Source organism: Pongo pygmaeus, chromosome 10 (genome assembly GCF_028885625.2).
Source record: "Pongo pygmaeus isolate AG05252 chromosome 10, NHGRI_mPonPyg2-v2.0_pri, whole genome shotgun sequence".
Lineage (NCBI taxonomy): Eukaryota > Metazoa > Chordata > Mammalia > Primates > Hominidae > Pongo > Pongo pygmaeus.
The window spans coordinates 41,320,583-42,474,015 of record NC_072383.2 but is presented as its reverse complement, the minus strand read 5'-3'; the positions used below and the strand labels follow the sequence as shown (position 1 = coordinate 42,474,015).

The window sequence follows — 1,153,433 nt, the reverse complement described above, 5'->3', positions numbered from 1 at the left end:
GGACTCGGGGAAAACGGTGAGTGAGAGGGGGATGAGGGATAAAAGACCACAAATTGGGTTCAGCGTATACTGCTTGGGTGATGGGTGCACCAAATTCTCACAAATAACCGCTAAAGACCTTACTTATGTACTAAATACCACCTGTTCCCCCAAAACCTAAGGAAATAAAAAATTTTTTAAAGTACCTTATGGCCACCAGCGCATTGCTGATGTTGCATGTCATCTACAACAGAATTGGATTAGAGGTATTTTCTGGAGAATTTTGAGAACCTGGCTTGATGGATAAATGTAGGGAATCACTGAGGAGTATTCACAGTATGTCTTCCTTAGGTCCTTCCAAAGTCAGTCAATCCAACAGGTCACTGTTACAGGACTTTTCCTACAATCACGGTTTTTAATGCAGTCTTTCTTCTACCTAAGAACCTTGTGGATTTATAGTATAGTGGTTAAGTGCTCTGGAGCCACACTGCCCTAGGTTTGAATCCCAGCCTGCCCTGTGTTAACTGCAGCAAGTATTAGCTTATTAACCTTGGTATTGACCTTGAGCAAATTTCTTAATCTCTTTAAACTTATTTCTTCATCTGCAAACATCAGAGGGTGTTTGAGATGGCTAAATGAAACGTTCTCTCTCTCTCTCTGTCTCTCTCTCTCTATATATATATATACACACACATATATATATGACATAGTAAATAATTAACATATCATTATAAATGATGTCAATAATATGGTAAATTATATACAATTATAAATGATGATGCTGGTGCTTTTTGGCATCTCTAGTCTGAAGTCTCTATCCTTCAGCCTGACCTTTGGCAATCTCCATATAGTCATGTGACCACTACACCCACTATATCTTTCTTTGTCTCCCACTATTTTTATCTCTTATAGCCTTTTTTTCCCACTGTGTCTGACACTCAGCATGTGTTGAATGAATGAGTGAATGCATTAATCTCATCTCTATTTCTTGTTGCCTAACATGGTTTTTTACCTTTTTCTCACCTAATACATCATTGATAAATCCTAATTAAATGTCTGGTAGTGTATTATAGGCACTGTGCTATGTACTTCAGGGAATGACAAGATTCATCAGATATAAATTCTTCCCTTTCCACTCTGAATGAATTTACAATCTTCCAGAGATGATAGGATATATTCTTGAATAATAAGAATGCAACAGAGAAAATGATAAGCCATAAGAGAGATACAGAGAAAATTCTGAGAAAGTTAAGAGGAGGAAAATATTATTTTGTGAGCTGTGGCGGTCCTTGAGATATTATGCTTTGAAGTACGGATGGAACTGGTTTAGACATCAGCAGGGGTGGTGGGGAAGGAAGCTGGGCGTGAATTGCCCACAGGCTAGGGATAAGAATCTTCGGGGGAACAGACATACAGAGGTGGAAAGAGCAAGTGGTTTAATTCAGCTGCAGCAAAGAGCTCAAGGGGAGCAGTCAAGTATGCAGATGGTAAGGCAGGCTGGAACCCATCTTGCTTGGCCCCACCTAGTGGTTTTAGCACTGAACTGTCCAGAAAGGAAGGGAGTGAGGGAGGAAATGTGTGAATGAGAGATAGAGAGGGAGGGAGGAAGAAAGGAAGAAAAGAAGGAAGAAAGGAAAGAAAGAAGAAAGGAAGAAAAGAAAGAAGGAAGAAAAGAAGGAAAGAAGGAAGGAAGGAAGAAATAAAGGAAGAAAGGAAGGAAGGATTAACTGTTTTCTAAATTGGACTAAATGATATCTTTGCCCTTTCTTTCAAACAAAATCTGTGTAATAACATTTGCATCATTCTTTAATCCATTTAGTATGTTTATCTGTAGCTCTTTAAAGCAGTTTCTGTGCTTAATGTGAAAAATATAAGCAAAAATCTCACAAATCAATAAATTAAATTATCTTTCTTCTTGCATTTTTCATAGAATGGTTAGTTGTGAACACAGATATACAGGCACTATACATGTTTTTAGCTGTTTTAGGAAATAACAACTTTCCTCTCTGGTATCTGTTTTTGTCATAAGGTAGGCAAATATACCTGAAGTATGGAACATAATCCATCACAAATTCAATAGTTGCTGTTTTGAAAGAGCTCAACTCTAGTGTGGTAAATAATAAATTTGAAAATACAAGGTAGATACAGTAGCTTAAAGGCATAATATGGACAAAAGTGTTGGAGGAATACAAAAAAGAGAGATTGCTGTAAGCTAACCCTAGAACTTAAAGTATATTACAAAAAGATTTAAAAATTACATTATATAGGCCAATTCTCAACCAAATCAAGTCTTCTTATTGTCCCATTGTGTCACAATGGTACTGTGGGAATATTATATAGCTGTCAATTATTGAATGCCTAACTTGAGCCAGGAATTTTACATGTATTTTCATTCTTTACAGTGACCCTTTAATGTATAGATTGATATCCCCATTTTCCAGATGAAGAAAGAGGTGGGTAGGAATAACTTACCCAGGGTCATATGACTAGTAAATAGCTAAGTAGGGATTTCATGTAAGTTCTGCCTGGCTTTCAGGTCTGTATTTTTTCCTGCACATTGCACTGTGCTTTTGAGGTTCTTTCTTCTCTGGGGCTTTCCACTCCTGAGGCTTCTGGGATTCCAAGCTGGGATGTTCCAATTGCTCTTGATGGCAGAGAGCTTAGCAGAATATGTATCTTGCACATTCTGATTTCTTGTTTCTTTGGTGGAATAGTCATCCTGAGCCCTGAATATTTTTATTTCTGGTTTTGGATGTTTTGCAATTTATTTGATGACCTGGTGGGACAATCCAGATAGCAGTTTATTTATCAGCAAGCTGAGAAAGTTTTTGGAAAATATCTGGAGCTGTACGTCTACTTGCAAAGGCTGAAGTATTAATTCCATTTCTCCTGTGAGAAAATAGCTCTTAAGGGGGAAATATCTCAGAAGAGGGAACTGATTCTGAAAATAGCTTAGCGACTATTACTTGAATCGTGGTTGGTATGAACCACTAGTTGCTTTGATCGCTCATTGATAGTACCCATGGACTCAGCCACTGGCCCTACATCTCACTCTTTATCCTCATCATGGTAACAATAAATCAGCTTTTCTCCTCTGCCAATATTCTGATCACTTCAAACTGTAGAAATTGAGTTTAGCAAACTCACCCTTGGTCTTCATCTTGCTGAATAATAAACTGTTGTGAAACCAACAAAACAAAGCATCATAAATAACTGTGTGCCGAATGCCTTATAGTATTTTTATTTAAAAAATTGGCATCTTCTTTTCTCACAGATGGGAAAATTTTTGCCGATAATTTTTGGGAAATATTTTTCAATATTTAAAAAATAACCTATGTTTTTTATTTTTCTCAATTAAAAACAGAATGTGTGCTAAAATCATTTTACATACATATAAGTAGAAAGGAGAAGATAAAAATGACACAGAGTCTGATTATTCAGACATAACCAATGTTAACTTTTTGATATATTTTTATAGTCCTTTTTGGTGCTATTATTTACCAGATAGTCTTTTTTGTCATCAATTTCTTTTATACATAGTTAATATACTGTATATATGTGTATATCTATAAATGCATACAAACGATAGTTTTCATATAGTTTTACACACACACATAAATATGCCCTATATAGCTATTATAAGGACAAAGAAAAATTAAAAATGAAAGACTTAATTATAGGCATTGTAAATAAGGGAAGAGATTTTTTGCTATTCCTTTCACTTTAAGCATTTACTTAAGAAAACCTGTAATTGTAAGTACTTGCTCCTCTCTTTGAAATGTGTATAAATCTTTTCGAAAACTAGATGGGTCTTTTGGCAGTTTTATGACCCAAAAATGTATTTCTCAAGGATCTTGAGCCATATTCTTGAATGTAGACATCAAGGGAGATAGTACCTCTATCTCTCAGTCTCTGTGGGAGAGATGGAGCTTAACTTTGGTAGGTGGCCTGTTCCAAGTTGCAAAACTGTCTTCTGCCATAAAGATATGAGAAGTGTGTTTCTTCTCTGGATAAAATCAATTAGCTAATACAAATGGTCACTTCAATTACCAGGTGAATTCAGGATGAATGTGTGACAAATGGTGCTATCAAGTCCTATTACTTGAGGACTACTATTTTTCATGAGAACATATATGTAACAGGTTGTGCCTGCTTGGTTATATAAAACAGTGAGTTCTTTTTGGTCTTTGCAATCTCTTCGTAGATTGCTTATGATGTGCCTCATATTCTGGTTTGATGCTTATTTAATAATAAAAGGATCTTATTTATTTACTACATTTGTGGAAAGGATTTCTGGGCTAGAACTTTTTTTTTTTAATTATATTTTTCCAACATTATATATATATGTATAAACATGTGGTATATACATAAATATAATAGCATAGAAACATTCTAAAGTCTTACTTGAAAGATAATCTTAAGAAGGGCTTGAGGAAATAACATCTTTCTTATTTCCAATTTTGTAAAGGGACTACCTGTGCCTTGATTCACCTGACAACAACATTTCTGAAAAGTGAAAGATAATTCAAAACAACTTGAACACCAATAAATTTTCCCATAAAAAAATGAAAAATTTAGAGATTTGTTCCACTAGGCTAAAACAATCCTAACATTATTTTTTGTTATACTGTATTAATATAATGAGCATTTAAATTACTTATGGGGAAAAGCAAATATGTCAGGTTATCTATGCAGTAGCAAGAGAAACCATGGAAAATGTCTAACTGAGTGTAAATGTCATTAGCATTTAGCTATCTTATTTCTTCTTCTTTATGCAGATTCTTGCATTCAAGGTCATTATTATGCCTGCTGATGTCCTAGACTCAATGTTATTTAATTTTGGTGGTATTATCACATTCTTCTGTTTATTCTTTTACTAGGGTGGAAAATGACCAATGTAAGTGACTTTTTTTTTTTTTAAACAGGGATGATAGTTTTTATTTTGGCTGCAATATTAACAGATTCTTACTGGTTCTTCCTCTGGAGGTTTTGCTGTGAGGTTAACTGACTTCCTCCCATCATAATTTTACTTAGAAGTTTAGCATACACACAGGAAACAACTAAGTCCAGAGTGTGTGTGACTTCAGGGTACCTGAATAGATCACTATGACAATCTGATGGCCTAGGAACTTATTACTGGGAAATTGCCTTGTATCAAACTAGAATCTCAAGCCAAATTTTGTGTTGTTCCTTTATTTTTTTCAACATTTTCATTATTATTTTGGTGAGAAAAGATTTCATAGGCTGCTACTAGCAGGATTATTAAAAGCCAGAAGTCTGGTAATTTTTCTTTTAACTATAAAATGCACATTTTAGTAAAGTTGGACAAAAATGAGAAGTAAAAAGAGAACATAGAAAATAATCACTCATTATCAGACCATTGAGATAAACAGCAACATTGTGTATGTGTTCTTTGAAGTCTTTATTTCCATGCCCATAAATAGCATTGAACTCCTCATTAAAGGCATTTGGAACAGCTTATTTTTGGATCTTATAAAACTTGACACTTGGAAATTTGTAATCATAAAATTGCTAAAGTTGTTGATATAATTAATATAATTCCAGTTTTTTGGGCAACAGAGGTTACTTCATCCCTTGATCTAAAAATAAACTAATTTTACAGGCATTGATATTTCAAGCAACAGAGTGATTTAAAAATAAGCACTGAATATTGGCAATGAAGATTAGTTATTGTTACTTCATTGAGCATGTAATAATAATGTTGACTGGGTTTGAGAAAAGAGGTAAAAGGTTGAATTGAGTAAAAAGATCAAGATAGGCAAAGTTAACTGTTAGTTCCCAAATTCTTTTTTTTTGCCATATAATGCCATAGTCAATAAACAAATACTTGGACTGCATACTCTTGGCGGTACCTGGCACTGTGCTTGGGCCAGGTTTACAGTATTTAAACGGACTACACCTTCTCTTATGGAGCTTACAATCCAGCATGGGTACAGACTTCAAGCAAATGTACATTGTGGCATTTCTAAAAACCATTCTGTTAATTTTAAAACCTTTTGTAACATCCTACCAAAAAAAAAAAAAAGGTAAGAAAAGAGAAATTAAAACTAAGAGATTTCAAATTACTTTGAAAATACAGCTTTTTTCATAGTTGCTAGAAGTGGCACTCTCTAAAATCACATACACACACTCTTACAGTTCTGACTTGCTCATACTCTCTGTACACTTGTTTATGATAAGGAATACTGTATCAGACTGTCAATAATGAAATGACTACCAAACCTAAATCAAAGAGTTATTTTATTCCAGAAAATGTTTAAAGTATATATCCAGAGGGGCACAAAATCCATTGAACCTGAGTGTTTCCACCTCCCAAACCTGTTGCCAGAACTAAACTCTGAAGAGTTTAGTTTAACCGAACTACTTTACTGTACATGAACTAAGAGTAGATCAAGAAAGGCAGGGCTTGTGTGATCTCAAGTCTAAATTATTAGCACATCCCATGAACAAAGGGCGTGTGCTGGCTCCCAAAAGATTGGCTACTGGAGTCCAAGACAGTTGCCCAGTCCTTCATCATGTGATAGGGAGTGCTTGTCTCAGCCGATCTCTGGATGGGGAGAAAACTTTGGAGTGGCCAAGAGATCTTTCATGCCAGTGAGTGCACACCTTCCTGTAGAGCCTCGACAGGCTAACTGATGTACGGTTGTCTAGCACAGAAGTGCAAAGAAATGCGCTTTCACACTTAAGTCCTTCAAATTTTGGGTTAGTGTATTATCCCCACGCAAATTCACATACAAAAAAGCCATATACCTCTTGCACAAAAGTTGATGTTTCCAAACTCTTTTCTTCTTTCTTTCATTCTCTTTCCTGCCTTTCTTTTTTTATTTTTGTTTTACAATACACAATTTATCATTGACTGTAGTCACCCTGTTGTGCCACCAAATAGTAGGTCTTATTCATTCTTTCTTCTTTTCCGAACCCATTAACCATCTCCATTCCCCCTCCCCACTCCCACTACCCTTTTCAGCCTCTGGTAATCATCCTTCTACTCTCTATCTCTGTGAGTTCAATTGTTTTGATTTTTAGATCCCACAAATAAGTGAGAACATGGGATGTTTGTCTTTCTGTGCCTGGCTTATTTCACTTAACATAATGATGTCCAGTTCTATCCATGTTGTTGCAAATGACTAGATCTCATTCTTTTTTTGTGGTTGAATATAGTACTCTGTTGTGTATATATACCACAGTTTCTTTATCTATTCAACCGCTGATGGACACTTAGGTTGCTTCTAAATCTTAGCTATTGTAAACAGTGCTGCAACAAACATAGGAGTGCTGATATCTCTTCAATATACTTATTTCCTTTTTTGGGGGATATACCTAGCAGTGGGATTGCTGGATCATATGGTAGTTCAATTTTTTAGTTTACTGAGGAAACTCCAAACTGTTCTCTATAGCAGTTGTACTAATTGATGTTCCCACCAACAGTGTGCAAAGGTTCCCTTTTCTCCACATCCTTGCCAGCATTTGTTAGTGCCTATCTTTTGGTTACAAGCCATTTTAACTGGGGTGAGATGGTATCTCATTGTAGTTTTGATTTGCATTTCTCTGATGATCAAAGATGTTGAGCACCTTTTCATATGCCTGTTTTCCATTTGTATGTCTTCTTTTGAGAAATGTCTATTCAAATATTTTGCCCATTTTTATCAGATTATTATATTTTTTTTCCTATAGAGTTGTTTGAGCTCCTTTTATATTCTGGTTATTAATCCTTTGTCAGGTGTGTAGTTTGCAAATATTTTCTCCTATTCTTTTCTCTTCACTTTGTTGACTGTATCCTTTGCTGTGCAGAAGCTTTTTAACTTGATGTGATCCCATTTGCCCATTTTTGCTTTGGACACCTGTGCTTGTGGAGTATTGCTAAAGAAATTTTTCCCAGAACAAAGTCCTGAAAAATTTCCTCAATGTTTTCTTGTAGTAATTTCATGGTTTGAGGTCATAGATTTAAGTCTTTAATCATTTTGATTTGATTTTGTATATGGCTAGAGATAGGGGTCTAGTTTTATTCTTTTCCACATGGATATCCAGTTTTCTTAGCACCATGAATTGAAGAGACATTTTCCCAGTTTATGTTCTTGACACCTTTGTTGAAAATGAGTTCACTGTAGGTGTGTGGATTTGATTCTGGCTTCTGTGTTCTGTTCCATTGGTTGATATGTCTGTTTTATGTCAGTACCATGCTGTTTTGGTTACTGTAGCTTTGTGGTATAATTTGAAGTCAGGTTATGTGATTTCTCCAGTTTTGTTCTTTTTGCTTAGGATAGCTTTGGCTATTCTGGGTCTTTTGTAGTTCACATACATCTTAGGATTTTTTTTCTATTTCTGTGAAGAATGTCATTGGTGTTTTGATAGGGATTGCATTGAATCTGTAGATTGCTTTGGGTAGCATGGACATTTTAACAATATTGATTCTTCCAATACGTGAACATGGAATATCTTTCCATTTTTTATGTGAGTATAAAATATTTTTTCCATTTGTTTGTGTCATCTACAATTTCTTTCATCAGTGTTTTGTAGTTTTTCTTGTAGAGATCTTTCACCTCCTGGGTTAAATATATTTCTAGGGTTTTATTGTTTTTTTGTTTTGTTTTGTTTTGTTATTTGGTAGCTGTTGTAAATTGGATTGCCTTCTTAATCTGTTTCTCAGCTTGGGCATTATTGGTGTGTAGAATGCTAGATTTTTTATACTTTGATCTTGTATCCTGAAATGCTACTGAATTCATTTATCAAATCTAATAATTTCTTGGTGGAGTCTTTAGGGTTTTCTAGATATAAGATCATGTCATTAGCCAACAGAGATAATTTGACTTCCTCTTTTCCAATTTAAATGCCTTTTATTTCTTTTTCATGCCTGCTTGCTGTGGCTAGTACTTTCAGTACTATGTTGAATAGGAGCTGTGAGAGTGAGCATCCTTGACTTGTTCCAGTTCTTAGGGACAACTTTTTCCCCATTCAGGATGATGTTCGCCATGGGTTTGTCATATATGGCCTTTATTATGTTAAGGTATGCTTCTTCTATGAATAGTTTGTTGAGAGTTTTTATCATGAATGAATGCTGAATTTTATCAAATGCTTTTCTACATCTATTGGGATGATTGTATGGTTTTTGTCCTTAATTCTTTCTATGTGAAGAATCACATATATTGATTTGCATATTTCTATCCCATCTTGCATTTCTGAAATAAAACCCACTTGATTATGGTATATTATCTTTTGGATGTGCCATTGGTTTCAGGGTGCTAGTATTTTGTTGAGGATTTTTGCATGTATGTTCATGGGGAATATTGGTCTCTAGTATTCTTTTTTGTTGTGCTTTTATCTGGTTTTCATATCAGGGTGATACCGGCTTCATAGACTAAGTTAAGGAGGATTCCCTCCTCCTCAATTTGTCGAAACAGTTTCACTATGATTGGTATCAGTTTTCTTTGTATGTTATTAGAATTCAACTGTAAATCCATCTGGTCATATGCTTTTTGTTGCTGTTGTTGGGAGATTTATTATTATTATTATTACTGATTCAATCTCACTACTTGTCATTGGTTGGTTCAGGATTTCTATTTCTTTCTGGGTCAATGTTGGGGGTTATATGTTTCCTTTATCCATTTCCTCTAGGTTTTCTAGTTTGTGAGCATATAGTCGTTCACAATAGTCTCTGATGATCTTTTGTATCTGTAGTATAAATGTTAATGAATTTTGTTTTTTTTTCAAATAATCAAATTTTCATCAGTCTGTCATATTATTTCTTTGGTCTCAAATTTATTTAATTTTGTTCAAATCTTTATCATTTCTTTTCTTCTGCTAGCTTTGGGTTTGGTCTGTTCTTGTTTTTTTTTTTTTTTTTTTTTTGGTCCTTGAGGTATAGTTTTGTTAATTTGTGATCTTTTCTTTTTTTAATGTAGGTATTTAACACTGTACATGTCCTCTTAGAACTACTTTTGATATATCCCAGAGGTTTTTCTTTTAACTTTTATTTTAGGGTCAGGGGCACATACATGCAGGTTTGTCATACAGGTAAATTGCATGTCACAGGGGTTTGGTGTACAGATAATTTTGTCACCCAGGTAATAAGCATAGCACCCAGTAGGTAGTTTATCAGTCCTCCCCCCTTCTTCCACCTTCTGCCCTCAAGTAGGCCCTGGTATCTGTTGTATCCTTCTTTGTGTACATTTGTACTCAATGTTTAGCTCCCACTTATAAGTAAGAACATGCACTATTTGTTTTTCTGTTCTTGCATTAGTTTGCTTGTGATTGTGGCCTCCATCTCCATTCACATTGGTGCAAAGGACATAATCTTATCCTTTATATGGTTGCACAATATTCTATGTCGTAAATGTACTACATATTCTTTATCCAGTACTACTGATGGGCATTTAGGTTGATTCCATGTCTTTGTTATTGTGAAAAGTGCTGCAATGAACATACATGTGCATGTGTCTTCATGGTAGAATGATTTACATTCCCTTGGGTATATAATCCCATTAATGGGATTGCTGGGTCAAATGGTACTTCTGTTTAAAGTTCTTTGAGAAATAGCCACATTTCTTTCCACAATGGCTGAACTAATTTACATTCTCAACACCAGTGTATACACGTTCCCTTTTCTCCACAACCTCACCAGCATTTGTTATTTTTTGACTTTTTAATAATAGCTATTCTAACTGGTGTGAGATGGTATCTTGTTGTGGTTTTTATTTGTATTTCTCCAATGATTAGTGATGTTGAGAATTTTTAATATGCTTGTTGACTGCATTTTTGAAAAATATCTGTTCATGTTCTTTACCCAATTTTTAATGGAGTTGTTTCTTTATTGCTTGTTAATTTAAGTTCCTTATAGATTCTGGATATTGGACCTTTGTAAGATGCATAGTTTGCAAATATTTTCTCCCATTCTGTAGGTTGTCTGTTTACTCTGTTGATAGTTTCTTTTGCTGTGCATAAGCTCTTTAGTTTAATTAGGACCTATTTGTCAATTTTTGTTTTTGTTGCAATTACTTTTGGCATATTCATCATGAAATTTTTACTAGTATCCCAGAGGTTTTGGTATGTTGTGTTTCCATTTTCACTTATTTCAAAAACATTTTTGATTTTGGTCTTAATATTATTATTTACCCAAAGGTCATTGAGGAGCATATGTTGTTCAATTTCCATGTATTTGCATATTTTCCAGCATTTCACTTGGTATTGATTTCTAATTTTATTCCTTTGTGTCCTGAAAAGATTCTTTATATGATTTAAATTTTAAAAAATTCATTTAGACTTGTTTTGTGGCTTAACATGTGGTCTATCTTGGAGAATGTTCAATATGCTGTTGAAAAGAATATACACTTTGTGGGTTTGGAGTAGAACGTTTTATAAATTTCTGTTAGGTCCATTTGGTCTAAAGTTCAACTATAAGCCCAGTTCTTTTTTTTTTTTTTCTTTTCTTTTCTTTTTATTTATTTATTTTTTTGAGATGGAGTCTCGCTCTGTTGCCCAGGCTGGAGTGCAGTGGTGCAATCTCGGCTCACTGCAACCTCTGCCTCCCAGGTTCAAGTGATTCTCCTGTCTCAGCCTCCCAAGTAGCTGGGATTACAGGTGCCCACCAACATGCCCAGCTAATTTTTTTTTTTTTTTTTTTTTTTTAGCAGAGATGGGGTTTCACCATGTTGTCCAGGCTGGTCTCGAACTCCCGACCTCAGGTGATCTGCCCACCTCAACCTCGCAAAGTACTGGGATTTCAGGCGTGAGCCACAGCACCCAGCCTAAGCCCAGTATTTCTTTGTTAATTTCACATCTCAGTGATCTGTCTAGTGCTGTAAATGGGATGTTGGAATTCCCTACTGTTATTGTATTGCTGTCCATCTCTTTCTTTAGGTCTAGTAATGTTTGTTTCATGGACTTGGGTGCTCTGGTCTTGGGTGCATATTTTTTTAGGATTGTTATAACCTGTTTTTGAATTGATCCCTTTATCATAATATCTTTTTTTCCCCGTGTTTGTCTTTGTAGTTTCATGAAGTTCTGCTGTGTTGCCCTTTGATTCCTTTCTCTTACTCCTTTGTGTAATTGTTTTACAAGTCCTGTGAGTTTTATACTTGTGTGTGTTTTCATGATAGTAAATACCTTTTGTTTTCACGTTTAGCATTTCTTGCAGGGCCAGTCTAGCAGTGCTGAATTGTCTTAGAATTTGTTTGTCTGGGAGTGACTTTATTTCTCCTTCATTTGTGAAGCTTGTTCTAGCTGGAAATAAAATTTATTGTTAGAAGTTTTTTTTTTTCTTCTTCACTTAGCACTTTGAAAATAGCATTCCATTCGCTTATGAATTGTAAGGTTTCTTCTGAGAAGTCCGTTGTTAGTGATGGGGTTTCCTTCATGGTGACTGGACACTTTTCTCTTGCTGATTTTAGAATTATTTTCTTCACATTGTGCTTAAATCTGTTTTGCAATGTATTTTCCTGGTGATCAGTGGGTCTCCTGTATCTGAATGTCTAAATATCTTGCTAGACTAGGGAAGTTTTCATCAATATTTTTTAAAATACGTTTTTTAAACTTTTGTTTTTCCTTCTCTGTACGTTAATACCAATAATTTGTAAGTTCAGTTGCCTTATGTAGTCTCATACTTCTCAAAGGATTTGTTTATTCTTTTTTCTTTATTTTTGTCTGGATTAATTCAAAATCTTGTCTTCACATTCTGAAATGCTTTATTCTGCTTCAACTAATCTATTGGTAAAGCTTTCAAATGTAGTTTGCAATTCTTTCAATAATTTTTTTATTTCCAGAAGTTCTTTTTTTTTAATTTTTTTAAAAAATATATCTATATCTATCTCTTTGGTAAATATCTCATTTATGTCCTAAATTGATTTTCTGATTTCTTTGTATTCTTCTGATTTCTTGTCCTACTGCAGTAGTACTAGGGTTTATGATTGATCTTTGTTAATCAAGAGAAGTACTTGAGTGTCTCAGGCAATAGGCTGGGCTGTGGAACACTCAAGCCTTGGAGAGGGGTGTGAAGCTGGGTGAAGCAGGACTGAGCAAGTCTGCACTTGGGCCCCCTAATGGCAGGTGCAAGCACTGGTCTGGATGAGAGTCCAGGGGCGTTCCTCAGTCCCCTGGAGAAATGCCCAGCCAAGGAGCAGAGCAACCACTGCTGCAATTATGTCCCAGCACAAGAAGTGAGGGGTGGCCCCCATGCCAAGGTAAGGTAAGCAGGAGTGATACTTGCCTCCATCTCATGCTCCAGACCTAGCACAGCTCACTCTCCTGTCCCAACCTAGGGAGCAGGTTTGGACACTTAGTAAAGTCACAGATAGGCTGCTTTTAGTCCACAAAGCTGCTTCTGGCCATAGAACTTGCTACATAGGCCAAAACCATACCTCTCAGGCAAATCTTCTTGTGCTCGGTCCTGTGAAGGGGAGAAGCCCAATTCTGGCACCCATGGCTGGAGCTCACGCCACACTTGTTTATTAGTACTGGTTGTGGGGGCCCCTCCCCTGCTTGAGACTCAAATTTCCAGCCCTCAGCCTGAGACTTTCTAATGCTAATGGCTGATGCTACTGCTAGGTTGAAGGATCCCACACAGCTTGCTGGAGCTAGAATTGAGAATGGCATCCTCCTATCAGTAGCTACATCTGGGAAAATGCCTGAGGCACTTCCCAGTGCCATTCCTTCTCACAGCCTCCTGGCTATTCCCCAAGTAAGATCCAAGGCTTGGGAAGGTCAAGTTGCTCGCCCATGATATGGATTTTATGGTTCCCCAGTGAGAAGGTGGATTGCAGAAGGATACTCACTCCCTGTCTTCCATATTGGGGGTTCACTCACAGTTTTCAGCTGGGCTCTGCCATGCGGGCTGCCTGCCTGTCTTCTCTTTCTCAGTATCTGAAGTTTCCTTTAACTTTTCTGTTGAATTCTCATTTTCCTTCTTGGATAAAAGTTCACTGTGTGAATCTCTGCATGATAGTTTGCTTCTTCCAAATTGGCAAGGCCATAAAATCTACATTCAAAGGATGTCTCCTACATAAATTTTCTGGTTTGGAAGAAATCACCTGGGCATGATAATCAGGGGCTGTCACATTTTGGGGATGGTAAGGAGGAAATTTGGCTAGAGTATAAAGTCTTGAGCTGAAGGGAAGCCCTGACTATGCAGGAAACTTTAGGAAAATGATGGCATCACCACCCACCCTTCACATCTGAAAAGTAATATTGCTAATTTTAATAATAGCCAACTATTATTGAATTCTTATTATGTGCTCCATCTGTACCAAGTGAGTTGTTTGACTTAAGATTCATAATGATTTTGAGGAACGTACTGTTGCCAAATTTTACAATTGAGAAAACTAAGACTGAGAGAGCTTAAGCAATGGACTTAAGATCACATAGCTGGTAGCAGCTGACCAGCGACTAAAACACAAAGACTCAAGGATGTCTGCTTTAAATCCTGAGCTCTTAGCTTTTGGAAACTTTTCTTCCATGTTTTGCTACGGACATTAAAAACATAGTCTTTTTACCAAGATGACATTTTCTTCAATATCCTTCGGAATCAGTTTTTGAAGAACTAATGATTTAAGTCATTCTATTAATAGAAACTGTTCTAGCTCAGCATGGCTATTCCCTCAAACTAGCTGTCTAAAAACAGAGGTGGCACTTTAATTAAGATGAAGTACATTAGAAGCCTAGAATGTTTGAAGGATTATTCTATTGTATTTTAGAAAAAAAATAGTCTATTGAGTATTCACTGGTGCATGCCACAAATTCTTCAAAAAACTAGAAATAATATATAGTATGGAAAACAAGCTGTACCTGGCTGAGGTTTGACTATACATGATTCAAGTAAAATTTTATTAATTATTTCTGTGTTAAACATCAAATACATTTTATTAAAACTAAGACCACAAGATAGAAAAACTGAGGTTTTTAGTTATTAGACATTAGACCTTAGACATTAGAAGGAAATATGAAGGAAGGAAGGAAATATGAAAATACATAGCTTAATATTAACAATTTTCAAACCGCTCACTCATTCACCTTGTTGTAAAGTACATTTTGGTATCTGACCAATTCTCTCCCTGCCATCAGTGCCATTCTAATCCAAACCACTTTTAACTCTCTCTCAGTCCCTGCAATGACTACTGACTTGTCTGCCAACCTTCCGCCTCTGTCCCCCACAGTCTGTTCTGGTCACAGAAGCCATCCAGGGCACCCCTTTACAATTCAGTCAAGTCATGGTGTTCTCCTTCTTAAAGGCTTGCAATGGTCTCCCTAAGGTGAGACTTTGTCAGTGTCTCAAGCCTTGACTGTGGGCTGCCTATCAGAACTCCTCATCTAGCCCTTTTCTCCTCACTCATTGAGCTCCAGCTCCCCTCCTCCCTCAAACACACCAAGCCCACTTCTGCATGCCAGCTTCTCACTTGCTGTTTCTTCTGCCTAGATCCATCTTCCCCCAGATACCTGTGAGATTTGTATTTTCATTTCCTGCATGGCTCTCCCTCTCTAGACGTTGCCTTCTCAGTAATATCTTCCCAACCACCCTATATAAAATTACACTTCTCTAGTCTCCAGTCTCTATATTTCCCTATCTCATTGCATTGCTTTCCCTGCTTCATAGCACTTGTCATTGTCTAACTTTCTGTTTATTTACATATTTATCTTGTTGTTTTCCATCGTCCCCCTCTCCCCGTACACACTTGAAGAACATAGCTCCCTGAGGGCAGGCACTTAGTGTTTTTTTCCTGCTGTACGCCAGTGCCTAGAGCAGCGCCTGGTATATAGCAGGTGCGCTATAGGCCTTAGTTTAATGAAGGACTTTAATAGAGTTTAATAAAGATAAAATTAGTTTATCTTAGTTTAATAAAGATAAAATTAACATTTATTGTAGAGAATGAAAAAAATACAGGAAGATACAAAGAACATGCATCCCCCAAAGAGCTACTGTTAGCACTTTATTGGATTGCTTCCAGGCTTTTCTAAGAATATATTTTTTCTTTTTATGGGAACTGAATTACGCTTTATATGAAGCCTGTACCCATATTTTCAATATAATATTATATTTAGAGCATTTCCACATTATACGTGACTTTTGATTAGATATTTTCCTTGCTAAATTATAAAATTTTTGTTTCTGTTGTGTTTCCAAATCATTTATATAACTTAATAAAATAATAACTACATATGCTTATTTATATCTAAAGGGTATGCAGTAATTGTCATCATTTAAAGAAATTTAACATTAAAATAGAAATTATATTCCTAGGGTATTAAATACTTAAAGTATATATTTTTTAAAGTCCATGGTGGCTGACATAATTTCCCAAAGGAATAATTTTCTAAACCAACCTTACCATGTCAATATTTCAGGTGCTGGGACTACTAAGTCTGTGCTAGGACACTTTAAAATTACTTTATATTCAGCACAGGGGTTATTGAAATAGCAACATGCTTTTGGTTACCTAGAAAAATGTATGTCATTAAAATACTCTTAATATGCAACCCTGGGAACATATCCCATACATAATGTATTCATAAAAAGTTCACTTTATTTACAGCTTGTCATATAATATGGTACAAAGAAGCACAGTTCTGATACACTTCAATTGAATTACGCTCTTCTTTTTGACACAGTGGGGAAATATATTTGTAAAAATGAATAAACACACATTGAATTGCATAATTTTTTGAAAAGGAGGCAAAAAGAAACTAACGTTATTCTGTTATTAAAACATCTATGGCAATAGACATTTTAGACATTTAATAGCTGTTTGTTTTCTAAATTGGGTGCCTGAAATACTTTATGTCAAAACTTGATGACAGCAACTTTAGAAAGCATTGAACTCTTAGAAAAATATTTTTCAGAGTTGCAGTTTTATAATGTGGATATGAAAAAAATCTGTTGTTGCCTTTTCTAGCATCTAATACTTTGATGTTTAATTCAAAGGAAGATTTTCATCATTGACTGGTGTGGCAAGTCTTCTGTTATTCCAGATATGGATAGATACAGTGTTTATTTTTGTGGGACAGATGTACAAGTACAGTTTTTGGACTTTTTTTTTCATAGTAAAATTGACAGACAACCAGGCAAATAAATTATTTTTACTTCTTAAGCAATTCATTAATTTATAAATCAATAATAATAGAAAAGGTAGAATGTTGAGACTGGAAAGGAAATGAGAGGTACTCTGTAATACTTTAAGATGAATATCAGTATCCATCTATTATGACACACTTCTAATAAGGTCTGAACTCTGTTATGAACCATTTAGTATTCCTTGCAATTCTTGGGCCACTAAATAATTCCCCCTTTCTTGCTATCTGGAGATACATACTCTTGGTTATGAGGCATTCCAGAGGAGAAAACAGATGGATCAGTTGAAATCCATCGTTATTACAGGAAAAAAATCCCAAGTGCACAACTCTAAGTATGTGTTCTGCTATGAAGAGACTAGACAAAAGCCACCACATTAGTTAAAAATTGTGCATTAACTACTTTTTAAATTAGAGGATGAAGAACTGTTTTTAGAGTCATTTCTGAGTATTTATGGGTTTTTTTCTTTGATGACAGTGTTAATTAACAGAAACTAACTAATGGAATTAATTGACCCTATTTCTATAGCCACATCCTCTATTAGGAATCTGAGTGCTAGTTCAGTGACTCCTGACAATAACTCTAGCCCTTATATTTTCTGATTAAAGGTGCAGTCATAACTATCTGCTCTTTTGAGAGATTTTGAGGAACAATCTGAGGCTAAGGTGTAATATTTGTGAGTGAGGCCTGGGGAAAATGGACTGTAATGAGACCTAAAGTTTAAAACCCACGCTGAGGGTATAATAGTTTAAATACAGGACAAAGTCAGTTCAAGGGACTAATGCAATGACATGGGATAGAAGAAACTTCTTGGGGGCAGCATCAGGTGGGATTAGAATAATTAAATAGGGAGCTGTATGTATATGCTGTTGAGATATTTAACAGATGGAGCCTGAGGAGCAGGACCAATACTACCAACAAAGACCAATACCAAGGGAAAGGGATACAGGGGTTAGTTAGGTAGGCTGGCCCCTCCAACTCTATCTGCTCCTCACTCTGCTGATTCTGGCAACTGTAATTCAGGATGAGGCTCTCAACACCTTGAGGAACCAAAGGTACCAGATAGGCAGGTGAGAGCTCCATTTAGATATACTGGCTACACCTGGTTCGGGGTTAGATCGGGAGGCTATAGGCCTCCCTATAGGCTGATGTTCATGAGAACAATTAATATTTATGTCCAATACAAAACATAGCAGGTTTGGAAGCAGCAGAATCTTCTAGGGCATCTCATGTTTCACTACATAAGGCTGTTATTGATCTGTGGAGTCTGTGTAGCTATTGACAGAGATGTTAGATTTTACTGAAGGTAGATGGGGACAGTAATGAATGATGCCACCTAGAGTCCCAGATATTCCAATTGTATTAGGTTAAAAAATAAAAGTACAACTTCCTCTTTTGAATCCATTCTAATTTTAAGTACCTTCTGATACCAAGTACTTTGCATTTTCCAGATGAGGAAACATAAGCTTACAGGGATTAAATATATGGCCTTAATCATCCTCTCATGCTAATAAATGGCAAATTGGATTTGAATACAAGTTGGTCTGATCCCAAAGCCTGTATATATTCTGTTTCCTCATTCTGATATGTAGCTTTCCTTCTTCAGGGAGACCTAGTTCTTTGGACATGCGTGAAAAACTAGAAATCTAAGTAGAAAGGTTATCAGCATACCAGGCATCAGTGACCCAGATGGCATCTTCATCTGGCTCCAAATATCTCAGGTCTGTTCCCTACATTAACAGTTTTTTTTGTTGTTGTTGTTTGTTTGTTTTTTGACAACGGAGTCTCGTTCTGTCGCCAGGCTGGAGTGCAGTGGCACGATCTTGGCTCGGCTCACTGCAACCTCTGCCTCCCGAGTTCAAGTGATTGTCCTGCCTCAGCCTCCCGAGTAGCTGGGACTAAAGGCACTCGCCACCACGCCCAGCTAATTTTTGTATTTTTAGTAGAGACGGGGTTTCACCATGTTGGCCAGGATGGTCTCGATCTATCGACCTCGTGATCCACCCACCTCCGCCTTTCAAAGTGCTGGGATTACAGGCGTGAGCCACCACTCCAGGCCCATTAATAGTCTTTTAGCGTCAGCATCCACTGCTGTTTGGTGTGTGCAGCCTGTAAACCTCAGAACATCCCTGGAGCCCTTTCCTTCCACGGCCTCCAGAGGGCAGCCTGCCGCAACGGTGCTCCCGATCCCCCTAGTGGTCACTAGGAAGCTCCAACCTTCACTCGGAGATCAACGTTCCCAGGAACATTCTCAAAGCCCCGCGGATGTTGCCCAGGGAAGCAAGGGTGTGTGACACCACCTAGAGTCGCCTTCATAGCTTCCCTTTAGGTGCTCCTGGGGAATGTCCATTAGCACCACCCCAACTCAAGATGACTTCTCAAACCTGCCAACTGTACACTGTTGGATACTACAGGGTAGATTCTGTCACTAAATTTCAGGAAGAATATAACAGGTATCTAGAGGATGTGGCAGCAAGTCCAAACTTTATTCTTGTACGTCCCTCAAAATGCACAGGGTGGTTTATTTAAATTATCTCCCAGAAGCAGCTCTGGATATCTTATATTTCCCCAAGGTAAATATTTAAATAACTCTAGTAACAATCTTAAGTTATGTGGGATACTGTATTTGTAATTTTTCTGGGACCTATTTTTTTGTTCTATTTATAAGGTATATTTAAATAACATTGGCAAACCCTATGCAGTCTAATGCAGGAATGCTATCAGTTTTTTTCGTGATTTAATATAATCATGATGACATATTACAGCAGTTATTTCCTTGTTATTCATATATTTTTTATTTTATTAATTAATTTTTTTTTTTTTTGAAACGGAGTCTCACTTTGTCTCCCAGGCTGGAGTGCAGTGGTGTGATCTCGGTTCACTGCAGCCTCTGCCTCCAGGGTTCAAGTGATTCTCTTGCCTCAGCCTCCCGAGTAGCTGAGATTACAGGCACCTGCCACCATGCCTGTCTAATTTTTGTATTTTTAGTAGAGATGAGGTTTCACCATGTTGACTAGGCTGCTTTCGAACTCCTGACCTCAGGTGATCCACCCACTTCAGCCTCCCAAAGTGCTGGGATTACAGGCATGAGCCACTGTGTCCGGCCCCTTGCTATTAATTTAAATAACAACTGTAGATTAATTATTTTTAAATATAAATATGTGGCATCTGTATTGAAATATACAAATATTTTAACATGTATATTTTGGTTATTAAATATAGATACCAAGTATATATCTATTTCATAGCCTCTACTGGAGTTTATCAATATTGTTTTATTATTAAATTTAAAATAGAGCAACATATTTTAAAAATAGTTGTTGCCTTAAAATAATAGAAAAGACTTTGTCAATATGTCTTTATGGGAAAAGATCCAGATTTTAATAAAATAGGAAATAACACTTTCATCAGACATATCCTATTGAACACCACTTAATTATTATAAACAAATCAAAGCAAATTTGATTTGTTGAGAAAATACTTACAGGGTAACTCAGTACAGTGTCAAGTGCTGTATAAAATGAAAATAGGAACATGACATGATTTCTATCCCCAAAGTTCAGGGGGATGAGTAAAGGCAAGTTCCTAAATAACTTTTAATGAAAACTTATCAGTTGAAATCCCATTATCTCAGCAAAACAAAAGCAAACTAACAACCTAATAAAAATGAGAAAATTACCAATTTAAATAATGTTGACAATACTGCCCATCATTCCTTTTAATGATTGCCTGGAGTGAGCATGACAATGGAGATGCGAATCTGTGGTTTCCTCAGTTTGTCTCTGTTCTGAAGTGCAAGTATATCACTGAGCTGAGTGATTCTAGTTTTTAAAGATATACATATATGCATTTTTCATATAAAATGTACCCTAAAAGCAAGCCAACTACTTCATCTGGTGCTCAACCAAAGAAACAAGAATCTGTTCCAATGCTGGAGGAAAAACTGGCTGTGCCAAACCAACTTGCGGTCTCCAGGGGAGTGCCTGTCGAAGGACTTTTCCAGGGTAATTTTGATTATTTATGATTTTCTCGTTTCTGATTTTAGAATCTAAGAGGTTTGACTCTATTGTAAGATAAGTATTACCAGAGAAATACAAGCAGCTTAGAGGGGTTTGGTTGCCAGGTTAGGTAGTTTGACTTTAGTTTGCTATATGGTAGGAGGCTGCTAAAGGTTACTAAATAAGAAATGTCATAATACTGGGTTTTAGAATATTTATTTGGCAGTAATATCCTGGACAGACTGGATGGTGGAAAAATCAGAGACAAAGAGGCAATTAAGAAGCCATTACAATATAATTGTAGGCATGAAGAAGAGGCGAAGACTGTCAGACCTGGGGTGGAGATAGAAAAAGTTAACCATTCTAACTGACTGGAGTAGATTAAAAACAGAGGTTTTAAGTTTGGGTGACCATGAGATTGGTGGCTTCTTTAACCAGAATTAGAGAAATCAGGAGAATAACTGGTTTTGGTTAGGAAGATGAGTGTGATTTTTGTTGGAGTGTGAGGTGACTGACTGTAAGGCATCCAGGTGGAGATGTTTAGCAATGGGTTGGAACTGCAGGAAAGAGTTCTCAAAATGTTAGGTTTTGAGGTACATTCTGATTAGGAATGGCTCTTGAAATCATGAGAATAGACACTTGGCTAATAAAGGTCAGCCTTGTAGAAAGAAGGGAGGGAAAGTGCAAGTGTAGCTTCTTGGGGATTACTGGTCTTTGGAGCCTGGAGAAAGAAAAGAAGCCACTAAGTGACCAAAGAAAGAACATTCAGGAAAACTATTCAGGGCAAGAATATATTAAAAAGAAAGGTGTCCTTGTGTTGCTAAAAGTTCAAGAATTATATGAAAAATAATGAACTAATTTTGGAGGTAGAAAGTAAAAGAACTTAATAGGAGAATAAGATAAGAGATATTATTTAAAAGTGGACAGGAGTTAGACAATTTCAGGGAGAAGAGATAGCAAATGGTTTGAAATGTTACTGAAATTCCAAGGAGGGATGGAAACTGAGTTTAGAGAGCTGGGCATTTAAACTTGAACTTAGGATATATGGCATATTAAGTAGTTTTTTTCTGGATTATAAACTTGTGCAAGACTAACACATGTGTAAAAATCATTCACATTTAGTTACGTAGTTCATTCTGAATATGGTGAAAATAATAAAAGGATAGGAAATTGGGATTTTCTCATAAATGACTATGCAAGTAGTCATTTGGTAACCTCCTAAGAGAGTGTGGGCTGAAGTCAGGTTCAATCCAAGATGTGATTTGGAGTTAAAAAAGTATAGACTTTGCTTTCGAGAAGTTTAGTGATAAGAGCAAGGAGAGAGAAGGGTGTGGTTACGAGGCAGGAAAGACCTGGAAGATGGCTTAGACTAGCCTGATGGTCTCATTGCACCATCTGGATAATTTTTTAGTGAATCTTTTGTGTATTTTTTCAGCCTTTTTCTTTGCATGTGTTATTTTGAAATCACTTAATATGATACACATTTTGTAAATGTCCAGCTTAAGAAATGGAAAAATGTCATACAGCATTTAATGCCATGTGAATATAGAAATACACAGAAACTACTTTTAATGCATAATCTGAGTGAAGAGTTTCCACAAGGGTTTAAATCAAATAAGATGGTTTCCATAACTCCTAAATAACTTCTAAAATATCTTTAAGGTTACTCCTTCCTATGAAATACTGTGATTCTCCCTCCATACTCTAGACCCAGAAGTCTTTGAATTAGTGGAGTGGAAGGTGTGGACCCTTCTATGGCAGAGTATTTCTCATTATAGGATGATACTGCAGTACCACGCCTATCCTTTCCCGAGTGCCAACACTTTTTCTGTGAGAAAAGACTTTCTTACCTGAGTGGTTTTTTCCTATTGGGTGCATTCAAGTATTTACAATACTTATTGGTAAAAAAGAATTAGCTATAGCTTTTAGAGCATATTAGGTTTAGTGAGACAAGAAACATAATCATTACCCTTTAGGAATCAAGGTAGCACAAAACGTGAGGAAAATGCTTTGGAAATATTTGCTTCAAACTAATCAGCTAATGTTAACAAAGCATTCTATTCTGAGAAGACGAATTACAAATATAATAGTAGTACCTACGGCATGACAGTTTTTTACAGTTAAAATTCATAACATCCATATCTCACAAGGCCTGGAGATAGAGCAGGTATAATCTTTTCATTGCCATATCCAGAAAATGTCTCATTTTTCTTCATCTTTCAAAATCCCTAGCTCATGGAGGCCCAGAATGTGGGACTTTCAGTGTTAAAACCAAGATAGTTATCTGTAAATTGGGAAGAGTTGGAATATCTATTTGGAGCAAAGCCGCTGGACTATGCTTATCCTTCCATCCTGTAGTAATCTACAAAGCTCCTCATTTGGTGAAGATGTTAACACCTGACTTATTTCTTTCTTTCCATGACTACCTTTGGCATATATATATATATATAATGCGTTCAATGGATTTTAAGTCTCTTGACCTTTTCTTTTCTTTATTTCTTTTTTTTTTTTTTTTGATGGGGTCTCACTCTGTTGCCCAGGCTGGAGTGCAGTGGTGTGATCTTGGCTCACTGACACCCCTGTCTCTCTGGTTCAAGTGATTCTCCTGCCTCAGCCTCCCAAGTAGCTGGGATTACAGGTGCGGGCCACCACACCTGTCTAATTTTTTGTATTTTTAGTAGGGGTGGGGTTTTACCATTTGGCCAGGTTGGTCTCGAACTCCTGACCTCAGGTGATCAGCCCACCTTGGCCTTCCAGATTTTTGGGATTACAGGGGTGAGCCACCGCGCATGGCCCCGTGACCTTTTCCATTACAATCTTTTCATGCCTCATCTCACCCCCTGACCTTAGCTGCCAATCATCATGGTAAAACTTTATACTATGTTGTTGTGAATAACTGTACCACATTCAAAATCTCATCTTCCAACATCCAGTCACCAAACACCCCTTCTTCTGTTTTCAGCTAATTGCCTCTGCGACAATTTTGGACTACTCTGGGGCTTCTAATCCATTGACTATTACAAGTTTGAGTTTCCACTACTCTCTTTTATCCTCACTTCCTCCTTGTTCAGCTTAGATTCCATTGTTTAATTACTTGTAAATGCCCTCAGCTTTTTTGCCTCACTCTCTGCCTTACTCAAATGGCAGAACATCAATACTGGTTAATCCCAAGCACTTACAGAAATGTCACATAGTTTAGTGATTAAGGATGTGGGCTCTGGACCCACGCTCCTTGAATCCTGAGTTGAACATTTACTAACCATGTGGCTTGAGTAAGTTTCTTAACTGCTCTGTGCCTCAGTTTCCTCATGTATACCTATCTAATGGAGTTGTTGTGGGCTCAAATGTATTAATATAAAGTAATATAAAAATGAAGTGTTTAGAATAGTGCTTGGCACATAATAAACATTTAATAAATGTTTACCAAGCTTGCAGTTCATGGTTGGAGAGAAACATCTAACTTAGCTGACTGATCTCTCTTAATTTTCGTGACTGTGTCTCAAGTGGGCCCTTAGTGCCTCTCTGCAATTGTCAACCACAGTTTCCATTTTCTCATTGAATTATTTTTTCCCTCTCTGAGGTTACTATGTCACACTTTTTCTTATCAAATTTCCAACTTGTATTCCTTGTTCTTCACTCTCTGCTGATGACTTTGCTTCTTATCTTGCTGAGCAAACAGAAGCAATCAGAAGATAACGATATTTTCTCACCACCTAGTCTCTCACATCTGAATATTTCTATTACAGAGGAAGGGTCTCTGTCCCCATGTTAAAACAATCCCTTTACTTGTGCACTGGATTCCATCTCTTTTCACCTCCTCAAGAATTTGCTGACATAATTACCTCTGTTCTGTCTCACATAATCACTATATCTCCCTTCTCTCTGCTGTAATGTGCTGTAATATTAATCAAGGGAGAATAGAACCCTCGTTCACTTTTATATCCCCTATAGCTACCTATTTATTGACCACCCTTTACAGCCAACCTTAATGTCTCCATGGTCTCAGCCCATATCCTCACGACAAATCGAATCAGGCTTCCACCTTGATTGGATTCACCTTTGAATCTTTAAATACTGACTTTTAAGTAATAGAATGTTCCAGAGCTCAGTCCTTGGCTCTCTTGGGTTTGCTGAAATGATTGGAATTACTAAAATCAGGAGAAGTTAATTTCATAGGTTTCATAAGAGACAATTAGAACTGTTGAGAAAAAGGGAAAAAGCATTATTTATAGGAAGGGGGAAAACATTTATGATCATTTTTATGCCAAATACTACTTTATATCAGATAATTTAATGGAAGCAATTCACTTATGATAAATTCAGTTCCACAGTATTTTGGGGACTGGCAGTGGTGGGAAGGAGATGGGGAGACTCAAAGAAAAAGTAGAAGAGGTCATGACAACATGGTTCTGAAATTGGTCAGGTTATTATCCCAATTTAAATATGGAAAATCAAGAGCTAAATCAATACAAGAACTAGAACCAGAATTCTTGGTGGTTCCAGGTCTTCTATTAAGTTATTTGCCTCCCGTATTGATATACAGTAAAGAATAAAGTGTGGCTAAATTACACATTTAAAAGGTATTCAAGTGGAAAATTGCTGGAAAGGGTAATGAAATAACAACCACAAAAATACAATTTTCCTTGGCATTTTCAACTTAATTACCTCAGAGCTGCTCAGATTTTTCAGCCAGTCATTACTAGGATTTTTGCATTGGTACAATTAGGTTTTCTTCTTGGAAACCCATTTTTGATGAAGAACTAACTAGAATATAGATGGATCATTATGTTTTATTATTAAAATTTCAAAGCTTACACTTTGAGAAAATTCATGATATTAAAATACCATAATAAAGTCGCTTAACCACCTTAGAGGTTTTTCTATATAACATCAAGATTTGAGCATACTTTGTCTATTTAGATTTGAGTTTTGGTGAATATTGTAAAGGTTAGAAGTTTGGATATGCAGTTTATACCAAACCACTCTAAAAATATAGTGCTAATAATGATAGCTACTTTATTTTGAGCAACTACTTACAATTAACTATTTATATCGGCTATAACTTTTATCCCTTACAATGACTTGATGAAGTGGTGTTATCATCCTTCACAGGAAGAAATCAAGATTCAAAGAGGTTTAATAATTTTTCCATGGAAATTAGAAACATGCTCACACTCCTCTTACCTCTGAAGGAAAAGGAAAAGGAAACCGTTAAGTGTCAGATACTACTCCTGGATCTTTTGTGTAACTATCTTGTTTAATCCAAAGTAGGAGCTAAGAAATAGATTGTAATACAAGCTTTATAAGAAGCACTTTGTATTCCATGAGTCCAAGTCTGAATGACATTTTAAATTAGAGAGACTTGCAGTATGTTATAGTGACTTCCCCCATTTCAGCATTGCATTTTGTATGTGATACTTGAATCCTTGACCCTATAGAGAACTAAAAGAATTATTTCACATCAAGCTTTTTCCTCTTATCTAGTGACTGTTGAAACATTTCTTCTTTCCAAACCAGTTTATAAAACTGTTGGTCCTCACCTAAAAATAGAGTTACTGTGAATTAGATTCTTGATCTGTATACATATGGCACAATCATATGAAATAGTTTTTTCCTGGCATACATTTCCTTTTTCAGCATTTAAGCACACAGCAAGTATAGGACATTTTGAACTTTGTATTTAACATTGATTTCTTTAGAGAGTTTTACAACCATTTGTTGTTTAAAAGTTGGCATTTTTGTTTCTTTTTGAAGCCAAACACTTTGATAATATTTTGAGGTAAATGCCTGAAGATGTCCAAAAAAAGTAAAAGTCATAACAGAAATTGGATTTCAAATGGTTCTTTGTTAAGAAATGTCTTATAACAAATTCTCTGTCTGTGTTTGCTGCTAACTATTCCGCAATCAGGTGTTAATGTTTTAGGTAAAAAATAAAGTCAAGGGAGGAGTGTGAGTGGGAGCTAACGGTTGAGAGAGGGCCGAGCATGGTGTCTCATACCTGTAATCCCAGCACTTTGGGAGGTCGAGGCAGGGGTATCACTTGAGGTCAGGAGTTCGACAACAGCCTGGCCAACGTGGTGAAACCCTGTCTCTACTAAAAATACAAAAAATAGCCAGGCATGGTGGTGCGTGCCTGTAATCCCAGCTACTCGGGAGGCTGAAGCAGGAGAATCACTTGAACCTGGGAGGCGGAGGTTGCAGCGAGCCAAAATCTCACTATTGCACTCCAGCCTGGGCAACAGAGTAAGGCCCTGTCTCAAAAGAAAAACAAACAAACAAACAAGCAAGTTAAGAGGTCAGAAGCAAAGAGGAGAAAATTGAGAGCAAATGCACCACACTGGGAAATTTAAGTCATCTTTGTGGGAAATTTTAATTTTTCTTCCTTTATTCTTTTTTGTTCTCTACCATGTTAGCAAGCTGCCTCTTTAGATTTTTATTTAAAGAAAGATTTTTTTTAGAAAAAAAACACACCAAGTTTCTACCTACAAATAAAAACATAGATATAAGATGGAGACAATTTTTCTTTTATCTGTTGCCCTTGTTTGATCAGGATATTTTATAAAAATAGATCCAGGACTGAAAAACCGCAAAACAAGAGCTTGGTAAGTGACAACCTTAGAAATAAATCAGTAACACTGTTGTTCAGTGCTGGTCTGCTACATCTATGATTCTTATTCATGAACTTATTATTTTGGTAAACACTACTGTAAGATATGATTGATTCAATTCAACAAATGTGTTGCTTGCTGAATTTGCAGGTGGTTGGGGTTAAGTATAGAAGGATGAGTAAGATAGTTTTGATTTTTTTTTTACATGTGGATATCATTTATTTTAGCATTTTTTTTGGTTATACTTTAAGTTTTAGGGTACATGTGCACAACGTGCAGGCTTGTCACACATGTATACATGTGCCATGTTGGTGTGCTGCACCCATCAACTCGTCATTTACATTAGGTATATCTCCTAATGCTATCCCTCCCCTCTTCCCCCACCCCACAACAGGCCCCGGTGTGTAATGTTCCCTTTCCTGCGTCCATGTGTTCTCATTGTTCATTTCCCACCTATGAGTGAGAACATGCAGTGTTTGGTTTTTTGTCCTTGCGATAGTTTGCTGAGAATGATGGTTTCCAGCTTCATCCATGTCCCTACAAAGGACATGAACTCATCATTTTTTATGGCTGCATAGTATTCCATGGTGTATATGTGCCACATTTTCTTAATCCAGTCTATCATTGTTGGACATTTGAGTTGGTTCCAAGTCTTTGCTATTGTGAATAGTGCCGCAATAAACATACATGTGCACGTGACTTTATAGCAGCATGATTTATAGTCCTTTGGGTATATACCCAGTAATGGGATGTCTGGGTCAAATGGAATTTCTAGTTCTAGATCCCTGAGGAATTGCCACACTGACTTCCACAATGGTTGAACTAGTTTACAGTCCCACCAACAGTGTAAAAGTGTTCCTATTTCTCCACATCCTCTCCAGCACCTGTTGTTTCCCGACTTTTTAATGATTGCCATTCTAACTGGTGTGAGATGGTATCATCATTGTGGTTTTGATTTGCATTTCTCTGGTGGCCAGTGATGATGAGCATTTTTTCATGTGTCTCTTGGCTGCATTAATGTCTTCTTTTGAGAAGTGTCTGTTCATATCCTTCGCTGATAGTTTTGATTTTTAAAGAGATCATGATCTTTTAGGAGAAGTAAACAGGTAAATAATTATTAATATTTATTCACAAGGAGTTTTATATTAGGTTATGAACCAAACGTTGTGGGAGCACAGAAGGAGAGGATGTTTAATTCTACCAAAGGGTCATTCTGTAATCTGTGCTTTTTTTAGTTTGTATGGGATGCATAGTTGTCTGGAGAGTACTTTGAGAAATATATTGGGCACTATTTACAATAGCAAAGTCATGGAACGAACTTAAATGCCCATCAATGGTAGACTGGATAAAGAAAATGTGGTACATATACACCATGGAATACTACTCAGCCATAAAAAAGAATGAGATCATGTCCTTTGCAGCAACATGGATGGAGCTAGAGGCCATTATCCTAATTGAACTATTGCAGGAGCAGAAAATCAAATATATATTCTCACTGATAAGCGGGGACTAAACATTGAGTACACATGGACACAAAGAAGGGAATGACAGACATTAGGGCCTATTTGAGGGTGGAGAGTGGGAGGAGAGAGAGGATCGAAACACTACCTATCATATACTTTGCTTATTACCTGGGTTATGAAATAATCTGTACACCAAACCCCTGTGATGTGCAATTTACCTACATAACAAATCTGTTCATGTAACCCTGACCTAAAATAAAAGTTAAAAAATGAAAAAGAAAGAAAGAAAAGAAAAGTATACTGGAGTATGGGAGTCATCCAGGGTTTCACCATTTGGTTTCTACCCACTGATTTGGGAAAATGAGTGAAAAATATTCTTCCCTTTCTCTTACCCCTCAAGATTTTGTTCGGCTTTCTGCCATGAATTCCCAGACTGATGTAGGTACCCTATCTTCATCCATTTTGGGTTGCTATAAAGGAATACATGAGACTGAATAATTTATAAAGAAGAAAAGGTTTATTTGGCTCACTATTGTGATATCTGGTTCAAGATTGGGCATCTGGCGAGGGCCTTAGGATGCTTCCATTCACGGTGAAAAATAAAGGGGGGCCTGTGTGTGCAGAGATCGCACGGCGAGACAGAAAGCAAGGGTTGGAGGTGGTGCGAGTCTCTTTTAAACAACAAGCTCTTGGAGGAATTAATAGAGTAAGAATTCACTCATTCTGGAGGGAGGACATCAATCTATTCTTGAGGGATCTGCCGCCATGATCCAACCACCTCCCATTAGGCCCCACCTTCAACATTGGGATCAAATTTTAATATGAAGTTTGGAGAGGACAAATATCCAAACTGTATCAGGCCTCCATGGCCTTCCTGAGCATTTTCTGTATCTTGAAGTGATCTGTATACTTTACCAGTTTCTATGTGTCTTGAGAGAGGGGCTATATATTCATTTTTTTTTTACTCCTAGTGCCTACCAAGTGCTTGGCACATTGTAGCCTCTCAATAAATTTTATTAATTGAACCAAGAAGAAGAAATAAATAAAAACGTTCTGATTCCAACTACCCAACCTTATTTCCTCCCAAACCTCCTTGACTTACTTCCTTCTTTCTGATTATGGATATTAAAGGATATGCTTCTTTAATAAATATTCAGAAACTGCACCTCAGCCGTGTTAAGGGTTTTCTTATTGCCTTTCAATTTTTGAAAAAGGACACAAAAGTCCAAACTTCCAGATTCTTTCTTTGGTTCCAGGGCAACGTATAATATTAACATTGTATTTTTCTTTATCTGTGTCATAGTCGGCCATAAATCACCTGGTTACTGTATTATATACGTCAGTGTTCTAGCATAATAGTGGTTTTTGCTGTTTGACAGATGTTCCAGACTAAAGTGTTTTAAAATAATAGATCATTAAAAGAAACTAGAGTTGATGGCCAAGAAATTCAATTTTTTTCCAAACAGAATCAAAACATTTCACTAATTAGTTGCTTTATTCCACAAGATGGCGCTGTAGTTCTTCCAATTATTTGGAATAGAGCAGCTCAGGATTTTATTTTTAAAAGTATCCTCCCCTTCCTTTATATAAAAGTGACACATAAGAAATAATGTAAGGCTGTTACTTCATAATAGGCCTGATTTGCTACATATTTTAGAGAAGTCCATGGTAATAGCCATAGAAGAGTCAATAACAGGAATTAGTACACAACAAATTATAACCAGAAATGAGATATAAGATTATTTTTGTGCAGTTTCTTAAATATAGTCTACCCTTTGTTTATATGCTATGAATTAGAAATCATTTTTTAAAGCTTATGGATAGAATTTTAATGTTTTTTAGTACTACTTTGGGTGTTCAAAATCTGAGCTGCTTAACTCACTGGATATTTCTATGTCTTTTGTAATAATTTTTAAAACTCTTGCATAGGGCTTAATCCATTTCTTTATGATAGCCCAGCAATACCAGCATTACCTGGGTCTGTCTGATCTGACAGGAGGATCTTCTACTAAATTCTGTTTTAAAAAATTCAATTTGTTTAGTCTTGTGCAGAAAAACATATTAGACATGGGACTGATTTCTTTTTAGTAAATATTTTAGTGTTTAATTTGCATCTCAGTTTTGTTCTAAATATTTTTTAGTTGTATCCTTTTAAAGTTAAGACTTCCCAAAGTTCCCAGATAAATTTGCATTTGAATCAGTTTATAGTAATGATTTTGAGCCCTTTTATGTGCAAAGGACAGTTTTAATTGGACTGCTAGGAAAACAAAATTTTATTATTCCTTTCAAAAAACAAACATTGCTTGAAATAAGTTTGGAAGACTTGTATTTAAAATATTTTGGCAGTGAATTATTTTTAAGTTTCACTTTGATCATACTGGGTAAGTTTAATGAAAATTACATATTGACCCCAAATACTAAAGATTTTAATTAATGCCCTAACACAGTCTCCTTGTTAGAATCAGAAATTTATTAAATAAAAAGCCCAAGCATCAAGAGAAAACAAATAAATTAGTGTGTGTGATTCTTAATTATGTCTAATTAAAATCAATTTGTAATGCATTTACATTCACAAAATCACATAAATTATCAGTGTCTGAGACAACAGTTTGTGTTTATGACTTGCACATTTGTAAGGAGTGAATTAGTTAGTGTGCTAATTAGAAAACTCTTGCAAAAGAAGACAGGTTGTAGTTCGTTTTTATCTATTTCTCTAAATTTTGATATTATAGTGGTGAGTGGGTGGAAAAGCCATGGTTAAGTTTAAAAGCTCTGAATGTACATTAGCAGATATATTTGTGCTTTTAGTTGGTGCTTTAAGTAGTTAAGCCATGTATACACTTATTACCATTACTACTAATTATGTTTTTGAAAGCCTACTATGTGTCAAGCACAACATGCCTTTAATTCATACAATAGTTGTATGGAACAGGTAGCATTATTCTGTGTTCACAGATGAGGATACTGATGCTTAGAGAAATTTAATAATTTATGAGGGGTCAGACAGCTGGTGAGTGGGGCTTGGGATCTAAAGGCAAGCTCTTATGACTCCAGAGCCTGCACTTTAAACCACTAACATATATTGTATTTGTAACTGCCATGTCAGGTAGTTTTTAGTGAAGTCTGCCAATTTTAGTATGAAATATTCTGTTTGTAATGTGTAAGGAGTAGGTTAGGCTTTCTAATTGTGCTGTTTATGTAAGGCACAATAAGGACTTTTGCAAAGGGGACTTGTCAAGTTATCATGATACTGGCTGCAAGCCAGAGGTTTCCTTAGCAAAGTGCTAAGACAAGGGCTACTGGGGTAAAAGGGAAGCTCTTATTTCCTCCTCTTTACCCCCTAACTTGCCCACATCTCACTTTTTCAATGTATAAAGTACAAGCCCACCTAGGTTCTACTGGGTGAACTCTGTATAAATTTTAAAAATACTTAAAACCCACCAAATTTATTACCTCTCAACAGACTTAGTCAAAAGATGCAATGTTTCTATTCCAAAATGCTGTGATCTTCTTAAAAGAAAAGAATGAGTTTAAAAAATACTTGATAAGCTAAAATTGCTGCTGAAGTGCTTTTTGTGTCATTTATTAGGGAAGATTTCCCACATATTCTGTTGCTAAGTCCCTAAAAGTTATTAAAGGAAGCACAGTTGTGAATATCTTTAAAAAGTGGGCAGGTGGTCATCCCAAGGAGATGAGTTTGGGTAAAGTGAAGTCTTCATAGAGAAATCAAATTCTTAAGGCTTATTGCAATCCTGAATTAACCTAAACTCTAAGGGTTCTTTGACTGACCGAATGATGCCAGAAAGATCAACTGGACTGTACATAGAATTGCACAAAGCACAATTAGACAGGCAAAGTAGGGCAACACACATCTGATGGCAGAAGGTTTCGTGATTCAAATCGATTGACTGAATGATTGTTTCCTTCAGTCTGTCATTTATCCATCTGTCCAGTTGCCATTTAACAGTTACTTAGTAGCATATTTAATTCAGTATTTATTGATCCTTCTGTTACAGGCACTGTGTGAGGTACTACAAGCCTTAACTTACACACAAAATTAAATAATCAATTCAATGCGTTTGCCTCAGCGTGTATGTCTTTTACGGTCCTGATGATTAAATCGTTTTGGACTGAAGTCCTTGCGTTTTATTGTCAGCCTGTTTGGGCAAGTGATAATCTGTCAATCAATAGAGTCGATAGAATTTAAATTATTTTGGTGACAGTATTGATGAAAGTGTTTGGTGTTTAAAGGTCTTGGTGTGGGTTTTCTACATAGTTATTCACATAGATAGTAAGCAAACTGTTAAGTCACATCCACACAGTGTTCTAATAGGAGTGACAATAGTAGTAATCATAGTAATCATTCTTAAATTTATAATAGTAAAGTTAACTTCATTGGTGAGAACCAAACTTCTCTTTTTTTTTTTTTTGAAACGGAGTCTGCCTCTGTCACCCAGGCTGGAGTGCAGTGGCACGATCTTGGCTCACTGCAAGCTCTGCCTCCCGGGTTCACTTCATTCTCCTGCTTCAGCCTCCCAGGTAGCTGGGACTACAGGTGCCCACCACCATGCCTGGCTAATTTTTTGTATTTTTTAGTAGAGACGGGGTTTCACCGTGTTAGCCAGGTCTCTTGACCTCTTGACCTCTTGATCTCTTGACCTCGTGATCTGCTCGCCTCAGCCTCCCAAAGTGCTGGGATTACAGGCGTGAGCCACCGCGCCCAGCTGAGAACCAAATTTCTTATGTTAGTGCTTTAAATATTCCATTCAGGATCTGACTGGGCAGCATCTTTCCTAGAAACAACAATAAAAACCTTGCATTATCTTGGGCAAGTCACTATTATCTCTGTCCCTTTGTTTCCTACCCTGGTAAGGCAAAGAAGCTGCTATAGATGATTTCTAAGCTCAAGATCAACACTAAAGTTTTACAATTTTAGGTTTTGGATTGCCTCCTGATCTTAAGTATTTGAAAAATTCTATTTGAAAATGTTATTCTTAGGTAATGCTTAGCAAATAGACAATAAATATAGTGAATAAAAGGCAAATAAAACATTTGACCAATGTCAACTTCATGTAATGCTTATTAATTGAGCATCAACTATGTGTTGGGTGTTGATGTATGTGCCTCGTGACTCAGCAGTAAATTCGATTAAGGTGTTTTCCTTCATGTATTTTACAATCTAGTGGGAAAAGTTGACAAACAAACTTGAAGCAATAATTACAGATAGTTACAAATGCCCTGCAGGCTAATTGGAGAGAACTGAGGTGGATGTGTCTAGATAGGATGGTCAAGGAAGGCCACTCTGCTGTGTGAAAATCAAGGATAAGAATATTCTAGGCATTGGGAAAAGCTAAAGCAAAGCTGTTGCGGTTGGAAGTGCTTTGTAATTTTCTTTCTTTTTCTTGTTTTCATGTTTGAACTAGTTTATTTCAAAGGAATAAGACTTTCAAATAAAAGTAAGCATATTAAAAAGCATAAGATAATATTTTTAGTGAAATTCAAATCATTTTTTACAATAAACAAACAGTATTTTCTAAATATGTTAATTTACTCAATCTCCTCATTTTTCTATTTTATGTTTGTAATTTACCTATTAACTCTCTAGCACATATATGCATTTTATGTTTTCTTTATTAATAGTGGTGCACAATTGAAAAGTTTAGTTGCGATTGAGTTAAAGAAAATTGGTTTCATGGAATACCTTTCTGCAACATTTGAATACACATAAAAATCCCTATCAAAAGCTAAGATATAAAACTATGTACTTCTATTTTTAATCTAAAGTCATTTTATACACTGGAAAGTAAGTACAAGTGCAATATTTACTGTAAAATACACACTAAGCACTTTGTTGATATAAAATTTAATGAGTTCATAATTATGCAAACATTGTCATTGGGAGTGAAGGACATATAGATTCTATCTGTATTATTTCTTATAACTACTTATGTAGTTTTCAAGAGACACAGTGGCAGATAGGAGCGAGAAAGTGGTCTATGATGGGGCTGGAGTTGGTCAGTGTTGAGAGGGTGTCAGTGTGTCTTCTAGGACTTAGGGAGTTTGGATTTTACTCAATTTGCAATGAGAATATGAGAAAGTCTTAAATATATTTCCGATCCTCCTGCTATATAAATGTAAACCAGAGATTCTGGATGTTGAGGTACACTTAACTAAGAAATTCCCTTCCCTCCGTGTGTCCATAGTGACATTTTATCAGTTTGTCTTTGAAACTTATTTCTAAAATTACTTTGTTAAAGCAGGAAGGCCTTTTCCTTGCTTACTAATTGAAGATTGGAGTATTTCCAGAGGTCACTTTGAGAAACAAGAAGCAAATATGGTAAACTCCAAGAGGAGATGAAAAATATGTTTGTAATCTATTTTTAGAAATTTTAGTATTTACAAATCCTTTTATTCTGTGAGATTTCTACAACAGTGGAAGCCAAATCCCTATTTTGTGATAAGGAGTTACGGACTTGTGATTTGCCCTTAATATACTTGATATTGTGAATTAAGGATGAATAAAGATAAACTTATCAGAGAAATAAAGATTTTACTTTCCCATGGGGTAAACGAATATTCTAAATATTACTAAATATCTTCATATGGAGACAGAGAGAAGGAAAGGTCTGAACTGAAGTGCACTAATAATCTTTTACAAGAGCTTTACTATATTATGGGATGTCAAGAGCCTTTGAAGGATAATTGGGAAATTGATTCATGTTTAATAAAGGGAAGCTTATTTATAGGTGGGTAAAAGTTGTGTATAATGATAGACAATTTTCCCTCCAAAATATGAAAAGCTAAATTATTACTTATAAATAGTAGCATGCTAGTTTGAGCTAAAGAAAAGTAAAACTAAATTATGTATTTTGCCATATTAGTGTGTGTTTTAAGGGAGTCGTGTAATGACTTGAACTTGTTTCTTCACCTGTGAAAATAAAATGGAACCAAATGACTTCTGAAAAGCCTTATAGTGCCAAAGTGTATATAATTCTATGTGATCAACACTGATAAGTTAATTCTGCAAAGAGGAGAATATAGGAGAGAAAATAGTAAGGAGAATACAGGAGAGAAAGTGTTAACGTTATGACCAATTGTTGAGTCAGGAATGATGGAAGGGAAGAGAATAAGTATATGTTATAATAAGATGTAAGACTCTTCAAAGATCGGTTGGTTAAAATAAGTTTTTGTTTTGTAAATAGTAAGGAGACATCTGAAAATTTGCAGTCTGAAAAGAGTTATAGGCAAGTTGCAAGTTGCAACTCTTGCACCCATCCCTTATTACCTACTTGATTATCTGCATTAAGCAGAAATTGGATTTCATAAATATTCTCTAGTATTGGCCATTTCAAAAAACAGCTTCTGGAAATAAAACTCTGTATGAATTATTGCGTTCTGCATGTGTTTTCACACTCGTATGACCTGAGGGTAGTTCTGCGAATTGGTCATGTTATTAAGTCATTGCTATTTCTTGCCTCTCTTCTAGAAGATAGGCAAGGACAGATAGAACCTATACGTCCTTTCACTCCCAATGTCAATGTTTGCATAGTTATGGACTCATTAAATTTTATATCAACAAAATGCTTAGTGCATTTTTTACAGTAACTATTGTGCTTATACTTACTTTCAGGGTATAAAATCACTTTAGATTGAAAATAAAGGTACATAGTTTTATATCTTAGCTTTTGATAGGGATTTTTATATGTATTCAAATATTGCAGGAAGGTATCCCATGAAACCAATTTTCTTGAGGCCTTTGTTCTCAATAATACAAAGTCCTATCAGAAAATGAGAGGGTAGTTTAAACTTCAGAAAGAAATGAGAGTTCAGGCCAGGCAAGGTGGCTTACATCTGTAATCCTAGCACTTTGGGAGCCCGAGATGAGTGGATCATTTGAGGTCAGGAGTTCAAGACCAGCTTGGCCGACATGGGAAAACTCCATCTCTACTAAAAATACAAAAATTAGATGGGTGGTAGTGGCATGCGCCTGTAATCCAGGCTACTTGGGAGGCTGGGGCAGGAGAATTGCTTGAGCGGTGGGGGCAGAGGTTGCGGTGAGCCGAGATCACGCCCCTCACTGCACTGCAGTCTGGGTGACAGAGTGAGACCACGTCTCAGAAAAAAAAAAAAAAAAAAAAAGAAATAAGAGTTCAATCTGGTGATTTTCCTTGGATTTGTATGTAGATGTTTGTACAGAAAGCTTGAATGTTGGAAGACAAGTTGATTTCCTATATGGGTAATATTTATCTAAAACTTACATGAAGTTGACAAATGTGAAGAATAAATGCCAAGTGATTTAATTGCTACAAGTTTACCATTTATATATATCTAAAGGAATAAATTTTATAATCCACAGTAAGTGGAATTCGGGATCTCAAAATTAAACATAAAACTCAGAAGATTTGGTATTTTTCAGTGTGTGTTTAATTTTAAAAAGAAAACAGGTCATGGAGAGGTTAAGGTTAGAAAATTTATTTTAAAAAAAACAAAACTCTCTAGATGCAAAGAAATTAAGGCTATATCCAAGTACTTTGCTTTCTCAAGACATAGTCCAAGACCTTTTTCTCTTCTCCCTGAGTACTTTCATCAATGCCCAAGGCTTCGGTTACCATCTCTAGGTATATGATTCCTAACATCCATGTCTCTGCTCCAGGCATCTCTGCCAAGATCCAGACTCATCTGTGACCCTGATTACTCAACACCAGCATGTGGATGTCTCATTGGAACCTAAACTCAACATGGTCAAAACTAAATTCTTTTACCCGTCCCCTACTACCTCATTCTCTTCTAATTGTTTATTAAAAAAAAAAAAAAAAGATCACACAGCAGCATGAGCCAGAAGACTTGTCCCTATCCTTCACTCTTCCACATCTAATCCATCACCATTACAATCTTCTGGACATTTTTTGAACCACTCGCACAACCTTTGAATCTGTCCATTTTGTCATAGCTCGTTCCCTTCTCTGAGCTACCCTCATCTCTTATCCAGGCCACTAGAATAGCCCTTAGCTCATCTCTCCATGTCTATTCTTGCCTTCTTCTAATTCACAGCCAAGAGCTATAGAGAAATTTTTACAAGGCAAAGATGATCAATCACTCTCCTTCGGAAAATTCGGTGAAGGTTTCCCATTGTCTACCAAGATAAAGTAAAAAATGTTTAACCTTGCCTCAAATCCTGTATGATCTGGCCCCTACCTGCTTCACCAGACTTACTTTGATGTACCTCTCCTTTACTCTTTGGACCCTAGTCAACATGACCTATGGATTCCTTAAATGTGCCTTTCTTTCCTGCCAAGGGTCTTTGTAGTGTTATTTTCTTTGCTTACAACATTCTTCCCTGTCTAGTCTTCAAATTAACCCTTATTAGTCCCTAGTAAGCAGTTAACTCCTATTTATTACTTTGCCCAAACATCATTTCCCATTTTCACCTTTTAGAAAAGCTCACATCTGTTTAATAAATGCTCTCGTGTCACCCTGCACCTTTTTTTCATTCATTCATCCAGCAGTTATTGGGTATCTATAGTGCCATGTACTCTTCTAAAAGCTAGAAATGGAATGAGGGGAGATTGACAACAATTATAGGACAAAACAAGATAATTTCAAATAGTGATGACGATTATAAAGAAAATAAAACCAATTACTGTGCTAGAGAATGACTTGAGAGAGGTACTTAGGTTATTATGTTTGCAACTGCAATTAAATGAATGATAGTACATTTTGCTTGTTGAATGTCTGTCTTCCCTGTAAAAACATAAACTTCCAAGAACTGGGACTTTGTTACACTTGCTCACACCATATCCCAGCAGCACTAGGTATAATGCCCAGGACATAGCAGACTCAATAAGTATTGCCGAATGAATGAATTGGCCTACTGTATTAGCTCTCTAGAGCTGCCATAACAAAGTATACCAAATCAGGTAGCTTAAAACAACAGAAATTTATTGTCACAGTTCTGGAGACTTGAAGTCTCAGATCAAGGTATCTGCAGGGCTATTCTCCCTCTGAGGTCTCTGGGGGAAGAATTCTTTCTTTCTTCTAGCTTTTGGTATTTGCTGGCAATCATTGGCATTCCTTGGCTGATAGCTGCATCACTCCAATCTCTGCCTCTATCGCTGCATGGCCTTTTTTCCTGTGTGTCTAATCTGGTCTATTTCTGTGTTGAATATTCCTCTTATAAGGATACCAGTCATTTGATCAGGAGCCACACTAGTCCAGCATGATTCATCTTAACTTAATTACATCTGCAAAGACCCTATTTCCAAATAAGGTTACATTCACAGGGATGAGGTGGGGGGTGCAGGTGGTTAGTACTTCAACATATCATATTTGGGGACACAACTAAAAATTCAACCAACTGTCCCTATTTCCCTCAGAAAAAGGAAATCTAAGAAGTTAATATTAAAAGTTCATATATTGTAGTATTTAAAAAGGCTTATTTCTAATATATAATTTACAAACATTTGACTTTGTGCCAAATTACCTTTTTACTTTGTGTAAGTACGATAAATTGTTTTGATTTGTTTTAGACTATTTGGTTGAATCCTAACTACACCAATATCCATGCCATCCTAAAAAACCAAGACTATGATTTGACCAAATTAAACTCATATTCTCTATTCCCCTAGCAGAAGAGAACTTATTTCTTCATGTATTAAAAATAAATGAATATGGAAGGATACTCATGATACTCGCATATTAAAAATCCACCCCGACATTTTTGCAAAGACTGTGTGTGGGACGTTGACATATTTTTGTTATACAATGACAGTTTTAGTGCAAGTTGTTCCCATTGTGACCAGGGAGGAAGAGCAAATAAAAGAGAAAGAATAAGTTACAGTACAAACCACATGTGAACTGAAGCTGTCAGGTTGCACAAAGGCAGAAGTACTCTCTGAAAAGGTAGAGAAGTCCTTTTGTGTATGATAGGTGGGGTGGAGGGTGGGAGGGTCACTAATATTGTCTGCTGTATGCTGTCTTAGAAAAGTCATTTTTTCCTATCAAACACCACCTTGTGTCTTTTGAACTTCATTAGCACTTTTTTTGTTTTTAGTTTTCTCAAATGACCCTTACGTAATACTTATTGCTTGTACTGTTCCAAGTGCTTTACATGTATTAATTCAATTAATCATCATAAAAATTCATTGTGCAGCTGAGGGTCAAGGTACACAGAAGTTACATTACATGTGAGCTGGAGCCACAATTCAAGACTGCCCGTCTAACTTTGGGGCCCACTCTCTGACCCATCTTGCTATATCACCTATGTAGTTACTGAATTTTGAACTTGTTTTATACCTCTGCCAGACTGTAAGCTTCTGAGAACCTGGCCACTGTGTCTTTCTTACATTTGTATTTTCTGTAAAGCCTAGCTTAGTATTTTGTGCACAATAGGTACTCAGTAAATGCTTGCAAATGAATTGAAATTAGACCACGATTTGCACAAGTCTATCTAGTGTTTAGGTCTCTGACTTCCATGTCATGGTTTAAATGAGAAGATGTTCATTTGAAAAAAATAGAATCCCAAATAGATATAAATTATCTAGGGAAGCTGACAAATGTCAGTTTGGGTGCTTCCAGCCTCTCTCATGGGTGCTTTTTTCCTTTCTTCCCTCCTCAGCCCCCTACCAGCTAACTATAAAAGTGTGTACGTAGGTTAGGATCTCAAATGATTTCACTGAGAGTAGCTTAAAGTGTTACTCTCTTAAGAACATTTGTATTTTCACAGAAATGAATTACTAATAATTTCAGCCATCAGTCAATAAATGAGGGACGTATTTATTTGAGCAACAGACCTACTCCAGAGCTGTGGAAATTACACCCATTTTTATGTAAAGTATTTCATTTTATGGATTTGTTGGTAACATTTGCACTGGTTTGTACTCTCTCTCTCGCTGTGTAAATATAAGACTAATTAAAAGCAAATAAAAACTTTAATCTTCAATTTAAAATCTGGGAGTACTGAAATATTGTAGACATGTTGGTATTCATTTGCTTGTAGGAAATTCTGCCACTAAGAATTTAAATTTAATTTGCCTTTTTATTATGTGATATGTGCATCACAAGCCTGTGGGCAGTAGATGAGCTTTAATAAAGCTAAAAATAAATAAAATGGGAATGTTAATAAACCTTGTAGCTCATTAAACATTTGCATTCACTGAGTATATATCTATTAATTTTAGATGAGACTACATTAGGAAACCTTTGTTACATGAAGATTGTAATTAAGTGAATAATATATTCAAATTCAATACAAAACATCTTCTTCCACATCTTTTTAGTGACAATTCTTTAGTAAAAAATTTCAAGGAACTGAAAGGCTTAAAAAGTAATGATTAAATATGCAAATATAACAATTTATAGTTCTTTCTAAAGAATTAAAATTTAAAAGATATGTCCAAATGGATTCTCTTCTTACATTTCATTATCTTCTTTATCTACTTTAGCATTTGTGATTTCATTATTTTATTAAGAAAGTGCTCTTGTTTCTTAACCCCGTTTATTCTTCTACTTTATTTCTATATTTCAAAATTCTCCCTTATTTTCTGTTTTCTCATTCTATTAACATACATTACATAACTTCCAAATTATTCTTTTTTTCTCTGTGACTATTCCTCTTTCCTTTGAAAAGCTCTCCAGTTTCTAACCTTGAAATTCATGCTTAAAGACTTTATTTCCAGAATCATTTTTGTGTGTGTGCTACCATCAGTTATCCATGAAAATCAACATCGGCTTATGAATGTATGGCTATGCAAAAAGTGAACACTCATTTTCTGTCTTTTTTGCATGTTTTCCTTTGGAATTTAGGTTTATTTTTAACATTAAATGCATGTATTAGCTTGCTAGGGCAGCCATGGCAAAGCAGCACAAACTGAGCGCCTTAAACAACAGAAATGTATTGTCTCACAGCTCTGGGGGCTGGAAGTCCGAGATTAAGGTGTTGGCAGAATTCGTTCCTTCCGAGGGCTGTGGGAGAGAATCTATTCCATGCCTCTCTCCTAGCTTCCAGTGGTTTGTTGGCAATCTTTGGCATTCCTTGTCTTGTAGACCCGTCACTCTGATTACTACCTTCACGTTCACATGGCATTCTCTCTGTGCTCGTATCTCTGTCTCTGTCTAAATTTCCCCTTTTTATAAGGACACTGTCACATTGGATTAGGGCTCACCCTAATGACCACATCCTAACTTGAGCGTCTGCAAAAACCTTATTTCCAGGGTTACGGTCACAGGTACTGGGGGTTAGGACTTTAACGTCTTTTAGGGGAACACAGTGCAACCCACAATAATAACACAGTTACATTCAACATACGGTTATTGGGTATTTATGTAGGTTTGCATTATATTAATATTATTTTATATTAATATTAATAATTTATCATTTTTACTACATGCTGAGCACCATTTATCTTCATTGTACCACTGCATTTCCACAACATTCTTAAGAAACAGACACTGTTATTTTTTCCTCTCTTTGCTGGAAAAGCTGAGGTTTTGGGAGTTGTAAAAATTGTTACAGATAGGCAGTTGTATCATTTAAGATGTTTGTGGCTACAAGTAGCTGGATACCCAAAAAGGGCTTAGACAAAGTATTTATTTTCTCATGTTCGAAGAAATCTGGCAGTAGGATGGCTGAAGGTCAGGTTAAGTCATTGCTTGAGCAGTGTCATCAAGAACTTGAGCTCTTTTATGTTTTCATTCTGTCATTCTTAGCATGTTAATTGTCTTTGTCAGATACTTTGAGGGTCATGTGATCATATCCTCAATAAGAGGGGAAAACTACCTATGCAGTGTTAGCCTCTACATTGGGAATCAGGGACTACCTATAGAGGGGAGAGGGAAGCAATGGCTGACTATTAGGTACTGTCTATCAAATAAGGACTGCCATTAATCTCCTCTGCATGACACCTTACAAAGGACATTGATAGAAAGGCTCCTTTCAGAAATTAAAGATAGATAATGCATGTGATCTGACATAAAACCATCAGTGAGCAAGGGTGGAAGACTGAGTCTTCATGATGTGTTTGGATATGAATTACTGTGCAAACATGGCAAGAGGAAAATTAAGGTTCTTAGGTTTTTCTGATTGGCAGGAGATTCTACACACACACACACACACACACACACACACACACACACACACACATGCATGCATGAACATATAAATATGCCAAGTTAGCATAAGGCTAGTGGGGTCAAGTGAGTAATACAAACTATAATAGATTAAGATAAATGACAGTAGTCTATGTTTTGTGAAACTCTTCAAAATATATTTTGCAAGCTTTGGAGTTAACACGAGCTTCAGGTTGCGTGGGTTGCATTCCAGATGGTTAAAGAGAGGATCATTAGCAAAACAATTCGATAACAAGGGAGTCTTTTTTTCTTTTCCCTAAATGTGAGATTAACACCATATAGGATCTGTACTTTAGGGTAAAAAACAAAATCAAATTTAATGTAAATATCATTTCCACCACTACCACCACCCCAGATTTAATATCCATTGATGCTTTCTACCTGAATACATTTTTGCTGTGATGTTTGCATCTACTTTTGCAAGCCACATGTTAAAGAAAATTTAGCTCAAGTGGAGGTGTTTTAGGTAGTGACCAGGAAAATGAAAGTTATTTTCAAGAGGAAAGGACTCAAAATATTCAAACTAAAATGGTTGGTGCTTAACAGTATTAGTTTTCTACTGCTGTAAACCAAATTGATGGCATAATCCATTTCTTTGAAGCTATATGGCGGAGAGCCCTGACTTTTTGAAGCCATTGTCTGGAGGCTGCCCTCAGGTCCTAGAGGCCACTTGCAGTGCTTAGAGGCCATTTAGTTACTTGCCACATGAGCTTCTTTAACATGACCCCTTACTTCTCTAGCCCACAGGACAGTCTCTCTTGATTAGAATCTCTGACTTCAGGGAGTGCCTAGTCACTCTTTTAAGGGCCCACCCAGCACAAGCTTCCTTATGATTAACTTGAAATCAGCTGATTTGGGACCTTAATTACCTCTGCAAAATCCTGTAATCTTTGCCATATTCTATTGATTAGAAGCAAGTCACAAGCCTCACGTACGTTCAATGGGAGGGGATTATACAGGGTACGAACACCAAGGGGTGGGAATCATGGGCCCACCCTAGGGTCTGCTCACCACATTTACCTAGAGAAGGCTCAGGAAGACATGATAGAACTGTGCAGGCCATGTGCAATATATTAACTCCTTCAACTCTCTATTAGTTACTATTATCCTCTTCTTACATATATGGAAACTAAGACTTAGGACAGCTGGACAGCTGGGCTGAGGCCAGTCACTTAGGAAGTGGTTGGGCTGGGTTTCTCTGAATTCAAATTCTGTGCTCTTTCTATGTCATAATGTTGTTTTATTCTACTGTATAATCATCAAGAGGTCAAAGTGAGACTCATGGATGGAAATTTTAGGGAGAAGGACCTTTTGACATTTTCTTGCAGTAAATCTACCTTGGTATGGACTGAAGTTAGTTGGGTGCAAGGTTCTTCAATCCTGGCTGCATATTAGAATCACTTGGGGAGCTTTAAAAGCACATTCTCAGGGATGCTCCAATCAGATTAACAAAACGAGAGTCTCTGTGGGGTAGGGCCGGTTGCTTTGGTGTTTTCATGCTTTCTTATTAATAGACGTCCTGGCCAAAATGTTTAATTTGAGTGGAATAAAAATTGAATAAATAACAGGTTGAAAGGATATTTGAAGGTGAAATGGACCATTTTGTAGGAGGCAGTGTTCTCTTATCAATCAACATGCTTTTGTAAAAATAATCTAGCTGCTTGTCAGGAATATTATAGAGGGACTTTGAGAATGAATTATTAGACTAGAGGACCTTTAGAGTTTTCTGACCTTGTGAGTCTATGATTCTATGGTACTGGTGTTCAAAAAGTGTTCAATATGACTTATAATGGTTTGCCTTGAAGGGGCTCAAATTTGTCATTTTCTTGACTTACATACTCTGTAAAAATCTCTTCCAGGAAAATTGTTGTTGTGGTGGGGAAGGTGAGATTTGTGGTTAATAATGATGGATGCAATGAGGAGTGCAAGGAAGGTGTGATGGAGTAAAGATGGCTCTAGAGATTTTATTAGAAAGGAAACTTTAAAAAATCACAATGGTGCCCTATTTAATATTAATTTCCACCATATTTCTGGAATTCTCTTGCTTCCTTATTCTCACCCCAGTTATAATGATTTCCATTTTTAAAATGTGGGTCTGGTGTGATGGTTGATTAATACCATTTTTTTTAGCTTAGTCAGATTCTGAATCCATTTCATTTGCCTGATTTTCTATTTTACTTCCTCTTCAGATTGTTTTTATATTTTCAACTTTCTTGCCTTTAAACTATCTTCTTTGCCTCATTTGATTTCGGTTATCTCTTTCCTTTTAAATTCTTTCTCAGCTTCTTCATCTTCATAACTTTAAATCTGCAGTTATTTGCAGCTTTCATGTGGCTAACATTGGCCTGTTGGTTGCCTATTATCTGCTGTGTCAGCATCCTTTAATACATGTTACTTGTTAAATTATGTAGGCTTTTTGATACTTTAACTTTGATTTAAACATCCTTGAAATATATAATGCAGATTTTAGAAATTTAGATATGGCAGGTGATGAAATATTACATTTTCAAAAGTGGTGGCTGTGAATATGCATTAAAGGTATTTGAAAAGCTTTTAGACTACTCTGAACCTAGGCATCTTTCAGCCCAACTGTGTTTTCATCATGTTGAAACAAATTGCAGGGACTGATGAGTGATGTCATTTAAGAAGTACAGTGGGTCGACAACTTCATTCATACAATTAACACAAATTACCGAGCAATAGTGGTGGTTATTTTACAATATTTTCCCCATTTTTTTTTTTGCATCTGTTCCTACAAAATGCAGATGGCAGTCTTTGAGGGCACTGTTCTGCATTCTAATGGCTGATTCTCAGTAAAGTGTTGCCTGACCTTGGGCTCTTCATTTATTTTTTTGAATAAGCTTCAGAATAAGTTTCAAATTATTGGGAAGAGAATTTTAATCTCCATTTACTTCCAAGTATATTACTTTTAATTCCCACGTGTCTTGCCAGTCACCAGAACAATTAAATGGTCACAGAAGATGAAGAATAGAGAGGGGAATTCTTTAGAAACAATATATTGCATGCATCTCAGTTCCTTATTTGTGTTTCATGGTTGTCTAAGATCTGATGGTAAACAGAAGAATGAAAAGGCATACAATTTGCTTCATTTACTGAGAAGAGAAGATAACCTTGAACATGAAATAAAGCAAAATTCAATTAGAAAGCAATGAAAAATTACTGATTCAGTTTTTTCAATTAGTTGCATATTGTATATCTTTTAAATAGCCTTCAGTTTTGTAAATTTTGCTAATTTGAAATTTACAAAAAGTACATTATTTTTATCACTATGTGTTTCCAGCAAAGGGCATTCTTTTTGTCTTTATGCTTTTCCAACGAATATTTTAAAAATGAGTTATCTTAAAAGTTTCTTTTTGGCCAGGCGCGGTGGCTCACACCAGTAATCCCAGCACTTTGGGAGGCCGAGGTGGGCGGATCACGAGGTCAGGAGATTGAGACCATCCTGGCTAACACGGTGAAACCCTGTTTCTACTAAAAAATACAAAAAATTAGCCGGGCGTGTTGGCGGGCGTCTGTAGTCCCAGCTACTCAGGAGGCTGAGGCAGGAGAATGGCGTGAACCCAGGAGACGGAGCTTACAGTGAGCCGAGATCACGCCACTGCACTCCAGCCTGGGCGACAAAGGGAGACTCTGTCTCAAAAAAAAAAAAAAAAAAAAAAAAAAATTCTTTTTTACTGAATCCAGCCTCTTTAATTTTAATGCCGTTTTTACTGATGACTAATACAATTATATCTCCAGCCGAGACCTTTCTCTACACTCCAGGAGTATATATATCCAATAGCTTTCCCAACACCTCCACTTTTATTTAACATCCACTAAATATTTACTGAGCAGCTACTCTTTGTTAAGCACTGTTCTAGGTTGTGGGAATATATCAGAGAATAAAACAGAGAAAAATCTTGGGCTCATGAATTTTCATTCTGTTGAGGAGACACAACGAGATAAATATGAAACATGGGATGTTAGATGGTTTTAACTGCTATGTAGAAAAAAATCTAGAAGAGGCACTAGGAAATGTGAGTGGGGTGGTTTGCAGTTTTAAAAGAGGTAGTCAAGGAAAACCTTATGATAAGGTGATATTTGGGCAAAGTACAGAAGAAGGTAAGGGAGTGAGCTAAGAGGACACCTGCAGGAAGAGCATTCCAGGCAGAAAGAACAGCAACTGTAAAGGTCTGGCTGCTTGTTTTAGAAATATTGACAGTAAGGATATCGGGGAGACTGAAATGGAACAAGGGAAGGAGAGTGATATCAGAGGGGTAAGGTGGACAAGATCATGGATGGCTTGTCAAGGACTTCAGCTTTTACTTCAAGTGAGATGGAAAACCACTGAGGGTTTTAGGCAGAGGAGTGACACAACCTGATTTATGTTTTAAAAGGATCACTTCTTTGGATGCTATTTTGAGGACAGACTGAAGGGAATGATGATAGCAGGGAGACCAGTTAGGATGATGACTTAGACCATGGCAGTTGTGGGTGGAGATGGTAACTGGCCAGATTCTGTCTATATATTGAGAAGTAGCAGGCAGGATGTACTGAGCAATTGGATGTGGGATGTGAGAGAAATGACTCCAAGGTTTTTGGCCTGAGCAATCAGAAGGATCCATCTAACATTTACTGAAATAAGGAAGATGCTTTATTCAATCTAGAAGTGAAAAAAGAACCTTTTAGACGTTATTATTATAAAATGTCTATAAGAAGACTTACCATTTTTAATCCTCAAAATGTGAGTTCTTTCTTATCATTTTAATTTTAAGGTAACTCTGAACACCATTTAAAAAATTCTTTAAGGAGGGTACAGCGACCTGTATTTTCAAACAGCTGTGATTTTGATGTGAATCATATTGTTTTTCTTTAAAATATATTAACGTTTATGAATTTTATAGTATGTTAAGAGTTTGGGAATTTCTTTGCTAAATTCACAACTATTCAAACTTGAAACATAATGCTGAATCCTACCTTGACCTCCCAATTATCTCTGGCAACTATTTTATGACTGGGAAGGAGAAAATTCCTATATTATATTTATCTTTGTTTTTAACCCTAGTTTGAGAGCTGATTTTTTAAGTGACTTTTTTCTTAATAAAGAACTTAGATATGCCATGATGGAAAATCTGAAAACTAGGAAGAAGTATAAAGAAAAAACTAGAAATCAACTTTATTTCTGCATCCTGCTGTTACATTTTTATATCCTGACTTTTTCAATCAGGTGTATGGAGAAAATAATGAGAGCTAGGAGACTGTGGCTCACTATCTAGGGTAAAGACGGATGTTTCAATAAAGCTTCCTACTTAAGGGAAGAACCCAAATGGCCTTGTGTTATCTCATTTTCACCTATATCTAAACAGGCTACTGATTTATTACAAAAATTTCCCAGAGTAAGTGTGCAATAAACTAGTTTAAGAAAGGAAAGAAAAACACTCCATATGACCCCAGCATATTTATTTGATTTATTTAACAGAAATACACATTATGCTTACTGTATGCCAAGCACTTTTCTAAGGACTTTATAAATATTAACTCATTCAATTTAATCATCAGAACAACTGAGTTAGGGACTGTCACAATTCCCACTTAATAGTGGCACAGAGAGGTTAAGTAATTTGCCCAAGGTCATATAGCTAGTAAGTGGAATAGCTAGGATTTAAATCCAGGCAGTTTGGCTACCAAGTGTCCATGCCTAACCACTACTGCTGCACTGTGATGAACTTGAATCCTGTATAGTCAGAATCCAAGTTCATTTTGTTTTGGTCACATTAACTTAGCAGGAAACTAATATTATTTTTATTTACATAAACAATTTGAATTTATAAGGCTCGTGTACTTTTATGCACTATTAGGCTTAGCATGTAGAAGGTACTAAATAAAAGTTTATTAGGTGGAAGAATAAATAAATGATGTCATGTGGTGGGAAGCCAATTTAATTAAGTTGCAGTGATTTCCCCATTACTCCAGTAGCATTTTCCGGAATACATTCCCATAGAACATTAGTTCTCTGATTTTCTCCTTTAAAAAAGATTCTATTGTGAAATTAGTTTAGAAAACTGCATATTGTTAGCTTTTTGAGATTTTCAGTGTGTATTAGTATATTAAGAGGTGCAGAGAAGTCCAAGAGTAAATACATCCTTTAAATTTTGTTTAACTCTGTTTGATCAGAGATGCCTCCTTTTTCTTGTGATAATCTTTCAACATCCCATAGAACTAGTAGTCTATGGAATATGCTTTGGCAAGTAACTACTTTATAGGATGAGGTCTAAAGCCTTAAAAATAAATTATTTGCAAGGGTGCTTTTCCTACTTCATTTACAAATTCATCATCCATTGTCTCTCCTCATAAACTACATCTCTTTCTTCACAAGTAACTAAATGTTCCATGCATTTTCATTCTTTTAGATTCTGCTGATTTTTTTCTGTCTGTATGGGCTTTTCCATTCTCAGTACTACTCTCCCCCAACACATAGACAGAGACCTTCAACCTGAACTCCAACTCAATCCTCAGGGGGCAGTTTATATTTTTATTTTTTATTTTTTATATATATTTTTTAATTTTATAATTATTATACTTTAAGTTTTAGGGTACATGTGCACAACATGCAGGTTTGTTACATATGTATACATGTGCCATGTTGGTGTGCTGCACCCATTAACTCAGGCGGCAGTTTAAGTATCACCTGTAACTTTGACTCTCATGGAAAGATTTAGTCACCACCTCCTTTTTGGTCCCTTAGAATTTTGTAAATAAATGTATATTATAAATATATATTTTGCTTACATACATGTTTTTTCTCTTGTTTATCGATGACTCGAAGGCAGGATTATGTCTTTTACTCATTTTTATTTCCCTAGAACTTAACATAGTAAATGTCCAGTCCTGATAAAACCTTTATCTTGAAAAGCTGCTCTAGTTTTCATTTATTTTTAGTTTTGATATATTCACCAAAACCAGGTTGCCCATACGAATTTTGTAGTTTTATTTTTTTGAGGAAGACGAGGATTAAACACAGGCATTTACTTAATTTTTGTGGTGCTTTATCCATTTCTCTTTTGAAAGATTATAATTTAAAATGTTACTTGTAATACTTACGATTTACTACTGAATCACAGTGCCATCATATAGCCAAATGGTTTCCCCGAGAAATATATGTTATTTCTTTTTTATTGTTCTTGTTATTTTTTAATAGTCTTCTTGAAATTGAATAAGACTAATCAATGTTCAGAATGATTGGAACAATTTTCTAAAACCTACATATTCCCCTGTTGACTTACAGTAGTTAAAATACTCAGGGAAATAGTGTAATCATTTCCTTCCCTGTAATTCCTCCTGCTCCCACATTTGTAAAACAGCACTTTATTTACCTATTTATTTAATAATTTCAGCTTTTATTCTAGATTCAGGGAGTACATGTGCAGATTTGTTACATGGGTATATTGCATGATGCTGAGACATGCATGATCCTGTCACTTAGGTAGTGAGCATAGTATGCAATAATTTTTCAACCTTATCCTCCTCCCTACCTCCCCCATCTAGTCATCTCCAGTACCTATTATTGCAGTCTTTATGTCCAAAAGTACCTAAAGTTTAGCTCCCATTTATAAGACAGAGCATGTGGTATTTGGTTTTCTGTTCCTGCATTAATGTGCTTAGGATTATGGCTAAGTCCTTGTGTTCCATTTTTTAAAAGAAAAAAGGATTATGGCCTCCAGCTGCATCCATATTGCTGCTAAGAACATGGTCTTGTTCTTTTCATGGCTGCATAGTATTCCACGTATATATGTACCACATTTTCTTCATCCAATCCATCACTGATGGGAGCCTAGGTTGATTCCACGTCTTCATTTATTTTGAATCCTGCTGCAATGAACATACATGTGCATGTATCTTTTTGGTAGAATAATTTATTTTCCTTTGGGTATATATCTGGTAATGGAATTACTGGACTGAGTGGTAGTTCTGTTTTAGGTTCTTTGGGAAATATCCAAATTGTATTCCACAGTGGTTGAACTAATTTACATTCCCACCAACAGTGCATAAATTCTCCTTTCTCTCCACAGCCTCCTCAGTGTCTGGTGTTTTTGAGTTTGTAATAATAGGCTTTCTAGTGTGAGATGGTATCTCATTGTGGCTTTGATTTGCTTTTCTCTGATGATTAGTGATGTTAAACATTTTTCATGTTTGTTGGCCACATGTATGTCTTTCGAAAAGTGTCTGTTATGTCTTTTGCCCGTTCTTTAATGGGATTATTTGTTTTTGCTTGTTAAGAACCTTATAGATTCTGGATATTAGACCTCTGCCAGATGCAAAATTTGTGAATATTTTCTCCCGTTCTGTAGGTTGTTTACTCTGTTGATAGTTTCTTTTGCTGGGTAGAAGATCTTTAATTAGGTCCCACTTGTTAATTTTTGCTTTTGCTTCTATTGCTTTCGAGGACTTAGTCATAACTTCTTTCCTAAGGCCGATGTCCAGAATGGTGTCTCCTATGTTTCTTCTTCTGGGATTCTTATAGTTTGTAATCTTTCATTTAAATCTTTAATCCATCTTGAGTTAATTTTTTTGTATATGGTAAAAGATAAGGGTCCAATTTCATTATTCTGCATATAGCTAGACAGCTATTCCAGCACCGTTTATTGAATAGGGATTCCTTTCCCTATTGCTTATTTTTGTTGTCTTGGTTGAGTATCAGATGGCTGTATTGTGTGTAGCTTTATCTCTGGGTTCTCCAGTCTGTTCCATTGCTGTATGTGTGTATGTGTGTGTGTGTGTGTCTGTGTGTCACCAAAACCATGCTGTTTTGAGTACTGTAGCCTTATAGTATGGTTTGAAGTTGGGTAATATAATACCTCTAGCATTGTTCTTTTTTCTTAGGATTGCTTTGACTATTTGGGCTCCTTTTTGGTACCATATGAATTTTAGAATTTTTTTTTCCAGTTCTGTGAAAAATAAAGTTGGTAGTTTGATATGAATAGCATTGAATCCGTAGATTGCTTTTGGTACTATGGGTATTTTAATGATTGTGGTTCTTCCAATAGTCCATGAGCATGTCATATATTTCCATTTGTTTGTGTCATCTGTGGTTTCTCTCAACATTTTTTTTTGTCATTGTCCTTGTAGAGATCTTTCTCCTTTTTGGGTAGATCTATTCCTAGGTATTTTGTTTTATTTTTTTGTGGCTATTGTAAATGGGATTGTGTTCTTGATTTGGCTCTCAGCTTGAACATTATTGGTATATAGGAATGTTACTGATTTTTCTACGTTGATTTTATATTCTGAAACTTTACTGAAGTTATTTATCAGTTTCAGTAGCCTTTTGGTGGAGTCTTTGGAGTATTCTAGGTATAGAATCGTATCATCAGTAAAGAGACATAGTTGAATTTCTTTTTTTCCTATTTGGCTGGCTTTTATTTCTTTCTCTTGCCTGATTGCTCTATCTAGGACTTCCAGTACTTTATTTTTAAAAGTAATTTGTCACTTTTTCAACTTAATAGAGCATTGTATTGATTTCTCAATTACTCTGTTCTTATGTGTTCTGTGATAGGTATTTTTTAAGGTCAAACACTTTTAAAGTAAATCTAAATAAATTATGTCAGCTGACTCTTCTTTCAGAGAAAGGATGTCAGGGAAAATTACCCACCACTCAAGAGATTCCCTTTTAATATTAATGATTGAAATAACTTTTAATTATTTATTTTTCTAGTGTGGTCATTAGTACTCTGTAAAAGGCAAAAATAAGTTCTCTTTTCTTATGATGAATGCTGTATCTTTAACAGCACAAAAGTTCATCAACTCATTTACTTTAGACTACCTGTTGAATATAACTTCATTTATGGAGTATTTTAGCACCTGGATCACTTTCATTTCATCCAACACTACTTCTGCCATAATTCTTAAATAATTTTAATGTCCATGTGGATGATCTTGCTACTACTGTAGCCACTTGATTCCTTGACCTCCTTTCCTTCAGTGATATTGTCTTCCATTCTTCCTCACTCATCCCCATGTTCATTCAAGACCGTAATATAAAAATAATTGCAACCTTGTCAAAATCTCAATTCCATGAATCCTTCTGTTATTACAAACTCTTATCTTTCCAGTTTATTCTTGAATACACTTTACTCAACAATCTTTTGACTTTACCTACCTACTATCTGTTTTACTGCCTTTCTTACCCATGTTAAAGTTCATGATTAATCACTGTAAGAATTCCCCTGTACATACCCTCTATTCCTCAACTAAATCATAAGATTGGTTAAATACAACTCTTCTATTTCTTATCTATACCGCATAGCTTCCTAGGCTTACTGGTCTCACTTCAAATTATTGATCACTAAACTCAAGTAGACTTTTAATGCTTCCTAGCCATCATATTTCTCCATGCCACACGCATTTCCATATTTCTAGATGTCCATTTCATACCTTTTCCTCTCTTCTGAAACCTCAAACATGTCTATCTCATCGTAACTTCCAATGGATGACTTTGCTTCCTATTCCACTGAGAAAATAAAAGCAACCAGAAGACATCATTCTTAAGCTTGTACTACCACATTTAATGACCTTCTGCCCTTGTGTGCCTAAACTCTGCCTTCTGCCTTGTAGGATGCCTGAAAAACTGTTCACATTTGCAATTAATGCCAACATTTTACTTTTGTACTATATCCTATTTCTTGCATGCACTCAAGAACATCATTACAATGATTTTCCCTTGTTTTTCTCCAATCACTGGTTTCCCTCTCTAATGGTTATCTCCCATCATCTTACAAACGTACTGTTGTATCTTTCATTTTAAAACAAAAAAACAAAGACAACTTCATTTGATCCTACTTTGCCTTCACTCAATCTACCTTTGTACTTCTCTCCTTCCCTTTATGGCAAAATTATTCCAAAGAGTTTTCCTACTTTACTGTCTCTAATGTCATTTTTCTGTTTTCATTTTATCTTCAACCATTTCAAACAGGTTTCTGCCTTTGTCATTCAACTGAAATATTTCTGGCCAAGGTAACCAATTACTCCCATATTGCTAAATCCAAAGGCCAAATATCAATCTTCATTTTACTTGGCCTATAAACAATATTTGACACTTTCATGACACCACTGTATTTTGGTTTTGCACCTAATCTACTAGCTTATTGTTCTCAGTCCTTTGTTATGTTTTTCTCTTTCAGAGCTTTTAATGTTGGAGTGTCCAGAACTCTTATTTTTATTTTCCTGTCTATTCTCATAGTCTTTGTGATCTCAATTAGTCTTATAGCTCGTATTAACCCATTCTCATGCTGCTACGAAGAAATACCCGAGACTGGGTAATTTATGAAGGAAAGAGGTTTAATTGACTCACAGTTCTGCAGGGCTGGGGAGGCCTTAGGAAACTTACAATCATGGCAGGAGAAGCAAACCTTCACATGGTGGCAGGAAGGAGAAGAATGAATGAAGAAGGGGAAAAGCCCCTTATAAAACCATTAGCTCTCATAAGAACTCACTCACTATCATCAGGACAGCATGATGGTAACCACCTGCATGATTCAATTACCTTCCACTGGGTCCCTCCCAGGACACACAGGGATTATGGAAACTACAATTCAAGATGAGATTTGGCTGGGAACACAGGCAAACCATGTTATAGCTTTAAGAGACATCTACATACTTATGAGTCCCAGATATATATTTCTTATGTGTTTCTTTCCTTTAAACCCCAATCATTTAATTCCAGCTGCCAGATCAGTATTTCTATTTGGACATCTTAATAGTCATCCCAAGGTTAATATGTCCCAGACTTACATTCTGATTACTGCTTCCTTTCTCCATCTCTTCCTCTAGTTTTTTCATCTCAGTGAATTCCAATTTTGTTCTTTAAGTTATTCAGGTAAAAAACGTTTGAGTTCTCCTTGATTCCTCTTTTTCTCTCATATCTCAGTTCCAGTCTGGCAGTAAATCCTATCTACTCTGAATTCAGTATAAGTCCAGAATCTCACCACTTCTCACCATATCTACCCACTCTTACCCTGGTTTGAGCCATCATCATTTTTTGCCTGGATTATTGCAGTAACTTTCTAACTGCTCTACCCTTTACTCCTTCAGTAATTGTTAACATATCAGCCAGAATTAAGAGTTTTAAATATGTCATATAATATCATTCATGTGTTTAAAGTTCTTCTGTGACATTTCATTTCACTTAAAGAAAACCCTAAATTTCTTAGAGTGACTCATAAAATTCACATAATTTAACCTCATTTCCTCTTACTCTCTTCCTAACCCCAATTGTACTTGCTGCTTCTCCAGGCACACTGCTTCCTTGTGTTTCTCAGGTTTGCCTAGAACATTCCCACCTCAAAGCATTTGCTATTCCCTCTGCCTAGAAACCCTCTTCCCTAAGATATGGTCATAGCTCACCTCCTTGCCTCCTTCAGGTCTTGATTTTAATGCCAATCTTTGTGAGACCATTACTAAACACCCTGTTTTAAAAGTTAACCTCTCTATAACCTTCACATTTTTCTTTCCTATTGTATTATTTCCTTAGCACGTATTACCGTTTAGAATATTATGTAATTAATTAATTGTAGGCTATTTAGTTAATTGTTTGTTCCCTGTTTTTCCCCTAGACTCTCAGAGTGTAGCAATTTTTGTCTGTTTTTTTCATTAATATATTAATAGGGTCTGTTGCATAGTAGACCTTCCTTAAACATTAATTAAACGAATATATGTATAATGGTCATTCTGAAGAAAAATATTTTTATAAGATTCAGACCAAAGGTCCAACTATAGGCCTGTGAGAGCTAGTCAGATAGTGGATGATTTATTTCCAGGTTGTATGAACATCTGATCTTGATATGGGCCAGAGAGGATGTAAAATAATTCACTGTATCTTAAAAAATAATCTGGGAAGAGACATTAAGGATCCCTCAGTGCTTGGATAACCAGATATTAATTAAGGAGTTTATATTCATCAATTTTTATCCATTTTCCAATGCTTATGTTTTTGCTGGATCATTCTGATCTTATTGACAACTCACTTTAAAAATCTTTACTAATGAAAGAACACGTCTTACAGAAGAAATATATTCAGAAATTAGAGTCGTCTCATATAAGATTTATAAACAGTTACAAGAACTTATGCTTGGAACAGTAAAAAACATCAAAAGGGGAAATCTATAAGCATAAACATACCACATAAAATAGAAATTATAAAATATAATTAAATAAAATATATAGATAATGAGAAAATGCCAGCTTACAATACACATACCTTAGAAGAAGAAATAAAGAAAATACAGGAAAATATAAAAATAAACTGTTATGAAAGTACAGGCCGAGATACCCAATCTGAAAATCTGAAATCTGAAATTCTCCAAAATCCAAAACTTTTTAAGCACTGACATGATGCTCAAAGAAATGTTCATTGTAGTTTGGATTTTCAAATAAGATAATCAGTGTAAAAGAACATCTACGTCACTAGAACTCCGATAAAGAAGTTTTTTTATAATCTCGTAAAGTTGAAGAAAATTTGGTCCAGTCATTGGTGTTCAGGTTACTTTTGTCTCTGCTTAAAACTGTTTAACTCTCACTGGACAATGCCCAGTGGGGAAATCATGATAGAATAACCAAATCCCTAATGAACCATCAGGCCACTTTTTTTTCAAAATGTAATGATTAATGACCCTATCTCGTTCCCTTAAGCTATTTCTCTTCAACTGTACTTTTTAGTGTACTAAAAATTAATTCAATTATATTTACAGCATGAAGTTTTAATGAAACGCTTTGAGGAGGATTAGAAAATAAATTGTGTAACATTTGATTTTAAATATGCATGGAGTTTTAGGAGCCCATATTAGTTAGGGTGGGCTAACTGCTATAACAAACAATCTCAAATCTCAGTAGCTCTTATTTTTGGCTCATGTCATAATTCAATGAGGGTAACTGGGAGGTAAGAGGAAGGCCTTTCTTTTTCACCATCATTCAGGGACTCTAATCTCCTTCCATCATGTGGCTTTCATTGTGTTTTGTTTTTTGATCTTCAAGGGCTTTCTAGCATTCCACTGGATATCTTTGTATCTGTTCAGCAGGCAAGAAAAGAGAGACAGAATATGGAAGTTTTATGAGCCAGACCTGGAAGTGTTGAGTATCACTTCTACACATATGCCTTTAGCTATAAGTTAGTTGAAGGCTTTTCCCAAACAAGTGGAGTGGAAAGCATATTCTTAGAATAAAAGAAAATGGGATGTGTTGAGCATATAGCATTATATCTATTACAATGTCTGATCTAGCCTTTTCCCATTTATTTTATTTCAGATGTTTTGTACAATGAAGTAACATAAGTTTTTCTAAAATTAATTTATTATTTTAATTTGCTATCTTTATAAATTTGTGATCCAAAAGAGTCATAGACATTTAATAGATTTAAGTGTTCCTGGCCATACATATTAATTTGTCAAGATTTTAAAGAGTCTAAGTTTTTTTAAAAATTTAATTTAATTAATTTATTTTTATTATACTTTAAGTTTGGGATACATGTGCAGAATGTTCAGGTTTGTTACATAGGTACATGTGCCATGGTGGTTTGCCGCACCCATCAACCCATCATCTACATTAGGTATTTCTCCTAATGCTATCCCTCCCCTTGCCCCCACCCCACGACAGGCCCCAGTGTGTGATGTTCCCCTCCCTGTGCCCATATGTTCTCATTGTTCAGATCCCACTTATGAGTGAGAACATGCAGTGTTTGGTTATCTGTTCCTGTGTTAGTTTGCTGAGAATGATCGTTTCCAGCTTCATCCATGTCCCTGCAAAGGACATGAACTCATTTTTTTTTTGTGGCTGCATAGTATTCTATAGTGTATATGTGCCACATTTTCTTTATCCAGTCTATCATTGATGGGCATTTGGGTTGGTTCCAAGTCTTTGCTATTGTGAATAGTGCTGCAATAAACATACGTGTGCATGTATCTTTATAGTAGAATGATTTATAATCCTTTGGGTACATACCCAGTAATGGGATGGCTGGGTCAAATGGTATTTCTAGTTCTAGGTCCTTGAGGAATTGCTACACTGTTTTCCACAATGGTTGAACTAATTTACACTCCCACCAACAATGTAAAAGCATTCTTATTTCCCCACATCCTCTCCAGCATCTGTTTCGTGACTTTTTAATGACGCCATTCTAACTGGCATGAGATGGTATCTCATTGTGATTTTGATTTGCATTTCTCTAATGACCAGTGATGATGAGCTTTTTAAAATATGTTTGTTGGCCACATAAATGTTTTCTTTTGAAAAGTGTCTGTTCACATCCTTTGCCCACTTTTTGATGGGGTTTTTTTTCTTGTAAATTGTTTAAGTTTCTTGTAGCTTCTGGATATTAGACCCACTGGATAGATGCAAAAATTTTCTCCCATTCTGTAGATTGCCTGTTCACTCTGATGATAGTTTATTTTGCTGTGCAGAAGCTCTTTATTTTAATTAGATCCCATTTGTTAATTGTGGCTTTTGTTGCCATTGCTTTTGGTGTTTTAGTCATGAAGTCTTTGCCCATGCCTATGTCCTGAATGGTATTGCCTAGGTTTTCTTCTAGGGTTTTTATGGTTTTATGTCTTATGTTTAAATCTTTAATCCATCCTGAGTTAATTTTTGTATAAGGTATGAGGAAGGGGTACAGGTTTAGTTTTCTGCCTACGGCTAGCCAGTTTTCCCAACACCATTTATTTTAAGGGAATCCTTTCCCCATTGCTTGTTTTTCTCAGGTTTGTGAAAGATCAGATTGTTGTAGATGTGTGGTGTTATTTCTAAGGCCTCTGTTCTGTTCCATTGGTCTATCTCTCTGTTTTCGTACCACTACCATGCTGTTTTGGTTACTGTAGCCTTGTAGTATAGTTTGAAGTCAGGTAGCATGATATCTCCAGCTTTCTTCTTTTTGCTTAGGATTGTCTTGGCTATACTGGCTCTTTTCTGGTTCCATATGAAATTTAAAGTAGTTTTTTCTAATTCTGTGAAGAAAGTCAATGGTAGCTTGATGGGAATAGCATTGAATCTATACATTACTTTGGGCAGTGTGGCCATTTTCACGATATTAATTCTTCCTATCCATGAGCATGGAATGTTTTTTCCATTTGTTTGTGTCTTCTATTATTTCCTTGAGCAGTGGTTTGTAGTTCTCCTTGAAGAGGTCCTTCACATCCCTCGTAAGTTGTATTCCTAGGTATTTTATTCTCTTTGTAGCAATTGTGGATGGGAGTTCACTCATGATTTGGCTCTCTGTTTGCTATTGGTGTCTAGGAATGCTTGTGATTTTTGCACATTGATTTTGTATTTTGAGAATTTGCCGAATTTGCTTATCAGCTCAAGGAGTTTTTGGGCTGAGACGATGGAGTTTTCTAAATATACAATCATGTCATCTGCAAACAGAGACAATTTGACGTCTTCTCTTCCTATTTGAATACCCTTTATTTCTTTCTCTTGCCTGATTGCCCTGGCGAGAACTTTCAATACTATGTTGAATAGGAGTGGTGAGAGAGGGCATCCTTATCTTGTGCTGGTTTTCAAAGGGAATGCTTCCAGCTTTTGCCCATTCACTGTAATATTGGCTGTGGGTTTGTCATAAATAGCTCTTATTATTTTGAGATACGTTCCATCAATACCTAGTTTATTGAGAGTTTTTAGCATGAAGGGGTGTTGAATTTTATTGAAGGCCTTTTCTGCATCTATTGAGATAATAATGTGTTTTTTGTCATTGGTTCTGTTTATGTGATGGATTCCATTTATTGATTTGTGTATGTTGAACCAGCCTCGCATCCCAGGGATGAAGCTGACTTGATTATGCTGGATAAGCCTTTTGATGTGTTGCTGGATTCAGTTTGCCAGTATTTTATTGAGGATTTTCGCATCAATGTTCATAAGGGATGTTGACCTGAAATTTTCTTTTTTGTGTGTGTGTCTCTGCCAGATTTTGGTACCAGGATGATGCTGGACTCATAAAATGAGTTAGGGAGGAGTCCCTCTTTTTCTGTTGTTTGGAATAGTTTTAGAAGGAATGATACCAGCTCCTCTTTGTACCTCTGGTAGAATTCAGCAGTGAATCCATTTGGTTCTAGGCTGGTTTTGGCTTGTAGGCTATTAATTACTGCCTCAATTTCAGAACTTTTTATTCTTATATTCAGGGATTCGACTTCTTCCTGGTTTAGTCTTGGGAGGGTGTATGTGTCCAGGAATTTATCCATTTCTTCTAGATTTTTAGTTTATTTGGGTAGAGGTATTTATAGTATTCTCTGATGGTGGTTTGTATTTCTATGGGATAAGTGGTGATATCCCCTTTATCATTTTTTATTGTGTCTATTTGATTCTTCTCTCTTTTCTTCTTTATTAATCTGGCTAGTGGTCTATCTATGTTGTTAATCTTTTCAAAAAACCAGCTACTGGATTCATTGATTTTTTGAAGTCTTTTTCATATCTCTATCCTCCTTCAGTTCTGCTCTGATCTTAGTTATTTCTTGTCCTCTGGTAGTTGTTTTGTTTTGTTTTGTTTTTGGTTTTTTTTTGACAATGTCTTACTCTGTCTCCAAGCTGGAGTGCAGTGGCATGATCTGGGCTCACTGCAACCTCTGTCTCCTGGGTTTAAGCAATTGTCCTGCCTCAGCCTCTTGAGTAGCTGGGACTACAGGTGCACGCCATCGCACCCAGCCAATTTTTGTATTTTTAGTAGAGATGGGGTTTCACCATGTTGGCCATGATGGTCTCGATCTCTTGACCTTGTGATCCACCCCCCTCGGCCTCCCAAAGTGTTTGCTAGCTTTTTAATTTGTTTTCTCTTGCTTCTTTTGTTCTTTTAATTGTGAAGTTAGGGTGTCGATTTTAGATCTTTCCCACTTTCTCTTGCGGGCATTTAGTGCTGTAAATTTCCCTCTAAACACTGCTTTAGCTGTGTCCCAGATATTCTGGTACGTTGTGTCTTCATTCTTGCTGGTTTCAAAGAACTTCTTTATTTCTGCCTTAATTTTGTTATTTAACCAGCAGTCATTCAGGAGCAGGTTGTTCGGTTTCCATGTATTTGTGCGATTTTGAGCGAGTTTCTTACTCCTGAGTTCTAATTTCATTGCACCATGGTCTACAAGACTGTTTGTTATGATTTCCATTCTTTTGCATTTTCTGAGGAGTATTTTACTTCCAATTATGTGGTCAATTTTAGAATAAGTGTGATGTGGTGCTGAGAAGAATGCATATTCTATTAATGTGGAGTGGAGAGTTCGGTAGATGTCCATTAGGTCTGCTTGGTCCTGAGCTGAGTTCAAGCCCTGAATATGCTTGTGAATTTTCTGTCTCGTTGATCTGTCTAATATTGAGAGTGGGGTATTACAGTCTCCCACTATTATTGTGTGGGAGTCTAAGTCTCTTTGTAGGTCTGTAAGAACTTGCTTTACAAATCTGGATGCTCCTGTGTTGGGTGCATATATATTTAGGATAGTTATCTCTTCTTGTTGCATTGATTCCTTTACCATTATGTAATGCCCTTTTTTGTGTTTTTTAATCTCTATTGATTTAAAGTCTGTTTTATCAGAGACTAAAATTGCAACCTCTGCTTTTGTTTGCTTTCCATTTGCTTGGTAAATCTTCCTCCATTCCTTTATTTTGAGCCTATGTGTGTCTTTGCACATAAGATGGGTCTCCTGAATATAGCACACTGATGGGTCCTGACTCTTTATCCAATTTGCCAGTCTGTGTCTTTTAATTGGGTCATTTAGCCCATTTACATTTAAGGTTAATATTGTTATGTGTGAATTTGATCCTGTCATTTTGATGCTAGCTGGTTATTTTGCCCATTAGTTGATGCAGTTTCTTCATAGTGTCAATGGTCTTTACATTTTGCTATGTTTTTGTGGTGGTTGGTACCGGTTTTTCCTTTCTATATTTAGTGTTTACTTCAGAAGCTCTTGTAAGGCAGGCCTGGTGGTGACAAAATCTCTCAGCATTTGCTTGTCTATAAAGGATTCTATTCCTTCTTCACTTCTGCAGCTTAGTTTGGCTGGATATGAAATTCTGGGTGGAAAATTCTTTTCATTAAGAATGTTGAATATTGGCCCCCACTCTCTTCTGGCTTGTAGGGTTTCTGCAGAGAGATCCTCTGTATGTCTGATGTGCTTCCCTTTGTGGGTAACCTGATGTTTCTGTTTGGCTTCTCTTAATATTTTTTCCTTCATTTCAACCTTGGTGAATCTGACAATTATGTGTCTTTGGGTTGCTCTTCTCAAGGACTATCATTATGGTGTTCTCTGTATTTCCCGAATTTGAATGTTGGCCTGACTTGCTAGGTTGGGGAAGTTCTCCTGGATAATATCCTGAAGCATGTTTTTCAACTTGTTTCTGTTCTCCCTGTCACTTTCAGGTACACCAGTCAAATGTAGGTTTGGTCTTTTCACATAGTCCCATATTTCTTGGAGGCTTTGTTTTTTCTTTTTTTCATTCTTTTTTCTCTAATCTTGTCTTCATACTTTATTTCATTAAGTGGATCTTCAATCTCTGATATCCTTTCTTCCACTTGACCAATTCGGCTATTGATACTTGTGTATGATTCACGAAGTTCTCGTGCTGTGTTTTTCAGCTCCATTAGGTCATTTATGTTCTTATCTCAACTGCTTATTCTAGTTAGCAGTTCCTCTAATCTTTTATCAAGGTTCTTAGCTTCCTTGCACTGGGTTAGATCATACTCCTTTAGCTCAGAGGAGTTTGTTATTACCCACCTTCTGAAGCCTACTTCTGTCAATTTGTCAAATTCATTCTCCATTCAGTTTTGCTCCCTTGCTGGCGAGGAGTTGTGATCCTTTGGAGGAGAAGAGGCATTCCAAGTTTTGGAATTTTCAACTTTTTGTGCCTGTTTTTCCTCATCTTCATGGATTTATCTACCTTTGGTCTTTGATGTTGGTGACCTTTGGATGGGTTTTTGCATGGGCGTTCTTTTTGTTAATGTTGATGCTATTGCTTTCTGTTTGTTGGTTTTCCTTCTAATAGTTAGGACCCTCTTCTCCAGGTCTGCTGGAGTTTGCTGGATGTTCTCTCCAGATCCTGTTTGCCTGGGTATCATCAGCAGAGTCTGCAGAACAGCCGAGATTGCTGCCTGCTCCTTCCTCTGGAAGCTTCATTCCAGACAGTCACCCACCAGATGCCAGCCGGAGTTCTCTTGTATGACATGTCTGTCAACCCCTGCTGGGAGGTGTCTCTCCATCAGGAGGCACGGCGGTCAGGGACCTACTTGAGGAGGTCGTCTGTCCCTAGAGCTCAAGTGCTGTGCTGGGAGATCTGCTGCTCTCTTCAGAGCCAGCAGGCAGGAACGTTTAAGTCTGCTGAGGCTGAGCCCACAGCCACCCCTTCTCCCAGGTGCTCTGTCCCAGGGAGATGGGAGTTTTTTCTATAAGCCCCTGACTAGAGCTGCTGACTTTCTTTCAGAGTTGCCCTGCCCAGAATCTAAAGTGGTAGTCTGGCTACAGGGGCTTTGCAGCACTTTGTTGGGCTTTACCCAGTCTGAAGTTCCCAACAGCTTGTTTATACTGTGAGGGGAAAAGCGCCTACTGAAGCCTCAGTAATGGCAGACGCCCCTCCCCATACCACTCTGGAGCTTCCCAGGTTGGCTTCAGACTGCTGTGCTGGCAGCAAGACTTTCAAGCTAGTGGATCTTAGCTTGTTGGGCTTTGTAGGGGTGGGATCCACTGAGCAAGACCACTTGGCTCCCTGGCTTCAGCCTCCTTTCCAGGGGAGTAAACAGTTCTGTCTTGCTGGCATTCCAGGCACCACTGGGGTATGAAAAAAAACTGCAGCTAGCTCAGTGTCTGCCCTAATGGCTGCCCAGTTTTGTGCTTGAAAGCCAGGGCCCTGGTGATGTAGGCACCCGAGGGAATCTCCTGGTCTGCCAGTTGTGAAGACCTTGGGAAAAGCAGAGTATCTGGGCTGGATAGCACTGTCCCTTATGACACAGTCCCTCACGGCTTCCCTTGACTAGGGGAAGGAGTTCCCCAACCCCTTGTGCTTCCTTGGTGAGGTGATGCCCCACTTTGCTTCTGCTTGCCCTCCGTGGGCTGCACTCACTGTCTAACCAGTCCCAATGAGATGAATCGGGCACCTCAGTTGGAAATGCAGATATCACCTGCCTTCTGTGTTGGTCTTGCTGGGAGCTGTAGACCGGAGCTGTTCCTATTTGGCCATCTTACGGGGGAGTCCAAGATACTGAATTTTAACATTAGAACACACTCCTCTTTCCCATGTCTTATTTTGTAAGTACGAACTTTCATTAGTTTTCTGTGGTTTCCAAGAATGTTATGATCAGTTTCTGCATTGTGTTCTGTTTTCTGGCAACCTTGACGGGTATTCTACTAACCTTGGTAGGTGATTATTACTGACATCATCTTGTTAAATTTGAGAGAATCACAGCTTCTTTTTAACATTTGCTCTTACCAGAACTGTATAGAGGGCCTTTTAATGAAAACATGTCAATAGTACCAGCAGATTTAGTATTTATTTGCACAAAAGGCTAACACACATTTTAAAGTTCCCCTTCGATTGAGTCATTCCTGTGCTTAAAAACCTTCATTGCTTTCCTATTGTCTTCAAAATAAAGTCCAGAATCACTGTAGCTTTCACAGTTGAGGGCTTCTCTTGCCTGTCCATCCATATCTTCCACTTGTCCATCTCGTGCATCTAAAGTTGACTTTCATTCTTTAGACAGGGAGAAAACTTGTGCTTCTGTTGTGTCATCCATCTGAAATATTCCTCATCTGCCCTTTAAAAATAAATGTATTTCACAGAGGAAGTCAAACACTCCCTCCTCTGAAAATTTCTCTGATCTTCCACTTAGTTAATCTATTGCTTTTGTTTTTTGTGCTCATCTAGTACATTAAGTGATATTTTTCTTATAAAATCAATTACATATTGCTTTACTCAATACTTTTCATACGTATACATGTATATCTTCAAGAGTAGTTTATATGTTCCTTAAGGGCATATGCCCTTGGAAATATACACCACTTTAGCTTTCAGTACTCCTGTGTATACCTTGCTCACAGAATTCCTTTAAGAAATGTTAGTTTATTTTAATTAAATCTTAAAAATTATGTTAGTATCTTTCATTTGTTAACAAAGGACACTTAACTAATAGTTGGAGATGTTAGAAATTTCCCATTAGCTATTTAAGGAAGCCTATAGAGCTTACCTCAGCTGGATATCTTGAACTAAAATATACATTTTCTTCTTTTTTTAAACTTTGCTGTGTATTTCATATTAGCTTACACCAGCATATATATTTAGCAACCATCAAGAATTGCTTAGTTGGATGATTTTTGTAAAGTGGCACAACTTTTAGACTTTAAAAAAAAATCTCCTTGCTTTCTAATTTGGCCACATTGAGACCTTCTCTGATAGCCCCTCTTCCTGTCTTACTGAATGATCACTATTTTAATTACTTTGACCTACACGGAATTCTTGGACTCTTGCTTTTTGTCTTCCTTCATAACACACTAAATGCTTTATTTTCCTTAGTCTAAATAATCAGAATATAGCATGTTATAAAACTGAACATAGTAAAATATGTTTTATTTACAAATGTATATAATGATGGCTTATTGTTAAATTGAGTGTTTATCAGTATAAATGTGTTAGATGATAATATAATCCAGTTATGCACTCTATATTTATTTGTGTTGTTGATATAATGCCACTAAAGAAAGAAATGATTTCTTTAGGCTGTGAATCTCAAGGTGGAAGGATGTGCCCTGGGGTGGTGGTAGTGGTAATATCTAATTAAAGTTAGGGGGTGATATATGATTTCATAATATAAATGCAGGAAAAAAAGCCTCAACAAAAATCTTATTGCTGTGGATACAAATCAGAATCTCCCTGGGGTAATGTTTATAATGGAAACATGGGTTAGAAACTTTTGAGAACTATGACTTCAGGGCATCTAATTCAGCTACATGAGATGGTCACAATCACTTAACCAAATGGTTCCTCCATGTGTTTGTAATGGCATTTAAACCAAACTGTGATTTACATTTATCTGTGAAAATGTATTTTTTTATTTAATCATCAGTATGAATACCAATCTACTATATAAATAGAAGCAAAAAATGAAAAATGAATTTAAATAAAGCTAAGATAAATATAAATCTTAGATCCAAATTGAGATTTTTCTCTTTGCATTTCAACTCTTGCATTTTGTTCCTTTTAATTAAACTAACAGCTCCTTACTAAATTGTTGTTATCTCATCATATAACTATTTGACCAGAGCTGACACTCACTCACATTGGGAAATAGATGCTCTTCTGGCACCACAGCAAAAATCCAGCCTGCAGAGTTCTCTAAGTGTTGAAGGGAAAGGCTGAAGGAGAAGATTTCCTTTCTCCATCGGGCTTCTCTCTAGAATCTCTACTTCTGGTCTTTTTATCCTGGCCAACTCCAACTAATCAAATGTGTTAAATCCTACACAATTCTGTTTTTTATGTGATAATATGAATGTTACAAAAGCTAGTCACAAGCAACTTGTCACATATTAAGTTATGATGCATATAAAGGGAGAACATTCTATTGAGAATGTTTGAATCACCAAAGAAACTCTTGGTCTTTCTACAAGATAAGAAATCAGTTTTATCCCAACATTCTCAAGTTGGGAATTGAGCAGCATGTATATATCTTACATCTTTGATGTTTTCTATCATCTAAATATATGGATGCAAAGAAGGAATGCAAAATATTTTTCAATAAGAGGTAAAACTGAAGGGTAAAATTGAGAGTTAGAAGCAGGGAAGAATAATTTTTATAAATTGTTATTACATGTTCCATAATTGAACAAAAATTATGGATGAGATAATTTATGATCTTGACATTGCACATCTGTGAGACGTATCATTGAATTCCTTACAGATCTGATAGAATGTTTATTTGGCATTCTACTTTTTATCAAAAGAAGATGCATGCATGAGAAAATAGTGGATTCAGCATCCTTTTCAATTTTTGAAAGGTAATATAAATGTAATCATGGCTTTACAGAATAAATTGTTGTAGCTGGTTAATGATGCAAGATTAAAGATGGAGTTAGAAACACAGCATCACGAATTGGGAACCAAGATGGCCTAATAGGAACAGCTCTGGTCTACAGCTCCCAGCGTGAGCGACGCAGAAGACGGGTGATTTCTGCATTTCCATCTGAGGTACCAGGTTCATCTCACCAGGGAGTGCCAGACAGCGGGCGCAGGACAGTGGATGCAGTGCACCGTGCGCCAGCTGAAGCAGGGCGAGGCATTGCCTCACTCGGGAAGCCCAAGGGGTCAGGGAGTTCCCTTTCCTGGTCAAGGAAAGGGGTGACAGATGGCACCTGGAAAATTGGGCAACTCCTACCCGAATACTGCGCTTTTCCGACGGGCCTAGGAAACGGCGCACCAGGAGATTATATACCGCACCTGGCTCGGAGGGTCCTACGCCCATGGAGTCTCACTGATTGCTAGCATAGCAGTCTGAGATCAAACTGCAAGGCAGCAGGGAGGCTGGGGGAGGGGCACCCGCCATTGCCCAGGCTCCCATAGGTAAACAAAGCAGCCTGGAAGCTCGAACTGGGTGGAGCCCAGCACAGCTCAAGGAGGCCTGCCTGCCTCTGTAGGCTCCACCTCTGGGGGCAGGGCACAGACAAACAAAAAGACAGCAGTAACCTCTGCAGACTTAAATGTCCCTGTCTGACAGCTTTGAGGAAAGCAGTGGTTCTCCCAGCACGCAGCTGGAGATCTGAGAACGGGCAGACTGCCTCCTCAAGTGGGTCCCTGACCCCTGACCCCCGAGCAGCCTAAATGGGAGACACCCCCCAGTAGGGGCAGACTGACACCTCACACGGCCGGGTACTCCTCTGAGACAAAACTTCCAGAGGAACGATCAGACAGCAGCATTCGCAGATCACGAAAATCCTCATTTCTGCAGACACCGCTGCTGATACCCAGGCAAACAGGGTCTGGAGTGGACCTCTAGCAAACTCCAACAGACCTGCAGCTGAGGGTCCTGTCTGTTAGAAGGAAAACTAACAAACAGAAAGGACATCCACACCAAAAACCCATCTGTACAACACCATCATCAAAGACCAAAAGTAGTTAAAACCACAAAGATGGGGAAAAAACACAGCAGAAAAACTGGAAACTCTAAAAAGCAGAGCGCCTCTACTCCTCCAAGGGAACGCAGTTCCTCACCAGCAACGGAACAAAGCTGGACGGAGAATGACTTTGACGAGCTGAGAGAAGGCTTCAGATGATCCAACTACTCCGAGCTACAGGAGGAAATTCAAACCAAAGGCAAAGAAGTTGAAAACTTTGAAAAAGCTTTAGACGAATGTATAACTAGAATAACCAATACAGAGAAGTGCTTAAAGGAGCTGATGGAGCTGAAAGCCAAACCTCGAGAACTACGTGAAGAATGCAGAAGCCTCAGGAGCCGATGTGACCAACTGGAAGAAAGGGTATCAGTGATGGAAGATGAAATGAATGAAATGAAGCGAGAAGGGAAGTGTAGAGAAAAAAGAATAAAAAGAAACGAACAAACCCTCCAAGAAATATGGGACTATGTGAAAAGACCAAATCTGCGTCTGATTGGTGTACCTGAAAGTGATGGGGAGAATGGAACCAAGTTGGAAAACACTCTGCAGGATATTATCCAGGAGAACTTCCCCAATCTAGCAAGGCAGGCCAACATTCAGACTCAGGAAATACAGAGAACACCACAAAGATACTCCTCGAGAAGAGCAACTCCAAGACACATAATTGTCAGATTCACCAAAGTTGAAATGAAGGAAAAAATGTTAAGGGCAGCCAGAGAGAAAGGTCGGGTTACCCACAAAGGGAAGCCCATCGGACTAACAGCGGATCTCTTGGCAGAAACCCTACAAGCCAGAAGAGAGTGGGGGCCAATATTCAACATTCTTAAAGAAAAGAATTTTCAACCCAGAATTTCATATCCAGCCAAACTAAGCTTCATAAGTGAAGGAGAAATAAAATACTTTACAGACAAGCAAATGCTGAGAGATTGTGTCACAACCAGGCCTGCCCTAAAAGAGCTCCTGAAGGAAGCGCTAAACATGGAAAGGCACAACCAGTGCCAGCCGCTGCAAAATCATGCCAAAATGTAAAGACCATCGAGGCTAGGAAGAAACCGCATCAACTAACGAGCAACATAACCAGCTAACATCATAATGACAGGATCAAATTCACACATAACAATATTAACTTTAAATGTAAATGGACTTAATGCTCCAATTAAAAGACACAGACTGGCAAATTGGATAAAGAGTCAAGACTCATCAGTGTGCTCTATTCAGGAAACCCATCTCACATGCAGAGACACACATAGGCTCAAAATAAAAGGATGGAGGAAGATCTACCAAGCAAATGGAAAACAAAAAAAAGGCAGGGGTTGCAATCCTAGTCTCTCATAAAACAGACTTTAAACCAACAAAGATCAAAAGAGACAAAGAAGGCCATTACATAATGGTAAAGGGATCAATTCATCAAGAAGAGCTAACTATCCTAAATATATATGCACCCAATACAGGAGCACCCAGATTCATAAAGCAAGTCCTGAGTGACCTACAAAGATACTTAGACTCCCACACAATAATAATGGGAGACTTTAACACCCCACTGTCAACATTAGACAGATCAATGAGACAGAAAGTTAACAAGGATACCCAGGAATTGAACTCAGCTCTGCACTAAGCGGACCTAATAGACATCTACAGAACTCTCCACCCCAAATCAACAGAATATACATTTTTTTCAGCACCACACCACACCTATTCCAAAATTGACCACATAGTTGGAAGTAAAGCTCTCCTCAGCAAATGTAAAAGAACAGAAATTATAACAAACTGTCTCTCAGACCACAGTGCAATCAAACTAGAACTCAGGATTAAGAAACTCACTCAAAACCACTCAACTACATGGAAACTGAACAACCTGCTCCTGAATGACTACTGGGTACATAACGAAATGAAGGCAGAAATAAAGATGTTCTTTGAAACCAACGAGAACAAAGACACAACATACCAGAATCTCTGGGACACATTCAAAGCAGTGTGTAGAGGGAAATTTAGAGCACTAAATGCCCACAAGAGAAAGCAGGAAAGATCCAAAATTAACACCCTAACATCACAATTAAAAGAACTAGGAAAGCAAGAGCAAACACATTCAAAAGCTAGCAGAAGGCAAGAAATAGCTAAAATCAGAGCAGAACTGAAGGAAATAGAGACACAAAAAACCCTTCAAAAAATTAATGAATCCAGGAGCTGGTTTTTTGAAAGGATCAACAAAATTGATAGACTGCTAGCAAGACTAATAAAGAAGAAAAGAGAGAAGAATCAAAGAGACGCAATAAAAAATGATGAAGGGGATATCACCACCGATCCCACAGAAATACAAACTACCATCAGAGAATACTACAAACACCTCTACGCAAATAAACTAGAAAATCTAGAAGAAATGGATAAATTCCTCGACACATACACTCTCCCAAGACTAAACCAGGAAGAAGTTGAATCTCTGAATAGACCAATAACAGGATCTGAAATTGTGGCAATAATCAATAGCTTACCAACCAAAAAGAGTCCAGGACCAGATGGATTCACAGCCCAATTCTACCAGAGGTACAAGGAGGAACTGGTACCATTCCTTCTGAAACTATTCCAATCAATAGAAAAAGAGGGAATCCTCCCTAACTCATTTTATGAGGCCAGCATCATCCTGATACCAAAGCCGGGCAGAGACACAACCAAAAAAAAGAATTTTAGACCAATATCCTTGATGAACATTGATGCAAAAATCCTCAATAAAATACTAGCAAACCGAATCCAGCAGCACATCAAAAAGCTTATCCACCATGATCAAGTGGGCTTCATCCCTGGGATGCAAGACTGGTTCAATATACGCAAATCAATAAATGTAATCCAGCATATAAACAGAACCAAAGACAAAAACCACATGATTATCTCAATAGATGCAGAAAAGGCCTTTGACAAAATTCAACAACTCTTCATGCTAAAAACTCTCAATCAATTAGGTATTGATGGGACGTATCTCAAAATAGTAAGAGCTATCTATGAGAAACCCACAGCCAATATCATACTGAATGGGCAAAAACTGGAAGCATTCCCTTTGAAAACAGGCACAAGACAGGGATGCCCTCTCTCACCACTCCTATTCAACATAGTGTTGGAAGTTCTGGCCAGGGCAATTAGGCAGGAGAAGGAAATAAAGGGTATTCAATTAGGAAAAGAGGAAGTCAAATTGTCCCTGTTTGCAGATGACATGATTGTATATGTAGAAAACCCCATCGTCTCAGCCCAAAATCTCCTTAAGCTGATAAGCAACTTCAGCAAAGTCTCAGGATACAAAATCAATGTACAAAAATCACAAGCATTCTTATACACCAATAACAGACAAACAGAGAGCCAAATCAGGAGTGAACTCCCATTCACAATTGCTTCAAAGAGAATAAAATACCTAGGAATTCAACTTACAAGGGATGTGAAGGACCTTTTCAAGGAGAACTACAAACCACTGCTCAAGGAAATAAAAGAGGATACAAACAAATGGAAGAACATTCAATGCTCATGGGTAGGAAGAATCAATATCGTGAAAATGGCCATACTGCCCAAGGTAATTTATAGATTAAATGCCATCCCCATCAAGCTACCAATGACTTTCTTCACAGAATTGGAAAAAACTACTTTAAAGTTCATATGGAACCAAAAAAGAGCCTGCATCACCAAGTCAATACTAAGCCAAAAGAACAAAGCTGGAGGCATCATGCTACCTGACTTCAAACTACACTACAAGGCTACAGTAACCAAAACAGCATGGTACTGGTACCAAAACAGAGATATAGATCAATGGAACAGAACAGAGCCTTCAGAAATAATGCTGCATATCTACAACTATCTCATCTTTGACAAACCTGAGAAAAACAAGCAATGGGGAAAGGATTCCCTATTTAATAAATGGTGCTGGGAAAACTGGCTAACCATGTGTAGAAAGCTGAAACTGGATCCCTTCCTTACACCTTGTACAAAAATTAATTCAAGATGGATTAAAGACTTAAATGTTAGACCTAAAACCATAAAAACCCTAGAAGAAAACCTAGGCATTACCATTCAGGACATAGGCATGGGCAAGGACTTCATGTCTAAAACACCAAAAGCAATGGCAACAAAAGCCAAAATTGACAAATAGGATCTAATTAAACTAAAGAGCTTCTGCACAGCAAAAGAAACTACCATCAGAGTGAACAGGCAACCTACAAAATGGGAGAAAATTTTCGCAACGTACTCATCTGACAAAGGGCTAATATCCAGAATCTACAAAGAACTTAAACAAATTTACAAGAAAAAAACAAACAACCCCATCAAAAAGTGGGTGAAGGACATGAACAGACACTTCTCAAAAGAAGACATTTATGCAGGCAAAAAACACATGAAAAAATGCTCACCATCACTGGCCATCAGAGAAATGCAAATCAAAACCACAATGAGATACCATCTCACACCAGTTAGAATGGCAATCATTAAAAAGTCAGGAAACAACAGGTGCTGGAGAGGATGTGGAGAAATAGGAACACTTTTACACTGTTGGTGGGACTGTAAACTAGTTCAATCATTGTGGAAGTCAGTGTGGCGATTCCTCAGGGATCTAGAACTAGAAATAGCATTTGACCCAGCCATCCCATTACTGGGTATATACCCAAAGGACTATAAATCATGTTGCTATAAAGACACATACACACGTATGTTTATTACCGCACTATTCACAATAGCAAAGACTTGGAACCAACCCAAATGTCCAACAATGATAGACTGGATTAAGAAAATGTGGCACATATACACCATGGAATACTATGCAGCCATAAAAGATGATGAGTTCATGTCATTTGTAGGGACATGGATGAAATTGGAAATCATCATTCTCAGTAAACTATCGCAAGGACAAAAAACCAAAAACTTCATGTTCTCACTCATAGGTGGGAATTGAACAATGAGAACACATGGACACAGGAAGGGGAACATCACACTCTGGGGACTGTTGTGGGGTGGGGGGAGGGGGGAGGGATAGCATTAGGAGATATACCTAATGCTAAATGACGAGTTAATGGGTGCAGCACACCAGCATGGCACATGTATACATATGTAACTGTCCTGTACATTGTGCAATGTATCCTAAAACTTAAAGTATAATAATAATAAAATTAAAAAAAAAAGAAATTGTTATTTGGATAGCTGGTGGGCCTAGTAAACTCAAAAAGCCGTAGACATAATGGCAGGGCATGGAGAACAAGTATGGTGTCCTCTGAGTGAGGAACACCTCAGAAGGGGGCAGATGACCAAACAGTAGGGGTTAATTTAGACACCAGTAGCATATCTCAACCTGGAGGGGCGGCGATAGAGAAGGTGCCTTTTCCACTGCTAGTAGTCATAATGAAATATATGATCCCTGCTGGGTGCGGTGGCTTACGCCTGTAGTCTTAGCACTTGGGGATGGGGAGGCAGGTGGATCACCTGAGGTCAGGAGTTCAATACCAGCCTTGCTAACATGATGAAACCCCATCTCTACAGAAATACAAAAATTAGCCTGGCATGATGACGGGTGCCTGTATTCCCAGCTACTCAGGAGGCTGAGGTGGGAGAATCGCTTGAACCCGGGAGGTGGGGATTGTGGTGAGCCAAGATAGCGCCATTGCACTCCAGCCTGGGTGACAGAGTGAGACTCTGTATCAAATAAAATAAAATAAAATAATAAAGAAAATAAAGAAAAATAAATCTATGAACCCTTGGGGGCAATGATATAGGGGGAGAAAATTTTGAACTGGTTTTAAACTGGAGGTGACCTGAAAAAAACATAGACGTGATTGACTAAGCCTGCAATTCACTAGATTAAGTGTTCTAACAACTTTTAAAGGAGAGAGCTATAGAGAAGGGGTTTAGAGAATCAACTCTGGAGTCACCTCCACAAATACCTCTTGAATAAATGAATAAAGCTGGAGAACAAGGCTTAAGAGCTACTCTGAAATTAATTAGTTGCGTGATTTTGAAGAAATTACTTGACTTGTCTGTGTCGTGGTTTGCAAAATGAGAACTTTACTGCTTTTCTATTATATGATCCTAAATGATGGCCAGTCTTCCCGGCAAGTCCTGTACTTAGCGCTGTGAATACTAGGAGTCAGCCTGTATAGGGAAACGATAAGGATGACCTGAAGAGCACCTGTGCCACTCCCACATTTATTTTCCTGCTCACTCAGCAGCTCTTTCTTTATGTTTGCATTCTCAGCTCCAGCCTTTGGCCAAGACTGTCAAGCTGGAGATAGAGGGAGGCTCTGGCAGAGTGATAGAACTGTAGGGGCATTTATTCCTGTCAGAGGACTGAATGATACATGTGAACAGACACTTTGGCTGAACTAATGCTGAATCTGGATCCCTGCCAGCCTTTGTAGATACTAACATAAACTTATCCCTGTTCTCAAGACATGCATTTGGGAAACCTGGCCTAAGCTTTCCATCTAGCAACTACATGTTCATGAAAAAGAAGATTCTAATGGCACTAGCTGAGCACTAGCAATAATTATGTGATGAGTCAGGAAGGATTTTGAATTATTGCATCCTGAGGACTGAACTTAATACATTTTCTTTAAGGTGTGGACTATGTATAGCCTTAGAAAAAGGGAATTATTTTTGATGGTAGCAGAGGCAGAATAAAATAAAAATCTCCGTTTGAAAATGGAATTTTTAATGACTGCTATATTTATTGTTTCTGGATTTAAGTTTACAGGCTGAAGAGAAAAAAATCTGATATAAGTAAAGCTGATTTCTGGATATCACTAAGAATATTCTGGTATTTAGCCTTTCACGTAACAGTCACTTCTCCCCTAATGATAGGCAAAGCCATATCTTTTAATAGAAAACCTTAAACAGGGCCAGAAGCCAGCTCACCGGCTGGGTCCATGTGGTTGCTTCATTCTATTCAGATGAACATTAAGTACCATAGTGTATTGAAAAAGCAGCCAGTGCTCACTCTGCTTGTCTATTGGCAGTTAAAAATAAGGGCTGCATGGTGGGATAAGCTTTTGAACTGATGACTCATGGCTCTTGAAGACTAATGCATATGGTAAGCCAGTAAGTCAGTCCTGTGTCTGGAATGCTGTATATATTTTTCTAACCAGTAAAGGTCACTAGTGCTATTTGGTAAACCTTATTCACATTTTCAGTTCTCTTACAGTGCTGTTTGGTAAACCTTATTTACATTTCCAGCTCTCTTTTCCTTGCCTGTTCCTACAGACTGATTTAAATTACCATTATTTGGCCTCACAAAGAGGGAGTGATAAAAATAGGCCAATCCTGATGTGGCATAGTTTAAGGTCACAACAACAGGAAGAACTAGCATTCATGTACAGCATGGCAATGTAGACTTGACCCCCAGCAGTCCTTGGGTAGATAGGCATTAGTTATTATGCAACTCTGATAACAGGTGCAGGGAATTTGTGTCTGGCTTAGGAAAGCAGGGACAGGGACTCGACCCCAGAGCTCCTAAGTTCCAAGCTCATTTCTTTTTACTACGTTGCTTTTAGAACTGTGTTTGAAGCAACACTTCTCTTATTTATTTATTTATTTTTTCTTTTACGGCAGTTGTATCATGATTCCACATTCGCACAACATTCTTTGGTGAATACGAAGAATGTTGACTAAAACCTAATCCCCTCCCATGTTCCAAATTGGTCATCTCTTATACTTCCTATTGTCGACAAGTGAATAAGAATATGATGTGTATGGAAAGCCACCTTTGCTATAAAATTTTATCTCGCTTACTATTCCTTTTTATATCATACCTAATCATTCCCAGTTTGATATATTGCTTCTTAATTTTAATATTTTTTTCTTTATTTTTAGGTTTTCCAGTTTGTTGATGTACAGTTATTCATCATAGTCTCTAATTATTCTTTGCATTTCTGTTGTCTAATTTGTTATGTCCCCTTTTTCATTTCTGATTTTATTTATTTGGGTCTTCTCTCTTTTTTTCTTAGTCCAGGTGAAGGTTTGTCAAATAGTTTATCTTTCAAAAAAAAAAAAAAAACCAACTGTTCATTCGTCACAGAATTAGATAAAATCCTAAAATTTATTTAGAACCACGAAAGACCTCAAATAGCTAAAGTAATCCTTAGCCAAAAGAACAAAACCAAAGGCATCACAATACCTGACTTTAAAATTTGCTACAAAGCTGTAGTAACCAAATCAGCATGATACTGGCATAAAAACAGTTACATAGACCAATGGAACAAAGTAGAGGACTCAGATATCGATTCACACATTTTGAGCCAATTCATCTTCAACAAAGGTGCCAAGAACATACAATGGGGAAAAGACAGTCTTCAATGAGTGGTTCTGGGAAAATTGGGTAACTATATGCAGAAGATTGAAACTAGTCTGCCATCTCTCACCATACACAAAAATCAAATCATATCAAAATGGATTAAAGGCTTAACTCTAAGACTGAAACTATGAAACTACTAGAAGAAAACATTAGGCCAATCCTCCAGGATATTGGTCTCAGCAAGACCTCAAAAGCACAGAGAACCAAAGCAAAATTAGACAAATGGGATTGCATCAAGCTAAAAATCTTCTGCACAGCAAAGGAAACAATCAACAAAATGAAAGAGACAACCCACAAAGTGGGAGAAAATATTTGCAAAGTACCCACCTGATAAGGGACTAATAACCAGAATATAAGGAGCTCAAACAACTCAATAGCAAAACAACAACAACAACAACAACAACACACACACACACACAATAATCCCCCCAATCCCCAAATAATTTGATTAAAAAATGGGCAAAAATCTGAACAGACATTTCTCAAAAGAAGATACACAAGTGACCAATAGGTATATGAAAAAAATGCTCAACATCACTAATCACCAGATAAATGCAAAATTCTGATGAGATTGGTGTCTCCCCCCAGTTAAAAGGCTTTTATAAAAAAGACAGGCAATAATGGATGCTGGTGAAGACGTGGAGAAAGGGGAACCCTTGTATACTCTTGGTGGAAATGTAAATTACTACGGCCACTTTTGAGAAAAGTATGGAGGTTTCTCAAAAAACCAGAAATAAGGGCCAGATGCGGTAGCTCACACCTGTAATCCCAGCACTTTGGAAGGCCAAGGCAGGAAGTTCGCTTAAGCCCAGGAGCTCGAGACCAGCCTGGGGAATATAGTGAAACCTCATTGCTAAAACAAACAAGTAAACAAACAAACAAAAACTAAAAAAGAGCTGCCACATGATACAGCAATTCCACTACTGGTTATTTATCCAAGAGAAAGGAAATCAATATATCAAAAAGGCATATGCACTCCCATGCTCATTCAGCACTATTCACAGTAGCCAAACTATGAATCAAACTAAGTGTCTATCACTGGATGAATGGATAAAGAAAAGGTAGTATATGTACACATGCAATAATATTCAGTAAATAGGAGGTAATTATGTGAAGTAGAATCAGCCAAACACAAAAAGATGAATATCGCATGTTGTCACTCATATATGGGAGCTAAAAAAAATAGATCTCATAAAGACAGAGATTATATTGTTGCTTATCAGAGGCTGGGAAGTTTAGCGGGGAGGGGAGGATGAAGAGAAGTTGATTAATGGTACAAATATATGATTGGACACAAGAAATAAGACTTAGTGTTAACATAGATCAGTAGGGTGACTATAGTTTACAATAATCTACTGCACATTTCAAAATAGCTAGAAGAGAATAATTTGGATGGTTCTAACATAAAGAAAATGCAAATATTTAAGATGATGGATGTCCCAATACACTTATTTGATCTCTACAAATTATATGAGTGTATTAAATTATCTCATGTACCTCAAAACTATGTACATCTATTATGCATTAATTTTAAAAAAGTGCAAAAAATAAATATTTTGCCTATATTTTTTAATTGAATTTTTTGGTCCTACTGAATTATAAGAGTTATTTATATAATCTGAATACAAGTCCTTTAATATTTTGTCCTATTTTATTGCTTGACTTTTAATTTTCTTGATGGTATCTTTCAAAATCTAGAAGTTTTTAATTTTGATGAAGCATAATTTCTCAATTTTTTCTTTTGATTTATGTGCATTTTGTGTCCTGCTTAAGAAATCTTTGCCTAACCCAAGTCACAACGATTTTATTCTAAAAGTTTTATAGTTTTAGCTTTTACACATAAGCTTATAATCCACTTTAGGTTAATTATTGTATATGATGCAAGATAAGATGAGGATTCTCTCCCTTTTTTCCTTCCTTCCTTCCTTCCATCCTTCCTTCTGTCCCATCTCCTCCCTCCCTTCCTCCCTTCCTTCCTTCCTTCCTTCCTTCCTTCCTTCCTTCCTTCCTTCCTTCCTTCCTTCCCATATGGATGTTCCATTGTTCTGGCATCATTGTTCAAAAGATTATCTTTTATCCATTGAAAAATCTTGATATCTTTGTAAAAAATCAATTAAGCATTTTATATATATATATATGTTATTCCTATGCTCTTTACTTTATTCCATTAATTTTTATGTCTAGCCTTATGCTAAAACTATACTGTCTTGATTTCTATAGCTTTATAGTGTAGTATTGAAGTCAGATACTGTGAATCCTTTGATTTTACACTTTTTCAAAAAAATTTTTGGCTTTTCTGTTTTCTTTGATTTTTCCATATAAATTTAAAAATCAGCTTATTAATTGCTACAAAATAGCCTGCTGGGATTTTTATTGAGATTTTCTTGAATCTTTATATCAATATGAAGATAATTGATATCTTAACAATAAGAACTATATATATCTGTGAGCATGTAGATCTTTTTATCCACTTAGGCATTTTTTAATTTCACTCAGCAAAGTTCTATAGTATTTTGTGTAAAATCTTGCCTATATTTTGTTATTTTTCTCCATAAGTATTTCATGTTTTTTAATGCTGTTATAAATCATATATTTTTTTAAATTGTATTTTTAATTATTTCTTGCTAGGATATACAGATAGAATTGATTTCTGTATATTGACTTTGTATTCTGCAACCTTGCCAACCCACTTACTAGTTGTAATAGCTTTCTCACATATGCTTTGGGATTTTTTAAAGGTAGATGACCGTATCATTTAGGGAAAACATTTATTTCTTCCTTCTCAATGTGAAGAACTTTTATTTCTTTTTAATTTTAATTTTTAATTTTTTTTTCTGAAACAGAATCTTGCTTTATCTCCTAGGCTGGAGTGCAGTGGCATGATCTTGGCTTATTGCAACTTCTGTCTTTTGGGTTCAAGCAATTCTTCTGCCTCAGCCTCCCAAGTAGCTGAGATTACAGGTGCTCACTACCATGCCTGGCTTGTATTTATGTTTTTGGTAGAGACAGGGTTTCACCATGTTGGTCAGGCTGGTCTTGAACTCCTGACCTCAGGTGATCCGCCCACCTCAGCCTCCCAAAGTGCTGGGATTACAGGTGGGAGCCACCACACCCAGCTGTTTTATTTCTTTTTATTGCCTCATTGGATAGACTGAATATAATCTCCAATACAATGTTGCCTCATTAGATGTATATTTTTAAGTGCTCTTTATTAGATTGAAGAAGTTCCCTTTTATTTTGCTTTGCAGTGAATTATTTATTTTAATGTGACTAGGTGTTGAATTTTGTCAAATCATTTTTTTCATCAGTTGATATAATCATGTTTTTCCTTCTTTAGATTGTAAATGTGCTCAATTATCTTGATTGATTTTAAAATATTTTATCAACTTTACATTTCTGGAATGAACCCCACCTTGTTGCAGTTTATTATCCTTTCTATATATTGCCAGATATAACTTAATAATATTTTGTTTAGGATTTCGTATGTTCCAAAGGAAAATTTAGATTCTATGTTCTAGCTTTATTTTCTGTTATGTAACTGTCTTTGTCTGGTTTTGGCTAGTGTCATAAGAAGAGTTGGGAAGTGTTTCCCTTTCCTTTATTTTCTGGAATATTTGTGTAAAATTGCTATTAATTATCCTTTAAATGTGGTGGAATTTAGTGTTGAAACTAGATAAGATTAGATATTTTTATTGATTATGAAAGAGGAATGTAGATGTTTCCAAATAGAATTGTGGATTTGTCTACTTCTTCTTTCAGTTCTGTTACTCTTTCTCCAGCTAAATGCTTCATACATTTTGATGCTTTGCTGTTAGGTGCATATATACTTAAGATTGTTGTGTCTTAATTGTGAACCCTTTTGTTATTCTGTAATGTACCTCTTTCTTCCTGATAATTTTTTGTACTCTAAAGTTTGCTTTTTCTGACATTCACATATGACATTCAACTTTCTTTTGATTCATGTTTACCTAGTATATATATTTTTATATATTTTTAATCCTTTACCTTTAACTTACCTCATTATATTTGAAGTAGATTTCTTTTTAATAACACATAGTGGGATTATATTTTTCAAATTCCTTCTGATGAGGTCAGTCTTAATTGTTATGATTAGACCACTTGCATTTAAGGCAATTATTGACTTGTTTGGATTTTGGCCTACCATTTTATTGTTTCTCTTTGTTCTTTCTATTTTCTATTCCTATCTTAACTATTTCCTGCTTTCTTTCAAGTTATTTAAATATTTTTTAGAATTCCATTTTACCTATTGTATCTCTTAACTATATCTTTATTATATTATAGGATTTTAGGTTGGTGCCCTAGAGAATTATAATATACATACTTCACTTTTTATCATCTACTTAGAGTTCATATGTTATTACTTCAATTGGAATGTGGAAACATTACCATTATATCGGTCCCTTTATTCTCATATCTTTATGTTGTGTTTGTCTTATGTATTAAATCTACATATATTAAAACTCCATTAGATAATTTTAAAACATTTTCTTTCAATCATTGTGGTAGCCAGGAGAATGGAGTCCCAAAGATATCTACAACCTAATCCCTAGAAGCTGTGAATGTGTTACTTTACATAGCAAAGAGACTTGAACATGTGATTAAGGCAAAGGGTCTTCAGATGGGGAGACTATATTGGATTATCCAGGGGGTCCTAATCTAAAAATATAAATCCTTAAAAGCAAAGGCCCTTTCTAAACTGTGGTCAGAGAACCAGAGAGAGTGTAGTGTGAGAAAGACTTCGCTTGCTGTTGCTGGATTGAAGATTGAAGGAGGGGGCAATGAGCCAAGGAATGCAGACACCCTGTAGAAGTTAAAAAAGGTATAGAAATAGATTCTTCCCTAGAGTCTTCAGAGTGAAGCTTAGTCATGCCAATTCTTTGATTCTAGCTTGGTGAGTCTGGTGTCAGGCTTATGACCTTTAGATTTATAATATCATAAATTTGTGGGCCAGGTTCAGTGGCTCACACTCATAATCCTAGCATTCTGGGAGACCAAGGCAGGTTGATCACTTGAGATAAGGAGTTCAAGATCAGCCTGGCCAACATTATAACACCCTGGCTCTACTAAAAATACAAAAAAAAAAAAAAATTGTCTGGGCATGTTGTTGCGTGTCTGTAGTCTCAGCTACTTGGGAGGCTGAGGCAGGAGAATTGCTTGAGCCCAGGAGGCAGAGATTGCAGTGAGTTGAGATTGCACCACTATGCTACAGTCTGGGTGACAGAAGGAGACTCTGTCTCAAAAAAAAAAAAAAAAAGTATATAGCCAGGCATGGTGGCTCATGCCTGTAATCCCAGCACTTTGGGAGGCTGAGGTGGGTGGATCACCTGGGGTCAGGAGTTTGAGACCAGCCTGGCTAACATGCTGAAACCATGTCTCTACTAAAAATACAAAACTTAGCCAGGGCTGGTGGTGCCTGCCTGTAATTCCAGCTACTCGGGAGGCTGAGGCAGGAGAATTGCTTGAACTCGGGAGGCGGATGTTGCAGTGAGCCGAGACGGTGCCACTGCATTCCAGCCTGGGTGACAGAGCGAGACTCCATCTCAAAAAAAAAAAGATATATATGTATGGGTGCGTGTGTGTGCGTGTGTGTGTATATATATGTGTGTATGTATATATATACATATGTATATATATGTGTGTATGTATATATATACATATGTATATATATGTGTGTATGTATATATATACATATGTATATATGTTGAAAATACATATATATACACATATGTATGTATATTTTCAACATATATACATATGTGTATATATATACACACATATATATGAATCGGTATTGTTTTAATCCACCAAAGTTGTGGTAATTTGTTACTGCAGCAATGGAAAAATAATATAACCATCAAACATATTTTACAGTACTCAGGAATAGTATATTTTTTAATCCGGATATTTGCCACTTCTACTCTTCATTCCTGATATGCTGTTATCCTTATGGTATTATTTCTCTTCTGCCTGAAGAACTTTCTTTAGCAATAATTTTATAGTAGGTCTATTGGCAATCAGTTTTTAAAGATTTTCTTTATCTGCGAATGTTTTTCTTTCATATTTATTCCTGAAGGGTACTTTCAACAGATAGAGAATTCTGGGATGACAAAATTCTTTGGACACTTAGAAAAAAAAATTCCACTTTTTTGTGGCCTCCATGGTTTGCATTCATTCAAACTGTTGTTTCCCTATATGTAATGCCATTTTTTCTTGTTGCTTTTAGGATTTTTTCTTCTCTATTGATAGTTTCATTTTTCTATTGTTTTCAGCACTCTGGTTATGGATTCCTATAAGTGTACCCTGTTGAAGTTTGCTGAGCTCCTTGAATCTGTAAGTTTATGTCTTTTGCCAAATTTGAGACATCTTAGACCATTCTTTCTTGATTAACAACAACAACAAAATGTCTGCACTCTTTCTTCTCCCCTTTTGGAATTCTGATGACATTTTCTTTTTGTTTTGTCCCACAGGTTCCTGTGACTATGTTCATTTTTTAAAAAAAGTCTTCTCCCTTTTGTTCAGATTGGGTAATTTTAATTGATATATCTTCAAGCTCACTGATTCTTTCCTTTGTCATTTTCATTCAGCTACTGGGCCCATTCTAATGATTTTTGTTTGTTTGTTTGTTTGTTTTTAATTTCAGTTATTCTGTTTTCCAGCTCTAAAATTTCCACTTGGTTCTTCTCTATATCTTATATGTATTTGCTGCCATTTTCTGTCTTTCATTGGTTTCAAGAGTATTTGTGTTTATTTGTTAGAGCATTTTTATAATAGTTTCTTTAATCTTTTCCAGATAATTCCAACATCTGTGTCATCTTGGCATTGGTATCTGTTGATTATATTTTTCTTATTTAAGTTGAAGTTTTCCTAGTTCTCCATATGCCAATTAATTTTTTATTATAATCTAAATATTTTAATATTATGTTATAAAACTCTGAATTTTGTTAAGTACTGTGGTGAATGTTGGATTTTTAAAAATTTAAGCAGGCGATTGACCCTTTAGAATTTAGACAGAAGATTTTGACTTGTCTTCCTTTTGTGTGGTTTTAAGGCTTTGTAGTATGCAACTGTGCAACACAGAGGCCAGCCTGTGACCTGGGTAGTGGTCTATTTCTTATACCACTACCTGGCTGGTAATCACTGCCTGGCTGGTCTGAGTTTAGTGGTGCTTACAACTAATTGGTCACAACCAATTACAGATTTATTTGTTCATTTTCCACTCCTACTGCTTCAGTTGACTAGCCAAAAACAACAACAACAACAACAACAACAACAACAAAACAAAGAACTCACTGCCAGTATGGTAGTACTTCAAACTCTGGTTTTCTTTCCCAGTTTGCTTGATACCATGTAATTTTCAGAGTCCTCAAATACTTTATACATTCTGTTGAAGTTTGATGGCATTCAGTGGGAGAAATGGTAAAGTGTACTTAATCCATTTTACCCAGAGTTAGAGCCTCATGATATTCTTTAATTTTTGAAAACTTTTAAATTTTATTTGTTTAAATGTTATCTATAATACTGTATACTTCTATTCTTTCTAGTCTGTTATTCCACATCTCTAACTAGTTGTGTGTTGGTTATTTTAACTGTAACATTCATGTTTTGTTTATGTTTTCCATTCTTTTTATCAGTCTTGGCACATTCTCAGTAATAGTCTCACATCTGACTTTTTGTTTTCAATCTTTTTGGTCACTAATTTTTAGCACTGTTTTATTGCTGCTTATTAGAGCTAATGGTTTTTAATATTGTTTTTAAACATACTTTTATTTCTAGAAGTTCTATTTGGTTTCTTTTGAGATATGCCTACTCTTTTCTCATACAATTCTGTCATTTCATTTCTTTTATATCCCTTTAAAAATATCTCCAATCACTTAAACATTCTTATTTTATGCTTTTCTGTCACTTTATTTTTTGATATCCTGAGTTCATGAGATACTAATTCTCTGTTTCTCTCTCTCTCTCTGTCTCTCTCTCTCTGTGTGTGTGTGTGTGTATTTTTCATGGTCTTTTATTTCAGTGTAATGTAATAACAATGACAATTATTATAATTATTATTGCACAGCAAGAATTTTCCTCTTGTGTACCAGAAGTCATAGAAAGTTACTTAAAAGAAGTCTTATATTTGCTTCTTCAGAAGACCCTGGGAGTTTAATGCTACTTTTTGATTTTAGAATTTCCGTATCAGTGAGGAGTGTGATCTTGGACCTTGTACTTGCAAGTGGCAAAGCTTGAGATTTGACATTTAGTATAGGTGCATTGGTTTTCCACAAGGGCATGTGCAGCTGGCAAGCTTCGGCCAACATGCAAAGTTTTAAAGTTTCAAAAGTTTATTTTTGTAGGAGATAATTCTTCAAAGCTTACTACTCTTATCAGAAGAATCAGTAATATCATCATCTTTTCTGGCTTCCAAAATTTGTTGTTTTCAGTTCTGGTGTGGATGTTAAAATCCCACTTTATTTTCTTGGGGTCCTGATAGAGTCTGAATCCCTGTGTCCCACCCTCTCCCAATTCTTGCACCACCTATTGCTTTCTCTGTCCATCTTCTGCTATGTCTTTTTTTCTAGCACCTGGGGATTTTCTTTTCTTAATTTAAAGCTCATCTGTGAATTTAAAAATTGGACATTTTACTTAGCTTTGATATGTGTATATGGTACGAAGGGATCTAAGGGTCATTAGAGTCAACCATGTTTACTGAACTCATGTAGTCAGTACTTATATTAGTTTTCCGTGGATGCTGTAACAAATTACCACAAATTTAGTGGATTAAAACAACACAAATTTATTATCTTACAGTTTGGTTGTTGAGAAGTCTAAAACAGTCTTGACTTTTTTGGGCAAAAGTCAAGTTATCAGCAGAGTTGTATTTTTTTCTGGAGGCTCTAAGGGATAATCCTTTTCCTTGCCATTTCCAATTTCTAGATGCCTCCCACATTCCTTGTCTCATAGCCCTTCTATATTTTCCCATCTTCATAGTCAGCAACAGGAAGTCGAGTTCTTCTCAAATATTGCATTAATCTGACCTCCTCTTGTGCCTCCTTCTTCCACATTTAAGGGCCCTTGTGATTATATTGGGCATACCCAGATAATCTGAAATAATCTTCCTATTTTAAGGTTACCTGATTAACAATCTTAATTCCATCTGCAACCTTAAATCCCCTTTGCCATGTGAGGTAACATACACAGGTTCCAGAGATTAGGACCTGGAAAAGACTGTTTCTTAAGGGGAAGGGGATTGGAATATTATTATGCCTACATAACAATGATTGCAAGCAAAATTTTAACATTGTCTAAAAGGAGTTTGAGTGTATGTGGATATAATATATAAGACAACTACAACCTAAAGAGTTGAGGATAAAGGGATTGATGTGGTAGTAAAGCTTCTGTATTCCAACTGAAGTGGTAATGTATGGACTCTAGGTAGAAGGTGAAAAGTTAAGTATGTATATTGTATTCCCTAGAATACCAATTTTAAAAGCTCCACAAAGAGATATAGTCAAAAAACACATAGATAAAATGGAATACTGAAAATACTGGCATTCAGTGGATAGAGACCAAGAATTCAACTAACATCCTACAAGGCACAGGACAGTCCCAACAAAGAATTATCCAACCCCAAAATGTTAGTAGTTATAATGTTGAAAACTCCTGCCCAGGTTGAGAAACTCTGCCCTAGCTAATACAATGACTTACCTTTACTATGGGTTTCCAAACCTTACACCTTAGTTTTAGAGAAACAACTCTTAACCCCTCCCCATACTCATATTTTAATGATTTCCGTAATATTTAATTAGGTCAAATAATTACAGTAGCAGGTTCAACTAGAATTATTTTGGGTACCAAATACCACTGTTCTGGAGGGAGCCTCAGTGTGTATGGTACTGGAGATAAGCCCGTTAACCACCAGCTTTCAGCATATCATGGATGAGAGTCAGAGAAACTGGAGAGTATCCCTACTTTCATGAGTTGGTTGAATACAGGTTGGTTAGGAGGACTTTTATGTGGAAATATATATGTGCATATGTATATATATGTTTTATTCTTTTCTCTAATGATAACATTTTAAATGATACATTATTTAAAATTTATTTCGTGTAACTTTTGTAGATACTTATTACAATTTAATATTTTAGATGCACAGCTGTAGAAAGGTCTTTAATTCTCTGATGATTAATTTCTTTTCATTGATTAATTAAATTGTATTATTTATTTGGCATAGTTTTTCAAATTTGGGAAGTTGCATATGACAATCCTTTATCACTTGTAAGTATTGAAATATTTTTCAAACTTTACAAAGTTACAAATAGAATTAAATGGGAAATTCGATAAGAGAGAATTAAAAATTAATTTAAAAGAGCTCCCGAATTCTGAATCTTTTCTCTTAAAAATTCTAAGCACAGATCTAAAAATACCTCTTTCCCTATAGTATAATATAGTATATGTATCCCACTATATGATAATATCTATATCTATATTTCTATAGATAAAATGTATATTATACTCCTGCCTTGCAGGGGGCTCAGACTACCCAGTAGGCATTTTGGTAACTGTAGCTGTATAGTATCCAGTTGGAGAATTCAGTACCCACATGTTTGCATGGAAGGTTAAGAAACTCAATTGATCTTTGTACAGATTAATACCATAATGGTTTTTTAAACTCTTAACTTTTCCAAAAGGAAAGTGGAATGTCATTCCTCAAAATTTACCTAAAAATTTTAGGGCTATGTTCAAAAAATATTATGTACCATTGATCTTGAACATACATGTGCCTGCTGAAAAATGGATCTCAAATGACACCACTGTTATGGTCCCGGACATATGTGGTGAAGGGCAGGTAGAGCCTGCATGAGTGTGGTCAACAGTGGGATGGCTCTTCCCTCTCGCCTGGGCTCCATCTCCTCCCTCTGCTTATTTATGTATTTATTTATTTCTCTCTCTCTCTAACCATCTCCTCTATGTAGGTAGATATTTCGGCGTGAACAGACGCCCTGGCTCAGTTCACCTTGCCTTCTGCTGTATGCTGGTCCCAGAGAGCCCGAGTCCCGGTCTCTACGCTGTATTTGGCAGGGGGCGCGCGAGGTCCGGGAGCTGTCCAGCACCTCCTGGCCAAGTTCTCCTCTGCGCTCTCCGCGCCGGGGAAGCTCTCCAGCGCCCCGCCCCGGGCAGGGAACCTCTCCACCAGGACTCCCGGGGCTTTCCAGGCTCGCCATCCGTCCCCACCAGTCTCTACCTACTTTGCCCAGCTCTACCTCGGCAGTGCAGCGTGTTTTGGTGGCCTTCCTCCGCACGTCCTGGAGGGGGAGTGCCCTGCACCCTGGGGCTGCTCCGGAGCTCAGTGCACGAGTGCACATGGGCTTCCCTCCTTTGCTTAAAGGGCAGGCGAGCGCTACTCGCTCCAGCCTTGCCTCCTGAAGCTGGGTGGTCTTTTTTCTCTCCTGTCTTTCAAGACACGCGCCCGAAATCGAGGGGTGAGAGCAAAGACCGCCCATCAACTTAGCACCTTGGATTTAGAGCTTTCAATCCCGAAAGGAGGTTGGCATTGCCTGGGTCATCGAGAGAGGGAGGGAGAAGAGCTGAGGCTGCAACCTCTCCGGGGCTCGCTAGACCGGGTTTGGCATCCAGGAGACCGCGCGGGAGACCGAGGCTGAGCGCCGGCCTCACCCTCGGCGGCCCCTCCCTCCTCCTCACCCCGCCTCCCCCGGCCCGCCCCTCCCTCCCCGGAGGAGCAATCTCTCCGCGCGTCTCCCGGAGCTTTCTCCATTGTCTCTGCCTTTACAACAGGTTCGGGCGGCGGGGAAGACGGGCGGGTGCGGGGCCGCCCCAGGCTGGTCTTTCTTGGGGCCGCCCCCCTTCTACCGGGTGTGCGAGTCTTTGGCTGCTTTTATTCGGCTCGGGAGCTAATTCCCCGGCGTAGCCGCGCCGGGGCGAGTCCGACCCCTCCCTCCGGGCCCCCTCCCGGCCGCGCTGCCGCCTCGACTCTGCGTGTGGGAATGATGTGCACATTGGAGGGTCTAAGTTCTTCACGCGCCTGGGGAGGCCTCCCTTTTCTTTCTTAGGCAACCAAAGCGTATTAATCCTACTAATCAGTAAATCCGAGGCAGCAGCAGGAGAGACAAACGTTATTTTCCCGCTTGATTCCAAGAACCTCTTCGATTTTTATTTTTATTTTTAAAGAGGGAGACGATGGACTGAGCTGATCCGCACCATGGAGTCTCGGGTCTTACTGAGAACATTCTGTTTGATCTTCGGTCTCGGAGCAGGTGAGTGGCCGCAGAGCTGGGGCTGGGGAAAGGGATGGCTCCCGCCTCGGGGCAGCATGGGCTGGCTGGGGAAGCCTCGCTTTTCCCGGACCCAAAGTAGGTCTGGAGTGGGAAGCTTGGAGTAAGGGGGCGGGTTTGGATATGGATTTTTTTTTTCTGTGCTTGCTTTGGAGACCGCGAGGCGGATCACGCCCCTAGTCCAGGGTCGGAGGGCTGAGGGGGAACTTTGCAGAGAGAGGGGTTTAAAGTAGGTCATGGAAACGGGACTGGGTGCTCCGCTATTTAAAGCTTGGCTGCTGATCTCAGGTAAGGCTCTCGGCGGAGGAGGAGGCAGTCGCCTCTCATCTTCAGTTCCCAATATCGTCGCGAAAACGCGGTTCTTTGCTGCCCTAGAGGAAGAGACTTGCATTTTGATGGAGCTTTTCCTTTTTCTCTCTCCCCCCTCATACCCCTCACCAGTTTGGGGGCTTGGTGTGGACCCTTCCCTACAGATTGACGTCTTAACAGAGTTAGAACTTGGGGAGTCCACGACCGGAGTGCGTCAGGTCCCGGGGCTGCATAATGGGACGAAAGCCTTTCTCTTTCAAGGTATGCCCGGCGTGCTGCATCCCCACTCTGATTTCAGTTCCGATAACCCCGGCAGGAGTTGTTCTCGCCGCTTGTCCTAACTTTGTATTGCCTCATGGATGACAGTACTTTAGCTGAGGTGTAGAGGGGCCAGTGTGAGACACATATCCCTATCTCTTTTAAGTGGTTTTTTCTCCCCTGCCTCACCCTTCTCCTTCGTACTTTGTACTCTTGCCAGTTCTAATGGATAGTCCCTTAATTACTGAGCAGAAACTCCTATGGCAGATGGTTGATTTTAGAATCTGGGGAACAATGAATTATAACACAAACGCCTCGTTTGGGTGAAATTGATTTAGATAGGAAAAAGGATAGCTTAATCTTAGTTAAGACACTGATCTCTGAAAGTTTCAGGTACAATGGTGCCCTGCTTGGAGGAATTGTTTTATGGGGGTAGCTTTCTGGAAAAATTCATGCCTCTGAATATTTTTACTTACTGTATATCACAGTCGCACTATATTTGAGGCAAGATTTATCTTTGAAAGACCCTCTTTCTTCCTTCTTCCACCAATAACAAGAGAAAGGGAATAATGGTCTCAAAAGTATTTTGGAAAGATTTCAAGTAAATGTTAATCTACAAGTGTATCTCATATTATCATTAATTGTGTACTTAGGATTTTACAACTTTTTTTTTTGAAGTCAATGGATATTGGCTGGGCAAAAATGTCTACATCTCAAATTATATTTAAATGTGTTGTGCAGTCAGACGCAAATTCTAATGCAGCAAACCTTCAACTTTGATTAGAGCTTTTGAGGATTGCTTGTTTGTGGAAAGTTGCCGTAATAAGAGCTTCTAAAAGGTGGCTAAACGTGTACGGACAGACTAGATTCACGTATAGTGAAGAATACATGAAGGCAAAAGAGAATGGAGTTTGGTTTAACATACCTGATGGACTAAAGCTTCTTGCCCTGCCTCACCCAGATTTTTTTTTTGTGGTTGTTGTTATTTTGGTGCCATGGCTTTGAAAGTGCAATTCATAATTACTAAAGAGTTGGATATGCAGAAGGAAACCACTTCGGAAAATATACTACCAATAAATAGAAATAAAATAAAACTTGAGTGTTTCTGTAGTGGTGTTGTTGCCTGATATAGCCAGTATGTGTCACCATGGACACTAAAACCAAAGCTTAGAGTTGGGAAAGGAGGAAATTCACATGGGTTACATTTACTTAAAACAAGTTTGCTCTTATAAAAAATTAAAATGCAATTTTCTGGCTTAAAAATTATTGTTTAAATTTTCTGTTTAAATTAATTTTTTATTGTAACAAATATTTATGGTAATGTTTTATTCACTTAAAGTTCTTTTATGCAGGGTGGGGCTTGGATATTGAATCCTTTAGAAACAATGACCAAATCTAATGAAGAAGATAAGGCTACATTGTCAGCAGAATTGCACACAGTTGAATAGAAGTGTCAGTAGGGTTAACCTTCTGGTTTTTTTTTTTTTGTTGTTGTTGTTGTTTTGTATTGTGTTGTTTTTATCTCTGATTTTTAATCCCTATGAACTGGAAACAAAGTTATTTCAGGACTGCCAATTCCAGTAACTGGAAAGCTTTATAGAATCTAAAGCTCCTAATAAACAAATGGTATTGTAGTGCTCTTAAAATTTACAAAGCTCCTTTAAATTTTATTAGTATTCTACCTAGTTTCCTCTGAAGAGTGTCTGATCTGTCACAAATAGAAACCTTCAGGACTGTGCATTTTATATTCTGATGCTAGAAAATTAAACAATTTTCAGGAAATAGTCTTAGGAATCAATAACTTTTCCTAGTTAATTAAAAATGTTTAGTTATTCATTTTTATTTAAATTGTCAAATTCTTCAAGGTAGGCATTGTGTTCAAAATACATAAGGCATATAAAATGTTTTCTTTGAATTGTCCATAGTAACTAGATATCCATGTGCATTGATGAATTGGTTGTTTTTGCTTCCTTGTTGATGCCAAGCTCAATATTTAGACAGAGTAAATGCCTAACAAATATGGTTTATGAGATTTGAAGATGTAAAATTTCATTTTCTGCCAAATTATGGACTTTATTTAATATAACCAATCAATCAGCAAGTATTTCCTGCATGCCATGTTCTCAGTAGGCATATATTGTATTGATTATGCTTTTGTGATTTCTTTTATTCTAAGATTTCTTTTATTCTAAGATTTGAATTATGAAATTGGCAAAAGGTGGCCCTTTGGCCATGCATGGAATTTCGCATTACCTTGGAAAGGTCTTTGCTAATAGCATTTGGAAACTTGTTAAGAAGTCAGTTCCGAGTCTTGCTGCTTCATTGAGATTTCCTTTGGCTTTAGAGAGAAAAAAATATACAGACTGAAGATTTTATAGATTCTATTTACAGTGAGTTGAGGGTGCTGCAGATATTTTGTACAGTGTATACATATACACTATACATAGTCATAGCAGGAATAGTAACAAATTACAAAATCCGTGAGATGCTCTCAGGTTTCATATGAACCTATCATATATGTTTCTTTGTGCTATCAGATATGTTCTAAATAGATGGAAGAGATTTTTGGACCATCAAATTTTTCCTGCAGTAATGTAACCGTCTTCTTCTGTCTTTTAGCTTTAAAATAAAGAAATCTCAACATATACTTTCCCAATGATTTTTCCTCATTTAATATTGCTTTTCCTTGTGCCAGTTTTTCTCCTTAGTGGATTTTGAGATGCATGCAATTCAATACCTTTTGAAACTCGTAAATTTATTATTATCTATACCTAATAAAAACAAATGGAAATATATTTTAAAGTCATATGTTTTAAAAATAATAATAGCAACTATAGTATCACTGTAATGATTTTGTTGTTGTTGAAACTTGATTTATAGTTGTTTTGGAAATTCAAGTAATAAGATGCTAAATTAGATTATACCTTAATAAATATGGCTTTTGATCTTTGCCAATTACCATAATTTTCAAAAAAGGAGTCCAGGCAATTTTCTAGTCATTTCTAGGTATAATCTGACTTGCAGCCACAAAAATACACTTATTATGCTTTTAAAAATTAGAGGAGTGAATGTAGACAATAAAAAGACCTATGAAAGGTTATAAAGCGTTCTACTTTCTAAAATCTAGGAAGTATTCCCCAAGATAATGATCATAATAATGTTTTTTTCCTCTCTGTAAATGAGAGATCAGGAATGAGAGTATACAGAAGCACCATTCTAGGACTTTCTAGCAATGTTAGCATGATTTTTAGATCCTTGATTTTAACAATTAATCTGGCCAGGTTCCCAAAGTAGATAATTTCCTCTGTTTTAATACAATTTCTTCTGAAGTGTTAACAGATTTTATAATCTCATTAATCCACAGAAGAGAAGTGGATAAAATCAAAGCATGTTTTTTTACAAGTTAGTAAATTGAAAATAAGCTTAGTAGTTGTTTGTAAAAAACTTTAAGGTTTTAAAGGGAAAAAAAGGTTGTACATCTTCTCTTCTGCCAGTGTTTGAACAGCAGAGTGAAATTGGCATTTGGTGATAGACCACGGACTTTAGTAGGCAAAGGTAACTGCATTGAGGAAATCGAGGTGGCACTAATTTGTCTTCAGTATGATGGTTGGTGAGCATCTGTGGACTTTGAAGTGATGGCTATTGGTGCCCAAATAGTGTGGAATAACACAGTGTTTAAGAGATGCACTTAGAAACAAGATAGACTGAGGTGGAATTTCATTGGTTGTTTTACTGTGGTGAAGTTACTTAATTTCTCTAAGCTTCAGTACCCTCAATTATAAAATGATCATTGTTATGATGATTAAGCGAGTTACTTTCATTCTTTCAAATAAATTATTGTTGGGAAACTAGCATACTGCTAGGTGTTAGGCACATAACAAATGAAGAAGTTAGAACTTAACTTTGACTTCATAGTGTCTTAAAAATAGCTGTTGAACAATTACATAGTTACAGACCTAATCACCATTAAGATAAATTATATGAAGAAAAACTGAAGATATAATGGGAATCTATATTATAGTTAGGGGAGTCTCAGGCTCAGGGAAACCATCTTTGAAGAATAGTCATTTAAGCTGATAGTTGAAAGATATGTAAGAGTAGTCCAGAGAAGAGAAGCTATGGGGATAGGCAAAGGGACTAGTGTGCGAGCAAGGTTCTGAGCATGGAATGAACGTGCATTTGAGAACGTGGAGGAAGTCTAGAGAAGTAGAAACATAGGGCATGTGATATGAAATAAAGTATATGAGGAAAGCAGGGACCAGGTTACATGGTAGGCTATATTAATAGAGCAGAATTGAAAATTTATCATTATGTAAATATATATTATGGTGGGCAGAATAATGGTCCTGCATAGATGTTCATGTCTTAATTCTTGGAACCAAAAAATAGGTTACATTATACGGCAAGGGGAAGTTAAGATTGCTCATCAGCTGACTTTAAGATTAGGAGTCTATCATAGATTACCTGGGTGAGCCCTGTGTAATCAGAAGAATCTTTTGAAATGGGGAGAAGGAAGCAGAAGAGTCAGTGTAGAGTGATGTGATATGAGAAAAACTAGTCTGGCCACTGGTGGCTTTAAAGATGATAGTGGGCCACAAGCCAAGGACTGCAGGCAGTTTTTAGATGCTGAAAAAGATAAGAAAATGAGTTTTCTCTTAGAGCCTCCAGAAGGAATGTAGTGCTACTGATACCTTGATTTTAGACCAATGAGACTCATTTTGGACTTCTGATCTCCAGAACTGTGAGATAATAGATTTGTGTTGATTTAAGTCACTAAGTTTGTGGTGATTTGTTTGAGCAGCAATAGGAAACTAATACAAATTTTGTTGCATGGAAGTGGGGTGCTGGTGTAAGAAATACCTAAAAAATATGGAAGTGGCTTTGGAATTGGGCAATGGGCAGATGCTGGATGAATTTTTAGGAGCATGATAGAAAAAGCCTAGATTGCCTTAAATAGACTTTCCGTAGAAATATGGTTATTGGTGACTCTATTATTGAGGACTTAGAAGAAAATGAAGAGCATGGTAGAGAGAAAATCTAAATCACCTCTGAATATTCCTAAATTATCATAAGCAGAGCATTGGTTAGGTATAGACATTGAAGGAACTGCCATTGAGGGCTCAGATGGATATAAAGAATTTTTATTATAAACTGAAGGAAAGGGGACCCTTCTTATATAGGGGCAGAAAACTTAGCTGAATTGTACCCTGTGGTTATGTGGAAAGCAAAACTTGTAAACAATGAACTTAGATTTTAGCTAAGGTGATTTGTAAGCAACAAAAGTGTTGAAGGTGCACTCTGGCTTTTTCTTGCTGTTTGTAGTAACATGTGAGAGGACAGAGAGAGATTTAGGGAATAATTGTTAAGCAAAACATATTCATAACTTGATATTTGAGAAATTATCAACCTATTCAGATTCCAAAACATGTTAAAATAGGATATTCACTGTTAGGAATACCTAGTCTGAAAAGAAAGGCAAGGATGTGACTAGAAAATATTTTGCTAGTGCCTCAGAAATATCAAAAGGTCAGAGTATTCAGTTACATTGAGGGCTCTTTGAAGAACATATGACTCGTAGATCCCCTCAACCATTTCAGCAGAGGTCACAAATAGAGATGGAATTATCCAAGAAATATCTATGGAGGAGCCTTTTTTGTTTAATGGAGTGAATCCCCATGACATACATGGAAGATCTACAAGGTTCTTAAGAATATTATGACAGTAAAATTGCTGCTGGCGTGGCCTGAAGGAATCAGTGAGAGAATAAAGTGAAAGAAGGTGTTGGATCCCCAAAATTCTACAAGCAAAAAACAGGCTGACTTGGCTGTAAACATCTTTCTATGAAGCTATCTTTCATGAAAAAAGGTTAATTCAAAGGGCAGAACTCAGAGCCCAGAGCATGGAGCTGACTCCAGAGGGTGGAACCAATAATTACAGAAGCTTATTTCTAGACCTTGAAACCAAGTGATGTTTGCCTGGCTGGATTTTAAAATTGCTTGGATATGGCAACTGTTTTTTTTTCTTTCTTCCATTTTCTCCCTTTTTGAATGAGAATATTTAGAACTATCATCTTTATCTGCCTTACCATTGTATTTTTGAGAGCAGATAGCATGTTTCAAGGTGTGCCTCAGAATGGATTATATGCAGCGCCTTTCTCATACCTGTTTTAGATGATTTGGATGATGAGATTTGAGACTTTTGTTTTTGTTTTATGTTTTGTTACTTAAAATTTAATTATTTTTAAATTGACAAAATTGTATACATTTATTGTGTACAACACAATATTTTGAAATATACATTGTGGAATGGCTAAATTGAGCTAATTAACATATTCATTACCTCATGTACTTATAATTTTTTTTGGTGAGAACACTTAAAATCTATTTGAAATTTTAAAGAATACAATGTATTATTATTACGGTCATTATGTTGTACCATAGATCTCTTGAACATATTGTGCCATCTAATTGAATTTTGGTATCCTTTGACTAAAATCTCCCCAACAACTATCCCCCATCCCCAGGCCCTAGTAACCACCATTCTACTTTCTGCTCCTATAAGTTCAACTTTTTAAGGTCCCACATATAAGTGAGATCATGTGGTATTTGTCTTTCTGTGAAGGGCTTATTTCACTTTACATAATGTCTTCCAGGTTGATCCATGTTGTCTCAAATAACAGGATTTTCTTCTTTGAGGTGGAATAGTATTCCATTGTATACGTATACCACATTTTCTTTATGTGTTCATTTGCATTCTTATGTTCTTTGCAGCATTATTCATAATTGTCAAGATGTGAGATCAACCTAATTAATGGTCACCAATAGATGAATGAATAAAGAAAAATGTCATTGGAATTTTAATAAGGGTTGCAGTACATCTGTAGATCGTTTTGGATAGTGTGGAAATTTTAACAATATTAATTCTTTGAATCCATGACCAAAGCATATCTTTTCATTTATTTGTGTCTTCTTCATTTCTTTCATCAGTGTTTTATAGTTTCAGTATACAGCTCTTTCACCTTCTTGATTAAATTTATATGTAAGTATTTTATCTTTTTCGTAGCCATTGTAAATGAGATTTTCATGATTTCTTTTTCAGGTAGTTCTTTTTTTTTTTTTTTTTTTGAGATGGAGCCTCACTGTTTCACCTAGGCTGGAGTGCAGTGGTGAGATCTAGGCTCACTGCAACCTCTGCCTCCTGGGTTCAAATTATTCTCCTGCATCAGCCTCCCAAGTAGCTGAGATTACAGGCACCCATCACCACACCCGGCTAATTTTTGTATTTTTAGTAGAGACAGGGTTTCACCATGTTGGCCAGGCCAGTCTTGAACTCCTCATCTCAAGTGATTGGACCGCCTCGGGCTCACAAAGTGCTGGGATTACAGGTGTGAGCCACTGCACCTGACCAGTTTATTGTTAACATAGAGACACTACTTTTTGTTTGTATATTGATTTGGCATCCTGAAACTCTACTGAAATCATTTATTAGTTCTGACAATTTTTTGGTGGCATCTTCAGGATTTTCTAGATATAAGATGATGTCAAATGCAAACAGGGATAAGTTAACCTCTTCCTTCCCAATTTTGATGCCTTTTATTTCTTTCTGTTGCCTAATTGTAAGTCTAGGACTTACAGTACTATGTTGAATAGAAGTGGCAAGATTGGGCATCCTTGTCTTTTTCCTTATTTTAGAGGAAAATCTTTCAGCTTTTTACTGTTGAGTATAATGTTAGCTGTAGATTTGTTATATCTGAACTTTATTGTGTTGAGACACATTTCTTCTATACATTTATTGAGAGTTTTTATCATGAAATGATGTTGAATTTTGTCAAATGTTTTCCTGCATATATTGAAATGATCATGTGGATTTTGTCCTTTATTCTGTTAATTTGGTGTATCACATTTATAGATTTGTGTGTGTTGAGTCATTCTTGCATCCTTGGGATAAATCCTACTTGTTCATGGTGAATGATACTTTTAATGTGCTGTTGAGTTTGGTTTGCTAGTATTTTGTTGAGGATTACTGCATCTCTGTTCATCAGCAATATTGGCCTGTAATTTTCTTGTAGTATCATTATTTGGCTTTGGTGTCATAGTAATGCTGGCCTTATAAGATAAATTTGGAATTCATTCCCTCTTCTTCATTTTTTTGGAAGAGTTTGAGAAGGATTGGTATTGGTTATTTAAATAGAGTTTAGCAGTGAAGCCATCAGGCCTTGGACTTTTCTTTGATGAAGGACTTTTTATTATTGATTCAATTTGCTTACAAGTTATTTGTCTGTTCAGATATTTCATTTTTTCATGATTTAGTCTTGGTAAGTTGTATGTGTCTAGGAATGAATACATTCCTAGACATATACACTTAAACTTCTAAGTTTATCTAATTTGTTGGCATATAATTGTTCATAGTAGTCTCATGATGTTTTGTATTTCTGTGGTATCAGTTATAATGTTTCTTCTTTCATTTCTGATTTTATTTATTTGAGTCTTCCCTCTTTTTTCTTAAATTTCTTAGCTAAAGTCATGTCAATTTTGTTTATCTTCATTAGAAAACAACTCTCTGTTTCATTTATTTTTTCTATTAATTTTAGTCTCTTTCATTTATTTCTGCTCTGATCTTTATTATTTCATTCCTTCTACTACCTTTGGTCTTACTTTGTTTTTCTTTTTGTAGTTCATTTAGTTGTAACTTTAGGTTATTTGTTTGAGATTTTCTTTTTTTTAAATGTAGGCATTTGTTGCTATAAACTTACCTCTGAAGACTGCTTTTGCTGCATCCTTTAAGTTTTGATATGTTGTGTCCATTCTCATTTGTTTCAAGATGTCTTCTAATTTCCCTAATTTCCCCTTTCCTCCTAATTTCCCTTTTAATTTCTTTTTTGATCAATTAGTTGTTCATGAGCATGTTAATTTTTCTGTATTTGCAAATTTTGTAGAATTCTCCTGTTACTGATTTCTAGTTTCATATCTACTTTAATCTTGTCTGGCTACTACAACAAAATAGATTGGGTAATTTTTTTATTTCTCGCAATTCTGGAGGCTAAGAAGTCCAAGATCAAGGTGCCAGCAGATTCGGTGTCTGGTGAGGGCCATTCCTCATAGATTACACCTTTTTTGTGTCTTCACATAGTGGAAGGGATGAATGCTGTATCCTCACATGGCAGAATGGCAAGAGACTCTAGGGTGCTTCCTTCAGTCTCTTTCATGAGACCATTAATCTTATTCATGAAAGTGGATCACTCATGACTTTCCAAAAGGCCCCACCTCTTAATAATATCACATTATGCATTAGGTTCCAACATTTGAATCTCAGAAAGACATATACACTTAAACCATGGCAATACCACTGTGGTTAGAAAAGGTACTTGATATTATTTCATTATTTTTAAATTTGTTAAAACTTTTTTAATGGTCTAACATATGATGTATCCTGGAGTGTGTTCCATGTGCACTTGAGAAGAATGAGTATGCTGCTGCTGTTGGATGAAATGTTCTTTATATGTCTGTTAGGTCCATTTGATGTAAAGTGTAGTTTAAATTAAATGTTTCTTTATTGATTTTCCATCTGGATCATCTGTTCATTGCTGAAAGCAGAGTATTAAAGTTCCCTAGTGCTACTGTATTGTATTGCAGTCTATCTCTTCTTTTAGATATATTAATATTTGCTTTATATATTTAGGTGCACTGACGTAAAGTGCATTTATATTTACAATTGTTATATCTTCTTGATAAATTTATCTCTTTATATAATGTAATTTGTCTGATTTTACAGTTTTTGACTTAAAGTCTACTTTATTTGATGTAAGTATAGCTATCCTGTTCTATTTTGTTTTCCACTTCCATGGAATTTTTTTTTAATCCCTTCACTTTCTGTCTTCATGTGTTGTTAAAAGTGAAGTGAGTCTCTTATAGGTAGCATGTACCTGCGTCTTGCTTTTTATTTTTTAAATACATTCAGCCACTTTATGTCTTTTGATAGCAGGATTTAATCCATTTGCTTTCAAGGTAATTATTGATAGGTAAGAACTTACTACAGGTATTATGTTAATTGTTTTATGGTAGTTTTGGACATATTTATTCCTTTCTTCCTCTCGTTGTCTTCCTTTGTGCTTAGGTGATTTCCTCTGGTGGTATGCTTTGATTCCTTTCCTTTTATCTTTTATGTATCTATGATAGATTTTTTCTTTGTAGTTACCACAAGGCTTACATAAAACATTTTGTGGTTATAACAGGCTATTTTAACCTGATAACAACTTAACTTTGATCTCATAAGAAAAACTCTACACATTTACAGCAACTCCCTGCCTACATTTTATTTTATGTTTTAATGCACCGTTTGCATCTTTTTATATCGTGTATTCCTTCACAAATTATTATAGCTTTTATTATTTTTAAATAGTTTTGACTTTTAACGTTCATACTGAAGATATAAGTGATTTACACACTACCATTATAGTATTAGAGCATTCTGAATTTGACTTTGTACTTCATTTTACCAATGAGTTTTATATTTCAGATGTTTTCATGTTACTAATTAGCATCCTTTTCTTTCAGCTTGAAGAGCTCCCTTTAGCATTTCTTGTAAGACAGGTCTGGTGATGATGGACTCCCTTAGCTTTTGTTTGTCTGGTAAAGTCTTTATCTCTCCTTCATTTTTGAAGGGAATGTTTGCTGGGTTCAATATTCCTTCTTAGCAGTTTTTTTTTTATTACTTCTACAATTTTAATATCACCCAGCTCTCTCCTGGTCTGTAAGACTTCTGTTGAGAAAATTTCTGTTAGCTTTATTGGAACTCCTTTATATGTGATTTGGTTCTTTTACTAGTTTTAGGATTGTTTTTGTCTTTGATTTTTGACAGTTTGATTATAATATGTCATGATATAGTCTTATTTGGATTGAATCTGGTTGAAGACTGTTGACCTTTCTGTATCTGGATATCTTTCTGCAGATTTGAAATGTTTTCTGCTACTATTTCTTTAAAGAAGCTGGAAACCATCATTCTCAGCAAACTAACACAGGAACAGAAAACCAAACACCACATGTTCTCACTCATAATTGGGAGTTGAACAATAAGAACACATGGACACAGGGAGGGGAACATCACACACTGGGGCCTGTCGGGGGGTGGGGGGCTAGGGGAGGGATAGCATTAGGAGAAATACTTAATGTAGATGACAGGTTGATGGGTGCAGCAAACCACCATGGCACGTGTATACCTATGTAACAAACCTGTACGTTCTGCACATGGATCCCAGAACTTAAAGTATATGTATGTGTGTGTATATATGCTTTTTTACTTGTCTCTTTCTTCTTCCTTCTTAAACTCCTGATGCCATCCCATAAATCCTGTAAGCTTTCTTCTTTCCATTTCCTTCTTTTTTCTTTTCTGACTATATATTTTCAAATAACCTGTCTGAGTTCACAGATCCTTTCTTCCAATTGATCATTCTGTTGGTATTACTGTCCATTGCACTTTTCATTTTGTGCACTGTGTTTTTTAGCTGAAGAATTTGTGTTTTTTCTAAATATAATTTTAAACTTTCCATTAATCCATTTTCTGTTTAGAAAAAAAGTGCAGCTCACTGTTAGCACTCATTAAATTTTGCATAAACATGGTTTTTGAGGCTGAAGCAAATCTGACTGATTTTCAATGTGAAAATAAAATATGAAAACTGTTTTTAGAATTATTTATTAACAGAACTAACATCAGAATTATTTGAATCACCAGAATAATCAATTTTGGAAAAATCAGATTCATCAGATTAATCTTTGGCCAACAACTGTTCAAGAACAGTGTTAACATCTGCATGGCAATGCTACATTTTCTAGGATTTGACATTTTCAGCAATTGAGAATTACTATATTTTTAAATGGAAATACCACTATTAAAAACAGAATGTTATAAATAGAATGATGTCTTTTGTTTCTAAAGTCTATATACTGGAGCAGTGTAAAAATAATAATAAAAGCAAGACATTTCATGGCAAAGTTAGCTCAGAGTAAACACTGCAGCTGCAAGCGCTGCTGGTGAGTATTCGTGGGGCAAATGGAAAAAGAGTTAAACTTCTAATTTTGATCTCTTATTATTTTCCTGATTTTATTGAATTATTTATATGTACTTTCTTGAGGTTTTCTGAGCTTCATTAAAACAATTGTTTTGGATGCTTTGTCATGAAGTTTATATGTTTTCATTTCTTTGGGGTCAGCTATTGGGAGATTATTGTGCACTTTTGGTGGTGTTATATCTCCTTGACTTTTTATGTTTCTTGTTGCTTGTGTTGAAGTCAGTGCATTTGAAGAAGTAGGGACTTATTCCAGTCTTTGCAGACTGGCTTTGTCTGGGAAAGCTCTTCACCAGTCAGCCAGTTCATAGATTCTAGGAAGACTGTCTGGCATGGTTGGTGGGAAGACTTATTGCTGGAGTTCTCAGACAGGCTGTCCTGGTGACTGGGTTAGCAGTTTGGTGGGCCTGTTGCCTAGACTCACTGATTGGGTCTGTGGGGCTAGCCTGGAGCCATAGTCCGTGGTCGCTGCCCTGGTGATGGATTGGGCATCCTTAGACCCAGCTTTGGGCTGGCCCCTGTGGATAGAGGCTGCCAGCTTGGTGTTAGGGTAGGCCTGAAGCCTGGGACAGTGAGGGTCAGCTCAGCTCTTGGTGGTCCAGAGCCCATGGCTGCTGCAGCTGCTTGTTTCTGGGATGGGTCTGGAGCCTGGGTCTATGGGGGCCAATCTAATGTTGAGACTGTTTCAGAGCCTGAGGCTACTGGGGTTGGGCTGACAGTGGGGCAGCCCAAAGACCAAGTCTCATTGGCCAGCCTGGAGCCTGAGGCTGTGGGATCTGGTTTGGCACTAGAATGGGTTTGGAGGCTCAATCTGTGGGTATCAGCCTAGAGTCTGTGACTGTGGAGTCGTGCCTAGTGTTGAGCTTTACTGAGTCAGGCCTATTTTTGGGGTCTGAAACAAAGTCAAGTGCCCATTTTTATTTCGTTTCCTCAAGATTATTCTTTCCATGCTGTGCTGCCTGGCACTGGGGAAAGGTGAGATGGGTAATGTAAAATTGTCCTTACTGCTCTCTTCAATATGCCTTTTCTTAGTTCTGTGCCACACCCAGGTGCTGCAATCTCTCACCTGGTTTTCTTAGCTTTTGTGATGGTATTGTTATGTATTGATAGTTGTTTTAATTGATGTTTCTATCAGGGGGATGAGGGCTGGAAAGTCGTATTCCACCATCTTTCTAATGTGTGGTTCTTGGGACTTCTGAATTGATTAAGATTTAGATGAGATTTTGAACTTTGAGTTGATACTTCAGTGGGCTGGAAATTTGGGGGACTTTTGCATGTACAATGGATGTGAATCTTTGGGGGTCAGGAGAAAGACTGTGGTAGGCTGATTGAGAGTCAGCTGTCCATATACTAATCCCCAGAACCAGTGAATATATTGTTACATGGTAAGGGGAGGTTAGATTTGCAAATGAAATTAAGGTTGTTAATTGGCTGACTTAAAAATAAGGAGATTATTGTGGATTATCTAGCTGGGCCCAATGTAATCACAAGGGGCCTTTTAATTTTGGGAGAGGGAGGTAATTGAGTATGTGTCATTGTGATGCAATGTGAGACTTGGCTGGCCATCTCTGGCTTTGCAGTTGGAAGGTGGCCACAAGTCAAGAAATGTGGACATTCTCTAGAAGCTGTAAAAAGCAAGAAAACAAGTTTTCTTTTAGAGCCTCCAGAAGGAACATAGCCCTACTGACACCTTGATGTCTGCTTAGGGAGGCCCATTTTGAACTTCTGATCTCTAGAACTGCAAGACATATTTGTTAATTTAGCCACTGAGTTTGTAGTGATTTGTTACAGCAGAAATAGAAAACTAATATATATCTTGAACATTAGCAGTTATTTATTTTATAACCAAATTAAACTTTCTTTTGAGTTCTCATTTAGCTATGCAACAGAATGTGTTTATGGAGTGGTTTGCAACTTGGTATTGACAGTTACCATGTCTTATTAGTCATTTGGGATGTACAATAGATTTCTTTACATGTCAATTCAGTCTTTATGGTAAATGCTAAGTATTTAAGGAATTCTCCCCACCATTTATGAACTAATTCTGAGAACAAATAGAGGAAAATCAAGTGTTGAGTTTTTTATTGTATTCTTTTTTCAAAAATACACCCTTTCTCCTCAAAATGTTAATCTGGTTGTGGAGGGGAAAAGTCAGAAAGCATTAATATTTTGAAGACAGAAGGGACAACACTTAGCATGCTATTTGGCGCCCAGCAAGTGTGGTAGCTGTAATTATTGACAGGGTCAAACATAACTAGAAGACCCCTCTGAAAAGTACCAGGGATATCAGAGGAACATGCCTTGATTTTGGAGGACCTGGAGCAATCTTGACAGGCTCTGGCAGGTGAACGACTTTCAATGTCATGGCTGAAGTACACTCTGGCTAACAGCTGAAATGAAGAGTTTCTGTCTTTCTTCGGCTTTATTCTACCTCTTGTTGGCTTATTCTCTTCATGTTGGGTCTAGATCCGATTCTTGTAGACATCTATTCTTCCTCTTATTTTAGATTATCTGTCTATAATTCAATACCTACCAAGGTACTAACTGATAACTGAGGCATTAGACAACAAGGCTTTATGGTGTGATATGTCTCCTGTTTATTTTTATTTTTTTCTTGAGATGGAGTCTCACTCTGTCATCCACGCTGGAGTGCAATGGTGCAATCTCAGCTCACTGCAACCTCCACCTCCCCGGTTCAAGCGATTCTCCCGCCTCAGCCTTCTGAGTAGCTGGGATTCCAGGCACCTGCCGTTATGCCCAGCTAATTTTTGTGTTTTTGTGGAGACGGGGTTTCACCATGTTGGGTAGGCTGGTCTTGAGCTCCTGACCTCAGGTGATCCGCCTGCCTCGGCCTTCTAAAGTGCTGGAATTATAGGCGTGAACCACCGCACCCAGCCTTCCTGTTGATTTTAATTCAATTCAATTTAACAAATATTTATTGCACTGCTTCTATTTTAAGGATGAGGATCACAATATAATAGGGAAAGGAAAATGTCTATATAAATTATTCAGTAAAATAGGAACCAAAATTTTATCATAAATCATGAAAAAGAGAATTTGGGACTTTATCTTGAAGAATGATTAGAAAACTAGGAAAATTGTATCCTAGTCTATACATGACAAATTGTAGGTAATCATTTAACCACAAGCTAATTCTAAGAAGAAACAGAGTAAAATCAAGTATTGAGTGTTTTGTTGTTGTTGTTTGTGTTTGCAAAAATATCTGAGGACTCTCTCTTAATCCTTGAATGTGAAATCATTCTATTTTGAAGTACTTATCATTCTGGTTAAATTTTAATTTTAATTTAAAAATTTATCCACCTGCATCAGATAATCATAACTTAGGGACTTTTTGTGTCATTTGAGCACTTGCTTACATTGCTTTTTTATTATTATTATTATACTTTAAGTTTTAGGATACATGTGCACAATGTGCAGGTTAGTTACATATGTATACATGTGCCATGCTGGTGTGCTGCACCCATTAACTCATCATTTAGCATTAGGTGTATCTCCTAATGCTATCCCTCCCCCCTCCCCCCACCCCACAACAGTCCCCAGAGTGTGATGTTCCCCTTCCTGTGTCCATGTGTTCTCATTGTTCAATTCCCACCTATGAGTGAGAACATGAAGTTTTTGGTTTTTTGTCCTTGCGATAGTTTACTGAGAATGATGATTTCCAATTTCATCCATGTCCCTACAAATGACATGAACTCATCATCTTTTATGGCTGCATAGTATTCCATGGTGTATATGTGCCACATTTTCTTAATCCAGTCTATCATTGTTGGACATTTGGGTTGGTTCCAAGTCTTTGCTATTGTGAATAGTGCGGTAATAAACATACGTGTGCATGTGTCTTTATAGCAGCATGATTTATAGTCCTTTGGGTATATACCCAGTAATGGGATGGCTGGGTCAAATGCTATTTCTAGTTCTAGATCCCTGAGGAATCGCCACACTGACTTCCACAATGATTGAACTAGTTTACAGTCCCACCAACAGTGTAAAAGTGTTCCTATTTCTCCACATCCTCTCCAGCACCTGTTGTTTCCTGACTTTTTAATGATTGCCATTCTAACTGGTGTGAGATGGTATCTCATGGTGGTTTTGATTTGCATTTCTCTGATGGCCAGTGATGGTGAGCATTTTTTCATGTGTTTTCTGGCTGCATAAATGTCTTCTTTTGAGAAGTGTCTGTTCATGTCCTTCACCCACTTTTTGATGGGGTTGTTTGTTTTTTTCTTGTAAATTTGTTTAAGTTCTTTGTAGATTCTGGATATTAGCCCTTTGTCAGATGAGTAGGTTGCGAAAATTTTCTCCCATTTTGTAGGTTGCCTGTTCACTCTGACGGTAGTTTCTTTTGCTGTGCAGAAGCTCTTTAGTTTAATTAGATCCTATTTGTCAATTTTGGCTTTTGTTGCCATTGCTTTTGGTGTTTTAGACATGAAGTCCTTGCCCATGCCTATGTCCTGAATGGTAATGCCTAGGTTTTCTTCTAGGGATTTTATGGTTTTAGGTCTAACATTTAAGTCTTTAATCCATCTTGAATTAATTTTTGTACAAGGTGTAAGGAAGGGATCCAGTTTCAGCTTTCTACACATGGTTAGCCAGTTTTCCCAGCACCATTTATTAAATAGGGAATCCTTTCCCCATTGCTTGTTTTTCTCAGGTTTGTCAAAGATGAGATAGTTGTAGATATGCAGCATTATTTCTGAAGGCTCTGTTCTGTTCCATTGATCTATATCTCTGTTTTGGTACCAGTACCATGCTGTTTTGGTTACTGTAGCCTTGTAGTATAGTTTGAAGTCAGGTAGCGTGATGCCTCCAGCTTTGTTCTTTTGGCTTAGTATTGACTTGGCGATGCGGGCTCTTTTTTGGTTCCATATGAACTTTAAAGTAGTTTTTTCCAATTCTGTGAAGAAAGTCATTGGTAGCTTGATGGGGATGACATTGAATCTATAAATTACCTTGGGCAGTATGGCCATTTTCACGATATTGATTCTTCCTACCCATGAGCATTGAATGTTCTTCCATTTGTTTGTATCCTCTTTTATTTCCTTGAGCAGTGGTTTGTAGTTCTCCTTGAAGAGGTCCTTCATGTCCCTTGTAAGTTGAATTCCTAGGTATTTTATTCTCTTTGAAGCAATTGTGAATGGGAGTTCACTCCTGATTTGGCTCTCTGTTTGTCTGTTATTGGTGTATAAGAATGCTTGTGATTTTTGTACATTGATTTTGTATCCTGAGACTTTGCTGAAGTTGCTTATCAGCTTAAGGAGATTTTGGGCTGAGACGATGGGGTTTTCTACATATACAATCATGTCATCTGCAAACAGGGACAATTTGACTTCTTCTTTTCCTAATTGAATACCCTTTATTTCCTTCTCCTGCCTAATTGCCCTGGCCAGAACTTCCAACACTATGTTGAATAGGAGTGGTGAGAGAGGGCATCCCTGTCTTGTGCCAGTTTTCAAAGGGAATGCTTCCAGTTTTTGCCCATTCAGTATGATATTGGCTGTGGGTTTGTCATAGATAGCTCTTACTATTTTGAGATACGTCCCATCAATACCTAATTGATTGAGAGTTTTTAGCATGAAGGGTTGTTGAATTTTGTCAAAGGCCTTTTCTGCATCTATTGAGATAATCATGTGGTTTTTGTCTTTGGTTCTGTTTATATGCTGGATTACATTTATTGATTTGCGTATATTGAACCAGCCTTGCATCCCAGGGATGAAGCCCACTTGATCATGGTGGATAAGCTTTTTGATGTGCTGCTGGATTCGGTGTGCCGGTATTTTATTGAGGATTTTTGCATCAATGTTCATCAAGGATATTGGTCTAAAATTCTCTTTTTTGGTGGTGTGTCTGCGCGGCTTTGGTATCAGGATGATGCTGGCATCATAAAATGAGTTAGGGAGGATTCCCTCTTTTTCTATTGATTGGAATAGTTTCAGAAGGAATGGTACCAGTCCTCCTTGTACCTCTGGTAGAATTCGGCTGTGAATCCATCTGGTCCTGGACTCTTTTTGGTTGGTAAGCTATTGATTATTGCCACAATTTCAGAGCCTGTTATTGGTCGATTCAGAGATTCAACTTCTTCCTGGTTTAGTCTTGGGAGAGTGTATGTGTCGAGGACTTTAATCATTTATTCTAGATTTTCTAGTTTGTTTGCATAGAGGTGTTTGTAGTATTCTCTGATGGTAGTTTGTATTTCTGTGGGATCGGTGGTGATATCCCCTTTATCATTTTTTATTGTGTCTCTTTGATTCTTCTCTCTTTTCTTCTTTATTAGTCTTGCTAGCAGTCTATCAATTTTGTTGATCCTTTCAAAAAGCCAGCTCCTGGATTCATTAATTTTTTGAAGGGTTTTTTGTGTCTCTATTTCCTTCAGTTCTGCTCTGATTTTAGTTATTTCTTGCCTTCTGCTAGCTTTTGAATGTGTTTGCTCTTGCTTTTCTAGTTCTTTTAATTGTGATGTTAGGGTGTCAATTTTGGATCTTTCCTGCTTTCTCTTGTGGGCATTTAGTGCTCTAAATTTCCCTCTACACACTGCTTTGAATGTGTCCCAGAGATTCTGGTATGTTGTGTCTTTGTTCTCGTTGGTTTCAAAGAACATCTTTATTTCTGCCTTCATTTCGTTATGTACCCAGTAGTCATTCAGGAGCAGGTTGTTCAGTTTCCATGTAGTTGAGTGGTTTTGAGTGAGTTTCTTAATCCTGAGTTCTAGTTTGATTGCACTGTGGTCTGAGAGACAGTTTGTTATAATTTCTGTTCTTTTACATTTGCTGAGGAGAGCTTTACTTCCAACTATGTGGTCAATTTTGGAATAGGTGTGGTGTGGTGCTGAAAAAAATATATATTCTGTTGATTTGGGGTGGAGAGTTCTGTAGATGTCTATTAGGTCTGCTTGGTGCAGAGCTGAGTTCAATTCCTGGGTATCCTTGTTAACTTTCTGTCTCGTCGATCTGTCTAATGTTGACAGTGGGGTGTTAAAGTCTCCCATTATTATTGTGTGGGAGTCTAAGTATCTTTGTAGGTCACTCAGGACTTGCTTTACGAATCTGGGTGCTCCTGTATTGGGTGCATATATATTTAGGATAGTTAGCTCTTCTTGTTTAATTGATCCCTTTACCATTATGTAATGGCCTTCTTTGTCTCTTTTGATCTTTGTTGGTTTAAAGTCTGTTTTATGAGAGACTAGGATTGCAACCCCTGCCTTTTTTTGCTTTCCATTTGCTTGGTAGATCTTCCTCCATCCTTTTATTTTGAGTCTATGTGTGTCTCTGCGCGTGAGATGGGTTTCCTGAATACAGCACACTGATGGGTCTTGAGTCTTTATCCAATTTGCCAGTCTGTGTCTTTTAATTGGAGCATTAAGTCCATTTATATTTAAAGTTAATATTGTTATGTGTGAATTTGATCCTGTCATTATGATGTTAGCTGGTTATGTTGCTCATTAGTTGATGCAGTTTCTTCCTAGCCTCGATGGTCTTTACATTTTGGCATGATTTTGCAGCGGCTGGCACTGGTTGTGCCTTTCCATGTTTAGCGCTTCCTTCAGGAGCTCTTTTAGGGCAGGCCTGGTTGTGACACAATCTCTCATCATTTGCTTGTCTGTAAAGTATTTTATTTCTCCTTCACTTATGAAGCTTAGTTTGGCTGGACATGAAATTCTGGGTTGAAAATTCTTTTCTTTAAGAATGTTGAATATTGGCCCCCACTCTCTTCTGGCTTGTAGGGTTTCTGCCGAGAGATCCGCTGTTAGTCTGATGGGCTTCCCTTTGTGGGTAACCCGACCTTTCTCTCTGGCTGCCCTTAACATTTTTTCCTTCATTTCAACTTTGGTGAATCTGACAATTATGTGTCTTGGAGTTGCTCTTCTCGAGGAGTATCTTTGTGGCATTCTCTGTATTTCCTGAATCTGAATGTTGGCCTGCCTTGCTAGATTGGGGAAGTTCTCCTGGATAATATCCTGCAGAGTGTTTTCCAACTTGGTTCCATTCTCCCCATCACTTTCAGGTACACCAATCAGACGCAGATTTGGTCTTTTCACATAGTCCCATATTTCTTGGAGGGTTTGTTCGTTTCTTTTTATTCTTTTTTCTCTACACTTCCCTTCTCGCTTCATTTCATTCATTTCATGTTCCATCACTGATACCCTTTCTTCCAGTTGGTCACATCGGCTCCTGAGGCTTCTGCATTCTTCACGTAGTTCTCGAGGTTTGGCTTTCAGTTCCATCAGCTCCTTTAAGCACTTCTCTGTATTGGTTATTCTAGTTATACATTCGTCTATAGTTTTTTCAAAGTTTTCAACTTCTTTGCCTTTGGTTTGAATTTCCTCCTGTAGCTCGGAGTAGTTGGATCATCTGAAGCCTTCTCTCAGCTCGTCAAAGTCATTCTCCGTGCAGCTTTGTTCCGTTGCTGGTGAGGAACTGCGTTCCCTTGGAGGAGTAGAGGCGCTCTGCTTTTTAGAGTTTCCAGTTTTTCTGCTGTGTTTTTTCCCCATCTTTGTGGTTTTAACTACTTTTGGTCTTTGATGATGGTGTTGTACAGATGGGTTTTTGGTGTGGATGTCCTTTCTGTTTGTTAGTTTTCCTTCTAACAGACAGGACCCTCAGCTGCAGGTCTGTTGGAGTTTGCTAGAGGTCCACTCCAGACCCTGTTTGCCTGGGTATCAGCAGCGGTGTCTGCAGAACCGAGGATTTTCGTGATCTGCGAATGCTGCTGTCTGATTGTTCCTCTGGAAGTTTTGTCTCAGAGGAGTACCCGGCCGTGTGAGGTGTCAGTCTGCCCCTACTGGGGGTTGCCTCCCATTTAGGCTGCTCGGGGGTCAGGGGTCAGGGACCCACTTGAGGAGGCAGTCTGCCTGTTCTCAGATCTCCAGCTGTGTGCTGGGAGAACAACTGCTCTCCTCAAAGCTGTCAGACAGGGACATTTAAGTCTGCAGAGGTTACTGCTGTCTTTTTGTTTGTCTGTGCCCTGCCCCCAGAGGTGGAGCCTACAGAGGCAGGCAGGCCTCCTTGAGCTGTGCTGGGCTCCACCCAGTTCGAGCTTCCTGGCTGTTTTGTTTACCTAAGTGAGCCTGGGCAATGGCGGGTGCCCCTCCCCCAGCCTCCCTGCTGCCTTGCAGTTTGATCTCAGACTGCTGTGCTAGCCATCAGGGAGACTCCATGGGCGTAGGACCCTGCGAGCCGGGTGCGGTATATAATCTCCTGGTGCGCCGTTTCCTAAGCCTGTCGGAAAAGCTCAGTACTCGGGTGGGAGTGGCGCGATTTTCCAGATGCCATCTGTCACCCCTTTCCTTGACCAGGAAAGGGAACTCCCTGACTCCTTGGGCTTCCCGAGTGAGGCAATGCCTCGCCCTGCTTCGGCTGGCGCACGGTGCGCTGCACCCACTGTCCTGCACCCACTGTCTGGCACTCCCTAGTGAGATGAACCTGGTACCTCAGATGGAAATGCAGAAATCACCCATCTTCTGCGTCGCTCACACTGGGAGTTGTAGACTGGAGCTGTTCCCGTTCGGCCATCTTGGCTCCTTCGCTTACATTGCTTTTATTGACTTCATGAAATTTTTCATATTTTGCTAGATTTCAGTTTCTAATTGACATTGCTGGGATAGACATTAGTCTTAGGTGGAAACATTTTCTAAGTAAACAACTTATTGGTGAATACTTTTGTTGTGGTGACATTTACTTCACCATATAAACTCATATTTGTAGAGACTGGGATATTGATCCTTGTAATTAAAAAGGATTAGTGAAGGAGCTGTTGGGGAAGAAAAAAGTATAGCATAGCTTCTCCTTTCATGTGGCCAGCTGTCAGGAACTGGGCACTTGGGCACATATTTCCTGAACTGTTTTTGATGATTCCTCTGCTAATAGTCTTCATTCTTGGGAAAGGGTGAGTAACCCAGGCAACCATGTGTCTCTCCCTACAAAGGAAATATATGGAATGAAGTCTGGAAATCACTGCTGTGAAAGGTCACATTGTATTCCCGACAAAGGGAAGGAATGATGGAGGTAATTCTGAGTTCATATTATTGTGCAGTAGCATTTAGGAGCACAGCCTGGGAGCTAGACGTCTTCATCTCCAGTCTTGGCTGCTTTACTAGTTGTATGAACTTGATCTTATTACTTATTTCTGCCTCAATTGGCATAATAATAGTACTACTTCTTAGGGTCAATGTGTGTATCATAGGAACAAAACTATGCCTGACATTTACTAAACATTCACTAAATATTAATTATTATTTTTATTTTGGAATTAGCTTATCAGAAGATTATGCTCCCTTGGACTTTTTAGGGGCTTTCAAGTGGAAATGCTAGATTTTATGTAGGAGCTAAAGTCAGATGACTTTCATGTGCTAAAGGGAGGACAGGTGAAGGTCATCTGGGCAGTGGGGGAAACTGCCCCTAAAGCATCTTCTGTTCTGCTTTTGCTGTTTTTAGTTCTTAATGGGGAGTAAAGGATATATGGATTTGGGTAGAAAGGGGTGAGGATAAATGGCAGATTAGGAGAGGAAGGAATTTAATCTGCCTTGTACCAATGTTTTAGAAATTGGAGAGCATCGAGAAAACCAGTAAAGGAAGATTCAGGGCATAGCTCCTCTCTACAGCAACTCCAACATAATTACTTTACAAGCACAATTAAAGCTTAGGTTTTGAGTTCTATATTGTGGGGATAAGTTTTAGAAGTTCTGAAAAACAAATGACACAATTGTTTTACCTGGCTCTGTCTGGATAACCTTGGCGTTCCTTGGTATTGATTTGATCTGTTGGTGGGAGCTGGTGTGGAGGATAAGATTTCAAGTAACCTTGAATAGTGTTTCAGGGGCCGGTGGAATGTTGACGGATCTCCTGTGAAGTGAATCTTTGTGAAGTGGATTTATTTTTCCCTACATTTCTTGTTACTTCTTTGGTGTTGTTTCTTGATTATCATTCTTGCATTACTACTTATTTCTACAATCTAAAGTCCTTGTGCTGATTTTGATTCCAGTAGCACCTGTAACTGTAGTCATTACATGATTTACTGTCTTTTAATGAGAATGTAGTCTCTAGGGAAAACACCATTTCCATCTATTTCTCTTGGCCCCCAGCAACTCTGTGCTGGCCTCCTTCTTTGCTGTTCTTCCTTGTTCCTTTTCCTGGTGAACTCTTACATATCATTCAGGACTCAGGTAAGTTGTCACTTTGGCTACAAATTCTTCCTTTGGTGGAATTATTGTTTGTTACTTTTCATGTGCTCTCTTAGTATCCTCTGATACAATACCCACCACACTGTATTATAATTTTTTTTGTGTAAAGTAATCTGATCACTTCTCCTTTCCTCCCTGTACCTCTTTGGTCCAAGCTACCACCTTCTCCCATTTGGATTACTCCAGTAGCCTCCTAAGTAATCTGCCTGCTTACACTCTTGCTTGTCTGCAGTCTGTCCTTCACATAGTTGCCAGAGTGATCCTTTTAAAATATAATACATATCATGTCACTGCTTTGCTCCAAGGCTTCAGGGGTTCTTCATTTCACTCAAAATAAAGGACAGAGTTCTTATTATGCCCTATAAAGTCTTACATGCACACTCCCACTCCCACCCTATTATTTTTCTGACCTCATCTGCTTCTCTCTTTCTTGCTTATTTTGCTTTAACTCCACTGGCATCCTTGTTTCTCAAACATGCCAGGCAGGTACTCTCCTGCTGCAGGACTTTTGCACTGGCTGTCCACTGTGCCCTGGAATGCTCTTCCCCCAGACAGCTGCATGTTTTCCGCCTTACTTCTTTCAAAGGTTTTTCTCAAATAACAAGTTTTTAATGAGGCCTCTAATGATCACAGAGTAAAATTTCAACTTGTCTTTTACCTCCTAAATATTCTTGATACACCTTACTCTGATCTATTGGTTTCCCTAACATTTATTATTTACCATAATGTATAATTCATTTACTTATCATTTGAATTGTTTATTGTTTGTCTCTGCTGCTAAAAAGTAAACTGCATGCGGGCAGGGATTTTTGAATACTTAATTTACTGATATGAACCCCAAATGTCTAGCATAGGAGAGGAAGGAATTTAATCTGCCTGTTGTACCAATGTTTTAGAAGTTGGGGAGCATCTCTATATATTTGTTAGATTAATATGCTTGACTTCTTGACTAGATTGTGATCTCCTTGGGGCTTGAGTCTCTGCATTGTTTCTTCTTGTAGCCTCCTGGCCTACCATGGTTGCACACATAATGTGCTTAGTAAACCCTTGCTAACTAAGTGAATACTTGTGGCACTGAATTGAGCCCATTTGTTCATGACAAATATGATTACTTTGGTGACTTTATGTTTTATATTTATGTAACTTTAATGAAAGCTGAAGAGCTCTTTCTAAAAATCAAAATACCTGCTTTCTTCTCTAGTCATAAGGAAAGGTAAGAGGGTGGAGAGGCATGGAAAAAATAGTAGTTCTGTTTAACTTTAAATAACTCCAAATTATCCTGAGAGGATCCTTCTCCAGCCTATGATGAAGTGTGCCACAGAGGAAATAACAGCATTTTGAAGAACCTGGACATCCTGAATGCTTCTTGATGATGAGAGTTTAAATTTTTAGTTTGAAGTATCGAGAATTCAACATTTAGCAGAGATACTCATATTCATATGACAGTCCTGAGAAACATTTCCAAGGCAGATAAAGATTAAGTTGGATTATTTATGCTATGGTACTTCTCCATTATTGCAAATAAGCCAGACAAACTGGAGTACATCCAGGGTACAGCAACCAGGGAGCTGAAAGGTTTGGAAACTATGCCAGATGAGGGATGATTGAAAGACCTTAGAATTTTTAGCCTGTAGAATAAAATACAGTGGCAGTGTGACAATTTCTCTAAGATTTTGGAAGGACAGTCATGTATAGAAAGACTTAGACTGATTTTGTGTTGTTCTACAGCAATAATTCCCAGATGTCAGCTTGATGATCAGTGGTTTACTGCATGCCTTGTTAAAAAGATTCCCTGGCCCTCCTAAACTTAGTGAATCTAAATTTCTGGGGATGAATCCCAGGAATCTATATTTTTAAGAAGTTTCCTGTGATTCTGATGTTTAGCCAAGTTTGTGAACAATTGTCTCAAACTGAGCTCTCCAATACAGTAGCCACTAACTACCAATTGCTGTTGAATAGTTGAAATGTGCTTAATACAAATTGAGGAGTGATATAAGTATAGAAATACATACTAGGTTCTGAAGACTTAGTATAAAATATAAAATCTTATTAATATTTTTATGTTGATTATATGTTGGAATAATATTTTGGATAGTGGGTTAAATAAATACATTATTCAAATTAAAATCGCTTGTTTCTTTTTACTTTTTTAAGGTGGCTACTAGAAATGTAAAATTACTTACGTGACTCATCTTTATGGCTCTTATACTTCTATTGGACAACACTGGTGTAAAGGGCAAAATTAGGTCTCTAAAAAAAGTTGGGAGTAGTCATTTTAAGATAAATCTTTCAACAAAGTTCCAACATTTAAGTAGCTTTTTTTTTTTTGAATAGCTGTCCTTCTATCTGTCCATCTATCCAGTCATCCATCCACCCACCCATCCATCCATCCATCCATCCACCCATTCACCCATCCATCCATCCATCCACCCATTCACCCATCCATCCATCCATCCATCCATCCATCCATCCATCCATCCATTCATCCATCCATCCATCCATCCAATAAACATGTCTCTAATAATACTTAAGTGGAGATTAGATAACTGTATTTTAGCAAAAATGTTTCAATGGTGTGTAGATGGGAGTTAGATTAAACGATTTCTGAAGTCACTTGCATTCAGCCAGAAGTAAATTTCCTCCTTCCTTTTAGTTAACTTTTCTTTTTCTTGTAAACTCTGATGTCCATAACATCCTCTTTTTCATCTCTCTGACAATCTTTAACACTATGTTCAAAACAGTTCCCTTCTAAAGAGCATCTTGGATTGTTCTAATGCTTTCTTTGCTACTGAGAGATATCCTGCCCTTTACTCCTGTGCTGTGCATTGTGTATGTTTTATAAATATGTATTCTTAATAGTAGTGATCTACTTTATTTCTTCCATACATTGGTGTTTTAGAGCTTAATCTATTTTGCTTGTCTATTTAAATTGAGAATCCCCTAGGCAAGCACTGTGTCTAATTCTGTTTGTACAGTCTAACACATTGTACTGATGGACCATTAAGTGTCCCAGAAAAAATGCCAAATAGATTAAGTATTTCAGAGCAGAACATAACCTATATTTTTAGAACTTATTTAAATTTCCAGTGGTAATTAGTAGCTGGATATCTTTGAATTGCGTTTGTTGACATATACTTGTAACTGAGCAGAGTTCTTCCTGGAGACTGATGGATTGTTAAAAAAGGCATATAAAAATGTTTCCTTTAGGCTACCAATGAGATGCAATGCTCCTAGTAACTGAACGTTGAACCTGGATGTTTTCTGAGAGCCTGTTGACTTTGTTTGGAGGAGGACATGTCCTTCACTGATGTATTCTTCCCACATATCATCAGATTGCTAATTATACTATAAAAACAGATTTATTTAAAGTATATGAGTACTCCAGAGAGGCAACTTATTTTATGACACTATCATTCATATGTTTGTTCTTCCTTCTGAGACTGATTTTCAAAAGTTCTGTTGTAATGTAAGTAATAGTGTTATTGCTTTTGTTAATACTTTCTATTCCCTGATGTTCAGAGTGAATTTTTATGTAGGATACCTAATAGATCGTTTAATTCAACCAACTCAGGAAAGCACTATGACTCTAGGCTTTATGTTTTTGCCTTTCAAATGAAAACAGGGATTTTTCACTCTAGGAGAAGAAATATCATATCCCAAATAAAGGGGAGAAATGTTTAAAATGTCTCAAAGGAGGAATTGTTCAGTCCAAATTTGACTCTAAAGAATTCAGACTTGGGTTTGCCTGGGATCTTAATAGTCTTAATATTTCACTATTATTCTGAAGGAAAATGGGTAGAAACAACTTTACCAATTTCCTTAAACTTAAAATCCAAAGGTCAGAAATTGGACTTTTAAAATTCCTAACTCAAATCTGGATTGTCTTCATTGAAATCTTTCTGAAGTTTATTATTAATTTCTGTGATAAACCATAATCCTGAAGATATGAGACACTTTTAAGTTATACATTTTTATAAGACTATTATGTTATGAGTTAAAATGAAGACATATTTGAAGTTGAAATGCAGTGGATATAAGAACTTGATTGGATAAGAACTTGATTTGGAACATGGGAATTCACAAGAAATGAGGCCTCTAAAGGGAAAGAAAAGAACACAGAGTAAATGTATATTTATTGCCACTCACCTTGAAGACACTAAGCCTGTGATGTAGAGGTCAATTTTTTAAAAGTTGCTACAAAAATTTCATTATCCTTATCATAGGTGCCTCTCTACAATAAAGCATCTCACAGTACATTTTCATCCTTTTGCTGCTGTGGGTTCAATTTTTAATAATTGGGCTGCATTTCCAGGAAAATTGTGCAATTTAAATTGTTCTTTGATAACATACTTTCAAATTAGAACACGTTTCAAAGACTAATGGAAAAAAATGAGCATTCACTCTGAATCATTGACCAGGCAGGAAACTGTCGAGTGGGGAGAGCCCACCTATTTAATGGATGATTACTTTTTGTTATTTTGGTCAGCAAATTAGTAAAGTCAGAGGGTGAAGTTGGGAAAATGCCAGTTAGCGTGTGGAAACTTGCAGGCTTATTTCTAAAACTTTTCGGGACTGATGTTAATTACACAGGCATCTGAAAAGCAAAAATGGGTTTTAAATGAACACTATCTTAGCTGCCTCATGAAGAAAAGAGAGGGAATGTTTAAACTGTTCCCATCTGTGTGTAACAAAGCTTTTCTCTCAGGGGAAAAACACAGAATAGAGGTGCAAATGCTGAGCTACCTCATTTTAGACTTTATAAAGTTATATAACAACATGACAAATATGTGCTACTGGAAAATATTGTAGGAAAGGATTAATCTTCTTTTCCACACTGTCTTGATAGAAGAACTAGGTAAGGAAAATCTAATTTGTTAACGTTTTTTTCCAGCAGTGTATGTTGAGATATGAATCTGTAGAAATACATTATTCAGATAATTAAATTGAGATATGGAATTTCAGGCAATAGGCTCTTCACTCAAAGAAAAAGAGTAAATCAAATCCACTGTTGATATTGACAGTGAATGCATTTATATTTTAGTGGATTAAATGGAGAGAACTCATTCAAAATAAGTCTATAAAAATACAAGAGGGAACAATGGAAAGCTTGAAATAAATGTTATTTTTGTGTTCTTTTTGCAGAGATACTTGCTTTTAATTAGAGAAGTTAGAACCAAATATACTTAAAAATAAAAGATCAAATGCTTTTGAAGGGCAAAATCTGTTCTTATGGCATTGTAGGTTTTGAGCAAGAACAAGATATGGCATAAGACTCCACAAAACAGATTCAGCTGTCAGTATGTGACGCGTGAAAAGACCTGGGCACTGCTGGCTCTGGAACTTGGTCTCGCTGGTACAGATTGTTGCCAATCTTGGAAACTGAAATAGGCCATTTCGCACATGGCACATCATCCCTCTGTAGGAGGAATGGGGTTTATAAATGTTAGTTGGCTACTATTCCCTCCTCCAGATAGACTGGTGAAGCATATTTTTTGCATTTTGGTTTTGAAGGCACTCTTATGTTTAGAGCTTTAGTTTAATTCTATCTTTAGCTATAGCTGTAAATTAAAAAAATTACTGGTAGAAAGTAAAAATGACAGCAAAGTCATAAGCAAGATGCTAAAAAGGATTGAAACAAGATCATACTTGACTTCATTTATATCATTCTGTCTATTTTTTATTTGTGCATATTTTGTTATTGGCATGCAATCATAAACAAAGAGTCCAAATTTCGGCTTGTCTGAGGTTTTAGTACATTTAATATTTCATTATTCAGAAAGGAAATGCATAGAAATGACTTTGTTAAATTCTGTAGCAAATTATTCCTGAAGTTTAACCATTAATATTTATTTATAGATATGAATTCATTATTCCTCTTGATTTATGGTAGGGGGTGGCAGTGGGTGGGTGAGTTTGGAAGACTAACCCAAGCAGATGTCATTACTGTTTCCAGTATAGTAGTGTGTTGACCAGATGGATTCAGGTGTTTCTATTATAAAGCAATAACTATTTAGAGTTCTCGTGTTGATTCTTCGAACAAAAAGGTGAGTGTTGAATTACTTGGTTAATATAAAATGTGTAGCACTCTAGCCTAGTTTCATTCATAGTTATTTAGGTATGTACATATAATATAGATATTTTAAGTATACTATATGTAAGAGAATCTTGGACTCCCACATCTTCCTAATTAGTCCCAAGAGCAAAATTTGTCTGTTTCTTCTAATTCTTTCACCTGGAACCACCACTTTCCTCCTAAATTGCACTTCATGCTTCCTGATATCTTTGGCTGTTCTCTTTAACATTGGCATCTATATTATCACCGTTGCCAAGGGTTTATGCAGTCTCTTTGGGAGCGGGTTCCATTTCATGGTACTGCAAGGGCTTTAATGGTATTGCCTATTTATTCAAATTATTTGTTTTGTTGCTGGTTTTTTTTTTTCTGTATTTCAGTTTGGCAGATTTTGCAATGACTCTGAGGTGCTTTAGTTTCATAAACTTACTTTATACAATGAGCCCTACATAACTGTTTTAGTATATGTTTCTGATGTTAACTTTTTACATAAAAAGAATTACTGTTTTGCATTGATGTCTTGTTTGATAAATGAAGGATAAGCTCTAATTGACTGTAATCTTCAAAAATTAAATTATAACAATTTAAAAATAACAACTTGTTAACAAACCACTAATATATTATAGTTTTAGAGCAAATAAAAATATTTTTTAAATGGCTCTCCTGATTCTTTTAAAAGAAAAATTACTAATAAGTGAATGGAATAGACATCCTTGTCATTCTATCTCCAGCACTATCTCATTTAAACAGAGTCTTCCTTTTCTACTTAATTCATTTTTGTATTGCTGGAATTTTTTATAAATTTGCATTACTTGTATAATTAATTATGAAAAAATAATAATTAAAAAACTATTTTTTAGGACTACTAAATTAGAAGTTATGTCCCTCAAAATTATCACTAGCCCTATGAAGTTATACCTGTCTACTCTGTATTTATATCTACTTTCATTGAGGTATCATTAACATGCAATTAAATGCACAAATCTTGTGTGCTTAGTTTGATGAGTTTAGATAATTGTATACAATCAGATAACCGCCACCCAAAACAGGATTTAGCATATTACCATTCCCAGGGAAAGTTCCATGTGCCCCTTTGTAGTCAGTTCCCACCTCTCCCACACAATTACTCTCTGGCTTTTCACAAAATAGACTAGTTTTGCTATATTTGGATTTTATACAAGTGGAATCAAGCAATATGCTTTTGTGCCTGGCTTTTTTCACTTATGTTAACGTCTTTAAATTTATTTATGTTGTATGTGTCAGTAATGCATTCCCTTTTGCTGCTGAGTATTATTTCACTGTATGAATATACCACAATTTGATGATCTATTTTCCTGCTGATAAACACCTGGGTTTTTTCTAGTCTTTGGCTATTGTGAATAAAACTGCCATAAATATTCTCTAAAAGTTTCTTTTGGACGTTTACTTTTATTCCCTTTGGATAAATGTCTGTGAGAGGAAATTTGGGGTTGATGTACATTTAACTTTTTAAGAAACTTCCAAACAGTTCACCAAAGTGATTGTACCATTTTGTACTGTTCAATACTCATATAGAAATGTATGAGAGTTCTCAGTGTTTCTTGCAGTCTTTTTGATTTGATCTATTTTCATGGGTATGAAGAGATATTTCATTCTGGACTTAATTTGTATTTCCCTGATATCTCATGATGTATTCACTGATCATTATATATTTTCTATTTTTGAAATGTCCATTTAGTTGTTCTAAAAATGAGATTTGCATCTTTTTATTTTTGGTTTGTAGGATTTTTTCATTTATTATGAATACATGTCCTTTGTTAGATATTTATTTTGTGGATATTTTCTCCCAGTTTGTGGCTTGTCTATTTTCTTCATGGATTTCTTCGATGAGCAGGAATATTTATTTTTAATGGAGTTCAAGTTATCATTATTTTTTGTTTTGTGGTTTCAGTATTTTGTGTCTTGTTCAAGAAATCCTACTTACATCTAATTTTAAAAACCTTTTAAAATTTGTGAGTTCCTGTTTCCCAATGTGTAAATTCAACAGAAAGAAACAGACCTAAATAATCTTAAAATTTTAAAGCAGCCTGTCACAACATCATTTTACTTACATGGGCCAGGCAAGTAATGTAAATGAGTTCACTGAACCAGATATGAGATTATGAGGGGTACTGAGGTCAGTGGGTGAGTGGGAAGGAAAGGTGTCACTTAGAGCTATTCAAATTCAAATTTACATGTCTGTAGATGGGTGGGCCACTTGGGGGTTACTGGCTTGTGACCCTTGCCTTAAAGAATTGTAACATATTTTTTATAAGTGATTTTTTTGGTCCCATGACCACTGCTTAAAGCATGAGCTCTTTTTAGATGGGAAGTAGTGATCAGTCTATTGATTAAAAAGCCCAGTTTCTCAAATAGCCTCCCCCTTCTCTCTCTCTCTCTCTCTCTCTCTTTTTTATAAAGTGATGACAGTTCATGAGGAGAGAGGTATGGTTTTTGTGACCTCATACTTGAGATCTTTGGGAGGAGTATTCTCTGGCTTCTGTCCAGGTGGGATGGGGGTGGGGAAGAAGAGGGTCTTGTCCTATGTTTGTCTGTCTGTTGCTCTGGGGGTTGATATCCTTTGCCCACCTGTTGCTGTGTGTTCTGCTGGCACTTGTAACTGAAGTCTATGGTTGCTGTCACTTGTTCACTGGATTTTTATTAGCTCCATCAGAGCCCAGTGGCATATCCTGGCTGACTGCCTTATCTTGGCTCCCATTGGTGCTATAGACCCTAGGGAGTCTGGTGCTAACTCATATTTGAGCCTAGCCTGGGAGGTTGGTCCTCTGCATCGCTTTCTATAAAGCCACCTCACCACTTCTCCAGTGTCCTTTCTGGCAAGGTCCCCAGCCAAACATTGGGACAGGTAAATTTCAGGACATCCCCTCTCCTTAGCCTTAACACTGCTGCACTTCAGTGTTTACTTTACTGTGGCTATGCCCTAAGTTTATACAGTGCAGCCCCCACAGCCATCATCTTCCTGAGTCAACAGGAAGTGGGCAAGAGTCTTTTTCTGCCTTGTTTTTTTTTTTTTTTTTTTTTTTTTTTGAGACAGAGTTTCACTCTGTCGCCCAGACCGGATGCAGTGGTGTGATCTTGGCTCACTACAACCTCCGACTCCCAGGTTCAAGTGATTCTCGAACCTCAGCCTCCCGAGTGCTTGGGATGACAGGCATGCAACACCACACCCAGCTAATTTTTGTGTTTTTAGTAGAGATGGGGTTTTGCCATGTTGGCCAGGCTGGTCTTGAACTCCTGGCCTCAAGTGATCCACCTGCTGCAGTGTCCCAAAGTTCTCTACTCTGACACTTAATACAGCTCCCTCTCTCCAGGCCAAAACCCCAAGAGAGGAAAAAAAACAATCTCTTCACTTTGCTTATTTTCTTCACAGCCTTTTCCAGTCTTGCATGGAGTGGGTTAAAAAAAATTTTTTTTTTAACTTCACGTTTCTCTTTTCTGCTCCCTTGGTGTCATTGTGGAAGGAATACAAGGCTTTTTTTTTTTTTTCCCCCCATTTCTTCCGTACTTAGCCAAAATCTTTCAAGTAGAAGACTGCTTAGACTAGCTAAGGTAAATGCATTTAGAAAGGCACATTAATAATTTATAAAATATTATCCCTGTTACACATAAGAAAATAGAAACAAGTCCACTGTGTTAAATCTCCTGTATTAGTCTCAGCAGAGTTGAACAATAAATAGTAATAGGATATATGATTATAATACTTAAGGAATGTACAGATTGGTTTCAAAGATAGGATTAATAGAAGTAAAGCACACATATAAGACAGATAATAATCTAATACCCTTACTTCACGAGAATGAGGGTTCAAATATTCTACTTTTAATCCTGTTTGCTTCCTTACTTCACTGGTGAGGTTGGCATGGGGTGAGTTGCTGCTCTGCCCATGGTAATAATGAGTCCCTTGCCCATTACTGTGGTCCTTTTTCTGTCCTGGCCTGTCAGCCTTGGAGCTACTGGAAGCATAGAATGTTATGTAATACTCTGAGTTCTGGTATCAGGCATTGTACAGTATGGGAGAAAACTTTGCCAGGCATTAATCAGCTGCTCTCTGTAACACTCCCACAAGGTATTCTGAGCTTAAAAAGCCACTTTCAGAAGTCCTGTGGCTGACACTGGCTTCGGAACATTATTGTTTATGAAATCTCAGGATGCCACAGTATATGGATGGGTTGTTTTTAATTTTGGAAGGTTGTATAACTTAAAATAAACCAAATAACATTTGTATGTATCATACATAGAGAGCTCAAATGGAAATTGAAAGATCATTTGGACAACTTAATAAATTGGCAAGTACAAATATGTACACTTGCATAACAAACCACATATGCTATTGGCATGGGAAAAAAACTAGAAAAAATATGTTTTAGGATTTATTTTGAGTTGATCATCTTAATGGGTTCAGTTGCTTACAATGAAATATCATAATACTTTTGCATATTGTCTGAAAGGGGAGAATTTGGAAGAAAAATTGGAAGTTTTTCACCTGGAACCTGAGCTACTCCACTACTGCAGCCACTTAAAATGCAATAGGATGCAGTAGCAACAATAGTGACGTGACAAATGATAATGGTTCCAGAGGAGCCATGCTGATCAATATTGCTAGTGATCCATAAATGGAGGACTCTCTTAGCAGGGTTTGATATGATTAGACCACAGTGGCACTAAAGAAACCATTCCCCTCTGCAGAGTCAAGAATCTTCATAGAAACAGAGCATCCATGTTGATGCTGACACTATAGACTGTCTGGCAATGCTGGAATTTTTCCTTATTGTAAATGCGTCATTAACTATGATGGCTCCAAGAAACTTTTGTGGTCTTTGGGCGTCAATAATCTCTAAATATATACTTGCATAATGAACCACAGATGCTATGTGAACATTTTCACAGACATCTGGCCTATAAGTTGTCTCTTAAATGGCCTTAAACCATGTGCATGGCCAAGTCAGTAACTTCAAGGGATGTACTCCAATCATTAGTCCGTATGGTTATTAGTGCTCCTGGTGTAAATGTTCTAAGTCCATTTTTATTATATTAGCATTTTCATAAGTCCAGAATGAGCACTGCCATAGTGTGGAGTAAAGGCCATTTTCTAATCTAAAGTCTTGAATTCTGAAAGCCTTCAGGATTAAACCTTTGACATGAATAGAGACTAGGCAGTCCAATAAAATGTACACCTTGGCTCAAAGGTACACTTTCCCTGGAAGTGGAGGCAAATTGAATTTTGCTGCTTCAGGCTCTTTAGGATAACTCTCATGGGGCCTGAGAGTAGATATAATAATAAAACTGATTGACCTCTGATTTTTGCCTTAGTACTGTGTGTGTGTATGTGCATGTGTTTATGAAAAATCTCTGGTTCACAAAGTTCCAAATCTTAATTGTTAGCTTTGGGTCATTTCCTTCACTTCAGAAATTCAGTTTCCATTGAATTTAAAATGAGGATTTTTACCTTAGGACTGCCTTTCACCCCAGCTTCTCTGTAATCAAAGCTGTCCAACAGAATAGTGTCATGGAAACATCCAGTCCAATATGGTAGCCACTAACTCTCTGTGGCTGTTGAGCACTTGAAATGTGGCTAATGTGAATGAAGAACTGAATTTTAGATTTTATTTAATTTTGATACTTTAGGCTTTATGCGACTAGTGGATTGATCTAGCCACTGTACACTATGCACTATACTGTACTGTGTTGAACAGCACAGTTCTAAATGCTGTTCACCACTCCTGTCCTCTTCCATGTGCTTGGTGAACTTTAAGTCAGGAATTATAATACTTGATTAGCAAAAGCTATACTCAGTTAATGGGCACTATCTTTTTATACATACGCTCATTTGTGATAGGGAAAGTCTTGTTTGACATGTATAACAATATAATAGGAAGGCTAGAGTTTCTAGAATAAAATTTGGAGGCTGTATTACTTAATGACAATTTCTAAAGTTACAAGTGGTCAAATACTTTGAATTTTTCTGGTTTATAAAGAAGGGAAGCTTACCCTAGATTGAGGAAACTATATTGGAATTTTGGGACTCTCATTATTTCCATTTTGGAATGGAAAATATTAAGGATTAAAACGGTATGTAAAAAAATTCAGCAAGGGATAGGCTGGAATTATGTGGCAACTTTCTGGAATTGAGATAATAGAATGATTATTAATTATAATTTAAAAAAATTAGATTCCTTTTATATTAATTGTGCACAATGATAAACTCTTCCAGGGTATTATCCTTCACTAACTGGAAAAAAGAAAGATGGAGGTTTATTGTGATCAGATCTCCAGAAATGGCTACTTCCTACTAAATTAGTGATTTATTTAGGATTTTGAACTGGATTTTAAAATTTTGTGTACTTATATTTGTGCTCATCTGTTAACATTTCTTTGAGTTCTAATTTATATACAGTGAAATGCACACACACTAAGCACATAGCTCAAACCTGTATATGCCGTATCTCTTCACTGGTACTCCAACATTCCTCATATAAAAAAAATTCGAACATGTTTGTGCGTCTTTCCAGGTGACCCCTGCCACTCCTCCTTCCCCATCCCCCACCTTTGAGGAGGCTGATTTTTACAATTGCTTAGTTTTCTATGTCGTAGTGCTTTGTCTAAATGGCATCAGAGAGTAGGTAGTTTTTTTGTATCTAGATTCGTTTGTTCTCCATAATGTTTTTGAGATTCATGCAGGTTGTTATACATCTGAAGTTTGTCCCTTTTTATTGTTAAGTAATAAGTCATTGTATAAATATATCCCAACTTGTTTTTCTCTTCTTTTGTTGATAGACATATAAGTGTTTCCAATTTGCTATTGTTTGAATGTGTCCTCTCCAAAATTCAGTTCTCACCAATGTGGTAATATTAAGAGATGGAATCTTTCAGAGATGTTTAGGCTGTAAGGGTTCCTCCCTTGTGAATGGGATTAAGACTTATAAAATAGGCTTCATGCAGCATTCTACTCTTTTGCCCTTTCACCTTTTGCCACACGGAGTCACAGCATTCCTTCCTTCCAGAGGCTGCAGCAACAAGGCGCTGTCTTTGTTTTTTGTTTTTTTGAGACAGGGTCTCACTCTGTCACCCAGGCTGGAGTGCAGTGACACAATCAACAGCTCATTGCAACCTCCGCTTCCCAGGCTCAAGTGATCCTCTCACCTCAGCCTCCCAAGTAGCTGGGACCACAAGCATGAGCCACCACACCCAGCTAATTTTTGTGTTTTTCATAGAGCCAGGGTTTCACCACGTTGCCCAGGCTGGTTTCAAACTCCTGGGCACAAGCAATCTGCCTGTCTTGGCCTCCCAAAATGCTGGGAGTAAAGGTATGAGCCACCACACCAGGCCAAGGCTTCATCTTTGAAGCAGAAAGCAGCTCTCACCAGACAGCCAAACTCGCTGGTACCTTAATCTTGAACTTCCCAGCCTCCAGAACTATGAGAAAACAAATTTCAGTCTTTTATAAATTATTCAGTCTCAGATATTTTGTTACAGCAGCACAAAACAAGTCTTTTCTGAACGTATGCTTTCATTTTTCTTGGTAAATACCTAGAAGTAGAATAGCTGGCTTATACGGTAGATGCACATTTAGTTTAATAAGAAATTACTCACTGTTTTCCTAAGTTTTACTGTTTTATAATCCCACCAGCAATTTCTCAAAGTTCCAGTTGTTCCACATTTTCCCCTGAAATTGATTCTTTAATTTTGTCATTCTAACCAGTGTATAGTGGTATCTCCTCTGGCTTTAATTTGCATTTCTCTGATGATAAATAATGTTAAGTACTTTTTCAAGTGTTTATTTGCCATTCCAGTACATTCCTTTGTGAAGTTTCTGTTTATTTATTCTACTTTCTAATTAGTTTTTTTTATTGTTGAGCTTTAGGAGGGTTGTTTTTTTTTTCATATTCTAGTTACAAGTTACCTCTCCTCTTCCCCAAATAAAATATTTTCTGTCATATGTAGCTTGGCTATTTGTTTTCTGAGTGAAGTTTTTTGATGAACAGAAGTTTTGGTTTCCTAGGGCTGCTGTAACAAATTACCGCACACTTAGTAGCGTAAAACAACAGAAATTTATTCTCTCACGCAAGGCCAGAAGTATGAAATCAAGGTGTTTGCAAGGCTTCCTCTGAGGAGTCCTTTCTTGCCTCCTCCTAGCTTCTGCTGGCTCCTGGTAATTCTTGGCACTCCTTGGTTTATAACTGCATCATCTCAATTCTTGCCTCCATCTGCACGTGGCCCTTTTCCCTCTGTGTGTGTGTCTGTCTCTGTGTGTCTGTTTGTTCATATGACCTTTTTGAAAAAAAAAGTCTTTGGAATTTAGGGCCCACCCTAATCCAGTATGATCTCATCTTGTTAATTGCAAATAAGGTCACATTCTGAAGTTCCAGTGGGCATGAATTTTTGGGGGGACACAGTTTAACCCAGAACACTTATTTATTTTCTTAATGAAGTCTTTTGATGAAGAGAAGTTTTCCATTTTGATGAAATCCAGTTTATCTAATTTTAATTTTATAGCTGTTTCTTTCTGTGCTCTAACAAATCTTTGGCTATACCAAGTTCTCAGAGATATTCTCCTGTGCTTTCTTCTAGAAGTTTTTCGATTCTACCTTTTATATTGAGATTTATAATACATTTTGAATTAATTTTTGTTTTTTTGGTATGAAATGAAATCCAAGGATGATTTTTTTCTATATGTATATTCAATTGTTCCAGTATGGTTTATTGAAAACAATGTCCTTTCCCCATTGAATTTATTTGTCAAAATCTATTGAACATGTAAATAGGTCTCTGTTCCTAGACTCTCTGAGCTACTCCGATACCACACTATCCTGGTTATTATGAACTTATAATAAATCTTGAAATCAGGTAGTGTAAGGCCTTCAACTTCCCTTACTTCCTTCTTCCCTTCCCTTCCCTTCCCTTTCTTCTCTTCCTTCTTTCCCTTTTTTTCCTTCCTTCGTTCTTTCCTCCCTCCTTCCCTCCCTCCCTTCCCTCCTTCCTTGCTTTCTTCTTTCGTTTCATTAATCACTTTCAAAGTCATTTTGGCTGTTGTAAGCCCTTTGCATTCTATTTAATTTTGTTATCTTCCTTTGAAGAATGCTGTTTTCTTTTTCTTTTTTATTTTCTGTCAGGCAGTCATTTTACTGGCAGATTATCCTTATTCTCTTCAGGCTTGGTTTAGGATTTGTTAAGGTGGCTAGAGGAGCTAGAGTGACTCCACTCCTAAGGCATGATCTTTCTGGAAGTGAATTCTCTGGGTGTTCAGAGAGGTTGCTCCACTCTGGATGGTCATAATCCAGTGTCTCCCAGCACTGTGTGAGCCCTGAAATCTCTGTTCAGCTTATAGCCCAGGAGATGTTTACTGCCAGTCAACTAGAGTCTTGCACTACACATATACACCTTAGCCATTGGCCATATTTGAGAAATTTATAGAGTTCTTGGGGAACCCTATGCAAGATTCCAAGAGCTCTTCATCTACACATTTTTCTTCTGCTTCTCTGTGGCTTTTAGTTTGAAAAGTGTCCCTAGGTAGAAAGCCAGAGTTCTTTCAAGGATCATAGCTATGTGATTGTTTCCCAATGCCTAAAAATAGTTACTTTCCATATCTTGCATAGCTTTATAGTTTCATATAGTGGAAGGTAAATCTGATAGCCATTAATTTGTTATGTCTGAGACAGGGAGCCTATGCTGTCCCTTTGTGAGGAAATATGTAAATAGGATGACCAGTTAATTAGATTCTTGAAAGCATGTGATATTTAAGGATTTAATCTATAGAAAGTTGATTATGTGATTTAGAAATAAGGCATGTGAAAAGGACCATGGGGTACACTTAAAGAAGCTCAATTACTTCTGATAATCAGGGAGGTTGAAGCAATTTTGAAATGTCATACTACATATCCTGCCAAATTCTGTTCTTTTCTATCTATTGTACTTTTAACTAAAAGGTTTCTGAGATATTGCCCAGTGCACAAGGTGTGCATCGGTCTACTGAGTTTTAAACTGTTGAATTTTTGTAAAATTATTATGGTTTTCCTCAGTAGGTCCTTATGCCAGGCAACAAAGAACGCTATTTCCAGAATATTAAAAATACCAAATATAAGGGTCTATCTGCCACAGTGTTCTGCAAAACTACTTATCTCCTCAAATTTACACACATAAACAACTACCATAGGAAAATATTTTCAGCATTTTAAAAGACATCACTTCTCCATGTATTTGACCTATTTCTACCTTAGGAAAAAAAGAAAGAAAATGAATTGCAACATGTCCTATAGCACTTTTGATTTACTCATAGTACAATTTGTTTTAAGCTATAGATATATAGCCAGAAATGATTGAAATTTCTGTGGTTAGGAAATGCCTATGTTTCTTTGCTTACCCCGGGTTTGTTAAGAACCAATCAATACAGCATATATTACGGCTTTTTTTTTTTTTTTTTTTTGAGACGGAGTCTCGCTCTGTCTCCCAGGCTGGAGTGCAGTGGCGCATCTCTGCTCACTGCAAGCTTCACCTCCCGGGTTCACACCATTCTCCTGCCTCAGCCTCCCGAATACCTGGGACTACAGGTGCCCACCACCACACCCGGCTAATTTTTTGTATTTTTTTTTGAAAGAAAAAAAGAGCCTTGCTTGGGAAAGTACAAATAAACTTCAAAGCAACACGTATGCATTTTGTACCTCCTCTCAGCCAGTGTGGAATTTACCTTTTTGGTTATAGTGGCCCTTTAGAAAGGGAAAGTGAGAAAGTGTAGTGAGGGAGATTGACATGAAATCGAGTAAATAACTTGCAATACAGTAAACTTGTGGAGACAGCACTCAATATACTGACACTCTGAGGAATAAATCACCAATTCTATCAACTTGTTGGGGTCTTTAGGACTGCCTCCTCAATCAAGCCAGGTGTTTGACTGAGCTGGAACTTGGAAAGCATTTAGGAGGTAGTTTGACAGGCCAATGAGATAAGGTAGGACATTGCAGGCAAAAGCACAGCATCTGCAAAAATATGGGGAGTTCAAGAACTTGATGCATTTGGAGGCTTGCAAGTGGTTTGGTGTAGGTAGAATGCAGCACGCATGTGGGAGAGTGGCCGGGATGAGGTTGAAAGGGTAGTAACAATTAGATATCAATGAATTCTGAGAATCAGAATGAAAACCTGACCTGAGGCATGTGTCTTGCAAGTTGTGACATTGGTCATGGGAAGAATTGAGAAAACCTGGGCAAAGCAGTGTAACTAAGCCTAACTGATAGAAAAACAATCCAAATCTGCGTTCCCAGATGGCAGAAAATAGTGTTATCATGGGTGTGAAGAACAGCATTCTTATGGTCTTTTTCAGTGGAGTCATTACAAAAACTTTATGATCATAGCCTTGACAGCAAACTTGAAGGAATGATAGCCCTCAAGCGAACACTTCACTAAGTTGTTTTAGAAATTAGAAAAAAAATTCTAAAAGACAAAAAATATTGGAATTAGATAATGACATCACATTTTATATTAATATTTCTGCATAAAACTGAGAGCCCTTTTTGGAAAGCATTTTTGTTATTCTTAGGATAGTGCAAAATTTTCCTGGCTTTACACACAAATGCTCATATTCTTAATTAATATTAATGAAGAGAAATCTTATGGATATTTAAACCATTGATCTGGGTCATTGTTACAAATAATTCTTTTTTAATGAGTTCTATTGCATATCGTTTGTATATACAGGTCATTTTTGTTTCTTCCAATATAGTCTTGTTTTTATTTATCACCATTATTTTAAGCAGCATGAAGATATAAATATAGACTGATTTTCCTGATAATGACTATAATACCTTAATTCTCTTTGTAATTTTTGTTTGGGGTTGCCAAGGTTACCAAGGGGCACATAAATATTCTGTAGAAGCATAATTAGTACAATGGTACATAACAGTCTTTCACAGATAGTATACAGGAATGACAGAAATTTAGAAAGATCATATGAGAACAGGAATGGTGTAATACAAATTCATGCGTGTGGCACAGATTGAAGCGTGCGTGGGGAGGTGTGGGAGGTGCACAAAATTAAACCCCCTCATTACATCATGTAAACTGCCGTCTTACAGTTATCAGGTCCTCCTCCTTCTCAGATGCTGAAGCTAGGCTTCTAGACCAGCAGAAGAAAATGTCGTAGTTCAATATATTCTCACTTAGCTGATGAACTCACTTACAGTTGTGGCTATTAAAAGCTGATGGTCTGCATGTTGAAATGACTGTTTATATCCATTTATATTAAAGAAGTGTTCTACACTTCCTATGACTTTTCTGTACTCATAATATAATAAAAATGTCAGTATTCTAGTTCTGCTAGAAGAGCTGTAGACATGTCTGGTTATCTGGCATTGAGGGCTGGGCTATTTATCCACACTGTAATAACACACCAATTTGAATACGAATTATCAAAATGTGTGTGTGCTTCTATACATGTGTGAGAGATATGTTAATCGAGCATTTATTATGTTTCAAGCACTGTTCTAGGTGGTTTATATATATTGGTCCTGACCATGACCCTGTGTACTATTATTATTATTCCCATTTTACAGATGGGAACCAAAGTAACCAGGGCCCAGTGAGGTTAAATAACTTGTTTAAACTAGAAAATGATGGAACTGGCATCAAAATGTAGTATACACTGACTCTAGAATAGACACAATTATTAAGAAATGCTTATTTCAAATGTAGGTAATTTGTGTGGCAAGGGACTGATACAATTTGTACATTACCTAAGTAATTCATATTGACATTCTTACTCACCTTTCAAAGCATCCTCTGTTGGCATGATTTCAGACACCTTTTTGTGCATTGGGGAACACCATGGTACCAAATTTTGTTACCATATTTCTCAGTGGGGTTTATTACCTTTAATAATGGATATTTTCATGATGCATCTTCTAAATACTAAGAGACAGGTAGGATTTGAAATTAAACCCCCTAGACTTCAGTTTCTAGATAAATTTTAAAAGTGAGAAAGGTAAACTCTATGGATTGTGGTTTGCTGATGTTGTTGTTAGAGTCCATTCTTCCATGAAGTGCGTTGGCAACATTATAATCAAGGAATCCCCCTGTGCAGATTTCACAAAGGCCATAGTTCACATCTTTAGAAACTATTCTGCGGTGATTTGTACTTCCACTTTAAGATGATTTTAGGGTGTTATAATAAAACTGGCACAATATAAGTCTTTAATGCCACATAAAAATCAGAATTGATTTAATGTAGAAATTAAAGCTATTTTTTAGTTCAGTAAGGTACATTGCTTTTACCAAAAATGGGATAGAAAAGTCAAGGCCTTAGCAATCAGAAAACCAAAATGTAGTTCTGAGTCCTGCAAAAGTATTTGGAAAAGGATCTGGCAGATATGAATCAACTTAAGAAAAAAAAAAAAACTTTCTTAGAATTCTTCTATAGTGTTTGGTTTCAAAGGTAGCTATTGAGATCTACAGCTATGGTGATAATTAGATGAGATTACATAGAAAGCATGCAGCATTGTGCCTGGCTCATAGTAAGCAGTAACTAAGTGCTACCTGTCATACGCTCATCTGGCCGTTGTAGTGTAGAGGTTAAGAGCAAAGTCTCTGGAGTAGACTACCTGGGCTCAAGTCCTAGTTCTACCACTTATCAGCTGGAAAACCTAATCAGTGGTTCTCAATCTGGGGGCAGTTTTGTCCCCCAGGGAATGTTTGGCATTGTCTGGAGACATTTTAGATTGCCACGATTAGGGATGAGGTTCCCTTGGAGGACATAGGTGCTGCTAAATATCACGTGATATGCAGAGAAGCTCCCCACAACAAAGAATAATGTGGTCCTATATGAGAATATTGCAGAGATTGAGAAACTCTGACCTAGAACAAATAAATTACTCTTTCTGCAAAATAAGGACACTAATAGTACCAATGTAGTGAATTCAAAAAAAGCACTTAGGAAAGTGCCTCACATAGTAAGCAGTCAGTAAATAGTAGCTCTTGTTATTCATTCAACAAATATTGGTAAAATGCTCACTATGTGCCAGGCACCCTCCTAGATATTAAGCATCCAGTGGATGCCAAATAGGCCTGGCCCCTAACCTTGAGGATCTTGCTGTTTATGACTGTAGTGGTCACTGTGAGGTGACGTCTGCTTCCTAGGGACAGCAGCATCTATCACTGTTAGGGCTACCTCATGCTCTCTATGCCCACCTCCTCTCAAAATACAATGCTCCTTCTTCATCCCTTTTTAAAAATCTCTCTTCTAGACCTAGAAGAATCTATAGTTATATTTCAAAAGAACATAATTAGTCCCATATTTCCCAAAACACTCATCTAAACTTCGGCATTATAGATCCCTCACTCTGTTCTCTCAGCAGATATTGCTAATCTCTCCAAGCATACTTTGAATTTGAGGAAGTTTCATTCATGCCAATAGCTCTCCAGTTAGAGATTTTTCTTTGCCTCAGGACTTTCTCTCTTCCTTCCTCTGACTATGGAAATCCTAGTTTTTCTCTATCAGGGCTGGGATCCCTGAGTTTCTTCTGTAGCCTCCTCCCTTTATTCCTTCAGAATTTCAGGTTCCTGTTCTTGCTTATATAGCCTAATATGGCCCAGGGAGGGAAAGTCTCTATTTCTTTTGCAGGTGCTTTTTATTGAGGAAACATTCTTGGGGTTCTAAGTGGGAAGTTTGCGTGTGGTTTCACCTGGAGGCCAAGCTATAAATGGTGGCCTATGTCAGCAGTTCTAGGCTTGGGTAACTGTGTGCCAACAATTCCCAGTTCCGGAGCCAGTTCTGACAAGGACAGAGAATAGATAGGGATCTCACCCGCCTAGTGTGGGAATAGAATTGGAATTCACTGTGCTAATGACTGGTTCCTGGTGTTCCTAAGAAAAGCCCCGTGCTGTTACATGCTGACTGAGTCATAGCTTTTCTATGTGTTCCAATCTGTTGGCCCAGTTCTTCTGCTTTAGTTTCCTCTCAGCCTTGCAATTCTATGAGTAACACAGTGTCTCTCTGAAAAGGCTGATCACAGAACTATAATCTGTTCCTAACCACCTGTCTAGACTCCTTCCACCCCCCTCTCCCTTTCTCCCACATACCTTATGCCCTAGCAGTGTATAAAATACTGGTAGGTTGATGAATATGCCATACTTCGTTGTTCCTGCATGCTTTGTACATATTCTTTCTCTGCCTGGATTTTTCAACTTGAGCAGGTCTGAGTTCACATTTACTTCTTTCACTATTAGACACTGAACGTCTGGCTTGCTTTGTCAGTATCTAGCTTACAGCTTGCATCCCTCTCTTTCATCTTGGCTTCCTCATTTCTCCTCTGCCCAGCAAAGTGTCAGGTGTTGCCAAGTTTACCCTGTTGGATTAGTGAAACCAGGATGTACCGAATTGAAATCAGTCACAGCATGATCTAGTAAATTGAATCTTCAGAGGGCCTAACCATTATATACAATACTGCCTCTGTATAAAAATTAGGACAAGATCCTAAAAATGGATCAGCCAATGATGTTTTAGAACACAGCCACATTTATGAGTTGTAGATTGACCACAGTAAGAATGCGTGTGTTGGCCCTGAGCGGCTGCAGTCTGCTTTGGGACGATGGTCAGGTCCCATGTTGTCCCTGCTGCCTCTCTCTGGAGTGGCCACTTGGCCAAAGCTCCCATCCACATCTGGAAAGTCTGAGCCGCAGCCTGCTGCACCGTTTCCGCTCTGGGATCTTGTGAGTTACTTTTTTAGGCTGTGGTTTGGTGAAAGGAACCAACACATTAATGATTTTTCCCCCCAGAAGCCACTGAATAATTCTTTTTGGTGTATTTCTGCCTTCCTATTGGCTGTCTGGCCTTGGAGCACATCGGGAGAGTGGAGTACATAATCAGTACCACACGAGGCAGGGCATGTCTGAGAGACTAATGCCTGTCCTGCCTCTCGCCTGTGTCCTGGGTGTGTACGGTACCTTCCGGGCCAGTCCCACACATTTCCACCCTGCCCCTGGAGCAGCTTTGACACCATGGGTGTCCCTTGAGTCTGAGCTAGAGTGTGTCCCCGATAAACTGTGAGACCTCCCTGTTCTTGGTGACCCCAATTGGGCTTTGGCCCCTCCAGCAACCTTGTGTCCCAGCCCTGCCCTTCTTCCCACCCCCTCAATCTGCTAGTCCCTGAAGCCTTTAACCAAACGGGAGTGGGCACAGAAAGCCTTCTCCTGGCAACAGGACAAGGGCTACCCGCGTGTCCAGCCCTGTTGCTCTCCTGGCGCTGAGAGGTGGGTCCAAGCAGAGTTGATCAGTCCCTACCTGCCCTGCCTAGGTCTAGCCAGGGGAGGTTGTGTGTGTGGGAGAAGACCCCAGGATCTGCTGGGGTGGGATGGAAGTTATTAAAGATCTAAGTGAGGAGGGGCTGGGGTTTGGATGCGGGGTGAGGCCTGAGCGCTCACACTTTGTGTAGGGCGGGCAGGGGCCTGACCTCTTGCAGGGCAGTGGCCTTAGTGCCCCACCCCTGCCCTGCGCAGTATTTATTGCTAAATTATTGTCCAGGAGGGGCAGCACTGGGCCTGGCTCCCCGGATATTTATTGCTGTATATAGCGTATGTTTGTGATATATAAGGTTTTCTTTATTTTGTACATGATCAATAAACCTTTTAAAGAGACAAAAAAAAAAAAAAAAAAAAGCATGCGTGTGTCTGTGTAGGTATACATGCAAATATAACCAGAAATGTATATATACATGTTTTTGTAAATTGTGTTTATATCTTTACTATATTTATATTTTATGAAACAAGAGAAAAGAGTGACATAAATGCTACAAATAAGAAATTGTGAGAAAAACAAAATTAGAGCATGTGTTTAGTGAATGAGATTGTACAGATATGAGAGAGAAGGAATGAAAATGAGGGAGTATGTGAATGAGTCATTGGATGTTAGTGTTTAAATAGGAAATATATTATTGATGTTTGGGCCTAATTTCCTAAATTAGAAATGGAAATTATTATATCTTTTACATATCTGTATGTAATTCAGAAATACATCTATCTAAGTGTGGTATTGAGGTGGAAATGCCCATATTATCATCCAAATGCCAGAAAGAAAACAATTTTATGGAAGCGAAATATAAACCAAAGGGGAAGAAATAAGTAACTTAGACTAGCATTCAGATTGGAAATGCTGGGACGGAAGAAAGCAGCTTGTTTTAAACTCCACTCCGATACTTTCGTTTCAATAGGATTTTAAATCCTAACAACTTTCCTAGCCTGGACTAATGAGATAGTTGGACCGACCTGATAATTAGTATGGACTGTGCCTCCCAGGACCTCCCATAAACCTTTGTACAGCATAAATTGTGTCTGTGTGTGAGATTATCAAGTATTGCCTAGAGCTGTACCGCGAGTCCAAGGTTGTAAACCTTGCTTCAGTGGAGAATTAGGAGGGGAGGGGAGTAACTTATTCTTACACAGCAAGGTAGGCACATTGTGTTGTCTTCCAAGCCTTGGAAAAGAAAATTCATTGAACTTCTTTCAACAAATTTTTATTGAACCCTTTTCTCTGTCTTGGGCTATAATTGCTGGTAGTTATTGGGGTAGAAGAGAGGTATAATACACAGTTTTGTCTTTAAGGAGATTAAAATCAGTCTTTCTGAGGATGTAAGACTGGCATGTAAAGCAACTAGGCAAGAAACAGAAAAAACTGTAAGGCAGCACAAAGTACTACACTGAAAAATAATGAAAATGTGTAGTAAAGCTATCAGAGCTGTGGACTATCATAAAAGGGAAGAGAACTGTCAAGAAGATGGGATATGAGATGTTAAATTTTGATTGCAATATTATTCCAGTATGATTTTGATGCCCAGTTCTCCTCTGTTTTAGAGCATAAAATATAGTGAAGAAATTTTCTATAGACCACTTTGTAGAACACCCAGGTTTTGCTTGAATTTTAAAAAACGAATGTTATACAACAAAAGAAAACAAAAAGTAAGAACATTTATTTGTTAAGTGTTCTGAACGTTCTATGTAGGCCAACTCACAACTACCCCCAAAACTGGTGGTGGAATTGGGAAAAAGTAAGTGTGAAGCTTACATTTAGCTCTGGAAGGTGTTTCTGGGCATTCAACTAGTAATTATTTTCTTTGATAATCTAGAAATTTATAACATTGCTAAGAAAATACTCAAACCACACTGTTACCATTGTACCTGTCAGAAATTTAGGTCCTCTGTTATTCCTTTTTCTAGGGAGATGTTAATCTTAGAATACTAGAAAGGACTAAGTTCTTTTTATAGAGCTACAGTCCTCATGCAGACCTGCCAGTTCATAACTTCCAAGGGGAAAGGAGAGTCTTTTGGTCTTAATATGTAAAAATATAAAGCACTATTGCAAATGTTTTTGTGTGTGTTCTAGTTTAGTTCATTGTGGTTGTTATCTACTCTACCTTTAAATCATAATATTAAAATAGGTGGCAATGCCAAGAAATGTTGAGGACAAAACAAATCTGTAACTTTTACTTAGTTACTTGGGCAGACAATATGCTCTTTGTTACGAAAAGGCGTGGAAGTAGGTGGCAAAGTCATCAATGAACAAGACAGTCAGCTATACTTATTGATTGTTTTCTGCATGCAGATCACTGTGCTCAAAAGGAGAATTACAGAATTGATCCCTACACTTGGAAAGCATATCACACAATGAGAGAAGAAAGGATACACACCAAAATATGCATATCAACACCAGTGATGAAAACTAGTTAATAGGCATTTTCACTTCCTGTCTTTTCCACTTTCATGACATCTAGTACTTGCTTTAACTAAGCCTCTTATCACATTGTTTTGGTCTTCCATTCTAGACATGATCAACTAAAGACATAAAGAATTTATTTTTATCTTTGGGAAATTATATCCATATCTGTTGATTCCAGGGGTTGGTTAAAACTGTGGCCCCAAAGGCCAATTTTGGGGCTCATTTTTTATGGCCCCTTGAGCCAAGACTGGTTTTTACATTTTTAAATGCTTGTAGAAAAGAAAAAAAAGTGATATGGAATAGAGATGTATGTGGCCTGAAAAGACTAAAATTTTTACTCTCTGTTTTTATACAGAAAAAAATTCTTATCCTCATTTTAAAGAATGAGACCCACAGGGAACATTTGAACAAGTCATAGGAAGCTTGGGGAGATGGATTACTTAGGGAATAGGCTAAGTTCCTATAACAAAGAGACCCAAAATGCAGTGCTCAAATAAGAAAGAAGATTATTTCTTTTTTATGTAACAATCCAGAGGCAGGCAGGTGGTTCCGGGCTGATGCACAGTCCTGCCACCTGAAATTACTCAAGGACACAGTTTTTGTCTGTCTTCTAACTCCACACTGCCGTTGTCCTCATTGAGGACATTCCAGTCTGAAAGAAAAGAAGAGTGGGGACAATCAGTTCCTTTTTAATAATAAAATATGGATCATAACACCTGTCACTTTTGCTCACATCCCAGTGGCGAGGATTTACATCACCTGTTCACTTTAGCTGAAAAGGATATAGGGGAATGCAGTTTCTATCTGGGAAACCATGTGTGCCCTGATCAAAGTAGAGAGTTTTATGACTTAGAAGAGGAAGAGAGTTATTGCTGTTGGAGGACAGTTAGCAATCTGCCACAGAGAGGTAAACAGTTCATGGTACTGAATTGTTCCTGATCTTCATTGCAGAATTCTCAACATGATCATTATGTAATCTATACTGAACATTTACTACATAGTCAGTATATATTTGTTGAACACATTAAAGTGAGCAGAAAACTGGAAGCAATACTTAGTCTAGGAATGGTCACTTAGAGAGTAATCTGTTCTTGAAATGGGAAAGACACAAGCATGGTGGAGTCAGATGTGTGGCTCCTGGGAATGGTTAAATTAGCGCTAGAGATTATAGAGCTCCCAGTAAGGTAAAGTACAGAGATTAGTTGAGACAGTAAGTGAATCTTCTGTACTTTATGCGGGGGTAATATCAGTATTTAAATAGTGAGTTTAATTTAAAGAAAACTCACAATGGTGGGAAAAACTTCAAGAGGGTGGTAAGATGGGGCTGGTGGTGGGTTGTGAGTATAAGTGGGAGTTGGGTGTGGTGTCCAATGTGGTAAATGGGGCAAGTCCAGTCCCCCCACAGATTAAAGTCATGCAGGCAGCATTTGATAGATCTAGAATTCTGACACTTTTAAAGCAAAATTCATAAATTCCTGAGGGACAACAGAGAGAGAGGGAGAGAATGAAATTTGGCAAGATCCTGACAGAACATCAAAGCCTCAACCAAGCAGATGGGTGTGCAGGGCAGAGTGTAGAGTTCCAGGCTGGGAAACTGAAGCAGAAGCTCAACTTTGTAGACTGGGCCAACATGATGGGGCTGGGAAATGATTTATTTTAGAGGCTGCACACATTCCCAGAGCTCTTTTTTTGTAAAATCTCTGAGCAGCAAGACTTCTGATTTTCTGGCATCATGATCATAACTGGCTCAGAAACCGGGAGGTGGCAGATTTGGGGCCTGGGGAAACAGGGACAGGGACTGACATGAAGGCTGGTGTCTGAAACTCTGGTTTGAAAAGTTGATTACAATGTGCCCCATGCCCTGTGGTACTTCATAATGCTGTTTTCTTTCTTGCAGTGAAAATACTCATAGAAAAAAATGTAGCTCAATTTTGATAGGGTGATTAATCATGATAACTGATATTTTGGTGTCTTGTTATTCTGAAATAATTTGATTATTATAATTAAAGAAGGATAAAAACAGAACAAACTCCCCAAATTGATGTTTCATGTCAAATTAGCCTGTTAGGTAGAAGATGAAATTGTGCATTTCAGTACTTCAGCTCTGCATAATTGATGGGACACCATGTACTATCTCTTTGGCTATTCAGCAACAATTCTGTTAGAATCTGCTTGTGGAGTCTGAGGTTGCACAATTCATAACTTTCAGATTTTATAGATGTAAAAATATTTTATACATCATTATTTTTTAATCCTTCTAATTAATATGTATGAATAAAATGTTAAGGATATATAATAGAAATCTTACCTTCATCTTGTTTTCTTCTTTTTATGCTAATCATTTTACTAGAGCCATGTCAAAACAGTAACACATACGTGGTTAGAAAAATAACCAGTTTTTTGAAAGAACATTTTTTTCCTATTAGGGACTATATGAATATTTGATCAGATCTCAAAGAAAATAAAAGAAAGGCTTAGGATTCAGTTTTCACTTTAGAAGCTTTAACTTATAAACATTTCTCTTTTGCACTTATGGTTACTATCTTAATAGATGAACACTTTGCAAACACTAAGTATATGTGTGCTTAAGAAATAACCAGGTACTATCTATGGGATAATTTTAAAATGAGAAAAATTACCTAATTATTAAATATATAAACTTTAATGCTAAGGTGAATACTTTGTTAATTTAAGCACTACTTCATACAGTAATGACTGGTGTCAGTATACGAAGGTGCAGTTGAAACTTTTCATGTACTCTTAAAGATAAGTCCAGTGAAAGCTCAAGTTTTTTTCTTTTCTTTAAAGAAATTCAAACATTTCATTTGTTCAAGTTTCAGTAGCTTTCATCAAGGCAGATTCATGTTCTATAAATTATGATGGTTCATGAATTTAATGATTCTTGGGAATTTAAGACATGGGTTAATGATATTAGCTGACAAATTGCAGGCATTCAGTTTGGGTTCAATTTGATATAACATTTTGGATTGGTTTAAATAAAAGTCTAGCAAATTACTGATTCTTAAATTTGCTACATGTGTTAAAAGGATTTTGTTGAGACTGCTGTTTATAGGTATTGAGTCGGGATCAACAGTGGAAGGCAGTGAGGCTATTAAAGTTGTGAATGACATCATCATCATCATCTTCATCTTCATCAACTTCATCAATTATCATCATTCTTCTAATTTGCTTAATGTTTCTGCCTCATTTGATCTTTTTTGAATATGTGATCTTATTCTTGAGCAGTATTGCAGTTAGAGGAAGAGATGATAAAGAGAAAGGCTATTTGGACTGGTTTACCCACTCAGTTTTGCTGGCATCAAAACAACTGGTAACTTAGCTGATGAAGTTCTGAGGGACTGCTTCACACTAGCCAAAAGTATTAATCTGATTATAAACTCAAGTGCTAATTTTAATTTTAATCTAAAATGAGAATTATAGCAGTGAACTAAATCAGAATACTTATTGTGGTTGATCTTTACTACTGTCTCTGGAGGAAAATACACTCTAGAAGCCAAATTATTATCAGAATTTTGCTTGCTAGCATGGAATGAAAACAAATGAAATAGAATAGTCTTCAGAACTTGTATTTGTTATATATAAATCTTAATACTTTAAGTTCCAAATCGTAGAGACATTTTATTATTTGTAGCCCCCACCCCCATATCCTGACTTTTATTAATGAAAATTCCAACATGCACTTCAAATGATTTGCTTAAGGTCAACCATTATAGTTGTTGGTTCTGGGAATAGAACCTGCTATTTCATTTTGTTTGATTAGTTGATTAATGCTTATAGTTCTGATTTCTGATTATATTAATGTATGTATACTTTTATGTGGTTGAATATTCACAACATTAAGCCAACACACATTTTGTTAACGATACATGAAGAAATGTATATGTTTATTATGCATTGAATCAAATTGTAATTAGCTGTAGATTCGAAAGAAATTTTTGAAGGTGTTTGGGGGTTTAATTGGAGTAAGAAGGTAGAAGGGGAATTTCCAAGTTGGTTTTCTAAGAGTATGTTTTTGTTCTCTCCTAAACCAGTAATGTAAAGGGCATATAAATGTGTTAAGGGAGAGGAAGTGGCATCATTAAATGTGGGTTTGTGTGCAGAATGAGAGAAAACATTTGCAAACTACCCATCTGACAGGGGAATAATAACCAGAATATGTAAGGAGCTCAAACAACTCTATAGGAAAAACAATCTAATAACTTGGTTTAAAAAAATGGGCAAAAGATCTGAATAGACATTTCTCAGAAGAAGTCATACAAATGGCAAACAGCTATATGAAAAAGTGCTCAATATCATTGATCATCAGAGAACTGCAAATCAAAACTACAATGAGATACCATCTCACCCCAGTCAAAATGTCTTTTATCCAGAAGACAGGCAATAACAAATGCTAGAAAGAATGTAGAGAAAAGGGAACCCTCATGTACTGTTAGTGGGAATGCAAATTAGTACATCCACTATGGAGAATGGTTTGGAGGTTCCTCAGAAAACTAAAATAGAGCTACTATAACATCTAGCAATCCCATTCCCAGGTATATACCCAAAAGAAAGGAAGTTAGTATATCAAAGAGATATCTGCACTCCCATATTTATTGCAGCATTATTCACAATAGCCAAGATTTGAAAGCAACCAAAATGTCCACCAACAGATAGATAGATAATGAAAATATGGTACTTACACACAATGAGTACCATTCAGTCATAAGAAGAATGAGATCCAGCTATTTGCAACAACATGGATGGAACTGGAGGTGTTTATGTTAAGTGAAAGAAGTCAGGCACAGAAAGACAAACTTTGCATCTTCTCACTTATTTGTGGGAGCTAAAAATTAAAATAATTGAACCATGGAGATAGAGAGTAGGATGCTTACCAGAGGCTGGGAAGGATTGTTGGGTGGGGGCCAGTGATAAGGAATTGGGGGTGGTTAATGGGTACAAAAAAAAAAAACAGTTAGAAGAAGACCTAGAATTTGCTAGCACAACAGAGTGACTATAGTAAAAAATAATTTAATTGTACATTTAAAAATAACTAAAAGAGTATAATGGGGTTGTTTACAACACAAAGGATAAGTGCTTGAGGTGATGGATACCCCATTTACCCTGATGTGATTACCTCAATATCATCGCATGCTTATATCAAAATATCTCATCTATATACCTACCTCGGACCCACAAAATTTTTTTTAAAAAAGTTAAAAAATTGTGGGTTTGTGGGTAACTCATACGTTTCACTCAGTAATTTTTAAAGCAGAATTATTTTAAAATTGTCTTTTAAAAAAGTTTTCTGTTTTGCAATTTAGTGCAGTTTACTCTCTATGTTACAGTATCTAGATGACAGGAGATTATATGATATAAATAATTTTCTATATTTGAAATGCCTAATGATTCTGAGATCAAGTGCAATTTATTTATTTATCTTCAGAATATACTTTTATAAAGGTCAATTTAAAATAAGGGTTTATCTGCCCCTGGAGTGTGCATCACTATAGTGTTGGTAGGACACTGTTGTATAAAACAGGAAGCACATTGGCCTGGGTTAGGATCCTGGCTCTGCCACTTGAATTTGGTGGGTTCATCTCTATATACCGCTGTAATTGCTTTTGTAAGTTCATAGAAACGAGCTGTGATTTTGAGCCACTTTTGATGATGACCCAAGTGTCTTGGCTTCTCTGTGCTTCCATTTTTCTCATCAGCAATTTCTATTATTATAGAGCTAACAATCCTATTTATTCAAAATTGTCATGAGGCTTAAATGAGATTGTTCATGTTTAAAGACTTTGGAAACTTTGTATATAGTAGTGTTAATCAAATTTTAATGACTTTTAAAATTGTTACCATTTTGTCTTATAAGTTTGCATTATAAAAGCATGAGCATATTGAAGGAAGAATAAGAGCAATGGAGAGTAACTATCATAATAGTTTTAACTCAATATATTTCTAACCTGAATTTAGAAGACAATAACATTTGATAGTTAAGTACTGAAAAAAAAATGATAATCTCATGAGTTTTGAAATATTTTAAGTCAACCATTCTATGTCTGAAATTAGACAGTTTTTATAATAGAATTTATACATTGTATTTTTATTAGTCTGGTTATGTGGGAGAAAATCAATTCAGGTTTCTACACACTGCAGTGGGCAGAAACTCATTTAATTCATGATGGCAGTTGTAGTGATACTTTTTAATCGCAAAAGAAGACAATGATGCTTACCTATTTCTTTTGTTATTGGAAGATGGACAAATTCCTTCTCTTTTACTACTAACACACAAATTTTCTTTTCTTTTTTTTTTTTGTGTGACGGAGTTTCACTCTTGTTGCCCAGACTGGAGTGCAATGGCGCGATCTCGGCTCACTGCAACCTCCGCCTCACAGGTTCAAGCAATTCTCCTGCCTCAGCCTCCCAAGTAGCTGGGCTTACAGGCATGCACCACCACGCCGGGCTAATTTTGTATTTTTAGTAGAGACGGGATTTCTCCATGTTGAGGCTGGTCTTGAACTCCTGACCTCAGGTGATCCACCCGCCTCGGCCTCCCAAGGTGCTGGGATTACAGGCGTGAGCCAACGGGCCTGGCCTAACACACAGAAAATATTTAAAGGGTTTACTTACACTGACAATGAACTATCTCAAAAAGAAATGAATAGGCTGGGTGCAGTGGCTCATGCCTGTAATTCCAGCACTTTGGGAGGCCGAGGTGGTCGGATCACCTGAGGTCAAGACATCGAGACCATCCTGGCCAACATGGTGAAAACTCGTCTCTACTAAAAATACAAAAATCAGCTGGACATGGTGGCATGCACCTGTAGTCCCAGCTATTGGGGAGGCTGAGGCAGGAGAATCTCTTGAACCTGGGAAGTGGAGGTTGCAGTGAGATGAGATTGCACCACTGCACTCCAGCCTGGTGACAGAGCAAGACTCTGTCTCAAAAAAAAAAAAAAAAAAAAAAAAAAAAAGGAAATGAATAAAACAATATGATTTATAATAGCTATAAAAATACTTAGGTGTAAATTAAATCAAGGAGGTAAGAGACCTCTACAATGAAAACTATGAAACACTGATGAAAGAAATTGAAGAAGACACAAATAAATGGAAAGATATCCTGTGTTCATGGATTGGAAGAATTAATGTTATTAAATATCCATACTACCCATAGTTATGTACAGATTCAATGCAATTCCTATTAAAATGTCAATGACATTTTCCCACAGAAATAGAAAAAACAAACCTAAAATTTGTATCAAACTACAAAAGACCCCAAATAGCCAAAGCAGTCTTGAGCAAAAAATAACAAAGCCGGAGGCATCACACTACCTGACTTTAATATATTACACTACAGGCTGGGCGCAGTGGCTCACGCCTGTAATCCCAGCACTTTGGGAGGCCCGAGGTGGGCGGATCACGAGGTCAGGAGATAGAGACCATCCTGGCTAACATGGTGAAACCCCGTCTCTACTAAAAGTACAAAAAATTAGCCAGGCGTTGTGGAGGGCGCCTGTAGTCCCAGCTACTCAGGAGGCTGAGGCAGGAGAATGGCGTGAACCCGGGAGGCGGAGCTTGCAGTGAGCCGAGATCACGACGTTGCACTCCAGCCTGGGCGACAGAGTGAGACTCCGTCTCAAAAAAAAAAAAAAAAGTGAATAAAATAAATATAAATAAATAAATAAATTACACTACAAAACTGTAGAAAACAGCATGGTACTGGCATAAAAACAGACATGTAGACCAATGAAACAGAATAGTTATAGCCCAGAAATAAATCCATACATTTCTAGTCGATTGATTTTCAACAAAAGTGCCAACAGCATACAAGGGGGAAAGAACAGTCTCTTCAATAAATAGTGTTGGGAAAACTGGATATCCACATGCATAAGAATGAAATTAGACCCTTATCTCACACCATATACAGACATCAACTCCAAATGGATTAAAGACTTAACTGTAAGACTACTAGAAGAAAACAGGGAAAAACTTCTTGACATTGGTCTAGGCAATACATTTTTGGTATATGACCCCAAAAGCACAGGCAACAAAGGCAAAGAGGCAAATGAGATTGCATCAAACTAAAAAGTTTCTGCACTAAAATGAAAACAATCAACACAGTGGAGAAACAATGTACAGAATGGAAGAAACATTTGTAAACAGTACATCTGCCAAGGGGTCCATTGTCCAATGTCCACCGAGCACATTGTCTAACATATCCAAAATATATAAGAAACTCGTGCAACTCAATAGCAAGAAAACAAATAACCTGATCAAAAAATAGGCAAAAGAACCTAAATAAAATTTCTCAAAAGAAGTCATACAAATAGTCAAAATGTATGTGAAAAAATGCTCAACATCACTAATCATCAGGGAAATGCAAATTTAAAAAATTGAGATATCACCTCACACCTGTTAAAATGACTATTATCAAAAAGACCTATGATAACAAGTATTGGCAAGGATGAGGAGAAAAGGGAACCCTTGTGCACTGTTGGTTTCAATATAAATTGGTACAGCCATTATGAAAAATAGTATAAAGTTTCTCATCAAATAAAAAATACAACTACTATGTGATCCAGGAATTTCACTTCTGGGTATATATCTAAAGGAAATGAGATCAGTATCTTGAAGTATGGTGATTGCTGAGGGCTAGGAGATGGGGAAAATGGGAGATATTAGTGAAAGAGTACAAAGTTTCATTTATGCAGATGATAAGTTCTGGAAATCTAATGTACAGTGTGTGGTGACTATAGTTATTAACACTGTATTGTGTACTTGAAATTCAAATGTTCTCACCATACATTAAAAAAATGCCAACTATGTGAGGTGATGGATATGTTAGAAAGCTTGATGGGAGTAATCATTTCACAATAGATATAGATGTCAAAACATCACATTGTACACATTAAATATATCCAATTTTAATTTGTCAATTATATCCCATTAAGAAGAGAAATTTGGCCACCAAAAAAGAAGAAAGGAATTCCAACTTGACTGTTTTTCAGTAAACACGCATGTTTGCTACCATATACATAACTGCATTAAGTACAGTCTATTTTAGAAATAAGTAAGTCAGATTCTTTCTCTCTCTCTGTCTCCTCCTCCTCCTGCCTTTCTTCGTTAACTATGTATGTATATAGGGAATACCTAGCACATTGTCTAAATCCCTAGAAATTTTTACTGTAGCCACATATGAACTCATCACTCCATTCTGGTAGTCCCATGACTAAAAATGAATCTTTTGATGTAATTGCTTCTGAGCTACTTCATTATTTATTAATAATTACTTTAAACTGCTGCGGGTTGTTTTCTTAGTGGGATTTTTAGGCTCTATGCACAATAAAAGTGGAAAACATTGAAATGCATTTTAGGTTTAAAGTCAAGCAGTTCTCCAACTAAAAAGCTCCCATGCAGCATAGGCATGTTGATAAGTTTTTCTATAGAGCTTACTAGTAGCATTTCAAGGCCTGTTTCTCAGCCTCTTTTTCTCTGAGCACCAAATCAAATGATCTTTGTCCCAGCTTCAGAAAGAATTTCACTTTACATTGATTTTTGTCCATAAAAGAATGATCTTTCATAGTTTTCTAGAAACAGAGAGTGGTAGGCAGGATTGTATGTTAAGAAGAATTTGATGGCCAAAACTTGTATATCAATTTTCAAACTTGGAAACTGATATTTTGTGGCTGAGTTTGGGATACTTAGAATGAAAGTAAGCTCAGAAAATCACAAGGATGTTATGGCCGTTGTTGGTTTTCATGGATTCCACAGCCTTATTGCTTGTAAGAATAATGATAATAACATTATAATCCTCATGATAAACCCATGGTCTTTACTACATGCTATGAACAGCTAATAATCTGCATGGTTGGAATTGGAACCTCATGCTTCTGGCTTCAAAGTTTGTTCCTGTAACCACTGCACTTTATTTTTCTATATTTGATTCCTAGCAGGATTCCTTGTTGAAAGATTGCGTAATGCATATCTAAATTAAAATTTTTGCCAGATGCGGTGACTCATGCCTGTAATCCCAGAAATTTGGGAGGCCGAGGTGGGCAGATCACTTGCGGCCAGAAGTTCAAGACCAGCCTGGCCAACATGGTGAAACCACTGTCTCTACTAAAAAAATAAAAAAATAAAAAAATAAAAAATAAAATAAATAAAACCAGCCGGGTGTGGTGGTGCACACTTGTAGTTCCAGCTACTTGGGAGATTGAGGCATGAGAATCAGTTGAACCTGGGAGGCGGAGGTTGCAGTGAGCCGAGATTGCATCACTGCACTCCAGCCTGGGCAACAGAGCAAGACTCTGTCTAAAAGAAAAAATTAATTCTGAAAACTTTAATGATAATAGAAATAAAGTAAAATTAATTATTGGGTGATGGTTTCCTTGACTTGATTTAATGGTCAGTGTCAGAATTGGGTCTTATCGTAATAATCATGGGAACTCAGAGTGTCTCTGAACATTATGTAATCCTTGAGATGAAAATATAAGGCAGGAGTGCCAATTTTACAAATTCGGAAACAGAAATGCAAATGAGTAAAATGACCTTTCTTAGAATCACTACTTAGCTACTTACTTAAAGAACTAAAAATGTTATCTTATATAATTACTTTTTTCTGAATTATTTTCTGTGTTGGTGCGCTCTCATTTGCATTTGTTTGTTGACTGGCGATTAGGCTGGATAAAGGATGCCATGTTCAGGAGCAGTACAATTTAGTGGAAAGAATACTGGCCCATAAATTGTCATCCCCATTATACCTCTATCTGCTGGTGTTTTGGGGTGAACATGGAAATGTTCCATGGCTGTTTTTGCTTATTTTAAGGAAGGAAGTAGTAATTGTTGCTGCTGTCAAGTCTCCAGGGCTTTGTGAGAACAAAATGGAATATGAGTTCAAAAGGGAAAAATATATTATTATACAATTTTGCAGGATAAAAGTTGTATAGTATCATACGTGCAGCATTATAGAATATATATGTGTGTGTGTGTGTGTGTGTGTGTTTGTATTTATAAAGCTTATATATGCTGCCCCTGCTGTGCTACTGACTTAGTGTTTCTGTGGTCCATCCCTTCATCCTCCTCTCATTCCTGTGACTCCTGTGATTTACAATCAGGCACGCCTATGACTTTAGGTAACACAGTCTGGTGACTTCTAAACCTATATTGTCAACTTTAACCTCTCTCATATCAAATTCTGGAGTGCTAGCATTCTACTGGACATGTCCACATGTATGTTACATGGCATTTTAAAATCACAGTTTCTAAAACTGAAATCCCATTTGGGTACCATCAGGCTTTTACTGCATTTCCTTTCATTATGTCTCTGCAGCCGGAAACATTGGAGTCAATTGGATTCCTTTTGCCTCCTTTCTTTTACCTTTTGCATGTGATTTGTTAGTGACCAAGTTCTTTAGATTCTACTTTCTTTCTTTTTTTTTTTTTTTTTTTTTGAGATGGAGTCTTGGCTCTGTCACCCAGGCTGGAGTGCAGTGGCGCGATCTCGGCTCACTGCAAGCTCCGCCTCCTGGGTTCACGCCATTCTCCTGCCTCAGCCTCCCGAGTAGCTGGGGCTACACGCGCCCGCCACCACGCCCGGCTAAATTTTTTGTATTTTAGTAGAGACAGGGTTTCACCGTGTTAGCCAGGATGGTCTCAATCTCCTGACCTCGTGATCCGCCTGTCTCGGCCTCCCAAAGTGCTGGGATTACAGGCGTGAGCCACTGCTCCCGGCCTAGATTCTACTTTCTATGTATATCCTGAATCCTACGCCTCCTGTTTATTCTGATGCCACTTACAGAGTTTAGGCCCTCGTCAAGTCCTTCCTGGACTTGGACATAATGAATTCTTGAAAACATGTTTTTAAGGGGGAACAATACGTTTAAATATTTTAGGGTGAGGTAAGGGTTGGAAGCAAACGGTGTTCTGTGGACAAAGAAGCGAAAATTATGATACAATCATGACTTACACTTCCTCTATGTACTCTGTCTGTCACATTCAGGAAACTTAAAAATCTTCATCTGTGTCCTGGGCTTCTGGGCTGGGGCACCAGGTGAGGAGACCATCCTGAGGCTATGGTAAATCAAGCTGGGTTTTCTCTCTCCCATGGGCATTCCACACTGTCTCTTACTCCGTTATAGGTGGGAGGCTCATGCAAGCCCATTTTTAAACATTTGTGCAATGAACTTAGTTAGTCAGGATGAAAAAAAATATTATTGTTCTTACCCCTATAGCATAAGCAGAATGGGGCTTCTGCTGGCTTTGTTCATGCTGGAGGGTCCCTCCTTCCTGCAAGCCATCCCATCCCCATAGAGGTAGCAAGACAGGAAGACAATGGGCTGGGAGGAGAGGTTGAATAGGGTAAGTGGTCCTGTCCTGAATTGTGACCCTGCATGAGTGAATGAGCTTCAAGTTTAAGCTGGATAGAGTCCTCATAGCACCCCATCTACCACCCTGGTGGGGTGGAGGATGGTTCTGCTGTGTGGGTCTCCTTAAGCACTTCGTTAAGCACCCCAATACAAATTATCCATCTACCTCAGAGTTCCCTTGGACCTTCCCTCATCAACATGCCTGACAAGAAGTGCAAACACTAATAGTGCAGTATCACCATTACTAGTCTAGTCAAAGCCAAAGAAAGTCAGTTTGATTTGGGAAAGGTAGTTTATGGATGTCAAAATACGATGTTTAAAATATGTGAAATCTAACCTGTGTAAGTTAATAATTACCAAATTGCCAGACTTCTCAAGCGGTCTGTTTCCAGTTTTTTTCTTTCTTGAAGCAACCATTCCACATGGCCACTAGAGAAATTTTTTTCAAAACGCAGATTGATCAATTTTTTTGATAGTTTCCCTTCACCTACAGTTTCCTTCACCATGTTTTCAACCATAGTGATATACATTTTTACTAATACTCAAATGTGATCTGTTCTTTTAGGTTCTTCATTCTTTTACCTTAAGGCCAATCTTACCTTGTCATTTCATCTGAAAACAGAAAAAAATTAAAAAATAAGTGAACAAAATATAGACTCTCAGCTCTGTTCACAAATCTAACTCCAAAAGCAGTAGTGAATAATATAGACATTTAATAAAGTTCTTCTGTGTATACCAAACAACAAAACAGCCTAAGAATCTTCTTCGAGCATCTTATCTCTAAAGTTTCATCTTGTAAGGCAGCTGCCACACATTTCCAAATTCCTTTTCTCTTGCTGTAAGAGCTCTATCTCTTTGTGCCACATCCTTGAACCTCTCTGTGGGTCTGAGCATCATTTGTGTATTCACTGTAATCCTTTCTCCATTTCTCTCATTTGCATCCCCATCTATCATCCTGCTCTGCAAGACAAAGGATGCTGCTGAAGTTCTACCTGCCTGAAAAGAGGAGAGGCATAATAAATGTTTATAATTTAATTTCAGTTTGCTTTTATCTATTAAATTAAAATGAAGTAATGTAGTTTGTGAATGATTCACTTCTGTATAAATTAGAATGAATTAAAAGTTAACACTAGATGAAATCATTCTCAATTAGATTTTGCATGCTTCCTTGAGGAAACAAAAAATTTTGGAGCTAAGAGGAATGTTGTGGAATCTCCTCCACAGCCTGTCTTATCTGTAATGGAGCCTGGAGAGAAACTATTGCATTGATTGTGGCAAAAGTTTCAGATTACTCTTATGCTTTTGAGTTATGAATGTTGAATGGGAATGTTGAAGTTTCTTTTCGGCAACACGAGAGTTTCTTTTTTCTAAAACTTTAAACAACTATCCCAAGTCTGACTTCATTACCTTGGGTTAGGTACCTGTTCCTGAACTGATTACTGTGCACAGGGATAGGTGATGCCCTGATTGGTCAGGTCTGTGTCACATGACCAATTGTAGCAGAGAGAAAGTCAAGGGTTAAGAGTGGGGAGGGATCATTTCTCAGTGGCAAATAGGGAGTTTTTGTTTGTTTGTTTGTTTTGTTTTGTTTTAAACCAAGAGAGTAAATTGATAATGGTGATGGAAACAGCAGGTGTCTCATTAAGTTGGCCTGCAGGGTCCTGCCTCATCCAGTTCCCCAGCCCCATCCAGCAATGTCTGCTGTTCACTCACTGCACTATGTGATGCCCTTTCATATCTCTGCTTTTTCACATGCTTTTCCTATGTCTGGTATGCTTTTCACTCTTTTCTCTACCTGGTAAACTCCTGATCAAATTGCATCTACTTATTGAGCCTTCCCTTCAGATTCTGTTGGCTACTTTCCCCCCTGACCCATTAACACTTTGTACCTACCTCTCTGAGAGCATTTCTTTCATAGTATCACATTAGGTGTCCCTTCTTCTATTATACGAGTGTCTCAAGGTCTGTGTGTTCTCCATGTCTGTGTATTCTCAGTAATGGACTCAGACCAGGTGATTACATTAGCATTACGTAAAATTGTGGGCCTAGAAAGGCAGAGAATTTGGATTAATTTTATAATTTCTGTTTCATCAAGGTTGTGATTCCCAACTAAGTTTCTGCTGCATTGCTTCCTTGGGAATGTTTGGAAGTGTGTGGGAGTACTTTGGGTTGTTGCAAAGCCTGGGCATTGGGTGCCACTGACATTTGTTGGCCAGGGACCCAGGAGTGCTAAATGTTTTACAGTGCATGAGACAATCCTGCACAAAGAAGGATTGTCCTCTCTAAATGCCAGTTCTTCCATTGAAGACAACTTATCTAGACTGAAGCATAGGAAAGAGGAGAGTAATTTGATCACAATACAAACTACATGTCTATCTCTCGTCAATCTTCTTTGCATACACTGTGAATAGGAGAGCCTATGCTCAATTAGCAGATTGCTTGAATGATAGGTTTTTAAACCTAAGTGCATTTCTATCCTTATCTGTTTCCCCATGTAATCTGGGTCCTGAGGTTGGACTACAAGGCTAAAACATGCGGAAGTTCAGGATAAAAGTTTGTCCTCTCTTAAGTAAACTTCCCTTGGCTAGGCTTTCTCTAAGCCTGGGGAGGAAATGGGAATTAAGTTCTACGTATTCTTTTTTTCAATATCTATGGTGAGATAATTTGATCTTAATGCCTCTTCCACTGCACAGAAGGCTGAGAGTGACTAATTTATATGATCTTTTAAAAATCTATTTATAGCAAACCTTCTGGCTGAAGAAACCAATGTGGAGGGTTGCACATAGATTTAAATCCAGTTTTCTGTCATGAGGTGTCAGAAAAGCTAAATAGGTCCAGTGTGGTTGTTTAGGTCCTATTCTAGGAAGCACATCTTTTTGTTCATTGTTGACACTGATGTTGCTGTGTTATCTTGAATATAGGAATTGTGTAGAGAAAACTTGGGAGTATACGTCCCCAAGTAAGGTTTTTTGATTCTTTGCTTCAAAGGTGACATTTTTGAAAAAAGATTCCTGAAACATAAGTTCAATAATTCATGTGTGATTTTATTGTCCTGTGTTATTATATATAGCATAAAGTCTTTTTGAAAAATAATTTACCAAGAGTCTGAAACTCGGTATTTATCAGCTGCTGCTGATAAACTTGATAAAGTTTTTTGAAAGATGTTACATGTAAAAGATACTTCATAAAATGAAATTCTAGTCTATTCTTATTGTATGTTTGTTTCTTTTTTAGATACTCCCAGAAGCGTAAAAGCATCCACTGCTACAGCTGAGCAGTTTTTTCAGAAGCTGAGAAATAAACATGAATTTACTATTTTGGTGACCCTAAAACAGACCCACTTAAATTCAGGAGTTATTCTCTCAATTCACCACTTGGATCACAGGTAAATGTGGTTGCTGGAGTTTCCTGTGTTTTCATTATATGTGGTTAAATGAATACATTAAAGAGAAGTAAACAAAAGCTTTCTTCTCTTGTATATCTCTTTATGATTTGGGAAGCCGAGATGGGCAACTCACGAGGTCAGGAGTTCAAGACCAGCCTGACCAATATGGTGAAACCCTGTCTCTACTAAAAATACAAAAATTAGCTGGGCTTGGTGGTGCGCACCTGTAGTCCCAACTACTCGAGTGGCTGAGGCAAGAAAATTGATTGAACCCAGGAGTTGGAGGTTGCAGTGAGCCATGATTGTGCCATTACACTGCAGCCTGGGTAACAGAGCGAGACTCCGTCTCAACAACAACACAAAGATTGGTTTAAGATAGAATGGTTTTGTTACATTGTACAAAAATCACAAACACAGGTAATTGAAAGTAATTGCCTAAAAGCAGAAGGAGCTGCTGCTTTTCAGGTTAGTAAGAAGTTGCTATTCCTAAAACAGATTTATTAATTACTGAATTCCTCAAGAGGTATATTTCTCAATTTTAAAGCCAAACATACTTCTTAATTTGTGAATAGTTATCCACAAAAATATTATATTCTATTGCTTTGTAAAATTGTCTGGGTTTAGAGTTTAATAGTCATATAATTGTAATCATTGACAGATAACTTCCTTTTTTACCTCATAGTTTGCAGCAGTCACAGCTGTCTTCTTGGACATGCATTGTATAAAAATGGTGTCTACTATCTTCCAATTTTTGTCGTATGTGAGACAGGATTAGGAGCTCTGGATGTGGGGAAAGGAGGAAGAAGAAGACAGTCATTCATGATACTTGACATATACATAAATTGCTATGAAGTAATACCAAATAGTTTAAGATGATTCCTTCTGGAAAGAATAACCACAGTTCTGGGAATGAAAGTCCACCACTTACTATCTGTGGACATTGGGGAAGTCACATAAGATCTGTATCTCAATTTCCTCATCTGTAAATTGAGGATAATAGTACTGCTTCATAAGTTGTTGTGAGGATTAAAGAATTTATACATATAAAATACTTTACCTATATAAAAACTTTAATGATCCTGTCGTAGCATGGGTATAAATCTCTTTATTTGGTTTCTCTTATCGCAGATGAGGCAGTCTGGGACTTTGCACATCTTTACTAAATACTAACGAGCAAATGTAAGAAAATCTATGTGGAGAACAAAATATAGCAAGGCTGACTTAGTGAGGAAGGTTCCTAGGAACATACTGTCTAGCTTGCTCTTGGGGCTTGAGGCCCCATTTAATTACATCTTTAGCTCCAAAGGATAATTTCCCAGGCCCTTCACTTGGGTTTCTTTCCTCCCAGGTTCTGGCCTGTTTTTGAGGGGAGGGTGCCATCCTAACACTCACCTGGTAACTGGCTTACAACTTTCAGGGAAGAGCAAGAAAGGGAGTAATCCCATCTTCAAGGGTTCACTGGGGCTATTCCCTTCAGTCTGTTTTTGGTTGCAGGGACAGGCCTTGTCTTTATGTGGTTGAGATCCAGTGAGCTCCTTGTTTATAGCAGTGTGTCTCTGCCCGTGTCCATTGAGCTTTCAGGCAACAAGAGTCACATGTAATAAAGGAAGACTGTTCATTTGCAGAACAACCTGTTGTATTTCTGATTACCTCTACATGCTAGGAAAATTTCCCCTTAATTTTGCACATTAGATTTTTCTTCCCTGTGACTTTCTCCCACTTCCCTGTTTGTAGAGACATAGAACTCACCCAGCCTTCTTCCGGATGACATCCCTTACATAGATGATGGCCACTGCTACCTCCTTTCTTACTGCTCCTGTCTCTGGGCTAACTGGTGCTAGGGCCCTCCATCTGTTCCTCCTGAGGCTTGTCGGGCAGCATTTCAAGGGGTCTGTTTCCCTCAACTGTGAGTCCTAGATGGTCAATGTTTGTATTGGTTCCCAGGGTCGAACACCTTAACTGTACACACTCTGACCAGCACAAACTTCTTGCAATCTGCAAACTTTTTCCACCTAATACTTCTTAAAATAGTTTGATGTTTTTTTAAGCACCTTAAACATTTTAAAGATATGGGCCACTGAAATACCTGACCTTCATCAGGTGGTTTGCTGTCAGGCAAATCCTTTCTTACTCTTCCTATGAGGTAGATTTATTAAAGTTATAGGCAGGGCTTTAAATGGATTTATTTCAATTGAAAATAATATTTTTTTTTAGATTATAGAAATATGTTTTCGTTGTAGAAAAAATTTGGAAAACTGACAGAAATAGGAAAATTGATACAATCATATTACCAAAAGACTAATGTTGAAGTTCTGTCATATTTTAATCCAGTCCTTTTGTCTATGTGTATTGATATGCCATATTTTGTTTAATCAACCCCTTACTTTTGGGTATTCAACTCATTTACTTTGTAAATTTTAATAAATAATAATATGATGAATATTTCTTATACGTAAGTATTTGTGCTCAGCTGTTAGATTTTCTAGTTATACCTTTAAAATTTATATTATTTCTGAAATTTCTTGTTTTGCTTATTCAGTCTATGGATGTATCATCTGTCAATGTCATGGCATTTATCTATGAAATTATAAATTATGTAGATATTATCTAGATATGTTATTATTGAACAAATATCATATTTGAGATATAGTATATCTTTCTATGATGCGAAAAATAATTTAGATTTGTAGGGCACTTTCATTTGCTGAGTAAGCTAACAGTTATTAAAGGCTTACCATGTGCCAGGCACTGTGCTCCATGCATTACACGTGATTAGTTCATTTATCATCAGTATTCAAGAGTGATTAAGAGTGTAGACCTGGAGATGGACAGCATACATTCCAGTCATAGCTCTGCCACTCATTGGTTTTGGGACCTTGTAAAAATTACTTAATCGTTCTGTACTTCAATTGTCCCCATGTGTAAATCCATATAGAGTGCTTGAAAATACTAGCTATAAAAATTCACAAACCTCCCATAATCATACAAGATCAGCACTCTTATTTTCATTTCAAAGATAAGAAAAACAAGCCTTAGAGATAAGTTCTTAAAGGTTCCATGGGAATAAATGGGAGTAGGCTTTTCCCTCAGTGTGATTATAGAGCCCACCTGCTGAACCTCTGTGCTATCCCGTCTCTCCGTGTCTATGGGAGATCATTAAACTAAGTTCTTTATTGCCTTTTTTTCAGCATCATTTAGCTAGTTACTGACAGAGCCAGAACCCAAACCCACTTTTTATTATTGAGTCTTTTTACTAATGCGCTGTGATATAGCCTTCTATCATCTCAACAGACCTTCTGTTATGGCTTGTATTGGATTTTTTCCTGTTCTTCTTGCTGAAGCTATCTTTCTTGAGTTATCTTGCTTTTCCTCACTCATCTATTTAGTTTCATCATTGCCTGGACACTTATTTCATTATTTTCTGCTTTCTTTCACAAAAATTTTAAGGTGGCTTATAGAAATATCTACAGGACAAGATAAAATGAAACATACAAATCCGAGCAAACAAAAAGATAAAAACCTAGTTAAATAATCAGGATAATTCAACCATTCTTGGCACTGAAACCATACACATATTTCTCATATGGCCTTTTGTGGTCAAGGTAGTAAGTGTCCTTAGAGAACAAGTTCAGGGGACTTTATGTTAGCTGGTCACTTCAGAAAAAGCAGATCTACAGTGATGTTGATAATATACATCTAGATATGAAGGTCTTTGAAGCAACACTGCCCCCTTTGGAGACACTTTCTTGGTAATATGCAAGACAGTCATATACAACCAAGGTTTCCTGCTCAATATGCCAGTGGAGCCTTCTATATGAAGGCCTGGTAAGTAGACTGTGTCCTTCACACCACATTGCATGTAAATTGCTTTTCTCAATGTAACTCAGTCACTTGCAACTGACAGTGATTAGGTGCAGGTCCAGCTCTTCAATGGGTGCATTCTAGTTCACCATAGTAAGAACTCTTCTGCATGCCCTGCTGAAGGATGCTCATTTTTCTAGTTTTTTTTGGGGGGAAGATGGGGTGGCAGTGGCATTGTGACGCTTCCTCTGAGCACATGTTCTTGCCTGCCTGGGAGAAAGCACAAGAGCAAGAGCTTGAGCAAGAGCAAGAGCTTGAGCTATCCCTCTGTGAATTTAGATTCTGTGAGTTAGACTACAAAGTCTCTGCTATAGAATTACCATGAAATGAACATTAATATTATCGTTAGAGGTGATGTGAGACTGGTTCTATCTTCCTTATGTCTGTTCCTGACTCCAGTGTTATCTCCATTTGGGCTATTTGCAGTGAACACCTAGCTTATTGGGAAGCCTGCTCGGAAGCCTAATTAAAGAGGGAGAAGGTAGGAAGTGATGGAGACTGTGGGAATGGTAGCTCCAGCACTTGTGGTGTTGGAGTAAAGTGATAGGAGTATAAATAGTAGCCAGGCACAGTGACCCATCTGCTCAGCATCTATGTGTCACCCTTTTTCTGTTTCTCTGCTTGTTCAAATCCTGCACGTACTTCAGAACTGTGCTTATATCTCCAGGAAGCTTTCACTGACCTTTCCAGTTTACATTAATTTCTTCCTACATCAGTTTCCAATGTGTTTAAAAAATTTGTGCCAGTTTTTTGGCATTCTAACATATAATGTCTTTCCTTTTTTTTTTTTTTTAACTTTTAGTTCTGGGATACATGTGCAGAACGTGTAGGTTTGTTACATAGGTATACATGTGCCATGGTGGTTTGCTGCACCTGTCAACCCGTCATCTGGGTTTTCAGCCCTGCAAGCATTAGGTATTTGTCCTAATGCTCTCCCTCCCCTTCCCCCTGACCCCTTGCGAGGCCCAGTGTGTGATGTTTCCCTCCCTGTGTTCATGTGTTCTCATTGTTCAGCTTTCACTTATGAGTGAGAACATGCGGTGTTTGGTTTTCTTTTGCTGTGTTAGTTTGCTAAGAATGATGGCTTTCAGCTTCATTCATGTCCCTGCAAAGGGCATGAACTCATTCTTCTTTATGGCCGCATGTATTTCATTGTTATTTAAATATTTTATGTGTATACATGTGTGTTAACTGCATGAGACATTAAAATATCATTTACTGCTTTTGATTACAGTTGTAACAAATACATAATTTAACTTTTAAAAATCTAAATTGTAGCTTTCTTAAAAAATTGGTAATACCTCCCAGCTTTCAAAATGTAAAAGGCACTCCATTCCTGTCCCCTGCGACCCAGTTTCTATCCCTGACGGCAGCCACTATTATCATTAAGGCATTTCGAAAACAAAAAAATATGTATAAAGAAGAAAATGAAGCTCATCCAGTCAGTGGTTTGCTGGAGCTGGCTTGCCTACTGGCTTTAGGGGCTGAAATTTTGTGAACCGGTTGACATTAGTAGCTTGAAATAGGCCATGGTATGAGTAATTATTCCATGGAAATCAGCAGATGCTACAAAACAGGGCTTTTAAAAATATACATTTTCAATGAAGCTTAATTTTTGTATACTTTTTAAATACTCTCTTTCCGATACAAATGGGCAGATGAACCAATAGCTTAGAATTGTGTCTCTAGAGAACAGAGAGCCAATTATTGAACATTTACCACTGCCTGTAATTCTGACATTTAGCAATAACTCCATTAATGCTGTGGAATGCAGCTTTCTCATCCTTTCCTCAGGTGAATTTGTGTTTGTGTAAAATATTTACATAGTTGACAACAATTTTTGGTTAGATGTTAAGGTTTTCTGCTGTCAAGGATTGTGCATTAAACTTGCAAACTCCATTACATCTGTCATGATGTCATACACAGACGCTAAATAAATATTTGGTAGATGAAGAAATGAGTAAAAGATGAAGAGACAGGTTATTATGAGTAATGAGGAATCATAAATGGCATCACAAAGTTTTCATCAAGCTAGAGTGGTAGGATTTGGAGAATGTTCAAATTGCTATATTGATGCAGGGTGCCTAATCCATCCTGAAATGTCCTTAACTCTAGCACGAGGAATTCACTAACTGGCAGCCACTGCCTCAAAACAGCTATAAGTCAAGTTCTTAGAGAATAATGACAACTGTAATAAGCTATATGGCAACATCTCAGCCACTGTGTTAATGCTGGATATCTAACCACACAATTTCTTTTGGTTTGGACATATGGACTAATGGGCATGCTCTGGATTCTAGGGTATCTGAAGTGAACTAAAAGCAAGATGAAAGTAGGAAGGGCAGATGATCACACTGTTGCAGAATTAAGAAGAGGGCTTCAGTCAAACCTTGGCACTGAAACATAGCTTCAAACCAAGTGGCATAATTATGAAACTCCCGGGAACCCCATCAGCAGTGCCCTGGTGTGCCATGAGCAAAGCTTCATTTGGCTTTCCAACCTGAGATGCTGGTTTCAAATGGTGTTCCTTAAATAGAGGCTGATATTAAAAATAATGTGGCACATATACACCATGGAATACTATGCAGCCATAAAAAATGATGAGTTCATGTCCTTTGTAGGGACATGGATGAAATTGGAAATCATCATTCTCAGTAAACTATCGCAAGAACAAAAAACCAAACACCGCATATTCTCACTCATAGGTGGGAATTGAACAATGAGAACACATGGACACAGGAAGGGGAACATCACACTTCGGGGACTGTTGTGGGGTGGGGGGAGGGGGGAGGGATAGCATTGGGAGATATACCTAATGCTAGATGACGAGTTGGTGGGTGCAGCGCACCAGCATGGCACATGTATACATATGTAACTTACCTGCACATTGCACACATGTACCATAAAACCTAAAGTATAATAATAATAATAAAATAAATAAATAAATAAATAAAAATAAAAATTAAGCCACAAACTTCATGTGAGCACAGCGTAAAAAGAGTTTTGGCTCTTCAGTCATTTCAGTATGTTCACCGTCAGCAGCATAACCTAAAAAAAAAAAAGACAATAATATATGGCAGTTGTTGGAAAGAGTTAAGACACTCAGGCTGATTAAAGGAGTTCTCTCATTATTATAGTTTTCTGACTATTGTGTTTCGAAAGGTAAATAGAGAATAGAGAAATATTTTTAAGATATTGATTCACTTATCCACTTATACAGGAAACAGAAGAGAAATATGAAAAATATAAAGGATTGTTGAAAAGCAAAAGTATATTTATCAGTTAAAATAAAAGAAATTTATTGAAAATTCCAAAGAAACTGTTTCCTTCTTCCATGTTTTACAAAACTGCAGTTTCTTCAGGATAAATAAAATCCTTTTGTTATCCTTCGTGTGATTTGGTGTAGTTGCCTAGATTCTGTTCTGTGGTTTATAATATTTTTTCTTTATTTAAAATAATCTTGGACTTTAGATATATAAATTGGTTCCAAGGGATTTATTAGGAATTTTGCTGATATCCAAGCATTATTTATGCTTCTGACTTTGAATGCTTTGCAGATAGCATACATGGAGATAATTTGTGGCAATAGCTTTGCAAATAAATACAAAACTGTCCTGTAGTTTGTCGTCATCTTCTGTATTAATAAACTTCAGGTGAAATAAATGAGATTTTTCTATCCTCTTAATATTAATTATACATTCTGGGTGAGTAAAAATGTATTTATGTATAAAGCTGAAAAAATGTGTCTTCATGTTTGTGAGTGCTTGTCATGTATTAAGCCATTTCTCTTTCTTGACATTAGTAAGTAAAAATTAAACTTGCTGGCAATATTTGCTTGGCTTAATGGTTCTGAACTAAAAAATGACTTTGTTTATTATGGATGAAATTAATAGACTGACATAAAAGCTACTAAACTTGTTACTTTCTGCTTGCACTTTATTTAATAAATAACTTTAAAGATAATAGTATTTATAAATTAAAATTTCAAACTCCAATTTCTACATAATTAAAAAACTTTACTTAGATTTTATTTTCTTGAAGTGTTTCTATAACATTGTTTATCTCTCACAAAATTACATCTCTGTTGTGTATTTTAATACCTCCCTTATTATTAGGAAAGTTGCAATATATATTCTAATGTAGCCAAGCATACATATATCACTACCAAGTAGGCATGGTCAAGTGCTCATCAAAGAAAGTAAATTAAAGCAAGCAAATGGAATTTCTCATCATAATTCTTATACAGGTGATATGATGGACAGAAATACACATTTTAACACACAGAGATTATCCCATAGAGCACACATCCCCCGTTTCACACTAAAGAAGCGAGGCATTTTTTTTCCCTTCCTATCAGCAGTCCACTCTTTCTGCAGGGTCAAAGAATGAATCAGTTGACTGCTGCCGCAGCCCATAGACTAACCAGCCCATATTCACTTTCATTACACATTTTGGGTATTTTCCTCCTAGATGGGGATGCCGAGGACCAAGAATATTTCCAGGCAACCATCCTATTCTGACCATATTCAGTTATCAGGCCCTAAATATCTTAGGCCATTGCAAGACCCTTCTGTGTCATCCATCTCGTAGCTCCTTCACATCTACTCTCTTCACTCCCTATGGACAGAGTACTGGAATTTTGGTTGCTGTGTAAGCAACTGTCATTAAGGAGCAAGCAAACTGTGTTTTGGAAACCAACTTGGTGCTCCTGCTTGCAGTTTTTCATACTTCCTGTTTCTGTGTTGCTGTATCATTTCTTTATAAATGGCAGGAAAGGTGAATTGTTCATTAGAAATAATTGGCCCATGTAACTTTTAATGATCAGTCTGCTACTTTTTTAAGGTTATTTTTTTCTTTTCAGCATTAAAAATATTTCTAATGATTAAAAACTTTTTTAACTTCTTCTTCACTTGGGAATAAAAACTTTTGAGATTATAATTTTAGTTCTTTCTTGCTTTGGCTTTGCTAAGAACTTGTGACTTTATTATTTTCCCTCTTGCCATTTTTGAAAATGTTGACGTCTAAATTTTAGGAGTCTATAGCTCTTCCTGATTTTCTTTAAGACAGAAGCTTATCATATCTCAATGATTTACTATCTAATATCGTGTTTCATAGATATGTTGTTAATGAACGGAGATTTTTTTTTGAGTCATTGGTTCAGAATTCTTTGTGCGTGCGTGTGTGTGTGTGTGTGTGTGTGTAAAGAGCAAAATCCATCAAATGTATAAATTCCTATTAAATATAATGTTTTAGACAGGAATATTTTGTTATTTTTTCTTGTAAATGATGCCTTATAATTAAATGCAGTGCCATTAGAGGTTCTGACTTTGCTGAGAACTTAGTTTTTTTCTTTAAGAGGATTTTTGCATTTGAAACTTTGCTTCTTGATATGTGTTTATTATTTGGTTGTTATTTCACTTAATGTCTTCCTCGTAGATTTTTTTCTTTTTTTGAAATGGTTTTTCCTATCCTGAGATCAGGTAGTCTTGCTTTATAAAAACATAATTTTTTTATGGTTTCCCTGTCTTACTCTTGAACCCATCTATAACTTATTTTAGTGTACTTAAGAATTGAGGCTCTAAACATTTTTTCAAACAGATAATTAATTATTCTGACACCATTTATGTAACTCTCCCCCTCCCTCATTTGAAATATAATCTTATATTTTATATTAAAATCATTTCTGGGCTGTCTCTTCCGTTTCATTGGTCTATTTTTGTACCAGTAATAAACTTACATACATGATTTTTCATATTGTAGTTTTTTAATGTATGCATTAAAAAAATGCAAGTGCAAAAAATTACTACCAAAATGTAGTATACTGTTGTATTCATGGGTGATATTCAAAATGTATAGTAATCAGTATGCCATGGGCACTAAACAACCAAAGCAGGAAAGTGACAAATTAGAATGGACCTTGACTATAATCAACCAGCATGGCTATTTCTATATGCACTGTGTGTATGTACTTCTACATTTTATGATATTGGATAGATATATAGATATAGATTCAAGTATAGATTTTAATATGTATACAATTACACACACCAAATATAGGTGTATATTTATGAAATATGTATGTGTATGTGTAATTTTCTACATACTATGTATATGAAATACATATTTCATAACAAATTTTAATATGTTGCATTCTGATCAGCAGAGTGCCTACTTAACTACTTTCTTCAACAGTGATTAAAAAGTTTGCCCATTCAGAAGGTGAGAAGTAACACTTTGTTGATGAGGTTGAATACCTTTTCATATGCTTATTGGCTGTGCATATATCTTCTTTTATAAATTACCTATGTATATATATTGTCAATTTTCCATGTTTTTTTATAAATGAGCTCCATTTAATAAGGATATTAATTCATTATCATCTATATTTTTAATTTGCCTTTAAGTTTTTATGAACTTTTTATGTTCTAAATTTTCTTAAATGATGTGCAGTCTAGTCAATACTTTCTGTCTCTAAAGGGTGGGATTATGTTAATGACATAGTGAAGAAATAATGTTTTTCCTATATATAAAAAAAGAGAAGGCTAATTCAAAAATTCAAGAAAAAGAAAATCTTGTATGAGAAATTCGTGATCCATTATATATAATGAAACAAAATTTACTACAATTTTGGACAATTATTACATTTAAGAAAAAAAATCTATCCTTGATGCTATTGAACATTCTCCTTTGGGTGTTGGAGAGTTTGTGTTACTCTAGTGAGGGAATGATTGTCTCAGCACAATATTTGGTATTGCAATTAATACTACATATAGGCGTAAATGCAAATACTGTTGATTAGTTTTCCTATTGATCTTTTAATTGTGGGTCTGGAAAGGTATAATAGTACATCTGTGTTTAAATTTCCATCTTAATCTGCCTTACTATATTAAACACATATTCTATTTTAATGCCCTTTAGTCTTGCCTAAGAAAAAAATTGACATTTTGGACTTAGTTGTAGATATCTAAGGTATCTACTTAGGTGTAGATATTCAGTGCAATATCCAACACAATGAAGCTGGTGGTCCCAGTGCAATTTTTTCAACAGCTCACTGTTTTCTCACTGATTTGTAATGTCACCTCAAATCTCCATCAATGCTGAGGTCGGTTTCTGGGCCCTGTTTTCTGTTCTACTAACCTATTTGTTGATTTCTGCAGAGATACTACAATATCCTGATTAATATAGTTTTATAAGATTTGATACTTAATAGCTCAAGTCTCTTTGTTCTTCCTGTTAAGAAATTTTTGCTGCATTTGAAACTTCATTCTTGGGAATAACTAGAATCAGTTTAAGTTTTATGAAAAAAATTTAATTGGTATGTATTGAAATTGCATCACATTTATGGGTTAATGTAGTAACATTTTTATATTACTCAGTCTTCTAATCCAGTAATATGGTTTCTCTCTACATTTTTTAATGTCTTCTATTATCTTCTTTGAAATTACTACATAAAGTGTATATACATATTTTGTTATTTTAATTCCTAAGAACCTTATGTATTGTACTGCTACTGTGATGGGTTATTTACTTTTCTATTATATTTTCTAATTGTAAAAGATGTTTAAGTTGATGTATTACTAGAAAAATGGATTTTGTTTTGTATCAAAAGTAGCATCTTCCACAGGATTTAAAATGCTTTCTCTTTTCCCTAGTGACAGAGTTGGATTCTTTGGATACAACTCAGAGTATAATAACAAAATTTTTGATGTGCCATGAAAGTTCATTTAATTCTCTTTTCTTAATCTACCATACATTCGTATGCACTGACATTTTAATGTTCTTTTCCACAATGAATGTTGAAGAATTGTTGTAATAACTTTTAATTCTTTGGCATTACAATACATCTCTTTTTGTCTTTTCATGTCGATGTGAAACTTCACAAATACTCTTTAAGCCCTTGATCAGTTGCTTAAAATAATTTTACAAAGGACTCATTTAAAAATTATAATTTTTTTTCTACAGTTTACTACTCAGGAAATAGAATTCAACTTTTTAACTTATTTCGCTATTTCCTTTAGTTACGATTAAGTGTCTACCTTTTTAAAAAGTCCATGTGAAATCTTGTTTTGGTGTCTTAATTGACAGTGGAGTTTATGTTATCTCCATTACCTAAAAAATCTTATTTCTCTTGCTGTTATGTACACTCCACTTCCACCGATTCTGGAGAGAAGTCTTATATTTTTGTGGTTGAAATGATGTGTTGATATGTTTCATAACAGCTGAATAAAAGTCATTCATGTTTGCCTCTTTTTTTAGTACTTTTATTCACTGAGCATTTTGAAAGAAGGTGATGGACATGCTGTCATCTTTCCTTTGTACTTTAACCTTTGGTTATTTAAAACTCTAGGTATTGTAAAAATTACACTTGATTGTGGGATGACACATTCTTGAGGATACTGAATGCATCACAGAATACATGAATTATTGAATATTTCGGCTTAAACCCATTTAATTCAGCCAGTAGAAATAGTCTGAACAGCACCAAAAGTGAAGTAAGATATTATGTGTTTTGAGTGAATTACAAGAAAAATGTTTGTTTTGCAAATGACTTAAATATGAAACTATATACTTACACACTTAAACTTTTAACTACACACTTAAACTATGTACATTTTCAAGCATTGAGCATTATATTTAAAATAATTTTTTGCTAATATAACATCTGAAAACTGGCTATAATTTTTAAAATTTACTAATTTTTGAGTATCAGTGAATTTGAATATTTTGGAAATATATTTGTTAGTAAGTTATTTGTGTATGAATTGATGAATAGTTTCTCATTTAAATGAGACTCTTGCTATTTTTCTTGCTTATTTGTAAGAATGCTTTATATAATAAGGATATCAACTTACGCTCCATCACATATATGCAGCATGTATGCATCAGTTTTCCTAATTTAATGTTTGCTTTTAATTTAAAAAAATTGAAATAGCTGCAAACCTACAGAAAAGTTACAAGTATATTACAAAGAACTTCACCATAACAGATTCCTGAACTCCCTACATATTTTTATAGCTCATTTGCTTCATCACCCTCCATCTCTTATTCCTCTGAGCCATTTACTGACAAGACACTTCATCACCTTTAAATACTCTAGTGTATATTTTATCAAACATTGACACTCTTATATAGCCAACATATAACCTTCCAATTAAGAATCAACATTCACATTACAATATTATCTAATATGTAGACCCCATTCAAACATGACCAACTATCTAAACTCTTTCTTCTTGGCCCAGGATTCTAGCCAAGAACACTTGTTGCATTTGGTTGTCATTTACCAGCATTTCCTTCAGTCTGGAGCAGTTCCAGTTTTTTCCTGTCTCTGGTATCCTTTATGGTCTTGGAAGTATAGGCCTCTCATTCTGTAGGGCCTCAACCTGGGTCTGTCCAATGTTTATGTGTTACTCATCTTGTCAGGAAACCCATAGAAATGATGATGATTCTTCTTAGTATATCACATCTGGAGGCACACTATGTCAACCTGTCCTACCACTGGTGATGTTAACCTTGCTCACTGGGTCAAGTTGGTGAACTGAAAAGTTCCTCTTTATTTTTTCCTTTGGATTTTGATTAGTGTTTTATCAGGGAGAAATTCTAATTTTGTTCCAATATCCTGATCCTCATCAGACCTTCATCCACCTGCCTTTACATCCCTTGACCATGCCCACCTGTATTAGATATTATTGCTTCTTAGTGACATGAATAAAATAAAATTGAAAATTGACACTTGTTTTTACTCTTACTCTTATTCATATTCTGGTAGTATCAACAACTTGAGAATATATATTTATGTAAAAGTGTACTCCTAAAAAATGGTAACGCAAACATTTTTTACATATTATTTCCAATGCATATCAGCATTCACCATGTAAGGCCTATTTAAATTAAATGCTATATTTTTTCTTACTGAAATGTAATTAGGTATACTGAATGAAATTCAGGGAAAATAACATCTTATTTCCATAAAGATGATTTGCCTAGCTTTTCTACCTTTCTCTTGATAGCTTTATATACAGTATTGCACGTATTGAACTGATATATCACATACATTTATGAAAACACGATCAGAGTATATATATGATATATTAGAGGCATATTTTGCTAAAAGGCATTTACTTTCATCCTGATACAACTCTTCTGTTTATGGCTTTTCAAATTTTTTATTTCATTTAGTTATTGGTAAGCAATAAGTGAAATGGAGCCTTGTTTTTTTCAATATTTATAGTTGGTTAAAATGTATGTTTTATTCATTTAAAAATAAACTTCATGTTTTCCACTAGCCAGTAAGTGAAATAAATACACGACAGAATCTTTTCAACCTCCAATTTATCAGAATTCAAGATCTGTTGCAGGAGTTTTGCTCAATCACATTAAGAAAAATTGTGCTTACTTTTAAACTCTTCATTTCTAAGTGGATTCAATAATGTAGAGTAATATGAACTGATAAATATGAAAACAGTACAAACATGCCTTGTGATGTAAAATAAAGATTGGGCAGAAGTACAGGAACTCTACATATGAAAAGGGAAGGCTTTATACTATCGTGGAGCATGTTGATTCAAGAAAATGACAAAGTGATGAAATGAGAAGTTCCTTGAGTACCTGGACTTTGTCTCTTTTTTTTCTGTATCCTCTGTGCCTGGTGCAGTACATCTCGTATAGACGGCTAATAAATATTTGCCAACTAAATGACTGAATGAGAAGTACAGAGCATCTGCTGATGTCAGGTCTTGTGGTAGCTGGCTGACTTCTTAGGTGCATGGAAGTGTTTTCCCTTCATTGCAAGGGTTAACACTTTAAGTGCCTATCCTGTGTCAGGCAGTTCCCTAAATTCCTTACATGGATTAATCTCATTAAATGCTCACTGCAATCTTGGAGGTAGGTACCATTATTATTCCTATCTTGTAGACAAGGAAATGGGACCCTGAGAGATGTAGTCTCATGTCCGATGTTACAATAAGTGACAGAATCAACATTTGAACCAGTCTACTTGGCGTCACAGCCCCTTGTCCTATTATCTTGACAATTTCTCAACTGCTTGTTTTAGAGCAGCACCATGAGCTTTCTACTTCCTTCAAAGCTGAAAAACTCTGATGACCAGATTAGCACTATTGTTTTATAGTGGTCTGAAGATAATAATAATAATCATATATTTTTCTCTGTTGGGCTTTTTTATTTATATTAAAAGTTTTTAGCCAGAAGTCTTTCACACAATTTACTTCTTTATTTCAGCAGCATCACCATGACCTACTGAAAAGTTGAGGCAATGTAAATAAATCATGGTCTACATTATTGGGTAACTATTTTGTCTTTTAATTTTTCAAACTGCCTCTCCATAAAAAGTTAATGGCAAAACTTGAAAGTAAGATTTCTAGCATTTTGGCATTTCTATAATAGCTACAATTTAGGGCAAGGTTGGTTTTTCGTTTCCTCTAGTTAGGGATGTTCTGTAACCATTTCAGTTGGGAAATCCTGAGGTAATATGCTCACTACAATCAAAATGTCGCCTCAATGGGTGGCCTATGAATCCTGTTGCCTTCTTTCTTGGCTCTTATTTATACTGAACAACAGGGGATTCATGATGATCCATGAAGCATGTCAGAAAACAGATGATGCAGTGTTGACAGCTTACTCTCTCCCGCGTAACTTTGTTCTCTCTTTCAAATACAGTCTGCCTAGAACTTCTAACTGTCTTCCATGCATCAATGCTTTTCCTTTATTGCTGCCCATAGTTTCAGAATATGTTACCTATAAAGCTGTTGAAAATTCCTACACAGGCCAAGCTTTTTGGTCTAAAGAATTTCTATTGATTTTTAGCATCTCAGCACAGCAAATTGTTAACTTAAGAGAAAGGTTGGAAGCCAAATGAAATACTGCATAGAATCATAGGACATTGAGGGGCTTTGAGAGTCACTTACTCACTCCAGACGGACATATCCGTAAAAGTATCATGGATCATTTTTAGGTGAAGATGAAGATGAAAAGCTACCATTTTGGGAATATTATTTTCTTCCTAAAAATTCTTTGTTCTTTGAAAGTGTGCAATTGCAGTCATTCCTTCATAGGCTTGTAAAACCACTTAGGTATCTGGAAATTGAAGAGAAGATTAGCGTATTCTCTTGGGAACTCTCTCTCTCTCTTTCATCTCAATTCACAATAGTATTTAATTTATGTATAGATTGGATTTTAAGATATCACCAAGTTCTTCCCTTTAACTTCAGGCAGAGCTGACTTAAACCTCTCTAACAGATAAAACTATATCCAGAAAAGATGAATTTTATTTTTTCACAAAATTAAGAGATTGACTTGAGTAACCAAATTCAGAACTAAAATGTGACGTATTTACCATATTTTAAAGTAAAATTAAGTACATAGTAGTGTCTTATATGCCAAATGACTAAGTAACTAACAATTCCTCAATGAGCATGTTATTTGTTTGTGGAATTAATGTGTCCGTATATTTCTATATCTTTTCATATCAGAGTGAATGTATTCTGAGGATTTGGTGATTAAATACAATTAAATTCAATTTCTATATTTTTGAACTCTACTTGACCACTAATACCTATGACAGATGGTTTCACAGGTCCAGGGATCACTTTATTACACTTCCGCTCTGTAGATAAGTAGAATAATGTTTAAACACAATGTAGAAAGAAATTCATATTTTATATGAGCCTCTGCAAATAACTCGGGTAGGAGCTTCATCTTTCAATTAAAGTAAGGTGACACCTCAGTTAATAAATGCCTTGGAATAAAATGTGTTTCATAACTTAGCTATATTAAATACATCATCCCCCCTACACACCTGAAAACCCTTCAGAATAGGACCACTAGTACTCATATTTAAATGATCAAACTCTTAATTTTTCTCTCTAATATACTGATCCGTATTCTGTGGAAAAACTATGACCATTTTGGACATTAGAAGAATATAATATATTATAAAGTGGTAGTAAGATGGAAGAGTTTTGGAAAGAAGGAAAGAGTGCAGTTGACCCTTTCTCAACCTACCGTACTTCAGTGAACACCAACTTGGAGAATTAGTGAAGGGTTATACTTCTTTATTTTTTTCAAATATAATTAACATCCCTTGAGTTGCAGCAGGGACTAGAGTCAGAACCGCTATGCAGTTGCCATCAAGATTGGGGTATAATGAATCTGATCTCCAAACTGGTGCCTTGAGTTTCCAGGAAGTGGGCTCTTACTGTATTGCACAAAGGTCATACACATAGGTGATAAACAAGAAGTGGAAATCGGGCCGGGCACGGTATCTCACACCTGTAGTCCCAGCACCTTGGGAAGCTGAAATGGGTGGATCATGAGGTCAGGAGATCAAGACCATCCTGGCTAACATAGTGAAACCCCATTTCTACCAAAAATACAAAAAATTAGCCGGGCGTGGTGGCACGCATCTGTAGTCCCAGCTACTCGGGAGGCTGAGGCAAGAGAATCACTTGAACCCGGGAGGCAGAGGTTGCAGTGAGCCAAGATCCTGACACTGCACTCCCACCTGGGTGACAGAGCAAGACTCCATCTCAAAAAAAAAAAAAAAAAAGTGGAAATCATTTGCAAAGTTCTTTTTTCCCCTATATGAATAGCTAACCGATCCCTCACAGTTTTTTAAACAGCTACTTTTTCTCTATGCATTTCAATGCCTTTGCTATAATCAGGTGACCCTATTTGTGTGAACCTGTTTCTAAACCATCTATACAGCTCCATTAGTCTACTTTTTTATTCATGTGCCAATGTTACACAGTTTAATTACTCTATCTTTTTAATAATTTTAGATGTGGTAGCATAAGTTCTCCAAATTTTGCTTTTTTCAAGATTGTGTTAGATATTATGTACTTGTATTTTTCACATTTCTTTATAATTCTAGAATCAGCTTAAATTTTGTTTGGGATTTCATTAAATCTATACATAAATTTGAAGGATGACTTACACATTTACATTAGAGAACATTAATTTCTTTCAGTATTGTTTCATAGGCATTTTGTAGAGTTGTTGCATATTTTCTGTTAAATTAATTCCTGGATATTTGATATTTTGATGTTATTTTAATTGGCATCATTTGAAATTTTATTTTCTATTTGTTAGCAATACAGTTGGATCTTGCACATTGATATTTTATCCAGTGAGCCTGTTAAATTCATTTGTTAATTCTATGGTTTATTTGTAGAATATTTTGCTTTTTCTATGCACATAATCATGTTGTCCACCAATAAAAATAGTGATATTTGTTTCAAATTCTTATACCTTATACTAATAGATTTGAAAATTTAGATGTAGTGAATGATTTTCTATGAAATCACATATTAGAATCCCAACTCAAAAATAGTACAGAAAATCTGATGGAATGATTTTATTCCATCATTCCATCTAGGATGGAATTCCTAGATGGAATGATGGAATAAAAATTTGTCAAAGAATTGGATTTTTTCATCCTTTCATCCTGAAGTCATTAGACCTTAACTTTATTTTTTTAATGTTGAGTTTTTCAGACCTTGAAGGAACAGATACTTATGCTATAAAATTTGTTCCTGAGTGTGGAAAAGAAAAGAAATGCTTCTCAGTTCACTTCTCAGAGTGATCTTAATCCTGATTCCAAAATCTGAGTATGGAACAACTACATGTGCACACATGTGCACACACACACAAATATAAGACAGTGTAAAGTATAAATAGAGACACTAACATTCTTAGTAAAATTCTTCGGATGAACTCCATAAGTGTATTTAATGTATGAAACAACAAGACTAAAGTAGGGTTTTTAAATAGTTATATGAATATAAATTTTCTAAGCCAAATATTTGCTATTATTAAAATTGTCTACTAATAAACCTACAAGAATCGACTGAAAGATTACATTATAATTAATATGAGGGTTTAGTGAGATGGTTGGACATAGGACTATGTGTGTGTATACACATGGAAAAGCAGTGATACCCATTGCTGATGAAATGTGTGGATGAGTCACCTGTTATACTCTTGGTGTGCAATGACTTTAGTGATTAATTTGGCAGCATGATTTTCTCCATTTTCATGTAACCTAGAAACTGGTAATCTACTGCCTTCTGTGTTCCTTTTAGCTGTCTCCAATTCCCATCCTATCACTTATTATTGAACCTACTCCAATCAGGCTTTGCTCTCTCTACTTCACTAAAAATTTTTTAAATCAGGGTCACCACTGATGTCCATGTTGCTAAATCCATTTTGCAATTCTGAATCCTCATTCTGTTGGACTTTGAGCATCATTTCATTAGGTTGATTATTTGCTCCTTCCAAACACTTTCTTACTTACTTGGCCTTTACAGCTCACATTCTTCTGGATTTACTGCTTAGTCCATTAATGCATTCCTCCTCACACCCCTGACATCTCAATGTAGGACTGTTCCGGGGCTTGATGCTCAGACCTCTTCATTATGCAGTGTCTACTCACTTCCTAGATGATCTCATCCTAATAGCTTCAAATCGCATCTCTATGAAACAACGATTTCTTATTTTTTTCTAGTCTTGATCTTTGCCCGTGGACTCCAGATTCATGTATCCAGTGGCCCAACTGCACCTTCATTAGATATCTAAATATCTTTAGATATTTAATTTGAATATCAAACTATGCATGTTAGAAGTCAAATTTATCACTTTTCTCGAGCTTACTCTTTCTCAAAACTGAGTCTTCTCCATCTCATCTCAATAAATAGTAGCTACTTTCTTGCAGATGCTCAGGCTAAACTCCTTGAAGTGTTTCAGTATCTCTCACTTGCACATTAATCCTGAGAAAATATTTATTGCTCTCCCTTTAAAACATCTCCAGAGTTGACCCTTCTCACCACCCTAGCTTGTCCAAGCCACCACTAGCAGTAGCCTCCAAACTCATTTCCTTGCTTTAGCCCTTGCAACTCCTCATTCTCCATACAGTGAGTTTCTGACACTGCAGTCAAGTTGATTATGCTGAAATTCAATTCAAAGAACCATCTGGTGGCTTTTTACCTTCTGCCAAAGTTATCTTATTAGCTTCTTAGGCCCTAAATGATCTTCCTCCCTGCCTTTTATTACCTTTCTGGCCTAATTCCCTACTATTCTGTCCCTTGCTCGTTCCACTCCTGCCACTCAGGCTTCTTTGGTATTTGTTGAACTTAGGAGGTAGGCCACTGCCTCAGGGTGATTGTTCTCTTTCAGGGTTACACTAGACATCACTTTCTTAATGAAGCTTTCCTTGGTCATTCTATGTTAAATATCATCCCTTCATAATCTGTATTCTTCTTTCCTACTTTAACTTTTTCCATATATTTTTATCACCACATAACCTATGTATTTTACATATTTACTTGATTTGAGGCTGCTGTTTTTATCTCTTTGGTTTACTTCTATATTCCTATGTTCCTAGAACAGAGCCTAGAACAAAATAGACATTCAAAAAGTATTTGTTGAATGAATAAATGAGAAGGTAAATATAATATAAATCGCTTTGAAATATATATGCCATTTGAACTAGCAATTTTATTTCTAATAATTTATTCTAAGAAAATAATTGTACGGATACAAAAAGAAACATGTATTAAAACATTTTTATTAAGAATGAAAACCTAGAAACTAATAGGAAATTGGATATTAAATAAATTATGATACAGCTATACTACAAAATACCACACATCCGTTTAAAAGGATGTGGATTTACTTTATTGACATGGAAAGACAAAGTTATATTCAGTTAAATGAAAAAGATTGCAAAGGATACATACAAAAATGGCCAGCCAGACCATTAATGATTTTAATTTTCTTCCTCATCCTTTTGTGTATTTTCTGAAATTTTGTCTAATTGCAACCTATTATTTTATATCAGAAAAATTATATATTTATGTATATACACAGCTGGCCAAGTTGTCAGGTCTTTTGCAACTAGCCATAAGCCTTCAGTCTTTCTGCTTTTATTTCCTGTTATTCAGAAATACTTAACTTGAAGCCCATGAATGGACTTTGTAGAATCTATGAAACCCTTGTAAAATTTGTGAGCCAGCCAAATTTTTTGCACATTTGCTATGTGCATTTTCAGATCATTAAAGCAGACTATATTCCCCAGTGGGTCCCCAGCCTTACAACAGTATGCTTTTATGACCATCCTTGATACAATAGGGAAGGCTCATGTTCCTTGAGCCTGCCACTTCTTTGAACCCTTTCACTCCATGTCTTTCTCTAATTTCTACCTGTTTGGTTTCAGTGACAACTGAGTTGAGATAATGAGAAAGCTAAGCATTAAGCAGGTACTACCCTTTATCCAATGGCTTGTTTTAACTCCTTAACTCTTTTGGCTACCCCTGTGCTGTGGAGTACTCCACTTATTATCAGTGCTTTAGTATACCTTTTCCTTCTTTTTTAATACCTGTTCTTAATATTCATATAGGACCTTTTGAAAATTGATGTTTGAAAAATATATGCAATGCCACTTAATTCTTATCTCCAGAATCATAGCTCCAAGTGTTCTTTCTTAGGATTTCTTTGTGTTTTGCTGGCCTCATCATTAAGAATAATAAATTACCTGTAATTTACAAGTGGTCATTTTTTCCTTGTATTTTATATTAAGCTCAGTTATGTAGGGTAATAAGATAGGTTGTTATTCAAGCCATCATGTTGGATGCTAGGGCTTCAATTATGAATTAATTCAATTTGCTACTGATCTTATCTCTTGGTGATACAATTTTGGCTCCTAGCTATATTATTCATGAAAAAGTTTTGTTATCCTCAATGATTTGGCTACATTCCTTTTCTGGTAACAAGACTTTTATAGTAGTGTTATTATTAGTTTTGAAACAGCTAAACCTAATTTTCACTTAATAATGTGTTTATTACTGAGGGTCTTTAAGCTACAGTGTTGTTTGGCCTTGTTTATTGACAGATTCTCAGTACCATAGTAAATATTTGTTGGAATAATTAAACTAAAAAGTTATTATTAAGACACCTCTTTTCTTTAGGGTTTAATGTAAGAAAAAATATTTAAAATTAAAAATGAAATGGTCTGTGTCAGAAAGTTGTGATTGTTGGTCACTGGATGTATTCAAACTAGGTAATCATGTTGACAGGAATATCATAGATGAGATTTAAGCACCATTAGTTCAGTAGATTCTTGTTAAAACACTTTCCATGAAATTCATACTTAGTTAAAACCCATCCTGAAATTTTGCTGATATTTTAATAGAATGTATAATTGTATCATAGGAAATATGTCATAATAATGACATGTATGGAGTGCTTACTCTTTACTAAGAATTGTGCAAAGTAAGCACTCACAACTTTTAGTTCATTTAATTGTTAAAATAATCAGAAGTTTACAACTCTTATTATCCTCTTTGGATGGGGAGGGGGGAAACTGAGGCTTAGAGAGAATTTTTAACTTGCCTGTTATCACAGTTAGTAAACTGTGGAGACAGGATTAAGAGACTCTGAGTCCTCTTAAATTGCTGCATTATACTGTCTTCCAAATGAAGAAATACCATTAGAATAAATGAATTAACAAAAATATCAGAAAAATGTTTCTAATAAGGGATGCCAGAAAATGCACCCTTTTCTACTTGCTCTCCCATCTCCCTTAACATGTGAGGGGATCACTGGAAGTGGCAAGATGGAACAGCCAATTTTCTATAATAAATGAGGAAAGCCACCTAACTCACAATAATTTTGGCCCTACCACTGTAGTTCACTCTTTATATTTCATTGTACTAGAGTCCCTGCAATACCAGTGCTATGCACTAGTTGGATTAATCCACTAGAGTGGATTAATTTGTTTTTGCCTTGTTTATTTCCTGGCTTCTGCATTCTTGCACTTAAAAAACATATTCAAATTGCTCGTTATTCACAGAATCAGCCTTAAGAATCTGGACGGTATAAATGATGCCTAATTGGGATTATTGACTAATAATAAAAATAGTTATCATTTACTGAGTGCTCACTATGTTTCAGGCATCTTGCTTAGTATGGATTATCACATTGAATCCTTCCTGAACAGGTGAGGAAACTGAGGCATTGAGAGGTTAGATGATCTACCTAGGTCACAGGTAATAGTGAGAGGCTGAGCTGTGTTTTCAATTCCAAAGCCTGTGCATGTAACTACTTTGCAATTGTACCATCCATAAGCTACACTGATATATTTGGCACTAGAAGTACATGTGGCTTTTCTTTAGGTGACTAATTTATATCTGGGCTGTAGCTTAAGGTACTGAGATGATCTGATCATTTTCCTATTTAGGCTTAATTTAAGGCAGCAGAAAAAATTCTCATTTCATGTTGTGTGCAACCTTTTTGTCATATGAGACATGACCCTATTTTTATCCTTTGGTCTTGAGTGATGAAGGAGATTGTTAAAATAAATGATGCCCTGCCACCGCTGCCTATTTCTCAGAAACCTAATCTTAAATTAGTTTATATTTCTGCCAATGCAAAGGATATTTGAATAACAAGGGCATAAATTACTATAAAAGGTGAACTTTATTTCTGATTCCAGCTAACTCTCAAAATTCTGAATAACAAATCAGGGAGACAAGATATGTTCAAGTGTGACAAATTGTCTTCCTGGGATTTATAATGTGATTTTCAGTTTAAAGTAGTAAATGCTCATTAAAGACAGAAGGGAAGATAAAGGATAATAAAAATAAGGTTAAAAATTACTCATAGTTCTATCACTCAAACACTTATGTTTAAAATGTTGGTACATTTTATTCCAATTATGTATTTTCCCAGTAGTCGTAATTTTAATGTGTTGGTTAGAACTCTTGGTTGAAAGGTGGTCTGAGGAGGTTGCAGATGGGAGGGCAGTTTACAGAACTAATGGGAGGCTGGGATGCCAGAATTAGAGCTAGGAAATAACGAGAGGTACCCTGATGGGTCAGCAAGCAGGAAGCAAAATGCACAGTGACCTTAGCATAACGACCGGAGTGCTGTTGCCGCCAGCACAGGGAGGTACTACCTGCTCCTCCCTTCCTTGCTGTGCTGCATCAGATTCTGTCTCAGGAAAGCATGTCTGTTGGAAGGGTGTGTCATGGTCTTGCCTCCAATTGTACCAAGAGAAGACAGAGGGAAGACATGAGCCCTTTCCTTTTTGAAATGGAAATGATAGCTGACATCTACTACTTTTCCTGAGTATTTTGTATGTACTGAGTAGTGTTCTGAGTGCTTTCTTAAGTCAACTCATTCAAATCCTTACAAAAATCCAATGAGGCAAGTACTATCATAGAGTGGATTAACCAGATGAAACACATAGGGGTGAAGTAGCTTACTATTACTAGGAGGGGTGCCTGAATGTGAACCCAGTGATCTGGCTTTAGGGTTTAGATGTTCAACCATCTTGCTATGCTGAGCCTTGGTAGGGAGGCAGGAAGGGGGCAACGGGGGGAGCCAGGGCTGTGTCCTACTGAGACTCCATCCAGTGGGGAACAGTGGATTTCCTGAAGTGAATATGACTGTTTTTAGAAAAATGATTGATCAAAGTATGCCCAGTGTTCATTATAAAAACTTACAACTATACAATTATCATATTTTCAGGTAGTTTCCTGTATTCATATGGTTTTGTACATTTTAATGGTGACTGATTTTGAAGATGTTCTGTTTCAAAAATATCAGAATTGAATTATGGATTGATTCCTTTTGACATGTGTTCCTTTCTGTTAATGATAGCTAGTGTTATTGAGTACTAACCATGTGTCAGGTACACTTCTAAGTATTTTATATCATTACTTATTTTTCTCTTCACAATTTTTTGATGGATTACTTATTTATGTTAAAAAATCTGAGTGAATTATTTTAATGAAAATTTAACTTTTGCTGAAATAATTTAACTCCTTAAGGACTGTTACTGTTTGTAGGGTGTTGTATCACCCTCATTGTTACTAAAGGCCAATTTTAGTGGCTTAGGTTTAGGAATTCAATACAGGTGTTATTTCTAATAATTTCTAAAAGTGGGGACATGATAGCAACAGTTGGATTCTTGCCTCATTATGTTGAGAACTGACAGGTATTTAGCAATGGGATGATGCATTTGCTGATGTTATTATTTAAAAATGCAAATACACTTTATTATTATAGAACTCATTAGTTGAATTGATTAAATAATGAATACTTGTTAAATAAGATAAAAGGGACTCTCTAGTTGGTGTCTTTTGGATAAAAAAAGCAAACAAGTTGGTATTTTATTCATTCTTTGTAATTTCTAAATAATTTATATTCTTGACTGGTGGTTTACCTTTTTCTTTTTTATCTTAAAATATCAATTTACTTCATACATATGTTATATATGTACGGACACACACATACACATACAGAGTTTTGTTAAACAAAATGTGATTATAGACAGCTTTTTTGTTAACTTAATAGTACACTGTGGTATTGTTTCATGTCAGAACCTCATTCTTTTGTGGAGTGGCATAGTGTTCTAGAATATGGATGTATTACATTTTCTATATGAATGAATAATTGGAATTTTATCAGTTTTTCACTATTTTAAATAAATCTGTGAGCACCTTCTACATATGTCATTGCTAATTTGTGCTATTATTTGAGTAGGATAGATTTTTAGATTTGGAATCGCTCATTTAAAGAGTATGCACATTTAAGGTGTTGGTAGTTTCACCAAGCTGCCTTTCAAAAAAGCTCTTGTCAATTTATGTTGCTGCAAATCATGTATCAGAGTGCATATTTCCCCACATTATGATTGACACTCGGTATTATTTATCTGCTTAATTTTTGCTAATCTGATTGGCAGATCTATACATCAATAAGAAAAATCCATCTAGTTGATTTTTCTTATTGACTTGTAGGTGCACTTCATATATTGTGGATATTAACCTCTGATGTATTATGCATTTTATTTTGTCTTATAGAATGTCATTTGTTGTTTATTTATGGTGTCTTTTCCATTGAAAAAGATTTAATTTTTATGTAGTTAAAATGTAAAGTTAATCTGTGTTTTACTTTATGGCTTCTTTTTTATTCCAGTTTCTTTTCTCTTTCAATTTTGACTAATTTCCCTTTTCTACAGGATTATCCCCAGCAGCATACAAGCATGTATAGTATTTCTCACCAGTAAAAATAAAGAAAAAATCTCTTGACATTTCTCTCAGCATTTACCTTCCCATTTCTTTCAAAGTGTCTCCATTTATTGTCTGTTTCTTCTCTTTGCCATTCTCTCTTGAACCTACTTCAAGCCAGCTTTCTCCCCTAAAAAGTTTTCTGAAATAGCTTTAGGGTCCCCTAAAAAGTTTTCTGAAATAGCATAATCTCTGAATTTTGCTAAATCCAGAGATTAATTCTTCATCTTACTTGACCTGTCAATGGCGTTTGATACAGTTGATCACTCCCTCTTTTTTGAGGCACCATCCTCATCACCAGGCTTTTGAGACACCACTCTCACTTTTTTCTTCTCTAGTCTCCCTGGCCACACTGGTTTCCTTTGCTGCTTCCTCAAAATGTCAAAGTGCCTTTTTTATGTCTATAATAATTCCCTAGGGAATCCCTATGCCTTCCTGGCTTTCAGTGTGGTCTATATGCCTGTTACCCCCATATTCCCATGCCCATATGGACCTCTGTTCACCTCAGACTTATAGATCTAGCTGTCCTTTCTACATGTCCTCTTGAATGTTCATTAGGTACCTTACATATAACATATCTACATTTAAATACTTGATTCACTTTATCTAAACTTACTCTTCTTATAGTCTCCATCTCAATCAGTGGCACCTCTTGTTTTCTATTTGCTCAAGTACAAAACATTAGAGTCAAAAGCTCCAGCTCCACTATTTTTTTCAGTTTTGTTTTTCAAAACTCCATATCAGCAAATTCTATCAGCTCTATTTTCCAAATATATGCAAAATTAAACCACTTTCCACCAATCTACCACTACTACTGTGGTCCAAGACACCATCACGTCTCCTATGAATTATTGCAGGAGCTGGATACCGAGCAGTATACACTGTACTCTATTTATAGTCTCTTATGCCTCAGCCCCCTCCTAGGCTTCCCCCCAAGTCCCCAAAGTCCATTGTATTATTCTTATGCCTTTGTGTCCTTATAGCTTATCTCCCACATATCAGTGAGAACACAGGATGTTTGGTTTTCCATTCCTGAGTTACTTCACTTAGAATAATAGTCTCTGATCTCATCCAGGTCACTGCAAATGCCATTAATTCATTCCTTTTTATGGCTGAGTAGTATTCTATCATATATATATATATATATATATATATATATATATATATGATGGAATACTATATATGTGTGTGTGTGTGTGTGTGTGTGTATATATATATATATATATACACTTGAACTTTCTTCTTGCTATCTCCTTTCTTAGGTCATTAGTAATTGTTTTATAAATTTGGGAGCTCCAGTGTTAGGTGCATATATGTTCAGGATTGTGATATTTTCCTTTTGGACAAGGCCTTTTACCATTATATAATGTCCCTTTTTGTCTCTTAACTGCTGTTGCTTTAAAGTTTGTTTTTTCTGATAGAAGAATAGCTACCCTTGCTGGCTTTTTGTGTCTATTTGCATGAAATGCCTTTTTCCATGCCTTTACTTTAGGTTTATGTGAGTCCTTATGTGTTAGGTGAGTCTCCTGAAGGCAGCAGGGAGTTGGTTGGTGAGTTCTTATCCATTCTATGGTTCTGTATCTCTTATGTGGAGCATTTAGGCCATTTACATTCAATGTTAGTATTGAATGCATCATGTTCTTTGTTGCATGTGTACTTTGGCTTTTTTTGTTGTTGTTGTTATTTTGTTTTTGCTTTTTACATTGTATTTTTGTTTTATAGGTCCTGTGTGATTTATGCTTTAAAGAGGTTCTGTTTTTATGGTGTTTCCAGTATTTGTTTCAAAATTTAGAGCTCCTTTTAGCAGTACTTATAGTGGTGGCTTGGTAGTGATGAATTCTCTCAGCATTTCTTGGTCTCAAAAACACTGTATCTTTCCTTCATATATGATGCTTAGTTTCACCAGTTACAAAATTCTTGGCTGATAATTGTTTTGTTTGAGGAGGCTGAAGATAGGGTCCCACTCCCTTCTACCTTGTAGAGTTTCTGCTGAGAAATTTGCTGTTAATCTAATAGGTTTTCCTTATAGGTTACCTGGTGCTTTTGTCTCACAGCTCTTAAGATTCTTTCCTTCATCTTAACTTTAGATAACCTGATGACAATGTGCCTAGGCAATGATCTTTTTATGATGAATTTCCCAGGTGTTCTTTGAGCTTCTTGTATTTGGATGTCTAGGTCTCTAGCAAGGCCAGGGAAGTTTTCCTCAATTATTCCCCCAAATAGGTTTTCCAAGCTTTTAGAATTATCTTCTTCCTCAAGAACACCAACTATTCTTAGGTTTGGTCATTTAACATAATCCCAGACTTCTTGGAGGCTTTGTTCATGTTTTCTCATTCTTCTTTCTTTGTCTTTGTTGGATTGGGTTAATTCGAAGACCTTGTCTTTGAGCTCTGAATTTCTTTCTTCTACTTGTTCAGTTCATTGCTGAGACTTTCCAAAGCACTTTGCATTTCTATAAATGCATCCAATGTTTCCTGAAGTTTTGATTGTTTTTTCTTTATGCTATCTATTTCCTTGAATATTTCTCCCTTCACTTCTTATATCTTTTTTTTGGATTTCCTTGCATTGGGCTTTGCCTTTCTCTGGTGCCTCTCTGATTAGCTTAATGACTAACCTCCTGAATTATTTTTCAGGTAAATCAGGGATTTCTTCTTGGTTTGGATCCATTGCTGGTGAACTAGTAGGATTTTTGGGGGGTGTTAAAGAGCCTTATTTTCTCATGTTACCAGAGCTGGTTTTCTGGTGCCTTCTCATTTGGGTAGCCTCTGTCAGAGGGAAGGTCTGGGGCTGAAGCCTGCTGTTCAGATTATTTTTCCCATAGGGTATTCCTTTGATGTAGTACTCTACCCCTTTTCCTATGGATGTGTCTTCCTGTGAAGCTGCAGTGATTGTTATCTCTCTTCTGGGTCTAGCCACCCAGCAAGTCTACCCAGCTCTGAGCTGGTACTGGGGATTGTCTGCACAGAGTCCTGTGATGTGAATCGTCTATGGATCTCTCAGCTGTGGATACCTGCACCTATTCCGGTGGAGGTGGCAGGGAAGTGAAATGGACTCTGTGAGGATTCTTAGCTTTGGTGGTTTAATGCTCTATTTTTGTGCTGGTTGGACTCCTGCTGGGAGGTGGCGCTTTCCAGAGAGCATCAGCTGTGGTAGTATGGAAAGGAACCGGCAGTGGGCAGGACCCTAGAACTCCCAAGAGTATATGTCCTTTGTCTTCAGGTACCAGGGTGGGTAGGGAAGGACCATCAGGTGGGGGCAGGGCTAGGCATGTCTGAGCTCAGACTCTCCCTGGGCAGGTTGCTGTGGGGGTTGGGGGTGAGGTTCCCACATCAATGGAGTTGTGAACCTAGGAGGATTATGGCTGCCTCTGCTGAGTCATGAAGGTTGTCAGGGAAGTGGGGGAAAGCTGGCAGTCACAGGCCTCACCGAACTGCCACGCAATCCAAAGGGGCGGTCTTACTCCCACTGTGCCCTGCCCCAACAGCCCCGAGTCTGTTTCCAGGTGGTGGGTGAGCTGGACTTAAGAACTTGCTCCAGGCTACCCCCCTCCCAGCTGCAAAAGAACAGAGCTTTGGTTCTTTCCCCACCTATGGAGTTTGCACACCAGATTTGTGCCCTCCCCCAAGTTCTGGCCAGGAGGCTTCTCACCCAGCTTAAATTGTTACAAAGTTCAGCTGGAGATTTCCTTTTGCCTGTGACATCTTCCCCCATGCCTCTGGGTACCCTCCCAAAGGATCCCTGTGGTGCTAGGCAGGAATGGCCTGCTTGGAGACTCAGTGAGCTCCCAGGGCCTTTCCCGCTGCTTCCTCTACCCTTGTATTTGACTAGGCTGTCTAGATTGACTCAGCTCCAGGTAAGTTTGGAAACTTCTCCCTCAAACAGACCTTCAGTTTTCCCAGTGTGGATGTGTGTTTGGGAGAAGAGGATCTCCCTTTTCCATTTCCACATTTGGAGCACTCAGTGTTTGGAGTGTCTCCGGTGTCCTGCAGGAGCAATCTGCTTCCTTCAGAGGGTCCGTGGGGTGGGTCCTTTCAGAATTCCTGGTTTATTCTTGCAGTTGATCTGGAGCTAAAATTCATCATGCAAGCCTCCACACACTGCTCTGTCCATCCGAGTTGGAGCTGCAATCTAGTCCTGCCTCCCATCCGCCATAGTGATACCATTCTCCCCATGTTCTGTTTTTTAAATTGCTGAGTTGAGAGTTCTTTTATATTCTAGATAGTAGTCCTTTGTCAGATATTTGATTTGTAAATATTTTCTTCCAAACTGTAGCATGTCTTTTCATCTTTTCACAGGGTCTTAAAATGCACAAAAGTTTCCCTTTTTGATGGTGTCCAGTTTATCAATTTTTACCTTTTATGGATAGTGCTTTTGGTGTCAACTCTAAGAACTCATTGTGTAGACTTAAATCTCTAACATTTTATCCTTTTTTTACCCTAAAAGTCTTAAATTTTATATTTTATATTTAAGTTTGTGGTCCATGTTGAGATAATTTTTGCATGAGGTGTGAGACTGAAGTTAAAAATTTTTTTTTCCCTTAACATTTGGATGTTCAGTTGCTTCAGCACCATTTGTTGAAAAAGCTATATTTTTTATCCATTGGATTACCTTTGCTCTTTTGTAAAAAAATCAGTTGGTCATATTTGTGTGGGTATATTCTTGATTCTCTGTCCATATGAGATATGTGACTATCACTCTGCCCATACTACACAGTAGTGATTACTGTACTGTATAAAGTCTTCGAATTGGGTAGATTGATTCTTTCTATTTTATTCCTTCTTCAAAACTATTTCAGCTATTCTGGTTTGAATAACCTAAATGTCCTTCCCTATAAATTTTAATGTAAATTTTTTACCTTTCCATATAAATTTTAGGATAATGTTGTCTATAGCTAAATTTTTTGACATTATTTTGATAGGAATTATATTAAACATTTATATCACACTGGGGAGAAGTGACTTCTTTACTGTATTGAGTCTTCCAATTTATGCACATGGTATATTTATTCATAATTTAGATCTTTGATTTCTTTCATCAGTGTTATGTTGTTTTCAGTATATAATACCTGTTTATGTTTTGTTAGATTTACACCTAAGTAGTTTTAAATTTTCTGTGTAATTGTAAATTATATTGTATTTTTAATTTTGGTATCCATGTGTTTATTGCTAGCATGTAGAAATATAATTATTTTTATATGTCATATTGTATCCTATGACCCTGCCAAATTAACTTATTAGTTCTGATAGTTTTTTTTTATGCTTTAAATTCTGGGATACATGTGCAGAACATGCAGGTTTGTTACATAGGTATACATGTGCCATGGTTGTTTGCTGCACCCATCAACCCATCATCTAGGTTTTAAGTCCTGCATGCATTAGGTATTTGTCCTAATGCTCTCCCTCATCTTGCCCCCTCCCCATGACAGACCCCGGTACGTGATGTTCTCCTCTCTGTGTCCATGTGTTCTCATTGTTCAACTCCCACTTATGAGTGAGAATATGCAGTGTTTGGTTTTCTCTTCCTGTGTTAGTTTGCTGGGAATGATGGTTTCCAGCTTCATCCATGTCCCTGCAAAGGACAAGAACTCATCCTTTTTTGTGGCTGCATAGTAATCCATGGTGTATATATGCCACATTTTCTTTATCCAGTCTATCATTGATGGGCATTTGGGTTGGTTCCAATTCTTTGCTATTGTAAATAGTGCTGCAGTAAACATACGTGTACATGTGTCTTTATAGTAGAATGCTTTATAATCTTTTGGGTATATAACCAGTAATGGGATTGCTGTGTCAAAAAGTATTTCTGGTTCTAGATCCTTGAGGAATTGCCACACTGTCTTCCACAAAGGTTGCACTAATTTACATTCCCATCAACAATGTAAAATCGTTCCTATTTCTCCACATCCCCTCCAGAATCTGTTGTTTCCTGACTTTTTAATGATCGCCATTCTAACTGGCATGAGATGGTATCTCATTGTGGTTTTCATTTTCATTTTTCTAATGACGAGTAATATGAGATTTTTTTCATATGTTTGTTGGCTGCATAAATGTTTTCTTTTGAAAAGTGTCTGTTAGTCTTTGCCCACTTTTTGATGGGGCTGTTTTTTTTTTTCTTGTAAATTTATTTAAGGTCCTTCCAGATTCTGGATATTAGCCCTTTGTCAGATGGATAGAATGCCAAAATTTTCTCCCATTCTGTAGGTTGCCTGTTCACTCTGATGATAGTTTCTTTTGCTGTGCAGAAGCTCTTTAGTTTAATTAGATTCCATTTGTCAATTGTGGCTTTTGTTGCCATTGCTTTTGGTGTTTTAGTCATGAAGTCTTTGCCCATGCCTATGTCCTGAATGGTTTTGCCTAGGTTTTCTTCTAGGGTTTTTATGATTTTGGGTTTTACATTTAAGTCTTTAATCCATCATGAGTTAATTTTTGCATAAGGTGTAAGGAAGGGATCCAGTTTCAGTTTTCTGCATATGGCTAGCCAGTTTTTCCAGCACCATTTATTAAATAGGGAATCCTTTCCCTATTGCTTGTTTTTGTCAGGTTTGTCAAAGATTAGATGGTTGTAGATGTGTGGTGTTATTTCTGAGGCCTCTGTTCTGTTTCACTGGACTATATATCTGTTTTGGTACAAGTACCATGCTGTTTTGGTTACTGTAGCCTGTAGTATAGTTTGAAGTCAGGTAGCATGATGCCTCCAGCTTTGTTCTTTTTGCTTAAGATTGTCTTGTCTATACGGGCTCTTTTTTGGTTCCATATGAAATTTAAAGTAGTTTTTTTCTAATTCTGTGAAGAAAAGTCAATGGTAGCTTGATGGAGTAGCATTGAATCTATACATTACTTTGGGCAGTATGGCCATTTTCATGATATTGATTCTTCCTATCCATGAGCATGAATGTTTTTCCGTTTGTTTGTGTCCTCTCTTATTTCCAGCAGTGGTTTGTAGTTCTTTTTGAAGAGGTCCTTCACATCCCTTGTAAGTTGTATTCCTAGGTATTTTATTCTCTTTGTAGCAACTGTGAATGGGAGTTCAGTCATGATTTGGCTCTGTGTTTCTCTGTTATTGGTGTTATAGGAATGCTTGTGATCTTTGCACATTGATTTTGTATTCTGAGACTTTACTGAAGATGCTTATCAGCTTAAGGAGTTTTGGGGCTGAGATGATGGGGTTTTCTAAATATACAATCATGTCATCTGCAAACCAAACAATTTGCTTTCCTTTCTTCCTATTTGAATACACTTTATTTCCTCCTCTTGCCTGATTGCCTTGGCCAGAACTTCCAATACTGTGTTGAATAAGAGTTGTGAGAGAGGGCATCCTTGTCTTGTGCCAGTTTTCAAAGGGAATGCTTCCAGCTTTTGCCCATTCAGTATGATGTTGGCTATGGGTTTGTCATAAATAGTTCTTATTTTGAGATACGTTCCATCCATACCTAGTTTATTGAGTGTTTTTAGCATGAAGGGGTGCTGAATTTTATCGAAGCCCTTTTCTGCATCTATTGAGATAATCATATGTTTTTTTTGTCACTGGTTCTGTTTATGTGATGGATTCCATTTATTGATATGCATATGTTGAACCAGCCTTGCATCACAGGGATGAAGCCGACTTGATCGTGGTTGATAAGCTTTTGGATGTGCTGCTGGATTTGGTTTGTCAGTATTTTATTGAGGATTTTCACATGGATGTTTATCAGGGATATTGGCCTGAAATTTTCTTTTTTTATTGTGCTGCCAGGTTTTGGCATGAGGATGATGCTGGCCTCATAAAATGAGTTAGGGAGGAGTCCTTCTTTTCCTATTGTTTGGAATAGTTTCAGAAAGAATGGTACCAACTCCTCTAGATTTATTGAGATTTTCTACGTAGGCAATCATGTAATCTGCAAATATTGACTTTCTAACTTCTTCCTTTCTATTCTGTATTCCTTTTCTTTTCTTTCCTTTCTTTTCCTTTTTCTCTTCTTTTCTTATTGCACTGACCAGAGCTTTCAGCACTATGTTGAATAAGAATGGCGGGAACGAGAGGTTTGCCTTATTCTGATGTTAGGGAGAAAGCATCTGGTCTTTCACCATTGAGTATGATGTTAACTGTAGTTTATTTATAATTGCTTTTTATTAGGTTGAGACAGTTCTCCTCTGTTCTTATTTTTCTGAGAGTTTCATCTGTAATTGGTGTTGAATTTTGTCAAATGCTTTTTCTGCATAAGTCAATATGATAAAATAATTTTCATTCCTTTGTTAGTCAGTATACTGGATTGATTTTCAAATATTGAATGAGCCTGGCATCCCTGGAATAAACCCCACTTGATTATGGTATATCATTGTTTTTATATATTGCTGAATTATATTTGTTAACATTTCATTAACGGTTTTTATGTATATACTCAGGAAGCATATTGTCTTTGGTTTTACTTTTTTGTACTATCTGTTTTTTGGTGTCAGGGCAATATAAACTACATAAAATGAATTTAGTAGTTTTTCTCTCTGTTACTTTCTGGAAGCGATTGTGTAGAATTCATATGACTTCTTTTATTATGTGAGAAAATTCTGCAGTGAATCTATCTGGGCCTGGAGATTTAATTTTTTGGAGTTTTAAATTTATGAGTTCACTTTTCTTAAAAATTATAGGACTATACAAGCAACCTGTTTCATATTCTGTAAGTTGTGTTTTTGAAGAATTAGTTCATTTTGTGTCATTTGTCAAATTTTTTGTCTAGAGTTTAGTATTCCCATATTAACCTTTCAATATCTCTATGGTCTGTAATGAAATCTCCTGTTTATCTCTTAATATTGATATCTTTTCTCTTTTTTCTTTGTTAGTTCATTAATTGTATTGAACTGTTCAAAGAACCAGCTTGTGGTTCATTGATTTTTCTCTATTTTTTTAAATTTTATTGATTTCTGCTCTTTATTAATTCCTTACTTCTACTTGATTTGTGTTTATTTTGCTCTTCCTTTTCTTTGCTCTTGAGGTGGGAGCTTATTGATTTGGGACTTATCTTCTTGTCTAATATATGCATTTAGTGCTATAAATTTCTCTCTCAAGTATTGCTTTACCTGTGTTTTTGGGAATTTTTGATATTTAATTTTAATTTTGATTTATTTTATGTACTTTTAAAAATTTCCCTGAGACTTCCTCTTTGACCTGTGGATTATTTAGAAATATATGTAGTTTCAAAACATTTGGAGATTGTCTGGTTATTGATTTTCAGTGTGATTCTGTTGTGGTTGGAAAGCACACTCTAAGTGATTTAAATTTTTTAAAATGTTGTTTTGTTGAGGTTTATTTTATGGCTCAAGATATGGTCTGTCTTGGTATATATCCCTTGGGAACTTGAAAGGAATGTGTATTCTGTTGTTGTTGAGTGGCATGTTCTATAAATGTTGAGTGGATCCTGTTGGTTGATGGCATTTTTGAGTTATATATTCTTGACATTTTGGCTAGTTGTTCAAATAATTGTTGAAATGGGCGTTGATGTCTCCAACTGTAATTGTGGATTTCACCATTTATTCTTTCAATTCTATCAGTTTTTGCTTCACATATTTTGCAGCTCTGTGTTTTCAGTAATACACATTGAGAATTGCTATGTCTTCTTAATGGATTGATTTTTTTCATCATTTTCATAGCATTTCTGTTTGTCTTTGGTATTTTTTTGCTCTGAAATATATTTTTCTGAAATTAATATAGCCATTTCTGCTTTCCTTTGATTAATACTTTCAATATATATTATTTTCTATTTGTTTACTTTCAAACTGCCTAGACTGTTATATTTGAAGTGAGTTTCTTACCAACAGAATATGGTCATGGTTTTTAATCCCTTCTGCTAATCTCTTTCTTTTAATTGATGCATGTAAACTATTTACTTTTAATAAAATTATATGCTTGAGTTTAAGTCTGCCACTTTTTTATTTTATGTTTGTTCTCTCTTTGTTTTATTTTTCTTTTTTTTTTCTTACCGTGGGTTACTTGTTTTACAATTTCATTTTATCTGTATGTTTATGAGTGTGTCTCTTTGTATAGCTTTGTAAGTGGTTGCTGTAGGTGTTTCATTATATATACATAACTTATAACTGATTGCTTGTATAGTCATTTTACTAGTTTGAGTGATGTATAGAAATTTTAGCTGTCTTTATGTTTCTTTACCCTCACTCATTTATAACATAAATTCTTTAAATATTGTTTAACATACATTTAGGCCACAAACTTTTGCTTCAATTTTGAGCTGTTGCTTCAGTTGTCAAACACACTTTAGAAAAGAGGAGAAGGAAAGCTTATTGTATTTACCCATTTTTTTTTTTACATACTATGTTCTTTCTACCTTCCTGATGTTCCAAAGCTTTTTATTTTATATTTTTCTTTCTGTTTAGAGGTCATTATTTTGCTGTTCTTTTAAAGTAGGTCTTCTCATGATAAATTCTCTTAGTTTTCCTTTGTCTGAGAATGTCTTGATTTCTCATTCCTGAAGGATGTTTTCGCTGGGTATGCAATTCTGCGTGAACAGCTCTTTTTGCTTTTGTCGCATGAGAAATATTTTACCACTTCTTTATGGGTTCCATGGTTTCTACTGAGAAACACACTGTCACTCTAATTTTTCCTTGTATTTAATGTGCAAGATTTCCTCTGTCTACTTTCAAATTTTTTCTTTGTTTTTAGTTTTCAGAAGATTAATTATGATATGGCTTGATATGAAGTTGAAAATTGTTTTGAGTTTATCTTGTTTAGGGTTTCCTTAGATTCTTGAATCTGTGAGTTTATATCTCTTGCCAAATTTGGGAGGTGTTCAGCCATTATTTCTTCAATATTGTTTTTTAAGCTCGACTCCTTTCTCATCTCTTTCTTGGATGCTAGTGATACAAATGTTAGATCTTTTGTTATAATCTCACAGCTCTTTAAGACTGTTTAACTTTTTTTCAGTCTATCTTCTATTTGTCACATTGGATGCTTTTTTTTCTGTCTTCCAGATAACTGATACTTTTCACAGTCACTTCCATTCTGCTGTCTAGCTTTATCCACTGAGCTTTTCATTTCCATTATTGTATTTTTTTGGTTCTGAAGTTTCTATTTGGTTTTAAATTTTTTTCCCATTTTTCTTTTTCTTTACTGAAACTTTCTATTATTTTCATTTAAGTCTTTTCATAATTGTTTTTGTCAGTGCTGCTATAAAATATTTGTTGGGTAAGTCTAACATCCTTATCATTTTAGTCTTGATATCTGTTCTCTTTCTTTTTTCAATCAGTTGGAGATTTCTTTGGTTCTTGGTATAATGAATGATTTTTTACTAAAACCTGGACATGTTTGTATCATGTTTTGAGTCTTGAATCTTATCTAACCCGCCTGTTTTAGCCAGCTTTCTCTGACACTGCTTTGGCAGGGGAAGGGAGGGTGCCATCTTGTTACTGCCAGGTGGAGGTAGAAGTCTAGATTCCCCACTTGCCTTTGTTGACAGTTGAGGGGGAAGCTTCTTTTATTTCTGAGTTGGGGGGAGTTTCAGCTTCCTATATGGTTTCTGCTGGCACTGTGACAGGGGTGGTTTCATTACTGCTGGATGACTATAAAACTCCTGACTCCTCAGTAGGCTTCCTTTGATACTATCCCAGTGGGGAAAGGGAAGTGTGCTTCATTACTTCCAAGTTGAGATGGAAGTCCAGACTCCTCATTGTATGGTCTTCACTAGTGCTGTGGGGGGCCTCATTACTGCCTGGGAGGGTTAAAATTCTTGGCTCTAAACTTGGCCTTCTCTGACACTATTCTGGTGTTACGTGCCTCATTTCTGCTTGAACAGGGTAGAAATATAAGCTTCTTACTTAGCTTTTGTTTGGCATGGTTTGGGATGGGGCCACAGTTTTTTCTGTGATGTTTGACTGGAACAGAGAGATTATTATCTAGAAGTTTCTGTCTTGCTAGACTGATCCTTTCTTTGTTCTTCAGCTACAGAAAGCAGGCTCATCTTGAGGATTTTTTAGGTCTACATTCATTGATATTTCCAGATTGAAGTCTTCTTTAGCTGCAAGTCTAGGATATATGACACAAAATGGAAACCCATTGAACTCACTACCATATTGTTCCTTGGATCCTGAATATCTTTTTTTCTCTATCTTCTAGATTCTTCTGTGTTTGTTTTGTATATGATGTCTAGTTGTACTTAGTGGGAGAACTAGGAAAAGTACATCTATTCCATCCTGTAGACAGAGGTCACCTCAATCATTTTTGAACTTTATTTTTAATGTTTCCCATGTGGCTCTTCTCTCTGCAGGTACCTGGAACTGGAAAGTAGTGGCCATCGGAATGAAGTCAGACTGCATTACCGCTCAGGCAGTCACCGCCCTCACACAGAAGTGTTTCCTTACATTTTGGCTGATGACAAGTGGCACAAGCTCTCCTTAGCCATCAGTGCTTCCCATTTGATTTTACACATTGACTGCAATAAGTAAGTGTAGTGTCCTCATTTTAGGAAATGGCAGATTCTAAGAAATGACTGTCTACTCACGTTCCTTCTTTGATGTTTCTTTTTTGCAGAATTTATGAAAGGGTAGTAGAAAAGCCCTCCACAGACTTGCCTCTAGGCACAACATTTTGGCTAGGACAGAGAAATAATGCACATGGATATTTTAAGGTATCTTTTGGCCAAAAGTCTGAGAATGAAATGTAAATGCTTTCTAATGAGTTTCAAAAAGTAGATTTTACTTTTTATGGTGTGAAACAAAATAATTTGATTTGTAAGTTAGAAAATTTGTGTCTGTTTCTTTTTTTTAAACAGTAATATTTTATTTAGCCAGCAAACATTATTTTCTCTTCTTTTTTCAATGAGTTTAATTGTTAGATATTACAGAAATGATCACAAGGCTGCAATCAGGGAAGTTAACATGTCATTCTTTGAATGAACCTTTCAAAGCAATAAAAATCTAAAATGTTAACATACAAATAAACTCTTCACCACTGAAATATAACCTTTGATGATACTTTTACAAAGATGTTAATAGCGGATTGAAAGCTTTTTAGTATATATTATTCATGGTCTCCTTGTACTGCAGAAAGTGAGAAAGGAATACACATATGTGCACAAATCTGTCAAAAGAGAAAGCAGTTATAATTTATATCTTTTCCTTCAGTATGTACTTGGAGACAACACTTCATAGAATTTCTTCATTGGAGAGGCTCTAAAGGACATGTCATTTAACTTTCCATATTTTAAAGATGAAGAAATAAAGTCCAGAGAATTGCTTGACTACAAGACCGTAGCACAATCATTTTCCCCCAGTGACTGTGACAGTCCCTACAACATGGAAGTGGCTCAATGAATGATTACCAAATCAAACAATGATAAGTGATAGTTCAACTCATAGATTTCAAGGTAGATCACATACCAGTGAATTTAATTGTTTTCTAAGCAAAGTTTATAATTCTATAAAGGTATTTTGGGAATTTATTTAAGCATTGTCTGTTACCAGGAAACCAGATACTTGAAATATATGATTCCATCTAATTGTAGCCTTGCTAGTCTTGATGCAGGTTCATTTTTTTTTCCGTTTTATTATGCATAAACCTGCACAGAGGGGTAAAGTAACTTGCTTAAAGATAGGCAAATAGTAAGTGACACAAATAGGAAATTGGTTCCATGCTTGGAAATCCTAAAACCATGCGCTTTTCCCAGGTAAGGGATAGCAGATGTGTGCTGTGAGTCCCAAATCTCATCCCTATTTAATCGTGACAGTCCTTCCCATGGAGCCTGAGTGTGGCCTCAAAATCTCCACATGTCAATTATGTGTATAATTCTAGGGGTCATTCTCTTTATTGTAGTCCATAAATAGTATCCATTAGAGTTGTACAGTGCACAAACTACATAACTGTACACGATAGCCTTGTTTTTATGTTGCTGCTTCTAAGTGATAGGAGTTGGTACACAATTTACTTCATCAATCTAGGCCCAAGCACACCATGGAGCCAGTAATACCCACACAGTAAAAATACTTAAATATTTATCATTCACATTGATACATGCTATTAATCAGATTAAACATGTACAAGACATAGAGACCAGTATTTTACTGGTAAATCTTTATAGGTACGTTTAAAATTATATTGATATCATGTTGGTACTGTTATCCCTATCATTAGATATTTTGTTTGCATTTTTCAAATGGATAAAGTGAAATATTAATTTAATAAAATATATAAAGGCATGAAGAAATGGGGGGAGTGTGGCAGATAAAAGAGACAGCTGGATGTGTCTGATAGATCATTTCTGAGCCACCATTGGCCTTTGCTTTAGGAGCCCAGCAAGCTGGAAGCTAATTATACCTTAATGACTAAGTATGCATGTAAATTTTGCCTATAAATGTGTGATAAAATTTTCTATGTAAAACAGGTCATTTCCAGCTGGCATTTAAAAAATTTTCATTGTAAACTTTCTGTACTCGTAAGAACTCATCACTATATTTTGCTGTAGCTGTTTAATGAATCTATTGTCCTTTTTAAATTGAGAAATTAGTTTTAAAAGATCCCACTTTTATGAGATGCTCAAATGAGCATGCTTTCATGACTCAGTTTTTCTATCCTTTTCTTTCCAATAATTAAAGTTAATTTAAAATTGGTATCAATTTCAGAGTTGCTGAAGCTAGAAATTATTATCAGGTGGATTTTTTTAAAGGTCATTTTCAAGCCTGTCAGTGGCTAACTAAAAATAACTTCTCAAAACAACATAACTATTGCCTTTTAATTATATCTTGACATTTAATCTTAAGGCTTTAAAAACACTATCAATAAGAGAATACATGGGTAATCATCTATTGTGCCTGATGAATTTCTTTCCCTTTGGTATGAAGTAGAAATAATGTATTAACAAAGACTTTTTACTCAGGGATTTTAGTGAGTGTGTTCTGTCATATTTTCCTTCATGAACCTGACCATTGAACATAATTTGGGTAAATGAAAGTAATATGTCTTTTTTTTCTATTTTTCACACACAGGGTATAATGCAAGATGTCCAATTACTTGTCATGCCCCAGGGATTTATTGCTCAGTGCCCAGATCTTAATCGCAGTAAGTCTATTAGTTCTTGCACTGTGGAGTCCCCATATATTACTTGTCAGCATAGACTTAACCAGATTGAACCCCTTATAAATGCATCTTGACCGAATGTAGTGTTTGTAATTCCAGCCTGTCCAACTTGCAATGACTTCCATGGACTTGTGCAGAAAATCATGGAGCTTCAGGATATTTTAGCCAAAACATCAGCCAAGGTAAAAGCTACTCAAAAATACAGTGAGGAAGCTTAAAAATCTTTGATGTTCCCAATACTTCCATTTATAACCATAGATTTTCACCTTCGAGGCTCTTCTTATACTATACTGTTTGCTAGGACTGAATCTAAATCTCTGCTTAAGGAAAGGCTTATAAATATTAAAACCCTAGCCATCTGTATAACAAATAATTCAGTAAATCAGGAATGAGGCAGATTACCTAATTTATACACTGCTTACTACAGGAGGATTTATTGTTTAGTTTTTATGATTATTTACTTTTATTCAGTTTTTCATTACAAGCAAGGAGGCAGTAGGACAGTGTAAAGAATATAGATACCAGAATTGTATCAAAGAAATGATCCCATAAATGCTTTCTACCATTATGTTACAGTTCTAGGATTATTTACTAATATCTTAAGCACATATCAGGTTTACCTACAATTTCACTAGACTTATAATTTTGTATAGTAGTTACAGATTACCTGATGGTTGTGTTGTATCGTGTATGATTTGTTTCTTATACAACATAAATTCTGAATTTTATTTTTTTACTTGAATAAGCATATAAATGAAATTAAACATTTTTCTTTTAAATGGAAAGTGCTTCTCTGCATTTGAGTGATGTTTTGAATTAACCTTTGATTTCTGTCTTATAAATTATGTTGTTTGTTTCTAAGGCAGGGAGCAAATTTATCACAAAAAGAAGAGGAGAGGAAAAGACCCATTCTTTTAAATTAAATTAAAGTCTTAAATATGTTTATAGCAAGTGGTTGATGAGCACAGCCACCATTACTGCTACATACTTTTAAAAACAAGATGCCTGCTGGAGTGTTTCACATTTCTGTGTTGCTGGAAGGATGAACAATGTAAAACCCCTTCTTTTGTGCCACAGCTGTCTCGAGCTGAACAGCGAATGAATAGATTGGATCAGTGCTATTGTGAAAGGACTTGCACCATGAAGGGAACCACCTACCGAGAATTTGAGTCCTGGATAGACGGCTGTAAGAACTGCACATGCCTGGTATGGCTTCTATTTGAGTTGAGACTAAGGGAACTCAGATGCTCCCACTCTTTAAAAATTTATTAAAACAATGTAATTATGAAAATTTCAAGACCCATTTCCTCAAGACACAACACTAAAGTGCCAACAAACCTGGTCATATCTAAAGAACTGTGTTGCATTATTAAAAACACTTTCTAGCTTCTAAAGATAATTATGGTTTAGGAATGCTATGAAGTTTAAGTTTATTGGTACACAACATGAAGTTAGCAATTTAAATTAGGTAAAGTGATTCCTAAAGAAGACTATCCTCTTATCCTTAACATTTCCAGAGATTTTTCTCCCTTGTGTTTTCATGAATGCATTTTCATGAAACTAAGTCATATGCAGCATTAAATATTGTGTCCAGTTTGAGCAATATAAGCAAATGATAGGGTTTAAATGATTGGGACAATCTAATAGTTTATTAATACAGTGGAATACAAATTATAGAGTTTAAATATGATTTTGCTAATTGCTCGCTAATGAAGTAGAATGTGTTATTGCATTATGATTTCAGAAATATATGTTCATTTTCAAAGAAAAGTTCAAAGTGAGTTTGGTTTTAAACTTTTAAATTACACATGAACTCGTCTGTTAAAGCTGGTTTTCTGGAAAGAAGTCAAGACATCTATGTGAATTAGGCTTTTAAAAAAATTTCTCAAAGTTCATCCAGTTTATTCAAAAACAGAATATCATGCATATAAAAAGATCAAAAGTAGTTCAGAACTGTGTGTGTGTGTGCGTGTGCGTGTGTGTGTGTGTGCGTGTGCATGATACAATTTTTATTCAGGAACATGATATGTTCCTAAATTTTTTAAATGGGGAGCAAAAGTTAAATTGAGTAGAAGATGGAATGTGGCATAGTGAAGTCAATAAAATGGGAAGCCTGAGCAGCCAGCTACCTGGGAGCTCTGGCCACCTTTAGAAATCAAATTCCTTGCGGTGGTCCTGTCTCCAGTTTGGCGCCTCCTTGTGGTGATTTTCAGCACCGCCTCCCCTCCTGGCAATGGCCTATTCTGTTCTCTTCATATGAAGAGTTTAAAATTTAAGGAATGGATTCAAAAATTCTTGAAAACTACTAAACTCCAACATGGAAATTCTTTAAATATTGTTTCCTTTTCAGAATGGAACCATCCAGTGTGAAACTCTAATCTGCCCAAATCCTGACTGCCCACTTAATTCGGCTCTTGCGTATGTGGATGGCAAATGCTGTAAGGAATGCAAATGTGAGCATAACTTTTATGATGAATACTTTCTTTGGAAAAATAAAGCTCTGTATTAATAAGTATTCACCCATCATTGGTTTGATCTGGGCAAGCTAAATAGCTTTCAGAAGTGATGGAATAAAGGAAGAATACTTTCTCTGTTTTGGTTGATTAGTTCTTTTCCATTTTAAAATGCTATGCCCCTATTCCAGTAGGACAATTTTTTCTTGGAGTAATCTATTCCATATAGTGACAGTAGTAGGAAAGATGTGTAAGAAACTTACTGGAAGGCATTTCACTAATTGTACTATTTATTGTAAGTGTCTCCCAAATAGGTTAAGAATGGTCCACACGTCCGCAATAACCAAGGAAATCCATGATACAAGTGGCCTTCAGCAGCAGAAGATATGCTGTTCCATTAGCCCAAACAACAGAAGTCCACATTATTATAGGATTGTCCAGTGTAGATAAGGGCCCTGGCCTTCATTCAGGGAAAAAAAGGCTCACACCACCATGTGTGGAAGCTTTTCTGCCTTTTAGCAGTCATTATATAGCAGTTCACTTCTGATGTCAGAAAATACTTTTTGACTTATCTGTAACTACCCTTAACTGGGTTCTAGATCATTCAATAAATAATGGAAATAATTTATTTATGTTTCTTATACTTTAAAAGACTTCACTTAAACCTTTGTTAAAAAGAGTATTTAAAAATTTAGCTATTTTTTCCACAAAGGAGTAGTAACATACATGAAAACTGAGTTGTTTTAAAGTTTGTGGAATATATAGAGCTCTGTAAATGCAAGTGTATTTATATGTATACTCTCAAAAAGACAAAGTGGGGAGAAGTGGCGGGGGGTGGAGAGAGCGAGAGACAGTAGCAGTGTGCTACTGCTGGTGAGGGTGACGAGCTATCAGAGAAAAATCAGGAAGTTGCTTCATAGTCCATTGATTTAATTCCCTCAGGAATGCGTTTATATTTAATTTTATTAGGGTTTACATTGAAGCCAATCCATCTCATAAAACTGTATTAGCCTAGTCAAGTCGATTCAGTGAAACTAGGAAGGATTGAATACAATTTTTCTTACATGTCACTAGCTAATTTCCTTGGTGAGAAATAATCTGCATTTTTCTAGAACTTCTCTTAATAAAAGGAGGCTTGTGGTAATATATAGTTTTCTTTGTAGGTGGTTAGAAAGAGGAAGGAAGAAGGACCATATATACATATATGGCTTCATATTCATAATACAATAGCAAGTAATCATACTTTTTGCCTTAACTTCTTTTTTTTTTTTTTCTTGAGACGGAGTCTCGCTCTGTCGCCCAAGCTAGAGTGCAGTGGCGTGATCTCAGCTCACTGCAAGCTCCGCCTCCCAGGTTCACGCCATTCTCCTGCCTCAGCCTCCCGAGTAGCTGGGACTACAGGCGCCTGCCACCACGCCCAGCTGATTTTTTTGTATTTTTAGTAGAGACGGGATTTCACCGTGTTAGCCAGGATGGTCTCGATCTCCTGACCTTGTGATCCGCCCGCCTCAGCCTCCCAAACCGCGCCCGGCCCTGCTTTAACTTCTTTTATCCTTCTTTCCATCCATAATTCTATGTTGTAATTCATGGATATGATAGATTTGCATTAAGTGATGTCAGTGTTATTAGATACAGGTTGATTGAAATAACGGGCCATTGTGAGAGATTTGTCAGAAGTGAATTTCAATTCTCATCTTACCATTTGTCTCTGTCACCAAGAGTAAACTGCAGACTAAATCGGACTAATGCTTGAATTCTTCCCAATAAACATGTGGTTAGACATAATGAAATGATAAAATGTTTTGAGATTCATTAATGAAGAGTGTTTCAGGCAGTCTTTGGTGTTAATGATTGAAAACCAACTGTTTGCTTCATGTAGAAAATAGTTAAAGCTGGAAGTGAGTAATCAGTGAGCAGACCACAACATAATGAAAAAAATAAAAAGCCATAGGCCCTCATTAGATATGGCTAAAAAATAATAAATGTAAAGTGACTTTATCTTTCTGTTCACATTTAATGATATATAAGATAAGTACCATGGAATAGAGAGGAATAGAGAGGGTTCATGCCTATGTTTGCTTGTTATTTCAAAGATTTGAAATTTTAGTTTTAATGAATTTAACATTTTACTAGAGCTAGCAAGACATTTCAGTAAACAGCCATAGATACCTCCCTTTAGGGAAATAAGCATTTAGTTCATATGGTGAATATTCTTAGAGGTTCTTTTTGGGAATGAGTATCCGCAAAGCACAATTTAAAAATAAGTCACTGACAATATCCAGAAAATGTGCTTCTGAAAAGTCTTGTAGAAGACAAATAACACTTAAAATAAATGTAATAGTAATCCTTTGACTGACTTACTTAAACAGTACAGATTTTCATATGTATTTAAAGTGGGAGAAACCAATAGTTACGCATATCTATGATGTCTTGTGTGTTTGTGCGTGTGTGTGTGTATCACCATTGCATGTGAGGAGAAACAGTCTTATTTTCCTGTGTTAATTCCACAGTAGTGTCACTGTTATAATTTATGAAAATCTAATTTTAGTGGAGTAGAAATAAATTCCTATGTTTTTTACTCTTTTAAATATGAATATAAGCCCTCTTCTTAGACCCTACATTGATCCTATCTTTGAAACGCTTCTGCTCAACTGCCTTTTTAATAACAAAACCCGATAAAATAGATTATTATTGAAAACATCTTAAAGAGATTAATCGCTTACTGTTTCTAAAGCCCTTGGAAGGTAAATCATATAACCTAACTGCTGAACGTGACTCTGCCGAGATTGGAATGAACGAAACACGTGCATGTGGCCAGTCACTTTTTGGTGTTCTTCCTTTAATGCTTTCAGGCTTGCTTCATCAGACTTGTTTGCACATTTCTGGGCAGTCCTATTTTGCAGCTTCCTTTATACTTTCCCTCAGTAACTTCAACTCCAGCTCGTTATCTGAATATAAATACTGATGAATAGCAAGATGGTTGTTCTGGGAAAGAAGTCAGAAGAAACCAAGCCTTTTCTTTAGTTGAATCTACATAAACAAAGCATTGGGAGGAGGGGCTTAATTTCCTGCCTGGACCATTAAAATAGTGTGTTGGAGTTAAACAGAGAGGATAAAATCCAAAGGCAGGAATGCCAAGGCCAAATCGTTAAAGCCATAGTAATTACAGCCATAATGAAGCCATATTGCTTCTATAGGTTACAAGACACATACTTTGTGCCTCATTTGATCTTTATAGTTCTATAAGTAGGTATTATCTCCATCTTCCTAATAAGGAGAATTCCAAGCCATTCAGGAACATGCAGTTAGTTAGAGGTCTCAGAGAAGTTCCATCTGAAAGTGCTGTGCTTTGACAGCCTGCATTCCTTTTTTTTTTTTTTTTAAAAAAAAACAACAACAACAACCATCTGTTATAATTAATCTAATTGATCCACTTTTATTGACCAGTAGCTAAGCTCACCAGAGGTGTTTTGGAATCCTAGTTGAGTCTTAGGCAGCAGAGTTTGCCTTCACCACTCATCCTCTTCTCTTTCAGTCACCATCTCCTCCACATCCTTTATCCCGGTCTCAGGCTCTCAACTAGCAAACAGGGAGATTTAGTGACACATATTCAAGATAGCTGTAGAAAATGGAAAGTATAAATATTTTAGGTGACCTTAACTCTGAAATAGAATGAGGTCAAGATATGATTAAAGTACATAAAATCTCAACCCAGATTTTTTAAAAAAAGAATTATCAGAAAATAATTGACTGAAATTCTAGGAAATCGAATGTTACTGAAAATCACTGAATTTAGGAAACAATTTAATTTTTCTGAATATTAATGCTATTACATGCATGCATGCCTTTATTTATTTATTTATTTATTTATTTATTTATATTGATTGTAGATTCAGGCTTGTGTACAGAGCTCTGCTTCACAGGAAAGGCGGTTCATGAAAATAGGGAATCTGAGGCAAATCTGAACTGATGCTGTAATGTCTTTCCTCCATTATTAGAGAGTTCCCAAATACAGGGAATGTGAATGTGACCATCAGAACTGGTTGGTATTTGCCTGGTAGCAACAGTTTAAGTGGTATTTCCTCAGAGTCCAGAATTATATGAATAAATAAAAATCATCGTTCTTTTGGTTGAGCAAGGTCAGAGTTTCAGTATATAATATAGATTACACTTTAATATTCTCTGTGCTGATTAGACATACGATTATTTTAAACTTAATTTTAAAAGCCATCTTGGTTTAGTCAAAGTGGACTTACTGTAATATCTTTCCATATTGAGTAGTTAATTCTGTGAGTTACAAGTCAGATTTTCTGGGTTTGAATTCTGACTCCACAACTTATTAGCTGTGAGACTTTGGTCAAATTGCTTAACCTGTCATGGTCTCAGTTGCCTCATTTGTATAATGGAAATAACAATTATATCTACTTTATAGGGGCTGTGTAAGCATTGAATAGGTAATAAATGTAAAGTGCTTAGAACAATGTTAACTGTTATTACTGTTTTTATTAAAAGAGTCACTCATGTTTTTATTGATAAAAATACAAAGTAGTGAAATGATCTCATTAGTTCATTAGCTTTAGATTTTAAAGCTATGTAGGACCTCAAGGGTTCTTTGAAACAGCCATTTGCTTTTGGGAGGTATGGTTTCATTATCCCCATTTTATAGAAGAATAATGAAGCCAGGTAGATTAAGTGACATTACTAAGATCAAATAGTATGTAATGCACGGTAATTTTTTTCTCTCAAATTGTGTCCTGATTTCCCCAAGGCCACTGTCTTCCTCAATATTGTGGGCGTATCTTAATCAAGGTTGAAACCCAGAACTAATATCTCATTATTATGTACTGTTTTGTGTGTCTGGCTTCTTGTACTCAGAATCAGCTTTGTGAGACTCATCCGTATTTTTGATGCAGATCAAAAATATAGCTGCATCTCATTCATACTTATTGCATCATTTTGATGTCCACTGCAGATCAGTTATAGTTATTGCTGCATATATTTTATTTGTGTTTATGTACCACAATTCAGTCTATTGTTGGATGGCAGTTAGGTAGTTTGCTGATTTGGGCTATGTGAATAGTACTCATAGAATAATTCTTTACATGTTTCTTCGTCTTAGTTATGTATGTATTTGATGGGTATATATTTAAAAGAGTGGAATTGTTTGGTCAGAGGGTAAAACTGTTTGACTCTATGGCAAAACCAATTTTCCAAACAGTTTTCCAAAGTGCTTATACTAGTTTATTTTCTCACCAACAAGGTATGAAAATTCCAGTTGCCCCACACCCTCACCCACACTTGGCATTTTTAGTCTTTTTAATTTTAACATTCTGATAAATGATGTTGGTAAATGATATTGTACCACAGCCTAAGTTTGTTATTTCCCAGGTGACTAATGAAGATGAGTGCCTTTTTGTATATTTATGGGCTGCTTTCATTAATATTGAATAATAAAAAGTAAGAGTAAATATTTTGTTTATACTTTTCCAAAGAACTATTTTCTTGCTTTTAGTAGAAGTGGTAATTTGGGAGGCTTATTTTATTTGCACATCAATATAGATGATTCTAGTCCTGTCACCTTAAAATGCATAGCAAAGTAGGGGTAGTGGAGACTAAATGATTGCTGCTCAAGTACTTAGTGATTTAAAAAATTGGATGATAATCTGATAAAATGGAATCAGAGATTTCTGAACATGTGTTCTTGACTTTTCAACAAAAATCAGCAGAATATAATTCACCAAGAATTTTTTTTTGTTTTTAACAGAGGGGGAAAACATAATTTATGTAGGCTATGGTAAAAAAGAAAATACTTTTGAAACAAAGTAACCAATAAACATGGCTGTTTTTACAGTAATGCTGGAAGCATGGGAAATATTTAGGATGTACTAGAGGTTCTCATGCATGAACACAATTATAAATTAGTTGGTGTGATGGAGACACGAGGGGCCACATGAATAGAATGCCAGTATAAAATGAGAGGAATTATGTAATAATGAAAAAGGTAGAAGTAGCAATCAAAAGAAAGGTGTGTTGTTTTATGTATCAGATGCGCTGTTTTAAGAATATTTCTTGAAAGTCTGTAGTCGGTAAGGAATTTTATGACACAGCAAAAAATTGAATGAGCTGAAAGCTAATGGTGTCACTGGAAATCATATATCCAGCCTTGGTCTAGACGGTCTTTTCTCACTAAAATTACTTTAATTTAGTATTTGAAGTAACATTGAATAAATCATAGAATTAGAACACTTTTATAATTCTATAGGTATATGTGACAAATAGGCAAGAAAATAGTTCACTTGTGTATTACTTTAAGATAATGAGCTTCTGATAGGGAATGTTTTCTCTAAAGACAAATAGCTAAATTTATTAAAGAGAGAGATTTCATCAAGATAATCCTGTAGGTTTCCCAAATACTGTACTGTCATTAATTTTATCTTAATTAAAAAAAAAACCCTTTAAAAAGGCACTTGGCATGCTGCTACCTTTTAAACATTATAAAAACTGATAAATGTCAAATCACTGGAAAAATACCAAATTGGCAATATATTAATAAACTAGATTAACAATACAGCCTTCAGATTAATTACTGTGAGACAGCATGTGATATATCTTAATGATATTTAGAAAAATATAAATCTACTGTTAATTAGTCAGCTCATAGCAGAGCTGGAATGCCAGGGAAATGTAGGGCAGAATCACAGAGTGATTACAATGTCACAGTGACTTAGCTGCTATGTCCTGTATGCTAGTCCTGGGTAGTGTAAGTTGTTTAACTCTAGCATTCTTTCTTCCCAATCCTAGCACAGTATTTTTAATGCTTTAATTAAAAATAATGCATGCGTATAATAAGTCTGCAAACCATGCAAACAGATATAAAATGAAACATAAACACCTCCCTATTCTTTCTCCTCCAAACTTCTGATTTTTGTGTATCCCTCCAGATGACTTTTAATGTGTCTACTCACATTGCCTGTCTAGGCTTTTTATATATTGTAAATGATATTAAGCATTTTCCTGAACTTTGTTTTTTTATTAATAACATATATTGGAGACATTTTCATATTAAACAAAAATAGTTGCATATTATTCCACTATATAGTTTATTATTTTATTTCTTCCCTCTCTAAAGATATTTTGATTGTTTCTAACTAATTTATATATTTGTTATGAGAAACAATATTGCAGGAAGCCATTAATGCATAATCTTGGTGCAATCTTATGGCTTTATCTATAGAGTAAGTTGCTAAGGGTGGAGTTGCTGGGTCAAAGACTACGACACTTTTAATATTGCCAGCTTTTGCCAAATTATTCTACAAGAAGATGGTCCCAGATGTTTTCTTCCTTTGGCGAGGGAGCACCCGGTGGAAGTGCTGAGGGAAGCCTGAAAACAGCACGTCTCTCCTGGTTTCAGTAGGTCTTTAGAAAAGGCATTGGGGGGGCTTTTCTTCTCTTTCCCAGGCAACCTTGACAAGAAAATGGCAATTTGTGGGAGATCTTTTAATGAGAGATAGTCAATGGAAGCCCAAATATTCTTGTTTTACCACAAACAATGTTGTCTGGTGCACTCATATAAAATTATTGTTAAATTAATTGCTGTTCTGCATCTTCAATAAATTCCACAGATGGCATAAGAATGTATTGACCTCCCCTTTTATCTGATATGAAAGTGGGTTTTCCAGTAGACATAACATGGATACTGTGCTCTGTCTCTAAGGCATTATACTGTGCCTATTTAATTATGTTTTATTAAAAAATAATAGAGAGTACTCAGCTTCTAGTTCTTCACTCTGAATTGCAATTTCTCTTCATTATTAAAATCCTTGAATAAATGTATCTTGTGGATTTTATTATTTTTCATGTCCCATTACACTTTCTCAAAAGAATTTCTCTGCACATATAATGGCATTGCTTAAGTGACCTAAGACTTTTCAGAAGAAAGCGTTATGCAAATCTATCTGCAATAATAATTAAATCAAACTGTCTAGCATGGTTCTAGGGGACCGAAATGGGATTCTTTAGGTGATCAGAAGGCTAGTCCTCCTTCTTAGTATCGTAAGGCTTTGAAATAAGTAAGAGGATTTCAGATTTATACCAAAGCAAAAGAGCGATAGTCTAGGTATCATTCATAGGAGACCCAATTTAAGAGAGAAGAAAAACACTTAACTTAGGCAGAAAATGCAACTTTTTATCTCCAGTGCTGTTAAGTAATTGTTTTAAAAATGAGCTTATTTTGTTCTCAATTGAGATAATACAAAATTGCATTTTGAAGTAAGAATAGGGAAGAATGAGACATATGCAATTTAAAGCATCTTAGAAGTTGATTTTGGCAATTACGTGGAAAGTAGTAATTCCGACAGCCCAACTGCACAATAAAGGTAAAGGGACAACATAGTGCCCACTTGAGAATAAAGCCACAGCACCCATGTCCTCAACCAAACGTACAAAACAACAACTCAGCTGCACTGGCCTCTCCAATGGCTACCTTGAAAATGGTATGTGGCCTTCAGTTTTCTGTACATATTTATAAATGGTATAAAATTATTATAGATTAAGAATTAAAGAAAACATAATGGTATGAGAGCTTAGTGTGAGGAAGGGACAGAAAGGAATTCACTTTTTCAGTTTAGAGACGGTTGTGATAAAGCAGAATTCAGATGCATTTCTTTCTTTTTTTTTTTCTGATATGGAGTCTTGCTCTGTCGCCCAGGCTGGAGTATAGTGGCACAATCTTGACTCACTGCAGCCTCCACCTCCTGTAGCTGGGATTACAGGTGCCAGCCACCATGCTCAGCTAATTTGTGTACTTTTAGTAGAGATGGGGTTTGGCCATTTTGGCCAGTCTGGTCTCAAACACCTAAAATGATCTGCCCGCCTCGGCCTCCCAAAGTGCTCAGATTACAGGCGTGAGCCACTGCGCCCTGCCAATTCAGACACATTTCAGTTTAAAGATGGTTGAGATGGAGTACAGTTTAAGCACATTTTCTTTTATGCAAAATCTGGCCCCCAATTTAAAAATATTTAACTATAAAAAAATACCACATGAAATTGCCTTAAAAATTGTTCCTGGAGTTGGTGGTGGTAAGAATGGAGCTTCTTCCAATTTAAGAATGTTAAGCTGGTAACATATCTATTTGTCAGAATATCTGCTGCAATCCCACTCCGAGCCACAGTACATATTTCACTTATATTCTATACTAGAGCCTCTACTTAGATTTTGTTTCTAAATAGCTGCAGCTCCTGTTCACACCCCTTTCACCCCTAGAATGTTGCTAGAATGTTGCTAGATTGCTAGAATGTTGTCTATATTAGGGAACTGGCTACATGGTCTCTGGAATTTGGGTTAAGCTATAGGGCCATATCAGGGTTTTAGGATTTAAGGCTCAGATCTGGAGTTATTGACTGTTTTATACTTTAGTTACATTGTGAGTTTAAAAAAAAAATTCTCGGCTGCCTTCATAATGGCCCTCACTTATAAATATTATTGCAAGTTATAAAGAGATGTCTCACAAATACTTGTGCAACAAACTCAGTAACCCAGGAAAGATAATTTGAAGTCCTATAGCACAATAGATAATATGCAGATATAATATTTATGATTTTAACCATTGGAAAGTGACCTCCATGATTCATAACACTGGTAATTTTGCTGAGACCTGAATTTTTTTCAGACAAGCTGTAAGGTCTGTATACAGGAGCACGTCACTTAGCTCAGTGCCGCTTAAATTTTAATGGGGATAGGAATCATCTGGAGATTGTGTTAAAATAAGAATCCTGAATCAGTGTTTCAGGGTGGGATCTACGAGTTTGCATTTCTAACCAGTTCCCAGGTGAGGCGAACACTGCTGGTTCATGGAACATGCTTCGATTAGCAAGGACTTAGCTAACAGATGTGCATCCCTGACTGTCCAGGAGCTCAGTATTGCTTTTCTCTCTCTCTCTCTCTCTCTCTTTTTGATCTTAAGTATGCAGTAAGATGTCAGGATATGTTTTAGGGTTGTTTTAAGCTGACATTTTAAAAGTATTTTCTAAGTGTGAGAGCTCTTGTTTCTCATAATGGCTCCCAATTTACAGATGAAAGTGAAGCTTAGGGAGGTTACTGCTCTTGCCTGAGATAAGCCAGCTAGTAAAGTGGCAGCACCACAATTTAAACATATGCAGTGTTTCTTATACATTGTCTCATATGATTTGTAACATATTTCATTAATGGAAATAGAAAATTAGTTTGAATGGAGAATTTAGAGTTTGTGACGTTCTGGAGACATCAAGGAGTTTAATTACCCATATGTTTAATGATTATGTAAGTACTTAGGAAATATGATTTTATAATAGTTATTTCTATATGATTAGTAAGAGAAGATAGAAAAATCAAAAGTAAATCTTCTAGTATTTCATATTAAAATGAAATGTGTATGCCTATTATTGAAAGCATAACTTTTCATTACTTTGTAAGACTTCATACGTGGAACAGAAACTATCAATTCTGATAGTTCAGGAAGAGAAATTTCAAAAGCAAATGCCTTCTGGTTGGATTTTACTTGTTTTTGGTAAATAAAGAATAGAGAAAACCTACTGAGTTAAAATTAAAAGTATCTATGTAAAAGGTTTGGACCTACCTTGATTATTAACTGGAATTCTTAAAAGTCAGTGATCATGTCGAATTCTTCTTTGATCCCAAAAGCTTTTTGAAAAACTTTTCTTTACATTAGTATTAGATGAGGTCTTTTTCTGAATACTTGTGGAATAAATCACATCTGTCTAATTTCTCAGGCCTTTAGTAGCTTGGAGTAGTCCCATAAAATAGTTTTAGTTTATGCTGGGTGGTTCTGCTGAGAAAGATTGTGCTGTCTCAATGCTAAATTAAACTGTCTCTTCCAACTTGTTAACTGTTAGTACTCCACATACGTTGAAGTCTTTGTTTTTTTATTGTAAATCTTTTAAGGATAAGAAGATTAATAAAAGCAATACAGCATTAGAAAAATTTAGGACAATGCATTTTCCATAAGCTTAACTTCTCTTTTCTCCTTTGTAAAAATTCTCCCATTAATCCTTCCTCGTAGAATTGTGCTCCGTACCACTTGATTCTTGAGGTTATTTTAAAGATGGTGATTTACAAGGAGTTAGTGAGCCCGCACAGATATATCTCATGATGCTAAAAGCAAGTGTTTGCAGATGGCCCTGGATATTCTCTTAGTCTTTGTTTAACCTATTCAAGCCTTTTTAACCAGTTTTAGGATCTTGTAATTTATGGTAGCGTTATTTGTAAGAAAACACAAACCAAGAGCCTTTTGTTTGTTTATTTGTTTGTTTGCCTAAATCATTATTAGATTTAGGAGGCTAATCCTTTATTATGCTTTGAGAAAGAGGAAAAAATGCAGTAGATAACATATTCTTTTCATACTATTTTGTGGGTAAGCATCATGCTTTTAAACCAAGAAAAAAATGAGCTTTCCTGACCACAAATTAGGACCATCTATGGCAAAGCAGTGTTAATAATTCGCACATCTATGTTCATGCTTGTATTCTACCTCCAGCATTTCTCAGGCCCTGAATCTCAGAAAGGTCACTTTTATTTCTTAGTTGGAAAGAAGCGAGGGAGCGGGCTGGTATAGAACAAGATGCACATTGTACTTGTTCACTGATTTATTTAATGTATTAATGTCTCTTCAGACCACAGTTCCTAAATGCTGAAGGACTTAGAGCTGGGGGAGACAATCAGTAGAATATGAAATGGGATGTAAGAATTGGATTAACTGTCCTGGCTGAGTTTTCCATGTGCCTAGGAATGAATTTATGAGCTGGAGAATATTTCTTGAAATGATCTAGAAATAGTAATATGGAATGATTGTTCTAGGCATATAGAAATTAAGTGAAATAAAGGTGAAATAAGTGTTTTACCACCTAATCTCTTTTCTGTAATCGTGTAATAGTCAAGTATGCAATGCAATGGTGCAGTATTAAGGTGTTGATAAAGCACCTGAAATAAGTAAAATTTTACCATCACGGAGATCAGGGAAGGTATTCCTGAGAAAAAGATGTTGGAGTTGAGTTCTATGAAAAATAGCATTTAACTAGTGAAGAGGAGAAAGAGGAATGTGTAAGCTGAGAGATTGAATATTCAGAGGCTCTGTGTAGTGAGGTGTCATGTTGTGAAAGGTGGCAGAGGTGACTGCTGTGCAGAGAGTCATAATATGAGTTTCAGCTGGAGAGGTAGGATGGCGTTAAATTAAGGAGTTTTATTATTACGCCAAGGGCAGTGGGTTGCTGGTTACACATTTTAGGCAAGACATGTCTGTTTTTGAAGTTATACAGGGAAGAAATGGTGGTAGCTTCATTAGGTGGAAGTTATGGGAAATGATTAGGTTTTGGATGTACTATATTTTGAAGGTAGAGCCAACAGGAATTTTAATGGTGAGAAATGGGTATGAGTGAAAGAGAGGAGTTGAGGATGATTACAAGGTTTTTGTATCAAGGAAGTAAGAGGACAGAGTTGCTAATACCTGAGATTGGAAAGGCTGGTAATTGAGCTGGATTTGGGAGAGTGGCTAAGATCAAGTTCAATTTAGACATGTTATTTTTAAGAGATGTGTTAGCCATCTAAGTGGAAATGTAGTGCAACTAGTCGGGTATTTGAGCCTGGAGTCTGGAATAAAGGACTAAAGTGGAGGTAAAAATCTGGATGGTTGAATTTTTTTTTCATTATATTTGTTGACAATTTCTATTTTTTTGTTGTGTTTTAAAACATATTTAATGTATTTTATTTTTATAGATTCAGGGGGCACATGTACAGGTTTGTTACATGGATATATTGTATAATGCTGAAGTTTCAGCTTTTAGTGTGCCCATCACCTGAATAGTGAACATGATACCCAGTAGGTAATTTTTCAACCCTCACGCCCCTTCTACTCTTCCCTTTTGAACTCCCCAGTATCTGTTATTTCCTTTTGTATGTCCATGTGTACCCATTGTTTAGCTCCCACTTGTAAGTGAGAACATGCAGTATTTGATTTTCTGTTTCTGAGTTATTTTAGTTAGGTTAATGGCCTCCAGCTCCATCTATGGCTGCTGCAAAAGATGTGATTTCATTCTTTTTTACAGTGTGTAGTATTCCATGATGTATATATGCCACACTTTCTTTATCCAGTCATTACATTGATGGGCTGGATTGATGGACACTTATGTTGATTCCATGACTTTGCTGTTGTGAATAGTCCTGCTATATATTTTGATGTACTATAATAATTTCTTTTCATTTAGGTAGATACCATATATTGAGATTGCTGGGTTGAATGGTAGTTCTATTTTTAGTTCTTTGAGAAATCTCCAAAGAGGTTCTACTAATTTATGTTCCCACTAACAATGTGTAAACATTTCTTGTTTTTTTTTTGTTTGTTTGTTTGTTTGTTTTTCAGACGGAGTTTCGCTCTTGTTGCCCAGGCTGGAGTGCAGTGGCGCAATCTTGCCTCACTGCAACCTCTGCCTCCCGGGTTCAAGCAATTCTCCTGCCTCAGGCTCCCAAGTAATCCCAAACTGGGATTACCGGCATGCAGCACCACACCCGGCTCCTTTTGTATTTTTAGTAGAGATGGGGTTTCTCCATGTTGGTCAGGCCAGTCTTGAACTCCCGACCTCAGGTGATCTGCCCACCTTGGCCTTCCAAAGTGCTGGGATTACAGGCATGAGCCACCGCACCAGGCTGTGTATTTGTTTTATGAAGTAATTTTTCATGTATGTTGTCCACTTTAAAAATTAATTATTTGCATTTTTCTTACTCATTTGTAAGAGCTCTTTTTATGATAAACCTTATCTAATATATATGTTGCAAAAATGTTTTCATAATGTTGTTTCTTTTGTTTTTCAACAAAAAAAATATGTAAAATTTCATGTAATTGATTCTTTTAGTCTTTTCCTAATAGTTCTGCCTTCAGTGTTGTCATGCTTTAAAAGGCCCTGTCCTCTTTTTATTCATCAAATATTTACTATCCAGCCTCTGAATGTCCCCTTCTTTTTTCATTTTAAATTTAAACAACCTGGGACTTATTTTTTGTGTACATGAGATAATAATCTAGTTAACTTTTTTTGGTCAAGCAAATTAACCAATAATTCTAGTACCATTTGTTAAATGATTATTTTGTTCACTTATGAACATTACACCTTTCTGTTACATTAGATGTTTACATATTTACATGTATTTGAGTATGTTTTAGGATTTATCTCATTCTCTATTAATTTATTTGTGTCTTAGGATACTAATTCTACAGTATTTTATCATAGCTTTCTAGTATGAGTTATTATCCAGGAGAGCAAATCTACCATCGCTCGTCTTTTTAAAAATTTCTTTGGATAATTTTCTCTTGGTTCTAGATGACTTTTATATATCATGATAATTATATGTCTCTAAACTGATTTAATAGCTTGGAATATGTCTTATTCTGGTATCTTTTAAAGATAATTCTCTGATGGACACCATAAAATTTTTTCTGTGGTTATTTGGGGTTTTAAAAAAATCTATATTATTTTGTTTGTTATTTTAATATATTAATGAAAGAAGTCTCACGGGCTAAGAGTTGAAATATTTCGGAGGTGGACTAATTTTGGTGGAGTAACATGTTCAAGGGTATAGCTATGGAAACAGAATGCTTAAGTGATAAGGAAATGAAATCCATTGTATATGAGGAGGCAAGGAATCAAGCAAATTTAGATTCTAAGTGTTGAACAAGTTTTCCAAAGACCATTTAAAATTTCCCAAGACAAATCCCAACCTAAGGTAGAGAGAAAGATTATTTTCAGGTTCCAAAGTCCCTAGTGACTCTGCCATAGATAAATGATACGAATTTTAAAAGGTAGTGAAAGAGACGGATGCCATACACATTAAAGGAGGTTGAGTTCTTTCCTGAGGGTGAGAGAGTGGTAATTTGGAAGTGACACTCCTTCCTACAGCAAGCATACATATGGTGTGGGAAATAAACACTCTAAATGGGAGGACTTCAGAGTAAGCAGCATTGTCTTCAGTGAAAATCCAGGTTTCAATGAGAGTGAGGTGTTAGGTAATGGGGGATCTACATGGTCAATGGTTGAGATGGGGATTGGAAGCCCATTTTATCAGTTGGCATTTACTGTGTAGCAAAACATCCCAGAATTTAGTAGCTTAAGAAATAGTTTGGCAGATTAGAAATTTAGACTGAATTCAGCTGGGATTTTTTTCTTCAATCATGCTGGGCTTGCATGTGTATCTGTTAGTTAGCTGGTGTGTCAGTTCAGATGGTTGGTTTATGACACTCTCACTTTTTGATGCTAAGATGACTAGAGCATCTTTCCTTGTCATCTTTCAACTAGCATGTTAGCTCAGCCTTCTTTATATGATAGTTGCATATTTCTAAAAAGTCAAAACTTGCAAAGCCTCTTTACTCCTAGGCTAGGAATTCAGACATTGTTACTTCTACCACATTCTATTGGCCACCTCAAGTCACAAGGCCAGTACAGGTGATGGAGAACCTGTAAAGTCACATTGAAGGGGATAAAGAAACAGGGATAGAAAAACTTGTAGCCTTTTCTACAGTTTTTTTATACCCTGTGAGGATGATTCAGGAGGGAAGAAAGTGAGCAAGGTATGAAGATGAAAGCAGGAATAATGTGTTTGGAAGCTACTTTCAAATGGGGTAGTCATACCCAAGAATAACAAGATAGGAAGTATGGTGGCCTTCATTGACCTCAGCGAAATGATTCTTACTCTGGCTTTGTTTCAGCATTGGGGCAGGATGCATTTTCAGGTAATATCAAGAACTTGGTGAAACCAGTGGTCAGTCACCATGTCTGAGGCCATCTATGTTTAAGTAATACATGGTATGTCAGAGGCATGAAGTTTTACTTTTTGGGTAGTGTTTCAAATAGAACAGAATAGAAATATGATATAGTACCTTTAAAGAATACTAGTTCAGAAACACAAAGGTCAGAAGTGGTTAAGCCTTTGAATTTCAGTCATGAGGTGGAAATAGCAGTGGTCCTGAGTGAGTGGCAGGTAAGGAATGAGGCTTCTGAAGAAATTCTAACCCAGCTTTATATTGAAAGCTGAATTGAGTTTATATTGAATGAATTGAGTTAATCTGTTTCATACAGGGCAAGGTTCATCTGTCATTTATCTCTGTATCTTCATCACTTGACAGTAACTAATGCATAGTAGATGCCCAATACATGTTGCAACATTCATTGAATAAGGTGTTTCATATTTTGACCCCTCTTTCACGGATTTTTATTGTACTCAATTGCATCTGTAAATATTAACAGTAAGTTGAGATTATTGTGCTTGCGCATCTTCTGCAAAAATAATAATTGTATTTTTATTCATTGTGTCAAGTTTATTATTTTTATATTTTGAAGTGGGGATTTAATAAAGCAGAGTAGCTAGGGGTTATGTGTGACACAACTGACACAGCGAATAGCATTTAGAAAAAGCATTCATCCTGAACAGAATAGAAAGGACTGTCCTTTCTAAATTCTTTATTTTGTCAAGAATGTTGCAAACTTTCACTTAGGGTGACTTAAGACAATTTCCAGATTTTGAATAGTTTGAGGATAAAAAATTCCCCAAATGATCTAGTTATCACACAAAACATATGAGAAACTACCAAAAATTCTCAGCTGGGACAGTCTCTTTAGATTGCGCTGAAAACAGTGATGAGTTTTCATATACATTGTGTGTGTGTGTGTGTGTGTGTGTGTGATCTCCTGTATCAAAAGACAGTTTTTCACCAGATGAAACAAAATATGTTCTACCAGATAAAGTATTAACGTCCCCATATCCCTTCTGCTTTTTCAACCCAGTTCCCACAGTGCTACTGGATCATCTATCAAAATTATAATACTTAATCACATCATACTCCAGTTCAAAACCCTTCAAACACTTCCTAATGCTTTGAGGATACACATCAAAGTCTTTCAAATTTACTGTTCATTTGTTTCCAGGTTTCACTATTATGAAAATACTGTCACAGTATTTTTCAGGTCAGTATTAAAAAGGAGAATTTATAGGTTGAACATTGTACAAAATATGCAGAATTTTTTCACATATTACCATATTATTCTCAATGGTTTTACCAATTTACACTTCAGCAACATCTGGAAGCGCCTGTTTTTTCAACACCTACACTAGCACAAGGTGTTATCATCATTAAAAAGAAAATCTTTTCTAGTTAGATGTATGGTATATTGTATCTTTCCAGTGTGACTTGAGCACAGTGAATGGTGTGAGAATCTAAGTAGAGTATTTTGGGATAAGGGTGGGGAGAGAAGCAGTGACCAGATAATGCGGGCTGTTGTGGTGTTAAAAGACTTCGATATTTATCACCAAAGCATTAGGAAGCATTTGAAGGGTTTTAAACGGGAGTATGACATGATTAAGTATTATAATTCAATAGGCGAGCCACTGTGGGAACTGGATTGAAAAAGCAGGACGGGATATGGGAACATTAGTTAGGCGCATTCATACTAGTCCATTTCAGAGACGCTACAGTTTGAGGTAGGAAATGACTGTGGAATTGGAAAGAAGCAAATGGATTCGTATATATGAGAGGTAGAATAGATTGCCTATAGTAATTGGATTTCAAGGACCGAGGGAGAAAGACATATCATGGATGGATTTCATATTTCAGACTTGTGCAAAGTGGATGGATGGCTATGATGATTATACTATTTATTGAAGTAGAGAATACTGGAGGGCAATTAGATTTTGAGTTCACTTTTGGCCATAAGGAGTTTGAGATGCCCATAGACATCTAAGAGGAAATATTGAAGTTCGATGCATAAGTCTGATGTTTAGAAGAAAGGTCTGAGCTGGAGCTATAAATATGGGAGTCATTAGTGTAGATGCTAACCGGAGCCACAGGAATGATCAGAATCACTTAAGGAGAGAATATATTGAGAGGAAAAGGGAGCAAGGAGCAGTCCTTGAGGCACTGCTACATTTAAAATCTATAAGAAATGGAAGAGCCTGTAAAATAACATGAGAAAGAGTTGCCAGAAAATTACACGGAAAATCAGAAGTATTATTGTTTGAAGGAAGCTAAAGGAAGAGTATTTTAGGAAGTAGGAAGTGATACATAGTAGCAGAAGGTGCTAAGAGGACATAAACGATGCTTTTAACATTTTTTATGAGATTCAGAATGTGGAGATGGTTGTCTTTTTGAAAGCATTTTTGGTGGCCTGGAAAAGGACGCCAGATTATGGTGGCTGTGGGGAGTGGGTGGGAGAAGGGGTGATGCTTTTTGCAATACATTTGGCTGTGAATGGGAGGATGCATGGGGTAGTTACTGGATGCACATGTAGGGCTCAGGAATTTTTTTTAATTTTTTAAGATGGGAAGAAATAGGAAGAGACAATATTTAAATGCTGATGGCATGTATTCACTAGCATTTGAGAGAGAGAGAGAGAGAGAGAGAGAAAAAATGAGAGATAAGGAGAGAGAGAAAGGTTGAACATATATAAGAGAGGAATTAACTGATGGTGCAAATAGAGCAGAAAGCATAGGATTCAGAGCATGACTGAAGAATTCAAGCTTTGCTAGGAGAGGAGACACCTCCTATGTACAAACAGAAGGGAAGGAGAAATGGATGGATATTGTTGCAGCTAAATGTGTATTTGATAGAAAGGAAGTTAAAGGAGTTGAGTCTATGTCTCACAGCATTTGTTTTTTCTGTGAAGTGAGATCTAAGGTGAATTACTGGAGAGAAGAGGCAGAGTCACAGGTGAAGTTAACAATGTACCGAAAACAGTCTATGAAAGTTTTGAGGTCCCAGATAAAGTTGATAACCAGAAGTTGTGCTATTCATCCATCTGGTTATACAATTTGTCCCTAACCTTTTACAACCCAGATGTAGGCATGAGAAAAGTAGATTGATTCATCCATCATTAGGATTTTGATCTCCAGACAAAGAAGTTTATGATAGTATTAAAAACTAACTAAACTTTGAGACTTAAAGATATTTATATTGGATAGAGAAGAAAGCAAGGATAGTTGAGGGCTCATCAGTAGGGGTAGGGAGAAAGTTAGTTCATATGGAACAGGAAGCACTAACAAGGTTGAAGAATAAATGCAGTGGGAATAGTTGAGGAGGCCACCTGGAAGAATAAGAAGCTGGAATGGGAAAGTAAAATGTCTGATTGAGAGCTTTTAGAGGTGGAGTAGTTTTGAGTGATGACAAAACTGTGGCCATACAGGTAAAGTGGAGGTGAGGGGAGAGCCAAGGAGTCAAAAGGCCAGGGTGCAGGATAGGTTGATCACATGGATGTCAGAATCCTTCAGAATGTTGCAGACATTGTGACGGAGAGACTGTGACCAGATTTCAAAGTCAGCAGTGAATGAAGGGGAGTGTCTATGAATGTGTGTATGTGCATGTGCGTGTGTGTATGTAGGTAGGGAATTTAATGACAGGAACCTCAAAAGCAGGTATTTTTTATGGGGGGTAGAAAAGTGACAACAACTGTACCTTCTGACTCTGAAGTACAGATGTGTATTTCATGATATATATGAAGTATCCATGGTGGTAAAAGAATTTGCAGCTACTCTTTGGGAAGTCCACGGGGCATGTGGTGTTCTTGCTGGAATAACAAGATTTAGGGAGAGCCAAAAGGCCAAGAGGTTGAAGCTATGGAAAGGATAGAAATAGAATTCCAGAGAACTGAGTGAGTTTGGCAGTGAGGAGGAGGTTGGTGGGATGTGTGTAGTTATGTGAAAAGAGAATCACAATGCATTGGAAATGTTAGTGTTCAAAACAAATGAATGGATCTAGTTCATTGGGTTGGTTCACAAAGTGGGGGAAAAGAAGAAAGAGATATTTGAGTTTTTGTTGAATTAGCTGCCTCACAGAGTTGTCGATAGTAAATCTTGATGGAAAAAAATGTGGATTTGCAGTGCTTTTCACAGTATTTTATATTTTTCATTGCTGAGAGAATAGATTTGTTTACTTTATACTTTTCAGTAGGTTATTATTTGCACAAAGGAAAGCTATTGATTTTGGTCAACTTGTTTGATAGCTCAATTATTGGTTCAAGTAGTTACTCAGGGTTTCTCTTCTTTCTAGGTAGTCAATCATATCTTCCATAAATAGCAGTCATTTTGTCTTTTTTCCAATATACCTCTAATCATATTAATTCTAAGAATAGTGGTGTTTCTAGGAATCCCTGGCATATAAAGTCTTTGGAATATCATAAGGACTGTGGTCTAGGTTAAAACTAATGAAACTTAAACTGGGATGATGGCTGTTGAAATAAAACAAAAGGAATGACTTTGGTAATATAAATACTTGGCATTTATCTGAATGTAGACTATAGAGGAGGGAGCTGATGATGATTCTAACATTTCTATTTAGGTAACAGAGAAACAAAAGGGTGATATCTCATGCTTTACCTTTAAGTATAGGATTATTAATATTTCCATAGAGTAAATGTTTGAAAAAGTAATAACTGGGCCAGAGACTATACATCATTATAATTCTTTTGCCACAAACTACCAAATTATATCTAGTTATATTAGATTTGTTAGCATATTTCTTCACAACACTGAATATCATACTTTAAAATTGTGTTGTTAGATTGATAGAAGTAAAATGGTGTCTAATTCTTCCTTTATTAATTCTTCAAATAGCTTTAAAATAGCTTTCCCTATATTTCCAAATATCTCCCAATATTCTCTTAATTCTTCACTTGATACCATTTTAATGTTTAAATACATTTGGGATGTATCTTTGCTTATAGTATGGAATACAGAAATGACTTTTCCACCTCAAAATGTGAGCTAGTTTTTGCAACTCTAGATGGCTAACATTTTGAAAGAGGGAAATGTGGCCTAGGAAGGGTGTGAAACAAAAATTTAGTCATTCAAAATATTTATTCATTAGGGGAAATTTTAACAAAAATATTCCTTACAAATACATTAGGTGCAAATTTCTCACCATGATATTTAAAGCTCTAAACCAGCAATAGGAAACTGGATGCAAGCCAGCCATTGTAATACTAGTTCATATTTACAGAATGCTTTCTAAGTACCAGCCCTGTAGCAATCATTTTATATACACAGATTATATATATCTTACCTCATTAAATCCCTAAAGTAGTCCCACGAGGTGAGGATTATTATTATTCCCTGAAACAGAGTATTAAATATAGGGCATGTGAGGTCAACACAGCCAAGTCCTAGGCCATTATTTATATGGCATTTCACTGACCTACTCACTGTTCCCCAAAAATACTTTGCAGCTTACCCATTCCATATTTTGCTGTGCTGAGTTTTCAGCCACATTGACAATACTGTGGATGATAACGGCAGAGAGGGAAAAATAGTAAAAGAAAAACCAGTTACAATTTCTTCAGATGTTCTTTATCCATTCATTCAACAAATGCCTATATAATTATAGGCATTCTCATGTACTAGGCAGTAGTCAAGGGGGAAGGGACAAGGTAGGGAATGAAAGTGATAGAAATCTCTGGCCTGAGTAGAGCTTACTCTCTGGGGGTGGTTGGGGAGTAATAAATGCTAATGATGTGAAATTGAAAGTACCATGAAGGAAAACAATCAGGATAAGGTAGGGGCATGATAGGGACAGGGTGCTGTGGTCTCTTGAGGAGGCGACATTTGAACTGAGACCTGAATTAAGTGAAGGAGCCGGCCATGGAACTATTTGGAGGACAGTAAGTGCAAGACTCTAGGGCAGGCATGTGCTTGATTCTGTGTTCAATGAACTGCATAGAGTTCAGGCCAGCAGGGTTGCGGCCTCCAAGGGGCGTGGTGGGAGACGCCATGCAAAAGGAGCTGTGGCTTACAAGACCCTGCAAGACCTTCTGGGGACCTGAAATCTTATTTTCTGCCTGTTTGCAATGGTTTGGGAGATAGCAATGAGGACTTAGGCCTAGGCAGTGGCAGTGAGCAGGGCATCACCGTGGCAGTACATGACTTGGCAATTGACTGAATGTAGTTTGGAGGAGGAGTAATGATGCCAACAATTTCAGTTGTAACTGTGAGAATGATGGTGCTGGGTAGACAGGAAAAGATGATTTTCAGGAGACAAGGATGCAGTCTAAAGGTAGGAAGTTGGGGAACATATTTAGGGAATATATTATGTATTTAGGGAATAGGAAGTACAAGAGGAGCAATTAGAGAGGTAGCAAGGAAACTAAACGCAGAGTGCTGGGGAACATTTTAGGACTTTCTGAATTGAATTTTATTGATTTCCTAAGAATGTCATTCCAGGTATTCGGAAGCAAAAACTGTAGTGAGGTGGTAATTAACTGCAGTCAGATCTGGATTGGAGTTCAGTCTGTCACTTTTCAGCATTGTGAACCCAGGTGAATCATTTAAGATCACCTTGATTTCATTGTTTCTCTATTTGTTTATTTGTTGTGAGCTTCAATGAGATACTGTATGTCAGTCATACTGCTGGAAAAAAATAAGTCTTTTTAAATGGTGTTATTATAATTATAAAATACTGCACAGTTATTTTAGATAATGTATGTGAAAAAGCTTTTTGAATATGAAAATAACTAGGTGTGAGGTATTAGCTATGTTCATAAAACCGCACTCCTTGTCTTCTCTGTATTGCTTTCTAACTATAGTAACTCCTCTGCTAACTTTATAATTTGAATTAATTCAAGAGTAGCCAGTGTTTTATGGAAATGTGTGTAAAGTAGAATGGCAGCATAACCTTTTTGCAAGGAAGTTCACATTGAAGGCTTAGCTCAAGCTTATCCAACCTGTGGCCCACGGGCTGCATGCAGCCCAGGATGGCTTTGAATGTAGCCCAACACAAATTTGTAAACTTTGTTAAAACATTATGACACTTTTTTGTGACTTTTTTTTTTTTTTTTTTTTTTTTTTTAGCTCATAAGCTATCGTTAGTGTGAGTGTATATTTTGCGTGGCTCAAGATAATTCTTCTTCTTCCAATGTGGCCCAGGGAAGCCAGAATATTGGAACACCCCTGGCTTAGATAAATGCCCCAAATAACTAAAGCTCAGAATAGCTTATTTTTGTAATTTTATAGCAAAATTACCAGTTTACATATTTTAAGTTTTGATGAACTCATTACTTTTATCTCAAATTTCAGTGAATTAAAGATACTTGCTTAAAAGTTAAAGTACAAATGTTTTAACAACATATATAAGTTTCAGAATTATATACTCCAGAGTAAACACAGGAGGGAGGGAGAGAAGAAAGGGAACACAGGAAAATATGAAATGTTATCTTGGTCATCCATACATGTGGATTTTTAAGCTTACTATCAGTTCTTGCTTTTATGTTTTACAGACATGCTTTTTGAAAATGAAATGAAGTTGAAATGTAATACATACACAAATTTGTATAGCTAAATACTAGATTTTGATGAATATTTTAAGAAGGAAGATAAATTATGATTCAAATTTCCAATTAAATATATGTGAAATATATATCAAAGGCTCAGATACTTCCAGTACCTGAGCCACTCCCTTAAGGCAATCATTTCTAAAATAGAATATAAAGAACAAAATATCATTGAATGGAAAAAGCAACTGAATTAGTCTATAAATGTCTTTAAAGGAAAACTGATTCATCCAAAACCAAAACAACACTTATTATTTCTGCTATTTCTTCCTTCCCCCTTCCACTTAGTCTGTAATTATATTTCAGCTCCTATTACCCTTTCTCTCATCCCTTAATGACCCCAATTTTCTGATTGGTTCTCTTTGACCTCCACAGAAGCCTGCTTAAGCATTCAATGAATTCTTTATGAAATTCTGTGGTAATTTAATCTTCTCTGTGAGGTCCTTTTAGAAGCTTTATTCTGCTCTTTTGGACTGAAAGGCTGTTGCTAAATCCTGATTTTTATTTTTTCTTCTGACAGTAGTACTTTAGGGAGAACCCAAACACCTTCTTGAATATTGCTTACTCTTTTATAATGACTCTTGCTATAATTTTCTTTTGATATTGGATCACTTTTAGAAATGCAGAATTTCAGTTAAGTCATTTAACTTAATTGCATTCACAACCTGTTACCTTCATTTTTCCATTTAAAATATGTTTCTGCTTGCTATCAAGACTTATATTTCTGGATATGTGTGGTGTATCTATTATATAGAAACATAATAGAAGGTTTTTCTGAACGCTTTGACCCGCACTGTTGTTCTTGGCTGCTATGAACCTGGGAGAGTGGCAGCTGAGAAAAAAATGAAAAAGATTCTTTTTCCATGAGCAATGGTCACCCGAATCTAGTGAATTTCTTGGTAGTTCAAGTTCCCAATTACTTCATGTTCTATTAGTGAAATTTTAGCCTTGGTAATCCTTACCTGTTCATAGAATAAACTGATTTTTAGAGTTGCTTCATTTTGCTTGCTTTACATAATATGGCTGCATGAAAGCCTATAAGCTTATAAAGCCCATAAAACTTATTGCTTCCTGTCAGTGAATCCTCTAGCATTAATGTATTAGGAAACATCTACCGTCTTTTGAAAGTCTCCAAATAATTTGTCCTAACGTAATTTTAAAAGAATGTACCTTCCTATCTGTCTACCTGCTAGGTAATTATGGGCTTCTCTGAACAGCATCTGCTGCAGAGTCCATAAAGAAACATACTTCCCCTTTTCATTTGATCTTTAACAGTACACATTTGTTAACTTTATTTTATTTTTGAAGAATGTAAAAGGAAAACATAATCTCTGCTGGGTGGTTTTCTTTATCTTTGAAGAATGACACTTTTCTAGTTCCAACCTTTGCAGAGGAGGGGACTTTTCTTGCACTGCGTATTGCAATGAGCTTGGTGTATATACTCTCTCTTTTTATATGTTCTTTCCCTTTCTCTATATATCTTGATATATGTACCTTTCCTAATTTCTCCTTTTTTTCTCCCTGCTAGTTTTCTGGTTTACATATTTCTTCTCCTGCTCGTAATAATTACCTTGTTGTTTGAGAATATTTTCCAACATTTCTGTCCCTTGTATACTCACTAAGTGACAGGTTTTACATAGTGCACAAGATAGTGCTTCTTACATTGTGTCTGTTTCTTTTTATGGTGTTATTTGCCCTTCTGCATAATTACATTTTGAATGATGGCATCACCTCTTCTCTTCTCATGTCACAGTTTGCCATTGCTGTAAGAACGCCCTCAGTAGACCTCTCTCCTTTCTTCCTCCGAGGGGGACTTCACTTCATTATTCGTGTTAGCTACGCATAATGGCATCTTGGAAATACATGTAATAATCCTCAAATTACATCAATTTTTTCTCAGTCTCTCTTCTAAGGAGGTGACAAAATAGTTTCTTCTATAAAAGATGGAAATGTTAAAAGAAATAACATGTGTGAGCAAGAAGAGGTGTCATCTGACACCTGCTTCAGTGCTGCAGTAATTTTTGATGTGTGCTGCATATGTCCAGGTTGGGAAATGCCAGAAGGAAAGGAAAATGGCCAAAAGTATATTAAAATAGAATCAGGAAAAATAATAAGGTAATGACAAAAATTTTCATTCTTTCTTACACATGGAAGTATACTTCAGAAAAAGGGTAAGAATATTGAATATGTATAATAAGTAATTTTTTAAAAAGCTGATAATGCATTATTTATCTTCTCACCTTTACAGTAGTTCCTGCTGTACTGACTTCCCAAGGGAAATTTCTTTGGCAGTTTGCCTTTAGCTAAACCTTTAGGGATAGACTGAACTGAAGGGATAGACAGCTTCAAGTGGGCCATTACCTGCCAATCTTTGATTCAAACCCTTGTCAATGTTAATGAAGTATCAGACTTAGTCCTTTTGGAGTCATCTTTTTGTTGAGAAAACTGATTTCATCGTGCAAGGCTAATGTGGCATGAGTGATATTAATTTAATACTGAGATCTCTGTGTCAGAATCATTTTGCCTTTTATAGTCTGTAAATTATTTATGAGTATGTGCAAATTCACTATGATGCAATTCCCATAAAGTGAAGAAATAATAACTTTGCTTTTTCTTGGTCTCTTCCTCTCTCTTTGCTAGTCATTAACAGTCCCTCTTTGGTATTTGATTTTATTGTTTGAATACCTAGTTTGGAAAGTTGATCTTAAGTTCTGACTCTTAATTTGGTAAATGGATACATCTTTTCATTGCTTCCATACTGTCCAAGTTTGAAGAATTTGGTTTGTGTAAGCCAAAGCTGCCTGGCTGTTTCTAATCCTGTTTAATAAGCAAAGTATTTAATTTAATTATGGTCCCATGGAAACTAACCATTTCTCAACAGTCAGTCATTTATATGATTCCCTTTTATGCCACATTATGGGTATAGTGATCATAATAGTGCCAACTCTGATTTACTTAGGTTTGATTCATTTGCATGAATAATAATTAGTGTTGTAAGTGTTAAAGAATATATAACAAAGTCTGTTGAATACATTAGATAGGATCTTTATTTTTATTATTTCTGTAAAATACAGGATCATGAGGAAATGCAAAAGAAATAGCGATTCCTTGTCTATAAAGATTAAAGGGTAGAGAAAAATAATACTCTTACCAATGACTTAGAAAAGCAAACCTACTGTCAAAGGTCTGAAATTTTGTTGTTGTTTTTGTTGAGTACATTTCAGACACAAAGAAATATAAAGGGACACTTTTGTTTATATGTCAGCCTGTATGAATACTAATGTTATTTATATTCTTAAATTACAGTGTTGACAAATGAGCACATCAATTTGAAGTTTCTGAAACAGGCTAATGTCACTTCTGATCTTTTGCAGGCACTAAGTGCTGCTAATTTACTCTGTCCACATTTTGTAGGGGATGTTTCTCCTCTGATGAACAATCCTCATTTTACAGATGATATAACTGAGAGTCAGATAAGGGACAGTATGATGTATTGATTAAAAGCTTGGACTCTGATGCAAGACCACTTGCTTTCGAATCCTTCCATTATGAGTTTGGTTAGTCAAATGAATTTATCGGTAGAAGGATTTTGTTTCTTCTCTATCACTTAGCATGCAGGTCTCCTCTGCTATACCAAAGGAAAGTCTAAAATTCATACAAGTCCCATTTTTCTGTATGTGCCTCTGAATTTTAGGGACAGGCAGGGTAGGCTACAAAATGGAACACCAGAAGTGCAGCATATGTCATGGCAACAGCACATGGGTAATAGATAAAACTGATCCATTACTGATAGGGATAATCTGTTTATTCACAGGGGAGACCTTTATGATAATCTATTTCTACAGTTGACCGTTGAACAGTGTAGAGATCAGGGATGCTGAACCCTGTGCAGACAAAAATCCACATATAAATTTGGATTCCTGCCAGACTTTTTTTGACAGTCTAATGTTAACCAGAAGTCTTATTGATAATGTAAATAGTTGATTAACACATATTTTGTATGCTATATGTATTATATACTGTATTCTTATGATACAGCTCAAAGTTACACATATGTATACATGTGCCATGCTGGTGTGCTGCACCCATTAACTCGTCATTTAGCATTAGGTATGTCTCCTAATGCTATCCCTCCCCCCTCCCCCCACCCCACAACAGTCCCCAGAGTGTGATGTTCCCCTTCCTGTGTCCATGTGTTCTCATTGTTCAGTTCCCACCTATGAGTGAGAATATGCGGTGTTTGGTTTTTTGTCCTTACGATAGTTTACTGAGAATGATGATTTCCAATTTCATCCATGTCCTGACAAAGGACATGAACTCATCATTTTTTATGGCTGCATAGTATTCCATGGTGTATATGTGCCACATTCTTAATCCAGTCTCTCATTGTTGGACATTTGGGTTGGTTCCAAGTCTTTGCTATTGTGAATAGTGCCACAATAAACATTTCATGCTAGAAGTAGTTCACAGGTAGGACAACACAGAGAAAGATATACCAGGGTTCTACCTCTGCTTCTCTTTGCTTCCCTTTTTTCTACCCTCCTCTGTGTGCTGGTATAACAATTATAGGAATTATATCCAGATACAAGTACCCCCAGAGGAACAAAAGAAACATCAGTATATCATCATATCTGTACGTTGTTCTTAAAAGCAAGAAATCATCTCTGAGAAGTTGCCTCACAGGTTTCTCTTCATTTCTCATTTGCCAGAATTGGGTCACACGCCCATAACTCAGCCAGTCATTATCAAAGGGAACTGGATTACTATGTTTTGCCTGTAATAATAATTTGGGTGGAATAGTGGTATGTACATTTGTTCTGTAAAGGGCCAGACAATAAGTATTTTTGGTCTTGCATGCCACATGGTTTGTATTGTAGCCACTAAACTCTGTCTTTATAGCATGAAAGCAGCCACGAATGATATGAAAATGAAAATGAATGATCAGGCGGTCTTCTAATAAAACCATTTTTTTTTGTTGTTGCTGTGTTTTGAGATGGAGTCTTGCTCTGTCACCCATGCTGGAGTGCAGTGACAGAATCTTGGCTCACTGCAGCCTCCGCTTCCCAGTTCAAGGGATTCTCCTCCCTCAGTCTCCCGAGTAGCTGTGATTACAGGTGCCTGCCACCATGCCCAGCTAATTTTTGTATTTTTAGTAGAGATGAGGTTTCACCATGTTGGCCAGGCTGGTCCCGAACTCCTGACCTCAAGTGATCCACTCACCTTGGCCTCCCAAATTGCTGAGATTACAGGCATGAGCCTCTGTGCCTGGCTAAAACTGTGTTTATTGTTACTGAAATTTAAATTTTCTATAATATAATTTTACATCATAAAATACTCTTCTTTTAATTTTTTCCAACCATTTTAAGATATGGAGCTATTCTTAGCTACAAGGCTGTACAAAACTGGGTGGTGGATAGATTTGGCTTCTGGGTCATAGTTTGTCAACCCCTGATTCAATTCCCAGGGCCACTACAAGCTATTTTGACTAAAGAAATTCTAATCTAGATATTTGTACATGTGCTAGAAACTTTAGATTTCATACCATTTAGATGTATACATAGTAATTTTTTTTTCTCTGAAACTACTTTTGGAAAAATCCCACAGGCTCTTATTTGTATTTTTCATTTTCTACCTTGGTTTGGTGGTAAAGGATACACACATACACACACACAAATTATTACAAATTATGGTAAGTGTAATATAGGAAAAGTCTAAGATGCTATGAGAGGCAACCCTTGGGACTTAATTTACACTGGAATTCAAGAAGACTTTGCCTAAAAAAGTAACATTTAAGATCAGAAGGATGAATATGCAAAATATGTATGTGTGTGTATGGATGTGTGTGAATGGCGGTGGAGGAAAACATTCTAGAAAGAGGGATAAAGCCTCAAAGCCATAAAGAGTTTGGACTTTAAATTCCAATATGTCTGAATCTTTATAGTCCATGAGTGGGAGGTAGCACTTTTTAAAAATTAAAAATATAGATACATGTATGCATTGCAAAATGATTCACTAATTCAGCGTATTAACTTGTCAACTCACACATTTACCTTTTTATGATCAGAAAACTTAGGATCTACTTTCTTAGCACATTTCAAGTATACAATACATTATTATTAACTGTAGTCACCATGCTGTACATTAGATCTCCAGAACTTATTCATCATATAACTGAAAGTTTGTATCCTTTGACCAACATCCTTTCATTCCTCTCCTTCCCCCTGACCACAGCCCGTGGCATCTATGGTTCTATTCTTTGCTTCTATGAGTTTGACTTTTTTAGTTTCCACATATAAGTGAGACTATGCAGGATTTGTCTTTCAGTGTCTGGCATATTTCGCTTAGCATAATGTCCCCCAGGTTCATCCATCTTGTCTCAAACAGGATTTTCTTTTTTTTTTTTTTTTAAGGTAAATAATATTCCATTGTGTGTATGTAATCACATTTTTAAAATCCAATTATCTTTCAGCAGACACTTAGGTTGTTTCCATGTTTCTGTATCTTGGCTATTATGATTATTGCTGCGGTGAACATAGGAGTGCATATTCTTTGAGATATTGATTTCATATCTTTTGTATATATATCTAGAAGTGGTATTGCTAGATCTATGTTCTGATGACACTTTTATTTACTGAGAAAACACTTATGATTGAGGCTCTTGGTTACTTGCTTGAGATATGAACACAATAATATAGTTCTTCTCAGTAAGTTTTTAGTTACTGAGGGGCAATAGACTACAATACAATGGCTGAGTGCCGTGTTAGAGATATGTTAAAGTGCTGTGGGTTCATAGAGCAGAGAAAACTTCCTTTATTTTGGGAAATCAGGGAGGGCTTCTCAAAGGAATCAGAGTAAATTAGAACTTCATTTGTTCTTTATGAAGTCTTCCTTGACAAGTACCAACTAGTTTCTGTGACTTCCTTATTTAGTCTCTCAGCAGCTGGTCTATATTTTTATCTTGTTAATCTGTAGTCTGTCATACATTTTTTTTTGCAGCCAACCTTTTGCCCTTTATTTCTCATTTTTATCTGGGTTTTAATTAGATCATGAGGGCCTTAAGAACAAGAATTATCTCTTGGTTAGATACCAGGGGAAGGTATGCAGAATGGAGAGGAAGACTTCGTTTAATAATTAAATGACAATATGGAATTAATGAAGAGCAAAACCCATGTATAATGACCAATAAAAAGTGGAAGAATGATTCTCTGTGGGCCAATACTCATTTAATGATGCAGGTTGATCACAATTGTTGTGCGGCCATGTAACAATACTCTGAGAGTTGGAGTTATGTATTTACCACGGGGGAATTATTACAGAGCAATAAGAAGTATGTGGCAAAAACCAATTACAGAAAAAGAAATGATTTCAAATTAAAATAACACTAATAATATTCTTAGAGATTTCTTGCATGAAAAATGAGAAAGGAATTTGGGAGGAGCAGGCAAACAAATGAGAAATCTGCCCATTAAAGAGGCATAATTTTATCAACTAAGAACAAACAAGTTTTTTGTTTATTATAAAAAAATTATTGATTGTGAACTAAATGTGTGCATGTTGAGACTGTTTGTCCCAGTGATTACAATGGCCAATACTGCTTTATTCTGATCAATTATGCATGACCAAGAAAATGGTTATTTAGCAGCTAGACATGAGGGACTTACAGCAAAATAAAATACTCGAAAATTGAACATACTTTATCTTCATCTGAGCAACTTCACTCTGAATATTAGAAAAGTACAAATTTTAATATAGTATGTAATATTTATTTTGAATTTTTACATGATTTTTACAAAGTAGAGAAATATTACCTGTCAATATTTTGATAAAATTTGAATATCTAAAAATAATCTTTTTATGTAACTACAGCAATGAAAATAAATCAGGACAGTAAATCAGATCAATGAGTAAACAAATATGAGAATATTTACATTATGATAGTCACATAAATGCATACATTTATAAAATAGGAAATTTTCTATTATTTTTAATAAAAATTAAATTTATGCTTGCATCTATAGGTTTGAAGGCAGTATTACACTATGTATAATTTGTCTTTTAACTTCATGAGGGAGACTAAGTGTAGGTCAGACATTTACTGATTCTATAATTCTTATATAAAATTATTTTCAAATATTCTTTGTAAAATATTAACAGTATAATTATTGAATTTAAAGTTTAATTTACATAGTTACAACTAGTTGAATTGATTTCCAATAGTAAACATTTCGGGATAGCTTCTTTTCTGGTTTCTTTCAGTATATTGTTGAATTTTTTAGAGCCACATGTTAGCGAAGCGTGGCTTCACTAAGAAAGTACATAGGTACAATTCTGATGTTTACTCATGACTTCTGTCTTTTATTTTTTTGATTAAGCAAGGTCAATTATACATATATTTTATATTGACCACTATTTAGTCTACTGTTAGTGTCTACTTTGCCCTTTAGAATGCTAGAATCTTAGTCTTTGCCTTGCAGTTTCTGTGTAGCAGGGCCTTGGCAGGGCTCTAGAATATTTTTGTTTTAGCAACTCTTTAACAGAGTTACCCAATGCTGTTTTTTAAAAAATAAAGAATTAACTGCTTGTTTTTAATTTTAATTGACTTACATTTTTATTACTTATTAACCTGAACTTTGAGTCTCTTAGTTTTCGCCAGTAAAGTGTTTATAGTCTTTTATTTTCAATTAATTAAAAAGATGAAAATTAAGAATGGAATTTCCTATTTTGTATAAAAGCTAAGTTATTTGAACCACATTCTTCTGAAAGCAACTAACAAAGGAGGATAAAAATATTTTTAAAAATTCTTAAGCTCATTTAAATGATAAAAATAATAGCAAGGGATTCTCAGACCAAAACCAAAGAGATACCCAGAAAATAGAATACAATGAAAAAAATCAGTGGAACTGCTTTTGCTATGAGGGTCTTTCTTCTTCCTTGAAAATTTCAGCTTTTCTTTTGATAAATTTGTGGGGCAAAGGGGACAGAAACAAAAGCGAAGAACCTATAGTAGAAGGAAGCATTCAACAGACCCTCATCACAATAAGTTGGAATTCCAAAACCAGGTACCTTCATGATAAGGGCAAGTTAGGAGTAAACAAGATGTTGCATGGATAGAAAGCCTAGGCTGCAGTTATCTTGGTTTTTCAGGGAGACTCAAGCCTTGGATTTCATTTACATTATGTATTATGCCTTTGGTGAAGGATAATAAACATTCCTCCTGGAGAAATCTATCTTTATCCTAGACCTCAAGTTACTTTTAGAAGTATGGCTTCTTTTTACTACTACTAGGCATCCAAGGAAACAAAACTATAGGATGAAAACTGGCAGAAACAACAGACAACAGAAACAGACTGCAAAAATGTCAAATTAGAATTAGCCAACAGTTAATATAATACAAGTGTACTCATTAAGTAAGATAAATCAGTATATCTTCCGGGAACGGGAAGACATAAGATCTAGACACGGTAAAGTGAACATTCAGAAAAATTGAAGACAAAAAAGTCTAAATAGGAGCCAAAGGCAATATTAACTTCAAAGGAATAATGAATAGACTAATCATACTAACTTTTCGAGAGTTGAAACCAGAAGGGAGTAGTTCCATCCCTTCCTCAATATATGGAAGGAAAATGGCTTCTGACCTTGAAATCTATGCCTAATAAGAATATCCTTCAAGAATGAAATAAAGAAAAATATTTCTGAAAAGTAAAAAGCTGAAAAAATTAGTTATAAATAGTGAGTAAACCTAAATGAGTATTGATAGAATAAGATATAATTACCATTATCCTCATAATCTTACAGAATTTAGAAAATGTATAGAAATTTAAAAATACAACAATAACATTATAGTAGGGAGAATAAAATATGTTAAAATATTTTAAGACGCTTCTATTATCCCAAAGGACCCTAAAGTTATTGACTAAACTTAATTTTTTATTATTTAAGAAAAGAGTGTTAAATATCCAAACTACTGAGTATAGGGGAAAATTGAATGAGCAAAAATGATTAATTCAAAATAAGTAAAAGCAGGGGGGACAAAAATAAACAGCATAGGCAGAAAAAGAGAAAGCACAAAATAAGACAGTTGATTTAAAAATTGAATGTATCTGTTGTTAAATACACATAGACTAAATAATTCAGTTTCAAAATAAACATTCAAAATATTTATTTTGAAACTGAATTAATGAAACTCAGCTCTAAACTGTTTAAAAGATACCCATTTAAAATATAATAATACAGAAAGGTTAAAAGTGAAAGAGCAGTAGAATATAGACCATGCAAAAGAAAGGTATTTTTCTCTGATAAATCAAAGTAGATTTTAAGACAAAAAAGGCATTAGTAGAATTACTTAATAATTATAAAATTTAAAATTACTAGGTGGACCTAGCAATTTGAACTTGCATTTACCTAATAATATAGCCTCAAAATAGATTTAAGAAAATTGAAAGAATTGCAAGGAACAATAGACAAATACATAGAGTAAAGTTGTAGTAATTGATAGACTACGAGCACACAAAATAATTATTAGGCAAATGGAGCACTTGAATGTGATTAAACGTCCAAACCTAATAAACATATTTAGACCATTATACCCTACTGTGCAGCTTACATAAGCCTTTAAGCACCCATGGAATATTTATAAATACTGATTTTATGCTGTGCCATAAAGCTCATTTCAACAAATTTCAAAGAACTGAAATTATACAGATTATGCTATATGACCACAATGCAATTAAACTAGAAATCAGTGGCAGTAGATGCTAGAACATTCCATACTATAATTCATTCAATTCCTTCCTTCTTTCCTTCCTTCCTTCCCTCCTTCCTTGCTTACCTTTCTTTCTTTTTTATTTTCGGATAAAAAAACACATAACATGAAATCTGCCCTCTTAATATAATTATAAGTATACAATACAGTATTGCTAACTATATGCACATTGATGTACAGCACACATCTAGGACTTTCTCATCTAGCATAACTGAAACTCTGTAACCATTGAATAGAAACTCCTTATTTTCTTCTCCTCCTAGTCCCTGAAAACCACCATTCTGTTTTCTGCTTGGATGATTTTTTACCCCTTTGCATACATCATATTAATTGAGTTCATGCAGTATTTCTCCTGTTGTTACTGACTTATTTCACTTAGCATCATGTTCTCAAGATTCACCCATGTTGTAGCATATGACATGATTTCCCTCATTTTAAAGGCTAAATAATATTCCATTGTATGTATATACTACATTTTCTTTGTTTATGCATCCATCATTGGACACTTAGGTTGTTTCCACCTCTTGGCTATTGCAAATGATGCTGCAGTGAACATGGGAGCACAAAAATCTCTTTGAGATTCTTATTTCAATTATGATGGGAAAATACCCACAAGTGGGATAGCCAGAGCATATGGTAGTTTTATTTTCAATTTTTTGAGGAACCACTAAACTGTTTTCCCTAGTCTGCACATTTACATTCCCAGCAACAGTTTCCAGTTTCTCCACATCCTTTGCCAACACTTGTTATTTTCTGTTTTTCTTTATATTTGTTTGTTTGTTTTTGGTAATGACAATCCTAGCAGATGTGAGGTGATGTTGCATTGCAGTTTTGATTTGCATTTTTCTGATAATTAGTGATGTTAAGGATCTGTCATATACCTATTGGCCATTTATATCTCTTTTTTGGAGAAATGCCTATTCAAATCCTATGCCCAGTTTTTAATTGGGTTATTTGTTTTTCTGCTATTGAGCTGTGGAAATTCATTATATATCTTGAATAGTCACTCCTTATCTGATACAATTTGCATATTTTCTCCCATTCCATAGGCTGCCTTTCGTTCTGTTGAATGTTTCCTCTACTGTACAGAAGTTTGTTAGTTTGTTGTAGTCCCATTTCTCTATTTTTGCTTTTGTTGCCTGAGCTTTGGTGTCATACCCAGAAAATTATTGCCAAGACCAATATTATGAAATTTTTTTCTATTAGTTCATGTAGGAGTTTCTTAGCTTCAGGACTTACGTTTAAGTCTTTAATGCATTTTGAATTGATTTTTGTGCATGGTGTAAGATAAAGGTCTAATTTCATTCTTTTACATTTGATATTGTTTTCCCAACACAGCTTGTTGAAGAGACTATCTTTTCCCCATTGTGTATTCTTAGCATTCTTGTTGGAGATTTGACTGTATGTAAATGAGTTTATTTCTGGGCTCTCTATTCTGTTTCATTATCTGTGTTTAATGCCAAAAACCATACTGTTTTATGTACTGTAGCTTTGTAATGTGTTTGAAAGCCAGGAAGTGTGAGGCCTCCAGCTTTGTTATTTGTCAAGATTGCTTCAGCTATTTAGGGTCCTTTATGGCTCCATATGAATTTTAGCATTGTTTTTACTGTTTCTCTAAAATATAACATTGGGATTTTGATAGGGATTGCATTAAATCTGTAGATTGTTTTGGATAGTACAAATATTTTAACAATGTCTTCCAACCCATAAACACAAGCTGTCTTTTCATTTTTTAATGTCTTTTTAAATTTCTTTCAGCAGTTTCATAGTTTTTAGTGTACAAGTCTTTTGCCTCATTGGTTATGTTTATTTCTAAGTATTTTATTATTATTGATGCTATTGTAAATGAGATTATTTACTTTATTTCCTTTTCATGTTGTTCCTTGTTAGAGTGTAGGTGCACAACCAATTTTCGTATGTTGATTTCATGTCCTGCAAATTTGCTATATTTGTTTAAGAGCTTTAACAGGTCTTTTGTGGAATCATTAGGGTTTTTTTCATGTAAGATAATGTCATCTGCCAACAAAGATAATTTTACTTTTTCCTTTCTGATTTGGATGCCTTTTATTTCTTTTTCTTACCTAATTTCTCTTGCTGGAAGTTCTAGTATTTTGTTGAAGAAAAGTGCTAAAGTGAACAAACTTGCTTTGTAGCTAATTGTAGAAGAGAAACTTTTAGTTTATCACTGTTGAGTATAATGTTAGCTATGGGCTTTTCATGTATGACTTTTATTATGTTGAAGTATATTTCTTCTATTTCTTGTTTGTTGAGTGTCTTATTAATCATAAAAGGGTGTTGAATTCTGTCAAATGCTTTTTCTTCTTATATTAAAATGATTATGTGATGTTATCCTTTGTTCTTTTAATATGGTGTATCATATTGGTTGATTTTCATATGTTGAGCTATCCTTACACCCCACGGATAAGTACCACTTTATCATGGCATATAATCCTTCTACTGCACTGTTGAATTGAGTTTGCTAGTATTTTGTTGAGGATTTTTGCATGTGTATTTCTCTGGGATACTGGCTTGTAGTACTCTTTTCCTGCAGTGCTTTGTCTGGCTTTCATATCAGGGTAATATTGGCCTTGTAAATAAGTTTGGAAGTGTTCCATTTTCTTCAATGTTTTGGGAGGAGTTTGAAAAGCATTAGCATTAATTCTTTAAATGTTTGGTAGAATTCTCTGCTGAAGCCATCTTGTCCTGGGCTTTTCTTTGCTGAGAGATTTTTGATTAATTAAGCCATCTCCTTACCAGTTATCTATCCATTCAAATGTTTTAGTTCTTTATGATTCTGCTGTCTTAGTAGGTTATAGTGTTTCTAAAATTTATCCATTTCTTCTAGGTTATCCAATTTACTGGTGTTATAATTATTAGGAGTAGTCTCTTATGATCTTTTTATTCTGTGTATTGGTTGTAATGTTTCCTGTGTCATTTCTGGTTTTACTTGGGTCTTCCCTTTTTTCCCTTCTTTGTTAGTCTACCCAAAGGTTTGTCAATGTTGTTGATCTTTTTAAAAAACAACCCTTATGTTAGTAGGTTTTATTTCTACTGTGTGTTTTTATCCTCTATTTCATTTTCTTTCTGCACTAATCTTTATTATTTTCTTCCTTCTGTTAACTTTGAAATTAGTTTGTTCTTTTTCTAGTTTCTTGAGGTGTTTAGTTAGGTTCTTTGAGACCTTTCTATTTTTAAATGTGGGCATTTACCCCTATAAACTTCCCTTTTTTACTGCTTTTGCTGTGTTTCATCAGTTGTATTATGTCATGTTTTTATTTTCTTTGTCTCAAGGTATTTTAAAATTTCTTTTTTGATTTTTTAGTTGATCAATTAACTATTCAAGTGTGTTATTTAATTTCCATATATCTGTGAATTTTCTAGTTTTTGTAGTGCTACTGACTCCTAGTTTCATTCCATTGTGTTTGGAAAAGATACTGGTATGATTTCATCTTCTTAAATTTGTTAAGACTTGTTTTATAGTATAACATGGTCTATCCTGGAGAATGTTCTGTATGTCCTTGAGAAGAATTTATATTCTTCTCCTGTTGTATGGAATGTTCTATATATGTCTGTTAGATTCATTTAGTCTATAGTGTTTTTCAAGTCTTCTGTTTCCTTATTGATTTTTTTGTTTGGATCTTCTATTCATGATTAAAAGTAGGGAACTGAAATATTCTACTACTCTTTTGTTACTGTCTATTTCTCCCTTCAAGTCTATCAGTGTTTGCTTTGTATGCATAGGTGCTCTGATATCGGGTATATTTATAATTATCATATATTCATGGTATATAAACCCTCTTGTCTTTATATAATTTCCTTATTTATCTCTTATGTGACAGTTATGAATTTAAAGTACATTTTGTGTCATAGAAGTATGATTACCCCTTCTTGCTTTTGGTTATCATTTGCGTGAAATATATGTTTCAAACATTTCACGTTCAGCCCATTTATGTCATTAAATCTTAGGTAAGTCTTTGGAGACAGCATATAATTGGATCTTGGTTTTGTTTTGTTTTTTTAATTCATTCAGCTGTTCTCTGTCTTTTGACAGTTTAATCCATTTACTTTTAAGGTTATTATTGATCGAGCAGGACTTACTATTGTCATTTTGTTAATTGTTTTCTGTTTGTCTTGTAGCTTCTTATCCTGCCTTTTCTCTTTTGTTGTCTTCCTTTGTGTCTCATTGATTTTTGTGTGTGTGTGACATGCTTTTGATTCTTATTTTCTTTTGTGTAACATCTATAGGAATTTTTGTTGTTGTTACCATGGGGCTGACATAAAATATAGCAATCTATTTTAAGTTGATAACAACTTAGCTTTATTTCCATACACCTATTTACTCCCCTCCCCCTACACTATTTATCATTGATGTCACAAATTACCATTTTTAGGTGGCATGTGCATTAACATATTTTTATAGTTGTTATTTTTATATTTTTATCTTTAAGTTATATACCAGAATTAAAGGTGATATATACACCACTGTTGGAGTATTAGTATTCTGTATTTGTCTATATATTTACCTTTACCAGTTAAAAAGTACTTTTATATACTTTTGTGTTGCTGTCTGGTATTTTTTTCATTTCAACTTTAAGGACTTCTGTTATCATTTTCTGTAAGGCAGGTTGAGTGATGATAAACTTCATCAGCTTTTGTTATCTGGGAAAGTCTTTATTTTTTCTTAATTTTTGAAGGACAGTTTGCCTATGTATAGTATTCTTGGTTGGTGGATTTTTCTTCCAACACTTTAAATACGTCGTTGTACTCTCTTCTACCTGCAATGGTTCCATTGATAATTCTGCTGATAGTCTGATGGCAGTTCCCTTGTACGTGACTAGTCAATTTTCTTTTGCTTCTTTTGAAATTCTCTTTGTCTTTGACTTTTGAAAATTTGATTGTAATGTGTCTTTGTGTAGCTTTGTTTGCATTTAATCTTGCTGAAGTTATTTTGGCTTCTTAAATTTAGATGTACATTTCCTTTCCCAGATTTGGGAAGTTTTCAGCTATTATTTCTTCAAACAAGCATTCTGCCTTTTTCTATCTTCTTCTTTCTGGACCCCCAAATGCATAAGTTGGTTCACTTGATGTTATCCCATAAGTCCCTTAGGCTTTCTTTATTCTTTTTTATTTGTTTTCCTTTTTGCTCCTCTGACTGCATTTCAGATGTGCTGTCTTCGAGTTTGCTGATTCTTCTGCTTAATCAAATCTACTGTTGAACTCCTCTAGTGGATTTCTCAATTCAGTTATTGTATTCTTACATTCTAAATATCTGTTTGGTCATTTTAAAAAATTACTGTCTATTGATATTCTAAATACCTGTTTGGTCATTTAAAAAAATTACTGTCTATTGATATTCCAACTTTGTTCATGTATCAGTTTCCTCAGCTCATTGAGCAGCATTATGATGGTCATTTTGACTTATTTTCAGGTAATCACATGCCTCTGTTTCTTTAGGTCAGTGTCTGTGGGTTTATTTTTTATTTTTTTATTAGGCTGAGCACACTGACTGGCATATAATAGCCATTAAAATAATAATTTTGTGTGTGTGTGTGAGTGAGAGTGTGAACAAGAACATTTCCACAGTATTATTCTCAATAAATGTGGCTGAGGGGAAATTCATCAATGTATATAATAGCATCACTGAAGACATGAAGGATTATGGGAAGCCCTTTTGCTTCTTAATTAATTCCAGAGGCATTTAGGGGTAACGTAACCAAATTTTCTTTTGATTATTTATTATTGTGAGAAGGTTAATTTTGGCGATAATTTAATTCTTAATTTACAGAGTTAACATAATGTGTTTAACATTTTAACCTTGATGTTTCATTTAGCATAGCTGTCAAAAACTTTTACTTAATTGACCCCTAAAGAGAAAAATTATCTGAAAAGAATAAAATATGATATACCTCAACAGATATTTTGTCCCAAGCTACAAGTACAGGTGTATTTAATAAGGCTCAATCTCTAGTCTTACAGTAAATGTGAATTTCACTTGTTCTCTTTTTCTCTCTTCCTCTCTTTCTGCTTTTCTCTCTCATTCTGCCTCTCCATCTTCCTCCTCTTCTCCATTTTTTCCACTTCTGTTACTTTTATTACTCTTTTTGCAGTCATATTCATAAGCAAATTGTTTAAAATTTAAGAAGCATCCAGAATAATTTTGGTCTGATTCTTATAGCAACCTGTGCATTACTGAGTGGGATTATCTAGGTTTGAGATTTATAGTAAAAACTCCCTAAATTGACTAGTTGGATGAGTCTACACCAGTAATCCTTAACACTGCTCAGACATTAGAATCATCTGGATTCTCTTGAAAGATACTGATTGCCTAGGCCCCTCTCCTGGAGATTTTGATTTAGTTTGTTTGGGTTCCACACAGATGTTTTCAACAATTTCCCTATGTGCAGTTTTTATGTGCAAGTCCAGTTGATAATTACTGATCTATAATCTTGCTACTCTAAGTGTGATCGCTGAACCGGCAGCATTAGTATCTCTTGAGACCTGGTTACACATGCAGTATTTCATGTCTCACTCTAGATCTATTCAGCATACACATTTAAATAAGATCTCCAGGTGATTTGACAAACATTCATTGACAGTTTACACTGGCTCTGTTAAAAATTAAAAGAAATCAACTGAGTTTGAGGCTAAGCCTGTACACTTATGTTTTCAACCCTGTTTATGTAAGTTGTGTTTATATAATAATTGTAATATTATTTAACTGCTATAAATACATACTAATATATAAATCAACTAAATACAAATATGAAATGAAATAAAATTTGTTTTATACAAATTAGTTGAATGATTTTGAAAAAGTTGATAAACTAAATTTACTAAAAAATTACTATTTTCTCATTTTAAAGTTAAATTTATTTTAAACACGATAAGTCTTTAACATAAAATGCAAGCATTTGAAAGCAATTGCAATCAAAATTTTCTTGATTATATTCAAGTTTAAGTATAACACATCTAAACTCTACCTTTATGTTTAGTTAGAAAAGCGTTGGCACATCATTGTATTTTAAGGTTTAGAATGAAATAAAGTTGAATGAGTCCAAATTCTAACCCATGGTTCTGAGGGTTAATTAACTGGAGATATGGAGATTTGACTGGACTAGAAAGTGAAGCCCATTGCATCACCCACTTCAGGCAACACAAACTTTTTTGGGTTTCAGTTAAAATATGTAGCACAAAGATAGATAGATAATATTTCTCACCTCATGAAGTTGTTTGAAGGAATAACAAAACTTAAAGAAATACATCTAGCAGAGTTCCTGATGATTTGTATTCATTCAGTGAAATATGTTTCCAACTCTTTCTTCAGTAAATGTATTTTTCTCCTTTGGAAATTTTATTTTAACTTTCTTAGTTTATAAGTGTGTTTTATGTGTGTATATCTACTTTTTTAAAAATTATTTATTGAAGTACTCTCTTGTCAATTACTTTCTACAGTAATAATTTTCACTAAGTAAAAGTTCTAATAATATTTCTCAATGTATTTATTGTTATGCATAATGGAATTTTAAAAAACTTTTTCTTAGGTTTGGGGGTACATATGAAGATTTGTTACATAGGTAAACATATGTCACTGGGGTTTGTTGTACATAGTATTTCATTACCCAGGTATTAAGCCCATTACCCAATAGTTTTCTGCTCCTCTTCCTACTCCCACCCTCCCTCATCAAATAGACCACAGTGTCTGCTGTTTCCTTCTTTGTGTTCATAAGTTCTTATTGTTTAGTTCCCACTTATAAGTGAAAACATGTGGTATTTGGTTTTCTGTTCCTGTGTTAGTTTGCTAAGGATAATAGCCTCCAGCACCATCCATGTTCCCACAACAGACATGATATTGTTTTTATGGCTGCATAGTGTTTCATGGTGCTTATGTACCACATTTTTTTAATCCAATCTGTCATTGATGGGCATTTAGGTTGATTCCATGTCTTTGCTATTGTGAATAGTGCTGCAATGAACATTCACGTGCATGTGTCTTTATAGTAGAAAGATTTATATTTGTCTGGTTACGTACCCAGTAATGGGATTGCTGGGCTGAATGGGAGTTCTGCTTTTAGTTTTTTTGAGGAATCACCATACTGCTTTCCACAATGGTTGAACTAATTTATACTCCCACTAACAGCGTATAAACATTCCCTTTTCTCTGCAACCTTGCCAGCAAATATTTTCTTTCATTCTGTAGGTTGTCTATTTACTCCGTTTATAGTTTCTTTGGCTGTGCAGAAACTCTTAAGTTTAATTAGATCCCACTAGTCAATTTTTGCTTTTGTTGCAAAAATTTGTTGGTGTCTTTGTCATGAAATCTTCACCCATTCCTATGTCCAGAATGGTATTGCCCAGGTTGTCTTCCAGAGTTTTTATCTTTTTTTTTGGGTTTTGGGTTTTGCATTTAAGTTTTGGGTTTTGCATTTAAGTCTTTAATTCATCTTGAGTTGATTTTTGTACATGGTGTAAGGAAGGGGTCTGGCTTCCATTTTCTGTATATGGCTAGCCAGTTATCCTAGCACCATTTATTGAATAGGGAGTCTTCCTTATTGCTTGTTTTTTTGTCGGCTTTGTTGAAGATCAGATAGTCGCAGATGTGCAGCCTTATTTCTGGGCTCTGTATTCTGTTCCATTGGTCTGTGTCCTGTTTTTGTACCAGTACCATGCTGTTTTGGTTTTGGTAGACTTGTAGTATAGTTTGAAGTTGGGTATTGTGATGCTTCCAGCTTTTTTTTTTCTTAGGATTGCCTTGTCTATTTAGGCTCTTTTTTGGTTCCTTATGAATTTTAAAGTAGGGTTTTTTTTTCTAGTTCTGTGAAGAATGTCATTGATAGTTTTATAGGAATACCACTGAATATGTAAACCGCTTTGGTCTGTGTAGCCATTTTAATGATATTGATTCTTCCTGTCCATGAGCATGGGATGTTTTTCCATTTTTTTGTGTCTTCTCTGATTTATTTGAGGAGTGTTTTGTAATTCTCTTTGTAGAGGTCTTTCACTTTCCTGGGTAGCTGTATTCCTAGGTGTTTTATTCTTTTTGTGGCAATTGTGAATGGGATTGCCTTTCTGATTTGGCTCTCACTTTGGTTCTTATTGGTGTATAAGAATGCTTGTGATTTTTGTACATTGGTTTTGTATCCTGCAAATTTCAACTTTTATTATAGATTAAAGCGTATCCTGCAAATTTCAACTTTTATTATAGATTAAAGCATACATATGCAGGTGTGTTATATGGATAAATTGCATGATGCTGAGGCTTGAGGTCCCAATGATTCCATCACCCAGGCAGCAAACATAGTACCCAACAGGTGGTTCTTTAGCCCACACCCTGCTCCCTTTCTCCCCCATCTAGTGATGCCCAGTGACTATCGTTCTTAATTTAACATCCATATGTATACAGTGTTTAGCTCCCACTTATCAGTAAAAACATGTGGTTTTTGCTTTTCTGATCTCGTGTTAGGTTGTCTAGGATGATGGCCTCTAGCTGTGTCCAAGTTTTGCAAAGGGCATGATCTCATTCTTTTTTATGGCTGCATAGTATTCCATGGTATACATATACACCACATTTTCTTTATCCAGTTCCTTGTTGATTGGCAGTTAGGTTGATTCCATGTCCTTGCTATCGTGAATAGTGCTGCAGTGAACATTCAGGTGCATACGTCTTTCTGATAGAATGAATTATTTTCCTTGGGTATATATCCAGTAGTGGGATTGCTGGGTTGAATGGTAGTTGTACTTTAAGTTCTTTGAAAACTCTACAAACAGCTTTCTATAGTGGCTAAACTAGTTTGCATTCTTACCAACAGTGTATAAGAGTTCCCTTAAAAAAGGTACTCTGAAATTCTGTGTCAGTAAAACAACTATAAATGTGGATGAAAACAGGGTATTAAAATTATTTCTCTTCAGACTGCTGGGCAAGTATCTATCTTATTACATTTAAAAAACCCCAAACAAAATGAAACTTATACTGGAAATTCTAGGTAACACATTGAAAGGTTTACTTATATAATCAAGACTACAATAAAGCACAATCAAGGAATCCATACTAAAATGTTCAACATCAAAACATGATTGGGTGTGAATTTGTGTGTTTAAAATGTTTAAGGTACACATTTATTGTTGCATATGATTTCTCAGTTTAACTGATTATTTTCAAACAATAGGCAAAATTCCATCAGATAACAGGATAAAAAGGCTTCTACTGAATATCTCTGGACTGCCTCTATTCAAATGTTAATTTTATTTTTCTCTTCGATTTCCCCTTTCTCTGCATAATAAAATAGTTATCAACTTAGCTCTACTTGGACAGCTCTAAAATATTAAAAGACCCAAGTCCTACCCTCAGAATTTTTTAATTGGTCTGGCATGCAAGTAGGGCATTGAGGTTTTTTGTTTTGTTTTTGTTTTTGTTTTTGAGACAGCGTCTTGCTCTGTCGCCCAGGCTGGACTGCAGTGATGTGATCTCGGCTCCCTGCAAGCTCCGCCTCCCGGGTTCATGTCATTCTTCTGCCTCAGCCTCCCGAGTAGCTGGGACTACAGGCACCCGCCACCATGCCTGGCTAATTTTTTTGTATTTTTAGTAGAGATGGGGTTTCACCGTGTTAGCCAGGATGGTCTCAGTCTCCTGACCTCGTGATCTGCCCGCCTCGGCCTCCCAAAGTGCTGGGATTACGAGCATGAGCCACTGCGCCCGGCGGGGCATTGAGTTTTAAATGTTCTTCAGGTGATTTTAATACGCATCTATGGTTGAGATCCATCAGCCTACTAGTTTGGGAGTATAGGTAAAACCAACTTATAATAAATCACTTCCGGGTAATATAGGTTTCTAGACTGGATGTTCATTGGAATCCTGGGACAAAGTATATTATTGTGATTATTATTCTATTTTTGAATATTATGAGTACTCTTTTCCTGATTTAAATCATGCTAAATCATTTCACCCTCAGTGCTTATTTTCAAACACTCCTCTGTGTGAAGCATTTCCAGTGCCTCCCTTGTAAGACTGTGTTCTTCTCTGAGTTATATTTAGTTACCTGTGCATGTGCCCATCATTTCCCACATTAGGCTGAATGCTCCTTGAAGGCAGGGCAGATGACTTTCTGCTACAGTGTTTCAGTGTCAATAAATGTTTCTTAGGTCGGGTGTGGTGGCTCACACCTATAATCCCAGCACTTTGGGAGGTCAAGGTTGAAGGATGACTTGAGGTCAGTACTTCAAGATGAGCCTGGGCAACATAGTGAGACCCTGTCTCTACAAAAAATTAAAAAATTAGTGGGGCATGTTGGCGCATGCCTGTAGTCCCAACTACTCAGGAGGCTAAGGTGGATCACTTGAGCCCGGGAGGTTGAGGTTGCAGTTCATCGTGCCACAGCACTCCAACCTGGGCAACAAAGCGAGACTCTGTCTCAAAAAAAAAAAGTTTCTTATTTTCACCAGGTGTTACCATTGTTGCCCCACGTCTTTATGAAATTGTTTTGGTTCTCCTGTTTATCATTTTGTTGCTTACTCCTTTTCCTTCTCCTGTTCCGTCTCCACTATGCTATCAAATTTTTCTATCCTTAGTTGCTTCCTCTGCTCTCTCTTCCCTCCTCTTTGTGCCATCCCTTCCACTTGTCTTACTCTACACAGAGCTTGCTCCCTTTAACCGTGTGCTTTTTCTCTTATCTTGGCCCACATTCTTTGCATAATGGAGTTATTAATATAGCTCTCATGAAACTGCATTGAAAAATGTCCTCCTAATAGAGCTGCCCTTCAACAGTTTCCTCTTTTGTTTTACCTGCACACCAGAAACTGTTCTAAAAGAGCAAAATCACTTTTTCAATGTTTTTTTACTTGTAATCTCATAGTTGAGCACTGATATTTCGTTTATAATGAAAAGAATCATGCTTTGCAGTTCACACAGCATTTTATGTTCAGTATCTTCGTCACTATAACATCAAAACAACATGTGTCTAAATGGTGCTAGGCATTTTGAAAAAAAAAGTTACACAAAGTTAAACCAAAGACAAGATGTTCCCGTATTGACCAAATTCACTGGGTTGGTGGTAAGAAAAGATGCACAGAAGGACTGTCATATGGATTCTAGTTCTAACTTTGAAAGTGACAATATGTAAACTTTTCCTTACTATATTATACGTTATATTTCTTTGTCTAGTGGTAATGAAACCTTTCTTCATGTGTGTCCATGTTTGTCGCTTTAATAGTATTTAAGTATTGACACAAATACTGTATTTTGCTCTAAATCTTTACCTCCAGTCACTCAATTTATTTTTCATATTGTCAGAGAACTAAATGAATTGATTATATTGTTGTTTTAATAGACTGTTCTATGGTATACGAACCAGGATCAAGAACAAGACTAGTGACAGAAAAGCAGCTAAATTAAAAGAATTTCAGAATATTTTTAGATTGCCATTTAAATTGGTAAAGTTAGAGTCAAAAATGCTGAGTCTCTGCTTAAAGCAATAGCGTGTGCTTTTTTGTTATTAACTTCTAAACATTCAATTTTTGTTTTCTCAGCATATACATTCTCTAACCTAAAGGCTGATCTGGACAAGGTGCTTGAATTTTTGCTCTTGTTCTATTCTGGGAGGTACTTTTATCCTCCTTTTTCTCCTAACCCCTCACTACTGCTAAATTTATAGTATTTCAGGGCCTGTTCTCTTTTTGGAAGAATAAGCTACTGACCTAAATTAAGGCCCCCTATGGGAAGCACTCTTTGGTCCTTTAGAAGCCCAAGGACATGATGTATATAAAACAGAAAAGGGAGGTTGCACAACTACTATCAAGATCTCATTTCTTAAACTCTAATATTAGTTTGGCAAACAACTAAATTCCCAAACAATTTATGAGATTTAGCTAAGGGGCAGGATCATGTCTAATTCATGAATCTGTGAATTATTTAAGCACTCTGAACTTCTGATCATTTTAAATAGCATTGACTCACAAAAACTGGTTTTATATAGGGAAAGAAGAAAGTTTTGTCATTACATTGTCCAAAGCAGACTTTCTTTGAGCATGCTAGTTTGCGTTATTCATGTTAGTAAGTTACTGCTATGACAGTAACCAGCTACTTTCTTACTGCTCCCATTTCAGATGTTTCAGATGTGCTCGAGTTGAAAGTAAGCTGTCATTTTACAGAGAGGGCAGACTCTTTCTGTAAGACACAGGCTATAGAATCTTTCTTATAAGATGCAAACTCCACAGGTGAGACCAAATGAAAAGGGAAAAATGAGGTTTAGAGAGGTTCAGTTCACTTATTTTTAAATTTCTTTATCAAACAGGAAGCTGGAAGAGAATTTACCAAAAAATTTAACAAACCTTTAGAGTATATTATGCAGGGCCCATGCTGGGTGCTGAATAAAATCCAAAGACAAGTAAGACACTCTCTGTCCTGAGATAAGAAAGATGAAAATATGTACAACTCACTAGAGAAAAGAAAAATGTATTCAGTGCTATAATAGGGATTTAAGCATTGTAGAGAAGAAAGAGAGATTAATTTGTATCAGTTAGTGCTCAAGACTTTTATTATGACCATATTGTTAAGAATTGACTCCAAGTGAGTCCAGATTACAAAAAAAGATTGTGGGCTGGATAAATGCAGCATAGCTGATTGGAGCTTTTTAAGAATATTAAAACACTTTTAAATTTTTTATTTGACTTTGCAGAATCTTAGCCTGCCTCATGAATGCATTTATTTTACATTCTTTTAAAAAATGTATAATAAGAATACAAATATACATAATTATAGTTAATGAGTTTTTTTCTCATCCAACAGCTTTGATTTGTATATCACTAACAAAATATTGGCTCAGAATGAAGTAACTGCTATTATACATTTTTGAGAAGTCTCCCAAAGGGAATCAAAATTTCAAAGAATACCACTGGAAAGCTACTACTATATAAAACTCTGTCCTTAACAGACAATCAATCCAAAGATCACTGATATTTGGTGTTTTGAAAAAGAATTTTAAAGAAACTGTAAGTCCCATGACTCACTTAAGTGAATTACATTGGCTTTCTTTTTGGTATTTATAACTTTTAATTTTGTAAGGAATCATTTTTAAAGGTATTGATACCAATTGGGAAGTTTAAAGTAGGTGCATGTATTTTAAATTAAGTAATAAGAGGAAAAAGCTAGATATGTAGTGAGGAAATGTTTAAAAGTAAAATATGATGCCCTTTTGCTTATATATTCTGAAATGGTTTTAGATAGGTTTAGATAATTCTTTCTACAAGGGTTTGGTGAAGTTCATTTAAATCTCATTAGAGGAAACTGCAGTTGCCATCTCTGCATTAATGACCAGTAAATCAAAATTTTAATGTGTAACTTAGAATTTTCAGAGTTTTATTGGCTTCTTTCACTTATCCATTTCTCAATCTGTGTTATAAATTACCTTTCACTTTTTAACAACTGATGACTTCTATATTTGTCTGTAGCATCTCATTGCTCATATTTGCTGTTAATTGTTTTTATGTTCTTAAAATGGGGGAAAATGAAGTGAAAATAATTTTTATTAATTGCTTTTTTGGATTCTCTCATAATGATGATGCTAGTGACTATCCAATTTGTAATGTTTAAGATAGCCTTGGTAGAACGTACACATCAAGTGTTATATTGTCCTATTGAATTTCTCCAAGTTGTTGTTAATGTCTCCACTTATGACTGAATAGACTGTGTGCAGGAAAGCTCTGGGTGACCTAAATTACATAGACCATGATGTGAATGCACTCCCTGGAGTTATGCCAACAGCAGCACCTACTAGAGTCAGAGTAAATATGCATTTCACATTGTTTAATATTAATAACTAACGAGTAGCTGTGGTTCTATGGGTTAATATGATTTCAAAATGGTATAGCTTCTTAGTCTACAAAGTGATAAGCCTGTATGAATAAATTAAGTACATCTCCCTAGAAGTTTTGTATCTTAAAGTATATACACATAATGTATTCAATCAATCACTCAGCGTAGACTTTTGAAAATATGGCCTAATTGAAACAGTTCTGCTTTGAGCTAGTAAGTGACTGGAGGTGTAGAAATCCAAAGTTACATCATAAAGAACTTAACGTGGTGTACACATTCACTCACATATACACAAGCCACACAACAAAACTAGGGAAGAAATGAAGCCTCTGGCTATAAACATGTGCATGCAATTAACATGGTTAAAAGGAGCAACAAATATAGTAAAAATGATTATTCCTTTATTGTTTTATTGAGGAAGTGAATTTTCTTACTTTATACTCTACTGGGGAGAGGTTAGAAGGCAGATACTTTTCAGTTAGAGAATTCCAGGGATGGTCCTGTAGCCATTGTGGTAGCCAGCGATTATTGTTATCTCTCAGAATTTGCACCTGATACCTGCACGGGTTCACCTTGGTTAAAATTAGGGCATAGGCCCGATCTGCTTTCCCTCCCCTGTTTACACACTTGATTTTCCCAGAGCTCAGTTCCCTCATTTTACCCTCTGGCTGCCTATAAAACTCACTTTGATAATCTCAAGGAGGGACAACATTTTAAAAATATCTGTTTTCTCTTTCAAATCTTTTGTTTCTGTGTTCCACTCTCTCATGCCCTTCTGAGCAAGCTATCCTGGTAAACTAGACCTCTTAATGGCTTATAGTGAATTAACGTAATAGACATTTGTTCTTGTTATTGTTCCTGGGCACCCCACACTCCCATTTCCATTCTTTGTCCTCTGTCCCCCAGGAGCCTGACTTCTGCAGCCTGCATCACTCTGGTCTCCTTGCCAGCTAGTTTCAAGTAGCGTTCACCAATGGGAGACACTGGCAGGAAACTGGAAGGCAGGAGGAAGGAGGAGAGAAGGTTGGCTATGTTTCTTTCCTGCACCAAGCTATGTCTCTGGCAGTAGCTGTGCTCTCATGATTACAGCTTTTACAAGGCAGCCTCTCCTCCACAATTCTGGCTTACACTGGACTCTAGTAAAACCATTTTCTTCCCTTGTTCCTTAGCCCTAGGGTAATGATGACCCCTTGCTTTTACCACAGTCTGGATCCTTAACCAGCCCTTGTTTATTTTCTTAATCTTAATCCAGCTGTCCCTTCTTAGAAGTTCGTTCGGTCTCCTGAGTTTCCATGTAACTTATGGATTATTTAATCATAGAATTTCAGTTTGACTTCTCTTAGAGTTAGTTGTGTATGAGTCTGTCTGCCCTACTAAATATTGAGGCATGAATCACATTAAATTCGTCTTTGAATTCCAGTACCTAGGAGAATATCTAACATGTAATAAGAGCTCAGTACATATTTGTTAAATGTATGAATAGGTTAACATGACTGTTACTCTCTCAGTCTTCTCTTAGAAAACTCCTAGAGCCATTCTAATGGCATTTTTATGATTCTTTGCAGTGTTTTTAGGAATCATTATATCTTTTTTGAATTTCTTCACATTTCTCCTCTAAAGAGTCTGGGGAAGAAATATCCTACTAGTATTACTGAATATTCCATGTCAACATTAGACTTATGGAGAATTACAGCAACTGATCAAAAAAGAAATGAGATAAAAATCACTCACTTTGGGTTCTCTCTAAGCCAACTTCATCCTGCTTGTGCTCATTGCTTGAAAGAGAATTAAGCAATTGTTACCTCATTCATTTTTGTGCTTTTTCCCTCCCTGCCAAGCTCCATTTGGTGCCCTATTGTCCCACAAGTTGCCTATTTGAGTCTTTTGAATTAAGAGTTTCGAACAGAAGGCCCATCTGCTCTACATGAATATTAAATTATCAAAAGACTTTGAATAAGGAGAATTTACCCTTGTGTTTTTTTTTACAATGTTTCCTTTCCCCTCTGTGTAAGATTTAGAGCACCATTGTTTTTCTTCCACATACGCTTGGACTTGAATAGGCTACAGTTATCAAGTCATATAATATAATAGGCTTAGAAACCTTTGAATGGCAGGTACTGAATAGATGTAAGAAAGGTTTTGTTTATTCTCATTATCTTATAAAATATAGTACTTATTAAGTATAGTTAAACATGCAATATGCTAGGTCTTGGTATGTTGAGGTTACTGAGTTTCATAAAAACAAAAAAATCCTAAAAATTAGATGTCAGAGAGATATATTTTGCCATCAATCATGTTTATTAAGTAAATGCACATACCATTTTAATTCATAATATGATAGATAGTATGCAACTGACAAAAATCCATAGTTTCATTTTGAATATTCATGAGTGAGCATATTTTAGCCAGACTTTAAGTCATATGATTAGTGCAAGTAAATTTTATTCTTTGCTAGCAAGCTCTAAAAAGTTCAAAATCAATTGGCTAGGAGATATGCATTATGTAGTCAAATTTGTTAATAAATGCTGTGTAAGGAGATCAGTTGAAGGATGACATTTTTAAAAATGTGCATGGTTTCCATTATTTAAATGTGCAACTTTAAAATAGTTTTTCAAGGAAAGTGAGAGTCAGGTTATACTTTGGGTATGAATATTTGTACAACAATATATTAATATTATTAAGAGAATAGACCAGGCATGGTGGCTCATGCCTGTAACCCCAGCACTTTGGGAGGCTTAGGCAGAAGGACCACTTAAGGACAGGAGTTTGAGACCATTGTGGGCAACACAGCAAGACCCTGTCTCTAAAAGAAAAAAATAAATTATAAAATTAAAAAATAAAAATATGTCTAATTTCTTTCTTCTTTGTTATTGGCAAGTTGATACTTTTAAAGGTAATAGGGATATATAAATTCCAAAGAGTGAAACAGTTTCTCATAATTCACACAGTGGAATCAAAAGAAAATATACCCATTTACTTTATATAATTTGTATAGTTAAAATAAAAAATTGTATTTAGTAAATGTGGGGAACAAATTGCTGGAGTCTGTATCAGTTGATCACCTCCACTGGTCTTTGAAATAATTATCTTGGGGTAGATCTAGATGTTATGGGGACCGGAAGCATCTACAATATTGGGTGCCCTTTCAAAGATAAACAATACAAAATTATGAAAGGAGAACTTAGTTCAGCATCTTACAAGGAGCCTAAGCCAGAGAAGGATGCTGAAAATTAGGCATCATTAGCTTTAGGGTAAATCTGTTTCACCTTAGGTGATGAGTCAATGTAGGTAGTGTGAAATACTTCAAAACAAGGAAATGATTTCTGTTGGCTAAATGTTTGTGTGAATTGTAAATATTTTGCAAGTTTTAGAAAAAGATTATTTGATACTCTATGCATTTTTATGGATTAAAAACATATTTTTCCCGTGGAATCTAAGGTTACATTTTACAATTTCACTTAATTGTGATGGAAGCAAGGTAGGTTCAGATTAAGACCTCTCAGCATCCTAGATGGGGTGCCCTAACCCATACATACTTATAAATAAAATGACACTAAACCATAAAACTTAAAACTTACACGGATGTGCTGAGATGAATATACCTTCTTTCTATTATAATGTTCTATTTTAAAATTCTGTAATGGTATATAAAACAAAAACTTTTCTCATATTGTTCCCTGAGTCTCATATTACCCCTGATTTATTGCCACCCTAAGTGCCTACTTAATATGCCCTAAGTGGGACATCATCTATTAGGCAAGTAATTGGCTGTAAGTCTGCTTTTTGGCACTACTTTTTCAGAGTCTAATTCAGACATGTCATTGCCCTTTATCTTTTTTATATCTTATTTTACTCTCTCAACTTAGTTTGCATGACACTAATTTAAGTTTACATGTGCCTTGCAGTAGATTGAATTGAGGTTTCTGGTTAGTCAAACATGTTGAAAAAAGGTGTACAACATGTGGAATGCTGTTACAAGATGATCTGATCCCTTCTAAGCTATTTTTCCCAATAAAATAAATATATATGTATTTTTTACTCTAAAGCGATATGCCAATTTCAAGGACGAACCTACTTTGAAGGAGAAAGAAATACAGTCTATTCCTCTTCTGGAGTATGTGTTCTCTATGAGTGCAAGGTAAGAAGACTATTCATGGGTCTTTCAAAATTGTTTCTATTTATAAACACAATAAAAGTTTCTTTACTAGCTCAGCCTTGAAATACATTTTTGAAATTCTAATGCAAAGAGAAAATTCACAATATTAATTATAGTTTGAATGTAAAGAAATTCTCATTTTTAAGCATGTAAATTAGTGGTTGAAAAATAATTTTTCCAAGAAATGGAAATGCTATTTTGTCAAATTAGAGCTTTGTGAAGTTGTCTTATGTTTTCCAAGTTCAAATAAGCTCCTTATTTGCTCTTGGGAGGAAAATGTAGGTGAAGTTAGACTTAGCTTTTTGTCATTCATGATTTTGTACCATGTGAGAAGTATTGCTCAGTTCAATTAAAAACAAAACATAAAACTACCTAACTAAAATTAATTGTTGGATGGAGTTAAGACTGATATTTATCTAATTCCCTTTGGAAGGAGTGTTTTAAATTAGTTTAAGGGAAATTCCTTACAAATTTACTTGCCGAGGTTTCTGAAGCAAATGTGATTCATTTGAATTTTTGCCCCTCGACCTACTAATTGAAGAACTAAATATGTTTCACAACACTTTTCACGTTTGTCTTTTGTAAATTATAATGTTATATTTCTTGACCCTAATGTTACATTAAAATCCTTATTCTTTATGAAGGAAACTGTCTATATATAAAATTTCTGCTTTAGGGTTTCATTCTTATTTGATAGTTAATTTTCCTCTTTAAATACCTCCTGTACATGGTTTGGGAAATGATTTAGTATGTATAAATTATGTAGAAAATCAAGATAGTGATTTATGCTGCTGGCATCACCAATAAACTATGATTGCTAAGAGTGAGGGAAAGGAAAATCCTAAGAATTTTGCCAAGACAAATTGAATCTGAAAGAAGCTATCTAGTTTATGCATCTTAATTTGGAAATCCTTTGAGATAAGCAAGGAGGAGATGCAAAGGGGCAAGACTGTGACAGATTTGATTTCTAGAACATGAAAGCTCTGATTTCTTCATGCCCATTATAAAGTATCCTCTCTGCTTCTTTTAGTTTTAAATCAGCTTTCCAATGATGTAGGTTCTCATCTTAGAGAATAGAGGCACAGGAACATTAAAATGAATTCCTCAACCTGTATTTCAAGATGATGGATTTTCCTTTATCAGCATCCCTACACCAATGCCGTTTTAAGTGGAGTAAGTCCGACAATAGATAAAAGAATTGGAAGACAGAGTGAGATCTAGTAACTCCAAAATGAGAAAAGAGACTCAGAGAAGTTACTTCAAGGAGGGAAGAAAACTTCTGCCAGCTGGCTTCTAATAGTAATCTCTAACATTAAAATTTTGGCTCTAAATTTAAAAATCTTGAGAGCATTTAAAGTTTCTCTACTTCTCTCTCTCTCTCTCTCTGTGTGTGTGTGTGTGTGTGTGTGTGTATGTATCCTATTCATTTTATCAGAATGTGTCTCATAATACTGATAATTGTGGTTTAGAAATGTACTGGCATAATTGCCTATTGGATTTTAAATTTGCTATTATATAAGATTATTTGATTTTAAATAGGTTCAGTTATAGAGGCAACACAGCAGGTGCTCATAAATTTTAGATAAATGAGTGAATGTTACCTTTTATTTGCTCAAACAAAAGGCACCATTTTCTACCTTCTAATGCTGCACCATCCAATAGAAATATGATGCAAGCCACAAACGTAATTTTTGTTGGACTAGTTTTTTTCTATTTTCCCCCGTATATCCAAAATATCATCATTTCAACATGTAATCAATATTAAATTTATTAATAAAATATTGTACATTCTTTTGTTACACTAAGTCTTCAAACTCTCTTGCATACTTTGCAATTACAGTGTAAAAGAGCCACATGTAGCTAGTGACTACTGATTGGACAGCACAGCTCTATCAGATCATCATAAGCTTTTGTACTAAATTCTTCACTTTAAGGACTTCCACAGTTTCTTTTCCCTTCAAGTCCCTTAGCTCCTGTATTTACTATGTTGCAGAATTGACAGCTCTCTCACACATCCATTTTCTGGGCTGTCAATTCTAGTCCCTGTTTGTTCTTTTATTGTCAGTTTTGTGGCTTTGAAAATAATAGCAGTCCTAGGGGTCTGTAACTTTCATAGTAACACAGAAAAACACTGTGGTTTAGAAAATCAGATTACCAGAACTGATATTACTACTAAACCAAAAGAAGACTAGCATTTGACTCCACTGTATACATGCCTCCTGCCAAACTTCTTGACAAGAGCTTATGATTTGGAGAAGGTCCTTTACATAAATGAGCCAGGAAAAGGCAGATATTGAAATGTGCACTTCTTCTATGAAAGCATTCCTTGCAGAAATTATATCTACAAATCTAAGCTATTGAGCAGTAGTTAAAATAGAAGCTTGCAAGTTCCAAGAGTTATTTAATTACTTATGTATTGGTTAGCATAATATAACGTAGTTAATGATCCTTGCTTTTAGGAGATTGGAGACCGACAGTATAGAAAACAAATGTTTGCTCCTAAGGCAAGAATACTTCAATTATCAGAAATGTATTTTGTATTGGTTTCTCCTTGGAAAGTGTTTAATCTTTTCGGCTGCAAGAACTACAATGATTTTACATTGATTTATTCATTTATTCAAGAAATTTTTTAAGTGCCAATTATGTGCCTGAAAATGTGCTAGACATTAATTTACAAGAGACAAGAATCCTGCCCTCATTTTCCTTGTAGTTTTCTGGAAGACATCCAATATTTCTTACCAGAATCATCTGTGAGAATCTCCTTATAGTAAAACTTTATAAGAAAACTGAAATGTTTCGAAGGCTCAATTTTAATTTACTGTTTTTTTCCAAAAGCTGTTGATGTAATTCAAACTGTATCTTTGCCACAATTGTCATCTGGGCTTGCAAATGTGTTGTAAAACTAGCAAAATTTTCCAGGATTACCCAGATGTTTGGCAAATTATAGACATGGCTTCAGTGTGGTGGAATCAGTGTGGCTGATTCCTATTCTAAAGACTTGCTTATTCTAAAGCCTTTCCAATTGGGATTTAATGTCATTTTGGGAGTGAGGCCATGACCTGTGCAGAGGTCCTCAGGACAAAAATTTCTTGATCTTAAAAGAGCCTTCTCAGATGCTGGATCTGGAAACTTCTTAACAAGTCCTAATGATAAAATTTGAAGCACTTCTTTTCTGTTGTCTAACAGGACCAGACCATGAAACTTGTTGAGAGTTCAGGCTGTCCAGCTTTGGATTGTCCAGAGTCTCATCAGATTACTTTGTCTCACAGCTGTTGCAAAGTTTGTAAAGGTAAGACTTTTTTGAAAAGTAAGATTTATGTGCAAGAGTTATTATAGTAGGCTAGTACAACTGACATGAAGTAGAAATTCTCATAAGCAAATTATTTCCATAGACTAATAGTATTTCCCTATATGCTCTCCTAATTTGGCACAAAGTAGCACAGTAGGTAGTCATGAAATATGTACTGAACTGAATTAAAACCGAACTGCTCCCATGCATTTCTGCAAGTTGTCTTGAACCTGTCTCAAGCTCTGGATCTCTAAATTTCTCTCTATGTGCTGGTTTGGAGTCAGCACATCTTTGCTAAAGAAAGTTACACAACAATATTGAGTTAGTTATTTTATTGGCAGTTACTGTTTCTTGGCAAGTGAGTTTTGTTTGTTTTTCATTTCTCCTCAGCTTCTTTTTATAACTTATCTAGAATATTTTTCATTATGACTACTTCAAATCCCTTTCTTCTTGATTCTACTATCAATTCTCACCCATAGGTTTCTGGACTACTGAGAATGGAGAGGCCATCAGACATACATTGTTTGTTCTGTGTTGCCTCTGACATGATACAACTAGAACTAGTAATTACAAGGGACTTCGATTATTAGTTGAAGATAAAAAAACATTAAAATTTGTGCTATTCAAAAATGCAACAGGCCACCCCAGGAGGCAGTGAATTTCCATTACTAAAGGTTTTTAAACTAGGTATCTTATTATAGATTCATGTATTAAATTAAAGCATTGATTATATGGAACTCTTTAAGATCCTTGCCAATCATGAAATTATATGTCCCTTCCTGTATTATATTGGAATTATATGCTTGTGAATCCATCTTCTACATTAGACGGTGCACCTTGTGGGCAGGGCTGAGTCTTTATATTCATCTCTATATCCTTAATACTTAGTATGATACCTGGAATGTAGTTGGTACTTATAACTGATGTAATTGGTGCTTTATAACAAACTGCCCCAAGTAAGCTACTAGTACTTGTTTGAATAATGACCTTTATATTGATGCAAAACAAAGCTTAAATAGAAAAAGTAAGACAAAGAAACATCATGAAACATATACTATTTTGTTTTCTTTTAACTTACTCTATTAAAAGTGGACATAGGATCTGATAGATCCTAGATCACCCACTGCCATTTTTAGTAGGGTGGTTCAGTTTGGTTTTGGTTTTGGTTTTTAAGTTACTTTTCCATCCACTCAATAGAGAGTTTTTAAATCTCATTTTATGTGAGGCTCTTTAGGAATTACAAAATGGTTTAAGACATGGTCTGCCCTTCAAGGAGCTTTCAGGGTAACTCTGCGGTAATAAAGAATACTTCTAAAAAGAATTATGATCACATAGACATATAATAAGGACCATAAGAGGTTTCACTCTCACAGTGCCTAAGTCAGTGCCTTACACAAAGCACATGTGCAATTTGATATGAATCAAGAATGCTCTTTGGATTTAGTCCTCCAGTTTGCAGCTTGACTAGAATGTCTTTGGCATCCAAACATAGGCAGGCCATATCAGTGTTTCTTAAACTTAAATATACATATGACTAACTTAGGCATCTTATTAAAATGCAGATTCTGATTCAGTAGGTCTGGGGTCAGGCCTAAGAATCTGAATTTCTACGAAAACGCTCCTAGGTGATGCTAATGCTGATGGCAAGCAGGACCACACTTTTAGTAGTTCTCTATTGCTGCAAAAAACTATCTATTGCTGCTCCAAATCTCAGTGGATTAAAGCAATAGTATTATGGGTCAGGAATTCAGACAGGGCTTGGTTAGGTGATTCTTGTGCTCCACAGGGTGTTAACTGGGGTCATTCAATGCTGTAGGGTTGGAAGCCAGGCTTGGCTGAGAGGTTCAAGATGGCCTGACTACATGTTGGTCACCTTGTAGGGATGGTTAGAAGGCTGAGCCAGCTGGCACTCCCTCCCTCTCTACGTAATCTAAGGACTTCTTCCTATGGTCTCTCCAGCAGGGTAATCATCAGACTTCTTAAATGGTGGCTCAGGCCTTCAAAGACTAGGTCTGGAACTGGCACCACATCACTTCTATCATACGCAGTTGGACAAAGCACTCACAGGCAGCCCATATTCAAGAGAAGGGGAAATAGACCTCACCATAGATAGGAGTGCTGCAAAATTGTGGCCACTTTTAATGGCTGTCTTTAATGGACACTACGGGTGTCCAAGGGCTATACAGAAATTACAGAGTTGAATAGCGTAGAAGTTAGTCAAGGTTGCATAGGATAAGATTTGGGTAAAAAGCTGAAATAGGGCCTTTAAGATATCAAGAGAAACCTTAACTACATCTACTTATTTTTAAAAGAGTCCTAATATATTATGAAGAGCAAGTTAATAAATGGAAAATGCTAGTAAAATTGTGTTATATTTAAAGTATTTACAGTTAAAAAAATAATGTGTTTGCATAGCATACTTAAAAATACAATGATAGACTGTACCATGACTAATACTTCCTCCATCTGAGATTCTGATATAACTGATAGGAGTGGGGCCTTGGCATTACTATTTTTAAAAAATCCCTGATAAATTATTTTTTGCAGCTAGGATTGTGAACCATTGGCTTAGATAATCCTCAAACTGAAATTGGACAGATTGGCCCTTCTTGAAATATTTAGCACTATTTTTAATAAAGATTGCATTAATTTCTGATTCAAATATGTAAAGTAAACATGTATTCTCCTGGCATTTTCTAACTTTCAAACTAAAAGAAGTCAAGTTTTCAAGGCTTAAATTTTTAGTCAACTCCTAAAGATATGTTGTGACAAATTCATTTGTGATAAAATTGGCCTCCTGTTTCCAGGCCTATTTGTATAGTGCTAAAGATGGTGTGTTCACATCTGAAAGAGTAAGTTGTTGGACAACAGTTAGTAAATATTCCCTGAGAGCAGAGCATGAGATGAAGTGTTGACTTTTTCACTAGAGGCTCAGCCAGTGGTTGGAAACTAAGCTACACACCGAAGTCAGGCTCCAAATCGGCAGGCGCTAAATCAGATTCACCCAAGACTGTGTTCTAGGTACCCTGTAGCTAGCCATCTTCTGTAGTAGCAGATCAGAAGAAATGTAGCAGAAAAGTTTTCCGCTTTTTTCAAGTTGGAGAGCCTTTTCAAGGAAGCTTATAACAGATTACCACATGACAGAGACTCAGTGATTCAGCGAGGATTCTGATTTAGAAAGATAAAAAAATTATGTGGATAACCTTTATGTCTGCAGTCCTTCTGGTTCTTCTTCTCCTCCTTGGCAACCACTTTGTCTTCCTGCAAGATCATTAAGCCTTATTCACTAGATGGCCCTCCTTAATTTGTTATTTACTTCATCTCAACTCGTAATTATAAGCAATAGGTGCATCCACATGCAGAAGGCTGAGTTAGTGTCAGTTCTCCTTTCCCTGGGAAACTTCTGGATAATCCATAGTTTCCCATATTACTCAAGTATCACCTTCATGATTCTGGCTATGTGCTATGTATATATTACTAATACATTATATAGTTAATTTTTAAATACCTACTATAGTCGACTCACTTTTAAAAGATTTAGTTTTATTCCTAAGCAGTGGTAGCCATGAAATAATAGGATTATTTGCTAGATTTGTGTATTTCTTACACACATTAAAAGAAATCCATTGGTATTAGTATTTTTTTATGTTCATCCGTGTACATGAGATACACTTTGGGAAACACTGGGATAATCCATTATCTTGCAAACAACACCTAAATTAAGTTAATATTCTTCCATGTACAAGTGATAGAACACCCAATTCAAGTTTCATGGCAAAAAATGGAATATGTAGGCCCAATAAGCAGAGGGTAAATTGGCCTCAGGTGTAGCTTGATTTTGCTCTCAGATCTCGTCCCTTTGTCTTGATGCATCTCTAGTTTATCTCCTGTGAGGTAGCTTTATTTTGAGGCTCGATGTGTTATCAGCTATACCCCTACATTCTTACGCTCATATGATTATGCCATTCAAGTAGGTGGAAGAAAAAGCTCAGCATTCTCATACACTGAATAAAAACCCCAGAATTGAGTTTCAGTGGTCTTCATTAGCTTGAAGTAGATAATATGCCCTGACCTGAAGAAATTATTGTGTCCAGGCCAGTGGACTGCATTGACTGGTGTGACTGTATCCTGTGGAGGAGTAGAGTCCATTTTCTTATAAGCATCTGGGCTGAAAGTTGGGGTGAGTGATTCTTCCACAGTATAACTAGGTTATTCTTTTTTTCCACAAAAACAAGGAATAGATGCCTTTAGGCAAAACCTATAAATATTCACCACAAAATTATTATATTCTCTTTCTCTTGATAATTATGTATTATATATATACTGTTCTTACTTACACATAATCTTTTGTATCCATCCTCCCCTACTTTTCCAGTTATATAGGAATGCATGTTTGTATTTTACCAAAAGGTCTACACTTGATAGAAAAACATAGAACTTTATGTAACTTTGTAAAGTTTGCAAAGGGATTAGAGAACATAATATCCTTGAAGTTAAAACCTAAAGAAGGAAATCAAAGAAAGGCTAGGTTGTATTAGGTAATTTGTTCATCCATCTGTCTGTAACAAATATTTGAATTTTCTTTTATGGATCTCAACATATTTAATTTCAGCTTAGTAGTGCTCTAATAACTTTAGTTATTAATGAATAGTATATTATTATGCTTTTACATAGATAATTTCGTTGGAACCTCACATTTTTACAAGGTAGTTATTATACTAATTTTTACAGGTGAGAAAAACTGAAGGCTTAGAAAGGTTAATTAATGTACAGTTAGTAATTTACACAGCAAGTAAGTGGCAGAGATCAGATGTAAACTCAGGCCTGCCAACTCCAAAAGCCAAGCACATATGAATGGAAATGCAACTATGAAGATAATAGGATTATGTTGCCAACCCATACTCTGATTTGTTTAAAGCTATTCTCTATAGATCAGAAGCAACCCACTTGAAATCAAGTCTGAATTTTCCATCCATTAATTGTTAGCTTTTTGACCCTAGCATTTTGCAAAATAACCAGTAGATTCAATCAACTTATCTGTTGGAAGAATGAATCAAAATAGCTGACATTGTTTATAGTGAATTGGAATTCGAATGACTGAAATTTTAATTTTTCAAGTATTTGTGTTTAAAAAAACCCATCTGATAAAAAGCAAGGCAATTCCTAATTTTTACCTAAAACAGTGAAAGTTGGATCACACTGTTATCTTACAGTGAGAAAGTTCTTGCAGCAATTAAACTCTACATAATGTATATGTGCAAGATGTTTAATGCTGAGATGAGAGGTCTCACCATTACTGAAACAGAACTGAAAATGGATGATAATAGAGGTGGCATATCACATATGGCATAGATAATATTGGGCAGAGTCCAAGATGGGAGAGGAGAAAATTCAACCAAGTGAAAAGTTGAAGGAAGGTTTTGAAAAAAAAGGTGTATCAGAAATGGTATCCGCTCTTAGTCACAGTCCTCTGAAAGTTGTTTGAAACAGTACAGGCAAAATTATGCAGAAATTTAGCACTGTGTTAGAGCTTTGTTTCTTAATTCTCTGTGTATCTTAAGGAGTAGGCTATTTTTTAGTAACTTTGTTTTAATATAGAATAAATATAAAGTGGTTTTTGAAGCCTTTTTAGTTAGTTTGATGTTGTGCTGAGCTATTGGGATAGATAGTGAAGATGACTTTTTAGCTGAAATTGTTCTCCCTCAGGCATTATAAAAAGACAGTGGAATACATTTGAAGAAATATCATCTGGATTTAGCTATTTAAAGAAGAAGGAAATAAAAAGATCCTAGGAGAAAGCGTTTTTAACTTTTGCTCTTCTTAAGAATTTTACTTTTAAATGTACAGCCTTAATCATGACAATTTAGATTGTGAAGACTCTTGTCAAAAGAAGCTAAGTTGCCAAGTATTTTAAATGCTGTTATTGACTATATTTTTCTGGACTTAATAAACCTATGTTCGATTTTATTTTATTTTTGTAGAGATCACTGAGTCATTTGATTATTTTTCTATTCTTTTTTAATGGCATTATTACATTTTTGGAACATTACTCTTCTTAAGGGTTATTAAGTTGTACCAATAATATTTTACTGTACATCATAGTTGCATTAATAGGGAGTATGTTTTAACTCTGGAATTCTAATCAGAATGAACACCAATTTGATTACAGATAAGACGAACCAATGTAGTACTTCCATCTATATGATTTTTGCAAGTAATAGTCTTTTCTTACTTATAGGTAGATCAGATTATTCTAAGATACATGAAATATACTTTTTTAGTCCTTTTTTTTTTGAGATGGAGTCTTACTCTTTTGCCCAGGCTGGAGTGCAGTGGCGCGATCTTGGCTCACTGCAACCTCCACCTCCCGGGTTGAAGGAATTTTCCTGCCTCAGCCTCCACAGTAGTTGGGATTACATGCACCTGCCACCATGCCCAGCTAATTTTTATATTTTTAGTACAGATGGGGTTTCACCATGTTTGCCAGGCTGGCCTCCAACTCCTGATCTCAAGTGATCCGTCTGCCTCAGCCTCCCAAAGTGCTGGGATTACAGGTGTGAGCCACCACGCCCAGCCACCTTCTTTCTTTACATGGGCTAAAATAGTAATCTATTAGAAACTGCAAAACTAGATAGACAACATACAGCAAGCAATTTAAAACTGGTTGAATTATATAATTTCCATTAAATATAGATTCCAGTTTTGAAGATTTCATTTCAGCATCTTAGATGATCTTTGAACAAGGGATTCAGACCACAAAAAGAGATCTTGAGAAATTGCACATGATTGCTGCCACTATTTATAAAATGTTCCATTTTTCTTTTCTCTTATAAAGACTCTGAGATCTGTGAAATCTCTGTAATTCCTAAAAATTTTCTTCCTCTTTAGAGTGAGCATACTTTGCCTTGCAGATTTCTAGAGAAAATTAGATTAAAGTGATTTAATATTCATCTTTAACACATTTAGAAAGGTTTTTTTTTTTTTTTTTTTGATGCTAAGCTGTCTAATTTCTTAAATACACAATAGGTACATTTCATCTGGCTTGGTTCGTTTTACCCACAGGTATTGATAATGTTGAACCTCCAGTTACCAGATTACCTTCTCATTGTGTTATCTTCTATATTATAAATCTTCATTTTGGACCCTAATAATATTTCTTTTTTTCAGATATATGGAGGGTTATAATTAGGATATTAGGGACTAGATAGCATTTATAAAGTCAAAAACCACAAAAGAAATGGAGTTAACTTGAAATATAAATTAATTGAGTTAAACATAAAGAAGAACTTTTTGGTACTCATAGCATGTGATTCTTCTGTAAATGTTGATGAAGATACTAATTAAAAAATTATTTAGGGAGTCATAGCTTCAAAATTAAAGAAAATATTAAGTAGGAAAAATTTGCATTGTCATAGTTTCATTTACCTTAATAAATTTCTTTTTTTTTTTTTCTGTAGGTTATGACTTTTGTTCTGAAAGGCATAACTGCATGGAGAATTCCGTCTGCAGAAATCTGAATGACAGGGCTGTTTGTAGCTGTCGAGATGGTTTTAGGGCTCTTCGAGAGGATAATGCCTACTGTGAAGGTAATCCTTGTAATGATGTGTAGCTCAGCTGTATAAATTTTCTAGGATTACTGCATGCAAAATGTATTAATTTCCCAGGTTGTCAAGTTGATGGGCCCATTAAAAGCAGTGAATTTAATTTGAAGCATATTAATCAGCTAAAAATAATTATCTTTCAAATTAAAGTTTTTCAGCTATCTGCTATATGTCAGACTAATAAGTTAATATGGCTGGTTTCTTGAATTAGAACAATTCTTCCACTGTGAAATTGCCTTCTTTTTTTTCATAATTAGATATTCAGATAGCTCACATATTGACATGATTACTGTGGCTTGCAGTTAGAATCGTAGTCAGATTTTTCCAGACACTGTTGTGTAACAAAGGCAATCACTTAACAGGAAGATAAAGTGCCTACTGCTATTTCTGTTTGCTACTATAAGTAATCTAAGTGGTCGTATTCACGCTCTGTAGTATTTAGTAAATAGCTCCAGTGGAGTAAATCATTTTCTGGTTAATTTTTAAAAATCTTAACTAATATCCAAGATAGTTTATTCTCTCACAGAAACTGTCCACATACAGTGAGTGGACTCTTGGCATTTGCAAATGCTCTGGCTTTGACTCTTCCTGAAGAAGTCCATGAGATGTGGTAATTTATGATTTCCCTGAGGTACGGATTTGAATCATTCCTGTTAATTGTGTAACTAGCTAATGAGTTCCACAAATAAGAACATTGATTTAAAGGTGTTTGGGCATTCAGAGAAAGTTTTGGAGAGTTCTAAACTTACCCACTCCACATGAAAAGCATATGTCATAGATCTGTGGAGATGGAAAACCTCAGGTATAAACACACAGCTTCTGTTTAGCTGCAGGATGATTTGTTGGCTCTTGGGAAACCAACTTATTTTGTTTCCCTTAGCTTTAAATAGTTTTTCTTTTTCTTAAAAGTCCATATTCATTTTTTAAATTGACCTTTGGATCAAAATATTTCTTTAAATGTTATGATTCAGTCCTAAAGGGATCATTCCAGTTTTGCAGAAGAAAAGAAATATGGCTTCCCTTCCCCATTCATAATGCAGATTTATTTAAAATTCCTCATCTTAAAAGATTTTTCATAAAAATTGATTTTTACCCTTACATAACATAGAGGTAAACTTTCTTAGGAAACTAATGTATTTTCATTATAATATTTGAGATTTCTAACATGTAACAAGCCCCTTTGGTAGTTTATATGTATAACATGAAACTGCATGATACAAATTCATGTGATATTTTATTTTCAATTTATACTTATATGATTATTGCTTTTTAAAAAATTTTGAGCTGCTTTTGATGCTACTAAGTATATTCAATCATATAATAAATATTTAGTGAGCACCTACTGTGTCCTGAACACTTTTCTAGGCTTGGTGTAAAGTGGAGTAAATGATGAACAAGACTTAAGAATTTCCCCTGCTCAGGAGCTTTACATTCTGGGGGTAAGACAGAATTAGTGGGTGACTATAGAACTAGAGAAAACAATTTTAGGTAGTAAAAATTAATAGGAAGAAAATGAAACAGGATGATGTGCTAGAGATTGGCTGGGGATTTATTCAGAGCGGTCAATTTCTGGGACACGGAATGAGGGGAGAGTGGTGGTTAACCTGAGACTTGATGATAAGAAAGGAAACAGCTATGTAATAATCTTGGATAGAACACTTCAACCAGAAGAATAAAAAGTGGAAAGGCTGTAAGTGGGAATGAGCTTAGAATGCTCTAGGAACAAAATGAAGGAAAATGTAGTGGAGCAGACAAAAGAAGGAAATCCTGTTGGAGAATTAGGCAGGGGCCAGGTAATGTAGGAAAGTTTGCAAGGATTTCAGAGTTGCATCAAGGAGAGTGATATGCTCAGCCTTGTATTGAAAAGGATAGTTCTGGCTCCAGTGTGATAGATGAACTATTGTGTTGGGTGTGGTGGGGAGCAGTGGAAATTGGAGATGAGTTGGAAGGCTATTGCAGTGGTCCAGGTAAAGATGTTGATGGCCTGGATAAGGAAAGTTATAGGAGGTGAAGAGGAGTGAGGTATAGTCATAGTACATTTTGAAAGTAGAGCCAAAAATACTTGCAGTTAGTTTATTGTGGTGTAGAATTGATCGAGAGGAGCCAAGATTTGGAATCTGAGCAACACATGGATGGCATTGCCATTTATTGAGACAGGAAAGAAGTTAAGGAAAGGGGCCAGAGATTTAGATTACCTTACTAGTTTAATGCAACTTACTGAAAATTGGCCTAATCATAAAGACCAAGTCACTCAGTTTTTATCTGGAAGTGTTCTGGATAAAATCTGTGGCACAGATTGGCAGCTGTTTTCATCTTGAATGCACTATACAATGACAGATGTTTTACAACTTTATACTAATTGTCATTTAAATATATAATCTTCAAAACATAAGAAACTGGTGGAAAAATTTGTTGAACATATTGATATCATCAAATTCAAGATATCTTGAATTTTTTTATACATAAGGACTTCTAATATATCTTTTGTTATTTATTCCAAATAACAATATTATTCAGGATTTAAATAATTCTTATCAAATATGGCTTTCGTTTTGATTATGGCATGGTTGCTAACTTTGAGGATGTTTTGACTTCTTAGAAGGAACACCTTTTTAAACATTTTTAATGCAATTTTGCATGTTACATATTTGGTCCTTAAATTACACTTGTGATTATACATAAAAATAAGCAAGCCATTGTTTGCAAATAACATACAATTTTATTTACTAAATCTGTGGGGTTGTTTAATGATATGACTGCAATTGAGACTATTGATTTTTACTATAGTTTTCCTGATCATGGTTATCATAACACTGGTAACTATTGGAGTTCATTCACTCATTTGATAAATATTTATTGAGTACTTACTTTGTGCAAGGTTAGAGATAAGGATAAAGCAGTAAATTAGATATACATGACTAATATTCTGTCAGGCAAGAAAGATAATTAACAGGCCATTTCATTACATCAAAGAACATTTCATTGCAAATGTGGCAACTATTCTAAAAGAAAAATAGGTTAATAGCATGTGATCTGGGTGGTGGGGTTAGGGAAAATTTTGCTTGAACAAGAAGAGTTTTATTCTGAAATCTAAAGGGTAAGTAAAAGTCAGGGAATCATAGAAGGAAGAGTAGAAAATAAGAGAATCTCTTACATGGGTAAATCAGCATGTCTAAGGGCCTTCAGGTAGAAAGAAGAACTTTTTAAGAACCAAAGGAAGGCCAGTAGCAGAAAGCACAGGAGAGGTGCCCAGTGAGACTGATGATGAGAAGCAGGATCTTGAAGGTCACACTAAAGATTAAGAGTTTTCATGTTAAGAACAAGGGACAGCTAATTAAAGATTTTAAGCTGAGAAGTTTCATGACCACACTTGTGTTTTAAACATATTACTCCAGCTGTAGGATGAACAGGAGAAAGGCTGGATGCAGGGAAACCAATGGACGAATGCCAGTGAGGGCTTGTCTTAAAAATGTAAGTGGAGATGTGGATGCATCTAAGAGCATTTGTGAGGTAAAACCAGCCAGTCTTGATTAATTGGTGATAGTAGATGATGAGGAGAGAGGTTTAGAAGTTGATTCCCAGGTTTCTGGACTAATAAATAGGCAGATGTTGGTGCTGCTCACTTAGGGAACAGATTGAGTGAGAAAATCATGATGGGTTTGGAGTGCCTATGGCACATCTAAGGTGAGTAACTAGTTGAATATACTTCAATTTGGCATTAAAGGAAGTTTAAGTTAGACAGAAAATTTGGAATTCTTTGGCATCTAAATGTTAATTGAGGAGATAGAAGGGATTGTCTAGAGAGTTTTGGGCAACATTTGAGCATTTTATAGAAAAGATGATTTGGTGATGGCGATAGCAAAGTCATGGCTGAAACGTAGGAGGAAAGAGAAGAGAAGGTGGTGTCACAGAAGCCAAGAGAAGAGAGAATTTCAAGAAGAAAGTAGGATGTGTCTGAGATATCAAGAAAAATGAAGACTGAAAGATGTCCTTTGCGTTGAACCTCACAGATGACATTGAGGACAGCAATAGCGATTTTGGTGCAAAGTTGGTGATACAAGCCAGTTTGGAGTACACTGAATATTGTCTAAGGGAAAAAAATGAACCTGAAGAAAGGAGAGAGAGTTCTTCTGGGTGTTTGCCTACAAAGGGATGGAGAAAGAAAGTAGCTTAAGGGACCTGAAGCTAAAGAAGGGATTCTTCTGCCCGACCCACTTTTTCTCATTTAACTTCTGTACCCTTTCTCCTTGCCCCAGTATCTCAGCCAGGCAGATGATAACTTCTTGTTCTTCAGTGAGTTTTGCAACACCTCAGATATTTATAAACATAGTATAATATTAGGATTTTATAACAGCATGGCTTGTCTAGCTTTTCCTATAAGGGATCTGGAATGTCTGGAAGTATATTGGCCTACGTTAGTGTTTTGTTAACTGCATGCTTATCACATTTGTCTTTAAAAAATTATATATTCATCGCCATCCATCCATCCATCTCATCTCCTATAGATTTCTTACTACATTTTTAAATATTTTACCTCTCATCTGGTATTTTGTCACTACATATAAGATATAAAAGTTGTCAAAAATTATGTTGGACATCCTGTTTTTCAGACTGGTTTTTGCTACATGTCTTCACTTGACACTGAAAATTATGGGATCTTTTGATGTTTTGACTATATCTTCTTTCCTCACATTCCACTATTCAGTATTATGTTAGGGTTATCTTGGCATTCTATTTTAGATGGTGGCTTCCAGAGTCATTTTGTAAGTTTCTTTCTTCAGCAAATAATAGTTGCTGGGGATGACAGCTGTGTCAGTCCAATAGCGCATTACAATGAAGAAGGTTTTTGTGATTTCCAAACTTGTTAAAACCAGTGGCATTTTTCCTATCTAAGCCTTTGATATTATACCAAGAACAGGAAGAGTCCTGCATAAGTGAGTCATTTATATGATTGCATGTCACACATAATTATAAAAATTGGTAATTGATGCCTTATTAATGAATTTTAAAGTAAGTTTGTAAGACATTTCTTCAAATTAACAAGAATATGGGAAGTAGTTTAGTATAGTCTGACCCCACCTCCAAGTACCTAATTGATACTTGATAGCCTATTTATTGATAGCCTAGTTTCTCTTGGGTTCATTCAATCTCTTTCATTCTGATTCCTGCCTCCAGGTGTCATTTTCACTTCATGTCACCTTCTGTTTAGACATTCTGCCTCCTTTGTCTCTTCCTACTCCTGACCAACCAGGACCCACTCTCCAAATTAACATTCATAAAACATCATTTATTCTACTTGAGTGTTCACAGTGCCTTCTTCTTGCTCACCACATCAAGTCTGAACTTCTTTGCCCAGCTTCCAGGGCTATATGTCACCTGGTCACATGTAGCTATTTATCCGTTAGCCCTGGGCAGGTCACCTATCATAATCATTTCTTTTGCTGATAATGATTCATCTGAGTTATGAATTGAATTATGTTACCCTCACACCCCACCCCACATTTACATTCTCATTTTAACCATGAGCATCTGAGAATGTTACCTTATTTGGAAATAGGGATTTTGCAGATTTAATGTGTTAAGATGAGATAAAATCATGCTGAAGAGGGGTCAGACCCTATTCCAGTATGATCGCTTTCATTATAAAAATGAGAAATTTGGATACAGACACATAGGGAAATTACACTATGTGAACATGAAGTTATCATGTGAACATGAAGACAGAGATCAGGATGATGTGACTATAAGCCAAGGAAAACCAAACATCACTAACAAGCACCAGCAGCTAGGTGAGGAGCATGGAACAAGTTGTACTTCACAGCCCTCAGAAAGAACCAATCCTGTCAACACCTTGATTTTGGACTTCTAGCCTCCAAAACTGTGAGACAATAAGTTTCTGTTGTGCGAGACACCGAGTTTGTGGTACTTTATTATGGCAGTCCTAGAAAACTAATACAATCTGACAGACATGCCTTTAGCTTTTTGGCATACCAGTCCATGATTTAATCATTCTTACAGACTCTGCTTAATTTTCATCTTCTCTGTGAAGAATTCCTGATGAATTTATTGTGTGCATATAATTACTTTCTCATGTTCTCTTTTTATCTTATCTGACTGAACAATTAGCACTTTATATTGGCTTATAACCAGTTGTTCAGCTGGCATATACAACACATCCTCAAATAACGTCATTTCATTTAATGTTGTTTCATTATAATGTTGATGAGAAAAAATATATATATTCCTGACTGGGGTCACAGTCTGTGTGGAGTTTGCACATTTTCCCCATGTCTGTGTGGATTTTGCCTGGATACTCCAGTTTCCTCCACACCCCAAAGCTGTGTATGGTAGACTCATTGGCGTGTCTAAATGGCCCCAGTGTGAGTGACTGTAGGTGTGTGTGAGTGGTGTTATGATGGAATGACATCCTGGTCAGGGCTGGTTCCTGCCTTGTCCCCTGGGCTGCCTGGTCAGGCTCCAGCCATCGCCAACCCTGAACTGGAAAAAGTGGGTAAATAATTATCTTACTTGTTTTTATTAGTGGTTCTTAAATGTATGTATAGCTCACGTTTATTTCCATGTTTAATATTAGAAGTGTTTTGGTCTTTAGTTAAAAGTTTGATGATGTTTCTGTGACCAGAAATATGCTGAAAGAACTTAACCCTTATTTACAACCATTAGCCTATGTTAAAGTTGGTTACATTCGTTATATGCCATTTCACTTAAAGTTGCCATTTCCAAGAGCCTACCTATGTTAAATGAGGAGGCCTTACTGTACTTTATTATATACTGTTATTTATTAATTCAGACGTGTTATTTAAGCATTCAGAATTCAATACATGTATCTGTGTATGCTTCTCTCAACTATAAGTGCTTAGTGATCACAGCCTGTTTATTTTCCTTGATTTCTCACAAACTTCTAAAATAGAGGCAATGTAGAGCTTAAGAAAGATTTGTTTACTGATAGTTTGAAATGCTTAGATATGCTGAACTGATGGGCACCATTAGGCTGACTCATCACTAAAGAATGACTCAGGGCAAGCACTGAGTTTATTGAGTTGCGTTTGTATTATATATAAGAAAATCTAATCATAGTACTGACTTTTGTAGCTAAAAAGGGATTCAGTTTTAAATTGATTTCTATTGGGCTTTAAAAATTATTCTGAATAGTGCAAGAAAAGGAATTTGTTCATTCATAACATTCATTATTTATTAAATTGTATGTGCACTGATAAATAACATACACATTAAAAGGACCTCAACTATTAGAAGTTTCCCCATCTTCACAATTGCTTTTACAGAACACTCATTTTTTCCCCTAAGATTTGAATTCTACCTAAAATTTGCAAAGCAACTCACTTCAACATGAAATGTCTGGTATGTATAAGGTGCGTAATAAATACCAGTTGACCCTGAAGATGGGAATCTTAGTAAACATTTGTTTACTAAGCACATGTGATATGCCAAGTTGGAATCCTCAAACATTAACTCATAAGTTTTTAAATTTAGACATCTTAGACATCTAGTTCAAGTATCTATTTTTTAAACTTCGTCGTTTATGTCAATAAAAACACTGATTTCTCCCACCTCATTCCTGTCTTTTTAATGCTATCTTTTGGCCAATGATGCCTCTTCTACCCTCTTTCTTGTTCTGCATTTCAGGGAGTTCTAGCCTATGTACAAAATAATGTGAGCAAAACTATGGTTCTTTGGAGGCATTTAAAATGCTTTTCACTTATCATGGGTTTTTGTTTGTTTTTGAGGCAGGGTCTCACTCTGTTGCCTAGGCTGGAGTGCAGTGGTGCAATCATGGCTCACTGCAGCCTCAGCCTCTTGCGCTCAAGCAATCCCCCGACCTCAGCCTCCCAAGTAGCTGGGACTACAGGCATGCACCACCATGCCTGGCTAATTTATTTTCATTTTTTTATTTTTAAATTTTTTTGGAGAGACGTGGTTTCACTGTGTTGCCTAGGCTGGTCATATATATGATCTTATTTCCTCCAACAGTCCTATGATGATGAAAGTTTTATTGTAATCTATTTTGTAGTTTAGAAAACTAAAGAGCTTGCATATCGAATGACTCCTTCAAAATCATTTACCCAGGCAGCAGACAGTAAATTCAGGGTTCAAATTCATGTCATCTGTCTTCAAATTCTGTGGACTTTTCTCTTTACCACTTTTAATTAATTTTTTAGAGACAGGGTCTCACTGTGCCATCATGCCGGGCTAATGATTTTATTTTTGGTAGAGATGGGGTCTTGCTTTGTTGTCTAGGATGGTCTCAAACTCCTGGGCTCAAGTGACCATCCCACTCAGCCTTCTAAAGTCCTGGGATCACAGGCATGAGCCACTATGCCCAGACTAACTTATTTATTAAATGTTGAATCTAGTTAATTTTATAAGAAAGAGTAGCATAAGATTTTTCTTTACAAAGGCATTTTTAATCATAGCTAATTACTTTAAAAATTGAATTCTTCTTCTTCTTCTTTTTTTTTTTTTTGAGACGGAGTCTCGCTCTGATTCTGTATTTCATCCAGAAAGCAGCTCATTGCCATTAGAGAAATCATGTAACCAACCTCCTTTGCTCCAGCATTTTCTCCTTCTTTCTCTCCCTCTCTCCTTTCCTCCCTCCCTCCCCTCTTTCCTTCCTTCTTTTCTTCTTTCCTCCCTCCCTCCTCTTCCCTCCCTCCCCCCTCTCTTCCTCCACCTCCCACCCCTTCCTTCCTTCCTTCCTTCCTTCCTTCCTTTCTTCCTTCCTTCATTTTTTCCGTTTACCCCTTCGGCCTCCTTTCTTCTCTTTTTTTTCAGCTGCTTACCATCTCACAACTAACTTGTTGAGTGATGAATTCCTGCCATAACCATATTTGCATATGATTAACTATGATATATAGAGGAAATCTGAAAGGATTCCTTTAAGAGTAAGATGAGTGCTAGTCTCACAAAGTTGCTCCAAGAGATATGAAGGGAAAGCTACAGAATGAATTCAATTCTCTGATTGCAAACCCAGCACACAAGTCCCTGCTGGATCTAATGGGAGGCTTGCTAACAGCTAGGAGAAATAACCTAGAGAGCTGAGCTCTATGGGATTAATTAGGGAACTCTAGCAGACACTGTCACTTTCAAAACTGTCATTAATGATGCCCTCTCTGTGGTATATACTATGGTAGAATTTCTTAAATAAAAAAAAAAGTCTAAGGATACTGTATTAGTCAGGGTTCTCCAGAAAAACAGGACCAATAGGATGTGCGTGTGTGTGTGCGTGTGTGTGTGTGTGTGTGTCTGTATGTGTGTTGTATATTATATACATATGTGAGATTTATTATTATGAGGAATTGGCTCACATGATTATGGAGGTTGTCAAGTCCCAAAATCTGGAGTGGGCAAGCTGGAGACTCAGGAGAGCCAGTGGCATAGTTTCAGTCTGAGTCTAAAGGCCCAAGATTTGGAGACTCAATGGTATAAGTTCCAGTCCGAGGTTAGGAGAAGACCAACGTTCTAATTCAAGGACTCAGGCAGATGAAATTTCCCTCTTACTCAGTCTTTTTGTTCTACTCAAGTCTTCAATTGATTGTATGAGGCCTGTCCACTTTAGGGAGGGATAATCTGCTTTACTCAGTCTACAGATTCAAATGTTAATTTCATCCAGGAACACCCTCACAAAAACACCCAGAATAATGCTTTACCAAATGTCTGGTTACCACCTGGCCTAGTCAAGTTGTCACATAAAGTTAACCATCACAGGTAAAATTTAAAAGAGAGAAAGAGAGATAGAGAAGAGCAAAAGTATTTCTGATGTTTCCAAATGTTATGACTTGACCTTTTAATGGCATCATCTATCCATTCAATCAAGTGGAAAAGTTGCTACACAAAACGGCTTTCAGGATTAATATGATATATGGAAACATTAAAGTATTTTTAGGCTTTGAGGAACATCTGTGTAACATATTTACAATGCTGAGGAAATAATGGATTTATTTTTTCATGAGAATCATTCCTTCTTCAATTAAAGAATTTTGTTATGGAAGTTCTGAAAATCCCTACTAAGTGACATAGCTAAATTTGAACTTGCATTAGCTATTCATCTGGTCTCATTCATCATTTACTTTCTACTGTGCTTCAACTTTCTCAGACTCAAAACAATTTCCATTCATTTCTAGACTTGAACACCATTAAGACATTCAAATAAGAGAAAAGGACATTTTAAAATTTGAAGCAAAGGTCTCCTTTGATAGGAGAGGATTTTGAAATGTATAAATCAAACCTGATAAAGATGAAACCTTTCTAAATTTCTTCTTAGGCGTGGTTTCTCATACAAAGCTAATTGAAGACACAATCAATGCTATCCATATACAGGCATACCTTGGAGATATTGCTGGTTTGTTTCCAGACCACTGCAATAAAGCTAATACTGCAATAAAGCAAGTCATATAGACTGTTTTGTCTCCCAGTGCATATAAAAGTTATATTTACACTCTACTGTAGTCTAAGTGTGCAATGTCATTATGTCTTTAAAAATGTATGTATCTTAATTTAAACATATTTTACTGCAAAAAATGCTAACAATTATCTGAGCTTTCGGAGAGTCATAATAATATTTTTGCTGATGGAGGATCTTGCCTCGATGTTGATGGCTGCTGACTGATCAAGGAGATAGTTGCTGAAGGTTAGGATGGCTGTGGAAATTTCTTAAAATAAGATAACGATGAAATTTTTCAACTGACTCTTCCTTTCATGAGAGATTTCTCTGTAGCATGCAATGCTATTTGATAGCATCTTATCTACAGTAGAACTTTTTTCAAAATTGTAATCAGTTCTCTTAAACCCTGCTACTGCTTTATCAACTAAATTTTTGTGATATTCTAAATTCTTGGTTGTCATTTCAACAATGCTCACAGCATCTTTACCAGGAGTAGATTTCATCTCAAGAAACTACTTTCTTTGCTTATTCATAAGAAACAATTTCTCATCTGCTCAAATTTTAACATGAGATTGCAGCAATTCAGTCACATCTTCAGGCTTCATTTCTAATTCTAGTACTCTTACTATTTCCACTACATCTGCAGCTACTCCCTCTACTGAAGTCTTGAACCACTCAAAGTCATCTATGAGGGCTTGAATCAACTTATTCCACACTCCTGTTAGTGTAGTTATCTTGACCTCTTCCAATGAATCACAAATTTTCTTAGTGTCATCTAGAATGGTGAATCTTCCCCAGAAGGTTTTCAACTTACTTTGCCCAGATTCATGAGAGGAATCACTATCTATGGCAGCTATAATCTTAAGAAATATATTTCTTAAGTAATAAGACTAGAAAGTCTAAATGACTCCTTGATTCATGAGCTGTAGAATGGATGTAGTGTTAGCAGCCATTAAAACATTAATCTCCTAGTCCATTGCCATCAGACCTCTTGGGTGACTAGGTACATTGTCAACAGGCCACAATAATTTGAAAGGAATACTTTTTTTTTCTGAAGAGTGGACTTTAAATCTTTAGTAAAATGTGATATAAACAGATGTGCGGCTGTCATCTAGGCTTCATTGTTCCATTTATAGAGCACAGGCAGAATAGTTTTAGCATAATTCTTAAGGGCCCCAGGGTTTTTGAAATGGTCAATGAGCAATGGCTTCAACTTAACGTCACCACAACTGCGTTAGCCCCTAACAAGAGAGTCAACCTCTCCCTGGAAACTATGAAGCCAGCATTGACTTCTCTCTCTCCAGCTGTAAAAGTTCTATATGGCATTTTCTTCTAATAGAAGGTCATTTTGTCTTGATTGAAAACTTGTTGTTTAGTATAGCTAACTTGGCCAATGGTCTTAGCTAGATCTTCTGAATAAGTTGCTGCAGTTTGTACATCAGCGCTTGCGGGTTCACCTTCCACGTTTCTGCTATAGAGATGGCTTCTTTCCTTAAACATAATGAGCCAACTTCTTCTAGCTGTAAACTTTTCTTCTGCAGCTTCCTCACCTCTCTCAGCCTTCTAGAATTAAAGAGAGTTCAGGCCTTGCTCTTGATTAGGCTTTGGCTTAAGGGAAGGTTGTGGTTGATTTTATCTTCCATCCATACCACTCATACTTTCTCCATGTCATCAATAAGACCATTTCACTTTCTATAATTCATGTGTTCTGTGGAGTAACACTTTTATATTCCTTCCTTTGCATTTACAACTTGGCTAACTGGCTCCAGAGGCCTAACTTTCGGCCTGTATTGACTTTCAACATGCCTTCCTCACTAAGCTTCAACATTTCTCCCTTTTGATTTACAACACGAGACGTGCAACTCTTCTCACTTGAACACTTATTAATTGGCCTAATTTCAATATCATTGTATCCCAGGTAATAGAGTGGACTGAGGAAAGGGGGAGAGATGGGAATGGCCAGTCAGTAGAGCCATCAGAACACACACAGTTATCGATTAAGTTTGCCATCTTATATGGGCGCTGTTCTTAGTGCCCTAGGAGAATTCGAATAGTAAAATCAAGATCATTATTCACAGATAACCCCAACAGCTGTAATAATAATGAAAATTTTTGAAATATTGTGGGAATTTCCAAAACGTGACATGGAGACATGAAACAAGCACCTGCTGTTGGTCATTGTAGGGTTGTCACAAACCTTCAGTTCATAAAAAGTACATTATCTGTAAAAGGCAGTTGAAGTGAACTGCAATAAAACAAGGTATGCCTGTATTCTTCTTTTGAAACAGCTCCCCATAGTTGTATGCCTTTCATCGTCAGCTGATTTTTCCCCCCTCAACTTAGTGACTTACCTATAAAATACTCGTAATTAAGTCTATTAGAGATCATGATTGCTTTGGATGCTATAAAGGGAAGAAATAATAAATTAAGTCATCAATTAGTGATATAGCTGTATGTTAAATAGCACTAGGAACAAGCACTTTTTTCTGAGGTGGATCTATAGGTTCCTCTTGGGAATTTGATTTTGATTGGCTTCTATCATCAGAAATAATATAGAGACTCTTTATTCAGCATTCATTTATTCACAGTATTTGTTAAGCACATACTATGTGCCAGGCATATAATGGGTGTTGGTCATATAGTCATGAGCAAAACCCTCCTACTAAACCCCTGCCTTCATGGAGTTGACTTACTAGCAGAGGTGACATTCTAAAATCTCTGCCCATTTTCCAGATGCAGGTGGAAATGAGAATTGTGATTGATGGTTTTGTGCTTTGTTAAAAATAAGTAATCCTGTTTTTATACTCTTTTGGCAGTTTCTTTTTCAAGACCTCAGTGTTTGAGGTCCAACATATGATCCAAGGACCAGCAACATGGGCCACCATCTAGGAGCTTGTTAAAAATGCAGAATCTTATACTTATCTCAGTTCTTCTGAATCAGAACCTGCATGTTAACAAGATCTCCAGGTGATTTCTATGCATACAAAATTTGAAGAGAGCAGGTTTTGGGTGTAGAGTTTATTAATTTATCATCTTAATAATTTGATGGCTATCCAATTTTTTTCAGCTATATGCTCAACTGGAGAGGAATTTTAGTGTTTATATTCTCAGCTTATTTTCATCAGTATAAAATTTGGTTTTCTAACATTGTATCTTAGAATGTGGTTCAGGCTGCATCAAAACCACCTGAGGATCTTATGAAAAATGCACATTCCTGGACACAACCTTAATATTGCTTGAGTAGGTCATGGTTGGGTCTCAAATTTTTACAAGCTTCCCAGGCAATTCGTATGCACATTAAAGTGGGAGGAGGACTATTTTTAGGCTAGTTTTACATTGATGTCTTTCAAAGGATGGATTTTTAAAAATTATTTTTGAGTCTTTAGTTTATATGCTTCTGCCTAGAAAGATGAATTACTCAATCTCTGATCATATATTCCTGTGTATCAGAGTGTTTTTTGTTTTAACCAGGGTTTCTCAACCTCACACTGTTGACATTTTGTACTAGGTAATTCTTTGTTGTGTGGGGCTGTACTGTGCATTGTAGGATGTTTAGCAGCATCCCTGATCTCTACCCACTAGATGCCAGTAGTACACCTGTGCCAGCCCACATTCCTAGCTGTGACAACCAAAAATGTTTGTAGACATTGCCAAATTTACTCTGAAGAGCAAAATTGCTCTCAGTTGAGAATAATTGGTTTAAACTAAATAAAGAAAAGGAGCATAGTTGTATGTGAGTATAACTGCCACCCCAAGTATCTATTGTTACTATTCAATTCTCTTGAGGGCTTATGCCAAGGGTGAAGAGAAATTTATGTACGGGGACATAAGGGCTGCCTGGCCCTGTGGGTTGGTTTCAACATTCTATGGTGAGAGAGATATAATATGACAATGGGGAAGAGGGAAAACTCTTACATTTAGTACAGAAACAAGGCTACTGAAGAACCTATGGGCTAAAGAACAAAACAAAATTAGGTATAAAAACTTTTATTTTTTCATTTTTGAGTCTTTCTGAATATGCTTCTGAAGACTGAAGATGCTTTGTAGTAGCTAAAGCATTTTATATAATAGCTTTGTGGATGAGATCTCCTTTCAAAGGGACAATAGGGACATAAGAATATGTACTAGCTCTGGCAGAGACTCAGAGTACATGGAAAAGGCCCAGAGGATGGCCAGGGGCAGGGTAGAGGGGAGTGGTAGTATGTAAGTGTTGATTTATTCCTGAACTCATAGGAACACAGAGTGCACTCAGAAGTAATTGGGGAGACTTTGAAGGGCAACCTCAGATTTATTAGCAGCCAGGAAAATTTGTATCCATAGCCTGTAATATTATTGAATTTCTGGCATGACTTTGGGTTTTGTTTGGCCCACTATTCTTAACAGATTGCTTACCTTTGCATTTCTTCCTAGTGTGATGGAAATACTTACTAGCCACCAATGTTAAACAAGTATTTATAATTGTTACTCTTTTACTAGTCAGTTGTGTGGATACTGAAAAGTAAATCAGAGCAAATAACTTATTTTGGACACATTCCTTGTACATAGTCATTCTAGTATGTGAATACACACTTTGCAGATTTATGTGTGCAGCCAACTATAATTATTTTTAAAAAATGCCGAATTTGGAGATTTAATACGCAGATGAATATAAAGGATATGTATGTATCAAATCAAAATCTGTCTATCTGTGACAAACAAGCGCATTGCTGATGTATGGAAAGAACATTGCCCAAGAAGACTTGAATTCTTACCTCTGCTATTTACTAACTGTGGGAACTTGTGAAAATTGTTTAACATCTCAGAGCCTCAGCCTCCTCATCTATTAAAATGGGGGAAATTTTTCTTATGAGATTGTTAGAGAAGCAAAGGTTAAGTAAGATTAAAAATGTGAAAATGTCTTCCAGAAAAATAAGTCAGTAAAAGTTTGTCATTAAGCTTGTATATTTCACATGTATTTATTACTGTCAGTGTATCAGTTAATTCATGCAATATTATTTTATTTTTGGAACTAAAATATTATTAATTTACTGGAAACTAGAGACAACAGGACTCTTGGAGTCTGTATAATGATATTGTCTTACATTTGAAGCCAATTATAATGAAACCTGTAGCTACTTCAGAAACTAAGTTACCATGGGTTATTTCCAGAACCAAACTGCTTTATGCCAAATTCCTTTCTGGTCTGAATAATATTCTAACCAGTGCTTCAATATAGAGTATGTATAATTTGTTCTCATTTTGAAAATTATATGACAAGTCTTTAAATTTAACTATGGGGATTCATGTTATTTTTCTGTAAGTAAATAGCAGGTTAAAATACTTGATAATTACATAGCATGAAGTTGTTTATTAATATTAGAGAGAAATTGTCTGCTTAGAATTAAGCAATTCATTTTAAGCAAATTAGTTGCAGGTATCTTATGTGATGCAGCCATTTATTATCATTTTTCATTACAGAAATGCAAATTATTAAAAATAGTAAATTGCCTCCCTGGAAAGGAATCCATTTGAAGTGACATGTAAGACACCACATGATTAACAGCTTTAAAAAATGTAATTGATATAAAAAGTCTTTTTGCAACTTCATTAAGTTTAAGGTCATGTATGCATAGAGATTAAATTATAAATACCAACTTTCTTTTCTTCCAAGAAATACAAGTCACATTTTCTGGTTATATTTGTTGAAAGTCCTGAAGTCAATTAACAACTGCTTGCTTGGAGTGAAACACAACTGTTAGCACTCCTTTTACATTCTCTTCCTCTATCCATTAGCTTTCAAAAAGAAGAACCAACTCCAATGTAAAATAAGATTATCACGAACACCAAAATAAGATTATCACGAACACCAAAGACATCTGAAAAAAGGCTTGGAGATAGGAAGTGGAAGCTTGGGCCTGGTTAATGACAGGAAAACCTTTTAGCTAGAAATATATAAGAATTGCACAAAGAAAATAAATTTAACTTTGATTAAATAGTGCTGACATCATATTTGAGATCTGTTGTGAAAACATGATGCTGTGGGAAAAACAATGAAATGACACTGTCAAAGCAACATACATTGTAGTAAATGTTAGCTTCATTATTAATATAATGAACAGAAATAAGAATAAGTTTTTAGGGGACAACAACGATAACTGCGAATTGGGGGAAGCAGGTAGGTACAAGTTAAATGAATGTGAGAGAGAACAGGGAGATATTTGAGTTATGTGATGGAGAAAGACCTGGCTTCTTTGAGTCAATTATTATTCCACAGAAAACAGAGCCCCATGTGTTTGACACAAGAGACAGTTAGGAAATTGGTGCTGGCTTTAATGAGTGTGAAGCATTGGTGAAGAGGCAGGCATTATGGTTCTGAATTGTGTGTCTTGTTCATTGGCATGATATAAAAATAGATCCCTGGGATTTTAATAATACATTTGATTTTCATTTTTACTTTAAATTCAAAAAACAACTTTAATTACATTTTTAAATGTCCTCCAAGTAATTTTTCTTTAATATGAAGAATGTATTCCCAAATAGATTTTTAAAAAATTGTTCATATCTTCAAGTGGAAATGTGGTAGTGGAGAAATGGGACTTAAATTGTAGAACATATATGTTTGTGTATACGAGTTGTTGTAAGGTCCTACTTCCTAATCAACATTAAACATTGATTAAGATTGTCAAAACTAACAATGCAATCCAGTCAGTGATTTATGTACAAGCAAGCGATTGGAAATTGGAGTGGCTCCATATCTTTTATGAAAACACTGATGTAATGTTTAGGTTAATCTAGCGACTCCGGATGGGAAACAATTTGGAAAATTTTATGACTGCAATCCATGCTTTCTGACAAAATAAATATATATTTACTAAATTAGTTTCTAATTTTTAAAAATAATAATCCACCTTCTTGGAAAGAATGCTGCTATTCAACTTGATGAATTTTCAAATCCAGCATGACAAGACAATCATTTAAATGAGCCTGTCTGTTCTTTAATTTCAGGAAAGTTGGATTCAGCCAAGATACCTACTAACTACCCATGAATAAGCACAGACAAAAAGTGCAGAAGTAGAGACAGATAGAATCCCTGTGGCCAGAGAGGTTAGGGAAGATACCATGTAGGAATTGAGACTTCATCTGGGCTTTGAGATGTGAATCCAATTTAGACTGGCAGAGAAGAGTAAGCAAAGGGAAAGGGCAAGACATGTTCTGGAACTTTTCTACAACAGGAGGCTTATATCCAGGAGTGTTAGTAGATTAAACTGCAAAGATAGGGACCAGATTGTGGAAGGACAGTGGCTAATAATTAGTGATTCTATGCTAGATTTACCAGACACTAACTTATAACAGACATTTGGGAAATGTCTCAACTTCACAAAGATTCCGTGGCTGTAAAAAGGGGTTACTGCCTGTTCTCCCCAGGTCACAGGATGATTGTGAGAATTAACATACAATGCATATGAACACGCACTATACAAAGCAAAGTGTTATAAAAATGTCAGGTGGTGGATTCATACAGCTGTATGTTCATGCTTTGAGTCCTATACTCTGCTTGGTAATTTTACTGTGCATCCCAGCAGAGTTTTCGCTCATTTCCTACAATGATCATTGTAAACCTTCACCATTCTCTGAAGCCTTTGACTCTACCAGTTCTCTTATTCCTGACAGATGACTTCTTTACCAATGAAACAGAAACAGACAGTAACTTCTTCATCCTCCTGCTCCAGTTTCATAAGCCAGCATGCCTTACTTCCACATGTGAATACTAAATGAATACTAAATCTCATCTCTTCCTGTCTTCAGAGGAAATTTGCTTCATCTATTATATCTTCAAACTCAGTTTTCAATTTCGTTCCTCTGTTTGCTCCTTCCCATCAGCATTTAATTATGCTTAATCTCTCCCTTAACTCTATATCCCTTCTAGTTTTTGTATTATTGCCGTTTCCCTTTTATAGCTGAATCTCTTAATGTAATGATTTTTTCTCACTGTCTTCACTTCTTCATCTCAGACTTTCTCAACCCACTTCAATCTAGACTTCTCATCACATATCCCGTGCGTACTACTGTCACCAAGGTCACTGATAACTTCTCTATTGTTAAATCAGACAACTTTCCATCTCTATTTTGCTTGGCTTCTAGGCAGCAATTAATTCTATCGATCTCTCCCTTCTTCCAACACTTATTTACCTTGTCTTCATGATACTACACTGTATTGATCAGGGTTTTGAATTGCAAACAACAGAATCTACTCTGACGTTTTAAGCAGAGAAAGAATATGTTGAAGGACGTTAGGTAGCTCACAATGCATGTGGGAGGACTGGAAGACAGGTTAAGATGATATTCAGCCAAGAAAATACCTATTACATCTTGGTACAAATCCCACTACCTCTACCTTTTGGTATCAACACTACAACTCACATAAATGTTGTGAACGTTCACTGATGACATCCAAGACTGGACTCCAGAAGTGAATGCCATGGCGACCATGCTAAATGCTGATATGCCTTCTCTATTATGTTTGCTAAATTTTGCAACCTGCAAGGTTATAAAGTTATCTTCTGGATTGAATTTTTGCATGAGTGCTCCCATTTGGTAGTATTAGGTCACTAGTTTCTAAGGACACTGAAAATTTGAGTTTCCTTTCTTAAAGAAACAAAGATTTTTCCAAATATAGGTGTGTTCAAAAGGTGATGACTGCCTACCGTTTTGACATTTGCCTTTCTCCCCCACTCATCTAGTTTTGCTGCTACCTCTTTGAGCAATTTTTCTCCATTTGCTTTCTTTACTTGCCACTTAAATGTCCAAGTCCCCCAGGTCTCCATTTTAATTGTTTTCTCCTCATTCTACATCCTCTACCTGTGTGATGCTGTCTAACACCATGGCTTTGATTACATTCTTTGTGCCTATGACTCTCAAATCTTGATCTCTAGCCCAGTGCTGTTTCCTGAGTAAGCTCTAGACCCACATATCTCACTGCCTCTGGGACATTTTTATCTGGATGTGTCATAAGCTTCTCAAATTCAACCTGTTTAAAACTATGCTTCTCTGTAGCTCAACTGCAGTCCTCCAGTTCCCTACACTATGGACTCACCCAGTTGTTTAGTTAAAAAAGAAGGATATTATCTTTGAGAGTGTCCCTCCCTAATCTTCAGGCATCCAGTCAGTCCCAGAGTGCAAGCAATCTTAGATCCCATGTACTTTTTTTTAATCTGCCTCACTCCTTTCATGTTCTGCAGTCATAGTTACAAGAACTGAAACTATTTAATATCAAGTGAGCTTCCTCCTAGCTTCCAGTTTTACTCTTCTCTAATTTATCCTCTACCATGCATTTACAAAGATATTGTTTAGCAATAATAACATCTCATGTCCCTGCTGAACACCCTTCAGAGTAAAGGCACAAACACATACGCCCCTGTGTGTATGCTTAAATAGGCATAGAATATGTCTGGAAATTGCAGAAGAAATTGATACCAGTGGTTGTCTCAGGGATTAGGGTGGGAGAACTGAGTGACTATGACTCAGATCTACTTTCATGGTACACTCTACTGCATCTTTTAAATTTTACAGCATGTGTATATATGACATGTTTTAGAATAATTTAAAAAACTTCAGTGATTACCATTGATTATATGATAATGTCAAACTTTCATATAGTATGTAAGACCTCCACACAAACGCAGCTCCTGCGTGCTTCATTAGGTGCATTGAGTTACTTTGCTATCCTTCAAACATACCAAATTCTCTCAATTTCCAACATTCGCATATAGTCTCCTTGTTTGAAATGCTCTTTTATCACATCTCACCTGGCTACTTTTCCTTTAGTCCTATGCTTAGATGTCAATTTCTCCTTGTTTGTAAGACTAGGTTTGGAGCCCTCACTTTGCTTTCCAGATGGCACTGTTCTTCTCAAACTCCCATTCCATTTTTTAAAAATTACTAGTTGTCTCTTTTGTCAGATCCTAAGCTCTGCAAAGACAGATACTGCATCTGTTTCATTCAGGCTATGCTGTTGGGTATCTAAGTTATTATAGTACCTTGGATATAGTAGGAAGTCAGAAACTATTATATGGACAAACCTACACATGCCTTTGTTCCCCACATTCCACATTCTCTCATTTTTCTCCATGGATGTTATTTATGATACACTCTCAACCCTGTCTGAGATTTTCCTAGTGCATGTCTCTATTTTTTTTTAAATTCAGGAATCCCAAAGCTAAGAATAATATATTCTATCAAGAGTAGCAAGAAAGCTGATATAATGCCAGAGCTTTCACTCTTTTTGAGGAATGTACCATACAATTTACAATGAATGAAATTACTAAATGAATGAAGCAAATTTGTGGCCATTATTTTGAGATGTTAAGAAAATCATATGTTTCAGTCTTGTCCTTCAATCATACATTCAGATTAATACAGTTTTTAATACATAGAAATTAATATATGGTAAACAAACTTATTAATGCCACTGACTTTAAAACATATGATTGCTGGCAGTTCCTTTCAGTGTTAGCTTATTTGTAAATGATATTTCAATTTATTCTTTACTGGTATTTCACTGAGCAGCCTACTTAAACTTAGAAATTTTATATTTAAAAAAATTCTTATCTTCCCAAATGTTACTCTCAATCTCTTTCCAGAATTACATTTCTTAGAACTTACTCTTTATCCTAGTTTGTGAATTATTTTATTGATATCTTTGCCAACTTTGCCAGCCAGTATTTCACAGCTGGCAAGTCAAGACTTAGCAATAACCCATATTGATCTGTATTATTTTTCAATATGTGGAGTCTCTGCAATTGAGCTGCATGACTTCAAGATTTTATTGGGTGATCAAGAAGGCATAGTGTTCATTAACATACTAATATAATCTTTTTACAGGATATAATTAAGATAAATGTAGCTTTAGAAATACACTGTACTTTAAAAAACAAAACAGCATCAGTGACATCCTAGGTATAATGTGGCAGGAAAGGGAGTGTCATGCTGAGTGCACACTGCCTCTGAACCTCGTCTGGACATGAGTCCATAGACTAATTTTAAACCTGGGGTCTAGAAATGTTGCTCTTGTTATGGTTGCCACTTATTAACTATATAAGCCTGTCCTAGAGGGATCTTCCAAAAACACAGATCTGATTCAATTAATCACCTCTTAAAACCTTTCCCATTTTACATAGGATGAAGTCCAAATTCTTTAATATGGCTCACAAAAGCTTTGTGATCCCATCCCTGCCTCCTCTTTAATTTGTTTCTGGCTTTTCTGTGCCTCTGTTTCTTCAATTCTAAATTACTGGGGTTAGATGATTTCTAAAGTTCCTCTCAGATCTAAAAATCTATGATTCCAAATAATGACAAAGTTGGCCTCATCTTTCAAATAGGATAAAAGGGAATCTATAAATTTATAAATTCTAGTTTCTAAAATAGACCAGCTTGAATTATCCTGGGGCAAGAGAAGCTGTTCAAGTATAAGAAACACTGTTTACTTTTGCTTTTTAAATTTGGTAGAATATGACCGTATAGCTTACAAAATCCTGGAGAATCAGAAACCACTGCAACCACATAGATCACGTTCCCTTTGTTGGAATTGCAAGATTTTATGGCTAGTAGTGACTTGAAAATTATCTCTTAATGATGAAATTAAGGTCTGGAGGGACTAAATGCTTGTCAGGTTTGTAATAAATGCGGGTCCAGAGTTCAGGCTTCTTTATTCCCACCCCATTTTTCCTTTACTATGCAAGACTGTTTCACCAGGATGGCTTGTATTTGCTACTCATACAAAAGCCCATGTCTAACTAAATGCCCAGGCAGTGTGCTCAGAAGACAATGAATTCACTCTGCCACGTTGAGCTTCACATCAGACCATTGTAAATGAGGACACTTTCTCCTTTGTCCTTTTAAAGGAAAAGCCATAAAAAGATTCATTGATTCATTCAACAGATATTTATTCAGGGCCAGCCTTTGTTGTGGACAAGCTTTCTACCCTTTTGAATCTTATATTCCAGTGGGCATAGCTAGCAGATATATTAACAAAAACTTAATAGAATACTCTCAGATCCCAATGAAGATACCATATGAAGAAATTTGGACAGGGTAGATTACTTAAGATTAGTAACCACTTAAGTCTCAGACTTTTATTAATTCATAAAAGGTCTTCTTACCTTGAATGCACTTCTTACCAACTCCTCAATTATGCCATTTTACCAACTCTCATAAGATATATCTATACCTCCTCCCTACCCGCTTCTTCCAAATGCTTTAATGTCTTCATATCACTACAAAGAAAGTGCTGTCCTTGTATTTGTTGGTCATTTAAATACATTCACATTGTGTCCCCTTTCCCATAATTGTATTTCCATTATTTTCCTGCACAAATGCTAATTAAATGGATTATTTATTGTTCCTGAACATTTCATGTTTTTGTTCCTTCTGCAGCAAAATAACATGAGGTCTTACATTATAAGTGAAGTGGATTTCTTCAAAATCCACCTCAAGCCCTGCCACACCATTATATTTTCCCTGGATATCTCTACTCTTAGTCATTAACCTTTCTCTGAATATCAGTCCCTGTAGGATTTGTGTGTGTATGTGTGTGGGTTTTTTTTGGCACTTACAATGTAGGAACTCATGTTGTTATTCATGTAAGTATATCTTGGATTTTTAATTTCACTATCAGCTTCTCAAGTTGGTAGGAGGGGGCAGAGTCAGAAAATTATTTATATCACCAGATATAAATTCCCAAATGTGTTCTGCATTAATGGGTTCTCAGAACAAACAAGCACTGTGTTTTAAAAAAAAGTCTGTTGCTCCCTATTCAATGTACAATATATATGTTTCTGTTATATAGTATGCATCACTTTATAATGTTATCATATATATGTTATTTTCTCCAGCTAGAATTGATCTTTGTCACCTAATGCAGTACTTGGAACATAGTTCATGTCCATTATATACTTGTTGAGTAAATGAATGAAGTTTTTTTTTTTTTTTTAAAGTGTCTCAGAGCTTATAATTAGCTTATGTACATTATGAGTGTTTAGAAGGCAGCTAGGAAGAACTATAGTAATATAGTAGTCTTCAAACTTATTTGACCATGTAATATTTTGTTTTCAAGGAACCATGAACCTCTATTAGAGATATTGCTCCTTAAGCAATGCTGCTTGTGAAATGCTGGCTTCAAATGTAGAAGGCAGCTAACTGGATGACAGTGATGATCATCATCATCCATTTCCTGGATTGTAAGCCTTTTTAAGGCAGAGTCTATCCCTTAACTCTGTAATAAATTTTGGATGGGATGCAAAGGGCCAGGTGGTCCAGTGGGGCACTCTGTTTAATTCTCTACAACATAACCAGCTTATGTCAGAATATTTCTACTTGGCAGCCTAATCAAAACCTGTGCAGTTCTTTCTGCTTAGTAGAAAGTCATAATGAGTCAAAGCCTAGCCCTGATACTATCCACTTGTCGCTGTGGTTCTACCCCATAGGGCCATCAGAAAATCCAATAAAATGCCTTTGTACATAGAATAGACTCAATGAATGTGTAGAGAATTGAAACTGAATTGTGAGAATTTGACTTATATTAGGTTTTTGAATTGGGATTTGGAACTAAAATACACCCTGGACTAAATTTGACATGATTTTCCACCAGATTACTTTTTAGTCATGCCATTTTTATGCCTGTAAATATCCGTACATGTAAATGGAAGTGACATTTGTGTAACTTTGCAACTTCAGTACATAAACGCAACTCTTTGGGGAGTTCTTCCTCTGAAGACAGGGCGTGAGAAATCAAAAAAGGCAAGTGGCAATTAGATCTACAGAGTTATGGTGGTATTTTTTGCTATTTTTACTTCGCTCTGTCTCACAACATTACTCCAAGTAATAGGCTGACACTTTAGATCTCTTGGTCATGAATCTTATATGTCTATGAGATCCAAATCATTGAGTTCCTAAAAGGTTTCATATTCAATAGTCTTTTTGTTTTTGCTTTATGATCCTACGTGGAGTTTTCTCTGACCCTATGATAGCTTACAAGGGAAACATCTGTAAAAGAAGATTGGACAAGTCACTGTCTTCTAAGCCTCTGGGATGCAGACCCAACACTGAACAGTGAGAGACAGTTTTTAGAAGTCCAATTTGCTCTGCACAATTATTTCCATTTATGTTTATAAATCAAATTATCCACCATTGTGGCTGTAAATAGGGTCACATTAACAGAAATAATCCTAATTCACTGGCTCTTTTCCCCACCTCCTCTCACAGAACTTTAGTGCCATCAAAGTTCCCATCTCTTAAGTATTCTTGGGAGAGATCTAAGGTATTTCACACATACTTATGAGTTCAATTAACAAGGTTTGGCAGCTACTCCTGCTGGGGTAGGCTACTTCTATGGTAGTAGTCCCCAGTCTTTTTGCCTCCAGGGACTGGTTTCGTGGAACACAATTTTTCCACGGAACCAGAGGAGAGGGCTCTGGGGATGGTTTTGGGATGAAACTGTTATACCTCAGATCATCAGGCATTAGTCAGATTCTTATAAGGAGCACACAACCTAGATCCCTCGCATGAACAGTACACGATAGGGGTTGCACTCCTATGAGAATCTAATGCCACCTCTGCTCTGACAGGAGAAGGAGCTCAGGCAGTAATACTCACCTGCCGCTCACTTCCTGCTGTGCAGCCCACTTCCTAGCAAATCAGGGACTGGTACTGGTTCGCCATCCCGGGGTTGGGGACCCCTGTTCTATGGGATATTGTTTTGTCTTTGGAGAGAGTTATCGTGCCTAATGTAATTAATGTTTGCTCCAGCTGGGACTCACTGTCCTGTTCTAGACACTGAAGCTGCTTTCCTATCTGTACCAGGAACTATCATCTCTCACCAGGAACCACTTTTGTTTGAGGAAATGCCACAGTGTGATCAAAATAATTCCTCTCTCTGATAACCAGGGTGTTTTCACTGAATTGTTTCTTATAATTGGCTTTTTCATCCCCGTGGGTAAATTGTTCCTATCTTTGTGCACATGGACTTGTTGATGGGACCCTCTCTAGCTCACAAGCTTAAGCCCAGGGGACTCCTGCTATGGCTTTCAGAGGGGCTGAGTCTAATTAGGCAGTAAAGCCATTTTGTCTTTGGCTTTTCTTTGTTGGGAGACTTTTTATTCCTGATCCAGTCTTGTTACTTGCTATTGATCTGTTCAGGTTTTTTCTTTCTTTCTGGTTCAGTCTTGGTAGGTTGTATGTGTCCAGGAATTTATCCATTTCCTCTAAGTTTTTAAATTTATTAACATGCGGCAATTTGTAATAGTCTTTTATGATCCTTTGTATTTCTGTGGTATCAGTTATATGGTCTCCATTTTTGTTTATCTGGTCTTCTCTCTTTTATTCTTTGTTATGCTATATAACAATTTATTTTATCTTTTTAAAAAGCCAACATTTCATTTTGTTAATTCTTTGTATTGTCTGATAGTCTCTGTTTTATTTCTGGTCTGATCTTTGTCATTTCTTTTCTTCTACTAATTTGGGTTTAGTTTGTTCTCACTTTTCCAGTTCCTTGAGGTGCATTGCTATATTGTTTATTTGAAATATTTCTACTTTTTGATGTAGGCATTTGTTACTATAAATTTCCCTGGTAGCACTGTTTTTACAGTATCCCATAGATTTTGCTGTGTTGTGCTTTCATTTTCATTTGCTTAAAGAGAACTTTTTATGTGTTCGTAATTTCTATATTGGCCCAGTGGTTGCTCAGGAACATGTTGCTTAATTTCCATGTATTTGTACAATTTCCAGAATTTCTGTTGTTATTGATTTCTAGTTTAATTCCGTTGTGTTCTGAGCAGACACTTGATATGGTTTCAATTTTTAAAACGTTTGGAGACCTGTTTTGTGGCCTAATATGTGTTCTATCCTGGAGAACTTTCCATGTGTTAGTGAGAGGAATATTTATTCTGCAACCATTGGATAAAATTTTCTGTAAATGCTAACTCCATGTAGTATGTAGTGCAGATTAAGTCTGATCTTTCTTTGTTGATTTTCTGTCTAGATGATCTGCCCAGTGCTAAAATGAGGGTGTTGAAGTTCACAGCTATTATTATATTGGGGTCTCTCTCTTTAGCTATAATAGTATTTTCTTTATATAACTGGGTGCTCTTGTGTTGGGTGCATATACAATTACAGTTGTTACATCTTCTTACTGAATTGATTCCTTTGTCATCTATATTGACCTACTTTGTCCCTTTTTATGTTTTTTAACTTGAAGTCAATTTCTGATATAAACATAGCTACTCCTTCACACTTTTGGTTTTCATTTGCATGGATTTTCTTTTCATCCCTTCTCTTTTAGTCTACGTATGTCTTTATAGATGAAATGGGTTTTTTGTACTTGCATCTTGTTTTTTAATACATTCAACTGTTTTATATCTTTTAATTGATGAATTTAAGCCATTTACTTTCAAGGTTCTTATTACTAGGTGGGGACTTCTGTCATATTGGTAATTATTTTCTGACTGTTTTACGTATTCTTTCTTCCTCTTTTGTTGTTTACTTTACAATTTGATGGGGTTTTTTATAGTGATAATATTTGACTCCTTTCTTGTTCTCATTTGTATATCTGCTGTACCAGCAAGTTTTATGCTTTCATGTGTTTTCATTATGGTAGATATCTTTCTTTCACTTCCAGATATAGGATTACTTTAAACATTTTTTGTAGGGCTGGTATAATGATGATGAATTATTTCATTATTTTCTCATCTGAGAAAGAATTTCTTTACCCTTATTTTTGAGGGATAGCTTTTCTGGGTATAGAATTCTTGGCTATCAGTTGTTGTTGTTTTTCTCTTTCAGCACTTTGAATACATCACTCCATTCTCTCCAGGCCTCTAATTTTCTGCTGAGAAATCAAGGTAGTCTGATAGGGATTCTTTTATATGTGACTTGATGTTTTGTTCTTGCTGTTTGTCTTTGACTTTTGACAGTTTTACTATAACATGCCTTGAATAAGACCTTGTTGAATTACAGCTATCTGGGAATCTTTGAGCTTCATGTACCTGGATGTTTAGAGTTGGGAATCTTTCAGCTGTTGTTTTGTTCAATAAGTTTTTGATGCATTTGTTCATCTCTTCTCCTTCTGGAACTCCCAAAATTCAAATTTTAGTTACTATATAGTTTCCTATAGGACACTTAGGCTTCCTTCATTTCATTTTATTCTTCTTATTCTGTTTTATTTCTTTTGATTTTTGGTCTGACTGATTTATTTCAAAAGCCCTGTCTTTAAGTTCAGAAATTCTTTCTTCTTCTCCTTGATCTAGTCTATTGTTGAAGCTATTATATTTTTTATTTTATTCATTCAGTTATTCCCTTCTAGGATTTCTGTTTTTTTCTTTTTATGGCATCTATCTCTGTTGAATTTCTTATTCAGATAATGACTTTTTTCGCTGATTTCGTTGTATTGTTTATCTGTGTTCGCGTGTATTTCACTGAGTTTCTCTAATGTCTTTCTTTTGAATTCCTTTTTAGACATTTTATAGATTTCCTTTACATTGGGATCTGTTACTTGATAATTATGATGTTCCTTTGGAGATGTCATGTTTCTTTGTTTTTTCATGTTTCTTATGTCTTTATGTTGATGTCTGTGCATGTGGTGTAACAGTCTCTCCTTCTAATTTTATGGTTTGGCTTTAGTATGGAAAGACTTTTTTCTATAAATGTGTCTGTATTGTTAGTTTAGTAAGATGCTTTTGCTTTGATTCTGGGTAGGCACAATATTGTAGTCTCTGTATGATTTATCGGGCTATAATTAGTATCATTGGTGTCTATGAGTTCCTCAGTGACTTAAGCTGTGATTGTTATTGGAGGCTTTGGTGATGCTTTGCTGGGAATGGGAATTCTAGGTGGGCTGGTCCCTGGGCACCAGTGGTGCATTGGTGGGCTGGATGTGGCTAGTCCTTGGGCCTTTGGTGGCATTCGTGGGCACCAGCAGTGGCAGATATGGGTGGGCCTGTTCTTGGGCCTCTGGGCAGTGTGCTCAGGTTCTGGTAGTTGCAGTGGTGGGCCAACTGAATGGGTCCTTGATCACTCAGACAGCATTTGTGACACTGATGGTGGCACAAGTGGCAGTTTTCCAACCCTCAGGTCTCTGAGCCACATGCCCAGGTACTAATGGTGGTGGCAGTGGGTTGGGCATGCTGGTTTCTGGGTTCCCTAAGAGGTACATGTGAGTACTGATGGTGGGTGGGGTAGGCCTGTCCTTAATGTCCCTGGATAGTGTGCATATATTCCAGTGGCAGCAGGCATGGCGGGCCCATACCCAGGCTCCTGGCCAGCACAAGTGGGCAGTGTGGGATAATGTCCAGACTTGTGATAGTGCACGTGGGCACCAGCAGTGGTGGCAGCAGGAGAGACAGGTCTCTCAAGCACCATGATGGTGCACCTGGGCCCTGGCTGTGGTAGGTAGGATGGATCAATCCTCAGGTCCCTGGATAAAGCATTTGGGTGCTGATGACAGGGGCATTGGGTGGGACAAGGCTATCCTCAGCCCCCAGGAGGGCACATGGCCAGTCCCGAGGTCTCCTGAAGGCAAATACGGGCACATGGTAGCCCTGCTGCTGGAGAGGGCAGGATTGTTGTCACTGGCAGTGACCCCGGGCAGGCGGCTCTAAGTTTCTAGGGAGGGTACGCTTTGGCTTCCTTTGTCCCAGGGGTTGCTTCCTCAGTGTGTTGCATCATCTATTCCCCAGTGTGTAGGACATTGTGTGGACTAGAGTGCTGGGGACCCGCTTGCACTGATGGGTCCAGCTGGTATTACGGCAGCATAGCCCTCTGGATGGACGTGAAGGGATGCCATGGTGCTCCAGGGATGTAGAAAAGCAGGGGCTTTTGGGCCTCAGGACAGGATGTTGTCTTTTGAGGGATGGCCTCTCAAAAATGCAACATGCTGTAGTTGCTTGGGTCTCAGGAGGGTTTTTAGGACCCTATGTGAAATCCCTTTCTGGAACAATGCCATCCTACAGATTCTAGGCAGTTTCCTATGCTAGGCTCAGGGCCTGTGAGGGCCCAGGGTCTCTTTTGTGGCTAGGATTATGTGAGTCTGTGGTAGGAATATGGACCTCTGCAGATCTTTCACTTACCTTTTCCCCACAATAGATAGTTCCTCCTGGCTTTGAGCTGATCTTGCCCGGGCCAACTGCTTCTCTTCTCTCTCCCATGCCTCAGAGGTTCTCTGACACTTTCCTGCTGAATTTCAGAGTTATCTGTTAGAAACTCAATTTGACATGTGGCTGTCTACTCGCTGTTATGATCCTTGTCTGTTGAGGAGATGAGTACCAGGCTCCTCTAGTAAGCATCTTGAGTCCTCACCCTGCTTAGTGGTGATTGTTAACCTTAGTTATGCCTTAGGTCAGAAGTCATCAACTTATGACCTGTGAGCTGAGCCGAATCTGGCTGGCTCACCATCCATTTTTGTAAATGAACTTTTATTCCAACACTTCCAAGTTCATTAATTTATGTGTTGCCCATGACTTCCAAAGTCTAGAAAATTTACTATCTGTCCCTTTACAGAGTTTTTTTTTTTTTTTTTCTGACCCCTGTATTACACTCATCATGGAGAAGATTTTTTTAAAAATCATTGCATGTGTTCCACCACAAACAAGTAAATTAGAATTTGGAATGGGTTTTTGGCAGTTGGCCCAAGAACTAGTGTTTTTTTGTTTTTGTTTTTTAACATCCCAGATGAATATGATGGACAAAGTTAAGAAATACTAATAGATAATTTATACCCTTGAGGAATATGTGGTTTGTTTGGGAGAAACTTATAAAAATTAATAAAAATACAATTGATGCATCTATAATGGAAACATTTACAAAGTCCTGAAGGAGCACTGCATTGGGAGTATTTTAGTTCATTAGGGAAGTTTTTGTAGGAGGGACATTTAAATAGATTCTTGAAGGATTAATTTACCAGTAAACAAGAGCCACTGGGATGGTGTCAGGGAGAGAAGGTGTAGCAGTTATAAGTAGAGAGAACAGTATGTATAAAGGATGATAGGTAAGAAAGAGCAGGTAGGTTAGAAACTATGTGGCCAGAACACTGAGAGGGGAGAAGGGAGTGAGGTCATCAGATGTGAAATTGGAAAAGTAAAGACCAAACCAGGAAACATTTTGTAGGTTCAGATAAGAGGTTTGGAATTTATTATGCTGTCCATGGAATTGAATAGAAAATTGAGTTTCTCTAGGACTCAGTTTTGTCCCTCTATAAAATAAATAGTTAGCTCAGATGAATGATAAGAACCCTATAGTTCTAAAATATAGATTCCTGAGATTATGTCAGTTATTTCTTTTGACATTCTCAGGACTGGGAACATAGTTGGGCTTACACAAATGACATGGCCCCTGTAGTGGTGTGTCACCTAGCTATCTCTTTTAGTTGATCCATTTCTATTAACAGTATAAATGAATTCAATGCTACTTTGTGGAATCATCAGAAGGATATGAGAATGCAGACTTCTGGATGGGAAATTCCTTGTCTGACCAATGCATTAAGGCCCTTAAATACTTGTAAAATGATTTATGTTCCATGCAGAGAGATGCTATTAAATGAGGACAGTTTCATTGTGAAATGTGAATGTGAAAATTCACATTCTTCACAATGAGTAGCAGTGCTTCTTATGGGTTTAGTATCCGGAAGTCATTATACATACTCAAAACTCAGTGTGTGAATTACCATGTAAGATCTTTAATATAATATCTTATTTTACTATTTTGTAACTTCTCATCTATATCAGGTCTCTGTTGTAACTATCTGTATTTAGGTACTTATTGGGATAGCTATATGTCTACTTTTATCTCTAATAAGCTTGTGCAATTGGCTTCATAACTTTAAGTGAAGTTGTTACAATTCTGGTTTATATCGAACACTTTATTTTCCTCTTTCAGGGTCTGCTCAACTGTACACAATAGCTGGTGAATCAAACAATAATATGTGGCAGGCCCTGTGATTGAAGATTGCAGGATACTAAGGCAGCCCAGTCTTTGCATTCTGATTCATTTTATCAAGCATAGGCCGATGAATGCGCTGAAAATTTCAAAAGATATTTAGATGATGGAAGTTAAAATAGACAGACTTCTTCAAAACTCCAATAAGAGCTGTTGGAAAAAAACTTATGATTTTTGTCATTTGAACATTAAACACTCCTAGCAAAGGAGATATCGTGAATGCTTTTTTGAAATGCTATTCGTTTAGTAAATACTTCTCTCTCCCTACCAAAGAAAATTATATAGGAGCTCCAGAATATTGCCCACTGTTGACCTCTTTGTCCTGTTTTTCTTCACAGACATTGATGAGTGTGCTGAAGGGCGCCATTACTGTCGTGAAAATACGATGTGTGTCAACACCCCGGGTTCTTTTATGTGCATCTGCAAAACTGGATACATCAGAATTGACGATTATTCATGTACAGGTAAACGGTGGCTATTTGTGAAATAAAATCTTTTTATGTCTTAAGTTTACTTTTAAAAATTTCTTTGACTCTCTTTTTTTTGATAAGTATACCATAAATACAACAAAACATAAGCAAAATCATATCTTCTTGATTTGATAGTTATTTCTTAATCTGTTCTAAAGAAAAAAAACATCTGCTTGCTCTAGATAAATATGTACTCCAATTTGGAAGATAAAAACCCTAAAAAATGAGTATATGCTACATTTATACTTAGTATTTATGCTCAAAACTTGTGTGAAATACTATGGTCAATCTGAGAAACAGTCCCTAAATGATATATGATGAAAGATTTTTGAATAGAAAAATAATAACATAAATAATGTAATTTTTTTCAGAAATAGATTTTTAGAGTTCTAGGACATGGGACTATTAAAGATAATTGAGCTTCTTCACATGTCTGAGAAGTACAATTGAGAACTACATCAAAGAAGTTTTCTATATTTTTGTTGTATGAAATACCACTCTTCTAGTATCATCTAAAGTCTTGTTAGGGATATTGTATTAGTAGTGTCTGAAGTTGGTCCTGGCTTGGGGTAATACAGCATATTCCTTTTATTCTATAGCTTTCTACCTGTAGAATATGAAAACAAAACAAAACAAAACGTGGTGCTACAAGAGTAGCTTGAATACTATAGGATTTGAGGAAATGTGGGTGTGAAACAGAACATTTCTTTCCATCTCTATATTTTTAAATAGAAGAAACAAAAATAACATATTTTAGAAAAACAGGTAGAATCATAAAACTGGAGAGCACCCAAAAATGTTATTCTTGTCACCTGTTTCTCTACCTCCAACTTTATGATCTTTATCAGATGCATGTGTAAACAAAACCTAGATGTTTTCAGGGAAAGAGACTCCATAATCCTCCCTAGTAAAAATATGAATCTATAATAGAAGTATCACTTTGTCTTTGTTTTAGTTTTCTGCTTCTAAGTCTTCATTATAGTGTCCATACTGTCTGCTAATTGATAGCCTTATCACAGGGAAGGATCTTCTTCTAAACTGGAATATAGTATTTATAAAAACAAAATGATGGCATTCAAAAATAATGAGAAGTGACTTCCCAATTTATGGAAAATAACTGAAGATATCCTGGAGGTAGAAGATATTTAATATAAAAATGCTGATGGATTTACAAATTCCTATCTTTTTTGTCAGTTCATCCTAAACATTTCCAAATTATGGAAACAGTTCTTCATTTTTTTAGACAAAATTTGAGTACATTGAGTGGAAGAGTTTCTTGAAGTAGGACTACAGAGATGCTTTTCAGCATAAAAAGAATATAAAAGAACAAATTATAATAAATAAATGGAATATATCATTTACTATACTATTGATAATACCAATAAATCTGAATTTCCATTTCATCTTTAACAAGAAAACTAAGATAAAACTGCTGCATCTTAGAATGCATATATTTCAAGGTGTGCTTATTAAAAATGAGTGCTAGCAATTTCAGGGGAGCCCACTGATTCTTTGGTATTATAGACTTGAAAAGCTTTGTGCATTTTTATATTTCCTAATGATTCTCTTTGTTTTTGTTATATTCTTGAAGTAGTGTTAGAAATTTTAAGTGAGAGGAGATGGGACATAATTTGGCCTACTGTTGAGTAAGGAGTATTTCTGCAGGGCAGGATATTTTTAAGAGATTCATTTCCGTTCTGAGTCTGTTGGATATAAATCCAAGGAATAGTTTAGCTTTCATATATTTACAGAGAGTCTTCTGCTTTGGCTTCGCCTCTCCCAGTGCACTTTCCTTCCAAATAAAATCCTACAAATTAATGTTTGTTTTTGACTACTTGGGAGGAATTTTCCCTTACCATTTCAAAGTATCTAATGATATAAATGAACTATTCCTTTGTAGGAATGTGAAGGGAGTAGAAAATGATTTTAAGAAACGCTATTCAGACTATGATTTTTTTATGCCTAAGGAACCAGAGCCAAGAATCTCAGGATCTGGCAGATGATAAAATGTATTTCTTTAATGAGGCACCAGCATTTTCAACTAACACCACTATTTCTATGCTACCACTTAAAGAGGAGAAACTTTCTTGCCCTTAAATTGTCTCTCTATTACGACTAGGTCTATGAACACAAAACTTGGATTTTTTTTTAGAGAATATGTCGATTTTATTTTTAGTCCAGAGTCAGGTGAATATTGCCAAAGCTTATTTTTTTTTAATGTTAGGCCATAGAAGGTCAACACATATTCCAGGTCTCTGTAAAGGAAATACATGTTTTCATTTTATGTCCTGGGATTGGCTCCTCCACACTTTGATATTAGAGTCTGTACACAAGTCTTAAAGAAATTACTCCCCTAATGGGACTTTGCCTTGTGACCAAAGGCTTCTAGCCTGTTCCTTTTTGAGAGCTCCCATAAGACCAGAGTAGGACTTTATTTATCTTATAAAATATTGAGATTTATTTTTTTCTAAATTTTAGTAACAGACACCCACATACTTGTAGTAGGAGACGTTCCAAAATGAATGTCAAACCATCACTGCAGAACCTGTCCCTGATGTTTGTGACTGAGCTTTTGCAATTCCATGTCCATTTTGCTTTTGTATTCCTGCCCCTCTTTCCTGTTAATGAGCCCCCTGCTAACAGAACAACAGATACTCCCAGCAGACTCTCAAAGTTGCTTATCCCATGTGGAAATTAATCATAGACATTCTAATTTAAAGAAGATTCCAAGAGCAATACACATTACTTAATAATCAAGAGCTTTGATCAATAAAGAAGCCTTCTTCTGCTTCATTTGTTTAACCTAGTAACTCTGGCATACAAATTACATATGCAAGTTGGTCAAATTGCATATTTTTTTCTTTCAGTTTCAGATGATTTGAGTTAGGTTTTCCTCATGTTCATAAAATTTTGTAGATGGAAGAATTATTAAAGATAATCTGGTTAAATCCCTCAAGTTTCAGAAATGAAGAAACTGAGGCTCAGAGAGATTGCTTTATCCATAGTTAAACATCTAGTGAGAAGCAAAGGGGGCTGGAATATGAACCTCTTTATTATAACTCTTATACTATTCACTGTTTGTCTAATTTGTAGCCATACAAAAGTAAAGGGAAATGATTCATATTTTATGTAGAAACACACTATTCAATACAGTATGTTCATTATTTAAACTGCTGTCTTTATAGGTTATTTAAGTTAATTAGCTTCAATTCCAAGAGAAATTTTTACCCTACAGATCTTATAATAATGACCCTAAATCAGAAGTTAGTGGAATAAACATGAATCACCATTTTCTGGGCCTCTGACTTTATTCCAAAGTTGTGGAAATGACTCAGTTGCACTATTTGCACAAATGATGCATTTGTTTTTGCTCTTCTAAACACATTAATGTGATTTTCCTTTCAGCGAAGGTGTTATTATTTTTTCTAATTAATGCTTCATAATTTATCTCTTTACATCGTTTCATGTTCCTATAGAAAAAATACTGGGTATCGCAAGAGAAGAAAGAGAGAGAGAGAGAGAGGAGCAGGAAGGAGGGAGAAAAGATAAAGGAAAGGAAGGGGGAAGGAAGAAGGGAAGGGAGAACAGAGAGAGGGAAATAGAGAAGAGAAAAAAATGGAAGGGAAGAGAAGGAAAGAAATGGAAAAGGGAAGAGAAAAGGAAAGGGAAGGGAATGGAAGAGAAAACATGAGCCAAGGTGCTTGGGGCCCATTCTTCAGGATCTCTGCAAAAGTAACCTATTTTGTTTATGCATAACAAAGTTTCTTGATTACTTATATGGACTAATGGCTTTTTTTGGTTCACTCACATAAGCATTAATTAAATTGGGTAGATCTTCTTGAGTTTTACTGGGAATCTCTTCTTGGAACTGGCCTTGAGTAATGGAAAAAGCATGAAACATCTCTGGAAACAAAGATGAAATTGTCACCAGTGGCAAATATCTGAGTCACATGTCACTGTGTTACTGGTGGAAGATATTCGAGTTACCGGTGGTGAATCCATACAGGTCTGCAACAACCTCACTGCTTACCTCCTCAGAAGAAAGAATTCAACTGAGGACTGAGGGGCATAAGGCAGAAAAAGAGACTGAGGCAAGTTTCAGAGCAGGAGTGGAAGTTTATTAAAAAGTTTTAGTGCAAGAAAGAAAGTACACTTGGGTGACCCAAAGGACAAGTGCTGTGTTTAACCTTGATCCTAGGACTGTATAGGCCGGCCCACCTCCAACGTCTTACCCCCCTTTCCCATGATTCTTCCCTTAGGATGGGCTGCCTGCATGTGCAGTGCCCTCCTTACGCTTGGGAAGTGAGCATGCACGGTGTATTTAGGAAGTTGTATGCATGCTCATCTGAGGCTTTCTTCCCTTTTCCAGTGGAATGCCCCTGGAAAGTCATACTATGTCATTTTGTCTCTTAATGCACATGCCAGGGAAGTTGCTTCTCCCTGGCATCTGCATTCAGTTAACACTTTAGTGAGACACATGTGGACCCTCAGGAAATGGCCTTTCCCTGGTGCTGGCTGCCAGTTAATCACTTTTAAAGAAGCAATGTGATAATTGCCAAACCATCACCTAACATTCCTGGTGAGTGGAGGAGAACCCTCTCCTGCCCCACTCATGCCTGTCTAACTACCTATAACAGAATCAAGAATTTGGGGGAAAGATCTGAGTGAAGAGGCACTCATTTCAGATCTTCCTCACATTTCTCTCTGCTCTCTACTGCAATGAAAAAGGAATTCTGATTCTTCTTTTGTGTTGATGAACTCTATGTTGTGTAGTTCTTTAGAGTGGGAATAGGAGAATGGGAAGGATGGATGGGTAGAAGGGATGGAAAATTCTCTTGCCCCAGCCTAGGGATTAAATTGATCCTTTAGGGTAGTGGTTGTCAATTATGCATTCCCACCTGACAAAGGATACTTGAAAATGTCTGGAGATATTTTTGGTTATACAACTATGTGGGAAGGGGTTACTACTGGGATCTGGTAGGTAGAGGCCAGGGATGCAACTAAACATCCTGTAATATTATTAGGCTAGCTATCTGCTTAAGGAACTGCTTTATTTCCTTGGGACCCCATCAATGGGAATTTTTCTCTGGTTACCTTTCAGATGAGTGATTAATCTTCATCCTTTACAAGATATCTGGCACAGGACAGCTAGGTCCTCATCCTCCAAAAAGATTTACATGGCCCAAAATGTCAATAGTCCCAAGGTTGGGAAATCCTACTTTAGAGTCACCCAATTAAAATTGTAAGATGCATATTTTCCTTTTAACTTTTCCTGTTCCCCTTTGAATTTCCTTTAGGCCCTGTATAGGGATACTTCTCTTACTTCTTGTGGTCCCCAGTGTCCTTTTATTGTCCTTTGGCCACAAAAAGGACCCTGTTTTAAGTCCCACTCACCACTAAGTTCTTCTGTCTCCTTTCTTCTATCAAAACCCGGATTTTAGCTTAACCTAGGTGAATGATTCTCCAATGATAAAATTACAGGCCTCAGCAGAGGCAGCAGAGAAAACTTCTTAGGGCCCCTCAAATTACACTATCCTGGTGCATGCTCCATATACTTTCTACTGATTTTTACTGCTTCTATTATCCCAGGGCCTTCTGATACTGGCTTTGGTCCATGTCACATATCATAGGAGGTTTATAAAGTGTCTAAGCACAAGGAGTTCTACTAGATACTTGAGTTTTTGTTGTAAAAAAAAAAAAAAAAAAAAAAAAAGAGACTCCTCTGGTGTTCCTCAAGGAGTTTCACTTCTGAAAGTACTTAACTTTTTATAGCATTGAATATGCCTAGTGCTTATGTTTTATTATCTTTTTATGGTCAATTCTTTTTCTCTAACGTGGTTGATGTTGAATTTTTTAAAAAGTTATCACTAATGACCAGTGATGATGAGCTTTTTTTCATATGTTTCTTGGCCACATGAATGTCTTCTGTTGAGAAGTGTCTGTTCATATCCTTTGCCCACTTTTTGATGGAGTTGTTTTTATTCACTCTAAATTTGTTTAAGTTCCTTGAAGATTCTAGATATTAGCTTTTTGTCAGATGGATGGATTGCATAAATTTTCTCCCATTCTGTAGGTTGCCTGTTCACTTTGATGATAGTTTCTTTTGCTGTGCAGAAGCTCTTTAGTTTAATTATACCCCATTTGTCAATTTTGGCTTTTGTTACCATTGCTTTTGGTGTTTTAGTCATGAAGCGTTTGCCCATGCCTATGTCCTGAATGGTATTGCCTAGGTTTTCTTCTAGGGTTTTTATGATTTTAGGTCTCATGTTTAAGTCTTTAATCCATCTTACTTTTTGTACCAGGTGTAAGGAAGGGGTCCAGTTTCAGTTTTCTGCGTATGGCTGGCCAGTTTTCCCAAAACCATTTATTAAATAGGGAATCCTTTTCCCATTGCTTGTTTTTGTCAGGTTTGTCAAAGATCAGCTGGTTATAGATGTGTGGTGTTATTTCTGAGGCCTCTGTTCTGTTCCATTGATCTATATATCTGTTTTGGTACCAGTACCATGCTGTTTTGGTTACTGTAGCCTTGTAGTATAGTTTGAAATCAGGTAGTGTGATGCCTCCAACTTTGTTCTTTTTCTTTTTTCTTTTTTTTTTTGAGACAGAGTCTTGCTCTGTCGCCCAGGCTAGAGTGCAGTGGTGCGATCTTGGCTCACTGCAGGCTCTGTCCCCCGGGGTTCACACCATTCTCCTGCTTCAGCCTCCTGAGTAGCTGGGACTACAGGTGCCCGCCACCTCGCCTGGCTAATTTTTTGTATTTTTTGTAGAGACAGGGTTTCACCATGTTAGCCAGGATGGTCTCGATCTCCTGACCTCGTGATCCCTTTTTGCTTAGGACTGTCTTGGTTATGTGGGCTCTTTTTTGGTTCCATATGAAATTTAAACTAGTTTTTTCTAATTCTGTGAAGAAAGTCAATGGTAGCTTGATGGAGATAGCATTGAATCTATAAATTACTTTGGTCAGTATGGCCATTTTCATGATATTGATTCTTCCTATCCATGAGCATGGAATGTTTTTCCATTTGTTGTGTCCTCTTATTTCCTTAACCAGTGGTTTATAGTTTTCCTTGAAGAGGTCCTTCACATCCCTTGTAAGTTGTATTCCTAGGTATTTTATTCTCTTTGTAGCAATTGTGAATGGGAGTTCACTCATGATTTGGCTCTCTGTTTGTCTATTTTTGGTATATAGGAATGCTTTTGATTTTTGCACATTGATTTTGTATCCTGAGACTTTGCTGAAGTTCCTTATCAGCTTAAAAGAGATTTTGGGCTGAGACAATGATGAAATACCATCTCACACCAGTTAGAATGGTGATCATTAAAAAGTCAGGAAACAACAGATGGTGGAGAGGATGTGGAGAAATAAGAACACTTTTGCACTGTTGATGGGAATGTAAATTAGTTCAACCATTGTGGAAGACAGTGTGGTGATTCCTCAAGGATCTAGAACCAGAAATACCATTTGACACAGCAGTCCCATTACTGGGTATATACCCAAAGGATTATAAATCATTCTACTATAAAGACACATGGACACGCATGTTTATTGCAGCACTATGCACAAGAGCAAAGACTTGAAACCAACCCAAATGTCCATCAATGATAGACTGGATAAAGAAAATGTGGCACATATACATCATGGAGTACTATGCAGCCATAAAAAACGATGAGTTCCTGTCCTTTGCAGGGACATGGATGAAGCTGGAAACCATCATTCTCAGCAAACTAACACAGGAACAGAAAACCAAACACTGCGTGTTCTCATTCATAAGTGAGTGTTGAACATTGAGAAAACATAGACACAGGGAGGGGAACATCACACACCAGGGCCTGTTAAGGGGTAGGGGGATAGGGGAGGGATAGCATTAGGAGAAATACCTAATGTAGATGATGGGTTGATGGGTGCAGCAAACCACCATGGCACGTGTATACCTATGTAACAACCTGCACGTTCTGCACATGTATCCCAGAACTTAAAGTATAATTAAAAAAAAAAGAATTTCAAATCTTTTAAATGTGGTCTCATAAGACAATGTGTGAAGGATCTCAATTAATGGTAGTGGAATAAATGGCTGGTAATTTGAGGAAAAATTCAGTTTTGACTCATACCTCATATACCACACAGATGCATGCACACCCACACACATGCACACACTCTCTCTCTCTTTTATTTCTCTCTCCAGTGAAATATTAAATGAGTTAAATATTTTTATTTAAAGAAGTTATCACTAGTGTCCTGTTTGTCAGTCTTGTTTAATTTGCTAATTATGGAGAAAGAGTGGTGAATTTTATGATGATATTTTCTTCACTTTTCCTCATCACTATTGATCTTCTAGCCTTAAAAGAGTCTTGGATACTATTTTTGGATGCAAAAGGTTACAGAAAAGAATTTACTGCTGGGCAACTAAAGCAAAGATTTTAAGTCAGTTGTAACCCATGCATGCCCCTTTCTCAAACATTGCTCTGTGTGTTTAATTTATTTAAAAATAAAGCCAGAAAGGTAATTTGTTTGATGGATTTAAAGAAATGATATGTTGAAAAGGCAGCAATGTTATTGTTTGTATTCTAACTTCTTCCCCAAAAACTTATATTGCAGCAAAAATTTATTGTATGGACAAACAATACCTTCATATCAGCTATTTAAAAATAACTTTCAATGGATTTATCAAAATCACAAGTACAGAACAAAACAGATAATTTATCGTGTGTGCATGTACCATAATAATTACTGGTATATAAATGGTAAAGGAAGTAAGAATACTGGGGACAATGACAGAGTAGATAGGGCCACAAGAAACACAGATTGAGGAGGACGATAACAAAGGGCCAGAAGTGGAAATATGCGTATCAGCTTTCACAAAAACATTAAACAAAGTTATTTTAGTTGTAAAGTGCCTTGTACACTTTTCCTTTAGTAAAATGCTTACTGCAAAAGAAATGTTTAATGAACACTAGCTGTTTTTATTGTGACTCTTATGGTTAGACAAGTTCTTATCTTGAGGAAATGTCTTATTTCTCACTGGGACTCTTTCAACTGGGCACTTTTCTCTGGTTAATTTTAAACTGAGTTGTGAACTTACATGAGATAGCTTTGCTGGAGCAATGGACTCAATGTGTTATTGTTTATTTGACTGTACTTCTTCTGTACCTGTGAATAAGGGCTTAAAAACCTTGATGTAACTGAGTAACAGTTACTCTGGAAGTTGGAAAATTCCTTCCTTTGGAGGATTTGTTGTACTTCCTAGGAAGAATTTCCAGAATGAATGTTAGATTGTGATACCCAGGGACTAAATGGAAACATTCAGGGTTTCACAATACTAATCTGCCTGGGGTAAAGAATAGCACCTCTAAACAATCAGCAGGTCTGGGCCATTCTCAAGCAGGACAGATTTTGTGAGCCTGGCTGCTTCTGTGTGGATTTATTTTAGAAAGAGCCACAGTCAACAATCAGACAATCCTACCATCTGGCCACTAGTTGCCATCACTATTGGAAATGACTTTTGAATTTTTGTGAACAACCATTTCAAATTTTCTTTTCCTGAAATCAGCATTGCAAACTATCATGAAATTGTGGCATATATCAGCCTTTTTATAAAACATGAAAATCAGACAACTTTAGGTTTTAAAATGTAAAGTATGCCCCCTAAAGCTAAATGATGCCTCATTCATTTCCTGTGGTTCATTATCTATTATTACAATGTTACTTATTAAGTAATTTGAAAATATAAACATGATCACAAAAGCAAATTAAAATACCAGGCCCTAGGACTCAAAGAATTAATGATGAAAAACTGTTTCTAAGCAGACATAATCCAGGAAGCATCTCTAGAAAAGCATGTACTCTGGTTACCAGGAAGGGTTAATGTTTCGAAAACTTCAGGCCACATTTAGAAAACTCACAGAGAACAGAAGTGAGATGTGTCTCCACAGTTACTGAGGAGGCCAAGGCAATGTGCTTATCTCTTTTCTGAAACACATATGTGCATGCATACAATTAGCAGTCAGCTCAAAATGGAACAGGCTCAAAGGCTCTGGGAGCTGAATTGCCTTTTTAAAGATGAAAAGCTTGGAAAGGAGTCTGTGCTCTCTGAATCTGTCAGTGAGTGGGGGAAGCACACCAGCTTCAATGTAGTGGCTTTTAGGTTTGTCAGAGCCTTTATGTAGCGTCATATGCATCTGTCGTATCCATATACAACCTGCAGCCCAGCTGGCCATAGTTTGGTCTTTAGAGCACCAGTGGCATGTTTCCCTGTGAACCTGCCTCTCTGCAAGCTCACCTGAGGACTGAGATGGTGGGAGCCGCCTTATTAGCAAGCCTCATCTACTTTGACTTATTAGTCAAACCCTAATTTACCTTTGTCCCAAATGGATGTATTAGTTGTTTCACTTCAAGATTTTTATATGAAAAGCAGAGAGCTGAAAACTCTCCTAGGGGAATAAAAGGATTATACATGCCAGGAGTGTAATAATAACGGTGTCTTAGCAACAGACACCTGTAGAGGAGAGGCTTGCTGAATTTGAAGCTCAACAGATGCCTTTCATTTCCTTTCTTGATTGTTGGCTTTGACATGTTAGCCAGGATGAAATTTGACCTTCCTTGTGACTTATCACCTTTTGAGTGCTCCATGGAGCAGAGTTCATCTTCCCACTCTGCTGCTGATCTAATGTTGCAGTGGGTGTATAACCTCCTGGTGACATTGCCTTGCCTCGCTGCTTTTCTTTCCTCCCCAGCCCGGGGTGCCTCTGCAGTGTCACATTCATGACAAGTCATGGTTTTGGGCCCTGAGATAGAGTTTCTTCCCCCAAATCAGAAGCCTCATCTCTGCTGTGTGCTTCTGTTGGGGTGAGACACAGCCACACTGACTGCTTGGAGAGTGTTTCCTTACTGTGTCTGTGGGTCAGGAATCTAGTTGTGGAATAGCTGCATTCCAGTAGGAACTGACATCCTATTACTTTTGCTGTAAACTATTGGTTAGAAGCAAATCACTAGGTCCAGCCTACACTAAACTGCAGGGGATTACACAAAGGCATGGCTAGCAGGAGATAGATATCATAGGGGACCATTTTAGAGACTGACTACCACAAACGATGAGTATTATATGTAGTTAATTAACCCACTTCAGCCAAGTACAGATAAACTGTATCAGGTTGAAGGACAAGAGTAGAGAGAGTTAGTAGTAAAAACGTATGGTGTAGGAACTGTGTGTGAGTGATTGTGAAAAACCCATAAGCTCTCACACATTTCTTTTACTTTTCTTTACACCAGAGCTTTCATATAGGTACATGGTAGAGTTATTGTCCAATTTAATAGATGGGAATAGTGTAAATCAATCATTACAGCACAATATGGTACAATTTGTTACAAAAAAATGTGCAGAGAGCTGTGGGGAGCTCAGAGAAGGCAGTGAGTCATCTGGCTGAAACCTGGGTATGGCCACACATCACCAACTAAGTGACATTGAAATTGAGGTTTTTAAGGATGAACAGACATTTCAAGAGAGAAAGAAGTGAGAGAAGACATTTCAAGAAGCAGGAAGAGTAGGTTGTTGTATAATAGCAAGTTTAGTGTGAATGGAATTGTAAGAGATTAAGCCAGAAAGTCTTATAGAAAATTCTAAGACACATTTATGGTTTCTGAAACATTTCCGACAGTCTATAGACATTCTAATTAAGATGTGCAACTTTAAGTGTTAACGCTTTGTTTTGTCTTTGTTGTATGTTATTTTTCTTTTTTGCTGAAAAATTGTTAAATTGATGAGACTTCCAATAATCAGTGCAGGCCTAGTATTAAGGTGATATGGTATTACATTTCAAAGAAGGCAGAAGGTTTTGTTGGTGTTCTTGGAACTCCATGAAAGCAAATTTTCAGTGTGGCCTAGTGAGAGCTGATTTTAGAATTTTTCTCAAAAATTCATTACCATTAAGTTGTTATCTGAGGAATTTTAAAAATGATTTGCAAAAATATAGTGAACTACAACAACTAACAACAACAATCAGATTCTGACAGGAAATGGCGTAGAATCTCTTTAGTTCGTCCAAATCAAATCATGATCTTTCCCTGACCCCCTTTTCTCCAGGATCATTTTGTGGCATTTTAGCTTGTGCATAATAACTCACTCAGGCTTCTTAGATATGAATTCTTCTTCTATTATCCACCAGTTGTGATGATGAACAATTTGCCTAACTCTTTAGTCTCAGTTCCTTCATCTTTAAGATGGAATGATGTTACATACCTTATATGTTGTTTTTATAACAGAATAAGAAAAAAGCGTGTAAAGTAGTTAGTATGATACCTGGAACATAATAAGCACTCAATAAATAATACTTGTTATTATTGTTGGTATTTGTGGGTTAGAATAAAAGCCCTCCAAAAATGTTCACATCCTAATCCCCAGATCTGTGAATAATATGCTACCTTACATGGCACAAGGGACTTTTCAGATATGATTAAGGTTAAGGACCTTGAAATGAGGAGCTTATCCTGGATTATCCAGGTGGTCCCAATCTAATCACATGAGTCCTTAGAAGAAACTTAAGAGGGAGATGTGACTATGGAAGACTGGTCAGAGACATGCAACCTTACTGGATTTGAAAATAGATAAGGAGTCATGAGCAGGAACATAGACATCCTCTAGCAGCTGGAAAAGGCAAGGAAACAGATTCACCACTAGAGCCTCCAGGGAGAAACGCAGGCCTGTGGACATTGTGATTTTAGCCTGGTAGATGTATTTTGGACTTCTGACCTATGGAACTATAAATAAATATAGTTCAAGATACCAGGTTTAATTTGTTATGGCAACAATAGAAAACTAATGCACTATTACTATTAGCTAACACTGTTGACTTGTCCATAACTATATTTAAAAATGATTTTTAGTTCCCATTTTTCCCTCATGATTGAAGAAAATAAATAATTCTGGAGCAAGTTTGGTGTTTCTGGAGAGATAGTCTCTACAAACTATCTCTCTTAGATATCTCTATTAGATATCTCTTAGAGGGATAGTCTGTTGAGGAGAAGAGGATTCAGTTCATATTTATGCCTAAATTCCTCACTTTAATGATTGAGTTGCTTTTTCCATATTTGGTTTTTGCTGTAAAAATGAGGGGTGCTCAACATTTTTAGAACATTTTCATTGTCTGTTTCCAGTGAACATAAACACACAAACACAAAATCACACAGAAATAGACTATACATTTACCCAACATATTTTATATAAAATAAATATATAGCATATTTCTCATCTGCCCTTTTTTTAGGAGATTCTGAACTTAATAATGTGGAGGAAGTTCACAGACAGTAAGTTTTGAAACTATCAAAAATGTAGATTTAGATGGTTATTGGGGATATCGTTGTTGTCATAATCTTCAGAATGCAGGATTGTTGAGAATGACCTTTTAATGCAGGAGTACTCTATGCCAGCAAGGCTATTTCTGAGCCATCCATTAGTGACCTATGGGCCACAATTAGCTCTCAATGGGGATTTATTTGGCTTTTGGGTGTCTTAATGATTCAACACTTAAAAATTCAAAATATTTTGTCATTAAAATCTGGATTTCCAGCCAGATTTTCAGATTAACCCTTTTAATTTTGGATCTGCATTGCTGTACCTCAACTATCAATTACAGCTGAAATAGTAACAGCCTTCTTAGAAGAAGGTCTCTCCTCTCCTAGTCACTGAGATTCAGCAGTTCCAGTAGAAAAACGTGTTCAGATAAATACTAGGAATTCTTATAGCCATCCTGTTTCACCCATTTGCTTTATCTGTCTGTCCCACAAATTGGAGCATTTTTGGCTTGCAACCCATGATTTATGGTGTTCAAGTGATCATAAATATGATCATCTTAAACCATGGAGATTTTACTATAAGAATTAATGTCAAAGGTTTGTCTTCTTTATGAGTCATATTCCTACTAGATTCACAAGTCACACTGAAATAAACCCCAGAAGAATCAGTAGACACTTCAATAAATTTTGAATCATCTGCATTAGTTTTCCTTTCAAAATTAAATTATAATAACCTTAAATAGTATAGTCACACAGAGAATATATATATCATTATAGTGTAGTATCAGCTGCCCAATTTTAAAATCTAGAAGTTTAATTTATTGCAAAGTGTATAACAGAAAAAATTGTTTAGATCAACAGACGCACAAGATTTGTCAGTAAAGTAGAAAATATCCTTGGAAATGAAACTATTGAATACTGAATTTTGTTTTGGCTTTTAATAGCTTTGGATTTTTACTCTACTTATGTTACCATAAAAAAATTCCATTGACTGTATGTCTTAAACCGGTGATCCCCAACCTTTTTGGCACCAGGGACTGGTTTCATGGAAGACAGTTTTTTCCATGGACAGGTGGGGTTGGGTAGGGATGGTTTCTGGATGAAACTGTTCCACATTAGATTCTCATAGGAGCATGCAACCTGGATCCCTTGCATGTGCAGTTCATAATAGGGTTCGTGCTCCTATGAGAATCTACTGATGCTGCTGCAGTAATGCTTGTTCACCTGCTGATCACCTCCTGCTGTGTGGCCCAGTTCCTAACAGGCCACAGACTGGTACCAGTCCACGGCCCAGGCCTTGGGGACCCCTGGCTTAAATAACAGAAATTTATTTTAGTTTTTCACTTTTCTGGAGGCTAGAAGTCCAAGATCAAGGTTCAGCGCAATTTAATTTCTGGTGAGGGCTCCCTTCCTGACTTGCAAACAGTTGCCTTTTCACTGTGTCCTCATGTGGCCTTTAGGAGCAGGCAAAGAAAGAAAGACAGAGACTTCTCTGTATCTCTTCTTATAAGGACAATTAACCTATTGGATCAGCGCCCCACCCTTATATCTTTATTTAACCTTAATTACTTCCTGAAAGGCCCCATCTCCAAATACAGCCACATTGGGGTTAGGGCTTCAACATATAAATTGGGGGGTGGGGCCAGGCATGGTAGCTTACACCTGTAATCCCAGCACTTCGGGAAGCCAAGGCAGGCAGATCACTTGAGGTCAGGGTTCGAGACCAGCCTGGCCAACATAGTGAAACCCATCTCTACCAAAAATACAAAAATTAGCCAGGCGTGGTGGCAGGCGCCTGTAATCCCAGCTACTCCGGAAGCTGAAGCAGGAGAGAATTGCTTGAATCTGGGAGGTGGAGGTTGCGGTGAGCTAAGATCACACCACTGCGCTCTAGTCTTTTTTTTGAGATTCTGTATCCAAAAAAAAAAAAAAAAAAAATTGGGGGGTGGAAGCAGGTAAAGACATTCAGTCCATAACAGTCAGTCTGTTCTTCAATATCTTCAATAGATGTAATATCTTTTTAAAGGGAATAGCAGTCAATGACTTGTAAGGAGGTAACAAGGTATTATAAGAATAAAATGTAATTATCCAAGGGAATACATCACCTAGATTCATTTTGCAGGATTTCATTGTAAGTTAATCAATGAAAGAGAATATGTTACAATTTGCAACTCCTTTGAGAGGAGTGCAGCCTGAGGCTGTAGGTTTTAGCTTGCCTGATATTAATGACGTTTTTTATTTTATTCAGCTTCCCTTTACACACATTGTAATTAGTGGTATTACCCTTCCTTTAGCAGTAATTCCTTCCACATTCCTATGCAGAATTTGATGAGTCCGGTGATAAACAACTGATAGCACTTAGTGGGAAGAGCCCTGTGCGGCTGCCAACTAAATGCTCCTGTGATCACAGGCAACTCTCAGTCTTTTTGAATCTCAGTGTCCTGTTAGCAAACGGGGAAAATATGATTTCTTTGTTTGTAGTCAAGGTTTTCAGTTGCGAATAATAAGAAAAACGGGCTGTCTTAAGATTAAAGAGATTTCCTGGCAGGGTATGGGGCCTCAAAGAATACACATAAAGCTTGAGGAGCAGTCTGGAAAATGTGCAGAGACCAAGTCATCTCTGAAGCCTTCAATGCTGTGACAGTCTTCTCAGGATGGGGCAATTGTAGTATGTATCACCCCTGCCACTGGGGACCACTGCAGGATGTGGGGACACAGAGCACCGAAAGTGAATTCTGACTATCTCTTTGCCTTCCACTTACTCACTCTACATTCAGAATTCCTGGGCAGAAGCTTATAGTTGTATTAATTTATGTTGCAAGACCGTGGATTTGCCAAGTGGCAGCAGGTTGATGGGACAGAAAGCATCTTGCCTCTTTTGGCTTCTGTAGTGGTAGGGGCACCCTGCCTCCTACCTAGAATCACACAGTGGACGATGTTTCCAAAACAGAGAGGTGGTTCAGATGCTAGATTACCAAGGCAGGCAGGCAGGCAGGCAGACAAGAAGGAGGGAGGGAGGGAGGGAGGGAGGGAGGAAGAGAGAAGGAGAAAAATAAGGAAGGATCTACATTGTCCTTTCTCTTTAATCTGCTTGGTTGGTGTGCTGTTCTAGGACAAGATTATACATCAAAGAATGTTCAAAGCATTATGAAAATGTAAGATGGCATTGTGGCTGGGCACAGTGGCTCAAGCCTGTAATCCCAGCACTTTGGGAGGCCAAGGTGGGCGGATTGCCTGAGGTCAGGAGTTCAAAACCAGTCTGGCCAACATGGTGAAACCCTGTCTCTACTAAAAACACACACACACACAAAAGCTGGGCGTGATGGCATGTGCCTGTAATCCCAGCTATTTGGGAAGCTGAGGCAGGAGAATCACTTGAACCTGGGAGGCGGAGGTTGCAGTGAGCCGAGATCGTGCCACTGCACTCCAGCCTGGGCAACAGAGCAAGACTCTGTCTCAAAAAAAAAAAAAAAAAATATATATATATATATATATATATATATATATATATGATGGCGTTGTTATTCCCACTGCCACAATCTCAGTTCAAGCCTTCATTTTTTTTTACCTGAAAATATTAGATATGATACTATCTCATTCTCTGTAAGTTTTTACCTCTTCATTATGACCTCAATTTTGTCACCAGCTTTGTCTTCACATGCAGTGTAGTTGTTTCCCTCTCTAGAAACTTCGTTGACTTCTCATCGCCCACAGAGTAACACTCACACACCTTAGTAGAGCAGTCTTCCTTTCTAGTTTCATGTCTTTTTACAGCTTCTGTGTCCTCAAACCACAGGCTTCTGCTTTGCAAAACTATTATAGTAGAACTTGTTAAGGTACCACACTGTAATTCAAATGCTGATGTAGCTGGATCCAGCCCCCTTAACCTGGGGTGAACTAAAGGTCTTAGCTTTTTTGGGCTGAGGGAGGAAGAAGGGAAATAGGAAGTGACTGACTCATGATCATTTGAGGATTTAGCAGTTAAATTCGAAACATATTTAACATTGCAAGGATTTGACAGAAGGCATATGCTGAACCTTCTTTCTAGTGGGAGGAAGCTTCAGTGCTTCCAACACGTGTCATTCCCAGAGTCCAGCCCTATAACTCTCCCCATCTGTTTCTGCCTGCCTCTTCCACACAGTGGAGCCACCTCCAAGCATAGTGACCTGTGCAGCAATCTCCACTGCTCTCTTCTACTTTGAGTCAGAAAACTGAATAGCTACACTGCCTAAAACCAAGAGTGGCAAGGACTCCTTGACCCTCACCTTCCAACCACATGATGCATCACCTAGTAACTGGACAACGAATTGAAAAATTTTTTTTGTCATTAATCTCAGAACATTTCCACCTTTATTTTACTAGATTGGATTTTGACACCCCACTTATCCCATTATGGCAAGTTTTATTACACATTTTCTAAGAATGTCTTAGCTGATGTGGTTTTCATTGGCCAGAACAGCCATCTTTATTTTTTATTTTTTTCTTCACTTATTGAGATTCTATTCACCTTCTGTTGCTTAATAAACAGCTCCCACTTGTATAAGTTTCTTTGTGTCTTCTCATTAGAAAGTGGGATAATTTAGCAGCCAATGGATCGAAACTCAGATGGATTTAGTATTCACCTTCCTAGTCACAGAATGACATTTTCAATAGATTTTTTCATCTGCATTTCTATAGCTCTTAATTAAATCTGTTTGATTTTATATTAGTTATTTACACATCCATCTTCCCTTATTAAATTATATGTTATTTGAAGACAGGCTTTATGTCTTTTTCATCTCTATGCAGCAGATATCCCTGTTGCATAGATGAGAAAGCTAAATCTCAGAGAGGTTGAATAACTTGCTTAAGTTGTCAGATTTTCTAAGTGGAGGAACCCTTATTCAAATAGGGAGAGGAAAAAACATTTGGCTACTCTTCTTCCATCACTTTAGGGAAAGCAAAACCATTCCTAGAATTTATGTGAACTAGACATGTGGTTGTAAACTGGCTAACTCAGTCTCATCCTCAAATTCGTGTTCTTTAGGTTATATATCAGTGCCAGTCCCAGATGGGTTTGTGTAGGTGCCCTGCTACCCACTCCTTGGCATTTCCCTTTATGCTCTTGGTTTTTGGTGTCCTCAAATTCTAGATGTTTAGAATGCATATGTGCTATTGCACTGTGGAAGGTTGTCTTGAGCAGAATGCCGCAGGATCTGTGCTTACTGTGTGCTGGACACAATGCTTACAACCCTTTATATGCATTTTTTATTTAATCTTATTAACCATCTTTTAGGTCAGTACTATTGTTATTTCCCATTTTATGTATGAGGAAACTGAAGCTAGAGAAGTTCAAGTAGCATCCCAAATTTGTAAGCTTTTAAGTAGTAGGACTACTTAGGGAAGCAAAATTAAAGTATCTCAGTAGTATTTTGACTTAGCATTCAAAATAGTTACACTGCCTAAGAGTGATTTGTAAGCTCCATTCACTCAAGTTTTTCTCTGATTTCTTTCCTTAAGTTGAACTTTTCACTGCACATTCACTAGGCAGTACAGTAGTCCCCTCTTATCTACAGTTTCGCTTTCCATGGCTTCAGTCATCCGTAGTCAGCCAAAATCTGCAACAATCCAAAAATGGTTGAGTACAGTACAAGAAAGTATTTTGAGAGAGAGAGCACATTCACATAACTTTGATTACAGTATATTGTTATAAGTGTTCTATTTCATTATTGTCACTAATTTCTTACCATGCTGAATTTGGACATTAAACTTTATTATGAGTATGTACTTATAAGAAAAACATAGCAGACATAGAGTTTGGTACTATTTGTGGTTTCAGGCATTCACTGCAGGTCTTGGAACATATTCTCCATCAATAAGCAGAGACTATTCTATTGCACTGTCCACAAGATCACTCTGGAGCCCAACCACTTGTGTTTGAAATCTGGTTATGCAGCTTATTAACTGTGTGACCTTTTGGAAGTTGCTTAACTCTCAGTGCTTCCATTTCCCTTATATAAAATGGGAAGGAAAGTAATATCTCACACTTGCTGTAAGGGTTAGATGAGTTAATATATATGTGAGATATTTTCAGTAGTGCCTAGAACAAGTGGTTTTAAAAAATACATATTTATTAACTGCTATTTGGAAGGCATATGCTTGATGCTATGGAGGATAAAAAAAAAGACATATACCCTTGCAGACTTTATAATCCATGAAGGGAGGTGGAAATGTTTTTATTTAGTCATTCAACTAAAATTAATAAAAGACAAAGTGAATTGATTGCTAAACAGAGTTATAAGCTATGTGCTATGGTCATTTGCTCATATAAAATTCTAATGATGAATGCAAGATGAGGGTAAAAAGAGTATAATATACTATAATATACTGGATAAACATTGGCTGGAGTTAGGAATTAAGGAGTGTATAGACAGACTTATCACATACTACCTGGGAAACTCAACCAGTTACTAACCCTCCCTGACACTCTCTTTTGTTAAAATGGAAAAATTATACCTACCTTTTAAAGGCCTTTTAAGGATTAAAAATATTAAAAGGTATTTAAAGTGCCTATAGGATTGGCTGTGAAATAACATGTGGTTGATTAGATAATATGAAATTCTATTACTCAACTATGAAAGGGATTATTGTACCCAAGGAGCAAATTGGGATTTAAAATAAGAAAATGTTTCTCTCCCAATCTTACCCACTTTTGCCTCGTTCACCACCCGTTTGCTAACACCATGAACACTAAGGCCACCCTTGATTCCTCTCTCCTTCTGAACAGCCAATTTATATACATGTCCTTTGTTTTAGTTTTCAAAATAAAAAGCTCAAATCCACATCCTTGTCTCTGTCTCCCTCCCATTATAGAAGTCTAAGTCAGCAAATTGTTGTCACTACTATATTGGTTTGTTACATTTGCTTTTGCTATCTCCAGTATGTTCTGCACACAGCAGCCAGAGTAATAATTTAAAAGTAAAAAATTGGCCCATGTTCTGCCCTTGCTTATTGCCATTTAGTGGCTCCCTATTACAAAGCTATCATGTGTCCCCTCCCTCCCTCTCCTAACTTGTCTCATTCCACTTGATGTCTTGCTTCTCATATTTAGTCTCATTGGCCTCTTATTTCCTAGAAGAAATTTCAGTCTTCTTTTTTCTTCATGAATTTTCTATATTCTGTCCTATTACTTGAAACATAATTCTTCCCTCTCCTTTTGCACAGTTGGCTCTTACCCATCCTCTATATTTTAACCTAAAAATTACCTTTTCTGCCTGCTCTATCTAAATAGTCTCTTCCCCATCCACTGGGGTTCTATTATGTTTCCTTCAGAAGCTAACAGTCACAAACTTTTTTTTTCTTCCTGTCTTTCTCCTGCTTCTGTACACCCACAAAGCAAGGATAATGTCTGTTGTTTCTGCTTTGTTCATCAGTGGACACCCAGAATGGTTCCTAGGAGGTATAGATGAATGAGTATCAGCAGACATTTGGGACCATTAATTTAGTCAATAAATATTAGCTACCAAGAGCATCAAAGCACATTACATCAGAGTTCTAAGGAATAAAAGAAAGGTATAGTGAGTATGCAGTGTTGTGTGTGTGTATATATATATATACACACTTTGTCTGGTATAGGATGTCTTTTACTTTGTCTGGTATAGGATGTCTTCAAGGTTTATTAGGTCCTTCAGAAGATTGACAGTCAAATAGCTCTTCATCCAAAAGCTGAGCCTGCATCAAATGAAGACTTTCCCTCCTTTGTCATATCCAGTTGCAATACTCACCTTATTCTTCTAGAGGAGAAGTTTAGGGCATACCTTTTAAATAGCAGTAGGTGGTCTTTCATTTCTTCGTTACCTTGCCTAGAATTTATCTCAGATCTATTATACAAAATTCAACTCAATTACATGCCACACTGTGAACTCACTGTCTGTCAGTCCTGCTAGCACCTTACTCATATTTATTGCTTTTTACAAAAACAAGCCTATTTTGTCTGTATTTTTTTCTTCTGCTGCTACATAATGGCCTGAATTTCTTATTCCAAGATTGTCTCCACAGAGGAATAGAATGAGGTTGTTAATCTTGCACTGGCCTCTGTTCATAGTCTAATAGCTGAATCTTCTTTTGTAACAGTAGTAAATGTAAGTTTGAGACACTTACAGCCCAAATGTTCTTTGAGTATTATTCCTTTACAGTTTGTCTTGTCCTATCTAACATCTATCTGATTAGATAGGTTTTCCTGGTGAAATCATTGTTATTGTTCCAAGTAGAAACTCTTGCCCATGTTTCTAACTCCTTTTTAAGGTCTTTTAAGTATTTGTTGAAAGTACAGACACACTTTTTTGTTGTTGTTCATTTTCCAAAATCTGCATCATTATGCACATAATAGAACCATTCCAGAAAAACGAATTTGGATAATATTTATCAATAGAAACTCTACTGAAATTCAGGGGAAACCAAATACACATATTTTGAAAAGCTTGGCATTGGTTAATATAAATATACTGCATCTACATGGAACCCTAAATTTGCTGCTTTCTTGTTGCTACATGATTTCTTTTGTATATGTATGATTTTTCTTTCAGATATAGATGTAATATGTACACAAGATATAGTGAAAACAGAGGAGGCCAAAGAAGAAAATTAAAATCCCCCAGTATCTCATTTTTTAGTGATACTGCTGTTAATATTTTATCTTTTTTTTCCCTTTGGAAGGTCTGAACCTCATGTTAATATTTTAGACATAACTTTTTATTCTTTTATCTACACATGCAATGCCTACATACCTTTGTAAATTACATTGGAATTATACTATCATAATGTTTTTTAATCTTAAAATGATCAACTTGTATGAATATTTTATCATATCAATATTTCACAACATAATTTAGAATGGTATTGTAGCTCTATAAAATCAACTATAATTTTTTCAGCCAGTCATATATGGTTGAAATATTTAGCTCTTTCTAGAATTTCACTCTTATAGATAGTATGTGGTATAGACTTTTGTAATCCTCCCTGATAATATTCTTAGGATACACTTCTATGGTATTATTAGGCCTCAATTGTGTGCATTTTAATACTTTAATACATAATATAAAATTTTCATCTGAAAGTTTGTAGGAGTTTACATTTTTATCAGAAGTATATGAGAAGGCTGGTTCTCTGAATTCGTGTTTGTATTGAAACTGTTTTCCTTTTATAGGTTTAAATGTGTGTATGTGTGGAAGGGTATGTATCTTGGTGCTTTTAATGTCTTTTTATTGTGGTAAGAACACATAACACGAGATCTAACCGCTTCACAAATTTTGTTTTGTTTTGTTTTTGAGAGGAATCTTGCTCTGTCTCCCAGACTGAAGTGCAGTGGCGTGATCTCGGATCACTGCAACCTCTGCCTCCTGGGTTCCAGTGGTTCTCCTGCCTCAGCCTCCCAAGTAGCTGGGATTACAGGTGCACACCACCATACCCAGCTGATTTTTGTATTTTTAGTAGAGATAGGGTTTCATCACGTTGGCCAGGCTGGTCTTGAACTCCTGACCTTAGGTGATCCGCCCGCCTCAGCATCCCAGAGTGCTGGGATTGCAGGCATGATACACCATGCCCGGCCACTTCTTCACAAATTTTAAGGGACAATATTGTTAACTATAGACACACTGTTGTATAGTAGACCTCCAAAACTTATCTTTTTGGGTAACTAAAACTTTGTGCCCATTGAACAGAAACTTCCCATTTCCGCCTTCCCCCTTACTCCTAGCATCCACCATTCTACCTGCTATTTCTTTGACTTTGACCATCTTATATATTTTATATGAGTGGACTCTATGAACATTGTTTTATTATGTGTGTACTGACTTTTTTTTTCCTTTTGTGAAATGCTTATTCATGTCCTTTGACTCTTTAATCTATTTTGGCTGTTGATATTTTTCTTATTGATTCCTAATGAGTGTTTTCAACGTCTTTTTCAGTTTGGATAGAATACTTTTCAGGTTAAGAATCATCTATGAACCCTTGCCTAGATGTTAGGCTAGGAGCACATTGCACCTGCTCACATGTATCCCTGCTGACTCATAAATCAAGTTGCAGGAAAGTGCAATAGTGACTGCATGGATCAATCCTTTCTCACTTTACAAAAGCCTGTGAATTAGGCAAGGAAGGAAATATTGTTCCCATTTCATAGAGGAGAAAATTGTGACTCCAAAAATGAAGAAACTGGGCCGGGCACGCTGGCTTATGCCTATAATCCCAGCACTTTGGGAGGCCGAGGCGGGTGGATTGCCTGAGCTCAGGAGTTCAAGACCAGCCTGGGCAATACTGTGAAACCCTTTCTCTACTAACATACAAAACATTAGCCGGGCGTGGCAGCATGTGCCTGTAGTCCCAGCTACTTGGGAGACTGAGGAAGGAGAATTGCTTGAACCCGAGAGGCAGAGGTTGCAGTGAGCCGAGATCCCACCACTGCACTCCAGCCTGGATGACAGAGCAAGAGTCCATCTCAAAAAAAAAAAAAAAAAAAAAAAGAAAAAAAAGAAAAATGGAGAAACTAGTACAAGTCCTCACGATTTTAAATACCAAAACTCAGGACTATGACTGACTAGGTTTTCAGATGCCAAAATCCTGCACTCTTTCTCCCATATAGCCTTACTCATATTTATGGGGTTTTTTTCTTTTATTCTTCATTACAATTTATTTTCCTCATTATTTTTTTAACAACATGTCAGCACTAGCAGGGGCATTTTGATCACATGATTTTCTTATGTTGTCAGGTAAGATTGGCTTTATGTCGGATACTGGGCATTACTGGATGCCCTGCAAAAAGTGAATCATTTGATTATCCTTCACTTTGTCCAAATCCATTCGTATCATGAATTACGTTTGACTAAATTTTACAGTTAATTTTATTACTTACTCCTAAAAATACAATGTTTTAATAATAAGCTGAGGGAAAAAATATAATTTAGCTGACAAGGAACTTAGATCCCCTTTGCATTGTTCCTGGTTCATGCTTTGGATATGTATTATGTATTTACACATTTTTCCCTTAGCAGTATGCCACTGATTTATTTTTAATGTAAAATGATAGCATTAAGCCACTATTTTTCAGATGTGTTTTCTTTCTTTCTTCTTTCTGTTCTTTTCTCTCTTTTTAACTAGTGGTGAGGGCTTTGCATGGAGCTAGCCATATGCTCCATCTCAGTTACATCTGGTTCCAAGAGAACATAGCTGTGAGAATTCTGGATAGGATCTGAGATCTGTGGAGCAGTTTTTTCCCCTTTATAAAGTAAACACAGTTCTTTCCAACCCTGTTGCTCTTAACTGGTTCACTTCTAAAGTTTTAACATCTTCAGTTACATGTTGTCACTCCCCAACCATGTTGAATTCCAAATATATTTGATGACTGAAGGAAATATGTGGAAACGAAAACCAAAACATTACTTGTATCAAATTTGTCCCCTTGTTCCTCAGCTATTTCTATATGAATAATATGGTAACTCTATTTAAAAAAAAAACAAAATACAATCTGGAAGATAATTCCATCTAATAATCCTTGTTGCTATGCAACCATGTTCCAAAAATAGCAACTGAAGCAGTGCAATGTCAGCATAAGATATCTACACAATGTAGAATGTAAAAACTGATCACGTGTACTGATTTTACAATTTTTGAGTTGTTAGTATGGTTGTTTATTAAAACTAGAGAAAAATAAATTACTTAAAGCTTATAGAAATTCAAGGAGGCAAAACAATTATTTGTAGAGATGGACAGATCAGGGTTCAAATCTCAGTTCCTATTATTTAATTTCACAGACACAGGGGCAAAGTATTTACCCCTTTAGCCTTAGTTTTATCATTATTATTACAGTTGGGATAATAGCATCTACCTTGTGGGGTTGTTGTGAAGACTAAGAGACTCAGTGAAAAGTGTTCCCTTAGTTCCCGGTGCATAGCAAATGTGCAATAAATTTAAATTGTGATGATGATGATCATCGTTTGAAAGGTCTTAAAACACATTTTTAACCCATTTATATTTGTGGAGCAATCAGCAGCTATTTACTGAGCATTAGCCTTTAGTGGTAAACTATGAAAACTATACAAATGAGTCCTTGTCCTTGAAGAATTTACAGTTTTGTTTGAAAGCTAGATATATATTAGAGAAAAAAAAATAGTGACAGCCAGGCATATACTAAGGCTTTGGGTTGGGATAAAAGGTTGGTGTGTTTGAGAGACTGAAAAGAGGCCTTAGGTTTGATGCATAGTGAATTGGGGAAGGTGGCATGGGATGAGAATGAAGGTGTAGGGTGGGGTCCGATCATTCAGAGTCTGAAACCATGGAAGGAGTTTCCATTTCAGGCTAGATGTCATGGTAAGCCATTGAAGTGTTTTATGTAAAGGAGAGACATGATACTGTTGATGTTTTAAAGACATTGCTGTAAGAACTGTGTGGAGTATGGTTTGGTTAGAAATAGAAGGGAATTAAGAGGACCATTTTAAGAGGTTCTTCTGGACAATAGATGGTGGTAATTCAGATTAGGGGAATAGCCTTGGAAATGGAAAAATGAAGTGGACTTGTGATTTATCTGTTACACAGAATGAGAGGAAAGGAAAAGTCAAGTGAGTCTCATATTTCTAGATTGAACTGCTGAGTAGTTAGTGAAAAATGAGTAAAATGGCAAGAGTAGTAAGGAAAAGGAGTTGACAATGAAGGAACTTAAGGTCTTGTTAGGAAATAGCAAGTGGCCCAGCTTAGCTGAAGATGATTTATGAGTGTGCTGCGGGTGGAGTGAAGTGTCATGGTCGTCATCATGATAATGCTGGAAAGAGGTTAGTTTACATGGGTTCATGAATTTGATTCATAAAGAAAATATTTGTGTGTGTCTGTGGCTTATCCATTTCTGTCATTATTTACAATCATATCTGCTATCTGTAGAATCTCTCTTCTACTTTTTCCTCTAGGCATACCTAATACTTTTGTGGGATGAAAAAGACTGGGAGAAGAATACCAAGAATAAGCTGTCTAGACCTGTGCCACTCAATAGTCACTGGAAGCATGGCTATTCAGCATTTGAAATTTTGCTCAACTGAATTAATAGGTGGTTTAAATGTAAAATGTAAACCAGAATTTGAAGACTTGGCATGAAAAAAGATTTAAAATATCTCAATAATTTTTATATTGATTATATGTTGAAATAATATTTTAGATGTATTGGGTCGAATAAAATATACTATTAAAATTAATCTCAGTACAATTTTTAATGGGACTATTAGAAAAATTAAATTATATATATGACTCACATTATATTTTTGTTGAACAATGCTAATATAGACTACTTCTAAGTCATGCCAATTTATCCGGGCTAGCTGGAGAATGAGCATCCATTTGGCCTGTACATAGTGTCTTCAAGACAAAGATCCCGTTGAACAAAGCAAGTGAGATAGTGTGGATGAGTTGTTACAGGATGTGTTATCAATAAACATTTAACCAGGGTCCTAGGGTGAAACTAGAGGTCAGTTTACCCACAAAAGAGTTGTTAATCCTCTACAACTCAAAATATGGGATATCTGCAAAGCATCCCATAGCTATACTGATTTCTCTTCTCATTTTGTTCCTGGCTCTGCTTACAAGACTCAGCTCTTTCTTAAGGTTTGTATGATAGAAATTGCATGTATATTTTCCCTAATCAATTCTTCCCACTTGAAATTATGTGTTGTGCATTTTATTGCCATTAGCTAGGTAATGTTCTGACGCTAATCACCACAGAAAATGTTAGTATATTTAGGACTTTTACATAACCTGCATACATCTTAGAATCCTCAAAAGGTCATTTACCTCACAGTGCTATCTATGATATGAGACATTTGTTAGCGGATTCTGTAATGACATTAGATGAGATTCAAGTGAGTAACTTAAATACACAAGAAGTCAAAGGAATTGTGCATCTGGTTGGAACAGAATAAGCCTAAAAATCACCTTTGTTTTTTCAGTTAAGAAAGACTAGAGGAAGGAAGGGATGTTTCAGGAGTTTTTAAATGAATAGAGTTTGCAAATTAAGGGCGTGCATGGAAATGAATGCTTTGTAAATTCATTGAGCAAGAAAATTCTCAGGAGTGAGAGTGAAAGAGCTACTGGAAGAATGAAGTGAGTACAGAGGATGAGGGAACCTGACAAAGGGCTTTTGCAATAAGAAAGAATTCCTGTTCCATACTGTAACCTAAAGGTCACAATGAAACAGCTTGGACCAATGTGTACAGAAAACTGCTGTTGTAGTAATTTTGAAAATCAGCTGGACAAGACCAGTATTATAGACACAGAAGGCTAGTCTTATGAGGCTGCATCGCATTGCTCTATATACTTTTTTTCTCATTAAGATGCATATCAACTTTATACCAACTTCTTTCTGAAATTTTCAGGCTTGTTTGTCATCATGTTTGCCCAAACTGAGGTTGATGCATTTGGTCTCTGCCTCATGTCACTTGAGAAACACATGTTTTCTTCATTTCTCAGAGATGTGAGGCTTTTTCCTGCAGTTAGGTCTTTACACGCGTATTCCCTCTGTTTGTAACAATTTTTACTCCTGTTCTTGCTGGATTAATTGCAACTCATGCTTTAGATCATAAGGTTATCTGGGACCACCCAATTTAATATTGGTCTCACTGTTATTCGCTCACAAAATAGCCCACACTTTTTCTTTCATAACACCTACTGTGATTTGTGTATCAGCTTATTTCCTGTTTTCCTCATTATTTTAAGCTCCACAGTGTAGGAAAAGGTGAGTATGTTTTCACCACTCTATAACCAACATGTAGCATAGTGCCTCATATAGGGTAGGTGGTCAATAAATAGTTTTTGGATATGTAAAAGGGTTCAAGAGCAAACAAATTCAAAAGCTAGCAGAAGGCAAGAAATAACTAGGATCGGAGCAGAACTGAAGGAGATACAGACAGAAAAAACCCTTCAAAAATCAATGAATCCAGGAGCTGTTTTCTTGAAAAGATCAACAAAATAGACCACTAGCCAGACTAATAAAGAAGAAAAGAGAGAAGAATCAAATAGACACAATAAAAAGTGATAAAGAGGATATCACCACTGATCCCACAGAATTACAAACTGCCATCAGAGAATACTATAAACACCTCTGTGCAAATAAACTAGAAAATGTAGAAGAAGTGGATAAATTCCTGGACACATACACCCTCCCAACACTAAACCAGGAAGAAGTCAAAACCCTGAATATACCAATAACAAGGTCTGAAATTGAGGCAGTAAATAATAGCCTACCAAGCAAAGAAAGCACAGGACCAGACGGATTCAAAGCGGGATTTTACTTCTGAAACTATTCCAAACAATAGAAAAAGAGGGACTCCTCCCTAACTCATTTTATGAGGCCAGCATCATCCTGATACCAAAACCTGGCAGAGACACAACAAAAAAAGAAAATTTCAGACCAATATCCCTGATGAACATTGATATGAAAATCCTGAACAAAATACTGGCAAAACAAGTCCAGCAGCACATCAAAAAGCTTATCCACCATGATCAAGTTGGCTTCATCCCTGGGATGCAAGGCTGGTTCGACATATGCAAATCAATAAATGTAATCCATCACATAAACAGAACCAATGACAAAACCTACATGATTATCTTAATAGATTCAGAAAAGGCCTTTGATAAAATTTAACACCCCTTTATGCTAAAAACTCTCAATAAACCAGGTATTGATGGAACATATCTCAAAATAATAAGAGCTATTTATGACAAACCCATAGCCAATATCATACTGAATGGGCAAAAGTTGGAAGCAGTCCTTTGAAGACTGGTACAAGACAAGGATGCCCTCTCTCATCACTCTTATTCAACATAATATTGGAAGTTCTGGCCAGGGCAGTCAGGCAAGAGAAACAAATAAAAGGTATTCAAATAGGAAGAGAGGATGTCACATTGTCTCTGTCTGCAGATGACATGATGGTATATTTAGAAAACCCCATCATCTCAGCAAAAATCTCCTTAAGCTGATAAGCAACCTCAGCAAAGTCTCAGGATACAAAATCAATGTGCAAAAATCACAAACATTCCTATACCCCAATAATAGACAGAGAGTCAAATCATGAGTGAATTCCCATTCACAATTGCTACAAAGAGAATAAAATACCTAGGAATACAACTTACAAGGGACATGAAAGACCTCTTCAAGGAGAACTACAAACCACTGCTCAAGGAAACAAGAGAGGACACAAACAAATGGAAAAACATTCCATGTTCATGGATAGGAAGAATCAATATCATGAAAATGGCCATACTGCCCAAAGTAATTTATAGATTCAATGCTATCTCCATCAAGCTACCATTGACTTTCTTCACAGAATTAGAAAAAACTAGTTTAAATTTCATATGGAACCAAAAAAGAGCCTGCATAGCCAAGACAATCCTAAGCAAAGAGAACAAAGCTAGAGACATCATGCTACCTGACTTCAAACTATGCTACAAGGCTACTGTAACCAAAACAGCATGGTACTGGTACCAAAACAGATATATAGACCAATGGAACAGAACAGAGGCCTCAGAAATAACACCACACATCTACAACCATCTGATCTTTGACAAACCTGACAAAAACAAGCAATGGGGAAAGGATTTCCTATTTAATAAATGGTGTTGGGAAAACTGGCTGGCCATATGCAGAAAACTGAAACTGGACCCCTTCCTTACACCTTATACAAAAAAATTACTCAAGATGCATTAAAGACTTAAATGTAAGCCCCAAAGCCATAAAAACCCTAGAAGAAAACCTAGGCAGTACCATTCGGGACATAGGCATGGGCAAAGACTTCATGACTAAAATACCAAAAGCAATGGCGACAAAAGCCAAAATTGACAAATGGGATCTAGTTAAACTAAAGAGCTTCTGCACAGCAAAAGAAACTATCATCAGAGTGAACAGGCAACCTACCGAATGGGAGAAAATTTTTGCAATCTATCCAACTGACAAAGCGCTAATATCCAGAATCTACTAGGAACTTAAACAAATTTTCAAGAAAAAAACAAACAAGAACAAAAAACCAAACACCGCATATTCTCACTCATAGGTGGGAATTGAACAATGAGAACACATGGACACAGGAAGGGGAACATCACACTTCGGGGACTGTTGTGGGGTGGGGGGAGGGGGGAGGGAGAGCATTGGGAGATATACCTAATGCTAGATGACGAGTTGGTGGGTGCAGCGCACCAGCATGGCACATGTATACATATGTAACTTACCTGCACATTGCGCACATGTACCATAAAACCTAAAGTATAATAATAATAATAATAATAATAATAAAGAAAAAAATGATAAAAAAAAAACAAACAAACAACCCCATCAAAAAGTGGGCAAAGGATACGAATAGATGCTTCTCAAAAGAAGACATTTATGCAGCCAGAAACATATGAAAAAAAACTCATCATCACTGGTCATTAGAAAACTGTAAATAAAAACCACAATGAGATACCATCTCACGCCAGATACAATGGTGATCATTAAAAAGGATGAGTTCATGTTCTTTGCAGGGACATAGATGAAGCTGGAAACCATCATTCTCAGCAAATTAACACAAGAACAGAAAACCAAATACTGCATGTTCTCACCCATAAGTACCCCAGGAAACAACGTATTCTAGAGGGGATGTGGAGAAATAGGAATGCTTTTACACTGTTCTTGGGAGTGTAAATTAGTTCAGCCATTGTGGAAGACAGTGTGGTGATTCCTCAAGGGTCTAGAACCAGAAATACTATTTGACCAAGAAATCCCATTACTGGGTATATACCCAAAGGATTATTAATCATTCTAATATAAAGACACAAATGCCAATCAATGATAGACTGGATAAAGAAAATGTGGGCACTTATACACCATGGAATACTATGCAGCCATAAAAAAGGATGAGTTCCTGTCCTTTGCAGGGACATGGATGAAGCTGGAAACCATCATTCTCAGCAAACTAACACAGGAACAGAAAACCAAACACCGCATGCTCTCACTAATAAGTGGGAGTTGAACAATGAGCACACATGGACACAGGGAGGGGAGCGTCACACACTGGGGCCTGTCATGGGGTGGGGGGCTGGAGAAGGGATAGCATTAGGAGAAATACCTAATGTAGATGACGGGTTGGTGGGTGCAGGAAACCACCATGACACATGTATACCTATGTAACAACACTGCACCTTTTGCACATGTGTCCCAGAACTTAAAGTATGTATTTATAAAAAAGAAATGAATGATAGATGTTATAAATATATCTTCCATGAAATAACGTCTTTGGTTTTGTAAAATGCTTTACAGTTTTCAGGTTATTTCATGTACATTTTCTTAAAGTAGTTCTGCAAGTTATATAATAGAAGAAGGAATTGGATCAATGTCAGTTATATATAAAAAATGTGGTCAATTAAAATTTTATTTTAAAATAGAGCTTTTCAGCTGGCAACCTTTTATTATGTCTGAATATATTCTCTCTTAGGGTAGAGAATTTTACAGGAATGGTTATGAGTGTAGGAAGAGAGGTAGCAAATTTCCCTCTTCAGTAGAAGCTCTTTTAAACCAACAATGACAGCCAACCAAACACATTTTCCAAAATATGTTGTTTCACCAAAAAAAAGGTTGGATATTTGGGAAAACTTGATTTGGTCAGGTACTTAACAATGTGTTATCATATTAGGGGTGGGTAAGAAAATTGTAAAATATTGGAGAATGTCATATGAATCTACTATTCATTATTCAGATTGCTCTGGAAGCATCTTTAATTTCTCACTGCACTTTAAATAAATTAAAGCTGGAACTCCTACAGAATACATATTTCGTGTGATTTATAAAGGCATGACTTTGAACTCAAAGCAAAGGACTTGGCTGTCCATTAGTAACTGACAAGTAAATGTTTGTATATTTTAAGTATTTAAGATATGTATGTATTACTCTTTTATTATTTCTCTCTTTCTCTATCACACTGCTGCAAATCATACTGGGTAAAGGGGGTTCTATGGATTTCACATTTTGTAGTATGAAGAGGACCCCACTCTAGCTACCATCCTAACTTATCACAAAGTAAAACAGCATGGTTTGATACTCTGTGCTTCTCCAGCACTTCTTTACCACTTATTTGCCTCTTGTAAACTGGCTTTTTTCTCTCCTTTTCTGGATTTACTCACATAGAAATCACCAGTGACCTAAATACCTACAGGAAATCCCTTTTCTCATGTCTCTCTGGCATTTTATACTGTTGCCTTTACCTCGTAATCAAACTTCTTTTCCTCTTAGCATCTATTAACCTGACTATTCAGACTTTTCTTTTGCCTAACTACATGTTGTTTGTGTTTGTGTGTATATGCAAGTGTGTGTGTTTTCTTTGACTCCTGTATAGGCTCATATTTCTTCCTGCTTTCTTTTCCTATTTTCTATTCTCCCTATTTTGATTTTTTTTATACATGATTTTCACTGGTAGTCCTATCCACTAGTGTAGTCAAGAAGACTCTAATACTCTCTATGGCCTAGTTATAGCATTCTCCTTTGGGAAAACAAACAGAAAAAAATGATAGAGATAATTGAATTATAATTGGAGCAAAAGAAATTAATGAGAAGATTCTAAGGAGACTGAGATACTGGTGTATTTGGTCAGTGTATCTCTTCCCCAGATAATAAAAGAAGAATGTACAAAAGTTTTTCTTTTCCAGGCTTCATGTAGACTGTCTTTTTCTTTTTTCTTTAAATATGTCAATGCCATTAATTAAATATTGGTCAACATTTAATTAATCTGATTTTTTTTGGCTTCCGGAGGGAGGTGGTGATAATATTTTAAAAAAGAGTGCCTCAAGTATGTCAGACATGGTTCCAGATGCTTTATTTATGTTATTTAATTCAATCTTCAAAACACCATCCTAAGTTTGATATTATTATCCTCATCACTTAAGTGAGGAGCATAAAGCATTGGAATTTTCAATAGCTTGTTTAAAGTCACACTACTAGTAAATACTGGTGCCCAGGTCTGCTTGTTTTGAAAGCCATGTGTTTCCAATGTATGCATTTATTTATTTTTATTTTTTCTAATCTGATTGCTTTTTGTTTCCTTTCTTGCCTTACTGCGCTGGCTAGATCCACCAGTGCAGTGTTGAATAGAAGTGAGATTAGACACCTGACTTTATCTGATATCAACGGAAAACAAGAAGCCTTTCACTATTAAGTATCATGTTAACTTTAGTTTTTCGTTGGCGCCATTTATCAGGTTTCTGAAATTCCTTCCTCTTTCTAGTTTTCTGAGAACTTTTATCAGAATGGATAATGAATTTTAGTGTAGACTTTTTCTGAGTCTATTGAAATGATCATATAATTTTTCTATTTCAGATTATTAATATGGTCAGTTTCATGGATTGATTGGCCAGTGTTAAACCAATCTTACATTCCTGGGATAAACTCCACTTAGGTTGTATGATCCTTTTTATATACTGTTAAATTTGATTGACTAATAATTTGTTTAGAAGTTTTTCATATATTCATAAGGGATACCTGTCTGTAGTTTTGTTTTTTGTAATGTCTTTATCTGGCTTAGGATCAGGGTAAGATCCCTGACAGAATAAGTTGAGAAATGGTCTCTCATCTTCAACTGTTCAGAAGACTGTGTACCATTGATATTCATTATATGCTTGATAGAATTTACTAATCTATTCATCATTATATACTTCATAGAATCTACTTTTTTAATAATTTCAAGTTTTATTTTAGATTCCTGGGGTACATAAATAGGCTTGTTACCTGGGCATATTGTGTGATGCTGAGGTTTGGGGTATGATTGATCCCGTTACCCATGTATTGAGCATTGCACCCAATAGTTAGTTCAACCCTACTCCCCTCCTTCTGTCCCCACCCTAGTAGACCCCAGTGTCTGCTGTTGCCATCTTTATGTCCATGACTAATGAATCCATATAAATGTATAAATTTCTATCTAATATTTCCTTAAGCTACATCCCACAAATATAAAATCAGTATTCTTTATAGCATTTAGTTCTAAATATTTTAAAATATCCTTTGATTCCTTCATTGTGATTCCTTCTTAACTCATGGGTTCTTTGGATGTGTTTTCTCCATAACATGTGGAACTCTTGCTTTTCCTACTTTATTAATTTTATTATCTAAAATAATGTTTATATATATTTATATATATTTTATATATATATATATATATATATTTCATTATTTCCACACCTCACCTTTATATGGTAGAGAAGAAGTAAAAGACATGGACCTATTTTGAAAAAACTGAGTCTGTTGGAGAATTTCCTTTTTTTTTTTTTTTTTTTTGAGACAGAGTCTTGCTCTGCTGCCCAGGCTGGAGTGCAGTGGTGCAACCTTGGCTCACTGCAAGCTCTGCCTCCTGGGTTCATGCCATTCTCCTGCCTCAGCCTCCCGAGTAGCTGGGACTACAGGCAACCGCCACCACGCCCGGCTAATTTTTTGTATTTTTAGTAGAGACGGGGTTTCGCCATGTTAGCTAGGATGGTCTGGATCTCCTGACTTCGTGATCCGCCTGCCTCGGCCCCCCAAAGTGCTGGGATTACAGGCGTGAGCCACCGCGCCCGGCCTGTCTGTTGGAGAATTTCTGTAACAAATAAGAGCAATCAAAAGAAGCCAGTATAATAACGCCTAGGAGTTCTGAAGGTAGGAAATTCAATGAGGATGGTTCCAATCGGAAACATTTTCTTGAAAGTGATGGAATGTAGAGTACATTTCAGGAGAGATAGAATTTGGGTAAACTAGAAGAAGAAAAAAGATTTTAGGCAAGGAGGCCAACACAAATGAAGTTGACATGGAATGAATACCATATTCTTAAGTCAGTGATTAAGCTATCCTTATTTTACACCCTGGAGCACAGGAAAATGAGACTAATCTTTATTCCATCTAACAGCACTCAAAATAATGTTTTCAAAAACTCACTTTCTCGGGGTATCCTTTTTTAAAATTAGCTCACACTTCCACCAGTTATTGTTCCTAATTAATTTCTTCATTATTATGACTGTTCTCTTGATGTGTTTTAGTGAATCCTCATTCTTCTTAAAGTGGGGTCCTTATGATGGGACATGGCCCTGGACTTCTTAAAGGATCTGTAAGAAGCACCAACTGTGAAAACTTGAATATGGAAAGTGCCTTCTGGTAATTAGATCCACAGTGTGGCCATGTGGCTGGGGTTGATCTGTGGAGCAGTTAAGGGGTAACATGTTTACTTTTCAAAAGATATAAACTTTCAAATGAAGAAGATCGATTAGTTCAATTCAGAGCTTCTTAACTTATTTTAACATTTAAGAATTTAGTCTCTAAGTTTGACAGCTCTAGTTGAATTCTAGTTCCTCTACTTAAAATTCTTTGAAGAAATTTTTTTACCCCTTTTCATGCTTCATTTGCCTTATAGTATACAATGGGGTTAACAATACTATTTCATAGGGTTGTTGTGAAAATTAAATCAAAGGACAAAGTAAATTATATGTTATAGTACTTGGCACATTGTAAGTGCTCAACAAATTGCTAAACATAAGCTTGAATGCAAATGCCAGCCAAATGATGAGGCATTTTTCTGTTCATATCAAGTCTTCTTAATTATACAAGTACAAATTATATATCTTCAAAGTGGTAGAATGTTAAATATGCAAAATATGCATATAGGTGTTGCTTCTGCATGGATAATGAAACACCTCAACGTGATTAATAGGGCTATTAGTAATAGAGGACAAAGTAATAGTGCTTCACTATTCATTATAATATGTAACCAACCAACATGTGATTCTACTTGGGAATGTCTTCAGAAGGACAAAGACAGATTAGAAAAGAAATTTCTAGGGCAAGATGATATTCTGAAATCCTTTATGAACTTACAGTTCTAGGTCAGGAAATAATTACAGTGTTGTTGAAAATTTATGACAGTGTTGGCAAATATGTGTCACAATGCAAGCCAGCTTCTGTGGTTGGTGATGATGTCTGGGGAAAATGATTTGTTAATAAATATTTCCAGTCTGCATTTTGTTTCAATTACCATGATATTTGTAAAAATGAATGAGGAAAATAACCTTTTAACCCAGAATTACCAGAGAGAGTTTTCAATGCATTATTTCATTGTATGTGCCCGACCTGTCTCTGAAATATGGAGTCTATCCATGAAGACTTTGGGTTAATAGATATGACTGTAAGGATAGCATCCGGTACATTTCCAAGCAAGCTTACCTGTGACATCTCTGTAATGCTTTGCTGCTGATTTATTACTGCAGGGGTACCACAATTCTGCATCCTACTCCTAAACACAATATTTCTTTACCTGAGTCTTCATATTTTAATTCCTTTAAAAATCAATCTGATTTTAGATAATTCTATTGACTAGATAATCCTATCAATAGGAAAAATGTTTTCAATAAAATTTAATTTTTTTAAATTCTGAGATTATTTTAAAATGATTTTCTGAAGCTAACATTAAACTCTCCTAACCTGATATTTTGCCTTTATAGTGGACTCCGTTAGAATGCTGGAACTGAAATTATACCCTTTCATGCTTCAGTGCGAAAGTGACTATTTAGGCCATTTGAATTGAAATGATTCTCACCCATAGTTCAAATTAATACAGTGGAATGGATTTATATTATTTGACTCCTTTGTACCCAAATTTAGATACACTTTACATGTCTCTTGAAATGTAATTGCATTCAAATAAAAGCCTGACATTATACAGTTATTCTACACTGAACAGAGGAGCTATTAGTCTTATTCCTCACCTGCATATTCACTAGTCTCAAGACCTCTAAAATTTCAAATTTAGAATTATGAAGTATGGACAAAGGCATACAAAGGGAAAATAGTCCTTTAGTCTGAAAGGTACATTCATCTAATTCATATTTAGGTGGGCACACCTAATACAGCCTGGGTACTGTGCTAGTCACCCAATTCATCCCCTCATTGTCTACCATCTAGAGGGTGAGGCGAGCAGGCAGATTAGTAACTAAGCAAGTGGGTGAGTATTATCAAATGCTAAATAGGTGCTATGAAGGAAAGCTATAGAGGCAAGCATTGGTACCTACTTAGGTTATGTGTTCAGATAGGGCCTCACTGGGGTCCTGAGGGATGAAGAACCTGGGGAAGAACATTACAGGGTGGAGAAATGAGCAGACCAAAAGACTCCAAAACAAAAATGCTGGCCAATAGCAAAGGGCAAGTCTCAAAGAAGGGAAAGCTTTATAGAACCCAGTGGGGTTGGAGACTAGATGAACAAATGTATTTCAACACCTTGATCTCAGCTTGCATGAGACCACATTTTGGCTTGGATTGTGTTTCAGTGCAGTAGCTAAGTGGCTTACCACCCTCGATCATGTGGATGGGCATGCTGCAATTCTTCAGCAACCACTGGATAACTGCAAAGTCTAAGAAATTCAGAAATGATTTACTGATTTATCATTACTTTCACTTCCAAAAATGAGACTACAAAACCCATTGTATTATTCATTAACATTGCATGTTGTTATATTTTAAAATGTAATTTTTCTCCTTTTGTGTCATTATGGAATGAGGATCTGTGTGTCAAGATATGATGTACTTAAATGACATATTAGCCCTCTTTTCTCATTTTTGTTTTACTGCTGTGCACATTCAGCACTGATTATAAAGTACGTGTCCTTTACTTTTGAACTCTTCACCCATTTATTCATTGGTTTTTGCTGACGGTGCCAAACTGTGTTAGAACATGTGAATCCAATAAGGATATGATTAGTTCCATTTAATGATAATCAGCGTTCTGGTGTGGTTTCCAGGAATACATTGTATCAATAACCAGGAACCACTTATTTGCAAAATCAAAATCATCTGGTTACTAATACAATTCTGCTAACATATTGGTGTTCCTTGAATGTACTTGCAAAAGAGCTTGTACTACTTTTCCATAAGTTGGAATTGCTTTGTTATTACTGTGTCTAAGCTATTTAATCTAATCTCAGTCTTAGAATGGGAATTTGGTGATTCTACTTGTTTTTTTTAAGAAAGGGGAACAAGTTATATCGGCAGGCAAGTATGTCCCTGTGCATTTTTATTTTTTTATTTTTACAGCCTACCTATAATTTGTGAAGGATTTTGGCTGGCAGCCAAACTCAGAGCAGTCAACTATTACAATTGTTTGTGTCTGTGTGTATTCTCAAGTGTCTTTATAGTTGAAATGAAATAAGTAATAAGTTCGGTGTACAGCGGACCACTCTAGACCAGGGATTTTGGCAGATGCTTCATTTATTCAGTTCTGATTTTTTTTTTGGTACATCTGCTTTTTCTGTGAAGTATTCTGTGCCTCTTTATAACCAATGAGAATAGATTCTTGATTTAAAGCAAAACTTTGTTAGAAAGATTTCCATGTCAATGCAAAAAATTAGATTAAAGCAAAATGCATCCATAATGCTTGAATTACACTAAGTAATAAATGCCCACTTAGATTTGGGCTCTAATTTTTAACATTTATTTAGCAAAATACTGCCTCAAATAAGTATGCAGGATTTGGGTTGGATTGACAAGAAATGCAGTTCTGAATTTCATAAAGCATTCACTAGGGAGACTGTATTGTCAGCAGCAGTAATTACAGCAGGTAATTGTGTCATTTACCCTGTTACAGACCACTGAATTTGACGAGCATGGGACATACCAGCTGTCACACCCTGTTAGCTTTCACTTTCTGGGATTTGCAAAATCACACTAGGGCTCACTGTTAGTGAAGGGAAGGAAAACAAAAAATAAACCAAGATTAAAAACTATTACAATTTTTAGAGAGAGGCTTTTCTAAAAAACAAAATGTAAATTTCTGTAAAATCAAAATTCAGTGTGGCTATCCATTTGTTTTGTTTGTTTCTTTATAGTCAAAAGCTGCTGGACTGGAAGTAAAGATAACTAAGATTCTGTCACTTATTAATTCTGCCACTTATTAACTGTGGCCTTGGATATGTCATTTACTCTGAATAAGCCTCAATGTCTTCATATCATCAATAAAAAAAATGGTGAGGGATGCAGCCACAGGGTCCGATTTCTCTTAAAATTCTCTGTTTCTACTGTAAACAAATTCTCTCTTACATGGTGGATATGTGTCAGTGAATAAATTACGGTCTCTGTCCTCATCCAACTTTTATTTGAATGAGGAAGACAGACCATAAATATATAAGCAAATAATTTTATATAGTATAATGTTAGAGAGGAACAAGTGTTGTGAAGAAATAAATCCAGGTAAAAGAAGTGGTCTGAGATGGAGCATGTCTAAGGAGGTGACCTCTGAGCAGAGTTCTGAAATAAGTGAACAAGTGAGTGAGCTACAAAAACCTGTGAATTAATAGCATCTCAAGAAGACGGGACAGCAAAATGCTTTAGCTACTCAAGGAAAACAGAGAGGCCAGTGTGATTGGGAAGAGAGAAGTAGAAGATGACTATATTGCAGGGCACACTGTGGCCATGGCAAAGACTTTATATTTTATTCAAAATGGGAAAATAAGTCAGATGTCATGATCTGTTTTATGTTTTGAAATGATTGTTCTGCTTGTTGTATGAAATAAGAAGGCTACAGGTGAATATGTTTGCATATTAATTGACTACATTCAAATATGTTGATATACATATGGTCATTTTTTTAAATCATGCGCTTTTAAACTTATAGGGAAAACACTTTTTAGAGATGTTAGAGAAGGCTAATTATTAAAATTGAGCTTCTGATATACTTTGATTTTTTTTTCCAATTACCTTTTGAGTTTCATTTTACCTTAGGTAACATAGAATTGTCCATAATATTCACAGAAGTAAAAATGCTAACTGCTTTTGTGCTGGCAAGCTTGAGTGTTTCAACCCAATTCAGGAAAGATTGTGAGATAGGGTCATGTGTTGTTAGATTTGATTAACCACAGTGAAATAAATACTTTTCTAGATGTTTTTCTCTGAAATAGTTGACTGGAGACAGAGAGAGGAGAGTCCAGGAGTTTAAATCTAATGACATACAAATAAAAGCCTTCTGTTGCAAGTATTCAGCAATCAGGTCAGGAGCTTCTTAGAACATTCTAGATGGATTTTTTTTCTCCTCTTGATGTATCATGCCAACCTGCTCCATTTTTTTTAATGCATGAAAACATTCAATCAATAAACACAGATGAAGTACTAAATTCTGGTCAGACACTCTGCCAAGCACAGGATATAGCAGGAGTACCTGCCGAAGGTTTGGCAATGATAAGTAATATGTTTGATGTAGAGAGCTAGGGGCCTCCTTTTGAAGTTGCATTTGCACATCAAACATATATATTGTTTTTACTTGGATGTGTAGGGGTGGTTGGAGAGTTGGTTGGTGCCATTATGGTGGGGCCAATTCCCTTTTAACCACTCTTTATTATGTTAATAAGGGTATAAAAACAAAACACATCTTTATAATGAAGGCACTCATCACCTAGAAGCAAAGGTTGGTAGGCAAATATACAACTGCCATACAGGGTGTTCAATACCATGATAAAGGAATGCACAGCAGTCTAAGGTAACAGTTTAGGCAAATATGCTGAGTCATGAAAGTCCTGAAGTAGTGACAGAGAGTAAACATTTTAAAAAAGAGGACTTTCCTATCCCCAAAATAAATCTATAATTAACATCAGTAGTGTACTTTCCCCAACATTCACTTGTTCAGAAATATATATATATATATTTGTCATCTTCTCTTTTAGAAAATTATGTTTCTCAAGAGTTTCACATTATGATTCCATCATTCTGTTTTTCACTGCTCTGGAACTTTCCATAATGGTCACGTCTCACTTTCAAAGTAATCATTTTCATTTAGTTTATTATTTTGGATTGCGGGTGGAGGATGGAGAATGCAGAGACCAAGTTAGAAGACAGAGAAGCAGGAGCATTAGTGAGTCACCGTCAACTTGATCAATCTGTCCTAGAGGCCCTGGAGGCTACTTGAGCCAGCTATATTTTGATAACTGCAAATCCTTTTCATTTTGTCTTTCTGCCTTCCTCTTGTCCCACTTTGCCTTAAAGGGATATTGTGAGTGAGTGAATGGATTTTATCATTCATGGGAACATATATGGAACGTGTGTAGATAACATTACAAGAGGGAACCTTTAAATACACCTATTTGCCAGTTGTACTAGATCTGGGACCCCAGAGAAAAGAGGTTGGGGGAAAGAAGGTAGTGAGGAGGGAGGTGCTGGGTGTAATTAGAGGAGAGTAGAATAAGAGCCATGAATACAAAGAGTGAGTGTTTTCCCTAGAGCAGGACATTGCTGATTGTAATTAAAATGTACACTTGCAGTTGGGGAGAAGGGTATGTTATTTTAAAGTTTTTAATTTTGTGGAAGAATATAAGAAATTGAAATGAATAAATTGGAGAGAGGTGTGAGTAAAGTTTGCAACTGGGAAGGAAGCAAGGGCAAGAAACAGAGATATAAGAAGGCAAGTAGTGGAAAGAGAAGGCAAAGTAAAGAAAGTTGGCATCAGAATCAATCCCCATTTGTTGTCATGCAGTTGCTTCTTTTTCTATTATTATACTTTAAGTTCTAGGGTACATGTGCAGGATGTGCAGTTTTGTTACATGGGTATACACGTGCCATGGTGGTTTGCTGCACTCATCAACCCATCACCTACATTAGGTATTTCTCCTAATGCTATCCCTCCCCTAGCCCCCACCCCCCTGACAAGCCCCGGTGTGTGATGTTCCCCTCCCTGTGTCCATGTGTTCTCATTGTTCAACTCTCACTCATGAGTGAGAACATGTGGTGTTTGGTTTTCTGTTCTTGTGTTAGTTTGCAGAGAATGATGGTTTCCAGCTTCATCCAGTTGCTTCTTAAGCTACACATCTTCTGGGTCTTTGGGTCACGTTTCTATTCATGTCTGAGCAACAGTCTGATTGGGATCCCAGAGGCCAAGGGCACAAGTAAAAATGGCAAACATCAGGAGAAGGGAAGAGTTAGCTTGTTGGTGTAAGAAACCATCAGGGAAAGAGAATGATGAATTGACGTTAAAGTATCTCTTAAACTCCTCTGAAAGCTTTTAGTGATTCCTGGGGGCAAGAGCTCCCCTCTGTGAGGCACAGTGAGAGAATTACTGAAGTTTAAGGAACCTATCAAGTAAAAGTGGATGATTCTGAGTGAGATTTAGAATAAAATCCATTATAAATTCTTTAAAAAAAAGATATAAAAGAAGAGGCACTCTAACCACATTATCAAAAGAGAATATCCTTTTGTATGTTAGAAAAGAAGACTTTTGGAATAACAAAAAAACCATTTCACTATGTTTCTAAATTGATTCCTGCCACTCGAGCAGAACAAAACATAGGTATAAGTTAGCCATTACTTGCTACTTAATATCTGTCTATCTATGTCTGGTGCATACAAATTATATACATACACACACATATATACTATATATTCACACACATACCCACATATATGCATACATAAAGAAATACAGCTGTATCTATTATTTTATGAGGGAAAAACATCTATAGATATCTTGAGAATGAGAATTCTGCCTTACTCATCTTGTAACGACCACAACTCTAATTTAAGCACAGGAGACCTTAACACATATTTATAACATCAATAAACACACCACTGCAAATAAAAATATTAAAGGGTCTTTAAAGATATTAGCTCTAAAATGTTAGAAATAATTAAATAGTCTGAAAAACAATAAACACAGAAGCATGAAATAAAAGTGCACAAAAGATACTTTTATATGCTTCTTCCTGTTTTATCAAGAACAATGTATGTAATCCTTTGGAGTAGGAAATTATCTTTTATCTTGTATTTTGCTGCAGGAGATATTAAAATAACATACTCTAAGAAAGATAAATTTTGTAATGAAGCTCGTTCTAAAATTACGCCCCTGAATGAAAACACTGATAGGTTTCTTTTGCCCCATGGTCTCATCACTTTTTCTCATCTGAGGAATCATTCTATTTTCTATAAGTTGGAAGATTAAAGGTCAGAAAATAGTATCTGATCAAACTGTGGAAATCTAATATCTTAAAATTCATTGGAAAGACTGTCTATGTTGGAATGCTGTGGTTGTTTTTCTTAGGAAATTGTATATTTCAGAAGTTACCTTTTATATTTCATTTTGTTTTGAGGTACTTTTTTTCTGGTGTACTTTGTTGAGTATACTCTCTAATCTTATTTATTTGTAGATATTAAAGGAGAGCAGGCCTTAAAGTTTTCAAAAAACGAAAAGATCGTATGGGGTTAGGTGGAGGTGATATTTCTCTCCAGCAGAGATTTTCACTAGCTTAGTGAAAGCCTTTTCTTTCTTTGAAATAAATGTCAATAGGTGGAAAATCCTGCCTCTTGCCAAATTTAGGGGCAGCACTGACATGAAAACACAGGAGCAACAAGGTTGAACTTTTGCATTGGTGAAGTTAAGCGTCATGATCTCTTAAGCAGCATGTAGATACTTTTCTAAATATTAAATCTCACGCGTGTTACAGGGATTCTGAGTGAGTGCAATGAACTCTAGATGTAAAATGCTCTGAGAAATTGAAAAATGCTGATTTTGTATCTGTTGGAGCCTAACCATCATTGATTCATCCATATGTATCAAGTGCCTAAAACATGGCAGGTGTTAACGGCAAGATGTGAGGATCAAAGATCTATACTAACATTTTCTTTCTCAAGAAGTATACTGATTGTGGAGGGACAGGTAAGAGAATTTACAATCCCTGACAGCGTGAGGACAGCTGGTGTAATACTAACTCATGAAGTGCTACGCAAACCAGGATTATTCTCAGTGCTTTCCAGACGTTACCACATTTGAGCCTCACAACTCTGTGAAAGGCATGCATATCCACAGTCCCTTATCTGTAGATCTAAACTCCAAAAAATCCAGACAGCTGTGATGACCAAATGTTTATTTACTTTATTTTCTTTGTTTTTTCTTATTAATTTTTATTTCAAAGAGGTTCTATATGGATGCAGTTAAAAAAAAAAGTTCGAGCACAATAACAATGAGTAAATCCACGTGAAGGATGTAGGTACTTCAAATGTTTATTTTTTAAAATACATTTGGCAGCAAAATTTGATCGGATATGAGGCTATTTTGCATCTTTATTGATCCAATTTGTTTGAATGGTCATATTTTTGCTGCCGAAATGCTTAATTATTGAGTATGGCCCCAGATCCTGCAGGGGATTTTACCTCTGTACTGTTTTTAGACTCATTTTGTAGAGGAGGAATCTGTGGTTTGAAGAGATTAAGTAACTTGCCCAAGACCTCATAGCTAGTAAAAGGAAGAGCCAGGATTTGAGTTGAGGCAGCCTGACTCCAAAGTCCTTTCACCTAACCACTTCACATTCTGGCTTTCAAATGTTATAACGAAATGAAACGCAGGTTCTACAGGGCTCATCTAAATGAGACTGAGAGAATCTCAAAGAAAATTTTCTGAAGGAGTTTTGTGTGATCTGAGTGGGAGGTGAGTAGAAGAGTTAAGCAAAGAAAGTGGGAAGGGGCTTTCTGGGCTGAGAATAGCACATGTGGCAGCAAGGAAGCACACATGAAAGACATGGCCTTTAGTAGAGTCTCAACAAGTGATATTACTACTAGAAGTTGCAGTGGGTACGTCAATGCGCAGTTTGGTAAAAGCAGAGGGCTATGATGAAAGCTATAATGAGGATGTGGTGCCTTGATGGCCAGTAAAAACAATGGTGTGCCACCAATAGCAAAATTAAGAGAGAGGAAGAGAGAATCGGGAGGATTGGTGGGGGCAGAAGGAAAGGAGATTAGATTTTATAAAAAGTTATTCTGATAATGGTCTGAAAATGCACCAAACTGGAGACAGTGTTGTCATCATGAGGCTATTGCACTAATCCAAACAAGAGCTATTTAGTGCCCAGTTTGGGGCACCTGCAGAGCAATGGGGATAGAGATGGGAGGACAGAAATGAGAACTTTTAAGAAAGAAGAATCCAGGTGACCTGGCCCCCGGATGAATGTGGGGAGTGAGAAGAAGGGAGGGAAGAGTCTGTAGTGACTCCTGGATCCCTGGTTTTGGAGGAAGAAAGACTTAAGGATAGATTTAGCTGTATATTTGTCTGTGGATGGGAAATCTGAGGACATTCTCTCCTGATGACCTGAATGTTTATCTGTGAGGTTGCTGGTGAAGTAATGTGCTGAGGTTGGAAATGGGGCAAGCACTTGAAGAGACAATAAGAGATACTGCAGGATTGCCATTCTGGAATACCTTGAATATTCAGCATTGTCAGGTCTCTGAATGTTTTGCATGTTAGATTGAGACACACTATAGAATCAATGATGCATTCCTTAACAGATATTCATTGGAGACCAATTTTGTGCCAGTCATTTTGTTTTGGATGTTGGGGGTGATTGATGAATTAGACCCACAGGTTTACCATATAAGTGGCAGTCGTTAAACAGATTTGAGGTGAAGAGTGTTTATTTGGTTTATGATCACCATCAATAGAGTAAATTTTGTTTCCTAAGATGGTCCTTGCCTTTATATTTTGACTTTTTAATTCTATTTTCTTCTTTGCCATTAAAAAAAAAAAACAAAACCCAGGTGAACAAGAATAACAAAATACCTAAAGGTAAGAGGCTCTCTTATATCTATTAATCTCATCACCACCTTCCCAGTTGCCCAGGTTAAGAACCTAAGTTATCTAAAGTGTTTCTTCCTCTTGGCTCAAATATAGATTCACTATGGAGCCCAAAATTGGAGTACAAATCTACCCTTCTTTCTCCATCATTTTCTGTTATACTTTAGACCTTCTATTCAAGACAGTTTAATTCACAAAATCACAGGGGTTTGGATGTGTAAAATGAATAAGACATGGTTCCTGCCTTAAAGGGATTCAAATCTTGTGATTTTGTTGTAAACTTCCCGATGATTCGTCCTCTGTCCTTAGTACTTATGCTGCATGTATACGTTACTTAGCACAGTGCTTGGCAGGTAATAAGCACTCAGTTTCTTTCTGTTTTTCTTTGTTGTCAACACCCCTCCTCTTCCTCCTCCTCCTCTTCCTCCTTATCTTCCTCCACCTTCTCATTCTTCTCCTCTTTCTCCTCTTCCTTCTCTCAGTGTTGCACAGACTCCTGTCTCAACTCTCAGTAATAATCTAACTCGAATGGAGAAGAATAAAAGGAAGAAAGGGATTAAAAGAGAGAGGAATGCTAACTTTCTAACATGAGAAGCCCATTTTGTCAAGGAACGTTAATCTCTCTTCATCTACACATTACTGTTAGATTAGTTTTCCTAAAAATCAACTCTAATTTTTCATGCCACCTTTTCTTCTGCAGCTGGAAGCAGCTATTTATTGCCTACCAAATAAAATTCTGTTGTAGTCTGGAGGCTACCAATAATTATTCCTTACTGTTCTCTTTTAGTCATCACCATCTGCCAGCTCAAGTACTTGAGGGCCTTGTTATATACCCCATGCTTTTATCTTGTGCACCTGTGTTTTCTCCAGCTGCAGTGTTCTTCCCCATCTTTACCCTTTTCTGTTAAAAACCCTCCCTGTCTTTCAAGAGCCACCTGTTCAGCCTGTTTCCCATGTAATGCTTTCCCGGAACCTTCAGTCAGTCCTCATCTCTTTGAGCTACTTAAGCTTCATGAGATTTTCGTTTACAGGTTGTATATTTTAAAACACTGAAGGTGTGGCCTTGTTACTTTCTAGCTATGTGACTTTGGACAAAGCACCTTATTGCTCCAAGCAATCTCTGTATTCTCATTTATAAAATAAAAATAAAAATAATACCTACCCGAACAGGCCTTTTATGAAGACTAAAGAGGATAATGCATATAAAACACTTAGCACAGTGTTTTGCAGTCTGTAGTAAGCACTTAAGAATTTAGCTACTATCATTATTGTTACTACTATTGTTTTCTCTGTTATGGCACTAAACAACTTCTACAATATATCACAGTTAATTATCTATTTGTATCACCAGTCCTTGAATAGTTAAGAAGTTCCTTGGGGTCACAGATCTCAGATTATCCATCTTTGCACTCTCCAGAGCACTAGAATGATATAGCAGAAACCTTAAAATCATGTGTTGAGAAAACAAATCTATCTGGTTACAAGATTTTTATTGCCCTATAATGTGTTCAGACAAAGCTTATTTGATGAAACACCAAATATTATAAAACATGTTTTTGCAATATAATCAATAGTTGGATTAGCTTATGAAATTACTATAAGGAGAAGGAGGAAATTTGAGTGTGCTTTGGTTGTTAAGATTCTTGGTCAAATAAGGATTAGGAAAGGAGGCTGAGCACACCAGTGAAAAGACTAGAAGAAGATCAACCAAGCATGTCAGGAGAAGAAAATCAGAACAAATTCCTAGTTGCCAAGCAAACTGAAGAATAACAAGAAGTCAGTATTGAATTGAATCGGTGTGGTCAGTGAACAAGAAACTTAAATAGTGAATTAAAAATGCCTGGGTGTTAAAAATGACTTTTAGAGAATTTGCTACTGATATAGGCATCAAACATGTTTATAGTATGACTTCTGGCAGTCACTTTAGTAGCATTAAAAACAGATTTCTGTTAAAATGACATGGTAGTAAGTAAAATTTTTCTATAACATAAAGTGAGTAAATAAGGTAATCACAAGAAACAAAATGAATAGCTGTTGCTCAATATGTCAGCAGGCAATTTTCCCTTGATGTAATCATTGAAAGTAGTGGCATTTTGGAAACAAGAAAAATGTCCAAAATAGATTTGATCTCAGAAAAGATTGTGAGGAGAACAAACACTGTGGGACATTTAGGCTCTCTCCACAGAATTAAAATGAAATGGAAAAGAGAAGCCATCTATCTAGCAAGAGCAAAAGAAATTGTCCCACTGAAGTAGATAATAGGCAACTAAGTTTTCTTAAGTGTCCTTATTATTGCAGGCAATTTTACTTTTATCCTTTAAATTTGTTCTTCACAACTGCTGTTTCATATAGATCCTAATTTCCTCATTTTAAACTTAGAAAGCTTAGCTAACCTTCTCAGGTCCAGAGAACTAGGATAAAATGGCATCTAAACCAAGCCTGTCTGGAAATTAGAATATGTACTATATACACTAACTCCCTGTTATTGTTCATTACAATAGTACATAATCTTCTCATTTTTTCTACTTTATCTTTCAAATTTAGTTGTGGTCCTACTACAGCATAGTTGATCAAGGACATTTTAAATCATCTAATGAATTATAACACAATGTTTTCATATACCAGACTGTTAAATATCTGTGAAAGGGAAGGAAGGAAGAAGGGAAAAGGAAGGAAGGAGTACCACTTTTTTCTTATAGACCTAAACCCAGAAATTCTGGAGTTGTAATATAGAACATTCTTTAAACTCTGCTTGTACTCATTTTGGAAAGATCTGCAGTATAATAATTATATTGTGAAAGTACTGAGGTGCTGTGGACAAGTTCAGAGAGTTGTTTAGTATACTAGGAGAGAGAGAGAGTATATTTTATCTGAGGATTCACCGTTGTTGCCATTCTTTTTGGAATAAAGCAAGAAGTCTCAGTATTGCAGATCTGTGGGCTGTGTGATTTGGATGCTCTTCACAAACCAGTGCGGGTCACTACATATTTGCTTTGGTGGAGACACTTACAAGTGATGCTTATGGATGGACTTTGGTAAAACCCATTGATATCTTAAGCAATCTACTCTACAGAAATATTAGAGGAATATGACTAAGCAGCCATACATTTTTTAGATAAACCATCCCTCTAAACATGTAATTTGATACTGTTGTTATAAGCTACTCAAGAGAAATTCATACCTCTTCTATGGGCTTCTCTGCTCCAAGACTTATTTAGCATTTAGTCTAAGGGAGCTTTTTCTCAGGTTTCTAGTAGTCGAATGATAGTTATTACTAGAGGTTGGTTGTCAATATGTTTAGGGCCATATCCTGCTACAATCTAAGAGATAATTAACTTATGTGAAATTTATATTCCAGAAAACACTTGGGTTAGGGAAAGTGAAGCAGCTTTCTTTGTGAAACTTACACCTATATGGTACTGTAGCTGCTGTTTTTCCAACATTTTAAAATTTGAACAGAAGAGTAGAAGATGCAAGATAGGCAATATATTTCCTGTGGCAGGAGAAATACATTAGAGAAGAAAGTTTCTCTGAGAGTAGTGTGCTGACTATGAAGGTATATTATGTCTGTTACCAGAAGAGCAGAATCTAGTGTATAAAGGTGTCAGCTAGAGGATCTAGGATATTGCTGGTAGAATGAAGCAGAATTATCCAGCACAATGCACAGTGTTTCTAGGGCCTGACCACTGGTGTTAGAGGAGAGGACTCTCGGTCATTGGAGGTGTCTATTAAATCAGTGTCTAACTGATTTAATATTGAGCTTCAAGAGACTTTTAAGTGCAGGCGATTGGTGCTAGAGTCTAAGTTCTGTTAGCTGGTTACTTTGTTTGGCGGGGATTTGAACTTGAACACGTTGTTATCATCCTTTTCTTTTAAAAACTTATTTCTACCTTGTGAAAATGTGGGTTTTAGTATGAACAGAAAGTGATGTCTGTCCTTTGCCTTAAGAAGTGCTCTAATTCTAATAAGACTCCTTTTAGACAGTGTTTTTAAAGAGGTATAAAATATAGTAAAGAGATGATAACGTCCTAATTGTAAAGCAGCAGAAGACTTCACATACAACAAAAAGACATTAAACTATGTAAACATTAAAAACTTCTGGATAATTATAAAGAAGAACACTAGAATAAAAAAGGAATAGATTGGGAAAAGCGCAAGCATTAAATATGTTGGGCAATCAATTACATAGCAATCAATAGCCTGAACTTTGGAGTCAGATGTAATTCACAGCTCTCCTATTTACTAGCTGTGTGTTCTTGGGCAAGCCACTTAGCCTTTCCAAGTCAAGTTTAATTTTCTGTAATGATAATGTTATTAGTTAATATAAGGATTAAATGAGATAATATATGTAACAAAGTATGTGGTATGTAGTAAGCACTGAATTGTAGCTATGATTATTATAAATTATTCAGTGTGATTCAAATTTATAAGGGCCTTGAAATTCCAAAAACAAAAGAGACAAAGTATATGAATGGTGTTTTTAACTGGGAATCTGCACGTGCCCTCACCAACACATGTAAAAAAAATCCATGTCAAATTCTTCGTTCTCCAAGAAGTCATTCCTGGATTCCTACCTGACCCAACCAGAACCTCCCCTGATCTCTTGCAACCCTCTGTAAGCAGTGTTTATTTCTCTACTTTAGCAGTTTCTCATAATGAAACTACTTACTAAAGCTTTGTGTTTTTTTCTTATGTCTTCAACTAAACTGTAAGCTTTTTGAAGGCTTTTAACTTTATAATCATTTTTAACCCCCAAATATTCTAATACTAAATACATATTGAAGAAAAATGTACTAAATTGAATTTAAATGTAGATGCATTTAAATGATGACTTTTCACTCCTATTTTCTGAAGTATTTGCATTTTATATTATACTGAAATTTTTTAACAGGACATGGATTATGTTCTATTGTACATCTATTTTGAAATCACAGTGAGGAAAGCTATGTGAATTTTAGAGCAGCTGGTTTGTTTCTAGGTAGCACATTCATTCTGCAAACAGCTCAATATGAATACCAAATTTAAACCTCATCTTAAGTCCATGTTATGACTGATGACACTGTTGGATATGGAATCTTAAAATGATTTTAGATACATTAGCATACCCAGGTTGACTTAGGGGTTAATCAGTGAAAGCCAAGTATTATTGTTATACATAACATCTGCATTTAGATGCATCCAAGTGTGTATATTATTACTTTTTTTTCCCATGGAGGAACTTTACTATATTGTGCCTCATCACTAGTATGAAATCAGGTTTACATTGTATGTAGAGATGCAGAACAAAGAAATCATGACACACAGGAAAAAATCTTTTTTAACTATCACTATACAATTATAGATTCTATATATAATGTTTTGTAGTGATTGACATCCAAATTACTTCTTTTTAGTATTGTTGAGTGATGGTGTCTTCCTTCGATATATTTTTCTTTTTTTCATTTCATTTAAATTTCAAATTCATAGACACAACGAATAATTAAATTCTGATTAAAATAACCTTGTGCTGATATTTTTGATGAAGAGGAGCTAGAAAGTGATGCATTTGATTTCACTTCCAGCTGTTAGATTGTCATATCATACAAACAATGAAATTTTTACTGAGGATCTGAAGATAGCATTAAGTCTTATAGATTGGATATTCCAAACATCAGATCTGAATGTCTGCCTTTCAATATATGAGACATAAACCTTGAAATTTATTCACTATTACATCCTGACATGCTCTTCTTAAACATTGGAACATAATATTGATTTAAATTTTACCTTAGAATTTCCTTCCTTATTCTATTTAATTTTACTTACTATATATTGGAAGTGTTGGAGGAAGTACTAGAAATGGAGAGGCGAACTAGTGATTTGATGGTGGAGTCCTCAGGGAAGTGTGAGTCAGAGAAAGGATGAGAAATTGACATTTGACCAAAACTGGAAATGGTGCACCAGTAATTATCTATTTATTGAGATGACTTTACAGAATATTTGCTTGTTGCTTCATTTATATTCTGCTTTTGTGAAGGATTATCAAATCTTCTTTGAGACTACAGTCACTTAAAAAGGGTTTTCCTAAGCTCACAGTTTACATTAGTTCGTAAATTGTAGCTATAACCAACTTTATTTTAAGTAGTGTGAAAAGATTTAAAGTGATAGTGTAAAGGAATTAATATTTTCTGTTTTCAAAAGATGTCCTAATATCTTAATTAATATTTGAAATATCCAAAATCAAATAAAACTGCACCATAGTAAAATCAATGTGTAAAAACAGCTCGGATTTTTAAGAGCTCTGTGTTTGGCATGTAGCCTACAATTGAGCAAACTGGGATTTTCTTGAATGATGGCAAAGGAAGTGGTTCCTATCTTGCCCCATCTATTCATTCAATCATTTATTTAAAAAACATTCTTTGAATGTTTAAATGAGATACAAAGAAAAATACAAAATTCTGGTCTAAAAATTCATAGTCCCAGAGTGGAGCTTAAGAATGGAGAATTAAAAAGAAATGGACATAAAAGTACAATAAAAGAGAATGATAGAACCTTGTGTATGGTGTTAGAGAAAATAGATAGCAGCCCCTAACTCTGTAGGAGGGGGAGACTAAGGTATCTTCGCACAATACTTGACATTTTATTGTAATGTTTAAAAATGGTAAGTGTTTTCCAGGAGAATCTGTGGGGAAGGACACTTCAGTCACAGGGAACAATATATATATATATGTAAAGGCATGGATGCATTTAAAGCCTTCAGAACTGTATTCGCCTTTGATTTGCCTAGAAGCCCACTTTCTCATTTCAGTACCCATGAGAGTAAATGACAACAGAGGAAACCAGGTCCCAGATTGTGTAATTATTTAGCATTTATTGAACATTATCGTGCTAGATGCCAAACTGAATCTTGTTAGGTCCTTTCTCTACCCGGTGAGTATGGTCTAATTAAAAAGACAACCAAGGCAGGGATTAAAACAGCATCAAATCAATCAGCAGCTCTCTTTTAAGGGCCTACGGCTGTCCATATAGAGATTTATAGATTAACTGTGGCACTTTGAATTGCACTGGGAAGGAAATTGGCAGCAGGTGCAAACTTCATTCAAAGGGTAGATTTATTTTGCTTCAGGCAGCAGAACCCAAAGGTAGGTGGGCTGCCCATTCTAGCCCTTCTGAAATTTTATGGTGGTCCAAGGGTAGCCTCAATTAGGAGACCCATGTGTAATCCAGCTCTTTTCTAAGCTACCAGTAGCAAGCATGAATTTATAAAAACTGTGAAATGTTCTGTGATACTAGATAATAAGGGGAGAATTTTGCACAATTTTGGGTTATTCAGCCAGGAATTTGGAAAATACTATATCCATTTGTGCGGTTCTAGAACCTTGGTGATTGAAATCTTTCTTTCCTCTAAAGGATTATTGGGAATAATCTCTAAGAATGTAGTTTCAGGGTTATAATTAAAGCTATCCTAACTTTGTGCTTATATAGAATGAGACATAAAATGCCATAGCAAAATGATAATTTTTATTTTTTAAAAATAAAACGAAGGACATTTTATTTTAGTAGTTGAAGTAAGTGATTTTAGTCTAATCTTAACTGTATATGCCAAAGACAATTTACAGATATATTACAAGTTACAGATCTATTATGCCAAAGACAAGTTACAGATATATTACCATTATAATGTCTGGAATACAGAGTTCTAATGTAAAATCAAATATTTCATTGCTTTCATGATTTATATCATGTGAAATTAATGGCTCAATCAATGTAATTTATTAAAATGTATGTTTTGTTTTAGGCCTGAATAATATTCATGTAAGAGACTGAGAACTAAGTAGTGCCACTGTAGGGATTTTAGATGGCTGAACTAATTTGTGTGCATTTTCTCACATATTGCATTTCCTCCTCATCTTTATTTTGATGTTAGATTTGTTTGCTTTCTCATGTTCACTGTATTTATTCCTTACATTTACATCTTTGCTGAATGCTGAGCTAGAATTCTGAAGTTACTTGATATTCCTGTGAACTTGGGCAGGCTGCTTAAACACTCTGAGCCACCGTTGAGTCACCTTGAAAATGGTTACCATAATATTGGTTCTGCCTCTCCCACAGGGGTGCTGTAAGGATCAAGTAAAGTAATTCAATGCTTTCCAGAGTTTCAAGTTATAAGCAGTTAGAGCAGATACTATATTGATTACATATTCTAAAGTTTGTATTTGCACATATTACAAAAGCAAGTTTGTCTTTTAATAGATTTGTGCTGCTTTCTTTGCAGGGTGAGGGAACTTACTAAAGAGATCAAAGATTCCCCAGACAGTTTGCATAAGTATCTTTAGGCTTGGAAGTGTGGCTGCAGGTGTTAACGGCAGGCACCTAACTCCTAGAACTTCAGCTTTATTATCCTACAGGTCATGACTTACAAAGCAATACAATTTCACTCCTCCCTGTCATCGTTCACATGCTACAGGGATGAGTTAGGTGACAGATTTATTTCATGAGAGTAACTCCCCAAATGTTAACTGTATACAGCTGACTTTGTAGTCAACTTCTAGAATTAATCCTCATCTTTGCCTCCCCTCTCTATTTCTTGCAACCATTGGTAGGCCTTTTGTCCAAATTATTTTGCATTCAGTGTTTGTGAATGTGTGAACTAGTATGTACATCAAGAGGAGTATATAATTCTTCAAAATCTGAGCTCTTCTGTAATTTATAATTTGTTATGTCTGTGGTTGAAAGAATTTACCATGCAATAACCAAGATTGAAGGTGTAGTTTAAAATATATTAGCTTTGGAAATATAACTTTGAGTAACAAAATTGTATTCCTCATTTCAGAACATGATGAGTGTATCACAAATCAGCACAACTGTGATGAAAATGCTTTATGCTTCAACACTGTTGGAGGACACAACTGTGTTTGCAAGCCGGGATATACAGGGAATGGAACAACATGCAAAGGTAAAAGGTTTAAATGCCAGTGCCTCTTACATTATGTATAATGCAATCCATCTCTACCTTCCTCTACACCTTATCATTACTGTTATGTACATTCCAGGTACTTCCTACAGACATCAAAAGCTTTGGTGTGTGGCTCATAGTCTTTTCCTCAGGTCTTGACATCCTCCTGGGTTACTTCAGTGTTTAAGTGACCAAACCATTCAGCTCCTTTGACCTAATGTTCCTTGACCTTAGCCACAGTGGTTTTCATCTCTGTTCCTTTCTAGCAAACCTACACCCATCACCACATCCTGGGCATTTTTGTGGAGAACTGCTCCATCTTGGAAATCTTAAACTTCAGCATTCTATTGTCTAATCCCAAGTTCCTCTTCTTCCAGTTTGCTCAGTCTGTTCTTTCTACACCTTTTGATCTTTAATTTCGTTGAACCTTCCTTTTCATCCAGTTTAGCACTCTCCCAGCTTCAGATGTTTCTGAGCATGCATATATCATCATAGCTGTTTTCCTGGCAGCGTTGTCAACCTATTTGTTATGCTACCATGTGAATCAACACCATTTTGAGTCAGTAGGACAGTTTTTTTTTTTTTTTTTTTTTGCTCCCTTGTGAGCTGTCGGACGCTACTGTGGAAGATTAACCATGAATATTGATTCTCTACATGTTATAGTTTCCTATTTTAGCTTGTTTGTTAATGCCGATTGATCATTCTTTTAAATGTCCCATTGAAATCAGATTTCTTTTTCCATCAGTAGACAATACAACTGTAGTTCACCACAATCCATTAACTCACCTTTTCCCCCACTGTCCTCTTTCCCTCCTACCTCCTAAGGGAAATAGAAGACCTTTTCGGAAACTCTATAAACTCCCATAATATAACATTTACATCCCTTATAATGTCATATGATTTATCCAATTTAGGCATTTTAAGCTTCAAAACTGCTGATTTCTCAAATATACTGTGTCCTTTATCTCAGAGTTCACTAAAATCAGTTTGCTATGATACCATGTCTATGTGAGGTAGGAAAGAACAAGGAGTAGTTGTTAATGCAGTGTCTTATGAGGATGGGTCTTAAGGCCTGGTCTACAAAAATGCACTGTAGCCAGAGATGGGTGGGCCAGAGGATTACCCTGATTTTCAAACCTCCATGGAAATCATTAGTGTAGGTCATTTTGAAAAAGGCCTAATTATTTGGGGATCCAAAACCCACAAAAATTTGCTTGGAAAAACTAAACAAATCCTAAGAAAAGCTGGACTTTTAGAATGTAAAGTATAGTACAGCAGTTCCCTCTCACCCACAGTTTTGCTTTTGATGGTTTTAGTTACCCATGGTCAAATGCAGTCTGAAAATGTTAAATGGAAAATTCTAGAAATAAACAATTCTTAAGTTTAAAACTGTGCACCATTCTGAGTAGCATGATGAGATCTCTCACTGTCCAGCCTCATGCCGCCTTGGATGTGAATCATCCCTTTGTCCAGTGTGTCCACACTGTCTACAACTAGCCACCATTAGTCACTTAGTAGCCTTCTCGATTATCAAATACACTGTTGAGGCATCACAATGCTTGTATTCACGTAAACCTTATTTTCACTGGGCTTGGTGGCTCACACCTGTAACCCTAGCACTTTGGGGGGCCAAGGCAGGTGGATTGCTTGAGTCTTGAGTTTGAGACCAGATTGGGCAACATCACCACCAAAAAACAAACAAAAACAAAACAAAACAAAAAACGAACACCATGTACAAAACCTAACTCAAAAATGAGTAAAACAAAAACGAGTAATTTTTGTTTTACTGTTAATGGCCCCAAAATGCAACATAATTGACCTATTTTATTATAAATTACTGTTGTTAATCTCTTACTATGCATAACTTATACTTTAAACTTTATCATAGTATGTCTGTATAGGAAAAATATATGTATACATATATATATGCGAAAATAGATTTTGTGCTGTCTGAGGTTTCAGGGATCCACTGGGGATCTTGAAGTGCATTTCCAAGGCATGAGTGGAGACTACAATATAACTAAGTCCTTAGGACTTCCCCCAAATCACCTGAATGTTCTGAGAGTTTGCTTAGGCTTAAGGTTTCATCTAGGAGCCCAAAAGCTTTTCTCTTATTTCTGTTGATTCCAATTCCTATGTAGTATGAAGAATAAAGTTCATAGAATAAAGAACTCTGAAAATTGTGAACAGATGCAGACAGATAATTCTTGTATTTGAAAGAAGGAGAACTAAGATGCAGACAGATAATTCTTCTATTTGAAAGAAGAACTCTCAAGGATCTATAAATTCCTTCTGGAAGTTAGGACTACAGGTTGCCCGAATAAAGACTGTTCAGTTCCTGTATACATCTTTGTTTGGAATGGGAAAAATCTGAGAGATACGTAGATTAAATGTGGGAGCTGAATCATTGAGTTCTGTGCGGTATCAATTGGCTGCAACCTTGCAAATTACTCCAGTGAAAATACGTGCATGGTCTGGCACACACATTCTTTATCACTTATGAGGTTTAAGCTAAAGAAGCCAAATGGACTCTGGGTCCATTTCTTTAACTCATCACTAGAATTTCAGATTTCTACATTTTATTACTCTGAAAAAGTGTATTCTACCTAACTAGAGGAAGCACATGCCAGAAAACTATAGAAAAAACTTTTGCCTTAATGCTGGGAACAAGCTGGTCTAATTCACTCATTATAGACTTTGTCAGGCTGAGGAAGCAGCTGCTGAGCCTTACAGAGCCAAAGAATAAGCCAAAGTGGAAATAAAAGCTTCTAAAGGGGGCTCAGTCTCATCCATCTTGTTTTTCTCTTCTTCTCTTGTTGTACTCACTTGTCTAGCTCTTCTCTCCTTCTTTTATGCACTTCTTCGAAGACAGCACATTTCAAGAGATCACCCTTGCAATGGTACAGACCTTGGCTCCCTTGCAATGGTTCAGCTTCCTACTCACAGAACAACTTGCCTCATTCCCAAAACCACTCTGATAAAACAGGTTATATAGTGTCTTTGCCCTTGATCCTGGATTCTGACCCATCCTTAGCAGAGGAATTTAAGAGTCTCCCTGAAGACCACTCTAATGAATTTTTCTTACTATTGGTTAATTCATTACCAGGACCCGCTTACAAATTTTTGAAGGATGGAGCATTTCCTACTATTTTGGCACGTTGGCTAGTGTGCAAAATGGTCAGAGCCTCATGGGATTCAACCATCTCCTGTTTCATGGTCTCGTTCTTTAGATGGTGGTTTGCTCCATCTAGGATAGCTGCCATTTTCAGGTTTATTTTCAAGGTGGATTGTTACAATGAGAAGAAATCTGAATTTTAATGTACTTCCTATTATGTAAATTTGCTGTTTGTTGTCCAAATAAATTTCAGTATTTTGTTTTAAGGGTGAAATACTTCTTTAACATTGGAAAGAGTACTGTTTTACAAGTTGTGTTGAAGTTTCTTACATGTATGGGAAATATCACATGAAAACAAAATTAAAATAGCTTTTATAATTTCATGTTTACATCTCCAAGGGAATAATGAAAAGCTAGGTTTGGAGTTTATTAAACTACTTACTTCTAAAGTGCTAAAATCATGTGTCTGAATTATTTTAGCGTTTTGCAAAGATGGCTGTAGGAATGGAGGAGCCTGTATTGCCGCTAATGTGTGTGCCTGCCCACAAGGCTTCACTGGACCCAGCTGTGAAACGGGTAAGAATATCATTTCATCTTCTAGAAAATGAATTTTTATGCCAATGCATAAAGTAATCCATGAGGAAAATAATGTTTCAAGTTTCAAGTGGGCTCTCAAAGCGTGGAGCTATTAATAAGGAAGTGATAGGAGGGAGGAGGTGGGAAGTTTCAGTGATGCATTTCGCTGGGCGATTCCCCAAAGTCACTCTAAAAAGGTTTTGCAGCTATTATAACTAGACGCATATTGAACTTTTCAGAAACATGTGGAATTACCCAGGATTTTATGACTTCATAATTCATTTTACTCATTTGGAATCCATTTTTACTGGAATCTATATGACTATATTAAAGCCTAGATTTCAAGCTTATGGCCAACTCAGTGCCGAGAACACACTATCACCTGCATCCACAATTAGGAATTTTTAATAAATTTTTATCTGGCCCTTCAATAAGTCATTAATAATTATTTATCTGGAAAATAATTAAAGTTTTCTACTCCTCAATTATTTCTCATCCAGATCCATTCTGAACTTACTCTTTCTGATGGACGTGAATATTAAAAACTTTAAAAATTATTTTAAAAACAATATATAGTCTACATATAACTTATAACCCTAAAGTAAAATACTTTGTCCAATGAAAAACACACCCTGGGAATTTAAAAAAATATTTTGAGTATTAAGTCCTAATTAAAATCATACTAGTAGTGGTTTTGGTTGCATTGGGTTCAGTGGGTTCCAATAGCGATGACCTCAGAGAATCAGGTTATTCTTCCTAAAAGAAAGCTTCTGCCACTGGCAATTGACAGTTGTCATCTCATATTGCTTTTCATAAATCTCAATGCAATAGATACAGTACATGCTCTGCCTCTATTCCACTTGCAGAGTCATCTGGTTTAATAAAAACACTGATTTACCGGAATGTGAGACAGAAAATGTTCTGCTCCATTTGGGAAGTGAACATTTTACTGAATAGAATCTGCTACTGTGCACAGAAGCATGCTCACAAAAGGGCTTACATCACTAGATCATCTTTCTATAAGTACTGCTAAGTGGTGTTTTTCAAACTTCAGTGACTGATTTCAAAAGTCTGTGACGGACAAAGCATAGTGTCTATCTTTGATATGTAGGATTCTTTCTTAAGGGAATCATTTCCTAAATCAGAAGCTCCCTAAATTTATTGTGCATGAGAGTCACCTATAGAGATTGATAACTTTTTAGAAATACAGGTTTTTAGTAACTACCATATGATACACTAAATCAAATCAGGCACCTCTACTGCAATAGTCCTCTCATATTTCTATGGCATGCTCTCCACCAGTTTGCCCCTACACGTCAAGGTGCCCTGTGGACCTCCTGCACATCAACACCTCTGGTCACAAGGCTTCCTGAATACAATATTTTTGTGCCGCTTCTGGTACAGAGGCTGGATACAGAAATATTGGCTTTTTCAGGACATTTCAACGGTGTGAGGATAATGGTGTGGAATTTTGAAATAAAAGCTGTCCCAGAAAATCTGGGATGAACAGTGGCTGTTCACAATCCTGCACAGGATTCTTCCACTAGGAAAAAATATCGCAAGATTGTAGAAATCTGGAATGACATAAAATTAATACTGGCAATGTAATATTTAAGACTGGAGTTAAAAATAACCCAAGAGAACATGTAGCTATCTCTATTTCATTATCCTTGAACCTTCAGTCTGTAAGAAGACAATCCCAGACTGATTCTAAATAGCTGTCAGTAGCAGCCAAGGGCTTTGAGAACAGATGTGGACTCAAAATTTAGTTGTACTGTTTATATGTTATGTTGCCTTGGGCAAGTTACTTAACTTCCCTCTGTGTTGTACCCTTTATACATCACCTTACTCTTCGCCATTCTCTTTTAAGGCAGTTATTATCTGTATTTGCATACAGAAATACTGGGTTCAGGGTGTTTAATTTTTTTTTTCCTAGCATCAGAGTTAGAAGCTGATACAAAGGTCATTCTGCTCCCAAATCCAGGCTTTTATCCAGTGCATCCCAGTATGTTTCTTTGGGGGTGTTAAATCCAAAGACCTCAATCTGACCTCATTATCTCCTCCATGATTCATGCCTCACCACTTACCGTCCTCCACCAAAACCTGAATCTTCATTTCTTCCTTCCTTACTAGTTTATTTCAGCGAATAGCCGCCTTATCCAACAAGTCTTCTAAGCCAGTCATCACGGAGCAATTTCCCTCTTGTTCTCTTTCACATCCAGTCAAATCCTTTTGATTCCTTGTCTTTACCAGGGTCCGTTTTTTCTATTCTGGTCAGTGCTACAGTTGTTGGGGACTTTCAGGTTTGTCTCTGGCTAGTCCAGTATCCACAGAATAACAGAGCACAAATCTGATCATGTCACTCCAGACTGAAGAAAAACTTTCGTGTTCCCCGTTGCCCTCAGGATAAAGGCCACATTTTTAACATGATAAATAAGGCCCTTCAGGATTTGGCCCTGCGTATCCACCCAGCTTTACCCTCTTGTCCTTCTGCCATCTCACATCATTCCCACCCCCAGGCAGTGAATCTCATGAGGGTACAGGGTGTATCTTATTTGCTTTTGTATCATCACGAAACAGTATAAGGCCTGCCCCTTAGTAGTTGTTCCATAAATATTTGGTGAATAAATAAATGCACACATGAGTGATCAATTAAATGATGAAGAAAAAGATGGTGTGGCTGTGTCCATATTTGTTGGACTTTTTTGAATGTTAGTTGAAGCTTTCAGAGTTATCTAGTTCTGTACTATCATATGGCAGATATGGCACAGAGATGTGAAGTAGCTTGTATAGGTGTTTCATTGTTGATCCAGATCTGCATTCTAGAACTTGGGTCTTCTGATTTCTAGCCCAGTGTTTCTCTTTTCCTTCCCTCCCCTTTCTCTCACTCCTCCTCTTTCCTTGCTTCCCTCCCTTTCTTCCTCTCTCTCTCTTTCCTGTCCTGCCTTCCTCCCTCCTTCTCTTTCTTCCTTTCTTCCTGCTTTCCTTTTTTTCTTATGCCATGCTTCATCCCAGGAATTCATCATACCATCATCCTTCATCAGGTCTGTGCCTTTTGTTATGCCACCTTCAACTGCCAAGTGACCCTGTTGCCTTTAACAGTGAAGACTGTGGCAGTTTTTCTCTCCAAAGTTAAAGGATGCTTCCAGATTGACAAAATTTCCAAGTATAGGAATGGCCTAAATTTGGCCTGCTGGAGTTGGATGCTGCCTGATAGCTTAGAAAGGAAATCGTTGCGCAGCCCCAGTGGCCATCTGCTGAGCCATCACAGTGGAATCACTGAGGATGAAATCATAGGATTTACTTGCTTTTTGGAATCTTAATGTGTCTTGCACTTACCACCCCTTGTTCCTTTAGTTGAAGTCTCTTCTGAAACACCCTCCCCTCATTTCTGTTTCTGCATCATGTGTATCTTAGTAGGAATGGTTGCATTCATTTACCAGTTCACAAAAGGGCGATGTGTATGATTTTTACGGAGCGAAATTAATTTTTTATGAACTTCTTTTTTAGCCACTGTATAAAATCACCCACATGTACAGCATAACTTCATTTTTAATTAAATATCCTAATATTCCATCAGGTGTTTAACCTGGATTTAGCAGGGTGATTATTTCTTGGGTAACTCAGTAAAATGTATTAGAAAGCCGAAGCTATGTGCCAAGGTTTACAGCTTTATCACTGCCATATTGTATTTATTACACAATTGCTAAACCTCAGCAAACATGTGTCTGATGATCTAATTAATATGCAAAGCTGTCTTATTATACTAAAAGCAAATCTTTCAGTAATGATTTAAAGCATAACTCTAAAAGATTTGACAGTCCCCTACAAGCAATTGCTGACTTAAATCAAATTAAAATATTTATAACTGGGAAAAAGTTGGTAACAAATGGCAAAGCTGAAAAAAAATTACTGCAGTATCAAAGAAGAGATCAGACATTTTGATGATAAACACTTTTTTTTCTTTGCAAATAATGGATTTCTTAGCCACATATCAAACCATAGGATGAGATTTTAATTATTTTAGTGAGTTGTTAAATGAATATAAGTTTAAGTTGCACCCCTAAGTGTTTTTGTAGCTTTTTAATATGTGTTGTTTCAAAATGACAAAAATGAAGCATGAGGCCTACACGAGTGTTACTTTACTTCAAAAGTAACTTCAAATGGATTGAGGTTGGTTGATTTTTTTAAAGGTTATTTTATTACTGTTATAGTATAGATAATATAAATTATTTTTGTTAGAAAAAAGTTATCTTGCTAGTTATATCCAAAGTTAGCATTTTTTATTAATGTCAAACTATTACATTTCCTAGTATGGCTGAATTAGCACATTTTTCATCATAAAAGGTATATGTTGATTTCATTAATATTTGTTTTTTTGAGGCATATTTTTTCCAGAAATATGTATAAAAGTATATCATTTTTACATAGGAAGTCAAAAAATTCAGAAGCAAGAGAAAATTCTCAGAACAGTTGGGACATGGCATACCTTTTCTTACACATGACTCACAGTGGAAATACATTACCAAAATATATATCTTTATGTGAGAAAAGAGGAGAAATTGAGAAGAAAATCTGAGACAATCTGATAAAAAATAATTTAAAAAGAAAGAAAAACTGTAGATACATCTGCTTTACCAATAAGAATTTTTTAGTTTTATTTTGAATTTATTCTGCTCTATCTGAACAAATGCAGATTTCATGTACACAAATCATTAAATATACTTTATTGTAATAAAGAGAATTTGGAATTATGGAAGCTTTGCTTCTAGTTCTTTACTGTCTTATTAAATTCAGTTTTCTGAATCTTAATTTTACAAGGGAAGATCTGCAAAGTAGCTCACTGGGTAGCTTTTGCAAAGTGGGCACATACTCATGGAGGGTTCTGTTGATCTGCCTAAGGGATCTACACTCGTGTTCACTAGACACATCTGATCTTGAAACTGTCTCCAGTGGTAAAAGTGATTCAATTACATTTGATAAATGAATGTGTTTTAATGAACTTTGTATGAATTAGGGGTGTAGATACCAATGATTCTTTTTCTGTTATAAAATGAACAGATAAAACACAGACAAAAAGCACTCTCACCAAAGGCTTTTTGACCGTACCCTGCTTGAGTTGGCTTAGATACTTAAGACGTAACTTCTCTTTATGTTGGTGATCCTTAATCTGTTTTAAATAAGATTTTAATTGCTTAATGTTATGCCAAACCCCAGTTCTCCTTGAAGAATTTAACATAGTGGTCAAGAACACAAAAATTGAAGTCAGAGAAACATTGGCCTGAGAACTAGTTCTATTACCAACCAGCTACGTGACCCTTTTCATGTTATTTCATTTTTTTCTATGCCTTAATTTGTGCATGTAGAAAATAAAGATGATAGTAATATCTATCTCATGGGTTTGTTCTAGAGATTAAATGAAGTAAGGCACATAGCACCATGTTGAAGACTTGGTAAGCACTCAATAAATGACAACTGATATGATGATTTTGTAAATGTTAAGTTGAACTGTAAATAAACTTTTATAGACAGAACTGTTTGAGACTCTTTGACATCCTTGAGTTAGCTGGAGATGCCCTGAGATGTTATAAGAGAAAAGTTAAGAGCAATAAATGATTCTAGTTTTCTTGATTCATTCATAAACCAGTTTTAAGTGTAATTTTACTGTACTTTAGTGGTTTAAAATGTTTAATTTAGTGATTTGCATTCTGTACATTTGCTTAAAATTGCTTTATTTTTGTCCTAATGCAAACTTTAAAAATTAATCTTTTATGAAAATATAAATATTTGTATTATTCAAAAAGTAGTCAAAAGTTCTTAGTGCTAAATCTCAAAGTCATTCTTCCAAGTCCTTCAGGTTAATTGGAAAAAATCTAACTCACTCTATGTATCAGTCATGTATAATAGATAACAACTATGACGGGGAAATTTTTCAAACTCTTTTGTTGTAAGGCCTACCTAATTAACACTGGAAATGAGGACACATCATGGAGAAAATGTAAGAGGAAAAAAAATAGCTTTCAAGCTGTTAGAGAGCAGGTCTCCAAGAAAAAGACAAAAGCCAAGTGCAATTAGTTGGGAATTTGGAAAAGATCTCCAGTTTTATTTTTAAAATATTATTTTTTTAATAGATCATTTTTGTATATTAACTTGTATTGAGCCTTTGAATTCCCAGGATCCCTATTCCCTCTTATTTTTTTATTTGAAGCTGTCCAAATGGAGTCAATTTTAAGATAGTTGTTTAACTTTGTTTTAAAATTAATTAATTGAATATTAATATTTTGAATAAACATTATATACACACTGTATAAAATTTAAAAGTACAAAGAACATATAATGAAAAGTAAATTTCCTTTATAGCCATTTCCCTACCATTGCTTTTTCCCTTAACAAAATATCCTGGAAATCATACCATAGATAAGTCCTTGTTACACAGAGTAGTTCAAATAGGAAAGCTGAGGCTTTCTGCCATTCAAATAGTAGACTTTTAATTTGTAAAAGTCTGGGTGTCAATAGGAATACATGTCTTAGGGCCAAGATCTTTCTCTTTTTTGGGGGTACCCCCATATGTTGGCTGAGAATGTTCTGCAATTTTCTCATTCATAAATTCTGATTTTTTATATAGATAAGCTGATGAACTTCTATTGATCAGAAGTATAATCGGGGGAGGCATAAACTTAATATGCTGGAGAAACGTTGTTGACTGCAACATTTTATTTATACTGAAATTGTTTTTGTTTTTTGCATTCTATTCCTCCCTTATTTGTTTCATTTCTTTTTTCTAGAAGGATATATTTTAGTACTCTCTTAGAGCAGTTCTATTAGTGGCCAACTCTTGGGTATAGAATTCTAGGTTTTCCGGCCGGGCGCTGTGGTTCACACCTGTAATCCCAGCACTTTGGGAGGCGGAGGCGGGCGGATCACAAGGTCAGGAGATCCAGACCATCCTGGCTAACACGGTGAAATCCCGTCTGTACTAAAAATACAACAAATTAGCCGGGCGTAGTGGCGGGCGCCTGTAGTCCCAGCTACTCAGGAGGCTGAGGCCGGAGAATGGCGTGAACCCGGGAGGCGGGGCTTGCAGTGAGCAGAGATCGCGCCACTGCACTCCAGCCAGGGCGACAGAGCGAGACTCCATCTCAAAAAAAAAAAAGGAATTCTAGGTTTTCCCTAAGCACCATGAAGGCAGTATTCCATTGTTTTTGGGGGGCCTCTGAGGTTTCTGTTCAGAAGTCTGCTTTCAATTCAATTGTAATTCATTTTAAAACATAGTCTCTTTCTAATTACTTTTAAGGTTCCCTTTTCTTTGGAGTATGTGGTTTCAAAGCATTGTGCCTGGGTATGAATTTATTAATATTTTTATTTACCTTGCTAGGGACTCCTTTAGATGACTGAATCTGAAGAGTTACCTGTTTCATCAGTTTTGGAATCCACTCAATCTTTATCCCTTCGAATATTGCTTCTTTCTCCTTCTCTTTATTCTCTCCTTCTGGATATATGTTGGCCCTTGTCTTTTCTATAATTCTTCACTTTCTTTTATACTTTTCATCTCTTTATCTCTCAGTGTTGTGCCTTTGATAATTTTTTCAAACCTATCCACCAGTGTACAGATGAATTTATCAGCTTTGTCAGATCCATTATTTAGTTTATGTTAGTTTTTAAATTTTAATAACCTTTTAATTTCTAGGAGTTCTCTTTTTCATATCTTTTGGTTCTTTTTTCCTTAGTTCTTATTTTTGTCTTGTGGTTTTGATTCCTTCTTTTATGTCTTTAACAATTTTAAACATACTTATATTGTATTATAAAATTTACAGCATTGCTCTATTGCCTGAAGTTCGAGGGGATCTAAATCTATCTTTTATTGTGTTTGCTGACTTTTGCCCCATGATTGTTTCCTCATGTGTTTTGGGCTTTTGGTGTCTGACCTTATTATCTTCACTGAAGCTTTACCTGTGAAGTCTGAGGTCTTTTCCCTCCAGGGAAAACTTGCATTTGTTTCCGCAGGTGTACCAGGGGTATTACAATGCATAATTTGCATTAATGTTTTTGCCAAGTGGTGTGCCACACAGATTATATAAATTTTTAACTTCAAAATTCTGTAAGAGCAAACATTTTTTTTTTCTCCCCACTCAAGCATAGGTAGAAATAATGTCTCCTCCTAATCCCTTGTGCTGGTGGATTTTTTATCTGTGAGTGCGTGAGTGTGTGTGTGTGTGTGTGTGTGTGTGTGTGTGTATTTCTATCTTACTCTTAAACTGATGGGCAGGCCTTCCAAGGATTCTGCTTATGCTGGAGTCTTCAGCCTCCTATAAGACCAGGTTCACACTGTTGTCAGTCACTTGGCCCATGAATCCATATCTGATGTTTGGCTTCTTATGCCACATAGGAATTTTCATTTTTTCAATGAGGTCAGTTATGAGTTTAATATTATATTTTTAAGCCATGTGTATGTAGAAAGATTTTCAGGTTATGCGGGTCTCAGTATTGCTGGAATAAGAAAGAAAATCACCTGTTTTAAACATAAGTATGATTTCACTGATGCTCAGTGAATGACTCCTGAGAGTGATGAACTTTGGCCATTCAGAAATCTGCAGACTGTGAGGTGAAACTTATGATGAGAGAATGTAATGAGGAGGAACATAGGAAAAAACAATAACGATATGAAGTTTATGAGGTATACTAGGAATGGAGCTGGGGGATGTGGCTGTTTTTTTCTTTCCTAAATTTCTAATGCTCCCAAACAGAGTCTGTACTTCTTCCCAAAGGGTTCTCATTTATGGTTAGTGTCTATTGCTTTCTGTCATGGAAACTTTCTGGAAGAAGCCACTAGGACTTAGGTACAAAAAAAAAAAAAGCTTATAGTAGTCAGCCCTATCCATCTAATAGATAACTCTCCCTTAAAAACTCACTGTTTTTTTTTGAGAGAATAAATTATATTCCAGGTTAATTTTTTTAGACTTACAGTAAAATGTGGTGCACAAGGATCAAGTTAAATAGCAAATAACGGGTTTTGGGCCAAGTTAAAGAAGAACAACCAAATTTGTGAATGATAGTTTTGAGAGGGTAGCTTGTATGACAAAAGACAGGATCAAGATTCAGAGCTATTCAAATTGTAGGAACAATGGGATCAAATAACATTATGACACTTGACAAACAATTAAAAGCATCTCCTGCATTTGTCCTGCTTTCAGCCCTCAATATTTCTAGATCCTTAATTCTGATCTCTTCCATCTTTGGCCCACACTCATTGTGTTCTTTGCCCCTTTCCTTTAGTTTTCTTTTCTTTAGGAGTCTGTCTTTCCTCCCTTACCCTTTTCCTCATTCCCTCCCACTGGAGTATGAGTTCCATGGAAAGCAGAGATGGAACCTATGATTTTGTGTTTTTCACAGGGCTTGACATCATGCTTTGCATATAGTAGGCAGTCCATGAATATTAATAAAATATAAATACATTTTTATATAATATAAATATATTATATTTATATTATAATATTATATTAAATATATTATATTATATTTATATATATTTTTATATAATATATATTATATATATTATATAATATATAATTTATATATATAATTATATATATATATATTATATTAAATAAATAAAATATAAATACATTCTTGCATTTAGGTTAGAAAAACCAGTTGTGCAACATAGAGGGAACTAACTTTAACAGTTTTTATGCTTAGTTGGCTACTGATTCCAAGTTAAGTATGAGCCAAAACTATAATGTGCTGGCTTTAAAAGAAAATGCAAACTTAACCTATAATTAAAAGAAACAGGATCTATAAAACAAAACTCTCCTTAAATTCTACATTACTTATTTTATAATGGCATATTGTATTTACTTTGGGCCAATAGTTTTAAGAGGCTATCAGCAAATGGGAGCATGACTGAGGAAAAGTTTTCCAGGAAATGAAAGTCCTGGCAGATATAAGAGGGTAGTTGAATAAATCTTCATCAGGAATATTTTTTTAAAAAATAAGAAAAATGAAAGGTGCTATAAAAGCTATCCTTAAATACATGAAGACCTAAACTAGTGTGTGGATTTGGGATTAGATTCATCTTTGTTGCTCCAGAGAGCAAAACTAGTAAATTTACCAGGAGGCAGGTTTGGACTCCAAATAAGAAATTTACTAATCACAAGAACCATAGGCAAAAGGGATAGATCACCTTGCATGTTCAATCAGAGTCTAGATAACAAAATGCTAAGGACACTTAAGATTTCCACACTCTGGGACAAGATGGCTTTGGCTTATTGGGATTATCTAAAATTCTTCTTGCTATAGTTGTTCATAACAGTAGCTGCTTCAAACTGCATGTCTAAGGGCATTTAGTATAATAATAAACAAGCAGTGTAGCATGATGGTTAAGAGTTACAAGTAGGCTTGGAGGATGGCTCTCTGGCTATAAATCTAGGCTCTGCGAATGACTTCTCTATGTGGAATAGGCCAATTTACTTAATATTTATGTGCCTCAATTTCCTTGTTTTAAAATGGAGTGATGATAATAATACCTATTTTAGGCAGGATGTGATGTGGCTTATGCCTGTAATCCCAGCACTTTGAGGCAGATGGTGGAGGATCACTTGAGGCCAGGAATTCAAGAACAGCCTGGACAACATAGCAAGTCCCTTTCTCCAAAAAATAATAGTAGTTTAAAGAAGAAAAAAAAAACCTATTTCATGACATTGTTGAGAGAATTATATTAGTTAATATGGTAAACCAAGCAATGGCTCAGTAAATGTTAGAGCTATTATCATGACCTTACTCCAATCCCTACAATAACCTTCTGAAGTGGTTATTATTACTAGATGAGGAAAGTGAGGTTGAAAAAGGTTAAGTAATTTGCTCTGGTCTGTACAGCCAGTAAAATGGAATAGAAAAGAATAATTTCTAGGATTGTCATATTAAAATTTTCCACGCTCTTTCTGTTCTGATATTTGGCCTCCCACTGCACCATAGGATGCTAAAATGACTGAAATAGCAGTAAACTTTGTGGAATATAGGTGCCAAATTATCCACATTAAAGATTTCTTAAGTTCTTGTGTGTGAACATCACAACATGACGTGTATGAAGATGCAGAAAGTAAAATGCAGTTCTTTTCTCTTGGGGCTTTATACCTCTGACTGTCAAAATGCACAGAGAGCATTTTATCTCAATGACAGAGAAACAGATGGGTAAAAAAATAATACTAATACCTTTTAAGTGACTGCTAACTACAAATCTTGTCGGGTATGGTAACCCCAGAAGAAATTGCTCTTAAGAAGAATGAATTCTGGAGCTATAATCCCAATAGTTGTAAGGTTTTACAAGGGAAGGTTTTATGATAAACTTCTACTGGTGGGAACCTTAGGAGGCAAACAAACAGCTGATTAAATGTGTGAAAAGTATACTTTCAAGTGTTAGAGTTTCCATTGCCGATTTTTTGAATATTCATGTCTTAAGATAATTAGACGGCTGAATAAGAGTGAACTTGAACCTTTAGGTTAATCAAAAGTCTTAAAAAACAAGTTAAAGGGGCCGGGCGTGGTGGCTCACGCCTGTAATCCCAGCACTTTGGGAGGCCAAGGCGGGCGGATCATGAGGTCAGGAGATTGAGACCATCCTGGCTAACATGGTGAAACCCCATCTCTACTAAAAATACAAAAAAAAAAAAAAAAAATTAGCCGGGTGTGATGATGGGCGCCTGTAGTCCCAGCTACTCGGGAGGCTGAGGCAGGAGAATGGCATGAAGCCATGAGGCGGAGCTTGCAGTGAGCCAAGTTCACGCCACTGCTCTCCAGCCTGGCCAACAAAACAAAAAACAGGTTAAAAGTAACTCTTATATTCTTAGCTTTTTAAGATATATAACTCCTTCTTCTCCTTCTTAAATGAGGTGTGTTTTCATTTGCCTTAGCAGCTTTTAAAATATAAATTACTCTTTCACTCATGGATGTTTTTTCTTCACATTTTAAAAGGGACAACTCCAGCCTTAAAATTAACCTTGACTTTGTCCTTTTAATATAAAGCCAAGCATATTTACTAGTTGTTATCATTTTCTTTAAAAATGTTTAATTCGAGGAAAAGAAAATTAGTTGACTACAGTTGCTTGTGTTTCTTTTTGCTTGAAAATCCATCAATCTAACGGATTGTGTAAGCATGACAATTTATTATTCATTATGATCTTTTTGGTTTCGGCCATTTACAACAAAAATAAATTAATTAAAACACAGATACCTCTAAACATTACTGAGTGGGCAAGAATCAAGAGTAAGTTACACATTACAGGATGCCAAAACTTTTACTCAGTGAATAATGAGAAGGGGGACTCTGTGTATAAATCATAAAACTTAATTACAAACCAGAAGGTACTGAATCTCTTTTACACTGGTAACTTTGTACCTTACACTAACTGTAAGGTATGTAAGTATAAGTGCAATATTTAGTAAGTGTCTAAAATACATTAGATTAGAATAAATAAACTAATTTTAGATAATGTAGAAGCAGAATGGGGAGATTTGTTAGATTTGTTAATAAATATTTACACTATATTTTCTGAGACCAGATCTTTATCTTCAAGGACTTTATATTCTTGACAGGCAAATAGGAGGGAGAAATTTGTCTATAAGCAGTATTCTATACTTGTTATAGTCATTTAATTTAGACTTCTCCCTTCCACTGGAATGACTCTCTTGGAAATCAGATATAACTTCTTAATCACTATCTCCATAATGCTCACATTTCTTGACCTTTCTGCAGCATTTGATATTAAGAATCAAAAGTTTTATGGCAACCCCCTTTTTCTCTGGTTTTCTTGACATGATATTTCCTCCAGACTAAAGTATTGCAACAATTTTATGTGGTAGGTATTTTGCTCACATAGGTGTTTTCACCCACTTTTTTATTCTATATTTGTAATCAGTATTTCTTATGTACATATATATATAATACATATTTAAAATTATACTTAAAGTTCTGGGATACATGTACAGAAGGTGCAGGTTTGTTACATAGGTACACACATGCCGTGGTGGTTTGCTGCACCCATCAACCCATCATCTACATTAGGTATTTCTCCTAATGCTACCCCTCTCCTATCCCGCCACCCCCAACAGGACCCGGTGTGTGATGTTCCCCTCCCTGTGACCATGCATTCTCATTGTTCAACTCCCACTTATGAGTGAGAACGTGCGGTGTTTGGTTTTCTGTTCCTGTGTTAGTTTGCTGAGAATGATGGTTTCCAGCTTCATCCATGTCCCTGCAAAGGATATGAACTCATCCTTTTTTATGGCTTCACAGTATTCCATGGTGTATATGTGCCACATTTTCTTTATCCAGTCTATCATTGATGGGCATTTGGGTTGGTTCCAAGACTTTGCTATTGAGCCCGTATAGCCAAGACAATCCTAAGCAAAAAGAACAAAGCTGGAGACACCCATGCTACCTGACTTCAAACTATACTACAAGGCTACAGGAAACAACAGATGCAGGAGAGTGTGTGGAGAAATAGCAACGCTTTTACACTGTTGGTGGGAGTGTAAATTAGTTCAACCATTGTGGAAGACAGTGTGGCCATTCCTCAAAGATCTAGAACCAGAAATACCATTTGACCCAGCAATCCCATTACTGGGTATATACCCAAAGGATTATAAATCATTCTACTATAAAGACACATGCACATGTATGTTTATGTCACCCACTTTTTTAAAGAAAAGATAGAGTAAGTAAATTGCCAAAGGTGACATAGCTATTAAATTGACAAGCCTGAAGTTACACACAGGACTATGTAAATGTAAAGCCCCTAATAAAACACTGCACTACAGCTCCAAAATGGCAGTTCTCACACCCATGAGCTTTTACTGTTATTCCTCTCCCTCCTGCCTGACTGCCTTTATTTGCATTTTTTTCTTCTGTTGCTGCTTATCTCCTAAATGTGGAAGTTTTACAAGATTATACACGTAATCATCTCCTTTCTTTCTTATTACCATCTCCTTTGTGGATCTCAGTCACTTTCAATTCTTCAAAAGGAGTTATTCTAACAACAGTTGCTGGAGAGGATGTGGAGAAATAGGAACACTTTTACACTGTTGGTGGGACTGTAAACTAGTTCAACCCTTGTGGAAGTCAGTGTGGCGATTCCTCAGGGATCTAGAACTAGAAATTCCATTTGACCCAGCCATCCCATTACTGGGTATATACCCAAAGGACTATAAATCATGCTGCTATAAAGACACATGCACACGTATGTTTATTGCGGCATTATTCACAATAGCAAAGACTTGGAACCAACCCAAATGTCCAACAATGATAGACTGGATTAAGAAAATGTGGCACATATACACCATGGAATACTATGCAGCCATAAAAAATGATGAGTTCATGTCCTTTGTAGGGACATGGATGAAATTGGAAATCATCATTCTCAGTAAACTATCACAAGGACAAAAAACCAAACACCACATGTTCTCACTCATAGGTGGGGATTGAACAATGAGAACACATGGACACAGGAAGGGGAACATCACACTCTGGGGACTGTTGTGGGGTGGGAGTAGGGGGGAGGGATAGCATTGGGAGATATACCTAATGCTAGATGACGAGTTAGTGGGTGCAGCGCACCAGCATGGCACATGTATACATATGTAACTAACCTGCACATTGCACACATGTACCATAAAACCTAAAGTATAATAATAATTAAAAAAAAGGAGTTATTCTATCTCAACACCTCTCCTAAGCTTAACTCCTACTCCCAAGGGGCTACATTGTGTTTCCACTTGGACATTTAGCACTATGCAGTGACTTGCTTTCCTTGGGTTATATAGATCATGAATGCTTTTCTTTTTTATACTGGAATCACCTATGCCTGACAGACTCATCTCCCTTCATTTCCTTCATTCCCCTCAAAGCAACACCCATACAAACAGTTTGTAGCAGAGTATTCCTAATTTTGAGGCAAATGGAAGAGGACCAAAGAGGAACAAAACAAATGTCAAAAAGCCAAAATGAAATAGAGATCTCATTTTTCTAAAAATGCTTTGGCTATTTCTTCTCACAGAATAAGAGGTAGATTTTCCATTAAGCTAATGAAGTTTCAGTTTCTGCTCTCTTAATGCAACCAGGCTTCTTTCCAGCCCTTAGAAAGAGCCCTAGCAATGTGCTCACTTGGCCATATATTTTTGTAAAATCTGCAATAGCACATATCTTGGTAATATTTTTTTCCTGAGGGGCCCTCAAAATAAATAGGCTTCTGTCCCCAGAGACTGACCCCTGCACAAAGTTCTTTCTTACCAGGTAGGTATTTCTCACCTTACAGCCCTCCATTTTCCCTGGACTGTTTCTCTTTTTATCCTCTCTTGTGGCTCTCAATTTCACATCTTTACGTTTCCTCTCTCTCTCTATCTCCCTGTTGTTCTGTATCTGTCTGTCTACCTAACTATCTAATCTTTTTTCTCTCCACCATGCTCTGGGAAGAGGGAAACAAAGCATCGCCTTCTCTACCCAAAGAAGTAATCAAGATATTTTCCTAAATCAAGACCTTTTCCTTTATTATGACGTATGCCACTGTCCTATTTATGCATTTATTATTTTGACCTGCCTTACTAAATTTCCTGAGATATCAGCTGGTCATTACTGAAAACTTACCATATGCCAAACATTGTGCTAATTGCTTTACATTATTAAATAATTTAAATCATAACAGCAACTTTATGAGGCGGGTATAATTTTTTTGTGATCATTTAAAAACCAATGCTTAGTGAAGTTAAATCATGTATCCAAGGTCACACAACTAGCATTTGGTAGACTCTTGATTTGAATAGTTAAACCTAGCCACAGATGTGTGCTTTTACCCCTTCCCCACTTTGCCATCCAGATACCACTCTTCCGAAAAACTCTCCTTGGTTTGTCTAACAAGAAGTATCCTTGCCTTGCTCTCAACTCCCATGTTTGTATCAATTTTATCCTCTTTCTTCAAATTACCTTGTATTGTTATTAATCTTTAATTTTTAAAATTTTAAGTGGCCCATAATAATAGTGCATATTTATGAAATACAGAGTCATATTTTGATACCTGTATACAACGTTTAATGATGAAATCAGGTGATTAGCATATCCATCACCTCAAATAGTTATCATTTCTTTGTGTTGGGAACATTCAAAATTCTTTCTTCTAGCTATTTGAAAATATACAGTAAATTATTATTAAATATAATCATTCTACAATGCTATAAAAAGCTAGAACTTATTCCTTCTACCTAGCTGTAATTTTGTGTCCTTTAAACAACATCTTTCTATCCCTGCTCCTTTCTGTCTTCTAGTAACCACTGTTCTACTCTCTACTTCTGTGAAATAAACTTTTTTAGGTTCCATGTATGGGTGATAGTATGTGGTATTTCTCTTTCTGCACCTGGCTTATTTCACTTAATATAATGTTCTCCAGGATCATCCATATTGCTGTAAGTGACACAATTTCTTTCTTTCTATGGCTGAGTAGTATTCCATCATGTATATATACCACATTTTCTTCATCTGTTCATCTGTTGTTGGGCACCTAGATTGATTCTATATCTTGACTATTGTGAATAGTGCTGCAGTAAACATGTAGGTGCAGATATCTCTTCAATATTCTGATTTCCTTTCCTTCAGATAAATACCCAGTCATGGGATTGTTGGATCATATGGTAATTCTATTTTTAGTTCTTTGAGGAACTTCCATAATGTTCTCCATAATGGCTGTACTGATTTATATTCCCAACGGCAGTGTATAAGAGTTCCTTTTTGTCCACATCCTTGCCAGCATTTGTTATTTTTTTCTCTTTTTGATAATAGCTGTTCTAACTGTGGTAAGATGATATCTTCTCATGGTTTTGGTTTGCATTTCCCTGATGATTATTGATGTTGAACATTTCTTCATGTATTTATTGGCCATTTGCATGTTCTCTTTTGAGAAATGTCGATCTGGATCCTTTGCCCTTTATTTTTCTTGGAGTATTTGGGTTTTTTTCTGTTGAGTCGAGGTTTTTTTTTGTATATTCTGCATATTAATTCCTTGGATAAATAGTTTGCAAGATTTTTCTTCCATTCTGCAGGTGGTCGCTTCACTCCCTTGATTGTTTCCTTTGCTGTGCAGAAGCTTTTTGGTTTGATCTAATCCCATTTGTCTACTTTTGCTTTTGTTGCCTTTGCTTTTGAGGTCTTACCCATAAAATCTTTGCTTAGACCAATGTCCTGAAGCATTCCCCTATGTTTTCTTCTGTGTTATTAATCTCAAAAGTACAATAACACTATCTTAAACTCATGGAACTTCATACATTGCTTCATGGGAACCAATCCAGTATTTTATGAAATGGTTTTTATGGCAAAAACACAATTTCAGTTATATCTAGATAAACGAAATAACTATTATAAAATTAATAAGAATACTGCTTTAAAAAATCTGTTGAAAAGGTAAGCATTTATTACCTCCAGCAGGATATAACCTGTATGGACTAGATCTCTTAAGGATGAACCTGGGCTGCATTCTGAAAACTATATACCTGTGACATTGACAGGGACTTCAAAATGCAATGTGTCATCTCTCCTAATGGGTGATATTGGCTTTAACAACTGGGAAGCAGCTGTTAGAAGAAAACAGGTGTTCTTAGTTGACAGGGGAAGTAATTATAAGCATTATAATTAATTCAACTATGATAAATATATATATACTATGTATAAAAATATATATGCAAAAATAATATGATATAAAATTCAACTATAAGTAAGCAACTATAAGCATTACAATTAATGACTGAGCTCTCACCTGATTCTGAGAAATTTGCCTACTGGCATATATGCAAAAAATAATAAATCAGTACCTATAAATTGGATTAGGGTGATTATACAGTAAAATAAACTGTAAGTTAGGAGTTGGGTAGGTATCAGTGTGACTCAGTGAAAGGAATGTGACAAGAGGAAGACAGGGATCAGATGGAATGGGCATATGAACAAAGTGAAAATGAAATTGGACACCAGTCATTCAAGTAATAGTGATATGCATTTGATACTTAACTGTATGGTATTTAGTGGGTTGGAAAAAGTAGGTGATATTCAGTGTAAGAATGGATCTGTGCAAAGTTTCTGTTAGGAGAACTTGAACAGGCATTTTGGTGAATAAATTTTGGTTTTCCTTTGTTACAAACAAAGCCAAGATTACTAATTAAGAGCAACCTTAAAGGATGCACTTTTAGCAAGCATCGCTTAAATGTAGTGTCTCTTCTCATGCCTGTAATCCCAGCACTTTGGGAGGCTGAGGTGGGCAGATCACGAGGTCAAGAAATTGAAACCATCCCGGCCAAAATGGTGAAACTGCATCTTTACTAAAAATACAAAAATTAGCTGGAGGTGGTGTGTGCCTGTAGTTCCAGCCACTCGGGAGGCTGAGGCAGGAGAATCATTTGAACCTGGGAGACGGAGGTTGCAGTGAACTGAGATCACACCATTGCACTCCAGCCGGGATGACAGAGCCAGACTCCATCTCAAATAAATAAATAAATAAATAAAAGTAATGTCTCTTTGTGCTTGAAAAGATTGCCTGGAGCAAATTTTTTTCATCACTCTCTTTTAAAATTAATGCCATAAAAGGAGTATTTTGGTGCCTAGCAGTTCTGTTTTTTTTTTTTTTCCACTGGACTGACTGAGAGGAATGAGTGTAAGCTTAAATACAAAGTTAGAACTCAGAAAGAATTTTCAACAGTAGGCAGGCCAACATCATAGTCAAAAATGTGAGCTTTGGAGTCAAGTTGCTGGAGTTCATTCTTGAAGTTCTGCTACTTACAGCCTATGCCATACTGAGAAGTAACTCCAGCTTTCTTAATCTCTATTTCTACCTCTGTGAAAATGAGTAAATGGTACCACTTATGGTGGTAATGAGTATTAAATGAGTTAATTCATGCAAAACACTTAGTAGCCAGTGCCTGGCAGATACTAAGTGCTAAATACATGTGAAATAAAATTATTAAATATAGCTGAATGAAATTATAGACAGAAAGTCTACTAGATGTTACCAAAGGCAAGGGATGGAAGGGAATGGGGAATTATTGCATAATGAATACAGAGTTCCTGTTTAGGGTGATGAAATATTTTGGAAATAGATAATGATAATGGTTACAAAACATTGTGAATATAGTTAATGCCACTGAATTGTACACTTAAATATGGTTAAAATGGAAAATTTTGAATATAGTTAAAATATGGAACATTTTACCATAATAAAAAGAAAGCAAGCATATAAATGATGGTTGTCACTCAGGTTTAGACCTGTTCCACACTCTCTTTCCTTTGATTTTGCCTAATGCCAGGAAACATACATAAGCATACTTTCAGATCTAATACACTGACTACTTCCAGTGCCGTCTCCAGTGTACTGTGGCATGCAAGGGAAGATCCCTGAGACAAATTTTCCTCCACAATGTCCCCTAAGCCAGTGGACGTCATTTTGGCAGTCTGAGGGGCCTCTAGGGTGCATGATCATGAGAGAGGTTTCCTTCAATAGACCCCCACAGCCTTGGCCATGAAGCTTTGGCTTGGAAGGGTGTTCCTGATGTCTCAGGCTGCCTCAGAGAGGAGGCACAAGGCTGTGGCTTTATGAGACAAACTCAGCCATGGTGCTTATCGGTCAGTGCCAGATGTGCCCAGATGTGCTATGTTCCATTTCATTTAGGTCAAGCAATCAAGCACAACGATTCAAAATTGAAACCAACTTTTTTTTTTTTTTTGAGACCGAGTCTTGCTCTGTCACTCAGGCTGGAGTGCAGTGGCCTGATCTCGGCTCACTGCAACCTCCACCTCCCAGGTTCACGCCATTCTCCTGCCTCAGCCTCCCGAGTAGCTGGGACTACAGGCGCCCGCCACCACGCCCGGCTAATTTTTTGTATTTTTAGTAGAGACAGGGTTTCACCATGTTAGCCAGGATGGTCTCGATCTCCTGACCTCATGATCCGCCCACCTCGGCCTCCCAAAGTGCTGGGATTACAGGTGTGAGCCACCGTGCCCAGCCGAAACCAACTTTTATAACATAATTTTCAATCCAAAAATTTTGCTAATTTAGCAATAGATTGGTGACCATCAAGGGGGTTTATTATGAGGTGCACAAAAGCTAAGGAAAGCTCGGCCCAAGCGAGACTTTTTTCCCTGAGATTTCTTCTAACTACTTGGTGGCTTTCAGAAAACCTAGAGTTTTGAAATAAACGTAGCTGTTTACTAAATTGGAATTATTTAAAAATACAATCGTCTATCTATCCATACTTGGAACATATAGTTGGACTATTTGACTCCAGAAGTTCTTTTGGATTCTGTGATTCTATGTATTGTACCCACCAACCCAGCATTATTAGACATTAATAGAAAAGATGCACCATCACAAATCATTCCCTTGGCCAACCTATGAAAATACATATAAAATAATATGTGTTAACAATTTTTTAATGTAATATGTTTCTAATGGATCTAAATGATTAAGTTTGATAGTTATTGTTCATTAGTAATAATCACGTTAATTATTTTTAGTCTTATTCTGAATAGGGACAAATGTATATATAACTTCATATTTAAAATATATACATATATATATATATATATTTTTTTGAGACGGAGTCTTGCTTTGTCGCCCAGGCTGGAGTTCAGTGGCGCGATCTCAGCTGACTGCAACCTCTGTCTCCTGGGTTCACACCATTCTCCTGCCTCAGCCTCCCAAGTAGCTGGGACTACAGGCGTGTGCCACCATGCCCGTCTAATTTTTTGTATTTTTAGTAGAGATGGGGTTTTGTTAGCCAGGATGGTCTCAATCTCCTAACCTCATGATCTGCCCGCCTTGGCCTCCTAAAGTGCTGGGATTACGGGCATGAGCCACTGCGCCTGGCCTATGCTTAAAATATTTAAGTCAATACCTTACTCAACTACTGATGTTAGGTGAGAGATATTAATTTGTATTGCATGTGAGGTCGTTATGTTTGTAGTTATTTCACACATAAGTATTGAGTGCTGACTTTGTGCAGGGCATTGGAAATGTGATGAAGAAAATTGGGCAATATTGTTGCCCTTGTAGAGTCTATTCCAATCTCCTTCAAAAAATAACCCTTATATCTTAATAATTTAAATGCTAATATGCCGTAGAACTAAATGGGAAAAAAACTAACTACTGCAATACATCTATTATTGTACTTGGCACAGCAACTCTGTGAGAAAAAAGTATCTCTGTTTTATAAGAGAGGAAATTGCTTAAGACACTATCAGGTCAAGTTAATAATGTAGAGTGCCTCATTGTAGTTGTTGTTTGGTAAATTCCATATAATTATTTTAGATACCTTAGCAGAAATGTGGGAGAAACTTGAAAATTATATAGGTAGATAGACACTATTATTCTGAGCAGAGGCCTTGAAAATGATAGTTCATTGTTAAAAAAGTTATAGTAATAAAAGAAACTTTAATTTTTTAAGAATTTTAAAGAAAATTTTAAGACTCATGTATTTAATTTTTAAGAAATCATGTATTTATGACATATGTATGACATACATAGGATATATATGATTTTATATGTGTGTGTGTATATACATGAAATATATAAAATCACTCTACAAAGTTCATTGCTTCTACCCCCACTCACTACAATAGTGGTTTTCAATTAGATATATATGATTGTATGTATAAATATATGTATATATCTGTATATACATATACATTAAAACAATAATTAAATAAATTATGATATATTTGCATATACATATAGAATGCTATGTTCTCAAGAATGAGATAGAACTAAATGTATTGACTGAAAGACCTCCATCTTGTAGTAAGTAGTAATAGCAAGTCATAGAACAAATAGGTACAATTTTATTATTTCATTTGAACAGCATATGGGTGTGAATTTTGCATGGGTACATAAATATACTGAAAGAATCTATAAGTTTATACACCAAACAGTTCATAGTGGTTACTTCTAATGCAGTTTTTTTTCTTTTACCTGGAGCCCAATAATTCTTTGTTATGGGTCTGTGCATTGTAGAGTGATTAGCAGCATCCCTCGCCTCCAGCCACCAGATACCAGTAACATTCTCCCTCCCCCATTATGACCACCAAAAATGTCTCCAGACATTGTCATGTGTGCTTATAGATTCTTTCAGTATATTTTATGTACCCATGCAAAATTCACACCCATATGCTGTGCAAATGAAATAATAAAATTGTACCTATCTATGACTGGCTATTACTACTTACTACAAGATGCAGGTCTTTCAATCAATACATTTAGTTCTGTCTCGTTCTTGAGAACATAGCGTTCTACATGTATATGCAAATATATCATAATATATTTAACTCTTGTTTTATTTTTTTTCCTGCATCAGCCTCCTGAGTAGCTGGGATTACAGGCCCCCACCACCACACCCAGCTAATTTTTGTATTTTTAGTAGAGACGGGGTTTCGCCGTGTTGGCCACGGTGGTCTTGAACTCCTGACCTCAGATGATCCGCCCCCCCCTCAGCCTCCCAAAGTTCTGAGATTACAAGTGTGAGCCACTGTGCCCAACCTAACTCTTGTTTTATTAGTGGACATTTCAGTTGTTTTCAATCTTTTACTATTTCAAATGGTTTCAATGCAAATCCTCATATGTACATTTTTTGTGCAAATGTGTAAGCGTTTCTGTAAGACTATTTCCTAGAAGTAAAATTGCAAAGTTAAATTGTATGAACATTAGGTACTGCCAAGCCCTTCATAAAGGATGTATACAAGTTATATTCCAACCAACTGTCTATGAGAATGATAGGAATATTTTCAATTTTTCAAGTATGTTTTAATAAAAATTAATTTAATGAAAGCAAATAAAATTGTGCTTGATTTCAAGACTATTTGGACAAAGTCACAAAGGCATATCAAGCTGGATCAGAGGACATAATAATGGTCATTAGAAAGTACAATGTGATGATCATGGAACTCATTTTGCTCCACAAGCAATAACACTGTGATGACTAACTCCCATGGCAGGTATATCCATTGTCTATATTGTTAGGGAAATTTACCAGAGAGCTAATGGATTCTGGCTGCCTTGTTAACGTGATCCAGTCTGTCATCTGCCTTCACCTAACTGCTTCATAACTGAAGTAACAGCAATTGTCCACAAAATTTATAGCAACATGGATTTTCAGTAAGGCAGAGGAAAAATAAACCTGAAAACAAGTTGCCTACTGAGATAATTAGAAAAGAAACCATGAATAAATGAATTCTAAGAATGAGATGTTTGGGGGCCAGAAATGGAATCAGTAAAACATGAATTAAATAATCTCTTTTCCCTAACCTTGCCAAACAGAACAACTGCATAAATAAGGCTCAGGTATATAATACAGGAATGCCACTTAACCCACTACTTTTCATGTGAAACGGAAAGAGCTGGTTGTAAACCATGACAGATTTGTTGGCACAAAGAGTGTCATGTAACAAGAAGTCTCCAATTGCATGACTGTTTTGTCAACAAATCTTTAAAAAGTCTCCATCAGTTATGTGACATTTCTTGCACACTGCTCTGTCACTTAGCTATTTGTCCCACAGAAAGGCCAGGTTGACCAGTCATCTGTGAATAGCTGCTGGGTTTACAGTGTTAAAAAAGGTAGATACTTCCTCTTCTTTCTGCATCTTAGGAGAGTAAGCGGACATTTAAAATCAATTATGTAATTATTTAACTACCTTAATGATAAGAGTTGAAGGTGCTATGAAAAGATATAGCGGAGTGCCTGACCTAGTCTATGGTGTAGATGAAAAAGGCATTCTTAAAGAAGTGATATTTAAGGCTGGGCACTGTTGCCCATGCCTGTAATCCCAGCACATTTGGAGGCCAAGGTGGGCGGATCGCTTGAGCTCAGGAATTCGAGGCCAGACTGGGCAACATGGCAGAAAACCCACCTCTATGAAAAATACAAAAATTAGCCAGGTGTGGTGGTGCACACTGGTAGTCCCAGCTGTTTGGGAGGCTGAGGTGGGAGGATGGCTTGAGCCTGGGAGGCAGAGATTGCAATGAGCTGAGATTGTGCCACTGCAGTCCAGCCTGGGCAATAGAGCCAGACCCAGTCTCAAATAAATAAATAAATAAATAAATAAATAAATAAATAAATAAATAGAAGTGGTATTTGAGCCATGATGGGGGAACTGTATCACTTGTACCTTTAAACACTTTAAGCACTTTCTATCACACTTAGTGTTCATTTCGTATGTTTCCTAGTGTTGGTTTTGCTAGAATTAAGCTCCTCTGTAGAGTGAAAGTTTCCTAAAGAAATATAATGTCATAAATCTTTGTTCTTTATTAATAATTCACACAGTTCATGACATATGGTAAATGTCTAATTTGTAGTTTCTTTTATTTATTCATTGGTTTCTTCATTTATCAATGTGTAAGATGTGCCCACTACTATCTAAACCCCAAGAAATAGTAGTGACCCAGTTGAAAAGGTCCCTGCTCTCATAAGTTTTACTTTCTGGTGTTGGCAGGGTGTGGTGTCCAGACAACATACATGGAAACAAATAATTTGTAGCATCAAGTACTATAAAGAAAATAAAATAGACTAATGTGACAGAGTGGGAACATTAGTGGTTAGGGAAGCCTTTTTAAAATAAATGGAGTTTGAGCTTTAAATCTTATACCATCAGAATATACCCTCCAACCCTCCTTGTCAACTTTCATTCATTGAAGATTCTGACATGTGGTTGATGACATTCTTCCACCGTACCTTCCTTGGCTCATTCAGTATGCAAGTGGATAACCCGAATGTTTTAGTCTGTTTTGTGTTGCTATAACAGAGTACCACATACTGGGTAATTTTAGTGAAAAGAAATTTCTTACAGTTCTGGAAGCTGGGAAGTCCAAGGTCAAGGGGTCCACATGTGGTAAGGGCCTTCTTGCTATGTGCTTCATCCCATGGCAAAAGTTGGAAGGCCAAGTGAGCACAAGAGCAAGAAGGGGCCAAACTTTCTTTTATACAAGCACACCCTCAGGATAACACACCTACTCCGAGAAAATGACATCAATTCATTCATGAGGGCAGGATCCTCATGACCTAATCACCTGCTATTGGGCCTTATCTCCCAACACTGTTGCATTAGAAATTCAATTTCCAACACATTAACTTTGAGTGACACATTCAAACCACAGCACCAAACAATACTCTGTTTTTCCAGTTCTTTGATCTTCTCACCTCCTTCATTCTACCTTAGTTACTCACACCTATGGTCATAACCTTGACCTTATCCTCACCTATAACTACATCACTCCCTAAATTTCACTTTGAAGCATTCTACCTTTTGGCCACCACTTCCTGTCCTTTCATCTCATATGCCATAGTATCTTCACTTCATTAATTGTTTAACTTTGTTGAATATATTAATTATTTTATCTAAGCACTTTTCTAATACCCAGCTTGATTTCAAGGTTCATCAATAATACCACTTTGATTGGTTAATCATTCTAAACACACCTTTATGAATGCCCTTAACTTTCTTGCTCTTTCTCCAAATATCATATTGCCCAGCAAAAGCCCAGGCCTGGGTCAGATGTAAACCTTGGCTTCCATTCTGCTCCTGAGCAGCTGATTGTGGCTGGAGGAAAAACATACAACTGCACTGACTGGTCACTCTTTAAATTCATGAGCACAAATCTCAAAAGGGCAAGCAGAGCTACCATTCCTTAGAATGTTTTTCTTACTCCAGTCTTCAGAACAACTACTTCATGCCCATTTCTGTCTCATCAAGTTTTAACGGCTTTCTCTGTCAAAGCACCCTCCCCAATCTTTACCCACCCTCCTCCTACTATCGATGGCCTTGTCTCTACCTTCTTTGGGATTTAAATGAAAGGAAGTAATTAGCCTTGAAAAAATGTGGGAAAAGTTAAAGGATACAATTGTAATTCCTTTTCCACATCCCTGCTCAAGAATGCCTGGCATACCATTGTGTCTGCTTAGTGTGAGCTTAAAATGTTTTGTTGACTTGAATTTTTGAAATTAAAGCAATCATCAGATACTTTTTTCTTTTCAATATTTACCATGTTTTAGGCCCTAATTTGATCTTTCTTTTTCCTTTGCCCACAATCAAAACTTGCAATATATTTTTAAGATCTCTATGTTCAAGTTAAGATCATAGTTCAATAATAGCTTTCAATTGATTTTTATTAACTTACTGTAATCCCTCAAGGGGAAAATGGCCTTAAGGCATTTAGGAACCCTACTTTTCACTTCAAAACAAACTGAATTTTTTCAAGAATGTATTTTTTTTTCTTTTAACCAATGTATATAAAGACAAGTAGTTAAAATGAGCCACTTAATGGTTTTATACATAATATTTTTAAGCGTTAAAAGTTACTTTATAGCTAAAAATCATTCCTTTCAGGAATTCCTGTGAAGGAATTTCTACTTCAATCTGTAGGTTGATTGTTGGTGTTTAAGCAACTATAAGGAAAGTACTCCAGATATTTAGAAGAGTGTTTTATAATAAGATCTTTAACAGATAACTTCTCAGTTATGAATTGAGTTATAACCCTTCATTAGTTTTTTCCGCCTTCTATTTGTCAAGTGGGCAGTGTAGATTGTAAAAGATTTTTAAAAATCTTTTTTCTTTTAAATTAAGTATCTTTAAGATGTAGAGCTCTGACTACTTTTCCTATAATTAAAACTTACATACACAAAAGTAGCTGTCCAATTAGTGGCACATTGGTAAGTAAAAACTGATGGCTTCAAGTATAGACTTTAAAACTACTAGAAAGTTTTATTTATTCACTGAAAGGCCTGAAATTATATGCATGTGGAAATCACCTAAAATAGATATGGAATCACTTTCATAAGTGACTGAATCATTTAGGAAGTGGAAATGTAAATTGTCCCATGCAAATATTAAATTTTTAAAAAAGTTTGTCTCAAAATGAGGTTAACATGTAAATGTTTTACTTTATTGACTATTTTGCCATCATATTATTTTCTATACTGATTTTAAAATATTGCAATAATTTAAATTCAAACTGAAGCTCTATATCCTTCCAATAGCATTTGAGAAATAGGCATTTGTTATATAAAATGAGCTGAAATGTACAGCTAACAAATAATAAAATACCCTGAGGCTTCCTTTCAGTGATTTTTGGAACTTAAAGCCATTTTCCAGAAATTCAGCAAATGCATGCATTATGAGTTTTTTGTTTGTTTGTTTGTTTGTTTGAGACAGAGTCTCTCTCTGTCACCCAGGCTAGAGTGCAGTGGTGTGATTTTGGCTCACTGCAACCTCTGCCTCCTGGGTTCTAGCGATTCTCCTGCCTCAGCCTCCCGAGTAGCTGGGATTACAGGTGCCCACCTCCACACTAATTTTTTGTATTTTTAGTAGAAATGGGGTTTCTCCATGTTGCCCAGGCTGGTTTCGAACTCCCGAGCTCAGGCAATCTGCCCACCTCGGCCTCCCAAAGTGCTGAGATTACAGGCATAAACCACCGGACCCAGCTGGAATGACATCTGTCCTACTTCTGAGCACTTACTTTGTGTCACTTCTGTGATGCTTTTCTGTGAGAGCTCACAGATCTGAGACAAGGCAGTGAGGGTAGCAGGCTGCTCCTTACTGCCAACTTAATCTCAACGGACACCATTTTTTCCCTTGAATCAATGTGAATCTTCCACATAACTATCCCCTATTCTGATGAACCCATAATAGAAAAATGACATTACACAGTTAAGAACGTTATACCAGAGTAGGAGTCTCTACTACAAGTTAATCTTAAAATGAAGTGGATACAAAGTCCAATCAAGTAGACTTTTGGAGAGATTTTCTCTCTAAACACATACCATTGCAGCACATTTTAAAAAACAGTTTAATCATCCCAAGAAAAATTCTGAAACACTTATTTTTTGCTTTCAGAAAGCTTTCTGGCTAGTTAAATAATGTATATAAATAACCCATAAAATAATTTGTTATGAATATTTGAATATGGTTTAACAGTTTCATAGAGCTACAGAATATATTATGTCATTTGATGCACTCTCTCAGAAAGCCATTGAAATATGTATGACAGATATTCCACATCTTAGAGATGAGGTAATTGAGGTAATAAAGGCATTAACAGATTTTTTTTTCTAGTTTCACACAACCAGAAGGTGTCAGAACAAGGAATTAAAGTCTCATATTCTAATGCCAAATGTGTCTTTAAAAATAACTGACCCTATTGATTTAATACAGTGAGAAAACAGGTGTTTCTTGGTATTAAAACTAAAGTCATATTTAGTAGGCATTCTTCTATTTTAAGGCGACAGTAGTAAATAATCTGTTTTATGTGGTAAGCCATACAAAAAGCTGGGAATATAAATTTTAGAGTCAACATCTTACAGGACCTATCAGAATATGGTTCCACTCAAAATCAGTCTACTTCCACTGTCTCGAAGGTTCTTGATGGACAGATGTAAGGCCAAGGTGCTAACAAGTGTTACACTTGTTTCAGAACAAAATCGTTATCTATATGCCTTTTAGCACAGCAAACTAGGGTCTAAGTATTTGTCCATGCCTTTGAACAGATTCAAAACCGATTTAGGGGGAAAATAATCTGATCTCACCTATAATTAGCCCCCGGTATACCTGCAAGAGTATGTTACTTCTGTGAGCTAATCCAAACTTCTGATTTTTTACAAAAACATGTAGACGTGGTTGCTCATGTGTTGAATCTAAAGTGATACATGCTATCCTAATAAACAAATCAAAATGACAACAATTCAGGGACAAATCAGAAAATTAAAATTGGGAGTAACTTTGATCTAGCACCTACCAAAATCTGGCTTAAAATCTCTGATGTTTTTAGAGAGTAAAAATGAAAAGGACATGTCAAAATCCATTCCTCTGGGTTCTCTGAGCTCCAAACCTGAATTGAATAAAGTAATGCAAAACAAACAAACAAAAGAATGCTCCTGAGAAATGCCTTTGAGAAAGTTGTGATTGAATCTAAGAGAGGCAGAGAAAGTAGGCTTTTGAAGGCTTTTTCTGTTTCTTTGCAAAACAGTAATAAAATATTGACCATCACCTTAAGACATTTCCCCTATAAACTACTCTTAAAATTCAAACCATGGAATAAGTCTGTTTCTTCAAGAAAACCTGTATGCACCATTTTGTTGGATGTTAAAAACTCTTCAAATTTTTCTTTTTGACTTTGTTGCTGGGTGGAACTCTTGCCCAGTCCCTGGCACACATTACTCTCTCCTGGAGTTTTTTGTTGCCACAAAAAAAGGCTATATTTGCAAGGTATAGATTTGAGGAGTATGCAAAGTATAGATTTTAATTAAAGATACACATCTCTAACCAAGGCCTAGAAGGAAGACTGTGGAAGAGCCGTCATACAATTTTATTGTGATACTCTTATTGCTTTCAAGGCATTTTCCTATTTCTCTTAACTCTATTTTCATAGCCTTAGGCCTTTTTTTTCTATCTTGATCAATTACTTTACTTTCAATTTCTTTTCAGAATTGAAGTTTTCTATCGTTTTACTTACACTTGAAGTACTCTGTGATGGGATGAGGGGTTTTTTGTTTCTATATATTTAAGTATATGTTTCATTTGTATGTATTTAACATTTAGGTATGCTGTATTTTAAAGATCTTATTATGTTTAAGATGTTTACAAAATGGAAAGTGTAGCTCCTTGAAGAAAGTTAGTAAAGAAAAAAATAATTGTTAAAACACAGAAGTAGAGGGACTAAGAACAGACTCAAACAGAATCAGAGAGAAATTGAGTTAAAACAACCATTTACTTCAATAGATACTTACTGAACTATATTTAAGGGATAATGTTTGGTACTACAGAGTATTCAAAGGTAAGTACAGGCCAGCTCTTACCTCTAAAGAATTTAAATTTCAGTAGAAGGAATTGAAAATACACAAATTACTATAGCATGTGAGGACTTCAAAAGGTTCAAAGGATAGAAATTACCTCCACTTGGTGTGATCTAGGCAGAATTCAAAAATGCAAGTTAGAATTGATCGGGCCACATGTTAAGAGTCAGGGCAATTACTATTATATAAATGCGACGATCAAGGTCTGCTAGTTCCGTTGGAACTAGTTTTAAGAGAAGGCAGGCTCGGCCGGGTGCGGTGGCTCATGCCTGTAATCCCAGCACTTTGGGAGGCTGAGGCGAGCGGATCAGGAGGTCAGGAGATCCAGACCATCCTGGCTAACACGGTGAAACCCCGTCTCTACTAAAAAAATACAAAAAATTAGCCGGGCATGGTGGTGGACACCTGTAGTCCCAGCTACTCGGGAGGCTGAGGCAGGAGAATGGCGTGAACCCGGGAGGCGGAGCTTGCAGTGAGCCGAGATCATCGTACCACTGCACTCCAGCCTGGGTGACAGAGCAAGACTCCATCTCAAAAAAAAAAAAAAAAAGAGAGAAGGTAGGCTCTAGGGGTAAATCATAAGAAAGATGTCTCCCCAGGAATGAGATGGTAATAATGATGATGTTGATGGGGATAGTGATCATGATAATTATTCAACACAAGCCTGCTTATTAAGACAGGCACTGGGAAGACCCTGTGATTTAATCATGGAAAAGACTCACCACTTGCCCTCAAGGAGCTCATGGTTTAGTGAGGAAAGAGACCTAATCAAAGGATCCCACTGATAATTTGCAGATATGACTGCGAAATCCTACAGAGAAGTCAGAGCTGCTGCATTGCACAACTACAAAAGCGGCCATCCACATTGTGCGTGGGGAGTGGAATGGGGGATTTGATCTACTCAGGGATGCCTGAATGCTTTACTAAGGTCATTGGTTTGAATTGAGATCTAAAGGAAGAGGAAGATTTGTTGGTGAAGTAGAGGGGAAGAGTGTTCTCAGAGAAAACAGCATGTGCAAAGAGCCTGTGATGGGGACAGCATGGCACATTTGAGGAACGGAAAGACGACCAGTGTGCCTGGAGCACAGAGGGCAGGAAATCCTGGTATATGATGAGGTTTTACAGGCAGGTAGGGGTCAAACTACGATGGCTTGTAGGTCATTAACAGTTTGGTCTTCACCCTCCAGCCAAAGAGAAGCTAGTCAATATTTTAAGTATGGTCAGATTTGAGTTACTCAAAGATCACTTTGGCATGAATGTGGAGAAGATACTGGAAGAGCATCAAAGTGGGAGTGAGAAGAAAAATCAGAAGGTCTATTCAATGTGAGAGATGACTGGAACTGTGATAATAATGAAGATACATGAAAATGTATTGAACTATAGCTGTATAGCAAACCCTATGCTCAGTGCTTTATATGCATTATCAAAAGCATGCCTGGAAAATAGTGGTGCTCTGTCAAAATAAGTTCGCATTTCCACATCCGCTACAGTTTCACTGCATTAATCAAGCAAAATGCGGTTGCTTTAGAGTCAACTGGACACCCAGAAGGCAAGACCAGAGACTGAGACTTCATCTTATAATATTTTATTATAAATTATTTTGGCTCCATATCTCTCTGATGCTAGGTAGAGGCAGATGTCAGTGCTTTGCAGCAAAGATACAGCAAATCAAGAAGTGTAAATGCTTCCAAGCCTCTGAGAACCAAAGCTGCCAGGAGTTTGTAGAAATATCTGCCTGCACACACCTGATTGAAAAATGAATCCTCAAACTTCAATTATTATATCTATTTACTTGTATCTCTCAAGTTTTAAGTAAGTTAAAAAGGGATTAAGTATACTAGCTAATAGGATGGTGTTCCATCGTGCTAACGAATTTCTATTTATTTTTGAGTCATTCATTTATTAAACAAGTATTTGCTTTACTGACTACTATGTGAAAGGCCCTGTTCTAGACGCTGAGGACAATAGTGAAGAAATAGATGAGAATTCCTGCCCATGTGGAGCTTATGCTGTAAGGGAAGAAAGGCAAACCATACACAAGATGTGTAAGTAAAATACATGTATGTTAGATGAGACCCATATAGCAAACAGGATGCATTCTATAATTTATACTAAATTAATACTAGAGAATAGTATGAATCCTATAATAAATAGTTTTGTCTTAAAGGGGAAAGTAAAGCAGAGAAACAGGGAATGTCAAGTATACATGCATTTGAGGTTGTGATTTTAGACATCTCAAGAAGGCCTCAATGAGTCAGTAACATCATAAATACCTAACGAAGATAAGAGAGCAAGCCATGCAAATATTTGAGGCCAGAATAATCTTGGCAGAAAGAACATATGTTCCAAATCTCTGAAGCACTAGCAACTCTTAATTCAAATGGTATTTTTGCTTCATGTTGATTTACAAATTTGTAATATTACTATAAATATCATCTTATATTGGCACAAAATAAGACTAAGTGGGTTTCTTTTTTTTTTTTTGCTTTATCACTCCAAACTCCATTTAATGTGGCATACAAGGTGTTTAGTGGGTTTTTTAAAATCACAAATTGTATTATTTTTAAACATTCCTTTAAGTTAAAAAAAGACAAAGATTATTGAAAATATTAAGTGGGTTATAGATATTTTCACTGCATTTTTAAATTTAAGACAATATTAATAAAGTCCTTGATGTCAAAGATGAGCATATTACCCCACCAGATTTTTGTTCATTTTTATTTTATACATTTTCAAATTTTATAAAATTTAAATTCTTTTTGTAATTATAATTTGTACAGATTTTTCAGATGGTGAACATATAATAAAAATAAAACAGAACATAGCCAGGCATTGTGGCCCACACCTGTAATCCCAGCTACTCGGGAGACTGAGGCAGGCGGATCACTTGAGCCCAGGAGGCTGGAGGTTGCAGTGAGCTGAGATCACTTGAACCCAGGAGACAGAGGTTGCAGTGATCTGAGATCACACCACTACACTCCAGCCTGGGCAACAGAATGAGACTCCATCTCAAAAATAAAATAAAATAAAATAAAAAATAACAAACAAGCAAGAACCCGTAATGATATGAAAGAAAACAACTAGGGAGGCTATTGGATTGCATGGTCCAAGAACTCTCTTAGTGGGTAACACCTAATCCAAGACAGGAATGCTCCCAAGATGCCAGCCATGCAAAACTCTGAGTGCAGAGCGTCTCCATGTTGAGCAGTCTCCTAGAAACTGGTATAGTCTCCCTGTGTAGAGTTAAAATCTTTCTGCGTTGTGGGGAATTCTCGTATTAAATACTTCATAAATGTTTCCTCTTGCATTTATTAAGGTCTCTATTTCAGGGACCTCAGTTACCCTTAACTGAATTATTTTTGCCAGTTCTCCATATCTATTAGTTTCATTCTAATTACTTAAATCTTTTCCTTTCCGACCATATATTCTGTGACTATCACAAGTCTTCCTTTTAAGTTGGAAACTTTATTTTAAGAATATATTCTGTTCTTTGCTGTTTCTACTTTGCTTCAGTGAAGATGTTCTGGTCTTCAAATTTATTGCCTTTAGGCCTGTGATTTTGTATTTATTAGTGGGTTTTTTGTTGCTTTTCAAAAATTATCTCATCCCTGAGTCTTCATTATTTAATTGATATCTTCCTATTAAGTGCTTGTGGTACCTTTCTTTCTGTTTTGGAGTTACACTTTCTCCTAGGCTGGATATTTTCTTTCTGTGCTACGATTTTGATTGTCTTCTATTGTTTTCAGTCATCAATTCCATTCATTTTCCTTCTGTTTTACTCACACTTGGGCAGTTTGGTCCAGATTTTCTCTTTGGCTTCTTTCTGCCCTACCTCAAAACTGTTTGTTGTACCCTCCACAGTTGTAGTTTGAAGATGAGGCATTTTGTGTTCTATCCATAATTTCCTACAGCTTGAGAGCCTAATGGGCTGAGAGGAGAGCTCAGCTGATGGAGCGTCTTGTAATATCTGGGCTGTGCTCTCATTTCTAGGATTTCATCAAATGTTTGGTGTGAGAGCTCAATCCACATTATTGGAGAACATTTCCATTCCTGTAGAAGTTCACCTCAGCCTTTGGGTCAGCCCTCTGACTGCACGTTCTCTTCTCTTCCAGTATCAGCCCTGCTGTGCATGCCTCTGTTTCTTCAGCTTTTTCCCTGGTGCTGCTTCTACCACTCCTTAATTAAAAGAGAATTCCCAGTTAGATCTCTTGACAAATCTGGCAGTATGGCTGATAAATTTCAGAATCTGTGTAGTCTCCAGTGTGACTTCTTAGCCATGTCACATGTCTTCAAGTTGCTGAGGAAACTTAGGTTTCTTTCTTTAAGCCATTGCATCATACTCATTTAGTTGATGGTGGTGATTTTGATGTTTTTGCTAGAACATGTGCTGTTGTTCATTCTACCGTCTAAACTAAATCTCCCATTTTCCTTATATATTTATATTCTCCAGCTTTTTCCATATACCTGTATACAAACATTCAAAATTAAGCAACATTGAAACACTGTTGTCCAGAAAATATGTTAAAATGAGTGAAGATGAAAGCTAAAATAAATTCCTAGTGTGTTTCCTAATTTGCCTAATTAGCTGAGTTTCTGCTCATCACATTTTTTAAGAAAATCAAAATTATTATTATCAAAAAGAGCAGACCAGGCACAGTAGCTCACATTGTAATCCCAGTGCTTTGGGAGACCAAGGTGGGAGGAAAGCTTGAGCCCAGGAGTTCGAGACCAGTCTCGGCAACATAGGGAGATCCCATCACTACAGAAAAAAAAAAATTTTTTTTTAATTAACCGGGCATGGTAGTGCACAGATGTAGTCCCAGCTACTGAAAAGACTGAGGCAGAAGAATCGCTTGGACCCAGGAGGTCAAGGCTGTAATGAGCTGTGATCATACTACTGCAATCCAGCCTGGGCAACAGAGTGAGACCTTGTCTAAAAATAAATAAATAAATAACATTTGAATAATTTAGTCTTAAAAATATGGTTTATAAATAAAATGTAATGATGGGCCGTGGAATAATAGAATTTCTTTCAAAAGAGAGAGAGAGAGAAAGAAAGAAAGAGATTAGGAAGAGTCCTTTTTTTCTTTTTTGAGCTATGCAGATTTTGCTATGATTTCTCTGCTCTCCTCATTTTCTTTTTTGTTTGTTTGCTGATTGTGCTTATTGTATACATGGGTGGCTGTAATCTACATACCCTTAGTATAAAATTCTTGTGGTTAATATTGATCCAGGAGTTCCTACTAAATAAAGTTGAAAACTTAGAAGCTGTTTCAGAACTGAGTCAAGAGAAATGGAGTTCTATAGTCAAATTATTGTGCAGTTTATTTATCTTATCGTCATGGGACCCCAAGAAAAAATGTCTATGTCTAAGGGTAACAACTTCTCCTATTGCACATATGATGCTGAAATGCTTCAAAACTCATTTTGGTGTTTCAATAAAGGTATTTACCAAATATGAAATATCAACATTGGGCATAAAATTAATTCATTCGTTTGATCAATTTATATTGGATGCCTACGATGTGGCAAGAACTCTTCTGAAGACTGGAGACTCCGTAATGAACAAGATAACATCACTTCCCGGACAGAGCTTTACTTTAGAATGAGGTAGATGGACAATAAGCCTGTGAAAAAATAAGTAATTATTTTACTGAATTCTTAATAAGCATTCTCAACTTTCACCATATACCATTTCAACCCAGTCATTGCAGACCTGAGATCTGAGACAGCATATTAGTGCAGGCTAATTGCTGACTCATGCCTGAATTGTGCGCTCTGGGTGACAGAACCATTCACACTCTGCTAAGCTAAGAAGGCACTACTATGCATAAAAACATATAAAGAGGGGAGAATGAAAAGCTGAAACTCTTTAAAGATTGCCCCATTTACTACCCTACCATCTATAGAGAGGAAATGGTTATAAGGGCTGCTTAAAGGCTGACCTCCATGGTGGATTTTCCGCTCACTGCTAAAATGGCTTTTGTTCACACAGCTGTTTTAAGAACACTTCTTTATAAGATTCTACCTGCCTTTTTTCTCTTAGTATATAAAGTATGTGCTGTGCTTCGAGCCTATTAACAAAGCACAGTAGGGTTGTTCTGACCTTGATTCCTTATAGAAGAACCCCAATAGGTTTGTCAGTGCAGCTTCCATAGCCGTCTTGAAATATTAGCTGTCTTTACAAGGCAAGAAAGCAGTACCATACAACATTTTGCTAAATTTGATTTAGACATAATGCATTTCTGTTCAATTCTTCAGACCACATTTACTGGCATTCACTAATTGACACCATATTCATGGCAATAATTTTGACCAAGTCTGAGATGTGGCAAATAAAGCAATTTAAGTTTCAAAGACAAGTTAGCAGAGAGATGAACAGAGTATTATATTTTTTAAAAAGATAACCCTTATAAAAGCCGGAAAATCAGGATATAACTCTTTGAACCAACACCCCAAATTGTAATTATGTTCTATTAATTAGTGTAAAATTTTGAGTTTTAAATTTTAATGGGCATTGACATATTCCATGGCAATGATACTAACAGGAAAATCCAAACAAGTTTTTTTAAAAAAGACTGATGCATACATCCAATTTATCATGCTTAATTAAGTGTACTGAATTATCAGCTTCGATTGTTGCAAGTGTCATCTCCTTTGATGATACTGGCCACGTAATAGGAGACTGTCACAGTCGCATTTGTCTGTGGGTCTGTGATTGATCAATTTTTGACAACAAAGAAATGTTAACAGGGCTACATGGTGGAGCAGTCACTGGAAAAATCCCTCTCACAATGCTTCTGCCTAATTGTGGAGCACCAGCATTGCCACACATGACATAGCAACACGATTAAATTTCCTTTTGCTCACATTTAGTGGGACCTGTGGGGGTGTGCAGAAATCAATGGGGGATCAGGAGCCTGGAAAATTACATACTTGAAGAATTAATGAACTATAATTCCGTATTACATTCTCAATCACATTGTGCTTCCTTTTCATTAATGAAACTAAATTGGTTTTCCATAGACAGGGTACTTTTAAAAAATGCAATCATGCTTTTGCTCAGATAAAAAAAGAAAAAGTTACCTGCTTTTCAGATGAGGCTTGTTGTATCATGAAACATGTCAGTAGGAAATTTATAGAGAAGAACTTATCTGCTGTGTTAACTCAACCTGTTGAAGTGCCTTGAAATTAGCCTTTAAATCCCTGGCTGGAAATTCTAGCTAATTTCCCAGTCCTTATTCTTTTTAAAGAGAAAAATATTTTTGAGTTAGATAGTACTATATAATATAGTGATAATCAAAGACCTCTCAGAATATAATAGATATCTTCTCATAAAAAATTTGATAGATCAAAATGTAGTTAATATTCAAAATGCTTTTAATATCTTAATAAGTATTTCAGTTGCTTCATATTATTTCTGGGACCCAAGGCCTAACAGCATTTGGACATAGTGTTCATGCTTTATAAAATTGAAGTCTACGCTTAACTTTTAAAATCTTTAAAGAGGTCTAAAACAGAGCCATTTATAAACTAAAACTATTTTCACTTATTTGGTAATGATTAGTTTAGCTAAAGGAAATAGTTCATGGTTTATACATTGTTGGTGGAAGAGTAAATTAGTTCAACCATTATGGCAAGCAGTGTGGCAATTCCTGAAAGACCCAAAAACAGAAATAGCATTTGACCCAGCAATCTCATTATTGAGCATATATCCAAAGGGGTGTAAATTGTCCTATCGTAAAGACACCTGCATGCATATGTTCATTGCAGCACTATTTACAATAGTGAAAACATGGAATCAACCTAAATACCCATTAGTGGTAGACTGGATAAGGAAAATGTGGTACATATATATTATGGAACACTATGCTGCCATAAAAAAGAATGAGATCATGTCCTCTGCAGGAATATTGATGGAGCTGGAGGCCATTATCCTTAGCAAACTAATGCAGTAACAGAAAACCAAATACCACATGTTCTCACTTATAAGTGGAAGCTAAATGATGAGAAGACATGGACACATAGAGGAAAACAACAGACACTGGGGCCTATTGGAAGGTGGAAGGTGGGAGTAGGGAGAAGATCAAGAAAAATAACTAGTGAGTACCAGGTTTAATATCTAGGTGATGAAATAATCTGTACAAGAAAATCCCATGACACAAGTTTACCTGTATAACAAACCTGCACATATTCCCCTGAACTTAAAATAAAAGTTTAAAAAAAAGAAAGTAGTTCATCATGCTAGGCATTTTGTACATATTGCTTTCTAATTTAAAAGCCTAACTATATTACAGCATGCTATATATGTATGTGTATATATAAAGCATATATAATGTATATATATAATATGTATGTGCACATATACATACTATATTTCAGAATCACAGATGAGCCTGTGGCAGTCTAATCTCATAAAAGTGAATTCTATCAGGATTCATATGTCAGAAACTATTTCATCAGTTTCTGGTTATGTTATTATTATTATATACATATCCCTTAAATTCTGGCCTTTAAGAATCAGTTTACTTTTCTAAGTTATTACCTTTTAAATATTATAGTGATGATATGATAAACTGTAAAAATATAGAATGTAATACCATTTCTAGATGAGTCAAATTCAAAGGATTTTATGCTTCCACACTCTCACTGTTGTGCTTCATCTTCATGATACCAGATCTAAAATCAAAATTGTCTGAATGTATCTCCAATATGGGAATAGCCTAATTATATAAAAACTAATACAGAGTTTTTGTCATTAAGTAGCCGGAATTTGGAAACACATTACTTAAGGTTGGTTCTCACTATGTGATTTTGTGATTCTTCACTCTCTTTCATGAAATTGTGATACTCTGCTGGGTTTGAACTTTTCCTTTACACAAACTTAGCTACGTTTCCTGCCAACAAACCATTGAGTGTCATTTCTTTTACAATCTTAAATCAAGTCCCTTTTTTTCAACCTTTGTCTCATCCATAAGTCTTTTAATGATTTTAGCCTTGCTAATCAGACCAACTACACTCAACATATTTTTCTGTTTTACTTTTATAAGTATTTAATATTCAAGTCTTCAATTAGTTATTTTTCGATTGGTGTGATTTGATAGGTTGTGTCTATGTATAGTATTTGTGGTTACCTGTATACCCCTTTCAACTTTAAAAATTCCCAAATATAAATATATTTTACCAATATTCCCACTTTCCTTATCAAATGCCTACAGATTGGGGAAAAGTCCTCATCTATAAAGGGAAGGAATATGTACAAGATTATTGTAAGATCATTGTCTGATCAGGGCAATTGTATGCAGCTTAGTTATGCCAGGAAATACATTTCTATACCTAAGGTAATGATAGGAGGTGAATGCCAGGATCTCCATTCTGATTTAGGGTAGCAAATTAAGAAAAAGAAAACTTGAGAACAAATGTAATATGAATAGTGTCATATAATATAATGCCTGCATCCTCTTTATTTTTTCCTCCATATTTCTAGGCTATATTTCAGTACATGCTTAAGTCATCATTCCCTTGTTCCGTTGTTTTGGTCTTTTTTTTAGTACTGTGTCCTCTGTTTTTCCTTTTGTCATTACCATAGGATTACTTAGAGTAATTCCAAATTTACTGTAGCACTGAGGTCATTCAACTCTGATTTCTATTTCAAGAACAACTTTTTTAGGTCTTGATTTTTCAAATCAGAGTCTGACCCTAAACTAGGTTAAGTATATTTATCTCCTTTCTATTTGATCATAGTTTTTATGGGAGAATTCCATTAGCATTACATCTCATTGGCTGAGGTATCTAAAAACCAATAGAAAGATATTAAAATGTATTTTTAAAAGGAAATAGTATTGAGAAATGAGGATGGCGTTACATTTTAAAACTAAAAATGATTTAAGTACTTTTTATCCTGATTCATGAAAACATATAGAGTTTTCATGTTTCACTAAAGGTGTAAAACTTCTATCAGATAAAAATGCACATAGTAGGCTAGATGCGGTGACTCACGCCTGTAATCCCAGCATTTTGGGACGCCGAGGTGGGTGGATCACGAGATCAGGAGTTCGAGACCAGCCTGACCAACATGGTGAAACCCCATCTCTACTGAAAATACAAAAATTAGCCGGGCATGGTGGTGCACGTCTGTAATCCCAGGTACTAAGGAGCCTGAGGCAGGAGAATCGCTTGAACCCAGGAGGCGGATGTTGCAGTGAGCCAAGATCACGCCATTGCACTCCAGCCTGGGTGACAGAGAGAGACTCCAGCTCAAAAAAAAAAAAAAAAAAAAATGCATATAGTAAATAGAGTACTTCATAATTTTCAAAATGCTTTCACAGAAGTACTGTAAAGTAGATATAATTGTTCTTGTTTTGTTCTTGTTTGTTTAGATGATGAAACTCTGTCAGCAAAGTTAGCAAATTTGTCTTAGACCACAGTCATTAAATGGCCAATGCCGAGATTTGAACTCGGATTTTCTGATTACAGCTACAGGTCAGCCCCCAGCTGTAAATATAGGTCAAATTATTGTAGCTCCTATTGCTATTCATAAAACTCTGTGTGTGTGTGTGTGTGTGTGTGTGTGAGTATGTGTAATATCTACTAGTGTAGATGCAAAAAAGCACATATGAACTTTGTGATTAATATCTTGTTTTATTTTCCTGGTTAACTTCATCCATTCCTGATAATATTAACCTACTGTCTATGCCATTTCTTCTCCCTGAGTTTGTCTTCTCTTTATTTAGAGGTATAGGTGAATGCTAATTATATGGTGACTTCTGAGGTTTTCCATTTTCATTTTTAATTTTCTTAAGGGCAAAGACTGCTGTAATCTCTACAATAGGCATCTACTCTCTAAAAATAATTCAGTACACTAAAAAATCTTGGAAATATCTTTTACATCTCCTGATCACTCACTACATCACATTTGCCATTGAGTTATGTAATTTTGAATTACTTTGTAATTCAAACTAGCTTTTGAATCTCTCCAGGAAGTCTTTCCCACTCTTCATCTTGACTGCAACCATTCTTATCATCCCTCATCTGAACTATTGCCAGAGGCTCCTAAATTTTTTTCCCTGTCTTTATTGTCCCTGACTTTGAATTCATTGTCCAAACTGACACTAGAGTAATTGGTTTAAAATTCAGAGGAGACCAATCACTATCCTGCTTCCGGTGATTCCCTATTAGGAGATAATGTCTAAGCTTCTTAGGAATGTGCAATCCTTAAAATCCTGGTCCCTCTTGCCACTCCAGCTTCATCTTCTCTCATTTCCCATTCCTTCCCCACTAGACCGTTCCCTTTCACAATAATCATCATTATAATCTGTAACTGAGAATTGTTGTTGGGCAATGTATTCAGCATTCTATTTGTATTATGATATTTAAGTCTTACAACCCTATGCCCAGAGACATTTAAAATTAGGTTGTTCCAATATCATTCAGTTGGTAAGCGTCAAGGCAGACATTGGAACTCAAGCAGTCTGACTTTAGTACACTCTCTAGACTAAGCATGTGAATTTCATGTCTCCTGGGACTTTGCACTTGCTCTTCCCTCAGTCTAAAAGTGCTCTCCCTCTCACAGATTTTCTAGCAAACTTATGTTCGTCTCTCGAAACTTTTTTTTTTATTTTGACAATCCTGTCACACAAGAGTTACAAGGATAGCAGTCTATAGACCATCCTCCATCAATTCTAAGATGCACGTATTTCACATTTTAACATTCCAAAAATCAGAAAGTGTCTAATGATGATATGTCATTGTTTAATTGGCAGCATTTTTAGTGATACATATAATAATTATTATGTGCAACTTACAATGAGTGAATTAGTAAGATTAGATAAAATATGATCATTGTTAGAGTTGAGCATCAAATTTGATAGGAAGTCTCTTGAAGGCCAAAACTAAAAGGAGGAGAATATGGTTCACAGATCTGAGGAAGAATGTTCTAAGGTAGAACATTCTTGGCTTCTTAGTGCATCAGCTTTCAAACTTTAAGGCACACACAGATCACCTGGGGAGTATGTGAAAAGACAGATTATCAGACTCCATTACCTGGGATTCTGATTTCATATGTCTAGGACAAAGATTAAAAATATCCATTTTTATAAGGCATCCTCAGAGGATTCTGATTCAGGGGGTCCACACTGTAAGAACCACTGCTGTAAGGGATATACAATGCTATTTTCAATGTTTAACTCTCAAGCGGAGCCTCAGAATGTGCATGGGTTGATAGAGGGGATATACCAATAAGGCCCTCATTTCATAGCAAATGCACAGAAATTATAATTGCAGGCTGTCTTTGTGTAGTGTGTAATGAAAGAAAAACTGAGACCATAATCTGAAAATATATCTTAACATGGTTTTAGGAAAACCAAAATAACACAACCTAGATGTAATCCTTGTATCTAAAATAACAAATGAATAGATTCCTAATAAGCTGTATTTCCTTCAGGCAGTCCTCACAGACAATTTTATGCACACACACATATGCATTACGTCTGTGTGTGTGTGTGCTTGTTTTATTAGATGTGAGTCTAATAGGGCACAACTGTATCTTTATGCCCTCAGGGCCTAGCCTAGTGCCTAGCACGCTGCAAATATCCCACAATGTGCTTTCACACACATGATTTCATAGTCAAATGCTACACTTTCTTGAGGATACTATATAAATACTGAGAACTGAAATAGTCAGCCCTGAAAATTATTACAGTATTTATACCATTTCGCTTTCCCTTTGATAATGGCAATTATAACTCATATTCGATATTTCTATTCTGTGTATTTATCCTCAATAAAGAATCTCCTCAAATGTTGCCCCATTACAAAATAAACCATGCATTTTGCTTTCTAGTACTTTCTTCTGTAGGTGCAGTTCACCCAAATATATTAATAGCATTCCTCTACTGACCTGAATTTGTCGTTTAACTCACTAAAAACTGTAGGTAAAATGTTTAGTTTGAACTGGTAAGTCAACTGTCATATCGTTTCATCACTGAAATTATACAGCTGGATAAATATGAAAAGGGAAATGTTCCATATGTTCCATCATATATTATCACAAAGTCATTCATTTAACCATGGAAATGTGTTATCATCCAATTTATGTACTTTTCCAAAATAGTTGCCTTAGGATTATATCAATTTATGCTATATTATCGACCTGCAGTAAACTTATTAAAATAAGATTTCTGATAACCATGGTGGGATATTTTCAGCTGGAAATAATCATAGAATTTTAGGGACCAGAAGCAAACTGGTAATTCTCTACATTTTGTAATATCTGCAGCATTAACCTTTTCTTTCTTCAAACCTATCTGTCAATTTATTTAACAAGTCTAAAATTAGAAAAGGCTATTTCTACTAGAAAGTATCAACGAACTGACAGTTCCATATTTTCAATAAGAATTAATATTTATAATGATGGCCCCAAGGCACTATAAGATTCTTTCAAATCAATAAAGAAAGATTGAGTTATGTTCAACATAGTTTTAAGAGATAATGAGTTTCTTATCTTGTAATTAACAAATGTGTCCTTGGTATATATGATGATCTACTTAATTAGACTCACTCTTTAGCTAAGCAGTGCCACCCTTTCCCCAGAAAACTATGGATGAATGATGACTTACTAGGGTTAGTATACTTGTGCATTTTTAAATAATATACCACTTTTAAAGCAGAGCTTCAAATTCAGGATTTAGAATTTTACTGGTGGCAAAGGCAAGAGAAAAAGAAAAAAAATCACCTATAATTTCTTTCTCCCTTCTGATGTTCCATTCTTTTTTTTTTTTAATTTTTTTTATTATACTTTAAGTTCTGGGATACATGGGCAGAATGTGCAGGTTTGTTACATAGGTATACACGTGCCATGGTGGTTTGCTGCATCAATCAACCCATCATCTACATTAGGTATTTCTCCTAATGCTATCCCTCCCCTATCTCCCAATCCCCATGACAGGCCCCAGTGTGTGATATTCCCCTCCCTGTGTCCATATGTGCTCATTGTTCAACTCCCACTGAGTGAGAACATGTGGTTTTTGGTTTTCTGTTCCTGTGTTAGTTTGCTGAGAATGATGGTTTCCAGCTTTATCCATGTCCCTGCAAAGGACAGGAACTCATCTTTTTTATGGCTGCATAGTATTCAATGGTATATATGTGCCACATTTTCTTTATCCAGTCTATCATTGATGGGCATTTGGGTTGCTTCCAAGTCTTTGCTATTGTGAATAGTGCTGCAATAAACATACGTGTGCACGTGTCTTTATAGTAGAATAATTTATAATCCTTTGGGTATATACCCAGTAATGGGATTGCTGTGTCAAATGGTATTTCTGGTTCTACATCCTTGAGGAATCACCACACTGTCTTCCACAATAGTTGAACTAATTTACACACCCACCAACAGTGTAAAAGCATTTCTGTTTCTCCACATCCTCTCCAGCATCTGTTATTTCCTAACTTTTTAATGATTGCCATTCTAACTGGCATGAAATTGTATCTCATTGTGATTTTGATTTGCATTTCTCTAATGACCAGTGATAATGAGCTTTTTTAAATATGTTTGTTGGTCACACGAATGTCTTCTTTTGAGAAGTGTCTGTTCATATCTTTTGCCCACTTTTTGATGGGGTTGTTTGTTTTTTTCTTGTAAATTTGTTTAAGTTCTTTGTAGATTCTGGATATTAGCCCTTTGTCAAATGGATACATTGCAAAGATTTTCTCCCATTCTGTAGGTTGCCTGTTCACTCTGATGATAGTTTCTTTTGCTGTGCAGAAGCTCTTTTAATTAGATCCCATTTGTCAATGTTGGCTTTTGTTGCCATTACTTTTGGTGTTTTAGTCATGAAATCTTTGCCTATGCCTATGTCCTGAATGTATTGCCTTGGTTTTCTTCTAGGGTTTTTATGGTTTTAGGTCTTACATTTAAGTCTTTAATCCGTCTTGAGTTAATTTTTGTATAAGGTGTAAGGAAGGGGTCCAGTTTCAGTTTTCTGTATATGGCTAGCCAGTTTTCCCAGCACCGTTTATTAAATAGGGAGTCTTTCCACATTGCTTTTGTCAGGTTTTTGTCAGGTTTTTGTCAGGTTTGTCAACAATCAAACGGCTGTAGATATGTGACGTTATTTCTGAGGCCTTTGTTCTGTTCCATTGGTCTATATATCTGTTTTGGTATCAGTCCCATGCTGTGTTGGTTACTGTAGTCTTGCAATGTAGTTTGAGTTCAGGTAGTGTGATGCCTCCAGCTTTGTTCTTTTTGCTGAGGATTGTCTTGGCTATACGGGTTCTTTTTTGGTTCCATATGAAATTTAAAGTGATTTTTTCTAATTCTATGAAGAAAGTCAATGGCAGCTTCATGGGGATAGCATTGAATCTATAAATTACTTTTGGCAGTATGGCCATTTTCACAATATTGATTCTTCCTATCCATGAGCATGGAAGGTTTTTCCATTTGTTTGTGTCCTCTCTTACTTCCTTGAGCAGTGGTTTGTAGTTCTCCTTGAGGAGGTCCTTCACATCCCATGTAAGTTGTATTCCTATGTATTTTATTCTCTTTGTAGCAATTGTTAATGGGAATTCACTCAAGATTTGGCTATCTATTAGTGTATAGGAATGTTTGTGATTTTGGCACATTGATTTTGTATCCTGAGCCTTTGCTGAAGTTGCTTATCAGCTTAAGGAGAGTTGAGGCTGAGACAATGGGGTTTTCTAAATATAAAATCATGTCATCTGCAAACAGAGACAATTTAACTTAACCTCTCTTCCTATTTGAGTACCCTTTATTGCTTTCTGTTGCCTGATTGCCCTGTCCAGAACTTCCAATACTATGTTGAATAGGAATGGTGAGAGAGGGCATTCTTGTCTTGTGCTGGTTTTCAAAGGGAATACTTCCAACATTTCCCATTCATTATGATACTGGCTGTGGGTTTGTCATTAATAGCTCTTATTATTTTGAGATACATTCCATCAATTCCTAGTTTATTGAGTGTATTTAGCATGAAGCGGTGCTGAATTTTATTGAAGGCCTTTTCTGCATCTATTGAGATAATCATGTGGTTTTGGTCATTGCTTCTGTTTTTGTGTTGGATTATGTTTATTGATTTGCATATGTTGAACCAGTCTTGCATCCCAGGGATGAAGCCGACTTGATCGTGGTGGATAAGCTTTTTGATGTGCTGCTGGATTTGGTTTGCCAGTGTTTTATTGAGGATTTTTGCATCCAGGTTCACTGGGGATATTGGCCTGAAATTTTCTTTTTTTGTTGTGCGTCTGCCATGTTTTGATATCAGGATGATGCTGGCCTCATAAAATGACTTAGGGAGGAGTCCCTCTTTTCCTATTGTTTGGTTAGTTTCAGAAGGAATGATACCAGCTCCTCTTTATACCTCTGGTAGAATTCGGCTGTAAATTCATCTGGTCCTGGGCTTTTCTTTGGTTGGTACGCTATTAATTACTACATCAATTTCAGACCTTGTTATTGGTCTTTTCAGGGATTCAACTTCTTCCTGGTTTAGCCTTGGGAGGGTGTATGTTTCCCGGAATTTATCCATTTCTTCTAGATTTTCTAGTTTATTTGCATAGAGTTGTTTATAGTATTCTCTGATGGGTAGTTTGTATTTCTGTGGGATCAGTGGTGGTATCACCTTTATCATTTTTTTAATTGTGTCTATTTCACTCTTCTCTCTTTTCTTCTTTATTAGTCTGGCTAGCAGTCTATCTATTTTGTTGATCTTTTCAAAAAACCAGCTCCTGGATTCATTCATTTTTTGAAAGGTTTTTAATGTCTCTATCTCCCTCTGTTCTGCTCTGATCTTAATTATTTCTTGTCTTCTGCTAGCTTTTGAATTTGTTTGCTCTTGCTTCTTTAGTTCTTTTAATTGTAATGTTAGGGTGTTAATTTTAGGTCTGTACTGCTTTCTCCTGTGGACATTTAGTGCTATAAATTTCCGTCTAAACAATGCTTTAGCTGTGTCCCAGAGATTCTGGTATGATATGACTTTGTTCTCATTGGTTTCAAATAACTTCTTTATTTCTGCCTTAATTTCATTATTTACCCAGTAGTCACTCTGGAGTACATTGTTCAGTTTCCATGTAGTTGTGTGGTTTTGAGTGAGTTTTTTAATCCTAAGTTCTAATGTAATTGCACTGTGGTCTGAGAGACTCTTTGTTATGATTTCCATTTTTTTGCATTTGCTGAGGAGTGTTTTACTTGCAGTTATGTGGTCAATTTTAGAATAAGTGTGATGTGGTGATGAGAAGAATGTATATTCTGTTGATTTGAGGTGGACAGTTCTGTAGATGTCTATTAAGTCCACTTGGTCCAGAGCTGAGTTCAAGTCCTGAATATCCTTGTGAATTTTCTGTCTCATTGATCTGTCTAATATTGACAGTGAGGTGTTAAAGTCTCCCACCATTATTGTGTGGGAGTCTAAGTCTCTTTGTAAGTCTCTAAGGACTTGCTGTATGAATCTGGGTGCTCCTGTATTGGGTACATATATATTTAGGATAGGTAGCTCTTCTTGTTGCATTCATCCCTTTACCATTATGTAATGCTCTTCTGTGTCTTTTTTGTCCTTTGTTGGTTTAAAGTCTGTTTTATCAGAGATTAGGATTGCAACCCCTGATGTTTTTGTCTTTCCATTTGTTTGGTAAATATTCCTCCATCCCTTTATGTTGAGCCTATATGTGTCTTTGCACGTGAGATGGGTCTCCTGAATACAGCACACCGATGGGTCTTTACTCTTTATCCAATTTGCTAGTCTGTGTCTTTTAATTGGGGCATTTAACCTATTTACATTTAAGGTTAATATTGTTATGTGTGAATTTGATGCTGTCATTATGATGTTAGCTGGTTATTTTGCCCATTAGTTGATGCAGTTTCTTCATAGTGTCAATGGTCTTTACAATTTGGTATGTTTTTGCAGTGGCTGGTACTAGTTTTTCCTTTCCATGTTTACTGCTTCCTGCAGGAGCTCTTGTAAGGCATGCCTGGCAGTGACAAAATCTCTCAGCATTTGCTTGTCTGTAAAGGATTTTATTTCTCCTTCGCTCATGAAGCTTAGTTTGGCTAGATATGAAATTCTGGCTTTGTTTACACCATGATGGGAAAACCGTCTACTCAAGCCTCAGTAATGGTGGACACACCTATCCCTACCAAGCTCGAGCTTCCCAGGTCAACTTCAGACTGCTGTGCTGGCAGCAAGATTTTCAAGACAGTGGATCTTAGCTTGCTGGGCTCCATGGGAGTGGGATCCTCTGAGCTAGACTGTTTGGCTCCCTGGCTTCAGCCCCTTTTCCAAGGGGGTGAATGGTTCTGTCTCACTGGTGTTCCAGGAGCCACTGGGGTATGAAAAAAACCTCCTGCAGCTAGCTCAGTGTCTGCCCAAATGACTGCCCAGTTTTGTGCTTGAAACCCAGGGCCCTTGTGTCATAGGCACCTGAGGAATCTCCTGGTCCCTGGGTTGCTAAGACCACGGGAAAAGCATAGTATCTGGGCTAGAGTGCACCATTCCTCATGGCACAGTCCCTCACAGCTTCCCTTAGGGAGGGGAGGGAGTTCCCTGACCCCTTGCACTTCCCAGGTGAGGTGACGCACCTCCCCCACTCCCGCCACCAGCCCCGGCTTTGGCTCACCCTCACTGGGCTGCACCCACTGTCTAACCAGTCCCAATAACATGAGCCAGGTACCTCAGTTGGAAATGCAGAAATCACCCACCTTCCACGTTTATCTCTCTGGGAGCTGCAGACCAGAGCTGTTCCTATTTGGCCATCTTGCCAGCCCCTGATGTTCCATTCTTTACCTTCTATCTTGTTTTGTCTTGAACATCAGAGAAGAACTAATTAATTTGGATTAGAGCTCAATTGATTATCCATTTTGTATTTTGTACCATCCAGTCTTTCCCCTTTTACTGGTCCCATTTCCTCAACCTATAAACATATTGAAGTTTCATTACCTTAAATAATTCCTTAAATCCTTGCTTTTGTTTTCTTCTCAAAATACCAATGTTGCCCTCTCCTTTCCTTCATAGGCAAACTTTTTTGAAATGAAATCTATATTTCCTGTCTCTATTTTCTTAATGTTCCATTCACTTTTTAGCTTATTTCAATTTGTACTCCCCCATGTCCCATGTGAATTGCTATATCCAGTGTCCTCTCTTCCATTTTCATTTGACTGAACCATTTTGAACTGTGGACAGTTCTCTTTGTTGAAATCCTTTTTCTACTTTTACTGCTCGGGGTGCCCTTTCTTGGATCTCTTCTTCCTTTGGTTCCTCTTTTTCAGTCTCGTTTTCTATCGTGAATACTCCCCTTTACAATTCCATCCTCTCATTTATTTCCATGGCTTCATTTTTGCAGTACATATCAAACAATACCAAATTTGCACTTGGTTCTCAATCTCTCTTGAACCCCATACCTGTGTTTTCAATAGCCAATTCGACATATTTACCCAGATTTCCCACAAACACTAAAAGCTCAACATGGTCTAAAGTGATCTTCCATGATTTATTCTCCCTTACCTTCAGTTGAAGTGACAATATGTCAGTTAGTCACCAAGTCTTGTAGATTCCACCTCTTCAGTACCTCTGCATTGATCCTCTCGGCAATGATCATCATTATCTTTATTTGTCCTCTTCAGTGTTTTTCCTTTCTCTAATATAGCTCTCTTTCTGCCACCTCCCCTTCAACTTTACCTCCAAATCCTGTTACTGCCCCGTCTCTACCCTTAACTGATAACAGCATTTCAGAGGCTAAGACCAGAAAAAGAATTTTGATGCTTTTTGTTTCTATTTTGCCATAATGTTTTCATAGATAGTGGAAGCAGTGGTCCCTTGATGAAGTACATCAGAATTTGGCAAGTAATCTGTAACTCAAAAGGGGCTGGCAAAATGGTGGGATCCAAAGATAAACTTTCCAAAGCAGAGGTGGGGGGCCCTGGTTCAAGGCTGGGACCAGGACATTTCATGGGAGAACAAGAAAGGATGTGTGGAAGTCCATCATCTGCTTCTTTCAGCCATCAGCATGCTGAGAGAGCTTCAGGGGACAACTCATTATTGAACACTCTATACTCAAAAGCTTGTTCATCTCCACATTGCTTTCAGGATAATATCTAAAATTTCAGGTCCAACAAACAAATCCCTTCACCATCTGACCCCAACCTATATATTCAGCCTTGTCTCTTGCCACCTCCCTTCACAAAAATCTGCACATGCCACACTGAATCACTCACTCTTCTTCCATTATTGTCGTCATCCCATGTCCATGCACAGGCTGTTCCCTTTGTTTGGAATTCCTTTACCAGCTTGTCTATCTAATCATTTTAGAAGTCACTTGCTTTGCATAGCATTTCTGGCAGAGTACAGACCCTGTTATGAATTCTGAAAATTCATTTCTAGTGATTTGTTAACATGTTTATACCCCTGAACTAGCTGCTGGAGAGCTGGATCTTAGCTGGGTTAGTACCTTTAACAAAGCCCCTCACATCCATGGAGGAGGCCCAGCTTGCTATTAAAGTGCCAGTGTCTGTTTCTTTAGATAGAGGAATTGCTCCAGGTTGATTCCCACTTCCTCGGATTTCTCAGCTTAGGTGATCCTATATCTGGCTTCTCACCCTATTTCTAGTACCATTGGACTGATGAGCTACTAAGATTGCCATTTGGGTGCTGGGTTTATTGTTTGTTTCATCCCTGCATGCTGCTCATAGATCTTGATCTCACACACTCCCCCCAACCCCAAGGACAATCTCTGCCTATCCTTTTGTCCCACTTAAGATTTCAAATCAGCCCCTCTGGGTAAGCACCTGCTTTCCTGGAACAGAGACTAGCTCATTTGTTGCTGCATCCACAGTGCCCAACATGGTATTTGGAACTTATTAGACTCTAATAATATTTGTCTGAATGGATTGGATTTTAAAAACCCTGAAGTAAACTGCACAGACCTTATTTTCCCTTGTATCATGCCAGCTATGCTGGATTAGCATCATCAAATTAAAGAGACTGTACCACTTCTCATATGTATTATGCAGGCAAAAGAAGCTCAAGAGCTTACTTTGGTAAGTTATCAATAGTCCAGATTGGTACTTGCTTTCTAACTGCTGTGCTCGATAGAGTGGACCTGAAGGCAGCATGCACCTTGGGTATGTGTGTACCTAAAGCCTGTGAGCCTTCATAGCTTTATTTCCCAGATCTCTGGTGCCTGGTGCCTAGACATCCTCTCTTTAATCAATTTCCCACTGATAAAATAAGGGAAGCAGGGAATGAAAGATGAATATTATGTTATCCATCCCCAGGCAGATTTGCTGCTGGATTTGTCTCCTGCTTAGATGGCCTTTTCAGAAACTCAGTCATGTCAAATCACACAGCAGGAAATCCCAAGGAGCTTTCTGAATTGGGGGATTGAGTTTGCTTTTCTTGGCCTCCTGTCATGCTGGTCTCTGCAACTTTTAATACAGTGGGCCTGAAATTTATCATGGGTTGAAAGGTTATTGTGATTCAATTCTGAGACTCCAGTGACAACTTCTCACTTAGTGGACTTGGCAGCTGATTCCGTTGCTAGCCGTGGGTCTTTGAAGTAGATGATGGTGTCAGTTGGGGTACATGGCTAATGAGCTTTAGGAAAGCCTACTAACACTAATTTTATTCTTCCACTCAATGTTTATTGTCAGCAATATGAAGGTTCAAAGACTCATAAGAAATACTCCCTACTCTAGGAGCATGACCTCAAAAAGAGAGCTGGAGATGGTAAGCCACACACCAAAATAGCTATAAAACCAGTTACTTATTTTAGGAGATGCATAATGAACCTGTAAGCACTGTATTCAGGGGAAAACAGATTCCAACTCAAACTGAGTCTGACCTTCCAGCCCTCACAAGACTTTACTTTCCACAACTAGGTTGATTGATTTCCAAACAGGTTGAGTAGGCTGCTGCTCACAGACCCCTCCACCTGAACCCCGACCAGTTCTGACTTGGGTACTCCAGACCTTCCACTCAGTTATCTTTGCTGTCAGCATCATCTACGAAGAATGACTCCATGACTGACGTGCTGAGTTTAGTTATTATTCAGAGTTGGAGTATATCTTCCTCCGGCACATGGCTTCCCCATTCTAAAAGGAGGCTACCCACTCTGTGTTTCTAAACCTGTGTCTGTGAAATTTCTCTTTATTAATGTGTACTAAACTATTGTGTTCCTGTTAAGTAACTCCCCATTTTAATACCTGAGTTTCCAAACACACACAGTCTTGCTTCACACCAACTCTCCCTCCTCAATTCTCCCACTTCCTGTAACTGAAGGGTAATTCTGGCTCCTTTGGGAAGGACAGTTTGTTACCTTAAGTATCTGGAAGTTCTTTAGTTGTTGACAGTCATACACCAGTAAATCATTAGAGACCAATTTCTGACCATTGTATTGAATATGTACATAAAATTGGAAACACATTTTTATTCCATACGTTTTAATAGCTTTTTAAAAATTGAAATTGACATACAGTAAACCCCACATATTTAAAGTGTAAAGTTTGATAAGTTTTAATATATGTTATACATCCATGGAATCATCATCACAATCAAAATAGCGAACATATCCATTATCGCCAAAATTTTCATGGTATCCCTCTGCAAGACCTCATTCCAACTCCCTCTCCCCTAAGCCTAGACAACCCCTGATTTGCTTTCTGTCACTGTGTGTTACTTTGCATTTCCTAGCATTTATGTACGCATAATCATACAGTATGTACTGTATTGTTTTTCTGTTTTATATTTCATTTATTCTCACCATGATCTCTAATATTAGTGACAGTTATCCAGGCTGGTTAGAGATCCATGTATAAATAGATATCTTAACACACTATGGCTCCATTTGTGGGTCTGCCACCTGTGAACAAGATGGCATCCATTCAGTTTTCAAATGTGCAATTTTTCTAAAATGTCTATAATCAGAAGGCTACGTTATTTTATAGCTCAAGTTTGGAGTCCGTTCTGCAGATTCCTCATAATATAGTAATATGCCAGTAGTGACTACCAGCATAAGGTAGTTTCCTACACACAGTACATGATCTCTGCAATCTGAAGTCTGTCCTGTTTTGCTAGTACTCCTACCATATTAGAGGCTAATTAAGCCCTAAAATATTTGCACTTTACTACATCATATTTGGGTGAAACTAGCGTGTGCAAATAGCTTAAATGCACAGATGTGTGTGTGTGTGTGCATGTGTGTGTGTGTGTAGAATAATGTGTTGATAGAAATGAGCAGTCTCTTTAGTTTGGAACATTTAAATCTTATATTCTCACAATGTCCAATTCATTGTCCTCCATAGCATTACTTTATGATTTACTTTCAAAAACACCCTACTTTTTGTCTCTTTGTCTTGTTGATATATAATAGTTGTGCATATTTGGAGGTACATGTGATTTTCGATACCCGTATACAATGCATACTGATCATATCAGGGTAATTGAAATATCCATCACTTGAAACATATACTATTCTACTCATTTTAAGCATTCATGGTTCATAGTTCACTATATATTTGCCCTTTTTAAAATTTATTGCATTATACTAGGTTATAGAAGTGATTGTTTTGATTCTTCTTTTAAAAAATTTAGGAGAAGAGCACTTTATATATTTGCGAAGGTGGAAATTCTTGGGTATATTTAAGAATGTTGCCTGGCTGTAGATATGAAGCCAAATAGCAGTCTAAAACTAGCAGTTATTCTTTTAGAAATCTACTGTCTTAGGGTCAAAGGTTATATTAGGTCATGAATCAACCTGGGAGATAGAGGTGAAGAGACTTATTTATAGGAAATGTTCACCTTTAACCAACTCTGCAGAGTCCAATTGAAATAGAGAGATAAATAGAGTAGATAATAGAAGCTGACCAAATAAAATCTCAGAGATGAGAGTTCCAAATTATAGGTCATATTTTATGGCACAGTTGGGATCCTTGGCCTATGGAAAAATAAAATTTGAAAGTCACAGCAATAACTTTAAGACATTGAAAGAGAGAGTGCTATTATTAATGTGGGGCTTTGGGATAGTTTCCTCAAAATGTAAACACAAGTAACTGTCTTCTTTTTGTTCTTATAGTCTTAACATCACATACTAAAAATCATTTGGTATGTGCTTTCTTTGTGGAGAATTCTATGTAACGTGGTAAGAGCTGGTAGTAATAATAAAATAAATATTAGTATGTCTTTCTTTTCCCTCTAAAACCTGGAAAAAGAAACAATCTAATATAAAATTTTAGTATAATTATCTTCATTGCAAGAGACCTGTAATTGAAGTTTTCTGTGAAATTCAATAAATACAGTCTATCTGAGTGGGAAGTTTGAACTTATCAGCCAGACAAAAAGAAATGATTATTTTAAAGAAAATATGTGAAGGTTTTTAGCACTTTTAAGGCTTAGAAACCCTTCTAAAAGATGATTATATGACTTTAATTTTAGTATCGTCTTTAAAAATGACAGACTACAAGGACATTATTCATCTCCTCCATAATATTGAAGAATGAAGAGGGAAAGCAATCCAAAGTTACCAATTAAACCTTTGGTTACACTAATCTTTCAGAAAAATTTATGTTTGCTGTACTTGAAAATGTTGTTATATTACATGCAATGAGAAAACTACCTAAATATTCTAATTAAGTGATCTTTTTAAAATTTGCCTTACTTTGCATCCCAGACATCACAGATACCACATTAGCAGTAATATGCCTAGTAGCTGCAATGGAAACTCCCCAAGCTTAGCAGCTAGACCAGTCATTTTTCTGGGACCAGTCTCCCCAAACTATACCTAGGAATGCCTACATATATGACCTGTGTTTCCCTGGGCTCCTTCAGTTTGTGTGTCCAGGAGAATTTCATGTTCTCTGAGGGGATTCTAGTAGGCAATGCTACAAGAGAGTGCTTTATCTTATGAGTAATAAAAGCTTTTGGTTTCATTTGCTTTAGTTATTACTTGGTGGTTTTTTTAAAAAGCCACTGTGGGCTCCTTCAGTCCAAGTTGGGCACTAAGCCCTACCTATGCTACCTTAGAATTGTCTTCCAGATATTTACACAAACCTCACATCATCTCCTCATCAAACCACTTCCTGATTTTTCCAAACACCATTAACCATTATACCCACTCAGAATTCTATGAATTTTCCAGTTTTTGTTGCTATTGCCTGTGTGAACTGAGGGTAGGCACTGAAGAAGGGGGAGAAGGCACTTGGGAGAGGAGAAAGCCATTGAGAGAGGAGAGAGAATGGGAAATAAAAGGAAGCACACATATTAATACATCAAGTTTACTCCTGCTATACAGATCTGTCTCTCTGACTGCTAATGAACTTCATTCATGTATCCTCAAGACCTACTAATTAGCAGATTCTCATGAGTGAATAAATTAATGTAAATGTGAATGCACATGACATATATATTATATATGCATCTGGAAAAATTAACATGTATATTTAAGGGTGAATAAATCAGAAAACAGGGTACACAACGAATGATACCTGGATTTTCTATGCATGGATGCATGAAAGATGTAGATTTTAAATAGTTTACTTAGGATATAGTATTGAATTAGTTAGGGGAATATTTTTAAACCACTTCATTGAGGTATGCTTGATAGGCAAAAGGCTGTACATAATTAATGTCTACATCTTGATGAGTTTAGGGATACATATATAACTGTGAAACTGTCAGTACCATCAACATATTCATCACCTCCCAAAGTTTTCTTTTGCCTCATTACAGTTGTATTGCTTTTTGTACTTGTTTGTTGGTAAGAACCCTTTAACATAAGATCTTCTCTCTAAGATATGAAAGAGAGTATTGTTAGCTGTAGATACTATGCTGTATAGTAGATACCCAGAACTTACTTATCTTGCATAACTAAAACTTTGCACAGTTTAACCATCACCTTCCCCTTTCCCCTTAACCTCAGCTGCTGGAAAATACCATTCTATCTTGCTGCTATGAGTTTGGCTGTTTTAGACTCCACATATAAGTGAGATTATACAGCACTTATCTTTCTGTGTCTGACTTATTTCACCATATGTTATGCCCTCCTGGTCCATCCATGTTGTCACAAATAACAGAATTTTCTTCCTTTTTAAAGCTGTATAGTATTTCATTGTATGTACATACCACAATTTCCTTATCTGTTCATTCACTGGTGGACATTTAAGTTGTCTCCATAACTTGGCTATTTTATTATTTATTTATTTATTTATTTATTTATTTATTTATTTATTTTGAGATGGAGTCTCACTCTGTCGCCCAGGCTGGAGTGCAATGGCATGGTCTCAGCTCTCTGCAACCTCTGCCTCTCGGGTTCAAGCGATTTTCCTGCCTCGGCCTCCTGAAAAATACAAAAAAATAAAAATTAGCCTGGCATGGTGGCATGTGCCTGTAATCCCAGTTTGGCTGTTTTAATAATGCTGCAGTGAACATGAGAGTTCAGATATCTCTTCAAGATCCTGATTTCAAGTTATTTGGATATATATGTAGTCATTGTATTTTTAGTTTTTTATTTTGAGTTGATTTTTAAATTTTAAGTTGATTTGAGTTCTGTATGCTTTAAGATAAGGGCCCAATTTCATTCTTTTGTGTGTGAATATCCAGTTTTCTCCACATCATTTTTGAAGAGACTTTCCTTTCCCCATTGTGTATTCATGGCACTCTTGTTGAAAATTAGTTGACCATGTATGTGTGGGTTTATTTCTGGACTCTCTATTCTGTTCCCTTGGTCTGTGTGTCTGTTTCTATGCCAGTACCATGCTGTTTTGATTGCTATTTTTGTAATAGAATTTGAAATCAGAAAGTGTGATACTTCCAGCTTTGTTCCTCTTATTTAAAACTTCTTTGGCTATCCCGAGTCTTTTGTGGTTCTATATGAATTTCAGAATTTTAAATTTTATTTCTGTGAAAAATGCCATTGGAATTTTGATAGGAATACATTGGCTCTGTAGATTGTTTTGGGTAGCATGGACATTATAACAATGTTAAGCCTTCCAATCCATGAACTTAGGATATCTTTCCGTTTATTTGTGTCTACTTTAATTAATTTCATTATGTTTTATAGTTTTTAGTGTACAAAAAGAATAAAAATATTTTATTCTTTTTGATGCTATTGTAAATGTTATTGTTTTCTTAACTTCTTTTTCAAATAGTTCGCCATTAGTGTATAGAAATGCAACTGATTTTTGTATGCTGATTTTGTACCCTACAACTTTACTGAATTCCTTTACTAGTTCCTAGATAGGGAAGTATTAGCAGCAATAGTAAATAGAGCCAAAATGTATTATGACAAATACAATGGAAGTTTATTTTTCATGTAACTGCCCAAAGTTAAGTGTTTCTGGTTGGCAGACATTTTAGAGTCTCAAACTCCTTCTAATCTCTCTCCCACCCTTCCCCTCTTCCCTATGATCTTGTTAACTCTATCCAACTAGCAGAATAATAAGAGACTGGCAGTGCCACATCTGCTTTCTGAAAACCCTGACTACTCATATTCCACTTTCTGAAACTCAAGTAGTCTAGCTGTGCGCCAACAAGGAAGAGGAAATAGATTTCTGTGAACCATTAGCAATCTCCTCCACAGTTAGTGTACTATAACTATTTTAATTACTTCCAGGAATTTGTCTTATTAACAGGTACTATGACTATTTTCTTCAATATAACATGAAATTAAATATGTGGGTAGAAAAATTTACAGCCAACATAGTAGAATTTATCATTAATTATCCTTGCCTGTCTAATAAGTTTCACTTTCCTAGTTAAGTGAATTTCTTTTGATTTCTGGTCATGGGCGATATTACAGTGGAAAGAATTACAGAGGTTATCTTCATAGTTTAGAAAGAACATTCCACTGGGGAATAAATAAAGGTAATTTAACAGAAAGCCTTTGTTTTATAATCAACTTCCATAGGAAATTAGAAGCATAGAGTGCTTAAATTTATCATTGTGAATTACAACTATATTTATGTATTATGTTTAAAATAGTGCCAATTAAAAGGTGAGACAAATTTAATTTAATATTTTCAACTTATCTTTAAGTCCCAATTTAAATTTCAAACCAGTAATTGTTATTTATTCTGAAAGAAAATATTGCTTATGTGAAAATAAAAGTGACATATGTTGGTATATATCATATTCTTTGAACAACCAAAAAAAAACGGTAGCTTAGCTTTCAGGCCTCTCTCCTTGGTGTTTTATTTTCCTTCTTGTTTTTTTTTGTTCGTTTTTTTTTTTTAGACAGAGTCTCACACTGTCGCCTGGGCTGGTGTGCAGTGGTGCGATGTCAGCTCACTGCAACCTCTGCCTCCCAGGTTCAAGCTATTCTCCTGACTAAGCCTCGCAGGTGGCTAAGATTACAAGCGCCCACTACCATGCCCAGCTAATTTTTTTTTTTTTTTTTTTTTTTTTTTTTTTTTGTAGAGACTGGTTTTCACTATGTTGGCCAGGTGATCCTTCTTGTTTTATACTAGTCACTGTGGGCCAAAATTTTAAAGACTAACACATATGTTATGTTCTTAAATCTACTACATAATGATTTCCTTTGAAGAAATACAATAGCTTAAATTAATGCCCTTTTGATTGCACCAAAAACTCCATATATTAATCCAAATGCATCCCATTCGTGCATCCCAGTCCTATTTGCTGAGGATGACTTTACCAGAGTTCAGCAAATATTTATTGAGGCCTACTGTGCACCAGGCTGTGTTCTAGAAGTGGACGGAATGGATAATGAATAATTATGAAGTTGAATAATGTGAGATTCAGGTCCTCTAAGGGCTCACATTTTGTTTTGGTAAGACTGGCAGGCATTTCGCAGATTGTGATTGGTTCAGTTATAAGTGCAGCAAGAGAACTGGAACCCAGAGAGTTAAGAACAGCAGCCTGGATAAGTAAGACTTGTGAAGAGCCTTGAAAATATACTTTCGATGCCTCAAAAGGAAGGGAATGTGTAGTCCAGAAAGACGAAGTCGTGTTGGCAAAAGCATGGAGGCAGAAGAGTCCAGTTTATGTGCAGGGAAGGGGCAGGCAGAGCACAGAATCTATGGAAGGGGTACAATGGGAGATGAGATGAGATTGCCTTGACCATCTTCTTGAGACATTAATTTATGTAAGGAGTACATGCAAACCACTCTTCTAATTCATTCTGGTTTTATTCATCAACTCTGATATATTTTTTGGTAAATCCTTTTAAATGAAAAAAGCAATGCATATTTAATTTTGGAAAATGTATAAAATGAAAAAGCATATTCAAAATACAATAAAAACTATCTGTAATATTACCAATTAAAGATAACTGTTATCTTATTCATGAGTAAGATACATATTTACATGCTGGAGTAATATTTTATTCATAATTTTGATCCTACCTCGTTTACATGATATTCATCGCAAGCATTTTTCCATGACATTCAGAATTTTCCGAAGCATCATTTAAGAAGCTGTATAGCATTCCATTTTATGCATGTGCTATAATTTATTTAATCACTGTCTCATCACTGTACATTTAGACCATTTCCTGTGCTCTAGCAGCTTAATGCTGAGACAGTGTAGATAAAACTAGACTTTAAAATACTTCATGTTGTTGACTAAAGCACTGAAGCTACTAGAAGGACAAACTTCTTACCAAGCCTTTTTATAATGTTGGAACCTGCCTCTAAGAAGTAGCAGGATGAATATGTTCTGCCCCAAAAACTATAAGTAGCTGTGGCAGCTCTGTTGGTATAGAGATTGTTTTCCTTTTGGGTACCCCATATCATGTCTCCTATTGCCATATAAATCTTTAAAAAAAAAAAAAAGATTTGTGTGTGAATGTGTAGAAACAGTGATTGTAATGGAAATTAGATGCGAAAGATAGACAAAATACCTGTCAGTTAGCAGCCAAACAACTGTCAGTTACCTTCCTTTTCCTATTCCTTTTATTACATTAAATAATCAGAAAAATGCAAACCAAAGGTTTTTTTTAAAGATACATTACTGAAGTACACAATTAAGCTGAGTCTGTAAGATCAAACACTCAGGAGTGAAAACCTTTTCCTTTGATCTCTCATTTGGGGTTGCCTTAGCAATAAAATTGGATTGTACAACTGATCTGATTGATCATGAAAAAATAGGTTGTTAAAGTGAACACAAAATTTAATTAGTCTGGAAAAAGTTTGATTAAGTGACCTCGTATTGACAGAGCCAGACAGTGCCATCAGGTTGTGTGGTTAAGAGGTTTTAAAGCACCATCAAATAGCAAACCTGTCTTTAAGCAACACATAGCCTGTTTCATGTAATTTTAATTGGAAGGAGTTACTGGCTTGCTCAATTGGTATATTTTTCCCTTCAGTTATCTATGTGGGAGAGATGTGATGTTTCCTTACTGGCTAAAAAACTTGTATCAAGCTAAAGGGTGTTTCAGCAGAGATGGAAGTAGTTGTTATAATAAAATGGACTTAAAGTAGACAGTCTGTCAGCCATATGACACTTGCTCAAAGCCAGTAGAAGCCATCCATCAGTGAATTTTCTGGTTAAGACCCACTCAAAGCTATATCCGACAACTTCTCATTCAGATATAAAAAACTGTAGTATTGCATTTCTTTGTTTATTGGCATCAGTGAGCCCATTTCACTCGAAGCAGTATTTCTTGTGATGTAGGTTTGTCAGTTAGCTTGCAAATAAATACAGAATAGCTATTTTTGCTGTCGTCTTACCATTCCTGGAATACCATTCAAAGCTCATTTTTCTGAATAACCAGTAAGTGAGCTCATCAAAATGCATAAAGTCTTTTGCTTCACTATATTAATAATTAGAAAGCTCACAGTAAACTATTATACAAAGACACCGTAACTCTCATATTCTTACTGGATAGTTCAAGAAAATGGGCTCTTTTCTTCTGGAAATAATCTTTAAGTAGATCAAGTATTCAATCTAATCTTTGCTGTTAGAAAATGGCTCTGGGAGGCATAGAAAGTAAGACTTGCCTGGCTCTACCTTGATTAAGAGCAGTCTACTTAATAATGCAGAGCCAATAGGTGCTTCACATTCATATTCTCTATCATATCACCTGATTTTTTTAAAACTCTGCTTTTAAAGTAGATATTTGATCACAATGTAGTAAAAAATAAATGTTTTAAGTAATTTTCTAGCATGTGTAGGAGTAAAGCTGGAAGTTTCTGTTCAGCCATGTTTTACTACAGTGGACTAATTTTCTTTGAACTTTTACTAAACTGAGCTTTAAAGTGAGGTGATGTCTCTTTCGTGAATTCATCTCTTTCTTCATCTGTGGACCTCATAATATTTACCTTGTTATCTGAGTTATTTATGATCATTCTGTATCTTCTTTATAAGACTGTGAACTCTTGAATATATTTCCACAGGGTCTAGCACGTTTTTACATGATAGACATTTAATAAATACTTAAATTAATGAATAAATACTTTTTCTCACTTTGTAGCACCCTTTCTTAAAAGGATTTCCTCCTCTGAACTCGAAACCAAAAAATGACCTGAGGGACTATTTCAAATACTTACGTGAATAAAACTCTTGTAAGTCTTGTATCTCACACATTGGTTATGTTGTGAAAGGAATAGAAACTGCAAAGATTTTTGAAAAGTCTTAAGGAGTTTCCGGAATTCTTTTATTAAATGCTTTGTTCAACTCATTCATGTATCAGACAGAATTTCAATTCTATGTTAAACCAGAAATATTTATTTTAAAATATATATCAAAAGGCTATTGCAAATACTCCTTACCATTGTTGGCAACCCTCTGGTTTTGACATTCTTTTTTTCTTTAGTTCTGTAGTTTGACTTGTGATCTTCTTCCTACCTCCCTACTCACAATCCCTCCTATAGTTCCCTTTCCAGTCCCCTCAGTTTTCTCCAAGGACTGCCCTTACCTCTTTCTTGCCTCTCTGTGATCTCAACTTTAGTACTTTCATCAGATTGGGTCTAATTGTAGTAGCATCTTGCAGTATCAGTTCGGATTAGGTTACCCTCCTGTCTCATTTCCTTTATATCTTCATATCATTCATAGCATACTTCATATCATTACTATGTGAATCACCATCCTATCATATTATTATACTCAACATTTCTAAAATGAGATTCCTAAATGTTTTTAAATATATATTTTATGTGTGTCAAAGAAAAAAGACACATAGTTAAAAGACACCAAACAACAGAGAAGAATTTGGAATGAAAAGAAACAGTCACCTGACTCACTTCCTGTCCACTTTCCAGCACCCTTTCTTAAAAGGAGTTCCTCATCTAAACTCAAAACCAGAAAATTACCTGAGGAACTATACCATTCTTGGTTTAATTGATCAATTTCAGACATTATCAGTAGAATGCTGGGTGTGATAGATGAAGATTTATCTCTCTTATACCATCACCTGTTCATACTCATTTAATTCTAATATAGTTATATCACTAGTTTCAGTTCCTCTATTTGGTTACCTTTTCAGACTTCAGCAATATATTTTCCCACCTTCATTTCTCATTGTATCAACTGCAATGGTTTTTCTTGATTCCTCACTATGAAATGTAAAGATGTTGGTTCTGCTCCTTACCTTCATCTCCCAATATCTTCTTTTTGTATTATGAAGGTTAATATTTAAATATCTCATGCTTTCCCTATGGACTGTATATAAAATTTGAAAATCCATAGTGTTTATATCATTGTGACCAGGTAAATATTGTTTACTAGACAGACAAGTAGTATATTCCTTATTATAGGAATAAGGAGTTTTATACAGAAATTAAGATTGCACAAATGAGGGAGGAGTTGGGAAAGTGAAGATCCTCGAGGTTGCAGCCAGAGGATTTGCAAAACATTCACTCATCACTTCAGACTGATGCACTAGAATTGGTGGAGAAACCAGAGCTCTTAGAATCACTGACACTGATTGCTATGACTTCCCAGGAATAATGGCTTCTGCCTTAGTTCTGTTTGGCAGATTTAGACATTACGCTCATTGTTGAACTCTTAACACAAAGCCATACACAGGGAAAGGGCTTTTGGGAAATGTAGTCTTCAGCCTTAGCAATAGAAAGTTGTTGATAACAGCATATATTCCCTACAGCTTTATCCCAAGACACTTTCCTCCTAAAATTCTCCATGAATGGGAAATAGGATCTGAGCATAAGTATGACACAATCTGACATATACTTTTAAAGGATCATCTGACTGCTATGATTCAGAATGCACTGTAGGAGGGAAAGATAGAATCAGGGAGATAGTGACAGTGAATGGACTGGAGTGGTATCAAGCTAGTTAGAAGTGATTAGTAGATTCTAGATATATTTGAAAGATATTACTAATAGGATTTGCTGATAATTGGATAAAAGGCATGAGACAAAAGCAAGAAAAAGAGGAATGAATATAAGGATTTTTGCCCAAGTTACTGATGGTATTGCCATTTTCTGAGAACAGGAGACTTCAGAAGGAGAAATTTTGTATCCAAGTGGAAATGATGGTGATAAATTGAATATACAGGTAGGAACTAGAGGGAGAGAAGTCTAGAATAAAAATGTAAATAAGATACTGTACTATTTTCCAAGGACTGCTATAGTAAAGTACCACAAAACGACAAACTGGGTAGCTTAAAACAACAGGAATTTATTATCTCACAGTTCTGGAGGCTAGAAGTCCCAACTCAAGGTGTCAGCAGAGGTGTACTCCTGCTGCAGACACAGGAAAATTATTCTTCCTTGCATCTTCCAGCTTCTGGTGGCCCCAGGAATTCTTTGGCTATGGCTACATAACTCCAATGTACACCTACATAACTCCAGATGAAGAATGAAGCATTCTTTACTTCCCCAACTCCTCCCCCATCTGTGCAGACTTGATTTCTATATAAAACTCCTTATTCCCATAATACTTGTAGTGGCCCAATTTTCCTGACTGAATGCAGACTGAAACAGGAAAGTCTGGAGACCTGAGGCTGTGGTGGAGAGTTAATTTACATTCTTCACCAGGCTTTCTCTGTGTTTCTATTTGTGTTCTTTTCTTACGAAAACACCAGTCACTGCTTTTGGGGCCCATCTTAAGTCCAGGGTGATTTTATCTTGAGTTTATCACCTAATCATATCTTTAAAGACCCTTTTTCTAAATAAGATCATATTCTGAGGTTCCAACTGGACATGGTTTTTTAGGGGACACTGTTCTTCTGCCCACTACAGATAGTTTTCAATGTACTAGTGGCATTTGGATATTTAAAGCCTTTAAAGCCCTGGTACTAAATGAAATCACTAAGAATTTAGTAGCTACAAAAGAAAAGGTCTGAGGGTAGATCCCCAGGGAATTCAAACTTTTAGAGATTGAGAAGATAAGATCTGCAAAAAAAAAAAAAAAGACTAATATATAGAGGTCATTGAGGTACAAGGAGAACTAAGAGAGAGGGGTGTATCCTTGCAAAGTGAAGAAAGTATTGTAAAAAGGAAGGAGTGATGAACTACTGATAGGTTTTTCTCTGTCTCAATTTAGTCCTTTATTTTACTGCACTATATCATCAGTAAAATATTTTTAAATAATGCACGGAACATAAAACTTCTAAGGAACTACATGGCCTAATGGGACACTATGTTATCCTTGTTGTTGTGAAATTTGACAATTGTGTATTTAGATGTAGGTCTTTGTTTCATTTATTTGTGAGACAGCATTGTGTATGGGCAAGGGTTTGACCTCTGTTATCTGAAATATCTGGGCTTAGATCTTGGCTTTGCCCCTAAATAATTTTGTAAAAAAAAACTTAAACTTTCATTGCTTAAGTTCACTTCCCTTTAAAATGGGGATAGCAGTAATATTTCCTACCTCATAGTACTGCAGTCAGCATTAAGTAAGTAAATATAGGTAAATTACATAGAACAGTAGCTGCCACATAGCCAACAACAGGAATTGGCTAACATATCTTTATTCAGTATGTTTGGGGACCCCGGTTGACCTTTCAATCTGAAGACAATAGCTTTGAGAAAAGTTCTGGACTTACTATTATTAAAGATATTTTTCTCCCATTGATTTTTGTGTGTGTGTTCTTGGTATGAAATTTCTCTTTAATCAGAAGCTGAACATTTTGGGTTGGTGCTCTTTGCTTTGTTTGCTTTTGCTTTTTTCATATTTTTCCTCTATTTTCTATACATTTTACTTTTGAAGAGACAACTTCTACTTGATTGTCCAAGTCTTAACATTGCATTTTTTAAAGCTCAAGTTAGTATATATTTAATTTTCAAGAACTTTTTATTCCTCTCTGAATATCCTTTTGTAATCACTGTGGCCCTATTTTATAGATGAAATATTCTCTCAAATCTATTTGAGAATGTTAATTAGAAATATTTTTGGTTCTGTTCTGTGAATTATCTCTATTTCTTTTCTTTTTTTTTTTTTTTTTTTTTTTTTGAGATGGAGTCTCACTTTGTCTCCCAGGCTGGAGTCAAGTGGCGTGACCTCAGCTCACTGCAAGCTCTGCCTCCTGAGTTCATGCCATTCTCCTGCCTCAGCCTCCCGAGTAGCTGGGACTACAGGCACCCACTACCACACCCGGTTAATTTTTTTTGTATTTTTTTTCAGTAGAGATGGGTTTTCACTGTGTTAGCCAGGATGGTCTCGATCTCCTGACCTCGTGATCCGCCCGCCTCGGCCTCCCAAAGTGTTGGGATTACAGGCGTGAGCCACCACACCCGGCCAATTATCTGTATTTCTTTCAGGTTCAGTATTTCTGATACTATATCTTGGCTATTCTCTTAAATGTTGTAGACTTTTCTTGATTATCCATTGCTCCTTGATTTCACATTAATGTTTAGAAGTGAATACATAGAAAATTGATTTTGAGCTTTGATATGAGGGTAGGCATTTTTTTTTTTGGCTTGCAGACTTACATTAGTAAGCTGAAAAAAGAGCCAGCTTTTATACTTCAAGATACCTAAAGACTGAAATGCAGGGGACTTTGATTCAAACAATAACAAATTCTACACTGCTGCTTTAGTTTCCCACAGATATTTATTTCCCTTGTGGGAAAAAAACAAACAAACTTTCACTCTGCCCTTTGAGGGTAACTGCTTTCTTTCAACAATCTGCTCATGGTGGGAGGAGATGAGTAGGTTGATTATTCATCAGTAGACTTTTAATTAACTCAGCTACTTCCAGCTCCATGTCTCATCTCAGCTCTACATGGTATTTCAAGACTCTTCAGGATTTTTCAGGGAAGATTACTACCTCCATTAGCCATATTATTAATCATTAATAATTATTAGTAATCAGCCATACCCAATTATCACATAAAGACTCTAATCTTTGGCTCCTTTTGCTCTGTCTCTACCACTTCACCTATATTCTATTATCCAAGAAAATACAAAAATGTATTATACTTTCTTCTATGCTGCTGTCATTTTTCTTTTTGTCTTTGTTGGCTTTTTGTACTTTTCTTTGTTCCTCTAACATAATGTTTATAGGGTTGGAAGTAAAAAAGAAGAGATTTTAAAATGTTTTCAGTCTTTCATTTTAATCAGAGGTGTTGATGTATTCTTTTTGTTTAAAAATACATATATTAAATAGGTATATAAAAGTGTATAAAATTAACACATTCTCTTCACCTATTGTACTCCATCTAATATTGTAGTCTTTTGGCAAAAACATTTGAAGTAGAATGAGGAAGTATCATTTTACCATCATGTTATTTTTGTCTTAGTGTATGCTTTCAAACTGGCACTCCTGCCTTCATTCCCCTCCAACCCTAGCAGAACTCAAGTGTGGCATAGTGAGTGTTCCACTTACTTGCTGTTACAAACAGACCATTCATTCATCTATTCATTCAGCATGTGTTTATGAATCTCTAACCATGTGTCCAGTTATTCTCTAAGTGTTAGAGATATGGTGCAAAATATAACATAATTTCTGGCCATTTGAAATCTACTCTGAGAGATAAACATTAAATTAATATTTATAAAAATTATTTTCAAACTACTGTGATATGAAGGAAATTTTGGAGGTGAAGGAAATTCATTATATCTTGGTTATGGTAGTGGCTAATGTCAAAAGTCATGAAATTATTAGTGATTTTCTTCCTATATAAATTTTACCTCAATAAAGTTTATTTTAAAAAAGATAAAGTAATAAAACATTTAGGAATAAGTTCAGGTAAAATATGCACAATACATACATTCATAAATCTGAAAATATTAGAGAAATAGGAAATATATCATATGTATTGATTAAAAGATACAATAATATAAAGATTTCAATTCTCCAGAAGTCGATACATAGAATCAATGCAGGCTTCCCCCCCCCCAATTTCTTGTGTTTGTTTTGTTTTGTTGTGTTGCTGAGAAGTCCACCAACTAATAAATATGAAATTTATTTGGAAGGACAAAAAGCCCAAATTAAAAATGCTTTTGAACAGGGGAGAAAAACAGGTAGGAATTTCTCCTGAATTGAAATTATATTAATTAAGTCAGTGTAATATTTGTGCAAGTTTAGGCAAAAAGAAAAAGCATAGTTATTGATGCTATTACAAGGATACAAAATACAAGGAGAATATGGGGGGAAACAGACAAATCATTAAAGTAATAGGAAATCTAAATCATTAAAGTAATAGGAAATCTAATATAGTCTCTGGAGTCAAGCAAAGCTTCCCCAAGGAACATTAATTTTAGTATGGGACAGATAGATGAGAAATAGTTAAATAACTCAGGTGAGAGGATGAGAAAAAGAACATTTTAGTCAATAGGGAAAACATATGCAGAGACTCTGTGAAGAAGAAATAAATAATAAAATACTAACACTCTAGTAACCAAAAGAAAAGTCAGATTGTCTCAGTTTTCTTTCCTTTTCTAGTATATCTCCCAGACACATGGAATGTGAACTTGGTCAACCTGACATCAACACAGGGGACATGAGAGGGAGTTGTACATTGACCAAAGATAAGCATTTAAGAAAACATGCTTCTTTATCCTTGTTTCCACTTTTTCCCTAGTTGAAATGTTTATAACCTTTTTCTTTATGAAACGCAGTCTCATAAGCTGGTGAGATGGCCTCTAGTCTTACCCAGTCCTACCGGCTTGACACATAGCTGCTGCCCTGTTCTTCCCAAAGTGCAGCTTCCACATCACTCTCCTATTAATAACCCTTCAGTGGCTCTTGATTGTTCACAGAAGAAAAGACATTCTTTCACCTAAATCCATCTTACAAAACTGTATTTTCTTCTGTGTAATCGAATGATGAATGTGAACATGTTTTGTAAACTCTGAAGGATTATTTTGGAGATGGGCGTGGAATTTGCACATATTAGATACCTCTTACGAGCCAGTTACTGCTTCTCCTGTGAGGCCTCATATGTTAACAGCAAACTATGAAGAGGGAAAGTATTATTCCTAGTTCAAAGAGCCAATGAGCTGCAATTCACTGACTTTAAGATATACACTGTGATATTCCAAAGCATAGGCTGATTCTGTTTGGCCAAGTGTTGGTCTTGAAAGGCAGCCTACCATAAGGGAAAAATGAACTGGACTTGGAGTCGAAAGGGTTCTGTTGTTTTTGCTGTCACCACCTTCTTGTCTATGACATAAGGATAAGAATATTTCATATGACTCTTGTAAGGATTAAACAATATGATGAAGAGATTATATCTGTGCATTTTGAATACCAGTCATTAACTTCCTAATTATGAACTATAAACTAATGAAAATAATTTTCTCTAAATATGCAATGTTGGGTGCAACTTGTGCAGAGGATTTTATGGTTTTCCATTTTTACTTACATATGTTACTATGTTGTATTTTCAAAAAATTCATGAGAAAATCAGTCTTCTTATATGAAACTTTAGACAATATTTTATACCCAAATCTTACATAGTCATTTAAAGTAATGTAATGAGTTTGCATTCTCAGCATTCATGCCTAAATGTTGAAAGCAGACTTCCCAGAACCTCAACAAGAGACAGAGGGAAATGACCTTGTGATTAAAAAAAATGTTTCAGATAATCTAGAAAGCAAATAACCCACATGTGGGTAATCAAGAGTTCATTGTTTTGGGGTTCTTTAATTGCCTACTGTTTATCATATAATTTAACTACCAGTGCATGTAATGACGATATAGATAGAACAAGTGCCTATTTTTAAATGAGAAATAATGTCATATTTTTATTAATGATAAATAGTATGAAAAATAGTACTCTATGTGACTGTCATTAGAAACAGTTGGCTCATCTTAAAAAAAGAGATGGATTTCCTTTCCTTTTTTATCCAATATAAGAGCAGAAACTAATCAGTTTTCTTGAGAGTGTTAAAGTAATAATTAGGGTCTATTTTAGGTGTGGATTATTCTAGACATTTGCACATTTTTTATTATTCTTAGTTATTTTATAGTAGAAATAACTATTACTATGCATGAGAAAGAGGGTGTTTATCACTCAAGTGTCTCATTCTACAACTGCAGTTAATTTTACAAGGAAATAATTTGTCATTTTCTAAAATGACCCTTTAAATGCTGCTGGCAAAAGCCATTTTCAGTTGATTGCCTCTGAAGCCAGTGATCTGTGTGGTGTTGTACAAAACAACCAGTCTTGTGCCACCATACCTGAAGGAGACAAAGAAAACAAGACACTGATGTATATCAGCTTGTTTTTTTTTTTCTATTCATACATTTTCCTTTCTTTTTTTTTTTGTTTTTTGGTTTTTGTTTTGTTTTGTTTGCCTGTTGGTTTGTTTTTAATGATTGCCTCAAAACATGTGTGCTTTCTAGGAAATCTACCCTCAGCAGTGCCTTTCATTTTTATTATCTAAGTCAATACTGATCCCCAGAGTATGACTGCTATTCATGACTGTTGTTGGATGGCTAAACATCTTTTGGATTTTAGATTCTCTGTGCTTTTGGACAGCATTTTAATACTATTGCTAGCTGCCTGTTCTAAATGTGGTTACTGAAAATGTTCTAAGGAACTAGTTCCTTTCTAAGACAGAATATGTAATAAAATTATAAAAACTCATGAAATTTACTCTTAGTTTTTTATGTAATGTACCTACAGAGTAAAAAGTTAAGGTCCTTATGATTAAGACTAAGTCATATAAGCTTATACAGCCTATATTAATTTTTTGAATACTTTTGTTTAGTTTGGAAAATAATGCATTCAAACTTTGAAGTTCTTATACTGAATAAAATAATAACATTTTTTTCCCCAGGTCTGCTATTTTCTGTGTATCTGACTCAGTTACAGACTGTAAAGTTAGGTTTTAACTGACCTAAAGAAAGTACCCAAGAAATAAATTATTTGAACTTTTTTTTACTTCCTTGTGTTATTACAAAATATGTGAAACACAATATGAGCATACTTGAAAATATGTGTGCATTTATGTTGTAATTCATGTTAATGTACTCATTTGTATATAGACAAAATATACTTAATTCATAAATTGTGGCTCAGATTTCAATTCTTTATTTACTAAGTATTTACTGAGTGAATAAGGATATGCATACCATCAAATCACTTACAGATGAGACTGTTTGTTTTATTAGCTCTTTGGCTTTAATTAGAGTCATGAGCGAAAAAAACCATGCCTTCTAGTGGGAAGGGTATGCTCTGTCAATTCAAGCACATTTTCATTGTCTACTGACTAACCAAAGTAGAAAAATTTGTAAACAAATCAAAATTAGTAGGAACATAAATGTGTAATATGAAGTTATATATATTATCTGACTAGTTTTTTCCTTATTCTAAATGATAGCAAGTATATAATCTTGATCTATGACATAGGTACCTTTTATAAATTCAGACATATTTTAGACGAATTAAGGCATTGCATTTCACAAGGAATTACTCAGCAACTCCCTTTGAAAGATGAATAATTACCCTATATTGTATATTGCCATTTTCAAAACTTCATTGTTTTTGTCATATTCATAGACCATTTATGCCCATATTTACTTAATATTGTTTCTGTAATTCTTCTCATTTTAAAATTTTAAATAGTTTTATTACTCTAAGTCTCAGTTGCTACAAATTGAACTAATTCAGAAAAATAAATATGTAGCCATTAAAATAAAATATCGGCCCATTATCACCTACATACCGTATCACTGGTGGCAGATAAATTGCATGTTTGGAAATACTGTTCTATATGATTGTAAATTCGGATTTTCATAAATTTAATTTTATTAAAATAAAGCACAATTTAAATAGATGATAAACTAACTGAGGGCAGAAATTGGGTCTGTGTTGTTTATCCTTGTTTCCCCAGCACTTAGTTCTTGGCACATAAAATGCATTCAATAAATATTGAATATGTAAATTAATGCATGAAACTTATACAGATGGTCCCTGACCTAAAATAGTTTAATGGTTTTTAAATTTATGATAGGTTGCTCGGAGTATTAAATACAATTTCAACTCATGTTTTTTGACTTACAATAGGTTTATTGGAAGGTAATCCCATCAAAAGTGTAGGAACAGCCATATTTACCTATTCATCCTCTATAATCCTATCACACAGTAATAATTAAATAATAAGATTATGCCCAAAGTTTATATGAAAATACATTATGGGCAGGCACATGCTTGTATTCCCAGTCTTCAAAACACTAATTAATATAACACATAGCATTTCTATTAAACTTTATGGAGTATATTTATAAATCAAGGAAGTTTACCATAATGTAATTAAGAAGAAATGGGTATGAGGCAGTATAGGAGTGGGCTTGGTAAAGGAGTGACAAGAGAGAAATGAAGTGAGAAGTAACAATTGAAATATATATCTATACCATAGAAACTGAGATAACCTGACTACTATGTCAAGGTAGGAAGAAAGGACTAATTTGAAGGCTAAATATAATGGCAAAGTTGCTTCAGTGGAGAAAGTTCAGTTCCATCAAGAGTTCCTTCCAAATTACCAGCCCTAGTGACCAAATTCTTCTGAAATGAATGACTCTAACCATCCCCCGTATGGCTTTCTTCCAATAAAACTCACTTCTAAAGCTTAAATTCCAACCTGTTTTCTTTTGTCCATGCACTTAAGAAATGACATAATCAATTCTCTACATCATTTGGGTTAGAAGAAAAGACCATATAAAGCTGAAATGAGCAAAGCATTCTGAACCTATTTATAACCAGAGGTTCATCAGTTAGGGAGGCCCCTGAAGTACAAATAGACTATTTCACAAAACTTATGAGGCCTCAGTGAGTGGATACAATCCACATCAGTTATGTGTCAGAAGTCAATGGTTAGTTGATTTGGTCAGTCGCAATTATTTTGACAGTAAGAATGACTGCCAATAGTAACTGATTCTAAAGAAGAGGCACCACAGAGGCAGAATCATTCATGGTTCAGAACTAATGCTGAAATATTACAGCAATATAAAATATTTTTTGCCTATTACCTAATAATCTAAGAGGATGCTTTGCATACTATTTTACTGAAGGGACACTTGACCTATCAAGAAATAAATGAGTGATAGCTCATTTCTCTGATTTTTTTTTACTTATGTATACATTTATTCATTAATTTATCTCTTTCAACATTGAACTTCTGAAAAGAGGACATTTTATAAGAAAATGAAAGGAATATATGCTTCCAGGAATTTGGAGGGGGATGAGACTGAAATACGAAGGAAGTAGATTCTGTCAACTTAAGTAGTCTGTCTGGAGGGGAAAGGTCTCTAAAAAGCATCCTGCCTTACCTTCAACTCGAAGGATGTCATTGTGCCTGGTCACAGAATCAGGGAATATGATTCAAGTGTCAGAAGCATATCAGAAAGAACCATCCTGCTTTGGCAGGTTGGAACCTTTGGCTATGGCATACGCCTATCAAGATGGGAGTGGGAGACATGTGGATATTTTTGGCAGCCACAATGGTTCAGCACCATTGGATCATATAGCAGAGTCTAAGTTAAGCCAAAAGATACTGAAAACCAGGAGCTAATGAGAAGGAGACACTTTGTAAAGCAACTTCAGGGATTACTTTTCCTCCTGTGAGCAAAGGAAGGTACTTGGATGGTGTTGGATGTTCTCATGATTCAGTAGACCAAACAAGAAGAATCAAACAAGAAGAATCAAGGGCTTTCAATATTTGGGAACAGTAATAAGCCTCTGGAGGAAATATCTGAGACTTAAGACCCATAGCTGTCTTTGTATAGTAGATCCAGCATGATCTACATCTATAAAGGAGCACACACCTGAATGTCAGGCACTGTGAACTTTTAGGTGACTTTGGTTAAATCTCATAATTTCCTTCTGCCTCCATTTTTTTTTCACATGTTCAATATACTATCTACATGGAAGGATTTTTTTGAGGGTTGAATGAAGTAGTATGTGTGAAACACAGTAGAAAGTGACATAAATAATATGTATACTTGAACATGTGAAGCATATTGATGCATGAATGCTATTGTCATCTATATTAGAGTGTCAACTAAGGTTGATTTCTTTCTCATGCCGTAAGTCCATCCCAGGTAAGTAAGGAATGTGTCCCAGGTTGTCTCCTACAGGAACTCAGGTAGGTCTTTAGAGCCTCTGGAAATGGCTAGTTATTGTGATAGGGAAAGGTCATATGTGAATCACACACTGTATCTTAAAGGCTCTGCATAGAGGTGACACTTACCACTCCTTAACTGGCTTAAGTGACACTTCACTTATCACGTGGCCATACCTAACTTGAAGGGCCTGGAGAATCATAATCCTAGCTTGTGTCTAGAAGAGCTAAAATATTTGGTGAGCAGCACTAATGACCATCACATATGGATTCTTTCCATTTTCTACAGTGGAATGCCTTTTGCATCAAAGAAGCCTTCTAGATGTTTCTCCTGTTACTAATAACACTACATACTTTCTGTATAGCTGTTAACAAACAAGTAGACTTTCTTAATTTTATATTTTCCCAGTTTCAAGGATTTGCTGGCATTAAAAATTTTAGTAGCCTTGTAGCAGAATATTCTAGTTTCTTTCAAAGAAAATAAATAATTTTATAAAATCCCTCTTTTTTTTTTGCCAGACATTGATGAATGCTCTGATGGTTTTGTTCAATGTGACAGTCGTGCTAATTGCATTAACCTGCCTGGATGGTACCACTGTGAGTGCAGAGATGGCTACCATGACAATGGGATGTTTTCACCAAGTGGAGAATCGTGTGAAGGTCAGTACAAGGAGAAGACCTAGAATTTAAGAACTTCTCTTGAACTTGAGGAATATATCATAAGCTATAAATAGAAGACATTGAGCCAATGTTATTAGTGTTTTTACTGTATGTTCATACAACAGTGATTGGAAATGTGTTAAAATCTAACTTTTTCTTGCTAATTATGGTAATTAATGTTATTTTTAGATAATTAAAGTTTGTGACACTAACCCAGTTTTCTGTGGATTCTTGCAACGGTTAAATGGTGTTTTTAGAATGGAAAAACATGTAGTATCACATAAATTTTTTAAAACAAAAGCATGCAAGCATCTGATCCAAAAACAGGTAGCAAAAATACATGAGAAAAGCAAGATAGAGGGAAAATGGGGATAGAGGAAATGCAATGATGATGTGGCCAAGGATGATATACACAATGCATGCTACTCAGGGCTATTCCTAACATAACACTTGCCTGGCAAAGTAAGAGATGTTTAGTAATTGTTGAATGTTGGATACATAAGATATGGTCCCTGCTTCCATTAAGTTTTCAATCTAAGAGGAGTAGAAAATCCAATCAGATTATATTCAATTAGTTACCATTAATTTTGAATTATTTTCAATGGATTGACAAATCTGCTCCTCTGTAGCCTCTATTGAAGGGGCATGATTTTTAGAAACCAGGCAGACAGAGCAAGCAGAGCCCCATGAATAATTATCAGGGAAACTACCCACACTGAAAGAATTTGCCATCAGAAGTCTTGGCATAGGAATGAAAAACAAAACACAACTTGAGAACTCATTATTTTCTCCATTTGCATTTATTTACACCTTCATAGAGCCTGAGAGGATAATGGGGTTAAGATGACACAGTCAATGAAAGCTTTTGACAATCTAACCTAAAGATTCTTGACACCTAAGTGATAAGATGTTTTTTATCCTTGTGCCTCAAATGATTTTCACAAAGAGACAAGTGAAACAGACTTGGGTGTTGGATGCCAAGGCTTCTAGCCTGTTTGCCAGCAGCAGACAAGCTCTGGAGCTTGAGCAGAGTATTCATCAGGATTTCCACCTAGGAATGGGAATGCTGTTGCCTTACTGGGGGCTAAAACCTGGCATTTGCATGTTACCACTTAAATATGGTCTGAGGGCTTTATCTTGCATTGGTGAATGTTCCAGAGTGAACATTTCCAGCCCTGGAGAGAATGCCAGGAACCACAGATTATAGTTTCAAGACAGATCAGACATTGGAACTTTGTTCTTCCCTGATAAGCTACTTTGTTTGTATTTTATAGAATTTAATTGAGATCATCTTTTAAAAAGATTATATGCACATAAAGAATGAATATAAGCTGATTATAAATAATGCAAATCATACAGAAGCATGTATAGGGATTAAAGCTGAGTATGCATCTTCATTTCACCTCCCCCCTTTCCCCATCTTTTCCACTCATCCTCTAGAGGTTACCTATGTTTAATTTGGGTTAGTATCCTTGCACACTTTTTTCTGTGCATCTGGATGTGAGTAGAAAAATACACATACCTCTGTTGACTGTCTTACATTAAGTTTGTAACTAAATTCACTGTCTTTCAAATTTATGATCACAAATCTCTAGTGGGTTGTATTAGTTATCTATTGATGCCTAACAAATTGTTCTCAAAGCTTAGCAGCTAAAAACAGCTGTGGGTCAGGGATTTGTGCACAGCTTAGCTGGGTGGCTCTGGTTCAAGGCCTTCATGACATTGCAGTCAAGTTCTTGACCAGTACTGTGGTCTTCTTATATTGAAGGCTTGTCTGTGGTGATAATGGGGGGAATGGGAATCTATTTCCAAGATCATTCATGTGGCTATTGGCAGATCTCATTTCCTTAATACAGGGGCCACTCCTCAAGGCGTGGGAGCTTGCTTCCCCTAAAGCAAGCAATCCAAGAGCAGATGCCCAATATGGGAGCCATAGTCTTTTTATAACCTCATGTCAGATGTGACATTCCATCACTTCTCACACTTTATATTTGTTAGCATCAAGTCAATAAGTCCATCCCACATTCAAGGGAAGGGGATTGCACAAGGGCTTGAATACTAAGTGGTGAGTATCACTGGGGCCATCTCAGAAGCTACCTACTGCAAGGGCCATCAGCACTGTCCAGCATTCCTACTTCATTTCTTTAGTTACGCTCCCTTCCAACTTTCCAATTAACAGCCATTTCACAACTTCTTAAGTCTCCTCAGACTTTGGATGCTTCTTCCTTTCTCTTTATTCTCTGTCAGTGGCCTGCCTACTTAACTGAGACACAGAAGTAGTCAAAAGAGATCTGCCTCACTTTCCACCACAACCCATACTCGCTTATTTATTTATTTCTATATATCTGCTCATTTATTTCTATATACCTGCTGCTTTTTCTCCCTCCTCTTTTATTGGAGGAAGTGGCCCCGCTCCTATCAAAAGTCAAACTCATCATTGTATCTTGCATCTCATCCTCTCTCACCTATTTAAGGATTCTGCCCATATAATATTAATTTTCTCTTCCATATTGTTAAGTCTTTTTCTACTGCATCATTCCTGTCAGTGTTCAAAGAGTCAGGAGTAGCAGCCATCTTTGAAAACAAAACAAAAGCAAACAAAAAGTAACTTCCCTTGACATCACCTGACTCTACAGACATATCTCCCAATTTTCTGTCCCCTTTAGAACAAAATTCCTTGAAAAAATTTTCAATACTTGTTATCTCTGCCTTCTTCCTTCCAGTGACACTTTAGTCTCACTGCTCCAGCCAATGCTTTTCTTTCAAGATTATTAACAATTTCTACTTTGCCAAATTAACTGATCAATTACTATCTCGTTGATCAACTACTCAGGCATTTGACTCAGTTGATCATTCCTTTCTCTCGAAACATAATTTTCCTCACTTGGCTTCAGGTACCCCACTCTCTCCTTGTTTTTCTCCTTTCTCCTACAGGCCTTTTCTTTCACTGTCTCAAAATGCCCCAGGGTTCAGGCCTTGTCGGTCTTTTCTATACATTCTCAATCTCTAAGTCAACCAGTTTCATGGCTTAAAATGCCATCTATATATCCCTAATTCAGACCTCTGCCCTGGCTGCAGATTCTACATCTAGTGGCCTACTAGGTAGCTCAACCTGGACTTCTAATAGACAACTCAGACTTAATATGACTAAAACAGAACTTTTCATTTACTCTGTAAGTCCTACAGGTCCCTTAACACAGTTGCCCAGAACTACATCTTAGAGTCATTGTTTCCTTCCTTCTTTTCTTCATATCTCACATTCCATACATTAACAAATCTCACAGTTTCAACTTTCAAAATATATTCCCAGTCTGACCACCCCTCACCACCTCCGTTGTTAACATCTTAATCTAAGCCATTACTACCTTTTGCCTGAACCACTATAGCAGCCTCCAAACTGGTCTTCCTACTTCCACACCCAATTCCCCTAGAGTCTTTTTTTAATAACATTCAGAGTGATTCTTCTAAAACTGAAGTTAGATCATGTTACTCCTCTGTTCACACTCCTGGAGCCTCTCCACCTCTCTCAAAGCAATATGCAAACCCTGACCATGGTTGACAAGGGCTCACATGATATGCATCCTTTGCCTTCTTACCATTTCTAAAATATACGAAACAGATTTCTTTGCATGTACTGTCACTTTATGTGGAATGCCCTTCCCCTAGATCTTTGCATGGTTCTTCTTTCATTTAATTCAAATTTCTTCTCAAATGGTTTCTCCTGGACTGCTAATTTAAAATAGTCTGCCACCTCTGACACTCTATTCACTTACCCTGCTTCACTTTTTTTGATAGAAATTGTAAAGTCACCTGAAATTATAGTATGTATTTGTGTGTTTGCTTGCTTATTATCTGCTTTAGAATGTAAGCTTCAAAGGTCATAGTTTGTGTTTGCTTGTCAGCTATCATATCTCCAATGCCTAGAACAGTGTCTGGCACATAGTAGATGATACATTTATTTGTCCAATGAAAAGATTGAGATAAATAATAGATAGCTAATCTCTTCATTAGAAATGCATTAGGCACATAACCCGTGTTGGAATGTAGATATTAGTATGACACATAGTGGATATGTGTATGTAGTTAAAAGTAGATACATAATAATGATCAGGATAAAACATAATTAATGCATTCACGAGTGTTCAGCCCAGAAAGTAACAAGGATAATTAAACTAAACATCAAAATAACACATTACAAATAGGAAGATAGCAAAGTGGAGGATTCATCTTCATAGAAAAGGCCTTTCAAGGAAACCCACAAACATAGGAGCATTGAAAAACCTTATTTAAAAAAAAAAAAAAAAAAAACTCTTCTGGAAAGATGATTCTACCATTATCTACCAATAAAATTTATAAAGATTATCAGAAAAATCTACTACCCTGTCAGAGTACAACATGCTCTGAAGGATTCTTCTTATTATTTTTTTTTGAGACGGAGTCTCGCTCTGTCGCCCAGGCTGGAGTGCAGTGGCGCGATCTCGGCTCACTGGAAGCAAGCTCTGCCTCCCCGGTTCACGCCATTCTCCTGCCTCAGCCTCCCGAGTAGCTGGGACTACAGGCGCCCGCCACCACGCCCGGCTAATTTTTTGCATTTTTAGTAGAGACGGGGTTTCACCGTGTTAGCCAGGATGGTCTCAATCTCCTGTCCTCGTGATCCGTCCGCCTCGGCCTTCTAAAGTGCTGGGATTACAGGCGTGAGCCAGCATGCCCGGCATGAAGGAGTTTTTTAAAAGAACACATCTAAGTTATATTTTTTTAAAAAGATAAAAAGAATACTTCTAAACAACTCTCCATTTACGCAATTTCCGTGATGTGTAGAATTGTAATATTAGTATTTAGAAGGATTCCATTTTAAGAGTATGATTATCTCAGAGAAGGTGCTGTTTTTCTGTTGCTGGGGGGAAGAAAGTAGACAAAGCCACAATGGTAGCTTTACAATTACTCTGAAGTGTAAGACTCGTACTTGAAGGCATGAATAAATAACTTCACTGTGTCATTACTTTTTAGGTTACAGTTGTGTGATCTACAACATACATGTTTATAAGCTGCATTCATACAAATTGTTTGCTGTTTTGCTCATCCATTTATCTCAGAGATTTAGACATTTCATCCTGAAGTAGCAGGCCAGATTCCTGTTTTCCTTATCCATCCCCCATTTCCACTGTGCCTAAAGTTTTGTCTCTCTCTGAGACACAGTCCAGTATCTTTTTTCACATAAATATCTTATATTTATGCCCACATGTCCCATTATTGCTTTAATTTCTGGACAATCTTTAAGTTTGGTGAAGTTTTCTGTACTTTTGATACCAAAAAAATGAAGTTTACATGATAGTAGTTTAAATATTCTGTTCCAGCCCAACGCTGTGATTGAGAAAAGCATTTGATTTTGAGAAAAAATATAAATGTCATGCTGTGAAGGAACAAAGAGAAATTATTTGCTCTTTAGCATCAAGGAAGGCTTCTCAGAGTACCTAGTATTTGCTTTAGGACTTTGCTAAGTATGATGAGATTATTGCCAAGTCGAGATAGGGAAAATGATTGCAAACAAGAAGTAGCTCTAAATACCGTACTACGAAGTTTGAACCTGCGTATGAAGGGCTCTTTTTGAGAAAGGAGATGATGAAAGTAATCTGCATCAAATCCGCATTTTGACCCAATCCTATTTTCTGAGCCCCACACACACATATCCAACTACTTACTGAATAGCTCTAGTGGAAGCCCAGAGGAAGTGCAATTCAGCCAGTCCTAAACTGAACACTCTGCCTTCATCCCTCCCCCTTCTTCTGCTCCGCAGCAAAATCTTGCTCTTCTTTCCATAAACAGCATCAACCATATTTTCCACGCCAGAAATCTAAACATCGTTCTTGATTTCTCTTTCTAATCTTCAAAGCCAACAAATCACTATGTTGTGTTAATTCTCTCTGTTGTCTCTATGCGTCCCCACTGCTATAACTCAGTATATTATGGTACTTAAGAACACAGGCTTAGAGCATGATTGCTTCAGTTCCCATCTGGGCCTACTGGCTGTGTGGCTGTGTCACCTTGGGCAAGTTATGTAACAGTATTATGTCTCAATTTCCTCATTTATAAAGTGAGAATCAAAATTTAATATCTTCGAGGGTTGTTGTGAAGATTAAATAAATCATTATATGAAAAGTACTCAGAGTCTGGTACTTTCCAACCGCTATGAGAGTCTGCTTTTATTGTATGATCATCTTTTGCCTGGACCAAGGAAACAGTCTATTAACTGGTCTCCTGGCTCCAAATTCTAATCCATTCAAATCTCTTTTCTAAAATGAACCCAAAGGGACCTGTCTAAAATGAAAATCAGATTGTGATTTTTTTTTTTTGCATTTCTCTAAAATGACATTTTATTGGCTTTATGAAAAAGTTCAAATTTCTTAACATGACCTTTACCTGGGCCCTGAGTAGCTCTTCAGCTACATGCTGTTTACTCTGCTCTCTCACTGAACATTCCAGTCATACCAGCACTTCTGTTTCTCTAGCACATCTTGATAGGTCTAGACGTTGGGCCTTCAAGCACACTCTTGCCTCGAAGACACTCTAGACCACTCTTTACCTACTCTTTGCATGGCTAAATATTAATCATAGTATAATTGCCAAACCTAGAGAATGTATAGACAAAAAAAGATCCAGGAAGAGCTACCAGCATGATAGGAAGCAAGTAGGGAAAATTTATCAAGGAGAGGGAGTAAGTTGTGTCAAATGCTCTGCTAGACCAAGTTACATGAGAATTGACACTGACAAATGGATTTAGCAACATTAGTTCTTCAATAATCACTCACTAAAGGAGTTATCAATATTTTTAAAGTTGGAATTTGTATATGCCATGATAGGTTTTTCAAAACAGAATACACACCTTGTATAGATACTTAATTTGGGAATCTTGTTATAACCAAACTATGTGTAAAAATGGGTTCCAAAATTCTATACCACCAGTTAGTTGGGAAAAGTTTCTGCATTGTCAGAGCCAGTGTAGATAATAAGCAGAAAAGGCAAGCTGAGTTCAAACTAACTCAAACCCCTTGGATAGCAAGAGGTTGTAGTTAGTCCATTATGATGCATCTGCCCACACATTTTTCCAGGTATAACAAGCACATGCCAACCATTGTTATGAGCAACTTTTTACTCTATTTCTTTATTATAGATGTGCTTTATTTAAGTATACATATTCATCTCGTGCCTGGACATCTCTTCTTTGTCCCTTGCAGCAATCCTGTGGAATCTTTCTGCCTATAAGGGGAAAAAAAGTATTATCTGATAACACAGCTTTTATTTTAAAGTGTCAAGCAAAATAAAATGATTGCAAAAATTCAGCCATTGCCATTCATGGAATAATGTCTTTATAGTAGACCATAAAAAGGCTATGTAGTAAGGATGTCTGTAGAGCTTGTTGTCAAAGAGACCAAATAACTATGGTTTGTTTATGTTTTTCTGGCTTATTATAATTCTTAATTCTAGAAATATTTAATGGGAGACAAATATCAACTCATCAGATGTACTATATCATTCCGAATAGACCAAATATAAAACTAGCTAATAAAATTTAATTTTTATTACAGAGAGAAAAATTTTCTCTAATTGGAAAAAATACACATTAACCATAGTATTTAATTTAAAAAAAATGTATTCTCATCCTGGCTAGCAGTTTTCTTTCTGATCATAGTCTACAATAATAAGTAATATTATCCTTAACAAATCAAGCTTAATAAAGCTCTGTAATCACTTTTTTGGCTATTGATCCAATCCATTAGTTTTCTTGAAGTAGGAACTAATAAAAATCAAGGCAAATAGAAAAAAAAAGTCCTGTGGCTTACTTTCAGGAATACATATATGGCAGAATTTAAGTATATAAAAAATTTAAAATTGCCAAGTTTTAACTAGTCCAAGTCTTCAGTTAATGTTGAAGTCCAATCATTTGATAAAGATATTTCCTAAACTTTATTTTTTAAATCTTCAAGGAGAATCAGTATACAGCGCCCCAGTTAAAAGCTATACACTCCATCTTGTCTCTAACCCACTTCTGCCATGATTTAATTCTTTCTTTCTTGACCTTTACTCAGAGGCAACTGATGAAATGGGAAATAACTGCTTATTGCCACTCATACCACGTCTCTGAAATGTATTTTGGCTTGTGACCTTTAGATTACGGGTGTAAATAAAAATGAATCCCATCTCCTCTTATGGACCTGATCTGTGGGTCACGACATGTTTGCTTTTCATCTGTATGAAAATGCTTTAGGCTGTGATGGCCATGAAATAGGTGAGGCCAGGTGAAGTATGGGCGGTTGCCAGTTGAGTCAGGCAGGGGACGAAATGATAATCTGAAATGCAAAAGTTAAAAAATAGTGGTTTCTTTGTAAGAGAGATGGTAATTGCTGATGATTATTTGCCCTTCTGTGGTTGAGAGTCAAGGTCTAAGGACTGTATGAAAATGCCTGGAATGCAAGGGAAGATCACCTAGGCAGAACAACGGAAAGAGCTTCATGGAGGGGGGCAGGTGCAGCTGCAAGAATAAGGTTTGATATTGCATAAAGTGCTGCAGGGATCTTATGACATTTTATCTCCCACTAAGAAGGGATTTTTCTATAATCACCAGTTTAACACTGGGGATGATATCCCCATTAAAGTATCATAGGCACTTTTAGAATTTCCGCTGCTAAACTGTTTTTGTTTGGTAAATTGAGTCATATTCTTACTCTCAAAAATGTAAATGTTCCATAAAGCCTGTTATTTACAGAGATATAAAAGTTGAAATTCTAGCCAAGGTTACCTGATTTTTTAAATCAAACATGATAATATTTTCCTGTGAAATCCCCAGATCATTAACATTGCTTTAGTCAACATTTAATCACAAATGCAAGCCAGTAAGATGAAAATTAATTTACAGTTGAATACCTTATGTCAGGAGACAACTGGCCTGATTGCAGTTGTTTGAAAGTGCACATATTCTAAGCACATTGCATGCTGCTTTTTCTTGTCTATAGATATTGATGAGTGTGGGACCGGGAGGCACAGCTGTGCCAATGATACCATTTGCTTCAATTTGGATGGCGGATATGATTGTCGATGTCCTCATGGAAAGAATTGCACAGGGGACTGCATCCATGATGGAAAAGTTAAGCACAATGGTCAGATTTGGGTGTTGGAAAATGACAGGTGCTCTGTGTGCTCATGTCAGGTTGGTATAAATAAAAAACTTTAATCAATTTTATTCAGTTGTAATTTGCGTATGTTTTAAGTGTGTATATGGTTTGATGAGTTTTGACAATGTGTACATCCACTTACCTACCATCACAATTAATATAACAGAACACTTCCATTATCCCAAATGTTGCCTGTGTTCTTTCCTAGTTAGTCCCACAACCCTAGATCCAGGCAAAAACTGCATCCAGTCCCTATTGATCAAATTTGTATTTTCTAGAGCCTCATATAAATGGAGTTATATAGTATATACTATATTGTGTCTGACTTCATTCTCTCAACATTATGTTTTTGAGATTCATTCATATTGTTACCTATATCTGTAATCCATTTCTTTTTAATACTGAATAATATTTCATTGTATGGATATACCAATGTATTTATCTATCCACATGTCGATAAAATTTTATTACTAACCATGCTAATTTTTTCCTAGTCACAATATCATATTTGAATGACTGCATAAATAAAGTCAGAATGAACATGCTATGATCCAAGAGTGAAAAATATTTATTTGGTCTATATTTCAGTTTTAGATAGGTATTCTGTTGTATGCACCTAGTTATAATAAATGCTCAAATTATTTTCAGATGAATAATATTATGTACCAAAAACTTGACTGTCATAAAAGAAATTGATAACAGTTTATACAAAAACATAGGTTTTAAATACTCCAGAAATTTAGTAATATATATGTTATTAACTATGAAATATTAAAACACATGTCCTCAAACAAAACAAAATTTACTTAGTATGCAACTTACCATACTAATATACAAATATATACTTATATATAAATGAAGACATTTATATACATAGTGGTTATTTTATGCTGGTCATTTCTGAAAAAAAATATTTTCTGGTCATTTGAGGAGTAGCATGTGGAAAGGAAATTGAAAATCCTCCAGCTTAGGTAATTTCTTTGTGTTAGCTAAAAAAAGAAATGTTAAAGAAAATGTATTATATTGGATAAGCAGTGTGAATTATTTCAACTTCCAAGTCACCCTCTGAAATGTGTGTGTGTGTGTGTGTGTGTGTGTGTGTGTGTGTGTGTGATTGTATTGAGCAATGGAGGTTTTTGGTAACTGCTTTTTTTCTTTTTCATACAGAATGGATTCGTTATGTGTCGACGGATGGTCTGTGACTGTGAGAATCCCACAGTTGATCTTTTTTGCTGCCCTGAATGTGACCCAAGGCTTAGTAGTCAGTGCCTCCATCAAAATGGGGAAACTTTGTACAACAGTGGTGACACCTGGGTCCAGAATTGTCAACAGTGCCGCTGCTTGGTAAATTTAGCTACATGAAGTGGAAAGAAAATGTAGGCCCAGAATCTAAATAGGGAAGCAACCTCGCCCTCCCCATCTGCCAATACCTAGCACCAGGCCACAGTGTTGACAGTTATAAAAAGTGAGCCTGGTTAGGATGATGAGGTGATAGTTACACGATCACAACCCAAGAAGGAATATTCTGAGGTAGATGTGATACAAGGTGTTGAATAGTCTTTCACTGACAGTAATGTATGTCTCTTTCAGGAATATCTCCATAGCTCAAAAGAAGAAAAGACTCTCCTAGTTTCCCTATTCCTATCCAGTTTAGGCTAACTTAAAGACAATTATTGATAGAACAATGGCATTCAAATAAAAAAAATACTCAAAAGAAGAAAAGACTCTCCTAGTTTTCCCATTCCTATCCAGTTTAGGCTAACTTAAAGACAATTATTGATAAAACAATGGCATTCATTAAAAAAAAAAAATACTCCTTTTTCCAAGTAGAACTTTTGTTAACCCATTTCTATCAGTTATGTTTAGACTTAAAAAACAAAGCAACTCCGCCCCCCGCCCCCCCCCAACCTTCTAAAGATTGTTATTTTCAATGCTTCTGGTGGGCACCTTGTTTTGCACATAATATGGATATGCAATAAATATATATTAGAATTGAATTTCTCTATATATTTATAAAACTTCTACTAGAAACAATAAGTAAGAAGAAAGTAATGACTTGATAAAGCCTTTTTTCAGTTGAACGAATTTCTTGTTTCTTTCTAGTGGTGTAAATGAAAAGGAAAATTGGTCTATGTGTCTTTATAGCGGAAACTTTCACAGAAGATGCTACTTTTAAAGTTATGGCCAGTTTCTTTCTATTTGTGTGAGGTTATTTTTAAGGCAAAGCTTTTTTGTTCCTTCCTTTTTATACTTTCAACCCAAAAATCAATGGAAAGAGCAAGGTCAGTTTCTGTGCCTGAAGGCTGCTTTCATCTCCCAAGCCATGAGATTCAGAATTATGAAGAAAATAGGAAACAGGTGGGAACTACATTTTTAAAAAGATCCAATTCACACAATTTTCCTGTGTGGAATTAAAAAGGAATGAAATCAATTCCTAGGATTTGTTTCTTTTTTTTCAAAGTCTCTACACTGAAAAATATAAAAATGAACAAAGAAAAACCATCATATTCCCTTCATATTTTATTTTCTTGTAAATGAACAAAATAAACATAGTTTATTTTCTTGTAAATGAACAAAACATTCTTTATGCATAAAGGAATGAATAATAGGTTAGAAAAAATAGCAAAAGAATGAAAAAGGTATCACATGGGCAAAAACGTTAAATCGAAACCTCTCTCCTTTGTCATGGGAAAGATAGGGGCATGCACATTTTATTGTTTTAAGATGAGTTATTTTTGCTTTTGTTTTATTGGTGTTATTTAAATCCTGAAGATTGTTTCAAAATCAAGCTGCAATACAGAACTCATCGTTCTGATAGGGCCTTTGTATTAGTAGATTCCCTGAAAGATTCATGGGCTTTGTAGATCTAAGTTTAAATATCAATCAAATAATTTAGTATTCAGTAAACACTGTGCTCATCTGCTTTTTCCTGGCCTCCCTCCATTTCCTCCCCCTCTCCCTCTGCCCTTGCACATCTGTTTTCCTTGTAGCAAGGGGAAGTTGATTGTTGGCCCCTGCCTTGCCCAGATGTGGAGTGTGAATTCAGCATTCTCCCAGAGAATGAGTGCTGCCCGCGCTGTGTCACAGACCCTTGCCAGGCTGACACCATCCGCAATGACATCACCAAGACTTGCCTGGACGAGATGAATGTGGTTCGCTTCACCGGGTCCTCTTGGATCAAACATGGCACTGAGTGTACTCTCTGCCAGTGCAAGGTAAACCCCATTAAATTAAAATAGTGAGCACTTTGCCAGCTGCACCCAGGGCTCATAGATAATAATGTGCTCAACCTGGACAATGGGAACGTTTTTTTTGTTTTTTTTTTTTTCTGTTTATTTTTCAAACATAGGTGGGCGGAATGCCACTCAGCTTTATTAGTTCCAAGGCTGTCATGGGCATCCCTCTGATGTATATTCAAGGATAGTGCATGGACTGAAACCAGAATGATCCGTTATTTATATCACCAGCATAGAAACAAGCTACTTAAATTGTCCTAAGTATCTAACGGTACGCATCTTTTAAAAAAGCTGAGACAACAAACCTCATGTTTCTTCTTTCATGATAGGAGACAATATTGTTTTATTGATTTTTAGCTGGTTCTTTTACAAGGTCCGTAAGATACATAAGCGAAGTAGATTTATTACATTTTCCAAAGTGGAAATCAATATGGCAAAGATGGGCATATTTCTTGGTTGGTTGTGGTCAGTTACATTGAGTTGAAAAATTTAAGATCTGTTTTTTGCCATATTTTATTCATACAGTTGGAGAAAATCCATTACAAAGCTCTTTCTCCTTATTCTCATTGGAAAATAGAGCTCTGTGCCTTTTGCTTCAATGGGAGCACAAATACAATGAATGTAGTCAGAGCATATAGAGTTTGTAGATTAGTGACAATGTTGGAAGCATTCTAATTTGATTATTATTTCTACAAAAATTTAATTTTGTGGCCATTATGCTTTATAGTCATAATTTTGTAATCAACACTAAAACTAAATAAATAACCTGAAGGCTTAACAGTAACAATTAAATAGCAGACGTGTCAGATTTTTCTCAGCATAACATAGCCAGATATCTGTAACTGCTCTGATTTTTTTAAGTGAGCATTTCCATTTTGTAATTTTTTTCCTACAGAGCAATTTAATTCAGATTCACTTACTACAAATTCTTACCAGAGTAGGTTGAAGTAACAGGACAAAGAAATATAAAATGCTTTAAGCTTTGAGATGCCATTTTTATCTATTTCAAGCTCAAATTTCTAGTTCTTTCAATCAATGCAATTTGTCAATCAAGCAAAGCTTTTTGAGTGAACATTTACTGCTGTTTTATGAAATGCATTAGCAAATTTAAAAGTTACTGTTACTAAAAGTTACTAATAATGTATATGCGATGTTCCTTTAATATATATTTAATATGTGTATACTTAATAGTGCATATCTTGAAACTTAGCACTAGTGACTAACAGGGAAATACTTTCTGACATTTAATTACCAAATAGAGTTGAGTCCTCTTACACCCTTAATCTTTCTGTGAGATTATTCTTCTGAGCAATAGTGACAAAAATAAATATTGAGTGATAGACAAAAATGAAATATAGCACAGATGGATATTTCCAGTAAGAAAATGCATACAGTAATAGGCAGGAAAACAACTCAGACTGTTTTCTGGGGTAAAGAATTTGAATGAGGCCGGGCACGGTGGCTCACGCCTGTAATTCCAGCATTTTGGGAGGCCGAGGTGGTCAGATCACAAGGTCCGGAGATCGAGACCATCCTGGCTAACACGGTGATACCCCGTCTCTACTAAAAAATACAAAAAATTAGCCAGGCATGGTGGTGGGCGCCTGTAGTCCCAGCTACTCGGGAGGCTGAGGCAGGAGAATGGCATAAACCCGGGAGCTGGAGCTTGCAGTGAGCCGAGATTGTGCCACTGCACTCCAGCCTGGGCGACAGAGCGAGACTCCATCTCAAAAAAAAAAAAAAAAAAGAATTTGAATGAGCTTGTCATTCACTACCTTATAAACAACTACTATAATCTCTCAACTCTTGATAGGAATATATTCCAGAAAGTGTAGTTTGATATTAAAGTCATTTCTTTCTGTCAGGTAAGTACTGATTCATAGAAGTTACTATTAGATACTATTTTCTTTATCTCTTGTTATTACATATGAGTAATAAAAATATGCTCAGTTTGTCAAATTTATCTCAAATACTCATTTTTATTACACTGATTTTGTGTTATTTTGAAAATAAAGTTTATGCAAAACAAGCTTCAGGTATTGCATTAGAGGTAAGCATTCTTCACAATTTAGTGCTTTGAAGGCACTATTTTATTATGTCTCCATTCTACTCCCCTCTGAGTTACTTGTTTCTAATTGATAAAAACACACTGTGTGGGGCATTGTGCTGGTACCAGGTGTGTAATGATAAGCAAAACCAGACACAGTCACTCCTGGAAATTATTCTTTATCAGCTTATTATCTGACACTCTGTTGTTCAATATGCTAGTCAGTAGCCACATGTGGCTATTTAAATTTTAATTAACTAAAATTAAATAATATGAAAATTTTAATTTCTTAGTTACACTAGCCACATTTCAATTGCACAATAGCCACATGTGGCTACTGGCTGTCGTATTAGATAGCACACTGTGTTAGGCCATTCTTGCATTGCTATAAAGAAATACTTGAGACTGGGTAATTTGCAAAGAAAAGGGGTTTGATTGGCTTACAGTTCTACAGGCTGTATAGGAAACAGTACCGGGATCTGCTTCAGGGAAGGCACTTCACATGGCAAGAGTGGGAACGAGAGAGAGAGAGAGAGAGAGAGAGAGAGAGAAAGTAGTTGGTGGGTAGGTACCACACATTTGTAAATGTTGCCTTTATCTATCAAAAACTGCAAACTTGAAATTGTGCCAGTGGACCTCTTTTCTAACATTAGAATAGATAACTCAATCTATGGAAAAAATACCTATAAATGAGCAATATTATAATAAAGCTTTCAATGTATGATCAGGACTTTGCAAATCAATGGAGGAAGAAAACATTATTTCACAAGTAATGGAATGACTAGATAACAATTTGAGGGAAATAACACACAGTTATAAAAATTATGTTACATATCAAAACAAATTCCACATGGAAAAAGTGTTAAATATTAAAATAAATTAAAATAAAGAAAATATAATTAAATATTTATCAAAACTCTAGAAGGGAGATACTTTTTAAAATTTATCAGTGATAAAATATACCTCAAAGAAAAGATTAGTGCTTCTATAGATACATAAAATTAGCACAAAAAAAAAGTCACAACTACATACTAGAAAAATAGCTTCAGCAGATTTGATTTCTTTGTTAGATTAAAAACATAAACATTAATAAGAAAAGCACTTACTGCTGGGTGCAGTGGCTCATACCTATACTCCCAACTGCTCAGAAGGCCCACTTGAGCCTAGGTGTTCAAGGCTGCAGTCAGCCGTGATCATGCCACTGCACTCCACCTTGGGTGACAAAGACCTTGCCTCTAAAATTTTTTAAAAAGCAATTATTTCCCCCATAAATAAATCCGCAAAGGATAAATAAACAACTCACTAAAAAAGTACACTTACTAAAATAAAAGAGGAAATCGTTGAGCCTTTAAATAATTGAACCTTAATTGTAAACTAAAATTATAAATAATTATTTTCACATACTATAGTATAAAAGTTTCTCGTAATAATTTCTAATGCTGACAGAGATATACTGGAATTATTATTTTGTGCACTGTTAATATCGTTAAAAAATACACAATGCAACACATACTATCCGCACCTCCCATACACACACACAAATATATTGTTCTCTTTAATTCCAGGTCTGAGAATCTAACCTAAAGAAATAATCTAAAGTATAAAACAAGCTATATACATGCCAATATCCATCTCAACATTGTCATACAGAATTAAGGAAGAAACTAAAATATCCAACAATAGAACAGTTAAATAAGTTATAGTAACTTTGTATACAATGCAATTGTATACAGGCTGTATAGGGTGTGTTATACTTATATGATGTGTTATATGATGTGTTATATAATATATTCTAATTACATATTAGAAGATTATATATTATTATTCAGCTGTTGAAGTAATCACAATGCTTATAATAAAAATTAAGATAAAAATATTATGCACGTTGTGCACATGTACCCTAAAACTTAAAGTATAATAAAAAAAAAAGTACTGGTCATGATAATAATGAAAACCAACAAAAAAAATTATGTATAATTACATATTCACTTTATTTAACTACAAAAAGCTTGAAAATAAAGAAAATGGACTCTATTAAAACATATTGAAATATTGATAGTAATAGGATTAAAAAATATAAGTGTAACTGAAAATTAAAAGTTGACTGTCTTCTAATCTTGATTTTCAAAGTTTAGCATGAAGAGTGGGAAGGACTTCTTTAACAATAAATATAGCCAAAAATAGCAGGGTCTTAAGGAAACTTATTTTACTTTGTCACTATATAAAAATAATTACTTTTTATAATGAGTTTTGATAGTAGGTGCTTATTATTCCTAGTAGTCAGACTGAGTTTCAGTGAGTCACTTTTATTTTCATTTTTATCAAGTTAATATTTATTATAGTGAAATTCACAGTTAAGTATATAGTTTGATGAGTTTGATAAATCAAAATACAGAATATATCCAACACTCCAGAGAGAACCTTTGGATCCCCTTTCAGGTAACACCTACTTTCAGTAGACAACCTTAATTTTATTTCTTTGTAATAAATTCATTTTGCCTGTTATAAAATTTCATATAAATTGAATTACACAGCTTGTACTCATTTATATCTTCTGTTGAATTGACCATTTTGTTGTTATGTAATGTCCCTCCTTATCTCTCCTTATCTCTAGCAAGGCTTCTTGACTTGAAATTAATTTTGTCTGATATTTATTTAGCCAAAAAAGTAGTATATTGTTTTGTTCATCTACTTCCAATCTATCAACAGTTTTATATTTAAAGTGTATTTTTAATAGATAATATATTGTTCTTATTTTTCACCTAGTGTGAAAATCTGTCTTTTATTAAAGTGTTTTGTTTATTTACATTTAATGTAATTTGTGACACTGATGGATTTAGGACTACCATTTTGTCATTTGTTTTCTATTTGTCCCATCTATATTTTATACACCTGTTTATCCATTCCTGCCTTCTTTTTCTTTAATAACATTTTTATTTTATCTAAATTCTTCTATTGGATTTTAAACCATAACTCTTCATATTATTTTATTTGTTGTCCTAGGGATTATAATATATATCATTAACTTATTATATTATAATTAGATATAGTATTATACTACTCATATAAAATATAAGAACTTTGCAACGTTATAATTTTATTCCCACAGCTTTTGTGCTAAAACGGTAATATATTTTACAACTCTGTTCACTGTAAATCCTACAGTTCCATGTTATTATTTTTGCTTTAATAATTTTTATGTCTTTTGAAGAAATTAAGAAAAGAAAAATTGTGTATTTTATATTTATTCACATATAGTAATCACTCCTTTTTCCACAAGGGGTATATGTTCCAAGACTCCAAGTGGATGCCTGAAACCACAATAGTACTGAACCTTATTAAACACTATATATACTATGTTTTTTTCTATACATACCTACAATAAAATTTAATTTATAAGTTAGGCACAGTAAGAGATTGACAACAATAACTAATAATAAAATATAATAATTATAATAATATACTGTAATAAAAATTATATGAATGTGATCTCTGTCTCTCTCTCTCTCTCTCTCTCTCTCTGTCTGTCAGAATGTTTTATCATACATTTTACTCACTTGTTTGGGCCATGGTTGACCACAGGTAACTGAAACTGTGGAAAGATAAACTGCAGATAAGGAAAGACTACCGTATTTACCATTTCTGGTATTCTTCATTTCTTCTTACATATTGGAGTCTCCATCTGGTTACATTCCCTTCAGCTTGAATAACACTCCTTAGCATTTTCCTTATTGCAGGTGTGCTAGTAACAAGTTCTTTCAACTCTTATTTATCTGAAAGTGTCTTTATATTTGAAGAATATTTTCACTGGATATAGAATTCAGGATTGACATATTTGTTTCCAGAACTTTAAAGGTGATATTCTATTATTTTCTAGTTTCCATTGTTTCTGATACAGTGATAATTTGTTTTTTTATTCCCTTGTATGCAGTATTTCTTTTTTCCTCTACTTTTTCCTTTCATGATTCTCTGTCTTTGTTTTTAGTAGTTTGACTATGGTGCACTTAGGTCTAATTTTTTTTTTTTTTTGGTCCTTATTTTCTTTGGTGTTTGCTGGGCTTTTTGGATATCTAAGTTGATGTAATTTCACCAAACTTGAGAAAAGTTGAGCCATTGTTTTTTTTCACATATTTTGTCTGCCACATTTTTTTCTCTCATAGTTTTCTGAGACTCCAATTAAACATTTGCTTAGATGGTTTAATTATCCTAAAGGTCACTAAAGTTCTATTTTTATTTCAATATTTTTGTCTTTGTTTTATGGATTGGATAATTTCTATTGCTTTGTCTTCAAATTTACTGACTTTTTCTTCTGTCATCTCTAATCTGCTATTAGGTTCATCCAGTGAATCTTTTCATTTCAGATATTGCATTTTTCAGTTTCAGAATTTCCACTTAATTTTTAGTAGTTTAATTTCTCTGCCAAGTTTTACCATTTATTCATTCATTATGACTGTATCTTTTAACATTTTTGAGCATATTTATGATAGATACTTTCCAGTCTTTGCTAATTACAACATCTGGATCATCTTCGAGTCATTTTCCATTCACTACTTTTTCTCATTAGGAGCCACATTTTCCTGTTTTTCTTCACATGTCTATTAATTTTTATAATATATTGGATATGATGGATGATATTTTATAGACCATAGGTTCCACTGGCTTCTTGTGAAGACTGTTTTTGTTCTAGCAGGTTGTAAATTATTGGCCAATAACCTAGCACTTATTAGAGGTTGGCTTTACAACAGTTAGGTGGGTCCGTTTCAAATTTACCTTTAGTTTCAGCATGAATCTCTTAATCTGTAGGTATTGTTTTACACCTAATCATGGCCCTTTTAGGCCTTCAATGGAAAGCTTGAATTGTTTGGTTTTTCCTTTTATGTTTGGTTGACACATAGTGGTAGCACATATTTATGGGGGTACAGAGTGTTGATACATTTGTACAGTGTGCAATGATCACGGTAATTAGGGTATTTTTTACCTCAAGCATTTATTACTTTGTGGTGGGAACATTCAAAATCCTTTCTTCTATATTTCTGAACATATACAATAAATTATTACTAATTATATTTATCCTACAGTGTTATAGAACACTAGAACTTATTCCTCCTATCCAGCTGTGTAATTTTGTATACTTTAACCAACATCTTCCTATCTTCCTCTCCCCTATACTCCTCCTAGCTTCTGATAACCATAATTCTTCTATAAGATGAATTTTTTAGTTCCAACATATGAGAGAGAACATGTAGTATGCATCTTTCTGCACCTGGCTTATTTCACATAATGTCCTCCAAGGCTCATCCATGTTGTTGAAAATGACAAGATTTCATTCTTCTTATGTCTGGATGGTATTCCATTGTGGATATATGCCACATTTTCTTTGTTCATTCATCTGTTGATAGACATTTAGGTTGATTACATATCTTGGTGATTGTCAAAAATACTGCATGGGGATTCAGATACATCGTCAATATACTGATTTTTTTTCCTTTCAGTAAAAACCCAGTAGTGAGATTGCTGGATCATATGTTAGATCATTTTAGTTTTTTGAGAAACTTTCATACTGTTTTTTATAATGGCTGTACTAATTTACAGTCCCACCAACAGTGCCCAAGGGTTCCTGTTTCTCTGCATCCTCACCAGCATTTGTAATTTGTTGCTCTTTAATAAAAGCTGTTCTAACTGGAGTGAGATGATAGCTCATTGTGGTTTTGACCTGCATTTCCTTGATGATTAGTGATGTTGAGCATTTTTAATATATGTGTTGGTCATTTGTATGACTTCTTTTCAGCAATATCTATTCAAATCCTTTGCCCATTTTTAATTGGATTACTTGCAGTGTTTTGCTGTTATTTGAGTTCCTTGTACATTCTGGATATGAGTCTCTTGTCAGATGAATAGTTTGCAAATATTTTCTGCCATTCTGCAAGTTGTCTCTTCATTCTGTTGATTTTTTTCTTTGCTGTGCAGAAGCTTTTTAGTTTCATATAGTCTCATTTATCTGTTTTTGTTTTTGTTACCTGTGCTTTTGTGGTCTCACCCATAAAATATTTGCCTAGACCTGTGTCCTGAAGCATTTGTCTTATGTTTTCTTCCAGTAGTTTTTTAGTTGCAGGTATTAATATTACATGTAAATCTTTAATCCATTTTTAGTTGATCTTTTGTAGGTGGTGAGAGATAGAAGTCTAAGGAAAACTTAAACTGTTTATCAATCCTTTATATCTTAGAAGGACACAGATTTGACGCACTGCTTCAGTGAGCAGCATCTGAAAGCTCTTCTCATATCTTTCAACCTTCAAACTGTGGCTCTCTTGATTTTCTCTTTAGAATCTCTTCTGCAACTCAAAGATCAGCCAAGGATTTGAAAGGAGTTTGTTTACTGATTCACTTCTTCTTTTATAGATATTTCCCCCTCAATTTCCAGCCACTCTGACAACCCCCAAGCTGTCCTCTGACACCTCAGTGAGATTGTGGCTTTGTGCTTTCCTTATAGTTATCTCAAGCTGCACAGACTGGGGAGTGCCCTGAGGGGGAATACCAAATGAAAACAACACTCGCACAGTACATTTTCCTTCTTTCAAAGATTGAAACTGCTGTAGTGTCTGCCTGACACTCTCCATTGCTTTCAATCATTATTTTTGTATTTTGTTCAGACTTTATAGTTGTTATCTATAGGAGGGTTAGTCTTATATAAGAAACTATGCTATCAGTAAAACTGGAACCCAAGTAGGATGTTTTATTAGTTGTCCATGCTTCCCTAATTAAGGAGCTGCCATTGATATGGTTTGTAGAATCCTGTTATAGCAGAACATATCCATATGGAATAAGCAACACACTCCTGGAAGATTTTAGAAAACAAAGAATCCCTTCCTAAGACATACTTATGGGTGCAATACTAATGGTTTCTTCCCCATAGGGTTCTAATGCTAATTGCACATACTCAGTGATGGAAAGCTCCAGAAATTCCCTAATTATATTTCTGCTCCAAAGCCATATAATTTGAGGAGCTGATATTCCCAGGAACTGATACACCCATCACTTTATTGGGCCAATGAATTAGGAAAGATTGTGTGACCTGGTTATGATCAGAAAACCTGTGCCTCTGAGCCGGCACCTCGAAGTGGCCTTTGTCAGACAGGAGAGGCAAAGGTGGTTCCAGCCTGGGGCATCTGGAGATTCTGGGGCACAGCTGAGTTCTATAAGTCTCAATCGAACAGTTCTGTCTCTAGGAATATGTTAAGGGCTGGACATATGATGACAAAACTTTAAAATGCCACTAGAGGTCTAAGAAATGGTTGAGTCTGTCACTGCCAGAATATGAATTCAGCTTAATAATAAGTTAGAAAAGATGCAAATAAGTTAAACTGATAATATTCTTCTTGGATATATACTGGCTTTTTCCTCATTGGTGTGCTTTAGCAAAGGCTAGAGTATCAAAATCTTTTCAGGTTTCCTCTTATAGAAACAAAGACACTTTTGATTTTTATCATATTAAAGTATAATGCATTTCAATCATCAAAAGCCAATTTTCTGAGAGAAACTATATAATGGAGGATGTATTTTAGAGTCAGGCAAGCCTGAGTTTTAATCCTAGCTCTACCATTTACTAGCTGTGTGATTTTGGACATGATATTTAAGCTTTCTGATCTTAAGTTTCTGAATCTAAAACGTGTGACTATTAATAGGAATCCCACTGGGAATGCTGTGAGGTTGAAATTAGATAATGTATTTTAAATGCCTGGCAAAGTGTCTGACACAAAGTACACACTTAAGGAGTGGAGGGGTATTATCACCATCACGGTTTTAAAAACGATATTAACATTATCATATGAGTTAGCTGGTTGAGAAAAGTAAGAGTGCAGGGAATCAAAAGAATAGGATAGAAGATTTTTCTTCTTTGTACAACACTATATTGTTTTGATACCTTATATCAAAAACTTATTATGCATATCTGGCCCTTCCCTGCCTATTTATCCTATTTCATCACCACAGTTTTCTTCCCTAACTGAAAATTCTTACCCAAAGTTTTTTTCGGTTTCTTAACTACACAAAACTCTCCTCATTTCAAAGCCTCTCCTTATGCTGTTCCCTGTGCGTTTGGCCATCTTTTCATGCAGTCTCCAGGTCTTGGTTTAAATATCACCTCAGAGAATAGTCTACCCTGGACACTGACTAAGTAGCTAGTCTTTTATTAATCTGACACCACCACCTAGTTTATTTCGTTTTGTCTTAGTCAGTTCAGGCTGCTGTAACAGAATACCGTAGACTGGGTGGCTTAAACAACGGCAATTCATTCCTCACAATTCTGGAGGCTGAGAAATTGATTTCTCACATTCCAAGATCCAGACCCTGGCAGATCTGGTATCTGGCAAGGACACACTTCCTGTTTGCAGATGGCCATTTCTCATTGTATCACATGGTAGATAGAGAGAGAGGACGCATGTGTTCTCATCTTTTTATAAGGGCACTGATCCCATTCATGAGCGCTCTACCCTCATTCACTAATTACCTCTCAAAGGCTTTACCTCCTAATACCATCACACTGGGGATTAGGATTTCAACGTGTGGATTTTAAGAGGATGCAAACATTTAGTTCATAGCACCTTTCTAGCACTTTTCACAATTTTTGATTATATGTTTGCACGGTACTTACTAGTGTTCTCCCTAGATAAACTGCAAACCCTGCTCTGTGAGGTAGTGACCATGTCTGCTTTATTTATTAATATACGTAGTGCTTACATAGACTCAGTACATATTTTGCAAATAAATAAAAGAACAAATGTGATACAGAGGATACTGATGAGTAAATAAAGCCAGTTTATGACTTCCTACAAATACAATGGGCATAATAATTGAGTCTGCAATAGTAGAGTCATGAAAAGTGATTGGGCCATTGAATTTTTAGGAATGCAGAAATAAATTATACAGTTTTATTTGTAAGTACCAATCGATAAATGTGATCATTTACTAATGGCTTAAAAATTCATACTCTGTTTTTCTCTCTACTTTTTTTTAATCTAGAATGGCCACATCTGTTGCTCAGTGGATCCACAGTGCCTTCAGGAACTGTGAAGTTAACTGTCTCATGTGAGATTTCTGTTAAAAGAATGTTCTTTCATTAAAAAGACCAAAAAAAAGTTAAAACTTAAATTGGGTGATTTGTGGGCAGCTAAATGCAGCTTTGTTAATAGCTGAGCGAACTTTCAATTATGAAATTTGTGGGGCTTGCCAAATCACAAAAGGAAAATTATTGGGGCAAAATTAGACCTCGAGTCTGCCTCTACTGTGTCTCACATCACCATGTAGACAAATGGGCGCACAGTATACACCGTGACATCCTGAACCCTGGATAGAAAGCCTGAGCCCATTGGATCTGTGAAAGCCTCTAGCTTCACTGGTGCAGAAAATTTTCCTCTAGATCAGAATCTTCACGAATCAGTTAGGTTCCTCACTGCAAGAAATAAAATGTCAGGCAGTGAATGAATTATATTTTCAGAAGTAAAGCAAAGAAGCTATAACATGTTATGTACAGTACACACTCTGAAAAGAAATCTGAAACAAGTTATTGTAATGATAAAAATAATGCACAGGCATGGTTACTTAATATTTTCTAACAGGAAAAGTCATCCGTATTTCCTTGTTTTACTGCACTTAATATTATTTGGTTGAATTTGTTCAGTATAAGCTCGTTCTTGTGCAAAATTAAATAAATATTTCTCTTACCTTATAACACATGTGAGTCTGAGTATCTTGTTTCATATGTTCCTCTTTTCCACAGATGATTCACTATAAAAATTGCATTCTAGTTCTGCTGATGATAAACTCCTGCTATGCTATTTCTAAATTGAAAGTTGCTATTTCCAAATTTCCAAATTGAAAATGATATGCCTAAGTAAGTGATGTGATTGATAACTTAGTTCTTCCTCTCTAGAGCCTCAATTTCACCCTTTCTACCCTGCTGTGCATCCTGGGGTGGTTGACCTATACAGACCCTAATAGTGGGTTCCTTTTCCTCTTGATTCTTGTCTGGTTTCAATTATACTGCAGCAGGAAACACAGCTGGCATATTAGGAAGAGGTCAAGTTTGGATATTTATTCTGCTGGCTCCCTTCCTGCCTGGCCACTGCCATGATTTGGTGTGTCCCCTTACCGAAGGCTATATCTCTTGAAAGGTGCTCCTCTCTGTCTCACTGCCCGCTCCAGGTTCTGATAACTTCTACTGTTTGCATCTTCTGGCTTAGGGATATTAACAGCTCTGGCTATTCTGTCCTTGGGAGGTAACTGTTCAATCTTGTTTTCTCTATTTCTAGGCATATCTTTATAAATGGTCCCTTTGTTATACTCTTTAATTAGCCAGCTTGAGTGTGCCATCTGTTTCCTGCCAGGATTCTAACTGATACACGAGGAGAGCAGTATGTGAGGCTGAGAATGTCTTCAAGAATTGGTCCTTCACGTTTTGATATAAAATTTTTAAAAATCTCAGTGTTAAAAGAGATTATGATATTAATTACATGTTAAATATTTTGATGCACCAGAATGTCAGAGGGGATAAAAGTAAACATCCTGAAACTCAATAAAGGAAGCTAATCCAATATTGCCCTGTTATGTTTTACACTAGGGTGAAAAGGAAATATAAGTATTGTCAAATTAATTTTCGATGCATAGAGGCATTTTTAAAAAAAAAAATTAAAATGAACACAAGGTGACCACCGCAAGCTACAGAAATGATAAAGTGGCTTTTAACTGTTCACTCACTATTGCTATGGAAACAACCCAACACGAGCTGAGTTGAAAGATAATTCAAAAATGTCTTCATACTTTGGCATGGTAATATTTATTGAATGTGTAAAATCAAGTAGCTATATTCCCTGAATTTATCATAAATGATTTTTCTGTAGCCTTTTTATGTTTTATTTAATTTAATTGAACAGAGCATAAAGTTTATTTTTTATCAGCTGTATTACAATGGTAAATAGCAATTTAGCTTCCAAGAAGATATCTGTTAATTTGAAGTTTTTTCAAGTTATTTTTTCCTTATATAGCTTTGTGATTTCATATTGAATCCTCCTGAAAAAGTATACTTTACTCATTTTTATAAGAGAGTAAGAAATTATGTGTGTAGGAAAGTGTGTGTGTGTGTGTGTGTGTGTGTGTACACCCATATAGATACCTATTTGTCATTTAGATATGTCCTTCTGGAAGGAGAAGCAAGGCTGGAATTTTATATTACAGATCCTTTGGAAATCTTTATAGGGCTCTGGGCATATTGGTGGCTTGCACCCTTGGTTTCTATAGGCCACTAAGTGAAAGAAAACTCATAGTTAAGAAGAAAAGAAGGAAAAAACAAGACTATGATAAATCAACGACTATTCAAGCCATACATGTGTTCAGATTGAATTTTTTTTTTCTTCAAGGTTTACTCCACAAATAGTAGATTCCCCAGGAGAGTTACTGTTTTATGTGCAGACCCTGGGCAAGCAGTAATCAATTGTTTCTTAAGAACTTTGTTCCCTGAAAAAGAGAAGGTTAATGCCCTGTTTCTCACTCTGATGATAATTGGCAGAATACCATGGCTGAGTTGTGCCAATATTAAGGGAAAGTGAGAGCTAAGAAGCATGAATTTATTTTGAAGGTGCTTAGCTCCTTTAAGGGCAGGCCTTGGTGAAAATAGCCTTTAATCCATTTTCTTTATTTCCCCTTTTCTGCAAAAAAAAAAAAAGAGAGAGAATATTTAGCTATGATTCTTTGGTTTAGTAACCTATATAGTTTATCTCCCTTTTTAAAAGACTGCCATATTGCTTTTTTAGTTTGCCTTATATAATGGTAAAGAGTCATGCATTTGTTCAATTATCCTGCAATATAATGGAACCCTTTCATCCTTCCCATAACTTGGTTATCTATAGCCAAAGTTGAAACACCCTGTAAATTGCCTTTACAAAATGAATGGCATATCAAAGCTCTAAAACAGCAGTCAATACTCTTGAGTGTTGGAGTAGCAGAAGTTATTCAGTTGAATAAAACTGAGGTTACATCTACTGAATAAAAGATGAGCTTCAGTTCACTAAGCATGACCTCATCTATCAAAGCTCCACATTGCTGACTAGTTAGGACTTCCTCTGAAGGTCGGCACATCCCACAGATACCTGCATGGTCCTATTCCTGTTGATATAGGTAGCTTAAGGATGGACAATACCAACTGTTCTTAAAGAAAGACTTTTTATTTTCCGTTTTTTCAAATGTAGAGTGTAGAGTGTTGTAGCTCAACAGTAAATTGATCTCTGAGAGAGTCATGCCGAAAGCATCCCTGAAGACAATAAGTGGATGCTGTGCTCTGTACCCACTTTGTTCACTGTGGTACCTGGACACTCCCTGTCTGCAGTCACCGTTGCAGTGGAGTTGGCTCCTTGTGGTCTTACTGACATTTCATTACTGCACAGTTTTCCACCCTAGAATTCAACATTTTCCGTAAAGGAGTTGTCACCTCTTTGCAGAATAATTGCCCTTACTTTGCAGAATAATTGCCCAGGTAGAAAGTCAGGAATTCCTTGGGCTACAGTAGCTCTGGATTGGTGGTGACATAAATAGGCAAGGAAAATAACTATTGGAGAAGTTTGGAACAGGATAATCAGAGTTGCAGTTTCTTGTGTTCTCTCTACTTGCCAGGATGGGACAACTCTCCCTCATCTTTTGTCTTTGTATTGGTATTAAATAATTGTTCATAGAGATTGTTTGCATGACAGAGTCTGAAATTTTTATTTATTCCAAATGATGGATGGCACACTATGTTACTGCCACCACCAATATATTGCATTTAAAACATGACCTCTTATTTATCTCCAATGTTAGGTGTTTTAGAAAAGCAGCCTGAAATGAGAGTATAATTCTATGTAAAAGCAGAAATGATAGTGAGTTTAAGTTTGTTTTTGAGGCTTCTTCTCTTTCTTTCACAAAACCACAGCCATAGAGAAAGAAAAGAAAAATAATGAACAAAGTATGTGCAAAGCATAAGCATTCATTTATTGCTGACTCATAAAGTACATGTCCTAATGGCGGAGAAAGAAAATTAACAAATAAATAGATACCATGCCAGGTGGTGATAAGAGCTAGAAGAAAAGTTAAGCTGGCTTGGGATACTGTTGTAGAGAGGGGTGATCGTTTAGGTCGGTTGGGCAGGAAGTCCTCTCCACAACAAAATAGTATTGGGGCAAATACTTGGATGAGGTGAGAGCATGAGCCATTTTCATACCTGGAGCCATTTTCATACCTGGAGAGAAGGAGTTACAAGCAGGGGGAACAGTGTGCGCAGGTCTGAGGTGGAAGCACACCTACATGTCTTGAGTGGAATGAGAACGTGGAAACATGTAGAAGATGCTGTCAGAGGAGTGACCACATCAGGTTCTCCTAGGCCATGGTTAGCGATTTGTGTTTTTATTCTTAGTGACATAGAAGGCATTAGCGAGTTTTGAGCATAGCTGTGCTATAATATGACAGGTAAAATGATCTGTCTTGTTACTATGTGGAGAATAAACAGAGGTGGGGTTGGGGGAGAAACGAGCGGTGTTGGTGAACATGTACTCAGGAGGCACATTCATACCACAGGATTTCAGACAAGAGAATAATGGTTTGGACTAGGATGGTAATAATGAGAACCAAAAGTATTTAACATGAAAGAATATTCAATTTAATGAAATAATGGGTAGAAAGACTAAATGTCACAAAAATGTCAGTTCTCCCCAGTAGTTATAATTTTAAAAATGTTATTTTAAGGTGATTGTAAACTATTATAGAAAAACAGATGTCCAAGAATAGCCAGGAATACTTTGAGAAAAGATTATATTTGGAGACAGGGGATACTTATTCTACCATGTATCAAGAAGGTATAAAGCTATAGGAATTAAGAGTCATTGTTTCAGGAATAAACAAGCTAGATAACATGAACATTTTCATCAAAACCTCAGAAACCATCTTATACACATATAGATACTTGATAGAAGATAGAAGTTACACTGAGCGAAGCTGTGAAAATTGATTATGGGAAAGCAAAAACATAGACATTGATCCTTATTTCATAAAAATAAATTCCACATAGGTGAAAGAGCAAAATGTGAAAAATAAAATAAATTTATGGAAAAAAGTTAGAATTGTTTTTGGCTTTAGAATATTTTTCAATAAACTCAAAAAGCATATATATATATATATATATGCATGTGTGTGTATATATATATATATGTCCTAAAAAGAAGAAAAGTACAATGCATCCAACAGAAAAATGATCAGAAGCAATGCCTAGGTATGCTACAAGAAAGGAAATCCCAGAATGACTAACAAGCATGTAAAATTTGCTTAGGGTCACTAGTAATCAAGTAAATGTATGTTAAAACCACAATGACACAATAGGGAAAAATGACAAAATTAAAAAGTAATATAACACCAGATATTGGTGAGCATATGAAACAACAGGAATACTATGCTTGTACACTATACACACACCTCCAAACCAGTTTGGAGGGTAACTTTGCAGTGCAGAAAGTTGAAGATGTGCACCCCTTATGATAGTATATACTCTTAAGTACATGATCTAGAACTGCACTGTTCAATGCAGTAGCCACTGGCCATTTGCAGCTATTAAATTAAAGTGTATTAAAATTAAATTACATTCAGTTCTCCATTTGCATGAGCCACATTTCAAGGGCTCAGTAGCTACTCTGTGACTAGTGACTACTCTATTGGGCAGCACAATGAACATTTCTATAATTGTAAAATGTGCCATTCAACAGAAGTGATATAGAAGAATTCTCATACACATGGACAAGGTTTATAACAGCTTTATTTGTAATAACAAAAAACCACTCAAATGTTAATATAGTCAATGATAAACAAAATGTGGTATGTTTATTTGGAATACTCGAATGAAAATAAATAAAACTACATATACCAGCATGAATGAGTCTCACAAACAATGTTTAGAAAAATTGAGACATAACAACGTGCTAGCAGCCCTCGCTCGCTCTCCGTGCCTCCTCAGCCTCAGCGTCCACTCTGGCCGTGCTGGAGGAGCCCTTAAGCCTGCTGCTGCACTGTGGGGGCCCCTCTCGGGCTGGCGGAGGCTGGAGCTGACTCCCTCTGCTCGCAGGCAGGTGTGGAGGGATAGGAACAGATGGGAGCCGGGACTGCAAGCGGTGCTCGCAGGCTGGCGCGGTTTCTGGGTGGGCGTGGCCGACCTGCGCCTGGTGGGCTTGATCAGAGAATGGGTCTGGTGCGTGGACCGCCGTTCCCTCTTCGCAGGGTCATTGGCCACGATGGTGGGTCTCTGTTTCTTTCTCGCTTCCCCTCTTTTCCTCTTGGTTGTCTGGGGCAAACTCCCTCTGGGCTGCCGGAGTGCCACAGCTAGGAGCCACAAAGTCTGGCAGAGAGTGCCAGTGAGAGGTGAAGCTGGCTGGACGTCTTGAATGGGTGGGGACTTGGGGAACTTTTCTGTCTAGCTAAAGGATTGTAAATGCACCAGTCACCACTCTGTCTAGCTAAAGGTTTGTAAACACATCAATCAGCATTCTGTCAAAACAGACCAATCAGCTCTCTGTAAAATGGACCAATCAGCAGGATGTAGGTGGGGCCAGATAAAGGAATAAAAGCAGGCCCCTGGAGCCGGTAGTGGCAACCTGCTCCGGTCCCCTTCCACGGTGCGAAGCTTTGTTCTTTCTCTCTTTGCCATACATCTTGCTGCTGCTCACTCTTTGGGTCCGCCCTGTGTTTTAAGAGCTGTTAACACTCACCACGAAGGTCTGCAGCTTCACTCCTGAAGCCAGCGAGACCATGAACCCACCAAGAGGAAGGAACAACTCAGGACGCACCACCTTTATGAACTGTAACAGTCACCGTGAAGGTCTGCAGCTTCACTCCTGAGGCTGGCAAGACCATGAACACACAGGAAGGAACGAACAACTCCAAACGTGCTGCCTTTAAGAGCTGTAACACTCGCTGCGAAGGTCTGCGGCTTCACTCCTGAAGTCAGTGATACCACGAACCCACTGTGTCCAGAATTGGTGGGTTCTTGGTCTCACTGACTTCAAGAATGAAGCTGCGGACCCTTGCGGTAAGTGTTACAGTTCTTAAAGGCAGCGTGTCTGGAGTTTGTTCCTTCTGATGTTCAGATGTGTTTGGAGTTTCTTCCTTCTGGTGGGTTCGTGGTCTCGCTGGCTTCGGGAGTGAAGCTGCAGACCTTCACTGTGAGTGTTAACAGCTCTTAAGGCAGCGCATCTGGAGTTGTTCGTTCCTTCCATCTGGAGTTGTTCGTTCCTTCCATCTGGAGTTATTCATTCCTCCTGGTGGGTTTGTGGTCTCACTGGCCTCAGGAGTGAAGCTGCAGACCTTCGTGGTGAGTGTTACAGCTCATAAAGGCAGTGCGGACCCAAAGAATGAGCAGCAGCAAGATTTATTGCAAAGAGCGAAAGAACAAAGCTTCCACAGTGTGGAAGGGGACCCAAGCGGGTTGCCACTGCTGGTTGGGGCAGCCTGTTTTTATTCTCTTATCTGGTCCCACCCATATCCTGCTGATTGATACATTTTACAGAGAGCTGATTGGTCCATTTTACAGAGGGCTGATTGGTCCATTTTGACAGGGTGCTGATTGGTGCATTTACAATCCCTGAGCTAGACAGAGTGTTGATTGGTGCATTTACAATCCTTTAGCTAGACATAAAAGTTCTCCAAGTCCTCACTAGATTAGCTAGACACAGAGCACTGATTGGTGTGTTTACAAACCTTGAGCTAGACACAGAGTGCTGATTGGTGCATTTACAATCCTTTAGCTAGACGCAAAAGTTCTCCAAGTCCCCACTAGATTAGCTAGACATAGAGCACTGATTGGTGCATTTACAAACCTTGAGCTAGACACAGGGTGCTGATTGGTGCGTTTACAATCCTTTAGCTAGACATAGAGCACTGACTGGTGCATTTACAAACCTTGAACTAGACACAGGGTGCTGATTGGTACATTTACAAACCTTTAGCTAGACATAAAAGTTCTCCAAGTCCCCACTAGAATAGCTAGACACAGAGCACTGATTGATGCTTTTACAAACCTTTAGCTAGACACAGAGTGCTGATTGGTGCATTTACAATCCTCTAGCTAGACATAAATTTCTCCAAGTCCCCACTAGAATAGCTAGACACAGAGCACTGATTGGTGCGTTTACAAACCTTTAGCTAGACACAGAGTGCTGATTGGTGCATTTACAATCCTCTAGCTAGACATAAAAGTTCTCCAAGTCCCCACTAGAATAGCTAGACACAGAGCACTGATTGGTGCATTTACAAACCTTGAGCTAGACGCAGGATGCTAATTGGTGTGTTTACAAACCTTGAGCTAAACACAGAGTGCTGATTGGTGTATTTACAGTCCCTTAGCTAGACATAAAGATTCTCCAAGTCCCCACTAGACTCAGGAGCCCAGCTGGCTTCACCTAGTGGATCCTGCACCAGGGCCACAGGCAGAGCTGCCTGCCAGTCCCGCGCCACACGCCCGCACTCCTCAGCCCTTTGGCAGTCGATGGGACTGGGCGCCGCGGAGCAGGGGGCGGCACTCATCTGGGAGGCTCAGGCCACACAGGAGCCCACGGCTGTGGGAGGCTCGGCCATGGTGGGCTGCAGGTCCTGAGCCCTGCCCCAAGGGGAGGCAGCTAAGTTCCCAGCGAGAATTTGAGGGCAGCACCGGCCCAGGACTGCTGGGGAACCCAGCGCACCCTCCGCAGCTACTGGCCTGGGTGCTAAGCCCCTCACTGCCTGGGGTGGCGCCGGCTGGCCGCTCCGAATGCAGGGCCCACAGAGCCCACCCCGACCCAGAACTCGCGCTGGCCCGCGAGCACCACATGCAGCCCCGGTTCCCGCCCGTGCCTCTCCCTCCACACCTCCCGCAAGCAGAGGGAGCCAACTCTGGCCTCGGCCAGCCCAGAGAGAGGCTCCCACAGTGCAGTGGCGGGCTGAAGGGCTCCTCAAGTGTGGCCAGAGTGGGTGCTGAGGCCAAGGAGGTGCTGAGAGAGAGTGAGGGCTGCAAGGGCTGCCAGCACGCTGTCACCTCTCACCACCAGAAGGAAGAGACTCTGGACACATCTGAACATCTGACGGAACAAACTCTGGACACACCATCTTTAAGAACTGTAACACTCACTACGAGGTCCGTGGCTTCATTCTCAAAGTCAGCGAGACCAAGAACCCACCAATTCCGGACACAAAATTATGATGCAGAATATACATGTATAACAAGGAATAAACTTTTTAAGCGTTATAATTTTGATAATTTATAAAATTTTAAAATGTGAAAAACAACCTATATGTGGTGTAGACATATATTTATGCAAGTGTAAGTATATTAAATTGTGTGGGAATAATAGACATCAAATTAGGATAGTAGTTATCCTAAGAAGTGGACGAGGGGTGCCAGGTACATGGATGCATAGCTGTGTTGCTAATATGTATCATATTATGCCATATATTCCAGTTATTTCAAAATAATGCTATCTCTAACACTCAAAAAATGAGTTTACAAATTGATTAAACATGTTTATATTTTGTATGTTTTTATATTTCTACTTTATAAATACATATATTTAATAAAATATATATATACAAATTTACCCTAAATATATACCTATATTTTCCTAACTAAGCCAGTTAGTTTTATACAGGCATGTAAAAATACCACAAGCTTTATCAAAGCAAGACTTTAAAAAGTATACACAGAATTGTCTAAAAAATTTTCATTCCTAATTCTTTATTTAAATAAATACAGTACTACTCCTTTAAAGACAAATTGTAAAGGGAAGAAAATCACCACCATAATTTCACTACCTTTGCTACTGTTTTTATTTATCTTCTCTTGGCTCACATGCCTACACATTTTACATCATTGCAGTCATGGTATGTATAATTTTATCTCCACCTTTGCATGAAATTTTGGAGAAACAATTATTCCAATGAAATTATTAGATGTTAGTAAAAGTTTAATGGCTGGTACATATTTCACCGATTTGTTGTAAGTATAGTTTATTTCCTTCTAACTTTTTTACTACTATAAATGCCACTGTAATTTATATCATGTGAGCTGTTTCTTTAGACCATATCATGAAGAATAGATTTAATGAAGCAAGTTATGAATGGTCTATATGATGTGTTTTAACTTGTTTTCTTGCTTGTGCAAAGGCTATACCAATGTACAATGCCACCAGCAATGTATGGAGTTCATTTTAAAACACACTTTTGCCACCATTGAATATTACCAATTTAGTTTTTGTCTTCCATTTTGTTTCTTTTATTTGTATAAAATGGTATATTTGTTTTAATTTGAATTTCTCTAAATAACTGTGAAGGTAAACATTTATAGTTGTTTATTCCCCATGTATGAATTATCTATTTACGTCTTATGTTCATGTATTTGGTGTTTTGATATTTTATACGTGAGAATTAGATATCCCTTATAATTGTTAGAAATCCTTTAACACATTTCTGCAATTTTTTCAGTTATATTGTTATGTTTAGAGCTTATTTTCATTATAATGAATTTTAATATGTATCATTGATGATTTCTTTTTTAATCTCTAATATTTTTTCAAAATTCAGAATACTGTCTCTCCAAATAGCTGCTTATGGACATTCTAGAAATGAAGAATGTCACCACCTCCAGAAACCATTCATTCCTTTTCTTGAATTATGTATTTGAATTCTTCTGAACATGATTCAACTAAAATCTGTTTTCCTTACATTTCAACTTAATTTACATAATGTTGGTCCTGATTTTAGTCACTGGGCCATACTGACAAACTCCTTTTCAAATATCTTTCCGGCACACTCTTCTTCAATGCTAGATTTCTCCCAAACTATATCAGTTGTTCCCTTCTAGAAGTTCTGGAGTTGTTTATGTGCCTCTGTATGTGTCATGCCCAGAACCACACACCATGTTCCAGGAGAAATCTCTTCAGCCAAAGACATACTTGGTTTAGAATCTGAGGCTATAAATTGGGACTCTTTTACTGGAATTCTCTGTCTTACAGAGAAGAAAAATATATTTTGCTCCCAATTCGCCAAGTGATCTCTTCTGATATATTTGAAATTCATAAATACTGTAAAATGCTAAATAAGAGTACATTTGTATTCAAATTATATTCTCCCAAGTGTGTTTACAAAATTGTCGTCCTAAGAGCGTATTCAACATTGTGAAAAATCACATTCTTTTCAGTGGTATTGTTACTATTCAATGAAGAATCCAACAGCATGTATTTTCTACTTCAAATTGAATTTTTCTAGTAATTTGGATTTTTCATCTGTAGTAAATACATTTCTCAGCACAGGTCTTCATACATCATTTCATCATCTCTAAAAGATATTCCAAAGGAAGATAACTTTGGCTTGTTATGAATAAAACAGCTTGATTTTATTTTAATAATTTGAATCATTTTAACTGCAAAGTAAAGCCAATAGAAATGGAATTGGTATCACTTTGGTTACACTCTCAATGTACCTAGGACAGGACACTAGTAAAATAGTGCACCAAGTTATGATTAACAATAAAGCAGAATTATTACATTGACAAATTTGACACGTTTTCTGAATGCTCATTTTTATTATTCTGTATGTGACACCTGTTAACATTTCCAGAATTTGGTCATTTTTTTCTTTAACTGCTAAAACTTCTACTTTGACTTTATCAAACATGAAATGCTTTGTTTATGTATTACTTTATGCATTTTTATCACTTTTTTTGTAGTTACTCTCCATCCTATTACTCTTACTGTCTGATAACCATCACTTTGTCATTAATGTAAGACTACTTAAGCAGCTGTGCTCCAAGCCTTAGAGAAACTCTTTGAACACTTGTTCTGATGAAAGGACAAAAATCATAGTGATGGGTTTGAGTAAGGAAGGCATGAAGGCCAGGAAAGCCTCTTAGCTGGCTTCTAGCTTAGGCCTTAAAGAGGAAAATAGAAGTTCTAGCTCACATTAGGTCCAAGGAGTTTGACCAAAAGTAGGTTTTGCGGCCAAAGTCCCACCTAGGGTCTTTGGGGCCAAAGAGTAAATATTTTGGGCACACATTCTCTGTTGCAATTACTCAACTCTGCATTTGTAGGGCTAAAGCAGACATTCGTAATACATAAATAAATGAACATGACTGTGTCTCAATAAAACCTTGTTTGCAGAACCAGATGGCAGGCCATTTTTGGCCCATGGGCCATAGTTTGTCAACCTCTACTCTAAGTTATAGATACCCTGGGAAGTTGCAATGGCAACATATACAGCCTGCTTGATATTCAGGAATGCATTGTTCTAAACTTATTTTTCCATCTCTTGTATTTAAATATAGAGGAAATTCGTAATTGAAATCCTAAAAGCTTTTGGGAAATTCAAAGTAAAAAAGACCACATTTTCAGAGCCTTTACTCCAAATATAGTCAAGCTGCCCACCCTAATAAATCTTGCCTCTGTCTTTCCTTAGCCTCCAAACTCTCTGCCTGTTCACTCTGAACTAATTAAAGCTGAGAATGCATGACCACAGAAAGACCTTTGCCTTTCCAGTGACCTACAAATAGATGTCTTTTTACTGCATACATTAAGACCTCAAGGCTCCAGAAACAGATTCTCAGAATTTACCAGGCATAAAAGATACAGCCAACCAAACCTAGCATCAAGGATTTTATTTGACCTGTATAAGCAAGTGAATATACTTTCTTTAATCCATAGGACTGGGTGGTGTTGCCACTTTGGAACCCAGGGAGACAAACCCATATATCTTTTATAAGCCTGGAAGCCTAAGTATGCTCACCTACAAAATGGAATTAACAATATTACCTACTTCATAGGGCTTTTGTGAAGTTTTAATAAGATTATTCATGAGTACCTAGCACAGTGCTTGGCATAAGTACTTTTAAATGTTACCTATTATTATTAATACTTATTCTCAGTGCCAAAGAGGCTGGTAGGAGGACCTCACCCTAATCCCTTTACAAAAAGCCACTAACAGCTAACTAAAAGCCACAAGTTTGCTAACAATTAGCTTGTTGAATTTTCTTCCCAAGATATATTCATTTATTCAGGTCCCCCAAATGAGTCAATCATATCCCTAATAGCAAAAATATATACTACACATTCTACATTTCTCCTCTTGAGCCCATTATATGGATCATTATTCAAGCACACAACTCTTTCCTTCTGAACCTAGAGGCAGCCAAAAAATCTAGCTCATCAGGGATCTAGGAAATCCAGTCTTGTCCTAGCATCTCTGAATTCACTGTAGCTGTATCAGGGGGCTTTCTCATGAAAGCTTCTTTAGCTCAAACCCTGCAGAGAAATATGAGGCATCAGTTCAGAAAAGTTTGGGGAAAATTGTAAAAGCAATCTGATTTCTTTTCTAACCACCGAAACTGTAATAGAGGAATAGATTTAGACTTTGTGAGATCTCTAAAAGTAGCATCAGAATTTATCTTCATTTGGAGCAAAAGGATATGTAGAGAGATTGACAGAGAAGCATATAGACAGATATCAATCTATGTTAGTATAGGTATATACAAATGCTATGTTAGTATAGGTATATATATAACATAGGTATATATATAACCTATGTTAGTATAGGTATATACAAATGCTGAATAATATTGCCTATTGATATGGTTTGTATCTGTGTCCCTACTCAACCTCATGTTCAGTTGTAATCTAATGGTTGGAGGCAAGGCCTGGTAGGAGGTGATTGTGAAGGGGGACAAGGAAGTGCTGTGTAGAGAAGGGCAGGTCCCTGTCTAGGGCTCCACCAGCGGACCTGTGCCCACTGACCTAGGTGAGGACAGGCATTTGTGTTTTTGTGCCCAAATGTTGAATTTTCCAAGACCACCCTGGCCCACCATGCCCCCATCCTGTGCCTATAAAAACCCTGAGACCCTAGCGGGCATGTCCACAAGCAGCTGGACATCAAGAGGAACACACCAGTGGAAGAACACACAAGCAGCTGGACGTCAGGAGGACACTGAGAGGGGCACACCAGCAGAAGAACACACTGGCAGACACCAGCAGATGCTGGCAGGCCAGCTGGTGGAACAACATGGATTTTGGCCAGGGCAGTTGGAGGAGAACCTGGCCACTGGTCAGCCCAACTCCAGGGGAAAACCACCTTCCCACTCCACCCCCTTTCTGGCTCCTGCATTTGCTGAGAGCTACCACCACTCAATAAAAAACCTTGCATCCATCCTCGAAGCCCATGTGTGATCCTATTTTTCAGGCACACCGAGGCAAGAACCGAGGATACAGAAAGCCCTCTGTCCTTATGATAAGGCAGCGGGGCCAATTGAGCTGATAAACACAAGCTGCCTATGGACGGCTAAACTGAAAGAGCACATTCTAACACATACCGACTGAAGTTTCAGCTGTAAACATTCACCTGTAGACACTGCTGTAGGGTCGAAGCCTCACAACCTGACCATCTGCATGCTCCCCAGAGGTTTGAGCAGCGGGACACCAAAGAAGCAAGCCACACCCCCATCACACACCCTGTGACAGGGATAAGAGAACTTTCCTTCTTTCAATTGGATCATGGGAGCAGCTTCTCATGAATGGTTTAACACCACCCCCTTGGTGCTGTTCTCGTGATAGCGAGTGAGTTCTCGTGAGATCTGGTTGTTTAAAAATGTGTAGCACCCGCTCACTCTCTCTCTTCCTCCTGCTCCAGCCATCTGAAGTGCTTGCTCCCCTTCTGCCTTCCACCACGATTGTAAGTTTCCTGAGGCCTCCCTAGAAGCCCAGCAGATGCCAGCATCATGCTTCCTGTACAGTATGTGGAACTATGAGCCGATTAAAGCTTTTTTCTTTATAAATTACCCAGTCTTAGGTATTTTTTCATAGCAGTGAGAAAATGGACTAATACAGCTAGTTGGGGCCACTTCTACTCACTGCCCCCTGAAGTGGTCCATGCTCCATCTGGCTGGTTCAATATAGGATCCCAAGCCTTTACTTCAACTCAAGACAATGCCAGAGTTTACAGGCATTTTTTTTAGTCTGAGCCACCAAAAATATCTGTGTCTTTGGATTATTGGAGGGATATCAATATTAATTATCCAAAATTTCCCAAAACATTCTGAAACATTTGAAAGTTTTTAGAAACAAGGAATGTGTTTTTAAACATCTTTACACCCCTGCTCTGTCACTTACTAACTTAGTCTTGGTGAATTTCGTTTTCTAAAAAATGTATATATATATCCTAACACATAGTGTATTTTATTAATAATGTCTAACATATAAAATTATCTAAGAAATTACATTCTTTTATTTAGTTAGTTATATTTATTTAGTCATTGAGACTAGTGGCTTTAGCTGGAAAATAAATAAATCCAAAGAAGGTTAATCACAAATTGGAATACACAACAAACCCTGATATAAATAATTTTGTGGGGTCCAAAACAAAACCAAAGAAGTTGAAAAGTTACTCCTGAGCTTTAAACCAATTCCCAAAATTACAATGAAAGTGATGATCAATATAAAGAAATAGTGACGACTCCCACTGTGAAAGTAGGAGCTCTCCCTAGGTCCTAGTTATTTCATATGCCATGCTGGGTGCCCTTAGGAGGAAGGGTATAACATCTTCCTGGTGTCCTCTTTCTGCCTTTCTCTGGCTCCTACAGCAGAGGCCAATATATGCCTACCTGCTGATTGGGCTTTCTTGATCAATCCTAGTCATGGGAGAACCCCAGGAAACACTTTAAGAGCTTTAACCCAGTTCACTGGGACTGGGCTTCTAGTGATTCTTGCTCTTCATCTGGTTCTAATATTTGGTTTACTGTTTCCTAAGTTGCTCTAATGGTCTTCTAATACCTAAATTCCTATTTTATTCCCTATAGTATATTCCCAGAATCTTTAGATTTGGAACCTTAAATTACTTTTTAAAGTCCCCTCTCAAAGACTAGATTCTGAATCATTGCATAGCAAGCTTCTCAATGAACATCAAAATGAACTAAGGCATGAATGAGAAGTGAAATGTAATTGTATTAAGCTACTGAGATTTTAGTGTTGTTTGCTACAGCACTTAGCCTGTATCTAGATTTTCCAATTGATATTGGAGATTCTGGCTTCTAAGTAGGAAGGTGGTCAGCAGGCTGAAAATCAAAAAAGTGTTATTCTATGGAAAATACATTTGCAAAAAAAATGTGTTGCCAACAATAATTTGGTAGGCAGGTCATGTGCCTACTGAATTATACCTCTAGGACAAGAGGTTGGAAAACAATGATAGTAGTATATGCTAGCTAGTGTTGTCTGCATTTGTCAGGGTGTTAGAAGAAAGAGATGAGCTCAGGAAAGAGTTGTCCATGTTGCAAGCAGAAATGAGACAAACCCAAAAAAGTCTAAAAATTTGGGCCATGAACAGGTTGGAAACATCTATGACTACAGCTTCTGGATCCCAAACAGTAAGTGATGCTATTGGAAGAGACTTTGGGTAACCAAAAAACTTCTGTGGGTTAAAGTGACTAAACCTAGCATCAAATACCACATTAATCACCAGTTTTAGCCACCTTAAAATCATTTCAGGTGTTTTAGCCACCTTAAATTAAGAAAAAGAAAAATAGGGAAATTAAGCAATAAAATCAAGCTGATTAGAGACCAATGTCTAGAAAGCAACTTGGGTGTGGTTACAGGCACATGGTATTGATTGCAAGCAAACACATCTGAAACTTTGTGGAAACTGCATGGCAGATAAAACCAGGAGCGTGGTCTAAAGGAATTTGTAACTAAAGAACATTTTAAAAACCTTTAGGTGGGCAGTGCACTGGCAAAGCTCCACAGCCCTAAGGAAGTCTTCAATCACTTCAGATATGCCAAGGAAGGCATGATAAGGAGGTCCCTCACAGAGGGTAGAGTCGGGGAGCCATAGAGAATAATGTGTAAAGGAGTTCCTTACAGAGAGCAGATCCAAGGAAGAATCAAGGATCTTCCTCTGCTCTCGGGACTGACAGCCTTCACAGGGTTTGAATTACCCTTAAACAGTAACTGCTGTGTCTCTTTTTTTCGTCCTTACCAAATGGGACTGTTTGATATGGTAGATATCAGGGACAGATACTAAGTTTACAAGTCATAGGACTATGTGGAACTATGTGTGATATGATGATATAGAGGACATATTGAGGCCCAAGACTTTGAGCAAGATTTTGAAAATGAGTGTAATCTATGTGTGGAAAAAAAAGAAGAAACTGAAAATTTGGTTACCAGGAGGAGTAGATTATGGTAGAAATGCTAGTGTTCACCAACATCCATGTTCCCTTTTCTTGGAAACACAGAAAAACTATATTTTCCAGCCTCTCTTGCAATTAGATATGGTCAAGTGATTAGATTCCAGTTAAGGGAATGTGGGCAGAAGTGTATCCTAATTCTAGGTATAACGTGCAAAGTCTTCTGCAATGGAGGACTCTGAGAGTCCTAGAAAGGTTAGAATACTACAGCACACATCTGGCTCACTGACTATGTTTGTGTAGTCCACAAATAAAATGGTTTTGCATTTTTTAAAAAATTATTGGAATAATATTTTATAACATGTAAAACTACATAAAATTTAAATTTCAATATCACAAATAAAGCTTTATTAAAAACATTCATGTTCACATTCATTTTTATTGTCTATGTCTACTCTTATACTGCAATGGCAGAGTTGAATTGGTGCAATAGACAGCATGTATGACAATCTCATTGCTGTAACATGCTGACTCAATACACTACACACTGCAATGATGTTATTATAATTTGACAGCATTTGAGCCACGTATATTATTGTACCATGGCATTTTACATGTAAGTATTTTTTTTCTATCAGTGCATGCCCATCAGGTTAAAAAAAAAAAAAAGAAGACGAAGAAAGGCAGAGAGAATAGGACTTTAAATGGCACACTTGTAAGGTAGAGTAAAATGTGGATTATTTTGTTATCAAATTAGGTAGCAAAACATTATGTTTTTTATGAAATGACAGTATACTTGTGGTAGACAAAATAATGGCCTCCCAAAAATATCCAAATCAAGACCTGTGAAATCTGTGAATATGTTACCTTACATCCCAAAAGGGAGTTTTCAGATGTGATTAAGTAAAGGATCTTGAGATAAGATTTTTCTAGTGGTCTCAATGTAATTACAGTGGTCCTTATAAAAGGGAGGCAGGAGAGTTAGAGTCAGAAGAGAAAACTGGAAAATGGAAGCAAAGATTGGAACGAGGTGATTGCTGACTGGAGCCTATAAGTCAAGGGGTTCAGAAACTATAGAATCTGGGAAAAGCAAAACAAACAAACAACAAAACAGATTATTCCTTAGATCCTCCGGAATGCTTTGGTTTTAACCCAGTAATATCCCTTTTGGGGTATTCTATCCTCCAGAATTATAAGAAAATAAATTTGTGTTAAGTCCCTACATTTGTTACAGCAAAAATAGGAAAGTAAGACAATACACATGGGTATTATCAAACTAAGCCCTCATCACAACATTCTCAACTCATAGGAAAGCAATGTCCAGAAAAATTAGAAAATTTAAAACAAAATATCTCATAGTAAAATTTCTTCAAAAAAGTAAAAAATGAAAATGAGGCTGCATCCTCAGTAAGCTTCCAAGTGGCTTGTTAGCCAAGCAAAGAAAGCCATTACCTGATGATGAGTTAATTAAATCGTATTTGACTGTAGTAGTAGAAGAAATGTACCCAGAGAAAATGAATCTAAAACTATTAGCCTTTTGATGCAAAGAAGTTGCTCAAAGAGTTAAGGATATGACAGCGATATCAATTGGCAACAAAAAAATAAGGCAAATGATTTTGAATGGTTTGTCTTAGTTCTTTATCAGTAGATGTTATATGTACTGCTCATTGTTATCGTTTATTCAATGCTGAGTTTGAAGTTACTGAATAATCTGTGTGGAACAACTACAGGTGAGCTTATTTTCAAAGAAGTTGAGAAAACTTTAATTCAGTACAACCTGAAGTGGGATCTGCTAAGATGTGTTTCAACTGATGGTGGTAAAAATACGTGTACAGCAGAAAAAGATTTAGTTGGACAAATTCATAATGGTAGTGAAAAAATGAGGTATTTAAAGCCTGTGATCATCATCAGGTACTTTGCAGAAAAAATTTTACTCTACCACGTGTTATTGAACCAGAGTCATCAACAGTAAACTTCATTTGCTCTCATGGACTTACTTATCATCAATTCCATGAATTTTGGTCAGGAATAGAAGCTAGATATCTTGACTTGTTTTACCCCACAGGAGATCAACGGCCTGGCAGTAGTAAAATTTTTTTGTTTTTTTTTTTGAGCTTCTGGTCAAAATTGAAATTTTTCTGAACAAGGAAAATTTCACTCAGCTGTGATTAGCAAACACTAAATAGCTTTGGAAAACAGCTTTTTCCACAGAATTGATCGTGTTTAAGAAATCCAACCTAAAAATTTGAGGTAAAATAGCACTTACAAGTAAAATTTTATAGAGATATTTTCATAACAACTTGACTCACAAGTCATGTCAAGCTGCTTTACACACTTTCTGTTCTGTAAATTTAAAGGAAGAAAAAAAATCTCCATTTCCACACAAATTTGCAGCAATGTTTTTGGTACCTCAACACAAGTGCAAAAGAATTTCCCATTTATAAAAACCTATACTTACTTCCATATTTCAAAACTGTTCTATTGAGGAGCTTCCTCTTAATCTTCAATTAAAAGTGATTAGCCTGCAATGCAATGACATGTTACAAGACAAGAGAAGAATCTAATAGAATCCTGCAAATGTTTTCTTTTTTATTTTATTTATTTATTTATTTATTTATTTATTTATTTATTTTGAGACGGAGTCTAGCTCTGTCACCCAGGCTAGAATGCGGTGACGCAATCTCAGCTCACTGCAAGCTCCGCCTCCCAGGTTCACGCCATTCTCCTTCCTCAGCATCCTGAGTAGCTGGGACTACAGGTGCGTGCCACCACACCCGTCTAACTTTTTGTATTTTTTTAGTAGAAACGGGGTTTCACCTTGTTAGCCAGGATGGTCTTGATCTCCTGACTTTGTGATCCGCCCGCCTTGGCCTCCCAAAGTGCTGGGATTACAGGCGTGAGCCACCGTGCCCGGCCTCCTGCAAATGTTTTCTAAGAGATGAATATGGTCAATTAAATTTGTATGCTCACAGATTGATATCAATATTGAGCAGAACTTATCTATTTAAAAAGACATATACCTGTAATCCCAGCACTTTGGGAGGCCGAGGCGGGTGGATCACGAGGTCAGGAGATTGAGACCACGGCGAAACCCCGTCTCCACTAAAAATACAAAAAATTAGCTGGGCACAGTGGCGGGCGCCTGTAGTCCCAGCTACTCGGGAGGCTGAGGAAGGAGAATGGTGTGAACCCAGGAGGTGGAGCTTGCAGTGAGCCGAGATCGTGTCACTGCACTCCAGCCTGGGCAACAGAGGGAGACTCTGTCTCAAAAAAAAAAAAAAAAGACATACGAAAGATAAAATATATAAAATTGTATACAGATCAGCATTATCCAATGAACATTTGCAATCATTTTGATGATAAGGAAACTAATTTTGAATCCCAATTAAGCCAGTGTATCCCCCCAAAAGAACTATACAATTTTTCTCATTAGTACACTTGTATTACAGAGAATTTCATTGTTATTATATTTTTAATTTCATCAAAATAATACTTGCCAAAATTTGTTTTCTCTCTTGTTACATAAGTACCCAGATAATATATTTGATTTTGTCTATTGGCTGGCAGGCCTAAAATATTTACTATCCAGCCTTTACAAAAAAAATTTTCTGATCCCTGCTCTAGCAGATGGTGGAGGGAGCCATTAGATATAAGGGGACTGTATTTCTAATCACTATGTGGGAGGCTGATTACCAAACATCCCACTGAATCACAACACAAGTGAGAAATTAACCCTTGTTGCGGTAAGCCGCTAACAAGGTTGTAGGTTGTTTGTTACAGCAGCCAGTATTATTTACCATGACTAAAACAACCTCTTAATTACATGACTGAAATTCACATTTCAGGAAATCTCAGAAACCACAAGTATTTCCACGAAAAACTGTCACTTCAGGAAATGGCTACAGATACATTACCTTAGCAAAGTAAATCAGCATAATTTGGTTTTTGTTAATTCAGCCAACATTCTTTTGAGGCACTGTGATTAAGGCAGTATGCAAGGTTGATTTGATATTTTTCTTTGAAGTTAGAAGTTTCCACTTCTTTTTAAATTGAGTAATTAAATGTATTTATTATTAAGTCAATAAATTGTAGAAGCCCCATGCAATCATTTGTTCAATGAAAGTCTTTACTAAGACAAAGAACATGTATTTTTGCTTTCCTAAAAGAGGAATTTCTCTTGTCTTTAGAATGATACTATGCTGCTTTCCACTGGCAAATTAGAAAAGAATAAATTTCAAGGTCTGAATTGGACATTACTTTGAAATACCCACAGAGAGAACATTTAAAAAACTCCTATAATAAAATGCAGTCATCAAATTGCCAAAATTTGTCCCAATTGCATGAAGAACTACAGAAAGCAAAACACTAAGGAGAGAAATGTTCTCCTATTTGGCATTATAGAGTGAAAAATTACCTGAAGTGAAAAGCATTTCACTTTCTGATTCTGAGTAGAATCAGGTCTATAAAATTAAATAAGTGTGGCCCAGTTTTAATTTTTTTTAATTACATTTTAAAAATATTTTCTGGATACCTATATGACAGTGTATCCCAGATCACACTTTGATCATCTTAAGCAATGTTTTCTAAATGTTCCCAAGTATGAGAATTACTTAGGGTGAGGAGGTGATTGTTAACATGCTGGTTCTCATATCCCAGAATCAGATTCATTAAGTGTAGTGAGGGACAAAGAGTCTGCACTTTCACCAATTCACCTTGGAGGTTAAAATATTCACTTTGAAAGTTAGAATGTATGCTAGATATCAGGAACTGGCTAATTTAACCTCTTTTCTGCCTTCTTAGACTCCCTTGCAGCTAGGGTTCTGGATGCAAATTAATTCTGTTAACTAGATGCACTTGTGGGAAACATGGAAGACAAAACAGGGTGGAAGCCATCTTTTTGCCCTCTTTTTGGCTATGTCTGCTTTAGCATGGTTATGGTCATGAATTTTCTCAAGTAAGGTTTTAGTGTGCATGATCCAGTTTTCTGTGTGCTAAACAGCGGCTGTTTTAGAAGTAGAAGTAGTCCTTTTTTTCTGGCATAGTTACAGTTATTACCTATTGTTCTAAAATTGTTCCTGGAGGTTCAGAGAGGAAATAAACTTTTAAAATAACTTCCAACTATTTTGTAAGCACCTAATTCCCAATATCATGTCAATTCCTGCTTAAAATAGAGTGGTTTCTGTTTATTAAACTGAACTGTAACTAATAAGGATGTGACACCAATGATAACATGATACAGCAGTGGGCTCTAGAGCAGTACCATCATTTGTACCTCTTGAAACCTATTCTTTCCTCATCATATAGGAATGTGTTTGTGAGAAAAAATCAGTAACAGTATCAAGATACCCTTGAATTTCCTTGATTGATGCTTGGACAGCAAGTATGCTTGCCCACTGCTATCCTACCTCATCCCTTGCCCCTACCACACACACATCAAAAGACAAGGATCACAGAAAGTGTTTAATCACTGCTTCTCCAGGTGGAAGCATCCTCAGGCTGGGACCACAAAGCCCCCCTGGTAGGGCTGAAAGCATGTGTTTGTTGAGAGACGGGATCTACCAGACTGCAAATTTCATGAGCATAGATGCTTTTGCTTGTTTTCATTTTTCTCTTCAATGCTACAATTACAAAACCCAGGACAATGCCTGACAATCAATTATTATTACTTAACACATTTAACAAACAGTAAAAATGTTTTGAATGATGAATTAACCTAGGATAACCTAAAGAAGTTATCACTTCTTAGTAAGTTAAGGCTTCCATAGCTATGTGCTGCCTCAGGGGTAGAATGGGATATTAAGACATTTTTTTAAAAAGTTTCCAAGGTCTAGAAACAAGGATAGGCTCTAAATGGTCTGAAACTTTGCCAACCAACACCTACATTTCTGAATACTATGATTCTTATCTTTATGCTCTGTTGACTGGGCAGGCCACTCTGTGACCCCATGTTGTGCTCTCACATGTTCTTCTCAGCTAATACTTGTCTACAACTAGACCCTCAAATTATGCCCTAGAAACAACTCTGCTATTTCCCCTTAGAATGCAGAGCCTAGCCTTGCACTTCCTTGATTTTCTAACCCCTTACAAAACTGGGTGCTGAGGTGAAAGCTGTGTCTTAGTAATAGAAGCAAAGTCTAAGTTATCAAAATTATCAGTCACATGTAAAGCCAAGTAATCATAAGGTGGCTTAAAGTTGAGCCCCAAGGCACTAGGCTGATATTATGTACATGTCCCTTCCTACAGTCAAGATTGGTCCCAGAAATTTTGAAAGAGTTGATGACTGGTGGTAGACATCAAGCTGTAAGAGCTATGAGGAGTCATTTATATAAGTTAAGATAAACTCTGCTGAGGGAAATTTTATGTTATTCATTCATATCACTTGCTGATCTTTGTAATCAAACAGGAAATTCCTAATGTTTGAAAAGGTGGAAGCTCTGGGGAGACAATACTCAAACAGTATTTTGTCAAACTCATGGTTGGTACCTTTCTGCAGGATTCTCTCACTTTCATTATTATTGCCACTATTCACTCTTTAGAACTGATCCAATAATGGGAAAAAATATTAACATTATTAACCTTCAGCATAACTGAGCTATGTGAGAATTTTTTTAAATTGCCAGTGGTTGTAAAGTATATAACATTAAACAGTAATATATAAACAGCATGAACATTCATTTCCTAAGAATAGCTACAATCCTATAAAAACTCCTTTCTAGTATCCACAAAGACCTTATACATTATCACCTGTTTCTAGCCTGGCTTTCAGCCCTCTTTGATTTTTGCCTATTTCCATGAGACAGGTGCCATCTTAACTCTGTCTCAAATTTACTGATAAATTTCCCAACCTTGTCTCTTATACTGAAATATCTTCTATTCCAGTGTATATTGAAATTGCTCTCCCACAACTCAAATAGTGTTTCTAAATCACCAAATCTAAATCATTTAGCTGACATTAGAGCAAAAGACAAAATTGTATTTTGATTATTTATTCTTCAATAACTGCTTGAACTTTGTACAGAAACTCATTTATTTAATATAGCAAACATATATGGAAAGCCTCTCATGTATTAAGCACTGTGCAAGGTTCTAGGCATACAAAGAAGAACAGTCACTGCCTTCCCTTTCAAAAACCTGTGTGTGGTACCATGGATAGGTCCACAAAATATCAACTAGATTGCAAAGCATGATATAACTTGAACTGAACTATAAAATGGAATTATCAAAGTGAGCACTTCATTGATCAAGCATTGAGAAAAATGAAGGTTGGGATTCATCCAATATAGCAAATAGCCCCTGGAGTCATTTAAGAGAGTAGTCTTAGTTGAACTGTGATATGATTTAGCTTTGTGCTCCCACCCAAATCTCATCTTGAAATTTAGTTCCCATAATTTTGTGTCATGGGAGGGACCCAGTGGGAGGTAAATGAATCATGGGGACAGTTACTTCCATGTTGTTCTTGTGATAGTGAGTGCATTCTCACAAGATCTAATGGTTTTATAAGGAGCTTCCCCACCTTCACTCTGCACTTCTCCTTGCTGCAGCCATGTGAAGAAGGATGTGTTTGCTTCCCCTTCTGCGATGATTGTAAGAGGCCTCTCCTGAGGCCTCCCCAGCCATGCTGAACTATGAGTCAATTAAACCTTTCTTTTATAAATTACCCAGTCTCAGGTATGTCATTATTAGCAGCATGAGAATGAACTAATACAGTAAATTGGTACTGGGTAGTGGGGTGCTGCAATAAAGATACCCAAAAATGTGAAATTAACTTTGGAACTGGTTAACAGGCAGAGGCTGGAACAGTTTGGAGGGCTCAGAAGAAGACAGAAAAAAATGTGGGAAAATTTAGAACTTCCTAGAGACTTGGAGAACTCAAAAGACAGGAAGCTGTGGGAATGTTTGGAACTTCCTGGAGACTTGTTGAATGGCTTTAACCAAAATGCTGATAGTGATATGAACAATGAATTCCAGGCTGAGGTGGTCTCAGATAAAGATAAGCAACTTCTTGGAAAGTGAAGTAAAGGTGACTGTTGCTATGCTTTAGCAAAGAGATCGGTGGCATTTTGCCTCTGCCCTTGAGATCTGTGGAACTTTTTGAACTTGAGAGAGATTATTTAGGGTATCTGGTGGAAGAAATTTCTAAGTGGCAAAGCATTCAAGAAGAAGCAGAGCATAAAAGTTTGGAAAATTTCCAAACTGATGATGTGATACAAAAGAAAAAGTCATTTTCTGGGGATAAATTCAATCCAGCTACAGAAATTTGCATAATTAATGAGGACTCAAATGTTAATCACCAAGACATTGGGGAAAACGTCTCCTGGGCATGTCAGGGACATTCCTGCCAGCCCCTCTCACAGGCCCAGAGGCCTAGAAGGGAAAAACGGTTTTCTGGGCCAGGTCCAGGGCCCCGCTGCTGTGTGCAGCCTCAGAACTGCATCTCAACTACTCCAGCCATGACTGAAATGAGCCAAGGTACAGCTCAGACTGTTGCTTCAGAGGGTGCAAGCTTCAAGCCTCGGCAGCTTTCATGTGGTGTTGGTCCTGTGGGTACACAGGAGACAAGAATTGAGGTTGGGGAACCTTTGCCTAGATTTCAGATTATATATGGAAATGCCTGAATGTCCAGGCAGAAGTTTGCTGCAGGGGCAGATCCCTCATGGAGAACCTCTGCTAGGGCACTGCAGAAGGGAAATGTGAGGTTGCACCCCCATACAGAGTCCCTACTGGGACACTGCCTAGTGGAGCTGTGAGAAAAGGACCATTGTCCTCCAGACCCCAGAATGGTAGATCCACAAATGCACTGAGCACCTGGAAAAGCCATAGACACTCGATGCCAGCCTGCAAAAACAGCCAGGAGGGGGCTATACCCTGCCAAACCACAAAGGTGGAGCTGCCCAAGGCCATGGAAGCCCATTTCTTATATAAATTTGCCCAGGATGTGAGACATGGAGCCAAAAGAGGTCATTTTGGAACTTTAGGGTTTAATTACTGCCCTATTGAATATTGGACTTGCATGGGGCCTGTGGCCCCTTTGTTTGGCCAATTTCTCCCATATGGAAAGGTTGTATTTGCCCAATGCCTGTACCTGCATTGTATCTAGGAAGTAACTAACTTGCTTTTGATTTTGCAGGTTCATAGGCATAAGGGAGTTGACTTGTCTCTGATGAGACTTTGGACTATGGACTTTTGAGTTAATGCTAGAATGAATTAAGACTTTAGGGAACTGTTGGGAAGGCATTTTGTGTTTGGAAATGTGAGAACATGAGATTTGGGAGGGGCCAGGGGCAGAATGATGTAGTTTGGCTTTGTGTCCAAATCTCATCTTGAATTTTAGTTCCCATAATCCTCATATGTCACGGGAGGGACCCGGTGGGAAGTAATTGAACCATGAGGACAGTTACCTCCTTTCTGTTCTGGTGAGATTGAGTGAGTTCTCATGAGATCTGATGGTTTTATAAAGGACTTTCACTGTCTTCATTCTGCACTTCTTCTTGCTGCCACCATGTGAAGAAGGACGTGTTTGCTTCCCCTTCCATCATGATTGTAAGTTTCCTGAGGCCTCTCCAGCCACGCTGAACTGTGAGTCCATTAAACCTCTTTCTTTTATAAATTAGCCAGTCTCAGGAATGTCTTTATTAGCAGTGTATGAACAGACTAATACAGATTGGATTATACTGTCTGTGAGATATACCTTTTTTCTCAACCAGATTACATCAATTCTAAAGGTCCTTCCTTACTTGTCAAAAAAAAAGAAAAAAAGGTTAGATAGGAGGAGCAGAAAAAGATGGCAGAATGGAAAGCTTTGCCAATCATTCCCCCCTTCCCCACAAGAACACCAATTTAACAAATACGTACATGCACCAAAAGTACCTTCAAAAGAACCAAAAATAAGGTGAGCATTCACATCACCTGGTTTTAACTTCATATTGCTGAAAGAGGCACTAAGATAGAAAAAACATTCTTGAATCACTGAAGCCATTGATCTCCAGCCCCTGGTGGCTACAGCATGGTGTGGAGAGAGCTTCTGTGTGCTGAGGAGAGGGAGAGTGCAGAAATTGTAATGCATTGAACTCAGTGCTGCTCTGTTACAGCAGAAAGCAAAATTGGACCAAACTCAGCTAATGCCCATCCACAGAGGGAGTCTTTAAACCAGCCCTAGCCAGAGGAGAATCACTAATTCCAGCAGTTGGAACTTGAGTTCCTGCAAGCCTCACTACCACAGGCTAAAGTGAGATGGGGCCCTAAGTAAAGACATTCTAGGCCACATGGACTGCATTTTCTAGGCAAGTCCTAGCGCTGAACTGGGCTGACATATGACCTAGTGAGGTACAAGCTGGGATAGCTAAAGGAGTGCTGACATCACCCCTTCTCTAACCCCAGGAAAACAACTCATGGCTCCAAAAGAGACCACTTCTTCCCGCTTGAAGAGAGAAGAGAGAAGAGTGGAGAGGACTTTGTCTTGCATCTTGTATATCAGCTTAGCCACAGCAGGATAGGGCACTGGTCAGAGTTGCAAGAACCCCTTTCTTATTAGATTTCTTGGTCTAATAAGAAATCATTAGTGAGAAAAGGCCATCCATACAGTATCTCAGAAGGGCTTAGACCTAACTTTGAAGGGGTGTTTATTACTCACAGTAAAGCCATGGAAAGAAGGATAACCCAAGGAAGGTGAGTTTCTTGGGACAGTTTTCTGAGATATCTTTTGATGATATTGTTTGTCTTCTCCTCTTTTCCTGAGAACTGGGGTCTCCAAGCACAATGGAGATGATACTGTATGCCTAGTGCCTTTGAGATTCCCTGTAAAATGGCTGCCTTAAATCAGGGGTAGTTGTCACTTTGGAGGTACTTAAGAAGACAAAACGGGGAATAATTTCATTAACTAATACCTTTACTACCTCAGAGGTCTTTTCTACATGGCATAGAAATGCTTCCACCCAGTTAGTGGAAGTATCTACCCATACCAGGAGGTATTGGATGCCCTTTGTCTTTGCCATGTGAATGAAGTCTATCTGCCAGTCCTTCCCTGGATAGCTTTCCATCCTTTGGGTTTGAGGAGGAAGGAGCCATCTTCTCAGGAGATTATTTTTAAGACAGACTTCACAAGCATAACAAACTGTTTTACTGTTCTTAGTAAGTTCTTTCCTGAAAACAATCTCTGGGCACATTGTTAAGTTTTATTCTTTTCCAAGTGAAAAGCTTGGTGAAGGAATTTAAGTACTTTCCACTGGCTATAGGCTGGCAAGGGAAGCTTGCCATCCTCTGACTACAGCCATCCAGAGGGCTGGAAGGTGTACCCTTGAGAAGTGGCCCATTCTATTTCTGCAGGAGAGTACTGAGCCTTGATTTCTGTTGTGGAGCCTTCCCACATTAGAGGAGCTTCAAGTGTGTTGATGTCATGAGGCTTCCTTGTTGCTGACTTGGCTGCCTGACCACCTAACTTGTTTCCTTTTGCTATTTAATCTACTCCCTTCTGAAGTCCCTTACAATGCATCACTGCTACTTCTCATGGAAGAAAAACTAAGGATAATAACCTGTTAATTTCCTGATGGTACTTTATAGGAGATCCATTGGCGGTGGGTAGTAAGAAAATGCCTTTCCTTCCAAATAGTAGCATGAGCATGAAGAACTAGGAAAGCACACTTGGAGTCAGTGTAAATGTTAGCCACTTTTCCCTTGCTTAATTCAAATGCTCTTGTAAGAGCTATCAATTGGACTAGTTGGGCACTTGTGCCTGGAAAGAGAGATGCACTTTCAATAACATTATTCAGAGTGACTACTGCATATCCTGCCTTACAGACTCCTTAGTCTACAAAGGAGCTTCCATCTGTGAAGAAGGTCCAATCTGGATTTTCTAGGTTAGTTTCCTTGAGATCTTCCTGGCCACATAGGTCTGTACCACAACTTGTTCATGGTCATGTTCAAGTTCCCCAGCTCCCTCAGGGATGAAAGTAGCTGGATTTAAGTGAGAGCAAGTTTTTAACTGGATTGTGGAACCCTCTAACAGTAGAACTTCATACTTAAGGAGCCTGCTGTGTGTTAACCAAAGGCTTCCCTTAGAGGACAGTAATCCCACCATATTATGTGGGGTATAAACAGTTAAGTCATTTCTCAGGGTTAATTTGGATGTTTCTGAGACCAGTAGGGCCACTGTGGCAATGGTTTGGAGACATGCTGGCCATCCCTTAACCACCAGATCAAGTTCCTTACTCAAGTAACCCACTGGCTATTGAACTGGTCCTTGGGCCTGTGTTAAGACTCCCAGAGCCTTTCCCTTCCTTTCTGATACATAAAGATTGAAGGCCCTTCCTACAGGAAGGCAGAGAGCTGGTTCCTTAAGTAGGGCCTGCATTAGCTGGATAAAGGCCTTTTGAGCTTCAGGTTCCCAGGCTAGGAGATGAGTTTTAGCCACTTGAGTTTCTCTTATGTGATGATACAGAGTATGAGCTATCTCACCATACCCAGGTATCCATAGCCTAAAAAATACTGTCCATGTATTGCAAAACCTTGGCCTGAACATGGGAAAACTCAGAGAGGTCTTTTGACAATGCCTATCCAAACAAATCAGGGCTATCTCAAAATCCCTGAGTCATCCTTTAAATCTAGGACTATAAGCCATTTAGTTCCTTCAAGTATTTGGGTCAGCAAGGTATAGGGATTAGGTACTATTGGATGGATTGGGACTACAGCTTTATTAATGAGATGGAGGTCCTGAACTAGTCTCCATTCCTCATTGGGTTTTTGCAGTCTCCTAATACTGGGGTGTTGCAGGGGCTGTTGCAGGGTTTGCAGAGGCCCTGTATCTTTAGGTTATTAATAATGGCTTCTAGCTTTTTCCTAGCCTCTGGCTCTAGAGGATAATGTTTTTGGTTAGGAAAAAAAGTGAGGTCTTTAAGATGAATTTGGATTTGCCTAACAGTTACAGCTCAACCTATTCTTCCTTGAGTTACCCACACTTCTGGATTGATATTAGCTTCCACCAGGGGGAGACAAAAAAGATTGTCCTGGGGCTGTAAAGATATGGGCCCCCATGTAAGCTAAAATGTCTCTACCTGATAAAGGTAAAAATAAAAACCTAATAAGGTTTTCTAGCATGATTAAAAAGGCATGTGTAAATAGTAGGTTTCCCCATCTGCAACTAATGGGTTGAAAAAAGTATATCAAATTTGAGTCTTTCCTGAGACTCCCCTCATGGTTGTGCTATAGGAAGAGGGAAGGCCTGTATTGGAGAGGAGCAGAGAGAAGCTGACTCCAGTGTCCAGAAGGAGATCCACCTGCCTTACTTCAATTTCCAGAATCACCCAGGGCTCCTGTGCTGTAATGGCAGTATGAGCCACTGGAGCTGGGGATCTGAGCCCCAGGATGCATCAGTCCGGTCGTACTATCTGAAAGACTGATTCTGAACCTGGTGACTTTTGTTTCTGGGGATAGTCCAATTTCCAGTGGTCCCTTGCCACATGCTGGACAGGGTCATGGTGATTTCTTCTTGCTGCCTGGGCACTCCTTAAAGTGCCCTGATGTGCCACACCAATAGCAACTAGTGGATGCACCTCAGGGATCCTGGATTTTGCAAGTGTGCAAAGCAGCTACTGGAGCCTCTGTCCTTCTCTTTTGCTTCCTCTCTTTCTCCTGGGCCTCCTCCTGGTCCCTATTATAAAAGACTGAAGTGGCCACATTCAGGAGGTTCTCTAAGGTGCTATCTGGTCCTATAGCCTGCTTCTGTAGTTTCCTTCTAATATCAGGAGCTCTCTGTATAATAAACTTGTCCTTTAGGATGAGCTGTCCCTCCATTGATTCAGGGGATAGGTAAGTGTGATTTATTAGCCTCTCTCAGTCTTTCCATAAAAGCTGCTGGACTCTCATCCAGCTTTTGGTCTATCATGGACATTTTAGAGTAATTAAGAGGTTTGGCCCTAGTTCTTAGTAGGCCCTCCAATATGCACATTTAAAAATGTTTCCTTTTCCATTCACCTGTAGCATCATTGGGGTTCCAATTAGGGTTTTCAAGAGAAACTGCTTCCCTTCCTATTGGGAATGGTGTTTCCATTATTTCTTGGCCTTCCGTATTTCCCCTTTTCCTTTCAGGCCTACTGTAGGAGACATATTACTATTTCTGAATCTCTCTGCTGCCTGCAGAGCTGCCTGCTTCTCAGCTGCAATTAGAGTTTGGCTTAGGAGCAGTATAACATATCTCCATGAGAGGTCAAATAACTGAGTTAAATTTCAGAAGGCTTCTATATATCTATCAGGGCCATCAGAAAATCAACCTAATCTCTTTACTTGTCTAAGGTCCTGCAATAATTAGGGGACTAGAGGAGTTAGGGAACTGAATAAGGGGGATTCACAGATTGTTCCCCTGGAAGTTGCTTCTCTAACTTGGGATAATCATTCTCTATAGGCCTGCCTGACGTGACTGCTAAAAGAGCTGGGTTGACTGTGCAACACTTGCGATGGTCTAGTAAGAAGGTCATGTTCTTGTGCAAAAGCAAATGAGCCACTTTTTCTTTAAAGTTTCAGGGTCAAAGGAGTCCTTGTGCTTGAGAATGCACTCCAGAGGTGTGCAAGCTGAAGATAGTCTGTTACCCATTTAGAAACAGATGTGAGAAAAAGGTGTCTATTTAGTTTCCTTCCTTTTGATGTGACACAAAGTGGAGGGGAAGACAGTGGGGGCATCCCCTCTGCTGTATTCACTCCATGGTTCCTGGGTCCTGGCACCTTGTTGAACGTGCCACCCATGGTTGCAGGCTTGACCCCCAGACATGGAACCAGAAGAACTAAGCAATTGGAATTAGTCATACTTACCCACGTGACTATAGTCCTCTGCCTGTGATTGCCCTTTGACTTCCTAGATTTGTGTGACCTGCCTGGCTCCCCAAAAAATAGATCTCAGGAGAGACTATGTGACAGTTGCATTTGGGCAACTTTTCCACTTCCCTCCTTAATGGAGAAATTGTGCTGGTTTGAGCTCTATATCTTGCTATTATGGCCCATACTAAAACGTTTACCCTTGGAGAATTGTTCCGGTTAACTTCTGAACTTAAAATCCACTCACTAATTAAGTACCATTCTAATTGGAAGCACAATAGGTGCCTTTAAAGAATGGAGGGACCAAATGGCCATTTTCCTACTGGTAAGACAGAATTGATACTAAAATTTCACTTCTGAGGATATTTTACTCCTAGTTGTTGAAGGTAGAATTTTCCCATTTACAGAAGCAGCATGAAGCCTGGGTTCAAGTACAGAGGCACAAAAAGGGAGAATTGGGAAGCTAGAGTGTTTTGGTAGAGGACCAACAAAGCACCACGTGGAGAGGATCCCCTGGGTGGCACTGTTGACCTTGAAATGTCATATGCTCTCCAGACCAAGGGCAGAGAGACCTGGAAATGCCATGTTCTCTCCAAACCAAGGGCAGAGGGTGACCTGGAAGTGCCATGTACTCTCCAGACCAAGGACAGAGAGAGACCTGGAAATGTCATATGCTCTCCAGGCCAAGGGCAGAGAGTGACACTCACTGTGGGCCGGGGACCCTGTGTTCCTAGAAAATCACAAAGACGCCTTCCCTTGAACTATATTTCTGGTTACTATAACATTTCCTGATCTTGCCAAACAAGATTACTTCACTTAACTGTAAAACTTCCTGTACATTGCATACAGAGAGAGGACAGGAGGTATGGTGGTCATGAAAAGAAAAGGAGGAAATTATGATACAAAATTTGGAGATCTTGTTGCCAACACCCCATTGGGCAGTTGGAGGCTGGAGTCAGTCCAGAAGCCTTCAGATAACATTGGGGGGTATCCCCAGCCAGAAATCCTCAGTTGCTTCAAAACCTCTTCCAGCCCCATTTGACAGCTAAGGAAGCTTAAAATATGGCCAATATGTCCAACAACCTGTAGGTGCTGTGGGATTCTCCATGTTCTCCCCAGTGAGCCTCACATTTGAGTCTTCAAAAACAGCAGCCATGCTGTTTTTAACTGGCTGATGAATGCCTGTTACTGATTTTATGTCATTCTAAAATGGAGGTGAGAGCCCTGAAATCAAAGGACAGAGTTTGAGTCTGCTCCTCTACTCACCATTTCAATGAATGTTGTACCTTGGTATCCTGGATGAGGTCCTAAATATGAAGCAGCTATGTTGTCTGGGGTACATATCTGGGTTTCATCATCTCATGCCAGGAAAAGTTAGGACACAGACACACATGATGAGTTTAGGAGCATAAGTTTAATAGGCAGAAGAAAAGAGAAAGGAAAACAGCTCTCTCTGTAGAGAGAGAGGTGTCCTCTGAGTGAAGAAGACCAGATGGTGGTAGATATGTTGGATTTTATAGTTCAGCTTGAGAAGGCAGTGTCTGATTTATGTAGGGCTTGCAGATTGGTTTGATCAGGTATGACATTTACATAGTGTGCAGGGAAGGCTAGTTGCCCCTCCTAATCTTATTATGCAAATAAACTTTCTTTGGCCAGTGCCATTTTTATCTGCTCCTTACTGTATATATGGCTGGCAGGGAAGGGAAGATGGAGCCGCCATCTTGAACATGTCTAGTCCATAGTTCCTGCTGGCATTCACCTGTGCAAGTTCCTAGCTTGCTTGTCTATGTCTGCAGCTTGACTTTACAGGCTGCTTTTGTTAGAAAATGGTTTGGAGCTGCTTTTTATTAAAAAGTAAAGCCTTACCAAGATTCCCATTCTCTTACTATCTGCCTAAGTGATTACTTCTTAATTCCGATATCAAAGGGAATAGAAGAGTCCTTGGTCCTTAAGGAAACATTAGTGGTCATCTGACAGTACTCCCTGTAAGCCTGTGGTGGCAGTAGCTATAGGGTGAGGCTCCTCAGCCTTTGGAAAGGGGAGGGAAGTGTAGGAATGACTGCATCTTGTAGGTTGAGTGTCAGCTCAGCTGCAATACAATAGAAAACCAAGTAGACATCTAAGGTTTTTGACTCTAGTCCCTGACTTCTGGATGGCACTTCTGGACCCACTCAAGGCCTTGGGGTCCTCACTGCCCTGAAAAGAAGGACACAGACCTGGCTGGCTTTGCCACCTGCTAATTGTAAGGCACCAGGTCCCTGATGGAACATAGATATATTCCCTGGTAGTCAGGGAGTTATTACCACAGCCCTTGGGTGAGACTCAGTACTGTGCTGGCTTTAGCTCTGACCAATATGACAAATACAGTCATAGTGCTGGTGGCCGCAGGGGTGCCTGCATCACTCCATCCCTAGTTTTAGGTGGCTCAAGACAGAGAGGGAGACTATATATTTTGAAAAAAGGAAGGAAAGAGGACAAGAGTCTCTGCCTGATAATCCAGAGAATTCTGGATAAATTTAACAAAGAGATTTAAATAATTAAAAAGAATCAAGCAGAAATTCTGGAGCTGAAAAATTCAATTGGCATACTGAAGAATGCATCAGAGTCTTTTAATAGCAGAGTCAAGCAAGGAGACGAAAGAATTAGTCAGCTTGAAGATAGGCTATTTGAAATACACAGTCAGAGGAGACAAAAGAAAAAAAAAGAATAGAAAACAATGAAGTCTACAGGATCTATAAAATAGCTTCAAATGGGGAACTCTAAGAGTTACTTACCTTAAAGAAGTAAAGAAAGAGACAGGGTAGAAAGTTTATGCAAAGGGCTAATAACAATTCAAAGGGAAGAGAACTTTCCAAAGCTAGTGAAAGATATAAATATCCAAGTACAAGAAGGTAATAGAACACTAAGCAGATTTAACCCAAATAAGACTACATCAAGGCATAATAATCAAACTCCCAAAGGTCAAGGATAAAGAAAGGATGCTAAAAGCAGCAAAAGTAAAGAAATAACATATGGCCAAGTGCAGTGGCTCACACCTGTAATACCAGCACTTTGGGAGGCCAAGGCAGGCAGATCCTGAGGTCAGGAGTTCAAGACCAGCCTGGCCAACTTGGTGAAACCCCATCTCTACTAAAAATACAAACACATTAGCCAGGTGGTGGCATGCACCTGTAATCCCAGCTACTCAAGAGGCTGAGGCAGGATAACTGCTTGAACTGGAGAGGCAGAGATTGCAGTGAGCCAAGAACTCACAGAAAGAAAAAAGAAATAAATAACATACAATGGAGCAGGCTTTTAAGTGGAAACCTTACAGGCCAGGAAAGAATGGCATGACATACTAAGGTAAAAGAAAAAAAAACTTTAACCTTAGAATAGTATATCCAGCAAAAATATTCTTCAAGCTTAAAGGAAAAATAAAAACTTTCCCAGACAAACAAAAACTGATAGACTTCAGCAACACCAGACTTATCCTACAAGAAATGCTAAAGGGAGTACTTCAATCAGAAAGAAAACGACATTAATGAGCAATGAGAAATCATCTGAAGGTAAAAAAACTCACTGGTAATAGTAAGTACATAGAGAAACATAGACTATTATAACACTGTAACTGTGGTGTGTAAACTATCCTTACTCTAATTAAAAATAATAAACAACAAAACAATAGAAAATAATATATAATTATAACTTTTCAAGACATAGACAGTACAATAAGATATAAATAGAAACAACAAAAATTAAAAAGACCTGACAGTGCTGAAAAATACACTACATCAATTTCGTAATGCGATCACAAATATTAATAGCAGAATAGACCAAGCTGAGGAAACAATCTCAAACTTTACAGACTGGATTTCTAAAATAAGACAGTCAAACAAGAATAGAGAAAAAAGAATAGAAAGGAGTAAACAAAACCTTCAAGAATTATGGGATTATTATACACATAATTATCACATTCTCCAAAGTCAAAATGAAAAAAAAATTAAAGATAGGAAGAGAGAAAGGTCAGGTTGCCTACAAAGGGAAGCCCATCAGACTAACAGCAGACCTCTCAGCAGAAATCCTACAAGCCAGAAGAGATTGGGAGCCAATATTCAACATTCTTAAAGAAAGAAATCCCAACACAGAATTTCGTATCTGTCCAAGCTAAGCTACATAAGTGAAAAAGAAATAATATCCTTCCCAGACAAGCAAATGCTGAGGGAGTTCATCATCACCAGACCTGCCTTACAAGAGCTCCTGAAAGAAGCACTAAACATGGAAAGGAAAGATTATTAGCCACCACAAAAACATACTAAACTACACTGACTAGTGACACTATAAAGCAACCACACAAACAAGTCTCCATAATAACCAGCTAACATCATGATGACAGGATGAAATCTACACATATCAATACTATCCTTGGATGTAAATGGGCTAAATGCCCCCAATTGAATGGCACAGAGTGGCAAGCTGGATAAAGAACCAAGACCCTTGGCATGCTGTTTTCAAGATACCAATCTCCCATGCAATGACATCCATAGGTTCAAAATAAAGGGATGGAGGACAGTCTACCAAGAAAATGGAAAACAGAAAAAGGCAGGGGTTGCAATCCTAATTTTAGAAAAGACAAGCTTTAAATCAACAGAGATTTTTTAAAAGACAAAGAAGGGCATTACATAATGGTAAAGGGTTCAATTCAACAAGAAGACCTATCATAAATATATATGTACCCAACACAGGAGCACCAAGATTCATAGAGCAAGTTCTTAGAGACCTTCCAAGAGACTTAGACTCCTGCACAATAATAATGGGAGAATTCAACACTCCACTGACAGTATTAGACAGATTATTAATATGGAAAAGTAACAAAGATATTAAGGACCTGAACTCAACATTGGATCAAATGGACCTGGCAAATCAGAACTACAATGAGATACCCTCTCACACCAGTCAGAATGGCTATTATTCAAAAGTCAAAAAATAACAGGTGCTGGTGAGGTTGTAGAAAGTAGTGTGGTGATTCCCTGAAGACCTAAAAAAAGAACTGTCATTTAACCCAGCAATCCCATTACTGGAATAATACGCAAAAGAATATAAAGTATTCTATCACAAAGACACATGTACAAATATGTTCATTGCAGCACTATTCACAATAGCAAAGACATGGAATCAATGTGAATGCCCATCAGAAGTAGATTGGATAAAGAAAATATGGTATATACACACCATGGAATGCTATGCCTTCATAAAAAAGAACAAGATAATGTCCTTTGCAGAAACATGGGTGGAGCTGGAGACCATTAATCTTAGCAAACTAATACAGGAACAGAAAACCGAATACTGAATGTTCTCACTTATAAGTAGGAGATACATGATGAGAACACATGGACACATAGAGGGGAATGACAGACACTGGGGCCTGCTGGAGGGTGGAGGGTGGCAGGGAGGATAGAATTAAGAAAAATGACTAATTGGTACTAGGCTTAATACCTAGGTGACTAAATAATCTGTACAACAAACCTCCATGACCAGAGTTTACCTATATAACAAACCTGCACATACGCCCCCAAACTTAAAAGTTACAACAGAAAAGAAACAATAAAACATTAGAAAGAGGGAGGATTAAGGTTAGGTGTAGCATTTTTATTAGTTTTCTTTTTGCCTGTTTGTTTATGCAAACATTGTTAAGCTGTTATTAGCTTGAAATAATGAGTTATAAGATAATATTTACAAGGCCCATGGTGACCTCAAACCACAAAACATACAATGGATACACACAAAATAAAAAGCAAGAAACTAAGTCATATCACCAGAGTAAATCACCTTCACTAAATGGAAGACAGGAAGGAAAGCAGGAAGAGAAGACCACAAAACAACCAGAAAACACATAATGAAATGGCAGGAGTAAGTTATTACTTATCAATAATAACATTGAATGTAAATGGACTAAACTCTTTAATCAAAAGACATAGAGTAGCTGAATGTGAAATAAAAATTTATGCCAAAAAAGAGCTGAAATAGCCATATCTATACCAAAGTAGATTTCAATACAAAAACTATAAGAAGGGACAAAAAAGGTAATTAAAGGTTACTGTGTAATAATAAAGGGGTCAATTCAGCAAGAGAACATAACAATTTTAAATGTATATGGGCCCAACACTGAAGCACCCAGATATATAAAGCAAATATTATTAGAGCTAAAGAGAGAGATGCCAATAAAATATTCTCTGGAGACTTCAACACCCCACTTTCAGCATTAGACAGATCTTCCAGACAGAAAATCAACAAAAAAAATCATACTTAATTTGCACTATGGACCCAAAAAACAAAGACAGAGTTATAGTTTCATATTATATTATTTTTTATTTCTAGTATAGTTGTAAGTCTTTATTGTATGTAACTAGTACACATATAATGGAACACTTACCCAAAAAAATTCTGCTACATTGAATAATATTAATGGTATATGGGAACAAGTTCTCTCGGGAAAAACAGGAATTTCCTATTCTTTTCTTTGGTACGCACTAGTAATTTTCTGCTTTGTACAAAAGTAGAACTTTGTACCAGTACAAATTTTAACTTTGTGCTGGTATACACTCTTTTTCAACTATAGCAGTAATCATTTTGAGGAGATCGTTGCACACATTGAGAGAAAGATTAAAATCTTTTTCATCCATTAATTTGTTTTTGACCTGCTGAAAGGCAAAACTAAAAGTCATATATATATATATATATGCCACATATATATGTGTGTGTGTGTGTGTGTGTGTGTGTTTGACCTGCTGAAAGGTAAGACTACCTAAAAGTCACATATACATATATATGTATACATATGTATATATACATGTATATATATACATATATACGTGCATATATACCTATACATATATGTGTGTATATATATATGCACACATATATATGTGTGTGTGTATATATATATGCACACATATATATGTGTGTGTGTATATATATATATTACTTTAAGTTGTGGGATACATGCGCAGAACGTGCAGGTTTGTTACATAGGTATATGTGTGTCATGGTGGTTTGCTGCACCTATCAACCTGTCATCTAGGTTTTAAGCCTCACATGCATTAGCTATTTGTCCTGATGCTGTCCTTCCTCTTGCCAACCCCCACCCACAGGCCCTGGTTTGTGTTATTCGCTTTCCTTGTGTCCATGTGTTCTCATTGTTCAACTCCCACTTATGAGTGAGAACATGTGGTGTTTGGTTTTCTGTTCTTGTGTTAGTTTGCTGAGGATGATGGCTTCCAGCCTCATCCATTAACTTTTATTTTTCAAACTCTGATTTACTGACTTTTAAAAAACACTTGACTATAAGTATACAAAGTATTTGAATGTTAAATTTTAATAACATACAGGTTCCATTTACCTTACTATTTCTAAATCACAAGAAATCAGGAATTGCAGGACACAGCCAATTCTATTCATTTTTATTAAATATTCTTATATACTGTTTATCATTTTTCTTATATACTACAATAGACATTTATGGTTTCATTTAAAAAAAATTCTTTAAAATAATTCTCATAAAATTTCTAACTTGGGGACTACATGTGTCCTCTGAATATAACTAATCATAAAACCTTTTCCCTTGTATTTGACAAGACAGAGAAAAGTAATGGATCTTATTAGAAGTAACTGTGTGAATCCACACAATTGTTCAAATGTTCTTGAAACATTTGCATTTGCTGTCAGTACTTGCACAGTTTCACTGAGAAAATAATCCCGAGATTTAGTGAATCCAGTTCCCTCATTTCACTAATGAGACTCAGAGAAGAGAACTGAGGTACCCAGGACCATACACTCACTTAGTTTATGGCAAAAATGAGAATAAGAAACAGAATTTTAGGTTCCTATTTTAGGACACTTTCATTATAGCACAGCTGCCTTCTTAATTAGCTATAAAATAATAAAAGGTCACTTTTGAAATTAAAGTTGTAAGTAAAAGATTCTTTATTATACCCCAAATATTTAAATATATCTGTAATAAATAGTGCTATGAAATACCAGTTTCATAATTGAGAGCATTTAAGAAATTTTCACTTAAGGTCAGTGTTCAGCTTGAGCTATAAGCAAGGTGGCATGTAGTTTTAAGTCAATATAGTGCTGTACTATATACAGTCATATGCCACATAATGACCTTTAGGTCAAGCAGAATACATATACAATGGTAGTAGTCCCGTGACATTATAATATTATATTTTTACCATACCTCTTCTATGTTTAGATATGCAAATACTTACTATTGTGTTATAATGGCCTACAGTATTCAGTACAGTAACATGCTATAATAATCAGTTCTCACATTGCTATAAAGAAATGCCTGAGACCAGGTGATTTATAAAGAAAAGAGGTGTGACTGGCTCACATTTCTGCAAGCTGTACAGCATGATGTTGGCATCTGCTGGGCTTCTGGGGAGGCCTCAGGGAACTTAAAATTATGGCAGAAGGCTAAGGGGAAGCAGCCACATCTTACATGGCCTGAGCAGCAACAAGAGATGGGGGAAGTGCTATACTTTTAAACAACCAGATCTAATAAGAACTCACTATTGCAAGAAAAGCACCAAGGCAGATGGTGTTAAACCACGAGAAACTGCTTCTATGATCCAGTCCCCTCTCACAAGCCCCTACCTCCAATATTGGGGATTACAATTTGACGTGAAATTTGCACTGGAGCATGGCTCCAAACCATATCATTCTGTCATCTTCTCCTCCTAAATCTCTTGTTCTTCTCACATTTCAAAACACTATCATGCATTCCCAACAGTCGCCCAGAGTCTTATCTCATTTCAGCATTAACTCAAAAGTCCAAATGTCAAAGTCTCATCTGACACAAGGTTAGTCCCTTCCTACTTTGAACCTGTAAAATAAAAAACAAGTTAGTTACTTCCGTGATGCAATGGGGATAAAAGCACTGAGTAAATATTCCTGTTCCAAAAGGGAGAAATTGGCCAAAGGAAAGTGGCTATAATCCTCATGCAAGTCCAAAACCCAGTAGGGCAGTCACTGAATCTTAAAGCTCCAAAATAATCTTCTTTGACTCCATTTCCCACATCCAGGGTACACTGGTGTCAGAGTTGAGTTCCCAAGGCCTTGGGAAGCTCTGCCCTGTGGCTTTGTAGGGTTCAGCCTCTGTGGCTGCTCTCATGGTATTGTTGAGCACCTGTGGCTGTTCCAGGTGCAGGGTGGATCTACTGTTCTACTGCTGGTGGATCTACCATTCTGGAGTCTGGAGGACGATGGCCCTCTTCTCACAGTTCTATTAGACAGTGCAGCAATGAGAACTCTGCCTGGGGGCTCCAACCTCACATTTCCCCTCCACACTATTCTAGAAGAGGTTCTCCATGAAGCCTCTGCCCCTGAAGCAGAATTATTTCTGGACACCCAGGCTTTTCTGTACATCCTCTGAAATCTAGGCAGAGGCTCCCAAGCCTCAACTCTTACACTCTTATGTACCTGTAGACTTAACATCATGTGGCAGCCACCAAGGTTTACAGCTTGCACCCTCTAAAGCAGCAGCCTGAGCTGTACTTGGGCCTGTGTAAGCCATGTCTGGAGTGACTGGGATATGAAGAGCAGTGTCCCTAGGCCTGGCCCATAAAACCATTTTTCCCTCCTAGGCATCTGGGACTGTGATGGGAGCAGCCACTGCAAACGTCCCTGAAATGCCTTCTAGGCCTTTTCCCCATCGTCACGGCTATTAGAACTTGGCTCCTTTTGACTTAAGCAAATTTCTGCAGTCTGCTTGAATTCTTCCTCCTGAAAATTGGTTTTTATTGTCTACCACATGGCCATGCTACAATTTTTTTAAACTTTTTACTTTCTGCTTCCCTTTTAAATATAACTTCCAGTTTCAGATCATTTCTTTGCTCATGCATATGAGCATAGGTTTATAGGTTTATAGAAGCAGCAAGGCTACATCTTGAACCCTTTGCTCCTTAGAAATTTCTTCTGCCAGATACCCTAAATTATCACTCTCAAGTCCAAAGTCCGCATATCCCTAGAGCAGGGGCACAACGCAGCCAGGCTGTTTGCTAAGGTGTAGCAAAAGTGATCTTTACTCCAGTTCCCAATAGTTTCCTCATTTCCATCTGAGACCTCTTCAGCCTGGTCTTCACTGCCCATATCACTATCACCATTTTGGTCACAACCATTGAACCATTGAACCTCTAGTAAGTTCTAAATTTTTATCATCTGTCTCTCTTCTTCTGAACCTTCTAAACTCTTCCAATCTCTGTCCATTACCTAATTTCAAAGTCACTTAAACATTTGTAGGTACCTTTATAACAATGACCCACTCCTTGCTACCAATTCTGTAATAGTTCTCACATTGCTATAAAGAAATACCTGAGACTGGGTAATTTATAAAGAAAAGAGGTGTAATTGGCTCATGGTTCTGCAGGCTGTACAGGAAGCATGGTGCTGGCATCTGCTCAACTTCTGGGGAGGCCTCAGAAACCATACAATCATGGTAGAAGATAAAGGGGAAGCAGGCATATCTTACATGGCTGGAGTAGGAGCAAGAGAGAAAGGGTGAGGACCTACACACTTTTAAACAATCAGATCTCACAAGAACTCACTATTGCAACAACAGCACCAAGGAGGATGGCGTTAAACCATGAGAAACTTCCTCCATAATCCAGTCACCTCCCCTGAAGCCTCACCTCCAACAATGGAGATTACAATTTGACATGAGATTTGGGTAAGAATACAAATCCAAACCATATCACTTGCTATACCAATTTGTAGCATAGCAGCAATAGGCTATGCCATCTAGCCTAGGTGTAGAGTAGGCTATACCACATAGGCTTCTGTAAGTACACTCTGATATTTGTACAACAATGAAATTGCCTAATGACTGATTTCTTGGAAAAGTATCCCTGTTAAGTGACACGTGACTAAATTGTTACACATCCTTTCAATCAACAAACCCCTTTTGTACATTCCTATTTGCAAAGCACTGTCTTTGTTCCCAGGGAAAATTGTTGGAGAAGTTAGAGAGGACTAAAGAGAAGCAAAGGATTTCATCTTATATTTCAATAAAATCTTCAATCTAAAAGTGGGGGAAATCCAAGAACAAATAAAGTAGCTTTTTGATTAATTTTTTACATTTTTATTATTTTACATTTTTTTATTTGCTAAGCTATAGTGAAATGGGGAATTATCCTTAACTTCTACCTCTCTTACCCCCCAAATCCCATTCCAGTTATAAATATTATACCTCTTTCTTAAAAAAAATAGTTCCAGAATCTGATACCTCTTGTTTTCTCTGCCATTGTATAATAGTCTGGCTTCATTTGTTGATATTTTGAAGCCTCACCCCTCACTGTTTGCCTTCTGCTCTACATCAGAGAAGCTGATAAGAAAGTCCTAGATACTCCCTCCTTTGGCAGTAGTAGGAAGTTCAAAGCATGTGTGGGAACTCTCAATCCATCCCCAATTTCTAACTACCATCAAAACTCCAAGTCAGTCTGTTTTCCCTGCTCTCTCTCAAGGGCAGATTTGGCCCTCTTTGGACCAACTTGGGATGCTTGCCTTGTTTTCCCTCAAGCCTTAATATGCAAGTAATAAATCTTTTTATGCCCTGTTTGTATGAGTGTGTGTCAACATCAGTCTCAATATCTAAATGAAACTTTGGGTGGAAGAACATCTCGTTTGTCTGAAGTGGTCACAACATGTTATCACACTAGTTTAAGCTACCATCACCACTTGCCTGGATTATTACAATAGCCTTCTACATTTCTGATCTCCCAGCTTTAGCTCTTGTTCCAATTTTGTCTGTTTTCTATTGGGCAACCAGGTTGATCGTTTTAAAATGTACATCATATCATGTCACTTCTCATTCAAAATCCACGAATGGACTCACACGGAATAAGAGCTGACGTTTTTACCATGGACTCCAAGGCACCTTGTGATTATTCCTCTGTATCACTCTGAGACATTCTCTCTTTCCTTCTTATCTCTCCCTTTATCATTTCACTCTGGCTAGCCCTGGTGGCTTTTTCATTGTTCCTTACACACACTAAACATACTTCACCTCATTTTCACTTATTATGCCCTCTGCTGGACTTCTGGTCCTTTGCTATGTCTACAGATATCCTAATGGTTGGTTCCTTCATTTTCTTCACGACTCTTCAAATCTCACTTTATCAATGGGGCCTTCTCTGACAATCTCTTTATGTAAAAATAGTAACTACCTCACTGTCTGTCACTCTCAATCTCTATTACTCTTTTTTATTGTTTCTTTATAGCATGGATCACTCCCAACATATTATATATAATCAACTTATCTGCTTACTGTTTTCAACTAGAAATTAAGTTCCTAGAGGTCAGAAATTTTGTTGTGTTCATTGTGACACATCTTCCTCTCCATGTGTGTATGGGTGTGTATGTGTGTGTATACACATACACACACACACACAGAGGGAGAGAGAGACCAGAATCCATAGTTTAAAAACATACCTTGCTTATGTAACTAAGCTAATTAATTAAACTCTTCCTCTCTCTATAGACACACAGATGTAGAGTAAACAACATCAAGAATCTTTTCTGATTCTTACTCCAAATCTCTATTTTCTCTGGGTAAGCAGACAAGGGCAATATGCAGAATTAAAGAGTAACATTAAAAGAACTTAGTTTTGCCTCTTGGTCCTATTTCGGACATGCTGTTCACTATAAGTGAGTTTCAATTGGCCTGTCATTTATGCAAGGAATATAAGGCTAGGTCTTAAACCCAGAGCTGTGGTTCAGCTTATGTTCAAGTGCATGAAAAAAAAGGGATACTGGAGTCTGCTGGGCCTGGCCTATGACCACTTTAGCCCAGTTTACATTAGGGATGATGAAAATTAAACAGACAATTCTCTGAACTCTCTTGTTTTCTTTTCTTTTTTTTTTTTTTTTTTTAGAATTCTGCCCTGCAACTTTCAGGTGGAGGGGCTTGCGGGATGCTATTTGGAAGGCTGCAGCTTGTCTCACTTTGTTCTTTTTGTCCTATTGAGTTGACTCAGCATGGCAGCCCTTTGAAGACAGTGAGAGCTCTCTGTATTCCCTCCAAAGAGATGCACACTTACTGAAGGCTCAGCAGAGAACGTAGAAATCAGACTCCTCGGCCAAGCAAGCCAGTTCCCATGGAAAGTTGTGTGAGGCAAGGGTCTCATAGGCACCTTCGCGTTTTTACATTTTGATCCTCTACATCTTTTTATGTTAAATCATAATTTTAAAAGTAGATCTAAACTATACTTAAATGCAAATATTGAGAGGACGGGATGCCTGACTAGTAGGACCCGTGGAGATCTGATATTCTTATTGTTCCATTTTATCTTTGTGGCGATTCTGGCACTGAATGGAAAGTAAAATTCTGACTTACTCTCATGTTGCATTTGAGTTAGCAACTTTGAATTCATTTTTTTCATACTTGAGTTTTGCCTTTATTTCTAACTTTCTTTAGACTATATAACATCTTATGCCTTTTATACATTTTTTGTTTCTACCATTCTTACCACATTTATCATACCACACCTTGTATTTTAGTCACTTTTAAAGGTTGGTCTTCCCCAGAGTAAATGTTGTTTGAAGGCAAGGAAGATATTTTCATGTGAGCTCTATAACCATGGGCCATATCCTTTGCCAGAAATCGGATGGTCTGGATACAATTTAAAATCTTGCTACCTAGTGTGAGTCAGCATGCAGGACATCTATCTAGTGAGAAATAGTCTAAAAACAAAATAAAATAAAAATAACAATAATCTTTACCTACTTCCCAGACATCAAAGGTCACGCATATTAAAAGGGCAGAGAGGATCAGGGACTACCAGTGATAAGACTGCCATACCTGTCCTTGATCATGGTTCCAACAGCAGTTTCTAGTTAGTGAGGGTTTCCAGCCAAGTTCTCAATCAGAAAAGGCAGTTGCCTGTTCTCATTATATCATTGAATTCATATAGATTTAAAGTTGTAAGGTATTCTTAGTAGATTAATATTTTATCCTTATAGGATGTCTCTTTATCTCAAATAATACTGTTTTCCTTACAGTCTTACATTGCCTCATGGTGATGCCTTAATTTTTCTTAAAATGTGTGTATTATAGGTCTTTTCTCTACCTTTGGTTTTTAATCTTATTTTTAATGCATGATTCTGGTAAGCCACATATACTTTCTTTTTCCCTTTATATCCAGTGTAATGACTTATTATGGTATAATAAAAATGATTACTTTTCCCATTTCCCTAGCAATTTAGAACTGCAGAACTTTTATTCACCCTCCCCTCCCATTTTTTGTGTTATTCTCTTTTGTGAAAGGTATCATTCCAATATCCTCTGACTTTTGTCATTGCTCTGCTATATTACAATAGTCCTATTTCTTCTGGCTGTCTTAATGCTTTCCTCTCATTTTTGTTTTTAAGTAGTTTCACTATGAAGTACCTGTTTTTACTGTTTATTCTGATTGGGGTTTGTAGCAGTTCTTGAATCAGTAGCTTGATGTCTTTCATCAACTTTGGAAAATTTTTATTTCTTATCTATTAAAATATTGTCTCTATTCTCTTTCTTCTTTCCTACAGAAACTCCCTCCATCATACAATGCTTTTCTCTAGCCTGTTTAGTGCCTTTAACCCTAACTTCCATTTTGACTGATTTTAATATTGATGCTCTCACTTTCTTTTTGTTTGCATTTGCCTAGTGGTTTTTATCTATCAGTATTCTTTTTAAATAAGAATTTCATTATTAATTATTTTGTGCAGGTTACTTATGAGCAATATAGAAGTCTTTTTGCTCTGTTTTCAGGAAAATATGACAGTTTCTGTCTTTAAATTTTTCATGTACATGTAGCAGAATAACCTGTATACTTGATTTTATTTCTCCCTTTTAACTTTATTGGTTATTTCAAATAACCAATAAATAATATTTATTGGTTAAATAACCAATAAATCACAGCAGCTGCTTGATTCCAGATAGCAAATCACCTTGCAGTTGTTGAGGAGAGGAAAGAGGCTGCATTCAGGCAGCCATGTTTCCAAAAACCTTTCTAACATGCCTTTCATATACATCTCATTTAATCCTCCTACAAAACATTTTCAATGAATTTATTCATTTTCCCTAGGTCTGCATTTAGGATAGATAACCTGCATAACACTGCACAGTGACTCATGCTTATCTTTGGAGATGAGCTGAAGAACTGATGCCTAGCTGGATCCAATTTGAAGCGTATTTATACCTTCTGAACAGGAAATGTGGGCAGCAACAAATACACAAACTATATCAGCTGACTAAGGACCCCTCATTTCCTTCATCTTACTAACCTTGGCCTTGAAATAATAAAATTCATATTCTGGCATTTTTCCATTCCCTATAATAGAATAGACAGAGTAAGATTGAGACTAAACTTTAAATGTGATGTCTGCATTCCTGCTAATGGCTGTCACTGGCTAGTAATTTATATAATTATATTTTCATTTAACTATTCATTTATGCTTTATAATTTAAATATATTAAGAACTAATGAAATATTTCCTGGAGTCCTTTCCTAGTGTGTGAGTATATATGTATGTTTTTAAAGCAGAGTCATTTTTATGCCCCAAAGTTGTCAGAGCTGACATAAAAACAAAATCACTGCTTCGGACTCCAGGCCTAAAAATATCAGGGTAGGTCCTAGGACACTCTTACTATCCTTAATCAAACTTTTTTTTCTTTCTTTCTTTCTTTCTTGTTTGCTTGCTTGCTCTTTCTTTCTTTCTTTCTTTCTTTCTTTCTTCCTTTCTTTCTTCCTTCCTTTCTCTCTCTTCCTTCCTTCTTTTCTTTCCTTCCTTCCTTTCTCTCTCTTTCTTTCTTTCTTTCTTTCTGTCTGTCTGTCTTTCTTTCTTTCTTTCTCTTTCTTTCTTTCCTTCTTTCTTTCTTTTTTCTTTCTTCCTGCACTTACCACAAGTGTCTTCTACAACCATTCAACTGTTTTCTGCAGCAAGCCAAGCGCTTCTTCTCCAGGCCTACATTTTTCCTGGGGGAGAAAAGACATCTCTCTTCAGTTTCAGATTACAGCAAAAACACCATGAACTATCTCAGTTTTATGTTACCCAGTCAAATGGAAGACAATAATATTTGCTACGATTTTTGGTTGCAAGTAACAAAAATTAACTTTCAATAACTTCAAATGGACTTCAAATCTCCAGCACTGACCTTCATGCCTACTATATATGAATGCTCAATAAATGTTTCTTGAGTGACTACTAGTAGGGGATACTTTTTATTTGGTATGTAGCTATGCACCAGGCACTGTGAAGAACAATTTATATGTATTATCTAACTTAAATGTCACAGTTATTATCCTTATTTTACAAATGAGGCAACAGAAATTTTTCAGTGTCATAGAGCTAATAAGTGGTAAAGTTGCCAGCAAATGGGATAATTCCTTAAACATGTGATCTACTCTGTGCTACAAAGAAAGGGCTGCTGCCACTTTTATTTTAGTTCAATTGTCTTTGAACTACATTTTATCAGCAATTGAAATATATCATAAACTAGAAACAGAACAGAAACTAGAAATTGTGTCTCTACCTATTACATCTATATCCATTTACTTAAACAGTTTATCCACACCTATATTTTTTCTCTTGAGGTCAGGGAAACTTTTGAAGGGAGCAAATACTATCACCTACAAGATGGACTAGGGCTTTGGGACTCAGTCAGAGTCTATGATTTTAGGGAGCAGGAGGAAATAGAATTTTACATCTATATTTTATTTACAAATATAGCATTTCCACATGCATAAGCCAATTCCTAGACAGAAATGTAACATAGAAATGAATCCATGAATCCTTTTCTTTAAAAAGAAAGGGAAAAAAATTTGACAATTGCTAATTGGTTAATTAGTGCTTAACTAAACTGACTCCAAATTTGAGCACTCCCAGATGAACAGTAGGAAAAACAAGCAGGAAACAAATGTAATGCCTCGAAGTGAAATGCACATGGCTGTTAGTCAGACAAGCAGCTGGCCTGTTTTCTTGCCCATCCTTCTTGAGGAGTGATTTCCTAAAATAACGTGTGAAAATGCCCTGAACAAAGGAGATACTCAATAAATATTAATTCACTTGCCTCTTCCAACCCGCCTGCATCCCCTGTGTGCAAAGATCTGAGGCTACTCCATTTCTGATCAGAAAGAATGCAAGTGTGCGTTCATTTGTTCAACAGGATTTCCTGGGTGTCTGCTACATATCAGACACCATGCTACACACTGAGAAATAGCAATAAACCAAACAGGCATGGTCCTCATTCTTGGTAAACTCACAGGAATAGAGTTTAAGTAAATGATTACTTAACAACCTTCATGATGTGAAGATGCAACAAAGATGAAGGGGCAACCATGCAGAGTCTAATGAGTGGAAAAAATTCCAGATCCAGAAATAGTCTCCCTTCTCTTTCATCTCCCTCCTTCTTCAGACAGGTATGCCACATGTGGCATTATTGGGTGAGATTTGAAGAGTAGGGTGTGGTATTGTCAGTGTTTGCATAAATCAGGTTGTACTTGACGGCAGCTCAGACACAGACCAAAGCCTCTAGAAAAACGTGTGATGAGTTCAATCTAGTGTTCCTACTGAGCATGCATGTGTTGAGCCACTTTGAGATTGCCTCATTCCCCAGGGAAGCTCCTGGCAACATGCTCTTAGTCGGAATCTCAGGTACCCTAAAATAGGCCTGCAAAGATGTCTGTGATGGCAGATGCTCTTATTTTAATGTCAGTAAAAGATGATGGGGTTGCATAGTTGCCTCACATTCCCAGTGTCCTTAAATTTCCCTGTGGCTTCACAGTTAAGCAATTGTCCTTGTTGAGGCACTGAGCTTTGGAAGGTGTTTCTGTCATAAAAGTCCAAGCATATTAGAGATGTCTAATGTTTGAGAAGAGCTGAAAATTATTTCATAACAATAATAACTAATGTTTATTAAGCACTTACATGCCAAACACATTTCATACATGATCTTTTGGATGAATGATTATCCTACTTCATGAAAACCATTAAACTGCAGTAAACCAGGATTGAGAGTTTTGAAATTTAGTTCATTCCCTAAAAGCTTAAATATTTCATTTCAAAGAGAAGACTTCAAATCAGAATCTCAAACTCATATTTAATTTCAGGGCAATGCTTTTTTACTATGCCACTTAGGTCAAATTATTTAACCCTTTGGGCATTGGTTCTTAAAGGGATGAGGTTAAACTATATCAGCTCTAAATTCCTTTCCAGTTGTGCCATTTTTCTAATTCAACCTGATGAATCCTGCCTTCTAAATAGCAGATAGTGGTGGTCGTGAGTTTAAAATCATTTGCTTTTACTATATTCAAGGGAATACCTTCAAAAAAGAAAAAGAGAAGCATAATTGAATGTTACCTAGACTGAGGCAGTGTTGTTTCTATTTTTTTTTTCAAAAATGTTTTCAGATTCTCCATGGGTATTCTTTCTACCTGGTTAGATAGAAACTTCAGAAGTGAAAACCCAGTCCTTTCCAATGAATCTAAAATGAAATCCTAATGAGGCTATGTTCTATTTATATAAGAGTGAGAATGGGGAGGGGAATGATTTTCCCTACCACATTTTCAGCAAGCTTTTGAAAAATGGCAATTTAGATAAGGTTTGTCAGTCTTCCCACAATGGCTAGAATTCAAACCTCTGGGAAGTTGGAAATGACTATTGTCCTCTCAACCAGAGCATAGGACCAAGTTTGATTTTCTGTTTTAGCCTTGATTTTTGGTGCAATCATTAAAAAAGGTACATAATATGACTCTTGCAAATGTCTCTGCCTCCAAATAAAGAAAAATAAAATATTTCATGCCTCTCCAGAGAGCTGTTAGAACTCATTTTTGTTTATAAATGTTAATAAAATGATAGGCATGGATACTTGCAAAGTATGGTTTCTCTGTAGTGTAAAATTGGCCAGGTTATTGACTGAGGTCTGAGTAATTACTATAACTTGAGTTTGGTGTGTAATTTGGTGCCATTCTTCCTTTTGCATTAATTTGGAGCTAGGTGGGAGCTTTAGGGCTTTTCATGGAGACTGCCTATAATGATTTATTTAAATTCTGACCATGCTTTCTAATTATGCAAATATTTCAATCACCTCTCTTGCTGACTTGACTCTTAAGATGATAGAACATTTTCTATACATAATATTTGGTGAAGTTTCCCGGCTCCTGTACATTAAATGCTATGAGAAAATATGTGTTATGGGGAAAGAAGAATGAAGCTGAGTGCTTTTCAATAATTCATCATTCTTCCAAGGTGAAAAATCCAGCACTTACATTTAGAAGCATTATCCACACACACAACAATGTTGAAATTGCTTTTTTTCACTGGAAGAGCTGGCTGTGTCATCAGATCTTTCATTTATTCGGGTGTGCTAAAAGCTGTGTGCTAGCATTCAAGGTAGCTGTCCAACTCCTTGGCCTTGGGAATGTACACCTGGCTCTTGACAGACTTCATAGTGGTCATCTTGAGGTGGCCTCACCTTTTCTTGTGCAATCCCAAGAGAAAAGAACCCAGAGTTAGCAATTCTAATTATTTCTCATTGTCATACCCTGTTATCTCCCACCTCCTGGCAAACTCTTTCATCTCCTCAAACTCTCCCTGTTGCTCACTGCAAGACAGCTGCAATGACTTCCTTCTTGTTCCCTCAAACACCATAAGGCAAACACCATTCCCACCACCCCCACCCCTGGGGCCAGAACTGCTAATCCTGGAAATACTTCAAGGCTTACTCCTGGATTCCTGCTGATCTCAAATGACACTTAAAAGAGACACCTTCCCTGATCACCCTCCTCAAATAACACATCCCGCTCTGCTCCCTTCCCCTCTGTTGAACTCTCTGTCTCCTCAACCTGCCTGGTTTATTTTTCTTCAGTTGATATCATTATTTGACATATATTTATTTCTCTATCTTCCCCAGTTATTACCCTCACTCTTTTCCTCCACAACAGTCATTGCAATATAAAATTCATTTGTTTATTTTATGTGTTTATTGTCTCCCACCCCCTACTTTATCCTCAATGCCTAGAACAATGAAGCAGTTACACAGTATTTGTTGATTAAATAAATGATTGAATCATGACTGATAATATTCTCCATAGCTTAACAAGGTGGGAAATGTCCCTATTACTTAGAACAAAAATCCTTGCTTTTCAGCAAGACAGGTGAGAACTCTTTATAATCAGGCTCAAAGCTTTTCATATCATCTTAACTTCTGCCATATGTTTGCCCTTAGCCCATGCAGCATCTTTTCCACTCCTGAGGTGCATGGACTGCTCCCAGGGCTCACTCACCATTCTTCCCTTTGTTCAGGCTGTATTGTGCTTCCCAATGTTTTCCTGATGAATTCTTACCCTTCCATATTAGCTAAATAGGCTGCCATACCAAAGTGCCACAGACTGGTGGCTTCAACAAGAGGGATTTATTATCTCTCCATTCTGCAGGCTATGTGTCTGAAATCAGGTGTCAGTGGGGTTGGTTCTTCCTGAGGGCTGCAAGGAAGAATTTGCTTCGTGCTTCTCCCTCCTAGCTTTGGCGTTTTGCTGGCAATCTTTGACATTCCTTGGCCTTTGCCCCATCTTCATGTGGCATTCTCTGAAATTTCCCCTTTTTTAACAGACACCAGTCTTCTGGATTAGGGTCTCGTTCTACTCAGTATGACTTCATCTTAACTAATTGCATCTGCAATGGCCCTATTTCTAAATAAGGTCACATTCTGAGGTACTGGGGATTAGAACTTCAATATATGGATTTAGGGGGGCACAATTCACCTCATAGCACCTTCCTTCAAAGTCTAGAGAAAATATCGCCTTCTCCAAAATGCTTTTCTTGATACTTTTAGTTGGAGTCCCTTTTTCTTCTTTGTTTTCATGGTGCTGGATTTATATCCATATTTTTCCTTTTACAATACTTATTTCACTAACTTATTCATTTACTCTTCAATACCTATGGGTGTGTAGGGCAGAATAACATTTTCTTTCACCAACAATAGGGCCTTAGTTGGAATGGGCCCTATAATAAAAGACAGATCAGCAAGAGGAATACAGAAGTTTAATTTCACATATACATGGAGATGACCAGGGAATATGTAGTCCTCCAAGAGGTGGCTTCAAATTTCAGCTTATATAGCATCTCCAACAATGAACAGCAAATTTTAGAGAAGTGATGAGACTAAGGAAAAGGACTTTGAGTTCTAGGGGTGAGAACTTGTGAGTAGAAAAATAAATGGCAGATAAAGGCTCATTAGTACAGCTTGTTCATGTAGATTCCTCTGGTATCTTTCATGGGCATCCATGTGAAAAGACCACCAAATAGGCTTTGTGTGAGCAACAAGGGTGTTTATTTCACCTGGGTGCAGGCAGGCTGAGTCCGAAAAGAGAGTCAGTGAAGGGAGACAGGGGTAGGGCTGTTTTATAAGATTTGTATAGGTAAAGGAAAATTACAGTCAAAGGGGGGTTGTTCTCTGGTGGGCAGATGTGGGGGTCACAAGTTGCTCAGTATGGGAGCTTTTGAGCAAGATGAGCCAGGAGAAGGAATTTCACAAGATAGTGTCATCAGTTAAGGCAGGAACAGGCCATTTTCACTCCTTTTGTGGTGAAATGTTATCAGTTAAGGCAGGAACTGGCCATCTGGATGTGTACGTGCAGGTCACAGGGCATATGATGGCTTAGCTTGGCCTCAGAGGCCTGACATTCCTGTCTTCTTATATTAATAAGAAAAATAAAATGAAATAGTGGTAAAATGCTGGGATGGTGAACATTTTTGGAGGTGGTATGGAGAGATAATGGGCGATGTTTCTCAGGGCTGCTTCGAGCAGGATTAGGGGTGGTGCGGGAACCTACAGTGGGAGAGATTAAGCTAAAGGAAGATTTTGTGGTAAGGGGCAATATTGTGGGGTTGTTAGAATAAATATTTGTCATTTAGAATTATTGGTGATGGCCTGGATACAGTTTTGCATGAATTGAAAAACTAAACAGAATAAGAGAAGGAGAAAAACAGGTATTAAAGGTCTAAGAATTGGGAGGACCTAGGACATTTAATTAGAGAGTGCCTAAGGAGATTCAGCATAGTCCTGCCAGCAAAGATTATTTATTTACTTTAAGAGTTAAGAGTGGCAGTTTGGGGATAGCACCAGGAGATATCAGCTGTGATGGCTTGGAGAAACAGTGTAAACAAGAGCACAGTGTAAACAAGAGCAGGGCATGTATGAGTAGTTGAGAACGGTGAATAGGAGTATGACTAGACAGAAGATAGTAGGGATGACAAGTTTTTTGGGGCACAGTCCAAGTTGGTCTGGTGTCTGGAATGAGACTGGGGCCTAATAAAAAGGAGGTCTATATACGAGCTCAAATGGGCTGTACCCTGTAGCATTCTGAGGAATTTCCCTGAATTCTGAGAGGGGAAAGTAGTAAAAGTATTGTCTAGTCATTTTTAAGTTGGTGGCTGAGCTTGGTGAGGTATGTTTTTAAAAGACTATTAGTCTGTTCTACTTTTCCTGAAGACTGAGGACTGTAAGGGATATAGGTTTCACTGAATACTAAGAGCTTGAAAAAATGCTTGGCTGATTTGACTAATAAAGGCTGGTCTGCTATCAGACTGTATAGAGGTGGGAAGGCCAAACCAAGGAATTATGTCTGACAGAAGGGAAGAAATGACCACGGTGGCCTTCTCAGACACTGTAGGAAAGGCCTCTACCTATCCAGTGAAAGTGTCTACCTAGCCTAAGAGGTATTTTAGTTTTCTGACTAGGGGCATGTGAGTAAAGTCAATTTGCCGGTCTTGGGCAGGGGCAAATCCTCGAGTTTGATGTGTAGGAAAGGGAGGAGGCCTGAACAATCCCTGAGGGGTGGTAGGATAGTAGATGGAACACTGAGAAGTTATTTCTTTGAGGATAGATTTCCAGGATGGAAAGGAAATGAGAGGTTCTAAGAGATGGGCTTGCAGCTTGTAACTTACAAGGAAGAGGTTATGAAATGATGACAGAATAGAATGGGCCTGTGAGGCTGGAAGGAGATATTTTCCTTGGTCTAAGAACTATTTGCCTTGTGTGGGAAGAGATTGATAGGTGAAGTTTCAGTGGGCTAGTAGGTGGGAGTGACCGATGTGTAGGAGAAAAACTGGCCATGAGGGACAGAAGTTGGAAAGCTAGCTGCTTGTCTAGCCACCTTATCAGCATAAGTGTTGCCTAGAGCAATGGGATCTGACGCCTTCTGATGGCCTTTGCAGTAAATGACTCCAGTTTCCTTTGGAAGTAAAGTGGCCTTGAGCAGAGTTTTTATCAAATAGGCATTAATGATGGAGGACCTTTGTGCAGTGAGGGAACCTCTTTCAGTCTATATAACAGCATGGTGGTACAGAATATGAAATGCATATTTAGAGTCAGTATAAATATTGATGCGTAGTCCTTTTGCAAGAGTGAGGGCTTGAGTTAAGGCAACTAGTTCGGCTTGCTGAGAGGTAGTGGAGGGGGGCAGAGCGGTAGCCTCAATGATAGATGTGGAAGATACTATAGCATAGCCTGCCTTCTCTGGTGAGTAGCAATTAGGCCTGGTGGAACTGCCATCAATAAACTAAATATGATCAGGGTGAGGAACAGGAAATAAAGAAATATGGGGAAATGGGGTGAAAGTCAGGAGGATCAGAAAGATACAGTCATGAGGGTCAGGTGTAATATCCAGAATAATGTGGGAGGCCGCACTGAAGTCCATGCTGGGAACAATGGTAATTGTGGGAGACTCAAGAAGGAGTGACTATAGCTGAAGGAGCCAGGAAGCAGAAAGTATACACATCAGGTATGAGGAGGAAAATAGATTTTGGAAGTTATGAGAACTGTAGAGAGTGAGTTTAGCATAGTTTTTGATTTTTAGGGCCTCTAAAAGTATTAAAGCAGTGGCAGCCACTGCATGCAGACATGAGGGCTAGGCTAAAACAGTAAGGTCAAGTTGTTTGGACAGAAAGGCTACAGGGTGCGGTCTTGGCTCCTGTGTAAGAATTCTGACTGCACTAACCACGCCTAGGAAGGAAAGGAGTTGTTGTTTTGTAGAAGGGATTGAGGTTTGGGAGATTAGTCAAGCACGATTAGCAGGGAGAGCATGTGTGTTTTTATGAGAATTATGCCGAGATAGGTAATAGATGAGGATGAAATTTGGGCTTGACTGAAGTAATGGGGGCTATCTGTGAAGCCTTGTGGCAGTACAGCATAGATAATTTGCTGAGCCTGATGGGTGTCAGGGTCAGTCCAAGTGAAAGCAAAGGGAGGCTGGGATGAAGGGTGCAAAAGAATAGTAAAGAAAGCATGTTTGAGATCCAGAACAGAATAATGGATTGTGGAGGGAGGTATTGAGGATAGGAGAGTATATGGGTTTGGCACTATGGGGTGGATAGGCAAAACAATTTGGTTGATAAGGTGCAGATCCTGAACTAACTTGTAAGGCTTGTCTGGTTTTAGGAAAGGTAAAATGGGGGAATTGTAAGGAGAGTTTATAGGCTTTAAAAGGCCATGCTGTAGCAGACGAGTGATAACAGGCTTTAATCTTTTTAAAGCTTGCCGTGGGATGGGATATTGGCATTGAGTGGGGTAAGGGTGATTAGGTTTTAATGAGATGGTAAGGGGTTTATGATCCATCACCAAGGAGGGAGTAGAGGTATCCTATACTTGTGGGTTAAGGTTGGATGATACAAGAGGAGGATGCAAAGGAGGCTTTGGATTGGGAAGAAGGGCAGCAATGAGATGTGGCTGTAGTCCAGGAATAGTTGCGGAAGCAGATAATTTAAAGTGTCTCAGCCTAATAAGGGAACTGGGCAGGTGGGGATAACTAAAAAGGAGTGCTTAAAAAAGTACTGTCTAAGTTGGTACCAGAGTTGGGGAGTTTTAAGAGGTTTAGAAGCCTGGCTGTCAATACCCACAACGGTTATGGAAGCAAGGGAAACAGGCCTTTGAAAAGAAGGTAATGTGGAGTGGGTAGCCTCCATATTGATTAAGAAGGGGAAGGACTTACTTTCCACTGTGAGAGTTACTCGAAGCTCAGTGTCTGTGATGGTCTAGGGGGCTTCTGAGGCGATCGGGCAGTGTCAGTCTTCAGCAGCTAAGCTGAGAAGATTTGGGAAGGTCAGTCAGAGAGCCTTGGGCCAGAATTACAGGGGTTCTGGGAGTGGCTGCCAGGTGAGTTGGACAGTCCAATTTCCAGTGGGGTCCCACACAGATGGGACATGGCTTAGGAGGAATCCCAGGCTGTGGGCATTCCTTGGCCTTGTGGCCAGATTTCTGGCACTTGTAGCAAGCTCCTGGGGGAGGCAGGCCTGAAGGAATGCCTGGCCACTGCAGTTTAGGCGTTTGGAAGTTCTTGTGTGCTGGAGATGTGGCTGGGGTTTGTCTCACAGTGGAAGCAAGGAATTGCAACTCAGAAATATGTTGCTAATTGGCTGTCTCTACTCTATTATTGTACACTTTGCAGGCAAGGTTAATTAAGCCCTGTTGTGGGTTTTCAGGACTGGAATTTAATTTTTGGAGTTTTATTTAATGTCAGGAGCAGATTGGGTAATAAAATGTATATTGAGAATAAGACAGCCTCTTGACCTTTTAGGGTCTAGGGCTGTAAAGCATCTCAGGGTTGCTGCCAAATGAGCCATGAACTGGGCTGGGTTTTTACATTCGATGAAAAAGAGCCTAAATGCTATCTGATTTGGGATAAAGAAAAAGGAGCATTAACCTTGACTATGTCTTTAGCTTCAGCCACCTTTTTAACAGGAAATTGCTGGGCAGATGGGGGAGGGCTAGTCACAGAACGAAACTATAAGTCAGACCAGGTGTGAGGAGGGGAGGTGATGAAAGGATTATAGGGTGGAGGAGCAGAGGCTGAGGAACAATTGGGACTTAGCTCAGCCTGGCAAGGAGGGGAGAGGTCAGATGGGTCTGTAGAAAAGGAAGATTAGAAAGACTCAGTGATGCTTGGGGTTGGGACCGAGGGGACAGGTGGGAGGGAAGGAAGATTTGGGATGAGTTGCATTGGGAACAGAGACTAGGGAGGAACCAATGTGTAAAAGAATGCCTGGACGTCAGGCACCTCAGACCATTTGCCTATTTTACAATAATTATTTAGATCTTGTAGGATGGAAAAATTGAAAGTGCCATTTTCTGGCTATTTGGAACTACTGTAGATTTTGTATTGGGGTCAAGTGGCATTGCAGAAGAAAATAAGATGCTTAGATTTTAGGTCAGGTGAGAGTTGAAGAGGTTTTAAGTTCTTAAGAACACAGGCTAAGGGGGAAGAAGGAGGAATGGAGGGTGGAAGTTTGCCTATAGTGAAGGAGGCAAGTTTAAAGAGAAGGGTAGAGACATGGAGAAGGGGGTGGGGAGCAGCCCTGGGCTCCAACGTGGGTGAGCAGCCAAAGCAGGCATCCCCACCACTGATTTGCCACCAAGGGAACGTGGGTGAATGATCAAGGCAGGCATCCCCGCAGAGATCAGACACCAATGGAACATGGGTGAATAATCAGAGAGGCATCCCCGCAATGGTTAAACACCAAGGGAAGGCTGCCTTCCTGAGTCCATGACTGGCGCCAGAGTTTTGGGTCCACAGATAAAATGTGTCTCCTTTGTCTCTACCAGAAAATGAAAGGAATTGAAATTAAGAGAAGGGAGAAATTGAAGTGTGGCACCAAGATTGAAAGGAGAAAGAGGTTGAGGGATAGTGAGGGAGGTTGGAGAAGAGAGTAGAACAAGGCTGCTTACCGGATTTGAAATTGGTGAGATGTTCCTTGGGCTGGTCAGTCTGAGGACCCAAGGTTGTAGGTGGATGTTTCTTACTGAGCAAAGAGCAGGAGGACAGGGGATTGATCTCCCAAAGGAGGTCCCCCGATTCAAGTCATGGCACCTAATTTCATGTGCATCTGTGTGAAGAGACCACCAAACAGGCTTTGTGTGAGCAACAAGGCTCTTTATTTCACCCAGGTGTAGGTGGGCTGAGTCCAAAAAGACAGCAAAGGGAGATGGGGTGGGGCCATTTTATAAGATTTGGGTAGGTAAAGGAAAATTACAGTCAAAGGGAGGTTGTTCTCTGGTGGGCAGGTGTTCTCTGGGGTCACAAGGTGCTCAGTAGGGAGCTTTTGAGCCAGGATGAGCCAGGAGAAGGAATTTCACAAGATAATGTCATCAGTTAAGGCAGGAATAGGCCATTTTCACTTCTTTTGTGGTAGAATGTCATCAGTTAAGGCAGGAACTGACCATCTGGATGTGTACATGCAGGCCACAGGGGCTATGATGGCTTAGCTTGGACTCAGAGGCCTGACAGTATCATCTCTAGATGATAAGGGTCTAAAGTTGTCTTCAGTGATTGACCTATGTTCTCTGTGGTAGGAGGAGGGGGCAGAAAACATTTTGCCTTTGTAAATGTGTGTCCTGCTTTTAGGTAGAGGGAGAGCAGAGAACTTTCCTGTATCTGTTTCTTTTTAATTGCTTTCAACTCAACAATCCTTCATATTTTGGGGTGGCATTGTCTTGTTTCCTACAGAAGTTTACGTTGGTCTGGGAACATAATGTAAATAAGGCATACCCTCTGGCCTCTTGGAGCTCCTAGAATAATGAGAATAATTTTCATCTCTTGGAAGATACTCAATAAATTTTGATTGAATTCAATATTTACCTTTCAATTTAGTATCTTTTGTGATAAACACATACAAAGAAGCAATGGGATAATGAAGGAAAAATGTTTCCACAGAAGAGATGTTTGCTTTTGTTTGGAGAAATGGATGGTTATTTGGAAAACCAAGTGGGGAACAACCGAGATTTGAAGGAGTTTAGGAGAGACATGAAATAACAAGACATGTTTGAGATGTTGCAAGTAGTTAAGAACACTTGGAATGTGTTCCAAGTATGGGGAAAGGCATGAGAGGTAATCAATCAGGAGTCATACCATGAATGTCTTTTGGCATAATTAGGAAATCAAATGTGCCTGCATATTGAACACAATTCTTCTTGTTCTTTATAAATTTGTCTAAAAACCCAAAGTTAAGGACAATTTCTTTTAAGAGGTACAACACACACCTCATTAAGTCTTATCAAGAACAATCCAAAACATCTTTTTCCTCTTCTCTTCACCCCTCCTTCTGGCTTATATAAGAATTCAGTTTGTTAAAGAGGAGATTAATAGAGGTGGTGAATCTTATGCTTGAGGAAAAATACTTTGCATTTCACATTACTTTCCTTCCTCTTTCTAAGTCAAGAGGTGACAGGAGAACTTAGAATGAGCAGGGAGAGAGAGAGGAAGAAATTGGGAGAGAGAGAGAGAGAGAGAACAAGACATTCAGAGAAACTGAGGGTGCCTGCAAAGAGGCAAAGCCAGCATTTCACCCCTGAGTTCATGCTTGTTCAGCTGTAGAAACTCTTGTGTTCTTCCCAGTAGAGCTGCAAGAATGGAAGGCAGTGAGGGAATCCCTGGGAAACACATATGGACCTGGGAGTTGTATGTATTTCTTGACCAGAGAATCCTGAAGGTGGGAAGCTGAGTCAAGAGCTACACTAGGAGTAGGAGCAGCAAGGCTGGGAAACAGGGCAGCAACAGGGCAGTTTCCTCTCTCAGCCTTATGGTGGCCAAGTGTGCCTCCTGGATGGCCACCAAAGAACTGCCTTCAGGGTAAGAGTGCCTCAGGGACAAGACATAGTGGGTTGTGTTCCTGAGGCAGAAGCGGTTGCATGGCATGGGAGCTGTGGAAGGGTCCAAAACAGACTCACCAGAGAATACTTCACCCACAGCATGGATTGTACAGTACAGAAATGCTCCTAAGGAGCTCACAAATGTGCTCCACAAGGAAGCTAGGACTTGAATGCAGCTGTTGGAAGATCACTTGTGGCTAAGAGAGAAGTTGATGCAGCCCTGTCTGGTTAAATGACTACCTCTTCTTTTCTTAGTCTTTTTTTCTTCTCTAGCTCAGATCCTAAAAGCTAGGGGCAAGAGATTGAGAGGGTGAATCAGAGAAAAGAAAACCAGACCACGCTTCCATATCACTTCCTTGGTGCAGGAACCCCTGGCTTTAAATTGGATGGTAAATTAAAGTATTAATTTAGACTTAATTAATTTAATTTAATTCTACATCTAGCTGAAAAAATGATTGTACCTTCTGATTCAGTAAATTTAATAAGCCTGTTACACAGACATCATCATATAGTGGATACAGAGTCACTACAGTTTGAAGTCAAGGAGTCATGTATTCAAGCTATTATTTAGAAGATAACACCAGTAAAATCCTACGCTTTGTTCTTAGCCCAATCATTACTTTCTCAGATGAGCCATTCCTTCCATCACCTTGGTCAATTTTCCCTATTTCTAATATTTATAGTGATATTTGCCTCTAAATGCCTCTTTCTCATGCTTGCTTGGAAGCTAATGGGGATAGAAATTTCCTTTACCTTTTTCTTTCTTCGCTCTTTTGTTCTACCAGTCCTTGCATAAAAGCATAATAAATAAAAGAGGAAAACTGCATACATATTTTCTATGTCTTTACTCTAATTTTCCTGAAAGTAGAGATTATAACCTATTTGTATTTGTATCCTTGAATTTATCTAGACTAGTACTAGATAAATTCTAGTTGAAATAAAATTAATTTTAAATTATTTTTAGTGACTTTGAAATCTAATAATTCCTACATGATGTCTGCAGCTTCTGGATGTTTTCTGTCATCTATATTTTTCTGCTGGTTCTCATTCATGTTGTCTTATCTCCTCATGGGCTTGGTTATATCATTGACTGTGTGCAGGACTTTGGTTTGAAAAAAACATTCCTAGATATAATTTGAGGCATAGAATAATATTATATTCCTCTAGGATAATTTTTATTTGCTTCTGTAGTTACCTGGGGGGCATTAATAAACAAGGATTTTTTTTTAACAGGGGTTCTCACTATGTCACTCAGACTGGAGTACGGTGGCATGATTTTGGCTCACTACAACCTCAGCCTCCCAGGCTCAAGCAATCCTCCCAAACCTCCTGAGTAGATGAGACCACAGGTGCGCACCACCATGCCTGGCAATTTTTTTTTTAATTTCTTGGTAGAGACTGGGATTTTCCATGTTGCCCAAGCTGGCCTCAAACTCCTGAGCTAAGGTGATCCTCATGCCTCAGCCTCCCAAAGTGCTGGGATTACAGGCATGAGCCACAGCACCAGGCCAACAAGGATTATTTTAATCCAATTTCAGGGTGAGATTGTTCTAGGTGATCTGGGCCAGGCTAGAGCTAGGGAGAAGGCTAGTTTACTTCTGAGTTACCCTTACTCCTGAAGCATAGCGTTTTGAGTCCCAATCCAAGATAAAGGTGGTTTACCAAACTCAGTGTTCAGCCCTGTACCCTTTTTAAGGTTGCGAAAACTCTAGTTAGTCTTAGCAGCCTCATCTGGATCAGCAAATGTTCCCAGGGCAAAACCAGCCCCAATTGCTGGGTTAACATCATTAGGGTAGGAGTCCTTTTCTTTTTCCAGTCTTGGCCCGATATTCCTCATTGTTCTGTTATCTCTCTGATGTCCTCAAGTGGATGATTTTTTATCTCTTGTCCATATTTTCTAGTTGTCCTCAGTGACAGGGTTGCTCCAAATTACGCAGTCCATCATTACTGGATGCGGAAGTCTTGAAAACCACAATGTTGAACTGACTTATTGATTTTTTTTTTCTAACTTCAGAAGAATGACCATTGACTTTGGCGGATTTTAAATTAGTCATAGCAGGAATCCTGGACTGTTGCCTGAGCTCTGGATAACATTTTGAAAGCTACCAGGAAATGTCAATGAAATACTACATTCTATACCTCCGGAGTTCAGCCAAGTGCGTCCTCAGTTTTAGACTGATACAGAATACATTTAAACTTTCATGCAAGTCAGTCTTAATTTCCTATGAATCTGCATCATTTTGACTACAATACAATGTAAGAATTAACCTTGTGGTAATTTAAATTGTTTTTATAGCACCCACTTATCAAAACAACAGGACTTGTGAAAAAGCAAAAAGAGAGAAATAGAACAATGAAGCCTGGCAAATCAGACCCAAAGGACAAGACTTGTTTCTGCAGTGGCTTTAAGATTATTTATCCATTGCCACTTATCCAAACATTTATTAGAACCCTGTGGTATGCCAGGTATGATAGTGGATGCTACAGGCAGGAAGCAAAAATTTAAAAAGAAAGCCATGGTTCCTGTCCTCCCATTATAGTGTCCATGCCTGGCAACTGCTTAATATACTATTACTCTAAAAACTTTCCAAACACAATCAGAAAGGTGTTTTATTTGTTCTACTGCCCAAACACATTTGCAGTGGGTCAAAAAATAATGGAGGCTTCATGGTAACAAGAGGTGATCATTTGCTCAATGTGTCATGAAGCGGGAAAGAGAGTGAGAAAGATTTGGCACGTTGGGAGGATAGTTTTCGGCTGTGCTGGTTGGACATGGGGTGGGCAAGGAAACTGACAGGTACAGTGACCCTGAGTCTCAGCTTCTCTTTTAATATTTTCCCTTTGTATTGCATGTCCACTCCCAGGATGAGACTCCTACCTCACCTCTCTTCTGCCTATGACCAAGCAAAGTACAGTGAGAGTTCTGCTCAGATGAATCAGCAGCCGTCTGTAATGGGGCCAAAGTCAAGACACAGCACTGCTCTCACCAATTTTCTAGATCAGAGGCTTTATTTAAATGCTGAGGGAGAACAGAAAAACTTCCAACTCAGTAACCTTGCTTACTCCCTAGACCCTTTCCAGGAATTGCTAACAATCCTAAAGAAAGGAACTACTAGGCCAAGCACATTTTCTAAGTACGAAAGAGAATTCGAAAATTAAGCAGACTAACAAAATGCTGTGAAAATTAATCAAGCTTCTCGTATTAGTTTTTCCTAAGTCTTTTTGTTTGTTTGTTTTTGTTTTTTGAGACGGAGTCTCACTCTGTCACCAGGCTGGAATGCAGTGGCACGATGTCGGCTCACTGCAACCTCCAACTCCCTGGTTCAAGCGATTCTCCTGCCTCAGTTTCCTGAGTAGCTGGCATTTTCCTAAGTCTTAAAACCAGAGCTGTGACTATGAGTCATAATGTCACACCACCTTCTCTGTCTCTGTCGTAAATTATTCAGCCAAAACTACACACTTTGGTGAAGTTCAAATATTTATGACTAAGCTGGCGGAACAAACCCACCTTGGAGCTTGGATGTGAAAGCTAAAGACAAACATGTCAAGACTGCACTTGACAGAGTTAGGAGATAGGAAGTTCAAAGGTTACAAGTGTGAAACATTTGAGAATTAAAGAGTTAAAAAATGAAAGTAAATGCAAGTGCATGAAGACTGCAGTAATTCATATGTCCTGGGGAAGCTAATCTGATACTAGCAGTCATAATTGGAAAAATCGCACTGTTTTTACTCTTCATTTTCTATTATGTTATTTAGTTAATTAATTAATTAAGCTTGGTTGTTCAATTAAATTTTAATTAATACAGTAATTGGAACTAGGCACACAAAGCCCTGCTTACCAGCAGTCCTTTGGAAGCTGCTTTGATTAACAGATCAAAATGATTTATAATTAGGTGTCAATTATTTATATGCAAATTATATTGTTAAAGGGCCTGAGGGCATCTTGAAAAGTTTATTTTCAAGAGCTTTAAACTTTCTTTCTACCTATAATCTTATTTACATATGTGAATTTTCTTAGCTTGATACATATTCACGGAGAGTAAAACACGACTATAAAACAGTATTTCTCTGCTTTTACAAATTCTAAGCCTATGGCAAGTGAATTAGTAGTGTTTTCTTATGTTTTGTTTGGTTTAGTACTTCTAATAGGAGCTCATCAGTGGAGACCATGATGTCTATTCACAAGAGTCAATAGGACTAAATCCAAGGTTTTATTTTTTTTTTAGAGAAAATGTGTCTTAAATAGATTGGCTGATTTATTCTTTCCCTTCCCTTTCCTCTTCCCTCCCTCCCTCTATCCCTTCCTTTTTTACTGCTACTTTGCAAGAAGTTTCTGGATCTTTATGTTTATTTGTACATGGGGACACACTGATCAAGTGTTTGTTAAATGTAATGTTCATCAAAGATACTTTACATTTATATGGAACTTGCATGAATATTTTCTCTTTTAATCTTCACAATTCTAAGATGTTTACAAAAAAAACTATTTTTTTCCCTTTTACAGATGGGAAACTAAGTCTAAGAAAAGCAAAGTATTAGACTTAAGATCAACAATTAGTAAGCAATGGAATTGCTATCATTATAACACACTCACGATATTGACCAATTTTATGTGCCATAAAATTAGAGTAAAATATTAGTATCTATGAAATGTTTTATGGTTATGATACACAGGCATATGGCAGAACCTGAACTATGTGCAAATATTCTGTCTGTCTGTCTTCTAAAGCTAAGAGAATACCAGCCTCCCTCCACATCAAGTAAACTTAGACCCCCCCCACCAGTTTTGCTCTCCAAACACGGAGTCCTCTGAAATACAATCTCCAGTACTTGGAATATTTTAAATGGTCTTCTCACTCACTAATTTTGCCTGCAAATGCCCTTTTTGGCCCTAGGTCAAGACTACTTTTTATGTTTCCTATAAGACCTGGGTCCTTATCTAATGCTTTTTCCATGAAACTAGACAAAAGGGTCATGCAATCTGGATGCAACTGTGACTTGTGGTTTTGGTTAATGTACCTATGTTGAACCAGAGTCACCTTGCCCATTATAATTTTACATTTGTAGTTGTGTAAATGCCCAGAAATAGCATTTTTCATTTTTAAAATGTCTAAAGCAATTTTCTTTAATAAGCACATGATCTCTACATCTCTTCCTGTAACCTTTCTGAAAACATTAAAATTTTCTAACTGGATAGATTTATGAATTTTAAAAAATGACCAGTAGGACAACACGTCCTCCATTAACCTTGGACAAAAGTGGCTCATCCATTTAAGAAGAAAAATCAACAACAATATTCCATGGAAATATTTATGAAAAATCAAATACAGTCACTACCGAAGAGCTGATAAAGAAAATAAGGCATGTGAAGCAAAAATACCTACTAATATATATATGTACATATGTACATATAAGTAAAATATATGTAAACATGTACCTATACAATAAAATATAAAATGTTGAATATATGTATACGTGTAGTTTTTACACAAATAACATATATACATACACCAGAAATACTCTACCTCATTATTCCTTAGGTAGAGAAAAAAAAATATATATATATATATGTAGAAAGAGAGAGAGAGACTGATTTACTTTCTCACAGATTAGCTGAAGATGAAATGTTTTGAGTGAGGCTCCTACCTGCTTTACTGTTACATTTACATTTTGTCGTCTCTCTGCAATTGGCTAAAGCCCTAGTAGAAATGGGCACAGGAACTGGAATATATGACAGAATGCTGAAATTGCATTGACAATTACTGGATGTAGGCTGCTGCATATATTATACTGACATCAATTACAATTACATTACAATTAAATAACCTTACTATACTGGAGCATGGGAAGATGTTGCCAACTTATTCCTGCCTCATCCCTATCCCACCCTCTGTAGTCCTACACATTCAATTGACAGAAGCTGAAGAAGGGTAAAATCCAATCTGAGTTTCTGATATAAGGCTACAGATGAGGTTATTGTTTATTATTTATAATTTTATAATTTATTATTCATAATATTAAAACTAAATAATATTATTATAAATACATTTCATTGGATCTTACACCTACTTATACATTCAAGCTCCCTAGCCTTTGCAATGTTCACCACCAAGTATTTCCACAAAACCCAAAAGGGTTCCTAATGTGTTCTCATAAACAGTTATGCCCTCTTGGGACTCTGCTATTGCTCCATTAGCTTTCAAAGATTCCCTTGGGCACCATAATCTTCTAGCAGGCTCTCCCACTGCTCCCCCAGGCATCAATTAATATGTGCTCAAGTCTCACAGTGGATAAATGGGGAAAGGTAGCATGCCTTTCTTCCCTTTGTATTATAATTTGTCCGAGAGATCACCAAGCAGCACTGCCTCTACAACAACACTTTCGGAGCTTTTGTGTAAAACTGCTCTTTCTATTTTAGTTAAATTTTTTCTCATTCTAGACATGCATCTGGGTGAGACATGTATTTGAGTGATGGCCACTATGTTATGCTGAAATTTCTTATTCCCTTTCAATGACAAAGACTTTGTTATAAATGTGCATTCCTCGTTCCTTCTTCCCTTTAGGTGAACTCTTTTTCCAGGAGGCTTCTCAGTCCCTGTGAAAAGAGACTTGAGTTGGGGCCATACCAAAGTTTTCTAGATGAATCAGAATGTCAGCAGAAGACATAGATTGTACTAAAGATGAAATCCTTGCTGCAGAAATAAGAACACGTTTATAGACTAGCAGAACTTAAAGATCAGTTGATACTCTGAAGTTTCATTCAAAAAATGTAAAAACTAATGATAAATTCAGAGGAAAGCAACTTAATGCACAAAACTCATTTGAGTAAAGGAGCCTGAGTCAATGCTATGTATCAAGAGTCCTCTTGAAGTTTCAAAATTGACCAAAAAAAAACAAAAAAAAAATGAGGAAGACAATTCTGGAGATGGAGGTTTGGTTTTACTACCTATTTGTCATTAAATCTCTTAGATCTTTAATTTTCTCATCTGTGAAATGGAAAGTCCTAACAGAAAATGGAGAAAATTGTGGACTTAGGTGTTATACTCCTCCTCCTTGGATAAAAAACCATATAATATTTTTCACCTTCTTTTTAATTAGTGAATATATATATATTATATTTTTTAATGTGAGATTTTAAAAATCTTTTGTAGAACACTCTTTGTAATGCATGAATATCATGAGCAGGTTATTTTAATATTTTACAATTATGTCACTTCTATAAATTAGGATAAGACAGCCTGGACTGAGGCTCCTTTTGATGTGAGTCCTCCTAACCTAGTTGCAGTTTTCTCAAGGTTGTTCAGGGGCCAGGCCTGGATAGAAAGGGAGAAGAAAGGGTCCCATCAGTGCTGGCTGCATCATATTGAATTTTTCTTTCCTTTCTCTTGGGGCTTTAATGGTACCCTACCACAGTGGAGGAAAGGTAAGAGCGAAATTATTTGTACATGCTAAGCACTGTGAGAAGCTTTGCCCTTAAGCACTGAATTTCTCAGTCTGACTAAGAAGAATGAAGAATTAAAGTGAAAGTACATGACTTCCCTCAGAGTTCACTGAGCTCTTTCCCTAGGACCCAAACTTTACTCTCATTATTGAGTTGCTGAAATGGTTTGGTTGTGTACACTGTAAAGAACTGTATGAATATTGTTAGAGTAGTCATCATATGAGGCAAAATTCAGAGCTGATTCATTAAGCAGCATTTATTGCTAATACTAAGGACAAAAGTCCCAATGAACACTGAAGTTATATATTAGGGATGCAATGCCTATGACCTAGTACACCAGCCTGGAACTAAAAATTAAAATTTCAACAATAGAATCAATTCCTTTCTTAGCAGATCACCTTAATTAAACCCATATAATTTCAGGAGTCTTTGGGGGGATATTTCTTGGCTGACATGTCCTATTCTCCATTGACATAATGACTTGCTACCATAGAAGCCAGAGGTGAATAAAGTCACAAAGATAAGATGTCCTCCCCTGTGGTATCTCCATTCCAGATGTCATTGTTCTGGTTTGCTGCTGGGACTCTGGGTCCACACTGTGCTCCAACAGGAATGGCAAATTGGAAACCCTCGTTTGCTGTCCTGTGGTCTGCACTCCTCCCAGACTACAGAGAAGAGTTGCTTCTACCCCAGCTGTCTCCACAGATCACAGTAAAATAGCCCTTTAGGGTGCCTTTGGATTTTTTGATGTAGTCCCTTCTCCTTTCAGGGACAGGGGTAAGAAACTTTGTGTTCCATTGAAAATTGCTCTTCCCTTTTGTAATTAGTTTGCTCCCTAAAATGGTCCATTTCCCTTTGTTCAAACTTATGAACCTCAGTCCTTTATTCTTTAGATTAACTTCACCCTCCACAGGTCCACACCCTCAGTCCCTAAAGCAAATAAGCTGATGGCATACCTATTTCCATTAGTCTTCTAGAAGTATTTAGTCAAGTCTGAATTCAAGTGAAATAAAAGAGACATATGTTGCCAAATGAAGTTCTCCTGCTTTAAGAATAATATCCTAGCATAAAGTATTGGCAGTGACACATAGATTCTATACTTCACGGTATTTTTTAAAGAAAAGTATGCAACTAGTTGTCTGAGAAGGTATATTTATTTTTGCTTAGAAATGAGATGGAGCAGAATCTGTGATTCAATCAGTGGACTATAAACTGAATTTCCACTAAAACTTTAGCATTTCATCTTGCAGGTAATGTTCTTTAAAAAAAAAATCACATCTGGAAAAAGTGTCTCATCTGTGCATCATTGCTCATTTATTCAGAAATTGCTAGTGAGTATCTACTATACATGTGTCAGTCAGTGTTCCAGTTTCTGGGTTATGGCAATGAACAAGATGAAAACATCCTGGCCCTTAAGGAATTAAAACAAGATGGCAAAGTCCTGGCTCTTATGGAGTTAAATAAAGAAATAAGAGCAATCCAGATTGCACTACATGCTATATAGGAAATTGTGTTGGCTTGGGCTACCATAACAAAATACCACAGACTGGGTGGCTTAAACAAGATAAATTTATTTCTCATAGTTCTAGAGACTGGAAAATCCAAGATAAATTTCTGCTAGAGTTCAGTTCTGGTGAGGTCTGTCTTCCTTGCTTGCAGATGAGTATCTCCCTCTGTGTCCTCACATAGTAGAGAGAGAACAAGCTCTATAGTCTCTGACTATAAGGACACTAATTCCAACATGAAGTTGCTACCCTCGTTCCCTCATCTCAATATAATTACCTACCAAATACGCCATCTCCAAATACTATCACATTAGAGATTAGAGCTTTAACATATGCATTTTGACAGGACACAATTCAGTCCATAGCAGAAATAAATAGGGTGATGTAATAGAGAGTACTGGGGTAGATGAGAAACTTTAGGATAACAGAGAACTCTCTGAGGAAGAGCTAGCTGAGCTGAGAGATGAGAGCTGAGAAAGTAGCAATCTTGTGTGATCCTTAGGTTGAAATCATTTCAGACACAAGAACAGCAAATGCAAAAGCCCCAAATATCTAAAGAGCATAGAAGGCAGATTTGGCTTAAGATAAAGGAGAAAGAGATAATGTCAGCTTGGACTAGGATAGTGGTTCTGGAGATACAGGAAAGTGAATGAATCAGAAACATAGAACTATAAGAACTTACAGATTCGATGTGGAAGATGAGAAAAGGATGGAATCAAGCTCATTTCTGGGCAGTTGGATGTACCGTTTACTATTTTCTATAATTGAGGAAAGTAAAAGCAACTCCTTATAAATTCAAAAAATTGATAAACCATTGACACAAATGACCTCATAAAGATACCAGTATTGATCATTCTGGAATATAATAAAATTATCTTCAAAATAATTTCTTATCCAGAATCAGTCGCAGAGACTTCAAAACTAGTAATATGGAAAACAAAAGATGGAACTGACCAAAATCAAGTAACAGATCATGAATTAACATACTACATTTGGATTTGTCTTCCCATTGTTTATTTCGCTTTTATGATTATCTGTGCCTGTAAGAAACAAATTATTTTCTGTGTTAAAATAATAATGAGTAATAAAATAATTAATATTTATGTATTGCTTACTATATTCTACTTTCTAGATGCTTCACGTGTAGTAACCAACTTAATTAACAAATTAAATTTACTAATTTATTTCTTATAGCAGTGCTATCATTAGGCCCATGGTACAGGCAGTAAAACTGAATCACAACCAACTAAAATGATCTTCATGAGATATCACAGCTATTAAGTGGGCAAAGCCAACGTTCAAGCTCAGCAATCTGAAAACATAGTTCATGCTTTTATCCACCGCAGTATAATATTCCTCATTCATGATTAAGAAGGCCAAGGAGGATGGGACAATGCTAAATTAATGGGTTAAATACACTTGCCTGTAGGACTAATGATTTTGTAAGAAAGCATTTGTAAAGATACCCTTATGTACCAGATAGACCCAAAGAAAACATAACTTTCAAGGGTTTTAAGGTCTTTATAACAAAATAAGGATTTTTTTCAGAACAATCCAATGAGCTAGCCATGAGAGAAATCTAATCTATACTGTGGTTTCTCTTCTGGAATTTGAAAATCTGTCACCCTTGTCCTCTAGAAGAGATTGTATCCATTGCACTATGAGCTTTTAAATTCATGCCAATTAATAAAAGTTGCCTATTTGTGAGATGTAAATAGATGTATTGCAATAAATATTGTGATCTGACAAATCAAAAACAACAAAAAAAACAATTTATTTCTTCACTGCAGAATAATTTATTGACTTTCCACCATGTACCAGCCACTCTCCTCAGCACTGGGGCCTCTCACAGTTTTACTTGCTCCTTAGTGAACAAAAGACTTAGTTTTCTGATTTAGAAACAGAGAAAGATGAATCTTTTATTGTGACATTTTAGATCCAAAAGTTGCTTCCTATTCACTTAATTTTTTTTTTTTTTTTGCATCATGACACTGCTTCTTTTCTAATGAGTAATACATCAGTGCCTCTGAAATGATCTGTCTTTAGTGATTTTCTGGAAGAATATATTTCCAAAGACATCATTTATTTGCAGAGAAGGAGGCACTATTAATAGTTAGCATGCCAGTCCAGCATCGCTAATGACAGAATAACCTGAGATGAGTTTTGGGCCACCAACCTTTGAATGTTTTATATAATGGTAACTTGCCTTGTTTTTTGAGTGGTGCTTTCTAATTAGTTCTATGTGTTATCAAAACTTTTCCAACATCTCATTTTTATAGCATAGTAACATTGGCCTACTTCTTCCTGAGATTGTACCTTTGCAAGTATCCTTGACAGATTGTATGGTATGAGGGAAATCAATTGCTCATTTTTAACATCAGGTGAGATGGATAAGCCCAGAAGAGTTTCAGTCAAGTTTTGCATCCTCCTGACAAGGTAATACATGTTTTTCTTGTTCCAAGCTGCACGGTGTACAAGCAGCAACTGACGGTTTGGCAGAACTTCCTGAAGTCAGATCTGTCACAGTGTCTCCTTAAAGTCTTACTGAATGTGCTGTGAGTGTATTTATAACCACCCTTTTCCTCCAAGTTTAATTCCATAAGAGCTTTCTATCTTTGAATGTGCTCAATAAATGTTAAGCCTGGTTAAGTAACTGGAAGAAAGCTGTTAATCACCTCTAAAGCCAGATGGTGGTGTTTGAACTAGTCTGAACAATTTCTATATGCTGAAAGGTACAAGTATAGTGTGATTTTTTTTTTCCATTTTAAATACCTATCAAAGGTAGCAGGGACTGTGTTTTAGTCCATTTGTGTTGCTATAACAGAATACCTGAGACTGGGTAATTTGTAAAGAAATGAGTTTATTTGCCTCATGATTCTGGTGGCTGGAAATTTGAAGAGCATGGTGCCAGCATCTGCTGGACCTCTGGTGAGGGCTTTCCTGTTGCATCATAACATGACCAAAGGTCAAAGGGGAAGTGGCCTGTATGAAAAAGGACCAAACACAAGTGGGAACGTCACTTTATAACAATCAGTTTTCACCAGAATTAATCAATTCCTGAAAGAGTAATAACCCACTCACTTCTGAGAGATGATGCTAATCTGTTCATGAGGGATCTGCCCCCCAAACCCAAACAACCACACCCAACACTGCCACACTGGGAATAGACTTTCAACATGACTTTTGGTGGGGACAAACCACATTCAAATCATAGCAAACTGTAACCTACTTTGTTTTGCTGACCTTTAGAGAAAGAAATGGTGGCAAGTTGATTTATTCAGAGCTGGAAGCCACTTTTGTGCCCTTGAACATAATTAATTCATACATATATTCTTATGGGTTTATGGCTATTGCTACTTTTTAGAACACACTAGTGGAAAATTACCTGAACAAAAACTCTGTTATTTTTTATACTACTTATTATAGTAGGATGCATCTTTATTAAAAATCATGACTCCTACAGAGAAATAGTAAGAATAGTCATGATCTGGAATGTCATTCAAATGAACACTGATGGCAATAAGCAAATCCAAGAAGAACCAGACTTACTTCTTGGTTTCACTGCCCACTCACACCTTCCCAAGAAGAATGCCATCTATGCTTCCATACTGCCTTTTTTTTTTTTTTAAATTTCTAGAGCTTTTTCATTTTAATCAGGTACACACCCCTTCCCACTAAACTCTTCTTCTTTAGGGGTACAGACATTAAAGTGTTTTAATAATCATTTACAGAATGTTTTGCATCTTCTAAAGAATATCTGAGGAATTCAACAATTTTTTTTACATTTTTCATTTATTTTTATTTTTAACTTTTATGGGTACATGGTAAGCATATAAATTTGTGGGGTACATGAGATATTTTGATATAAGAATATAATGTGCAATAATCACATTGGGAAAATGGGGTAGTCATCACCTCTAGAATCTATCATTTATTTGTGTTACAAATGTTACAATTATACTCTTGTAGTTATTTTTATTTTTATTATTTTTAAGCTATGGCATTTGATTTTTTTTTCAGCTTATATTTTAGATTCAGGGGGTATATGTGCAGATTTGTTACCTGGATATATTGCGTGATGCTGAGATTTAGGGTATAAATGATCCTGTCACCCAGGTACTAGCATAATACCCAACAGTTAGTTTTCCAACCTTGCCCCGCTTCCTGCCTCCTCACTCTAGTAGTTCCCAGTGTCTATCGCTGTCACCCTTATATCCATGAGTATCCATTGTTTAGCGTCCGCTTCTTATAAGTGAGAACACGTGGTATTTGGTTTTCTGATCCTGTGCTAATTGGCTTAGGATAATGGCCTCTAGCTACATCCATGTTGCTGTAAAGGACATGAATTTGTTCTTTTTGGTGGCTGCATAGTATTCTATGGTGTATATTTTTTTATTTTATTTTATATAGTATTCTTTGCCCAATCCACCACTGATGGGCACCTAGGTTGATTCCATGTCTTTGCTATTGTGAATAGTGCTGCAATGAGCATGCAAGTACATGTGTCTTTTTGGTAGACTGACTGGTTTTCTTTTGGATATATATCCAGTAATGGGATTGCTGGGCAAATGGTAGTTCTGTTTTAAGTTCTTTGAGAAATCTCCAGATTGCTTTCCACAGTGGCTGAACTAATTTACATTCCCACCAGCAGTGTATAAACATTCCATTTTCTACACAGCATCCCTAGTAGATGTGACTATAGAGAATGTTGGGTAGGGTCTTTTGACTTTACTTCTATAGGCCTATGCCCTTCTCTCAGGTACAGGTTTATGGTACAAGCATGGTGCCAGCATCTTGGCTTCTGATGAGGCCTCAGGGAGCTTTCACTCATGGCAGAATGTGAAGAGGGGAGCAGGCATGGCACATGGTGAGAGAGGAAGCAAGAGAGAGATGAGAGAGGTCTCAGACTCTTTAACAATCAGATCTCATGGCAACTCATTAGCATGGGGAGGGCACCAAGTCATTCATGAAGGATCTGTTTCATGACCCAAACACCCCCTACCATGCCTCACCTCCAATATTAGGGATCACATTTCAATATGAGATTTGGAGGGAACATCCAAACTATATCAACCATCGTCTAATATTGGGGACATACATTATTTTGCTGAATTCTTTATTTTTAGAGAAGCCTAAAGGTAGAAAGGAGGTTCAACCAGCCTGCCTTAACTGGGATTCAAAAGCAAGGAGGCATGAGGGAGCAAGAAGGCATGAGTTTCCACATTCCAGATGAATGCTAGGGGAGGTAGCTGTACTGGAGCTGTTTTGATGTGACCAGTAGTAAAGGGCAAGGGAGAGGAGCTTAGGGAGAATCACAGGAGTCAATTGAGAGTGCACAATGCACATCAGTCCCTGGGCTCTGCATCGAGATCTCTTGAGGGATCTTCGCCAGTCATCTCTTCTGTGTGAGCTCTCTATGCCCAGCATTGGTGTACTGCTTTCTCTTTCTTTCAATCTCCTATCCTTTGTCTCTCCTCCCCAAATGATATCCTTCCCAACCTTCCAAATTCTCCTGAATTGCTTCAGGAGAGCAGGTTAACTCTCTGCCTTTCTTCTTACCCATCCCTGGTAAGTTGTTTCTAGATTCAGAACCCCTTAATACCTGTTAAAAAGTGCAGAACATAGCAACTGATTTTTATTTATTGTCAATTTATACTATTTATTCAAAATTATTTGATGATACTTTCGGAAAAAAACGTTATAAAAAGAAGACAATCCCTTACATTTCAGAAGTAAAGGAATTCAGTGTTATCAGTTACCCAAGATGATTTGATTACGATAATAAGGTCTTAAATTTAGCTGAATTAAATTTCCTGGCAGTAAAGAAAAGAAAGAAGATGTGAGTTATGAAGCATTAACTTTCTGGCAGAAGAAAACATTCAAATTTGTTAGTAGAGAAACTTCTTTCATAAACTAAATCCAAACATGAATTTATTGTATGAGTCATTAAATAAGATGCTATGACTTTCAAAAGATGCTTAAGTGCTGCTAGTTTGCAGCAACATTACTGCAGCTGTAGGCCATTATCCTAAGTGAAATAACACAGAAACAGAAAATGAAATACCACATGTTCTCACTTATAAGTGAGAGCTAAACAGTGGGTACACATGTGGATATAAAGATGAAAACACTAGACACTGGGACTCCAAAAGTTGAGAGGGAGGAAAGGATGGGGGCAGGGGCTGAAAAACTACGTATTGGATAATACCTTCACTATTTGGATGAAGGGTTCCCTAAAGGCCAAACCCAGCATTGTACAATATACCCATGTAACAAACCTGCACATACACCCCTGAATCTATAGTTTCAATAGATAAATAATGCTGTGAGCATGGATGGCTCTTGAATTGATACTCTGTAAAGCCTGAGGACATAGTATCACATTGTAAGGGCAACTCTGTGGAATAGTGGAAAGCACATTGGAACTAGAGTTCAAAGGCCTGGATTTGAATCCTGGTCCTACAACTTTTGGGGACTTTGTAAAAGTTTACTGAGTTCTCTGAGCAACATTTTTCTTATCTATAAAGAATAATACTTGCTTTAAGTCTGTTTTATGGAAATTAAATAAATTAATAGACATAAAATTGTATAAATTTGTCTGTCTCAAGCTAGAAGATTAAATGTTTTTAACATTTTAATCTGAGAATAAGAAGAGAAATTACAACTACCAATACTTTTCTCACAGCATTTACTTTTATTTTTGCATTTGGCATACATCATTTTCTTCTATCAGAAATCTTATTCCCATTTTAGAGGGAGAAAGTGAGGCTTTTGGATACTGGATTGAGTTTGGCCCATAGATATCCATAGACAGGGGGGAGGGGGGAGGGATAGCATTGGGAGATATACCTAATGCTAGATGACAAGTTAGCGGGTGCAGCGCACCAGCATGGCACATGTATACATACGTAACTAACCTGCACATTGCGCACATGTACCATAAAACCTAAAGTATAATAATAATAAAAAAAAAGACAAAACAACACAGAACAAAGCAACAGTGGTACCATTCTGCTTGACTGTTCTTTGAGGACCTGCTGGCATCCTTGTCTTCTAAGGCATTTCAGGAGAGTTCCATAGTGGGCTGAGCACGGTCTTTCTCTGAAGTGGGGAGACCAGTTGGCTTTATACCTTGATAGGCAGCAAAGCAGAGTTTTTTTCCCGGAGTCCCAGTAGGGAACTGACAATTTTCCAAATTAGCCCACAAGAACAGAAACTGCTATATCTTCACCAGCACCCAAGGGAATGCTGATGTCCAGGAGTATCAGAAGCACATTTTGAGCCCCAGTGATAAATCTATGTGTGGGCAACAAACTAGAATAATCCTCTGAGGGAACTCAAGTGTCTTTAAAAACATTCAATTATAACTCCTCAAAGGACTGATCTTCAACCTAAAACATTTAATAAATTAACTTTTAAAAATAATTACCACTATTAAGGCTCAAATTTGAAGTCCAAATGATTAAATGGAAGAAATATTTGAAAATATAGAGAAAAAAATACAAACAGATAAGACCATCATGGAATATATAAAAAGCTTAGGATGCAGGTCTAATTGACATAACTTACAAATAATAAGAATTACAAAAGAAGTAAAAAGACTATATGTAAGAGAGGCTATAATTTTTGTAAAGACAAGGACATTTATCTAAGTTAAAGGATAACTGGAATCTGAATCTGCAGATTAGAGGGTTTGCTGGAATCCAGAGAGAAATAAATTAAAAAGAAAGACACAAAACTAGGCTTATCTAGATAACATTTCTGAACTCTAAGAATAAGAGGAAGAACACTTACAAATTACCAGGAGGAATAAAAATGACTTAAAAAGGAAAAACAGTTTTGTATCAGAGCTTTCAGTAGTGACAATAAAAACTAGATACTCAAAAAAACCCTACAGACTGATGGAAAAGAAGAACTGCAGCCTAAGAATTTCATATCTTGGGAGAATATTCTTTATCAGTTAGGATGAAAGATATTTGAGAACGTGCAAGAATTCACATAATATCTATGCCACTATCTTGTCTAAGCAAAACACTTATTTGTGAGGAATCACTTATGAGAAATTATGTCAGAGAAAAACACTCATATTATTAGAAAGACATACTAAATGAAACGGAACAGAAACTTCACTATCAGCAGTAGGAGGAAATGATAGACATTGGTTACATGCCAGTAATTCTGCTCCTTGTATAGTTAAATTTAAATGGATAATATAATGATAAAGTGATTGGGACTATGCAAAAGGAATGCTAAATAATAATTAGAAAGAAGAGATGCACAGCAATCAGGACAATCTCTAAGAGACTGCGTCGCTCAGGGCACCTCAGCCAGGTGTGGTGGGGCGAATAATGCACCCCCACAAAAAGAAGTCCACAGCCTGTTTCCAGGAACCTACGAATGTGCTATGGTATGTGACAAAGGGACTTTGCAAATGTGACTAAATCACGAACCTGGAGATGGGGAGATTATGTTCAATCATCTGTGTGGGGTTATTCTTATCATATGAGTTCTTAAAGGCATAGAAACTTTCCCAAGCACGGTCAGTGGGAAATTTGACTACAGAAGTGTGATAAGAAAGATGAAATGTTGCTGGCTTTGTAAAAGAAGAAAGAAGCATGAGCCAATGAATGCAGGAGGCCTCTAGAAACTGAAAAAAGCAAGGAAACAAATGCTCCCCTAGAGCTCCAGAAACATATGTCTACTGACACCCCGATTTTAACCCAGTGAAATCCATGTTGAACCCTAGCCAACAGAGCTCTAAAATAATAAGTATGCTTTGTTTTAAGTCACTAAGTTTGTGGTTATTTGTTGCAGCAGTAATAGGAAATTAATACTGTATATATATTATATATGCATTATATATTATACATATATACATTATGTATACATATATATGTACTTTAAGTTCTGGGATACACGTGCAGAATGTGCAGTTTTGTTACATAGGTATGTGCAGGTTTGTTACGTAGGTATACACGTGCCATATATGTATAATATATGTACTTTAAGTTCTGGGATACATGTGCAGAATGTGCAGGTTTGTCACGTAGGTATACACGTGCCATGGCACGTGTATAATATATAATACATATAATATCTATATACACACACACACACACACACACACACACACACTAGTAAGTTCCCAAACTAGAGATTTTCCTTCCTTTTATCCTAACTCTGGTGATTTCAATGTCTATATAGATGATCCCTCCAATATCTCGGTATCTCAGCCCCTTAACCTCCTCTGCAATAATTTCACCTTCATCGGTACTGAAAGAATGCCTTCTCTCATAGCAAACCCTAGGACACACTAGTATTGATAACCAGACAACCTCCATGATATGAATTCTAGCCTTTCTTGTCTGTAATTACAACCTCCTATTAATCAGTTTGTTATTATCTAAATTTCAAAACTTCTTTGACCATATTCACAGAGACAAATACAATCAAATAATCACCTTGACATTATCTCTCAATTTTTCAAATGTCTTCTCTTTCCTTCTTATCTACTTATTCTCAGTATCTTATCACTTTAATTCTTCTTTTCATATATGTTCATCTTCTATGCCTTTCTCTCCCTGAATCATATTTGTCTGGCAAAACCCAGTTTAACTCAAACTCACAGCCTATTCTCAACCTACACTCACACAGTTTATTTCATGTTTAGAGAAAAAGACAAAAATGATCTTAACTTTTCTCTCTCTAAATCTCAAACTTACCTCTGTGTTGCCTGCCAATCTGATAGCATTTCACTGGTATAGCCTTCCTCCTATCCTCTGGAACAACTATGTCACAATGTACTTCAGACCTCTAGCATCTTTTTCCCTATTCTTAGCTGATGATCCTGTTTCCTCCTTCACTGAAAAAAAAAAAAATTGAACCAGTGAGAACTTCCACAAGCTCACATCCCATCTACCACTTTGCTAGATCTAAATCCTACCTTCCCACCTGCTCCTGTGACTCTGAGGCCACTCTCTCTACCTGTGTCCTGAATACTTTGCTCTCTCACCTCTTCAAGAACCTCACCCTGCAATTATCCCTTATCTTTCACTCTCCACTAAATCATGGCTATTGACATACACCTTACATTAATAATTCCCATTATAAAAATTATTTCCATGATCTTGCTTTTATCTACATCTCATGTCTCTGCTCTTTATTATAGCAAAGCTCCACCAAAGAGCTGTAGGAGCTCACTGTTTCCACTTCCTCCTCTCTTATTCTTTCTAAAACTCATTCTAATCAGTCTTTCATACCCACTATTCTAGCAAAACAGTACACGTCAAGGTCACCAGTGGTCCCTCCCTACCTTGCCAAATCCATTGAGCATTTTCAGGTCCATCTTCATCAACTTATTGGTAGATTCCACACAATCATCACTCTTTTCTTGAAAAACTATCATGATTTGGCATCTGGGACACCATGCACTTGATTCACACACCTCACTGGCCACTTATACTCAGTCTCCTTTACTGGTTCCACCTAATCTCCTAAATTTCAGAGTTCGCCCAGGGTTAGTGTTAGGACATCTCCTCTCTACCCTCAGTTTGTGATCTCATCTCATTTCATGGCAACAAGTAGCATCCATACCCTCACTGCCCTAAATTTATATCCCAACCTTGGAGCTTTTCCCTGAACTGTAGACTCATATAATATTTCACTTGCTAGAATCAAATCCTTGGTGTAATTCTTGACCTCTCTCTTACTCTTATATGGCAAATTTAATTTGTTGGAAAAGCCCACTCAGCTTCATTTTTAAAATATATCAAAATTTTAACATTTTCTTGTTATATCCTCCATAGCCATCCTAGTCCAAACCACTATAATCTCTTGAATGTATTTCGATAGCCTCCCGTTTTCCCCTACTCTGCCTTGCTACCCTAGACAGAGCTAGCAGATGATGCTAATCCTTAAGGTATCCTCCAAGGCCTTACACTCTGTCTACATAAAAAGTGCTTTGTGGGCCAGCAAGCATTACATTGCCTGTGAGCTTGTTAAAAATGCAAAATCTTAGGCCCTACTCCCAGATCTGCTGAGTCAACTTTGCAGATGAATAAGATCCCCAGGTGGTTCACGTTACATGCTAATAAGAAGCACCACCCTATGAGTTCTGCCTTCCCCTACAATCCCCACTACTTTCCAGATGTGTTGCCTTCTCCTTGTTCCTGCTCTGGAGCCACTACATCCTCCCTTGCTCACTGCAGTTCCCCAAATACACTAGTCATGCTCCCTCTTCAAGGCTTGTGCTTTTCCTTCATCTGAAATGTACTTTCTCCAGATATCTTCAGTGCTTGGTCTTACTTTACTCCTGATTCTGCTCAAATATCACTCTCTTAGAGAGAACTTTGCTGACTACCTTATCTAACAGAGCTATCCCACACCCATCCCTGTATGTTCTCTCCCCTTTGCCCAGGTTAATAGTGCACTAGCTGATATTTTATGTTTATTTCTCATATGTCTCTCCACATTAGAATACAAGAGCCATGAAAACAGGTACTTCATTTTGTCTCTTAAGGGAGTGCCTGCTTCTAGCAGGCTATCAGTAAAATATTTGCTGAATCAATTAAGGAATTTAGGATGCACCCCAGCCATACTTGATTCTTTGTTATCCCCTATACACACTCTATCTGCACTCTTTCCATCATCTTCTATTGAAATGCCATCCAGACCTGAGCCTCTGCTCAAACACCATGTCTCCCATGAGGCTTTTGCTGACTTCCCCAGATGAAAATAATTTCTTTCCTCCATTTCCATGTAACTTTCTATCAGTCATTGAGTAGCATCTACCACATTCTGCCTCATGCTTTTTGTATTCAAACAATCTATCTGCTTCTTTATCAACTTTATTGAGATGGGTATTATTTGCATATAATAAAGCACACACATTCCAAGTTTACATTTTAGGAGCTTGACAAATATATACTTCGTCTAATCACTAACCCAGTCAGGTTATTCATTATTTCCACCAACACAGAGATTTCTGCCATGTTTTTTGCAGTCAGCCCTTTCTTGCCCTACTGATTCCTGCATCAGGCAACCAAAATCCCATTTCCACCACTACAGGTTAGTTTTGCTGATTCTAGGACTAGAATGAATTGTATAGCACAAACTCTTTTGCATTTGGTTTATTTTACTCAGCATAATGTTTTGAAATTTATCCATGTTATTTTAGTATCAGTAGTTCCATTTTTATTGCTAGGTAGTATTCCACCACATAGATACACTACAATTTGTGTATCCATTTACCTGTTAGTAAACCATTTGGTCGTTTTCAGCTTGGACTATGTTGAATACAGCTGCAGTGAACATTTTTGTGTATGCCTTTTGTAGACACATACTTTTATTTATTTGGGGTACATACCTAAGAGTAGAAGCGGTGAGCTTTATAATAATATCTTTATAAAACTTGATAACATGTTTTTGAAAGGACTGTGTAATTTGCAAGCCTACTAGCAAGGTATGAGAATTTATTCAGCATTTCCCTGATGACTTTATGACCTTTTCATGTACTTAGTGGCATTCGTATGTCTTCTTTTGTAAAAGTACTATGCAAGACTTTTGCCCATATTTACAATTGGCTTTTTTGTCTTCTTTTTATTGAGTTGTAAGAGTTCTTTATATATTCTTTATATTGACATAAATTCATAATTATATATGTGTATCTATTCTTTATATATTCTGGATATAAGTCCTTTGTTAGAAATTACAAATATTTTCTCCCATTGTTGCTTGCCTTTTCATTTTCTTAAAATTATATTTTAAAGAGCAGAAATTTAAATCATTTTCTCATTTGTTAGTATTTTTTATGACATAAAAAGTTTTTTTTTCTTTTTCCAATCTCACCATTTTAAAGGCAAGGATTATCTCTGATCAAGGAATTGCTCACAGGTGTCTCCAGTGATGTTATATGATTGTTGAACTTACGGTTATTACAGCTGAAGAAGTATGATTTTAATGCATCTAATTGCCTTTCCCGTTGTTTAGTTGATGATTAAGCATATAGGTGGTTAGCTCAAGCCATATGTGACACCATCAAAATGAGATTGCATCTGTCATAATGTTCCCACTAGCTCTGAGTTTAGCAGTTACTCTCTTCTACAGGCACTGAACAAACATCAATTCAACATCAGCCACATAGTTGCAAAAACAGAAACCAGACCTGTTTAAAGAAATAAATGAACATATACAAAGGGTGTCAGGTAGCTTGCAAGATTTGGGGGAATCTGCAAAAGCAGTTTTGGGAAACAAGCAGGAATCAAGAGGGCTCTGGAGTCTAAAAGACAGGAAGATCCTGGCATGATGCTTCATCTCTTAGTACTCAATGGTTCTGTCAGCATGCATCTCAACTATTATTGTCTGCCAGCTAGAGTGAATTTGAACTCTCTCTTAATTTTTGCATTTTTTGTTCACAACTCAATATTTTGGAGAGCAGTATCAAATTTATTCAACATATATTTCTTGATTATCTCTTTTAGTGTCAGGCAGTGTTCTAGATGCTGAAAATATATTAATTAACAAAATAGATTAAAATGCCTGTCTTTATGAAGCTTATAGTATTGGAGAAAAGAAATATAATAAAAATAAATATGATAAATAAGTGAAATATATTATATAACTATATACCCAGTCCTGGTTTCTCTGAAGTAAGTAGAGGGTGTATGTCTTTATTTGGCTTCTATACTCATCAAAATGGACAATTTATATATGCAACTCCCCATTGCATATATGTAATAAATTGTCCATTTTGTATATATAAATTTATTACATACATGTAATATATGTATATATAAATTTATTACATACATGTAATATATGTATATATAAATTTATTACATACATGTAATATATGTATATATAAATTTATTACATACATGTAATATATGTATATATAAATTTATTACATACATGTAATATATGTATATATAAATTTATTACATATATGTAATACATTGTCCATTTTGTAATATATGTAATAAATTGTCCATTTTGATGAGTGTGAGGGAGAAAATGGATTGGGGGAAATTGGATTTTGGGGAAATTGGATTTTAATAATGTGATGTGAGGGAGAAATTGGATTTTGAGGAGGCAAAAATATAGAAAAAAAAGTACAATATAGATATATTAAAGTATAGATACTTTCTATTAGTTCATATTTACCTAATAATATATATTGAGCCCTTTGTTCCAGGCACTGTACCAGCCAGTTACACATATATTATCCCATTTTATCCTTATAACAATCATGTAACCCCTAAATTACCATCCATCTTTTTTTTGAGATAAGATAATTGGAAGTTCGGAGTGATTATTTAACTTGTTTGAGGTTGGATAACAGGATTGATACCCAAGCGCTTTTATTCTATGTCCTATGTTTCTTTCACAAGGCCATTCTCCAATTAATAGAGAGGTTTAGTTACTGGGATTTTAAATAATGAGAAGTTTATTGTGTTCTCATCAACCAACCCCCATATATGATAAATTACACAAATGTCCCCAATCCACAGAATAAGCCTTAAGGGTTTTTACCTATGGCCCTTACCAATATTTCAAAATAATGACTGACCCTTACTAAAGTTCAGGGCTGATTATTTCCTCTTCTGGGGATAAGAAATTAGAGGAAGAGATGCAGTTGTTGCATCTTGCTCTAACTGATGAAGTGCATCTCATCCATATCAAGTCAGATAATAAAATACATAAAACTGTATGAAAAAGTACCAGCAAATAGAAAAATGTCTTCACTGAGCTTTTCAAAAACACTCAGAGTTGCTGAGCTTGGGGTCACAAGAAGGATCATTACTGCAGCTTTTTTTCCTTTCATTAAATGTTTACTCTTGGCATTCTATTTGTCAACAAGCTCAAGGTTATGCTGTCAGTGCAAGATCATTAGCTTTACAATTTTTCAAAAAGTGTTTGCCTTAGGAAATGTTCATCCCAACCTGAGTGAACATGTTTATGTCCAGGTGTAAATCCTGTTGCTGGAGGAACCACTTGCTAATTAGAGTGGCTGCTCTTCTTTATTTCTCTGTGTGTGAATTAAGCAGCAGAAATTCATCAGAAATTTTTTCTTCCTGAACAACATTAGCCTAAGTTTTTAGCATAAGCTTTGGTAGTTGCACCTTGGTAAGCACTTTTCTCCTATCATTTATCCAATAACAGGTCTAAAGAGCTGTGTCCCCTTCACTCCAACATCATCAAGGCAACCAGAAAAAAGTGACAAATGTCTAGTTATTTTCGGTTAAAGTGGTGACAGCTTGATGTCAGAAAATGTTCTGGCTAATGGATATATATTCTTTTGTTTTCTCTCTCTGAACATTCCTTTAAAACAGAAGAGTGTCTGGTTTGGTGAGGGTGGGGAAATTGGGAGGTGCACATGAAACTTTATAGAGCAACTAGAAGATGGTAGGCACTATGGTCAAGACTTGAGCTACTAGGATAACACTGCCCTTCTTTCAACAAAACAAAACAAAACAAACAAATGCAAAACCCTCAGTCTAGGGGAAAGAAGGACATGTAAAGAAATAATTGCAATTGTGTATGATAATTGATATGAGAATGACATTTTTCTACAGAGAAAAGGATGCAGAGTCAAAGGAAATTGCTTCTTTGGGGACCAGATTGCTAAGGCTTCACAAAAGAGGTGAGATTTTTGTTTGTCTCACAGGTAACAGAGTTCGATAGATTTGGTTTTAAAATCCATTATACATTTTACATTTCCAATGTTAAATTTGAATTATGCAGTTACACATACTTCTTTTTCTTACTTGTGCCTTCAGTGACTCTTGAAATATGTTTTGTATTTTTATGTATCTTAAATTAAAATTGTATATACTTATATTTTTAATTGGTAGCTCCTAGCCATAGGCAACAATGACTAAGAAGGAATTAATTGAGTAGTTGTACTTCTTCTTGCAGATTTTGGGCAAAATGATAAATGGAGGCAGGACTGAGACAGGGCTGGAGGGGTTGGTTTGGGAGCTTTTGAGTCTGATGCCAAGGAAATCTTTAGGCACATTTGAAGAGTACACAACCTTTAAAAAGCCATCCAACAATCTTGCTACCAGTTGGTATGTTACTCTGAAAGCAAATATTAGACAAAATTCTACTAAATGTCTGAAGTGGTTAGCAAGAGGGCGCTAAAACAGGACTTTGTAGAGTCTTCTGACTTGGGTTCTGTTTCTGGTTTGACCACATGGAAGATATGTGACTTCATATCAAACCATCTATCCCTCCTGTACTTCAAAGTTGTGATGAGAATTAAGCCAAATAAGGGAGGTATATTAGTTAAGGTTCTCCAGAAGAACAGAACCAAGAGGGGAAAGAGAAATTAGTTCACACAATAATGGAAGCTGTCAATTCCAAAGCTCTCCAGTTGGCAAGTTGGAAACCCGGAAGAGCTTATGGTGTAGGACTAGTCTGATGGGCTATAGGCTTAAGATCCAGGAAGAGCCAATATTTCAAGAAAAGACCAATGTCCCAGCTCAAAACAGCCAGTCAGGAGGAGTTCCATCCCTCTTACTCATGGAAGTCAACCTTTTTATTCTACTCAAACCTTTAGCTGATTGGATGAGGTCTGTGCACATTAGAGAGGGCTATCTGCTTTACCAAGTCTACTAGTGTCAATGTTAACCTTATCCAAGGACACCCTCACAGAAACACCAGATAATATTGATGTCTGACGAATTATCTGGGTACACTGTGGCCTAGTCAGCTGACACACAAAATTATCCATCATAGTAGATAAACTTGCTAAGTAAATTAAAGCATCACATGACTCTAAGATATTCGTATGTGGAGTTCATATGAGCCTTACCTATTTACTGCCTGCTGAATATAAGGGGATACTCATTCCTTTATCTCCAATCTTTCATTATCCATTTGTATTCCAGGCCTTTCACATACCCACCAGTGTGCTTGGCCTGGGGATAAAATGATGAGCAAAACAATTCCCATCCTCACAGACATTATCACCTGCTGGATAAACACATTTATCAAGTACTCATAAACATAAACATTGATAAATCGTACTTAGTGCTAAGGAGAAAAAATAACCAGGGGACTACATAGTCTTGGGCTAGGAGTGGAGTGGGGTTGTCAGAGGTTTCCTTGCAAAAGTGAAGCTAAACTGAAGTTGGAGGATAAGAAGGGGCTAAAATGTATGAAGATAGGTGATGGAAAAGAGCTTTCATTCATTAAACAAGTATTTGTTGAGTGCGTCTCCATGTGAGACACTGTTTTAGGTGGTTGGGCTAAATCTCTAAATAAACCGGATATGGAACTTACAGTCCCTCCGGGGGAGACAGACAATCAACACATAATAAATAAATTATATAGTTGCTAGAAGATGACCCGTGACCTAGAAAGATGAGCAAAACAGAGCAAGGTAAGAAGTCTCAGTAGTGCAGGAAAGGAAGGTAGTGTTGCCATTTCAAATACAGTTCTCAGGTTTGGCTTTGCTGAGGAGGCAATATGCAAGCAAAGATTTGCAGATGGCTACAGGGCTGGCCATGTGGGCATCTGGAAGGACAGGAGGGAATATCCTATGCAAATGTCCTAAAGCATGCACATGCCTGTGAGGTGTGTTGGAGGAAATGCAAGGAGGCCAGGGACTAGAGCAGAGACAGCCAGGGCAGAGGAAGTAGAAGGCAACAATATAATAAGCAGAGCACAGAGAAAAATGCTGTGATTCTATAAGGAATCATCTCATGTAGTTCTCATAGAACTCTGTGAGGCACAAATACCTCCACGTATTGAATGAGAATCAGGTTCATAGATGTGAAGTATCTGATTCAAAATTCTGTTAACCATGAATTCCATCTGTCCCAAAGGCTGCAAAAGACTGCAGAGTGTAATGGTTAGAAATATCACCACTGGGGCCTGACTGCCAGTTTGAATCCTGGTTCTGTTAACTACAACCAGTGTGGCATTGGTATTTAACCTCTCTGTGCTTCAGTTTTCCCATTTGTAAAAATGGAATGGTTACAATACTACCTTATAGTGTTCTGAGAAGTGAATGAATTAATTCATGTGGAGTGCTTATGAATAGTGTCTGGCACATAGTAATTACTGTACTCAAAAATTGTTAGCTATTATATTGAATTCTATTCTAAGTAGTCACTCAGACAACTACTGTGTTTCTCTTTCTTCTAGCAAATTTGAATTGAGCTACCCTCTGGTGGTTGATGATAAAGAGACGAATGAGCGCAAATTACCAAGAGGTTCTGTAAGTCTAGAACATAGAAGCAAGATCTGACCAGGGACAGAGACTTCCCAGGTGGAAGAAAAAATGATGGATGTAAGCAAAGTGTTCAGACTTCACTATGTTGATAGTGCAAATTTTCAAAAGCTTTTAGGCAGAGGAATAGGAATAAGGTTATACTTGTGGATATATTACTGTGACTGCAATATGGAAGGTGTTAGAAGGTATAGCAAGATGAGGGGGAGGGACAGTTAGAAAGCATTTTTAGTGTTCCAGGAAGAAGACAGAGGGTCTGAACTAGGGTACAGTTAATAAGCATTTACTCAAAGAGATGCCCTGGAGAGACTGTAAGTATGTCAACTATGGGAATGGGTGAGGTGAAGAAAAGAAAATAATCTAGGATAAATTCTACAGGTCTGATTTAGACATCTGGGTGAACCATAGGGCCAACCATCAGACAGGAAATTCACGGAAACTGTTCTAAAGCTAATTTAGCAGATCAGAAGATGCCAGATTATTTGGTAAATACAGTAGCCAGTGATGGGGCAGAAGTAGGTGTGGTCTATGCTTCCTTTTCCCCACAACTTGTAACAAGATGGGGTGTTATCCTGAAAGCAAGTCCCAAAAATGATTAGTAAAAAGGCACAAAACCAGTGCCACACTCTGCACTAGGCACCTGACCAGCACCTTGCAGTAAAGGCTAGTGAGAACTGATTCCAGGACTTTGTGAATGAAGGGCCAGACAACTTTTTGGTTGAGTTGGGTTACAAGGTCCTTTGTGGAATCAGGGGTGGCTTGTGCTGGGGAGTGGCAGTCGGGGGTTGGCTGGGGAATGCTGAACCATGGAACCATTGTGTTCCTGCAAGGGTAGTGGAGCCTGTAGAACATTCCTAGCCAGTCACCTTTCTTAAACACATTCATTTACTTAATAATTTTTAAATTATTTTATTATTAAAATATTGCTAATATTTTAAAGATAATTACAAACTCTAGGGTCTCAGATTTTGATAATGGTAATTCAAATGTTTAGTAACCATCTTTGGAGCATTGATTACTGATGGAGTACTTCAAATACTTCCTAATTACCCCCACCTGCCTTCCCCCAGGCATTTTTTTAGGATTAATCTGTACAACTGTTTAAAATTTAAACTTACTTCACACCGCTTATACAGAAATAAGAAATATTTTTAAAACAAATTACCAATATATCAGGAAAGTCTGTCAGAAAGTTCTACATACACTAAATATAAAATGCCAGTGGAGTCCAAGTTTATATGTTTAGTGGGTATTTGCATATTTAAATTTAAAGTTCAAGAGAGAGGGCTCAAAAATGTAGAATTAGTCATTATTTATACAAAAGGCATAGATCAAAAAGAGTGGCAATTTAAGTGGCTTGGGCAGTCAGTATACATATAATTAGAAATTTGTTTGCATAATTACCCTGGGTAGATTGCTTGATTTCTTTTTCTCATGGATAGTATCATAGTAGCCACTCTAGTTGCATGTATTAACTTATTTAATCCTCACAATAACCCTGTGAGGTAGGTATTGTTGTTATTCCATTTATATAGAAAAGGAAACCAAGGCACAAATAGGTTAAGTAACTTGTCCAAGATCACACACACACACACACACACACACACACACACACACACACACACACACAGACAATACAGCACCTGGGACTTTCATCACTAAAAGGAAAATAAAATCTTATTATTAGTTTGTTTTACTAGATGAGTGAAATGCGGAGGTTTTCTTTATTTTATTTTGTTTATTTATTTATTTATTTATTTATTTATTTATTTATTTATTTATTTGAGACAGAGTCTCGCTCTGTCGCCCAGGCTGGAGTGCAGTGGCACAATCTTGGCTCGCTGCAAGCTCCGCCTCCCGGGTTCACTCCATTCTCCTGCCCTCAGCCTCCTGAGTAGCTGGGACTACAGGCACCCGCCACCACGCCCGGTTAATTGTTTGTATTTTCAGTACAGACGGGGTTTCACCGTGTTAGCCAGGATGGTCTTGATTTCCTGACCTCGTGATCCGCCCGTCTCGGCCTCCCAAAGTGCTGGGATTACAGGCGTGAGCCACAGTGCCTAGCCGGTTTTCTTTATTTTTAAAATAGAAAGTCGGGTTACTGCCACTAAATAAAAACTATGGAAATATTTTGTTGCTTCCTGTAAGACCCACCTCAGTGTTAGAGTTAAAGGAAGCTTCTTAATTAAATAATGTGGTCACTGGGAAGCAGCACTTCCGAGCTGTAGGTTGAAAGGGAGCACAACCTGCGCCAGTAATCAGAGTCAGGGAATTCCAGAAATGGGATGCTCCCTTTTCTCTCCTCCATGAGGGGAATTGGATGTTTGGCTCCTCAGCGGGGTCAGGCAACTGTGAGGAACAATATTTGCATAACTCTTTCCCATGGACTGCAGGGCAAATGTCCTCACTGACTGTACCTCTCTGGAGAGCTAAGTGACTTCTCTCTGCCATATGAGGTCCTGAAACGAATTTGGAGATCTCCTGGGGCCACCAGGTAGGGAAGAATAGCCTACACCAGCAGCAGCAGCGGGCCACAGTTGTGAATTATTCGTGCAAAGCAGACAGCAAATTCAAATGGTGTTTTTGCTAGAGTCAGACATAGGCTATGGGGCAGTGTGGTGCATTTCCTCCTTAAGGTGGTTCTTTGGATCACACAACTTTTTGTGGTACTGTTTTGATCCATCCTTATTTTTTAAATATCTTGAAGCTTCAGGAAATGGAAGTGGTCAGGGTTTTTTACCATTTCTGAAGGCTTTGTTTTCATTGTGATGATCATCATTAGAGTGGGCTCCATTTTCTATTGCTCATGGAGTATGGGGAGGATATTTATTTTTTATGTATAGTCTATATAACAACCAACCTAAAAAAGATGATAGAAGAATCAAATCCTCACATGTCAATATTAACTTTGAATGTAAACAGGCTAAATGCACCACTTAAAAGACAGAGTGGCAAGTTGGATAAAGAAGCAAGACCCAACTGTCTGTTATCTTCAAGATACTCATCTCACATGCAATGACACCCAAAGGTTCAAAGTAAAGGGATGGAGAAAAATCTACCAAAAACTCAACAATGATCAAAAAGGACACAGAAGGGCATTACATATGAAGAAAGGTTCAAATCAACAAGAAGATTTAATTATCCTACATATGTATGCACCCAGTGTTGGACCACCCAGATTCATAAAACAAGTTCTTAGACCTATGAAGATATTTAGATAACCACACAATAAAATTGGGAGATTTCAACAACCCACAGATGCTATTAGACAGATCATTGAGGCAGAAAACTAATAGATATTTGAGACCTAAACTCAACACTTGACCAGATGGACCTAACAGACATCTACAGAATAGTCCACCCAACAACAGAATACTTATTCTTCTCATCTTCACATGCCACTTACTCCAATATCAAACACATACTTGGTCATAAAGCAATTCTCAACAAATTAAAAAAACTGGAATCAACAACTACACTCTCAGACAACAGCACAATAAAAATAGCAATCAATATCAGGATGATCTCTCAATACCATACAATGACATGAAAATTTTAAAAGTTTGCTCTTGAATGACTTTTGGGTAAAGAGCGAAAATAAGCAGAAATCACAAAATTATTTGAAACTAATGAAAACAAAGATATTATATGCCAGAATCTCTAGGAAATAGTTACAGCATGTTTAGAGGAAAGTTTATAGCTAAATGCCTACATCAAAAAGACAAAGATCTCAAATTAACACCCTAACATCACACATAGGACTAGAAAAGCAAGGGTAAACCAACCCCAAAGCTAGCAGAAGAAAATAAATAACAAAAATCAGAGGTGAACTGAACAAAATTGAGATATGAAAATCTATACAAAAGATCAACGGGTCCAAAAAAGTTGTTTCTTTGAAAGAATAAATAAGATCGACCTAGTGGGCAAAGGGTATGAACAGACACTTTTCAGAAGAAGGCATACAGATGGCCAATGAATCTGTGGAAAAATACTCAACATCTCTAATCATTAGAGAAATGCAAATCAAAACCGCAGTGAAATACCATCTCACACACCAGAATGGCTATTATTAAGAACTCAAAAAATTAACAAATGTTGGTGAGGTTGTTGAAAAAAGGGAACACTTTTACACTGCTGGTGTAAATGTAAATTAGTTCAGCCATTGGGGAAAACAGTTTGGTGATTTCTCAAATAAATTAAATCAGAATTACCATTTGACCCAACTGTCCCATTATTGGGTATATACCCAAAAGAATATAAATTATTCTACCATAAGGACACATGCATACATAGGTTCATCACAGCACTATTCATAACAGCAGAGATGTGGAGTCAACTTTGATGCCTATCAGCAGTGGACTACATAAAGAAAATGTGATACATATACACCATGGAATATTATGCAGCCATAAAAAGAACAAGATCATGTCCTTTGCAGCAACATGGATGGAGTTGGAGGCCATTATTCTAAGCAAACTAGCACAGAATATCAAATACCACATGTCTGTTTTATAAGTGGGAGCTAAATTTTGAGTACATATGGACACAAAGAAGGGAACAACAGACACTGGACCTATTTGAGGGCGGAGGCTGGGAGGAGGGAGAGGATTGAAAAACTACCTATCAAGTGCTTATGTGCACACCTGGATGACAAAATAATCTGTATACCAAACCCCTGCAACACACAATTTACCTATATAACCAACCCGCACATGTACCCCTGAACCTAAAATAAAAGTTAAAAAAAAAAACACAATTAGAAATGACAAAGCGGATATTACCACCAACCCACATAAATTCAAAAGTCCTTCACAGACTATTATGAACACTTCTGTGCACACAAACGAGAAAGACTAGAAGAAATGGATAAATTCCTGGAAACATATCACCTCCCAAGACTGAACGAAGAAGAAAGAAATCCAAACCAATAACAAGTTCTGAAATTGAATCAGTAATGAGAAACTTACCAAAAAAAACCTTGAAAAACCAGAAAAAAACCTTGAACCAGATGGATTCACAGCTGAATTCTACCAGACATATAAAGAAGAGCTGGTAACAATACTACTGAAATTATTCCAAGGAATCAAGGAGGAGAGACTCCGCCCTAACTCATTCTATGAAGCCAGTATTGCTCTGATACCAAAATCTGACAAAGACACATGAAAAAAGAAAACTTCAGGTCAATATCCCAAATAAATATAGGCACAAAAATCATCAATAAAATACTATCAAACCTAACCCAGTAGCACATCAAAAAGATAATTCACTATGATCAAGTAGACTTTATTCCTGTGATGCAAGGTTGGTTCAACATATGCAAATCAATAAATGTGACTGATCACATAAACAACTAATATTTAAAACCACATGATCATCTCAATAGACGTAGAAAAAACTTTCGATAAAATTCAACATGTCTTCATGTTAAAAACCCTTAGCAAACTGGGCATTGAAGGAACATACTTCAAATAAAAGCCATGTATGACAAACACCCAGCCCACATAACACTGAACAGGCAAAAGCTGGAAGAATTTCCCTTGAGAACTGGAAGAAGACAAGGATACTCATTCTCACCACTCCTATTCACCAAAGTCCTGGAAGTCCTAGCAAGAGCAATCAGATAAGAGAAAGAAATAAAAGACATCCAAATAGGAAGAGAGGAAGTCAAACCATCTCCCTTTGCAGACAATATAATTCTGTACCTTGAAAACCCCGTAATCTGTACCCAAAGCCTCCTAGAAATGACAAACAACTTCAGTAAAGTTTCAGGATATAAAAATCAATGTACAAAAATGAGTAGCATTTCTTTTTCTTTCTTTTTAATTTTATTTTACTTTAAGTTCTGGGATACATGTGCTGAACATGCAAGTTTGTTACATCGGTATATATGTGCCATGGTGGTTTGCTGCACCTGTCAACCTGTCATCTAGGTTTTGAGCCCCATGTGCATTAGGTATTTGTCCTAATGCTCTCTTTCCCCTTTCCCCCCACCCTCCTGACAGGCCCTGGTGTGTGATGTGCCCCTCCCTGTATCCGTGTTTTCTCATTGTTGAACTCCCACTTATGATTAAGAACATGCAGTGTTTGGTTTTCTGTTCCTGTGTTAGTTTGCTGAGGATGATGGTTTCCAGCTTTATCCATGTCCCTGCAAAGGATATGATCAAAAATGGGTATTTTGGCATTTATATATGCCAATAACATCCAAGCTGAAAGCCAAATCAGGAACAAAATCCCATTTACAATATTCACAAAAAGAACAAAATACTTAGGAATACAGCTTGCCAGGGAGGTGTAAGATGTCTACAAGGAGAATTACAAATTACAAAACACTGCTGCAATAAATCAGACATTACACAAACAAATAGAAAAACATTCCACTCTCAAGATAGAAAGAATCAATATTGTTAAAATGGCCATATTGCCCATAGCTATTTATGGATTCAATACTATTTCTATCGAACCATTAGTGTCATTTTCCACAGAATTAGAAAAATCTTCTAAAATTTATACAGAACCAAAAAAGAGCCCAAATAGCCAAAGGAATCCTAAGCAAAAAGAACAAAGCCAGAGATATCATACTACTGACTTCAAACTACACTATAAGGCTACAGTAACCAAAACAGCATGACACTGATACAAAAACAGCCAACAAGTCTATTTTAAAATGTTCAACATCACTAATCAGAGAAATGCAAATAAAAACCACAATGAGACAAGAACTCATAATGGCCAGAATGGCTATTACTAAAATATCAAAATACAGCAGATTATGGTGAGGCTATGGAGAAAAGGGAACACTTATACACTGCTGGTGGGAATGTAAATGAGTTCAGCCACCAGGAAAAGTAGTTTGAAGATTTCTCAAAAGAACTTAAAACAGAACTACCATTCAACCAAGCAATTCCATTACCTGGTATATACCCAAAGGAATATAAATTATTCATTATAAAGACACATGCATGCCTATTTATTGTATTGTAGCAGCATTATTTATTGCTATAGTAGTTTATTGTAGCAATAAATAATAGCAAAAAATAATAATAAACAATAGAAAAAAAGGTGGAATCAACATAGATGACCATCAACGGTGAACTAAATAAAGAAAATGTGGTACATATACAGCATAGAATACTATGCAGCCACAAAAAAAATGAGATCACGTCCTTTGCAGCAACATGGATGGAGCAGGAGGCCGTTGTCCTAAGTGAACTAGTGAAGAAACAGAAAATCAAATACTACATGTTCTCACTTGTAGGTGGGAGCTAAACATTGAGTACACCTGCACACAAAAAGGGGAACAGTAGACACTGGGGCCTACTTGAGGATGGAGAGTGGAAGGAGGGTGAGGATCAAAAAATTACCTATTATGCGCTATACTCACTACCTGAGGGATGAAATCATTTGTACCCCAAACCAAAGTGACTTGCAATTTACCCATGTAACAAATCTGCACATGTACCCCTAAACCTAAAATTAAAGTTGAAAAATCAAGAGTTCTTTATATATTTTCACATCTGTTCTTTATCAGAGATGTTTTGCAAATATTTTCTCTCAGTATGTGGCTCATCTTTTTATTTTCTTAACAGTGTCTTTAGCAAAAGAGAAGTTTTTAATTTTAACAAAGTTTCACTTATCAATTTTTTTTCATGAATCATATTTTTGGTGTTGTGTCTAAAAACTCATCTCTAAACCCAAGGTCTACATTCTTCTGTTTTCTTTAATAAATATTAAATATTTATTTTTAATTGTTCACTTTACATGTAAGTTTATGACTCATTTTTCATTTACTTTTGTGAAAGGTATGTGGTCTGTGTCTAGATTTTTTTTTTTGCATAAGTATGTCCGATCTTTCCAGCACCATTTGTTGAAAATGCTATCCTTTCTCCATTTGGTTGCCTTTGCTCTTTTGTCAAAGATTGATTGGCTGCTTTTGTGGGTATATTTCTTGGCTCTCTATTCTGTTACATTGATCTGTGTGTCTGTGTTTTCCACTAATGAGCTTGATTAACTATATAATAACTATAAGTATATAACTACATGGTCTGGAAGCTCAGTAATGTCAGCCCTCCAACTTTGTTTTTCCTCTTCAGTATTGTGTTGGCAATTCTAGGTCTTTCGCCTTTCCACACAAACTAGAGTCCAAATTAGTTTGTTGACATCCACAAAACATAATTTGCTGGACTTTTTATTGGGATTGAGTTGAGTCTGCATATCAAGTTGGGAAGAATAGGCATCTTAACAATATCGAGTCTTCCAATCCTTGAACATGGAATATCTCTCCATTTGCTTATATCTTCTTTGATATCTTTCATCAGAATTTTGTAGTTTCCTACATATAGATCTTATGTGAATTTTCTCAGATTTATACCTAAGTGTTTAATTCATTTTTGTGCTATTACAAATGGTGGTGTTCTTAATAAAGATAACTATGCTCCTTTGAGAAACAGCTCTTGGCCTGCTGCAGTATACGAAATGTAAACTTTTAAGTCCCTTTTTAATTTTTTTGTCTTATTGCATAGCTGGGCTTCCAGTACAATGTTGAATAGAGGTGGTAAGAGGGGACATAATTGCTTTGTTCCTGATCTTAGGGGGCAGCGGCCAGTTTCTTAACATCAAGTATTATGTAGTTTCAGGGTTTTTTGTAAGTGTTGTTTATCAGGTTGAGGAAGTCCTCCTCTTATCTTACGTTGCTGAGAGATTTTATCGTTAAGTATATGTTAGATTTTGTCAAATGCTTTTTCTTTATCAATTGCCCATATAATTTATTTTAGCCTATTTATGTGGCAGATTACATTAATTGATTTTCTAATGTTGAGCCAGCATTGCATACCTATAAGTCCCACCTGCTCATGGTGTATAATTGTTTTGATACATTGTTGGAGTTGATTGTTAATATTTTTATATCTATGTTTGTGAGGGATATTGGTCTATAGTTTTTCTTTCTTGTGATGCCTTTATGTAGTTTTGCTGTTAGGGTAATGCTAGATTTATAGAATAAGTTAGAAAGAATTTCCTCTGTTTCTATTTTCTGGATCATATTATAGAAAATTGGTATTCTCTCTTTGAATGTCTGGTAGAATTTACTAGCAAAACTGTCTGGCCCTGGTACTTTCTGTTTTGGAAGTTTATTATTGATTCAATTTCTTTCAGAGATGTGGATTCTTTTAGATTATCTTTTCCTCCTTGTATGAATTGGGTAGCTTGTGTCTTTAAAAAATTGGTCCACTTCATCTAAGTTATCAAATCTGTGGAGAGAGAGTTGTTCATAATATATTTTTATTCTCCTTTTGATGACCACGAGATCAGTAATGATGACTCCTCTTTCATTTCTAATACTGGCAATTTTTATCATCTTTTCTTTTCTTTGTTGGCCTGGTACTATGATTTGAATCTTTGTCCCTTCCAAAATTTATGTTGAAATTTAATTGCCATTATAACAGTATTAAGAGGTAGGACCTTTAAGAGGTGATTAGGCCATAAGGGCTCTTCCCTCATTATTCAATTAATGTCAGAGTGAGTTTGTTAAAAAGGGAGAAGTTTGTCTACCCTCGCTGCATCTTGTCCAGTGTTGCCCTTCTACCTTCCATCATCTGGCCCCTCAATTTTAGACTTCCCAGCCTCCTAAAGTGTGCGAAATAAATTTCTGTTCATTATAATTTACCCAGTCTCAAGTATTCTGTTGTAGAAGCAAAGTGGACTAAGACATCTGGCTAGCAGTTTATCAATTTTATTGTTCTTTTCCAAAAGCCAGAATTTGCTGTTGTTGATTTTTTCTATTGATTCCCTGTTTTCGATGACATCAATTCCTTTTCTAGTTTTTATTATTTTATTATTTTGTGCTTGATTTGGGCTTAAATTTATATTCTTTCTATAGTTTCCTAAGGTGTAAGCGTACATTCTTGATTATAAATATTTCTTCTTTTCTAATATGTGTAGCTACTGCTGTTGTTTCCTTAAGTTCTGCTTTTGCTACATTCCACAAATTTTGATAAATTGTATTTTAATTTTTATGTATTTCTAAATACTTTTAAATGTCTAAGACTATTTTTGACCCTTTTTTAGAGATGTATTTGTGTTTTTGGATTTTTCAGTTATCTTTCTGTTATTGTTATTTAATTTCATTGTGATTGAGAACATATTCTGTATAATTTATATTCTTTTAAATATGTTAAGTTGTATTTTACTTATTGCTCATATGTAGTCTATCTTGCTAAATGTTCCACTTGAGCTTGGGAAGCATAAAAATATTCTACATATGTCAATTAGTTCAAGTTGATTGATGGTATTGTTTATTTTAATTATATCCTTATGGATTCTCTGCCTGCTGAATCATTTTCAATTACTGAAAAAGAGGTATGAGATTCTCCAACGATAGGAGTGAATTTATCTGTTTCTCCTTTCAGCCCTATCAACTTTTGCCTCATGTATTTTGATGCCCTGTTGTTCATGGCATACACATTAGGGATTGCTATATCTTCTTGAAGAGTTAGTCCTTTTATTATTATGTAATGTCCTTCTTTATCCCTGATAATTTTCATTATTCTGAAGTCAAGTTTGTCTGAAATTAATATAGGTATTCTAGCATTCACTTGATTAGCATCAGCATTCCATTCCTTTATATATATGTATGTGTGTGTGTGCACGCATGTGTGTTTGTATGTGTCAAAGGGGTTTCTTGTTGACCACATATAATTATAGACTCCTAAACTGTGAGAAAACAAATTTCTGCTGTTTAACCTATCCAGTATATGCTATTTTGTTATAGTAGCCCAAATAAGACCGATACAGTGATTTAACTGGTTTAATAACTACTATGTGTGTAACTGTTTTCTATTGGTTGCATTTAAAAATATATTGCTCTCTTTTTCTACCTTCTCTGGCTGGCTTTGATTGAGCATTCAATATAATTCCATTTTCTTAGTATTTTATTTGATTTCCTCTTTATTCCTCCTCTGACACTCTTCCTTTTTATGTAGATCAAAATTCTGACTTACGTAATTTTTCTTTTCTCTGAAGAAATTCTAATCTTTCTTACAGAGAAGGCCTACTTACAATAAACCACTTCAGTTTTTATTTATCTGAGAAAACCTTATTTTTCCTTTTTTGAAAATAATTTTGTTGGGTATAACATTCTAGGCTGGTGGTATTGTTTTTCTTTTAATACTTTAAATATTTCACTTCACTCTCTTCTGATTTGCATGGTTTCTGAGGAGAAGTCCAATGTAATTTTCATCCTTATTTTTCTATAGGTGAAGTGACATATTTTTTTCCCTCCGGCTTTAAAAAAAGCCTCTCGATCTCTCTCTCTCTCTGCAGTTTTAATGTGATATGCCAAGGTGTTGATTATTTCATATTTATCCTGCTTGGTGTTTTCTAAGCTTCCTTTATTTTGATTTGGTGTCTGTCACTAACTTTTGAAAATCCCAGACATTATTACTTTTAATATTTCTTCCGTTCTCCTCTCCTTCTTCTTTTTTTTTTGTCATTCCAAATACGTGAATGTTGTACCTTTTGAAATTGCCCCACAGTTCCTGGATGCTCTATTTTTAAAATTGTTATTATCTTTTGTATTTTCTCTTTGTATCTCTGTTTGGAAGTTTGTGTTACCATATTTTCAAGTCCACTGATTCTTTTTTTGTCCATGCCCAGTCTCCCGATCAGTCTCCTGATCAGTCTCCTGATGAGCCCATCAAAGTCATTCTTCATTTCTATTACAGTGTTTTTGACTAGCATTTCCTGTTCACTCTTTATTAGAGTTTCTGTCTCTCTGCTTACAAACCCATATGTTCTTACATGTCTACATTTATACTAGAGACTTTAACATAATAATCATAATGTTTAAAATTCCTGTCTAATAATCCCCAAACCTATGTCATATCTGAATTTTGTTATTATATTGCTTTATCTCATTAGGTTCTATTTTTTTTTTCTTGACTTTTAGCATGACTCGTAGTATTTTGTTGAAATCTGGACATGTATTGAATAACAGGAACTGAGGGAAATAGGCCTTTAGTATAAGGTTTTATGCTCATCCAGCTGGGGGTTGGGCTATTTTCATGTTTATGGCAGATGTAGTTGCCAAAGCCTTCACTTTCCTCATTTACGTCTCCCCTCTTGTATTTGGCTTCCCAAGGAGCTACTCCTTAAATAGAATCAGTGTCTTGCAGTGCTCCGCTCTTATTATACTGAAGCCCTGTTGGTGATAAGGTACAAGAGGAGAAATATTCTATAATTTTACGATGGTATCTCAGTGTTTTAGTGGGTCTGTGTGTCTGCACTGCGACTTTTACAGTGTTTCTAAACTTGTTTATTCTCTCCTTAGGTGAAATGGAAAGGCTGTCGGAAACTGGGATTGGATAAACACCTTTCTCACTGGTGTTATAAGCATTTGGTAAAATTGTTTCTCCTAGAGATTAGGCTTTTGTCATAGAGCATGTTTTGGGTTTCTCTCAAAATGATTTATTTTCCCCTCCTCCTACCAAAAATAAGAATTTTTTTGTTTTTAATTTCCATGGCTTGTTTACCATGAGAACCTGAGGATTCCTGGAGATAAAACTCAGAAAATTGTGAGAACCCCTCTAGGACTGGGTGCCCAGGAAGTCTTACTCTAAGCCAGTTTACACTTGGCCTCTAGCAATTCATCAAAATAATCATTAAAGTGTTTCTACCAGTTTATAGCTCTTGTGGCTTCTGCAGCAGATAAGCTAATCTCAGCTGTGATTCTCTGTATTTGGCTATGATTCTCTGAGTTCGGCCATAATTCTATGTATTCATCTATTTTTCTAAATTTCAGGGGCACAGTTTTTCCCCTGAACTCAATTCTCTGATGAATTGAAGGAAAGTCATTGATTTTCAATACGTTGGGCTTTTTCTTATAAGGATGGAAGTAATGACTTCCAAACTTTTGACATGTTGTAGTTGAAACTGAAGGTGTTTTATACATTTTGATGATCAACTTTCCATTTGTTTAGTATAATGCAATTGCTTTATTTACTGATTAATTAATTTATTTATTGAGATGGAGTCTTGCTCTGTTGCCCAGACTGGAGTGCAGTGGCGTGATCTCAGCTTACTGTACCCTCCATCTCCCGGGTTCAAGCGATTCTCCTGCTTCAGCCTCCTAAGTAGCTGGGACTATGCCTGGTTAATTTTTTTTTTTTTTGTATTTTTAGTAGAGGCAGGGTTTAGCCATGTTGGCCAGCCTGGTCTCGAATTCCTGACATTAGACGATCTACCCGCCTCAGCCTCCCAAAGTGCTGGGATTATAGGAGTGAGCCACCATGCCCAGCCTGCAATTGCATTTAATCAGTTGAATTAGTGATAACAGAAGGACGATCACTGATTGTTGCAAATTGTTTTAGCCTTCAGAGACAGGATTCTATTAGGCTTTCTTTCTACCGTTCCACCCCATCTCCCACTTCCCAGCCCAAATATTACATTCTATTTGACAACTTCAAGTATGTTATGTTCAAAGTAAGGAAACAATCACCATTGATGAATTCCTGCAGGTGCTCTTTAAGTGTAGTTCAAAAGTATGAATGCTTTTGTAGATCAGTTTGAAAAACAGTGAAACCCTAGGACACTAATTTGGGTTGATTGGCATGATTCCAGGACACAGAACCCAGAGAGCTATTTGCTCTGCCCACTAGCTTCCTTTGCCAGTGCCAGCAAGTTCTCCCAACTCACGTTAGTATTTCCTTGTTCTTGCTCTGCCATTGACTCATAGACTAGCATGTGGTCTTGGGACCATCTGTTTCAGGATTACCTGGGATGTGTGTTTAAAAGTTCATGTCCTAGAACTGAGTCAAGATCTTAGGATGTCGGGTGTCAGAATCTGTGAATATAAATCCCTTTTGCTCCTACTCCACCACCACAACCACCATGGGTTCTCATATTCACTTAAATTTGAATCCTACTGCTCTTGGAGTAGACATTTAAGAAACCACTAAGTTAGACTGAGTATGCATGCATACTGTACAATTCAAAAGTATTAACTGAATACTATTGTGTTGTAAAGAACATAAAAGGAAGGATATATATGATCAATGCCTTCAAAACACAATTTACTAGGGGATATAGGATAAAACATCTAATTATAATACTCATCAAATTTAGAGACATGTAGTAATAGAATCAGCAAGGATTACTTCTACTTAAGGGGATCAGGAAAGATTAGTGGAGAAGGTGACATTTACATTAAGCTCTGAGGCATGCAGAAGGAAAGGTGTGCATTCTAGGCAGAGGAAGCCCCAGGAGCAACAGCAAAGACCTTGGCAATGACTGGCATGTTGTGTGGCAAATGTAGGAGAACTAAGAGGAAGAGATGAAGCCAAAAAGTAAACTGCGGCTATGACAGTGCTTGAATTCCAACTGCAGGAATTCTGCTTTATTCTGTTATTAAAGAGGGGAATGGTTATTGAAGGTTTCTGAACAGTGGATGACATGGTTACCCTTGAGAAATATTACGGCAGCAATGTGAAAGGAAAGACTAAGGTGAAAGACAGTTGGGGGCTGTTGCCACAGCCCCCAACTGTCTTTCACCTTAGTCTTTCCTTTCACATTGCTGCCATAACAAAAAGCTAATCTGTGCAGCAGTGGAGGCAGAGAAGAGGGAATCTGAAGTATACTAGAAAGTTTTAGATTTGCTGCATGGTCCAATTTATTACCAAAAAAAAAAAAAAAAAAAAAGGCGTACTACAAGCACGGTGGCTCATGCCTATAATCCCAGCACTTTGGGAGGGCAAAGTAGGAGGATCACTTAAAGCCAGGAGTTTGCAACCAGCCTGGGCAACACAGTGAGACCTTGTCCTTAAAAAAAAAAAATCAGCTGGGTGTAGTGGCATTTGCCTGTAGACTTAGCTACTTAGGAGGCTGAGGCAGGAGGATCACTTGAGCCCAAGAGTTTGAGGCTACAATGAGCTACGATTGTGCCACTGCTCTCTAACCTGGGTGACAGAGAGAAAGAGAGAGATCCTGCCTCTTAAAAAGAAATAGGGTAATGTTGAAGTTGATTCAGGTTTCTAGTTTGTGTAAGTGGATGAGTGGTGACAATAAGCAAGTATAAATAGACTCAAGTCTATTGGAAGGTGTACCCACCTTAGGTGCTTTTGTAGATAAATGTAGCCTCGAAAAATTTGAGGTGATGAAGTTTAGCTATTATGCAATAAGGATAGAATGTATAATGAAAGCAGCTCTCAGATCAAATTGTGCCACACATTTAGACATTTACTAAATATTTTCTAAGTGGGTATAAAATAGTGCATACAACCTGTCTTGTAACCTTGTTGACATCCCATTTGTCTGTCCTTTAAGTAACTGACCCAAGCTTACATTAAATGTTCATTTGAGGCTGACTGAATAACAGAGGCAGGATTCAGGCACCTTTTTATTAACAGTCGGGAAACTTGGATCCTCTGATTCAGTGGCTGGACACAGGGGGCCCTCTAGGGATCAAGTCTTGAGTGTCTTTTCTTTTTTTTTTTTTTGAGACAGAGTCTCACTCTGTCGCCCAGGCTGGAGTGCAGTGGTGCGATCTTGGCTCACTGAAAGCTCCTCCTCCCAGGTTCATGCCATTCTCCTGCCTCAGCCTCCCAAGTAGCTGGGACTACAGGCACCCACCACCATGCCCGGCTAATTTTTTTTGTATTTTTAGTAGAGACGGGGTTTCACCGTGTTAGCCAGGATGGTCTCGATCTCCTGACCTCGTGATCCACCCGTCTCGGCCTCCCAAAGTGCTGGGATTACAGGCATGAGCCACTGCACCCGGCCTTTGAGTGTCTTTTCTAAAGTGGAACCAAAGGGCTTGTTAGAACACTTATTCCAGGCTTATGCAAGAATTAGAGGTATCATTAAAGTATCCTCAAATCTTAACTATCATTAATTTCACCAAGGAGGTCTTGTTTCTGAAATTCATTATACTACATAACAATATCATATCCAAGGCCAACATAGCTAGAACAGTATAGAAGGTACTTTAGAGTGTCGCCTTTCTGATATGATGGTAGCTTTCTAATTGACCATCCAAGAAATGATAGTTCCTATTAGGATAGCTGACTTCCCTAGAGTGTTCTTTAAACAAACATGCACATATTTACGTCACTCGGTCTAGGGTGAAGTATTTTAAAGTAAGTTGCATACACGGTAGACCAAGATCTGGGATTCAAGGAAAGAAATGATTTCAAAGAAAGAAGAATAATTTGCTTATGTAAATCCTGACATTCTACAAAAATATACAACTACCCATAATAGGAGATTTTTTGACCATTAAAAAAAATCTCTTTTCAAATCTACTTGTTCTTTGCTTATCTTTGGCACCATGTAAAATCCTCTGCCAATAGAAGAATACAGCAAAAGCTAAAAGTGGCCATTCCACCAGCAATTTTTTTCCTAGGTTCTGCATTTGAGAAAATTGGTTTTTCTAAACAAGCAATAAGGCAAAGGTATATCAGAACAAAGACTGGCCAGAGAAACAACATATTCCAACATGTATGGATTTTAAATGTGTTGATTCTCATAGAATGCTCAGAAAATGAAAGTATGCAATATGTCTGTAATCCAATTTGATTCAGTGAGACTGAGACTTCTTCACCTTAAATTCAATGAGGAGCTTCAGAGGGTACATGAAAAATAATTCTGTCTGTAGAGCCATGGCAAGGGATCATGATGGCAAGAAAGACAGAATGACCCGACCTGCACCAGTAGCCTATCTTTGATCTCTCCCTTCCATGCCTCCTGCTGCCTGCCCACTCTGCTGCTTGCACAAAGCATAGTTGGACAGCACAGGACAGGGCTGTCACACAAGCTAGATGCTCTTTATTTGAATCTGGTTTCACCCTTAACTGGTTCTGCAAGTCCAAGGTCCTGAAATTACTTGACCCAGTTTTCCATTCTGTAAAAAGGAGGTAAGAATTGTGCATGTCATGGAAATTGTGTGGGGATTACAGGAGTTAATGCATGTGAGGTGCTTAACAAAGGGCTGGAACATGGTACTTAGTATATGTTAATGAGACCATTGCAGGATAGTATTGGGTGAGTGAGAACTCTAAATTGTTTTTGCGAAAGAACTAGCTTTTGTATTTTCTTCATTGGGTAGACTCACATTTTACCTTGCCTCAGGTTTTCTGTATTCAGGCAGGAATCAGTTGAGCAGTATAGTACTTGTTAGGTGAAAGTAAGGCTGATTTCCTTTGAGGAAGAAAGAGCAGAACATTTGGTAGCCTGACAAGGGAGGTCCCTGTCAACATCCCCTGCTATATAAAGGTGAGTAAATTGGCATATGGGGGCCAAAAAGCCTCCTTAGAGTAAGAGAGACCTTTGTCACCTATTTTGATGTTCAATATTATCAGAAACTCTATGGTGAACTCCCATAATTTGAGATTAGTCAGCAGTGTCCAACAACCCATGTGACTACAAGGGACCAATTTCCAACAGTAACCACGTATGGCAATGAAGGAATCAATAACAATGAGGGACTGAGCAGACTTACAATTGCTCTTAAATGCCCATGGGGCTGAGTGATCCACAGGGTTAATAGTTGAAATGAGAGCACCTCAGGGAGGTATTATTGGATTCTGGGTAATATGGGGAAGCAAATTTTAAGAGATTAGTTAAGAAAATACAAGTGATAAGGCCACGTATTATGCAAAGCTACCATACTACTTACATTGTATTCATGCATCCATCTATCCATTCATTCATTCCTTTACTCCTTCCTTAATTCACCCATCAACTTGCATTTTTACAGGTGCTGTTTAAAACAGAGAGCTTTATAAGTCATGGTTTTAGTTGCCAAGTGGCCAATAATCATATCAGGGAGACATGTTTAATGGGATAATGCATGAAGGACTATCATTCCAGTTGATTTGTTACTATTTTGCCAATAAAACATTGTATACTCAGAAAAGCCTAGCCATCACCTTACTATATGTGCTAAATGTTTCACTCTGTGTATGTGTGTATGTGTGTGGGGGGGGTGCGTGTGTATACAAGCATTTGTGTTTACAGATTCTCAGAATGACAAAATATGCCAGTCTTTGCCTAGTTTTAGTGTGGTGACTGCTATTTGGTGTGAAAGTTTGTTTTGCAAAACAATATAAAGTTTCCAAAACCTACCAGTACTTGGAGAAGAAAACCTCAGAAAGCATGCTCTGGTGGGCTCTCCCTCGTCTGTCAATGGAGACATGCATTTTTGCAATTCAGTATCAGATCTGGCTCCCATGAAGCCCCGATTGTCTTTTCTTCTGATGACAAACATAAACTGACCACATCAGAAGAGATACTGATGAAGACAGCTTTTCTTGTCACCAAGTAATGAACACCCACCTTAGCCCTTATGAGTCTAGAATAGATGAATTCCCATCTGTCATGGATTATCATATATTTCTGCATCTGTTCAACAAAGGTAATTATTAACAGTACAATTAAAGTAGGACTGCATCTGGATCTGCTATCTTTTTCCTTTGCTAATCTTCCATATTTGCTTTTTGGTCCCAAGATGATAGAATAAACATGCTTTTTGGATGCAAGAGGGCATCTGATCCAATATTCCTTAATTAATGTAAGCTTTGAAAAATCATTCCAATATCCTTAGATGGTCTTTGAATACCTAGGCAGAATGAGAAAAAAACCTCACCGCACTTATTTAAAAATTCCTATTCATGGCAGCATCTCGTGGAAGTATTCTAACCAGCTGTCAAGCAGGCAGTTCTCCCCATAGCTTCCAGACAGCCCCAAGGCTCCCAGAAAGATCATGGAGAGGGTCAGGTTGACAGATTGTTTTTGCTGTCTTAACGAGCACAAATTAACTGATTTTGCGGAAAAATCTCTCTGGATTATAACAGACAAACCATCTTTCACAACATGATACGTCTTTAGTGGGCTGCTCTGGTTTCTTCATGTAGGGGCTGACAGTCTAGCTTGCCAAATGCAGTTTGTTCCTAGTTAATTTTTTGCTATTATGACTCAGCCTTAGCATTTTCTGATGACAGATATTGATATCCACTGCTGAGTCATTTTGTCTGTTGGTTGTTTAATTCCTCTTTGTAGTGAATGCTTTCTTGCAGGCATTGACATGTGTTGTAAAGATCTTCATATTTTGTGATCACTCACTTATGTCCATTTGTATTCTTCCACAACCCCTGACCAGCCAACTAGGCCACTTGTCACAGTCCATAAATTCATATATATTCCAACTTTGGGTTACTTTTCTCTCCACACAAAGGATATGACCGGGTAAACAAAGCATTGATCATTGGGAAGAATACCCCTTTTCAATGTTTTTCAGTGTCATCCCTGAATATGCTATGGTTGCTGTCCATTTTCTGTTGATGTCTGCATACAAAGCCAAGACATCCATAAACCAAGGTTAATTTTTTTTCCTTTCTAGTAGTTGGTCAGTTGGTGTCCAGCATATGTCCAGAGGTGTGAATTGAAAAAGGAATGCTATTATAATAAAGGGGGAAGCTCTGGGTGCCTGGACTTGGACTACCTGCTTATGCAGCTTACTTGTCTTCTCTGGTCCTGCTTGTGATTGATGCTGGATGTACCACTTCCATCTTATGATGAACTATTGCTGGTCCTGCCCAACCTTATGACTAGGACTGATAGGACCCAGCCCATGATGAGCAATTGAATTGTATAGTCATGTGTTGTGCCATGGTAAGGTACCCCATCTCTAGCAGGGGCCAGTACTATGTCAGAAGTTGTTTTTCAAAAAACATGTAATTACCTGCTGTAGATCACAGCAGGTATGGCCTTGCTTCAGAAACCCAGACACCTGTGTTGTGATCGCCCACTGGGGCATGACACAGGCTCCACTGGCCTCTTTTCTCACCATTGATACCTCCAACACCACTGGGTTTACCTGTCTATGGCCCAAGTGGTGGCAGAGTTGCTTGCTGTGCATCTTGGACTTGCTGTAGAGTCCTCTTCTGTTCTAGACTTAACAATCCCACTAAAACCTGGAAGCCTTTCCCATTGCCCAGTGTATCAACTGGAGAAGTATTTTTTGTGCGTAATGTAAATGATATGGTTTGGCTGTGTCCCCACCCAAATCTCATCTTGAATTCCCATGTGCTGTGGGAGGGACCTGGTGGGAGGTAATTGAATCATGGAGGCAGGTCTTTCCGGTGCTGTTCCCATGACAGTGAACAAGTCTCATGAGATCTGATGGTTTTAAAAAGGGGAATTTCCCTGCACAAGTTCTCTTCTCTTGTCTGCCACCATGCGAGACGTGCCTTTCACTTTCTGCCATGATTGTGAGGCCTCCCCAGCCAAGTGGAACTGTGAGTCCATTAAACCTCTTTCTTTTGTAAATTGCCCAGTCTTTGGTATGTCTTTATCAGCAGCATGAAAATGAACTAATACAGTAGCTCGTTAGGCATTATGCTTCTTTTTGTTTTATTTTACTTTTTGGTGGCAGGAAGTGCAAGGTACCCTAATTTGGAAGGGTATGTTACTGACCACAGGGGCCCCTGAAATTTTATAAATGTTTCAGGCCCCACAATTTTCTCAGGGTCCACATCCTACCCTGTTGGGCATATATCTACTACCAAGACCTCCTGTATGCTAGCTATCTCTTGCTTATTTGCCCCTATAACTATAGTAACATTGATGATATTGATCAATGTGAAGTTCTCTAGGATATCTACATGGTCCAGGTTTCTTTGGACTATATTGTGAAGGCAGTAGGAAAGTTATCCTTGGGTAAAACTATACATGTATATTTTTGCCTGATTCATGTAAATGCCAGTGGTTTCCAATACTCTTTTTTGATTAAGATAGAAAAGAATTTATCTGATAAATTAATCACTGCATATGCTGTACTTGAGGACATATTAATCTTCTCTAGCAAAAATATTGAATTTGGCACAGCTGCTGTGGTTGGAACTATAATTTGGTTGAATTTGTGGTAATAGTCTACCTTCAGGACCCACCTACTTTTTCCAGAGGTCAGACTGGTAAAATAAGCAGATATATGATAAGGATGACTACCCTGGGATCTAGAGGTCTTCAGGAGTGGCATTAATTTCCACCCTTCTCCACTTGGTGCAGTATTTTTTAATTTGCTATCTTGGCTGGGCATAGATGATTGGTTTTAGAGACTTCTGCTTGGCCTTCTTCACTATGATAGCTTTCAGTCTATAGGCCAAGGACAAAATGTGGAGCTTACCTCAGGTGTTAAGTGTATCAATCTCAACTATACATTCTGGGATGAGAGAAATGACTACAGAGCAGGTCCATGAACTTACTGCCAGTGAACTTATTGCAAGCCGGATTTTGGCCAGGACTCCATTTATAACTTGGTTTCTGAGTGCTCCTCAATATAACGACAGACTATTATGACACTGTTGTAGTTTGAACATATCCCCAAATTTAACATGTTGAAACTTAATCTTGAAATTCATATGTTGATTGGAGGTGTGGCCTTTGGAGGTTATTAGGATTAGACAAGGTCATCAAGGTAGAGCCCCATGATGGAAACCTGATGGCTTTATAGGAAGAGGAAGACAGATCTGAGCTGACACACTCTTGCCCTCTCACCATGTAATACCCTCTGCCATGTTATGGCACAGAGAGAATGCTCTCATCAGAAGGAGGCACCATGTCCTTATACTTCCCATACTTTCCTCCAGATGGATCTATAGCCATTTACTCAGGTAAGTGTGTAAAATGTGAAAGTTTGGTAGAATCATTGCCATAGTACATGCTATGGTGTTTTAGGATCTTTCTTCCTGAGGACCGAGTTCTCTCTTTAATCAACAGGCTTCAGGTCTTAAATTGGCTCAGGTCTAGAAACTGAACAAGAGTAATGACTTATTAGGGTGATTATGCTTAGTTTGCTGATCCTCTGTACTTAATTTCTTTTGCTGCAGCAGGCTGAGTATTACCCTAGTCCACTGCCCATTTACTTTGCCTGTAAAGACACATCTCCTATATTTTCTATAGATCTGCCCACTGGAAGCCACTCTAACCTTGCCGGGAATCACAATTAATCATCACACCTTGGATTCCATTATTTAAGCACCACCACATGGCCTCAATTGTTTTAGGGTGTTATCAACTCCACTGCTATAAGTCAAGTAAATAGCAAACTTTGTCACCATCAGCTGTGGCCCACTCTAGCTCTGGTGGTTGCTAGAGCTACCGCTGTTCTAACAAAAATACTGCATCTGGCACAGCAGCTGTGATTGGACCTACTGTTGGGTTAAGTATGTGGTTGTCTACGTTTAGATGATGCCATTGCCTTTCTTACCAATACGTTTATTTGTTCTTGGTCTGTGTTCATCTCCTGGGCCTTCCTGTGGAGCTTAATCATCCAGTGGCTCTTCTGGCCTATGTCATAGCTCCATGACAGGATGTGTGTTGCTCCAGGGAGACTGTGTCCCTGGGCAAGGTGGCTCTCTACAGCTGAGGAAGACCCTAAAGGAGCTGACACCTGGAAGCTATTTTCACTGAGTATATCCCCTGCTGCTGAACAGAAAGTGCTTTGTAAGGGATCTGGGGCAGCACATCTCCATGTCTACCACAAGTGATTAAGAGGGTTTATATTGGTATTCTTGCTGTTTTGTGAGAACTCTTTGCAGATCTGAAGTTTTTCTTTTGTTTTGTTTTGATTTAAGGAGCTAGAACTGGGACATTATGAGTACCTTTCTACTTTTGTATATTATTTGTACATATAAACCCAGATATATCTGCCTATTTCTTCCGTATGTCTAGGCTTAGGTTAACTTTTTGAAGAACAGAATATATTTCACTTTAGTATATGAAATGAAATCTTTGCAGGTAATCCTTCTTGTCCTTATAAAGACTTGACTTACAAGAGCCTTTTCTGAGGTCCTTCAGCTGGGTGGCCCAACCATCATCTGTCACCATGGCCCTGCTGCCTAGAGCGAGTACATGGAAAAAGAATCCCTGGAGCCAGTTTGGTGTGCCATCCTCCTACAAGCAGGTGGTGAGTAATTTCATCCAGTTGTGGAGAGGGAATCTTGAGACACCAAAATCAAGCCAAAATTGATTTAATTATTTTATTGTATTGATGGGGCCTTGAAATCTTTTCTTGGTCAGAGTATTTTTTTAAGTATGCTATAGCTAATAATGCCATTTTCTGCTCCAAATTCTTTAGTGGTTTCCCGCTATCTTCAGAAGAAAGTACAAAGTAGTCCTCAACATGGTCAATGAGGCCCAAGCATGATCTGAACCCTGCTCACCTCTCCCATCTCGGCATATCCTTGTTATAAAAAAAGTTTATTGTAAATAGACAAGTTATAGTTGTATGTATTTATAGAGTACAAAATGATGCTATGATTTTGTAATACAAATGTGGAATAATTAAATCAAGCTAATTAACATATCCATCCTCACAAATATTTATCATATATCCTGAGAGAGGCACTAGATATACAGGATTGAGCCATACAAAAAACTAGAGGGAAAGATACACTTAAAACACATAATGACACAAATAATGATTTAATTATAGCTATAGAAAGGACTACCTTTTTTTGAAGGTAGACTGTTATAAAAACAAATGCAATCTTTCCTGCCTTAGCAAAGCATTATTCTTTGGCATTATTTCAGTTGGTTTTTTGTGCAGGAGCATCCTTACGTCTGTGGATTCGGCTTTGTTCAGTCACTGAGTGACTCCTACCAAAATCCAGTGGTGTCCCAGCAGCCTGCCCCCAGCAGTCAGTTCTGTTCTCAGGAACCAGCTCCTCCTGTGTGGGGATGGGGTGGGCACTGAGGTGTTACTTTCCCCCATATGGTGTGTCTGGTGGTTGGGACTAGAATACAGCCTGGTCTCTTGTCTGCAGTCCATTTTCTACTGGTACTCTGCCCAAAACCCGAGACCATTTGATTGGAGGCCAAGTGACTGGTCAATCACAAAATGCAAACTGGTTGACGTCCCAGCTTGGGCTGTCTGTATGCCTCTCCTTTGGCTTCTCCCAGGAATGCTTCCTGCGTCAAACTGGACAGATTTCTCTGGAACAATGACAACACCCTGCCAGCTCCAGCAGTGTCTGCTGCCACACTTCCCTCCATATTGGATCCCTTGCATCAGGGGCTCTTCTGCCTTCTTTGGCAGCTACTCCTCAACCCTTTCAAATAGAGGAACGCTGCAGCGGAATTGGGCCCCCTGGCTCTTGCTGCTGTTTTCTTCAATGTCCAGATTTATTTGTTTTCAGGCTTGGATGATGATACATATTTAAGTCCTTAGGTTTCAAAAAAACCAAACCAAACCAAACAAAAAAAACCAACCACCCACAAAAATCCCTCTACTCTGTCCTTCAGAAAGGACAACAGGGTGTGGGGCTGGAGTAGGGTGGAGTAGAAAAACAGCTTACACTCCCTGCCTTTAGATAAGAGGTAACTGATGGTAAAATGCCAAGCAGGCAGAAAGAGGGGCCGTAAGACACTTCTTGTCTAACGTTTTGCCCTCCCCCCCACTGTTGTCACTCTGTGTAGAATCCTGGCTGGCAAGGCTGGCTTGGATGGATACTTACACTTAGACCTCACACTATTGATTTGCTTAGGGCTAGGTGCCAGGCTTCTCTTCCAGCCCATAAACAACTAATCAAATTAATGGATGCTGCTGCTGGTTCTCATCAAATGCCATTAAAATATAACTCTTTCATGAATAATTCTAAACATTGACTCAAAGCAATTGATTACAAGAACTATGTATTTCAAATGGGAGGAATAATTGATGTTTTCAACATGTAAATAAGCTTCTAGGGAGTTCTGAGATACCAGTTATAAAAGTACAGCTATAATCACCGTTCGTCTGAGTTTTAGAGCTTCCGACTTGTGTTTATTTTCCAGTTGTGGCTTTCAGAGAGCAACATGTAAAATGCAAACCTGTTTCATCATCTCAATTTCATTCTGTCTGGTCCTGCTTGTAAACTTACTAAGTGCTATGGGTCTGCACTCAGAGATACAAACTGTAGAAAAACATAAGATTGGGGACATTATATTTCCTTTCTTTTAAAAGACTGGCATCTCAAGATACAGAGTCAGTCATCACATAACTGCCTTCCCATCAATCACAGTCAATTCACTCATGAAAAGCTCTAGTAGAAGAAGAAACTGAAGAGTCAGGTGAGGATATTGCACTCGTTTCAGAAATTAGTGCAGGGGACTTCTAGCTGCCCCCTCTGACTGGTTGCTCTTTGTTTTAACTCTCTCATGCTTTGTCCTGGTTTGCTCTCACTCCCTACCATGGGCCTCCCTTACTTGATAGTTTCGTTCAAGTTTTTCTGGCTCAACTGGGATACTCGCTTTAAATTGGATTTTTTAAATTTGCTATTCTTACCCCTCATTTCCCATATTGAATGTAAGAAATAATCGTGCCTCCCTCTTAACTGAAAGGATTTGACTGGCAGAGTCCACTCCCTTACAACATCTATCATGGAGAGGATCAGATAATTTGAGAATATTATGCTACATAAATGAGTCAATTCTTTTTTTCTTTTCTTTTTCTTTCTTTTTTTTTTTTTTTTTGGAGTCTCACTCTGTTGCCCAGGCTGGAGTGCAAAGGCACAATCTCGGCTCACTGCAACCTCCACCTCCCTGGTTCAAGTGATTCTCCTGCCTCAGCCTCCTGAGTATCTGGGATTACAGGTGCCCGCCACCACACCAGGCTAATTTTTGTATTTTTAGTAGAGACAGAGTTTCACCATGTTGGCTAGGCTGGTCTCGAACTCCTGACCTTAAGTGATCTGCCTGCCTTGGCCTCCAAAATTGCTGGGATTACAGGCTTGAGCCACCGCACCCGGCCTAAATGAATCAATTCTAAGTACGTTATTTCACTTAATATGTAGTTATTCAGTCAAATTTTATTGAGTCAGAAACTATAAAAGCTAATTAATGTATAATTCCTCCCCCCACACCAAGTCATCATTATAGGCAGGATCAAAATATTTATAATCTAATAGGAGACACAGATATATAAACATATAGTGGAAGAAATGCTAAAGATACTATAATAGATAAAAGGTAGATCATATAGGAACACAATAGAGGGGCAGTACATTTTATTTTGTAAGATGAAGAAAGACTTAATAAAACAGATGATACTTGAATTGGTCTTGGTGGTTATGGTGGAAAAGGGGATTCCAAACAGAAGACACTGAGCAAAAGCAGAGTTGAGTGGTACAAGTGATGCAATGGACAGCTGTCAGTAGTTCAACATGGCTGCAGGGTTAGAAGTCACTGGACAGGGGAGAGAAAACCAGAGAAGCTGGCACACAGTCTTGAGTGCCAGGCAGTAATCTGCATTGTATTAGTGGTTCTCAAATTGATGTTTGTAAGAGAATCACCTACGGAACTTTAAAAACTCAGCTCAGCTCCAGCTCCATCCCAAACCCACTGAATGTACTTACAAGTGTGAGACATGGCTGGGCATATTTTGTAAATGCTCTTCTAACCAGAAACTCCCGAAGCTTGTTCCCTGTCCTTTGTGGGCATAGAGCTGAACAGCATTTCCTAGCATTCCTTGCAGTTAGGCAGACACTGTAACTGAGTTCTGGCCAATGGAATGCAAGAAGTGATATATGCCACTTCCAAGTCTATTCCTGAAAATTCTTACAGCATCTTCCTCACCTGCTCTCCTTCATCACCAGCCTGCTGAATATGCCGAAGACCATAAGACCATAGAAAGTCAAAGAACCTATTGCTGAAACATGTCTGAGTCCCTGAGTCATTGTATTTAAGGCCACCCAGTGAACACCCAGTTCAGTGGCCATATGAGCAAGGAATTGACTTTTATTGCGTTAAGCCAGTGGGATTTTGGACTCGTACACAATACTTTTGAAAACCACTGCTGGGCAATAACTGGCTACTGAAAGTGTGAAGTGTTACAATCGGATTTACACTTCAGAAATATTATTCTGGTACAAGTGTGGAGAATAGATAGCACTGGAAAAGGTGACAGCCAGGAAGACCAATTAAGATTAATTGCAGTCATCTTCGGAATAGAATATGAGATTGCAGCATGGCAGTAGTGATAATGATGGAGAATAGGATAGTGGACCAATTATAGGAGACAGAAGTAAATAAAATCTATTCATTTTGGAGACCATTTGGATATGTAAATGACAGCCTCTGAGTTTTCTAGTGTATTTGAAGTTCAACACGTTGTGCTTCAAATGCAAAAACATTATAATTTGTTCAAAGATAATTTTATAGTAATTTCATGGTTATCAAGCTTGAAGAGTAATTGTTAGAGTTATCTTTCCTGATATGGCCATTGCTCTTTGTCTCATCTTACACATTTTGTTTCAGTCAAGAGTAACTGTTTTTAAGTGCAGATCTTTTCTAGTGTGGTTTGGTTGAAGTCAACTGCTACCCAGATAAAATGATGTATTCAAAGCAAATAAGTCTATATGGTGAATGGAAAACCCTGACACTGTTTTAAAATTTTATTCTACAACGCACTGTGGCTTGGCTGAAGTGTTGCCCTGATTCCACAGACTGCCAAGGTGAGCTTTCTAAAAGGCAAGGCTAGAGTGACATCCCAATTCAGAAGTGGCTACCTCAACTGCATCCAAATACAGCTGGAAGATCCTAAAGTGCAGGGGCTCAGGTGTATGTGTCAGCTTTCTTTAAATGCTGAAGACACAAGCACTTTCACTTCAGGATTTATGAAAGGTGGTGGATTACTAGCAAGATGAGAGTGTCCTGATAAGAGAAGCTAGTAAAGCAATCATAAAAGGAGGAAAGTAATTTAGAACTCTAGAGCCTAGGAAACCTTGAGGAATAAGTTTGGCCCAGCGGCTCCAAGGGATTATGACCATTGATTTCAGACAATATAGCTGCTTGCTTTAAACTAAGGGATCTGAACTTCTGTTAAAAGTGAAAAGGGATTACATTGCAGCTTGTAGAGTTCAAAGCAACCGACAGGGACAGAAAATTGGGAGCAAATGGCCTAACCATGTTTAATGGCAGCATCAGCTTGGAAGAAGCCGAGGGGGTTCTGTTGAAAGCTGGGCACTAGAGGGGACTGGAGCCCATGCCTGTCATATTCACCTCACATCTTCATGACTTGTTGCAGCTACCTGCATACTTTCACATATATACAGTCTTCTTTGGTCCTCTTCAAAACCCTGTGAGGAATTTCCATTCCAGGGATGAGAATAGGGCTCATCATGTCAAGGGAAATATCTTCATGGCCAGTTTTGATACCCGGATAAGGATTCTTAAAAATAATAAATTTGGAGTCATCATTTCAAAATATGGTTTTCAAAATATGGTTGTCTCTAGAGGCCATATTCAAATTATGCTTCCTAGAACTGGCCATTAGCTAATCTTTTTTTCCCTTGTTTTAATATTCATAACTACCAGTTCTTCCTCTAACACTCTCCTGGGGATGTGTTCAAAACATGCAGAGCTCCAGTGTCCCTTCCCCAAAGAAAGTGAAATGACAAAAGAAACAAATTCCAGTGCTAGGAATTGTATTGAGACAAATCTGTGTTGTGGTTTTAAAAATGTAGCTTAAATCAAAACACTGGGCAATGAACTGACTGCTTTTGCCATTTAATTTGAACTTATCTGTTTCAATCATATGCTTTAAATTGTAAATTGCATCCAGGCAGCTATTAGAAATTAATATTTAACTTAGATTCTTGAGCGGTAAGAATTGCTAGAAGTTAAGCATATGTATGGCTTTACAACCATTTCCCAGGTTATCCTTACCAAAGATCCCATTTGATACAGATATTCTGGTTTTGATGGGTGTTTATAGATGTTTGTGATGGAAAACTGGAGTCAGACAAGCCTGAATTCCAATCTTGACTTTGCATTTGGCTAGCTTTCAGTCCTCGGGCAAGTCAAAAAAACCTCTCTAAGCCTGAGGTTCACCATCTGTATAGTGAAATTAACCATACTTACCTTCAATTGTTAAGGTTAATGTGAGTATTGAATGGAATATTTATTTTCACATAGAAAATATTCAAAATGGTAGTATCATTAATATGAGAATTGAGCAAAGATCTGGATAGGGTGAAAAAGTTTATTAGAGCAAGGAGTATCTATAAATTTGTTTTGTTACTGTAATTCTCAATTATAAATTATCGTGGTCCTTCTCAGTTATGTAAGTCCTTAAAAAGCCCAATAGTACAGTTGGTATTAAGGAATTTAGACCTTAGGAGAGCTTATGTTGGAGGTAGACATATAAACCTGTGAAATATATGTTTTATATTCACTAAAGTAAAATAATTGATAACTCACACTAAATTAAAATATAATCAGTAGTATTTTATACATATCAAATCAGTAATACTTTCCAAATTTGTTTCTCATTAAATTTTTTCAGAATCTCTCTCTAGGAGAAAGTACCTGGAAGATATTTTCATTTACAGGATATCAGCTTTTATATGCTGATAATATGCTTACAAGCCAAATTTGCCCCGATGTTTGCTCTTCCATCAAGGATGTTCCAGTCTCTCTAAATTGATGTGATTTTTCTTTCTCTTCTCATGTTGCCTACTGTAGTTTCTTTCACAGTAACATTTCTCCCCTCCCAGGTCTCATCATGCTCCCTGGGGCAGATATAGAGTAATTTCAATGCTAGAATGTTTAAGAAGCCGTGTGTTCTCACTCATAGGTGGGAATTGAACAACGAGAACATATGGACACAGGAAGGGGAACATCACACCCTGGGGCCTGTCGTGGGGTGGGGGGAGGGGGGAGGGATAGCATTAGGAGATATACCTAATGTTAAATGATGAGTTAATGGGTGCAGCACACCAACATGGCACATGTATACACATGTAACTAACCTGCACGTTGTGCACATGTACCCTAAAACTTAAAGTATAATAATAAAAAAAAAGCCAGCTAACCAGCCAACCAACCAACCAACCAGCCTTTTATGTAATACCCTCACTCAGCTATGTTGAACATAACTTTTGAGTCCTCTACACGACACGTAAGAGTACTACCCTAATGAGAATTTTATGGTAAAGTTCCTTTCATAGAGGCTTCTATTCTCTCCCTGCAGTTTTAAAGCCTGTTTAAAGTAAAATTGCTGTTTTTATTTCTAAGATTTCATTGCTGAAACCTCCACTTGTTCTCCACCATCTGCCTAACCTTCTCTTTTCATTATAAATATCCACCTCTTTTTCTAGTTTCTTCAACAAGAGTGACTTGTGAGTTATAAATACTACATCTAAACTTCCCTAGTTTTTCAAATAAGACAGTTCTAGGCCAGTCTAAATGGAAGCAACCCAAACGTTTCTGAGCTTGACTCTGTTACCTATATTTATACTCACTAATTACAACTCTATGCACACAAACATGTTTAAATGTCTAAATGGGGATAAACGAGGAAAGTGCCAGTTTATCTGCTTCAGAATTAATTGAGTTGCTCTTGCTCTCGCTCTCTTAAAGGTACGGGCTGGCTAATAGGTCAGAGTTGGGTTCTGAGGGACAAAGCTCGAAGAAATCAGGCCAGATAGAGTAGTGAGCCAAGTCAGTCTCAGAGGGAAAAACCAATATAAGCATAATACCCTGCTTGTAGCTGCCTAAGCATGAGTTGAAATTTAAAATAAGGGTCAGTTCAGAGTGAAGACAGATGAGAAACAATGGCAGGGTACTGAGGTCTTAGCTGAATGTCAGATAATCCAGTTGACCTCCCGAATTATCAGTTATAGAGACGGTTAGGATTTATTAGCATTATCCTTCGCATATTTCATATTGGGCTGTGTTGGTGACCCATGGGGAAGCCAAATAATGTGATAAAATTGCTTATGGAGCCCAGTGGTGAGCTGCCATGTATTGACTCCCTCCTTCAAATCTGAATGCCTGTGTTGGACTTCTTTCCACTGTACTGTCAGCCAGTGGCGCAGTGTTTTTGGACATTACTTGTGTGAAATCTGATGCTACAAAAATAAAAAAAATTTGTACCTGGTTGACTCTTAGGGCAGATGGAGAAGAAATAATTCTTAACATTTTAAATAGAATTTGCTAGAGATCTCAGCTATGCTAAAAGATAAGGTAACATAAGTAGCTACCATGGGGAGAAAATGGGGTAACTAATTATGATTATACAATACAAATAGACATGTGGTGATGAGATTTATGTCTAAGTGTATATTATCAGGCACAAATTCATAGTGTTTATTTAATTTTCCATTTAAACTACTAATGAAGTACTTTATAAATGTAGGATACTAAAATTATGTCAAATTAGTTCAAATTCTGCACTGTGTGGAAGAAAGTACTGTAATTACTGAACAGTAGAAATATAATTGTTTATAGTACTTAAGCATCACTGCAATTAAGACATCACATTTGTTAAGCTTTCTTTAGAATCTGTGCTTAGTAATTTTTTAAATCCCTTTTTTTAACCTCAATTTCTGAGATTGCTACACATCTCTTTTAAAAATGTCCTTAATAGTTTAAAAGGTTTGGTATTCAAAAAGCTCTGTAGAGTCTCAGTCTATTGATATGACTCAGGATTTAAGACTGAATGTGAATGGATTTAATTTTTACTTTATTTCATTTTAGTATCTTTACTTGGTATAAATGCAATGCCCAAAAGAGGCAGCAAAAGAAGAAAGTAGATCCATATGTAGGTAAGAAAAGGTCACTATCAGTATATACAGTTCAACAGTGGAAGCCTTAGAAGGCTGAAGTCTTGTTTGACTATTAAAATGTCCTTGGAAATTATTCCATTTGTTACTAAATTTATGAAAACTTTAAATATATATTTTCATTTTTTTAATAGTTTTTCTAGCTAATCCCTAGAAACACATAAACATGTTGTTCTAGGTTTGTTATTTTTTTCTGTCTTACTTCTGCTAATTAGATTTTCTCATTAAAACATTTTCCATTAATACCCATGTACAAATTCTGAAATAATATTTTTATAAGACATGCATATTGATAATAAACATCTACTTTCTAAATCAACTTCTTTCATCATTCTACAAGACAATGACTTTCAGAATAAATAAAAATGTGGTACTAGGTGTTATTATTTACATGTCCCAGAGCTAAAAGTTGAATGTTCTAGGCTGCCAAAATTTAGTAATAGCTAGTGTTGCCACCTATCAGACGTAACATGGTAAGTTCCTTTAGATAGTATGGGCAATGGGTTACTATAGTGAGCTTGATCTCTGCATTTGTGTGTGTGTGTGTGTCAGATATGTTTATGATTCTAAGTAGCACCATGCATGGCTATTAAAGGTAAAAGTAACAGCAGGGGCATGGTTCCAAATGCTTAGTAAAGATGTTTATTAAAGCTGGCTCTCAAGTGGCAGATAAATGCATAGTTCTATTATGCATGCTAAATTCAGTATGCTGCAAGCTTAAAAGTAGATAGATCAAAACAAGAGAGATTAAAAAATCATAAAGAAAAAATGCAGCTACATCAGTGTGTGACAGGAAAATAATTTTTCCTTAAAAGTGATCTCCCTCACCCCCTCAAGAAACGTAACCACAATTTATGGAAAAAAATTGAAAGCAAGTTGGCAGTGTGCCTTTTCTTAACTTGCCTGGCATCAAGCTTTAAAAATCCCCTGTAAATGGACTTTTCTTAAGCCAAGATACAATTAAACAAAAAACTACATCACATAATCACTGCTGTATAATTCTTATTTATTAATGTGCAATATTTAGTTCTTAAAAAACAAAAACAAAAAACACACAAGCAAAACAAGACATTAAACAAATTCTTTCATGCACGGCTTCTCTACCTGACAAGGTTCCGCTGCATGATTTTTTGAGGAGTTCCCTTGCTCAGGGTTGGCATATGTTTTTCAATTTTCACTATCCAGAACCATATCTGCAGAAAGATATACGAATATTGTAAATGGTGGGCTGTGCTGCTCTCATACGATGAAAACTTCAGTTCCTTGGTTGTCTGGGGCTTTGTGTAAATGCCAGTAAATTTGAGAGTTCACCCAACTGTGTCTCTTAACCTTTGTTCCCAAAGGTGAAGGGCAGGATTTTTAATCAAGTAGCAATTTATCTTTAATTAGGAAAACATAATTAGGTATTATCACCTAATTGCAATTACTGGTGGGAGAAAGTCACATTTCACGAGTAGTGACCCATGTTGGGTTATAGATCTCCTATTACTGAATTTTGCATCTGTATTTATATTTGGCGGACAGCCAATAAAAATTAAAAGGTGATCACCATGTTTCTCTGCAGTCCAGTTGTCAAAGTCACCAACTCTGCTGCTGAATAAGAAACCAAGAGATACTTCCTGAGTCACATTTAGCTATTTCTGTTTTCTGCTCAGACATCAAGTGTAGATCAAAATAATTGTATACAAAACACCCATGTGAGATAGGTTAGGTAACTGTTCCACACTTCATTTCTGGTACAGTTAAAAACAGTTTAATGTCTCAAGGCACCACTATGGTTGAACATCAGATACATGGGTCATCAGCTAATCTTCTACTATGCTGTAAAGTCAGTAATAGCTTGTGCAATTGTGAAAAGCAATCTCTAGAGGACTGTTAAGTATACAGTAGGCACGTGTATTATAATACAAATAGAAAACAATGAATCCTAGAAAAAGCATGTTGAGCACCGTCGTGGCATTGTTCATATTTTTACCTCACACTATGTAAACCTTACATATACAAAAGGAAAGACTAAATTTTTAAAGTTACACTCAAGGTTGCTTTTTGTGCTATCTCCAAGTCTATCTCCGAGTCTAGTTCGTGGGTGTACTTTTAGAAGTCATTGGGTCTTGATCAGCTTCTGTTGCACTAGCAGATTCGTTCAACTGTGAGCTCAAGTTTTCCGAGGTTAGGTGGGAAGACTTGTAGACGATCTCATTGAAGTCAGACCTGATGCAAACCAAAGAAGGGTCATTCAAGGGGTCTTCTACTGAAGCCTGGGTGTTTTCTCGAGTGATTCCCATGTCTTTGCTATGTTCTGATGGAGATTTTCTTTTCATGCGAGTGTAAGTTTTGTCTTGATTCTCCATGCGTGGCTCATTTTTCAAAAATCGTCCAAAGAACCAGATAAAGAATCCAAACCACACAAAGGCTATCAGGCTTGGAACAAAGGCCAGACACTTGACATCAAGACTGGCTCCTATGAACCTGCTGTGTAAGAACATGTCTCCCTCAACATATGTTTTATTAGTCCGAGGGTTAGTGTGATTGGACCTCCATTCCCAGGATAGCTTGGTTCTGTTCAAATCTTTTAAACTTTCTGAGTCTTTCACTGTATATATCTTCTGCCCTGGGCCGATATATTGCCCATATTCATGAGGTTTATAAAATATTTGGTTCTTCCACATATTAAGATCCAAAATCAAGACGAGGAAGATAATTCCATAGTTAAACCATTTGCCTGCATTAAAAAAGAAATACTGCATTAATCAAAGGGCCATAAAATTGCAATAAGGTTTTCTACAATAAAATGAGGATAATGGTATAATAGCATCAATTGTTAATGTTTTAGACTGGTTAACAATTAATTTTTTGAGGGTGCTGTGCTGCCATTAAGTGAATTGGCAAAGGGAATTTACTAAATGGATTCTGGGCATATGAAAACACAACTGTAGGTCCCTGAGCCAGTAAATTATGGCATTTGTATTAACAAGATTAAGTCTCCTTGTTTTATAGGCACCACAGCTATACTCAAATTTGGTTCCACGTAGGTTATCCTCTAGAACATTTCAATTAATGTGAAAAAACAAAGTCTAATGAAATTCTTAGAAAAGTTCAATGTATGACTGAACATCTCTTACAGTTTTATAATTATGTCTGGGCAAGAAATAAATCATTTTGCAATGCAAGCACAGCAGTATATCAAATGAATTCATATTGCTGTTTGTAGGTGACCTGTTGATTAAACAATTAGTTGATGTGATTCAGATCAATAATCCTTGAGCATTCATTTCAACACTTCAAAAATAATTGCATCAAATTCTCATTGAACAAAATGCATTTATCAGACATAAATGTAACCATACCTTATGAACTGCTTGAAAAGATATATTTGAAGAGATTGCAACTACTATTTCTTTTTTTAATATTTAAAATCTTATATAAATACAATATTTAATGATCTATTATCAAATGATATTTTTACATTTGCAAATGGAAAGAATGTGGAAAATCTTTTCAGGTATACTAGAGTCCATTATAATTTTTATTATGATTTCTACAAATGGACAAAAGGTGAAAAAACTTTCAAGTGATACTAGATTCTAATTTTTTATTATAAATTATTGCAAGTTTTACAGCATCATGTATATTATAATAATACAGTAATACCTGCCTCATAGGTTTGCTGTAGCAAGTTAGGGGATGTATGTACCAGGTTCCAGAAGCTTTAGTTATAATAATTTTATGTATTATGCCAAAACTGTTTTCTTTTATATTTGAAGTAACATTATTTAACGTTATTGTTACTGCTTCATATGATTATGTATTTGGCAATATACAATCTAACAAAATATCTAGCTACATAAAAATATAAAAGACATAACTGCAAGGAGTTTAGGGAAGTATTTTATCATCATAATTACATATTTTATTAAAGCTCCTATTATATGTAAGGCTAAATACTTTTAATCCTGGCTCCAAAATTACTAGCTGTGTGATCTTGAGACAGTTGTTAAATTCTCTAAAGCCCAGTTTCTTTACATGCAGAAAATAATAGTATTTACTAAAGTTGTCAGAATTTCATGCGATTACTAGATGCTAAGGACAGTGCCTGGTACATAACAGGGGCCCAGTAATTGCTATAATTATCATCACGAAAGCCTTGCCTAAACCATGATAATTTTTTTATTTGCATGAGAAGGTGCAACTTGCTCCTCTATGAAGAGAGCTTACCTAAACTATATGAAGGGAAATAGTAACTCTGCTTGTCCTGACATTGTTCAGCTATATATCTGGATTAAGAAAATGTGGCACATATACACCATGGAATACTATGCAGCCATAAAAAATGATGAGTTCATGTCCTTTGTAGGGACATGGATGAAATTGGAAATCATCATTCTCAGTAAACTATCGCAAGAACAAAAAACCAAACACCGCATATTCTCACTCATAGGTGGGAATTGAACAATGAGAACACATGGACACAGGAAGGGGAACATCACACTTCGGGGACTGTTGTGGGGTGGGGGGAGGGGGGAGGGATAGCACTGGGAGATATACCTAATGCTAGATGACGAGTTGGTGGGTGCAGCGCACCAGCATGGCACATGTATACATATGTAACTTACCTGCACATTGCGCACATGTACCATAAAACCTAAAGTATTATAATAATAATAATAATAATAAAGAAAAAAAATAAAGTTACTTTTACATTAATTATAAAAAAAAAGAAAGAAAAAAAAGAGTTTATAATATTTGAAATGAAAACTCTTGCCTGAATGATTTTTTTTGGGCATACCCAACTGGAAAGTAATTTTGAACATTGGGAATGTTGTCTCAGATATGATAAAATATTTATAGCATCTGGTGCTGTTAAGCTCAAACCACTCATGAGATCTTCAAAACTAAACCAGGTTCATACTAAGGATCAACCATAACAGACTCTGTGTAGAACACACTGGTAGATGCTGAAGACATATGTCTCTGCCTTTCAGAAAGGATTTCATCATCTCGTTAGGGGAACAGGACAGAGATCAACAAATAAATAGTGAGAGGCTACATCTGAGAGGTGCGAAATGAGTGATACACACCATAAATGCTGTAAATATTGAGGAAATGGAAAAAAAACTGAAGGATACTTTCTGCAGGAAAGATTTTGAGGAAGGAACAATTCATGTGGTCCTTGAAGAACAAACAGGACAGAAAACAGTTTGGAAAATTTTGTGTTTATTTTCATTTATGCTTTCAGTATGTTGTAGATAGAACAGCATATATAAAAAGATGAGATGACATGGAAGAAAGAGGCTGAGGGGAGAGAAAAGGAAAAGAGTGGAGATTATTGTAGAAAAAGGCAGGAAAGGGATGAGAAACAGGAGAAATGAAAAAGTTCAGAGATTCTTATCCAGTATTAAGGAGACACTAATCTGTAGATTCCATGACAGAAAGCAAGTTGAAGGAGGGTTCTTTATATTTATTCTCTTGCTGTAAACTGTACATGTTACAAAGCCAGACCAGATGGTGGGGGAGGAGGCCCTTGTGCTTGTATGACTGATCTCCATCTCCTTTTAACATTTTTATTTTCTTTTTGAGACAGTGTCTCACTCTGTTGGAAGGCTGGAGCACAGTGGTGCAATTATAGCTCACTGCAGCTTTGAACTCCTAGACACAAGCAATCCTCCTGCCTCAGCCTCCCAAGTAGCTAGAACTACAAGCTCAAGTCACCATACCTGGCTCCCACTACTTTCTTGACTCCCAAAGGTTTCTTTCTCCCGAAGAACTTTTTCCAGCACTATTCAATTATTTTTCTACCAAGTGAATAGTGCTGGGTCAGTTTGACCACTAAACTTGCACACCCAAGGATCACTTTTTATTATTTCTCATGTGTCCTGATGTCTGAACATTTAGATGGGGTGGAGAAGGAGCAAATTAAAACTGTATGGCCTAACATCAGTTAACGGATATCATCACCTACTCCAACACATCTTTACTGGTTTGTAAAAGGGAGCACCATAGCAACAAAGCTGCAGGCTGGAAATCAGCAGATGGGCATCTCATCCCAACACTGAACTTAAAGCATATGACCTTGGGTAACCTGTTTAACCTCTCTAGACCACGGTTATTCTATTTTCAAATTGAGAAAACTGAACTAGATGCCTTCCAGTTCCGTAATTCTGCCCTTCTCCCCCAAATCTGTCTACTTATTGGTCGTGTATAGAATCCAATTTTTTATTCTGTGAAATGGAGAATAATACCAGTGTAACTACCTCAAAGGATTATTTGTGAGGATAAAATGAGATGTTGTGTTGGAACATTCTCTGAAATATATTGTTTGCCGAAAATGTAGGGTGGTATTATTTCTCCAATTTATTTCTCTACTTCTTCAATCCAGACAATATAGGATCTTGGTGATGGAATAGAGGGAGAGAAGGACACATAAGGATTGTAACAAAGATATACCCTAAAAGTGATCACGTTATCTAATTTTTCTGTTGGAATAAAACAGTATGCATTACTAAATACCAACAATAATAGGAAGATGACATGGGACCAGTTATCCAGGAGGACTGTGTGTGTGGCTCTATGTAAATATGCTTTGTGAATCAGCATATTTAACATGTTAAAAATCCTTAGCAATTAGTAGTTTGTCTACTGCTTGCAGTAGTATTGGCCCTGAGGAAAGACCTTTTATATCTATGAATTTTGAGGCTAAAAAACAGAGGATTGTGTCCCTACCTCTTCCCCACAGAAGGGCCATGTAGGGGTGGGGAAGTGCAGAGGGGAAGGGATGCAGTGAGCCAGGCTGCCTATTCATATCACATTTCCCTTCTTCTCCCTCCTGCGGATGCAGCAGCATCCTTCTCTCACTCAGCTGAAACTTGAAGCTGCTAAAATGGTAGAAAAAATGGCCCTTTTTATTATTTTTGTTTGTTTCTGCCCATCTGACATGACCTCTAGTTCATTTATCTGTTTACAGAGGAAGGATGTTCATCTTTCTCTGTCATCCATCTTTCCATTTTTCCCACACACTGTGCCGTTACCTTGGTAATACTTTCTCCTCCTTAAAAAATTCCTTTTGCCCTATCAGATGTGGCAAAGCAGAAGGTGAAGTCAGGCAGGGCAACCCAACCCCTGTGTTCTTGTCTATAAAGTGAGGGAGTTGAGCTAGATAATCCTTAAGATTTCTTCCCAGCCCTAAAAGTTTCTTTGATGAGTCTGTGAAATAAACATTGCCTAAATCTTAGTGTTTTATGCTGGGCCAGGAAATCTCAACATTAGAGCAAAGAAGATGGAATATACAATTTTAGAAGGAAAAAGGTTTTCTGAAAAAAAATTGTATCTTCTGAGAAACAGTGTTTACCATAAAAAATAAATTTGAGTCCCTGAAATGACCCAGATAGAAAGGATTTAAGACAAAAAAGAACAGAATAGAAAGTGCTTCTATTGCCATTTTCCCAAGGGTGTTGTTGTGAATATACAATCGACAGTAACCAGAGGGTTGGTATTTCAGCATTAATCATATGAGAGCTTTTGCATTTTCCCCTGTTGTTTCAACTACATAGCATAATGTAAATCAGCAAGGAGGTAGGGTAAGAATCCATACATTCTTTCTATTAATCTTCTTGTTGAAATACTTCACTATCTCCTCTAATGAGAAATCACTGCGTGGTGTTGGTGGGATTACCTCTTTTTTGGTTTTGGGCTTTTAATGAATCTTACTGGTTGTCAGAGATGATATTATAATGAAAATTTTATCTTTTTACTTTGTGGGAGTTTACAGAATCTGAGGATAGATCAATTTAAAAGGATTCTTCATTAAATATCACCCTCACTTAAATAGCAAATGACAACAATTTGAAGGAAAGTGTTATTTTTTTCAACTAAGGAAAAAGACTATAAGGTACTGATAATTCCACCATATAATGAACTTTTCATGGCTGAAATATGCAAATATAATATTCTTAATCTTTTACTCTGCAGAGGTGCCAGTTAGCATTGTGGTTGAGCTGTGCTGTGGGCCCCTCTCTACCACATGGGTGTGATTACTTGGCCAGACTTTGACATCTAGTGCAGGTGTATGGATGTGCAGTTATGCTCCCCAAAGTCATTCAGCAACCACCATGGGACAGCACAAAACCATGGCCTTGAAGAAGATGAATTTTGGATAAGTAAAAGAAATATGCAATTTGCTATATCAGTCTTCTTGGTCATCCATCCTAATCTCCCCTCATTCCAGATGTGAGCAGTAAAAACAGGGCTCACGAGTTAGCATCTCTTCATGTCTCTCCCTAGGCAATTTAGGGATATCTAGAAACCACATTAAGTGCTTGGGTTATGAGGAGGCCATTTAGTAAACTGAAAATATTTACTTATTAATTTATGAAGTAGTCATAATTATTTGAGTTATCAAAGTACCTTCTTAAGACTTAAAAACAAACTGATACAACTTCTCAAAGTGCCTCTCTTGTCATTGTTACTTCCTAAGTGGGAGACTATTTCTTAGGAAGCAATCCCATGTGATGAGTACAGGTAGGAACATGTGATCATAAGCATAGACAGAAGAAGAGAAGTGGTTATACTGAATTAGATGACCATTAGACTATGACTTTCTTGAGACTGGGAACTGTGTCATGTTCATTTCTGTGTTCTCCAGAGACCAACTAGTTTTTGACACATATTAACTCAGAAAAATATCTGTTAACCAACTTGTAAACTCTGAGACAATGTGCCCAGAAAAATACGAAAAGAGAAGTTTTAGCATTTCAAATAAAATGCATGTGTCATAATTATCTGATGAATTCCACGATATAGCTAAAATTGGATATAATCTGAAAAACTGTGAAAAGCAAAATGTTCATGTTTCAAGGACTATGAGTAATTATATACTTCAAGTCCTTCCTCTGGCTCTGAAGACAATTCCTAAAGGGCATGTAAGTTTTATTACAAAGGTGCTCATGTATGTACAAATGAAGACAGGATACCTCAGGGTGGGCAGGGCAGAAACTCAGGGCCAGCAAGAACTGACAGGCCATGGGCAAAATGATGGCCCTGAAGAAGATGAGTTTTGGACAAATAAAAGGAATTGCTGCTTTATATAGAAGTAAACACAGTTAACTCTTAAGAGCTGAAAATGAAAATTGCTTGAGGAGAGGTTTGGAAAAATTCACAACTGAGAGAGGAGCAAGAGGTCTTTGTGTACTTTGGATAAATTCATGATCTTTGGGGACTTTCTTTGTATACAGGATGCATCACATTTCCTTATAACAAGTCCCTTGCTAATTTTGCCAGACAGAACATTCTGCTGGAGGAACCACTGGCCGTCCCCTCCCCAGCCTTCTCATGGCCTGATTCATACAGGAGAGCTCTTTAAAAAAAAAAACAGTCTCTGGGAACTCATTTGCTAGAAATCATGCACCTATGAAAATAAAATCCTTCATTTTTACTCATTATTTTCCACATTCTCACCATTGTAAAACACCTGTACCCTCACACAACACAGGAAATGGAATAGAACAGACACTACACAGGCTCGTTTACTTCTACATGTTCCATTTTTGCCGAAAGCGTTCCCATGGGCATCATCGTGCCAACAGTGTGAATTCTCTTCTCAAGGCTGCACAGGCCTTCCTTCTGGCCTTTTGCCCAACCCCCTCCTAATTTACTCAGATGATGGCCACCAATGGGACACTTCCTTTGTCTGGCTGAGATGACAGATGGCAGAGCTTCCACCGGGATTGGCATTAATAGGACTCAGAGGAGCTTCCGAGACCGAATTGAGAGGCCATTCCTCTCTCTCCTCCAGAGATTTAGTATCGCATTTTCAATCCATCTATGCACTTACCTTATAGGTAAAGGGGAATAGGGCAGAGAAGATCATTATACAGTTGCTTTTGGCGTTTACTTTTAGGAGGAGAACAATGAACTTGGGCTAAAAGTACCAGTGTGACTTAATCACTAACCATTTATTCCCTTTGTTACTGAAGTCCATATTCTAAGAAAAAATATATTTTAAAACACTCTTGGATAGAAATGATTTATTTTTATAAGCTGTAGCCCAGCTTATAAAATGAAAGCTCATACATACTGCAGCAAGCCATCTGTCAAGGGGGATCCAGATGAGCTAAACAGATGCAACAATTCAAGTTATTTCTGACATGCATAAATAAAACTAGCTTGGAATCAGGATTAAAAAAATACTCAAATCCTAAATGCTTTTAAAATGTCAATGGGAACTCATCAGTGTCATAACCCTCTACATACAGAGTATTTCATTGGGAGAGAGAATTTTGCATTCTTAGCTGTCTCCTTTTTAAGGACTCAGGACAGCAGATAACAGTAGAAAACTCAGAATAGTGGGTAAGTGGCAAGAGGGCACCCTCTCAAGCTACCCAACATTTCTGAATTAAATAGGAAAGACAATCTCTGGCCAGATGAAAGGAAAAGCTTTAAGTAAAAAACAGTGAAAGCTTACTGAATGCCATGGCAGGCAGCGTCATAAGTGCCTTACATGTATTAATTTAATTCTCACAACAACCCTATGGGATAAGTATTATTACTGTGCCCATTAAATAGACGAGAAACTGAGTCTCTGAAGGGCTAAGGAACTCCATGAGGACCACACCACCAGTAAGTAGCAAAGCTAGAGCCCATGTATCCAACCTCTTTGCTCCATTGCTTCAGTGTATGCTGGATGTCTTTTCTAAATCATAGGGACATGGTAGATTGGGGCCAAGTGGAATCAACTTTTGACTCAGGAGACCCTTCACGGTACTTGTCCAGGCTCTTCTAGTGCAGAACAAACAAAGCAGATAAAGCAAAAGAGGGAGCCATCTGGGGTTCTACAGGTTCCCTTCCCATCCCTGGCTCCAGCTTCCTCTGTGGTCACTCAGACCAGCACCTTTCCCCAATCATAGTCTCCTCTGCTGGCCCCAGTTCTAAAATTTCAGCTCCTAGGAGGATTCTACCAGGTGCCTTTCTCCCTGGTCATCCCACTGCTACTGAATTTGCATTCTACCCCTTGGCTTTTGATTTTAACAGTTGCATATGAAAACAAATTAAAGCTGAGATAAGAGGAATTCTAACTATAGAAAATGTCTCTCAGCAGCAGTGTGTCTCAAAGAGCAGTCCTCTGCCAGCCAGCAGACGTGTCACTTGCCATGCTTGACAGAAGGGTGGATTCCAAGTCTGCTGCATACCTCAGGCATCAGATTCTGGAGGTGTGGCTAATGCAGCTGTCTTTTAAATAAGGTCTCCAGGTGATTCCAATACACATTAACGTTTGTCATCCCCTGACAGATCTAGAGGGTTTTATGCTTAATAACCCCAGTGGTGACACTATATTTAGTTATCAAGGAAAGCACTGAAGTCTCCATAAAAAAAGTACCAGGGCTTGGAGGAGCTGATCAGCAAGCTAGAATTTGTAGTTCACATGGAAATTTGTAGGCTACTAACTATTGAGAATATTGAAATGCAGCATGTAGCACAGTATTTTGGAAATTTTACCTAGGTTTCCACAGAAACAACTGTCTTACAAATGTAGTCAGGTAAAATATAAAGCCCCCTTCACAGAAGACTAGATGCTACTCTGGGGTGGCCTCAGCAATCTCTTCAGCCAATTAACAAAACAGAGAGAGTAAAAGAAACAGAACAAAAGCAAGAGAGAAAAGCTCAGACTGCTGCAACCTCCAAACCTGTGCCATTTTCCCAGGTATTTTTATCATGGCTATGTGGATGCATGTGAACAAACTGGGTTTACCACAAATTGGATTTAATTTGTTTATGGTGGAGCCCTTCACTCCAAAGTCCTCACCTACCCTATTTTAGGTTATTTTTTGAGACAGGAACTGGCTCTGTTGCCCAGGCTGGAGTGCAGTGGTGCCATCATGGCTCACTGCAGCCTTGACCTCCTGGGCTCAAGAAATCCTCCCACCTCAGCCTCCCAAGTGGCTAGGACCACAGGTGTGTGCCATCATGCCAAGCTAACTTCCTTCCTTCCTTCCTTCCTTTCTTCCTTCCTTCCTTCCTTTCTTCCTTCCCTCCCTCCCTCCTTCCTTTCTTCCTTCCCTCCTTCTCTTTCTTCCTTTCTTTCTAATTTTTTTTAGAGATGAGGTTTCCCTATGTTGCCCAGGGTGTCTCAAACTCCTGAGTTCAAGTGATCCTCCTGCCTTGGCCTCCCAAAGTGCCAGGACTATAGGTGTGAGCCACCACGTTCAGCCCCGTATTTTATTAATATTTTGAATTTAAGCTCCAGAATCCTCAAAAGCACTTTTGGCAAGTCCAGACACCCAATTGTTTGCATGGCGCATTTCTGGGAGACACTCTGATCTCATCTGTCGTCTCTCAATCAGAAAGGAGACATCCCCAATGATCAACATCACTTGGGGGAGCTTTTCCAAAGTTCGATTCTCTGGCCCTCACCCAGACCTACTGGATCAGAACATTAGGAATGAAACCCAACAATCTGTGTATTTATAAAGTTCCCTGATGACTTGGCCATCAGCATCATATGGCAAAAACTGCACCAAAGCCTTAATTACAATACATTACCACCTTCGGGCAAACCAGATTAATATGCAGTCTCTGCTACCAAAGTTTAACTCGTCTTTCATCCTTTTAGGTTTTCAGAAAATAATTCTTGATGGGAAAAGGGTTTTAGTTCAAATGGAAGTCATGTATCTGCTTCTATCTAAATGCACAGTAGGCTTTACCTCAAAGTTAATAACACTGAAGCTTTAGGGACTCTGCATGCATAGCCCCCTTCCGAGGCACTGAATATAATTCTGAGATGTAATTTTATATACATCTTCTTAAATAGAGTATTCCACATTGTGTAAACTCTGGACACCACAAATCTGAACTCTGAAATCTGTCATCTATAAATGACAATGTAAATTGTAAAGTTATACAAAATAATCCTAAATTAAATATTTTTAGCAGCTCATTTTTTTTCTTACCAACCAGCTCTCCATTTTTTTTTTCCTTTTCTAACCTGAAGTTCTGTACTTAAGCAGGATATTTTTGACAAGGCATTCTGATAGTCAGAGACAATATTAGTGTAATGATGGCCTGGGACAAGAGCTGGTAGCAAGAACAGATGGTCTACGCAAAAGCCCCCCCAAAGGGATATGATGATGCCATGTGTGTGATAGCTGTTTTAGAAGTCCAAGAGGGTAGCATGCTGCAGAGATTAAGTGGGGACTCTGAAACCAGACTATGTGACCTGAACTCAAATTGATTGATTTACCCAGTGAATTTAATAGATGGGTCTCATTCATTTTGAATAGGAAAAGAAACCTGCTGCATCTTCCCTATTCATGAGCTCATTCTCCAATTTAAGAAGGTTGCCTCATGCTCAAAGCAAAAAACAGCCTCCTAGTTGGGAAGCAAAGGTTTTTTGCAGTACTCAGATGTTAATGTTTTCTGGGCTCAGACTATTTTTATTTGGCAGCACAGACGGTAGTGTAAGCACAGATTTCTTCAGCAGATTTTATTATAGCAGGTGTGGGATCCTAGGCCATTGTCCTTAAAACAGACACACATTCATTACCTGCATTTGAAAAGCTTTGGAACTAATGCCATCTTTTATCTGTGATCATTCAGCTGTCTGCTTCTTGTCATAAAGAAAGAGAGATATAAAACGTAGCTCTGGGAAGCCCTTTTTAGATGAGAATGACTGATATGTCATGAAAGGATATTACAATAAATCATATTTTAGCCATTTCAAAAGCAGAAAATATCTGAAAATAAAATAATCTGAAGATCCACAAGAGAATCCCTTAAGACGAACCTGAGCTTTGCCACAGAAGTAGGTTTTTAGAAAATCAAATGAGAAGTGGCCTAACTCCCTAAAAGCATATGTTCTGATTGGGGCTCTAGGATACCATTGTTTTAATTTCAGCAACAAATGAAGAACAAGAGCATAAAGAATATAACATTGAAAATAGATACTGAGTTCTATGTGGTGAAAAATAAATCCATCCAATGAACAAGGTCAAGGTAGAGTGGCATATGGAGTATGGCAGAAATGGCTCTCCACATCAAAGATTTGTCTTCCCTCTTTGATAATCCTATACTAGAATACTAGCTCTGACACCAGAAGTGGCTGCTCAGCTAAGGACTATATTTCCTTGCTCTCCCTGACTCTAAGTAGGGCTATGTACCAGTTATCATCAATGGAACATGAGGAAAGGTGACATATTTCTTTTCCAAGCCCAAGAAGTTAAGGAACAGACAAGCCTTCTTAATCACTTTCCCCATTCTCTTTATTTCTATCTGCCTGCTGGATGCTAACACTGAAATTGTCAAAGCCACCAGTAACTTAGTTCCTAGAATGATAGTACAGAGCCCTTTGTTGATCTGAAAACCACCTTGCACTGTTAAATGAATGAGAAATAACATTGTATTTATACCTCTCAAATATTATGGCTTGCTTTTTACAGCAACTAGCATTACCTTAACTAATGTACGAAGATAATCAAATTGTTTTCAAAGATATAACACACCTGTTATGTGAATACGATATTCCTCCTTGAAGATTTTCTGGAAGAAAGGAATCTTGAACTGCATGTGAGGGGTGTGCAAACCAGGGAGATTTACATCAACATCTCCCATGAAATGTGGGAATTCCCAGTCCTGTCAGAGAAAATCAAATAAAAACATATTTGTGATTCGTTTCATTACTAAGCAGCAAAACACCAAAAATTGACTTTTTATAAGCACTTACTTTAAAATGATTTAAATGCAGCCAGCTGTTGGATATATCAGTTTCATTCTGTGATGGTTATTTTATGTACATTAGGTAGCAGTATGCATTCAAAATCAAAATTAAGTCGTAACATATCTTCAGATTTTCTTTTTAATGTGGTAATAAGAAACCAATACAGAATTGATTTGCATCTATACATGTTTATCTCTTTCATTCTGGAGAACTTAACTTAAATGTTTTTAGGAAGGAAGTGATCTGTATTTAATAAATATGGGGTAAATTTGTTATATTTTGTTTCATGACTTTTAAAAAATATGAACCTTATAGCATGTTTTCTGTAAGAAGACAAAGTAAAGAGGATCTGATTCACTTAACCAAGTTCTTTGATTCATATCAAGTGACTTTTATTAATCATGTCTGCTGGCAACCATCCGGAATGTAAAAATGACAGGCTCGTGTCCTGCTTTCTTGCAATTCAGCATCAGTTTGAGCCAAATAATGGAAGACCTGACATGGTAGCATGAGAGACCAACAGTGAATTAATTCCCAAATTGTCATTAGTTATTTCCTGGTTGTCAAGGCAAAACTCGGTGGGCCAACCCTCCTTCTCCGAAGGAAGGGAAACAGATGCAAATGAGGATATTTTTAGGTGTCTCACCTCCTCTTGGTTTTCAGATAGAGGCACCAAATTAAAGTTCAAAACTAGCATGTGAAGAAAGAATACACAAAAGTTGAAGAAACATTTGAGATAGATCCATAGACATTAGTATACACATTTTCACTTGTAACACCTAAATAATCACCAAATAATCAGTCCTATATTTAGTTAATATTCTTTAAAGAATTTGAATATGAAGAAGTCAGAAACAAAATACTAATTTGAGATTTTAATCTATTACATCAATATAAAGAAATTAAGTCTATTTGAGACTTTTATATATGCAGCTGAGAGGGATGTGCTAGTAATATAGTGCCTAAACTTTTTAGAGGTTTCCATGTCCATTCCACTGTCCTCTCTGTTGGGAGTTCTGGTTAAGAGAGAATGGGCCTTGAAGAAGATAATATGTGAGTGGCAGTAACCAGGAAAGCCTGCAATGTCTACCAGTTTACGGATCTATGGATCATTTCAAGCTGCTAAAAAGAAATAAATATACAAGAAGTAAAACAGAACGATTCAACATTATCCCTTTCTATCAGTGTACATGTAAATCTCTTGTTGGTCTCACCTCCACTTGTCTTTCAGACATCAGCAGCAAATAGACATGTAATTTGGGAAGTTCATAAAACCCAAAGCACAAGAGCTGAATTAATTTGGCACATTTTGATCTAAAATATTAGTAGAAGATGCATCGGTGATAACACATGTGAACTATTGCTGAGGTTAACGTGCATTTGCCTTTTATTTTCCACTAATGCCACCTTTGTTCTTTCTATGTTGCTTGGAAGACGTTTGCAATAATAATGATAATAATAATAATAGTAATAATTGACATTGAATTTAGTATTTTGCTAAAATATAACTCATGAAAAATTATGCTTGACAAAGAAAATGACTGATAACCAGAATATCTTTCACTTGCCCTGGATAAATGACATGAAGCGTTATCAATAGAGCACTTCTCTTTTTATTTCTGGGTTTAAGGAAGAGAAGATTTCTTGGTAGTAATTGGGCAAGTGTATTCAGAACCGGCTTCTTTTTAGAAAGACACTTTTGAATGCTCCCATTTAGCTTTTCCTTCAATGAAACTAAAGTTTTCTATTGGGTATGAAATTGGTTTTAGTTTGAAAGCAATCTCTAGAGATTTCTTGTAGACTATGATCAAAATCTCATACACACACACACACACACACACACACACAAACACACAAATAGTTCCTTGATTATTTCCCACCTGTACTTTCACAGAGAAAGATAAGTTACGGAAATGGAGGGTAAAGGAAAGAGGGGGAAGAACAAGTCTTAGTTTTTACCTGGAAGATTACTTTACTTTTTTGTCTTTTTTTAAAGAAAGGGCTCAGAGAAGGCAGTTTGAGCCTGGGGGTGTGAAGTGTGACAGAAGCAGCTGGTGCCATGTAAGAATTTTTTAAAAGAAGATAAATAAAATAGATGATGACTCATTCATAAAGTCTTTCATATCCATCCTTTCTATTTTACTTTGTATAATCAAGATTTTGTTTTCCCAAACCTCTTTTACTTAATCTCTTAAAGCCTTGCCTCCTTTCTCTCTCTCTACTACTCTGATTTTTACATTTCAATTCCTACTCTAGATACCTCTTCAGACTCATCATTCTTGAGTGAGTGTAAACTCTGGCCTAATTTGACTTGGAGCAGAAAAGTAATAATGATAATTGCTAACATTTTGCAGAACATGTGGTGCTCATTTAATAGAAAATGAACATCCCGGCCAGGAGTGTTGGCTTACCCCTGTAATCCCAGCACTTTGGGAGACGGAGGTGGGCAGATTACCTGAGATCAGGAGTTTGAGACCAGCCTAGCTAACATGGTGAAACCCCATCTCTACTAAAAATACAAAAATTAGCCAAGTATGGAGGCATGTGCCTAAAATCCCAGCTACTCTGGAGGCTGAGGCAGGAGAATTGCTTGAACCCAGGAGACAGAGGTTGCAGTGAGCTGAGATCGCACCATTGTACTCCAGCCTGGGTGACAGAGTGAGACTCCATCTCAAAAAAAAAAAAAAAAGGAAATGGACATCCTAGGCTGGTGAAACCTCAGGTATTTAAAGGAGGTAGAAAGCAGAGAGAGTGGGGATGGTATTCTGAATCTATCTAGGTTCCAGTCTCTTCATCTATAAATTGGTGTTAAACATGTCAGCCTCACAAGTTCCCTGGGAGGAGGAGGTAACACTAGCACATTGCTGGAGACAGAGGTGAAAGACAGGTGAATGTCCAACAAAAATGGTTTATTTCCTGGCATAATTTCAAGTTTACCCTGACAGTGAAGCAAAGGAAGTAGATAGGTATGTTTCCAGGAGGGTCACACATTGGCTGTTTCAAGGTCCAGGAGAAAAAGGAAGAAAGTCGTGTTCTCCTTTCTGCCCTTATCCATTGCAGAGCACTGGCCCCCTGGGGCCTTTGCCCAGGACGTGGGCCAGAGCACAGTCCTCCCAGAGGGCGCCTGGAACAGGGCTGTTGAGAAGGGCACCTCCCTCAGAGACATGTAAGCATTAGCTTCATGAAGACAGAAGAACAGGAGCTTACTGGTTTCTTGTGCAATGTGGGTCACACTGTGTGTGAAAGACTTTAACGGTGTGAGGGAGACACTGCTGCTATGCAGGTGGGAGGGAGAGCCAGCAACACGTTTAACCGATGGCAGAGGAAATCTGTGGACATTTGGGTTACAAATTATGGAGCACCTGCAACATTCTATTATTATCTTAGGCTGTATATTCATGTATATACTTACATACAAAACCATCCTACTTGCTATTATTAGCCCATTTTTTATTGAAGTATAATTGACAAATAAAAATTACATATATTTAAGGTCACAATGTGATGTCTTGATATATGCATACATTATAAAGTGATAACCACAATCAAGCTAATTAACACATCCACCTGCAGATGTGAACATCTGCCTCAGGGAAGCTGTCACTTGTCCAAAGTGACATAGGTGCCATGCAGCAGAGGTGAGGTTTTATCTGGCTCCAAAGAATACATACTTTCTGCTAGGTCATGCTGCCTTTAACTATGGAAAGTGACATCATTTCCTGCTTTTAATTCAGAACTAGAATTATTTTTACCTGCTCTATGTGTTCTAATTGAGAATCACTGAAGGCAGTCATCACCAAAAGCCAGTTCCATGACAGGCTTTAAACTATTTTCTTTCTTTCTTTTTTTTTTTTTCATCACAGGGATGTCATTTGATTTATACTACCCGGATGTAAACAAGAAGACCAACTTTAACATTTACTTCAAGAAACAACTGCCCCAGGGATAGCTGGCTTCTAATCGGACTCTGATGAGTGGAGACATTTGACTAATGGGTGATTCATAGCAAACACTGAGATTCTCTTGGCATCATAACTATGGATGTATAGCCAGTTTTACATACAGATTGTATAGAAGTGTTATGAGAGTCGTGGCTTTCTTTCCTTCTACATAAATGTGAAATATATATTCTGAACACAAGATAAAAATGTTGAATTAAGGGAATGACAAGGCAAGAGGTGTTCAGCTACAAAGCCCATGGTAGAGAGGCTAATCCTGGGATTGTACATTATGAAATATTCATTTATTTTGTTCTTTAAGAAGTGTTATCAGTGTTTAGTAATTCAAAGCTTTCTTATCGTTCTCTGCTATTAAATCTTACAATAACTGCAGAGGTCTATCAGATTTGTGGTTCAGTGATGTGAGAATTACTTAGGCACAAGGTATTATGCTACTCCAGTTCTCATCAGTTCAAGGTAATGTACACAGTGTGAACAGACTTCCAACTTTGCATCTTGCTTCATATATGACGAACAGTTAATTTTTATTCATATGGGTGCATTTCCCATATAAAAATAAAAGGACAGTGTGATGACATATATCTAATCTTATTTTTTACATATATGGATGGTTTACTTTTGCCTATGCAATGAAAATCAGTTACTGATCCCTATTATTCATGAGTCAAAATAGACACAAAATTTCAGTTCACTGTTAAATATGTAGGCAAGATCGTCTCAGGATATCTTGGATTCATAATTTCCCTATGTTTTCTCATTGAGACCCATGCCTCAGGGTCAAGGAAAATAATTTGGTACTATTCAGGGGAACTCAAGCTTGAAACCAACACTGTTTTGAATTCCCTGACTGGCATTCATTTTCCCAAATTAAATGAAGAGATCTCATTTCTATTTAGAGAAGCGTTAGAGGATAAAAATGTAATGATACTGATTACCCTACCCTGCAAAACTAAAGCCATAGTATCAGAACAAAAGTTGTATTTTCTAGGCTAAAAATTAGCCACCGGATTTATGAGGAAATTAAGAGATAGATTAGATTTTAGTGAAAAGCTATAAATTCTTAAATGTTACTATAAAATACCAACAGTTTTTCAATGTAATAATTTGTATATCTTCTTTTTATAGGCATTAGATTATTAAGCTTGAATGATATCAAAAGTCAACTTTACAGATATATTTATTTCTTTCTATGTTAATCTCTATGCCCCGTATTTCATAACTGAATTTAGATCTATGAATATCATAACATCATTCTACCAAAAATTTCCCCAGTTTGTAAAGTGTCCTTAGCTTTGCTATGCTTAGCAGTGTCCTAGCAACCGAATTTCAGATGACAGTGAGCAGTGGTGGCCTGAAGAATTGTACTCAGGCTTTGGGTGATATTTTTGTTTCTTATTAAGAAACTTGAGCGCCTGATTTCTTTCAGCAACACTGTACTTCTTCTAATTGGCAAAGTTGCCCTAGTATCACTTGGCCGAATAAATCCTTGGAAACCTTGACATATAGTAGATTTTGCTTATTTATTTGTTTATTAATGTAAGCTCCAGGGAGCTTAGAGGAATTTCTTTCTGTTTTGTTCACTGCTGTATTTTCTATGGCTGAAATAATGCTCAGTATATAGTAAGAACTCAAATATTTGTTGAATTGATGAATGGAGCTCTCTGAAGTTTAAAGATATATAACAATCCCCACCTGTAATCCCAGCACTTTGGGAGGCCAAGGTGGGCAGATCACTTGAGTTCAGGAGTTCGAGACCACCCTGGCCAATGTGACGGAAACCCGTCTCTACTAAAAATACAAAAATTAGCCGGGCATGGTGGCTCATGCCTGCAGTCCCAGCTACTTGGGAGGCTGAGATAGGAGAATCGCTTGAACCCAGGAGGCGGAGGTTGCAGTCAGCCGAGATTGCACTACTGCACTCCAGCCTGTCCAGCCTGGGTGACACAGTGAGACTCTCTCAAAAAAAAAAAAAAAAAAAAAAAGAATCTCTGTGGTTTCACGTAAATGGAAACACAGGATGGATATAAGTAAACAGAAACAACACAATAAATACTTGTTTTTGTAAATAAACATTATACACCATCTTACATTAATTATTATTAAAAAGTGGTTGTTAGAGCCTAAAGTATAATAATAATAATAATAATGATAATAAAAAGAAAAAAATTAAAAAAAATAAATAAATAAATAAAATAAAATAAAATAAAATTAAAAAAAAAGTGGTTGTCTTATTTTTTTCCCTATAAACTAGGTGTACTGGAATTATACAGAGAGTGAAACAAAGATTGAGCTATTTGTCACTGATCACAGAGGAAAGGAGTGGAAAATTAGAGAGAGTGGAAGTCATTGTAAATATTGTGAGAAGAGGCAGCAAATGTTTGGAGAGTTGGTTAAAAATGTTTGTTGGGTTGATCCAAGTCACCCTTTTAGTTATCATGTAAATACAAAGAAGTTCATGAGACACGTCTAACCAAGTGAGAGAACAAGGAAAGAGAATGTAAACCAGCATGTGATTTTAAAGGTCGGGGGATCATTTCACATAGCGGATGACAGCAGGAGGAGCATTAAGGCAAGGCTGAATGTTAAGAGATGCCCTGCTGTAAATCTGAAGGATGAACAATAGAGACATTGCAGGAGGTTACTTCCTAGATGTCCTTTGACAACTCCCCTTTTCTCATATGTTGTATTCTCACTTTCTCTTAATATTCACTGTTGTTTTTCCCTTCAAGGGCAAATTAATTCTATAACTCTTTGGAGTTTTCTCTCAGGAGGAACTTATGCTATTTAAAGAATTTAAAATCTGTGGAGAAAAATCTAGATTTTCTGGTTCAAGTAGGCTTTTTTCAACAAGTAGTAAAGATGGCAGACCTCATTCATCATTAAAACAGATCCAAGTCAAACTGTAAACCCTTACTTGAAATGTTGTTAAAAACTTCACTTTTTTATGTGTTTTTGTGTATTCTAAAATACCAATGAACTCTCAAAATTGTTGTTGCTCAATTTAATTATCCTAAGGATCTGTTTTATAGGATTGTTTAATATTTTTTATTCATCAATCATTTTTCTTACTTGCAAAGGCCAATATGAATTTTTCTGGAAAATTCTGAAGTCAACATATATAAATGAAATATAAGTAATAGTTTAGAGCCGATAGAAAAAGCAAATAAGTCAAGCCCAGAAGAGGCCTGAAAAGTAAGTATAGTCTGTTACTTTTCAGAGGCCTTGCCTTGAGGCTCTGGCAAGATAGCAGCAGGTTTTTAAAACAAACTTCATTACACCTAGACACCTTGAAAACATCATTTCTTTAAGTGCCAAGGTAGAAACGTGTCTGATGAAATGCACTGGGCCTCATTTAAAGACGTCCTGCCCTGGCAGACTGATGTGATGAAGGACAAAATATAAGTCAGTCTTATAAGTGTTTACAACTAATAGAAATGTAGCATCTAGGAATAATGGAAAATCAGTACTCCCTCACTAGGCAGATATAGTTAACCAGTACACAGGAAAGAATGCTTAACATCTTAAAGACACCAATAAAAGGGGAAAGGGGGTACAAATAACTGGCTCTGAAGAGTTGCTGATAACTAAAGTTAGTGCAAAGTCTAAAGAAACACACTCAATGATAAGTCATCTTGGATCATCTTCATCAGTTATCAAACAACTTGATCTAGTTAGCAGTTCTTAAGAAGAATGAAAGTTAACTATATAAATTGGCATATTTCTTACTCAAATGAGTGTTCCTCCAATAAGGAATGAATGAAATCTAGTGGAACAAAGTTATTAGACAACATATTTGTGTTCTTGTTCAGTCTCTGGCTACAGTTCAATAGCACATAGCTCCTACTTATTTGGTGCTTTATTATATTTGCATATTTGGTACAAAATGTCACTGCTCCAGTATCTGTTCTGGCTCCACACATGCTGCCAGGAATGGTCACATTCAGTCGTCTGAATGACTAATTTCTTCTATGGGCTATATAGGAAAATTAATTGCATACTGTCAAGAGTAGGTATTATTGTCCTTGGTAACATTTTTATTTAATATTGAGGTCATTTTTCTCCATGAAAAAATAATGATGATGGAGATCAGTGGGAAAATGTGATTCAATATAAAAATATTCACTTTACAAATAATGGAGAGAGTACAAGGTTGATCTAAATATTAGATGGTAGGTAGAGGTGAATGACCTCCAGAGTTCTTCACAATGGTTTTAGTTCTATGATTATATGTTTTTTCTGGAATGTCTTATGGAGCATATATTCTATTTGGGGAAACAGACCAATCAGAAAATAGCAAGATAATGTGATGTCAAATAGTGATAAGTGCTCTGAAGCAAATAAAGCAGAGAAAGGGGATGGAGAATAGTGAGTTGGGCGTGGCTTCTATTTTAATTATTAAAAAGAAAACCTCTCTGAGGATGACCTTTGTGTGGAGTACTGATTGATATGAAAGAGAAAGGCCTGAGAAGCTCTGGAGGAGGATCATATCAGCTAGAGGAAAGAGTAAGTACAAAGGCCCTGAACAGGAAATGAGACAATTGTATTGAAGAAACAGCAAGGTAACAATGGTCATGGCAGTGTGAGTGATGTGGACAGTTATAAACTGACTGTAGGAGGTGTAAAAATCTATTAGGAAACTGTTGCAGTAGTTTAGGTGTGAAATGACAGTGATTTAAATAAAGGTGGCCAGGTGGTCAGATCAAGGTGTATTTTGAAGGCATCACCAACTGAATTTATGAATGGCTGGAGCAACTGGTAAATGGTAATAGCATTTGCTGAGAAGGGAGACATTGGGGAACCAATACACTTGCAGAAAATAGAGAAGTGGGTAAGAAATCCAGAGAGCTCAGAATATGCTAATATAGAAGGACTTATTAGACATCCAAGTGGAGGTATATTATGTAGGCAGTTGGGAATCTTCGGGGAGAGCACAAGGCTGGAGATATAGATGTGGACTCACCAGTCTATTGATCTAAGGCCACAGAATAGGATATAATCATTTAGAAAGAGAGCATAGAAAGCCAAGAGAAGAGGCCAGGGACTGACTGAGGCACTCCCTCATTTATAAGCTGGAAGAGAATCCCATAAAGAAAACTGAAAAGAAATGGCATGCATTAGAAGAAGAACAAGAGAAAGTGGTGTCCTAGAAGCCAGGTAAAAAAGTGTTTCAAAAGGGAAGGCATGATCAACTTGTGTCAAATGCCCCTGAAGGTTTAAGTAATAAAAAGACTGAATATTAACCATCAGATTTGGCAATATGGGGGTTGTTGATATTGATAAGACCTTTGAGCTCCTGAGGAAGCTGACTTTGGGGACAAAGGCCTGATTGGAGTTGGTTCAAGAGAAAATGGGAGGTGAGAAGTAGAGGAAATAAAGAAAGAACTCTAATGAGGAGCTTTGCTGTTAGTCGGAGTAGGGCGAAGAGGCAGTAACTGGAGAGAGACTATGATTAGATTAGTTTCAAATAATTTTGTTAGCATAAAATAAGTTGAATTTTGGTAGAACAGAGGACTCTGACATGTGAGATTCCCTTTTAATATTTTCAGTAGTTTTTTCAAGGGCAAATGTTAAAAGCCAGTGTGCACCAATATGGATACACTGGTTGTTTACAGCTGGTGTCCATTCTGATTGGGCAGTATCTATTCTCTTTGGTCAGTACCGCTGCTGTACCAGTAGTTAAATATTCTGACCCTCACTCTTTGTGAAGTGAAGATGGCTGTTCTTCTAAAAAACAAAACAAAACTGGGTTAAGTTCACTGTGTCTTGAATGTAGCGGGCTTTTGGAAACCATAGGCTGGATCCTCACTGCTCTGTACCCAGTGTGGTTTCTTTCTGTTTTCATCTTTTTTAGTAAAGACTTCAGGTTCTGAAACAACCTCCATCTCTGACCCCTATGGACCACCCAATGATAATATGTAACAGAAAGTAAAACCTTTAGAGCAATGGATTTGAACTGGCAGGCTTTCCATGCCTTTCTTCAATGAGTGTTAGGTCAAGAGTGTTCATCCTCCGAGCTCTAGAGAAAAATTATCCATCCTCATGTAAGAGAGGAAAGACTAGGAAAACAAGATACACTGGAGCAGGTCAGAGGGAAGGAAAGAATAAAATACATTTTGTTGTTGGAGAATTATTCCCTCAGTGAATTGAAAAATTTTCTGAAACTATTGTTAGTCCAGAGGTCAATGGCCAAGAAAAGTCTAAAATACATTACTTTCCTTGTTGGACACCTATGGGAGAGAGATTCTATCATCCTCAGGGTCTTTTTGGAAAACAAGTCCACATGCTGGGGTAAAGAATCTTACATGCTTGTTAGCAGTTGCCTATCTTTATACCGACACGATCCATTCAAAGCCTGAGGTGGCTACAGCAAATCTGTTTTATAGATTCCACATAGCATGAATAGAGTGACTGTGACATCTACATTTCTCACAGAAGTTCCCAATGATATACTCAAGTTCCCCATAGGAGGGCATCACACTATTATTGAACTAATTCAACAGTTATTCAATGCTCACTAGATGCAAAGCATCTATTCTCAAAGAATATAAAATAACATTGATAAAGAATCAAATTGAACTCTTCCTTTTATAGTTACAGACAATGACAGTTAATGAGGTTACAGGAATCCTCCCATATCATCCAACAGATTATTGGTAGAGACCAGATGAAATTCAATAAGTAGCCCCCGAACTATATTCCAATACATTTCCCTTCACATTACTAAGGACTCTTCGCAGCACACCAACATGGCACATGTATACATATGTGACAAAGCTGCATGTTGTGCACATGTACCCTAGAACTGAAAGTATAATAATAATAATAAAAAAAGAAAATCCTATATAGGAGATTGACTGTATTTTCATATTCAATTCAGACTAAGCAAACAAACATTTGTCATGAATTTGCTCTGTGCCAGGCATTTGATATATTTAATCTATTGTAAACCACACGCAAATATATATGGTAGGTAGGATTTTTCTTAATTTACATGGGAGTAAACTGAGGCTCAGAGAGCAGTTACATAGCTTTTCCAATGCTGCACAATTGATACCAAAAGGATCTGTACCCAGGACAGTCTGATTGAAAAGACTTCTTTTGTTTACCATAGTAAGATTTTTCATGACATTTTCCCCCATCAGGCCTAATACTGCAAGTATCTACCCACTTTAAGCCCAACTATCATGCCGATATGTCCTTCTGTTTGATGCTAAATTATATCTGTAATGAAAGGTTGACTTTCAGTGGTATGTTGCAGCTGATCTTGAAATAATATTTTCTCAGAATTTTTTGCTACCTGGAGCACCTGGGGAGGGAATCCTGTCTAACACACACTGCAAAGTGAAGGAATGGAAGTGGTCCTATGTTTATCCTGCAAGTCATTGACAAAGCCTACAAAATATGCAGGCTGAGATATGCATTTAACTCTAGATGGTTTATGGCCATCTTAGAATTTTTACTGCCAATGCATAGATTTGGCTCTAAACTTATCATATTTCTAGTAATGAATACTATCTCCCTAACTTCTCTGCACTTTGCTTTTCTCACCTGAGGATATTTTTCATCATGTATAGGCACTCTGATGTCAGATTCCTATATCACTGCGTGGACAAACAGAATGGCTTTTGAGATGATTTAGAGCCCACTAGTGATGGCTATCAAACTTCACAGCTTGCTAAAAAGACACAGCTTTTATGTTTCTTTGGAACTTATGTGATGGTTAAGATTTGTACTCCCAACACACTGCGGCTGTGCATATCATTAAATGGTAAAACTTTTATATTACGTATATGACTTAAGGCAGTGCAAATACACAAGATCTATATGGGTAACAATAACATTTTTTGGCATAGAAACCTAACAAACTATTTTATCTTAAGTCTTCCTTGTTTGTATATCAATGGAGTGTTTAAGTTACTGTGTTACAAGAAGCACTTCACTTAAAGGATTAATTCTTTTTGCTCATAATTATGATCAGAAGATGACACATTGCCTATAAGTATAAAAATCATTAATCATTTTATTAAATATCCTTCTTTATATTTGATTTTAAATAGAATTGTCAATGTAACCAACATTAAAAACTAATCTGTAATGTTATTATAAGGTTGAAGCTGCATATAATATCTCTGCAATATATCATATTTCTAATAAAATGTGTCATATTTAAAAGTATTACAAATTATATCCTTAGGTATATGTGGAAACAAAGTAACAGTGGAGTTCTGAAGGTGGTAAAAATTATCAGAAAATAATTTTATGCTACCTCAGTATAATATCTCATAAAATTTTTACTCATAAAAATTGGTAAACCCATGGTTCTGAAAATGGACTTTTAATGCACAGAGAGACTATATGGAAGCAATCGTAAAAACTAAACATAAAACATAAAGTTTTGCCTTCAAGCAGTGGATTGTACTTGGTGAGCCATAAGTAAATGTGAAATTATTACATTTGCCAGTTGCCAAAGGCTTTGCTTTATGGATATCTGCAATGTTATATGCATAAATCAATTAATATGTTTTTCCCCATATAAACCCAGGTATGCTTGATTTATTGCCTCTTGCTGGAGGAGAAGCTGGCAAATCAGCATCATTATGAAATTGTTTAGGTGACAGACTATTCAGAAATCAGTTCTCTGAAGAAGGTTCCAAATTATTTTACAAATATATGATTTGTTAACTGTTCTCTGCCCCTAATTCCCAACTCAGAGATTCCTAGACTTTTAATACTATATATATCTTCAAATGAAAAATTCACTCTAACAACTACACACTCAAAACAAATACCTCAACTAATCATGTATCATGTGCCTTTCAATTAGCCTTAGCCTGAAATGGAGAGCTCTTCAAATCTCTTCTTTTAGAACAAAACACAGGAAGAACATTTGGGTGTTTTAATGTAAATACCTACAAGGTATGCTAATTAAGTCAGAATCAGTGAAAGATTTTTTTCAATTTTACTTCCTAAGCCTCAATTATTTACAATAAGAAAGAATAATAATTATCATAATTAATGATTTTTCTTTTTCAAGTCAGTAGTTTATGATTAATCATGCCCTTACTGACAATTATATATTATGATAAATTGGTTGCTCATGCAATAATCTAAAATAAAGAGATGTCCTTTAAAGTTACTTAAATGAAAGGAAATACATCTTCCTTTACTAATATGATTAAATATTTTGCTTGCCACCCTTCTAGGTGGGTACTGTAATTGATGCACTGTTCTAACAATGACCACTATTCAATGATCTCCCACATGAAGTAGATTCTGTACTAGGTGCAGCCTTTTACATATATTTCTTTGTTCTATTTTAAAAATGATACTACAGGGCAGGTTTTATTTTTCTCATTTTGAAGTTGGAGACACTGTGGCTCACAGAAGGCACCTGCCTTACCCACTGTAATACAGCTATAAATAGAAGAGTAAAAGCCAAACCTAGGTCTGTCCAGTCCCATGAGTGTTTTTGTATGATGGCAAGTAATTCAGCTTGTCCTGGCTCTAAATGACCTTACATTACTGTCTTGGTCTAACTATTGTTTCATTTGTGTCTCTCATTAAACCACAGCTGGGTGTGGTGGCGCGCACCTGTAGTCCCAGCTACTCGGGAGGCTGAGGATGGAGAATCACTTGAACCTGGGCGGCAGAGGTTGCAGTGAGCCAAGATCGCACCGCTGCAACTCCAGCCTGGGCGACTGAGGGAGACTCTATCTCAAAACAAACAAACAAACAAACAGACAAACAAAAAAAGAAAAGAAAAGAAAAAAAGAAAAAAGCTGCCAAATTGTGTAGAGATGTTTGCCCACAGTTGTGTCGAGATAAAGTCTTCAGATTGCTCTTCTGGTTTAGTCCTTGTCTCTTCTCTTTGCTCTAACTATCTTTGATTTCCACCATTATTTTTCATTGAAAATAGATCTTGCTTTTACCATCACAATTCTAAGCTAACAATTGTTTTGCTATCCTAGTTAACAATTAATCTCTTTCCTTTGCTTTTTTTTTTTAAAAAAAAACATTATTTTGTCTTATTTGTGCCATCACCTTTTATTTGCTAAATATTTACACATTCAAGAACTGTTTGTGTCAGTCCCCCTACTAAGCCTTGATACAGCAATGAATCAGGTAGAAATGGCTCTAGGCTCTGTCCTCATGGGGTTTATAGTTTGAATATGGCATAACTACATACACAGAATAATTTCAGAAAATATTAGTGCTAGAGAGAAAATAAACCACGATAAGGATTGGGAGAAGCTACGTTAGATAGGGTAAGAAAAGACCTCTATGAGGTAAGAGCCTCTGCAAGGAAAGGGTACCAGGTGCTGTGATATGTGCTATGGTTGCAACCAGGACCAAAACAGATGGACAGAGGTTTACCATCAGGTCTGGTGGGAGTGACAGGTAAAAGAATGAGTAAAGAGCCAAATAAGTGGTGATATGTTTTGCAAAGGAAATAAACTAGGGATTGAGAAAAGAAATAATACAGAGGGCACTCTGTGAGGCATCTTGGAAGAAAGGACACCTGAGCTGGGAGATGAGGATGAGAATGATCTAGCCTTTGAAAAAGTAGAGAATATTGAGCAAAGCAAGTGCTCAATTGCCTACTTCATGCCAGTGCTCTGCTAGATCTTAGAAATACAATGGTGAATGAAAACCCATGTGCACTCTGACTTTTTAGAGCAGAGTCTAGAAAGGGAGTTGAACACTAATCAAACAACGATGGAAATAGACCTCAGTACTTCTCAATTAACCTGTACAGTCATGCCTATCTATCACTCACCTATCACAACGGCACAATTTTTTTTTTGTATATGTAACTCTTCTTGACTATTTTCCTAGTGCCAGCACCAAAGAATCTTCTATTACAGCTTCACAACAGACTACTGTGTGGTGTTCATTAACTTCACATTTATGTATTAATTATACACTCCTTGAAGGTACACTTCTTTATGTCTCTCTCAGTCCTTAGCACAATAGTAGATGTGTGGTAGGAAGTAAAAACTATTTGGTTGTTTGATTATTCACCAATATTTAATAAGTGTTTACTATGTGCCAGAAACTGTGCAAGGCCTTGGAATACCAAAGACATCAATCAAAATTCTTGCCTCCAAGAAAGCTCATCCTCTAGTAGAAGAGGCAAACAAGTTAAACAATACTTATAGGATAACATGGAAGCATTGTATTAATAATAGAGTCTTGAAAGAAGTTCCCTATGAACCCATTGGGGAATAAATTCCTCATTCAAGCTCTGAGAGAATGAGTAAATTAACCAATCATTCTCTATCTTCCATTTTCTTGGTGACCACAGGTTGTTGAGAGTATGTAGCTCATCACTGTATTACAGGAGTAGGATGTAGCTGTATAAATTGCTCATCTTTGCTATAATTTGAAAACAAATTATAGTGTGGAGTTTTTAGTTTTAAACAGAGACCAAATGAACTTTTCTCAGTGGGTAGCTTTAATTTACCTAACTTTAGATTAATTGTCTTTCAGAGTCTGTGAAAAAATGTCTTTCTTATAATACTTTAAGTCCATTTTTCCCAAGACAGACCCTGCTTGTTAGACTGTGTGGTGAAATAGAAAATGCAATCTCTAGCACTACTTCAATGCTCAATTCATATCTTTGAACACTATTGCTAAAGCCATAAAAATGAGGATGGTTTGCAAAATTTCTGTCAGCTAGTAGAAATGTTTTGGTGTCCCATGTTAACCGGTCAATTTGCAACATTACTTAAAACCATAAAATAGATAAAAAGGGGTATGTGACTTCAGATCAGCAAGAATATTATTGAGAACAATGATTAAAACAAGATTCTCAAGTCCATGGTTAAGGCTGTATGCCTCATTCATATCAAAGCTGGTTTTGACTTCATATTCTTGACATCATTTAGATTGATTGCCATTTGGAAAAACACTGGCCTGACAGTTTCCTTGGTCAGTATTTACCTTACATATCAATATGTTTTTAATGTGTTTTAAATGTTTTTAAAAGCCAGTGTTTTTAATCTTCGACTTTTTTTTTTTTTTGAGACAGAGTCTCACTCTGTCACCCAGGCTGGAGTGCAGTGGTGTGATCTCGACTCACCGCAACCTTCACCCCTGGAGTTTAGGCAATTCTCCTGTCTCAGCCTCCCAAGTAGCTGGGACTACAGGTGTACACCACCACACCCGGCTAATTTTTGTATTTTTAGCAGAGATGGGGCTTCATTATGTTGGCTGGTCTAAAATGCCTGACTTCAGGTGATCCTTCCACCTCGGCCTCCCAAAGTTCTGGGATTACAGGCATGAGCCACTGCGCCCACCCTAATCTTTGACTCTTGAGGTAATCATGTTGGTACATGATACCACGTAACAACCTGTCACCAAAAACAGTAATACACGCATATCATTTTCTCCAATGCTTCCATAATTAATAAGAAAAATTTACAATTATATTTACTTTCTTAAAATGGGGCTTTAGGTATTAGTATACACACATACACACTTTCCTAATTATTTTCATAGAACATTTAACCATGAAAATTAAAATTAAGAATACAGAGAAATTACATGTTCCAACCAAGTAAATCTACTTTTAAAAATCAGGTACAAATTTATGTTTTCTTTGAGATTCAACTTTTTATTTTTAATCTGGTTTCATACTACCAAAGAAATTGAATTGAATGACGATGTGATAAAAATAAAATCAAACTACTTGTTTGTGCACAGACAAAAATAATTGCTAACACTTTTACTTTTAAAATAGCTGCCTTGGAAACTTGTAAACATAGTTTGTAACGTAAATATAGTTGGTTTTTAGATAATTTTCTTATTCCTTTTTTTCACTTACATGTTAATTTGAGAGTATGTTTATGCAGTCATGTTTAAATGTACTTACATATCCATATTAATCTGGCAATTCTACCCCTGGAAATTTTCTCTGCTAAGGAAATAATTTAAAAAATAAAAAATCCATATGCATAAAGATAGATTTTCAATCTATTGTTATTTATTATGGTGAAAGTGTGGAAACTGCCTTTTGATAGAAAAGAGTAAAACAAATTATGGTTTATCATTCCATGGAAAATTATACAGCTACTCAGAATTATAAGTATGCAAACTTTATGATATATAGTTAAGTGAAAGACACATAATACAAAATTGAATATATGGTATAATTTTATGTGGAAAATCACAGACACACAGTAAAAGCAAAACAAAAAGATATAAGGTAATATATCAAATTAGTTTTATTATTGTAGTAAAATTATAGATGGTTTTAAAATATCTTGCTTTTCAAATTTTGAAAGTATTTGTATATTATTTTAATTTTGTGCACACATATATATATACACACTCTAGACACTTTCTCATTTTCTCACAGCAATTCTTTTACTTCTTTTTTTTTGCCTTCAATCTTTCTTTAATTCCAACATAGTCAATATCTTCCTTTAAACTCTAACCTTATATCCTCTTATAAATCTTGCTTTCATTCCGTCTTGCTTTTATTTACTTTTGGTTGGAGAAATTCCTTTTCAGCTCTGGGTTCAAAGGGGATATAATATCACCTGCCTTCTTTCAATGTCCCCAGAGTGCTGTGAGACTTAATGGGATAATGTCCACACAGCACTTTATGCTCCTTAGAGAAAGGTGCTATATAAAAACAACGCACCATAATTATATATGTTATTACAAAACCCACAGAGATATTAGAGCTACAATTTAGCACAAGTAGATGGGTTGGACTAACTCCAAGTTAGTTGCAGGCTGGGCCATGTCCCTTTACACAAAACTCCCAGGAGTGGGAGGAGGTTGCTGCTTCTCCCTCCTGGCACTTGCAGTACCAAAAATGCAAAGCCTCCGCTCTTCTCAATGTTACAAACAGAACATTTCAGTTTTCATGTACCATCTTTAAAAAAACCATAGTATGTCATTTATGTTTACTTGATACTCTCATTTTCATTCTCTCCCCCTTCCCCTGGCTTAGTTCCAACTGAATACATTTCCAATCTATTTATGGAAGATAAACTTACACAGCCAGGGTTAAAGGCAGATATCACTGACTACTGGAAATTATCAGGTGACACAAGGGATTGTGTATTAATGAAGAGTAACACAATCTCTGAGTAGAATCAGAGGTCATTTAGCATAGCCAACAACTACCTGATATACATCACTCATCCATTTGTTCGCAAGTGGCCAACCATCCTCTGAGAATTTCTAATTAAAGAACACTTGCTACTTCTTTATTTCATTTCTTTCAATTTTATTTTATTTCATTTTAAAATTAATTTCAACTTTTATATTCATGGGTTATATGTACAGGTTCATTACCTGGATATATTGTGTGATGCTAGGTTTGCGGTATGATTGATCCTGTCACCATAGTACTGAGCATAGTGCCCAATAGTTAGTTTTTCAACCTTTAACTGCCTCCTTCCCTCCCTGCCTCTAGTAATCCATAGTGTCTTTTGTTGCTTTATGTCCATGTTTATCCACTGTTTAGCTCCCACTTATAAGTGACAACATGTGGTATTTGGTTTCCTGTTCCTGTGTTAATTCACTTAGGATAATGGCCTCCAGTGGCATCCATTTGCTGAAAAGGACATGATTTTGTTCTTTGTTATGGCTGCATAGTATTCCATGGTGTAAATGTACCACATTTTCTTTATCCAATCCACCACTGATGGGCACCTAGGTTGATTCCATGTCTTTGCTATTGTGAATAGTGCTGTGATGAACATATGGGTGCATGTGTCTTTCTGGAAAAACAATTTACTTTATTTTGAATATACACACCCAGTAATGGAATTTCTGGGTCAAATGGCAGTTCTATTTTTAGTTTCTTGAGCAATCTCCAAACTACTTTCCACAGGGGCTGGATTCATTTGCATTCCTACCAACAGTGTACAAGCATTCTCTTTCCTCTGCAGTCTTGCCAGTATCTGTTAATTTTTTACTTTTCAGTAATAGCCATTCTGACTGGTGTGATGGTATCTTGTTGTGGTTTTGATTTGCATGTCTCTGATGATTAGTAACATGGAAACGCTACCATTTTTAAAAGCTCTGACACTTAGAATGTTCTACTCTACATATAGACACACTCTATCCACTTGTAGTTCTGCTTTCTGAAGCTGATCTAAGTGTCCCTCCTCTGACTTAGTCACTTTGCTGTGCTTCTTTTTCATTCACTCTGTCAACACTTATTCTATACCCATGGTGTAGTCCCACGTGAGGCTCTGGGGACACAAAGAGAATTACTGACACCTTTCTGTTCTAGAGGATCACACAGTTTAGTGGGGACACAGACATCAAGATAGAGAAATGATCATAATTGTGGCAGATGCCATGCTGTGGTTAGGAAGGAAAGTGCCAAGGAACAGAAAAGAGGGAGAAACTATTTCTGCCCCGAGAGCATTCAGGAAAGCTCAAAATCCAAGAGAAGGTGATTTTGTTCTCTGTTGAAAAGATGACTAAGATTTTGCCAACTGAAGACATTTTATGAAAGAATTCTGCATACGAACAAATGTGAATGGGCCAGTTTTATGCAAATGACAGTGAGAAGTCCAATATGGCTGAATCTGGGTGATAGGGATGAAGCTGAAGGAGCCAGTGTGTGAAGGGTTTTATTTTCAGTGCTTACAAATTAGGCTTTATGCCCCATGCAATGAAGCTAACAGGGATTATGAAGAGCAAATGAAATGATCAGATTTGTCCTTAGGAAGATGACTATAATAACGAAGGTAGAGTATTGACTACAGTGGGGAGAGTCTTGTGTTAAGAAGCTATTGCAGAAGTCCAGACCAGACATGGTGAAGACCTATACTCCAGTGGTAGAAAGATAGGAGTGAGATTTGAGAAGTTACTAATGGCACCAACGTTAACATATTGGATAAGGGAACCAAAGGAGTGGGAGAAGGAAAAAGTAAATATATTTTCCTTACTCGAGAGACTAAAGGGATGGTGACATCATTAACAACAACATCAACAGCAAAATACAGAGGGCAGAAGATTTGGGGAATAATTATAAGGTAATAACATCTTCAGGTGGGAATATACAGAAGACAGCTGGAAACGTGGATCTGCAGCTTGTCAAAGTTGGAAATAAACTGAAAGAAAAACCCCAGACAAAATAAGCAGAACAAAACAGTTCAAAGGAACTCAGCTGAATACCTAGTGAGGTATTACTCTGACCTCTCTTATTCTGTTAATTCCATTATTTTTGCCAAAGATGCTGTTGACACTATGAACTCATTCAGAAGACAGTAATATAAACAAAATGGATGAAAAGAGCTTAACGGTTTGCTCCTTTACAATTCTGCATTTGGCTTAGTTTTGTAGTTTGCAACAAATGCAGTTCATTTATCTGTTTTACAGGTCATATTGTAATTTGTCATTCTTATCATATCAGACTTTTCTATCTTCCCCAAGACATCTTCTTGAGGAAAAGTACTTTAAGGCATTTCAGGACCTTATATTCTTAAAATAAGGTCCTTCACACACACAAGTTCTGAGAAGTGACCAATGGGTCTCAAAATTGCACATAAACCCAGTTCTCTTTTACCATGTGGCATCTGCCTTTTTTTCTTTTTTTTTTTCCTGACTCTAAACAGATATCTACTGCAGAAGACAATGTCCATAAACCTGCTTGGAAGATACTGGAAAGCCACTGAGTTAGCCACCAATCTTTATGAAATAGTCTCCCTCCAGTGCTAGCAAGGCTGGCTTTGCCTCCAGCTAATCACTGCCACCAAAGATGTCTCCTGTGCTGGCTTTGCCTCCAGCTAACCACTGCCGCCAAAGACGTCTCCTGTCCTACTTCTTCATTGCGTCAGGTAGCAGGCTGCTCCAGCCTCTTGCTGCAGTCGTTGTTTTAGTTCTGTGTACCCCTGCTCATTCTGGTGCTATATATAGAATACAAAGCAGGAGTCTTCGGTGTTTCCAAAATTGTTCAAAAATTTGGTAAAGGATGCTTTGATCATCAACACACTCAAGCCTACATTTCAGAGGGTGGCAGAATGAACCATGCAACTTCCATGGTTTGGTTCCTTCTACTCTCAAAGCATTGAATTTATATCAAGTTTCTCTATGTCAACTCTCTATTGCCATAGGATGGACTACTTCCTAAAAGACTCTTCAGTCCATCATGCAAATGGGCTCCTGGCAGGCCCGTCCTCTAAGACTCTCCAGAGGCATCTAATCATACCTGACTCAAGGTAAATACTGATTGGGTGATCATGTGTTATGCTGTGTATCTCAAGTAGAATAACCAGGATAAAGTCTATGTAACCTCTAAATAGGCAATGGAAAGGAAGTGTCAAATCAAAAAGAACTAATGCTATCTCTCAGACATTTATTTTGAGAAACTCAAAACACTATCCCATTATTATATTCAAACAGAAATTTGATCAGTCTAAAGCAATATCAGCCAGAAGACAGATATATTTCTAAGCAAATATATAGAGCTGAAAAGGCCAACTTGTCCAAGGAAAATCCATTTTTCAAATGACTGTGCATCATTTAATTTTTACAACATCATGCATGAAAGTTTAGCTACCTTAGCCTTTGGAAATAATAATAAAAACAGGATATCATATATCCATTTACTTTGGGTCTGCTAACTTTATTAGTTTTAATATTAATAAAAAGTTATTTATTATGAGTATGCTGGTCAGATTAATTCTAACTGTAAGCTTTCCGCAGTGATTATGGTTCTGCATAGAATTTTCTTTTTTTTTATTCCAGTTTGCTTTATTTATTTTATTATTATTATACTTTAAGTTTTAGAGTACATGTGCACAATGTGCAGGTTAGTTACATATGTATACATGTGCCATGCTGGTGTGCTGCACCCATTAACTCGTCATTTAGCATTAGGTATATCTCCTAATGCTATCCCTCCCCCCTCTCCCCACCCCACAACAGTCCCCAGAGTGTAATGTTTCCCTTCCTGTGTCCATGTGTTCCCATTGTTCAGCTCCCACCTATCAGTGAGAACACGTGGTGTTTGGTTTTTTGTCCTTACGATAGTTTACTGAGAATGATGATTTCCAATACCATCCATGTCCCTACAAAGGACATGAACTCATCATTTTTTGTGGCTGCATAGTATTCCATGGTGTATATGTGCCACATTTTCTTAATCCAGTCTATCATTGTTGGACATTTGGGTTGGTTCCAAGTCTTTGCTATTGTGAATACTGCGGCAATAAACATACGTGTGCGTGTGTCTTTATAGCAGCATGATTTATAGTCCTTTGGGTATATACCCAGTAATGGGATGGCTGGGTCAAATGGTATTTCTAGTTCTAGATCCCTGAGGAATTGCCACACTGACTTCCACAATAGTTGAACTAGTTTACAGTCCCACCAACAGTGTAAAAGTGTTCCTATTTCTCCACATGAAGGACCTCTTCAAGGAGAACTACAAACCACTGCTCAAGGAAATAAAAGAGGATACAAACAAATGGAAGAACATTCCATGCTCATGGGTAGGAAGAATCAATATCGTGAAAATGGTCATACTGCCCAAGGTAATTTATAGATTCAATGCCATCCCCATCAAGCTATCAATGGCTTTCTTCACAGAATTGGAAAAAACTACTTTAAAGTTCACATGGAACCAAAAAAGAGCCCGCATCACCAAGTCAATTCTAAGCCAAAAGAACAAAGCTGGAGGCATCACGCTACCTGACTTCAAACTATACTACAAGGCTACAGTAACCAAAACAGCATGGTACTGGTACCAAAACAGACATATAGATCAACAGAACAGAACAGAGCCCTCAGAAATAATGCTGCATATCTACAACTATCTGATCTTTGACAAACCTGAGAAAAACAAGAAATGGGGAAAGGATTCCCTATTTAATAAATGGTGCTGGGAAAACTGGCTAGCCATATGTAGAAAGCTGAAACTGGATCCCTTCCTTACACCTTATACAAAAATTAATTCAAGATGGATTAAAGACTTACATGTTAGACCTAAAACCATAAAAACCCGAGAAGAAAACCTAGGCAATACCATTCAGGACATAGGCATGGGCAAGGACTTCATGTCTAAAACACCAAAAGCAATGGCAACAAAAGCCAAAATTGACAAATGGGATCTAATTAAACTAAAGAGCTTCTGCACAGCAAAAGAAACTACCATCAGAGTGAACAGGCAACCTACAGAATGGGAGAAAATTTTTGCAACCTACTCATCTGACAAAGAGCTAATATCCAGAATCTACAATGAACTCCAACAAATTTACAAGAAAAAAAAAACAACCCCATCAAAAGGTGGGCAAAGGATATGAACAGACACTTCTCAAAAGAAGACATTTATGCAGCCAAAAAACACATGAAAAAATGTTCATCATCACTAGCTATCAGAGAAATGCAAATCAAAATCACAATGAGATACCATCTCACACCAGTTAGAATGGCAATCATTAAAAAGTCAGGAAACAACAGGTGCTAGAGAGGATGTGGAGAAATAGGAACACTTTACACTGTTGGTGGGACTGTAAACTAGTTCAACCCTTGTGGAAGTCCGTGTGGCAATTCCTCAGGGATCTAGAACTAGAAATACCATTTGACCCAGCCATCCAATTACTGGATATATACCCAAAGGATTATAAATCATGGTGCTATAAAGACACATACACATGTATGTTTATTGCAGCACTATTCACAATAGCAAAGACTTGGAACCAACCCAAATGTCCAACAATGATAGACTGGATTAAGAAAATGTGGCACATATACACCATAGAATACTATGCAGCCATAAAAAATGATGAGTTCATGTCCTTTGTAGGGACATGGATGAAGCCGGAAACCATCATTCTCAGCAAACTATCGCAGGGACAAAAAACCAAACACCGCGTGTTCTCACTCATAGGTGGGAATTGAACAATGAGAACACATGGACACAGGAAGGGGAACATCACACTCTGGGGACTGTTGTGGGGTGGAGAAAGTGGGGAGGGATAGCATTAGGAGATATACCTAATGCTAAATGACGAGTTAATGGGTGCAGCACACCAGCATGGCACATGTATACATATGTAACAAACCTGCACGTTGTGCACATGTACCCTAAAACTTAAAGTAGAATAATAAAATTAAAAAAACAAAAACAAAAACAAAACAAAACAAAATTATTTTTAAAAATGTTTGTGGGTACATAGTAGGTGTATATATTTATGGGGTACATGAGATGTTTTGATACAGGCATGCAATGCCTAATAATCACATAGTGAAAAATGGGGTGTCCATCCCCTCAAGTATTTATCTTTTTACAACTTTTACTTACCATGCATATATGTCTGTCTTAAAGAAGAAACAAAAGAGAAAAAGGCAAGAAAAGTGAATAAAAATAAAGGAAGATAAATTTAGTCATCAGCCTCATATCTGACCCTAATGCATAAAGGCTGTACTGAGGGCGATTGCTGGGAAATGCAATTTCAGCTTTTTTTTAAGGTACGTCACGGTGATATATCTACTAATGCCAATGCTGTGTAAAGAATGGGAACTTCATCCCGGAAGCATTTCAGTTTTCAAAAATCACTCAGGAAGAGTTGTCAAAAATATTCTGAACTATATTCTAATTGCTGTAAATCACTTGGATTTTGACAGACACAATAGGTTTGGGTTTTTAAATCATTTTTAAATCAAACATCCACAAGCAAAATGTAATGAAATTTTCTCTGTGCAACTCAAATTGGATTTCTATATCAATCAGAATATATATGTAGGCCTTGAATGAACAGAAGAGTATGTGCCAAGAACATACACTGGGGAAAAGATAGTCTATTCAATAAATGGTGCTGGGACAACTGGATGTCCATATGCAGAAGAATGAAACTAGACCCCTATCTCTCACTACATACAAAAATCAAATCAAAATGAATTAAAGGCTTAAATCTAAGACCTCAAACTATGAAACTAATACAAGAAAACACTGGGGAAAATGACCAAGACATTGGTCTGGGAAAAATTTTCTTGAGCAATACCCTGCAAACACAGGAAACCAAAGCAAAAATAGAAGGGATCACATCAATTTAAAAAGCTTCTGCACAGCAAAGGGAATAATCAACAAAGTGAAGAGACAACTCATAGACTGTGAGAAAATATTTGCAAAATGCCCGTCTGACAAGGAATTAATAACCAAAATATATAAAGAGCTCAAATAACTCTACAGGAAAAAATTTAATAATCCAATAAAAAATAGACAAAAGATTTGTATAGACATTTCTCAAAACAAGACATACGACTGACAAACAGGCATATGAAAACATCACTGATCATCAGAGAAATGCAAATCAAAATTAAAATGAGATATTATCTCACTCCAGTTAAAAATGGTTTTTATCCAAAAGAGAGGTGATAGCAAATGCTGGAGAAGATGTGGAGACTAGGGGAACCCTTGTACACTGTTGGTGGGAATGTAAAGTAGTACAACCACTATGGAGAACAGTTTGGAGGTTCCTCAAAATCTAATAGAGCTACTATATGATCCAGGAATCCCACTGCTGGTTACACACCCAAAAGAATGGAAATCAGTATATCAAAGAGATATCTGCACTCTCATGTTTGTTGCAGCACTATTCACAGCAGCCAAGATTTGGAAGCAACTTATGTGTCCATTAGCAGATGAATGGATGAAGAAAATGTGGCACATATACACAATAGAGTACTATTCAGCCATAAAACAATGAGATCCTGTCATCTGCAACAACATGGATGGAACTGGGGGTCTTTATGTTAAGTGAAATAAGCCAGGCACAGTAAGACAAACATTGCATGTTCTCAATTATTTGTGGGATCCAAAAATCAAAACAGTTGAACTCATGAAGATAGAAGAGTGGAAGAATGGTTACCAGAGAATGGGAAGGATAATGGATACAACAAAAAATAGTTAGAAAGAATGAATAAGAACTAGTTTGACAGCAAAACAGGGTAATTGTAGTCAATAATAATTTAATTATACATTTTGAAATAACTAAAAAATATAATTGGATTGTGTTTAAAACAAAGGATAAATGCTTGGGGGCACAGATAATCCAATTTCCATGATATGATTATTATACATTGCATGCCTGTATCAAAAAATCTCATGTACCCCATAATATATATACTTTGCATATGGCAAGTTGGCTGATTTCTGTCTTTCTCCTCTGCTAGATTGTGATAAAGATATATACCTAGTATGTACTCACAAAAATTAAAAATTAAAGAGTATGTAAGACAAGCTTTTCCAAGTGAAGACAGGCTGTTCCCAGAAATTAATTACTTCTGAAAGAGAGAAAATAATTGGAAGATAATTTAAGAAAATATCAATGATATGGGCATATGCTTTGGATAAGAACCGAATCCATTGAAAACACAGTCCATTAACTGGCCACTTCTCTGAGGACCCATTCTGTATCTCATTTCCTCAAACTGACATTTGCAAATAAGCCACCTTTGCCTTTCCTGGCTGCATCAGGTATACTTTGCATGTGGCAAATTGGCTGATACTTGTCTTTCTCTTCTGCTAGATTGGAGTAACTTGAAGGCAAGGACTAGGTCTCAGTCATCTTTTATGTTTCTGATATATGGTACAGTGTTTGGAACATAGCAAATGTGTAAAAAATTGTTAAAGGAATGAGTAAGTGAGTGGATGAATGAATGACTTTCTATTCCATAAGGCAGCTGCACTTTCCTAAATTGGGAAAAGTTGACAGATTAAGCCCTCAGGGAAAGAAGGATGCTACTTCCAACAGAATGCTCAGCACTTCTCTGGGAACATAAAATGCAGGTTCCAGAATGTATTCTCACATGGAGTGACACAGACCAGCAATCAGCACTCTGAAGTGGATCTGATAGGAATGTCAATGGCCATGTTGTGATTAATAATGGATGGACAGTACAGGCACTCAGAAAAGAGCAGCTTGCACTGCCTAATTTCCTCCATTATCAATTCAGCTGAAGTACCCAGGCAACTTGATTCAAGTTTTCATAGCTGTTAAAATAACTACCTCATTCATATTTTACTGAATGGGTGGCTTTCTTTCAACATGTGGCTATTGTAAAGAAACTGACGTATTGTTTGTTTAAACAATAGAAAATCATTGTATAACAGAAGCCCTGGAGAATGAGTTAAATGGGTCTATTAGCTGTTAACTTTCACAGAAAAGAATTAAACACACATCTCTGAAAGTTTGAAGAGGCACACTCCATCAAACTTTACAATCTATGCCTTTGAAAATGTTATCATTGATAACAGCCTATAGTATTTTAAGAGGGGCAAAAATGCAATTTGTTTGAATTCCTGTACCAGTGGATCTTTGTTAGAAATTTATGCTTGATTAATAAAAATATAGTTTCAGTACTCACTGTGGTTGGGAAAGGCTTTCAACCAAAGCATGTTGTTTTAATTATCTCACTGGTGTAGAACTTCAAGCCTGGAGATACAGGCTAAGCTATAAAGGAATCATCTCTCTGACAATCACCTCTCTGATTGACATTCAATCAATACTCTTTCAGAATGAAAAAAGAATAAGACCTGTTAAGAAAAACAAACTCTTTTGGGAAAAGGGGCCCGTTCTAATGGTCCCAACTCTTCACCCTTACACTTCTATCTATGTCTTGAGGTTTTATTAGTTTGATCCTACTTGCCATCACTACCCATTACCCAAAGGTACCAATATCCCCTTTTCTTAGTCCAAAGACAAAACCCACAAATGAAACAAAATGACCTTCCCATTATTCTTTTTAATATAACAAGGTCTAGCATTAACTTTCTAAAGAAAATTTAAGAAAAATTTCAAGAGCTATAAACACAAAATTTTAAAAAAATTGTTAAAATGTATAGTTCTGAAATAGCAAATTATGCCATCACCTGCTAGGCACTAAGAACGTATTATCAGAATGTGTTTTGGGCATATTGCTTCATTTGTGGCTCTTGTCTTTGGACTAGGGGGTATTGGTACCTAAGAAAAGGGGGTATTGGTACCTTGGGGTAAAGGGTGATGATGACAGGAAGGGTCAAAATAATAAAACCCCAAGACATAGTTAGAAGTTTGAGGGTGAAGAGTTGGGATCATTAGAATGGGTCCCTTTTCCCGCCAGAGTATATTTCTCTATAGCTCTCTCTTTTTTTTTTTTCATTCTTAAAGAGTATTGCCCTTGTCAAAGATATTATTCCTTTATATCTTAAACCAGAATGTGTTCTGTTTTAAAGTCAACCTTGGTTAATTTCTGAGATGTTCTTTATGTTACATGATGTTCCTACTTTATGTTGAGCTCTGTGATAAAACTTTCACATCCTCCTGAAGAGAAACACAATCTACCCTTAAAGGTCCCTCAGCTTCTTTTTATGATGATGTCCAGGTAGGACTCTAACTAGCAGTAGTTTCTATTACTCCATTGGTCACTATTTGTGATTAACCCTCTTCAGCACATACTTCATGCTATAAGGTCATGATGCTCAATCCTGACTCACTGGGTTCCACCTTCAGAGTCACTTCAATTGCTCGACAGCAAGGCCAGGGCATAGAAGTTTTTTAAAAGTCCCAAAATGATAACATGCAGCCAGATTTGAAACTTAAGAGCTGAGTAAAGAAGAGAGGAAAAATTCTGATGACAGGGTACAGTTAGCAGTGTTTGACTATTTCTCTGAGTTTTTAAAAATATGCTGTCCTCTCATTTTGACCCCTTGATTACTAACTCTTGTAAGAAAATCACCTCTGTTAGTAAGCCAAACACAAAGCTTCCCAAGAGAGAAGGGACAGCTGCACTGAAGATTGTTATCATCTTAAATTATTGGGGGAACAATGTCAGATATAAGAAAATTCATAAATGATCTTGATGATTGTCTCTCCAGAGAGCTCCTATGCTCATGTATGAAAGATTTGGTGTTTATAATGTGAGGAAGTTTCCTACATAACAAAACACATATATACCATTGAAACTGTAAGGTTATGTTGAAAGATAGGAATCATTCAGGGAAACTAATACCTTTGCCCTCTGTGAATTCTTAAAACTTAAGTACCCTTCAACCCTAGAGTATTCTTGAGAACATACTTGAGATTTGTATGATTCTATCACAGGTTGTGAATTTTCTGGCACTCATATTTATTTCTACATCTATGTACCCTAAGTAGAGGTTAAAAATGCATGGCATTTGAAGTCCTTCCAGAATCTGTTACCTGTGGGAAAAACTCCAAACTTTTAATCTAGAAAAATATTCACCATGGAATAAAAGGTTACAATATATGTAGGATTGATTTAAGTAGAAGATTAGACAATGGGAAAAAGAATGTTTTTAACTAATTTGCTCTACGTGTGTGTGTGTGTGTGTGTGTGTGTGTGTAAAGGCAGATTGGAATAGAAATTATAGGGGAGAAGATTCACAAATGAATTATATTCAGTTGTCTAAACAAATAAAAAATAAATGTCCTTATCAGGAAAAAAGTGATTAAAACTAATTCATTGGCCTAGAAAAATTATCTTTTCTCATAGTGCATCCCTCAGAAGAGCATTATTTTCAATAATATGCTTACTTAATACAACCACTTGCAAAGAGACAACCATTATGCCACTTCAGTGAGCTGAAGATTTTACTGATATTTTGGCCTATGGCATCTTTTCCCCTGTGCTGGAAAATTCATCAGTTAAAATCCACATTCAGAGGAAGCACTCAACTCTGAAATCACTCTGCTGACTCAAATTGTGTTCTGAAGGGAATTGGTCAAGCAGCATTTGAAACAACGAGGTACAACTTGGCAACATATGCTGAAGTGACACAGTCTGGGGAACAAGGAACAAAGCATGTCCTGCTGCCTATACCATAGGATCGCACAGTACGTGCAAGAGTCTGAAAGACAAATAGACCCATTGAGTACTTTTCCTATTGGGAAAAGGAAAAAGAGGGTGAGAATGAGAGCAAAAACAAGAGTGAGAGAGAGAAAGACTCTTCGTTGAGTACTGTGTGTGCTGCATGTTTCCTGTGTATTTTTGAGAAGATTATGAGCAACCACATTGTATATTTTGAAGCAGGATGAAAAACCACATTTATCTGATTTATGAACAGCTCACACAGAAAAAGCATCATTATGCAGCAACAGAAAGTTGTATAGGTAAATTAATTCAATCCACCTTTGTAGAACACTGCAGTGGAAAGCAACACACCATTTATAAATTAAATATAATACCAAGCATTTTGTTCAAAATAATCATTTCAAGAGCTTAATAAAAGGAAAGCAGTGGATACAATAATAGAAGTCTTGTTTCCCAGCTAAGACTTAGACTGAAATGATTTAAGTTAACTTACTTAAAGGTAACCAAATTAAACAAATAAAATGATTTTATTTGTATCAAACTGATAAAACTTCAGGGGAAAATAATTCAATACTTTAAAATATATAGTTTAACAGATCACAATTTCTTCATTTTTTAAAAGAGGGAATTTTAGTAGATGATCTGTAAGATTTCTTGCAGGTCCAGAAGATTCTGTTTCTATAGAAGTAAAATAAGCAGCCTTTGTGGAGGATAAGAGATTACACTGTCCCTAATTATAATCCTATTTACAGAACCCTGAAAGATAATCTAATAGCTCCAGGGCTCACTATTCAGATATATATGTTCAATTTTAAACTGTAGAATTAATTACATATGTACATACAAAATAAAAATAACAACCAGGAAATAAGTAAATAAATAACAATGATACGTTGACTATGTAAATGAATAGCAATTAGTTAGCTTTCTTTTTAACTAAATCTCCACGGATTTTTGTATTAGTCTGTTTGGTATATCTTTAGCTTTTCCCTGTTTGAATAACAGTTATAATGCTGATTATAGTAATAATAGATCCAAATCATTTGGGATCTATTTTGTGCTCCACATTTTACATATTTTCTTATTTAATCATCACAGTAATACTATGAATATGTGTTTTATCTGTTTTATAAAATGAGAAAATATGCACTCATCTCAGAGAGGTAAAGTAACCTACCTAAGGTCTCCCCCATCTATACAGTGACAATTCTAGAAATTGAATCTGTGTCAGACTGAAATCAAGGTGCTGCTATTCCACATGATAAAGGAACTGAGGGGAATATGCCCTGAAGAAATAGGAGCTGATGAAATAATCAGAAATTCAGAGCCAACACAATACCCTCAATATTCCCTCCAGACAACTCAGCTCTGATGACTTTGCCTGGAAAACAGTCCTTCTGACAGTGAGTCCCACTGGCATGGATGGAACCTCCTTTCCAACATGTTAGCTCACCAAAGGAGCCCTACTCCTTCTCTTCTGGGCCAATCTCTGCTCCTCCACACAAGCCCCCAAGTCCAGCCCAGCCTGTAGCTTGGAAATCTCATTCTTCTTCCCAGTCCCCAGTTAGCTGAAATCCCTGTTGTGATTCCTGATGACTGGTTTAATGCACCTTCTCTTGGTAGGCCCACTCTATTGAGGGGATAAAGATGAAAGATGATAGCAAGGGCAGGAGAAGCAATGCAAACAATCAGATGTCCCAATAGAAGGCATAAGAGACCCTGCAATCCTACTCACTGGGCACAACAGGAGACAGAACCTTGACCTTTTCCTATCCAGGATCTCCTCTATGTAGCAATGACAGCATGAGTAGAAAAGGAGAGGAGCATTGCAGACATGTAACTATGTGACTGGACAATGATGCTGACTGGACACAGGACTCTGTCCCCAACAGTTTACTGACAGGCAAGCTTAGAGTCACAAATTGATGCAATACTACATATTTCTCCATCTGTGTTTTTTCTTCGACTCCACCAAGATTCCGAAATAGTATCTCCACCCAGATTCCCAAATAATATCTAGACCAACCCCAGGTCCTTTCTTTAACACTCCATATCTGCCCAAATTAGGCTTGTGCATCACCTCCTTGCATGACCACCTGGACAGTAGTTTGATATTCTTATTGGTGCCAACTGGACCAGGTACATGATTTGAGAGGCCTAGCAGAAATGAAAACATGGAGCCCCTTGTTCAAAAGGTATTACAAATATGAAGAAGGCAACAAATTAAACTAAGTACAAAGTTCTTCAGAGCATGGGAAGCAGTGTAACTGCACAAGTGGCATACTTATAAACCTAGCCCTGGGTGTCTGTTCAGTCTTTACTTGGTGAAAACCATACTCCTAGTTGCCTCTCCTCTAGGGATAAAAAAACATATGATGACTCTATTATCAAAACTATGTAAAGCAGCAGATGTTTGCTTTTCATCAGACCTTACAGTTCTCAGGTGATGTTAATAGGTTACCTATATTTCCCTGACATTGTAGTTGTGGTTTTAAATGCAAGCCTGCTCTCCCTACTTATTTCTCAACAATTTAAGACCAGCTTTGATATTTACCACCCATTACCTTTGTGCTCAGCACTGAACAAGCCAGGCAACCTACCACTATGAGCTGCCCCCACCTGTCTGATCTACCCCAGCTTCCGGCTTCTGGCTCCTTGCCATGAGCAAGACCATAAACTCAATATTATGGTCCACTTCAGTGCCAGCCAAACATAGTCAAAGATGATCAGCTCGTTACCAAGCTCCCCAGGCTTGAAATAGTCCAGTGGAGACTCTGACACTGAGGATGTAAAACTGGATTTTTAAAGTTCAGTCACTGTAATATTCCTTCATCTATGAATATAATTGATTGATTTTAACATTTTAAACAGTGATAAAATACACATAACATAAAATTTACCATCTTAATAATTTTTAAGTGTATAACTTAATAGTGTTGAGGACATTTAAATTTTGGTCAACCTGATTACCATCTATCTCTACAACTTTTTTGTCTCAAACTTAAACTTCATGCCCATTAAACAAGTCCCCATGTCCCCTGTCCCCCAGGCCCCTGGCAACCACCATTTCACTTTTTGTCTCTATAAATTCAACTACTCTAGGTATCTCATAAAAGTGGAATCATACAGTATTTCTCTTTTTGTGACTACATTATTTAACTTTTGATGTAAATTTTTCAGGTGAGTGTGGAGAACTGGAAGCAAGTCCCTTTAGGGGCATTAATAGACAACCAGTAAGTTTTAGGGAATTTGCTCATTCCCATAGGAAATAACAACTGAAAGGGAGAGTTGGATCTGTTCCCTGGGTTGGAAATATTCTCATCACCACTTCCTCCAGGCAAAGTCTCTTTTCCGGCTGGGTGAGGTGGCTCATGCCTATAATCCCAGCACTTTGGGAGGCCAACATGGGTGATCACTTGAGGTCAGGAGTTTGAAACCAGCCTGGCCAACATGGCGAAACCCCGTCTGTACTAAACATACAAAAAATAAAAAAAAAAATAACTGGGCATGGTGGTGGGCATCTGTACTAAAAATACAAAAAAAATTAGCTGGGTATGGTGGTGGGCACCTGTAAACCCAGCTACTCGGGAGGCTGAGATACCCGAGCCACGAGAATCACTTGAAGCAGGTGAAGGAGGTGGGGGGCAGAGGTTGCAGTGAGCAGAGATTGTGCCACTGCATTCCAGTCTGGGCAACAGAGTGAGACCGTCTCAGAAACAAAAACAAAAGCAAACCATTCTCTTTTTCCTTTTATTCTTATTTATCAGGAAGAATGTTAAAAACCTGTGAGGTCAAATGTCTCAATCTACATTTGCCAGATGGTCTTTTTAAAAGTTATTAGTAAAGAAGAAAAATATGCCTTTTTGTCTCATGATAAGAAGACAATAATTTAGGTAACCAAACCTGCAAACTTGCCCACTGTTAGATATTTAATGAGTCTTTTTTTTTTTTTTTTGACTAATCAGCAACTCATTTCTGTTTTACCTCTCCTCAGTTCACCCTTTGTACTGGGAACACTCTGCCTACATATGCAAATTGTTGCAGGCTGACCTTGATAAATGGTTTGTGTTTGTATAATTTAGATTAGTTCAGTAATTGTTTGGAACAGAGGCCAGCAATCTTGCCAGGGGTATTAAACATTCACTTTCAGGACTTGGTGGTCTGTGAGGAAGGAAAGGTCAGACCAAAGCTGCTTTACCACCTTCTCCCAAGGTCATGTATACTTTTGCTCTCTCTAAGCAGTTGCCCAGAATCCATCAGCTGGAAGCTGGCTGAAAAGAGGGAGGGCTGATTCCCTAGATTTTCCTGGAAGCAGAGATGTAGTAAAGCTGGCTAACTTCAGATAAAAGTAGAGAGCAAAGCTAAATCGAAAAGGTAATAAAAGTGATCCTATGGCCTTTAGACATGACAAACGACCTTCTGTAGCTCTGCTTTCAAAAGCCAGTACACTGGAATTGTTCCTGAGAAGCTAGATAGCTGACTTGTAGTTTTACAATATACTTCAAGTTTGTTTTATTATATGGAACTATTTTTTTTTGTCTTTTAAAATATCTGGGAACTCCTATGAAGTACAAGTAAGATTATGGTAGCCTCTAAGAATTCCAGGGTTTGATCTCTGTCCCTTATTCGATCTGACAATACGCTTAGTTCTGAACAGTTTTCATGATGAGAGAACTCACTTGCCATGTCAGCCTCTGTTGGAGTGCCTCACTGCTTAGCGTTCTGTTTCACCAATCCAAAACTGTTTCCTTTAACATATTCTCTGAGCCCATGGCTAACATGTTTACTGACTCTTCTAGATTCGATATCCATGAACGCTGCTATAATTTCTATCTGTTATTCCTTTCCCAGCTATATAAGCCAATCAAATGCTTGGATCCTTTGTCATCTGGTGTGACTGCAAATTCTCTCATGCCATGGTTGTTTCTCCTAACATGTTCTAGTTGATTTAGAGACCCAAACACAGTCACAGGCCAGGCTGACCACCTCAGAGCAGAGCAAGACTAACACCAACCCTACACTCCCATGTTTATTGCAGCACTATTCACAGTAACAAAGATACAGAATCAACTGGACAGTCCATCAATGGATGATTAAAGAGAATGCAGCATATATACACAGTGGAATACTATTCAGCCATAAAAAAGAATGAAACCTTGTCTTTTACAGCAACATGAATGGAACTGGAGGTCATTATCTTAAGTGAACTAAGTTAGACACAGGGAAATACCACAGGTCCTTACCCATAAGTGGGAGCTAAACAATGTGTATACTTGGGCTAGGCACTGCACACTTGGGCTGGGCATGGTGCCTCATGTCTGTAATCTCAGCAATTTGGGAGGCTGAGGTGGGAGCATTGCTTGAGTCCAGGAGTTCCTGACCAATCCAGGCAACATGGTGAGACTCTGACTTAAAAAAAATTTTTTTTTCTAATTAGCTGGGCATGGTGGTGTGCACCTGTAGTCCCAGTTACTTGGGAGGCTGAGGTAAGAGGATTGCTTGAGCCCAATAGGTCCAGAGTGCAGTGAGCTGTGATCATGCCACTGCACTCCACCCTGAGTAACAGAGTAAAATCCTGTCTAAAAAAATGTGTACACTTGGACACAGAGAATGGAATGATAGACAATGAAGACTTGGAAGGGTGAGAGATGGGAGGTGGGTGGATGGTGAGAAATTACTTAATAGATGCAATGTACATTATTCAGGTGATGGGTACCATAGAAGCCCTGACTTAGCCACTGTGCTATGCTTGTAGCAGGAATGCACTTGTATGCCATAAATTGATGCAAATTAAAAATATGTGTACAATGTAAAAAATGTTCACATGATCAGAAATTCAAACATGCCCTATAAGCATACAGATGCTTATAACACAAAATCAATGATCTATCCCCCTCCACAACCTCCAGCTCCATCTCCTTCTTGTAAAGGCAACTACTAGATATTCTTTTAGTAAATAAATTCTTGATGTGCATAGCTAAGTAGTTAGATGGTTTGGCATGGTAGACTCAGCTGTTTCTTCCCCAAGCCTCACATATTTTTAAGAAGAAAGGGCCTCTGTAGCTGGAGACTGGCTGAAAAGAGCAGGCAGGCACCACAGATGTTACTGAGAACTGAACTGTGGTAATGCTGGCAAACTTTTTCAGGAAAGTAGAAAGCATAGCCAAATCACAGTGTTTATAAACGCAATCCTGTGGCCTTTAGATTTGATAGGTAAGAAGTAGTACTTCCCTGTTTTGATTGGTTTTCCTTTAATCATAAATGAGGTTGAGCCTTTCTTGGGAAATGTATTAGCCATTTATATTCATCAACTTTCTCTTTATAGTCTTTACTCACTTTTTACCTTCATGCATTTGCTTCATTTACGTCATCTTTGTTCCTTTGGTGTAAGGAGTTAGGTTGTGATCCAACATTTTTTTTTCCCAAACGCCTAGCCAGTGTCTCAAAGGTTGCTGAATAATTTACCTTTCCCTGACTGATGTAAAATACCACCTTCATTTTATATTAAATTATTTCTATATGTAGTTATGTTCTAAATCTCTATCCTAATCCAGTGAACTTCTATTTCTTTTTAATGCAAAAACTATTTTAGCTGTGGCTTCATTACAACATTTTAATACCTGGCAGTGCATTGCAGGCTTTCCATAGCTAACTTTGCATATGTATTTCTTCACTTTAAATGTAGAATTGTCAGGTTCGGAAAAGACTTCTTGATTTGGATATGTTAATATATGTATATTGGATATATTATATATAAAAATCATATATGAGTAATTTAGGGAAAATTAAAAATATTGATAATATTGAATCCTCCAATTCAAAGCAAAGTACTTTTTATATATTTTTTCTTATATACCTCAGCAGAAATTTTTAAGGGCTTCTTCACAATAAAATCGACATATTTTTAAACTTTATGCCAGCTATTGTATCTTTTTTGATTGCTTATAAATGAGATAACATCTTTCATTGTATTTTCTAATTAGCTACTGATTATAGAAAAGCTATTTGATTTCTGTATAGTATTTTAATGTTATAACCATTACCTTTCTGAAACCTAATTTTTCTAATAATATTTGTGCTGATTCTCTTGGTTTTCTGAGTATAGGATCATGTTAACAGCAAGCATGATGATCTTGCATCCTGCTTTATATCTCTAATTTAATTCCATTGGCTACTACTTCAGATAAATGTCAGGTGTAGGAGATATAATATGGTGGATGTTGTAGATCATTGCAATCAGAGCCATGTCATTTCTCTTTTAGTATGACTTTAGTCTGCTAGAAGCTGGAAAATGAAAAATCACGTTTCCCAGGATTTCTTTGAGCTTGGATTCTACCTGCAATCTAGCAAGCAGATGTTTACCCATGAAATTTGGAGGGTAGAAATGAAGCAGATTGGGCTGTGCTTCTGTTCTATTGATTAGGCAAACCAAGAACATGGTCAGAGAGTTTCTGGAGTTTTCTTAACCACAGCATAGATACCAGTGTTTAATGCCTAGTTTTGTAGGTGTTGAGAAGCAGTGGGTAGGGTAGTCATTTTGCTACTGTAGGTCTTCCCTGAGATGGTGTGGTCATAGAGCCAACAGTTGGGCAGTGGCTTCAAGATTCCGTAGCTTCATAATCACAGCTGATGCAGCAGCTCTCTTGGCAGGTGTTCTATAAGACATACCTGGAAGCTATGCCCAGAGCTTGCTCCACCAACTTTTCCAACAATTTCAAAATCAATTTTGCCACATGGCCCTTTCTGCTTAAACTAGCTAGATTGGTTTCTGTTGTCTGCCACAAACTCTAATGATAAAACATAATTATCTTGCTCCTAACTTTAAAGAAAATATATTGATAATTCTAATATTTTATCACTAAGTATGATGCTGGTTTTTGAATATGTGTGTGTATAAATATATCTGCATGAAATTTTAAAAATACTTTTGAAATTATTCCTTTAATTTCCTTTATATTCATGGATGTTTACGCTTCTCATTTCTAATTTTTCTTTTTTAATCTTTGGATTCCTTAATTTCCCATTGTAATAGCACATTTATATGGACATGCACTATTTTTAAAATGTTTTACACGTTACTTTTAGGACTATTTTCCTCCATCTTTTTCGTGCGTGTGTGTGTGTATGTGCATATGTGTGTGTAAAGGATTTGGCCTAGAATTTCATAATGCAGTGTATTACCTATACCTTCCAGCTTTGTTTTATTTGTAAATCTGACCAGAATACAAATTTATATAATTTATTTAAAACAAAAAGTTAAACAGGATAGGTCTAAAAATAAAAACTCCTGCAAACCTTTACAAATCACTTTATAGACTGACATAGATTTATTTATTAACATTTTTAGGTACAATCTTTAATCAGTTTCAAATCCACCAAATTATACTTATTTTTTCTTTATCTTTACCCACATTATCTTAATTTAAATCAGGACATTGTGTTAAACTTCTCAAATAATTCATCAATTGCCAAGAGGGTCAAGGTCTGTTTTTAAAAATATTCTGCTTTAATGAACCTTTAAAAATACTTCTTATAAAATATTTTAAAACAAGATTCTGAAAGCTTTAGCTCTAATGTAAAGCCTATAAGATCCATAAAATTAGAAATTAATAGTGCTTTTCCTTCTACTTTAAACATTCAGTCAGCATTTCCCCATGTAGGTCAGTGGCTCTTAATCATTCACGGCTGCTCCCTCTGTTGTACAGTTTGCGATGGAAAGAAACAGTTAGGCTACATTTTTCTTCATCAGCACTTGATTTATACATTTTCCCCCAAATATTCTACATTCCCTAATTCAATTAATGCCAAAGTAGTTTGAACTACTGACTATGATATGCATTTTAATGTGAAAATATGTGTTTGAGAATGGATTGCATGCTGTCACACTAACCCCCAAGGAGCTCTTTCAAGGTTGGTTATCCGCATCTCTATCAGAAGGTACATCATTTGTTTATTTTCCTCTCACAGCTATATGACTTAGTCCTTTGCAAATATGGAGTCAGATTGTCAGTCTATTGGAAAGATGTCCCTGAAGGATGAAGGGCGTGGGTCACTGGAAGCAGGATCACCTGTTCATCTCCTGGGATCTCTTTCTCCCCACAAAGCAGCTCTGTGACATTCTTACCTGACCAGTGTAACCAGGTATTGCTAGAACCTGAATGTGTTTCCCAAATTAATTTGTTGAAACTTAGTCAACAATGTCATACTATTAATCACCTCACTTTTAGGAGGTGATTAAGTCATGAAGCTATAGTCCTCATGAATGGATTATAAAATCCATCCCTTATAAAAGGGTCAGTTCTTCTGCTCCTTCTACTACATGAGGATACAGCCTTCATGCTCTCTGGAAGATATAGCAACAACATGCCATCTTGGAAGCAGAGAGCAGCCCTCACTGGACACCAAGACTGTGAGTGCATTGATCTTGAACGTCCCAGCCTCCCTAACTGTAAGGAAATATTTTTGTTCTTATTAATTGCCTAGCCTCAGGTATTTTGTTATGGCAGCACAAATGGACTAAGACAGCTTCTTCTATAAGCTTCCCCAACTGCAAAGGAATATCACACACAAAAGAGAATAAAAGATACCGAAGACACTGAGTTTCAAACACTTTTAAAAGATCAGTCTTATTTCTTACACGTTTAACTTCATAATACTTCTCCCGTCAGCAGCATCAATTATTATTACTTTTTAGGAATTGCTCTAGCTGACAGTAGGTCTGATTGATGTTTACTCACATCAGTTTGAATGAATAATTGTAAAAGATGTAGATTGTAGCTTGAGTGGACAAAAGGGAAAGGAAGAACAATCTAGACTTTATCATTTATAAAGTGCTTGCTCTATGACTGATATCATGTTTTACATATATAGCTTTCCAAAAAAAAACCCTATGGTTTTTTTTTGTAAAAAGCCTTTAAATGCAACCTTCAGGCACTTTTCCAACGCCTAATGGATTTCTCTAAAACATAAAACCAGGAATCCAGGAATTATTTGTTTCTGGTTTCCCATAAAGCTTCATTAATCACCACAGATCACTAAAAATCAGTAAAATGTCATAAAAGCTTGCTTTCCATTTTCCTGCAAATCTAATGCTGACACTTCTATAGTAAAGGGTTGGAAAACTGAATGGGTTAGACATGTTCTAGAATACAAATTAGTAGTTCATGGCAAATAGAAAATATATATATGTATGTGTCTATGTATGAAATACATGCATAATGCTGGTTTTGCTGGCATGAGAACCTTTTTACTCATTACCATCAATTCACTTCTTTTTTATTTTCCTATTTTAAAAACAATCATAGATAAAATTTACTGAATTATTATTCTCTTCATTTTACAGATAAAGACAATAAGGCTTACAAACTTGCATAAGATCACAGGGTGAGTAAATGCTGGGACTAGGATTTGTACCTCAGCAAAGCTGATAGAATCTGTCCTTTTAAACACAGTACTATATGGCTTTCCATCAAAATATTCTGCAATAAATTATCAAATGTATTATTATGTGGCCCAAAGTATGAATCAAATAGCTGCACTCACGAAATTAAAAGTTAAACATGGTACTTGCCACATCCTAAATTGACTGTTTATGGAAGGTATATCACGTCTCTTCTACAGAAAAACTCATCTTTGCAACAAATCCATATTTCTGGTTTTATTTCTTATAGTTCAAACATTTCCCCCTTTAGATTGTAGTGTATGTAGTTTTAGTGGCAAGAATTGTCACTGATTGCTGATACATAAGACAATTAACATATTCTACTGTTTAAGTATTATGGTACTTGAGTATTATAAATTTGGGTTAATGCAGCAAAATCTGTTTGATTCTCTTCAATGCTGTTGTGCAGATTTACAAACAGGCATATATTTTTAACAAAAAAGTGAAAAGCTTGACCAACAAAAATCTCTACATGTTTTTACCAAGATTATGTTTTTAGACAATATATATGAAAATCATGACTACATAGTTATTACCATTAGATACATTTTAACTTTAATGATAGACAGTTGAAATTCAGGATGTTTTTCTGATAATTCTGGCTCTGCCATTAATTAACTAGATGACCCTGAACATACAACTTAACCTCTCTGAGCATGTACTTCTTCCTTTGTAAAATAGATACAAGTATCATCTTACCTGACTGAACTGCTATGATGATCAATGAGAAAAAAGCAATGAGAGTGAATTAAAAAATACTATTTTCATATAAAGTATTATTTTAAAATGATTTTACTCAGAGACTTATTCTGTTTAGACTTAGTTCACCTGTTGTAATCTAACCTAAATATTTTATTCTAAGCATGTTAGTTTCATGCTAAAAGCTACTAACGTCTCCATATTTCTGACCCCACCTTTCTACACTCCTCTGAATTTTCAAGTGTTTCCATAATCTGACTTCAGGCCACGTATCCAGTGCTAGTTTCCACTGTCAGTTATCATGGACTCTGTTGCTCTTCTCAAGCCTATCACCATAATGTTCCATATCTCACCTACGGTGCTCCCAATATACCATGTCTGCTTTTCTACTTAGTGAATTCTCTTCTAGTCTTCAAAGTCCCAAATTTTCCATGACAATCTCTGGAACCTATGAAGAACATACAGAATATACCTCATGTTATAATGCCCCCCTTACATTCTCTGATTTTTTGTTTGTGTTTTGGCTTGCTCTTCTTGTGAAATTATAATCTCATAGTGAAAGGTCATTCTATATACTTTTTCAGAAGATTTTTATAGTGTTGAGCATATAACTGAATTTTTTTCTTAGATCATGAATCAGACACTCATGAAACAGTACTTTTTAAATGTCTCTGTGCCAAGAGTTGAGGAGCATGGTGGCCACTATTCCACTCCTTGTGGAGAGCATCATGTGGTGGAGGATTCCGTCCTACACCCAGGCGTTAAGTAAAGGAGGTTCTCTTAATGGAACCTCCTTTCTGAAGCCCAGTGCCACATAAGCCAAACCTTAAGTAATCATGCCATGTGTCTCAGAAGAGGTGACTCTCAAGCTAAAAATCTCAGAAAGAATAAGAATCATCCAGGTGAAATGTGCACCAACCACATTCTTCAGCTTTCCAAGGTGATTAAAAAAGACTTAGGGTTCACCCAAGGCCCAGAGCTGCACCATGCCTTTTCAAGAGCCTCAGTGACAATCATGAACTCCTAATTCTTGGTAAGGTAGCTTTTCCATTAAGTCACATAGCTTTGCTTAGCCAATCTAACGATATGCAGGATGAATGCTATTTTCCTAAAGTCAATCAATCCATTCCCTTAATTATATTACCAAATACTTGACCTGAAATAAAAAGCCCTACATTGAATATAAGTATTTCCACAGCAGATACAATTTTATGTCATAATTACTTGTCTTGACAGTCTTTGTCATGAATAGGATTTGAAATCATACCTAAGAAGAAGAACACAATCTTATTAGGCATGAAGCGAAAGTTTGTCATCAAAAGAGAAGTCCAAGAAAGAACATTATTGTTTACTAAATGCACACTATGTGTCAGCCACCAGGAAATCTATTTTAAAGTCTCTAAAAATTCTATTGAGGTAAATACAATAATTCATTTTATAAATGAGAAAACGGAGGTTTCAGAGAGGTTTAGCATCTTCCCTCAGGATATAGCAGACAGATTTGAAACCCAAGCTCATATCCATTTAAAACCCAGTTCTTTCCTTTCATCACCCTCTTCATGGGGTTGATCAGTCAGATAGGTAAACTCTAACTAGGCTCCCCAGACCATGCCATGTCTCTCCCCTTTTCACTGTTTTTCTATCTCTCTTTACTTCTCCATAATACAAATCACCATAACTTGTACCTATGTGTATTAGTCTGTTCTCTTGCTGCTATCAAAAACTGTCCAAGACTGGGTAATTTATAAAGGAAAGAGGTTTAATTGACTCACAGTTCCACAGGGCTGGGGAGGCCTCAGGAAACTTACAATCATGGAGGAAGGGGAAGCAAACATGTCCCTCTTCACATGGTGGCAGGAAGGAGAAGTGCCAAGCAAAGGCGGAAAGCCCCTTATAAAACTATCAGATCTTGTGAGAACTCACTATCATGATTACAGCATGGGGGTAACTGCCCCCATGATCCAATTTCCGCCCACCATGTCCCTCCCACAACAAGTCGGGCTTATGGGAACTACAATTCAAGATGAGATTTGGGTGGGGACACAGCCAAACCATATTAATATGTATTTATTTCTATAATTCATTAGTTAATATGTACTTCTATCACAAGATTCCAGGCTCCAAAAGGGCAGTTCCAGTTTTATCCACCATATTTTATGCCCAGGGCCTGGCATATTGTTTGTGTTTAAAAAGCTCTTATCAAATAAATGACACTACTCCATGCAGTACACTTACTCCATGCATTCTGAAGCAAGAAACCTGGAGCTGTTGATCAAAGGCACTTCCAGTAAGAACAATACAGTCTCAAAGTGGTGAGAGATCTGTAAATTGTTTGGGTGGTTTTGACAACACAATTGCCATCAGTTTTGAAATATTAAGGAACATTCTCCAGTAATCATTTACATCTTATCAAATTGTAATAAAAATATGTAATGTGTTAAGAAACTGTCAATGTACAAAGACATTTAAAATCTCTTAATGTCAGTTGCAACAGAATCGGTGTAGCTTTATATAAATTATTTTAAAGTAAAAGAGATCTTAAAGATATGGATATTTTCAGTCCTCTACATTAATTAAAACTGTATACACACACACAGAGAATCATCCTTACTATGAAAATGCTGGGAAATGCTGATATTCAATTTAGGACATTTTATTTCTAGTCAAGAATTTCTCTTGTGTAGGGGTGTGTGTGTGTGTGTGTGTGTGTGTGTGTGTGTGTAGTAACAGTAGTTTAATTTGTTTTTATAAGCTCCTAGCTGGAAGCTGGCTCTGAAAAATAAATTTCATAGAATTATGAAAATTCTATAATAAATTCCATACGTCTCCTAATTCTATGAAATTCTAGAATTGATAGAACTCTCACAGTGCTTGAGAATTTAGACATTAATTATGCCAGGATTATAACTTTTAACTTAGATTACAACAGGGATCTAGAACAATTTTATCAGTGGTCATATTATTATAAAATATTCAAAGGTAGGCTTAAATACGCCCACTTGGTTTTCTTTTCCTTTGGTCCAGTTCTTTGTCTGATACAGATCAATTTGGCATAACCCAAAGACTGGCTTTGTTATTCTACGTAAGAAGATATTTTTTCCACCTTCTAGTAAGAAGTGAAATGCTCTGCACAAACTTATTCCATTCTTGCAAAGTGAAGAAGGAAAGCTATTAAAATAAAACTACGCAATTTATTTCTTATAGCAACACTTAGTTTTATTACTCCCATTTTATAGATATGGGAAACTGGAATCCAGAGAGGTTAAATATAGCCAGTGTACCAGAGCTGGTAACAGATGCAGTCAAGATGTGTCTTCTCTGGGACTTGGTTTGCATACATGTAACGGAAAAAGTGGCTGTTCCATCTACATGTGCCTCAGATATGTGATAAATTGATTAATAAGGGTGATACCTCTAGCACAGAGTTGATGATTGGTAGGCACTCACACATTATTAATAAATCTTGTCTTAATTAATTAAATTTATTTTTGGCAGCACAGATAAAACCTATGTGCCCAAGGTGACAAGAATGAAGTTTTCTTCATCAGTCAATGAATTAGCAAGTGTCACAAAGTACTGCTGTGAAGTTGGGTGCTTGGGGTACTGAAGGCTAGTAGCAGGCATGGATTCGGTTTCCAGGTATCTACTCCCTAGAGGAAGGGAAAAATTTCCAGTGGACAAGAAAGGGTATTCAAAACTTTAAGCAGTAAAAAATTGTTGAATTCTATAGGAAGCTTGGAAAGATAGTCAATATTGTCCATTAAATGTAAATGAACTTTACTGCATCATTAATTCATGAACAATCACCCTGCTATCTAAACAGTCAACATTTAAGCTTAAATTGATAAACAGTTCCTTCTTAATCATTTGAAAGCTCTTTAACTCTTGAGTGTGGAGGCTGTGCACAGAGGAAATAAATATGCCAGCCCAAGAAACACCATCATGGGCTTTTTGGTGGCAGCTGGGCCCTGAAGACAACTCTCAGCTTATGAAACACCATGGTTATTAAAGCTGACAAAGCTCTCAGAGGATCTTACCTCTCTTGTGACAATGTCTGATTTGACACCCATGTTGCTTTATTTACTTTGTAGTGTAGTGCCTTAACTTAAAAAGTCACTTAGATGATCAAAGAGTTTAAATAGTACTACTAAGGTGGCTCACCTGCTGCCAACAAAAAAAAAAAGAGAAAAAAAGATTTCTTTTTCTTTTTAAAAAAGGTCCCACTAGAAGAAATACTAGAGCGGAATTAAAAGCCCTTATTGGCGATCTAAATCAAATATTCAGTGGTCACCTCTACACAGAAATTGACCAAATCATAAATGTTGTGATTCTAGACTTTGTTTACATATTGATTCCTGGGAAATCAAATAATTTGGGGTTAGGTTCCCAGACTTGCTAAACAATGTTTTTAAACTTATAGTTTAGCGAAATACTCTCAGTTTTAAATTAAAAATGAAAAATAGTATAAAACAATGCCATTACCTTATAGTAATATAACAAAATAGTGAGACCCTGTTGCTACTTCTATCCAGAAGGAGGTTTCCTTCCATGTGTGAGTGTGCATACACATGGTCAATGTGTGGATGTTGGTGAGGTGGAAACATTACCTCCATGCACAAGCTGCCTATGGACATACGATTTCTACAAATCACATATGATAATTGGTTGCTTTTGCCTTCCAATTTGTCACAGGATTAGTGAGTATTCAATTAGAATCAAAATCTTGGACTTGTCCAATATGGTAGTCACTAGCTACATGTGGCTATTAAACACTTGAAATGTGGACAGGTAGAAATGAGATGTGTTATAAGTATAAAATGCACACTAACAACTTAGTATGAAAAAATGTAAAATATCTCATCAGTAATTTTATATTGATTACAGGTAAAATTATAGTATTTTAAATATATTGGGTTAAATAAAGATGTTATTAAAATTAATGTTACATGTTCCTTTTTTAATGTGGCTGCTAGAAAACTTACCATTACACATGTAATTCACAATGTATTTCCATTGGACAGAGCTGCCTTAGAGCACAGTCAGGAGGCTTCTAGGGTTATTAGGAGGAACAGCCCCAAATAACTTAGAAATAAAGGTTTTATTTTAACTTACATAAAAAAGTTAATAACTTTTTTAAAAAAGGTTCCTCATTAAAAAATGCAATCAAAACCACAATGAGATACCACTTCACATTCAGTAAGATGGCTACAATCCTGAAAAATCCAGAAAACAACAGTGTTGGAGAGGATGTGGAGAAATTGGAACCCGTGTGCATTGACAGTGGGAATGTAAATGGTACGGCAATTCCTCAAAAAATTAAAAATAGAATTACCAAATGATCCAGGAATTCTACTTTTGAGTATATTTCCAAAAAAAACCCTGAAAGTAGGAATTTGAACAGACATTTCTATGCCCATCATACAAATGTTCATAGCAGCATTATTCACAAAAGATGGAAGCAACCCAAGTGTCCATGGATAGATCAATGGATAAACAAAATACGGTATATACATACAAAGACATAGTAATTAGCCCTAAAAAGAAAGGAAATTCTGACACCTGCTATGACAGAGATAAACCTTAAAGACATTATGCTAAGTGAAATAAGCCAGATACAATAGGATAAATGCTATGTGATTGCTCTTGTACGAGGTACATAGAGTAGTCAAATTTATAAAGACAGAAAGTGGAAGAGTGGTTGCTCAGGCACAACAGGAAAAAGGAATGGGGAGTTACTGTTTAGTGGACACAGAGTTTCAGAGTCACAAGATAAAAAATTTCTGGAGATGCATCCTGAGGTGGTAGTTGTGTTGAAGAAAATAATATTCTGATGCTTTTTAAAATGGTAAGGAAGACTTTATTCAGACCATTGTAATAGATGTCAACATTATCACAACAGGAAGAAAGATTGGGTTAAACACCAAATACTGTACAGACAGCTGGGAATTACAGTTTCATGTACATCTTTCTGAAGACTATTCTGGCTAAGGGAAGTTGACCAGTTCAGACTAGTGCTCACCTCCACTGCTTTAAATTCCTTATTTCTTTTAATACAGCTCCAGTTCTTATTAGTTTTGGTATGTGTGTGTAGGGGGGCAGCCATATCATGGTATTGGTTGATACTGTGCAACAGGATATTTTCACACCTATTGCTGCTAAGCCTCTATTCTGTATGTTTGCACTGTGATTACTCAGAACCCTTACATTCTTCCTATGTAATTTCATATTACATTTGGGCCACTTAAGTTATAGAGCTGTAGCAGTCAAAATACTTTACACAGTGAAACCCTGAGAGATGTTTTATAGGAATCTGCAATAAGATGGAAGGTGTTCTGGTTGTGGTGGGATAGTCCATCTCCCATCCACCACTCACTTCATGGCCTCTGCTTGTCCCTTCTGTGACCCATGTGGCATCTCTGTGGAAGTTAGGGTTCTGAGAAGTATAATTTGTCTTGAGCTATCCAAGACTTGTTTTATTTCTGGTATTATATCAGGTCCCTAAACGTTTAAAGCATCTCACCCTGATTCCAGGAATCACTGATGTAACAAGAGACTTGTTTATTGATAAAATCTACATTTAAGAACTATTTACGACATTCTCTTTTCTGCATTACATTGGTTTTTTTGAATGGTATCTGACTTTCCTGGTAATGAAAAGATCTTTCTGCTACAAGAAGATTCTAGAATTCTGTAGAAACAAGCAAATTGAAATGGTAGAAAAAGGTAAAGATTTGAAAATTTTTAAATTTGGGGAAAACATCTAAATTCCAACCAAAGATATCTTTTAGTTATAAATTATATCACTGATTGTAACACGTGCTTTGTCTGGCTAGAATTTGCTGCTGTGGCTGATCCGTGACACTAATTTTCTAAAAGTAGCTGAACGAAGGAACTATAAAAGCTAGCAGTTTTCTTGTAGAGTTATTTACTTACTGGCAGAATAAAATGCACTGTTTCTGTAAATCTTCAACCCCTACACAGAACTAAGAATGTTAACAGTGCTGAAATTCTTAATAGTTTTTATCTTCCATGGCAAATGAAGTCAATTCAATTCAATTTGAGTCAGCGCACATTTATGAAAACTCTTAACTGCAATACACTGGCCAAATGGTGGCGATACTAAGATATGTATGATGGCTGTGCCTTCAAGGAGTTCATATTCTAGAGGGTTATGCACTGTTTTAGAACTTCCGAAGGAAATCAGCCATAACTAATACAATTCGTATCAACTCTTATAATGTTCTATAGTGAAAGAATAAAAGGGTCATTAATCAACTGGAGAAAAAGCTAGGGTTTTTGATCAACTAGAGATAACACCGAGCCACATTTGGTTGACAAGTTCACTATTTACAAATTACTTAACTGGCTCACTGCTCCATAGAGAAAAACACATTTGTAATCTGTCACAGAAGTTCAGGCCTGGGTCTGAACGTTTAAGTCACAGTATGTAATGTGGCGGGACGCATTTTCCTTAATGCGCATTCCATGACAGCTCACTAGCCAGCTCAGGAAGTGTGGAGATATGGAATTAAAATATTAGGGGCTTCTGATCTTGGCAATTCTGGAGTTCTTACTGACTCAGAACTTTTCCTGCACAGCACACTTATATCTGAAAGGACTGACTCTAAATGCAATACGCAATACACCTGAGTAACTGATTGCTAGAAAAACTAGAAATCCTGCTTCATATTTCTATGTAACAATAAGAAAAAAATGTCATGGAAGTTAAAACTATCCGTTAATGGCCAGAATGAAACATAAATATAACAGATGTTAAAATATATAAAATGTTTATTATCCCAAGATGTTCAGTGGTTAACTATGCACATTCTCTTTTGTTATGCAAAAACATGCAGGCACTTTAATGAACATTATAAGGATTCCTGAGCAAGTAAAAATGAGTGTGTCTTTTAGTTAACATACTGTATAACACCAATCAAGTTTTCAACAGAATCATAAACATCTTCCACTTAATCATCTTGGCAAAAATTATGCATTTCGATTCCAAACACAATCCTGTTATTCCTCTACACAACTCAAACAAGTTTAATTCTTTTCCTTTTATTTATCCTCCTAAACATTGTATTACCAGAGATAGTTTTATACCTGAATGTACTATAAATTCATTCAAATTTCAATAATGGCTGAAATATGAATTACAGAGTTGTAATCACCTCTTCAATTTTTAAATATTCACTAATCTTTCCTATTGAATTTTCATTGTTTTTTTGAGATGTTAAGGTTCTTAGAAGAGAGGATATGTATTTAATAACATTTGTAGCCCCAGTACCTACAGTATAGCTAATAAATGTTAAATACACAAAAATACAGGTAAATATATACAAATATAAGTACTTTATCAAGTTTTTAAATGACTTATCTTTTGTATTAGGTCAAATTGGTGACATTCTGCAGAGAGGCTGATGAGAAACTGACTTCCAAGGCCTCTGCCTTGACTAGAGCTTAACATACGGCTCAGGCTAGAAAGAAGGAGGCTTCAGTATATAGGTAGCCTGTGAAACTCTACAGTTTGAAAAGGAGGAAAGTGTGAACCTATTGAATTTTAAGAAACATCGAACCATTCATTTGGGTGACACATTTGGTGAATAGTGTGGTGAAATTCCCCAATGAGGCCTGGATTGCAAAGGGCCTTGTAGGACACTGAATGTTTTAAAGACAACAAAAGCCACATAAGTTTTCCAAATAGGGGAGTGATATGATCAGAGCTGTTTTATAAAGGAAAACTCACAGTGGAAGATGGATTTGATGCCCTGAATTTCAGCACACTGCTCTTCATATGATCTGATGCAACACAGAATAGCTACATTCTCTTTTCCATATGACAGTCTTTCAAATACATGAGGGTAGAGAGCATGTTCCTACTGAAAGTCTATGCTTCAAGCTAAACACCTCCCTTTCCTCCATCAGTCCTCTAATATCATTCTCTAGGTCTCTCAAGATCCTGGATGTTGGCCTCTGGACACACTTTCTAGTTCTTCACTGTCTCATTTGAAACACAGAACATTCAGCTTAACATAAAAAGCAGATATCACAAAGAAAAAGATTGATACATTTAAAACAACTGTATGTTGAACACACCCTCTCATAAATTAAAATATGGATTTCTGCATTAATAACATATTTGGGCTTTCTAAGATTCAGAAGCCAGGGTTCTTTTTTTAAAATAAAAAACAAAAAACAAAAACAAAAACGAAACCAGGGTCTCACTCTGTTGCCCACCCAGGCTGCTGAAGTGCAGTTTGGCAGGATTTTGGCTCACTGCAACCTCTGCCTCCCAGGTTCAAGCAATTCTCCCACCTCAGCCTCTGGAGGAGCTGGGATTCCAGGCGCATGCCACCACACTCGGCTAATTTTTGTATTTTTTGGTAGAGATGGGGTTTCACCATGTTGGCCAGACTGGTCTTGTATCCCTGACCTCAAGTGGATCTGCCCCCCTTGGACTCCCAGAGTGCTGGAATTATAGGCATGAGCCACTGCACCCAGCCTTCAGATGCCAGAGTTCTATCCTGACCTTTTATATATGTTTTATATAAAATTTTCTATGAGCAGTGTTCAAGAATTTGTATACATGCATGGACACACCCACTCCACACCACATACAGACATACACACACACATATCAGGTGATTCTTGGGTAGATTCAATCTTGAAAACAACTGTTGTAAACAATCTCAACAAATAAAACTGAGAACAAATATGTGTAACATATATAACAGGAAAAGGGGTAATTTCTTTAATGTGCAAGGAGCTATTACAAGACAATGAGAAAAATATTAACCATCCTAAGATAAAATTACGTAAAGGATGTGAACAACCAATTCACAAAAAGAATAAATATAAATAGCCAATAGAGTTAAGAAAAAAAAAAATCTCCACTGCACATCTTTCAACCCTTGTCCTCAATTTTGAAATAGAAAAGCTCTGAAAATAAAGATTTTTCATCATTCATTCAGCAGCAAAACTGAACTGGACCTGATGGCAAAACCTGATAATAAGGGAGAATATGAATGGCCAATGTCTGCCCCCACTTAGTGTGGATATTCATAGTTTTCACTGTAGAAGGATGAAGGGGCTTGTTTGTTTAAAGCTTTTAAATCTCAGGTCCCCTGAGGTGGTTGTACAATATACAGTTCTATATTACCTTGCTAAAAATCTAAACAAAATCCAAATTTTAAAAGAATCATTGAACTATGGTGTATATGTGCCACATTTTCTTAATCCAGTCTATCATTGTTGGACATTTGGGTTGGTTCCAAGTCTTTGCTATTGTGAATAATGCCGCAATAAACATACGTGTGCATGTGTCTTTATAGCAGCATGATTTATAGTCCTTTGGGTATATACCCACTAATGGGATGGCTGGGTCAAATGGAATTTCTAGTTCTAGATCCCTGAGGAATCGCCACACTGACTTCCACAAGGGTTGAACTAGTTTACAGTCCCACCAACAGTGTAAAAGTGTTCCTATTTCTCCACATCCTCTCCAGCACCTGTTGTTTCCTGACTTTTTAATGATTGCCATTCTAACTGGTGTGAGATGGCATCTCATTGTGGTTTTGATTTGCATTTCTCTGATGGCCAGTGATGGTGAGCATTTTTTCATGTGTTTTTTGGCTGCATAAATGTCTTCTTTTGAGAAGTGTCTGTTCATGTCCTTCACCCACTTTTTGATGGGGTTGTTTGTTTTTATCTTGTAAATTTGTTGGAGTTCATTGTAGCAGCCATAAAAAATGATGAGTTCATGTCCTTTGTAGGGACATGGATGAAATTGGAAATCATCATTCTCAGTAAACTATCGCAAGAACAAAAAACCAAACACCGCATATTCTCACTCATAGGTGGGAATTGAACAATGAGAACACATGGACACAGGAAGGGGAACATCACACTTCGGGGACTGTTGTGGGGTGGGGGCAGGGGGGAGGGATAGCATTGGGAGATATACCTAATGCTAGATGACGAGTTGGTGGGTGCAGCGCACCAGCATGGCACATGTATACATATGTAACTTACCTGCACATTGCGCACATGTACCATAAAACCTAAAGTATAATAATAATAATAATAAAAGAAAAAGTTAAAAAGAAAAAAAAAAAAAAGAAAAAGACAGTACGTTTGCAGGAAAAAGACAGTACGTTTGCAGAAAACAAACAGATGAAAAAGAAGTGGCTGGCCAGAGACCTCAGAGTTCATTTTAACGTGGGCTCCAGTGAGACATGTAGAGTAATCACTCCAAGGGTAACAGGTAATCAGTGACAAGTCAGTAGAACGTATGTCATTAGTAATATCGAATCATGCTTGTGCTGGATGTATAGTAGAATATGTCTTCTCATTCCATAATAGCGGTCTAGCTTGTTAACACATCTTTTGGTTATAAACCTCTTGGTATATAGACATAAACCTATAGAGATGAGATATAGTTATGGATGCAGATAGATACAGATACATGCATACAGATGTAAACTGTATAGGTATGAAAAATATACATGTAGTAATGGATATGGTCATGAATATGGAGATGTTTGGACTAGGTAGGTGCCTCCTGACTATTGCAGGATGGATTCAGGTGCCTAGGGCAATTAAGAACAGGTACACAGTACTGTCAAAAAGCTTATTTAATATTATATATACAAATAAAATGACATGATACCTGAGATTTGCTCCAAAATATTATGGGAGGTAAAATAGGTGAGGCACAGATCAAGCAAGATTCGTTGTGAGTTAATAATTATTGAAGCTGGCTGATGGATATATGGATGCTCATTATACTAAACTATCTACTTTTGTGTTTGTTGAGATGTTTCCCACAATTAAATGTTTTTAAAAAGTGAAAAAAAAAAAAGAATCATTGAACTAGAGATCATGGACATGTGTAATTAAAGAAATGCACGTCAAAATGAAATATTCTTTTTTGTCAATCAAATTGGAAACTACTAATATAAATACAGTCCTCTTTGTTGGTTTAAGGAATAGTTGCCTTTTTACTCTTACTATGGAATGAGAGATGAAATAACCACTAGAGAAAAATTTGGCTTAGCATATTATAAGTCATAATGTTCAACCAACAATTCCACTTCCAGGAATTTATCTCAAGAAAATAATCACCGTATCTTGTTCATTGCCGCACCATAAATAGTAATAAAATGGAAACAAATATTTAACAATAGAGAATCTGTTAATACAGTTACAGATAAAATTACAATGCATTCATTAAAATGATCTTGGGAAAGAATAGTTAATGACATAAAAATATTAGCAACATATTGTGACCTGAAAAAGCAGGTTTGCAAAACAGTAACATAGAAGATGATTCTATTTTTGTAAAAATATATATGAATTATGTGTACAGATCGAAGCCTAGAATGATAGATTTATCTGTAAGGTTATATCAGGGTCGTTTTTGTTTCCTTTTTACTATTTAGTCTTTCAAATTTTTTTCCAAAGAACCTGTAATGTTTTTGTTACTTAAAATGTCAACACATTTTTAATGTAGTACCCTGAACTCAACATAATTCTGCTGAAATATTCTGACCATGACAAAGTAACATGAAGTTATCATTTCCCTTACCCTGGACACTTCTGTTAATACAGCCCAAGTTTACAGTATAAAGGATTAACTATTTATAATTTAATACAGTGTAAACAGGCTCTAATATGTTATAATATAGAGCATAGTAATAATACTGATGATGGTGAAAATAGTACTACTAATAATAGCATCATTATAGGAAAAGAAGGGGAAAGAAAAGAAATTAATGAAATTACAGGCAAGCAGAAGTCACCTTGCCAACAACTCTCCAGAGCAATCCTTTCATATGTCTCACCTTCTTTTCCTTCTATAATTATATGAGAATGGCTCAAGAATGTAAAAGCTTTCTGATTTTAAAAGATGGGGCAGGTTCTATCTCAAAATAACAGTTTGAGATACTATATTTACTTCTCTTTTCTCTCTAAATACCATTAAAATTATTGAAATGATGTCAAAACGAGGTGAAGAAAGAGGATCAGTAGTGAGGCAGGAAAAAAATAGAGTATACCACAAATAGCTCCTATATATGTAAATGGTTCTAGAGCACAGCAAAAGACAGAAGGGCTTCAGCTTATTTATAAGACTAACATAACCATGATAAAAAAAAATTGCAGGAAAAAAAGAATACACACACCTCATTTATAAATATAGATGCAAAACTGGATTCAGAAGTATCTTAAAAGAATAATGCAGTACCACAAAGTGGGACATACCCTAGTAATGTAAGTTTGGGATAACGTAAGAAATCTATTCTTATAGTTTGTTACATTAAAAGTTCAAAGTAGAAAACATACTTAAAGAAAGCACATAGAATTACCTAGAATGTAAAAAGGTGCTCTATAAAATTCATCATAAATTCCTGATAAAACAATAAGTTATTTTCTTAATGTTTTAGCAGGTACCAACAGCAAAAGTGATACTAAATGGTCAAATGGGTAAGAAAAAACCCTAAAACCTCAATAAAGAAATAGGATGAGCCCATGAGCTGGATGTTCATAAAACAATATGAATATTCATCAAGCATCTAATAGAGGAAATAAGCTCAATCTAACTAATAATAATAAAAAAGAGCAATAGGGTATGTTTGACTATTGGCTAGCAAAAGATTTAAAAAATCAGTAACACTCAGTGTTGGCAAAGATGTGGAGAAAATCAAGTGTATTCGTTTCCTATTCCTGCTGTAACCAAGTACCACAAACTTAGTGCCTGAAAACAACAGAACTTTATTATTTTAAATATCTAGAGGACAAAAGTTCAAAATGGGTCTCACTAGTCTAAAATCAAGTTGTTGACAGGGCTGTGTTCCTTCTGGAGGCTCTAAGGAAGAATGTGTTTCTTTGCCTTTTATTGATTGTAGAGATCACCTACAGTCTCTGGCTTATGGCCTTCACCCCTACCTTAAAAGCCAGCAATGTAGGGCCACGTCCTTCTCACACTGCTATCTCTCTGGTTCTCTTCTGCTTCCCTCTTCCTCTTTTAAAGACTCCTGTGATTATATTGGGCCCTCCTGGATAAGGAAATTTAAGGAAATCTCCCATTTTAAAGTCAGCTGATTAGCAAACCTAATTCTAGTATAACCTTAATTTCCCTTTGCCATGCAACTTAACATATTTGCAGGATTCTGGGAGTAGGGTATGAGTATCTTTTTTGGTGGGGGGCCGGCCAGCGGGGAGCACATTATTCTGCCTACTATACCAGGTATTTCCAGTCACTATTGGTGGGAGTGTACAGTATATTCTTACAACCTATCTGGCAGTTTGGCATTAAAATGTCCATGTAGGTTACTTTGCATCGTGAGACTAAAATTAAATATTAATTAGATTTGCAAGTTCCTTTTTATAGCATAGTTTTAAACCATATCTCAAAGACGTGTCAAAAATATTTACATTGGCTCTCTTTCCTGAAATGTAGTGGTGATGACCTACTATTCATGGTGTCCTCAAGCAAATTCCAGGCCATGCAGAGATGAAAGTAATTTTCTAAAAACATTTTTTAGAATTGGGCTTACTCTTACTGATAGATAAGGGAATCAAGAAACCTTTTAGTAGTGAAATGAAGCTTTCTGCAACTCTGAGAAGAAAACAGAGAGGGTGTATACACACTCTAGATCTCTGGGAATCAATTTTAAAAAGATGTTCTATCATTCATTTACATTTTTGCCTCATTAGGTCAGAAAATACACACTTTATGACCTAAGGAATCCTAGAGGTCAAAAGAATATGTCTCAGAGCTACTCACCATGCAGATGCAGAGAGAACTAATACCCGAACCATGCTATGAAGTAACAACATCTGGGTAAATATCCATGGATAGAGCTGGTTGGCAGTTAGATATCTCTAACATAGCTTCTCTGACATAAGTCGCCAATTCCTTTTATTCAAATGAAATTACGCCCTTGTTATACTTCATTCTCTTCCTCCCATCCCTACCCAGGTCATTATGGCTAGAGAATTTTCCAGTTTAGAAAAAAATCTCATTTTATGAGAATCCCTGTTTCAAGTTCTCTCATTTTATTGTGAAAGCCTACAAACTATCATTCTCTTTCCATCAAATAAACCATGATTTTCATTTTATTACAGAGAGCATAGTAAATACATATTTAAAGATACATTTGCCACTAAGCTTGAAACCTTTAGTGATTCTCTATCTGGATATACAACACACACTAACGTTATTAATATTGAGTAGTTTGCAGTTGAGAATACATAGTTGTTATTTTTCTAAATTAATAATCTATGACTGAGCTTAAGATTTATGAGCTCTTAAAGTTGTATTTCGTTAGGCATAGTTTTTTCACCCATCATAAAATAAGTTTTTACTCCTAATGTGAAAGTCTGTGATTGCAATTTTCCATCACTCCATTCTCAAGGAAGCACCGCTGGGTGGGAGTCACCAGATTCATCCCTGTCGGCAGTAGCAAAATGAATCCAGATTTTATCATAATATTTTTACCTCTTTTCCTTCTTCTAGGGATTAGCAAAGACAACATGGGGTCTGCCATGTTCAGAATCTCTTCCTGGTGACTTTGCATTCAGAATTTTCCTAGCTTGCTTCATAATACAGGGAAGAACAATCATACTCCCCAATTTTGCTACTCTTTGCAGCTGTCTCTACGAGATATGCCAATGGCACGCATAGAGGATACCAATTTCAACTGAAAGAGTTACCAGAAGAAAAGCTGCGCTCAGAGATGTATAAAAGAGTCAGCACAAACAATCTACTCTGGGTCTATGATGATTGTGCTTTGTAAAATACTATGAAAAGTGAATTACATCATAAACACTCCTACAGCCTACAGTAAATTTAATGCAGGAATTGTCTAATGTCAACAGGCTTTAAATAATCCCTGTAAAACAAATCTTTCAGTTTCTGATCAATTCAAATACAATTATCACATAGAAAATTTATCTTAAAAATAGCTCATACAAGTACATTGATCTGAAATTCTAAAGAAATGAAAAAATAAAATTGCTCCCAGTTGACAATACTCTAAAATCTTTCCTTTAAAATGTGAATATTGAGTCCCAATGACCTGAAAGGAACTAGTTTAGGTGCTGGCCTAAATTCAGCCAACATCTGTTGAATATTCTCTGTGTCTCACATGAACGATTCTAAGCAATTCTTACAACTTTTTAGTAAACAATTAAATACATCCAAACAAATTTAAATGGAACAGTAAAATAACTCTAATTGAAATATCTAAAAATTGCCATGAACAAATAATAAAAGAAGCACTAAAGTTTATCTGAGAGAGGCAGATGAATCTTCACAGAGAGGATAGCATATAAGCTGAGGGTTGGATGGCTGAGGGCAGTGAAGCATGCACACTGGGGAGATGCCCTTGTATTGCACATGCAAAGGTCTGCACTATTTTAAAAAGGCAGAATTCGGTAATCAACAAGTATTTCAAAATTTAATAGAGTATAAAATGCAAGAGGTGGGGGTAAGAGAGAGAAGGTGGTGATAATGACCAGGAAGAGAAGGTCAGAAGCTAGGCATGAGCTAGATGATAAAAGGCCTTGTATAGATGACATGCAAATGAATTATTATTTAAAGAATTTTGAAGATCAGATTTTGGTGTTAAAAAGATTACTTTGGAATAATGGAGTAAGACCAAAAGAAGAGAAAGGGCTTTGTACTAACATAGGCGAAAGTTGATGGTAACATGAACTATAAGGTACAGGTGATAAGAGTCTAAAGGAGGCGCAGATTCAAAAGATATTTGGCAAGAAGAATATATAGGCACGATGGCTGACTGGAAGATAAGTAGGAAAGAGAAATCTTGGATTTTTTAAAGGTTTTTTGGTGTGAGTGACTGGATAGATAACTGTTTGAAGGGTTGATAATAGCTTGGTTTTAGACATGATGAACCAGAGATGCCCATGTAAATATTCGGGTGGATAGAGCTGGTTGCCAGTTAGATATCCGGGTCTGAAATTCAGCAGCAGTCTTAGGGCTTGAGGAAGATTTGAGAAACACTAGCCTATTGGGAGGCTGTTAGGCCACGGCAGTGAACAGAACTGCCTTAAAAAATAACTTGGATGAGAAGATAAGGAAACACAGGGCAGAATCACAGAGTATGTATAATGGACAGCTAGAGGAAGGAAATTTGACAAAGTGGACTGGAAAGAAAGAGACATATAGTTAGGTTTTGAGCCAAGAAAAAAATAGGTAATTTTATGAAAACCAAAGAAGAATGAATTTTAAATATTGAATTAACTGGTAGTCAGAAGATAAAGTGAATGCAGCCACCAGATCTTATTTCTACACTCATTTAATACATGTAAGAACTTAGCACTTTTGTATTTATGTCATCAGAAAATGCATTATTTTTCTTCCAAGACAGCAGATTAAAGCTTGCAGTGTGTCTTAGCCACTTGGAAACAGCAAAATCATACATTTTAATTCAAATGCATGAATTTTAATTCAAAAAGGAAAACGGGAACCCATTAAGACAGTGAAGGACGTCCCAGACCCCAGGGAGGAGAAGGTGGGCAAGCAGCCCCTGAGAAGGCATTTGGTAAATAAAAGTGAGTGAAGACTCAGAACAGGGGGTGGGCAGAGAGCCTCCCTCTGTGAGTCACTTGTCCAATGGGGCTCCACGCAACCCAGGACAAGAAAGAGCATTTTGTTTCTCCCAAGCCTTGGGACTAACTTGGGGTGAGGCTTGGGGACATTGAGAGGAAAAGATACCAGGAATTCCTGCAGGCATTTTCCCAGATTCAGGATGGAGAGCAGGATGCCATTTTTAATCCAGGTGCATACAAAGTCAGTAATTCTTTGACAACCCAGCAGCGTGGCCATGCAGGCATTATAGTCTTGGATCAGAGATTGCAGAGCTTGCTCTGGTGCTAAGTTGGGGCCTCCATAGCCAGAATTGAATGGTGCGTGTGGACAGTGCCCCAGTTGTAGGTGCTGGAATTGTGCTCCCCCTGTGTAGTTCTAGGGTGAGAGGGGAGCTGCTACAGCGACAGTTTCTCTTGAGCAATGAGACTAGTAGCCAGGCCTAGCTTGGCGACCTGGAACTGGCCTGTGTGTGACCTTGCTGGGAGCTCCATCCTGCTCACCTGAGTTCATGGTGCAGGGGACACTCTCTGCTCCATGCCTAGGCAGATTTCCAGGCATTCGGAGCACCCACTTACATGAATTTGCATCCTGAGTCATCCCACCCTCCCTGTGCCTAGATTGTGGTGCAGCAGGGACCTCTCTGCTCCATGCCTAGGCAGTCAGAGCACCCACTCTCCTGGATCAGTAGCCTGAGCTGCCCCACCCTTCCTGTGCATAGACTGGGATGCAGTGGGGTCCCCTCTACTCCACACCCTGGCAGATTTCTGGCCATTCAGAACACCTGCTCTTCTGGATTACCAGCCTGAGCCACCCCACCTTTCCTGTGCATAAATTGGCTTGTAGCAGGATTCTCTCCACTTCATGCCCAGGTAAATCTCCATGCAGATGGAGCACCCTGTTGCCTGGATCAGCAACCTTAGCCACCCTACCTTTCCTGTGGATAGATTAGGGTGTAGCAGGGCCCTCTCTGCTACACATCCAGGCAGAACTCCAGGTATTCAGAGCACCTACTCTCCTGGACTAGTAGCCTGAGCCATCTCACCTTCACGTACATAGATTAGAGTGTAGCAGGGCCTCTTCTGTTCCACGCATGCAGGCAGATCTGCAGACAATCAGAGCACTTCCTATCATGGACCAGCAGCCTGAGTCTCCCACCCCTCCTGTGCATAGATTGTGGTGTAACAGGACCCTCTCCACTCCATGCTTAGGCATATCTCCAGGCATCTGAAGTACCCCCTTGCTTGGGTCAGTGGCCTGAGTTGCCCCACACTTCCTGTGGAGAGACTGTGGTGCAGTGTGGCCCCCTATGCTCCATGCCCAGGAAGATCTCCAGGTGCATCCGCTCTACTGGATTAGGAGTTCGGGCAGTCACCCCTCCCCATGCAGAGAACTTAGGGCCAAGCAGGTTACCAAGCTCCATGCCTAGACATACCTCTGGGTGCTAGGTGGCCACGCATTAGGTGCTGGTGCTAGTACCTGCCATTGAGTGGCTGTAGGTGAGCCTGCCCAGTCCAAGCCCTACTCTCTTGGTTCCCTCATGTGGTGGTGAGTAGGGAGCTAAGACCACTGTGTACTAAACAGTTCAGCCCATTGCCTGCAGCAACGGAGACCTCCCAGTAAACAAGGTTGAAATATATACCCATTCACGTTAGCCAGAGCTGACTTTTACCCATAAGTGCCATCTACTGGCCTGTAGGTAGAACCACACAGTCCAACATAAAACCAGCTGACAGAAGTGCATAGGGCTATAGAAGCAAAGCCAAGGCCAGGCTGGTGGATCACCTGAGGTCAGGAGTTCAAGACCAGCCTGGCCAACACGGTGAAATCCTGTCTCTACTAAAAATACAAAAAAATTAGTCAGGTGTAGTGGCAGACACCTGTAATCCCACCTACTTAGGAGGCTGAGGCAGGAGGATTGCTTGCACCCTGGAGGCAGGTTGCAGTAAGCTGAGATTGCGCCATTTGCACTCCAGCCTGGGCAACAAGTGTGAAACTTTGTCTCAAAAACAAAAACAAAAACAAAAAAATGAAGCAAAGCCAAAAGACCCTAGCCAACATTCTTTACAGTTATACCCACTAGGGAGAAAAACAAAGAAAAATTAAAAAAAAAAAAAAATATATATATATATATATTAGGGAAAGAAAGAAAGGGGAAAATCCTATTCACATGAAAATATTAATAATTACAAAAATTAGAAGTGCCAGTGTCTCCAGATAAGAAAGAACCAGTGCAACTTTTCTCATACCATGAAAAATCTGAATATTGTGACTCCACCAAAGGATCACACTAGATCTCCAGCAATGCTCCCTGACTAAAACAGACACTCAGAAATGACAGATTAAGAATGAAAGCTTGGATTGCAAGGAGGCTCAACAAGATTCAAGACAAGGATGAAAGCCAAAAAAAAAAAAAAAAAGAAATTTCTAAAGCAATCCAGGAAATGAAGAAGGAGATAAACATCTTCAAAGAAAATCAGTCGAGCTTCCAGGATTGAAAAATTCAGTTAAAGAATTTCAAAATACAATTGAAGGTTTTATCAATATACTACACCAAACAGAAAAAATAATTACAGAGCTAGAAGACTAGTCTTTTGAATTAATCAAGTCACACTAAAATAAAGAAAAAAAATTTTAATGAACAAAGTCTGAAAAATACAGGATTATGTAAAGCAAACAAATTTATAAATTACTGGCATTCCTGAGAGAGGAGGAGAAAAAGTAAACAATCTGGAAAACATATTTGAAGCAATAGTACAAAGAGTGTTCCTAGTATTTTTAAAGAGGTAGACACCCAGGAACAAGAAATCCAGAGAACACCTGTGAGATACCATACAAAAAGAACATCACCAAGGCATACAGTCATCAAACTGCCCAAGAACAATGCTAAAGAAAAAATCTTAAAGGCAGCTAGAGAAAAAGTTCAGACCATGCACAAATGGAATCCCATCAGTTTAAAAGCATATGTCTCAGCTGAAATATTACAAGCCAAAAGAGATTGGGGGCCTATTTTCAGCACCCTTAAGGGAAAGAAATTTCAACCAAGAATTCCATATCCCATCAAACTAAGCTTTATAAGCAAAGGAGAAATACAATGTTTTCCAGACACCCCCCCACACACACAAAAAAAAAACACGCTAAGAGAATGTATCTCCATTAGACCAGGCTTAAAGGAGGTCCTTAAGGGAATTTTAAAATGGAAACAAAATAACAATACCTGCTACCACAAAAATACATGTAAGTCCATAGTTCACAGACCCTATAGAGCAATTATATAACAGGAACTACAAAGCAACCAGCTAATAACTTCACCATAGGATTAAAACCACACATGACAATATTAACCTTGAGTGAAAATAGTCTAAATGCTTCACTAAGAAGACACAGAGAGTGGTAAACTGGATAAAAAGTAACACCCATCTGTCTCCTGTCTTCCAGAGACCCCTCTCACAGGAAATGACACTTACAGGCTCAAAGTAAAGAACTGGAGAAAGAAAGATCTATCATGAAAATGGAAAACAAAAAAGAACAGGGGTTGCTATTTTTATATCATTGCTATTTTTATATCAGACAAAACAGACTTTAAGCCAGCAATAACAAAATAGGAAAAATAAGGACATTATATAATGATGAAAGGTTCAATTCAACAAGAAGACTTAATAATCCTAAGTATATGTGCACCTAACATTGGAGCACCCAGATTAATAATACAAGTACTCCTATACCTATGAAAAGCCTTAGATCACCACACAATAGTGCTCAGCCATAAAGCATGTCTCAACAGATGAGAAAAAATAGAAATCATACCCACCATATGCTCTGACCACAGTGGAATACAAATAAAATCAAAACCAAGAAGGTATCTGAAAACCACACAATTACTTGGAAATTAAACTACTTTTTTCTGAACAAGTTTTGGTTAAACAATGAATTTAAGGCAGAAATTAAAAAAATTCTTTGAAAGAAACGAACAGACAACACAACATAGCAAAATCTCTTGGATGAAGTAAAAACAGTGTTGACAGGAAAATTTATAGCTCTAAACATCTACATCAGGAAGTTAGGAAGATCTCAAATTTACAATTTAGTATCACATCTAGGGGAACTAGAAAAATAAGAATAAACTAACTCCAAAGCTAGCAGAAGAAATTATTAAAATAAGAGCAGAATTGAATGAAATTCAGACCCAAAAATCCATACAAAGCATCAATGAACCCAAAAGTTGGCTCTTTGAAAGAGGAAACAAGACAAATAGACTGCTAGCTAGATTAACAAAAAAAAGAGAAGATCCAAAAAAGTGCAATTTGAAACAACAAAGGTGATATTACAAACAATCCCATAGAAACACAAAAGATTCCCAGAGAATATTATGAACACCTCTATGCACACAAACTAGAAACTCTAGAAGAAATGGATAAATTCCTGGAAACACATAAGCCCCAACATTGAATCAAGAAGAAATTGAAACATTGAACATACCAATACCGAGTTACAAAATTGAATTAGTCAAAAAAACCTACATACCAAAAAAGCTCTGGATCAGATGGATTCACAGCTGAATTTTACTACATGCACAGAGAAGAGCTGATACTAATTCTATTGAAACTATTTCAAAAAATGGAGGAGGATGGGCTCCTGCCTAACTCATTTTATGAAGCTAGTATCACCCTGATACCATAAACTGATAAAGGCACAATGTAAAAAGAAAACTAGCCTGTAGTCCCAGTTACTCAGGGGGCTGAGGCAGGAGAATCCCTTGAACCTGGGAGGCGGAGGTTGCAGTGAGCTGAGATCGCGCCACTGCACTCCAACCTCGGCGACAGAGTGAGACTTTGTCTTAAAAAAAAAAAAAAAAAAAAAAAGGAAGAAGAAGAAGAAACTACAGGCCAATATCCCTGATAAACATAGACACAAAAATCCTCAAAAAAAGAAGAAAAACTGCCAAATGAAATCCAGCAGCATATCAAAAAGTTAAGTCACCATGATCAAGTAGGCTTTATTCCTGAGATGCCAGGTGGTTCAACACACAAAACTAAATAAATGTGATTCATCACAAAACCAGAATTAAAAACCAAAACTGTATGATCATCTTAATAGAAGTATAAAAGGCTTTTGATAAAATCCAACCTCCTTTCATTATAAAACCCTCAACAAGCAAGCCCTTGAAGGAACATACATCAAAAAAATAAGAGTCATCTATAAAAAATCTACAGTCGACATCATTCTGACTGGGCAAAAGCTGGAAGTATTCCCCATGAGAACTGGAACAAGACAAGGATGCTGTTACCAACCCTATTCAACATAGTATTGGAAGTCCTAGCCAGAGCAATCAGGCAAGAGAAAGAATAAAACGCATCAATAGGAAAAGAGCAAGTCAAACTATCTCTGTTTGCAGACAATATGATTCTATGCCTACAAAACCCTAAAGCCTCTGCCAAAGGCTCCTAGACCAGATAAAAAACTTTAGTAAAGTTTCAGGACACAAAATCAGCATATAAAAATCAGTACCATTTCTATACACCAATAAGGTTCAAGCTGAGAGCCAAATCAAGAACATAATCTCACTTACAATACCCACCCACACAAAAAAGTACCTAGGAATACAACCAAGGATATAAAATATCTCTACAAGGAGAACTACAAAACACTGCTGAAAAAAATCAGAGATGACACAAATGGAAAAACATTCCATGCTCACAGACTGGAAGAATTAATGTCATTAAAATGTCCATACTGCTCAAAGTAATCTGCAGATTCAACACTATTCCTTCAAACTATCAATGTCTTTTTTCACAGAATTATAAAAAATTATTCTAAAATTCATATTGAACCAAAAGAGAGCCTGAATAGCCAAAGCAATGCTAAACAAAAAGAACAAAGCCAGAGGCATCACACTATCTGACTTCAAACTACGCTACATGGCCACAGTAATCAAAACAGCATGATATTGGTACAAAAACAGATGGATAGAATAATAGATCTGAAAAGTGAACCCAGAAACAAGCTGCACACCTACAACCATCTGACCTTTGACAAAGTCAACAAAAATAAGCAATAAGGAAAGAACTCCATATTTAATAAATGGTGCTGAGATAACTGGATAGTCATATGCAGAAGAATGAAACTGTCCCCCTACTTTTCACTATATAGAAAAACTAACTCAAGATGGGATTAAAGATTTAAATGTAAAATCTCAAGCTATAAAAATCATAAAAGAAAACCTAGAAAATAACATTGTAGATAACAGGATTGGCAAAGAACTTATGACTAAGTCCTCAAAAGCAACTGCAACAAAGCCAAAAATTGACAAGTGAGACCTAATTAAATAAAGAGCTTTTGTACAGCAAAATAGAAAGCAGAGTAAACAGACAGCTCACAGTATTGGAGAGAATATCTGCAAACTATGCATCCAACAGAGGTCTAATATCCAGAATCTGTAATATACTTAATTAAACAACTTAACAAGCAAAACACATATAATCTCATCTAACAGTGGGCAACAGAACATGAACAGACACTTCTCAAAAAAAAAGACATACAAGGAGCCAACAAGCATATGAAAAAATACTCATCATCACTAATCATCAGAGAAATGCAAATCAAAACCACAATGAGATACCATCTCACACCTGTCAGAATGGCTAGTATAAAAATAAATAACAGGTGCTGATGAGGCTGCAGAGAAAAGGGAATGTTTATGTACTGATGGTAGGAATGTAAATTAGTTCAGCCCCTTTGGAAAGCAGTTTGGAGATTTCTCAAGGAACTTAAACAGAACTACCATTCAACTCAGCAATCGTATCACTGGGTATATACCCAATAAAAAATAAATCATTCCACCACCAAAAAGACATGTGCACTCACATGTGTATCACAGAGCTATTCACAATAGCAAAAGACATGGACTCAATCTAAGGGCCCATCAGCAGTGTATTGGATAAAGAATATGTGATGCATGTATACCCTGGAATATTACACAGCCATGAAAAAGAACAAAATCATGCCCTTTGCAGCAACATAGATTCATCTGAAGGCCGTCATCCTAACTAAATTAACATAGGAACAGAAAACCAAATCCTGCATGCTCTCACTTATAAGTGGGAGCTAAACATTGGGTACATATGGACATAAAGATGGCAACAAGAGATACTGGGTATTACTAGAGAGGGAAGGGAACGGAAAAGGGCTGAAAAACTGAAAAACTACTTATTGAGTACTATGCTCACTACCTAGGTGATAAGATGATGCACACCATAGGTGATAGGATCATCATTCTATGATCATTCATAGGATCATTCATCAACATCAGCATCACACAATATACTCATGTAATAAACCTGCACAAGTACCTCCTGAATCTAAAATAAAAGTTGAAATTATTAAAAAAAAGAATGTACCTTGGCCTCCATGAACTTTTCCTTCCCTTGGCTCTTGCTCAGAAACCCATCTGGCATGTAAAGAAGAGGATTGACCTGGCCATCAAATGCCAAAAGAATGGGAGGAAAAAAATATATATATACATATGTGTGTGTATGTGTGTGTGTGTATATATATACACATACATACACATGTGTATATATATACACATACATACATATGTGTATATATATACACATACATACACCTGTGTATATATACATACATACACATATGTGTATATATACACATACATACACATATGTGTATATATACACATACATACACATATGTGTATATATACACATACATACACATATGTGTATATATACACATACATACACATACATACACATATGTGTATATATACACATACATACACATATGGGTATATATACACATACATACACATATGGGTATATATACACATACATACACATATGTGTATATATACACATACATACACATATGTGTATATACATATATGTATATATGTATATATGTATATACACATATGTGTATATATGTGTATATACACATATGTGTATGTATGTGTATATACACATATGTGTATATATGTGTATATACACATATGTGTATATATGTGTATATACACATATGTGTATATATGTGTATATACATATATGTGTATATATGTGTATATATATTTAATATTAACTGAAAATTTATTGGGAAGCTGAAGCTGGATGTAAGATGTAACATTATGTACAATACAGCAAAAGTGTTTTGAAAATCCTCATTGTTACAATTTCTGTTGGCTGTGGCAGCTGTCATCTCTATGTCCTCCCTCTTTCTTTCCCCGTAATAAGTCTTCTCAACCTTCTGCATAGGCAGGAATACTCAACTAGATTCCTGAGCTTCTCCAGTTTGCATCTACACCCACCACCCTATTCATTAAAACAAAAGATCTTCCTTGGCATTCACCCTCTTTAGAAGGCCCAGGAAGGGATTATAAACAACTACTTATCTTTTTTCTAGACACATTTTTGTGTGTAAATTTATTTTGTTATAAAACTGAGATATATGTACCTCCCTGATTTCCTGCTGTTTCTCTGCTTTAGACCTTATTCGACTTGCCAAATGAATGTACTCAGCTACTGAAATCAAACAAAGGTTGAACAAATGGTAATCTCTCAGATATAAATATTGTTTTCAGCATACATATATGTATATACATATATATACACACACACACACATAAAAATTAGAGAAAAATCTATCAAGAATATATTGTTTTATTTTTCAGCTTTCCAGAAATACACAACAGTAGTGATATAGTTTTATAGGAGAAATTCAAAATTCTGAACAACTCCCCAAACATCTTCAAATGCAATAAACTGAGACTATCATCTAGCAGTTTAGAATTTTCTTGCAGTTCTATCATGTACAGCCATCTGATCAAAGCAAGAGCAAACATTCACTTATTACCAGAGTTACATGAGAGCTGAGAAATCATAGTCTAATTTTAAACTCATATTTCCAGGCAGAATCCCCTAGTGATTCTCATACTACTAGATGTAAGAGGAAGACCCAAGAATCTGCATTTTTAAGCAGAACCCAGGTGATTCCAATGCAGGTAACTATGATTGCAAGAATCATCTGTAATGATTTAAAAAAAATATATCCCAGGTACCATTACCCACTTACTAAACAAGAAACTTCTGGAGCTCTTCTGATCCAGAGAACTCACATCTCTGTAAAGGTTCTGGTGATTATTTTGTGTGTGTGTGAGAGACAGAGTTTTGCTCTTGTTGCTCAGGCTGGAGTGCAATGGCAAAATCTCAGCTCACCCCAACCTCCGCCTCCAGAGTTCAAACTATTCTCCTGCCTCAGCCTCCAGAGTAGCTGGAATTATAGGCATATGCCACCACGCCTGGCTAATTTTGTATTTTTAGTAGAGCTGGGGTTTCTCCATTTTGATCATGCTGGTCTTGAACTCCCGACCTCAGGTGATCCACCCACCTCGGCCTCCCAAAGTGCTGGGATTAGAGGCATGAGCCACTGTGCTCTGCCCCCAGTGATTCTTATGATCAGGTAACAGTGAGAATCACGCCTTAGAGTATGCCTCTATTTGTAGGTTATGGCTACATTGTTTCTCCTACTCCAAATTCTTTATATACCGTCATATTACTATAGTTTTTCTTAATTAAAACCAAAGGTCTGAATGATCAATTGTAATTCAAAGAATAACTGAAACATTTTTCAACTAAATTAATTTTCTTCTATCCATATTATGTACTTTTGACATGCAAAAACATCATAATTCAAGCATTTAAAAAAAAATTGACCATCACAAAAAAATCTTGTAACAAGAGGAAGGAAAAAACTGTCATGCTATCAATGAGAAAAGTGGATTCCTAGAAAAAAGCTGACTTAACTAAGGTCACACTGCCACTAAGAACTATGCAGCCCTGACTTTAGTATTGCAAGAGTGTTCCCGTCATTCACTAAACTTCCTATCACCTGCAATGTGCTTTGTTTTCAACACTGTATACAGCATATTATTTCATTTTATATGCACAACAGTACAACAAGTTATGAAAAAAAGTATGGTCTTTGAAGTCAGACAGATCTTTTTTTTTTTTTTTTTTTAATTCTCATTCTGCTGAATCCAGACTGTATCTGTGTGCCTTAGGAAATTCCCATTTTCTTCTCATTTGTAAAATTATAAATAATATTAATAATATTATCCTTATTGGAAGGTTTTGTAAGATTAAATGAAATAAAGTACATCCAAGCATCCAGGACAGTGCCCAGTACATACTAAGTGCTCAATGAATGTTGGCCTTTTAGTTTTTCTGCCTTCTTCTCTCCCTCAACTCCTGTCTTATTTTTAGTCCAGTAGTGTTTTCATTGCACCATTCTGCCCATCTTAGTAGCTTGTTCCTCATTTCACTGTGCAGTGTTCTCATTATGGTCTCCTGTTACTGGATTTCATATTTAATCTAACTAGACTTGACACTGAGCCTCTTGGACAACATTCTCCAACGTGCCTCTTCACGTCCAACTCCAGAGTTAATAAACCTTGACTTAGAAACTGCCCGTTGGGGTAGTGGGTAGGGGTTCAGAAGACCCAGCTTCTACATCAGGTCCTGCCACTGACTTTATGACCTCAGGTAAATTAAAGAACCTCCCTGGGCTTCAGCTGTAAAACTCAAGATGTGAAAAAGTGATCCTAAATTTTCCTCCTGCTCTAAAATGTCATGACTTCATGATATTAATGAACTTGTCAGTCTAACAATAGCTCTTTTTCATCTCTTATTTTAGGCATGAGTTTAAAATGAATGCTCTGAACTATAGAGGATTGCTATACTGGCTTCCATGATTCCATTGCCTACAAAGTTCTTTTGTAATTTGTTCCTTAGCTTTATCATTGTAACTTAAAAAGTTCATAGAGGAGCCCATAGAAATACTTCATATCCCTGACACCATCCATTAAAAATAGTTACAGGCCGGACCTGGTGGCTGGCGTCTATAATCGCAGCACTTTGGGAGGCCGAGGTGGGCGGATCACAACGTCAGGAGCTCGAGACCATCCTGGCTAACACGGTGAAACCCCGTCTCTACTAAAAATACAAAAAATTAGCCAGGCGCGGTGGTGGGCGCCTGTAGTCCCAACTACTCGGAAGCCTGAGGCAGGAGAATGGCGTGAACCTGGGAGGCAGAGCTTGCCAGTGAGCCGAGATAGCGCCACTGCACTCCAGCCTGGGCGACAGAGCAAGACTCTGTCTCAAAAAAACAAAAAAGTTACAAAGAATCAGTCCATCAGATCTGAGAAAAGCTTGCACCATAGCTTGCATTTAACATCACCTATACAATTCTGAAGTACAGCCATGCTCTGAGTTTGGATGCCAATAGCATGGCTGAATGTGTCAGTCTTCAATGCTGCACTTTTTTTTACTGGGTACAAGTGAGATGATGACAAGTAGCAACTACTACACAGGACTTCCAGGGCCAACCTTGACACACATACAAAGATGAGAGTGAGGGATAGGGCTGAAATATTCTTTTCAGAGTGATGGTCAAGCTCTAATTATAAGAAAAAGCACATTCATTGGAAAAATACAAATGCAAATGAGTTATATCTTGCTGCTTCAGGATGGCTTTGAAAAAATTCCTGCCCATCTGCAGTAGTATAGAATTTATATCTTTCCAGTTTTTTTAAATCATGTTCTAGCTCTCTTTTAAACGAATACCTCAGGGACTGAAGCATTTTACTTTAAATTGGGATAAAAGTTGAATGTCTCTATTTTCCACTTACTTAACCAAATCTTATAATTCCTTCAAACTACATTCTTTCCATGTTATACATAAAAACCCGAGTGGTCTCTCCCGCTCATGATAATCCCTCACAGAATTTACTATCAGTTTCAACTGTCACCTATATCATATGCTAACCAGACTATTAGTTTCATTTTCAAGTGAATGCGTTTGTCTAGTACCAATGATTGAATCCTAAAAGTTTTTGCCTGATAAATCCAATGCTTCCAGCTCACTATTACCTTCTGCCAAATTCCTCTGATACCACGGGCCACCTGTTAGGACATCCTCCTTGGCACTTCATGCAGACGACCCACTTGGCTGGACTCCTTCCTTCTGTATGGACAAACTCACCATGTTAAGTTTGTCTTCTATTTGGAGATCTGTTGCCTGGACTGCTAATAAACATAATACAGTCCCCCTCCGTGATTCTCCCTGAACAGTCTGTCTCACCACTGTCCTAGCAGTAATGAGGGAAGGGAAAAATGGTGAGAGTAAATAAAGTTGAGATTTAATCCCTTAAGCACATACCATGAGGAAAGTAGGCATTTATGGTTAATCCAGGTATGACCTAAGTGATAAGCCCTTTATTCCACGTCACCACTTGGGACCCTATAACAGAAGCCAGCACTATTGTGTTTTCAAATAGTATTTTTCCTTTAGTAAGGAAAAATGAAGATGTTAAACACATGTAAAGAGGAACTTAAAATACTTTGAAGAAGTTACAGAAAATATTCCCAAAGCTCAAGAAGATGTTAAATCTAGTGGACAAACATTTAAACAAATCTTTCTTTCTAAGTAGCCTGTAAATGTAACCAGTTGGAGTAACTTATCTTGAAAATATATTCCAACTTGTTAAAACACCATGACTATTTAATTAACATAGGTTTATGCTTGTTGCTCTGCCATATGCTCTGAAATGACTGAACCCACTTTCCACAACTGTGACCTCAAAAGAAATGCTCTACTAACGTCAGGTCAATGGGGTTTTTAAATAAAGTCTACCAAGAGTCACAATGTCTGTTTTTAAAGTAGTCAACCTACTTCTTAGAGCCACTCACAAAACAGAATACAGACACACTTTAAATCTGTTACATGGTGAAATGTTTGTGGAATGCAATTTGCATGATTATTTTTTCAGTGCATTAAGAATTGCTTTTCAGGAAATATCACTTCTCTCCAAGTGCCTTTTGACTATACCAAAGAGTGCTTTTTAACACCTAACTGCAATTTTTTCAGATTTATATTTAGATAGTTAATTACTATAACATCATACTTCAGTGAAAATGACCAAATGTGATATTATTGATAGTTCATTCTCCTGCTGTTGGTATTTCACCTCTTGAAAAATCACATTATTTGGTGCATGTGAAATAATGTTACATTAATTCCTTTATTCTTTCACAAAGCAAAATATTTATGGTAAAACTGCAATGCACTAACCATGCTGTAGGAATGAAAAAACTGATAAAACATTTCCTCTCCTCAAGGAGCTTACACATTATAGGAGGTATGTATGTACACAGGTAACAAGCAAGTACTTAGATAAATTACAAGAGAGAGAAGTGTTGAAAGATATCAATAGTATAAGGATCCAAAACTTGATCTTTGAAGCTTTCTTCTTCTTTTTAATAGTCTCTCCTCTATTCAGCTTCTGTTATGAACTTGATGCACATAAATCTAAGATATTACACACACACCTGCAAATATATATCTATGCATATAGACACACATATATTTGTATTTATTGATATAGAAATATGAGTAGATTTCTGCTAGGTTTATCATCTACTTTCCATTTTTTTCTTTTTCTTTTTTAAATAATTTCCAATTTTATTATAGACTCAGGGGGTCCAAGTACAGGTTTGTTACATGGGTATATTATGTGATGCTAAGAATTGGGGTATGGATGGCCCTGTTGCCCAGGAGACAGCATAGTACCTGATGGGTAGTTTTTTGGTCCATTCCCCTCTCCCCTTCTGCCCTCTCCAGTAGTCCCCAGTGTCTGTAGTACCCGTTTTTATGTTCACCTGTACTCAGTGTTTAGCTTTCATTTATAAATGAGAACATGCAGTATTTGGTTTTCTGTTCCTCTGTTAATTCACTTAGGATGATGGTCTCCAGATGAATCCATGTTGCTGCAAAGGACATCATTTCATTCTTTTTCATGGCTGTATAGTATGCCATGGTATTCAGGTACCACATTTTCTTTATCTGTTCCACTGTTGATGGGCACCTAGGCTGGATGAACATATGTGTGCATGTGTCTTTTTGGTAGAACAACTTCTTTTCCTTTGGGTATATACTCAGTAATGGGATTGCTGGGTTGAATGGTAGTTCTGTTTAAGCTGTTTGAGAGATCTCCAAACTGCTTTCCACAGTGGTCGAACAATTTACATTCCCACCATTAGTGCATAAGCATTCCCTTTTCTCTGCAGCCTCGCCAGAATCTGTTATTCTTTTTAATCTTTTTTATAATAGGTTAGACTGACAGCTGTGAGATGGTATGTTATTCCAGTTTTGATTTGCATTTATCTGATGATTAGTGATGATGAGAATTTTTTCATACGCTTGTTGGCTGCTTGATTGTCTTTTTTTGGGGGGGGGGGAGGTGTCTGTTCATGTTCTTTTGCCCAATTTTAGATGGGATTATCTGTTTTTTGCTTGTTGAGTTGTTTAAGTATCTTTTAAATTCTAGATATCAGACCTCTGTTGGATGCATAGTTTGCAGATATTTTCTCCAATACTGTGGGTTGTCTTTTTACTCTCCTATTTCTTTTTCTGTACAAAAGCTCTTTTGTTTAATTAGGTCTCACTTGTCAATTTTTGTTTTTGTTGCAATTGCTTTTGGGGACTTAGTCATAAATTCTTTGCCAAAGCCAATGTCAAAAAGGAAGAGTCTTTCCTCGTCGTTACCACTGCCCCAGGCCCATGGCAAGTACTGCCTGGCTACTGCTAATGCTCACACAAGATCCAATGGCTGTTTAGTCAGCTTATGGTAAATGCTGCCAGGCCTGGCTCTCTCCTTTCAGGAATGGGCTCCCCTCTGGCCCAGGATGAGTCCAGAAGTGCCATCTAGGAGCCAAGGCCTGGAGTCAGGAAACTCAGGAGCCAACTTTGTGCTCTACCCCACTGTGGGTGAGCTGGTACCCAAGCTGCAAGACAAAGTCCCCTTTACTCTTTACTCTGCTTTCCTCAAGTAGAAGGAATATCTCACCATGGCCACTACAGGTGGGGGTGTTTGGGTTTCACCTGAAACCAGCATGGCTCTGGATGTCACTCAAGGCTGCAGTGAGTACTGCCTAGCTACTCCTTATGTTCATTTAAGGCCCAAGGGCCCTTTAGACAGTGGGTGATTAATCTTGCCAGGACTGAGTCCTTCCCTTCAAGTCAGTGGGTTCACTTCTGGCCCAGAAATGTTGTCCAGAGGTAGAACCTGAAATAGGGGCCTCAGGACTCTGCCTGGTGCCCTATTCTACTGTGGTAAGCCAGTATCCAAGTTGCAAGACAAAGTCCTCTTTACTGTCTCCTCTCCTCTCCTGAAGCAGAGGAAAGGAGTCTGTCCTGGAGCTGTGAGCTGCACTACTAGGGATTGAAGAAGGAGTGGTTCAAGTACTCCCTTGGCCACCCTGGCTGGTGTCTCACTAGGTCGCATGACACAGTCTACTGCCTCCAAGCTCAGCACAGCACAAGGACTAGCCAAGAAATTCCAAGTCCTTGTGGCCTAGACTGCCTTTCAAATTTATTTGGGATCCCAAAGCACTTTAGTCTGCAGTTGGGAGGCTACCAGAAATTCCCCTCTGGCTAGGGCTGGTCTAGATGCTCTCTATGTGTGCCAGCTGAATTTTGCCCTGTGTTGCATTCTGCTACGACAGGCAGCACTAAGTTCCAATGCAAAGTCCCACAGTCACTGTGCTCTCCTCCCTCCCCTAAGCACATAGATTCTGTGCCATGTGGCCAACTGCTGGGGGATGGGGGAAGAGAGGTATTAGCAATTCAAGACTGTCTCTCCTACCCTCTTCAGTGCCTCTTTCCTAATATAATGTTAAAACCAAGCACTGTGATCAGTCATCTGATTTTTGGTTCTTATGGAGGTGCTTTCTTATATGAATTGTTGTTAAATTTCATGCTCCTATAGGGGGACGATCACTGGAAGGTTCTATTTGGATATTTTGCTCCATTTGTCCCACTTTTTTCCTTTGTTTACATACATTTTAACTCTTTTTAAAAAAAAAACTGTGTAAATTTATGGGGTACAAGTGTAATTTTCATACATGGATAGACTGTGTAGTGGTGAAGTCAGCACTTTTAGGGTATCCATTACCTGAATCTTTTCCTTAACCTAGCAAAGAAGGTAGGTGGGTGGGGTATGCTACAAGTCATATACTTATGCAAAGAAATAAAGGGATATATATAAATCAAATGACATAATTACAAATACTTAATAGAAACTGAGATAAAGTTTTCCATAGAGGAATGTTTTCTCTACAATTTATTTCTCGTGTCCTGTACGTAGCACGTGTGAGTCAGGTTACATTTTGCTGGTGTCTGTTTATGCCCTAGTTCTAGTGAGTTTACTAAAACCACAGAAAAATGTGATACAACAATAAAGGTAGAAAAATCCTATGTAGTAAATATCTATAAAAATTAATGATTTACTTTCTCTAAAAGTATTCAGAACTGGCCTGCTAATTTTATTAAAAATAATAAAAAGAACTTTACAAAAGTGGCACCACATTCTAATGGTTTCTTTTTTAAAAAAATTACAATACCAGCCAGGCACGGTGGCTCACGCCTGTAATCCCAGCACTTTGGGAGGCCGAGGTGGGTGGATCACCCGAGGTTGGGAGTTTGAGACCAGCCTGACCAACATGAAGAAACCCCATCTCTACTAAAAAAAAAAAATACAAAATTAGCCAGGTATGGTGGCGCATGCCTGTAATCCCAGCTACTTGGGAGGCTGAGGCAGGAGAATCGCCTGAACCCGGGAGGCGGAGGTTGCAGTGAGCCGAGATCACGCCATTGCACTCCAGCCTGGGCAACAAGAGTGAAACTCCGTCTCAGAAAAAAAAAAAATTACAATACCTTTCTATAGTATAAGTGGAATTTTCCTACCAATAGAAAACCTAGGATCGACTGCTTTCAAATCATTTAAATAATTCTAATAAGGACAGGTGTTTTGTGACACTAATTTTACTTCTTTATTTTTCTTTCATCTGAAATATGTAAATATGGGATGAATTAGAAGACAGTTTAGTTGGCTGTGAACTTGTTAGGATATTTGTCTTATATATTTTCAAATGTCTTGAGTACATATGCTTTCTGGGGCTCTGTTTCCTTAAATTAACTCTCTTACCACATGTACTAGTTCCTACAACTTCTACATGATGCTCACAAAGAGGGATACAGTTTGCACAAGACTCAGTGCTGAGCTGTCACTTCTTTATTCTCATCAAGCAGTTATTACTCTGGGCCTACTCCTGCCATGTAAGGCACTTTGCTTGGGAAGCTCCAGGGATATGAAGAGTTATAAGGAAAAAGTGACATGTTGATTTGCAGTTCAGGTAAAAAGTGCTACAGGAGTTCTGAAGAGGAAGTGATCACATGGCTTTAATGAAGAGAGAGTTGAAATGGTCTCCAATGGTAGGATCTAAATGAACAGAACAGAAAAGGCACAATCTGTAGAGGAACAAAAGACTCCTGACACTGGGGAATAAGTATGCTGTGGACAAATGCCCAGCAGCAAATACGTTGATCTGGGTGGAACTAGAGCATAGAAGACGTGGGAGAATACAGAGTCAGGGCCAGACCATGGAGGGCACTCAGAGAGCTCCCAGAGGCTGGACTCTCCTCTTGGACAATGAGGAGTCATGGACAATATCTAGGGCTGAGAAGTGTACAACATGACATTTCCAACTGGAAGGTTATGAAGAAGAGCTGCATAGGGCATATGGTATGAAGGGACGTGGATGTGTGGTGGCAGAAGATACATAGGAGATTACAATAGTATAGAGAGGAGTCAAGACTGGAATGGTGGCAAGGAAACGAGAAAGAAGAATCATATTAAAGGCATAGAGAAAGATAAATCAGTAGCCCTGGCTAGCTGACTTAGTATTAGGGGAGAGAGAAAAGAAGAAGTTAAGAGACCTAAATTTCCTAAATTTTGGGGCTAATTTTTTACTCATCTTTATATTAGAAACCTATTAATTTGGAGTTATAGCCCAACCTCTCTCCCCTTTTCTTTCAGATGACCTCATCACCATAGCCTCCCACGCTAAGCCCATGAGTTTCTCCAATTCCTTCCTAGGATATATGGAATCAGGCCTGACAGCTAGAGGGTGATTGCCCTCTGAGGTGTCAGCAGTAGCCATTTTCTTCTATTTGAATGAGAAACCTGGAAAGGCTGCTTTACAATAAGAGAAAAAAAAAAAGAGAAGGCAAAAACAAAAAAGATAAGAGATGGAAAATAAAGGCTAGGTCTGGATTCCCTGTTACACCCTGGTCTCTGCTTTCATGTGTCCCTAGAGGCAACTACATCCCTCCTCTTGAATTGGGTAGGATATCCCTAAAATGCAGCAATACATTCCTCCTTTGATTAAATTAGCTTGGCAGGGTTATTGCTACTTGTAGCCAAAATGGTCCAAACTTAAATATTCCTCACCATAAACTCTTCATCGTTGGTCATTTGGTGCTCTGACTACTCTCTGAACACTTCAGCATGTTATTGACATTTTTTTTCTTTCTTTTTTTTTATTATTATTATACTTTAGGTTTTATGGTACATGTGCGCAATGTGCAGGTTAGTTACATATGTATACATGCGCCATGCTGGTGCGCTGCACCCATTAACTCGTCATCTAGCATTAGGTATATCTCCCAATGCTATCCCTCCCCCCTCCCCCCACCCCACAGCAGTCCCCGAAGTGTGATGTTCCCCTTCCTGTGTCCATGTGTTCTCATTGTTCAATTCCCACCTATGAGTGAGAATCTGTGATGTTTGGTTTTTTGTTCTTGCGATAGTTTACTGAGAATGATGATTTCCAATTTCATCCATGTCCCTACAAAGGACATGAACTCATCATTTTTTATGGCTGCATAGTATTCCATGGTGTATATGTGCCACATTTTCTTAATCCAGTCTATCATTGTTGGACATTTGGGTTGGTTCCACGTCTTTGCTATTGTGAATAATGCCGCAATAAACATACGTGTGCATGTGTCTTTATAGCAGCATGATTTATAGTCCTTTGGGTATATACCCAGTAATGGGATGGCTGGGTCAAATGGAATTTCTAGTTCTAGATCCCTGAGGAATCGCCACACTGACTTCCACAAGGGTTGAACTAGTTTACAGTCCCACCAACAGTGTAAAAGTGTTCCTATTTCTCCACATCCTCTCCAGCACCTGTTGTTCCCTGACTTTTTAATGATTGCCATTCTAACTGGTGTGAGATGGTATCTCATTGTGGTTTTGATTTGCATTTCTTTGATGGCCAGTGACGGTGAGCATTTTTTCATGTGTTTTTTGGTTGCATAAATGTCTTCTTTTGAGGAGTGTCTGTTCATGTCCTTTGCCCACTTTTTGATGGGGTTGTTTGTTTTTTTCTTGTAAATTTGTTGGAGTTCATTGTAGATTCTGGATATTAGCCCTTTGTCAGATGAGTAGGTTGTGAAAATTTTCTCCCATTTTGTAGGTTGCCTGTTCACTCTGATGGTAGTTTCCTTTGCTGTGCAGAAGCTCTTTAGTTTAATTAGATCCCATTTGTCAATTTTGGCTTTTGTTGCCATTGCTTTTGGTGTTTTAGACATGAAGTCCTTGCCCATGCCTATGTCCTGAATGGTAATGCCTAGGTTTTCTTCTAGGGTTTTTATGGTTTTAGGTCTAATGTTTAAGTCTTTAATCCATCTTGAATTGATTTTTGTATAAGGTGTAAGGAAGGGATCCAGTTTCAGCTTTCTACATATGGCTAGCCAGTTTTCCCAGCACCATTTATTAAATAGGGAATCCTTTCCCCATTTCTTGTTTTTCTCAGGTTTGTCAAAGATCAGATAGTTGTAGATATGCGGCATTATTTCTGAGGGCTCTGTTCTGTTCCATTGATCTATATCTCTGTTTTGGTACCAGTACCATGCTGTTTTGGTTACTGTAGCCTTGTAGTATAGTTTGAAGTCAGGTAGTGTGATGCCTCCAGCTTTGTTCTTTTGGCTTAGGATTGACTTGGCAATGCAGGCTCTTTTTTGGTTCCATATGAACTTTAAAGCAGTTTTTTCCAATTCTGTGAAGAAAGTCATTGGTAGCTTGATGGGGATGGCATTGAATCTGTAAATTACCTTGGGCAGTATGGCCATTTTCACGATATTGATTCTTCCTACCCATGAGCATGGAATGTTCTTCCATTTGTTTGTATCCTCTTTTATTTCCTTGAGCAGTGGTTTGTAGTTCTCCTTGAAGAGGTCCTTCACGTCCCTTGTAAGTTGGATTCCTAGGTATTTTATTCTCTTTGAAGCAATTGTGAATGGGAGTTCACTCATGATTTGGCTCTCTGTTTGTCTGTTATTGGTGTATAAGAATGCTTGTGATTTTTGTACATTGATTTTGTACCCTGAGACTTTGCTGAAGTTGCTTATCAGCTTAAGGAGATTTTGGGCTGAGACAATGGGCTTTTCTAGATATACAATCATGTCGTCTGCAAACAGGGACAATTTGACTTCCTCTTTTCCTAATTGAATACCCTTTATTTCCTTCTCCTGCCTAATTGCCCTGGCCAGAACTTCCAACACTATGTTGAATAGAAGTGGTGAGAGAGGGCATCCCTGTCTTGTGCCAGTTTTCAAAGGGAATGCTTCCAGTTTTTGCCCATTCAGTATGATATTGGCTGTGGGTTTGTCATAGATAGCTCTTATTATTTTGAGATACGTCCCATCAATACCTAATTGATTGAGAGTTTTTAGCAAGAAGCATTGTTGAATTTTGTCAAAGGCCTTTTCTGCATCTATTGAGATAATCATGTGGTTTTTGTCTTTGGTTCTGTTTATATGCTGGATTACATTTATTGATTTGCGTATATTGAAGCAGCCTTGCATCCCAGGGATGAAGCCCACTTGATCATGGTGGATAAGCTTTTTGATGTGCTGCTGGATTCTATTTGCCAGTATTTTATTGAGGATTTTTGCATCAATGTTCATCAAGGATATTGGTCTAAAATTCTCTTTTTTGGTTGTGTCTCTGCCTGACTTTGGTATCAGGATGATGCTGGCCTCATAAAATGAGTTAGGGAGGATTCCCTCTTTTTCTATTGATTGGAATAGTTTCAGAAGGAATGGTACCAGTTCCTCCTTGTACCTCTGGTAGAATTCGGCTGTGAATCCATCTGGTCCTGGACTTTTTTTGGTTGGTAAGCTATTGATTATTGCCACAATTTCAGCTCCTGTTATTGGTCTATTCAGAGATTCAACTTCTTCCTGGTTTAGTCTTGGGAGGGTGTATGTGTTGAGGAATTTATCCATTTCTTCTAGATTTTCTAGTTTATTTGCGTAGAGGTGTTTGTAGTATTCTCTGATGGTAGTTTGTATTTCTGTGGGATCAGTGGTTGATATCCCCTTTATCATTTTTTATTGCATCTATTTGATTCTTCTCTCTTTTTTTCTTTATTAATCTTGCTAGCGGTCTATCAATTTTGTTGATCCTTTCAAAAAACCAGCTCCTGGATTCATTAATTTTTTGAAGGGTTTTTTGTGTCTCTATTTCCTTCAGTTCTGCTCTGATTTTAGTTACTTCTTGCCTTCTGCTAGCTTTTGAATGTGTTTGCTCTTGCTTTTCTGGTTATTTTAATTGTGATGTTAGGGTGTCAATTTTGGATCTTTCCTGCTTTCTCTTATGGGCCAAGATGGCCGAATAGGAACAGCTCTGGTCTACAGCTCCCAGCGTGAGTGACGCAGATGGGTGATTTCTGCATTTCCATCTGAGGTACCGTGTTCATCTCACTAGGGAGTGCCAGACAGTGGGCGCAGGTCAGTGGGTGAGTGCACCGTGTGCCAGCCGAAGCAGGGGCGAGGCATTGCCTCACTCGGGAAGTGCAAGGGGTCAGGGAGTTCCCTTTCCAGGGGTGACAGACGGCACCTGGAAAATCGGGCCCCTCCCACCCGAATACTGTGCTTTTCCGACGGGCTTAGGAAACGGTGCCCCAGGAGATTATAGCGCGCACCTGGCTCAGAGGGTCCTACACCCACGGAGTCTCGCTGATTGCTAGCACAGCAGTCTGAGATCAAACAGCAAGGCGGCAGCGAGGCTGGGGGAGGGGTGCCCACCATTGCCCAGGCTCGCTTAGGTGAACAAAGCAGCCGGGAAGCTTGAACTGGGTGGAGCTCACCACAGCTCAAGGAGGTCTGCCTGCCTCTGTAGGCTCCACCTCTGGGGGCAGGGCACAGAGAAACAAAAAGACAGCAGTAACCTCTGCAGACTTAAATGTCCCTGTCTGACAGCTTTGAGGAGAGCAGTGGTTCTCCCAGGACGCAGCTGGAGATCTGAGAACGGGCAGACTGCCTCCTCAAGTGGGTCCCTGACCCCTGACCCCTGAGCAGCCTAACTGGGAGGCACCCCCCCAGCAGGGGCAGACTGACACCTGTTGGGGTACCAGCCGGGTACTCCAACAGACCTGCAGCTGAGGGTCCTGTCTGTTAGAAGGAAAACTAACAGAAAGGACATCCACACCAAAAACCCATCTGTACATCACCATCATCAAAGACCAAAAGTAGATAAAACCACAAAGATGGGAAAAAACAGAACAGAAAAACTGGAAACTCTAAAAAGCAGAGCGCCTCTCCTCCTCCAAAGGAACGCAGTTCCTCACCAGCAACGGAACAAAGCTGGACGGAGAATGACTTTGACGAGCTGAGAGAAGAAGGCTTCAGACGATCAAATTACTCCGAGCTACGGGAGGATATTCAAACCAAAGGGAAAGAAGTTGAAAACTTTGAAAAAAATTTAGAAGAATGTATAACTAGAATAACCAATACAGAGAAGTGCTTAAAGGAGCTGATGGAGCTGAAAACCAAGGCTCGAGAACTACGTGAAGAATGCAGAAGCCTCAGGAGTCGATGCGATCAAATGGAAGAAAGGGTATCAGCCCTGGAAGATGAAATGAATGAAATGAAGTGAGAAGGGAAGTTTAGAGAAAAAAGAATAAAAAGAAACGAGCAAAGCCTCCAAGAAATGTGGGACTATGTGAAAAGACCAAATCTACATCTGATTGGTGTACCTGAAAGTGACGGGGAGAATGGAAGCAAGTTGGAAAACACTCTGCAGGATATTATCCAGGAGAACTTCCCCAATCTAGCAAGGCAGGCCAACATTCAAATTCAGGAAATATAGAGAACGCCACAAAGATACTCCTCGAGAAGAGCAACTCCAAGACACATAATTGTCAGATTCACCAAAGTTGAAATGAAGGAAAAAATGTTAAGAGCAGCCAGAGAGAAAGGTCGGGTTACCCTCAAAGGGAAGCCCATCAGACTAACAGCAGATCTCTCGGCAGAAACCCTACAGGCCAGAAGAGAGTGGGGGCCAATATACAACATTCTTAAAGAAAAGAATTTTCAACCCAGAAAGTTATTGACATTTTACATTGTTATGATATTTTTTCATCTAGAGTGTCTTTCCCTTCCCCTTTGCTGACTCTGCCTATGTAAATCCTGACTATCCTTTCTTTCTTCCATCTGTCTTTATTAAGCAGTTTTTGGGTGAATTCATAATATCCGTAAATTACAGTGTTATATTTTCCCACTTGAAGTCCTTGATTTTAGTGAACTTATTGGAAGAATACTTAAAACTTACACAAATAGAGTAGAAGCATGAGGATGGTAATGGACAATCAAAGAATTTATGCTCTCAAATATATGAATGTAAGCAAATTCAATTAGACAACAGTCTACTTGGCTACTAATACCATTGACTTTAATATGGGTTCAGAGAGGTATCAGTAGGCAATTTGGGCAATGTGGACATTTTACAAGAGAAATTCTATTAGTTAGGAAATAGAGGAAGATAAAAATATCCTTTATATAAGTAATGCATGATACATTATTGCATAAGTGTTAAAAATTCAATTCTGTAGCTATCCATGGGACGTCCTACAGCTTAGTGCGAGGCAGATCTAGAACCTGCCAATGCTGTCTGACTCAAAGTCAGATTGGAAAGTTTTTCCATTGCTATTTCAGGAAATAAGAAATTTATCAATTTTCAAATGCGACAAAAATATTCCGTTTTATCTCTTTAAATAATTTTAAAAAATGATAGTGTATTTTAAAATATTATCCATTAAAATAGTAATATACTCAAAGAACCATCTTGAACCTAATGCCCAAGATATATTATTTAACAAATTAAAAAAAAATCAATAAATAAACTGCTATTCTCTTTTGAGACAACACTGAATATCTCTCATAAAGGCCTGTTTTTGCCTCTAGAAATGAGAAAACCAATATGCTATCCTGTGAAATCTCACATAAATTCAGAATACAATGGAGTATTCCTTCAGTAACCATAGTCTTTGGTGTGGTGACCTACAGTGCCTCAGGAGGGAAAAAAAATTGCCTTATGAAAGCAATAAGAAAATGTCTAACAAATGGATGGATATTTAATGAGCAAGAAATAGCTAGTGTCTCTTTCTGCCCCATTCAAAAGAATAGTCCTAAAACCCCAAACAGTCACACCAGATTACATGAGTAACACTGGTTAGTGTGATGCTACTGTATGAAAAATCTGTTGCTAAGCAGGGCAGAAATATGGTTTACATGAAAATGGAATGATCTCTGGTGAATACTGAAAGAAAGTAACAATTTCCATAACCAGAAAAAGAATTTTTACATCACTCCATTTCAACTGCTATAAAACCCTGAGCTGCTTTGACAATTGCTTTTCCCTGCTTTGCTGCTTTTATATCATCCTCATGTCTGCAGCTTTCCATTTACTAAATGACAGGGTTTTTTGGTTTTTGTTTCTGAGTGTGTTTTTTTTTCCCCCTAAAGCCTAGGCAGAAAATACCAACGTGCTATATGGTTTCTAGGGGCCCACCTTGCAATGTTCATGAAATACATTTTTGGTGCCCCTCTTATAAAAGTCCAATTGGCTTTCCCTCCCAGTATAATAGCTGAAAATATAAACAGAGAAGGCCCCATCAATAGTAACTGTAAACGCTGTACTTATGTAGATTTATGGAGCCTGTTGCCATATCCTGTTTATTATACTGGGAACAGAGCATGCAGCAGCTTCGGTGAGGGGAGGGAAATACACTTACCTGCATCACAATAAGGAGGTCAAAGACCAAGATAAAAGAAGCAAGGAATGCTCTGGAAACTTCATCACTGGGCAAAAATCCCCGATTCAGCTTGTCCCAGCTGATCCAGTCCGTTGTAATCACAAGTACAACCACAGACGTCAGAGTAAAAAGAACTGTCCTGTAAGGAACAAGACACTCATTAAAGAACATAAGACATAAAATATAGATACTAGAGAGTGCATGTTATCTGTGCTGTATTAAATGTCTGCCCCTTGGCAAGTACCTACCCTAAGGTATATTAGCCAAAAGGAAGATGAAAAAAATTGGCCGGGCATGGTGGCTCATGCCTGTAGTCCCAGCACTTTCGGAGCCCAAGGCGGGTGGATTACCTGAGGTCAGGAGTTCGAGACAAGCCTGTCCAACATGGTGAAGCCCTGTCTCTACTAAAAATACAAAAAAATTAGCCAGACGCAGTGGTGTGTGCCTGTAGTCCCGGCTACTTGGGAGGCTGAGGCTGGAGAATCGCTTGAACCTGGGAGGCGGAGTTTGCAGTGAGCCGAGATTGTGCCACTGCACTCCAGCCTGGGTGACAGAGCGGGACTCCATCTCAAAAAAAAAAAAAAAATTAAATGCCTTCTTTCAAAAGCAATTTTCCCTAAAGAACATTAAGATAATTATGGAACAAATAATTCACAACAATAATATTAAAAATGACTTTGGTTAGTGCAGTAAGTGTCCCAAGAAAACATTGGTGTGTAGCTCTTAGTAAACCTGTACATTGTTTACCAAGGGTAGTGGACAGGCAATGTAAGAAGATAAGGCAGATGGTGAATGGGTGAGGAAATCTTTGGATTCCATTATCCTTCTACAAAAGAGAGGGATAGTTAGACCAGACTCATCACCATTTCTAAGACTTGATAAGCTCCATACAGGGACCACCTCTAAAAGCCAATAATGTAGCCTGTTCTCATAGGACATATATCATCCATGGCTTGTGGTCTAGTGACCTCTCTGCATGTCAGAGCATCTGCTCCCTGCTAGATAAGATACTAGGAGCCTGACATTTTCTCTTATATATCTTTGTAGCCCCCATAAAATCTTGCATAAGTATACACAGATGGAGTTCAACGAGGGTTAGTTGAAACTAAAGCATTTTTAAAAATCAGGAAAACTACTCAAATTAGTCTTTAATGCTGACTTTTAAAGTAGATCTGAAATGTGGGTGATGAAAATTTAATCTGCCAGAGAATTGTCCATAATGTAGTTAAGCCTGTGCTTTTCAGGGCTATATTGGTGGCTAGATATTGTTTAGAATTATAAGAAGAAAAAAACCAATTATTTGAAATAAATTTAACAGATAAAAATGCAAGAAAGAAAAGTGAAATAAAGGAAAACAGAAGAAAAAACATACAGGTGAAACAACATTGTAGAACACATACCCATTTTGGCAATTAACAAAACCGTTTTTGCCCTCTAATGTCTCATAATAATTGAAACTCATAAAAAATAATATGAATCTTCATAGAATTCTCTTTTCAATTGTACATAGTGTAAATCTCTAAGTCAAAAATTTGGTTTTCCTTTTCACAATTTCTTATTTGAGGTAAGTTATACTTTAATATAATGGATATAAAGAAACACTTGTTATATTTTTTTCTCCTCATGAATGGAAAAATACATTATTTTTTAAAATTTTAGAAAATAAACATTCCTATTCAACCTCATTATTTTATTAAAATTGCAAACTTTCAAAAGAATTTGACTCACGACCTCTAAAATATAAAGTACAGATTGTCTCCTGCTATGGTGTACAGTAACTTTGATCACAGAAATTCAAATGAATTAAATAAGTATGGGAGAAGTTCTAACTAATTATAACTCAATAGATAGAAATTGCAAGTATTATATAATAAGAATAGTGGGACTTAAGCAAAATTTTCTCAAGGTTAAGTCTATGTGTTTTTGATTTTGTTTTCTTGAGCTTGAGAAACCTCAAACAACTCTGAATGAAATCACCACAATTTCTTTTTTCAAGAAGGAATATAACAACCTTGATGAAGAATAAATATTGATTATTATTCAAAGTCTTTTGGTAATAAGGGTATTTTCTTACCATTCTTGGCTTTTCAAATGCATTTCCCACAAGGATGCTATAAATATATACACTTTACAGGATGCACTCATATGGCTGTATAGGTTGGTAAATAGTTGGGGCTCCAATTTTCTCATGTCCCACTTTCTTTTTCTCCCCAGCCTCCTTCACAGAGCCTCTCACCTCCCTGTTATCCAGCACTGTCTGGTTAACCTCTGGTCAAACAAGGGTACCTCACTCTAGTTCTGTAGTCAGTGTCTATTCTATTGGTCAGAGCCTGTAGTCCATCGGCTCTGTGGTATTTTTAATATCATTACTGTATTTTCACCTGGAACCCCCTTTAGTAAAGACAGTTGATTAAGAAGAATTAATACTCTAATGTTACTTCATAGGTCTAAAAATGTAAACCGATACTGTAAAATTAAATATTTATTCAGAGGCACATTTTTGGGTGTGAAAGTCTAGGAGTTTGGAATAAGTGTCTGCTGAGAAATTAGAAACCTCATCTATTACAATATTTATAAAGGAACTATTCCGGGAGTCAGCAAGATAGCAGAATAGGAGATCCTCTACTCATATCCTCCCACAGAACAATAATTTGGCAGCTATCTATGGACAAAAGTGCCTTTTTCGAGCTTTAGGATTCAGATACGAAGTCCAAGACTGATCAGGGCTGTCTGAGAGGGCAGGCTTGTACCCAGTCGCCAGGCTTATGAACAGTGGTCCTGGATACAGACCCAGAAACAGCCTTATCCCCCTATGAACTTGGCTACAACTCCATTTGGCCTTCCTCCTGCCACCAAAATCATCCACCAAGGAATGAGGGAGGAGTCATGCCCACATGCACTTTGTACAACAGACCGGCTGATCTCAGCCCCAGCTGTGGACCCTAAAGAGGCCCTGTAATTCAGCTCTAGCCATTCTCACCTGTAGTCTGAGAGCATTTCTGCCCACACAGGGACCTGCCAGGAGATATGCCCATTCATGCCCTGGTGGCAGTCCCACCAACTTTGGTCCCACTGTAGATGCTGAAAGAGCCCTTTAAGTTGGTTCCAGCTCCTCTCAGCTGTGATCTGAGAGCAGTTCTGCCCACCAAGAGACTTTATAGAAAACATGCTCATCCATGCTCCCAGAAATAGGCCTCAGGCTGAATGTAGATCCTGAAGTAGACCTGTGACCCTGCTCCAGCCCTGCTCGGCTGCAGTCAGGGGCAGTCTTGCCCAATCAAGAACCTGGCGGGAGGTACATTTGTCTGTGACCCTGGAGAGAGACCTAAAAACACTGAACTCAGCTGTGGACCCTGAAGCACACTCTGTAACTCAGTTCTAGCCCCTCTCAGCCATAGTCCAAGACCCGTTCTGCCTGACCAAGGATCCACCTAGTGACCTAGTGGGAGCCCTCCTAAGAACCTGGAGAGAAAGACACCAAATAGTATACCTGGTAATAGGCCTACCATCTGTGGAGCCAACTGTAGAATCTAAAGCACACCCTTGCCCTAGTGTCTGTTCTATTGCCCAAAGTCCAATCTGTCTTGAGACTAGATAGGATCCATATACACTCTTCTCCTCGTAAGAACCAGCAAAAGTCTAGTGACCCAGTTAAAATTCCAGTCAACTGTGGTCCCAGAACCAATCCTAACAGGCTGGGAACCCTACAGGAGAAGGTCAATATCTGCCAAAGCCAATCTGTAAAGACTTGAACAGGTATTTGTTCCTTCAAATGCAGACACAAATGCAAAGCTACACAGATAATAAAGAATCAGATAAACATGACACCACAAAAGGAAACTAATAAGTGCCAGTAACAACCCCAAAGAAATGGAGATTTATGAACTGTCTGACAAAGAATTCAAAACAATCATATTAAAGAAGATCAATGGGATGGAAGAGGAGAGACAACTAAATGAAATCAGAAAAACAATGCATGAACAAAATCAGAAGTTAATAAAAAATAGAAACCATAAAAAAACCCAGAAATCCTGGATTGAAGAATACAATAACAGAACTGAAAAATTCAAAGAGAGCTACAATATCATATTTAATCATGCAGAAGAAAAAAATATCAAACTTAAAGACAAGTCACATGAAATTAGCCAGTTAGAAGAACGACAATTAAAAAAGAGTAAAGACAGCATACTAGGCCGAGCGTAGTGGCTCATGCCTGTAATCCCAGCACTTTGGGAGGCCAAGGCAGGTGGATTGCTTGAGGTCAGGAGTTCGAGACCAGCCTGGGCAACACAGTGAAACCCTGTCTCTTAAAAAAAAAAAAAAAAGAAAAATCAGCCAGGCATAGTGGCCTGTGCCTGCAGTCCCAGCTACTCGGGAGGCTGAGGCAGGAGAATCACTTGAGCCCAGGAGGCAAAGGTTGCAGTGAGCCAAGATCACACCACTAAACTCCAGTCTGGGTGACAGAGCAAGACCCTGTCTCAAATAAACAAATAAATAAATACAATATATATAGAAAGAGAGCATACTAACCTATGGGTACCATCAAGATAATACACGATTTATGAAAGTCACAGGAGAAGAGAGAAAGAAAGAAAGAGAAGGCTTAAAGAAATAATGTCTGAAAACTTCCCAGAGGGATATAGACATCCAGATTCATGAAGCTCAAAGAATCTAAAGAAGGACCCACCCAGAGAATATTTTTCTGAGACACATTACAGTAGTTCCCCTTTATCTGTGGTTTCACTTTCAATGCTTTCATTTACCTACAGTCAGTCAAGCACAGTTTGAAAATACTAAATGGAAAATTCCAGAAATAAACAATTCACAAGCTTTAAATTGCATTCTGTTCTGAGCAGAGTGATGAAATCTTACTCTATCCTGCTCTTTCTTGTCCAGGATGTGGATTATCCCTTTTTCCAGCATATGACACTGGGTATGCTAACAGTCATTTAGTCACTTAGTAGCCATCTGTTATCAGATTGACTGTGGTGGTATTGCAGTTTGTGTTCAAGTAATACTTATTTTACTTAATAATGGCTACCAAGCACAAGAGTAGTGATGCTGGCAATTTGGATATGCCAAAGAGAAGCCATCAAGTGGAAAGGTGAAAGCTCTTGACTTAATAAAGAAAAAAAAAATGGTATGCTGAGTTTCCCAAGATCCATGGTAAGAACAAATCTTCTACACATGAAATTGAGAAGAAAAAATGGAAATTCATACTAGTTTCCATTTGCTGTTGCACCTCAGACTGCGGAAGTTATGGTCACAATGTGTGATAAGCAAAGATGGAGAAGGCATTAAGTTTGTTTGTAGAAGACATGAACAGAAACAGGTTCCAACTGATGGCAATTGGATTCAGTACTATCCACAGTTTCAGGCATCAACTGGGGATCTTAGAATGTATTCCTCACAGATAGAGAGGGAATACTTTATGATCAAATTGACAAAAGTCTTCAACAAAGAGGGAAACTTTAAAGCAGCAAGAGAAAAGAGACTCATCACAAAGAAGGGTACCCTGATAAAACTATTGGTGAACATCTCCATAAAAAACCTTGAAAACCAGGAGAGAGTGGAATGATATATTCAAAGTGTTCAGGAAACGAAGAGTTAAAAAAGAATAGTATATCCAACAAGGCTGTCTTTCAGAAATGTAGGAGAGAGAAGGGCTTTTCCACAGAAGCTAAGGCTAACGGAATTCATTGCCACTAGATCTGACTTTTATTTTATTTTATTTTATTTTTTTTTCTGACTTTTAAAAGAATGCTGAAGGTAGAACTTAATGCTAAATAGAACTGAAAAGATGCTAATTAACAAAATAAAAATATCTGAATGTATAAAATTCACTAGTAAAGTTAAAAATATAATCAAGTTCAGAATATTGTAATAGTTATGTATAAACTACTTGTAACTTTAGAGTAAAAGTTAAAAAAACAAAAGTATTAAAAATAACTATAGATACACTAGTTTGTTAAAGATATACAATATAAAGAGATGCACAGTGTGACATCAATAGCATAAAATGTTGACTGGGGAGTAAAAGTGTAGAGTGTTTGTATGCAACTGAAGTCAACTTCTTATCAACTTAAAATGGAATGTTATAAGATCTTTTACGCAAGCCTCATTGTAACCACAAAGAACAAACCTCTAGTAGATACACAAAAGACAAAAAGAAAGGAATTAAAAATATAAGATTATAGGAAATCATCAAAATACAAAGAAAGACAGCAGGAGAAAAAGAAAGGAACAGAAGAATAGCAAAACATTTTAAAAAGTGGAAGTCATAAGTCTTTACCTATCAATAATTAGTTTAAATGTAAATGGATTACATTCTTTAATCTAAAAATGCAGAGTGGCTGAATAGATTCAAAAAGCAAAAACAAGGGCCCATTATAAGTTGCCTATAAGAGAATCATTTTACTCTTAAGGACACACATATACTGAAATGCAGGAATGGGAAAAGATATTCCAATCAAATGGTAACCAAAAGACAGCAGGGGTAGATATATTTAAATTAGACAGAATGGACTTTCAGTCAAAATCTGTTACAAGAAACAAAGATGGTCATTATATAATAACAAAGGGTCAATATATAAAGAGAATGTAACAATTTTGAATATATATGTATCCAGTACCAGGGCACCTAAACATACAAGGCAACTACTAACAGAACTGAAAAAAAGAGACAACAATACAATAATAACAGTGGACTTCAGTTTCTATTTGCAACAATGAATAGATCATACAGATCAAAATCAACAAAGAAACAATGGACTTGAATAACACCATACACCAAACGACTAACAAATATATTCAAAACATTCCATCTGAAGCAGCAAAATGAACCTCCTTTTCCAGCACACATGCAACATTCTTCAGGATAAGATCATATGTTAAGCCACAAAACAGCTCTTTATCTTTTCTGACCACAATGGTATGAAACTAGAAATCAGTAACAGGAAGATTTTGTAAAATTCACAAGCATATGAAAATTAAACAACATGCTACCTGAACAACCAATGGGTCAAAGAAGAAATCAAAAGGGAAATCAGAAAGTATCTTGAGACCACAAAAAATAAAAACAGAACGTACCCAAACTGATAGGATGCAGCAAATACAGTTCTAAGACGGAAGTTTATAATCATAACTGCCTATAATAAGAATAAAGAAAGATCCCAAATAAAACACTAAATTTTATACCTCAAGGAACTAGGAAAAGAAGAACAAACTAAACTAATGCCAAAGTTAGTAGAAGATAGGATGTAACAAAGATCAGAGCAAAACTAAATCAAATAGAGACTAATAAAACAATGAAATACCAACAAAGCTAAAACTTGTTTTTTTGAAAATATAAACAAAATTGATAAACCTTTAGCCATACCAACCAAAAAAAAAAGAAGAGACTCAAATAAAATTATAAATAAAAGGGAAGACATTACAACAGATACCACAGAAATACAAAGGGTCATAAGAGACTACTCTGAATAATAATATTCCAACAAATTGGGTAACCCGGAATAAGGATAAATTCCTAGAAACATGCAAGTTACCAAGACTGAATAATGAAGAAGTAGAAAACCTGAATAGACCAATCATGAGTAAAAACCTCTAAAGAAAAGCCCAAAACCTGATAGCTTCACAAGTGAATTATATCACAGATTTAAAGAGGAATTAGTATCAATCCTTCTCAAATTCTTCTAAAAATTCAGAAGGAGAGGATACCTCCAAACTCATTTTAAGAAGCTAGCATTATTCTGATACTAAAGCCAGATACGGATACTATAAAAAAAGAAAATCATAGGTCAATATTCCTAATGAATATAAATACAAACATTTTTAAGAAAATGTTATCAAACCAAATTAATAGCACTTTAAAAGAATACCATGATCAAATGACATTTATCCTGGGAAGCAAGGATATGTTAGCTTACACAAATCAATAAATGTGATGCATCACATTAACAGAATAAAGGATACAAATCATATGATCATCTCAAATGCAGAGAAAGCATTTGATAAAATTCAACCTTATTCCATGATAAAAATTCTCAACTAATTAGGTACAGAAGAATTGTACCTCAAAAGAACTAGGGCTATATATAACAACCTCTCAACCAACATCATACTTAACAATGAAAAGATGAAAGCTTTTACTTTAAGATCAGGAACAAGAAAAGATGCCCACTCTCATCATTTCTATTTAACATGGTACTGAACGTCTAGCCAGAGCAATTAGGCAAGAAAATGAAATAAAAGATATCCAAATCAGAAAGGAAGAAAAACTGTTTCTGATTGCAGATAACATGATCTTACATATAGGAAGCCCTAAAGACTCCACCAAAAAAAACCCACAAAATACTGTTAGAATTAATAAACAAATTGAGAAAAGTTGTAGGACAAAAAAAAAACAACATACAAAAGTAAGCTGTGTTTCTACATACTAATAATAAACCATCTAAAAAAGAATCAAAACAATCCCATTTACAAAGAATAATAAAGAATAAAATTCTTCAGAATAAATTTAACCAGAGGTGAAAGATCTGTACACTGAAAATTGTAAGATGTTGATGAAAGAAACTGAAGAGACAAATAAATGGAATACTTCCTATCTTCAGAGATGGGAATAATTAATACTGTTAAAATGTCCATATTACCCAAATAAATCTACAGATTCAATGTAATCCCTATAAGAATTCCAAGGGCATTTTTTCAAAGAAGTCAGAAAAACATTTCTAAAATTAATATAAAACTACAGAAGATGGTGAATAGCCAAATGAATCTTGGGAAAGTACAGCAGGGCCAGGTACAGTAGCTCATGCCTAAAATATCAGTGCTTTGGGAGACCAAGGTAGGAGGATCTCTTGAGATTGGAAGTTCCAGACCACCCTGAGTGACATAGTGAGACCTCGTTTTTATATATAATAAATTAATAACTAGGCTGGGTCTGATGGTGCATGCTTATAGCCCCAGCAACTCCAGAAGCTGAGGTGGGAGGATTGCTTGGGTCCAGGAGTTTGAGTTTGCAGTGAGCTATGACTAAGCCATTGCACTGCAGCCCAGGTGACAGAGAGAGACACTTGTCCTTAAAAAATAAAAAAGAACAAAACTGGAGCTGTCACACCTTCTGATTTCAAATTATGTTACAAAGGTATAGTAATCAAAACAGTATGCTACTGGCATAAAAATGAGATACATAGACCAATAGAATAGAGAGCCAGAAATAAACCCATACATAGACAGTCAACTAATCTTTGACAAAAGCACTAAGAATACGAAGAGAATGGCATTGCAATAAATGAATATCCACATGCAAAAGAAAGAAATTAGACTCCTACATCATACACAAATATTAACTCAAAATGGATTAAAGACTTAAATGTAAGGCCTGAAATCATAAAACTCTTATAAGAAAACAGGGAAAAAGCTCCTTGACATTCGTATTGGCAATGATTTTTTGCATATGACACCAAAAGCAGAGGCAAAAAAAAAAATAAGCAAATGGGATAACATCAAAGTAAGAAGCTTATGTACTGCAAAAGAAACAATCAACAAAATAAAAAGGCAAGCTATGAAATGGGAGATAGTTTTGCAAACCTTGTATCTGAGAAGGGGTTAATATTAAAAATATATAAGGAACTCATACAAGTTAATAGCAAAACATGAAATAACCTGGTTAGAAAATGGGCAAGTGGTGTGAATTAACATTCTTCCAAAGAAAACATACAAATGCCCAACAGGTGTATTAAAAGGTGCTTTATCTCACTAATCATCCAGGAAATGCAAATTAAAACTACAATGACATATCGCTGTTAGAATGGCTATTATCAAAAAGACAAGGGATAACGAGTGTTGGTGATGGTGTTAAGAAAAGGGATCCCTAGACTCAGTGCAGTGGCTGTAATCCCAGCACTTTGGGAAGCTGAGGCGGGCGGATCAGGAAGGAGTTCGAGACCATCCTGGCCAACATAGTGAAACCCTGTCTCTACTAAAAATACAAAAAATTAGCCAGGCATGGTGGCGGGCGCCTGCAATCCCAGTTACTCGGGAGGCTGAGGCAGGAGAATCACTTGAACCTGAATGGCGGAGGTTGCAGTGAGCTGAGATTGTGCCACTGCACTCCAGCCTAGGCAACAGAGTGAGACTCCACCTCAAAAAAAAAAGAAAAGAAAACAGATCCCTTGTACATTGTTAGTGGGAATGGTAATGTAAATTGATTCAGCAAGTATGGCAGACAGTAAGGAAGTTCTTCAAAAAATTAAAAATAGAACTACTATACAATCCAGCAAATCCACTTCTGAATATATATCTAAAGGCAATTAAGTCAGTATCTTGATGAGATATCTGCACTCTCTTGTTCATATCATCATTATTCACAACAGCCAAGATATAGACCAACCTGAGTACCTATTAATGGATGAATGAAGAAAGAAAATGTTACACACACACACACACACACACACACACACACAAAATGGGATAGTATTCAGCTTTAAAAGAGATGAAATCCTACCATTTGCAACAACATGGATGCACCTAAAGAACATTATGCTAAATAAAATAAGCCAGATATAGAAATACCCATATTGTATGGTATCACTTATATGTGATATCTGAAAAAGTAGAACTCATAGAAGCAAAGAGTAGAAGAACAGTTTTCAGAGATTACGAGTGGGGAAAACTGGGAGATGTTTGAAGTGTACAAACTTTCAGTTATAAGTGAATAGGTTCTGAGGATCTAATGTACAGCATGGTGACTATAATTAATAATACTGAAGTTTTACTTGAAATTCACTAGGAAGGTAGGTATCGAGTGTCTTCACCACATGCATACATCCATACACACACAATGGTTAACTATGTATGATGAATATGTTCATTAATTTGATTGTGTTGATATATGCATATGTATATCAAATCATGTTGTGCACTTTAAGCATATACAATTTTGTTAATTATACCTCAATAAAGCTGAAAAAGGGAGTAAATCTTATTCATGCTAATTATGTCATTGTGAGTAAAGTAATTAAAAGTAGTAATTAAAACTTTTTTATAATTTGACAAGTACTTTGGTAATTAGAATTTATTGTAACATTTTGTGTGAGAGATTCCTGAGGCCAAATCAGCACCAATTCACCTCTTGGATGTTTTCGTTATTTGACATATTTATATAATATAAAACACTCTTTCTAAGAGCTCTTGATAAGTGGTTTTCTGGCTTTATAATGTACTTCCCTTTTGACAAAGGGTATTGCTACAGATCTCAGGAAACAGTTACTGGTACCATCTTATTACTCCAAAGGGAAATTAAAGGAGGTATTCTGCCTGATATTAATATTTAATTCTCCAAAAGGAATAAAAATGGCAATCATTAAATATCAATGCATACAGCTCAGAGAAAAAGACCTAAAAATAAAATCTCAAGAGAATGGAAAAAAGAAAAGAGGGAGCAAAATACTTTAATTGGTCATATCATCTCCAAAATTATGCTCAGTGTCTTATGTAGATATAACTGCAGATGCAAATGTATTGCATGCCATTTGTTTTTCTGAGCCACTTCTTGTAAAATTGATAGACTTTACCACGCTATGATAACTCAGCCAAAACCATTACTTTGAAAGAGCCAGGGCTGAGTTAGTTAGGTCATATAAAAAGAGTCACTTTTCTGTAAAACTGCCATGAAGGAAATAGTAATAATAGCAAATTACTGTTTCAGACATATGGTACTTAAGCCAAGCACTAGTATAAGGTCTTTATACAAATTAACCACAAATTAACTTATGTAATGTTTACTACTACCCCAATACCATCCCACCCAATTTAAAAGTGCTGAAACTGAATCACAGAAAGTTTCAATAACTAAACCAAACTTATAACACATATTTTATAAATTATATAACATACAAGATAGAAATGATATAAGATGGTTCAAGTCCAGGCTGACTCATGATAGTTTTTGTTATAAGCACTGCACTGCAATGCCTTTCATAGGAAGCACTTGAATATTACCCTTCTGTTATTATGTTTGTAGCTAGAATTTCATTCATTTTCATTTTTCATTATAAGTCCACTATTGTAAAATCATCATCCAGAAGTACTTAACATTGAAAAGTAAAGCTGATAGAGACTGTCAAGGACCAGCAGGGAACAGTTAAAAGGAAATTTCATGGCAGTGAAAATGGAACCTCATGGATGTTGGCCATCAATGCACCATCCTTGGGTTTTTATTTAACCAATATGGTGGAAAAGATGTTTAATCTGGACCATACTTCTTGGGGGGTTTCAACTTCTCTTTTTAAGTAGTATCCAATTAAACAATTATCTGTATTACTTTCCTTTCAGGCTGCAGCCACTGCCAGCATGACACACTGGCTCATCAATTCCACCCTCTCTGGTTTCTGGCCGCTAGTCAAATGGAAAGAACTCATACATAATTATCAGCTTGAGTGGCTGGAATCTTCATTATAATGATTCCACATTTCCAGTTAGTCTATTTCCTTTTCTTCAATTGTTGCTAATACCTCTCAGGTTAATAGAAATTAGAATGTGAGACTAAGAAGGGTTAACAGAGCTTTCATAGTCCAATGGTTCCTAACCTCTGGGGTGGGCTCCTGAGAATCACAGAGTTGTTAAAGAAGTGTGAATGCATATGTGCACTAAGATCTCGGTAAAGTGAACAAATAAACTGCTTCCATAGAGGTTAGGCCACCTGCTTGTGTCACAGAGGCTGCCAGTGACAGAACTGATGAGAATTTATATCTACTGACACTAAGGATTTGCTTTGTAGTAGAGTTCAAGTTTTGTAGTAGACCACCTTTTTTTCTGTTCAAGTAAAAATCTGCACAAATTCTCAAAAATATAATATCATCTTGATATCATTTGTTGGAAACATGCATTTTAGAGCCTACTCAATTGTTTATTATATATGGGATTAGAGACATGGTAGCACATGTAAATAAATCCAGATAATCTCCCAAAACAAGATTTAATTCATAGTCTTAACTGCTCCTTTATTCTAACTCCTGGGTTTTATAAAATATAGAACTTTTACTTTAGGTATCTAAATTTATGGATATTGTTTTCTTTCATTCATTACCACTTAAGATAGACTTCTTGAGTAGTCAGCCTGAAAGCAGTCATTAAATCAAAAGAGAGAGGAAGTGGTATTAGGTTTAGACAATCCATAAAGGGCTGACTCATTTATGGTGGTTAACTATCACGCAATTTAATTTTCATTAAACTGGTAGCAAAAATGTGCAGAATTACCTAATATAAGCTGATTGCCAAAATTTGATGATTTTTTTCTATCAAAAATAGAAACTTCACGTGATTCAACGTAATAAATAAAACATATTTATTATGTTTATATATATTATATATAAAAAACTATGTGTTTTAATACATTAACTATTATTCATGTTCTAAATGTTTATAATCTTTGATTCCAGTCATGAGTATCATATTCCTTATGTTCATGCTGCACAGTTATTATAAAATCTTAAAGGAAATAAAAATAACTTTTATTTCTTTTTACAACACTAATGTTAAAATGTTGGAATGCAACCAAAAAAGTCAAATAATGTATCAGTTTCTTACAGAAAAATAAAAATCTGTGAACCTTATTAAATGGAAAGGTTTAAAGTGAAGTGGGATAGCAAACTTAAATTTACAATTAAATTATGATATAGTGTCACATATGAAAACGCTAAATACATGAAACAAAATATGGCATGACAATGGAATTTAAAACAATTAAATGTCATAATTTCTAACCATGTTGTTCATGAGAAAAAAATAAACAGGCAAAAGGAGAAGAATGCTTTCCTTCATTTTTCACTGCAAAACCAAGAACCAGTTCAAACATTCAGTTGCCTGTGAACACTAAGTACCAGCACACTGAAGTCACAGATGGCCATGAAAGAATGCCAACACTTTTCATTTTGCTTGTTTTAATGATCAATATTGTCACCTCAACTCTGTAACAAGAGCAATCACCACTCATGTACTCAAGCCAGTTTATCCTGAAATACGCGGGTTTACTGAATCCTGAAGCCCAGCTGATAAGGTCAAGGTTGCTCTTTAGGAAGTGGGGAAGGAAGTGATTTGGTTCCCTTCTGGTTTCCTACTCTTGATATCAGGAAACGTCGAGGGAGCACAAAGGTAATATTTGCCAAGTGACCTGGTGAAAGAGTACAGCTTTTCCATATGGCTTTCAGTAAGTAAATGCTGCTGCTGGTTTTTGGCCAACCTGAACACATTTGTTAAGATAGCATCCTTGAGAACGGAGATACAGTTACGAACTTATCTTGTTTGTGGATCCATTGAGATCTGGAGTCTGTAAAGGAAATTACTAGACTCTAATGTTGTCCATTAAAGTACACATTTACGTGTTATTTATCTTTGTATATCTCTTTACTTCAACAAGAAAAGAACCCTGAGCACAGCAGCACCTCAAAAGTGTAAACAAAATAAAATGAAGGAACAACTTGGTAACGCTTGTTCTTGACAGACCATAAAAGAGGTGGCTGAAAAAGATACCTCTGGGTTGGAGCATTTGGTCACTCCGATTGTAATGTATGTGAGCAGCGTCCCAGCATCCTAATCTACGTAAACAATGTCCCCTGGAGTTCTGCAGTGCCCAGCCACTGCAACTATGTTGGACCCTGCACATTGGCAATCTCCATATAAAAAGTGGTTATTGAAATAATTGTATTTATTGTAGTGGCTTGAATTCCTCTACCTACATCTGAAGGATGTTAGTTTACTGAGAGGCACTTAAAAGTAGCTTATTGGTATAGAACATAGTTAATCTTGGTTAGGAAGAACCATTTTAGTTTCTCTGTGTTTCACAGTTGCAGGGTGTAGAATAAAAAATAGAAAAAAAATACCTAGTAGACTGCAAAGCCATTAGGAGATGGCCTATGCCATTTATTATTGATTAACAATGACTGCTACATTGCTGCTGCTTAATAACTAGTAGAATAAATAAATTCATCTATTTGACCTGAGGTGGAAAATGTTCATCCTTTATCATCCACCAAGCTGAGATGCTACTGCAAATAATGGTACATTCCTCTTTACAAAGCAAAGAGGCCTGTGCATTGCAAAATTAGGTTGGATGGACCTAATGGGCATGTTAATCCTGTGTGTCTCTTAGTAAACTCACCAGCCCCATTTTTCTTACTACTGAATTACCTTGTACATGCTAAATAATTCACCATTTCAACAGAGGGAAATTGTATTAGTCTGTTTTCACAATGCTACTAAAGACATACCCGAGACTGGGAAGAAAAAGAGATTTAATTGGATTTACAGTTCCACATGGCTGGGGAGGCTTCAGAATCATGGTGGGAGGTGAAAGGCACTTTTTTTTGTTTTTTGTTTTTTTTTTTGAGACAGAGTCTCGCTGTGTCACCAGGCTGGAGTGCAGTGGCATGATCTTGGCTCACTGAAACCTCTACCTCTTGGGTTCAAGCAAGTCTCCTGCCTCAGCCTCCTGAGTAGCTGGGACTACAGGCTGCGCCACCATGCCCAGCTAATTTTTGTATTTTCAGTAGAGATGGGGTTTCACCATGTTGGCCAGGATGGTCTCCATCTCTTGACTTCATGGTCTGCCCGCCTTGGCCTCCCAAAGTGCTGGGATTACAGATATGAGCCACCGCACCCGGCCGAAAGGCACTTCTTAGATGGCAGCAGCAAGAGAAAAATGAGAAAGACACAGAAGTGGAAACCCTGATAAACACATCAGATCTCGTGAGACGTATTCACCCTATCATAAGAGTAGCACAGGAAAGACCAGCCCCCATCATTCAATTACCTCCCCCTGAGTCTCTCCCACAACACGTGGGAATTCTAGGAGCTACAATTCAAGTTGAGATTTGGGTGGGGACACAGCCAAACCATATCATTCTGCCCCTGGCTCCTCCAAATCTCATGTCCTCACATTTCAAAACCAATCATGCCTTCCCAACAGTCTCCCAAAGTCTTAACTCATTTCAGCATTAACCCAAAAGTCCACAGTCTAAAGTCTCATCTGAGACAAGGCAAGTCCCTTCCGTCTATGAGCCTGTAAAATCAAAGGCAAGCTAGTTACTTCCTAGATACAATGCGGGTACAGGTATTGGGTAAATACAGCTGTTCGAAATGGGAGAAATTGGCCAAAACAGAGGGGTTGCAGAGCCCATGCAAATCTGAAATCCAGTGGGGCAGTCAAATTTTAAAGCTCCAGAATGATCTCCTTTGACTCCAAGTCTCAAAATCAGGTCACGCTGATGCAAGAGGTGGGTTCCCATGGTCTTGGGCAGCTCCGCCCCTGTGGCTTTGCAGTGGACAGACTCCCTCTTGGCTGCTTTCATGGGCTGGCGTTGAGTGTCTGTGGCTTTTCCAGGTGCACGGTACAAGCTCTCAGTGGGTCTACCATTCTGGGGACTGAAGGACGGTGGCCCTCTTCTCACAGCTCCACAAGGCAGTGCCCCAATAGGGACTCTGTGTGCAGGCTCTGACCCCACATTTCCCTTCTGCACTGCCCTAGCAAAGGTTCTCCATGAGGGCCTCGCCCCTGCAGCAAACTTTTGCCTGGGAATCCAGGCATTTCCATACATCTTCTGAAATCTAGGTGGAGGTTCCCAAACCTCAATTCTTGACTTCTGTGTACCCACAGGCTCAACACCACGTGGGAGCTGCCAAAGTTTGGGGCTTCCACCCTCTGAAGCCACAGCCTGAGCTGGACATTGGCCTCTTTCAGCCATGGCTGGAGTGGCTGGGTCACAGGGCACCAAGTCCCTAGGCTTCACACAGCACGAGGACCCTGGGCCTAGCCCACGAAACCACTTTCCTCCTGGGCTTCTGGACCTGTGATGGGGATGCTGCTGTGAAGGTCTCTGACACAGCCTGGAGATATTTTACACATGGTCTTGGGGATTCACATTGGGATCCATGCTACTTATGTAAATTTCTGCAGCTGGCTTGAATTTCTCCCCAGAAAATGGATTTTTCTTTTCTGTCACATAGGCTGCAAATATTCCAAACTTTTGTGCTCTGCTTCCCTTATAAAACCGAATGCCAAGTCACCTCTTGAATGCTTTGCTGCTTAGAAATTTCTTCTGCAGATACCCTAAATAATCTTTCTCAAGTTTAAAGTTCCACAGATCTCTAGGGCAGGGGCAAAATGCCGCTAGTATCTTTGCTAAAACATAACAAGAGTCACCTTTACTCCAGTTCCCAACAAGTTCCTCACCTCCACCTGGACCTTATTGTCCATATCGCTATCAGCATTTTGGGCAAAGCCATTCAATAAGTCGCTAAGAAGTTCCAAACTTTCCCATATTTTCCTGTCTTCTTCTGAGCCCTCCAAACTCTTCCAACCTCTGCCTGTTACCCAGTTCCAAAGTCACTTCCACATTTTTGGGTATCTTTTCAGCAACGTCCCACTCTAATGGTACCAATTTACTGTATTAGTCTGATACTGACATACCTGAGACGGGGACGAAAAAGATGTTTAATTGGACTTACAGTTCCACATGGCTAGGGAGGCCTCAGAATCATGGCGGGAGGTGAAAGGCACTTCTTACATGGTGGCAACAAGAGAAAAATGAGAAAGCAGCAAAAGTGGAAACCCCTGATAAACCCATCAGTTCTTGTGAGACTTATTCACTGTGATAAGAATAGCAAGGGAAAGACCAGCCCCCATGATTCAATTACCTCCCCTTGGATCCCTCCTACAACACGTGGGAATTCTAGGAGCTACAATTCAAGTTGACATTTGGGTGGGGACACAGCCAAATCATATCAGAAATACACAAAATATTATCTATTAATCATTACCCCAGGCATAAAATATTACTGCAAGATTGGTAATGAAAGTCATAATAAAGATATGGCAATAGATTAATGCCCGTTAATACAGACAATGCCAGGAAGAACTATATCCATTATTATTCATGTAGTGAAAATACAGTACTCCAAACATTGTCTCAACTTTTAAAAAATGCAAAGTAGAATTTTCTTAACTAACTGTATCAAGTTGCATCTTTTACCTGTTGTTAAAAGTACTTTTAAAAAAGAAAAGAAAAAGTAGGATGCCGTCAAATGGCAGTGAACAGGACAAAAGCATGTTTTATTTGATTTCTAAATAGGATGAATTTATATACTGGGTTAAAAATAAGGTTCTGATAAAATTTTGTGACTTTGATGAAGACAAAGTGTTTACATAAATCAAGGCTAAGAACAAGAGTATGTTTGAGTTGCATCTCAAACATCTCTTGAAGAGGATGTATCATCATGAGACTTTCCACCAAGAAACATATTTTGATAACTCCCCAAAAGAACCCCTAAAAGAGACAATGTTTTCCATGATAAAGGCTGAATGACATAATGGCTAGGAAGGAAGATATTATAAACATAAAATAATTTTCTGTTGTGAAAGAAAACCGTAAAATAAAAGTAACACAAAAATTACCTGAAATTATACGCAAATATTTAAAGGATGTAATGTCATGTCACAATGAAAGATCAAAAAATTAATATTAGGATTCATGTAAGACACATTTCACTCTTAAATTCTAAGGGGAAAGATTTTTTAAAGCATCTAATGCTTTATTACTGTAGAAATATACTTAATTTCTCTTGGGAACTTGTGAAGACTCTGACTTATTTAAGACTAATTCAGGAAAAACTGGGAAAACAACCATACTTCACTCAAAAATAAGGAAAATGCATGATAGCACTCGTGATCGGGGGACCCACTCATCAGTTTGACTGAATTAACAATTGATTGTTGGCGTTTTAAAGGCAAATAATCAACCTTGTTTGGTAAACCCAGTGGAGAATTTTAAAGCTATATAAAAAGTATAATTTCATCAAAATTTGGAAATTCTCTTAACCGAAAATGTTACTTCAGGTAATGTAAAAGATTGGAAAATAGGATTGCTTTTTGAATTTGAAAGTTATATTGTCATGTAGGCAAGGGCACAGAGAATTCAGGAAACATTTTTTGAGCAACCACCATGATAAAGACACAGAGCTAAAATATAGAGACATGGGAATGACCTCTGCCCTTAAGTAACTTGCTGCCTATTGAAGGATGCCAATATGTACACAAATAATCATACCTCAGGAAAAAAAAGATGCTATAGAAGTTTCTAAGAATATCTGATTGATTTTTATCCATGTGTGAAGGGTGGCTAAGAGTTCTGATGAAATTGGACCTAAAAGATAAATCAATTTCCACAGTAGAAAAGATACTGCAGGCAGGAAGACAAATTTGAAAGGAAATGCTGAAATTGTAGTGGGTGGGTAGTATAACGTGGGAGAAAAATGGCAGATACTTCCATAGTTTCTAGACTATGTGAATAAAAGAACTATGAAACCATTAACTCAACTGAGAAATAGGAAAGAAAATAGAAATGAAACATGAATTTGGTTTTGCACTGATTGTTAAATTTTTGAACTGGCAGGACATCTATATAGGGATTAACAACAGTCAGCTGGAGATAGGAATCTAGACCAAGAAAAGGTCAGGGCCTGAATTTTGAATCTTTCAAATAAAAGTTAAAGTCACAGTGATGAACAAATTTTTTCAGGTACAAAAAATAAAAATAAAAAGTATATATAGGGAAAAACAAAAATAGAACCTTGAATATTACTGCTTTTTACGGTGTATTCAGAGACAGATTGAGACTAGTAAGGTGTAGCCAGAGATAGCTTAAGAAATCCAGAGAAAACCAGTAAAAAGCTAGGGAAGGAGAGAATTTCAGGAACAAACTAGTGGCCCAAAACTCCAAAAACCACATAGAGGTTTTATAGGATAAAGACTGAAGATGGACTACTGTTGAAGACATTTCCTTCTTCAACACAAGATTGCTTTGAAAATTGTAGGCCGGGTGTGCTGGCTCATGCCTGTAATCCCAGCACTTTGGGAGGCCAGGGTGGGCGGATCACCTGAGCTCAGGAGTTCAAGACCAGCCTGGGCAACACAGTGAAACCCCGTTTCTACTAAAATACAAAAAATTACGCGGGTGTGGTGGCATGCGCCTGTAATCTCAGCTTCTCAGGAGGCTGAGGCAGGAGAATGGCTTGAACCTGGGATGCTGAGGTTGCAGTGAGCCGAGATTATGCTACTGTACTACAGCCTGTGCAACAGAGCAAGACTCCATCTCAAAAAAAAAAAGAAAGAAAAGAAAAGAAAATGGCAAACTTGGATGTAAATATAGTTTCAGATATTTTCCTTCTAAATTCTGATATGGGCTTAATTTGTGTTCTGCTCCCAGGGTCTCTCTTGGCAAGGGTGAAGAGGAAAAAACATTATTTGGATAATTTATTTAAAACAGTTTGGCTGCAACTGGCCAAGTAATTGACAACTTTATTAGAGTTTACCCAAATATCGGAAGCAAAGGTATTTAGTACTTTAATTTTCCATTATGTTCATGAATGGAGAAGGGCATTCAAAGCTCATCCAGGCATATTAAAATGCTACCTAATATCAAGTCATTCCACTTTGTAGAAACACATTTCTCAGTCATAGCTTTTAACTTTGACTTTATCATTTCCTTATTAAGAGAAAGTAGTTGGCATTAATATTTTGAGGAACAATTATATATAGGCACAAAATTATAAGATACAAATATATCTACTCTCAAGCACTTTATAACATAATTTGGAAAATGGGCTATTAGAGAAGACTATCATGTACTTCTAACTGTAATGAAGAATAAAGGAAAGTCTCAAGAAGGCACTAAAATTATCCATTGCCTTGAAGAAAGAGCAAATAAAATCAAGAGAAAGGATCATGTTATATCTTGGGATAAAATTAGCAGGAATTAACACCATTGTGTTGTGAGGAAGTGGATACATCTACCTAGACAAGAAAAAGGATAGGGGATATGGACTGGGTTAGATCCATGCTTATCCAAGCAAAATAAGGTTAGATATTTATGGGCAAAACCATATTTCTGATGGACTTAAAATTCTTAAATTCTTAAAATTGTTCAATGAAGACTTATTTTAATGTTACATAAAAGAGATCCCATTGACTGATTTTTAAGTAGTATAATATTCTTTAACATCATTGTTTTTCAGGATGGATTCTGTCACGGAGGGAAGACAGAACTCACATTGAGGAAGAGCAGAAAGTAGACTGCTGCAGTAATATATGAATGGCATGCTTACAGCTAAATAGTAATGATATAAAGAACAAATATAAAATATTTTTGAAAGGAAAGTTGATGAAACTTATTACTAAACTTGGATGACACTTACAGAAACAGGGAATTTGGAAAGAAAGCTTGTTTGAGAATAGAAAACTATAAGACAGATATTCAGATAGCCTCAGAAACCTATGTTGCTTGCCCCACATACTAGTACTTTTTAGTAGGCAAAACTCTAAGATGATCTCCAATGATGCTTGCTCTCATGTAATCTTCTCTTTTTAATCCTGAGTACAACTTATGAATATGATGAGGCATCACTCTCATGATTATGTTACCTTACATGGCAAAGGGATTTTTGCAGCGTTAATTAAGATTTCTAATCAGATAACCTTGGGTTCATCAAAAGGGAGATTATCTGTATGGGCCTAACCCAATCACTTGAGCCCCTTAAAAGCTCAGAGTTTTGGCCAGGCGCAGTGGCTCACGCCTGTAATCCCAGCACTTTAGGAGGCCGAGGCAGGCAGATCACAAGATGAGGAGTTCGAGACCAGCCTGACCAACGTGGTGAAACCCCATCTCTACTAAAAATACAAAAATTAGCTGGGCGTGGTAGCATGCGCCTGTAATCCCAGCTACTCAGAGGCTGAGGCAGGAGAATTGCTTGAACCCGGAAGGTGGAGGTTGCAGTGAGCCAAGATCACACCACTGCACTCTAGCCTTGGTGACAGAGTAAGACTCTGTCCAAAAAAAAAAAAAAAAAAAAAAAAAGCTCAGAGTTTGTCTGGCTAGTGGCAGTAGATGCAGCATGGGAGGGAAGTTCTCTGTTGCTGAAATGGGTGGAAATCATGGGGCTTAAATTTGAGAGTGACCCTGGGAGCTGACAGCAGCCCTACGAGACAGACAATAAGAAAATGGGGACTTCAGTTCTATAAGTGCAAGGAACTGAGTTCAGCCAACAATAGAAAAGAGTTTGTAAAGAGCCCCAAGCTCAAGATAAATAGTCAGAAAACAATTTTACTTAAGCCAAAACAGAAGACCCAGCCATGTCTCAACAAAATTTTGACCTACAGAACTGTGAAATAATAAATGGGTCTTTTTTTTAAGATATCAAAATTCTTGTAATTTGTTATGCAGTAATAGAAAACTAATACAGCTTTAGAAATTTAGGATACTTGGGATCCTAAAATGATTGTTCATTGGAAACATTTCCTAGTCCAGATGTAGAAAAGAAGTGTTTAGCTCTCGACAGCTATAACTAAGATCAACTAAGAAGGATTACCTACACAAACTGGAAAATAAACCTCGGCTTAAGCAAAAACATGTATTCACAGGAAAATGATCATTGAATTAGAAAACAAAAATTAGCATTGAAAGAAAATCTTGTCCAGCTACTTGTCTTCAAATTTATAAATAATTGTTCAAGGAAGGCTGTATCTACCTCTTTTCCCAAAATTTCACAAGAAAGAATAATGCCTTCAAAACCCATCCAGGCATATTAAAATGCTACCTAATATCTAAATGCAATTTCTCTTAGCTAAATTTAACCACCACAGCCCTAGAAGATTACTAGCCAGGATCTGTTCCCCAGTTCCACACACACACACACACACAAACTTTTCATGTATTTAAAAAGAACAAATTCTCAAAGGAAAAAAACAGGTCTAGCTAATAGACATGGCTCACGCTAATTAATTTTTAAATTGGATTTATTTCTTTTATTTATTTGCTTTAATGAACTCCAACAAATTTACAAGAAAAAAACAAACAACCCCATCAAAAAGTGGGCAAAGGATATGAACAGACACTTCTCAAAAGAAGACATTTATGCAGCCAAAAGACACATGAAAAAATGCTCATCATCACTGGCCATCAGAGAAATGCAAATCAAAACCACAATGAGATATCGTCTCACACCAGTTAGAATGGCAATCATTAAAAAGTCAGGAAACAACAGGTGCTGGAGAGGATGTGGAGAAATAGGAACACTTTTACACTGTTGGTGGGACTGTAAACTAGTTCAACCATTGTGGAAGTCAGTGTGGCGATTCCTCAGGGATCTAGAACTAGAAATACCATTTGACCCATCCATCCTATTACTGGGTATATACCCAAAGGACTATAAATCATGCTGCTATAAAGACACATGCACACGTATGTTTATTTTGGCACTATTCACAATAGCAAAGACTTGGAACCAACCCAAATGTCCAACAATGATAGACTGGATTAAGAAAACGTGGCACATATACACCATGGAATACTATGCAGCCATAAAAAATGATGAGTTCATGTCCTTTGTAGGGACATGGATGAAATTGGAAATCATCATTCTCAGTAAACTATCGCAAGGACAAAAAACCAAACACCACATGTTCTCACTCACAGGTGGGAATTGAACAATGAGAACACATGGACACAGGAAGGAGAACATCACACTCTGGGGACTGTTGTGGGGTGGGGGGAGTGGGGAGGGATAGCATTAGGAGATATACCTAATGCTAAATGACGAGTTAATGGGTGCAGCACACCAGCATGGCACATGTATACGTATGTAACTAACCTGCACATTGTGCACATGTACCCTAAAACTTAAAGTATAATAAAAAAATTATATATCTTTATGGTATATAACATGATGCTTTGATATATGTTTATAATACAATGTAGAATGGCTTAATCCAGCTATTTGACATATGCATTATCTCTCAGACTTATTTTTTGTGGTGACATCATTTAACCTACTCTCTTAGAAATTTTCAAGTATACAACATATTGTTATTAACTATAGGTACCATGGTATACAATAGATCTATTAAACTTCTTCCTCCTGCCTAACTGAAACTTTTTGTCCTTTGACCAACATCTCCCCAGTCCCCTCACCCCCAGCTGCTGATATCCATTTTATTCTCTTTTTCTATGAGTTCAAGTTTTTAGATTTCACTTATAAGTGAGATCATGCTGTATTTGTATTACTGTGCCTAGATTATTTCACTTAACACATTGTCCTCCAACTTTATACATATTGTTGCAAATGATAGGATTTCCTTCTTTTTAAAACTTGAATACTATTCTGTTCTATATACATGCCACATTTTCTTATCCATTCATCCACTGATGGACACTTAAGTTGATTCCATATCTTGGCTAGTGTGTGTAATGAACACTACTGCAATGAACATGGCAGTGCAGATATCTTTTTGACATGCTCATTTCATATCCTTTGGATATATACCCAGTAGAGGGATTGCTTGATCACATGATAGTTCTATTTTTAATTTTTGTGGGTACATACTAGGTGTATATATTTATGGGGTACATAAGATGTTTTGATACAGACATGCAATGCATAATAATCACATCATAAAAATTGAACTATCCATCCCCTCAAGCATTTATGCCTTGTGTTATGAACAATGCAATTATACTATATAAGTTATTTTTAAATGTATAATTATTGTTGACTATAGTTACCCTTTTGTGCTATAAAATAGTAGGTCTTATTCATTCTTCCTAACTATCTTTATTGTACCCATTAACCATTCCCAACTCCCTGCCCCCACTAGGCTTTCCAGCCTCTGGTAACCATCCTTCTACTCTCTATGTCCATGAGTTCAATTGCTTTGATTTTTAGATCCCACAAATAAGTGAAAACATGCGATGTTCATATTTGTGTGCTTGGCTTATTTCACTTAATATAATGAGCTCTAGTTCCATCCATGTCATTGCAAATGACAGGATCTCATTCTTTTTTATGGCTAAATAGTACTCCATTATATATATGTACCACATTTTCTTCATCTGTTCATCTGTTGATGAACACTTACATTGCTTCCAAATCGTGGCTATCATGAACAGTGCTGCAACAAATATGGGACTGCAGATATCTCTTTGATATACTGATTTCCTTTCTTTTGGATATACACCTAGTAGTGGGATTGCTTGATCATATGGTAGCTCTATTTTTAGTTTTCTGAAGAACCTCCAAACTATTCTCCATAACGGTTGCACTAATTTACATTGCCACCAACAGTGTATGAGGGTTCCCTTTGATCCACATCTTCATTATTTGTTATTGTCTGTCATTTGGATAGAAACCATTTTAACTGGGGTGAGATGACATCTCACTGCAGTTCTGATTTGCATTTCTCTGATGATCAATGATGTTTAACACCTTTTCATCTGCCAGTTTGCCATTTGCATGTCTTCTTTTGAGAAATGTCTACTCAAAACTTTTGCCCATTTTTTGATTGGGTTATTCAACTTTTTTTCTATAGAGTGGTTTGAACTCCTTACATATTCTAGTCATTCGTCCATTGTCAGATGGGTAGTTTGTAAACATTTCCTCCCATTCTGTGGGTTTTTTACTTTGTTGATTGTTTCCACTGCTGTGCAGAAGCTTTTTAACTTCATGTGATCCGATTTGCCAACTTTTTCTTTGGTTGTCTTTGCTTCTGGGGTATTACTCCAGAAAACTTTTTCCCAGACCTATGTTCTGGAGAGTTTCCCCAATGTTTCCTTATTAGTAGTATCATAGGCGGAAGTCTTGGATTTAAATCTTTAATCCATTTTGATATGATTTTAATGTGGTGAGAGATAGGGCTCTAATTTCATTCTTCTGCATATTTATATCCAGTTTTCCTAGCATAATTTATTGAAGAGACTATCTTTTCCAACATGTATGTTCTTCGCACGTCTGTTAAAAATGAGTACACTGTAGCTGTATGAATTTGTTTCTGGGTTCTCTATTCTGTTCCATTGGTCTATGTGCCTGTGTTTATGCCAGTAGTATGCTGTTTCGGTTACTATAGCTCTATAGCCTAATTTGAAGACAGGTAATGCGACTACTCCAGTTTAGTTCTTTTTGCTTAATATAGCTTTGGCTGTTCTGGGTCTCTTGTGGTTACATATATTTTTAGAATTGCTTTTCCTACTTCTGTGAAGAATGTCATTATTATTTTGATAGAGGTTGCATTGAATATGTAGATTGCTTTGGGTACTGTGCACATTTAAACAATATTGATTCTTCTAATCCATAAACATGGACTCTCTTTCCATTTTTTGGTGTCCTCTTCAATTTCTTTCATTAGTGTTTTATAGTTTTCATTATCAAGATCTTTCACTTCTTTGGTAAAGTTTATTGCTAGGTATTTATTTTATTTTATTTTTTTAATTTATCATTATTATACTTTAGGTATATCTCCCAATGCTATCCCTCCCCCCTCCCCCCACCTCACAACAGTCCCCAGAGTGTGATGTTCCCCTTCCTGTGTCCATGTGTTCTCATTGTTCACTTCCCTTTGTGTGTGGCCACTGGGATTACTTTTTAAAATTTCTATTTCACATGGTTCACTGTTGGCATATAAAAATGCTACTGATTTTTGTATGTTGATTTCATATCCTGCAACTTTACTGAATTTATCATTTCTAACAGTTTTTTTTGTGGAGTCTTTAGGTTTTTCAAAATATAAGATCATATCATCTGCAAAAAAGGATAATTCGACTTATTCCATTCCAATTTGGATACGCTTTCTTTCTTTCTTGTCTGATTTCCTGGACTTCCAGTACTATGTTGACCAACAGTGCTGAAAGTGGGCATTCTTGTCACGTTCCAGATCTTAGAGGAAAGGCTTTCAGTTTTTCCCCATTCAGTATGATACTAGTTTGGGGTCTGTTTGGATAGCTTTTATTATGCTGAGGTGTGTTCCTTTTATACCCAGTTTTTTGAGGATTCCATTTTTTATCATAAAGGAATGTTGAATTTTATCAAATGCATTTTCAGCGTCAATTGAAATGATCATATGATTTTGTCCTTCATTCTGTTGATATGATATATCACACTGATTGATTTGCATATGTTGAACCATCCTGGCATCCCAGGGCTAAATCCCACTTGGTCATGATGAATGATCTTTTTAATTTATTGTTGAATTTGGTTTGCTAGTATTATGTTGAGAATTTTTGCATCAATATTCATCAGATATACTGGCTTGTAGTTTTCTTTTTATGATGTGTTCTTGTCTGATTTTGGTGTCAGGGTAATACTGCCCTTGTAGAATGAGTTTGGAAGTATTCCTTCCTCCTCTATTTATCAGAATAATTTGAGTACTATTGGTATTAGTTCTTTTTAAATATATATATATTTATTTATTATACTTTAAGTTCTAGGGTACATGTGCACAATGTGCAGGTTTGTTACATATGTATTCATGTGCCATGTTGGTGTGCTGCACCCATTAACTCATCATTTACATTAGGTATATCTCCTAATGCTATTCCTCCCCCCTCCCCCCACCCCACAACAGGCCCCGATGTGTGATGTTCCCCTTCCTGTGTCCAAGTGTTCTCATTGTTCAGTTCTCACCTGAGTGAGAACATGTGGTGTTTGGTTTTCTGTCCTTGCGATAGTTTGCTGAGAATGATGGTTTCCAGCTTCACCCATGTCCCTACAAAGGACATGAACTCATTATTTTTTGTCTGCATAGTATTCCATGGTGTATATGTGCCACATTTTCTTAATTCAGTCTATCATTGCTGGACATTTGGGTTAGTTCCAAGTCTTTGCTATTGTGAATAGTGCCACAATAAACATAGGTGTGCATGTGTCTTTATAGCAGCATGATTTATAATCCTTTGGGTATATACCCAGTAATGGGATGGCTGGGTCAAATGGTATTTCTAGTTCTAGATCCCTGAAGGATTGCCGCACTGTCTTCCGCAATGGTTGAACTAGTTTAAAGTCCCACCAACAGTGTAAAAGTGTTCCTATTTCTCCACATCCTCTCCAGCACCTGTTGTTTCCTGACTTTTTAATGATTGCCATTCTAACTGGTGTGAGACGGTATCTCATTGTGGTTTTGATTTGCATTTCTCTGATGGCCAGTGATGATGAGCATTTTTTCATGTCTGTTGGCTGCAAAAACGTCTTCTTTTGAGAAGCGTCTGTTCATATCCTTCGCCCACTTGTTGATGGGATTGTTTTTTTCTTGTAAATTTGTTTGAGTTCTTTGTAGATTCTGGATATTAGCCCTTTGTCAGATGAGTAGGTTGTGAAAATTTTCTCCCATTCTGTAGGCTGCGTGTTCACTCTGATGGTAGTTTCTTTTGCTGTGCAGAAGCTCTTTAGTTTAATTAGATCCCATTTGTCAATTTTGGCTTTTGTTGCCATTGCTTTTGGTGTTTTGGTATTAGTTCTTTAAATGTCTGATAGAATTCAGTGGTGAAGTGATCAGGTCCTGGGGTTTTCTTTATGGGGAGACTTTTATTATGGCTTTGATCTTGTTACTTGTTATTGAGTCTGTTTAGGTTTTGGATTTCCTATTTTTAATTTTTTAAGGAACCTCCATAATGTGTTCCAAAATGGTTGTGCCAATATACATACCACCAACAGTGAACAAAGTTCCACTTTTTTCCACATTCTTACCAATACTTATCTTTCATCTTTTTGATTGCAGCCACTCTAACGAGTATGAGGTGATAGCTCATGGTTTTTATTTGCATTTCCCTGATGATTAGAGATGTTGGGCATTTTTTCATATATGTGTTGGATTTCTATATGTCTTCTTTTGAGAAATGTCTATTTAGGTCCTTTGTCCATTTCTTTAACAGTCTATTTGTTTTTGTGCTATTGAGCTGTGTGAGTTTCTTATATATTTCATATATTAACCCCTTATCACATATTCCATTTGGAAATATACTCCCTCATTCTATGAGTTATTTATTCTCTATTGATTATTTGCTGTGCAGAAGATTTTTTAGCTTGATGTAATCCCATTTGTCTATTTTTGCTTTTGTTGCCTGTGTTTTGATCACCTTGAGTATTATCCCAGAATATAATGGAACATTTCCCTATGTTTTCTTCTAGTAGTTTTATAGTTTCAGGTCTTATCTTTAAGACCTTAATCAATTTTAAGTGGATTTTTGAATATGATATGAGTGGAGGATCAAATACCATTCTTCAGTATGTGGACTGTCAGTTTTTCTAGCATCACATATTGAAAAGATGATTGTTTCCCTATTGTATTTTCTTGGCATCTTTGTCAAAAATTGATTGACCATAAATAGATGGATTTCTTTCTGGGCTCCCTATTCTGTTCCAGTGGCCTATATGTATATTTTTTGTACTGTTTATGTGTACTTGGAAAAGACAGTTATGCTCTCAGGCCTAATTTCTTAATCTATGAAATGAAGAAGGAGAAGAAGAAAAAGCAGAATGGGCAGAAGGAGACAATGATTATAAAAGCTAAAATTTATTAGGTAGTTAAAATTATATTACTATATCCATATACTCACTTCTCAAACACATCCTATGAGGTAAATACTATCATTTTATGGAGCCAGTATCACCTTAATACCAAAACCAGGAAAGGATATAACAAAAAAGAGAAAACTACAGACCACTATCCCTGATGAACATAGATGCACAAATCCTCAACAAAATACTAGCTAACCAAATCCAACAGCATATCAAAAAGATAATCCACCATGGTCAAGTGGGTTTCATACCCTGGAAACAGGGATGGTTTAACAAACACAAGTGATCTTTTTAATATATTGTTTAATGTGAATTAAAACAGAATTAACATAAACAGAATTAAAAACAAAAATTAGATAAACATAATTATAAACAAAAATCACATGATCATCTCAATAGATGCAGAAAAAGCATCTGACAAAATCCAGCAACTCTTTATGATTAAAAACCCTCAGCACAATTGGGATAGAAGGGACATACTTTAATGTAATAAAAGTTGTTTATGACAAACCCACAGCAAATATAATACTGAATGGGGAAAAGTTGAAAGCATTCCCTTTGAGAACTGGAACATGACAAGGATGCCCACTCTCACCACTTCTATTCAAAATAGTACTGGAAGTCCCAGCCAGAGCAATCAGACATGAGAAAGAAATGAAGGGCATCCAAGTCAGTAAAGGGGAAGTAAAACTGTCACTCTTTGCCGATGATATGATCGTATACCTGGAAAATCCTAAAGATTCCTCCAAAAAGCTACAGAACTGGTAAATGAATTCAGCAAAGTTTCAGGATACAAAATTAATGCACACAAATCAGTAGCTCTGCTGTATACCAACAGCGACCAAGCTGAAAATCAAATCAAGAACACGACCCCTTTTTACAATAGCTGCAAATAAATAAATAAATAATTCTTAGGAATGTATCTAACCAAGGAGGTGAAAATCCTCTACAGGGAAAACTACAAAACACGGCTGAAAGAAACTATTAACAACCTCTTTCTGTGTAAGGAGCATTATACTTTGAGAGATTAAGTAGCCTGTTTAACATTACAACGTTATTAAATATGGAGTTTAAATTTAAACCCTAATCTCTATGACTCCAACACCAAAGCTCTTAGCCACTGTGCTATTTGGATGTGCCTAATCACGGTTTTGTTGTGAAGGATAACTGAAATAATGAATGTGAAATAACACTGAAAAATATTTTTGTTATTATTGCACTTAAAAGACAACAATTTAGTCATTCTTTAGTCTTCTTTTTCCAGGTTATTTCACAGGTATTCCAAGATAAAGCTACTACAAATTATCTCACTAACAAGTAGCTGGGGAAATTTTCTTTCAAATTATAAGACTGTTAAGTTTTCTTTTTATCCAGAGATGATATCTGTAATCCACAAAACCAGATTTCTTATTGACAATAATTTTCTCTGCTTTGTTTGGTAGTATTAAGTGATAAGAAGCATATGCTGATATAGAAACATAAATATCTGTTTTGACCCAATGAGGACTTGGAAAGTATCATTCATCAAATTGAAAAATGTAACATAATACAAATATAATTAGTGGATTTACAAATGTTGGGCTGAATCAATAAACAAAATCGAAGGTAATTATAATTCCAATGAGAGAATGTTTAATTTTAACAATGTAAAAACAACATAGCTCATAAAAATGTAGAGGATGAGGAAGGGAGACGAGGTAGAGAGAAACATGGAGCCATTATTTAAAGATAAGAATAGAAAAAACAAAACTAAAAAAAAAAATAAGAATAATTGCAAAAAGTAGAGGGTAGTAATATAAGACAGTAAATTTCCTATCACTGATTGTGTGTTGTTAATAATTACTGTGTGAAACTGATAAATTTTTAAAATTAGCATAATAGAATAATTTAGGATTTTAAAACAAAAAGAGTCAATTACAGGAAAAGTCGAGTAGTCATTAAGGAGTGTGGATTGGGTGGTAGTGTTTTCCTTTTAAATTTATGCCTTTTGGTGTTACTTGAATTTTTATTTTTGTTTTTATCATTTGCATGTATTACTTATAGAGTAATACAATTATCACATAGCTAACCCAAAAGCAATCTAGTTTGAATGTCAGACAATAGAGAAAGGAGAAAACTTGCCTTAGATATCAGATACAGGTATGAAAATAACAGAGATGAATCTCTTAAATGTAATGTTGAGTGAAAAAAAGCAAGAGATAAAAGTATGTATTTATTTAGATAAAATTCAGAAATGGATAATCAGACTATATTATTTAGGGATGCAGGTAAGGTTGGTAAAACTAAGGGAAACCAAGTAACTGATTATTACAAAGCACAAATTATGGCTATCTTAAGGGAGGAAGGAACTGTGATCTGGGAGGGAAACAATACAGGTTTTTGGGGTCCCTATACCTGTCTATTTCTTGACCTGAGTGGTGGGTACTTGACACTTATTAGAAAAAGAAGACTATGGGCCAATTTCAATATAAAATAGTGCTCATACTTATTATATTTCAAGGAAATTAAAATTTAAACCACAAAGATATACTTGCATACACCTAACAGTTTGCCAACAATGTGAGAGTTGTTAGTATACCTGTATTAAACATATATACATATAGTTTATAGTATACATATATGTAACAAATATATTTATAATATTCTCTTCTATAAATAATAAACGCATACATATGTAAGATGTAACAAATATATTTATAATATACTCTTCTATATATAATAAATTCATACATATGTAATATTTCTCATAATTTTAAAAAATGACTTCATTTCTCCCCTGAACAAAAGACACCACAGGGCCAGGTGCTGTGGCTCACGCCTGTAATCCCAAGACCTTAAGAGGCCGAGGCGGGTGGATCACCTGAGGTCAGGAGTTCGAGACCAGCCTGGGAAACATGGTGAAACCCCATCTCTACTAAAAGTATTGAAAAAAAAAAAATCAGCCAGGCATGGCGGTGCATGTCTTAGTCCCAGCTACTTGGGAGCCTGAGGCAGAAGAATTGCTTGAACCCAGGAGGCAGAGGTTACAGTGAGCTGAGATCGCGCCATTGCACTCCAACTTGGGTGACAGAGCAAGACTCTGTCTCAAAAAAAAAAAAAAAAAATGATGTCATGATCAAGTAGAATTTTTTTCAAAGAAACTATAACAAAAGAAAATTACAGACCCATAACCTTTATAAAAATTATTAAGAATTAAAAATAGAACTACCATATGATCAAGGAATCCCACTACTGGGTATATATCCAAAGAAAATGAAATCAGTATGTTAAAGAGCTATCTGCACATCCATGTTCAATGCAGCATTATTCATAATAGCTGAGACATAGAAACAACCTAAACGCCCATTGATGAATAACGGATGAGGAAAACATGGCATACATAATGTCCTCCAGCTTCATCCATGTTGTCAAAAATCACAGGGTTTCCTTCTTTTTTAAGGTATTCAGGCTTATGTTGAATAAAGTAAGCCAGACACAAAAGGACAAATACTACATGATACCAATTATAAGATGAATCTAAAATTGTCAAACTCATAGAAGCAATGAATGGAATGGTTGCTAGGGACTTGGAGGGAGAAAGGAGGGTCAAAAGCTATAAATTTTGATTATACGAGGTGTGTAAGTCCTAGAGATCTACTGGAGAGCATAGTGCCTATAATTAACAACATTGTGTTGTAAACTTACAATTTTGCTAACAAAGTAAATCTTATGTTAATTATTCTTATCATACAAATAATAATAAAGAAATTGGGAGCAAACTTTTAGAGGGGATGAACAAGTTCATGGCATAGATTGTGGTGATGGTTTCACAGCGTATACTTATTTCCAAATTCATTAAGTTGTATATATTAAATATGTACAACTTTTTGTATGTCAATCATACCTTGAGTATTTTTAAATAATCAATTTTATTTCTTATACACTAGTAATGAACAATCTAAAAATGCAATTAAGAAAAAGATTTCATTTATGATAACATCAAAAAGAACTAAATAGTTAAAAATAAATGTAACATAATAAGTCAAGGCCCATACACTGAAAATTACGAAATATAGTTGAAAAAATTAAAGAAGACAAAAATAAATAGAAATATATTTTATGTTCATGTATTGAAATATTTAACACTGTTAAGATGGAAATACTCTTCAGATTGATATACGTATTAAATATAATCCCTACCAAAATCTCAGCTGCTTTATTGGCAGAAATTGACAAGCTAATCCTAAAATTCATATGGAAATGCAAGGGACCCTTGGCATAAACAAAGATATATATATATAGGCAAAACAGAATTGAGAATCCAAAAAGCAATCCATATATATACATCCATGGTCAACTGATTTCTGACAAGGCTGGCAACACTATACAATGGTGAAAAGAATAATCTTTCCAACAAATGGTGTTGGGACAACTGAAAAATCACATGCAAAATAATGAAGTTGGATAATACCCTGTGCCATACATAATAACTCAAAATGGATCAACAACCTAAATATAAGAGCTAAAGCTATAAAACTCATAGAAGAAATTATAGGAATAAACCTTTGTCAACTTGAGCTAGACAACTGTTTCTTAAATGTGATACCTGAAGTCCGACCAAAGAAAATATAGATAAATTGAACTTCAACAAAATTAAAAACATATGTGTTTCAAAGGACATCAAAAGAAAGTGAAAATGCAAGCCACAAACTAGGAGAAAATACGTGCAAATCACTTATCAGATATGTGCCTTATATGTAGAATATATAAAGAACTCTTACAACTCAGCCATAAAAAGACAAATAACTGAATTTAAAAATGGGTAAATATTTTAAATAGACATTTCTCCAGGAAAGATATAAAAATGGCCAGTAAGCACATAAAAAGATGCTCAATATAGTCATTAGGAAAATGCAAATCAAACCCACAATGAGATAGCAGTTCACACCCACTAGGATGGTTACAATAAAAGTGACAGACGATAATAAATGTTTAAGAAGATAGAGAGCAATTAGAACCATCATTCATTGCTGGTAGGATTACAAACTGCTATAGCCAGTTTGGTAAGCAGTTTGGTAGTTCTTCAAAATGTTAAATGTTACTATATTACCCAGGAGTGTTTTCAAAATGTTATAGGTTTACCATACTATTCAGCAATTTCACTTCTAGCTATACACCCAAGAGAAATAAAAACATATATCCGTAGATAAAGTATGTGAATGTTCATAGCAGCATTATTGCTAATAGCCCCAAAGTAGAAACAACCCAAATATCTATCAAGTGATGAACGGGTAAGTAAAATTTGCTTTATCCATACAATGGAATATTACTTGTGAATAAAAAGTAATGCATGATTAATAAATGCTCTATAATGGACAAATCTTGAAAGCATTATGCTAAGTGAAAGACTAGCTAAAAATACCACATAGTGTATTATTCTATTTATTGAAATATCCAGAATAGGTAAATAAATAGAGAACATGGACTGGTGTTTTCCAGGGCCTGGGGAAGGGGAGAATGGGAAGCAACTGCATAATGGGTAGGGGGTTTCTTTTGGAGTGATGAAAATGTTACAGAATCGGATAGAGAGTGGTTGTACAGTAGTATGAAAGCCCTAAACGCTACTAAATTGTATGGTTTAAAATGGTTAATTTTATGTTATGTCAGTTTCACCTCAATAAAAAAATAAAGGCTGGAAAAAAGAAACTATTTCCCAAACGGGTTCACTTGTCTCCATCTTCACTATTCACATTCTAGTCAAAGCTCTGCCCTCTCTCACCCAAACGACTGACATAGCCTTCTAACTGGAATTACTGCTTTTAGTTTTGCCTCTCTATGATACATGCTCCACAGAGCAGTCAAAAATGACCTTTTAAACTTAAACCAGATCTTATCACTCATTTCTTCCAGTAGTGTGTCATTGCACTTAGAATGAAATCCGAATACCCTACCTTAGCCCCACTACATGATCTATACCTTGTTCCCTTCTCCGAAGTCGTGTCGTACCATTTTCACTCTGGCCCTTCCTTTGTTTCTGGATCATACCAGCCTCCTTTCTGCTGTGCAGCCTTTGGATTAGTTGGTCTCTTTCCTTTACTGGCTTCTCGTTAAATAGTGTTCTGCTTAAACCTCAGAGAGTTCTCTAAACTCCCAGGCAAAAGTAGCCACCTAAACACTCGTTTCTTTTTATCATAGTATTTTACTTCTTGACAAGCATCTTCAAAGCTGGTATTTTCTTTGGCTTGTTTGTTTCTCATTCGTTTCTTTATCATCTACTATCCCCAGAGCACGTATTTTGGAATCATACTGCTAGGTTTCTAACCCAAGCTCTGTCACTTTTGGGACAAATTATATTATCTGTACATAATTCATAAGGTTGTTGTGAAGCTTAGATGTGGTAATTTTTATAGAATGCTTTAAACTTTAGTAAATGCTACAAAGCTGTAGTGTATGCTAGTTATTATTATTATTTATTTTCAATTCTTTTAGTGATCATCCATATAAATGATGACATTTGGTATGATTTTCATAAATTCAAACCACATCTTTATATTTTTCTCTTTTTCTGTTGGTTTTATGTTACCTAGAAAAAGCATCTGTTTTTTCAGATTTCTACGGTTCTGTGAGCAGTTTCATCCTTCTGACATACATACACTATCAAAATAATAAAAGTTGCTCAGCCCTTTACTTCCCTTGCAGCAATTAGGTGGGACATCTCTGCTGTCCTTATCCCTTCCCTAAGAGCTTCCCATCAACATCCTTCTTATCTGAGGGATCTGTGAGTAGCTTTCTCCAGTCTACACATTCCTTCACAAATACCCACCTCACAGAAACACTGGCTCCAGTGTCCTGAGAGCCACAGGGTTAAGGTAACAGATATGGAGGGGACTAGCATAGCTGATAGGGGATTCTGAAGGTACAACACCACATTCACATTTGTTCTTGGTAAGGGAAAAGTAACTGTCTTAGGGTGAAGCTTCAGTAATAGTTATAAAATCAAGGAAGTGAGAGGGCGCACTGAGAAATGGATTTTGAATTTCCAGCTAGTGGGAGATCATCCAGGTAGACAACAAAGATGAAAAACAATGATCAAATAAATAGACAGAAAAACAAACTTGTCAGAAAACAATAGGTTATCTCCCAAATACTCATCAACTTATAGTTTTACCATATTCACTGAATCTTTTGTATATGTAGACAGTCATTGCTATTTGTAGGTATACTGAGAACTCTAAAGTCTTTAGAAAACCATGAAACTGACATAGCAACATTTTAAAGCATAAAACAGGGATTCTAATTGAGTAGAACTGTTGTAAAACATTACACAATTCTATTGCTCTGAAAATATTAATATGATCCTCCAGGATATAAATGCACCTTCACTGAAATAAATTATGAACTAAAAGTATTCTTGATTATTTTATCTTACAAAGTGAAGAGATTGTATATTTTATATTTATGTTTTCCACGCACAGTGGTCTGTTCTTCCATTATCTTTTCTTATGAGAGGCATAATGACAAATAATTCCAAAGAATGGGTAGCATTATTATGGCAGGTCAATCAAATGGCTAATTACCCCTCTTATCTAAGTGGCATTATCTTGCTTTAAAGGTGATTAAAATAACAAATGAAGAAGTAATTTCACTTTTTAAAAACAATTCTGTAAGGAACCAGTCTATCACTGATAGGCATTTGGGTTGGTTCCAAGTCTTTGCTATTGTGAATAGTGCTACAATAAATATACGTGTGCGTGTGTCTTTATGGTAGAATGATTTATAATCCTTCGGGTATATACCCAGCAATGGGATTGCTGGGTCAAATGGTATTTCTGATTCTAGATCCTTGAGGAATCACCACACTGTCTTCCACAATGGTTGAACTAATTTACACTCCCACCAACAGTGTAAAAGCATTCCTATTTCTCCACATCCTCTCCCCAGAATCTGTTGTTTCCTGACTTTTTAATGATCACCATTCTAACTGGCATGAGATGGTATCTCATTGTGGTTTTGATTTGCATCTCTCTAATGATCAGTGATGATGAGCTTTTTTTCATATGTTTGTTGACCACATTAAAGAAACACAGAGAAGCAGATTTCTGAGAAAACTTTGTTATAGATAAAAGCAACAGAATTTATTTCACCATATTATTAACTTTCCAAAGTGAAAATGCTATTTCAAACACCAGCCTATTTAAAGTGTTAACTTATAAATGTCATTGCCTGTCTGTGACATAGCAAAAGTCACAGCCTTATAAAAAGCACAATTTCAATAAATAATTACTGCATAAAAAATAGAGCAGAGATTAAAACAAAGTCTGGTTGTGAGAATTTTTCTTACTTAGTTTCCATTCTTAAAGTAACTGCTTCATTTTAGTAAGAGAGCAATATTAAAAATGAACCTCGGCGGGGCGCAGTGGATCACGCCTGTAATCCCAGCACTTTGGGAGGCCGAGGCGGGCGGATCTCGAAGTCAGGAGATCGAGACCATCTTGGCTAACATGGTGAAACCCCATCTCTACTAAAAATACAAAAATATTAGCCAGGCGTGGTGGCACACACCTGTAATCCCAGCTACTCAGGAGGCTGAGGCAGGAGAATCGCTTGAACCCAGCAGGCAGAGCGAGACTCCATCTCAAAAATAAATAAATAAGTAAATGAACCTCATGCAATGAAAATCATGGTAGATCACATTAATTTAACTGCTATAGAATTATATGACAGCAAATCACATGAAACTTTCACTCTGGTGGCTATCTTAGTATGAAGGTATTTGTATCTAATGATTACTTTTATAGTTTGGACAAGATAACCTCCTTCATTTCCATCAAACACGTGGGTTTGTGGAAGCAACACGAATGAACAGACTTCTCTGTTTTACTGGTTCTACCAGAGTAACCACAGGATCCTTGGTCATGTTTTAACTCTCTGCTTCAGTTTTCTACTTTCTGCCAAGGGAAAATAAAGTTTTCTTGCTATATTTATATTACATAGTTTCCTAAAACTAAACAATGTATGAGTATAGTATATACTAGACACTGGAATTCACACATGTACATACATACCACATAGTGTGTGTGTACAAACTGAAAAATTTGTGGTACTATCAAAATTTTAGCCTGTTGACTATAGTCAGCATAACCTTTTACATTTTTTTCTCCTTATTTTAAAGGCAGGACTTACTTTTTGCATAAAATATTCAGGAAAGGCTCTGGAGAAGCTGGTTCACACCTACATTAATCCTTACAGGTATTTCTTTTATAAAAACTCCACATGGATTTCCTTTTAATATCAAAAACATTGGCTGTTTCCATTCCATTTCATTAAACAAGGTAATTCCACACCTTTGAACAAAGGTCATTAACTTGTAATTCATACTCAAATCAATAGAGAATTACAATAAGATGAATCTTGCAGGGTGTAAAGGAAAAGCTAGTTCAGAACTTCATTCAGAAGGGCTTCCTGACTTGCTTTAATTGAATTTCACTCCAGTGCTTTGTTCCAAACACCATTCAAAATGCTGCGCATGTGAAGGTTTCTCAGAGACTCCTATTTCTCAATTTACCACTAAACTGGGAAAATTACTGTGGTGTTCTTTATAAGCGAAATGTCCTAATAGCAACAGCAGGATTATTCAACACCATCGTACCTTCCATCTATGTTCCTATTATTCAAATTGGAGTGTTTCCTTAAGCTTTATTTTTTTAATATGACTTCTCCCCATAGCGATACTATTGATAAGAATCTGTAGCATCAAGTTTTTTTTAAATATAAGCCTTGAAGCCAAAGCAGTACCAAGACAGCCCAAATCCTCAGTAATATCAAAAAGCTTTTTATCCATTGTGCAAAAAAATCCAGACTACTGATTTCATAAATACCAAAATTTCAGAATTGTTTTGCATTTTCCACATTATCGTTTGATATTTTAAATCAGATAGCATGTGAGAACATTAGTTTTCCAGTTAGGCAGAGTCGTGTTTGAATCTTTACTATTTACTAATTAAGCAATAATAAAAGCAAGCTATTTACCTTTTTTGAGCCTTAGCTTCTTCATCTGAGATAGCGATAATCCACCCTTCAGTTATTTACTGAGTTAATCATGCGAAGTGCCTATAAGATTGCTCCATAAATAATTTGTTTTATAGGCATTATTGTTTTTATTGATTTTTTAAAAAAATATGTTTTAAGATGGACCAAAGATCCAATATGTATTAATGTAACTTGTATATACTCACAATTTTAAAATCTATTTTAAAAATCCAAGACATAATTGGATAATGTCCTATAAAGGACATAGTTATCAGTTAATAGAGATTATTATAGAAGAAACATGCTATATAAAGTTCAATGTGCCACTCACAATTACAAAATAGAATATTTTAAAAGCAGCTTGCTAAAAAAATTTGTCTCTCTTTTTACTTGTGGAGTCTGATTAAGATACTTAAATCTCAAGATTTATGCCCATCTGCCTCTCCTCTTGCTGCCAGGATCTATGATTTGCACATGGTTTTCCACTGTGAAACTAGTTGGCGTGGGAAGGGGTGGAGGATGGTTTTAAACAAGACAAAACAAAACTGATCTCTATCCGTAAACAGATATTTGTTTTTTCCTTCTAAACTCATGTAGTCTGAAGTACATGCTGGGGCAAATGATAACCAAAGTAACCAACTTTAAAATAATTTTATGACTAGAGCAATTTTCCCTTATATTACCAAATAATAAATACTGTATGTTTCTATTTGTTTTTGTATTTACCATAGAGGTTAATAATAGATGATATTACCAATGGATTAAAAATAGAGGATATTAGAAAATGGAAAGTTATTTACTAGTAAGTACTTTTTCTTTGTAAGTATGAATTACAGCATCCTTTAGGTACAATTTCATTTGAAATCACACAGCTTCTCATCATGAAAGGAGTCTTTGTACTTGTGCACCTGATGGCTGAAGCAGCATATGAGGAAAGGTTTAGACTCCACTTAGCCAGAGGGCAAGTCAAAAAATCACAAGTGAGTCTGTAAGACACAATCTCATTACCATAAAAATTACCACTGTAAATATGGTGGTAACTCAAATTGCTTAAGAACGCGCTTTCTCACCTTTCTCTAACCTGCAGATATCTGGGAATCTGCAGGGGATAACGTGGGAATAATGGCCTTAGTGGCCAAGGCAGGTCTTCCGGACAAAAGAGCTAAGTGTCATGGAAAGATGCTTCTTGTATCATCAGTCCCTACATTGGCCTGGGAGCAGTAGGGAAAATGTCCACAGCCAATTCTGACCAGTGAAACCAATCAGCAGAACCTAGTCAAGGGAGGTTTCACATGGTGTTTTAATGTTCTCAGATATCATATAAATCTTCAAAATTTTTCATGGTGGTTTTTAAAATAAGAAACGATTGGTTCTTAACTAAAAATTATTACATAAACTGATGTCCTTCATTCTTCAACTCATCAAATAGCAGTAGTGCTAAATGTGGGCCAGGTTACAAATAATTTTATAATGAGTTTTTATTGCTTTTTAAAAATACATGTTTCAAATGCTTTTTTTCTAATTCAAATACATAATTTTAATTCAAAAAGGGTAATTCTATTTTTAATATGGCCACTGTTATTATTTACTCATTATAACAATAAGGATGCATGGAAACATTTAGATAAAGTGCCTATTTCAGTGAACGCCATCACTTACTATTCTTTGTGGAACATACTTAATTACCTACTAAGGTTGGAGAAGTCTTGTGTAACTTTTACCGACAATCATCCTAATGACCATCATCATTCCCAAAGATCAATTTAACATAACTCCTTGAAAGAAGTCCATATCTTCATGAATTTCCTGGAAAGTCTTAAGATAGAAAGAAAAGTATTTGCTCAGTGAGACTATAAAGACTGACAAACTTTGCTTTGAATCCTGACTCCGTCCCTTTAGTAAGCTTTGTAATAATCATATTAAACACGTTTTTGAATCATCTGAGATTCAGTTTCCTCATCTTAAAACTACAGTTACAATAACCACATCATAGAGTATGGTGAAGAGTATGTGAGACAATTTATGTCATTCACACAGCACATTGTAGGGACTCATATTGTAGGTTGCTATATAGCTGGAACATTCCGTATAATGCTGGCCACCTCAATACCAAGAGAGCTCACTCCAGTAGAGGAGGTGCTGTACCTCCTATGCAGTTTAGTAAGAAACAATGACTTGGGAAATGCTAAAGGGATAAAAGAACACTAATATGAAAAGTGAAGTACATTTTTATATTTTACTCAAATGTTTTGTATACAAAGGCAGAAATACAACACAAGCCACAAATCAATAAAATCAATTTAAAATTATGAATTTGATAGTTTATATTTTTTTCTTAATGAATTCTTGACATCCATGGTGACTTTATGCTTACAGCACATCTCAGTTCAGACAAATTTCAAGTGCTCAGTAGCTATATGTAGCTAATGGCTCCTGTATTAGAAAATGAACATTAATGAACATCTGGCTGAATTTATCAATATTCATCTCAATGTTCCAGCAGTCTGGACACAGCCACAACTACACATTTGCTAATTCTGTAAAGTTTATACGTGATTCTCAAGGATAGCTATATTCTCCACTGAGATGACTTAAAAGAAACCCTGACTACTGAAAAACTTTCCAAAATAAAATGTAATTACAAATGTTTTGAACCAATCTTTAATGTTTTTTCAAAAGAGTTTGAATAAATATAGATTCTTTCACTTAACAAGGTTGATTTTTCTTCTGTTAAGAATTTAAATAACAGAAATGTCAAAACACTCTAATCTTTTTTTTTCCTGGTGATGCTTTAATGTTAAAAATATTTCTCTAGAATACACACCATATGTCATGAGGGAAGAAGAAAAAATGTTTTCCATAAGTGAATGAAACTTCATAATCAGCCATATGAGCTACAAGTCTTTTAAACTCTTGAGAACAGCCATTATTCAATGAGGCCACGGCTGCTCATTATACGTAGACAGTAATTACCTAAGGTAAGAGGAACTGATGTCAAAAATATATAAAAACATTTTTAAATGTAATAGAATGAATAGGGAGGTTCATTTATGCTTTGGAGGGGTTTGTACTGTCTAGCATCAAAAATTATATAAAAAATGCATTTTGTTGATAAATGCCCACCTAATGCTTTGGTAGCTACTGAGTTGAATTCAAAGCTAAGCCAAGATAAAGAAATTCCTTGGAAAAAGATAATTAAATCTCTATTATGAAAAAGGTAATTTTCAAACTATGTTCTGTCTTCTCATAAAGGTAATAAATATTAATAATCTCCAGGTTTCCTAATCTATTTATTTTAAATATACTGGATTAACATTATTCTAAAGAATACTACTGAAATTAACACAGTTATGACTTAATAGCAATGAGTTCAGAAAGATTATGTCAAAAATAATTCTGGCAAAATCCAAAAACATATGTGCATAATATATACTTTATTTAAAAATAGAAACACCATATTTTCTCAGAAATTTCCTCCTTATTGCACATGATATATTTTTGTTCCAAGAGGAAAATGTAAAATAAGCTGTGTCTCCCGTATAACGTGTTTTATTCAGGGTGTAGCACCAGAGACATGGGTGTCAAGTGGGATCTATGTTGGAGTAGTTGATTTGGCTGTAGGATGCCAAAGGTAGTGATTTACAATGAAATCTATAAGGCAATTTGCCCCAATACCAGTGAAAATTCTGGTCAGGAGAAAAGGTTTTATGTAGAGGAGAAACTTGAAATCAGATATTAGTAGCAAATATTGTTCCAAGCTACCAGTCCTTTGAAGACACAACCCTAGCAAGTAGTTGAGGATATGACAGGCAAGGCCCTTCCTCTACTGGAGATGGCTAAAAGGACTAGACATTGTGTCGAGATCTGGATTCGAGACAGAGCTCCAATCCCAAAACAGAATGGTAAAGACAAACAACAAATGGAGTGGACACCTATATATATAGAGAGAGTCAACATGTCAAAAAGGGTGAGAAGAATCAGCAAATGGATAGGAGTGCAGATGCCTAGAGCTCCGCTCAAGCACATAATATTGAGCCCAGGGCAGCAGGACTACTTCTAAACCACCATAAGAGGAAAACTCTTCCCATGGGTGTGCAACTTCTCCTTCTCTCTGCCTCTTTCTTCTTTGCTTGAGTGATGTGTTCTCCAATGACCTAGCATATCAGCTATTTGAGGATTCAATCAAGTCACATACAAATAAACATCTAGTATGCAATAGATATTTCATAAATCCTTTCTTCCTTTATGTGAAGAAGGGTTAACTAGGAGAAATAAAAAAGTCATTTGTCAGGGTCAGCAGGGGACCAGTCACAGACTAGGAAAAGAGAAGGCACTAACCATAGAACATATATGTGTAAATAATGGCCAAGTTACAAACCCTTTTAGAAAAGACTTAAAACCAGACAATCACTATATACTGAGACAGGTAAAATCGATAACCTGTAGAAACAATTGCACATTTTTAAAAATAATGATGATGCTTTAAGGGTATTGATTTTTTAAAACAAACATTTCTTTGATTATCCTAAATAATGCTATTCTGAGAAACAGAAATCAAGTAAGATGAAAGCCCATGTTATTTTATGCATTTTAATTGCATCTGCAAACACTTTTTAGGGTTTGTGACATCATATCAATTCCTATTGCATTATATTACTACTGGCTATATCTTTCATCATAAAACTCAAGAATGCACAGTAATCTATAGCAGTAAAATTCCACATTGTATAAATCTACATCAAAATTCACATGAAATGTCCATGTATTATTTATAAGAGTAATTTCATCTTGTGAATCTGATCAAATTATAAATAATGAGATGAAACCTGAAACGGAATTTAACTTTATTGAAATATGTGATTGCATATTTCTTCCTTCCTTCATATTTAAAAGGTTAAAACATGACATTTTGGGTCCACATTCAATAGTAAGTAGTTTAAGTATAATAATGAGATTCCATATATCTGACCAATGCAATAAAAAAGCAGGCAAAAGTCTTGTTCCTTTCAACATACATACGTTGTTTTATATGCACATATGTGTTAATATAAAATTTTTATATAAATTTAGGTATACATAAATTTATATATATCCTTATTCTGTGGGTATGTATGTGTAGATGTGTGTACATAGTATGTATATATGTGTTTATGTTTATTTTTAATTTAAAGTTTTACAAAAATGCTGACCACAAATGATGTTCCTAACTAGTGTTTTTAGTAATACAAAGAGTTATAAATGACTTACATAAATAATTTAATATAAAATCTGCTTGAGGATATGAGGAATGGTCTGGATTGGCTTTCTGAGTCAGGTTATTAATAATTTGCTTCACTGAACAACAATCCTATAGTTATCATCAGTGTCCAGTAATGACATTCTCTTTCTGAAATATGAGGATTGTTTTCCAAAACATATTTTCCATGTTAAAAAATATTTTTTAAATGCTAATAGAAAAACACAGAAAAGGGTATAGCGGAAAATGAAATTATCCCTCCAGTAATGCAGTGGTTGATTTTTTGCCAGTATTTTGTTATTCTTTGGCTGTATTTTCTTCCTGTATTTTCTCTATAGCTATGCATGTATATGTGTATGCATGTGTCTGTGTTACCAAATTGTGATCCTACCATGTCCAAGTTTATATCCTGCTTTTACAATTAACTGCTTACATTGTGGATATTTTTAAGAAAAATCAAACACACTATCATTCAAACACACTATCTTACATAGCTGTGTAATATTCCATGATATAAATTTATCTAACTTACCTGGACTCATTATTAGACATTTAGTTACCATATGTCATATATGTCAGTATTATATGTCAGTATTATAAATCCTAGTTAATATCTGGTACTTTCGATTTGCATTTCTTTGATGGCCAGTGATGATGAGCATTTTTTCATGTGTTTTTTGGCTGCATAAATGTCTTCTTTTGAGAAGTGTCTGTTCATATCCTTTGCCCACTTTTTCATGAGGTTGTTTGTTTTTTTCTTGTAAATTTGTTTGAGACTGTAAACTAGTTCAACCATTCTGGAAGTCAGTGTGGCGATTCCTCAGGGATCTAGAACTAGAAATACCATTTGACCCAGCCATTCCATTACTGGGTATATACCCAAAGGATTATAAATCATGCTGCTATAAAGACACATGCACACCTATGTTTATTGCGGCACTATTCACAATAGCAAAGACTTGGAACCAACCCAAATGTCCAACAACGATAGACTGGATTAAGCAATTGTGGCACATATACACCATGGAATATTATGCAGCCATAAAAAGTGAAGAGTTCATGTCCTTTGTAGGGACATGGATGAAACTGGAAACCATCATTCTCAGCAAACTATTGCAAGGACAAAAAACCAAACACCGCATGTTCTCACTCATAGGTGGGAATTGAACAATGAGAACACATGGACACAGGAAGGGGAACATCACACACCGGGGACTGTTGTGGGGTTGCGGGAAGGGGGAGGGATAGCATTAGGAGATATACCTAATGCTAAATGACGAGTTAATAGGTGCAGCACACCAACATGGCACATGTATACATATGTAACAAACCTGCACACTGTGCACATGTACCCTAAAACTTAAAGTATAATAAAAAAAAATCTGGTACTTTCTTAAGACACGCCCCTAGAAGCAGAATAATTACTGAATCAAGGGTATGACTATTTTATGGATATTTTCCATATTATAAAATTTATTTTTTGAAAGGTTGATTCAAATTACACTCTAGCAGTAGAGTATGAGAATGTTTACTTTTATCTTTTCTAGTAAAAACTTAAAAAATCTGGGCTAATTTGATAGATGAAAATGGTACTTAGAGTTTTCATTTCATTTTGTGTGATCAATAATGAGGTTTTCATTTTGTATATTTAGAAGTCATTTCTATGCATTTTTCTGTAAACTGTCTACTTCATAGTGTTCTTCTAATTGATTGATTCTTATCTACTGAGACTATTAATCCTCTTCATACTAATTAAAAACAACTTTCTAGCATGTAAGTCATTTTCAATTTTGTTGATAACTATTTTCTGTCAAGAATATATATATTTTATGTAGTTCAATATATAAATCTTTTTACGTGTGATTTTTCCTTTTATGCTTAGAAATCTTTCACAGTTCTCAACTTAACTCCTCACACATATGCCATTGTAATCTATATTTATTTTTTATTTTTTGCTTCACAGTGGTTATTGTTGTCATTGAGTTGGTTAGCCTGCTTCTATTTTTTTTTTTTTTTTTTTTGGTCAAATGAGGTGAAGGGAAAAAAAATGATGATCAAACTTGACTTTTTTCCAAACAGATAATTTTCCAAGTTTCTCTACTGAAGATAGAAATGTTCTCTGCAGTTTTGTATTGTTTCTTTGAGAGAGAGAGAGAGAGAGAGAGAGAGAATGTGTGTGTGTGTGTGTGTGTGTGTGTGTGTGTTTAGGAATTATCAATATAGCACAGTAGCTTTTATGCAAGTTCTGAAGTCACATTGGATTTATAACTGGCTTTACCACTTACTAGTGCATCACCTTGAACAAATGATCTCTGTATGCCCACAATTTCTAAGTGTAAAGCATGGATAACAATAATGTCAGCTTCACTATAATGTGAAAATGGCATAAACTAAGCACAGAAGGAACCTGGAGAGCACCAGCTCACCTGCTGAGTTAATTGACCCAATCAAGCAATCCTGGATTCTAATCTCTAGATTTGGCTGTGGGAAAAGGGAGCTCCTTATAACCCACAACTGAAATTCAGCATCTCTGCCCTGTGGCTTTCAATTTGGGGAGGCTCATATCGGGTCTTTTCTTACCCTCTGTCGACCTCAGCTTTAGTATTTTGAGTGGATTACTGATCTCCTTTTAAGGTGTTCCCTTAGGATAGACTGAACTTTGCATAAATCATAAAAGACCACATTTTAAGTTCATCATCCTGAACATCTCTTCAAATATGGTGAAAATTTTAGCAGTATTTATCCTGTCTCTTGATTCTTGGACCGATACCATAATGTTTTAATTTTCCATCGTATAATTTAAAAAATAAATCTAACAGGTTAAATATGTGCTCCCTCCCATACGCACTCCCCCTATTCATTAATGTAATTAGTTATTCTTTTCCTGTGTTTTGACAGGTGATTACACATTAAGTAGAAAGACAATGTTAGAAACATATCATTTTAAACCACAGACCAAAAATTCACTTGGTTTATAGACAATTGTGTTTCACACAGCAGTAATATTTCTTAGTTAGAGGGTTGCTTTTTTCCTTTTCTTTTTTTCTCCTCTTTCTCCTTTCTGTTCCTCCTCTTTTTCCGACCTCTTCTTTCCTTTGCTAAATAATTAATAACCACAACCATAAAATTTTACTTCAGAAGCTTTATTATCCTCATTTTTTCTGTAGTGAAATTTTTCCTGGACAGGAGTGGGACTGACATGTCCATACTGCCCCTTTAATGCCTCCTGTGTGTCAAAAATAGCCTGCTAGGTACTTTTCACAGTCCTGTGGGGAAAACGACTGAAGCTTAGAGGGTTCAATAAGGTGCTCCAGGTTATGTAACTGATAAAGGGATTCCATCCCAGTATAAATCAAACCTGTGTAAACATCAAAGCCAAATCCTAGACAACTATTCTATAAGACTTAACCAAGGGATGTGCAAATGAAGAGGATGGAGCCCTGATTACATAATAGGGATTGGGAGCAGACTTCATAAAAAATGGCATTCAAGCTGAATCTTTGCTTTTCGTTTGTTTTTTGTTTGTTTGTTTATTTTTGAGACAGAGTCTCACTCTGTGACCCATGTTGGAGTGCAGCAATGCGATCTCAGCTCACTGCAACCTCCGCCTCCCACATTCAAGCGATTCTCCTGCCTCAGCCTCCTAAGCAGCAGAGTTAACAAGTGTGTGCTGCCACACCTGGCTAATTTTTGTATTTTTAATAGGACGGGGTTTTGCTATGTTGCTCAGGATGGTCTCAAACTCTGGGCTTAAGTGATCCGCCTACCTCAGCCTCCCAAAGTGCTGGGATTACAGGTATGAGCCACTGGGCCTGGCCACAGGCTGAATCTTTGCATATGGATAAAGTTTAATACGTGGAAAAAAATGAGAAAGGCCTTGTAGGCAAGGGTAGAGCATGATCAGAGTCACCAGAGACGAAGCATGCAGCAAGCTTGTGAAACTGGGAGAAGACTATAGATAAAGTGAAGTACTGATACGTCAAGAGACGAAAAAAGGCTAGCAATGAAGGATGAGCTAGATGCTGTAAAGCCTTGAACATTATGCTAAGAAGTATGCAATTTTTTTCTTTTTTCGCCTGTAAGTAAGGAATCTGCAGTAAGGGAGTAGTGAAGGAGGGGTGGGGTGATCTCTGGGTAGGAAGTTACCACTAAGGTAGTAATAGTTTCTAAGAGTGATCTGATCCAATCCACATTTTAAGAAGCTAATGCTGAATGTTTTTGTTTGTTGCTTATTTCTTTGTGGCCTCTGAAATTTTTGTTTGACATATGTAGAGGTAAATAAATGATTTTAAATATTTTCTTTGACCACCCATGGTATAGAGTTACTAACTCAAAGACTAGTTAGGACTGTTGGTAGATTCAGTGTCAGCTAATAAGATTATTTGATATTTCCAATTATTCTGTGGTTTAGGTTATAAATTAATCCAATATATACTTTTTAAAAATCCATCTTACACATAAAGTAATGAGCTGTAAAATGTGTCCTCAGTGATGTAGGACAGTGCAAACTACACTTGGCCTCATGTTGCTATCACAGATGATTAAACGCCGTTTCTCAGTGAAGCTAAATCTATCATCTTATAAGCTACTCTTAGGATTTCGTCAATATAAAAAAAGCATCCAACCGATGGCCTCAGAGGCCTTAAATACCAGTGTCCTGAAAGAGGCTTTGAAAGCAACAAGCTTTCACAGCTCATAAATTGGCATGACAGATCTGTCAGTAACCACACTTTAAATGCCTCCCTGAGATTTCAAGTTTCCATTTTAGAAGACCTGTTTTCATTTTGTATCCCATTAAATTATGATGATACTTCAGCTTTTTCCTTTAATAATGTTGTAAATCTAATTCAAAGATGAATCCCTGGGCTTTGTAGTGCATCCATCAGAGGTGTTATTCACTCTGGAGTATCAGCCCTCAACCTTATGACACCACTGCATCTCAGACAAGACGATATGTAATGCTGAGTCAAGACGTGCACCAGAGCAATCATGTCACCAAGAACCCTCTCAAAATCTTTATTTTTATTTTTATTTTATTTTACTTTAAGATCTGGGATACAAGCACAGAACATGTAGGTTTGTTACATAGGTATACATGTGCCATGGTGGTTTGCTGCACCTATCAACCTGTCTTCCAGGTTTTAAGCCCCACATGCATTAACTATTTGTCCTAATGCTATCCCTCCCCTCGCCCCCCACCGCCCACACTGGCCCCAGTGTGTGTTGTTCCCCTCTGTGTCCATGTGTTCTCATTGTTCAACTCCCACTTAGGAGCGAGAACATGCAGTGTTTGGTTTTCTGTTCCTGCGTTAGTTTGTTGAGAATGATGGCTTCCAGCTTCATCCATATCCCTGCAAAGGACATGATCTCATTCCTTTTCATGGCTGCATAGTATTCCATGGTGTATATGTACCACATTTTCTTTATCCAGTCTATCATTGATGGGCATTTGGGTTGGTTCCAAGTCTTTGCTATTGTAAATACTGCTGCAATAAACATATGTGTGTGTGTGTCTTTATAGCAGAATGATTTATATTCCTTTGGGTATACACCCAGTAATGGGATTGCTGGGTCAAATGGTATTTCTGGTTCTAGATCCTTGAGGAATTGCCACATTGTATTCCACAATGGTTGAACTAATTTACATTCCCATCAGCAGTGTAAAAGCGTTCGTATTTCTCCACAGCCTCTCCAGTATCTACTGTTTCCCGACTTTTTAATAATAGCCATTGTGACTGGTGTGAGCTGGTATTTCATTGTGGTTTTGATTCGGATTTCTCTAATGATTAGTGATGCTGAGCTTTTTTTCATATGTTTGTTGGCCACATAAATGTCTTCTTTTGAGAAGTGTCTGTTCATATCCTTTGCCCACTTTTTGATGGGGTTATTTTTTTCTTGTAAATTTGTTTAAGTTCCTTGTAGTTTCTGAATATTGAACCTTTGTCAGATGAGTAGATTGCAAAAATTTTCTCCCATTCTGTAGGTTGTCTTTTCACTCTGACGATAGTTTCATTTGCTGTGCAGAGGCTCTTTAGTTTAATTAGATCCCATTTGTGAATTTTGGCTTTTATTGCAATTGTTTTTGGTATTTTAGTCATGAAGTCTTTGCCCATGCCCACGTCCTGAATGGTATTGCCTAGGTTTTCTTCTAGGGTTTTTATGGTTTTAAGTCCTACAATTAAGTCTTTAATCCATCTTGAGTTAATTTTTGTATAAGGTGTAAGGAAGGGGTCCAGTTTCTGTTTTCTGCATATGGCTAGCCAGTTTTCCCAGCACCATTTATTAAATAGACAATCCTTTCCCCATTGCTTGCTTTTGTATGGTTTGTTGAAGATTAGATGGTTGTAGATGTGTAGTGTTACTTCTGAGGTCTTTGTTCAGTTCCATTGATCTATATGTTTCTTTTGGTACCAGTACCATGGTGTTTTAGTTACTATAGCCTTGTAGTATAGTTTGAAGCCAGGTAGTGTGATGCCTCCAGCTTTGTTCTTTTTGCTTAGGATTGTATTGGCTACACGGGCTCTTTTTTGGTTCCATATGAAATTTAAAGTAGTTTTTTCTAATTCTGTGAAGAATTTCAATGGTAGTTTGGATGGCAGTAGCACTGAATCTATAAATTACTTTGGAGAGTATGGCCATTTTCATGATATTGATACTTCCTATCCATGGAACCCTCTCAAAATCTTGACCATATTTGGAATTTTACCCATTGTATGGATTCTAGTTGTTTGCTAATTCTATCTCCTGCAGACCTCAGCCTAGAATAATAAACATGTAACTTTGATAAGATATTAGTAGTTGTATACCACATACATTTGAATACAAACCCCTAGAAACACACACACACACACACACACACACACAAACCCTCCCAACCTTTCCCTACATTAAATATCTTTATTTCCTCTCTTGCTCCTGCTCTGCTATGTGAGATGCCTGTTCTGCTTCACCTTCTGCCATGAGTAAAAGGTCCTTGAGGCCTCTTCAGAAACTGTGCAGATTGTCAGCACCTTGCTTTCCTGTACAACTTGCAGAACAGAACTAATAAAAAGCAGCCTAAAAAATGAATAAACCCACACACACAAAAGATGAGCCTCAGCAGAAGGACATGCTGGCCCATTTTTCTTTGGGACCATAAAGTTGAAGGCAGAGGCCAAAACTCTGGCTCTGGTTAAGACACAAATAGTGGATAATGCCAATGAGAAATTCGGAAAACCCCTAGAAAACCAAAAGAAGCTCTCTGACAAAGATATGGCAGTCATCAAGATCCAAGCCTGGTGGTGGGGCACTCTGGTGCATCAGGCACTGTGGCACACAGCCCTCAGCACCTGGATCATTCAGTGCTGATGGTGGTTGATACTGTCCAGGATTCTGGAGATGAGGCAGTGGGCAGCATTGGAGGACTTCTCACAGGAGGAGTGGGCAGCAGTCACACTGCAGTCCCTAGCCCACATGTGCCACATCTGCCAGCGCTAATGCCACATCCTCAATGCTGTCTGCATCATCCAGGACTACTGGAGGTGCCTCTGTGTTTCCTGGGGGCTCATCAAGGTTTGTTATAGAGTGATGGCCAACCGTTGACTCTCGAGCTGGAGATCTTGAGGAATTGGCAGGGCTTGTCTGCAGCCCCATGTGGAGAAGGACTCTAGTCCTTATCTAAACTGAACATAGACTGTGTTTGATGAGCAATGTCTGCCATAGGAAGGAAAGTTCAGGGTACAGATCGGTCAATTAGCCAACTCCAGGAAGCATCATTCATGTTTGGTCTATGTAAATGGTGCACCCTCCCCAAGACTGGGTATAATGGAAGCCTGGGGGCCGATAGTGATGGCAATGGCATCAAATTCTCCAGAAATTCACCCATCTGGGTCTAGTTGCTCAGGGTTTGTTCCCTGATCAACATGACTGAGAGGAGTCCACCCATCCCAAACCCTGTGATCCTGTCTCCCCGCCCAACGGGGGGCTATATCCTCATACTTGGCTTCTGAGTCAGAATCTGAGACCCAAACTGGAAGCTGTTAGCATAACCCAAGTCCTCATTCTCATCTCAAACCCCATCTTTCCCTTGCCCTCAAGCCCCAAATGGAAGCTAGAACTCATTTCCTCCAGACCAGCCTGGCATAAGAGGTTCCACAGGCAAGGGGGTGGGAGAGAGAGCATTCTGCTGCCAGCCCAACCCTCTGGTGAGTATCAGACCCCAGGCTATCACAGCACCCTCTCCCCAGGACTAACCTCTTCAACGACTGGTCCAGGCAGAGTTGGCTCCTCTGAAAGTTCTTTCCTGTGAAATACTGCCCCCTGGCATGGAGTTGGGGCATAGGTGATGATAAAGGGCCTATTAAGAGGTCAAGGTTTGCGCTGCTCTGATGATTAGTGATGCTGAACATGGTTTCATACATCTGTTTGCCATTTAGCAAAAAACAGTGTAATGTATATTTCAAGATACTTAGAAGATTCTGAATGTTGTCACCACAAAGAAAGGATAAATGTTTAAAGTGATGGATATGGTAAATACTCCAATTGATCATAATATGATGTATAAATGCATTGAAATATAACATTGCACACCATAAATATGTACAATTGTTATATCAATTATAAATTTAAAAATAAAACAAGAAAAAATATATCCTTGTTTCTCTGGCATTTAAAAACAAAGCTTGAGCATAAAAGAAAATGTTGCCATCTCATCCTGTTGCTATCTCCCCCTGAAATTTTTCCATAATTTAATCAGTGGTATTATAACACAGCAGCACCATTATTTCCTAACAGTATAAAGTTCAGCTAGTTACTACCATACAGACTTCGCTTTTGAGAGAGAAAAGTAATGATCTGAAGATACAGATTGCAGCAATAATACAAGTGAATTGTAATTTGAAGGCCTAAATACCACTGCTGTGAGCAGAAATAGGAGTTTTGCCTATGCCAATACTTTCTATTAAATGGACTGAAGATTGCCTGACATACTCTTAAGAGTGCCAAATTTATTAATGAGGCAGTGTTGGATATCTAAATGCAAATCAAAAACTCCCATTCTCCCCCCTCTGCCTGTACTTCTTGAGATGATTAAAAATAACCACTGCTTCTGAGTGACTGTCACTCAAAACTCTGTGCAGGATGCAATAGATGCAGGGCCCAGCAATGTTTTTAGACCATCAAGCATCGGCTCACTGGAAGGTGCTGAATAAATTAAACCACAAATATAAACCCCAGGTTGATGTGTTCGAACTTCTCAGCAAACATTCTTCATACATATTTAATTGCTCAATTGAGACTGTTACTGTTTGGAGAGGTTCCAGGCATTATTTCCATTCCATTAGTAAGCTTGCAGGGTGTCTACTTCTTAACCCAAAATGATTGATTCTATAAATGCCTTTCCACTGACTGACCTGAACGCTAATTGAGTTTGTGTATATATTAAAAGAAAAAGTGTGTTTTCAGAAAATGTTCAACATATATTGCTGTCACTTAAATTCCTTGTAGCAGGAGAAAGTGGCACGTCTAAATGATGACACTAAACATCTTATCTGAATTGGCTTTTTAAAATACAGTGTGCAGCAAATTAAGTTACAATGCTGGAAAAAAGTAGTGAAAAATACATTTTTCAATGCAAAAGGAAACAGTCTTCTTTAAGAAGAGCATAAACATTTGTGGACATATTAATAGCTTATTCTGGCAGCTTCCAATTCTCCTTGTGGTTAATGTATTTATTGTAAGAAAACATATAAATTTATTTTATTCTATTACAGAAAAGTAAAACCCAGAATATCTTATTATTTAGTTCTACTAGGGAGGGAAAACTAAATGTTCCTTAAGATCTTTTACAAACATATATCAAAATAGTAAAGTGTCCATTACTGTACTTGCAAAAATAAAACTCCTACCTTTATGCATAGTTCATAAAAATTAGATATACCTAAGTAATGTTAATGTAATATGACTCAGCTTGAGAAACTGAGCTTATAATTCTCATATTTATTTATCTCTTTGTTAGTCTGCAGATGCTGATCAAATTAAAATTCTTAATGCTCTAACCTAATTTAGAACAAGTAAAAGTAGTTTTTAAAAAATGATGCATATAATAATTGTTTTGGATAATTCCCATATGGAGTTATTTTGATGCTATGTACATTGTATATAAAATGCATTTCTTTTAAATGGTCATTTCCAACCAATAACTGTAGGCTAATTTGGGATTACAGAAAGTTCTGTTTTCCTGACTGATTTTTTCCTAACAATCATTCTAATATCCACCACAAGCACTCTCTTTAGTCATCTTACTATACTATCCAGAGTTCTCAGCAGCATTTTGTTAGTTGCTCCCTAAGCTTTTTCCTTAAATAAGTACATTGAAAGAAATAAAAGGTATCCAAATAGGAAAGGAAGAAGTGAAATTGTCTCTGCTGATGAATTGATCTTATATACAGAAAATATTAAAGACTCCAACAAAAAAACCGTTAGAACTGATAAATGAATTCAGTTAAGTTGCAGGACATAAAATCAATATAAACATTAGTAACATTTCTGCATGCTAAAAACAAACTATCTGAAAAATATTTTAAAAAACAATCCCATTTACAATAGCATCAAAAATTAAAATACTTAGAAGTAAATTTAACCAGGAAGGTGAAAAATTTGTATGTTGAAAACTATAAAATATTGATGAAAGAAACTGAAGAAAAGACAAATAAATGGAAAGATATCCAGTGTTCATGGACTGGAATAATTAACATAGTTATAATTTCCATACCTCCCAAAACAATCTACAGAGTCAAGGCAATTGCTACTATAATTCCAATGGCATTCTTCACAGAAAGAGAAAAAAAAACTCTAAAATGTGTGTGGAATCACAAAAGACTCTGAATAGTCAAAGCAGTCTTGATCCAAAAGAACAAAGCTAGAGGTATCACACTACCTGATTTCAAAATACATTACAAAGTTATAATAATAAAAATAGCATGATACTAACATAAAGATAGACACACCAACCAATGGAACAGAACAGACAGCCTAGGAATAGGCCAACCAATTTATAGTCAATTGATTTTTGACAAAGAAGCCAAGAACACACAATAAGGAAATGCAGTATCTTCGTAAGTGGTGCTGAGGAAACTGATACCAAAATACAGAAGAATAAAATTGGACCTTTATCTCACCTCATATACAAAAATCAACACAGAGTGAGTTAAAGACTTAAACCTAAGACCTAAAACTATAAAACGATTAGAAGAAAACACTGAGGAAAAGATCCATGACATTGGTCTGGGCAATGATTTTTTGTATACGATCACCAGTTGCCTAAAGACAAAATAGACAAATGAGATGACATCAAATGAAAAGCCTACTGCATAGCCAAGGAAATAATCAACAGAATTAAAAGACAATCTATGTAATGGAAGAATATATTTGAAATCAATATATTTGATAAGGGGTTAACGTCTAAAGTATATAAAGAACTCAAACTATTCAATATTAAGAAAAAAAAATCTGATTAAAAATGGGCAAAGGACCTGAACAGACATTTATCCAAAAAAGACAAACAAATTAGTTTGCCTAATGTTGAACTGTTTTGTGTTTCTAGAATAAAAATTATTGGATTTATGGGGGGGAGAAAATACATACGAATGGCCAACAGATATACAAGAAAAACGCTTAAAATCACTAATCATCAGGGAAATGCAAATTAAAACCACAGTGAGACATCACCTCACACCTGTTAGAATGCTATTACCAAGTAGACAAAAGATAAGTGTTGGTGAAGATGTAGAGAAAAGGGAGCCCTTGGACACTGTGGTGGGAATGCAAATTCGTGCAGCCATTTTGAAAAACCATGTGAAAGTTCCTCAAAACACTAAAAATATAATTACCACATGATCCAGCAATTCCAAGTCTGGATATATATACAAGAGTATTGAAATTAGTTTTTCAAAGGTATATGTCACTCCCATGTTTATTGTAGCATTATTCACAATAGTTAAGATAAGAAATAAACCTAAGTGCCCATCGATGGATGAATGGGTAAAGGAAATGTATATACATACAGCAGAATACTATTCGGCCTTAAAAATGAAAGAAATCCTGTCACTTGACAACATGGATGAATCTGGAGAACACTATGCTAAGTGAAATAAGTCAGGCGCAGAAAGACAAGTACTGCATGGTCTCACTTATGTGTGGAATCTTAAAAAGTTGAATGTATAGAAGTAGAGAGTAGAAGATTGTTGCCAGAGGTGGGAGAGTGGGGGGTGTATGGGGAAAGAGAAGATATTAGTCAAAAAGTTCAAACTTTCAGTTAGGAGGAATTAGTTTTAGCAATCAGAATGGCACAGCACAGTGACTATAGTTAATAATAACATTTTATATTTCAAAATTTGCTGAAGGAGATTTTAAGTGTTCTCATCACAAAGAAATAAATGTGTGAAATAATAGATATGTTAATTTGCCTGATTTAATGATTCTATGATATACGTGTGTATCATAGCACCACATTGTACCCCATAAATATATATAATTATTATTTGTCAATTAAACAAAATTTTTAAAAAGGATAACTGGTTTGAATGCATTTATACTTTAGTAATTATTTATTTAAAATTAGTATTTAATCTAATTTTTAAATATTTCAGGAGTGTGTAAACTCTCAGGTATAGCTTTCTAATTGAGTCTGTTGTTAAAGTATACAAGATAATGACCTATTGACCCATTTCTAGATATTCTATAAAGACATTAGTTCTATTCTGACCTAAATCTGATAATGCTATCATTGAAAAGGTAACATATAAAGAAATACAAGAGAGATTCAAAAATCAAAGATCAGTAAACAGGCAACCTACAGAACAGGAGAAAATATCTGTGAACTAGGCATTTGACGAAGGTATAATATCCAGCATCTATAAGGAACTTAAACAAATTTACAAGAGAAAAACAAACAACCCCATTAAAAAGTGGGCAAAGGACATGAACAGACATTTTTCAAAAGAAGACATACATGTGGCCAACAAGGATATGAAAAAATGCTCAATATCACTGATCATTAGAGAAACACACATCAAAACCACAGTGAGATATCACACAAGTCAGAATGGCTGTTAATAAAAAGTAAACAACAGATGCTCACGAGGTTGCACAAAAAAGGGAACACTTATACACTGTTGGTGGGAGTGTAAATTAGTTCAACCATTATGGAAAGCAGTATGGTGATTCCTCAAAGAGCTAAAAATGAAACTACCATTTGACCCAGCAATCCCATATATATAATATAGAATATAGAATATAATATATAGATAGAATATATCTATATGTATAGATATCTATATATAGATATAATATGTATAGATATCTATATATAGATATAATATTTATAGATATCTATATATAGATATAATATAATATATATAGATAGAATATAATTCATTCTATCATAAAGACACATACACACAAATGTTAACTGCAGCACTACTCACAATGGCAAAGGCATGGAATCAACCTAAATGCCCATCAATGACAGATTGAATAAAGAAAATGTGGTACACATACACCATGGAATACTATGTAGCCATAAAAAAAGAATGAGATCATGTCCTTTGCAGGGATGTGGATGGAGCTGGAGTCCATTATCCTTAGCAAACTAACTCAGGAACAGAAAACCCAATACCACATATTCTCACTTACAAGTGAGAGCTAAATGATAAGAACTCATGAACACAAAGAAGGGAACAAGACACTGGGGTCTACTTGAGGGTGGAGGGTAGGAGGAGGATGTGGAGTAGAAAAAAATAATTATTGGGTACTAGGCTTAATACCTGGGTGATGAAAAAATCTGTACAACAAACCTCCATGACACAAGTTTAACTATATAACAAACTTGCACATGTACCCTCGAATCTAAAATAAAAGTTAAAAAAAAAAAAAGACAAATTATCTGGGAGTTGACTGGAAAACATGATGAGACTTGAGGAGAATGTTAAATATTCACAAAGAGATTTCTGAACTCCATGCAGAGCAAGAAGGAAGAAACAGAGCCATGTCAACCTTATTTTGTAAGTAACATAAACTTATTCTCAGATTTAAACAGGAAAGAGAAGAATAGCCAAGCAAATTCTGAAAAAGAAAAAATAAATGGGGACCAATCCTCCAGATGTTAAAATATTTTATAAAGTTCCACTGATTAAAACAATTTAGTATGCATAGAAAGATTTTTAAAAATGGATCTATAGAGAAGACTAGGAAGTCCAGAGATTAGTATATAATGCCAATGATATATCAAAACTGTGGGGGAAGATGAATCATTCAACAAATTGTTGTGGGACTACTGTTTTGCCAGCTTTAAAATATCATGACATGTTTCTTATCTCATACCATATGACAAATTCCAGATGGATCAGAGGCCTCAACACACAAAAATAAAGGCACAAAACTACCAAAAGAAGCCAAAGAGAAAATGTTTTCCAAAATCTTGGAGTAGGAGAGCGCTCTAATAATAACAAATTCTCGAAGTCATCAACAGAAAGGTTGATAGATTTGATCACATAAAAAGAAAATATTTCTGTATGGCAAAAAATTGTCCACTATCACCAAATAATAAGAAAATTATCAATCTCATTCAAAGTAAGAAAAATACAAATCAAAACAACAAGGAATCACTATGTCTTTTTAATCTATCAAAGACAAGGATTAAAAATTTTGATATTATACTGTTTTGGTAAAAGTGTCTGAAAAAGCATAAATTATCAGATATGGTCAGCCCTTCTTATGTGCAGGCTCCACATCTGTGGATACAATTAAAATCAGATCAAAAATATTTGGAAAAAAAGCATAAAAAACAACACAATAAAAAATAGTACATCTAAAAAACCAATAAAGTATAACAACTGCTTATATTGCGTTTTACATTGTATTAGATATTATACATAATCTAGAGATGATTCAGAGTGTAAGGGAGGATGTGCATGGGTTATATGCAAATACTAGGGCATTTTATACAAGGGACTTATCATTCATGGATTTTGGTATCCACAAGGGCTCTGAAACCAATTCACACAGATAACAAGGGAAGACTCTAATCCAATGCATGATTTGGTAGTGGGGAGATTTGGTATAACTTAGAAAAGCAATTTGTCAACACCTATCAAAATTAAAAATGCATATCCCTTTGGCCCAAGAACTAAATTTCTAGGAACATACATATAGCTTCATTCAACTGTGAAATAATATATGTAAATTGATATTCACTGCAAACATCTGAAAACAACTTAAATTGGTATTAATAGGGAAGTGGCTTAATAAATTATGTTTTTTCTATAAAATGTGGAAAGATCTCCAAAATATATCATTAAATGAAAAGAGTTGTGCAAAACAGTCTCTATGATATACTCCCATATTTATATACAAGAAATAAAAAAGCATTAACATATACATATGTCTATAAATACCCATATACATACACACACAAACATATACATACCGATTTCTTAAGTGATACAAAAGAAATTAGCCACAGGTTCTGGGAAGTAGTGGGTAACTGGGAGATAAGGAGAGGATGGCAAAGACCACCAGTTGTTGCAATATCTGTTCCCTCTTCTTCCTTAGAACAGAACACTTGATTATTCAATAAGTGCGTGGCAGTCACACCAAGGTCAAGCATGTGACTAGATTTGAGCCAACACGGTATAAATGAAAGTCATATGTGCAACTTTTGGGAAATGGCCTTAAAAGGAGAAAGAGACATGTTCCTTTCATAATCACCTTCCTTCTTCCTACAACCTGGAATGTGAAGATTCAAACTGGATTTCAAGCATCTACTGTGACCCATAAATTAGAATGGCAAAGATAGCAGTACAGCAAAATATAAGGAGGTTGGGAACCTATAAATCATGCAGCAGAATACATGGCCCAATTCTGAACTTTTTAAAGGTCACTGTTGCTGATAGGTTTCTGTCACTCTCAGTTAAATGGAATCCTAATATAGCAGGGCAGTCACTTTTGCCCAAATACCTTTTAATTTCATCTGATCTTTTTTCATCTGCATGCATTTTCTATTCAAAAGTCATTTCTGTAAGTTATTAAATAATAGAATATGTTACTTTATCAAATGGAAAGCATAAATCACCAGTATTTATTTGGTATATATAAAAAATGATCTTTAAAACTGAAATTTAAAAAAAAGGCATATGAGGTAATATCTCAGCCACTTGTAAAGATAAAGAGGAAAATAGCAACTATCTTTTTTTTTATAACACTCTTTAGTGTATGAGAGCATGTGTATGTGTGCATGTGGGCATATGACTATATCCTGTGATATTAAATATCTGGCATATAAATTGTCATACTGGTACCATTGACAAGTGTTGATAGGACATTATGGACAATAGAAAAGATGCTACAGGCGTGAAAAGCATCAAATGTCCTAATTTCCATTGCATACTTCTGAAAACAATATTCTGGTAAATTTGATACTTCCCATTAGAAAGTTTCTATAACTGAATACTGAACAAATTTGGACTATTTTGAATGAATATGGAGATCACTAAGAACCAACATGGGTTTAAGCAGAGAAAGGCATACAAAAATAACAATTTCTGTGCTGCTAAAAGGTTTAACCTTGATAAATAGGAGTAATATTTGTGACAGGAACATCTTAATTTCAGTGTATTTGATAAAATTTTCTAACAGAACAATCCTTAATGCCACAGGTACAGTTGTAGCTTGTTGAATTACCATTCCCAAAAAGTAACAAACAGTAAGTTATGCTGTATACTTGCTGGGAGAACTAATAAGTTGCCAGATCTGTGCTCAACCTTGTTCTGCTCAACATTTTCACCCATTATTTGAATACATACTGAGAAGATATGCTTATGAAATTTGTGACTAATAAAAAGTTGAGAAACATAATACCATGAAAGACAAAATCACAAAACAGATTGTGACAAGCTAGAAATTATAGTCTGAAACTAGAATAAATAAGGAAATATATTTAACAAAGGCAAATTTAAAACCCTACACTGGGATTGAAAAATGGAGAAACCTATATTAATGCAGATATTTCTGACAATAAGCTCAATTTAAATGCACAATGTGTCATGATTGTCACAATAATCTAAAGCAACTTCAGGCAGAATTCAAAGAAATACAGTATCAAGCACAAAAGATAATGAAGAAAAGAAGAAGGAAAGATCACATGTGGTATACCATGATCAATAGAGTGCATTTGTCTTAAAAGATAAGTTGATAAAAATTTTTAATCAACTAGTTGAAACCAGTTGAGTTTGTTAGTAGAATCCAGGATTGAACTGGTTCTTTGGACTCCACAGATGGTTAAAAGAAAAATACCTTTGTCTTTACATGCTATAAGAATTCCCGTTAAGAAGGGAGTTGCAACTGGGTTGAGTTTTGTTGTTGTTGTTGTTGTTTAGAGACAGGGTCTTGTTATGTTCCCTAGGCTGGAGTGTAGTGGCTATTCACAAGCATGATCATTGCACACAAGTCTTGAACTCCTGGTTTCAAGCCATCCTCCTGCCTCACCCTCCCAAGTAGCTGGGACTACAGGCACACATCACTGTGCCCAGGTAGGCTGAGTTTTTTCATAGCAATGTATGTATAAAATCCCTCAATTTAGTAAAAATGAAACACATTAGTAGCCTGGTTCTCCCCTCCCTCCTTCCTTCTATTTTTCCTTCCATAAAGTTTTACTGAGAGTTTACTATTATGTACAACTAAACCAACATTTAACATACAAAAATCAGTTTGAAAGCTCTTCTCCTTATGTACTTAAAATATTTGTAAAGATACTTCACACGAAACTGGTTCATTAAGTAATGCTTCACCCTCTTTCCTATGCTCAACTCTTTTAACTTTTCTAATAAATGTTTTGTTGTTTTGTTGCAAAACACACAGACACACACAGACACTTCTTATCTGTAATTTCCTCACATTTTTTAAGAGATGTGAGAATTTAATCATTTCAATGGTGAAGTCAAAGCCATGATGATATGTAAGAAAGAATTATTTCCATGGCTCTTTTCTCTCATGATTCTATTAATGAGTTTTAGTGTCCTAAAACTCTTCACACAGCAGTGCTGAATAAATGTCTGCAGATATAACTGTTTTATTGAGTACATTCTCAATGCATACAAAAATAATATTTCTCTACATGCATAATGCAAATGCCTTAACTTATTTTCAACTGATACTATTTCATCTGTGCCCTGATGTAATAGGGCATTCATTCACTTATTCAACAGATATGTATCTAATACCTATTATATGCCATGAATTATATCAGATAATGATGATTAAACAATCAAAAATAGCTATAGTCCCAGTGTTTTTTTTTTTTTTAATTGAGACAAGGTCTCACTCTCTCTCCCAGGTGGGAGTGCGGTGGTGGGATCTCAGCTCACATCAACCTCCACCTTCTGGGTTCAAGCAATTCTCCTGACTCAGCCTCCCAAGTAGCTGGGATTACAGGTGCACGCCACCATGCCCAGCAAATTTTTGTATTTTTAGTAGAGATGGTATTTCACCATGTTGGCCAAGCTGGTCTTGAACTGAGTTCAAGTGATCTGCCTGCCTCGGCTTCTCAGAGTGCTGGGATTACAGACGTGAGCCACCACGCCTGGCCTATAGTCCCTGTCTTAATGGAGCTTGCAGACTAATGGGGGGTATATAAACAAGTATAAATTACAATGTAGAATATGTGCTGTAATAGAAAAGAATGATATTCTATGAAGGTAAAAAAAAAAACCTATTTGAACAATGTCTGGGGGCTTCAGAAGCCTTTACTGAAGACATGATGTCTGTCATGTCTCGAAGAATAAGAAAAACGAAGCGGATGAAATGTGACTGTTTTAATCAGATGTATCTTGAAACTTCTGCTTCAAGTAATGGGGAACTAGGAAACAGATCAAACCCCTTGCTGAAAAACTAAAAAGCCTGCATAACATATGGAAAGAATATTCTTTAAAAGCATCAAAGAGCTAACATGGTAGTGAGGTATTACTGGCCTTGCAAGGAAGCCTAGTTCTGCTTGGAAGGGACCTGCTAACTCTGATTTTAGCAGCCTTGAACAGCTCATGATTCAAAATGAAAGCCTAGTTATCCACAAGGGTAGAGGCTCTGATAATTCCTTCCTGACTTTAAGTTGGGAGCATGAAAGGCTACATCCTTATGACAGATGAACTTTGAATAAAGTGGCCCTTGTGTGAACTCCCATCCCAGCTTTATTACTTCATTCTGGGTTGTTCCTGATACCTCAAGCCTTGAACTTGTATTGACGAAAATCTGTAGCATCTAGCAAAAGAAACAAAAATCTACTCTGAAAAAGCAGCTATCCTCTTATGCCTGAAATTACCCCTATAAAGTGTTTTTAAAATATAAACTGCCTATTATAGGGCCAGTGATAACTGGGCATGCAAGAAAACAAAATATCAACACTGAGAACCAATAGAAACATTCATTCAAAATGTTCAAATATTAGAATTTGCAGACAAACTATTTAAACAACCACACTTATTATATTCTAAGAAAGAAAGTCAAGAAATAAAAATTCAGTTTTAAAATTTCAAGGAGATAAAACTTTTTAAAGGATGTGGCAGCTTTGACAAAAACACAAATAGAAATTCTAGAAGTAAACAACAATGGCTGAAATTAAGAACAGGATTAAGAGAAGAAAAGAAAACTAACTAGAAATAGCCTAGGAGAACCTATTAAAAGCATAGCATGGAGAGACAAAATGTTAAGAGAGGAGAAATGAAAGGAGAGTGTCAGAGAATAGGGCATACACGAAGAAGGCTTAATATGTATTTAACTGGCATCTCAGATAGAAAAATAGAAGAGAATGGCACAATGGCTCTCTCTCTCTCTCTCTCTCTCTCTCTCTCTCTCTCTCTATATATATATATATATATATGTATGTATATGCTAGAAACTAAAACATTTCTAAAACTGAGGAATGAAAACCAATCTACTATTTCAATAATCCCAAGAAATCACAAGAATGATAAATAAAATTTTCAGAAAATTCACATCTAGGCATGCCATTATAAAAGAGAAACACCAAAAACAGAGAGTAAATGTCAAAAGCAGCTACAGAGAAAGGACAGACTAAGCGGCCATCTCCTTAACAGAAACAATGGAAACCAGAAGAGAGTGAAATGATGTATTTGAAATGTATATTCAATATGTTTAATGCAAAAAAGAATTTCAAGTTAGAATACTATAGTCAGCAATATTCTTCAAGATTAGAATTCTCAGATACAGACTACCTTGGAATGACTATAGACTATAAGATTAAAGTAAGACATTTTCAAGGAAACAATACCTGGGAATTTGTAACTAACAGACCTGTACTTTAAGGCATAATAAAGAACTTACTTCAAGCAGAAGGAATGATGGAAAATGATCCCAGAGAGAAGTTAATGGATGAAGAACAGAATTAAAATAAAAGAAAGCAAACTGGAAGAAGGGAAAATAAGTGAATGTAAGACTTTAATAAGTTAAGGATACATTTTTAAAAATTCTTATATTAAAGCAGAGTTTATAACTTTTATACTGATAGGGGAGTATAAAATGCAAGCGTGGAAAAACACTGATCCAATCAAAACATCAAAAAAGGTAAAAATTAAAGTACAAATTTAGATGATAGATTTAAATCCAAGTATATCAGTGTTTACATTAAATGTACATGGGCCAAATGTCCCAGTCCAAAAAAAAAAAAGATTTTTAGATTGTTTCTAAAAATCTAACTGTGCATTTAAGAGGAAACATTTAAAACATAAATATCCTAAATGATTGAAAGTAAAAGAGTAGGCAAAATGATACCCATGACAACAAAAGAAAAAAGGTGTTTATATATTAATATCAGACAAAACAGACTTTAAAGTCAAAAAAATATATCTAGAGAGAGTACGAAGAGAATCACTTCAAAATGACAAAAAATGATGGCTTACAAATTCTATGCACCACTTAAGATGTCCTCAAAATACTAAGAAAAATTATTAGCATAATAAGAAAAAATGGACTCCATTACTATTTGAGGGTTTTAATACACTTATACGTAGCTCTCAGTAACTAAAAGAAATAGACACATAAAAATGGTAAAAATATAGATGAATTGAACACAGTTAATAAACATAACCTAATGGATACATAGAAAACATGTACTTCCAAAATACAGAATACACATTTTTAAACATATCAGGAGATTTTCAAAAAGTGGTGATATATAAAGAGGTATAAAGTATGTCTTGACAAATTTCAAAATGTTGAAATTACACACAGTATATAATCTAACACAATTTAACTATGCCAGAAATAAATAATAGATAAGTAAACAATGCTGATATGTAACTAAAGTAATACTTAGATCCTGAAATGCATACATGAAAAAGAAAGTATGTCTGTGAAGTAATTATTTCAGTATTCACTTCAAGGTATTATGAAAAGAAACAGCAAAAAAAAAATGTAGGCAATAAGGAGAATTAAAAAAGAGCAGAAATTAAGAAAATAAAGAAAATGCAATAAAATTAATCAGCAAAGACCAAGATTAGTTTATTTAAAATTATTAATTAATTTGAAAAACTATAGAAAATAATAATGAAGAAAAGAAGCACACATAACCAATATTAGGAATGATAAAAAAGCCATCACTACAAATCCTGCAGACTCTAAAGATATTAAGAGAAAATTAAGAACAACTTCATGCAATAAATTTGAAAATGTAGAAAAAACTGGACAAATGCTGAAAAAGGTATAATTCATCAAAACAAACTGAAGACAGAAATAGAATATGACTATATATCATCTCTAACAACTAAAGAAAATGAATAATTAATAAAGAAAATTTTCTCATAGAAAAAGCTCTTGTCCCAAATGCCTTCATTGAGTTATACCAAATATTCAAGAAATAAATAACTATTTTTATACAAACCCTTCCTGAGAAGGAAAAGAGTATACACTCCCCAACTGATTTTATGATGCCAGCATAATCTGGAAAGAGATACAAGGATAGTGCAAGAAAAGAAAAATAGAGGCCAATATCATATACGAACCTAGAGGCAAAAACTCTTAAGAAATATTGGCAATTGAATACAGCAATATATGGAGAGTAAGACGCAAGATTACTAAATTCTGTTTATACCAGATTATGTAGGTTATTTTAATATTAGGAAATTAATTAACATACAAGAATGTTCATAAATGCACTGTTAATAATCACAAAAACTTGAAAGCATACTACATGCTCTTCAAAATGAGAACAAATAACTTGCATATATTCACCTAACAGAATTTTATTCAGCAGTCAAAATCAATTAATTATAGACAAAGACACTAATGTGATAAAATTTGGCAATATAATATCATGTGGAAAAGAAAATGCCACTATGATGCCTTTTCATAAAGATAAATAAAGATGAAAGATACAATAAAATATTTTTAAAGAAAAATAAATATTTCAGGATGATTTTTGCTTTGGTAGGCAGGGAATGAAGGTAAATGTCAATTATTGTCAGTGATGTAGCTATTGTTTTGCATGTTAGTGCCATAAATATTTAACATATTATTGGAAATAGTTAACCACATAATTAAACGTGACCATGAATGAACTAGAGAAGAAACAGCTTCCTGAATCAAGGATTATGATTAATCTAATTCTGTCTACTTGAGTTTCAAAAAAAAAATTAAGAAAAAGAAAACAAGAAAATAAATAAATGTGATTTACTACATTAACTGAAATATATATGCTCATATGATTATTTCCACAGATGCAGAAAATCATTGTATGAAATTCAACATCCATACATAATAAAATTCTAAGCAAACTAGAAATGGAGACAACATTAAGCTGATAAAGGTAAACTATGAAGTCTCTGCAAACATCATACTTAATAAAGACTTTATTGAAATAAGTAACAACTCAACTCTCCTCATTTCAAGTGTTGTTTGGGTGGTTTTAACCATCACAATAAGGCAAGACAGAGAGAGAAAAGATATAAGAACTGGAAACAGTGAAAACAAAGCTGTCATTCACAAGAGATATGATATTAATAAGATCAAAAATAAACTGCATATAAATCATTAAAATTAGTAAAATAATTTAATAAGCTTGCTGACTACAAAATCAATATGTGAAATTTGAGTTGATTCTTATGTACAAAAGTAAGAAAGAAAACTATTAAAAAAGACTATAACTCACAATAGTATTTAAAAATACCAAGTGCTAGTAATATTTCAAACACATCTATTGAGAACATGATATCGTTTACTGAGAAACAGTAAAGAAGACACAAAGGAATATGTAATTGAGAACATGATATTGTTTACTGAGAAACATTAAAGAAGACACAAATAAAGGAATATGTATCAATATTCAGAGATTGGAAGGTTCATAATTCTTAAAATGTGAATTCTTCACAAATTGATCTATAGTCTCAATAAAATTGTAGTCAAAATTCCAATTTTATTGTGGAAGTTGACATGCTGATTCATAAAGTTAAATGGAAAAATTCTTAAAGTTAAAATTAAAGAACCAAAGAATTATGAAGATAATCCTGAAGAAGTAGAGCAAAGTGGCAGGAACTACTTCAACATATATCAATAATAAATGTGCAGTAATTAACAGAATGTGATATTGGTACCGAGTAACTAGGCCAATTAAAAAATGGACCCACAAATAAATGTACATTCTATGGCAAAGGTAGCACTGCAGACCAGTGGAAAAAAAAAATAAACTTTTCCATAAATAGTTGTGGGACAATGGTTTATCTATAAAAGAAAAAATAGAAGTTTACTTCTGCTGCAACCACTTAACACCAGTTGGATTGTAGACTTAAAAAGCAAAGCAGTAAGCTTGGAAAATAATACAAAGAATATCTTTATAACTTTAGAACCTTTTTGTTCTTAATAAAACACTAAAAGTTACTAAAGTTTAAAAAGTTGACTATATTATAATTAAGAAATCACAATCAAAAAATAAAAATAAAGAGCAAATGTTTATTTACATAATACTTCCTAGGTTTCAGGCACCCTTTTTACTGCTTTATATAGGTTAACCAACAACCACGTGAGGTAGGACTACCATTATTCTCATTTTTACAGAAGAGGCATGGAGAAGTTTAATGACTTACCAAAGTTCAAATTGTTAAGGGAGATAGAGCCATTACTTGAATCAGACAATTTTCCATCAAAGCTTATGCTTTAACTCATAAGAAGTGTAAAAAGACCAGGTACCGAATGAGCAACATATACAACTGACAAGGAATTAGCATGCAGAAAATATTTTAAAACTCTTCTATTATGAAAATACATATAAACCAATGGAAACATGGGCAAGAAACTTGAACAGGCACTTCAGAAACAAAGATTTTTAACGGTCAATACAATAATCAGGGGAATACAAATTGAAGCCATAATGAGATGTTACTGAACAACCACCGGATTGGCTAAAATGTAAGTCTACAAACATTAGGTGAAGGAAACGGGTAGAACAAAGACAACTTTCATACACTAATTGTGGGGGTGTAAAGTGATATTCCAGAAAGCTGTAAAGATTATCTAGTGAAGGTGAAAATACGTATCTCTCCTTTACTCCTGAATATACATATTCTAGAGTTATGGGGATACCCATCATCCAAGAGACATGTATGCAAGAATGATCCTGAAGACATTATTTCTAATAGCTAAAAATGGGAAATAGCTAAAATGCCCATCGAGAGGAGAATGGATTTTTTTAAAGGCTATGTTCATACAATGTAATACAATGCAATAATGAAAACGATGAAACTAGAGATACACTCTAAAACATGTATAAACATTACAAACGTTATTATGAGTGAAAGAAGGAAAACATAGAGTGTGGCTATTTATTTCAAAAAGAGGAAGAACTGAACTGTATTGCTTGGGAATGCATGTGCAATTTGTGAAATGAGAAAGAAAAGCAAGGAAATGATCACCACAAAGTCTGGATAGTCCTTGGAGTGGAAGAAAGGGGATAAGAAGAATGTAATATAAAGAGAATTGGAGGAATCTGGAATGTTGATGATATTTTATTTCTTGGCAGTAGAGGATACACAGGGGTTCGCTCTGTAATTACTCATTATATAGTACATTGTGTTTAAATCTTTTTCTGTATGTGTGTTTTATTTCATGATTTTCAAAAAGAACGCTTGTAAGTGCTTCAGGGAGGAGGGATAAAATATCCAAAGAACCAAAGGCAAGTGACAATGTCCAGCCATCTAGGAATTAAAGAAATCTATTATCTCTAGAGCAAAGAATGTCAAAGAGAATTGTAGGTGGAAAGTGACAAGGAATGAAGCTAAAGGCCCAAGAAAAATGCATAATATCAGCTTTGAGATTCTATTAAAATGTTTGGAAGTTATAAGAGCACAGGGGAGCCAATCAATGATTGTAAATAGGGAAGTACCAAAATAAAATTTGTGTTTAAGACATCGTGATCTGTCTTTTAGTGAAGAACAGAAGAGACTTTACTAAGAGGAAGAAAGGATGTAGGCAGGATGATGAGTAAGTTGGCTGTTGATGTTCTTCAGGAGAAAGAGGGTGAGAATCTGAACAAGGAAATGGCAGGGAGAATAGCAAATAGCTGATTCCACAGTAATGAAAAGAAAGAAAGGAAGAGTTTTAAGGACCTGATTGGATGTAGAGGTGAAGAATGGAAAACAAAGTTAAATGAATGAATGACATTGCCATTTCAGAGACAGAGAGGTGGAGGGGAAGAGGGAAAAGCAGAACTGAGAGGAAAATAGAGTTCCCTTTTGGGTATGTATTTTCAAACCAAGCTAATTTGATCACCCTTCAAAAGCAGGAAATAGAAAATATCGAGGGGTCAGCCCCTCTACTGACTGACTACATAATATTCAGCAAGTCACGGACCACTGTAAGCCTGTTTCCTTATGTATAAAACTGGGAAAACAGTATTATTTCACAAAGTTCATGCTCTGATTAAACGAGTCAGTAAAAAAAAAAAAAAAAAAAAAAAACCATACTGAGGTCATAATAGGGGTTGACTCAGGAATCTGAATCTGAAATGAAGATAATAGGTTGCTTTTACATAACATGTGAGAAAACACACCATTAGCATACACATCAGAAATGTGACTGCAGAGCTCACAAAACTGAACAAGAGGATTTTTAAAATGCAAAGTTAGTTCGGTTTATGTTATTTTTATAAGCAAATGTTCCCACTGATATGTGTGCTTAATGAAGTTCTATATTAAAATTATTGGAATAAAGAGAAACATTTTTCCCCAAAGCCCATGCATGTAATCTATAACAAATTTTCTTCCAATGTAGTTAAGGCTAACACTTGTTAAATGCTACAGATTAATTATGGCTCCCAAAGGATATCTTAAACAGGAGAATTGGTGGAAATACAAGCATATCTATTGTCTCTACCAGCTTTACAAAGCAAGGCGGCAAATGAGAGGGAAAGTCTTCCAGGGATTAGAAGAAGTCAAAAGATGGTTTCTAGAAAAGTGAGAAATGGGGCAAAGAGAATCTAGAAGTGAATTGTTCCAAAATCCCTGGGCAATGCACATAAGCTGTGCTGTGTGTCTTTTCCTGTAGCATGGTACATTTACCTGGACCCCATGAGCACATGTTCCCCTCTGGCAGCTACCGTGGAACTGTGATCACATCTCAACCAATGGGAGGTCATAGTGGGGTGACTCTAAGGTAAAAATGGTCTTAACCAAGCTAGGACACTTCATTAATATCTCTAACGTGATGTTTAATAGGCATCTCAATCTAACATGTAACATTTCATTGCTGGGACCAGAAGCCTTGAAGCTCAAACATTTCTCCCCATTTCATTCTCTGGTAATAGGCTAATTTGGCATCATAACTTGGGTGCCTAGCAGACATCTGTCCAAAGAGAAATCTTGATTCTCTTCTCCCAACCTGCTCCTCCACCAGTTTTTAAATCTCTAAATGGCACTATTACTAGATGCTTAAGGCCACAGGTTAAGTCATCTTTGGAGACAGCCTCTTTCCATTTCTCCTCATGTCTATTTTCCCTGTAAGACATGTTCCGAATCTATGTACATCTCTCCACCTGTACCACTGCCACTTTCGTTCAAGCCAACATCCATGTCTTGCCCAGATCCCTGTTTATTGTACTGCCTTCCTATAATCCATTCTCCATACAGCAACTAGAGCAATCATTTTATAAAGTTGCCTAAAATTTCACAATGGCTTTCTGCTACACTCTGTGTGTGGCCCATAGGCTCCACACCACATCTTGCCCACTACTTCTTGGACTGACCATATCTCAAATGACCCTCCACCTTTTTCACTTCCTATAGGATATGCTGGCCTTTTTTCTTTTCTTGGAACATGCCAAGCATATCCCCACCCAGAGCCTTTGCATTAACTATATACTGCACATGGGATGCTTTGTCCTAGACCTTCACATGGCTCATTCCTTTCAGTCATTCAGTTCTCTGATTAGGTATCCATGGGAATTTTCCTGGCTCATAATTTGAAGTGGTCTCTTCAGATCACCACATTGCTTTATCTTCTTTATGACATATGCCATTATGGGATTGATTGATTGACTGGTGATCTTTTATTTATTTAGGTCTGTATAACTCCACCAGAATGTAAACTGCAGATCCTGACAGAAGGTACTTTATCTGTTTTTTTCCACATATGTTCGATACCTAAAATAGTCACTGACACCTAACAGGTAAAAACCATTTGTCAAATTTATAATTAGGCCCCTCACATACAAAATGTCAGCAAAGTTTTCTTTCCAAAACATTTCTAGAATCTATCTACTTTTTTTCCATCTCCTCTGTTTCCTTTATAGTTCAAGTCACCATGATCTCTCTCAGGGGTGACTGCAAAGTCCTCTTTCCTAATTGGTCTCCTTGCTTCCCTCAGCAGCCAGAACAATCTTTAAAAATGTAAATGAAATCATATTGTGCTTCTATTTAAAACTGTCCATGACTTCCTATCTCTCTTAGAACAAAATTTTTTCACCTGAGATGATCTAACCTCTGACTGCTGCCAACTCTCCCCTATCACTCCCTCCCTCCCAAACCCACCCTACCCTTAACCTCCAGGTTTTGTGTCTCTCTCTAAGCCATCTTGTCAATTAAACTTTCTGGATCTCACGTTCTTCAGCTATAACAATAGTAGTTCTGGAAAGGCATAAGATGCTCCACAAACATTTAGTAGACACATGCTGTGTGGCCGAATCTATCCTGGGCCTTGGGAACAGAAATCTAAACAGGCTTAGTCACTGCCCTTGAGGAGATCAACATGAGAAATAAACAATTACAGTGCCATGAATGCTATAAGACAGGGACTTGAAATCAAATGGTGCTGAGTCTATTGGAAGAGCCTGGGAAGGCTTCACAGAAGCAGAGACAATGCTCAAAAAGGACCTTTCTACATTGTAAAGCACTATGAAAATGCGACATATATAAAATACAATTATTGTTCAAATATAGAAGTATGAGATTTCTTTTCAGTAAAGTTTGTTCTGCCTTACCACATGATTAGGCAGAAAGAGCTGTCTAGCCAACCCCAAAACCCATTTTGTTCCAACTTGCAAGTAAAATCAAATAATCCATTTTCTTGCTTTTGTAAGTGTAATAGACTACATATGACTGAATCTTTTTTGAGACAGGGTCTGTCTGTCACCTAGGCTGGAGTGCAGTGGCATGATTTCAGCCTCAACCTCCAAGGCTCAAGTGATCCCCTCACCTCAGCCTCCCAAGTAGTTGGGACTACAGGTACATGCCACCATGCCCGGCTAATTTCTGTAGAGATGGGGTTTTGCCATGTTGTCCAGGCTGGTCTCAAACTCCTGAGCGCAAGCAATCTGACTGCCTTGGCCTCCCAAAGTACTGGGTGAATCTTTTCTTTCATGACTGCAAATAATAAAGTTCCCAGGGTCATGTTTTTGCAAATCAAGTTACTGCTATGACCCTGTAATGCAAATAGTGAATATGTGGGAATTAGAGCATAACAAGTCCAATCCTAAGCCATGTCTTGAGCCAAAGGCATGCAGGTCCTAGAAACTGCCTTTGTGAAAATCCATGAAATAAAGTTGCGTTTGTATTTCTTGACTCTTTATTTAAAAAAAAAATTAGTTGCTTTGGGGATTGGGATTAATTGGGCCAATTTTTATTATATTTATATTACACATGTATATGAGCCTGCTAGGGCTGCTATGACAAAGTACCACAGACTAGACGCCTAAACAACAGATCTTTATTTTCTCTCCATTCGAGGGGCTAGAAGCCTCAAATCAAGGTGTTGGCAGGGTTGGCTTCTTCTGAGGCCTCTCTCCCTGGCTTGTAGATGGCTGTCTTTGCCCTGTGTCCTCACATAATCTACACTCTGTGTGTGTCTGTATCCTAATTTCACCTTCTTATATGGACACCAGTCATATCAGACTAGGGCCCACTCTAATGGCTTCATTTTACCTTATCACCTCTTTGAAGTCCCAATCTCCAAATACAAGTACATTCTGAGGCATTAGGACTTCAACATGTGAATTTGGGGGATATAAATGTAGCCCATAACAACATGTATATTATATACGTACACACACACACACACACACACACATATATTTATATTTATAGTTTATTGGGATATAAATGAGGTAAACTCTCCCTACTTCAGGATAGATGAGAAGCTATGATACTGAACCCAGAGGTCTAATGGTTATTATACCTTATTTAAAAGAAATAATTAATTTTATCACCACGCTATTCCAAGGGCATTTCTGGTGACCTTTATCTCTGCCCCAGTGATCCCATTCTTATCCAGAGAGATGACTTCTCAGTCAATAACCACTTACATGGAAAAGATGGCCATGGGACCTGAACAGATTGTGAAACAGGTGCAAGAAGAAAAATTTCTAAATAAATAGTGGTAGTAATTCTGCCTGGTTCTCTAAGAAATCATGGTGGTTCCCCCAAAGGGGGAAAATGCTTTCCTCAGGAGCTGTATTAATTTTTGCTATTTATTTTATTAAACAGTTAGAGCACCATGTAAATGTAGAGTCTATAAGCTGCATGATGGGGTGAAATGAACATGTGTATGGGTGTTTAATACTGTTTTTGTGATGTTAGTCAGATAAACTGAGTTTCTTCCTCATACAACAGTGATTGTAATATCTATCTCACAGGGCTGTTACAAGTTAAGTGTGAGTATATATTTAAGGCACCAGCCTTAGTAGAGAGTCTCAGACATGTTAGTATCCTTCTTCCTTCTCCAAACCCAGTCCAATAACTTTAATCCACTGTGGACACAAATTTGTTCAATAATACTTCCATAGTGCAGAAAATCATGGGCAGCTTAACTGGAATCTGCTACAGCGAGGATGGATTTATAAGAAGCAATGACGCTAAGTGTCCAATTCATTAACCTCAGAGACCTGCAGTTGGCATTACCATATTTTACATTAAAAAATATACTGTGGTAAAGTCACTGATTAAGATGTTTATATACTAAAATTGTTTAATGGGAAAAATGATAAAAGTATCTTCATATAATGTAGGTGTGAAATTAGAATTCAGATTATATGATTCTATATGTAATCATCTTATGCTAAAAGGAAAAAAATCCGTTCATTTATTCATAGAGAAAAAAACATACTAAATTGCCTTTGATAGTTTCAACCTTGGCAACATGCTGTTCTTTTAATTCCAGAAACTGTATCACTGCACTATTTTTGCAATGCAACTGGGGTAATTCAGATGTATGCCAAGTACATTTTAATGTAGTTTCATGGCAGTTTCTTGGCTCATCATTTCCTCTCTGAGATACTCAAATTTCATTTCATTAAGCACTATGTTACTTCATGGTATATTACAAGAGAATCCCAGCCCACTATATTTTAGAAGTGTGAGGGGAAACCTAAAAGTTGTATGTTCTTTCTCAACTGAATAAAGTATACTAAGTATTTTTCTTTGACATATAGTCTTTGTTCCTCTCTTTACCCCAAATTGCCACTCTAACATGAAGACACATAAAAATACTGTACCAAGAAAATGCAGCATTCAGTGATTCTCATTAAGACTGCAGGTATGAATAAATCATGCATATCTAGAGGCACTGAGCTCAGCATTCTCATTCCTTATGGAAGGGGAAAAGGGCAGATGCTGCATAGCAGGCTGGAGTTATTGTGGTCTCTCTACCCCAGGCTTTCCAGACACGGCTTTGGGGAGGTTGGGAGGAGGGCTGAGGAAGACTGAAATGAACGGGCTTGGGGAGAGCAAAACTATGGTGATTTTTTTAAATTACCAGTTTACCCTACAATGACAGCTGCACTCACTGATTTATTATAGCAAAATCTCATTGCCTCTGGGGTAGTTTATTTACTAAAAGGGTATTCAAAAGCCAGAACTGCTTTACAGATCAAGCGACTGGGGGACCACACTTAAATGGTGATAGAGTTTCAGAGACAAAAATTAAGCTCCCAGTGACTTTCACATCATGCTTCATATGCTTTCCAATACTTGGCATTTTGCCAAAGGTAATTTACTTTTATATCAACACGAAGAAGGAGGAGGAGGAGGAGGAGAAGGAGGAGAAGGAGGAGGAAGGGAAGGAGGAGAAGGAGAAGAAGACAAAGAAAGCAAAGAAAAACTAAAAAAAAAAAATCATTACTCATCCCTGGTTCCCCTTTGTGCTAGAGTTGGCACAGATAAAGGATGTAGAGAAGAGTCATCAATGAATCTGCAGATTAAGTACAGATGGGACAAAAAGGTCTAATTTAAAGAACTTGTATATTTTGGGTTCTTGGGCAGATTAACAAATAAAGTCTCTAACGCCTAATATTGGTACAAAGATGTATAGATAAAAGACGGTCTTGCATGGGCTAATACTAAAACTGTAGTGAACCAAGGCTTATAATCAATCCAATATATGTTTGTGTGTGCATGCTTGGGTGTGTGCATATACGAGGTTGTATGTGTGTGTGTGGGTGTGTGTAAGAGAATCAAGGCAGAGACAGGTAAACATGGAATGAGAATGAAGTTGAAGGTCTTTCCTTCACATTAGAAGGGAAGCTATAAGGGCTAGGACATGGTGGGGAAGAATGTTTACCAAAAAAGGAGAGTACAGTAAAAGCCCACACAGAGTTAATAAAATATGGAAGAGCAGTAGATTGACAGCCAGGATGATGGATCACATCCCAGAAATTCTTTATCTTCTGTAAGGGCCAAGCCAATTGGCAGAACGAGGCAAACAATTATACTTTTCAGAAGCTTCTCTTGGCAGCTTTGGTATTTTTGCTTATCATTGACCTGAATTTCTGTTTTTTGCATTGGTTTGCTTTAGGACCTCACAAGTCAGCCTGTATAAGCTCTGGTTGGCTGAGTTAGTTAACTGAGGTGAAACTCCAATCTGAATAGCAGGAAACAGGACCCTAAAACTTGGAAAAACTCATAGTTTATAAAGAAGAGGGTGCTTTGGTTTAAAATGTGAGCAGCCTATTCTTAGGAGCAATGGAAGTGCCAATTTGGAGAAAAGCAGAATATTCTTAATAGCCTGTGTTTTGAAACCATGTGTACAAAATAAGTAAATTTCTACTTTGGGGGTAAAAAAGAGGCTCAATCAAATAGTCATACAAACTGAGGGATCTGGTTCCAAATGATGATTTGGGTAGAAGCCACCATGAAGGGAGAAGGTCTGGTATGGGGGTTGAGTAAGGTCTGGGGGGTTGAGTATGGGGGTTGAGTAAGGTCTGGTATGGGGGAAAGGCTCAAGTCATCTACAGAAACACTGGAATGATAATGCTGAAAAAGGAGAACTTTGTGTAAAGAAATTCATTTGGAATGGCCCAAGAACTGAGGACTGAAAAGAAAGGTTAAAAAAAAAATCTTTCCCTTCTATGCATCCATGTGTTCACACACTGGGGCATTTTGCAGGGTGGAGGGTAGGAGGAGGGAGAGAGCAGGAAAAATAACTAATGGATACTACGCTTAATAGCTAGGTGACTGAAATAATCTGTACAACAAACCCCCATGAAACAAGTTTACCTATGTAACAAACCTGCACTTGTACCCCTGAACTTAAAATAAAAGTTAAAAGAAGAAGACTAGCACTAAAAAAAAAAAAAGGAAAAGTTTTTGAATTCTTGGTTTATGACTTTTTATCAAGGTTCACACTTACTATTAAATAGTTTCAACACCTTCTTGGATCTACAACCACCAAAACATGTGATTTAGAGAATGTAGCATTCTGGAAAGATGTATATTACTAGAAAGCCTAGTTTGTGGCATTATAGCACTACTTGCTATAGAGATGTAATGGGGTTTCTGTTTTGGAACTATGAAGCCAATACATTATTCCTCGGTAGTTCGTAATTTCTAACATCTCAGAGCTACTATATGAAGAGGCCTGACTGACCTGACCACAGAGGTGGAGAGAATAGGCAGGATGGACACAATGTAAAAGAAACTCCTGCCCATGAAAATGGAGGAAATCTTCCCTTCCACCTAGAGGCAGCAAAAGAGGGATAGAAGAGTGAGAAAGCCAGACAGCAAGGATCTTATTCCCCTATACCACCAGCATCTACTTTAAGGAGGGAGTGGTGATATGTAGAAGTGACAAGATTCACATGAAGGCACCCAAGGTGCATCAGGGCTTCTCTGACTGTAGCCCAAGGGAGATGGCAGGTCTTTCCTATAAAAGAATGATTATCACAGTCTAGGGCATTTGTAAATGGATATAGGTAGGCACAGGAGACTGAGAAAGCTCCGGATGCCCTCCTTTTCTCTCTGCCAATGCCACAAAGTCCTGCAGATGACCCAGAAGTTCCTGCATTCACTAAGAGGATACAAAGGTGATGAGAAGACTGCAAAGGCCTGGACTCAAAGACCCTTTAGGTCCCAACAGTCCAAGACTAAGTCCCTGGACTGTGGGGACCTGAAGGGAGGGGTAGGTGAGTGGAATTCATGACCAGAGACACAAGGCTAGGAATTAAAAGATCAAACAGGAAGCTGGACTTCAACCATCACTGTCCATGAGTAAGGCTAAATGAACAGTTGAGACCATCAAAGATACACAGACTTCCCCTCCTCCATCATTATAAAGTAAGGTAAAGAAGTCAAGAAGATGGAGTGAAAGAGGGAGATTGGCCAGGCACGGTGGCTCACACCTGTAATCCCAACACTTTGGGAGGCCAAGGCGGATGGATTACCTGAGGTCAGGAGTTCGAGACCAGCCTGGCCAACACAGTGAAACCCCATCTCTACTAAAAATACAAAAATTAGCTGGGCGTGGTGGCACATGCCTGTAATCGCAGCTACTCAGGAGGCTGAGGAAGGAGAATTGCTTGAGCCTGGGAGACAGAGGTTGCAGTGAGCTGAGATCATGCCACTGTACTCCAGCCTGGTTGACAGAGTGAGACTCTGTCTCAAAAAAAAAAACAGAAAGAAGGAGATCTAAAAAACTAAACATTTATTCAAAATAGACTTAACCAAATAAGACTGAGTTCTCTGAAAGATACCATTTAGACAAAAGTTTCACAGATATCATTAATTACTAATTTAAAATTTTGTGATGAACCCCTTTATCCCATATTATAGCAGCTAGGTGGATGCTCATGAGGAAGACATGATCAACTATAGATCACAAATTTATTCTAACTTTTTGCACATTTGATTTATCCCTATACTGAATGATATCAGTAAAGAAATAGTCCATAGTTAGAAGCTTATGCTAGGGCAAACACACTGGCTATAAGAGAGTGGTTGCTACAGCCTTGAGGTTTATGCATAAGTAGGCAACAACAAAATCTTCTGCTATAAACAACTGAACATTAATGAATAATTTGGGAGAAGGCCCCTTAGATGGCCTTCTCTTTTATCTTTCTATTCTAACTAGGATATAGTATCTTAAAAATTGGGCCCAAATAGATATAAAATATTTATAATGGTACAGCATTTTTATGGTACAGATGTATAACCTACATTCTATCAACATGACTTATCACTGATAACTTTAAGTTTCATCACAAGGTCAAGGTAATGTTTGTCAGATTTCTCTACTGTAAAGCTACTTTCCGCCACTTTCCATAGTCTATTTTTTGGAAGCAAGTCACAAAGTTCAGTTCATACTCAAGGGGTGGGGAATTAAGCTTCACCATCTTGAGGACAGGAATATCTACATAAATTATGTAAATTCTTCTGTACAGGAGATTTGTCTCTTCTTTCCAATTTACTTATTTATTTAATCATTTTTATCTAAGTATGAACTCATGAGTACTTGATAGTTTGGGTTATAATCTAATACTATGTAATTCATTTTGTTGACCAAATTTCTCTAGCTTTGGCCATTGAGACTTCTTTTGGGTTGACTCTTGCATCCCTTTGAAATGCTCCATCATTCTGTTTTTTGAACACTTCCTTACTTTCTGGCATGACACGATGCTGCAGGATCATCTTCTATATTCTCTACCCCAGATTTAGAATCAGTCATTTATCCAAGGAGTCCTGGTTCCTTTTATTGGAGAATGATGTCAGAAACCAAGATCTGGGTAGTGGGCGTGCTCATTACCACTGAGGTATCATTCTATCTAAGCTCTCTCAGCAGATAGAGTGAGCTATATACAAACATAGCTAAAATAATCCTTGTAACTATCCATCTTTCTATGTTAGAATGAGCTATATACAAACATAGCTAAAATTATCCTTGTAACTATCCATCTTTCTATGTATTAAGCTAAACATGAATTCATACTGATGTCTCTGACTCTAATCCAGTACCACATTGTTGATTATAGCCTGTCCCCAACCCCTTGCTTCTCTGTTAACTTCAGTCTTTGACAGTGAGAAATCTGGATTCTGTCATCTACCATTCATTTACTCATCAATCAATTCCAGCAAACATTTAAAGCAAGCTCAGAGGTGTTAACTGGTAACCCCATGAGAAATAACTCTACCAGCTAGAATACAGTTGTGCATGTCTAGTTCCCTTTGTATTAATTCTTAAAATTCCCAGTCAACACACTGTTTTCTAAAGATACCTACATTAGTATCTTTTTTTCTCCACCTCCCATGTCATTAAATATCTTTCCAAAGATAGTGGAAAGATAGTGGCTAGATTGTGTTCTATGGAATGAGCATGCTAAAACTAATTTAACATTTTCTTAGGATATTACTTTGAGTTGTTTTAATCATTATACTGAAGACTTCATGTTTGTCTGAACACATAGATGACCTTAGACAAGGAAATAGACTACCCAGAATTATATTATTTTAGAATGCAAAGAACTTTAGATACCAACTGTTCTTGCAACCAATGCTGGAATGTTATCTCCTTAGTAGATGCTTTTGGCAGGAACAATGAACTTATTATTTTCCAAGGAGTAGAGTTATTATTTGAGTAGCTATAATGTGTAGTATCTTATTACTTCTAGTGTCCCCCAATAGAATGCTGGGCTTTTGTTGTGCTTAATATAGCCAACATTTAGGACATCAACTGTAATATTTAATTTCAACCTTGCAAATATGTTTTAAAGAAATTAAGCCCTTGAAAACCCTGAAGATAAACAAAATAAAAATAACAGCAATTGGCTTTTTATATGTGAAATTAAGTGAAGTTTCTGGTAATACATCATGTTTTACTGGCAAATTAAACTATATACTGTATATCTTTTTCTTGCTTAACCTCCATAATTGAGAGAAAATGACATACAATTATATCAAGTTAAACTACACAGAATGTTCTCATTGTTACTACTGACTTAAAAGAGTTGTTATCTCAATATATCTAATCATCAGCAAATTCTTTTAGTTTCAATTTTATTGACTCTTTCATACAAACAACAAAAACAAAGAATATACGGAGGTAATGTGAAACAGTCAAAAGTCTGCTAGACCAGGAATCAGTAGTCCTGGGTGCTCACTGCCACAGAAACGTTAATTTTGTGCTTAGACAAGTAACTTATTTTTGTTTCAATTTCTTTGTCAATAATAAAAGGGTAATAGAACATAAGTCGATAAACTCCAAGGGTTTCCTGGATATTTTGTCTTTCTTTACATAACCCAAATTCATTTGCAAGGAGAAAGAAAGGGTTATAGTAAATATATTTGTTGAAAATATGATTAATCATTTTTTAAATATGTTAAATATCTTAAAATCTTAGAATAACTGTAGCCATTCAGTGCAGTACTGTGCAAGCTCTGCCCACACTGGATTCCCAGGTTCACTAGCTATGCAACTTAAACAGCAGGTTTTTGTCTTTAAAATACAGCTAAAAATGATAATTACCATGAAGAGCGGCAGTGTGGACTAAAGGAAACAACGAATGTGAAAAGCCCAGTACCAGGAATACAGGAAGCACTCAATGACAGTTGCTCTAGAAAAGAATTATAAGGAGATTTCAATACAGAGGTAATGACTGATAGGTAATATGTCTCATATGTCTGATAGGTTAAATGTCTTTCTATGTCTGGGTGCAACAATTTGGACTTGTTTGTTTCCCTTTTCTTGCCTAATTACTCTAAGACTTCTAGTACTATGTTGAAAAGAAGTGGGGGAGAGTGAGCAACCTTGGCAAGTTCAGAGGAGAAGCTTTCAGGTTTTACCATTGAGAATGATGTTAGCTGTGGGCTTTTCATGTATGACCTTTATCGTGTTGAGGGTACATTCCTTCTATACCAAGTTTGTAGAGTTTTCATCATGAAAAGATGTTGACTTTTGTCAAATGCTTTTTCTATACTATTGGGATAACTGTGGTTTTTATTCTTCATTCTGTTACTCTAATGTGGTATAATTACATTGATTGATTTACATATGTTGAATCACCCTTGTATCCCAGAGATAAATCCCCCCATCCCCCCACTTGGTCATGGTGCATGATCTTTTTAATGTGCTGTTGAATTTGGTTTGCTAGTTTTTTGTTTTGTTTTGTTTTGTTTTGTTTTGTTTTTACGGAGCCTTACTCTATCGCCCAGGCTGGAGTGAAGTGGTGCAATCTCGGCTCACTGCAACCTCTGCCTCCCAGGTTCAAGCAATTCTCCTGCCTCAGCCTCCTGAGTAGATGGGATTACAGGCATGTGCCACCACGTCCAGCCAATTTTTGTATTTTTAGTAGAGATGGGGTTTCACCATGTTGGTCAGTCTAGTCTCGAACTCCTGAACTCAAGAGATCTGCCCACCTCATCCTCCCAAAGTGCTGGGATTACAGGCATGAGCCACCGCACCCCAGCCTGGTTTGCTAGTATTTTTAAACAATTGTTGCATCTCTGTTCATCAGGGTGTATGTTTCTTGTTCCCTATTGCAGTCCCAGAAGGACTAACACAATTGAAAGATATAAATATGAACAAATATATAAATAAGGTAAGCATGTATTTTTCTCTGACTTAATAGCAAAGCTTTGTCCAGCTTACACATAGAGACATTGGTTCCTCTTTGGTTTCTGGAATATGAGTCACTCATACACCCAGCCATTATAATCAGGTTTTATTTAACTTTTGTGAGAACTAATTCAGATATTGACTCATCTGACCTGTGACACCTGCCTATAGATTCTACCTCTAGTTTCTCAGAAAACTTCCTTGGTGCAAAAACAAACATCAAAGCATTTCAAACTTCAATATATTTAATGCATTTATCCCTTATTCTAAAGAAAGAAGGCACACACAAAGGGAGCTCTGGACAGCAGGGGAAATGAAGAAAAAAGATATTTTGAAAACAAGAGCTGGCACTATGTAACCAGCACTGCTGAGGGGAATTCATGCTGGATCTGGGCAATGGCAGCAGTCTAATCCCAGAAAAAGACTGCTCATCAATGGGGACTCTCACAGGTCTCAACTTGTCTCAGATGAACCCTTCCCTGCCCTCTCCACATCCCTTAGTTTTGAACCATGGCTCATAAAACAAATAATAATTCACTTTCACTTAATAATGGTAAATGAGTTGCTCTGTAGAGGACATCAAACTACTAGTTACTAATACTATTACCAAAACTCTTCTACCTGATATTTCCCGATTCTTAGGTCTTTTTATTACCTTATTGTATTTTTATGATTATTATGTTACTCTCCATACCATATTTAATGTATATTAAGATAATAATCATTTGTTGATTAACTCTTCTCTGGTCAGAGGTAAACAACTAAGTTCCTTTTGTTAGACTTTAATAACTATGATATTCAAAGCAGGAAAAATATCAGCTGCTACATTTGTTTCCCAGTTAAGAATTAAGATAATTATGATTAAGAGATACCCCATCCAAACCATTACACTGGTAGAGAAACTACTTTAAAAAATATACAACATTGCACATCCAAAAGAGGAAACATAAAATTTAATCCTATGTACCAGGATGGAACAGAGTACACAACTGCTGTACACAGATACACACAGCAACACACTATGAACATTTTGCTTTCCAACTTCTCCTGGAGTTTCCAAGTCATCACAGACCACAGTTTTTACCAACTGCTTTGCCACTATAATACTCAAATACTATAACACTTGCCACTATAATACTCAGTAATACTCAGATTACCATCTTTCCAGTTTCCAGCATCAATTTCCTTGCCATTTGCTGCCCAGCCCTTAATACACAAATTTCAGCTTTCCGTTATGGCAGCGCCCCATTTCTAGGGATGACTTTTTGTAAACATCAGAATGGGTTATTTTATGCTACAGTATCAAACAGTCCTTAAATCTCAGTTGATTATTTCTCTCTCAAACTACAAGTCTGCAGTGTTATCAAGGATGCTTGTTTTATCCTGGTCATTCAGGGAATCCAAATGACAAGTGCTCCAGCTAGACACAGGCTTCCACAATTGCAACTGAAAAGAGAGCTCCTTTTGGCTGAGAGCGGTGGCTCATGCCTGTAATCCCAGAACTTTGGGAGGCCAAGGTGGGCAGATCACGAGGTCAGGGGTTCAAGACCAGCCTGACCAACATGGTGAAACCTGCTCTCTTCTAAAAATAGAAAAATTAGCCGGGCGTGGTGGTGCATGCTTGTAATCCCAGCTACTCAGGAGGCTGAGGCAGGAGAATCTCTTGCACCCAGGAGGCAGAGGTTGCAGTGAGCCAAGATTTTGCCACTGTACTCCAGCCTGGGCGACAGAGCAAGACTCCGTCTCAAAAAAAAAAAAAAAAAAAAAAAAAGAAAGAAAGAAAGAAAGAAAGGAGCTCCTTTCATTGCATCTCATTGAATATTAAATATTTCCACCTAGATATGGCACATGTTAATTTTATTCACATTTGCCTTGATCAAGGCAAGTCATGTAATCAGAGGGGGGAGAAAGGTGAAATCCTCTTACGTGTCTGGAAGGTGAAGACCTGGAGTATTTGTGAAGCCCTAATGACCACTACATCTCCCAATCCCTTCTTCCACCAATTCCTCTACTAATCATAGAAGTCTATTTTGTCTTTTTTTTAAAAAAAAAAAAAAAAAAGAGCTAAGCCTTTGGGAAATATCATCCTAAAACTCTTCCCTTCAAAAGCATACAAATTGTGTCTCTAGAGAGTATACAAATCAGGGGGATAGAAGCTAACATGAATATCATATTACTTGTTCTTTATGTAGCTGTTCTTTTACTTCAGACACAAGTCAGTGAAAATGGTTGTTGGTAGCGCCTCTGAGAAATAGAAGAGCATAAGGCATTCACATAGCATTTAGATTCTTAGATCTTTACTCTTTTTAATTATCAAAAGGACTAGGAAAAGGGCTTTGGAAGAGATCTATAAATATTCCTCCCTTTTCACCTTTCAAATATTGCCACTATTTAGGCTCCCTTGCAATATGAAAGCCCAGGTGCTACAGCAGCCTCATCTTTGCACAACTGCAGAAAGAAATAGGAACCATTTTCTTCAACGTAGAGACACCTATCACTGAAAATTAAGGAAGAACTCAGTTTCTGACAGGTGTTTGTGAGTTAAAGCAGCTACAAGTAGGTAAGAGATATGTTTACTAGAACAAAATTACATGTTGTGCTGCTCAAACTGCCGTGCATAGTCACACTGCAAGTTAAGAAAGATTTCCTTTGCAAAATTTTTTCTCCACCATACTTTTTTTTCACACTAATCTCTTTCCTTAACTAAAGCAAAATCAAAAGAAAATACCCATTTTTGAGTGGGCGACATAAAGTATATAAATATTGTCTTTTATTTAATCTAAAACCTTGCCAATGAGTTTTGTATTTTATCTCCTAGGGCCAAAAAAACAAAACAAAACAAAACCCCAAATGCCCTTTTTACTTGCTAAATCCCTTTTATGTGAAAAGTATGAACAAAAAGGAAGATTTCTTTGCTTCCCACATAATTTCTATATTCAACTTTTTCCATCAGCTTTTCCTTTTTTACAACCATGAATATCATTGTCAAGATAATCTAAATGTATAGAAATGGATAAAATGGAAAAAATTTTTAAAGTGGCATTTAAATTGTTCTTCAGTTACTTTATGCAATGATTTGAAATACTACTTTTGAAATATAACAGTGAAAACAATCTCTCTAATATATTGCCTAATTATTAATAATTTTACAGAAAGAATAACTACAAAAAATGTGAATTTTAGTTTGCTCTCTATTTAAGAATATTATCTATTTGCCAGTGACTAATTAAATTATCATTTTTATAAGATTTAAACTATGTTTTAGAATACCCACTGGGCTATGTTATCACATATATTAAAAATAAACCCATTTGAGGCCGGGTGTGGTGGCTCACACCTGTAATCCCAGCACTTTGGGAGCCCAAAGTAGGTGGATCACCTGTGGTCAGGAGTTTGAGACCAGCCTGGCCAACATGGCAAAACCCTGTCTCTACCAAAAATACAAAAACAAAAAACAAACAAACAAAAAGTAGCCGGGCGTGGTGGTGTGTGCCTGTAATCCCAGCTACTCTGGAGGCTGAGGCAGGAGAATCACTAGAACCTGGGAGGCAGAGGCTGCAGTGAGCCGAGACTGCACCACTGCACTCCAACCTGGGCTACAGAGTGAGATTCTGTCTAAAAAATAATAATAATGAAAATAAAAAAATTAAAAAAAAACTTTGTAAGACATTGGCGATATACAGACCTGAGTGATAATGTTCAAAGAAAAAAATCATATTAATGGATTTCTCTCCTCTGAAACAGCAATCATGATTAAGAACAGCTAATGACAACAATCATAGGGGCCTATAGAATACATGGCTTACCCTTGCAAATAGTATACATGTGACCTTGATAACTAGCAGAGAACAGTCATCAATCAGCTACCTTTGAAGATACATGTATTACTCCATTCTCATGCTGCTGTGAAGAAATACCCAAGAATGGGTAATTTATAAAGAAAAGAGGTTTAAATGACCCACCATTCCACATGGCTGGGAAGGCGTCAGAAAACTTACAATCACAGCTGAAGGGGAAGCAAACACGTCCTTCTTCACGTGGCAGCAGGAGACAGAAGTCCCAAACAAATGTGGAAAAGCCCCTTATAAAACCATCAGATCTCTTGAGAACTCACTATCATGAGAACAGCAAGGGGGTGACCCCCCCGATTCAATTACCTCCCACTGGGTCCCTCCCATGACAAGTGGGGATTATGGGAACTACAATTCAAGATGAGATTTGGGTGGGGACATAGAGTGAGATAGTATCAGTACACTAATAAGAAACGTGTAAACATAGTAAATAAATATTGTTTTAAGAGAGACCATCTATAAACACATTTGATATTAGTTTACCTTCTTTCAAATTCTGACTTTTAAAACCCATGTAGGGAATTTTGTAGGGAAGAGGGCTCCCAAGAACTGTATGTTCTTCTTTAGCACCTTACCTAAACAAGAATTAACATTAATCATTTGGAAATTTACACACTGATGTATCTTTTGTTCTCCTAGAGGTAGTCCTAGTGTAATAATTATAAACTAGGGCTCTGGAGTCAGAGACCTATGCCTATAACAATAGCACCTATCTTATGGGATTGTCATGATTAACTAAATAAAGATACAGGATGTAAAGTCTTTGGCCTGCTGCCTCAAGCAAAACATACTATCAATAAATATTTCTTATAATCATTAGATTATATATTATTCAGAAAAGCTATATGGGAAGTTTACAAATAGGAAAAAAGATGGAGGTTAAATAGTGCCATAGGCCACATGTGACCCATGAAGATGAGGTGTGAATACACATCTAAAAAATCATATTCATTTTCCTAACAGTATTGAAAATCCACTTTTGTTTACCTGCTAAGAATTGAGTTCAAAATGTCATATATCTCCAGCAACATTTAATGATAGTACTAAAGCACAAAAGATAACATAGAGTGTATATTTTCCTCAAGTACTTAGTTACTATGATTTTTGAAGCTTTTGCATTTAAAAAAAAAAATCAACTGCCAGAATTAAATCCAAGAATAAACAGATTTTTTTCTCTTCTGTTTCAAAAGGCAGGTATACAGGATAATATATGCCACAGCCAGCTATACTCAATTACAGTAGTCCCCCTTATCTGGCGGGCGTACATTCCAAGATCCCCAGTGGATACTTGAAGTCCTGGATAGTATTAAACCCTATATATCCTATGCACAAACGTATTTTTCCTTCTTTACAATTGCAGGGACAGAAGATCCATTCTTACCATATTTCTCAGCATATGATATGTTAACCTCAGTGTATGATTATTTTTCTTTCCTTATTAAGTAGAGAACTTTCACCTTCTCACTTAAAGGAAGCCACATCACTTCTCTTCGGCTTAACCCAAATTGCCAGCATCAATACTCTTGTGCTTTGGGGCCATCATTAACTAAAATAAGGATCACTTGGACATAACACTGCACTACCTTAACAATAGATCTGACAAGTGAGATAGCTACTAAGTAACTAAAGGGCAGGTAGCATCGACAGCATGGATAGACGCTAGACAAAGAGACGACTGATCTCCCGAGAGGGTATGAGGCTTCATCACACTACTCAGAACAGCACACAATTTAAAATGTATGTATGGTTTATTTCTGGAACATTCCATTTAATATTTTCAGACTGCAGTCGACCAAGGGTAACTGAAACCAGGGAAAGCAAAACCATAGATAAGGGGGAAATACTGTAGAACATTTATAAGTGTTAGTTTACATAACTTTTCTTGGGATTATATAATTATTCAACTGTATATTATATCACATAGAATCATGTGCTTGGGGAGTGTCCCACAGCCATGTGAAAGTGCCCTTCTTGCTGCCTCTCCATTCCTATCTTTTCTGTTTGAACTTGTTCACATACACATAAATAATGGTGACTTCACAAAAAACAAAGTTCCATAAGACATGGATTGTTTTTTAATTGCAAAGATTGGGCTGCAGAGCTAAAGGAAACTACGTAAAGAAGAAATGCCAATGTAGAAGATGTGATTTGTAAAGAGGTTCCTTTTCTTTATCACTTCTCAGAGCAAAATCATATCCTGTCAAATATACTAGGCAATTTAGTATTTATAGGAGACAGTTTCATCTATCAGATTTCACTGATGAAAATTACAGCTTGTTTTTGCTGAGTCAAGAACTTACCTCTGGTCAAATCTTAATTCTATCACTATATTAGCAAAACTTCTCTTTTATAAATGTGAACATACACAATATGTAAGAAGAAATTAATTCATAAAATAATTAGGATAATGGTTTTAATGGAGCATAGTAGCCACCAAAAATGTCCGGCTAGTTAGAATTCTATATCTGTAAGGAAAATTACACCCAACTCAAGTCCTTTAGTGAATGAGGCAAGGCAGAAATAAATAAGTGAAACAATTTCCTACCAGAATAAAGTGATCCTAACATTTCCTTTCTTCCAGAAAGCTCTTGCTGATTTTCCCCAGTCAGGATAGGGTTTGTCCTGAAGCATCATATCAGTGACCTGAAGCAATGAAAGGAACTTATTCAGCACTTTCAGAAATCTTAAAATCAGATTTAACTATAAGCCTATAATTTACATTCTATTGAGAATAGAATAAGTACACGTTTTAACATTATAACATATGCAGAAACAAAAATTAGGATATACTTCATTCAATTAAAAACTTTAATAGTTTCTTTGACTGTACATAGGGAATAAGCACATTTAAAGTCATTCAACATGTCAGATATTAAGAATTTTTTAAATTTTAAGATTACCGGATATAAGATGGTACCATAGAAACAAAGCATATGTAACAAATAAAATACTATATTCTTTTAAAGTTTGTCTAAATCCAAAACTCAAGCATTCCCTGATGTCTAGATTTTTAGTGATATCATTAATCAAAATATTATCTTCTCTTTTCCTTCCTTACGTCTTCCAACTATATGTGTGGTAAAGTACTCGTACCCAGTTCTATAGCATATTTATTTTAATTAGCTAGCATTCTCTCACCCACAATTCTATGCCTTCATCTAAAAATGTTCTTCCTCTTTTCCTCACCTGCACAGATTCTGCCCATCTTCTGAGGCCTAAGTCATATTACTATTGTGATGTCTTCACTGTTCTCTCCCACTTATAGAAAACTTGTGGTTCTTGACCCATCCTTCTCATGTCATGTATCACCTTCTACCTTCTCTTTTACTTACTCATATGCTTTTTTCTCTCTTCATTAGGCATTGAAATCCTTGACGGTGAAGATCTTTCTATCCCTTCTAATGTCAAAGGGATTTTTATATACTAGACCAAAATACTTGTTCAAGAAGAAATGATAAAATAAATTAAGATATAAATGCCTGTTTTTAAAGATCCATTAACAAAGTACATTGCTCATCTACCACATCACATATTAATGGTTTCAGCAGAAGCCCAAAGTATTATAAATAGTTAATCTATTAGAAAGGTATTTTAAAAATCCAATGAGGATGGAGAATAAATTTCCTTTAAAAAAGTGTTACATAAATTTGTGTGTATGTTATACACATGCACACTTTTCCCATTTCCAGAAAATCTGCCTTCCCTTCAAGAGAAGAGAACACTATTCCATTACTTATGATTTTAATTAATAATGTTCAAATCCAGACAAGACAGATTCAAAATTATGAAAACAGAAACGAAATGAGGTTTACTGCATTGAGTAAGAGAGAATTTTCGTCATCCACTAAAATAAATTTTTCTCTTGTGCTTAAAGCTTTATCATTGCATTTAAGTATAGCTTTCAACAGTGGCCTTGAAATGGGTGAAATTTAATCATTTATGATGAAAGATTGTGATTCAGTGGGAGTCCTTTTAGATCAGTGACCCCTTCAATAGTACTGGACTTCCTGTGGAAGGCACATCAATTCTCAAGCAGGGTCATCCAAAATGGTCTCTGGAAACATTCACCGGCATGTCACTGCTTCACATGCTCACTTAAGTGACACGATCAGAATGGTGGATAAGGATTCCAGTTTCCAGGAAAGATCTGATTTTAATTCTTCATATTATTTCTCAATGTCATTTCTAGGAATAGAGTTCCCAAGATCCTCTTGGTTGATGAGAACCAAAGTTAGTCCATTCCCTTTCACTGAGTAACACTACAAATTTATGCAGGCTTTATCTAACATAGGGCCTACAATAATTTGTGGCTTCATTGTTGAATCAAAAATGATTTCAACAATCATGTGTGGTTTTAATATAAACTTTCAGTTCATTTCTCTTTAAACTGTCAATCACTATATAAATGTGAATGCAACTAATATTAAGAATTCAAAAAGGAAAACACTTTTTGCTTATTTTTAAAGAGAAACTAGTTCATCGATGATTTTTTCAACTGTTTATTTTCTTCTTGATCCTTTTAAATTACAGAATTATATTTTCTCACTCAAACTAATGCCCATGGATTGTATTTTCCATCAAAATGATTCATGATACTTATCAAAAGGAGTAAGGGGAAGACGATAGAATAAAAATTAACCATGAATCAAGTGAATTACATTGTTAATGGAAAAAAAGAATAAAGGTGAAAATAGAGAAATTTAAATCTCACATACTCTTAGGTATAAAAAGAGTTTTATATCATAACTTCTCTTGAGGAAGAAATTGCTGTTTTTTCCAAATACAACAATTTCAGCCACCGTTCCTTTATAACCTTCTTTAATAACAGGTCTAGTGTCAAATATTTTAGCAAAATCTAAAGGTTACATGAATAAATACGTAAATAAATATTTCTTGTTGCATCAGACTTTTAAAAGATTTAATTAATTCTCTTAGGCAATATTTATCCTGTTCCAGAAAGAATCAACGTGGTAATAAATATTTCCAAGGAACAGAATGATTACTGGGTGGGTTTTATTCAATTTTCAATGTTTTCTCCAGGGCACTTTCTGGGAAATACTTATTATATTTTCTAGAAGGAGACAATCTGCGGCTGTATGACCAATTACTACAGCTGCATGTTTTGTAAAAATGACATTCAAGGATAAAGGATTTTCTCAGGAAAATGGTTAGATGAAGCAAAAAAAAAAAAAAAAAAAAAAATCTTTCTGATGCCAGGCAGCTGATTTTTGCCACCTCCAGCTCGAACTCTTTAAGTCATATCATCAGATTAATGTCAGGTCACTTGCAGCTAAATTGGCAGAAGCAGAGACAGTCATTAAAGGGATGCATTCCATAAAGAAAAATCCAATTATCTCCTGCATTAGAGAAATCAAATTCATTTCTGATGTTGGTCAAGGACAGTCTTTGTGGGAAAAGATGCCAGAAAGGGAGACTAAAGACAACGCCATGAGGTTTCTGTGTAGCATAAATACACAAAACCTGTGAATACCTCTCTCACAGGCAGGTATTAGAATTTGAAATTGCAAATCTTTCTATGCTGGGAGAAATGTGCTTAACTCTTTGTGTCTCAGAATCCTTCCCTTCCCTTTTCCTCTCTACTAGGTCTCTGTATAGAACTCAGAACCTCATTACGGCACTCACCGCATCATGGCTTGTCAGATAATCTTTTTCAGTAGAATATAACTTATTTTAGAATACATATTGTGCAATCTGAGCAAAAACATGCATTTTGAGGTTTAAAAGTCAGTAAATGGTTGTAAAAAAAAATTATCTCTACAGAAATCTAAGTGAAATCTTTGCTTTCCTTTGAGGTGAGCCTATATGATGCCAGGCAACAACAGCATGAAAATAGCAATGATGAGAGTTATACTTCACATTTGCTATACAGCTTCATGGATTACAAAGCTCTTAATGGATTTTTCTTATTAAGAGTCACAGCAACTTTGTAAAGTAAGTCATTATTTTCCACCTTTCAGCAATGGAGGAAGAGAAGTCAATGAGGTTAAATAACAGAGCAAGGTCACACATCTATTATACCATTATGTGCACTATTTCCAGAGCCAGCCTGCCTGGGTTCTAACCCTAAATATATTTCTTAGTAGGTTTTTTTTTTTTTAAATTTAAGGCAAGGTAATTAACCTCTCTGCACCTTGTTTTCTTATTAATCACTTATGAGCACAAAATATGTATATTAGCAGGTGGTATAATAATTATTGGTGTGTTATTGTTTGTATCTGAGATTTCTATCCAATCACTTTGCTTCACATCAATAATACAACACACAAATGGATTTAGAGTCAAAGGATTTGACAATCAATCTTTTCTATAAAGACAAGACTATCATATACTGAACTATTAGAAAATGACAAAGACATAATTTAATGTTAAACTATGATACAGTCTATAATTGCTATTAAAAATCAGAGGGAAGGAGGTCACTGAAGGCTGCAGTCATCTAACAGGGCTTCATAAAATATTTGTGTGACAAAACTGAGTATTAATTGACATTCTGTATGATTCTCTACTTTTGCCATTCTTATCTTCTTAGCCTGATTACAAGCTAATTCCCATGCAGGTACTACATATACTATATCTAAAGTCATATTTGATATAGTTGTATGCTAAGCATGTGATATTCATGTAAAATATTGATTTATTAGGGATACAAAGCCAAAATAGAAAAATAACTATGGCTATGTAGTGTTGCTCTTGAGGTAGCCACTAATTGGTGGAGCATCATTTAAGATAAACAAATGTCATTCTATCAATAAACAAGCATATACATAAAGGATATTAATGAATATAATAGATAAAATTTTATTTGATAGTATGTCATTTTATTTATTTCTACTTAACAATATACTGACTTCATTCAATATTAGCACATACAAAGCTGTTTAGATAGTTTCTTCTTGCTTTAATTGTCCATCATACCTTTTTAAAAATTTTTTTGACTTTTATTTTAGGTTCAGGGAGTACATGTGCAGGTTTGTTGCATGGGTAGGTTGTGTGTCACTGGGGTTTGCTGTACAAGTGATTTCATCACTCAGGTGGTGAGCATAGTATCTGATAGGTGGAAGTTTTTGGTCCTCACCCTCCCCACTCAAGTAGGCCCTTGTGTCTGTTGTTCCCACCATTGTGCCTCCATATATCAATGTTTAGATCCCACTTATAAGTGAGAATATGCAGTATTTGGTTTTCTGTTCCTTTATTAATTTGCTTAGGATAATGGTCTCCAGCTGCATCCATGTTGCTGCAAAGAACATGATTTCATCATTTTTTATGGCTGCATAGTACTTGATGGTATTTATGTACTATATTTTCTTTATCCAGTCCACCACTGATAGGCATTTAGGTTGATTCCACATCTTGCTATTGTGAATAGTGCTGCAATAAACATCCATGTGCATTTGTCTTTATGGTACAACAATTTATATCCTTTAGGCATATGCCTGCTGGGAACAGGCCCCCAAATCTGGCCATAAACAAAATCTCTGCAGCACTGTGACATGCTCATGATGGTTATGATGCCCACGCTGGAGGTTGTTGGTTTACCAGAATGAGGGCAAGGAAAACCTGGCCCACCCAGGGCAGAAAACTGCTCAAGGCATTCCTAAACCACAAACAATAGCATGAGCGAGCTATGCCTTAAGGACATGTTCCTGCTGCAGATAACAAGGCAGAGCCTGTCCCTTTGTTTCCCATAAGGAATGCTTTTAGCTAATCTAATGTTGTGCACATGTACCCTAGAACTTAAAGTATAATAAAAAAATAATAATAACAAAATAAAATAAAATAAAAAGAAATAATGCTTATCATTGGCTTGCTGTCAATAAATATGTGGGTCAAACTTTGTTCGTGGCTCTCAGCTCTGAAGGCTGTCAGCCCCGTGATTCCCACTTTGCACTCTATTTCTGTGTCTTTGTCTTAATTCCTCTAGCTTCACTGAGTTAGGGTCTCCACGACAGAGCTGGTCTCAGCATATGCCCATTAATGGGATTGGTGGGTCAAATATTAGATCTATTTTAAGTTCTTTGTGAAATCTCCAAACTGCTTCTCACAGTGGCTGAACTCATTTACATTCCCACCAGCAGTGTATAGACATTCATTTTTCTCTGCAGCCTAGCTGGCATCTGTCATTTTTTTTCTTTTTAATAGCCATTCTAACTAGTGTGAGATGGTATCTTGTTGTGGTTTGATTTGCATTTCTCTAATGATTAGTGATGTTGAGCTTTTTTTTTTTCATATGCTTGTTAGCCATGTGTATGTCTTCCTTTGATAAGTGTCTGTTCATGTCCTTTGCCCATTTTTTAATGAGATTATATATTTGTTTTCTTGCTTGTTGATTTATTTAAGTTCCCTATAAATTCTGGCTATCAGACCTTTGTCAGATGGATATTATGCAAATATTTTATCCTATTCTGTATTGTATTCATCTGTTCTCACACTGCTAATAAAGACATGCCCAAGACTGGGTAATTTATAAAGGAAGAGGTTTAATGGACTCACAGTTACACATGGCTGGGGAGGTCTCACAATCATGGCAGAAGGCAAAGGAGAAGCAAAAGTATGACTTACATAGTAACAAACAAGAGAGCTTGTACAGAGGAACTCCCATTTATAAAACCATCAGATCTCATGAGTCTTATTCACTACCACAAGAACGGTATGGGGGAAACTGCCCCCATGACTAATTATCTCCACTGGCACCTCCCTTGACATGTGAGGGTTATTACAATTCAAGGTGAAATTTGGGTGGGCACACAGCAAAACCATATCATGTAGGCTGTTCATTTACTCCACTGATAGTTTATTTTGCTGGGCAGAAGTTCTTTAGTTTAATTATGTCCCACGTGTCCATTTTTGTTTTTGTTGCAATTGCTTATGGGAACTTCATCATAAGCCTATGTTTACAATGGTGTTTCCTATATTTTCTTCTAGGATTTTCTTTTTTTTTTAAATTTTATTATTATTATTATTATTGTTATTATTATACTTTAGGTTTTATGGTACATGTGCGCAATGTGCAGGTAAGTTACATATATATACATGTGCCATGCTGGTGCACTGCACCCACCAACTCGTCATCTAGCATTAGGTATATCTCCCAATGCTATCCCTCCCCCCTCCCCCCACCCCACAACAGTCCCTGAAGTGTGATGTTCCCCTTCCTGTGTCCATGTGTTCTCATTGTTCAATTCGCACCTATGAGTGAGAATATGCGGTGTTTGGTTTTTTGTTCTTGCAATAGTTTACTGAGAATGATGATTTCCAATTTCATCCATGTCCCTACAAAGGACACGAACTTATCATTTTTTATGGCTGCATAGTATTCCATGGTGTATATGTGCCACATTTTCTTAATCCAGTCTATCATTGTTGGACACTTGGGTTGGTTCCAAGTCTTTGCTATTGTGAATAATGCTGCAATAAACATACATGTGCATGTGTCTTTATAGCAGCATGATTTATAGTCCTTTGGGTATATACCCACCAATGGGATGGCTGGGTCGAATGGAATTTCCAGTTCTAGATCCCTGAGGAATTGCCACACTGACTTCCACAAGGGTTGAACTAGTTTACACTCCCACCAACAGTGTAAAAGTGTTCCTATTTCTCCACATCCTCTCCAGCACCTGTTGTTTCCTGACTTTTTACTGATTGCCATTCTAACTGGTGTGAGATGGTATCTCATTGTGGTTTTGATTTGCATTTCTCTGATGGCCAGTGACGGTGAGCATTTTTTTATGTTTTTTGGCTGCATAAATGTCTTCTTTTGAGAAGTGTCTGTTCATGTCCTTCGCCCACTTTTTGATGGGGTTGTTTGTTTTTTTCTTGTAAATTTGTTGCAGTTCATTGTAGATTCTGGATATTACCCTTTGCCAGATGAGTAGGTTGTGAAAATTTTCTCCCATTTTGTAGGTTGCCTGTTCACTCCGATGGTAGTTTCCTTTGCTGTGCAGAAGCTCTTTAGTTTAATTAGATCCCATTTGTCAATTTTGGCTTTTGTTGCCATTGCTTTTGGTGTTTTAGTCATGAAGTCCTTGCCCATGCCTATGTCCTGAATGGTAATGCCTAGGTTTTCTTCTAGGGTTTTTATGGTTTTAGGTCTAACGTTTAAGTCTTTAATCCATCTTGAATTGATTTTTGTATAAGGTGTAAGGAAGGGATCCAGTTTCAGCTTTCTACATATGGCTAGCCAGTTTTCCCAGCACCAATTATTAAATAGGGAATCCTTTCCCCATTTCTTGTTTTTCTCAGGTTTGTCAAAGATCAGATAGTTGTAGATATGTGGCATTATTTCTGAGGGCTCTGTTCTGTTCCATTGATCTATATCTCTGTTTTGGTACCAGTACCATGCTGTTTTGGTTACTGTAGCCTTGTAGTATAGTTTGAAGTCAGGTAGTGTGATGCCTCCAGCTTTGTTCTTTTGGCTTAGGATTGACTTGGTGATGTGGGCTCTTTTTTGGTTCCATATGAACTTTAAAGTAGTTTTTTCCAATTCTGTGAAGAAAGTCATTGGTAGCTTGATGGGGATGGCATTGAATCTGTAAATTACCTTGGGCAGTATGGCCATTTTCACGATATTGATTCTTCCTACCCATGAGCATGGAATGTTCTTCCATTTGTTTGTATCCTCTTTTATTTCCTTGAGCAGTGGTTTGTAGTTCTCCTTGAAGAGGTCCTTCACGTCCCTTGTAAGTTGGATTCCTAGGTATTTTATTCTCTTTGAAGCAATTGTGAATGGGAGTTCACTCATGATTTGGCTCTCTGTTTGTCTGTTATTGGTGTATAAGAATGCTTGTGATTTTTGTACATTGATTTTGTACCCTGAGACTTTGCTGAAGTTGCTTATCAGCTTAAGGAGATTTTGGGCTGAGACAATGGGCTTTTCTAGATATACAATCATGTCGTCTGCAAACAGGGACAATTTGACTTCCTCTTTTCCTAATTGAATACCCTTTATTTCCTTCTCCTGCCTAATTGCCCTGGCCAGAACTTCCAACACTATGTTGAATAGAAGTGGTGAGAGAGGGCATCCCTGTCTTGTGCCAGTTTTCAAAGGGAATGCTTCCAGTTTTTGCCCATTCAGTATGATATTGGCTGTGGGTTTGTCATAGATAGCTCTTATGATTTTGAGATACGTCCCATCAATACCTAATTGATTGAGAGTTTTTAGCATGAAGGGTTGTTGAATTTTGTCAAAGGCCTTTTCTGCATCTATTGAGATAATCATGTGGTTTTTGTCTTTGGTTCTGTTTATATGCTGGATTACATTTATTGATTTGCGTATATTGAACCAGCCTTGCATCCCAGGGATGAAGCCCACTTGATCATGGTGGATAAGCTTTTTGATGTGCTGCTGGATTCTGTTTGCCAGTATTTTATTGAGGATTTTTGCATCAATGTTCATCAAGGATATTGGTCTAAAATTCTCTTTTTTTGGTTGTGTCTCTGCCCGGCTTTGGTATCAGGATGATGCTGGCCTCATAAAATGAGTTAGGGAGGATTCCCTCTTTTTCTATTGATTGGAATAGTTTCAGAAGGAATGGTACCAGCTCCTCCTTGTACCTCTGGTAGAATTCGGCTGTGAACCCATCTGGTCCTGGACTTTTTTTGGTTGGTAAGCTATTGATTATTGCCACAATTTCAGCTCCTGTTATTGGTCTATTCAGAGATTCAACTTCTTCCTGGTTTAGTCTTGGGAGGGTGTATGTGTCGAGGAATTTATCCATTTCTTCTAGATTTTCTAGTTTATTTGCGTAGAGGTGTTTGTAGTATTCTCTGATGGTAGTTTGTATTTCTGTGGGATCGGTGGTGATATCCCCTTTATCATTTTTTATTGCATCTATTTGATTCTTCTCTCTTTTTTTCTTTATTAATCTTGCTAGCGGTCTATCAATTTTGTTGATCCTTTCAAAAAACCAGCTCCTGGATTCATTTATTTTTTGAAGGGTTTTTTGTGTCTCTATGTCCTTCAGTTCTGCTCTGATTTCAGTTATTTCTTGCCTTCTGCTAGCTTTTGAATGTGTTTGCTCTTGCTTTTCTGGTTCTTTTAATTGTGATGTTAGGGTGTCAATTTTGGATCTTTCCTGCTTTCTCTTATGGGCATTTAGTGCTATAAATTTCCCTCTACACACTGCTTTGAATGTGTCCCAGAGATTCTGGTATGTTGTGTCTTTGTTCTCGTTGGTTTCAAAGAACATCTTTATTTCTGCCTTGATTTCGTTATGTACCCAGTAGTCATTCAGGAGCAGGTTGTTCAGTTTCCATGTAGTTGAGCGGTTTTGAGTGAGATTCTTAATCCTGAGTTCTAGCTTGATTGCACTGTGATCTGAGAGATAGTTTGTTATAATTTCTGTTCTTTTACATTTGCTGAGGAGAGCTTTACTTCCAAGTATGTGGCCAATTTTGGAATAGGTGTGGTGTGGTGCTGAAAAAAATGTATATTCTGTTGATTTGGGGTGGAGAGTTCTGTAGATGTCTATTAGGTCTGCTTGGTGTAGAGCTGAGTTCAATTCCTGGGTATCCTTGTTGACTTTCTGTCTCGTTGATCTGTCTAATGTTGACAGTGGGGTGTTAAAGTCTCCCATTATTAATGTGTGGGAGTCTAAGTCTCTTTGTAGGTCACTCAGGACTTGCTTTATGAATCTGGGTGCTCCTGTATTGGGTGCATATACATTTAGGATAGTTAGCTCTTCTTGTTGAATTGATCCCTTTACCATTATGTAATGGCCTTCTTTGTCTCTTTTGATCTTTGTTGGTTTAAAGTCTGTTTTATCAGAGACTAGGATTGCAACCCCTGCCTTTTTTTGTTTTCCATCTGCTTGGTAGATCTTCCTCCATCCTTTTATTTTGAGCCTATGTGTGTCTCTGCATGTGAGATGGGTTTCCTGAATACAGCACACTGATGGGTCTTGACTCTTTATCCAATTTGCCAGTCTGTGTCTTTTAATTGGAGCATTTAGTCCATTTACATTTAAAGTTAATATTGTTATGTGTGAATTTGATCCTGTCATTATGATGTTAGCTGGTTATTTTGCTCGTTAGTTGATGCAGTCTCTTCCTAGTCTCGATGGTCTTTACATTTTGGCATGATTTTGCAGTGGCTGGTACCGGTTGTGCCTTTCCATGTTTAGCGCTTCCTTCAGGAGCTCTTTTAGGGCAGGCCTAGTGGTGACAAAATCTCTCAGCATTTGCTTGTCTGTAAAGGATTTTATTTCTCCTTCACTTATGAAGCTTAGTTTGGCTGGATATGAAATTCTGGGTTGAAAATTCTTTTCTTTAAGAATGTTGAATATTGGCCCCCACTCTCTTCTGGCTTGTAGGGTTTCTGCCGAGAGATCCGCTCTTAGTCTGATGGGCTTCCCTTTGATGGTAACCCGACCTTTCTCTCTGGCTGCCCTTAACATTTTTTCCTTCATTTCAACTTTGGTGAATCTGACAATTATGTGTCTTGGAGTTGCTCTTCTCGAGGAGTATCTTTGTGGCGTTCTCTGTGTTTCCTGAATCTGAATGTTCGCCTGCTTTGCTAGATTGGGGAAGTTCTCCTGGATAATATCCTGCAGAGTGTTTTCCAGCTTGGTTCCATTCTCCCCGTCACTTTCAGGTACACCAATCAGACGTAGATTTGGTCTTTTCACACAGTCCCACATTTCTTGGAGGCTTTGCTCGTTTCTTTTTATTCTTTTTTCTCTAAACTTCCCTTCTTGCTTCATTTCATTCATTTCATCTTCCAGTGCTGATACCCTTTCTTCCATTTGATCGCATCGGCTCCTGAGGCTTCTGCATTCTTCACGTAGTTCTCGAGCCTTGGTTTTCAGCTCCATCAGCTCCTTTAAGCACTTCTCTGTATTGGTTATTCTAGTTATACATTCTTCTAAATTTTTTTCAAAGTTTTCAACTTCTTTGCCTTTGGTTTGAATATCCTCCCGTAGCTCGGAGTAATTTGATCGTCTGAAGCCTTCTTCTCTCAGCTCGTCAAAGTCCTTCTCCATCCAGCTTTGTTCCGTTGCTGGTGAGGAACTGCGTTCCTTTGGAGGAGGAGAGGTACTCTGCTTTTTAGAGTTTCCAGTTTTTCTGCCCTGTTTTTTCCCCATCTTTGTGGTTTTATCTACTTTTGGTCTTTGATGATGGTGATGTACAGATGGGTTTTTGGTGTGGATGTCCTTTCTGTTAGTTTTCCTTCTAACAGACAGGACCCTCAGCTGCAGGTCTGTTGGAGTACCTGGCCGGCCGTGTGAGGTGTCAGTCTGCCCCTGCTGGGGGGTGCCTCCCAGTTAGGCTGCTCGGGGGTCAGGGGTCAGGGACCCACTTGAGGAGGCAGTCTGCCCGTCCTCAGATCTCCAGCTGCGTGTTGGGAGAACCACTGCTCTCCTCAAAGCTGTCAGACAGGGACATTTAAGTCTGCAGAGGTTACTGCTGTCTTTTTGTTTGTCTGTGCCCTGCCCCCAGAGGTGGAGCCTACAGAGGCAGGCAGGCCTCCTTGAGCTGTGGTGGGCTCCACCCAGTTCGAGCTTCCAGGCTGCTTTGTTTACCTAAGTGAGCCTTGGCAATGGTGGGCGCCCCTCCCCCAGCCTCGCTGCCGCCTTGCTGTTTGATCTCAGACTGCTGTGCTAGCAATCAGCGAGACTCCATGGGCGTAGGATCCTCTGAGCCAGGTGCGGGCTATAATCTCCTGGTGCACCGTTTCCTAGGCCCGTCGGAAAAGCACAGTATTCGGGTGGGAGTGGCCCGATTTTCCAGGTGCCGTCTGTCACCCCTGGAAAGGGAACTCCCTGACCGCTTGTGCTTCCCGAGTGAGGCAATGCCTTGCCCCTGCTTCGGCTGGCGCACGGTGCACTCACCCACTGACCTGCGCCCACTGTCTGGCACTCCCTAGTGAGATGAACAGGGTACCTCAGATGGAAATGCAGAGATCACCCGTCTTCTGTGTCACTCACGCTGGGAGCTGTAGACCGGAGCTGTTCCTATTTGGCCATCTTGGCTCCTCCAACCTCTTCTAGGGTTTTTATAGTTTTAGATCTTACATTTAAGTCTTTAATCCATCCTGAGTTGGTTTTTGTATATGGTGAAAGGAAGGGGCCAGTTTCATTCTTCTGCATATGGCTAGCCAGTTATCCCAGCACGATTTATTGAATAGGGAGTCCCTTCCCCATTGTTTGTTATTATCAACTTTGTTGAAGATCAGATGGTTGTAGGTGTATGGTTTTATTTCTGGGTTCCCTAACCGGTTCCATTGGTCTCTGTATTCGTTTTTGTGCCAATATGCTGTTTTGGTTACAGTAGATTTGTAGTGTAGTTTGAAGTCACGTAGTGTGATGCCTCTGATTTTGTGCTGTTTGCTTAGGATTGCTTTGGCTATTTGGGCTCTTTTACTGTTCTGTACGAATTTTAGAATAGACTATGGGTAATTCTGTGAAAAATGGTAGAAATAGCACTGAATCTGTAAATTGCTGCAGAAAATATGGCAATTTTAATAATATTGATTCTTCCTATTCATGAACATAGAATGTTTATCCACTCATTTGTGTCATCTCTGATTTCTTTCAAAAGTGTTTTCTAATTCTCATTGTAGATACATCTTCCACCTGCCTGGTTAGCTGTATTCCTATGTATTTTTTTCTTTTTGAGGCTATTGTGAATGAGATTGTGTTCTCGATTTGGCTCTCAGCTTGGACATTATTGACATACAGAAATGCTGCTGATTTTTGTACACTGATTTTGTATCCTGAAACTTTACAGAAGTTGTTTATCAGTTTAGGAGCCTTTTAGGATTTTCTAAGTATAGAATCATATTGTCTGTGAAGAGAGAGAATTTGACTTCCTCTCTTCCTATTTGGGTGTCTTTCATTTCTTTCTCTCCACTGATTGCTTTGGCTAGGAATTCCAGTACTATTTTGAATAGCAGTCGTGAGAGTGGGTATCCTCGTCTTGTTCTGGTTCTCAGGGGGAATGCATCCACATTTTGCCCCTTAAGCATGAAGTTAGCTGTGGGTTTGCCATAGATGGCTCTTATTACAGAATATACATTATTCTCAGCTGCACATGACACATACTCTAATATCAACCATATGCTTGGCCATAAAGCTATTCTCAACAAATTCAAAAAAAGAAAAATCATACCAACTACACTCTCAAACCACAACATTATACAAATAGAAATCAATATCAAGAAGACGTATCAAAACCATAGAATTAAATGAAACTTAAACAATCTGCTCCTGAATGACATTTGGGTACAGAATGAAATTAAGGCACAAATAAAAAGTTCTATGAAACAGATGAAGACAAAGAAAGAGCATACCAGAATCTCTAGGACAAAACTAAAGCAGTGTTAACTGGAAATTTCATAGTGCTAATCACCTACATCAAGTTAAAAGGATCTCAGATTAACAACCTAACATCACACCTAGAGGACTAGAAAAACAAGAGCAAACCAATCCCAAAGCTAGCAGAAGAAATGAAGTAACCAAAACCAGAGCTGTAATGAACAAATTTGAGACATGAAAATTCATACAGAAGATGAACGAAACAAAAAGTTGGTTCTTCAAGAGAGTAAACAAGATTGATAGAGTGCTACCCAGATTAAGTTAAAAAGAGAGATTTAAATCAACACAATTAGAAATGACAAAAGGGACATTATCACTGACCCCACAGAAATACAGAAAAACCTTACAGACTGTTGTAAGCATTTCTATGTATAAAAATTAGAAACACTTGAAGAAACGGATAAATTCCTGGAAACATATAACTTCCCAAGATTGAACCGGGAAGAAACTGAAATCCTGAAAAGACCAAAACAAATTTCAACATCAAATCAGTAACAACAACAACAAAGGCCATGTGTGGTGGCTCACCCCTGTAATCCCAGCACTTTGGGAGGCCAAGATGGTCAGATCACCTGAGATCAAAAGTTTGAGACAAGCGTGGCCACCATACCAAAACCCTGTCTCTACTAAAAATATGAAAAAGAAAAAAATCCAGGCGTGGTGGTACACACCTGCAATCTCAGTTACTCGGGAGGCTGAGGCAGGAGAATTGCTTGAACCCTGGAGGCAGAGGTTGCAGTGAGCGGAGATGGCGACACTGCACTCTAGCCTGGGTGACACAGTAAAACTCCATCTAAAAAAAAAAAAAAAAATGCTACCACTTCCAAAAGAGTCCTGGACCAGATGGATTCACAGCCAAATTCTATCAGACATACAAGAAGAGCTAGTACCAATCCTACTGAAATTATTCCAAAAATCAAGGAAGAGGAATATCTCCATAACTCATTCTGTGAGGCCAGCATCATTGTGACACCAAAACCTTGAAGATTCACAGTGAAAAAAGAAAACTGCAGGCCAGTATCCCTGATGAACATACACACAAACATCTTCAACAAAATACTAGCAAACAAATCCAGCAGAATATCAAAAAGCTAATCCGCCACAATCAAGTAGGCTTTATTCCTAGGATGCAAGTTTGGTTCATTATATGCTAATCAATAAATATGATCCATTTACTGGAACACATGAACAGAATTAAAAACAGGTACCACATGATCATCTTAATAGATGCAGAAATAGCTTTTGATAAAATTCAACATGCCTTCACATTAAAAATAAACAAACTAGGCATCAAAGAACCATCATAGCTTTTTATGTGCATTCTTCTAAAATATGAAAGGTTTCTATTTTGTTCTAATTATTATCTTTATAATTAGACTTTATTTAGGCATATATTAATATTTTCTATTTGTTTAGATTTTACTTACTCCCTACTATGAGCATGGACAAGAAAATTTTATTTCTGCTTCCTCCCCTTTTGTCTTCTTCCCTTTCACTACCCTATTTTATTATTTTTCCTATCAACATATTTAACTCTTTGAATATCTTATATTCCTATTTTACTTATCATCTTTAATGATATCTTCTCCCCTCATCTATAAAAAATGAGAAAATAAAAATATTTTACTTTCTTACAGTATATTTAATTTTTATGTTCTTAGGGTTTGGGAATATTTCTACATTCTGCTTTATAATTGGATGTTATGTATTTCTTTTAAACTTGACCCTAAAACTAAATTGGTAAGACAACGATATAGCCTACAACCAACCTGTTTATTTTTAAAATACTTGGCCAATAATTAGGCTGAGTTTAAAATTATTGGGTCACATTTTTTCCCTAAGAAACTGGAGGCATTCCTTTATTGCCTTAACATTGTTGATGCTAAGAAGTGAGAAAACTGAACCTGAAATTATTTTTTTCCATCTTTCCAGGTAAATTAGTTTCATAAAGTATTCTTTTTATAGTTTGAGTAGAATAATTTTGCTAAGTTTACTGACTTGTGTCAATTTTCTAGGCATGATTTACCCTTTCAATCTAAGAATTCGTCATCTTAGATTGAACAAAGTTTTCCTTTGTTCTGTTCAGTCTTTTTGGAATATTATCCTAATCCAAGACTTTTATTTTCCATTACTTTAGTTATATTTTTTAGGGACAACAATTATGTATATGCTGGTTTTCTCTGTCCTCTATGTCTACATTCCTTATTACCTTTCAATTTTGCTCATTGAGTTAGGATCTATACTGAGGATTTTGGAGTGTGTCAAGTAATATTTGTAGAGATTTCAATTTGACCTTTATTTATCTAATTTTCTTTCTGCCATGTTTCTTTCCTGAGTCCACCATCTCTTGTTTCATCTTCTATTGTCTCACATTATCCTCTCTGAATTCTTATGCCATTGCTTTGAAACCTCATTGCTTTGAAACCTCATTTTAAAAGGCAATTACTTCCCTAATTTAAAAAAAATTCAATATAATATGTTTGGTCACCATTTTCCTCTGGTCCTTGGTAGCATTTTCTGGTGGAGGACTCTTCCAACTTCTGCTGGATTTTCCTATTATTTTCTTCCTTTTTCTTCTTGGTGACAAAATTCTCACACTAGTTCCTTTGGGACTGATTGACATCTGAATGATGTGATTTTTTTCCAGACTTTCTGTATCCAAGAGGCTCATGTTGAGGCGTGGCAGGACCCACTCAGCCAGCACACTCTACCCGCATTGTGCCAGGGCTTTTAGAGTCTGGCACCTGTGTTGAAGAACTATCCTTTACCAACTTTGCCTTTGATCAGTAACCATCATGTTTCCTCTTTTCATTGTCTTGAAACATAGTTGACCGTCACTGCATTTGGGAACCCTCCATTACAGACTGATTCAGAGTTAGATATGTCACTTAGTCTTGATTCCTGTTCTCTGTGTTCTTTAGGTTGATTGCCAAAACTTCTCTATTTTAAAACAAAATTTCTGAATTGTTATTTAAAGTGATTTCTAAGAGGCCCATTTACAATAACACAAATTTTTGGCGAATTTGAGCATATATCACCCAAAATAATTAGTATTTCCATGAGAGGCTTGTTTCCTTTTTTAACAGTATCCATCAGATGACCTAAATAACATTTAAAGTCAGTTTTTAATTAACAATGTTTTCTATTAATGTCTTCCCCAAATACAACTTTGTTCAAAATAAAATAAATGTAATAGGAGATTCTGTAGGAGTTTGAACATAAAACCGTTTCAGCTCTTTTGAGAGATAATTTTGAAGAAACGTTTTGTTTAATATTCAGTATATGTGGTAAACTAAACATTGGGTTTATCTGACTACCTATTTTTATGACATAAATGAAACATGAAAAGTGTTTCATAAATGGAATGCTAAGGGTTTTTTTTTGTTTCTTTTTTGTTTTTTTGTTTGTTTGTGTGTTTTTTGAGATGAAGTCTCACTGTAATGCCCAGGCCAGAGTGCAGTGGCACGATCTTGGCTCACTGCAACCTCCACCTCCAGGGTTCAAGCCGATTCTCCTCTCTCAGCCTCCCGTGTAGCTGGGATTACAGGTGTGTGCCACCACACCCCGCTGATTTTTGTATTTTTAGTAGAGGTGGGATTTCACCATGTTGACCAGGCTGGTCTCGAACTCCTGACCTCAGGTGATCCACCCGCCTTGGCCTCCCAATGTGCTGGTATTACAGGCGTGAGCCACCATGCCCGGCTGCTAAGTATTCTTTAACAGCATTTAGTAGGTAGATTTTTCATCTCTTCTCTTGAAGATAATAGTAATACCATAGTCCCACATTGGTAGTGTCTCCCATCTCATGAAAATTACAGCAAAATACGCCACTAGAAACAGGATTTTCATAGATTTCCTTAATTATCTTTTAAATACTTCAATAAAGGTCCTGGTATAATTGTTATCATGGCCAACATTCTTTTAGTTCCTTGTGCAACTAAGAAAGTCAATTGAGACAATTAGGGAAGAATTTCCCCATCACTGAAATATTCTTTTCCTGACTTGGTTGATATCATTTTATTCAATTTCATTGAGGAAAATGTGGTCATATATTGGTCAGTATATTGTGGTCATATACTGGTTCACATCAAGAACAATACTTTAGGTGAAATTATAAGCAAGCATTTGGCACTTTCTCAGTATGTATAGCCAATTAATGCCAAGCTTTCAATATTAAGAAAACCCATAATTTAACATATGCTTTGAAATTCCCTATGGTGGTTCATTCAGTGACAGGATGGAAAGATAATGAATTTCTTTTAATTTGTAAAAGCAGATCTAATGTTTCAGAACTTTTACTGCCCATGGAATATGGTTCAGGATATACTGATTTACCAATAGCCAAAGCCAACATCAAAATGAGAACATCTTCACATACACAGGCCAAGAGGAAAGACTCTTCATCATGATGAAGGACATGAGCACTGACTAGGAGTGATGAGACACTGGTTACCAACCAGAAAATGTCAGAATTTAAATTGGAGAGGAGGTGAGGTGAACAACAGGGCTCCAGTATTTCTTCAAGTTGTTCATTTTACTTCTCTGCTTCTAAGCATATTGATATAAAGTCCTAAGTACACTACAGTCATATTTCCCAAAGTTTCTCCCAACATCATCATAACTGTAGTATGAAAAATGACTCCATTTTTTTGATGTTTGATTGCTTACAACGTTTAAGCCTCACCCCTCCTTCTTCCCTTTCTGCCTGACACTTGAGAAAACTGATAAGAAAACTATGGTGCCCCTTCCTTTGGTACCAGCAGGAAGTTTAAACCATGTATGGAAACTCTCACCCTGGTTTCACTCCAAGTACACCATAAAAATTCCAAACCAGGTTCCTTTCTTGGCCCTGGCTCAAGTTATTTTCAGATTTGCCTGGGAGCCTCCATGCTCTCCCCAGAAAGCCTCACTACTTATGAAATAAATCTTTTTATATCCTCTTGGGGTAAGTCTGACATCACTGGTCCCAACATCTGAATGAATTTTGGGTGTGTGTCCATCCTATGTATACAAAATGTTAACAACAGTAATAAACCCAACATCATTATGACAGGTAAAGAGTTTCTGGTTAATTTTTCTAATTTATTATTTGAGGTCCTAACTTTTCTTATGGAATAGGCAATACAAGCATCCTCTGTGGTGGCCCTGCTTTGTTGGTAATTTTGCATCCACTGTAGCATAGCATTATTTTCTTATGCATGCGCTTAAATTACTCTGAGATGGAAACAAAGTCTAAATTTCATGTCTTTGACACTATGTAAATACTGTACTATATAGGATGTATGTATGTAGTCTTACCCCCCTTTTGCTGCCCTTCCTATTCTAACCATACACAGCACATCACATACACAGACATACGTATATGACCCGTCTTACACAACATCACTTCCAACTGAGACAAAGAACAACCCAAAGGCTAACCAGAAAGGATTATGCATACTTACTAAGGAACATTACCTGAGTATACAGTTAAGTGAATGGAAACTGCAGATGAAAGTTTCCTTAATCACCTAGTGATGCCTTGAATAAATTGCCACAAGAAGTATCTTAAAATCACTGGCAAACATCTACTGGTGAACATTAAACCTGGAATGTATTCTACAGCTTTTTAGAGGCACAACCAGGATTTCATAATGCATGAATATTAATGCATCTGCTTATTATCTCAATGATAGCCTGCCCTGCTTTTATGATGTATTGCACCTTATTGCTGGATCCCTACTGATTTACAATGAGTGATGGACTGTTTTATTATTAAGTAAGGAAATTGGGCATGTCTCAGAATAAAGAAGCATTTAGAGAAAGACACCTGAATCATCTGAATACAGAAATATACACAATCAAAAAGTACCTTTCCAGGCAAGTTCTGCAGAGTTTCAAAAAGTGTGTTAACAAATACAAAATAAATATGATGTGCCCCAGTACGATTTGCTTTCCACCACATTGAACTGTAATTTAGAATAAATGGAAAAAATGAGAATGATCACTGGTTTTGCTGAGCAAGAAGCCAGCAGAAAAAAAAATATTTACACCATCTTCTAGCATGCCATTCCTTATGGGTGGCTAAATTATCAAACAATATTAGCCCAATATTATACGATTGAGCATTTATTTTTGCCTGAAAGAATGAGTAGCTTTCAGGATGCATACCTTCTCTGCTTTGTTAACATGGATAACTGATCATTACTAGAGAAGTAATTAAGTACAATATACCATAATATAATGGCTCTGAAAATACATACAGGGATGGAGAGCTAATAGAAAGAAAAATAAAGGATGTTTTCAGAAATGTGATCATAAAAAATATTATCCACAAAGGAGCCCTTGGAACACACAAAAAAGCAAATATTTTCTCAAAGGGAAAATAAATCTCATCTTAAAGATCCTCAGCATTCCAGTTTTCTAAATGAAATGCCTACTACATGCTATCCCTAATGATGGAGCCAAAAGAGTTAGCTCAGTCTCCCAGGTCCTGCACCACTAGGTAGGCTGCCATATTGTTTGCATAATACCACTTATCAAAATGGTTCAGCCAGCTCTATAGGGTGACAAACCCAAAACTGTAGGCTAATGTGCGGAAGATAACTATAGGCTTGATGTTTGTTTCTAATGTTAGGAAATGGCAAGTCCAAGAAAAGACTGGTAACTCAACCATCTGACATAACCATAACCATTTTCAGAATCTGAAAGATTAAGAAGTAAGGGAACTATCCAGTAACATGGTTTCTAAGTTTGAGTAAGCATTGTTTCTATATTTTATTGTTGCTTGAAAGCAAATATAATTATAATGTTACGGGATGAGTGTTTCAGTGATATTCATAATAGAAAACTTAGAAATTTAAAAGCAATGACCTAAATGTGTACCTTTGTAAAAAGAAATCCTACTTAGCATTCAGTGTCTAAAAATAAAGCCAAATATTTTTATTTTAAATATAAGTGAAATATCGGCTTTAGAACATATTTTTAAGATTACACCAAGTAAAATTGTTTTAGTCAAACCATTTCATTTTCTGTTGTTTTGTTAATATATCCGATGTAATTACATATCCAAGATATTTTCATTTTACTTTTCTGATATTTTTCTATATTGAATCATTGGTTACATCTTTGATCTCTGCTGCATCTGTTGATAGTTTATTTTTTTCACATGGTTTATTTGTACTCATTTAATCTTGATTAATCTTATATTTGTTAGTTTTATTAGCCTTTCAGATAACAAATTTTGTATATTTCGATCCTCTATATAGTACCTTTATTTTTATTAATTCTGCTCATATCTTTATTTGCTTCCTAATATATTTTTGACTGATTTACCTGTTCTTTTGTTTTTCTAAATTCTTAATGCTTAATGCTTACATCTTCAGTGCTTTTTCTTTTCCACCATAAGCACTATGATGGTGGATTTAACAATTAGCAAATTCTGTCAACTTATTCTTTCTTTTCTTGTTTTTTTTTAAGAGACATAGGTTTGCTCTGTTGCCCAGGCTGGAGTGCAGTGGCACAAATCATAGCTCACTGCAGCCTCGAATTCCTGGGCTCCAGCAATTCTTCTGCCTAAGCCTTCCAAGTAGCTTGGACTACAAGTGTGTGTCACCATGCCCAGTTAATTATTTATTTATTTATTTATTTATTTTAGAGACAGGGTCTTGCTATGTTACACAGGCTGGTCTTGAACTCCTGGCCTCAAGTGATCCTACTGCCTCAGCCTCCCTGGTAGTTGAGATTACAGGCACGAGCTACCACATCCAGCCTAATTTATTCTTTAAAAATTTTGAAAGTATGTTACATGGTATATACAAGTTTAAAATTGTTACATGTTCATTATGTAGTATCTTTTTTTAATCCTAAAAATGCTTTGTTTCCTGTCAAAAGTCTATTTTTGCTAGATAGCAATATAACTATATTAACTTTGTTTTAGGTTGTATTTTCCTGGTATATGTTTTCCAGGCATTATTACTTTACGTTTTAAACATGACTCTGAGAACAGTATATGTGAGATGGAATTCTGAGAATGACATCCTATGGCCCTTGCTCTTGTGTAATCCCCTTCCCTTTAGTTCTGGGTGGAACCTGTGACTATGATGAGCAGCAAAAGAAAGATTATTGAGTGCTACTAATTTACTTATATGAGTCCTTTAAAAAGCAGTGGAAGTCAGCGATATTGGAAGCTAGAGAGGGATTCAATGCAGGGATGCTCTCCTTTGCTGACATGGAAGAGACAATTTGAAAAGACCTAGGGTGGCCAGGGCCATTTCCAGAAAGGAAACAGGGATCTCAGCCCTACAAGCAAAAGGAACTGAATTCTGCCAACAAGCTGAATGAGCTGGGAATCAGGTTCTCCCCTGGCTCCTCCAGGAAAAGAGCCAAGTCTGGCCAGTAATTGATTTCAGATTTATGAGAACCTAAGTAGAGAACCCAGTGGAGCCCACATAGACTTGACCTACAGAAGAGTGAGCTATCAAATGTGTCTTGTTTAATGCTGTTAAGTTTATGGTAACTTGTTATGCAGCAGCAGAAAACTAATGCACAGCATATAGATGGAAATGTTTTAAACTAGCCTGCTAATCTTTGCTCTTTAACGAAAAATTACATTAATTGTTCTTACTAACATAATTTTTTCTACCACTTCATTTTATATGCTCCTGTGCTCAAACTTTTCTTTGTGCTTTCTTTCAGATTAATTGAGATTTTATTTTATTTTTGACAGGGTCTTCCTCTGTCACCCAGGCTGGAGTGCGGTGGCTCAATCCCGGCTCACTGCAACCTCTGCCTCCTGGGCTCAAGTGACCCTCCTGCCTCAGCCTCCCAAATAGCTGGGACTACAGGTGTGTGCCATGCCACCATGCCCGAATAATATTTGTATTTTTTGTAGAGACAGGGTTTCCCCATGTTGCCCGGGCTGTTCTCGAACTCCTGAGCTCGAGCAATCTGCCTGCCTCAGCCTCCCAAAATGCTGTGATTACAGGCTGGGATTAAGTGGATTAAGTGCTGGGATTATACCACACCCAGCCCTGAGATTTTATTTTCATTTCATTTCTTCCTTTCTTCTGTATTGGTTTGAATTTCTATTCACTAGGAAGTTGTCCTAGAAATTTCACTTTGCATACTTAAATTAGCGAAACTGAACTAATCAATATCACCATTCTACCTCCACCAATTTGAAAAATTTGTGATGATTTAACTCTCCTTCCCAAATGTTATGGAAATTTTTCCAGAATTTCAGTTCCATTTGACTTTTATTAACACTTGCTTAAGCTTTTTCAGAAAGAAATCACTATGGTAGCTGTTTAATATGATAAATGTTTGCTTACATTTAAAAACATATTAAACATATTCTCTATCTTTTTCTGACATGCTCTTTAACCCACAACTGAACTTTTCATTTCAATCATTTAAAATTTTTATTCCTAAAAGTGCTGTTTGGGTCATTTTCAAATGGTTCAGTCTTTCATTCCTCACCCATATTTTCAATTTCCTCTTTATTTATTTGCATATATTACTTTACGTTCTATATAGATAATTCTAATAATTAAAATCTTTGTGGGTCTGATTCTGCTAGTTGTATTTACTGCTGTTTCTCATGACACTTGTTTCTTTCTGTGTTTTGTAATTTTTGATTATGCAGTCATGTTTACAGTAATTTATTTGTGGAGATATTTTAAGGACTGATTTGTTAGTGTGTTCCCTCAGAGAGAATTTTTGCTTCATTCTGTGAAGGGACTAAGGAAACTTCCAACCTGGGATCTCTCCAAAATAAATTTTTATGTGGAGTGTTTTAAGCCTACAGGTAGTGAGACTTTGGGCCATCAACTCACTTGAGGAACAGAATATTATGAATTCTCAGGGGATACATTATGTTTTCCTCTCTCTAGGATCTCTGACAAGACAACCAAGTTTCCAAAGCACCTTTTTTATTTAAGGTAGTTTTTTTATTTTTCAGTGAGAGTGTAGCTATTCAAGGTTCCTGGCCTTATATTGGTTGCTTCTGATTTGACAACATGCTTTGTCTGAGCCCTTGGGTTTTGTTTCACATGAGTGAAAAAACAAGTGCTCTAAGTCACTAGCATTGGCAGGTGCCCTCAAGCAAGTCACAGTCCCACTCATTACCTGTCTGGGTTTGAGTCACACTTTATTTTTGGTCTCTAAAGATATCCTTTACTTTTGTACAAAAGACCATGGGTTTGAAAAGATTGCTGTTTTTCTTATGTCTGTTTTATTTTTAAAAATTATATAGCTAAAGTGTTTTGTATTGGGAAATTGTTGCTGTTGCTTTTTCCTGGTTATCTTGTCCACTGTATTCTTAGGAACAGTTCAATTTGTCCATATTCTTTCTCTCACCCTCATTTTAGCATTGTAGAACACAAGATGTTTTAACAAAGAATTCAAGTTTTCATCATTAGTCCTAGAAAGATATTCTTAAAGTCCAGGAATAATTAATTATAGAAAGAATAAAGACATTTAATGATTTTCAAAGGTGCACAGCCAAATAAGCCCTACAGATCCTAAGTCTGGTTATACTTGAGAAGTGTCTCCCCTCCCAACACATACCTCAATTCTACCTTTATTTCTCTGAAGAAGGGAAAGGCTAATCAAGTTTTCACTTTGTACCTTTTAGGACCTACAATATATTTATTGACAACTAATTAACATATTTTTCCATGATCCAGGCATTACTATGTTCCCAGTTTTATAGAACAGGAAAATATAACCATACAGCTTGGAGAGGCTTGATAGCTGGTTCAATGTCACAGTACAGCAGAGCCAGGATGCAGATTAAATACAATCATGCCTGATCCCAAAGTCCAAGCTCTTAGCAAATGGATTATGTGTCTATTTCACTAATGTTAACAATATTTAATGAAGTAATATTTTTTCAAACTAATTATTTTATATTTTCAGATTTTTTGTAAAAACATTTTATTTATTCAATGCATTCAACCAATACTTCACCTATATTAAATATACAATAATTTTCAAAGGACTCTTGGAAACTTCAGTTCATTTGTACTCATCACCATTTAGTGTCACACCAGTCTGACAATCTTTATTTCACAAATGGTGAAGCAGGCACAGAGAAGTTTCATGATTTGCACAGAACAATTTAGCACTACAGCCAAATTAGCCCATTTTATTTGGTCTTCCCCCTTTGCTTATACTAGCATTTGGAAAATGGTAATCTCCTTATGCAAACACCGAAAACAGTAAGCATCCAGTAGGTCCTGAAAGGCAGTGCAATCAGAGCAGGAATCACATGGTTAAGCTTCAGGTGCAGAGGACCTTGGGTTCTGGGAGTGGACCACTGGCTTGGCTGCTGAAGACCTCACTGATGGAGAGGGAGTGAGGCTGACATTTGACCACCCTGCACGCTTTATCCCAAACCCACTTCCCACATTCCTGGTATACTCCTCTAAGATTGAGTATATACCATTAGAGGGAAGTTTATAAAAATAAGTGTTTATCAAAATAAGTGTGATTAGTATCAATCCTACCCTTATACATTAAATTTAATGCCTAAAGCTGACTCTGATCATACATACATCAATAAAATTTGTATCCCTTGACCCTTTTACATTTGCTCATGGGATTTACAAAATGTCTATATATTTTATAAAAGTATTTATTAAATGTTTTCCCATTTAAGGTCTTTTTGACCAGCACACATTGAATGTATTCTATTACTTACAGAAAAAAAGGTAGTAGTTCAATTCAATTTAAAACAATATTCAGTTTACTAAATACTCACGGATTATTAATTCTGTGCCTCTCCACTAAGCGCTGTGACAGCTCATTGACTCACCTCGGGCTGTTCATCCTTGGAACAGTGAGCCCTGCATTCGTGACGTGATTGTTGTGAGCCCTGGATGAGGTACTACTTCAAATGACCCAATATGTAGGGTCATTATTATATAAGGTGAGCATACAGAGTTTCTGCCCTCAAAAAATTTAGAATCAGTAAAATATATTCAAATCATTTGAGTAGGACAGAACAAAATGTCAACTGAAGCCATTACTACAATTCTACCATCTCTTATTCAAAACTTATTGAGACCAGATACCCTTGAAGATCTAAAACTCTTTAGATTCTAGAAGAGAAAATGGTATATATACAGCTATATGTATATAGTTTATAGATAGATAAATGATTGATACATAGATAGATAGATAGACAGATACATAGACATGGTTTGGCTGTGACCCTACCCAAATTTTATCTTGAATTGTAGTTCCTATAATCCCTACATGCCATGGGAGGGACCAGTCAGAGATAATTGAATCATAGGGGTGGTTTCTCCCATCCTGTTCTCGTGACAGTGAGTTAATTCTCAAGATATCTGATGGATTTTATAAGAGGCTTCCCCCTCTGCTGGGCACTCCTTCTTCCTGCCATCACATGAAGAAGGACGTGTTTGCTTCCCCTTCCACCATGATTGTAAGTTTCCTGAGGCCTCCCTAGTCACGCTGAGTTGTGAGTTAATTAAACCTCTTTCCTTTATAAATTACCCAGTCTCAGGTTATGTCTTTATTAGCAGTGTGAGAATAGACTAATATATATATTTTATATATATATATATATAAGCATAGACTCCTATATATAGTATATATATTACTAGTATATATATTACATATATACTCTTTATATATATATATACATAGAGAGAGAGAGAGAGCGAGAGCACATATACAGTTTATCAGGTAAAACTTCCATAAGAAGTACATTCATGCTTCTGTAACAAAACACATATCTCCTCACACTTGTTGGGATAAATACAGATCATGAAAAGCCTCATGTCAGTTCAGATCTGGTTGTGCCAGAAACTGACGAGGGCTGGGCAGGTTTCATGAAGCCGTATTTTTTTCTTTTTTGGCTTTCAACGCTTTCAAGATTTCAGAATTGGGAATAAGGAGCTGTAAATCTCAGAAGTGTGTTTAACTGACACAATTACTTATCCTCTATTTTCTTCTCCACATTTTCCATTTATCTAGACCTGAAGTTAAGTGGGTTCTCTTTCTGTAGCAACTACAAGTCAGCAACAGGCATCAGAATCACCTGAGCAATGCTCCTGGCACACAGTTGCTGAGCTTCACCCCAGGGCATTTGGGTTCTATGAAGTAGAACCCAGAACTCTGTATTTTTTCTAAATTCCTACAGATGATTTGCTATACACCCTTCATTGAGAAGCATAGCTTGAAGAGACAATATACTAAAATTTATTTTTGCTTTACAGCTATGTGGCTTAATAGCATAAGAAATTCAACAAACAAGATTATTTCGTGTAAAATTAACCACTCTCCAAATCCAAAGTTGCCTTTCCCAAAACCTTAGCATTTTGAGTGCTACTAAAAAATATTAGGCTATTACAAAAGTGAGAGAATGAAAATGGCCATTCTTTCAGTGACCATTTTCATTATTACTTTCCCTAGATGGATACTTCCATACTCTGAATCCATACTGTGTGCACAGCTCATGTGGACCAATCCTTGGCCTACAGCTGTTCTTGTTTGTCATCTCTTCTTACTTAATTGAGCAATTTAATCAGCTTTTGGCATAGGCCTGTGAACCTTTGTCAAAAAATCATGCTTGGTTACTAGTCACGTAAAAACAGGTAACTCCACAATTTCATATAATTTTTCAGCCATCTCATCTAGCATACAATTTCCAAGAATTTAGAAGAAATGACTTAAACTATGTATTTGTATTTATAAAACTATTTTTTTTTCTAAAATCACTACTGTATCTCCTTGGAGTGATGCAGAAAAGTTGATTTTACAGGACTTCTAAGCTCTCTCCTTAAGTACTGAGGAATGGCAATATATTGCTGCTTCACTTTGCCTGTTTAAGGCTTCTGAACCTTTTTTCTTTCCCTTTTACGTAAATGATCTTTAAGCTCTGCAAGTTACTGAGGTTTTTGTTTTGTTCTGGAAGAGACACAAGGCAATAGTTTATTTTTTCTTTCAGATATAGCATGCTGTCATCTCCTTTTGTACACGAAAAGTAAGTTAATAAAATTCATAATCATGATAACATGAGCCTAAGGTAAATACTTTTATTGCCTGGAGGGTACTATTGTATAGAAGCAAATCTAACATTCTTTTAGCATCTCTAGCTTCTCAAAGCCATTCTCACATATCTTTATATTCTTTTTCACTGTGATAGCTAATCCTCTCATACTGAACAGAGAAATACCATTTTCTGCAGTAACACTGGATTAAAAGAAAGATTCTTAGCAAACATATATAGTTGAAATAAGAATTAAGAATGCAAAATAAGTCTATTCTGAATGATGGCAATGATGTGGATATTGGAGTTATTCATATATTTAATAAGTATTAAAAATTAAACATATAGTTAAAAGAAATAAGACATATTGTTTGACAGATCAATAGGGGGACTATAGTTAATAATAATCTAGTGTACATTTCAAAATAGCTAGAAGAGAATAATTCAAATATTCCTAGCATAAAGAAAAGATAAATATTTAAGGTGGCATATATCCCAATTACCCTGATTTGATCTTTACACATTATATGAATGTATCCAATTATCATGTGTACCCTGAAAATATGTACATCTATTATGTACCAATAAAAAATTAATTTGTTACATGCTAAAGCACTTTTCTAGACTCTTGGGCTACATCAATAAAAACAAACAAAAATTACAGAGTTTACATTCTAGTGGGAAGAAAATACTTAAACAGTAAACACAATAAATAAGTTCCATAATATGTTACAAGGCAACAAATGACATGAAAAAAAAGAAAAAAAATTAAGCCTGGTAAGACAAATGGGAGTGCTGTGGGAGGTGGGAGCAGAGGAGTGGGATGGTTGCAATTGTACCTGGGGTGGTAAGGCTAAGATTCATTGAGAAGATGACATTTGAGCAAAATGGACAGCAGGTGGGAGATATTATATACAAAAAACAGAGCAGTAGGAGCAAGGAAGCTTGTTACTAAAGTGCGTTGATTATCTCTATCTATCCACTGACCTCTGAAGATAAGAGATAAGATATAACTTGTGCCTGACAAGAACCTCCTTTGCCCTCTGGCACCCAGGAATGGCATAGTTAGGGCTGACTTACTCTAGAAACCACAATAATCTTCCAGTACTCTCGGATCCTGTCTCATTATCAAGTTATGGGCCCCTTGAAACAGTTAAGCAATAAGATGTAGCAAGACTAAAATTGGTACCAGAAAAACAATAAGGAAACATGGATCAGGATTAGCTGCAAAAGATAAGCAGAAAGGCAAAGCCAAAATCACTTATTGGATGTTCAGATAGAAGATGATCAAAGTCACTGAAAGAGAAAACAGAATTGCAGGCCCAAAAGAGAACCCCAAATCAGCAATAGATAATAGATATGGACATGTAAGTAGCTCACACTGGCCAGCTTATTTAATGAGATCTTTAAGGCTTGTGTTTATGCCTTTCTGCCTCATTAAGGTTATCTACAACTATTTTATTGTATTTTATATCCCCCTTTCAAATGTGTCCCTAGAAGAGGCTCTAGGTACATCTTCTCCTTACAAATACCAGGTTGGATTCTCTTAATCCATTCTCAGAGCCACCTGAAAAAAGCTTTAATTTCATCAAATGCTCTTGAAATAGAAAGTCTGCTGTATCCATTCTTCCTTAGAGGTAGTGAATAGATAGATCAATGGTAAGTAAATCATTGGTGACAGCTCCATATGAGTCACTTAGGATATCACAGAGGGTCTCTAATATCCTAAGAGATATTACAGAGTGTGTACTATACCCCTTACCTGAAGCAGCCACCTAAAAAAACAAATACTGGTGGCCAAAAGGGTTATTTCAGGAGATGACTGAAACATTAGGACACGGTGCTTTGCCTGAGAAGTGGCTGCTTCCTTGATTTAATCCTGTTTATAACTCAAGACCCAGCACAAATGCGACATATCCATTGTCTCCATTAGACTATGAAATTCCTCCAGGTTAGAGATCCCATCTTATTCAATCTGAATTTCCTTAGCACATAGTATTAATGCAAAAACATTACTGAGTGCTAAGCATTACAAATATATAGCTGTTGTCCCTCAGGGACTTTCAAATATTTGATAAGTGATTAAATTAACAAGTGAATATCAGGCTAACAGCACAAGTTCTAAAAGGCATAATAAGAACTATACAGTCAGAGCTATGCTTACAGGGAATAATATAAAATAGTATACTTTTTAAAAATAGAGAAATAAAAATTTTGTTTTGATAAGCATATAGATGAAAAGATCATGACGACCTTGATTTTTTTCCGATTTACATTTGTCCATCTGGATTAGACTGATATGGAGGAAATAAATAAGCAAATATAAGTCTGGATATAATTTAAAAGCACATATACATTAAACAGTTTTAAGAAACCTCCCTAGTGAGAGTCCATCTGTGCAAGAAACTAATACGTAGTAGAAAACTTGTCTGCCTTGAGAATTAAGTAAGGATGGCTAAATATAAAATTACTGCTGGTTTAGCATAAGATTATTTTATACATACTCCCAGGTTCTCCTACTGTTGAAATGACTCCCAAGGAATAGGGTAGGTCTGCTTAAAGGTAGGGTAATTGCTTCAGGGAATCACTACCAAGTAACCTCTCAAGAATTTAAATGTTAATGTGCTTCCAAAGCACTAAGAACACATGCACAGGATAACGATGCTTTGGGAGAATGGAGACAAAATCCATTTTGCTTTTTTAGTGTCATTATGGTCTAAATTTTTATGTATAAATTATTAACTTTCATTCCTTTTTTTCTTCCACAGGATCGTTATAAAGTGAAGAGTGCTAAGGTAGTCCTAATATTAGGCACAGTAAAATTAGTCTTCCAGGATATACCATGGGGTAACTCAGTTACATGAAACTGAGCAGAGTTATGACTATTACTAGATTTTTTAAACATATGCTCCTTGCAAAAATAGGCTATTGTGAGAGTAAATCATTCTCATTTTCACCTATCCCTTCCCATAGGAAAACTGGTTACGTGTGCCACAACATATGGAGATGTTTGGCAGTAATTCACACATGTATGCTGCCCTCTCTGCATCTTTCCATGTGCCTTTAACAGCTCAGAGAGAATTTGCAAAGTTGGCTATCAATTAAACAAACAAGTTGTAGAATGAAGGATATCACGCTCCCTAGACCAGTCTTGCGCGGTTTGCCAACCCTGGCTTTCTGGAGGAAACAAATCTTCTGATTACTTTCTTTGAGACATAAGATTCCTTGGAAAGGCAAGTCAAAAGGAGTTCCTGAGCTGTCAGTATTGGTCCTGGAAGGGCTTCCAGTAATATCTTTAAGAGCAGATGTCAAAATCCCAACCACATCTCATTATCAGGACTCCCAGTGGCCCTTTTCACAAAAGTGGAGGTTTTGGCAGAGGTTCTAGCCAAATCATCTGCTGATCATTCTGCATTCCACCTGCTGAAACACTCTTAGGAATTTCTATTGGATATGTTATTATTTTCTGTCACATATTGCTACAGAACATTCTGATTACCTGTTTCAAAAGTGCTGCTTTGTGTTAGAATGGGTGGTAGAATGCATGTGAGAAAAGGCACTAATAATAACACTATAAGAAAGTAGGAGCACATGTGTGTGTGGTGTGTATATATATACACACACATATATATATATATGTCTTTTAGGTCTGAAAATGAGCAGAACTATATAAACTGTTTCATCTTAAGCGTTAACCAGACTATATTTTCTTGAGCATCATGTTAAAAAGAAGTAACAAACTACTAAAAAAAGACCCCAAATCCATGATAGAGCAAAGACCATCTACTTGATTCAGAGAACAGAGCACCACTAAGTCAGTGCTATTCATTGCACATGGTGAAATACTGGAATATTTGTATCATGAAAACTAGGAATAATTTTACCAACTAGTAAAACATGACTAAATAATATGTATACAATATAAATTCACAACCATAAATAGGAGTTCATTTAAAAAAACAAAGGCTTTTTTTAAGCACCAATGTCTTTTCCTAATGATTTTTGCTTTGTTTTGTTATTTTTAATAACTCGCTTTTCTGTTCTGCTTTTTATAGACTAGCACTTCTTAGAAGATATGCAACAGCAGGTGGCAAAATCTGAAATATAACTTATAGGACAAAGGTTTGAAATTGGGAATTTTTATTACTGTATTTTTTCTACAAATAGGAAAAAATCTTTATCTAATTTTCGTGATGGAACATTTTGATTCAGCTCATGACCTTAGCTTAGAAACCATTGTTCCTTCAATCATTGTTTCGGCAATCATGCTTTGTGTTACTACCAGGACTAGATACTAGAATAGTCACTGATAATGCAAAGTAAGACAAGATGTCAGCTCTTATCAAAAGGCATTTAAGGCTGAAGGGGAATACAGACAAATAAATCAATGATTACCTGTATATAAATTCAAAGATCGAGCTATAAATAGGTTTCCATTGCAGTGCAGAGTAAGAGCACCTAAATTACACTCAACCCTATTGAGGGAAGCTTCCTGAAAGAGGTGACATGGTTATTTCAAAGACTGAGTAGGGGTTACCTTAAGGAATAACAAAAGCACCATCTAGGCAGAGGGAGGCGTACAAGCAAAAAGGTATGAGTACTTGGCATAGGAAGTTATGCTTACATATATTTGAGATTGCATTAGTTTTCTATTGTTTCTGGAACAAATTACCACAAATTAAATGGCTTAAAACAACATGCATTTACTAGCTCACAGTTGTGTAGTCAGAAAATGAGGTAAATTATAAAACCCAGGAACAGAAAACCAGGAAAGCCACAAAGTGAAACAGGGTATAAGCAGAGCTGAGTTCCTTTCTGGAGGCTCTAGGAAAGGATCTGCTTTCAAGACATTCTGGTTGTTAGCAGAATTCAGTCCCGTGCAGCTGTAGGACTGAGGTCCCCATTTCCTGGTAAGCTGTTAGCTGGGGTTTTTCTCTGCTTCTAGAGGCTGCCTGCTTGGTCCCCTTCTACCATCTTCAAGGCACGTCACGATAAGCCAACTCCCTTTCATGCTTTGCATCTCCCTGGGCTCCCCTCCCCATCTGCCCCATATCTCCTGCTGCATCTCCCTAACTCTTCTGCCTTTTTCTGCTGCATTTCAGGGCTTATGTGATCACAGTGGCTCATCCAAACAATCCAGGCTAATTTCTCTATTTTTTATTTTACTTTATTTTTGAAATGGAGTCCCGTTCTGTCACCCAGTCTGGAGTGCAGTGGCATGATCTTTGCTCTTGCAGCCTCCATCTCCCGGGTTCAAGTCATTCTCCTGCCTCAGCTTCCCAAGTAGCTGGGATTACAGGCACCCGTCACCACACTGGGCTAATTTTTGTATTTTTAGTAGAGATGGGATTTCGCCATGTTAGCCAGGCTGTTCTTGAACTCCTGACCTCAAGTGATCCGCCCACCTCAGCCTCCCAAAGTGCTGGGATTACAGGTGGAAGCCACTGCACCCAGGCCTAGTTTCTCTGCTTTAAGGTCAGCTGATTAGTAACCTGAATTCCATCTGCAAAGTCCCTTCCCAGCAGTATTTAGATTGGTGTTTGGTTGAAGAACCAGGGGACAGGAATGCTGGGGGACATGTTTAGAATTCTACCTACTGCAGGGATGTGGCTTTTAGGCCTTGGCTTGGGAAGGTCTTGCTGAGTGTGAAATGTGAGGGTAGTAGTCAATCAATGCATACGTAGAAAAGAGGGATTCTATCAAATGGGCTATTAGCTATCAACTCCCTCACTGTTTTATGTGATACACCCAGGCCAAACATGCAGTCCCGCCCCCTTTCCCACCTCTTCTCTCAGCACACTAGGCTACTCAGTTGCATATTAATCCTTTGAGACCTTATTCCTTATGCAGCTTGCCTTTGATCCTATTTTTAAAACCCACTTTCACTTGCACAAAATCATTCTGTGTGTTCTCTAGGCTTGCTACTGGTCTCTAAAATAAGTTTTCCCAGCCCCCTTAATGAAGGCCACAGCATCGCACTCTCTAAGATTGTCCAGGTAATGTTTACACCAAACAATATAGTGATAATTGTGCAGGAACCAGGCAAAAACATGTTAAGCACACACCTTTAGTATAGCTAAGGTACTTTATAAAGCACTTTATAATTAATCACACCCAGCTTCATGTCACCTAAAAATGTAAGTATTCTCAATTAACAGCTATGCAAAGTAAATAAGTATCCAAAATTAAGAGAGCAATGCATTTACTAAGATCACACCACAGTGTACTCTCACACATGCAACAATTATATTGACATACATACAATAATAGGGAATGTCTAAATAAACAATGGCATTTTTATATCCCTATTAAATATGGTCATTAGATAATAATTATCCTATATGAATGGGAAATATTAGAAATACACCAAAATTTTTACTGTAATTATCTCTAGCTGAGGATTATTGGCAATTTTTTATTTCTTTATAAATTTCTAAATTTTCTAAATCCAAAATGATTTTACATATATGCCTCTGTATGCATGTGTGAAAGAAAAACAAAACAATTGCTGGTTATAAATGATTATAATGATGTTCATTGGATTACTGTATTATCCTTAAATATGAAAAGATCAAGTAAAGGTACGTACTAAGATAGAGAAGGCAACTAATAGATGTAGAAAGTTATTTTAAAGTAACAGTTTGGATTAAAAGGGTTTTTTGTTTAACTACACATCAAATGAAGTTATTTCTGCATACAAGATGGAGGTGCTACTGACCGACTCATCACACTTTTGCCACTCAGCACAACTAAGCTATGAGGTACCTGCATCCACTTGCTGAAATTCAGGTTAACTCTAGATATGGCAGGGGATATATGTCTGAATTATCCACTAGGTTTTTTTTTCTGAGCTTTCATAACAATTCTACAATGGCTCAAAACCTTTAAGTATGTAGAGAGATATGATAAGATGTCAGGTAGTTCTTTTACATGGTTGTTCACAAAATCTCACTGGACAAGACAGAGGAACATGAGCTGCATGTGGCTTAATGAGGGAGTACTGATGATGATGATGATGATGGTGATGGTGATCACAGCAGAGATACACTGTCTACCATAAATGTGTGCTCTCACCAACTGTTAACACTGGGAATTGGCTGCCCAGTCAGGGGCCACATTTTTTGATGCCTTTTTTGAAACTAGGTGAGGCCACGTGATTAGTGCTCCTCAATGGAATGTGAGTTGAAGTGATTTACTTCACTTCTAGGTGGTGTTAGTTATAAACCTTCTTTTTTATTTTCTTCTGCCTAGATAAAGAAGACACTGAGGCCCTAAGGGATGGCTGAGCTACCAAATAAAAAGAGCCTGCACCACTGAATCACAACATGGAAGAAAGCCATCTGCCAACCAGGACAGCCCACAATGGATTGTTATATAGCACTGAAATATTTGGGTTATTTGTTATTACAGCTAGTATTTCCCAAACTAACACAATGATAAAGATAGTCAGTAATAATAGACCACTGTGATGGTTAATATTAGGTGTCAACTTGACTGGATTGAGGGATGCCCAGGTGGCTGAAAAAGCATTGTTCCTGGGTGTGTCTGCGAGGGTACTGCCAGGTGAGATTGGCATTTGAGTCAGTGGACTGTGAAGAAAGACCCACCAATTGGTGGGCACCATCCAACTGGCTGCCAGCAAGGCTGGAACAAAGCAGGTAGAAGAAGGGAGATAAGCAGCTTGCTGCTGAGTCTTCCCACTCTCACTCTTCCCTTGCCATGTTGGACACTTGTCTTCCTCTCTTCCTGGTCTTCAACATCAGACTCCAGGTTCCTTGGCCTTTTGAACTCTAGGATTCGCACCAGCAGACTCCCAGAAGCTCTCGGGCCTTCAGCCTCAGACTGATGGTTGCATTGTCAGCTTCCCTGGTTTTGAGGCTTTTGGACTTGGACTGAGCCACACTACTGGCTTCTCTATTTCTCCGGCTTGCAGATGACTTATGATGGGACTTTGCCTTGTAATTATGTGAGCCAACTGTGTAAGCCAATTCTCCCTAATAAATTCCCTTCATGTATATATATATAAAAAGCAGTTTTTTTTGTTTTGTTTTGTTTTTTTGAGACAGAGTCTTGCTCTTGTTGCCCAGGCTGGAGGGCAGTGGCGTGATCTCGGCTCACTGCGGCCTCCACCTCCCGGGTTCAAGTGATTTTTCCGCCTCAGCCTCCTGAGTAGCTGGGATTACAGGCACCCACCACCACACCAGGCTAATTTTTGTACTTTCAGTAGAGATGGGGTTTTCCTATTTTGGCCAGGCTGGTCTCGAACTCCTGATCTCAGGTGATCCACCCGCCTCGGCCTTCCAAAGTGCTGGGATTACAGGCATAAGCCATTGCACCCAGACATATAAAGCAGTTTTTACATATATCCTCTTGGTTCTGTCTCTCTGGAGAACTCTGACTAATACAACTACTTACTATGTGTCAAGTATTATGCTAAGCAATTTATATACATTATCCCATTTAAAGTGTATCCCAGACTCTCAGAAGTAGATATGTTATCTCCTTTTAAAGGGGAAAAAAAACCCATAATGTAGACAATTGCATAATTTATCAAGGGTAATTAAAATATTGTAACTTTTACAAAATAGATTTGAGAACCATGTCTAGGATCTCTTTTCAACCCAAACTCTTAACTACAATGTGGTATTTACAGGTTTGAAATTGATAGAATGACCTTATCCAAAGAGCCTGATTAATGAAATGATGCCCACCTAGAGGGAATGCTGAGGTTTAATATATCAATCAATGAACTGGATGAAGATATACGGTTCTACATATCAAACCTGCAGGTGACAGGGAGCTGACAGAGATAAGTAGACTACATGAGAGAAAAGGATCAAAACATCTATTAAAAGAATGCAGAAATGACTGGGGTCTTACAAATTAAAAGTAAATAAGGTTAAATATAAGTTTCTGTTACCATAGCCAATAAACAAATTAGATAGGTACAGAATGGGAGTGGCATGGCTTAGTAGTGACAAGAGTTATATGACAAAGTTTAGTTGTCAGTGCATTCAATATGGGTCAATAAATTGATGTGATTATCAGAGACAAATGTAATATTGGGCTAAATTAACAGTGTATCTAAAACATGAGAGGTAACAGCAGAACTCCACATTTTAAGAAAAAGATTGGTAAGTGTCCAAGATACGGAAGCATCTTGAATTCAAGTCAATTAAGAAATAACAAGATGTTGTAGATGCTTGTCCTGAAAAAAAATACTTAGGTGAATTACATTACGTGTCTTTAATTATATAACAGTTTGTCATATGGAAGAGAAAGTTTTGGTATAACCTCAACAGTTGGAACAATAATCACAGAATGTAAGCTCAGGAAAAGTGATTTGGGTGTCACTGTAAGGAGAAACTTTCAAATACTGAGACTTGTCAAAAGCTGGAATGGGCTTTCCTGTGAGGCAATGAGATTTCCATTACTGGAGGCATCGAAGCATAGTCTAGACAATTCTTTTGCAAGAATAATCCAATGCTGAAATTAACAAAATAATCATGAAATTCTCCTCCCAAACTGAGAAACTACAATTAAATGGATGATTTATAGCTAAATTTTAATCAGTTCATACCCAAATCAGTAACCACTTTATAAGTTGTGAAGATTGAGTTATTAATAACTTTCCTGAAGCATGGTGAATACAATGAGACAAAAATCTAATAAAAAAAGAAATATGCAGCGTTTCAGCCTTTGTATACCCAGCTCACCACCATTAACTGAATTTTGAACAATCCACTTCACTCCACCTGCAGAGGCACAGCCACAAATAAACATAGAACACAAATAAGCTATAAATAAATAAATATCCCAATTATAGTCTGTGTTTATGATTATGTGTGTGGAAAGAGCTAATTGTTTATAAGACTCGGGTGACAGGATTGCAAAGAGCTTTTTCATTTTGCATTGAGCCTTCAATGAGCTATAACAGTAAATTTTTTTGTGTAAAGAAGGAAAATGGATGCTCAATAATATTTTGCCCAGCACATACAATTTTTTTTTTATCTAGTGAAATTTACATACTTAGAGACTTGACCATTTAGTCCAAAATAGTTAGAAATATCTTTCTTTTCTAAAGCAATGTTTCTTTCCTGAAGTGATAGGTACTGCACCATAAATTGAATGCCCCTACATGAAACCAGTAAGAAATGTCTCTTATATTTCTTTAATGGTTTGTAGCTTGATTTTTGTTAATTTGAAAAATGCAACTGGGACAGTAGTTTATCAATATGAGTAACATGACTGGCTTGGGTATTTTACAGTCATGCAGAACTTTACCCCTTTCTTCCTGAGCTAGTCCTCCATGATATTATACTGTACTAAACTTCATTTTTTATATTCTTTTTTTTTATATTCTTAATACTGTTACTCTCTTCTTGTGTTGTTTTATAAAATTCTGTGAGGATAGCATTTTAAGGACATTTATATATATAGAGAGAGCATTCTTTCCATCACCAGTAGCAATTCCATAGTACTAGAAACACCTCACAATGCAGAGAATGAAATGGTTATAGTCAAGTGAGAGCCACCAGATTTTATTCTCCACAATTCTATATATTTTCAAAGATTTATTTGAAAATAAATATTTTCAAAGGGAAAAATATTTCCTTTTGGTTTAATTAAAGAGCTGATTAATTGAGAGCTGAAAGCAAGCTCTATGGCCAATTTCCCTTGGACTCTAGGTTAAGTTATTTGAACTCTCATCCTTCTCTCCATATGTAAGGCAAAAAAATAGTTATCTGGCACAACTATGTTTGACAGCCTAAGTGCTAAACTCTATACAACTTCATGGGGATCCATGAATAAACAAATCATAGCTCTTACCACTGAGGAATTCAGTTTGATAGGGATCTCTATACATGAGATTACTAGTTAACAAAGACTTGCACACTAAAGCAATACTGAGATAGCACTTCTATACTTCATATTAACAGAGATGTATTATTCACTCGTTCATTCCACAGGTATTTATTGGGCATGTACTATGTGCCAAGCACCATTCTAGGCACTGGGTATAAAACAAAGAATGAAAGAGAAAAAAAAATCCTTGCCCTAACAGAGCTTAAGTTCTACTAAAAATGAGAATGTTCCAGTCTAGTCAACCCTAAGTGAGGCAAGCACTTTCATATGTAGATGGTGTTATTCTTCATAATATTAGTAATAATGTTTGAGAAGAAATTTTGAAATATGTAGAAGATTAAACTTCTTTCTTAAAAATCAGACAAACAAATAATACACCTTCCTTATTCCCATCTCCCCCTTGAGCTTCTATTTTTTCTTCCATTACAAACTTCTTGAATAAATCATCTATACTTGCTGTTCTTTATCTTCACCTCCCGCTTAACCTGTCTCCAAATTATTTCTACATCATAACATCTACTGAACTGACTTCCTACATATCAACAAAAACCATTCATTAATTTCAATTAAACCAATAAACATTTGTCCAGGATTTTATATACCTGACTTTCCAGCAGCATTTGTTACAGTTGACCACTGCCCCCTTTTACAGTTCTCATTCCTTTGATTTGTGATACTGTTCTTATCTGCTGCCCCTCCTCCATCTCTGTCAATCTACCTTTTCCAGCTCTACCTTCTTCATTTGACAAAAAAATAAATAACTAAATGGTGGTATTCATTGGGTCTTTACCTTGGCCATCATGTCACCTAATTCCATACTCTCTGCTCAGGTAACTCCCATAACCTCTATAATCATCTGTGGGCAAAAGACGTTTGACTATGTATATCCAATTGTATTCTCCCCCAAGTTATGTGCCCTCATGCTTGAGCTGATCTAGTTCACCCCTTATTTGACATTTCCATTCATACATCTTTCAGCCATCTCAAACTCAACATCATTATTCCCATCCTACTCTAAACAAACTGCTCTTCTTCTAGTGCTCCCTCACTCAATGAATGACACAACCCAGTGAATGACACCAACCCAGTTTTATAAGCCTGGGGTCATCCTTGCTTCCTCCCCATTTTCAACTCCCACCACTAGTATCACAAAATCTCACCAGCTCAACCTCCAAAATATCTGTCAAATATGTCCTCTTCTCTCTTCTCCACCATCAACACCTTAAGCTCCATCTTCTCTGGCCTAAACTCCTAACTGAAATCTCAGCAGCAACTCTTTGTCCTCAAAAAAATTCCCTATTTCCTAGCCAAAGCAGTGATAAAATCTGCTTCAATAGTTTCTTATATCCTTAGAATTCAAAATATTTACCATACTTTAAAATATTTAAAGCCTGGTCCTTCAACCTCTCCAGCTCTTTTCCTCACTCATGCAACTTCAGCCAGAATCGTACAATTTCAAGGTCCTGGTATTTCTAGGAATCTCTTTCTCTTTGGAGCTTCAAACACTCTGATCCTTCTCCAGGAGACTCCGTGCCCATTGCCACTGCCTCTCTTCAACCTGCTGGCTGAGTTTCACTCTTCAGGCATCACCACTTTTTTCGAGAGGTCTTACTTGACCTCCTTCTTTTAAGTCAGGATTTTCTGTTGTGTGATAATCTCACTAGATAAACTCTGTACAGAATGTTCATCAAATGCTCAACACATTTAAGTATATTTGTTTTCCCTGCCAAATTGTAAACTTCCTAAAAGTAAGAACTCTGTGTATCTTATTTACAAGCATATTTTAGAAACTAACACAGTGCTAGTTATGAGATAGGTATTCAGTACGTTTTTGTTGAATAAAAGAAGAAATAAATAAATGAATGACTTTATTAAAGGTATTCAAAGTTCCGGCCTAAGAAAACTCAAGATAAGTAACAAATATAATTGATAAAATTTCATCATCATGTTATATATTAAAACAAAAAAATTAAACTACCCAAAGCACAAAACTCAAAAAAATAGTTAAGTATAGTGAGCAGGGATTGGCAACCTTTTTCTGTAAATAATTGGATAGTAAATATTTTTGGCTTTTGGGGCCACAGTGTCTCTCTGTCATAACTTCTCAACTGGCTATTTTATCCCAAAACGAACTATGCACAATATGTTAACAAATGATTGTGGCTGTGTTCCAGTAAACTTTATTTACAAAAAACAATGGTAGGCTGGATATGGCCCAAGGGTCACAGTTCTCTGATCTCTTCATTAAATGTTCATATGATAGTACATTTGGTTAAAAAAAAGATATTCACAAAGTATGTTCTATAATATGCTTAGATTATAATGTCAAGAAAAGAAATCTGGGGTTCTCCAAATATTACACAGAGAGTTAAATTAATATGGTTAAAATATTTGCATGGAAAAAGCTTAAAACTTTAAAAAAAAGTTAAAAGCAATTACCAGTGGGTCATGAATGTATGGAGAATTGATTTCTCTTTGAACTTTTCTGAACTTTCTTAGACATTAACCATTTGTTTTATATTTAGAAATAAATAATTCATCATTTTAATAATTAGGGGAAAATAAGCATTAAAGGTATTTAAATAACTAGAAGAAAATATGTGGGAAACATTTATTTGACTTACTGATAAACTTCTATTATTAAAATTTATGAAATAAATTTCAAAGAAAAAAACTAAAATACATAATATTGCAATCAAATATTTTATGAAAATAAGTATTTAAAGTACCCAAAACAACCTGGGATGTTTTATGCAGAAAATCTGATAGAGAAACATTAATATATTATCTATATTAAGAATCTATTGGTAATAAGAAAGATTCTAGTGTTTTCAGCAACTAAAGAATAAAAAAATGTCAAACAGGCAATTCATGAAACTACACACATCTCACAAACATATGAAAACCATCCACATCCAAACTCAAAAGGCAATCAAGTTAAACACCAAGGCAAATGGCTCCCAACTGTAAAAATTCATTGAAAACACAATTTTACTTTATATCCTCTGTAAAATGAAGAAAGTTATTAAATTGATAAAATAAGAACAGGTTGCCAGGCACGGTGGTTCACGTCTATAATTCCAGCACTTTGGGAGGACGAGGTGGATGGATTACCTGAGCTCAGGAGTTTGAGACCAGCCTGGGAAACATGATAAAACCTTGTCTCTACTAAAAATACAAAAAATTAGCCAGGCATGCTGGCACACACCTGTGGTCCCCACTACTTGGGAGGGTGAGGTGGGAGGATCGCTTGACCCTGGGAGGCAGAGGTTGCAGTGAATCAACATTTCACTACTGCACTCCAACCTGGGTGACAGAGTAAGACCTCATCTTAAAAACAAAAAACAAAACAAAAACAGGCGGCTTTAAAAAGTTATAACTTGAAAACGAAAGATTTTGCGGCTGGGCGCAGTGGCCCACGCCTGTAATCCCGGCAATTCTGGAGGCCGTGGGTGGATCACATGAGGTCAGGAGTTCAAGACCAGCCTGGCCAACATGGTGAAACCCCATCTCTACTAAAAATACAAAAATTAGCTGGGCATGGTGGCATGTGCCTGTAATCCTAGCTACTCGGGAGGCTGAGGCAGGAGAATCACTTGAACCCAGGAGACAGAGGTTGCAGTGAGCTGAGATTGCACCACTGCACTCCAGCCTGGGTGACACAGTGAAACTCAGTCTCAAAAAAAAAGAGAAAGATTTTGCAAAGAAAACTACCATATAAGTAGGTGTGCTGAAATTCAAAACACATGCACACAACAGAGGCAGTGTTACGGGTTTAACTGTGTTCCTGAAAAGTATATATTGAAATCCTAGCTCCCACAGAATGTGACCTTATTTGGAAACAGGGTCATTTTAGATTTGATTAGTTAAGATGTCATACTGGAATAGGTGAGCCCTTAATCCAATATGACTGGTGTCCTAATAGAAAAAGGAGAGCGATTCAGAAAGAATAACTGCTATGTAAAGACACAGAGACACACAGCGAGAAGAAAGCCATGTGAATCAAGATGGAGGCAGAGGAGTGAATTACGATACCACAATCCAAAGAATGTCTCAAGCTACCAGAAGCTAAAGAGGCAAGAAAGGATCCTCCTCTACTGGCTTAGAGGAAGCATGGCCCTGCCAACACCTTGGTTTCAGACCGCTAGCCTCAGAACTGGGAGAGAATACATTTCTGTTGTTTTAAGCCTCTTATTTAATGGTACTTGGTTATGGCAGCCATAGGAATCTAATATAGACAGTAAATAACAGAATGTGCAATCCTAAAAGAACCTATGAAAAATCCTCTCCAGTGGCTTTCCACTGTCCCCAGCGTAAAATCCATTCATCTTAACAAAGCCTTCAAGACTTTTACCTGATGTGGCCACTACTTACAACCAAACTTCATCTCCCAAGCACTGCTGCCTCACCCACTATGTTTTATTCTGGCCATCTTTGAGTTCCTCAGGGATGTTAGTTCCCTTGAGCTAAGGCAAATGCCTTGGCTGTCTTGGGGCTTTGCACATGCTGTTCCCTATGCCTGGAACACTCTTCCCTCCACTTTCTCTCGCTTGGCTCCTTCTCACGCTTCTCTTCTTCTCAGCAAAAATGTTACTTTCTCAAGAGGCATTCCTTAATCATCTCTAAAGTTACCGTCCCCTCTCCCAGTCTTGATATTTCCTATTATGGTAATCAGTTTCTGCCATAGAAAATAGCATAGTTAAGAGGAGTCTAACTTAGATGGGGTAATTAGGGACAGCCTCTTAACATGTTGGACCACTGAATGGGTAAAACCATTTTACTATGATATTAAATACTATTGCTGAGAAGCATAACTTGGGAGAAATCTTTCAGGAATACATTTGGCTCAATGTATTCAGAGGCTTCAAAAATATGTTCTAAGAAAAAAATGGGGGAAAAGGAACAGTTTTTCATTTCAAAAGAATTCCAGTCAATGAATGTCAAAGGAAAGAGGGAAATACAGTATCACCACCATTAGGCAAACACCACAGTAATAATTATTGCTGATAAGATCCACTAATGGATGCTAAGATTAATGGGCAAAAGTTGAGGAGAAATAGGATATTTGTGTAAGTCTCAAAGTTATCTCCCTCAAGATATTTATTAATAAAAAGAGAAAATACAGAATACTAGATCAGATCTCAGGACAGAAAAACATGTTGCTGGAAAAATCGGCAAAATTTGAATAAGATCTCTAGTTTTGTCTTTGCACAAATGTCAATTTCCTGACTGCATAATTGAATTGTGATTATGTAAAGCATTAATATTAAGGGAAACTTGTTGAAGGGTACAAGGTACTCTACATCATTTTTGCAACTGTTTTGTCAGAATAAAATTATTTCAAAATAAAAAGTTAAAAATTTAAAAATTAATTTTAAAAAGTCACAGGAAAAAGAGAACATTGATCCATCAAGATGTAAAATTCACTGGTTCTGCCTCCAGGAGGTAGAAAGAAACTTGCTTGGTTATTTAGACCTTGCTTGGCCTACACTGAATGCATGTATGTCTGTACTGAAAATGCAGGCTTTAAAAAAGTTCATCCAGAAAAGAAAAATAAAGTTGGAGGTCTCACATTTTCTAATTTCAAAACTTACTACAAAGCAGGGAAAAGCTTCATGACATTGGAATTGGTAATGATTTCTTTTTTTTTATTTAAAAAATTATAAATTTTTTTTATTTTAAGTTCTAGGGTACATGTGCACAACGTGCAGATTTGTTACATATGTATACATGTGCCATGTTGGTGTGCTGCACCCGTTAACTCGTCATTTACGTTAGATATACCTCCTAATGCTATCCCTCCCACCTCCCCCCACCCCCCAGCAGGCCCCAGTGTCTGATGTTCCCCACCCTGTGTCCATGTGTTCTCATTGTTCAATTCCCACCTATGAGTGAGAATATGCAGTGTTTGGTTTCTTGTCCTTGAGATAGTTTGCTGAGAATGATGGTTTCCAGCTTCATCCATGTCCCTATAAAGGACATGAACTCATCCTTTTTTATGGCTGCATAGTATTCCATGATGTATATGTACCACATTTTCTTAATCCAGTCTATCATTGATGGGCATTTGGGTTAGTTCCAAGTCTTTGCTATTGTGAATAGTGCTGCAATAAACATATGTGTGCATGTGTCTTTATAGCAGCATAATTTATAATCCTTTGGGTATATGCCCAGTAATGGGATGGCTGGGTCAAAGGGTATTTCTGGTTCTAGATCCTTGAGGAATGGCCACACTGTCTTCCACAATGGTTGAACTAGTTTACAGTCCCACCAACAGTGTAAAAGCATTCCTGTTTCTCCACATCCTCTCCAGCACCTGTTGTTTCCTGACTTTTTAATGATCGCCATTCTAACTGGTGTGATTTCTTGATATACTACCAAAAGCACATGCAATAAAACAAAAAATAAATTGAATTTCAAAGTTAGAAACTTTTGTGTATCAAAGAACACCATCCACAGGATGAAAAGGCAACCATGGAATGGAAGAAAATTTTTGTAAATCTTATATTTGATGGGGATTAATGTCCAGAATATATAAATAACTCCTAAAACTTAACAAAAGAAAACAAGTCCGTTAAAAAATGGGAAAAGAACCTTAACAGTCAAATAATATACTCAAAAGATAAACAGATGGACAATAAGTACATGAAAAGATAATTACCATCACTAATCATTAGAGAAATGCAAATCAAAACCATGAAGAGATACGACTTCACACCTGATAGAATGACCATTATTTTTAAAAAGAAAGAAAGAAAATAACTGTTGGTGAGAACATAGAGAAACTGGAATCCTTGTGCATTGCTGGTAGCAATTGTGGAAGCAGTGGAAAACAAAATGGCAGTTCCTCAAAAAATTAAACACAGAATTACCATATGATCCAGCAATTCCACTTCAGGGTATGTACTCAAAGGAAGTGAAAACAGAGACTTGAAGAGATAATGTACACCAATGTTCACAGCAGACTTATTTACAATAGCCAAAAGGTAAAGTAATCCAAATATCCTTCAATGGACGAATGAACAAACAAAATTTAGTATACATACAAAACAGAATACGAGCCTTAAAAAGGAAGGAAATTCTGACATATTCTACATGGATGAAACCTGAAGACATTTATTTAGTAACATGAGTCAACACAAAAGGACAAATGTATGATTTCAACTACATAAGGTGCCTAGTGTAGTCAAATTCCTAGAGATGGAAAGTAGAATGCTAGCTGGCAGTGGCTGAGGGGAGGAGAAAAAGAGGAATTATTGTTATGAAACAGAGTTTCAGCTTGAAAAGTGGGAAAAGTTCTGGAGATGAATGGTGGTTCCGGTTCCACACAAGGTGAATAACCAGCGTCACCAGACTCTACACTTAAAAATGTTTAAAATAGTAAATTTTATGTTATGTACATTTTATCACAATAAAAAAATATATTTTAGCTCAGCAGTTCTAATTTTTGGAACCTTTATCAAGAAAATAACATGAAAAAATCAAAAAAGCTTCCTGTACAAGATGTATCATTATTTAGAATAGCCCAACACTAGAAAGAGCTTAAATGTCCAACAATAAAAGAATGGTTAATTAAAGTAGGTTATGACCACACAGAGTTATGATACAGTCATTAAGAAGATTTTAATAAAAACGAGTAAATGCTTATGTTATTATACTGTCATAAAATAATGTACAAATGCATAACAAGTTGTAAAGAAAATAAATCACAAGTTAACCATGGGTTTTCACACTGTGCTAGAAATATTTTCTATTGCTTCAATAAAACAATATTTGGGGGAGGGAAACAGCAGTAGGTTCTCCAAGGTAGCCATCAATCCTACAGATCCAGGATTTTTCTTTTCTTTTTTTTTTTTTTGAGATGGAGTCTCACTCTGTTGCTCAGGCTGGAGTACAGTGGTGCCATCTCAGCTCCCTGCAACCTCCACCTCCCGGGTTCAAGGATTCTTCTGCCTCAGCCTCCCGAGTAGCTGGGACTACAGGCACGCACCACCACACCCAGCTAATTTTTGTATTTTTAGTAGAGATGGGGTTTCACCGTATTGGCCAGGCTGGTCTCGAACTCCTGACCTCGTGATCCGCCCGCATCAGCCTTCCAAAGTGCTGGGATTACAGGCGTGAGCCCCTGCGCCTGACCAAATCCAGGATTTTTCTTCTTGGCCTATCTGAATATGGGCACGTAGGAAATAACAGGACTATATGGAATTTTCAAGAGGAGAATAAATAACTTCTTGTAGTTCTGACTGTGCTGGGCACTGAATTACACACTAGAGCTTCACTATGTAATGCAGACCTCAGAACTGTGAACCTATAGACATTATTTCCTCTACTCTTCTAGGGCAGAAACTAAGACTCAACAAAGCTAAGCAACTTACTTATCTATTGAAATGGCAGAGCTGAAACCAGAACCCCTCTGATTCTACAGCTTATGTTCTTTTTTTTGAGACAGAGTCTCGCTCTGTCGCCCAAGCTGGAGTGCAGTGGTGCAATCTCAGCTCACTGCAACTTCTGCCTCCTGGGTTCAAGCGATTCTCCTGCCTCAGCCTCCCGAGTAGCTGGACTACAGGCACGTGCCACCATGCCCAGCTAATTTTTTGTATTTTTAGTAGAGACGGGGTTTCACCATGTTAGCCAGGATGGTCTCGATCTCCTGGCCTCTTCATCTGCCCGCCTCGGCCTCCCAAAGTGCTGGGATTACAGGCGTGAGCCACCACGCCCAGCCTACAGCTTATGTTCTTTCTATACTGCAAGTCTCCAGTGTATTCAACTTGGGGCAAAAGGATTGCAGTGGGCACTGGAATAATTATATTGATCCCTGGGGGGCATTTAATGGAAGGCAACCTCTCTATGTCCAACAGGACTACAATACATTCAGAATCATTTAAACTCAAGGATTTGACAGCAAAACCATCTGTGGAGACGTTCGATATGGTATATAACAAATTATGCTCAAGTAGAATGGAGGATGTTTTATTGCATATAATTTCAGGAAAAAATACATATTCTAGGGGCCATCTTAGCGCATGTATCCTACACTTCTGTGAAACTCAAGTGGAAAAAAGATGTAATAATCCCACAAGAGACTGGAAATCCTTTAAGAAAGAGCATATTTGACAAATTATTGCAAAATTAGTTTGTTCATTCAACAAATATTTATTAAGGAATAACACTGAGCTACATACAATACTAGTGTGGAACCAAAAATTATAGGTTTTAAATTTTGACAGACTGGTATATTTTCATATTTGATAACAAGCCTTGTAAATTTGGGTAGAGAGGCTAATTTCAGAGACAGGAATACTTGGAGAATTTAAAATTCTGTGCTGAAATTGCTCTTATCCATTCACAAAGGAAGATTTTGCAGGATGCTTAAATTCAGGTGAACATAGATAGGAGTTTGACTAGAGGACTAATAAATATAATCATTTTCCTGCAAGGCTTGTAGCAGCATGATCATTTAAGTAGTAAAACATGTTTATTTTAGAAAATTTTATTTGTCCACTTAGAAACAGAGCAATCTTGTGTAATTCACCCCATAAAGACTGAACTTCTTGCGAAATTGCAAATATTTTTAATTTTTATACTGACTCTCCCTCTAAAATGTTTGTATGAAGGAAATCAAGTTGTTTTTTAGCATATTTGGTCCAAACACAATGTGAAACTTCATTTCTTTCACAAAACCTATTTTTAATACCCTCCAACAAAATTCATTGTTATAGATTCACCTTTTTAATTAACTCAACTAAAGATGTTAGCACTACTAAACATGTGTGGCTAAGCTATACCATCCAGTTCCTTGAGAGGATGTCACTGGCCTGTTTATTTGAAATCTTTCTACTTTTTTGACATAGGTATTTATTGCTATAAACTTCCATCTTAGCACTGCTTTTGCTCTATCTCATAGGTTTTGGTATGTTGTGTTTCCATTTTCATTTGTTTCAAGAAATATTTTTATTTCCTTCTTAATTTCTTCTTCAACCCAATGGTCATTCAGGAGCACGCTTTTATTTTCCTTGTATTTGTACAGTTTGTAAAGTTCATGTTATTGATTTCCAGTTTTATTCCATTGTGAGCCAAGAAGATAGTTGATAGGATTTCGAATTTTAAAAATTTGTTGAGACTTGTTTTGTGGCCTAATATATGGTCTATCATAGAGAATGCTTCATGTGCTGATGAGAAGAATGTATATTCTGCAGCTGTTGAATAAAATGTTCCATAAAAGTCTGTTAGGTCCATTTGGTCTAAAGTGCAGTTTAAATCCAACGTTTCTTTGTTGATTTTCTGTCTAGATGATCTGTCCAATGCTGAGAGTGGGGTGTTAAAGTCCCCAACTATTATTGTATTGAAGCCTGCCTCTCCCTTTATATCTAATAATAATCGCTTTATGTATCTGGATGCTCTAGTGTTAGGTGCATATGTAATTAGAATTGTTATGTCCTCTTGCTCAATTGACCCCTTTATCATTATGTAATGACCTTCTATGTCTCTTTTGACTGTTTTTGACTTAAAGTCTGTTTTATTTAAGTATAGCTACTCCTGTCAGTGTTTAGTTTTCATTTGTGTGGAGTATCTTTTTCCATCACTTTGCTTTCAGTGTATATGAGTCTTTACAGGTGAAATAAATTTCTTTAAGCTGCATATAGTTTGGTCATGTTATTATTTTTTCATCCATTCAGCCAATCTATATTTTTTAAGTGGGGAAATTAATCTGTTTTGTAAACAGATTGAAGTTTACTGATAAGGGAGGTCTTACTTCTATCATTTTGTTAATTGTTTTCTGGTTGTTTTATGTATCATCTATTCCTTTCCTTCTCTCATTGTTTATTGTGATTTGGTGGTTTTCTGTAGTGGCAACATTTGATTCCTGTCTCTTTGATATTTGTGTGTCTGCTCAATCAGTGAGTTTTTAAACTTTTGTGTGTTCATACCATGTTGTCACTCATATGTGGAGCTAAAAAAGTTGATCTCATGAAGGTAGAGAGAAGAATGATGCTTACCAGAGGCTGAGAAGAGTGTGGGGTGAAGGCGGTGGTAGGGGGTAGTGACAGAGAGAGGTTGGTTAATGGGTACAAACGTACAGATAGAAGAAATAAGTTCTAGTGTTTCACAGAACAGTAAGGTGGCTATAGTTAACAATATATTGTATATTTCAAACTAGCTAGAACAGAAGATTTGAGCTGTTCCCAACACAAAGAAATGATAAATGTTAGAGGTGCTGGATATCCTAAATACCCTGATTTAATCATTACACATTACATGCATGTATCAAAATATCACATGTATCCATAAGTATGTACAAATATTGTATATCAATACAAAATATACCATCCAGATCATGGTTTAAGTGATTCTCAGAGTACTGACAGTCTCACTGTGTCACACCTTCTGCCTCAACTGCCCTCTCTATCAAGACAAAGATTGTAGCCCCATAATTCAGAAATCCTCTTATTATATCCCAGAGTTTACAGAATCTTCATAGCCTATTCTTTTCATTTCAAAATTCATGTTCCTGTATTTCCATGCTGTTGCCTTTTACAAGGGTTTTTTTTCCAGCCCCTCACGAAAGTATAGTTTCTGTAATGGCCTTTGTAACAACTTGAATGGAGCTGGAGGCCATTAAACTAATTGAAGTAACTCAGGAATGGAAAACCAAACATCATATGTTACCACTTATAAGTCGGGGCTAAGTTATGAGGATGAAAAGGCATAAGAATGATAAAATGAACTTTGGGGAATCAGGGGAAGGGGTGGGATGGTGGTGATGGATAAAAGACTACATATTGGGTACAGTGTACACTGCTTGGGTGATGGGTGCACCAAAATCCAGAAATCACCACTAAAGAACTTATCCATATAACCAAAAACCACTTTACCCCAAAAACTATTTAAATAAATTTAAAAATAAAATAAGATATTAATAAATTCATTGAAGAAAAAAAGAAGTATGTTTTTCTGACTTTGGCTTATGTCTCAACCCCTTTATGCTGTCTCTCAGGTTTCTCTTATTCCACTGTATAGTCTTCTCATTCCAAGACCACTGGGGATGGAGAAAGCTTTGTCCAATCCCAATCCCACCCTAGCTCCTGCACCAGGCCCCCAGGATCCACTTGGATCCAATCCATTTATTTTAGGATCTCTTTCATCTGGGAAGGGAGAAAAAAGAGGTTTTGCCAATATAGGGCTCAATGCTAGATGAAAATAGAAAATACCTTGGGAAAATCCAGTTGACCTGACATATTATGATGAGTGGCTTCAATAATCTCTAAATGCCATTAGCAGGTTCAATGTTTGTCTTAAAATATAAAAAGTAACCAGGGTGCTACCTAGGATGTTATATTTTAGAAGTCACATTTGTGACACTGGCTAGTCAATGGCAATCCAACAATGCTCTTAAAATTAGTACATTTTGGTGATGTTCACATTTTTATCCTAGGAAGACTCAGTGAAATAATTTTTCCAATCATCATTCTGGCTGTAGTGAAACAAGGCCAAATTCTCTTTTGTCCCATAAATAAAATTGATGATGATTAAAGGAAATCTTTATTACAGTGCTTTCCAAAGTGTCACACATTTACCTATTGCTTCTAAGGCAAAGTATGCTTAGGTAAGTTTGGTTAACATTAGGTAAGTTTGCCACCTGATTCTTTCCATACCTTCAGTAAAAGATCATTTCAGAAATGCAGACTTAGCTAAAGATAGAAAATTTATATTATTACTAAATAAATGTTGAACTCGTTCTGGAAAAATAAAATAAAATAAAACAGGTTTTACAGCATTTTAAAGTTCTCCATGTCCCTAAATGTTATGTCATGAGATCATCTTGTAGACAAAAGGTATTAAGAAGGTCTGAAAAGCCTCAGTGAGCAATTTAAAACTAATGCAGTCACTACTGAAGAATTTTAATCTTATTTCTTAAATGTGGCTCATACCTAGAAATAGCTGTTAAAATGCTAATCTTATGGATTTGCTAAACCATTCTTTCTTCCACCGAAGAATGTGCAAGCTTTGCAGCAAGCCATCTCTAAAGTTTTCTAGCTCAATTTCTTCAAATGGCAAATCCCTTATTTAAGACTCTTCAACAGACACTTAAGTGAGGCAGAAGAAAGAACCAAGGCTGACCAGAAGGCCTGATCTTCCTGTTAGTGTTGTAGGAATTTTGCATATGCATTTTTCCAATGTTGGTGACTGATCAAAATACACTGATCACATGTCTTAGGATTTTTCCTAGGGAGCAAAAATCACTTGAAAAGGCTATTTTTAAAAAATCTTTGATTTAATAATTAATTTTGAGAAAGGTCATCATGCAATACCTATTCCAAAGGTCACACAACTACATGTGTTATTAATCTACTTTTATGAAATGGAGGCAAGACAACATCAGAGACATTTTCAATGGAACAAGTGCAAAGGCCACTGCATCATCAGTATTCATTCAGTCTCATAACTATTACAACCTTATTTATGTATTCATTCATTCAGTCTTAATGCTACAGTAAACAGATACATCTGGAAGGAAGAGGGAGAAAAAGGACAAGATATAATGACTCTTTGTAAAAGCGTTAGGTTTTGACTATATAAGCTTCTAAACCAAGAAAACCCAAGCAGCCAGTTAATGGATATGCATTAGGTCAGAGCATGAAGGGCTAAGAGACAGGTTGAGTGACAGATGAGGGAGTAGTTTTACTGGAAAAGATCAGAGATGAGTTACTTTGTCTAACACCATTCAGCTCTGCCTGGGGAGGGACAGAAAATGCACCCTGAGGGCATGGTTTCATGCAGAAGAATATTGAGGAAGCTGAGACCAGTAAGGCCAAGAAGTGGCACCCACCCCAAACTTTGTATGAGGGCCTAAAGAAGGGACACTATGTCAACTGTTGTAGAAGTGAATAGGCATTTAAAGACTGGGGTAGACCACAAATTCTCTGTCCACATACAGTGCCCAAAGTTGCTGTGGTTCTCTTCTGTGTCTCCAAATATATATCATTATCTTTATTTTTGGGGAGTTCTCTAAAATGTTCACGTTCTCTGGAGCTCCATATGACATCTCATTCTTTAAACTCACTTTAGTAGTTTCTAATAACAGGCATATTCTGATGATTCCCAAATGACTGCATAAAGTCCAATTTATTTTCTGTATCTGATTGCTGACCATACTCCTCTACCTTGATATTTCATAGATGCCTCAACAAACATATATATCTGACCTCACTACCTCTCTCACCACATAATTCTCACCTTCCTGAATTATGGATTTTGTGATCAGTGTCAACTTGTCACTTGGTACACCTATCCATGTAACAAAAATTAATTAATTAATTAATTTGCCACTACCATAAACCAAGAATAGGGAATAAGTATAATAGGACAACCAACATTTGTTTCAGTAGAAACAAAATGATTATATGGTAATAATAATAGATAACATGTGATAAGTCCTTCCTAAATGCCAGGCATCTTCTAAGTGCTCTGCCTGCATTAATTCATGTAAACTATATGCTTACTGAATGATAATTACTAAGAACTGTGCTAGGGTGTGTCACACACACATATGCATTTACAAATGGCATATATAAATTCCATTCGTTTAATTAGCAAAACTCCTACAAGGTGAGCATTAGTCCCTCACTTTCCTTTTAAGGAAATAGGGGCAATAAAATTAATAGCAATAGTTAGCATTTATGAGAGCCTATCATGACATAAGTTCCATGCTAAGTGACTTACAAGGATGTAGGGATCAGTTCACCTTACCAATAAGGAAATTAAGACCCAGGTCATATAATTAGTAGGTACCAGAATTGAGATTGAAACCCAACTGTACACAAATTCAACATTCTTTCCACTATTAATATAATAGGTTATCTTTATAATTTTCTGTTTATTAAGATAGGAACAGATGCAAAAATTTTCAGAAAAATTTCATCAAAACACAATTATAGTCACAAACTTCCAGGGTTTAATTTGTGTTTATGTTAACTATTGAGTAAAGAGAAATATGTATTTTGATGTCAAATAAATGAGATGTTACTCAATATCCCTGAAAACCCTATTGCCCAGTGCTCACTGCACTTCATGATTATAGCCAATTAGTGGCTGTGTAACCTTGACTCAAAATGCCTCTACTTCCTCAGCTATAAAATAGAAATAATCATAATATACCTAATACCATTTGGCTCTAAATAAATCAATAGGTTTAAAACATTTAGAACAGGCTTTAGCACATGGATTCAAATTTTGTATATTACTATTATAATTACTATGGCAGCTACAATAATTCATTTCAAATCATCAACACGGATCAAGGCATTGATAGGGTAATCTTTTTTTCAGAAACAGGATCTCACTATGTTGCCCAGGCTGGCGTGCAGTGGACCAACCATAGCTCACTGCAGCCTCAAACTCCTAGGCACAAGCGATCCTCTCACCTCAGCCTCCCTAGTAGCTAGGACTACAGGTATGCACCACAGAGCCCAGCTAATTTTAAATTTTTTGTGGAGACAGTGTCTTGCTATGTTGTGAGGCTGGTTTTAAACTCCTGGCTTCAAGCAATCCTCCCACCTCAGCCTCCCAAAGTGATGAAATCACAGGTGTGAGTTACCACACTCAGTTAATTTTTTAAACGGTATAAGGAAATCCAACATTATTCAATAGTTACATTCCTGAAAAATTATATACAAATCAAATTTTTAATGAAGTAAATAGCATTCTTGCTGAAAATAAGCTTCATTGGTGGATTGTACTGCACTCTAACTAGTAATTTCCTTTTGTCACTTATCTTTTAAAATGGTAAAGTAGAGAAATTTGGATATATATTAACTTTTCTGTGAGTTATATGTCTGTGTATGTATATATATATATATATGTATGTGTATGTAATTTACTTAATGCATGAACAAAATAATTTAGATGCTCAATATAACACCACTGAATTGACTTGGTGATCTAAAAGGGCTAATGCAGTTTACAAATACATAAGCCTTTCTCTGTGGATTGGACATCTACACATTCTCAGTACTTATTTTTATCCTTGGAATACCTTCAGGGAATGTCATGTTGCTTTCCAGGCTAGTAGCAGGGTCCTGCTAATTTACAATCTGCCACTTCTCTCTGAGCCCTCCTTTGGCCAGGGCCTTTGTGCTTTCATCCTGTCTCTGATTTGAAACTAGGAACCTGGGTGGAGATGAGCATTATCCTGAATTGCCTACATTTGTTCCTGTGCCTTCTCTGTCATTTCCACACCAGCACTTTGTTTCTCACCAGGCATCTGGTAGCTTAGATTCTTTATTAAAATTATTTTTTAGTATTATCAAGAACCATCTGAATTAAGTTCATTCTGCTGATGTTTTCAACAAAGTTACAAAGTAATTAATGATTTTATCAGCATTTTAACTTTTAATGGCATGTTTACGGAGAACCATAAATATACTTATGTTTAGGGTATCAGTGCTAATTCACAGGCATGCAGAAATTATATGCCCCACAGTTTGACACCAAATCTTGTGATTATCTGGCTGCACATTATTATCATGAATTTCAAGCATGAATGGGCAAAGCCTTCATTAGAAATTATGGACATACTGTTTAGGAAAAAAAAAATGCTAACATCAAAAGTGAGGCTGGCATTTGGTAAGCTTTCAAAAGCACAGCTCTGCAATTGTTTCAGCTTGATTAACCATTCACACCTTTGCATTTGTTTTAGAAAACTAAACCATCTGCAGTTTTTGGTTTAAAAAAAAAAAAAGTCTTTAAAGAGTAAATAATGCTATTGGACACGGCAGTCTGTTTTCCCTGTAGGTAAACAGAACAAGAGCTAGAGTCCAACAAGCTGGCAAATAATGTTTTTTCAAAGGAAAGGATATGCTAAGAAGACAGAGATTTTAAGGTAGTAACAGATATTCCATCTGAAGAGGACTTAACACTTTCAAACTCAGCCTTCCACTTCCCATGGCTGCAACATTTGGTGATTAAGGATTGCCATTCACCATTTCTGCTGCTGAAATATTATCTTAGAACCAATATAATTACCTACCCATAAAATATTTTCCATTTGCTGCCCCAATCTCCAATCAGCCCAGTACCACAGAAATTCTCTGCAGATTTCTTCCTCCCAGTACTAAACATCAAACGTGCATCACCCCAGTCTCTGAGGCTGCTGGCGTCTTGTATTCTGCAACCCTTGCTCCTCCTCACCTTTCTTCTCTACTTGCACATTAGCTACAATCTGCCAGCCAGCTGTACCACAGCAAGGATGCCAAAGACCAGGGCAGACACTGATGGCTACTGACAACATGGTCAATAATCACTTTCCTATTGTGTAGAATTCCTATTGTGTAAAATCTTTGTAACTGACTTTTTCAAGGCTGCTATTTTTTTTAAAAGTTCCCAAATGCAATTTAATTTTTGCAATATTTCTAGAGTTTGTTATTTCCCAACTGTACTAAAACACCCTAGACCCAACATTTAAACCCCAACAATATATGATTAAATTTTTTAAGATGCCATGGCAACCAAAGATTAAATTTGAATTTGAATAATAGAACTCAGACTCCCTTAAAAATTGTCTCTCAGCTGAAAAGAATACTAATATAATTTTGTGTGGAGTCTTGTCAAGTGCTTTCAAGAAATGTCAAACTACATTTTTAGCCATGGAGTTTGCTTAATCCCATAAGACACTATCTCGCCTTTATGTTGACAAATGAACAGGACTGAAATATCAGGGATCTGAGCTTCTGTCAGGATCCACTTCACATCAAAAGTTGTCCTTGAGCAGCTGTTTTGTCAAAACTTTCGAATTAAAATCTGCACTTGCCTTTATGATTCCCCTGGGTTTACTATTGAATTATTTTGTTGTCACACCTGAATTGACTCCAAGCTTTACTTTTATAGACAAGTCAATGAAATGTTGTGGAAACATAATGCAGAGGAGAGGTCCTGATAATTGTCACTGACTAGGAAAATACCATCTTTACTCAGCTGTTTCCCAAATTTGCTTCCTGAATTACATATCTGGCCCAAACTCCCTTTCCTTCATGTTTTTCTGCATATAATCCATTTTAGAGAATATAGCATTCATACTTTAATAAAATCTGCTACTTGGACTCTACTAAAATAAGCAGGACTAAAAGTATACACAAGAAAACTATTTGGCTAAGTATCTAATTTTTGCCTCAAATACTCATAGACTTTAGAACGCAGAACTCATCAGGATGGAAAATTATGAGACAAAGTTTTATGGCAAAACTCAAATTGTCTACTTTGAGTCAAGATTATATTTTAAAGTTTTGAATTTCTCAATACTTCTTTTTAGTCACTTATTTTAATAAATGGGACAATGATTTGCCTGCTCAAGACTCTTACCATCTTTTGAAAAGTATACCTAACATATAAGCCTTCCTTACAGAACACAAACTTTTTATTGTGTGTTTTCATCACATAATTCATATAATTCATATTTTAATTTCTATAAGCAGAGAAAAATGTAAAATGACTTAACACTAACATCAGGTATATTTATAATTCAGAGTGACCTACTTACAGCTGACCTCATTATTTTTTTAAAAAGGCTGCTATGTAAAATAGTGATTATACAGTCTTGGTATCAGTTCCTGTTTGGCTAAGCTTTGGAAATGACACTAGAGCAACAATAAAAAGATGTTAAAATTAGTAAAAAGTCTTCATTCAGAAAATCCAAATTGAGAACAATATTTTAAGATGTTCTAATGTATGAAACACTGTAATTTTTTAAATTAAGTAACACTAACAATATTAGCAGTCATAATTCCACATGCTTTATCTTTTATCTCACAGCAGTTCACAGCCATATCCTCTAAGTAATAATTACTAAAAATAAGCCACCGCCTGAGCAAATGGCAACAATACCTACTAATGTTTAATAAGAAGTAAAGAATCAAATTAAAGCACATGAAGAATTGGCGGAGCAGGTCATTTGCCGGTGGGCAGGTAAATCAGAAGAAAGTTTATGTAGATGACACTTTATTGCAATAGGCAAAATTATAAAAGGATTGTTCTTCATATTATGAACTGAAAGCGAGGGGCTGGCAGTGCTTGTCCTGATAACTAGAGAGAGGAAAACTTAAATACTATCTGAGCCAAAGCCTGGGCATAGTAACATCTATCAGGTTTTCCATGAAGGATGGTAGAATCCAGCCTTGGGAAAAGGGAATCCACTGTGAGCATCTAAAGGAACCCAGAGTCAAAGTTGCTCTGTAAGAATCCCACAGTAAGTTCTAGACTTAACTCTGGAGGCTAGGTAACATTTACTGAGCACTTGTATTGCCTTCTGGCAATGTACAGGCCCTTGGGGTGCTGCAACCCCAAAAGAAAGCCAACCCTCTTCATATCCATCTTTCCCTCGTGCCTGCTTGTTGTATAGTCTTCCAGCACCAAAAGATTCTTCCTCTTGGTTTCTCTTCAACCTTAATATCTGGTAAGTATGACCCCAAAATATCTGATTTTGACACAGAATATGTCCAAATATTCCCATGCCAAACTTCCTGGAACTACCTTAGAGAAACAGTCCTCGCATTTTTCTGCATTTTAGAATCTCTAGGAATCTTTTGAACATTCCAACACACAGACTACATGCAGACAAGTTAAATCACTATCCCAGAGTGAGACACAGGCATCAGTAGTCTTTGAAACTTCCCAGGTGATTCCAGTATGCAGACAAGTTTGGGAATCATAGCCTTATGAAATTCAGGTAAAAACTGATTAGAGCACCCAACTAAACAATAAGCTCTGTTCCCTAAATCTATATATAAACTGCTTAAGAGATTTACAAATATTGACAGCTTAATGATATTTGTATTCATTTAAGATTTCCACAATGCATATTAAGTACCCATCTGCACACAATTTCCTGATGATAAACTAAAGCTAGTAAGTTAGTCAACAAATACAGCATGAACTTGAGGTCTCTCTGCATCCATGCTGGTAAGGGCTAACCTGACTACTATAACAAGCATTTAATTAACACTTCAGTAAGTGTTATTATGAAAATGCCTTTTGCCTACTTCAGCCTTAAATGTTTGGGTGGAATTAGTGCTAAGCAGTACAAAGATTCCGGTTGTTCTTATCAGCTATGATTAACATGCAGAGAGTCCTTGTCTCCCCTGAATTTCAGTGGACAGAACAGGGAGAACCAACCTTTTACAGGATGGATAAGTTTAAGGGTGTGATAGGTGATAGAGACATTACAACATGGCACCTGTCCCAAACTCATGCCCTGTGCTGTGCTGTTCTTGCAACATTCATGCCATAGTCAGTTTCCAGATTAATGTGCCCTGTTTAAAAAGCACAAAGCAGGACTCCCTGTCAGGTGACCAAGGGGAAGAATTTCTGCTGAAATTATATCGTACTTTGCATTAGTGATATTTTTGTTGTAAACTGAATTTTAATACTTCTTTACAAGAAACACGATCTCTGATTCAACACAGCTCCCCTCAACTCCTCACAGACCCTTTTATCTCATACCAGATGTTTCACACTTGTACTAGATCAGCCTGGCCTTGAGGGCATTTGAATTTGCAATGCTGGTATTTATTATTTATGCAAGTTTAACAGAGAAAGCCACTGTCACTCATTAAGACCTCATCACAAACTGATGACTTAAGCTACTGAAACATGGTTGGTAAGATTTGAACAGACCAAAAGGCATTGCAGAACAAATTATACACAGCATGACCATTTGCCAAACCAGCAAGTCTAGGGAGGGGCTGGCTGGAACAAGACCATTGAGAGATTAATAAGAGAAAGTTAACTTCAAATGCAATGGTATTTTGACTCAATTTTTACCATACTTAATACAGTCTAATGTTTACTCCTTACTAATTTGTTATGACTTTACATGTGTTACGTATATATTTGTTAAGTGAATAGATTCATGAAGAAGTAAGAGAGACCCTCAGAGGGGTTTTGGAATACTAAAGGCCTGTAATTTTGCAACATCAAAATTTGATAAAATATTAAAAAACTATGTATACAAACACCTTATTTCGTTTTTTTTTTATTATACTTTAAGTTTTAGGGTACATGTGCACAATGTGCAGGTTTGTTACATATGTATACATGTGCCATGCTGGTGTGCTGCACCCATTAACTCATCATTTAGCATTAGGTATATCTCCTAATGCTATCCCTCCCCCCTCCCCCCACCCCACAACAGTCCCCAGAGTGTGATGTTCCCCTTCCTGTGTCCATATGTTCTCATTATTCAATTCCCATCTATGAGTGAGAACATGTAGTGTTTGGTTTTTTGTCCTTGCGATAGTTTACTGAGAATGATGATTTCCAGTATCATCCATGTCCCTACAAAGGACATGAACTCAACATTTTTTATGGCTGCATAGTATTCCATGGTGTATATATGCCACATTTTCTTAATCCAGTCTATAATAATTGTTGGACATTTGGGTTGGTTCCAAGTCTTTGCTATTGTGAATAGTGCCGCAATAAACATACGTGTGCATGTGTCTTTATAGCAGCATGATTTATAGTCCTTTGGGTATATACCCAGTAATGGGATGGCTGGGTAAAATGGTATTTCTAGTTCTAGATCCCTGAGGAATCGCCACACTGACTTCCACAATGGTTGAACCAGTTTACAGTCCCACCAACAGTGTAAAAGTGTTCCTATTTCTCCACATCCTCTCCAGCACCTGTTGTTTCCTGGCTTTTTAATGATCGCCATTCTAACTGGTGTGAGATGGTATCTCATTGTGGTTTTGATTTGCATTTCTCTGATGGCCAGTGATGATGAGCATTTTTTCATGTGTCTTTTGGCTGCATAAATGTTTTCTTTTGAGAAGTGTCTGTTCATATCCTTTGCCCACTTTTTGATGGGGTTGTTTGTTTTTTTCTTGTAAATTTGTTGCAGTTCATTGTAGATTCTGGATATTAGCCCTTTGTCAGATGAGTAGGCTGCGAAAATTTTCTCCCATTTTGTAGGTTGCCTGTTCACTCTGATGGTAGTTTCTTTTGCTGTGCAGAAGCTCTTTAGTTTAATTAGACCCCATTTGTCAATTTTGGCTTTTGTTGCCATCGCTTTTGGTGTTTTAGACGTGAAGTCCTTGCCCATGCCTATGTCCTGAATGGTAATGCCTAGGTTTTCTTCTAGGGTTTTTATGGTTTTAGGTCTAACGCTTAAGTCTTTAATCCATCTTGAATTGATTTTTGTATAAGGTGTAAGAAAGGGATCCAGTTTCAGCTTTCTATATATGACGAGTCAGTTTTCCCAGCACCATTTATTAAATAGGGAATCCTTTCCCCATTTCTTGTTTTTGTCAGGTTTGTCAAAGATCAGATAGTTGTAGGCAAATTTTGATGTGGCCGGTCCTGTTCCATTGATCTATATGTCTGTTTTGGTACCAGTACCATGCTGTTTTGGTTACTGTAGCCTTGTAGTATAGTTTGAAGTCAGGTAGTGTGATGTCTCCAGCTTTGTTCTTTTGGCTTAGGATTGACTTGGCGATGTGGGCTCTTTTTTGGTTCCATATGAACTTTAAAGTAGTTTTTTCCAATTCTGTGAAGAAAGTCATTGGTAGCTTGATGGGGATGGCATTGAATCTGTAAATTACCTTAGGCAGTATGGCCATTTTCACGATATTGATTTTTCCAACCCATGAGCATGGAATGTTCTTCCATTTGTTTGTATCCTCTTTAATTTCCTTGAGCAGTGGTTTGTAGTTCTCCTTGAAGAGGTCCTTCACGTCCCTTGTAAGTTGGATTCCTAGGTATTTTATTCTCTTTGAAGCAATTGTGAATGGGAGTTCACTCATGATTTGGCTCTCTGTTTGTCTGTTATTGGTGTATAAGAATGCTTGTGATTTTTGTACATTGATTTTGTATCCTGAGACTTTGCTGAAGTTGCTTATCAGCTTAAGGAGATTTTGGGCTGAGACAATGGGGTTTTCTAGATATACAATCATGTCGTCTGCAACAGGGACAATTTGACTTCCTCTTTTCCTAATTGAATACCCTTTATTTCCTTCTCCTGCCTAATTGCCCTGGCCGGAACTTCCAACACTATGCTGAATAGGAGTGGTGAGAGAGGGCATCCCTGTCTTGTGCCCGTTTTCAAAGGGAATGCTTCCAGTTTTTGCCCATTCAGTATGATATTGGCTGTGGGTCTGTCATATATAGCTCTTATTATTTTGAGATACGTCCCATCAATACCTAATTGATTGAGAGTTTTTAGCATGAAGGGTTGTTGAATTTTGTCAAAGGCCTTTTCTGCATCTATTGAGATAATCATGTGGTTTTTGTCTTTGGTTCTGTTTATATGCTGGATTACATTTATTGATTTGTGTATATTGAACCAGCCTTGCATCCCAGGGATGAAGCCCACTTGATCATGGGGGATAAGCTTTCTGATGTGCTGCTGGATTCGGTTTGCTAGTATTTTATTGAGGATTTTTGCATCAATGTTCATCAAGGATATTGGTCTAAAATTCTCTTTTTTGGTTGTGTCTCTGCCCGGCTTTGGTAACCGGATGATGCTGGCCTCATAAAATGAGTTAGGGAGGATTCCCTCTTTTTCTATTTATTGGAATAGTTTCAGAAGGAATGGTACCAGTTCCTCCTTGTACCTCTGGTAGAATTCGGCTGTGAATCCATCTGGTCCTGGACTCTTTTTGGTTGGTAAGCTATTGATTATTGCCACAATTTCAGCTCCTGTTATTGGTCTATTCAGAGATTCAACTTCTTCCTGGTTTAGTCTTGGGAGAGTGTATCCAACACCTTATTTCATGAGTTTTGTTATCTCAAAATGTTTGTTGCAAAAAGGTGGCTGAATGGAGGAAAAAGATGATTATCTTAAGAAATATTTGGACAAAAACAGTAGCAAAAATAAATTTGGACTATTCCTCATTTAGTTGAATAAGCTCTGCACTTCACAAATCCCTTGACACCAGAGAAAACATTTTCTCAAAGATATTATGGTCTACAGAGATAGTCAATTGAAGGTGTCACCAATTTTAGAAAGATAGCAATGGCATTACAATAGAGACTTGTAGGGCTGAGAAAGTAAAGTATGCAAAAGTACCAGGAATAATTATTCTGCTTATGTTTTAAAAAAATCATATAATCAAAACAAGGGGTTATTTTTTAGATACATAGCATATTGTTTGGGGGAAAACTGGTTCACTTTGCTAAATTTTATTTAAGTAAAATAAAATGCCTTCTTTTTTTCAAACCTGCAACTTAGATTTGCCAAAAATTTTCCTTGATTCTATTATTTTTCGTTCAAACTGAAAATGCCAAAGAGAAATTAGGATAATTACAACATAAGAAAAAAAGCACTTGGGTTTTGAAAATTATTAGGTTTCATTTTTCTTCAATAGCTACAGGTTCATAGTATTTTTATGATGTATTTTAAAACCTTTACTAGAGGTGCTGTTCTTTCAATGAAAACAGATGGCTTCTCTCTAGGTTTTCTGTTTCATCTCAGTCACTTGACTCATAGGCATTACTTCTCATATATCCTCTGGTCAGTAGTCAAGAACAATCTGGAATTCTTAACATGGCCCACGTGGTGTCCTACTTTCTTTTTGTGAGTCCTTGTCTATAGCATTTAAGAAACTGTTGATGTGGACTTTTTCTTCTGTTTTAACTGATATCTTTGGAAATGGCAGAGATATTTATTTGATCTTACACTTGACCAGTAATTTCTAATGCTATTGCATGCTTAATTGACTCCTTATGCAATATCATGTTCCAAAAGCTACTTAACATGTTTCACTGAGCAATTTGGTAGACTAGTGAAGGATTGTGGAGGCAGGTCCAGCTCTGAGATAAAGCTTAACATATTTTGTCAGCCAGGGAAAAAAGAAGTTATTTATTTCCTAATCAGCTTTCAGATATATAAGAGAAGAATATATCCCAAACTTAGTTTTAGGAAAACTCTTACTTAACCATTTCTTATCAAATATTGTATTCTCTGTGTTCACTCAAATACTTTAATCTCATGAAACATAATGAAGCTTTTATGAAGCAACAACAATAAAGCATAAATACAAGATACTTCATTGCTATAAATCTCTTTCTGATGTTTAACTAAATATGGATAAAACACATTTAACTAAAAATGTGGCATACTCTATGAATATAAAAAACTTTACTGCTCTAAAAATCTGTAGAGCAAACAACTGCTAAAGAACAGAAATTTCATAAAAACACTTAGCACTTAAGTAACCAGGAACTGCAATATCTATCTTAAACAATAATAAGATAAAACTTATTCTTTCACTTTCTTCCCGTTCCAGAAATAAGATGCTTTCCACCATCTTTATCAAAAGGGAACAGGAATATAGGAATTTTGGAATTTTCTAAAGTTGAAAAGCAACAGTTTGGCTGAGACGTGATGGTTATATCATTTCATGCCTAAAAAGATACTCACTTCCCCCATCTGATGACAAAATTCAACAAATTCTATTGACATGTAAGCAGAAAAAAAAAATTGAACCAAAATCTATGTCTATATGCCATATTGGATTAAGATCTACTATTAAATATTTGCAAGAAAATTATTCAGTTTGTCAGAATAGTATGTGGAACAATAAAAACTTTGGAACCAGATTGCCTGGGTTATATTCCAAGTTCTGCCATTCATACTGCCGTATCTGCATGACCTTCGGCAAGGGCAAGACACTTAACCTCCCAAGCTTCAGTGTCTCCACCTGTTTCAGGGTTTTTATGAATGGAAAATCAGTATGTATCTGATATAAAGTTAATGATACAATAAAATGAGTACTCATTAATATTAGCTGAGATTAGAACTTGAAATATGAAGCTATGTGCTTCTTTTGTAGTACTTCTGGAATTAGTCGAATGACTCCCCTGATCATTTATTTTACCTTTTAGTTAGCACCTCCTGCAGGCCCAGCATGATTCTAAAATATGAGTGTGTGTGTGTGTGTGTGTGTGTGTGTGTGTGTATGCACTATTAAGTATATATAAATATATACTTAAGAATCTAACGAATCAGGGGTAGGTTGAGGTCAAAATGGTTCCATAAATATAATGTATATATTGTATTTATATAAATACAATATATACATTATATTTATATAAACATAATGCATATATTTATGTGATACCATATTTATATTATATATAAATATATATTATATATTTAAATATATAATATATTCATATATTTAAATATATATTATATATTATATTTATAATGTTTATATATATATATTTATATTTATGTTTATATATAAATATATTTATATTTATATTATATATAATATTATATATTATATACTATTATTATATATAATGTTTATATATAAACATTATTCTAAATATGTGTATTTAGAATAGTTCTCGGCCCACAAGAGGCACCAAACAAAAGGTGAAAGAAATGTTAAGGGAGCCATTCAACTCCTTCTAAACGTACTACAAAAAAGCACATAGCTTCTTTTTTCAAGTTCTAATATGAGCCTATATTAACAGCCAGCACTCATTTCATTATATCATTGACTTTCAAAGAGGAAAAAATCAAGTATCAAGGCCTCCTGGGCTTTATTCAAAGTTCTTCAGGTAAATGGTGGATAAATAGTGCTTTAAAATGTGTGGAACTTTACGTTAGAAAAATCATAAAGAATATGTGGACAAAGGAGGTACCCACCTAGAGGAAGTATAAACTAAGTAATAGAAATAAAGTATAATGGAATTGGAAGAAGCTGAAACTAAGTTGGGGATGAAAAAGATGAAAAATGAGCATCCCTTGTCTCTGGTGGGAATGTCTTTCTATAAGAGATGTCCTCAGTTTCTTTCATATCTTAATGTAGTTCAATTCAATACCTAGGTGAATTTTCCTAGGTGCCTTTCATATTCTTCGTGAATATGAATATAAAATTTATATTCTATAAATTTTTAATAAATATAAATTGCACACAATATACCTATCACATACTATAGAATTATTTGATATTTTGATGGGCATTGGCATTAGGAGACTTACAGTGAAAGCCAGAATTTGTGCCTCTGTTCTTAAATACCTATACATTATGGTACAATCTTTTTTACCCAGAAATCCTTTTTTATTCCAGGTCATATTCTATTTTTTTAATTCCAAAAGTCCTGAAAATTAAAAGACTCTTGATCATCACTTATGATGCTATCTGAACACAGGAAGTTAGACTCTCCTGCCTTATTAATTTTTTAGCTGGAACTTATTATTTTGAAGGAACATGAAACACAAAGCTGAAATATTTATAGAGACATTAAAATATTTATACATGCAAAAGCAAAATGACCACATTTACTTCCCTCTAAACTTCCTAATGAGCAAAAAGGAAATGCAAAAAATAATTTCCCTTTTATGCTCTTTGCTTCAATCAAATGATCAAACAAACTGATTATTATTAATTTTTTTTTGGCAAGTATGGGTGCCATTAAATCTGCTGTCCTTGGGTTTTGTCTGTGTGATGGTCCATTTTGGTGCCCCACTCACATCCTCTTGACCTACTGGAGCACTCCATTCCCCAAGAGCACAGGCCCAGGAGATCAGGCTGAGGGCAGGCTTTATCTGACACTATGTAACTATATCTTTGCTTGCCTCCTTCTCTTTCTCTCTCCTGTTTCTCTCATCTCTTACAGATTCCCCAAGAGTACTTCCTCTTTAAATCTTGTGCCGCTAAATCCCTGATGCCTGCTTTTTTTCTTAGAGAACCTCACATGACACGAAATCTTTATAGAAAGATAGTGTATTAATTAAATGCTTGATCCAGTTTGTATTTTCACTGTATAAGTAATGAAACGGAACATACGAATGTACCAAACATGAGGTTAACTAATCAGAGGTAGATTGAGGTCAAAATGGTTCCAATGAACAGGCAGAGAAAGACAGCAAAAGAGAAAGACCCAGAGGAATGTTCGGCTCTTAGGTCCAGCTCCCATGGCTAAATATCTGGTTTGCACTCTTCCATTTCTCATATACATGTGTTCAATGAGTTTGCTCACCCTGGCCTTCTATTCCAAGTTTCATGGCTTAAATTTTTTTTCTATTATGAAGTTCAATAAAACTGTTATTGCTACTTTATTTCAAGTGCTAAATCAAATTCAATTATGCTTTTTATTCTGTCATTTTGAAACATCAGTAAAAGAGAAATAATTAGAAAATTGGCACTGATTATAATATGAATTGTCAAACTCAATTCCAGACAGAATAACAAGCTAGATGTTGGTTATATTCCAGGTTACTGTTCATTCACACACTTAGTGTTTGTGAAATAGTCCACAAAATAGTGACATGTATAAACTAGAAAATTTTGAACTCAACTATTTTTAACTTGATAAAATGAAAATAATACAGTTAACTCCTTTCCTAAATAAGTGTGCAATAAGCATAAAATGACAATTAAAAATCACCACATTTTAGGTTGTATCTTTATATAATTATAAATTTTATTTCACATTATCTATATTTAAGCTAGAAGGAATACTTTATGCTCAAACACTGCAGAAATATTTCCTCCCTCTATTCTGTTCTAGATTTGTAAATGAATATTAACCCTTGATGTAATAGTATTTACTCTCAAGTATATGCCGTTCTTTAATTCTCTCTGTCCACTGAAATTTAACCAATTTTCTGTCTTATATAGTAATCTCTTCTTGCTCACATGACTCGAGGGACATATCTCAACCCAGCTTCCTTCTGCCCCAGAGCTGGGAGCAACACAGTGCCACTGAGAGCAGTAATGTGCCACTGAGAGCAGTAATGACCATTCGAAGAATGCACTGGCAGGATCTGCAGAGCTTAATATTTTCTTTATACTCTTTGCCATTTATACTGAAGAATGACATCACCATTTTGGGAGACTTACACTGGCAATTCATCACTTCCATTCAAGAGTGTTCACAAGCATGTGTCCTTGTGGTTCTGGGAACAAATTTAGTGTGAAGAAGTACATAGCCTGGTTGAGGTGGGGTAGGGAGAGGAGCAAAGCAGGGTTAATATATATGATACCCTGAACAATATAGCTGACCTCCTTCCACCTTTATAGGATTCTAGAATGCTCATTTTACAATAATAAGTCACAAAACTGAACTAGAAAAAAGAAATCAAACAGTGCTTATGTGCTGTTATGATCTATTTATTCTTTAAATAAATATTTCTTGAGCACCTATTTTATACCTGGTTCTGTGTTGGGTGTTAGGAATATAATTATAAATATGATTGACATTGTAACTCCCCTCAAGAAGCTTCTAGTCAAGTAAGGAAGAGTTTTCAACTTTTTCTCTTAACTATTATAAACAGTATTTTGAAGCAAAGATTATAGCAGTATAAATATTAATTATAAAATCTCTGAAAAAATACAAAGTGTATGAAAAATAAGATAGCAAAAATTGTCACTCAAATATTTAGACAGATATTGTAGTACTTATACATAAAATAGGCACAGTTAAAATAGAAAGGTAAAATATATTTCTAAAAAACACCTTTTTTCTAAAATGAACACCTTTTTTCTAAAATCATATCCTTGCTAGATCCTCAACAGAGAGAAATAATTCAGCAAAAATTACAACTTATTTCTTACTATATTCCAACTACAAAGGCTATGTTTTATTAATCCAAAAGTACCTTTAATGGTTAAGCTTGTCTGGCTCTAATGAAACTCCAACTTTCAAGGGGAAAAAAAGTCCGTTAAAAAACACAGATAATTTTATAAACAGATGGTCACTATAAATGCCTTAAATAAAAGTAAAGCCAACTAGCAAACAACTAAACTGACTTTTTCCTATTTTATGTGTCTACGACATCACTTTATGGTAAAGCCTTTGCTAGTAGTGGCACATATATATAAATTCTGACAGATAATCCTAGGGCTACTATGTTAAAGCCATGCAATGTCCTGTGACTATTAGAAGTTGATATACACAGCATATGGTTTTCAGGATGAAGGATGCTTTATGATGACTTCAGTGCTTCAGTGTTGGCTAACAGAATTGTCTTTTTTTTTTTTTTTTTTTGAGACAGAGTCTCGCTCTATCACCCAGGCTGGAGTGCAGTGGCACAATCTCAGCTTACTGCAACCTCCGCCTCCCAGGTTCAAGCCATTCTGCGGCTTCAGCCTCCTGAGTAGCTGGGATTGCAGGCATGTGCCACTACACCAAGCTAATTTTTGTATTTTTAGTAGAGACGGGGTTTCCCCATGTTGGCCAGGCTAGTGAACCCCTGACCTCAAGTGATCCACCCGTCTCAGCCTCCCAAGTGCTGGGGTTACAGGTGTGAGCCACCGCGCCCGGCGCAGAATTATCTTCTTAGGTCATGGCTCAGTTTTACCTTATCTGTACCCTTCACCCCAACAAGAACCTCAAACCTAGAGTCTGATGCCCTGATTCTATTGTGAGTCATACCCTTTACTTCTGTAAGATGGAAGCAACTAGAACAGGATGTACCAGGGGCTAGAACAGGGGATTATTAGGTATAGATCAGCAGAAGTGCTTCTTCTCTCTGGTATTAAATTAAGGGCAGAAGCAAGTGCCATCATGATGTCCTTGGAATCCCCTGCCACCTTAGACCTCATCAGAAGCTGAAGCAGCAATGGCAAAACTGGGGTAATGTGATATGGAACTGGCCAACTCTCCTCCAGCTTCTGACTTAATGGCACAGTGCATGGGCACATAGGTGGATACCTGGAAATGGTGTCTCATGAGACACCCCATGTTGTTTTATTTACATCTTCATGACAGAGCTTTTCTCTGATCCTGCCCATAGCAAAGACCCAACTCAATGCGGATTACGTCGCTCAGCACTTTATGTATTTCTTACATATTAACCTATTTTAAAAACCTATTTGACAAAAGAATTAGTACCCTTAACCCTGTGTCATGTATCTCTTGTCCTCTGCATGGGGAGTACCACAGAGCCAGGAAAAGTCAGAGCTGCCTAAGAAATTGGACCCAGTACAGCTCGAAGCTCTGTAATGTGAGGGCCAAAGATATTTCTCATATTGGTTGACACCATCCTTATCTTTGGAACACATCAATACTGATATGCCTTTTAAAACTATGAAAAAGTTTTGAATTATTTCCATAAAAGAAAAATCCTCCATTTCAGAAATATATAAAAGACACACTTCGATTGTTAATGTAAATAGCTGCTTTTCCATGACAGTCACCCTCATCATTGATATTCATTTCATGATGAGAATCCTATAGACAGATGAAGGTCAAGGCTACCTTAGACTTCTCTCATGAGGGAAAATATTATTTTTTTAATGTTATCAATATACACATATGTAGACATATAAATATTTATACAGAAACTCACTGCCCAATCAGTGAATAGAAATGGGAATAGAAATGATGTGCTCTGGGAATCCTCCCTGTGTGATTATATTTTAAAATCAGGAGCGCTGGGTATTTCCTTTGCTATTTCTATCCCTGTGTCTAATGTGGAAAGGTCAATGTTTCATATAGCATAGCATAAACAGACTTTGGATTCCCTTCTAGCTTACAGAAAGGCCCCAGGGGGTTAGATGACTTAAGATCACATTGTGAGGTTCAACCTAGAACACGGTTTTCTTGACTCTCAATCCAGTCTTAGTTCTGTGATGTAGCAGTAATCTTTCGTATAGAAAAAAGTGAAGTTTTCAGGTTAGCTAGTAGAAATATAAGACATCAAAACAGTAAAATTAGAAGAAACTATGAAGGTCAGCCAGACTTTGGAAGGAGACAAAGATCACAGGCTGAACTGTGGAATTATTTGTACTCCCCTTAGCCAGATGAGAGGGGCAGACAAGTGCAGAATAGAAATCCAACCAGGAGGGGTTATAGGTCTTTGGTCAAAACTCTACCATGCATTTTCCTCCTAAGGGTGCTGTAGCAATTGGACCCCTCCCTATGGTTAAAAAAGAAAAAATGCTAATTTAAAAAATAATAATAATGAACCAATAAAGAGAGGCAGAGCTGTATACGATACAGAAAGTGCCATCTTGAAGAAATGGCTGGAGAGGAATTGGATAGAACTGGGTTAGAAACAAACAATGTTTCCATAGTGGAAAAGAAAATGATTTATGTAATAAATGGCTGGCATGAGCCTGCAAACTTGAGCTCCTAGGTCCTGCTGGTTCATTGTTTCTCCTCTAACTTTTGTCAGGTTCAGTATAAGACAAAAGTCAGGAAGCAATGTACCATATCATGTTAGCCTATTGTAGCATTGGCGATTGAAATAAACTCCAGACACTCTGGACCCCAGGCCTGGGATAAGGTGGGCTGCTCACACTTGAGGCTCAGGAAGTCTAGGCATCCTGAGGTTTGGATCAATGACTTGGCCCTTGCCATCACCTCAAAGGACTGAGCCAAGCTAAAGTGATGAGAAGCCCCACAATGTGCACAATGAAGCGCTTATGTCTACCTTATACTTTAGCATTTTAAGTCACATCACAGGGACACACATTTAAGCTTTACAGAAAATATGTAACACAGGAAGGAACTGTTAATCCTATTTGATAAATCTGCAAACTGAGCCTCTGAGAACTGTTTACTATTTGTGGAAGGTCGAACCACAGGTGGTCAGGTCAGATAATTCAAATTCCTGGACTCTCAATCTTGTTATATTTTCCATCTTATTAAGCAGATTTGCCACAAAGCGGTGTCAAAATCACGATGCATAATTAATGTCGAAAAATTTTTTTAAACATCCCCTCAAATTTCAAGGAAATTACATTTTTCAAAGTTTATGTATCTCCTCCTAAAAAGCTTTTTCCAATGGAAAAAAGAAATTTTTCTTTTTTTTTCTTTTTGAGATGGAGTCTCGCTCTGTCGCCCAGGCTGGAGTTCAGTGGCCCGATCTCGGCTCACTGCAAGCTCCGCCTCCCAGGTTCACGCCATTCTCGTGCCTCAGCCTGCGGAGTAGCTGGGACTGCAGGCGCCCGCCCCCATGCCTGGCTAAATTTTTGCATTTTTAGTAGAGACAGAGTTTCACCGTGTTAGCCAGGATGGTCTCGATCTCCTGACCTCGTGATCCGCCCGCCTCGGCCTCCCAAAGTGCTGATATTACAGGCGTGAGCCACTGCGCCCAGCCCGGAAAAAAGAAATTTTTCATGTGAGGCAGCCTGTTCTCAGTGTCTAGCTTATTCTAATTGCTATTTCTAGAGATTACAAATAAATCATTTTTCAAGTTTACATTTTAAAGTTAATGGAATAGAATCCATACAGTAATCTGTTCTGTTAACATTCTAAAAATGAACAGAGGTACGTGGAGGCTCAAAAAACAGGCCATACAAACCCTTTGGTAGTTACTTGATACTCTTCCCGGATGTTCTCAGTAGGAGCAGTTAAGCTACAACTGCTTCCTGATCCTGGAAAGCACCTGTTCCAGGTAAGAAGCGATCAATAGAAATGGCAGGAACTCTTTTGTTCCTACCTACAATATCTACCTACAATATCTACCTACAATATCTGCAGGGACATGTCCATGCCAAGTCTTGTTTGAGTCAGGCATTATCTGCCTTCTGGTATATCTCCTCATTTTCAAGTGAATAGACTGACAAAGGTAATTAGAATCAACTGCATTTATGAACGGTGTTAATGAAGTGCTCCATTTTTATGTGAGTTATACTCTTTGCATTCTGTGAGTCTCTCATAAATTTATAGAACCCAGAGCCTTCTAGAAACATGCTATCTTTAAATTTTAACCCAATGATAAAAACAGAAGATACTTTCTTGACAGATGAGCTCAGCAGGAGACATGTTTGTTTGTTTGTTCCAGGCTTATAGTAACAAGGAGTAAGAAAATACAAAAGAGATTAAAAGAGATAATACTCAGAACTCAGTTACCATTATATTAGTAGTTCCAATGAGGAAAACAAATGTAGAAAACTATTTCTTAAATCGCTAAAAAAAATATTTCATATGGTCTTCTGAGACAGGCCAGACCACATTCCTTACCTGAAAATTGTACATGCCTTAAAAAAAAGCCAAAATTATTTAGACAAAGTTATTTATAACTTCATAGGGAGAATTTCTATTAATGTTATGACTGTATATGTTTATATGCTCAAACATACATGTGTGTTTAGATAGATATATAGATAATAGATAGATCGATCGACAGATTCTGGTGGAGTGCCATTACTTATATTCTAATTGCATTGATTTTTTTTCTGAGGTCCACAGATATTAGATATAATCTCTGGAATTATCTTTACTCATAAATTTGTTTCACTCAAAGAGAGGTAATTATTTTAGTCTACACCATCAAAAGCAGTGTCTGTCCAACACTGTGAACATGTCTTCCATTTGATGTTTGAAATGTGTGAAGTTAAAATTTTCTTACCATCCAAGCTGTGACAAAGTCCCCCATCCAGGTCCCTACTGCAGCTAATTTCATGAAACTTTCATTTCGGATGCCCATATAGTCTGTAATGATATATGCTCTGTGGAAACAAACACACAAGACATTGTCCGGACTCAGAGAGTCATACAGTTAAGGCTTTCTGGTTCAGCAACAGGCAAAGGGACTTTTCCCACTCTCAACAAGCTGTCTTGCTCTTGTTCCATCACATATGCTTACAAATCTGGAAGTCTAAGAAGAGCTCTCAGGGTGTCTGGGTCACTTTCAATTACACTTGAAGACTGAATGTGGCTCCACCAATTACCATGTGCACTTCATATTTGAGCTGTAAGACTAATGACAGATTTGAAAAATCAAACAGAAATACTCAGCAAAGGTATTATTGCATGCTCACTCAAGTATGAGCAGAGCAGAAACACTTCCCAAATTGGAGCAACTTGAAAGAGGAGAGAAGAGCTATCTTTCCTTCAGTTCCATCAAATCAAAACAATTGGAAAAATACTGGGATTAGGCTTTAGATATAACATCATACCTGAATAATGTTCAGAATAATATCAAGATTTACGAAAAATTTCCATGCATAATAAAGCAGTATGAAATTTGATCCAAATGTGTGATTTAAATTATTACTGAAATATAAATAAGAAAATGTAATTATACCATTTACTTTTTGTACAGCTAATTCCTATTTCCACTCATCATTATATATTAGCATTAAGACCATGCTTACTGTTCATCAGGCATTTTCATTTCTGCTTTTTCATTTAATATTCAAGAAAATACTAATTATTATTTTTCTAATTTTGCAATTTCTCTGAAAAACCTGGGACTCAGATCACATAACTTGCCCTATTCATATCATATAACTAATGAAGGTAGCTAGGTGACAAATTTCTCTCTCCATCTTTTAGTTTTTATTTTACTCTTAAGTTCTTGATCACTTAACTATTTTTATCTTAAATTTTGCTCCTTTTCTTATACATAATAATACCTGTACAATTTAGAGTATTGGTAAAACTTAATTCTTCTTAATTTTAAAATACATCCAATAGATAATGATTGTTCATTATTTATCTACTGAAATTATGAAGAAACATGTTTTTGAAGTCACTGAGAGGTAAACTGTCTCCAATTCAGTTTTTTCTTTTCTGGAGTTATTTCAGATGGTTCTGTTATCCATAAAATAAACAGATATTTAACTAGTTTTATTTAACAACAAAAGCAAACTTAAAAATCCTTAACATAACTCTTTTTCAACAGACTTCATTCACCTACCTTGGAGGCTCTGGGTAAGTGTTTTAAGGACTAACCCCAAAATTCTGGATCTCCAATTCCATGGACTTTGATAGTAGCCCAAAATTTATAGCTACCATAAATTGCATGCTTATAAGATGCCAAAGATAGTTATTACCACTTTAAATACAGTGTATACATCAACTCTCACACTGGTACAATAAAATGTATTATTATTCCCAATTCACAATATGAAATTGAGATTTACAGAGTTTTTGCAACTTCCTTAAGGTCAAGCATCTGGTAAATGGACAGGATTTAACTCTAAACTTGATTGACTCACAAACGCAGAAATTTAACCACTAAGCAACACCTTCTTATAAGTGTTAATGAAGATATAAAACACAACAAATATCTACTCTTTCCACAAGTAGCTTAGTAGATGATAAAAATTAAGACTTATTTCCCTTTAAGATAAATCCTAATAAGAAGTCAAGAATAGTATGCAGAACCTTTAGCTCTCCAGAGCAACCATCAAATCTTGAGTTTCAATTCATGTTGAATTCACCAATCGAAGTGGCGTCCACTTGAAAGCCCCCAAGTTATTCACTTGGACAACTTGGTGTAGCACCATTCAGTACCACGATCACTGAACAGTTCTTGGTCAGTGAACTCAACATTACTATAAAGGATTAGCTCTGGTAATTGCCCAGCTCTTTCAGTGATACCTAATTTGAACAACTTGTTCAATGCCCCACCTGTCCACTTTTCCAATTAGTTCTAGAATATCTTGGGGTAGAGTGGAAATTTTAGGGTATATTCCCTGTAATTGCATAGATGTGTATAAGAGAAGGTATCATTCTTTTATTTTACTATCTAAAAATAGAGACAGGTGGCTGGATATACTTCCAACAGATCAATCATCCAGCTAAGAACTGAAAAAAAAAAAAAAAACCACCACCACACTCTGGGGCTTTTCAGAGGGAAAAGGGTAGGTGGAGAGAGAGGATCAGGAAAAATAACTAATGGGTACTAGGCTTAATACCTGAGTGATGAAACAATCTGTAAAACAAACCCCTATGACACGATATTATCTATATAGCTAAACTGCACATGTACTCCTGAACTTAAAAGTTTTTCAAAAATGCAAAAAATGTCACAAATTTGGTATCATGGAGGTTATTGACAAAAGGAGTTTTAATGATGTGGTTCTACTGTGCCTGTGTATACAATTTGAATATATGTTAATCAAAAGTGTTAACACTGTTTAAATAATCAAAAAATTAAAATTGATGAGGCAATGAAGACTAGAAAAATCAAGATACCAGATTAGAAAGAACTGTGGAAAGTTAGAACTGTGAAGAAGAGACAACATGGAAATTTAAGGAGCCAAGATCCTAGTGAGGAATGAGAAACCCAGAAGACAGCATGACACACAGCTGGTTGCCTTTCAAGACACTTGCCAAACCTTTCTGAACTTGTAAAGGAAGGAGACTAAAAGACTAAATAAAATCTCTAAAAAGCATTAGGGAGGTTTGGCAACTTCCTCATGCTGAGGACTCAGAGTTCAGAACCAGCCAGAGAATGCGGTCCAAGAGAATACAGCCCTCTGGAGGGCTACAGAAAACCGAGATGGATGAATCCTTGATCAAAGTGTAAACCAGCCCTTACCCAGTCCATTTGATGACCGGATTGTGGTGATCAGCTTCTACTCTCTCCACTTAACAAAGGAAAAAGTAAACGTTTTGTGGAAAAATAAAATTTTGTTTTATCCTCTACATACTTTTATATATAATATCTGTCCATCATTCAAAAATTACTAGGATGTCAAGAAACAAGCTCCTATCACTGAAAACCAAGAGAAAAAACTGTCCAGAAGAATAGGAAGCTATTTTGGCTATCTTGTCTACTGTTGATTCTCCAGTGGAGAATTAATAAATATTTGTTTAAATTATGATTTAATAAAGTGACCCAAATCATTCATATTTATTTATATATGGCATGGGTAGATCTCCATACATTAAATCCTAGAAACAGCAATAAAATGAGATTGAATCATGAAAAACTTTTCCACAGAGGAAAATATTAAAAAATTCTAAAAATTGTTTTGCGTGTTCACTTTATCTCTCCAGCTACATTTATAGCTTCTTGACTGACTGGAAGATAACTGTCCTGTATTCACCCAGAGTAATATATCAGCACAAAATAAAGTATCCTTGCCTGTGGCTGTGGACATATGGTAAGTGCTAGATGCTATAACAATGCAGATGAGATAGTACTGACAACTTATGGAATAACTAATATACTTAAAAATGAAGAATAATATATAAAGACTAGTCATTATTCAGTAATTATTCTTATTTTTGCTGCTTTGGATAAATATGAAGAAACGTTACAAATATGCAGACTTGTCATAAAAATTTTCAGCTACTATTTCACTCATTTGCATATCTATTAACAATTTAACAAGATTTCCTGATTGGATTGTAAAGAACAAGACAGGCATATATTTATATCAGCAATTTTAGCCAGTTTGAATATCACATTGGACTCTAGAAAAGTGAAATTGTGGGGTTTCATATACCTAATGATTTGGGCAAGTAATTCAGAATTAAATTTTATTTGCTAAGAGGCACAATTAAATTTATTTTGTTTGGTGCATTAGCTGATTATTTTAACAACTCATACATCCTTTGTTTTCTTTTATGTTTTATTTGTTTTCTTTTTTCCACTATATAGAAAATCTTGCAGTTCTACCAGCCTTCTAAGTAACTATTGATCATTGATATAGGCTTTTAAGATCCTAAATAAATTTTTTCTCAGCCTCTAATTCCAATTATTTTTTTCCTCGAGATTTAAACCTTAACCATCAAATCCATAACAAACATGTGGAGATTTCAATAAACAAGATCTGGAAAAGGCTAATTATCGTAACATCTTGACAACATGAGATCCAAGGCTATTAAAACCTGTTGCAAAATGACTAAACTAAACAGATTCTAACGTGAGCAAAATAGTCGATAAAACTATAATATAGTGAATTGGTCTTACAGTAAGGGTCTTGATCACTAGCAACGAAAGTTCCAGTTCACTTCAGTCTATTAGTCATATATAAGTGGTTGCAGTCAATGCCAGGTGATTTAGTGGTTGAGTCTGAATTTTAACAGGAGGCAGTACACACAGATCACCAAACCAATATGGATCCATGCTTCACTGAAAACCCATCTGTGGCCAGTTGGATTCATAATGTCACAGCTGTCTCTCTCAGCCATGTTTGGGCAACATAAATAAGATTGGGGGCTTCACACACAAGTAAATCATGGGCAAGGAGTTGACTTGCATGAGTACAGGCCTGCATTAAACACATTAAAACTAAAGCAAAAGCTCTAAGTATTCTTAAGGCATTAAAATGAAAATTTGTCACTACAAAATGCCAGGAACTAAACCTAGATTTTTAAAATTAACCTTTCCTCAATCATTTTGTGTTTGTAATGACATGATTAACTAGATTAATGACTCTAGTCACTTACTCGACTATTATCCAAATAACCAGATTTTAGTATATTTGCTCAAAATCTCTAGTTCTTGAATTAAAATACTTTGATGGAGCTCAATACATGTGTAAGGACCTTCCAGGCCAGACCTATGGTTTGAAGCTATGGGGCAAGATCCCCTGGAATGTCACAAAAAACCTGCAGACAATTGTTAGCTGTGGCCTGTAATGATTAAAATTGCCTCTGAACCTAACACTGGTCACTGATAAAATTCCAACTCAAATTTCCTAACTTTAGCCATTAATTCCCTCTAAGTTCTATAAGGAAGACATATCTAAGAAGACTGGAGACAGAGTATCATTAACCAAGCCCACCCTCACTGTGAATATATCCAGCATACATCAATTCTTTCTTCCATTCCTTGCCTTACTTCAGCCCATTCAGTGAAATTCATTTGTGCTGTATACAGAAACATTAGTATTACATCAATTTCTCCCTTTCCTTTACTCTCAACATTAGTGATTAATCACTAATGTTACTTCTGAAAGGCTCTCAAATCTATGCTGTTTTTCTGTCATCACCACTATCAATATCTAAATTCTGTCCATAATAATCTCTAATCTGAAACTAAAGTAATAATTTCCTATTCTTTTGTAACTATTTCCACCCATAGTAAATTCTTTATTGACACTATGGGGATTTCTAGGGAAGAAACAGGGCATACTGGAGAAGCAGAAGTCCTGGAACCAGAAAATATTAAGTTTGCAACCCACCCCATACCCCCATGACTTGGGACAAATGATCAACTTTGATATCATCCATTTCCTTATCTATATAGTGGGAATAAAAATATCTTTCCTTCACAGGGGTTTATTGGGGAACACATGATATAAAGTATGCAAAGCTTCTAGTACAACTATTTCATAATATGCATGTAAAAAAAGGTAAACTTCTGGCCTACTGGCTTCCATTTTTCAAAATAATATTGTGGTCCCCAATGTCATGGGATAAAGCGTGTGATATGGTTTGGCTGTGTCCCTACCCAAATCTCATCTTGGATTGTAACTTCCACAGTTCCCACATGTTGTGGGAGGGACCCAGTGGTAGGTAGTTGAATAAGTGGGACGGGTCTTTCTTGTGCTCCTCTTGCAATGGTGAGTGGGTCTCATGAGATCTGATGGTTTTAAATAGAGGAGTTCCCCTGCACAAACTCTCTCTTTGCTGGCCGCCATCCATGTAAGATGTGACTTGCTCCTCCTTGCTTTCTGCCATGATTGTGATGCCTCCCAAACCATGTGGAACTGTAAGTCCATTAAACCTCTGTTTCTTCCAAGTATCAGGTATGCCTTTATCAGCAGCGTGAAAATGGACTAAGACAACATGGATAAGAAGAACCTCCACTCTGGAAGGCATCTTCATTTTTAGACTCATCTCCTTACATTTCAGAATCTCCTTCTTTCAGGCCCTCCTCCTACTAGGAAATCAATCTCACCAATACACCACCATTTCATAATACACTTATCATGGCTGCCCAGAATGCTCTCTTTGTCCCATGCCATTCCCTGTCTTCTGGCTTGAGATTACTAACTCAGTCTGTCCACTGAGAAATCTACTGCCGTTACTTTTGAAAGTTATCGCTTCTCTAGAGTTGTCATAATACTTTGACTATACCTCTATGTTAAATCATTTTCCCAGAGTATTTTAATGATTTTCTTACATTGCCCCCTCTCCCATAAGATTTACTTCATCAAGGGTAAAAAATATGTATCTTTTTTTTTTTTTGGCAAATGAAATTCTTGGCCCAGGGTATAGTATGTTTTAGGAATGCAATAAATAAGTAAATGAATTAAGTAGTAAATTACTTAAATCATTTGACATCAGGGCCAAAGTAGGATGAGTATAAAAGCATAAAAGGTAAAAACAAGGATTTGCAATACAAGATAAAATAAAAGCAAACATCAAAGACAAATTGTGTGCCATGTAATTATGATGCTCTAACAAAGTTAGAATAGAGTGTTATTGTATCATTTTTATTACCTCTTCTGGAATAAAAAGCTAGAGGCTAGAATATAAATAAATCAAAATAAAGAACATATCTTTGACTTTCTGCAACACATGCTGTAAATTTACTTACTTTGAACATCAGTTGAATAATTTAAAAAGTAAAATATTGAAAATCTACTTAATCATATTAAAGCATTTTTTAAATGGGATTACTTATCAATACATGATTTAGTGCACCAATTTGCTGGCACAAACAATACCAGAGCTACATAGTAAAACACATTTATTTTATCCATGTGAAAAAAAGGAAACAAAATGTATTCCACTGCCCTTCAAATGGATACTGTAAAACTACATTCGTTGTGTGTCCTTTAAAGTCAAAATATAGAGGTCTATAAGGTTAAAAAACAATATAGCCTCAAAACTAATTCTAAAGTTCCAGATTTTGTGTGGTTATATCCCAAGTTTCTTTCATAGTTTAATTTTTTTCTTTTATCAACTTCCCAAACATTCCAGGAATATGCAATCTAATTTGATACTCTGAATAGTTCTGTCTACTACCACTAATGAAGTAAACAAATACAACAAAGAGACTTCATTTATCTTCATTAAAGTTATTAGAAAAATGATACAGATAACCAAGCTTTAAAATCCTGAGCTTGTTGCTAAGAGAACCCCAATAAATCCCCAAAGGAATCCAGAGAGTCACAAATTACCTGAAAGTAATTTCATAATTAATTTAGTCACATTTTAATGTTAAATAAAATTTAGTGTTTAGAACTATTCAAGTAAAATATATACAATGCATTGCCATAAATTTTTATTATTGTAAAAGGGAACTGTAAGCTAAGCCAGAATGGCATTCATTAATTTACCCTATATAATGATGCTTCTATCTAAACTAATTGGAAGAGCATAAAATAACTTAACAAGTTTTGCAAAGATTTTGATGCTGTTCAAAGTAGAACAAAAACCAAGTTCAATTTTAATGGGTATGTGTCAGTGGAGCCAAGTGTTCATGGTTGTAAATGATCAAAATAATGGAATAAAAACAATGGGACATAAATACAATAATTAACATTTGCCAGGAACTATAATTTGTCCACTGTATATAATAAAATGAAGAAATGTGAAAAATGAGACTGTTCTTGTATTTCCTACAAAATTTTCAAATTCAAAGCAATTGTGACAATTTCTTTTCTTTCTCTTCTCTCCCCTCCTCCTTCTTCTCTTTCTTCTTCTTGTCCATCTTCCTCCGGATATGAATTCAACCACCTCTTTTTCTCTTCCCTGTAGCTACTCAACACTATTTCCCAATGATTTACTCCATATTCCTGTTGAAAAAATTTTAGGCTCCAGTGATATGGGGAAGGAAAAAGGGAACTGTCTTTTTACCCAGGAACCTTATTGCAGCATGTAAATTTATATTGGATAAGCACCTATCTTAATTTATATTCATTTACTCATTAAACAAATAATTACTGATGTCTCACTACATGCTAGACCATGACCCTGATACTTGTAAACTCATAAATTTTCAAGGGAAAGAAAATAGCACCCCAGAGCTAGTGGTCCCATCTTGGATTATCACTCAGTGCCTCTTTTCTAGTAATTTCTTCCTGCCATTGGGGTAAGCTTATGGAGACATATATAATAATGCCCAACTCTGCTATTGTTTCCTTTTCTGGTAATTTAGAACCAATACAAAAAGAGAGAAAGAAGGAAATATCTTTCCTGGAGGTTAGATGAGAAAACAACCCAGTGATTATTGGAGACCACAGTTTTATCCCCTGTAATCTGCAGACAAAGCAAGAGAAGGAAAGACAGAGTGGCAGAGAGTGAGAGGGCAGGCAGAGGATGAAAGCTGGCTGACATATGCAAAGAAGGAGAGAAGACAGGAAAAAACATGGGTGGTGTGGCAGTCTAATTCCAATGCTTTCCTGGGACATGCATACCAGCACTTTGGATTCCATGGGACATCCATGTTGCTTCCTAAGAATCACTGTTCCCTACCTTATCTTTGTTCTTGAGCTAACTTCACTGAGATTATATTCATTGCAACGAAAAGCATTGTAATTATTCACCCAGGAAAGAGGGTAGAGTCTAAAATTGTGGTTCTGAGTCGTTTGTTCAATTTTAACTGTGCAACAATTCTTCTAGCCTTTTAGAAATAAATGACACTAAATTGGCTATAAGAAAAAAGCCATCAGTGTAGTTGGTAGACTGAGGTTTCTTCTCAAATTATTCCTAATTAGAACAAAGATAAACAGATGTGCCCACACTTTGTGGCACTGCTCTAGGAAATGGGGGAAACTTATGTTTAAATCTAATGTACTGTTTCCGCATACAAATTTCACAGGTGTCCTGAAGTTTAGAATAGCACTCCCCTCTCTCTCCAGTTAAAAAATGCGATATATGTTCCAGTTAAGACCAATCTGTTAAGCCTGGGCAACATAGTGCACCACATCTCTACAAAACCAAAAAATTAGCCAGGCTTGGTGGTGCGTACCTGTAGATCAAGCTACTTAGAGGCTGAGGTAGGAGGATTGCTTGAGCCCAGGAAGTCAAGGCTACAGTGAGCAAGCCTCGATCGCACCACTGTACTCAAGCCTGGGCAACAATGTGATAACCTGTCTCAAAAACACAAAAACAAAAACCCCAAAAGACCAACGTGTCTCCGTTTTGAGAGATGTGGGACAAACGGTGAGTGTATCAACTGAGTCACAATAAGTGAGGGAATATCTGTGCACTGAATAGATGAAAAGTTAGATTTGACATCACTTAGCTAGCTAATATAAAGGGAGACTGATTTTGAATATAAAGTGTTGACAAAAGATAAAATAAGGGCAGATAATGTGTAACTCGGAGAGAGTGGAGGCTGCATTTCTGAAGACCAAAGGTATTTTATAGGTCTCTTACAAAGTGTCAGAAAAAGGTAACAAGAAGATAATATTAAGCAGACATCATTTAGTAGTGTAGAATAGAGCTGGAGAGAGCAACACAGGAGTTTGGGAGAGGGGCCCTGGAATTGAGTTTGCCAATAATACAGAAGTGGCGTATCAGATAAAGGATTTTGAAGCACTTTCCCCATTTGTGCTTGGCCATACCTGAACTTGGACCTTCCATGAAGAACTCTAAAGCCCAAGGGACATCTCTTTAGCCTCACAAAGCCTCATTATCATCAAATGCTCTTCAAATTAGAAGTGAATTAGTTCTCATTGCCCCATAAATTTGTTTCATAATTTTACTAATTATATAGTTTCTCTTGACTTAACCACCAAGAATTTCATGCTCTGCTTTTGAAATGTGTGTTTCAAAAGCGGCACCACACCAGCTATCAGACCATGGTCAAAAAAGAAAAAAGAAAAAGGAAAAGAGAGGAGAGAAGAAAAGCCACAATTCCACCCATCTTGTGAACATTTCAGACCCACCGAGTTCCTCCATATAACTCAGTAAGTTTTCTGAGAGTTTCCTTTGTGCTGTTGGAACCAGTACTGTCAGCTATTACAGTGCTATTTTCCTCTTCTTCCCACTCACTGTCATGAAGGCTAGTTGATTCCAATGCCAAAAGTGGTTCCAGAGATACCCTCTCTTCAACTGATGCCCACCAAAGAGCCTGCTACTGCCACTCATGTTGTCAACGTGTGCACCAAGACCAAGGTACTCATGTCTGTGCCAAGGACAATGCAGACAACTTTGCAAATTCTGTTATTACAACAGATGCCTCCCTTATAATGTCTGTAATCAGTCAACAAATACACCCACATCATTGTACCATGCCTGTGCTACCACAAGCCAATAGCAACAGGGACACTGATGCCCTGCAGTCTCAAATTCCCAAAGAGATTAAGGAAAAGTCACTTTTCACTTTTACTTGTTCTTGTACTTTCTCTTACCATCTGATTCAGGTGTGAGTAGTTGGGACCACGAGTAAAATACGCTGTGCTTTATTCACAATAATCCTTTCTTTTTCAACACCTGCCCAGTGTCTTTGAACTAGATACCCCTGCTTCAACTGTCTCTTAGATGTTATTTTTTAGGCCTTTTGGTGCCACATGTAAACAGCACCCTAGAAGTAAGATTACACGTAAACTTGGTGGAGTGAGAAATTATGTTTCCCTCTTTCAAAATCTACTACAATGACAATGTAGGAATTTTAAAAAAACTGCAGAGTAGGAGAAGAAATGACAGAACATGAGAAATTTTTAATGCAATTTTAGAAAGCAGATTGAGGAACGGGGATGGTCATAGTTTCAGCTTTCTTTGTTGTATTGACTTTTTCTGGAGCACGTAACAAGAAGGAAGCTAAACTCTACCTCTGGATCCCAATAATGCTCAGGGATGAGAAGCTCAGGATTTCTGAAGGCAAGGGAGAAGAGGAATGAAAGAGAAAATGATCCTCCAATGGAGGATCAGTAGAAATCTTTCACAATGAGTTGTTAGGCCACCAGGTATCTTCCCTGATGCAATGAAACCTGGAAATGACTTTCATCCCACCTAACTTAGATGGGATATATGCTACATGAAGGAATTCAAGCCTGGAATGAGGTACCTTAACGAGAAGGAGCCTTAAAATACAAAGGGTGTGTGTGTGTGTGTGTGTGTGTGTGTGTGTGTGTGTGTGTGTGTGTGTGTGTGTGTGTGTGTGTGTGTGTGTGTGTGTGTCTGTGTACATACACATATGAGTCCCATTATCCACAATATTGTTTGTCTAGGTTAAAGACAGAAGTTTCATCTAAAAAAAAAAAAATCTGAGCAGCCCCTCCCACTTAAAAAAGGCTTATTAACAATTGAGGGTCTCCCAGTGAAATGGCCAAATTCCTACACAGCCTCCCTCTCCCTAATTCTTATCCATCAATGAGCCTATCCATGCACAGAGACTTCCCAGTCATCTTTTTATTGCTCAGCCTTAAATATGGATAGACTTCAGGTATTATCATATATTTGAAGAAAATCTCTAACAAGGAAAATAAAAAGCTCAAAATGAAATAAAAACAAGGAACAAAACAGACAATGCAGAAAACAGAAAAAGTGAGAACAGAATAAAGATATTTTTCAGACCTGCAACGTAAAAATTCAATTATATGCTGCTATAAAAATACCTAAAACTAAGGCTACATAAAGGTTGAAAATAGTGGGAAAAGATAACATGCAAATAACAACAAAATAAAATTTGGTATAGCTATATTAATCTCAATTTTAAAGGTGAATAGTATTATTATAAATTAAGATGGATTCTTACAAATGATAACAGGGTCAACTTATCAGGAAGATACAGTGTGCTATCAAAATATATAAATTAAAATAAATTGGCAAAACATTAAGGAAAAATAAATTCCCATAGAAAATGTGAAATAACGTATTTTTGTCAATAATCAATGGAACAAGCAGACAAAAACTAGTAAGGATATAAAGGATTTAAATAAGAGGATGAGCAAACTCTGCCTAACGGATATATAGAGAAAAACTCACCCCACAACTACAGAATGCACATTCTTTTAATGCAACAGAGAACACTTAGAAATATTGATCATCAGCAGGGCCATAAACAAGTCTCAAAAAAATTAAAATGACTAAATCATACATAGGATATTCTTTGTCCATAATATAACTAAACTATACATCAGTAACATATAATTTGAGAACTCCCAGGTCATTGGAAACTAAGAGAGACACTTTCAAATAATAATAATGAGTCAAAATAGAAACCTCAATGAGGCAGAGTAAATATTTTGAACAGGATAATAATGAAAGCACTGTGAGAAACAGCTAACACCATGCTTAAACTTTTAATTTTGAATAAATATATTGGAAAATAAGAAATGCTAAAACTGAATGATTAAAAATCCTTGTCAAGGAATTAGAGAAGAAACAGCAAAACTAACCACAAAGAGAGAAATATATAAATTTTTTAAAGACTTCAATTAAATAAGTAGTAAAGAAAAAAGGAATTATACAATAGACCAACACAGCTAGTCCTATGAAAAGATGTAAAATTAATCAGTCCCTGGCAAGACTGATCAAAATATACAGAAATAGCACAATGTCAGAAATGAAATAGGGGCATTGCTATAGACTCTTCAGAGATTAAACAAATAATCAGCTCATTTTTTTAAATGATATGCAAACTAAAAATGAAAATTTAGGTGAAATCAATAAGTTTCTAGAAAAAAAAACCATTTACAAATTACCAAAATGTACATAGGAATAAAAAGTAGATCTGTAACTATTCACAAAATTCTATCTATAATTAGAAACATTCCCACAAGAAAAATCCAGGCCCAGATGTGCACATGGGCACCAAGAGAAAGGTACAGGAATGTTTATAGCATCATTATTTATAATAATCTGGAATGGGAAACTACCCAAATGCCTATCAACAGAAGAATGGATGAGCATATTATAGTACAGTCCTATAATGGAGACTGTTCAACAATGAAAACTACTACTAATTGAAGCCTGGATAGTTCTCAGAAACTGTCACAGAAAAGAAGTCAAAACCGCCTCACCATAAACATTATATAATTACAAATACATAAAACTCAGAAATAGCCAAAACTAAGCTATGGTGTTAGAGAAGTCATATAAGTGGTAAAACTATTTAGCAAAGTAAGAAAGCAAAGGGCCTAAAACATGATAGTTGTTACTTTGGAGGGAAGGGAGAGGTTTATCACTAGGACAGCCAGAGGGCAGCTTCTGGGATCCTGACAATACTCCTTTGATTGACATCAGTGATAATAACATGAGCAACGTGAGTGTTCACTTAATAATATTTTATAACAATTTACTCCACAATAATTAAGACATACCTGTGTGCAATCGGCCTTCACTTTTATGCAGGTAGATTATTTCCACATTTTAAAAATTATCAAAAATATAAAGAACCAATTAGTATAGTAAAGTTTCAACAAATGGTAACTATTATTTTTTTTTATGGGAGAAACACTGGGATAGTAAAAGATCAACATAGCTTTGGGAGAAAATTATTTTTATGTTGGATCGGATGGTGCCACAAAAGGAAGTAGAAGAACAAAGATTCCTGAAATATGATCGAGGCTGTGCAATTAGTGAAATATCCTGGCTAGAACAAGGGCAAGGTAAAAAAAATAATAAACGATGAAGCTGAAAATTAATGATATAGTGAAGGGTATTATAATGAGTGCCTACAATGTAATTTAGCCTATATTTTAAAGTATGTGAGCAATACACATTTGGAAACTAGATTGTTTGAGTTTCTTCCATAAGTTGCTACAGTTTAAATATCTTTCTGCATTCTAATTGACCAAGCTTCTTGGTACCTCTTAAGGGGAAAGTGATGGTATAGCTGAATGAAAGGGCTACCATTTTTACATACATAATGCCTGACAAGGTAGACCTTAAATCTAGTGCCATTTGAAAGACCCATAAAAATTTATATTTGCTTCATTTATTTCAAGACAGGGAGGCAGGAAGTCACCTCAAAGCAAATGTTCCCTGGGTTCCATGAGGAATCACTTGGGTAATTTCCCGGTAGTTCTCTGGGTTAAGATAAGAAAGTTACTGAGGAAGGGGAATGGGAAAGAGTGTAATAAACTTTTGTGACTCTAGTAAAGCTCTGCAAGACACTGACATGCAGAGCTGATCACCAGGGAGGAAAAGAGGAGATCTGCTCCCCAAGATGGGAAGCACAGAGGCTTATTGTGAAAGACCTGACAGGCCCAGTGCTAAAGAAGAATGATGAGACGTCTCCAAACAAAAACTGCGGGGAAAGTGGATGACCACACTGCTGACTTGGGCTGCTCACTAAATGGCATGTGTAGGAGAGCTGTTTTCAGCCCCCAGTATGACTAATGGAAGCTCTTCTGAACTCACCCTTCTGGGGTAGAAACAGCGCTGTGGCCCATGCAGGGTCTGGGCCAGGGACAACACTCATGCTAAGTAGACAGAAGTCTGTGGAACTATGCAGGAGCAAGCTTCAACAATGACACCATGTAGCAGAGTAACAGTAAGACACACATGAAGTAGAAGAATAATCAGAATGGCACAGCTTTTTCTATAGCTGGTATTTGAAAAACACAGAACCTAGTGACCCTACATAGGACTGGGCAAAGCATCAAGTTTAAAGTTGACTGGGTGGGTAAAACTTCAAAAGGGATATTGGATTCCTTGCTAATGAATGCAAGTAAGACTTCAAGACGTTAATTAAAAGGTTAAAATATATCAGCCCAAATTTATACTCATTTTGCAAAGCATTCATGCCACCAATATATGATGCCAGATATTTCTACACAATCAGCTTAAATCTGCTGGGCATACATATAATCCCTCACAAATACTGAAAGCATAGGCCTTTGGTGGTAATTAAAGGTCTGTTTGCCTGGGAATTTCTCTTCAAGCAACTCAGGAACAAGAAGCTTAGGAGCATACCCAGCCCTGAAAGAATAGCCACTTAGGATGCCTCCCAGCCGTCTGCAATGGAACTTACAGGCAGCTGCTTATCCCTGAAGGAGAGGGTCAGCTATTTATTCATTCTTTCAACAATATTGATTGAACACCTCCTAGATTCCAGGAACTGTGCTAGGTGCTGGGAATACCAAGATGAATAAGACATACTCATTACCATTTAGCAAATGAAAAAAGACTTGCAAACAATTCAACAGAGCCCTCTGTGTAAAATGTTGTGCATGAGAGAGGAAGCGTGGATGAAAGAAGCCTAATTCTTCTGGTGTGAAGAGAAGGGGGCAGAGAGAAGAGAAGGCTTTACAGAGAAGGGCAGAGGAGGGCAAAAGTGTTTAAAGTAGAAGAAAACAGACAGACAAAGGAAGAGAAGGCCGGAAGCAGCAGGGCATGAGAGGAGCGGAGAGGGCAGCTCAGGGCTGCTGCTGGAATGTCCGGTGCAGCAGGCAGGCAGGCTGGAGAGGCAGAGGATATGTCCCAGCAGGCTTTGCACAGCCTTAACAACGCTTGAAATGATAACTGAAATGGGAACATTAGAAGCATAAACCTCTATCCTAACATCTACCTAATATTATTTATTTCATATCTTTAAAAGACTTTCCATTTAGGAAATGGCATCAGTCAGAGTTCTCCAGAGAAACAGAACCAGCAGATGATGAAGTAGATAGATAGACAGACAGACAGACAGACATAGGCATACACATAAATAGAGATTTATTTCAAGGAACTGGCTTATGCAACTGTGGATCTGGCAACCAGGCTAGAATTTCTTAGGAAGAAGCTGATATTGAAAAAATTCAGGAAGAATTCCTTCTTTCTCTGGGAAACATCAATTTTTGCTTCTGCAGCCTTCCAACGGATTGGGTAAGGCCCACCCACATTATCAAGAAGAAACTATTTTACTTAGTCATTTTTTTTTTTTTGAGACAGAGTTTTGCTCTTGTTGCCCAGGCTGGAGTGCAATGGCACGATCTCAGCTCAGCACAACCTCAGCCTCCCATGTTAAAGCAATTCTCCCGCCTGAGCCTCCCGAATAGCTGGGATTACATGCATGCACCAACACACCCAGCTAATTTTGTATTTTTAGTAGAGATGGGGTTTCTCCATGTTGGTCAGGCTGGTCTCAAACTCTTGACCTCAGGTGATCTGCTCCCCTCGGCCTCCCAAAGCTCTGGAATAACAGGTGTGAGTCACCACGACCGGCCTTACTTAGTCATTTTATTGGAGATGTCGACTATATCTACAAAATACCTTCACAACAACACCTAGATTTGTATTTGATTAAATAACTGGGTACTATAGCCTAGCCAAGTTGATACATAAAACTATCATAGAAATCACGTTAATAATTTACATTTAAAGATACAGTTGTTTTTATATCCAAAAATATGCCTATGAACATATGACACAATATTTTAAAATCTCTATGATCCTAATTTTAGAATTCAACACACAAATCCTGTAAAATTGCCTCCACTTTCCCTAGCTACCTCATCAAGTAGAAATGGTGCTTCTCATCAATATTATCATTGAGAAGTCAACAGACTTACTCATACCTGAATATTTTATCATTTAAACTGTGGGATTTCACAATATTTCTGAAATTTTAACTCAGTTTCCATGAGTTCATACCTGTGCCTTAATCCATGAGTTTTGTTGCAACACAGAACAATATGGCTCTCTTCTTCTTCTGGCTCCTTTTTGAAGTTCCTACACTAGAATTATTTGTGCTGTCAAGCATCAACTTTCTGCTTGCACGTTAACAGTTGCAGGTAACAGGTAAATTACATGCATGTCCAACCTAAAAAGTGTTCCTCTGAAACCACAAGGTGTTCACTTTAAAGTCCTCTTGAGAATAGAGGTCATGTTTATGTTGGGTGTTTTTACCAAATGACCTATTTTTTCCCATTAAAAATAGACTATTCCTTGAACACAGCCAAATACTGCAACTGGCACACTGTATACTAAACAGTCATCAGCCTATGAGAAACACTGTACAATGTTAATATCATATGAAATCACCAACTGTTGGAACTTTGAAGGTCAGAAACCATTTCTGAAATCCTGATAGTTTCAAGGCATTATATGAATACAGGTAGAAGAACACAGGTAGAATCTGACACATTGCCTAATGCTGTAGATGTCTAGAGAATATTTGTTAAATCTAAAAAGGAGGGAGAGAAATTCCACCTTCTACAGTTAAATGAGTGAAGAAGAATTGGAACTTGATATCAAACTAAACCAAGCATTGTATACATTTATACTCAGTTATTTGATACAAAAGCACATACAGTTGACCTTTGAACAATGGAGGAGTTAGAGACACTGCAAAAATCTAACAGTTTCAAAAATCTGTGTACATGCATTCATATGTTAATCGCAGCACTATTCACAATAGCAAAGACATGAAATCAACCTAAATGCCTATTAATGGTGGACTGGATAAATATGTGATACATAATTAGAACTAAAACATTCCTTAGCAAATGCAAAGAAAAAAAACCCCGAAGTCATAACAGTCTCTCAGATTACGGTGCAATCAAATTAGAAGTCAAGATTAAGAAATTCACTCAAACCATATACTACATGGAAACTGAACAACCTTCTCCTAAATGACTTTTGGGTAAATAATGAAATTAAGCTACAAATCAAGAAGATCTTTGAAGCTAATGAGAACAAAGCTACAATGTAGGAGAATCTCTGTGATACAGCTAAAGCACTGTTAAGAGACAAATTTATAGCACTAAATGACCACATGAAAAAAACTAGAAAGATCTCAGGTTAACAACCTAACATCATAACTAAAAGAATTAGAGAACCAAGAGCAAACAAATCGCAAAGCAACCAGAATACAAGAAATAACCAAGATCAGAGCTGAACTGAAGGAGACAGAGACAGAAAAAGAACTTCAAAAAATAAATGAATCCAGGAGCTGGTTTTCTGAAAAAAATTAATAAAACAGATAGACCACTAGCCAGACTAATAAAAGAGAAAAGAGAGAAGATTCAAATAAATACAATCAGAAATGATAAGGGGGAATGTCACCACCGACCCCACAAAAATACAAACAACCATCAGAGAATACTACAAATAAATACTTCTAACACATAAACTAGAAAATCTAGGAAAAAAATGGATAAATTCCTGGACTACACATCTTCCCAAGACTGAACCAGGAGGAAACCGAATCCCAGGCCAGGCGCAGTGGCTCACGCCTGTAATCCCAGCACTTTGGGAGGCCGAGGCGGGCAGATCACAAGGTCAGGAGATCGAGACCATCCTGGCTAACATGGTGAAACCCCGTCTCTACTAAAAAAAAAATACAAAAAATTAGCTGGGCATAGTGGCAGGCGCCTGTAGTCCCAGCTACTCAGGAGGCTGAGGCAGGAGAATGGTGTGAACCCGGGAGGCGGGGATTGCGGTGAGTGGAGATTGCACCACTGCACTCCAGCCTAGGTGAAAGAGCGAGACTCCATCTCAAAAAAAAAAAAAACAAAACAAGAAAAAAGAAAAAATTTAATCCCATAATAGACCAATAACGACTTCTGAAATTTAGGCAGTAATAAATAGCCTATCAAACAAAAAAGCCCAGGACAGACAGATTCACAGCTGAATTCTACCAGAGGTATAAAAGAGAGCTGGTACCATTCCTACTAAAACTGTTCCCAAAAATTTGAAAAGGAGGGGCTCCTCCCTAACTCATCCTGAGGCCAGCATCATTCTGGCCTCAAGATATCAAAATCTGGCAGAGATACAACAAAAAAAGAAAACCTCAGGCCCATATCCTTGGTGAACATTGATGCAAAAATCCTCAACAAAATATTGACAAACCGAATCTAGCAGCACATAAAAAGCTTATCCACCATGATCAAGCAGGCTTCATCCCTGGGATGCAAGGCTGGTTCAACATATGCAAATCAATAAATGTGATTCATCACATAAACACAACTAAAGACAACCACATGATTATCTCAATAGATGCAGAAAAGGCCTTTAATAAAATTCAACATTTCTTCATGTTAAAAACTCTCAATAAACTAGGTATTAAAGGAACATACCTCAAAATAATAAGAGCCATTTATGACAAACCCACAGCCAATATCATACTGAATGGGCAAAAACCATAAGCATTCCCCTTGAAAACTGGCATAAGACAAGGTTGCCCTCTCTCATCACTCCTATTCAACATAGTATGGAATGTTCTGGCCAGGGCAGTCAAGCAAGAGAAATAAATAAAGGGTATTCAAACAGAAAGAGAGGAAGTCAAATTGTCTTTGCTTGCAGATGACATGATCCTATATCTAGAAAACCCCATCATCTCAGCCCCAAATCTTTTTAAGCTCATAAGCAACTTCAGCAAAGTCTCAGGATACAAAATCAATGTGAAAAATTGCTAGCACTCCTATACACCACCAACATGCAAGTGGAGAGCTGAATCACAAATGAACTCCCATTCACAATTGTCACAAAAAGAATAAAATACTTAGGAATACAGCTAACAAGGGAAGTGAAGAACCTCTTCACGGAGAACTACAAACTACTGCTCAAAGAAATCAGAGATGACTAAAACAAATGGAAAAAAAAATTCCACGCTCATGGATAGAAAGAATCAACATTGTTAAAATGGCCATACTGCCCAAAACAATTTATAGATTTAATTCCATTCCCATTAAATTACCATGGACATTATTCACAGAATTAGAAAAAAACAATTTTAAAGTTCATATAAAACCAAAAAAGATCATGACTAGCCAAGGCAATCCTAAGCAAAAAGAACAAAGCTGGAGGCATTACGCTACCTGACTTCAAACTATAATACAGGGCTACAGTAACCAAAACAGCATGGTACCAGTACAAAAACAGACACATAGACCAATGTAACAGAATAGAAAACCCAGAAATAAGACCACACACCTACAACCACCTGATCTTCGACAAACCTGACAAAAACAAGCAATGGAGAAAGGATTCCCTATTTAGTAAATGATGTTGGGAGAACTGGCTAGCCATATGCAGAAAATTGAAACTGGACCCCTTCCTTACACCATAGACAAAAATAAACTCAAGATGGATTAAAGACTTAAATGTAAAACCCAAAGCTATAAAAACCCTAGGAGGAAATCTAGGCAATACCATTCAGGACATAGGCATGGGCAAAGATTTCATGACAAAAATGCAAAAAGCAATTGCAATGACAGCAAAAATTGACAAATGGGATCTAATTAAACTAATAAAGAGCTTTTCTGTACAGCAAAGGAAATGATCATCAGAGTAAACAGACAACCCACAGAATGGGAGAAAATTTTTGCAATCTATCCGTCTGACAAACATCAAACATCTAATATTCAGCAACAATACGTAACTTAAACAAATTTACAAGAAAATAAAAAACAACCCCATTAAAAAGTGGGCAAAGGACAGACACTTCTCAAAAGAAGAAATACATACAGCCAACAAACATGAAAAAAAGCTCAACAACAATGATTATTAGAGAAATGCAAATCAAAACCACAATGAGATACTATCTCATGCCAGTTAGAATGGCTATTACTAAAAAGTCAAAAAACAACAGAGGCTGGTGAGGTTGTGGAGAAAAAGGAACACTTTTACACTGTTGGTGGGAGTATAAATTAGTTCAACCATTGTGGAAGACAATGTGGCAATTCCTCAAAGACCTAGAGGCAGAAATAGCATTTGACCAGCAGTCTCATTACTGGGTACATACCAAAAGGGATACCAATTGTTCTATTTTAAGGATACATGTGCACATATGTTCACTGCAGCATTATTCACAAAAGCAAAGACATGGAATCAACCTAAATGCCCATCAATTATAGGCTGGATAAAGAAAGTATGGTACATATACACCATGATACTATGCCACCATAAAAAGGAATGAGATCATGTCCTTTGCAGGGACATGGATGGAGCTGGAGGCCATTATCCTCAGCAAACTAACGCAGGAACAGAAAACCAAATACTGCGTGTTCTCACTTACTAAGTGGGAGCTGAATGATGAGAATGCGTGGACACATGGCGGGGAACAACATGCACTGGGGCCTCTCAGAAGGTGGGAGGTGGGAGAAGAAAAAGCATCAAGAAGAATAGCTAATGGATGCTGGGCTTAATATCTGAGTGATGGGATGATCTGTGCAGCAAGCCACCATGGCACATGTTTGTCTATGTAATAAACCTTCACATCCTGCACCTGTACCCCTGAACTTAAAAGTTGCAATAAAAAAGAATATGTGCTACATATAGAACCATGAAATACTACATAGCCACAAAAAAGAAAAAGAGGCTGGGCGTGGTGGCTCATGTCTGTAACCCCAACACTTTGGGAGGCCGAAGTGGGCAGATCACGAGGTCAGGAGATCGAGACCATCCTGGCTAACACGGTGAAACCCCATCTCTACTAAAAATACAAAAAATTAGCTACACATGGTGGTGGGTGCCTGTAATCCCAGCCACTTGGGAGGCTGAGGTAGGAGAATTGCTTGAACCTGGGAGGCAGAGGTTGCAGTGAGTGGAGATTGTGCCACTGCACTCCAGCCTGGGCAACAGAGTGAGACTGTCTCAAAAAAAAAAAAAGAAAAAAAAAAAGAAAAAAAAAAAAGAAAGAAAAGAATGAAATCATGTCCTTTGCTGCAACATGGACGGAGTTGGAGGCTATTACCCTAAGTGAATTAACACAGGAACAGAAAACCAAATACTGCACGCTCTCACTTACAAGTGGGAGCTAAATATTGAGTACACATGGACACAAAGAAGAGAACAAGAGGCACCAGGGCATACTTGAGGTAAGGGTAGGAGGAGGATGAAGATAAAAAAATTACTATTGGGTACTATGCTTATTACCTGGATGATAAAATAACCTGTACACCAAACTGTCACAACACACAATTTACCCATACAACAAACCTGCACATGTATCCACTGAACCTAAAATAAAAATTGGAAAGAAAAAAATAATCTGTGTATAATTTTGACTCCCCTAAAACTTACCTACTAATAGTCTACTGTTGCCTGGAAGCCAAACCGATAACATAAACAATTAATACGTAATTCACCTGTTATATGTATTACATACTACATTTGTACAATATGTTAAGCTAGAGAAAAGAAAATGTTATTAAGAAAATCATAAGGAAAATATATTTACTATTCACTAAGTGGAAATGGATAATTATAAAGGTCTTCATCCCCATCATCTTTACGCTGACTTGGCTGAGGAGGAGGAATAAGAGGAGGAGTTGGCCTTGCAGTATCAGGGGTGGCACAGGTGGGATAAAGTTTGCATAAGAGGATTGATACAGTTCAAACCCATGTTGTTCAATGGTTAACCATATTTATTACAGATTTTAGTTTTACTCATACTCAAAAAGATACTTTTAGACATTGATATGGTTTGGCTCTGTGACTCCTCCCCCAAAAGTCTCATCTTGTACTCCCATAATTCCCATGTGTTGTAGGAGGGACCCAGTGGGAGAAAATGGAATCATGGAGGCAGGTCTTTCCCATGATGTTCTCATGATAGTGAATAAGTCTCACAAGATCTGATGGTTTTAAAACAGGAGGTTCCCTGCACAAGCTCTCTTCTCTTGTCTGCCACCATATAATACGTGCCTCTCACCTTCCACCATGATTGTGGGGCCTCTCCAGCCACGTGGAACTGTAAGTCCAATAAACCTCTTTCTTTTGTAAATTGCCCAGTCTTGGGTATGTCTGTATCAGCAGCATGAAAATGGACTAATAAAGACATCTTCATAAAATCTTTAATTGAAATGACTCATTACTTGTGAACAGGTGGCCTCCACAGATGAAGGGGATGGGGAACACACAGTAGGACCTCTTAACTATGGTTGCTTTTAAATGTCTGTGTTCCAACACCCAGAAACCAGGAAGAGGTCCTAAGCAATCAGAGTCTGAACTGTGATCCTGCATGTAAGGGTCAGCAGATAAATGAGGCCAAGCTAGAGCTGCTCAGCCAACAGAAAAAGTCAAATCACCAAATCTAGGGAGGAAATTTACTAGAAATGTGGACATCAGGCTATAAAATCAGACAATGTCTACAGGCGGGCACAGGGGAAGCTAGTAGCAACTCCTGAGCTGAAAAGCAGGCCCTCTGGTTATACACATGGCTAGCTTTTTACCCAGCTCCTGGAGCTGTGAGCAAGGGCATGCTAGAAGAGTTTAAAATGGGCAGAAGAATAAGCCTACAGGAGGCCTTTAGATAAATACCCATGTCTGTACCTGGTGAACCTTATACTATTATTATAGTCAAGCTATGAGTATATAATGCAGGAAAAAATAGGTAGACAGCACCTTTTTAATTAACATTGCTTTGATAAATTTTTAGTGGCCTTAGTTGGCCTAACAATACACATGCAAATCAGCAGCACCCAAAATTAAGAATAGAAGACAGCCATCGGGAAAATGATAATTCCTACCAATTTGAAGTATTTTTTTTTGTCAACTTAGTTAAATCATCCCCTTTATTCTGTCATTTCCTCTTCACAATATGATTTTACCTTCTCTGGGCACACACCTTCATGGGCACCAGACAACTGCCCAGGTGCTACCTCCAGGCCCCATGTCTATCCTCTCCTTTGAGTCTTCTCTCTCTTCAAGGCCTAAAGTTCCCATTCTACTGACTTTAAGTAACATCTTTTAAAAGCCTATCAGGATTTTTCTTTGCCACTTCTCCAAGATACTACTTCCTAGACTCCTGAGCATCCTTCACCACTGCCCACAGTGAGCATGTCCCACAGACCTCTCAGTCCTGATCCATGTTCTACTCATTCTCAATCCTGGTTACACATTAGATTCACCTTAGGGCACTTTAAAGAGGCACTATTGCCTAGCCGGCTTCCTAAGAGGTTCTGACTTAATTAAGCTGATGAAAAGCAAATGCATCAGCATTTTTTTTTAACCTCCTGGTGATGCTAACACACGGTCAGACTGGGGAGTCACTGACGTGGCTAAAGCTTCTACACACAGCCCCAGGTAGTCAGGTAGTCAGGAAGACAATCTGGGGTGTAAGTCACCACACTAAGCCACAAAGGGTCTCAGAAGTCACTACAAAGGACCACTGCAATAAGAATCAAAAGCACTGTAAGAATCCTAAGCGCTAAAATGAAACAAGCAAGTACCTTTGGATAGATAGGAATGATCAAGGCTGGGGCTCATGAAAACAAAACATTTACACTCTCCTGACTTCCAACAAATGGCTTCATTTATTCATTCAGTTGAGTGTTCACTAGATTAATAGTTAATCTCATTCAGAAGAACCGTGAGCTTCCTGCCATCAGGAGGCATTTACAGTGTGCTGAGGTGGTCAGCTTTTCACTACATAAATTTCCTCTGCAAGCTCATGAAAAAATGATGAAACTATCAAAGAACAGTCTGTTTCAGAATCATTTATTTAAAAAGCACACAGCATATGATGACATAATTATATCTTTGGTGATTAACACAAACAGAATTTATTTAAATTAGAGACCTTCTGGCTGCAACAAGCTGTCATCATAAGGTGATGTGCTTGGCACACATTGCATTCAAAGTGGAGCATAAGTAAAAATAATTCCACACAAGCTACTTTTGTTCACTTTGGAGTCAGCTTTCCGAAAAAAAAATTGACAGTAAAACTTGAATTATGAGTACAGATGAGCTAAAATACAGTTTCATATTACTTTAGGTTATTTAGGAATTGGGGGAAAGTCTGTTAGCTAATGGCTGCATCATATTCCCAAATGACACCTGAGAACTAGAAAGTAAAATGCAAGAAATGTGTTTTAAACCAGAGATGCAAATAAACCTACTCGTGACAAAGGGTAACAGGATTTCATTGATTAAAGGGTGTTATAAAAAATAAACTGCGTTAAGTTTAAAGAAGTGAAAAAATACCTCTGCATGAAAAGTAGAGGCTAAAGAAAAATTGCAATGTGTATTGATTTTAATAAAATAAGATATCGTGTAATACTTAAAGAGCTCATCAAAAACACACACACAAAAATCCTTACTTTCACCAATTCCTACTAAAGCTTTAGGGATCAGCCAATAACATGACATACAATCTCTCTACTTCTTGTCATCTCATAAACAGTAATATCCAGCCATTCTGAGCTGCCCTTGCTTTGCTATATCTCTGAGGTTATTATACAATTGCTGTTCCCTATGTTTGGAATACCTTCCTTTATCATTTTCAGCAGTCGACCCTTGCTTCTCTTTTAAAATAAAGCTCCAATATCACTTCCTCTTCTTTCCATCCTTCCCCTGCTTTCTAAAGCTGAAATGGATTTCTACCTCTTCTAAACCACAGTTAACGTAGGTACCTAATAGAATTCTTTTGGTTAAATGCATGTCATTCTCTTCAAATCAAATTTGGATCATTACTCAATGAGAAAGGGGTTGACCTCAACATAAAATTATTTCCCATGAAAACATTTTCCTTTTATTTATTTGCCTTTTTTCTTTTAAAAAGCTTTTTAACCATGAAAGTTTAAAAATTTCATTAATCTATAAAAAGCATTAAAGATTGGAAGGAAAACGTCACCTGATATTCCATCACTCAGAACAACTGCCGCAATTTCCTTCCAATATATTTTCTGTACATGTTTTTTTTTTAATAAAGAAGTCAAGATGTGTATCAGGATAAAATGCGGCAGAAGATTTAGACAGATGATATTAATAGATAATTAGGTAGATAGATCACAATTTACAAAAATAAAATTATTTACAAACAAAACAATTGATAGTCCATATATCTCAATAAATTTGTAACACAAAGATACAGAAAGGAGTTTTACTGGTAGGATCTCCTTACTCAAAGAAGCAGGAGGTACTTAAAGGAGAGTCAAATAATATTCCGACATATATCATGGCAAAACAAACAATAATGGCTGACTACAAAGAAAACAAAACACAGATGGTTTCCATGCCAAATACAGATGATATAAAAGTGAAGCTCTAAAGTAAGTGGTAGGTTGTTCTAGAATTACTTTATTTCTTTCCCCTTCACTGGTCAAAAACAAGATATGGCCTAGTTTCATTCTCAAAACCCCTGATGACTTCAGGATCAAGCTATTGCATATTGCTCACCATGAGCCAATGCAGTGACAAACCCAAGCAGAGGAACTGTGCCAAGGCCATGTCCAGAGCCCCAGGACAGAATGGGTAGACTCTGGGGACAAGACCAATCATGATGTAACTGATTCGACCAATACATCCTGCAAATAGTGAAAGGCATTGCAATAGCTAAAGATCAAAGAGGACAACTGCAACGCCCTGAAGAAAATGCTACAATTAAAGAAAAAAAAAACCAGTATGCTATGGATTAGATAAAGCTTCCTTGTGCAAATGGCATCAGAATTGACATTTAAAAGATGAGTCAGTATAGCTAAGAAAAGAGAGGTGGGAACATTTCAGGTAGAAGAAACAATATATGCAAAAGTAAGGAGGCAAGAGAGATGATGATGAACTCAAGGCACTTAAAATATGCTGAAACTGAAGTCAAAACTAAGGGGTCAGTTGATGGAAAACTAGGGAGTTAGAGTGATGAGTAACAAAAAATGGAAATGTAGGTGGGAACTGATCCTCAAGAGCCAAGTACAAGGGAGAGAGTTTACTCCAGAATCTAAAAAGAGTTTTCAATGATTCTAAGCTTGGATGCCAGATGATACAGTTTGTGTTTTATTAACACTCAGCTGACAACAACATGGAGATTCATAAGGTTATGATGAGATGAAATTAGATCAGTTAGGAGGCTACTGAAGAGAGTCAAGGAAAGGCAAGAGCCTAACTAAGGAACTAGCAGCAGTTATGAGGAGGTGGGGACACAGTTAAAGTCTTTTAAGGGATGAGAACCAACAGAATTTGTAGGATGAGGATGGTAAGAAAAAAGATGGGGTTAAAAGAAATTCAGTATCTCTGCTTCAGCAACTGGTGAACCAGTGGTGCTGCCATGCACCAAATTAGCAAATACAGGAAGTGAGGGAGGTTTGAAGAGAGGAGATACATTCAATTTTGGAAAAGTTGAGTTTTACATGCCTGTGGAACACAAGGACATGCCCAGTAAGTAGTTGAAATACTAGTCTGCACTGGGATCAAGAGAAAGATACAAGAATTTTCAGGCTAGAAGTGCAGTTTGCAGTTTGTAGTTTTAAAAGTAGGTGAAATTCCACACAGAGAAGGAAAGGAAATTGAGGCCATAATCTGAGATTGAGAGAAAGATACAAGAATATTCAGGCTAGAAGTGCAGTTTGCAGTTTGTAGTTTTAATAGTAAGGTGAAATTCCACAGAGAGAAGAAAAGGAAATTGAGGTCATAATCCCAGGGAAACCAACCTCAAAGGAATTGGAAGAAGAAAAAGAACCCACACTGTTTAAAGAGAAGGCAGCTTCAGAGAAATGAGAACAAATTAGGAGAGTATTGTAAAGCGATATAACAAAGAATACAAGAAAACAGAACATAATAAGAAATTCAAGAAATGATTGACAGCATGAAATGCTTAAATAGAGAAAATTAAGAATTGAAATATATGTTAAATTTAACATGTAGATGATTATTGACTTCAGCAAGAATATTTTCAGTGATTGAGAAGAGAAAAATACTAATGTGCAGTCAGTTGGGTCATATATAGAAAGAAAGGAGATAAAAACCATAACTGTAGCCATTTATTTTAATGTGAAGCTTGGCTGGAAAGGGACAGAAAGATACACCAATAACTGGGCAACATAGGCTTAAGCAATGAGAAAAACACGATCGTGTTTCTAGTAGATGAAACTGATCCAGAAGGCACTTTATCATGTATGAGGGCTAGTTTTGTAAAGACTTGATTTCTCTATTTAACTCTAAGTTTCTTGAGTGCAGAGACATTAGTCCAGGCATAGTACACATAGTAGCTGTTCCATAAATGCTACTTAATCAAAGAGTAAATGAATGAGTTGACCAATCAGAAAGAATATGAAAAATATAATGACTATAATGAATGCAGACAGGCTTGAAAATTTTAGAAACAGCCTGATGTCACAGAATAAAACTATGGTGGGAACATGCACATCTGGCTTTTCATTCAAATAATAACAAAAATAACAAGTTATATGACTTCAGTAAAAAAAAAATCCCACAGTATTTGAGTCTTAGATTCTTTATCTGTAAATAAGAAAGTCAGAGTTGATCAGGAATGGCATAGAAGGTTTTTTTTTTTATTGTACTTTAAGTTCTAGGGTACATGTGTATAACGTGCAGGTTTGTTACATATGTATACATGTGCCATGTTGGTGTGCTGCACCCATTAAGTCGACATTTACATTAGATATATCTCCTAATGCTATCCCTCTCCCTTCTCCCCACCCCACAACAGGCCCCGGTGTATGATGTTCCCCTTTCTGTGTCCAAGTGTTCTCATTGTTCAATTCCCACCTATGAAGGTTTTAACTCATCCTCAACTCTGATGGGTTGGTCATAGCTTCCTGAAACACAGTGCAGAGAATTCTGCAGCTCTGTCTTTATTCAATAGAGTAGAGGATATTAAAGGATTGGCAATGTCTGCCATGCATGCAGAAGGAGGAACAGATGACGCATATGCTACATATTTGCCAGTCCTGAAATAGTTCATGTATACAGCTCTTAAAGATAAAAAATTATATATGATTTATGGTCTTTTTCTGAAAATTCATTCATAATTAAGTTTTTAAAGATATTCTACAGTAAATTGGATTTAAGATTAAAGAGATATTTTATTCATAGCCTGTATCTGATTTTTTTTATAAACACCAAACTAGAATGTCTAGAATAGAGTCCACATACAGGAAATGTGGAAGTAGTAGCATTTTTATAGGAAATAGTAGTGTTTGTTCTATTAGCTAAACGCACAGAAGAATAATGTATTCTCCCACCCTCACCCCTTATACTTCTACTAATACTTATGTGGTGACTTTTCAGAATCCCTGACGCTCAGTGAGATTCTTTTCTCTCAGAAGTTGGTCTTGATGGAGGTTGGTGGTAAGTATGATTGGCCTCACTGACTAGATGGAGAAAACAAAGCACAGAGAGAATAAATTACTTTTTCAGAGGCTACTGAGCAAACTAGAAATGGATGTGGAAATCTTTCTTTGGCCAAGCAGATGGAAGGCTTGATTTAGGCATTTCCTCAGCCATCCCAGAGCTGTACAGAAAAAGGTTCTCTTGAGATCTGGGTTCAGTACCCCTGAATTTTACCATTCATCCAATACTAAGCTAAAATACAGTCCTAAATGCAGAGGTGAGCACCTTAGTTTTACGTATATCTAGTTATAAAATAGTTTTATTTCCATAGCCATTCACTCATTTTTGGTTGCCATTATGAACAGGCACAAGATAGATATAAAGGAGTAAAAAGTTGTCATTTTTCTTTAAAATAAAAATTTAAACTTATTTAAATTTGGTACAAGTGATTAGTGGCACAGGTAAAGAAAGAGATGAAGTAAACTATCCTTTTAAATTCAATTTAGCGGATGTGCTCATCAAATGTCAACAGATCTGTGGAAGTATAGTCTAAACTGTTGAGAAGATTTTACTCATTTTACTAAAAAGTGTCAGAATGAAAAATAAGCAAACAAAGTTACAGATGAAAATAAACAAACATACAAAGGGTTTATTTGGTCTGTAGAAGCCAGGTCAGACACTAGTGGCTCTTTTGCTGTGTTATTCAATTGCTTCAGTGCAGGACATGTGCAACTTTTAAAAGCCCTGTTCCACATACTACTTTTCCAGAATATGAAAACAAAAAGTTTTGTGGATATAATTTTTGCCATCTATCCACAAAGAAAACAAAGTTGTTTTCTGAAAAGTTGATTTGAAAATTGTACATTTTAAAATGATCATGAAAGAAGGAAAATAATGTTTCTTGTGGAGTAAATATTATGTAAATTCATAATTGGAGGCTGATTAAATACCATTGAAATATTTTAAATATTCTTCATTAGAAATAGTCAAAAAATTAAAAATTCAGTCTGTGCTGTTTACCCTTCACTACTATATGTTAATTTTTAATACTAAACTTATATCTATGTTTCCTATCTCCATGTCAACTCACATTAAAATACAGCGACACAGTGAATGAGTCTTTAATTAAATGTGACAATGCTCTCAAACCACTGTGCAATAAAACACGAAGAGTCGAGGTTCTAGGTGAATTTTTATTTCTCTTCTAAAAAAGTAGATAATGTAAACTTGAGACAAATTTTTCCCCTCTTTTGATGCTGGTCACAAATAAATGTTTCTTAAAAGAGAATGTGTTAATTGGACAAATATACATGGAGTTATTTTTAACACTGTGAGCCCTGGAGCCAAGGAGGCTAGGTTCAAATCCTTGCCCCATATCTTACCAATCCTGGGAAATAAGAGGAAGTTAATTTTTAACTTCAATTTTCTTAGTTTTACAGTAGAAATTGATGATAGTTTATATATAAGGTTATTTTGAGAACTAAGTGAGATAATTTATTGTAAAGCACTTAAACTTTGTGCCGGACCCCTACTAAGTACTCAATAAATTGAGCATTGTTGTTCGTTTTTAAAATTATACCATCATCAACTTTACTGACGGACAGCCAAATAATCATTCATCCTCACTGCCATCTGAAGGATGACCTCTTATGAATGCAATGTTAGTAGTATAATAGCAACAAAACAGAAAAGAGATTAAAAAATAAGGTACTTTATAAACTCTGTTTTACATAGGAAATATATGTATACATTTCCGTGAAAGAAACTAAGCTCAAAAATAAGAAAGAAATATTCAATGTACTATTCACTGTAATTGGAATTCATCTTTTATTCCACATGTGAAATACTCAATATCTGTAACTCTGTGGTATCAATTATTAATTTAGATTATGTAATCTATAGAAGAATTTTTCCGTGATTCAAATGTATTTTCCCAGATACGTAATTTTGTTTAATTTTTTATTAAAAATTGACAAATTATATTCATATATATTTATGGAGTACAAAGTGATGTTATATGTATACAATATATTATTGTTAAATATAGTTACTATGCTGTGCAATAGATCTCAAAAATTTATTTCTCCTGTTTAACTGAAACTTAATACTCTTTGTACCAATAGGCACCCAGATATATAATTCAAAGTAATAACAATATATAATTGTCACTCAAAGCAAAAGACCAATTGTAACAGCTAAAATACATTTTTTAATTGGAGTTCAATTTTTTTAAATTTTAGATTCCATCCCTTATATTTGTGTTTGACCTCAAGCAAGTTACTCAGCCTTGTTGAAAACTGCTTGCTTTCATATATTTAAATATAAAAAATAGACAAGGTTTTCAGTTCACCAGGCTCCTCTTTCAGATTGGAGCTGGGAAGTCATTAAGCCATCCTAACAGCAAGTAAAAAAAGGTGAACAAGCCAAGAAATCAACAACTCTTCTTGGATTTGTCAGAGAAGTGCAAGCTGCTGCCCCCAAAACTGGAAAGATAGACAGGTGAATACAGAAAATTGCAACTTAAAAGAGAAGAAACCCTTAAGTAGAAACCTCTCAGGGAACCAGCGTCAGGACAGAAAAACCTGAACTGTAATTGATAAATTGCTAGAGGCTCAGTATGGACACATCTGAGAGTTAAAATCTCCACAGGGAGCAAGTCATAGAAAGGTCCCAAAATTTAGAAGTTTTACTTCTTGGAACTCTACCAGGTTCTCAGAGTGAAAATTGCTTTAAAATACCCTTATACTTTCAACAGGGGAAAACACTCCTTTCGGAATATGACAGAGCACTCTGCTCTTCACGAGACCTGCTCTCAAGAGAAACTGTTTTATGATGCCTAACCTTATTGGGATTTGATCAGGGCCTATCTGACCCGGGGAAGGGAAATACCCAACTCTAGACCCCTCCACCCATCCTGTCCCACCCAGGGGCCAGGAGGTTGGTGAAGGATACTAAAAAGCACTTTTCAAGTTCACAGGCCAAGGGCTAAAACACTGAGACCTAACCATAGGGCTGTAGCACATTTCCCCTCTTCCCACACCTTACTACCATATCAGTAAAGGCCGATTTACGCAGTTTCTCTTATCCAATGCATGATTACCAGGTATACTAAAAAGCAAAAAGAAACACACTTTGAAGAAATGAACAAGCATCAGAATCAGAGTCAAATATGGCAGGAACGTTGGAATTATCAAGCCAGAAATTTTCTTTAAGAACTTTGATTAATATTCTAAAGATTCTAATAGAGAAAGTAGACAACATGCAAGAATAAATGTGTAATGTAAGCAGAGAGATAGAAATAATTTAAAAATTCTAGAGATCAAAAACAGTGTAACAGAAATGATGACTGCCTGTGATGAGCTCCTTAGTAAACTAGGAACACTTGAGGAAAGACTCTCCGTGCTTGAGGCTATGTCAATAGAAACTTACCATATTGAAAATCAAAGGGAAAAAAGACTGAAAAAAAATCAAACAGAACATCCAAAAACTATGGAACAACTATAAAAGGTGCAATGTAAGCTTAGTGGGACTACCAGAAAGAGAAAGAGAGAAAGGAACAGAAGAAATATATGAAGCAATAATGATGGAGAATTTTCCCAAATTAATGTCAGACACCAAACCACAGATTCAGGAAGCTCAGAAAACACCAAGCAGGATCAATGCCAAAAAGCCAAATCTAGGCATATCATATTCAAACTATAGAAAATATATTTTTAAAAAATCTTGAAAGAACTCAGGGGAAAAAAATACCTTACCTACAGAGGTGTAAAGATAAGAATTACATCTAACTTCTCCTCAGAAGCCATACAGCAAGAAGACAGTGGAGTGAAATGTTAAAAGCATTGAGAGAGAAAAAATAACACCAGTCTAGAATTCTGTACCCTGCAAAGTTATTCTTCAAAAGTGAATGAGACTAAAGACATTCACAGATGAACAAAAATGGAGGGAATTTGTTGCCAGTAGACCTGCCTTGCAAGAAATGTTAAAAGTTGTTCTTCAGAGAGAAGAAAAAGTATACAGGTCAGAAACTCAGAGCCACATAAAGGAAAAGTGTTGGAGAAGGAAAATAAGTTAAGGAAAATTGGAGATAATAACACCAGTCACAGGACCTTTGTGGGACTTATGTAAGTTTACATAAATAAGGTAATTTACTAACTCACCAAGCGAGCAAATGGTAGGTGCTCAATACATACGACAGGAAAAAAAAAAAAAACCCTAATTACCAGTTGACTGAAACATTTAAGCTTGATATAATTTTGATTGATCAGATTGTGTATGCTCAAAATATTAGTTAAAAAAATAAAGGGAAGGAGGAGTGGAAAGAGAAAAAAGAAGAATGGAGAGATGAAGGGAGGGAGGAAACCCAACGCTATAATTTAAATGACCTTATATTCCTGTTATAGTTAATATATTAATTAATCATTCTACTTTATAGCAACAATATTTACACTCAGTTCCAAATAAGTTTTCCAGGATAGCTTCCATTTAACAGCATCTGTTGAATAGTAGTAACGAGTGATCATTTACAAACTGTTAACTCCATATCTTGCTTATAATGACCACTACTCCTCTCTCTTGCTTTCCAGAAGTGCCAATTTCACTCTTCTTATTAGAGTTTATACTGTAAAGTTTTAATTCAGGGGTTTGTTGATTCACAATGAAATTGCGATAATGAACATTACACGGTTCTCTTCAATTATGACATGAAAGTTAGTGAGAAAAAAAACAGGAACAAAATTCAATTATGTTTTAAAAGTGCTTGAGGGGAAAATCTAGTGAAGACTAGATAAAAAGTCAAAGATGAGATATTGTAGCTGCTCAAGAGAAAAGAAAAATGATGACATCGATTCAGCCATGGGACTTTCCCACAAATAATACAAGTTTAACATTTGTCACCTCATAGTTGTGTGGATTCCAGTAGCAAGTGCTGGGATCCATCAGCATGCCAAGTTACAGGACTGCATCCTTGAGGAGCCAATCTCAGTAAATGATGAAATCTGCCCCCAAAAGGCTAAACATTAAAAAGGAATGAGAAGAACTGAAAAAAAGTAATAGAGGAGAAATAGGAAGCAAAGTTAATGAGAGACAGATTGCCACCAACATCATCAAAAGAAAGGCAGGAAGTACACACATAAGTAGAAAGATAACATAAGAAACAAGTACAACCTACTAAATGCAATGGTTAGAAATTGAACCTACAAATATATACCTCAAAGTTCAGCAGGGCATTCTGTGGTGCTTCTTGCTCCCCAGAGTAATGGTACTGATTAATGTCCTCTTCCCTCAGACTTCATTACAATATCATGTAATGAAGGAACTTTATAGTTAACTGGCAAAATGTGTTGTCCATAAGTTACAGGAAAAATTCCTCTCAAAAAAAAAAAGATACGGAGTTATGATAAGAAAAGTGCAGAAGAAAGAAGACCTCATAAAATAATATAAAGTAAGTGATCATAACAGTGCCTCTCTCCTTAACTCTACAGAAATAAAAATTTTCCTTTGTATTAGTCTATTCTCACACTGCTAATAAAGACATTCCAGGACTGGGTAATTTATAAAGGAAAGAGGTTTAATTGACTCCCAGTTCAGCATGGCTGGGGAGGCCTCAGGAAACTTACAATCATGGCGGAAGGGGAAGCAAAGATGTCCTTCTTCACATGGCAGTGGCAAGGAAAAGTGCACAGCAAAGGAGGGAAAATCTCCTTATAAAACCATCAGATCTCGTGAGAAGTCACTCACTATCACAAGAACAGCATGGAGGTAACCACTCCCATGATTCAATTACCTCCCACTGGGCCCCTCCCACAACAAGTGGGGATTATGGAAACTACAGTTTAAGATGAGATTTGAGTAGGGACACAGTCAAACCATATCATCCTCTTATCCAAAATATTTACAATGCCAACCAAAAATTATGAGGAACTTAAGACCAAAAAAAGGGTAGAATAGTGGTGTTTGGACTATTTCTGAAACCTTCTGTTTGTACTGTACTGTAGGGCTCGGAGGATAGGAGCTCAAATGAGAAAGTATTCAGGAATGGTGAGAGAAAGGTAAGAGAACAAATAGAAGAAAAAGGAGAGGGAGAAATAGTATTACAGAGACGAAGAGAAAGAAAGCCAGAGAGAGAGACATTTAGAGAGATGGATAGAGACAGAGAGAGACAGAGAATGAAAGAATGACTTACTGAGGGGAAAAAAAAGAACTGCAAGAAATCACCTAACTCACTTCTCCACATTCAGGCCTCTTCATACCTACATGGGTTAGACAGAAGAAAATATATCTTTTTAGATCTATAGATGAACAGATTTGGGGAGTTTAATGAATAAATTATTCTAGATAGACAATTCCCTTAATGTGGGAAATGTTCCTTACAGCAAGCATAAATCCTACATACTTTGCTGTGCTTTCTTCTCAATATTAATGGAGGATGGTCTAAGTCTGTCCTCTAGGAAATAATTTTTCTTTCTTATATCTCCCTTCAGGCTTTTTCTTCTCCTGGCTGAATAATTGTTCCTTTTCCTGTTCTTCATTATTCTAATTTTTAAACTTTTAATTATCTTTATTGGTTTCCTGAGTATCCTCCACAAATTCCCCCAAGCCCACCTCAAAGTGATCTAAAAACAAGAACCACATAAATGTGTACAGATCAGTTTATGATGCCTGTAGAAAATAAAGCAGTTACATAGGCCCTATTTCCTTTGACCATCACAATCTTCCCTTAATACAGACATTAGAGTTACCCTTGCTGTATCAAAAAGAAAAAGGCATGCAGGGATTAAACACCTTAGATATTGCTAGAAAGAGAAAGGAGGACAGCCACATGCTCAGGAACACAAGTGCAGAGGCAGCCATTACAGCTGGTGTAGGGAGGAGAGTGGAAGGACATAAGACAGAAACAGAAAATGACAGCCGGTCTCTGAGGGGGTTTGCATGCCATGCAAGAATTTTTTCATTTGATCCACTGGGCAATGGATGTTTTAAGTAATCTAGTGAAAGACCAGGCTTGTTTTAATGGACAGCTGCTCTTCCCACAGTATGTAGTATGATGTGGAACAGGTGGGAGAGGCTTATGCCCAACAAGCTATGAGGATATTGGGAGTCTCCGGAAGTAAACCAGGTGAGAGGTGATGAGTCCCAAACTAAGGCAAAAACTATAAAGACTGAAGATTTGGACCCACATTCAGGGAACGTTAATGGACAGAGGAAGGACAGTCCATGAAAGAGACTGAAAGGAAATAGCCAAAGAAGGAGAAAGCAGATCGGGAGAGTGACACTTAAGGCAAATAGCACTGCCATGGACTCAATGTTTGTGTCACTCGAAGGCACCATCACCAACCTAATATGTTGACTAGGTTTCAACATATGAATATGTTGAACATATGTATTAAGCATATGTTCAACATATTCATAAGTTGAAACCTAATCTCTAATTTGGTGGTATTAGGAGGTGGGGCCTTTGGAATCTGATTCAGAGTTCTCCTGAATGGGATTAGTGCTCTTCTAAAGGAGTCCCCAGAGAGCTGCCTTTTCCTTTTACTAAGGATGCAGCAGGAAGACACCTTCTAGGAACCAGAAGATGGTCCTCAACAGGCACCGAATCTGCAAGTACCTTAATCTTGAACTTCACACCTCCAGAACTGTGAGTAATAAATTTCTATTGTTTATAATCCACCCAGTGTGTCATATTTTATTACAGCAAAATACTGCAATGGACCAAGACAAGCACCAAACTGACAGTTGGACAAGCAGTAGCAGAGAGGCTGCAAAGACACTTCAGAGCTGGTGTTTAGCAGGTCACCAATAATGGCTCTGAAGTGAGTACTTTTATTAAGCACTGGAGATGCAGAAGAAAACCTGCAGTGCATTGAGAAGTAAATACTGAGTGATAGAAACTATTATTACTAGAAATTTTATGGTGATGATGAGAAACAAGATAAAGCAATAACTTGTGGAAAATTTAAGAGGCAGAGAGGAGTTTTGCTTTGGGGGATATTATAGACAAAAGAGAATAAGCACAATATGAGCAAAGTATCATCAAGTATTATATTTTATGGGTGAAAACACATCATCACTTGACAATGAGTAAGCTTTACATAAAAATAGAAAGAACCTGGCATTAAATATTCCCATGATATGAAGCATTAGGCATTAACGTGTGCAGTAAATCTAAGAGACAATTAGGATGTTTAACAGAATTTATTGGTCTCCGCATGCATAGATATCTATATATATATTCCAAACTCTCTGTTAGTACTGCCCATAAAAAAATGACCAGTATTCCAAACGAAAAGAATAAATCTCAATTCTTTTATATATATAATGTCACTTTGCATCTTTATCCCACATATTAGTAGATACTAGAATGCTAGTGATTCCCATCTGGTATGTTTATGGGGCATAAAATAACCCGTGTTTTCAGTTTTTAGCTTCAGCATTATTTTCAGTGCACTACATAATATAAACATACCTAGCACCATGTCTAGCCCATTATAGAGGATAAATGAACTGAATTAAACTTTGTCATTATTTTTGGAGTCCTGATATGCCTGATTCCTTTGCTCTAAAAGAATCATTCTAATTTTAATACAATTTGAAACACCCCCAAAGGCTTTTTTTAGTCTGATATTACTGTTCCTCTGCAATTTGTAACTAGAATTCCCATTAAAGCAATATCAGGTCATCATTCTTAATGTCCTCACCACTACATGGCTTGCTCAGCTACCAATCTGCTATAGCTTCTAGGCTCATTTTAGCCTTTTTACTAATATCCCACTTGTTTTGGTGGACTTCTCAAAGTGCTCCTCCACATATATATGGCAAAATAATATTCTGTTCTGCTTCTTATTCTGTTTCTTTCTTATTATTCTTATTATTCCTCTTATTATTATTCTTATTCTGTTTATTTCTTCTTATTCTGTTTCTCTCTCATGCTCCTCCTCATTAGTAACATTTGATATTGAAATTCTAAACTCTAGATTTTGAAGTAATGTTTTATGCAGTTCTAAGCCAGGACTCCACCCAATTCACCGATGCATTCAGGCTGCATCTAGACTACCTCTAGTTTTATCACTTTACTATATCTGGTTCTTTATATTTTATCTGAAAACAACGTTGTACTGCTAAACCAAAAGTTTGACAGGGATGCCCTCTCTCACCACTACTATTCAACATGGTGTTGGAAGTTCTGGCCAGGGCAATTAGGAAGGAGAAGGAAATAAAGGGTATTCAATTAGGAAAAGAGGAAGTCAAATTGTCCTGTTTGCAGACAACATGATTGTACATCTAGAAAACCCCATTGTCTCAGCCCAAAATCTCCTTAAGCTGATAAGCAACTTCAGCAAAGTCTCAGGATACAAAATCAATGTACAAAAATCACAAGCATTCTTACACACCAACAACAGACAAACAGAGAGCCAAATCATGAGTGAACTCCCATTCACAATTGCTTCAAAGAGAATAAAATACCTAGGAATCCAACTTACAAGGGACGTGAAGGACCTCTTCAAGGAGAACTACAAACCACTGCTCAAGGAAATTAAAGAGGATACAAACAAATGGAAGAACATTCCATGCTCATGGGTAGGAAGAATCAGTATCGTGAAAATGGCCATACTGCCCAAGGTAATTTACAGATTCAATGCCATCCCCATCAAGCTACCAATGACTTTCTTCACAGAATTGGAAAAAACTACTTTAAAGTTCATATGGAACCAAAAAAGAGCCCGCATCGCCAAGTCAATCCTAAGCCAAAAGAACAAAGCTGAAGGCATCACACTACCTGACTTCAAACTATACTACAAGGCTACAGTAACCAAAACAGCATGGTACTGGTACCAAAACAGAGATATAGATCAATGGAACAGGACAGAGCCCTCAGAAATAACGCCGCATATCTTCAACTATCTGATCTTTGACAAACCTGAGAAAAACAAGAAATGGGGAAAGGATTCCCTATTTAATAAACGGTGCTGGGAAAACTGGCTAGCCATATGGAGAAAGCTGAAACTGGATCCCTTCCTTACACCTTATACAAAAATCAATTCAAGATGGATTAAAGACTTAAACGTTAGACCTAAAACCATAAAAACCCTAGAAGAAAACCTAGGCATTACCATTCAGGACATAGGCATGGGCAAGGACTTCATGTCTAAAACACCAAAAGCAATGGCAACAAAAGCCAAAATTGACAAATGGGATCTAATTAAACTAAAGAGCTTCTGCACAGCAAAAGAAACTACCATCAGAGTGAACAGGCAACCTACAAAATGGGAGAAAATTTTCGCAACCTACTCATCTGACAAAGGGCTAATATCCAGAATCTACAATGAACTCCAACAAATTTACAAGAAAAAAACAAACAACCCCATCAAAAAGTGGGCGAAGGACATGAACAGACACTTCTCAAAAGAAGACATTTATGCAGCCAAAAAACACATGAAGAAATGCTCACCATCACTGGCCATCAGAGAAATGCAAATCAAAACCACAATGAGATACCATCTCACACCAGTTAGAATGGCAATCATTAAAAAGTCAGGAAACAACAGGTGCTGGAGAGGATGTGGAGAAATAGGAACACTTTTACACTGTTGGTGGGAGAGTAAACTAGTTCAACCCTTGTGGAAGTCAGTGTGGCGATTCCTCAGGGATCTAGAACTAGAAATTCCATTTGACCCAGCCATCCCATTACTGGGTATATACCCAAAGGACTATAAATCATGCTGCTATAAAGACACATGCACACATATGTTTATTGCAGCATTATTCACAATAGCAAAGACTTGGAACCAACCCAAATGTCCAACAATGATAGACTGGATTAAGAAAATGTGGCACATATACACCATGGAATACTATGCAGCCATAAAAAATGATGAGATCATGTCCTTTGTAGGGACATGGATGAAATTGGAAATCATCATTCTCAGTAAACTATCGCAAGAACAAAAAACCAAAAACTGCATATTCTCACTCATAGATTGGAATTGAACAATAAGAACACATGGACACAGGAAGGGGAACATCACACTCTGGGGACTGTTGTGGGATGGGGGAGGGGGGAGGGATAGCATTGGGAGATATACCTAATGCTAGATGACGAGTTAGTGGGTGCAGTGCACCAGCATGGTACATGTATACATATGTAACTAACCTGCACATTGCGCGCATGTACCCTAAAACGTAAAGTATAATAATAATTAATTAATTTAAAAAAAGTTTGAAAAAAACAAAAAGTTTTAAAGTTTTAGACACCCTACTATGTCACTATTTTAAAAAAAATGTAAATAATTAAACTTCCACATATAACCAAGTATTTTTACCATCTTATGGAAAAGCGTTAAAAGTATAGTGTTACTATTAATTTCTTCAACCAAGTCCATTGTGGCATACCATTTAGGGCATGAAAATCAAAACATCACAGAGATCTGCAAAGGGCAATGGTCACCTGCCAGAAATCTATTTGAGTAATTTGTATGGAATAATTGTTTTTTAAAAAAATAAAAAAAGAAAAATGCTGATACCAAGAAAAGGCCGAGGTTGCAAAGCACAGAGGTTGCTATTTTGTTAAAGAATAATTAGCTTTTGATTATTAAGATCACTTTAGAATAGTGGAAATAACTTCAGGTTGACTTTAAAAAAAAAAAAAAAAGCCTGAGGTTGGCTTTGCCAGTAATCAAATAATAACAGCAGACTTCTAAGCAGATGGATAAGAACCAGATGTCAAAAGCAAATTAACATATCATGAGACTGCTCCATCCCCTGAACAGTTGAAAGACATCCCATAAGATTATGGGCTGGCCCTTTGCCAGCCATACCTGAGGCAAGAGATGCCTGCCATGAGATCAAGAAATGACACAAGGGAACCACTATAAGGAAACAAGAAAAGATAAACGTATCTATTCCATCACTCCTTTGAAAGCAGTATCTCTCAGATATATGTTCAATATTATTTGGAGAGACTAAGACCTATTCCTTTTAGAAATGTTAAGGCAAAACAAGAACAGCTAACACAGATTTTGAGTGTCACCAATGAGCCCGCTGGCTATTTCTCAAGAAAGTTATGATAGTATAGGATCTGGCTCCCAGCCTTCAAGACTCAAAAATCTGACTTTGGCAGAAGTCTAAGAAGGGGTTTAGCCCTTAGGGATATACCCTCAGTAGACTGATGTAACACAGAGAATACAAATGGCCATATTTTTAAAGAGAAATGTAAACATCACCAGGACCAAAGCCCTCATATTTGCTTGACTCTGGTATTCATTCTCAATAGGCAGACACATCTAAGAATCCAAATTATGATCAGAAACTTGTAGAGTTAGCATGGTCTCAGAAAAAAAAAAGGGCATTTGTGAGATGATTTAAGTCTGTAATAATAGGCAAAAATGCCTGCTGTCTCTGTCTTCAAAGCAGAGGTGTTCTGGAAAGTGGAGAACAGTATCACTGGCAGCCTCTCTCCCGGACAATGCTCAGCCACATCATGCCATCACTGACCTCTACGACTGTAAGACCTCTGAGGTGTCAGGGACATTGCCTGTCTTGTTCATCACTATAGCCTCTGTCTGGCACCCAGAAGGCATTCAATATATATTTGTTTGCCTGAATGAATTCAACTCATCTTTTTCTATGTTTGCAATGCTGACCAATGCATATTCTATTTTCAAATATGTTAAATGTTCAATCCAGTTACTATAGACCCTACTGACCCTGGGGCCATTTTATACAACAGCTGACCTTATCCATCTCTGCTCTAACTTATTAATTTGGACTCTTAGAAGAGTCATCCTATATTCCTATTTCAAAATTCATTATGGATGCCTATCTGAACTGTCTCCAAGCACCAGCAACACTTATTTTGACCTATTCCAGATTACTGTATTTCCAACTCATATAATTCCAACTTGGCCACTGGTGAAGATTTGGAAGCTATTATATCTTTGAGTCATGAAAATGAATACCTAACCTGAAAATAAGTGACAACTTTGAACCGAGGCTTTTCTTCTCTCTCTCCTATTCATCTTCCAGGCTTTTTCTCGGCAACTTTCTCTTAAATCTAAAGGCCTACTTTCATTTTTTCTTCCCACTTCTGTACTGATACACACTCACTATCCAGCCTCCATTCCACTAAACTAACACATATCTTCCATTTCTTTCCCCACTTTGCTATTTACTTCCCAGTGGTCCCATCAAATTTCTATTTGCAGAAATTTAGATTTCTATTCAAATCCATTCTCAACATAAGATTCATGCAAAATGGCTTCCCAATCGTACTCGTTGAATGAATTTACTTATTTCCCTCAAAGTTTTTGCCAAAAACTTATCTGTTTTGAGGATTCCACATACAAAAAGCCAAAAAGAATTAAGAATATTAAACTTAATAAAGCAAATAAAAATGTTAACAAGTGTTAACGCTTCAGGATCAGACTTTCACTCAACTGCTAGTATATGCTTGTGCAATATGCATTGTACATGGGTCATGTGCATGTACGGCACAGACAAATGTCCTTTCCCTTACAGTGCTTTTTCACTATAGAAGCAGCAAGAACAAGTTGTAGTATATCATGCATCTTTTTAATGCTCAGACGATTTTTTTTGCCCTGATCCCACCCCTGACAAAAAATGTTGACCAACATGGTAATATCTTAACTAATTACTCTTGTAGGATCACATTACCAATGTAAAAATATGATGGTACATACGTATGAAACAATGCCAAATACTTTCACACAAATAATATTTACCAGTTGTTTATAAATTAGAAAAAGTGTCTAACAAAGTCCTTGGCACACAGTAAGAACTTACATTTTAATTTCTCTCTCCCCTTTTTAGTTGAGCATTCCCGCTAAACACACACTAACATATATGCAAGTTATTTCCCTAATTTGCTCTATTCATTAATTAATAGTGAGTGAATTTTTAGAAACATCGACTTGGATGCCCAGAGTGGATTTTCTTAGTGATAATGGAATTCCTATCTTCATACTAGGAATGGGAAGAATTAAATATTGGACATGAAAGACAAGATTTAAGGGAATATTCGTGTTGATTGATTTACGCTCTTTTATCAACCATCTGGACTTGCTCCATGTGCTAGAGATGTCAAAGGTAATTTTTTAATACTTTTCACTAATGCATTTCTTTCATCACTCCTTCTGGGTCTTTCAATATAATCAGAAAGCCAGCCAAAATAAAAATTTAGGAACCATTACTATTAATAAATGCAAGCTTCTGGGTAAAGTGTCAAAACATTTCCAAAGGGCTAGAGTTTAACCTCCAATTCATTACACTCACTTCTGTCCAATTACCAAATGCATGCCGCTCTAACCAAAGTGCACATTTTTTAAGTTTGACATTGACATGCACCACACAGAGATCAGAACTGGGCAGAAGTCCATGACTCACTATGATTTATATTCTGTCATTGGAGCTAATGCATAGTGAATGGTTCAAAATTCTCTTCCCTTTCTTCAGCCCTTTAAATTGAATCAAACATAGGCACAATATTAATTTTAAAGTTAACTTACTCTAATTGAATGGCAATGCTTTACTATAGTCATGTATCAAACAAGGGCCATAATACATCATAAGGGACACAGCTAAAGTAGATTCTTCCATGTTTTGCTTTTCATTCTGCTTGATTTTTCATACACTAACTCTTTAAATACTATTAGTTGATTAATATACTCTGTTAGTAAATTAACAATATTAAATCATCCCTGTATGAGCCACAGCAATACTAAATCATGCACAATGATATGCAAACCAGTTCATATTTCTTTAAACAGAAGAATTCTTAAGCCACTGAAACACACAGCTAAAGAAATCTTAAGTGGTCATCCAGTCTATCTGCCTTCCTCCAAGAAAGATCAATTTCCTCACATTCCACCTCTGTCCCTTAGATTATTCTGTCTCTTAGTAGCATCTAAGAAAAAGTAATGAGTAAATATTTCTTAAAAGATCTATGTAATGCTATTCAATGAAAAAAAGATGATTTCATTGGGATAGTTGGTTTATAACTTCCTAGAAATAAGAAAAAGAAACTTCCCATGGTTGGATTGAGAAATCAAACATGGTTTTTTGTTAACATCCATCATCGGATTTTCATTGTAAACATTAGAATTGGTCTAATACAAAACTTTGAGGTTTGTGCCAATGTCCTCCATCCCCCAGAGAGGGATCCTGGACACTGTGATTCTTGTTCATATTAATTGTGAGAACTGAATGAAATGATATATGTAAAACAGGTTAAAAACATTTCAGAAACTTAAAAAGTCATACAATTATATTAATAATTATCAAACTGGGATTGATGAAAACAGTATCAATTAGAAATAACAAAGTTAGAGAGATAAAGTCTTTAGCTTTATATTCTGGGGAGCTGTGAATATATAATTTAGTTTGAATAATGTTAGTAATTCTGGCATGTTATTCTTTCTTCAGAAAAAAAAATCTCCCTTGACCAGACACTGAAAAAAAATAGGATTTAGCCTAATCCAACTCCAAGCCCAATTAGTGTTCTTATAGATTCAGAGTATTACTATGCTCATCTCAAACTTTCACAGTCTTATTCCCTATCTCTGAAACACTTCTCCTTCCTCCCATCCCCATTTCAGTCTAATTTCTAGTCATCCTTATGTTTGCAACTTAAATGTCACTGCTTCAAGGGAATTTTTCTGCTCCAAACCCCACTCCAAACTAGGTCAAGTTAATTTCCTGTACTGCAGAAGTGCAGAACACTTTGTACTCTTCCTCCTTTATTGAATTTAAGAAAACTGTATTCACAAAATTATGTGGTCATAATATATGCTCTGTGTTCACAGGAGTTATGTCTGTCTTGTATGGTCCACCCCCTGGCAGAGAGTTGGAGCTCAAAAACTACTAGTGAAAGAATGAATAGTTCTTAGCCTCTTAGGATCTACATGGAGACTGCTGACGCTTTTCCATGCCACTTGAGTTCTCTGGGTAGATGTCTGGTTTTCTATAGTGTGTGGCTGCTTTTGAAGGAGTTCAGCATTTTTATTCCCATGAGTTAGCTTCAAGAACAGCTATTCCATTGGCAAAGTCACTCCTATGTGTGGGTGAGAGGTGATGTTATTTCAATATGCCTCTGGATGGTCCCTAGATGGTAATAAAAGTAACGTCTTCTACACAAGCTAGCATTAAAGCATTTCATCTCCTACCTCCTAGGCAAGATGATCTCACTGCACTGCACTTAGGAAAGCCCCTAGTTCTAAATGTCAAGCTCTGATTGGTACCCATCAGTACCTAGCCCACTGTACTGAGCTCAGCCAAACACTGCTCTGCTTTTTGAAAGCAACACCCTCTCAGAGGATATGAGTGGAAATATGCTTTCAGAAATTCTATGATTTTAGCAACATGTGAAGAATCTAGAAGGTAATAAATGCCTACACAAAGTTAAGCATTTAATCCCACACAGTGGCAAGAGAATGACTTATTTCTATACTTAGCTCTGTGTTATTTTATTATAAAGAGATGCAGCTGATACATATCAGATTCTTCACTATGATCAGCATAACCATTCTTTGTTACCAGTGAACCATGCTAATTCATATTCCAAGATGAGACATCTGAGCTGAGTATCTTCCTGTGTCACATGGGATGGCTATACTTTTTCCCCCCTCATCAGTTCTACAAATCATATGGCTTATCATTAATCTACTCTGACCCCATCTATGTCACCAGAAAATGTGGGTGTAGTATTTGAAATGAACAGCTAACATATCCAAATATATGGTTACAATACAGCATGAATAAAAATCTATGACTGGACTACATTTATCAGAATTCTTCTCAAGGCTAACAGAAAAAAGAAACAACTAGAAACATGCAGTTTTAAATTGTTTCTGTTTTTACACTCCAGTTTCCCTTGGGTAAATATAACATCTAGAATACTGTCCTTTCCAAAGCCTTGAACTTTGAAAAGAATGCAAAGTTGATTGTATTCTGCCCTCTGTTGTGTCAACTGACTATAAAATGCTGAGAATAGAAATATTTCCCCCTTCTGACCTTAATATCAATCACTAGACACTGTCAAACTTGACATTTTATTATCCCTTCCTTAGTGGCATGCTGTAAATAGAAACATTATTGTTATAAATTGTTCTTTGAAGTTTGACATTGTACAAATTACACTGTGCACTCTATTTTATTAAATGGCAAAACTCAACAGGCTTTCTATCAGGAGCCCAACCTATGGTACTTTGTTCTCCTCAGAAATGAGTGCTATGTTGGCAGGCTAAGCATGAGGCCTCATCCTAATCATTCTGCCAACAAGTAAGTTGATATGGTTTGGCTGTATCCCCACCGAAATCTCAACTTGAATTGTAGCTCCCAGAATTCCCACATGTTGTGGGAGGGACCCAGGGGGAGGTAATTGAATCATGGGGGCTGGTCTTTCCTGTGTTACTCTCGTGATAGCGAATAAGTCTCCTGAGGTCTGATGGGTTTATCAGGGGTTTCCGCTTTTGCATCATTCTCTTTTTCTCCTGCCGCCACCATGTAAGAAGTGCCTTTCACCTCCCACCGTGATTCTGAGGCCTCCTCAGCCACATGGAACTGTAAATCCAATTAAATCTCTTCGTTATCAGCAGCATGAAAATGGACTAATACATAAGTCACAAAATATTTTTCTGAGGATATAACTTAGAGCATTTATCTTGATCTGTTTTAATATGTATCTTTGTATACCTTAACATAGAGAGGTAATACACTCTATCAGAGGTAATACACTCTATCAGCAAGAGGTGATGCCTGCACTCAGCAAAAAAAAAAAAAAAAAAAAAAAAAAAAACCAACACATAAATACAAGATTAAGAATTAGCACACAAACAAAAAGGCACAAGAATGGAAGTAAAGAGGAATTAAGTGTTTTCCTTGTCTTTAAAAGGTGTTCTGGGCTGAGGGTGTTGGCTCATGCCTGTAGTCCCAGCACTTTGGGAGGCCGAGGCGGGTGGATCACCTTAGGACATCAGGGGTTTGAGACCAGCCTGAGCAACATGGTGAAACTACATCTCTACTAAAACTACAAAAATTAGTTGGGTATGGTGGCACATGCCTGTAATCCCAGCTACTCGGGAGGCCGAGGCAGTAGAACTGTCTGAGCCCAGGAGGCAGAAGTTGCAGTGAGCAGAGATTGTGCCATCGCACTCCACCCTGGGTGACAGAGTGAGACTCAGTCTCAAAATAAATAAATAAATAAATAAATAATAAAATAAAAATAAAAGGGGCCCTGCACTCAAAGACGGGAACAATAAACCCTGGAGAATCCAAAAGTGGGAAGGGAGCAAGGGTTGAAAAACCACCTATCAGAGGCTATGTTCACTACTTGAGTGACAAGATAATTAGAAGCCCAAACCTCAGCATCACACACATAACAATCCTGCACATGTACCCCCAAATCTAAAATAAAATTTAAATTAAAAAAATTGTTTAAAGGTGGTTAAATCAATCACAAATATCTCTATGTCTGAATACATACCATGTTTAATGTATCAGAATTGATGTGTGGAACAGAAAAAATGCTATGGTTGTCCTCGTGAAATTTATAGTCTAGTTGATCAAGTATGGGATAAATACATAAGACAATAAGAAAAGAAGACATTATGTGGTAAGTATTGCTAATCACAACAGATGCTCTAGAAGAAGGGTTGGCAAAATATAGCTCCTTTGTTAGTCAGTGTGGCGATTCCTCAGGGATCTAGAACTAGAAATACCTTTGACCCAGCCATCCCATTACTGGGTATATACCCAAAGGACTATAAATCATGCTGCTATAAAGACACATGCACACGTATGTTTATTGCCGCACTATTCACAATAGCAAAGACTTGGAACCAACTCAAATGTCCAACAATGATAGACTGGATTAAGAAAATGTGGCACATATACACCATGGAATACTATGCAGCCATAAAAAATGATGAGTTCATGTCCTTTGTAGGGACATGGATGATACTGGAAATCATCATTCTCAGTAAACTATCGCAAGGACAAAAAACCAAATACTGCATGTTCTCACTCATAGGTGGGAACTGAACAATGAGAACACATGGACACAGGAAGGGGAACATCACACTCCGGGGACTGTTGTGGGGTGGGGGGAGGGGGGGAGGGATAACATTAGGAGATATACCTAATGCTAAATGATGACTTAATGGGTGCAGCACACCAGCATGGCACACGTATACATATGTAACAAACCTGCGCATTGTGCACATGTACCCTAAAACTTAAAGTATAATAATAATAAAATAAAATAAAATAAAAATAATTATTACAAATTATTTGTAGATAATTTGTTGGAACACAGCCACACCTATTTGTTTAAGAATTGTCTATGGCTGTTTTTATTTACAACAAGATAACTCAATCTTGCAACTGAAACCTATGGCCCACCAAGGCTAAAATACTTACTGTCTTTAAGAAAAAGTTTGCTATCCTCTACTGTAAAAGGTTAGAGGAAGAAGAAATTGCTATTCACCGGACTGGGAAAGAATGGCTTGAAGAATGGGTAGAAATCAGTGAGGAAAGGTGTTACAGGTGAATTACAGATTCATGATAAGTGTATTCTCATGTGACTCTCTTATGCTGAGAGTCACATGAGCAAAAGTGCAGAGGTGAAAATCTGTGGGGTGGGACAATACAGAAGCCAACCTGGCTTAAGGTGGTAGGGCCCATTTTTGGGGAAGAGGAGACCAAGTGGAAAAGGTGGTTTTGAGAATGGCACAAGACTGACAAAAAGCACCTAAATGTCAAGTGAAGAAACACAGACTTTCTCCTCCTAGTCAACAGAGGGGAGCTTTGTGGTTGTTGGGGTGGTGGCTTTATTTATTTTGCTTTATTTTAGCAGCTAAGTAAAACACCAAAGATACAGTTTAGAAGATATTACCATTTTTGTATTTCAATAAAGCATTTATTATATTTCTTCTAACTAGTTCAGTTTGCTGCAGAGCAAAGATTGTCAAGGAGTTTTTTATACCACTTCTATAAATTCATCCTTCCTTTTCATTCATTTCAAAGAATATTTAGCATTGTTATTTATAGTTTCTTACCCAGCACATATTTGTGTCCCTTATACCTGTGATCCATATTGCCTTCATGTTTAATACTTGAAGAATCAAAGCCTTGAGCAGCAACAGAGAAAAAGAATGACATTTAACCAGGTCCCTTTTGATGTACAGGGTGTACAGGTGCTGTCATTTTGATTTGCCCAAAGGTTAAAACTTAAAAACAGTATAGAAAGTGCAGTCCTCCAAAGAAATAAATACACCAGGGCCAGCTCCCAGGCATATAGTATTTGATACTTTTGCTCCTGGCTGTTGGCCATTCTAGTCTAGTGCTGGAGGCAACAGTTCAGCCCAGGAAGATTTGGCAAGTCTGTTCAAGTATCCAGTGACCCTGAGTGGTATAGCTCAGTTGTCAACCATTTGTGCTTAAGAGTCCAGGTAAATTCTGCAGCAGAATTATAGGTTCATGATAGGTGTATTCCCAGAACTACCTAAGATCCATCTAAGAAGTCTCCCCACATCTTCAGGTTAACCTTGAACCAAATTAAACTTTCAGGTGTCACCCAGGACCACATTAGATTTCACAAGATCACTCATAATCTAAATGGAGACATCAATTCTAATTCAAATCAGCCTCATGCTCCAGAGGCTGTGATAGAACTAGATTTAACTCAACTAACCTTGTTTCATGGAAATTTTTTAAGAGGAAATACAATATAATGGAAAAATCACAAGCTCTGAAATTAGAAGATCTTAGTTAATTTTATTAGTTGAGTCCCCCTGAGACAATCACTTAATTTCCCTGAATATAATTTTTTCTTACCTGTAAACTTATATAATATTGTCATGACTATATTAATTAATCTCACAGTGTTATGGGGGAAATCAAAGAGAAAACACTTGTGAAACTACATTGTAAACTTTAAGCTGTTCTGAAAATATTTACTATTACCACTTCATATTTATACAGAAATTCCTAAAGTGTTGCTGGGAAGCCCTGGAGACACCAAGACCCTTTGAGTTCTGCAACAACAAAACTGTTTTTGTAACAGAACTAAGCTGTTATTTGACTTTTTCACTCTTAACTATCTAAAGCTACAGTGAAGTGTTCCAGAGGCTAAGAGACATATGATATCATCATGCTATCAGCTGACAGAATGCTGTGCTTGTGTACATTTGTATTTTCCAGAATTTTCTAAGGTAATGTTTGGGGTGCTCAATAAATTTTAAGAATGTAAAAGACTTCTGATATCAAAAAGTTTGAGAACCACTATTTTATATCAGTTTAGAGCTCCTTTTGTACTTTATAAACAAATAATGCACAGATTATATGTTCCTTTGGTAAATACATGTCAAGATTAGAGAGGCAGAGAAAAACATTTTTGAATGCTATACATTTGTGAACTTAGCAATTTAAAAATAATAAGAAGGCCAGCTGTGGTGGTTCATGCCTGTAATCCTAGCACTTTGGAAAGCCGAGGAGGGTGGATCACTTGAGCCCAGGAGTTTGAGACCAGCCTGGGCAACATGGCAACACCCCATCCCTACATAAAATAGGGAAATTGGTCGGGCGTGGGGGCACACACCTATAGTCGCAGCTGCTCGGCAGGCTGAGGTGGGGGCATCACCAGAGCCCGGGGAGATTGAGGCTACAGTGAGCCGTGATCATGCCACTGCACTCCAACCTGATTAACAAGAGTGAGACTCTGTCTCAACATACATACATACATACACACACACACACATAGAAAGAATGGTAAGAAAAAACACTGCAAATTCAGTTATATCAACTAAGGTACTTATTGAATACTTTTTGTATGTTTAGCACATTGTTCTAAGGCACACACAAGAAAAATCCAACACACTTCCTACTCAAAGTACCTTGAAGTAATTAGTGAATAAAAGAGTATTTTTAGGGCAATATGAATATTGATTAAAATTCTGACTGAGCTATTTTATTTTGTAAAATTAATAATATAATTGTATATAATTTGGAACTAAAGTGTACTAATTTTGTGGCACAGATCAAAAGTAAAAACAACTAGGATAGGAATAGATCTATGACAGTGTGTATAAGAGGCATAAGAAAAAAAGGTATCATACTCTTCGGCTAGGTTCTGCAGACAACATTAATTATAAAGTCATGATAATGTAAATAATGACAATGAATTTAATTAAAACGAGATCACAGTTGTTGTCCGACGGAAACAAGACCAAGGGAAGTCACCCTGGTTGTTGTAATATAAGCCATAAGTATTGTTGGACCTCATGTACTATGTTCATGCATTTCATGGCTAAAAGTAAAAACTGTTTCTAAAAACTAGGCTTCCATATTTTGTTTGATAGTGAAAGAGCCTACCAAAACCTCAAATGCAACAGCACAGCTGCTTGCAAATGGCCCTCGACCATTGGAATCTCTGATCTATCCGGATAGAATTTTGCTTGGGACTTGAGCCAGAAACTGAGAAAGCAAAGCAGGTCTGGATTTGAATAGAAACAAAGTTGAAGGCCAGCATGCAGACCAAACCTAGATCTGGAATGGAAAACAGGACCAAAGTACAATGGAGGCAGGAATCAAGAGTTGTGGTCGGATGCAGTAGCTCACGCCTGTAATCCCAGCACTTTGGGAGGCCGAGGGGAGCGGATCACGAGGTCAGGAGATCGAGACCATCCTGCCCAACATGGTAAAACCCCATCTCTACTAAAACACACAAAAAAATTAGCTGGGAGTGGTGGCACACACCTGTAGTCACAACACTTACTCAGGAGGCTGAGGCAGGGGAATCGCTGGAACCAGGGAGGCACAGCCTGCAGTGAGCTGAGATCATGCCGCTGCACTCCAGCCTGGCAACAGAGCAAGACTCCATCTCAAAAAAAAAAAAAAAAAAAAAAAAAAAAGGCTTGGAAGCAACATCCAAGATTCTCCAAGCCAAAGCATTTTAATACTCAATATCCTGTTGAAATAAAAGCTCTGGCAAAGTCTAGCACCATTTTCCATTGTTGTTAGCTTTCTTGTTCACTTTTCTTTGTTAAAACTGATGTTGGGAGTAAATTGACCTTAGATGACTTATAGCAAGAAACCTTGGTAAAGGAGAATAATTAATTCATTTAAAACCCTGTGCTATTCTCTGTATCCTTCCCTCTCTCTCTCCTTTCTCATACTCTTCATCCTCTTCTCTTTTTTCTGAAACTGTGATTCCAGAAGAAACTGTAATTTTGAAAGAAGCTCTGCTTTATTTATTCTTTTTCTTCTCTAGAAAAAAAATAGCTAAAGAAGGAGCCCAAAGAGACAGTGTTTCTATACATTTTGTAATTGTTATGTTCAGTAATGATCAGGCATGGGGATAAAGAAGATAATTTCTGTCTTCCAGGAAGAAAACATGTTCTATAATTTCAAAGTAGTACAGATTCAGTGAGATGGCATACAAGAGCTAAAATGCATTACTAGCAACTACCTTTCGCAGGTGAGAAAACACCATTTTGCTTTCCCCTAAACATATGCTTCTCAATCTATTTTCTGCATTGCTGAAAATGGACTCTTGAACCCCTGTAGAGGGGAGCTGAAGGTGATCTGCTTTTGCATGTGTTCTCAGATCAAGCTCCCTATTGATAATTTGGTGATAGCAAACCAGACAGAGTGATTATACCAGAGCCCCAAAACCCCTAGCCACCTTGATACCAGCTTTATTATTTGGATTCGTACTTTGAAGTTCAAATGAATATATGTTCTGTATCTACATTTCTTAATCTGTGGTTATAATATGCAGATGCCCTGGTAACCATGTTTTAATTTAATCAAACATTTATTGAGCACTATGTAAAGCACGTTTCTAGACAGTATAGTAGAAAAAAAAATGAGACAAAGTGCCTGTCAAATTAGCTTTAAGTAATTATGGAAATAAAACACGTGTAAAAGTAGGCCTCCAAAGACTACAAATGAGAAATGTTTGTACATTCAAACTAAAGGTTCAATGAGGTAGTCTTACGAATTAATAGCAAAACATGGATGATGCCAAATGTGTCAAGATTTCTAACGATACAAAATCAACATCATTTTCCTCACTGGTAACATTTAATGAAAACTTCCTATATATCAGGTGCTGTTATTGAATCTTCATAGCAACCCTAGCTGAATGTAGTTTTCAGAAATTCTGCTTATATTAGATGGTACAGAGAAGCAAGCATTTCAGAGAAGTCCTCCCATATAAAGTTTACTTATTCTTCAGAAACTGGATTTCAGATAAACTTTCACACCACCTGGGGAGCACTGGTCTGATGGTACCAGTAGGATTGAGTGCTTTTTTATAAGGAAGCAACAACGTAAGAGTATATTTAGCAGAAAATCCACATGGCCATTGTTATGCCACTATAAATACATGAAGTCAGTAAGTAAATTAGGCTTAGCATGGGGGCCTGAGATCCCAGTATGAAGCCCTGAAAAGGACAGATCTTGGGAATTCAAGCCATCTCACCAGGTAGAAAAGGTGAAGTGAATAATTATCCCCAGACTGTGACCTTTTCTGATACAGATGAAGGAAAGAATGAAAGACACAACAGGGAAAGCTCATGCTTCATATAATACATTTGCTTCTTACTGTGAAATATCACTTTAGGACACAATTGGATTTTAAAGTTGTATTTTAAATAATTAAAATAATTAGTATAATGATATTTAAGTACGTTTTTATCGATAGTATGTTATATTAATAATGGCATAATGATAGACTACTGACAAAGGCTTAAAAAATCTACAGATATGGTAGTAATGGCTTAGGTAGTTATCATGCTGAACTTTTTTGTTCCATGGATATTGGAAGACTTTTCAAAGTACAAGTATAATATAAATGATGTTTAAATAATATAAAAATGTCAGACCCAAATTTAGTATTCCCCTTGTTCCAATAATAAATATGTTAGAATCTAAAGGCTTTAGAATAAAGGATCACTCTTAGTTTGGGGCTGAAAAAATACAAACATATTTCTACCTATCTATATATATGATCTAGTCTGTCATCTACCTTTAAACCAATATTTAACCAGTTAGACATTTTCTTGTTGGAGAACATTTCAATAAATAAAACGTACTGCTTTAGAGAATTCACATAACATTTTGAAACAGTTGTGCTCAAAATATTTTGCTTATGTTTTTTGTTGTATTTTTAGGAAACTGAATTTAATTTAGGAAAATTAATTTAATACAAATAAATAGGAAAAAAGACAAACAACCTAACTGGGAGGAAAAACTGAACAAAACATGTAACAAGCAAAAGATATTTCACACACAAAAAAAGTAATAGTAATAAAAATATAAAAAGATGATCACTCTCATTAGTAATCAAGCAAATGAAAATTAAGACCACAATGAGATCATTTTACACCCAAGAGATTAGCACGAATTATGAAATCTGGCCAGGTGCAGTGGTTTATACCTGTAAACCAGGTATAAACAGGGCTTTAGGAGGCCAAGGCGGGTGAATCGCTTGAGCCCAGGAGTTCAAGAGCAACCTGAGTAACATGGCGAAAACCTGTATCTACAAAAAATACAAAAAATTAGCCCGGCGTGGTGGTGCATGCCTGTACTCCCAGCTATCCAAGAGACTGAGACAGGAGTGATACCTTGAGCCCAGGAAGCGGAGGTTGCAGTGAGCCAAGACCCCACTACTGAACCCTAGCCTGGGCAACAGAGTGAAACCATGTCTAAAAAAAAAAAAAAAAAAATCTAACAATACCCAATATAAATTTAAGTGAGGATATGGATCAAGGGTAATATTGCCAGGGATAGTGTAAACTGGCACAAACATTTTTGAAAACAATTTGTCATTATATGATAATTGAGTATGTTATTTATGTTACTGAACATAAATGTTCAATATCCAAGTTGAACATCTGGATAAACCATGGTCTTGCAACTCTGCTCTTCATTGTATGCCTAGAAAAACTTTTGCATATGCTTAAAGGAAGATGTTTACACTAATATTCATAGCAGCACATATAAAATTGGGAAGAAAACTGGAAGTGGTCCAATGTCCAACAATAGAAAAATGGATAAATAACTTGTGGTATACTCACACAATGGAATGTTTTACTATGAGAAAATTAATAAACTATAGTCACAACATCAAAGATGAAAAAAACAAATTACAAAAAGAAGTTCAAAGATAAGCAACATCAGGCAACCTACTTTTGGCTATATATACACATACACACACATACACCCACACATATACACATATACATATGACATAAAACTATTTTAAAATAAACGCATGGGAGAAATAAAGCCAAAATGCAAAATAATCACTATTTGTGAAGGGATCCAGGGTAAGGATACTAGTAGTGTCCTGATTCCTGATTTGAGTGGTAGAGTTCATTATATTGTTGTGTTGCATAACATACTTTCATGTTGCATGAATTATATTTATAAATTGGTATATTTTAATGTCTTTAAAGGCTTATATGTAAAACTGTTACATAATTATTATTTGATATTTGTAATTATTTCCAATTTTTCTCCTTTACTTTCTAGAAAGTACTTTTATGTAACATATTTTTCTCAATTCTATTTTATTGATCAATCATTTATATGTGTTTTAAAAACCATAAGAAGAAAAAGTAAGGATATTTACTGTTTTGTTTATGAGAAAAATATTTAGTAATATCTATATCTATGTCTATATCCCTATAGATACACTGACTTAGAACAGAAACCTATAGAAAACAGTAGTTATAGAACCCATAGATAATACATCCTTCAAACACAATTAGAAGTCAGTTAAAATACTCAGTAGTATCAATTAAGTTTCATACATTCGTAGAGAAAAAATGTTGAATTTGGACTAAGAAATTCTTAAAATTTTTAATTGTTAAGTTCTTCTCTAACTCATAGGGAAATTTTCTACACGTCCATAGATTTCATGCTTATAAATAACATGCGTACAATTTTGATTTTATATCAAACTGTGTAAATAAAGATTAATATAGTATCAATGTCATTCTAATAGAATTATTCTATTTTACAGATGAGCAATAGTTGCTGTCCTTTTTGTTGAAACGATCTTATAAATCACAATTATTTGGCTGATAATTTCATAAATATAAATTAAATAATAGTTTAATATTATTTACCTAGGGGAGTTTTTCTGTTATACCTGTCTGTTCTAAATTGTTTTGAAAGTTTTTCCATTAAGATTTATACAGTTAACTCTCTCTCATAGTAATTGTGGTTCTGGCTCTAAAACCTAATACTGTATATGTGACATTAAATTATGCTGATGAGATTTTATTAATGGAATTGTGGGGCACCATGTGTCTAATTTACAAGGCTTCCAGTAAATAACTTGCTTGATGAGATTGGAGATTTATTTGTTTACTAACTTAGAAGTTTTGCATGTTGGACTTACTTCAGTCTCAAATCCCCAAAGGAGTCATCAACTTTAAAAATAATTATAATCAATAATCACGGAAGCTTCAAACTCAGAACTTAAGACTCTACCAGAAAGAAATCAATGTACAGCAGAAATCTCAGATTTATATTCCAAGGCCATCTAATTATTGATTCCCTACAAATAAGGTTTTTTAATGTATAAATGGATGATCACAGAACACAGACGCTTCTGTCTCTCAGTGTGAATAATTGTAGAGATTTGCATATATGTTTAATACTGCCTGCACAAAGAAACCACAAAAAATGAACTGAGGAACACAAAAAGCTGGAACACCATGCATCTAATTAGGATCACATTTAGCTGAATTAAATCAGACACAAATATAGTTTGTGATTCCACAACTGTATCATTTTCAAATTTATGGCAACTGATTACTTCAGAGACATGACAAACATTACTAAATTAAACAAGTTTTCAAAAACAGAATTTAAATCAGAAGAAAAAGTAAGTAGCTAAAATGGATTATTCTTTTAGTACCAATATTTTTCTGCTTCATGTGTCAATTTATTTATCTATTTCTTCAAAAAATACTTATTGGGGACCTATTTCATGCCATGCAAATGCCAATGGAAAATAATACTATGGTTTAATTAAATCTGTTATAATTATTTGTTCATAATATTAGTCCAAAAGTAATTATAACATAAATTCCCATTTAACTATAAAAACACTTATTTTCATTATGCAATCTTGTATCAAAATCAGAAGATAAGTAATTCAGAACAGAAGTTGGCAAACTTTTTCTGCAAAGGGATAGATAGTGAATATTTTAGGCTTTGTAGGTGAGATAGTCTCTGTTACAACTCTATTCTGCCATGGAAGCACAAAAGTAGCCATATGTAACAGACAATACATAAATGAATGAATATGACTGTGTTCCAATAAAACTTTACTTATGGAAACTGAAATTTACATTTTATATCATCTTCATTGGGTCATAAAATATTCTTCTTCTTTTGATTTTTTTTCAACCATTTAAAAACGTGAAAATCATCCTTAGTTCACAGACCATGCCAAAACAGGTAGGAGGCGAGATGTGGCCTGTGAGCCACAGTTTGCTGACCCTGACTTAGAACATAAAACTATCCTCTTTAAGAAAAGTCCCTTTCTTAAAAACATCATCTTTATACGTAACATGTGGTATGGTTTGGCTGTTTCCCCACCCAAAACTCATCTTGAATTTTAGTTCCCATAATCTCCATGTGTCATGGGAGGGACCCAGTGGGAGGTAATTTAATTATGGGGGCAGTTTCCCTCATGCTGTTCTCACGACAGTGAGTTCTCATGAGATCTGATGGTTTTATAAGGGGCTTTTCCCCCTTTTGCTTGGCATTTCTCCTTGCTGTCACCATGTGAAGAGGGACATGTTTGCTTCCCCTTCCGCCATGATTGTAAGTTTCCTGAGGCCTCCTCAGCCATGCTGAACTGTGAGTCAACTAAATCTCTTTCCTCTATAAATTACCCAGTCTTGGGTATGTCTTTAGTAGCAGTGTGAGAACAGACTACTACAACATGAGAAAAGAATTTTGCATTTCTCATATGGTTTTAAAGGTTCTACAATGGTACTCTGAACAGAACTGTCAAACCTCAGTATATGTAGAGAAAGACTCCCATATGCACTCTTTTTTTTTTTTTTTTTTTTTGAGATGGAGTTTCACTCTGTCGCCCAGGTTGGAATGCAGTGGCATCATCTCGGTGCACTGCAACCTGTGTCCCCTGGGTTCAAGTGATCCTCTCACCTCAGCCTCTTGAGTAGCTGGGATTACAGGCACCTGACACCACGCCTAGCTAATTTTTTTGTATTTTTAGTAGAGATGAGCTTTCGCCATGTTGGCCAGGCTGGTCTCAAACTCCTGACCTCAGGTGATCCACCTGCCTTGGCCTCCCAAAGTTCTGGATATCAGGCATGAGCCACTGCACCTGGCCCTCATTTTTAATTCCTTTAAAATAGTACCTCTCTGGAGATAAACAATTTTTTGGTTTGCTTCCCCTTAGTCTCATAAAATCTTATGTTGAGATAATCAGATCTGCCTTATCTAAAATATCTTGAGATATCTTTACATATTGAAATGTAACTTAAACAAATTTACAAGAAAAAAACAAACAATCCCATCAAAAAGTGGGCAAAGGATATGAACAGACACTTCTCAAAAGAAGACATTTATGAAGTCAATAAACATATGAAAAAAAGCTCATCATCACTGGTCATTAGAGAAATGAAAATCAAAACCACAATGAGATACCATCTCATGCCAGTTAGAATGGCGATCATTAAGAAGTCAGAAAACAACAGATGCTGGAGAGGATGTGGAGAAATAGGAATGCTTTTACACTGTTGGTGGGAGTGTAAATTAGTTCAACCATTGTGGAAGACAGTGTGGCGATTCCTCAAGGATCTAGAACTAGAAATACCATTTGACTCAGCAATCCCATTACCGGGTATATACCCAAAGGATTATAAATCATTCTACTATAAAGACCATGCACACATATGTTTATTGCAGCACTATTCACAATAGCAAAGACTTGAAACCAACCCAAATGTCCATCAATGATAGGCTGGATAAGGAAAATGTGGCACATATACACCATGGGATACTATGCAGACATAAAAAAATGATGAGTTCATGTCCTTTGCAGGGACCTAGATGAAGCTGGAAACCATCATTCTCAACAAACTAACACAAGAACAGAAAACCAAACTCCACGTGTTCTCACTTATAAGTGGGAGCTGAACAATGAGAATACATGAAAACAGGGAGAGGAACATCACATACTGGGGCCTGTTGGGGGGTGGGGGGGCTAGGAGAGGGATAGCATTAGAAGAAATACCTAATGTAGGTGACGGGTTGATGGGTACAGCAAACCACCATGGCATATGTATACCTATATAACAAACCTGCACATTCTTCACATGTATCCCAGAACTTAAAGTATAATAAAAATAAATAAATAAAAACAAAACAAAAACAAACAAACAAAATAATAATAATACCTAAGAATTTTACACAATTGTAAGGCACCTCAAATAGAAGATATTAAAACTGAGTATCCTCAGGAAAAAAATAATTGAAACGTAAACACGTAAAAACAGAATATATTGAAAGTTGAGCACCAAAGTGCCTCCTCTGTGGTTCATCCAATCATGCATTGTTTCTTGTGTCGCCTGCAGAGTATACTTGTGGCTGCAAATGACTCACCAAGGATAAACCAGCTATGTTTGCACACATGCTGTCGAAATGCTGTATCCAGCTGGGGACAGACAGGCACTTTCCTAGAACGTTAAAGAGCTGTGTCATGTATGTTGCTTGACATCTATCCTCAACCAACTTATCCAGTTCAAATCACTTGATATGGTTTTATTGTTAACTCCAACAACAAATCAACTAAAATTCTGTGGAATCTTAAATATTTCTGTCGTTGGCATATCTCTCTGATCTGAAGGCGTGATCCTTCAAAACACTAGTTGAGGGGAACAAAAGTGCCAATAATATGAAGATGTCTTTTACGTAAATGGTGTTCCATTTCTCAAAATTAAACATTTTGGATAATTATGTCATTTACTTTTTCTGAGTTTTTATCAACACAGAAGTTATGATTACTTAATTCCTGTAATTTGCCTTTCTGAATTCTGTCTCTGGTTTTTTGCATTTTTTTGAGTTACTTGCTTGTAGGAAATGTCAAAAAAAATACTGGTATCTTTCCTCCTTCTCTTTGAGTTTGTAAAATATAAGTACAACAACATATTTTGGTATCAGGGAATTTCTAAAGCTATGTCTTTGAGAGGAAAATGTTTTCTATAAATAAGAAAATATAAAGTATGAATGAAGAACCTGAACTGTCAGCAAAAGGAATAATAAAATTATGCTGTTGGAATCCTTTGTTTGGTTTGAAGGACTATGTCAAAAGAATGAAGCAGTAACATTTTGCATCTTTTTCAAGGTCACAATTGCAGGTGAAATTATCTTAATGTTTCTAAGCTGTTCTTAGAAAGGAACCCCTTCATATAAACATAAGTGATTAGAATGTAATTTAGCAATTTAGCAGATGGTATTTCAAAATGAAAGCAAAATCTTCTAGGACTCATGCCCTTCTAATCAACAGAAAGGTGCAATAAATTAACCAAGCTCAGGGCTGACATGTTACATGACGTTTGGCCACGTTAAAGGGCTGGAAAATGTAGTAGTTCAAGCCATTGTTTATGTTTCTAAGTAATAAATTCAGCTCAATGTTTCTAAGTAATAAATTTAGATCAGACCAAAGTAACAAAAAAAGAGTTCCTTTTGGCAAATATTCTCACATAGGCTATAAACTGAAATGAATCTAACATTAAATGAAAATAAAGATCTTCAAATTCTGCACAACTTTAGAGCAGAGTTCTTGACCTGTTTGCAGCAAGTTGTACCTGTGGAAACGCCAGCTTCAAAGTAGCATCTAGTAAAGAAACACAGGCTTGGAAGGCGATAGAAATGTGACTCATTTGAGTAACTGTTCTAATGAGCGCTTTTCACCGCCTTCAGCAGGTTAAGAATATTAAAGCTTTTTCCTGCTGAGCCTGCCTGGGTATTTTCTATTTGTTAACTCCCCAGGAACTTGTTGTAATGTCTCCTGGTGAGTATGAGACTGTACCACATTCTGTAGTTGCCAGCTGGTAGAAGCAAAAACACCTGGGCAAGGTACTTGTTAAATGGCATATTTCTTCTCCCTGGCAGGCTCTGCAGACTGGGAAATCTGCTTCTTAGTTGGGCCTTTATTCTAATGGCCCAAACTGTCAAATCAATAGTTTAAGGCCTGTCTACTACTGCTCCTGGAAATGGTTGGTGTTTTGATTTTTTCATATCTTCCATTGGGCTATTTTACAGCCTGCTGCAATAAATCCCCCATTAGTTCATTATCTACTACCATTCTCAAAGGGCTATATTTATTATAGTAAAGTTCAACGACTAAGAGGACAACTATGTTTATCCATGCATAATCAGAAATTACCATATTGCTGTGGATACTGATTACTCAAATATATATCAGCAGTGGTTAATTGGAGATATGTGCTGATTTGCTATCCATATTTAAATCTACAGTATAAATGTAGAATCATGAACAGAATATCTCACTTACATGCCAAACAGCTTTTAACTTCATGAGCTGGGAGGTGTGAGCAAGAAATGAAAACCTTTCTAACACCACGATAATGATCCATTATTAGTTTTTATAAAGAAGAGATGAATTAGTAACCTTTTCATTAAAGATTGTTTCTTCCTTGCCTTTGGTGTTCAAGTATGATTTGCTTGAATGTTATGTTGCTATATATGTCATTGAAATCCAATTCTTCCTGTCATTAATTAATAGAAGAAAAAGAGGCTCATATATCAAGGTAACTTTTGTGTCACAGGCCACAGACACTCACAATACAATATAGTTCTTAATGTTATCAATAACTCACATTTCTCTGATGTCATTTCCTCACTAATTTTTAAAGTACTTCCAGCGCTTTACAAAATCCATTCCAATTATTTCTTAGAGAATGAAGGCAATTTCTCACGTATGTTTTTAATGCAATGCCTGAGGTACTACCTGGCATCTGCCATTTTCCTCTTACGAAAAAGTCAGTTCATTTAGGTGGTGGTAATGGCAGTGATTGCATCAGCTGATTGGGTCTCCGAAGTCCTCAAAAACCTAATAGGGAACTTTGGCCCCATTGTTGTCAGCACTGCTAGGACTCAGACAATGCCAGTCTACCAAGTTATGGCACTGATGCTATCCCAAAATTGTGGTACTAAAGCCCAGTTTTACTGAAGAAAAGAGACCCTCCCCACCATCTTCATATGATACTACCTGGCCACAGTTTCAAAACAAGGCTGCGTTTGCTCCTAATGTCTCCTAGATATTCTCATGTAAAAGAGTACTATAATTTCCCCCCATACCCAAAGGCACAAGTCTACAGCAAGATAAGCTAAAAAAACAACATGAGAGGTGGACACCATATAATAGCCAAGTTCAACCTTCCTTTTTAAATAAATTAGATTAAACTCACTTCCTGACTCGACCTTACCACTAGCATATCCTTTCCTAGGAGGATCCTATGTACACAAAGATGAAGAAAATATTACTATACCTGTTTTACAAGTAAAAAATCTAAGGCTAAGAAACAGAATCAGCTACTTAATTTTTTAGACCAAGTGCAAAAGGAAAATACGGATCTCCTTGTTCAAAAAATATTACACATTTCAAGATAGCAACTACAGAACATTAAATCAAGTGCAGGGCCCTCCTGACCAGGGCGCCATGCAACTATGCAGATCACATCCTCATGAAGCCAACTCTGCACAAAGAAATGAAGTAACTTACCCAAGACCACACAGCTACTGCATGCCTGAATCAGGATTTGAACACTAAGGGCTGATTCCAGCTCCTAGATTTGAAGCCACCAGGTGCTCTGTTCCTAATACAACATCCCCACCATCCTTCAGATGTACCCAGTCTTGGCCAAAACCTAAGAGGAGAGCATAGCTCAGGTTTAAGGTGGGAATCACAAAATAACCCTGGTCTAGTCTCTTACATGTAGACAAAGTTATGAGTAAGCCAGTCCAAAAAAATCAGCATTTACCACCAAGGAGAAAGCACAGGGCTTCTTCATATGTTGAAAAAACTCAACTTCTGAGAAAACTGAATGAGCCTCTAACATGGAGGAGAAAATGACAAGAAAAAATAATGCATTCGTGTACATGGGTTACACTAATGCATTAGTGTATAAAGAGTGGGGTTTACATCCCTTTCTCAATTTTGTCTAAATTACCACAAAGCAAGAGATGCTAGCATGTTCTTAAGGATTCTAGGAAACAAGATCACACCTCTCATGAAAAGGTTGAATTTGCCTCCTCCTCTGAAATTCTCTGTTTCTGAGACATCATTAGTTTTTTGTAAGAATTGCAATTTTTACTTAAACACAGTTATTAAACATCTTTCTGCTTTAGACCAGAACAGTCAAATGTATATTCTGATAAAGTCCCAAGTCAGACAAATCTAGAATTAAAGCTTCATTCTTCTCTATTACTTACTAGCAACAGAACCTTACGGAAGTTATGTATCTCTCTGAGCTTTATATCTATAATTGAGAGATATAATCCCTTAGCAAATAAGCATTCAATAAATATTAACTTTTATTTATTCATTTTATTTTAATCCCTTAACTTTTCTTATAGCATTTGCATGACTGAGACTTTGTAAATTTAATTTCCATAGGAGCTATTAATTTGTTTCTGGTATTAACTAATAAAAGACTAATGAGGAGGGATTTAATAAATAAAAACTATAATCAGGATGTCCAAATGTCCCCATGTACCCAGGACAATTCAAGTTGATACTTAATGTCTTAGTCTAATTATTAATAAAGAGTCCCCTTTGATTCTCAAAAGTGTCCCATTTTGGATGACAAATTGTATGATTACCTTGACTATAATGCAACTGGTATAACTTCAAAGGCTATCAGTTTCTCCATTCCAGGTAAGTTGGTTTTTTTTCAAAAGTTATTTTTATTTGTGGCTTTGTAAAATCAAACAGAAAACAGGGAAGGTACATTGATTCATTAACAAAGGTTGATTAAAAACTTCTTGTGTTAACCCCTCAGTTAGGCATGTGAGGCCAACAAAAATAAAGAACACAATCACTATCACTAGTTTTGTTGTCTTGTATCTTTTTCTTTTTCCTTTCCAAAATGGCTCATGTACTAAAATCATTAAGAACCACATTCCCAGATTAAAATAATCGCAATACCTTTAACTTATCCTTACAGAAATAATTTTCTGTTCTTTTTTTCTGCCACTTACATTTTTGACATTTCTCAATTTGTGTAGCCACAAATAGAATACCAAACACTGGACATCAACTTGCAAATGTAGTAAGAGTGCAGCTTCAGGCTTTGTCTACACCATATCTTCGAGAGTGGCTCTTCTAACAAGTTCCTTCCAACAACTGTTCTCCTTGCTCCAACCTCCAACAGTACTTCCTCCAACAGCACTCCAACGACCTCCAGTCTCCAGCTTCGATTGATCTGAAACTTGCCACATTGACTTTCAATACACTTTTAAATAAGGACGTATCTGTGTTCCCAGCTGTACTAAAGTCTCCTTGAGAGCAGTTGGAAAACCTCAATAATAGTATTGAAATTCATTAAACACTAAATGTATGCCAAATGCTTTACATTCTTTAGTTATTTAATCTTTAGAAACATACTTGAAGGTATTATATCACCGTTTAAAAAAAAAATGCTTGATGGGGTATTGGGGGTGGGGGCAAAGTAACTTGCCCGAGTTCACCCAGCCAATAGGAAGGAAAGCAGAAGCAAAGTGTGACCCACAGTTGGTTGCCTCTTAAATCCATGCTCTGATATTCTTTACATGGCCTGAAAATAGCGTTATCTGGGCATCAGGCACAATAAGTGTTCAAAAATGATTTACTTATTAATGTTTTAAAAGCTTGTAATATAGAATAGGGAAGCAAATGCTAAAGGTTTTCAACAGAAAACAAAAGACAGTGTGGGTTTTTTTTTGGGGGGGGCGGGGGACAGTCTCGCTCTGTCGCCAGGCTGGAGTGCAGTGGTACGACCTCAGCTCACTGCAACCTCTGCCTCGTGGGTTCAAATGATTCTCCTGCCTCAGCCTTTCGAGTAGCTGGGACTACAGGCATGCACCACCATGCCCAGCTAATTTTTGTGTTTTAAGTAGAGATGGGGTTTCACCATGTTGGCCAGGATGGTCTCGATCTCTTGACTTCGTGATCCACCCACCTCGGCCTCCCAAAGTGCTGGGATTACATGCGTGAGCCACAGCGCCTGGCCGACAATGTGGTTTTCTAAATCGCTTCTTTTAATCATAAATTATTTACCTGATTGGTCCTTGACACATATCTAACAAACAGCAGCCACTCAATAAACATTTGTGGAATGGAGAAACAAACTTATATTCAGGTTATTTGTGATATTCAGGCTGTATTCAGGAGGTTTTTTGTTTGTTTTATTTTCTTCTTTTCATTACCAGACTGAGCTCCCTATTTGAAACAAAAGCCTTGCCCAGCCTGGGCCCCATATAGGGTCCTATGACTTCCTGAGACCTAAACGCTTGACCTCAATGTGGACTTAGTGTGTCTGGCCAGAGAAGCAAGAACTTATCACAAAAGTAACTCAGAACCCAGGGACCTAATTCTTGTCAGAAAGAGACAAAAGAGAAAAGCCATCTTTTCTACTGAGGATTCAGGCAGAGAGAGAGCAATGGGAACGTGAAGCCTGTAGTGACAAGAGCAATATTTTTAGCATCCTCTGAGAATCTCCTCTGGTGTGTCTGGCTAGGTAAAAGAAATAAAAAAATTCCAGATCCAAAGTAAAGGGAAAGAGTAAATAAAGCATGCTGTATGTTGCCTCTTAATATTTTTGTTTGTTTGTTTCTCTGTTATTACCTAGAAAAGAGCTACTGTGATTTTTCAATATCTCCTCAAAGTTCTCAATGCCAAACTGGAATAAATGGGAAAAACTCTCCATTGGAGATAACTTGTTTATCTTTATTAGTGAGAAGTGCATCAATCTACCAACTCCTGGATGTGAAGCTGGAAGCCTCCTGAATGCCTAGTGCCATTCTGGCTATTAAATTTCAATTAAACCAATATTTCTTCAAATGTCATTTGCAGAAAATCTACAACAAAGAAGCCTGGATGCTTACTAAACTACAGATTCCCAGGCTTGTCACCACCCCTGCTTAACCAGAACCTCCGGATTGAAACCTAGAAACCTACATTTTATAACACTCCTTAGATGAATTTTAAGCACACAGGAATTTGAGAATCAATCACTGGACTTGAACCAGGCCACAACACATGCCATTTATAGGATACATGTGATATTACCTATCTGTGAAATTAAGGTTCTGAGATGCCCCAGAATTTCATCACCGTTTCTCATTTTTCCCTCGAGTTTTGCTAGGGTGCCCAGGACACTACAGAAAGCTGTTAGCAGCTACATAAGCAGAACACAACTAGATTCAAATCTGTTTTTGGTTGAATACTGATTGTAACTGTAAGTAGTTTAATTATAGCTCTAAATTTCAGTTTCTTTATCTGTAAAATAGACATTGTAATAAAATAGTAACATCTTTCACACGTTGTTATAAAGATTAAATGTAGTTTACATTTTCAGCATCATAGATTAAAATTCCCATTCCCTTTAATGTTATTATTTATGCCTAAACCTAGGGGCTTTCTATATTCTTTCATAGCCATTTTGGAGCCTTGGGTCATTCATTATTTCAATCCCAAGGTCTGTTGGATAAAACAGCATCAGTCATGTGCAAGGGAAGGGTGAACACACACCTGGACACAAGATGGATCTGAAGAGCAGTGTCTCCCAGCTGCATCCACTCAGGCAGGAGGAAAAACACCCGTCTGGCAAGAGCGCAGCTGTTCTGCTTCCCAGAGCTATCTGGAAACCCAGCTTTAAGCAAATCTTATGAAGAAACCACAGGGTTAGTTAAAAAACAAAGGTCCATTGTTATCTTGATAAAAGAATTATGCAATTTATAAAACTTATGAAATATACTTTCTTTACAGACAGAGCTCTTCTGGTGCATTTTAAATGTTTTTCTATAAGAAACATATTCTACCCATGAATTCTCAGGAACTTTTCCACTGTGTTACAGGCCAGAAAGATGAATCTGCCTCTTCCCTCCAGAGAGTAATGATTTTCCTTACTCCTTGGCTTTCTTCATTGCCTGTGGAAGCTCAGCTCTGGGGCAACTAGAGAAAAGCCATAAAGTAATCATAGTCTCTAAACCCTTGCAGAGACCAGGTGGCTTCTCTCATTTACTGGAGGAGGCTGAATGCAATTGGTAATGCCTCATACAAGGTATTCATATAATGCTAAAGTTAGGTCCCAGGATATAATAAATGAGAGTTAGTGACATCTGTGTTAGTCTCTGCCCTGTCATCAAAAGACCTGTGAGGCAGTCACTTTCCCTCTGGGCCTTGGCTTTCTCATCTCTAAAATGAAGCTTGCTATCTCTTCCTTGCTCTCCCCCAGAGGATCACTGCAGGACCCAAATGAGAAAATGTACATGAAGAGCCTGGTAAAATGATAAACTAAAACAAGTATCATGAATCATGACTGTCAGACACTGCAGGTTGACTGACCCAATGTCCACCCCCAACTTCTCCATTTCTTAACTGCCATTTCTATAGGAGCTAAGAATGAAAATATTTTAACTGTTTCATCTTTCCTTACAGATCCAGATAGCCTCTAACACAGAGGTAAAGCTTTCCAAGTAGATGTGGCTAGTGCTGTCTTTCCCTCCTTTCTGCCTTCAACAAGGATGTGATGTCTGGAGCTGCAGCAGCCACCCTATAACCATGAAACAAAAAGTACAATGTGGACAGCCAACATGTGGAGGATGGTGGAGAAAAAAGATAAAAGGAGTCTGGGGGCTGGGTGCGGTGGCTCACGCCTGTAATCCCAGCATTTTGGGAGGCCAAGGTAGGTGGATCACTTGAGTCCAGGAGTTTAAAACCAGCCTGAACAACGTGGCAAGACCCTATCTCTACAAAAAATACAAATAATTAGCCAAGCATGGTGGCATGTGTCTGTAGTCCCAGCTACTCAGGAAGGTGAGGTGGGAGGATCACTTGAGCCTGGGAGGCAGAGGTTGCAGTGAGCCAAGCCCGTGCCATTGCACGCCAGCCTAAGCAACAGAGCCAGACTCTGTCCCCTGTCTCAAACAGAAAAAAACAACAACAACAACAAAAGAGCCTGAATCCCTGATTTCATCATGGAAAGGCTGAATCAATTTCAGAAACCCGCATCAAAGAAAACAATAAGAAAAGCAATTCTCTGTTTGTTTAAATTACTATTAGTCAGATATTTTGTTGCTTACGGCCAAATATATTCCTGAAATAGAGATAGAAGCCAGAATAATCATTTTAAAGCCTAAATCAGATCATGTTCCTCCTCTGCTTTAAAACATTACAGTGGTTTCCCACCTCACACAGGGTAACGTCAGCCTTTCCAAGACCCTAAAGCCCTACTCAATCAGGCCCCCTTGTGAACTTTCTGACCTCATCTCCTGCTATCTTCCCAGACATGGTCCATTCCAGCCAAAATAAGCTTCTTGGTCTTGAATCAACACACCAGGCACACTCCTGCCTTGAGTCTTTTCATTTTTACTGTTTCTTCAATTTGGAACACTCCTCCCTTAGATATTTACCACCCTCTCCCTCTCTACTGCCAGGACTTTGCTGAAATGTCACTTCTCAGTGAGGTCTTTATTTCACCCTCTATCAGACTACCTCCCCAGCCCCCAGCACTGTTTTACTAGTCTATAACCTTTTTAATTAATACAAATCCCATATATATCCTGCAAAGTATAGGTTTTACATAAAAAGCTGATTTAAGACTTGAGGGTTTATTTTTTTCAGAACCATAAAAATGTAACAATTTAAGAAACATTTTATTATTTATGTCAGGGCAACTACCAAGAGAGATCTGAAGTACCTTACAAAACAAGCGATATGCATAGTCAGTCATTACCTAAATAAACATAACTAAAAACCATAAAGAATAAAGATTTTAATGGTGATTCTCCTTTGTATTTACTCTAAGCTCTTTGAGTGGGCTCAAACTCCTTGGTAAGACCCAGGAAAAAATAATTAACTATGACAACTGGCTGCCATCATTGCTAGAGATGGCAATTACAGAAGTACCTATACTAAGTAAATACAGGCATGACTCATTTTATTGTGCTTTACTGTGCTACACAGATACTGTTTTTCACAAATAGAAGGTTTGTGGCAACCCTGAATCAAGCAATCTGTCAGCGCTATTTTTCCAACAGCATGGGCTCACTTCGTGTCTCTGTATCACATTTTGGTAATTGTCACAATATTTTAAACTTTATCATTATTATTATATCTGTTATAGTAATCTGTGATCAGTGATCTTGGACATTACTCTTGCAATTATTTTGGAGCACCATGAACCACACCTATTTAAGAAAGTGAACTTAATTGATGAATGTTGTGTGTCTTCTGACTGCCCTACCAACCAGCTGTTCCCCTTTTCTCTCTCTCCTCAGGTCTCCCAATTCCCTGAGACACAACAATAGTGAAATTAGGCCAACTAATAATGCTACAATGTCCTCTAAATGTTCAAGTGAAGGGAAGAGTTTCACATCTCTCACTTTAAATCAAAAGCTAGAAATGATTAAGCTTAGTGAAGAAGACATGTCAAAAGCCAGGATAGGCCAAAAGCTAGGCCCTTAGCACCAGTTAGCCAAGTTGTGAAAGCAAAGAAAATGTTCTTGAAGGAAATTAAAAGTGCTACTACAGTGAACACACTAATGATAAGATAGCAAAATAGCCTCTTGCTGATTCGGAGAAAGTTTTAGCGGTCTGGATAGAACATCAAACCAGGCACAACACTCCCCTAAATCAAAGCCTAATCGAGAACAAGGCCCTAACTCTCTTCAGTTCTGTGAAGGCTGAAAAAAGTGACGAAGCTGCAGAAGAAATGTCTGAAGTTAGCAGAGGTTGGATCATGTAGTTTAAGGAAAGAAGTCACCTCTACAACATAAAAGTGCCAGGTGAAGAAGCAAGTGCTGATGGAGAAGCTGCAGTAAGCTATCCAGAAGATCCAGCTCAGATCACTGATGAAAATGGCTACAGTAAACAACAGATTTTCAATGGAAATAAAATGGCCTTCTATTGGAAGAAGATGCCATCTAAGACTTTCATAGCTCAAGAAGAGAAGTAAATGCCTGGCTTCAAAGGACAGGTTGACTCTCTTGTTAGGGGCTAATGTAGTTGGTGACTTTGGGTTGAAACCAATGCTGATTTACCATTTCAAAAATCCTTGGGCCCTTAAGAATTATGCTATACCTACTCTGCCTGTGCTCTATAAATGAAACAACAAAGCCTGGATGACAGCACATTTGTTTACAGCATGGTTTGCTGAATATTTTAAGCCCACTGTTGAGACCTACTGTTCAGAAAAAAATATTCCTTTCAAAATATTACCACTATAATATTATGAAATATCATTGACAATGACAATCTTGGTCACCCAAGAGCTCTGATGGAGATGTACAAGGAGATTTTCATGCCTATCAACATAGCATCCATTCTGCAACCCATGGATCAAGGAGTAACTTCAACTGTGAAGTCTTACTATTTAAGACAGACATTTCATAAGGCTATAGCAGCCATAGATAGTGATTCCTCTGATGTATCTGGGCAAAGTAAATTGAAAATAGTCTGGAAAGGATTCACCATTCTAGATGACGTTAAGAACATTTGTGATTCATGGGAGGAGGTAAAAATATCAACATTAACAGGAGTTTGGAAGAAGTTGACTCCAACTCTTGTGGATGGCTTTGAGGGGCTCAAGATTTCAGTTAAAAAAGCAACTGCAGATGTTATGGAAACAGCAAGAGAACTAGAATTAGAAGTAGAGCCTGAAGAGGTGACTAAATTGCTGCAGGTCTCATGATAAAACTAACAGATGATGAGTTGCTTCTTATAAATGAGCAAAGAAAGTATTTTCTTGAGATGGAACCTACTCCTGGTGAAGATGCTGAGAACACTATTAAAATTACAACAAAGGATTTAGAATTTTACATAAACTTAGTTGACAAAGAAGTAGCAGAATTTGAGAGAACTGACTCCAGTTTTGAAAGAAGTTCTACTGTGGGTATAAGGCTACCAAACAGCATCACATGCTACAGAGAAGTCTTTCATGAAAAGAAGCGTCAATTGATACAGTAAACTTCATTTTTATTTCAAGAAATTACCATAGCTCTCTCAACCTTCAGAAACCACCTTCATGATCAGTCAGCAGCCATTATCATCAAGGCAACACTCTCCACCAGCAAAGATTACAATTCGCTGACAGCTCAAATGATCAGTAGCATTTTTTAGCAATTAGGTTTTTTTAACTGAGTTATGCACATCTTTTAGACATAATCCTACTGCACACTTACTAGACTACTGCACACTAGACTACAGCATAGTGTACATATAGCTTTTATACGCATTGGGAAACCAAGAAATTCATGTGACTCGCTTTATTGAAATATTTGCTTTATTTTGGAAGTCTAGAACCGAACCTGCATATCTCCCAAGGAAGGGGTTCCTCCAGTCAAGCAATAGCTTCAGAATTCAACAGGTGACACAGGTAACCCAAAACATTTAGCTTGTTTACTATGGCTCACAAAGTCAACAGGAAATTCAACAACTCTACAAACAGTTCCAGAGAATGCTTAGTATACTGTCTATTGCTTCTAAAGCCAAAGCCCCTCCCATCACCTCACCTATAGTTATCCCTTGTTAAATTAAGTTTGGCCTAAAGTTGCCTCCTTACCTATTTTAAGTTCAGCCCAAAGGTTTCTCTGTACACATGAAACTGTAACTGACTGGATGTGTAAACAGACTGTAACCTACTCTCGTGCCAATCACCAAGTAATCAAGGGCCTAACTGTTCAAATTGTATCAAATAAGGCACTGTTTCTGTACCTCATTTCTATCTTCTGTATGCCGCTTTCCTTTTTCTGTCCATAACTTTTCTTGTACCACTGCTGCACTAGTCTCTGAGACTATTCTGGTTCAGGAGTCAGCCTGATTCACAAATCATTCTTTACTCAATTAAACTCTGCTAAATTTAAACTAAGGTTTTTCTCTTAACACCATCAAACCTATTTACTTCATCTGCAAATGATATTCTCCTTATGCATCATTAACGTAGAGAGAGGAATCACATTATAAGGGTAACTTTAATGTAGCCCTCTACCCCACTTTGCTGAACATTAGCTAGGTATGTTTATCTGTACACGAGTGGGATTCTTCATCTCATCTCTGCTGCTCACCATATGAACTCATTCTCCCTTTCTTGTCTATCAGGACAATTTAAGTTCAGCACTTTTTAGAAAGCCCTCAAGCACAACTGCTTTACATGGATTTTTACCAAATAAAATTTGTGATTTGGTGGAGTTTTTATTTTGCCAAATAAAAAATATAATCCTACAATCATATTCACAATTCCCTATGAACTATTGATTGTTTTTAAGAAATATGTAATGAACTCTAAATATGTCCCAGAAACTGTACTAGATACTAAGGATATGTAATGTACTAGGTACTAAGGTATGACCAAAGCCTCCATTTCAGGGAGTTTATAGTTTACTATTATTCTTTTTTTTTCTTTTTATTTGAGACAGAGTCTCACTCTGTTGCCCAGGCTGGAGTGCAGTGGTGTGATCTCAGCTCACTGCAACCTCCGCCTCTTGGGTTCAAGCAATTCTCCTGCCTCAGCCTCCCAATTTTCCTCCTCAGCTGGGATTACAGGTGCCCACCACAACTCCTGGCAAATTTTTGTATTTTTAGTAGAAACAGGGTTTCACCATGTTGGCCAGCTGATCTTGAATGTCTCAAGTGATCTGCCTGCCTCAGCCTCCCAAAGTGCTGTGATTACAGGTGTGAGCCACCATGCCCAGCCAGTTTACTATTATTCTTTCATATTAATTTTATCTTTATTTTATCAGATGATATTACTAAAATTAAACTAAAAGGGCTATTGTATTTTTATTTTATGTATGCAAGGCATACCACATAATATTTTGATATGCAGTGAAATGGTTACTATAGTCAAGCAAATAAAACCTATCATCACACATAGTTCCCCCCCACTTTTTTGTATGTGGTAAGAGCACCTAAAATCTACTCTTAGCAATTATCACAAACACAATACAATATTATTAATTATGGTCTGCTGTACATCATAGCTTTAGACTTATTCATCCTATACATATACAACTTTATATAACCTTTGACCTACATCTCTCCATTATAGGGCTATTGTTATTGAACGCTAAATTATGCATACAATTCCTAGTGTTCAAAACCAAGGACAGAAACAAAAATTTATCATATCACATTGGTAATCATACCATTCAGGAGAGAAAGTTTTTTTCTTTAAAAAAAACAGATTTTTAAAAAATAATCACGAGTCATTATGCTAATGACACTGCAAAACATTTCATAGAAGTCTTGACTAACAAAGCTAACAAACGGACAAAGCACACACACAAACTCCTTCAAAGAGCCACCTGATAAAATATCCTTTCAATCTGAATAACTTTAGCACCAGTTAGTGGCAGAATCAAAGATTCAATTTTGGTCTAAATTGCAATTCCTAAACTTTATTGAAGTAATAAATTAGTATGAGCTTCCAAACCCTTTTCCAATTAAAAACAAAATACATATATACATATTGCAAATAGCTGAAGTTTAAATGAACTTAAACAGCAACATTTAAGCAGAAACTTTTAAACTTTTTAAAAAACAAAATAGAAATAATGTCAACTGATTCACACTGTTCTTATGGCTTTTAATGAGAAAGCATCTCCTCCCTGACGTGCTTAATTTTGGTTTGATTCCTGAAGTCCGTCATCATCTCTCTTTTTAGGGAATCATCTCTTTCTCTGTGGTTGTCTTTTTTGATCCTGCCAGATGCAGGTCTCTCTCCAGAACTGGTTCTCAGTAATCCCTTCAAGGAGACTCCCCAGGAGGCCCATAAATTCGCCTAGCATAAAAACATGTTTAGAATCTCCCTAATACTGGAAGAGGTTTTTGCTCTAAGAAATTATTTTAAATTTCCCTCCTTGCTTCTGATTAATGCCATATCTGAAAGGAACAAGCCTATTAATTTACAGCTCCTTCGGTGGTTGCCCCTAGCAACCACCTTTAGCCACTTCTCTCCCTCAGAGCCATGCATTCTTTTATATCATCAGAAAACTGCGTATAATTTTAATTGGCTTTATAACATCTTCTAAGTATGAAATGAAATAAGAACAATGCACAGAGGCAAGGACAAAATACCAAACGTCGCATGTTCTCACTCATAGGTGGGAATTGAACAATGAGAACACTTGGACACAGGAAGGGGGACATCACACACCGGGGCCTGTTGTGGGGTGGGGGGAGGGGGGAGGGATAGCATTAGGAGATATACCTAATGTAAATGATGAGTTAATGAGTGCAGCACACCAACATGGCACATGTATACATATGTAACAAACCTGCACGTTGTGCACATGTACCCTAGAACTTAAAGTATAATAATAATAAAAAAGAAACAAACCTAGGATTGACAAATTTGGATTCTATTTAACCACATAGGAACTTTCTTCTTTCAACTGGCAAGTGTGTTGGAGGTTACTTTGAGCAGTGAGATTGCATTTCAAAAAGCAAACTGACATTGCTAATAAGATATTCAAGGTTATGCAGAGAATACAAACTATCAATGAGGGATTTAATGGTTCCACAGCATTCTTTTATACTCTTTAAAAACATCTTCTAGCTTCAAAACAGAAATAATTCTACATTGAAGAAATACGCATATACAGTCTTCATGTTTTAGGAAAGAAGATGATAAAAGATTCTTGGGAGATAGGATTTTCAGTCTTGGTGTCTCTACGAGTTCTCTGAGCAGTCACATTCTGCAGGAGGAGGAAGGGTGCTGTTTCTAAACGTTCAGACTGTTCAACTGAGAAGACATCATGTGTCTCCGTACAGCAGGTGCATGACATCATTTCACCCATGAGGCCGAGAGTTAATGCTCTTCAAAAACAAACTTTTAACATTACATTTTTAGGTTTACATTTTAAAGTCATTTTAGAAACTGGACCTGGACTCATAACTAACCCACCATTATGGCCACAATTAGACTTCAGGACCTTTCCATTTCAGTGATCACTTGCAGTTTCTTGTCTTAGCACTTATCAAATCAGATTCCTGAAAGGGAGAATTGTATTGGCCTACCTCACCTTTTCTTGCCAGGCAATGGTTCATAAGTCTGTAACTACTGCTTAGCTCTTTTGTCAGGAGACTCCCATATTCCAATCCACTGTGGTCTAGGGAAAACTAGGATCATTTGGTTAAGACCATGGCTCCCAGGTGTATCTCTTCAGTGGGAACTTTAATCAAAAAAGTCCTTCTCACAAGGAACAAAGGGTAGAGAAATGCCATGAAACATATCTGATTTAGCCCATCATCAGCAAAATTCTGAACCAGTTAATGGGAAAATTAATCATATTTGGACTATTCCACCAAGGTTACAGTCTTGGAGGCAAAATACTGAGCTATTTCATAGACGGTATGGACATCTATATACATACTTTAATTAGATACCCTGAGACATATAAATTTAGTTAGGCGGACTGTCTCTTTTAAGAAAACTGGTGCATACCTAACCGCCTCTTACAAAGAAAGTGGGGAACAACCCTTCTGATATAAGTTGAAGCATAGCTAGTTCTTCCTACCAAAATATATCCTTCAACTTTATTTACTTCTAATGCAAGTGGCAATATTCCTGGAAAAATTTATAAAATGAATCTGATAGCATTCAAACCCTTTCTTGCTCTAGGCAATCATTTTATTCATTGTTCAATCAGATGGCCCAAAACATTTGCCTTCTTTAAATCTTATTTTTAATGCTGCTTCCTCATCCCCCAAAATGATACTGCTCCCTGCTTGATAGAGAGATTGATATGATGAAGTTGATCTTGGCATAACTCCTCATCTTGAGTGTCTCTCCCAAAATTATCACAGGCACAACCACCAATTCACTTTAAAAATGCCCTTCTATTTTCCCCAACCTTCTCTTTTTTCCTCTGCCTCTGAGGAAAAGATAACCACTTCTTATTCGTGGCCTATAAACCTATTTTTGAGTCCATCTAATCTCACTTTTGAACCTTTAGTCTCTCACTCCCTACTGTTTTCTTCTCCCACCCCATGAATTTATTACCTCAACTATCCTAATCTTAAACCAATATAAAACAACAATGACAAATTAAATTCCCATGAATATGGGTCTTCCTCCATATGGAATGACTGTTTTAGTACTTCACTAACATTGATATAAATCTCATCTTCCTTACAGGCAATCACGAAAAAAAATGTGATCATACCAAGTACATCCTGGATTTTGTAGTGTTACAGAAATGTGTGGGGATAACAGGAGGTGTCATGTCCCATGAAGCATAGAGTTTCACTCAGAAAAATCCCCATTAAACACATCTCCTTTCCAGTCTCTCTCCTTGATCCCTAGTCAACATATCTCACCTCACAATCCTCCCACTACAGAGTGCTGAAACCAGTCTTTTCTCTTTCTCACTTATTTTTCTTGCAGAGTAAAATTTTTGGCTTCCATGTAAAACATAGCTCAGCTAAGCTCCAACAGCTCCCTCTTACTGTCTTCTCAGAAATGTTCTTCCCATCCTACAAAGAAATTCTCATGAGTTGCAAAGAAGATAAAATCTTCTTCATATCACAGTCTGAAAATCTCCTCTGATGCCAGATACCAGAGATCTACCGTTGTAACATTTTTTCACACTGCAAAATTTCTCCAGAAAATATATGTCCTCTGCTGTTTTCTAATCACCAACTCCCTAACCCCCTGCAATAAATATTTTCAACTCAATTGCCACTTAAAATTTGCATGGCCCTATTTAATGACAAAAGCCCACTTTTCTGTTCCATAATTTGGTGAAAATACTGTCTACTTAATTGGGTTGTTATAAAAATAAAATGAGTTAAAACACATAAAGCCACCAAACAGTGCCTAAATCTGAGAGGCAATAAAGAAAAGTAACTCTCCCCCACCAAACATGACTATCTTCACAGTTAACGTCTCCTTTTCTCTCAGTGACCGTTCCTTTAACTCTGTTTCTTGCTTGTTTTGTCTCTCCCATCTACAAAATATAAGCATATGCCAAAGTTAGCTAAGAGTTCATACTTCCTCCTGTTCCTCCCCCTCCTCCTCGTTGTCTCTCTCTCAGAAAACTCACCAATTTTGTGGCTTCAACATATACAGCTCTAACCTTCCTCCCGTGCTTTTGTGACTTTCTCATCTCTTAAAATTTCTATATGTCTAAAAATAAATCTTGTGTCTGAAACCTGCTCCTCTCCAGACATACTTTTCTCTATAAATGTTGTCATTGTTCTAGTAAGTAAAATTACTCAACAACTTCCCCCAAAGCTTAGAAGATGAAGTCCACAGGCTCCTGAGCTCTCATGTTGAAGCCCTCCACAATCAGCCTCCAACCTTAGCTGTTTCCTGCATTGTTCCCCAGAAACACCAGGTTAAACTCTGCTGCTGAGCCTCTGTTCTTGAGGGCCCTCTTGCCAAGAATACTCTCCCAGTTTCCCGCAACTTTAACTTAAATTCTAAGTTCCTTCAAAGACTAGACAAATTCCACCTCTTCCTGAATCCTTCTACAGTTGCCCCAAACTTTCCCCAGAAAATTCGCAATGATTATTGTTGCTATAACACCTGCTCTTTTCCCATTTACTTCCTTAGATGGTTTGGTAAAAGAAAAGAAAGACAATGCCAGAAGACGAGAAGAAAAAATTAAACATCTATGAAACTTCCCACGTATCCTAGTCACTGGGCTAGCAGCTTTCACTAATCTTCCCAATAGTTCTGAGAGGTAGATACTCCTGTTGCATGTTAAATTCTTCCAGGGATAGAGCCTTCATATTTCTCATATTTGGAAATCGTTCGATGATACTTGCTTTCTCATTTTTTGTTCCAAATTCCCAAGGTACTTGGGATAGTTTTTACCTAAACTTCATCATAGCAGAATCATACAGCTATTCATAAGCTATTTTCACGATATTCTTCTTATTTAGGCTGTCATCCTTTAGCCAAGTGAGAGGCTGGGTCCCTAACTTTAGTCCATAAAGCTGTCACAACAATCCTCATGGACAATTTACAGTGACATGCCCATAGGCATGTCAAAAAGAAATACATATAAATGTCATAGTTAAATACTTGGTGGCAATTTATTCTGCTTTTTCTGCTGCTGTAATTTTAATGAGCACACTGAACATTCTCATATGGGACCTGCAATCCATTAGAGAATGTTGCTGTATACACTATGTAAGCCCTTGCCTGTCAGAGAGATTTGCTGACAAAATGAAAATTATGCCTTATTTCTTCAATGTCACAAGAGGTAGAATGGTGTAAACTTTTGTAAATGACTTACAAAATGGATGCCATAATCCATTTACACTTATTTTTAAAATAAAGACCACCCCAAAATGAAAGAGTGAGATTATCACACATTCTTAAACAACTAAAATACATCTGCTACAGCAAATGTTGGCAGAATTCTCTCAAAAACTAAGCTTCTCTCCTTGTAACAATGGAGATTCTGGGGAAAAAGTGATATATAATTCTTTCACAATTATTTACACATTTTCTTTTTATCTTAAAGGGATTTTAATAAAGTGACAAGAAAGTGGGTACCTCTAAGCCACTTTTTATAAATCTATACATTATCCTAATTTATTTCTATACCATACATCAGAGGTCCCCAATACCTGAGCTGCAGACCGATACTGCTGCCTGTTAGGAACCAGGCCACAAAGCAGGAGGTGAGCTGCACGCCAACGAGCATTACCACCTGAGCTCCACCTCCTGTCAGATCAGCAGTGGCATTACATTCTCATAGGAGCATGAACCCCATAGTGAACTGTGCATGTGACCAATCTAGGTTGCATGCTCCTATGAGAATCTAACTAATGCTTGATGATCTAAGGTGAAAGTTTCTTCCCTAAACCATATGCCCACCTCCACCCATCCCCCGATCCATGGAAAAATTGACTTCCATAAAACCGGTCCCTGGCACCAAAAAGGTTGCGGACCGCTGCTATAGATCCTTTGAATAAACTAAAACATATCATTTCCTTCTTTCAGTTGATTTCTCTGATCTGCAAAGTTCACAGAGAAGAATGTACAAAGTACTTTGACAACAGAGTGAATAAAAAAAGAAACTGAAGACAAAACGTAATAGCAAAATCCATGAGTCTATAGGGCTCAGATTTCATCTTCTTCATATTCACAATACAATTTACTGTAGTAATTACATGTTATGTTGTAGAAGCCACTTCCTTCCCACAGAAGAAACCCTTTTAAGAATGAGTATGTCTGTATGGGTATTTTCTTAAGTCACCAAGATAACTTTTACTCCTTCAGTATATGAAATTTGTTAACTGCTTGAAACAGTGCCATGGAAGAACTACAGTAGAACAAGAAGCAGTATTTAGTTCACTTTTAAATGGATATTGAAGAAAAATACAAAAACCTGAGAAAATGATTACATTGGTATTCACAGCATAGAAAAATTGATCCAGGTAATATCACCTACCAATCCCTTCCTGGGTAACACTTGGTGAAATAGCTTTCTATTGTGATTACAGAAGATCATGTTCAGCCAGAAAATACAGGTTTCAGACTTTTTCATACTGATTTGACTATCCATTGTGGTATACGTAAGCTTTCATTTTTGACTTGAGGCTGCTGAGATTCTTAGCGAATATATTATTTTTGAGAAGGTTAAATTGCCCACTCTCTGATGTCAATAACATGTATGATGATTGTCCCAGAAAAAAAAAATCTCTATTTTCTACATCTATTATTTTTCCAAATTAAATATTGAATAAAAATAAATAATGAAGCACAGCTGCTCTCAAATGGCTTCTTATTAACATGCTGGAATTTAAAAATGCTTCAGCAATAATTCACTTTTACAGAGAATACTATTGGTTAAATAAAATTGGGAAAACTGGTGAAATCCTGACTTTGTGAATTGAAGCCTGTACAGGCATTAGGTAACTGGATATAATCACCAGTGCTTTACACATAAACACCATTTCATACAGAAGAAATCAGCTTTACACAGGGTTTGTTATTAAGTTATATCCTGACATACATATTTTTTCTATTTCTAGATAAATAAATCAAGCAACAGAAGTATACGGTTCCCCCAGAGCCAAACAGCTTATCAATGTGGCAGAACAAAGCCAGAATCTAGACAGAAACTTTGAATGGTGTTCTTTGGCTTGTCCCTCAATAATTTAAATAACAATTGACATATTCTTTTTTTGAGAAATATTGTTTTCTTATCAATTAGCTGGCCACATACTTCCTATATTTTTTTTTCAAAAAAATCATAGCACAGACTTTCTATGGCAAATTTTCTCTCAGGACCTCTGTAAAATGTTCTGCCACTATATGCTAACTCAGAGAGACAAACCTTCCATTCCCTTTCGGAGACAGAAATGGTATGTGCTTGCAGTTTTTGGGTATTCACAGAACAGTTACTCTATCATACCATGCTGCTATCTCCTCATAGCATTTATACCCAGTCTGTCATTATTTTACATGTTTGTATATTATTTGCCTCCCACTACAAGTTCCTTAAAGGCAGGGCTGCTATCTTAATCATGTAACCCCAGAAATTCATGGGACCATGACTGGCACATAGTAGGTGATCAAGACATTTTTCCTGAATAAATGACTCATTCGTAAGACCCGCTTACCAACTGGGCAATTTAGATACACTGCTTCCTTTTCTAAAGGGAGCGGAAGTTCACAAAACATAGCCACCTCTCAGATTCAACACCTCAAAGTAAAATATAACTTTTAAAGTTACACAATGCAAGACAGCCATCACTCAAAGCAGTTTCTTTCTGAAGGTCATTAAGCACAAATAAGGTGGAGATCTCTGGCTTTCTCTGAGAGAGTCAGTGACAACTCAAAGGCGTGAGACTTGCTGTGATCAGAGCTCAGGTAACCATTTCTTTACCCTACATATAGGTGGGTGCCTGCTCACATCTGTTCTGAATAAAAGGCCTCTCTGTGCCTCAGTTTCTTCATCTGTAAAACTGGGTAATAATATAGCCTGTCTCATAAGGTTAATATATCAATACGAAGATTTGAAAATACATAAAATATATGTTATACACAGAGAAAGACAGACACAGAGAGACAGAGAGAGATACACAAACTATCACAGTGCCTAGTACAGAGGGTTCATAGTAGTAATTGTTATCAGGTGTAATGGGCAGCCTATTACTGGTTTTTCCTCCCAAGTCACCCACTTTCCCACAAATGTATAATTTATATTAAAATACAAAAGAGAGAGTCAAGTTCTTGCTACCTTCTAAAGTTGACACATTTTTTCAGAGCTATATTCTAACACCCATAATTACTATTAATTTTACAAAACTCCTTTCAAAACTCTGTTCAAGTATGTATAATTAAAACTTTAAAACACTTACTCTCTAGAAAAGAGATTAAAATAAAAGTTAAAATGTTAATTTGACAAATGAGAAAGTTTTTATTGGGAACACCTTTCCCAACATGATATAAACAAGTAGTTTGAGGAAAGAGGTTTGGAAAAGTGTGTCAATGTCCCTCATCCTCTGATGCTAGGAAGAACATCAGTGGCACATTACAAAAAGCAATTGGTTAATATATTAAAAAAATGCTTTCAAATGTGTATACAACGGAGTGCAGTGGTGTGTGCCTATGGTCTCAGCTACTCAGGAAGAGCCCAGGAGTTCAAGGCTGCAGTAAGCTATGATTATGCCACTGAACTCCAGGCTGGGTGACAGAGCAAGAACGTATCTCTAAATTAAAAAAGAAAAAAAAGGAAAAGAAGAGAAAACTGTTCAATATAAATGTAAAATTTTAATTAAAAAATATGTATACATCTATATACTTGTAATTCCACTTCTTGTAATTTATTCTAAAATTATAACTGCTACTAACTTAGATATAACAATTATGCTGACTGTTTAAAAGAATAAAAAGCTAAAAACAAGCTGAAAGTGTAACAGTTTATATAATTGTTGGTAGAAATATACAATAAAATGTTTTAAGCTTTTAATAATAAATAAAATGTTAAAGATGTGGAAAATAATTATAATATACAAAGTTAAAAAAATAGGTGCAAGACGTATAGGGTAAAATTTTTACTTAAAGAGACTGTGTATATCTTATTCACAATACATCTGTATAGTATTCAATATGTTTAAGATACTGTTCTAAGCACTTTACAAATATTAACTAATTTAATCTCGATTTTAACCCTATAAGAAAATGATATTAGTATTATTATTATTACCACTTTACAAATGAGGAAAATGGAGGCACAAAAAGAGCAGCACACCTACCTGATGCCACACAGCTAGTAAATGGACATATCAGGACTTGAACTCAAGTATTCTGGCTCCACAGTCCATGCTTTTATTCACTGATTATTTTTCCTAAGGTTGATTTTTGCCTATCCATATGTTTAATATGCTACAGTGAATTTGTATTATTTTCATTATAATCAAAGTGATTTTAAGTGTATTGTGAGAGATATATATTTTAAAAGAACATTTCCTGGGTAACTGTTTCCAACAGCTACATGTTTTTTTCTTGCCATAGCATGTTTTTATTTTCATGAAAAATGTCCTAAATATAAATAATCAGTACAGATGTACAAAATTTTTATTTAATATAATTTTATCTAATCTGCATTCTCCTATCTCTTCTTAGCTTTAACAGAAAAAGGAGCTTCCTGCTAATTATATAGTTTTTACAGAGTTTTTTAAAATAATATAGAGTTTGCATCACAGAACTTTTATACTTTTCTTATCTAAAATGTTTTCTAGGTTAACAGTTTAATTGTGATCATCCATTGCCTACCTATTATAAAGAAAGACAGTAATAAACATGTAATAAATCTAAAAAATTCTGAGTAGGATTAACACTGAGGTGAGTTTATGGCCGTGGCTAGTCTGATACTATTCCAGTATTTGGGGACATGGACATTCTTTTAGAATAAGACCAGTCTATACACTGGGGCCTGTCGTAGGGTGGGGGAAGGGGGGAGGGATAGCATTAGGAGATATGCCTAATGTAAATGATGAGTTAATGGGTGCAACATACCAACATGGCACATGTATACATATGTAACAAACCTGCACGTTGTGCACATGTAACCTAGAACTTAAAGTATAATTTTAAAAAAAAAGAAAATGAAGATGAGGAAGAAAAAAAATAAAATTGAAAAAAAAATAATAATCCTATTGGTATCCATAAGGAACGTATCATTGTCACACACAACCTAACAAATAAGGCAAAAACCTAAAGGAAAGTTGTGCTCCAAATGAGAACAATGTACTTCTGATATTTAAAACACAGTTTGCAAAAAATCTAAAGTTTTCAAATTTTATTTATGAGACATCTGTTTTGAAATGTGCCATGTGGGTTTTAAGATAACCTCTCCGTGCAGCTTTCACAATGATCATAACTAACACTGTGACACAGTTCAGTTGAATTTCAAAACCAATTGTTCATATATTCAGGGAGATTTGCAATATAATCTATTTCCAGATTATGAAAAAGAGCAGCCTTTCAAGAAGTCTCAATACGACCCCAAGGTGTTCTTCAAATTCAAAGCATTTTAGTTCCCTCAAACATTTCTGAAAATTTAGAAATTACCAGATAAGTTATTCCTTTCCAATCCTCGATTAAGATTTATAAGCACATAGATTCTAAGTACAAACCTTCCAAAATAGGAAAATATCCTTCTCAATATACGCCATTGCTCTTATGGCTTTGATACGCAGGGGATCTCCAACTAAATTGGTTCACTAAAGGCAGTACCTCCAGGGTGTATATAACTAACATTAAAAATATGTCACTAGTTATCAGGGATGCAATTTTTCAACAAGTTCTTTGATCTGTGTCACTTCTTTTCACTTACAATTACCTAACCTGGTGCAAAAAACTTCCAAGAACATTTAAAACTAATCACACCCAAATTTAAAAGTTGTATTTGCCCTATCTGAATTAACATTCATGTTGCAATAGTTCTGTTGCATTTTCATTCTGTAATAAGATGTTAAAATAATATTCTTCCTCTCACTTTTGACTAAGGCCCTTGGATAGGTACCAACCACTCCCAAATTCCATGTTTGTGGTATAATTTTTAAAAGTACATTTGGTCTTTGTCCCGAGTTCTTGGCACAGTGTTTCACAAACTCTTGGAATTTCCTGAATGATAAGAGTGTCTTTTGTTATTCATACAAACCCCTTTGGACCATACCTGAATTTATGCCAGCAAGGTGGTTCATGGATGTGGGGTGGGGAGGCTAGCTGCCAGAAAAACCAATTATGTAATTAGGGGGTTGGAACTTTCACCTTCCCAATCTCTGGGCAGAGGAAGGGGACTAGAGATTGAGATCAATCACATGGCCAATGATTTAACCAATTATATCCATAAAATGAAACCTAGATAAAAACTCTCAGCAACAAGGCTTGGAGCTTCCTGGTTGGTGAACATATTGATATGCTAGAAAGGCCAGTTGGAGAGGGCACAGAAGCTCTGTACCCAGGACCCCTCCAGACCTTGCTGCCCTGAGTATCCCTTCATCTGGCTGGTCATCTGTATCCTTTATAATAAAATGTCATTTTAACTATAGTAACTATAGCGCCTTCTTAACTCTTGAATTAATTATAACAAATTTTTGAACCTGATGGGAACTTCCATATTTATAGTCAAATTGAGCAGAAGAGCAGGTAGCATGGGGACCCAGGATGTCCAGCTCGCATCTGAAGGGAAGGCAAGTATATGAGACTGAGCTTCTGAACCTGTGGTGTCTGCACAAACTCACAGTAGTGTCAGAAGTGAACTGAATTGTAGGACACCCAGTTGGTGTCAGGGACCACCAAAAAGACCTTAAAGGAGGTGATCAAGAACTTCTTTTGCAACCCTGACCTGGACAGCACCTCTAAGGTTGGAGAGACTGGGAGGAGAGGTGTGAAGTTATAACAGTTCGTGGTATTCCTTGGGGGGCAGGGAGTGATTTTCTGCACCTCATGCCCAAGGAAAGGGATATCAGAGAGATTCATATGTGTCTCCTAGAATGAAAGTGAGCCCACACCTGAGAAATCTAAAGCGGAAGAGACTGCCTGGCAACCTGCTCTGACAACATTGCCAAGAGGGTCCCTGCACTGGGGGAAGAATGCAATTACAGAATGTGTGGGGCAAAGGGCATGGGACTATTTCCCCTGGGTCAGACGTGGGCCACACTTGAGAGGGCCGGCAGTTTTGTCTTAAATGCTGCCCGAGGGTCCTTGAGACAGGGTAGAGATACCAGCAGTGTCTGGGAAATGAGGGTAGAAACATAAGTGACCAGCCAAAGAGGTTTATTCACCCACATCACGGAACTCAGGGGAGAGATTCCCAGCAACACTACAGAAGGTCTCCAAATAACCCACAAAAACACCCACAACTGCCTGGAGTGTCCCTGAGGGGCTGTCCGTGACTGCTACACTCAATTATGACTTCTCCTGTTCCTTACCTCCTTGTTCTTTCTTTTCTGCAGGAGCCAGTGCATTGGGAGGCTGGATTATTGCCCTGGACTGGATTGAGACTGCTCTGGGGGCACTAAAAGTAACCAAATAAATAAATGTATTTATACCTAAAAGATGTCAGAAAAGTCATGAGATGTGGCCTCTTTTTGGTCAAAGAAGGTGGGAAGGGGCGAACAAGCCCAACAGTACTGAAGCTAAAAATAGAATACTTTGAAGAAACCTAGTTATTCAATGAGATAAAGATCTTCCTCAAATTTGTCAGCATTGCTAATATGTATTGTTTTATTATGTGCTGCACATATTTAATCTACATGATAACCCTATCAACTATAGGTACTATTATCATCTTTGTATTTGATAAGAAAACTAAAACTTAAAGAAATGAAATAGCTTACCAATATTGCACATGACGGAGGAATAGAGCTGGTATCTGAACCCAGATCTCATTGACCCAGAGATAGTGCCCTTATTTAATGCATCATGTTGACTTGTCCACTGCATATAGGTTTTTAAAATCATATTGACCAATTGCATAATGATGGTTAAGCCCATATGATTCCTTTTGAAGTTGTTATTATATACTTAAGTTCATTCGCTTGTACTTCGAATAATGAGTGGGGTAACTTTCAATAATGAACAGGGTGCATGTGAGACATGGCCATTGAGAAGACGAATTCCCACCTCTGTCTGAGCACTGCCCCTATTCACACAGCCTTGTTACCATTTCATGCATCTCAATTTCTTTATCAAGATGGTGTGATTTCCACCGTCATATAACTTGATCATGGCTAATTTAAATAGATGCCTTTAAATGGTTGCCTGATTTACCATTTGACAGGTGAGGAAATATTTAGTGAAAGAATATATAATGTACAATTTCCCTTACAACATTAGTCTTGTCAGAACCTAGTTTTACAATAATTTTTAATTATATACCTTTGGGCTTCAAGTATATTTTATTATTCATTTATTCTTGAGAAATGAAAGGAAGTCTGACATTTCTTGCATACATACATAGTATAGTTTTTGCTACTGTTGTTCAGTAGAACAGATGTGGATATCATCTATTATTATTAGTCATTATTATTATTAGTATCCTCCCTCTTACATCAAATTACCATGGCTACTATGAATTGGAGGAGGGTTTACAACATGTCAAACATTCTACAGGATTTATCATATTTTGAGGCCACAAGGTCCTCTCAGGACTTCAAGGGCATCCATGTGTATGTCTATACACATTTCCTTCACCATTCCTGAGCTTCCCACTCTGAATTTTATATGCAGTGGGCAACACACTTGGGAATGTTTCAAAATGAATGACTCCATACTATGTAACACATAAAGAGATTATTATTGTTGTCTTCAATTATCTCAAATCCCAAGGATCGTAATAAATGAAGTCTTAGGAATAATGAAATAATAAATTTTCATTTAGAAGGAGCTGCAATCTGAATATCCTTAATATCTGCCATCAGTCTTACTCCTAAACTTCCTAGGACATGGGCGATATTGCCCTTGCATGTCCTCGGGGCTGTCAGTAAGATTAAATCTTCAGTCTTTACTGATGTAAATTCCTAACTCAAGGGAATATAAGACATTCTTTGTGAAACAAAAGGTGACAGAAAAAAATGGTTTAAGAAATCACTCTTTAGAACTATATTAGCAATAGATCTCCTAAGTGTTCTTTTACCAGATTGAAAGTTCCTTAAGATCATGTACCTAACAAGCACAATGCCACAACATATGTTTGTTTCATCAATGTTAGATTTTATTTTTAAAGGCAAGGCAGAGAAAGAGACTGAGGCAGAGTTGAGAGAGCTGATGAGGAAAGAGATTCATCTCCATATCAACTTCTCAGTGCCTAGAAGTTGCTCATCACCCTTAAAGTTCTGACCTGCTTAAGAATCTCTGCTATTCTAGCCGGGCACAGTGTCTCACGTCTGTAATCCCAGAACTTTGGGAGGCTGAGGCAGGCGGATCACTTGAGGTCAGGCATTCGAGACCAGCCTGGCCAGCATGGTGAAACACCGTCTCTTCTAAAAATGCAAAAATTAGCCAGGCATGCCAGGTGCACGCTTGTAATCCCAGCTACTTGGGAGGCTGGGGCAGGAGGATCACTTAAGCCCAGGAGGCAGAGGTTGCAGTGAGCCAAGATTGTGCCACTGCACTCCAGCCTGGGCGACAGAATGAGACTCTGTCTCAAAAACAAAGAAGCTCTGCTATTCTGAACATCCAATCCAGCAAACAAAGACTGTAGTCTGGATTTCCCACTACCCAATAGCTTTGCTCACGTGTTGAGCTCCTACCCTTCCAGAGGCCCTACCTCATTTCCCTTCATTCTGCTATAGAATTGTGAATTATTGATTGTTTTGCCTTATCTGTCCCTCAATCCCCCAGGCTAATCAGAATCAAACACTAACTGCAGCTAGCTTTTCTGTAAAATTTGTCAAATAAAATAAAACTTCATTACTAAGTATCAATCATTATTTGCTCTAGGAAAGCTGTTATTTGCAAAGTGGTGGAATCTAAAGTTAATTCCTTGGGCCATTCTCTCCAATTGAAAAACCATTATTAACCCAGCCCTTTATTTTAAGGGCAAAAATTATTATGCTTGATGTCACTTTTTAAAATGATTGAACCCATTTGTCTTGTGTATAAAAATAGTTTATAGACTATTATAATTTTAGATAAAAGATTTTGTAATTAATGAAAAATCATTATCTTAACACATAAATATACCATAAACTTGTCTTTTGGTGCTCTCACATAATGTCCCACATGCAAGGAAATAAATGCATATATAGGGACTAAACCAGGCATTTCTTTTTTTTTTTTTTAACGTTTTTTATTTTACTTGAAGTTCTGGGATACATGTGCAGAATGTGCAGGTTTGTTACGTAGGTACACCTGTGCCTTGGTGGTCTGCAGTACCTATTGACCCATCCTCTAAGTTCCTTCCCCTCGTTCCCCACCCCCCAACAGGCCCTGGGTGTGTGATGTTCCCCCCACCGTGTCCATGTGTTCTCATCGTTCAACTCCCACTTATGAGCGAGAACATGTGGTGTTTGGTTTTCTGTTCCTGTGTTAGTTTGCTGAGGATGATGGCTTCCAGCTTCATCCATGTCCCTGCAAAGGACATGATCTCATACCTTTTTATGGTTGCGTAGTATTCCATGGTGTATATGTACCATATCTGCTTTATCTAGTCTATCATTGATGGGCATTTGGGTTGGTTCTGTGACTCTGCTAATGTAAATAGTGCTGCAGTAAACATACGTGTGCATGTGTCTTTGCAGTAGAATGATTTATATTCCTTTGGGTATATACCCAGTAATGGAATTGCTGTAACCCAGGCATTTCTTGACCACCTTTTAAACCAGGATAGAATTATCCAACATTTCAGACATATTTCCTAATACCTGCTATATAAAAAAGTAGTGAGAATTATAGTTATATAAGACAAAAATGATTACAGCATTAAATGCCACTCCCTTGAAGTACTGATTTGTTATAATACTATATTTCCAAAAGCTTTCTTTTATCTTAAAGAAATACTCTGTCCAGTACGTGTTTGTATTTCTCATGTTCTGAATACTCACATATATTCACAGTCAATGACACCTAGTGTGACAAATACACCCACGCTGTCTTGGCCAACGGTATTACTCTATCACGCTAAAAATACTCTCAGGCAATGGATATGCTAACTTACTAGGAGTTGAACATACTCTGAAACATACACTATTTATTTAGCTATAGCCTCAGTTCTGCCCTTTATTTTGTGTACTGCAAACCATTTTGATCCATAGTAGCCAAAAAAAATTTGCATATGATAGTACACAGAAAAATTTACCAGATTCAGCTAAAGCTGTTATTGAAGTACATAGGAAAATGTTTAACCTTTAATACAATGGAATGGAAGAAAAACTTGAAAATTAATGAGCTAAATCCATCCCAAAAATTTACAAAAATAACAGTAAAACAAATGCAAATAAAGTGAAAAAAGAGAGGTGGCAAAGATAAGAGCAGAAATTAAAGAAATAGAAAACAAACAAAACTTAGAAAGGATTAATGAAGCTAAAAATTGGATCTTGAAAATGACTGTAAAATTGATAATCCCTTGGCAAGATGAATGAAGAATAAAAGGGAAAAAGAAAAGTAATAATGTTAGAAATGAAAGAGGGACATCACTACAAAATCTATAACTATAAGAGTGTACTGTAACGTGTGATAAGAAATTTGAAAATGTAAAGAAAATGGATAAATTTCTAAAATACAACAAAATTGACATAAGAAACAAAAAATTTCAATAATTTCAATAGTTTTAATAATTTTATAAAGTGAATCTGTGATTTTAAAATTTTTCCCAAAAAATTTCAGGCCCAGGTAGCTTCACTGGAAAATACTATCAAATATTTAACAGGAAAAACAAAGCCAACTTTGTACACTCTTCCAGTGAACAGATAAAGAGGGAACTTTTCTCAACTTATTTTAGGTCAGTATAACCTTGGTATTACATTCTAACAATAAATTGGTGCAAAAGGAAAATTTCTACTCAGTTTCACTTATGAACATAAATGCAAAAATCCTAAACAAAATATCAACCAGCTACATCCAGTAATACATAAAACAAATGATACATCTTGACCAATTGGGGATTTTTCTCTGAGGGCCTACCATTTTGGGTTTTATGGTCTACAATCATATAAAGGATTAGATGCAAAGTCTATGGACTACTCAATTTAGCTGGTAAAATTATTGACTCCTTACAAAGCAAGAATTTTTTAAAAAGCAATACCTTCTATGAAATAGTGAACTAGAAAATCAAATACACCCTACAGAACAAACTAAGAGAAAAACAATCTCTTTGTCTTGAATATGGATGGAGGTAGGTGATTTGGGGGCTAAATTCACAGGATCTGTGTGGTCAAAAAAATCTAAGCCAAAATATTAATATCTAGTAATCCAAGGTTGCCACAGCCTACAGTTTTAGACAAAGCAAACTCAAATTCTCTCTGCAGTAAAGCACTTTAAATGTGAAGTTCAAAGAATTCTGACAGATAAAATCCCACGGATTATGAGCTCAAATGTAAATACGATCAAACACATGAGGAAATAAGCAACCAGAATGCAGAGAGCAGAAAATAACAGAATCAAAGACTGCTGACACTGCATTTAGCAGATATCTAATATAACTGTATTAGTCAGGGCAATCTAGAGGGACAGAACCAATAGAACTATATATATATATACACACATATATATACACTAAAATATTAATCTATTTTGGCAACACCCATACAGACACATCCAAGATTAATACTTTGTATCCCTCAATCCAATCAAGTTGATACTCAGTATTAACCATCACAAGTTCACCCCCGTGTCAACTTGGATCCATACACATCTCTTAAGATCATACATAATCTTCAAATAAAGACAATAATGAGGTCATAATTATGCCTAATATAATACAATTATCCTTCATACAACTGGAAACACACCAATCTCCACCCCAAAAATACTATTACATAAAGGTGGTGATACTTAAATGCTGATATAAAGTCAATAAATCTTATGTCACATGATAAAGGAAAAGGAAATAAAATGAATATATTTTCTTAGTGCAAGTCTATACACGCACAAACACGTTTTTAACAAAAAAAAGGAGGAAATAAACTCATGACAGTTACAGTCCTCATTTCTGTAGCTGGTCACATGGTCATAGCTGGTATTGATGACTACCTTCTTCTACTACCCATTCTGTATTCCCTTTGCCTTCAGCAAGCACCTCGGCAGGTCGTGTTTTTTTTCCCTGGTGGAGTGACCCAAACCTCCATTCCTGAAGGGTCTGGGTCATTTGTAGTCCTGCCTGATTTGGGCTGTTTTAGTTTCCCATTGACCTTAATCACAGGGCATGGTAATACTAACAGACGCCCTAATGGATCACCTATATTCCATGCATGCTCTTCCTTACCTCCGATATGGAGTGGTAGACTGATTTCATCTTGATAGTCCAGGTCAATCACCCCAGCCAACACTGAAACTCCCTTGTTAGTCTGTTGACTTAAAGGCAGGAGGAGCCCAAAGTGTCCAGCTGGCAATCTTAACTTGCAGTTTAATGGAATTGTTGTGTCTCCTGGTGGCAGTGTTCCTCCCTCTGGAACTCAGATCTCTAGCCCAGCAGAATGTAACTTGAACAGGGAGCAAAAATTTTGCGAGTGAATCACTAGGGGTGACAGTGAGTGGTGCCACTTCCACTTCCACCCCTTGATTCCTGGACCTGTTATTCAGGGATATGGGAGAAATGGTACCATATATTGAATGCTGATTCAGAGCATACTTGGCCTTCTGGAGAACTTTGCACCACCCCTGCAAATTATCGTCACCTAGTTCATGTTGTAATTCTGACCTCAAAGGCCATTCCACCGTTCTATCAATCAAAAGCCATTCCATTGTTCTATCAATCCAGCTGCTTTAGGATGATGGGGAACATGGTAAGACCAGTGAATTCTACTAGCATGAGTTCACTGCTGCACTTTTTGAGTCTTGCATGGTTGCCCAGGCTGGAGTGCAGAGGCACGATCTCGGCTCACTGCAATTTCCGCCTCTCAGGTTCAAGGGATTCTCCTGCCTCAGCCTCCCTAGTGGCTGGGATTACAGGTGCCTGCCACCACGGTTGGCTAATCTTTCTATTTTTAGTAGAGACAGGGTTTCACCATGTTGGCCAGGCTGGTCTTGAACTCCTGACCTCGTGATCCACCCGCCTCAAGCCTCCTGAAGTCCTGAGATTACAGGCGTGAATCACCGTGCCCGGCCACTGCTGCACTTCTTTAGCCGTAAAGTGAGTACCTTGGTCAGAGGCAATGCTGTGTGGAATACCATGATGGTGGATAAGGCATTCTGTGAGTCCACGGATGGTAGTATTGGAGCACTGCATGCAGGATAGGTAAACCCATATCCAGAGTAAGTGTCTATTCCAGCGAGGACAAACCTTTCCATGATGAAAGAGGTCCAATATAGTCAATCTACTACCAGGTAACTAGCTGGCTGATCACTCTGAGGAATGGTGCCATATCGAGGGCTCAGTGTTGGTCTCTACTGCTGGCAAATTGGGCACTCGGCAGTGGCTGTAGCCAGGTCAGCCTTGGTGAGGGAAGTCATTGTTGCTGAGCCCATGTGTAACCTCCATCCCTGCTATCATGGCCACTTTGTTCATGGACCCATTGGGCAATGACAGGGGTGACTGGGGAAAGAGGTTGAGTGGTGTCCACAGAATGGGTCATCCTAGCCACTTCATTATTAAAATCCTCCTCTGCTGAGGTCACCTGTTGGTGAGTACTCACATGGGATGCAAATATCTTCACAGTTTCTAACCACTCAGAGAGGTCCATCCACATATCGCTTCCCCAAATTTCTTTGTCACCAATTTTCCAATCATGCTTCCTCCCAGTCCCTGACCATGCTTCTTCCAAGTTCTAAACCATTGGCTACAGCCCATGAATCAGTATATAACTGCACATCTGGCCATTTCTCCTTTCATGCAAAGTGCACAACCAGGTGCACTGCTCAAAATTCTGCCCACTGGGAAGATTTCCCTTCACTGTTGACCTTCAGGGATGTACTAGAAAGGGGCTGTAGTGCTGCAGCTGTCCACTTTCAGGTGGTGCCTGTGTATCATGCAAAGCCATCTGTGAGTCAGCCCCTAGTCTTCTCTTCCTCTGTCAACTGATCATAGAGAACTCCCCATGAGGCCATCTGTGCAGGCTGGGGGAGAGAAGGCAGGGTGGCAGGAGTGGACACCCATGGGCATTTGAGCCACTTCCTCATGTAACTTACTTGTGCCTTCAGGACCTACTCGAGCCCTATCACGTATATACCACTTCCATTTGATGGTGGAATGCTGCTGCGCATTCCCCACATTATGGCCGGATGGGTCAGAAAGCACCCAGTTCATTCAGGTTGCATGGTGACTTGATGATCCATGGTCAAACGTTCAGTTTCCACCAAAGCCCAGAAACAGGCCAAGAGCTGTCTCTCAAAAGGAGAGTAGTTATCTGCAGAAGAATGGCAGGGCCTTGCTCCAAAATCCTAGAGGACACTGGTGTGATTCACCTGTGGGGGCCTGCCAAAGGCTCCAAACAGCATCCCTATCTGCCACTGACACCTCAAGAAGAGCAATTACAGGGCTCTTCAAAGACACAGGTGCTGCTCTCACAAATCTGTTTCACAAGGCATTGGTCAACAGTATATCTTCTGGACTTTCCCAGTTGGGATGAGTACGTTTAAAGTGATTAATCCACTCCACTATCCCAATCTCCCTAAGCCTTTGGATCCCTTCCTCTACATTAAACCAAGGGAGGTCAGGCATTTCCACCTCACTCACAGCAGGCCATCTTTTCAGCTAACAAAGTAAACTATTAGAACCTTTTTTAACTCCCTGAGCTGCAACACTAAATGCAGAGTCCCTACTCAGTGGGCCCAAATCAATAAATTCAGCCCGATCCAACTCTATGTTCCTTCCACCATTATTCCATACCCTTAATATCCATTCCCATGCCTGTTCTCCAGATTTCTGTTTGTATAAACTAGAGAACTCAAAGTTATTTTCAAGTGTAGTGCTCCTCCTCATGGGTCATACTCTCAACCTCACTTTCAGGGGCCCGTTGGGACGTTAGTCTAGTTATAGGTCCAGAAGCAAATAGGGGTGTTGGGGGTGACTTCTGAGGAGAATCAACATTATTTTGCCTGGAAACAGGCTCGGGGAGGCCATCACTGTTGTCTCAGGCAGTGCAAGGTTTATCTCCTCAAAAGTGGAAAGGCTGATGGCAGCATGGGTCGGGAAGTGGATGTTGCCACTACGGAGGATGGGGCAGCTGTTCCTTATGGCAAAAAATGTTTTATCAGCGTTTACAAACTCAGTGCCCCCAGCTTCATCAGGGTCCTCCCACATGTCCCCATTCCAAGTTTCAGGGTCCCATTCTTTTCCAATCAATGACCTCACTTTAACAGCAGACACCTTGTGAGGCTGTGCATCCATCTTTCGTTGCAGGTCAGCCACTCACATGATAAGAACTTGTATCTGTTTTTCCACAATTTCAGCTCTTTCTCTACAGAAGATAAAACTCACTGGGGGCAATCTTAGCAGATTTGAGGCTTAGTATCTGCTTCTGAAGCCAGGAAACAAAATCCCTGACTTCATCATTTTCTTTCATCACTTTGTCCACTAAACTTAGGAGCAACCACCAGCTTCATTATGCTCCTTGGTTCTCCACATACGGTCAAGGAGTCACTAAACTCCTTGCCTCTCACAAGCGGTGAAAGAAAAGTGTCAAATGCATTTATTTTGCATAACTCTCTAAACAATTCACATTGAGGACTAATCAGTGTTCTCCATACTATTAGAAGTAGAGTCCTTAGCATTTTGGGGTCTAATCATATTAAGAAGCCAACTCCAGAAACCCAAAACCAACGAAAGAACTCCATCCTTAATATTCTGTTCCTCTACAACTACTTCTGGTACCAAAATCAATATTATTCAGGATTCCCTAGAGGGACAGAACTAATAAACGTGTGTGTGTGTGTGTGTGTGTGTGTGTGTGTGTGTGTGTGTGTGTAGTTTATTAAGGATTAACTTACACAATCACAAGGTCCCACAATAGGCTGCCTACAAGTTGAGGAGCAAGGAGAGCCAGTCCGAGTCCCAAAACTGAAGAACCTGGAGTCTGATGTTGGAGGGCAGGAAGCATCCAGCATGGGAGAAAGATGTAAGCTGGGAGCCTAGGCCAGTCTCTCCTTTTCACATTTTTCTGCCTCCTTTATATTCACTGGAAGCTGATTAGATGGTGCCCACCAGATTAAGGGTGGGTCTGCCTTCCCCAGCCCACTGACTCAAATGTTAATCTCTTTTGGCAACACCCACTCAGACACATCCAGGATCAATACTTTGTATCCTTCAATCCAGTCAAGTTGACACTCAATGTTAACCATCACAATAACTATGCTTAATAATATTTGAAAAAAAATTAAGATTTTAAGAATTTTTTAAATAAATAAGTAAATCCCAGCAGATTAAAAAAAAAAAACCAAAAACATAATACAACTTCAGACACTGAAAACTGTAATTATCAAACATGAAAAAAATGAATAGGATAAAAGGCAGATTATACATAGCTGAAAAGGGAATTTATGAAATGAAATATGAATATTAAAACACTGATCTTGTATCTTGAAACTTTGCTGAAGTTGTACATCAGATCTATGAGCCTTCGGGCAGAGATTATGGGGTTTTCTAGGTATAGAATCATATCATCTGTAAGAGAGAAGTTTGACTTAATTCCTTTCAACGTGGATGACTTTTTTATTTCTCGCTCTTGCCTGACTGCTCTGGCTAGGACTACCAGAAATGCTGAATTGGAGTAATGAGAGTGAGTATCCTTGTCTTGTTCCAGTTCTCAAGGAAAATGCTTCCAGCTTTTGCCCTTTCAGTATGACGTTGACTGCGGGTTTGTCATAGATGGCTCTTACTATTTTGAGTTATGTTCCTTGAATGCCTAGTTTGTTGAGGGTTTTCAACATGAAGGGATGTTGAATTTTATTGAAAGCCTTTTCTGTGACTACTGAGATGATCATGTGGTTTTTTGTTTTTAGTTCTGTTTATGGGACGGATCACACTTATTGATTTGTATGAACCAACCTTACATCCCAGTAATAAACCCTATTTCATCATGGTGGATTGGCTTTTTGCTGTGCTCCTGGACTCAATTCGCTAATATTTTTTGAGGAATTTTTTATCTATGTTCATCAGGGATATTGGTCTGAAGTTTTCTTTTTTCACTGTGTCTCTGTCAGGTTTTGGTATCAGAATGATGTTGGCACAGGAGGCTGAGGATCGGAAGACTATTGGGTACTATGCTGACAATCTGGGTAATGAAATAATGTGTACACCAAACCCCAGATGCAATTTATCCATGTAACAAACCTGCATATGTACCTCCTAAGCCTAGAATAAAAGTTGGAAGGAAAGGAAAAACATATATGAAAACATTACTGAGAGGTAGTGCAAGCAGCTTAATTGTGGTCAGAGAACATTGCATGCATGATACAGATTCTTTGAAATTTGATGAAAATTGCTTTATAGCTGATCTGCTAAATGGTTAATTTTTGTAAATAATTAATGTAGCTCAAGAATACTGAGAACACATGGACACAGGAAGGGGAACATCACACACCGGGGCCTGTTGTGGGGTGGGGGAGGGGGGAGGGATAGCATTAGGAGATACACCTAATGCTAAATGACGAGTTAATGGGTGCAGCACACCAACATGGCACATGTATACATATGTAACAAACCTGCACGTTGTACACATGTACCCTAAAACTTAAAGTATAATTAAAAAAAAGAATACTATGTATTTTTGCATTCACTGGAGTGTTCTGTACTTTTGCAGTAGATCAAGTAGCTAGTCATGTTGTTCACATGTATTTCTTTTTTCCATGTGCTTATTTTTTCATTTGCCATTTACTTCTGTCAATCATTGCTTTTTGCATTTTGACACTATGTTATTAAGCATGCCACAAACTATTCCTGGTATGTTGAACATCTTTGTTATATAGTATATGACCATCTCAATGAATAGAGAATAATCATGCTATGAAATCCGACACCCACTCATGAATAATAAAAACAAATTTTTATCTAACTATAAATAAAAGAAAACTTACTTTGTCCAACAAGGACAATATCAAAAAGAAACATAAAATCTTAAAGCACTCATTTAAAATCAGAAGCAATACAAGGATGCTTTTCATTACCACTAACATTCAACATTATACTGGAAGTTCATGTCAATGCAATAATACAGCAATAAGATATAAAATATATAAGGATTGGAAGTGAAGAAACAAAGCTGTCATTCTTCACATGATAGAACACTCCACAAAGAAACCTGGAAAGATGTACATATAAATTACTCAAATTATGAAGAAATTTTAGCCTGTTTGCCAGATGTAAGAACAAATATAAAAGTCAGCTGCATTCCTATAAATCAAGAAGAAATTGTTAGAAAACTTATATAAGGAAATATATTTATAACAGTCGCACGAAAACATAAAGAAACCAAACAGTGGAATTCTGGAGCCAGTTTGTACAGCTTGCAAGAAGTTGCTGTTAAATTTTTAAGAATTTTGTGAGCCAGTTGTTAAATATGATCATAATTAAAAATTAAATTATATAAACTTATAATTACTAATAATTATTATTACATTTTGTAATTATTTACATTGTTGAGGTTACTGGCATCTATTGTTTCTGTTTAGTGGGAACACTATATAATGGCACACTACTCCACATCTCTACTCAACTCCCCCATTCCATGATGTCATGTCAATAACTTGATATTGGCCATGGCAGGAGAATTTACAGCATGGAAATCAGCAAATCTACAACTTGTTCTGCTTCTCCCACTCCCCAGGTAACCTATTGTTAAACATTTACTGGCACATCACCAAACCAAAGAACAAATCTATCACAAGATTTAAAAGACCTTTATGGAAAAAAATTATTAAAAATTAATTTATTGAGCACCTACTATATACCAGGGACTATTCCAGGAAATAATCAGGCAGATAAAACTCTTTGTTATCATTTATATCAAGGAGAAGCAACATGTAATATGAGGTTAAGAACTATGGTAGTAAAATAGAAATATTCTAGAAGAGGGTGGGGTTTCTTTTTAAATAGTCTGGATGGTAAAGATTTCATTGAGAAGGAAAAAGCCAATTAAAAACCTAAATAAAAAGAGGAATAAAGCTAAATAAATTGAAAAGTATAACACATTCACTGATTAAAACCCCAAAATATTTCAAATTTGGGGAATTTTAATCTGTGAATGTGTTATACTTTTGCATTTCATAAAATCTGTAACTTTATCACAAATTTATCTATACATGGATTTCCAGTCAAAATCCCAAAAGTTTTTGGTAGAACTTCATCATCTAATTCTAAAATTTACATGAAAGAACAAAAGCCCAAGAATAGTCAGTTTCTGAAGAGCAAAGTTCGGAACTCCTGCCCTAATAATTATTAATATAGTTATATATACAATAATATATAAGAATACTATAGATACAATGATATATAGTATTAATTTATTATAAGGGTATAGTGATTAATAAAATATGGTATTAGCATGAGTACAGAGCCCAGAAACAGATCTCACAGATTTGTAAAATTGATATGCCAGAGATAGCATAAGAAATCTGTGAAAGAATGGGGAAAGGCTATTATAACTAGTGTCTAGGTAAAGCTTTAAAACAGTTAGACATAAACTTAGGAAAATATCTCCACAACCTTTTACAGAAGAATTTCTTTTTTTGTTTGTTTTAAAATATTTATTATTCATAAATCTCTATTCAATCATATAATGATACTTATATACATAATTATTTTTAAGAATTTGAACATGCTATATTTATTTATTTCCTCCTTTTGTCTGATTTTCCTTCTTTCCTTTCTTTTATCTCCCTTCCCTCCGTCCTTCTCTCTTTTTTTTTAAATTTAAGTTTTATTTTAAGTTCAAGGATATGTGTGCAGGTTTATTATATTTCTTAAATAAGAAACACACAATCCATAGAGGAAAGAAACTTAGGAATTCAACCGCACTAAAATTACAAACTTTTGTTTATCAAAAGAAACATTGAAGAAATGAAAAACAAGCCACAGTAAAATTATATGATGTCTGGCATCTGCTTGGCGGGGAGGTGGTGAATTGTGAGTACCTGTTTGATGAAATAAGAGTAACCATGAATTGATGAAATGGATACTGTTGTAGCTGAGCAGTGGGTACCACTATTCTATCTGCTTTTACATGTGTTTGAAATGGTCACAATTTGCAGAAAACATTCACAACACATACTGAAAAAAAGACTAATATTCAAAGCATTTAAACAACTCCTAAAATGTTAATAAGAAAAAAAGGATTCAGTAGAAAAGAAAATGGCCACCAGATATAAATATGTTTTCTACACAGGAGGAATATTGTCACAGGATCCTTCAGGTGTTGATTCGCCAGCTGGAAACCTCTGTGACCAGGGGCACCTTTGCCCAAGGTTTTACTCGAGCCTGCTGGGCTCATTCCACCCACTCAGACTGGCAGACTGCGCTCAGCTCACACTACTGGTCTGACTCTCATGCCTGTCAAGGGCAAGCCAGGAGCGAGTGGTGAGCGGTGTGTGAGCAATAAAGTATGGGGTCCAGTCACTGCGCACAGCCATGCACACTGGCTGTGGTGGGGTGCTTAGCTCCGGGTTCTGAGAAGGGTGCCGGCTCCCTGTGAGGCTGTGACTGGACCAGGTGTACCACAATCAGCTTCCACAGCTGGCACTGGGGAACACAATGGCACCCAGAAGCTTGAAGCTGCCAGGAACTGCAGAGCCCCAGAGAGGGTGTCACAGCCCTGGCTTGGTGAGCTCCTAGGTATAGGCTCCCCAAGGGGCCACAGCTTTTCTCTCCTTCTCTCTTCTCTCCCTCTTGTCACCTGCAACATGGCAAGCAAGGGGCATGCTTCAGCCCTGTCTGTGTTATTGCTCTTTTAGCCCCACCATTTGGCAGGTCCTGAGTTCTCGTCCTGTGTCCAGGAAAAATGAGGTATGCAGACAAGTGGAAGGTGAGCAAGATAAAGAGGGGCTTTAGCGAGTGACAGAACAGCTAAGAGGAGACCCTCAGTGGGTAGCTCCCATCTGCAGGCAGGGCATCCTGACAAGTATTGAGCTCTCAGTGGAGAGGAGACCCCCGGGGGTAGCTCCTCTCTGCAGCTGGTACTCCCAATATCTGCCCAACTCTCAGCAGAGGAGACCCTGGAGTGCTCCTCTCTCAGCAGAGAGGAGATCCTGGAGTGCTCCTCTCTCAGCAGAGAGGAGACCCTGTAGTGGGTAGCTCCTCTCTGCAGCTGGTAGTCCTGACGTCTGCCCAAATCTCAGCAGAGAAGAGACCCTGGAGTGGGTCACTCCTCTCCACAGGCAGGTCATGCAGTCATCTACTTGAGTCTGGCTGAGTTCAGAGTTTTCATGGGCTTCAAAGAGGAGGAAGTGCGTACTAATTGGTTCATGGGTGGCCATGGGTGGGCCCAGAAAAAGCATCGTATGTTCCCATTCTTGTCCGTCAGCCAGGCCCCCAGGCTTCAGGCCCTCCCTGGTTTGAAGATGGGGCTTCACAGGGGACCTACCCCTTTCTGCCTAGGAGCCTATCTGCCTCCTGTCATTGCCCAGGCTCTTTGTGACAAGGAGTGCCTGCAGGCCCTGGCAGCCACCCTTAGCCTCCCTCCCATGCTTGTCAGTGCCCAGCGTCTGGAGGGGCCGAGGCGGCAGGAGTCTAGCATGTTAGCATTGCCCCAAGTGGCTGGGTTGTGACAGCACCCAGGCTCAGCCTCAACTTTGCTTGAAGATGGGAATGAACATCAGGAGTGGGGAGAGGCCAGGCAGCAGGAGCAGGCACTTCCAAGCTGCAGGGAAGGGGGGCTTCCCAGGCCATCAAGAACACAAAGATGCCTGGACTGCAGCTGTGGCTGGATGGCTATAGCTGTACCCCAGGACAGCAGGGCTCCTGCCTGCTTCCAGCCCCCAAGAGCAAAGGGATGCCTGAGTCTGCAGCCACGGCTTGGGTGGCTGCAGCTTCACCTGGGAAGTGCAAGGCTCCTAACCTGCCCACTTGGAAGGGAGCGGGCCTTCCACCTGTTTCCAGCTCCCACCAGCTCCATGGAGCTGCAGCCCTGGCCACACGTCCCCCACTGTGGCCAGTGTGTTTGCAGCAGTCACTCCAGGTGGGCCGCTGCTGCCATCAATATGAAAGACCAATAAATATGAAAAGATATTTCAACCTCATTTGTAATCGGGGAAATTAAAATTAAAACCATGAAGAGATAACATATTACATAGATGGGTAAAAATTGTAGTCTGTTACATAATAAGAATGGACCTGCAGCTGATAAGAGTATAAACTGGTACAACCAACCTAGATAATCATTTGGCATTATGTAACAAAGTTGAAGATACACATAACATATAACCTTACAATTTGAATCCTAGGTATATTTGTTATCTGTAAATTTGTACCCAAAGAGACATATTACAAGAATGTTCTTAGCAACAATACTTGAAATGGCAAGAAAACTACAAACAACAAGAATTTCCGCTAAGAACAAAAAAAGATTTTTTATGTTATTTTCCTTCAACAGAATACGGTAATAAAAGCAAATACCTTAGTCATAAACAGCAACATTGCTATATCTCAGAAAAATAAAGTTGAGTGAAAAAAGCAAGTCTTGGCAGTGTATATTATATGAGTATGAGATCAGGTTCCACAAATGAAAAATAAGATATTAATTGAATGCATTTATACCTGATAAAATATGAAGAAAGGCAAATAATTACAAACACATAATTAATTATACAAGTTTCCACTGGAAGGAGGCAGTAAGGGAGTGGGAGAAGATCAGAGAGATGTCCATAGAAGGCTTCAGGACATCAGTTGCTTAAGCTGAGTGGTAGGTAGAAGACTGTTCCTTTCACTATTATATACTTCTTTCTATATTTACTTTATATATTGCAAAATGCATATATCATTGTTAAACAGGATAATGTATATAGCAACTTCAGTGGGAGAGATTTATTTTTAATGCAATGTGAGATGACAACCACTGAGATCTGTAATGATCTCTGTGATCTAGAAACTTTCTACCTTTCTACTTTATATTATTAGTGCCCCAAAACTGTGTAGAAAAGCACAGAGCTAAATATCAGAGAACAAAGAGCTAGAAAACACTTAATGGGAAAGAATGAGATATGTCCTTCTATCATGTCATAAAACACCTGCCATATCTTCCATTTGATAAAGGATACTAAGAAAACTCAGGGGCCCTCAACAGTCCTGCAGCTGCCTTCCCTTCTCTTCAGGTGTGATTCCCATCATTTTCATCTTGAATCAAATGACAGAAAATTCATGGTCCCATTCTCTCCCTGGTGTAACCGCTCATCAATTTGTTATCACGCATAACCTATTTAGCTAATTGCAAGACCGCAACACTTCAGCACTGTCAGCAGGTAAAAGTCATCTAAAATCCAAGCCAGATTCAATACATTAATAAAGATTATAGACTTTAAGAAAAGAGTACACTAAATTTAACAACCTAGATTAAGGTAAACAGCAATGAATAGAAAGAATCAACGTTCAATGTTAACCCTAGGCTTCAAGTTTATTCAGTCAGTCAATTCTACATATACATCCAGTTAAATAACATATTGGGTTAATTACTTGCTTACTATTGTTTCTCTCACTACAACATACGTTTTTTGAGCAAAGGAAATGTATTTTATTCGTCTTCAAATGTCCAGCATTGGGCATATAGTAACACTCAATAAATATTAAATAAATGAATGAATAAAGATATAATCACAGAATACATAAGCAGACACCTACTCTATTCCTTTGCTTCACAGGTGAGAAAAATGAGACCATTCAGATTTCTCAAAACGTCTACAGGGTTGTTTCATTTGCATCCTTACTGTACTAATCAGAGAACTCAATAGAAACAGAGCCAGTAGGAGATACACACACGGAGATTTATTATAGTGGAATTGGCTCACACAATTGTGAAGCCTGAGAAGTCCCACAATCTGCCATCTGCAAGCACGAGACTCAGAAAGCCAGCACTGTAATTCAGTCCAGGTCTGAAAGCCTGACAACCATGGGAGCTGATGGTGGAAATTCCAGTTTGAGGACCAGAGAAGATGAGATGAGATGAGATGAGATGTTCCAGCTTAAGGCGAGAAGCAACAGGGGCAAATTCCTCCTTTCTCTCCATTTTGTTCTTTTTAGGACCTCGAAAGATTGGTGCCTGCTTACACTGGAGAGGGCAATCTACTTTACTGAGTCCACTGATTCAAGTGCTAATCTCATCTAAAAACATCCTTACAGACACACCCAGAACTGATAATTAATCTGGGCATCCTGTGGCCATTCAAGCTGATGCATAAAACTGTCACAATGTTAAAAGGTACTTCATAATAGCATTACCTTCCTACAGAATACAGGTTTTTCAAAATGTAAAAGAATCATTCATTTTGAATTTTCATTTTCTCCAATTTTAATTTCATTTGACTTTGATTTATTGAGTGGACAGCTTGTGAGCCCACTCTGAATTCAAGACTGCAGTCTAAAAATAGCTACCAAAAATTGTAAATTCTGCATTTGCAGAATTCTAACATGACTTTAGGAGTAATCACCATGGACTTAATTGCATTAAACATCACACATATATTTTAATCTATTTGGACTAATTTAACAACTATTATTTATACTGTTAATATCAATTATTTATATCTAATACCAATGCTATACCATGCAAAGATAAATGTTACTGATTTCCCTATGAGGCCATAAGAACCCGAGGATAGAGCCCCTCACTGCCCTGTTTACATTTCTCTTTTTTCATAGTTTATCCTCTGTGAATTTCCTTTACTTTCCTGGCTACTAATATAAAAGGATGTTTGTTGTAGCCAACCTAGCATTTCTCTATGTTGGTAGCAGGAGGGTTTTTTCAGATGTAAAATCTATCACAGTGTAATTAAAGGAATTTTAACCTGTTGCCTAAGAAAGAAATTGTTTTCCATCTCCATGTTTTTCTCATCCTGCTTTTGTTGAGGGACTTAGAAATGTATAAAATGCTCTACGAAATTAACAGTATCAAGAGTAAATGGATACCACAAGAATGATACACATGATCTTTGCCATTGACTAGGTAGACAAGAATCACAAGAAACAGTCACTACATCTCCACCTCCACTGAACTGAAGAAAACATCAAACTCCATTAATGGTCTTTGATTCTGCTCTGAAAAGATCACCAGCATCTTTAAGCTGAAGGCAGGATGAGTAACGTCCAGTGGCAGAACACTTTGTCTAGTCCATTATCCATCTCCAATCAAGGCACATTATATTAAAAGCATTTTTATTAGATTGTACTCAGTCATCCTTGAAGGAGAGAGAAAAAACTTTGAAGATGATGTCAAAATGTGCTTCTACACTTAGAAAATTTTTTCTACTGAAGGGATTAAGATGATTATCCAAAAGCCTGATGACCATCATTGAGGAAATGTTTAGATCCAAATCACATCATGTGTGTGACCTTTGGCAAATCACTCCATAATCCTGGGCCTCTTATTTAATCTATTAGCTGAGCTTGTTGGCTTTCCAGCTAGGACATATTATGACTCTATCAAGGACATATTATGGAGATTAAGGATCGGTTTTCAAAACTGGCACATTATTATAAAATTGTTATAGGAAAGGGGTCCCACCTGATCCAGGCTCCCAGAGAGGGTTCTTGGATCTCATGCAAGAAAGAATTCAGAGTGAGCCCATAAAGTGAAAGCAAGTTTATTAAGAGAGTAAAGGAATAAAAGAATGGCTACTCCATAGACAGAGCAGCCCAGAGGGCTGCTAGTTGCTCATTTTTATGGTTATTTCTTGATGATATTCTAATCAAGGGGTAGATTATTCATGTTTCCCCTTTTCAGACCATACAGGGTAATTTTCTGATGTTGCCAAGGCATCTGTAAACTGTCTTGGCACTGGTGAGTGTGTAGCAGTGAGGACAACCAGAGGGTCACTCTTGTCAGCATCTTGGTTTTGGTGGGTTTTGGCTGGTTTCTTTACTGCAACTCATTTTATCAGCAAGGTCTTTATGGCCTGTATTTTGTGCCAACCTTCTATCTATATATAGTTATAGAATGCCATAACTATTTGAGAATGCAGCCCAGTAGGTCCCAGCTTCATTTTAACCTGCCCTTATTCAAGATGGAGTTGTTCTGGTTCACACGCCTCTGACATTCCTCCCCTCCCTTTTATAAGAGAACCCTTAATCCTAAGGGTTGCAGAGGGACGAAGATCCATCTTCTGTAACTTCTTCAGGCTGAACAGGGGCAATGATATTCCTACCTCACTACTAGGGTCTCTTGTATTCAAGGTAGAGAGGAGCTCAGTCAGAAAGCATCAGTATGGTGAGGGTCATTCATAACTCTGAGTTTTGACAAAAGGTGCTATATGAAAGATTAGTAAGTGTTTAAGAAAACATTTAATAAGCATGTCCTGCATTCCTACACCAAGAATACAACAGCAAAATATTCCACAACAGTAAAGGGAAATAAGTAAAATTATCTCAAATAAACTAGAAGGCTTTCCATGAACTGGACAACTGTTGGAACCAAGCTGATATTGGGTTGCTACATGATTCCAATATGTGCCCATGATTAGAATACTGATCCAGATTTTTACATTACCCATCTCTCTTGTTTCTTTTGAGCTGATTTCAGAGATTACTGGATGGTTCACAGGAATAAGTAACATTAGCCTAAATTGAAGAAACAAACTTAAAATCAACTGATGAGACTAGAATTTAATAATGTGTACCATAGTTCTTGAAACATAATATTTCTATCTCCAGTTTTCCATCTTTGCTAAAGACGAATCACAGTAAGATTGATTTGCTTTATTACACTTGGCCATTCTATTTGCATAAAGTGTAGCAAGAATAATTATTTTTCACATAAGCTCTTTTTAAATTGGCTTTGATGGAACTCTGTTCCATAGAAGCAATCTCAATTAAGACTTTTTTAAAGCTGAGCACAGCCATGGGTTTGTACCATCAAATACCTATGAGCTGAGTAAATTCCTCTCCTTATGAGGTCCCAGGATAACTTTGGGCTCCTGGACTTGTTAGAAAGTGGCATTCTTTACTTAACACAGGTCAGAAACCCTGTACAGGAACTGTGGAGACAAGGTATGAGACATTTCCCCAAAGGGCTTTTATTGGCTCTACAAGTCAAATTTGATTCCTTAAAGGAAAGCATGCCATTCCAGCCAAAGCCTTGGTAAAATAACCAGTTTTTCCTATTGTGTCCTGTTATAAAAGGAATCAGATTCTTATTGCACTTATGCAAATAACTACATTGCCATAAATTAAGGATACTCACAAATAGTTTCTAAATTATGGACAAATCAGGTAGAGAGAAACAAATATGCTCCAAATTTTGTTCTTGAGTATACTTTACTCAATTGCTACAAGCTGTGAATAGCTCAAAAGAAAAGTTTTCTCAACTCTGAAAAACAGAACAAAGTACCAGCAGCATTTTAAGCAAAAAGGTAAAAAGATTACTTCAGATTTCTTTAGTTTATGTATTTAACTCCTGTTTGATATTCATGAACATTTCAGCTATCAATGAGAGCCCTGAAAGTTGTTTCCTTTATTCTAATGTCACAATTTCCAAAGTTATCAGAAACCTGCATTTAAATGCACCTGTCGAAGTCCTATACCTGACTATAAACCATCTTGTAAAGAGGACCAAAACAAGACAACAATTGTCTGTGGATGGCAAAATGTTCTAGGACAGCCCCAGTCAAAAACACGATTGACAAATTTTGGTTACCTCTGTGGCACACAATGATTTTATGTAACAATTATAATTATTAATATACACTAAGTTATATCAGAATTATAGGAGTTTCCTATAATTTTCACCACATATCAATAGTACATTTATACAAATACAGCCCAAAGAAAGCAAACACTATTTTACATTTAACAATGATACCTGCATGATTTTTATACCAAATAAGCCAAATGTCACTGTTGCATTAATGCATTATTGATGTCAAACCCAATTCTTAATAAAACCTTATAGACAAATGTATTTAATCTTAATTAGTTTGACCCTAAGGTAAGATTCTCATAAACCTTTTATAACCCTTTATAAGTTTTGTTAAAGAGCAGATTATAAGCAGGTTTTTGCTTTAAGAAAAACCTGTTGTGCTTTTATTGCAAAATTCAATATACAGAAACACTGAATAATGGCACTTTAACTTTAGTCAATATATTCACACACACAATTTCTTTTATATTAACTTCTCACAAGCCTTCTATAACTTGCTTAAACCTTCAGCTTGATCCTATTTAACTTAACCCATCTATGCTGGAGGTTACAAATTTTGGGGGGAAAATCAGACCTTGGTGTTGACCTTGAGCAGTAGGATATAAATAACTGCCACAAACTCAGCGTTCCAATAATGGAACACTAGGCATATATAGGTTAAAACAATCCTTTAACCCTTTAATTTAGGCAAGAAAAATCCACATTCCCATGCCTTTCTATGATCGTTTCCAAAAACACATTTCACTTTTCTTACACACTTTGCATGTAAAACTGTTTCTTTAGTAGTCTCAAATACACGTTACACTGTTAACTCTTAAGTGACTTTTACTTTTGGTGAAAATCCTGGTTAGTAAGCAATTTTAATTATGTACTAGGTGTGGAGCCTATCCTAGGACACACCAGGCAGAAGTGCAGATAAGGGCTGACTCCAGCATAGCTAGACAGCGTGGCTAACTCCACATGTCCCCAGGCTTTATCTAGAATTTAATGCTCCAAGGTAGGTAAATTGAACAATTTTCAAAAGTCAAAGTAGCAGTTTATGACCTTAAAGCATTTAGCAAACCCAATATCGAACCTGTATAACTTAGACCAAATGTTTACATTTTTGAAGATATTTTTATTTTACCAATAATCTTTAAAACTGTCTGTATTTCCTAAAGATTACTTAAGTCACATGAACTAAAAAGTATTACACTTTTTACTTTTCTAACAAAATATTTAAGCTCTTATTTTTAAGCCAATTAATCAAAGCTCTTTTATATCACACACACAACATATATACATATACATACTGACAGAAGATAAAGGACTCATCTCTAAACCAGGAAGTGAACCCTAAACGCAGGCCTCCATTGTGAAAAGAGAAAGCATGGCCACATGGTTACAAGGTCAAGCTCCCAAGGACATACAAGAAGGAAACCTCATCCAGTTTTTTCAGGGAACTGCAGCAAAGTTTTTAACTGACCAGTTTGCTGGGCTATCTTGAAAAGCGGGCTTATAGGTGTCCTAAGCCCATGTTCTATCCTAAGGTACCCCTCTCCATTATAGAACACAGAAAGACACACACACCAAATTCACAACAGCGTAAGATTAGCCTCGCAAATCCTTTTTCCCATTAATCAAAACTTTAATAAACAATGATTTTTACCATTCATTCAACCAGTCTGCAGAAAAAGAGAGACAGAGGAGCATTGCCTGTGGCAGAGCGGGGAAAGCGAGGCACTCAGGGAGGCCAGAGAAAGACCCCCCATTGCAGCTGACACTGAAAAGTTCAGGCAGCCGCTTGTCAGTAGTGAAGGAATCTTTTCCAGCAGTCCTAATAGCTCTCAAGTTTCCCCATTTAGGGAGGAAAAAGCTCCCCATGTCCCATGATCCTGAACATGCCTAATCCTGTACATGCCTGTACATGCCTAAGGATTAGGCTTACCATAGTCATAAGCAAAGAGTGCAAAGCAGATTATTCCAAAGAGAATAGCAGTTAACATCCCATAGTGCCAAACCTATTCCTAGCCGAGAAGGACTTAAAGGAGAAGGACTCTACCAAGAGGGACTTTACTAAGAGGGGTCTCTAACCTCCTAAATCTTGGAAGGAACTCCAACCCTCCTAAGTCAGGCTTCTAACACAAGGTCAGTCAAGCTTCCTTGCCTTTTATTGAGAGAAGTCTTTAACCCTCTCTGTCTTAGGAGACACTGTAACTCCCCTGAGTTAAGCCTCTAACTTAATTCCATTCTTTTCCTGGGTATGCATATACCCAAAGTCATCCAAAGTGCTGTCTACTTCCTTTGGGTGAGAGGTCTCTCAGTATCATCCCTTCGGGGTTTGCCAGAAAGAAGTTACTGGACCCCACCACTTACCCAAAGTTAGCATTTGGGTCAGGGGTTTCCGCACTATAGTCCCTTCCATGGTCACCAGAAAGATGTTACAAGAAAGGAGTTCCAATCCAGACTCTATTCTTGGATCTTGTGCAAGAAAGAATTCAGGGTGAGTCCACAGTATGAAGTGAAGGCAAGTTTATGAAGAAGGCAGAGGAATAAAAGAATGACTAGTCCATAGGCAAAGCAGTCCCAAGGGCTGCTAGTTGCCCATTTTTATGGTTATTTCTTGATGATATGCTAATCAAGGTGTGGATCATTCATGCTTCCCCTTTTTAGACCATATAGGGTAACTTCCTGACGCTGCCATGGCATTTGTAAACTGTCATGGCACTGCTGACAGTGTAGCAGTAAGGCGACCAGAGGCCACTCTAGTGGCCATCTTGGTTTTGGTGGGCTTTGGCCAGCTTCTTTACTGCAACCTGTTTTATTAGCAAAGTCTTTATGACCTGTATTTTGTGCCAACCTTTGATCTCATTGTGTGACTTAGAATGCCTTAACCATCTGGGAATGCAGCCCAGTAGGTCTCAGCCTTATTTTACCCAGCTCCTATTCAAGATGGAATTGCTCTGGTTCACATGCCTCTGACAAAATAACATTAAGCTTAAACAATGATTTGCTCATTCATTCATTCATTCATTCATCGCGTGCCTTTGTTCTAGATACTGGAATGATGGAAGTGGTGTAATACCTTAAAAAAAAAAATCTACACTCAGTCAAACAGCTTTTTTTTTTTTTTGAGATGGAGTCTCGCTCTGTCACCCAGGCTGGAGTGCAGTGGTGCGATCTTGGCTCACTGCACGCTCCACCTCCCAGATTCACCCCATTCTTCTGCCTCAGCCTCCCGAGTAGCTGGGACTACAGGTGCCCACCACCACGCCCAGCTAACTTTTTGTATTTTTAGTAGAGATGGGGTTTCACCATGGTCTCTCTCTCCTGACCTCGTGATCCGCTCACCTCGGCCTCCCAAAGTGCTGGGATTACAGGCATGAGCCACCGCGCCCAGCCTCAAACAGCTTTTTGACAGTAAATAATAAGCCTATATTTCAAATACAGAAAACTTAAGAGTGTGTAACAGCTAACTCTAGACTAACACGAGGGCTCCAAAGGCCTGAACTCATACTCATGTCTTCTCTCTGTATTTAAACAATTTATTTAATACTACTTGTAAGGTATCCTAACAATCAAACGATAGGTCCAAAGTCCTAGAATATAACCCTCTACCATCCATTTAGTCACTGTTAAGAAATATGATTTAAACATGACCATCTGACATCATGTGCCTCTTCATGTAATGCAGTAAGAAGGAAACATCTCTCATGTAGTATTCCTCATAAAAATGCAGAATCTGAATCCAATCATGTAGCAACATCAGATAACTGCAAATGGAGGAACATTCTACTATATTACTGACCTATCCTATCCTCTTTTAAAATATCTAGGTTATAAAAGGCTAAGAAGGCCAGATGCGATGGCTCATACCTGTAATCCCAGCATCTTGGGAGGCTAACATGGGCAGATCACTTGAGGTCAGGAGTTCAAGACCAGCCTGGCCAATATGGTGAAACCCCATCTCTACTAAAAATACAAACATTAGCTGGGTGTGGTGGTGAATGCTTGTAATCCCAGCTACTTGGGAGGTATCGCTTGAGCCCAGGAGGTGGAGGTTGCAATGAGCCAAGATTGTGCCACTGCACTCCAGCCTGGGCAGCGGAGAGAGACTCCATCTCTAAATAAATAAAATAAAATAAAATAAAATAAAATAAAAATATAAAAGGCTAAGAAATGGTTTGAGATTTAAAGAGACCAAAGAAATTAGCTAACTACTAAATGCAATTCATATTGCATCTTGGGCTGGTAAAACAGTTGATAGAACAATCATTAATGAAAGAGTTATCAAAATGCCTATGTGGTCTATAGATTATTAATACCATATCCGTGTTAAATGTCTTGATAATTGTCTTGTGTTTACAAACAAGAATGTTCTTGTTCTTAGAAAACACAACTATTTAGGGATATATACAAACAGAAAATAATAGTGCAAATATGATTTTAAAATATGATGATAATTGCTAAATATGAATATTTGAAAGTTTTTATACTATCGTTTACAACTTTTCTGTAAGTTCTAAATGAGTTCAAATTAAAGATTAACAAAATGATTAAACACGTACTTGCCAATTAAGAGATCTGGGAAAATAAAAGTGTTCCAGTCCTACTCTCATAAGTATAACAGAAAGATAAAGAAACAAGTAAAATATGTAATAAATAATTATAAATCATGATAAATGCTATTAAAAAACCTACGGTGTTTAATTAAGAAATAATGGGACTGGGAAGGTTTTAATGGGAAGCACTGATGTAAAGGTCAGGGACTGTCTCAGTGAGAAGGTGACATGTGAAAACCCGTCTCTTCAGAGGCACGTGGAAACCCAGGGAAAAGCAACAGAGGCATCTGGGCCAGCATGTGCAAAGGTCTTGAAGTGGGTCCCCAGGTTTTTAATCACAGTCTAAATTTACAAGGAAAGACAGAAAAAAATGTGGCAGCAGGGTACCAGAGCAGCAGGAGTATAAAATCAGAACAGCCTATGGAATTATTTTGGACATATGAACATGGTTCCAACAAGATAATACCACTGCAGATGGCTAAAAAACAACCACAGCAAGGAGCAAGCCAAGTCTTTGAAATGAAATTTCTCATTTGAGTGAAAGAATGAGAATAATCACAAGACCAAGATGTGATAATTCATATAACAGGGTCCCTGCTATAGCCACAAACCAGTCAGTATGGTTTCCAGTGCCGAGGGTAGAAAAGATTATTGGTCCACAGCACAAAGATTATTTGTGCTGACAACTAAAGTCATCTTTGAATGAGAAGAACAGTGACCTGGCCCACCTAAAATTTCCTCCAAAAGGATATACACATACCTCTATGGGTGGGGGGGCGGATAGGTAATTTTCTGATTATACCAGAAATTCATAAATTCTTCGTCAAGAATTGTAGCTGTGTAATGAATCTAAATTTGGAGTTCTATCACATATGTAATTGACAGAAGATTTGAAATACCATCTGTTATCATATTTAAACTTCAAAAATTTTCTCTACAAATGTTCCTTTTCTCAAGGAAAGAAGACTCTTTAATACTCGTTTAGTAGAATAAAAAATGAGATGTTCCAACAGGCTGCCAGCAACATTTTTTTTCAAAAACACAACAGCTGAATTCACAAATTGTCCCAGCATTTCATTACTACATGTTCCTAAACTTATAAAAAGTCCTTTCAACACCAATCAATACAACCGTGAAAAAAGAGGAATAGATCTCTACATTCTTGTTTTTCTATCTTTAAATAGGGTTAATTTAATTTTAACACTTACCTATTCCTCCATATCTTTCATTAACCTATATAGTTTATTTTCCTAAAATTCCTCAGAAGTTTAAACTCTATTTCCACATCAGCAGGAGAAGCCTATTATGAATAATTATTAATTTAAGCAAATCTGAAGTTTATCTAATTCCTTCCTAAAGTCAGTATGAATCCAGTCAGCTGCACACCCGTTGCGTATGGTGATTAGGCACCCCTGAACTGTATCTGTTCAACTTGACATCTGGTTTGTTGTGTTATAATTATTATTATTATACAAGATGGAGTCTTTAACTCACATCAACATTTTACAGGCATTGCTTCACTGACTCCTCAAAACAAGCATTTGAGCATTATAATCTCCATTCTATACAGGAGCAGACTAAAGCCTAGCAAAGTCAAGTTACTTGCCTAAGGTCAATCACTCAGTTACCACACAGTGAGTCCTGTTATGTATGTGGTGGAGCAACTTAGTCACCTTTTGGTTGTAACATGAAATCTAGCTCCTGATTCAAGCACTCCAACCTTCCTATACTTAGGAATAGATGAAGGTGCTCTCTCTCTCTCTCTCTGTATGTATATGTACTTATATGTATGTATATATATGTGTGTGCGCACATATATATTTGTGTAGATACACATATTGTGTAGATATACATATCTACACAATATGTGTGTATATATACATTCAAAGGCATAATATTTTTATACCTACACTGACTAATCATTAAAATAATTTTTCCTTATGTTAAGAAAATCTAATATGAAACGTTTGGGTAAATTTGACTTTCAATCACCACAATCCTTCCACTTTGTTTTCATTTGCTGTTTCCCTTCTCTCTCTCCCTCCCTCCCTCCCTTCCTGCCTTCTCTCTTCCTCCCACCCCACCTTCCTTGCTACCTTCCTTTCTCCCTTCCTTCCTTCCTTCCTTCCATTCTTCCTTTCTCCCTTCCTTCCTTCCATTCTTCCTTTCTTTCTTTCATTTATTTAGTTATATACCCTGCTTTCTTCCCCAAAAGTTTATGAGATACTAAATAATCCCCCTGCTCTTGTTTCTTAACTTGTTCTCATCAGTACATGCACTCAATCCATGCTCTCTGTACCACTCATCACAGAAATAAGTACTGTAACGGTGAGGACTGCTCCCTTTCATATCTGCCCATACAGCACTCATATTTTTATCCTACACATTGTTGAGGTCACCTTACTTTTATGACTTCATCATCCATCAAAGGCATTTCTGCTGCTCAGCATATAATCTAAGTAGATATATCAATTGACTTGTCTTCATTTTAGCTACATTTTCTTTGCCGTCACACCCTAATGCAGTGCACAAGACAAACTATACACATCTCCTTAGCACTGCACTTAGCAATATTACACTTAGGCTCACAAGGAGCAAATGTCTACAGTTCATTGTTTTTTCTGATCTCACGTTACCATGTTAGTCTTCTGAAAAGGGCTTCCTGTCTTCATGTGGAAGGAGCAGATGTCAGTTAATCAGTGACATGGAAAAGAATAATAGTCAAATCCATGGGTTTTCCTACTGGATTTTAGGAAACTAAGTCACCTTGTTTTCATTCAAGGGCAGTCTTTGCTTTTTTCTGTTAAGACGGCTGGGTTCATCTGTGTAACATGAATAAAAGCACTCGGCATCATGTTGAAGCCACTGAACTGGAGTCTGATAATTGATCTGCTTCCTTTATTTGCAGTTTTTGATTAGATGCCAGACCTCATTGATATAATCCACTGTCTGGAAATTAAATTAAAATGAAAACTCCTTGTTTTCCTTTTAAATTCATCTCTGTACTTAGGTAGTATTTTTGTGGTTTGAGTATAATATGTGTGAAGTCTATCTATGTGAATCATGAGAAAGGAACATACAACAATTATTTTGATCATTTGGGGAAGCTTTTATTGCTGAGTGTTATCCCTTCCTAATATTTCACACTTTTCACATCAATACAAAATTACTGCCTAAAGACTTCATGGCTTTTTAAAACTGAATATCACCCCCTCCTCAACATCATGCTTCTTTATTATGCTCACATTCCTCGTGACACCTGTAAATGCTTTAGATGATACTTGTACTTCATTTTACCATTGAAGCACACACATAATATGCACGTCTATGCATTAGAAACATTTAAAGGAGACATCTTTTCATCCTTAGAGTAACTATATGAATGAGGTAGTATTGTTATCCTCATTTGACAGTTAATAAAACAAGTTCAAAAAGGTTCCCCTTTGGACACCCAAGTCATGAGGCCAGAATTTCAAAGGAGAGTTCACTCTCTTAATTACACTGTTTTAATTACATTGCTTTTACACCCTTTCTGTCACCTCTGTATTGTAGTTTGGTCAATAAAAATATTTATAGGTAGTATCATCACTATTTTACAGCTCAGAGAGGCTAAATGGCTTGTCTAAGTTCACACAGCTAATGAGTAATCAAGGCTCAAACTCAAGCCTTCTAAGTCCTTTGGTGTTTCACTATATAATGTTGTCTTTAATGTTCACATAAAAACAGGAACCAAATTACAATTTCATGCTATGAAGGAACAACAATTTTTAATGCATCCTTTATGTAGATTTACTTTCTTCATGCCAAGGCAGAAGCAAACCTACCTGGATTATTATTTTTAAATAGCATACTCATAGATATATATTACACATATGTGGTAAAGTTCAAGGATTTGGGGGTTGACCACAGAAAAGGCAAGACCCCAAGAGGCACTACCACAGAGCATGCTTTATTGCAACTTATGGTTGCATGAGAGAGGAAGTTCCTCCCAGCAAGAGTACTTCCAGAGACAGTGGCAGGTGGTCACTACTCAGAAGGAGAATAGGGCAAGGGATCTCCAGGGGAGGAGAACTTGGAGAGGCGGCTTACATACCTATGTTAGGGCATTCAGCAGCAAACTATTTGGGTTAGAGGGATCAAAGGGCAGCAGGGTTTCATGTCTTTATTGCTGGAGTTTGTCTTATCTATGGTTAGCAGATGCTGGCTGCAGATTCACAAGCTATGTAAAACAGGCAAGCTCTAAGTGTCTAAAAATATGCTTATTTGGGCTATATTTAAAGCAACTGGATGTGTAAGAATTTGAGTTTGGTTCTAGCTAACCACCCTAGCCTGCTATGAAGAAGTAAACAACATAGAGGCCAAATCAAGCTAATACACCAGGGCCTTCTTTAGCCCGTTCTATAACACTATACGCAGGAACATGGATGAGGCTGGAGGCTATTATCCTTAGAAAACTAATGCAGAAACAGAAAGCCAAATCGCATGTTCTCACTTATAAGTGGGAACTAAATAATAACAACTTATGAACACAAAGAAGGAAACAGCAGACACTAACTAGGTTCTATTTGAGGGTGGAGGATGGGAGGAGAAAGAGGAGCAGAAAAGATAACTATTTGGTACTGGGCTTAATACCTGGGTGATGAAATAATCTGTACAACAAACCCCCATGACATGAGTTTACCTACGTAACAACCCATCACATGTACCCTCGAACCTAAAATAAGTTTATTTATGTATATACACACACAAATCTCTCATCTACTGACTGAATTTCAGGTAATCTGTGAGACAGTGAAAAACAATAGTTAAATCCATGGATTTTCCTCCTCTTTATATTTTTAACAAACTACTTCATTACCCTGATTTCACACTACAAGCAGAAAGAAATAAATGCCTGGGTTTTGCAAGCCCTGTAGTTATTATCATCAAACTCAGCCAGCACCACAAATCATGGTATATGTTATTTGCTTAACCAACTGATGTGTAAACTGGATCTTGGATTTTGCCATTTCTATGTATTGTAGCCTCTATTCCGTCTTTAGCATTTTCTCCAAATGACATGTAGATTGTAGGCTGAGTTCTGGCTGTTAGCTATTTCTGGCAAACTGTTGACTCCTTAAAATATTTATAAAATACCCTATCAAGAACTAAAGAATGTTTATGGAATCACTGAAATTTACATAAAAAATCCCTAGCCCTAGGTTTAAATCAGCATTCATAGCCTTAGTGCAAAAGTTTAGTGTTTAGGCCAAAAGTTTAGGCCAAAGTTTTCAACATATTTGCTTAAATACTCACATAAAACTTTAGGGTTAAAAGGCACAAATGATAATGTTAGGGCAGTCCTTTAAATTTATAGATCAGAGTAAATGATGTCCCAGGGACACAGAAGTAGATGATAGCAACAATAGACGAGAAGTCAGGAATCTTACTTAGCTCAAACTGAGTTCTTGAACTATGCCATGCTACCACTTTATAAATCCTTCACAGTTGGTCTTTGACCAAGAGAATACATCGAAGGTGGATAGTAAGAGGCATAACCACTGCCCCATGTAGTACTTTTAGAACGTTGACCCTTGTCAGATAGGGCTCCATATAATAAAAAAGACATAAAATAACTATGAGGGAATAATGATCCACTGATAACAATATCTGGATACTGCTAACACAGACCATATTATTTTCATTGAAAGAGTTATTTCTTTTATCAAAGATATCATAGACCTGATCATTGAATTTGACCAAAAAACCTTGAATTTTTTAATCCTGGTTTGTTCTGAATTTTAAATTTATTTTTAATATGCACAGTTAATTATTAGAAATTTCTAAGAAAACACCGTTACTGACTAAACCATTCCCTATGCTACACAGAGGTAGTGGGAGGAAGAATGTCTATTTGCTGAGTATTTTTAACAACCAGATTCTATTACAAAGTATCAACAATCAGACCTTTCATTCTGTTTAAAAGAGCTTTTTTCTCAAATTGGGGATTATCATATGTGGAATGAGGAAAAATCAAAGAAGTTTGGGGGATTCATTACTCACGTTCATAGAGCCTTTATTAGAATGCTTCCAAAACTTTCTAGAGACAGAATTCCATCTTTCGATAATTAAGAATAAAAGGAAGGACTTCCACATATCTATGTAATATTAAAGGCACCACCTGCATAGTTCATAATCTACACATATTTACACTGATTAATGAACCTGCCAACTAGAATAAATGAAAATTAATCAGAAATTACATTTATGAAATAACATTACATAAAACTTGAAATAATGAGCACATTAAACTTATTTGCCTAAATGTCTTTATCCAGAAGAAGAAGAAAGAAGAAAATGAGGAGGAAGAGGAGAGAAATGTGTAGAGAAGAGAACCCCAGATCAGGAAGCTAAAGATCTGAGACCTGGTCCTACTTCCAGTGCTTATTAATGGTGCAGATTTGAATGAGCCAATACCCTCCAGAAGCTTCTGTTTCTCCCTCTGCCACTCTGTCAGGGCTGCTGTAAGTGAGTGTTTCTGCAAAACTACAATGGGTCTCCTGGGGAGTGAGAATTGACTGTGTCTAGTCTTTTCAGGGAAGTGTGCAACCTGCTGTACAGGATTTGCCCGAGATGGTCTTTGTCTCAGGGTTTTGCGTGCATCACATCCTGGGAAAATGATGGTCTGGTCACACTAGATGGCTGCCATTCATCATAAAGCCCCACCCCAAACAACATTCTTTCATACAAAAACACAATTAAATAAGCAAAAAACTCTACAAGCAATTTGAATACATAAATCTCCTCCTTCCCTGGCCTCTGCCCAGAGCTGAGAACCACTGACTTAGGTGAAGTCTACTTAGGGTTGAGTGCAGCTACAAGAGTAGAGTTAACCGGCCGGGCATAGTGGCTCATGCCCGTAATCCCAACACTTTGAGAGGCTGAAGTAGGCGGATCAAGACCATCCTGGCCAACACGGTGAAACCCCATCTCTACTAAAAATACAAACATTAGCTAGGTGGGGTGGTGTGTGCCTGTAATCCCAGCTACTCGGGAGGCTGAGGCAGGAGAATTGCTTTAACCTGGGAAGTGGAGGTTGCAGTGAGCCAAGATTGTGCCACTGCACTCCAGACTGGCGACAGAGCAAGACTCTGTCTAAAAAAAAAAAAGAAAAAAAAAACAGTAGAGTTAATTATCAAGAGTACTTTCCGGATAAAATATTGATAAGGTCCTAGGAGTTGCTTAAGACATACTATGTGGTTTAAGGAATTCATAATAGCAGAAGTCTCCATTTATGTAACAACCAATGGAATAAACAGTGCAAAAAGTTAGTTTCATAATCTAAGACATGTACTATTTTTATTAAAACAACTGTCTCTAAATTACTTTGGCCATTTCTAATTAAAATTACTTCAAATATGTTTCATCTAATATAGTGTAGAGATTTTACCTGTTTTTATTGCATGCTTAGAACACTTGCAAATTCAGTAGGTCTAAAATATAATCTTGACCTTTTCCTTAAAGCATATATATCATTATCAAATCATCTGAAAGAAAATCTGAAGCATAAAAAAGGAGAAAAAAATAAATTTTTGAATCAAAGAGTCCTTTTTTCATTCAATCAGCAAAAATTCACTTTTGCCTTTTGTAACCATTTTAGAAATTTAGTTGACTAACTAGGGTTAGTGCAATTCTCCACATTTTTATGTTTCTTATCTAATTTCAAGACAAAGGCAGAAAAAGGTTGTGTCTGGGCACAGCTGCAACACACAGCACGAAATGAACCCCAGCAGAGTGGCCTAGTCACCAAGAGCAGCCAGCACATACCAAATTTGGAGTGATTAATGCATGATGTACCAACTAGATAGTCTAATTAAATAACAGTGGTTAATTACTAATTAGTATGTGACTTATGTAGATAGAAGTGCTTAGACTTGTCAGATGTTAAAAAGAACATTGAAAAAAATCAAAACTGTCATTTCAATGATCTATTTAAAAATGATGCATCAGAGGTTTTTTTTGCTATCATTTGCCTCGCCAAAGCACACATTGGAGAACCTGTTTTCTCTTTCTAAAACAGATGTCCTTATTCTATTTAAATAATAACATTACCTTTGATGTCATGAAAGACTATAAAGCCTAAAATGGTATAATATTTTGAAGTAGTGGAGAGGGTAACATAGTGTCTAATATCCATTTAAACACCAGTATATTTGAAACATATCATTATTAATCAGCTGGATATATTTCGTTCTTACTTCTTACATGCTTATCAAGTGCATACTTAGAAAGCCCTGGTTTCACTAAAAACCCCTCTAGTTAGCCAATCCAGTGACAAGCACTCAGAATACACAAATCTATTTTCCAAGTGATTCATCGTCCCTAGTCTTTGGGGTAAGAGGAGGGCCAGCAGACCCTTGCTTTTAGAAATCATATAAGATTTCTTTCCACAACTGTGAGACTTGGTGGGTTTGGGTTTTTTTCCTTTTTTGGCATCTATAGAAAAAAATACCATCTGTCTCATCACCAAAAAAAAAAAAAAAAAAAAAAAAAAGGAAAGAAAGAAAAGGAAAAGCTTGATATGGCATAGTGATGTCAACCTTTACTTTCAATTATTTATCACCTAAAACACACACACACACACACACACACACACAGAAGGCTTCATAAATAATGCTTTCTCCTTTTGTGAAAAGTGTAGGTGGAAATACTACATGTATCCTCCTAAATGAGCAGATCAGATTGGTGCTCATCTTTACTAAACATTATTTTTTCACAACCTCACCAAAAATCAAACTAATCATACCTTTCCCATCTCCTTGGTGATAGTGACACATTTGCCACCTTAAAACAAAAACCCATAAACAAAAGATACACTCTAAAATCCAGGACACATTTGCCTGAAAGGAAGCTTAAGGATGGAGGGACTATTATATAATTTATCAATTTATATCTGTGGCCAGAGTAACACTCATCAGAATCATCAAGGATACTTAATTAATATGCACTTTTCTGAGTCCCACCTAACACCTCACACAATCTGTATTTTTGGCAGGCACCCAGGTGATACTGACGCAACCTAAATTATAAAGGTGGTTTGTGGGGCTCAGGGTACTCCCCCAATACTTTGCATCATCCACAAACCTTCAGGCACTCTGTTCACCATTGACCTCTGCCTTCATCCCCACTAGCTTGTAAAAGATGAAAGAAAACTATGACTTTGTATTTCCACTAAAGAATAAAGGGAAGTGTGGCAAGAAATCAGGGCAAAGAATTAACTGTCAAGTCATGTATTGTTTCTTATCTAGTTTAAAACACTCATTGATTGAAATGTAGACTTACGTAGTGAAAGCCCTAGAGAAAAAAAATTAAATAATCCCAAAACAGTAATTAAGTTAGAAGGAAGAAAGCTGAAGAAAGAAAGAGGAAAGGGGAACCATTCCTAGGGCAGTTGGGACACAGGGAGAAAGGGAGACTCTGCTGTGGCCATAGGTATGGTCCCGTTTCCACCTGGGAGGTGAACTGAGTGAATTCCCAAAGTTAGGTCTGCAAGCAAAGAGTGCTAAATTACCCTTGCTAGCTTGGAACTAGGAGGAATGGCTTCACCCAGAGGCTGGGACTGGCTGGATATCTGGATGCCTTTAAAGAAAAGGGAAAGAAGCTAAACATGCTACCGAACAGCACCAGGAGGAGAAGCAGCAGTAGTGAGAGGTAGTGGACATAAGAACAAAGCAGCCAGGTGGGGTGCAGGGGAGGCAGAACCGTGTGAACCCCACTCCACTAAAAACTGAAGGGAGTTGGGAGGAGGGGGTAGTGCTGTCAATCCAGTCAACGGGGGTGACCCACAGATTAACAGTTTATTCCTGGGTATTTTGTTTTATTCTTGTTTTTGAGACACAGAGATTGCAACTCTGTAATATTTCCAAGCTAGTGGGTTTTTGTAATTAAGCCAGTTCCCACCAAAATAAAACTCTCCACATCAAAATTTTCTTAAATCCCATTATATCTAAATGAGTTGTATAGTCTTATTTGTTGTTTGGTAAATCCCATTATATCTCAATGAGGTGTATAATGTTTGTTTTTGTTATTGTTGCTTACCTTCACATAAACAAACCTGTGTCATATATATATTTAACAGACTATTAGAGGTCAACTTGGGAAATTATTATACTACTACTTATTTTATTGTTTCTATTAGGAAAATACATTCTGAATCCTGAATTCCGAAGAGTTAATTTATAAGCACATTTTTGGATCAGTACATGTGGGTAATTGAGGACTTCCTGTACAACTAAATTCTGGCAAGTTCTAGCTCCTATAGGTATCTTTGCTACAAATGCTTATCCACAGTGCCCTCTAGCGGTTTTAATTCTCATTTCAACATGGACAAAAAAAAATTTGAGCAAAAGCTTTTCCATCTTATGAGATGAACGTATGCATGTAAGTCTCAGAATCATACAATTCAAAAATTTTAAGTCCAAAAAATACCAAGAAATCTTATTTGAGTATATTATATATATATATAATCAAAAATCACTGATCACCATGACACAAAAGAAATATGTTCTTCATGGAATCGATAAATAAAAGCCTTTCTGGGTTTTGTTCTTTTTCAATTAAGAATATCAATATGGATACAATGACTGACTTAAGACTTCTAATTTAAATTTTCTTTTTCACTTATTTTTCTAAGTCCAGCATCCCCTCTTTTAGATGACACATTGTTCTTGGACAGATCTTGTAGATAGTACAATAACAGCCAAAGAGGAAAAAAATTTCCTATGGTAACTACATCATCTGTGTCTCAAATCTCTGACTTATATATTATTACTGTAGCCACCATTTTTTTTTCTGAACCGAGTTTGCTAAGGTTTTTCAGGTGCCTCTCAACAAATAAAATATCCTAAGTGAGGCCAATCATAGAAATTACAGAGGCTTGTGCTGTTCTCAGGCTAGATGCAAGGGAGTGTGGCTTAAGCTTAATTAAATGATACTATTTTCACATACTGATCACAGTATTTCACAGAACATAGAAAAAAACAGTACAACAAATAGAGGTTATAAGGAAAGATCAGAGTAATGAGAACAAAGAAAATGAAGGAAGAAAGAAAGAAAAGTGTCAACATAAAAGCACAACATCAAGGGGAAAAAATAGCAGTAACCAAAAGATGGGAGATACCAGTGTTCATTTTCCTTGCTACATCTAGGTGATTAACTATATAGTACAAGAAAGTACACCACCTGTGAAACTGGGTAGTGTAACATATCTTTTGATTATGCATAGATCTACTTATACTTAACAAATAATAGGAGGTTAGGAAGTTTGGAATAAAACAATGCAGTGGTTTTCAAAGTGTTATCCCAGATTTAGGAGCATCAGCATCACCTGGGAACGTGTTAGAAATTCTCAGGCCATACCCCAGCTATTTCTACCTCGGGCTCATATCCTCTCTGGAAGCAGACACTTCATGTTAGGTCATGAGAAACTCAGCTCCTCAGGTACCTGGCCTACAGTCATCGGCCTCATCTTTCAATCTCATCTTATCCCCCTCATCCTAACCCCAAGGCCTCATCAGGTCTGCTGAGGGAGCATGTCCATACCACCCTCAGTGACAAAGGGAAAATGATTCTGTTATTCTCTGCACCACAGTGGGGTGACTGGAACTCTGTAAGGTTGCCATGGCCCCTCTACCTGCAATGGCCTACCTACCTACAGCCAGTTCAGCTCTATTGTTTTGTGCTGTGGGGGACAGGGGGACTTCTGAATACGGCTTCCCACTGCCCAGGCTTCACCATGAAAAGGACACAAGTCTTTCCTTCTCTAGTCCACAGTTGTATCTGAGGTGTCTATTGTTCTCCCTGTGCCCCTTCCCTGAAAGTTTGTTGGGTTTCAAACCCTTTTTCAACTTCCAGTTTCCACTCCAACATGTCAGGAGCTTAAAAGTTGCCACTCCATCCTAATAGCAAGCAAACAGCTGAGTGATCTGAAAAATCAACAACTCTTCTTAGATCTGTCAGTGAAGTGATGAAGTCTTAGGGCAAACCCTACACCACAAATTGGAAAGACAGACAGGAAAATACAGAGAATCACAACTTACCAAAGGAGGAATTCATGAGCTGAAACCTCTTCAGGAACCAATGCTGAGGTACAGAAATCCGAGCTGCAACTGATAAACTGATGGAGGCTTGGTGTGGACAAGTCTGAGAGCTAAAACCTCCAGGGAACCCAGCCACGGAGGACCCTCACCCTTCTGTGAGTCTTATCTCCAGGCCCTCACAGCGACTATCAGAGAAAAATTCCCCTGTACTTTCAGCAGTGGGGAAGGAAGAGGAACCATTTGAAATATGAAAGAAAGGATATTCTCTTCTTTGCAAGGCCTGCCCTCCAGAGCCTAACCTCTTGGAATGTTATCAGAGCCTAACCTACCTGGGGGAAGGGAAATACCTAACTCCAGACCACCCTAGCCATCATATCCAGCCTAAGCTAGGGAAAAACTGTGAAGCACTGGTGAAGTTCAGAGCCCAGGGCCACAGGCTCATTAAAAGTCTGAGACCTAGACTGGGCGCGGTGACTCACACCTGTAATCCCAGCGCTTTGGGAGGCTACAGGCTGATAACTTGACCTCAGGAGTTCGAGACCAACCTGGGCAACATGGCGAAACCCCATCTCTACAAAAAATACAAACATTAGCTAGGGTGTGGTGGTGTGTGCCTGTAGACCCAGCTACTTTGGAGGCTGAGGTGGAAGGATCACTTAAGGCTGGGAGGTTAAGGCAGCAGCAGCAAGCACTGTTCACACCGCTACTGGACACGAGCCTGGGTGACAAAGTGAGACCCTGTCTAAAAAAAAAAAAAAAAAAAAAGCAAGAAAGAAAGAGAAAAAAGAAAAAAAGTGTGATACCTAATCAGAGGAGTACAAAAGACTTCCCCCTCCCCCCACACCCTACCACTGCACCACTGAAGGCCTATTTACTGCACTTCTTTCTACCCAGTACATCATGTCCTCCTTTCAACAAGAAATTACAAGGAAAACAATTATAAAGCAAAAACCCCAGTTTGAAAAAACTGAACTGGTATCAGAACCAGAGTCCCATATGCCAGGAATGTTGGAATTATCAGACCAGGAATGTTTAAAAACTATCATTAATATGCTAAGGGCTTTTATCGAAAAAAATAACTTCAAGAACAGATGGATAACATAAGCAGAAAGATGAAATTCTAAGAAAGGATTTTTTAAAATGCTACAGATCAAAACAAGTGGATCAGAAATGAAGAATGCCTTTGACGGGCTCATTAATAGATTGGACATGACTGAGGAAAAAAATATCAGAACTTTTTTTTTGAGAATATGTCAATAGAAATCTCCAAAACTAAAAAGCAAAGAGAAAAAAAAAGAAAATAAAAAGGAATATATAAGAACCATGGGTTAACCATGAAAGGTATAACTATGCGTAATGGGAATATCAGAAAAAGAAGCAACAGGAAAAAAAAAAAAAAAAACCAGAAACAATACTTGAAGCAACAATGACTGAGAATTTTTCCAGATTAATGTTAGATAACAAACCACAGCTCCACAATGCTCACAGAACACCACGCAGAACAAGTACCAAAAAAAGCACATAACACCTGGGCAAACTGTATTCAAACTGCAGAAAATCAAAGACAAGGAAAAAAATCTTAAAAGAAAACCAGAGGGAAAAAACCACCTTACATATAAAGGAAAAAAGATAAGAAATATATCCAACTTCACCTCAGAAACCACGCAATAAAAACAGACTGGGGTGAAATACAGTGTCCCCCTTATCCATGGTTTTGCTTTCCACGATTTCAGTTGCCCTCTGTCAACAGTGGTCTGAAAATATTAAATGAAAAATTCTACAAGTAAATAATTCTTAAGTTTTAAACTATGCACCACTCTAAGTAGTGTGAAGAAATCTCACACCATCCCATTCCATCCCTCCTGGGAAGTGAATCATCTCTTTGTCCAGTGTATATATGTTTATATGCTATAAATGTATATAGTCACTTAATAGCCTTCTCACTTATCAGAGAACAGATAACAAAACGAAGTTTGGTATAACACCGTAAGATATTCTGAGAGAGAAACTATGTTTACATAACTTTTATTACAGTATATTGTTATAATTATTCTATTTCATTAATATTGTTAATATCTTACTATGTCTAACTTATAAAATAAACTTGGTCATATATATGTACGTATGTATAGTAAGGAATATAGTTATATTACTCTATTTTCATGCTGCTGATAAAGGCATACTCAAGACTGGGATGAAAAAGAGGTTTAATTAAGTTACAATTCCACATGGCTGGGGAGGCCTCACAATCATGACGGAAGGCAAGGAGAAGCAAGTCACGTCTTACATGGACGGGAGCAGGCAAACAGAGAGAGCTTGTGCAGGAGACCTCCTCTTTATCAAACCATCAGATCTCATGACACTTATTCACTATCACAAGAGCAGCAACAGAAAGACCTCCATGTATGATTCAATTACTTCCACTTGGGTCACTCCCACTACACATGAGAATTGTGGGAGTTACAATTCAAGATGAAAGTTGGGTGGGACACAGCCAAACCATAACAATAGTATATACGGGGCTTGGTACTATCCTCAGTTTCAAGCATCCGCTAGAAGTCTTAGAATGTATCCCCTACAGATAGGAGGCACTACTGTAATAAAGGGTTGAGAGAAAGGAACTCTTTTTTCTAGAAAAAAAATTAGAATTCTGTGCCCTCTGAAATTATTCTTCAAAAGCAAAAGAAAAATAAATACTTTCTTAGGCAAGAAAAAAATGAGAAAATTTGTTGCTAGTAGACCTATCTTGCAGGAAATGTTAGAAAAAAGTTCTTCAGAGACAAGGGAAATGATATAGGTCAAAACTTCCAATCTTCATGAAGGAGAGCATTGTGAAGGAACAAATGAAGGTAAAATAAAGACTTTTGTTTCTGTTATTCTTAATTGCTCTGACAATTTGTTCAAAATAACAAGAGCAAAAATGTATCTGATTATGTATGCTCATGTGTATATGTTTAGATATAGTTTTGTATAAGTAAAATGAATGATAGCAATTATACAAGGGATGAGAGGGAGGAATTAGGAATATCTTATTATAAGGTACATGCACTACCTATCAAGTAGTACAGTGTTTTCGGAAAGGGGACTTGGATTACTTATAAATGTATATTGTAAACTCTAGGACAAACACCTAAAAAGTAAGAAAACAAGTATGGTAATATTCTAAGGAGAGAAAATAAAATCATATAAAATAATTTAAACCACAAAAGGCAGCAAAAGCGTGGAACACAAAAACAGAAGCAAAGAACAAGCGTAATAAAGAGAAAATAGACAGACGTCGACCAAGGAATAGTGAATCCGGGTAAGGTCTCCGGGAGGTGGAGGAATAGAATGGGAAAACTGATCTTCCAGGGCCCCTTCCAAGGCTCCCAAAATCTTGGAGCTTCACTTTCCAGGCATAGTGCGCTTTCCTGACACCGCTTCCCCATGTGGCGCAGGAACAGAGCTTCAATACCCAGAGCAGCAGGGAGACATGGCAACAGAGGGTAGTCAAGCTGAGGAAGAGGAAAGTGGCCTCCAGGGAAGCCAGAGCCGACTGAAGTGCTCTTAGGAAGATCTACTCATTGATATTGTACCAAACCTGATGCACCCTCATTTGTCAGAGGTGGCCCCAGGTGGGTGTCAGTGTCACACACAGGGTTAAAACTGTTCTTAGAGCAAACAATGATGAGAGAGCTGAAGGCAGATGCATACTTGAACCCCCAGATGGGGGCTATGTGGGAGACTAATGGGTCTGTGAGAGAGAACTCCAGTCCCAGTAAGAAATGCACCACAAAAATAGGGTATCTCGGCCTGAGGGCGCTCACAGGCACTTCCAGACCTTCTGATACGATGAAGCAACTGGAACGCCGGAGGCTATCAGCTTACTTCAGAAATTATGCCATCAGTGATTGAGGCCAGAGATCCACCCAAAAGAGTAGATCTTGGAAATATTGATGTTAGAGCAGTTCCTGACCATTTTGCACAAGGATACCCAGAACTGGGTGCAGAAGCATCATCCACAGAATGTCAAAACAGGCTCTGGTCCTGGTGAAACGCTTGCAGAGAGAACCTGGTCAAACAAAGAATAAGGTCACAGCCCATGAGCTGGGAGAGAAGGCAGTGCTCCTGGGAGGAACAGCAGTGGCCCCAGACTTCAAGTATAAACCAGCGGAGCCCCAACCAAAGGGTGTGTCTCAGAAAGAATGTTGGAATATATACTGGGTGCTACAATAGCAGCTAGGCTGGAATACTCACAAAGAAACCCAGCCTGTGTATGAAAGAGTTGTGCATGCTCAACAGGTTTTAGCCCGTGCTGAGCAGAAAAGCACCAAAGACTGGAAGATGGCATCTCAGCTCATCCTGCCTGAGTCCCAGAGTTTGTTGACATTTGAATAAGTGGCTGTGTATTTTTCTGAGGAAGAATGTCAATTATTGCATCCTCCTGAGAAGACTTTACAATGTTGTAATGCAGAGTATCTATGAAGCTGTCATCTCTCTAGGGTTAAAGCTAAAATATGACACTGGAAATGATCATCCTGTATCGGTTTCTGCATCAGAAATACAAATGCTAGGATGCAAAATATCAAAAAAGACCAGAATGAAATTGCCCAGAAAACAACAGGCAGGGAAAATCATGGTGATATACACAAGGTACAGAAACAGCATTGAACTTTTCCAAGGAAGTAAAGAAACTTGCCGCTTGTAAACAAGAGCTTCCAAAACTTATGTGTCTTCATGGGAAACATCACACAGGAGAGAAACCTTTTAAATGTCAGGAATGTGGGAAAAGCTTCAGTTAGCTCTGATCTTATTAAGTACCAGAGAATTCACTCTCAACAGAAAACCTATAAGTGTCACCAATGTGACACAAGGTTTAGATGGAGTTCAGATCTTAATAAGCGCTACACGACACATCAAAGAGTAAAACCATATAGATGCTCATGGTGCGGGAAATGCTTTAGTCATGGCACAAATCTACACACATACCAAATAATTCATATGGGAGAGAAGTCCTTTAAATGTCATGAATGTGGAAAAAGATTCATTTAGAACTTCCACCTTATTAAACACCAGAGAACTCACACAGGTGAACTGCCTTATACTTGTATCATATGCAGAAGAAACTTTAGTAGGCAGTTGAGCCGTCTTAGACACCAGAAAAGCCACAGAAGAAGGAAGGCATGTCCAATGTCTCTAAACTGAGGAGTTACCACATAGAGCTTCACCTTAGAAGTGATGAAAGAATACAAAATTATGAGGCATTCGATGATAGCAATCTGTCATCAATAGAACATTTGGGAGGGGTAGATCTTACGCTTCACAAAAAGGAATCTAAGCTGTCTTATTCAGCATTTCATCTTCAGTGCCTAGCACAAGACTTATACATAATGAGTATCTTATAAACAAAAAAAATGAAAGTATAGCTATGAGATATCTTTACCTATCTATCCATATGTATGTATCTGGTTATTCGAAGCTTCCCCAGCCCCAGTCATCTAAATTCTTCCAGTATCAGGTGTTTGACAGATATATAACCGTTAAGACTTATTCTTTATTCTTTGTCAGGAGAGATGGAAAGTAAGAGTATTTGGGCCCTCTCAAGGGAGCTCACAGAGAATTACTAAGTTAGAAACAGTATTAACAGCTATCATTCAATCTGGGAGGCAGTCTTGGTCCTCATCCAGGTATCTGTTTCTTTGTAGGAAGCACAGATAAGTGGTGAATGGTCTTTTTCTGACTTTCATTATGTGGACTGGATGCAGGCTTTCAAACTGATGCCATACTGCTGCAGGGCCTAAGGGGAGGCCTGTATTTGTGGCTGATCAGCTACAACTCTATTGGTCCATTTTCATGCTGGTGATAAAGACATACCCAAGACTGGGTAATTTATACGGGAAAAAGGTTTTAGTGGACTTACAGTTCCACGTGGCTGGGGAGGCCTCACAATCATGGCAGAAGACAAGGTGGAGCAAGTCATGACTCACATGGATGGCAGCAGACAAAAAAGAGAGAGCTTATGCAGGGGAACTCCTCTTTACAAAACCATCAGATCTCATGAGACTTATTCACTATCACGAGAACAGCACCAGAAATACTAGCCCCCATGATTCAATTACGTCCCACTGGGTCCCTCCCACTACACATGGGAATTGTAGGAGTTACAATTCAAGATGAGATTTGGGTGGGGACACAGCCAAACCATATCAATACTATTTAGAGGGCTTAGTACTATCCTCAGTTTCAGGCATCCACTAGAAGTCTTAGAATGTATCCCCTATGGATAGGAGGGACTATTGTAATAAAGGGTTGAGAGAAAGAAACTCACTTTTTTTCTTGAAAAAAGCTAGAATTCTGTGTCTTGTGAAATTATTTTTCAAAAGTGAAAGAGAAATAAAGACTTTCTTAGACAAGAAAAAAAAGAGGAAATTTATTGCCAGTAGACCTATATTGCAAGAAATGTTAGAAAAAAGTTTTTCAGAGACAAGGGAAATGATACAGGTCAGAAACTCTGATCTTCATAAAGAAAAAAGGAGCATCATCAAGAAATAAATGAACGTAAAATGAACACTTCTTTTTCTTATTCTTAATCTGACAATCTGTTCAAAATAAGAGCAAAAACATATTTGATTATGTATGTTCATGTGTATATGCTTAGGTATAGTTTTGTGTAAGTAAAACAAATGATATCCATTATACAAGGGGTGAGAGGGAGGAATTAGGAATATCTTGTTATTATAAGGTACATGCACTACCCATCAAGTGGTATAGTGTTATTTGAAAGGGGACTTGGATTACTTGTAAATGTATACTGCAAACTCTAGGACAAACATCTAAAAAGTAAGAAAACAAGTATGTCTGTAAACTGAGGAAGGTTACCATATAAAATCTGACCTTAGAAGTGATGAAAGAATACAAAATTATGAGGCTTCTAATGATAGAAGTCTGTCAACAATAGAACATTTGGGAGGGATACATCTTATGCTTCACAAAAAGGAATCTAAGCTGTCTTACTCAGCATTGTGTCTTCAGTGCCTAGCACAAGACTTACACATAATGAGTATTTTATAAACAAAAAAAATGAAAGTGGAGCTATGAGATATCTTTACCTATCTATCTATATGTATGTATCTGGTTATTCAAAGCTTCCCCATCCCCAGCCATCTAAATTCTTCAGGTATCATGTGCTTGACAGATATAATGGTCAATACTTAGTTTCATTATTGATTCTTTGTGAGGAGAGATGGAAAATAAGAGTACCTGGGCCCTCTCAAGGGAGCTCACAGAGAATTACTAAATTAGAGACAGTATTAAAAGCTATCATTCGATCTGCATGAAAAACCAAGCCCAGGCCTCAGGGAATTTTACTCTGTAACAGCAAGAGATAATTCAATGTTTGCCTTGGGAGAAGTGCCCCATTCTAGTTGCTTCTCTCCTAAGTACCCACTACCACAATGTCTTCTGTCAAGGAATTACAAGTAGCAAGGGAATGTCTGAATGCAAGGACAGATCTAGGTACCTTGCAAGCACTTCATATCTCTCTTCTTGCTGACTCTGTCTACACAGACATAAAATGACATGAAGAGGAAGGCAGTCTTTGTCCTCACCCAGGTATCTGTTTCTTTGTAGAAAGCACAGATAAGCGGTGAATGTTCTTTTTCTGATTTTCATTATGTGGACTGGATGGAGGCTTTCAAACTGGTGCCATACTGCTGCAGAGCCTAAAGGGAGGCCCATCTTTATATCTGATCCGCTACAACCCTATGTATTAGTCCGTTTTCATGCTGCTGATAAAGACATACTCGAGACTGGGTAATTCATATAGGAAAAAAAGGTTTATTGACTTACAGTTGCATGTAACTGGGGATGACTCACAATCATGGCAGAAGGTAAGGAGGAGAAAGCCATGTCTGACACGGATGGCAGCAGGCAAAAAGAGAGAGCTTGTACAGGGTAAACTCCCTCTTATGGAATCATCAAATCTTGTGAGATTTATTCACTATCATGAGAATAGCATGGTAAAGACCCGCCCCCATTATTCAATGACCTTCCACTGGGTCTCTCCTGTAACATGTGGGCATTGTGAGAGTTACAATTCAAAATAAGATTTGGGTGGGGACACAGCAAAACTATATCACCTATATCAACCTCTCTGTCTGAATACTCTGCAAGAAGGCCTGGAGATTTTGCAAAACTGATTTATTGAGAATAGCAAGGACAGCCCTGTGACCTCTTAGCCTTGATGCATGGCTAATACCAGTAGGAAACATCCTGAAGTGTCAGACCAAATAAGGCATGTGGCCTAGAGTGATGACCCCAGTCAGAGCAAGGCTGGATGGAATTGTTTTCTGATGTTATTGGTTTTCTTCTTTACCCTATTGGCCAATGTGACTATCTCTTATGAAAAGATAATGTGATGTCAAAGGAAGTTGGAAGGTATGGATTTATGTCAGATCCTGGTTTATAATGTTGGCCAAGGCTTCTATATATTTAGTATTTCATACAATTGTACTTTTTAATGAAAATGACGTTTCACGTTAAATTTAGACATTAAACAAAACTTTGTTACCAAATCACCCAGAAATGGCCAATGTTCACTTATTTGAAACAGAGGTCTTCAAGTATTTTTTCTACCAAGAATCCGTTCTAATCTTATTTACAAATTTGTAAAATGAGCATAATAATTCCTACTTCCTAGGGCTACTGTGAGGATTAAATGCACACATGTGAGCATGCCTGACAATGACTGGCCACAGTAGATGTTTCCTAAACATTTGGAACTTTCTTCATTCTTCTTTCAGCTAGTTATTAGAAAATAAGCTTTGTCTACTTGTCTGGCTTTTAAGCATCCTTTATTAATGAGTTTTCCCACATTTCTAGCTAGTATTTAGGCCCACTAATAATGGTCAGAATGGTAGCCTTCTGCATGATATTTCTTTCTGGAGGTGCTCCTCTCTAGTCAGCCTGAAACAATACACTAATGTCCCAACTCAGCTAGGTATACTGCTCATGAGTAACAAAACCAAAATATACTAGAAACCCCCAACTTGACATTCCTGAAAATGGAGGGGAGGTGATGGCTAGGGGTGGAATTTTTGTAGACAGTATTTATGCTATTAGGTACATCCTCAAGCCAATAAAGTAGAAATGAAAGAGGAAAGAGGTGATCATATAAAATGGCCACTAAAAAGAATGAAAATGCTAAGCCAAGAGGAGGAAGTGATCTGGGAGGAAAGGATCTCATTACATTCCCAAAGGCTGAAGATTATGACTGTCCCACCATCCTCCCTAAAATGATCTGAGATTATGCCCTTGAAATTAAAAGGGGAAATTCAACTTCCTGCAGAGGGCTCCATTCTCTTTGTATGAATCCATGTTTGCTGGCATCCTGGATAGCTGCTAGCATACCACCATTCCAAAGAATTTATTCATGTAGCTTTTAGAAAGAAAGGAAGTTAACTCAAAAATTCAAGGATGTACTAGATCAACGGACCCAGCAATTATTGCTCCTCATGAGAATCAGCAAAGTGCCCAAAAACAAGTCAGCAAAAGAGCACTCCATTTTCCCAAAGCTGCTTACCCCTATTATAATCCCTGTTAGCTTCAAAGCTTATCGTGCAGGTCCATCTACACTGACATCATTACCAGCAGGGTTAGAGAGCAAGAAACATGGTTCTATTTCAGAGATCAATTATTTATGGCAGGTGGCAGGAAATGATTACCTTTAGATGTGTCTGAGCAGGAACAGAGAATTGAGATTTGTTATTCCAAGTTCAGATACTCCACCATCATTTGAGTACACGGGCTCCAGGAAAAAGCATATTCTCATCCCTGAGGTTGTAGAACAGGATCAGAATGTCAGGGCTTCTGACTGACTCATTAGTGCCTAGTCTGCCCTTTCACCCCTCTGATACAGTCTCCCAGGGCCACATTCCCTATGCATCCTGACTACTCATGTCATTTCCTTACCATCGTAGAAAAAGAGAAAAAACATATGTCCATGGAGACATGGGCAGTAAGGAAAGAAATGGCAAAATGAGACAAAGGAGAAAGATGTCATTCTACTGCATATCTGCCCACCACCTCCTCAGCACATGGCTAAGAGACATAAACTCCATTGCCTTTCTGAGGACACAAGAGAAAGACAGCATACAAAAGCTCAGGAACTAGAGAAATGGACAGATTATTCATGCATGGGACAGAGTGAAGAGGCGGAATGCTCCAACTCCAGATCCCACAGGCAGAGATGGAACTGAAGACCTGAACCAAGTGTGAGGGGGTGTGGGTTCATATTTCAGTCTCCCAGAGAAGATGGGCTGAGCGGAGAAAGACAAGAAAGGGTCTGTGAGAGCAGAGGACTGCAGGCTTTTTCCACCTGTGTGCATTTGTGAGGCCTGAGGTTGGAAGTCAGGAATTCAGGGAGCAGAATGCCATTGTTTGCGGTGGCTGAGGCACAAGAGCATGTGAGTGGGTCAAGCCTACTCTGTGCTAGACTCAGGTCTCCATCTTTCCCTCCCAGCAGACAATGATATGGCTTCTACCCATGGGCCTTTTAAAGTTTCTTCTAGCTCTTTCTCCCCTCCCAAGAAACCTCTTCCTCCTTCATTGCCTTGTTCCCTCTGCCACAAGCCAATCCTGCTTCTGCCACTTTGCCACTTCCATTTTCCCAGGGCAGTAGAGGAGGAGGGGCCCAGAGGCAGGGCCTAGTGAGTGTTACTGTGTTCTACTGTTCCCAGAAGAATGGGCACAATAACTGAGAATGGCAGGCACGGTTGGGGAGAAAAGAATAAACAAAAAAGAATGATGGCTTAGTCTTTGTCAAGTAAGTTAAAGGCCCTCCTTGCTACCTACTCTTTATTCCTTGAAAAATAGTAAACGGTAGATAGGTGGGCATGGCGATAACCATGTTGGGAAGGAACATAAAGGAGGGAGCCACCTACAAAGTCCTGTCCCTGGCTCAACAGCAAAGCCCTCCCATTCTCATTCTTGTCTTCTTTGCCTTCCTCTTCTCCGTCCATGCTGCCCACTCCTTCCTATCACTGTGGGTTCAGACAAGGGACACTGGTATAGAAGGAAGAAGGGACAGGGAGCCAGGGAAACCCTCAAGGATCAATAATCATGAGATATGAGGGGAGAGGTCAGAAGCCATGTTTGAGAGCAGTAGAAGGACAATGTCACCCTTAGATCCGTACAACCCAGGGAAAGGAGGGAGGGAAGGAGGCCAGGTCAGCTTTGGGAAGCAAACTCCCAGCTCCAGGGCTGGGAGTTAGGGATGAAGGAGGGAGGAAGAGCTAGGCAATGCCTGGAAAGATTTCCCTTGTCCCTCCTCAGGCTCTGGGTATCTCAGGGTGAGACTTTGGATGACAAAAAGGAACTGACTCCAACCAGAGAGCTGCAGCAGACACTTCAGAGGGACTCTGAGTTTGGTAGCAGAAGATCTCATCCCTAAAGGGGGTTGTCTCTTCAGGTTGTACCCGTGTATCTGCCCATCTCCAGACCTCCATTAGGGAGGCCCTCAGCTTCCATAAAAGGGGTTATTCCAATTTTATTTCTTCACCTTGGGCCCATTCTGCTGTAAGTGACAAGAGTGTAAAGACCTTATTTTGGTGGCATTCTCTATGTTGAAGCCTGGTGCAGGTGTTCTCTTGGCTGTCTCCTATAAGGCCAGGAATCCCTTCTTAGGATGGTCTGGGCTTTTTGTTGTTGTTCCTCTTGGAGGGTTCCAAACCTATTCTCTCAGGATATCCCCTCAGCAGAGGTTTCAATCCTGAATTCTTTAAGAGCTGGCCTGTTAACAGGTGGTGCCATGTCCTCCAGAAGCACTTCTTGTCCCTGTATACAGTCTGGTTGCCCCTCCTCTACCCATTCTGAAGCAGGAGAGTCACAGGAAAGGATGGACACAGGGAAATTCCCCTGGAAAGGCAGAATCCTCAAAACATCCCACCTTGACATTTCTGTGCCACATATTCAGTAATTTTTCTCAAATACAATGGTCACAATGTCACTCTTTCCCTCATAAAGCTGCAACAGCTCCAAGTTCCCACACCCTTGAAGTCCCACTCCCTCCTTCAGCCTCAAGGCCTTACTTCGCCTTGCCCCAGATGATAGCTACTCTCTCTCCTCTGTTCCAGCTCACATATACTTGATGCTGAACCAGGCTGTGAATCTGTCTTCGATTATGCTTTGTTTTTAGCCCCTTATATTGCCTCCCGACCTGTCCAAATCCTTTCTTCGGCATCACACCCTGTTTCCTCTGTGTAGCCCCCCCAAACTCACTTCATAGTGTCCTCTTAGAACAGCTTCTGGAATCCAGAATTTGATTAAACACCTATCAGTGGATCCCTATCCCAGAGTTTCTACTTCAATTGGTCTGGAGTAGGGCCAGAAAAATGGCATTTCTAACAAGTTCTCATGTATGCTGATGTTCCAGTAACCCCATTTTGAGAATTACTATCTTAGAGCACCTCTCCTGTACTTTCTCCAGAGGGGAGGGGTGGCCTTAGAAGCCCAGTAATTCTACCAAAGGCTGGCCCAGAGCTAGGTATCTGTATACACTCTCTGAATAGATGGGCCTGACCATTTTAGGGTTAAATGTGAACTTAATATGTACCTTATTTTCATCCAATTGGCAAATCTGCACCAATAATTAAGAGTGGTACAAAATTTCCATATGTTCCCTCAATGTAGAAGCCTCCAATGCCTGTCTTCCTAATTTTCCTGATGTCTCCAGGACTGCCAGAAGCCTGGTCTCCTCGAAGACCTCTGCGTCTCCATGAGCAGGAACTCATGAACTAGCACTTCTTCCATCTGCTTTTCTAGGCCCTTGCACATCAGTCACCACAACTTCAAAGCTGGATACACAGTGAGGACCTCTGGGATCTGGTGGCCTCTAAGGGTGGAACTGACCTAAACACCCAGGAATCATCTCTGCAAACTGGTTTTTCTCTTTTCTAGTGCTGTGTCTCCTCCACTTTGCTACCTGTTGGCCCTCTGCAACTCAGCCCATCTTGCACGCTGTCCCCTCTGAAAACCGACCCAGGAAGAGGTCACAGAGAAGCCTGAAATAATATAGCAGGGAAGTGCAGGGACCTACTTCTCTCCAGGGAGATTCAACTTTCTCTGAGCACTCTTAGCCCTTGCTTCATTCTGGAGGTGGGCAGGGGCTAGATCCATCCAGTGTCCCGGACGAACAGTTGACAGTGTGCTGAGACTCAGCCCAGTTGCCCAGGCCTGTCCAAAGTCCTCTGAGAAAGTTGGGGCTCCCTCTAGTGGTTTCAGAGAGTCCTCACCTCTGGGGCCTGCAGCTCCCCAGCCCCTACAAGTCAGCAGCTGCACACGTGTTTAAGACCCAGAGAGGTCTCTGGAGATGTAGTCTGAGGAGCAACTCCTGAGAAGTCCTTAGTCAGCTGTCTTCAAACAAGGGTCACTTGCTTCTGGGAGTACACAAAGACTGTCCCGGGAATTGAGGGCATGAAGAATTCTAAAGGAATCTATTTTCAAATCCTCAGCTCCATACATACTTCTTCCCCAGACCGATCCAAGAGAAACCTCGAGGGAGGTTCTTTCCTGCCTTCCTTTCACTGACCTCTTCCACCACTTTCTCCTTCCCTGAGCTTACCCGGGTACATTGCCCCAGAGTTTACCGCCTCCCAGGAGCCAAAGGGGCTTTCAAAATATCCTAGCCCAGGAAAGGAGGAAAGTCTGGGAAGGAAATCCTGCATAGCAAATAATTTCCTGTGTTTTCCTTTCAACAGAACTGAAGAAGGACTTCATCAATCAGTCAGCTGATCATTGGGCAAAATTGATGATAGTTCAGGATTTAATTTGTGCCATATAACTCTAAAGGAAATTTAAAATTTTGAATGACCTTATTATAAGAAAATTCTTTTCATTCCCATTAACATACCATCTCTGAAAATAAGAAACAGAGATATAATTGGCGGTGAGCCAAGTTTTATTCTGGAAATAACTAATATTAATTCACGGTATGAACTAATTTCAAAAATCCATCTATATCCAGCAGGGCACGGTGGCTCACATCTGTAATCCCAGCACTTTGGGAGGCTGCGGCAAGTGGACTGGTTGAGCTCAGGAGTTTGAGACAAGGTTGGGCAACATGGTGAAAACCCCGTCTCTACAAAAAAAGAAAAACAAATAACAAAAATACTAGCTGGGTGTGGTGGCGTGTGCCTGTAGTCCCACCTACTTGGGAGGCTGAGGTGGTAGGAACACTTCAGCCCAGGAGGCAGAGTGAGTGAGCCAAGATTGTAACACTGCACTCCAGCCTGGGCAACACAGCCAGACTCTGTCTCAAACAAACAAAAACCATCTACATCATTAGAAGTGGGATTTTTAATACATTTTAATTTTTCTTCATAATTATTTAAATGTATAACATTTTTCTGGTTTGATCAAAAGCATTTAATAACTGTAATAGCTCCGTCAGAAGAAACATAGCACTCAGCCTCCTGGTCACAAGAAAGTTTTTTCTATTTATATGCATTTTAAAAGAAACCTTTTTGGAAGCATGACACACAAACAGGAGTATTTAGTGTAAGGCTCAGTGAATTGTTACTAAGTGAACATCCTTGTAATTATCATCCAGATCAAGAAAAATAACATATAGCAGCATTCTAGCATTCTAGGAGTAGAATGACTGAAATATTGATATATGTTCACCTTCTTTATAAACTGCCAAAGTGTTTTTCAAAATGTACCAATTTACATTCCAAATAACAGTGTATGAGGGTTTCCTTACCCTTGTCAACATTGGAAATAGTCTTTTTCATTTTAGCCTTCCTAGTGAGTGAATTGTAGTACTGTGTTGTGGTTGTAATCTGTATTTCCTTGATGATCAATTAAGATATGTTTTCATGTGTTTGGGTATTTCAATATTCTCTTGTGAAGTGCCTGTTAAGTCTCTTCACTTTCTATGTCTATCTTTTTTCTTACTGATTTGTTTGATTCTAAATTTGAGTTGTTAGATACATATACTGCAAATATCTTCTCTTACTTCCTGGCTTGCTGTTTCACTCACTTAATGATGTCCCTTGATGAAGGGAAGTTTCAAGTCATAATGTAGTCTGATTTATCAAATATTTTCTTTCATTATTAGTGCTGTTGGAGTTCTGGTGAAGAAATAACTGTCTACTCAAAATCATGAAAATAATTTCCTATGTTTTAATTTTCCAGTTGTATTATTTTACAAGTTTAGACTTACACTTCATCTGGAATTGATTTCTTAAATAAAACGTGACATGTCCAAAATAAATAAATAGAAAACAGTAACAAATATGGTAGATATTAACCTAACTATATCAATAGTCACTTTAATGTCAATGGTCTAGAAACACCAATTAAAAGAAAGATTATCAGGGTGTATCCAAAACCAAGACTCAAATATATGTTGCCTACAAGAAACCCACTTTAAATATAAAGACATATAGATTAAAAGTAAATGGATAGATAAAGATATACTATGCTAACACTAATTAAAAGAAACTTATATTCTTGGCTGGAGCCCTGACAACATTTCTAGTCCTTGCCTTTCCTTCTGCCAATGTCTGGATGATTTTGTTTCTGGAATTCCCAAGCAGTAATTTAAGTCCTGTGCTTGTAGGCAGAACCACCATCCTATCTACAAAATAATCTAGGTATTGCATCAGTTATGAGGGATTTTTGCTATAGATCTTACCTTCCCTAGTTGATTCCATAGCGCTTTAAACACTGATTTGAACTTCTAGCCTAGCAGCCAGACACTCTGTTTATCTCCCTCTCTTGCCCTATGCAGTTGTGAGAACCAGCTCTATCACAGAATCTGGCATAAGCAGTAATATTAGCATGAGTGCATGCATGAACTTTAAAACGAGATTGAACTGGATTCAAATCTGGGCACCACCACTTACTAGGTATGTGATCTTGGGAAAGGTCAGAAAAGCTCTCTGAGGCTCAGTTTCCTCACATATAAAATGGAGAGAACCATAACAACAATGGCACATCAATAATAAGAATGGTAGTAGGAGGTGAAGAAGAGATGGGCCTACAGGGCTTTATAGTAAAACTTAGATGAGATAATATTGATTTGCCCAATTCATGCCAGGCCCATGCAAGCACTCAGTAAATATAATGCCAGTGACAATGGTAATGATGATAATGAAAATGAGAAATTACAGATTCTATATATGGTGTTCTACTTAAGGTGTTCTTATTTTTAGAACTTGAGGGGAATAGAATTGGAGGTTGCAAAGGAAGAAGCAGAAAGAAACCAGTCATCTTTAGCAAAGAAACTGATAACTAGTCCCAGTTAAATACGTAGTCTGAACTTGATGGACAGGGTATATATTGAAAGTAGAAGTGGAGATATTCAAGTAGAAAAAGAGGAAGATCTGCTTACTGTTTCTTATTAAGTCCCCTGTCCCTATACCAAAAAAAAGAAGAAAAATGGAAACAAAACTAAATCAAGCAGATACCTATGCATCATTTCACCTGTTCTTGCTGTTATTTCTGTGGAGAGAACCACATGGAGAGAGAAGTTCCAGAAATACTCTGCTTCAAGACTATGAATCTTAATGGTTGCATATGCAGGTTTTGGAGTCAAATATATCTGGGTTCTGTGTCAGTTCTACCACTTTCCAGCTTACCTAATCTCTCAGGACCTCAGGTTTTTAATCTTTACCCTTCTAAAGCAAATGTATTAGAACATTTTGTAAAATGCCACAGAAATCCAACTCAAACTAGTGTCAACAGAAAGAATCTACTGGCTTAAGACTGAGCCGCCAGAACAACTGGAATCATAGGCACTGCCTGGATATTTTTTCTGACTCTTGTATCTGCTCTCTCTATCGTCAACTTAATTTCCTCTTACTGACACCAACAAATATGCCCAGTGAAAGTTCCCACTGCTTCAGCTACCAGGGAGGTTCCAAGTTAAAATTTTTTTCCTAAGGTAGCACTCCACTAAGCTCATTTTGAGTCAAGTGCCCATCTCTGATCCAACTAAAGATTGCCACTGGGATATGGTTATATAAGAAGATGGCTGCTCCTATAGTAACCATAGTAGACAACAGAAGAAAGGATCATGCTGGGAGAAAATCCCACAGACATTCACTAAATTAATTAATTAATTTATTTATTTATTTATTTATTTATTTATTGAGATGGAGTCTTGCTCTGTGGCCCAGGCTGGAAGTGCAGTGGCGTGATCTTGGCTCACTGCAAGCTCTGCCTCCCGGGTTCACGCCATTCTTCTGCCTCAGCCTCCCAAGTAGCTGGGACTACAGGCACCCGCCACCATGCCCAGCTAATTTTTTGTATTTTTAGTAGAGATAGGGTTTCACCGTGTTAGCCAGGATGGTCTCGATCTCCTGACCTCGTGATCTGCCCACCTCGGCCTCCCAAAGTGCTGGGATTACAGGTGTGAGCCACTGGCCCCGGCCAATAATGTTTCTTTAAAATTTTAATGATACGTTTCAGTGAAAATGGATTCATTAACTTTTAAGTGAAAATGAAATAAAACTGTATCTAGGAAACAATCTCAACTTCAGGAAGTATAATATATACCAAAATCACTGTAAGAAAATGCACTGAAACATTAATAGTGTTTATCTTGGATAACAGAATCATGAATAACTTTCATTTTTTCTAAATGTTTTACTTGTTCTATATTTTTTTCTTCAATAAGCTTGTATTACTTTTACAATCAGCATGAAACAGTAAAAGATTTCTGTTGTCATTTTTTAAAAAATATTACCTACATTTGTTTCAGGTTAAATTCTGCAACACATTAAGACAGGCTCATACATAACCCTAGTTAAAATCCAGGGGAATGAGACAAAGTTCTACAAGCTTTCTTGTGACTTCCACAGTAATTGTGAAAGTTGTCCAGAGAATATATGAGTTTATTTGGAGACAGAACTCCAGAACAAGGAGTTTTTTCAGAGATGATTCATTAAAATCACATCGGTTGTTAATTTTATAATCTGGCAATTTATCATATTACTGTTATTGTTTCAGTAATGTGTGGATTATTAGTCTGTTTTCTTGTAGCCTGTGATATCCGATCATTCAGTATTCCACAGATCATACAAAGTCCAGATCACTAGCTAGCATTATCTAATGGGAGGGAGGTGAGGGATGAAAGACTACATATTGGGTACAGTGTATATTGCTCAGGTGATGAGTACACTAAAATCTCAGAAATCACCACTAAGAACTTTTCCATGCAACGAAACACCACCTGTTCCCCAAAAACTATTGAAATAAAAATTTTAAAAAACAAGAAGACAAGTAATCACTAGTGATGGCTTCTTTACAGTGCTTCAAAGAGTATGGAGAGAGAGTTCCAATCTATCTGGTAACAACAGTGTCAATCCCTGTGTAAACACTAAGGCATCTAAAATCAATCACCTTTAGGAGATACCAGGTTTTACAAAAGGTATCTAGTCAGAGGGAAAAAAACCACAGGCTTCAGAGTCAAAGTTTAAAGGCCAGTTTTGCAAGGTCGGCAGCCTTTAGCAAATTCCTTAATTTCCTTTTTTTTTGAGACAGAGCCTTGCTGGAGTGCAGTGGTGCAATCTCAGCTCACTGCAACCTCCGCCTCCCGGGTCCAAGCGACAGCCTCCTGAGTAACTGGGACTACAGGCATGCACCACCACACCCGACTAATTGTATTTTAGTAGAGATGGGGTTTCACCACATTCGCCAGCATGATCTCGATCTCCTGACCGCGTGATCCGCCCGCCTCAGCCTCCCAAAGTGCTGGGATTACAAGCATGAGCCACCACGCCCGACTAAATTCCTTAATTTCTGAAGCTTCAATTTTCTCACGTATAATAAAGATAATGCTTCTCACATATAAGATTGCTGTTGGATTGGATGAGATAACACATGATATTATCACATGTAGTGCTTCTGGCACACAATAGGCACTCATCAAAAGTTCACTTCCTCCTTCACCTTCCATCCCAATTCCTCTTCCCAGTCCAGTGAAGACCATTTTCCATCAAACATAATATGTTAAATAAATAAATGCAAAACATGATTTCTCTTGAGCATATATATTTACTATGAGAAAAGGATAATTATAAACCTTTCTTTCAATTAATTGAAGAGGAATAGTAGCTATAAAATACACTACTAGATAAAAAAGAAAAAACTATATAAAATGTTTGGACCATGTAACTATTGCTAATAAACAAAATCCTGGATTTTACTACTGTTTTGTTCATGTTATTTATTTGCATGTTTGTTTTGCTTTCTAATCTCTGATCCTCCAAAATAACAAAGCTTAAAGATTGCACAAAAGTTACTCTATGGGAAAAAAATTTTGGCCATCGTCAAATGCTAGGCTTAAAATCACTTAGGAAACTCTTTTTTATTATAATGAGAAATAGGAATTTAAGATAAAGACTTTTCTTGTTGAATCATGATATTCTATAGTCACCAAATATTTTAAGGGGTCTATTATTAATAAACATGCCTCCATTCCTCAAAGATGTAGCTCACTGCCTTAGTTCTGACTGGAGAAAGCACAAAAATAACAATGCTTCTTTACCTCTGTTAGAGCATGGAAACTTTTAATACGATGGTCCCTTTCCTCAAAAACAGACAAGTTGCAAGTATGAAATTTGGCATTGCTGACCTGAACCAGAAGACATTTATAGGCCTTCCATGGACTCAGGTTGGTCCCTGACTTAGCAGGATTAAGAACATCAAAATATTCTACATTAACATCTCCATTCTCATGAAAACATTCTTATGAGCTTTGAAAGAAAATAAAAATCTTGTCCAGACACAGTTGCTCATGCCCATAATCCCAGCACTATGGAAGGCTGAGGTGGGTGGATCACTTGAGCCCAGGAGTTCAAGACCAGCCTGTATGACATGGCGAAACCTTGTCTCTATAAAAAATACAAAAATTAGGTGAGTATGGTGGCACATGCCTGTAGTCCCATTTACTCAAGAAGCTGAGTTGGGAGAATCACCTGAGCCCTGGAGGTTGAGGCTGCAGTGAGCCAAGATTGTACCACTGCACTCCAGCCAGGGCAGCAGAGTGAGACCCTGTCTCAAAAAAATTGAAAAAAGAGAAAAAGTCTGAATTATAGGTGGTTTTTAATTTAATATAAACAATTTTATATCTGCTGCCTGCCTGAGATAGATACACAGTGATTTTTTTTCACCTCCCTCCCATTTTCTCCTCACATCTTCCACTCCCCCTCCACCTTCTCCAAGTCTCTCCTCTCAATCCCAAACCCTAACACAAGAGTCTAGTGCACCAGGGATATATGTGTGCTCAATCATTAGGCTTAGGAAATGCTTACATCTATGTAATCTGTCCCTTGAAAGAGTTAAGGATCCCTTGAATTGAGCTGAGGCATATAGTACAAGTGATAATGATAAGTGTAACAAACACTCGTTGTTAAGCATCCATTATGTGCCAGGCACTGTGCCAGGTGTTTCACATTTCATACTATAAAATTCTCTCAACACGTCTGTAAAGTAGGTGTTACTATAACATCCATTTCACAGATGTACAATATTTTATAGCCGGGAAGTAGTTCAGTTGGGATTGCATTATGGCACAAAGACTACAGTTTGTCTAACTGATGCCCTAGAGGTTTACTTGAATGTCTTTATTCCAGAAAGACCAAGCAAAAGACTTCAGCTAAAGTATCACATTTATGTGACCTTTTCTCTGCCTACAAAATCAAGGCAGTGTCTACTTTCTGTAGCTTTTCTTGTACTTTTTGTCCGAACTACTGAACATTTGTTCCACACTGCTGTGTATTCTTATTCATTCAATATATATTTAGTGAGTATCTTCCCTGTGCCAAGATTTGGACTCAGGAAAGACCAGTGAACAAGACGTAGTCTTTGACCTCAAGCCTCTTAGGTTTAAAGATGAAGAAGGACATAAATGTTATTACACCTAAGGGATCAGGGAAGACTTCTTGGAGTTGGCATATAAACCAAACCTTGACTGATGAGTCGAACATAGCCTGAGGAAAGGAAGCAAAATGGAGTCCAATAATGCAACTTGTGCCACAGCTCAAGCAGGAAGTGAAGCTGGGGGCCTGGGCCAGACCTGGACACATGCATACCTGAGAGAGCATGGAGAGCTGGAACACTGTCTATTTCAGAATTTGGAGACAAAGTCAGAGGACATATGTGGTATAAACAAGCCTGAAGAAGCAGGCAGGTTGGGCGTGGTGGCTTATGCCTATAATCCCAACACTTTGAGAGGCTGAGATGGAAGGATTGCTTGAACCCAGGAGTTCGAAACCAGTCTGGGCAACAGGGTGAGACCCCGTGTCTACAAAAAGTTTAAAAAACAAAAAAGAAATTAGCCAGGCAGGGTGGCATGCACCTGTAGTCCCAGCTACTTGGGAGGCTGAGGCGGGAGATCACTTGAGCCTGGGAAATGGAGGCTGCAGTTAGAAACACACAAGTACACTCTAACCTGGGCAACACAGTGAGACCTCATCTCTAAATTAAACAAATTAATTAAATTAAGTTAAAATTAAAATAAACTAATTCGGAAGTACATGGAGAGCAAGGAATTTTAAGATAGTGGTTATTATGCTCAGACTTGCTTTTTTTTTTTTTTTTGGAGACAGGCTCTTACTCATTCACCCAGACTGGAGTATACTGGAGTGCAGTGGTGCGATCTCAGCTCACTGCAACCTCCACCTCCCAGGCTCAAGTGATCCTCCCACCTCAGCCTCCTGAGTAGCTGGGACTACAGGAATGTGCCACCACTCCCAGCTAATTTTTGTATATTTTTTGGTAGAGATGGGGTTTCACCACGTTGCCCAGGCTGGTCTCAAACTCCTGGGCTCAAGCAACCCATCCGCCTAGGCCTCCCAAACTTGCATTAAGTTCAGTTTGGCTTCAGTGTGGAAAATGGGTCACAAAGGCTGAGACTGGAAACGGAGAGAGCAGTTTGGAAGCTGCTGCCGTCATTCAAATGAGAATGGATGACGGTCTCATTTAAGATGATAGTATGGAAAACAAAATAAGATGTAATAAGCAATCTCTCTCTTGCTCTCGCTCTTGCTCTCTCTCTCTCATTTTGTCCATAGATAATAATTAGAACTAATATTTACGAGCATATATTATGTAGCAGTCTCTTTCCTAAGTGCTTTATATTTGATTCCTTTAATCCTCAAAACAAGCCAGTTCCTCATTATATACATTAGGAAACAGATTGAAATCAAGTTACTTGGCCGAGGTCCTTGAGGAGGTCAGAGACAATATCTTATATTTCTTTCATTTTAGACAGATAGATAGACAGAGATAGATAGATACATAGATAACAATAAATATTTGTGGATTGGTTATTACAATTATTATCCAGTGGAACAAAATTTCTTGGACAATTTCTTATCTCCCAAGGTGCTCAAATGGAGACTACGTGATGATTTGTCAAGGATGTTTTGAAACAAAATCCTATATCGTATGGAAGTTTTTCTCAGAAAATCCTAAGGCCCCTAATAATACTAACATTCCAATGACTTTATAATTGGAGGAATTTAAAGGATGCATGATTTGATCATTAATAGAGAAACCTCTGAGCTTGCAAGGTTCTCCACCAGTAAGAAAATCATCACTAGTGTCACCCACACTTGCAGTCACCATATTCTCTGACTACTATTTCTGAGGCCCTCTTTCAGTGTTCCCCATATGACAGGGCAAAAGGAAATACCTGGCTTTGTGTGACAGGACACTGATCACACATATTTCCCTGAAAACCTAATCAAAGTATAATAGAGACACAGTGATATTTTATTAAATTCTTAAGTCCACTTTAATTTCCTAAAGCACCAGCATATAATAATATGCTAATTTCCATGGACAATGTAGCATTTTAGAATGGAATTAGGGATATATTCCAAGGAAAGGTTGAAAATCTCTCAAATCAGAAGACTGTGCCTTTATTGCTTTTCTAATATTAACATGCTCTGGGACTTTGGGCAGGTCTCTTATGCCTCTCTCAGCTTCATCTGTACCTCATTTGTAAAATAAGGAATAATACTTAACAGCTACCTCACAGGGACATACTGAAAAAATAATGAGCTAATATAGACAGGCAAGATGCTTTGAGATCTTTGGATGAAAGATCCAGCACACTAAATCCTAATTAATGTTAAAGAATTAAAGAGGCACACAAATCCTATTAAATGTATATATCTCAGAGGAATGGACCATGATATCATAAGCTATATAAAAAATCTTTTACAGTGTGAGGTATGAAAACATTAAAATACAAGATCACTTTATAAATGCCTCTCCTTTTATATTAAAAGCCAGTAGTGCTCAATTCCATCTTTTTTCTAAAACTTCAGAGGGTAGTGAACTGTCCCATGATAGTATCTTAAAAGGAAATCTGGAGTTACCTTAAAGTCATTTTTGGATAATAAAATAGTGTAAAGTCTAATTTTTTAAACTGCAAGAAAAAAGACCTCAGATTCATTTGACCCTCAATTCCTGTGCTCATCTACATTTTTCACGTGGGTTAAAAGCAGGCAGACGGTTAACAGCTGCCAGGAATGACAGAGTTCTAGACTAAAGGATGATGATCTGTTGCTCTAATATCCTCCACTTTAAGAACTATCTTTAAGAGTTTTTTAAATCAATTTTCTTATAATTAATATTTCCTAAGGCAGATCAGCTTCCACATTAGTAAATGCTGGCCTTGATTTATGTACTAGTTTAAATCTTACCAAAGGGCATGTTTCCCATTTTAGAAATATAGTCTAAAATGCCATCTGAGAGCTAGTAGATAAGACAGTCACTGTCTTATTCAAAGGCATTGTATGGAAGGTATGAAGAAATAACACAGAAATAAACATTTGTTTCAGAGTCAGAAAATGCCACTGATCCACAAGATAAGATAGATTTTAAGATCTAAGCTCTTAAATGAAGATCAATTACTCCAGATTATTGTTTAAGGCTAAAATTTTAGGCAGAAATTAAAATAATAACAATAATTAACAATAATTATCTGAAGGAAAAGAGGAACAGAATTTATGGATCTAGGATTCCTAACAAGAGCTATGACATTCTCATAAGGCTTAAACAGCTAAGTACAGCATCCCCTAATAGAGAAAAGAATTGTCCAGAAAAATAAATACATTTGAATTAAAAGAGGTCATCGATCTCTGATCGGAATCTTGCAGTTGAAATTTCTAATATCCAAATGTTACTCTGCTTTCACGGATATCAACCATTCTTTGAAAAAAGAGAGAAACCAGCCACAGGTAGAACAAATTATAGAAGGTAGAATAAGATTGCAGTTTTTTAAAAAAAAAAAAATGTAGCAGTAGAGAGAGTCTAGGTCTTATATTTATGAAACCAAAACTAAATTTCAAATACAAATGAGTCATCAGGAAAGCATAACTGCAAAACTGCCTGTCAGCCTACTTCCCATTCCAGGGAGGTCTGAATCAAGCACAGTGACTAGAAAGCAATGAATAATATAAACACACACCCAAGAGGAACAGATTCTGAAAACCTGTCCCAGAAATATAAAGTTGGAAGGCATAAAGTTTTATCTATTTGTAAACCTACTTTTTAAATATTTCATCAGGACCAATAAAAAATTGAACATGACATGTGCTATCTTATTAGCACTTGGAGAAGAGTCAGTAAATGCTTCATACTGGTACCACCGCTCCCTTTTCCCTTGCCCACAGTAAACATAACTTATTGAAAAATGATAGTTTCCCACTGAGCATAGGGAGAGTTTTTGAATCCTTTTGAAAACATTGCCCCACTTAGTCACTACCTATCAACTGGAGTTGTGTTCTGAGGTGACAGCTATTTCCTATCCACAACTTAGAAACTCATAAGGAAAGGTGCTTATAATTAAAAAGCAGTGGTTTCTTATTTACATATTATGTTTAGCAAACACTTAAATACATACTTGTAAATGTTTTGTAAAATACCAACTATCATTCAGAGCAGCCTCATATTTATTACATTTTCTTTTTTAATATTTGTATAAATTTATGGGGTAAACATGAATTTTGTTCCATGGATACATTGCAGCGTGGTGAAATCAGAGGCTTTTAGGGTATCCATCACCCAAATAATATACATTGTACCCACAAAACTCTTACTGACACACCCCAACCTATCACCATGCAATTCCCATTGCTAAACATTGAAATACTTGATGCTGTTCTTTGTAGAATTTTCCAATGCATTACAGTCCATATGTTCTCAAGACTACATACTTTCATTCTAATTTGCTGCAATTTAATAACAGCTTTCCTGAAGGAGAAGAAATAAAGCACTACCATATGAATGTAATTTAATTGTAACACTGCCAAATTTCTGGTCATTAAAATATGAAAAATGTGTGTGATATATACGGACATAAGCTAAACCTTAACACTCACACTTCTACTTCTGTGAGTGGTACTTTTAAGCCAAGGGTTAAATAACACAAATTCACACATGTAGATCTCATTTTACTAGATGCTGCCAGGCATCTAATACATACATACATTTTTTAATATATAGGTGAATCCAACGTGCCCAATTCTGTGAAGGCTTATTACCACACAGTATCTTATTTTACTCTATTATAAAAAGATATTTAAATGAAATCTTTCTATTACAATATTTCAAATTTTCATGTTTTCCATAAGCAGTAATGTCTTTCCTAAGGCTTGTTCTAAGATTCTAAAGGCATTTCAACCAAAAAGAAATATATTATTTTAGTTGATACAAAATTAGAATATGATAACAATACCCTGACAAATTGAAACTGGTGGTTTGCCATGATTAACTGCAGATATTATATAGAGTTAAAAACAAGATCCCAGCCCATCTTCAAACATTCATGTGTTTTCCTGACAAATATAGAAATAAATATTAATTTTTAACTTCCTGGAGGAAGCCAAGAAAGACTTATAACTTGCAGATATTACAGAGCTCAGAAATCGATAACACTGAATCATCAGAACAAAATGTAGTCCATGATTAATGTACGTTTTTATTTTATGAGGATAAATATGAACACTGCTCCTAACTTTACAAAAGAAAAAATGCATATGCTAACAAGCACATGAAAAAGTTCGAACTCATTAGTAACTAAAATAACACAAATTAAAATAATACTCAATTTTTTGTCCATTTGATTAATATTTTTTAAACTGACTCAGGGCACATAAGACTCCCAAGGGGAAAAAAAAACTAACTAAAAGCTTCATTGAGAGGTTAATTCACATTAAAATGTACATTCTAAACAAGACAATGTGAGTATCATAGGGACAAGATAACAGAAACAAAAAGCTAGAAAATAGATTAAAATATGTTAAACAGAATTAAAGATATCAAAAAATGATAAAAGTCACATTAAAAAATCACTCTAGCATGTGCACGACTTGGTGAGGTGTGCCATAACAAATATCCCATGTACTGGGTAACTAAACCAACAGAAATTTATTTTATCACAGTTCTGGAGACTAGAAGTCTGAGATCAAGGTGTTGGCAGGTGCGGTTTCTTCTGAGGCTCTCTCCTTGACTGGCAGATGGCCACCTTCTTGGTGTGTGTTCACACTGTCTTCTCTCTATGTGTGCTTGTGTCTGCTGCCTTAACTCTTCTTATAAAGACACAAGTCATATTGGATTGGGGCCTATCCACATGACCTCATTTTACCTTAATCATCTCTTTAAAGGCCCTGTAGCCAAATATAATCACATTCTGAGATACTGGGGGCTGGGGATTCAACAAAAGAATTTGGGAGATGGGGACATGATTTAGCCCTTTAGCCCATAACTGTATAGAAGGGAGAAAATATGACTTAAAAAAGAATAAAATAAAACTTATGGAAATAAAAAAATATAGCCTTAAATTTAAAATCTAATTGGTAGGTTAAACAGCAGAAGTTCAGTTTGGAGTTCTGAAAAGAGAATTAGTGAACTGGAACACACCTGTGGATAACATCAATATACACAGAGAAATAGAAAGGTGAAGGATAAGACAGAATGATTAAGAGAGACTGAGAATAGCATGAGATGTTTCAATTTATGTCTCACCGAAATTCCAGAAAGGATGTTATAGAAGTGAGTGAGAGGTAATAGTTAAAGAGATAATGGTTGAGAATTTTCCAATAGTCATGAGAGATATTGATTCTAAAATTTAGGAATACCATGAAATTCTAAGGAAGACAAATGAAAAGAAATCCACATTTAAATGTACTGTAGTGAAGTGCAGAACTTCAAATACAAGGAGATCTTAAAAGCAGTAATAGAAGGAAAAAAATCATAAAGACATCAGCAATAATCGATGCCATAGGACAACAAAGTAATGTTTTCAAAGTGCTGAAGGAAAATAATAGTCAAATTCTAATTCTATACCCAGTTATAGTATCATTCAAAAGAGAATGCAAAAGGAAAAGAAAAATACTTTATATCAAAAACTTAATCGTGAGTACTGCTAAGTACATTAACTGTAGATGATTTTTATTTCTTCTTTATACTTTTCTGTATTTTCAAAAACTTCTGTAATCAGTTGATTTTTTAACCTCTATCATTTTAACATTAACAGTTTACATTTACACAAAAAAATTAATTAAAACACATTCATCTTTGTTAAGACAACTGAATAGAATAACTTCATAGTCATTTTCTTCACTTTAACCAGTAATTTTTCTTTCCTGATGTATTACATCTCAGAGCCCACTAGAATAAATATCATTCATTCAGACTTTGATTCTTTCCCAATAAAATGTGTGACCAAAAAAATAATAACAACAATTTAAGACAAGACATGGGACTGCAATTTAGAATTCAAGTATAGCAGAATTATAAAATGTAATTAACCCAGCATTGTTGAACCAACAAACATAGAACTTTCAACTTGAAGTATGTCCTCTGGACCGACCCCTCACTGAAGGTTTGTTCTTTCAGCATGACATATTAATGTCAGCAGTGACGGGCAAGGCCAACAAACAAAAGCAGAAATCCTGTTGGGATTCCATCCTCAGTTAATCCCAGCTTGTTTTAGAAATCACTTTCTTTTAATCACCTTCATTTTCAGTTTCTAGCATTTGCTTACCAACATCTTGATTAGTTTTTATTAACATATCTGACACTAATTATAAGCTGAGTGATGCTGCTAAATCTTTCCTTCCAAAACAATGTTCCATACACAAACATTTGAAAATAAAATCAGTAAGAAATAATCATCCAAAATTATTTTTTGCAAGCACTTTTTAAATGAATAACTATCATAATGAATATGTAAAAAGTTATGCTCTTCATTAATAATTTCTTAAATTTGGGGTAACAATCAAAATATACAATGATAAATAACCCAGCTATTTTGTTTTTCAGTGTTTCTTTGGAATAGGCCAAATTTTTTTAAAAGTATATCACTTTTTGGTTCAAATATTACTTTCATATAAATATAAAGCTTTGACCTTGTAATTTTCAATGTTTCATTGCAATTTTACTAGCTTTTGGGCTTTGGCAGGATCCTGCTGTTTTTCTTGCAATAAAATGACTTTAAAATAACTTTCTAGCCCATACTTTACTTGGTGAGCACAGAAGATAATGGCTTTAAAAAAATCTCTATTCAGTCTATAAAACAATTCTTGAGAATTTCAAGTAACCATTTGACTTCTTTGCATGTAGTGATATGTAGGAACTTATGAACATTTCCCTCCCATTGTTTTATATCAAATGATTCCCAGTTTATTAATATGCAATCTTCATGCATGTTATGTAAGTATGAAAAAAAATCTCAAATAGAGAAGTTTCAAATAAAGCCATCACACAGGAACTTATTTCAGCTGAAATTTCTATTGGAAATGCTCCCATTTCATTGATATTTCTTTAAAAGAATCTTTCTCCTCCAACATTTAATGGCATGGTTTCATTTTGCAAATAAAAGACATTTCGGTATGTGGGGTGATTTTAAAACAAACGTTCCATTTTGCATGACTGAAGACAAATAAGATTAACAAAAAAAAATAGATTACAAAATAATACTTTTCCTTTACCTCTTTGGACTAAATATTTGAGTAATAAATGCTTTGGTTCAAACACAAGGCTTACATCCGAATTGCTTAAGTGTCTCTTGTACTAGTTATTGGTTCCTACAAGGGTCTATCAATAGGGGAAATTGATGTTCTAATTTATTCCACCCAGAATTCAAATCTTTCCCTATTATAATGATTTTCTGTAAGTCACAAAGAAATGTTAGCAGATATTGATAAAAGGAGATTATCTGCAGTGGAAAGAGTCAGGTGTTCATCTGATGAAAACACTATCTCAATGTAAAATAGTAGTCATGATACACCTTTCAGCTAAATCAGGAGTGGGAAGCTAATGATATGCTTTTGTTGTTGTTGTTGCTGTTGTTGTTGCTGTTGTTACAGAGGCTCACTCTGTCGCCCAGGCTGGAGTGCAGTGACGTGATCTCAGCTCACTGAAACCTCCGCATCCCGGGTTTAAGCTATTCTCATGCCTCAGCCTCCCAAGTAGCTGGGACTACAGACGTGCACCACTGCACCTAATTTTTGTACTTTTAGTAGAGATGGGGTTTCACCATGTTGGCCAGGCTGGCCTCAAACTCCTGACCTCAAGTGACCCACCCGCCTCAGCCTCCCAAAGTGCTGGGATTACAGGCATGAGCCACCCCACTCAGACATGATATACTTTTAATCCCCTCTGGTTCTGACCATTCTGGTTTCACATGCTTATGGGAGTCTATATGGGGTAACAGTGGCTTTCAAGTTTAAAAACAAAAACAAACAATTCATGGCAAGAATTTTATTATGCATTGTGAGCCAACACAAAAAAGCAAATACAGTTTATGAAAAAGTACCTATTATTAATATATGCATTAGTGATATTTTTTATTCTGTTCTTTTTTGATTTTTTTAATGCTTCTTGAGTCCCACAGACTGGAGTGTAAAGTGCTAACTGTGACCTTGGACAAGTTATTTACCTTCCTTGTATCTCAGTTTTTTTCACTCTGAGTTTATAAAATTAAATGAGATAACATATGTAAAATACTTGGCACATCATAAGTTCTCAATGTAGATTAATTCTCTCCTGTTCACACTACTCTTTGTTACTTATATATAAAGTAAATCCTCATATTATGTTGATCAAAGCCAAATATTAAATGCCAACCATATATATGTATATATGGTTGGTGCAAAAGTAATTGCAGTTTTTGCCACTGGAAGTAACGGCAAAAACCACAATTCCTTTTGCACCAACCTATAAATTTATGCACAAACTGTGATAGAGGCTACAGCAGTGACTCCTAGTGTATTACACCTCCCTGTATCCATGACCCTGCATGGTCCTCTTCCTCACAGACTGTGAACTTGGCCATGGGACTTACTTTGGCCAAAGAAGTATTAGCCAACATGACACAAACAGAAGTTTAAGAATTGCTCATGCACTGGATCTTGCCCTCTTGGTGCTGGAACTCTTTCTTGTTACTTTTAGAAGGCTGCCACCATGTAAACAAACCTGCAAAGCCTACCAGAGACTTGTAGTCCTGCAAACAGCCAGAACCACCAAACATGTGAGTAAGGTCATCTTAAAGCATGTCAGAAAACAGCTGCTTGAGATGGCCAAAAGAATATCCAGCTAAGCCCAGCCTGAATTGCTGGCCCACAGATCAGCAATCAAATAAAATGGCCACTGTTTCAAGCTTCTAAACATTGAGGCGGTTTATGATGCAACTCCTTTAACTGCATAGTATTTATTCAACTTTATAATAAGAATTTAAAAATGAGATTTGTTAATCTGCTTGAGAAGCTATAGATTAAGGATATCATTGGCCAGGGAAAATGAGGTAGCATATGGAAGGGGTCAAAATACCTTCTCTGGAAATTTGTATAGCTCAAGTCTTTGATAGCGGAGCTTCTAAGCAAAATACATAATATGTGAATACGCTCTGTGTTCTATTTGGCAGTATGACAGAACAAGTAAAAGAAGAGTCATTCTATTCACAGTTTATCTCCCAGGAGAGATTGTGACTGAGGAATTTGTTATGTGATTTTTCCTGAAAGGGATAAGCACAAAAGATAATTTTTAAGAGGAAAAGAAGGTCTTCTCCCAGAATGAGCTAAGCGGAAAATATTAAGATGCCATCTCAATAATTTGTCAAGTATATGTAGGGAAATAGATTAAATAATTACATAATGTAGAAAAGGTAGAAGGTATTCTTTTTTAATGCATTTAATTTGAAAAAAAAAATGGTTACAAAACAAGAGTATAGGGGTTTCTTAGCAGTAACCATATTTTCCTGTACCTAATGTAAAGCCAGTGTGTAGACTGAGTTTGCCTACCAGACATCTCCCTTTTGTGAACATGGATACATTAGAACCTGATGTCATTAGCCACTCAATAGTGCACCCATTTCCCTTATTCAGATTCACACTCACCCTGGACCCTTCTGATCATTTTGTATTCCTCACGGAAACTATTTTAGCTGACCCACACATCTGGTTTCTCTGACATTTGTAGCCTCACCTTAAAATAATGAACTCACATTCCTATTTATACATTAAAATGAAATTTTTTAATTTTTCATTGGCATATTGTAATTCTACATATTTACAGGGTACAATTTAGTGTTTTGATACATATATATGTTGCATAATAATCAAGTCAGGGTATTTGGTGTATCCATCACCTCACGCATTTATCCTTTCTTTGTGATGAGAACATTCAAAGGCTCCCTTCTAGCTATTGTGTAATATACAATACCTTACTGTTAACCATCATCACCCTACTGTGCAATAGAACACCACAACTTACTCCTCCTATCTAATTGTAACTCTCTGCTCTTTGGCCAACCTCTCCCCATTCTCTCCTCCCCCTCACCTTCCTATCTCTGGTAATCACTGTTCTACTCTCTGCTTCTATGATACCTACATTTTTTTTTTCTTTGCAATTCCATATATGAGTGAACACCTCTTGAAAAAGTAATTTTTGTAGTAGAACCCATTTTCTCTTCATTTAGATTTCATTTTGAGGCAATACTTTGCTCTATTGCAAACACTTGTATCTTTTTTGTAATACTAAAGAATTTTGGACTAGGTAGACATATTAGAAGTCAGAAGGTTTAACCAATCACTCAAAGCAGAAATCTTATGTGGCTCTAACAGTTAAAAAGTTATTGCTTATATTAAGCCCCAACTGAAGCTCTATAACTATGATCCATTCATCCTTCCTCTTTCTGTGCTCCAGCACTATACAGATTAAGTCTACACCCAATTATACATGACAGCTCTTCAAGTATTTGAAGATAGTGATAATATTCCCCAAGCTAAAACCCAGATTGAACAATTCCTGAAATAAAATGGTCAGAAAAGCCTTTATTCAAGTGGTCTGGCCTCCAAATATAATCAAATGGCCAATGAACCTTCAAGAATATAGACTTGAGATGTGGTGAAAATGTGCTAGACATGGTGTAGGAGATCGGTCAGGGTTGTGGGAAAAGTTATAAAAATTATAGGGAAAGACGCAAACTTTCTTGGAAGGCCAGGAAGCTTTGCAAAGCTTTGGGGAAGAATGAGCTGAAGGCAGCTGTTCTTACCCTGGGGCAAAGGGTGAGGGCAGATAATAAGGGAATGTAAAGAAACTTATCGAGATAAATTTGTTTACTCCTGTCTCCAGAAACCAACCTTTGATCATTCATGCTCAGGACTGCTCTCTACTCGGTAGTTAACAATGTTTGTTACCCACAAACTGTGTTTGCTCCAAGCCTTTGTCATTAAATCTGTACTAAATAAATGTGAGCATCGCCGGCTTGGGGGGCTGCTAACTCTCTTCAGCCCCTAATGCCAGCAGTTCCCTAGCCTGCTCTTTCACTGGATACCTGTTTCTGAGTATGTCTTTCGTCTGTTGCTTGGCCAGAGTCTGCAGAACAGACTTGGCAGGTGGTGCCCCATGTGAGGAATACTGCAACAGATCACAATGGAACCCTCTAAAATGGAAGTGAAGAGACTGCGCAGTCAGTAAGTCAGTAAGTCATTGGTGCCCACTCAGGATTTCCAAGTTTAAGGGAATTATTCAGGCTAGGGTTTCATCATGGGACAACAGTTATCAGCTCAAGAGCAACAGTATATAAAAGTATTGAAGCAGCTGCTTAAAGCTACCACAGCCTCAGTTTCATAGGCTCAATTAAGGGACCTAATGCAAACTGTTGTATCCCATATCCCATGGCTCCTAGAAGAACGTACGCTAGATGTAGAACTCTGGGAGCAAGTGGAAAGAAATCTTAAACAATATCATGCACAAAGGCAAAGGGTCCCAGTAGCAACTCTAACATTATGGGCTTTAGTTAGGGCTGCTTTGATCCCGCTCTACACAGAAGAGCCTAAATGGGAAAGGGAGAAAGAACTATCACCTACCTTACTACCTCCTCCTTCTCCCTCAGCCAAGCCATTACTGGGCAAAAATAACAAAGAGGAAATGAAGGTTTTGCCTAAGCCCCCTCCTCCAATAAATTGGAAAAAAGACAAGGGATACACTACAGCTGTGGGACCCTATCTTAGGCAAGTGTCATTAGAAGGGGAGCTCTTAGCCTGCCCAGTAATGCAAGATCAACAAGGCAATCAGGTCTATGAACCCATTTCTTTTGATGCTTATAAAGAGATAAGAAAAAGCATTAGAGAAAACAGAGCCACTAGCCCATTTACAAGAGGATTAATTGAGGTCACTCTGCAGACCCCTTTCTAATAATGGCCACTGTTATTACTCCCCTACCCCTGACATAGCTCTCTCAAAATCCTATTTGGATAGAACAGTAGCCTTTAAAGGGAGAAAAATTACGAGCCCATGAATTACTTGAGAAGCAATTAAAAGCCGGCCATATAGAATATCAAACAACCTTTGGAATTCGCCCATTTTTGTCATTCCCAAAAGATCTTGCAAATGGAGACTTTTGCATGACTTATGGGCTATCAATGCTAATTTGCAACCTATGGGGCCCCTTCAACAGGCCCTCCTTTCCCCCACAGCGATTCCTCAAGATTGGCCTATAGTTATTGTTGACTTAAAAGACTGCTTTTATACTATTCCCCTTGCAAAACAGGACACAGAAAAATTTGCATTTACAATACCAACTATCAATAATGAAAGGCCAGCTCGCCAATTTCATTGGAAAGTACTTCCTCAAGGAATGCTAAACAGTCCTACCATATGTCAGTATCAGGTAAACCAGGCTTTGCTCCGCAGTAGAAAAAAAATTTCCTAATTGCAAGATTATTCATTTTATGGATGATATTTTACTAGCAGCCCCAATGGAGCCAGTACTTTTAAGTTTATATGCCTCTGTCATAAAGAACACACAGTTAGGAAGTTTAATCATAGTATCTGAGAAAGTAAAATTGTCTTCTCCTTGGAAATATCTTGGATACATACTAACTTCCTGGTCAATAGGGCCTCAAAAGGTTAAATACTAGCAACTTACACACCTTAAATGATTATCAAAAATTACTGGGCGATATTAATTGGCTTCACCCCTCCTTGAACATAACTACTGATAAGTTACAAAACCTGTTTTCTATCCCAAAAGGCAATACAGCCCTAGACTCTCCCAGGTATTTAACTCCTGCAGCAAAAAGGGAAATTAAGGAAATAGAGCATACTATTTCTCAGAGGCAACTAGATTGCACAGACCCAAAATATTCAGTCCAATTGTTTGTTTATCCTACTAGACATTCCCCAACAAGATTAATAGGACAGATGACCCCAAGGCTATACTTCCTAGAATGAGATTTTTGCTCACATACCTGGACTAAAACACTATCTCCCTATATCCAGCTAGGCAGTAAACTCATCTATACAGGCCACAGATGATGCAGTCAGTTGCTAGGTTATGACCCTGATGTCATAAGAATTACTTTAAGTAAAAAGCAATTTGAAGCAATAATGCCCCTATCTCTAGATCTTCAGATAACACTCTCTGATTATACAGGCCATATAGAGCATGCCCTTCCTGCTTACAAACTAATTCAGCTCTTATCTCATACTCCTGTAGTTGTGCCTACAAAAGTAGTTCACTCCCTCATACCTAAAGCTTTAACACCTTTTACTGACAGCTCTGGTAAAAATGGAAAAGTGGCTGTTTGGTGGAGACCACTTAATTCCCTTACTCATTCTGGACTTACTAACACTCAGAGAGCTGAAGTTAGAGCCTTAATATTGGCCCTGGAGACCTTTTCCATTCAGCCTATCAATATTATTAGTGACTCTGCTTACTCTATTTATTGCAGAACCTTGAAACAGCTCTCATTAAGTCCACTCTTGAGCCCACCCTGTGTGCACTTTTTCTTCAACTTCAGCAATTGCTGGATCAACGTACACGTCCTATTTTTATCACACATATTCAAGCCCACAGCTCATTGCTTGGCCCACAGCTTATGGTAATAATCAAGCAGACCTGAAAGTTATGACCTCACTGCTTGACCAAGCCACCCAATCACATTAATTTTTCCACCAAAACTGGAGGAACTTAACTAAACAATTTCAACTTACCCAAAGACTAGCTAAACAAATTATCCTGCAATGCCCAGATTGCCAGCTCACAGGCATGTCCCCTCCTTCAACGAGTGTTAACCCTAGAGGACTAGAACCTAATCAGTTATGGCAAACAGATGTTACACATGTCCCTGAATTCAGAAAACTAAAACTACATATGTACATGTGTCCATTGATACCTATTCTCACCTAATTTGCACACACGCTCTTCCTGGAAAGTCCAACCAATATGTTATTAAACATCTTCTCTCAACTTTTGCATTTATGGGGTGGCCCACAAAAATTAAAACTGATAATGGTCCGACTTATGCCAGCTCACGATTTCAACAATTTTGCCACATATGCAACATCCAACATTCCGCAGGCATCCCGTATAACTCTCAAGGACAGGCCACAGTAGAATGTGTCCATTCCACTCTTAAAAATATGCTCAGAAAACAAAAAAGGGGGAATATGAGTAAGGACCCTGCAACACTACTAGCACAAGCCTTATTTACCCTTAATTTCTTAAATTTAAATAATAAATTTCAATCAGCTACAGAAAAGCACTTTGCTAAAACCTCTCTAGACATAAAACCCGCAGTTTTACGGAAAGACGTAAACAGTAATGTATGTTGTGGTCCAAACAAATTGCTAACATAGGGAAGAGAATATGCTTGGTTCATACCCCCTCAGGTCCTCTGTGGATTCCAGCACAACACATCAAACCATACCATGGTGTGGCTAGGACCCAACCTGGTATCAGAAATGAAGGAAATGTCCCTGCAGAACCCACAGCCCTGGACGATGCAGCTTCCTCAGATGACACAAGCCCCGGACATTACCTAGGAGATGCTGAAGAAGACAACTCAGGAGGCTGAGTGAATCCTGCTCCAGACACAGACACCATTCACTCCAGATAATCTGTTCCTTGCTATACTCTCTGTTGTACATTACAACTCACATAGGGTATTTATCCTTTTTATGCTCTCGCTCTGCCTGCAACCTGCACCTGCTATACTCTATTAGGCTCATCTCTTAGATCTGCCTTTCTTCCACCCTGTTATTTGGGCAGTCTCTAATAACATAACTGCTTAGCTGAAAGGGGTTAACATACCCCTATTGGGGGGTTCCTTAGTAACGGCACACATTGAACTGAGGTGCCAAGTAATACTACATGTCACTCCTTGATTAGAAAAGAATGTTACTGATTACACTCATGTTTGTCTTATGTTATTTACTAATTCTAGGATGCAAAGCCAGAACATGAGTTATAACCATGGCACCTGACAAACCTGTTGCTGCATGCTTCTATACTCTTCAATCAACAAAACCTGATGCAAAAATCAGAAAAGGGGGAGATGTAGGAGATCAGTCAGGGTGGTAGGAAAAGTTATAAAAATTATAGGGAAAGAGGCAAACCTTCTTGGAAGGCCAGGAGGTTTTGCAAAGCTTCAGGGAAGAATGAGCTGAAGGCGGCTGTTCTTACCCTGGCAGAGGGTGAGGGCCGATAATAAGGGAATGTAAAGAAATCTATCTAGATAAATTTGTTTACTCCTGTCTCCAGAAACCAATCTTTGATCATTCGTGCTCAGGATGCTCTCTATTCAGGGGGTCGACAATGTTTATTACCCACAAATTGTGTTTGCTCCAAGCCTGTGTCATTAAATCTGTACTAAATAAATGTGAGCGTTGCCAGCTTAGGGGGACTACTAACTCTCTTGGGACCCTAGTGCCAGCAGTCCCCTAGCCCACTCTTTTACTGGATACCTGTAAATCCTTTCATCTGTTGCTCTGCCACAGATTAAATCCTTTCATCTGTTGCTCTGCCACAGTCTGCAGGACAGACTCGGCAACAAGGTCTGATACTGCAGTATACTATTAATTTCCTTATTTTAGAAAACAATGCTACCTATGACTCATTAGCTCCTTTAACAGCCATGTCACATTGGTGATTCCCATTTAGCCTCCAGTCGACTAGAAGTGTAAGAGCTTTACTAAAAACAAACTTCTCTATTTTTCGGGGAGATACTTAATACAAGTGTAGAATTTAAAGTTGTCTCTCATTTTAGTCCTGATACTTTCAAGCCATCACACCATCCTATGGATACTTTTTGTAATTCTGATTCCTTTAGCTACTTCTCTCACCATCATCCCAAAGACTGATAGGCTGAGGAATCTGGCAGATCCAGAGCCCAATGGCATGCTGCTAGATACTGTGGAGGGTCATCCAGCTATCAGTCTTTTCAGTGTATGTTTTTCCATGTCATCCTAAAGCCATAATGCTTTCTGCTTTTTAGTCCAGCATAATGAATTGTATCACAAAGCTACTGGGTTTCCAGTAAAGATCACCTTTGTTTAATGGATAAAAGCAATGTTCCCTGAGAGTCTGCTAATGCTTGGTGAATAAAAGTTTATACAGAAGAGAATGTATTTTTCAGATATTCTATGACTTAATCACCACACTAATCCTATAAAGTAGATATGATATTATCATTTTTACTTTATACCTAGGAAAACTCCATGTGACTAACACTGCCAATTCTCTGGAGCGAGAAAGCCTGCATTTGAATTCTGACTTTGCCTGACATGATATCAGCTACATGATGGTCAGCAAACTATTTAACCTCTGTTAGTGGTCTGTCTCTCCTCCTAAACTGCCATGAGCATTAAATAAAATGATATACATCAATCATGAAACAAAGCACCTGACAAAGCACCTGGCAAAGAGTTAGGTCTTGATAACTATTATCTATAATTATTATACCTGGGACAAGAGAGTTTGAAAAGTGGCAGAAGCAGGATTTGAAGCAGAGTTTGTCTGACCCCAAAACCACTACAAATATATAGAGTCAAGGGCACACAGAACTAATTTTATTTTTCCTCTAGCAAATACAATTTGTCGTCCTGACCAATTGTCAAGAAGATATAATAATAAATATGAGGTGTTGAGACTAATAAGAGGAACAATGCAACCAAGATATCTCCCAGTTAGAGATTTTATAGTGACAACTTAAAGACAAAAACCAGGTTAAGAACTAGGTCATGGAAAAGATGAGTTACAAGGCAGACAAGTGGTAGCTCAAGCCAGGATATTTGTGAGGCAATGACAAATTCATTTGCTGTCAAATATTGAGAGCAAAGGCTGAATGGCATTTTGATTGTGATAGGTTAAATGCATTGTCCTGGTTCTTAACATCTTCCTGACCTTCCTGGGCTTCAGACAGCTCCCAACATTTTCATAGGTAGGGATGTTAATTATAACATCATGGAAACTAACACTAAGGAAACTAAATTATTCATTAGCATTACACATTATTAACAGATATGTCAATATTATTAAGAATATAAACATAGAAGACATAATTACTTTATAATTTTTAGTAAAAAAGCCTATTTCCATGTTGTAGCAAACTTGAGGAAATTATATTAAATACATGACAACTGGAATAACAGACATCAAAAATGTACATCTGGAACAAGGTAAGTTGAGATAGAGAGACAGATCATAAATTTTGCCTATCATAGTTATTAAACAAGAGGATAAAGAGAAATTAAAACAGAAATTCCAAGGAGCAGTCTTCTCACTATTAGGTGTTAACCAATATAAAGTTTATTTAATCAATCATTCAGCACTTTCTTAAAACATGTGAAAGAAACAAGAACTCAGAAATAGAACAAGTCCTTTACAAAATATACTTTCTAAAGGATCATTCCCAGCTATATATCCCTTAATTTTAAATAAATATTAATATTCTCCTATAAAAGGAAAAGTTTTCTGAATAAAGTCAGATTTTAAAATGCTAAAGCCTTTATAATACTTAAAAGCCTTTATAAAATACTTAAAAGCCTTTAATATTGGGATTCAACTAGAGCAGTACAATTAGAGTTTCTCTAGACACTGCAGTCCCCAAGAAAAAACAATAACGTGCCACCACTCTGTGTCAAGTGAAGAAATAGGTAGTGAAACAAATAAATCTTTCCAGAACCTGACAAAGGCAGGAAACTGTTCTCTTCCAACTGTGGCTTCAAGTCAAATCACTGAAGGGTATAGAAAAAGTTACTTGATTCAATTTAATCAAGCCCTCTTTCTATGGTCTGATGACTAGAAAAGTTCTGTAGAAAGAGCCAAGTAAATTCTGGTATAATCCAAAAGACTTCTTGTTTAACATAATCTAAACTGACAAAAAGATACAAAATAGTATTTTTTGCTTCTAAAAAGTCTCACTACCCAAGCAAACATTTCTACTTAAAAGATTTTAAAGTCACTATAATGTGGCATATGAAAATGGGTTATGATCGTGATTTAGGAATAGTCAAAGAAGTTTACATGTGGCTTCCTTGATAGTAGACTTCTAAATAAGTGTCCCAGAAAGAATTATAACATCTGGGAAACCAGTCCGAAGCCAAGAACCTCAAATTGCTGTAGCAGCTTTGAATACCAGGCTCTTGCAGCAGTAAGTATATGATAATCTGAAATTACATGCCATTGCAAAGAGCTGCTGGTCTTGTCTCACACTTTCAACCAAATGCAATGACAGTTTCAAAAGCTGCTTATCACCCCTTTGAAAATTCCTTGTACGCTCGCAGTTAAGTCATAACCTAATTAAGGCTTCTTGGTTTCACCTGTGAGGTTACTTTTTGTAAAGTTCAAAAGCCGAAAATTTTAACTGCTTGGCGTGGCAAAAGTCAAGTAACAAGGGATTTAAAAGGATTTTCTTAAAGAGTGCTCAGCTTAATTAAAAGTGGATATTCAAGTTACAAGTATATTTAAAAGGCCTTTACATTTTTCTCTTCTTGAATCTTATTTTTCGGGAAATTTTTTTTCCTTCTCAGTCGACTGAATTATTTTTCTCCATTTTTTGTCTTGCCACTCTTAAAGCACACATGAGAGGCCTTAAGATAAATTCTGGTAGCCTGGGACTCCTTGGGAAAAACAAAGGAGGTGTCACAGACCCTGTTTTTGGGAAAAAACCTGTTTTCTTCATGAAACCCTAGGAATTAAAAGCAGAGAGTTCCCTCTCAAAATCATAGGCTCTGTTCTGTTTTACACTGTGTTATCTAAGTTTTTAGTTTTGGGGGTATCAAATTACTTCATATTATGAGAGAGCTTTGATATGTAACAACTAGGTAGGAAATATACTTTAAAACATAGCTAACAGTTAAGGAAGGATACTTAACTCTTTGCACATTTGAATCACAGAAGCATGCTCTTGGTCACCTGAAAGATATGCAAATGAGAGGTGAAGCCAGCTGGACTTCTTGGGTCAAGTGGGGACTTGGAGAACTTTTCTGTCTTACAAGAGGTTTGTAAAACGTACCAATCAGTGCTCTGTAGCTAGCTAGAGGTTTGTAAAATGCACTGATCTGTGCTCTGTAAAAACGCAGCCATCAGCGCTCTGTAGCTAGCTAGAGGTTTGTAAAATCCACCAATCTGTGCTCTGTAAAAACACACCAATCAGAACTCTGTGGCTACCTAGAGGTTTGTAAAACGGACCAATCAGCACACTGTAAAATGGACCAATCAGCACTCTGTAAAACGGACCAATCAGCAGGATGTGAGTGGGGACAAATAAGGAAATAAAAGCTGGCCACCCCAGCCACCAGCGGCAACCCGCTTGCATCCCCTTCCATGCTGTGGAATCTTTGTTCTTTCACTCTTCACAATAAATCGTGCTGCTGCTCACTCTTTGGGTCCATGCCACCTTTAAGAGCTGTAACACTCACCGCGAAGGTCCACGGCTTCATTCTTGAAGTCAGTGAGACCAAGAACCCACTGGAAGGAACCAACTCTGGACACAGAAACATCCCCACCCCCCCACTGAGAGATGAGACTCCCATGGGGGATGGGCTGATTACAAAATAAGTTGATTGGCTTTGGGTTGCCTTATTATGAAATGCATGGTATGTGCTGTCTTCTCCCATAGTATCTCCTTCCTGTTGGGGATCCAAGATCCAGTATAAAATGGCACCCTTAATTTTGGGGATTTGTCTTTGCCTTCGGCTGTGCCTATTAGGCCCTAAAAATGCATGCTATCCTGGCCCTGTTCCTCCAAGGGCTCCACCCTGAAGCCAATAATCCAATTAAGAACTGGCAAATAAAAAAACTTGATTCCACTTATATGAGGTATCTAAAATATTCAAACACATAAAAGCAGAGAGTGCGGTAGTGGTTGCCAGCGGCTGGAGGGATGGGGAACTGAGAAGTTACTAATCAATGAGTATAAAGTTTTTGTTATTCAAGATGATTAGGTTCTAGACATCTGCTGTACAACATTGTGCCTACAGTTAACAATAATGCATTGTATCTTTTAAAATTTGTTAAGAGGACAGATCTCATGTTAACTGTTCTAGCCACATAAAAAATAATTTTCATCTAGAGTACTGGAGGTGGGAGGGACATGGTGTGCTACATGTTATGATGTGAGTGACACATGGTTCCATGTGAACACACAGAAGAAACATTTTACCTGACCTTAAGGCGTTAGGAAAGTTTTCCCAGAGGAAGTGATGTCTAAGCAGAGACCTGAATAAGTATGAGCTTGCCAGGGTATAGGCAGTGAAGGCATGGAGGGTAGGGGCTGAAGGGGTTTATATCAAGACCTAGAGGTATGAAAAAGAAAGTCCTCTTCATAGAACTAAAAGAAGTTCACTTTGGATGGAACTTAGCCTTTGGGCAAAAATAACAAAAGAGCAGAATAATGAGATAAGCTGGGGCCATTACTTAGAGTAGTAAAAGTCACGAGAAGGACTTGGACTTAATTTTGAAGACAATGATAAGTTGTTCAGTGAAGAGTTAGAAGCAAGGACATAAATGTTTTAGAGGAATTACCACCACATGAACATATTGAACTAGGAAGGGCAATTGTTGCAGTAATCCAAGAAAGAAATAATAAGGAGAGCAGCAGTAAGGTAGGACTAATTAAATGGATTTGAGAGATACTTAGCAGGTAGAATCAATAAGCCTTTGTGATTTACTACATGCATGAGGTAAGGGAGAAGAAAAAAAAGAATGAACAACACACCTAAGTCTGGCCTTAGCTACTGGGTACATAACTGTGCTATTTGTTGATACGGAACAGAGAGGGTGGCAAGGGTAGGGTGAGAGAAGTGAAGAGTTCAATTTTAGACTATCAAGTTGAATACTGTTGACATATTCAAATGGCTGTTTCTAGTAGCTAGTATGATATTCAGCTGAAAAAAAAATCAAGGGTAGACATACATATTTTAGAATCTCCTGCATAAAGACAGTCAATCAAGCTAGAAAGGTAGGTCCATACAAGTAGCCTAACTAGAGTAAGAAAACAAGATTAAAACCCTGAGTGATGAGAGCCCAAAGAAAACTGAAAAGCAGTACAGTAGTCCCCTCTTGTCCACCAGTGGATGCCCGAAACCACAGATAATACTGTACCCTATATATACTGTTTTTTCCTATATATACATACTTATGATAAAGTTTAATTTCTAAATTAGGCAGAGGAAGAACTTAACAACAATACTTTATAATAAAGTAGAGCAGGCTGGGTGCAGTGGCTCATGTCTGTAATCCCAGCACTTTGAGAGGCCGAGGCAGGCGGATCACAAGGTCAGGAGATTGAGACCATCCTGGCTAACACAGCGAAACCCTGTCTCTACTAAAAATATAAAATATTAGCCAGGTGTGGTGGCAGACGCCTGTAGTCCCAGCTACTAGGGAGGCTGAGGCAGGAGAATGGCATGAACCCAGGAGGCGGAGCTTGCAGTGAGCCAAGATGGAGCCACTGCACTCCAGCCTGGGCAACAGAGCAAGACTCCATCTCAAAAGAAATAAATAAATAATAAAAATAAATAAAGGAGGCAATTATAACAACAGGCCACCACCATTACTCTTGCACGCTGAGGTCATTATGAAGTAAAATAAGGGTTCCTTGAACACAAGCACTGTTGTACATTGCCAGTCAATCTGATAACCAAGACGGTGATAACCGAGACCTGCCTCCCGCGTATCCAATGTGGATATGCTGAACAAAGGAATGATTCACATCCCAGGCAGGATGGCACAAGAGTTCATCAAGCTACTAAGAATGACTCACAACTTAACTTATGAATTCTTCATTTATGGAACTTTCCATTTAATATTCTCAGATCATGGTTGGCCACAGGTAACTGAAACTGCAAAGAAAAACTGGGGATAAGGAGATACTGCTATACCTAGAGGAGAGATTAAAGAGAGGAGGAGAGTGAATGGTGTTAGGAACCAAGGAAATACAGTATTTCCAGGAGGAAGGAATGGTGATAAGTGTCAAGGGATGGAGAGAGAAAGAGGTTAAGTAGAATAATGACTGGGAAGCATCCACTGGATGATTTGACAGAGTCCCTAGGTGACCGTACGAATTTTAGAAGCACCCAAGATGATGGCAAGACTTGAAGCAAAGACCAAGACTGTGAGACAGGCACAGAAACCTTTTAGTGAGAGAGAAGGAATATTCAGCAAGTTGCCAGATGACAGAATGGAAGAAGTACAAGGTGAATGCCAGAAGCCTCCAAGAGTTTTCATATGAGGATGAAAATATAATTTTAATTTTTTTTTTTTTTTTGAGACAGAGTCTCACTCTGTCGCCCAGGCTGGAGTGCAGTGGCACAATCTCGGCTCACTGCAACTTCCACCTCCCAGGTTCAAGCAATTCTCTGCCTTAGCTTTCTGAGTAGCTGGGATTACAGGTACCCGCCCCCATGCCTGGCTAATTTTTTTTTTTTTTTTTTTTTTTTTTTTTTTTTTTTTTTTTTAGTAGAGACGGGGTTTCACCATCTTGGCCAGGCTGGTCTTGAACTCCTGACCTCGTGATCCACCCACCTCGGCCTCCCAAAGTGCTGAGATTACAGGCAAGAGCCACCGCGCCTGGCCAATTTTAAATTAAGTTTTAAAGGGTTGATAAATCTGTATTGTACACTAACAGATATCTATCACAAACAATATTTTGCTTCTATCTTTTCTTGACAGCAATTAAAGTGCATTTTCTACTTCATTCTGTAAAGTAAAAAGATGTTTCTATGGCTCTGTTGTGCTTTCTTTGATTAGTGATACTGTGACATTACCAGCCGAAATAGTTTTATTATATCTTTTTATATTTCCGCTTACAATATAAATCTTACTTCCCAAAGTAAAATTCAAACTCATTTCCTACTAAAAGGACATGCACATAAATCCGCATGTCACACAAAGCTCATAAGGAAGTGTTAAGTGATTTTAGTAAGAATTATTTCCCCATGTGCAGGCTGCAGTAAAAACTGCCAACTCTGGAAACAGTTTTAAATACAGGTACTTTCTCATAAGTAACTGAAACAGCATTACACCATTATTCCTAAATTAATGTGGTATATGGCACCTATAATCTGATAACTCTAATAATTTGTATTGTGCTAAAGAGATTTTTTTTTTTTTAATCCCGCAAAGGGTTTTAGCTACCCCTATAGCAGAATAGGATGAGAAGTAGCCTGGACTTAATCTTCCTTCAGCAGCTTTTTCAAGCTGAATATTTACCTTTTTGGAACAAATAACTTAAAAGTTAAGTTACAGACCACAAATCACAGAACTATATAGCCGGAAAAAAGGTGTTACCTGCCAATTATTTTTTCCTTTGTCACAAGTAGAACTTAAACCATTCCCAAAAGACAACCATCCGTCTGCAGAAGAAATTTGATGAACTCCTTTGTCATGACACTTGATACTGTTGAAAAAGTCAAATATGCAAGATATTCTCCTTGGAGGCTAGTAAGTTCCACTTGGGTGCCATGTGCTACAATTAGGCTAGTCCTTAAAACTGCAAATAAAGACCATACTGACAGACTTGAAAAGAAACAGCTGGGTAAAATTCACTGTTCTGTTTACGGTAAGAATGTTGTTAGGAATGTCACTGAAGGTGTTCTCTACATTTTAGAGAATCCTCTTTATGAAAACTCACAGGAAAAATTTGCATTCAATAAGAAAGATCAATAGTGCTTCTCCCAAATATATGCTGTATAATATCACATGTGGTCTCTATGCCTGAGCCTGAGTCTTCTGTTTATTATTTGCTAATATTCTGTGGAACCATTCTAAAGTCCCCCTACCATAAACATAGAAGAAAATATCCATAAAAACACAGGGCAAAAAATAAAATCAGCACAGAGAATGCAGGAGAGCATAGGAAAAACTCTTATCCTTCACACATAAGGATTTTGTAGCCATTCTGTGGATGTGTGCGTGTCCACATGCACATGCATGTTTCTGTGTATTTTCATCATTCAGAACACACTATTTTATTTTATATGCAGTGCATTAGTTATCCACTGCTAGGGAATAAATTATCACCAAATGTATCAGTTTAAAACAGAAAGCATTCATTATCTCAGTTTCTGTGGGTCAGGAATCAGAGCACAATTTAGCTGGATCCTCTGGCTGAGGATCTCTCACAAGGCTATAATCACCACATCCGCTGAGGCTATAATCATCTCATGGCTTGATCTGGGAAGGAACTGCTTCCACTCCCTCATGAGATTGTTGGCAGGCCTCAGGTCCTTCCTGGCTATTATCTGGAGATAGTTGCTTGCCACATAAGCCTCCCCATAGGATGACATACTGACAATGTGGCAGCTTGCTTCCCACAGAGTAAGGGCTCCCAGAGAGAGGGCAAGAAAGAGCACGCAAGACAAGCCACCCTAACCTCAGAAGTAACATGTGGCTGGGTGCAGTGGCTCATGCCTGTAATCCCAGCACTTTAGGAATCCAAGTGGGAGGATCGCTCGAGTCCAGGAGTTCAAGACCAGCCTGGGAAACATGTGAAACCCATTTCTACAAAAAATACAAAAAATTAGCTGGGCATGGTGGCACATGCCTGTAATCCCAGCTACCCAGGAGGGTGAGGTGAGAAGATCATTTGAGCAGGAGGTCAAGGCTGTAGTGAGCTGTGACTGTGCCACTGCACTCCAGCCTGGGTGGCAGAATGATGCCTCACTCAAAAAAAAAAAAGAAAAAGAAGAAGTAACATGGCATTACTTTTATCAAATTCTATTCATTAGAAGCAGGATCCACTGGGTTCAACCTATACTTAAGGGGAAAAGAATAAAGGATTGGGCTTAATACCAGGAAGTGGGATCACTGAGACCATCTCAGAGGCTGCACACTACACAGTTATAGTCATTTCTCACATTCTAGGGACTCTTCTTTAGTCCTATTGAAATCTGAGGCAGGGCATGACAGGTTTGCCTTAAGAAAAGTGGAGCTCATTTTAATTTTCTTAAATTATTGTCATGGGCACAGAAAATGCAATCAAATTAGTGAATTAGTCCTTAACTTTGGCAATTCTTTTGTCAATTACTAAGACCATTTCTGAGGCTTCACTATGAATACGGATTTCTATGACTTTATTTTTTGCCTACTAACTCATTCTCAAATAGCCTGATACAAGTTATTCCTGGAAAAGAGCTTTTATCTTAAAATAATTTCATGTTCTCTATTATTAATAGTACTGAACTTGGCTGCAAATTAGTTACAAGTGAGTATGAAAACTCAGTGTGCATCAGGGTGAAGATTTCCCCTTAGAGTATCCCAAGGTAATACTCCTTCCCTCCTTATCTCTCTGTTCTTTCCTACTGGCTTTAGGTATGGTGACTATATTTTTAAGTTAGGCATGGACATCATAATCTATGTCTTTTCTTCTGTGTTATTATTAACAGTACTTTCTTTCACTTTCAAAGGTGTCCCCATTTGAATAACAAATTAAAAACCATCCTATTTTTAGGTAATGTTGTGTATTATTTTAATTTATTTATGTTATAGTTTTATTAGGTTTTGTTTCAGGAATTTTAAAGAGTGGAACAGAGGAAGCACCTCTTATCCTCTTCTTTTTCTAGTGGGAAAGGTTTAGATAAAGAGAAAACAGATATTGAAAGAGTGAAGTACTCAGCTATTCATAATAGCAAAGACATGCAATCAACCTAGGTGCCTATCAATGGTGTATTGGATAAAGAAAATGTGGTACATATATACCATGGAATACTACACAGCCATAAAAAAGAATGAGATCATGTCCTTTGCAGCAACATGGGTGCAGCTGGAGGCCATTCTCCTAAACGAATTAACGAAGGAACAGAAACCCAAATACCACTTGTCCTCACTTTTAAGTGGGAGCTAAACATTGAGTATACATGGACATAAAGATGGCAACAGTAGACATTAGGGACTACTAGCAGGTGGAGAGATGGAGTGGGGCTAGGGTTGAAAAACTAACTATTGGGTACTATGCTCACTACCTGGGTGACAGGATCAATCGTACCCGAAACCTCAGTGTCATGCAATATACCCATGTAACAAATCTGCACATGTACCCCCTGAATCTAAAATAAAAGTCAAAATTATAAAAAGAAAAAACAGTGAAGTGCTCATTGCTTACTCTTCCTAATCTCAGCCCAAGCAGTGGTGTACATTTGACATATATTTAATGAAAGCAAAAAAAGGCTCAGACCATTAAGCAGAATTCGAACAGATACATTTGGCAAGGATACAATATGCCTAAGGACAATATCAAATAGAAAGTAAATAACATTTACAGAAAAATATGAGCAAGCCTGTTTTGACTCCCTCTTGAACCTTTTGGGCAGATGAGACCTTTCTGGGTAACTCTAAGAGAGACAGAGTAATCCACACACAGGTGGCTCTAATCCAAGCCAATTTGCACAGGTTACAATTTTCCAGTCTAGTGCTTCCTCTGGGCTGTGATGGAAGACCTCATAGAGATATACAATCACATGGCTTACTGTCTACCCTGACTTCAACCAAGATCAGGAGAAATGCATGCGATGTGTGGGGCTCTGCTCAGAAAATTTCAAGATAAGGCTCAACTTAATTCTTTTCCTTATTTTCTTTTTAACTCAAATTCGTCCCTTCATGACCTCATCCTTTGCCTTCAGCAAACTCCTAACTTACCCAGAAGTAGGAGCTGACTTGAACATGTATGTCTCTACTGCCAATTATTACCTCACTCACACTGTAACATTACTAGCATAGAAAGGGAGCCCTGTTACTAGGGCAACCAGGACGAGTGCAAAAGTTCAGCCACAGTTGGAGCCTCTATTTTAAATGATCAAATTCCAACTGTGTTCTTGACTCATTTTAAATTTGTAGACATAAGAAGGTATAACATTTTATAATTCCTCTGACTTATTATACATGTTTTATCCATATCTCCATAAGGTTCTGTTGACCTGTTCCTTTTCTTTGAAATTCAATAACTTAACTAATTTATTTCTATTAAGGATGACATTCGAAGTATTTAGAACCAAATGGCATAAGAAGTACCAATCAGAATGAATGTAGTGACCGTATCAGAATGTACACAGTACTAATTATAGATAAGAACTCAACCAGAGCGTAGTAGCCACCAGTCAGTCCAGTGTCTAACTAATCCTGACATCTTACCTTCCTCATGAAATAGATTTCTCCTCTGTTCAATTATTGCACACTTATCCTGACTGGCCAACTGGTATCACTAGGTACAATTGGAAAAAGAACCAGATTTTGATGTGAAATGCATCCACATCTTTTATGTCAAGCCATTTTAGATGGGATGATTTTAAAAATATTCTATATATTTCCTTCATAGGAAGAAAGACATTGTGTGTTAGAAGGTGGAGAAGAATTTTAGGAAAGAGAAGTAGGAGATCAGGAAGTATATAATCCCTTTCTAGTTGAGAAGTAGGAGCGGTCTCATGTAGTAGTCTGTAGAGTTGTTCCTAAAAATGCTTCTGGTTCTCCCCCTCCCAGGCCCATGCACTTACCATGCCCTTGTGCTTAGGTGGAGCCAAGTAATTAGTTCTTATCAGAGTGTGAGCAGAAGTGATTTATGTCACTTCCAGGCAGAATGTTCAATTACTGACTGCTCTGAGACCTCCCTGAGAGCTACTAGCAACCTTCCACATTACAACTGCTATTTCAGCCTTGATCCCAGAGAGAGAGCGACAAGCAGCAGAGCCCTCCAGCTGACTCACAATGAAAATCTAGTGAGAGCAAGAAATAAACTTTGTTGTTTCAGACCACTGAGTTGTTGGATTTGTTTGTTACTGAGGCATAATCTAACCTATCCTGATTGATACATATTAGTTTTAAGGGCTTATCATTGAGGTCTCCTGTTTACTCTCCTAATTCTGAGATACTTAGTTCAATGGCTGGGAGTCTGTAAACTCTCTCACATTGTACACAAAATTTGGGAGGCTGGAGGAAGTGGGTCCATGGAGTTCATTAAATTCTCCAAAACTCCTGACTTTAGCTCCACCTTATTGCTAATTCCTAAGTAATCCATGAGTTTAGACTATTACTACAAATGACAATCTTAATGACTTGGATCTCCAATCATGCCAACCTTGACTTGCATCTTCTAGTCCTAAATTCTTACCTTGCCTTTGTAAGCCATCATCACTCATTGTATGGCTATGACAAAATGTGTCAATGACCTACTTCTTGAACCAACTCTGTCTGATGTCAGGGAAATCTGTCTTTAAACTATATCTAGAGCTGAAATTTCCTAGCTCATCTCTTTTCTGCTGAGCCCTGTATTAACTTGACAGCATCCCAACAGAAATAACACATCTGTTGTTCCTTTAAGATCTATTCTATGAAATGTTGTTGATGTCTCAGTTTTACGAACTATATCTCCACACACTTAAAATGCCTCTGTAGGGTTCAAACTGTATCTCTTTGTTACTCATAACTTTTTATCATCAGTGATTTATTTTGGATACTTAGCTGTAAGTTTGTACATCAAATTCTCTAATAAAAGTAAAATGCTTTCATAACTAGATTTTATTACCTAATAATGGATATTACACATATACATAAAGATATATATATAGTGTACACTAGAATACATTAAGTAATATATTTAAAATATAATTTATAATATATTTAAAATAACAGAATATGCATATGTAGACGTATTAACCATATTTAAGCAATCAAATATTGAGGCAACATTGAAATCTGAGGCAATACTGAAGCAATAAACACTAATTGTTTTTTGCTAAAAGAATATAAGCATCTTATATGTGATATATATTATTTCCTATTACTACATAGGATGCTGAACAATGTATGCTTTGCAATATGCCTACGAACTATCCTCCTAATTTTTTTTTTTTTTAGACGGAGTCTCAGAGTCTCACTCTGTCACCCAGGCTGGTGTGCAGTGGCGCAATCTCGGCTCACTGCAAGCTCTGCCTCCTGGGTTCACACCATTCTCCTGCCTCAGCCTCCCGAGTAGCTGGGACTACAGGCACCCACCGCCACGCCTGGCTAATTTTTTTGGTTTCGTATTTTTAGTAGAGACAGCGTTTCTCCATGTTAGTCAGGATGGTCTCTATCTCTCGACCTCGTGATCTGCCCACCTCGGCCTCCCAAAGTGCTGAGTTTACAGGTGTGAGCCACCACGCCCGGCCCCTCCTAATCTTTTAAAATATGTATTTTAGTGAGAGAGAATTAAACTATGTAGGCTACAAAGTATATATCAAAATCCAATACTTCCCTTTCTTTCTTCATATTTTGTTTTTATTTTATTGATCTTTTATTGTAAATGGTGGTTCTTAAAATTAAATAAGGATATTAATTTAGTATGTTACTTAAATCAGTATCAGTCTTTGAGTGTCCCAATTCTAAAGAACTTTACTATTGCAAATATTTTGCTCTTTCAAGTCCCATAATCCCACGTCTTCTGACACTAACTTATGTTATGCATATTTGCTTCTCCAGAAAAAAAGAAAAAGTAGAGTGTCAGGGTACCCTGGTGGTAGTCTAAAGGCAAATGAAATAGAGAAAAGTTAACCAATTCCAATGTGATGCTCTTCTTAAGAAAGCACAGGCAGCTCACTAAGACCACCATGAAAAAAAATATTACCTTCCTGACCTGGTACCAGAACGGTAGAAGAGTTTGTAGACATTCCTAACTCAAGAGCAAGGATAATGTATACAGTTGTACTGTCACTGATGCTACCTTAGGAGGGAAATATTTAAATATTAAAATATTTTCTTAATAGGACTCTGTTAACTGTTTTCATCAATTCCTCAAGAATAACTATGGAATTAATAACAAATAGGACAACCTGTCACAGAAATATCACTTTCTCAGATGGTGCTGGGCGATCTCTTATTAATTTATTAAATCAGACTATATAACTTTTGGTAAGCCTTGAAACCTCAGGCTATCAATATACATCAATTTTCCATGACTGGAAAGTAATTATTTCCTACATATTCACCACTGGGAAGAAGGAACTCAGATAGATCTAAAGATATTCATTATCGTATGGGCTCTAGATAACAAATTCACACACAACATGTGCATACGCACAGGCCACTGAGTTATTAATTCCCAAGCTATCATCCATAATTGTATCAAATTTTCCCTCTTTTTAAAAAGACTTATCAAATAATCATTTAGTTACTTAATATAACTTGTGAACCCTAATGAAATATTATATTTTAATATTTACTTTTCATTTATGGAAAATCAAATAAGGAACTGCTTATTTACATTCATAAAGATGCATTCCAATAGCATTCAAGCCAGGTGTCATATATTCCATGGGCTAATTTCACTCCACAAGTATCTTTAAGATTACACATTAAGTACTATGGCATAAGACATTCATATTTATTAAAGACCTACTGGAGCCAGGTATTCATTTGGGCATTTTGTATGAAATTAATAATAATTATTACAATTGCATGATAATGTAATAATATTATTGCCATAAATTAGGTCATTTCATTATATTGGCCAAATTACTTATTGTTTTTAATTACAACAATTAATATTTATTGAGAGCTAAAGTACTTCAACTAAAATATATATTTTCTGTTTTTATAATAGCTACTAATATTTATCAAGAGTTCATTATATGGTGGGCATCATACCAATTGTTTTGCATTTATTATCTTCCTTGATTGTCACAACAACACTGAAATGGGTACTAACATCCTCATTTTACACTTGAGGAAATTGAGGCTCAGAAAGTATAGTTTACTCAGAGTCACATGGCTAAAGAATGCCGGGACAAAAGTCCATGCTGTTTCTATTATATCACGCTGCCTCCCACATAAAATAAAGCCAAAGACAACCAAGATTTTTTGTGACCTTAAAAATTTAGTTTGCCTCTTCACTTTAGAAGCATGCATTTCCCCCAGATTAATGATGATGACGATGTCAGGAACAGTAATATTAATATCACTATTAATATCATTAATTATAAATGATATAACAACTCATTTCTAGAAAATGAGAAAACTGTCTAACTTTTCCGCATTATTTTTGCCTCTATGTAGTTAAGATGGGGCTAACATTCAAGTACTTTATTTGCCAAATCAGAATTTTCCCTCTCTAACAAGCTGATAATATATTTAATAAGAGAGCTGGAGTAAACAACCACGAATAATGATCACAGAACACTTCTTAAGTGTGTCAAATCAGTGTTCATTCTGAATAGGTAATAAAGCACTCCCACAGAGTAACAAGGATCCAACATTGATTATGTTTTTCATTAATGTTTTAAAACTTCACCAATTCAAACAACACTAACTAAACTCGTGATAATTTGGATATGCTGTGCTATTTTACCTTTGTACTATTAAAACCAAGTAATGCAAAACCAATAGTATTAACAGCAGCAAACTGTGCCTTATTGCTGTTTCCTCTAGCTAAATAAGTCTAGTCTCATTTTCTTTCTTCTTCCTCCCTCTTACCCCCTTCCCTCTCCCTCCTTCTCTCTCTCCCCTTACTCAACCCCCTTCTCCAGGACCTCCCTGGGTCAACCCCTTGACCAGAATCAGCCATTCATTTCCAGCCTTTCTTGTCACCAGCCCATTCTCAGCAACTAGCTCTGCCCCTTACTCCCAGCCTTAGTAATTAATTGTGCTATTATTGTGAATTAATCGTACAAGCAAGTCAATGTTTAGCCTAATTAAGAGTGAACCCAACAAATTATCTAAAGCACCACTCCAGCAGAATTTGCATCCAGCCTTGTATGAGCAGCCAATCAAGCTTTTCAGCTATTGAATCAAGGAGTTCTGGGCTTCATTAAAACATACAACTCGGCTCTCTTCCCACACCAGCTCCTGAGCCCTTTCCCAGTACTCCATTCTTTACCCACCCCTAAATGCTGTGTTTAGCTACATACCTTTGGAAATCATATTGTATTTCTTTTTTTAATTTGCTACAATTGGTAGCTTTGTACTTCAATAGTTTCATCAGTTTAGGTCACTTATAGTTTATTAAATTTAAATTTTTTCTTACCACCTCCCAAAATAAATTAAACAAATACCACCTCCCAAAACAAACAAATACCACCTCCAAAATAAGTAAAACAAAGAAGCAAACACACAAACATTCCTTCCTTGGAAGGAAGCTACCGGTGTAAACAATGGCAGCAGGTTGACCAACTTATTACTTGAAGAGCAATAAGAAGTGAAAATCACAGTTCTTATCAGTAAAAATGTGCACCTGGGCTCCTACTACTCAATCGTTATTGACTAGAAAAGGAAAAAAGTTTGTGTAAGGGATCAGAAAGCATTACTGAAGGTGTTGAAAATAGTGAACTTAACAAAAATTTTTTTAATTAAAAATAAACTACTGCTTGAAGTAAAAGTTCACCCTGATTTTTTTCCACTAAATGATAATTCAGCCTTGAGAAAAATTAATGTGCTGAAGCCTACAACTGTGAGGATAGAAACTGAAGCTACAAATCAGAGTCTTTTCATACTTATGAACCGCTGTATTAGTCATTCTTTTAAAAATCAGGATAAATGTAAGAGCTCCAGAGGCTAAGGCCTAAGTCAGCTTGGTGCATGGACTTTAATTAGATCTTGAACAATTTCTTTCAGCCTTCCTTCCAAGTCTATGCCAGTCTCTCCCTCATTTATTTTTCCTATTCATCCTTGCTTGCTTTTGCTGCCCCCTCAGTACATAGAAACCATGCATTTTGGCCGGGTGCGGTGGCTCACGCCTGTAATGCCAGCACTTTGGGAGGCCGAGGCGGGTGGATCACGAGGTCAGGAGATCGAGACCATCCTGGCGAACACGGTGAAACCTTGTCTCTACTAAAAATACAAAAAAATTAGCCGGGCTTGGTGGTGGGCGCCTGTAGTCCCAGCTACTCAGGAGGCTGAGGCAGGAGAATGGAGTGAACTCAGGAGGCGGAGCTTGCAGTGAGCCGAGATCCCACCACTGCACTCCAGCCAGGGCGACAGAGTACCATGCATTTTACATTTTAGGAAAGTCTCCATTTCAGATATTCTCTCCTGCTACTTCCCTTGGTGCAGTCGTCCTGGTCAGATCACACTTACTGAGGGTACTCACCACACCCAGCCAGATGAGTTCTCCATGTGACTTCTTACTAAAGCTTATCAGAAAGGAAACAGAGAGACAGAGTCTATTCCATTCTCATTACAGTCACCACCTAACTTACACCTTCACGTTGTTCAGGTCCTGAATATGAATAGTAACATTTATTTTCAAAATTGCCTGCATCACTTTGTCTTATTTCTCAATTTCTCTCTCTGAAATACTTAACACATAGTGATGTATTAATATTGGTAATTGATTCTCTGGAAAAGGCTTGGTATCAGGAAAAATGGAACTTTTCCTTTTGATTAACACTAAAAAAATCAGCTTCTTCATATTCTGCCCTAAATAGTATGCACTCTTTGGAAACATTCCAGTTCACAGAAGGATTTTTACCAGTGAGTCAAATGTCTAATTCCCTCAGTGCTAAACACAGTATTTATCATTATAATATTAAAATAAGTCTATAAACATATAGATGCATATGCGAGCATATAAGTATCTATACATACTGTTATTTAAACCTGTTTTAGAACATAAAGTAAAAGGGGCCAAGCACATCACAAAATAACAAGTGCTTATTATAGAGTTCACTATGTAGATTTCCTCAAAAAGCCCATTAACAACACAGCAGGAGAATATTTCAACACCAAGTTTCAGAAATTCAGAAGGGGGAAGATTCCCTTCTTTTCCTGTGATTCATTAATGAGACAATCAGTGCTGAAAACATGCCTTTTGCTGCCATCAAGTGGCTCTTTTCAGAATATTCTGATTGTCATGGTGTGCTAGCACTGCTTCCCCCACCACTTGCTTCCTTGTACATTATACATTATCATCCTTTAGGGAACAGGAATATTTGAAAAGACCAAGCAAGCCTTTCCTAAATTAGGGCTTTATACTATGGATGCTGTAAAAATTACATTACTAAGAAATTATTCAGAAAGACAACTTCAAAAAGTGTTTGAGGTACCCAAAACCGAAAAATCCTTCCCAACCCTGGGTGACCTTTTCAGTTTCTAGTCAGTAAAGATTTTGACCTGAACTTGGGAGCATGCCTCTCTTTATTAATACCAAATATATAATTTCTAAATAGACTGGTTCAGGGTACATAGTTGAAAAGAGAGGAAGTTAGAAAATGTATTTGGAATAATTTTTAATCAAGTCAAATCCCATTACTATAGAAGAAAATAGTTTTCTCTTCTATTGATGTCTCATTTTCTCAAGGCTTCATTCCTACATATAAATAATGCAGCATATTGTATAGTTACTGCAAAAGTTCAACTGTGATTACTATATAATTCTCATTTTAATATAGTTGATTGCCTAGCCCCTTTTTCTTTGAATATCTTCCCTTTTTTATTGCTTTTTCTTTTTTTAAGTTCTGGGGTACACGTGCAGGATGAGTAGGTTTGTTTCATAGGTAAACGTATGCCATGGTGGTCTGCTGCACCTATCAACCCATCAGCTAGGTATTAAGCCCAGCGTGCATCAGCTCTTTTCCCTAATGCTCTCCCACTCCCACTCTTCCCCAACAGGCCCCAGTGTCTGTTGTTCCCCTCCCTGTGACCATGTGTTCTCATTGTTCAACTCCCACTTATAAGTGAGAATATGCAATATGTGGTTTTCTGTTCCTGCATTAGTTTGCTGAGGATGATGGCTTCCATCTTCATCCATGTCCCTACAAAGGACATGATTTCATTCCTTTTTATGTCTGCATACTATTCCATGGTGTGTATGTACCACATTTTCTTTATCTATTCTATCACTGATGGGTATTTGGGTTGATTCCATGTCTTTGCTATGGTGAATAGTGCTGCAATGAACATAGGTGTGCATGTGCCTTTATAATAGAATGATTTATAATTCCTTTGGGTATATACCCAGTAATGGGATTGCTGGGTCAAATGGTATTTCTGGTTCTAAATCTTTGAGGAATCACCACACTGTCCTCCACAATGGTTGAACTAATTTACATTACCAACAGTGTAAAAGTGTTTCTAGTTCTCTACAACCTCAACAGCATCTGTTGTTTCCTGACTTTGTAATAACTGCCATTCTGACTGGCATGAGATGGTATCTCATTGTGGTTTTTATTTGCATTTCTCTAATGATCAGTAACGTTGAGCTCTTTTTCATGTGTTGGTTGCATGTATGTCTTTTTTTTTTTTTTTTTGAGAAGTGTCTGTTTATATCTTTTGCCCACTTTTTAATAGGGTTGTTTGTTTTTAACCTTGTAAATTTGCTTAAGTTCCTTACAGATTCTGGATATTAGACCTTGGTCAGATGGATAGATTGCAAAGATTTTCTCCCATTCCGTACATTGTCTGTTCACTCTGATGATAGTTTCATTCACTGTGCAGAAGCTCTTTAGTTTAATTAGATGCCATTTGCCCATTTTTGCTTTTGTTGCAATTGCTTTCGGCAATTTCATCATAAAGTCTTTGCCCATACCTATGTCCTGAATAGTATTGCCTAGATTGTCTTCTAGGGTTTTTATAGTTTTGGGTTTTACATTTAAGGCTTTAATCCATCTTGAGATAATTTTTGTATAAGGTGTAAGGAACAGATCCAGTTTCAATTTTCCACATATAGCTAGCAAGTTCTCCCAGCACCATTTATTAAATAGGAAATCCTGTCCCCATTGCTTGTTTTTGTCATGTTTGTTGAAGATCAGATGGTTGTAGATGTGCAAGTTTATTTCTGAGTTCTCTATTCTGTTCCAATGGTCTATGTGCCTATTTTTGTACCAGTACCATGCTATTTTGATTACTGTGGCCTTGTAGTAAGTTTAAAGGCATCATAGCGTGATACCTCCAGCTTTGTTCTTCTTGCTTACAACTGTCTTAGCTATGCGAGCTCTTTTTTGGTTCCATATGAATTTTAAAATAGATTTTTCTAATTCTGTGAAGAATGTCAATGGTAGTTTAACGGGAATAGCATTAAATCTATAAATTGCTTTGGGCAGTATGGCCATTTTCATGATATTGATTCTTCCTATCCATGACCATGGAATGTTTTTCCATCTGCCTGTGTCCTTTCTGATTTCCTTGACCGGTCTGTAGTTCTCCTTAAACAGGTCCTTCACTTCCCTTGTTAGCTGTATTCCAAGATATTTTATTCTATTTGTGGCAATTGTGAATGCGAGTTCATTCATGATTTGGGTTTCTGCTTGTCTCCTGTAGATGTATGGGAATGCTTGTGATTTCTGCATATTAACTTTGTATCCTGATACTTCACTAAAATTGTTTATCAGCTTAAGAAGCTTTTGGGCTAAGATGATAGGGTTTCTAGATATAGGATAATGTCATCTGCAAACAAAGACAAATCGACTTCCTCTCTTCTTACTTGAATACTCTTTATTTCTTTCTCTTGCTTGATTGCCCTGGCCAGAACTTCCAACACCATGTTGAATAGGAGTAGTGAGACAGGGCATCCTTGTTTTGTTCCAGTTTTCAAGTACAATGCCTCCAGTTTTTGCCCATTTGGTATGTTACTGATATGTTATTGACTGTTTTTTGTCATAAATGGCTCCTATTATTTTGAGGTATGTTCCTTCAATACCTAGTTTATTGAGTTTTTAACATGAAGGGGTGTTGAATTTTATCAAAAGCCTTTTCTGTGTCTATTGAGATAATTATGTGGTTTTTGTCTTTAGTTCTGCTTATGTGGTGAATTGCATTATTGATTTGCATATGTTGAACCAGCCTTGCATCCTGGGGACAAAGCCAACTTGATCGTGGTGGATAAGCTTTTTGATGTGCTGCTGGATTCAGTCTGCTGCCAATATTTTATTGAGGATTTTTGCATGAATGTTCATCAGGGATATTGGCCTGAAGTTTTCTTTTTTTGTTGTATCTCTGCCAGGTTTTTGTATCAGGATGATGCTGGCCTCATAAAATGAGTTATGGAGGATTCCCTCCTTTTCAATTGTTTGGAATAGTTTCAGAAGAAATGGTACCAGCTCCTCTTTGTACCTCTGGTAGAATTCTGGACCTGGGCTTTTTTTGGTTGGTAGGCTATTTATTACTCCCTCAATTTCAGAACTTATTATTGGTCTATTCAGGGATTCAACTTCCGGGTTCAGTCTTAGGAGGGTTTATGGGTCCAGGAATTTATCCATTTCTTCTAGATTTTCCAGTTTATGTTCATAGAGTTGCTTATAGTATTCTCTGATGGTTGTTTGCATTTCTGTGGGGTCAGTGGTGGTATCCGCCTTATCATTTCTGATTGTGTTTATTTGAGTCTTCTCTTCTTCTTTATTAGTCTCGCTAGCGATCTACTTAATTTTTTTCAAAAAACCAGCTCCTGGATTCATTGATTTTTTGAAGGGTTTTTCATGTCTCTATCTCCTTCAGTTCCGCTCTGAGCTTGTTTATTTCCTGTCTTCTGCTAACTATGAGATTTGTTTCCTCTTGGTTCTCTAGTTCTTTTAGTTGTGATGTTAGGGTGTCAATTTGAGATCTTTCTAGCTTTTTCATGTGGGCATTTAGTGCTATACATTTCTCTTAATACTGCTTTAGCAGCATCCTAGAAATTCTGATACATTGTTTCTTTGCTCTTTTTGGTTTCAAAGAACTTCTTGATTTCTTAATTTTATTATTCACCCAGGAGTCATTCAGGAGCAGGTTGTTCAATTTCCATGTAGTTGTGTGGTTTTGAGTGGGCTTTTAAATCTTGAGTTCCAGTTTGATTTCGCTGTGGTCTGAAAGACTTTTGTTATGATTTCAGTCCTTTTGCATTTGCTGAGCAGTGTTTTACTTCCAGTTATTTGATCAATTTTAGAGTAAGTGCCATGTGGTGCTAAAAAAAAAATGTATATTCTGTAGTTTTGGGGTGGAGAGTTCTGTAGATATCTATCAGGTCCACCTGGTCTAGAGCTGAGTTCAAGTCCTGAACATATTTTTTAATTTTCTGTCTCAATGATCTGTCTAATACTGACAGTGGGGTATTAAAGTCTCCCACATTACTGTGTGGGGGTCTAAGTCTCTTTGTAGGTCTCTAAGAACTTGTTTTATTAATCTGGGTGCTCCTGTATTGGGTGCATATATATTTAGAATAGTTAGCTCTTCTTGTTGAATTGAACCCTTTAACATTATGTAATGCCCTTTTTTGTCTTTTTTGACCTTTGTTGGTTTAAAGTCTATTTTGTCAGAAGCTAGGATTGCAACTCCTGCTTTTTTCTGCTTTCCATTTGCTTGGTAAATTTTCCTCCATCCCCTTATTTTGAGTCTGTGTGTGTCTTTGCACATGAGATGTGTCTCTTGAAGACAGCACACCGATGGGTCTTGTTTTTGTATCCAGCTTGTCATTCTGTGTCTTTTAATGGGGCATTTAGCCTATTTACATTTCAGGTTAATATTATTACGTATGAATTTGATCCTGTCATCATGATGGTGGCTAGTTAATTTTGCAGACTTGTTAATGTAGTTGCTTCATAGTGTCATTGGTCTGTGTACTTCAGTGTGTTTTTGTAGTGGCCAGTAATGGTTTTTCCTATCCATATTTAGTGCTTCCTTCAGGAAGACAGGCCTGGTGATGCAAGACAGGCCTGGTGATGACAAAATCCCTCAGCATTTGTTTATCTGAAAAAGATTTTATTTCTCCTTCGCTTTTGAAGCTCAGTTTGGCTGGATATGAAATTCTGGGTTGGAATTTCTTTTCTTCAAGAATGTTGAATATTGGCCCCCAATCTCTTCTGGCTTGCAGGGTTTCTGCTTAGGGGTCTGTTGTTAGTCTGATGGGCTTCCCTTTGTAGGTGACCTGGCTTTTTTCTCTTGCTTCCCTTAGCATTTTTTTCTTCATTTCAACTTTGGAAAATCTGGTGATTATGTGTCTTGGAGTAGATCTTTTCGTGGAGTATCTTATTGGGGTTCTCTGGATTTCCTGAATTTGAATACTGGTCTGCCTTACTAGGCTGGCGAAGTTCTCCTGGATGATATCCTGAAGTGTGTTTTTCCACTTAGTTCCATTTTCCCCATCTCTTTCAGGTGCTTCAATCAGTTGTAGGTTCCATCTTTTTACATAGTCCCATAATTCTTGGAGGTTTTGTTCATTCCTTTTCACATTCTTTATTCTCTAATCTTGTCTGCCTGCCTTATTTCAGCAAGACAGTCTTCAAGCTCTGACATTCTCTCTTCTGCTTGGTCAATTCAGCTATTGATACTTGTGTCTGCATCACAAAGTTCTCTTGCTGTGTTTTTCAGCCCCATCAGGTCATTTATGTTCCTCTACAGACTGTTTATTCTAGTTAACAGCTCCTGTAATCTTTTATCATGGATCTTAGCTTCTTTGAATTGGGTTAGAACATAATCCTTTGGCTCAGTGAAATTAGTTATAACCCACTCTCTAAAGCCTACTTCTGTCAGTTCATCCATCTCAGCTTCAGCCCTGTTCTGTGCTCTTGCTGGAGAGATATTGTGATCATTTGGAGGAAAAGATGCATTCTGGCTTCTGGGATTTTCAGCATTTTTGCATTGATTTTTCCTCATTTTTGTGGATTTATCTACCTTTGATCTTTGAGGCTGATGACCTTTGGATGGGGTTTTTGTGGGGTCTTTTTTGTTGATGTTGCTGTTGTTATTGTTGCTTTCTGTTTGTTTTTCTTCTAACAGTCAGGGCCCTCTTCTGCAGGTCTGCTGCAGTTTGCTGGGGGCCCACTCCAGACCCTGTTCACCTGGGTTATCACCAGTGGAGGCTGCAGAATAGCAAAGATTGCGGCCTGCTCCTTCCTCTGAAAGGTTCGTCCCAGAGGGGTACCAACCTGATGTCAGCCAGAGCTCTCCTGCATCAGGTGTCTGCCGACCCCTGTTTGGAGGTCTCACCCAGACAGGAGGCATGGGGTCAGGGACCCTCTTGAGGAGGCAGTCTGTCCCTTAGCAGAGCTGGTGTGCTGTGCTCAGGGAATTGCCCTCATTAGGATCAGCTAATCTCTTCAGAGCTGGCAGGCAAGAAAGATTAAGCCCGCTGAACCTGAGACCATGGCCACCCCTCCCCACAGGTGCTCTGTCCCAGGGAGATGAGCGTTCAGTCTGTAAGCCCCTAACTGGAGCTGGTAGACTTTCTACAGGGAGGCCCTGCCTGCTGAGGAAGGATCTAGAGAAGCAGTCTGGTCACAGCTGTTTTGCTGTACTGTGGGGAATTCTGCCCAGCCCAAACCTCCCAAACCGCCTACTGAAGCCACAGTAATGGCAGCTTCCCCTCCCCGCCGGGCAACTTGGTCATCCCAGGTAGATTCCAGACTGCTGTGCTGGTAATGGGGATTTCAAGCCAGTGGTTCTTAGCTTACTGGGCTCTACAGGAGTGGGAGCCACTGAGCAAGACCACTTGACTCCCTGGCTTAAGCCCCCTTTCCAAAGGAGTGGACGCTTGCATCTCACTGGAGTTCCAAGTGTCACTGGAGTATGTAAAAAACTCCTGCAGCTCGGTGCCTGCCTGAACAGCCACCCAGTTTTGTGCTTGAGACCCAGGGCCCTGGTGGTGTAGGCTCACAAGGGAATCTCTTGATTCATGGATTGCAAAAATCCATGGGAAAAGCATAGTAACCCTGGTGGGTAGCACAGTCCCCCACCACTTCCCTTGGCTGGGGGAGCAAGGTCCCTCCACTCCTCTGGGCTCCATGCACTTCCCGGGCGAAGCAATGCCCCACCCTGCTTCTGCTCACTCTCCGTGGGGCACGTCCACTGCCTAGCCAGCCCCAGTAGGATGAACTGGGTACCTTAGCTGGAAATGCAGAAACCACCCCCCTTCTGTGTTGGTCTCCCTGGGAGCTGCAAACCCGAGCTGTTTCTGTTCGGCCATCTTGGCCCCTCCCACCATCTTCCCTTTGTTCCACAAGAGATCATTAAACTGATAGTAGAATTTACAAAAATAAGGACAATTGTTACTTTTAAAACAAACAAAGCCAAAATACTGAGGAAAATATTTTTTTTGAGAAAAAAAATTTTGTCTGTTGGTGCACATGCTTGAGCCCACTAGCCCAACTTCTGAGATCTTATCGGGAAGCTGCTGATCACCAGGAATTTGCTATCTAATGGGAGACTGCCTTTCCCTGGCACTGGCTGTGACCAATTATTATTTTGGAGAGACTGTTTAACAAAAGTACACTTTTTTTTTTTTGAGAAAAAAAAATAGTTCAGAGCAGTCTGAGCTATGTGAGGTACTCAGGCCCAGAAAGACATGAGTATGAAATTTCAGTCATTGCCCCCAACCCCACAAGACCCCACCCCCAGCCTCCACCACACCCATTCCCCATGCCTGGGAGCAACTGTTTAAAGTCATTTTGTTCCTGATCAGCTGTATAGCCAATCAACAGCTTGTGTTATTTTAACGTAAATTCTTGGTAAACAGCTCAAAATCTGCCTCTTCTTTTCCTTTAACAAAACACTTATAACTGCTGTTAATTGAAGCATATATTCAGGGCCATTTGAATCTATGATCCTGGGTTGCAGTCCTCAAGATTGGCCTAAACAAACTCTACTTATATTAATTTTGCCTCAGTTTCTTCCTTTTAGGTCAACACTTTCATATTCTGAGAAAGCAGCAAATCAGAGTATTGGTTCCTTTGATTGGAAAATGCATTAATATGATTTTTTTCACTAAAAGAAAAGCCCTTGATAAATCAAAGTGGATAGAAGTTGAGGCAAAAGGAAACTAAATTGTTCTACATAATAAAAAAGAGGAATTCAAGTTATTTGGGGAGGGGTGTACAGAGAAAAGTAAGAACCCGAAACTGGGAGAAGAGAATAGCTGGGGATGTTCTGAGGTTCTAAAATCCAAAGGAAACTATATATTAAAATCACAAAACTGCACCTATGGTAGCAGTTCCCAGGGAAGTATTTTTCTCCCAGAGCCCAGTTTAAGTACAAGCTTCCTTGATGCTTGCCTGTGCTAAGTGGTTTTGTTGGAGTAGGTAGCTAGGCAGATATGAGCAGGGCAGAAGAGGGCCCTCCTCAGGAATGTCAGGCTACCATCAGGTGATAGGCAGTTGTTAAACAGCCTCTCCAAAATAATAATTGGTCACAGCCAGTGCCAGGGAAAGGCAGTCTCCCAATAGATAGCAAACTCTTGGTGATCAGCAGCTTCCCGATAAGATCTCAGAAGCTGGGCTAGTGGGCTCAAGCATGTGCAGTAACAGACAAAATCGTGGAGTTTAACTAGTATATGACCTTCCTCTGGGAACACTTGACTGCTAAGGGAAAAATGCCTTGAATGAGTATGCACACAACTTCAGTAAACACACTGCACATGCAGCCCCTCCCAAGTGCTGGCAGGCCACTGAGCATGCAAACAGTCCACTCCAAGGGACGAATCGGGGGAGAAGAAATGCAAACCTCAGAACCATTCCAATGTATAAAAACCCAAGTCAAAGGTCAGATGGGGCACTTGGATCTCTCAAGTTGCCCACCTGGCCCTCTTCCAAGTGTACTTTACTTCCTTTTATTCTTGCTCTAGAATTTTTTAATAAACTCTCACTCTTGCTCTAAAACTTGTCTCAGTCTCTCACTCTGCCTTATGTCCCTTGGCTGAATTCTTTCCTCTAACAAGGCAAAAATCCAGTTTGCTGCAGATCGGATGGATTCAGTGCTGCTAACAGTTACATGTTTTCCATTTCACCTCCCCCTCCCACTGTAGCCCATTGCGGGACCATCTGTGTGGAAATTTCTATTTTCAATTTTTCAATTAATATGAGCCAAATCCTTGTTTCTGGTCCCTACATAAAGGTTAAAATTCAAGTGCCTAAGTCACCTTCACTGAGCATCTCAGTATCAATCAGTTCTTAGTCTTACTTCCCGAGTTTTCAGATCCTTCTGCATTTTTGTCCTCTGGGATTTTTCCTGACCTTTGGGTAAACTCAGCTATGCATTTTAAAGGAGTATACCTAGCTGCATTATCTCTTCCCGCTGTTCTAAAGATTTTGTAGTAGTCAAGGCTTCAGGTTACCTAGTCTGCCAGCTTGTAAAAAAAAAAGAAGTTACTCATAAAATGGCTGGATGCAAAACTATGCCCAGGATCAGCACCTTCTCCTCAGTAGAACCCTCAACATTTATAAAATGATGAGTTTAGTTACATCTTGGTGACTTAAAGAATAAAGGAGGTTCTCTTTGGTAGGCTGAGGCGGGCAGATCACGAGGTCAGGAGATCGAGACCATCCTGGCTAATACGGTGAAACCCCGTCTCTATTAAAAATACAAAAAATTAGCCACGCGTGGTGGCAGGCGCCTGTAGTCCCAGCTACTCGGGAGGCTGAGGCAGGAGAATGTCATGAACCCAGAAGGCAGAACTTGCAGTGAGCCGAGATCATGCCACTGCACTCCAGCCTGGGCGACAGAGTAAGACTCTGTCTCAAAAAAAAAAAAAAGAATAAAGGAGGTTACAATAAGCAGCATTTCAGTGGTATAAGGAACAGAGGTGCAGAAAGAGAGTCAAATTTGGGACAAGGTTTTTCCTCGTGGTACTACAAATATGGATTGTCCGAGTGTTGATCCTTTTTAGCTCAACCAGCTAACTTACCTCTTTCCCTCTCCATCTGACTGCCTTTCAGCTTGGCTCCCTGGAAATGTCTAAAGCCATAAGAGTTAGTGCATACTTCAGGGAATCCACTGTAATGAGAAAAACAGGAGCCAGGCAACTCTGGGCTAAAAACTCTTGAGGTTCTGGTCTAGATAAACCTAGGGATTCTTTTCTCTATAGTAACAGATCATGAGACCCCAGTTTAGATTAAATTTATACCATTCCTAAAATTGGCACACGTGCACACAAAATGCAGACCAGTCTAAGAAAACTCCTTCTTCCCCTCGGAAACCCTACAGCCACTCACCATTCATTCTAGTCCTGAACTCCTTCAGTTTGGAAAGGAATCCTAAAATACATTAACACAGATCTAGCCATCATAGGATATTCTTGAAATCCTTTTGGAAATAATTCTAGGCCAGTATTCCTAGAGAGACCCATAAACAAAGACACATTGGACTCTCCACAAATTCAGTGTAATGCAAATGAGATTCAGTGTAAAGAATCCCGAATTCCTCTCTACTACCAAGAATCTTCTGACATAAAACCAGTTACTTGTGATGTCTGTGTGCTCACTGTCCTTTCTGCACTCTCTGGCTCCATCATTCCCTGTGCTACATGGGATGAAGCAATACCTCAGAAAACATGGTGTCTTCTAGGACAACCCCAATAGCACAGTTGTATCTACTTGCTCTAAGAACTGATTTTCCTCCAAGTTTACACTCCTATTTCAATGTGCTCACTTGATCAAATGATGTGTGTCATAAAAGTTAATAATATATCTTTTATAAATGGTGATTTAATTTTTATTCATTATTTTTCTTTTTAGAGGCAGAGTCTTGTTGTTTCACCTAGGCTGGAGTGCAGTGACACAATTTGCAATCCTCCTACCTCAGCTTTCCAAGTAGCTAGGACTACAAGGCATGCCATCACCCCCAGCTAAGTTTTTTATTTTTTGTAAGAAACAAAGTCTCACTCTGTTGCCCAGACTGGTCTCAAACTTCTGGCCTTAAGTGATCCTGCTGCCTCAGCCTCCCAAAGCACTGGGATTACAGGCATAAGTCACCATGCTCAGCCTTGATTTATTTTTTCTGCAGAGCTAAACCATTTGTCCCTTGCTTTGAATTTTTCCAAAAGGTGGCACCTTTAATATATCCTCTCAGTAAAAGACGCTTTTCCTATGAAGATGAGGCATAATGGTGAAGAGTTCAACAGTTACCTAAAAATCTGCAAGATTGTATTTTAGTCTGAGAATAAAAAAGACCACTTTCAATTTTAGTTAGGCTACACATAAATTCTAGGATAACTATTCTCTTATTTCCTAAGCATATCTCCTGCTTCTTTCAATTGTCAAATTCAGCTTGAATAATAAAATACAGAGAAAGGCTAATAGGCATATGGTGAATGAGTAACAGGGTCAACCATCAATCAGACCTGTGTTCTTCTTTAAACAATAAAGTGGCAAAACATCTCTAGTCCTCAGTTTCTTGACCTGCAAAATGGAGGTAATAACTCCTATTCCATAGAGTCACTGTGAGATTTAATTGAGATAATTCATGCCTGGTGTAAATGCTCAACAACTATTAACTCTCATTTTATTTCCAGCTATTGAGTGCTTTACAGAGTACAAGGAATTATTTATTGCATTTAATTTATTGCTTTCAAATCTGCTCCCTTCCTCAGAATAAGCATTTCCAGTTAGCACAGATCTCATTAGCTCTAGATAAAAAAACAAACAGAATTATATCAAAAGTCAGCTTCTGAGCTGAAGATATATTTTATATATCATATATTATTTCCAGCAATTGCTTTTAAAATGTAGTTTTCACAGAGGTTCCTTCTCCTTCTGCTCTCAGTGCTTTGAGTACAAAAAAAACTCACAGAGAAACCTTTGGCTGTGTTAGCTAACTCCAATCATTACCCATTCTAGTATTACAGGCACTGCTCCAAGGCTGAGACATATTCTGACTAGCCATAGGTTACAGCCTTCAAAACAGATCTGGTATTAAAACTATCACTCTAAGTCCAAGAAATAAGTACAAAGTATTCTAATAACTTTCTAAAGCCTGAACATTCTATCTAAAATCACATTCTTGAATTTATCACTTGTTAGTATAAACTAAAACATGTGAAATGTATTTTTCCCTTTGCTGGTCATCTCCTTTAGTGGTGAGGGAAAAACAATGAAATTCTAAATGAGCTTCCCTCTCAGTACTGAACAATGGTAGCCAAAATCTATATGTAACATCAAAACAGTTCCATGTTTCCCATGGAACTGGACAATAATCCTGCCTAGCCTACATTTAGAAGAAAAGGATATTACCTAGCTTTCTGATCTATTGGGGAAAATAGATCAAAATCTTTCTCAGTAACTATTTCAACACCAACAAATAGCTAAAGTTTATTTATTTATTGTTTATTTATGGTTTATTATTATGGTTTATTATTATGGTTTATTATATATGGTTTATTATTGTTATTTATGGTTTATTATTGTCACAAATCTAATTTTAATACTAAGCCAATCTCCTTATATTCCGGCCTTAAAACTTACTGAGAGCAGGCCAGACGCAGTGGCTCACGCCTGTAATCCCAGCACTTTGGGAGGCCAAAGCGGATGGATCACCTGAGGTCAGGAATTCAAGACCAGCCGAACCAACACGGTGAAATCCCATCTCTACTAAAAAATAACAAAAATTAGCCGGGTGTGGTGGCAGGCGCCTATAATCTCAGCTACTCGGGAGGCTGAGGCAGGAGAATTGCTGGAACCCGGGAGGCAGAGGTTGCAGTGAGTGAGCCGAGATCGCGTCACTGCACTCCAGCCCTGGCCAACAACAGCAAGATTCCTTCTCAAAAAAAACTTACTGAGAAACCAAGAGGAAATTATACTGAAAGACCAATCCTTGTGTTTCATTATATAATGAAAGAAAGAAGTGAAGAAAGTTAGAAAAATTATACAACTACTTGTTAGCACATATTTATACCTTAGTGATTTGATAAGTACATATCACAAGCTAGGAGTTAATACAGGGTGGCCCACTTTATTTATTTATTTATTTTTTTTTTTTTTTGAGACGGAGTCTTGCTTTGTTGCCAGGCTAGAGTGCAGGGGCACGATCTCGGCTCACTGCAACCTCCACTTCCCAGGTTCAAGCAATTCTCCTGCCTCAGCCTCCCGAGTAGGTGGGACCACCACTACGCCTAGCTAATTTTTATATTTTTAGTAGAGATGGAGTTTCACCATGTTGGCCAGATGGTCTCGATCTCCTGACCTTGTGATCTGCCCGCCTCAGCCTCCCAAAGTGCTGGGATTACAAACATGAGCCACCATGCCCAGCTGTGGCCCACTTTTAAAACAACCTATTTATAACAAAGGTCTCTCTCTCTCGGGACTGTCAAGAGAGTTAAAGAAAATGCCTCCTGTACCAAACACTTTTATTTAGCCAGGCATTGCAGACCAGTGAAATTGCAAACCTGGAAACCTTCATCTTAGCCCCACTCTATGAATCATTTGAATATATGCAAATCAATAAGATTTCCTGATTCTCATACCCCCTTGTCAGTATAATGAAATTAGTACCTGCCCTCCCACCACCCTATGTAAAAGTCCTAAAGGATAAAGAACAAAATCTAAATATTGTAATGTACTATATGCTTCCTGGAAAAAAAAATTTTAATGTCTTAGGTAAGAAAAATACACAAAATACTCCTTCTTCTTAGGGTAGAATATTTGTAAAGCAGACTTAGACTACTACAAGCTAAAAAACTCTTAAATTCTTATGAGTTTCAAACATAACACTCACCACAGTAGAAAGGAGAAAGATAACCTACCCCATGTTCCCATCCATTAGGAGAATCGTGTTGTATATGTGAGAAAATATGAAGAGAAAGAGAATCGTGCTGAAGAACATTGTCATCCACGACCCATGATCTTCTCGAAACATTTTTAATCGGAGCAACTGACCTGAAATACAAATATTATTAAAAATTAATGTACATTGTAACTCAAAATTCATGGATCTTTGCTTTATTTTAATGAATCTTTTAATGTCTCACTATATTCTGAAGTCTTTGCCATAAGACTGCCTTATGAGTGAAGCCACAATATAACGTTCTTTTTGCTTTTTTGTAAATAAATGATCATAAATAAAGTCGAAGACAATCCTCATATCACATTTCATCCTAGAGTAAATAGTACTAATCCAAGAATCTAGTGTTCAGAGATAGTTCATCATGCTAGCATGAAAACAAGATGAATTACAGCCCTACTTACCTGCTATTTTTTATTTTACAAATACGTTTTTGGTTCATAGCAAATGGTAAAGAAGTTGCATGAATCCCATATCGTTTCCATTTGCTTCTATAGATCCATTCCCAATACTGGCCAGATGATAAAACCAAGGCCAACCTTACTTACAAGGTCTAATTGTTTAAGGTACATGAAAACTTGAAAGAAAAAATTAAGTCTCTGTTATAAAAGACGCAGCTTAGCCTCACTCTTAACACACATGCCCCTGTACAAGTACAAACACAAGTGCATATGAGAGGTGACAGTGTATGTGTTAATGAAGCTTGGTGTGGCTCCTGGCAAAACATAATTTTCACCCTGATGATAAAATTCCATTTATGAAGACAAATGCTAAAGTTAGAGAGAATGTTAAGATGCAAACACTTTAAGGAAGAAACATATATTAAGATGAACACTAAAGTAAAAATTACTAATACCAGAATTCGCCCAGAGAAATGTTTTGATCTATGGCAAAGAGAAATGATGGCACCAGTACCCTGAAAGATGAGGAAGGTAAAAAACCTGGGGAGTAAGAAAGAAGTGAGCATAGGTCACCCTGGCTTCTCCCAAGATAAACCATGTCTATTATACTTACCTCCCTTCCTAAGAATAATAATGGAGATGATGTGCATATAGGAACTACAATTAAAATAGAGTAGACCTGAATCTTACAATAAATTTTTATTTTTTTTTTCTTTTTTTTGAGACGGAGTCTTGCTCTGTCGCTGGGCTGGAGTGCAGTGGCGTGATCTCAGCTCACCGCAACTTCCGCCTCTCGGGTTCAAGTGATTCCCCTGCCTCAGCCTCCCAGGTAGCTGGGATTACAGGCACGCGCCACCATGCCTGGCTAATTTTTTGTATTTTTAGTAGAGGCGGAGTTTCACCGTGTTGGCCAAGATGGTCTCGATCTCCTGACCTCGTGATCTGCCCTCCTCGGCCTCCCAAAGTGCTGAGATTACAGGCGTGAGCCACCATGCCCATCCTAAAATTTCTTACATTAGAAAATATTCCCTTTTTTAATGATATGTCAGTTATGAAATATATGTATCTATTTCTATCTGGAAATTATCTCTCTAGCGACAAACAGTATCTCTCATATATCTCACTGAGCATACGAAGAAATAATATTTTAAGATTTAACTATTGAACTTTTCCTTATATCTCACCTTTATGAAAATAGTACTTTAGATTTCATTTGGAAACCAGGCTAACAGAAACATTATCCTAGCTAAAACTTGAGATGAAGGGTAAAAAAAAAGAGAGGGGAGGAGATTTGGTTACATCATGCCATGGATTCTTGGCCTATACAAGAGAAGCAAAGGTTAAAACTGAAAGTCAGGGAGAATGTGACTGTATAAGTAAAAGAAGAATGTGGAAAACCTTCTACTAAAACAAATGATACTAGCCCCACAAATTATAAGATCATAGAACCTGCTGATTAATCAATAATTATGAAAAACCAAGGATTTTCAAGCCTCCACACAACATACTGACAAGAATATTATAAAAATATATTCACCACAGAATGCTTGAGAGTAAAACCACATGCTACAAATATTTTACACTATAAAGAATATTTATTCATTCATTGAACAAATATTTAATGTGTGCCTATTACATGCCAGACACAGTTCTAGGTGCTGGAGATTCAACTGTAAGCAATGCAGTACAGTGCTTGAAGTCAATTATCATTTGAGTATTTAATGGAATTGTGACCTTACTTTGGACTCATGGGCTCTCTTTGTTCAGGGGTCCCTTTGCTGCAAATCCTTTCAGCTTTAGACCAAGACCTATTTATTTAATTCAGCAGTTGATAATGAACCACTTCAAAGACCGGCAATTAGAGTTCCTTTAAGATTTAAACGTAAATTTCTTTCTTAACATAAGCATATGTCAAACACATTCACTAACAAATGTACTTTAAGAGTCAAATAATAATGCTGGTGATTTAACAGTGCTTTGCAAATAAAACATTGTGGACTAACTGTACACAGGCAGAAGTAATACAAAGTTAGCGAAAAGAGAGATGTGGCAGTACCATTTATGCTGTCACTGCCAAGCTCATTGTCTGCCACTAATTTCAGCCATTAGTGTCATTGGAACAAAATGGCAGGTTAACATGACTGGAAATTCATTTGAAGAGAACAATAAAAGTGCTGCAAAATATTAAGTCCAGAACTAGTATGACCCAAGTGTTGAGTCAAATTGTACTATAAAAATTTCCCATAAGCTACTTAAAGGTTAACTCTGTAAGTAACCCTCAAATGTTAGAAACATATATACATGGACTGCCTCAGCTTACTGTTCTCACAAAGGACTTCAGTGTTGAGTCGAATCATATCATAAAAATTTCCCATAAGCTACTTAAACGTTAACTCAATAAGTAACCCTCAAATGTTAGAAACGTATACACATAGACTGCCCTCAGCTTACTGTTCTCATGAAGGACTTCTCCCATGCAATGTAATCAGACCAAGAACCTTGGAACTGCCTGAGGATATCAGATGGAAATGCACTGTCTCTGCCCTTTAGGGTGACTATATATGTGGTTTGCCTGGGACAGTAGTGGTTTATAACTGTTGTCCTGGCATAAGTATTAATAGTAACCCCTTCCTTTCTTAGGTATGCTGGTTTGGAAAATAAATTATGTGCCACTTTTCCCACAGGTCTATAGGCCCCAGAATTCAGAATTTTATGACTTGCTTTTAAGGAGTTTCAGGAGACAACCAAGTGACAACAATCCTTACAGGCCAACAGAAGTGAAAATATCACTAAGAGGGATACATTTCTGACATGGTCAAACATGATTATTTTAATCACAGATATACTAATATTTGTAAATCTGAGTGTGTATTTATGTTATTAATAAGATCCATCTTGGAGTATATAGACTGTCACCTTCAATACAGTCAAAGAAATTAGAAAATACAGCTTAGAACAATCAAAAGCAATAAGGTGGGACACAAACCTGTATATGTGAAGAAGGAGAGGGTGGGAGGGCACCAGGGATTGATGATTATGAATGTTGACTAAAATCAGATGAAATGGCCTAGAACTTCAGAATTTTTTCTGGAAATACAGTAGGTTTAAGATCACTAAGATGTCATAAAATTCTAACAAGATTAATGATATAAAAGCATATTTAAAAGTGTATATTATGGGCCAGGTACGGTGGCTCATGTCTGTAATCCCAGCACTTTGGGAGGCTGAGGCGGGCAGATCACCTGAGGTCAGGAGTTCGAGACCAGCCTGGCTAACACGGTGAAACCCCGTTTTTACTAAAAATACAAAAAAAATTAGCCAGGTGTGGTGATGCACGCCTGTAATCCTAGCTACTTGGGAGGCTGAGGCAGAAGAATCACTTGAACCCGGGAGTTGGAGGTTGCAGTGAGCCAAGATCGCACCATTGCACTCCAGCTTGCACAACAAGAGCAAAACTCCGTCTCGGAAAAAAAAAAAAAAAAAAGTATATATAAAATGAGCAAACACATGTTGTGGAAAACAGAGGTAGACAACTGTGACAGGGAGAATTATGGAGAAACCACTTGGTTTCTTGGCCTTTTTGCTGCCGTGTTCTCTTCACCAAAAGAATAGAAAGAAGAATTTCCTTTCTACCTCACTGCTAGACTTTTTTAATTGAGAGTTCTAGGTCCTTTTTCTTTAGGACCGATTTTCACATGGAGCCCGTGCAAAGAAATACACTAAAGAGTCTCAGAGGAGAAGGAGAAGTGTTTGTGTTTCCAGGTAGGAGACGTGGGGAGCCCTATCTCTGGAAGGTTGTTAAAGCAGAGATCAGATAGACTGAGGGCTTCTGGGTTCATAAAGAATACAAGGATTTAGGTCTCCAAGGTGGCAGAGCCTCATTCGGGGATGACTACATGAATGTTGGTCAAGGCCAAGGTATCAAGGGTCATGTTGATACAGTATGGCTCTGTGTCCCCACCCAAATCTCACCTTGAATTGTAATAATTCCCAAGTGTTGTAGGAGGGTCCTGGTGAGAGGTAACTGAATCATGGAGGCAAATCTTTCCTGTGCTGTTCTTGTGGTAGTGAATAAGTCTCATGAGAGCTGACGGTTTTATTAATGGGAGTTACTCTACACAAGCTCTCTCTTGCCTGCCGCCATGCAAGATGTGACTTTGCTTCTCCTTTGCCTTCTGCCATGATTGTGAGGCCTTCCCAGCCAAGTTGGAATTGTGAGTCGATTAAATCTCTTTCCTTTATAAATTACCCAGTCTTAGGTATGTCTTTATTAGCAACATGAGAACAGACTAATACACATGGCTTTGGAAGTCTGAGTTATCAAATTAAGCTAGTCCCAGGGGAATGGTGTCAGTTAGGGCAGCCACCCACCTCTATTTGGTGCACAATGACCTGCATAGATCCCAGGCACCTTAGACAGAGTCATTGTGCCAAAATGGTAGAAGACCATTACTGAAGTAGCAGTAGGAGAAAGGGATGGAGAAGTAAAAACAAGCTAAAGGAGTCTTTTCAGTAACTGTAGCCCTGGCACTCCTGTAAAACCTTAGTGATAGAAAAGGTGATTTGAAATATTATTAATATTGTACTCTCTGCTTACCTTGGTAAGCAAAAACTCAGAGTAAGATTTAATTTAGAGGAAAAAGTATGGCATTACACATAAGATCCTGACTAGGAAATATAAAAGGACAAATGAAGGGATTCATTCCTCAAGAGGACTCCAAACTGAAATTAACACTACTGTCCATTAAGTCTTCTGCTCTAAAACCTATATATGATTTGGCCCACCCATATATACAAGAAACAAATAGAATCTGCAGTTACTTAAAGGAGTATATTTAGTTTGTTGGAGTCAAAAGATATAATAGTAAAAAAATCAGCATAGCAGGCATTCCACATACCAGTAAGAATATTCCTGTTGCAAATAACAAAAGCGAAAACAAAAACTAAATTTAAACTAGATTAAATTATAAGGATTCTTTATTGGCTTCCTTCTCACATTTTCTTTTCTTTTTTTTTTTATTTATTTTTCTTTTTTTTTTATTTTGAGACAGAGTCTCACTCTGTCACCCTGACTGGAGTGCAATGGCGCAATCTCGGCTCACTGCAACCTCCACCTCCTGGGCTCAAGTGATTCTCCTGCCTCAGCCTCCCGAGTAGCTGGGATTACAGGCATATGCCACCGTGCCTGGCTAATTTTTGTATTTTTTAGTAGAAATGGGGTTTCACCATGTTGGCCAGGCTGGTCTCGAACTCCTGACCTCAGGTATCCATCCACCTCGGCCTTCCAAAGTGCTGGGATTACAGGCATAAGCCACCATGCCCGGCCCTTCTCATATTTTCCATCTTTTTTTCTCATGTCTGTTCTCTAAACAAAATTTTTGTACATCTAATTTAACTAAAGGAATAGAATGACTTCAAGCAAAGCCTGATCCAGCACTCAGATAATATTATCAAGGCTTGATTAATCTCTATTTCCCAGCTCCATTTCCTCAGTGTGGCGTCTCATCCTAGCAGGCTCCCACTACTTTCTCCCCCAAGACACACGCACACACCCTTTGTTGTCCCAAGATGACCATAACAACCTGAGGGCTGCTTCTTCATTGTTGTCCATGGATGAAAAGATAACGCTTTTGCCCTAGCACTTATAGAGAAAATTATGAGATTCATTCTATTCGGGCTCATTTGGGTCCTGAACCAATTACCCTAGCCAGAGTTATGAAAAGCAATTTAACTAAGCCTTAGGATTAGCTAAACCTATGCCACCTGCTCCACTCCTACAGCCAGATTAAATTAGTTCCCTAGCATCACCTTGACCCCAAATGCAAGTTAAGTTTGGCAAACATGGTATTGAAGAGGGGAGAGTCACAAACAAAAGGCCTCTGGGTCCTTGAATCACTGATTAGAACACAGGTGCCTGCCATGTTTTGGACTTTATGTGAATGAGAAATTCAACTGGTCTGCAGTCATTGTACATTTTGGAGATTTGTATTACTGCAGCTACCATTATGTTACTAGATCAAAGAAGACTGATGGAAAGAGGCCCATAGAAGGCAGAAAAAATGGCGTTTAAATGGCCCACATGAAGTCTTTATTTCCTTTATCTTTCTTCCTAGTTCTCAGCATAACACATAATAAAATATTTTTACTGAATGAAATACTGATGGGAAGATTCTAGAAAGAAAATTAAGACCTGCACTCAAGTCCTTCAAAAGAAAAATTCTACAAGTAAAATACGAAGAAAACACATCTTGCTAGCAATGATGTACTCTTACCTCTCAGACTGCTCAACCTCAGAAGTCCTAATGAGATATAGTAGGAGTGGGATGCAGCTCCTTCTCCACATATTTTCTCTTTTTTCTTCTCTTGTCCCACTGATCACAAAACCCACACCACTACCTTGCTGACGCTATACCTGCTAACCTAGAGGCTTTAGTCATACAAAGAAAATAGCCATTCTATATCTTTCTTCTGTGCTCTCATAATGTTTAACAAGGCCTTTTACTTAAAAAATTCCAGAAACTGGCCTTAAGACATCCAAATATCCAACCAAGGTTGTGGGGTGTCCCACCTTGAGAAGGAAGGCTAAACAGCTGATTTATAGCCTTGTTGCCCCCAGCCAGACCACTAGGTGGCCCATTACCTCAAACCATCACAACCAGATATGCTGTCCTGCATACCCCAGCCCTCACATGCTCTACCCAGTCCAGCCTGCACACCCTCCCCATGATGTCAGTTCCTGCACATTGCCTAATAAAAAATCCCTACGGGCTCTTTTCAGGGAGCCAGCCAGAGATTTCTTTTACCTCCACTGTCTCCCTCGAGCTTGAGCACAAGCCCCAAAATAAAGCCTTGTCTGGCTAATCTACTTGGCCTTACGTAAATTTCTATTACACGGGAGCCTAAAAGCCTATGGTCTATAACACTGAGACCCAAAGATATGTATACTTTTTGTCTACTATGTGTGTGCTACACCTGTCTATAAACTGTAGCATAGTAGAGACCAGATTGATCTTCTTTACCACTATGTCCTCATGGCATAGTACCTGGCACACAGTATGTCTTAAGTTATTTGTCCAATGGATTAAAAAAAAAAAAAAGGCTATACAAATAAATGAACAAGTAATATTCCACTATATGGAATCCCATCTTTCTACATCTAGGTCCTGTTATACTTGCCCTCTGAGCCCTTCAGTTCTTTAAACTGCTCTCCTCCCCAACTTTCTCCCCATCTATAAGCCACCTCCTAAATTCTGTTCTCTCCTATTTGGCAAGAAGCTCCTGCTTCCTTATCAGCCTTTTCATCAACATCACATACATTTCTGTATACCCTATATTTGTCTTACACATCCCCAGCAAACACCCAACTCTGATGTACAGCTACAGTTTGTTTTCTCCAATTTTGACTACTGTGGAAAAAAGCTGCACAACACAGTTGAGAAGCCACTACATAATCATGATCCAGAGTTTAGTTGCTATCACAGCACTGCACATTAATGCATCAGTGCTTTTCCCCGTCCTTGTCAATTCTCTTTCCTGATCTCTTTAATATCTATTTCAAATTTCATCTCAAAGCTCCCACTGAGCCCTTTTCACTCTTAGAATATGACTTTGGTCTCAACCTCAAGAAGACATCCTTGTCATCAAACATTATTTTCCCTCAACTTCCTACCTGCTCACATTCATCTACTTATCTACCTTCATGACTATCCCAACTTCCTTCCCTTATTCCTCAAAGGATGGAGTACTCCTCCCAAAGAAGACCCTACCTGTGCCTTTTTAAAACCACACCCCCTCCTCTCTTGGGGGACTTGGTCCAGCCATCCTTTTGCTCTTTTGTATGTCTGATCTCTCCCTCTCTCTTCATTCTTTTTTCTCCACCTCTGAGGCCTCTTAAGTTGATCCTAAAAATAATGTCCTTGAACTTCCACCCATTCTCCTTGTTTTCTCATCTAGACTTCAAGAAAGAGTAATCTTTATCACACCCACTCACCGAGATCTTACTTGCCATGCAAACATTCCACTGAAATTGTTCTGGCAAATGCAATGACCTCCACCACTCCCAAATCCAGAATAAATATATTGGTCTTTAACTTGCAAGACATCCTGGCTGCATCTGACCTAACAGTTGTTCTCCGTCTCTTTTGACACTACTTCCTTGGGTTCCCTAACACCAAATATGCCATTCTTTTTCTATTTTCCTGATTTTTCTCAGTCACCATTTTAGGCATCCCTTCTTCCAATTATCCCATAAATAATGATGTGCCATGGTCTGTCCTCAGTCTTGTCTTCATCATATCACTATATGATCTAATCTTCTCCCATGGTTTCAACATCCCGTATCTCCAGCAGAAACTTTTCCTCCTGAGCTTCACACTGGAAGTCAGCTGCCCTCTATAGTCCTAGATATCCTACCAGCAAATCAAACTCAGCAGACAAAAACAAAGCCAAAATCCCTACCCTCTGCCCCAACATACAATATGCCCCTATTTGCAACTTGACCCATCCCATCCCTAAATCTACTCCTACACACCTTCCATTTCAATCAATTGCCCTATCATTTTATGTCCTTACATCCAAACTCTTCTCTCATAATTTAGGTTCTCACTGCCTCTTGATAAGACCTATTGAGATGCCCTCTTAACTGGCCTGTCTTACTCCAACTCTTTTCCATCTCAAATCCATCCACCACAGAGCCAACAGATCTGACTAAAATCATACGTGGTCAAATCAAGTCACCCCTTCACTAAAAAAACTTTCAATAATCACAATTCTCCCGTAATATAAAATCCAAGCTCCCTAACATGGTATACAAGGCATGAATTAATTTGACCCATACTTCCCTCTCCTCCCTCACCACTCCCATCCTTTCACTCCGTTTCCATCAACACTAAGCAGGTTGCATTTTCTATGCTCATGCTGAACCCTCTGCCTGGGATAATCTTCCTTCCTTCTCCATAACTCAACTAACTGCTCTACTTCCTATAAAGCCTAGAATGCAGGTCAGAAATGATCTCCTCTGGGAAGATCCTCTTCTTTGTTAATATTTTATATCTGGGATTATAGAAAGAGCTTATGGGATGGACTCTCTCAGGAGGCAGTAAGTTCCTTTCAGTGCAGACAAGGAGAAATGGCCCTTGCCAAGCATAGTTTAAAGGGCTGGATTACATGACTTCTAAGATCTAGAGCAATTCCGGGATTTATGATTTGCTTTGTCAGTGAGAGATTAGCTCAAAATCTGCTATATATATTATCCTTACCCACTAAAAGAAAAAGTATTCCTCCTTATATTTTATCTCTCAATGTATGCATCTCTAATATATAAAATGAACCTGAAGTAACACACTGATAACATTCTTTAAAGGCCATCTTAATATTTAACATTTTAAATATTAGAATACTTGGCAAGAAATGTAATCCCTATTTCTTATGGCTGGAAGAAGAGAATAAAAGATAAAATGAAATTTGATTACAGCAGTTGAAAATTAATTGAAATTCACTTCCAGTCAGACTAAAATAAGTATATTAAGAATTCATCACAAGCTTGTATAAATTTATAGTTTATAAAAACATGATATGACTATTTATGTTTAAATTCACTAACTAAAAACTGGTAACAGAAGCCTGGGCAACATGGCAAAACTCCGTCTCTAATACAAAAAAATTAGCCAGGCATGGTGGTGCACCTGTAGTCCCAGCTACTCCAGAGGTTGAGGTGGGAGAATCCACTGAGCCCAAGGAGGTTGAGGCTGCAGTGAGCCATGATCATGCCACTGCATTCCAGCCTGGGTGACAGAGTGAGACCTTGCCTCAAACAAAAAAGTAAAAAATAAAAAAATAAAAAATGGTAACAGAATAAAAATAACTAAAATATGAGAATTATTCCATGAATGGGACATCAACAAAGTTATCTAACAAACTACACCAGAGTATCATTAGGGCGGTTAGGATGGTCTAGTTAGACAAACATGGCTTTATATAATAAATGTAAGATCATAAAACTTTTGTACTCTAAGAGTACCATTACATTAATATTCAGATCAAATCTTATTTCAGGGTACAAAGAGAATTTAAAAACATTGAGCAGATGGTTATCATCTCTTATTAGGAATAGGAGCATACTCAAGAAATGTCGGCTATTCACTGAATCTGACAGAATATCAAACACTGAATATTGAGATACAATCTCATATAATACTAACAAAGATTACAATGTGAAATTCAAAAGAGGTTCTACAAAAAAAAGGAAAATAAAAGCATGGTTAGAAACAGCATGAATAATAGTGTGTTCAGATCTAAAGTTTAATGTCAATTTAACTAAAGTTAATGTCAATTTCAAAAGTGTGCCTATTAAAATAAATGTTTAGTAAAATTACTAAATAAACACATGTTGACATAAATTAGTCTCAGTAACACAGTAATAAACCTTCCATTTGAGAGAGTCTGAATGTTATATTTTACTATTACTATTTGGCTCTTTCCATTAAACTATCCTCAAGTTTAACTAAATCAAATTGCTTATTGCTCAACATGAGAAAACGTGACTCCAAGAGGAAATAAAGGTATTCATTTATTAGAATCTATTAGTTTTCCTTTTAAGGAAAAGTTAGCCATCAAATAAAAAGAATGCTAAATTAATACTACATATTACCTTGTAGCCCAAGATAAAATTTATCAGCACACTTAATTTATGCATACATATATTATGTTCTCTAATTTTGACGGAATCAATTTGGCCTATATTTTACTACTAAGTGAAATTATATCAAATAGCATTTTTAAGGTCAAAACCCATCAAATATCAGCAATTTGATATCACTTAATACGACATAACTAGCTACCATAGGTTTAAAATAATTATTTTAGAAACATTATTTCAATATTTAATAATCAAAATTCTTTGAATCTATTTTTATAATTCAAGTAAAAGTAAACAAAATATTTTCTGAACCATTAGAGATTGTCACTGTTGAAATTCTGGGCCGGGAGCGGTGGCTCATGCCTGCAATCCCAGCACTTTGGGAGGCTGAAGCGGGCAGATCACAAGGTCAAGAGTTTGAGACCATCCTGGCCAACATGGTGAAACCCCATCTCTACTAAAAATACAAAAATTAGCTGGGCGTGGTGGCATGCGCCTGTACTTCCAGCTACTCGGGAGGCTGAGGCAGAAGAATGGCTTGAACCCAGGAGGCAGAGGTTGCAGTGAGCCGAGATCATGCCACTGAACCCCAGCCTGGTGACAGAGTGAGACTCCATCTCAAAAAAAAAAAAAAAGGAATTCTGTATTTTGAAATGGGCAATGAGATAGAAAGTATAGTTCACAATTGTTAAAAATTAGTATTACTGGCTGGGCGCGGTGGCTCACGCCTGTAATGCCAGCACTTTGGGAGGCCGAGGCGGGCAGATCACGAGGTCAGGAGATCGAGACCATCCTGGCTAACACGGTGAAACCCTGTCTCTACTAAAAACACAGAAAAATTAGGTGGGCGAGGTGGCGGGCGCCTGTAGTCCCAGCTAATCGGGAGGCTGAGGCAGGAGAATGGCGTGAACCCCGGGGGGTGGAGCCTGCAGTGAGACGAGATCGCGCCACTGCATTCCAACCTGGGCGACAGTGAGACTCCGTCTCAAAAAAAAAAAAAAAAATTAATATTACTACCATTATTAAATTCTTACATCTTCATCATTATACTAATACCAATATTAAAAAACAAGAATACTTAACAATTTTAAAATAGGTTTTCCTTTAACTTCAGGCATTATATTAATGCAATTAAGAAGGAAAAGTTAAATTGTCAAGAATAATCCCCTGCAGGCTGATTTCCATGGTCTTAAGCAATCTTGATCAATCACAAGGGGTGGATGCCAAGGCCAAGATTCTGCCATGTCATCCACATTTACAGTATTCCTATTATTTGTACCTATGCATTCAGACCTCTCTGACTCTCCCTTTTATCCTGGATTTGATTTTCATTCCTGACTTTCCACAAGTTCTCTAAGTCTTTCAGACTGGTGTCTTGCACCTGCAAATGTGCTATTGTCTCTACCCATTCCATTTATAGATTTACTAAAATATATTAATAATTCATAAGATACAAGTTTAAATGACAGATTAGGAGTATCATAGAGAGGTGTTAATTATAAGTTGCTATGCTTTTTAATCCCCTAGTAATATCCAAGAATAATGTATTTCAACTGCTTTGATTAATAAATGAGAAAGCTGAGGTGTAACTAGTTCAAATAACCCACCAATAGTCACACAACAGTTTGAAGGCAGAGTCCAGGACTCTTTTGATGTACTTTAAGGTGAGTTAGGACAAATCTATCAATCATTATTTCTTTTAAGCCAAGCGTAAAGATCTTTTGGACAATTCTCCAATAACTATCCAACCCAAGTTAAAGTAGAATCAAAAGAACAGGATGCAGGAATCACTTTGGTGATCACCATCAAAAAGGGTATTTGAAAGGTGTTCAAACAAAAAGTATCCAGTTCTGAAAAAAAAAACTTATTTAATGAAATCAAAGCAAAGTAAATCTGACTACCAAAGAATTTTTATTAAAAATCTAAGTTATTTTATATAAATTATTATATGAGGTAGTCATTTTCTCTATTTTATCTAGACTCCTAAGATTTAAAAAATCTAGAAATAAATAATATAATTTTAAACACCATAGGCTTTTGTATTAATGATAGTAACTCATATGGCAAATTCTTAATTCTAAGTAAGTGCCTGGCCAGTGCTGTGTACTATAAATATGATGATAAATAGGGGAAACACAACAAACATAGATTTTCATGTACATCAAAAGGGCTACAGGCAAGAAGAGTCAGCTAAAATTTGAAGAGTACCAGTAAGCAAACTTAAAATCTAGACTTACTTTCAGACCAAACGCCCATAAAAACACTGAGAAAATAAAAGTGTAAGCTCAAGGACACTGCAAGGTGGAGATGCCAAGCCTAGGTCTCCCAGAATAAATCAGGACCCTTCAAAGAATGTAAAGTTGTCCTTAAACTATTGTATCTCTTGGATTCCAAATTTGGCGAATGTGAATACTCTCTAGAGAAAAACAAGCTTTATCTAAATCCTCAGAATTCAGATAGGTTATATTATCAAAATATCAGTTCAAAATAAAAATTCACTAAACTCAAAAAGAAGTGCTACCATGAGTGAGAGTTGATAGAAATAGCAAATAAAACTTTAGACAATACAAGAACTTTAAATACTGAAATAACCAAATGTAAAATATTTGAAATCTGTTGTGTCTCAATTTAACACACAGGCATTTCTCTACCCTCTGAAACATATGGAACATAGTTATAATTTTTGATATCATTGTTACTAACTATATCAACAGTATCATTTCTGGGCTCTTCTTTTGACTTATTTTTCTTCCGGATTATGGGTCATATTTTACTGCATCTTTGTGTGTCTGGTAATTTTTTATTGGATGCCAGACATTGTGAATTTTCGCCTTCTTGGGTGCAGGATATTTTTGTATGCCTGTAAGTACTCTTGAGTTTTGTTCTTGGATGCATTTAAATTACTTGGAAATAGTCTGATGCTATTGAATATTTCTATTAAACTTTATTAGGCAGCAGGAGCCCTCAGGTTAATTTTGCCCCACTTCCACCATTCTGACTACTCTACCTGATGGCAAATAAATGACAAGGTTTTGTGTTTTTGCCTTGTAGGGACACAAACTATTCTTAGTCCTGTGTGAGCTCTAAGAATTTTTCCTGTGTTCCTTTTGAGTGATACTTTCCCCAGCTCGGGGTGGGTTCTCACATCCCTGTGGTGATCATTACTCAGTGAAGAGTCAAGAGGCATCTTCAGATCTCTAGGGTTATTCCTCTGTGCTCTCTTTTTCACTCTGGTACTCTGATGTACGAAATAGCTGTTTCGGCCTCCCCACACACCCAGCTCTATCTCCTCCATTCAGGAAGACCCTGGCCTCTGCCTGATTTCCTCCTTCCTGCAATGAGGCCAAAAAACTCTCCAGGAAGTAAGCTGTAGTAACTGCAGGGCTTATTTATCTTAAAAGACAAAAAAGATCTTAAAATCAGACAATAATAAAGACAGATTATTTGAAAGGAACAATAATTATACTGATTTCTTCCCAACAGCAACAATGGGTGTCATAAGACAGTGCCTCAAACTGCTAAGAGGAAATAACTATCAATCTATAGCTGTGTACCTAGCAAGTGTATTTATCAAATGAAGGCCACTGTTTGAAGGCATCAAAAAGCAAGCAAGGCAGGCAAGACTTGAAAGGCCAAGATCACTAAGGAAAGAAAATGCACTTAGATGAGCCAAATTTATTGCATCTTTTTCCCCTTGGGAGATTTGCTGATTTTCAGTGTCATAGGGACCATATGGAAAACTGTGGCTTAGAGCTTGAGGCAGTGTCACTGGGCCAGAGATAAAAATTGAAATTCGTGTCTACAAATGCAATCAGGACATGAGGGACCAAAATACCAGAAAAAAAAAAAGGAAACTCAGAAAGTGACCCAAAATTCTAACACAATTTCCAATAGATCATTTGCTGACACCTACTAAACTATGTAGGTGAGAGGTAAGATCAAGCAGAGAACTGCTGATAAGCAAAAAAAACTAAGCATAAATTTTAGTCTCATGATGCTGAGTAAACAAAAATTAGAATTCAGGGAACATCAAAGTAGAAGAATTCTGGACAGAGTTCAGGCTTTAGGATGTGATATATGAAAGGCAATATCATAGGAGTAAGGACAAATCAGAAACAGATCAAACCAAAGAAAGCCTGAACCCAGTATCTACAGGCCAGAAGAAAATAAAATTTTCTCTAGGGAAGACTGTATCATCATGAACCTCTACAATTCTTTAGATATTATCTCTAATATTCAATTTTTTAAATTAGGCACACAAGGAAACAAGACATAAAAAAATTACTGAAAACCAGGGGAAAAAACTGATAACATAAGCAGACTCAGTGATGATGCAAAGATTGGCATTATAACGTAGAAGTCAGAAAACTGCAATTAGCATGTTCAAAGAAATAGACAAAAAGATAATGAATTTTACCAAAGAAATAACCAATGGATAGATTTAATAGCTGTTAAATATGCACATAATATATTATTCCATTTATATAAATTTCTAGAAAATGCAAATAAACAGTGATTGTGTGAATGTATGGAAGGATAAGAGAAGCAGGTTACAAAAGCTCACACAGACATGGTTATCCTGACTGTCATGGTGGTTTTACAGTTATACATATATCAAAAACTTACAAAACTGTATACTTAAGTATGTGAAGTTTGTTATATGTCAATTATACCTCAATAATGCTGCTAAAACAACAGTAATAATATCATTTAGAATTTAAAATGTGGAATTTCAGTTTGTGACAAAAATAAACTACAAGGCAGAAGGGGTCAATAAAGTTAAGTGCTATAAGGTTCTTGGAAATTGTCGGCAATATTAATTAAAGGTAGGCTTTAATGTCAACTATGTGTGTTCTACTCTTTAGGGTAATCACTAGATGAATAAAAGTATGTGTAATTAACAAGGTAGTGTAGTAGTAATAATAAAATATTAAAAACATTTTATTTATCCCAAGCAAAGCAAAAAGGAGTAAAGAACTAAAGAAAGATAAGGTAAATAAAAAACTAGCATGGTAGAGTGATATATTTAAATGCAAATATTTGATAGTTATGTAAGTACAAATGGACTAAATACTCCACTAAAAGACATTTGTCACAGGATTTTAAAAATGAAAAAAACAAAAAGCAAAAACTGAGAGAGTATACCTCCTATATACCTTCATTTAAAAGTACTTCAAGGAGAATGAACCTAATTCCAGAGGTGATCTCAGAAGAAATATCTGAGGCAAAAAGAAATGGTGATAAAATATACTAGTAAGTAATGTATCAAATCTAGACAAACATTGTTTATATAAAATAATATTAACATCTACTTTGTGGAGTTAAAAAAAAAAAAGAACTGGAACTCTGAACAGCAATCCCATGGAAGTAAGAAGAGGTTGATTACAGTTAAAACGTTCTAGAGAACTTTTATTATTTAGCAGGTGATTAAGATATTGATCAGCTTTAGAATAGCTAGGTTTTTAAATATACATAGTAAAGTATCAAGGGTAGCCACTAAAATAGTAGATATTTAATACATAATTTTTAAACCTAGTAGAGGAGTGAAGGAGGGAAAGAGAAAAGGAATAAACAAAATTCAATCTGTGCAAAAAAAAGGGAAAAAAGAAAGAAGGAAAAGCTGTGCTAACAGAAAACACAAAAAAACTTGGCAGAATCAAGTCCTAATATAAATTTAATATATTGATCTTGCCAGTTAAAAGACAATAATTGTTAGATAGAAGACAGAAAACTGAGAGAAAAACAAATCCAAAGATGTGTGTTTGCAAGAGACACGAGTAAGAATGCAGAAGTGTTGGAAGTAATAGGCTGTAAAATTATATACCAGATAAAACTAACAAAAAGAAAGCTAGAATATGTATTAATTTCACACAACATAGATTTTAAGTTAAAAAATAATGTTAGGAATAAAGAGAATCATTACATAATAACAAATAATAAATTATCCAGGTAAACAGAATGATTTTAAAATTGATCAATAAGATAGATTATATAAATAAGATAGATTCAAAATACTGTATGTAAAACAAAATCAGATAAACTACAGGAAGGAATTTCAAAATCTATAATCAGTGTGAGATGTTAGCATTCCTCTCTCATTTAATAAGTCATGCAAACCAAAAAAAAACAAAAAAAAACAAAAAAAAATTAACAAAGATATAGTATATTTAAATACTACAATTAAAACTTGATTTAATGGACTTCATATTGAACCCCGCATGCAACAATTAGAGAACACATATTCTCTTCCAACATGCATTGAAAGCTTTAAAATTGACAAAACAAACCTCAGTGAAGCTCAAAGATTAGATATCACACAGACCACATTTCCAAACAAATGTAATCAATTAGAAATTAATAACAAAATGTTAAATAATTTTTATACGTCACACTTCAGAACTTAAAAACACATTTCAAAATAATTCATGAATAAAACAAAAATCCCAATGGAGATTAAGAAACATTATCAAGAGACTACATTTCAATGTTTTGGAATGCAACAAAAATAGTTGAAAATAGGAAACTTAGTCTTCAATTGTTCAGATTACAAAAGGCTGAATATCTATAAGCTATATATCCAACTTAAGAAGAAAAAGAACACAGTAAACTCATAGAAAGCAAAACTCATAGAAACTCATAGAAAGCAAAAGAAAGTTGATATTAAAAGATATGAAAAAATAATTAAGTCAAAGGCAAAAATAAAATATAGAGGATCAATAAAGCCAAAAACATTAAAGTTTTATAAAACCAACAAATATCTTACTATGAACAAATATCTTACTATGACTGATGAAGAAAAAAGAGATAAGGTAATAAAAGTACTAGAAATGAAAAACTACAAACATAGCAGAGATAAAAAATGGATAAATACCTTGATAAAGATATTATTTGCCAAAATGATTAAAGAAGTATGAAAACTGAGTTATTCTATTACTAAAAAATATTTTATTCAGTAGTTCAAACACCTTTCAGTAAAGAGAACACCATGTCTAAATGAATTGAGAGGAGTTCTTTCAAACATTCAAGTTAACAATTAATTCCAATATTTCACAAACTCTTCTTCCCTAAGATTTTATAATTCACTTAAAAAATCAAATTTAAAGGGGTAGATATTTATAAGAATGACTAATGTGAATTTAAATCTGAAATTCCGATGTAACCATTTATTTTTTTCTCAGACTATATTCCCTAGCTTATGAAAATGTTTATCAGAAGACTTTAAGCAATATAGCTCCTGGATTTTACAAAGAGGAGCAGTAAGCTGATTGGAAGAGAGGAGAAGAGTGTTGAATCCACAGTTGCATAGCACTTCACTTTATATAAGGGAGAACACATCAATTATCCATTAATGGAAAGGATATGCCAGCCAATGTTTTAGGACTAAAGCACCCTCGTGCTTCTACTGATTTCAGGTAAGAATTTCACTGCCAATTTTGAATTGAATTATTCCATTAAAGTACAAAAGTTCCTTGACAGATGTATGCAATGAATAACTTCAAGATATATAAGACCAAAATTTAGATATATACTGAATTTTTCTAAACATATATTTAATTAGCATACAGATTAACCTCAAACATTATTTATGCAGCTACTAATGGCACTGGGGATATATATGTTTAATATGTTCTGTGTTGCACATACATGGCAAGTGGCTAGTTTGAGCTTAAAGCTGGGACTCAGACTCACTTGCTAAACTGAAAGGAAAGAATTCCAATAATTTCAATAGTCTACTTTCCAGCTAAATGTCAAATGAAACAGGCAACACAACATTGCATCTGAAGCACATGATGGTACACCAGGGTCAAGCTCAGCCCATGGATCCTGGTCTAAGCCCCACCAGATATAGAAGCACACTATCTTGTACTAGGGGATAAGTATATATAATTCATAGGTAGAAAAGGGAACATTTTTCCCACTTCTGGGTGGAAATAAGCACAGGTTTTTAAAGAGGAAGGATTTCACGTAATTCATCTTCATTTTAGCAGCCTGGGGGCTTATAAATGTGGAAACCCTGGGAAACCATACCATTGGCATGGATGACTGATGAGGTGGAGTCCTAAAGCCTGCAGCCGTGGCGGAGCACTAGCCTCCACCAGCCTCCAGTAAGTCAACATCAATAGAGGGCACAGAACAGATTATGACAGACGACTTTATAAGCCCATGTGATACACTCGGAGATAAGAAATAAATGTTTGAGATTTTAAATAAGATTAGAAATTGGAGGTTACAAAGAGTCAGTGAAATTGGGTTGCACATATAATAAATGTGACCATTTAACCCAGTTCAATACTTTTAACCAAAAAAAAAAAATTTTTTTGGAAAGTGTGGTAGCCAGCCTACAAGATGGCCCTCAATGAGTCTCACCTCTGGCTAGACACCCCCACACACACTGAATTATGCCTTCCATGTGTGACCAACAGAATATGGTTGAAATGACATGAGGAACTTCCAAGGGTAGGTTGTGAAAGTTATCGTAGTTTCCACCGTGGTCCCTCTCTCGAGTTGCTGTCTCTGGAGGAAATCAATTATTATGGCACGAGGACAATCAAGTTGCCCTATGAAAAATTCCACTTGAGGAACTGAGGGATCCAGCAAACAGCAACCTGCCATCTATTTGAGAGAACATCTTCCATCCATCTTGGAAGGTAACTTTCCAGTCAAGCCTTCAGATGACTATTAGCTCTGGCTGATACAGTCACAACAACCTCATGAGAGATCCCAAGCCAGAACCAGCCAACCTGCTCCCAAACTCCTCATGCAGAGAAACTATGAGATCACAAATGTTTATTCTTGTTTTAAGCCACTGAGTTTTAGATGTGTTTGTTACACAGCAATAAATAACTTTGTGCTCTATAATTATTCTGAAAATGAATAAGAGCCACTTGAGAACTTGAAGCATGGAAATAACATGATAAAAATGTAATATGATAATGCAATTTTTATGAGGAGAGATGTGAGACCACAAACTAGAAATAAAGTACAATATTCATAGGGTAAACACTTATTTTACATTATTAAAATGTTTGACATTTTATTAAGATAGAGGAAAAGAACATTTGTGAAAATAACCTTCACAGCACGAAATACTTGAAATAATTAAATAATTTCAAAGGGCAACTTTTATGTAGTAAATGTCATTTTTTATCTCTACTGTAATTCACATAATGTATCATATTTTCTTACCATATTTTATATCCTTTTACTCAGACTGTTGATGTCTATATTGCCAATAAAATAATAGACATAGGAGTTATTTTATATGACCAGTGTCTACGCAAACAATGAATAATAAAGCACTATAATTTAGATGCTTAGGGTTCTTTCATCTTTAAGAATTCAGGAAATATTCCTCCCAAGTTTAAATCTACTGAGATTTGTAACTTGTCTCAGTTATAGAAAGAATAGACAAGGAACCACACCACACTCTGGAGAGCCAAGAAATTGTATTTACAGAAAAGAGATTAGTATATAAAACCCATTAAGATTCACAGTGCCATTTTTTGTTTGAAATCCCACTCCTACAGAATTCACTATTTTATTTGGTTCCTATTTAACAAGCATGTATATAGTGCTGTGTTCTAGGCTCTGTGTTTTATTAAAGAGTAATTTACTTAGCCACTATTCTAACACTTGATGGTCATAACAATATTTAATATCCATATAGTATAAATTGTGTTTCCTTCCTGAACTTCATAAATAAATCTATGAATTAAACACTGTTGACTATTACTGACATTTATTTTTCTACATATAAGGACATGAAAAATCTGTGGTTAGAATATTAGTATATTACTCAATACTTTCCATTTCCAGCATCGTCTGTACTCAATGGTTTTACATGACTATGTAAAATGAAATTGATAATTTTTATTGTACACTAACTTGAAATTATGACAGAAAATTATCTTACACATTTTTACTTAACCAAATATGCAAACCTCCAACTTCAGAGAGATTAGTAGGAAAGTCTTTCCAAATATAATATCATTTGAATTAGCCTCTTGTACAGTCTTAGAAATAGTTATCCATTAGCGCATGGAAGAAGTAATAACATGATGAGTTTGTGATTAAAAATACTGACTCACTGTAACACACTGTATTCTACTGTGGTTCATCATTAACACATAAGATAAAACAGTGATACCTGTTATAGGAGTATTGTCACATTTGTGAAACTGAAAAATGTGTGACCAGAAGCCACTCTGGTCTGTATATCTAGCAAACGAAAAATAATTTTTAGGTAGCTATTAAATGCAAAGCATTACTTGAAATCTTGACTGTTCCTTTTAACAAATATGTTGGGATAAATCCATTATAACGGGCCACCTCATTTGTTCTACCAACTAGATTACACAAGAGGATTGGCCCTATTATGTGGAATGTCTATTCCCTAGTCCTAGGTGTTTCCTTCCAGATAAAGAATGGCCTACTCTCCACTTCCAGGGGAGAAGCAACGTATCTGATAGACCATTTTGAAAGAATAAATTTGGCATATATAAGTCAACATCTTCTCTCTAGAGACCAAGTCTCTCCTGGGAGAGCACTCCAAATTCTGCTCTGCTCCTCCAGGAGAGGTGTGTCCAACCCAGTATTGTCAGGGACCAGGGAAATCTATTTAATTTTGGAGTTTAGTATTGGGAAGTCCCATGCCTGCAGATTCTCCAGTATAGTCTTTTAGGAATAAAGGTGGTATTTTGGTCACCACAAGCTTTATTTCTGTCTTCTTTCTTTCTTTATTTAAAACATAGGCTGAGAAAAGGGGTACTTCTTCTTGGGCCTCCTAAGGGACTTAAAAACATCAGTGGTGAGAAGGACCAAATAGTCTACAAAATGATCAAAGACAACCACCCCAGACACTAACCAGCACTTTCATGACGTCCAACTTTCATTCTCTTGTAAACTACCTATGTTGTTTGAAGTTACAATGAAGAGATTCAAATAACTTAATCAAGTGTAAAGTTAGCAAACTATAACATGTTTAACCAAACCTCAAAGCAAAGGTGATTTTAGCCATCAACAGACCTGAGAAGCCAAATGGAACACCCTAATGAGGCTATGTCATGCTAACATAAAATCCAAATTTACCAAATGTGTCACTCCATCATAATGCTTTTGCCTTACAAAAGCACACAAATATTTACATTATTCCGTATAATTAAACCAAAAGCACAAATAAGGGCTACATTTACCTATATGTTAATTTCACATAACATTCTCCTTTCTTTCACTAAGTCACCAGGGATGGTTTATTTCTTAATGTATCCTTAAATTCAATTTTTGAAAACCTAGAAATAATTACAATTCAATTACTGCTCCAATTTCTAATGTTATATCCCTTTCTATTTAGAGAGCCCACTGCATGCGTATTGCCTTCTAATACCAAGAAAGACAGAGAGAGAGAGACAGAGACAGAGAGAAGCAGAGACAGAAAGAGAGACTACACAAGTGTTAAGAGAAACCACAGTTTGTAAGACATATCTGACTCACTGGTTAAATCTAAGGAGCCCTTATTGTGCTTTTTTGCTGGTTCTGCTGACAAGAAGGTGCCCTAAGGTGGGCAATTTACATGGAGGTTTAATTTGGAGAAAGGAAGCTTTAGGACTTTTATCGTAGAGTTCAGGAAGAAAGTCCATTTTTAGAGTTTGACAGTGGACATGTGGGAGACCTGGTAATAATTAGAAAGCTGCCAAACAGAGGTAGCAATGGAGAAGTCACCAACATGGAAAGTCAGTGAATGGAAAGAATGTCAGCTGAGCAAATGGAGGAATGCATTTATTCAATGAATATTCATAGAGTGACTCTCTATGTAGAACCTAACCTTAACTGCAGCTGTGAACTCAAACTTTTCCTTCCCTCAGGAAACTTGATATTTAGTTGAGAAGATGAGATACATAGAAACAAAAAGGTAAATAGCATTAAAACAAAATGTGATTAATAACGGAGTTGTATAACAAATTTAATATATGAGAATAGAGAAAATCAGAAGGAAGAAAGAGAAGGTAGAAACAAACTTACTGAGCTCTTCTTCTTTGCAAAGGTCTTTACCATAATACTTCAAATCTCAAAATAAGCAACTAAGTATAATTGCTCCCATTTTGTAGATGAGAGAGTAGAAGCTCAGAGAGATTACTCGATTTCTCTAAGGTCATACAGCTAGCAAGTGGGATACCTAGGATTTAAATCTAGATCTAGTAGACTCCAAATCTTATTCTCTCTCTACCAGGTACTAATAAAAAAAAAATGTAAAGGAAACTGAGCACTGGAAAACAAGCAAAACACTTTCCTTCATCCACCAAATATTAATTGACTCTCTGAGTATATGCATGTTCTGGGGAAAAATAATCTGAAAGAAAAATATTTTTCTACATTTTTGAAGCTTCTAGGCTAGAGATGGGTGGGTAGATAGATAAGACAGATAGAGACAAACCAACAAATAATGCAGAGCTTAGTAAGAAAAGTACCAAAGAAAAATGAGAAAATGTCATGGGCTCAGATAAGAAAAGATCACATTATTTTAAGAGCATCAATAGGACCATATTAGGAAACAAAGAAGGGTAGACAAGTTTATAAGAACAGGAACCAGCTACTCCAGATATAAATGATAAGTAAAAGCACAGAAGAGGAAAGCACAATGCAGATCAAGGACTAACAAAAAGCAGGAGTGTGAATGAAGTGTAAGATACAGGGAGGGAACCACAGGAGGGTGACAGACTTCAAATATCTGGCTAAGATATTATACTTAATTTTGAGCATAACAAATAACTAGATTGTCAAGCAGAGAAGAGATACTCTCTGAATTATCCTTTACAGGAAGTAATCCACATTTTAAAGGATGGATTTTAAAATGCCACTGAAATAGTACAGTAAAAAGCAATGTAGGGGGAGGAGCCAAGATGGCCGAATAGGAACAGCTCCCATCTACAGCTCCCAGCGTGAGCGACGCAGAAGATGGGTGATTTCTGCATTTCCATCTGAGGTACCGGGTTCATCTCACCAGGGAGTGCCAGACAGTGGGCGCAGGTCAGTGGGTGCGCGCACCGTGCACGATCTGAAGAAGGGCGAGGCATTGCCTCACTTGGGAAGCGCAAGGGGTCAGGGAGTTCCCTTTCCTAGTCAAAGAAAGGGGTGACAGATGGCACCTGGAAAATCAGGTCACTCCCACCCCAATACTGCACTTTTCCAACGGGCTTAAAAAACGGCTCACCAGGAGATTATATCCTGCACCTGGCTCACAGGGTCCTACGCCCACGGAGTCTCGCTGATTGCTAGCACAGCAGTCTGAGATCAAACTGCAAGGCAGCAGCGAGGCTGGGGGAGGGGCGCCCACCATTGCCCAGGCTTGCTTAGGTAAACAAAGCAGCTGGGAAGCTCCAACTGGGTGGAGCCCACCACAGCTCAAGGAAGCCTGCCTGCCTCTGTAGGCTCCACCTCTGGGGGCAGGGTACAGACAAACAAAAAGACAGCAGTAACTTCTGCAGACTTAAATGTCCCTGTCTGACAGCTTTGAAGAGAGCAGTGGTTCTCCCAGCACGCAGCTGGAGATCTGAGAACGGGCAGCCTGCCTCCTCAAGTGGGTCCCTGACCGCTGACCCCCGAGCAGCCTAACTGGGAGGCACCCCCCCAGCAGGGGCAGACTGACACCTGTTGGGGTACCGGCCGGGTACTCCAACAGCCCTGCAGCTGAGGGTCCTGTCTGTTAGAAGGAAAACTAACAAACAGAAAGGACATCCACACCAAAAACCCATCTGTACATCACCATCATCAAAGACCAAAAGTAGATAAAACCACAAAGATGGGGAAAAAACAGAGCAGAAAAACTGGAAACTCTAAAAAGCAGAGCACCTCACCTCCTCCAAAGGAACGCAGTTCCTCACCAGCAACGGAACAAAGCTGGATGGAGAATGACTTTCATGAGCTGAGAGAAGAAGGCTTCAGATGATCAAATTACTCCGAGCTACGGGAGGATATTCAAACCAAAGGCAAAGAAGTTGAAAACTTTGAAAAAAATTTAGAAGAATGTATAACTAGAATAACCAATACAGAGAAGTGCTTAAAGGAGCTGATGGAGCTGAAAACCAAGGCTCGAGAACTACGTGAAGAATGCAGAAGCCTCAGGAGCCGATGCGATCAAATGGAAGAAAGGGTATCAGCAATGGAAGATGAAACGAATGAAATGAAGCAAGAAGGGAAGTTTAGAGAAAAAAGAATAAAAAGAAACGAGCAAAGCCTCCAAGAAATATGGGACTATGTGAAAAGACCAAATCTACATCTGACTGGTGTACCTAAAAGTGACGGGGAGAATGGAACCAAGTTGGAAAATACTCTGCAGAATATTATCCAGGAGAACTTCCCCAATCTAGCAAGGCAGGCCAACATTCAGATTCAGGAAACACAGAGAATGCCACAGATACTCCTCGAGAAGAGCAACTCTAAGACACATAATTGTCAGATTCACCAAAGTTGAAATGAAGGAAAAAATGTGAAGGGCAGCCAGAGAGAAAGGTCGGGTTACCCTCAAAGGGAAGCCCATCAGACTAACAGTGAATCTCTCGGCAGAAACTTTACAAGCCAGAAGAGAGTGGGGGCCAATATTCAACATTCTTAAAGAAAAGAATTTTCAACCCAGAATTTCATATCCAGCCAAACTAAGCTTCATAAGTGAAGGAGAAATAAAATCCTTTACAGACAAGCAAATGCTGAGAGATTTTGTCACCACCAGGCCTGCCCTAAAAGAGCTCCTGAAGGAAGCGCTAAACATGGAAAGGCACAATCACTACCAGCCGCTGCAAAATCATGCCAAAATGTAAAGACCATCGAGACTAGGAAGAGACTGCATCAACTAACGAGCGAAATAGCCAGGTAACATCATAATGACAGGATCAAATTCACACATAACAATATTAACTTTAAATGGACTAAATGCTCCAATTAAAAGACACAGACTAGTAAATTGGATAAAGAGTCAAGACCCATCAGTGTGCTGTATTCAGGAAACCCATCTCACAGGCAGAGACACACACAGGCTCAAAATAAAAGGATGGAGGAAGATCTACCAGGCAAATGGAAAACAGAAAAAGGCAGGGGTTGCAATACTAGTCTCTGATAAAATAGACTTTAAACCAACAAAGATCAAAAGAGACAAAGAAGGCCATTACATAATGGTAAAGGGATCAATTCAACAAGAAGAGCTAACTATCCTAAATATATATGCACCCAATACAGGAGCACCCAGATTCATAAAGCAAGTCCTGAGTGACCTACACAGAGACTTAGACTCCCACACAATAATAATGGGAGAGTTTAACACCCCACTGTCAACATTAGACAGATCCACGAGACAGAAAGTCAACAAGGATACCCAGGAATTGAACTCAGCTCTGCACCAAGCAGACCTAATAGACATCTACAGAACTCTCCACCCCAAATCAACAGAATATACATTTTTTTAGCAACACACCACACCTATTCCAAAATTGACCACATACTTGGAAGTAAAGCTCTCCTCAGCAAATGTAAAAGAACAGAAATTATAACAAACTATCTCTCAGATCACAGTGCAACCAAGCTAGAACTCAGGATTAAGAATCTCACTCAAAACCGCTCAACTACATAGAAACTGAAGAACCTGCTCCTGAATGACTACTGGGTACATAACGAAATGAAGGCAGAAATAAAGATGTTCTTTGAAACCAACGAGAACCAAGACACAACATACCAGAATCTCTGGGATGCATTCAAAGCAGTGTGTAGAGGGAAATTTATAGCACTAAATGCCCACAAGAGAAAGCAGGAAAGATCCAAAATTGACACCCTAACATCACAATTAAAAGAACTACAAAAGCAAGAGCAAACACATTCAAAAGCTAGCAGAAGGCAAGAAATAACTAAAATCAGAGCAGAACTGAAGGAAATAGAGACACAAAAAACCCTTCAAAAAAGTAATGAATCCAGGAGCTGGTTTTTTGAAAGGATCAACAAAATCAATAGACCGCTAGCAAGACTAATAAAGAAAAAAAGAGAGAAGAATCAAATAGATGCAATAAAAAATGATAAAGGGGATATCACCACCGATCCCACAGGAATGCAAACTACCATCAGAGAATATTACAAACACCTCTATGCAAATAAACTAGAAAATCTAGAAGAAATGGATAAATTCCTCGACACATACACTCTCCCAAGACTAAACCAGGAAGAAGTTGAATCTCTGAATAGACCAATAAATGGAGCTGAAATTGTGGCAATAATCAATAGCTTACCAACCAAAAAGAGTCCAGGACCAGATGGATTCACAGCCTAATTCTACCAGAGATACAAGGAGGAACTGGTACCATTCCTTCTGAAACTATTCCAGTCAATAGAAAAAGAGGGAATCCTCCCTAACTCATTTTATGAGGCCAGCATCATCCTGATACCAAAGCCTGGCAGAGACACAACCAAAAAAGAGAATTTTAGACCAATATCCTTGATGAACATTGATGCAAAAATCCTCAATAAAATACTGGCAAACAGAATCCAGCAGCACATCAAAAAGCTTATCCACCATGGATAAGCTTGCATCCCTGGGATGCAAGGCTGGTTCAATATACGCAAATCAATAAATGTAATCCAGCATATAAACAGAACCAAAGACGAAAACCACATGATTATCTCAATAGATGCAGAAAAGGCCTTTGACAAAATTCAACAACCCTTCATGCTAAAAACTCTCAATAAATTAGGTATTGATGGGACGTATCTCAAAATAATAAGAGCTATCTATGACAAACCCACAGCCAATATCATACTGAATGGGCAAAAACTGGAAGCATTCCCTTTGAAAACTGGCACAAGACAGGGATGCCCTCTCTCACCACTCCTATTCAACATAGTGTTGGAAGTTCTGGCCAGGGCAATTACGCAGGAGAAGGAAATCAAGGGTATTCAATTAGGAAAAGAGGAAGTCAAATTGTCCCTGTTTGCAGATGACATGATGGTATATCTAGAAAACCCCATTGTCTCAGCCCAAAATCTCCTTAAGCTGATAAGCAACTTCAGCAAAGTCTCAGGATACAAAATCAATGTACAAAAATCACAAGCATTCTTATACACCAACAACAGACAGAGAGCCAAATCATGAGTGAACTCCCATTCACAATTGCTTCAAAGAGAATAAAATACCTAGGAATCCAACTTACAAGGGATGTGAAGGACCTCTTCAAGGAGAACTACAAACCACTGCTCAAGGAAAAAAAAGAAGATAAAAAGAAATGGAAGAACATACCATGCTCATGGGTAGGAAGAATCAATATCGTGAAAATGGCCATACTGCCCAAGGTAATTTACAGATTCAATGCCATCCCCATCAAGCTACCAATGACTTTCTTCACAGAATTGGAAAAAACTACTTTAAAGTTCATATGGAACCAAAAAAGAGCCCGCATCGCCAAGTCAATCCTAAGCCAAAAGAACAAAGCTGGAGGCATCACACTAGCTGACTTCAAACTATAGTACAAGGCTACAGTAACCAAAACAGCATGGTACTGGTACCAAAACAGAGATATAGAGAAATGGAACAGAACAGAGCCCTCAGAAATAACGCCGCCTAACTACAACTATCTGATCTTTGACAAACCTGAGAAAAACAAGCAATGGGGAAAGGATTCCCTATTTAATAAATGGTGCTGGGAAAACTGGCTAGCCATATGGAGAAAGCTGAAACTGGATCCCTTCCTTACACCTTATACAAAAATCAATTCAAGATGGATTAAAGACTTAAATGTTAGACCTAAAACCATAAAAACCCTAGAAGAAAACCTAGGCATTACCATTCAAGACATAGGCATGGGCAAGGACTTCATATCTAAAACACCAAAAGCAATGGCAACAAAAGCCAAAATTGACAAATGGGATCTAATTAAACTAAAGAGCTTCTGCACAGCAAAAGAAACTACCATCAGAGTAAACAGGCAACGTACAAAATGGGAGAAAATTTTCGCAACCTACTCATCTGACAAAGGGCTAATATCCAGAATCTACAATGAACTCCAACAAATTTAGAAGAAAAAACAAACAACCCCATCAAAAAGTGGGCGAAGGACATGAACAGACACTTCTCAAAAGAAGACATTTATGCAGCCAAAAAACATGAAAAAATGCTCACCATCACTGGCCATCAGAGAAATGCAAATCAAAACCACAATGAGATACCATCTCACACCAGTTAGAATGGTGATCATTAAAAAATCAGGAAATAACAGGTGCTGGAGAGGATATGGAGAAATAGGAACACTTTTACACTGTTGGTGGGACTGTAAACTAGTTCAACCATTGTGGAAGTCAGTGTGGCGATTCCTCAGGGATCTAGAACTAGAAATACCATTTGACCCAGCCATCCCATTAATGGGTATATACCCAAAGGATTATAAATCATGCTGCTATAAAGACACATGCACACGTATGTTTATTGCGGCATTATTCACAATAGCAAAGACTTGGAACCAACCCAAATGTCCAACAATGATAGACTGGATTAAGAAAATGTGGCACATATACACCATGGAATACTATGCAGCCATAAAAAATGATGAGTTCATGTCCTTTGTAGGGACATGGATGAAATTGGAAATCATCATTCTCAGTAAACTATCGCAAGAACAAAAAACCAAACACCGCATATTCTCACTCATAGATGGGAACTGAACAATGAGAACACATGGACACAGGAAGGGGAACATCACATTCTGGGGACTGTTGTGGGGTGGGGGGAGCGGGGAGGGATAGCATTGGGAGATATACCTAATGCTAGATGACGAGTTAGTGGGTGCAGCGCACCAGCATGGCACATATATACATATGTAACTAACCTGCACATTGCGCACATGTACCCTAAAACCTAAAGTATAATAATAATAAATAAATAAATAAACAAAACAAAATAAAATAAAATAATAAAAAAAAGCAATTTAGAGCCAGGTGTGGGGGTGCACCTATGGTGCCAGCTACTCAGGAGGCTGAGGCAGATGGATCACTCCTTGAGCCCCAGGAGTTTGAGGCTGCAGTGAGTTGTGATCATGCCACTCCACTCCAGCCTGGGCAAAAGAGTGAGATCCTGTCAAAAAAAAAGGCACTCTAAGTTTGATCTGGTATGACAAAAAGTAATTTTTTTGAGTCTCAGTCTGTCACCCAGGCTGGAGTGAAGTGGTGTGATCTGGGCTCACTGCAACCTCCGCCTCCCGGGTTCAAGTGATTCTCCTGCCTCAGCCTCCAGAGTAGCTTGGACTACAGGTGCCTGCCACCACGCCCGGCTAATTTTTTGTATTTTTAGTAGAGACAGGGTTTCACCGTGGTCTTGATCTCCTGACCTCGTGATCCGCCCGCCTTGGCCTCCCAAAGTGCTGGGATTATAGGCGTGAGCCACGACGCCTGACCAACAAAAAGTAATTTTCAAAGAGAGGAGTGCAAAGACGTTTTAGAGATAAAATCTATAAAATTTGGTAGCTGTTATCCTGTTGAGTGTAAAGAGAGAGAGGTCAGAGAGCATCTTCAGTGTTTCAAACGCAGGAAACTGGGGAAATGGTAAAGCCAGTAAAAAAGGAGAGGTTGCAGAGATTAACTATTGACATGGGTTGTGCCACAGGGAGAAGATTGAGTCTGGATTTCCATTAAAGTAACAGAATGAAGAGGTCCTAAAGAGAGATGAAAATATCATGAGCGATGCTGGACCTAGAGATATAAATACGAATTGCATCAATTTAGAGCTGATCAGTCAGTTCTTGAGAATAAAGTCACCAAAAGAAAGAACACGCAAATCAAAACCACAATGAGATATCACCTCACACCTGTCAGAATGGCAATTAACAACAACAACAAAAAGTGTTGGAAAGGATGTGGAGAAACTGGAATCCTTACACACTACTGATGAGAATGCAAAATGGTGCTGCCACTGTGTCAGTGTGGAGGTTTCTCAAAAAATTAAAAATAGATACCATATGATCTAGCTATTGAATTTCTGGATATTTATCCAAAAGAACTGAAATCAGGATCTCAAAGTGATATCTGCATCCCCATGTTCATTGCAGTTTCAACAGCCAAGCTATATAAACAAGCTAAATGTCCACACACAGAGAAATTGATAGAATAAATTGATAAAGAAAATGTGGAATATATACACACAATGATATAGTATTCAGCCTTAATAAAGAAGGAAGTCCTGCCATATGAGACAGCAGGGATGAACCTTCAGGACATTATGCCAGGTGAAACAAGCCAGTCACAGGACAAAGACAGCATGATTCCACTTATATGAAGTATCTACAACAGTCAAATGCACAGAACAGAGAGTACAGTGGTGGTTGTCTGGTTCTGGACGGGGAAATAGGGAAATACTAATCAATGGGCATAAAGTTCCAGTTAAACAACTATGAATCAGCCCTAGACACCTGCTGTACAATGCTATACCTAGAGTCAACAATAACGTATTGTACACTTACAAATTTGTTAAAGAGGGTATACTTCATGTCCAGTGTTATTACCATAATAAAATAAAATTTTTAAAAAGAGAGTGGATGCATGCAATGAGGAGAAAAGGAGAAGAAAGAATGCAGGGCTGGAGATACAACACCGAAGTTTTTGAACTAGGGAAGCAGCTCTCTTATGTGGCTCACTTAATACTTGTAGGAAACTGGAAATTATAGAAGAGCCAATAAAGGAGACCAAAAAAGCAGAGTATATAGTAGATAATTTTCATTATGGAAATCAAATGAGAAAACTTCAAGTGCAGTTACAGTATCAAATTGTACAGAGATTAGAGAATTAAGACAGAAAAGCGGATTTGGTATGTGATGGTCAATTGAGACTAAAGAAAGTATTTTCAGAGGCATGGTGAGAATATTAAAATGCTTTTGAGTGTTGGTAAGGCAGACAGCTGCGGAACTCAGTAGAACGCAGGATAATTCCCAGTGTTCAAGAGGCAGGCATAGAGCTAAGGGCTAACAAGACCCACTGGAAGCATCTGTATGAAGGAAGCATCAAATTAATGTTTTTTAAAAAAGGAAAATAAATTCAAAGAAAAGGCCTACAGCCAAGCAAGCATGTATCTTGAAAAATAATATCAGAAGTAGCTTCTAATTGGTTAATTAACTAAGCAGCTAGACAAAGCTATCCAAAAGGACTAGCATGGTGAAATACCCTTTTGTTTAGGCAGTGATTCTCAGGTGAGACTGGCTGTTAACCTTTGTAAACTTTGCTGTTAACCTTGGCAAGAACTGGGTGACAAGTTAAGAAAGACAAGTCAAAAAAAAGTATTCAAAACCCCTGCAAGAGATGTTCTAAAAATGAAACAAAAAATTATGATTGCTGATGACATAAAAATAGCCATCAACTTTAATCAGACTAGACCAGATGGAGCCTGCATATACAAAAAGTGTACTGTCAGTAATTATATTAAGAAAAGAAAAAAAGAACTGTTCCAGGCAACGACAGAATGACGTCCCCCTTGTAACAGCTATAATCACAGCACTCTGCAGGCAGTCTGCAGCACCCTGTAGGCTATATTTTTGTCAAATAATGTGAGTGTGTCTGACAGTTATGTTCCATCTCAGGCTATGTCCCTGATGATAAGAGTGTTCTTGTGGAGCAGAAATAGCAACTGAAGGATTTCCCTATCTACCAGATAACAACCCTAGGAAATCAATCTAACAAACTAGTAAAGATGACTCAATGCCGTAGACCAAGTGACTGGAATAGAGATCCAGTCCTTCTATAGAAACCTAAACCAACCTCAACTGGCCAACATCTAAAAAAGTATAACCCAAGTCTGTGCAAGAGGGTGACAGGACAAGGGGATTGTGAGGTCACTCACTCCAGCTCCCACCTTCTATGAGTTTATAAATCCTCATAAAAATGTTTGCCTTTTGCTTGATAAAAATCTTTAAAAGAATCCTAACATTAGACACATATAAAAGAATTGGTTTGAAAATTCAGGTAAGAATTATGAACCCCAATATTGCAGCCCAAGATCTTTTAAAAATAAATGTTACTAAAAGCTAAAAATGTTTATGTTTATGATACGCATAATGGGTAAAGGTGAGGGCTTGGGAGACAGATGGCTGAGGCTTAATTCCTGGTTTTGCCACTGCCCACTGGGGTGACAGTTACATAACTTCTCCCTGCTTCTGGTTATATGTAAAATGAGGGTAATAATAGTAACCACTTCATAAGATTGCTGTGAAGATTACATTGTGAATTACATAAACCACTTACTAAAGTGCCCTGACACAGGGCATGCACTCAAGGTGAGTTAGTATTCTTTGTTTGATTTTAGAGACAAGATCTTACAGCCTCAAACTACTGAGCTCAAGCGATCCTCTTGCTTTGACCTCTTGAATAGCTAGGACTACAGGCTCGTGGCACCACAGCACGCTTTTGGTTTTTGTTTGTTTGTTTGTTTTTGTTTTTTGTTTTTTGTTTTTGTAGAGATGAGGCTCTCGCTATCTTGCCCAGGCTAGTCTCAAACTCCTGGCCTCAAGCAATCTTCCCTCCTTGGCCTCCAAAAGTGTTGGAATTATAGGCATGAGCCACTCTGCCCAGCCATAGTACTATTATTGTATCACTATATCAATAAATCAGATTTGATCTCTGCATGTAACTCATCACATCTAAATCTGGGCATAGGGAGGTCGTAAATAAATGGTTAAGGTAACTAATGGCTTCAGGTAATCTGATTATGCTCTAGGAGCCTGCAACCTTAACATGGATCTGACTGTAGCAGGGGAGATGGACCACTGGGAGGAGTAGAGAGGGGAGTATAGGCTCTAACAGTGAGACTGTTAACACCAGAGAAGAAGCCTAGATCTACTTCACGCCAACAAGAAATCAGATATATCTACCTGGCTTATGTTTAGCACTTTCAATTCCTAGGATGAAGTAGGAAAACTTTGAGATGCCATTTAATTTTTTAGTCCCAGTAACTGAAGAGAAGACCATCAGGACTCATCAGTTTCATACTGCAGCAACAGTAACGTAACAACTCTTCATTGTGTTTGTCCTTCTGACAATGTTCAAAGATCTATGGACTGAGATGTTCATATCAGAGTGATACAAGTAGTAAAATAAAGGCAGCATCCTGTGAACATCCTAAGTGTTCAACTAAATATGGTGGTACAATAAAGTGATAAAATCATGCAACCATTAAGATGTGCTTATACATGATATTTAATAATCTAGATGGGGTAGAATCATTATAAATATTGAATACACAGAATAAATTCATGTTTTATAAACATATATCCATAAGAAAACTGCCAAAATGTTAATGGTGGTGTTCTCTAGATGACAGATTACTAGAGAATTTTTTCTTCTTTGAACTTTGCTACATTTTCTAAATTCTACACAACGTTCTTGTTTTAGTTTAATAATTTAAACAACATTTTGAAGAAAATAAAGAGGTTACCATGGCTGGCATTAACTCACTGAAAAATATTAGGCAAGGAAGAATAAAGAGGTGGAACAGGGAATCCCTCCCCTCTCTCCATTCCATTTCCCCTTCTAACATTCTCCCTCCATGCCTCCCCTCTTCTGTTGGATTTGAAGGTGGCTCAAAATGTGGCTGGAAAAAGAAGAATGAGTTAGTAGTGACTATGAATTTATCCCTCACTTTTTTCTCGCCCAACCATCAACCTCTCCCTGCCACTATTTACCATAATGGCCACAACAGTCCTTTTGCTAGATCAGACAAGACAGTTGTTAGAGTGGGGTTCGGAGGTGAGGTTGAGGGGGGTGCTGAAGCTGTAATATCTGCAACAGTGGCAGTGAAATGTGGTCATAGCTTCCCATATTAAAAATAAAAATAAAAAAAGTGTTCCCTTATCCTTGCCTCCTCCTCTAGTTTGAAAACTCTATACTCAGTAAACACCATTGGATTTTTTTTCCTCTTTCTTTCTTTTTCTTTCTTCACTCCTCCTTTCCTTCTTCCCCTTTCTTTTTCTTCCTCTTTCTTTTCAATAATAGAAACAAGCCTTCTCTATTCTCCTAGGCCTCACCTGAGCAGGCCTCTAAATTAGACAATTCTAGCACCAGCAGATAGTCACTGGCCTGGGACTAAGTGCAATAAACCCTTCTGTGACCAAGCAAGAGTATTTAGCTATGCAAAGTTGGTCACTGAAGGGGATGAAGATCAGTTTGTATAAGAAGCACTGATATTTGAAATTAAGGAAAGTTATAGGTGTGGACTGGACAAGGTCAAGTGGTAAGAAAGGGTAATGAAGCTCTAGAAACAAAATAACCTTGAGGCAAGAAGAACTATGACTGATGAACCAGACTCAAGACAGGAAGTCCAAGATCCACAGAGGAGAGTTAACTTCGGTCTGCCCCTCTGTTTCCAGCCACCTGGCACAATGCTTGGATCCTAAGAGGTAATGACTCATCATGGGAATATTAACTGAAGGATAAGTCTAAGTGTGGAGCACCTTTGGTAAATGTCACTGACGGGTAGCCAAGCCTCCCTCCAATGAGTATACGTAAGACCTAGATTTTGAGAACCTAGATGTCTGTATGCCTGGAAAGGACTAACACTCAATACTGACACCATGTGGAAGCAAAGAAGAAATGGCAGTAACACTGTTTAAACATCAGTGCTTTCCCATGGGGAAAGAAAGCAGCCAGATTTTCCTCTCACAGTATAAGCTTCAGGGGTTCTTGGGTAAATCAAGATGAGAAGAAAATCCCAAGATACTAGACTTTCTGATATGCAGATGTACAGTGACTTTTAATATAAATTTGCTGAAGGAGGGGGTACCAGAACTTATACCACCAAATATTACAGAACTATTAATACATACTACACTATGAACAAAATCAAATGCCATCAATCTCTACCCTCTGAAGGCTTCAGCTTCCTCTCCCTTTGATCTCAAAGTTTCCACATACCCAAATGCTTTTTGGTCAGCTCCTCAATCCAAAATTTGATTTATTTCATGAATGAAAGAAAGACAGGAGAATAAAGAGCAGGCACGGCTACCATGAAATCTCACCAATCTGACTGTTCTTTTATATGCAGACATATCAGTCAGGGACAGTAAAAGTAACCCATTGTTCCCCACTGTCTTTCTCTCCCATCCTGTCTATCATGCATTTAACTGGAGGCTGAAAGCTCCATTGGCAGGGCCTGTGTCTGTCTTATTCTCCACTGAATTCCCGGCACAGTGTTTGGCACATAGAAGGGGCACCACGAATATTTGTGAAACGAATTAGTTCATTCAATTGCCAGATCAGACTTAGTGCAGGGATAAAGAAGAATAAAATGTGATCACAATCTAGGGGAAGACTGAGGAGAGGGTTCATTAGAGCTAAGTTTCTTAGGAGACCTGCAGGTCTGAGAAAGGAAGTAAGCAGTAATAGAGGGAAGAGAAGCAAAACCAAAGCAGAATCAGAAAAAGTTTAGTAACTCAAGGTTTTTCCCATAGATGAACATTCCTAGTACCAAGCCTTCAAGCACATCCCCTCCTGAACCCGCTGCATGTCCCCCGACTCTCCCACACATTGGTATACATAGGGTTGTAGGATCACGGTTTCCATTTAATTGATTAGATTTAGCCAAAGACTTCTCCTGTGATACTTTGTCAACCCTCAGATGCACCAGAGGAAATATGGAAAGGATAAAGCATTTCTATCTTTCACATCTGGGCATTTACACCTAATATCCCAAAAACATATAACAGAACTAAGTCAATTAAAATACATCAACATAAATGGAAAAGCCCATGAGAACTTTTGTCCTACTTGACATGATATAGTTAATATTTGGTCACGTGTAATACTTCTATTCTCTGTAAACATAAATTTAAAAATAAAACATATCTTATATTCTGCCATGATGAAAGTGAACAAAATGAATAATTAAAAGATGCCAAAATTTTGCTTTATTCTTTCATTAAAGCATGTTGTGTGATTCTGTGCCTTGCATAAATCCAATTTGTATCGATTTTCTAGAGATAATATAATGCATACTGTAAAAGCAACTGTCACACAGTGGCAAAAACAGGAATGACTCATAAACCCAGAAAACAACTGGATGTTAGATTTAAATAGAATGCCAGTTGGACATGGTCTGCTTCTCCTCTCTCTGTCCCCAGTTTCTCTGGGATGTCACTCAGATAGCCCCAGCCCTCTATCAGGCAAAAATAGTCCCTCTCTGTTAGTTCCCTTTCCTTCAGGTAAATAGGATCTTTTATCCCATAACATGACAGGACAGATACTTAATACAAACTTTATTAATCTATATGAATATACAGACAGTAAGAAGTTCAAAATATGATTATAAAACAATATGACTTTTTTGTTACTAGACATTGTTTCAAGCAATGTTTATTAAATATGAGGCACTTTCCTGTGGTGAAGAATGAAGCAGATCCAGTAGCTATATTCAAGGATTTAGAGCTTGACAGGTATGCCTTTAAAGCCAGGCTTCCTACCTGGAGTCCAAGGACCCATAGACAGTCCATGAATGAGCTTCCAGAAGCCTATGAATCCCTTAAATAAATGCAGAGTGTTTACATGTTGGTATGTGCATTTGGCAGGGCCATATGTTCAAAAGAGATCAAATTCTCAAAAGGATTGGTGGCCCTAATGAAGTTAAGAATCACTGCCTTGAGGCTTATAAAGTATTCCACTTCTCAAAACAGTTCCAGATGCTCAAAACATTTTTCTGAACTTTTCCTTTGGAATGTTTCAAAGCCTAGGATAGCTTTTATGAATAATCTCAATAATGACAAGCCTTCCTTGGAGAAGGACTCCAATTTTTAAAGTCATGCAAAAACATGGCAGACAGATACAACAGGAAGATGCCTAAACTGTGTAGTTTATTTTTGGATAAAATGAATATAACTATAAATTAATGAGACTAATTTTCTTGCGGTACATGCATTAAAGGCTACACATATGTTAATTGAAAATCACATGGAAAAGCACCAATAAAAACATCAGTACTTTAAGGATAATATTAACCAAGGTGAAAAAAAAGACATATTTCCATTTTTTTCATTCATTAAACACATATTTACTGACTGTGTAATATGTACCAGGCACTCTTAAAAGTGCCAAGGATATAGGAGTTAAAACAGATAAAAATCCCTGCCCACATGGAGCTTTGATTCTGCCTTTTTTTTTTTTTTTTTTTTTTTTTTTGAGACAGCGTCTCACTCCCTCGCCCAGGCTGAAGGGCAGTAGTGCAATCTCGGCTCACTGCCACCTCTGTCATCCAGGTTCAAGTGATCCTCCTGCCTCAGCCTCCCGTGTAGCTGGGATTACAGGCATGCACCACTATGCCCAGCTAATTTTTGTATTTTTAGTAGAGATGAGGTTTCACCATGTTGGCCAGGCCGGTCTCGAACTCCAGACCTCAAGATATCCACTCTCCTCAGCCTCCCAAAGTGCTAGAATTTCAGGCATGAGCCATCGCACTAGGTCTCATTCTGCCATCTTTGTTTAACAATTGAACTCATCCAAAATGTATTGCATAAGTATGAATGTGTTAATAGAAATAAAATAGAAAAAATAAAGTAGGAGTTTAAAAAATATGTTATAGAGAAAATAATGTTTGGGTAGAAAATTATTGATGGCAAAATACAATGTATGTTTAGCATGCTGGTATAAATATTTGGTTAAAATGAACAGAATTATTATAACCAAAACATACAAATAAACAGTAATGATATTATGTGCTCGACAATTCTTAGAGAATATACAGTATACTTTTAAACTATATTTATTCATGTGATCTAAGCAAAAGCTACAGAAAGATTTGGGGGATTTGGGAGCGCAGGATCACAACATGGAGGAAACAGAAAATAAGGATGTCATCAGACTCAGGACTGAGTTTCCTACCTTCTCTAAAAATATAAAGATATGCCACATGCAGAAATTCATAGAAAAGGAAGTTCTTGCTCCAGGCCTAAATCATTTTCCTAAGTTAAATGAGCAAATAAGTCTCCATCCTTCTCTAATCTGAACACTTTAGGTTATTTCTAACACTCTCAAGCTGCAGATCAAAGAGCCCAGAAATATAACTTTCTGGTATTACCCATTATGGTTTCAAGAGTCTGTGTGAAAATGCAAATAAGTAAATAAATATTTAAAAATAAATTCTAAGTTAATTGACTAACAGTTAATATAATCTAATGGGAGAATATCTTCAGCCACGGGGTCTGCCAGGAGAAGAAGGGTGATCATCTTCTGGTCCCCACTCCCCATCAAGATTGTCCATCACCCCTCCCACTGAGTGCCTAGAAAATGCAGATGAGTGCATACTGGGAATAAGAGAATGAATAGAAAGAATATTCAAGTATTCTAGATTGAGTACTAAGAAACTCATCTGATGCCTTGCAACTGCAGCTGCCCTTTCTAAGCTTTCTCTGCATAACTTAAGGGGAACTAGAAATCTTCAGGATAGGGGAGACATACACAGGCACAGACATGCTCAAAAACAATTTTTTTTTTTTTTGAGACCGAGTTTTGCTCTTGTTGCCCAGGGTGGAGTGCAATGGCACCATCTCAGCTCACCGCAACCTCTGCCTCCTGGGTTCAAGCGATTCTCCTGCCTCAGCCTCCCAAGTAGCTGGAATTACAGGTATGCACCACCACGCCCAGCTAATTTTGTATTTTTAGTAGAGACAGGGTTTCTCCATGTTGGTTAGGCTGGTCTCGAACTCCCGACCTCAGGTGATCCGCCTTCCTTGTCCTCCCAAAGTGCTGGGATTATAGGCGTGAGCCACCACGCCCAGCCAAAAACAGATCTTTTGATAAGCAAATGTTGATGCAAATGTTATTTTGGAGTGAAGAAACTGGAACAACATGGGACTAAACTGCTTGGTATAACAATGTAAAAAAGTTTTCTTGCGTACAGAGAATATTAGTTCTATAATTGATTTCTCTTCTCCAGATGTAAATGTTTAGGACCAGGGAAATGGAAGCCAGGCACCAACCTGGGAGTGATAAATGATCAACGGATCAATGTAGTGCTATTGAGTACATAAAGGAGTCACTGAGGCAGGGTTAAACACTTGCTCAACCACTCTTGGTGGCAGAAAAATTAGAAAGGACAGAATTCTTGTTCCAAAAGAGCTGGCTGGGGCCTCAGGAGAAAGACTGCTTTGTGAAACGGCCTGATGAAAGGTAGGACTGGGGACATTAAAATTTAAATAGATATTAAAAGTTAAATAGAATTTAAAACACTAATATCATTAGGAATCATTTTGTCTGTTTGTTTTAAAAGACAGGATCTTGCTCTGTCCCCTAGGCTAGAGTGCTGTGGTACCATCATAGCTCACTGTAGCCTTGAACTCCTGGGCTCAAGCTATCCTCCCCCATCAGCCTACAAAGTTCTGGGATTACAGGCATGAGCCACTGTGCCTGGCCTAAAAGGTTGTTTTTAAGGAAATAAACTTTCTTCTTGTGAACTATTTAATGAATCTGTTTTATTGTATGATTTTGAGGAAATTAAGAAATCATTCTTTTTAATTTGTGAACATGTCAAGTTGTTCATGCAAACTCATCTTAGAAAAATCAAAATACTTCTTTTCTTAAATGATACCATCTGGCAAAATGACCAGGCATTCACTTATAACATAATACTCTGTGAATGCATGATCATTAAATATGATAGTGATGAAAGTTAAAGAATTGGGCTTTGTTTCTTTTTGTGGAAGAAAAAGTTAAGCCATCAGAATGATGGCATTTGAGTACATAAAGGAGTCATTGAGGCAGGGTTAAACACTTGCTCAGCCACTCTTGGTGGTAGGAAAATTAGAAAGGACAGGATTCTTGTTCCAAGAGGTCAGATAACCAGATAACCATGGGTAGGCATATAAATGGCCCAGGCTGAGCTGCACTGCAAGATCAAGTGTTCCTTGGGTTGAATAATCTCCAAGAGAAAGAGCTCACTAGCAGAAACTCTTTTGTAAAGTGCAGATATATCAAACATTTTAATATTTTCTTTAATGTCAGAGTTCCCCTAAACCCGCATCTTAGGCTATAAATGCTCCTTTATCACCTGCCTCTTCATCTTATCTTTATCTAAAAAGAAAGCTGCCAATTTCAGTAGATATTTTTAAAATATTCTAACCAGTTTTAAATGAAATTGAATGTAAATTATTAATGTAACATAAAAATCATTCTAACAAAATTTTCTGCTGTACTGATATCCCATTTTTTATGTGAGACGACTCATTCTAATGTCCTTTAATCTGTATTTTTTCTTTATTCTATATTCAATAAGTTCCTCTTGGACTCAATTGATTTTATATCCTCAACACTCAGTTTCTTAGAAAAGTTTTTATTAAAATACCAGCAGAAGCAGTAAATAGTAGTGCTTAGTGACCTTTTCCCATCCAGCACTAGAAAAATCAGATTATACTTTTCATAATTTCATGGTATCCACTTTTCTTGACTTGTACCCAAAAAATATATACAATACTTCTTCTGAAAAGTATATATCAAGTAGCACCAAGAGAGGTCTGATAATATTTTATTCTTTTTCTAAGCATAACTGGACTCTAAAAATCAAGTAAATTTCAGAAAACTTTAAAACTGGCAAGAGTAAAGTTACTAATGTCACAGTTTAAAAATTCCATCAATACCTCATGAGTTTTCCAAAAAAGGTCAACCAGAAAATAAAGGTCTTCCATTTTTTGGTCAATAATTCTAGGAAAAATAATTTACTTGTAGCATTTTTTTTTCTATTTAAAGGTTCTGTCGTGCATTTGTCCTTGTTAAGCTACTCTTGGGTTTTAATCAGTTATCCAGTTTTTTAAGATTATGCTGAAATCTAATTTACTAATATGCAAGTAACTATTTTTACTTGATGCCACTTGAGTAACTAATGGCTTGTTCTCTCATCTATCCATTAAATGGAAGTGTTAAATAGCATTGAATCTAGGACTGGCTCCTCTGGGTCGTCATGTATCCCTCTTACTTCTAAAACATTAATAGTCACCTTTGGGTGATACTACCATGGTCTGTCTGGTTCCAATACCCTCCTACCCCTATCCCTTCTTTCCCTGCAGTGGAAGCCACTTAAGCTTTCCTGGATGTTCAATCTTATCTCAGGCTTTGGACCAACAGCATCCTCATGAGAAGGGAACTTTAGCTCAATGTAGAGCACTAGATATCAAGTCAACCTTGCTATTAGTTCGATTCTGAAAACTGACTCTTTGGCAAAGTTCTAACAACAGGCTTCTGTCTTGTTTTCCTGAAACCAAGTCCCAACTGATCCTCTAGATGTGGTAACTGGGTCCCTTGCTCATTTCCTTCTGTGCCTGGGCCTTTGTTCTGATAAAACCATTATGTCAGCTCTCTGGATACCATAAAGTACCTTCCTGAAATAATCTTTCCCCCAGTGTCTATAGTTATGCCCTGGTCCCAACCCATCTCCAGCCTCCCTCACTCAAGGGCATGTCTAGTTCCAACTTCCAGGTTCCCTAGATCACTTCTGTTCCAGTTAACACCATCAGGTCTGACTCTGCCTTGCAATATAAGACAACCAGTTGTAAATTCACCAACAGAATGCACAATTGATCAAACAGGGTATTTTCATAGATTTATAAACCTATAAAATTTATGTAGGTTGAGTAAGCAAATGTCTTCCCAAATCCATAAAATGTTAACATTATCACTTTCTCTATGTAATATGCCACCATTATCACTGCAGAATAGACTACAAAATGTACAAATTTTGTATATTGTTATAAGAAATGGTACAATATTTACTGAATACTAAATCCCACTCTCTCCTAGGCTCTTGAAAAAAATTAGGCAAACAGATTCATAATTTCATGGAATATATATATTTTACTTCTTTTCTTTTTGAAATAGAGATCTTAAAAATGCCTTCAGGTGCTTCATCTATTCTTTATAATCCTAAAAAGTTGGTTAGTAGTGCTGTGATGCTCTGCTCTATTTTGTACACTAGCAGTTTCACTTTATAATTTTCTTGGTGAGGAAAATGACATATGTAAATAAGTTAAACAGCACCAGCCAGGTGTGATGGCTCACGCCTGTAATCCCAGTAATTTGAGAGGCTGAGATGGTGGATCACTTGAGGTCAGGAGTTCAAGACCAGCCTGGACAACATGGTGAAACCCCGTCTCTACTAAAAACACAAAAATTAGCTGGGCGTGGTGGCACATGCCTATAATCCCAGCTACTCAGGAGGCTGAGGCAGAAGAATGGCTTGAACCCAGGAGGCAGAGGTTGCAGTGAGCCGAGATTACGCTACTGCACTCCAGCCTGGGCAACAGAGCAAGACTCCGTCTCAAAAACAAAAACAAACAAAAACAAACAAACAAAAAATGGGGCAAATGAATGATCTATTGTTGAAAAAGAAAGCATTTGGAGAAAAATAACTCTCATATGCTACTAGCAGAAACATAACTTGTTTCATTCTTTTCAGAAAGCCTTTGCACAATTTGTTTCCAGAGCTTTCTTAAAAGTCAACTCATTATGACCCAATAATTCTCTTTCTAGGAGTCTTTCCAAAAAAATTAGACATTCATTCAAAGATTTATATACAAAAATGTTTCATTTATATCAAAAGAAAAATAGAAACAACCTAAGTTAGCAATGAAGGTTGGTTCAATAAATTACAGTACATCTATCTATATGATGGGCTGTAATACTTAATGAAATCAGGGAAATCCAGAAAAAAAATTGTGCTCTGGTTGGTCAAGAGTCTTTGAATAGTAGGTGATTTTAATATTCTTTTACTTTTTCATTGTTCTTCCTCTTCTTCTTCCTTTCTTTTCTTCCTTCCTCTCTCTCTGTCTTTCTCTCTGTTCTGTAGTTTCCTAATGTTCTATACGTAGCATGCACTGCTCTTTAAATAACCCCTCCCCCAAAAAGAAAGAATTGCAGAGAATGTAAAATAATTTTTTTTTTTTTGAGACAAAGTCTCACTCTGTCTCCCCGGCTGGAGTGCAGTGGCGTGATCTCAGTTCACTGCAACCTCCGTCTCCTGGGTTCAAGCGATTCTCCTTCCTCAGCCTCCCAAGTAGCTGGAATTACAGGCACATGCAACCACACCTGGCTAATTTTTGTATTTTTAGTAGAGACAGGGTTTCACCATATTGTCCAGGCTGATCTCGAACTCCTGACCTTGTGATCCACCCACCTCGGCCTCCCAAAATGCTGGGATTACAGGCGTGAGCCACCGTGCCCAGCCGAGAATGTAAGATAATTTAAGGGCATGAGAGTTTCTTCAGGTATAATAAAGAAAAATCTAATTGATTTCTCTTTTTAATTCCTTAATAAATTAATGGGTAATTTTCCAAAAAGCAGTGGTCGCTGCTGTAACTTCCTAAACTACCTCTGTGTAATGACTGCCCCCATCCTCAGAACACTGTCCCAACAGATCTCTAAAGCGGATGTTAAGGAAAAAGTTAGCAAGCAAATAAAACAAAAAACCCTATATGCAAGTACCCTATTTAAATACAATATGCTGCAGCAAACTCCAGCAGTCTAATCCCACTAGTAGATTTTTACTGCAGTTTGGAGGATCAGATTTGAGAATAAGCTGAGAAAATAGTTGTGAGTGGGCTCCAAACTTTAAAACTTACCTTCAATTATAAACCACCTTCAATTATAAACCATTAGCAGGAAATGATCATGGATGGTGTGAACACTCACTGAGTGCTTACCAATTTTGACCCACTTTATAGTAATACGCATATGAGAATAAAATGAGTATATATAAACCTTTATTATAAACCTCTTCAGAGAGAAGAAAAGCAGTTTGCTCAAGGTCATATATCTAGGTAGTGGCAAATCCAGCTCTGTCTGCTTCCAAAGCTCATTTTCTTTCTAATACACTACTTAGGACTAAAGATCCTGCCAATTCAAAAGAGGACAATTAAAGAGAATGTACGTAAAGTACCTTGCACTGTGGTGGGTATTGGGCAGCTGCTCAATAAATGGCAGTCATTTTTATAATTGCTAAAAGTTAGTAACTTGTGTACATTCTCATTTGAAAAAAAATAAAAATTTAGGGAAACACACCTGAAATGAATTTCAAAGATCTTCTGTTAATTGAAGTGGCTTACTAAGGAAACAAAGCACAATTCCCCAGGACTCCAATATGCAGAATTCACAATATGGCAAATTACTGTTTCTTCAGAATGATCATGATAGGAGGCTGGTTATTATTGCCACTTAAAAATGTATATATGAACTACCAATGTTTTACATTGTACATACAATAAAACCCCCTACCACATACTAAAAATAAGTTTATATTTTTAACGATGAAGAAAGTTCAGAATCTTTTACAAATTATCAACATAAATTGTCACTGTGGTTTATAAACAGTACTCATCAGTAAAGATTTTCAGTAAAAGGAGCCCTAGATAATCCAACTTTCACTACCTTACAAAGTTCATTGCTAATAGGCCACTTTCAATTGCAGCTAAGAAAAATATTTTGGGTTTTGTAATTAAACATCTTTAGGATCAGACTTCAAGCAATATGAATCTACAGAAAACAGCTACTTTCATGTGGTTAGATTAGGACTTGTATTGAATTCTCAGCAGTATGAAAGGTTCTTGTGCAAGGGCAGGGGCTGCATTCTCAAGATCTTTCTGATCTTGCCATAATGATTGGTTATCTGCCTATAACATATACTCGATAGAAATCCACTGATGGACAGCTGCTCCATCCCAACTAGAAAATGACCGCTGTCTTTCTTGGCTGAAGTAAGAATCTGGAAGTTCTCAAGTCTGTCAGATCGGTTACTTTTTCAACAACTTATGAGGCCACCTTTGTCTCAGAGCCAATCCTACTTTCGGTAGATCTTCTTAGACTCTCCGGTTCTGTTGCAAATGCTAATGAATCAGTTCAGGAGTTGAATTTCAAGAAAGTATTATGTAAGAGAAGCACCCTATTACAATACAACTAACTACTGTGTTGGACATTGTGAAGTAAGTTATTTAACACCGACATCACATGCTGCTCTCAGCCATGGAAAACTGTGTAGGGGACACTATAATAGGTCAATGAGATTAACTCACTCCTGGAACACCGAAGGCACTTTTTTCCTGTATCCTAGATATCTAAAGTGGATTACAGATGAGATGAAAACAGCCTCCCATCCCACAGCCAGATCTAGAATAGATCTAGAAATGTGAGGTTCAAGTAGGGTCTATTATTAATCTATTCTTAATAGAAAGGGTCTATTATTAATCATTATTAATCACAATATGCCCTGGAGTGTATTATTTATTAATTAATATATTATTAATTAATATATATTATTAATAATATATATTAATCACAATATATCCTGAAAGTCCAGCTTGACACTAAAATACCTAAAAGGGCATTCATATGTCTAGCTAGATTACTAAGAGAAAAATTACACCATAAACAGGAAATAAAGTCATAAGAACTCAGATTCATAGGATTAAGAGTGAAGAAGTACTTCAAACATCATCCCAAATCTACAAACTCATCTGGAGGGAAAGATAAGGAATTCTGTTTTGAGCTGTTAAGTTTCAGATGCCAATAAGTAAAGAGCAGAAATTAGGAGAGAAGCTAAAACTATGAAGGACATCGGTGTGTTTGCGTGTGTGTACACATGTGCATGTGTGTGCAGTATATTAGTCACATTCATAGCCTTGACAGCCGACGCCATGGGAATTAGACAAGGGTCATGAGAGAAAAAGCACGGACAAAGAAAATGAAGGCAAAGGCCAGGCACAATGGCTCACGCCTGTAATCCCAGAATTTTGGGAGGCCAAAGCTGGAATGGATCACTTGAGGTCAAGAGTTTGAGACCAGCCTGGACAACATGGTGACACCTCACCTCTGCAAAAAATATACAAAAATTAGCTGGGCATGGTGGCACGCGCCTGTGGTCCAGCTACCCAGGAGGCTGAGGCAGGAGAATGGCTTGAACCCAGGAGGCAGAGGCAACAGTGAGCCGGTAACATGCCACTGCACTCTAGCCTGGGAAACAGAGCAAGACTTTGTCTCTAAAAAAAGAAAGAAAAGTGCAGGCGCGGTGGCTCATGCCTATAATTCCAGCCCTTTGGGAGGCTGAGGCGGGCGGATCACGAGTTCAAGAGATGGAGACACCATCCAGGCCAACATGGTGAAACCACATCTCTACTAAAAATACAAAAATTAGCTGGGCCATGGTGGTGCATGCCTGTAGTCCCAGCTACTCGGGAGACTGAGGCAGGAGAATCACTTGAACCCAGGAGGCAGAAGTTGCAGTGAGCCAAGATCATAGATCATGCCATTGTACCCCAGCCCAGGCGACAATGTGAGACTCTGTCTCAAAAAAAAAAGAACGATTACAAAAGGAAAGTATAGATGGAACTGATAGGTGAGAAAAGAATCGAAATAATTCAGTGCCACAAAAGCCCAAGGAAACATTTCAAGAAAGCAGCTCTCAGCAGAAGTTTAAGAATATGGTGAGAGACTGAGGAAAATGTAGACTGAGAAGACTGTATGTGGCAATGTTTAATTCAAAGCATTTTGGGTTGCAAAAGAACACTCAATATAGTTGAAGTGAGGGAGAATTTACTTAATAATCAGAGAGGCAATCTCACAGAGAAAGAAAAAGTTGTCTTATAGGCACTTGACTCAGGCAACTAGGTCTAGTCATTCTCTCGAAGTTTATATGATGAATCTCATCTTCTCTATTTTTTTTCTTGAGCAGCTTCCTCTTCTTGCACACAGACCAATACGGTTGCCTGACACAAAAATATATTAAATTATAGGGCAAACACCCACCATAAACTGAAACCTCCTCATCTTAATGCAAACTGATTAGAAAATATGATAAAATGATAAGCTGTGGGTCAGCAATGGAGTTCACCAGCCTCGGATTATGTGCACATTCCTATCCAGTCAACTGCAGTGAGGGAGGAGTCACATGCTATAACCATGGCCAACAAAGCCTCCAGCAAAGGCCATGGACTGAGAAAAAATTTTAAAAGCATGTATATGAAGTGTGGACCACAAAAAAAAAATGTATTTATTTCAGACAACCTAGAAGTGACTGTTACAATTAATCCAATGTTCAAAAACACGGGGTTGCCTACCCTGTACAAGGTGCTATAGACTGAACTCAAATGTTGCATCTTCCCAAATGTCAGCAGAGTAGGAGACAAAGCAAGTTGAGGACAACCATATAATGACAAACTATGAACAATGTAACTGCCATATAAAAGTGATCAGATGACTAGAGGAAACACAAATGACTTTATAGAGGACGTGACATTTTTGCTGAGCTCTGAAAAATGACTAAGATTTCAATAAGAGATGGAAACAGGGAGATCGGGTAGGAAAAGGCACAATCTAGAAGACACTGTCTCCACTGCTAGTCTGAGAACCTCCTGAGGGTAAGGAATATTTCCCACGAACCTTTATATCTCCAGTGCCTCATACACTATTGCTGCAAGGTAGGAGCTCAATTAATATTAGTATTTTATTATTAAATATTGTGATGGTCAATATTATGTGTCAACTTGGTTGGATTGAAGGATGCAAAGTATTGTTCTTGGGTGTGTCTTTAAGGGTGCTGCCAAAGGAGATTGACATTTGAGTCAGAGGACTGGGAAAGGCAGACCCACCCTCAATCTGAATGGGCACCATCCCATCTAACCAGCTGCCAGTGTGGCTAGAATAAAGCAGGCAGGAGAAAATGAAATAGCAGATTTGCTGAGTCTTACAGCCTTCATCAGCAAAATTATGAGAAAGTTTTGAGCCTGTTTAGAAAACAACAATATTCAGTACTTGAAGACTATTGAGACACAAAAGGGTAAGTTTAAGGACATATTATTAAGGGCCTTGAATATAAACTTAGCATTAGCATTAGCATTAGCATGGACCTTTAGCATGGTGTAGGGAATATCACTGCCCTGGAAACAAAGAGACTAAATTATAGCACCAGATCTAACAAAAGTTTCCTTGACCATTTCTCATGTATAACATGAGACTGGCAAATTTTCTCCACCACTTCCGACAGTTGTTTTGATACGTGAATTAAATAATGTTGTATTGAAGATGGTGTCATTCACCTTTGTATTCCCCACAGCACCCATCACAGAACTTCGCCTAGTAAATGTATAATGGCTTTAATTCATTTATTAACTGTAAAACTATTCAAATATAACAAGACACATGCACGCATATGTTCATTGCAGCACTATTCACAATAGCAAAGCCACAGAATCAACCTAAATGCGCATCAGTGATAGACTGGATAAAGAAAATGTGGTACATATACACCATAGAACACTATGCAGCCATAAAAAAGAACAAGATCATGTCCTTTGCAAGGACATGGATAGAGATGGAGGTCATTAGCCTTAGCAAACTTACACAGGAACAGAAAACCAAACACCTCATGTTGTTATTGACAAGCAGGAGCTAAATGATGAGAACACATCGACACATAAAAAGGAACAGCCCACCACACTAAGGTATTTTGGAGAGTGAAGGGTAGGAAAAGGAAGAGAATCAGGAAAAATAACTAATGGATACTAGGCTTAATACTGGGTGACGAAATAATCTGCACAACAAACCCCCATGACACAAGTTTACCTATGTAACAAATCTGCACTTATAGCCCTGAACTTAAAATAAAAGTTAAAAAAAGCAAAATGTTCAATCCTCACAATTAATAAACCCATTGAACTTAGTACATATGCAATAATTATGTGTTCAACTGAGTTCGTTTTTATTTCTGTATATATTTTCTAAGAATATTGCCACATAAATTCTATTCCAAAAAAAGGGCATTGAAAATCTGTGATGTCAACAGCAAAGATGTGGAATCAACCAGAATGTCCATCAATGACAGACAGGATAAAGAAAATGTACATATACACCATGGAATACTATGCAGCCACAAAAAGAATGAGATCAAGTCCTTTGCAGGGACGTGAATAGAGCTGGGGGCCATTATCCTTAGCAAACTAATGCAGGAACAGAAAACCAAATACCACTTGTTCTAGGTGGGAGCTAAATGATGAGAACACACGGACTTACACAGAGGGGAGCAGTATACACTGGGGCCTATTGGAGGGTGGAGGGTGGGAGGGAGAGAAGGAAGAAATATAACTAGTACGTTCCAGGCTTAATACCTGGGTGATGAAATAATCTGTACAACCAACCCCCATGACACATGTTTACCTATGTAACAAACCTGCACATCCTGCACATGTACCCCCAAACTTAAAAGTTAAATTTTTAAAAAAAGAAAGAAAAAGAAACTCTGTAATGTGACACTAGGGATGCAAAAATGAACCAGCCACCATTCTCTCCCTCAAAGAATTTACAATTTAATAAGGAAGATGAGACATCTGTGAAAATACATTTAATACCAACCGACACCTTGAAAATGGAAATGTGAGTAAGGGAGTATGCCGTGGTAGCTGTCTCCAAGGTGGCTGTCATTAATTTCTTCTCTCCCTGTATGTCCATGCCAAGCTCTTGGCAATGAGCAGAGACTTTCTTTCCACTCTTGAATCTGAGCTGGCCTGTGATTTCAGTGACCAATAGAGTACCATGGAAGTGTTGGTATGTCAGTTCCAGACCTAATCTTTAAGAGGGATGGCAGCTTCCATCTTGGTCTCCTGATGGCTTTAAGAAGTTGTTATGCTGAGAAAAGCCAAAGCTCAGAAGGATAAGGAGCCATGCAGAGGTGGAGAAAGGCCAAGAAGCATTGAGGTGCCAAATTTGTGAATGAATAAGCCATCTTGAAAATTGATCCTCTAGTCGCAGCTACTTCAGCTGATGAGCCATGCACCCGAGTCCTTCATGTATTTCTAACCCACAAAAATCACAAGCAAGGTAAAATTGATATTCTAAACCAGTAAGTCTGGGTTAGGGTTTTAGGCAGCAATAGATAAGTCAAATACATGGGATGACAGAAGAAAAATTAATTTCAAAGTAGAGAATAGGGAAAGGTTCATGAAAAGGTGGTTTTGAAGAACAGGTAACATTTGGATGGAAAAAACAGCTAAAGGAGACTGTGATTTTTCACAAAGAGAATTGAGTATAAAATCAATCATGGAGGTAAGAAAGTCTAGAATACTTAAGTAATGGACAGAGATTTAGGTTGATTTAAATATGCACTGAAAAAGGCAGAATTTTGAGAAATTTTTAGTGGGAATAAGTGCAAGACTGAAACTTAGTTTCAAAAAATGCCTTGAAGGTATCTGAACTACATACTGTAGCCAACTAAGTGATTTAAGTTTCTAAGCAGTAAAGTGTCATAATATCCTCGCCTCTTCACTGCTCTCACCCTAGTCCAAGCCTCCATGATGTCTTAAGACTTCTAGAAAAGCATTTGATTTATCTCTGTGCTTCCATTCTTGTTCTCTTACAGTTCGTTTTTGACCCAGCAACTAATATAATCAATTAAAAGTATAAATTAGGTCATGTCCCTTCTTGTTCAAAATGCTTTGAGAATTTTACATTATACTTAGAATAAAATCCAAACTCCTTATCGTGGCCTCCTAAAAAAGCCAACATAATCTGTTTTTTGCCTATTTTACCAAATTCATCTCCTTCCACACTCTACCTTCCACACTGCACTCCAGCTATGCTGTCCTTCTTGCTGTTTCTGGAACATCATATCCATCTCATTTCACCTCTGGGCTTTTCACTTGCTATTCCTTCTGCCTAGACATTCCCTTAAGTCTATGATAAAATCTCACCTTTTTAGATAAGCCTTCCCCGATGACCTTATCTAAAATAGTGCCTACCCCATCCCTTGTTCTTTTTCCTATTAAATTGCTTTATTTCATAATCTTGACTACCATCTGACATTTACTATTCATTTTTCATTTATCTCTTTATAGTCTATCTTCTCTTATAGATCAAAACATGACAGGATTTTATCTATTTTGTTTATCACTGTAGCCCCAGTATCTAAAATAGTGGTTGATGCATTGCAGATTTCCAATAAATACCTCTGGAATTTCCGGAAGGAAAGAAGGAAGTTAGATTAGAGCTACACTTTTAGGAAGAGTGTACAGAAAATAGTTAACATAGTAGGCCTAAGTTGCTGTCCTTAGAAAAGCCTGCTTGCAAAGTTGGCCCTTGGCTGGCATCTGGGAACTTGGATTTGGGGAAGGTTCCTATTATTCCATAATTTAAAAGCCTGGTTCATTATGCTTAAAATGTTTATACAAATGATATGGCTTACCCTGAACACCTGCTTTCCTTCTGGGAGCCTGGAATTTGGTTACACGCCAGGCACAGTGTGCCTACATGACCAGCACCCAATAAGAACCCTGGCCAATGAGTCTCTAACAAGTTTTCCTGGTTGGCAACATTTCCTATGTGTTGTCACAATCCCTTGCTGAGGGAATTAAGTGTGTCTTGTGTGCCTTCACTGGGAAACAATTCTGGAAGTTTGTGCCTAATTTCCCCAGGATTTTGCCCCACGCACCTTTTCCCTTAGTTGACTTTCTTTTGGATTCTTTCTCCATAATAAATCCCAGCCATGAGTCCTAATATATGCTGAGGCCTGTGAATTCTCCTCATGAGTCATTAAAACTAGGGGTAGTCTTGACCTCCTGATACCAGGAGTATTTTGACAGCAGCTTATAAGGTAGATTTGATGACTAATTATTGACAAAGAGGCCAGTTGGGAAAAAGGCTATTACAATGGTCCAAGAGAGAGAGATTGACAGTGTAGCAGTGGAGGCCAAAAAAATGGATTTTTTTAAAGTATATTTTCCACAGGACAGTTTTGCAAACTTCTAATGAAAGACATTGGATCACAAGAGGTTAAGGAATAACAGAGAACTAAGGAAGCTGAGAGTAAGTGCAGACTACTTTAAAACAATAGAGGGAAAAAAATATGAGTATGGTAGTTTTAGGGTAGCCTGATAAGGAGAAAATTATATAAAATAAGAGGATATGAGTGTTTTCTAGAAAGCAGTTAGAAAGCTTAAAACTTCAAGAGGTATTTCTGGCTGGGCACGGTGGCTCATGCCTGTAATCCCAGCACTTTGGGAGGCCGAGGCGGGGGCGGATCACGAGGTCAGGGGATCGAAACCATCCTGACTAACACGGTCTCTACTAAAAAAAATTAGCCAGGCATGGTGGTGGGTGCCTGTAGTCCCAGCCACTGGGGAGGCTGAGGCAGGAGAATGGCATGAACCTGGGAGGCGGAGCTTGCAGTGAGCCGAGATCATGCCACTGCACTCCAGCCTGGGTGAGAGAATGAGACTCCATCTCCAAAAAAAAAAAAAGAAAAAAAAATTTCAAGAGGTATTTCCCAAAAGAAATGTTAGAAGATGTCTTAAGAACAGAAATGGAATCTAGAAAAGTTAAGACTGTAAGCTCAATGAGGGCAGGTACTTCTGTGTGTTTTGTTCACTGGCATATTCCATGCACCTTGAAGAATACCTAACACGTGGTATGCACTCAACAAATACTCGTCAAATGGTAAGGGAAAAGGAAGGGCCATTATTTTAAAAGTAGATAAATCCTGAAATGTGGAGGAATAAAATTGAGAGATGTCAAAGATGATTATATCATATCTGTCAGTAAAGTAAGAAGCTAGTGGGTGTGGAGGAGGATGGCCCTTAAACAGAATAGGAAACATGCATGACCACCTCCGGGGAAATCATTAGGAATCAATAAGAAAGTAACAAAAATAAGTACTGTTTTTCTGCCAAGATTTCCTCTTTAGAAAACAAAAAGTCAGATGAATTTTTAAAATACTTTTAGAATATATATAATATGACATCTGAATGAACTGAGACAAATCAATGTCTTCTTTAAAAGTATTCATAAGAAAATATCCCTTGGGGCTGGGCACAGTGGCTCACACCTGTAATCCCAGCACTTTGGGAGGCTGAGGCTGGTGGATCACGAGGTCAGGAGTTCAAGACCAGCCTGGCCAAGATGGTGAAACCCCGTCTCTACTAAAAATACAAAAATTAGCCGGGTGTGGTGGCAGACACCTGTAATCCCAGTTACTCGGGAGGCTGAGGCAGGAGAATCCCTTGAACCCGGGAGGCGGAGGTTGCAGTGAGCCGAGATTGCACCACTATACTCCAGCCTGGGCAACAAGAGCAAAACTCCATCTCAAAAACAAAAATAAAAAAGAAGAGAAAATATCCCTTGGATAAATTATTTCTCTAGCCCTAAAATCTGATGAAAAAGAAAGATGCTACTTTTGTCTTCAAAACCCATCTAGAATGACAGGACATCTAAATGATTCTCATTTGAATGAAGAGAGAAAAGGTACTTTTACACTGCATGGGGTGAGATTTATTGACAGATTTTCACTAACGGTCTTACAGTCCAGACCAAAGTACAATGTCAACCTAACCCAGAAGTTGCAAAAAGAATTGTTAACATTTGAAAGGAAAATACCAAAAATTAAATTTCTATTTATTTTATAACTGCTTCAAAAAGAGAACACTAAAAATAAATCTATATTCCTACATTAAATATTACTTTTCTCCTTTTTATGAGTTATATATTACAGAACATGTCATGAATACTGGGTGGCACTTCCCAAATACCCCTTTCAAGACCAAATGACTGATTTTCCAAGCTGCTGGAAAGATTGTCAGCTGACTGATCTCAACTCTCAGCTCTCAGCCCTCTCCAAGAACTGCCCTTGCCTGAAGAGAGCTGCCTCTCCCAAGGTCATGCTCCCTTCCCAAATCAGCATTTACTTATAAATAGGAGAACCAATGGCTGATCTGTGTGACTATATAAAAGCCCAAGCCCTCATCCCATTCAGGCCTACTCTGAAGGACTATTCTAGTTTCAGAGCTCCTGTGTAGGGCTCATAGGGACCCTGTTGTGACTATATTGCAACCAAACTGCTGCCTCTGTTTTATCCTGCTCTGCCTTCTTCCCTTCCCAAGAGCACTTCCCATTGAACTTCCTGCACCTCCTTCTCAGAGTCCGCTACCCAATGAACCTGCAAGAAAGATGCAAGAATCATCCATTGTTTTAAGAATTAAATATAAACAAAATCTATGTTTTGCTTTTTTCATAGTTTCGGAAAAGTGGTTATAGTCTGTCCCTCAACAGTTCTCCTATTTATAAGTAAATGCAACGTTAGAAAGTAAAAAAAGTATAAATCTTACTTTCAAACAAAACTATTTCAACCACACCATTTATTATCTACATCGGGGTCCCCATCCTCTGGGTCACAGACTGGTACAGGTCCATGGCCTGTTAGGAACTGGACTGCACAGCAGGAGATGAGTGGCTGGAGAGCAAGCATTACTGCCTGGGTTCCACCTCCTGTCAGATCAGTGGCAGCATTAGATTCTCATAACAGTGTGAACCCTATTGTGAACTGCACATGCGAGGGATCTAGGTTGTGTGCTCCTTTTAAGAATCCAGGCCAGGCTCGGTGGCTCATGCCTATAATCCCAGCACTTTGGGAGGCCAAAGCAGATGGATAACTTGAGGTCAGGAGTTCAAGACCAGCCTGGCCAAAATGGTGAAACCCCATCTTTACTAAAAATACAAAAATTAGCCAGGCATGGTGGCAGACGCCTGTAATCCCAGCTACTCATGAGGCTGAGGCAGGAGAATTGCTTGAATCCGGGAGGCGGAGGTTGCAGTGAGCCAAGATCATGCCATTGCACTCCAGCTTGGGTGACAAGAGCAAAACTCCATCTCAAAAAAAAAAAAGAATCCAATGCCTGAGGATCTAAAGTGCAAGTTTCATCCTGCAACCATCTCCTGCTCCCCTAAACCTGGTCACTGAAAAAACTGTCTTCCACAAAACCCACCCCGGTGCCAAAAAGGTTGGGGACCGCTGATCAACATTACCTTGGGCAACTTAATCTCTGATCCTCAGTTTCTTCATGATTTAAAAAAATTATAATAGTATCTATCTCATTAAGTTGTTGTAATGATTAACTAATGTGGCCGGGCGCGGTGGCTCATGCCCGTAATCCCAGCACTTTGGGAGGCCAAGGCAGGCGGATCATGAGGTCAGGAGATCAAGACAATCCTGGCTAACGTGGTGAAACCCCGTCTCTACTAAAAATACAAAAAAATTAGCTGGGCATGGTGGCAGGCGCCTGTAGTCCCAGCTACTTCGGAGGCTGAGGCAGGAGAATGGTGTGAACCCGAGAGGCGGAGCTTGCAGTGAGCCGAGATGGCGCCACTGCACTCCAGCCTGGGCAACAGAGCAAGACTCCATCTCAAAAAAAAAAAAAAAAAAAAAAAACTAATGTGCACAAAAATACACAATAAGGGCTCAATAAATATCCCCTAACTTCTCTCCATTCATTATCCATGGGGCATGAGTTCACAATTGCTTTTCCATAAGCAATTCATTCGCACTGATGATGCAAAACCCTACTAACAAAGAGCATATAATTATAAAATAGTTGTATGGCCAACGGATGGCATATCTGATCAATAAGGTTTGGGAAAGGATTATTCATACTACATAGAATCACATACAGAATAGTAAATTAGTCTTTACTGAGCCTTTAGAATATATGAAGTACAATGTGGAGTGTTTCGCATTTTATATTTTCTTTAATCCTTGAAACAATACTGTGAGGTAGATATTGTGCCTATCTCACAGATATGAAACTGGTGATGTTCAGAGGAAGTAAATTATTTAAGGTTACACATCTAGTAAGTGGCACAACCAACATCTGAACTTAGTTTTTCTGCACCTAAACTTTTGTATTATACTATAGAATCTCTTCTGCTTTACTTCTCTTCTACAGATTTGCCCCAAATAGAGGCTAACTTTGGCACACCAGCTATACAAAAACACATAGAGCCATCTTAGCTTCCACAGCATAGCACAGAAAGAAGGGATCTGTAACTGCTATTTGATCCTCACTATGAAACAAACAAATGGTCTCACCTGCAACCACATAATTTACTCTTACAGCCACAGCCCCTTTCCTTCCACACCCAGTCCATAAAATCTGTCTTCTCATCACTGTTGTTCTTGTGTAGATTGGTCCTTGTCTGGCTATTGAAGCTACCCCAGCCCTCTATCTGATCCTAAATAAGTATAACTTCTGCTGAACTTTCTGCCGTCACAAGTGTAACTTCTGCTGAATTTTTTTCCATCCAGGCCTTGGCAGTGAGATGCATCAGAGCTGTTGGAGTCAGAGTGCTGGCGGTCTTCTACAGTAGGGGCACCTGTCCTGAGATCACATGTCTGCACTGGCTGAAGGGCATGGTCACAAACCAGACTAAACCCTAAGTAGACTCCAGTTGCACCTTTTAAAGAACATCGTTAGTTTAGTTTCTTGTAAAAGCCCCTATATATGCCACAATGGTTGTCTTCCAACTGTTTAATTTTTCATGATACTATTTCAACAACCTACAATAATTTGTTTTACTCAGTTTTGTGTACATTGCACAAAACAGCAGGAAGAGAAGTACCTTCTTCACTTTTAACTGGCATTAATCATTACTCTCCCCAGGGAATAGCTATTTATAAGATTCTCAATAACATTTTATTCCAGGAAACTTCCTGAGCACTGGATTCTAGCTTTGTCCCAAGCAGTATTTCTGCTTCTTGCTTTAGGTAAAAATGACAGCAGGTACAGCCACCCAACCCCTCACTGAAAATAAGTGAGGCCCAGGTCAGGCACGGTGGCACACACCTGTAATCCCAGCAGTTTGGGAGGCCTAGGGGGGCGGATCACTTGAGGTCAAGAGCTTGAGACCAGCCTCACCAACATGGTAAAACCCCATCTCTACAGAAACATATAAAAATTAGCCGGGTGTGGTGGCATGTGCCTGTAGTCCCAGCTACTCCAGAGGCTGAGGCATGAGAATTGCTTGAACCCAGGAGGCAGAAGTTGCAGTGAACCGAGATCCCGCCACGGCACACCAGCCTGGACAACAAAGAGAGACTCTGTCTCCAAAAAAAAAAAAAGTGAGGCCCACAGACACATGGAGGGGAACAATTCACACTGGGGCCTTTCTGGGGATGGAGGGTGGGAGGACGGAGAGGATGAGGAAAAATAATTAGTGGGTACTAGGCTTAATACCTGGCTAATGAAATAATGTGTACAATAAACCCCCTTGACACACATTTACCTATGTAGCAAACCTGCACATCCTGCACGTGTACCCCTGAACTTAAAATAAAAGTTAAAAAAAAGAAATGGCTACCTCGCCAGAAAAAAAAAAACATTTCTCAAACCTATGTCCCCCTCAAATTATTGCTGTCTCTTTCCTCACCTTCAAAGCCCAATTTTTGAAGCTATGCAAGCCGTTTGAATTTGCCTAAGTACTATTTACTCCTGAACCAACTGCAATCTGACTTCTATCCCCACCACTCCACTGAACTATCTTTTATAAAATCTTAAGTGATCTACATACAAATCTAAGTGAAACATCCCAGTCCTTCCCTACTTGACCATTTTGTTGTTGTTGTTGTTGTTGTTGAAATACTCTCTTCTCTTGATGCCTATGACACCATACTCTCTTAGATATTTCCTCCATCTCTAGCAATTCTTCCTCTTCTTTGCAGGTACACCGCCCTCTATATGTCCCTTATATTCCTTAGTCCCTGTTCTCCTCTCCCTTTACCTCCTTAGATGTTTTCTTGTCTATCACTAATCTTGTCTCCAGGATTTTCCACCATTCATCCTTCTTTCTGCTGCCAAAGTGATCTATGCCATCTATCTAAATTATTACTCTACTGCTTAAGATCTTTTAATGCCTCTCTATAGCATATGGGATAGATAATATGATACACAAGGTTCCCCCCATGTCATGGTGACTGCCTTCATCTCTATCCCAACTTATGCTCAATATTCTAGAAATACCTCATTAGTTGTAATTACCTGTGCTCAACATACTGTTTCATACTAAAATGTCTCGTACCTGGAATGCTTGTTCTCTTGTCCGTACTCAGCTAACTTCTACCTATTCTTTCAAATTAATCTCTTGTGTAACCATCTCCAGGAAGCCTTCCCTGGTTACCTCTGGCTGAAGTAAATGTCTGTCTTCTGTATTCTGAGAGCTTCCTGTGCATATCTGTATTACTGCTTCTACCATATTATGGTGAAATTTATTGTATACATATCTGTCTCACACACTAAGGTTAAAGCTTTTTTATTTACAGTTGGTCTTAGCCAAAAAGCCAAAAAGTAATAAAGCTTCTTTATTAAAAAAAAAAAAAGTATATATTTATGCCTAAAAAGAAAACTCCCGAAAGTATTAACAGTAGTCATCTCAAAATGGTAAATTATAGATACTGTTCTTTTTTTTCCCTCTTGGCTGCATTTCCTCAATGTTTTACAATGAATTCACATTTTTTTTTTTAAAGAGTTCTTTCTCATGAAAATAAACTGTATCTGGATATCAAAAAAAAAAAGAAAAGAAAAAGAAAATAGGTGAGGCCCTTAAATCTCTATGAAAGCAAGAGAATAAGTCAGGAGGGAAGCTGTACTCTATTCTCTTTGAAGCACTCACGTGTTGACAACAAGCCTACATAGGCACAGGGCATGCTGATCTCAAAAGTGTCCTTACACAGCCCGCCCTGACTAGGACCAATACACACAAAGCTGAATTGTTCACACCAAAAGAGGTCAGGTGGACATCCTGCTCTCAAGAGACTGTGATTGCTACGAATCCATGAAGTGTTTATTGGCTCGCTGCCTCACTTTCATAAATGGGATGGGATAGGTGTCTCAGGTAGCGACTATCTGGGGCCTGTATTGCACAGGCAGTTAGAATAATTTACCAGACATTAGTAAGTAAAGAAAGGCAGATTTATTAGAGAAAGCAGAAAGTATGAAAATACGTTGCGAGGGTGCCATGGGCAAGTCAGCAAGAGTGGAGCTGACTGCAAAAAGACAAAGGCTTGCTGGGAATTTTATAGGATGGTGCTTGTGCATTGTGCCGAAGAGGGCTTTGTGCAGTACTGATAATGCCAAGAATGCAGTGTGCTAACTTGTAGGGTCTGGTGGTAAGTTGAATGCAGGAAGATTGTGAGTTATTTGTACAGGAGGGCTACATGTCCTGGACCAGGAAGAAAGGCAGACTTACAGCTTATCTGCTTTTTCTTTTGGCTTTCCCCTGTTCCCACCAGGCTGAGTCTTTTTCCCTAATTAGGACTCCACAACAGGCAAACAAAACAGTAAGAGTGGAGCAAGAATATGGGAGATGGTAGAGACAGCTGCTTGGAAGATTCCACTTAAATGAATCCTTCCCTACCAAAAAAAGCCAATTGTCTTTGTTGGACAGACATGGGATCAAAACCCCCTCATCAACAGAAGCCTTTACTGGAGGCCATGAAACAAGCATAGATTTCTGGAAATGCTAGAGAGAAGTGAACAAAAGTTATCACTAAAACAAATACTATAAATCTAAAAATAGACTTTTTGGGAAAATGGGTTTGAATGAATTTTTTTATTCCATTGAGATTTACCTAATAAATAATAAAATATAATAATATATACTATTTAATACACTGATCTAAAAGTATATTACCACATATCAACTCATGAAAGCATTTTAATTAATAAGCAAAAAGACAATATTTTCATACAAGTAAAATAGTCATTTCAGCTCTCTGCTATCAATATGGGTAAATTTTGGCTCCTTTCACTAATAGAGTAATCCAGTCTTTCTTTTTTTTTCTTTTTTCTTTTTCTTTTTTTTTTTTTTTTGAGACAGTATCACTCTGTTGCCCAAGCTGGAGTGCAGTGGTGTGATCATGGCTCACTGCAGCCTTGACCTTCTGTGCTCAAGAGAGCCTCTCACCTCAGCTTCCTGAGTAGCTGGACTACAGGTGTGAGCCATCATGCCCAGCTAATTTTTGTATTTCTTGTAGAGTCAGGGTTTTGCCATGTTGCCAAGGCTGGTCTCATACTCTTGGGCTCAAGCAATCCTCTGACCTCAGCCTCCCAAAGTGTTGAGATTATAGGCATGAGCCACTATGCCTGGCTACAGGCCACTCTTACTATATTTCCTCCCTTAGAATAGAGTTGGTTGGCTAGATCCTTGTTTTGGGGTTTTTTGGTTTTTTTTTGTCTTTCATACAAAGAAAGAATGGTATTTGTGTTATGTTTTCATCATCTGAATGTTTTTCACATTTTTACTAGGTTCCAAAGAAGGTAATATGCATAACTAAAGCACAATTTTAGAAATGGGCTGCCAGGGTCTCTACATTAAAAGGAAATCCAACTGATTCATTCCCTTATAACCACTCATAACTATTCTTACATCAGCCTGAAAGGCAATAAGTGGTTTTGGAAATCTTTATTTAGCTGATAGCTGGATGTTAGCTCATATTTTAACTGTCTTACTGTTTCTGGTTAATGTAATTCCAAATTATGAGAAATCTATTTTGTTCTCAGTATTTAAGATCTCAGATATTTCATAGTTATTTTCCACAGGCTTTGTATATGAAATGCGGTGATGAAGAGACATGACTTGAATAATCATATGTACTATAATACATCAAGAAGAAACAGAAAAAGACAAGAAATACATGATCCTGAGCCTTTCAACAATGTTTCTCTTTTTAAATGCGTGTCTCCAAAATAACTAAAATCACTTCTTGAGAAAATGTAATAGGGCTTATTTATTATACCTCTTCTTCCTCATTTATCTAATGAAGCTTACTTGTATATATTAAATAACCTAAACATCCTCAAGTTTTACATTATAAAGAACAAAAATATAGAACTCTTCTCCTTTTATAATGGATACAAAAACCACCACTGGAAACTTTTGGGAAAAATAACCCAAAAACTCAAATAAGAACTTTGCAATTTTAAAAAGCACTCCAAATCAGAATGCTCTTATTATATTGTCTCAACCTTAGCCTTGTGTAACTAAGAAAAATAAGTTCCAGAACTGAAATGTGCTTCAATTATAAAAGATGCTGCAGAGAAATGAACATCTTAATTGTTAATCTTAGTTTTTTTCCTCCAAACACCTGAAATAAATCTTTTTGCCAATTCCAGAATCTTAGAATCCACATCTGATCATCAAATAAGCTGCTGTGTTCAGTATCTTCCACCAGAAGGTGCCCTCGCCCAAGGAAGAAAGCCTCCTTCCCATACATGCACAGCTAAACTCCACAACATTTATGCTCATTGAACTAAAGTGAATTTAAAATCAACTTTTTATAGATGAAACCTCTTAGAGAACAGCAAACTCTTCAGGTACTTCTAATGAAATTTTTGATGGAGATAACAGAAATTAGTGCTTGCAGAATGTGCAGACCTCTTTAAACTGTCCTCAAAATATGGGGTAAAGTGAGGTAATTTGGTAAAGAAGGATAAAGGATATAAACATAATATTTCTTTTTTTTTTTTTTTTTTTTTGAGATGAAGTTTCACTCTTGTCCCCAAAGCTGGAGTGCAATGGTGTGATCTTGGCTTGCTGCAACTTCTGCCTCCCGGGTTCAAGCAATTTTCCTGCCTCAGCCTCTGAGTAGCTGGGATTACAGGTGCCTGCCACCAAGCCTGGCTAATGTTTGTATTTTTAGTAGAGACGGGGTTTCACCATGTTGGCCAGGATGGTCTTGAACTCCTGACATCAGGTGATCTGCCCACCTTGGCCTTCCATAATATTTCTATGCCAAGACTGCTTAGAGAAGTACTGTGCAATAGGAATATAACGCAAGCTTCACACATAATTTTAAATTTTTTAGTAACTACATTTTTAAAGTCTTTTTTGTTGTTGTTGTTGTTTAGTTTGTTTGTTTGTTTTGAGACAGAGTTTTGCTCTGTCTCCCAGGCTGGAGTGCAGTAGCTCGATCTCGGCTCACTGCAAGCTCCGCCTCCTGGGTTCACACCATTCTCCTGCCTTAGCCTCCCAAGTAGCTGGGACTACAGGCGCTTGCCACCATGCCCAGCTAATTTTTTGTATTTTTAGTAGAGATGGGGTTTCACCATGTTAGCTAGGATGGTCCGCCCACCTCGCCCTCCCAAAGTGCTGGGATTACAGGCATGAGCCACTGCGCCTGGCCTTTTTTTTTTTTTTTTTTTGAGACAAGAGTTTCACTCTTGTTGCCCAGACTGGAGTGCAATGGGGCCATCTCAGCTCACTGCAACCGCCACCTCCTGGGTTCAAGCGATTCTCCTGCCTCAGCCTCCTGAGTAGCTGGGATTACAGGCATGCACCACCACACCTGGATAATTTTGTAGATTTAGTAGAGACGGGGTTTCTCCATTTTGGTCAGGCTGGTCTCGAACTCTCAACCTTAGGTGATCCGCCCGCCTTGGCCTCCCAAAGTGTTGGGATTACAGGTATGAGCTGCCACGCCCGGCCTTAAAGTCTTTCAAGAGTGAAATTCATTTTAATTTCCTATTTTACCTAATCAAATATATCTAAAATATTATCATGTCAACACATAATCAATATAAAAAGTATCAGTAAAATATCTTACATTTTCTTTGTATTCACTGCACTCCAGCCTGAGTGACAGAGAGTTCTTATGCTTACTGACACAAAGGAATGCACAAATGCTTTTCTCTATATATCATATGAAAATAATTGGTCTAATTTCCCTTCATCTCTGTAATCTTTGGACTGCATAATAACCTACAAATATAAAGTAAAATAAATCCTAGCCTTGTTTAATAATATCTGTGTTCCTTATAGAACCAAACATAAAATATATAGGCATGTATAACAGACAAAAAATTGCAAGTTCCCATATACATAAGATGAACAGTGAATAGTACATGTCATGTGTATAATAAAATAAACAAGCATTAAAAAGTAGATTTAACAAGCATCTCCTTGTTGTCGGTTTTGGAATTCTCTATTTAACCAGCTCTGTGAGTTAGAATTTTCTGAATCACAGGTTAACAAGAACATAAAAGGCCTATTTATCATCCGGATTCTCTTCTTTCATAATAAATTGTACTTTTACGTGAAGAATGGCAAGTTGATACAAAAGTATTCTTAACAAAAATGAAAAGGGTTGACTTCTTATTAGGCCATAAGGTCCTGAAAGTAGACTGGGTTTTATTTTTCTTGTCAAGCAAGAGCACCGTTTAAAAGACAACCTTGTTTCTTTTACAAGATGTGTTTATGAGAGCAGTGAAATACAATCACTTTGAAAAACTGCAGCAGCAAGAGGTCACACCACTCTGGCTCTGTGGAAAATGGCTCAAGGGAGACTGTCTCAGCCTGCAGGAGATTCTTTAGGGACCCCTGCACCCAGTTCCAAGGCACCATTAATTGATGCTGCGCAAAACCGGACTTTTACATTAAGAACAACAGCATGCCCTGGAGGAGCTGGCATTCATCTGCAATTCCTTATACTCCCCAAATTTCTACAAAGCCTTAACTGCTTAATTCTGCAAGATAATTTTGAAATTAGACATGAGTAGCTGACAGGCTGATTTTTCTTTCTGCACAGGAAAAATAAAAGGAATAAAAATTGAAGTTAGAAAGAAATTTTTTTTAAAAAGTTATGTAACCATGTAACATGGTTGGTTTTATGTTATTGTATTCAAATATCAGTATATAGTGCAAGTAGTTATGAAAAGTAGTAAAAAAGCAAAAGCCACCCTGATAAAACAATGCCTTACGATAGTGGGTAAATTTATAATTTATAGGAGCCTTTACATCCTCCTATTTGATCTTCATAAATTCGTAGAATTGAGGACAGGCATTATTACTTTATTTTATAAATGAGAAAACTAAAGCTTGGAAAATTTCGTACTAAAAGTTGATGAAATAGGGAAGTATGAAAAATGCTACCTGAAAAATATTAGAGACACTCCAATGACTTGAAGAAAGCTTTAACTTATATTCCTTACAAATGAATTTTTCTTCTGTCTTGGTAGAAACAGATTTCCTTCCTAAAGGTCTATTACAGCCTTCATGTAATTTTTTCTAGCCAGCTGGAATCACTTTCAATCTTGCTCAAGTGAAGGGAACCTCTTGGAGGCTTAGCAGCATCTTCTGCAGCAATGTGGCTCTTTCTACCAGTACACTCTCAATTATTCAAGATAACACAGGAAGGCCTGGAGATAGATTACTCCAAAGGCAGCAGAAACAAATTAACAGTTAGTTGAATTAGATAAACTTGAATAAATTAGTGTTTCAAACTATGCATGCTGATACAATGTACATTGATGAAATACGTAGAAAGGAGTTGGGGCTCTCCAAAAATACAGCAAGCAGGCACAGTAGGATGGTTTAGAATCAAACTATGGAGATGACATAGCTCTCATTAGACCCAGAATTAGGAGGAGGCACGACTTATACCTCTACTGGTTAGCTATATGCATTGATACACTTAATCTCACCCAATAGCAAAATATATTTGCGTACTACTTTGAGGCCTGCACTGAGAAGACATAAAAGTTTGCTTCAGAGTGATATGGCACTCACACTGACCTCACCAACAGGGAGCAATGGAGTTGCATATGCAATTATACACCGAAATATACAGTGGTCACCAATGACCCCCATGGAAACTTTTGTTTCTATTTTAGTATTTAATTTCATTGACATTGAATACAACGCTTTAAACTGTTTTGATGATAAAGTTTTAGCAAACATAAAATAAAATCTGCCTTATTCATTAACTTATCACTTATTTATGATCTATGTCAAAATTATAGTTTGATTTTGAATTCTGAGGCTCCCACAGGAATAGAACAATTTCAGTATATCCTTTGATAAAACTGTTCATATGTGTATCCAATATCTACCTATATTAAAAATAATATTAACATACAGGGTTTTCAGATCCCTGATCTGATCATGCTTGACAAACTTACTCATTTATCAGCATTTATGAATAGCATTTATCATTTAACCCAAGTATTACTGGCTAATCAAGTATAAATACAGTATTCCAGGAACTTATTTCACTAGATATTTTCAATATATCATTGGTACACATTTATGAATGGTCACCTACCATATTTAATTCACTGTGTCACCATCTCTGTTCAGAGACATTCAATGATCAAGATTTTTTCCATGAGCAACAACCAATTTTACTTTTCTAAATAAAGTGTTTATTTTACTTTTGTTCTCCAAGTTTCTAAACTTTCTCATTTTAAAATGATTTTACATAGCGCTACTAGGCTTAAAATTTTCTAAGACATACCAAGGTTTTTCCTTTTTAATATTTACTTCTCTCATTCAGAAAGACAAAATTTTAATCAAAATCACAGCATACATCTAATGAGTTAATAAAGGCATGCATTTAGCTACAACCTATTGTTGTCACCTTATTTTATTCTATATTTTTAGCTGCAACAAAAATTGTTCCTTCCTCTTATCAATAGAAAAGTATAGATTATTTCTGAAAACAATTTCTTAAATTGAAATATTTTTGCTATTTAATCCTCTATTTCCTCTTCTAAAAAAATTGGTTGTTTGACATGAACCAGACCAGGATGTAAGCTGACCATATTTTCAGCAGCCTTTCTGAGGATGATTACCTCTGAGGACATCAATGACTGGAGAAATCGCAACAGTTTAGCTGTTATCTTGTGTAAAATAATATACCAATTAAGCTATCTATAAAAGTGATCCTGACTTCAGGACACACTCTTTAAAGCCCTGAAATTCCTCCGAGAACTACAGGAAGCTGTCTAGTTTGAAAGCACAGTTTGCAGAAAAGTCAGAGTGGTTTGTTAAGGTCCTGATTTTTTTCTTTGTCTTCCTTATTTACTTTTTCTTATAAAAGCAAAATTTTTTCATTGTAAAACGTGAAACAATCCTAAGATATACATGCACACACCAAGATACAGTTTTAAGAACTTGAGTGTATCCCTTCACAGCTTCCTGTACATTCAAACAAATCATAAACATATATAAAGTATTATTGTGTGTGTGTGTGTGTGTGTGTGTGTGTTTTGTTTTTACAAAAAAAGAACCATACTATCCATATTACTTTGCAACTGGTATTTCTCACTTATTATCATGGGCATTACCATGAGTTAACAGATCTAAATCAAGGGCTACATAATATTATGTAACATGAATGATCCACATTTTATTCAAACTTTTTCTTATATGTGGTCATTCACACTGATTTCAGCTATTAGCTGCTACAAGCCCTCAAAATATTACATATATGTTTATATAAAAACACTTATATTTCTTTCTTTTTTTTTTTTTGAGACAGAGTCGCACTCTGTCGCCCGGGCTGGAGTGCAGCGACACGATCTCTGCTCACTGCAACCTCCACCTCCCAGGTTCAAGTGATTCTCCTGCCTCAGCCTCCCAAGTAGCTAGGATGACAGGTGCCCACCACTATGCCCAGCTAATTTTTTGTATTTTTAGTAGAGACAGGATTTCACGATGTTGGCCAGGTTGGTCTTGAACTCCTGACCTCAGGTGGTCCACCTGCCTCGGTGTCCCAAAGTGCTGGGATTACAGGCGTGAGCCACCGCACCCGGCCAAAACTACTTATATTTCTATAAGATAGATTGTCTCAATTAGTGGGTCAAAGATTATAGTTTCTTTTCAAAAATTTATATTTCTCCAAATTGAAGATCAAAGTTCATTGGACAACCTGGAAATATATACCAAGTGAAAAATGTGCACATTCTTTGACTCAAAAATTCTAATTCTAGGCATTTTTCTTAAATATATTGTGCAAGTGAGCATAATTTTTAATGTATGTATGTACATGGACATTCTTTGAAGCTCTGTTTATAAAAGAGGAAAATAGAAAACACCCCAAATTCAAGAAAACTATGAAATAAATTATGTTAGACACACTCAATGGAACAATAAGCAGACATTAAAACTGGGTTTATACTATACATCACACATTATGAAAATATATGCTTATTGACACGGTAAGATGTTTAAAAATAAGAAAAATTAATTACATGTCACTGTCATAAAATAATTTAAAAGAGGGGTATTGAGGGAAAGGATATGACAAAATACTAGTAATACTTGTTTCTATATAGTATTTTAAACTAAGTATAATTACTTACTTATAGGTCTTGTTTATCCAACATTTATTCAACAAATATTTACTGAGTATCTATATATCAGAAACTATGCTAAGCACAGCATTGGAAAACGCAATACCTTAATGAAAATTATCCTGTGTGTCTATGAGGCAGGAAGAAAGTGGAAGCCCAGAAAAGGTGAGGGGAGGGGAGCTTCAGAAGGTAGACAGGACAGGTTAAAGGCTCAAAAAATATTTGAAATTGTATAATCATTCTAACAAGGCTGTGAGATATTACCATATTCAGTGCACTGCAAAATTTCTATAAATTGTCTAAGATTACTGAGCAAATAAGAATGTCTCCTCCATCCTCTTATCCTCCATCTGGCAGCTAGATATGAGCTGAGTTTCCTAGAAAACCACATCTTGAAGATCAACCTAAGCTCCTGAATGACCCTAGAAATGACAAGACAATACCAGAGGAAACCAAGTTGAAAGCCCACAGTCTGGTTGGGGCCCGCATGGCAAGAAGCTGTGTCCCAACTCTAGGAAACAACAGAGACTCAGAGAGCAAAATCAGCCAGAGAATGCCACCACACCTGAACAATCCTAGATAAATCAAATCATGAGTTACACCAGCTGCTGTTCTTCATCATAAATGCAAGGTGAACAGTAACCGGAAAGGAAAGGACAAAGTCATGAGAACAGGATGAGCCACTGGATACCATGCAGATCATGAAGGGCACACTTTTCTCTTGTACCTTCAGATGACATCTTGGAGGAGAGGAAGAAGAATTCTGAGATACTAAGTATTTTACTCAGAGAACTAAGCCAATCAAAACTATCCCAACAAGGTTTTCAATTTTGAAGACTAAAAGTTTAAGCCATCAGAATTATTCCAAATGAATAAGTGGACCAAGTGAGACTAAATGCAGGTTTTCCAGATGAAGCTTGTGGACTCATATCATCCCGGGGTAAAAAAAAAACAAAAAACAAAAAACAAAACAAAACAAAAAAACGTAATATATAATGGGGAAGAGAGAAGAGTAGGACATGAGGGCAAGGTAAAGTAGCCTCTAATTTCTCTCCCTTATTCACTGTTAGCTCGGCCCAATAATGGTGTGATAATTTGTCATTCTTCCTTTCAACAGTAAATAAAGTAGCCCAACAGGTTTTTGTTCTAGGCCCTGTCCCAAATTTAATTCTTTGAATTTTAAGCAGCTAGATAATCAATCCAACCAAAGTCACAGTCAGAGGAAAAGGCAAAGAAAATAATCAAGAGATAGAGAAATGAATTTATGAGAGAAACTTTATTGGACACAGTCCTGCATGACTTTTAGAATACAAATGAGAAACACATAAGCCAAGTTGAATTGCTTAAGCTACTGAAAGCAAAAAGCAACAGCATATCCCAAAAGCTCAGATGTGGATTTCCAGGTATCTCAAAAAAAAAAAATAAAAATATATAATGTAAATCTGCTTCAGCATTCTGAGCCTTCACTACTGTTGATAGTGAAAGACATTCAGCTAGTGGATTTCCTGTACAAGTCAGATGGCTCCCGGCACACCTTTAGCACAACCCTTTCTACTTATCCTGTTGCCCTACCCGATTCTGACTCTTTTCACACCACACACACACACACACACACACACACACACTTCCCCACCATTCTTTTCAACCCCCTGTCCTGAGTTTAAGCAAATCTTAATGCTGTAAAGAAGCTGTTTGTATTTAACTTCTTACAAATACATCATTTAGAAAATAATTTTGGGCGACTTGTATCTATTACTTGCAGCTCAAAATTATAGAGGCTAACCTGTTTTTACGGAAGATAATTAACACAGTTTGTATGAACAAGTTCAGCTCCCCTGAACTTAAGAATACTTATCAAATGTCAAATGTTACTTATTAGTGAGAAAATGTAATTCCTACCTGCATCCCCAGAGGGATTTCAGTGACCCTGGCCTCATTTCATCCCAGCGGATCTAATTTGATATCCCCATTACTCTTCCAGAAATGAAGGATTTCAGTGCATATTTAAATGGTAATGAAGTCAGTACGTTAGATAGTAGCTCAAATTAATCCAGCTGATACAAACGGAGTGCTCATTCTGTGCTATACTGACATAGGACTTAAACTGAAAAACAGGTCAAATTAAAAAGAATGCTAAAAGTGCAGGATCAACTATCCTAGAACCTGTGTAGACTAACAAAATGGTTGGCGAAAATAGACTATATGAGGCTATCTCCCAGGATTTAATACGGCTTTTTGTTTGTTTGTTTGTTTGAGATGGAGTCTTGTTCTTGTCGCCCAGGCTGGAGTGCAGTGGCGCGATCTCGGCTCATTGCAACCTCCGCCTCCTGGGTTCAAGCGATTCTCCTGCCTCAGCCTCCTGAGTAACTGGGATTACAGGTGCCTGCCACCGGGCCTGGCTAATTTTTTTTTTTTTTTTTTTTTTTTGTACTTTTGGTAGGGACGGGGTTTCACCATGTTGACCAGGCTGGTCTCAAACTCCTGTCCTCAAGTGATCCACCCGCCTTGGCCTCCCAAAGTGCTGGGATAACAGGCATGAGACACCATGCCCAGCCTTAATATGGCTTTTAATAAACCTTTCTGACCCCTTGCCCGTGAAAAGAGGAGACAAATTAAAGTTCCGTAGTTCCTTCCTATTTATTGTAATACAAAAGTTAAATGTCCTGTTGTCTTCACTATTTTCATTCCTTCCTACAATGTTATTGAAGTAAGAAATTTATCTAGTCCAAAGAGAAAAAAAGCAATAATTACCAATGTGGGAAAAACTAAGATAGGAAAACAGAACAGAATAAAGAAATGAAAAGAAGGGAGTTAAAATGCAAGACTAGAATATAACAAATGAAAAAAAGTACATGGATTTTTCAGTTCAGATTAAAAGCAAGCTACAAAAAAAAAAATTATAACTCACTGGCTTTAATAATAAATTATCAAAAGGTGGTTGGAAGAATAAAAGAAATGAAAGAGAAAATAAGTATATGCAGATAGATTTAAGGTAGAGAAAAAAGAATGCAAAAGACAAAAATAAAATAGCAAAGCTTTAAGAGAACTTATCAAAGTATTCTTCTGAGATCCTTGTTGGTAAAAGGCTCTCAGAATGAAATTCTGAGACATATAAAATAAAATGAGAAAATAAAATAAAATAAAAGGAAAAAATTAAAACTAACTGGAAAGATACAGTAAAAATAGGTAGAAACTGTACAGAAAGGAAGACAAAATTTAAGATTAGAACGAAAGTGAGTACAGCTTTCTTTTTTTAATGATATAAAATTAACGAATGTTTTCCTGCCTCAGCGTAAGCCTCAGATTTTTATTAATATCCAGGACAAGCAAGAAGATAGCTAAATGTGTTTTACTGCATTTTGGTATTAAAATTAAGTGTTAAATAAGAACGTCGTTAGGGTACTAAACCTCTGAATGTTGGATGAATTTGATACCTTTTCATCATATAGTAAAGAGAATTTCAAACATATTTGTAAAATGTAATTACATTCTCACATACTAGTTTTGATTAAAGTGGATTCTCAAATACTTAACTTTTAAAATAATCTCTATGCTGCACAACACTTGTTAAATGTGCCTAATTATACTCTACTAAACCTATTAGAAGAAAAATGAGACTTTCTTTCATATTTAAACTGTAAGACAGTACTTTGAGAACTCAAATCCACTAAGTATTATCTTTCCATCAAAAGGAGTTTTAATTAGAAGCAGTTTTAATTAGAAACTATTATTTCTATCACCTTTAATCAGTTTGCAAAATCCTCTGTCTCTCCTCAAGCATCCATCACTATTGAGCATCCTCTTCCTAAGATTTTATTTCTCATGGCACCTTTGATGAAATTCTCTACTGATCTTCCTACATCCTCGTATTGCCCCTACATTTTAGAGTCTGACTTATCTTTTATTTCAAGATATTTTCCAGTGCTATAAAACATCTCATTTGCATCATCATTTTTTATCTTTCTCTCTTTGCCAAAAAATAAGAATCAAGAGGGGAAAAAGAAAGCTATAATCTGTGGATTTTACAGAAATTTAATATTGCTATTAAGGTATTAAGAATTCAAAGACTGGCTGAATTTTATTTCATGACAATTTCTTTGTACCATAAGGCATGACACACCACTTGATGGTAGAGTGGTAAAGCACACTATTATCTTAACTGTCATAACTGGAAGATGGAAAGATTCAAAAATACCTTTGTGAGTGGGCATTATCAACAAATTATGCTCAATGTCTTCCTGTACAATATGTCATGTAATGATTTATGATCTTCCATTCTTGAATAAGCTAATTCTCTGGTAACATTAAAATACATACAAAAGCTCTGAAAAAATAAGTATTTGAAATTCTCAACTAAAAATGAGCAAATTAGATGCCCAAAAGAAAGTATCTTACAGAAAAGTTCCCTATTTCTTAATACCTGCTGTGTCACTGAGTTCCACTGGCTGAACAGTCAAAATGCCTTCATCATAGGTTTTCTGTGGTTAGAGGTATAGACACTTTTTTCATTTATTTTTAGAATAGTATTGGTGCTCATAATGACGGTCTGTGCCAATATTGTTTTCAAGCCAATCTTTGATTACTACAGGATATGAGCCAAAAATAGAAAATAATGAACCTGCAATTGAGATAGGTAGCAGGTAGTTCTGAAGATAGAGTGCTTTGAAATGCCTTAGTCACATCTCACTCCGCTAAAAAGGCAGGAATAGACCAATGCAGGAGGATACTTGAAGCCAGGAATTCAAGACAGGCCTGAGTAACAAGGCAAGACCCCATCTCTACAAATTAAAAAGTAAAAAAGGAATTAGCTGAGCATGGTGGCTCACTCCTATAGTCCAAGCTACTGAGGAGGCTGAGGCGGGAGGATCACCTGAACCCAGGGGGTCAAAGCTGCAGTGAGCTATGATTACTCACATCCATAACCTTTGAGCAACTACCATTTAAGGTAAGAGAGCACCCAGAAAACTGATCAACTGATATGTATATTTTTTTGCTATGAGAACAATACTTAGAAAAATTGCTGAAGACTAAATAGGGCCTAGTACTGCGCTGTGAACAAAGGAAAAAAGATTCCTCAATAATGTTTGAAAAATACTTCCAATTAGTCTTTTATGAAACATTATTAGCTTCTTATTAGCATACATCAATTAACAAAAATTATCAAATCAGATCAATAACAAGTCAATCCAATTCTCAAATATTGCAAAACTGCTCTGTAATGGCTTACCTAGTTGTAATACTAGTCATTGTTGTAGAGACAGCTAATAGATATTTTATTCAGAGTTGATTTCCAGACACAAAACCATGAACAGACACTTCTCAAAAGAAGACATACATGTGGACAGCAAACAGGAAAAAAACTCAAGATAACTGATCATTACAGAAATGCAAATCAAAACCACAATGAGATACTATCTCACACCAGTCACAATGGCTAGTATTAAAAAGTCAAAAAGCCCAGGCACAGTGGCTCATGCCTGCAATCCTAGCACTTTGGGAGGCAGAGGCAGGCAGATCACCTGAGGTCAGGAGTTTAAGACCAGCCTGACCAACATGGCAAAACCCCATCTCTACTAAAATGCAAAAATTAGCTGGGTATGGTGGTGCACGCCTGTAATCCCAGCTACTCAGGAGGCTGAGGCAGGAGAATCACTTGAACCCAGGAGGCAGAGGTTGCAGAGAGCTGAGATCGTGCCACTGCACTCCAGCCTGGGTGACAGAGCAAGACTCCATCTCAAAAAAACACACACACACACACAAAAGGCTGGGTGCGGTGGCTCATGCCTGTAATCCCAGCACTCTGAGAGGCCAAAGCGGGTGGATCACCTGAGGTCAGGCGTTCGAGACCAGCTTGGCCAACATGGTGAAACCCTGTCTCTACTAGAAATACAAAAACTAGCTGGGTGTGATGACAGGTGCCTGTAATCTCAGCTACTCGGGAGGCTGAGGCAGGAGAATCGCTTGAACCCAGGAGACAGAGGTTGCAGTGAGCGGGGATAGCACCATTGCACTCCAGCCCTGGCAACAACAGCGATACTCCGTCTCAGAAAACGAAAGCAAACAGATGCTGGTGAGGTTGTGGAGAAAAAGGAACACTTTTACACTGTTGGTGGGAGTACAAGTCAGTTCAACCATTGTGGAAGAGACTGTGGCAATTCCTCAAAGACCTAGAGGCAGAAATACCATTCAACCCAGCAATCCCATTACTGGGTATATACTGGGTATATAACTGGGTATATACCCAGAAGAATATAAATTGTTCTATTATAAAGACACATGCACACGGCCGGGCACGGTGGCTCACGCCTGTAAACCCAGCACTTTGGGAGGCCGAGGTGGGTGGATCTCCTGAGGTCAGGAGATTGAGACCATCCTGGCCAACATGGTGAAATCCCGTCTCTACCAAAAATACAAAATTAGCTGGGCGTGGCGGTGCATGCCTATAATCCCAGCTACTCGGGAGGCTGAAGCAGGAGAATCACTTGAACCCAGGAGGCGGAGGTTGCAGTTAGCCGAGATCACACCACTGTACTCCAGCCTGGCAACAGGCCTAGACTCCATCTTAAAAAAGAAAAAAAAAAACAAAGACACATGCACACTGCAGCACTATTCACAAAAGCAAAGGCATGCAATCAACCTAAATGTCCATCCATGATTGACTGGATAAAGAAAATATGATACATACACACCATGGAATACTATGCAGCATAAAAAGGAATGAGATCACATCCTTTGCAGGGACATGGATAGAGCTGAAGCCATTATCCTCACCAAACTAATGGAGGAACAGAAAACCAAATACCACATGTTCTCACTTATAACTGGGAGCTAAATGATGAAAACACATGGACACATGGAGGGGAACAACGCACACTGGGGCCTGTAGGAGGGTATGGGGGATGGTGGGAGAAGGGAGAGGATCAGGAATAAAAGTTAATGGATGCTGGGCTTAATACCTGGGTGATGGGATAATCTGTGTAACAAACCACCATGGCACACATTTACCAATGTAACAAACCTGCACATCCTGCAGATGTACACCTGAACTCAAAATAAAAAGTTGGAAATAACAAATTAAAAAAAAAAATGTAGAGATCCAAGGAAATAGCATGAGCCTGAAAGGCAGAAAATCATGCAGCAAGAACAGGAAACAGAAAGCATTACAGTTTAGCCTCATATTCCAGGTTTTAACAATTGCTTTCTATTCGACATACAGAGAGAAAATGAGAGTAAGCCACTGACTGATTGATACTGCCATCAGAGTACACGTTTAAAGGCATATTCCCATTTGCCCACAAGTTTCTGTCACCTGTGGGTAGAAAACAATTCTGTTAAGTACACATTACTTGCATATATTGTAGAAAATAAACATTCCTGAAATTTTCTTTCATCTCTTCATGTCCTTACTATGAATCACATCTCCGACAGGTAAGTTATTATTTGTGAAGTGCTCAGAACAGTAGCTGGCACATCAGAAATGCTACAATAGAATTAAATAAAGTAAATAAATAACTGAAGCCTTGACTCTCCCTTTTGCTTAAGAGAAGGATGGCAGCTACAAGTCCCCAACAGCACAAAAAAACGGAACCATTTATGCCAAGAAATCTCTTTCTAAAGAGGTTTTTGATAACGAACTCAATTTCTTATATAAATATATAGCTATGTGGATTTCTTCTTATGTCAGTTTTGTTAAGTTATGACTACCAAAAATTTTTTTCTATTATATTTCTTTAGTGGATTTTTTAGAATTTATTGGCATAAACTGGCATTCCCTGTACTTTTTATCTCTTTAAATCTGTAATGAAATTCCATCTTTAATTCTTGACATTGGTAATTTGTGTTTTCTCTCTTTGCTTCTTAACCAATATTTCTAGAGATTTCTAGGCTTATTAATGTTCTCAAATAATCAACATGTGGATTTATTAATTTTCTCTATTGTTTCTTTTTCCTTTTCCTTTTCCTTTTTTATTTCTGCTCTTATTTATTATTTCCTTCTTCCTACTTTTGATTTGATTTGTTCTTTTCCCAACCCCTTACAATAAAAACAGAGCAATGATTTGCAACTTTTTTCTTTTCTAATATAAGCATTTAAAATATAAATTTACCCTAAGCACTGTTTTGTTACATCCCGTACATTTTTATATAACTTCATTCAGTTAGAAATATTTTATAATTTATCTTCTAAATTCTTCTTTGATCCGTAGGCATTTTGAAGTGTGTTTTTTTTGGGGGGGGGGAGGTGGGGTTGTTTGTTTTGAGATGGTGTCTCACTGTGTTGCCAGGCTGGAGTGCAGTGGCACTATCTCGGCTCACTGCAACCTCCGCCTCCCAGGTTCAAGCAATTCTCCTGCCTCAGCCTCCAGAGTAGCTGGGACTACAGGCACGGGCCGCCATGCCTGGCTGTGTGCGTGTGTGTGTGTGTGTGTGTGTTTGTTTTAGTAGAGACAGGGTTTCACCACGTTGCCCAGGGCCGCCATGCCTGGGTGTGTGTGTGTGTGTGTGTGTGTGTGTGTGTGTGTGTGTGTGTGTGTGTGTGTGTGTGTGTGTGTGTGTGTGTGTGTGTGTTTTAGTAGAGACAGGGTTTCACCACGTTGCCCAGGGCCGCCATGCCTGGGTGGGGGGGTGTGTGTGTGTGTGTGTGTGTGTGTGTTTTAGTACAGACAGGGTTTCACCACGTTGCCCAGGGCCGCCATGCCTGGGTGGGGGTGTGTGTGTGTGTGTGTGTGTGTGTGTGTGTGTTTTAGTACAGACAGGGTTTCACCACGTTGCCCAGGCTGTGTGTGTGTGTGTGCGTGTGTGTGTTTTAGTACAGACAGGGTTTCACCACGTTGCCCAGGCTGGTCTCAAACTTCTGAGCTCAGGCAATCCAACCGCCTCGGCCTCCCAAAGTGCTAGGATAACAGGCATGAGCCACCATGCATGGCCTGAAGTGTGTTTTTTAATTTCTAAATATTTGGAGAGAGAAAGAGAATTGGCGGGGGGCGGGGGTTGGGTGGGGGGAGAGACAGAGAGAAGGGGAGAGACAGAAAGAAAGAGAGAGGGAGAGAGACAGCAGACAGAGTGTGTGTCTGTGTGTGTGTATATTTGATTTTTAATTCTAATTTAATTCCTTTGTGGTCAGAGAACATACTTTGTATTATTTTATCTTTTGAAAATTTTTATTATGGATCAATATATGCTCTATCTTGATTAATATTCTACTGCACTTGAAAAAAATGTGTATTCTTTTTCTGGAGTAATGTTGTGCTAGAATTGTCTATATTCTTACTGATTTTTCTGTATACCTAATTCTGTCAATTAGTAAGAGAAGGACAATAAATTATCTAACTACGATTATGCCTTTTGCTCTCTGTTAGTTTTAGTATCAGATATTTTGATTCTCTAGATACGTATATGATTGTTTTATTGTGCAGATGAATTGACCCTTTCATTATTTTAAAACATCTTTTTGGTTACTTTGTCTGATATTAACATATTCACACTAGTTTTCTTTCGTTAACTGTTTACAGGATATATTCATTTTCCATCCTGTTGCTTTCAACTGCTCTGTGTTGTTATATTTAAAATACATCATTTATAAACACTATATACTTGGATCAAACTTTTTAAATTCAGTCTGACAATCTCTGCCTTTTAATTGGAATGTTTAGTTTTTCTGCATAAAAAATTATACAGTTGGATTTAGATCTACCACTTTGCTGTTTATCCTTGTCTCATCTGTATACTCTTCCTCTGCTCCTCTTTTCCTGCCTTCTTTTGGCATAATATTATTTTATTAGTATAATTTACATCCTATTTAGGTTTCTTATGTATCTTCTTTATATTTTTCACTGATTGTTCTAAAGATTGAAACATGACTTTTTAACTTATCACAGTTTAATTAGGGTTAACACTGTGCCACTTCATATAAAATACAAGAATCTTGCTAAAGTGTAATTCCATTTGCCTCCAATTTGTCATTATTGTCATATATTTTATAGTATCATGTTACAAAATCATGACATGCAATATTACAATTTTCCTTTTAAACATTGTTGTCTTCTCTTTTTTTTTTTCCTTGAGAAGGAGTTTTTGCTCTTGTTGCCCAGGCTAGAGTGCAATGGCGCAATCTGGCTCACCACAACCTCTGCCTCCTGGGTTCAAGCGATTCTCCTGCTTCAGCCTCCCAAGTAGCTGGGATTACAGGCATGCGCCACTACACCCGGCTAATTTTGTATTTTTAGTAGAGACGGTGTTTCTCCATGTTGGTCAGGCTGGTCTCGACCTCCCGACCTCAGGTGATCCACCCGCCTCAGCCTCCCAAAGTGTTGGGATTACAGGCGTAAGCCACCGCGCCAGCCTAAACATTTTTGTCTTTTAAAAAAATTAAGGAAAAAACAGTCTTTCTAATTGAGCCCTATATTTATGATTTCTAGTGCTCTGCATTCTTTCCTGTATATTTGATATTTCTATACAGTTTCACTGATCAGCAGCCTGAAGAACCTTCCTTAGCATTTCTTGTAGAGTAGGTCTGCTATAGATAACTGTCTTGTTGATTTGTTTCAAAAGTGTCTTTTATTTATTTTTATTTTTTAAGAGACAGGATCTTGCTCTGTCACCCAGGCTGGAGTGCAGTGATGCAATCACAACTCACTACAGCCTCGACTTCCCAGGCTCTGGTGATCTTCCTGCCTCAGTCTCCCAAGTAGCTGGAACTATAGGTGTGCACCACTTCACACAACATTTTTTTTTTTGTAGAGATGAGGTCTCACTATGTGTCCCAGGCTGGTCTCCAACTCCTTGGCTCAAGCAATCCTCCTGCCTGAAAGTGTCTTTATTTTACTTTCATTTTGTAAGTATACGGTGGCTGGATATAGAATTTTAGCTTGAAATTTTTATTTCTTACAGTACTTTAACGTTATCTTCTGGCCTCCCTTGTTTGTGATAAGAAATTAACCATCATTCATATCATCATTTCCCCTATGTGAAATGTGACCTTAGTTCTGACTGCTTTCAAAATTTTCTTTTTTATTTCAGCAGTTTGACTATGAAACTGTTGGTGGTTTTCTACGTCCTTGCCCATGAACAAAGTATGCACACTGTTATAAAGTCTTTGCTAATGCCAACTTCTGGATCATCTAAGTGCTTATTTCTATTAACTACTTTTTCTCAGGACTATGGGTCACACTGTCCCGGTTTTTTGTATGTATAATAAACTTTAATTTTAAATTGGACTTTATAGATGATACATTGTTGTTTTATTATCTTCCTCTAAGAGTATTAATTTCACTAATTATTATTATTAATTATTGGCTAATCACTTCAAACTGGTGAAGGCTTGATTTGCCTAACCACTTTAAATTAAATTTAAAATTACTGGCTAATCACTTTGAACTTGTGAAGGCTTGATTTGATACTTGGTATGTACGAGTCTGTATTAGCTGTGTTTTTTTTTTCTTTTTTTGGGACGGTTCTGTCACCCAGACTGGGGTGCAGTGGCGCAATCTCAGCTTACTGCAACCTCCACCTCCCAGGTTCAAGCATCTCTCCTGCCTCATCCCCTCTAGTAGCTGGGATTACAGACATGCACCACCACGCCCGGCTAATTTTTAGCCGAGATGGGGTTTCATCACACTGGCCAGGCTGGTCTCAAACTCCTGACCTCAAGTGATCTGCCCGCCTTGGCCTCCCAAAGTGCTGGGATTACAGGTCTGAGCCACTGTACCTGGCCAAATCTACAATAGTTTTTGTCCACAGTCCTGCGGCAACTCCTATAGCCCAAAGATGTATTGTTTATTTCTAAGGGGCACCCTTCTGGGGTTTCAATGCTCATGACTTTACCAATCCTTCTAACTTTGTATGACTCAAACCCCAAACTCTGTCTTTACTGCAGTAGACAGCACTAAAATCTCTGTTCAACCCTTCCCACTGTGTCCGGAATTGGTGGGTTCTTGGTCTCACTGACTTCAAGAATGAAGCGGCAGACCCTCGCAGTCAGTGTTATAGTTCTTAAAGGCAGCATGTCCAGAGTTTGTTCCTTCTGATGTTCGGATGTGTTCGGAGTTTCTTCCTTCTGGTGGGTTCATAGTCTCACTGGCTCAGGAGTGAAGCTGCAGACCTTAGCAGTGAGTGTTACAGCTCTTAAGGCGGTGGGTCTGGAATTGTTCGTTCCTCCCAGTGGGTTTGTGGTCTTGCTGGCTTCAGGAGTGAAGCTGCAGACCTTCATGGTGTGTGTTACAGCTCATAAAGGCAGTGTGGACCCAAACAGTGAGCAGCAGCTAGATTTACTGCAAAAATCAAAAGAACAAAGCTTCCACAGCCTCGAAGGGGACCCCAGGAGGTTGCCACTGCTGGCTGGGGCAGCCTGCTTTTATTCTCTTATCTGGCCCCACCCACATCCTGCTGATTGGTCCATTTTACAGAGAGTCGATTGGTCTGTTTTACAGAGGGCTGATTGGTCTGTTTTGACAGGGTGCTGATTGGTGCTTTTACAATCCCTGAGCTAGACACAAAAGTTCTCCACCTCCCCACTAGATTAGCTAGATACAGTGTCAACTGGTGTATTTACGAACCCTGAGCTAGACACAGAGTGCTGATTGGTGTATTTACAAACCTTGAGCTAGATACAGAGTGCTGATTGGTGCATTCACAAACCCTGAGCTAGACACAGGGTGCTGACTGGTGTGTTTACAAACCTTGAGCTAGATACAGAGTGCTGATTGGTGTATTTACAATCCCTTAGCTAGACACAAAGGTTCTCCAAGTCCCCACTAGACTCAGGAGCCCAGCTGGCTTCACCCAGTGGATCTCCCACTGAGGCTACAAATAGAGCTGCCTGCCAGTCCCTCGCAGTGCACCTGCACTCTTCAGCCCTTGGGCGGTGGATGGGACTGGGTGCGTGGAGCAGGGGGCGGCGCTGGTCGGGGAGGCTCAGGTCGCACAGGAACCTACTGCCCGCAGAGTGGGGGAGACTCAGGCATGGCAGGCTGCAGGTCCCGAGCCCTGCCCCGCAGGGAGGCAGCTAAGGCCCCATGAGAAATAGAGCACAGCACCAGTGGGCCAGCACTGCTGGCGGACCCAGCGCACCCTCCACAGCTGCTGGCCCGGATGCTAAGCCCCTCACTGTCCAGGGCCAGCCAGCCGGCAGCTCCGAGTGCCGGGCCATCAAGCCCATGCCCACCCGGAACTCAAGCTGGCCGGCAAGTGCGGCGCGCAGCCCTGGTTCCCACTCATGCCTCTCCCTCCACACCTCCCCACAAGCCGCGGGAACCGGCTCCAGCCTCGGCCAGCCCAGAGAAGGGCTCCCACAGTGCAAGTGGCGAGCTGAAGGGCTCCTCAAGTGCGGCCAGAATGGGCGCTGAGGCCAAGGAGGCACTGAGAGCGAGTGAGGGCTGCAAGAGCTGCCAGCACGCTGTCACCTCTCACCACCTCTCAGCCATTGCTTTTGCTGGGCTTCTTAAAAACTCCCTCAAGTGTGAACAGTTCAGGGCCAGTTAAGAATTAAAGGGGAGCTTATACATAAAATTTGGGGCTTCCCTCTGTGGGTCTGCCCTTTCTAGGATTTGCTCTATTACTTTCCAACTGTTTTGTCAGCCCTGAACTCCATGCTCTGAGTCCCCAAATCAAGAGAATTGTGGCTTTCTTCTAGAGTCAGAGATGCCCCCATGCGTAATGGTCTGATCTTTTCAAAGCAACCTAAAGAGTCATTCTAAAAATCTAATTCAGATCATATCCATGTTCTGCTGAAAACTCTATGATGCCTTATTCTTAAAATGAAATACCATGATCTATCAAGTCTAACATCACTAAACTCCTAGCTACCTCCTCCTTCCTTACTCTTTAGGCTCCACTAACTTCCTTGAAGTTTTTGTTTGTTTGTTTGTTGTTGTTGTTGTTTTTGAGACAGAGTTTCACTTTGTTGCCCAGGCTGGAGTGCAGCGGCACAATCTCGGCTCACTGCAACCTCTGCTTCCTGGGTTCAAGCAATTCTCGTGCCTCAGGCTCCTGAGTAGCTGGGATTACAGGCACCCACCACCATGCCCAGCTGATTTTCTGTATTTCAGTAGAGGCAGGGTTTCACCACAGGCCTCCCGAAATGCTAGAATTACAGGTGCGAGCCACTGTGCCTGGCCAATGTTTTTTGTGTTTCTTGGGTTTTTTGTTTGTTTTTGTTTGAGACAGAGTCTCACACTGTCACCCAGGCCGGAGTGCAGTGCGTAATCTCAGTTCACTGCAACCTCCGCCTCCCGGGTTCAAGCGATTCTCCTGTCTTGGCCTCCCAGATGTTTTTTAAATGTACCAAATGTTTTCACCACTCATATTCTGCATGTGCTATTCCTTCAGTTTGAATGCACTTCTTCCAGATTTTCACTTGGCTAGCTCCTTCTCATCATTCAGGTCTTAGTTTCAATATAACCTCCTCCGAGGGAGCTAACCTGACCACTCTAGTTAGAGTATCCTCTGCACTCCACCCCAGGCATTTTCTGTCACAGCTCCCTGTTTTGTTTTGTTTATGGACTATATCACTAGCTAGAAGTACTTCTTTTTCTAAAATGTTACTTTTTAAATTTCTATATCAGTCAGGACTTTTTAATTTCTCCCAGTCAGGCATTCAGGACGTTAGGTTATGCCATGCTTGGAGTTATGCCAACTCTAAAATCTCAGTGGCTTCAAACAATAAACGTTTATTTTCCGGGTGCAGCAGCTCACGCCTGTAATCCCAGCACTTTGGGAGGCTGAGGCGGGTGGATCATGAGGTCAGAAGATCGAGACCATCCTGGCTAACATGGTGAAATCCTGTCTCTACTAAAAATGCAAAAAATTAGCTGGGCATGGTGGCGGGCCCCTGTAGTCCCAGCTACTCCAGTGGCTGAGGCAGGAGAATGGTGTGAATCCCGGATGTGGAGCTTGCAGTGAGCCGAGATCACGCCACTGCACTCCAGCCTGGGCAAAAGTACAAGACTCCATCTCAAAAAAAGAGAAAAGCTTATTTCCTTCTCATACTACATGTCCATTGAGGATCGGTTAAGGGCCCTACTCCACATTGCCTCTACTCTGGCAGACTCGAGCAGACAGCGAAGCAACTGTCTGGAAAACTGCTGATAGCCAAGGAAGAGAAAAAAAAGCTGGAGAGTCTGGCATGTGCAATCAAATGCTCTAGTTCAGAAATGCCATACATCACCCCTGCTCTGACCTAACCAGCCATAACTAATCACAAGTACAACCTCACCACGTGTCAGACATGATGAGACAAAAATATCTGATGAATTGCAGGAATGACCGACCACAATTGTATATTTTTCCCCCATCAGAATACACAACTTGTAAGAACAAAAATCTTGAGTGTTTTGTTATTCTTATTATTCACCACTGTATCCCTAGTGCATAGAATCAATCCTCCCACATAATAGGCACACTAGAAATATCTCTCAAATGAATGTATAACGTCTCTTTTATTACCCTTTCTTGCATACCTAAAGCTAAAATATGTCTAGACTCGCTCAAAGTATTGTATCTAAAGATCTTCCTCCACCCACTGTGCCAGTGTTCCAAAGAAGAGTAAAAATATTCTTCTTTCATATTCAATTTGATCTGTCATCTAGAATTCAGCTGTTAAGCAAATTCTCTGTCCTCTTTTAAACATACATTGTTAAGCACTTGTGTTTACAAAATTCAGTGGATGGCATAGAGTTCAGTAATCTGTTTAAGCTCTAAATAGAAGCAGGGGAGCAACCCAGAAAAAAAACAGACAGGGTCATTTTCATGTGCCTGAACTAGCAGACTCATGGCTGGGGTTATAACAGGGAAAAAATCTGAGAGGTCTGTGAACTTCCATCTCTACAACCCCCTCCCCCACATGGACAGAAAATCTGTTCATCCCTAGAGAAAGAAAGATGCTTTTCTTACTCTATGGGGGGATCTGAGAGTTAGAACTTTAAAGACAATCAACTGTGACTTCCCCACATGGCTGCCTCCAGGACCACACTCCCCACCTCCACTGCTGAAAATACTATTACAAAGTTAGCATTGCCTCCACTACTGACAGGGATGGGGAACAGGCACAGAGAAGAATCTCTCTTAAAAATTATTAAATACATCAGCCTTCCTAAAAAGCATCTTCCTTCACTTCTATGTCCCACTGGAGGAAGGGAGGTGAGGTGGACAGCCCCATAAAGGAGCCATAATGGGGAGCTAAGAAGAGCAAAGGAACTGCCAGAATAAAACTCATGGTCCTGCATTCTCTCAGAATAAACTAAGACAATGAGCTCAAGGGCATCACTAAAACACCAACTTTAAATATACCATATTTAATTTAGAAACTAAATAAAGCTATACAGATTTATGTGTTTATTGGTGTCTCCCTTTTACTTAAGGAGGGAAGGCTTGTTATAAAGCCTTGTTATAAAACCTATGACTGGCTGTCCCGCCTCCCTCCACTTCTCCTCCTACTCTCTTTTCTGTTCCCTCTGCTCTAGCCACTGACCTCCTTGCCACCTTGTTCACCAAACACTCTCAACACACCACTGTTTTGGGGCTTTCAGGGCTGCCCTGCCCTCTTCTTGGGATGTCTTCCCCCAGAAAGCTACATAGGTTGTTCCTTCACCTTCTTCAGATCATCTCATTAGAGAGGGAATTCCGGGAACTCTCTGGACCCCTCCCTAGACTCTCCCTGCTTTATTACTCACCACAGCATTTATCACCCTCTGATATAATATATAATGATTTGTTTATTATCCATCTTTTCCTACTAGACTGTAAGCTCAGTCACAGCAGGGACCTTGTTGGGTTCAATGCTGGATCCCTAGGGCCTAGAAAATTCTAAGTGTTTATTGAATGAACAAAATCAAGTTGTATATCATTAAGGCTCCTGTACTTTGCAAATGAGACAAATTAATGAGCATAATCCACAAGTTCAACAAATGCTAAGCTTCGAAAAGGAAATTCTTCACAAACTGGGCCCTGTCGGGGGGTGGGGGGACTAGGGGAGGGATAGCATTAGGAGAAATACCTAATGTAGGTGATGGGTTGATGGGTGCAGCAAACCACCATGGCACATGTATACCCATGTAACAAAACTGCACATTCTGCACATGTACCCCAGAACTTAAAGTATAATAATAATAAGAAGAAACTCAATGACATTAACACCTTCATAGCTTAGTATCAGTGAGCATAAATCTGCTTTTTCTTAAAGTCTCTTCTAGTGTCACAAATAACCACCAGAACCATACATTTGTTTCTTTCAGCAAACTTGGAGAATAAAGTAAGATGATCTAATGATAATTTAAGTTGCCAATTTTAGAAATAGATTGTTATGCCTTATGTTCAGTATATGATGGGAATGGACTCAGGGAACAGGAGTCCTTAAAATGATGTTATTTAGAATAGAAGAAAACTGTACTTGCACTATCAGTCTTCCTGACATATTCTCTTCCTTCCTTCCCCTCCATTTCATTCTCATTGCCACCACTTCTAAATCAAGTCTTGATCACTTGAGGTCAGGTATACCCCAGCAACTGTGGCACACCTCCCTGCCTCAAGGCCAGCTAAGCCTGCATGCATTTTCCTACAATACTGTTTTGATCTTGTCATCCTTTTGATCAAAAACTTTTTCTTCTTTGACTTCATATATTGTTTTTTTCCCCACAATAGGTTTATATGACTTTTTACATTTACAAATCAAGAAGGGAGGGATATGCTCCATGGCTTCCTATCATTTTCAGAATGAGTTTTAAGTTCCCAAATCTGGAATTCCAGACCCTTCACGATTTGCACTGAAGTTTCTCTTTCCTGCTGCCAGTCTACCCAAAACTACTGATCCAGAAACACTGGCCTGTTCACGCTCTACATTGCAACCATTTTGCCTGTTCCTTCCCCACAACTTTGCACTTGCCATTTCTCCAGCTTGGAAGGCCCTCCTCCCTCCAACAGAATTCCACTGGAGTTGTATGGCAAAGCTCAGATTCACACACAGGAAATGCAGAAACAGTAATCAAACACAGAGACTTCTTTGGGGATAGTCACCATAGTTGGAAGTGCTCAGAGATTGGCTGAAAATGTAAGAAGGAAGCTCTCACCAATTCCATTCACTCTGAGATTCTATGATTCCCACAAACTCCTATTTCTCTAGGAAGCTTTATTTGATGATTTCTCTTGGGTTTGACTTCTTGCCCCCTTCAAAAGAGACTGTTCCTCCCACTCCCACTGCAGTGCTGGCAATTATCATATTTGATAATTTTCCCTCCTAAAAGGCAGAGGCTCATGGCACCTGGTGCTTTCCCTCGCAAATGACAGGTATTCAACACATTTGTCAATGATGATGTTGAAAAACAGCACAGTTCAAACAGGAATAAATTGGAAAGGACATAAAAAACACTCTTCCCTGAGATACTGAAAAGCAAGTTCCAACTCACTCTCTCAGGTTTGTGTGTATTTGCTGGTTACTCTTAGCTAGTCTGTCCATTTCAATGGCCACATCCTCAAGGACACACAAAGTATCATACCAAGCATGGAGTAGCCTAAGAATATCTGGATTTCACTCCCTGAAATTAAAGGGAAAAAGTATAGTCCAGCAAAGAACATAAGGTTATTGATGGCCACAAGTACAGGAAGCATTGTACTGAGTTTCTCTGGGCTCCGCAGCAATGACAGACTTTGTCCTGAAACTATAGAACTTCTTGCGGGGGCAACTGAATGACTTTCTTTAACCAAAAGTGAGAGCTGGTCAGGCAGGAGGTGGTGCCAGAAAAAGATGCCAGAAAACAGGCAATGCAGAGCAAAACTGTAGGGAGTGGCCTAGCACAATCCGGTCCTAAGGCAGACAAGGCACACTGGCTGCCAGTTCGCCATCTGGGATGCCTGAAAAGGCGCCTGTCTGGGAATCAGGAGGCTTCAGTTTATGTTCCAATTTTACTGCTGGCTACTGTTATGACCTTGGAGGCAGGCAGATCAACCCTGTACATTTCTATTTACCCACCAACAATAACTCTGGGTCACAGCCAAGATAGGAATACAAATTAAAAACAATAGGACTGCTTGGACCACCTGTGATACTCAAAATCAGATACACAGTGTCAAGGCCACCACTGTAAAACAACTAAAGCCTGTCTTTGGAGAAGCCCCTTATTCCAGTCTGACCCTCTGCATATCCCTAAATCTTCTAACAGCTTTTCTTTGACCCGTGCTTCTATCCAGAACCGTGCAGGGCAACATAGTTACCGTATCAGCACATTCGCCTACTTCCTCCCACCTACCACCACTTATTTATCCTTTGGGCACAGATCTCTCTATGATGGGATTGTTAACATCCTTGTTAGTTCATCACACCTCTCAAGTAGCATAATATTTTAAACCCGGTGAAAATATCTTCAAGAAATGATTCTAGTTGTAGAAATAAATAAAAGATAAAAGGAAATAAATCAGGGAAAATTCTGGCAGCATCCTCTCAAATCACAGTACTCACTCAGCCAGGACTGATTACCCCTTTATTTCAAGAATAAGCAAACTAAGACCTCTATCAATATGGTTTTAAATGAATCAAGTAATCAAGCACTTTTCATTTTCAATTTTACTGTATGTTATTTAGCCAGCTGTCAAATTCCACCCTGGCTGGTTACATCTCACTAATAGTGAAGTGGTTTCCCTCTGCACCATGTATATGAGCCTGCCTTCTGTAATTCCATGTGATAGCCCCCTTTGTGAAAAACTTCTAGCATTACCTCCCATGGGTAGGAAATGAGAAAAGGATATGGAGGCAATGATTGGACCTGGTAAGAAAAGAGTCCCTTGGCCCCTGAATGACTCATTTGTATCAAGTACAATAAAAAAAAAAGTACCTAGAAAGGCACCCTGGTTCATAATTGCTTAATTATATTGCTCTAACCTAAGTTAGTTTATTAAGTCCTTGAGGTATCCTTTTACAGTGTTTGTATCCTCTGTCCTAGGGGAACTAGAGCAGCCAGACGATTCTATCACACTGAAAGCTGCAGCTCATTGCCCTTTAGCGCTAATGGATGTGCAACTGACTGCACTGCAAACTAATGAAGGCACCTAATAAGCAGATGTGGGAGGAAATGGCCATGTACTTGGGATTTCCAGCCTCACCTTCCTTTCCTGTTCTAGGAGAGAGAATATAACAGGAACATAAAGTAACAAGATCAGCTTTTTGAAAACGGCTACAAAGTTCAGTAGCTCCAACACACCAAATCTCCCTCTGAAGAAGAGTGTTCCTGGGAATTTTTTAAAACATCAAATATCAATAATTTTCCAGGTTACCTTTCCTAATCTATCTCACGTCTTTTTAAGGAACTGCTTTGTTATTTTTTTTTCATGAGTGTTCATAGATTTGTGATATATAAAAACTGAAAAAAATAGAAATGTCTATCAACAGATACCATGGGTAAACAAATTTTGATGTATTCACACAATACCAGTCAGAAATAAAAAGGAATGAAGTATTGATACATAAAACATGAATGAATTTCAAAATTATGCTGAATGAAAGAAGCCAGACACAAAAGAGTATATACTGTATGTTTCCATTTATATAAAATTCTAGACAATGCCAACTAATTTATAGTTGACAGGGGTGGTTTGGAGAGGGAGGAGGAGGATTGTGATGGGGTATGAGGGACTGTTTCACAGTGACAGACATGAGGAACTGCTTTTTTAAATTCCTTAAAGCCGGAAGGTCACTCCAAACTTTGAAATAACATTTTTCTCTAACTTAAATTCTGTTGGTCACTTTGGGCTCTAAAATTACTAACTCTGTGAAAAAGGACTGGGTCTTGACAATTCAAGCACCTAGAAGAAGTATGATTCCAGAACTCAGTACAGACTGGTTGAGAATGAAGATGGTGACACATTAAATACTTGTCATGAGTATCAAATATAACATTTTGAGGGGGCAAAGCTTAAAACTATAGATATTCTACATGGCATTTGGCTATATAGACAGTGTCTGTTCAAATAATTTCCCCAAAAAAGTCCTTAGCACTCTGATAATACAATTATTAAAATAATCAGTTGTTGACATTCACCCTAAGTAGTTATAAATACAGTTTTAATATACTCTCAACGACCATGATAACTTGTTGGTTATTTATATTATTCAGCTATTCAGATCTCAAATTAACACGAAGTCAAACTATACCCATATCATTGTATTAAAATAAGTTTTTTATTCCTAAATGTCTAATTCTTCATGTTTTGATATTCCTTATCACCATGACTACCCTGACCATGCTTTTCAGAAACTTTTAACCTCTTCTATTTTGAAATGATAAAATCATATGTGCAGTTCAACATACCAAAAAAAATTCAAACTAAGCTTAAAGCTAAGAAAATAGAAGACAAACAGGCATTTCACTTTATTAAATTCATTAAATGACAAAATATTGTTGAGTTACTTGGTATTGTATGGGAGATATCCTTTTTGTTACAGTAAAATGAAATATACAAACTAGAATTTGTCTTCCCAAATCTCTGGATATATTGAGAATGCTTTTGTCCCCAAACTTCCTGTTTCAAACTAAAACAGACATAGGTACATAGAAAATAGCAAACCCCTTAATGATTTGCGTAATATAAACACAAGAAAAGTACATCTTTAGCATGTATTCATCTATTGTAGCCATTTAGTTATCAAATTATTCTTTTTTTTAACTACAGCATTTTAAAAAAATCATGATTTTTATTCAGCTGGCTATCTTGGGGTAAGCAAAGATGTATATGAATGAAATGCTTATCAGGGAGGCTGAGGTAGGAGAATCGCTTGAACTCGGTAGGCTGAGGTTGCAGTGAGCCAAGATCACGCCACTGCACTCCAGCCTGGGAAACACGAGTGAAACTCCGTCTCAAAAAAAAAAAAAGAAAAAAAGAAATGCTCATCATAGTCAAGTACAGGTCCACAATCCAGTTTCCATAATTCCGAGATCCAAAAGACTCTGATATTTGTAACTAATTTATTCGCGAAACCTGACCAAACCTGAATCCATTTAGTAGCAAAACCTAACCTGAACTTACTTGAGTCTGTCTGTGGTCTTTACTTATCCAACTTCATGTAAATATGTATACATATATACAGAAATATTAACATGTCTGATGATGGGGTATTTAGCAGGGTGACCTTAAATAAAGGCAAATGCTCTAAATTCTGAAACACATCTGGCCTCGGGGTTTTGGATAAGAAGTGGTGGGCCTGGGCCAGGAGCGGTGGCTCACACCTGTAATCCCAGCACTTTGGGAGGCTGAGGCAGGCAGATCACCTGAGGTCAGGAGTTCGAGACCAACTTGGCCAACATGGTGAAACCCCGTCTCTACTAAAAATACAAAAATTAGCCAGGTGTGGTGGTGGATGCCTGTAATACCAGCTACTCAGGAGGCTGAGGCAGGAGAATTGCTTGAACCTGAGAGGCAGAGGTTGCAGTGAGCCGAGATCGCGCCACTGCACTCCAGCCTGGTGACAGAGCGAGGTTCAGAAAACAATGAAAATAAATAAATAAATATAAAAATTTTTTAAAAAGTGTGCCTGGACTAAGCTTAGTAACACACACCTTTGCTGTTCTGTGAACTGTTTAAGGTAAATGCGCCATCACTTATGTGCTCATGACCTGCTGCCATCACTTCCTTAACTCATTATCTTCTTCTCTAACCGGATTATCCTATGGACTTTTTTTCTTTCAGTAGGATAATCACTCCTCCAGTCTCCCAGCCTAATCTTCCTAGTTACCTTTCATTACACTCTCACTCTTGCCTACTCATATCCCATCAGTGTGGAGGTTTCACATTGCCTCACATACCCCAATCTGCTTGCCTTTGCTCCACCCCTTATTTTAGACTGGTCTGAACAAACATAAGCCAGAATTATTGCAGGCAGCCCCTACAATACCTTCTTACTTCCTTTTTACTCCCCGGATCTCTCCCTTTCCAATTCCCCTTAAATTCTGCTTCAAGATTAATCTTGTCATCATCTCACACATTGTTCAAATATTTTCCTTGACTTAAAGACTGTAATGGAAGAGATAAAGTCTAAAGATAGAAGACTGGCATTTAAAGACCAAAGAATTTTGGCCCAACCTACCTTTTCACTGCAACGCCTCTTTCCTAACATAAATTGTTCTCAGTCAAAATGAGCATGAATTCTTCAGCTTTTCCCCCAACTCCAAAAAACAAGCTGAGTTGTCTCCATCTTTGCTCACACTTTCTACCCCATGACCTGAAATCTATAATGAATACCTTTCATCATATCTGACTATTTTAATCCCACTCACACTTGAGACTCAATTTAGGTACCACATGGGCAACAAAGCTTTCTTCCTCTGTCCTGGCCCACTACGATCCTCTCTCCTAAATTCTCACAGCACTCACAGTCCATACTATTCACCTGATACTCGATACACATTTTCTTGTATCATCAAGAGTGTTTAATTTTTCATGCATATGTATCTTGTCTTTTTAACCAGATTTTAAATTCCTTGAGATCAGAGACCGTGTCTTATTTTTTATAAATGAACAAATTAATACCTTTGTATATCTTACAATAAAAAGGCAATACTGGGCCAGGCACGGTGGCTCATGCCTGTAATCCCAGCACTTTGGGAGGCCGAGGTAGGTGGACCACGAGGTCAGGAGATTGAGACCATCCTGGCCAATGTGGTGATATCCTGTCTCCACTATAAATACAAAAATTAGTTGGGCATGGTGGCAGGTGCCTGTAATTCCAGCTACTTGGGAGGCTGAGGCAGGAGAATAGCTTGAACCTGGGAAGCGGAGGTTGCAGTGAGCCAAGATTGCACCACTGCACTCCAGCCTGGCAACAGAGTGAGACTCTGTCTCAAAAAATAAAAAAGGCAACACTAGCAAAGACAACATGTAAAGGATGAAGAAACATTAATTTATTTATTCAATCAAATGTATGGAATGCTACTGTGCCAGGCATTGTTTTAGGTACTGAAAATTAAAAGGTAAGCAAGATCAACATAATCTCTCACTCACAGAGTTTCAGATATAGCTGGGAAATCAGACATTAATGAAACATTATGCAAATAACTATATAAGCAAATACACATGTTTGGAAAAGGAAGTATGCAGTATTAACGGGTTTAGAATCATTTTCAGATGCTACACCTACCAACTCATTCTGAGGTGGCCTGCCTTCCAACCACTCCAGTTTCAGCTAAATAATACCTTCAATGAATACAAAGAACATCATTCTTGTTGAGAGACTGACAGCTCCTTATGGTGGAGGTCATCTGACAATGTGTTAAAAGGGCAGTGTTAAAAAGAAAATGGCAACTAACAGAGGATCTCTGCACATGTTGGAAAACAAAACTAAAAGAGAGAAGGCAAATAATGGGAAAGGAGTTTGTCTGAGAAATACATTATTACAGTCTTGATGTTCTAAAATCCATCCTCAGATAAAGCTATTCAATCAAAGTAACTTGAACCCCCTTATCACTTTGCCCTTCATAGAAATGTTTTCATGAAATAAAGCATCACAGGCTTGCTTTCATGATTAATTTTGTTTGTTTGTTTTTGAGACAGTCTCACTCTGTGCCAGGCTGGAGTGCAGTGGCACAATCTCAGCTCACTGCAACCTCTGCCTCCTGGGTTCAAGCGATTTTTCTGCCTCGGCCTCCCAAGTAGCTGGGACTACAAGCGTGTGCCACCACACCCAGCTAATTTTTGTATTTTTTTTTTTTTTTTGAGATGGAGTCTTGCACTGTTGCCCAGGTTGGAGTGCAGTGGCGTGATCTCGGCTCACTGCAAGCTCCCCTTCCCGGGTTCACGCCATTCTTCTGCCTCAGCCACCCCAGTAGCTGGGACTACAGGTGCCCACCAACACGCCTGGCTAATTTTTTGTACTTTTAGTAGAGATGGGGTTTCACCATGTTAGCCAGGATGGTCTCAATCTCCTGACCTCGTGATCCACCCGACTTGGCCTCCCAAAGTGCTGGGATTACAGGCGTGAGCCACTGTGCCCAGCCAGTTTTTGTATTCTTAGTAGAGACAGGGTTTCACCATGTTGGCCAGGATGGTCTTGATCTCTTGACCTCATGATCCGCCCATCTCGGCCTCCCAAAGTGCTGGGATTACAGACATGAGCCACCACGCCTAGCTGGTTAAATATTATACTCTACACTTTGATGAAAGTTTGCTTTAAGACACAAGAATATGAAATCCATTTCTGCATTTGCCACTTCACCATTCAGCATCTCCTGTACCAAGCACAAGAAAAAAGAAATGCTTTACCAAAATTTATAGCAAGGAAGTTCTACAATTTGGTGCAAAGAAAAAGACCTCTGTGGAGCTTACAATTTTCATCACTGCTGATAACCACAGTGATGTAGTTTCCCTCTGTGCTCAGCTCTGAGAAAGCTCAAAACCAAGCAAGGTTTTGAAACTCATGAAATCAAAACAAATTTGCTCCTGCCTTTTCCGTGGTCCTGATTTTCTACTTCTACTGTATTATGCATGTATGTTGTAAATAATTTCAATTCCTTTTTGGAATAAAAATTATTTCATGAATAAGCTCAAGAAATTAAATTCTCCTTGAAGATAAGTCCTAATTGTCAGCATAAGAATTTTGGATGTCTCTATTCATGGATATCTCTAAAGTATAATCCCCCAAAAAGCTAGGATGCATTATTAAAACACATTAAAAAAAAAAAACTAGAATCATCCAAGCAAATGAGAGAGAGAGGTCCTGGAAGAGTATAAACTGACATTCCAGTGGAATTTAACTTTTATAAATCCTAATACCCAAAGATTCCATTTTTAACTAAAAAAAAATTCTAAACATATCAATTCTGATTTCAGAATTGCTCCTGAATTATGTTACTACCTAAAGAGTCACAAAATCATAACATTTATGTCTCACAGAAAAATTAAATTTATAACCAATGAAGTATATTAAATCACGTGCTCACAGAATCATTCACTCTTTCTCACACATCCCTTAAATTGGCAATACTGTATTGTCCTTCTGGAATCTACTAAGAGACTTCCCATAACAAAATAAATGAAGAAGACTTACAAGTTGATTAAATGAAAGGGATAGTGGCATTCTATATAATATTTGTATTTGGCATTTTATTAGAGAATTATATAAAAAAGAAGCTGTTTAGTTGATCTCAGGAAATGATTCTGATCATTTTTGTAAGGCATTCCAATATTTCTGTAACAAAAATTTCTGTGCTTGTCATTAGCAATCCGACTCCTCCTAACATACACACAACATCATCATCATTATCATCATCATCATCACCTAACAGAAGTTTGCATGTACAAATTGTTAAATATGTCCTTTTAAAAATGAATTATGAATAAATGCTAATTATTTGGGAACCAGGGCAGAAACATTTACCATATACCAAGCCAATAAGAACACTAATGTTTGCATTAAATTTTTAATTATTTTCCATATCATTGCATGGCTGTGACTCTTTGGTACAAGTAGTCACAAGCAGGAGCTGAAGAGAAGACAACTGAAGTCTTACAGGAGGGAGTCAGAGAAAGTGTCACAGAGGAGACAATGCTTGAACTGAGATTTGAAGGAAAATGGAAAACTAGCCAAGGTGACAAAGCAGAGAGGAGCATAATGGGCACGGGAGAGCACATAGGCAAAAAAACACTGGGACATGAGATAACATGGCAAGTTTGAGAACTAGCAAATATTTCCCTGCAGTATGTGGAATGTGAAAGATCAGGTTTGGAGTGAGGAAGGAGTAGATCATAAATAGCTTCAGATATCAATCAAAGGAGTTTAGATTTTATTCTGTTGGTGGTTCTGCAGGTCAAAGTAACTCCATCTTAAATGCTAATCCATCATGTTGACTTCTGATCAACCCTAGTTCTGGGAAGGCCTCTAAGATTTTTACTTACCATGAATCCTTCCCTTAGGCAAATTCCCTATGGTGTATAAGCCCTGGGTCTGGAGGATAACAGGGCAAGGATCCATCATCTCACAGGTACTGAGACACGGCTTCTGTTATTAAGTCCCTATTAAATGTTGTTTCCTGTGAAAACGGATGTGTCAGCCTCTTTCTTCAGCCTCTTAGCTCCTCAGTCTTTGGGGATAGGTTTGCACAGACCTGCTCACCACAGAACAGTGGTAGAAGCCATTTAGCAATATGAAAAAAGTAATTCCACTAGCAAAATCCATAATGAACAAGAGGAGCAGATAACTATTAGGAGGAAATAATTAATAGTTCATGAAGTAAGGAAGACTCAATTGCCATGAGCAGAGACAGAAGAAGAAGACAAGTTCAAAGTTTATTAGGAAATTGGATCAGAGAATGAGAGGGAACAAGTTCGGAGTTCATCGGGAAATTAAATCAAGAGTCCTCACCAAGATTTACAGAAGGTTATGATTCCCTCTCTAATATTCCATATAATTTCATAGGTTTTTAGTAAGGAAAAAAAGGAGAAAGAAATTGCCAAATAGAAGAAATAAAGCTGACTACATCATATAATCTTTTCTACTGTAAGTAAAAAAAAAAAAGAGAGAGAGAGAAAAAGAACTCACTTGCATTATTCTAAAATAATTTGTACTCAATAAATCACTTGAAATTGAAAGTGCTTTTTCAGGGCTGATTACTTATACCACCAGGAGAATTAAAATGTAAACCATAACTGAAATGTGATTTTAGTATAAGAGATAAAAGTTTGCAACAGAATAATTTAACAAAATGTAGCAATTACAAAACCAAATGTCCTGTTTATAATTAATACCATTAGCTTAATGGTGTGATTCTCAATCAATCTTCAATATAGACAGATGACTTTTCTCCAAACTGGATATTTTGGTCTAAATTTGCCTTAGCTACCTATGCTGAGAAAATTTCTTGACTGGGATCCAAATACATCTAGCCATTGCTTGTAACAGGTATCTATTGTTTTGTCTCCCCAGCACTCTCTATCCATTTTTGGAAAATGACCCACTCCCATTCACTATCCACCCTTATCCTCTTCTATCAACATAATTACTATGCAGGACATGATGCTTGTTTAATGTTTGGTGGATGATCCAACTGAGTTCCTAAATATTCTCTGTGTCAATGACCCATCTCTGCACTCCACTTTAGGACTCACTCTCTAAAGACCACACCCTACTTGGGAATCACTACTAAAGAATGGTTTACTTCTGCTACAACATGTCATGTGACCACACCCACCAATCCTTTCCCTTTTCTTACTCCCATGTCAGCTGCTGAGTTTCATCCAAATCTTTAGGCTCCTGCCCACTCCTCCCAGACTGTTACAGGAAGTCAGGGACCCCAAACAGAGGGAGCGGCTGAAGCTGCAGCAGAGGAACATAAATTGTAAAGATTTCATCTTAATATGGACGTTTATCAGTTCTCAAATAATACTTTCATAATTCTTATGCCTGTCTTCAATCTCTTAATCCTGTTATCTTCGTAAGCTGAGGATGTACGTCACCTCAGGACCACTGTGATAATTGTGTTAACTGTACAAATTGATGGTGAAACGTGTGTTTGAACAATATGAAATCAGTGCACCTTTAAAAAAGAACAGAATAATAGCGATTTTTATGGAACAAGGGAAGACAACCATAAGGTCTGACTGCCTGCGGGGTTGGGCAAAAAGAGCCATATTTTCTTCTTGCAGAGAGCCTATAAATGGACATGCAAGTAGGAAACATATCGCTAAATGCTTTTCCTAGCAAGGAATATTAATATTAATACCCTGGGAAAAGAATGCGTTCCTGGGGGGAGGTCTATAAACGGCCGCTCTGGGAATGTCTGTCTTGTGCAGTTGAGATAAGGACTGAGATAAGCTCTGGTCTCCTACAGAACCCTCAGGCTTACTAGGGTTGAGAAAACTCAACCCTGGTAAATTTGTGGTCAGACCGGTTCTCTACTCTCAAATCCTGTTTTCTGTTGTTTAAGATGTTTATCAAGACAATACGTGCACCGCTGAACATAGACCCTTATCAGTGGTTCTGCTTTTGCCCTTTGACCTGTGATCTTTGTTGGACCCTTATCAGTGGTTCTGCTTTTGCCCTTTGCCATGTGATCTTTATTAGATAGACCCTTATCAGTGGTTCTGCTTTTTGCTCTTTGAAGCATGTGATCTTTGTACCTATCTCTGTTCTTACACCCCCGCCCCTTTTGAAACCCTTAATAAAAACTTGCTGGTCTGAGACTCAGGCGGGCATCACAGTCCTACTGATATGTGATGTCACCCCTGGCGGCCCAGCTGTAAAATTCCTCTCTTTATACTGTCTCTCTTTATTTCTCAGCTGGCCGACACTTATGGAAAATAGAAAGAACCTACGTTAAAATATTGGGGGCGGGTTCCCCCAATACCAGACCATCATCTCCCTCACCTGTTTTCCATGTCCAAACACAACCCCCTGTCAATCAAATGAATAATGCTTTTACTAGAACTCTCCATTTATTTTCCATCCTTTGTTTCCAATACAGCAAGCCTGAGCAGTCCCCACCCAGATGAATCATGCTGAAATTCTCTTCTGGATGACTGAGCTCTCAAAAAGAACACTGCTCAACAATCCAGATTGGTATCATTCAAATTTATAGTGGCTAAAAATCTTCAAGATAATCAGCAACCCTTTCATTTGTTCTGAGTCAGTTCACTTCCCAACTCCCTAGGGCCACTGTTCTAAACCTTGACCACTTCCTTAAACCCCTTGCATCATCAAGCCCCTCCATCTTTATTGTCGGATCTTCTTTTTCATAGTAAAACAGAGGTTATCAGGTTAAAAAGATATCAGGTTATCAGGTTCAACAGAGAGAAGAATACCTTCCTGTTCCTACACCTCAAACATACCTAATATAGTACCAATCTTTATCTCACCCATGCCTATATTTGAGAAACCAGGGTCTCTCCTCTTGTCCTCTCTAAGCCACCATTTCTACCTGTGTCTTAAGTCCCAGACCACAGAAACCTTCAGAGATGCTGTCTTTCATCTATATCTTTTTATCTCCACTTTAATCTAGCTCCTTCTCCCACAAATATAAGCAGGTCAATTAATCTTATCCCCCAAATAAAACTATCTGCCCCACCACCAACAACAAAATTTTCCCTTGGCCCTTCTTCCATTTTTAGCACTTCTCCATTTCTTTCTTCTAGTTTCTCACCAAATGTCTAGAAACTACGTGCATCTATACATATGTGTGCATTTTATACATATATGCACAAGACGATATAAAATATGTACATTTTATATATTTATGTAATAGAAACAGATGGCAATAGTTTGAGGAATAGAGAAAAATACATATATAATACTACATGTGTGTGTGTGTGTATGGATATTTATTTATTAATTTATTCCTTAAAACACTGCCATGGTTTCTAACCCAACCTCTAGACCAAAAATACCTTCAGTAAGTCACCTATTTATCTTACCACTGCTAAGTCCAAAGCTCTATTATTACATTCTCTTCCTAAGTGACCCAGCTACAGCATTCAAAACTACTTTCTTTTCCCCCACTGCATACAGAGCATACATTTATTCGTTTAGTCTTTCTCTCTCCTGTAGGAAGTAAGTTTTTATGAAGGCAAAGACCTTGCCTACTTGATTCACTGTCTAGAATTGTGTCTGGCATGTAATAAGCGATGAACATTTATTGAATAAATACCACCTACCTCCAGGCAAAAATCGGTTAGTTCAGAGGTGGGAATCAAACCCTGAGACAACTTCACACTCTTCCCTGCCAGTTTAAACTTGAGACCAGGAAAGTCAACCCAGTCTCTCTAGGTAATAAAAAAATTCATTTTCAGTGTTAAAGAATAAAGCAGATATTATAGAGAAAGTGAGCCAAATAGCATCATAACAGATTTCAAGCCCTTGGTTTCATTTATCCCAATGTCCCAATGTCCCTGTCACTTCATTCTATCCTCAGTCTCTAAAATATCCTAACATCCTTATAGTAAGTTACCTTTTTAACTTAAACTAATTTAGTCTCTTCTTCTGTCATTATCAAGAGATCCCTTACTAATATACTATTCTTTGGTTGGATAGGCTCAAAATAAACATCCTAAAGCCAATGTTCAACAAAAAAAAAAGAGAGAGAGAGTAAAAGTTTATAGTTCCAACCCCCTGAATGAACAATATGTGTATATATTTAATGAAAATGTGCTGTGATATGGAGGTATTTTCTTTATGATTTATAAACTCTCTACAACACTTCGGTACTATTTATGGGGGGAAAAGCTATTTTCATGTTCATATCTTCTCTAAATAAGATTACGTATATATCACTATGGAATACTATGCAGCCATAAAAAAAAGATGAGTTCATGTCCTTTGCAGGGACATGGATGCAGCTGGAAACCATCATTCTGAGCAAACTATCACAAGGACAGAAAACCAAACATCACATGTTCTTGCTCATAGGTAGGAGTTGAACAATGAGAACACTTGGACACAGGGCGGGGAACATCACATCCCAGGGCCTGTCGTGGGGTTGAGGGTGGGGGGAGGCATAGCATTAGGAGAAATACCTAATGTAAATGTTGAGTTAATGGGTGCAGCAAACCAACATGGCACATGTATACCTATGTAACAAACCTGCACATTGTGCACCTGTACCCTAGAACTTAAAGTATAATTTTAAAAAAATTTAAAAACAAAAAGTTTTAAAAAAATGACTATGTATATATTTATTTTATCTCTGATGCTTTTTCTTTTTTTTTTTTTTTTTTTAAAGACCGAGTCTCGTTCTGTCACCCAGGCTGTAGTGCAGTGGTGCGATCTTGGCTCACTGCAACCTCTGCCTCCCAGGTTCAAGCAATTCTCCCACCTCAGCCTCTCAAGTAGCTGGGATTACAAACATGCGCCACCACACCTGGCTATTTTTTGTATTTTTAGTAGAGATGAGGTTTCACCATGTTGGCCAGGCTGATCTTGAACTTCTGACCTCAAGTGATCTGCCCAACTCGGCCTCCCAAACTGGTGGGATTACCAGCGTGAGCCACCACACCTGGCCTAATGCTATTTTTTTTAATGAAGTTTGGTACTAATTTTACCTCATGCTAATTTTCCTTAGACAGTAGGAAAAGTAAACCATTAACAGAGAGTAGTTGAAGAACCCAGTTACAACCATGCATAACTTAAGGCAGGAGGACAAACTAAAATGCCTCCTACATTGGCATTTAGAAATAGCAAAGTTGTATGTTGGAGAATAGAAATTAAATAATTAGCAATATTACATTTCATGGGTCATGGTACTTACCAAACAAACGCTGATGGAACAGAAATTTGCCAGCTATTAGTCCTGTGAGAATGGCAAGTAGCCATAGAAGCACCTTCAAAATCCTCCAGCCAATTCCTCTAGGGTATTTATTTGTAACAAATGAAAAACAGTTTCCAACAACAATAACATTGGCTTCTGTTTGGCTATGAGAAACTGGGTCTTCCGCAAATATTAAGAAGTTAAAGAAGATCACCAAGTAAGCCACAATCATGCGAGACCAGGGATGCTGGAAATAGTAACGAAAGTCTTTACCCATTCTTCAAAAGTCCCAGTTCGTAGTTTACCTGTATAAGAAAAGATAGATAGGGTTAGAGGAGGAAAACAAGTAGTGGCTTTCTTCTTTTTATCAGTTCAGGTTTATAACAGTTCCATAAAAAGGTATTTGGAAAAGATGATACCTGTTCCTACTTATGGCTCCAAGACAAGTCTGAGAATGAGGAAAATGAATACTGTCCCTTCCCTAACATCTAATCATACCTCTGATCATTTGGGGACTTAGGAAAGAAAAACAATGAAAGAGTATGGGGAGACAACGGGATGTGAGAGTGCAGAACACTGTCCAAAATTGGGATGGTGACCAAGATGACATGTAGAGGTCCTCCCAGGCGGAAATGCAGAGGTGGCACAACCATGGCTCATTGCAGCCTCCACCTCCTCGGCTCAAGTGATCCTCCCACCTCAGCCTCCCCAAGTAGCTGTGGCCACAGGCATGTGCCACCACGCCTGGTTAACTTTTGTATTTTCTGTAGAGACAGGGTTTCTCCATGTTGGTCTTGAACTTCTGGGCTCAAATGATCTGCCCACCTAAAGTTCCCAAAGTGCTGGGATTACAGGTGTGAGCCACCATACTCGGCCTCCTCTTTTTGATTATTACAAAATCAAAACAATATAGAGATAAAATGAGCATATATTAACAAAAGTTAAACAATATTCTCTCCTCTGCCCAAATCCCTCTCCTCAGAATTATGATTGCTTACGAATTTGGTGTAATTACTTTCAGATCCTCTTCTAAACATTGACAAATGTATATAGGTAAATAAACTTTTATTAAAATGTTCACAGTCTAGTTATCAAATAATTTCAATAGAGAGTAAGTTCTATGAAATAGCTAAGTCTACAGTAGAGTAGTAGCCCACAGACAGGACTGGGCAACTTTGCATTGGGTGAATGAGAATAAAGAGGAAGATTTCATAAAGGATATCCCCAAGTTTAAGGTTGGAGGATTAGCAGAATTCTTTTACTAGTGAAGAAGGGACAGACAGAAGGCAAGCCACTCTAAGCAGTGGCTACAGCACATCCAAAGGCACAGAGCACTGCAAAATATGTAACATGCCCACAGTAGTAGGTCCTAACCTGAATATGTGCACTGGAAGTACATAGCTGTCTTAAAATGAAAATGTTCAGGCCCACCTCCAAAGTCTTGCTCAGCTCCTCATTCTTCCCTCTTTGGGAACCAGCCTGCCCATAAAGAACACAAGCTGTAACTTCCACATGAAGAGATCTGTCTGGGTCCACCAGGGCTTGTAAGTGGATGATTATGTATAATTCTGGGGTTTGGCCTTCGTGAGCCCATTTGGCTCTCAGACTAAACTATGTCTGTTTTTCAGCAGTAACACTGATTAAATCTTAGATATCAAAAATAATACAGACAAAAATTTGACTGCCATCTGCCAATTCATTTTTCTTCTCTCCCAATTTGGTTAGAATTCAGAAAGGGAAGAGGGGGAAGAGGCGGAAGAGGGTCCTTTACAAAGCCTACAGCAGTTTGCATGCCAGGCTCTGTGCTGGATGTCTGCGTGTATCATTTTATGATTTTTGTCATAACAACCCCCTGAAATACTGTTATTATCATTCCTGTCACTTCATTTTACAGGGTGGAAATTGGGGCTGACACAGATTTTGTAACTTGCCCAAAGTCACCTAGCAGGAGAGCTCTGATCTGAGCCTCTGAGGCTGACTCCAGGTGCTGATCACCATTCTCTGCAGACAGCCAGATCAGCTCCTTGCACCTTCCTTGCCTAGAGAGCAGGCCCAGGTCCCAGTCCCAGGGATGCCATCCCTTGAATGTCTTCTGGAGACATGTTCTTCTCCAGACACAGTTATAATAACTCTGTAATATATCTACTTCTAATGCATAAAAAAAATTGTGTGTATGCATGCACGTGTGTGTGTGTTGAGAAAGAATCCTTTATAAACCCTGAACACTTGGTGGCGGGAGTATCCATTGATAAATATTCTCACTTTATACATGACTGAAATCACAAAGACCATGCCACAAGCCTGAAGTAAGTCAATGGAAGATCTGAGATAGCCTCCAAGGTTCCCGAGTCCCAATCCAATATTCTGGGCTAACGAATGCCAATTCAACCTACAATCTTAGTTAATGAGGACTTGTCATGACTATTTTACAAAAGAAATATAAACATGCAAAAGGATTGGCAATAGAATTCAGCCAAGCAAATAGTGACTGTGCCTTGGATTCATAGGCCTTCTAAGCAATTTTAAGTCCCTTGTTATCTTTGTGAACACTCTGAAATCTGTCCCCAGGGGCTGCAGCTTGGACCACCTAGGAATGGTGACTATCTCAAGAGTCTTGTTTTTATTTTCATATTTTTCAATATGAGGTTTATCACCTGCTATAGTAGCAGAAACTTAAATGTGTGACTCTCACACCAAAGAGAGCAGAGCAAGTAGTGAAGAACAAAAAAATGAACTTTTATGTGTTTTCATGATATTCAATGTGTAAGAATGCCAGAATAGGTTGGTTTTCAACTCAATTTCACATAACACTTTTGGAAGTGTCCAAAGACCACCACTACAAAAAAAATTCATCACTGGTCACCAGTGAGTCATGAAAAAGAAATAGTTCCCATATGCCCATCGGAACTAGAAAGGATTATTATTTAAGAAGCTGCTATTACAGGTTGCTGTTGCTTCTTTCACCAGTAAAGAATTCTGATATGGTTGCTACCACCACCTCCCCTCCCACCATGAGCACACACAACTAAGGCAGTAGGATTTAGAAATACTACTGAAATACCATCATTATCACTCCTATCACTTCATTTTACAGAGAGGAAACTGAGGCTCACATGGACTTTGTAACTGGCCCAAAGTCACCTCTCAGAAGAGCTGTGATCTGAGCCTCTGAGGCTGACTCCAGGGCCTGATCACCATTTCCTGCAGACGGCCAGATCAATTCCAATACATACAATCTTGATTCCTTTTTTAAATACATGCATTTTGGAGGCTAGCACATACTTATTTTCTTGTTGTTTTTAACTTCAGAATCTTGCTTCGTGGGCTATGTAATGTCCACATGCTCAAGTTAAATTAGAACATTCAAAAAATTTCTGAGACAGCTGTTTCTCTCCAGCATTTATATTATTTAGGGAAAGAGAACTATAGCATTGAGCAATAATCCTGCACTAGTACATGATCTTATTTAATTACCACAGTAATGCCATGAATGCTACTATCACTGCCACATTACAGGGAAGAAAACAAAGGCTCAGAGCAGTTATTGCCTGTTTAATTTACATAACAAGTGGAAACACCAGGACTTGAATCCAGACCTACACCTAGCCCTTAATCTTTCTAATATACCACAAAGCTGGAAGTGTTTCTTCCAGTAAGATATTTCCCATCATGCTTACAGCTCATTCTTTATTTCCACTAACAGTTTCAACTAGCAGAACAAAACAGGACCCCATTATTGATCATTTAAGCTGGCTGGAATTTATTCTGGCCTCATAATTCTGAAGTTGAAGTGATATCTTCTAGAGGGTCCCAAATTTCAAACCCTTACATAATAATTTGAATTAAACCTCTGCTTATCCTCACTTCATGACTTCGTACACAGGCTGCAAATGTTTGCCTAGTCATCTGAGCCCTACTTTCTAGTTCCTTAGGTACCCCAATATTATCCAGAGAATCAAAACTGTTTTCACCTCTGTAGTGCACATAAAACATCTTTACAATCAGTATGATCATTTGGTGTATCTACTGTTAATTTAAATGCAGGCTTGAGGCTGTTCAAATGGACTATGTTACACAGGGCACATAGTCTGCAAAACCTTTCCATTTTTAAAAATTCATTTCTATAACCACAAATGAGAATGAGCTTTTATCTTAGCTCCTGGCTCATTATAGTGAAATTATCTGTGTATGTTTGTCTCCCTCACTTGATCATAAGCTCCTCAGAGAAGTGGCTGTTTACTGCCAGGGCACAGCACAATACTGGGCTCATATTGGGTGATCAGTAAGCATCTACTGGATGAGCTGAGTGGTACACTCACAAAGAGAAGCTCCCTCATTGTTTAGGTGAGATGAGAAGAAGGTGGAGCAACCTGCCATTCAACTTCCGCTAAGGCAAACAAAGCGAAGAGAAGCAGTGCAATCCAAGGACTGCATTGATGACTTGGCCAGTAACAATACTAATGCACCCCCACTCAACTCCCTCTCATTTCAGCACGAGGTGTTAAATTAATATTTCTAAGGCTAACATTTATTAAGCACATACTATATACCAGACACTATGCTGATGAGCTTTACAAGCATCTCTTAAATTTCATAGCAACCCAATGAAGAAAATATTATTTTCCTTATTTTACAAATATTGCAACGGAGACTTAGAGTTCAGTAGTACCTTGTAAAGAATAACAAAATTAATTTATATCAGAGCCACAATTTAAATCCAAGCCACCTGGCTTCAACATTCCATGCAATGTCTTCCACACACAAGGACATAAATTCTAAAATCTTACCCTTTATGTTAGTTAGAAAAATAAAGCCATCTGATATAAAAAAATAATCACAGTACTTCTATTTTGTGCAAAGGCACAAAGGAAAGCGCCTGGGACTGATGTAGAGATGTATCAGTAGTTCTGTGTGGCTGGAACACTGGGTGCTTGGAGTTACCCTGTGAGAGTTAAGGATAATTAGGAGCCAGTACAACAAAGATTATCCAAAAGTGTTGGTCTGTATTTTACTGAAAATAGAGAATTATCAAAAGTTTCAGAGCAAAAGAGTGAGACAATCATACATTTAAAAGTGATGATGTACAGATTTGTTAATTCCATAATAACATTCATTCATTCATTCATTTGTTCAATATTTACCAGTTGCCTATTTTTTGCCAGGCACTGGCCTATGTGCTAGGGTAACTAACAGACAAAGTCCTGTTGCCATGCATCTGATAGTTTCTTTGAGGGAAACAGATATTAAACAGATAAAAATTAAACACAGTTTTTAAGGAAGTTCATAGAGAAAATTATAGCAAGGAAAAGTTAACAGGGAGTGTCAGGTGTGAGGGAAGTTAAAGACCTCATTATAAGGTGACATTGGAAGACAGGCATGAAAGGGAGAGAAGCCAGCAGCTATCTGGGGAAAGTGTGATCCAGAGAGAGAGAACAAAAGTTGGAAAGGCCATTGTTGGGTGCACGTTTAGAGCAAATTAAGGGATCTTTAAGGAGGGCAGTATGACTGGATGGGGAGCAGGTGCAGGGGAGTATGAAAGAGATTAGGTACAGGAGGTAGCATCTGATCACGAGCAGGCCTTGAAGCCCTCCTATGGGGGCTTTCAGCCTGAGTGGGATAGGAAGTAGAGGAGGGACACAATCTGACTTATATGTCAGAAGGGCCTGTCTGTTTCCTGGTCGAAAATATTTTGTAAGAAAGGAGGGCAAGGAACAGAAGCAGGGAAGCTACTGAGGAAGCCGTTGCCAAAGATGCAGCAACTTGAACCAAGCAGAGAGAAATTAAGGCAGTTTAAACAACTCTGGTTCTGGACACATTCAAAAATAACTAATAAGATTTACTAATACATTGGATGTAGACGTGACCTAGGCAAAACCCAGAATGGAACTGCCATCTCCTGAGATAGAAAATGCATTTCCTGAGATGGAAAATGCATTTCCCGAGATGAAGAGGGATGCAGTAGATGTAGACAGCAAACTCGTAATTAACACTTTTTAGTGCTTTTAGGGGTTGGGCTCTTGGAAAGCACTTTCCATGTATTCTCTCAATTATTCCTGATACCAGCCATTTGGATTTACCAGTGAAGAAACAGAAATTCAGAGAGGTTATGATCTGTCCAGGGTCATAAAGCTACCAGCTGACAGAAACAGGCACGACTACCTCTATATAACCCCAAAGTTATTACTCTTAGTTACCACTGTGTGAAGTACAAAACACAGAATAAAATTCCAATGGGAAGGAAGTAAGAGTAAGTACTAAGTGATGACTTGAACCTAGTAGGCCCTCAATAGATATTTGCTGATGGATGAATAAATGAATAAACAGATGTATGGATAACAGATAACAGACCAGCCTGGGTGAGGAAAAAAAAAAAACTGGAAGACTCCATTCCAGAGAGAGTAGAGTCTGGATAATACACATCCAAATCTGCAAAAGGATAGATGGAAGAAAGGTGAAAAACCAAATATATGGAATGTCCTCAAAGAGCTATAAACTTTCAAAAGCAATCTCAGGTGGCAAAACATCATTTCTGTTTTTGTCTATTGGTGGTATGGGGATGTGGGGGTGGGGAGGGGCAGAGCCCACGAGGAGTATGAAAAGTCTTATGCTTACTTTCCAACCTACCTGGTCTCACACACACACATATGTACACATACACACAGACCAGTCCTGAGGTAATGACAGGTCTGAGTATATTATCTTAAATTGTTAGATAAAAAGGCAAGAAAAGATTATATACAGCATTTTACATAATGCAAGTGCCTAATACAGGTTAAAAAAAAAAAAACACAAATAGCAATAATAACAGAAATAAAGTTAGAACTTCTTACTTTTAGTCTAATACAAAAGACCACAGGGGCTTTTAAATAAAAAGCAACCTTTTAAGTCAATCAATAAAACCACCATAAGTGGTTCTGATAGATTCCAGGATAATATCTGTGGTACCTTAGCTAATTTAGAGGTTTACATCTATAAATCACTTCCGAGATTTTCTCTTCACATTGTCTCAACCTTTAAGTGATTTTTCTTCCCTTGTTCCTATCCTGCAGTCCTTGGGTAAACAAATTGCTTAATCAATGCAAGTTTTTAAAACAACAACTCCAAAAGCAAAATAGGTCTAGGGGTCCTCTGAACAGAGACAACTTTCCATTGAAATGGCAAAATATTTATGAGCCCAGCACATTATAAAGTTAAAAAATAATCACTACTATATCCTTTAAAAATGTTTAGACCTCCTTTTCAGTGATTTGTTTGCAATAAGGAATTGTGAGCCCGGAGCAGTGGCTCACAACCTGTAATGTCCGCACTTCCGGAGGCCAAGGCGGGCGGATCACGAAGTCAAGAGTTCGAGACCAGCCTGACCAACATGGTGAAACCCCACCTCTACTAAAAATACAAAAATTAGCCAGGCATGGTGGCGCGCGCCTGTAATTCCAGCTACTCAGGAGGCTGAGGCAGGAGAATCCCTTGAACCGGGAGGCGGAGGTTGCAGTCAGCTGGAAATCACGGCACTGCACTCCAGCCTGAGCGACAGAGCCCGACTCCATGAAAGAAAGAAAGACAGAAATTAAAGAAAAGAAATTGCCATGATCATATTCCAAACACAATGCCAAAGAAAAAAACATTTAATGAATTAAATAGAATTCATGTGAAAAGTTTATTTTTTAATGACAGCTTAAACAAGCATAGATAAAACTGACAAGAGCCAGTATTCTCATCACACGGATCAGATGGAGGGTGGAATAGGAGGGATAAATGCCTGAGACAAAATGTCAAAATCCATAATTACTTTTAAACTACGAAGACTTGGGGGATAAAAGAAAGTATATCCATGGTCAAATGTCAATACTTTACAAAAAAAAAAAAAAATGGGGTTTACAGGGATTCAACTACTTTTATATTCAATAAATTGGAAGACCTTGTTTCTGAAACCAAAACAAAACCCTGTCGCTTCCTAGAATTCCTTCCTTGGATTTCAGACAATACATCATTTATAATTAGGGGGCAATACATATCCTTATATTCAACATACTTTTACTCATTTTTTTTTTCCTTTTTGGTTCCTGATAAGCATGTGATGTTTACTCCCATGTCTCTCTCTCTCTCTCTCTCTCACGCACACCCACACACACATACACACACTTCATTGTTCCACAGAGGGTAGAACACACTTGTGGGCCTGTGGCATTTTCAAAAACAGGAATTAAAAAAACAGTTTTATTTAGTCATGATGAAGTTAGCAAACACCCAAGTCTTTGTTTTTTTCCCAAGAACACCTACGAACTTCAACCTGTTAATTTAATTAAGAAAAATAGGGCTTTTACTCAGTTCCTAGGCTAGGAATCGCTGAAGCAAGGAAAGTTCAAGGTCTGCTCTCCCTCCGTATCTCTGCACCCTGGAGCCAGGAGTTTGAGGACTCCCACCAAGAGCCTTTCGCCCGGGAGTCTCCTCTGCCCTTAGCCAGAGGGCTGGCGCGTCCCCCCTCCCTCCTTGACACTTCACCCTGCCTCTTTGGCTGCCATCCCCAGGAAGGCAGGAGCAGAGGCGCCGGGGAATCCGGGGGCCGGGCCGGGGTTCCGCGGCTGCTTCCGCACTCGCGGGCAGTGACGAGGAGGCACCAGGCTACGGGCGGCAGGGCCGGGAGGGCTCCGCTGCGGCTGGACCGAGCGGCTGAGGAGGCTCGCCCAACGCCCATGCTCACGTACTCACCCGAAGGGTCGCGCGGGGCGCGGGGCGACTGCAACACGGGATTCGCGGTCGAGCACAGCCCTCGGCGCGCCGGCGGCCTCGCTGGGAAGCGCAGCGAGACGGGCCGGCGGCGTCGCTGCCGCGGCTGCTGTCACGGAGCTATAAATACCGGCTCGGCCCACACCCGCCGCCGCCTACGCCGGGCGCCCTCCGCGCGGGTTCTTCACCGCGCCGCGCTCCAGCCGCAAAGTCCGCGGCCGCGGGCCGGGCAACGCGAGCGCAAGGGCACCGGCGCCGCGCAGGTGACCGCGATCATGCCAGCTGTGTGCAACCTCTGCAGCTGGAGGCATGGCCTCTCCCCGCCCCCGCCCTCCCTCCCGCACCACGGGCTGACTCCAGCCCGCGGGCCGCCTGCGCCACGGGCCGAGCCTGCCCGGGCCGGCCCGCCTCTGCAGAGCGGCAGCTGCAGGCGGGGAACGGACTCAGGAATCTGGTGGGGGTTGGGGGGCGGCTGACAGAAAATCCACCATCCTGCAGGGAACCAATGAGGGTCCCACTGGGATGTCCTCGAAGAGCTACAAACTTTCGAAAGCAATCTCAGGTCGCAAAACATGATTTCTGTTTTTGTCTGTTGCTGGTGTGGGGATGTGGGGGTGGGGAGAGGCAGAGCCCATGAGGAGTATGAGAAGTCTTCCACTTACTTTCCAACCTGCCTGGTATCACACACACACACACATATGCACACATACACACATTCATACACACATAGAGATGCACAAATACACTCATGCATACATATGTATACACACATAAGCACACGTATACACATGCATACACACATATATACATCAGCACACATACTCATGTACAATTTTTAAACTTTTTGCAGTCTGAGGCTCTCCGGAGCCTGTCATTCTGATACCTAAATGATAACTCTGCCGCATAGGGCAGGAAGACCCTTTGACTACATTTGACCAATTCCTCTCTTCCTGAATGTAACTCCTTTCCATCATGTATGTGTGGACTCTGTTTCCTTCCACACCTAATAGCAACTGCTACCTCAGTTTACCGGTTGCTGAAAATGTGTTAACAGCTGCTATCCAGCATGCTAATATTTCGTGGTAATGGAAGTTATCACTAGTGTGTATAATCAAATGGAAAATAGGATTTCTATATGCCCATATTAGCAAACTTATGAAGGCAGAGCTAGGCCCTCCCCTGGACTGGTAGCCTGATTCAGGAATGGGTGGATGGCAAAGGGGAGAACTGAGGTGTCCGCAGATTTTAAGATGGGATGGAGAGAGCCATGTCCAAGTGCCACAGGGTAGCTTATCTGCACGGGCATAATTGGGAATTCACTGCCACACTTCCCACTAATTTGACATTTTTCTAGCTTCCAAGAATGACCATGTATATATGGTTTTATATATATATATATATATGCCTCTCATATATATGAGAGTGAACTCAATCCACTGCATAATCAATTGAACTACATGGGTGTCTACTAAAATGAACTTCAGTTCATCAGAACCGAAATGTCGTTCAGCAGCTTGTCTTCTGTCTTCTTAAGAAATAGAACCCCCACATCCCCACACCACTATATATATAGTAGTCAATCATTTGTGATCATTTTACAGAACTCTTAACTAGTAAGGTTCTCTTTTGTAATGCTTTAACAAGTTTTGCCAGAAAGAGTTGTTGCCTATGCTAGCACTTGGTACATTTTACTATTACACTTTTGTTGTTCTTTTTTGCAACTTCTTTTTCCCCCCACTACGCTATGAACTCTTCAAGGGCAAACATTAAATCTTACTCATGATTGTATCCTTAGTACCTAACATAGTAAGTTATAGTAATGGCTTATAGATAGTGGATTAATTCCACGTATTAGTCATTATATTCCACTGTGCTTTTATAACTGTAATTAGTATTATTCTCTAAAGAATTTTTAAACTGTTACACGTGGGTAACTGTTTAACAAAGGTTCCATATGCTATATTTTCCTTGGATCTCCATTTAAAGCAAGGACTCTTCAGTCAGTTAAAACTGAAAAATAGTAAAGCTTCACAAATTATACAGAATACTGAGGTCTGTAATTTATTTCTTTTATTATTACTATTTTCTTTGAGACAGAGTCTCACTCTGTCCCCCAGGCTGGAGTGCAGTGGCACAATTATAGCCTACTGCAGCCTTGACCTGCTGGGCTCAAATGATCCTCCCACCTCAGCCTCCAGAGTAGATGGGACAACAGGCACACACCACCACACCTGGCTAATTTTTGTATTTTTTGTAGAGACAGGGTTTTGCCACATTGTCCAGGCTGGTCTCAAACTCCTGAGGTCAAGTGATCTGCCCACCTCATCCTCTCAAAGTGCTGAGGTTACAGGTGTGAGCCACAGTGCCCAGCCTTTTTTTTTTTTTTTTTTTTTTTAAGAGGCAGAGTCTTGCTCTGTCACCTAGGCTGGTGTGCAGTGGTGCAATCATAGCTCATTGCAACTTCAAACTCCTGGGCTCAAGCAATCCTGCTGACTCACCCTCCCAAGTAGCTGGGACCACAGGTGCACACCACCACACCTAGCTAATTTTTTTTAATTCTGTAGAGACAGGGTCTACGTTGCCCACCTGATTGTGAACTCCTGGCCTCAAACCATCCTTCAGCTGGGATTTCAGGGTGAGCCACAGCACTCAGTTGAGGTCTGTAATTTATAACTCCCTGTCACCTCCAGACAAAACAAAATAAAGGAAAATAAAGGAAAAGAGGAGGCACTTTCCCTTTCATTGAGAAAGAGACTGAAAAATGTATTGTATTTCAGGGGATAGTGGGATAAAAATCATTCAGCAGCTTGTCTTCTGTCTCCTTAAGAAATAGAACTCAATCCACTCCATAATCAACTGAACTACATGAGTGTCTACTAAAATGAACTTCAGTTCATCAGAACCGAAATGTCTGGCATCACTTACATGGAACTTGTTAGCCTACCTTTAGACCTTTAGATCTCTCTTCGTATAATAATAATTTTAAGAATAAGCTCTACCAATGCTTACTATTTATTGTTGAGAAGCCTCAGGGCTTAGAGAGTGTAGTTCTCTAGGACCACTTCAAGGCAAAATACTGAAATGGGCAAGGCTTGTTTTCAGCATCAATGTTCCCTTTTTAACCACTGACCAAGAAGCCTGTGCCCTTTGCCTTGGTAGCCAGCCATGATCTCCAGCTCAGCCCTGTTTCAGAACCGGATAGAGGAATACCCTCTCAGCGTGATCACAATAACAATTAGTGACAAAAGCTCAACTTATTGAAGGCTTATTGTATACCAAGCTCATTACATGTATTAAAGACCTGTGAGATAGCTGCTAAACACGGAGTATCCCTCTCTACATTTACCTTTGAGGAGACAGGCATACTGAGATTGAGTAGTTCATTCAAGATCTCACAAGTAGCCATAGTAGTAGAGTAAGGATCAGAAACCAGGCAATGTGGCTTGTCAGCCCACGTTTTAACCTCTCATCTTACATAATACTTCCTCCCCATATAAGAGAAAAGACATGTGGGTTTTATGGTTAGGAGACCTGACATAATGAATATTGGTATAAATTCTGGCTCCACTGCTTACTCGCTATAAAGTTATACAAATTGCTACTAAAAAATTACAATAGGAATCTCCAGATCTTCCTTCTTCACCACTGAAGTGGTGAGATGTTAGATCTGGATGTGGACTTAGGAGCTCAAAGTAGGTCACTGAAATCTGTTCACAGAGATCCCACTCAGGATTTCAGCTACTGTTCTCCCTATTCTTCAGTCTCCTTCCATCCCAATCACTACCACACAGACCTATTAGGGGTTTTAAATGACCAACGTCTATAAAACACCTGTAGTGTCTGCCATGTAATAAGTACTCAGTAAAGGCCATTCTTCCTTCCCATCAAACATTACCGTTCTATGAAAACTTTCCTCTAGGTCAAAATCAATTGGCCCAGTAGCCAGGTGGTGATTGCTTACTCACGCAGAGTTAACCACTTCTTCAGTGTTGGCCAGCAGTGACTTTCAAAGGGTATGATAGAAGTTCCAAAAAGAAACCAAGATAGTAGGGCATAAATCTCCCACTCTCTCATCCATATTTTAGGCTAAACAACTCCATTTCTTTTATATGCAGAAGTTTAGCAAATTGGCCACAGTTTCAGAGTGTCAGGGTAACAATAGAAATAGTTTTTGAAAACTCTCAGATCACACTAGCCAATCATCTGCCTACTCCACCTCCACATCTGAAGTCAACCCTGCAAATAGGCTTAAAATGTGTGTTGTTTACATACCATTCCTTTGTAAAATCTGGTCCAAGAGTTAAAAAAACAGAAGTAAGGCCGGGCGCGGTGGCTCACGCCTGTAATGCCAGCACTTTGAAAAAGCTGAGGTGGGCAGATCACAAGGTCAGGAGTTCAAGACCAGCCTGGCCAATATGGTGAAACCCCATCTCTACCAAAAATACAAAAATTAGCCAGGAGTGGTGGTGCGCACCTATAGTCCCAGCTACTTGAAAGGCTGAGGCAGAAGAATCATTTGAACCTGGGAGGTGGAGGTTGCAGTGAGCCAAGATTGTGCCACTGCACTCCAGCCTGGGTGACAGAGTGAGACTCGGTCTCAAAAAAAAAAAAAATCAGAAGTAACCACATGAGACATGATGTTTTTCTGTTCACCTCACATGTCCCGGTACCTCAATAATACAGTTTAGTCTTTATTAAAAAAAAAAAAAAAAGAAAAAGACAAGATCAATGCTCAATGTACATTTCAAAAATTGGTGAGAGCTTTCATTATGAACCAATTTATCCTCTCTAAATGGCATTTTGAAAGCCAGGGGAAAGTATAGGTGTAATCATCAGTAACCTCTACCAAGTCAATCAGGAAATGCTTTTGTCAGTGATTAGATGGACTCTAAGCAAAACTATTTTTAACTTCCAATAGGTCAGTCGGGATGATGCTAATTACATGCTCTGAATATAAACAGCATAATTTCCTTATTGCCAAAGAGGCAAGAATAGAAATTTGCCAACCAAACACAGACAAATTATGATCCATAATTTTCTTTGGTATTTAAAGGGCAATGACTCTACTGCTAGGATTTTCCTCAACAATCCTAATTTCAAGTGCTCATTCTCATTGAGCCCAGTGCATACTGATATATTTTAAGCCCCATATCCTGAATTTTGCTTGTGAAAAGATGGCCATCACATGTCTGCTGCTTGGAATACTAGAACCTGTGCTCTGAAATTCTCATGATGCCAACTAGTAGCAATATGATATCAAGCAGATTAATTAACCTCTTTGTACTTTAGAAGTAGCTGCTTTGCATGTCTTAGAGGTATTAAAAAATGAATGTTACACTTTTAGCATTTGGTCTGGTACGTATTAAATTTTCCATAAATGTTGGCTCTTTTTTATCATCATTATTATTCATTTCACTCCTGCCCTGCTTATATTCTTCATGTCCACAGAGTTTCTTTTACTAAAGAACTGGTTCACCTAGCCTTGGCTTAACCCTATAAATGGCTGGGCAAAGGTACTTTTCTAAACAGTTTTCTTTTTTTTTTTTTTTTTTTTTGAGACAAGTGTCTTGCTCTGTTGCCCAGGCTGGAGTGCAATGGCGTGATCTCGGCTCACTGCAACCTCTGCCTCCTGGGTTCAAGCGATTCTCCTACCTCAGCCTCCTGAGTAGCTGCAATTACAGGCATGCACCACCACGCCCGCCTAATTTTTTTTGTATTTTTAGTAGAGACAGGGTTTCACCATGTTGGTTAGGCTGGTCTTGAACTCCTGACCTCGTGATCCACCTGCCTCGGCCTCCCAAAGTGCTGGGATTACAGGCATGATCCACCACGCCTGGCTCTAAACAGTTTTCAAAGCAAAGGAGTCATGCAAACAGAGGGTGGGCTAGCAGTCACACCAAAAATACAGCTGTTACTTGCCTCGTGGGATGGTCAGCATCACTCCTGATTCATACACAGGGCTGTCCTGCAGAATCTATATAAATGCAGCAGCTTCTTCACAGGGCCATTTCTATTACCTTGACAGAGAGGGGCAATTGTGCTGCTGCCCTGCCCCCCTACAGTTCCTTTTTTTTTTTTTTTTTTTGAGACAGAGTCTCGCTCTGTCACCCGGGCTGGAGTGCAGTGGTGCGATCTCAGCTCACTGCAACATCCGCCTCCCGGGTTCAAGCACATCTCCTGCCTCAGCCTCCAGAGTAGCTGGGACTATAGGCGCGCCACCACGCCCAGCTAATTTTTGTATTTTTGGTAGAGACAGGGTTTTACCATGTTGGTCAGGCTGGTCTCAAACTCCTGACCTCGTGATCCACCCGCCTCAGTCTCCCAAAGTGCTGGGATTACAGGCGTGAGCCACTGCTCCCGGCCTACGGTTCCTTTTACTGCCTCTTGCTTTCTCTTCTGCCCCATGCTCGCTCCCACATACACAGAGTCTCCCACTTCCAGTGTGCAGTGCTTAGATGACCTCATAAACAGGAATGTGACTGCTGGTTTTAAATGGCAAATTTGCCTTTGGGGAATTTTGAGCTGACATTCCCTTTCTTCCTGGTTCAAGAACAAATGATCTTTTTCTTTCTTCAAAACGTTTTTTCTTCAAAACAGACCTCAGACAAGTTTGATAGACCTAATCCAAGGTAGAAGGGAGGCTTAATCTGGGGGAACACAATAGTATACTGGCTTTCGAGAGCTCTTGACTTCATGTAAAGTACCAAATACACCACCCAATCAATAAACATCTCCAAGCAACTAGTCTATCAAGCACTTCAAAATGTTGAGGTTTCTAATATAAATTCATTGTGTCTATTTCCTTAGGGAACTCATCATCTAAATGAGCAGACAATAGATGGCTTATAATCACCATAAATAGTAATACAAGGTTAGAGATGATCGGGGCTAAATGCATTGTACTGACCATAAAGGCTACAGAAATCTGAAATGGGAAAATAAAACTATCCCTAAGAATTGCTGTAGAAAGCCAGACAGAAGAAGTTTGAAGCAAACATTGAAGGATAAGGAGAATTTAGATACACAGTAATGGGGGAAGAAAGAAATTCCAGGCAATGAGGAGCAGCACAGAAACAGTAATGATAGCTGGGTACAGTAGCATGCCCTTATAGTCCCAGCTACTTAGGAGGCTGAAGCAGGGGGAAGGCTTGAGCTCAGAAGTTAGAGATCAACCTGGGCAACAAAATAACAAGGTCCTGTCTCTTTAAAAAACAAAAATAAAAAATCCCAATGCCCAAGGCTCTAATTACCAAAAGGCTCTCAATAAACAAGTGCTGAAGCAGGGGAGAAAGACAGCGAAAAGGGTAGGAAAGAAAGTAAGGAAAGACGAAGAAAAAAAGCCAGAAGGAGCCAGAATGTTGTGGTCCATTCACAAGAGCAGGGACTCATGGGGGATAGTGAAATGTATCATTTGTAGTAGCAGGAAAAAACAGAGTGTTGAGAATGGACTTCTCAGGTCCAGCCATTTTATCAGTAAGGGGATGGGGGCAGGGACTCAGGATAGAGGAGGATAAAATGGAAGTCAAGGGAAATAATTGGCACCAGGAATTTTAAATAATAAGAAACGAAAATTATTTCTTTGTTTCATGACAAGGGTTATGAGTACCAGTTGCCATGAAATGAAAAACATAAGAGTCACCCTCTCCCCATGGACTGGAAGGGCTGGTCTCTCTGCCTCTCAAGGGTTAAGGGGAGCAACCCCCTATCCCTAGTATTTCATATGAAGGAATAAAGTAGGGGGCCTGGAATGCCTTCTTCCAATGAGCTACCTGAGACATGTCTGAGGCCCTTCATGCATCATAGCTGCTGAGCCCTGAGGCCTGGCTGGCCCATTCTTCTGAGTTTTAGGATGCCATTAAAGAGCTGAATCTCACAGAGTACATTATCTGTTCATAGTGAGCACTCATATGCATTAGGTATTATAATAATATTTCAAAATATTGTAGACTAAGGTACAATTCCCATATCCTCCTTTTCTCAAGTTAGCATATATCTCCTATCCTCACTGTATTCATTTTCCAGGCTGCCCTAACAAATTACCACAAACTTGGTGGTTTAAAAAAACAGAAATGTATTTTCTCACAGTTCTAGGGACTAGAAGTGTAAAATTATCTGTGCCAGTAGGATCACATTCCCTCTGAATGTTCTAGAAGAGAATCTTCCTTGTCTCTTGAAGCTTCTGGTGGTTCCTGGTATTCCTTGACTTGCAGACGCATCACTCCAATTTATGCCTCCATCTTCACACATCCTCTCTTCTGTGTCTGTGTGTTCAAAGCTCTATCTTCTCTTAGAAAGGCACATTGTTGGGTTTAGGGCTCACTCCAAATCCAGGAAGATTTCTTCTTGAGATTTAACTAATTACATCTGCAAAGACCCTATTTCCAAATAAGATCACATTCTGAGGTTCCAAGTGGACATGAATTTTGGGTGGGGGGCAGGACACTATTCAGCCCACTACATTACATTTTTAAATAAGCAACTATCCCTCATCTATATGTCATAATTTTACTTATAATACCAGTCATTTCTTCAATATGGGGTAAAAATACATGAAAGAAGTCTAAAAATACATAAAAGAAGTCATTTACTTAATGATAATGTGTTTTTGTAAATATCCCCCCAAACAATGTTATGTACATCTCTCACATTTACTCCAGCATTGTACAGCCCTGGGTTTTTATTTTGCTTCTATCTGCTGAGGTATGTTAGGCCTCTGAATGCCAAAGTATTGCATGTTAACTATGCTGCCATTCCAAAATGTAAAACCATCATTTTCAGGAAGCTCTTCTGTGTCAGGCACTTCAATGTTCTGCCAATTTGATGGTGAGAAAGATAAAGCTCAAGGTTCAAACAGCTTATTCTAATGAGTGAACAGACAGTAAATACAAAATGCATAATGATGTAATGTTAGACTATGAGACGTGCTATTAAGAAAAATAGGTAGAATCAGAGCATCAAGAAGGATGTGGGTGACAATTTTAGAAGGGGTGGTCAGGGCAGATTTCCTTTGAGGTGACATTTATGCAGAATAATTAAGTGACCTCCTTGCTACTTAAGTCTATTTTACATCTGTTTCTTCCATTGCATTCTTACTAGAGGCAATAAGTAGTCCACGTACTAGATTAAATGTATTTTTTCTATATTTGAATATAACTCAAATAACCATGTTTAGTAATATAAACACAGTCCTCTATGTCAAAAGGGTATTTTGGTCATTGCATCGTCAACCAACCATAGACTAACACATCTGTGATGTATTCCTTCACAGTCACTGCATTCCAGGCACTATTCTAGGTGCAGGCAGATACAGAAATGATCAACGCAGACAAAAATCCCCAGTATCACGCAACTCTATTAGAATGAGGCTTGCATTCCAGCATGAGATGTGAAGAGAGAAAACCGAGCTTTCCTCCTCAGCTCTCTTACTCCTCGCTTACACTTAGTAAATCACTTTTTAGTTGTAGGCCTCAGTTTCCAAGTCTATAAAGTAAGGAAATTGGACTAGACAATCTCTGAATTTTCTTCTTACCCCAGCACTCTTGTTTTAAGGTAGGCAGCAACCCAATTTACAATAGCTAGCCAGATATGTTACATAGCTTCCAATTTAGGCAGCCACCAATATCCCTGGAATTATGAGCAGAAAACGGTAGCAGGAATCCCCAACTCTAGAAGTCTATAGTTAGGTAGGTGGTCTCATTGTGGGAAAAAGATGACATTATCTGTTTGAAGCAGCAGTCCCAGCTGGCAATTGGAAATATGGGGAGTAGATCTAGCCTCAGGGGGTACTGAGCTGCCAAAAACTTGGACGGAGAATTCAGTGGCTTCAAGAAAAGATTAAGTTAATACATGTGAAACACTTAAAAGAGTGCCTGGCACAGAGTAAACCTCAATAAATAAAGCTGTTGCTATTATTGGCTTGTCCCAAAAGAACTGGATTACCCTTAGAAAGCCAAGGTAGACTCACTGAGCAGCCATGGCAAAGCCTCAGTGGGCACACTGGTGCCTGCCACATACTGCATGCACCCTGATTGCTGGCATCCACCCACCAAAGGTGCAAATGTAGATTTCTGGCTTGGGCAAGAGAAATGTACCTTTGATGGTGCATTTCAATGGAGTTTTTTAAAAGTCTGTGTTCAGGCTTTGGAGGAAAATAATACATTTGGATTCAGACAATGAGAAGTTATCCAGGTAGAGATGGTGGAGATTTCTATTAGGCAGTTGTTTATACAACTCAGGCAAGAAACTAGGGCTGAAATAAGAGATGTGCCAGCCATCAGCATCCATTATGAGTCAGTGTTTCTCAAAGTGTGGTCTCCAGACCATCTGTGTTACAGTAAACTCAGGTGGGTGTTAACAAACAAATTCCAGAACCCTACCTACTAAACCAGAATCTCTTGAGGCGGAGTTTCATAATCTTCATTGTAATAACTTCCTAAATAACTCTTATGCACATTTAATTCAGAGAAACACATAGAAAGGGAATTATTCATGTTACTGCTCTTCCTATATTTGAATAGTATAATATTTAATAATAATATAATCACATAATATTTAATAATAAATATAATCACGTTCTTTATGTCAAAGGGAGTATTCCGGTCATTGGATTTGCCAACCAAACACAGACAGATGCATCTGTGATTTATTCATTCACATGAAGATAAAATCACCTGAGGAGAATAGAGAGAATGAGGAAAGAAGGTAGCCAGGAAAGGCTTATGGATAGGGCCCTGTGGTGCCTAGAATCCAGTCACTTCATACCACCTTTTAAGTGAGTAGGGATCAACCCCTGCTGCATATTGGGATAATCCAGTGCTTGGGGTCCACCCAGCCAGACTAATGAAATCAATATTCCTTAAAAGCAGGTAGGCCAGGCCCCTTCCCTCCATAGTTCCAAATAGCTGCTTCTACACCAACCCTTGCAAACTAGTGGGAATTTTTCCTGTGGATTATTTTCTTTGATCCTCATACAACTTTAAAACTTTAGCTGAGTTGCAAATATTTAAAAACCAGTAGATTTCACTTTAAACAAAAACAGAATGTTTAGCTTCTCATGAAAACCAAAAAAACTGGCCTTGCAGGGTCTACATTCTTGAATGGCATACAGTTGCCTAACAAGGTCTTCAGTCATTTAAGTTCCCCACCTGGTTGCCTGGCCTCTGAAGGCATTTGGGGACTATAGTGCACCCTACCACAGGGCTTTCTTTTTGTTTTGTTTTGTTTTGTTTTGAGACGGAGTCTCGCTCTGTCGCCCAGGCTGGGGTGCTGGAGGGTAGTGGCACAATCTTGGCTTACTGCAAGCTTCGCCTCCCGGGTTCACACCATTCTGCCTCAGCCTCCCCAGTAGCTGGGACTACAGGCACTTGCCACCATGCCCGGCTAATTTTTTGTATTTTTAGTAGAGACAGAGTTTCACTGTGTTAGCCAGGGTGGTCTCCTGACCTTGTGATCCGCCTGCCTCGGCCTCCCAAAGTGCTAGGATTACAGGTGTGAGCCACTGCGCCCAGCCCCACAGGGCTTTCTTAGCTCAGCATCTGCCATCCTGCATCCAAGGCCCCACGCCAGCCTCTCCTGTCACAGATCTCAAGGTTTCCCTGAGCAAGCGTGACAATGGTTTGGGAAAATCACATGAAACAGGCTCCACCTTATCTGCTGGTTTTATCTTCTCCTAGAGCCCATTTCCTGGAGCCATAGTTGCCAAAGTCTCATGTCCTCTTGAGAGAACTAGAGCGGCTACCCTGGAAGCAGCACTCACCTCAGGCCAAGTGAAGTCTGACACCAAAACTGATACTTCTGCATTCTACCAACAGGGATAGATTCCCTCCTAATCACAAATTAGCTGGACACCTGGGCCTCCCAGAATGAATCCTGGCAAGTCCCTCAAGCCTTAGTGAAATCACTCTTCTTCAGGAGAAAGCAATGCCACCTTGTTTGACCAGAGAGCCTCCCAAGGACTGTGGAAGGCTGGATTCTGTACTAGAATTCGATAGACATACTTGGTGAGAGAAATTCAAGAAAATTGCCCCTCCTTCAAGTAATGAACTTTCTCAAGTCTCTTTTGTTTAATTACATCACAATATTAGCTAATGGATTAGCTAACTAATTAGCTAATTAATTATTTTTTAAAATATCAATGCTAGACATCTGAAATTTTTATTGTTTTCCTGCTGTGAGAATGTATATGTATACTAATGTAAGTAATTTGTCAAACTATTGTTAAAAACTATTAAGCTGGCACAAATGTTTCTTATCTACAGTAAAAAGGAAAACAATAGGAAATTAGCATTTGAACTGATATGGAAAGTACTTCAATTTAATCACTATCAGCACACAAAGCTTTTTTTTCAAATTACACTCATGGCCAGCGCAGTGGCTCATGCCTAGCACTTTGGGAGGCTGAGGCGGGTGGATCACGAGGTCAACAGATCGAGACCATCCTGGCCAACATGGTGAAACCCCATCTCTACTAAAAATACAAAAATTAGCTGGGTGTGGTGGCGTGTGCCTGTAGTCCCAGCTACTTGGGAGCCTGAGGCAGAAGAGCCTGAGGCTTGAACCTGGGATGCGGAAGTTGCAGTGAGCCAAGATCACGCCACTGTGCTCCAGCATGGAGACAGAGTGGGACTCCGTCTCAAAAAAATAAATAAATAAATAAATAAATAAAATTGAAATTACACTCACACAAATTTGTTCTCTCTACTGTGAGATTGTTTTCAGCCTCACCAAAAGAATGTGGTTATCCTTTTCTTGATCATCTCATCGTTTAGCTTTAATAAATCTATAGTATAATGGAAAGGAGGTAGATTTTTGGAGTTAGGCCTGGGTTCAAATTCTACTTTGCAACTTTTTCTATCTGTGAACTTGGCCAAGTTGTTTAACCTCTCTGAGACACATACCCATATCTAACATTTTTGGCTAATAATATAAAATGTGTGGACTGCAGTGAGGATTAAATGAAATAGTATAAGTAAACACATCCTGGCACATCTCCTATTACCTTCTTAATATATCAAGTTTCATTCCAGTGGGTAATAGGCCTAATAAATGTCCTCAAATTTTTATAATAAAATTTCTGTATAAATGCTTTGCCATAAATTCAATGGAAAAGTATCATCATACCCTCTGGGTCCATGACTTTGACTCGATATCCCTTAAACGTGTATTGTGGGTTCCATTTTTACAATAGGTCTAATAGTTATAATTATCTCTATTAAAGAGAGAAAACAGTTTTCAAATTTCAGTAGATTACCACTTTTTTTTTTTTTGAGACAGGGTCTTACTCTGTTGCCCAGGCTGTAGTGCAGTGGCATAATCCCTTGTCATTGCAATGCAGCCTCTGCCTCCTGGGCTCTAGTGATACTCCTACTTCAGCCTCCCAAGTAGCTGGGAGTACAGGCAGCTACCACCATGCCTGGCTATTGCCACTTATTTCAATCAATATTTCATTCATCCTCTTAGCAAAAATTTACTGTCTACTATAGGAACAGCTAAAAGAACATCATCCCTGCTCATCTGATAGAAAAATAATACAGACTGGTAAACATAACATTTATTATACTACCATGTAGAAACTGAGGAATAAGTGTCCCATGAGAACACAGAGTACTGGACCACCAGCTTCACCTAGACATATGAAAGGATTCACAGAGTGACAAAGTGAGACTCTATCTAAAAAAAAAAAAAAAAAAAAAAAAGATATTTAAAGATTTTATAAATACTAGGCTATGGCCATCTATAAAATTACACAAATTAATTTTGACACCAAACTGAACTATGTTAAATCATTACTGGAAAATCATTAATGTAGTGTAATAAATGATACAAATTTACTTAAGTCTGCAAAAGCAAAGTTTGTAATGTGTTCTGAGAGTTTCTCTGTCCAATTTAACATGAAAATAAAAATCTTATTTTAATGTGGATGTTGGGTAATTATCTGGGCTCACGCAAGAGTTAAGTAACTGTCTTCCCAAAGCCAATCTCGCATTGAAGTCAACTCACATTTGTGCCTTAGTAAAAATACACATAAATGCATTGGAATACATCTTCAGTACCCTAGAGAAGTCCTGAAATCCTGAATATCGGTTCCACGTCCACAAATGTCTGGACCTCTTAAAGTTATAAAAACTCTTTGAGACTCATCATCTTTTGCTTCCTCGTGAAAGAGACAGGCAAAATTATACATTCACAACAACATGGTCACACCCACAGCTAGCTCACCCAACATAGTGTTCTAGGCCCTCATGGCTGACACCTTAGAAATGCACAAAATAATACTTTTAAAAAAATGCTTTAAAAACTTACCTTTCTTGTGGGGTGGGGGGAGGGGGGAGGGATAGCATGGGGAGATATACCTAATGCTAGATGACGAGTTGGTGGGTGCAGCGCACTAGCATGGCACATGTATACATATGTAACTTACCTGCACATTGCGCACATGTACCATAAAACCTAAAGTATAATAATAATAATAATAATAATAATAAAAAGAAAAAAAAGAAAAAAAAAAAACTTACCTTTCTTGAGAGGAACCAAATCCCTGCCCTTCTCCACTAAAAACAAAACAATGATTTAATATTTGGTATCCTTGCAGATAGTCACATTTGAAGTATAACACAAACAGAATACAAATGGAAATAATGAAAGACGGGTTTATTCAGCTCTGCCACTGCTGATTTGTATCATCCTGGATAAGTTACTTAACTCTGTGCTTTCAGAGCCTCAATGCATTTTCATAAACTTTAGTAGATTCAGGCATTTTGGGGAATATGAAATTAATATTCAAAATCTTAAGACTTCTTGGCTGGGCACAGTGGCTCACAATTGTAACCCCAGCACTTTGGGAGGCTAAGGCGGGAGGATTGCTTCAGCCCAGAAGTTTGAGACCAGCCTGGGCAACGTGGTGAAAATCTGTCTCTATAAAAAATACAAAAATTAGCCAGGTCTGGTGGTGTGTGCCTATAGTCCCAGCTACTTGTGAAGCTGAGGTAGGAGAATTGCATAAGCCCAAGAGGTTGAGGCTGCAGCCAGCTATGATCACACCACTGCACTCCAGCCTGTTAAGACCTCTGTGGGCACCCAAGGTTCATCCCATGTGCTTATGTGTATTTTCGCTAAGGCAGAAGATTTCTTCATGATTTCAGTCACATAATAAGGGTATTGGATTAAAAAATATTTGCTTAGTCCCTAAAATTCTATAGTCCTAAATAATTTGTATCAAGTGGTAATGCAAATTTTATTCATTTTGTGTCTTTATGCTTTTTTTTTCTTTTTTTTTTTTTTTTTAATTTGAGAGGGAGTCTTGCTCTGTTGCCCAGGCTGGAGTGCAGTGGCGCAATCTCGGCTCACTGCAAGCTCCGCCTCCCGGGTCCATGCCATTCTCCTGCCTCAGCCTCCCAAGTAGCTGAGACTGGAGGTGTCCACCAACACACCTGGCTAATTTTTTGTATTTTTAGTAGAGATGAGGTTTCACCGTGTTAGCCAGGATGGTCTCAATCTCCTGACCTCGTGATCCGCCCGCCTCGGCCTCCCAAAGTGCTGGGATTACAGGCGTGAGCCACCGTGCCCGGCCACTTTATGCTTCTTATAGAAAGACAGAAGGGTCTGGCAAACATTTAACTTATTACTTGTCTGTGTGTGTTTGAGACTAATTTCTATTTGTGAGTAAGCAGTGCCCTTCCTGCTGTCTTTTGATTATGAGGACAGTAAAGTGGGCAAAATGCATAAAATTGCACACCTGCAGAATAACAATGCTTGCTACGTATTTTTCTACAGCAATGTATTGATTCTATTAAAAAAAAAAAAAATACGCCTGTGGCCAGGCATGGTGGCTCACGCCTGTAATCCCAGCACTTGGGGAGGCTGAGGTGGGCGGATCACGAGGTCAGGAGATCGAGACCACCCTGGCTAACACGGTGAACTGTCGTCTCTACTAAAAATACAGAAAATTAGCCGGGCGTGGTGACGGGCGCCTGTAGTCCCAGCTACTCAGGAGGCTGAGGCAGGAGAATGGCGTGAACCCGGGAGGCAGAGCTTGCAGTGAGTGGAGACCGTGCCACTGCACTCCAGCGTGGGCGACAGAGCGAGACTCTATCTCAAATAATAATAAACAAAAATACAAAAATTAGCTGGGTGTGGTGGCGCACGCCTGTAGTCCCAGCTACTTGGGAGCCCGAGGCAGGAGAATCGCTTGAACCAGAGGCGGAGGTTGCAGTTAGCCGAGGTTGCGCCACAGCACTCCACCTGGCAAAAAAAGAATACACCTGTAATTACATCCTGTTAAGAGCTAGAGAGGTAGAATATCTGAAAGCACATGCAATGGATAATAATAAGTTTTCTTTTCTCTTTTTTTTTTACAAGTTTAATTTTACCATATTTATTCAACTCCCTTTATGTGGGAAATATAAGCTTAGATCTTTCCATATAGAAGAGAACCACAAAATAATTAGGATGCCAAATACAACTCTTTTGTAGAATTCAGCACCAGCCTACAGAGTTTCATACTGTAATGATGCCCCTTCCTTCCTTCCTTTCTCTCTCTCTCCCTCTCTCTCTTTTTTTGACAGTCTCGCTCTATCGCCAGGCTGGAGTGCAGTGACGTAATCTCGGCTCACTGCAACCTCCGCCTCCTGGGTTCATGCGATTCTTCTGCCTCAGGCTCCAGGGTAGCTGGGACTACAGGCGCGCACCACCACGCCCAGCTAATTTTTTTATTTTTAGTAGAGATAGAGTTTCACCATGTTGGTCAGGATGGCTTCGACCTCTTGACCTCATGATCCGCCCGCCTCAACCTCCCAAAGTGCTGGGATTATAGGTGTGAGCCATCCCGCCCAGCCGCCTGCTTCAATTTAACCACCCAGTCATGGGTACTATAACAGAGAAAATCAATGCTGTTGGGTCAGACATCTCTTCTGAAATACCATAAAGGGAAATGCAATACTTTTCTGAGAAACAAGATAGGAAAGTTCAGCTTACAGTGGAATCTGCCACCAATCAAACTTTAGAATCAAAAATCAGAAAGATCTACAATAAATAGAAAGACTTGAAGACCGGTGGAGGCCTTCACTCTTTTTTTCCTTTACCAAAGCTAAGAAGCAAGAAAGCAAGTAAGAATTTGGCATACACTGTGTCTACAGTACATCATAGAAAGTGGATTTTTAGGTCTACAATCAAACAACTGGTTCAACAAATCCCTCCTTCCCCTCCTCCCCTCCGCCATGTATTCGGTGACTTAATCCGTAGCCGTGGGGTAATGTTGCCTCACCCCGTACAATTCTGTATCTTTAGTTTCTTATTAACCCTGTGTTCTCAATCTATGCATCACATCATGGAGAATTATGGGAACCCTATCAGTTTTGTTAGAGTGATGTGGCACTGAGATGTATTTAAAATTGAAAGAACAAGTGACAAGGAAGGAAAAAGGAAGTTATAGGAAGAAATAAAAAGTGGAAAGAGGTTCCTTTAAAATATTATGGATGTACATACCCCTCTAATTTCTATTTCTGACTCCATTAAAATGTGTATCAAAATCTGAACTGAGACCATAAGGGTAATATTAAAATGTTAAGATTAAAAGAACAGATACAGGCCGGGTGCAGTGGCTCATGCCTGTAATCCCAGCACTTATAGAAGCCAAGGCAGTCGGATCATGAGGTCAAAAGATCGAGACCATCCTGGCCAATCAACATGGTGAAACCCCATCTCCACTAAAAATACAAAAATTAGTCTGATGGGTTTCCCTTTGATGGTAACCCGACCTTTCTCTCTGGCTGCCCTTCACATTTTTTCCTTCATTTCAACTTTGGTGAATCTGACAATTATGTGTCTTGGAGTTGCTCTTCTCGAGGAGTATCTTTGTGGCGTTCTCTGTATTTCCTGAATCTGAATGTTGGCCTGCCTTGCTAGATTGGGGAAGTTCTCCTGGATAATATCCTGCAGAGTGTTTTCCAACTTGGTTCCATTCTCCCCGTCACTTTCAGGTACACCAATCAGACGTAGATTTGGTCTTTTCACATAGTCCCACATTTCTTGGAGGCTTTGCTCGTTTCTTTTTATTCTTTTTTCTCTAAACTTCCCTTCTTGCTTCATTTCATTCATTTCATCTTCCAGGGCTGATACCCTTTCTTCCATTTGATCGCATCGGCTCCTGAGGCTTCTGCATTCTTCACGTAGTTCTCGAGCCTTGGTTTTCAGCTCCATCAGCTCCTTTAAGCACTTCTCTGTATTGGTTATTCTAGTTATACATTCTTCTAAATTTTTTTCAAAGTTTTCAACTTCTTTGCCTTTGGTTTGAATATCCTCCCGTAGCTCGGAGTAATTTGATCGTCTGAAGCCTTCTTCGCTCAGCTCGTCAAAGTCATTCTCCGTCCAGCTTTGTTCCGTTGCTGGTGAGGAACTGCGTTCCTTTGGAGGAGGAGAGGTACTCTGGTTTTTAGAGTTTCCAGTTTTTCTGCTCTGTTTTTTCCCCTCGGCAGAAACCCTACAAGCCAGAAGAGAGTGGGGGCCAATATTCAGCATTCTTAAAGAAAAGAATTTTCAACCCAGAATTTCATATCCTGCCAAACTAAGCTTCATAAGTGAAGGAGAAATAAAATACTTTACAGACAAGCAAATGCTGAGAGATTTTGTCACCACCAGGCCTGCCCTAAAAGAGCTCCTGAAGGAAGCACTAAACATGGAAACGCACAACCGGTACCAGCCACTGCAAAATCATACCGAAATGTAAAGACCATCGAGACTAGGAAGAGACTGCATCAACTAACGAGCAAAATATCCAGCTAACATCATAATGACAGGATCAAATTCACACATAACAATATTAACTTTAAATGTAAATGGACTAAATGCTCCAATTAAAAGACACAGACTGGCAAATTGGATAAAGACTCAAGACCCATCAGTGTGCTGTATTCAGGAAACCCATCTCACGTGCAGAGACACACATAGGCTCAAAATAAAAGGATGGAGGAAGATCTACCAAGCAAATGGAAAACAAAAAAAGGCAGGGGTTGCAATCCTAGTCTCTGATAAAACAGACTTTAAACCAACAAAGATCAAAAGAGACAAAGAAGGCCATTACATAATGGTAAAGGGATTAATTCAACAAGAAGAGCTAACTATCCTAAATATATATGCACCCAATACAGGAGCACCCAGATTCATAAAGCAAGTCCTGAGTGACCTACAAAGAGACTTAGACTCCCACACATTAATAATGGGAGACTTTAACACCCCACTGTCAACATTAGACAAATCAACGAGACAGAAAGTCAACGAGGATACCCAGGAATTGAACTCAGCTCTGCACCAAGCGGACCTAATAGACATCTACGGAACTCTCCACCCCAAATCAACAGAATACACATTTTTCTCAGCACCACACCACACCTATTCCAAAATTGACCATATACTTGGAAGTAAAGCTCTCCTCAATAAATGTAAAAGAACAGAAATTGTAACAAACTGTCTCTCAGATCACAGTGCAATCAAGCTAGAACTCAGGATTAAGAATCTCACTCAAAACCGCTCAACTACATGGAAACTGAACAACCTGCTCTTGAATGACTACTGGGTACATAACGAAATGAAGGCAGAAATAAAGATGTTCTTTGAAACCAACGAGAACCAAGACACAACATACCAGAATCTCTGGGATGCATTCAAAGCAGTGTGTAGAGGGAAATTTATAGCACTAAATGCCCACAAGAGAAAGCAGGAAAGATCCAAAATTGACACCCTACCATCACAATTAAAAGAACTAGAAAAGCAAGAGCAAACACATTCAAAAGCTAGCAGAAGGCAAGAAATAACTAAAATCAGAGCAGAACTGAATGAAATAGAGACACAAAAAACCCTTCAAAAAATAAATGAATCCAGGAGCTGGTTTTTTGAAAGGATCAACAAAATTGATAGACCGCTAGCAAGATTAATAAAGAAAAAAAGAGAGAAGAATCAAATAGATGCAATAAAAAATGATAAAGGGGATATCACCACTGATCCCACAGAAATACAAACTACCATCAGAGAATACTACAAACACCTCTATGCAAATAAACTAGAAAATCTAGAAGAAATGGATAAATTCCTCAACACATACACCCTCCCAAGACTAAACCAGGAAGAAGTTGAATCTCTGAATAGACCAATAACAGGAGCTGAAATTGTGGCAATAATCAATAGCTTACCAACCAAAAAAAGTCCAGGACCAGATGGGTTCACAGCCGAATTCTACCAGAGGTACAAGGATGAGCTGGTACCATTCCTTCTGAAACTATTCCAATCAATAGAAAAAGAGGGAATCCTCCCTAACTCATTTTATGAGGCCAGCATCATCCTGATACCAAAGCCTGGCAGAGACACAACCAAAAAAGAGAATTTTAGACCAATATCCTTGATGAACATTGATGCAAAAATCCTCAATAAAATACTGGCAAACAGAATCCAGCAGCACATCAAAAAGCTTATCCACCATGATCAAGTGGGCTTCATCCCTGGGATGCAAGGCTGGTTCAATATACGCAAATCAATAAATGTAATCCAGCATATAAACAGAACCAAAGACAAAAACCACATGATTATCTCAATAGATGCAGAAAAGGCCTTTGACAAAATTCAACAACCCTTCATGCTAAAAACTCTCAATAAATTAGGAATTGATGGGACGTATCTCAAAATAATAAGAGCTATTTATGACAAACCCACAGCCAATATCATACTGAATGGGCAAAAACTGGAAGCATTCCCTTTGAAAACTGGCACAAGACAGGGATGCCCTCTCTCACCACTTCTATTCAACATAGTGTTGGAAGTTCTGGCCAGGGCAATTAGGCAGGAGAAGGAAATCAAGGGTATTCAATTAGGAAAAGAGGAAGTCAAATTGTCCCTGTTTGCAGATGACATGATAGTATATCTAGAAAACCCCATTGTCTCAGCCCAAAATCTCCTTAAGCTGATAAGCAACTTCAGCAAAGTCTCAGGATACAAAATCAATGTGCAAAAATCACAAGCATTCTTATACATCAATAACAGACAGACAGAGAGCCAAATCATGAGTGAACTCCCATTCACAATTGCTTCAAAGAGAATAAAATTCCTAGGAATCCAAATTACAAGGGATGTGAAAGACCTCTTCAAGGAGAACTACAAACCACTGCTCAAGGAAATAAAAGAGGATACAAACAAATGGAAGAACATTCCATGCTCATGGGTAGGAAGAATCAATATCATGAAAATGGCCATCCTTCCCAAGGTAATTTACAGATTCAATGCCATCCCCATCAAGCTACCAATGACTTTCTTCACAGAATTGGAAAAAACTACTTTAAAGTTCATATGGAACCAAAAAAGAGCCCACATCGCCAAGTCAATCCTAAGCCAAAAGAACAAAGCTGGAGGCATCACACTACCTGACTTCAAACTATACTACAAGGCTACAGTAACCAAAACAGCATGGTACTGGTACCAAAACAGAGATATAGATCAATGGAACAGAACAGAGCCCTCAGAAATAATGCCACATATCTACAAGTATCTGATCTTTGACAAACCTGACAAAAACAAGAAATGGGGAAAGGATTCCCTATTTAATAAATGGTGCTGTGAAAACTGGCTATCCATATGTAGAAAGCTGAAACTGGATCCCTTCCTTACACCTTATACAAAAATCAATTCAAGATGGATTAAAGACTTAAATGTTAGACCTGAAACCATAAAAACCCTAGAAGAAAACCTAGGCATTACCATTCAGGACATAGGCATGGGCGAGGACTTCATGTCTAAAACACCAAAAGCAATGGCAACAAAAGCCAAAATTGACAAATGGGATCTAATTAAACTCAAGAGCTTCTGCACAGCAAAAGAAACTACCATCAGAGTGAACAGGCAACCTACAAAATGGGAGAAAATTTTCGCAACCTACTCATCTGACAAAGGGCTAATATCCAGAATCTACAATGAACTCCAACAAATTTACAAGAAAAGAACAAACAACCCCATCAAAAAGTGGGCGAAGGACATGAACAGACATTTCTCAAAAGAAGACATTTATGCAGCCAAAAAACACATGAAAAAATGCTCACCATCACTGGCCATCAGAGAAATGCAAATCAAAACCACAATGAGATACCATCTCACACCAGTTAGAATGGCAATCATTAAAAAGTCAGGAAACAACAGGTGCTGGAGAGGATGTGGAGAAATAGGAACACTTTTACACTGTTGGTGGGATTGTAAACTAGTTCAACCCTTGTGGAAGTCAGTGTGGCAATTCCTCAGGGATCTAGAACTAGAAATTCCATTCGACCCAGCCATCCCATTACTGGGTATATACCCAAAGGACTATAAATCATGCTGCTATAAAGACACATGCACACGTATGTTTATTGCCGCATTATTCACAATAGCAAAGACTTGGAACCAACCCAAATGTCCAACAATGATAGACTGGATTAAGAAAATGTGGCACATATACACCATGGAATACTATGCAGCCATAAAAAATGATGAGTTCATGTCCTTTGTAGGGACATGGATGAAATTGGAAATCATCATTCTCAGTAAACTATCACAAGAACAAAAAACCAAACACCGCATATTCTCACTCATAGGTGGGAATTGAACAATGAGAGCACATGGACACAGGAAGGGGAACATCACACTTCGGGGACTGTTGTGGGGTGGGGGGAGGGGGAAGGGATAGCATTGAGAGATATACCTAATGCTAGATGACGAGTTGGTGGGTGCAGCGCACTAGCATGGCACATGTATACATATGTAACTTACCTGCACATTGCGCACATATACCATAAAACCTAAAGTATAATAATAATAATAATAAAAAAGATAAAAAAAATACAAAAATTAGCTGGGCGTAATGGCACACGGCTGTAGTCCCAGCTACTCGGGAGGCTGAGGTAGGAGAATCGCTTGAACCCGGGAGGCGGAGGTTGCAGTGAGCCAAGATTGCACCACTACACTCCAGTCCAGGCGACAGAGCGAGAT

General features: G+C 37.1%; 2 protein-coding genes and 1 pseudogene across 6 annotated transcripts; 2 read left to right on the top strand and 1 right to left on the bottom strand.

Moving 5' to 3' along the window:
- The first annotated feature begins 88,185 nt into the window (after window positions 1–88,185).
- NELL2 (neural EGFL like 2) lies at window positions 88,186–449,162 on the top strand. 3 transcript variants are annotated; one of them, XM_054444612.2, is made up of 21 exons: window positions 88,186–88,204; window positions 88,847–88,932; window positions 89,392–89,520; window positions 153,169–153,319; window positions 191,510–191,683; window positions 191,773–191,869; window positions 194,223–194,295; window positions 194,413–194,495; window positions 195,391–195,519; window positions 196,664–196,766; window positions 249,721–249,812; window positions 253,017–253,119; window positions 260,577–260,705; window positions 292,434–292,559; window positions 347,242–347,364; window positions 350,960–351,055; window positions 424,842–424,982; window positions 433,991–434,184; window positions 435,317–435,493; window positions 437,140–437,364; window positions 448,451–449,157. In XM_054444612.2, the coding sequence occupies exons 2-21, from the start codon at window positions 88,878–88,880 to the stop codon at window positions 448,499–448,501; spliced, it is 2,451 nt and encodes an 816-aa protein (XP_054300587.1). In that variant the 5' UTR covers window positions 88,186–88,204; window positions 88,847–88,877; the 3' UTR covers window positions 448,502–449,157. The 3 variants fall into 3 exon arrangements, with proteins under 3 accessions (XP_054300587.1, XP_054300588.1, XP_063528728.1); XM_054444613.1 differs by lacking the exon at window positions 88,186–88,204 and adding an exon at window positions 88,283–88,453 and having other exon boundaries at window positions 448,451–449,162; XM_063672658.1 differs by lacking the exons at window positions 88,186–88,204; window positions 88,847–88,932 and adding an exon at window positions 89,129–89,238 and having other exon boundaries at window positions 448,451–449,159.
- A 119,673-nt stretch (window positions 449,163–568,835) lies between these two features.
- On the bottom strand, window positions 568,836–1,130,796 carry TMEM117 (transmembrane protein 117). 3 transcript variants are annotated; one of them, XM_054443489.2, is made up of 8 exons: window positions 1,130,421–1,130,796; window positions 1,121,712–1,122,016; window positions 1,021,542–1,021,674; window positions 828,396–828,495; window positions 755,433–755,530; window positions 666,041–666,200; window positions 582,333–582,462; window positions 568,836–570,568 (listed from the first exon to the last, which is right to left on the bottom strand). In XM_054443489.2, exons 2-8 carry the CDS (start codon window positions 1,121,986–1,121,988, stop codon window positions 569,922–569,924), a joined length of 1,545 nt encoding a protein of 514 aa, XP_054299464.1. In that variant the 5' UTR covers window positions 1,121,989–1,122,016; window positions 1,130,421–1,130,796; the 3' UTR covers window positions 568,836–569,921. The 3 variants fall into 3 exon arrangements, with proteins under 3 accessions (XP_054299464.1, XP_054299466.1, XP_063528727.1); XM_054443491.2 differs by lacking the exon at window positions 828,396–828,495 and having other exon boundaries at window positions 1,130,421–1,130,786; XM_063672657.1 differs by lacking the exons at window positions 1,121,712–1,122,016; window positions 1,130,421–1,130,796 and adding an exon at window positions 962,079–962,187 and having other exon boundaries at window positions 1,021,542–1,021,651.
- LOC129009896 (zinc finger protein 75D-like) lies at window positions 956,044–957,561 on the top strand (annotated as a pseudogene).
- Window positions 1,130,797–1,153,433: the final 22,637 nt, after the last annotated feature.

Excerpts from the sequence above, each read along its gene's own strand:
- NELL2 (XM_054444613.1), top strand. The coding sequence starts at position 88,878 with ATGGAGTCTCGGGTCTTACTGAGAACATTCTGTTTGATCTTCGGTCTC. Across the intron at positions 88,933-89,391 it reads GATCTTCGGTCTCGGAGCAG|TTTGGGGGCTTGGTGTGGAC; the intron begins GTGAGTGGCCGC and ends ACCCCTCACCAG. Across the intron at positions 292,560-347,241 it reads TGACGATTATTCATGTACAG|AACATGATGAGTGTATCACA; the intron begins GTAAACGGTGGC and ends TCCTCATTTCAG.
- TMEM117 (XM_054443489.2), bottom strand. The coding sequence starts at position 1,121,988 with ATGGGTAAAGACTTTCGTTACTATTTCCAGCATCCCTGGTCTCGCATG. Across the intron at positions 1,021,675-1,121,711 it reads GTTCCATCAGCGTTTGTTTG|GTCAGTTGCTCCGATTAAAA; the intron begins GTAAGTACCATG and ends TTTGTATTTCAG. Across the intron at positions 570,569-582,332 it reads ATATCGTATTCACATAACAG|GCAAATGGTTTAACTATGGA; the intron begins GTGTGTTATATC and ends TTTTTAATGCAG.